Source organism: Labeo rohita, chromosome 18 (assembly GCF_022985175.1).
Source record: "Labeo rohita strain BAU-BD-2019 chromosome 18, IGBB_LRoh.1.0, whole genome shotgun sequence".
In the NCBI taxonomy this organism is placed as follows: Eukaryota; Metazoa; Chordata; class Actinopteri; order Cypriniformes; family Cyprinidae; genus Labeo; species Labeo rohita.
Genome location: NC_066886.1, coordinates 2,180,524 through 3,315,523, shown reverse-complemented (window position 1 = coordinate 3,315,523; position 1,135,000 = coordinate 2,180,524). Strand labels below are relative to the sequence as shown.

Below are 1,135,000 nucleotides of genomic sequence, written 5' to 3'. Positions count from 1 at the left end.
TTCAAAAATGGGCTCAAAATGACAGTAAAAATAGCTTGCCATTCGGCTAGTAACTTCATTAGAAACTTAAATGCAAAATCTACACTGCCATTCAAAAGTTTGGGATCAGTAAGACTTGTAACATTTAAAGAAAAAAAAAAAAAAAAAAACTCTTAAGCTCATGAAGGCTGCACTCAAATAATTTGCAATTATTTGATTAAAAAAAAAAAAAGAAAAAAAAAACATGAATATTGAAGTATTATTATTACAATATAAAAAATATGTTTTTTATTTTAATATACTTTAAAATGTATTTTATTCCTGTGATGCAAAGCTGAATTTTTATCACCCATTAACTCCAGTCTTGGGTGTCACATGATCCTTTAGAAATCATTCCAACATGCTGATTTATTATTAGAATTATCTATGCTGGCAACAGTTGTGCTGCCAGATATTTTTTTGGAACCTGTGTTACTTTTTTCAGGATCCTTTGATGAAAAAAATAAAAAAATAAAAAATAAAAATAATAAAAAAATTAAAAAGAACAGCATTTATTCAAAATATAAATCTTTCACTTCTTATCAAATTAACACATCCTTGCTGAATAAAAATATTAATTTCTTTCCAAAAAGAATAAAAGAAATAAAAGAAAGAAAGAATAAAAGAAAAACAGACAGAAAAATAGAAAGACAGACAAGAGACCGATAGACAGACAGACAGACAGAAAGACAGACAGAAAAAACAGACAGAGACAGACAGAAAGACAGACAGAAAACAGAAAGACAGACAGACAGAAAGACGGAAAGACGGACAGAAAAAAAAACAGAAAGAGACAGACAGAAAGACAGACAGACAGGAAAAAACAAAGACAGAAAGACAGAAAAACAGAAAGACAGACAGACAGAAAGACAGACAGAAAAACAGAAAAAGAAAGGAAAAAAAAAAAGACGTAAAAAAAAAACGTACTTACACCATACTTTTGAACAGTAGTGTACACTGTTAGAAAAGATTTCCATTCTTTTTTATTTTTTATTCAAAGAATCCTGAAAAAAGTATCATAGGTTACAAAAAAATATTAAGCAGCACAACTGTTTCTAACATTGATAATAAATCAGCATATTAGAATGATTTCTGAAGGATCATGTGACACTGAAACTGGAGTGGAATTCAGCTTTGATCACAGAAATAAATTAGATTTTAATGTATATTAAAATAAAAAAAAGGTTATTTTACGTAATAAAATTTCACATTATATTACTAACAATGTCATTATAAAATGAAGTATTTTATATTCATTTTGTACACAATAACCGATCCAAAACCTCATAAACTACAACATTTTTAGGTATCAGTCTGACATACCTTTTGCATATAAAATGAATGTAGACTATAAGCCACAGTTTAATTCAACACTAAACATAATCCATTATTTGTCATTACTTTAGCTTATTAGACACAATATACATTAGCTTAGCAACATGTCGATGTAAAAATCTATTAGAATCAGCTGTGATGCTTCAAATTCAAGAATGAATGTACCGAGCGCACATAAAAAAAAAAAAAAAATAAATAAATAAAAAATTACAATTGCATAAAAAGTTAAAAACCAAAAATTTTATTTGAGCCAGGACTTTAAAAATTATAATTAAAAAAACCCTGGCAGAATCAAATTGGCAGCCAAATGGTCATAATCAGTTTACACTGAATGAATACAATACAACAACATTCCCATAATTTTCTTTGGCAATGTGGGAATGATAAAACACAGATAAAACATCACTTACACACCTAAAATGCATCCTTTTTCCTCTTTGTTCTGCCACACTAGTGCTAAAAAGCTTCCTGTTTTTGTCAGGAAGTGTGAAAGTGAAATACGGTATGCAATTGCCCAAAGCGTTCATTTTACTCAAACTAAAATCACTTGAACGCACATCACATCATAATTATAACTTCCGAACTCATAATTAGGAACTTCCCAGGAGAAGTCGAAGGCAGCGTGAGTGTTGAATCTCTCGCACACTTCTCGTGAGGAGTGTTAATTGTCTGGTGCGTGAGTGACTGTTACCGGAGCTGCGTTTCATGGAGAGCGTTTCAAATCGGTCACATATGAGGATCCGTTTCAGTCAGGATGTAGCCTTAGAAGACGGCTGCCTATGTAGATAGCAGACAGCAAGGCGGCTCACTAGGGTTTGGAAGACAGCCTGAACAAGTTCCAAATCAGATCTAGACAACACATTGCAAAATGATTGGTAAAAATTTAGTGTAGTAAAACAATTTTCGTTAATAATCTGCAAGTGAATTTCACAAATGAATACAAAGAAACAAGAAGTGCAAGAAAATGCACCATACAAGATGCAGTTGAGTTTCTTTCTTCATCAGGTTTGGAAAAATGTAGCACTGCATCACTTGTGCACCAATGGTCCCTCTGCAGTGAATGGGTGCCGTCAGAATGAGAGTCCAAACAGCTGATAAAAACATTGCAATAATCCACAACTAATCCACACTACTCAAGTCCATCAATTAACATCTGGTGAAGCAAAAAGCTGTATGTCTGTAAGAAACAAATCCATCATTAAGGCATTTTTAACTTCAAACCATTGCTTCTGGCTAAAATATAAATCCATAATCCAAAATAAATCCATTCCCTGTTAGAATCAGAAACCATCCAAGAGATTTATAACCATTTTGTTTTCTTTTTTTACTGATAAACAGTGCTTAATCTGTGCATATTTCTCTCCTGATTCAGCTCAGACTACTTTTTCACTGGATAAAGCACTATTATTTTAGTATTTTAGCAAGAGGCAAAGTTCTGAAGTTCAAAACATGTTAATTATGGATTTGTTTCTTACAAACACACATATTTTTGCTTCTCAAGATGTTAACTGATGGACTGGAGTAGTGTGGAGTAGTGTGGATTACTGTGATGTTTGTAATCAGCTGTTTGGACACTCATTCTGACGGCACCCATTCACTGCAAAGGATCCATTGCTGAGCAAGCAATGGTAATATGTATTTCTCAAAAATGTTCAATGTCACAGTGCAGTTCTGCTTATATCACCTCAGCTCTACATTATCTTCACAAACGTGTACCAACTCTGAATTTTCAAATTCATATCATAACTTAATCTCCAAAGCGTGACCGTTTTATCAACAGTTTTTTAAAAATGCCAATATTTTCATAATTGAGGGCACCTGCTATTATAACAGTGCTTTGCTTTTTTGTCTTGATTTAGGGAGCTCTTTTTTGGCCTTTAATAACAGAACACAGTGCCACCTTTAACCAAATGCTTTGGAAAAGGTCAGTCGAGTAGCGTCCCTAAATGATTAGCGCATAAAATGGACAACTATGGCATTTCAGACCTCAAACTCCATCTGCTCGACTATTAAACCCTCAGCGTTACACGCCAAATGCTTGTGGCCCCTTCATATTATCAGCAGGAAGGGCGAGTTCAAGGACACACAGCAAAAATACAAACTAGCATCTGCTCAAACGCCACAACAAAATAAGACGTGATCAGATTAGGTAATGTTTCATAAGTACACACATTTCTTTTAGTGCTGTGATCCTTGAATAATCAGACAGTGAGAAGTGACACTTGATGTGAGCGCTGATGTCACAATAGCTCTGCAGACACATCAAAATACAATCTGTGACTAGAAGAGAAGGTTTCTGTGCAAACTTTAAGCTGGCTCGGCAGAAACGTCGGCTTGGTGATCAAGGGGGATCAAAAAGGAAAAAGAGGAAGAGGCTTTTAAGAGCAGGGACAATAGCTGGTGCTCCATTGAAGGTTGGGTGATTCTAGATGGTTGGGAGTCTTAACTGTAACTAGGCCACTGTAGGGAAGAAAAAAAAAAATAAAAAAAATAATTGACAAGATGTGGCTTATGGAGTTGGAATTGGCTGCTGTCTATAATGCGTGTTGGGCAGGGTTGCCAGGTTTTTACAACAAAACCCACCCAATTGCTACTCAAAACTAGCCCAAAAACTAGCCCAAAAACTAGCCCAATCATGTTTCGAGGGGGGGTCCCCCATTAAAATTAGCTTTTGGGGAGATAAAATACACATTTTTTTTTTGTCAGGGTTCCCCCGGTAAATTCACATTTCAAGGGATAAATATCAAGTTTTTACGGTCCATTCAACCCAGTGCAAGTGTTAAAGTAGCCTAATTCCGAGGAAAAACCGTGGACTTGGCAACACTGATGTTGGGTATTTATCTTGTATCTAAATAAAAAAAAAAAATGATTTGATGCATCTCAATTGCAACAGTATGCTTGCTTGTTTGTTTATTTACTATATTTAAAAAAAAAAAAAAAAAAGCAGCTGTGGTTGCCAGAATTTTATCATTAAAAATACAGTAGCAACATTTTATGTTTACGGTTTTAACTTGAATGTACATTTAAATACCGTAATTGTATAAACCTACTGAAGTACTGAAATCTGTTTTGTACCTTTATAACACACTGATAACCAAAGCAGGTGGTGATGAGAAATTTACATGATGAACCAAAACTCATCACAAACAGCTTTTAAATGTTAACATATATAAAAGACGCACAGTGTTATTCACACAAACACTAAACACCATCATCGTAACACACATGAAATAATGCAATTATTTCAACAAAAAAAAATGAACTTTAAAAAAAAAAAATAATGCAGGAAATTCTGGAAATGTTAATTTCTGGTTATTCACTGTAAATTTTATATTCTTTTTCCACTTCCAAAAATGGTAGACTACCGTAAAATTACATGCAATGTCCAGTACAGTTTTTCACCATATATGGGAACTTACCATTAAAGGACAAGTCCACTTCCAGAACAAAAATTTACAGATAATGTACTCACCCCCTTGTCATCCAAGATGTTCATGTCTTTCTTTTTTTTTCAGTGAAAATGTTTTTTGAGGAAAACATTTCAGCATTTTTCTCCATATAATGGACTGCTATTGTCCCCCAAGCTTGAACTTTCAAAGTGGAGTTTAAATGCGACTTCAAACGATCCCAAATGTAGTTGTAAACGATCCCAGCTGAGGAAGAAGGGTCTTATCTAGCGAAACGATTGGTTATGTTCGTTAAAAAAATACAGTTTAAATACTTTCTAATCTCAAATGCTCGTCTTGTCTTGCTCTCCCTGAACTGTGTATTATGGTTCAAGACAGTTAGGGTATGTCGAAAAACTCCAATTGTATTTTCTCCCTCAACTTCAAAAATCATTTAAAAATCATCCTACATTGCTGCAGAAGTACAGACACAGTCTTTGCAAAGTGAACATGCAAAGAAGATCAAACATCCTTAACAAAAAAAGTAAAACAGCGATATAGGACGATTTGAATGATTTGAACCATTTTGACGATTGAAGTTGAGGGAGAACATGAGATAGGAGTTTTGACATACCCTAACTGTCATGAACCGGAACAAAAACAGTCCAGCCAGAGTAAGACAAGACGAGCACATGCATGAAACAATAGCTACAATCAGGGTTTCTTAAGTTCCTTATTTCATTATTCATTATTTTTTTATTATTAATTATTTTTAAATTAATTACATTTTTTTCCATATTTGTGTGTGTAGTAATTAGTACAAATAATAATAATAATAATAATAATAATTTGTATACACACACTTCTAACAATTGCATTTTTTTTTTTTTTTTTACATATGGTTATAAAATTTATAGCTTAGAAATTTATAGTTATAAAATACACTGCTATAAAAAAATATCTATTTTTTTTTTTTTATATATTACGGTAACAGGTTTGAGAAGCGAGAACAAGGACTCCATGCATCATATTTAATGAACACTGTCTTTTGATAATGGGTTTGTTTTCTTTCCAAAAAACTATAAAACTAAAAACATAACTAATACAGATATAAAATTTAGTTTCTATGACAACTGAATTATTTAGCTGTTTTTTATTTTCAAATGTGTGCTCCAGGTCATTGTGCTGCAGCATCATATACACAACAAGATGAGTCAGTCTCCAACCATCAATGAAAACACACCTGTCACAACAACCTGACGCCCCATTGTGATTTTGTTTCTCATATTTTTGTTCTGAAGGCCTAACGAGGTATATTTGCCCACATGGAGTTCTGGAAAATTACTTTAGGCATGCCAGATAAGCATCTGAATGTAAATTTACAGAAGGTAAAAGAATGAGTCACAACAGATGTTTCCCTTAGTAGTCGACAGCCTTGAATAGAGCACGCCATTTATATCTGCAAGAGTAACATTATCATTTAGTTGAACTGAAAATAAGCAATGCATTACATTGCAGTTTCTAATAAAGTGGGATTTTTTTCAACTGCAAAAGCCAATTACACACATTGATTGAGGAGTGTTAATTTTAGACTCTGGTTATAAGACAATATTTGCAATGTAAGAATAGGTAAAATAACAATAAAAAGTTTATTACAATTTGTCAAGCTAACAAATAGGAAAGGACAGATAGTAATAGTGCTTCACCACAAGTAAAGAAAGAAAGAAAGAAAGAAAGAAAGAAAGAAAGAAAAAGAAAGGCTCAATAAAATCCGCTACAGACAGAGTTATTACAGTGACTAATTGTGTAATATTAGCATCATGTTGCTGCAGCAAAAATATTCATCTTCATTTCCATTATAGAAGTACTTATTTAAAGCACCACAAATGTGCCGTGTAAACAGTGTGGTTTATTACTGTTTGAAGGAAGCTTTGTGTTAAAAATACTCCATTAATCCTGAATTTCATCATAAAAAGCTGCATTTCCACTTTCATTCATATTTCATTCTATATATTCGCTCAAATGCATTAATTAGAATGGAAAGTATTAAAATTTACTGTTTTGATAACAAAACAAGGAACAAGCCTCAAGCAAAACATGAAAAATATTCCACATTAAACATAATCAGTTTGCATGAACAGTACTGTTTAAAAGTGCAGCACTCGACAGTCACAAACATTACCAAACCAAATCAATCAAGCAAAAGTTAATTTTCTTGGCCATTAAGAGGTGAATTTCACAAAATCATGTTTGTGTGAAACATATATAATGTGTCCTTACAGTGTTGAGCTTGTTTTGTAATTTTCATTCTTCTAAATGATTCTCATTAGATACTCATTACCGTTATTGAATATTTTTTATGAACTTTTTAATTAAAAATTGCAAAGCATAATTGAAAGGAAACAGAACAAATACTATCATGATGGATAATTAATTAAAAAAAATTCACTTGGGATTGAAAAGTGCTTAATTGTCATTAAAACAATGTTGCAATGGATTAAAACATTCTTAATGGTCCTAAAATAAGCTTCGGGTTCTTTCTGTTTTTTTTTTTGTTTTTTAAAAGAGTACAAACTTACTCAAGTATCTCAATATGTACCCATTTTTGAGTTCCCAAAATAGCAATTCTCGCGGCAATGGCGTTAAAGTAGCCTAATTCCGAGGAAAAAAAATAAAAAATAATCAGCTGACTTGGCAACACTGATGTTGGGTTTGATTAAGGTATTTATATTATATATCTAAATAGAAATTTATTTAATGCATCTCAGTTGCAACAGATTGCTTGTTTGTTTATGTATGCATGCATGCAGCATCGCATACCAAATGCATAAAACAGTTACAATCAAGGTTACTTAAGAGTGAAAAAAAAGTTTTAATTCATTTAAATTAAATTTGTGTTAAAAATACTCCATTAATCCTGAATTTCATCATAAAAAGCAGAACTTCCATTTTCATTCACATTTCATTCTATATATTCACTCAAATGCATTATTTAGAATGGAAAATATTAAAAAATACTGTTTTGAATTGATAAAACAAGGAACAAGCCTCAAGCAAAACATGAAAAATATTCCACATTAAACAATCAGTTTGCATGAACAGTACTGTTTAAAAGTGCAGCACTCTACAGTCACAAACATTACCAAACCAAATCAATCAAACAAAAGTTAACTTTCTTGGCCATTAAGAGGTGAATCTCACAAAATCATGTCTGTGTGAAATATATATAATGTGTCCTTGCAATTTTCATTCTTCTAAATGATTTTCATTAGATATTCATTACTGTTTTTAAATATTTTTTATTAACTTTTATTAACTTTTTATTAACAAATGCTATCATAATGGATAATTACTTAAAAAAAAAAAAAAAAAAAAAAAAAACACACTTGGGATTGAAAGGTGCTTAAATGTCATTAAAACAATGTTGCAATGGATTAAAACATTGTTAATGGTCCTATAAAAAAACTAATAATCTTTCAGTTTTTTCTAAGAGTACAAACTTACCCAAGTACCTCAATATGGACCCTTTTTTGAGTTCCCAAAATAGCAATTCTCTGCCAGACAAGGCCTGGAGCAAGCAAAAAGGCACCAATTTGTGAAGATATGGAAACCCCAGAAGCTCTTTCCTTTGTCCATATGTATGGGCTCTGGCTTTCTGAAGCTTTCTGAAGTAGTAAAGTGCACTGCATGGGCTGTTTTTGGGGAAATGTGGTCAGACATTAAAGGTTTTCACACTGTTGCTTTTTGACAGAGGCATAGTCGTTAAATTGATTCTTCCAGTCCAGCATGTAAGAAAGCCAGCGGTGGAACTGAGACTTCCACTGGAACTCCACTTCATCAATACTCACTACAGCACAGCACAGAGAGAGAGAGAGAGAGAGAGAGAGAGAGAGAGAGAGAGAGAGCCATTAAGAGAGAGAGAGAGAGAGAGAGAGAGAGAGAGAGAGAGAGAGAGAGAGAGAGAGAGAGAGAGAGAGAGAGAGAGAGAGAGAGAGAGAGAGAGAGAGAGAGAGAGAGAGAGAGAGAGAGAGAGAGAGAGAGAGAGAGAGGCAGGTCAAATTTGAGACAGAAGGATATTGGATTTATCATAGTGCAAATGAGAAGAGAAGTCATTTAGACCTGAGAAACATTCAGGAGGCCGCATGACCGCCTGAGTTTGTGCAGCGGTGCATGCGTGAATTATCCTGGTAACAGCCCTAATGAAAAAGTGATAAATTGCTTTACATTTTTCTCATCATGAAGCCATATATTCAACTTTGATCGAGCAGAACCAAAACCTCAATCAAATATTCAAAGCTCTGCTCAGTGTTTTGACCTGTTTACAATATGCGCAACCCATCCAAAAATAATGTTGGAAATATTCCCCAATGTAAAAATAATTGTATGACACCACAAGACTGTACATTTTTGACAAATATGTCATTTTGCATTTGAAATGTTGAAAAATCATTTTAGGTGAACTATTTCTTTAAAAACCAGCTTCTCTGAGCAGCATGTTAACATAATTATGATTAAATTACCCAGCAGAATGACACTGTAAATTGCATGACCTTGCTAATAAAGAAAAAGTTAACAGCTGGTTACCTGCTGTAAGGTTATTTGTGGAAATTCTATGTTAGAAATCTTTGCATAATTTTCTAATCTTATTTTCACAGAGCATTCACTTCTGCTGAACATGCTACTAAAATGTTACTATTTTAGCTCCCTTACTTTCATATGTAAGTGCTATAGTTAAAAGAAAATAGTTGAGAATAGAGATTCACGGCTTGCATGGCAACAGAATGTCACTTGATCCATGTCACACAAAGAGAGCGAGAGAGCAGAACAAGGCAGAATAATAGTGTTCTTTATTTAGAATGAAATCAAGTGAGCGAACTTTATGACTTCTCACAATCATGAAAAGCTGCTTGTGAAAGAATCACTAGAAAATCAGGGACAAGCACATTTGTGATTAGTGTACGAGTCCAAAAAAAATTCCAACAATTTCCATTTGATATTTTTAAAAGGCAAATCAACATATGAGTCAATCCCATTATGCAGTAACTTTTCAACTATGTTACTTTAAACAATAAGGGTGGTGCTGCAATTTAAGAAAGCATTTCTATAAGAGGGCATTACTATGGAAGACCACTTCCACCACTGGGGAAAAAAAAAAAATAAATAAATAAAAAAAACTCACAAATCTGACTCTTGGAATTGCAAGATATAAACTCACGGTTCTGATTTATTTTTATTTTTTTATTATTATTATTATTTTTTTTTTTTTAAGAACTGCGCGATATAAACTTACAGTTGCGAGAAGAAAACTCAGGATTTTCAAAATATAAAGGAGAAGTTCACTTCCAGAACAAAAATTTACAGGTAATTTACTCACCTCCTTGTCATTCAAGATGTTCCTGTCTTTCTTTCTTCAGTCGTAAAGAAATTATGTTTCATGAGGAAAACATTCCAGAATTTCTCTCCATATTGTGGACTTCAATGGTGCCCCCAAGTTTGAACTTCCAAAATGCAGTTTAAATGCAGCTTCAAACGGCACTAAACAATCCCAGCTGAGGAAAAAGGGTCTTATCTAGCGAAACGATCTGTCATTTTTTAAACTTACTGACAATTTATAGACTTTTTAACCTCAAATGCTTGTCTCGTCTGTGATGTGCAGTCTGTGTAATCTGGGTCAATATAGTTAGGGTAGGTCAAAAAACTCCCGTTTTGTTTTCTTCTTCAATGTCAGAATTGTCCTACACTGCTTACCTTTTTTTTTTTTTTTTTTTTTTTTTTGGAAAGGGTGTTTAATATTCTTTGCAGGTTCACTTTGTAAACACTTGGTTGGTACTTCTGCAGCGATGTAGGATGACTTTGAAGTTGAGGAAGAAAATGAAATGGGAGTTTTTCAACACACCCTAACTGTATTGACCGTACTGACCTGGAGGAAAAAAAAAAAAAAAAAAAAAAAAAAACGTTCACGCAGACCTAGACGAGATGAGTGTTTGAGGTTAAAAAGTATATAAACTGTCAATTTGTTTTGAAAGCAACTGATCGTTTTGCTAGATAAGATCCTTCTTCCTTGGCTGGGATCATTTAGAGCCATTTGATGCTGCATTTAAACTACATTTTGGATATTCAAACTTGGGGGCACCAATGAACTCTACTATATGGAGATAATTCCTGTATTTTTTTCCTCAAACATTTCTTATCGACTGAAGAAAGAAAGACACAAACATCTTGGATGACAAGGGGGTGAGTAAATTATCTGTAATTTTTTGTTCTGGAAGTGAACTTCTCCTTTAAATGTGCAATTCTGAGTAATAAATTTGCAATTCTGAGAAATAGAGTCAGAACTGCAAAATATAAACTTGCAGTTGTGACTTTTTCCTCAAAATTGCAAGTTTATATCCCACTATTACTCGCAATTGCAAGTAATAGTTCTGAGAAAAAAAGTCAGAATTGTAAGAAAAAAATAATAATAATTGTGAGGTTTTATCTTGCAATCTGACTTTATATCAGATATATAATCTGATATAATATATAACAGCAAGTTTCTATCTCACAATTCTGATAAAAAGTCATTATTGTAAGAGAACTCAAAACAACTTTTAATTCAGTGGCGGAAACTGGCTTATGTCAAACTTTCAGAAACATGCACTTTGATCATTTATACCAGGGGTCACCACACTTGGTTCTGGAGGGCCGGTGTCCTACAGAGTTTAGCTCCAACCTGAATCAAACACACCTGAACCAGCTTATCAAGGTCTTGGTATGTATACTTGAAACTTCTGACAATGACAATGTTAACTGTTAACTATTCATTAAACCTACATCCACTTATTTCTAAAACTGTAAATTCAATATTCTATTAATATTCTATTTTTTATCTATTATATGAAGACATAATGGAGAATGATAACACGCTGCATTGTATGAACGACCCAAATAACAAATAACTGCTTTCAAATTCATGCATTTTTATATTGCTAATGTTTAGTTCTGGTTTTTGGTTCAATCCCTAGAAGTAGCGTGCCACGAGCGATCACCGTTGTGCTCTTGATCAAGACACTTAATCCCAGGATGCTCCGGGGGGGATTGTATCTGAAATAAGTTCATGTTGTCAACTTGGTTCAGACTCCATAAATCACCGTTTACCGTATAGACTAGTGTTTGGTATAAAAGCAGAGGCCAAATGGAGTTACATCTTGACATGAACCCACTACAGCAAATCAGCTACTAGGTTTGACTAAGTGCTGCATCACTAATTAATATTCATGAGTCAAGGGTTTGTCGTTCTTATGCCCCAAACTCGTTTGTGGGTAAGCGTAGCAGTCTCGAAAGAGTAGGCGCGTCTGCGAATCCTCTGGGAACGGCTTTGCCGTCACAAGCGCCAGAGAGACTGCACACTGCCCGCAGTGACGATAATTCAATTTGCGCATATGTGCATTTGTATGCGCAGTCACTGGCGCCTGACCTCCAGTACATAAACAAGACAAGGCTTTCTCCTGCAGCTCTCAGTGTATTTCTTCACCTAGACTCAAATCAGAATCGATTCATTCCATTTCAGTGTCAAATTCAATTCTGCTCCCTATGGTCGCACTACCTGGAACTCCAATTCTCTTCCGTTTTCTACCACCGATAATACTGACAGCCAGAACTTCGGGAGTTTCCACACGCTACACTATTGAGCGTCACCTTGCAAAGACCTCCAGAAAGCCGATTAAAAGCATCAGTCTATATTCACTGCTGAAATCGGTAATGACAGCTGTGAAGACAGCCCAAGGTTTACAAGATGATTTTAAGTGTGCCAAAAGCCGTTTAAATATACAAACGCACAAGCATCCGCTTCCAGTACATAACGCTGTGACTTGCTCTCCCACCTTATGTTTAGTAACGCACTTAAAAGCTCATATCCCTCACCGCAGGGCTCGAAACAGACCACAAGCTGCATGTTTAGTTGAAAAAGGTTTAAATGAGCGAGGAACTACAGCAAAATGCTCTTCAGTGTGGCAGACAAACATGTCTTTTCATGGAAGAAGCTCTTTTTCCCCTTTCTCATTTTGGGATATGATGTCACAAAAAGGCGCATGTTTAGTTGCAGGTGCCTTGATCACTTTTATTCTCAGTTTCTCTTCAGATAGCTTCCACTGGTGATCTTTTAGTCCTCAAAAACAAATAGAATATCAAACCTACTTCACCTGAAAACACCCTGATGGTGGAATACATGTATAATGGATAAAATGGATGCGCGGCCAAGACTGAAGCATTCAAACCCATTCACGCTGAATTTAAATTGATGGCGTTTTTAAATAGCAGCGTTTCTGCAACATATTTCTCCATTACACATTATCCATGTGTCCTTATGAATACATTCTGAACGTGTTTAACAAGTACTTGCTATTCATGGCAGGGACAAAACAGCTTCTGAGGAAACTGTACATTTCAAGCTCAAGATCCAGGATTCCAGGCCAAATTGTGCTACTCGTTTTATTTTGTCATTCCAAACTATGAATAACTAAAGATTGACATTTTTTTCCTTGTAAGGCATTTCTAATTCAAGTAACTCGGCTTGGTTCATACAAGCTGAAATGTTATTAGTGATGCTTGCTAACAAGTTTTTCCCCTCAAGAATGACATAACAGACATGGGAATTGGCTGTTTTGACTTGGATTAGGAAACAATCACGTTCTAACCACCTAGTAACACACAAAAAATTAGCTCAATCAGTGAATCATGACGCTAAGGTCATAATGCAAAGGTCATAGGTTTGACTGCCAGGGATTGCATGAACTGACAACATTCAATTTAAGGCAAAACTGACAAACATTTTTCTCAATACTTTCAAAGGCTTTGTTGATAACAATAAACAGACGATATTTTGCTGAGTGAATCTTTATGCTGGTACAATGACTGGTTTAGGTATGTTGTGGACTCAAGGTGACATTCATATTATTCATATTCTATGCAGTAATCAGTTCACAGCAGTAATATTGACTTTTTATTAAGGGACAATATCTGACACAATTATACTAAGTGATTTCCAAGGTTTATTATTATTAATATAAGACATTTTTTCTTTCTAAATTCTAACAATCAAATTCCATTTACTAAGAATAATTACACAGTATATGGCTTTTATCAATCCAATGAAATCAACAAATCCATCTTTGCTGTGCAGAGGTGACACAAAAGCAGCATCAGAAGTGGCATTAAAGGGGTCATCGGATGCCCATTTTCCACAAGTTGATATGATTCTTTAGGGTCTTAATGAAAAGTCTCTAATATACTTTGATTAAAAATTCTCAATGGTTTTGTAAAACAACACCCTTTTTACCTTGCCAAAATCAGCTCTGCAAAAATCATCTCATTCTAAGGGGTTGTTCCTTTAAATGCAAATAAGCTCTGCTCGCCCCGCCCCTCTCTTCTCTGTGTGGAAAGATGGTGTTGTTTACATTAACCGCCTTTAGCCGCCTTTAGCCGCCTTTAGCCGCTAAACGTCCTAACTACTACATTATATGGAATGGCGATCGCAAAGATTCATTAAAAAAACGCTTATACTCACTTCTGCTGTAAGTGAAGCTGGATCATGAATGATTCGCACGAACATAGACGGATATATGTAGATCGGGAGGTGCATTCCCTTCACAAACAAATGTAATCTACTGCATCTTCAGCGGCTCAGATGTCGGGAGTAAACGACGACCACTATGTTCATTATTACGTCCAGCAGCACAACACCTCAATCACTCAATCGGAGATATTCTTGTCTAACTTACATCCCTGCTCTGGCATCAAAACATGGAAAGTTACTGGACTGTGACAGCTGGTCTGAGGTGAGAGCTCATGTCAATCAACTATTGTGGGAGCGGCATCTGTCGGTGTGACGCCAGGCATCTGAGAACGGCTCGATTTGAAAAAGGGGATATTATTTTTACAGATTAATTAAAAACCACTGCATGGATTTTTATCATTATAGGGTAGATTTGTACATACACTGCCAACACACATTACTGTTCAACCAGCATGAAAAAGTGAACTTAGCATCCGATGACCCCTTTAACATATTTACATTGCATTTACAATTGCATAATTAATTGCATAAATAATCCTATATGAGATTGAGATATTTTCATTAAATATTTAAAAATTAAATGATTTAAAAGAAATTTAACTATTTATTTCAAAGGTACTTTAAAAATCAGTAGATGGTAGTAAGTCACTCTCTTAATGAGTGATTCGAGTCATTCATTCAATTGATTTGCTCAAATGGCAAAAGGAACAAAGCAAACGACTGTCTTCATGAAAGGGTCACTGAATCATTAATTAAACTGATTCATTCAAAATGCATTTTCATTCACTGAAGTAACAAATCACAGCTGTGTATTTCTCAGAGATGCAAATCTGCTTTGGTTTCAAGATTTTCATAGCAAAATAAAGGAAAAACAGTGAATCAGCAGGAATCAGTGACATCATTGTGTATAAAATGTATCTGACAATGTTAACTTTTCATTTATTTAACTTTTCTATGAAATGTATATCATTTTTGCAATTACGCTGATATTTGGGAAAACCGCAATCTGGTCATGTGATTTTGTGATATACCGGTATTTATATCATATGATGTAGTTATAAGACAAAAAATGGGCAAAATGCCCATGCATCTTAAATTTTGGGGGCATATAACAGCATACATTATGCAGTGACAGCATAAGTGACTGACTCAATGTCAACTTTCACACTGTTAAAACAATAATTACAATATCCTCATAGATATCACACACCCCACAAACTGTCACATAAACAAACAAATCCACAAAAAAGCATATAATGCTAATTAGATGGTACTGAGTCAATGCCTCATCTAAAATTTATAAGCAAAACTAAGATTTTTTTTTATGAGCTTAAATTTGAAAAATCCAAATGAATACTTCTTAAGGATCCATGAGAACCCTGTAAAAGCATCTGCCAGATGCATAAATCTACATGTAAATAACTGCAGTGCTTCTGAAACACTTAACCACCTCCAGTCCCGCATTAAGCTCCACTAGCTGGCCAGGTCTGCACTACAGGTGTCCTCAAGAGACTAGAAGACGACACATGTGCTGGCCAGGCAGAGCTGGAGAGACAAGCAGAAGCGAGCGTGTCATGATTTTCTTTGTTTATGAGGTGTGGGTGGACGGCTGTTCTCATTGTGTGACTCTCACCTGTGACATACTGCAGTTTTGGCAGGAAACTGTCCCAGAACTTGCACTGCTGGGCTCGAAGCATCCGGAGGGTTTGTGACAGGCCAGTGTTAAGCGTGACATACTGCTGATGTTCCAGCGTGAACGGCGGCCAATCCATTCCCTCCACGCTCGGATCCCTGAGACGTCAAGCAAGGAAATCAAGCAAAAGGTCAGTTTATGTATGCCGCCAAGTTACATCAATACATTTGTGCCCCAAAACAACTCAAGCTTTAAAAAAAATCAATGCAATGACTCAATAGCTACAACATTTACACGCTCTTGTAAAGAACACCTTGCAGTCCTTTACAACAAGAGGCTTTGAATCTTAATGCACAATCCCAGCAAAGTCTTCATAACAAGCTATTCACAGAATTGCACTCAATACTTTTCATAAGCGAGTCGGCCCATTTCGGGAAAAGATTAACTTCAGCGTGTTCTATTGTGATCTTGTTTACTGATCATGTTCATTGATGTATTAGCATCGTGTCGTTCCCCTGCAGCGTGAAGAGTGTATGAAGTGTTAATTGAAAGAAACTAAGCTTGCTCACAGCCACAATAAAGCCCGTCTCTGCTTCTCCATAATTTATGCCAAACAAATGAGGATGCTAATCAACACTAGCCTGCCAGCAACACCAAGACTTGCATTTTTTTTTTTTTTTTTTTTTTACACATTAACTGAAAAAGTGTGAGCAGATGAAAGCCTGTCTCATCAAGATATTATGGATTAAACAACTTCTCCAAATCTGCACTGGTTTATACTTTTCTCAGCTATAAATATAAACAATCCCCCTCAGTGTTTTTAGTAAATATATACAAATACATACAAAATAGTCTTGTAAACAAATGTGAGCACAATATTCTCTGTATTAAAGGAATAGTTCAGTCTACAATGAAAATTTCTCATTCCAACACCGACATTTTTCTTCTGTGAAAAACAAACAGGCAGAATGTTTACATACAGTGAAAGTGCAATATTCTGTCAGATGCTTCAAAAGGGACAAAAACAGCACCAGAAGGGTTATCTATGTTAAAGTCCTAATATGCATCTTTTACAAGTAGATAAGGTACAAAGTTGTCTGAAGCAATTAGTCAACACTATTGACCAGGGGTCACCAAACTTGTTCCTGGAGGGCTGGTATCCTGCAGAGTTTACCTCCACCTTTCCTCAACACACCTCCCTGGAAGTTTCAAGTATACCTAGTAAGACCTTGATGGTTCAGGTGTGTTTGATTAGGGTTGGAGCTAAACTCTGCAGGGACACCGGCCCTCCAGGACAAGGTCTGGTGAGCCCTGCTATTGACTAATGACAACTATTCGACTAATCAACAATTTAAAAAAATAAAAATAAAAATCGTTGACACCTTTGTCATCTCATCATGACGTAATGTAAGGGTCTGCAATAACACGGTTTGACCAGCGTGGCGCTGTGGCGCAAGACTGTAATTCAGTCCTATTAATGTATTTCACTACTTCAATACTTAATGTAATTTAATGTAATTCATTTAATTCAGAAATGTTCATGAGTGCAAAGTGCAAACAAAGCCAAACCAATTGTGTGTGTAAAAGTTTTACAAAATTACAAACAAAAAATAGATACACATGCTGCCATCATCAGCATGTGTATCATCAGCATTGTGTCAGATTTACACTCACCCACTTCTGGCGAAGTTGCTCCAGTGCCCCATGATCCTCCTGCTCAGAGCTTCCTCCTCCTTAGAGAATCCCATGGTCTGGTTCGGAGGAATCCCAAAAACAAACGGGATTTCTTCCCCGTGGACTGCACCCATCCACTGAGGCCAGGGGTTGAAGCTGGCGCGATGGTTAAAGAGGAACAATCGGGCATTGCCACCATTCTCTACATACCTACGGGCAAAATCTAGTAAGGGGCAAGAGATATAGTAGTCACCCATCATCCAGCCTAGGGCTTCTCTGTTCTTTGGCTCGCTCTGCTCATCTGTCCAATCAGTATACTGAAATACAGCCGCCTCTCTGGCTATGTCACTGAAACCAGTGAGGCCCAAGGACACACCTGCGAGGAACTGCTCTCGATTGATAAGACTCTGGTTATGGATGCCAAATCCAGGTGCGCCATAAACAAGAAATAATGTCCCTTCATCCCTGTTTAGTCCCAAAAGAAGTTCAGTTTTCAGAAAACGCCCCGACTGGATTAAGACATTCGGCATGTCCGCGAGAAATTCTCCATCCACTGTTGGTGGAAAAGGCACGCTTATTAGCGCTGGATCAGGAATGACTTTGAATTGATGACTGGTTATCTTTTCAGGTTCAACTGCCCTTAAGCAAGCTTCCGTATCATCCACAGATGGTCCAAGTGGGCAGTTCAGAAGCTGAGCCAGAGTCAACGAATGGTTCCAGGCCTGAGCTGGCTCCACTGCCGCCCACATAGCATTGGGACTGCCACTCTGGAGAATTGCACGGGAGAATAGTCCATGGCTGCCCTGCGAAAGCAAATGGTGTCCCACAGAGCCAGCACCAGCACTCTCTCCAAACAAGGTTACCGAAGATGGATCACCCCCAAATGCAGCAATGTTCCTTGACACCCAGCTGAGAGCTAGGCGCTGGTCAAATAGACCAGCATTACCTTTAATGCTCTTACTTTCAGGCAGAGATAGGAAGCCCAATGGTCCTACTCGGTAGTTCATGGATACCACCACCACCTGTTGCGAATGGCTGAGGAAACGCCCATTGTACATTTCCAGGGATGCGGTACCTGTGCAAAAGCCTCCACCGTAGATCCACACCATAACTGGGACTAAGGGTTTGGCTCGGTTCTGGAGGTCAGTTGAAGGAGTCCAAACATTGAGGTACAGGCAGTCTTCGCTAATTCTGGTGTTGGGATTCCACATCTCAGCTCCAAGGAATCCTGGGTACAACATATCTGGAATTTGGAAGCATGAATTGGAGTACTGGGTGGCATCTCGTATCCCTTTCCAAGCCTCAGCAGGCTCTGGTTGTTGGAAGCGAAGCAGGTTCAATGGAGGCTTGGCGTAGGGGATCCCAAGGAAGGCCCCGACATACTCTGAACCACCCGGCACAGGAAGCCTCAGTCCTCTGACTCTGCCTTTGTCAGTGGAGACGATCAGTTCATCTTGCCCTGCTACCAGATGCAAGAACAACAGAGCCAGAACTGGCAAAGTAGATCTGATGCGAATGCCCATCATGATGTCTTCAAGGCTGATAAACAAAATCACAAAGAGATCAATATAAGCTTCAATCAATCAAAAAACAAGTCATGTTCTGTTTGGGGTTCCAGAGAACCTAGACCAGGGGTAAGCAAGTTTAGTCCTAGAGAGTTCAGCTCCAACCCTGAAAAAAAACCCTCACCTGCCTATAGCCTAATGCCATGTTCTAGACAAGGTTGGAAGAGGAAACATCTGAAATGTCCCACTTCCAACTTAAGCAAGTTCCAGACAATCACACGTCACGTTAACATATTTCTGGCAATTACAGAAAAAACAGCGAAAAAAAAACAAACACAAAATGCTGCCTTTCGATCTGAAAACAGCTGACGAAAAGCTAAAATTAAGGTATCATTTTATAAACTTAATGTCTAATGTTTTTAAATTTGACAAATGGTAACTCCACACTGTGCTTGTTGGAAGCAGTGATGTCAATTGACGCATCCTACCGAGATCAGGGTAGATCGATCTGCCCCGAGTTCACAGATCGGATATCCGACTTCAAGCAGTGTTCCAGACGTTATTTCCAAGTAGGAGGTGGGAAAAGTCCTAATTCTGAGTTGTCTGGAATGCAGCATGAGTAATCCAGAGGACATTGATTAGCTTGTTCAGGTGTGTTTGATTAGGGTTGGAGCTGAGCTCTGCATGGCTGCGGCTCTTTATGACCAAACTTGCCTACCCCTGACCTAGGCCATATTAACAAGTATCAGTCTGCTGTGTTTTGATTAGGTCAGAGGAACTTATTTAAAGTATATGAGGCAAAAGACAGTTAACTTCTAAATTAATTGTCAGTGGAGTCTCTGGGGCCCCAAATATAAAGACAGCCGCAACAGAACATCAGGGTTAACAAAGAATGATATCATAACAGTATATTTTTACTAAAGGCTGGCTCTCCCCTGTGACAAAACAGCATATTGTGACATTACATGGCTACACAAGTAAGGCAGGAGCCAGCAGAGACAGTCAGACAGCTATTAATGACACCTCGGTTTCAGCTTACTCCAGATGGAGAGGAAAGCTCAGACAATCAAAATGCTCTCTATGACTCACTCAGTATGATGAGACACCCAACAACCCCTACAACCCTCCTCCTTTTCCAGATTACTCAGCTCCAAGTGCAAAAATAAGAAAATAAAATAAAAAAAATTGATTTCTAAAATTAGACACCCTGATTGCTTGTTGTGATACTGGGTAAATCCTGCTTGATTAATATGGCCTGCCTGCACCAGACAGATTGACCCAGAAGACTGAGCTTCTACGTTATTGAGAAGAACTACTTTCCTTAAGCAGAAAATGCACCAAACAAAGCAGCTTCATGAGTGACATGACAGCTTCAGGGTTGGCACACTGGGACTGTTGTTGACAATGCGGTAAATTAACTTGTAAGCGTTTGTTTCCTCAAAATCTCTTTACCGTGGTGAGAATTTTTACTTCTGCCTCTTCTTTCATGTCATGATGAAAGGAGACGCTCCTAATCTCAAAGACAAACACTAAAAATCACAACTTTCCTCAAATCTTGTAGAAGGCAAACAATAATGAGCGTCTGACAAATGGAGAGTCTATCTAGCATGTAAAACGTAATTGTAAAACTGGTATTTTTCTGAAGATTTCTGATGCTATGCTGTCTCTGGGGCAGTACTTTTTCAAATGTTACTGATCTGTAATATTTAGGTACTAATATGCACCTTTAAGATACTAATATGCACCCTTTAGGGGTAAATAAGATACAAATGTGCACCTTTTTAAAAAGTCGCCGCCCCAGAGACAGCTCTTGTAATTATTTTTCTCTAAGAGTGTAAAGTATTCTAGGTTGTTTACTGGCCAAACTCGAAGAATCCCACTTTTCTAAGTCTACAAAGTATTCTAGTCCATAGATGTGCCAATTTATGGATCTTTTTTTTCCTCCCTCCATCCGTTTATTGTCTGTCAGGTGAAAATTGAAAGTCTGATGGCTTACAAAAGTAATAGCACACCTCTCCTCAACAAGCTGCATGATTTGAGGTATCATTTATCAAACTGTGCAGTCCATATTACATGTTTATGCTTACATTAAAAAAGTTTAGAGTCGGTAAGCTTTTTTTTTTTTTTTTCCCCAAGACACTAATACATCATTCAGCAAGAGCTGAAAATTAAAAGAGAATTAATCAAATGTGACAAAGACTACACTATTACCGTTTTACTGTATTCCTGATCAAATACATGCATTCTTGGTGAGCTTAAAAGACTTCAAAATCTAACCCCAAACTTTTAAACGACTATAAGTATTCAAAGTTAAAGGTTCATCATCATTCAATCATAAATGTACACAATAATAACAGGCACCACTAATTATTAGATTTTACTTGTAGATTAAGCCAGCAATGCTTTGATTAATGTCTTAACGTTAATGGTTCATATTAGATTACCCTAATATATAAATCAAAATAAACGATAGGGCTTTGCCGTAGGAGGTCTGTCACTAATGAGGAGCCGAACTGAACAAAAGGACAAAGGACTACGTCTCAGTTTAGTCAGAATCCACATTAGTCTGGGAATTTAATGCCTGACTGATGAAACAAATCAAACAAAAATCATATGCAACAAAGAATTCTTTAGAGACCTTGGCAAGAAATGGCACCTTTTCAATCAACATTTAGAGGATAATATGCTAAAATGTCTTTGTAAGATGAAGAATTTACTGCTTGTAATTCAAATATATACACCTTATTAATGTCAGGACCAAAGAAAGACCGCAATAGAGAGAGAGGAGCAGGGGTCAACCCACACAAAGCATAAAATGGCTTGCGAGAGATATATTAGAGAGGGAACTAATGACGGATTTATCCATCCGACAGCAGCATCATAACACTGGCGCCAGGTTCATGTAAATGGCATGTTTAATGTCAGGAGATCCCTGAAGATCCACAGCACTTTATCCGACCGACAATGCAGAAAGACAACAGCAAATCTCCTGTGTGTGCAGGTTGAATTGAGAAGATAAGACTCTCTCTTTCCCCTTTTCGTTTTGTCCCTTTAGACCAAGCCTTCAGACAAGTTTGTTTCCCTCTTCACTCATATCTTTGTCTCATCTTAGACACACATTTTTTTTTTTTTTGAACCTTTGTCTAAGAGAAATCAGACATTTGGGTAGAGTTGTCAAAAACCTCTGAAGTGGATCTCAATGAGACCCGAGAGGACAGCGTTTTGGGACTTTCGTTGCAGTTCTTAGGACGAGCATCATACCTTTGTAAAGGCCAATTCGAACATTTGGCTTAAAGTCAACATTAAATGGCATTCAAACCCATTTTGCTTCCATAATGTGGTACATTTTCAAATAAAACAGGGTATTCAGTAAGAATAAAAAAAATGTAGGGCCAGATTTTACTCATTTCCCAACTGATTGGATAATGAGAAATGCATATTTTTTACTAGAATAGATCATTTTTGGGGTGATTAATAAGCAAGGGTAAATTCTAACTTTAAATTCTTGAAGTAAACTATTATTAAATACAATATAACACTCAATAAAACAGTCCTCAGGCCTAAGATTGTTTGGAAACCTAAAATAGCAGTTTGGCTTTTTTACTTTGTATGATAATGATGGTTTAAAAACATCATCATACCGGGCAGGAATCCATCAGTCTACATGTTTTCCTCCAAAATCGATATCGGTTCAGCAAGGGCTGCGGAAGACTCAAAATATCCACCCACATGCACACATCAACAGACAGAGGGTTTTACCGAACGCTTTTAATAAAGGAAGCTCCTATAATATTTCAAAAGCGGCCAAACGCCGCAGATGTGACGTCTGCCTTCGGTAATAATAGTTCATGGCGTCATACCTGCATCTGTTTGTGACTCTCCCACAGTCCCTCAACAAGAACGCCCCCCCACCAGCACTCTCCAAAGGCCTGCCAAACAAGCCCCCGGATCTGTGCTGGGCAGTTTGGAATAAGATCTAGCATTTCTACATTCTGACTCACTCCAAACTCCAGTTATTCTATATCAGAGTGAGGTGCACACAAACTGGCACTAACTTCATGGGTGAGTCAGAAGAGCATGATGGGAGTTATCGGAGGAATGCTGCTGCACTGCTTTCTCCTCATGATTCGTGACCTTCTTAGGAAAACATGCAGATATGTGAACAACTATGGTGGTCAACTACATGCTAAATGCTGATAAATCTAGGAACGACATGTACTATATCAATCATGTGCTTTCTAAAGCCAGTTCACATGTTACAAAAATTATTCAATGGCTTAACAGAACAAACTAAACTCTATGAGAGAAGAAAACGGACCTGGTGAGAGGAAAGAACAGTGTCTCATAACAACTCCTGCTCAATCACAAGAAGCCGATTCCGACAAAATATTTCCACTTGATTTTGGATTAAAGAAATACATTGATTTCAGGCTCAATGACATGAGGGACTGAATAATAAACAAAGAGTGCAAAGACCAAAGTGGTGTACATTTGCAACCAAACTGGTGTGAAAGAAAGAAAGAGAGCAAGAAAGAAAGAATGCTTCTATGCAGCAAGGATGCATTAAATGTCATTAAAAAAAGTTACACAATATTTTTATTTGAAATGTCATTATTTTGTAAACAGAACTGGTGAGAGGAAAGAAATATTTTTAATTTTTAATTTTTAAATTATGATTAAATTTATCATTTTGGTGAGCACTCAGTTTTCATTTGAACTAAAACTAAGCTAAAACTGCAATCTATATTTAATGTTCAAAGGTCTGACAGCATTTTTTTTAAAAATAAATTTATACTTATATGCAGCAAGGATGCATTAAATTCTGTGCATTAAGTTACAAAATATTTTTATTTGAAATAATAACCATTATTTTGAACTTTCTATGCATCAAAGAATCCTGATAAAAATGTATAAGTATTTAAAAAAAAAAAAGTAGTAGAAAGAAAAAACATTTTAATATATATTAAAATAGAAAACAGTTATTTTAAGTTCATTTAAATAAAAATTCACAATAATACCACTGTTTTTACTGTATCTTTGATCAATGAAAATGCAGCACTGGTGAGCATAAGTGACTTTTAAAACACTTTAAAAATGTTGTGCAACATTAAAGTTGCCAAAAGTGAGCGTGACAGGCATTACTCGAATGTCTAATTATTTTATCAATAGCAACTCAAATACTTGATGTTGTCCGCGCAAACTCTTGTTTGCAGAAAACTTCAGTGGCAGCTACATTCCCACAGATTTAACGGGATCGATACTCCACACTCCTCCAGACACACACTGCTCCCTGTGCCAGCGCTTACAATGGGCCCATTAGACAGTGTGCTGTCGGACACCGCTGCTCCTGCCAGCCAGCCCACAAACATGGCCATAAAACACCCAACATGCCACATTTATGACTCAAATGCTGTCAGACGTATATACACAGAATCTAAGAGTCTCTACCATAACAAAACTTACCAGATTTCATAGACGTGATTTAAAATCTTGATCTGTCTAGATCTCAGTCCAGTGATAGTGCAGCTGAGAGTCGACTGTAACTCATACTAGGGATGGGTCAGGATGATTAACTATATGCTGGTAATCCAACAAATGATTAACCTAAAATAAAACATAGAAAAGGCAAAAAGAGTTCAAGGTTTGTTAAATATCTGTTGAAATCGCTTAGGGCTGATGCAGTAACTATTTGATAATTGAGAAATGTCTAAAAACAACAGGAAACATCTGTTGCCTTTAAAAGGTTGTGTAAAAACACTTGCAACTGCAATGTAAGATGTTTAGTTTTTTTAGATAATGGCTTGCTCAGCATAAAATTAAAAGAAACATAAAGAGAGATAACATGAGCTGTGTGCTTTAAAATATAAAAGCTCTGAAAATGTATTCGTGTATGACTCTCTCCAGCCTTAATACAGAGTTTTCCTCTGTGAAAAAACTGAGAACGATTTTAATTGATCAATATAAAAAAAAAAAAAGTAGCACTACAGTTTTAATTATTTATTAGTTATTTTAAGAAGATGAATGTAAAGCCAGTTGCTCAGAGAAATTTTAGCACACTAACACGTTAAACTGTCAGCATGCTAAAACTTCTATGAAAAATTGATTGACTAAATGCATCCTCATTGCAGCACAGCCAAAACAGTTATCAGAACACCATTTCTGTAACAAATCCAACACCTGTGACAATATATTTTAATATTATAATATGTACACAAGCAAATGGATGTCTTTGGACACTGCATTACATCATGAGGCTAAAAACATAACTGTAAAATTTATCATGTATAATATCTGAATGCATACAAATGTACATGTAGACACGCTACAACGTGCAATATGAAATTTGGACAGCATTTAAAATGTATTTACATAAGCATAGCATTTTTGTTATTGTTAACTACAGCTAACCCTAAAATTGTTTTTTAGTAATTAATAAAATAAAATAAAATAAAATAAAATAAAATAAAATAAAATAAAATAAATAAAATAAAATAGTACATTTTTTATGCAATGCCAGGTCAACATCTTTTCATGGCTATTTTCATGGCAAAAAAAAAAAAAAAAAAAAAAAACACAAGTATAACAAAAACAATAAAAAGCAGCAAACAAAACTTATATTTAAAAAAAAAAAAAGTTATATTACACAAGATTTTTTTTACATTAACATATGATAAAAATTCCAAAATAAAATAAAATAAAATATTAGATGAAAACCTCACATTTTAAATTTTAGAAATCTTGGCAACTAAATAGGTTTAAAAAAATAGGCTTATGTTAAAAAAAAAAAAAAAAAAAAAAAAAAAAAAAAAAAAAAGTCTAAAAATATGAAATAAAAATAAAGCTAAACAGAAAAAAATAAAGTCAAAAAGCCATATTACTAAATTACAAAAATTAAAAAAAAAAATCTAAATACTAAATATATTAATAAATACTATAACAGTATATAAACAAACTAAAATAAAAACCTATGCACAGCTTCAGAAAATACAATCAAATCTATTAATTCAATGCATTCAATATTCAATGAAACTAAAAGGGTTGTGCATCTGTGATGATCCTCATGTGTCCAACACTTGTGTTTTAAATGACATCAGTCATGTATGTTTCTGTGTCAGTATAATCATGGCATTTACCGAAAAAAAAAAAAAAATAATATATATATATATATATATATATATATATAAACCAGCTTTAACCAGAACTAATCAGCTTGCCTGGGACCAGCATGAACCTGGTCTTTAAAAAAAAAAAAAAAAAAAAAAAAAAAAAAAACAGGAGTGGCATTTTCAGGTCTCATGCTTTCCCTCATCAGGGACCTCATGACTCACGGTGGCCTGACCCGGACTGACACACTGCCCTTACTACCGCATCTGAAAGTGCTACCGCGATGCCTCACGGGTCTGAAGGGGCAAAACCTGGGCACGACATACACTCTATTAGCATCCTATTATCTATTCAGAGCAGGAAGAGTGGGCAGGCCGGCAATTAAGCTACGATACGAGAGAACTTCAGCCACAGCGTGTGATCTGACCTAATCTCTGGTTTCGTTTGCAGGGTGTTCTCCAGACTCAATGATTTACAACGAGGAGCTGGTAATGAGGAGCTGGACCATGTAATCAGAGCTCTTGAGGGACATGAGAGAAATACAAATGTAATTCGCAAATCCACATGGGCGACGGTGGCAGATGCCACACAGCCAAGTCCTTTACCGAAGCCATGCTGTGCTGCAGTTGCACTTTACTGAACTCCTCTGATTAACAGAGATGAAAATCAATAGGAAATGACTAGGTTATGAAGAAAGTAAACTTTAGACTAGCTAAACTTTGAACTAGTTACCCAAAATGACTTTAAGGTGAGTCCTAGGAGGAAGAAACTTGGGGAATACTGTAATACAAAGTTTCAATATTGGTCTTTTTTCGTTCGTACTCCTCTGAACAAAGAAATTGCCAAGTATTGCCCAATTTAAATAAATTTCTACTAACCACCCAGAACAGCCAAGCAACTGCACAAGCTACCAGTCTTAAGTAGCACGGGTACATTTGTAGCAATAGCCAACAATACATTGTTTGGGTCAAAATTATCGATTTTTCCTTTGTGCCAAAAAACATTAGGATATTAATTGATTATAAAGATCATGTTCCATGAAGATATTTTGTAAATTTCCTACCATAAATATATAATATGCATTCATTTGGACAACTTTAAAGGTGATTTTCTCAGTATTTTGATTTTTTTTTTTTTTTTTTTTTTCACCCTCAGATTCCAGATTTTCAAATACTTTTATCTCAAATATTATCCTATCCTAACAAACCATACATCAACGAAAAGTTTATTTATTCAGCTTTCAGGTGTATAATTCTCAATTTAAATTAACCCTTATGACTGATTTTGTGGTCCATGGTCACATATGTATGAAAGTAATTAGAATAAATATTAAAACAGCAACTTCAAGTCAATAAAATATCTCAAAGCTGAGCATAACGAGAATAAATGATATTCATGTCTATGACTTTTGTTTTTTTATTAGTCACATTTTTAAAATGCCCTTACATTTCGTTTTTTAAGAGTGTGGGAACACTTTTAATAACAAGGCCAAAAGAATCAGATAGCAGTCTTAAAATAGTCTAATAATTACAGTGCTCCATATTTGGGAAATGATGACAGAGAATCAGATGACGCGCGTCAGTAAATCAAACGCTAATCTATGAGAGCAGCGTTGCGTAAAAACGCCATGTGCAACTTTGGATCAACTCTATACAACCCGAACCCGAACCAGAACCTAGAATCCAGCAACACTGAAACACAGTCCACAGAAATCACCAGAGCGGCATGTAAACAAAACAAACTCACAAATCCGCCATTTAAGATGCAGAAACAAATGACACCAGCACCAAAACGCGTCCACGAGCTTGGAAACGGAGACGCTTTCCAGACAAAAAAGACACAGTTCTTACCCTGTCAGATGGTAATTTCACAGTCTCTTCTTCCAAAAGCACAAACAAGTGATGTGTTTTGGGTTTTCGCGGTTTAAAACCGGCGTCTGATTCACCTCTTGCGCGCAGTGCGTTCGGCGCGTCCAACTTCTAACCTCGCGAGGTTTGGAGATAACTGGATGAGAGATTGAACAGACATTTGTTTACATGCATTTAAAGACTTTAAATGGTTGTATCAAAAGCAATTCACAAATGTTGAACAGAAGAACACGAATCACTGTATAAATCAAAACCAATCATTTCCATTTTCTCAAATTTCCATTTTAACCTCATAACTGAGAATACTGATGATGATAAGTCAATACAGTCAAACACAGAAAGCTCATTAGGAAAACACTAATAGGCTTTTGCTTGCATAGCTCCTGTTTTCATATTTGTTGGCATGTGTCCTCAGCTGCTGTGTTTTAGTTTAAAGCTATGATTTCAGCTGAATTTGTGAGTTTGCTTGGGACACAAATCTGAGTCACTGGCTAGTGAGTAACTTCGCTGTTGCTCAGTGTAGCCCAGAGCAAATGGCTCATTTTTTTTCTGAAAACAAAAATGTCTAGTTTATTACTTCAGGGTTAATATTCATCTAAATCATTTATATGATTTGACTATGTGTGATATGTATGCCTTTTGGTCTGGATGAATTTGCACTGACATTTTTAAATGTGATATTATTACATGACATAATATATAGTGACGTGGTGAGCTTCTCAAATGAGGCAAAGCCTCATCTACAAATGCATGTTTGGTATAAGATTTCTGAAACAATCAACAAGAAACAATATTAGAATATTTTTAATGTTTATACTCTATAATGCAAAAAATAAAAGGTCTCATTTTTTTTTTTTTTTTTTTAACTTTTTAAAAATGGTTTTATTCTACTAGTTGTCTAGCTTTTAAAAAAAAAAAAAAAAAAAAAAAAAATTCATTTTTATTAATAGAAAGTCTTTTTGAAGACCATTAGTTAACAAATCTGCTGTGAACACTGCAGGTGTAGAGTAGGTCATAGGTTCTGAAGTATAACTTTCATTTAACTGACCTGAGAGGTCGCTAAAAAGCGGCTCATTTACAGATCATCATTTCAAGTTCAATTTACTTGGGTCATGAGTTAACCTGATTGTGTCAGAGTGGGTGAGTTTGTAATTCTCAAATTAATCCATCCATTTCCACCAGTTTGACCTCTCATGTGACTTTGTCTCCCACTGAATCATTGTCTGCTTGTGTCCCTTTAGTGAAATGAGTGTTGCACACTAAAGAATATTTCTTATTTTACTATTGCATGGCAAAAGTTACTATTTTTTATTTTTTTTTTTAATTACTTTAAATTCCTCCCGATCCTTTTCTTTCTACGCTTCCTGTATGTTAGCTACTATGCAGATCAGATAACGCTCTTGTTTTCCAGAACATCCACACCAGAGGCAAATGTGAAACACTATGTGACGTTGTGGTGGGTTTATTTCTGCCTGGCAGTTCATTTTCATGCATAAATGACTGAGACACACACACTACAAAGAACAAACTGGAAGTAATTTTACTAGTCCTCTTTAATAGCAGCTTCTTCCCACCACATTACATTCATTTCCCGTTTATTCGATCTGTTCAGTCCCAGAGCGGGAATTTAGAAGTTCGTTCCTATATGATTTGTGAAATGAGTGGAACGTGCACTATACGCACCAATTTCACGCTGATGTATTTTTTAATATTCTTAATGACAATGATTGACTTAAGTTCTGTTATGATTTTCCCCAAAGCAGAAATAAAAACGCATGCAAAGCTCATCGCTCTTAATGTCTTAACAAATCTAATAAGATGAAGCCGTGTACAGACTTCCTGTAGTTTCTGTTGTTTTAGGCTGTTTGTTTTTCTCATCTGCGGAACTGTCATGATGAATAGAATAGGTTTGAATGACAAGTTTATTTGTGATCTCTTTATCTGACGATTGCTTTTTTTGTTCAAAGTCTTACTGATGACAATTAGAAGAACTATTGCTGTTGGCAGTTTTCTGCGTTTGAAAAATAGGAATCAATTTCATCAACACATCCTGCGTCTTTACGAGAACAGCAGCTGTTGACATGCACAGTCACCTGATTACTAAAGTATGTTTTTGCTGGAATAATAAAACAGATTTGGCTTAGTGCGGGGCATACTTTGCAAAGATAAAGGTATTGCAATACAGCTGCTAGGATGTTTTGAGTGGTTGGTTGCTTATCCAGAAATTTGTAATTATTCTGGTCACTAGATATGACAGATCCCTCAAGATCCTTTCTTCGGTGTCAGTCTCTGAGATTTTAAAAGCATGTTATTGCTCCAGGTGAAAACTATACACCTGATCGCTTCTTATCATTCATGTTCATAGCAGGTGCAGGACTAGTTATGCACCAAAGTTTAAAGGAATAGTTTACTCAAAAATGAACATTTGCTTAAACTCAGGTTTTCCAAGAAGTAGATGAGTTTGTTTCTTTAGATTTGGGGAAATGTAGCATTACATCACTCTCCAATGGATCCTCTGCAGTGAATGGGTGCCGTCAGAATTAGAGTCCAAACACCTAATAAAAACATCACAATAATCCACAAGTAATCCACACCACTCCAGTCCATCTTGTGAAGCCAAAAGCTGCATGTTTGTAAGAAACAAATCCATCATTGAAATGTTTTTTAATATGGGTTTTTAGAAGGTTTTCATTTTTGGGTGAATTATTCCTTTTAATAGTCATATAGGGTTATGGTGTGAACACTATAGCAATAGTGAATTTTGCCTTATTTTGTCCCACCACAACAGTTTTATACACTGAATTTGTACAATATAAACTGACAACTGATTATTTATTTTTACCATTTACTCCCATTTGCGAATGTAAAAGTGCAAATGTAGAATACAGGATTTTAAAAAGCCCAATTTTGTCAAATTTGCTTGTTTTCCTACATTTATAAAATTATATACATTAATAAATAAACAATTTATTTATATAAATAATTAATAAATAAAATTAATAAAAATAAATAATATAAATGATAAAAATGATGTTTTTTTTTTTTTTTTTTTTTTTTAACTTGACCCTTTTAGACTTGCACTCTATTAATTTACTAACTGCTTGTTTTTTTTTAAAAAAAAAAATATCACTAGCTTCTCTATTCTTTTTTTGGTTTCTGTTTTTCTATTCTTTTTGTATTTATCTATTTTATTTTTATTTATTATATAATTAACAAAAAAAAAAACACCTCTAACACTAGCTTACTATATGTGTTTTTTTTTTATATTTATTATATAATTAAAAAAAACTTGATATGTGTACTGCGTTAGGCTAACTAAGACTTGTCAGCACTTACATATCATTGCTCTTTTGTTGATTTTTATTGCTTCCATTATGCTCATTTGTAAGTCGCTTTGGATAAAAGCATCTGCTAATTGACGAAATGTAAATATATCATTATATAAAATCTACATTTTTATATATTTATTGCATTTAGTTATACTGTCTATACAATAGATATTTTTAAATGGATATGTATTATTTGTGAAAACTGGGAAGATTCTGTTGCTAAATCCAGCATTATTGGTTGGTTTGTGTTGCCAAATCTGTCAAAATGAAGCATTTTAAATGTGACAAAATTGGGTTGTTTTTTGGAACATGGTTTATTTTTCATTCACCGCCCCCGTAACCCCACACATTTGTGTGTGTATGCTTGTATGTTTATAACGTACTGATGAGGGTTTCTGAAGACTGCTGTTCTCAGTCATACTGGGATCAAGCTGTGTAAAAGAGAACTGAATGTTGTTTGATTAAAGCCTCCATTTAAGCGCACCCTCATCTTCTAATCGTGTCAAACCGGGGCTGGGACTCGAGGGAGTATTTCCGTCTGTCTAATTTTAGAGACTTTTTGTCCCAAGACATCTCGTGTTATCTGTTTCATCTTGTTTATAAGAGCTACAAATGATGTTCTTTAAACTTTTCGCTTCTCAGCTATCAGAGCACGTGTTCAGCCAATGTGTGCGAGAGAGATAAAAGAAAAACAGACAGCCTACATTGTGCATGTGCAGGTACAGAACTGGACCTCTATAGAAACTGTCAATCTGCAATCGGCCACATCCTCAAAAAACTAGGTTAAGACCCAGAGCGCAGTACCGTTGAGTCTCACAGGGGCTCCTAGCCCCCTCAAATACTAATAAAACGTCAATTCAGCATTGTGAGAATAATTTCCTCTCTACATAGGACCTGTGAAGGTCACCAGGGCACGTCTCAACGGATACGCCGCTGAAGAAAAGAGCAGCAAAATGGACACCTCCGAGGACAACAGAACTTGGAATACCTAGATGTATGGTTTAAGCCTGATGCACAGTATAAGATTTTTGTGATGTCAAAAGGTCATAGTGTTATTGTTCAAAGTGGTCTAGTTTTGGCTGATTAGCATGACCTGGTTAACCCCTTGCTGATAGATGTTGTAATTACACCATTAGGTTCCTAAAAGCATCTTTCTCCATTAACTATTTAATTTTAGAGGCTCTTAAAAGCATGAAATGGATGTTTGTGACAGTATCCGGAAAAAGGGAAAAAGCCTCCTGGTTGGGCTTGTAGAATATCAATTTTAAATTTTGTGTACAGTCAACTTTTCTCAACAGCCCTATCCCAAAATGAATGAATATTTCTTTGTACTTTTTTAGAATTTTTTTTTCTTGTAGTTTTCCTTATAAAAATTTAACGGCTTAAAAAAAATTATGATAAATTGTCCCTAATTATGCTATTTTATTACATAAAAAAAAAAAAAAACACAATTTGTTGAGTCAACTTAAAATAATTTGTTACCCTGTTGCCTTCAAATTTTAGGTTCAGTCAACTCAAATAAGTTTAGTCAACTTGAAATGTTAAGTTGTACTAAGTGAAAACTTTATTTTTTTTATATTTGAACAAAAAAATTGGTTTGTTGAACTTAAAAGCTGGACTTACCCAGCTGCCTTAAAATTTTAAGTTGTCACTTAGTACAACTTAACATTTCAAGTTGACTGAACTTAAAATTTTAGGGCAGCCAGGTAACAAATTATTTTATATTCACTCAACAAATAGGATTTTAAATTTTAATTTTATCAGAGTGTTTTCTTTTAAGTAGTGTAGGTTTTGTATTTTTTTTTTTTTTTTTTTTTGAACAGAATGGTCATAGGCCTCATTGATCTGAACTTATGCACCTCCAAAAAATGAGGTGCATAAGCTCAGATCTGTGACACCTACAATCATATACTTCCAAAAAGAAATGTGCAAATTGTAAAAAAACCAAAAAAAAAAAAAAAACAAACAAACAAACAAACAAAAAAAACTAGTTGACAAAAAGATTGAGCCCAAGATTTAATGATAATATAGCACATTATGAAAAGCAACACTCTTCTAGGGCAGAAAATCACAGTATACACCAAGTTTTAGTTCACTGGGAATGAACAACCTTCACACGGGCTTGGCCTGCAGAAACGAGGGCATTACTCATTGAAATATCTTTTAAAAATGTAAACTTTGATAGGAGCATATCTAGGGGCAAGATTCTTGTGGAAGACGGCCCGAGACGTCTGCTGTTTTTAGCTTTTTATAAATATTTAGCACATATGAGATCAGTAACCAGAGGTTAAATCTCTCTTTTAAGGTTATGAGCTTCTGTGATGGTGAAAAATCCTCTGTAACATGCTAAATCATCCTGAACACTGTCATTAAAGTGGTTAACAGGGAACTGCGGAGGAGTGCAGTCACACATTGCAGCCTGCAATCTTTGACAAGTTGCGAGCCGAAGGGCAAACGCTCAGGGCAGCAATTAGCCATATGTGCTACAAATGAAGGGGAAAAATTACATAAGATTATAATATAGTTGTCTAAGTAAGTAGACATTTTAAAAGTATATGAAATAATATATAATTGTTAGGAACTGTGATAACTTATAATGATACATTTCTCTATTTAACTGTTCTATTCAAGTTTTTTTTTTTTTTTCTTGTACAGGATGTTAAAATGTACAATGAACACGAATGCACAAAAATGCACAAAAACATGGTTTATATGATGAATAACTTGCAACAGGGTTATTATCGTAAGCTATTATAGATATATATATTTTTTTAAATGGCCAATTTTGTAGTTCTGGCATCTACCAGCAGGGACTAACTGCATCATGCTAACCAGTCAATAGACGATAATAAATGATGTTAAATATGCTTAACTCTACTGTACATTCTCTCAACAGTGTTACCTACTACTACAGTATGCTTAGAGGACATATACAGAATGCTTTTCATGTAATTTTAAAAAAATTAAAAGTTTTCTTCTCGCTTTCTATTTAAACAAGCAGAAGAATTGCTGAAGATGCAATTTCAAGAACAACTCGTGTGACGTGCTCCACCTTTCTTCAGCACACACACAATGAGATTCTCATGTGAATAGCACACCACAATGGTGAAAAGAACACGCTCATATTAATCCTAAAAGTGGGTCAGAGCCCTATTTTCCTTTAACACATTCCACAGAAAGTCTTGAGTTATAAAAAAAAATGAATTTAAGCATTGCTGTGTGGTTTTGTTGTGCCTTGACTAATACCTTTTCAGCCCATAAAGACATCCTCTTAAGCTGTTCTTACATTATGGTCCGGCTTAGAGCTTCTTTTTAGCTGGAAATACTGTTGAAATATCTTTCTTAAGAAGAATAAGCATTATATATTTGCCAATCTCAAGCATGACTTATGACCTTTTTGCACTTTTACTTCTCAGAAAGACAGCTGGAAAAATGGGCTAAAATGTGCAGAAAGTCTGTGAAATCCCATTTAAAAGTCAATAGAAATGAAATTGTAAGATCTAACGGTGTTTTTCTGTTACGCAGGCATGCACACACACACTCGCTGGACTGTATCACTGCTCTGGGTCTGAGCAGTATTGATTGAACAACCTTATGCAATGTGTTTTGGAAATGAGAGAGCTTTGACTGCACTGCATTGTTTCAGCAGAGTTTTCTGGTTTGTATGTAATGGGTGAATCAATGAAACATCACACGCTTTCTCATCCACCATCTCTGATGCAACACTTACTATGTTATAGTCGCTTTAAGGCAAGTTCACGCAGTTCACTCACCAGCCATCTTGGCAACACCCCCGGACAGCTATTTTCTATTTAGCGCATGAGTGCAGCTCGTGACTCTTTGAATCTGGAAAGACTGTCTGTTTGTTTTTTTTTTCTTGTGCATTTCAATAACATAAAACGTATGTTTACTACCATGCTGGAAAATCCAAATTTAGCTGATAGCTGTTGTGGCAGGTTTAAGCTGGTCTTTAGCTTGTACAGACTTGTCACTTATTGATCGTAGCCGGTTTGGACCATCACAAATTCAGCTAACTGCTGGTCATATCAGTTAGTGTAAGCTGGATTTTGTAGGGTGGCAGTGCACTACTGAGCACGTTTACTACAGAAATGCCATAAATATTGCAGATTTGACGCAAAAGTTCAAATGTATTAATTTACAAACCATGCACACTGTAATAGTACCTTGAGTTCATAATATTGTACAAGGAAACATGCGAAAATAACTTTTTATAGACCAATTTGGAGTAGTCACAGTGACGTCACTTGCAGCTGCGTGCATAATGGTTGCAAAAAAAAAAAAAAAAACCACTGGTAACAAAGAGAAAAAAATATTTTGGTGCCTTTTGATGTCAAAATTGGAATGCAAATAATTTTTATAGAATGCTGTCATCAAAGACACCATTTGAAGTTAAACACATATGGACATATTATGGATGGTTTAAATTTGATTTAAACAATAGGTCTACATAATATTCACATCTGCTGTTAATAGAGGACGTATTGTATTAGCCCTACAGTTACAACATGAAATAAAATATGAACCTATTACTATTAACATATTTCATAACATTTATTTTATCTCATAGTTCTGCTGTTTCTCGCAAATGCAAGTTTATATCTCCTAATTCAGACTTTACAACTCGATTTAACTCAAAAATAGTGAGTTTGTCAATTCTGAGGGGAAAAAGACAGAAGTGTGGGATATAATTTCCCATTCTGAGCTGCGGGGGAAAAGAGAGAATGATGAGTTGTGTTTCCTTATTAGAATTGTGAGATATAATTTCGCAATTGCGAGAATAAAGTCAGAATTTAAAATATGAAATCTAATTTACCTTTTTCAAATTCTTTTATTCCATGGCTCCATAGACTACTTGAAAACTGCCCACAAAGAACATCATCCCTGCTTCGGGTCTGTAAGATTATCCCACTATCTAATGTGAATTTTGTTCAATAACAGTGCTTATCGCTGGGTTGCAAGCTCTTGTAATATGCGGAGAACATTTTGAAAATTACATCTAATTAATATAATCTATAATCTTTTCAAATCAAACAATTTTGTAAATCTCTAGCTGTAAAGGCTATGTCTCCTGGGTTTTCTGCAACCATGATGCGCATGCATCCTGAATGTTTACAAACCAACAATTGGTCTCTTAATCACTAATCTGACCCACAATTAAAGTTTGTGTTAACAGAAATAAAATTTGGTTTACCATCTGTTTATTTCAACTGGAAACTGCAGTGAATTGTATATGAGACTCTTTTTGCAAAATTGTATTTAAAATGGTATGCATTTCTGATTATTAGCTAGTCAACCAGTGACCAGTGTCCTCTTTTTCCAGTCATGTCCTGGCCGGGATTTCTAAACTCCCTGAAATGTGCAGGTTTTGGCTTTGTTTTCTTGTTGACATACTCTCTACAACCCTCATACATTATGCAAGTGTATTTGCATGTATTTGCATTGCTTTGCCTATTCTCCATAGATTCCACCTTCACATGCTATGATTGGTTGATTATGTACAATGCCTGCACACTATTGGTCAAACTGCGTTTCAGTCATTATTTTCAGCAAGTATAAAAACAATAGAAAAGCCAAAATACATAAAATTCAGGGAATTTCGAAATCCGGGCCAGGGAAAAAGAATTTTAAACGAAGTGACTAGTTGACCAGCAAAATAACAAACTGGCTGACCAGCTAGCAACCAATTGTAAATAAATTTACATTTTTGCAAAGCTTCTACATATACATACAATTCACTGCCGTTTCTAGTTGAAGTGAACACTAGAAGTGGTAAAATACCAACTTTCATTCCTTCATACGCAAATTATGAGTCAAATTAGCAATTAATAAAGACTTGTTTTTGCATGTTTCCTTGCACAATATTATGTTATGACCTTAAAACACTTTTACCATAGCACATGGTATGGTAATTTGTAAACTAATACATTTTAACATTTGCATCACATGACCAGCTCCGTATGTATGGCTTTTCTAACCTAGTAAACTTGCTCTGCAGTGCACCCGGTACAGTATTGAAATTGCAATGTGGAGCACTCAGGTATAAATCCAGTGAAACACAAGTAACAAATCATTAAAAAAGAGCTCAAATGTGACCATGGACCACAAAACCAGTCATAAGGGTCAATTTTTCGAAATTGAGATTTATACATCATCTGAAAGCTGAATAAATAAGCTTTGCATCGATGTATGGTTTGTTATGACAGGATAATACAACTATTTGAATATCGAGATACAACTATTTGAATATCTGGAATCTGAGGGTGCAAAAAAATCAAAATTTTGAGAAAATCACTGTTAAAGTTGTTCAGATGAAGTTCTTAATAATGCATATTACTAATCAAAAAATAAGTTTTGATACATTTACAGTAGGAAATTTACAAAATATCTTCATGGAACATGATTTTTACTTAATTTCCTAATGATTTTTGGCATAAAATAAAAATCTGTAATTTTGACCCATACAATGTATTTTTGGCTGTTGCTACAAATATACCCCAGCGACTTAAGACTGGTTTTGTGGTCCAGGGTCACAAATAGTTGTAGAAGGAAGCTTTGTATCACATTTGCTTTCATTAACACTATTGGTTCAAACGTTATACAGCATTATCATTTTAGCACCAATCTGTCTCGATATGTACATCAACCAGTGTATTTAAATGTCAGTAGATCACGTTTATCTGTTTCAGGCAAAACTGAAGACACTTTTGCCAGCACTCACTAGACATTTCACTATGAAAGTGTCTTAAGATATGCAAGAGGCATAATGTTATTTTGCAGTCACTATGTATTGCCAGTTGGACTGATCTGTAGAATAGAAACCCACAAACGTTTCGAAACACAGCTACTTTTTCAGCTGTTTCTTGAACCTTGACATGTAAACAAAAAGCCACGGAAGCACTGCTGAGTTGTGGTTGCTGTCTGCTAGTCTGAATGTGTTGGGCCATCTTCCCTGTGGTTCAATGGCAAAAACGAATGCAAAATTGTTGACTTTCAGTACCCTCTCAGATCGCCGTGATTTAGTGAGCTATAGTGCTCTGAGCTATAGGCTCTGCATGAGCTGCCAATATGGAGGAACGACATACCATGCTGATCTCAGGTCAGTTTTTCCCACAGTGCATCAGTGTTTATGTCTCCAGAAGCTACGTAGTGCTGACCCAGGACCTGTGGGAGAGAAAACCCTTGTCTGGCTATCGCTTAATAACACACTTAACCAACTAACACACTGTTTAGTGGCCTGCCATGTATACACTTGTGCAGGTTTTATTGCCAATGTGCATTTGAAGTGTTGTGGGATTTTTATTGAGGCCATATTTCATTTTGGCCTACTTTCCCTAAATTGCCTGTGGGACTCAGTGAGGGGAGTGAAGCGTAGCTGCTTCTAAATGAGATGGGAGGAAGAAAGACAAAAGACAGGGAGGGAGAGCGAGAGCCCGACCCTTTCTTGTGGTTGTGACTCATCGAAAAAGATGTTGAGAGAGAGCTGAAGAACAGGAGAAGTGAAGGATGCTCGGATGAACAGGGTCAGGTCCTGACTAAATGAGGAAATTGTGCTGTCTCGGTCATTACTGATCAGTAATAGTGGTTATTTGGTGAGAGTTCAGGCGCGGTGATTAGGGGTAATGGTGGAGTTGTGTTAAAGGTTGCAGAACCCAAAAACACGTTCAGCAGTAGCACGTCTTGAAGGAGATTGTCTGACTCACCGCCGCCACTTTTATGGATTCTCATTTGCACACTGAAGATCTCATAGATGCATCTTAAGAACAGAAAGGGGCAGTTAGATGACTAAAGTGTCATCAGAGCCGTTCTCCATTCACATGCATGATCATCTCTGCATTAACTCTGAAAGAAATGAGAAAAGTGCAGTGAAATGTGAGTTCCACAATATGAAGGCAGCGAAAATAAGGCAAATTAGGGAGAGAGAAACTCAGTGAACCTCAAAGTTCTAAAAGCAACTAGAAAAAGAAATACCGTCAAGGCAACTTCAAGTAAAAAGAAGAAATATTGTACATTAGATTAGATTGTAGGGCTGTTGTTTTGCGTTGTCTGTTTCCACATTGAGAAAAGCAAATAAATGAAAAAGCCAAGATCACAGCACTAATAGAGCTTGTTAATAAAAACACCAAGCGTTGTGATATTTTACTAAAAAATAACATTAAGATGCAATTTAGACTTCTGACATTTTGCAGATCAAAAATGTTGTGTCCAAATTAATTAAAAGAGCATATCAGCCAAGAAATAAAAGAAGTGAACATGTTAATATTGAGAATATGAGGTTAAAATATACATACATAATTGTATTGGCCTCTATAATGTTTTTAAAAATAAAAATATGTATGATTAAAAAAAAATAAATAAAAAAAAATACATAAACTAAAACATGGTACAAGTACATGGTACTTCATACTTTCAATTTTAATTAATTTCTTCAATTAAGGCTTTATTTATTTCAATAACTAAATAAATAAATAAATAAATAAATAATATTGAGCATGGACACATTTAATTAATCAAAAATGACCATGAAGACATTTATAATGTTACAAATTATTTCTGTACATGTTTTAAGTACATGATGTTCATTTGAGAATCCTTAAAAAACACTTTGATAAATTTAATGATTAAAGTATTCTTTGCAAACAAAATAAAATAAAAAAAATAATAATTAAAAGATTTTCTGAAGATCAAATGACTTCACAATGAGAACGCTAATTTCATTTCCATCATGTAAGGAGTGAAGAAGATCAGTTTTGATGTCATGTTGATTCTATGATGAAATAGTCCTAAATTAAGGCAGAAATAACCTTTAAAGGCACTAATAATAATACACTTTAGGTACCATTATGCACTTTTAAAGATAAATAATGTACAGTGATGTACCTTTATTACTATACCACCCAGTGACAGGGGTTGTTGTTCCTTTGCTCTTGGAGAAAAGTGCCTAAAACCTCTCTGATTTGTTTGTGAATGATGCTTGAGTGAATGTGATTGTATCTAATTTCCTAATTGTAGAGGTGGGAACATAAACGGCTTCTCAATTGATGCTGGAACAATGGAAATCAACTGGTGTCGTAATGACAGGGCCGGATGTGGGCGTGGCTAACAATTGTCTTAATTGTACGTTTGAGACGAGGAACGTAAACGACTCCTCCAGTAATGATGGAATAATGACAGGGTTTCCTCAGCACATCATCCCGCGGTTTGACGGGAACGTCTCCAATCGTGATCCTACACTCAATCAACAGCCACCTTCGTATCTGACACTGCCTCGCTGCCGCAGACGGATTAAATCTGATATTTCCAAATTTACCTCAGTTTAATTTTAGTGCCATCCCATCTCATTTTCCATAACAGCGCTGAAAAAAGTAAAGATATTACATCCACACAGAGAAATGAAATTACTTACACAAGCTCTGGCATTTTTAATGCATTCTGTTTTATTTTCTTATTTATTACAGTGAAGCTTTCCAATATTTGCCCCAGCCCTTCCTCGCCCGAGCACAAAGCTTCCGTCAGAGCTGCAAATCATTTGCAAATAATGAAGCTGCTCAGACTCATAGCTGTTGATTGGTTTGTATTGTGTGTGAGTGTGTGTATTTGATTAAACCTGAACTGATTTATTCATGCTGTGCGTCAGCCATGTAGTCATTCAGAGTCATTTGAGGTGATGCAAGGCAAAATCAACTGATCTGTGTGCAATTAAACATGCAGTGTGCATAAGTGTTTTTGTGCTTTATTTTTGCTGGCCGATACCATATTTGTTTAGACTTTATAATGACAACTTCACTACCATTCAAAAGTGAGAGTGAGTATAACATTTATTTATTTATTTATTTATTTATTTATAGTAAAGGCTGATAAAAAAAAAAAAAAAAAAACAAGTTATAAAAAAGTTATATTTTAAACTTGTTTTGCTGTTCTTTTGAACTTTCTATACATCAAAGAATTCTAAAAAAAAGTATCATTGTTAAAATCAATAAATAAATAAATAAATAAATGGCCAGTATTTCATTTATTCATTCATTCATTCTAATCAACATTAAAGTCAGTACAACACATTTATTTAAGTTATTTTTAAATATACATTGGTTTTTAAATTATTGTTTTTAATTAATTAATTCATTCATTCATTCATTTTAATACAACTGACTTTGAAGTTAGTACAACAAATGTATGTATATATGTATGTATTCATTCATTCATTCATTCATTCAAAAACTAATAAAGATAGTAAAGGCTGATTAAAATACAAGTTATAAAAAAGCTATATTTAAAACTTGTTTTGCTGTTCTTTTGAACTTTATATACATCAAAGAATACTAAAAAAAGTATAATTGTTAAAATAAATAAATGGCCAATTTTTCATTCATTCATTCATTCATTCATTCATTCTAATCAACATTAAAGTCAGTACAACAAACCGCATTTATTTAATTTTATTTAGTTTTTTTTTTTTTTTTAAATATACATTGGTCAATATGGTTTTTACATTGAAATATTCTTATTTTAAATAATTATTAATACATTTATTAATTTATTTTAATGCAGTTGACATTGAAGTTAATACAACAAATTAATTTATGTATTTATTCATTCATATATCAAAACTTAATTTTTGATTAGTAATATGCATTGCTAAGAACTTCATTTGGGCAATTTTAAAGGCCATTTTCTCAATATTTGAATTTGACTGTGGTGACTAACATCTCTCTCATCTCATGTTCATATCTTCTTTCACTGCCTGATTCAGCGGGTTAATGGAAACACTAAGCACCCAAAAAAGATACCAACCCTCAACAAATCACAGCACGTCCCGAAGTCAGCTTTAATGGGTCTTCACAGGAAGAGCAGACGGAGAACAGCAGGAGAAACGACAGCAGACTGAATGAGGAGAGGTGTCGTCTACGGATGAGAGAGATTCAAATGTTAGTTCAGCCCAAAATAAAAAAATCTGTCATCTGTCAAATCATTTACTCACTCTCATGTCTTTCCAAACCTGTATGAGTTTCTTTCCTCTGTGGAACCGAACTAAAACAGCTATGATGTCCACAGACCAAGATAGTACACAACTCTATTAAAGAACTTCATTAAATGTCCTACCATTTTTTATTTGCATATTCAGTCTGACTGACAAATTCCCAAAATCGGACATCATTCAGCAACACAGACTAAACAGTCTTGCATGACTGCATCAGGAACATTTACTCAAACCATCATATTGATCCACAACAAATCAAGACGCCAGCGTATATAGATCTGGGGCTTTCAAAAGTAATAAACACCAAAACATCTCTGTAATGTCTTTCCCTAAGTGCTGGAAATGATTTTTACAGTCAGAAGTTTTAGATATTAGGCTTGCGCTGGTCACGACGGTTGACAAGTTGTTTGTTGGTGCTTCAGAGTGGATTAATTCAGAGACGCAATTTCTTAGATGAGGTTTTAGCATGCTGAAAAAAATAAATGAATTAATTAAATTAAAAATCTATATGCCAGCTAGAGACCTAAAATGGGATGCATTTGGTCTTAATAGCAGCATACATGTCAATGTATTAATGATAGCCTTAAAACAACAATCAATAGCATTGATTTATTTTTTATTTTGTTAATTAACAGTGCTGTTAGTATGCATCTGTGATGCATCTATGCAAACATGACCAGACCACATTTCACTCTAAAACCCTATTTTCTCATTACTGTAACGTGAGTCTTTTTCTAATTACTCTAAATGGTGATTCTCATTACTGCAATATAATAATGTGTAGTAAATGTTTCATATCATATTCAATTATTATTTTAATACAACCAACAACAGTTCATACAACAAACAATTTGTTTTTTTAATGTTTGTTTATTTTTTTAAATATACATGGATGAATAAGGTTTTTTATTTACATTTTTGACTAATTTATTTATTTATTTAAATACAATCAACTTTAATGTCCGTAGAATATCTGCATGTATTTACATATTTATTCATTTTTAAATAAACATTGATTAGTATATGGTTTTACAATATAGTTTTGTAATGACTGAGATTTGTATTTTTATTTATTTTAAATGAAATCGTTCAAAGACAGGTTGTAGCATAAGTCACATTGCACTGTAAATAAATAAATAAATAAATAAATAAATAAATAAGATTAAAAAAAAAATCAAACTACCATTCAAGAGCGAGTATAACATTTATTTCTTTATCCAAAAATAAAAAAAATATTAGTAAAAAACAAACGAACAAAAAACAAGTTATAAAAAAATTTCAAACTTGTTTTGCTGTTCATTTAAACTTTTTATACATCAAAGAAATAAAAAAATACCATTGTTAAAATGCATAAATAAATAAATAAAAGTTAAAAAGTAAAAAAAAAAAAAATTACAAATAATTTTTTGACACACATACACACACACTTCCTATAAATCTTTTTGTAAAAGAAACATTTATTTATGTATTTATTTTATTTTATTATTATTATTATTATTATTATTATTATTATTATTATTATTATTGGACAACTGATGACAAACAAACAAATAAAACCAGTGCAACAAATTTTATTTATTTATTTATTTATTAAATAGGTCAACATAAGGTTTTGTAATGACTGAGATTTGTATTTTTATTTAGATTAAATTAAAGACAGGTTCAAAGACAGGTTATGGCATGAGTCACAAGGCACTGTAAACAAATAAATATTTAAATATAATATTTTTTTTAAATCAAATTTTAATATTAATTAATTAATTAAATTTTTATTTGCAGGGCCTTGTGACCCACGTCATAATCCATCTTTAAAAGCAACTGCTCGTGCAAACAGTGCCAGCTCAGTTTTGAAAATATGTACTTTTTTTGCATGTTTTTAGTGTAACAGACTATTTTACTTCAAGTCTAAAGGTTGAAGGCAAAACATTTGTGATAGACTAATAATGGTCTGATCCTACGGTCTGTTTCCTTCATTTGTTCTATAAATGTTCCTCTATCATCTGCTGAGTTATCACTGATGGGAGCGTGAGGCGCGATGGAACACCCTCATATCATATGCTTCATTTTAATTATCTCTCTGTGTGCAAAAGCTCAGACGGCAAACAAAACTTAACCTTATAAACACTTAACAGTTTTTTCCTTCTCGAGAATCCGAATCTTCCATTTGTTTTTTGTTTGGTTTTTCCCTCAATGCAGAAACTCATTAACCTTTCCCGGGCTCAATTACAACAAAAAGTAATGCCGATAAAACATCCCAGCACTCTTCTCTCAAACAAATGCGTAAGCATCCAATTACACCGGCCCCTGTTCAACGCATCCCAGTTGAGTGTCAGATGATGAAGTTTCTGATTACACAATTAACCTCTCCCCGATGAACCGCCGAAGCTCCTACAACAATATATCTTCACCCAAACCCAGGCTTGATGCTAATTACTGCAGTTTTGGGGTGAATTTAAAGAAATGCAGAAGAAAAGTGTTGTGTGGTGAACCACCCGAACAGGACGGAGTCCCGGGTCCCGGGACGCATGGGCGCTACTGACCTCCAGACACAGCAGGCGTGCCAATTAAAAAGTTAATGAAGATCATATCAAGTTACATGTACAACAGGGAACTCTGTTCTACAGAGAAGAGGTTGTGACTGTGCTGTAGTACACAGCAGGAGCAAACAGCTGACACAGATATCATCAAAACACCACTCATGTCTGCAAAATTACAACAAATGAACTGGTAATTAGCATTAAGCCTCGCCTATAAGAGATAAAGTTATGGAAGTATACATATTTATGTATACAATAACTTGCTTTTGTGTAGAGTAAAATGTGTATGCAATTCATGTTGTTTTTTGAGGGGTTGTTTTTAATGAATCAGTCAAACACTTTCGCAAAATAGGCTTAATGATTACAGTGCAAATTGATTTGAACAGCCTGTAATCAATGTTCCTCTATTTTAGGTTAATCCCATCCCAAACTAAACCAAACCTCAATTGTTATTATTAACTGAAACTAAACTATTAAAAATGTTTCTGTTAATTGAAATTAAGCTGCAATAAAATATAAAAATTAGATGAAAAACATAAACATATACACACAAAGTGGAAGTTTAATTATTTAAAATTTAATACTTAATAAAATGACAGAAATGTTAAATTAAATTACATTAAATTAAATTAAATTAAATTAAACTAAATTAAACTAAATTAAATTTGGGTTTGAAAATAAAATATACATATTAGATGAAAACATTACAACAGCACATAACAAAATTTCTAAAAATTAATATTAAATCAAAATCAAATACAATATATACAAATCAAAATATATAAAATATAAACATTATAAAAACATAAAATCAACAAAAAAATAAATATTATATTAAATTTAATAAATACTAAGAATTGTTGCACTTTTTATTCTGGGTTTGAAATTAACCTAAAATAAAAGAAAAAATAAATATTAGATGAAAAATGCATTTAGATTAAAAAGTGGAACTTAGCAACTGAAGTGAAATTAGTACAATTAAGACCGAAAATAAATAAATAAATAAATAAATAAATAGCACATAACAAAATTACTAAAAACTTAAATCAAATCAAAATCAAATGAATATATTGTATACAAATCAAAATATATAAAATGTAAACATTATAAAAATATTTTAAAAATTAACATTATATTGAAATAAATGTAATACATATTTAGAATTGTTGTATTTTTTTCTGGGCTTGAAATAAAGCTGAAAAATAAAATAAAATATAAATATTAGATGAAAAATGTAAAAATGTAAAACTTTGCAGGAGTAACTGAAGTACTAAAATTTGTAAAATTAATTAAAAATATAAAATAAATGAATAAAATGACAACAGCACATAACAGAACTACTAAAAAATTAAATAAACTTCAAATTAAAAAAGCTCATTTAAAATACTGTAATATTAGCTATATAAAATACAATAATAGTAGCTAGTTTAGCTACTATAATAGTAGACACTGTAGTAAAATTACTTGCAATTATTTAATAAAATCTAAATACTATCTGGAAAAACTTTTAAAAATTAGTAATGTTACCTTATTGACTAACTGAAACAATATTAGTTTAAGATGATGTACTAAAATTACACTGTTTTGCAATCAAATACTCTCCATTTTCAGCTCATTCATCAAACTAAAAATTGAGGGTAAAAGTGTCCGGTCCACAGACAGTTGTTGTGCTCTTCCTGACCTCCTCTCTGCAGGTTTCTGCACCTATTTATCTAGCATTTTTCAATGCAGTGCAGAGAACAGGCCCGTGCTGGAACGAAGGGTCTCATGACACTTTGAGTGATGGTCAGTAAAACCCGAGGTGTGAATTATTCATGTGTACGTGTTATTGAACAATAACCTCCTGAAGAACCGCAAGAAACACTCTCATCTGTCTGTTTAAAGGGAAAGGCCACCCAAGTAAGGCTTTGTTTATTTGTTTGAGTGGTTGCTTAATAAATAATTGTTGAGTTTTGCACTGTTATGATCTTCTACGAGACCCAGAAGAGCGCTTCTGTAAACTTCATATTGCAGGGTAAAATCACAAATCCATCTCTGTTTGTCAGCCTCGAGCATGGGTTTGACTGGAAAAGCAGAATCCATATTGTTTGGGTGTAAATTCAGTGTTGGAAGGCATTACGTGCAAAGATCTCTGTGTTTATTATCCAGAAATGCATCGCTGGAGCCCGAGGCCAATTTTTAATGTGTGAATTTTAATTTCAGGTGAACAGGTGAGTGCAATTAATGCTTCAGCCACAAAACATTAAGACACAATTATGAGTCACGCAGCACTGCGAAACCCGTGCGCTCTCAATCAACAGACGCACACAAAAACGCTTTCTACATACGTCATCGCATTCGCCGTAGCATTTTCTGACACGTACTGAGGGCTAAGAGAAATATTAGGCTCTAGATTGCAGTTACAGCACTTTCTGCACACAATAAAACTACTGAAACTGTCAAAGCATTGAACTGAAGGCGGAGAGTTTGGGACATTAAGGAGGGAAATACTGTGCATATAATAGCTGTTTTGGGCAAATTAGCTTTCAAAACTTGGGGAGCAGTCTGCATTATTGCTGTTGAACGTTTTTGTCTTTCCAGCTTTTTGCTTCCGAATGCTTTCTTTTAATAATCACAATTGGAGCTAAAACCGCTCATTCAGGACTTTAGTATGACAGCTAAACAAACACATTTAACAACAACTATATAAAACAACTGACAGACTTCGGTGCATATAATTTTCAAAGGATTTCTTTCTTTCAGAAAATACTTTTGTTCAGCAGGAATGCATTAAATTGACCAAAAGTGACAACAAAGACATTTACTGTATTACAAAAGATGTCTGTTTAAATAAATGCTGTTCTTTTTAACTTTCTATTCATCAAATATCATTCTTGAGAAGCAAATCTGCATATTAGAATGATTTCTGAAACATCACACTGAAGTCTGATGATGCTGAAAACTCAGCTTTGATCACAGAAATAAATTACATTTAACATATATTCAAATAGAAAACAGTTATTTTAAATTGTAATAATATTTCACAATATTACAGTTTTTACTGTATTTTTAATCAAATAAATGCAGCCTTGGTGAGCAGAGAGAAGAGAAATATTAAAAAATGTTTTAAAACAATAGAGGCAGTCCACAATATCAGAGAGCTTCTTCAGAAAACATCCAATTCATTAAGTATTTTCACCATAACCTGCTGCTTGTATTGACACCATGAAAACAGAAACGTTGACAGCTCTAATATTAGTTTTAAAATGGTTTTATAAAATAAGTTCACATGTCATTTGAACTCAATTTGCGGCGTTATGCAAGCCATTTGTTGCGTTTCAAATTAAACCCACCAGGAGGAGAATAATGAAATTTCACATCAATACAGTTCTCAGTAATATTCCTCTATTTACAGCAAGACTGATGAGATAGTTTGAAGACAGCTGACCCAGATGACCTAATTCTGTTTCATTAGTGCTCTCTAGGTGCAACTTTGTGCGACGTGTCTCTCATGAAGTTCTAGCTAATCGGCTACGGATGCACTGACTTTGTTTCTGAAAAATGTCTGTATGTCATTGCATTAGATAAAAATGATCAAATCAAGGGTCGTTTATTTTAAAGGAAAAGCGTAAGCACAACTGTAAGGAAAATATATTTCACAAAAGAAGGATTTTTTCTTTTTACTGATGTTCACATTTCTTTGTCGTTCATTAACTGGTGTTTTTGTGTTTTTTAGTGGATTAATGAAGTCAGTTCTTCTTAAGTTCATCCAGGTGTTTTACAAGAATAACCACATGAAATATTTAGCACATTAACTAGCAAACACAGAGTCACACAATACTGACCATCTTTATTTTTAACATTAGATCTATTGCTTTAGCATTCAGTAATATGTTTTTGCTTTTAAAATAAACTTGCTATGATATTTTGTTGTATAATGCAATGACATTCAGTCAATTGTAGTGAAGTGTCCAATTGTTTTTTTTTTTTTTTTCGGGACCACTGATACATAATAAATATTCAGTTTGCCTTTTGAGCATTCATAGCCACTATATTGTTAGTGAATTTGAGGAAAATGTACACAGCCTCAGGCCTTTCAAGATGTAGATAAGTTTGTTTCTTCCTCATTTTTGGAGAAATGTAGCATTACATCACTTGCTCGCCAAATGATCCTCTGCAGTGAATGGGTGCCGTCAGAATGAGAGTCCAAACACCTGATAAAAAAAATCACAATAATCCACAAGTAATCAACACCACTCCAGTCCATCAATTAACATCTTGTGAAGCCAAAAACTGCATGTTTGTAAGAAACAAATCCATCATTTTATCCTCAAAACACTTCTGTCTCCTCCAGTGAAACCAGGAGAGAAATATGCACAAATCAAGTATAGTTTACAAGTGAAAACAGTTCATTTTGATGTGAGAGGACACCAGGAAATGAATAATTTTGGATTATGGACTCAAATCTTGGCCAAAAGTAATGATTTAAAGTTAAAATGCCTTAATGATGGATTTGTTTCTTACAAACATGCACAAATGGATCCTCTGCAGTGAATGGGTGCCATCAGAATAAGAGTCCAAACAGTTGATAAAAACATCACAATAATTCACAAGTAATCCACAGTCCATTAAATAACATCTTAATAAGAGAAAATCTGTATGTTTGTAAGAAACAAATCAATCATTAAGAAGTTTTTAACATCAAGCTTCTGGCCACAATTTGTGTCTGTAATCCATAATAATGCTTCCTTCAGTAAAAAAGTAAATTTCCTGCTGTCCACTCACATCAAAATCCACCAACATATTTGTTTCGGAATATTTTGAACTGTTTTCACTTGTAAGCAGTGCTTGAATTGTGCATATTTCTCTCCAGGCAAGACAACTTTTTCACTGGAAGACACAGAAGTGATGGTGTGAGGATAAAGACACCTAAATAATGGATTTGTTTCTTGCAAACATGCAGCTTTGCACTTCACAAGATGTTAACCGATGGATTGGAGTGGTGTGGATTACTTGTGGATTATTGTGATGTTTTAATCAGCTGTTTGAACTCTCATTCTGATGGCACTCATTCACTGCTGTTTGGAAAGCAGAAACATTGACAGTTCTAATATTAGTTTTAAAATGGTTTTATAGAATAAGTTTACATGTCATTTGAACTCAATTTGCGGTGGTATGAAAGCCATCTGTTGTGTTTCAAACTCTACCAACATATTTGTTTCGGACTATTTTAAACTGTTTTCATATTGTAAACCATGCTTGATTTGTGCATATTTCTCTCCAGGCAAGACAACGTTCTTCAAATCTGATAAAGGATTAAAAACCCCTAAACTTTTCACTTCATCTTTGTTAACCTGATAGAGTGAGTAAAGTTTCAGGAAATGTTTATTTTTGGACTCTCATACGGCACCCATTCAAGAGGATCCATTCGTGATTGCTTTAAAATGGCTTATATAGTGACAGTACAGGTGCAGAAACACACATACACACTGAGCATATGAATTCTGGGGGAAAGTGAGAAAGATGTGGGTGGATTCTAAAAATTCATATGTTTGATAATGAGTCAGCAGAACCAAAACTACAGAATTATGCAATAAGATGCTACTATGACAGTGAAAACAGATTTAGAGCTGAACTGTGTCATTTTTCAATGTTAAAATACTTTCTTCTATCCCAGTTTAATATGCAGAGGGGACTATAAATAAGCCATTCCTAGGCTGACTATCTGATGAATGTAAAAACTGTGGCACTTTCAAAAATTGCTCAATGAAACAGGAAACTTCAAGGAGCTGTCATTTGTGTCTATTTTTAGCATTAACACTGTTTCAGAAGATTTTTATTCATTTGAAATAGAAATATGTTGTATAGTTTTTTATACTTTTGATCAATTTAATGCATCCTCTACTTAAAATAATTGCATATGTATATATATATATATATATAGATAGATAGATAGATAGATAGATAGATAGATAGATATAGATATAGATATAGATATAGATAGATAGATATATGGGTCATTGACGTAGGATTTTCGACAGGCCAATTTTAAAATAAATGAATAAATAAAAAAATCTGTTGTAATTGTTCAAACATTAAGAATGTTGTGTACACATAAATTCATATGAAAATTTAAAAATAAATGATTTTAGTGTTTATTTATTGATAAATTGGCCATAGCCTTAAAAATGTCATGTGGTGCGACCATGATTAAAATGAATGATTCACATTTTTTTACGACGTTCTCAGTAAGTAAAGTGTTTAGAAACAAAGTATTTGAAATTTTTTTGAGATTTTGTAAATAATAATCTCATCTTTTTTTATCATTTCATAGTTAGTTAGTTATCAGCAGAATTATTTTTCTTGTAAATTGCATAAAACTGATTTATTTTTAAAAAAAAAATGTATTTGCATTTATTTTACTTGGAATCTGGTAAAATAGATTATAAATAGTTATTAATAAATAAATAATGAATGACTAATAAATGCATAATTACTCAACTAAATTTATATGCTCTCATTTTTTTTTTTTTTTTTTCCATATTATACAAAGATTAAACATAAACCGTCTGATTTGCACAAATTGAAATTACACAAATTGCATAAAAATCTGCTCCAAATGATTTGTAAATAAAGTATTTTATGTATATAAACCATCAATTGAATATAAAAGCACAAAAAACAATCTGGGACGTGTATCTATAATAGAAAACACTCTGCAGTGGTCGCACCACGATATTTGGTCGCACCACATGATATTTCAAATTCAGTCAAAATTTGCATGCACAGAATTGGCCGCCTAAACAAGCTAGCTTTCCACAAAAGGTCACTATGAAATTTATAATATATCCAAATGTGGTTACTACATACCAGCCGTTAAAAAGTTTTTTTTTGTTTTTTCAAATTTGAAAGAGAGTTACAAACCTGCTTGATGCTTCCATGTGTCATTGACAAATATATAGAAATATATAAAAAATATATATATAATCCAAATAATTATTGACATGCAGGATGGTACGTTGAGGTCCACTCCAAGAGAGGGTCTGCGTATTTGTTATCTGGATTACATTTAATACACACACACACCCCCATTACCAAACACAGTGGGCTCCAGTCGCTGATGTCAGAGAGACAGACAGGTCAATTATGAAGACGTGACAGCCGCCAGCAAACTCACAATGGGCCGAGGGCGACGTGTATTCAAGGGCGAATCTCCCTTCTACATCAGCACACTCCAGCTGTCTGTGTGATTACTCAGAGCCAACTAATACCTGTCACCTGTGATAACCTTTGATTCGCCCGCTTCCACCCTAATAGAGGTGTGTTCAATGAAGTAAACAGCGAGCGCTGTTGTTCAGCTCTCGGACCTTCGTTTAGCATTGCTTGTTTAATTTGAGAGCAGGAATCTGGTGTGAGGAGCTATTTTGCCACCTGGGGAACATAATACATTTCAGAGCTTCTCTTTTATAGAATGTTTTTGAAAGAACTCTCTTATGCTCACCGAAGCTGCATTTATTTGATTAAAAATACAGTAAAAAGTGGCATTTATTCCTGTGATGCAATGCTGAATTTTTTAGCATCAAAGTTTAAAATAACACAACTAATAAGACAAACTTACTAATATGCTGTGGAAAAAAAGTGTTTTCAACAACAAGCAAATTAACAAGAAAATTTATTTTCCACAAACACACACACACACACACAAACTTTTCTCTAACATCACATTTAAATTCAATACATTAATAAATGTTCAATTTCTTTTCAAATGAACTGTAAAATTTACAAGCAATTTCTAAATATAATCATTTTTGGAGTACTATTTCAGTCTTTCTACTTTTCTAAATTGAACTTTTTTCCCCCCGTAACCGATTTTCAAATTTACTAGCAGTTTCTGAGTGAAATTTGTTTATAACAACTAACAAAGAACAGTTACGTTATTATGAACTAACATTAATAAAGATAAATAAATATAAATGTATTGCTCTTACCTTACTTTATAGTACCTTTAGAGTTACTGAAAAATTTCAGCAGCATGAGACTTTTATTATTTTATTTTATTTTATTTTATTTTATTTTGCCGAGGGTGTATGATGTTTACCCGATTACCCCAGGTTACATCACTGATGATGTGTCTAGGGCGCACCTGAAAGGTGTGTGTCACAATTATTATTTATTTTATTTTAAAGAGCAGGCTTATAAATAAATAAAGGAAGGAAGGAAATCAATAAATGAATCAACAAACCAGAAAAAAACTATATTACTAGTAGAAGTATGTTCACACAGTTGGATGAAATTGGAATTAATTACAGATAAACAGAGACCGAAGCTGTTTGACTAATACGTCTTGGTGGTTAAGCGTGGCGTAAACGCCAACACGCCAAAAACACAACATATGCTACTGCCCTGCTAAGATGTTTTCAACAGGGAGCGCTGATGAAAGGCGACTGAAGAAAAACCCCAGCAACACCTCACATCAACATGTTGCCTGCACAAATCTCATGTCACCACAAATCGCCTACATATGGTACAAATACATCACAGAATTGTCCCTTCCATTAACCGCAGTGTCAATCTCCAGTACTAAGTGCTCTGTTGGGTTACTCAAAGGAGAAGGCCAACAGTTCGCAGCGACACGTCAGGGTTCCCTCAACAACATAAATGGCCCTTTTAACACATGCCGTCTTTAGCTGCGAATACTGAGACACTAATGACTCAACATTACCTGTCACTGAAACATGTATTTTGCTTAAAGGTGAAGTTAGCATGGCCCTGTTTGCCCCTCCTGGTTGCTGTTATATCGACACATACAGACTGACATTCAAAGAGCATTCAAAAGCTCTAAATACATCATAACCATTGACCTATGAACAACCTGAGCCAAAACACGAAGATTTAAACATAAAAGAGTACACAGGTCGCCCTGGTATTTTGCTTCTCAGATTTTTTGTCCTAAGACAGAGGCCTTAACTTCACATTTATCTTATCTAAAATGTCATAATCTTAGCTAGAGTCTTTTTTTGCAGATTAAAAATCAGTGACACTTTAAAACAAGGTTTCTTTGGTTAACATTAGTGAGCATTGTTAATCTAAATCTTGTTTTATCTGAGTCAACAATTTTAACATCAGTGAACCAACCTATATACATTCATTTATACCATCAAAACAAATTTTCATGGGTTAAATCAGGTAGATTTTGCTTTTTTAAGGTAACATATGCCAGTTACCAAATTTAATCTTGAGCTAACTAATGATTTGTTGATATAAATATTTTTAAATAATTTATTAATCATAGTTAACCACATTTGTATTTAATTTTGATGAAGTGCGCATCATTAGACAAATTTAGGTCTCTAGTTTTGACATTTGAGCAATTTTTTTTTTTCAAAAAAATATTAATTTATAAATTACACAAAATAATTTTATAACTAGATGAGTAAAGTTCACAAACAAACTTTGAAGTTAGCTTAAAAAAAGAGAAAGTTTTAATGCTTAAAGTTTTAAAGTTGATACAGTTAAAATTGATTAGATGTTGATAGCATGTTGTGCTAGCATGATTTAGCACATTGCTAACATAATTTAACATGTTAGCAAGTTACTAGCAGGTTTCTGGCCAGATTAGCATGTTGCTAACATGTTTCTTGTATGATTATTATGTTGTTAGTATGTTTCTAACATGATTAGCATGTTGCAAGCATGTTATTATAGCATGATTGATTATTAGGTTGTTAACATATTTCCAACATGAATAGAATGTTGCAAGCATGTTGTTGCCATGATTAGCTTCTTCCTAACATGTTTTAACATGATTAACATATTGACATAACTTATATATATATATATATATATATATATATATATATTGTTGTTAACACAATTACCATGTTTCTAGCATGATTAACATGTTATCATGTTGCTAGCATGTTGTTAGCATGTTTTCTAACATGATTGTTATGTTGTCAACAAGTTTCTAGCATGATTAGCATAATGCTAGCATGTTTTAGCAGGTTTAACATTTTGTTGCTATGATTCTAGCATTATGTGTTTGTTAGCATGTTAACATAATTAACATGTTGATAGCATGATTAGCATGTTACCAGCATGTTTAACATGATTAGCATGTTGTTAGCATGTTTTAACAGGATTAGCATTTTGATGTTTCTAGCAAGATTAGTATGTTACCAGTATGTTGTTAGGACAATTAGCATGTCGCTAGCATGTTTCTATCACTGCACGCATGTTATCAGCATGATTAGCATGTTGGTAACATGTTTTAGCAGGATTAGCATGTTACCAGTGTGTTTTTAATGTGATTATCATGTTGTTACATGTTTCTAGCGTAATTAGCATGTTGCTAGCATGTTTCTATCATGGTATGCATGTTAGCAGCATGTTTTTAGCATGTTTATAGCATGATTAGCATGTTGGTAACATGTTTTAGCAGGATTAGCATTTTGTTATGTTTCTAGCATGATTAGCATGTTACCAGCATGTTTTTAGCATGATTAGCATGTTGCTACATGTTTCTAGCATAATTAGCATGTTGCTAGCATGTTTCTATCACGGTACGCATGTTATCAGCATGTTTTTAGCATGTTTTTAGCATGATTAGCATGTTGGTAACATGTTTTAGCAGGATTAGCATGTTACCAGCATGTTTTTAATGTGATTATCATGTTGTTACATGTTTCTAGCGTAATTAGCATGTTGCTAGCATGTTTCTATCATGGTACGCATGTTAGCAGCATCTTTCTAGCATGATTAGCATGTTGTTACATGTTTCTAGCATAATTAGCATGTTGCTAGTATGTTTCTATCATGGTTAGCATTTTGTTATGTTTCTAACATGATTAACATGTTACCAGCATGTTTTTAGCATGATTAGCATGTTGTTACATGTTTCTAGCATAATTAACATGTTGCTAGCATGTTGGTAACATGTTTTAGCAGGATTAGCATTTTGTTATGTTTCTAGCATGACTAGCATGTTACCAGCATGTTTCTAGCATGATTAGTATGTTGTTAACTTTTTATAACTAATTGTGAAGTTTTTCAGCATTTTCTGAGTGTAAAATATATATATATATATTTTTTTTTTTTTCTCCAGTGTACATTAAAACTTCAAATAAAAAAAAAATAAAATAAAATAAAATGTATCTTACCCAAGCTAACATTAACTAACAACTGACTGTTGGAAAAAAAAAGAGAAGAAAAAAAATCTGAAAAAAAGATTATTATTATTATTAATGTATTTTTTTTTATTTTCAATGACAGCAATAACAACATTAATTTCCTGTTTATTTAACTTTTATATAAAATTATCACATTTGCAATCATGCAGATATTGGGGGAAAAGCAACACACTTGCTCGTGTGAGAGTGCTAAACTATATGACAAAAACACACATGGGCCAGTTTTCCTCTCATATCTTGAATTTGCATCTTGCATTTTCAGGCTACATCACACGTGTCATATTGCATCATGTTCGTCAGCAACGTATGCAAAGCAAAATGACACACGGATTTGAACCAGCGTGCATTAAATATGTTCATAATTTTAACATTACTTTTCCATATTTAATCACACCTAATTAACACATCAAATCGGCAGCCCAAATAAGTCCTGTAATAAATGCGTTGCTCATTGTTAGGTAATATTTTCTAAAGGAACGTTAACTGATGGGTCCTTGCTGTAAAGTGTTTCTGAAAATTTAAAACAGCAAGACATTTCACCAGGAGCCTCCATTTAAGACATTTAAGAGATATAATTTATGATTTTCCTTTTTCTTAAAGGTTAAGAGCGTGTTTTGAAATCCTGCTTTGTCATGTTGTGCCGTGCTGTTTTCTGGATGTCCTCTCCAGCAGTATGATGTAAGCTTACACTGTCCCTTACAGCATGGTGCTATTCCACATCCGCCCCTCCGCTGTCAGAAAGACAGGGCAATTACCTCTCTGGGGCGTGAGTCAGCGAGCTCTGGTGGCCAGAAGGGCAGCTGGGTGACAGGACGGCCCAATCCCCTGAGCACAGAGAGGGGGATTTGTCTGCCATCTCTGGCCTTGTTGATAAAACTGACCCTGCGGTACCACAGTGAGGCCTGAACCTCCCTAATCGCTTTAGGGCTGGCCCGGGGCCATGAGAAAAACACAGACACAGGAAAAAATACACACATTACATATGTATCAGCTCCGAGCTCACAGATGCATCTGCATCATTTACAAGAGGAAACAACCATACGAAGAAAACGGCATACAAACATATGCATCCATGAGCGAGTCTCATGTAAACATGTCCAAAAATAAAAATAAAATTCTAACTTCTAACTGACTTTGGATTTGAGTCATTAAATATATTGCACATGAAACCAGAATATTTTTATGTTTTTAAAAAGTTTATGTTATTTTAAAGCCATGTTTTATTTTTATTATTATTTCAATTTGTATTATATGTAAATTTCATTACAACAATGTGAAGTTTGTGGAAAATATGCTTAATTCTCATGAGAACTGCTAAATCTAAAACATACTAAAAGTAGTTTTTTTTTTTTTTTTTTTTTTTTTTAAAAAAAATATTGGTATTATTTTTACCCTATGATTTCTCTCTGTGTTTCTCTTTATTTTTAATTGACTGGCATTTTTATTACTAGAAAAGTTAGATTTTTAAAAGGTTTTACCTGAAGAAAACATTTTCAAAAAAAAAAACCTGCATATTTAATAGTACAATAAATAAATAAAATAAACAAACAATAATAATTATAAATAATTTAACTTTTGAGGGTTAATTTTTGAATATAATGCATACAAAACCAGCTTTAGAAAATGACTACTCACCTTTTTATATAGTCACTATTTTTATTTTGTTTTTGATTTTTATTATATATAAATCATATTACACCAATGTGAAGTTTATGGAAAATGTGTTTAATTTATCATCAGAACTGCTAAATCTTATACATACTTAAAGTAGGCTTTCTTTTCTCTTTGTCTTTCTCATTTTTAATGGACTGACACGGAAAATTTAGATTTTTAAAAGGTTTTACCTGAAGAAAACACATTCAAAATAATAAATAAAAATAAAATAATAATAAAATAAAATAAAATACATTTAAAACCTGCATATTTAACAGTAAAATAAATAAATAAAATAAAAAAAACAATAACAATAATTATAAATAAATTACTTTTGGGCACTAATTTTTGAGTCATTAAATATAATGCGTACAAAACCAACTTTAAAAAAAAAATCATGATTTTACGTTGATGATTTTATGGTAAATGTGCCTAATTTGCCTGAAAACCTCAAAAAATTCTTTGATGTTAGGGTGAATTATGTCCATTTTTGTGAGGCTGACCTTTATGCCGTTTACATGACCGAACACACTCATATAGCATGTGACACACATGCACAGAGCGATTACTGCAGCATGACAGCTGTAATTTCCATTTTCCATTCCCCCATCCCACTGCGTCACTCACTTCTCTGAGAAAGAGCATTCTGAGTAGATGAAGCAGGTCTTTTAAATGGGCTACACACTACTGTGCAAAAAGATTGAACAGTGTGTGTGACTGCGGTGAGTACTTACAGTATGGCAAGGTTAAATCACCCATATATCCATTTCCATTTGTCTTTTCGCTCTGTCAAGGTTAAAGCTATTTTCCAAAAGAGATTGCTCGTGGCCTTAGAGATATTCGCTTAGAATAATTTTTATATCAAATTCTCTTTTTCCCCCCACTGCCGCTTGCATTCGTCATCACTCTCAGCACGCTGAGCTCAACTTCCTTGACCACTGCTTTACTCACGGCTGAACTCTTTTCTGGAATAAGTTGCTGATGAGAATGTCCTTGGTTAAGATATTCTCTAGTGTGAAGTCAATTGTGATTGATTTCCATTCATTGTCAATGCAGTTCTGTTCCTCCGCTGTCTTTGTTGGGCCACATCTATTCTCAGTTGAAGCGTAAGTGACCAAACAAACAAGCTTTATCAGAAGTCGTGCATTAACAAGGGTGTTCAGATGAGCTGTTCATGCGGACAAACCTACCTACATAAACAAGAACAAAAGATGAGCGTTTGAAACTATATCTGTGGGGGAAGATCATATAAAATAACAAAGGACATTTTGTGTCTGGTTTATGCATCCAAAGTCATTTGGTCTCACATTGAACTCAAAGCATTCCCTAACCGCATGTAAGAGAGAAAAAGGCAGTCAGCTGTTGATAATCTATACATTTCTAATGTTGTCTATTGAAAAAACGTTCAGGACCTTGGATAGCTCCTTTGTAAATGCAAGCACCCTGTTTTCTTGGAGTGTCTACTAACGCTATTTTGAAAAGCCAGTAATAAAAGAAATACATGGTATAGAAGCTCTCAATTGAACAGAAAAGTAAATAAACTCAATATGGTGGCTTTTAAAGCGTGTTCAAAACTTTTGAATGTAGGGAAAAAAAACTGTTGAGAAGCATCTAACAATGTGGTTGTCATAAGTGAGTCTGAGTTCAGCTATCGGTCACATCGGTTATATGATGTGCAAGCATGCACAGACATTTAGCTTTAGCTCTCTTAATATTTGAGATTTGAGTTTGAAATTAGCAAGTGAAGATGCAAACTCATGGACTGGTACGTAGATCCTCTCAACCCATCATCCGATGAGTCCAATTAAACAGGGTTAATGTAAACATAAGTGAGAGTGACAACTTCTTTATCATCTGTCACAAACCATTTATGGCACTATTTAAAGAGGAAGCTTTAAAAAAATCATGTTTTAGTGAAATTATGAAATTAATAAAAAAAAAAAAAAAAAAGATTATAAATATCCTGTCTGCTTGATGTTCTCCACTTGATGATGCTTGAATCTTTACTCCAACACAAATAATGTAATGGCTACATACAGCAGATTACATAAGAGATATTATAATTTCACATTATAGTTACACATTATAGTCACATTATCTTCCTTCCTGCATTCAGATATATTTTAACTTTAATAAAGCTAATTTATTCTAAGATTGGTTTTTTAAAATGCAGTTCCTACATTGCAGTTCACTGAACATGTTTCAGTTTCTGAAAAAAAAAAAAAAAAAAAACGTCTCAAATGAAAAATTCAATAAGTAAGACGTAAGGAAAAAAAATAAATGTAAAATATTTAGAATTCTTTAATGGTAGTTTTGTTCAAAATAGTAAGGAAAAGTAGTATAAAATACATACATTAAAAACTTGAAAATAAAATCAATATGAAACATTCATTATATTTCATAGCAAATCAATTAGTAAACACTTTTTACCTTTACAGTGTTTGGAATATGTAAGCCTTTTCCATCACTTAATAAAAAATAAATAAGTAAATAAATAAAATAAAATAAATTCAGACTTCGTTCTTTGCAATTCTGAGTTCATATCGCTCAAAATTACTTTTTTTCCCCCTCACAATTCTGAGACATAATCAGATAAATGAGAAGATTGTGAGACCTTTCTTTCTGAGAAGAAAGGTCCAAATTATGAGATATAAACATAATTCTGTAATATAAAATTCTCATTGCAAACATTACACTTACCTTTATTTATTATTATTAATAAAAAAGTATAAATATTATTATTTTTAATTATTAATTTATTATTATTATTTTATTATTTATTTATTTGTGTATTTAATGTATTGATTTTTTTTTATTAAGTGGTAAAAAGACTTACATATAGTCCAAAATTCACTATTCTGTGAGAAAAAAAAAACTAAATTGAGAGTTTATATTTCTCAGAATTGCAAGAAAAACTAAAACAAAACAAAACAAAAAACAAAAAAAAAAAAACAATTTGTTAGACAAACAGCTGGAATTATCTTTTTATTTTATTTTATTTTATTGTATTTTAACACTTCAGTTGGATTCCTTTTAGAATCATTTAATCTAAACCTTATTTTTTGTTTTGTTTTGTTTTGACATGAACACAAAGATTATATTTCTAAAAGCTCGGCACATATGTTTTGAACTAGATTGCTCTTTTTTATAATCTCATTCTTATTTGTCACCGCTACACTAGACTGCTTTGTGTCTGCTAGGTATTATTGCAACAGATGCCATTCCATTTAAAGTCTGCAGTGCCCACGCACCTTCAGCTGAAATAAAGTGAACATCACAACAGACTTTTGGATGGGGGAACACAAAGAGACATTCTACAGAGCTGCTCAAGCCTTATTTTGGGCATGTCGATATTCAATCGTCCAATTCTTCTGAGGACGAGCGGCTCGTGGCGGCACATTTCACTTCCTCCGAATGGTCCGAAGCATATGCCTCTAAGATAACGAGTGGAATTGTTTCTAATTAGCACGATGCTAAGCCTTATGATTGGTTCTCATCACGAGATTGTGCAGAAGATTGAGTTCAGAACGGAACGTTATGGGGATACAGTAGCTCCCTCTTCAAGTCGGTTTTCCGAGCAATCATAGTCTAAATTTGCTTTGATGGAGTTTAGACTGTAATTAAATCGCTAATCATAATTGTTTCCTGGTTCTCCTGCCCTGTTTCATGGATCTTGGGATATTTATGGGATCGTTGTAATTGCCAAACACATGCTGCCACTCGAGGAACTGAAAATTAGCCAATTTCGGTTGTTTTTTCCTCCTTGTTTGCCTCTGATTAGCTGCCGGCTCAAACTGCCCCATAGATTCATGGGAATGGATGACAAATAGATGAAGAGAGGGGTGTTTTCTCCATGAACCAAGCCAGGTACCGGCTCCCTTCGTTCTGTCTCACCCAGCAGCTCATTTGCATCTTAATTAGCAATTATAACAAGGCACGCAATATAAGAAAAACGCACTGATGCCACGTGGCGATATTTTGCATGCACCTGGAGCTGTTTTATCCGAAGGGCTACTATCAGGAGTTGAACGAAAAAAACTCAAATGAATGAAAAACCCAGAAACAGAAGCATTCATCAACCACTAAAGGTCAAAGTCAAGCAAAGTCACTTCCATTAGCGCACACTGACCAGCAATTCCACACAAGTGCACCACGGGAAATAAGTATTAACCTCACCGAGAGCCTTGCTGCTTTGAGAAGCATGTGTAATCATGTAGGCAATTCAGGCTTGCAAACAAGCGAATTAATGTGGACTTGCAAATAAGTTCGGAGCGTGTAAATGAATAGGTTTGTGTTATCTGTCAGGTGTGCGCTTGGGTGTCTTTGCGAGATAGAGCACAGGCTTCCACCTGTTTTAATTTCAACTTAAGCAGATTACGCCTGTTTATACATGCCGAGGGGTGTTCATTAACAATGGCTGGCTTAGAGCTTGTAACTGAACCGCTGTCGCTATCAAACTATATGTAAAATAACTAAACTGAGCAGTTCAACTAATCAAGCTGATGAGCGTAAAGTACTATTATTGAAATATAACTAGTAGAGGACAGAAGGGCTGTGTTTGGGGAATGCTAATGTTGTTGATTTGCATATTACACAGGAGACTGTGTAAACTGTCTGCCTTACCAAATAGTATTGTAAAACAGTGCAAACTCTAGCTAGACTGTGGTCACATGACCTTATTATGTTGAACGTTTACCATGTATTGGATATGTACCTATATGACAAATATTGTAAATCACACACTTTAAAAGTTTGGGGTCAGTATGATGTGTTTTGAAGAAATTAATACTTTTGTTCAACAAAGATGCAATAAATTAAATAAAAGTGATTGTAAAGATGTTTATAATGTTAAATGTTTAATGCTTTTCAACACTGATAATAATGATGTTTCTTGAGCATCAAATCAGCATATTAGAATGATTTCTGAAGGATCATGTGACACTGAAGACTGGATTAATGATGTTGAAAATTCAGCTTTGCATCACAGGTATAAATTATTTTTTTTAAAAGAATTACAATAGAAAACAGTTGTTTTAAATTGTAATAACATTCCCTAATTTTACTGATTTTACTGGATTATTAATTAAATAAATGCTGCCTTGGTGAGCATAAGAGATGTCTTTCAAGAACAAAAAAAGCTTACTAACCAATGCTTCAGCAAGCCAGAATTTACTGGACTACTTTCACAACGCATTAAATTGATCGGAAGTGACAATAAAGACATACATAATGTTATGAAATGTCTTGTTGTTTCCACAAAAATATAAAGCAGCACAATTGTTTTTGACATTGATAATAATAAAATGCATCTACAATAATAAAAATGCAAATACAGCAAATCAGCATATTAGAATGATTTCTGAAGATCATGTGACACTGAAGACTGGAGTAATGATGCTTAAAATTCAGGTCTGCATCACAGAAATAAATTATATTTTAAAGTATATTATAATAGAAATCAGTTATTTTCGATTGTAATAATATTCCACAATTTTACTGATTTTAATCTGCCTTGGTGAGCTTTCAAAAGAGGTGTCTTTCAAAAACATTAAAAAAGCTTACTAACCAGAACACAAATTAAATGCTATTGTATTCCTAGTTGAAATCATATAGCTGAAATCATATGGCTGTTTCAATATGGAATATATTATATTTTAGCAGGCAGTGAAGAAACTTGAGTGAAGAAAGACATGATAACTGTTTGATTTTTTGGGTAATTATTTTATTATGGAGATTTTGAAGATTCAAGTTTATTTTTTTTTTGTTCAAGTTTAAAAAGGATAGTTCACCCAAAAATTAAAATTCTATCTAATTACTCACCCTCATGTCATTTCAAACCCGTAAGATCTTCGTTCACAAAATTAAGATATTTTTAGTAGTAAGGTAAAAGGACATTGATAAAAAGCCAATTAGTGAGAATACATTTTGTGTGCAAAGAAAATAAAAATAACGACTTTATTTAACAATTTCTTCTCTTACATCTTGCAAAAAAAATTACAAAATTACAAATCATCCTCTCTGTTGAAGTCTTCAGACATGTTTACAAAGACTGTACAGTGTATGTCGTCTTCTGCTTTTTCTTCTTGTAGCTTCATAAAATTACGGTTGAATCACTGATGAACTATTTTAACAATGTCCTTACTACCTTTTTGGGCCTTTAAAGTGTCAGTTGTGCTGCTGTCTATGCAGGGTCAGAAAGCTTTTGGATTTCATCAAAAATATCTTCATTTGTGTTTCCTAAGATGAACGAAGGTCTTACGGGTATGGAACAACATGAGGGCGAGTAATTAATGACAGAATTTCATTTTTGGGTGAACTATCCCTTTAAATAAATGACATGTTACTGAGAGACTGACATATTCGGCTTGTCAAAAATGTTACATACAGCTGTTGCAAATTTGTTGACTTTGAAAATCAAATCAAAGCAGTGGTTCTGATGCACAAGTTTTTATGGTCTCTTACAACAAAAATCTTGCATTTAAACTCATGAAAATGCAGATCCTGTTGTGAATAATAGTGAAAAAAAATTACTTTTTAAAACTGCTGATCCATTATTACCCCAGATTTTGACTCATACGTGGTTTTCCAAAATGTTCTATAACTTTTAAAACAGTATGAGAGGCACGCAGCACCTAGTGTGCATTTTAACCCGACTGTGACGTCCTGCTCCTTCTCAAATGCACATTGAGGCTGTGAAGACCAGACCTGTCGCTAACCGAGAGAGACAAACAGAACGTGGCAGGCAGAAGGTGCTAACGGAGACGGTGAAATGTACAGAGACTCATTAGGAGAAGGTGCCAGAGGGTCGGCAGAGACAGACCACAACTCTTTGTGTGCATTTAAGAGTACAAATCCTTTGCTTGTGCCAAATTAACCATGAGATGTATTATTGTGTCAGCCCTGGACCCGGCCGCTCGCTGATCCTAATTTACAGTCCAGGGAATTAAAGAAGGTGACCCGTTCACCCCTGCAGTGTCAGTCTCACTAATGGTGGCCGACATCCACCTCCAAACTGGACATCTGCTCCGGCACAAAGAGATGGAGAGGGAAGCAGAGAAACATGGTAATTTCCGCTGCCGCCAAGTTAAGTCAGCGAGAACATTTACACATCAGCTAACAAAGTCACACTCTCAAAACTTCATCCTAGATGGGAGAGAACAGTAGAACAAAAATACACTGGCATTCAAAAGTTTGGAGTTGGTACAATTTTTTGTGTGTTTGAATGAAGTTTCTTCTGCTCACCAAGGCTGCATTTATTTGGTAAAAATACAGCAAAAACTGTAATATTGTGAAAAAATAGTGTAATGAAAATAACTGTTTTCTATTTGAATGTACACTACCGTTCAAAAGTTTGGGGTCAGTACATTTTTATTGTTTCTTTTTTTTTTTTTTTTTTTTTTTTTTTTTTTTTAAGAAATTAATACTTTTATTCACCAAGGATGTATTAAGTTAATAATTAAAAGTTTATTAAAAGTTAATAATAAATAATTTACATTGTTATAAAATATTTATATTTTAAATAAACACTGTACTTTTTAAACTTGTTATTCATGAAAAAATCCTGAAAAAAAAAAAAAATTCACAGGTTCCAAAAAATATTTGGCAGCACAGCTGTTGATATTATCCAACATTGGTCATTCTAATAATAAATCCGCATATTAGAATGATTTCTGAACTGGAGTAACAGCTGATAAAAATTCAGCTTTTCATCACAGGAATAAATTCTATTTTAAAGTATGTTAAAATAAAAAACATTACTTTATATTGTAAAAACATTTTGCAATATTCCTGTTTTTTTTCTATATTTTTTATCAAATAAATGCAGCCTTGATGAGCATAAGAGACTTCTTTAAAGACTATTACAAGTCTTACTGACCCCGAACTTTTGAACGGTAGTGTATGTTAAAATGTTATTTATTCCTATGATCAAAGATGAATTTTCAGCATCATTACTGCAGTCTTCAGTGTCATGTGATCCTTCAGAAATCATTCTAATATGCTGATTTGCTGTTTAATTAATATTTTTGTGAAAACGGTGATGCATTTGATGATTCTTTACTTAATATAAATCTCAAAAGAACATGATTTATCTTAAAAAAGAATTTTATATATCACTTTTTGATTAATTTAATGCATGCATCCTTATTGAATTAAAATTGTAAAAGTATTTTTGAGATACTATTATAGGTCTTATTAATATTTTTAAGTTTTTATTTTTAATAAAAAATGGATATTTTAGTCATCCATTTTCATTTTACTTTTAGTTAAAATGTTTAGCTGTGTTTTTGCCATTTTTGGCATTTTTTTTAATAATATATGTCTAAAGTTATTTATTTATTTTTTGTAGATCAACTACAATAACAAGTGTCGTTTTTATTGATTTTTTTATGGTTTTAATTTTAGTTAACTATAATAACCCTGAATAAAAGTATTACGTTCTTTCATAAAATAAAATAAAATAAAATAAAATAAAATAAAATAAAATAAAATAAAATAAAATAAAATAAAACAAAAAAACAAAACAAAACAAAATAAAATAAAATAAAATAAAATGATAAAATAAAATAAAATAAAATGTATGGACCCCAAACATTTGAACAGTAGTGTATACTTGGCAATGACAAATTCATATTAAATAAAAATAGCTTGCTAAAAAATGCAGTCTGATCATAAATGCACTATTTTACCTTATATGTGTGTGTATATCCTATGTGTTTCAGTATGACATTATTAGCACCTGCTAACATCAGAATGCACCTGAAACACAAATTGGTTTCATTGTGCTGGAGGAGTCGAGTCTCTCGACAGTCCGTCTCGTGAGACACCAGTGTCTCCTTCTGCAATCCCCACAGGGTGCGCAGCAGAAGATCCTGCTGTTCCCGAGGATCTAAAGACCTCGGCTGGGTTTTTGGAATATCTCAAACTCCTCACAGAGAACTCAAAGAGAATCCGGACCCACCGGTGTGAGCTGTCACCTCCCACTGCCACTGTAATCCTCCCGCTCTGCTATCTCTGCTTTACTCAGAGAAAATTAACCAAACCCCCTTACTGCAATGTGCTAGCAAGCAACTGATGGTTGGCGTTACATGTAAAAGGCTCATATCTGGAGGAATCAAATTATCTTTGATCTCTGAGATTAAAGAGTTTGATGCACTATGAAAACACTACTGTAAGTCATACTGTAACTTCCAAGACCAAAACTAAATAAAATAAAATAAAATAAAAAAATATATAATAAAATAAAATAAAATAAAATAAAATAAAATAAAATAAAATAAAATAAAATAAAATAAAATAAAACAAAACTGTGGGGAAAAACTGAAATTAAGCTACTCATGAACTACATTTTAATCTCAAAAATTTAATTGTTTAATAAATTAAAATTTAAATGAAATTAAATTTAAAGAATGAAAGAATGAACATTTTTTAAACTGAAATATATTGAAATATATAAATTTTTAATTTAAGGCAAATTAATTTGGTATTTGAAACATGATATATCTAGTAATGGTACCAGTTAGTACAACTATAATAATAATAATAATAATAATAATAATAATAAACCGAAATCACACTAAAATTCTGAAATAAATAAATAATACTTTACTAACATTACTGTTACAAGGGAGTAAACAAACAAAAATTACTTGTTTTGCCTGCTGGCCAAAATAAAATAAAAAAAATAAAATAAAATTTTAAATTACATTAAATTTAAACAAAAATGGGGGAAACACAGAAAATAAACTATAAATTAAATTAATTTTCATTTAAAAAAATTTAAATCAATCAATCAATCAATCAATCCAATCAATCAGTCTTCCCTACTTTTAATGTTAATGCTATGGACATTCAACTGGGTCACATTCCCTATTTTTTCAGTTTTTTCCTTCTTTCCTTCCTTTCCTCATTTAGTTTCATAAGCTGGACACGCCGTGATCACTGTTCATTAGTTTGTTAGAGCAGCAAAGCTTATCTTTTCAGTGCCGTGAACTGCGTGACCTTGGCTGCCCCACTGAAAATCCACCATTGACATGAGTGGCATGTTAAACAAGTAAGAGGCTTAGCAAACGCCGCCCCGACGGCAATTCTGTATGTGTTATTGAATCTGTTCTGAATCAGAACATGAAATCACTGCATAGTGGCAACAATCTCACTGGCAGCCGTCTGTCAGACTTCATCGCCGTCTGAATATCTCACACTTACTGAGGTTACGTAACATTCAGATTTTCTATGCTATTTCTTCCTGTCAGAGTTGAGCAAACTAAATGTGGGTCTGAATTGTTAACTGATAACTCAATTTGAATGTATTGTATAGTGCTTCTCTAAAAGTGTTTTTCTGCAAAGCATAAGCTTGCAAAACTAATGCAGCAGAAAAATATTCTTAACCTTGCCAGTTTGTAGCATCATATTTGAAACAACACAAGCACAAATAATATTAGAAGCTGAACAGCCTCCACATTTACTGACATTCTTTTATCTGTTTTTGTGCTCTAAATGACAAAGAAAGTCACTTGCAACAGGTTTTAACTTTAAAGAAATCACTCAACCAAAAATGAAAACTTCCTGAACATTTATTCATACTCAGGACATCCAAGATTTAAATGAGTTTGTTTCTTCATCAGAACAGATTCGGAGAAATGTAGCATTACACTCGTTTACCAATGGATCCTCTGCAGTGAATGGGTGCTGTCAGAATGAAAGCCTAAACATCTGATAAAAACATCACAATAATACACAAGTAATCCACACCACTCCAGTCCATCAATCAACATCTTGTGAAGCCTGTATGTTTGTTAAAAAAAAAAAACAACAAATTAACCATTAAGACGTTTTAACTTCAAATCATTGCTTCTGGTTAAAATATGAGTTCACAAACCATTATATTGCGTACTCCAGTGAAAGTATTTGTGCCGTCTGAATCAGGAGAGAAATATGCAAGCACTGTTTACAAGCCAAGATAGTCCAAAACGAAATTGGATGTGAGAGGACAACATGAGATGAAATTTTTCACTGGAAGAATTGTTATTATGGATATTATGGATTCATATTTTGACCACAAATGATGGATTAAAGTTAAAACACCTTAATGATGGATTAGCTTTTTGCATCACAAGATGTTAATTGATAGACTGGAGTAGTGTGGATTACTTCTGGATTATTGTGATATTTTTATCAGCTGTTTGAACTCTCGTTCTGATGGCACCCATTTACTGCAGAGGATCCATTGGTGAGCAAGTGATGTAATGCTACATTTCTCCAAATCTGCAATGCAACACCACCAGCCTGCCAGAAAACAAAGTTGTGCTAAAGTTTTCAGGATGATACAACAAGCACTTCTAAGGAAGAACTAGTTACATGGTTTGCCAAAGTGTGAAGGGTTCTTGGCTTCAAATCTCTAAAACATACTCAAGGGTTTGGTCTGAGATACTAAGGAGCTAGTAAATGAGACAATCTTAAAAATACTTGCATTTTCTGCTTTGTTTTTGCTTCTCAAGATGTTAATAGATGGACTGGAGTGGTGTGGATTACTTGTGGATTATTGTGATGTTCTTATCAGCCGTTTGGACGCTTAATCTGACGGCACCCATTCACTCCATTGGTGAGCAAATGATGTAATGCTACATTTCTCCAAATCTGTTCTTATGAAGAATCAAACTCATCTACATCTTTGAGTAAACATTGAGCAAATTTTCATTTTTGGGCAAACTATTCCTTTAAGTAAAAATGTGTAAATAGCCATAGAATGAGATACAGTATGTATTCACTCCTAGTCTGCAGTCCACAGAGTTTGAGTGACCCCAGTAAGTTACTGCCTCATAAGATGCCTGCATATATTTAGTGTGAGGAGATCTTTGGCAAACAGTGCAGCCCCAGTCGACCCAATCTTATTTATGAGTTTGTTCCAGCTGGCCCACATGCAACCTTGACTTGCCAGCATATCACTGGTAGTAACCCTCGCTGAGAGTAACGCACAGCTTCGTGGTGTGAACGTCTTCTAGGAGCAACTGAGGACAGCCTGATGTATATCGCGGAATACAGTCGCATAAACTTTCTCAAAACGTCTGGCTGCTATACAATACCATCAGCCTGCCAGAAAAACAAAGTTGTGTTTAAGTTCCCTGGCTGATACAACGAGCACTTCCAAGAAAGGTCTAGTTACTTGGTTTGCTAAAGTGTGCAGGGTTCTTGGCTCCAGATCTCTGAAACATATTGAAGAATTTGGTCTGAGATACTAAGGAGCAAGTAAATGAGACAACCTTGAAAATACTTGCATTTTCTGCTTTGTTTTTGTTTCTCAATATGTTAACTGATGGACTGGTGTGGTGTGGATTACTTTTGGAATATTGTGATGTTTTTATCAGCTATTTGGACTCTTGTTTTGATGGCACCCATTCACTGCATACTTAGGAGACACCAAGGAGCAAGTAAATGAGATAACCTTGAACATACTTGCATTTTATGCTGTTTTGGGGTTATATCTGATTTATGTGCCTCTGATTTGCTCAAGAAACAATTTTTGTTATTATCAGCGTTAACAATTGTGCTGATTCATATTTTTCAGGGATTCTTTGATGAATAGGAAGAACAGCATTGATTTGAAATAGAAGTCGTACATTACAAATGTGGCCCTGGAGCACAAAAAAGTCATAAGGGTCAGTTTTTTGAAACTGAGATTTATACATCATGAATAAATGAGCTTTCCATTGATGCATGGTTTGTTAGGATAGGCAGAGAATATTTGGCAGAGATACAACTGGAATCTGAGGGTGCAAAAAAAAATAATAATAAAAAATTGAGAAAATCGCCTTTAAAACTGTCCAAATGAAGTTCTTCACAATGCATATTACTAATCAAAAATTAAGTTGTGATATATTTACGGTAGGAAATTTACAAAATATCTTCAAGGAACATGATCTTTACTTAATATCCTAATGATTTTTTTGGCATAAAAGAAAAACATTTTAACCCATACAATGTATTGTTGGCTATTGCTACAAATGGTCCAGAGTCATAGATGTCTTTGCTGCCTCTTTGGATTAATATTTAGTATTAATTACATGCTGTACATGCTCATCTCAGTCACAATATGTTTGCTGAAAGTCTCAAAAAGTAAGTAATGCATGATTAAGATCAATTCGACAATAAAAGAGTTTCTAACTTTGTGTTAGATGTGTTTACTGCTCAAGTTCTGAGAACATTAGCGTTTTTTTTTTACTTCTTTTGGAAACTGATGATGGTGATGTTAAAAATATATTAACGTGGCATCTGAATATGCTCCGAACACAAGTCATTATGCACTAAATGGCTTCTCCCGGACATGTTGTGGAGTCTGGAGAGAGTTTTAGCCATCAAGCTATCAGAGGGGCTGAACTCAGTAGTAAATCTATATTTTCGCTATCATTAATCTTTGTGAACATATTAATGTCGTCGAGATGTAATACAGAAGTGATGAAGCTCTGCGGCCTCCTACACGACTCACTTTTTTCCATTTCTGAGGCCTTTGCATTAGCAGTAAATTCAGGCTGTTTATGTTTAAACATTTCTCACATTACATCTGAGCTATGATTAATCACCGGTCCCTGAGACGTGTTTAAGGCATGTTTGAATTAATTATACCGGTTGTTGTGACAAGTACCTGCTTGAGAAGTTCAACATGTTGAAGAACATCTCCAATGCATTTCTCCATATTTATGAATGGAGAACATATTTGTCAATGCAATCGCATCTAAAGTCTGATGAAGTCCACATCTAGTGGAGAAAATAAAGTAATGCAAATCACAATGTTGATTGAAGCCAGAATTTACTGAACTACTTTCACAATGCATTAAATTGATCGAAAGTGATGATAAAGACATGTATACTGTTACGAAATGTCTTGTGGTTTGCACAAAAATATGAAGCAGCATAACTGTTTCGACATTTTTAATCAAATAAATGCAGCATTAAAATCACAATCCTACATTCCCAATCTTTTGAACTGTACTGAAAATCTATTAATATTGTATAAACAGACATTTAAACCATAATCTACTTCTATAAACCTAAATCTGGCCATTATATCTGTCCGTTCTCTACATTTCCATTCTGTTATCATATACTTCAGATTACCACCCATAAATGGTAAGTAAAAACATAACCAACTGTGGTTGGTCACTTTACATGTCAATCAAATGGTGTGTAAGTGGGCGTTTCTTATATAAGCTTCAATCTGATCCAAACGGGTTCTGCATGACTAATATAGATCTTTATGCCATTTTCAATGATAGTATAAGAGGATGACATGAATCTACACAAGCAAAGCACTGTTTTAGGTGCATCATCCCTCAGGCTTTCTCTGTAACTCCTCCACTCTTTCATACCTGATCTCCTGTACATTTTGCACGTCCATATTCTCCTCTGGTCTGTTTTTGTTGCTTTCCCAGAGCATCACTAGCTTTTCACAGAACCATTAGAGGTTGTCCTTGCAGAGAAAAAAAAAAAAAATAACACAGACATTTATGTGATTGCAAAGACCGTTTGTATGAAGTGGACACGTTTTTCGTCAACATGTCTACATGGGAACGCCATCAAAGTGCTCCCGTGCCTTTAAATAGATTTCTATTTACACAACAATTAAGTAGATGCCTCTGTCAGCTCTTGTTCGCATAGTTTGAAAGAAAAACAAGTGTTTTTTATGCTATTTTGCAGATGGGGACATGATTGAAAGCAGTGTTTCGTTTCATAGCCTGAGGCTGTTACACAGCTCCACAAATTTGATCAAGTAATAATAGTACCCAGTTGGAAAATGTGACTCAAAATGAGATTTTTATTCCCTCCTTATGGCAAAAGTTGTCTTACTTATAATTGATATTTTGTCATCATAATTGCTTTAAATGAGTTGTAGAAAAATCAATATTGCATTTAACTTTTTTTTTTTTTTTTTTTTTTTTTTTTTTTCATTTATTTAAATAATAATAAAAAAAAATGCTAAGATTGTTATTCTTTGAAGGAAAAGGTTTGGAAGTGCATAACAGCAACATAAATTACATTTGCTCATAAGAAACTGCATGTGGGGCCTGCCTATACAAAACACACAGAATAAATCAAATAAAGTGTGTTAGGGAGCATTTTAAACTAAAGATTGGTTGCATAAATATTGATTGCATACATAAAAAAAAAACTTTTTTTGGACTAATGTGCATTTAATTATAAAGAAATTGAACAATGCTTTTCAGTTGAGTGGCTTTGACATAATAATACATTTAAATGACTGTAGAATTGTTAAATCTTTTACAATAGTTAATTTTAATAAAGAATTATTAATTAAAATATATAATTTTACATTCATAAAATGAAATGGTCTCCAAACCAAATATTTCTCACTTTATTTCTCACAGTATATATATAATTAACATAAAATATAAAAAGTAAAAAAGAACAGCATTTATTCAAAACAGAAATCTTTTTTTTTACAGTGTAAGTCCTTGCTATCACTTTTTATCAATTTAACACCTCCTTGTTGACTAAAAGTATTAATTTCTTTTAAAAAAAAAAAAGAAATAATAAAAAATTACTGACCACAAACTTTTAAATGGTAGATTATATTGTTACAAAATATTTCTATTTTAAATAAATGCTGTTCTTTGAACTTATTTATTAAAGAATCCTGAAAAAAGTATCACGGCTTCCAACACACAACTTTTTTCAACACTGATAATAAATCAGCATATTAGAATGATTTCTGAAGGATCATGTGACACTAAAGACTGGAGTATTGATGCTGAAAATTTTAAAATATATTCACATAGAAAACTGTTATTTTACATTGAAATTATATTTCACAGTATTACTTTTTTTCATGGATTTTTGATTAAATAAATGTAGCATAAGAAAAAGAAAAAAATATATATAAAAAATCTTACTGATCCCAAACTTTTGAACAGCAGTATATTGTAATGTTTAAAAAATGTAAAGGTAAAAAGGCAGTTGGAGCCTACAATATGATATTTGTGTCACCGTAAGTATATATTATATTATATTATATTATATTATATTATATTATATTATATTATATTATATTATATTATGGAATACTCTGGCACTGGTTTATTGTTTTCTGCTTATATTGTTCTTGCACATTGCTCAAGTAAGTAAGTAAGTAAGTAAATAAACATGTAAATAGGGTTACAAAGGGGTGAAAAATGTCTTGTAAATTTAGGAAACATTCCAGAAATTTGGAAACTGTCTATGATTTTTTGGAAACTTTCGTACATTTTTGGAAACTCCTGGAAATTTTACATCTATTTGCAGCCCTTTACGTAAACAAACAAATAAATATTATTAAAAATATGTGACTCTGGACCACAAAACCGCTCTCAAGTAGTACAGATATATTTGTAGGAATAGCTAAAAATACATTGTATGGGTCAAAATGATCGATTTTTCTTTTATGCCAAAAATCATTAGGATATTAAGTAAAGATCATGTTCCTTTAAGATATTTTGTAAATTTCCTACCGTGAATATATCAAAACTTAAATTTGCATTGCTAAGAACTTCATTTGGAAGTTCAATTTTCTCAATAATTTTTTTTTTTTTTTTGCACCCTCAGAAATGTTCGGCCAAATACTGTCCTATCCTGACAAACCATGTGTCAATGGAAAGCTTATTTATTCAGCTTTCAGATGATGTATAAATCTCAATTTCAAAAAATGTACCCTTATAACTGGTTTTGTGGTCCAGGGTCACATATAAATATTAATATAAATTTAAAAAATTTTCAAAATAGAAATTTTCATTAGTAGTAGCTTTTCTTTTTTTTAATAAATTGGAAATGTATTTTAGGATGAACAAAAATGTTTAAGGGTAAAAAAATTTAAAGTTTGTTGAAATATGAACAACAAATATGAACAACTAATAATGAAGAATAATGACTCTTAACTTAGCCTTCAACACCACTAATTATCTGCTAGGAAGGGAACAAGATAATACCCAGTCTGGGTAAATGGAGTAAAAGCAGCATTTCCATCATCCTGAGCTATTCCGTCCACTCTTGCGATTCTGTTTCAGGACATTTTGAGCCACCGCTCCAGAAGTGCTCTGACAGCTCCAGATTCTCTCCTAAACGACAGGCCAGTCCTCAGCGGAGAGTCTCGACTAGATAAAACTTCAATAATAAATCACTGCTTATGCACTTTGTTACATTTCTACACCATCGGTTTTGGCAAAGGTCTTTAATTTTTCATTCCAGCCTCATTTCCTGGCGGTGCTAACATTTCCAGAGCGCCAAGTGTATTCAAGCGTACGCTATGCTTTCTTGCAACATGACGTGTCTGCCATTTTAATGGCTCCCATCCGACTCTAATCATTCTGTCGTATTCTCTGAGATTTGCAACCTGGAGCTTAAAAGCCGTGGACTGAATTTCTGCATCTGTGACATCTACCTGTCAATGCGCGAGTAGCCATGGCGCAGAGATTCAATTGATTGACTGCTATTAGTTCGGTTGTGCCAAACGTGACGCCAATTACGATAAGCGCTAATGCGCCGTGCGGTAATTGCAGACAGGCTATAATAGCTACTGTGGGAACCGCAGTCATGTTGCATGGAATGACAGCTACATGAAGGTGGAAATGAGATGCTTTGTTAACCGATGAAGGTAATAATCCGTCTACACGTGTTTTCCACCTGATTGGCTGGCACGACGGGGTGATGGTATAGAACAGAGATGCATGTTGTGATACAATCACTGTCCATCAATGTTTTTTTTTCTTTTTAGATGATTACCAAGATGTTTTATCTTACTTTTTATCACCATATTCTGCTGCTTAAACAGGTGTGTGGTAAAACTTCCAATGCATATTCTTGTTTAAAGTTTAACTAATCCTAAACAGTTTAGTCACACCTCTGCTCAGCAACAGATGTTTGGAATAGCTGGCGAACAGAAGTGCCATTAGTGCATTCTGAGCATTTATGCCATGCCGCGCATTGAACATATGTCTCCATGACGCTGGCCTCTCCAAATCTCAGAAATGATGCAAGAAAGCGTAACACTTTCCTGTTCATAAAAAATCTGCATTGCAGAAAATAATAAACTTCCCGATGCAAACAGCATTTTATGCACCAGAAGCATGCTTTGCAATCACAAATCGGTGATTTAGATTAGTGCATCTCAGCACTGCATGCGGTATGTAGGCAAAAGTGTTTCGCTTTCATCCACCAAAGGATGTTTTTTGATGCTACCTGCTCTCAGAATGAAGTGCATCCTCTCTTCTTGATTTCCCGTGGGTGCACTGCAGGTAAACAAATTTAATTAAGTCAATTTGTTATTTTATTTCAGTTTTGAACACTTAAAACACTCTTTGAGCGTGCGGGATCTGTGTATGCGATTCTGAGGTGCTGTAATTGAGAGCGATGAGGACAAATGTCATCGCTCATGTCTTGTGGCAGCCCTGTAATGGGATAAAGAATTGGTGACAGGATGCGTAAATGGCCGTGTAACAAATATATTCTCACGACGGACAGACAGACGTGTTGACATTTCAGTTTTAAAACGCCCAAGCTTCTAGGATTCTTCTTGCACTGCTGAGAAATGTGCGTTCGCTCTCATTTGTGAACCTAATAGTCCCAGAAAAGCAGAACAAGAAGCGGCAGAATACATTCATTTCATTTCATGGGCCGAGTGAAATAATGGACCCAGTTGCTGCCTGAAGATATTGACATATTGCTCATGGGCATAATTCAGATCACAACTGAAGAGTGTTTTAACCTACATTGCTATTATTCAGATATTATTCAAAAATATAAAAAATAGCAAATATCCAATGGAAATCTTTAATTATATGCAGTATCTTAAAGTTAACTTAAAATTTTTTTTGTAACACACTTCACTTGAGCAATCTGACATATTTATATGTTAAACAAGATGTTTAATAAAAGAACTTTAGGTGAAATTTAAATTTGATCCACTGTAATCTGATTGGATCGTGAAATTAGAGGCAAGCTATTAAATGTTTATTAAAAATAAATATAAAAAAGAAAATATAATGTGGAAATGTATTTTTAAAGAAGTATCTTATGCTCCTCAAGGCTGCATATATTTGATCAAAAATACAGAAAAAAAACAGTAATATTGTAAAATATTATTGCAATTTAAAATACCAGTTTTCTATTTTAATATACTTTACAATCTAATTTATTCCTGTGATGAAAAGCTGAATTTTCAGCATCATTACTCCAGTCTTCAGTGTCACATGATCCTTCAGAAATCATTTTGATATACCAATTTATTATCAGTGTTGGAAACAGTTGTGATGCTTTTTTGTTTTGTTTTGTTTTTTGGGGGGGGGGTCTGTGACACTTTTTTCAGGATTTTTTTTTTTTTTAAGAATAAAAAGTTACATTTTAAATAAATGTTGGGGTTTTGGTGTATTTAGATAGATAGATAGATAGATAGATAGATAGATAGATAGATAGATAGATAGATAGATAGATAGATAGATAGATAGATAGACAGATAAAGATGATTTTATGAAAAAAGTATCAAAGGTTCCAATAAATCTATAAAAAATTAATTACATAAATAAATAAATAATTATTTATTTATAATTACTTATTTATATATCAATTAATTAATTATTTTAAAGTAGATTAAAATAGACCATTATTTTAAATCCCAATAATATTTCACAACATTACTGTTTTTTTTGTTGTTGTTTTTTTCTGTATTTTGGATAAAATACATGCAGCTTGATGTGCAGAATCTTTTTTTTTTTTAACTAATATAATATCAACATGTATTGACAGGTTTTAGGATGGATATGCATATACATGATATGTCCATAAATCTATTATACATACATAAACACACATATTTGTATCAGCTAGATGTTAATATATGAAATTGTTTCAATTTCTTATAGGTTTCATATATGTTTATATTTCATAATATGATAATATATTTCATATATGGAAATTTAATGTACATTTATTACATTTGTGATGGCAAGACTAGTAACTGGTTGCATAAAATCATTGATTAGGCTCATTTCAATTCGAAAAGTTACGCTTGGCTAACTGCTATTTGCCCAAACTACTGGGGCTGTTTATGAAACTGCAGCCAGAATGTGCGTTAAAAATATGCTCAATTTTGATTTCACATCAATTTAAAAACCCTTGACTACTCTCTTTTTTACTGTAGGTGCAATCTACATTTGCATGAAAAAGAGCAGATTTACAATAAAGGCGTAAGTATGCACCAGTGTTTTTGTGTTATTTCTATAAGTAGGTTATGTTTGTTTATTGTTGTGATCTGCATGATTATCCGATCAGATTTTATCACCGGTTTATGCATAAATGCAGCTAAGAAACCTGAACATGCACATACAAACACAAGCTAACATATATCTTTATATTTATTCAAGGCCACTCTTATTTTGTAATAATTCCAGTTGCATGCATACCGTGAAAATAAAGGCGAATGAAGCATGCAATATCTTCAGATAAGCAGTAAATGTGACACTAGAACCGGTCTCTCTCCCATCTATCTTCAATCACTTGGTCCCTCGCTTCACCTGCATCTCTGATGAGGTTTTCTTCCATTTCATTGGAGGTTAAATTCAGATGTTCGTAGCTGCTCTGATTCGAGCTACCAGGAAGAGATTTTTTTTAAAAAAAGCAGGCTTGTAGGAGGCCACTGTGCTGTCCTCAATATTTAAACATTTGAACATTTAATCCTACTGAGCGCTTTAACGCTGGGGACACGGGCTCTTTGCCGCAGACTGCAAAAGCGATTTAATGGTAGAGCCACAGTTGTCAGCGTTCAGTAATCTGACATGATGGGCAGTATAAATAAAGCATCTGACATGATTACAGTTTTAATAGTGGATGAGCATCCCTCAGAAAAATGCTCTCAGCACTTTCAAATTTTTTGAAATAATCTCTGTGATCCGATGTCTCTTCTATTCATCCCTGCCGCACTGATGGACAGGACTAGGTGATTTCCTGTTCAATTTGTGAGCCACTCTCAAGCCTTTAACAGATGAAAAGGCTCCATATGGTGGGTTTTGTGTGTTATATTCACAGCGTTGGGAATCAAGCAGTGCCGTCTACTTTACGTTTGTGCAATTTGTGGTCTAATGTAAGTTCATAGCATATTTCAATTGATGTTTACACTGTTACTAGGTTAAAAGGAACAACATTTACCCAACACAAGTAACTACTACACTACATTACACTACAAAATACAATATTTTATACATGTTCAAATGAACATACTAATGCATACAATTAACATACAAAGCTTATGGGCATTTATGAGTGTTTCTGCAAATAACAAATACATTTCACACGTGTACATAGCATTTAAAATGACATAAAATAAAATAGAGATGTATGAAAACAACAAGGCAAATTTAATTTGATATTATGAACAGATATAATATGAATAAGAATCTGTGTAATTTCCGATAAAGCTCCAGTTTTGTCAAATTATTTAAAAAGTGTGAAAATATGATGTAATTGTTTGCTTTTGATTCATTACCCAAATCATATTTTTATTTTATTTTACATAGTTTAATAATAATTGTCTGGATCCGTAAAATAAAATAAAATAAAATAAAATAAAATAAAATAAAATAAAATAAAATAAAATAGTTTAATATTGAAATCTGGATTTTTGAAAACAAAACAAAACAAAAAAGAGGGGCGGGGGGCTGAAATTTAATTATATTTCATAGTTTAATATTGTCTGGATATGTAAAATAAAATAAAATAAAATAAAAGTTTAATACTGAAATCTGGATTTTTGAAAAAAAAAATAAAGAGAAAATTTACATCTAATTAAATTTTCATAGTTCGAAATTGTCTGGATACGTAAAATAAAATAAAATAAAATAAAATAAAATAAAATTACACAAATAAATAAATAAATACATTTAAAATGAAAACTTTCTGAAAACACACAAAAAAAACAACAAAAAAAAAATTAAAATAAAAAATGGGGGGAACTTGGGAAAAATAAAAACAAACAAACAAACAAACAGAACAAATTAAAATTACAAAAAAATCAAAAAGTAGTTTAAAAGGTTTGGGGGGAGAGATAATTTGTTTAATATATAAATAAAACATTATATTTAACACCCCTGATAAATAAAAGTGCTTGCAGTTGAAGAAACACCTGCGGTATTATTAAAATGTATACAAAGGCATAATCACAATGATACAGTTTGAAGCAAAGCAATTTATTCTTTTATTTGTTACTACTAATTGCTATTCAGATATTATTATTAATAACAACCTTATTTTCTGAGCATTAATCATTAAAGTATAATAACAACGTCAGACCCGGAGGCGAAGGTTTAATTTAGCATATTTACCAGTTAAAACCAACCTGTATAAAAGCGATTATTAAAACAGTGAAAATACAGCGGCCAAAATACCCTCTTGCTGCCAACATATTTCTTTGATTTCATTTGACAGATCAGCTCCACCAGAGACGTGGACCTGCAAATGCTTGTGGGCTTTTCGTTTCTCTTTAAATAGAAAGAAACAGCTCAAAACGATTCGCAGGCAATGCCAACAAGTAAAGCTTCGTGATTATCTGCCATTCCACTGTCTTGTCTCTGACATTAATCTCTGTGCCGCTGATTGATCCTAATGAATCAACGCCACATGGTATCCATGTAAATGACGTACTGAAATTGAGCATTTAATTGCTTCATTTGCGATTATTGTTGGATTGAGAGTAATGACTTTCCATTTGCATGAATAGGGAGAGGGGGTTATCAAACAAACAGAACAATCGTCACCGCTTTTTGAAAATCACACTGCACTTCGCTTGACAGACTGCTGATGAATTCTGGGTTGTCTGTCAGCGCATGAATTTGCATGGCTTTGATGGCTCTCTCCAGCATGCAAGACGCTGGATTTCTTTCAGTCATAGTTTTGACAGCTTTGCTGTTTTCAAAAGCCATATAAACCTCTGACTAACATACACACACACAGTGCACGATCTGAAGAGCTCACTTCAACAGGTTTCATTAAAGACAACTGACTCTAGTTACTTCAGATTCTTATTGTGCAAGATGCATTGATGCATGTCTACCAAATTTAGATTTCATCATCATTATCATCATCTCATCAAAATGTAATAACTTTTTCTGCCTCTGAATCATGTTTTCTGCTGATGCAACCAAGCCAGAGTAAAATTATATTAGCCAGCTACATTTGAACACATTTTTAAAATGTAAAAATAAAATAAAATAACTTCTTATGAAAGAATCTGTACTGATACTTAAGTTTAACTTAAGTAAAACCAATAAACCAAACCCTAATATATACTGAAGATGTAGTTTGAAGACATTCTTTGGCTTTCTTCACACCATAAACCTGTCTGGAGGAAGGAGACAGTGTGAAGGAGTAGATATTACTTCCCTCTGGTTGTACACCTCTATGTTTTCAGCCTTGGCCACAGGCAGTTTCAACGTGCTTGCAGCATCATAAATCCAGCTGCGAAAAGATCACAACGTTCAGTTTGTAAAGAAACAATGTAGAAACCGGATTTAACTATTTACATATTCTCTTAATGCTTTACACAGTTTTCCTCAACAAGTTAAAATATCTTCTATTAACTTGTTTTAATGTCTAGTTAGTTGCCACAGGTTGATTTTAAAACTTAGTTAAAGTGTTAATTGTCTGATCTTGGTTGTATCTCACACATACCGCTAATTGGCCATCAGTAATGGCCGATATATATATTTGAAGGTTTTTTGAAGACTTCACAGGTAAAAATACAATGTTAAACATCAGTTAAACACACACCTATACACTCACTCATGTCATACATGCTTCATTTATCTATGAAACAAATATTTGAAAAAATATTTTAAAAAATCTGATTAAACTGAAATCAGACAAAAATAAGAAAAACATAAAGCTGCAGCAAAAATACAGAAAAAACATTAAAAACAAAGACAAAAATTAGAAAAAAAAAAAAAAACATAAAACAAACAGAGTAAGAAAAAAACAGCTCCAACAAACACTCAGATTAAAAACTCAAAAACTAAGAAAAAAGTTCAATTGCTCAGACAAATACTCAGAAAAACACATAAAAACCCCCAAAACAAACAAACTAAATTGCTCTAACAAACACTTACAGAAAACATTACAAACTCAAAAAATGTTAAACTGCTTCAACAAACACTCAGAAAAACTTTAAAAACTCAGACAAAAATAAGGGGAAAAAATAAATAAATAAAACAGCTTTCATTCCAACAAACAAAAACTCAGACAAAAACTAAGAAGAAAAGTAAAACTGCTCAGACAAATACTCAGAAAAACATAAAACAAACAAACAAAATTGCTCTTACAAACACTTAAAGAAAACATTACAAACTCAAAAAATGCTAAACTGCTTAAACACTCAGAAAAACATTTATAATAATAAAGAAAGAAAGAAAGAAAGAAAGAAAGAAAGAAAGAAAGAAAGAAAGAAAGAAAGAATTGCTCTAACAAACACTTAAAGAAAAAAATGTTAAACTGCTTAAACAAACACCCAGAAAAACTTAAAAAACTCAGACAAAAATAAGGGGAAAAAATAAATCAATAAAACTGCTGCAACAAACACTTAGAAAAACATTAAAAACTCAGACAACAGACAGAGAAAAACAAAAGTGGAAACCGGCTCCAACCAAAGAGAGAGAGAGAAAAACAAGTAAAACTGATCCAACAAATACTCAGGAAAAAAATGAAAAACTCAAAACAAAAAACAAAAACAACAACAACAAAAATTGCTCTAACAAACACTCAAAGAAAACATTACAAACTCAGACAAAAATAAGTGGAATAAATAAATAAATAAAACTGCCACAACAAGAACTTAGAAAAACATTAAAAACCACACTATGTTACCGTTCCTAATAAACTTTTTTAAATTAGTTTTATTTACTTGGCAAAGTCAGCTTTCATTTGGTGTGAATGTTAATTTTAGACCCAAAGTCAACAGCTAAATCATTCCTTTATTAGTCCTTTTTATCACCTGTGTTTATTCTTGTTTAGCAACACTTTATCTCTTAAAGAGTTTAGCTAAAAGAGGCTCTAATTCCTCTGAGACTTTACATCATGAGGGAATTGAGCTTCGGTGGCTTTTGTCTCCTGATATGTATCAAAGTCTCAGAGGCTTATGCGTTTCAATAAGCTCTCGTGCCATTCGGGGTCAACGGCAGTGATTCAACACTGGATAACACTAATAAAGAAACAAATCTATACTTTAATCTGATCTGCCAAACAGAATCCCCTTTCACACACATGCTGGAGGTTGTTTTCTAGCTTTCCAGGGGGAAAAGAAGAGGAAATGAGAATTATTGATCAGAATATATATGTTTTCCACAGACTATGTCGTTTCTCTGTGAAGCGGGCCTTTTTTGTTAATTGTTTTGGCAACTTGCGCTGCCGCCTTTGCCAATAAAATCACCTTGGAATTGAAAACTGAATTGAAGTTGAATAGACTGCCGGAATTCCATCTGCACTGCAGCGGCAAAAAGGGATTACAGGGGTTTGGCAGGAGTCGAGCGTGTGCGAGTATGCGTACTTGCTCTAGAACGCAGCTGGGAGGAGTTCAATTAGTTCAGCCCAAATGCAAATCCAAGTTAAAGGTCTTGCCTGGATGAGACCTGAAAACAATGGAGCTTTTCCACACCTCCTTCCGTTTAATTCCCTCCAGGCCTGTAATCTCATCAAATCCCTTTTAAAAGAGTCAAATGTACGAATTCTCCTTTCAAGTCTCTTGGCATTCAAAGTCATTACGATGTTTGGCCCCACCTGCCGTTCGTTCCGACAAAAGGAGTCATAGGAAATACAACAGAGATCTGTTTTAATCTTTGTTGCTTTTCATAGACAACTGTTAGATTGAATGGAAAGCAAATGGAAACGTTTGGTTGCTTCTCCTGCTTCTCAAAGAGAGAGAAAGAAAAAAAAAAACCTAATCATGGTTGCATCTCTCGAGTTTCAGATTTGCCAAGATACCAAAGTCAACTCATCTCAAAGATTTCTCATCAATTACATCAAGTCCCTACAATATGCATATGTCAAAAACTGGTTAATTTTGGTCTGTTTTTTCATTTCTTTAAAGGAATTTTAAGTGAAACATCAGAAACAAATTGCAACAACTTTAGGGATAAAAAAATCTAAATGAATGAATGAAAAGATATATTTTTTTTTAACTCATAGAAGGCCATTTCCATGTTAAAATAAATAAAATAAATAAATAAATATATATTTTTTTTTTTACTTATAGTAGGCCATTACCATGTTAAAATAAATAAATAAATAAATCATATTTTTTTCACTCATAGCAGGCCATTACTATGGTAAAAATAAATAAACACATAGTCTGCAACACCTTAGTTTAGGGACCAATTCTCACTATTAACTAGTTGCTTATTAGCATACATATTACTAGAACATTGGCTGTTTATTATTACTTATAAAACACATATTAATGCTTTCTTTTGCATGACCACACTTTTGATTGCTTAATCCTACTTACCTAAACCCAAACTTAACACCTCCCTTACCTTACTATTAATAAGCATGAAATTAGGAGTTTATTGAGGCAAAAGTCATAGTTAATAGTTAGTTAACAGTGAGAATTGGTCCCCAAACTAAAATGTGAACAAAAAATCCATTCAAACCAGCCTAAGATAGAAAAGCTGGTCTGTTTTGCTGGTTTTAGAGAGGATTTGGGTGTTAAAATAAATGAAATAATGTTTTTAATTCAATTTATGCCATCTGGTCAAAACAATGCAACTCTTGTGAAGAGACTTAGCTGGTCTTAAATGGTCAGGCTGCTCTATTAGGCTCAAAAATCAACTATGATGGACTATTATTTAATTTAAGCTTATTTTACAGTCTTTGGACCAACACTGCTACATAAATTAAAACAATGCATTCATGTCTGCACATTAAAATTGTCTTATGTTTAGTGCAAATTAACCCAGTTGCTTGCAACCTGATGACAAAGTTAGTTAAATTCAACGCTTCATGTATTTTGACACCCCCCAACCATCTAAAACTAGCAAAACAGACCAGCTTTACTGGCTTAGGCTGGTTTAAACTGCTTTTTTTCCTAAAAAGATTGGGAATACACAGGACAGATTGTTTATCCTACAGCCAGCTGTTCTTCTGGTGACTTACTGTGCCACATGGGCCAGATTTTTTGATTTTCAACTATTGTAATTTACCGTCAACCCACGTCATAACACGTTAAGCACAATCATGGGAAAATGATTTGGAAACAGAGTTCAGACAGGGTTTTGTAATAACTTCGCCTCGCTTTGTTTTCCTGTCAGGACACACAGACGGAGGCAGAAGGCTTTAAACCATGATACCTGGGCGGGTAAACAACAGATGGCAGAATCGCATCCCTACGGTAAGAAACTTTGACCCAAGAGCACACTGCATCGCTTGACATCTTTATGCAGCGCTCAAAGTTTGGGAGGGAAGAACTTGTTCTTTCATTCTGTCACCAGATAAGTAATGGAGGCTCTGGTGAGCCAACTGCCTCCGGGCCACGGGAAACCAGTCACAGCGCCATAAGGAATAAGACAAAGAGAGAGAAACCTCCCGTTCTCTCAAGTGCATTTTGACGCATTCATTTAAAACACATTAATCTCCAGCGGTTCTCTACATTGCCGGAGGTGCAGGGGTCGCAGTTACCCAGTGGTTACAGATCTAGGTTTATGGAGATCTGGAGAGCAAGGTTAATTAGGTTAATCCCAGGTTACACACAGAACAAACCACACAAGTTATAATGTTCTGGCAAAAATCTGACCTGTCTTTAAGATTTGCTAACCTTTCAAAGGAACAGTTTGCCTAAAATTTTTAATTCTTATGTAGTTTTAAACACGTTCTTTCATTCGTGGGAAAAAAAAAAAAAAAAACTCAGAGTGATTAGTGGCTGTCTGACTCAATAGCTGATCTAAAAGCAAAACTAGTGCACACCTGTGCCTCACAAATTTCACTTGCACATGTGCACATTCAAAATTAATGAAAACAGTTAGTATTTGTGGGCAATAGCAACAAAAATAGTGAGATGCACCTTAGCACAACACGTTGAAAATTGTGCAAATGTTGGTTTAACAAAGTTTACAAAGCGATTCATGTTTGAAGAATTAAAGGCCTGATAGATAGATAGATAGATAGATAGATAGATAGATAGATAGATAGATGATAAATAGAACAATAGAACAATCGAAAGATAGATAGATAGATAGATAGATAGATAGATAGATAGATAGATAGATAGATAGATAGATAAAAAGAAGAGATAGATAAATAAAACAATAAATGGAATGATAGAATGATAGACAGAACGATAGATAGAACTATAGATAGACAGATAGATAAATAGATAGATAGATAGATAGATAGATAGATAGATAGATAGATAGATAGATAGATAGATAGATAGATAGATGGAACGATCGATAGATAGATAGAACGATAGAACGATAGATAGATAGATAGATAGATAGATAGATAGATAGATAGATAGATAGTATTTCCTCAAAGTCTAGGTTTTTGCCACACACAGAGAGTGAGTTATTTCATCATTCCAGTGAAACACAGGAGAAACTGTCAGAAAGTGAATCAAAATTGAGTGTAATGCTGCTCTTTTTATAGGTGCACCTGAATCCATTCCAGCACAGGATGACTCATCCTCTGATGAGGAAGAACATTGTCTCAGCTCACATCAAAGAACCACAAAATAATGCGGCCTTTATCCTCACATGAAAGTAGCAGAGCACCTGATCATATCATGAGAAAGAATGCACGCCTGTGGGAATTACAATCCACTTTTCACCTGTTTGTGACCCCATCTATTGAGAAAATCAACCTGGACATGACAAACCTGAGAGAAACACACAACTGTATGGATCTGTTCTCTTCCTGCAGTGTGCACGGCTATGAAAGCAAATCTAAGGAGAAATGCCAAAACATCATTTAAAAATATATTAAATCAGCATGTCACTGAATAAATGTGGTTTTATCCAGGGACTTGCATTTGAGAAATTGAGACAGTACTAAAACTACAAACTAGCTGCAAAAAAAATAAAATAATAATGCATAGCTATGAATATTAAAGGCACTATGGCAACTAACACATGCACAGAGTGTCAAATGATGGAAATCAAATAATAATGTGCATACGCTTCTAATTAGAGTCTTAAAGTGAAGAATTACAATGAAAATTTTGTATGTGAAATCCTTAGTGTATAATTGCAGTCTAATGCAAATTAATTATGAGGAACAAAGTCTACTGAACTTTTAAATAATTTATGATTTATATATTAGATATCAGAGCTATCTTTAAAAAATAATCCAGAACTTTACATAACTAGGTTCTGAGCATAAGACTGATGGTATTAAACTATCATGTTTAATAGGACAGTCATGATAAAAGTAAGTAAATAAATAAATGAAGTAAAATGAAATAAATAAAGTTAAACAAATAAACAAACAAATAAACAAGCAGTCCTGACATTTAGTAAATAAATAAAGTAAAATGAATGAATGGATGGATGAATGACTTGACCCATCCCCAAATCCCATTTTTGGAAAAAATATCAATAATAAATCAATTAAAAATGAAAAGTTTAAACAAACAAACAAGAAAGAAAGAAAGAAAGAAAGAAAGAAAGAAAGAAAGAAAGAAGGTCTTGATATCAATTCTCCATATGAATAAATTAAAGTTTAAAAAGAAAAGTTAAACAAAAAAACAAATAAATAAATAATCTTTTGGAAATAAAGTGCAATAAACAAACAAACAAATAAATGTCTTGACATCAAATCCCTATTGTGAAAAAATAACATTAAATAACTAAATGCTGCTACTACTACTACTACTAATAATAATAATAATAATAATAAATTTTAAAAATAAAAGTTAAACAAATAAACAAAAACCACTTAATGAACAAATAAATAAGTTTTGACATAAAATCCCTCTTATGAAAAAAAAATAAATAAATGAATGAATAACTGTCTTGACATTAACTCCTTTTTTTAAATTTCAAGTCTGACAAAGTCTTTTTTTCTATAACTTCACAGATTCTCAGTGAGATGAAGTGCAACTTCCCACCTCAAGTGCTAAAGTTACATACAGTATATTAGTACTTTGCAGTAAGTGGGGGGAAAAACGCACACCTAATTCGAGTATGACGCACTGGATCCTTTGGGGTATTAGTCAAACTATTTCCTGCCGGCTTGTCTTTCTCATCTCAGACGCAGACACGCACACAGAAGCAGGTAATTTGATGAACAGATGGTACCTTGGACTGTGATTGACAGATTCAAAACATGGGTCCATCATTGCTGTTTTCACATCTGGATTTGATTGGCACGCCGCTAGCTTCCCGCAATCTATTACCGGTACTGTCAAACGATACGCGGTGACCTCTAAATAGACCAAAGGCTGTTAGACATTGACAAGCCGCTTTGCAAAATGCACCTCTACAAAATCAATAAACTAGCGCATGTGTCGTCTGAAAGTGTCGGGTGAATCATCTGTAGCAGATGCGAAAGCTAAAACCATCCTGTCAGACTGACATTTTTCACATCATAAACTTTAAAGAGCTCATCATTGCCGTGCAGCAATTTCAACAAAACATTAGAGACACAACTCAATCTAAAGCCTTTTTCATTTGATTATATAACGATTTAACTAGACTGATGAAACCTGAGTGGTGCTTGCTCATGGTTGCTTACTACTACACTATTGAAAGTTTAAATATTTTTAAAAGGTTGCCGTATGAATGTTGAACAGGCCCATAAGATAGTTTGACTGTTGCTTAGAGTCGTTAGGGCCTTCTGACTGATTGGTACGTTTCTCTAGCTGGTTAGTAGGCATTGCAAGGACATAAACACAATATAGCAGTAAATATACCGCAGATGTGATTGAGCCATAAAATAAAATAAAATAAAATAAAATAAAATAAAATAAAATAAAACATTAAAAAAAATACTGATCTTTTAAACTTTCCACCAAAAAATAAATAAATAAATAAATACATAAAAAATTAAGCAGTACAACTGTTTTTAAGAATGATAATATTTTTGATCATTATATCAGGAAAAATAAATAAATAAATAAATATTTTCTGTGTGGATATATTTTAAAAAGTTATTTAATTTTAATGTGTTATATATATATATATATATATATACACACACACATTAAAATTAAATTACTTTTTAAAATATATCTACACAGAAAATATTTACATAGTAAAAATATTTCACAATTTTGCTGTACAATAATTGTATTATTATTTTACATTTTATTTGTAGTTTTTCATTTATTTAATTTGAGCATGTAAATGCAGCCTCTGTGAGCATAATGCACTTATTTAAAAAAAAAAATACATATTTACATGACCATAATTACATATTCATGCTTATACTGACAAATGTTATAGTTACATTCATAAATATAACACATATTAAACAACAATTGTATAAAACAATTATTTCAATTTAGAAATACATAAATAAATTTCAACTGTAATGGACTGAAATTAGCAGTTAGTATAGCAATTAGTATTTCATGAAGCCTAAATAACTTGCAAAACATTGTTTCAATTTTAAAAACCCTGTAGCATCTTTGAATTATTTTCTTGAATTCTTTACTTTTCTAAGTCACAATTTTAATATCTTCAAATATTGTAATTTTAAAATACACAAAGCAATGTCTTAGAAAAGCTCTCGAAAGAATATAATTTGAAGCAAAAACTATAGTATGAAATTCATTAAATAAAATTTTGTTTAAAAATATTACAACTAAAAATATTGTAACCTTAAAAACTGCAAATGGTTTGGAATTATTTTATTTTTTTATTTTTTTTTTTATTTATTAATTTAATTTAATTTATTTATTTGAGGGGGAGGTTTTCATAGAAAAATCATATGGAATTCATAAAATTCATAAAATCAAAATTTTGTTTAAAACAATCATTTAAATGTAATCATTTAATTAATTACATTTAAATAATAATAAATTATAATAATTAATGACATTTAAAGTCAAACTGTAGTATTTTATTGAAAACAATTATTCAGTTAAGAAATATTTTAACCTTTAAATCCACATAATGTCTTTGAATGACCTTGTTTTGTAAGCATTTCTTTGCAACTATTATAGTGATTTGATTAACTTAATAATTTGATAATTTTGTTTGACTGACAGAAAGAAAAGAAAAAAGAAAAGAAAAGAAAAGAAAAGAAAAAAAGAAAAAGAAAAAGAAAAAGAAAAGAAAAAAAGAAAAGAAAAGAAAAGAAAAGAAAAGAAAAGAAAACTACATGAAATCGTACTCGGTTACTATCGTAACCTCGGTTCCCTGAGATACGGGAACGAGTACTGCGTCGTTAGACGCTATGGGAAAAAGTCCTTTTTTCTCCTTGACTGAAGCCTTTTTCATAAACGCAGTGCAACTGCACGGCCATTGGATCGTGCAGAGAAACGAAACGAGCCAATGACTCGGCAGCGGTGCTGCACGAGCCTATGGCGAAGATGCCCGCCGAAGCCCGCCAGAAGGGGCGGGGTCAATGGCTATATAAGCGGCCGCTTCGCCATAGGGAATCAGGTTACTTCGACTGAAGCGACGATTATGTCGTGCAGCGACATGGTATGGCCCGTAACGCAGTACTCGTTCCCGTATCTCAGGGAACCGAGGTTACGATAGTAACCGAGTACGTTCCCTTTCGATACTACACTCGTACTGCGTCGTTAGACGCTATGGGAACCGGTCCATAAACGCCATGCCATGGAGAGAACGACCGAACCCGTACTTAGACCCAACGGCCCTAGTGACGAGTAGAACAAGGTCTGGTCGAGAATCGCTCTCCTGTGATTACTCATGCAGAAAGGATTCCCGCCTGTAGGGCGGGGATGTCTAGGCTGTAGAACCTAGTAAATGTGGACGGCGAGGCCCAGCCGGCCGCCGCACAGATTTCTGCCATGGATACACCACTAGACCACGCCCAGGAAGAGGCCACGCCTCTTGTTGAGTGGGCACGCACTCCGACGGGGCATTCTAGACCCAAGGAGGAATAGGCTAGGGAGATAGCATCAACTATCCATCTAGAAAGTCTCTGCTTTGTGACCGGTTGTCCCTTATTGCGGCCACCAAAGCATACAAAGAGCTGATCCGACTTCCTAAAGGGGGCGGATCGCTCGACATACATTCTCAATGCCCTAACAGGACAGAGCAGACTCAACTCTTGATCACCTTCCGAAGAGGGAAGAGCAGAGAGCGTTACCACTTGTGCCCTAAACGGGGTGGAGGGCACCTTAGGCACGTAACCATGCCTTGGTTTCAGGATGACCTTAGAGTCGCCTGGTCCAAACTCAAGGCAGGAGGGGCTTATAGAGAGCGCTTGCAGATCTCCTATACGTTTGACTGACACTAAGGCTAGCAGCAAGGCGGACTTAAGTGTCAGGGTCTTAAGGTCTGCATCCGACAACGGTTCGAAGGGGGAACTCTTTAGCGCCCTCAGAACCGTGGATAGGTCCCAAGTAGGGATAGTGTGGGGGCGGGAAGGATTCATCCTTCTAGACCCCTTCAGAAAACGAATAACCAAGTTGTTCCTGCCAATCGACTGGCCTGCTATTGGGGCATGAGAGGCCGCTATAGCAGCCACATAGACCTTGAGTGTGGAAGGGGAACGACCCTTATCCAACAGCTCTTGGAGAAAAGACAGTATCACAGATATGTCACAAGAAACCGGATTTTTCCACGGGTGGAACACCAGGTGGAAAAAACGGACCACTTAAAAGCGTAGAGGCGCCTAGTAGACGGAGCTCTAGCTTGAGAGATTGTGTTCAAAACTCCTTCCGAGAGGTTCTCAGGTTCCCGTTCAAACACCACAGGTGTAAGGCCCATAGATTGGGCTGGGGATGCCAAATGGCCCCGTTCGCCTGAGAGAAGGTCTCGTCTCAAGGGGATCGGCCAAGGGGCTGCGCAAAGCAGCTGACATAGCTCCGGGAACCATGGCTGAGTCCTCCAAAGCGGGGCCACCAGGAGGAGCTTGTGACGTTGTTCCCTGACTCGTTTGAGTATTTGAGGAATCAAAGACGTCGGGGGAAAAGCATACAGGAGGAGGTTGGGCCAATCGTGGGCCAACGCATCTCTCTCTTTCGAAAAATATATTGGGCAATGAGAGTTGTCTTCTGAGGCGAAGAGGTCGACCTCTGCCTTGCCAAAGACCTCCCAAATTTTCTGAACCGTCTGCGGGTGAAGCATCCACTCTCCCGAGGGGACATTGCTTCGTGATAGCATATCCGCGCCCTGGTTCAGTTTGCCCGGCACGTGAACCGCTCTCAATGAAGCCAGGTTGCACTGAGCCCATTCCAGAAGATCCTTCACCAGAGTGAAGAGGAGTCTGGAGGAGAGACCCCCCTGGCGATTTATGTAAGACACCACAGTCATGCTGTCCGAGCGGACCAGTACGTGGTGTCCCTTCAGATCTGGCAGGAAGGCGCAGAGGGCGTGACATACTGCCAGCATTTCCAAGCAGTTGATGTGAAATCCCTCCTCTGCCTTTGACCATAGGCCGAAGGCTGGGCTGCCATCGCACAACGCCCCCCAACCCCTGTTGGAGGCATCCGTTGTGACTACCTTCCTTCTGCAGACCAAACCCAAGGGCACGCCCCTTTTGTACCATTGCAGGTCCTTCCAGGGGGCCAGGGCTTTCACACAAGCTCGGTCCACATTGACATGCAGACGGCCGTGACGCCATGCATGAGGCGGAACTCGTGGTTTCAACCAACGCTGAAGGGGTCGCATACGTAGTAAGCCCAATTCCAGCACTGGGGATGCCGAGGCCATAAGACCTAGCATTCTCTGAAACCGCTTGAGGGGGAAGCGGGCTCCGGCCCTGAACGAACCCGCTAATTGTTGTATTAACAGAGCTCGCTCTGGCACAACCATAGCCCTCAGCTGAGTTGAATCGAAAATTGCTCCCAGAAACGATATTTTCCGGCTGGGGTGCAACATACTCTTGGGCAAATTGACCTTGAGTCCTAGGCACTCTAAGTGGCTGAGGAGAAGGGTCCTGTGAGACAACAGTTCTTCCTCCGACTGGGCCAGAACGAGCCAGTCGTCAAGGTAGTTGAGGATGCGGATTCCCCTCTGTCTCAGGGGGGCGAGAGCCGCGTCCATGCACTTTGTAAACGTGCGGGGAGCCAGGGACAAGCCGAAGGGCAGGACCGTGTATTGATAAGCCACTCCCTCGAAGGCGAATCTCAAGAATCGCCTGTGATGGGGGCTATCTGGATGTGAAAGTATGCGTCTTTCAGATCCAGCGAGAGAAACCAGTCCCCTGAGCGAACGTGCGAGAGGATCTGCTTCAGAGTTAACATCTTGAACGGCCGTCTCATGAGGGCCTGATTCAAGCGTCTTAAATCGAGAATGGGTCGAAGAGTCCCATCCTTCTTGGGGACGAGGAAGTAGCGGCTGTAAAACCCCGAGTCGCTCTGGGCTGGATGGAGCACTTCTATGGCGCCCTTTTCCAGCAATATCATCACCTCTGAGCGCAGGACGTGAGCGTCCCTGCTCATCACCACGGTGGGGACCACGCCGCTGAAACGCGGGGGCCTTCGAGCGAACTGGAGTGAGTAGCCTCTTTTTACTATCCCCAATACCCAGTCTGACACTCCGGGGATGGCCTGCCAGGCCTCTGCCCGAGTGGCCAAGGGTATAATTGGTTCGGGCGGTTGGCCATCGCAATGGCACGAGACACCCTTTATGATTGGAAGAGGAAATTTGCTCTCTTTTTGAGGATGTTTGTGTTTTATTTTGTTCGCTGTCACAGCGACTGTTTGTATGGGCGCAAGACACATGGACCCAGTATTCACAACAGCTTTTACACAAAACACACCGCCCTCGGCACCCGGCATTGAGCGAGGTGCTTGGAGGTTCAGCAGAGGCCTCTGGGGGTGGTCCGGCCAGCGCGAGACTTTGCCCCCTCCTCTTCCTTTCGCCTGGATTAGGACGACGACGGAGGCGCCGGATCCAACGCCAGCTTAGGACGCGGTCCCTGACGCTTGGGGAAGGGGTAACGTCTAGCAGAGCGAGAGCGCAGTCTTGGCTCGGCCTTGGCTGGCTGGGCTGCGGCAGCAGCGGCAGAAGGGGTCGTAGACGCGGGTTTCACCGGCTGCTGGGGCGGTGCAGACTTGGGGCGCCCGGAAGCAGCTGTGGAACTCGAGCGTTTTGGCAGAAAGTGTCGCATAGCCTGGGACGACTTTTGTGCCGCAGAGAAACGCTCAGCGAATCCCTCCACGGACGGCCCAAACAGACCTGTGGGGGAGATCGGGGCATCCAGAAAGGGGACCTTATCCGCATCCTTGATCTCCGTTAACGTGAGCCAAAGGTGGCGCTCGAGCACGACCAAGCTGGCCATGGATCTGCCAATCGCCTGGGCTGTGGCTTTTGTAGCGCGCAGAGCCAGGTCCGTGGCGCTTCGCAACTCGGTCAAAGTGGCAGGGTCCAAGGCAGACTTGTCTGATTGGGCGAGAAGCTTGGCCTGGAACACCTGGAGAATTGCCATCGAGTGCAGAGCTGAAGCAGCTTGTCCGGCCGACGTGTAGGCGCGTCCGGCGAGAGCCGAAGTCGTCCTACACGGCTTAGACGGGTGGGAAGCCTTGGTTTTCCATCCGATGGCAGTGGGCGGGCAAAGGTGGGCGGCCACTGACTCATCCAGGGGAGGCAGCTTCTCGTAACCCTTGTCTTCGGCGCCGTCGACAGACTTGAGGGCAGAGGAAGACGAGGCACGCAGGCGCGCTGAGTAGGGGGCGCGCCAGGATCTGGTGAGTTCCTCGTGGACCTCAGGGAGGAACGGAGAGGCCCGCTGGCGAGGGGCCTGACGGCGCCCCGGCAGGAACCACTCGTCGAGGAGGCTGCGTGGGGGCTCCTCCGGAGGAGACCACTCCAATCCCAGCTCGTCCACAGCTCTGGTCAGAACGCGGAAGAGCTCGGCGTCCATGCCAGTTTTGAACCTGGGATCGCTGGTGTCGGCGGATGGCAGGGGGGCGGGGTCATTGATCGAGCCCGACAGCTCCTCAGCATCCGAAGCAGCCAGTGACATGCTGTCCAGCATATCATCTTCACTCCCACCGAAGGAGACCATGTCGCGCGCAGCCGCAGAGGGACACAGATCCGGGCGGGTGAAGAGCACAGGGGAACCCTCTCTTTGTGGAGAAGGCGAGGCACGCGGGGGCTGAGCCGACGTGAGCTCACCTAACTCCGAGCGCTGAGATCCTCTACCCCGCTGTTTCTTCTTCACAGGCTCCTGTGAAGAAGGAAACGGGAGGGCGCGAGGGGCGGAGTCGCGTTCTGAAAAGAACGCTATCCGTGAGCGCAGAGAGGAGAGACTCATATCCCCGCAATGGGGACAATCCGTCTCTTTGAGTGCTGCCTCCGCATGGGGAAGCCCCAAGCAGGAGACGCACTCACCGTGATTGTCGGCAGCATGCAAGGGGGCCTTGCATGCACGACAAAAACGGCGCGGCATTTGAAACAACGCCTTATTTGCTCTTTTAGCGCGAGAAAATCGCCGGATGGCGGCAGGGGAGGATGCGTTGCAGCCGGCGTCAGCGGGCGGCGAGTCAGCTGCAGAATCACTCCGCTTGCAGGTGCTTGTCACGGCGAGTAGGCTTCTTTCTCGTAGGCGAAGAATCGTCGCTGAAGGAGAAGAAATCTGATTCCCTATGGCGAAGCGGCCGCTTATATAGCCATTGACCCCGCCCCTTCTGGCGGGCTTCGGCGGGCATCTTCGCCATAGGCTCGTGCAGCACCGCTGCCGAGTCATTGGCTCGTTTCGTTTCTCTGCACGATCCAATGGCCGTGCAGTTGCACTGCGTTTATGAAAAAGGCTTCAGTCAAGGAGAAAAAAGGACTTTTTCCCATAGCGTCTAACGACGCAGTACGAGTGTAGTATCGAAAGGGAACTTACTTTTCACACAAGTCTTTAAACTGCACTGGCAAGCAAAAAAGTGCTATTTCTAGTTTGTTAAATATCTGTCGTGTCTCTTAACCTCTCACATCTGGCTCTTTCGGCGCATGTGTGCGGTAACCCGCCCGAGGGCAAATAAATATAACAAGTCAACAACACTAAAGCGTCTGCGGCAGATCTCTGCACTGGGAGAGACAGACAGACAGTGGCGTCAGCCGTGACAGTCACACCTGCCCTGTGTTTCTTCTGTTTATCCTCACACACCTTTCCTCTCGAGTCGGACAAACACACTCGCACAGACTCACAACGCCACTTCAGATTCATCAGTCAGCATTCGTTCGACTCATTGAACGGAGGTAAGGTCATATCCATCTGTCAGTATTTCGGAAGACTCCATGGGAAAGCAAAGAGTGTTTGTTTCTGACTGATATGACGGGAGAGCGGGCCGGGTGTTGTTTTGGGGCAGGTGTGCCCTCAGGAGCGTTCGCTGACTGATGTGTCCTGATATGAGAGGTGAGACTCTTTGGCCGCGTTTGTTACCGACCCAATAGACCTGACAGGTTAAGCTGAAAACTTCTGAGCATGTTTAGTTTCAAATCAGTGTATTAAAGGAGACATATACATTTCTGAGATCGATGTGTTTACTGCACCCAAAAGAGTCACAATTTCGTATCAAATTATCATTTTTCACTATACATCTGCAATAAATATGGAAGGTTAAATTGGAAGTTTAATTTATTTTTGTGATGCAAAGCTGATTTTTCAGCAAATTACTCCAGTCTTCAGTGTCACATGATTCTTCAGAAATCATTCTTATATGCTGATTTGCTGCTCGCAAAACATTTATTATCAGTGTTAAAAACTACGGAAGCCCATTTCTTCCACATGAAAAAAAATAAATCAATTCTGACATACTTAAGCCATAATTATGACATGAAAAGAGATAAAAAGTTGAAATTATGACATACTAAGTCAAAACTATGACCAAATGCTGTAAAAATTTACAAATGGACTTGTTTACTGCACCCAAAATAGTCACAATTTAGTATCAAATGATAATTTTTCACTATATATCGGCCCTTAGATTTAAGAAACTCATACAGGATTTTGTAACATAAATATCGAACGTTATATAAAGGCTTCATAATACAATCAAAACTACAGTAAAATCATTAATATTGTGAAACATTATTAGAATTTAAAATATCTATTTTGTATTTAAATATATTGTAAAATTTAATTTATTTTTGTGATGCAAAGCTTATTTTTTTAGCAAATTACTACAGTCTTCAGTGTCACATGCACTGTAAAAAACAATTTGTTGAGTCAACTTAAAATAATTTGTAACCTGGCTGCCTTAAAATTTTAACTTCAGTCAACTCAAAAAATGTTTTTTCAACTTGAAATGTTACATTATACTAAGTGACAACTTAGATGTTTGAGTTGAATCAACTTAACATTTTTAAGCAAGCTGGGTTACTTACCCATCTGTTAAGTTTTGCAAACACAAATATCTAAGTTGTTACTTAGTACAACTTAACATTTCAAGTTGACTAAACTTATTTTAGTTGACTGAACTTAAAATTTTAAGGTAGCAGGGTAACAAATTATTTTAAGCTGATTCAACAAATTGTGTTTATTTTTTACAGTGTGATTCTTCAGAAATCATTCTTATATGCTGATTTGCTGCTCGCAAAACATTTATTATCAGTGTTGAAAACTACGGAAGCCCATTTCTTCCACATGAGAAAAAAACAAAACAAAATAAATTCTGAAATACTTAAGCCATAATTATGACATAAAAAAAGTCAAAGTCACTTATAAAGTCAAAATTATGACATACTAAATCAAAATTCTGATCAAATGCTGAAATAATTTACAAATTGACTTGTTTACTGCACTCAAAAGAGTCACAATTTAGTATCAAATGATCAGTTTTCACTATATATCTGCCCTTAAATTTAAGAAACTCATACAGGATTTTGTAACAAATATGGAGGGTTATATAAAAAGTTTGGGATTTTTTTTTTAAATCCCTACAAAGGCTTCATAATGCAATCAAAAATACAATAAAATCATTAATATTGTGAAATATTATTAAGTAAATTACGACTTATAAAGTCAAAATTATTACTTTTAAAGTCTAAATTATGACATACTAAGTCAAAATTATGACCAAATGGTGAAATAATTTGCAAATCAAAGTTTTAGTGGAGTCAGTATGTTAAGCTGTTCAGGTTGAATTAATTGTAAAAATGTAATACTGTAGGGTTATGGGTTGACAACATTTGATGAATATCAGTACTGCTGTAAAAGCACTGTAATCCTGTTTTCCATTATATATCAGACATGAATCTAATCACAGCTAATGTCACAGGAAATTTAGGGAACGCTTTTTGCCCGGTTGTTTATCACTGGAAATAATGATCAAGATTTGAAACGCGGTAATTTTGTGATGGATGTTCGAGTCGTCTGAGTAACCGTAGGTCGTGTTTCAGAGAGCGCTCGATTCCGACTGTGTGTATCGTGAATTTATGTGCTACTTCCCAACATGACACTCATTTTGAACCCTGACTGCGGTTGCTTACTGTGAAATCACAAGATCTTTTAACTCATCAGAGATGAATGCATTCCCTCTGTCTCTGTCGCACTCTCAGAGGAATGAAAGAGATCTTCAGATGAGCTCTCGCTCTCCCTCTTCCAAACGGCTTTACATTGCATACTGTCTAAAAGCTTTAGTATAACATCCTAACAGAGGGCAAAGCTGCAAAAATAAATAAATAAATATATATCAGGGGCATTTCCTCCGAGGAGGCAACGGAGGCAGCGTCTCAAAAAAATTCATACTACAAAAATAAATTGCAAATATTATTATAAATCAATAGTTTTTTTACAGAAACATTGTCCAACAGCGACACAGGCAGGTGAAGTTACAGCGGGAGTCCACATCTCTCTCGCCTCCCCTGAGCCCAGTGAGTTTTAACAGACAAACTAAAGCATGCGGTAACCTAGAATGAATGAGGGAAAGTCATGTGGAAGGAGGCAATGCTTCCATCACGATATGATTGGATATAACTGGTTAAGATCGGCTGTGATTGGTTCATGCAATAAATCCCGCCTCTTACATTTGTGCGCGTTCTGCATTCGTGAATCAGACTGAATGAACAATATAATGTCATAATAGGAAGACTAATAAAAAGGTAAGTAAACTCTCACACTTAGATATATCCACTCTGTTACATTAAAATAAGATTTAAAAAGGCCTAAAAACATAATCTTTTTAGTGAGAAATCAGCTTGTTGAAATTAAAGGTACATCACGTCTGTTGCCGCTCTGAGCTCTGATGACTGATGATACAAAAACAAGTTTATTATTAAAAAGAACCACTGAACATCAGTTCATAAATAAAATTACTTTTGAATTAGTAATAACTTTGGGTTATTACTTTGGAATAAATTTTAAATTCTTAAAAAAACTAAACTGATGAGATTTACACTTTGTGTTGTTAAATAGAATAGCCTATTAATTACATTGTTTATGTAAAAATACAATTTTTATTCTGGTAAGTAATGTTTAACCAAGAAAATGTGACTAGGACATGATTTTACATTTGATAAAAAACTGTGTGTGTTTATATAGTTGAGGTCAGAAGTTCATATACACTTTGCAGAATCTGCAAAAATGTTAAATATTTTACCAAAATAAGAGGGATCATACAAAATGCATGTTATTTTTTATTCCGTACTAAACTGTATAAGGCATATCACCAAAAAGATGTTTACATATAGTCCACAAGAGAAAATAATAGTTGAATTTATAAAAATGACCCTTTTCAAAAGTTTACATACACTTGATTCTTAATACTGTGTTGCTACCTGAATGATCCACAGCTGTGTTTTTTTTTTCTTTCTCAGATACACTGTAAAAAATAATTTGTTGAGTCCACTTGTTACCTAATTTGTTACCCGGCTGCCTTAAAATTTTAAGTTCAGTCAACTTAAAAATGTTTAGTCAACTTGAAATGTTCTTGTTCTAGTGACAACTTAGATATTTGAGTTCATTCAATGTTTAAGGCAGCTGGGTAACAAGCCCGGCTTTTAAGTTTAACAAACCAAAATGTTTGTTTAGTCAACTCAAATATCTAAGTTGTCACTTAGTACAACTTAACATTTCAAGTTGACTAAACTTATTTGAGCTGACTGAAATTTTAGGGTAGCAGGGTCACAAATTATTTTAAATTGACTCAAATTGTGCTTTTTTGTTTTTTACAGTGTAGTTGTTCATGAGTCCCTTGTTTGTCCTGAACAGTTAAACTGCCTGCTGTTCTTCAGAAAAATCCTTTAGGTCACAGCATTTTGTGTATTTGAACCCTTTCCAACAGTGACTTTGATTTTGAGATCCATCTTTTCACACTGAGGACAACTGAGGGACTCAAATGCAACTATTACAGAAGAAGGGAAAACGATGTGTACATTTTTCTTATTTTGCTTAAATATACTTTTTTTTCCATTTAGTGCCCTTCAGAGGCAACAGAAGATACTTACATGTTTCCAAGAAAACGAAATAACCTAAATTTACCCTTCTTCAAATTCAAAACATTTTCACCCCCTGGCTCAAACTCCATTATATCCCCCCGCCCCCCACCACCATATAATTATACATTATTTATATAAATACTACTAATATATTTTTTCTACTACAATACTACAGGTATTTTTTTCTTTCTTTAGCCTAAGAAATACGCTCAGACTCCATTCAGACTCCATTCTGTCCTTATTTACCCCTCCTCTCTTCTGGGCGGGAGACACATATATTTCATTTGCCCTGTCAATCTCCCAGTGATCCATTAGCACACATAAAAACACTCACACTGCGCTGCTACGGAAGATTCTGCTTGCAGCCGTCACACCGCTGGTGTGTTTGTCTGTCTGCTTTCACACAGGCCTGTTTCTGTCAGATATTAAAGGTGAAGAGTGTAAATTCTGTGCCTCTAGCATCACCAAACAGAACTGTGAAAATAATAATAAACAAGTTTAAACATTCTCCCCATCTGCCACTGCTCACACAAACTCACAATCTCACGCCATTGGTCGAACCACTATTATGTCCGGCCCAAACAAACAGTCCAATTCAGTACGGCTTTACAGCGAATCATAACCACAATGTTTGAAGAATATCAATACTGCTGCACAGGCACTGTAATCCTGTTTTCCATTACATATCAGACGTGAATGTAATCCCTGCTAATGTCACAGGAAATTCCCAGATGCATGTTGGAATGAATTTATCTGCTATTTCCACACATGACAAACATCTTTTGCTGTATCTTTGATGCTTTTGTTCAGAGGTCAAATTTTTCCAGCATAGTTTTATAGTAAATTGAGAAAACAAACATTGCCATATGATAACTGTGTTCCATAATGGAAACGCTGTAGTGAGTTCGCTCATTGGGAATTATAGCATCATCAATTATATTATTGCACTTATTTATTTATTTTCAAGTGTTTATAATAAATCATTGTTTTATGCATAAATACCCAATTATGATTTATGTGTTCAGAAAAGTGAACAACATTTTGCAGAAAGATGAAGAACAACAGTACATAACCAAATTGACAATATTACTAAATAAAAAAAGAAGAAATACTCTATTTATTTAGCAGAAACATTTCTTAAATTAGAGAATAAATGTATAAAATAATTACAATTAATTAAAATAATCTTTTTAAAGAAAAAAACAGGCATTTACTCTGTAGATTTTATTTTATTTATTTTATTTTAAAATAATATGCAGCCTTGGTGCAGCCTTGGTGAGCACAGTGTGTATAAATGACAACTTTTGTGTGTATATATAGTGTCAAACTTTTATAGAAAATAACTTTTTAAATGCCTTTCAGAGTCTTAAAAGAACGATAGAAAGAAACAAAAGGTTAAAGCATCAGAGAGAAATAAACAGCATAAAATGAAGGGCACAGGCGCTTCCCGTAATGAATGCTTGACCAATCTTTAATTTGAGTTACGAGTGAGCAGGTGCTTCATTAACAAAATGGAAACTCAAGGAGAGAGATCCAGATGACAGCACTATAACTCAACACATCTGAAGACCTCCATTGTGCCAGGGATGATAAATAAAATGAAGAGCAATTCCTAAGTACTGATTAATCTACTTGACAGCAATTATGATTATTGAGAAGCTGTTAATTAAAGCTCACTGCTTCGTCTCCCCTCCTACATTTGTGTTAAAACAAACAGGGCTCAGATCTTTCTATGAGATGAACTGCAGCATCAGTGGACAATGCTTTCTAAAAAACATACACAAAGCTTAAAGCAAAATACAATTTTTACAAAATACAAAATGATTGCATAAACTTCTTTAACATCTTGCATAAATAGTAACCACAATTATGCATGATTTTTTCAGTTTTTTTCTCTATTGTAAAAAAATATTTTTAATTTGATTATTTATCCTAATTTAAATTGTAGTCTTTTTAATCTTCATATTTTCCCTAAAACATGTCCTAGGAAAGGAAAGTGATGTTTTTTTCTGTAATGCAATAAATAATTAAATATATTAGTTAACATGAAATAACAATGAAAAATACTTTTAAAGCATTTATTGATCTTAATTGATATGAATGTCAGCATTTAGTAATACATTATCAATCAAAAGTTGCATCTGTTAACAAAGATTAATACATGCAATTACAAATTTATTGTGCATTCTTATTTAATGTTAATTAATGCATTAACTGATGTTAACTAATGGGGCCTTAATGTAAAGTGTCACTGTGAAAATAACTAAATAATAAGAGTTTGCTTCACTCAACTATTACTGAAAGTTAATAGCAAAGCTTAAGGCAACATACAATTGTCTGCATTAACAAATAAAATTATTGCATACATTTTATTGCAACATCTTGCATAAATAGTAACCACATTTATGCATAATTTTTCAGATTTGTTCTGTATTGTAAAATAATAATAATAATAATAATTGAAATATTTATACTAATTTAAACTGTAATCTTAATCTTCACATTTTTTCTAAAAATATATCCTAAAAAGGAAAGTGATGTTTTTTTTTTTTTTTTTTTCTGTAATGCAATAAATAAATAAATATTTGTATCTGTTAACAAATAACTGTATCTGTTAACAAAGATTAATACATGCAATAAGAAATTTATTGCACATTCTTAATGTTAGTTAATGCATTAATTAATGTTAACTAATGGGGCTTTAATGTGAACTGTAAATGTGAAAATAACTAAATAAAATGAGTTTGTTTCACTCATATATTACTGAAAGTTCATTGTACTTAATAGAAAAGTAACGTGAACTCAACTGATTGTATTGTTTAGTTTTAGCTTTTATTTTATTAATTTAATTTAATTTTATGTTATTATATTTTATTGAGATTCTGATGCAAGAATGATGGGAAAAAAACGAAAATATTATTCCTGTTGCCCTTCATGTGTTTTTTCTTTTTTTTTTTTTTTTTTTTTTTTTTTTTGGTTTTTTTGAACAACCTCTAGCCTCAAGCCTCCATCCAGCCAATATTGGATTAAATATTTATGTCAGCTCATTTTCTTTGAATTAGCACAGGTTTTGCATTTCTTTTTTGAACTGTTTTGAACTGTGTTAAAGTGAAAGAAAACAAGTTGAAAAAACATTTTTGAAAAATTTGAAACCAAGGTTTGGTGAAATTAATAAGAGATTTACAAGCTATTTTAAAAAGGCCAGTCATTTTTGAATTAGGTAAAAGATTTTCAGCACAAAACAAGGGTGTTTGTTCCCACAAGGTCATTAGTTTAATAAACATGCTAAAAACAGAAAATATCAATTGCTCAGTATAAAACTTGACTGAAAAACAAATGTGTGTGGTGTGTGTGTGTGTGTGTGAGAGAGAGAGAGAGAGAGAGAGCGAGAGAGAGAGAGAGAGAGAGAGAGAGAGAGAGAGAGAGAGAGAGAGAGAATGGCATAGTCGTCCAAGCTCACTGGCAAAGTGACATGACCGGTTTTGGTGGTTGGGACTGGTGTGTGAGTGTGAATGTAAATGGTCATCCATCTTTATATGGTGGCATATGGTACAGATGTCATAGCAATCGTAGCCAATAAATGGATGTGCCAAGGAAGTGCAGTGTCATGGCTGTGCCCGAAGTCTCCCTCTCTCTCTGGGTCTACGAATACCAGCTGTGTCCAATCAGAGTAAAAGGCAAAGGTCAGTTCAATCCCCCACAGCTTCACCTGCCGCTCACTTCCTGGCCGACATTCACCAAACCACATTCTAGATGACTGGCACAGACTCCGCTCCACAGATATTCACTCATATAAAGTGTTACGCGGGGATGGGAGTGTGCTGAAAAGCCCTGAAGACGTTGGGCAGAAAGTCAATGACAGAGACTCATCTGACTCTGATGAGGATCACATGCTTGCTAAATCATCTCACTATCTGAGAATCATTTCTGTTATGTGTCTCGCCATAAGCTAAACAGTCTTATGTGACAGTTATATATTTAATAAGTCTTCTAGGACATATTAAAACACTCCATTTGAGACGTACTGCACCATGACATTTGAAAGTTGTTGCCAAAAATAGTTTCCAAAACAGTTCTGCGGGTTTACATGCAGTTTTGACTTGCACACATTTAATAAATTGACAGAATGGTGATGAAGGTCTTTACATGCAAAGCAAATCAGTAGAAGGGCTGATTGGGTTTGCTTAAACAGTTTATGACCTTTCCTTGATAAAAGAACACATTTACAGGAGTTTACACAACCTTAGAGGAAGCCAGTTTTTATAATGCATAATCAGTGCAAGATGTGTGCATGTCTACAGTGAGAGAAGAGGAGGAAACAACAGGGAGAAAAGGCGAATGATATCGGGAAATGATGGACTTGACTGCCAACATGCAATTAGATTCATCGCTAGACCACAGCTTGGAAAAGTTGAGATATAAAATTGATAAAAATCTTAAAAATCTAATTAAAAAAAAAAAAAAAAAAAAAAAGAAAGAAAGAAAAGAAAGCAAAGACAATTGAAATAAATGTAAAATAAAATATAAATGAATTATCTAAAATTAAAATAAAAAAGCAATTAATTATAAAATTAAGTAAATTATATAAAAATGTAAAAAAAAATGCAACTAAATAAAATTACTACAATTACTAAAATTGTTAAAAAAAAATCTGAATAGAAATATAAAATTAATAAAAATGACTAAAACTTACATTAAAATAGCTAATTGCTTTAGTTTGGCCTCCATTTCTCACTATTACCTAACCATTAACTACAACTAAAAAATAAATAAATAAGTAAATAAATAAAATAAAATAAAATAAAATGTAAAAACTGTAATGTAAAAAGTACTAAAAACAGCCTAACCAGCTAATTCAAAATATTAATAAATACTATAATGGTGCCAAATAAATAAATAAATACTATAATAAATACTATAAATACTTAACAAATAAAATAACACTGTCTTTTTATCTAAAACATTTTAAATGGCAATAATAATGCTAATAAAGCTTTGTTTACTCTCGATTCATCATTCAAATCTGCTCTAACACACTGTAAACCCTAATGCTGTCTTTACTTATACAATCAAGTAATGTTGACTAAACATTACTTAAAATTTTGCATTTTGGACCTATTACTTAAAAATATGAGTTCATTTAACTTATTTACTATCAAAATGCATAAACTTAAGATTTCAAGTGTTGTGAGCTCAAAATCATGATTAATCATTTGAAAAAAAAAATCATTTTAAAAAGTCATCTTGAATGTTGAATTTTCAATACAACTGAAATATTTGAGAGAACATCACATAAGCTGACTTCATAAATTAATGTTGATTTTCCTGAAAAGGTTTTTTTTTTTTTTTTTAAATACTCACCATTATAGTGAATAGTGTTACTTTTGGTTGGGCACCTGGAACTTTGTTTATATTACTATAGTTTTCTTTCTGTTATTGCAACAATACGGCATGAAATCAGAGTTCTTTGATTTCAAAGAAAGAAAAGTAATAAATAGATTGCTTTTAGAAGGTGATCTATATTCTAATTAAATCATTAGGTTTTTTTGATAATTAGGTAATTAAATCATGAGTGTTTTTCATGCTGATTAATGATTTTACAATTTTACTGATTTTCTTTTTTTTATAAACACTATAAGAAGCTTTTAACTGCGTTTATATAATCTTTTAATATTTGGGGTAATGTGCGTGAGTCACACACAGACTTCAACATTCAGCATGTGAATCACAACAATGGTAACAACTCAATTTTATTTATTTTTATTAACTATCAATAACCATTTTATGAGCTTTTTTTGTTTGTTTTTTGTTGTGCTACTACTGACATGACTTGCAGTCAAATATAAGAACATTGTTTAACAGTTTTAAGTTACATTTTCATGTTGAGTTAACTTAAATATATAAGTACACTTAAAAAAATGAATACCAAGTGAGCACAATCGTTTAAGTACATTAAATAAGTGCTAAGTTTGTTGAACTGAATGATTTAAGTACAGTCTACAAAACCGCCAAGTTAAATAAACTTAAATATGCAAGTTTTGGAAGATTCCATTACTCAATTAAATTGAGGCAACGAGTTTACTCAATCAATTTAGTCCAATTAACTTATTAGGGTTTTCAGTGCATCTCTATACCATTAGATCTATATAGATCAATATAATCATAGCTGTCTGCATTCACTTTAGTGTTAAATCATAATTGATGATACTAAAACAGTAACAGTGACATAAATGGGGAAAAGAGTGGATTCTAGATCAGTTTTATTCTAACCTCTCTCCTTTATATCACATAAAAGCATATGACCGGGAAACAGCATGATTCTGAGAGTAATACTGCTATGGAATAATTCAATAAAAAGGAGTTAAAATTAGATTTTAGGCACAATTTTATCGGTATACATTGTCTATATAATCTCATCCAATGAAAATAGTTAAATCATAAATCAGTGAATTAAGCATTCTCAATTCATTTCTGAATGCACCGGTGGACTCCATAAACAGTGTGTTGAGCACACCTAAAGCCTAACATCCCTCATCTGACAAGGTTTATCAGCGGCAGGAAAACATGGAAGGGTGCAATCGGGCCAAGGCTAACCCTCTCTCTTCCCCCCTGCGTGGCGCGATGTTATCTCCAGCCCCATTCCACCGCCGCTGTCTGGGTAATGGCCTGACTTTGCAGCCCTCTTAGCCCAACACTAATCCAGTCTGGAGATCTCTCATTGTCGGCTGAATGCAGGCGTCTCTCTGCGTGTCAGGTATCATATTGTGTGAGTATCTCCGCTGTCTGTTTATCATCCGCTTTCCTGCCCCGGATAACCCACTGCAGGCTATTCCCATTGGCCTGTGAGAGGGGAATTACTCCACAGCGGAATAAGGTTAGAACGGGTATTACACAGGATGTCAACATTACATTTCATAACCTGATACTGGTACATCAATGCTGTTTCTGTTGCAAAACAGATATGTCTGAAACCAGTGTCGGGGTGATTGTAGTCAACCTATAAACAGAATGTTATATTGAAAAAAAAAAAAAGGCATCTTTCAGTGGACAAGAAAGATATGTCTGAGGGATAGAAGAAAAGGATCAAAGGCAACAAAACCTCTACATTTTTTAGGGGCATTCTCCTTGGCAAAACAAGTTGGACAGGGATCTGAAGTTGTCGCTCATTTTGATGTGGTTTCTGTTGACTGTTTTGGGTGATTTTTGTTTTGTTTTGTTCGTTTGTTTTTTTTTAAGACATCTTTCCAAGTCTTTTCTGACTAATTCTGAATGTAACAGGTTTAGCAAAATTGCAACGCATTAAGCATTTCTCTAAAATGTCCAAACTTATTATATATTCCTAGAGAAAACATCTATTGACCTGGTAATATGAATGATATCAATGTATAAACAAATCGTCCCTCCATGACAAAAAAAGTCATTTTGTTGTTCAAAACATGTTTTTATTGAGCTATTGTCTCATATTCAAAGAGACAAAAAATGTCATTAAAGAACACTATGACAGAAAATTGTGTCATTGACTGTTTTTGACTGACATTTTGCAGGCAGATGGATAGAACAACAGATACGATACATGATGATGGATGGATGGCATGATAGACAGAATGATAATAAGAATGATAGAACAATAGAAGGATAGATAGAACGATAGAACAACAGAACGATAGATAGATCTATAGATAGACAGACAGACAGAGATAGATAGATAGATAGATAGATAGATAGATAGATAGATAGATAGATAGATAGACCGATGGATGAATGATAGAATAATAATGGCATGACAGAATGATAGAATGAAAGAATGACAGATAAATAGAAAGACAACAATAGAGCGATTGATAGAATGGTAGAATGATAGATAGAACAATAAAACAATAGAACCACAGAACGACAAATGATAGAATGAACGATAGAACGAACAACAGAATGATCGATAGATAGACAGATAGATAGATAGATATGATAGGATAATGGCATGATCGATAGAATGATAGACAGAATGAAAGAATGACAGAGAAATAGAAAGATATAATGATAGAGTGACTGATAGAATGGTAGAATGATAGAACAATAAAACAATAAAACCACAGAACAATAGATAGAACAAATGATAGAACGAATGATAGAACGAACGATAGAACGAACAATAGAACCATCGATAGATAGAACGATAGAACGACAGATAGATAGAATGATAGAATAATAGATAGATAGATAGATAGATAGATAGATAGATAGATAGGATGGCACGATCAATAGAATGATAGAACGACAGAATGATATATAGATAGAACGAGGAAATTAGAAGTGACCAAAATTAAAACAGTTTAAAAAAGATTCATTGTTGGTTTATTCTTCAGGTCAGAGCTCGAAAGAGAATAAGAAACAGAAAGAAAATGAGATGGGCAAAGCACGAGGCAGACGGGTCATGAGGGGAGGAATAAATGTAAAAGCATCATTTGCACCTTGCTAACTTTTCCTCTCCCTACTTTCGCCTCCATAAGCACTTGATTAGATCACACACCCTGTGGCCTTCGTTTCTCCACAGGAGGGAAGAAAATTACAGGGTTTCCCTGGAGTGAGGTTCGGATTACTCCTGCCTATAAAAGCCCTCTACCTTCACAACACAATGGGAACAACTCGACTACGACGTGCAGAACCTAAAGACTCCAACTCCAGCTGCTTAAGGAAAGAGAGTCACTAAGAAATGATTTCACCAGCAAAGGCTGAAGCCACGAGAGGTCGAGAGAGAAGGATTGAGCCGGTCGTGGAATGAATATAGGACAGGACCATCGATTACGAGACGATCTGTTTGATGTGAAATGTGCGCTCTTCCTTTGATAGATCATGCACAACGGTTTTGGAGTAAACAAATAAATGAAAAATAACAACGTCTGAGTGTTTTCTACTTGAAGTCATTTATTTCCTAAAGTATAAGGCGTCTGGACAAGACTGTGGAGATCTATTGCTCAGCTCACATCAAAACCAAATTATGACTTTTTTTCTCAATGCATATAAAGTGCAAAGCCTCTTCCGACTCGCTCCCTCTGCCTTCTGGAGGAATCTTACTGCCATTTCTCTTTCTTTATGTTTAGAATAAAATGTTTACTGAATAAAATGCGTGCTGTGAGTAAGGATGGATCACAATTTGCAAGAATAAAATAAAATAAAATAAAATAAAACTCACATCCATGCTCAAATAATGTATGTAACTATGCAGCTTGCTTCTGAAATCACTACAGCTTGTACAGTCTGTATACGGACACAGAAAGCAGTTCAGTCAGGGTCATACTCCCTTAAAAACTCATTTATATGTACACTCATTTGCAAATATATAGCATACTGACAAACAAGAATGGGTCACAAAAAACATCCTGCCCTCTAGCCAATCAGCTCGAAAAGAAAACAGAGCGAAAAACATCCACTGTAATGCATGATGGGAAGGCCTCAGCTTTCATTTTTTAAAAAAAGAAAGTGCAGTTAAAGCACCTCCTCTCAGGGACGACGAGCCACAGCCGCAGTAGGAGACAAAGGGAACGAGTGAAAGGAAGTACAGTGACAATGTTTGATGAGCGACTGGGGTTTCAAATGAGCTCCATTTTCAAATGTCTACTCGTTTTCTCTTTTACTCCCTCTGTCCCTCCCACTGCTTGCATCTTTGAGAAGGAGCTCTAGGTAATTTGATAGTACGAAATGCTAATAGTATAAACTTCTAAAGGGCTTTGCAGTCTGTCTCTTACCCCTGCTGAAAACACCAGGGTGAATTTCCATTATAGTCCCGACTCGTCTTGCCACCATCATAGTCAGTGTCATGGCCACGCACATGCTTATCCACCTTGGTACATCAAGTGGCTTTTGAATGCAATTTTCTGAAGAGAAAACAATATATCACTTGACATACAGGTCCTACATTCTAACAAAGAATTTATAACATTTTAAAGTGTTTTTCTCCCTAGTCGTGTCTTATCCCGCCTACAGACAGTGAGTCAGAACTCTGTGTCTGTAAGAATTTTAGAAATGCTGTATAAGATTGTGGAAAGCAACATATGATTGCACTACAAATGTTGAAACAAGTGTTAAAAATAAGATCAAGCAAGAGAGTTAATAAAAAATACTAAAATAAAATAAAATAAAATAAAATAAAATAAAATAAAATAAAGGTGAATTTATTGATACCCCAATAATAGCAGGAAAAAACGCAGTCGTGTCCATCTGCAACCAACTGTACAGCACTTTAAAGTGAAATGTGTGGACACTTTGTAATCAGTAATAATACCATAATGTGCCAAATTGTATCAAACTGTGCCAGACAGCACTTTGGAGAGATGGACAGGGGCCTGTTCTCCAAAGCTGAATACATTTGCTCATTAAAAGATCACTTTTTGTATAAATGTAGTCAACACTTTCATGCAGTAATATGAATGATTCAACATATTTTTCAGCACTTGTATAAAATAAGCCAAAATTGTTATTTTTTAAATTTATTGACTGATTTATTTATGCATTGGAAGTGAAGAGTTTGAAAAATATGTTGTGTCCTAATGTGTGTACAAATATAATTCTGATAACCATTTTATATTACTTTCCAAATAATCTACTGAGGGAAGATACACTTCAAAAATATAAAATAACAGATGTCTGTTTCTGTGCATTCTCACCACTAGAAACCAAGGATTTTGTTTGAGTCATAATATTCTAAAAATATGCAGTAATGGTCATAATATTGGGCACAGAATGCTTTAAAAGTTTTATAAATGCATTCAGTATTATGCAGGCTCGACTCTTCACGAACAGATTAAACCCTTAATCTTTTATATGGTTTGGTAATAGAGGTTTGTTTCAAGCTGAACAAAATAGTGTTTATTTGCCCATTTACTGTTCAGCAGCATTCAAAATTTAGGGTAAGTAGGATGTTGCTGTCGTTATTATTATTATATTTTTATTTTATTTTTTAAAGAAATTAATAATTTTTATTCAGCAAGGACGCATTGAATTGATTAAAAATGTTAAAAAACATTTTTATTTCAAATAAATGCCTTATTTTTTGGTGTACGACTGGAGTTGTATGTTGTATGACTGCAAAAAAATAAATAAAATAAAATCCAACTTTGCATGACAGGAAAAAAAAATGCATTTTTAAATATATTAAACTAGAAATCAGTCATTTTAAATTGTAATAATATTTTAAAATATTTGTTTTTACCATATTTTTGATTCAATAAATGTAGCCTTTGTGAGCATAAACGTCTTCTCTTAATAATCATAAAATAACTTTCTCCAACCTTAAAATTTTGAAAGGCAGTGTATGTAAAACCATATGCCGCATGACATTACATAATGCAAAACAGATGCTGTTGCATATACAGTTGTTTTCATTCAGAAAGTCACTTCACTGTTTTTCTGAAAGTTGACAATGAGGGATTTGTGACTCATTAACAACTACAGCAAGTTTTAGAAAGCTCACTGCAAGTCTATTATTATTGAGTTCTGGATTCTGAGCCAATTTTCTTACAGCTTGTCATCACGCTTGTCAATTCAGTTCTGCCACACTTTGGAAAATGGTGTAAAAGGGGTGCATACAAATGTTTCACATCGCTTTTTTATCCTCAGACACTGTACGTACACAGAAACTCCCTTTGGTTCCCTTTAACAGCCTGCTTTCCCGCCGATAGGGTTATGACTTCATTAAAACTGAACAAAGATCGTAAAAAGCAGACATACAAATTATGCTCCATTTAGTAGAGTTAAATGACTTCACATAAAAGCAAATCAGTGTTGTACCTCGGCTGGATCTACTGAGACATAAAGGCAGTTTCACTTGAACTACTTTAGTCTTTAGACGGACATTAATTAACCAAGTACGAGAAAAAATGATTTCACCAAGCATAATAATTTTCACAGTATTGATTGGATGTGCTAATCAAAATCACCATTTTGAGGACTTTAGAAAGAATATAACCTTACATCTATGAGTCAGCAACTCTGAGATATTATATTAACGCACATTTATGATTTGAAACAAAATTGGGCACCAGCGCAAAGAAATGCTTTGACAACTTGAAACACTTAAGCGAAATGACAGCCTTGGTGTTGATGAAAAGCACATCATTTTGTCAGCCATCATGATGGTCACAATCAGCCACGGGGAACATGGCATCACATTAGCACTTCTTAAAAGCAAATCATTCTTAGGCGGTAATTTAGCAAGAGATAAGATGCCCATAATGTGAGTGACAGTTTTAAAGCAAAACTGTGTCAGCGTCCACACAACAACCTGCAGAAATCACTTGAGTCAAGTGTAAGTGTAAATACCTCCGTGGGGCGTTCACTTTGACAGTGATTAAATGGGTGGAGGTCGCATGTCATTGTGCTGTTGGTTAGGAGGCGTTTCTAAACATCTGTATTCACACTCCCATTGCCACATAACTCTGCATAAAGAAATAGTTCACCCACAATTGAAAATGACCCCATGATTTACTCACCCTCAAGCCATCCTAGGTGTATGTGGTTTTCTTCTTACAGATGAATAGAGACTCATATTAAAAAATGCCCTGGCTCTTCAGAGGTTTATAATGGCAGTGAATGGGGGTCGAGATTTAAAGTGCATCCATCCATCATAAAAGTACCCCACACAGCTCCGGAGAATTACTAAAGGCTAACTAATATTGACAGCTAGTGGATGAAATGGGTACTGCAGTCCATATTTAAAATATTGGAAAGAGTTGGAAAATTTCAAAGTAGAATAACTGACTGTAGCATTTTGTTTTTAATTCTAGAAACAAGTATGCAAACTTAATTACTTTGGTATTTTTATGCTTTAGTACAGTGAAAAAATTACATACAGCACCTTTAACTTCTTGTTGGATCACCATATCCAACAACAGATTTCATAATGGCTTAATGTTACAAATTTAGTCAGATAATGTTAATGTCCTCGCTGAAAGCAAAACGCTTTGTAAAGAGACAATAATGGCCACTAGTTACTGTAAAACATATCTGATGTTTAAAGGGATAGTTGACCCAAAAATATAAATTCTATCATCATTTACCTGCCTTTGTGTGGTTCCAAAACAGTCTGAATTTCTGTTAAACACACACACACACAAAAAAAGACATTTTAAAGAATGTTGTTAACCAAACAGTAGCCATAGTACATAGTAGTGACTTCCACAGTATTTTGTCCCATACTACAAAGTCAGTGCACTGTAAAAACAAACAAACAAAACACAATTTGTTGAGTCAGCTTTAAATAATTTGTTACCCTGCTGCCTTAATTTGTTTTAATCCAGTCAGCTTGAAATGTTAAGCTGTACTAAGTGACAACTTAGATATTTGAGTTACTTGACAAAAAAAATGGTTTGTTAAACTTAACTTACGTAAGTAACCCAGCTGCCTTAAAATTTTAAGTTGAATCAACTCAAATATCTAAGTTGTCACTTAGTACAACTTAACATTTCAAGTTGACTAAACTTTTTTTTTAGTTGACTGAACTTAAATGCAGCCGGGTAACAATTTATTTTAAGTTGAATCAACAAATTGTTTTTTTTACAGTGTGGCTACTCAAACTGAGCCACTGTTTCCCTAAAAATCCCATAATGCACCTTAAAACCAATGAGCATCAACTTTTCCTTATATAATCAGACATGTTGTGGACAGAAATGAACAGGGTTGCCAGGTTTTCACAACAAAACCTGCCCAATTGCTACAAAAAACTAGCCCAAAACTAGCCTAATCGCATTTTGAGGGGGCCCCCTGGTAAAAATTGTGTTCCGAGGGGTAAAATACATATACACATACACTAAATATGACATTGTTGGGGTCGCTTCAACCCATGGACATGAAAAACTACCCACGGCAACAGTGTTAAAGGGAACCCTGGGTATTACGACGTTTATGGCTTAATATAATGTAAATTATGCCTCATACTGAAATATGTAGTAGAAAATACATACAAGAGTTACACTATTTTTAAAAAACACATTGTTATATACATATTTGGGACTATGGATCTCACTCGATATCCGGGTGCGTTTAGACTCTTTGTGGGGAAAATCGATGGTATTTGGTTTAATTGATATTTGGCTTTTATCCATCGCCACCAGTAAGCTCTTTCAGTAGCTGTGGTCATCTTATCAGTATTTTTTATTTTCTGGTAGAAATAGCGCGTTGCTCGCAGTGCCAGCAGCTCACTGAGTATAACCATTCTGCATAATCAAAATAATGGCGCCTTACATAGTCCAAAATATGTATATAAAGATGTGAATTTTTTAAATAACGTAAGTCTATCATGGGTTTTCTTCTACATATTTCAGTAAGAGACATAATTTATGTTATATTAAGCCATACAAGTCTATACCCAGGGTTCCCTTTAAAATAGCCCAATTCCGTGGGAAAACAGTGGATCTGGCAACACTGGAAATGAAGGACATCATACTTCATGATAAAACTATCATTATAAACAGTAAATAGAAACACACAAGGACATCTTATGGCACATCTTGATGTGAGACCAAATTCGTGTTAACGATATACAGATTCATGCCTAGTGAATGGCTAGTTTAATAAACAGACTTCATCTCCACTAGAAAGACCCAGTGATACGATTTAATGAATCAGGCTGTGTTCATTTGTATTAAAAACCCTTTCTTCCCTGCTTTTGTAAAAGTGTAAATATCTGTTTACCTGTGGATGTAAATGGAGAGTGTGCAGTACACACTGAGACAATTTGTGAGAGCAAAGACCTGACAATGTCCCTAAAGAGGGGGTCCCAAGGTTAGTCTACTTACAAGCGAAGGTTTGGACATGCCAAGTATTTTCGAGTGCTAACACAGGAGCTTACAGATGAGAGGCAAACAGGCGAGCACTTCGGGGCCAGGCGGTGTGGTTCGGTCCCCGGCGCGGTATCGATCGGCTGAAATCTCATCACTCTACCTTTTGAAGTAGTTAAGAGCAGCCTCGTCTGCCACAATTGGATGTGGGGATTGGATTTCTCCCAGGTCACCCGTGGTTATTTTTAGGGCGGTGAGAAAATCCTGTCTCAGCCGCACTCGACAGCACACACACGCACACAAATACACATTTCTGAAGGGAAAAATGCTAATTGCACAAGATCCAGTCAGTCATGTATAGTAGGATGTTTGCTACTGTGCGCTTCTGCAGATGCAGAATATATTAAGCAGCTAAGTCACAAACACATGAATATATCTACATACAAAACACACACATCCAGTGCTAATTCATGTTCTAGTAGTTTAATGTTAGCTTCTGTTTGACTTAGCCCTCATAGCGGTGTGGGGAGCTAAACTGCTGTCACACGAGTTGGAGTTCCACATACTTCAACATCACAATCTTGACTTTTCATTTCTCCCTTAATGGAAACTGCACTGCAGTTTGATGTCGCCACCTCGAATTCACATTTCACACGGTTCCTGCTGTTCTGACCCAATGACCAGCTCCACTCACTGAGCTGTACGATACCTGTCTTCAATCTGCTAGCTTGTTTAGCTTTTTTCCCCCCAAAGAACAAAAACCCAATAAAAAAGCTAACAATTGTTCACCATTTTAAATGATTAAATGAAAAATGTAACTTGTCAAGTGCCAAAAGTGAGTAAAAATGAATTAATTGTATTTAATAATACGTTAAAAATTTATTATTTAATTAAAAATTAAACGAACCAATAAAGAAATGTCACTATAACACTATTGAACTGTAAGGTATTTCACAATAATAATTGTAATTTATGCTAACAATATTATTAATAATAATAATAATAATAATAATAATAATAATAATAACTTTAAATATTTGTAAAAAATTATCATTATGCAGTTCTTGCATAAAATGTCACTATAATACAATTGAACTGTAAGGTATTTCACAATAATAATTGTAATTTATGCTAACAATATTATTATTATTAATAATAATAATAATAATAATAATAACTTTAAATATTTGTAAAAAATTATCATTATGCAGTTCTTGCATAAAATGTCACTATAATACAATTGAACTGTAAGGTATTTCACAATAATAATTGTAATTTATGTTAACAATATTAATAATAATAATAATAATAATAATAATAACTTTAAATATTTGTAAAAAAAAAATATTATTATGTAGTTCTTGCATAAAATGTCACTATAATACAATTGAACTGATATAAGGTATTTCATAATAATAACTGTAATTTGTATTTCAACAATAACAACAACAACAACAATAATAAATTACTAAGTAACATTACAAATTCTAAATTAAAAAATATATTATTATTATTATTATTATTATTATTATTATTATTATTAACACTGCAGTTCTTACATTTAATAATAATAATAATAGTAATAATAATAATAACCACTGCAGTTCTTACATTAAGGGAAACCCTGGTTTAGTATAATATTTAATGCATTTTTATGATGTTGATATAAAAAATGGAATATATTTTCTTTCTATTTGTTTTTGTTTATCAATATGGTATGTTTAAATGTTTAAAAGATAGATAGAAAAAAATAAAAGTTAGATTGAAAAAAAGTAATCGAAAAGTAATCTAAAAAGTGGTCAGAATGCATTACCTAAAATGAGTAACCTTGATCATGTTAGTAACCACAGTTTTTATTGTGTAATCTGTAAACAATTATTGACTCCAGTTTGTAATTCACAGAGATAGATTAATTAAATCATAAATAAACAGAATCAACCGAATAACACTGTGAATTAAACCGTGATAGATTAAATGATTTGTAAAAATGTGTGCTTTAGTACAGCTGTCTGTACGTAAATTATGTTTTAATGTCTTTGCACACATATGTGTGGCAGAACCACACTTTACACAATATGCATATTAATAATTATGAGATTACATTGGCTTTGGGGCACATCCAGAGCAAATTTAGCATGGCTACAAAGCCAAGTTGGTCTGCAACTGTATCCAGCTTGACCTAGTAACCGACCAGCATTACCTATCTAAAACCATCAAGAAATTCAATTCAATCATCACTGTGTAGGCAACAGACAGCAGGGCAGCTTCTCTAGGTTTTAGAATAGAGCTAATGATTGTATTTATATGGACAAAACAATGATAAGAATCAAAAAAGACCTCATTACACAAGCCTGTTTAGATGCAAATCAATAAACGGGCAATGCAAGAAAAACATGTTTACATGCGATTTCAAAATTATCGCATTTTTCTCCAGTCTTGACCTCAGAACGGTTTCAGAGTCAGGCGTGAGCGCATTGAACAAGCTGACAGAATACTGATAAAGGCGTTTATATGCAAAGAGAAAACGAGGTAACGTGCTGAAATCCAGGTGTCAGTTTTGCTTAAATCATTTACCCTTTTCCCCAATTAAAGACAATGTTTAAGCCATTTATTTGACCTTAGTATGTTTGCATGCATTACCTTACTCCAATTACGCTTAATAACATGATAGCAATGAAAGATCATGAAAACTGCTTAAGATGGGTTCGTTCAACTGGCAAACGTCAAACAGTACATGGTTTAAACAAAACACATTACCACCACACTGGTGGTTTATTGTGTACATGTCTGTTTCAGAAGTCAACACCAGAGGTTGAAAATAAAATAAAATTAAAAAATAAAAAAAGATTAAAAAAATAAAACTGTCTGTTTCAGAAGTCAACACCAGACATTTAAATAAAATAGAATTAAATAAAAATAATAAATAATAAATAAATAGATTTAAAAAAATAAAAATAGATTATACAATTAAAAATAAAACTGTCTGATTCAGAAGTCAACACCAGAGATTTAAATAAACAGAATTAAATAAAAAAAAATAATAAAGATTAAAAAAATAAAAATAGATTACAAAAATAAAACTGTCTGTTTCAGAGGTCAACACCAGAGATAAAATAAATACAATAAAATAAAATAAAAATAATAAAGATAAAAAATAGATTATAAAAATAAAAATAAAACTGTCTGTTTCAGAAGTCAGCACCAGAGATAAAATAAAATAAATAAATAAAATATAAAAATAATAAAGATTAAAAAAAAAAAAAAAAAGATTATAAAAATAAAACAAATACACAAACAAAACACAATTTTCTGGTTCGGATCGCATTGATGAATGTGCAAACATATATTTGCCAGTTTTAGCATAATCAGTGCAAAACTGTGCATGCAAATGAAATAACCTGAAGCAATCCAAAAAAATTCTCTTATGAAGAATAATTAATCATTATATGAGTCAAATTCTCAAAAATTGTGTTTTGGACCAAAAATCTTTTGACATAACCTGCTCATATTAACTCGGTGAAAGCTAAGATAGTTGTCTAAATAAGGCTAGAGCATCCATAACAGTGCCCACTCAGGTAAGACCTTGACTGCAGTGTAATATGTGAATTCTGATGTTGCCTGGTTACTGTGGTCACAGCGCTAGGCAACCCCAGACTAGAGGTAAGTGGATACCACAGCTAATGCCAGATTCATGTGCAGTGATGGATTCCGGTATGAAGCAGCCAGGTAATTACAAAGACATCTGACCAAACTGTCCAAATCCACCCCTGCTAGAAAATCCAGTCTATGCTGGCAGCCAGAACATGGTTCTTTCTGGTCCATGCTGCTCATTAGATGGCTGATCAGTCAAGTCTGTACACCTTAAACTGGTTTGGGCATCTGGATGCTGGTTTTGCTAGTTTGGAGCTAATGACTATTGTAGACCAGCTAGAAGCCAGTTAGCAATAATATGCACCAAGAAAATTCCAAAATCTAGTTATTTATTAAAGGAGAAGTTCACTTGCAGAACAAAAACGTACAGATAATTCACCCCCTTGTCATCCAAGATGTTCATGGCTTTCTTTCTTCAGTCATAAAGAAATTATGTTTTTTGAGGGAAAAAAATCAGGAATGTTCTCCATATAGTGGACTTCTATGGTGCCCCCGAGCTTGAAATTCCAAAAAAAGCAGTTTAAATGCAACTCCAAAGGGTTCTAAACAATCCCAGTTGCGGAAGAAAGGTCTTATCTAGCACAACAATCGGTTAACTTCTAAACTTCTAAAAAAGTGTAAAATTTACATACTTTTTAACCTCAAATGTTCGTCTTGTCTAGCTCTGTGTGAACTCTGTGTATTCTGGTTCATGACAATTAGGGTAACTATATGGAGAAAAATCCTGAAATGTTCGCCTGAAAAAATCCTGAAAAAAAAAAAAAAACCTGAAAACCTTACCCTAAAAAATCTAAAAAGTGAAATAAAAATACTAAAATATAATACATACATAAAAATAATTGCCCACACACACACAATATTAAAATAAATATTAAAGTAAAAAGTTTATTATTAAATAAAAATATATAAATAAAAAAAAATCTGAGAAACATTTGAGCAAAAACAAGATCTAGTTATTTTTACCAGTATGTTATTAATATGCAAAATAAAATATAATGAAATAATAAATAACAACTTATAAAAGAAATCAAATGTAAATTAAAAAAATAAATCTATAAAATAATTGCCTGCACACACACACACACACACACACAATACTAAAATAAAACAAGTTTTCACTTAGTACAACTTACCATTTCAAGTTGACTAAACTTTTTTGAGTTGACGGAACTTAAAATTTTAAGGCAGCAGGGTAGGGTTTAAGTTGACTCAACCAATTGGTTTTTACAGTGTAGATCTAGTTATTAACATATTATATTATTAATATGCAGCTGGCAGAGACATAACACATGTGCCTTAATTTGTGGTAGAAGCATAACACATGATGAATAGTGTCTCTGTAATATTTAATGGTATCTACATATAGGCAAAAACATAGCCCTCACTGTTTGGACACAGTTTCTGAACTTAGTCAATTTAGTTTCCTCTTCTAATCTGGAAGAACACTCATTAGCTTTTTTTCCTCTGACTCACCATTACTACTACCACTACAAACTCTGATTGCATCTCTGCTGTACCTTTATACTGAGGAATGCACTGAGCTGAACCCACACTACAGTCACAACTAGGTCTAAATTAATCAGGCCACGGGCTCCAAAATCATGTGCAGAAGTGTGAAGTGCAGAAGTGTACTGAGACTGCAGTACGAGAGCTCATTCAGCCCAGTCTGTCAGCACTGGAGAGCTGAGCCTGAGATGAACTTCGGGTCTGGCCGCTGCACTGGTAAGTGACAGAGACGGGTTGAGGAGCTTATTGCGTGTTTCTGGTGCTAGTCTGAGTAAATGCTTGTTTATCTACTCCAGGCTGCACGCAGATGTGTTTGTTGCCGTCAGACGTCGGCAAAACCGTCTGATGGCTTTCGTCAGATCTCATCCACCCAACATGCACGCGCACGAATATCACACAGCTTGAACAATTGTGCATTCCACACAAACTCTGTTATCACACTACTCTCAGCACGACAGAGAGAAACACGGAACATCCTCCAATCAACAAGAAAGACTCTGGGGAAAAAATAACCCAACTCGTGTACCAGCTGTTCATGTTGAGTCACAGCAGACATGCCTGTTCTCATTTACCAGCTCTGGATTAATGCGGCAATTCAGATTTTAAGGTCAAATCAGAGGAAATTATGAACGAATATCCTTGTATGACAGTAAGTGAGTGTTGTGCATTTGAGTGCAGTTTATTATTAGTGTTTGAGAGTCATGCTTACTCACGTAAAACTCCCTCCAATGATGCTAAGCTATAAATAAATAAATAAATCCAGCAAGCAAGCACTGGATGCCACAACTTTACCATAAAAAGTGTGGTTAAAAAAAAACCAAACAAACATAAATGATAAAATTATACAAGTAAACAAAAATCTACATAGAAAATAACTTACAAATTACAAAAAAAAAAAAAACATCTTTTGCACAAACTGAGGAAAATACTAATATATAAAACACCATAGTAACACACAACAACACAACAATAAAATAATGCCATAAGCATTCATTTAACAATATAAGATGTAAAATAAAACCCTAAAAAAATAAGAATAAACATAGTTATTTCAGTGAAAAACCATCAAATGTGAAGTGTTATTGCAAAGGGAATTCTGGGAATGTCAATAAAGATTATTACATGAAAAAATTTAAGATTATTACATTAAATGTCATAAATCTATTAAAGTTTTCCATATAGAGTAAAGGAACTTACCGTAAACCAGTTAAAATAAAAAATAAAAAATCTTTGTTTGTTTGTTTGATGTTAACATTTACCTAACATTTTTAGTCTTTTGCCAGTAAGACTGCAAACATTTTTTTTACAGTTTAGGGTGTTGTGGGTGGTATATAAATAAATAGAAGCTGTGGATACCAGAACTTTACCATAAAATGTGTGGTAGGAATAGTTTAGGTAATAAATAAATAAATAAATAAATTTAAAAAATTACACAAATACAAATAAATAAATTAATTAATTAATAAAATTATATAAATTACAAAATTATACAGGAAAACAAAAAACTACTTTAAAAATGACAAACAAATAAATAAACAAACAAAGAATAAAAGGAACTTTAACACAAATGGAATAATCATTACAAACAAGTTTTTGCAAGAACTGAGGAAAATACTAATATATAAATCATCATAGTAACACATAATACTAAAATAATGCTATAACCATTAATTTTACAATATAAGATTAAACATAAAACCTTAATGTCTTAACTGATAAGAAAAAAATAAAAAAATAAATAAATAAATAAATAACAATAGACATAGTTATTTCAATGAAAAACATTAAATGTGAAGTGTTACACAGGGAATTCTGGAAATGCCAAGTGCTAATTTTTTCTTTTCCAAATCTGTAAAATGTAAAATAATTTTTACTGTAAAAAATTACATGAAATGTCCCATTGGATCTATTACAGTTTGTCATACAGAGTTTTCAGTATAGAGTAAAGGAACTTACTGTAAACAAATTTATTTTATTTATTTTTTTTAAATAAATAAAAAAGTAACATTTACTTAACATGTTTAGTCTTTTGCCAGTAAAATTACAAACAGTTTTTTACAGTTTAGGATGTTGTGGGTGGTTGCTAGGCGGTACCTTAGAGACAAAACTATTGCTGCGTCTGAAATCGAATACTTCCCCACTATACAGTATGCGAATAACGGTATGCCAAAAAAGTACTAGGTCCAAATGCAAAACATTCATAATATAGTAGGCAAAAATGACCCAGATGACCTATCACTTCTGCCTGGATACTAAAGTGTGCATTTGATGGACACTTTCCTATCCCATAAGGCTATAGGAGAGGATTTATGAATGTAAATTCAAATGTAGTACAAACTCAGACAGTACACAATTTCAGACGCACCGTGGAAGTCTGAACACACTGAATGTCTGTAGCACAAATAGTTATGCATAAAAATTTAATTCAGCAGATTAGTGGTTTGTAACCAAGTATGAGCTATATTAACAGTGATGCTTGTTTTAGCAAACACTAATTAGCTCACATTATGAGAGAGAGATGTGAAGGAAAAGTTCCCATGAGGAAAAGTACACAAAGCATCGGCTGACATCCGGATAAATGCAAACATCCCTTCCAAAAAAGTTTGCAGAATAACAGAGGATGTAATTCAGAACATCCCGGCACGTTTCTGTTCCCTGAGAAGTTCAGAAAACTTCTTAGAAGCAGGAAGTTGCAGCATTGCACGAGTCAGCTCCGTGTTTCAGAATAAGAAGAAAATGCCATGCGCTTTCCCACAAATTACTGCCGGCACTCCGGTCCGTCACCATGGCAACCCCCTATCCGGTGGCCGCCCTCCCCCATCATTTAATAACTTCTTTCTGATAAGTATTTGGAGGAGGAGGAAACACCTTTTATTGCCATTTATATAATCGATTAAATAAAAAAGCATATTAGATATTTGAGCATGGAGATTATTTGAGCACTTAGGGTTACTGCATGGAATAAAAATCTGCCATCAGCACATTGGCAGCCAAAAAAGAAAGATTTTCCACTGAACGTTTCCATGCAATGATGAAATGGGCCTCACAAAAATGGCAAGATGCACTAAAATAAACCATCAATCTCCTTTATATATACACGCGCACACACATGCTCGGTCGGGTGTAGATAAGAACAGATTGTAACTGTAATACACATATAAGCCTCATGTTTATCTTTCTCTCATGCACTCATATGCACACTCATACACAAACTTCTTAGGGCGAATCAGAGTCTCCCAGTTTCCATGGCAACTGTCAGAGAAACAGTTTTGGAAGCAGAGCGGCGTTCCAAAAGCGAAGAGTGCCACCCGACGACACGACCGTGCTGAGTCACACGCTTGGCCCCGCCCACTGAAACCTGACACCGTGTGACGATTCATCATCAATGTCACACTCAAACATCCACCAATAAACTCCTCCTTTGTGAATTTTCTAGTCTGTGTGATGTGTGAAGTAAAAATTTGTTCAAATTTTACTCACCTTCAGGCCTTCCAATATGAGTTTGTTTCTTCATCTGAACGGATTTGGAGAAATGTAGCATTTCATCACTTGCTCACAAATGGATGTGAATGGGTGCCGTCAGAATGAAAGTCCAAACAGCTGATAAAAACATCCACCAGTAATTCACACAAATCCAGTCCATCAAATAACATCTTGTGAAGTGAAAAGCTGTGTGTTGATTTGTAAGAAACAACTCCATTATTAAGACGTTTTAACTTCAAACCATCACTTCTTGCCAAAATTTAACTCCAAAATCCATAATAATGTTTCCTCTAGTGAAAATGTTCATCCCCTGTTGTCCTCTCACATCAAAATCCACCTACATATTTGTTTAGGACCGTTTTCGCTTGTAAACTGTGCTTGATCTGTGCATATTTCTCTCCTGATTCAGACGAGACAACTTTGAAGAAAGTATTATTACATAAAGAGGATCTGTATCTTAGCTGGAAGCTATGGTTAAAGCAATTAAGTTGAAAATGTTAAGTTAAAATGTCTTAACATTAGGGCTGGCAAACAATTAATCGCATACAAAATAAACGTTTTATAAAATAAAAGCAAAATAAAAGCATACAAAAATTGCCTAATATATGTGTGTGTACTGCGTGTAATTATTATGTATATATAAATACACACAAATTAATGTATATATTTAAGAGAAATATGTTATTTATTTAAAAACTATTTTTATTTATATACAATATAAATTCTATAAAAATTATAATAAATACATGTACTTGTAAATATTTCTTTAAATATATACATGAATGTGCTTATATTTATATATGCATAATAATTACACACAGTACACACGCATATATTAGGCAAAGTTTTATTTTGTATGCGATTAATCACGATTAATTGTTTGCCAGCCCTGCTTAATATACAAAAAATTATGGGTTAAAAATGACCATTCCTGGGTTGTTTTTTCTTTTGCTTTTTTGATAGGTTAAGGTTCTATTAGTTGTATTAACTAACATGAATTAACAATGAACAATACATTTTGTATAGTATTTATTAATCATTGCTTGTTCGTGTTAGTTCAGTGCTAATATTAACAAACAACTTTTGATTTTAATAATGCAATAGTAAATGTTGAAATTAACATGTATTAATATTAATAAATGCTGTAGAAGTATTGTTCATTCTTATTTCATGTTAACTAAAGTAGTTAACTAATGTTAATAATGAACCTTATTGTAAAGTGCTACCTAAAAAAATGCACTTTAAAATCTGTTTTACATATGTGACCCTGGATCACAAAACCAGTCATAAGGGTAAATTTTTCAAAATTGAGATTTATACATCATCTGAAAGCTGAATAAATAAGCTTTCCATTGACGTATGGTTTGTTAGGATAGAACAATATTTGTCCGAGATACAACTATTTGAAAATCCGGAATCTGAGGGTGCAAAAAAATCTAAATATTGAGAAAATCACCTTTAAAGTTGTCCAAATAAAGTTATTCACAATGTATATTACTAATCAAAAATTAAGTTTTCATATATTTACAGTAGGAATTTTCCAAAATATCTTCATGGAACATGATCTTTATTTAATTTCCTAATGATTTTTGCCATAAAAGGAAAATCAATAATTTTGACCCATGCAATGTATTTTTGGCTATTGCTACAAATAAACCCCAGCGACTTAAGACTGGTTTTGTGGTCCAGGGTCACATATATAGGACAATAAAGTAAGTTTACATAGAATATTTTTTATTCAATGGCAATTCAGTCTTTTACAATTATAAAATACTAAAAAAACATTTAGTAAACATTTTAGGACATGATAGGAGCAGCAAGAGCAGCCAATGGGAATCTGTGGGAAGAAAACTGCTATCAGTAAGCTATTCCAGTTCATTACATGACAATCTTAGGTCAGGTTTGAAAAGTTACATCAACTTCCATGATGGCTCAGTGTAAATCCGGTGAATGCTGTAGTTTGTAGAAGCTGACGCACATAAACAAAAAAATGAAAAATGTTAGTCTACAGACGTTTTCCTATTTGTACAGTAATTGGATAGAAATAGAACTTAATACAAACCTTAATTTCATTCAAGAAGTTTCTCCTCAGGAAGTTTTCTCTCAGCACAGAACACAAAATGACGTTGACAAACGTATCAGGTTTTAACCAGTTTAGCACAGACTACCCAACATTGGGTTCAGGCCTGGCTCCAGAATCAAATCACTGAGGGTGCTCTAACCTTACATATAAAGGTTTTAGTGCTGTCTATTGGTATGGCAAAAAGAACACTTTGTTTATAACAAAGTCCCTTTAAGGCAAGTCATTTCACTTGGTGACCATCTTTGAAACGCCTCTAGGGCAGGCAAGTGCAGCTCCTATCTATTTGAATGGGGAAACATAAAATTCTCCAAAACTGTTCACCAAGCTAAATTAAATTTCATATTTGAAATCACCAATGAAATATGACAACAAACTGCCTCATAAATATCATTCCTTATGCAATAGTGTTAAAAAAAAACAAAACATATTTTTCAGGTAAGATCTGCCAACGCACTTGTCAACAACTGGCTCTTTCACTAAGAAGGCGGGGCCTTGCAGCCATAATGAGCGTTGCATCTTTCCCCATTCTAAACTCTACGAGTGACAAGTCTTGGGTATTCTATAGTCTTTATTTAAAATCACTAAAAAGCTGTCACTCATCTTAGCTCATTGTGATCTCACAAAGTTACATTATAATCAATGAAGTTCTCTCGCTGCACAAAGAATCTCTAATTTACATTACGTCTACACTTTACACCTGAACAAAAACTCTGGCGATTTGAGCGGTGATTGGATTCTAACTTAAACGCCTCTGACTGGCTGTTGGGTTCAAGAAATCGACAGATATGGCTGTGATTGGCTACACTGCTCAACTCTGCAAAAACACATTGATATAGAAACCGATCTCTAGAGCGCAAACCATAATGCACTGGATAGTTTGTTAAATCTGAAATTAAATGCCAGTATTACACCTTTAACTGAGGTGTTAATTGATGGACTGGAGTAGTCTGGATTGCTTGTGGATTATTACGATGTTTTTATCAGCTGTTTGGATCCTTATTATGACAGCACCCATTTGCTGCAGAGGATCCAGTGGTGAGCAAGTGACGTAATGCTACATTTCTCCAAGTCTGTTTTAATGACCAAACTTATCTACAAACGGTATTGAATGGGCTGAACTATGTTGAACTATTCATTTAAGCAAATATACGTGCATGCATGTATGCATTAGATAGTTGCACCGTCGTATAGTTGCACAGTCAACGTCACATGCAAACACACCCAGGCTGTCATCCTTAATGGAGATAAATGACTGTGGTCGTGATCAAGCAATAAGAAGTGTGCCATAGTTATTTGAACACTACGGGGAAACTCATTCAATATGAGGTAACAATCACTAATCACTGTGCTGTTAGTGATAAAACACATTAACTCTATAAATCGGCTCTCTATGCCCAAATTCGTGGCATTAGCTATTAATGCTGGGGTACTCTAAAGTAATTATAAGCTTGCTTATAACTATTGTCTGGATTTGCAAATGAAAGTCTAAGTAACTCCACCACTGACGCAAGTGACAGAAACTTGCTGATATATTAATTTATTATTTGGCTGCATACGTGGGAAAAGTTAAACTAGATTAAACAACAGATTAAATGAACATGAAAGAACATTTGCAACATATTTTATCACAAAGGTATGTGTTAAGCAAGACAAAAACATCAAAAACACTTGAAACTACTACATTAACATTAACCAGCATTAAAATACTGTGTTAAAGGGATAGTTCATCCATAAATTGGAAACTGTGTCATCATTTACTCACCCTTATGTTGTTTCAGACCTGTATGACTTCCTTTCAATATTAGATAACAGTCAATGTCAATATTCATAAAACAAATATTAACTGATAAAAATTAAGAGTGTTCCAGCTGTTGGGTATGGACCAAAAACACTACATTTTTTAAAAATATGTGACCCTGGACCACAAAACCAGTCATAAGTAGCATGGGTATATTTGTTGCAATAGCCAGCATTATATGGGTCAAAATTATAGATTTTTCTTTTATGCCAAAAATCATTCGGATACTAAGTAAAGATCATGTTCCATTAAGATACTTTGTAAATATCCTACCGTAAATATATCAAAACTTAATTTTTGATTAGTAATATGTATTGCTAAAAACGTATTTGGACAAATTTTTAAAAGATTTTCTCAATATTTAGATTTTTTTATGACTGGTTTTGTGGTCCAGGGTCACATATATTCTATTGTGTACCACAGAAAGAAAGAAAAAAAATCGATCAGTCAGGTTATTTATGCATGTATGTATGTATGTATGTAATTATTTATTTATTTATTTGTATTATTATTATTATTATTATTATTTAGGAATTATCCATTTAACTATTGACATAAAAAAAAAAAAAAAAGTCACAAGGAAAGTCTGGATAACCTAAAACAGTAACCAAAATAAAATAAAATAAAATAAAATAAAAAAGCGCCTGGATTTGTCTCATTTTGCCTATTGGCTAGCATTAACTTATAGTTCATGTACATTATTTTACAAGTATTTTACATTTTGATGAAAGCATATGGAGATTTTTTTTTTTTGGAATAACTAAAAATGAAATGACAAACAGAATGACAAACAAAAAACAAAACAAAAGCCAATTTTGATTTCATGTATCACTAAGCTATTTAGCATTCTGCAGTGCTACCAGCATCATACCAGGATTGGCCGTCCAAAAATGTCAGCAGGCTTTCCCATAAAGCTCTCGAAAGTGCAAACACTCGGTGTTTATGAAACTCTGTCTGCACACGGCGTGAAAAGTATTTTGTGGCGAAAACAAATGAGGTGCCACCAACACAATAGCTAATGCATTTGACTGGCCAGTCAATGCCCATATATTTACAGATGTCAAGATAAGACTCCAATTAGGGCCAAACGCTGCTGGAGCAGCAAATCTATAACCATCCATCAAGAAGCGCCAATTCTAACGAACTGGCAGGGAACATCCAGTTCATCTAATGCGAATCTTTTTCCTTTTTCACGGCGGGGGGAAGGCAGCCGCAAACGTGTCTTCCTAAACGGCCGTGAACGGTAAATCGCATCGGACGCGGTAGCCGCGAGAGAAGGACGGGTAAGATGCACAGAATTGACTTCTAGCGGCGTGATACGCGACTACATCATCCGGTACATTAGCGAGAGAATGGTCGACGCCTGTTTGCCTGTGTTCAATGGTAATACTATTCATAGAGAGAGCTTTAAATAAAATATAGGAGGTGGTGTCTGAAGAAGCGTTGCGGCTGATGGGAGTGGATTTTCCATGTAATGAGGAGTCAGGATTGTGCAGCTGCAAATTGTTGAATGCCCAAGCGTGCCGCGTCTATCTCTCTCTCTCCCGCTCTTTCTTCTTCTCCGCGCTGGCTGGTGTAATGCGAGCGTTTATTAGCTAACGCGGTCACCCACATGCTTTTAAAAATAGCAGCCTCTTCCCTCTCGCTGTCAAGGCCGATGAGAAATAAAGCGCTCTATTGTGCGGCGAGAGGCAGCTCTGAAACAATAGATGATCTGAATGGGCTTGAGATGCAGGAACGGCTTTGTGCCGGCTCTCAATTAGACGTGAGAGGCGTTAACTCGAGCCCGGCTGGTTCACGTTCCAGAGCCACTTAGCATCCTGTTGCATTGTCCAGCGGGGACGTTACCATATGGCAATCCGATGGGCAATCACCATCCAAAATGGCAATCTGCATCCAAACGCAGTCATGGATGTCAAAAGTGTGAGCTGACAACGGAGGGAGTTAGAGAGAGAGAAAACCGCCTGCCAGAGAGAAGAGAGATGGAAGGGCTGAACTCGTTAAAACAGACTTATGACTACAATCTGGTCCACACTGCAGCTCATTCTGGCCAAGAACGGCCCGCTTAGATACACGCACAGCAACGGATTTGGGATTTTATGTGCCATTTAGAGGCGTGTTGATCTGAAATGATCGACTATGCTACAATAGTAGGTTGGAATTGAAGAAATATAATTCAAGTAATGATACGGTGGTATCTGTGAGCTGTAAAAATTGTGTAGAGTCTGTCCGTCCAAGAGTATTACGTTTTTATTATTTCTCAAATATAATTCAGAATATGAAGATGAATATGCAGTGGATAGTCTCATTTTGATGCATGTCATAAGCGCAGGTTCACACTGCAGCTTATTTTGCTATTTTAGACAGGAAAAGCAATTTGACTGATGTGTGCTAACCTAATATTCTGCTATAATCTAAAACATCAATAACAGTTCACATCCACAATTTAGAGACGGAGTTATTAAAGAAATATTATAAACTAACATACATAATGGTGCGCCAGTGTTAAACGAAACTCTGAATATATTTTAAAGATTTGTTGTACTCTTTCAAACTTTGGCAAATCGAAAAATATAAAACAGTAATGTTTGTACGACAATTTCCATCGACTGAATAGAACAGAATAGAATAGAATAGAATAAAATAGAATAGAATAGAAATTTTAAAAATAAATAAATAAATGAGTCCTTGAGTATGTTTTACAAGAAAACACTACTTCAGTTTTTACTATAAAATTTCATGTTTTATTCACTGTGTTACTTGTCATTTCTTAGTAATTATTTGTAAAACTTCACTAGTAATTTTTGAGTGGAAACTGTACACCAAGTCTTTTTCAGTGTAGAATAGAATAGAATAGATTTTTTTTTAATAAATTAGTACTTAAGTATGTTTTACAGGAATATACTATTTCAGCTTTTACTTTAAAATTTCATGTTTTATTTAATGTTCACTTCATTTTTTAGTAATAATTTGTAAAACTAGGGTAATTTTTAAGTGGAAACTGTACAGCAATATTTTTCAGTGTGGAACAGAATAGAATAGAATAGAATAGAATAGCCATGTGCTACATGACCTGGGTTGGTGGATTTTCTTTTCACCAAAATTGATGCCTTGCACTTATTATGAAAGTCAATAGTAAATTATACTTTAGGTAATTCATTAAAACATAATTTCTGGTCTTATTGTGAATGATTAATAAGAAATCGAAAAAATGTATTAAAAAAATTGTATAAAAAAATAATGTTTAAACAAAATGTAATAATTTTGTCTTATAACTTTCCTTTTTAGTTAACATTATTTAGGCTGCAAAAAACTAAATTAAATTAAATTAAATTAAATTAAATTAAATTAAATTAAATTAAATTAAATTAAATTAAATTAAATTAAATACTGTGGAAAAAAATAATTGACATAATGGTAAGGCAGTCTCTAACAAAATTCTAACTGTATTAAAAAGATTTGTTACCTTGTACACCTTGTAACCTTGTAAACCTTGACAAATCCAAAAACAATAGCTAAAACAATAATGTCTGAATTATATTTTTTTTTTATCAAAAGAACAGAATACAATAGAATAGAATAGAACCATTAGATGCCATGCACTTGTTATTATGAAAATCAACATTAACTAATGCTTTAGATCATTTACATCAAACAAAAAAATAAATAAAGATAAGGCAGATAAAACTCTATATATTTTTAAAAATCTGTCACTAACTTTGCTAATCTTGGCAAATCCAGTGATTACCTCATCCTTAAAAGTTCAGCGTAGCAAATTTGATATATTGTAAACACGACTTTCCAGACAGACTGTACAAAACCCCGTGTACTCCGACTCTAGCCAGACAGTGAACATGACGTGCCAAGACTACAAAAACAACAATAGATAAAACAGAAGATTTTTTAAAACAATTTCCATTTTTGTTCCCCAAACTACCCAGGCCACCCAAACCAACCGCATCTGCAAAACAGTATATTGCATTTCCATATCAGCATGCTGTAAACAGCATCTTGTATAAAATGAGGTTAACATAATCTTGCGCTGGCCTTACACACAGCCGAATGAGGTGTATTATTTTTAACTGGCAGAAACACAATTGTGAACTAGAGCTAAAGTGACCCAGTCCTCTGGGTGAGACCCTGACAATCTGATCCATGTTCTCCAATAAACCCCTGGAAGTCGCAGGAAAGCGAGAGGTTTGATTCACGCTCCTGCGCGCTGAGATAAACTGCACTTGCTCATAATGTCTCATTATTTTGGAGCTTTTTTTACTCCCGTGTGACGCCGCCGAGAGCACAAGCTGACATTTGTAACGCAGCTTTATTTATTCTTCATTTGTTTGTCTGCTCTCGTCTCACAAGGGACGTTTGATGTGAATTGGGGGTAGAGAGTACCAGTGCCGTAAATGGAGGATATGAATGTGCAGGTAGAGGAACTCCTGAATTCAATAGGTACCAGAGTTACAATATACTGAGAGACTCTGATTAGTAGGATTAATCTTGGATCTGCCTTTGGAATTACATTTCCCCTTGAGATTTTCTCAGACACTTGACTGCCTTGTGCGCTCGTAAATGTAGGTTTAAATTATGCTCCTCTATGTCAAAATATTTACTATTTTATTGCTCACTTGATTAAGATGTTTATTAAAGTGAGTCCATTTCATTTATTTTATGTGTCCAGCATTGTAAATGTGCAAAATGTACAATATAAATAATAAAATGTGTTTAAATTCAAACATGTATCTTTAATGAATAAAATATTAGTCACACAGACTAAGAATATTAATAATAGACAACATTAAGATAAATAGAATAAAATGCCTAGTTGCTACACAACCTGGGCAATCAACTTAAATTAAGTCAACACTGAAGTCAAGTTCTTATTGTGAGAAATTCATTAGTGTACATTATTCTAGTGAGAAAAAAAAAATGTTTGTAATGTTTGATTTGAATGTAGCAACTCTGTCTGTGAAATAAACTTCCTTTTATGCCGACATCATTAAGACTGCAAAATAAAATCAAATAAAATAAAATAAAAATATTAAATTTAAAAAAGAAAAAAAAATAAATAAATAAATTAAAAATTAAATAAAAAATTAAATACAATGAAAATTAAAAATTACAATAAAATGATTACATTAAAAATAAAAACGAAATATTAAATTGCATTAAAAGGAAATAATAAAATCCAAATTAAATTAAATTTTACAATAAAACACATTTTAAGTTATTTTTAAAAATACAATAAAATAATGACATTAAAAATGCATTTGAAATATTGAAATTGAAACTAAAATAAAAATGAAATATTACATTAAAAAACGAAAAATAAAAACAAAAATAAATAATAGATTAAAAATTTATTAAATTAGAAATTATTATTATTAAATTAAAATATTGAAATCAAAATAAATATGAAATATTCAAAAAATTTTAAAAAGAAATGAAAAATAAAAAAAATTAAATTAAATACAATTTAAAAATAAAATAAAATGATTACATTAAAATGAAACTGAAATATTGAAATTGAAATAAAAATTTAATTAAATTTAAAATAAATGAAAAATACAAAAATTTAAAATTAAATAATAAATTACAAATTAAATTACATTTTAAAATAAAATAAAATTTAATACAATTAAAAAATACAAAAATTAAAAAAATAATAATAATAAATTAGATTTTAAAATAAAATACAATTTAATACATAATATTGAATTTCAAAATTAAATTAAATACATTTTTTAAATAAAATAAAATAATTACATTAAAAATATTTGAAATTGAAATAAAAATTAAATATTGAATTAAAACAGAAACAAAAAAATAAAAACAAAAATAATAATATAATACATTTAAAATAAAAAATAAAATAGTTAAATTAGTATTACCACTGGCATACATGGAGAAGCTCTCGAGGGGTAACATGGTGTTCAACCTCCACATCCCAGTCACCAAGTGATATAAATAGACTCACATTTATATTAATATGATTCCTGGGACAACATTTTCATTCTTTCTTCAACTGACTGCAAACTCACATTCATGACCAGCTTTATTCTGCTATGAAATTCCCACTTCTTTTTGACCAAAAGAGGATCTAAATGTCACAGATTGACCTGCTGGCTCAATACAAAGACTAAAAACCTCAAAGGTTTGCAGTGTTGCAGGAGCTGATGGTATATTTTAACATTTCGAAATGTACTATTATTTGTCACTTGCCATTTATTATTTATATTCAAAAAGACCAAGACATCATCCAAAGGCATTTTATGCTCACCAATTAAAGTTACGGCAACACACTCAGCTGATGAGCAGTTTCGCAACATTTCAACAAAATCTTTTTCGCCTTACATGTAGACATGATGTTTCTCCAGAGCTCAGTTTGTGTCGTTGTAATTGCTGCCACTTGCACGCACACGCTCCGAGTTTTAGTGCAACATTAGCGTCGTCCTCGAGAGGAGCCACGGCAATAAAAGCTGCACCGCAAGCCCACGATGGAGTTATAACGCAGCCGAAAGAAGAAATCGATCACGGCGGCCCGTCAAACAACCATATTTAACTCTGGCTGAAATGTGTCTGTGACTCTGAGCATGATGGGATTACAACCGCACTCGGTGTCTCTAACCAAATTTCCGTCCGACTTGACATCGATTTCACCGGCGGGGCCGGCGAGAAGCCGTGCCCGGAATAGTCCGAGGAGATTATCAGAAAAGAGTGTCCGCGTTTCCCAAAGAGCACTGGGAGTATCAGTACGCAGCTGAGATATGTGTATGTTCGAGTGCATTTGTTTGCGTTGGTGTGTTTGTTTCTGTTCACTGATGCAATTGAAGCAGCTGTTTCTCAACTTGTCTCAAGCGCTTTATTCAGCCTAAACCAATAGGTTTCAGAGTAATCACATTTCTTCTTTAACTCTTTCGCCTCTTTCTCGACCCCTCACCTGCTTAGCGTCACAACGGCTTGCAAAACTAATGCGCTCCAGTCCTCTAAAGTCATTTCACAGTCCCTGTTGCAATAAAACTACACTAGTAAATTTCATCTGAATCAATCTAAACGGCATTATGCGCTCCCACTAAGGGGCAAAAAAAATATAAAAAATTCAGCATAAATGATGATAACAGAAGCGTCGGCTTGAGATTTTGCTGATAATTGTGCTTTTGTGATTGATAGGACAATTTAGGTTTATAGAGCATGAGAGGTTATAGACATAAAAACTCCGTCGACCGGGATTGGCCGGCTTGCCAGGAAGCTCCATCACGCCTCTGACAGAAACTCCCCTGCCTTTGCGCATATATATACTAAATATAAAATAACAGCCGCAAGCGACTTGTGTGATTTTCCGAGCAGTCTCGTTCTAAATAAGAATTGCAGTTGTACGTGTTCAGAGACTAAGAGAGCGATACGTTGGGTGTTCGTTTTCTAAGCGCAAGGCTTTTTGTTAAACGTCCCCTGAGGAACATCAAATCACTCCCTGAGGCCAATCGGCATGAAAATTTATAGCACACATTGGTTCACAGTCTATATTACGGCCTATACCACGGTTAAGCAAAGAAACAAGTGCGAATTGATGTTAGATATAGGACTCATTTAGCTACAAATAGGTGAACGTTTTAGTCTGAGGTACCCATAAATTCAGAGTCTGAATGCCACATTATGTTCTTTTACGTATAAAAGCTATAAAAATGTGAACAGTAAATAATTCCAGCTGTAATCAGTGGAATAAAGTTATGAAACAAATATTATGAGCCAAGATGGCAACGTTAAAACTCAAGAAATTGATCAAAAGTGACAGAAAAGAATTTTTTTTTTAATGGTGCAAATATATTTGTATTTCAAATGAAGTAAATAAATTATAAAGAAACATTAACACCAAATTAATTAAAACATTTATTTGATTAACAGAATATATATATATATATATATATATATATATATATATATAGTAATCGATAAAAAACATTTTAGCCATTTCTTTTTCACATGCATGGGAGTAAAATAATTAAAATCAATATTTATTATATTAATGCCCTTTTTTACATTTGAAATATTTCTATTTAAAATAAATGATATATAAATTATAAATAAATATATATTTTCACACCAAACATTGATTTGTTTTGGTTAATAGAAAATAAATATTAAAGATTTATATAAACTGACACATTCTTTCACATGGGAGTAAAAAAATATCCATAAATAAATAAACAAATAGATAAATACATACATAGAAAATAAATAAATAAATAAATAAATAAGCATTTTAATTATTTAAGTGAAATATCAATTATTAAAATACTAAATACTAACTAATAAATACTAAATAATTTTTATTTTATTTTATTTTTTTTTTACTTTTGAAATAAATTATGCATAAATGCCACCAAACATTGATTTGATTTGGTTAACAGAAAATAAATATTAATAACTGATATAATCTGATACATTTATTTTTCACATGAAATAATAAATAAATAAATAAGCATTTATTTAAGTGAAATATCACTTATTAAAATACTAATTTATAATAATTAATATAATTATTTTATATTAATGCAGCCGTTTCACTTTTTAAATATTTCTATTTAGAATAAATTATATATAAATGATAGATAAACATGTATTTTCACACCAAACGTTGATTTGATTTGGTTAATAGAAAATAAATATTAATAACTGATATAAACTGATACATTTATTTTTCACATGGGAGTAAAAAAATAATAAACAGAAAAATAAATAAGCATTTATTTATTTAAGTGAAATATTAATTACTAAAATACTCATTTTAAATAATCAATAGCATTATTTTCATATTAATGCCATTTTGTTTTACTTTTGAAATATTTTTATTTAAAATAAATTATATATAAATTATAAATAATCATGTATTTTCACACCAAACATTGGTTTTATTTAGTTAATAAAAAAATGTAATAGATAAATAAATCTAATAAACTGATACTTTTATTTATTTTTATAACTTAAGTGAAATAGTAATTATTAAAATACTTATTAAAAAAAGAATAATAATAAAATTGTATATAAAAAAATATATTTTTTTAAAATATTTCTATCACACCAAACATTCGTTCATTTATGTTTATATTTATTTTAATTAATTAATTAATTAATTAAAAAGAGAAAAAATTTAACCATTTAATGTGGCTACAGTTATGGTATCCTGTATGGAGTCCTATTTCCAATACAATAATATTTAATTAGATACTATGGAGCTAATCATACTAAATATACATTCATGAAACATGCAGGAAGTCAAAAAATAAAGCTTGACTGGCCGGATGTGGAAAAAAATAAAAATAAATTGATTCTAGTCCAAACTGCCCTCTTCTCTCAACTTGCGTTGTGATCGGCAGAGACCGAGACATTTGTAATCGATACCCCGTCTCATTTTGAAGTTGCTCCGATCACTATTCAGAAGCCCCTTATTGAGAAGCGTTATCAATAAAGGCTCCCGCTATCACAGACACGAGCACAAAGGTCAAGACCCGAGCCTCAGATAACTCAATCCACTGATTTTCTGTCCTCACTCGATGGAATTGGGTTCAGCTGTGGCAATCAATGTGCTCATGTTGACATTTGCCAGGCTTGCTATTTATTTTCAAAGCAAAACGGATCCATGAAAAACAAAACAAACACCTGATAAAAGGGGAAAAAGTGTTTCCATGGCTCCATAACCATGGAAGTGACCTTCTGCCGAATTGTCTTCCATACAAACGTTGGCGTGAAGCCGCTCATCAGTTCGGCGCTGGGAAACAAAGGCAGCTGTGACTCTGCTGTAATTACTGCACAAAGGATCTTCATGCAGAGCCATCGATCAGCTGTTTTCCAGCCCTCTCGATCCTCCTTTAATCTCATCTTCATTTATCTTTCTTTTTTTTAAGTGGTGGAATCACACTGACTTAAGATATGGAGAATCCCTCTCACGCTGAGTCCTGTCTGCTTCTGTTTGTTCATCATTTCGGGATGCTTCGTTTGTCCTGTATTCCGTGACCCACTTCTAAATCTGTTAATCAAACACTCCTAAGAATTAAGGTTTTTCAATGGTTCTTTCTCTTCTTATCATATACCACTTTTGGCTACATGTGTTTCTTGAGATCAGCCATTAATATTCTTCAGAGATCTAAAATATTCTTGACATTATATTACATAGTCTACAGATTTATTTATTTATTTATTTATTTACTGACTGATTGACTGATTGATTGTTCTCTTTGCAATAATATTTATTGGTGCAAGAAACTTGCAACAACAGTCAAAATGAAAATGACATATTATATTATATTGTATTATACTATAATATATGGTACATGTTGTTCCAAAGCAAAATTTATTAGATATTAATTTTATATATTGTGTAGAATATTTATTTATTTATTTATTTATTTATTCTAATGTTGTTGTTGTTGTTTGTTTGTTTGTTTACTGTTCTCTTTGCAATAGCATGCATTGATGCACAGAACTTTGCAACATAAGTAAAAATGAAAATGAAAATAAGTCAAAATTATAAAAATTATACATTTTTTCTTTATTAAAACTTGCATTTACAGGATATATTTTATTATAGTATATACATTACATTACAATATATTTTGTAATTTATTTTCTATTAATGTTATATTTTTCTATTAATATAGTATAGTTATATTTTAAATAAATAAATAAAAAAAATAAATAAGAAAATGGAAGGGAAAAAATTAAATAAAAAGTTATTTACTTATTTATTTATTAATGTCTTTATTTATTAATGTAATTTATTATTTATTTATTTACTTACTGATTGATTGATTGATTTGCAACATTGATTTGCAACAAAACACCAAATAAAAATTTTCTGTTAAAATTTATGTGCATTTACAGGATATTATATTATATTATATTATATTATATTATATTATATTATATTATATTATATTATATTATATTATATATTTGCTTGTTCCAAAGCAAAATGCATTATATATAACTTTTTTTATTATTTTTTAAAATGTATATATTTAATAATAATTAGTACATTTATTTATTTTTTTATTTATTTACTTACCTACTGTTCTCTTTGCAATAACATGCACTGATGCACAGAAACTTGTAACATGAGTTAAAATTACAAAAATGACAATTTTTTTCTATCTCAAAACTTACATTTACAGGATATTATATTCTATTATACTATACTATACATTTTTAAAAACTATTTTATATACATTTTATATTAATGTTATATTTTAAATATAGACATAAATAAATATATTTTACACATAAAATAGAAAGAAATTGTTATATTTTTATATTAATTTATTTTTATACATTGTCTATCTATCTATCTATCTATCTATCTATGCAATAACATGCACTGATGTACAGAAAAAGTACTATCAGGTCTCAAATACATCTTGAAGAGTGTATCCTCTGTATGTCAACGTATTTTTCCGTATATGACTGTGTGAAAGCAGCAGTTGTGCTTCCTTCGAGCGATTCGTCTGTTGTTGGCGGACACCTGTTTAGAACACACCTGCTGAAATAGCCACAAATGTGCAAGCGCACCTGTCCAGATCCACACGAGCCAAGATTCGTTCATCACATTAATAAGTGCACTGTGATTTGTGACTTCATTTTCAAAGTGTCCCACCATCATCAGCACCCGGCGGCCCCTCGGGGATCCTGCAGTGTGTCATTACAAACCGTTAGTTCAGACCTCTGACTTCTCAAGGCTGCGTTTCCTGGGATCATAAATCGCTCTGTCACAGACGCACACTACACATAAGTAATGACTGCATCATCTGGATTTATCCTTCACTCCTATCAGCTGCAAAACAAGGCTGGGCTCATACTAATAAGATTTCAGCGCTGCTTGTGACTCAATCATACTGTAGGCATTTTAATGTAATGGACAAAATTTAGGGGAAGAAGCTATTTGCTTATCTCATGGTGTGAAAGGCTGTTACTAACAGTTTTCTTGATAGTGAAACCATCACGGGAAAAACAGTAATATGGTGAAATATTATAATTTAAAAGAACTGTTCTCTGCTTGAACCTGTTGCAAAATGTCATTTATTCCTGTGATGCAAATTGTTTTTCATTAACTTTACCTGTATAAAACACTTAAAATAGAAGGATATGTAGTGAAAGTTTTAACAGGAAAGTGTCATGTTCTACTTTCACATACTTTACCCATAAAAGTATAATTTTAATTGAAATCACAGTTTTGGAAGTTGCCTATGAAAGCGTTTGCTTAACCTAAATGTAAATCTAATATGGGAAAGAAGAGTGCCAAAGTAATCAGTCCTTTTCTTCGCCCAAAAACCTGTTTGTAGAGAGAGGAAGGAAAAGGTTCTCAGAGCCAGGTGCACAGCAGATTCGCACAACCTGGCCAAAACCTACACAACATTGGCTGGTAGCACCAAACAGCTGCTTATTTCTGCACTCACTCATTTGTAGCATCAGACTCATAATCAAAAATCCACCATACAGTCTGTTAAGTTCAGAAACATAAACCATTTGCCATGCATAATCAGTGTGACCAAACTACACTATAAAAAGATTTTTCAATTTGTAATATTTCTGTTTTCCTGCAGTACATGTTGTGAAATTTACTTATGTCTCGGTGTAAAAATTGTTCCTACGCTATTTTTTCCCAGTATATACTACTAGTGAAAAGAACACAAATAAATAGGAGTTTGCAAAAGAACAAAGAAATGAAATATTAAATGCAAGCTACAGTACAAACAAAAATTAAGTGGAATTACATGAAAAAATGTTTTTCCTATCGTTTTTCTAAATCAATACAATATATTCTCCATGTATTTTGATTTGATTAATCACCCAATTTTCAACAGCTGATCGTGTAAATTTTGTAACAAATTAATACATTTATAAATCAATACAATATATTCTCCATGTATTGTGATTTTACTAATATCCCAATTTGCAACATCTGATTATGTAAATCTCATCATGAATGAAATTTAAAACAATTTTTAAATTTGATTTAGGTTTTAACAATGTAAGAATCTACAATATATATATATATATATATATATATATATTCCAGCAACTAAAATTAGCAGTGAAATAGTATGAAAATAACTAAAATATATAATACTTATAATACTATAAATATATATATATATATATATATATATATTTTTTTTTTTTTTTTTTTTTTTTTTTTTTTTTTTTTTTTTTTTGATAATACTATAAAAAAAACAGGGAGGGGGGGTTGTTTTTATAAATCACTGCAACATATTCTCTCTCTCTCTCTCTCTCAATATATTATTATTCTGATTTAATTAATCTCCCAAATTATTACGTCTTATTATGTCTTTTGTAATGAATAAATAATTTTTAAATGATTTTTAAATGTAATTATATATGTTTTAACCATGTAAGAATCTTCTTATTGTTGACAATCTTGACCCAGGACCACAAAACCAGTCACAAGGGTCAATTTTTCTAAACTGAGATTTATACAACATCTAAAAGCTGAATAAATAAGCTTTCCATTGATGTATGGTTTGTTAGGATAGGACAATATTTGACAGCGATACAATTGTTTGAAAATCTGGAATCTGAGGGTGCAAAAAAAGTACTGAGAAAATTGCCTTTAAATTTGTCCCAATGAAGTTCTTAGCAATGCATATTACTAATAAAAAAATTAAGTTTTGATATATTTACGGTAGGAAATCTACAAAATATCTTTATGGAACATGATCTCTACTTAATATCCTAATGATTTTTGGCATAAAAGCAAAATCGATAATTTTGACCCATATACAATGTATTTTTGGCTATTGCTACAAATATACCTGTGCTACTTTGGTCCAGGGTCACATTATTTTATGTAAATACCCTGAAAAGAATCTTCCACAGTTAAAATTAAAGTATATGCATCTGAATATTTAAATATAATCTGTTAACATTACTGTTTACAAATGCATGCTCAAAAACTTGCATGCAATAACAAAATAATTCATAACTTGTGATACCAACATCAGCCACTAGGGGTGTCCATCAGAACAACACCACCTCATCAACTCAGTTCAACTCAACCCCCTTCCCAATGCCAGAAAAATCCCTGCATAATTCAGGCGGTGGGTTTATGTGTCCAGATCGCGGCCCGTCTAAAAGCACGGCTGCGCTGCGGCCCTGAGGCTGAGCTACTCAACGCGAGGCTGCATCACGCTTTCTTAAACAATGAAAACACATTATTGGGTCAATGCCCTGTAAACCCAGGTATTTACCTTGGCAGCTTCATTCAGCGCCTGAGGACAAACAAAAGTAGGCCACTAAATAGCCTTATCCTTATTCTGCTGCTTTCCGTCTCATTCACTCCCACTTACTTTCTCCCTCTCCCGCTTTCTTCAAGAGTTTAAGTACGCTCCTCTCTCAAAGGACTCACTTAACCTCTCAGAAGACCTTTCATTAAAATTTAAAGGCCACTCAGAGAAGGTCACTGCTCTGTTGGCCAGATTAAGAGCTGTGAAGACAGTGAACATTAGTTTGAATATGTCTGTTCGTCATCACTGAAGCCGTCTCTCTCTCTCTCTCTGCTGTTACCACAGCAATTAGACGCCTGCTGGACTTTAAGGTAGGCGATGGTACAACCTGTAATAATTATATGTCTATCACTTCGTTTCTCATCCCTACTTGCTTACAAGCACACACCAACATGTTACTAGAATGTTTAATGAGCAAGAGTTTTATTCTTTGTGCTGAAACACCAGTTGCAATGAATCTGTAGCAGCAAGCAACACGCAAAAGTGCTGCTGTGTGTGTGTGTGTGTGTGTGTGTGTGTGTGTAAAGTTTTTTTGGTAAATCCATTGCAGCTGAAACATGAATGAAATAGTGAAACTGGCATCTTCTGGCCTGCTTTGATAACTAGTTGCAGTGGTAAACAGCTGCCACTGTGCCAGTTCAGACCAAAAAATAGAATGTGAAATGGGGGCGGGAGAGTTGGGTGTAATAAAATCTTGAATTCAGACCAAATAATAATATCAAAGCGTTATTAATTACATAAATAAATACAAACATAATAAATACAAATACAGATACAAATAAAAATATGCAAATAATAAAATATACATTTTAAACAATATTTAGTAATATTTTAATTGTTAAGTAATATCTAATAAAAACTCAAATTTAGATCAAATAAATAAACAAATATACTTTTATTTATTTATTAAAATATTATTCAATAATAATATAAATTCAGAAATGTAAAATAAAAAACATTTAAAAATAAATATTAAATTAAAATACTAATTAATTTAATTAATAAGTAATATTTAATAAAAATTAAAACGACAAAAAATATATACATGTAATTAACAAAATATGATTAATTATATAAATAAATGCAAAAATAATAAATAAAAAATACAAATAATAAAAGAAATATTAATATACATTTAATAATATTTTAATTGTTAATCAATATTAAAAAAAAAAAAAAATCTAACATAGGTTAACCAAAGAAACAATAAATAAATATTATTTTATCGTTGAAATATTAATTATTAATAATTTTCAAATATTAAATAATAAAAAATATTTTAAAATAAATATTAAAATGTATTTCATTATTAATAAATTAATTATAATATTTAAGGAATTCATTAATTAATTTGTTCACTCATTAATTGTCTGCTTGAAAATGTTGGTCTATTATATATTTAAATTATTAGTATTAAAGCAGTACAGTCTAATTTGTGAAAGTGAACTGCTTCTGAAGTAGTATAAATTGTCTTGTATAGTATAATTGATTTCACATTCTGCTTTTCACCACAGTAACAGCCTTTGCCAAGCAGCTCGTGTTATTTGCATCTCAGTGCATCCACAACATACAGACGCAAGTGTTGTTCACCGTGTGTTGTTTTGGTAAGAAAACTAACAAGATAAGAAAACTTTTAAGCTAGCATCTTTTTCTCCCAAGTCATTATCTTGTTACAGCGGTAAAGGCTGTAAACGTATCGCAGTTGGAAGTCAAATAATTAAAAGTAAAAAGAGCCCTCGGTAAGGAGGCCGATTCAAACTCAGGTTTGGACAAAGCAATCAAACCAAATGCGAAAACAGCCTTAGTCCATACAGTGCTGATATGCAAATTGTAAAGCCAAACTTTAACTAATCCTCCACTGAAAGCACAAACTGTCTCTCGTAAAGCCACCGGCTCTGTCCACAACTCATTTATCTTTACACAAATGAACCTCCCATATCTGATGAGAGCAGCGCATCAATAATTCACCTATACATCTGATCCTCTCACCAGATTAACGATCCCGCCGGGCCTGTGTCCCCAATCCTGTCGTTTTTTTTCTGTTCGTGTGATTCGTAAAATAATGCATCCCATCAAGCTAAGAGCAAAAGTCCTGAATACGCAACATGCTCACGTTCACCAATTAGTCAGAGCAGATTAGGCAACAAAAAATCCTTTTCAGATCGCTGACCTTCTAGGTTTAATTCTACACCGCTGGTTGACCTTTCAAGTACTGTTCGCTGCCCTATTAATACCCAGACTTTCATTCAACAGCCTGTTCACCGAAGCCTTTGTTTCTCTAGTGGTTCTGCCAGCCTCTTTACTCGGCACCATTGTGATCAATACTGGCCTTTATCTGCTCTGAAGACCTTGTACAGTAAGTGCTTGAAGTAAAGAAAAGATGAGATAGCAAAGAGCTCAGCAAATAGCGAAATTACACGTGAATCCTTAGGGCGAGGGAAAACGTTCCCGTGAAGAGTAAAAGAGGTTGGCACAAAGATGCTAAGTGTTAATTAGTTATTGATCCAATTTAGCCGATGATTTCCTATCTGGTGTGAGAAAGAGACGTTTGGGTCTCAGAGTAATACAGTGTTTTTCGATATTACTGACTTCGTTTCTATGCAGGCTCGTTTCCAAACGCAAAATGCAACAGCAGGAGTTCAGAGACACCCAAACAAAAGGGATTAGATGTCTCTGAACTTTTGGTACACTGAAAAATATTATGTTTTAAAGTTGTAAATAAAAGATTATTGCAGTATGTTTTACTATATGCTATTTCAGTGTTTTTACTTCAAAATTTCACATTTATGTAAATGTGTCAACTAAAATAAGTTCTAAAATGAATAACTAGAAAAAAAAGTAACTTTAATAAACTGTAATAATAACATAACGTAATTAAAAAGCACTTGAAATTGCTAATCTAAAAAAAAAAATAAAAGACAACTATATATTTACATAGATGTGTGTTAAATATTAGTTGGAAAATATTTAGTTTTTAATGTTACGTTACTATTATTATTATTATTTCTAATCACTATAGCACTTTATTCATTTATTTATTTATGTATTTATTTGTCTGTTTGTTTAATTGATGAAATCAAAATTGCATTCATTTTTTCTTTCCCTATTGTGACATCTGAGTAACACTGCTTCTCAATAGGATTTTTATCCTTTAGGAACTGAGAGGATTGTTGTCATAATAATGTCACAATAATAAATAGTGCAATATTCTATTAAAAAATAATAATTGTTATTTATTTATTTATTATGGCAACAATAAATAGTGCAATATTCTATAAAAAACAAAAACAAATAATAGTTATTTATTTATTTATTTATTTGATGAAATGGAACTTCCATTTGTCTTTTCTTTCCATCTGAGTGAAACTGCTTCTCAGTAGGATTTTTGTCCTTTAGGAACTGATAGGATTGTTGTCATAATCCATGACATTATAATATGTCATATTAATGTCATAATAATAAACGGTGCAATATTCTATTAAAAATATTAATTGACATTTATTTATTTATTTATTTATTTATGGTGACATAATAATAAATAGTGCAATATTCTATAAAAACAAAAACAAATAATTGTTATTTATTTATTTGTGTGTGTGTTTATTTATTTATTTATTTGATGAAATGGAAACTGATAGGACTGTTGTCATAATTCATGACATTACAATGTCATAATAATGTCATAATAATAAATAGTGTAATATTCCATTAAAAAAATAATAATTGTTATTTATGTATGTATTTATTTACGTGTTTACTTAATTTTTATTTATTTATAAATGTATTTATTTATACATTTTCACATTTTTTCTTCACATTTTTCACAGACCTCCTAGGACTCCCCTTGAGGTCCCCGTACCTCATTTTAAAAATCCTGTGCCATATGCCGTCTATATATTCTTTGATTAAACCTGGACCGTCCCGATGTTGAGTTTAAGAAATTCAAAATCTCATTGCCATCGAACCAAACTGAAATACAATACAGGCCCGAGAGCTTTCTAGACCTTGCTGGGAAGGTCTCTGATATTAATGGCCGTCTGTCGCACACCACCTAATAGTGTGTTTAGCAAACTGGAGCTCGGCACTTTTTATTGCACAAATTGCTGCATTATCTTCTCATCAGCTCACACCCAACCCACAAAACAAGGAATTCTGGGATGTGCTTAAATCAATGGGATATATTCTATTTACTGGCAACTCCTGTGAGGGCGGGGGCCGCCGTTAATTACTTGTGCTCGCTAAGGCGGTTTTCTCATAGTTACACTGTCAGAAAAAGTTCATCACACACAGCTTTTCCACAAGCTGAGGTGAATACTAATACAGTATAAAGCAGCTGCATAGTGTCATACTCACAAAAACAAAAAGCCATCATGGTCACACACGGGACACTAAAATGCAACAAACTTAAGATGCATTATATTCTTTTGTATGCCCCTAATAAGCCACCGCAAAATCCTAATGTTGTTGTACTATAGGGAATTAAAGGCACAGTGCAATCCCTTCTATAAATAGTAAGAAAAGCATGACTCATTGAGCAGGATTTTATTGCCCATAGGCATGTCAAATTGCATGCAAAAGGTCTTTCCCTCTATTTCTGAAATAAGAAAGGCAGACAGGCTGCGGTTTAATAACCGCTATTAAATTGTCCTTGTAAAACACTCATAGTTGCTCATTAGGCATACATGCAATGATAACACTGACATGGACCATTGACGGCATAAAAGAAACGCACGTGTGAAGCTCGAGCATGATGACACGACACACTTAAGGTCAATAAAGCTTATTCATCATTAAATTAACAACAGCATCATAGAGCATAGAGTTTTAAATCAGTGCATGCCACTTTAGTCCAAGTATATATATAGAAAGCACACCATATAGGCCTACTGTTGCTAATTGCCCGAAAAGAGTAAATCATTTGTGCAATATCATTTCCTGCTCTGAAAAATGTATGAAATCAGCACAAATGTGCTGGATAGTCACCATACAGTCTGCACGCAATAGATCACGCATTGCATTTCCTCCACAAACACACACTCAGGGATTTTTCATTATACGCGGATCCGAATTCAGCAGTTCTGCCCGGTCAGGCCTCATATATCAGGGCCATGACAAACGGCTGACCCCGGGGTGAACGAGCAGCTCCACGGCGGATGTGGATCATGGCGGGACACCTCAGGCCGACCCACTGACCAACCCACCGTTCAGCAACCCCCGTGACATGAATTACCCTACACGTCCGGCGGACTGCTGACAAGACAGAGTACTTATGAATTATGGACACACATGCAAGCACATGCCTGCCTGAGCTGCTATACTCCTGCAGAAACACACGGATACACCAGCAGGAAAAAGTTTGGATACGTCACTGAATTTATGAGTCTAATGATCTAAAGGCTTCTGCAAAAATGCTTGAAATTAGACAAACTGTACTTATGCGTGAACTGCATCACAGTATTTATATAAAACAATAATTAGGACCAGAAAATAAAGCAAAAGCAGCCAATAAGTGTACAGAATATGTGTGAATTCCCAGAATTCATTTCATGAAGCTGATTGATGAATATTTCATACAGAATGAATTTCTGGGTAAATCTTTTGTTTTCTCTGCATTTTGCAATGCAGCGATTTACATATGAATGATTTTATAAACGATTCTCGCCGAAGTGCATTCAGCTTGTTTTCCGCGAATGAGGCGCGTCAAACACAGTGTTGGTGCCCAGGGCTAAAAGCCAGCATGTACAGTTGCTCTACACCAATCTAACCAAACAAGCTACAAGATAAATGCCACCAATATAAATCACAATATTAAAAAACAAACTGTGTGATAGAGACAGCTATGAAAGCATTGTGTTTTTTTGACCAAGTAAGGCAGTCATTTTAAAGCTTTCATGGCCATTTCTAGATGCAAAACAAACAGTGCACAAACATCATGCACAAAAATCGGGAACATTCAATAGTTGCTTTAAAGGAATAGTTCACCCAAATGTGACCCTGGACTACAAAACCAGTACACATATTTGTACATCATCTGAAAGATGAATAAATCACTGATGTATGGTGTGTTAGGATAGGACAATATTTGATGATTTTAACTTCAAGCCATTGTTTCCAGATAAAAGCCATAGATTCCATAATCCATAAAAATGCTTTAATGAGTGCAAAAGTCATCTTGTCTGAATCAAGAGAGAAATATGCACAGATCAAGCATATAGACAGTCCAAAACAGAGAGGACAACAAGGCATAGACTTTTTCAACAGAGAAAGCATTATTATGGATTATGGATTATGGATATTTTGACCAATAGTTTAAAATTAAAATGTCGTAATTTGTTTCTTTCAAACATGCAGCTTGTATCCTGTTTTATCAGCTGTTAGGACTCATTCTGACGGCACCCATTCACTGCATAGGATCCACTGATGAGCAAGTAATGCTACATTTCTCCAAATCTGAAGCAACAAACTCAATCACATTCTGGACAGCCTGAGGCTGAGCACATTTTCAGCAAACATTCATTTTTGGGTGAACTCTTCCTTTAATCTAAAGTGATTTACAGTACACTTCTAACAGGTACAGTCCTCTTGTGACCTGTGGTTAAGTGTGTTGATCAAGGGTACAGTGGTGATGCCTTATGACTCGTTCCGTGTGGGAATTGAACCGGCAACCTTCCGGTTAGCCTTGAGTTGCTTCCATAACTTCATACCAACCACATAATCAATCACATCAAACTCAGATGCCCTCTATTTAACTAACAGCTGTCAGTCAAATGTGCTGGCCTGTAGCTGAACCTCATATTCAATCCTCCAGCGACAAAACCAAACCCTGAAAAGCCCAGGCAATCTCTCCAACCTCCGCAGGGACGGGCCGCAGCTTCCCTCCGGATTATCCTGTCAGAGAGCAGGCCACGGCTCATATTTTACATTTAAAGGTGGGGGAAATGACCAGCCACACTATTTGACCTGTTCCCAGCTTGCGTATGTTTTTCTTTTTAAGTGTGACAACGGCATTCTGCGGGTGACAGGGTCAGTGATTTACCGCATCCATAAATGAACTGTTTAAAGCAAGACCGAGAGCTCTGCGGCCTGAAGTATCTCTTGTAAACATAAGTCAGCGAGGGCTGTTATAGGCAATGGAATTGGGTTGTTTAGATGATGGACAGCTGCCAGGGTGACGCCGCTCTGAGACGCTCTCTTATTGTCCATTCTTTAATGCGCTGCTGTATATTTTGTGTTTCGGTGGAAGCGTGTGACGTATGCTAAAATGTCGAAACGTGAGGTGATTTACACCCTGATCATTTATATGCTTGCATATGCTAAAGGCTGTTAAATCTCCCGACAGGTGTGGGCAAGTGGCATCCATGATGACATGGAGCAACCGAGAACAAGATTACAGAATTCAGCTTCAATGACTAGAGCCAGCTCCCTTACAATTTATAAGTGTTATGTGTTTATATTAAACTGCAAAGTAGCAAAAATACAATAAAAACAGTAAAATTTATAACATATTTTTACCATTTAAAATAGCGGTTTTCTATTTGAATATATTGTAAAATATAATTTATTCCTGTGATGCAAATTTGAATTTTCAGGATAATTACTCCAGTCTTTAGTGTCAAAAGATCCTTCAGAAATCATTCTAATATGCTGATTTGCTGCTCAAGAAACATTCATCATCATTGAAAACAGTTGTTTTTAATATTTTTATGGAAATATATGTTATTTAAAGGATTCTTTGATGAGTAGAAAGTTCAGAAGAACAGCATTCATTTGAAATTTAAATTATTTGTAACATTAAACGACTTTTCTGTCACATTTAATTCATTTAATGCATCCTTGATAAATAAAGGTATTAATTGCATTCAAATGAATAAAATAAAATAAAATAAAATAAAATAAAATAAAATAAAATAAAATAAAATAAAATAAAATAAAATAAAATAAAATAAAATAAAAAAATAAAATAATGGATGGAAGGAAAATAAGAAAACATGATGAAAATGGCTTATTAAACAACAAATATATTGAAACACTGTTCTAAGGTTTTGGGTCAGCATGTTTTTTGTTTTTTGTTTTTTTTTTTTTTGTTGTTGTTGTTTTTTTTTACATTTTTTATCAAGGACATATGTTTTCCAAAGTTTTGGGTCAGCATATTTGTATTTATTTATTTATTTATCTTTTTTTTTTTTTACATTTTTTTCAGCAAGGACGCATTAAAAAAAAAAAAAAAAATAAAATAAAATAAAATAAAATAAAATAAAATAAAATAAAATAAAATAAAATAAAATAAAATAAAATAAAATAAAATAATGGATGGAAGGAAAATAAGAAAACATGATAAAAAATGGCTTATTAAACAACATATATATTGAAACACTGTTCTAAGGTTTTGGGTCAGCATGTTTTTTTGTTTTGTTTTGTTTTGTTTTGTTTTGTTTTGTTTTTTACATTTTTTTCAGCAAGCACACGTTAAAATAAATAAAATAAAATAAAATAAAATAAAATAAAATAAAATAAAATAAAATAAAATAAAATAAAATAAAATAAAATAAAATAAAACAAAATCTTACTGCCCCAAAACATTTGAAAGGTACTAATGCAGATAATATTACAATTTTATAGTTAGCATATTTCAGGTTTATGAGATTTTTGTAATACATTTTTAACGTTTAGTTAAGTGTTAATATCGACTTTGAACAGGGCCTGTGTTGCCGCACAATCCTGACATGAGCAAATTCATGTTCGCCTGAGCCAGAGCTTCTGTTCATGTAAAGGCATGAGGGAGATTGTAATGCTAGGCTAGCTGCCTTTGGATCGGCTAGTGTCCTTACATTCTCTGTCCCATCTATCTTTCCCCCATGATAGATGAGGAAAAGCAAGGCAAACCACAGACGTCTGTTGTCTTCTTGTCAACAGGAGACGGGAATATATAAGTCACACCAAGGAAACGGAGAGCAAACATTTATAATAGTACCACCTGTCCACTATATTAATCACTCGTGCTGTTTGCTAACAACACAAGCATCAGGGTTCGACTACGCACATGACAATGCAGCTAATTTACACATGCACTTCTTCAACACTCATTTACATCATATCTCAGTACTGAGATGAAAATAGACTATACACAATCGGAGAAATAAGAGGTGTTTGGTAGTTTTGTTTGGTAGTATCTAGCATTCTTTAATGAACAGAAAGTTCAGAAGAACAGCAATTATAAAAATAAAAAAAAAATAAAATTGAAATTATTTGTAACATTAAATGACTTTTTTTGTCACTTTTAATACATTTAATGCATCCTTGATGAATAAAGGTATTAATTTCATTCAAAAATAAAATAAAATAAAATATAAAAAAATAAATTAATTAAATTAAATTAAATTAAAAGTTACAATTAAAATTAAAAAAAATAAATAAAAATAAGAGATATAATAAGACAAGAGGTGTTTGGTAGTATCTGGCATTCTTTAATGAATAGAAAGTTCAGAAGAACAGCAATTATAAAAATTTTAATTGAAATTATTTGTAACATTAAGTGACTTTTCTATCACGTTTAATTCTTTTAATGCATCCTTGATAAATAAAGGTATTAACTGCATTCAAGTCGGTGTGGCCTTGTTAAGAAAGAGGATCTTGAAGATGAAGGGAAACTTCGTGCCTGATTTTATACGTTCTCAGGAAAAAAAAAATCACAGAAATTCCTTTTATTTAGCAAGGATGTAATAAATGTGACAAGAAAGATATTTTGAAATGTTACATAAGCTTTCCATTTAAAATATCTTTTGAACTTTCTATTCATCAAAGAATCCTGAAATTACATTTTAAAATATATTAATGTGCTATAAATTTCAATAATATTTCAAAATATTACAGTTATTTTTTATTTTTTTTTTTTTTTTTTTTTTTTTTTGATAAATAGTGCTTTTTTAAAGACATAACAAAAAATATTTTTGAACCATTATGTACATTTATCACTATAGTCTGATGACCCTGACCATTTATATGCGTTAAAAATTCAGACACGTGTGGGCAAATGCCCTTCATGATGACATGGAGCCACTGAGAACAAGTTATAAGTGATAATACTAAATTGGAAAGAAGCAAAAATACAATAAAAACAGTAAAATTCCAGCAATGATGAGGAATGATGTAAAAAATTTTATAAAATAAATAACAAAAAGTATCATTTTATGATAACATTCTAGAGATCATCTAACTAATTTCAAAGGGTGAAATGTTGCCATTTTTTGAGAAAACATTTTGTCCCACGTCTCAAAAATTACTAACATCATAAATCACTCTTTGGAAGCTCATAGTATCTACTTTTATACCTCAATTAAAACCTCATATTTTTCATAATTCTTTTGTTTACCCCCGGTTGTTGATCATCATTACGCTGTTGTTGTTTTGGGCATTCTAAGTAATTATTTGTTTTCTCATTGTTCTCACTGTTTCTTTATTGTTTATACATTGTGTCCCATTGTGACTGAGAACAACTGTATTTTTTTGCGGTTTGGTGAAGGTTTTAATTGAATGTGTGCAGTATTTAGATCACGTGACCAAGTTTTATTCTAAAAGACAATTATATGAGGTTCTAAAAAACACATTTGCTGACCTCAATACTGCTATTAGACTATGTGTTATAGACGTTCGTACAGAATGTGTATACCTCGTGTAAAAGCTTCTTGATGATGGACGCAAAGCTTCAGGTCTTTGTATTGCAAAGAGACCCTGAAATCAATAAGCAACCTCTGATATTTGACCCATTTAACAAGCTGTATAGTGCATCACACTGACCCGATTACCAAAGGTATGAAACATAGAGAACGTCACTGGGGGAAAAATAGATATATCACCAGCGTTCACATTAAAAACAGGGCGAATGGGTTTGAATTTAGTTTGTCTCATAAAGAGAAGAGAGATGGACTAGAGGGTTTTATTGCCTTTATTGTGCTGGAGAAAATTATAAACCTACATCATACGGAAGCATGTTTATGATTATATGACACACACAGCATTTGCACCTCCACCTGCATCCTGTGTGTGTGCTTGTACAGTATGTGATTTAGAAGTGTTAAGAGGACACAACACGAGGATGAGAGGAGAGGGGGAAAAAAGAAGACTGCATGTTTGTGTGACACACAATGACCTCCAAAAAGTAAAAAAATAAATAAATAATAATAATAATAATAATTTTAGATAATATATGCAAAATGTTACATTATATATTTAAAATAAATGCATAAAGTAATAATAAACATAATATATAAAAAATGTAAATAATAATAACAATAATAATAATAATTTATTGAGGTAATTTCCAGTTCCGGTAATATAGAATATATATTTAAAATGTTAAATAAACACATATAAATAAATAAATAAATAAATAAAATGATTGCTAATAATAATAATTATAATTATAACAATAATATTTTATTGAGGTCATTTCCAGTTCCGGTAATATAGATTATATATTTAAAATGTAAAATAAACATTTTTAAATAAATAAATAAATAAATAAAATTATTGCTAATAATAATAATAATAATAATAATAATAATAATAATAATTACAACAATAATATTTTATTGAGGTAATTTCCAGTTCCAGTAATATATTTTATACATAAATAAATAAATAAATAAATAAATACAATTATTGCTAATAATAATAATAATAATTATTATTATTATTATTATTATTATTATTATTATTATTATTATTATTATTATTATTGTTGTTGTTGTTGTTGTTGTTGTTGTTGTTGTTGTTGTTGTTGTTGTTGTTGTTGTTGTTGTTGTTGTTGTTATTTACGTATTTATTTATTCATTATTTTTTCTAGTTCCATAATATTTATTTATTTATGGTTATAAATGTTTAATAAACTCTTAAATTAAATAAAATAAATAAATACTCACATAAAGTGAATAAATTGCAATTATTGCCAATAGTAATTATTATTTTTATTATTATTATTATTAATAATAATATTAATAATTTCTGTTACAGTGATGTTTCATTTGTCTCTTTTTTCCCTCTTATTTGTCTCTAACACTTCTAACTTATATACACACAAATGTCTAACGAAATCAAACTAAAATTAAAAATTAAAAATAAACAAAATAAATGTCAACTGAAACAAAAGCTTGATGAAACAAAAGCTTGATGTACAAAAACAAGTAAAACTGAAATAAAATGTAACTAAAAAGTAATTTAAAAATGTATTAAATAATAGATTTTAGGAAAAAAAAACTAAACGCATAGCAAAATGACTAAAACGTGAACTAAAATTTTAAAAAATATAATATAAAATGCAAATACAAAAATATAAAATAACAAAACTATCAGAAAACAAGAGTGGATAGAGATCTGCTACTGTATACTACCAAAATCAATCTATCTATGTATCTATCTATGCATCTATCTATCTACCTATGACTATAACAAGTCGCACACAACATGACACATCTTGTAGAGAAGCGTCTAAGCAGTAAAGATGATTGAGTGAAACTTGTTCATGTTTTCTGTTGACATTAGCATTGGTTAATGATAACCAGATGCCAAAACGTTGGAGCTATTGCTTTAACCGCTCCCCCTCTCTCTGTGTTTCTCATGCTAGTCGCCTGAGGGAGGTGATTCATTATCTGAGAGTATTGTCGCAGCACACTTGCTCTCCAGAGGAATCTGGCACTGTTCTCTCTCATAGTCACACAAAATACAGCAGCACCAGCAATCAAATACCTGAATGTTTGAGCTCATAGTGAAATCTTTGACGTGTGATTACATGACAGATGTGACCACAATGAAAAGACCTCATCTGGTACCTCATCTCTTTTTCTTTCTTGTCTTTTTCCTCTGTCAATTTACAAAGATTTCCTACTCTGTAGAGAAAGTTGCTGAATTGTGTGAAACACCTGACCTATACGCAAGATTTCCACCCTACTGAGCTCCAGTGAGAAGGTCTGAGGCTGATCGATGAAAGGAAGGAGCACAGAGACTGACCTGTAGTGGCCAGTGAAGCATTGAATCGCCCCCCTACCAGTTTGCCTTTTTGGCTGTGTGAGAAGCCCAGGACACAGGAAGTGGTCAAACCCCCGGCAGCCAGACTTCCTATTCAAACAGTGTAATGTCACAATCAATTTCAAAGCTCTATACAAACCCACAGACAGAGGAAGTAAGGATGGGGAAAGACTGTATGTGGATGTGTGAGATGTGATCTGTGACACACAATTCGACAGATATGGATTAAAACTAATGATTGTTTCCAAACAGGCTTTACTAAACATTTTCCTGTATTCAAAGGCTCCAAAATAAAATAAAATAAAATAAAATAAAATAAAATAAAATAAAATAAAATAAAATAAAATAAAATAAAATAAAATAAAATAAAATAAAATAAAATAAAATAAAATAAAATAAAATAAAATAAAATAAAATAAAATAAAATAAAATAAAATAAAATAACATTTTTAAAACTTTTGTAAAGACATTTGTTTATGTTACAAAATATTGATATTTCAAATAAATGTTCCAAACAGGCTTTACTAAACATTTTCCCTTATAAAATAAAATAAAATAAAATAAAATAAAATAATGGATGGAAATTAAGAAACCATGATGAAAATGGGTCATTATGTTTTAGGGTTTTTTTTACTTTCTTTACCAGACATATTAAAAGTATCAAAAATTACAGTACAGACATTTGTTTATGCTACAAAATATTTTAAATAAATGCTGTACTTTTCTAATCTTTCTATTCATCCAAGAATCCTGAAAAATGTAATAATGTACACAGTATCAGTTTACATAAAATAAAATAAAATAAAATAAAATAAAATAAAATAAAATAAAATAAAATAAAATAAAATAAAAAAAATAAAATAAAATAAAATAAAATAAAATAAAATAAAATAAAATAAAATAAAATGAAAAAAATAAAATAAAATAAAATAAAAAATAAATAAATAAAATAAATAAAATAAAAATAAAATAAAAATATATTTTTTAAACTTTCTTTACCAAGGACACATTAATGGAATAAAGGAACATAAGAAAACACGATAAAAATGGCTTATTAAAACAAAAAGTATGATAAGTTTGGAACGGTATGTGTTTTTTTGTTTATTTCTTTAGCAAGGACACATTAAATGTATCAAAAGTGACAGTCTAGACATTTGTTTATGTTACAAAATATTTATATTTCAAATAAATCCTGTACATTTTAAGCTATAATTCAACAAAGAGTCTTAAAAATATATATACTGTATAGTAGTTTACACAATAAAAAAAATAAAATAAAATAAAATAAAATAAATAATAATGAATATTTATTGAGCCACAAACCAGCACATTAGAATGATTTCTGACGGATCATGTGGCTAGTACTGGAATGTGCAGTCCATAAAAAGTCTCAAGAAAATGTGAACAAAATTAATATCACTAAGTACTAAAGAGTAGTATGATTAATATCACTGGTACTGACATCATCCCACCTCCCATATAAAATTAATTCCATCTGAACAGGGCTAATGATACTCAATGATCTACAATAATGCGTACAGCAAAGAATGATGTTATGGTATCAGGACTATAGAAGAGTAAATCAAGTGAAAAGCACTATTGCTTACCAATGTCAAAAAGGGTTGCTACAGCTATACCCTCTCAAAGAACAGACTGTATGAAAGTGATTAATATTTCGGAATGTATGGTTACATGAGAGGTGTGATTTTCACATTGCAAACGGTTTCCTGTAGTAATCACACTTTCATCTGACCCGCCGTACGGGCTGTCAGTGGTACTCCATGAAAATTGAATTGTTTCCTGGAGTGAATAATTAAAACGCCTCTTTGGCTAATTATTCACGCTAATTACGCTCTGTGCTTGTGACACTGAAGAAATGCGAGCTGATTTTCCTCTGCGAAACCCAAAAATTGATTTACAGAGTCAATGCGTGTGCGCAGTGGGCTTCGGCTCATCATTAGAAAGCAAAAATATGAAGATAAGGGAAAATAAATCCTACATTTTTGTACACAACCACCAAGCATGGACGGTTTCACTGACAGCAGCTACAGCTATCGAGACTGATCTGCTCTGTTTTCAGCCAAAATGCCAAGAAAGTCTCATTAACATTCATTGAAAATGAAACTCAGACTCAGAGGGAAAAAGTTCACAAAACAAAGAGACAATGAAGTCATGTGTGCCAAAGCTATTCATTCATATTGATCAGAATTGTCCAAGAAAAATAACCAACAATCGTTACAAACCATATAATTTCTACAACACTAGTGGCACCCAACAGAATGGTAAACATAATTAGATTTTGCATTTTCTGTAAAAATTGTGAGTGGTGTTTACACATCCAAAACTCACTTCCACAGTGCTACAGTATGTTGTCAATGTGCCTCTGAAAGTTTTAGAACACTCTTGAAAATAAAGGTTCTTTATTGGCATTGATGGTTTCATGAAGAATCTTTTGCATTCTTGGAACCTTTCCATTCCACAAAAGGTTCTTTAGAATTTTTTAAAATGTTCTTAACAGTTAACTGAAACTAAAATAAATAAATAAAAATAAATAAATAAATAAAGCATTATATGAGATAAAATAACTGTTAACTGAAAATAAAATAAAGTAAAATAAAAAAAATAAATAAATAATGGAAGAAAAATAAGAAAACATGATGAAAACGGCTTATTAAACAACAAATATATTGAAACGCACTGTTCTAAAGTTTTGGGTCACAAAGTTTTTTAGTTTTTTACATTTCTTTAGCAAGGACACATCAAATGCATCAAAAGTGACAGTAAAATAAAATAAAATAAAATAAAATAAAATAAAATAAAATAAAATAAAATAAAATAAAATAAAATAAAATAAAATAAAATAGTTCACTGAAAATAAAATAAAATAAAAGCATTACATAAGATAAAATAATTGTTACCTGATAATAAAAAATGAAATAAAACAAAACAAACAAAATAAAATAAAATAAAATAAAATAAAATAAAATAAAATAAAATAAAAAAATAAAATAAAAGCATTATATGAGATAAAATAATTGTTAACTGATAAAATAATTGTTCACTGAAAATAAAAAAAAAAAATAAATTAAATAAAAGCATTATATGAGATAAAATAATTGTTAACTGATAATAAAAAATAAAATAAAATAAAATAAAATAATCAATAAAGGATTAAAGAAAATAAGAAAACATGATGAAAATGGTTTATTAAACAACAGATATATTAAAACACTGTTCTAAAGTTTTGGGTCACTGTTTTTTTTTTGTTTTGTTTTGTTTTTTGTTTTTTGTTTTTTTTCTTAATTTCTTTAGCAAGGGCGCATTAAATGTATCAAAAGTGAAAATAAAATCAAATAAAAATAATTGCTAACTGATAAATTAATTTACTACTGAAAATAAAATAAAATAAAATAAAAACACTTTTGGTACCTTTATTTTTAGGAGTTTGCATTAGGTGACATAGGTTGCTTTGTCTAAAGATCATAAAAATGTGCAATTCTTGAAAAAAATCTTAAAAATTTGTCCAATAATTGTCAAAACATTTTCTTAAATTAAATTATTTCTTTCTCCCTCTTCCTCTTGTTCCCCTTAAATACAAGTGCATCTTTATACCTTATTTACTCCTAAAGAGGCATGTTAGTATCTTAAATGTGCATATTTGTGTATAAAGTACACATATTAATACCTAAATGGTAAAATTGTAATTTTTGAAAAGGTACCACCCCAGTGACAGCCCCTGCAAAGTACATTAGTGTAGAAAACAGACCTTAAGAAGATTTTTCCTCTTAAGAATGTTTGGTTTTCAAAACACCTTCTACCACTGTACCACTGTACAAACAACCATGAAGTTTCGCCCACTGGTTGAACCATATGTTGACATGTCAGACCAATCAAACTAACAGAGAAATGCTTTGAAAGTGCCACAGAGTTGCAGCGTTCACACTCTCACGAATGTCTTCTAGTTGTCTCTGTGCATTAAACTGGGGCTGGAGAAAGTATTTTAACATGACAAACTTCACCTTTAAGCAAAGACTCCAAAATCTGCTGTAAAATTGAAGTGACATTGGGAGAAGTCCATTTTCGAGAAGCGTGTTTTCAACACTAGTTGCTTTTTAGAAGTCAGGATTGTTGAAATATTGAAGCAGTCAGCATTCACAGCACAGTCTGGTTGACTCGAGGACAGACACTAACATGGATGACACCACATTCATGCGTCCGACTTCAGGGATTCGGAGAGAGACGGAGAGAAAGAGGTCAAGTCTCTCCTTCCTTTCAAGACATCCCGTCTCTCATCGTTAGAGGGAAGATCAAAGAAAAATGAGTTCATTTCAATATCCCTTATTTTCATATCAAAGACTTCAATAGCTTTTGTTCATCCTGCTGGAGCAGTTACGCGCGTAAATTTCATTCAACAGGTGCTTCGCTTGGACAACTGAAGGACAATTTACAATTTTAGTGCTTTTTATTTTTTAAATTCTGCTTTCTTTTTTGCTTAATCCAAAGTCTGCTCGACTGGAACCGAAATATATATGAAGTTGGGTCAGGATTACGATTTTACATTTTACGGTAGATTCGGCACCATGAGACTAAACCACATAATCAGACTTTAATGGAAGAAAATGAAGAAGAAAGAAGTGCAAAACTCTCATTTCGAAGCAGCTTGGATCAATTTAGACTCTAATATTCATACAGTCAGATCATTAGCTCAACAATCAAACGAAAAACTCAAAACCCAAAGTCACGATCTCCACTGACTCATCTGAACAGAGATGAATGTGTTGTAATGAGTCACGCAGCAGATGTGACTTTTCTCGTTTAATAATGCTGATTCATTTCTGAGTGTCAGCAAAACTTTTATACACAAGTTAAAGCACTAAACAAAGTCAGTATATTCAGTCAAATGCACAACCGTCTAATTTGCTTTGTTTAAATCCTCTGCTTTATACATAAAGCCTGATAACAAACATAATAAAACATAATATTAAATATTCAAATACATAATATTAAAAATATAGTTTTAAAAATTGGGCAACTGAAATAAATTTAAATGTAAAACAGAAAAAATAAATAAATAAATAAATAAATAAATTATATATATATATATATGTATAATTAAATATCTATTAAAAACATTTGGGTAATTGAATAAGGCAAACATCACAAAAATATAAATGAAATGAAAATTAAATTGAATTAAAATTATTACAACTAAAACTGAAAAATAAGTAATTATATCTAAATGAAACTATAAAAAAATAAATAAATGAAATATATTAAAATAAATGTAATAATTCATAAAATATTAAAAATTGATAAATTTTTTTTGTTAATTAAAAATAAAATGAAAAAGACAACGGTGAATATAAAACAAATAATTAAAAAAAGTATATATAATTAATAAATGATGAATATCGGCAACTTGGCAACTAACTGAAATATATGTTGAAGTACTAAATTAACTAAAACTAATTAATTAAAAATAGTTATCTAAATGGAAATATATATTTAAAAAAAAAAGACAAAACCACATTACAGAATATCTAAAACTGAAAAATAAATAATTATATCTAAATGAAACTATAAAAAACTAATAAAATGACAAAAGCAAATGACAAAATTATATAAGAATAAACATTCATAAAATATTAAAAATGAATAAAAATATTTTTCTTAATTAAAAATAAAATGAAAACGAAAACTGGGAATATAAAAACAAAAGCTAATTCAAAATATTAAAAACAAAATTAAAGAAAAATGTTCTGTAAGGCAGAAATAAAATATAAATATCAGATGAAAACTGACAACTTGGCAACTTACTGAAATATTTTTAAGTTGAAGTAAGTTTAAAATTACAGTTAAAAGTAATTAATTAAAAATAATTATATTTCATAATTATATGATATTGTAACTGACAAAACCACATGACAGAATAACTAAAATTGAAACATAAATAATTATATCTAACTGACACTATAAAAAAAACCTAATAAAATGGCAAAAGCACATGACAACATTACTAAAACTAAAATTAAAACAGAAAATATAAAAATAAACATTCATAAAAACTTAAAAAGGATACATTTTTTGTTAATTAAAAATAAAATGAAAAAGACAACTGAGAATATAAAAATATTTTAAAAAATGCATTTTAAAAGTGTAAAATAATTTTCTGTAATAAGGCAAAAATACAATAGAAATATCAGATGAAAATTGGCAACTAACTGAAATATTTAAGTTGAAGCATTAAAATTACAAAAACTAATTAATTAAAAATAGTTATATCTAAATGAAAATATATATATTTTAAAAAAATGACAAAACCACATGACAGAATATCTAAAACTGAAAAATAAATAATTATATCTAAATTAAACTAAAACAAAAACCTAATAAAATGACAAAAGCACATGACAAAATTACTGAAACTAAAATTAAAATGAAAATATAAAAATAAAAATTCATAAAATCTTAAATAATTTTTAATTGTTAATTAATAATCAAATGAAAAAGAAAACTAAGAATATAAAAACATCAAAAAATGCATTTTAAAAATGTAAAATAATTTTATGTAATAAAGCAGAAATACAGTATAAATACCAGATGAAAACTGGCAACTTGGAAACTAACTGAAATATGTGTTGAAGTTGAAGTACAGTACTGTGCAAAAGCCTTAGGCCACTAGTATTTTCACCAGCTAAAAACTGGTTTAAAGTAAGTTATTTCTATCTGTTGCTGTAGTGCGTCAGTAAAAAAATATCGGTTTACATTTCCAAACATTCTGTTTGCCATTAATTGTAGTAATCTAGTGAGATTTTTGTTTGCACAAGGAGTCTGACAATAGCAAGTGCTCCACACTGAGATTTGATCTCACCATCATCCAGTCTGTCTCTGGAATGACATGAAGAAACAGAAAAACTGAGACAGACTAAATCCAGAAGAACTGTGGCAACATCTCCAAGATGTTTCAAGTAACCTACCTGCAAAGCTACCTGAAAAACTCTGCACAAGTGCACATAGGGCAAAAGCTGCTTTAAACGCAAAGGATGGTCACATCAAATGCTTGTTTATTTTAGTTAATAGAAGTTCATTGATAAAGAAAATCTATTTATGACATTGTTTTTGACAACATCCTCATTTTATGGGCCTAACTGCCTAAAAATTTGATCAGTACTGTAGCTTTGTAGGTATAGGTCTCTTAAAGCATCTTGGAGATGTTGCCACAGTTCTTCTGGATTTAGTCTGTCTCCGTTTTTTCTGTTTCTTAAGACAGACTGGATTGAATGATGGAGAGATCAGATCTCTGTTTGCACAAGGAGTCTGACAACAGCCTGTGCTCCACACAAAAATCTCACTGGATTATTACAATTAATGGCAAAATGAATGTTTAGAAATGTAAACTGATATTTCCTACTGCCACACTACAGCAAAAGACCGACTTTAACTGACTTTAAACCATTTTTTAGCTGATGAAAATACTAGTGGCCTAAGACTTTTGCACAGTACTGTATATTACTAAAACTAATTAATTAAAATTAATTATATCTAAATGGAAATATATATATATTAAAAGAAAAAAAAACTTACAAAATCACATAACAGAATTACTTTAAAAAAAAATGTAAACTCAAGATTTGAAAATAAAAGACCATTCAAAATATGAATAAATACTACATAATTCTAAAATAACACTGGTTAGATGGTCATTACCATTTTGCAAGATGATGTTTGCCAAGTAAGACTTGAGGTTTAATGATTTGCACAAACAATTCATCCTGCAGTGATTTCTCAAATCGTGTGACTTATTGAAGAGATGTGCACTGTTTCTTTCTAAATATCACAGATACTTGAAGATGGACTGTTTTGACTTGGAAATAACCAATTTATAACACTCCCAAACCACACAGCAACATGCTAAAATCACTTAGAGACTGCATAAACACATCGTTCTGGGTTTCGAAACAGCAGGTCATATTTTACGCGGTCTTCAAATTCAATGTACATCTGATATTGTGTCCACCGCCCAAACAACCAAAGTCTAAATTGATGTGATTTTTCCCCCTGTGGCAATACAATATGTATCTACTGTACGCTTCACTCCCTCCATCTTTCTTTCTCTCTCTCTCTCTCTCTCTTTCTGTCTAAGAGGTCTGTGCAAAGTACAAAGCAAGAAAACTGATTCGCCGCTGCCAGCTGGTTATTAAATTTGTTTGCAAATCTCCAACCTATTCTTATCCTTTCTGTTTGTCTCTCTGTCCATTCTCATACCTCCGTTCTTTCATTTTCTCCCCTCATTTCCTCATCAGCATGCTTTCTTAATACACTCTCCTGCTCTTACTGTGAATAACTCACCGGTGCATGCAATTCCAAAGAAATAAAAGTGTTTGTTTTTGCAATCAGTCATGAAAACGTAATAACTTTCTTCACCTTAGAAAAGACCTTCACTTTTGGCTGGAACTACTGTAGTTCACCCAGAAATGACAATTCTCTATCAGTTATTCACATTCATGCCCTTACAAATCTCTATGATGCTCTTTTTGCTGCAAAAGTTGAAATTTTGATTGACTGTTTCCCTTCCATGCAATTACAGTGGCAGCTTCAGAAAGAACACAAAAGAAGAAACGCTTTATTTTCCAGCGTTTTGAAGTCTGCGGAACAGACTAATATTTAAGTTGTTTTTCTATACCACAAAAAAGGATGGAGCAAAAATGCACAAAGCTACATAAACATGCTGTCATTTCTAAAAGGAAATAACATGGATATATATATATAGTTAGTTAGTTTGTTTGTTTTTTGTTTTTTTTTTTCAAATGCATGGGTTTTGTATTAACAACATTTGTTTTATGGATGGAGAAAGGTTTGAACAGGAGCAGTGAGGAGAGAAAAGCGTAATGAAGAGCAGTGGTCAAATTGCATGAATCTCCTACATCTAATATACTCCAGCACCCGATGAATATTAATGTCAGAGAGCGAGCCACATCCACAGGCTTTGATTCTGCCTACAGCTGAGAATAGAAACAGATGTGTCGTCCAGAAAAGAGGTCAAAAATAATAATTATCTATAGTTTAAAGCAAAATTAACTACAGCACAGCACTTGTGCCAGTTATGGCCCAAAAAAACTATTCAGCAGACTAGCTGTTTAAATAAGTTTGCAGGAATATACATAGTTATTTATTAGGAAAGATGCAAAATCTATTAAACTGATTCTTAACAGTATAATTTATGGCAAAATGCAATTGGAATTATTATAAATTATAATTCCTGTAGTAGATCTGTATGGCACAGCATGCATAAGGAGCTTCGGTCTTACCATCTTTCATCAATCACTTTGTTCTTGTGAAATCACAACATAAAAGATAACCAAATATGCTGACAATTACTAACATCTACTGATTAATAATGATTTACTGACAATAAAATGGCTCAACTAAAACCACATGAGAGTTCTATAAAAAAAAAAGCTAAAGCTAAAAATGTATATTAACATTTCTATATATAAAATTTAATTATATATTATATATATATATATATATATATATAAAGAAATCTATGTAATCAAACCTTTTGTATTTGTTAGTTGAAATATATTGGTGCTGAATACAACAAATAAAATAAAATAAAATAAAATAAAATAAAATAAAATAAAATAAAATAAAATGGACACCTTAAAAAACTATTAAATCTATGTAATGAAGCTTATGTATTGTTTAAAAAAAGAATGTGTTAGTTTTGGTAGAAATATATTGGTGCTGAATAAAAAATAAAATGAAATAAAAATAATAATAAAATAAAATAAAATAAAATAAAATAAAACAAAATGGACACTTTAAAAAACTATTAAATCTATGTAATGAAGCTTATGTATTGTTAAAATAAATAAATAAATAAGAATTTGTTAGTTTTGGTAGAAATGTATTTGTCCTGAATAAAATAAATAAACTAAACTAAACTAAACTAAAATGGATTTTATTGATCATAAAAACAATACTGAGGAGGTATGTGTGTAAATTTGATATTCTCTATGTATGTTCCAAACAGGATGTCTGATTGTGTTCAAAAGTAGAGTGGACAAAATATTAAACCTATCAGCTTTGCTCATGAATATTCATTTTGTTGACATAAAACAGGTAAGTGGACTTTAACCATGGAACTATAGCTTACTACTGACACATTCATTCAATCCACTGTGGATGTTACTGGTAAGCTTCTGCTTGATCATAAAAAAAAAAGTGTTACTCTTATGTGACGCTCCCTTCATAAATAACATACTCTGTGATTCTCTGAAGTCTTGCTCTATATATTCATGTTCTGCTTCCTCCGTTCTCACACACATGAACCCCGGATCATGTCAGACAGGGTCTTTGTTGAGCAGTCTAGCCTGTTTAATCCTCTTTTATCTTCTTCCACCTCATTTCTCACTGTGGATCAGGTTTTCCACCTGTCTTCCCCTTTACCTGTGGCTCTTCAGCACTGCACTGAGCTGGACACATTTTATTCAGAGTACGTCTATCCATGGTTTGCGAATATATAAATTCAGAGCAAAAGCATGATTTTGAGTGCAATATTATTTATTTTTTAGTGCTTTATTTTTATTGTGCCGAGTTGGGGGGGTTCAAGTTCAAATCAGTGTCATTTTAATATTTTAATTGTTTTAAAATATATATATATATATATATATATTTTAGTGTTAATTTATTTTTATTTCTTTTACTTCTAGTGATGTTACTTATTTTAGTTACATATACAGTTGAGGTCTAAAGTTTACATACACCTTGCAGAATCCGCAAAATGTTAATTATTTTACCAAAATAAGAGGGATCATACAAAAAGCATGTTACTTTTTATTTAGTACTGACCTGAATAAGATATTTCACATAAAAGACGTTTACAAGAGATAATAATAGTTGAATTTATAAAAAATTACCCCATTCAAAATTTTACATATGCTTGATTCTTAATACTGTGTTACCTGAATGATCCACAACTGTTTTTTTGTTTAGTGATAGTTGTTTATGAGTCCCTTCTTTGTCCTGAACAGTGAAACTCCCTGCTGTTCTTCAGAAAAGTCCTTCAGGTCCCACAAATTCTTTGGATTTTCAGCATTTTTGTGTATTTGAACCCTTTCCAACAATGACTGTATGATTTTGAGATCCATCTTTACACACTGAGGACAACTGAGGGACTCATATGCAACTATTACAGAAGATTCATATGCTCACTGATGCTTCAGAAGGAAAAAACATGCATTAAGAGCCGGGGGGGTGAAAACTTTTGAACAGAATGTGCAGATATGTACATTTGTCTCATTTTGCCTAAATATCATATTTGTTTCATTTAGTACTGCCCTTCAGAAGCTACAGAAGATACTTGCATGTTTCCTTCTGTAATAGTTGCATATGAGTGCCCCAGTTGTCCTCAATGTGAAAAGATGGATCTCAAAATCATACAGTCATTGTTGGAAAGGATTTAAATACACAAAAATGCTGAAAAAACAAAGAATTTGTGGGACATGAAAGATTTTTCTAAAGAACAGCAGGCAGTTTAACTGTTCAAAACAAACAAGCGAGTCATGAACAACTATCACTAAACAAAAAACACACAGCTGTGGATCATTAAGGTAACAACACAGTATTAAGAATCAAAGGGATGTAAACTTTTGAACATGCATTTTGTATGATCCCTTTTATTTTGGTAAAATAATTAACGTTTTGCAGATTCTGCAAGGTGTATGTAAACATTATGACCTCAACTGTAACAATTACAACTACAACCTTTAGAAAACAGTGTTAATTAACCATTAAAACTCATGATTACAATTATCTTATCAGACAGAACTTTAAAATCTCTCGGTTATTCTGAGAATAGCGTTGCCCTTTTCTGCAGCTATCTTTGTCTCGTTGTGGTTTCTGAAGACTAGAGCGGTTCTGACCTATGCACGCTTGACTTATTATTTTATTCCTTTGACTTCATTTATTATAATGGAATTATATAGTGATAGTTGTGCTTTATTATAACTCATTGTGTTTCCTGGCTCTAAACTCAATTAAATGCGTGAACAAATTAAAACTTATTTAGCGTGAATTATTTTATTGAATTTTAATTAAATGGGATTAAGCTGTTATTTGAGTCTTTCAGAGCTCCGTTTCCCAAAAGGCTGGCGTGTCTCTCCATCTGTCCCACGTCTATTGCTTTTGTCTTTCCAGCCAAAGATGTCAAACCACATTTGGGTTGGATATTAAATGAATGTTCTTGGAAAAAAGGCAAACTGGGAACGCTTCAGAGCGAAGCCTCATATCCGCACTGATCCCCTCTTTGTCTTGACCTTTCTGACTATTTCGAGAGGCAATAAAAGCAGTTTGCGGAACAGTTCGTTCATTTACTGTGGAAAGAGTTGAAATCATTACAAGACTCAAGGACTCAAGGTAGCCTTTGCTCTGGGATTCATCGTTTGTCAAAACTGTACGAAAGTAAAACTCAACGATAACACAAAGCTCAACTTACTGTATCCAATAACATCGCCTTTGAATCATCATATCAGTGAGTGAGATAGGAGAGAAACTCCAGCGTCTCGCTTGTTTCATAAATGATTCAATAAGCCGTGGGAGTGATCCGAACACTTTAAGTGTTGAACCGCACTGGATGTCCAGGGTTTTGCGCTTTCTATTATTAATAAAGAGAGTTTACTTCAATACCCTTTAAGGGCGGATAACTGGCCAAAGACGCCACTCACTTTCATTCTTTCTTTCTCTCTCGGTCTTTATGTTGTCAATTTAACTTACATACAAAGTGAAAAACCACGATGTCAGCCTGTTTATGAATCAACAATGAATAATTGTAATTCAAATAAAGAATCATGGATGCTAATTGCAATTGGTTGTTATTGAATTACATGAAAAGATATGCCAGAAAATATTCATTTACAAGGTTCACAAGGCAGTTTTCCATTGTTTTCTATAACAGACAAGACATAGCATCAGTTATGCATCTGAAGCACATGCTGTCTGGAAATGGGTTCTTGTCATCAGGAAGTAAAAACAACAAAAAGCAAACACGAAATAGCCTAAAATGTCCATTTTACCCCAAATGAAATCACTTGAACACCTCAAATCTGATTACTGCTGCATTCAAGTTCTGGAAAGCACATACTTACAAGCTTGGAAGTCAAAATTACAAAATTGAGACAAGTTCAAGTGATTTTGTTTGGGGGTAAAATGCATTTTGATTTTTTTTTAAATATCACTTAAATTCAAGTTTAGCTCTAGTATGACAAATAAAAAAAAGAGCTTTTTTGTAAGATAAACTGTCGTTCAAAAGTTGGAGTTACAGGAGAAGTCCACTTCCAGAACAACAATTTACAGTTGTACTCACCCCTTGTCATCCAAGATGTTCATGTCTTTCTTTCTTCGTCGTAAAGAAATTGTGTTTTTTGAGTTAAACATTTCAGCATTTTTCTCCATATAGTGGACTGATATGGTGCCCCGAGTTTGAACTTCCAAAATGCAGTTTAAATGCGGCTTCAAACGATCACAATTGCGGTTGTAAACGATCCCAGCCGAGGAAGAAGGGTCTTATCTAGCAAAACGATCTGTTATTTTCATTACAAAAATACAATTTAAATACTTTTTAATCTCAAACGCTCATCTTGTCTTACTCTCCCTGAACTCTGTGTATATTGGCTCAAGACAGTTAGGATATGTCGAAAAACATTTTCTCCCTCAACTTCAAAAATCATTTCAAAATCATCCTACATCGCTGCAGAAGTACCGACCCAGTCTATGCAAAGTGAACATGCAAAGATCAAACACCCTTAACAAAAAAAGGTAAAACAGCGATATAGGGCCATTTTGAAGTCATCCTGGATGACAAGGGGGTGAGTACATTATCTGTAAATTGTTGTTCTAGAAGTGGACTTCTCCTTTAAGTACAAAATTAATACTTTTGTTCAATAAGGATCCATTAAATGAATCGAAAGTGACAGCAAAGACATTTATAATGTGTCAAAAGATTTTAATTGACAATAAATGCTGTTATTTTAATTAAATAATCCTGAAAAATATGCATCACATTTTTCACATTAAAATAGGATGCAGCACAACTGTTTTACAACACTGATAATAATCATAATTGTTAAGCAGCAAATCAGCATATTAGAATGCTTTCTAAAAAATATAATGTGACAATGGAGATTTTGGAAAGTATTATGCTGAAAATTCAGCTTTGCATCACAGAAATAAATTACATTTTAAAATATATTTAAACAAACGTTTGTTATTTAAAATTCTAAAATTTGCACTGTGAGAAGCGCTGCACTGCCCGCTGGGTTCAGCGCAGCCCTTCAGAGAGCAGGGGCAACATTTCAACTATATAGAACTTTAAGCGTGGCGTGCGTGTGTGCGTGCGTGCGTGCGTGCGCGCTTTGGTCGAAGCAGAAACAAGTGTCTGTGCTAGACACGTGAGCATTGCTTTACAGTGCATACTTCAACCTGCCATGTTTTTTTTTTTTTTTAGATATGCTTTCATTAATGCTGTTTTGGAATGCACTATATTCGATGCACGAAACTTGCGCACTAACAGACTTTCACATGCACTTTGTGTTTGTTGTTCTAAAGATTGATTGCGGCTGTGGTTAAATGCACTTCCATTTTCGAATACTTTTTTACAAAACTGATACCAGATACAGAGCAGGACAAAACATCTGATATATCAAAATGGATCTGTGCATTAGTGTGAATGCAGTCTGTTAAAGCTGCCACTGTCTATGATCTCATCAGTAATAATCAAACAGTAATAATGCTGAGGAAAAAAAATACATAACTATTAGCTGAAAACTTTTGGATACTTAAATACCGCTTATTTTAAATAAGTGATTGTTTTAAAAAGTAGCCTAAAAATAAATTTGAGATAAAATTTATATGAAAATGTAGCCATGTGCAATAATAATATGATGCATAATGATATTGAGTTGATAATGAAAATTGTAATTGAATTGAATCATGAAACCAGTGAAGATTCACACCTCTACTTTTAAGATGGCAGTACTGACATACATACAGAGATTCCAACTATAAACAAAATGCAAAGAAACTGCAATTTTGGTTAAAATGAGGTTGTAAAGATGTATTTGCACAGCAGAAGATTTAACTGGGGGGAAAAAATGTAGATCAAGAATCGTTTTGGAATTGGATCGTGACTCCTAGAATCGGAAGATTCCCACCCCTAGCAGCTTTGGTGAGCAGAGTTCTTTTAAAAACTGTTGTCATGTAAACTTGCTGCCTGATAAACCAGCTAAATGAGCAGTATTTTCTAGCAAGTTTTATGCTATTTTTCCATTCAAAATGCATTCAAAATAAAGTCAACATTCACAATTAAAACTTAACTATAACCAAAAACAATTTTCTTTAGTCATGATGCTTTAATTCACAGGACTAGCAACATAAAGTCTTAAACCAACACATTAACCTGGCTAATTGCGAAAACAGCTCTCGTTCATCAAAAAAGTGTTTTCCTTCACTGTATAAGAGCTGTAATCACACTGTTTGGTGTTCTTGAGAGCGTAAGCTCCACTGTAATACCTCATTCCTCACATTTCCGCAGCACTTCTCTCTCCTCGGCAGCCGTTGTAAACGTTCCCCTGATTAAATCTGACCCAGGGAACACTGTCCCTAATTAGCTTTGCTAAACTTTGCATTACAGTCATAAATCAGCAGCTCTGTGTTAGTCTTCCAGGGGGGAAATGTAAATTTCGTTCTTTATCGTATTCATCATCCTGCTAAAACAACAGCGGAGCCTGACACGTTATTTAAATCCAGGTTGGTCACATAACAATGTGGCTCGATCTGCTGAGATGCAGAGGAGTGTACATGCTATTCTCATTAAAGGAAAGAAATATGAGCGCTCATGAATGACCTTATTATTCAAAATACGGCTGAAGGTTGGACGCTGGAAGAGATGCACAATGCAAACAAATGGACACACAAAGGCTGTTTCAATAGCATTATTACAGTATATTATTAGTAGTAGTAGTATGCAATGCTCCTGTCAAGCGTCAAGGCATTTTTTAAACAAAATCGGATTAAAAATGCAAAATAACTACTTTTATATATGAGACTTCACAGTTGAATTATACATGCAGTGTAATGAGGTCATGTGATAAATGTTGAATATTCAGGTTTATATGACTCGGGTCCCTAAAAATAGTAGGTAGTATACAGTACAGTGTGCAATGAGCACCGGTCTTGTATTACATTTCAAACACGGTCGCACATTAATGAAAAGGAAACCGCTTGCGGTTCATAATGTGTGTTCAGACAAATGCACAGCTGTCTCTATTCCCCGTCAGTTTATTGATCAGACTAATTGACTTGCAAGTAATGGGGCACAATGCAAATCGAGCTTCTGCGTGTAAACAAACACAGACAGGCTGTAATAATGGAGTGCCGAGCACAGGAAACAGACCAATTTATGTGACATTAAAGACAGATCTTCACGCCTATTGGTCGCCCCCATGCAAATGAGCTGTTATTAAGTCTGCAGTATTTGGATGTTTGTGAAGTTTGCGTGGCAGGTGGTACCGGGGTGAATTACAGCACACTGCAACTACGGGCCTGTGCTTTCAAATGCCGGGTCTTATTTATAAGTGTACTGAATTAATGCTTATCTATTGGCCTATCAACCTGAGATATATATATATTTTTATTTATTTTATATATTTTTTTTGTGCAAGACTTGTCATGGGTCCTTTATAGTCTGACAAAAATATGTCCAGGACACATTTAGAATATATTACAATTTACAGTTGAAATAAATAAATAAATAATAACAACAACAACAACATCAATAATAATAATAATTATAATTATAATAAAGAATATTTCAGAAATTCAGTAACAACAATATTCTCAAAAAACGTGCCAATATCAATACCATATTAAAATACCATTTTGCATATTTTAATTGTGTTAACTTAAGAAGAAACTTATAAAAATATAAATAACATAATAAATAAAGAACATTCATAAAATATTTCATAAAATAACATTTCCGCATTTTACCAAATATTTTCCAAATACTGTATATTAATTATTTTTAAATGTTTCAATTGTTTATGTTGTAATAATAATAATAATAATAATAATAATAATAGAATATAAAATTATTAAAATACAATTTTTTCAATGAAAATATTGATCTTAATTATTAAACATTTATTCATTTATAATTCTTAAACATTTATTTATTTGGGAAATGTGTGTAACTAATTAATTTACTAATTCATCATCATCATAAAAAGAGAATATTAGAAAGTATTAAACTATTTATAAAATATTAAAATAACATTACCATTTTACTATAAAAATACTGTACTCTTTTTTTTAATCAACATAAAGACTGCAAAATAAAAATTAACTAATTAATTTACTAATTCAACAACAGTAACAACAATAATAATAATGAGAATAAGAACATCAAAATTCAGAATTTTTTATTTTAAATAAATATTTAACAAGGTGTATTATCATTTTCCCATTACAGTAATGCAAAGGCCCCAGTAACAAGAATCAAGGATATCATAATGCTTAATAAAAATAATATAAAATAAAATAAAATAAAATAAAATAAAATAAAATAAAATAAAGGTTTACTTTCTTTAAATTAAAATATAGCTTGTTTCTTTTGATATTTGCTATATACAGCCTATATACGGGCAATCTGTGCATATACTTGTGTGCCAATCGCTCCACTGAAACTGCTGTTTTCTAATTACCTCATGTCATCATATGAACGTTAATGCAATTAATCAAAATTAGTGGACCAAACTATTGGGACATTATTATAACTGTCAGGTACAGAGCTGCTCTGTCTGGTGTGTCATACAGAATTATGAAACATCGGGCATTTTACATCAGCGCACACAACGACGACCCCTGCTAGTATTTTTCAGCGTCATGGAGAGTGACGTCCTGTCAGAATAAACCACATGGGTGGAGGACAGATACTTATGAAACTTGACTGGCAGTAACTGATCACGCAGCTTTTTGTGTCTGAGCTGAAGAGCCCCGCGAGGTGCTCGTGATACTGCTCATATTTCATTTTGAATGACAGACAGTGAATAGGCCGCTTAAGGGGTAAATTGAGCCACCCAGATTTTGAATACTAGAACAAAACCTCGAGATTTAACACATGAACCACAATGAGACTAAAAGATGAGCTCTGAATAATCACCACATGACAAAGAGCTGAGGCTGACAAACACAACAACAAAAGCACAAATGAAACAGGAAACAGCTAAATAAATAGTAACACAGTGATCCGTTTAATTTATTCATGCCGGCGCCGCATTGCTGGAAAGTCATGTACCGCGTCTATCTCAGTTTATCCACAGATTAAACTCCTTTCCCATAAATCCTCACATTCGATAGAAATGCAGAAAAAGCACACTTCATGTTTATTTGAGTCTCTGGAGTTCTTAGCGTTTAATGTTTAACGCTTTTTTTGTATGACAAGAAGAGCACCCGTCAGAGTCATGCCACAAAAATAAAATGTGGAAGGAGCTCAGACACCACTGACAACATTCATAGATGTCAATGTGAGTGAAAACATGAACAGTTCATCTGCAAACTAACCAAAGTAACCTGTCAGCAAGAGGAAGTCTATGTATGAACTAATTACTTACGCATTTGTACTTATATTTTATATATTTTGAGGTGTTATGTTTCTACTGCATGAATATTATTAATTATTATTACTTTTTTAGTTGTTTTTATAGTAACACTGTGGTCTTATTTAAAATTTAAAAAACTGCCTTTTTTTTTAATTTTACATTTTCAAATATTTTTAAAGTAACTTTTATAATGTCACAAAAAATCAGTTTTAAATAAATGCTGTTCTTTTGAACTTTCTATTCATTAAAGAGTCCTAAAAATTGTTATACTAAATATAATATAATATAACATAATATAATGTAATATAATACAATATAATATAATATAATATAATATAATATAATATAATATAATATAATATAATATAATATAATATAATATATCACAGGATCACACTTTTATTTGGATCAAATAAATGCAGGCTTGGTAAGCATATGAGACTATCAAAAATCAAATCAATTATGCCCAATTATTACTTATTTACACTGAATAAGTTGTACTAAGTATTTATGCAAGTTATGCAGGATGTTGACATCAAAGTGGCAGTGCTAAAATTCACGAAAACTATTTCAAATGAATTAGTTTAATTATTATCTGTTCCTTTTATGATTTTATATTAATTGAGTGAATAAATGGAATATTTGTACTTAAAATTATTTTGTCAAACAGCAGAACTAATTAAATAAACTGAAAATATGTGATAAAACAACACATATTTTAACTTTTAAAATTTGAATTGAAAATATGCAGTGACACATTTATTTGTTTGTTTAGTTAGTTAGCCCCCCAAGTGCTGATTTTTTGTTTTCTCACAGAAGAAATCAAAGGAATCACCTATGTTTTCAGTAGGTCTATAGACCTTTTTATACCATGATAATTCCCCACAAACGCTCTATCAAAAACCTCTACATAAAGCAATGCGATGCAGCTCATAAACACATCAGTGACCTTTGGCATGCTATATCATAAAAACTTCAACCTGACCCTATGAAAGCAGCACATTTTCACAGCAATGCACCTCAGCAGTGCATATTTTTTACCTTAATTAAAAGACTGTGGGAGGAAGCACAGATTTGTTATTAGGGTCGTCGAGGTCACACAGCAGTTTAAAACAAATCCAAGTCATTTCTTAATAGACTCTGCAGGGCTACTGCATGTTTGCATTCACAGTAAATGATGCTGGTCATTTGATGTGGTGCTACACAAACAAAAACAGTCTATAAGTCTTTTCTCTTGAGGTTTCGCAGAAGTCGGCTCATCAGTGCAGTGTTGTGCATCTAATAATTCACCGCAAATGAACTGCTATCATTCTTCTGACAAGCTATAAGCACTTGGATATGTGTTTACAGTTCCACTGGAACATATCAGAGGCACTTTGCAGTCTGCATCCAGCGGCCAACATATTAACAATGTTGACTGCGCTATTAACCAAATTTCTCTGTGGACCACTCTGTGATTTACAGTAAGAGAAGCCAATAAACATCCATTCCTATGAGGCCTCTGTCAAATACAGCATATTTTTCCCCTTTGCTTTCACATAGTGCTTAATATTCCACAGTCTCTTCTCTGCCTCTCATCTAAAGGGTTTTTTTCTTTCATGGCCGGTCATCCCTAACTGGGTCATTAAGGATCAGGTGGTCATTTGCTTAATAAAAACCTGCATTCATCTGAAGTGCTTCATGCCTGCAATGCGGTAGAACTAACGCTCCCTGGACATGGGATTGACTATTTTTTATAACTCAAGAACATAAAAGTAGAGCTTCATTGAAATGTATTACTTAAAAAAGAGAGTGTTTTAAATTATTCACTGCGGTGCTCAATAAAAAAAGGTGGAGAGAACAGGCGAATACTCAATAGGACAGAAGAAAAGAGAAAAGTCAATAGGGCAGAACTGCTAAAAGATGGTAAAATACAGTTTTCAAAATGATTATCAATATATTTAATCATTTTTGGTTCACATATGATTCTAAACTTCTTTATAACAAAGTAATGACATGAAAATGTGAATTCAATAAACTGGACTTATGTATTTTTAAAAAAATCCATAAATGTTTGACAAGCAGTTTTTATACTTGAAGTATATGGAGGAAAAATAAGTTTATAATAAAGAAGCAGCAAAATAAAAACAAACAAAATGAAAAGCAAAACAAAATGAAAACAAAACCAAGCAAAACAAAAACAGAACCAAATGAAAAACAACACACACAAAACAAAAATTAAACCAAACCAAACAAAAAACAAACAAAACAATTAAAACAAAGCAACACAAAAAGCATACAAAACAAAACAAAATGAAAATGTAAAACAAACACAAAAAAACTAAAATGAAAAAGCAAAACAAAATGACAACAAAACCAAACCAAGCAAAACAACAAAAACAAACAGAACCAAATAAAAACAAAAAAACAAAATGAAACCAAACCTAAAATTTTAACTAAACCAAACAAAAAGAAAAGCAAACACAACAATGGAAACAAAACAAAACAATACCAAACAGAAAGCAGACAAAAAGTAAACAAAACAAAATGAAAATGCAAAGCAAACACATAAAACCAAACAGAAACACACACACACACACAAAACAAAGCCAATCAAAATAAAAATAAAACTAAACCAAAGCAAAACTAAACTAAAACAAACAAAACAAAACAAAAAATAACAAAGCAACACAAAATGAAAACAAAAACAAAGCAGAACAAAAATAAACTAAACCAAATAGAACCAAATGAAAAACAACGCAAAACAAAATCAAATCAAATAAAACAATAATAAAACTGAACCCAAAAAAACAGAAAGCACAAACCAGCAAAACTAAAATTAAAAAAGCAAAACAAAATGAAAACCAAGCCAAACCAAGCTGAACAAAAACAAACAGAACCAAATGAAAAACACACAAAAAAACAAATATGCAAAACAACAATGAAAACAAAGCAAAAAAAAGGAGAAAAAACAAAGCAAACAAAACAAAATGAAAATGCAAAACGAACACATAAAACCAAACAAAACTCAAAAACACACACAAAACAAAACCAAACAAAACAAAAATAAAACTAAACCAAATCCAAACTAAAACAAACAAAACAAATGAAAACAAAACCAAAAGCAGGCAAAAAGCAAACAAAAAATGAAAAACTAAAATAAACTAAAACAAATAGAACTGAATGAAAATCACAAAAAAAAAAAAACTAAATCCAAACAAAACAAAATGCAGATAAAGCAAACAAAAATTAAAATGAAAAACAAAAATAAACCAAAAAGAACCAAATGAAAAACACACAAAACAACATAAAACTAAACCCAACAAAACAAAAATGAAAACAAAACAAAACAAAAAGCAAACAAAACAACCAAAACAAAATGAAAAAGCAAAACAAAAACAAACTAAACCAAACAGAACCAAATGAAAAACACACAAAACAAAATGCAACCAAACAAAACTTTTGAAATGAAATAAAATGAAATAACAAAAAAAAAAAAAAAAAAAAAAATCAAACAACACAAAAAGAGAAGAAAAATATACACATGAACTAAGACATGAACTAAAAGCAACAAAACAATTTTGACTTCAATAAGAATTTAATGGATGAATTTAAATGCTTTGATGAAAGCATTTAAGGTATTCTCAGCACGTAGCCACTAGAACAGATTGGCAGATTAATAGACCATGGACTGAGGAATCTGGAATGAAAATTGATGAAGAATGAATAATTATTGTGTAAAAGTATGGCATGTCAAGGAAAGTCAAGTGTGTCCATTTAAACAGCACTGTAAAACTGCAATTAGCACATTTTGAGGCAAATAAAAAAAATACAACAACAATAAGCTATCTGTCCCCACTCTTGAAACCAATGCTTCAAACATCAATAAAATGTCTACGTGTGTGGCTCTGCTCTTTCAGAGGGCTTAAGGACGCCGTAGGAGGTCTGGGTCACGACCAGCTTCTATAGGATGAAGACGTCAGTGTCCAGCCTGAGCGAGCACCGGCCCTGTTGCTTGGCTCGCTACATCCTGCCCAATCTCATTCTTGTAGAAATTGAGGTTTGTGAAGGTCGTTATTGAGAAGTGCTGTCTTATTACAGTGAGTGACCTTCACCTCAGCCTCTGGCTCTCTCCGCTGTGTTATTTAGTGAGGTCTGACACACGTGTTTGAGTGTGTGTGTGTGTGTGTGAGAGAGGCTGGCAGAGAGGAGGAATAAACCTCATAGCGTTTTTCCTTGCCTCTTTATCGCTAGATGGTAGTGTAACTGTCAGTCTTCCTTCCTCTCTGTCGCCCAGGGACACAGAATGACGAGATTGGCAAAATACTGCTTTTTCACCGGACAATGATAGCATACTGCCTATAAGACACTGACTTATAGGCAGGACTGATTCACCCAAAGGAAAACTCTAATGTAGTATGTCCTAATAAAACACTAATGCAGTATTAATGCAAATGAACTCTTTCAGGAGAATTAAACAAATTGTGAGACTTCAGCATACAATAGGTCAGAAAATATTTCAGAAATATTTAAACTTTTTACACCACTAAATGTTTAAAGTTTTAGAATGTTGGTTTTTGCAATGTTACAAAAAATTCTATTTAAAAAAATGTTCTATTCATCAAAGAATGCTAAAAAAAAAAAAGTCCACAAAAAAAATGAAGTAGTTTCTTGAGATGCAAATCAGCATATTAAAATGATTTTTGAAGAATCATGTGACACTGATGACTAATGACAGTAAGAGAAACATGTTATTTATGTACAAAGTATTTTTATTTATATATAATATAAATTATATAAAAAGTATAAAAAAAATACATATACTTGTAAACATTTCTTAAATACATACATGGATGTGTAATATTTACAATGTGTCTAATAATTACACACAGTACACACATATTAGGCAAACTCAAACTTTTATTTTGTATGCGATTAATCGCGATTAATCGTTTGACAGCCCTATTTTTAACATATATTCAAATAATCAACAGCTTTTTTAAATTGTAATAATATTTCACAGCATTACTGTTTTTACAGTATTTTTATCAAACAAATGCAGCCTTGGTAAGCATTAGATTTCTTTTCAAAATCAAAAGATAAATAAAAAACTATAAATCTAACCAACCACAAACTTTTGAACTGCAGTGCAAATAAAAAAAAAATAATTAATGTATTTTTTAAATGAGTATTTAATGAATTCTAAGCATATTTGCTAAATGGAAAATATAAAAGCATTATCTAAAAATGTGCTATTTTCTAGTTTAACTCCCATCCACATGTGATTCTATTTAAATACAGATACAGAAACTTAATGGTGTAATTAATTCAAAAACTTATTCCTGTTAAATTCTCCCTTACACTAATAGGTTCTTTGGTTATTTTAAGAGCTGTTCACTGAAATGTTCCTCGGGGGAGCCAAAAATGGTTCTTCCATCACATAACTGTGAAAACCTTTATTTTTAGGAGTGTAAGTGTGTAACAGTTCAGCTTCATCGTGGTGCTTTTGTCACTGATGCTTCTGCAAAGAAACCCTCAAAAACACCACTTCTCTCTCAGAACAGGGAGGAAGTAAAATTGCTTTGCTCCAAGTGTTTGTCACAGGTGTCAAAAGAGTGTGCCTAAGTCGGTTAAGTCTGATTTTCGGCGACCGGAGGCCCCTGAAGGAGGAAAGGACTCTACTTGCCTTCTCTTGCATTCCCTGTTTCTCTGTCGTGTTTTCTTCTATACACAGCTGTGGCCCTCCAAACGGTGAAAAGAACCCCTGTAGATTTATCCGGCATCTGAAAATGGGTTTCTGGGATGATGTATTATCCAGGTCTGCTCTTGAACGCCAATATTGGGCGTCTTTATCTTGCCGCCGTCTCTTTTGTAAGGAGAGCGTATGGATTGGTTAAATAACAAGAATGAGACGTCTGCTCCTAAAAGCCCAGTCGCTCTCGCTGAATCAAAAAGTTGACACAACTTTGGCTTTTTGTGGTGTGTGTTTACGTGTAGCGGCTTGTGTGTGCGTGGAGATCTGTTCGTTATCTCCAGCACTTAGCGAATAGCTAATATACGTGAGCGAGGGCTTTTCGTGCGGCTCGTGAGCAGGCCTGCGATTTATCTTCGGCGCTGATATGTGGACGGGCTTTATCAGGGGAAACAGCCTGTATTTCAGCCACTGTGCCGTGGCCTGTCTGCTTAACTCTATCTGCTCATCTCGCGTGGACCTTATTGACTAGTTTTGAGACGCAAAATGTGTTTTTGGGCTCTGCTGACAGCTGCCTCTAATGGGTAAAAAGGCAAAAAGTGTCACGCCGACGCAGGGGAGAGAAATGGCAGCGAGGTAAACCTCATGCAGCACCCGCGCTGACCCCATTGACCTTTGATTCGCACCACTGAATGGATTCAATCTTTCAATCTGTCTGTGGCTCTCCCTGAGGAAACCTTGACCAATTCTGCTATCACTGCAGTATTACTGACTGGATCAAACTCCAAAAGTTGCGCAGCCGACACAGACAAACAATTCTTCGAAGGCAACTCTTGAACAGTTCTAAACTCCTCTTTAATTTCCCTCACGGTGGCATCTGGCCTCATTCACAGCTGAACGAAAACCACCTAATTCTCTCATAAACCTCTGAGATGAACCATCAGCCTGTTAACATCTGTTCTGAGCTGAATCCGGCACTTCTTGATGCTTTTCTTCAGGCTAAACTCGACACCTGTCGGTTCGTGAAGTCAAAAGATGCCGCTAAGTCTCTCTGCTCTCCACCTGCCGTGCCGAAACTTCCTCACCAGGTGACCGAATCTGGTCAGAAGACATCTCATTTTGCTCCTTGGCGCCAGAAAACCTAGTCAAGCAGGCAGGCACAAGTCAGAGAAGTCTCTCAGGCAAACTATAGCAACAGATGCTACTGTAGGAGCAGGACCGTGCGTCTTTCAGAAATGAATTGAGAATGATTTAAACTGCACTTAAATTCCTGAATTTGAATTTAACTTGAAGTGAGGTGCCATTTATAGAATTGCAGTTTAAAAGTAGGGAAACAAAAGAAAAGGATGTAACATTCAAAGAAATATTTTTAACTTCAGAACAATTTTATGACAGATAAAATAAAAGACAGAGCAATTGAATGATACACAGATAAAATAGTATAACAAATAAACTGATAGATACTCAAAAATGGTTTTTGTTCAGTTAAAAACTGAAAACAAAATATTAGATGAAAAACTAGATTCAAAATTTTGCCTTGACAACTACATAGATAGATAGATAGATAGATAGATAGACAGAACGACAGATAGAACGACAGAACGATATATCAAATGCTAGATAGATAGAAAAAAAGATAAATATAGAAAATGACAGAACGAACAAACAAACGACCAATACATAGAAAAATAGAACAAACGATAGACAGATAGAACAAGCGATAGATAGAACGATAGAGCGATAGAACGATAGATAGACAGATAGATAGATAGATAGATAGATAAATAGATAGAACGACAGACAGATAGAATGAACGATAGAATGAACAAACAAACAAACAAACAAACAAACAAACAAACAAACAATCGATAGAACAATAGAATGATAGAATGAACAAACAAATGATACAAAGATAGATAGAACGAACGATAGACAGAACGGACAATAGACAGAACGGACAATAGACAGATCGAACGAACGAACGAACGAATGATAGAACAAACGAACGAAACAGATAAATAGAACAAACGATATACAGAAAGAACGATAGACAGGTAAATAGAACGAATGAATGATAGATAGATAGATAGATAGATAGATAGATAGATAGATAGATAGATAGACAGAATGATAAATAGAACAATAGATAGGCAGATAGAGACAGACAGAGAACGATATATCGAACAATAGATAGATAGAACGATAGACAGATAGAATGAATGATAGAATGAACAAATGATTGACAGAATGACAGAATGAATGATAAATAGATAGAACGACAGATAGAAGGAACAATACACAGAACGAATGAACAATAGTCACAACGATTGATAGAATGATTAACATATAGAACGATAGACAGATAGACAAAAACAAACGATCAATAGAACGATAGTTAGAATGATAGAACAAACAAACGAAACAGATAAATAGAACAAACGACAGACAGAAAGAACGACAGACAGGTAAATAGAATGAATGAATGATAGATAGATAGATAGATAGAACAATAGATAGAACGATAGATAGATAGTACGCTAGATAGACAGTACCATAAATATATAGAACGATACAGACAGAATGAATGACAGAATGAACAAACAAACGATCGATAGAACGATAGTTAGAATGATAGAATGAATGAATGATAGACAGATAGAACGAACGATGATAGATAGATAGATAGATAGATAGATAGATAGATATAGAATGATAGAACGAACAAACGATCAGTAGAATGATAGAACGAATGACAGATACATAGAATGAACGAATGAACGATAGACAGATAGAACGAACAATAGACAGAACGACAGACGAACAATAGATAGATATAGAATGATAGATAGAATGAATGACAGAACGAACAAACGATCGATAGAACGATAGTTAGAATGATAGAACAAACGAACGAAACAGATAAATAGAACAAACGATATACAGAAAGAACGATAGACAGGTAAATAGAACGAATGAATGATAGATAGATAGATAGATAGATAGATAGAATGATAGATGGAATGATAAATATAATGACAGCACAATAGATAGAACGCTAGATAGATAGTACCCTAGATAGACAGAACCATAAATATGTAGAACGATACAGACAGAATGAACGATAGAATGAACAAACAAACGATCGATAGAACGATAGTTAGAATGATAGAATGAACGAACGATAGACAGATAGAATGAACGATGATAGATAGATAGATAGATAGATAGATAGATAGATAGATAGATATAGAATGATAGAACGAACAAACAATCGGTAGAATGATAGAACGAACGACAGATACATAGACTGAACGAATGAACGAACGATAGACAGAACGAACGATAGACAGAACGACAGACGAACAATAGATAAAAAGAATGATAGAATGAATGACAGAACGAACAAACGATTGATAGAATGATAGAACGAACGACAGATACATAGAATGAACGAATGAACGATAGAACGATATATCGAACAACAGAACGATATATCGAACGATAGAACGATATATCGAACGATAGAACAATAGATGAAGAATGAACGATAGATGATAGATAGAACGATATACTGAACGATAGATAGAACGAACGAAAGACAGAACGATAGACAGATAGAATGAACGATAGAACGAACAAATGATCAATAGAATGATAGAACGAATGATAAATAGAACGATAGATAGAAAGAACAAACAATACACAGAACAATTACAGATAGAACAGATAGAACAATTAATATATAGAATGATAGACAGATAGAATGAACAAACAAACAAACAAACAAACAAACAAACAAACGATAGAACGATAGTCAGAATGAGAACGAACAAACAAAACAGACAGAAAGAACAAACGACAAATAAAGAACGAAATAGAACGAACAAAAAACGATAGATAGATAGATAGATAGATAGATAGATAGATAGATAGATAGATAGATAGATAGATAGATAGATAGATAGAATGATAGATATAATGATTGCACGACAGAACGCTAGATAGAACGATAAATTTATAGAACGACATTGATAGAATAAACGATAGAACGAACAAACAAACAATCGATAGAACGATAGTTAGAATGATAGAACGAACGAATGATAGACAGATATAACAAACGAACAAAAGATCAATATGAATGTTAGAACAAACGATAGATACACAGAATGAACAAATGGACGATAAATAGGATGACAGAACGATAGATAGAACGAACAATAGAACGAATGATAGAACGAACGATAGAACGAACGATAGATAGACAGATGATAGATAGAACGATATATCGAATGAACGAACGAACGAACGAACGATAGATAGATAGATAGATAGATAGATAGATAGATAGATAGATAGATAGATAGATAGATAGACAGATAGATATATTGATACTTTTAAAATATTAACATTCTAACTGTACAGAAACACTACTACAATAACACTGACTGAATAACAGACAGACAGCTATAGATAGATGCACAGCACTGGCTCAGAGAGGAACACAGGACATTGTGAATCATGTTGTGGATTGTGAAAAAGCGAGCCGCGCGTTTCATTTTTTAAGGGATGGCGGCGTGAGTGACGTGAATTCTTCAGCACATTCCTCTGTGACAGAGCCCATGAATCAGCCTCAACATGCAGGACCTGTGAGGAATATTTGTCAAGCTTCCAATACCTGCTGCACTCGGTGGCGATGTTAATGGGACACGCTGAGCAAGCTGAGGCCACGGGCATTTCATCTCCTCCAAACGTCCTCGTGAGGGAACAGAGGTGACATCCAAGGCAGCCCGATCAGGAAAAGTGCCAATGTGTCTGGACAGAAGCGAAAGCTTGCCAATTTTAATAAAACATGTGCATTGATCACCTAATGATCCATTATGCGGAGAAACAAGTTATTAATGATTATAATAGGCCATTAGTGAGGATTCGATGGAGGTCTGTAATGATAATGTCGATATTAGCGCAACGCTGCTAGTGCAGAGATAACGCTGCTTGTTTTGAATGTTCATTTTTTCCTCTGACCTGAAAAATAAATGACTAGCGGTTCAGTAAACACTGACACAGTGCAAAGGGAATCGATGGCTTCCGTGAGCAAATAGCACTGTCTCCAGTGTTTGTGTAGCATGATGACCTTATGAAAACATTACGCTAAATTGTGCTATGTCTCTATTAGGTTGTCCTCTGAGCACCGTGGGGACTCAGTTCATGAATTCCCTGACTGAATCGCCACATGTCAAGGGAACTAAAATATTGACACTGCTTGTGCTGACATATTTGCATAAAACTCATAGAAATCAGACATTGGTTCAGTCTTATTCAAATGGATAGATTACTTAGAAATAAACGCTGTTATCATTTACTCACTCTCATACTTTTCTAAACCCACATTAATTTCTGTCTTTCTTTTTTTGTCATTTTTGGGGTTTAAAAGCATATGAAGCACAATGAGCAGCTTCAAGATTCAACAAAATTGTTTCACAAAATATTTAAAATTTAATATTTTTAATTTATATTTAATTTTAAAATTAAATTAAATTTATACTTTTAATTAATTTACATTTCATTTTATATTACTTATTTTAATTTAATTTAGTAAAATTATTCTAACACCATTGCAAAAGTTCAGAGTGACCCAATCACACATGCAAAATAATTGAGCATTTCTGGGAAAGTCTACACTATTATTCAAAGGTATAAATTAGGAAGAAAAGGTTGAATGATTCTGACATTTAAACAAGGGACAGGAAACTCATAGTGTGAGCACAAGGGCATCTTAAAGCACTTACATTGATTTTTTCATTAAGCCTGTGACAATGTTAAACAGTCAAATAATGCTCAAAGCTGGGATCTATAGAGAGGAGAAGAGTGGAGTTGGCCTCCTAGATCCCTTGGAGGAACGTGCAATATAATTCAATCACATTTGGGAATTGAAGAGATATAGCCAAATCTACACAGGATGTGGTGCACAGAAATGAACTGCATTTTCATTCATTTTTGGGACTGAAATCACAAAGGTCATTCAATCAAAGTATTGACCAAAATGCTCTTGGAGAGAAAGAGAAAAACTCCAAATGAGACCCATTTAAAATCTCAGTTGTTTCTTCTAGACAGAAAAGAAATTCAATGAAGAGCAAATTAAGATTTTCTTTGAGTCTTCTGCTTCAGCAATCTAACTTTAGATCTCAAAATGTGCTCAGATTTGATTGCAAAGTCAGGGATTTCGCTATAAACTCAATTGTTTAGTATTTTTCCGAAACCACATTAAATTTACATCTCTTCAATTTCTGTCTGCTTTTTTTTTCTTAAGAAATTTTAGTAGAAACCTCTAAAACAAAGTTGATGCTTCAACATACTGCAGCTCAAAAAGCCAAAGCTATAAAGAGCGAACTCAGAGCAATATTTCTGTTCTCTAGGACAGAAACCGCTGTGGACCTGTATCTCCCCATCTGGTGAGGGTTTCTAATGAGATGCCTGTCTGTCGCTGAAACTCTTTAAACCACCACACATTTGTCGCAGAATTCACTGGCATTTGCTCTGTAGTGTCAAGAGTCCCAGAAGCCTGCGCTGTCCCTGGACGCCACTGCTAACACGTCGAGAGCAGCTCCGAGCGCCAGACGACAAGCTTATATATAGACACACATATAGGTGTCTTTGGCTGAAAATGCCTGCATGTGCATTTTATTTTATGGTTGCAATCAAGGCTGCCGGTGCTCACAGACGTGCCATTATTTCACCCAACGGGTTACAAAGATGATCACACATACCTACCTCACAAATCAGACTATTGATGTCGCATGGTTACATCATCTGTGATGGTGGTATATTGCAAGCACATAAATGCACACATATTTCGTATAGGTGATTTGAACACTCCTTGACCTTTTATTAAAGGCGCAATCAAAGACTCCTATGAAATCTGGAGAGAGCTACACGTTAGAATTTACATTTATCCTAATCAACCTTCAATGTGGACTTGTTGCCACATATGCAGCATCAAAATAAGTAAGTAAATATTTTCTGTTATCCATGGCATAGATGCTTGATTAACCTTGATTAATTTTTTAAGCCTATAAAGACTTCTGTATCATAGGGGATACGTAAATCAAAAAAGGCCTCTAAATTATCAGAATGATCAAAACTTTGCTGAAAAACCTGTTGAAAACAATAATAAACCTAAAAACGCCCACCTTCAGATTGCTGGTTCACGTATCTTTGTGTTGTGAAATCTTTACTGATTTTTGTGAACTAGCTTAAGAATAACTTTGATATTGTTAGTAATATTTCAAAATGAACATCTACTGGACTGAAGAAACTTAGGTTTACTTGATTATACATCAAGTGTTTGAAAAATCATGTTGAAATGTGAGTATCAAATATGAGCATCAGGCTTGTATTGCATTGAATTTTACAGTTGAGGTCAAAAGTTTACATCCCCCTTTCAGAATCTGCAAAATGTTTTTTACCAAATGCATATTAAACGCATGTTATTGTTTATTTAGTACTGACCTGAATAAAATATTTCACAGAAAAGACATTTGCATAAAGTCCACAAGAGAAAATAATAGTTACAAGTTCAAAGTTCAAAAAGTTCAAAAGTTTACATCCTCTTGATTTTTAATACTGTGTTGTTACCTGAATGATCAACAGCTGTGTTTTTGTTTAGTGATAGTTGTTCATGAGTCCCTTGTTTGTCCTGAACAACTGAACTACCTGCTGTTCTTCAGAAAAATACTTAAGGTCCCACAAATTCACAACTGAGGGACTCATATGCAACTATTACAGAAGGTTCAAACAGTCACTGATGCTCCGGCAGGAAAAACGATGCATTAAGAGCCTGGGGGTGAAAACTTTTGAACAGTATAGAGATGTGTACATTTTTCTTATTTTGCCTAATTATATATATATATATTTTTTTTTTTCATTTAGTACAGAACATAATTATATGTTTCCCAGAAGACAAAATAAGTTAAATTTCTTATGATTTAAGTATTAAGCATTTAAGTACCTTACTAAGTCATTTTATTGGGACACATAGAGTGATGATTGATATTTATATGCATTTTGGTCATATAAATATAAGCTTCTACATTAAACTGCATAGTTTTACTTAGTTTGGGTCTCTAAAATATTTTTTTTTCTTCCTCAAATATGAGCACCATATTCTCACTATATGAAAATATATGACCAATAAAAGTATAAAATATGATACTCAAACCATATATGCTAAGGTGTTCTTTGCATTAGTAAATAGCAAAAATATAAATAAATATCCCTCAGTAAAATGCTGTTATCAAATTATCCTGACTGGACTTCAGCTAATGAAGTTTTAGGGATAATGACATTGATGTGTCAGCAGGAAATCATAACCACTTAATGAGCAAAAAGGGCAGATGCCCCGTCTATGGGCCATGTCCCCAACCGCCCCTTGCCAGGGAGCTTAGACCTATTTAGCATCCTCTGTGAGCGCTGACACATACCGAACTCCATTCAGATGGCCTGCTGATTCCCACACGTCAGCCGATCGGCTTTGCCTCGTATAATTACTGAACTACAGCTAGTTATGTTCGTAATCAAAATGAATGTGTAAGAAATGGAAAATCATAAAAACAAGCGCTGTTTTTATTGGAATTGGACAGTACACATTATTGCTTTAAAACTGCCATCAGTGTAAAGCATGTATCTGTCAGCTAAAAGGGTTTAGAGTTATGGGGAAATGATTTATAAAAAGAAAAAACGTGAAGCTCATGTTTGAGCGTTCAAGTGTGAAAAGAAGGAGTGAAAATCACAGTTTAAGTAGGACTAGATGCATACCTCTGGGAGACATGTTCAATTTTTCATGGCTTCAGTCCATGTCATAACACATCCACATCAGGAACAGGTTACATGCGTCTTCACAAGTCTGTTTAACAGGGCTACAGCGGGCATGAAAATGCATTTTTCCAAGGATGAAATTTAAAAAAAGGAGCAACATCATATTTACTTTAATGCATGTTCCTTATACTATTATGCATGATTTATCACTGCGTGCTATTCCAGAAAAAAATCCCTAGAATTTACTAACTTCCTCTGACTCTGACAAAATTTACTTTCTAACTCATCAAGGCTGCTTAAGTTTCAACCAAGAGCTTCCGGCAGTGTTTCAAAAGGGACTACAAACTCTTATAAATAATGCATACTTTTCCTAATTCAATTCCCAAATCAATTCCCAATGAACACAAGCCCCACTTTTTCCTTCTTGACTATCCTGTTTCACCATGAAAAATGTTAAATTAAAGAAAGCCAAATGGTTGCAAATTGAATTCACGACAACTGTTTAAACCCGTTTAAATTTAAATTACTTTATAGAAACAATCAGACAATCAGATTATCATATATTTAGTTATTTAAATTGTCCACTAGCTCTGAAAAATAACAAAAGCATAACAAGATAATCATACTTTTTTCATTTGTAACTTTTTTCAATAAATAATAATACATTATTTGAATAAATTCAGATAAATACAAAATAAATAATAAATAAATAAATAAATAAATAAATAAATAAATAAATAATTGTTCCAAATAAAACAAAGAAAATAATAAAATAGTATATCATTTATAATAAACTATAACAATAACTTTTTTCCTCAAAAGATACAGTATGTCACCCATTAACTGCCATTCAAATCTAATAATCCTACTAGTGTATATTGTTGTAATGGACAGAGGGTCTGAATGGGTTGAAGTACCATATTTATATATTATCTTTCCGATTTATTGAGGGTATATTTTTACTTGTTTTCAACCACTCGTGTTTCAAGAATGTGGTTGTTTCAACTTTCTCTAAATATACGGGCACCAGGTGTTACTTCTAACCATTCTTTTGCGGTTCTGTTTAAAAGAGAAGCTTCCTGCACTCAAGGGAAGTCCAGCGAATCGATAGCTTAAGCAGCACTGAAGCAGCAGGATTGATGACAAGCAGATAAAAATGAATTTGGCACATCTACACTGCTCTGTAATAAAAGAAATCAGACTCAATCCTCCTCTTACGTCACCCTCCAGGGGCCAAAATCTCAGAGCAAACACAACAAAACTGAATACAAAAGCGGTTAGTTTGCTGGAAAGGCTGTTTTGCATACTAGTTGTGACTTTCCCACAAAAGGCCCGTCTCAGTCCTCATAACATCAGTTCAGTGCCGGTCTCTCCAAAGACTTTTGGAACAGGACTCCAAATCCTGCTTATCTTTCTTAAAAACTTCTTGTGTCTTCCACACAAAGAAGAAAGTACAGGTTTACAAAGACATGTTGAGGGCGAGTAAACGAAGACCAAATTCACATTTGTGGGGTGAACTGGGAGAATTTCCTTGAGCTAAAGCACCTAGCCTCCATATTTCCTTGGCAGATATAACAGATTACATTACATCCAACGTAATTAGCTAAGCCAGACCGCTGATATCAGCAAAATGAAGCCATCTCATCACCTCTGCTCACGACCCGCGGCTGATAAGACAGAATGAGGCCGTTTTACAGGAGAATGACAAAGCGATCTTGTGCAGATTCATGCTACGCTCCTAAAAATGAAGACTCCAATTAGAACCAAATGGGGGTTTACAGTATGATGTCATAGGAGAACCTTAAGAGTTCCACTAAGAACTTCCTGTTTAGAACTTTAAAGAGCACATAAACCAATATGCTAATCTTAAGAACCTAAAATGAAAAGCAAATTTTATTGATTTTTTTTTTTAAGGGTAAACAATTAATATTTTTGTAAAACCACTGCTATTATGCATTTCAAGGCCATCTGCTACACAGTAAACAATAAACAACTCAGAACTGTGAGATGAGTCACAATTATTATTATTATTATTTTTAATTTTATTAAAAAGAATTGCCAGATGAATTCAGAGAAACAGTCAATTTTGAGACATAGACTTTTATGTTTATTCATTTAGACTGAAAAAAGGAGGTTTTGAAAAAAAAACTGAAATTTCCATAAATAATTGAAAAAAAAAGTGGCAAGTAACTATAAAAGCTTATTTCTGCCACTTTTTAATTATATTTAATTTAATTTCTTTTTAATTGCTTCTATAGCAAATCTGAGTTTTCGAAGTTGTAAATAAAACATTTTATTTTAATGCTAACTCTCAATTTTACAATTTCAGACTTTTTTCTGAGTTTGCGTCTCATTTTCGAGTTACAATATAAACTTTAAAAAAAATTGTAAAAATCAGAATTGCGTGATAAGTCACAATTACTATTATTTTTATTAGAAAGAATTGCCAGATGAAAACTCAGAATTCAGAGAAACAAAGTCCATTTTAAGACATAGACTCAATAAAAGAATACATTTACATTTATTCATTTAGAAAAAAAGAAGGTTATGAAAAAAAAATAACTTGGAAATTTCCATAAATAATTGCTAAAAAGTGGCAAGTAACTACAAAAGCTTATTTCTGCCACCTTTTATTCCACAATTCTGACTTTTCTTCCTTGCAGTCCTGAGTTTATATCTTGTAATTCTAACTTTTTTCCAGAGATGTATATTTACAATTCTGAGAAAAAAGTCAGAAGAGATGTGAACTTGAAATTGCAAAGAAAAAAAAATAAATAAAGATAATAAAAATATAATAATACCTCTAAGTTAAAATCTCACAATTCTGTTATTTTGTCCCCTCAGAATTGCAAGTTTATCTCTTTCTGAGAAAAAAAAAAAAAAAAACAGAAATGTAAAATACAAACTCAGAATTGGGAGGAAAAAAGTCAGAATTGTGTGGGGAAAATAGTCACAATTACCTTTTTTATTTTATCCTGTGGCAGAAACAAGCTTCCGTAGTTACTTGCTGTGACTTTGTAGTTATTTGTGAAATTTACTAGCAATTTCCTAGTGAAAATTGTTTCAAAGCCAGTTTAAACGAATAAACAAAAGAAAACGTATTCACTTATTGTTCTAGGTCACCTTGAAAGCCCCGCTTTTACTAGCGCTGTTTAGAAACATCTCAACATCACCACAGAATCTGACCTGAGTCACAAACAGCAGCTATTTTCAAAGTGAAGGTGGCAGTAATAGCCACAGGCTGTCTGTCTTTAGCCCTAGTTCATGCTCTCCTCTCTTCCTGTTGCTCGCCCTATACACAAGACAACAGATCAGATGTGTCAGGAGCATGGCCCTGCTGCCCACGCGCCAATGAGAGAACACTGAATCAATGCTCAAGGGAAACAAATCCAACCCACTTTACCACTATTCCATGTGGAGACAACAATATATATCTGTAATGTGAAGATGAAGGCGATGAGTCACTTTCTGTATGTCTATGCCGTGTTCACAGTGCAGCGCAAACACCCAATTACCATTTCTGAGATTTTTGTGAGGGTGTTCACATAACCTTTTAAATATGGCTCATATCAGACACTGGGAAATTGAGTCAGTGCTCTAACTAGAAGGTGATGTACACCAGAGGCTGATGGGAAACTGTACAATCATTAATTATGAGGGCGAAGACATGAGGGAGGGGGCAAATAATTATATAAAGGAGAAAATTAGCACAAAAAACACAATTTCTTTCAGTGTCTACACAGTTTTTACATATGCAACAGTCGTTACAAAGAATCATAAGATAAATTTGAATTTTCAGAAAGAAATACAAAAATCACTGCAAGGCAGCAAAAGAGCATTAAAAGTTTAGATAATATTTTAGTTTTTTTCTAATTAAATGTCAAACTTTTTTTTACTTTCATGACATTCCACTGGCAACTTGTTTTCTGTAAGCTGTAAAAATGCATCAAAACTCTTATTCTCACAAATCATAATATTGTGAAATATTATTACAATTAAAATAACTGTTATGTAATTTATTCCTGTGATGCAAAGCTGAATTTTCAGCATCATTACTCTGGTATTCAGTATTACATTATCCTTCAGAAATCATTCTAATATATTGATTTGCTCCCCAAGAAATATTCCTTATATACACACATATATATATATATATATATATATACACACACATACATATATATATATATATATATATATACACATACATATATATATATATATATATATATGTATGTATGTATATATATATATGTATATATGTATATGTATGATTTTTCGAAGCTGTAAATAAAACTTTTGAAAAAAAAATCAGAAATTGTAAAATTGTGAACATCAAAAAAGCTCACAATTTTACAATTTCTGATTTTTTTTTTCTTAGTTTGTACCTCAATTTTGAGTTACAGTATAAACTCTTTAAAAAAGTCATAAAAATCAGAATTGTAAGATGCCACTATTTTTTTTTTTTTTACTTTTCTTTTTTTTTACTTTTTTTTTTTATTAAAAAGAATTGCCAGAAATAAAGTCAGAGAAACTAAGTCAATTTTAAACTCAATAAAAGAATACATTTACTTTTACATGTATTCATTTAGACTGAAAAAAAGAAGGTTTTGAAACATATTTAACTTGGAAATTTGCATAAATAATTGCAAAAAAGTGGCAAGTAACTATGAAAGCTTGCTTATGCCACTTTTTATTCCAAAATTATTCCGCGCAATTTTTTCAGGATTCTTTGATGATAAAAAGTTAAAAAAGAACAGCATTTATGAATTGCTTTTTAACATGATAAATGTCTTGACTGTCACTTTTGATGAATTTAATGCACTCTTTCTTAAGTATTAATAATCTAAGTATTAATTAAAAAAAAAAATTACTAACCCCAAACTTTTGAACAGTAAAGTCTATCAATGTAGCATTAATCTTAAATTGGTTAAAACCTAGCTGACATCACTAATTTTACAATAAACCATAACCGGAATGTTGGAGGAACATCAGTACATAATCAGATTATATTCAGAGAGAATTCTGTTTTAAACGTTTCTTTAAATTGATATAAAAAAAAAAAAAAAAAAAAAAAAAAAAATCACAAAGCTTCAGATCTATTTCCACATATAAAAGAAGTCAGATCAAAATTAAAAACCATCAGATGTAATTTTCCCATTAATGCTGCCATCTGAATGCAACCTACGAGAGCTGTTGTGAATGCATCGGACAAGCTTGTGAACAAATAAAACATGCATATCTGAAACTATCAGTGCACGTCTCTCTTCGTCTGAACTATGGAAAGAGATCAGCAAGAGGTGTAAATGAAGCCAGCAGATGTCTAAATAACAAGATTTAACAAACAAAAACCTGAGAGGTACAGCAGCTGCGGTAACAAGATTAGAATAACTGCCTGCCTCATCAGAAAGACAGCCGCTCTAATCCTCTAATTACTTGTAGAGGAACATTTGACATACACACACCTACACAAACCCAGGTAGATTTATGAGGAAACGTCAGGAAAGCGTGGGCATTTCCTTCGCCGTACAGTTGCCATTTCAAATATTGATTAAAAGACAAACACGACGTGATGATGTTAATTAGTATTTGTTTCATCTTCCTCAATGCAAGGACTCTCCCAGATGAAAGTGCACAAAGAGAAACGAGCTTCGGCAGGACTAATGCGCCTTATTTGTATTTGCTCTTTATATTCAGCTAATCAAGCAAATGTGTCCTCGTTTGAAATATTTCTTGTTTGCATTCTTGTTGACCTTTTCCACATCTTTATGAGACTCACTACGAGTTTCCTCCTTGGGAAAATTTCTCCCCGCTTTCTCCTCTCTCGCGTTGCTATTCAGAAGAAGAATAGCGCCCGTTTCTAATCACCGTCGCTGAGATTAACGCCTCTCAATCCATCCAGACAAAGGCTGGGAGATTTCCGAGGGGCCCGATTCCACCGCGCCGACCAAGTGGGACAGGAAAACAAAGGAGAAAGGGATTTTATTTTGTCTGCTTTTTGGGAAGCATGTAAAACTGCATCTATATGCTGGCAGACACACTTCAAGCCTCAAAATTTAATTGCAGAAAACACAAAGTGCTTGTTCACGTACTGAACTGGACAAAATGTGACTGGAGATAAACTTTTTGGTTTGTGGAGATGACTATCGGCAGTTTGGTTCTGGATCCAGATTGGGTCAGACTCAGATTTATCAATCAACACAAACACATTGCGCTGTAAATGACACCTTTATGTAAAATAAAACTAAATGTGCTTTTTCTAGAGGCGTACAAGCACAAGACAAAATGAGATCAGTGGAGGAAAAGATGAACATTCATCTTTGTGACAGGGTCATCTAGTGCGTTTGAAGGAAATGAAGCCGGCTGACAAAGACATATTGGAACATCGGGTTCACCACTTTGATTTCTCTAATGACTTTCTCCCCATATTGTGAACTGTACGTTGTTATCATGTCTCTGATGGTCACAGGAAACTTCCAACCAGGCTGAGCTACAAATCAGGTGTTCATGTTTACAGAGTCTCAAGTTTTTGTCTTCCAAGCCTGCTGGAAAATCAGTCCCAGATGTATATACTATTGAGGTATACTATTGAGGAACACTGGTTTCTAAACACTTAAAAAAAATGCTGGATTATTTTTTTTAACCCAATGCTGGGTTCAGGCCGTTGGGTCATTTTATTGGGTTATTTTTAATATTTTTACCCAGGTCCTAGGTTTTTCATTTATTTATTTATTTTTTTTTTTTTTAAACTCAAATGCTGAGTTCAACTTGGGTCATTTTATTGGGTTATTTTCAATACCTAGACACCAAGTAGTTTTTTTTCTGTAATTTTCTTTTAATGCTGGGTTATTTTTTTTCTACCCAACCGCTGAGTTAAGCCTTTCTCTGACTAAATAACCCACACTGTAAAAAACAATTTGTTGAGTCAACTTAAAATAATTCGTAACCTGGCTGCCTTAAAATTTTAAGTTCAGTCAACTCAAAAAAAGTTCATTCAACTTGAAATGTTAAATTATACTAAGTGACAACTTAGATATTTGAGTTGAATCAATGTAAAATTTTAAGGCAGCTGGGTTACTTACCCATCTTTTAAGTTTAGCAAACACAAATAACTAAGTTGTTACTTAGTACAACTTAACATTTCAAGTTGAATAAACTTATTTTAGTTGACTGAACTTAAAATTAAGGCAGCAGGGTAACAAATTATGCTAAGCTGACTCAGCAAATTGTGTTTTTTATTTTTTACAGTGCAGCTGCTGAGTTACAGTCAGAGCATGGGCTTTTTGTGTCTTCTACAGGAGAGAGCGGTTTTTAGTGCCACTGATTTGTTGCACTTCTTCTGCGAAATAAAGGTTTGTATACATTTTATTTCATTTATAATGTCTTTACTGTGTCATAAATTGTATTATTTTATGCAACGCAACATAAGGACGAGATGTCAATCAGCTGCGTCAGCAACAGTCAAAACACATTTTGCCTTACATAAAATAAATGGAATTTATTCGTTATAGTACTGAGTTTAATTTAATTTGATGTTAAAATATTTTTTCTAATGTCAGTACTGTTTGTTTATGGGCATCTTTCAGCTATAAGTGAAACGCGAGGCTGTGGTCTGAAGTTCAGTAATTCACCGGCTCAGATTTCGGTGACACACCGGCACAAGAATTTGTGCTATTTCAGTAAAAACTGATTACAGAGAACATTTGAATACACTAATTAAAATTATACTTTTAAATATTACATTTATTATGTCTAAAATGATTGTTAAACAAGTTTAAATGTATGTAATATTGTAAATTATGCTGCATTCACTTAAATAAAATAACCCAGTGTGTTTGATAAAAACATTTCACCCAATCAGCTGAGTCAAAATAACTCAGCATGTGTTCTGTCCAATATTTACCCAGTGCTGGGTTGCCAAATAACCCAAGTTGGGTTGTTTTTAACCCAGCATTTTTTAGAGCGTAACTAAGCTGGTTGTTAGCTGATATACTATCAACGAAGTGGTCACTAGCTGTTCATACTAGTAGGTAGGAAGTTGATTTTTATGTCATATCATAAGCTACGGTTATTCTCACACTGTAAAAAAATAGAAAACACAATTTGTTGAGTCACCTTAAAATAATTTGTTACCCTGCTGCCTTAAAATGTTAAGCTTAGTCAACTCAAATAAGTTTAGTTAACTTGAAATGTTAAGTTGTACTAAGTAAGAACTTAGATATTTGTGTTTGCTAAACCCAGCTGCCTTATTTTAAGTTGAATTAACTCAAACATCTAAGTTGTCACTTAGTATAATTTAACATTTCAAGCTGAATAAACTTTTTTTGACTGAGCTTAAAAATTTTAAGGCAGCCAGGTAACAAATTATTTTAAGTTGACTCAACAAATTGTTCTATAATAACATAAAAACAAATGCACTGTAAAATAAAATAAAACAAAATCAGTTGTGGTTGCCAGAATAATTTTGTATTTAAAAAAGTAAACATATTTACAGAACAACCTGTACATTTTTACAGTATAAAACTAATTTACAACCAAACAAAATTGCAATTTAAACCAGAAAAATCCAACAATGCACACTGCTACTAACATCTATTTTATACCCGTATTTGACAACCACCATACAGTAATAATGCAGGTGGTAAAAGAGGAAGCCACATGAAGAATCATGAAAAAGATCATCACAGGTAACTTTTCCACAAGCTGAATTATATTAGTACACAGTAGGTGCTGTCATTAACGCGAGCACAAAACAACATCATAGTGCAATAAATATTCATTAAACAACAGAAGATGTAACATAAAACCCAAATGTGCCGAACTGAATACAAAAACTATTAAGAAACATAATTACTTACTAAATATAAATGCTCAAACCTGTTCCCACAAGATCTAATTAAACAAGTCCTTAACTCTTTCCACCACTGATAGAATTTTCCGTCATTCATAAGACTGGCATTTGCCATCGACAGAATTTTGCAGCTCTTCGCACTTTCACTGTTACACTGTTGGAGGCGCTAATACACATCTTCTGAAAGAGTACAGAATCTCTGGATGAAAACATGGTGAAGAAGCAGTAGAAACAAGTGATTGTATATGTAAGCAGATGCATATGTAAAATAATGCATCAAACATTAAACTGCATATAAATCCATTCTGTCGGAGACTCCTAAATGAAATGCCGACTCAGGAAGTGGTTTAGGACGGTGATGCTTTGTTGGTGTTGATGGAAGCGATCTGCTCTATCTACGTTTTGATCATAGTTCTGAATCCAGATGTAGTCTTTGCATACATGCATTCAAGTGTTGAAGCTAGAACATTTGCCTTGTTTTGTTGAGAAGCAGAGGCTCTGGTCTTTCTTTTGATATATCGCATGTTCAAATATTCATGCAACAAAACATTCTGGGGGCCATGAAATTGTGTGAAAATGATCGAAAATGCTGGTGGTGGCTGCCAACTTTATTTTTTTAAAAGCTGATGGGAGAAAAAGTTAAAAAATAGTGTCCAGCAAGATATATTTAGGAGAAAGTGAGGTCTTGCAGAGCATACATACAGTTGGATCGTTGCCTTTCAGAAAAAATGCATGAGTCAGTCTTGAATGTCCTAAACTGGCGGTCCATCTTAGACCAGCTAGAAACCGGCTATAATCCAAAACCGCAGCTACAGTACCATGGTAAGCAAGGTGCAGCTTAAGCAAGATTGCCCAAGAAGGGAAAATATAAATTTACTCACTGTCATGTCATATTCATTTCAGTCCATTTTACTTTTACTCAAATGGCATATTTTATTTATTATCTCCTTATATAAAACTGAGTTTAAAAAAAAGCAGTACTGCTTACTGTACATACTATGACAATTATCTAAAACTCACTTTTAATCACCCACTGTGCTTTTTATATCAACAATAAAGAAAACTATATTAATGCATCATAGACCAATTTAGTTTTTCTCGTATTTTCACAGACAATCATCATTATTGACTTATGCATCTTTTTATCTATATTTACATGTATGCATTTGGCAGATTCTTTTATATAAAATGACTAGTGCATTTACTTAGTTCATGCATTCCATGAGAATCAAACCCATGATCCTGGTGTTGCTAGCGCCATGCACTTCTCTTCTGGCTTTCCCTAGTCATCTTAACATTGACAATGAAAAATAAACTTTTGAACCCTTTGAACAATTCTGTCAGTGATTTAGATTAACACTGTTGCTAAAATTCAAGGCATTTTATACAAAACACTGCTTACAAAATACCAGCACTAGAGCAGACAATGAGAGAATCAATAGCACATAGCAGCCAAAAGCTTGAGCACCTTTCTGAATCACAAAATGACAAAATGGGGCACCATATTGGGACAGGATCTATTGAAAGGAACAGGAATTAACCGATACATTTTCAGACTTTTTACCACCCAAATACCAGCTGAGTTAATTTATATAACTGTCTCGTGTTGAGCTTGCATGTGTGTGCTGGATTTGCGCCGGACCTTCAGGTTGGTCTGGAGATGCTGGTTGTGGTTGCATGGATGGATGAGGTAATTACACATCCTCCCCCATAATAAGATTGACAGTGACCTTAAACAGGCCGGCCGAGAGTGGAAGTGGGAATCGGGGAGGGAGAGAAAGAGGGAGACAAGGAAAAATGAAGGCTTAAAGGACGATGGACAGTTACAAAAGATGGATGGCATGAGAGAGGAAAGATGGATGGTTTGGTAGATGCTTAAGTGGAGGCAGTATTGCAGAGGGTGTATGAAACCCAGTGCTAGTACCACCGCAATGCATAAAATGTAAAAAGACTATAACGTCAAACACAAATGCATTTATGCAAAATTGTAACAGAAAGTGAAATATTGTAGGTGGCAAAAGCACACATTTAATATAATAATTTGGAGCAAGAGTTCAGAAGAGTGAGATTCTACCATGGACTGAACTTTCCAGTACACAATTTTAATGTATTTATTTATTTATTTGTATTATTTATTCTTTTATCTGAAGATTTTACATTTTAATATTTCATACATTTAGTATTTTGACTGTAATTTCGATCAAATAATTTAATTGTGACTATTTTTAATCAAATAATTATTTTATTTTATTTTATTTTATATTTTTTATTTTATTTTATTTTATTTTTTTTATACCCACCCCCATAAAATTACACTAAAATTATCTTGGGAACTTTTTATCTTTTTATCAATTAAACCATTAATCTTAAACTATTAAAATCCATAATTAAGGTACAAATTGTTACCCGTTTAAATAATCTATATGATAATCTATAATCTCTCATTTTTTTCTAAATTTCAATCTAAAAGAAATTTTTTTTCTAAAACTATTTTGATGTTTTCTCACTCAAAGCAGGATTTTGGAACATTAAACCATTACACCATACTGTGTGAGAAAAATCAAGCACACACAAAAAGAAAAGAAGCAGCTGATAAAACCTCTCATTGTGGGTCACTAGTGGTGGTTGTGGATGGAAAAACAATACTACAAAACATTTAACACTTATCACTTTGTTTTGTCACACGCAGTTAGGACACAGTGTAAAGCTACGCATTTTCCATCACAGTCCAGCAGTTACACTCCACAGAAGTCCTCAGATCCATCCTTTTTGATCAGAGAACGAGTCAGAAGCCAGGAGGACTCTCACGGGCTGGAGATGCCATATGTGTGTTCTGATATAAAGTACCACTTTACTCTAATACAAACCCAGACCACCGCAGGAGCTCTGATTGAAGCAGGGCACTTGAAATGGCCACAGGTGATGCCTCATCCATGATGTAACACCCGTATCCATAACCCCGAACCCTTGGCAGTCACTAGAGAACGTCTACAGTATATCCATTCCCTGCATCCTCATAAAACATATCATGGTATGGATGTATAAACATGGAATATTAATGCTATGCATAATATCCATGCTGATCATTACATAACTGTCTCATTACAAACTATTTTGCTCCCTCACAATGATTTCAATTAAATTACGTTTCTCATTAAAGCAGACCATACTCCCCTCAGATGGCATGGGTTTCTTTACGCTTGGCATCCTCTATTGCCCTGTTGTTTTATGGGTCATTTGTTTAATTGAAGCAGCAGGGAATGGAAGTGTAGTAGGATGGGTGGTTCTTGGGGGAAATCACTAACCATTAGTTCGGGTAATTTTGGATGCCACCCCAGTCAGGAGCAACGGCACATATAGCGTTTTCTCATGAATGGACACGATGCCTTCTAGATTATGAATATACATTTTGGCCAGGACACTCCTGTGAAAGAGATTTTTAATCTCAGAGAGTTTTTTCTGGTTAAATAAAGGTTAAATAAAAATAAATAAAAATATGAACAGAAACTCACTGCGCTCAATGTAATTCATCCATCCATTTATCTATTCATCTGCCGGGATTGTGCTGTGTCTTTCAGAAATTAAGTTAGAATTAAATGCATCCAATTTAAAACTGATTCAAATTTTAAAGGAATCTATAACTGCAATTATTCACTAGAAAAGTACAACTGGTCAAGACAAACTTTAAAAATGTTAAGGTCTAGATAGATAGATTGACAGATCGAAGGTAGAAAGAATGACAAAATGATAGACAGAATGATGGTTGAGAGATGGACAGACGGACGGATGGACAGAACAACAAAATGGTAGAAAGAATGAACAGAATGACAGAATGACAGAATGATTGACAGAATGATGGATGGACAGATGGACGGACAGACAGACGGACAAAACAACAAAATGGTAGAAAGAATAAATAGAACGATAGACAGAATGATGGACGGATGGACAGATGGACGGATGGATGGATGGATGGATGGATGGATGGATGGATGGATGGATGGATGGATGGATGGACGGAACAACAAAATGGTAGAAAGAATGAACAGAATGACAGACAGAAAGATGGAAGGATGGATAGATAGAACTGGATGGACAAACATGGGCAGACGGACGGAACAACAAAATGGTACAAAGAATGAACAGAATGATAGAACGATGGATGGATGGATAGATAGAACTGGATGGACACACGGATGGACGGAACAACAAAATGGTAGAAAGAATGAACAGAACGATGGAAGGATGGATGGAAAAATACACCTGGATGAACGGACGGATGGACAAACGGACGGATGGAACAACAAAATGGTACAAAGAATGAACAGAACGATAGACAGAACAATTGATGGACAGATGGATAGAAAGATAGATAGAACCATAGACAGATAGACAGATGGATGGATGGATGGATGGAATGATAGAACGACAGAATGATAAAACGATAAACAGAATGATAGACAGAACTATGCATGGATGGATGGATGGAACAACAAAATGGTAGAAAGAATGAACAAAGACAGAACGACTGATGGACGGACGGATAGAAAGATAGACAGAATGATAGATAGATAAACAGATTGATAGACAGATAGATAGATGGATGGATGGAACGATAGAACGATAGATAGAATGACAGAATGATAGAACGATAAATAGAATGATAAATGGATAGAAGAACGCATGGATGGATGGATGGATGGATAGATGGATGGAACAACAAAATGGTAGAAAGAATGAACAAAGATAGACAGAATGATCGATGGACGGCTGGATAGAAAGACAGACAGAACGATAGATAGATAAACAGATTGATAGACAGATAGATAGATGGATGGATGGAACGATAGATAGAATGACAGAATGATAGAACGATAAATAGAATGATAATAAAGATAGACTGATAGAACACTAGAATAATAGATATAGAACGATAAACAGACAGACAGACAGACAGATAGACAGATAGATAGATAGATAGATAGATAGATAGATAGATAGATAGATAAAAATGGTAGACAGAATGAACAAAGACAGACAGAATGATGAATGGAACGATAGAACAATAGACAGAATGAAAGAATGATAAATAGAATGATTGAACGATAGAAAGAACAACAGATAGAACGATAGATAGACAGACAAATTGGTAGAAAGAATAAACTGAAAGATAGATAAAAATGATGAATTAACACACATGGTAAGAAATGAAAGACGCAGAAGATGTAAGCAAAAGTCTTTTTTTGTTCTCCATTTAATCTTATAGCTTTGTAAGATAAACAAAAGATTTTTTTGAATATCATTAAAAAAAATAAAAAATAAATAAAAAAATCTTAGAGAAAGATTAGTCGAGTCCTTTGAAATCTGCTAATTATCATTAGACAATATTGTGGAAACTGTAATCTCGCTGAAAGTCACTGAGCTTAGTGTGTGCTATAAATGTAGAACTGAGCCTTGGGGAACATCACAAATAATATGTGCTCTCTTAGAGCACCAGTCACCCAGAGGAGTGAAGAAACTAATTAGCCCCCCACAAAAAAAAAGTCCATAAACAACCAATAATTATGCCAGGAAGGACAACTAGAACTAAATACTGTGAGATAACAGAAATACGCTAACCAGCTATGATGTTGTTTATTCTCCGGATGCTATATCTGTGTGACCAACAGCAGTCAGGATTATTATTATTATTAATTTATATTATTTAAAAGGGTAAATAAATGCATATTGATGACACGTAAGTACAATATTCCCAGCTATCTAGAGTCACAGCAGCACACAAACAATACAAGCAACAGGCATTCTTGCGTATTCCTCCTTCCCATTAACGTCTCATTAACTTCACTAGGCTGTTTGTTATCAGTGAATGTAATAGAGAGCAGAGCAACTGCACTACTGACTGACTCATAATTCAGGATCTTGCAAAGACATAGCTATATCGTCATGGCTGAAACAAATTATAAATTCATTGTGCTGCTTGATGACTTCATCTTGAGGGTCTATGCTCTTTCTACAAGTGCTAAATTACACCCAGACAACCACCAAACAAATAAATCAATATAAAAGAACAGAATGAATGTGGACCAAGATGCCACATTAACAACAACAACATGCATTTACTGATTAGTTTAGCATGCTTAACCTAATTTCAGAAAATGTATTTTTTCTTTATTAATTAATTTTATTTATTCTTTTTTTTTTAAATACAGACAAACATAAATAGTTATAAAAGCCAAAATATTAAATGTCGAGGGGTTCAAAATGACAATCTGTACTTGAGATTTGGAACCAAATTACAGGGGGGTAAAATGATTTTGGAAGTAGCATCAATATTTAATTTTTTAAACAGAGATCGGTAGGTCTATTAATAAAATGTGTTGACTTTAGCAATATTTGTTGCACATATGCCGATGGCGACTATTCAAAAATGGGGAAAAAAAATCATTTTTAATTTGTTTTGCCAAAGTTTGCATGCTTGTAACTTAAGAAGTATTAAAGACATCTTATTATGCTTTTTTTTTACTTCTAGCATCTTCAGTGTTAAGGTTCTACATGGTTTAATTCCAAAGATATTGAGATCTTAATGTGGCTCCATGAGCAAACTTCTAAACTGTATACATTTTCATTGGTCAAAAACCAAATGTGGGTCAGTTGATACTTTTGATATGACTTTTGCATGCCTGTAACCAAAGTAGTATTATTCTTAATGAGCTTTTCTGTGTGTATATCATGTTTCAATCCCATATATGTTCATAGGGATCTCAGTATTGAATTTTACCCATTTTCAACAGTCATAAATTAACAGTAATTTTATGTTTACATAATATGTGTATTTTTTTTAAACAAGAGTCATTATTGTAAAACCAACATTCCATTTAAAATGAATAAACATTCTATTTATGCATCCTATTAAATTAGAAAACTCAAACTATAACTATAACTGAAAAAGGCCAGTGTATCGACTACAAGCAGATGCGGTGAATTAGCTCCATGGGGGCTTGTGTTCTAATCAGATTTATCATTAGAGTTCTCAAAACTCCAGCATGCGATCAGTAACACCCTGAGACACCCAGTGAAACAGACCAACCAGAGGGCTTGAGAAATATCAACACTTATCTTAAAATAAGCAATCTCTCCATGCAGCTCGATTTTATAATTATGATAAATGAGTCCTGCAATAAGACACAGTTAGAGCTCATTCTTTCCATCTAATGCATACTGCTCATTCTTTCCCATATTTTATGTAATTTCAGTATGAAAAATTAAAAGTTTTGATGCCTGACAACATACTCGGGACAAAGTAGAGCACAGAATAAAAAATTTAAAAAAAGGTAACTGCGACTTTTTTTTTCTATTTCATTTTATTTTTCTATTTCCTATTTCATTTTTTTAATCTGACTTGCAATATGTAAAACCAGAAATCAAACTTGCATTTTATTTTATTTTATTTTTTATTTTTATTTAATCAATTTTATTTTATTTTATTTTTAAAGGTAATTTATTTACTTTATTTTATTTTATGCCACAAAAACAATGTAAAAAGTTAATTGCAACTTTTTATCTCACATTTCCGTTTTTTTGCTGTCGCAATTGTGTGAGATAACTGTTTATAGCTCACAATTCATCCTTTTCTTCTCAGAGCTGTGACTTTATATTCTACAGATTTATAAAATATAAACTACAAATTGTTAAAAAAAAAAAAAAAAAAAAAAAAAAAAAAAACTTAAAACTGTAGCATAAACTCAGGATTGTAAGGAAAAAGGCTGAACTGTGTTTTTGTTTGTTTGTTTGTTTTTTTCCTGTGGTAGAAACGATAAAATATATATATAGTTGAGAGTATGCAGAAGGGGAAGAATGGTTATAAAAAAGTTATTCTGACTGATCAATCATGGCATTCTGCCTTCAATATTTTCTTATATTAAATATATATCTTTTATGCTAGTTTCCGGTTGTTTTCACATAATAAAATAATTTGATGCCAATTTATTCACATATTTGATAAGTAGTCATATAATAGGCTAGACAACATACAGTCAGCGGGCAATTATGGTAAAATAAACTCCTTTAGGATGGCTCAAGACCCCTTCGTTTCAGGGTCCCGATCACCCTCTCAGGGTTTATTTTACGATAATGACCGGCTGACCGTATATTATCCAGTTTTTAATACAATTCAGCTGGCTAATTTGGATATGTGTCCCACAAAGAGAGCTGTCGTGGGGAATCTGGTCATGTTAAATAACAAGTAAACATCACAATTTATTCCTAACAATACTCATGGTATTCAAGGCGTCCAATTTGCTTTGCTAATTTGCCACCATAACCAGTTTGGAATCCCATAGTGGACAGTCGGACCGGCGGTTTCGCTCCCAAAGTAGCAGAGCTGTTTTACTGAATGCACGACGTCCTTCTCCATCTTTCTGCCTCTTTAATCGATATGACTTATTCATGAACACACTCACTCATTAGAGCATGGCAGATGCTCGCTGTATGTAAACTCTTTGTCTCTCTGGACGTGTGGCCACTGACAGCAGTGCATTAAAATCTTACATTTGCCGTAAAATGAAACACAGGCTTATTATTTAGTCGTTAAACATTATGCTCTTGAAGAAATAACTTTTTAGTAACTGTATCTTTTATGATAGACTAATTAGTGTAACTATTTATGTTCCTAACTGAAAGAAAAGTTTACAGACAACGAATACCCTGTTAATATGATATTTCTAACTGATCATTAGCTGGCTGACCAGCCACTGTGTTATTAATTTTATTAATTTTTTAATAAGCTTCTATGTGTATAATTTCAGTTATAATTTCATTAAAATTATAATTTATTTTTTTTTTTTTTTTTTTTTGCCTCTATTTCAGTTAACAAAGTTGATTTCATAGTTTTAGTTAACTATAACAGTTGGTTTGTTTCTCAATCAACATGGTCAATCAAGTAACAAGCTACTTTCTAATTCTGTCATTATTGTTCTTTATTGCAAAAGGTCTAATAGACTATTTTAGTACTGTTTGGAGGTTGACAGACATACAGAACTGTTCTGTTGTACAGAAAGAAACATAAAACTTCTTTCCAGTTCTGTGGAATAATATAAGTCATACAGATTTGGAACAACATGAAGGAAAGTAGAACACATTTTCATTTTTGGGTGAACTATTCCTACAGTCTATTCCAAGTTTGATGCAAATCATCAATTTATAGGCAGTGCATTCAAAAAATGGAGTCAGCAATGAATTTAAGATCACGCTACGCAGTTTGCAACTCCACACAGACTGAAGTCATTCATATACAGTACCTGCATCAGATACCTGAAGAGTTAAACCCCTGTAGATGTCATTAGTCAGAGAGGAGGCATTGTGCCAATACCCAGAAGCATTTACGATAGCGCTGCGAGTTATTCCCCTCATTAAAATGGGCATTATTCAGTTTGGAGTTCTCTGAATAGTAGAATTCCTCAGTCCTAGTTTAACATAATGAGCCAACAATTAGACACAAGGGCGATGAATCTCATGAATGCAAATGCTATTGTTTTTATTTTTTTAAACACTCGTAATCGTTTAATAGTTAAGCACTAAAGCGCACCAGTGGCTGCTGACTATTGTGAGTGAGAACAAGGGTAAATGGCCATGTAAAAATGCATTCCTTTAGTTGAAATAGTAAAAGCATGGCTCCAGCAAAACCAAGGTCATGGGTTTGATTCCCAGGAAATGCGTGATTTGATGAAATATGTACTGTACCATGAATGCATTAATGTAAAGTAGGTCGTCTTGGATAAAAGTGTCTGTTCAGCCATAAACTACCATGAACTCCTCTGACTATGTTAGAGTATTCACTGTTGAACCTGCAGAACAGGAAACAGTTTCTTCCCTTTAGCTGTCACTCTGCTGAACTCCGAACTTTTTACAGTTGATTTTACAGTCTTTACTTATTGTACCTCATAGCCCTTCAACAATAATACTTTTTATTAGTCTATAAACTACCTTTTTCAGAACGTATATGCTTACCAAGGCTGCATATATCTGATCAAAAATACAGTAAAATCAGTAATATTATGAAATATTATTTCAAATTGAAAATAACCATTTTCTATTTGAATATATTTTAAAATCTAATTTATTTTTGTGACACAAAGCTGAATTTTCAGCATCATTACTCCAGTCTTGTGTCACAGCATCCTTTAGACATTATTCTAACATGCTGATTTGCTGCTCAAGAAAACATTTCATCTTCTGTTTTCCGCATGCAATGATGTCACAACGCGGTCCATTAGAATATCATTAAATTAAATCCCGCCCACGGAAATTCGAATTGTTGGAGGGAGAGTAGGGACGAGGTGGGGGATTAGCCTAACTTTAGCGATGCAGCACGGAGAACCGCTTCAACGAGCTGCAGCACGGCGGGTATAAACACAAGCATTGACTAGAGTGGCCGCTTGAGAACTGTAATGCGCCGCAGACATGTGCAGTGTGTGGTAAGAGATGTATTCCTCATACAGTGTAGATAGCTTCACTTATAACGCAAGTGTTTTTTAAAATGCATAAACTTGCACTAGAATAGGCTAGGCTAATCAGTGATGATGTTCTTTGATGATGTTAGGTTGCTAATATGCCTTATGCTGGAGCTGGTTTCGGGCAATGAAACTAAGTATGTAAAATAATTAAATAAATTAGCATGATAATATCATGCATTAGCGATCTCGCAGGCTGACGATAGGACCCAACACTACTGTAGCGTATTATTTAGGATGCACCCTCCATGCATCCTAGGTGTTTATGACTTCCATCTTTCAGACAAATACAATCAGTTATATTAAAATTTATCCTGCCACACCCAAGCTTTAGAACGACATAGACGGGTGTTTCTCCTCATCAGTCCAAAACAAGCCCAATAATGTGCATCTATCCACAATAAAAAGTGCTTCACACAGCTCCAGCGGGTTAATAAAGGTCTCCCGTAGCGAATCAATACGTTTTTGAAAGAAAAATATCCATATTGAAAACGTAAGAATCACTTTAAATCAAGCTTGCGCTAATAGCTGTATACGAAACTTGCTTTGTATTACTTCTTTGACAAGGGGCGAGGCAGTACTGAAACACTGTCTAAGGTGTTCACCAATCGCAACGCAGTGGGACAGCTAACCAATCATGAACACATTTAGTTTTTTCGGAAGGCGGGCCTTCATTAAACCTGGAACTGATCAAGCTATATGTGCCAGGCTGGGAGAAATGTATTGTAATAATGTAAATTATGTTAAAAAATAATGCGTTTTTCAAACCACCAAGCATGAAAGCATGTTCAAATACACCCCCAAAACAAAATCAAGACTTTTTAAAAGCATAATAGGACCCCTTTAATAAAATGCTGAAAAGAAATGCACTTTTAATTAGATGCGAAGTTCACTGGCTCTGAACTTGTACACAGCTCATGGACAAGTTTAATCTATTTAATCAAAATGCAAAAATATGAATATGAAGAAAAGCACCGTTTATTTTTTTTTTATTTTTTTTTTTTAGAATGTCACATTGTCATGGTCTTACAGAAAACTTTCTATTTTCACCACATCTGTGACCCAACATGTCATCTAACGAGTGCTTCTGAATAATATTTCACAAAGCATTTCATTGTTAAACTTTCAGTCCAGCTTTACACAAAACCTCCAGAAGAAAGGTGCTAACTTCTCTTTGTGTCTTTCTCAATGCAGTACTGAAACAGATGGTAGTATTGTTCAAATTACATTCTAAGACTCTTTTCATTTCTTGTACACAGCGCTGAGAAAACTAGCAAAGACTTTAGCAGAAGCCTAAAAATTACAAAACAAGTCTGGATCTTTACATCCTATTGCATGTCTATGGAAGCCTATTTTTCTAAATACAAATAAAATGGGTAATTGCATGTCGCAATTCTAACTTTTTTCTTAGAGCTGTGTTATATAAACTCAATTCTTAGTTTCATTCTCAGAATTGCAAGATATACATAGAAACTTGCAACTGTGAATTATAAAGTCAGAATTGTGTGTTATAAATTTGCAATTCTGAGAAATAAACAATACAAAGTCACGATTCTGCCTTTTTTCAGAACTGCTTGTATCTTGCAATTCTGACTTTACAACATGCATTTGAGAGTTATAAAGTCAGAATTGTGAGATATAAACTCTATATCTGTAAGAAATGTCTTTTTCCACAGAATTGGACTTTATAACTCACATTTGTTAGTTTATATCTCACAATTCTGACTGTATTGCTCACAACTGCAAGTTTATATTCCTCAATTTTGACCTTATAACTCACAATTGTGAGTTTATTGCACAATTAGAAGAAAAAAGTCAGAAATGTGAGATAAATTCAGTGGCGGAAACAGTCATCCATAAATGTCTGTCTATATCTATTCTCGCTTGAAATTTGGACACATATCCTTCTAAAACATATCTGGTTTAAATTAATTATAATACGGTATATAATTTTATGATAATATCAGACCTATGGGTCCAGTTTATGCATTCAGAGCACACAACCTTTTGTAACCCCAAATCCAGACACTCCCACATTACTAAGATCTCAATCCTGTCCAAATCAGTACATTGAAACAAAAGTTGTATTTTTCATTGCTAATCTGAAAGACCCTTTACCTCGAGAGGCCTCTAGCCCTGTTGTACCCAAGTAGAAGGCTTATGGATTTCTGCTGTACAATCTTGTTTTCTATTTTACTTTGGGTCCAGAGATTCTGTGCTTCAGGGAGGACTGGGACGACAGAGACATCAAGACATCAAGACGAACTACACAATCCTGCATTAAAGATGATATAACATCAGTGAGCTTCACGTCCTGGGACGAGTCGACTAGATAATATATGCACCTCAGAGGCTTATAAAAGATATCACTTCATCAAAAAGTAAAAGAAAACTCTCTTACATGATCTTTAAGTTTTCTGTTTATGCGCTACGGCATTTGAAGGTGAAACAGCATTGCCTTCAAAATGAATGTGAATGAAGTCCAACTTTGTTTTTCAACTTTTACCTCTCCTTTCCCTCCAGGATCAAGAAACCTAGATCACATGCCGACAGGTTTCTGCTGGACCACGGCATGGGATGAGATGAAGATCCTTGAAGGAGGGGAGCTGCGAGAATTCAGATTTGTGGAGAGAGAAAGTATGATTATCCTGAGGGGATGAATTTAAAAATGAATTTACTGAATTATGGCAGTCCATGTGTGCATAAGATGTGCATCTCGCTGTGTTTTATCATTTCATTTAGAAATCACCTACTCCACTGGATACGTGAAGAGAAAGTCAAGAAGAGCAGGACGCTTTATCTGAAAAACCTGTCTTGCTTAACAGTTGGATTGGAAAGCGCTATAAATCTTTCTAAAAAAGGCTTGTATTGCAGACAGCTTATGTCATAAGTAACACAACTGTGCTATGATTTCGATTGCACTTCACAATTACGATACTTCCATGAATAATCCATGAACAATCCTCCTTACTTTTAAAGAAACAGTCAAAAAGTGCTTTCACAAGGTGTTAGGGTTCATTTTGACTATGACTATATTTCATAATACTGTAAGACTTCATCTGACTTTTTGAAAACATGCTTTTTAATATGAAAATATAATTAAAAGACATTACGAATAAGGTCTTGCAGGACTGTGCCTGACTGATAGTTTTATTATAGCCATCAGCACACAATTTCAGTTACAGCACTGATTCCAAGAAATCAAAGAATAAAAGTTAACTCAGCTCTGAAATTTAATATATTATAATTATAATTTAAAAAAAATTATAATTAATAATAAAAAAAAGAAATTTCAAAATTTACCCTAACACCACACTAATATATTTTGAATATTTAAATTGGTAAAAATAAATTTCAAAAAGCCATCCAATATATTCATATATTTTACAGACTCACATGACTTGTTCGCACTGTATTTGTGTTGTATATTGGACTATATTATAATTCTACACAATTAAAATAATTTTAAGAAAATATTTTTCCACAAAAAGTAAAACAAACAAACAAACAAACAAATAAATATTGTGTTTCACCACTGTAGTTCCATGTTATATCTCAAAATATTTTATAATAAAAAAAAATTGAAGACATTTCAAAATTTACCTTAACACCACACTGAGATATTTTGAATATTTAAATTGGTAAAAATAAATGTTAAAAAGCCAACCAATATATTAATATATTTTACAGACTATCTTGCATGAACTGTTTGCACTATATTTGTGTTATATATTGGACTATATTATAATTCTAAATGATTAAAATATTTTTAAGAAAATAGTTCCCACAAAAAGTAAAACAAACACATAAATAAATAAATTAATAAATAAATATTGTGTTTCACCACTGTAGTTCCATATATTATATATCTTTTTTTTTTTTTTAATAATGAAAAAAAAAGTTCAATAAATTTTAAAATTTACCCTAACGCTAAACTAAAACATTTTGAATACGTAAATAGGTAAAAATAAATTTTAAAAAGCCATTCAGTATATTAATATATTTTATCTTGTATGACTTGTCCGCACTGTATTTGTGTTAAATATTGGACTATTTTATAATTCTACACAACTAAAATATTTTAAAGAAGATAGTTTCCACAAAAAGTGAAATAAATAAAAAATTAACTAAAAATAAATAGTAATTTAAAATATAAACATATTTTACACACTATCTTGTATGACCTATTATATTTTAATATATATTCTAATTAAATATAAAAATATTTAATTACAGAAAATTCTAAATTGCTATATTGCACATTAACCCTAAGTAAAAAAAAAAAAAGTCATATTATACAATCAGTTTAAGGCAAGGCAGCTTTACTTTCCCAAGATGTTTCTTTTTTATTTTTTTTATTTATTTTTTTAATTCAATCTCATCTGAAATGAACGTGAGCTCATCATGCCTTCTTTTTGTACTTCTTCACAATGTTAACGGGTTGATTTGAGTCTTTTGCATAGGCTGCAGAGTTTTGTTGACGGACAGCGAGGCCCTGACCCGCGCAGTCAGCAAAACGCATGAATCAGCACATTGGCCGAGATAAGATTTTGAGTGAGCGCTTCAGTCCACAATAAGATCCAATTCGGAGAGAAAAATATCTCAACACCATTAGCCTTGCAGTCAAGCCTGAAAAGACTAGATATCATTGCGTTCGAAAGGAAAACGCGAGGCACCCAGATAGAGCGTGCCATCACGATCCTTTAAGCAAACGTCAAGGTATTTATAGCCGCCTGGAGCACTAATTCCTCCCGCATCAGTGTCTCTGCTTGTCTTTGTGAAACATGATGTATTGAAGTCTGAAGAGCGAGTGCTAGGTGTTCTTTCTGACTGTCTTTGTGCCTGTCACTGCGTTTTCAAGACTTTGCAGGAGGAAGGAAGTGAAAAGATTAGTTGTGGGGGAGGGCTCTCCCCTTCCTGCTTTTAAGACTAGATATAGCAGGCGGAAAACGTCTATTGACTCCCTGCAGTTTTCCCGAGCTCTTAGCATGATTACCTGAAGAAGTAGAAAGAGGAACGGCTCATTAGTCAGCTGGAAGATTTCAACCCAAAGACAAATCACTTCTCGACGCGCCCCCCAACCCAGCGCCGCTTTGAGCGCCGCAGATCTTGCCGCTCACGAGTCCGATGCCTCACGGTCATTCATTTAACACAAAAATGTAGAATATTAGCACTGAAGATTTCCTTTCAAACAGTATTCATTTTAACATCAACAGGCTTTCTTCATTTTATCTTCCATTCTATTAGTTTATGCCTGCGAAAAAACCCTTCCTGTGTCATTTCACACTGAAATGAAAAAGTCATGATTTCAATAAGTTACTACTCAACATAGCTCCCAGCAGGTGACCTGCTCCTTAAGTAAAACAGCAACACATTCTTTATTTGAAAGTCACTTTGGATAAAAGCAAGCTAAATGAATACTTACAAATGAATAAGATATAAATGAATAAGATATAATAATAAGATATATATGTGTGTGTGTGTGTGTGTGTGTATGTAAGGGCTGTCGAACGATTAATCGCATACAAAAAAGTTTGCCTAATATATGTGTGCGTACTGTGTGTAATTATTTTGCATATATAAATATAAGCACATTCATGTACATGTAAAGGGTCATCGGATGCCCATTTTCCATAAGTTGATATGATTCTTTAGGGTCTTAATAAAAAGTCTGCAGTATACTTTGGTTAAAAATTCTCAATGGTTGTATAAAACAACACCATTTTTACTATGCCAAAATCAGCTTTGCAAAATTCATCCTGTTCTGGTCCAGGCTGCTTTAAATGTTAATGAGCTCTACTCGCCCCGCCCCTCTCTTCTCTCTGTGGAGTGACGAGCCTGTTTACTTTAGCCGCATTTAGCCACGTTAGCAGCTAAATTTGCTAACTAGCACGTTATTAGGAAAGGCTATCGCAAAGATTCATAAAAAAAACCCTTATACTCACTTCTGCTGTAAGAGAAGCTGAATCACGAATGATTCGCGCAAACATAGACGGATATTTGTAAATCAGGAGGCGCATTCCCTTCACAAACAAACGTAATCCACTGCATCCTCAGCGGCTCAGATGTCGGGAGTAAATGACGACCACTAGGTTCATTATTACATCCAGAAACACCTCAATCACTCAATCTGAGATATTCTTGTCTAACTCACATCCCTACTCCGGCATCGAAACAATGGAGGTCGGACTGTTACAGCTGATCTGAGGTAAAACGCTCATGTCAATCAACAATCGTGGGAGCTCGATTTGAAAAAAGGGGATATTATTTTTACAGATTAATTAAAAACCACTGCATGGATTTTTATCATTATAGGGTAGATTTGTACATACACTGCCAACACACATTAATGTTCAAACAACATGTAAAAGTGAACTTAGCATCCGATGACCCCTTTAAATATATACATTAATTTGTGTGTATTTATATATACATAATCACACACAGTACACGCACATATATTAGGAAAACTCAAACTTTAATTTGTATGCGATTATTCACGATTAATCGTTTCACAGCCAGATTTACTACAAACTAATTTCAGCTCATGTTTAAGTATTTTAAAGCACTTGATGTCAAGATTAGATTATGGTATAAAGTCACAAAATGTAAAAAATAATGTAAATAAGCACGCACAATTGAATATCCAATATTGGCAATACAGATAAATAAATAAATAATATTAGCTGATCATGGATATAGCAAATATAGTTGCTGCAATGTTGAGAAAAACAGACAAGTCCATTGGTGAAAATTTATTATTACATTAAGAAATTATGCAAAATAAAATAAATTATTAATAAATTGTTAAACACTACAAATATGTATTTTAGTTCCCCTTACTTTTAGGGCTGTAATTGCGATTAATCGCATACAAAATAAAAGTTTGAGTTTGCCTAATATATGTGTGTGTAATGTGTGTGATTATTATGCATATATAAATACAAACACATTCATCTGTATATTTAAGAAATATTTACAAGTATATGAATTTATTATAATTTTTATATAGTCTATATTATATATAAATACAAATATTTTGTACATAACATTTCTCTTAAATATATACATTAATATGTGTGTATTTATATATACATAATTACACACAGTGCATTCACATATGTTACACATATAAGTTTGTGGCAAACTCAAACTCAAACTCATGTGATCAATCACGATTAATAGTTTGACAGCCCTAAATCCTTTAAATTCAACTGCATTCAAAACAGAACAGGAATTAAAACTAAGTATAAACAAAAATTATAGTGTTTATCATTTTAAACAAAGTATTATATGCATTATATGCCAAGCCAAAATTAATTAATTTAAACTGAAACAAACTATTAGCAGTGTTGAAAAGTCTGTGGCTGTACTGTGGAATTGGGCCACTTTTACCCTGTTGCCGCAGGTTGTTTTTTAGTCTGCAGGTTAAAGCGAACTCCCAGGAACGCTATTTCAATGGATGGGACCCTGATAGAGGGGAAAAAATTATTGAAATAGTTTTGATCGGCAATTGGGCTGGTTTTGTTTTTGCAGACTTGGCAACCCTGTCTACTAGGCTGTGGGAAATAAGCTATACAAATAAACTGACGTAATTCTTTCTGCATGAATAATCACTGTGGAATATAAGTTACAGCATGTTTAAGATAATAAAAAAAAAAGTACAGTATATTTATTATGCATCCCTAATTATTTTTTCTTCAGAAGTACTACAGATGTCTTTGTGTATAGCTTTTACCACTGAAAAAAAATAAAAATACATAAATAAATAATAAATTCTCTCAGTCCTTTGTCTCTGTCTAATGTCTCCCATCTGTCCTCTCCTTTCTGTTCCACCATCATCGGTTCTTCTCCACTGCCTTACACTGATGAAAGCTCATCATGGCTGGTTCTCTAACTCAATACGCGCCTGCTCATGTTAGTCTTTCATCAGCGAGGCTCTGAGGTTCTGAGAAAGAGAGGGAGGGTGGGTTTGGTTTAGGGCGGATTTGAGCAAACAGTCAAGGGAGGGTGGCTTTGGTCTTCAGTTAGGAGGAAGAGGAGGGAGCTATTTTTCTTTGAAGCAAACTTCATCCCCTTGATCAGTCTCAGCTCTATGATCACAAGTTTTTTTTTTTACCCCCCCAAAAGTCTTTAATTACACTGCATCTTCTCTCCATCTCTCAGGCAGTCCCCAATCTACAGCTATGACTCAGAGAAACTCATTTTAAACCAAGCGAAGTAACAAAAACACTGCAGGTACAAAGCAGTACACAATATGAACTTTTTCAAACATATTAGTGTTCTGAATAATCAAGTACAAAAATTTGAAACGCTTAACGCTACTTGATTGTGTTATTAATTGCAGAACTTTTGCACTTGTGCAATCATTGAAAGTTCAACATCACCTTCATGACTCCTGAGTCTAACAGGAACCTCCTCGATGCTCTATTCACCCACATCTCATGCTAAATTAACACTGATTAAAAATAAAGACGAATGATGCATTAATGGGAGGCCAATTCATGCCCTTCCATTCATGCTTCTATACTTTGATTATAATGCAAAGATAATTACACTAAAACCTCATCGGCATCAGTTGTTTTTGTGTCTTTGTCGGCTGAAAAATAGAGCGAAGAGTCCAGGCAGCTAATAAGACTGACCTTTAACTGAAGCAAAGAGAGATACGAGACCACGCTGACTGCCGTATTCGAGTTCTCAAAGCAATAGAGAGTTGCACCCACGGTTACGTTTATTATCAACTTCATATTCACTAAAGGAATTACGCAAATCAGGTAACAGAGCAAATTACTCCCAAAAAATCTGGAGTGAAAAATGGCTTTGAGAATAAGGAGCGTTCTGCAATGAACTTAATTTACACAGAAAGGAGGTCTGCGCTGAAACAAATGAAAATGGGTTTATTTCAGAGCATTTAGCATTTGAAGTGTGCCACATTCAAAGTTGGTCCAACTTTACTTTTTGTGAATTTGAATGTTTGACAGAATGTTTGTCTTTATCTTTGTTCCTCTATGCCACTCAAACTCTTCTACTTCAGCTGCAGACAAAAATAACAACAGATTTAATGCTGTGGCAGATTTTTGGTGTTGTTAAAGAAATGGTTCACCCAAAAAAAGGATTTGCTTAAAATGCACTCACCCTCAGGCTATTCAAGATGTAAATGGGTTTGTTTATTCATCAAATTTGGAAAAATGTAGCATTGCATCACTTGCTCATCTGTAGTGAATGGGTGCCGTCAGAATGAGAGTCCAAACAGCTGATAAAAACATCACAATAATCCACAAGTAATCCACACCACTCCAGTCCATCGGTTAACATCTTGTGAAGTGAAAAACTGCTGCATGCTTGTAAGAAACAAATCTTTCATTAAGGCATTTTTAAATTCAGGCCGTTGTTTCCGACTAAAATACAAGTCCATAATCCATGCTTTTTCCAGTAAACAAGTTGTCTGAAATATGCATATGAGAAATATGCACAGTTTGCAAACTAAAACAGTCAAAAAATGTTCTAAACAAATATGTGGGTCGATTTTGGTATAAGAGAACAACAGGGGATGGACATTTTCACTAAAAGAAGCGTTATTATGGATTATGGACTGGAGTGGTGTGGATTAATTGTGGATTTTTGTGATGTTTTTATCAGACGGCACCCATTCAACTGCAGAGGACCCTTTGGTGAGCAAGTGATGTAATGCTACATTTCTCTAAACATGAAGAAAAAACTCATCTAAATCTTGGATGGCCAAAGGTAGAGTACATTTTCAGCACATTTCCAAATCTATTCTTTAAAGGAGAAGTTCACTTCCAGAACAAAAATATACAGATAATGTACTCACCCCCAAGATGTTTATGTCAATTATGTTTCTTGAGGAAAACATCAAAAGTGGACTTCAATGGTGCCCCCATGTTTGAACTTCCAAAATGCAGTTTAAATGCAGCTTCAAATGGCTCTAAACGATCCCAGCCGAGGAAAAAGGGTCTTATTTAGCAAAACTATTGGTCATTTCCTTAAAAAAAAAAAATTACATACTTTTTATCCTCAAATGCTCATCTTGTCTCTGCGATGCGCATGCATAGTCTGTGTAATCTGGGTCAGTACAGTTAGGGTATGTCAAAAAACTCCCGTCTCGTTGTCTTCTTTAACTTCAAAAACGTCCTACATCGCTGTTTTTGTAAAGGCTGTTTGATGTTCTTTGCATGTTCACATTGTAAACACTCAGTCGGTACTTCTGCAGCGATGTAGAACGATTTTGAAGTTGGGGAAGAAAACGAGATGGGAGTTTTTAGACATACCCTAACTGTCTTGACCACATTGTCCCCGAATAAAACTGAGTTCATGCAGACCTAGACAAGACGAGCATTTGAGGTTAGAAAGTATATAAATTGTCAATTTGTTTAGAAAATGACAGATTGTTTTGTTAGATAAGACCCTTCTTCCTCGGATGGGATCGTTAAGAGCCATTTAAAGCTGCATTTAAACTGCATTTTGGAAGTTCAAACTTGGGGCACCACTGAAGTCCACTTTATGGAGAACATTCCTGAAATTGTTTCCTCAAGAAACATAATTTCTTATCGACTGAAGAAAGAAAGACATGAACATCTTGGATGACAAATGGGTGAGTAAATTATCTGTACATTTTTGTTCTGGAAGTGAACTTCTCCATTAAGTTAAGGCAGCCTCTTCATTATTGTGACCAGTTTTGCAAAGACAAGCATTGCTTACAACTTACTTTAAGAAATCTATAGGCAAATACATACAACTTAACTGATGCTGATCTGCAGTGGTCATTTTAGGCAGGTTAGTCTATCTAAAACTGAGGCATTGGTGTATCTGAATCCTGTAGGCATCTCATCCAGTTAATCAGCCATGAAAACTGAATACTGATGTCCATTCAAAACACAGTCAGGGGCAAATAAACATATTAGTTACCGCTCAGCACCAACATTCTATTTTTAATGCATTTTTCCAAATGTCACAAATGCCTGAGTATCCCAGCATGCAACTGAACGCGCTGAACAGTGACAGACATCAAGCTTTTAGAAAGAAGCTCACTGTAAATATGTCAAGCCTTTGCGTTCAAGTGTTCAAGCAATTTGTGGCAAACATCCTAAATGAACACTACACAGAGAATGGGAAAGGGAAAGACACATTTCATTACCCAATCAATACAGACACGGTTCCTAAATGAAGTCCAATCATATTCAGAACTTATACATCTGCTATAATGGCTCTCTCAATATGTTTTAATGCTTTTTGCAATTGCATCCTAAGTAATTTATTGGGTAATTAGCAATATGAAATATTAATGGAAGCTTTCTGAAGCCTCTGGGTGTTCCTTGTCACTGGTTCTTCGAAAATGACTTTACCGTTACTTCTGACTTATGTAAATACTTCAGTAACTGAGTTTGCAAAAAGAAATGGTACTGCCAGAGCTCAAAGTGGAAAAGAAAAAAAGCATCTGTACTCCCTTTGTTTGTGTGTCATATAATATGCCAATCATACATATGAAAATAAAGAATTAAACATTTAATGTTGTTGATGTTTTCATTTATTAAACAAACTGACATAAAAAAATGCAAATTATCACCTATAATAAAACATGAATCAGCAACCAAATGTTAAAGTGAAGAATAAAATAAAATAAAATAAAATGATAAATACTAAAATAAATATAATAAAATAAAAACAGAAAGGGGCTGGAAACAGATGAAGAAAATTCAGTGATAAGTAAGTAAAAATAAAATAAAATAAACAGAGCAAAAACAGACAAAGGGGTTGCAAACAAATTAAGAAAATTCTGTGATGACTAAATAAAACAAATTAAATTTAAATTTAAATAAATTAATTAAATTAATTAAATTAAAAATAAACAGCAAAAACAGAGAAAGTGGCTGCAAACAAATTAAGAAAATTCAGTGATAACTGTAAATAATAAAATAAAATAAATAAAATAAAATAAAATAAAATAAAAATAAATTTTGTTTGCAGAACCTTTCTCTGCAAAAAAGAGAGCAAGGGGCTGCAAACAAAAAAATGGTGATAAATAAAATAAAATAAAATAAAATAAAATAAAATACAGTTTGTTTGCAGAATCTTTCTCTGCAAAAAGAGAGCAATTTTTTATTATCAAAAAAATATATATGGTGATAAAATAAAATAATAAAATAATCAGACATAATCAGACAAGTTTTGCTTATGCGCTGCTTTCAGTTGGCAAGTAAAGTGGGCCTTTTGGTACGATTAAACACTCGAACAGTGGTTTTCAACTCCAGGCCTCGGGACCCACTGCTCTGCACAATTTGGCCCTTATTTAACACACCTGATTCAGATCATCATCTCATTAGGAGGGAGATCCATGAACTGAACTGAGTGTGTCAGATAAGAGACACATACAAAATGTGCAGAGCAGTGGGTCCCCAGGACTGGAGAACCACTACTCTAGAATGCATATGCATGCTATGCACTTTAATAATCCATCCGCTTTTTTGCCATGAACATAATCATAACAACACATATCTGTACACCAACAACTGCCGTAGAGCTTGGTCTTATTTTCTGACTCACCATTGGTCAAAAAAACAATTTTTCTGATAGTGCATCATTTCATAGGCCCCAACACCAAAAATCAACTTCAAGGTCTTGAAACTCCCTACATATCAATTATAATTGGACACTGCGGGTTCCAGAGGTCACTGATAACCTGGAGCACTGGCCAGCACAAACGTGCATGCTCAAAAGAACATACGTGCCAATTAACCCTCTGTGGAACACGGACATGTTACTGCACTGTCAGTCACATCCCTCTCTCATTATCTGTGTGATCCTGCTCCAGGGGGTCTAATTGCACGACATACTAGAGCACTGCCCTGGTAATTTGAAGGAAGCTCAAGAAATATGCCAGAAACACGTGCAACACGTGGTTTCCCTTCATGGCATCCACATTCACAGGGTGATCGTGAAAGAAACGCCTCTGGAGCGTATCTGACCGCTTCCACGCCGGCATGCATCTTCATTACAGCTCTGTGATTTTACCTTTACTCTGTGGGAAGACTTAAGTCAGACCTCAAAAATTATGGTTTTACGCAACACTTCACCCAATCTGTATAAAACTGCCATAATGCTTGCTGGGAAGTCATCTTTTAGGACACACTTTACAGAGTTCACAAGTGCAATGACAATATTTACATTCTGACAACAGAGAGAAGCACAGCAGGGTATTCAATTCTCAAGTGTAAGTTATGGAGAGACTGAATAAAAAACTATTTATATGTAAATCTAACTTTTGCCAAAACAATCCGCACCTTGTTTTAAAAAAAGTGGGATAGTTTTGGGGCTCTGGGTTCTATTCCAGTCTAACAGTAATTCTTTTCCATGCTAATTTTAATTTTAATAAACTAAAAGTGCTGTTGTGCTTTAACGGATGTATATCAAAAACTCATTAGAACAGTGATGAAAGCGAATCCTCCTGTTCTAGATTTAGAGATGCTTCCTCTGTATTAGATACAACCTTGCAGTGGTTTTGACTTTTACATTACATTTAATCACTTGGCAGATGCTTTTACCCAAAGTGATTTACAAATGAGGAACATCATGATCAATTTATCAAACAAACGCCAACAATACCCGCAGTATGGCGATGCCAAGTTCCACAAGCAAGCTAGAGTTCAAAAACAGCTAGAGCAAAAATAATAATGCAGAAAGGTGAATAAAAGGACATTTTTTTAAACAAGCACTTTTTGAATTTATAAGAAGTGCCTTTTATTATGGATCAATGTTCTCTGCAGATTTGTTGTACTTTATTGGGACGGAATCACCAGGAGACACTCTGTTCATTGACCACAGAGGACTGGAAAGTACTTTGTTAAAAAGAGCTTTGTTAAAAAGTTTGAGGAAAAACCTGACATGGTAAAAAAGTGTTGAACAGCGTCCCAGTCATGCACACCTTGTGTCCAAGGGTTTTCCAGCATTACACAATGCATTCACGTGTTCATGTGTTAGACAAGGTTCTTGCCCCCTGTGTATATGGTTGAACCATTATTTCAAGGCATATCATAATAACTATGTTTTTATAGAGCTGATTCTGGTGGAGTAGTTTGCTACAGGCCACCACAGAGAAGCAATCAGACCCAGACAGCATGTCTGAACTTCTGGCTGCTTCAAAAATGGCAATAAAATTGAGATTGGTAAAAACAGGCTGCAAACAAATTAAGAGAATTCAGTGATAAAATAAAAATAAAGAATAAAAAATAAAATAAAATAAAATAATAAAATAAATTGGCAATAAAGTTCATCAATAAAATCGATAAAATTGATCAATTTAAAAAATGGCAATAAAATTGAGATTCATAAACAGAGCAAAAACAGAAAAAGGGGCTGCAAACAAATGAAGAAAATTCAGTAAAAATAAAATTAAATAAAAATATGGAAATAGCAATTGTCAATAAAATTGATCAAATTCAAAAATGGCAATAAAATAGAGATTAATAAACAGCAAAAACAGAGAAAGGGGCTGCAAACAAATGAAGAAAATTCAGTGAAAATTAATTAAGAGAATTCAGTTATAATAAAATAAAATAAAATAAAATAAAATATGGCAATAAACTGGCAATAAAAATTGTTAATAAAATTGATCAAATTAATCAAATTCAAAAATGGCAATAAAATTGAGATTCATAAACAGAGCAAAAACAGAAAAAGGGGCTGCAAACAAATGAAGAAAATTCAGTGAAAATAAAATAAAATAAAAAATATGGCAATAAATCAGCAATAAAAATTGGCATTAGAATTGATCAAATTGATCAAATTTAAAAATGACATAAAAATTGAGATTCATAAAAGAGCATAAACAGAAAAAGGGGCTGCAAACAAATGAATAAAATTCAGTGAAAATAGAATAAAATAAATGTAAAAAATAAAATAAAATAATATGGCAATAAATTGACAAAAATTTGCAATAATATTAATAAAATGGATCAAATTAAAAATGCCAGTAAAATAAAAGAGATAATTCAGTGTAAAATAAAATAAAATAAAAAATAAATAAGACAAAAAAAATATGCCAGTAAATTTGCAATAAAAATGGCGATAAAGTTGATCAAATTCAAAAATAGCAATAAAATTGAAATTCATAAGCAGAGCAAAAACAGAAAGGGCTCCAAACAGATTCAGTGTTAAAATAAAATAATGAAATATTTTATTATAAAATAATGAAAAAGGTGAAAAAGCGGACAATATTTTTTGTACCTCTATTTTGGAATCACCAGGAGACACTGTTCATTGACCAGATTGGGTCATAAACAGAGCAAAAACAGAGAAAGGGGCTGCAAACAAATTAAGAAAGTGCAGTGTCACAATAAAAAAATTAAATAAAAAAACTAAATATAATAAATTGCACAGGCTTTATCATTATTTTGCTTTTATCCAACCCCTTCATTCACAATGAAGGGCACCAAGGTGAGTTTTATATTTTACATGAACAGGAAGTCCTCCTGTTGACTCCTGTACAACACATAAATTAAACATGAGGAGGAAATCTAATTCTCTCCATTAGGACACTGCCATCGATGCCTGTCTAGACAATGTCAATATGTACTCCAAGAATCCAGGTGTTCTCAATGTCTTTGCATGGCCCTTGTTTTCTGTGGCCTCATACTACAGTGCATAATAAAACGGTTTGCATCAAATCAAACAAAGGTGACACCCTCTATGAAGTCACTTAGCATTTTGCAGCAGTTCAAGAAATGCAAAGAGAAAAACAATTAATAACAAACAAATTCCTTCATTAGCACTTCTTTTTCATAATGATGCTAATTTAGCACGGACCATTAACTACCATTAACGAAACAGCCACTGTCATCTACATATTTATGGAAAGTTTCCAGTTCTTAAAAATGAGTACTTGGATATTTAGTGACCCGTCTATCATGAAGTTAGAAATCATCTGTCCAAAGCCCTGAACCCAACATGCAGATATACTTACGTGCATGCACGCATATATAAATCATCTTTAGGCAACTAAATTAAAACCTAATGCTGTTTATTGGACAAAATGGCTCTGCTTCAAAACCCATTCAGCTGCCTACCTAGAAAGCAAAGTAAAGCACTGCATTCAAAAGGTATTCAAGTGACTTGCTGTTTGCACCTCATGCTTGCCAAATTCAGCATGCATCTTTCACCAATAATGCAATCCTAAAATGCATTGCAACATACTGTTTTTAGCAACCTTGATATTAAGAATATACAGCGTTATTTTTTATATATTAGTTTTATTAATATTTTTTTAAATATCTTCAGTTTTAATTTCAATTAATTTTTTTTTGCATTTAATATTTTATTTTTAATATTTCTAGGTAGTTTTTTATTTCATTTAGTCATTTTTAGCACTTCAACTTATTTCCATTAGTTGCCAAGGCGTTTGTAATCTAATCTTTATATTTTATGTCAGCTTCATTTCAATTAACGTTTTGTCTAAATTTTAGTATTAGTTAACAATAATAACACCGAATTTACATTTACCTTTATGCACATGGCAGACATTTTATTCAAAAACTTGCAATGCTTTCAAGTTATACAGTTCAGCTGAGTGAGTTCAATACTGAAAGCATTCATTAAAATAGTTAATTTAATTAATTTTCCATATTTAAGCAAGTTAAATTCTATTATCCCATGTGTATAAAGTACTTTGATGAAACACTGAAAAACAATGAATGTGTCAGCGTCGTGGATGTGCGGGGAATGAGGAGTGATGACAAGGAGGTCCAGAACATGCACATTTATTAGACAATCCACACATCGAGCAGGAACGGACAGGAACAGCAGGGAATCCAACGTAAATCGACACGACAAGACTATGAACAAACGAAACAATAAACAATAACCGACAACCAAACTGCGAACACAACCAAACTTAAATACACAGACCAATCAGGGGGAGACAGGTGAAAATGATTAAGCAGTGACGTAATAATTAAAGACGGAACAGGAAAGACCAAATAAGGGCATACATGGGGAAAAAAAAAAAAAACAGTCCACAGGGTGTGGCAGAATGAGAGGCAGTTTAATCATTTCCTTCGCAGCGCAAATACTGTAAAATGATCAAAAGCAATAACCGTATGACCTCAATGAATCATTCGCAATCTGTTAGCGACCTGACACTGCTCTTAGAAACACTCATGGAAGATCACTTTGTCTTCTCGCATCAACCAGCATCACTAGACACTGCTGAAAGCAATTTTCACACCACAATTCTTCATCTAGCAGATGCAATCCGTCTAAAATTCATACGCTAGATGGCAGAGTACATAGTGTAGTAACACATCACCTGGGATTCAACTAATGACTATTTCAGCACATTTTGCCAGTGGTTAGTAAATAAGACGCAGGTGGCACATCTGTTTAGTAAACGGTTTCACCTCGCAGTGTTTACTGTAGTACATATGTGGCAGGCGCTATAATAAGTGTGTCGTTCATTCATCAAAACAGACGTCATGATGCAAGCCGTCTCTCAAACGCCTGTCTGCTGATCTGAAAGAGCAAGACACCACTGCCATCTTCTGTCTCGCTGTTTATTTGGCTCTATTGTCTCGCATCGGCTCGCTCTCGGCTGCTCTCCTCATCTCATGATAGATCATAGAGCCAGGAAGAGCAGCAGACTGAAACTTCAGCTCTGGAGACTCTGGGGAGAGAGAGAAGCTGCTTTATTGAGCAACATCTCTCTCTCTCTCAAACAATAGCCATAAACAGAAGCCGTATTCACTGCTGCAGGGTCAGCCTGGCCCATTAAAACAAACATCTGGGGAAAAGCTGATCGCACAGCCGTCCAATAAGTAGAGAGGAAACTGTGTTAGTTTTCCTGTGCATGAGAAAAGCATTTGTGCGCATCTCTGCTGGTAATCAGAATCTAGGCAATGGCCTACATACTGATGCATCTAAACAAATTTGCAGAAGTGTGGTTGTTTTGAATGCATATGTTATGTTTTCCAGCATGTGTGTGTGTTTGACAAACACATGGCAGTGAGTCTAGGTGGAACGGACTTGCTGATGTGAATTCTGGGTCAGATGAAGACGCCCAGAGAGGAAGATTCTGAATGTTCCTCAGATGTCCCGAGAGAATGTTGCACTCACAAATAAACGAGTCTGACTGCTGCGTCCTGCACTCCAGGCGTCCCCATCAACGCCACAACACTTGCAGATGACGAGAATAAAAATAAGGAAAAACAAGGGATTGACGAGATGAGAAAACAGATCAAATGAGGTGACAAGATGACAAGAAAAACAAGACTGGAAAAATGTGCTGAAATAAGAAGAAAACAAGTGGAAGAAAAGAAACTGGGAAAGACTGAAAACAAAAGTCCAAAAATACAAAATACAAAAAATGAAAGAAGACGACTAGAAAGACTAGAGGTAATGAAAACAGAGCAAGAAAAAGTACAAAAAAGAGAAAAAGAATGAAAAAGAAAATGACAGAAAAGTAAAAACAAAAAGATGGGAAAGACTAGACAACACAAAATGTTAGAAAAAGAACAGGAAGTTGCAGAAAAAAAAAGTTTAAAAAATAAAGAAAAAGATATTAGAAAGACTAGAGGAAATGAAAACAGAAATGAAAAAGAAAAACGATGGGGAAGACTAAATGAAATGAAAATGGAAAAAGTTGGAAAAAGAACAAAAAGCTGCAGAAAAAAAAAGTTAAAAAATAAAAGAAAAAAGATCAGACTAGATGAAATAAAAATAGAAAAGTTAGGGAAAAAACAAAAACGCAGAAAAAAATAGGAAAAGAGAGAAAGAAAATGAATAAAAAATATGGAAAAGACTGGATGACGAAAAAAGTCAGAGAAAAATCTAGATGAAATGAAAATAGGAAATGTTCGAAAGAACAAAAAGATGCAGAAAAATGAGAAAGAATTGGAAAAAAAGAAAAAGATGGGAAAGACTAGAGGAAATTTAAATAAAAGTTTAAAAAAAAAGAACAAAAAGGTGCAGAAGAAAAGAAAAGAAAAGAAAAGAAAAGAAAAGAAAAGAAAAGAAAAGAAAAGAAAAGAAAAGAAAAGAAAAGAAAAGAAAAGGACTTAAAAAGTTAGAAACAGAACAAAGAAGCAAGAAAAGAATAGAAAAAAGAAAAACGATGGGAAAGACTAGAGGAAATGAAAATATACGTTTAAAAAAAGGACAAAATTATGCATGAAAAAAATATTTACTTTTTTAAAAAAATAGAAAGACTGGAGGGGAATTCAAATAAAAGTTTGAAAAAGAACTAAAAGGTGCAGAAGAAAAGAAAAAAAAAGAAAAGAAAAGAAAAGAAAAGAACAGTTAGAAACAGAACAAAGACGCAGAAAAATTAGAAAGAATAGAAAATAAAAGAAAAATGCAAAATTATGCAGGAAAAAAAAATAGAAAAATTAAAAAAAAAAATAGAAAGACTAGAGGAAATTCAAATAAAAGTTCAAAAAAAGAACAAAAATTTTAAATTTTAAAAAAAAAAATTTCATTTTTTTTTTAAACAGAAAGACTACAAATGAAAACCGAAAGGAATAACAAAATGCAGAAAAGAAAACAAAAGAAAAGAAAAGAAAAGAAAAGAAAAGAAAAAAGAGATACAGACATGAAGGCCAGAGGTGGCAATTAGATGTGTAAAGAAGTGGAAGAGAGACACTGTGTCAATTAAGGAGCCCTGTGGGACCTCTGAGAAATATCTCTCAGTTTCCTCCCTGATAATAACTCTGTCTACAGCCCAAATTAAAAGATCCATCAGACAGATAACTCTATTAAAACTGTTATTAAATCATCAAAACTATTTCTCAACACCCTGCCCCATTCACTAGCAGAGCATGTTTAATTGAACAAACTAACAGAGAGAGAGAGAGGTGGTTTTACATGAGTGACAGCTAAATTACTCCCCTCTCCATGTTGTAGTGTGAATCGCTTTAGACACGCCAGTTATTATGCTGTAGCCCCGTTTACGGCAAAATTATGAAGCGTGGGTAATTTATTATGGAAGTCCCAGGAAACCTAACAAACTAATCAAACTGACTGTCCAGCAGTGCTTTCCAAAACAAACGTGGGTCCATTATCTGCTCTGGTAATGATGCATAGCATAGAAAGGCATCAGATAAGATTGTTTTCTCAAGAAACTAGAGTACAGCCTACTATGACCCATAATGAAGCATTGTACAACTTAACAATATGCTAAAACTTGGATGCACCATTATTTCCCATGCACTGTGTTAAACACTGAGCGCACACATCAGAAGAAAACACAAAAGTCAAATGCTTCTTAAATGTCAGACGCACTCTTAAGTATCTCAGTGTTTGTTCTTGGCCTACATTTTTCTATTATTTGTCCCCACAGAAAAAACAAAGTTGTTTTAGACGATGTTAAAATGCAAATAAGTGTCATCATGCTCGTCAAAGAAGCAGTTGCTAAAACTTAAAGTTGCATATCTAAATAAAAACAAGGCGCTTCTTTTAATAATATAAATATATATAATAAACCTAACTGTGAAAACAGAGCAAGCAAGAGGCATACGAGGAAGCAGAGAGAAAAATATGACATGGACAAGACATAACAGGAATATCCACAATAAATATTCTTAACTTAGTTTAAGAGAGATTTTAAATGCAAAAAAAAAAACTGCATCAACAGCTTTCACGTGTGTTGGCTTATAGCCATGCCAGTAAATATCTGAAGTTAAATAATGGGAGGTCAGAGGTCAGTGCATTAGCATTGTTATTGGCTTGAAGTGTTAATTAGAGTGCCGGTCACGTTGAGACTCCAAAAGAGCGCATGATTAAAGATTACGCTAATGCGTATGATACTCGTTATATTGCATGTTGTTCACATAGCAATTAAAATTAGCATCTGAACGACACGGTGCATATCAAGAATACAGTCATCAGTTGTCATTGTCACCTGCAGGAAAACAAAATAATTAAAATTGCCTTATTTCACCACTTCTATTGCAAGAGGAATGGAAATAACAGGGTACAACACGTGCTCAACATGATTGAGCTATGGCTCAGGCGAAAAGTGTTTGCAAGTTTTAAGCAATTGAATCACAATAGTTTCCTTTTAAAGACATTTAGGCACCTGTTAACATCGCAGCGAGAGTTTCTTTCCTGGAGGAAAAACAGCAAGAGACTGCTGGGATGAAGAGCGTCGATCTAAGTATCTGATAAACGTTGTAGCTCTCTGATCTATGTTGTAATGTTCTCGTCACACCCATCTTCTGTTCTGTACAAATCATAAAGCAGGTATTGATCTGTGTACATCGGTTTCTTGTAGACATCCGTCTAATATTCCACCTTCCTCTAGACATCCTCTCTCACATCAAACACTGTCTAGGAAAGCTGGTTTGTTTTCCTGTACATCAAATTTTTTTAATGTGTTTGATTCAAATTCACCTTCAGACTTGCACATTGGATTTGGTTATCATAAATGAGACACTGAGAATGAGATTCCGATGCTTTTTAGTGAATAATGACATATTTCAGTGTGTGACTTGGAATGTAGTGCATGAGTCATATGGACTGCTTCTATGGTGTTTTTTTGCATTTTTGAGAGGTTTGGAATGACATAAAGGTTTTACCGCCATGACATTGTATGAATAATAAAAATAAGGAGGCAGATATTCAACAAATTGCTCTAGAAAAGAGCAATGAGTGTTTGTATAAGCACGTTGCGATGAAACCTTTTTGTAATTGTTAGAATGGTCACGTATCAGCGATCTCCACTTAAACTAGAGTTGGGTATCGTTAGAATATTATCGATTCCGATTCTTTTCGATTCCCAGTTTCGATTGAATAAAAGATGATATCAAGCATATTTATTCTGTTTCTTTTTTGCTAAACATTTAGTTGCAGCTGAATACTATGAACAAAAATCAACAGGCCACATAAAAACAACATTCACTTAAGAGCTGTTTGCAAAATAGAGCTGCGTGATTCTGGATAAAATTAGTTGTTGTTGTTGTTGTTTTTGTTTTGTTTTTTTAAAATGGAAGTTGTGGTTCTCTTACGATTCTGAAGAAAAAAACATTAGACAACTAAATAAAAAAAACATGCAGGCCTAATTTATAAGTAAATGATTCAGTGATTCACTCACTATTTAATTGGTTCATTACTGGATGAATCAGTGTTTTTAAATGAATGATCAAAGACAAATACATTATTGATAGCCCCCTTTTGCCATCTACTGGCACAACAACATAATCAATAAATCTTTAACATTATTTGGAATGTCAAATTAACTTTCAAAAGAATGATTTACTGTATTTTGATCTCTACCGCACATAGAGTTTATATCCAGACTGTGAACTTTTATCCCAGTGCTTCTGTGATTATTTGAATGTTTGTAACACAGAAATAATGAACTGTGTGGTTGAAAAGACTGTGAAACTGTTTCATTTATAAACATGACAGTGTCTCTCTTTAGATCAGTGGCAGCACGAACGCAGATTTGAATGTTCAAATCACACTGGCCGTACGCTGCACAGAAGAAAGGTTGAGGAATCAAACAGATGAATCATTGTAATTTAGGAACAGAATCATGTTGGTATTTGAATCGTTTCTGATCTTCAAGGATCTGTTAAATTAAAATGCTTTGTCATATTGGTGGTGACACATCTATTGCAACATGTTTAGATTATCACAAATATTATAGCTTTTTTGACTTCTGATCACAAGTGTAGCCATACTTTGGAGCGCTATGCGCTTAGATTAGCGAGCAAGGTCCTGGCAGATCGCTAGGTCGGGTCCTCACAGATGGAAAAAAAAAGAAAGAACCGCATATAGGAATCAATAGGCGGAATCAAAATTAAAATTTTACAAGAAGTATCCAATTTCTGACCTTAAGCATCCGATTCTGGAATCGGAATCGATTTTGATACCCAACCCTACGTAAAACTGATCGTGCAGACCAAGTCGTAAGTCGCAGAGACTTGAAACTTACAGGGATGGTAGTACTCACACCGCCCACAACGTGACCCAGGCTCGCCCCAATCGGCCTGACGGGGGTGCTACAGCGAACAACAGTACGAAATTGCTCATAACATCTAAACCATCAGTCGCAGACGCAAGTGTCCTATGTTGTTGGAACGTCAGATTTGGCGAAATTCTGGGGTATTTCGCATTTTATTGAAACCCTACTTTTGCAAACTAGTCCTAGGTTTTTTGCCCGAACGGTACCAAACAATCTTCGCCAAACTCCCCATGGAACACTTATGTAAGAGCTCATTATGAGGTCACATGGAGAGAAAAAAAATTGTAGAGCTTGGCCACTTGGTATAGACACTTGTGGCACTTTGGACCAAGATCGTGCACACTGATTTTCATGTTGAAAGGACAAATGGTTGCACAGTTATAACCATTTGTATGTTTTTTTTCCTAATAACGCCTAATAATATCTAAAAAAAAAAAAACATGTCTGTCCATTGGCAGATGAAGTTTGAGCACTTGTTAGACAAGGTTAATGGAGGCCAATCAAAACAAAACTTGTGGGCCTGTTCAACTGATGGCCTCAAAGGTCTGAGAGAATTTTGAAAGAAATCGGCCACTGGGGGGCGATATAACACATTTTTCAAAGGCATAAACGATTGTAAGTTATACGTTTTTTCGCACATATGTGCGATATGTGCTAGTTTTACGAACTCGTCCTAGGTTTTTTTGCTCAATCTGGAAAAAAACACTGCAGTACAATTCTCTGGACTCTCTAGGTCAATAATTATCAAAAAAATGTTGAAATTTACCCTTTGGGTGGTTATAACAGGGTTGTTCAGAAAAGGGGCCTGTCCAAATTTACCCCAAATCCTATAAAGTCTAAAAGAAAAACAGGTGATTCTAAACAAGCATGCAAAGTTTTAAGGAGATAAGACGACAGCTGACGCTATATATTTGCCAAAAATGTTTTTTTTAAATCATTGATTTAGGTGGTTACAGGCTTGCTAAATAATGTCTTTTTTTAAAATGTGCTTAAATGCCTTAAAGCGCTTGAACCCTGGTAAATCGCTTATTTTTGAGTTTTTTAAGTTTTTTTTTTTAAATAATAGAAATACATACACCTTAAATATAAACCCTTACTGTAAAAACAGAGCAAGAAAGAGCCAAAAAAAGGAAGCAGAGAGACATTGGTTACTTGTAGATATCCGTCTAATTTTCCACCTTCCTCTAGACATCTTCTCTCACTTCTCACAACACTGTCTAGGAAAGCTGGTTTGTTATCCTGCACATCCAATTTTTCATGCATTTGATTCAAATTCACACTTATGAAAATTCAGACTTGCACGTTGGATTTGGTTATGAGATACATAACAACCAATGGTGTTTGGAATTATGTTTGAGCCGTTGTGAATGAGATTCAAAAGCTTTTCAGTGAATAATGACATATTTCAGTGTGCTCCTCGCACAAAGCTATTGTATGACTTCAGAAGACTTGGAATGTAGTGCATGAGTCATATGGACTTCTTTTATGGTGATGTTTTTAAGACACGTAAAGATTTTATACATGTTTTAAACAGATTGTACCGCCGTGACATTTTACAGGATCGAGTGGACCTCCATTTATGGAGATTTTTATTCTATTCTAGGATAATGTCCATATACAAATGCTTAATAAATAAAACTAAAACGGTTTCAACCACACCAGGATAAGATCAAAATCCTTCCATGACCTCTTCACAAGCCAGATCAAAACATTATCTCACCTTTACTGAAATGTTTGAGTCCCGAATAGATCTCCACCTACGTCATTCCTCAGAACTAGACGCCTTTCTTCTTGAAAACAAAAAGTTACAAAGAGTTCAGGAGTATGACAGCATTCCCTGAAGGACTGAAAGTGTTTTTGAAGGTGAAGCCTGACTTGTACTTATAAGTGTCTTTAAAGGAATAAATAGTTCAACCCAAAAATGAACATTCAGTCATTATTTACTCACCCTCATGTCATTCCAAACTCTTATAACTTTCTTTCTTCTGTGAAACACAAAAGGAACATTTTTTGACGAATTGTACTAGTTGCATGCAATTATAACGAATACAGACTGGTGCATTCAAGCTTCGAAAAAGGATGCTAAAGAACCATGAAGTAGTCCATTCAACTTTTGCACACTATGTGAGAAACAGATTGAAATAAGTAATGCAACCTGAAGCCCATATTACAAGCTCCAGCATCCATTAGGTAAAAGTTGTGAGCAAAACTTCTGAGGAACATGAAGACGATGGGGAAAGAGCATCTCTTTAGGTCTGAAATGTCACGCAGTCACGCATGCATTTTAATCAGGAAGACCTGCAGGAAACTCTGTGTCTCTTTTGATCACTAAGACTGCTGGGGCGAAACCACTGTTAACATTCAGAGATGAAGACAATTTTTGACATTTCACAGACCCTAAAATACTATGAACACACGAAAGCCTAAACATTAATCTACAATGCATAAAAGACACATAACCGATACAAAAATGGCACCTCTGTCCATAACCTCTATCCACTGATTCATGCTAGCAAGCCCACAAACTCTCCAATCTTGATTAACTTGATGTCAACATGAAGTCAAAATGACTTTCTTAAAGGATTAGTTCAGTTCCAGACTAAAAATTTCCTAATAATTTACTCACCCCCACGTCATCCAAGATGTTCATGTCTTTCTTCAGGCGAAAGTAAATTAATTTTTCTGAGGAAAACATTCCAGAATTTTGCTCCATATAGTGGACTTCAATGGAAGCCAGTGGGTTGAAGGTCCAAATTGCATTTTCAATGCGTCTTCAAAGGGCTTTACACCAGGGGTGCCCAACCCTGTTCCTGGAGATAGACTTTCCTGCAGAGTTTAGTTCCAACCCTAATCAAACACACCTGTCTGTAATTATCAAGTGCTCCTTGAGATCCTAATTAGCTGGTTCAGGTGTGTCTGGTCAGGGTGGAGGCTGAACTCTGCTGGAAAGTCGATCTCCAGGACCAGGGTTGAGTACCCCTGCTCTACACGATCCCAGCCAATGAATAAGGGTCTTATTTAGCAAAACAATCGCATTTTTTTTTTTTTATTTCATTTATATACTTTTTTAATCACAAATGCTTGTTTAGCACTAGCTTTCGCATTATGTAATCATGTTGGAAAAATCAGACACGATGTAGGTAGAAGTACCGACCCAGTGTTTACAAAGCGAACGTGCAAGGAATGTCACGCCACATGTGACCTTTCCAACGTGATTACGAAATGCGTGAAGTCACGCATGTGCATTGCAGAGCTAGTGCAAGATGAGCATTTGTGGTTAAAAAGTATAAAAATTGTCTTTTAAAAAAAAAACGACCAATAGTTTATTCCTCAGCTGGGATCGAGTCTGGGTCGATATGGCTAGGAACTATACTCTCATTTCAGCGTAATAATCAAGGAACTTTGTTGCCGTACCATGGGTGCAGCAGGCGCAATGATATTACGCAGCGTCTGAAAGTGACCGGCACTAAGTTTGTGTAGATGCAGAGTTGCAACAAGCAGAGTTGATGGTTGCGTAATATCACTGCGCCGGAATACGCCGGAATGAGAGCATAGTTCCTAGCCATATCAGCCTAGAAAATCACAACTTTTCATTTTCCGTCAGTCTTAGTACAGAAGAGTCAAGTTTTAAATAGGAAAAATATCATCATTATATATGGTCATTTTTGAGCGAGATGCTATCGGTCTAATCAGATTCAATGATCTATGCTAAGCTATGCAAAAAGTGCTACCTCCAGACCCGGAGATTGGCTGAATGGATTCGAAAACGGTAAAACTCAACTATTTAACTCTAGGGGAGTTGGACAATGAGCCTATTTAAAAAAAAAAAAAAAAAAGTGGAGTGTTCCTTTAATACATGTTTCTGATCTTGTTGTCCACAATTCGTCAAGGCAGTTTATTCCAAAGTAAGAACAAGGAATGCTGGTCCTGATAATCTTTAATCCGAATATAACAACTTGCCCCAAGTCTGAAACGACTTTCCATTTTAGCTAACTTTAACAACCGTTTCGGTACAGAACATCCACTTCAACAATCCAATCAATTCTCAACGCACAATCTAAAGTCCCACCCAAACTTTTACATTATGGAACAAAAACGGGTTTTATATCCCGTTGACTTTAACTAGAAGAAACGTACATTTTGTTTTAATTACAATGAGCTTCAAAGGGTGGCACAGGGTTGACCCTCAGGACAGGGCTTACCTGAGGGATGAGTCAGAAGCCTTTATATCCTCTTCGAGCTGAGAGAGACTTACTCCACCGAGGGAAGACAGACAGAGGAAGTACAACACAATACCCTGGAGGGGAAGAGCTCATCACAATGAAAGACAACTTTGGGAATCCTGTATTCCTTTGTTCCCTTACTTCCGTCTACTTTTGCTCGAACACAAGTAGTTGAACTGCCTAGGACTTATCATGAGGTCTACAGACTTAATGAGAGGTACAGAAGAAAAGGAAACTAAATTGTCCTTTGATCAGAAAATGGAAAGCACAAGGAGACTTGTCATAAAGAGTTAAAAGCCGGAAGGCTGGTTGCCAAAGGCGTGAGAAGGGTGAAAGGTAATGTGAGATTCAAAGGGCAAAGCCGTGTATCAAAGGACACCCGCTCATTCTCTAATGAGGGCCAGAAGCCCCAAAGTCCTTCGCAGAAGTGAACGGAGTTGGCAGTCTCAGAACCGCAGGGTGCCACACACTTGGACTGCAGACAGAGGCTCCTAGGCACAGCCCAAACCCCCCGCAGTGCGGCATGTTCTCAGCACGACGGCGAGTGCATGGCACAGCCTGTACAGCGCTTCAGCACCGGTGCTGCCTCATTACTGAGCCACAGTTAAAGAGATGAGCGGCGTACACCTCCAGTCCTGCTCTTTCCTCCCTCGTTCTGGCTCTGTCACATGCCTCCCGCTCAGCCTCTACGCAAAGGCCTGATCCCTGTAAAGAGGCAGTGCAGTCCTGTCCTTAACCACACACACCAACAGACCTACCAGTTTCTTTATTTCACAGTTTCTGGTTTTCTGCCATCTCTTTCTCTACCTTCTCAAGTTCGTTTTCTTGCTTTCTTTTTTGCACTTCATTAGGGGCTTTCACACAAGAGGAACCTTTCATAGTTCCTAGAAGTATTGGTGGACGTACCCGCTTTTTAGCGTGTTCACACTGCAGGAACTAGTTTATATCTTGGAACTCTGTTTGGAGGAACTAAATTAGCTCCTACTTCAGGGTAGGGTCTAAAACAGTAGCAACTACCAGTGATGTATGTGTTTGCCTACTGGCCAAATGCATACAAAACACCGGCTACCCAGCATTTTTAAAAAGCATGGATCATGGAAAACAGTGATAATGGCATTTGCCTGTTGTCTGCAGTGTTGTGTTCTTTTCTCATCCTTGATGACAACAATGCGAATTGACCATTCGCAAACAGCTTGACTGACAGGCACTCTGACCAATCACAACGCTAAATCTGCCATTCTGTCCAACAAACAAATCAGACAGGAGAGTAGATTGTTTCATACCTTGAAGTAATCTGCTCTGTCTTGTCTGTCGGCTTGTTGTCAGTTTCCTCTATAAATAAAGACGTTTCTTTGGGCCCTTCAGAGTTCCTGTTGCTAGTGCGAACACAATCTGGTTCTCTTCTGGATTCGTAGAACTTTGCGGTGCAAAAGCATCTATTTGCTTCCTTAGTGCGTTTCATTTCATTCCCAAACTGCCTTCAGTTTTCCTCCTCTCATCCTTCACTCTTTTCCCTTCCTTCATACTTTCTGCGCTGCTCTCAGTTCCCTTCCATCCAGCTCTTTTTCTTCATGCTTTCTCCTATGCACTTAATTTTTCTTCCTTTCTGAACTTTGTTTCCTTCCTTTCATCTTCCTGCTCTCCACTTTTCTTCCTTCATTAAAGTTTTCCTTCCAGCTATTTTTCTTCATTTTCTTTGTGTCCATCATTTCCTTTTCTTCGTTCCTGAACTACTTACTTCCTTCTTCTTGCCCTCCATTTTTTTCCTTCATTAATGTTTTGCTTCCTGATTCAAGAAACCAATGTTTGCCTTCCTACCTTCAGTCTTTTTCCTTTCGTCCTTCTTTCTCCTTCCTTCATGCTTTCTGCCCCGCCCTTCATTTCCTTCCATGTTTTCCTTCAAGTCCATAATTTCATTCTTAAGTTCGCTTATGCAAGTTTTCCATCCTGCCTTCAGGTTTCCTCCTCTCATCCATCACTCTTTTGCATTCCTTCACACTTTTTGTCCTGCCCTCAGTTTCCTTCTATCCTGCTCTTTTTCTTTATGCTATCCTCTGTGCACTTCATTTCTTTATTCTTCCTCCCTGAACTTTGTTTCCTACCTCTCTGGGTTCTTTTCCCTCCATATCCTTCCTTCATTAATGTTTGCCTTGCAGCTGTTTTTCTTCATTTTCTTTGTGCCCATCATTTCCCTTTCTTCCTCCCAGAACTCCTTCCTTTTTTCCTTCATGTTTTGCTTCCTGATTCAAGGAACCGAAGATTCCTCCTAGGGTCCTTTAATCATGTTTGTCTTCCTGTCTTCAATCTTTCTCCCTTTATCCTGCTCTCTTTTTCCTTTCTTCATGCTTTCATTTCCTTTCTTCCCTAATGTTTTCTTTCCTGCTCTTTTTATGCTTCCCTTTTCTACTTTCCTGAACATTCTTTCCTTCCCATCTACTTCCTGCCATTCTTTCTTGCTTTTCTGTCCTTTAATACCTCTCTTCTGTCCTGTCCACGTCTCCTTCTCTTGTTATCTTTCTCATGTTTTATTTCCTTCTCTCTTTTCTTACTTCCTTCTCTTTCTTTTTCCATTTATGCTTTGTCTCTTTCCTTCTGCCTCTTTCCTTCCTCACTCCATTCTTTCTCTTTCCCCCAACACCTCGGCTCTGCTTTGCAGAAGTTTATAGCCCATAAGAATCACTAATAATCCAATTAAGCCCAGCCAGTTCTGCAGTCAATGCAGAATTCTACCTCCTCATGTCCCTCTATAACTCTTCAAACACAGACCATCAGGGAGAAACAGGTGAGTAATATATGATTTTGTGCTGTATACACGTGTACCCTGTGGCAAGACACTGACGATGCAGATTTTGTGTCACAAAATGAGCTCTGCTGCCACATATCAAACCCTGACAAAATCCCCAACCTCAGTCTATGCCTTTTCAGCATATAACGTTAGATTTTCTGAGCACACTTCTGCTGAGCAAAACCTGCTCATGACATTACAAAATAGATCTTGAACTTTTAAGAAGATTACAGTAGATTTATCTTCTCCACAAATGGATGCATTTTAGTCTGTCATTTATTACTGGATACCTAAATTAAGTACTCCAAATGCTGTCTTGTACCTTTTTGAAGAACGGCTTGGCGATCCAAAAAAAAAAAAAAAATGCATTTTGTTAATGGATTTTGTTTGGAAATTCCTGCTCTGAACTTTTTGGTAGATCTTCATACAGTTAGAATGTCTTTTCAGAGCTGAAATTAGCATGAAAATCTCTCTCTCGTTCTTCTTTCACATGTAACATTTTCTTCAATGAAGTAAAGTTAATAAATTTTCTCTGCATTCAGACAAGAATTTAAATTTAGGCTCCATTTAGACCTGATATTAACATGAATTTTGCATCTGGTTAGTATCTGGTTTTAGCTGGACAGCTTTTGCACCTTAATTCCAATGCATCTTCAATGTGAAAGTGGTGAGAATCCATCCCTGACCGCTTAACATGGTCAAGTGCTGCCTGATTATGACCAGATTAAAAAATGCATGTTAGAACAGGAACCTTAGTCTTGCACTGTTCATATGACAATACCAACTGCCATGGAAAATCTGTTCTGTTCTTAAAAATGAGTCATTAATTACACAGATCATATACATACCCAATAATGTTAAATTTTCATTACACTAGTGGGCATCATTAAACTATGCCTTCTGTTCTCAAAACTGTTCAGTGAGCTATATGATGACTAGCACAGCTACAGATACAAAGTTTTTATTAAAAAATAAATAAATAAATAAATATTAAAAAAACACATTAGGAATGACTCTTTTACTGCTGCAACAGCACATTTTTGCATGCATCATGTCAGGCGAGTTTATCTGAAAAAGCAGACACCACAATGATAAACCAGAGTTTAATAATAGGAAAAATCTTGAGAGGAAAAATTCAATTAATTGCACATGCATGTCAGTATGTGACTGGAAAACAAGGCGCAATATACTGTTCTGCTTGTGGATATATGACTCCTCACAAAACAAAGAGGCCTATCTTTAATGTCACTAACCCAGCAAACCGGTTACAGACAAACTGATGCACCATTTACCGAGTCACTTACATTGTTTTACTAATACTCTAATAGTTAAATAACAGCCATTTCCCACTGTAGAAACTAGTAGAGGTGCTTAAGTATTCTGACAGTCTCAGATTTGCATGTCAGCGTTCTTACTGCCATGTTGATAATATAATAAAAACCAACTGAAAAAGCCAAAGTGCAATATAAGTGTAGATTCAATTCTGCCATTCTCCATTGCTGCTGTTGTTGTTTCTATTGCGCTGTGGGCAAAAGCAAACGTCAGAAGAAAAGCAGTGTGCACTTGATGACGCCATCATGGAGTTCCCGCTGTAGAGCGAAAAGTTTGTTCTGGTCTGTAATTCCTCTGGAGAATTTCTTCTTCTCAAGTACTGAAACTACATGTCACTGCCGCAGTAAACCTGTAAAACCTGCAAACACTGACCTCTGTGTAAACTGATGTGATTTTCATGATAACAGCGACTTCTCTGACGGTCAGTCTCTCTTCAGTGTGGTGTAGAGCTTCATTGGGAATTCCTAATAAATAAATAAATAAATAAATAAATAAATAAATTACAATTACACTTATCATCATTCACTAATCTTAGAGTTCATCAAAGATCTGTCTTGAATTTTTGGTTTAAGTGTAATCACAAAAATTAAATTTCACTTTGGAGATTTCAGAAACTGTTTAGACTTCCAGAACCCTACTGTTCTTCTGAAACCGAATAATGATTTATCATTTGTGTTTTGTTTTACTTCAACCACAAATTCAAAAAGAATTCTATTAAAGCTCAGCAGATGTTTAATGAAGGGTGTAAGGAACATTACTGAGCACCAAACATACAAACTTTCACATACACAGACTGCACAGCACGAGGAAGAGTCTGTAGAATGGGAATTAATGGAAGTCATTTAGAGGCCTTGCACTGTGTTTTTTCCTCCCTGTTGCCCAGGGATGTTATTCATTATTTTAATATATCTCCATGACATTCCAGTACATCCACTCCCTGCATCCTAAGTGCTAACACAGACACAACACTGAGGCATATATTACTCTCATTTACTCCAAACATAGACTGCAGAGGTGCTACACAGATAAACAGTATCCTAAACAATATAAATGCAGAGGAGCTTTAATTTAGCACTAGGATGTGCATTTTCAAATGTATTAATCTTAGTTATAGACTTATAGTTAATATTATTATAGTTGTGAGGATGAAAAAAAGGCAGCAAAAATAGATCACATACAATATCACCAATAATAATAATATTCAGTTATTATTATTATTATTTACATGTCTATTGTTAATATTATTATTATTATTATTATTATTATTATTGATTTACTCTGTAAATACATTTATGAAAGTGATTAATGCACTTATTATTTTTCATCATTTATTTACTTATATTATTATTTATTTACAAAGTGAATCTATTATTATTATTGGTGTTGCCATAATATAACAGCAACTAACATATTTGAGACATTTTAGTATTGGATAAATAATTAATGCATTCTTTTTGATTACTTTAAATGTTATTTATTTATTTATTTATTTATTTATTTATTTACATAGTGAATCTATTATTATTATTTTTATCATTATTAATATTATATTGATTCACTCTGTAAATACATTTACAGATAAATGATTAATGCACTCTTATTACTAATTATCATTTATTTATTTATTTATTTATTTACAGAGTGTATCTATTATTATTATTATTATCATTATTATTATTATTATTATTATTATCATCATCATTATTATATTGATTCACTCTGTAAATAAACACATTTACAGATACATGATTAATGCACTCTTTTATTATTACTTATTTATTTACTTATTTATTTACAGAGTGAATCTATTATTATTATTATTATTATGTTAATTCACTCTGTAAATAAATACATTTACAGATAAATGATTATTGCACTTTATTATTAATTATCATTTATTTATTTATTTACAGAGTTAATCAATAATAAGAACAACAATTACAACAGTTAACCATGGTAAAAACCGCTGTGCTGTAATGCTTTATTAAATTTACCTAGTCAATCAGACAATATTTATCTTTATTTCATCCTAATGTGTACAGGCTATGGATCAAAATGTTTGCAAACTGCCTTTCCAATAACAACCGACACACAAAGAGCACGTTACTTGAGTTATCAGCCAGATCTCGACTCGCATTTTCACACCTCTTTGCAAACATTGAAGGAAAGGCTGTAATTTAGTTTGAAAAAAGGTAAAATAAGAGAAATAGCGAGGGCGCAAAGAAGCGTAGGTAAATAACTCGTTTAGCGCGTCCAAGCCGGGAGAGTTGAGCGCGTCTGAGGTGCGAGATGATGAATGGCCAGTGTGAATGAGTTCTAACACGGTTCTAACGAAGCCATTCAGTCTCAGAGACAGGTGTGAAGTGAGGGGTGGGACCCGAGCCAAGCAAAGCGTTCGTCGACAGCGAAGCCCATTTTTGGCTGAGCCTCCCTAGTCCATCATGCCATTAAGATCAAAAGAGTGTCAGCTGAATGGACATGATTTGGTTGCTTTATAAGATGAGACGCTGATAGCTGAATGTAGAAATGCCATTAACACCCTCCCGGCCCCCTTTCTGGCACCGTGCGCCGGGTTTTCGAGCGTGTTCTAGCTGTCTATCAAGCTGATAGGATCAACAGAGTGCTGACGGCATCCTTGATTCGCCTCCTCAGGCTCGTCAAGTCTCTGAGGTGTGTGCGTATGACTCGAGACATGACCTGAGCAAGTCGAAGGCCATAAACAAACACTTGCAGTCTGGACATTCCCGGTAAATGCTGACAAACAGCGCAAAAAGAAAACCTTTAGGTTTCAGACACGAGTCATTTTTAGCAGGAGGATGTCTGCATTGGTTCAGGTAAAACCAGACGAGGCTTTATACCCTCTATTCCTGAGTGGCATGAGGATATAATGCGCACCTTAAAATAAGCTCTCATGATATCATCTGTCGTGACTAATGGGTTCGGGGACCATTAGAAATCCCGGGATGAGTCTACAACCTGGGTTTCATGAGGTGGACACAATGGAGGCAGATAATGAGGGCATGTATCTCCATGTTCTCTTGTAATCTCCCCAGACTATTTCTTCTGGACACCTGAAGAAACCGTAAAGTTCACAAACTTCGAGGTCACAGCAAAAAACACTCACTTTTGAAATACAACAACTTGTAATTGTTTTACAGTACGCGGGTCCTGTGAGTATAACGTTTCACCTCAGTGCTGCCGGACTTGTAATATCCTGTGACTCAAAGTAATGTTTTATTGAGAAATTATTATGCTTCCTGTTGTCCCTTTCACTGTTCTACAAATATTTCAGACAGACTTTCAAACTAAAGACATTAAACACTCCATTAACTCTGCTTGCCATAGCATTCACTTCAAATGGCTTGAGGAAGAAGGGGGGGAAAAACTGCATTACAACATTCGCACTATTCTGCAGCAACACTTCCTTCCATGGGAACTGCACTCAAGGCAAGTTTATTATAAACATGAAACATGCCTAGATCACATTTAACCTCAAAAGTAAATTTAAAGATTGTTAAGGTTTTGCAACATTTTCTTGCTCTAGATTTTGGTGAAATGTTGCCAGGACATATCTTGACAGATTTAACACATTTAATATGAAACACTTCAAAGTCCTTCACACAGCCATAATGGCATAAAAATCAAATTAAAAATATAGCTGCAAGCAGCAATCACAGGGTCAGACATACCAATGGCACGCTGAAACTGAGTAGAACAGTTAGTCATAGATGAATTCGGTAGTGAATTCATGAAAATCAACTACTTCAAAGGCTGAGAGCAGATTTACATTTGAAACCAGATTTGTGTGGTACTTAAGTCAGTGTGGCAATGAAAATGTGTAAAGTTTTGGTTCAATGTGCACATACTACTAATATAATAGCTCACTTTATGTTTGCTATCTCTGTCAGCAGCTTCATTAAAGTTAAAGAAAAGTGCCTGAATGTGACAAAACCTAATTAATAAACACTTTAAAAGACAGAACCAAAATAACAATATGAACATCAGTTCAAATTGACGGACATTTTTTAATAATGCGATAAAACATGATTTTAGGCCAAATTATTCCAAAGTAAAATTAATTTAGACTATGTTTTATGCACCTTGGACATAAGGTTTACCAAACTCATCTACTTCACTGAGGGCATAATGAGATTCATACACATTAAGTTTCCGGAGTGCCTATTTATTTATTTATTTATTTAAGTTATATTTATAGGGCTTTTTTTATTTTTTTGAAACGACAGTTGAGAGCAGACAGGGAAGCACTGGGTGAAGATGGGGGGGGTGGGATTGGCAAAGGACCTCGAGACGGATAACCGGCAGCACATTCGCATATATGTTGGCACACTAACCACTGGGCTATCGGTGCCGACTCCGGAGTGCCTATTTACACTAAGTGAAAATGGCCCGACTTGTTGGCAGAGGCTATTTACAATAACTCTGCCCACCAACATGTTATTGTGGTAGTCAACACTATAAAAGATGAGCATCACACAATATCTCCAGTGGTGTTGATGTTCAAGCGTGTGCCGTATTCGATTTGACACGATTGACCAGAGCCCGAATCTGTCCTTTGCCAAACCTTTTTCACCTATTCAAATCTCATATACTGTACAATGGAAAAACATTTATTTTAAATAAAAATTAAGGAAATAATCAGTAGAAAATAAATTATCAAATAGGGTTAGGGTAGGTGTATGTAGGGCTTTATTGTCCCCATAAGGTAGCATCCAGTTAATTTGAATTAAATATATAATTTACACTTAATACATTATTATTGCAAACTGTTTCATAATGTACTACAATACAATTGCCACTATTTGCAATAAGTAGTATAAATAGCAGGAAATTCTGCTATTTTAGCACAGTGTAAAATAGAATCTACAGCTATTTGCACTTAGTGTAAATAGCATATTGCTGAAAATGTAGTGTAAAGTGAAAATGTAGTGTAAACGGGATCCATTGCTATTTGCACTTAGTGTAATATCATCTATCACTAAGAAAATATGCTATTTTCACTTAGTGTAAATAGCATCTAATTGCTGTTTGCACTTAGTGTAAATAGCATCCATCGCTATTTACACTTTGTCCAAACAGCCACTGCTTTAAGTTTCACGTCAAAGCGTTGTGAGGATACAGCCTCACTTCCTGTGCGCAAATGATACAACTTTTGCCATGGTCTCAAGATCATCTGCACCAATTTTGGTGAGGATTTGCTGAAAACTGTAGGATGAGAAGTCAAAAAGTGACTTTTGATTAGAGAACTTATTTACTAACTAGTTGCTTATTAGCATGCATATTACTAACATATTGGCTGCTTATTAGTACTTTTAAAGCACATATTACACTTATAAAAGAGGTGTAGTGACACCGTAGAGGATTCATTTTCCTTTCATTAAACAGTTCTTAAATGAACCATTTTGAAGAACGTTTTTCCACTATAAATAACCATTTCTGCATTTGAAAGTTTCCAGGGATGTTCAAGGTTCTTCAGGGAACCATTAATGCCAATAAAGAGCCTTTATTTTTAAGAGTGTAATGCATGAGCATAATCTAGATCCCTTAACCCTAATGATACCTAAACATAACTACTACAACAACTACCTTACTTACTATTAATAAGCAGTAAATTAGGAGTCCATTGAAGGAAACCTCTTATTGAAAATGTGTTTCCTAATCTAAAGCTTTTCCTCCAAAACATGCCTTGACTTCTCCTCCTAGAGTTTTCATCAAATCTTCACCAAATTTGGTGCAGATGACTGTTTTTTACATTTAGTTTGGTCGTATACGATAGACGAACAGGCTAAGATAAGTAATAATCAAAATAGACTACAATGACTAGAACGCAAAGTTCAAAAAGTCAAAAACATGACCTAGATTTATATTTGCCAAACTTTCTGCTAGCTGAGAAGACAGATCTTTCATAGCCCCTAAACCACCTCGTCATTTGTTAAAAATTCCTAACCAGTATCCCATTTGCTCCCATGGCCCTGTGAGTACACATCACACACATTAGCATGTCAGAATCAGTTTTTTCCACTATGACGCAGTTTGGAAATGGTGCATCTGTATCTGTAAGTCTTTAGCATACCGTACTGCTAAAAGCTTCCATCTGCACTCGCCTCGAGGAAGAGCACATTACTCTGCGGTCTCATCTATAAAATATCGTCAGAAGGTCAGGACAGTCGATCGCTTTGGCCTGACCATTTTTTCTCCTCTGTGAAGAGGACTAGCTGCACGTATAGTTAAAAACTCAGGATATGCATTGTAAAGCAACAAAATCCCTGGCAGCCCTAAAGTGACTCCTGAAAAAAGACAACATGCAATGCTCCAGATTTGAGAGGTTCATCTCAAATTGTGTCGATCTCATGCCGCAGAGCTCTCGTGTTTTATTCAGGGTTGTATCTCAGCGTTTAGTGGGTGATTATGGGATGCCGCTGAGGGTTACAGACGGAGCAGTGCTAGAATAAGAAAATCAAAGAGCAAGTCATTGACCTTTCATCCCTGGTGGCGTCACACGGTTTGAGAACTACCGTGATGTGTTAGCTGTTAAAAAGAAGTCAGACTGTTCCAGTATAACCTAAACAATGCATACAGAAGCAGCATTCACATTCTCAATGCCATAACATCCCCTTCAGGAACAACTAATTACTAATTATAAGAGGGCTCTCAGGGCTCTGCATTTGCAACTGAAAACTACTGTGTGACTATGAAAAAATATTTAGGAGCACCATGTGGGAATGACCCGATCAGCATATGTGTGTTTGCACTGAGGGGAGCTTCAAAGGTTTCTACGTGTTTTTGCAACGTTAAGCAATGTATCATAGACATATCTCACGAATCCTTTCATAAAGTGTAGAGGGAGTGTAAATAAGAGATTCCTTGTGCAGTGTGGAGAGCTTCGTTGATTATAATGGAACTTTGTGAGATCATGACGAACTAAGATGAGTGACAGCTTTTAATGATTTTTAAGGGAGTTTGTAAACGAGATATTAATTTAATACAACAGTTAAAGAAACAAGAAGTTAATATTAAGTGTCTTGCATTGTCTGACTATAGCATTCTTGCCTGATTTTGCTCTATTTCGTAGTCAAAAATAGTCTGAAATGAGTCACAACCGAGCCGCTGTGCATCTCCATTCAAACACAGCAGTGTTTAGTTTATGAATGAATGTAAATCAATGATTAAATTTTCCATTCATAAAGAAAGCCACTTGCTTTATTTCCTGACTGAATCAGCTGTTCGAATGAATCAAATGAATGATTCAGTAATTAAAACAGTGACTTGCTGCCACCTACTGGCAGTTTTAGTTAAATTTTTAAAGTATCTTTTTCAGTTATTTAAATCATTTATATTTCTGTATTCAAAAGTGTACATTTAAAACATTAATCTCAACATGAGTTTATTGCACTCATGCCACCTCTGAGCCTCATTAAACATATGAAAATACACCTATAAGCCACTTTTGTGTTCCTCTGTGCCACCTCTGTAGCACAAATTAATTTTGTTAATACTGATTACATTTGATTGGTAACTTATTCTTATTCTACTTATTCTGTTGTTTTAATTAGAAATTTTAAATTTCATTTAAAAAAAAAAAAAAGTTAAAGTCAGAAAAGTGCCATTACAAAGGTAAAAATGAAATCCCCCCTGTAAATCATTTTCAGGAGTCAAATATCACCTCGTAATGGGAAGGCTAATTTTTTAATCAGATTTTTTGATTATTGATTAGAAGGTGCTCCTGAAATTTTTGACTGTGCTCCTAAATAAAGAGAAAAGCAAGCATAGAGCCTTGGCTCTAGTGGAAGTAAAACCGCAGATAAAATAAACAAACAAAACAATAAATAAATACAATTCCTCATACGTTTACAGTACATTAGTCTAGTCTGTCTTCACCTAAATGCTTTATGTTATGCTTGGGTCACATAATCTAAACAAAACTAAACCCTAATTTGAAAGGAATGAAAAGGGTGATTTCTAACTAGAGAAGTTTTGGAGCTAGTATTTAGGAAGCACACTCATTGATTTTGTTCTGGAACGGATGGATCGCTCTGATTCGTATCTCTGGTGTGTGTGATGATGAACCCTCATCATCACACTCACGACTTACCAGTGTGTCTTAATGATCTTTGACAGTGACAACAGAACTGTTCGTATCTGCTGTGACATTTCACAAAATGCAAATCTAATCGTGCAGCTCTAACAGCAGCATACAAAGCATTTACTGAACCAAAACTGAGATGCAAACCAAACTGTGAGAAATGTGAATCGCTACACCCCTACTAATTATTCACTCCCACTCCACACAACAGCTTCACCGAGGGGACTAATATCCTCATTCCCAACGCCATCTATCAAAGCACCACCTCGGATTCAGTGAAAGCTGTGGGAGTAGAGCTCGGGCGCAGGTGGGACAGACGGGTCAGATCCCCTCTGTCCAGCATTATATCTGATCCCATTCAACGGACGGTCACCTTGCTCTGGATGTCAGCGGAGAGGAATTGTTCTCCATCATTCCACGTGAGCAGCTGACGTTATTTGGGCATCCAGCCATGAGAAAAGCGAACATCCGGATGCCCATCACTTCCATGAAAACGATATGTCACTCATTCACTCAAACACCAGCCAGTTTTCTAGCAGAGAACATTCTGTGTCTCAGACCACTTAGTGTTTGAGGGACGCTCCGCTCATCAGTCACACAGGACTGACCTTCTTAATGACACACACTGACCTGTATGGGTGAGGAACAGGATGGCCGATACCACAAGTTTTAATCTGATATGAAACACTATTAAGGCCAAAATCACCAATATAAATACCAATACATGCAAATAAAACACTATTACATCCATGTAGCATTTAAAAATGTGCCATTTAAAAATAAATCATAGCACAAATCGCAGCGTGAAGAAAATTTAGTTTTTAAGCACATTATGCATACTGCAGAAACTGTAAGAGCAAACTGTAATACAGTTGAGGTCAAAAGTTTACACCCCCGTCAGAAATGTTGATTTTACCAAAATAAGAGGGATCATACGAAATGCATGTTATTGTTTATTTAGTATTGACCCGAATAAGATATTTCACATAAAATATGTTTACACATAGTCTACAAGAAAAAATAGATGAATTTATAAAAATGACCCCGTTCAAAAGACCCCTCGATTCTTAATACTGAGTTGTTACCTTAATGATCCACAGCTGTGTTTTTTGTTTAGTGATAGTTGTTCATGAGTCCCTTGTTTGTCCTGAACAGACAGAAAATAAAAAAACATGCAGGGGGTGAAAACTTTTGAACAGAATGGAAATGTGTACATCTTTCTTATTTTGCCTAAATATCATATATTTTTCTTCATTTAGTACTGCCCTTCAGAGGCTACAGAAGATATTTACATTTTTCCCCGAAGACAAAAGTAAAAATTACCCTGACCTTCAAATTCAAAAAGTTTTCACCCCCCAGCTCTCAATGCATTGTTTTTCCTTCTGGAGCATCAGTGAGTGTTTGAACCTTCTGAAATAGTTGCATATGAGTCCCTCAGTTGCCCTCAGTGTGAAAATATGGATCTCAAAATCATACAGTCATTGTTAGAAGGGGTTCGAAAGCACAAAAATGCTGGAAAACCAAATTTGTGGGACCTGAAGGATTTTTCTGAAGAACAGCAGGCAGTTTAACTGTTCAGGACAAACACGGGACTCATGGACAACTATCACTAAACAAAAATAAAAAAACACAGCTGTGGATCATTTAGGTAAGAACATAGTATTAAGAAGCAAGGGGATGTAAACTTTTGAACAGGGTCATTTTTAAAAATTCAACTATTGTTTTCTCTTGTGGACTATATGTAAACGTCTTTTATGTGAATTATCTTATTCAGGTCAGTACTAAATAAAAAATAACATGCATTTATGATTCCTCTTATTTTGATAAAAATAATTAACATTTTACAGATTCTGAAAGGGGGATGTAAACTTTTGACCTCAACTGTATGTTAGCATACTTTTAGGACCATAACCAGTTATTTAAAATTGTAATGAAGTACGTCTTGACTGCGTCTTGTGTGACAGATGTCTGAAGGAGTTTGGACAAGCTAGGGGCAAACAAATGAAGCAGATATTCACCTATCTTCATTGTCTTACCCTGGAGTTAACCCTCATTTACCACACCATCATGGCTTATGCCTGCCTGATTAGCTTCTCTAAGTGTATCTCTTTATCAAATAATCAATGTAGAGACCCTGAAGACTCCAGCTAGATTAATTCTTAATAGACTGCACACTTACGTTTGCTCTACAAAATGTCTTAAGGACATACCGCTTTCCAGTGACCTCTTTGCAGTGCAATTTATCCAGAAAGACCATTATACTGATAGCACTTTTCTTAAATAAATATTTGATAGAAATGCTTATTAAAATTAAAATAGTGGCCATCAATACAGAAAGTTTTCTATTTGGAGAAGCATCCAGGATGTTATGTACCAATTTCAAATTTGTACTGGGATAATTATGATGAAAATTCAGCATTGCTTCCTAGGAATAAATTACATTTTTAAAATATATGACAAAAGAAAACAGTTATTTTAAATTGTAAAAATATTTCACAATTTTACTGTATTTACTGTATTTTTTATCAAATAAATGTAACCTTGGCAAGCAGATGTATCTTTACAACATTTAGAAAAGTAAAACCACATCTATTTAAGATATCTTTCATTGCACAAACCTTCAGGACAATATACAAGCTAAAGTTTAAGAGTCATATTTAAAACAAAAAAAAAAAAACACTCAAATTCAGTTATACAACTGGTTGTCAACTCAGGACTTTGTGCAATGTTTTGTGCAAATCACATCCCACTGAGTCCAGAGTCTTTTATGCCTCTCTATAATACTCTTTTGGTTTAAACTAAAGCCTATTTTTCAGTCCATGAATCAGTTCCAGTATTGGTGCACGAAGAGAATGTGATGCTGTCATCAGAGGTCAGGGCTGTCAGAGTCAAGAGCGTACGAGCTTATTGACAATGTCAACCCAAATCATTGATTTGAATCATACTGATGCATCCTGCATTTTGTTGATGCATTGTTAAGACAAAGTGCGTCAGATGAGCGCAACTACAATCAATTGTCCTACCACCCAGGTGCAATGTTGTCAAGGCCAGTTTCAACACAATAAGATACAGAAAAGCAATTCTGAAGATGCACTTAATAACAACGGCCATAGTTATTGCATAACAAGACAAACAAGTATTCGTAGGCCATCATAAAGAGCGGCTTGCTACAGTAGGAACTAAATGCATTGCTATAGGATAACTTCTATTCCAGAACTTTGTAAAAGTTGGAATGAATGCTAATACGCTCACATGTGTGGGGATGGATGTGTGTAGGACGTGGCATCTGACCTGAGCGCAGTGACCTCTCTCTCCGCCCCAGGGTTGAGCGGTGAAAGTCGCTGTCTATTAAACAACTTGCACTTTTTGGCTCTTCAACACTGTTCTCCGTTTTGGGAAGTGAACTCGAGTTCAGACTTGCCTACCACTGTGCTTTTCCCATCCACAAGAGCAGCTCTGAGGTCTACAGTGCACTTTCTCTATCTCTAAATGACTGTAGGGGACACACAGCTAACCTGTGAAAATATCCCAGAGTGGAGAGCAAACCTGAGCAAATTATACAGCTCTTAAATATTACCATCGTATATCTCTGCACTCCTGCTTAGACTTAAATAAATGTCTTTTTACCTGTTCTAGCAGAGTTTTGCTGCAATAATCAATATTAAAAAAACTGACCAGAGAGGTAATGTACTTATATTCAGCCTTTAAAAGTACATAATTACTCACATACTTTAAAGGGCTGCAGTCATTTGTAATATTTAAAATGTTATATTAAACCATACTTCACTGAGAAAAGGTTGAAGAACCTGTTTTAACTTTTAACTTTTCCACATCTTTTTCTTTTTCTTCATATATCTGTTGAAAACCATTATGCTCTGGGCTGTCGTTCCAAACCTCTATGCATTTCTTTCTTCATGGAACACAAAAGATGACATTTTTAAGAGCGTTGGAGTTGGAACAACATTGATTTTCATTATATGGACACATTTTTCAGAATGTGTTTTTCTGTCTAACACAGAAAAATGTCAGTCATACAGTGCAAAACAGGTTTGTTAGAGAATTCACCCTATTCAAACAAGACATTAGTTAATTTGCCTGGGAAAGTGGTCAGTTATACAATTTAAAATAAAAAAATAAAAATAAAACAATTAATAATAAATGTGGATTAAGGCAGCACTATTTGAAGATGTTCAAATATCAAAAATTTACAGATAATGTACTCACCCTCTTGTCATCCAAGATGTTCATGTCTTTCTTTCTTCAGTTGTAAAGAAATAGATAAAATAGATTGATAGATAAAACCCTTTTTCCTCAGCTGGGATCATTTAAAGCCCTCTGAAGCTGCATTTAAACTGCATTTTGGAAATTCAAGTCCATTACATGGAGAAATGTTTTCTTCAAAAAACAATATATTTACGGCTGAAAAAGAAAGACATGAACATCTTGGATGACAAGGGGGTGAGCACATTATCTGTAAATTTTTGTTCTGGAAGTGAACTAATCCTTTAAAAATAAATAAATAAATACAGTTTTGACAAAATACTATATGAATGTTTCCAACTTTATAAGCTGCCTTTAATAAACATGAAAATGTCACTTGATAAGATTATAAGGACTTTGATGGAGAAATGTAACTCCAGTATTTACAATGAATTATATCAGTAAACACAAACTTTTGCACGCAAAAATTCAAACTTAACAACTAAATGAAAAATAACAAAACAAACATAAAACAAAAGCATTGTGTTCCTGTCTGTGAATATGTATTTTACAAAAGATAAGGGGAGCAAAATTTGGTTGAAAACACAAACAAACCGTTTTGTTCTCGCTGCTTTCTTTACATTGCATCTGCATGCATTGCTGGTTATTTGGGTCGTTTTCACGTATTGTGTGGATGCAGGCATTCTGCACTTCCAAGAAAAGATGACATTGCTGTGTTTAGTGGTGTACTTTGGCAACATAATGCAAAAGTAGGTTAGCAACAACAGGAATTCAGAGTTGCACCAAAGGGACTTCTCATTTAGAGAAAATGGAAGAAAAGAAAAAAAAGAACAAAACGAGAACAGAAAAACAAATGTAATGATGTGCTCCATCGATTCCAATACATTTCAAATCATAAAAACCTGCTAAATGTCATTGTAATGTCCATCAGGGAATTTGTAGAGACAAAGTACTGCATACAAACAAATCCTCCAAATCAAATAGACGTGTTTGCGATATCAGGAGATTTATTGACTAGAAGCAAGTACGTTGCCTGTGGAATTTGCTGTTGTTGAAAACAAGCTACATGTACATAAATGAATAAAAAATGGCACGTCTAAGCAACATTTGTGAGAAGGCTGCTAAATAAACCCATATCAATCTGTCGCCACGGGTTTCGTCACACTCAAAGCCAACCGACTCCACCAGAAACTCTGAAAAGATAGCTAATGGGGCGTCCTTGGTTTGCCAAGGTTTCGAGCTTCATTTTCTCTCTTTCCAAGGCTTTTGCTGGCACTATTCTTTACCTGAGCGTGTTCAAGCCTCAGGGTCTCCGGCGTGTTGTGTCAGCCTCCATTATTAACCGCCCTACCGGCTTCATGTTTTATCACTAACACAGTTACTACGCTTTTTCTGTGCATCATATTTATTGTTCCCTCTTGAATTTCATAACCCTAAAATATTTGCCCTCGCTCTCCGCACGAGTTCCAGCCCGGCGTACGTCGTCTTCTAACAAGCTGTAGGCGGTGGAGAGCGCGGCGCCGTGGGACTGCTGTCTCTGATAGCCTGGAGTGAGTGCGAGAGAGTTTGTGTGTGTTCCCTCGGCCGGCCGATGTTGCTGTCAGCTTGTATTGTGCACCGCGGTGACTAATTGACTCCCAGGCCACTGCCGGCTACCCCGTATTACCCCACCGTGTCCTCCTCCGCAAAGAGGTTACAAATCCCAACAGCTTGAAGAATTATCATCCCTCTGGACTTCACACCTCACAGACTGAGAGAGTCTGACCTGAGCTTCAAACGCTGTCTGAGAGAGATCAGATTAAAGGAATCGCTTTGAATGAATCGCAACGGAGGCGTGCCGTTACTCCTCCTGCACTCCTTACCTCCGTGAACCGCATCCGTGTTGAATTCATAACACAATTGCGGTCCGCTCGGTGTGATATTATGTTTGTGTCAAAACACCAAGTTACAAGGGTTGCAATTCACATCTATTGTATTTTCTCGGTAAGACAGAAGAATAAGAATTCGGTTATGCCTCACTCGCCCCTGCAGGTCGCTTTCACACTGTTTTTGGCTGTGAACCGCAGTACGATTGCACCATCAACACAAGCACTGTGGTGAGTACTAGCGGCAAAATAGCTGTGTAACAGTAAGAAATGCCAGTTCTTGCTGGCTGTAGGAAATTTTTGCACATACAAAAATCAACAAAAATGCATTTTTCTATAGTTGGCAAATTATACAAATTACTGCTTTTAAGCCAGTTTCAAACGGTACTGGAGTCTACATGAATTGCACATCTGACTATTTTAGAAATTTTATAGCCACCAACTAACCAACCAACCATCACACACACTTGAGTCCAAATCAGAGCCTAAATTTGATCAAGTAACAATCAATAAAATACAAGATTACTCTGTGGTTGACAATCAATAAATGGCCTATATAAATAACTATTTTGTCTAAATAAATTACAAATAAAAGACACAAAAAAAATTAAAATCAACTATTTACAATGCTAAGTGAATTTAAGCATCACAAAATTAATGTAAAGTTTCCAACATACAGCATTCAAAATTGTTAGGTCTATTAAATAATTATTTATTTATTTATTTTTCATGCATCTATCTTGTTATTGTTACTTGATCAAATTTAGGATGTTGACTCTGATTTAGAATCAAGTGTGTGTGATGGTTGGTTGGTTAGTTGGTGGGAATAAAAGGTGTAAAATAGTTGTCAGATGTGCAATTTAAACTCCAATACCATTTGAAACTGGCTTGAAAGTAGTCTTTTGTAATCTTTTTGAATAATGCATTTTTTGTTGCTTTTTGTCTGTGCAAAAATTCCCTACAATTTTCCCTACAGTATAGGCTAAAATTTTGTATTTTATTTTATTTTATTTTATTTTATTTTATTTTATTTAGTACTTTGTGTTGTCCTCACAAAGACTGCATTTAAAAAAAAAAAAAAAAAAATAAAATACTGGGAAATATTATTATGATTTAAAATATTAACTAATTTATATTACAACATATTTTAAAATGTAACTTATTCCTGTGATGCAAAGCTGAATTTTTAGCATCATTACCCCAAGTCTTCAGTGTCACATGATCCTACAAAAATCATTCTAATATGTAGATTTACATTAAATCATTTCTACTTATATAGATGTATGTAAGCTTTAGATGACAGCTAAAGAAATGAGCATAAGCAGTGGTTGATTTGATATTATGTTATATTGGATATTATCACTTTGACCAACATGCCAGAAAATAAAGACATTGTATATATAAAAAAAAAGGCCATAACACCGCCGTTCTAAATACTAACCAACTTCAAAACATCTCTTTGTGTTGATGACAAATGTTCATTTTAGGATCTCTTTAATGAACAACTGAGCATTTGTTCATTACTGATGAAGAAGAAACATCCATACTATGAATAGCAACAAGCCTTGAAAAATGTATTGCCCAATTAAAATTTTTTCCTTGGCTAAACTTGTGTTCATTTAGACGTGCGTTCATGTTATTCAAATTACTAAACAAAGAAACCTTTTTAAAAGTGTGTTTGCATGCACATTGTTTTAAATGTCTTGTTCTTACATAATAGTTCTGTACTGTTTCATGTTCTAGGCAGAGCATAGAATCCCTATACTTTTCATACACATTTCTGCATTTTAAAACCTGCATTGTTATACAAGCAGCAGTGGCTTCACATGCAAAACCACGTGTCATAATTCGTACATCAGCTATCAATTTTCATTTACGTATTTCCAGCCTGGTGTAATTTAGTGCACGCATTAAGTTAAGTACACACTCACATACACACACACTCGCGCTCACACACAAATCGGTTTTCAGTCACCCTAAAGAATCTCGATAGGCACATGATTAATGTCCTGTCGGGCTGAATTAGCCCCGCAGCCATCAGCGGGCGCTTGGAGCCGGGCCCAAAGAGACTCACCCCCGCACAGAACGCAGCACAAAAGGGCCAGAGGAAGAAAGGAGAGAACGAGGAAATGAGAGAGGTGAGAAGAGAACAACTGAGGCAGGAGGAATATGAAGGAAGCCAGCGAAATAACTTATGATGGCTGCCGCCAAGAGAACGTGGGAAAGGCTGAGAGATGAGCTCCGAAAACTAATTTACAATGGCTTTAAAAACTAAAATTAATGGCAGAGAAATGGGAGCTGTGACTGCTGACGACAGCCTACCTTTCCTGTAATCCAGACCCAAAAATGGCTCATTCCATCTGTTTGGCGAATGCTTTTCTTTCCTCCTGATAAAGACGAGCGGTTTTCATGAAGTGTGGCTGATCCGGCATGTTATTTGTGGTTAACTCCTTCTTGTGACAATCAGTACGCAATTCTGCCTGATGGACAACAAACCGGACAAAAATTCCCCACAGACACCAAGCCATACGGTAGCTAGAGATCAGAATATTTACACCTGAAATTAACATGTATTTAAGAAAGGTCCAAATGCATTGCTGTGGTTTGCATTCAGCTGTAAATAAAATGTACACTCCAAATATGCATCATTGTGTTGGAGAATATCAGTTTATTCCTTTTATTCTCCTCATGCACTGCACAATATTCTCAGCTGATTTAATCAACAAATTCCAGTTACTTTCCAATTCTTCCACCGGATTGCACTTCTTGGTTCTTGGCTGAGCTTTTCTTCATTGCTAATCACTATTAACATCTTTAAATTGATCCAGAAAATAATAGAAAATATTTAGAATTCTGTCAATGTTTGTAAATTTTGTGAATTATAGATATGCGACCTTTTATTCAACATGACATAGTGTAATGAATATGTAAGTGTAATCTGGGATTTTAAAAAAAAAACATTCCTAGCAAGTGCCCGGTACACTCTACAACAGCAACAGCATGAATTAAATGTTCTGGCAACCACACATGAGCACCTAGCAACGACCCATAACACCTGAACAACTACCCAGTACACCCTCGTAATCCCATAACAGCACAGTAACATCCTGGCAACCTACCAACTACCCATAACATCCTAACAACTACTCAGAACATCCCCATTACGGCATAGCAACATCCTGACAAAGACTATAACCACCTAGCAACTACCCGTAATGCCCTAACAACTACAGAACACCCTAGTAGCTCATAACAGCATAGTAACATCCTAGCAACCAACTATAACCACCTACCAACTACCCATGACGCCCTAACAACTACAGAACACTCTACCTATAAGATCATAGTAACATCCTGGCAACCAGCTATAATCACCTATCAACTAACCATAACGCCCTTACAACTACACAGAACGCCCTAGTAACCCATAACAGCATAGCAACATCCTGGCAACCAACTATAACCACCTAGAAACTACCCATAACGCTATAACAACTACCCAGAACACCCTAGTAAAACCCTGGCAACCACCTATAAGAACATAGCAACTTCCCATAATGTCCTAACAACTACTCAGAATACCCTAGTAATCCATAACAGTATAGCAACATCCAGGCAACCAATTATAACCACCTAGTAACCATAACAGCATAGCAACATCCTGGCAACCAACTATAACCACCTAGCAAGTACCTATAACACCCTAACAACTAAAGAACACCCTAGTTATCCATGACAGTATAGCAACATCCTGGCAACCAACTATAACCACCTAGTAACTACTCAGAACACCCTAGTAACCATAACAGCATAGCAACATCCTGGCAACCAACTACAACCACCTAGCAACTACCTATAACACCCTAACAACTACAGAACACCCTAGTAACCCATAACAGCATAGCAACATCCTGGCAACCAACTATAACCACCTAGCAACTACTCAGAACACCCTAGTAACTCATAACAGCATAGCAACATCCTGGCAACATCCTATAACCACTTATCAACTACCCATAACGACCTAACAACTATCTAGAACACCCCTAGTAACCCATAGCAGTATAGTAACACCTTGGCAACCAAATATAACCACCTAGCAACTATCTACAACACCCTAACAACTACAAAACACCCTAGTATCCCATAACAGCATCGTAACATCCTGGCAACCAACTATAACCACCTAGCAACAACCCATAACACCATAAAAACTACCCACAACACCCTAGTAACCCATAACAGCACAGTAACATCCTGGTAACCAATTATAACCACCTAGCAAGTACCCATAACGACCTAACAACTATCTAGAACACCCCTAGTAACCCATAGCAGTATAGTAACACCTTGGCAACCAAATATAACCACCTAGCAACAACCCATAACACCGTAACAACTACCTAGAACACCCTAATAACCCATAACAGCATAGTAACATCCTGGCAACAACCCATAATCATCTAGAAACCACCCAAAACATCCCAACAGCCACACAGGACATCCTAGCAACAGCAAGGCTATGAGCTGGCAACCACCACCTGAATTGTGGCAGCAAATAATATAAAAATGTAGTTTAAATAAAGGATTTTGTTTGAAGACAAGTCACGTTATCTTACTAAAAATGGAAGTTTCAGTAGTTCAGGAAATCAGTCAGTCCGCACTGAAATGTAACCAGTAAATCTGCGTCACCGGCTGTTTCGTCTAAATGCGAGTAAATATTTCACTTCCCGTTTCCTATCATTAATTTCCATATCTTATTTATTTATTTTGTACTTCATTCAGTTTGCACTTCCACTCAAGATGTGCATGTCTTTGCATCTCTGTGGTCTGTTTCTCTAGCAGTCTCTGCTCCATTAATCTATCTGTGGGACCATATGGGCATCATTAGTGTTTATTCTCTGCTGTCCTCGTCTCTACCCAATCCGAGCTGGCACTCTCCCGTCACAGGACGCCACTGCCAGGGAGGCCCACCGCACACGCGCTGTCAAAAGACAGGCAACAAAAGCGGGATGGAAAGGCGGAGTTTGCCGTCTGCTTGGCTCCTGCGCTGTTGTTTTTTAACCAACTGCTACCACCTGTGTTCAGATAAATGCTATTTTGGTGTTTGCCATTTCGCTGGCCCATCAGAGACACACTCATACACACACACATATGCAGACTCAGCCCACCCATCTTCAAAAACACCCTCGAAATCACAGCATGCTGCTGGTAATTGCCTTCACTTTTAAGTTTGTTTGTGGGAGTGGAGACGCTAATGACTCCAGCCACAACTTAATTGCTTGAGCGGAAGAGACTGAAAAGCGAAATCTCTTTTCTAAATGCTTTTATATTCCAAGGAGTATTTATAGAGACAGATTACAGAGATAAACTTCCCAGTATTTTACACCTGCTCTGGGAATGTCTTGCTCTCTCATCGTCCTTTCACGCACCTGCCCGGTTTGCCAAGCTGCATGTAGGTGTGTTGGCAGGATGGGAGGTAATTAAAATATATGCAGGTAGCGTCGGAATAATGAGGTTAGCTGAGTGTTGTTTATTGCAGTCTGTCTGTGCAGATCTGAAGGCCTGTGAACTGCACGAGCACTCAGTGTTCATATCAAGGTGATTTTTCACGTTATTAAAATTCCTTTAGGAATACAACAGATCACAATGGTTGTAAAGACATTAAAGGAGAAGTCCACTACCAGAACAAAAATTTAAAGATAATGTACTCACCCCCTTGTCATCCAAGATGTTCATGTCTTTCTTTATTCAGTTGTAAATAAATTATGTTTTTTTGAGGAAAACATTTCATTTTTTTTTCTCAATAACGGACTGCTATGGTGCCCCGAGTTTGAATTTCCAAAATGCAGTTTAAATGCAGCTTCAAACAATCCCAAAAGCGGTTGTAAATCCCAGCCGAGGAAGAAGGGTCTTATCTAGCAAAACAATCTGTTATTTTCATTTAAAAAAATACAATTTAAATACGTGTTAATCTCAAACGCTCATCTTGTCTTGCGCTGCCTGAGCTCTGTGTATTCTGACTCAAGACAGAAAAACTCAGATCATATTTTCTCCCTTAACTTCAAAAATGATTTCGAAATCATCCTACATTGCTGCAGAAGTATCGACCCAGTCTTTGCAAAGTAAACACGCAAAGAAGATCAAACACCCTTAACAAAAAAGGTAAAACAGCGATATAGGATGATTTTGAAGTTGAGGGAGAACATGAGATGGGAGTTTTCTGACATAGTCTAACTGTCATGAACTGGAAAAAAGTTCAGGGAGAGTAAGACAAGACGAGCGACATTAAAAAGTATATAAATTGTATTATTTTTATGAAAATAACCAATCGTTTCGCTAGATAAGACCCTTCTTCCTCAGCTGGGATCGTTTACAACCGCATTGGGATTGTTTGAAGCCGCATTTAAACTGCATTTTGGAAGTTCAAACTCGGGGCACCATAGAAGTCCATTACATGGAGAAAAATCCTGAAATGTTTTTCCCTCGAAAAACAATTTCTTCACGACTGAAGAGAGAAAGACATGAACATCTTGGATGACAAGGGTTGAGTACAACTGTAAATTGTTGTTCTGGAAGTGGACTTCTCCTTTAAAGGGGTCATCGGATGCAAACTTCACTTTTACATGTTGTTTAAACAATAATGTGTGTTGGCAGTGTATGTACAAATCTACCCTATAATGATAAAAATCCATGCAGTGCTTTTTAATTAATCTGTAAAAATAACATCCTCTTTTTCAAATCGAGCCATTCTCACATGCCGCTCCCACAATAGCTGATTGAATTGAGCGTTTTACCTCAGATCAGCTGTAACAGTCCGACCTCCATTGTTTCGATGCTGGAGCAGGGATGTAAGTTAGACAAGAATTGAGCGATTGAGGTGTTGTGTTGCTGGATGTAATAATGAACATAGTGGTCGTCATTTACTCCTGACATCTGAGCCGCTGAAGATGCAGTGGATTACATTTGTTTGTGAAGGGCATGCGCCTCCTGATCTACATAAATGCATCTATATTCATGCAGATCATTTGTGATCCAGCTTTGCCTACAGCAGAAGTGAGTATAAGGTTTTGGGGGTTTTTTTATGAATCTCTGCAATTACCTTTTTTGGTCACTTCCTAACACAAAGCTATTATTCAGTTTACTACTTCTGTAGGGCTGTGTCCTTTTTGGAAATTAACAATATAAATGATCATTTCAACAGCAGAAAGGAAGGGTCAGAATGACATGAGAACTTGACACAAGCCAGATCCTACCTATTGATGCTTTAATGACATGCCTGACCTGATTTTTCCTGTTTCACAGCCTAGAACTGTTGCCATCAAGCCACTAGTAGTCAAAGTCCGGATTCAACAGGGTGAAATGGTTTTCTAATGGCCACATCTCAACTGTTTTTCTGTGCTACAGGGTGACTCCAACCCCTCTCCTTTCTTTTAATATAATTGCAAATCTCTTTGTTGTTGCCTTTTTTCTACCTGTACTTGTCAGTCTGAACTTTCTAGAACCGTGCAGCTACGTGCCTGGGATGACGTCCATAGTGCTTTCATTATGCTGTAAATCACACATCTATCTATCTATCTATCTATCTATCTATCTATCTATCATCTATCTATCTATCCATCTCTGCTGTAATGAGCAATAATGAAGATTCAAAGTTGCCGTCTTCTTTCATTTCTCGCTCATTCTCTCCCTTTGCTTTTTTATGACAGCACGGGGCCGCATCGGGTGCAGTTTGACTCTAATAACCAATTACAGGACCTGAGCACAAACACTCATCTCATCTGTGGATGCCCGGGCTTCCAGCGGGTCAGACAACCATCTGCACCACTGGCTCATTGTCTCTGCTGTTTTTCTCTCTTTCTCTTCTCCATAATAAGTCTGACACTCATAAGGATGAGGCAGTACAGAACAAGTGTTCAAACCGAGCTAATCAGTTTAGATGCGGCCAAGTTATCAAGTGGCGCACTCAAGGAAAAGGAACAGCTGGTGCACTCTACCTAGGAGACAAATTTATCACACATCCCTGTTTCCCACCCTCTAATGTTTTCATTTTCTGGTAAAAAAGAAAGGGAAAAAAACTGCAGCTTCTTGTTGTTCATTCACCAAGTGTCAGAAGCAGCTGGAGCCTGATACGTCACCGTCCAGGGGCTCAAACATGCAAACCAGGGGTTGTTTCCTTTGTCACAGGAAGTATGAACAATCACTTGGCTCATTATTCTTTTGTAATATTTTATCTGACAACACCTGGAGCCAGTGCTAGACATACTAGCGTCTATATTTTGGGGTATAGAATCAAAAATAGGAAGTTTAATATTTTTTTCCTGAGTCTGTCCATACCGTAATCACAATAACTTTGATTGTAAACAATCACAGAGTTGAGTTTAACCCTGCAGTATAGTATGTAAGTACAATATTGTTTTCATACAACCATAATAAAGATGTTTATACTGAGTAATGTACATTTTAGATCCAATATTAGGCAATATTACTGATTACTCTGAATATTTTTGCTCCACCAACAAAAATAGTTCCAAACGAAGCCACGGCAGAATGATTTGCTGTTGCTGAATGAATCAGTTGAGAGTATTAGTAAAGAATCAGAAAATTACTTGATTAATTCCTGAATTAATCCATGTTTTTGAACGTACAGGTTGATTCAGTGATTCACTCGTAAGTAGAGTCAAATGTGTTCTTTTCTGTCAGTGTTTTTGAATAAAATCATCAATGATATACTTGTTACTAAATAAATGAGCATTTTGAACAAATCAGTTCAGAATGTTTCAGTGATTTAGTTTCAATTCAAGATGAAAGATTCAATGAATCACTCATAAAGAATTGCTTTGAACAAATCTGTTTAGAATGATTTAATGATTCACTCATTCATTCAAACATTTAGTTTCTGAATGAATCAGTAGCTGTGTCCAAAAATCACCCAGTCATGGACTATTTTCTATTTAGCAAAATTTTTTGACATAAATCTTCAGGCCTCTAAATAAGGGAATGAATATAAATAAACGAAATTGGATGCTGTCAGTGTTTTTGAAATAATTGGTTGATGATGATTCATCGACTCGCTTGTCAAAAGTTCAAAGTAAATTTGATTTTATGGACAATGACTCCTTTAAGTTTGTTAACCACTTAACAGACCATAAACAACCTTTACTTTCAGCCCAATTTAATTAAATTGTATTTCAGACTTGTTTTGGGGCTGTGAAAGAGAATATTTGGTATTGAATTTCTACACAGGAGGCCTTATTTTGAAAGCAGATATTATATATTCAATCAATTTTGTGCAGTCTGTTCTTCAGTTGCGCCCTAACAGGCAGACACATCATTAAACAGGCGACTCTGTGCTCCCTATAATGGGAAAAGATCAAATATAGACAACCAGGCAGGATCAAAGGAAACGATAACCCATGAAATTACCAGCCCTAGCAAGGTGCAATTGGCGCTGCCAGTGTAGATGCTTTCACAGCCACTGTCCACTTCTGAATTCGATTTTCAGTTCATCAGGAATCTATTAGAGTAGCAATTCAAACGACAGTCTAACAAAAAAGTACAGATAGTTGCAGCACTTTCTGCTCCCCATTCCGTCCCCGCTTGTAGAAGACAAGCAGCAAAGGAACAAATGCTCTGATTATGCAGTTCTGCATAGACAGCCACATTCTTACGGACCCTTATTCAATGTCTTCATTTGAATTATGCAATCAGAGAGGGATGTTGAGCGCTGGGATGTTCGTGCATTTTTTTTCCTGTGGCTATTCAGCAAGAGAATTTCACCAAGACAAAGCAAACTATTCTTTGTGGTAATGGAACTCTCTAAATGCAATGTTTTACACAAGGCAATTATCAGACAAAAGTCTAAACGCAAACTTGAGCTTGTCGTTCTTTTGTGTCCCAGTGCCTCTCTCCTCATTTGCCTTCAGCTCAGCTGACAGACTTTCTCTCTGCTGTCCAGAAATGATCCTTAAAGACACTCTGATGTAGCACAGAGACTGTATGACATGGCCATTTTTGGAATAGAAACAGGGATCACACAGACTAGTCAAGATGCTTTAGGACTGTTCTGACTGATGCAGCTCATTAACTAAATAAATAGGCTACTGTATATTTTCTTCATCACAATATGCATACTGTAGAGTCAAATAAAGCTTAAATTGCATTGTGTTTTGAGAAAACATGTTCTGTTCTGCTTGTCTAAGCAGCACATGATTCTTCAGAAATCATTCCAGTATGCTGATTTGCTGCTCAATAAACATTTATTATCATCAGTGTTGAAAACTGAGATTTTGTTCAGAATTCCAAGTAGCATTTGTTTGAAGTAAAAATCTTTTGTAACATTATAAATGTCTTTATCATCACTTTTGATCCATTTAATGCATCCTTGCTGAATAAGGATTAACTTACTGATCCCAAGCATATGTTTTCTTAGACAAATGTACAAAAACTAGTTCCTTCTTGTTATTTTTAATGTCTCTTCTTTTTGCATATTTTGCATCTGACTAAAATGTGTTTCGGAGACATAGCCATTGGCCAAGATCTTGGTGTTTTTCCCCCAATTATCACTGTACAACTTTTATCCAGAGTGTTCACACTTATCTCGGCTCTGTATATGAAAGGTCTGAATTACAAACCCGTGAAACTGTGGTCATCCTTACCCAAAAGGTCACAAATTTTCTACCTCATCACAGCCCAGTTTGTGATCACTTTGCATCCACCAATTATCACAGATGCATAAGACATGTTTTCTAAGCCTTTCCCTTCCAGTACCTCACATTAAAACAGAGAAAGCAAGTTAACTGCCCTACAGCCAAGCATGAGTTGTATCTCCATTAGAAGTCAACAATATGGAAAGGTGAGACAAGGTCAAGGAACGAATAAGCTACACAAGTGTTGAGTGACGAAAAACAAACAAACAAAAACAAAAATGTGATCATGGACTACGAAACCAGTTGTAAGTAGCACAGGTATATTTGTAATAGCTAACAATACATTGTATGGGTCAAAATTTGCGATTTTTCTTTTATGCCAAAAAATCGTCTGGATATTAGATAAAGATGATGTTCCATAAAGATATTTTGTAAATTTCTTACTGTAAATATATCAAAACTTAATTTTTGACTAGTAATATGCATTGCTAAGAACTTCATTTGGACCATTTTAAAGGTCATTTTCTCAATATTTAGATTTTTTTGCACCCTCAGGTTCCAGATTTTCAATTAGTTTTATCTCTGCCAAATATTGTCCTATCCTAACAAACCACACATTAATAGAAAGCTTATTTAAGTATATAAATTTCAATTTAAAAATAAAATGACCCTTATGACTGGTCTTGTGGTCCAGGCTCACAAAGTATATAAATAAACACACACAAGAAACACATGTTTACTTTTATAGTTTTAAAGTTAGTTTTCACTGCTGGTTTTGTTAAAATGCTGAAAATGCAACTAACCAAAGAACCAAAATTCTCACCAAAGTGGAATATTACTACTAGACTTAGAATCATAAAGTTGGTTAACCTTTCTTTGTCTCAGTTAAGTAGTTCTACTGAAGTTAAAATCAGTATTGTTAAACTAAAACTATTCAAATTAATTTCTAATTGAAAATCATTTCTAATTAACAATGTAACTACAAAAGAGTCAAGTTTTAAATAGGAAAAATATCGAAACTCTTTGGTCATTTTTGAGCAAGATGCTAATGGTCTAATCGGATTCAATGATCTATGCTAAAAGGATTAATAATGCTATATAATATGCAATGAAAAAAAGTATTAAAATAGAAGAAATCCATTTACCTAAAAATGGATGCACTGTATTAAGTTCGAGATTATTAGCATCATCTGATAATAGAAGTTTAAAATTCATGACGTAAATGTTGTATTTTTAAATTGCTTCAAGTGATTTTTAGTATATAGAAAACAAAAATCTTAATATTGTTCATTGTGATTTACTGTTTTATGTTTTTATATATGTAATATTTTTAAAGTGGCAGTGCATTAGTCATCTATTTACATTTAGATATAAAAAACCTGTATCATTATGATGAGAAAATTGTCATATTATGTCATATATAGCTATGCTAAAAGAGCTACCGCCAGACCCGGAGATCGGCTGAATGGATTCGAAAACAGTAAAACTCTGTTTAACTCTAGGGGAGTTGGAAAATGAGCCTATTTTCAAAAAAAAGTGGAGTGTTCCTTTAATTGAAAAAAACGTAAAATTTAAATGCAGCTTTGGCAACTAACTGAAATAAAATGTTTAAATACTAAAATTACTAAAACTAAAATAAAAAAATCTAAACAGAAATACTTACAAACAACAAAAACTAATAAAAATGACAAAAGCACATACAAAACTCAAATTACAATAAAAACAAAGTATAAAAATAGATTAATTCAAAGTGCTACATAAAAATACTGTAATAGCAATGGTTGAACTACTGCTTAGAACCACTACATTACTATACCACAGCATTCCTTTTTATATATTTTCAGACCATTGAATAATGATTTCTAAAATAATATTTTCGTCTTCTCTGTGGTCTCAATTCTGATGGGCTGAATGGCACATTCATAGGTGGAAAATGAATTCAGTCATTCAAATCTTCTCGTTCAATAATGCATTGTGCAACATTTTGATTAACTGGCAGAAACATCATTCACATCACCTCTGTCTGCAGCGATGCTTAATCACCTTCTCTGATTCCGACTAAATGTGCCTGTGGTGCTGCTTTAATGAACGTTATTCACATGCCTGCAAGTGAAGAGTCTTTGATGAGGAGCAGCTGTAAAGCAGCAGGAGAAACTCGTGCGAATTGCAGAAGTCTGGTTTGTGTCATTCCTCCAGTGGCCATCTGTGTCCCAGGTCTTCATCCATCCACCACAACATCCAGATGCGAGATGTGTGCGCTCATGTCAGAAAAGACAGCAGAGGTGAGAGCACCACAGAAGCTCGAAGCTCTTGAGTTGATTCAGTGAAGTGCAGCAGAAAGAGCTGCACCCAAACAAGATGTTGCTCTGTTTGTTGTTCTTCACATTTTCTCAGCTCTCTCAAGGCTGAAACGGGCATCATTCAGATTCAGCTTCTTCTTTCAGTCATGTGTCCTTTGGTAAATGCAGCCTCCGGGCAACTATTTCCTGACAGTTTATTTCATTACTGTGTGAGGTGAAGAAGCATATTAGGGGCTCATTTGAAGAAACATGGCAAGACGTTACCAGGAGTAAGTATGCATTTACTGGATCTTTGAGTCTTATTGGAGAAGAAAATAGCCTTGAAAATGTTTCCGTCTCAGATCTCTCCATTCATCAAAGCTACTCAACTTGTGTCTCAACTTTTCAACTTTGAAAAAGGGAGCAAACTTTTTAACATCTTTGGATGTAACCACTTCTCAGAATAGCCTTTTTTCATGCCAAAAAAAACAAAAAAAAAAAAAAAAAAAAACTAAACATCTAAATAAAAAAGCATTTTTGAACAAGATGATTAAATAAATATCAATAATAATAATAATAATAATAATAATAATAATAATAATAGGGGATTTTTTTTTTTATTAACTAGATTAAAACTGAAAAAAAAAAAAAAAAAAAAAAAAGAAAAACATTGTTAGACACAAATATAACTGAACCTTTTCAAATAAATAAGAAATCACTACTTTGGTCTTTCAAGGCTCCTCCATGATCCAGTGGGATAAATGCTATTATTTTTCAGATCTTTGCTGCCAATTCATACTGTAGAAAATGAAAATATGGCAATTTTCTCATCATAATGATATAGGTTTTTTATATCTAAATGTAAATAGATGACCAATGCACTGCCACTTTAAAAATATTACATATATAAAAACATAAAACAGTAAATCACAATGAACAATATTAAGATTTTTGTTTTCTATATACTAAAAATCACTTGAAGCAATTTAAAAATACAACATTTACATCATGAATTTTAAACTTCTATTATCAGATGATGCTAATAATCTCAAACTTAATACAGTATATCCATCATTAGGTAAATGGATCTCTTCTATTGTAATACTTTATCCATTGCATATTATATAGCATAATTAATCCTTAAGTGGCCTTAAAATAGCGCAAAAGTATCATCTTTTTCATTACAATCACAACATTTGTTTCAAAAATGTTCCAAATCTTCATTTCGAGATTCAAATATAAATACATTTAGCCTGAGATTTTTGAACCCTACGGTATATGCGGATTTTGGAAAGTCAAACCTTCTCAAAATAACGATATCCTCAGCGTCAGGATGAGCTGAGAACCAAGCGAAGACCGTTCGCAAGTACTATAACGTTCTGAACCGAGGGACTCGAGCCGGCGTTCCCAGCAGGAAGAGGCCGTCTGATGCCAATCACGGACTAAACTCAAAGCCTCTTTAAAGTGAGTGCAGAGAGTCTCTCCTCTTCTCTCTCATCTCTCCATCCTCAGCACTTCTCCTTCCTCATTAACACATTTATTTCATCTCGGTATCTTCTCGAGTCTAAGAGGCATTTTTCTAATCAGCAGCAGTTGTACACGGGCACGCCAGCTGGTCATGCATCACTCTGCATTAGGAAGCGCAGCTAAGAGAGGCCGGAGAAAGACGATCTGCTCCCTGCCTCATTAGCATGACCTCGGAGCGAGAGAAGGGCCAGGACTTCAGCCAATCAGGGGACTGATGAGGAGCCAGTCAATTAGCTGGAGGGATCCAGGACAGAAAGGAAACGTGAAGGGCAAGAATTCGTCTGAACCGTAAGGTGTGCATTACGAGTTTCAAAACAGAGGACATCAGGTACTTTTGAGTTATAAAGGATCCCATTATCTGGGACCAGTGTTTGGGAGAAATATTAAATACTAATGCCAAAAATAATGAGTACAATTAAAACAAATCAGAAAATAACATTTTACTCAGAGCTTAGCTCATGTATACTGATTAATAAATTGTGATATATTGATCAGGATGGAGATTATAGCAGAGAATTTTTTATTTCCAAGTTTCCAAGAAACGTAAACAATAAAATTATAATTAAAAACATGGAAAATTATTTTAAATAAGAATTTCAATAGCACATCAAGCACTCAATGTTCTTAAAAACAAGAAATGTTAATATCTACACTCTAAAAAATCCTGGATTAAACACAACTTAAAATTACTATATGGCTGGCTAAAAATTAACCCAAAATAGGTTGTAAATTAAACTTCAGACTCATAATTACTAAAGGAATCGACAATAATCAAAAGGTGAGCATTTATTAAGCAATCAAAAAAAAGTTTATTTTTTAATTATTATTTATTAAACTTATCAATAAATGTTCTTTTATGAAACATATTAATAAATGTTAATTTCCAATGTATTTTGGTTTAATTTTAAGAAAGAAATATAGTAATTCTAAAACAATAGTTGAGTTAGTTGGGTTTGTCCATATTTCACCCAGTACTGGGTTGTTTTTAACCCAGCACTTTTTAGAGTGTATAATTCAACACAGTAACATTGAAAAGTTTTTAATGTGATGAAAAAGCCAAGATGTTGATCTTAAATAAAATAAAATAAAATAAAATAAAATAAAATAAAATAAAATAAATAAAAATATATTTTAATGAATAAATAAATATGTTTTTAATAATTTTGAAGTGGTTATGCTCACCAAGGCTGCATTTATTTGAACAAAAATACAGCAAAATTAGTAATATTGTGAAAATGTATTACAATTTAAGATAACCATGTTCTGTTTGAATATATATTAAAATGTAATTTATTCCTGTGATGCAAAGCTGAATTTTCAGCATCATTACTCCAGTCTGTTTTACATCAAAAACTATTGTAATGCTAATTTATTGCTCAAGAAACATTTCTTATTAGCGATTATGAAAACAATTGTACCTCCTCATATTTTTGTGGAAACCAGGATACATTTTATTTTAAAGATTCTTTGCTGACGTTCAGAAGACCAGAATTTGAAATATTTTGATCAAAATAAATCCTTGCTGAATAAAATATTTTTATATAAATTATATAATTCTATAAATAAAATATGCATTTAAAATCTAATTAAAACCAGCTATTAAAGCTATTAATCTGACTCTAAACTGCCTGCACACTTCACCTCAGGGTTTCACATTCAACAATCCTGAGGAACAAGAACAGTGTAGTTATTAGTTTGCTGCTATAACATCCAAAGGTTGCCATGCGATCACCGTTTGAGTTTATAAACGTGTTCAGAGCCACTTTATAAGCGACAGGGGGTAAAGCGAAGGTCATCGCAGCGGTACCACCATTACCCTCATCTTTCACAAAACAGCAGGATGGCAAATGTCATAGCAAGTTTTAATTGCTCACGCTCAGCTGCTGGACCGGGGTTGGGCGAGCACACGGAGGCTTATCTTTAATGGAAAAATAATTTAGTTCCATTAATGGGCTGCATTGTTAGAGTGGCAAAGCCAAAACCACCGCAGGCAAAATCCTCCCCATAAGTCTGTGCTTTTGAGTCCCGCTGAAGTCAGAGTAGGTTACCATTCAATCCCCCTGCAATCTTTAAATACTTTAAACTGCTCATCACAGGGAAGTTCGAGGAATTGCAGGGAAACTGGTCAAATTTGCTGTTAAAATGTGGGAAAGAGATGAGGAGGGTGTTTTTAAAATGTCGAAAAACTTCAAGGTTATGCAGGTTTAAATGCTAATGTACTCATTTCATACTGCCAGCACAAATGAATGTGAAGTTACATAACTTAAATAAGATCTAACCCTGACATTCAGGAAGAAAGCTTTTTTGTGCTCAGAATGTAATTTTTTTTTTCCCCTCAGATTTGCAATATTTTTCCTTCTGCTTCCGAATGCACACTTACACTATTTATTTTATCTCTAACTTATTGGTTTAAAGTTAATACGAAAGAGAGACTTTAATACTATACCAAGATTTTACCATGGCTGTGAGGTCAGGAAAAACAGTGAGAATTATGAAAAAATAAATAAAAAATTAACTAACCAGCTGAAAGCTGTAATTAAAATTATTTAACTAAAATATAAAATAATTATAATAATAATAATAATTAAACATTTAGACTTACGCTTTAAATGCTAATTATTCTAAATAGCAAAAATTATTAGCATATTAAAGAGAAAAAAGTAATGAATGAAGTTCCAAAAAACATGTTATAATTGCCCCCAAGCTAACATTATGCCTCACTGGAAAATAAAAAATAAATAATTATTAAATTAAAATTTAAAAAAAATCAATGATACAGAAGCTATTCTCTCTCAAAAAACTGTAAGTAAATTTCACAAGTAATTACAAAGAAATGTCAAGTAACACAGCGAATTAAAAGCAACATCTTAAAATAGAAAAAATGAAAATGAAAAATCTTTGTTTTACTTACAACTTTTTTATAGTGCTCTACTAATTTTAAAATAAAGGAACACGCTTTAAAAATGTATTGCCATTGATTTATGTGTATCTAGAGTGATAAATCACACTCGAGCAGCTTCAGTAAACATATGGCCACATATCACACCATGTTGCTCATGTTAGTAAGCTGTGTTTCTTCTTAAACTCAACCTTGACCGTGACACAGTGACAAATCTTTCCACAGCGTTTTCCATTTCTGAAATAAACAAAGCCTTTGCCCTTCCACGGCAAACACTGAGTGATAAATAACTGCAAACATAAACCACAGGTAACAGACTTTAAAACTCTGTGTGTTTATATGTGTGCGTGTGTGTGTGTGTGTGTGTGTGTGTGTGTGTTTCCCTCGTACTATTATCTCTTGCACGCCATCCGTGAGAAAAATGAAATATTAACCCATATCTGAAATAGCCCATGTCAAATTGATCATTTTAAAATTGCAAGACTAGCATGCAGCATGTGTTTTGGCTCGGAGGTTAAATACAGTGTCATGAAGTTTTCATAAAGCATTTTCAATTCCCTTCTTGATAGAGGGGAGACCGGGGCTAGTTGTCACAGATTTAAACTAAACTAAAATATCAACATATTCTTTGTATTATCTGTTGGGTAACAAATTATCACAGTAAAATGACTCTTACATTCTTTAAGACAAGAGCCGACTCTATAATGGGGCAAGTGGTCACATGCAGTGTGAGATTTATGAATATAGTTAGTTTACTAAATTGCAGTGTTTGCTAGTTAAAAAAATGGTTTGATATTTTCATTTTTTCATTTACTGTTGAATTTGTTTTATATTTGAAATTTAGCCGATACACCTGTTGATAATTAGCTGTTTAACAGTGGATTTCATTTGTGACAACTTACCCCATGTGTGAACACAACGTTACGGTCAATTAAAATTACTACTAAGTATGTTCAGCCATTTAAATAAAGCTGAAAAAATAGTAGATGAAGAACTGAATTAATTCATAAAATATGTTTTGCAAAATGTTGCTTTAATGGAAAAACAATGGCAAATTTGAAAATAACTTATTTATGATGTTATGTGATGTGACTTTTCTGAACCAATAACTGAAATAAAAAAAATAGTAATAAATAAATAAATAAATAAAAGTGGCAAAAAATTAAGTACTAAAATGACCAAAAGCAAATAAAAAAAAAGTAAATCTTAAACTAAAATTAAAATAAAATATATTTTTAATAAACACCATAGAAATATCTATTAAAAATACATATAAATAATACTGAAATAATACTGGCCACATGTTCTTTCCATATTGCCTCATGCTGAAAAAAAGTGAATAAAATAAAATGAAATAAAATATAAAAATACAAATTAAAATAAAAATAAAATAATAAAAAGGATTAACTTTATCCGTTTTTTTCCTTAGACAATAATGTAAATGTTCATTAGGTTTTCAGCCAAGACATTAAAGTACGTGGAAACTGAAAAATATCCACCAGAGTAAAATGTGTGACAATTACACGTATCCCCTTCATCTTCACAACCGCATAAGCTGGATAATGCCTTGGTTGCACAAACTAAGCATTGCGCCATGGGAGCAGAAACTGATTATAGCAAAGCATTCTTCATACTCCGGTGGCAGCGTGATCCTATTCATAGCTGTGGCCCCTCCACAGTGGCAGTCGCCCTTGTCTCCAAACCTTACTTTATCTCCTCATGAATGAGTGTAGCTCAGTGACCTCTTAGCCAAGCTCGGCGTTCCTCATCCCAGAGACTGCTGGGCCAAAACAAGCCTCGGAAACCATTCCTGGAACAAGATCCTGACTATGAGCGATAGATGGACTGCACATTATTGGCTGAAAAACTGCAGTTAACATCTTCAAACTTCATGCCTCAGAGATCACACGCGGTTTTGACGTTCTCCTAATCTTGTGTCAAGCTCTCTGAGATGTTCCGAGCTGGCGATTCGTTTCGCAAATCAATACGCGGCGGTCAAGCAGAATACAAAATAATTAATAGCGCGCATGTTTTTGGCTGCTATCTTCTACAGTCACCTCTCCATTCATTTCTTAGCCGTGGTGCATTTTGACACTTTCCCACCATTCAGTTCATGTCTGCAGCAATGCGTAAACCATGTCTGAGGACTGAGATTTGTTTTTCAGAATAAGCCACTTGGGTGCCTCGGAAAAGAGAATCAAATCGGGTCAGGCTGAAAATAGAGTGAGATGACGCTCTTGCAAACTGCTGTCCGTGAGACACAAATGGTTGCATTCTTGACACTTTCAGTCACAGTGTGTTTCGAGTACCATATGACATCTAATTTATTGCATTTTGCGAGCAAAGTCAGCTAGCATTTTTTCATGATCCAGAGAGATTTGCAAATGTAGGCCTTACTCTGGATCCTGATGGCTGGTTTACAGGCCTCCAGACACATAATAAACCCTGTCCTACATTAAATTACACTATAATTGATGATTCTGACCTGAAAAATCATTTTTAGGCTTAGGCCTGGGCTTAAACTGGTGTTATCTATTATCCAAGCAGATTTGCAATGTGTGAATAACAATAAATTTGCTCACCGAGGATTTTCTGCTGAACAACTCAAAGTAGAACAACGAAGGACTGACTTATGGAAAAGCATATTTACATTTAAAGAGTAAAATATAAACCAATTAATCGTTTTCGTATATATATAAATAATCATGGGTAAATGACATGTGAATATGTCCAGGTCATAATTTCACTAAATAAATAAATAAATGAATTAATTAATTAATTAATTAACTAACTAACTAACTAACTAACTAACTAACAATAAATTAAATTAAAATTAAAAAGGTTTATCAATTATTAATTTAATTAATTAAAATAAAAAAAACAAAATCTCAATTTTTTATTGTCTTAGTAAAATTTAAAAATGTTTGTCATTTAAATAAGCAATAAACTAATAAATAATTCATACAAATAAGTACTTAAAATCATAATAATAATAATAATAAATTATTTTTATTATTATTATTAAAGTCTAAAATTATTATTATTATTACTACTATCTATTAGTCTAAATTTTTTATTATTGTTGTTGTTTGTTTACAGCAGTAATTGTTAAAAAGGTTTTTGTAAATAAATTAAGTTATTTATTTATTATTATTAAATAGACTAAAATTATTGTTATTATTATTATTATTATTATTATATCTATAAAATAGTCTAAAATTATTATTGTTGTTGTTGTCATTTGTTTGTTTATAGCAGTAATTGCTAAACATCTTGTAAATAAACAGTTTATTATTATTATTGTTGTTGTTGTTGTTGTTGTTGTTATTATTAAATAGTCTAACATAATCATCATTATTATTATTATCATTATTATTAGTAGTAGTAGTAGAATATCTATTAAATATTCTAAAATTATCAGTAGTATTATTTGTTTACAGCAGTAAATCTTAATGTGAATTATTTTAGTTTTCCTCTCAATTTTGGGATAATACATTATTAATGAATACATCAAAACGTTCACCAAAAGTTTTGCCCTTAAATAAAATATCTTTTTTTTTTTATAAATAATTGTCCTTTTTTTGATATTAATTTAAAAATCATTGTAAATGAGTCAACACACACGCACACACCACTTTTTCTTATAAATAAATAAATGAATAAATATGCCTGCCATTCAGAGTCATTATAAAAAAAACTTTAAAATCCTTTTTTATTTTCATATTGTAAATAAAAATAGTCTTAATATAGAATAATACAACAATATAGATATAGTAGCACTGCTTCCTTAATATGTTAAGGATAATAAGAAAAATCAGTCAATGCAAAAAGTGACCTCATGAGAAAACGTAACTATTTTACGAAGTAGCTATTCCGTATCACTTTGTACAATCTAATTCATATGCAAACGTAGAAAAAGTACAAACAAATCGTCAGTGGAGTGCAAGCGTATTGTATGAAAATGTACAAATTCACATGAATTTGCCACCAGTCTGCAAAAACGTAAAATAGTTACGAAATGCCATGAGCTTTAATTCCTTCATGATGCAAACAGCAGCTACAGCATCATTCATTCATTTCCATCTGTCTTTTAGCAGCATTGGACTGGTGCTCGCCTCACAAAAGCAGCATTTGGGATTCCTGCAGGACGACATGTAAACACGCCCCAAAGCATTTGTCACCTAACACCTGTCTGTTTCTATTTGCCGTGTATAGATGAGAACTTCTTTGAGCACTTGCACTGACATTCCCATGTGTGTTGTCACGTCCCAGTACTCGCAGTACACTATAATAGTCTATTAATAGTCTTTCACTGAGCCATTGTTGCTTCCGCGTCGCATTAACCGACAGCAATTACTGGATTCAGTAATCTGTGCATCCTCATTTGACATGCCCTCCGTGATGCTTTTAACCTGACGTCGGCTGTGTTCAGTGACATCGGTATGGTAATGTGAGCACATGCTGCGTTTAATGGCAAATGAGTGTTATCTGCCCTTTCTCACGTGTGCCTCTAAACAGCGTCAAACCGAGTACGGTCATTTATGAGCGTATCGCACGCAGCACGAGCACATTTAAGATTTTACAGAGAAAAAAACTAGTTTCAAAAGACACATACAGGACAAGCACATATTGGGTGTCTGAAAAGCACCATACACTTCCTCAAATGTGGTTTACACACTAAAAATATGTTCCTTTGAGAGACTATTGTTCTCAACAATCCTGTGAAATGATATGGCAGAATCTGATGGGAAAAGGTTGTCTATATTCTTGTTTATGAGAGGTTAGAGTGACATTCAATAACTCCTTGTTGAGGAGAAGTGTGCTATTACTTTCGAACTGATCGAGGTGTTTTTCACCTGGAAGACAATAAAAAAATCTCAAACATAACTAGAAAGTTTAGAAACCATAATAATAGAAACTTGGGCCAATAAGCAACCACCATAATAAATTAATAATTTGCTCACCAAGGATTTTCTGCTGAATAGAACATAACAATGAATGAAAAATGAAAAAGCACATGCAAGAACACAAGGGCCAGATAACAATATGAAGCAAGAGATGCAGGATTTTTTTTTAAACTCTTATCACAAGTATAAAAATTTCAGTCATTGTATTATTTGTAATAAAATATAAATCAAATTATTCATTTTTTTTTATTATTTAATTGTATTTTATTTTACATTTATTTCTTTCCACATTTTTATTTTATTTTTTATTTTATTTTAAATGTAGTTGAACTTTTTTTTGTTTTATTTTATTTTATTTTATTTGGAATTTAATTTAACTTAAAAATTAATGTAATTTAATTTAAAATTTAATTTAATTTAATTTAATTAAAAAATGTAATTTTATTTAATTTAATTTAATTTTAAATTGTTATTTTATTTTAATTGGATATTTTATTTTATTTTTAAAACTTTATTTTATGTGAAACATGTATCTATAGGTCGTAATTTTACCCCAAAAGCTCATGGGAAAACACAATAACAAATTGCTTATTTTTCCTAACATTTTCTCATTAATAATTCCCATTATTATAGCCCATTTCATAAAAAATAATAATAATAATAATAAATAAATAAAAAAAACCGTATAAATTAATAAATAATTTCTTATTTCTTCTTTCTTTCTTTCTTTCTTTCTTTCTTTATTTAGATTTTATTTAACAGCAGTAATGGTTCTAAAAAAATCTATTTCAGATTTTTCCTCTCAATTTTGGGGAAATACATTTTCAACAGAATATTTGCCTTTAAATAACAAATCTAATATAATTGTAATTTTTTGTTATTCATTTAAAAATCACCGTAAATGAGTCACACTACACACAACATGTTCTTGTAAATAAATAAATAAATAAATAAATAAATAAATGCACCTGCCATTCAGAGTCATGTTTTGTTTTTTTGTTGTTTTTGTTTATATATATATATATATATATATATATTTAAAAGAAATAAATGTCATCCTCCATAAACCATTCTGATTTACAGGAACTTTCTGGGTCGCATCTATGAACAAGGCCACTAAACGCAATCCTTAATAACGAACTGAGAACTGAATCAGCAGAGAAAAGGTTTAAACATTTTTTAAAGGCAGCTATAAAACAACAAATTATAAATTTTCATTTAGCCTTGATCGGGGTAAACTTAGCAAAACTAATTGTGCTCACAAGTAAATCAGACCCATTTAGCAGTTGACTATAACACAATAACTTGAATAGAAAGCCATTAAAAGTCTCAACGTGAAAAGTTGGAAATGGTTTCCGATGGCGGCGTACCAAACATCTGCTACAAATATCACACATGGGATGGTAGGAAAATAATACAAACGGCGCCAGCCATAATCATTTCATTTGCATAATTTAAACGCATTCAGAATGGAAGACTAATCGCTTGTTTGTGTGTTTTGTCTAATCACTCTCACAGTCTGTCTCACTGATATACAGCGAACGCGACGCCGAGTTCGAGGTGACAACCTTCGTGATGTGATGGATGCCGTCTCATTCTCACCCGACATGAACGTTAATTCATCCTCAGGAAGTCCGCAATGAATTCTGCCCTAAATTCAGCGATTATCCATATGTCAAGAGACAGTATCATGCATAAGCAAAAGGACTGTAAAATGCATTAAGCAGATACAGTGAAAGAGGATCTCTCCTTTGAGCCGGCATGAAATGGAGATAGATTTTGCTAGGAAGTGCCATCGAACAGTACCATCGACCCCGAGTGCTCTCCGTCACCATCAGGCCTCAAATGGGTCACTTCCAATTATTCAGGTGACATGTCCATTCTGGAGAAGAGAGCAGGCTGCTTTTCAGTGTGTAAGCTTATGTGGGCATTATGTTTCACTTCAGGCAGATAGAGCAAAAATTGATTTTCACAGAACCCAGGTGGCCTTGGAGGAACTACATTCTCAGTGTGTGCACACTGTGAGCCAAAATATCAGCTGTAAAGAGATATATATTATCCAAAGTACCAGTAAACATACAGCACCCTACAGATTCCAAATTCAACAAATACTAGTTTGATACACAGCATTTTACACCATAAAAAAAAAAAACAGAAATTGCCAAAAATAAATAAATAAATAAAAAAGGTAAAAATAAATATACAACTAAAATGTAAATCAGTAATACTACGAAATATTATGATTTAAAAAAAAAAACATTTTAATATATTTTAAAATGTAATTTATTCCTGTGATCAAAGCCAAATTTTTAGCATCATTATTTCAGTCTTCAGTGTCACATGATGCTTCAAAAATCATTCTAATATGCTGATTTGCATTCTAATATGCTAATATGCTGATTTGCATTCTAATTATTATCAATGTTTAAAAAAAACAGTTGCTCTGCTTCATATTTGTGTAAACTGATACAATTAAGGATTTGATTAATACAAAGTTCAAAATAATTTATTTGAAACAACTCTTTTGTAACACTATAAATGTCTTTACTGTCACTTTTGATCAATCTGATGCATCCTTGCTGAAAAAAAGTATTAATAAAAATAATTATAAATAATTTATGTTATTATATTAATTATAATTAATAATAAAAAAGGTATATATTTAAGAGAAATGTGTTATGTACAAAATTGTTTTTTTACATATAATAGAAATTATATAAAAATTATAATAAATACATTAACTTGTAAATATTTCTTTAATATATTTATGAATGTGTAATGAACATTTATTTTGTATGTGATTAATCACGATTAATCGTTTGACAGCCCTAACCCAAAATTTTCAACATATAAACATTTTTTAAATATAAAAAATAAGCCTGTACACTGCAATAAAAATAAATAAAATAAAATAAAATAAAATAAAATAAAATAAAATAAAAATATTAAAAACAAAGATTATTGGATTACATTTAACAAGAAAATTTCAGAAAACTGTTTCAGTTTTTCTACTTCAAAAATGTTTGCAATGTTTAATTTCATGTTAATGTGTTACTGGTTTCTTTGTTTCTTATGTAACTGAGATGTTTACTTTACAGTTGCTACAATTTGAGTGAATTTATTTTCTGTATCAAGTGTATATGAATTTTACTTTGAAGTTTTATATAAAGTAAATACTTTAGGAGTGTAAAACCTACTCAACTTTTTGAAAGTTCTGAAAACAAGGCAGGAATATAATTAGAATGCAGGCAAATCTGGGAAGAACACAAGACCATTTCAAAGGTCACATGAACAAACCTCGGAGCTCACTGCAGTCCATCATACAAAAGCGAAAGAAATACAGAACTACATCCACACTGCCGATGGCAGGCCGTCCCCATTAATTTAGTTGTCCAACAACAACGGCTCTGGTCAGACAGACGACTGTGATGCCAACTGTCACTCTAACTGAGCAACCCCAGTCAACGGCTGCCACTGAACATGACGTCCATGAGCCAAAAACCTTCAAGCTACTGCACAGAAGACAAAAAAAATGGCCTTTATGGAGTTTGGCCAACAAGAACTGATTTAAGGCTTTTTCAACTGCTGACATTTCAGTTTTTTCTCTTTTATGGTTTATAGTTTTATTTATTTTTGAGCTGTGCTCACAAGTAAAACTACACCATCCATCTATCTGCTTGATAAATGCCTGGTTATGACTAGAGAAAGAACAATAACCAATTCGACTAATGATTTTACCGATATTTGCACTTTTCTATTAATAAAATATCGCTGCTGGAACTATCAATAAATGGCACCATCTGGTGGTTCTCTAAAGAACATCTCTATTACAATTATTACACAGGAAACAAGGATGATCACAGATAAATTACTGACTTATTATATTATTTACATCATTTAGCTGTTTGGTTTATTTATTTAATAATATAACAATACATATAATGCATGTTATTATTGTGCGAAAAGAAAGACAACAATTTAAAAATAGATATCAGACACTTAAAACATAGACATGACAAACTTATAAACAATTAAATATAACAAAATATGTTTTTTCAAATCGAAATCTGTTTACTGTCAGCTTTCTGCAGATGATTTAGTGTAATGATACCAGTGTCAGGCAAACAACATTTCTGAATTCAGCATATTGAGCCTCCTTTACATAAAAGGAGGCGTGTCTGATACAGTGTTGTTTTTGTCAACGATGACGATGACGAAATCATTTCGTTGACGCCACTTTTTTTCATGACGATAACGAGACGGTGACGAGATAAACACTGCTCTTTGATGACTAAAACATGACGAGACTTGTGTGAGTTTTCGTTGACGAGACGAGAATGGACGAAAATGTTAGTGGGTGGTCTGTCAGACGTTTAAAATGCATGACATTTCTGCTTATTGTGCATGTCAATTAAAACCTAAAAAGTATCTGTTGCTGCATTCTATGCTTGTTTGGTCACGCCCATCACCTGGCATGCAGCGCACAACGTGCTCAACACGTCACACTGTTGTCACTCATCACAGACAATGGACCACAATGGCGGCAGTTTCAACACAGGGGCTTGGTGGTCGCAAACATAGAGACGACATATGGGTGTATTTTAAATATAACCCAGCAGATAATAAAACAGAGTGTATTGTGAAGGAAGACGGTGACAAATGTGGCCACAAAGTAGGCGGAAAAAATACGACCAACCTTAAGCGGCACCTGAAGGCTCACCACAAGGATATTTTTTCGAAGGTAAGTTACAAGTGCTGTTAACATATCGTATAGCCTACGTAACGTTACAATGTTACTCGACAGTCGGCTCGTGATAAATTTCATAGTAAGCTTATAAATTAGTAAGTTTTCCACATACTCCTGCCACGAATGGGCTGCTAACTTCAGGCTAAAGTTAGCTTTTGTTACGCTAACGTCAGTTCATTGTGTGTGTGTTACTTTAGCAGCATGTTTAGCCATGTTTACATTCAGTGACGGTGTGGTCATCTCTTTGTGTGTCCATGTTCTGTCAGCGTGTAACTTGATATGTTAAACAGGTCGAGTTATTGTTATACGTAGAGTCTGCTAGCTTCAGCCTAAAAGCCACAAGTGACGCTCTGCAGCCCTAACCACGACCTGTGCGCTCACAGTAAAGTTACACACACACACACACACACACACACACACACACACATTGTACTTTAGCAAATTCTGAGAAATAAAGCCACAATTGCTGAAGTAGAATGTTTTTGGCTTTTTTGGAGTAATGAACATTGATTCCACTGTTACCACTTTATCTGTGTGTAATGCACAATCATTAGATCAGAAAGTATTTGCAGTTGGGTGGAAACCTTATATGTCTAAAACCATTCCTTTATTATTGTAATTATTGGTGAAAATAGCTGATCTGCAAGCTCACAATGTGTTGAACTTATAGATCGGCTGCTATTTTCACAACTTATGTGTGACACTGCCCAGCAGCAATCTCCAATACTTATTGACCTAAATTAATTTGTTAAAAGACTATACTTCTTTTTTCTTTTTTTTGACTAAAACTAGACTAAAACCTTTTTGAGTTTTTGTCGACTAAATCTGGACTAAAACTATCACATATAGAAGTGACTAAAATTTGACTAAAACTAATAAGCATTTTAGTCCAAAAGACTAAGACTAAGACTAAATCTAAGATGGTTGTCAAAAACAACACTGGTCTGATAAGAAGTGCTATTTCAGTGCCTGGTTAAACTGGATTGTGGGCGGTGTCTAATTAAGATCCAGGAAAACGTTTTAGCACCTCAGGCTGATTAGTAAAAATCTCAGGATGTGGAAGTTATTCGTATGAAGAAAGGTTGCGTACTGAACACTTTAAAACACCGCACTGTGTAATAGAAGCACATATATGCATACACACAGACATATGCATACAATATTCAGTTTTAGTTTGTAAATATGAGGAGCTCACTGTGATGGCCTGAGTTAACCTGCTTCAGCTGCTCTATTCTGCAGTCTTCATAAATCAGCAGCTTCTTTTTAACGATGCCCTAAAACTGCAGGAGGCCTTCTGTCTTCACACCTTCACGGCTTTTCATAGTTTCAAGTTGAAACTCCGCACTACATATCCCACGCAGAAATAATGCTTAATTTTGTTCTTATAGCATGTAACTAAACAAAATAGCAAAAACACTGACCGTTTTCAAACAGGTTTCACTCCATCTTACTACCATTCATCAGACATGCCCCATGCTAACAGAAAAACTGACCTACGATCAACCTTCAAAAAGAAAAACAAAAATCAACCCACAAAAGCTAAAATTGAACCAAGACAGGAGCAAACACCAAAACTCTCACGAGTTACATACACACACAGTATCTCACAAAAGTGAGTACACCTCTCACATTTCAGCAATCATTTTCATCTTCTCAAGGGACAAAACTATAGAGAAACAAAAGCTCGGATATATTTTAGTCAATGTGCAGCTTGTATAGCAGTGTATATTTACTGTCCCCTGAAAATAACTCAACATACAGCCATTATTGTCAACACAGCTGGCAACAAAAAGTGAGTACACCCTAAGTGAACTTGTCAAAACTGTGAACTGTGTCCAAAGTGTCAATATTTTGTGTCAAACCATTGTTATCTAGCACTGCCTTAACCATTCTAGGCATGGAGTTCACCAGAGCTGCACAGGTTGTTGCTGGAATCCTCTTCAAATCCTCTTTAATGACATCATGGAGCTGCTGGATGTTAGACACATGGTGCTTCTCCACCTTCCGCTTGAGGATGCCCCATAGGTGCTCAATAGGGTTCAGGTCAGATCACCTTCACCTGCACCTTCCTCAGCAAGGTCAATTGTCATCTTGGTGGTGTGTTTGGGGTCATTATCATGTTGGAAAACTGCAGTTCGGCCCAGTTTCTGAAGGGAAGTCATCATCTTCTGCTTCAGAAATGTACAGTACATAATGGAATCCCCAGCACCAGCAGCACTCATGCAGCCCCAGACCATGATGCTACCACCACCATGCTTGACTGTAAGAGAGACACAATTTTCTTGGTACTCATCAACAGGGCATCACCACACATGCTGGACACCACCTGAGCCAAACAAGTTTATCTTAGTCTCATCAGACCATAGGACATGGTTCCTGTTCATGCTCTTGGACAAGTTGTCTTCAGCAAACTGTTTATGGGATTTCTTGTAAGCCAGCTTCAGAAGAGGCTTCCTTCTCAGATGACGCCAATGCAAACTGACTTGTTGCAGTGTGCACTGATGGTCTGAGCACTGACAAATGACATAGTGCTGTTAGCTCTTAGGGTGTACTCACTTTTGTTGCCAGCTATTTTGACAACAATGGCTGTATGTTGAGTTATTTTCAGGGGATAGTAAATTTACACTGCTATACAAGCTGTACATTGGCTACTCTGAAATATATACAAGTTTAATTTCTATAGTGTTGTTCCTTAAGAAGATACTAAAAACGTTGCTGAAATGTGAGGGGTGTACTCACTTTTGCGTGATACTGTGTGTATATATATATGTGTATATATATATATGTGTGTGTGACCCTGGACCACAAAACCAGTCTTAAGTCACTGGGGTATATTTGTAGCAATAGCCAAAAATACATTGTATGGGTCAAAATGATTGATTTTTCTTTAATGCCAAAAATTATTAGGAAATTAAGTAAAGATCATAAAGATCATGTTTCATGAAGATATTTTGTAAAATTCCTACTGTAAATATAGCAAAACTTAATTTTTGATTAGTAATATGCATTAGTAAGAGCTTCATTTGGACAACTTTAAAGGTGATTTTCTCTATATTTTGATTTTTTTGCACCCTCAGATTCCAGATATTCAAATAGTTGTATCTCGGCCAAATATTGTCCTATCCTAACAACCACACATCAATGGAAAGCTTGTTTATTTAGCTTTCAGATGATGTATAAAACTCAATATTGAAAAATTGATCCTTATGACTGGTTCTGTGGTCCAGGGTCACACATACATATATATATATATATATATATATATATATATATATATATATATATATATATATATATATATATATATATATATATATATACCTACATATACATATACATATATGTGTATGTACATATACATATATGTGTATGTATATATATATATATATATATATATATATATACACACACACACACACACATACACACATATACATATATACACAAACGAGGATAAACAGATCCTAGTCACTTCCTAGTCACTCTCAAAGGAAATCTCTACATTGACAGGCAGTGGCTTCTTTCCTGCTTTCATATGCAGCCGGTCTCCCTCCATTTTGCATTCAGATTTCAAACCACAAAGAGCTCTGCAATTTACTTGAGGAAAAAAAAAAAAAAAAAAAAAAAAAAACAACACACAAACAAAATATTCATATAAACAATCAAAAGTGATGCATACTTCAACTCCCTTGATTACCATAATGCCCGGAAAAACTTCTCCATCCATCCCCTCTGTATTTCCCACAGATCCGACACAGCATCCCTCGCATTCTATTTCCATGGCAACAACAGGTGAGCATGAGCCAGACTTGGTTACTTGTTATGTAAAAGAAGCTTTTATCCAAAGTGATGCGTTGTATTCTGATCACACGGGCAAGCCCCGCCGGATCAGCCGGAGGTTAAGGGCTTCGCTCATGGCGGCGACATTAGTAACGGCAACAGTTCACAGGTCGCCCCATAACGGGATCGAACCCGTGACCTCTGCATCACCCGCACTACCTCCTACCTCAATCATGCTTCTGAAGACGAAAATGTTCCCTTGTCACCATTAAAATATAATGCATATACACCAATGCATGGTTTTCTTAATGTGATGAACAGCTCATTTGTGTGTTAATAAAGAATAATGCATTAGCCACTCAACAGAACGAGTGTCCGAGTTTTAGTGCTAAGGTTGTGATTGCTCTACGATGCGCAACATCATCCATTCTAAGTGCTAAATGAAACGGAGTACTGATGCTTCTAAATAGTTAACATGCTTGATTATGAGAAAGCACAAATGGATTCATAAAGTATTGTAAAAACTGTCAGGTGGTTTGAGATGTTCTTTTCAACAGAGAAAGAGTATTAGTAGTAACAGATTCCATAGGGCTCCATCCATATTTTTTAAATCAGGCTCATTGGAAATACGTGACTCTGCCTACATTTCTGCAAAACATCACTTTGACTGCAGTCAATGAACAGTAGAGCACCAACAATTTTTGTTCCTTCTCACACACATTATGATTACAGGAGCAGAGTATCAATGAATAAAGGCTTATTTATGCACAATATATCCCTTGCACAATACTATGTTATGTCCTCAAAGCACTGATACAGTGCATGATACTGTACATTTAAACGTTTGCATCACATTATCTTCACCATATGTATGGCTTTTCTTAGGTAAACTTGCTCTGTGGCACACCTGGTATAGCACTGCATGATGCGTAACATTGCATGATGTGTAAACGCATACATTTTAACGTTTGCGTCGCATTATACACACCATATGCACGGCTTTTCTTAGGTAAACTTGCTCTTTAGCGCACCTGGTACAGCACCGCACATTGCATAACATTGCATGATGTGTAAATGCATACATTTTAACGTTTGCGTCACATTATACTCACCATATGCACAGCTTTTCAAATTGCTCTGTAGCACACATGGTACAGCATTGCACTTGCAATGCAGAGTGATCAGACATTAGTCCTGTGAAACACAAGTAACAGCACTCCACAAAAGAGTTCAAATCCTTGTATGAAGAAGCTAAAATGGCATGCTTGCATCAGCAATTTCATTTTTATCTTACATTTGTTTTTGTTAATAATATTGGTTAGGTTCAGGGTCAGATTTAAGGTAGATGGTGCAATAGAACAAATCTTTTAGTGACACTCATTTAATTTCTGAACATACAACAATCTTCAAACACTGCCACAGTCAGGTTTAACAATTTAAAAGTAAATTAAACATGCTATTTAACAGCAAAAACTGGACGTTTCAACTTGAAACTGCTGTGAAATGAGCTTCAAGTAACGCAATATCATTTTGCAATTCAATTTTGTATCCACAGATGCATTTTTCATGATGATGATAAAATGGATAAAAATGATTGCTAATAGAGCCTCTTTTGGATGTGTCATCTAAAAAGTGCAGCGAAATGTACCTTGGAGCAACATATTTCAGGTTTGCAGAAATTTATGGGGGGAGTCACATATTTACAGTGAGCCTGGATTGATATTTTTCCAATACAGCGGAAACCCTGGTTCTTCAAAGAACAGAAATGTGATTTTTAGTTGTTTTAATTATTTTAATGCTTATTTAGCCGCACACAAGTCATCTTGAGGCCTCCTTAGAAGTTTACTGAGGCCCCCTGATTGACCTTTAAAGTCTAAGGACATTCTAATCTCCACATTTTATAAGTCTATGAAATGTCTACTAGGTTAAGTACAGCATTGTGCTAGCAACAACAAGGTCATGGGTTCAATTCCATTTTGATTTAACAAACACTTTCTATGCCCTTCAAGTCACTTTGAATACATATGTCTGCCAAATAAATGTAAATTATTCTCCCCGTTTTAATCACCCACCACATGCAAATCATAAGTCCAACTATTTAGAAAGCACAAGCACACCTCTCCTCAACAGGCCACACAATAAGAGGAATTATTCACGTCTGTATTGCACAAATGGTGCAGAACAAGTTGCATGTCGAATTTAATGAGGGCCTTGTTCAAATCCCAAATCTCCAAAACCAAAGTATGAGCAATAGTAATAGAGACACTTACCTTAGCAAACAGTGCTAATAATGCAATGACATTAACTTAGACTTCCCCTCTCATCCAGAGTACAGATTGCCACTTAACTCACATAAACACACACACACACACACACAATTGTTGCTGCCAAAATAGCTGCCACACTCAAGTATACAGTGCATATATCATTTCACTGGCCATATGGTTAATGCATAAGAATGCTTGATGCAGTTTTGCATTCACAGGAAAAGACCTGCTTCAAGGCACATAATATGTGTGACTCAAGTCCAAAATTCTCATCCAAAAATTTTGCATGTTAAAAAATATCACATTTTTGCCCCCATCCCGTTGTTAAAATGTAACTAAGAGGACATTTTAAATAAGTTACTTTTTACTTTTACTTTAGTAGATTTTCAGACTGGTACTTTTACTTGTACTTAAGTAAAATTTCATTAATGTAATGGTACTTTTACTTGAGTAGAATATTTTTGTACTCTTTCCACCTCGGTTAAAAACTATAATAATATATAATAATACAAAAATAACACTATTACTGGCAGTCGATAGTAATTAAAGTTAGATTTTTACATTTATTGTAAGAGAGTGGTTTCTCAAGCATCTCTGACATTCCGGTATTTAGATATGACTCAGGACCCACTTTTTTGCCCATTTTATTGTCATCCAAGCAAGTCTGATAACTTAGAAAAGCAATAGCACACGGCTCCCCAACAAGCCACATGATTTGAGGTATCATTCACATCTGCAGCGCAAATGATGCAGGAATTACTCGCCATAAAATGGAAACTTAATGCTTAGAGTTACTGTAAGGGTTTGTTCAAATCAATACTGGTAGTGATGCTCACTTTAGCACACAGCAGTAAATAGATTTCACAGCAGCTTGTTTTAAGTTTCTTCTCAAGCATATCATCTACAGTATCGCCCAACGTTTAAGCTCCCATCACGCACTGCAACCAGTCACAACACACTAACTTATGACAAGTGCCTTAATACTTTCAAACCTCTCTCTCTCACACACACACACACACAAACACACACACACACAAACACACACACAGCAGAATCTGGCTTTTCCAGTGGCTGTATGTTGTTGGCAGCACACTTTAGACAGCTATTAATTATTCACATGACTGAATGTTTACCTTGGCTGCATAGAGGCACAATATAGAGAATGGGTTTTACACCCATGACCAGCTAGAAATATGTTTCAGTCACAAGCTGGTGTGTTTGGGGAGCTCCTATAGGTCTTGTGTGTGTGTGTGTTTGTTTATACAGTGTGATATACAGTTCAGTCCTCAAGTATTTCCAGCATCTTGTTTTTTTCTCCTTTCATGGCACATTCAAAAAGTTTGAGGCACAGTAAAACACCAGAGATGAGTTGTCTTCAAGCCTGTTAAAGGAAAAGTCCACTTCCAGAACAAAAATTTACAAATAATGTACTCACCCCTTGTCATTCAAGATGTTCATGTCTTTCTTTCTTCAGCTGTAAAGAAATTCTTTTTTGAGGAAACATTTCCAGATTATTCTCCATATAATGGACTGCTATGTTGCCCGATTTGGAACTTCAAACTTTTGAACTTGAGTTTGAGCTTCAAACGGTCCCAAATGCGGTTGTAAACTATCCCAGCCGAGGAGGAAGGGTCTTATCTAGTGAAACGATCAGTTATTTTCATTAAAAAAAACGCATTTGGGATCATCTGAAGCCGCATTTAAACTACATTTTGAAAGTTCAAACTCAGGGCACCACAGAAGTCCACTATATGAAAAAAAATACTGAAAAGTTTTCTTCAAAAAAACAAACAAAAAAAAAAACATTTCTTTATGACTGAAAAGAAATACATGAACATCTTGGATGACAAGGGGTGAGTACATTATATGTCAATTTCTGTTCTGGAAGTGGACTTCTCCTTTAAACTGTTTAAAGCATATTCTGTAGTAGTATTTTATTTCCTCATGTCCACCGATAACATAATGCTTTCACCAAAAACAATTGTTAGTAACAAATTCATTCTGATACTTGAACTTGTTTTCCACTAGTGTCGTACTTTAAACACTGTAGAAGGACTACAGCATACTTTTTTTTTTTTTTTTTTTTTGGTTATTGCATGGCTAAACACCATAAAATAAGGTAAGAATGACAATGAATGACAGTTTTAAAAAAAGCAAAAAAAAAAAAAACTTTTTTTAATAATACCAGAGTTGCATTGTTAACTAAAACTATAAATAAATGAATGAATGAATAAATCAATCAATAAATAAATACAAACATAAATAAAACTTCATCCACAAAGTTCAAAAAGAATGAAGAGAAACCATTTTAATGGTTGAATACATCTTTAAATAAATAAATAAAAACAGAAAAACTGCACAATTTCAAAAAATATATTCTGTCAGTCAAAGAAAAAAAAACACATTCTCATATTCTGATGCTTATATTAATGCAAGCCATTTTCTGCTGTGCTGTTCCACGCACAAACACGCTGGTTTTCTTCTATTTATGAGGGAACATCGCTCTATACTACTGACTCAGTGCTAGTGAATACCAAACCACCCTAGGGTTTTGAACTCCTGCTTAATATCACATGGGCTCGTGTTGGTATTTCTAGCTACATGCTTCTTTCAGCTTCCTGATTCTTATGAATTTTGATATTTGTGTATTATTGACAAATGAGGGGATTGAGAACAGAGGGAATGAGGGAGAGATACGTTGCAGTGCGGCGCCGTAACGTGCAAACTTGCTCCTTCTACAGAGTCAAAGCGAGAGCAGAAATCAAAAGCTGGTGGAGCAACATCACCCCCCTCAGGCGTCCAGTGCTATTGCAGGAGGGCTCGTCCTGCTTTCAGATGATGTAACCCACTGTGATGAATTATGAAATGTGTCACACTCAATCAAACTTTCTTCTCTGTCTTTCTCTCTCCTTCAACTCTCTTCTCTGTAACTATGCTGAAGCGAGCTGAAGAGGGAAGATGGCTCATCTAATGGACTTATGGACTGTAGGTGGGTCACAATCCTGTTACATTCTGAACTGAAATTTAACAGGACTAGGTTGCAATTTAAGGAAGAATGTCATTAAAAGGGTTTGGCAGACTTTTAGAAATATGCTGTGTAGTCAAGCTAAAAGAACATAAATTGTATTAATTATAACTTCATTTAGACCTATCAAAATGATTAACGGAATGCAGAATAAATTTAGCAGAATAAAAACAAAGAGCTAAAGTTAGCCATTACTTAGCGAGGGACTGACAGTTCAATCACATGAGAGCGCCAAACTGAGTTAATGAAACCATTTAGAAAGGGGGGGGAAAAAATAAAGAAACACCTGATTTATTTATTAATAAACTGCCAGTTTTTCACATTAGAAGCAGCACCGGGGGGACATGGTAAAAATAGCAACATCAGTTCAAATAAAGTTAGCTATCTTTAATAAACTGGAATATTTTGTCTAAATATATTTAGATGTATTTGATGGGGACATAAAATGTACTGCATGTACTGCATAATTGGAATGACATGTCTTGAGTGGAGAGCGAAAAAAAATAAGGTACATGGAGTCCATGGAGAACCAAATACTTATAAAATATAATATGATACATTTTGAATGGTGAACATCATTAAAGCAAGGCACTTTAAGGAATTTTTTAAAACAATTTAGAAGTAACAGCCTTTTAAATATACATATATGTTACATCATTGAAATGGTCCGTTTTGATTCAGGACTTGAAAGTAAACACCTACTGCTGTGATAACAGAGCTACTGTGATGTACTCTAAAAAAAATATGGGTCACTTTGGGCTAAACACACAAATACTCAGTACATTTTAAATGATCTGTAACAGAAAGCAATAGTGACACATGGTAAAAACACTGTTACTCATACTTGTATGTTGCACCATTACTGTCCGATCCAATATAGTCAGGAATGTATCATCTTGTATTCTCCAAACAGTGCCTTGTTTAAAAATAAATCTGCAGTAAACTGAAGCAACCACACAATCAGTGTCTTTTTGACATGATCTGGAACTTGTTAATGTTCGTACACTCTTTATTAATGTCAAAATGTTAATGTTTTGTTATCCTGTAACCCTTTGTTTGTGTATCTCTTGTATTAGCTCACCTTCTACATGTGTGAATTGGTGGGTGTGGGTAAAGATGTAGAAGTAGGCGTCACTTTTCTGCAGAGGCGGTCTTTTGTTGCACTATGACATCATACTGAAACTAAATATGAAACGAGTCATTTGGGTAAAATGGGATCAACAAAAGCTAAGGAAGAAGTTACAAGAAATACGTTTTTTTTTTCAGTTAATGACCCCTTTAATGTGTAAATGTCATTGCACTAGATAACAAAATTCCTTTTTTGTAAAGTAAAAAATTACTTTCCTTTTCAAATACCTTTAAGGGCACTGTCATATTCATCTTAAACTAAAATGTTATGTTTGAGGACGAATCTAGCAAGCTAAGCAAATTAGAGTCATGACTTTAGATGTTTGCTTTGGGTCATTTGCTGAAGGAACCCTGTTAATGACAGTTTTCTGTTCCGTAGGTTAAGATGTGAAACTATGCAAAAATGTTTCCTTTAAGAAGTATGCTTTACATCTTTAATGGTTATTTGAGCTTAACGCAGAAGCATTGGATAATCAACAGCAGCATGCACTATTCGGCTTAAGGAGTTTATTTAGGAAGGAACAGATGAAATCGCTCTTGGGAGGCAATTATGAAGATATCTCATTTAGCCTATAGTTTCTGATCTAGGTTGGGTAGATGACCTCAGCATTTAGATGTCTGCTTTGGTATTTTGCCAGCCAAATACTTTATAAACAACATCTTTCTTTTGCTTACACTGGAATTTGAAACCTTATGCTGAAAGTCAAGATTCAAAACACATCCCAATCTATTGTAATTCTGAAAAGAGTCTATAAGAAATTGGAAAGTGCACGAGGAACAGAGGAAGAGAGAGCAAGAGAAATCAAAATAAAGAACATCTAAATTAGAAAAAGACAAAAACCGAATTGGCCCAAGGACAAACTGGCAGTGCTCGGCTTGGAGCAAAGATTTCAGAATGTAATTTCATTAACTCCTGTGTGTTCCAATGAAAACACAAGCAGTAAAATAACCTTGAAAAGTCCTCGAGGGGATTTACTCCAGATGCTCGAGCGTGTTTTAAAGATGCAATAAGTGAGGAGATTCATTCCACATTATAAATGTTAATTAGCACATCGTTAAATAAGAACCATTCACTCATACGTGGAAAGCGCAAGCACACGACGGCGCTTCCTGATATATGACGCTACTTTGAGCAGCCTGGCTGAGGTTCACATTCAAATTAAACATTTAACAGCACTGGAGGAAGGTGACAAAGTGAATAGATCACTGCATAAACCAGGTTTGGTGATGGTAACATTACACATCTGCTTCAGAGGGTTGCTGCTATGAAACAGTTCTAGCTCTTAAATCTGACTGAATGAGCTATTCAGATCTGTTGTAGCTAATATACTTATGACAGAACATCAATTCAATTCTGTATTATTGCATATATATATTAAGCTGGTCTTAGGCTGCTTCACATCCACAAAAAGCTTATCAAGTTGACTGTTACAATGTTGCTACATTACGACAAAACTTGGCAGAAAAATAGTTCTACATCAATAAATTCTTTATTGTCATGAGAAATTATAATAATTGAAACAAGATGGTAAACTCATTGTAAAATAAAATAAAATAAAAAACACAAACCAACCAATAAAAATTATTTGTAATACAGGTGCATCTCAATAAAGATGCAGACTGCAGTAGTTTACGTTTTTGATTCTTTTAATTGTGATGATTTTGGCTTACATTTAACAAAAACACACCACTTCAACTGTTATATTCTGGAAAGTATGTTCATTTACTATATATGTACTCAAAACTTGATAGGGCTCCTTTTGCTTTAATTACTGCCTCAATTTGGCGTGGCATGGAGGTGATCAGTCTGTGGCACTGCTGAGGTGGTATGGAAGCCCAGGTTTCTTTGACAGTGGCCTTCAGCTCATCTGCATTTTTTGGTCTCTTGTTTCTCATTTTCCTCTTGACAACAGATTCTCAATGGGGTTCAGGTCTGGTGAGTTTGCTGGCCAGTCAAGCACACCAACTAACCAACTTTTGGTGCTTTTGGCAGTGTGGGCAGGTGCCAAATCCTGCTGGAAAATGAAATCAGAATCTTTAAAAAGCTGGTCAGCAGAAGGAAGCATGAAGTGCTCTAAAATTTCTTGGTAAACATGTGCAATGTTTTCAAAAAACACAGTGGACCGACACCAGCAGACGACATTGCACACCAAATCATCACAGACTGTGGAAACTTAACACTGGACTTCAAGCAACTTGGCCTATGAGCTTCTCCACCCTTCCTCCAGACTCTAGGACCTTGGTTTCCAAATGAAATACAAAATTCGCTCTCATCTGAAAAGAGGACTTTGGACCACTGGGCAACAGTCCATTTCTTCTTCTCCTTAGCCCAGGTAAGACACCTCTGACGTCGTCTGTGATTCAGGAGTGGCTTAACAAGAGGAATACGACAACTGTAACCAAATTCCTTGACACGTCGGTGTGTGGTGGCTCTTGATGCCTTGAGCCCAGCCTCAGTCCATTCCTTGTGAAGTTCACCCAAATTCTTGAATCGATTTTGCCTGACAAGCCTCTCATGGCTGCGGTTCTCTCGGTTGGTTGTCCATCTTTTTCTTCCACAGTTTTTCCTTCCACTGAACTTTCTGTTAACATGCTTGGATACAGCACTCTGTGAACAGCCAACTTCTTTGGCAATGAGTGTTTGTGGCTTACCCTCCTTGAGAAGGGTGTCAATGATTCTCTTCTGGACAACTGTCAGATCAGCAGTCTTCCCCATGATTGTGTAGCCTAGTGAACCCAAATGAGAGACCATTTTGAAGGCTCAGGAAACCTTTGAAGGTGTTTTGAGTTGATTAGCTGACTGGCATGTCACCATATTCCAGTTTGTTGAGATAGTGAATTGGTGGGTTTTTGTTAAATGTGAGCCAAAATCATTACGATTAAAAGAACCAAAGACTTAAACTAACTCAGTCCGTGTGCAGTGAATTTATTTAATATTCAAGTTTCACAATTTGAATTACTGAAATAAATAAACTTTTCCACGACATTCTAAGTTATTTAGATGCACCTGTAGGTAAAATTTTATTAGTTGTCCAGTATCAATATCTACTACCATTTGGTAAAGTAGCATCTGCCATGCATGGTTAGTTGCTTTACTACTGCTGCAAGGTTGAATGTTTTAATATGATGTTTCCAAGTAGGATGCGTCCCTGGATCAACATTCCGATCAAACAAAACACAGGCTCACCTCTTCACATAATGGAAACCCCATAACTCAAAAACATATAAGCAACTCAAAGAGCATGTTGATCCAGGTACACGTCTCACTTGTGCTTGGTAAAAATCAATCAGCTTGCATCTTTCCACCATCCATTCCACCGCCTTCCAGGGAACTACTGTCGAAATTTCTTGCGTCACCTACCAAACCTCCATCTGAATCAGGGATGAGCTGATTCCAATTACCCTTTTCGGGATGAATAATGTATATAGATCTTACCATCGCAGCAAACTCCACAGAGGAGAAGAAGGGGCAGCCCTCCATTATCCCCCTCATAAATCCGTCACTTCATGCCTTTCTGTCTCGCTCTACATCGCTGTCAGTCTCTCCACCATTTCCCTTTTTAGCTTGAGAAGAATAATGATTATTATTGCCTGTTTTGGAACTTTTCATGTCTCTCTGCCTGCCTCCCTCCAGCCCTTTATATCCTATGTGCTATGTCTGAAAGTATATTTTCAATCGCTTTGGTCCTTTTTTCTCTCGCCATCTCTATTCTCATGACAAAGGGATATTCTTTCATGTATTCTGCGAGTTTGTTTGACTTTTGCATTTCTGTGAAACTCACGCATGCATTAGACAGGTCACTGGCAAGGCGTCTGATGATAAATCCCGTGAAAAGTGTAATATTTACTGAATGGTTTCAAGATTTGAGATAAAAACATTCTCTTTCATACATAACCAAATGCATAATGGAAATCCACTGAAGTTGAGCTCCCATGAATGTTTTAGGAGAACCATTGGAGAGCTCTCTCGTGGAAACTTCACACTGCCACAAAGGAGAAGAACCGTGATCAATCATTCATTCACCTCTCACACATGCCAACCAAAGAAAAGCATTGGAATTCCACATCACCAAGAACTACAGCTTTCTGTACAAAGCACTTGCTGTTTTAGAGACAATTATACTACTTATTATAATTCAATATTTCCAGTTAAACATGGATATAATCTTATCAACTCAACTCAAAGTCTAAAAGTTATATCATCGTCTAGAATAATCAGACCAAACGTCTCTGTTTTAGGAGTCATGTCTGAGATGCCATTTATCCTGAATAACAGTCTTGACTATACGTTTATTAATTTATATAAACTTTTTAAACTGTCACTATGGTTATTTGTGCTTTTACATCATGTTAAACAATCAACAACACAGTGTATGACTTTCATAACCTATAACTCTTGAATTGGAAAAACTAAAACAGAAATACAAACACAGGTTAACAAACATAGACATAAGTTCTGTCTTGTTTTAGCTGCCATCTGACAAACCACTTGTTTAAATCTTAAAAGAACCACATTTAACAGTGTAGCAGAAAATACTGCAACAAGCTCAGTGATAAATTTCAACCAAGATGGAGGTGTAAAAATATAAAGTGATTAATTTAATTTTTATATTTAATTTTATATTTATTTTATTTTTAATTAATATTTAATATTTTAATTAATATTTATTTTATTCTAGCTTAATGATTTTTTTTTTTAAATCAACACTTGAATGTGGGTAAGTTTCACTAAAAAAAAAAAAACATTGAACAAAAAGCTGAGAAAAATTGCATTTTTGTTCAGAATTCAGAATTATCACCATAGATGGAGTATTTTGCTTCTATCAACACCCCCAAAGCTTGCACGGAAAAACATGGAAACCTAGAAAATTCCGTCAATGGTAGGGAAAGACTTAAACCTGTTCCATTTACCCATTTTGTGCACATTCTATACATTATAAAGCTTAGAAGATCACTTGGTTATCTTAGCAAATACTAATGCCATGCTAAAGTCGATTTTCTGTGCGCTACACCAAAAGAATTTTTTTTTAAATCCACCTGAGATATTGACATTGCCATGATCGCTCTACTTTTACACAAACACACACACCTATTCACAGATGCATTAACAGGAATAATTCTCCGGGTTTATCAGGTGGGTTGATCTGTGCCTGTCAAAAAGCGGTGGCCAGCGCTTGCTCAAAGTGGATTACTCAGGTGAGGAACTGATTGGCTGAGGGATTTAAGGATGTTTGTGCGCTTCGTTTCTGTTTATTTTCTCTGGTTTTATCTACTCAGGGTCAGAGTAATTCCTTTAGCAAGGTCTCCAAACTCCGTAATCTCCTCGAGATATACCGCCAACACAAGGTCAAAACTCGTATATACAAGACCCTGTGGACGGGATGCATAAAAATCTGAAAATCTACAGACTGACAGAATACATCATGCTTTTATTGGTAAAAACTTACTGGATGACAGATAAGACACCCGAAGTCCACTTATAACATCAATCTAGGTTTCTCGTACCAAAAACAGTCGTAATGTAGTTGTACATGGCGATATGTTTTCCACATTCTGACCCTAAAACAGTGTTTTTCTATTGCATCTTTAAGGTTTCTTATATACACCATTCAAGCAATTAATTATTTGCAATTTTATCATGATTATTTTAAATTTTCACTTCACAAAAGTATTTTTTCCATGCTCTTCCTTTATTTTTACTTCATGTTCATTCCTTATTTTGATCATAGTCTGTGATGGAGTGGTTCTTTAATTTGTAAGCACAAGAAAAGCTTTACGCACCATGTTCTTTGCAGATCTTTGAAGAGAAAATGAAGACAAAATTATAGGCTAGAAGACAGGTCAGTGTAAACTCGACACTGCACATTGTGTTCATAGTAACATAAACTAGAGTTAATCTACTGCCCATTTACCAACTTAAAAAAGCTCAATTACAGTATGAGATTCAGTGTTTTTGACAAAATCTCACCATTCATCATTGTGGATCTATAGTCTCATAGCAAGACTAAATAAATAAAATAAATTAATAAATAAAAATCTAGGTTTATTCTGACCGTGAACTAACCATAAAATATGAAGCAGCACAACTGTTTTTAATATTGATGATAATCAGAAATGTTTCTTGAGCAGCAAATCAGCATATCAGAATGATTTGAGTAATGATGGAGTAATGATGCTGAAAATTCAGCTTTTCATTATAGGAATAAATTACATTTTAAAATATATTCAAATAGAAAACAGTTATTTTAAATTTTACAGTTATTTCACAGTATTACTCTTCTTTTTTATCAAATATAAATGCAGGCTTGGTGAACATAAGAGTTTCTTTCAAAAACATAACTTCTGAATGATAGTTTACGTGTACACCACTAAATAAACATATCTAATCTTAATCTAAAAGGGAAATCTTTTATAGAAATAACTCAGAATATTGCTACTAAGAATTATTAAGTTTTGATCAAACTAATCTGGAAAACTTTGGCAGATCCAATGGTCCTCTTCAAGTACATTAAAAACACACACACACAAATTTAGCAAAACACTTTCTTAAAGAATTGTTTTATAGCTAAAGCAGCTCCTCAAAACTAATGAAAATATAACTACAACTTACAAAAAAGTTTGGGCTACTATATATTAAAGGCAACAATTCTGAAATGTGCTTTAAAACGTCCTCCATTCCTCATGATTATCAAAGAGCGGCCTTAAAGACAAGACATGATGACCTGCCATCTGTTACCATCACAGTAACATATAGTGAGTATATAACATAAGACATTGCTTACAGTGAGCATCTATTGATCCAACAACACAGTCTTTGAGGAACTGGGGATTACGAGTCGTGTTTGGTATAGGACAAGCAACGATTGATTTTCATTCCCCTTCCCATAACACCTCAAGAAAGAAAATATGATATGTCTTCGTGTTTTTTTTTTTTTTTTTTGTCTTCTGCAGTATCACAGCGGTCACTGCTAAATTTCACCTGTCACCGAGCAGCCAATTTTGCTTTCACAGTCCAAATGTCCACTGAAGCATGAGCTTCTCCTCACACTCAAAGGTGTGGAACTTGAAAGTGTACTGTACCTGTGACCGCATGTTAAAGTATATTATTAAAGCTATTTGTAAATCAGCTCATTAAATGAAATGATACAGTATTACTTGTCAGAACTGCTCACAATCAGTATTAATACATAATCATACTGATGTAAAGAGATGGCAATAGCACACAGTGTTTATTGTTAACTAAAACAAAGCAATTTTTGCATCAGTTTTAAATGAAATAGATGAAAAGCAATAGCATTTGGCATCACTGTGTAAACAATGCACAAAAAACCTTCAAATCAAGCTCCCAAATGTGATTGTGCTTGATTTGATACCAGCAGTAATGATGATTTAAAATAAATAAATCCATACTAAAAACCTACTTCCTAACATCAAAACAGATTTTGTGTTAAGGATATGAGTGTTCAGACTTTTCCCTGTATTTACACATCTGCTAACAGTCTAACAAAAATCTCTTTCATGGCTCTGTGTATCATAAGAATCACAGCATGAGATTGCATTTGCCTTACAACCTGTTGCATCACAAGCAGCTTTTAATAAACAGTATGTGTGAAATGGAGTTGTTTTCTTCTTTGTAGTTCACTGTGAAGGGCAGCATTTCAGTACATATGACAGAAGAATTTCATCCTCCAAATGGAAGATGCACAAAAAAACTAATATATTACCAAAATCAGATGTCTAATACTGTAATCTGGGTTTGATCTGGATGTGTTTGATTTTGCAAAGCAGGACAAATCTGTAGGAATGCCACTAAAAACATATTTTGGATAAGGCAATATTTTGTATTATGACTCTGTAGATGTCAAAAACAATAGTATTTTGGTGCCAAGTCAGTGTTAAGATGACAAAACAAGTAGTAATAGTCTTTTAGTCCTGAAGGGATAACTATTAGACAGTTTTCCTCCAAGATGCATTCGAGAGGGTGATCTGAGAAACATAAGATGCACGTCAGCCAAATAATGCTTGTAAATTAGTTTTCAATTTCCTAGTTCTTTATTGCTGACTAAAATAATTACTTGAGAAGTTAAAGCAGTTAATAATGAGACATACTTGAAGGCTACATTTATTTATATTTTAATTTGTATTCATACTCAATTTTACAAAGACCACATTCAGTACAAAGATCACAATGAGAACTGTGACAACCCTACACACTATCAAACACGACAAACAACCTTTTTGAAACAGATGAATCACAATTGCACATTTGATGGACTTTGCCAAAGCAGCATCATCTCTCATTTCATTATTTATTAATTAGATAAATGTAATTTGCTGTAAAGCTGCAAAACAACTGCCAGTTTTATTTCTTAATCATTAGAATTGCGTGTTGGGCTGACTTAAAAACAACCACGTTTTCATCATGAGAGAGAGAGATTAAGTATTCCAGAGAGGCTTTAATGAAGGTTACTTTCAAGTGTAGGAAAACAGGAGTCGTGTGCAAACTGTGTTCCCACAGAACTGCAGAAAAGCTAGTTAATGGACTCAGAGATTATATTACTGTTGCACACAGGTGTTTAAAGATGTTAAAACCATGAGGAATCAAATCCTCCTTGATGTTTTCAGATAAAAGAGCTTGACGGACTATGAAAATACACTGTCACTTTCAAAATTTCCTTCCACGAAAAAGTCTTTTTCCTTAGTTCAAAAAGACATTTGGGCTATCCACCTTATTTTTCCCATAAGAGTGGGTGCAGCCATTTGTAATTTTTTTGTGTCTGGCTTCCAGTCTCATCCACTTCCAGCTATTTTTAGCTGCACAAAAAGCTTGTTTTGCTGCTTGATATTGCAAACTGGTGTGTCTTACCATATTATTTTAAGTTATTATCTTAATTATGAACACACTGGTTTGTAGTGCAAACTGTTTTACCATTTACTGCACTTCAATATTCGTCTCGTTATTTCCCTACAGCAGAGAATGAACCGGACGTGTAACACTTTACCAGAAAACAGCTTACTTCCTCATTGAAAAATAAGGTGGATAAAACAACAGCTAAGCATGACCAAAGACATCTACCTGCATGTTTACCAGGACCAAAAATAATAATAATAAACTCTAAATATAATAAATTCTATATGAAAATTTGTTTCATAAAATAAATGTCTCTGAACTGTCATAGCTAGGAGGTTTTCAGAGCAAATATTTATACGCAATTAAACTATATATTCAGAATTTCACTTTGACCAAAATACAAATATATATACACACTTTCTTTTTTGTAAATTACTATTAAATGCTCAGCTATAAAAAATAAAAATAAAAATAACACAAGGAGAAAAAAAAAAGGATGAATGCCATATTCATACTATGCACATTGTTTAGTAATGGATGGGAAACTACATCTATTGAACTTTTTGGAAAGAAATAAATCTTTACAACAACTTTAATAATGTGAAGATGGCAACTATAGTAGAGTGAGCTTATACAGAGCATGTTCTGAAGTAAACAGTCAATTCTATTCATTTCTCTGATGCACATACAAACATTTGTATACAGAAATGGAATGGGAAAAGCCATATATCACTGCTGTCCCTCAGTTCTACATGAATGAGAGACATGCGCTTGACGTTGACCAGTCAATCACAGATGGTCAAGAAAGTTAGTGTTTGCAAAACAGCACTGTATGAATATTAAACTTCACACTTAAAGTTAGAGTAATAAAAAAAATAAATATCACTAGTGTTTAATTCTATGCAGGGCCCATAATGAACAAGACACATGCTTGGAGTCATGACACAAAACTTTGCTAAACACAGTTTTACTGCCACACCAGAAGTAGCCAAATATAATATAAATACAACATCAACAAATGCATCACCAAAAAAAAAAAAATAAAGATCCAAAAGCTACATTCACAAGATGAGCACTTGGGATTGACAACTCTTTACACAAGTCATGAGGCCTGCACAAACTTAACAAGGCTTAACAAAAAACCAAATCATGTACATATACATGATTACACATCCAGTGTAAAAAAAAAAAATAAAGCTAATAGTTCAAATAAAACATTAACTTACCCTCAGTTTTGCTGATCGATTTTTTTCTTCACAAATAGCTCTCATACTGAGCAAATGATCAGGGCAGGTGCAATGTTAAAGCAATCCTTCTTGTGATTCCATTGGCAAATAGAACATTTTAAGTGTTCTACTCAGTGCTTGATCAAACAACTATAAATATACTTATTTTAATATCACTTAAAGGTTTGGGTAGTCTTAACCATGAAAGTAATTTAATGTATTTTGTTAAATTTTTATATCACATAAACTGAAGAATCAAATTATCAAACAAACGTTTCTCATCAGTTGGCATCAGCAGGGTTTGGTTGGTTTGGCTAATTAGCATTGGAAGTTTGCCCCTAGTGGTTGATATTTTAACTACTCTATTTTGCTGTATGACAACCATTTCAAAGCAGTAATCTCCTTTGAGGCTTTTTAAATGAGTGTGACAAGAACTCTGTCTGTTGTCCTTGGCATCATAGTTCAGGTAAGACACTTCTTTTAGCACTGTTTTTGCTCTTGTTCTGCCATCATCTAATTAGTGTTGTCATAAGACCTTTTTTCTGTGTTTTCAGAGTGATCAGTCATATGACATTTACAGCTCAAGTGACTGGTTGAACAAATGTGTTCCTAGAACTGAATGCCCTGGGCAAAGATGGCAGCAAACAGGCAATGTGCTTCCAAGGAATCCTGTGCCAGTCAAGTAATTGCCAGAGATAAATGGAAATGCTAATGGATATCTTTCTCCAGGTATATTAAAGATTTTTGGCATACATCTAGCATGCAATCCAATTAGCTGACTGCACTTACATATCCTGGCAAGGAACATATCAAAATATTGACTACTTTGCTATATGATAAAATTGCTGTTGTTATTCATTTGAATGTTTACAGGTTAGATTTTATGAGGTACCAAAAAAGACATTCAATGTAAATCCTAAAATGTACAGTATATGAAATATACTACATTATCCTCACTGAAATACTGTTTAATTGTGACTGTACTGGGTCTTTCTTCAATTTCACTTTTGTCTAGTTTAATCAGATCTTCACTGGTCTGGGTTTACAGGTGTTACAGGGTTGCTGTCAGAGGCTTGAAAGTCCAACAAACGCTGGTTTAAGTTGTTTTTTTAGGATGTGGATGTTTGGAAAATAAAATCATGTGTGTCATGCTGTCAAATATCACAGATTATAATTTTAACTTGTGTGTGAAAACAGATGTGTTTTGCAGTCAGTATACTTATAGCGAGAAGCAAAAAGTAAAAGTATCACAGGGTTTTAAAAATATAGCCATGACTCTGTCTGTGCAAAGTTATTTCCACAATATACCACCTAAAATATTTGGTTGGTATCCATGCAACGATACTAGTAAGAGACAAGATGTAACTATCAATAAAACACTGTTTACACTGAGCCGAGTTGCACAAACTCAAAGGACGTGTTGAAATGATGCATAGATGTTAAGTCAGAAAATCAGAACCGGATTATTTCTTCAAGGTCAAATTTAAGGGGTCAATTTTTCAAGTCAGTTTTAAAGCCTAAAGCATCTCTCATAACGCCAAACACGCTGAATTGATAAAAAAAAATATATATATAAAAGCTGCCGTGTTAGTGGATGATTTTGTGATTCACAGCTCAGCTGACATGTGAAGTCACACCAGTTTCATCTCAAACTGAAATGCGGATGTTCGTCTCACTCTTCCGTTTGCATTTTTAACAAGGGGCTTATTAATACCATCCAACACGCTAGCTGCAAGGCACTTTCCATCAGTGGGGCCTGAAAAAAATGAAAGGTTTTATATTTTCCTTTTTTAACAAATGGTCAGTGAACAGAGATGCACTCGCATTGTGTTTAAATAGTTTACAATCTGGATCCTGACGTAGTTCGCTAATTTTGTGCAAAATGAAAGTGACACTAGAATTAGAATAAAAATTGGAAACACTACAATTCGTTGAACAATAATTCTTTTAAAGGGGTCATCGGATGCTCATTTTCCACAAGTTGATATGATTATTTAGGGTCTTAATGAAAAATCTATAATATACTTTGGTTACAAATTCTCAATGGTTGTGTAAAACAACACCATTGTCAAAATGAGCTCTGCAAAAATCATGCCATTCTGATGGATTGTTCCTTTAAATGCGAAAGAGCTCTGCTCGCCCCGCCCGTCTTCACTCTCTGTGGAGTGACGAGCCTGTTTACTTTAGCCGCATTTAGCATGTTTAGCCGCTAAACTTGCTAACTAGCACGTTATTAGGAAAGGTGATTGCAGAGATTCATAATAAACCCCTTATACTCACTTCTGCTGTAGGTGAAGCTGGATCACGAATGATTTGCGTGAACATAGACGTGTTTATGTAGATCGGGAGGTGCATTCCCTTCACAAACAAATCTAATCCACTGCATTTATAGCGGCTCAGATGTCGGAAGTAAATGACGACCACTATGTTCATTATTAATCCAGCAACACAACACCTCAATTGCTCAATCTGATATGTTCTTGTCTAACTTACATCCCTGCTCCGGTTCGAAACAATGGAGGTCGGACTGTTACAGCTGATTTAGGCGGGTCTGAGGTAAGACGCTCATGTCAAACAACATGTAAAAGTAAACTTTGTATCCAATGACCCCTTTAAACTCAATTTATAAATTTAAACCAACTACTTTTTATTTTAGATTATTCTCAAACTATTATATAACATATCTGCTAGTTTTCATAACAAAAAACATGGGATTTGTCTCTCTAGTGCTTCAAAAGTCGAGGGACACGAAACAGCCGCAAGCGAATCTGCACCACTGGGCCACACACTCTTACGCAAACACACACGCTCATGCACAGCTGCGAAGTTTAGAGCTGTAATGTCTTTCCACTGTCAAAACATCTGCTTTCGAACCATCTTCAGGCTTTCCCTCTGTTCTGTGTGCTGGTTGCCCAAAGGCATCGTACAGAGTACACAAAGGCAGGCTGCCGAAACCGTGGCGCATATCAAGATCTCGGAAGTTAAAGGGATAGTTCATCTCAAAATAAAAATTCTGTCATTGTTTGCTTGCCCTTAAGTTGTTCCAATCATGTATGAGTTTCTTTCGTCTGTTGAATAAAAGAAGATCTGGGTAACCGAACAGTTGATGGTCCCTACTGACTTCCATAGTTTGGAGGGGAAAAAAATACTATGGAAGACATAGCTACCAGCAAGTGTTACACACATACTTAAAAATATCATCTTTTGTGTTCAGCAAAAGAAGAAGAAAAAAAGAAATGCATACAGGTTTGGAAAAACTTCAGGGTGAGTACTGTAAATGACAGAATTTTCATTTTTGGGTGAACTATCCCTTTAAATTTGCTGTGTTTCATTTCAGCATCTTATTCTAACAGGAGCCTCCTATTTTAACATATTCAGTTCAAGTTAGGGTCACACCACTTTAGCATATTTATTAATAATATAATCAGCTTTCACTTTTCATTGGTGATACAGTGTGGCATCTTTAATATGGCTTGAAATTCAAGTTGACAGAAGTTCACTTCACTGACGCTGATGGCACTTAAAGTTAAAAAGTCTTTAGAGCTTCAATATAAAGTCTTTGTAGTCTTTCAGTTACTCTCAACTTTAAGTGCTGGTGTAAGCTATAGGATCTGTCCTGATTTTTATTCTCTAGGGCTTAGAGTCATGTAGGATGAAAACAACGTCAAGGTCAACTTGTGAGAATTGTCTTTGTAATTTTCTCCAAAAAGAGCATTATGCAAATTAAATTCTGCATTCTTTAAATGCAGCTTTGCCATCTGCCTCGTAATTTTCTCAAACATTTTATCTGATGCGAGACAGCTGGAGCAGCTTATTATAGGGACGTTCCAATTACATTTTACCATTTTCTTTGTATGGGCAATGCTGTTGATCCTTGCAGGTCTTTTAAAAATGTAAATGCACAATAATTGCTGATTTTAGAAAGCGTCTGGTAAACTAGCATATGCTTTCTCAATGCATTATCTCCCTTTAAATAGTTTCACACTCACGTTATGTCTGCTCTGATTACTTGTCCTACTTTGAGGAACATTGTAGATACTTTATTTGTACTGCACTGATAGTATTTAATGTTGTAATGGAGTCCCTCGTTCAGTTGCAGGGTTTCTGATATTTCCATGCAAATACAAAAAAGTTTGCAGTTACCTATTTTTTTTCTTTCTTTTTTTTCATGAAAAATAGTAAATATTTCTAAAACTTGCATTCTTTTGTAATTTGGTTTTGTTGGTGCCACTGTTACACTACAAAATGTTAGTGGGTTTACTAGTCACATCACATGAATGATTTATAGGCCATTCAAAATAAAGTAGCATAATTAGGTATTTAAAACTTGCTGAAATGTATGGAAGAGTAAATGCCAAACGTAGTATCAAAAGTCCATTTCCTCAGTCTAGACATTTTCTTAACTTCTAAGTTAGATGGAAAAAAATAATAATAAAAAAACATTAAATGTGCATTCTGAATGTGTATAATAAACATGTAGAAATTGTGTAGAATTCAGCCAAACAGACTGAAGCCTGTAAAGATTTCTGTTTGCAATATGCATTGCATTACCTTTTTTAAAAACTATTTATGATAATAGGTTGTCAAGTTGGCATGCATACACAAAATTTTCTTTGCATAGGCCAGTTGGAGTTATATAGTAGCATGCAATTCTGAGTATAGACAGTGATAGAGGAGAGATAACAGGAAATGATGGAGAGAGGGGGATTAGGACACGACAGCTCGCATTCAAACCCACATCTCCCACATGATCACCATGTTTCAGTGTCTGAATAGGTTTTCAACATGCATTTTGGTGGTCCATGTACAAAATGATAGCCAGTGGAAGATGTTCAGAAGTTAGAACATGAGCACAACATTTCTGACTATAAAAAAAAAGTATTTCTGAGCTCTCCTGTCGTGCTGATTTTAAAACATCAAAGTGATGTGCTGTTTTTGGTAAAAAAGAGTCACAAAGGTCAAAGAGAACATTATTTAGTATCTTTCATACCTCATTACTTCCACTTCAGAGGTGAGTCTGCTCCGCTGTGGCTCTGATAATGAGTGAGATTTTAATTGCCCACTGATCCTGTGTGTCTGCTGTGACATAGAGAATAATTAGAGATATGATTCTGAATTATTACAGTTGGATGAGAAATGTTTGTTTAGTTACTTGGGGAAACATTAATATTAGTGCATGGATATTTAGGATATTTTGTATAGAAAATTACAAATAATACAAATTACAAATACAAACCAGATGTGGTTCCTTAGTAAGCATTATGTTTTCTTGGTCAGACATGAATGTAAGATTAAATGAAATCAGACGTAATTAAATGTTCTGAAACTGTTGGGTCACATATTTTTCCCCGAATAATTTGCTTCACTCTATCCACTATGTCCAAAAATAATATTAATAAAGAAAGAAAAACAGTAAAAGAACTAGTATTTGAGGTAAAGTAATTCAATAGAAATATCTGCAAATATATTTTCATTTTAAAAAACGCCTGCATTCACTTATGCCTAACGCGCCGAAAACGTGTTTTCTGTCACATCACAATTACAACGGTCAAATTTGACAATAAAAGTCGAGTAGTTTGCTGAAGTAGCCTATCCTAAAAACGAATTTTACCTCACACTTTCAACCATTTAAACTGAAGCGTCGCGCTTGAACGGCTTATTTGAATTGTAAACCCCGCCTCCTTTGATTGGCCATCTCATTCATATTAACAGAGACGAGCGCGTTTAAACAGCTGAAGTAGCCTATCCTAAAAAAATTAACTTTTATAACTTTTTGTTATCAGTAGAGCGGTGCGTACAATGGAGTGCAGCAGAGCAGCATTAATATTATAAAATATTGGGGGCAACAATGTGACCATATCTGATTATTTGGCCCTGGGCAGTAAGCATTATGTTAGTGTTATATTCTAAGTGCAGAAAATAGCTGACTAGCTACTGAGTGTCAGAGAGTTATATTCACACGTTAGATATGATAAAGGCTACATACATGGAAGAAATTCGCTGGTGCAGCATCATTTTCCCAGGTGGTGAGTGTATGAAACTGCTGTTTTCTGAATTCTGTTGGTCTCGCTCTCTCTCCCACTGGCTCCATTCATCCTCACTCACAGCAGAGAAGTGCAGACTTAGCAGGACACACCATTTGAAAGTTCTTGCCTTAATAAACTTGGAGCTGAGTCTCACAGTTTCCCCACTGTAACAGAAATGGACAGTTCTCCACACTGAGAGGAGCACTAGAACATCAACTGAAAGCTCCTTCTCGTCAGTCTCAAAATTTATGAGACTAACACCTCTGTATTTTCCCTCAGTGTAATGACTTCTCTCAAGACTGCATAGAAACTCCATAAATTGGTTTGTCTTTTGCTTTTCTGAGAGTTTAATTTCATTCTGTACACACAGAGTTTAGTCATTTACGGGAGTGACATGGATCCGACAATCCAGTTCATTCCTTAAAAATTTTGGTAGTGTTTGTTCACTGAAAATCTTCCTGCTCTCCAATCAAATATGGAAATTAATATTGGAGTATAAACATTGTTAATGAAAGAATATAAATGCATGCTCAAAGCAAAGGCTGAAGTCAGTCAGTGTATTAAAAAACTACATTTAGAGATAGAAAGATGTATTGAGACAGAGAGGAAAGTTGGGGAAAGTAAAATTAATCTACAGGAAGTTCTCAGCATTATATAGCTGTGACTGCTGTCGCTGTCTGCTGTGAATACAAATGGAAACAGCTGGAAAGCTCAGGGGAAGACAACTCCACCGAGCTTTACTTCAAAGTCACATCAAACTAAGCTCAGACCCACTCATTTTGTGTGTGTGTGGAGGCAGGGCTGTGTGGGTGTCGTTGTATGTACACAAGTGTGTGTGTGTGTGTGTTGGTAAAGACAGAAAGGTCAACATGAAATGAAAATTGACTTTTTACCTCTATCTATCTATCTATCTGTAAGGTATAACCATCTTTAAAGGTTTTTTAAACTGTCAGACATATTTATTAAGCCATTATTCAAAGTTTGTCTTTGCTTTTCTAGTTAAAATTACATTTCTTTGCATTTGACAACATCTTCTACAATTTCAAATTCAAACTGCAGTTCAATCCTGAATGGTGCACAACCATTTCAAACACCCATAACCATAAAACACCAGGTATTTCAGTGCTATTTTTGACTGTTTTCAAAGAACTTTAGCTCTAAATTATTGTTTTCCTCTTTGATTTCCTCCATTCTTCTTTTCTCCGTGGCTCTTTGATGAGAGGTCAGTGGTGAGGTGTTCATAGAGATGTGCATAAGAGCTCTGCTGCTGAACATAATGGGCTGTTAATGGATAGACAGACGCACCTTCAGATGTCCAATCAGAAGAGCGGTCTGGCAAAGCGGCTTTACACAGGATCCCTCGTATCAATCAGTGGGTATTTGTGTTTTCTGTTTCATCTTTAATGAAGCCAAACTAGAAGCCCTCATCACTGCTGCCTTTTGTGAGACCTTCACGCACACAGAGGTCATCCCAGGCTTTATAATGAGAGAGGGTCTGCGATTACAGAAAGAGTAAAAGTATCTCTAGAGATCATTCACTTTACTTTAACTGATCTCTCCTGATTAGACAATACACTCTGACTGACTTCTGAAGGTTTTATAAAAGTGGTCAACAGGGGTCAGCGGCGGTACTGCAGGGGGTCTGCTGATTTTTGTCTGATCTGTTTTTGTGAAATAAGGACATATTTCAATCAAAACGGAAGTTAAGTTTAAAATATAGTGCTCAAGTATGTGAATCTGTACATTTTCTACACATAATGATTATTTTCATAACTTGTCTCTCAGTTCCCCCTTTACCTACATTTTTTTTATTAGATGTCTAATTTTCATTTGGAGCACTAAAGCGGAGCATGATCATTTTGACCACTTCCTCTGTTTCTTTCTTTTAGGTTTTGGATTTTTCAACACCATTATTGACAGGGAAAGTCAGAAAGTCATGGGATGACAGGGATGAATTCATGCCAGAGATATGCAAGTTGTTTTTGGCTTTTCCATCTGCTTCATCAGGTCAGCTATATTGAAAAGGTCAACTTTACAGGTTGGGCTCATCAAAAATAATCACTAGCTAATCTACTATCATTACTTAGACACAAACGCAGCCACGAACGATCAAGACGTTGACCCAAGACAAAATAGCATATATTTTAACCAATTGTTTAGGACTTTTTACAATACACCTGAAAAATTATGAAAAAAAAAAATATATATATATATATTCAATTGTAATACTTATTTTAATTTAGTACTTATTTTAATTCATTTAATTTAAATGTAATTATTTTATATCATTTCTCATTTTCATTTAAGTCAATTTTAAAGTTTTTATTTAGTTAACAATAACCAACTTCAATATATATTCAATGAATAGATAATTGTTTAGACTGAAAAAATGGTGTACTGTAGAAACGGTTTTCCCTCAGAAATTGCTAGCAAATTGCACAAACAAAAAAATACCATAACACATTAAATTAAATAGGAAAAATGTAAGTTGAAAGGCTAAAATATTTTCTTGTAAAATATACTCCAATAATCTTTATGTACAACTTTGAAAAATCATTTTTTTACTTGCTCATACACCATAGTGATGTCGGATTTGTGAGTGAATTGGTTCCTAAGTTGGTTCCTTCCAATCGATCATTAGCAAATCATTCTGTATTTGAATGTTTTTTTTAAATCATTCAAATTTATAAAAAGAATCAGTTCTAGTTGGTCAAAAGCCCTCATGACTGGTTTGTATCAATTCACTTGCATTTGTTTTTTGACCTTTCCAATATGGCTGCTATTGTGGCATCTCTGCATTGCAGCATGAATCCTTGAGCAGGTTTGCACAAATGCTAATCATCAGCAAAACTTAACTGGTGAAGCTGGTTGACCAACGATGTCTTGCTGGTTTAACATTCTCAAAAGCCTGTTGAGAACTCAACATACGCCAGTCACGTTCTTTCAGCAGGGTAACAGCAGGTCTCCTCGAGTTAAAACACCCAGTGCTATCAGTAATGAAGTAATAAAAAGACATTCACTTTTTCAGCTGTTTGAAATTCTTGCCTCCAGGCATTCGGATACTTTAAATGATGTAAAGCACTCAGATGGTAGATGTTTGCTTGTCCTTGGCAAAACAGTCATTGACCGTAGTTACCTCTCCACGGTGCAATTTTGAACCGCGAACGCGGCGCCAACAACAAACAGACGACTCTACTATTTTCTGACAAGAGTCTCTCTGAAATATGTTCTTGTCTTCTTGATGGCTGTCATGTGTTGTCCTTGTTCCTGCCAAACGTACGTCTCAAGACTGTCGCTCTCTCTCTGTCTGCCTCGCTCCCTGTCCCGTTTTAACTCGGCGGTGTTCGCCGGCTGCTGAATCAAGGCTCTCTGGGCTTGTCGTAGGACTTTTTAGAAGTCATACGAGATTGTAGCGTCTCGCGAGGCCTACCAACATCAACGCTCAGCCCTCAGGTTCTTCATTCAAAGTCACATCAGTATCTCTGTGGGACCTGGTGTAAAAAAAGAGACGAAATACAAAGGGAAAAGCGTGATTTTTTTTCTTACTCTATGTAGAATTACAAACAAAAAAAGATCAAACAGTCTGGAATATCTGAGGGTTTGGAACCAGACAGACGTGTATAGAAGCAACAATGAGCTGGACTACACATATCGGGACGCCTTCATGATGTTTGTGAGAACAGAAGTTGACCTGTGTGTAAAGTTTTACTCACTTTGTTCACTTCAAGTTACTTTGTTTTCATTACACACAAAAAAGTAGTGTGTATGAAAGTGTATGTGATGTGAGAAAAAGATGTAAGTGCTCTGAAATATAATGCTGCAGGAAATGCGTCCTAAACTTCAGAAATGATATTATTTTTGCATTTCTGGTTCTGTCATCCCAAAGTTATTGGGGTTTTGGTTAAATGCCTGAACTCAAAATATTTTCACATTTTGTTTTATGACATAGATGATTTATTTTAAACTTTTACCTGTCTTGAAAAAGGCAAAAATTGGTAAATGGGGCCACAGAGGTTGTCTGGGATATTAAATGTCTTGCAAACTATTCTAACACAAACTTTCCAACTTGTAGGTTTACAATAAAGATTGAAAGAGTTGTCAGAATCTTAGTTGTGGATTGTTTTTAGGCTTCAAAAGTTGTTTTTTACGAACATTATCTTGATGAACAAAACATGTTCACTGTTGGCCACAGAGCCTATTTTCTGCAATAATCTAAAAACCAATGGAAAAATCCTGCTGGCTTTTTGCTGAGGAAACCGGGGTGATGCTAACTTACAAAAATGCATCATCCCTGCAGCACTCTATTGCATTTCCCATAGTTTCCACAAGGTGGAAGCTCTAAATTCTCTCAAAGTCCACAATCGCATTTAAAACAGGCAGACAGAATATGCACTGCATTCTCTGGGGGGGAATCTGTGGAATGGATTTAAATATGAGATGTTTTGAGAACTACACTGCAAAAATTATTCCCTTCCTCTGTATTTTTGTCTCATTTTCCAGTATAAATGTCTAAATATTCAAATTTCGGGCTCTGTGACAAATTGCTCATGTTCCTCTATTTTAAATCACTTTACATAAAAATATCTGCAAAATGCATAGATGTAAATATTTTTTAATCAAGATACATCTACTTAATAAACAAAATGACTTGAGATATCTTGTTTATATCTTGAGATATAATGACTTGAGAAGTCTTGTTTTCTTAAAAAAAAAAAAAAAATTATAAGTTAATTTATTTATTTGAATTTATTTATTTATTTATTTGAATCTATAAATCTTTCAAGATACAAAATATCTGGGGTAAGAAAAATCTAATTAATTCAAAGGGATTTTTTTTTTACCCCACTGACAGATCTTTCTTGTTTTAAACATAATTTTGATATTATTTTCAGAAGTAATTTCCCATCTTAAGTAAATGTGTGTTAATTTAGAAATTGTTGGATATTTCTGATAGAAACAAACCAAAAAACCCCCCCAAAAAAATATTTATTTATTTATTTATTTATTTATTTATTTTATTCATTTTTGTATACCCCACTGACAGATTTTTCTTGTTTTAAAACTCATTTTGATATTATTTTCAGAAGTAATTTTCCCTTAAGTAAATGTGTGTTTATTTAGAAATTGTTGGATATTTCTGATAGAAACAAGCCAAAAAACCCTAAGAAATATTTATTTGTTTATTTATTATTTTATTTTATTCCTATTTTTCCCCATTGACAGATTTGTCTTGTTTTAAAACTTATTTTGATATTATTTTCAGAAGTAATTTCCCTTCTTAAGTAAATGTGTGTTTATTTAGAAATTGTTGGATATTTCTGATAGAAACAAGCCAAAAAACCCTAAGAAAATATATATGTATTTATTTATTTATTATTTTGTTTTATTTTATTTTTTATTTCTATTTTTCCCCCATTGACATATTTTTTCTTGTTTTAAAACTATTTTTGACATTATTTTCAGAAATAAGTAATTTCCCTTTATAAGTAAATGTGTGTTTGTTTAGAAATTACTGGACATTTCTGATAGAAACAAACCAAAAAACCCTAAGAATATTTATTTATTATGTTTTTTTTGTTTGTTTGTTTGTTTTTTTTTGTTTTTTTGTTTTGCTTTGTTTTTTGCGAATAGCATAACATGATCTGGCTTGAAACAAACTGATCAGACTTCATCACCTGCACAATGAGTGTGTAGACAGTGAGTTGTAAAGATTGTATCAAACATCTTAGCATAGAAGTTGGCATGAAAATGATACCCCTCAGTGTACGCTTCTTCGACGAGATCTTTTGATCTTGTCGTATCATGAATGACTTTTGTCACACGCAGCAGCGGTGCGCTTTGGCTCCTGAGATGAGGGTTGACGCGTCAACACTTCTGATTAGCATAACGCAGCGTCCTCTGCTCTCCGCACCTGTGTTGCGATCATTCACCTGTTAAACACGGCTCTGCGCAGTGTTGCTTGTGTTAGGATGATGACTGAGGGGTGTTTTGGCGCCTTGTCGTGTCTGCTTTTAGCACACCTTGTTACTCGTACTTCAAAAAACTTCTCTGCCACAGGAGTCACTTGGGTGAGCTGAACGTGTTTTTCTGTTCTGCCAGGGAGAGAAGAGGTTAATTAACCACTCAAACATAAGCAATTACATGTAATTAGTCCTTTTGTCAATTACCTTGCTGATCATATGTTTTGGACATTTGGTACCTTAGTATTTATGGAATTTTCTCGAAGAATCAGCACTCTTCTGCTTGTTTTTTTCCCCTTGTTTTAATTATTAGTGACACGTACACCATGTACCAAAAGGCTTCTCAAACAGCATTATTTGAGATTCATTTCCAGAATTAGGATCATATTTAATCACTTTAAAATTCCATTGACCTCATTAAAAACTCATTAAATGCTAAGTTGTATTACTTGTGGTACTTATTCAAAAACAAGTTAGACTTTTGAAATTGTTCCCAAGCTGAGGGCACGCAGTTCTTTGGGTGGAGCCCAACAGATGTTCTGGTCCAATGAGAATAGACCTCCATTTCCCTCTAGTGGTGATTCGGAGTCATAACAGGGTTTTTTTTTTTTGTTTGTTTTTTTTTTTGTTTTTTTTTTGTCAAAGGCTGAGATTTACAGAGAACAATCAAAGTTTACCTACGCTGACCAAAAATTAAATAAATGCTGTAGAATGTGGTTTGAAACCATTTGTGACCCTGTACCACAAGACCAGTCATAAGGGTCAATGTTTTGAAACAGATTAATTTATTATCAGAAAGCTGAAAAAAATAAGTTTTCTTTGATGTTTGGTTTGTTTGGCTGAGAGATAACTATTTGAATATCTGGAATCTGACGGTGCAAAAAAAAAAAAAAAATGTAATATTGAGAAAATCACCTTCAGAATTGTTTTAATTAAGTTCTTAGCCATGCATATTATTAATCAAAAATTAAGTTTTAATGTATTTAGGGTAGGAAATTTATAAAATATCTTCATGGAACATGATCTTTACTTAATATTAATATTAATTGCTAGTATTGGACTATTATAGTTTTTGTTATTATTTTGTATTAAATGTTATTTTTATATATATTAACTGTTCTTTATTTTAATAAGTAATAACTGTAATAGCACTGCGTAAAAGATAAACAATTTAGAGTACCGGGGAGAAAATTACCAGTAAACTATAGAATAAGCTTACTAAAATGTGATAACATACAATCATATTATCTCAGGGATCAAGATTGAGTTTATATATATAGATGATAAATAATGGATAAATTGCATTTAAGAAATAAAGCGAGAAAGCAAATAAATGCCAAAATATAAATATCATTTTGAAAGACACTTGTTTCAGCGACAACCCTCCTGAAGTACACAAAATCAAAGTGATAGTTAATGTCTTTCAGTTTCAATTTCTATAGAACTACCATGGTATTTTTGGACATGAAAAGGTACTTTCAGGAATAGCATGGAAACCATCTTGGTATTTTGGTAAATACTGAAATATATATTTGTAGCTTCAATCTTCAAGAGGGCGCTGTTGAGTTTCTCATCTCATATGGAGCTCTGGTGACCCTATTTGCACTGACATTGGTCTATAATTTGCACTAGCAGTTAAGAAATTGACACAAAAAATGTGACGCGTTAAATGAAAACTATAAAAAGCTATTAAAGGTATTTTACATGTACCATGGTGATATGTTGATACTGTAATGGAAATTCAATTGTGCTCTTTAAAGTGCAATATGACATTCTATATACATGTACTATTGTCCAGTATTTAAGTATCTTTTTTGCAAGGGAATTAAGTAATATATCTTGTAAGTTTCAAAGCATCAGTCAAGAACACAAAAGGAAAGCTGATACAAACGAAACGTGATCTAACATGTTGGAAACACTAGATGGCATTGTTGATCTTTCCCAACGGACCGAGCCGCTTTCTCTTCCTCCAGTTCACCGGGATATTGGCCATTCAGAACTGTACTGAGATTTATTCTTTGCCCCACTTGTTGAAATATGAGACTAGTTTACATATTTCCTGTTTCAATCGTATTCTTCTGTGTTTTTTTAAAAAAAAAAAAACTTTGTCAGTTTCTCTCCCTAATGTAGAGGTGCATTACAGACACCAGAGGGCACCAGAAGTCTCATCAGTTTCTTTGTGAAGGTTTTTGTATCAATGAGAAAACATACTGCAAGCAAACGCACATATATTTACGTAATTGCAATTTTGTGATATAATCTGGAATCAGTAACGGATTGCAATTTGTAAGTAATCAAGCTAGTAATGTGTTTATTTATTTATTTATTTATTTATTTTAGAAAAAAAAATATATATATTATAAACATTTATTTGTTCGTTTAATATTGTTTTAATAATTTCAAGTGTGGTTTTAAAAAATGCACTCCAATTACAAAAACTGGCGCATTTCTCTGACTTTCGCTTTGGCTGTTTTCACGCAGACTGGGACCAGTCCATGCACACGCGTGGATTTTCGTGCATTTATGAGTTATCGGGGAAGAAAGAAGTGTGGTTTATTTTCGCATTCTTATTTGGCCATATTGGATGATTTTTGCTCGTGCATATGGCGAATGGATGGTGCACTGAATGACTGGTGCGTTCAGTCGTGCGTCAGACACAGAGGTCCTCCCCTTGTGTTTCCATGTTACTGCCCCCCTCTCTCGCTCTCTGTCCCCCCTCCCTTCCTCTCTTCTCTTCTGGCATCCCCCATCCCCCATCGCTTTATGTGCTTCCATACAGGCTGAAAAATCAACCGGAGGAGGAAACCTTCACACTCACGGAGAATAGACTGACCCTCAGCAACCCAGAAGATCGCTTTAAACCGGGATCACAGACTGGATCAGAGTGACCTATCTAAACCATCTCACACTGGTAAGTCACATTTGATGTAGTTTTCCTTTCTAAAGTCCAGAAACACCATCCAACCACCATTAGAGCTTCACCACCATCAAACAGCAGCAGTGCTTTTCTCCTGCCAGTGTGTGTGTGTGTGTGTGTGTGAGTGAGTGAGTGTGTGTTAGTGATGGTGAAGCTCATTCTAATTTGTCTGATGGTGATTTAAGAGAAAACAAATGCGTTCGCTATTCCCGTTCGAGTTCGGAATGTCGATTGACGGCGTTTTCGGGACGCATCCATGAATGAGATGGATTTTTCAAGCTGACTTTGTTCATTCCCTTGTCATGCATTTGGACATTCCATAGAGCTGAGACACAGAGACGCTCAAAATGGTGTCTGGAGAAGTTTGAGGCCTTTAAACACACGAGAGAGCCGATCATAAGCGCTGTTATGAGGAATTATGAGGCGCGATCAAAGAATCAGACGCATCCATGTGCAACAATGTAACAGCGATTATGACGCAATAAAGATCTTTTGTTGATCAGCGTTACAATGTAACGCGCGTTCGAGCGCCAGTTCTACTTTCTCTTTTTTTGTTGCATTCATACACGATGCTTTCGGTTGCAGTGCCATCGATTTTTATGGCGCTGTCGATTGTAATTTGGCTTAATTTTGTTATTGCATTCCTGGTTGATTGATACAAAGGAAAACCGCACATGGGTCCAAATAAAATAGAAGTCAGTGTGTTTTGGACATAGTCCATGAGCATTTATGTGCATGTTTATGAAATTAATTTCTTATCTACAACCGTTCATGGGCCAGTATGTGGGTACATTGTGTTTTAGTAAGGGAATGCAAAACAATATTACCCATTACCTCCCTCAATTACATAAATAACAATGGATGACAATTTACGTTGTCCATGTGTTTAATAAATATAATTTATTATATATAGAGAGAGAGAAATAAATGTTATTTAAAATATATAAATTATTAAGCAGCTCCTCATACATATAAATACTTATATTTTGATTATATTTAATAAATGATTATTTTTATTATTATTATTCATAAAACAATGTCATGTTCTTTATTGAGGTAGTCTAATTATGTCAAGATGCAGAAATAAAACATTTTGGATACTGAAATAAAGCTCCTAAAACACTTAAATTTTATATTATGTTGTTATTTTTTATAATGGATCTTATGGATTTATTGGGGTAATCTAATAATCTGTTATTAGCTCCTCTCCTCAAAATGCTTTTTTAAAAATTAATTTAATATTATTATTATTATTTATAATGGATTTTATGGTTTTGTTGAGGTAATCTAATAATCTTTTTATAATTGTGTTAAAATGCAGAAATAAAACATTTTGGATGCTTAAACAAAGCTCCTCAAAATACTTTTTTAAAATTAATTTAATATTATCATTATTATTATTATTTATAATAGATTTTATGGTTTTGTTAAGGTACTCTAATAATCTTTTTATAACTGTGTTAAAATGCTGAAATAAAACATTTATTTATTTATTATTATTATCAGTTATAATGAATTTTATGTTTTCATAGAGGATATCTACTTACCTATTTATAATTGTATTAAAATGCAGAAATACAATGTTATTGGACACTTAAATGTAAAGCTTCTCCTAGTTCTAATTTTAAAATTAATGAATTATTTAAATAAATACTACTACTATTACTACTAATAATAATGGTTTTATTTCTATTTCGAACCATGTAATGTAAAGTTATTGTAAAGTGTTCATAATCCAAAAATCAGAAAGCTGACATTTATTAATATCTGAGATGTTTCTGCTCTGCTTTCTCATCACGTGCTGTCCCATCCACCATTCCTGCAATAAAAGCGTCAATAGCTTTTCTGATTGATGGTCCTAATGTTACAGCGACTGAACAGACACAGAAAACGCTTCGTTTGTTTTCATTGATAGTTTCATTATCAGCTCGAAATTCAATTTGTTCAGAAAAGCTCCTCATCACAGTGTGACTGCGACTTATTAAGGGTTTATGGATTGTGCGGCAAGTATGCTGGAGCATTTGGGCTTTTGTCATAATTAAAGGATTTCTTGTAGTCGTTTGGAGGAGTAGCAGGTGCTCTGATGAAACGGGAGAACAGAAATGTGCTTTTTAAGCACTGAGATCACAGACTGCATGTAAAAGGCCTAATCACAAAATGTCTTAATTAGTGTGCATACTACTACAGCTTAGCCCTTAGTATGAAACCTTGGTGCATACTTTTTTACTTTGGAAAAAGTATCCAATTTATGATTTTTAAAAAATCATTGAGACTTGAGAGTGGACTTTTCTTGAAGTATATAATCTACGTTGCTAAGTGGTTATTTTTCAAGTAATTACCCACCTAGAACACTTTAGTGAAAAAAGAAACTGTAATTTCACAAATAATTACAAAGAAACATCTGGATTGGATTAAATTTCAAATTTTGACTTTTAAACGTACACCAGTAATCTTGTGAAAATGCCATTAGATGTTTAATGGATGAAACCATATTATTTAATATTAAGAGTGGATATAAAATGATAATGTGTAGCGGGTGCAGCACATTCTTGGTGTTCATTAGTGTCGTAATGTGTGTCTTCTGTAATGATGGCCTAGAGAACTGTAGCGTAGAGAGGGCACTCAAGTTGTACAATTTCGACTAAATTCACAGCTACATTTTCCTCCCACGACTTCCAGACTTTCTGAGAAGCTCTTCTTCACTCGTACTCTCGGTAATTGGGCCGCTGATATTTCTCACGAGGGTTGAAAGTCTGCAGTTTGCCACAAACATGTTAGAATGTGAGTCTGTGGCAGCGTGTTAATTGCGTCACAGTACGTGTCTGCGCACTTTTGCCTTAATGCGTCTTTTGTGAGCCTCCTTTTTCATCGGAGGTGGTTTTATTTTTGAGTGGAAAAACGGATGGATGTTTTTTTGATGAACTGTCTGTGTGTGAGCCAGATCCACAGCGAAATGAGAGGATTATGATCGACGGCACCTCTCAGATGAGTGTTAGCGTATGCCGTCACTGTAATAGCGCTTATAGACCTCAGATTAACCACACACACACTCACACGCGCACACCCTGAGGGGATGTTGGTTTCCCCTGATAAACAAGAGCAGAAAATGCTCAGAGATCCTGCCTTGTGGCTACAGGGGAATCCCATTAGATTTGCGATGCTGTTTCAGGGTATCACTGTCTTCTCATGAGATCAGTTACAATAACATGTGAAATGTAACATCATATAGAATATAGACTATTGAACATGAGTGTCTTGTGAACTGTAAACAAACCTGCAGTGGCCATCTTGAAGAGCTTTGTGTGGAGTTTGTGTATAGCAATATAGATATTTAAATTTAGCTAATGTTGAGAATTTCTTTCTTTCTTTTATTATTATTATTATTATTATTATTAATAATAATAATATTTATTTATTTTTTATTTTTTATTTTTTTAGTAAATCAGCATTCTACAATTTTTTTTGTATTACCCTGATTTATTTTTATTATTATTTTTATTATTATTATTATTATTATGTTAGATCCTATTGTTGTTGTTGTTGTTGTTTTTGTAAATCCTATGGACTTCTGGATATATATACCATTGTACTTTGTGATTATACTATACTGAATGATTATTATATTAATTTGCCACAGTATTTACGTGATCGATAGTGATGAAGTGTGTTGTCAAGGGAAAAAATAGTACTTATTTGCACACTCTTATTATTGCTCTAATTATTTAGTTTATTTATTTATTTATTAAATGTATCTGTAAGAATTAAAATTTAGAGCAATAATAAGGTATTTATTTATTTATTCATTAATTTATTTATTTATTTATTGTGTGCTACAGTCAACTTATTGCACTAAACTATTTAAATTAGTTTATTTATTTGTTTTTATTTAATTATTTTTTAAATGTATCTAAGAATAAATTCGGAGCAGTAATAATAGGTATTTATTTATTTATTTATTTATTGTGTGCTGCAGTTAACTTATTGCACTAAGTTATTTAAATTTATTTATTTATTTTTAAATGTATCTGTAAGAATAAAATTTAGAGCAATAATAACAGGCATTTATTTATTTATTGTGTGCTACAGTTAACTTATTGCACTATTTTTTTTAAATTAGTTTATTTATTTTATTTATTTATTTATTTTTTAAATGTATCTGTAAAAATAACATTTGGAGCAGTAATAACAGGTATTTATTTATTTATTTATTGTGTGCTACTGTTAACTTACATTTAATGTGCACTATTGTTTTGTTTTTTTTTTCATAAAAATTTATGGGGTTTACCATGGCACTTGGTAATTTTTAAATAGTTAAAATCTATTTAGAAAGTTTTTAGCTTCATAATTCATCTTTGGTCTGTATTCAAACACATTTAATGCACCTCTCTTCATTCATTTACATATTTTGTTTCTTACAAGAAAGATTTTTATACAATACTTATACTTTCCGTATAGCTTCAACCCAATCAAAATCAGAGCAAAAGATGTATAAGAGGATAATAACCAGTTAGTAAAAGCAGGATTGTACTAGAGTTAGTGAGATTAGACTGTCCTTAGGCTCACTTTGATGGTAATATTTCATAATGAAACTTAAATGCTCTTTGTTTAAAGACTTAGAGGAAACTATATATTTGACTTGAGCTTTTAAAACCTAATTAGAGTTCGTTTTAGGAATTACCAAAAAATTAGACCTAAAATTTTCTAATAAAGTGGCATTAAGAAGGATCATGCTGCTGTTAGCGAGCGTGTTTGCCGCGACGCTGACGCTAATTATTAGTAATATGAAGAATTTACGCACACTGTAGTGTGACACACATATTGTGTGAGGAGAAGTGGTGAACAAACGTCTACTAAACATCATCCGAGCGGCGTGTAGGCTGAGACGCTTCTGGATGGGCGTATTTTTGGACTTTCTGTGGGCAGACACTGAAATCACAGCCTTGTTGAATTTCTCTGTGGGAAAAATGAAACTCCTACCGGTTTTGTCGCACCAAACATATTAAAATGAAAAAAGATTAGTCTCCTTTTCATGGGAGTAAACAAAGGAGTCTCCGGCTCCGGCTCCTTTGAAAAGCTGCTGTAATTGAGCTACAGTAAATACAGATCATAAACGCATACATACGCATATATTCACAGCCACCCAAATACTCATTCAAGTCTATTTCAAGACATCGCACAGCTGTGACATGAGTAACACGTGGTTTAGGAGCGTTTTAGGCGTACTGGAGGTTCTTTGCAGCACCGCAGGTTGAGTAAGGAACCTTCTACTTATCTTTTCTCTATTGAGGGTTCTTCAGTCACATATATATATATATATATATATATATATATATATATATATATATATATATAAAACATTTTTTGGTATATTTTCAATAAATAAATTAATTTTTAAAATTTCAAATAATTTTACTTTTTCAGTTTAGTTTCATTTTACTTTGTTCATTTTACAAATTTTTCCATTTGAAAATTAGAATAAAATTTTAAATTAAAATTAGAAATGTTGCATTGGCAACTACCTGAAATAAAATAAAAGTTTTTCTTCAAATGTTTTTTAATAGTTTTTGTTTCAGCTTTATTTCATTTACCAAAAACATTTTTTTTCTTTTGAACAGTAGCACTTTTGGGACCTAGATGTTTAAAAGCATGCAATCAGACCATTCTAGTGCCACATTTTTATAAATTTCTTAAAAATTAATTCAATATTTTTGGTATTTGCCTATTTAATTTGGGAATGTTGGTTACAAAAATTATGCAAATTAAGTATTAATCCCCTAGATTTTTTGCTTGGGCATAATGGAAGTCAGTTTATATATTAAAATGTTTTCAACATTTGATTAAAAAACTAAAATTAATTAGGTGCAGATTTATTTTCCCTGCAGTAGTTATTGTGTAGGTGCATCTTTATGTGCTGCATTATAAATCTGTGGAAAAAACACTTTTTTTTAAATTATGTAAATTGCATAAACTAAACAGAAAACAAAATATTAAATATTAAAATAATTATATTACTAAAAATATTTTTTTTTTATTAAAAATGGTTTTATTATTAAAATCTAAAATCAAAGTATTTTTTATGAAATAAAAGTATTTTTAATATTTTAAATTCATAGAAAGTCATATAACATACAACCTGTAAGTGCATGTTGGAGAAATGATGTCCCAAGAAGCCTTTCAGTTGTAGTTGACGCTATATTTTCAAAAGTGACTTTACAAGTAGACTCTTTCTGTTTTTAGATGAGATTATTGTATTCAATAGAGTGATATGTATTATTTCTTTCATTTGCCCCCTCCATCACTCATATCAGCTTAACTTTGCTCTCCCAGCAGTACTGTAAACCCTCGGGCAGCGCACACACATTGACACTTACACACACTCTTGCCTTCAGGTCTGACCTGCTGGCAGAGTTTTAATGTCCACCAGCTGCCCGTCAGATCGTCTAAATGTGTGATTGTTTCTGATATCCGTTGATAGGATGAAGGACATTACAGCAGTGTTTATCCTGTGTGTGTGTGTGTGTGTCTGTGTGTGTGTTTAGTACAGTCTCCGCCAGGCACTGGCTCCTCTCCATTGTCATAATTTGCACAGAAAACCTGCTGAACCAACACATTTAGGTAAACGTGGACTTTCGGTAGAGAGTGACTCACTCTGTGTGCGCACGTGTGTTTGGGTGCCGTACGGGTTGCCAAACATAATTTAGCATCACACAACAAGTACTGAGCATGTTCAGCGTGAGCTCCCTCGCACAAAACCATCTGAAGAATGCAGCAGCTTGACGAAACACTGGACGACATGGGGACACGAGGACAGAGAACTTCAATGAATGCATGTGTTTGCAGTGGAATACTAGTGTACTACGCAGTGTATACTAGTTGCATGCATTAGGCAGTGGTAAATGTTTCAAATAATAATGTGCTACATTGTTGTCACAAGACTGTTGAATTCAGCTGTTTTGCATTTAATCAGTGTATTTTGGTGAGATTTCACAATTATTTATAAAGACAGCAAAAGTAGCACATTGATTCAATTAAACAATTAAAAGAAGTTTTGAAATCGAAGGACTGAAGTAATGTTTTCTTGTAAAATGTACTCCAGTTTTATCTAGAACTTTGAAAATTATTTTTACAGTGTAATTGTGGCTGTGTTTGGAATGAAATACTAACATTTGCTACTAAATACTGCATACTATTTTGTAGAAATAGCAGTGATAGTCAGCAGTGGTATGGTGCATTTATTGCATGCATTTTAATATAAGAAGCATTTAAATTTTCTTCCAAATAAGTTGTTGTTTAGAGTATTAAATGCAATATGTGTAAAAATGTCTTAACTTTTAGCAGTATGATTTGAATAGCTGAGAAATTGTTTATTTTGTAAATAATGTGTAGTACGAGTAGTGTGTTAGTATGAATATGAATAGTAGAGTGTTTTTTTAAAGATTTTTATTGTTATTCTTATGTTTATTCAGGAAGGATGCATTAAATTAATCAAACCTGATATATAAAATGTTACAAAATGTTAATTTTACAAATAAATGCTGTTATTTATTTCTTTTTTTATCAAAGAATCCTACAAAAGTAAAGCGTATCACATTTTCCACAAAATTATGAGGCAGCACAACTGATTTCAGCATTGAAAATAATCAAAAATATGAAGCAAATCAGCATATTAGAATGATTTTTGAAGGATCATGTGACAATAAGACTAAAGTAATGATGCTGAAAATTCATCTTTGAATAACAGAAATAAATTACATTTTAGTATGTATTCACATAGTAAGCATATGTTTTAAATTGTAATAATATTTAACAATATTTCTCATTTTTGATCACATAAATGCACCGTTAATGACCGCAAGAAATTTCAGGAAATTAATATGCTGTTTGTAGTGGCTCCAGCCCTTTGATAAGAAAACCATTCCCTCTTTTTTTCCAGAGAGGAAGGTGTCAAGATGAAGAAAGGGAAAAAAAGCTAAAAATGCAGCTCTTGTGGTGCCTTCGTTAGCGGCGCTGTGTGTGTATGTCGGGGGGGCAAATGGTGGGAGAAAGAGGCAACAGAAGACCCCGCGTTCTGAATCCTGACAGGGGCATCTCAGCACACCATGTTGGTTTTGAGGCAATTGTTTGCAGGATAATGTCCTATACAAAATGGAGGTAGTGCCTCAGTGAAAGGCAGGATTTGAGACAGAATGGACCTTTTTAAAATCAGAGAGGACAAGCTCTTGCAGGGCAGTTAAAACAATGGCATTTTTTGGGAGAGGGCCACTCCCCTCCATGACCTGTTCTCATTCAGGTCCCGTTAGGGAACTGCTGGGAAGGGAAGGGCCTATTGTGTGGCTATTGTTTTTGAATAGCTAATTAAGCTTCTTATGCGTGTTTTATGAAGTCCGTGTGTGTGTGTGTGTGTGTGTGTGTGTGTGTGTGTGTGTTAAGGCTTGAAGGGTTTCCCTTGGGTTTCCAGACGGATCAGGTGAGATCTTTCCTCCTGCACCTGTATGCCTGTAACAAATTACCAGCATTAACTGCAGCTGTGTCAGAAGTTTTCTCTTGTGCAAATCAAAAGTTACTGCTTGACCCAGTTAGGGGAACATTCCTGGTTCAGTGCAACTTAAAGGGATATTTCACACTATATATTTACACCCCTTATGGTGTTTCAAATATTTATGACTTACTTTCTTCTGTGGAAATCACAAGTTGATTACACTACCATTCAAAACTTTGGGGTTAATGTGATATTTGTATAAAGAAATTAATGATTTTATTCATCACAGACAAGATAAATTGATCAAAAGTAACAGTAAAGACATTTACAATGTTACAAAAAAATTGTATTTAATAATAATAAATGCTGTTCTTTTGAATTCTGTTTTAAATCAAAGAATTCTAAAAAAAAAATGTATCACAGTTTCACAAAAATATGAAGCAGCACAACTGTCTTCATCATTGATAATAATCAGAAATGTTTCTTGAGCAGCAAATCAGCATATTAGAATGATTTCTGAAGGATCATGTGACACTGAAGACTGGAGTAATGATGCTCAAAATTCTTTGGATCTCAAGAATAAATTACATTTCAAAATAGTATTGTCACATTATTATTATTTTTTTTATTTACTTAGAACAAAAAAGGTTTGATGAGCATAAGATACTAATTTTGAAAAAGCTAAAACATCGTACTGTTTATTTCTTTGGAAAACACAAGTTGACTACGCTACCATTCAAAAGTTTGGGGTCAGTATGATTTTTTATAAGGAAATTAATAAGTATATTTATCAAAGGCACATTAAATTGATCAAAAGTAATCGTAAAGACATTTAGAATGTTACAAAACATTCTATTTTTTTTAATTTTCTGTTCGTCAAAGAATTATAAAAAAATAAAAAATAAAATGTATCACATTTTCACAAAAATATGATAATAATAAATGTTATAATAATAAACAGCAAATCAGCATATTAGAATGATTTCTAAAGGATCGTGTGACACTGAAGAAAAGAGTAAAGATGCTGAAAATTCAGCTTTGCATCACAGGAATAAATTACATTTTCAAATACATTCAAACAAAAAATTAGATATTTTAAATTGTAATAATATTTCACAATATTACTGATTTTACTATATATTTTGATCAAATAAATGCACTGATGTGAGACTGAAGACTGCAGTAATGATACTGAAAATTCAGCTTTGCATCTCCAGACTATATTCAGTTGTGCATAAAATGCATTCAAATAGAGAACAGTTAAATTCTAATATTTCATAATATTGCCATTTTATTTTATTTTGTTTGAACAAAAAGCTTTGGTGGGCATAAGAGACTCATTCTGAAACAGCTGAAAAAAAAAATCTTACAGTATTTTTTAAGAATTAAATTTTTTAAGAACTACATTTGGACAACTTTAAAAGCAGTTTTCGTAGTATTTTGATTTTTTTGCTCCCTCAGATTTCTGATTTTCAAATAGTTGTATCTTGGCCAAATATTGCTCTGTCATAACAAACCATACATCAATGGAAAGCTTATTTATTAATTCAGTTAGTTTTTAAATAGTGTATGAATCTAAGTTTTAAAAACAATTTACCCTTAACGCTTGCATAAATTATTCAGTATTAATGTTCAGTATAAATTAGTTGAACTATACTGTATTTAATGACAGTGTTATTTTATTTTATTTTATTTTATTTATTGTTTTTCTAAACTGAGGAAAATGTCAGGATTGTTTTGTTTATTAAAAATAAAACAGAATAATAAAACAGAAATTATAAGAGTTTGAAAACACTGAAACTGATTGTAGCACATAGCATGTTCTTACACTGTGTTAGTGCTCTGCAATATGAGAAACAGACATAAAAAAAATCCTACATCTAGTGTGTATTGAAACTGACATTTAGATGAATCATAGTAGATCATCTGGAAGCAGAAAGCAGGTGTAGGAATGCAGTATTTATAGACTACGTGTGTGTCGTTCGTTTTTTTTTGTTTTGTATGTGAGCGAAGCCTAATTACGTTCAGCTCAGCTGTTGAAGTGCTTCTTTCACCAAATTATATGACAGAAATGCATGCGTGGTTTGGCACCGGCGGATGAATAGCTTTCTCTTTGTCTGACTGTTTCTCTTGCTATTACTGTAGGGAATTGAGAACCTGTTCTTGTTCAAAACTTGGAATTGGAATTGGAATTCACCACGACTGTCCTGCAGCTTGAATCTGTAAATGCTACAGTAAATCACTGCTGTTTTTCCTCTCACACTGATCTTATGGACCTTGGCAAGTGCAAAAAAAGGATGCAAGAGCGAGTGAGCTGATGTGAGGGGGATGGGAGGGACAGGGAGACGCTCTGTACCACAGCGCTTCAGCCTTCGGCTCGACCCCATCAGCACCGCAAATTGAGACAGGCTTTGTTAAACACGAGAAGATTTTCATTCGCTCAGGTCGTCGCTGAATGTCAGGTAGTTCGTTCCTTCATTCGCTGCTTCACAGAGTCCTTAAAATGGTTCATTTGTACTGCAAATGAATGGGTTTTATTGATTAACGTTTAGGCGGTAGGCTGTAATTGCAGTATAGCTATTTAGAGGGAATTACTTTATCCCAGATTTGTTCAAAAACATTTTGGTGAAGCAGTAAATTAGTTATAGATTAGTACTAATACATGAGATTATCTGATATACCCGGTCAATTTATGCATGGTTATCGTTCATTATACATCATGACGCAATGTTAAAATTCAGTACATCACAGTATATAATTCAGGGTTTTTTGTGTTTTGTTTTTATTTTTTAAATTTGGCAAACCACTGAGAGAAACCCAGTGGGAATATGTGAACCACAAAACCATAAGGGTCTGTTTTTTGAAATCGCTGAAAAAATAAGCTTTCAAATGATGTATGGTTTAGGACAGGACAATATTTGGCTGTGATACAACTATACTGGAATCTGAAGGTGTAATAAAATCAAAATATTGAGAAAATCACCTTTAAAGTTTTCCAAATGAAGTTCTTAGCAATGCATATTACTAATCAAAAATTAGGTTTTGATATATTTGCAGTAGGAAATTTACAAAATATCTTAATGGAACATGATCTTTACTTAATATCCTAATGATTTTTGGCATAAAAGAAAATTTGATCATTTTAACTCGCAATGTATTTTTAGCTATTGTTACAAATACATGTGCTACTTAAGACACATATAGTTTATTTGATAAATATTAATAATAGTTTTTTAATGATATAATAATTTAAATAATAGACATTGTAAAATTTTATAATATATACACTTATTGATAATGTAGAAATGAAAAATAAAAATAAAAATAATATTAAATACAATTATATATTTATTTAGATATTAAAATTGCATAATAGTATACAACTATATATTTCATATATAATAATGTAATAAACATAATATTATATAATATATACAAAATTTATAATATGTAATTATATAAATAAAATATTAAATACAATTATATATTTATAATTATATAATATACATAATTATATATACATGTATTATATATTTGTCTTTGTAAAAATATTCAATAATAAAATTCTATAATGTATAAAACGTATTGCTTATATATAAATATCTAAATAAATTATAATATTAAATACAATTATATATTTATTAATTTATTATATATTATTTGTTTATATTTAAATATAAAAATATTATATTAAAATTGTGTAATAGATAACAAAAGGGGGTTAACAATATTTAATTAATTTTAAATTTGGATATATTATATAATAGTATATGTTTATTATATTATTATATATAATATAATAAACATATACTATTATATAATATATCCAAATTTAAAATTAATTAAATATAATAAAATATTAAGTACAACTATACATTTATAATTATATGATATAATATAGATAATTACATATACATGTATTATATAAAATTTGTCTTTTTTTATATGTAAAAAATATTCTATAATAAAATTATATAATATATAAAACGTATTGCTAATATATAATGTTAAATACAATTATATATTTATTAATTTATTATATAATATTTTATTAGTGCTGGGGAACGATTAATCACATCCAAAATAGATGTTTTTGTTTATATAATATGTGTGTCCATAGATGATGACACACACAAAAAGTATATATTTTGAAAATATTTACATGTATATATTTGTATTCATAGAATTTATATTATATATAAATATATTTAATATGTAAACAACATTTTTCTTAAATATATACATACAGTGTGTGTGTATATATATACACACATTTAGATAGATATTAAATATTTTATTTAATAATATGTAAAATAGCCAATAATTATTAGTAGTAATTTATACAAGAATCTAAAGAAGAAAAATATTTATGTAGGATAGTATAGGCACAGACCCAATGCATGTCAGTTCCCAAATCTATTGATTTGTCAGTGGATTTTAAACAATTTCTGTTATTGTGACCGTTCCACAACAGCTACGCACGTTCATAACCCCAAAATCTCATCATGATCTGATCTGTTGTCAGCTGTATGATACAGCTCTGGTGTGAAAGTGTCAGTCTTTGACAGTAGCCCGTGACACCAGGGTATGTGTGTGTTCACCGCGGTGCAGGTTAGCTTGTCTTTCTCCCACTGTTTGCACAGCTCACACAGCTGGACCTCACAGCAGAGACTGTTTTGTCCCCACAGCATGATCACTGGCACACACACATACACACACACACAGATACACAGGTGGTGGTGTCTGTTCTGTTCACAGCAGCTCTTTAAGCGCTTATTATCTAAATAATTCAGACACCCCTGTGCTTCACCCCCTCTCGCATCCTTGTGTGTGTGTCCTTGCGCTGTGCCTCTCAGATCAGAGTGATGGAGACAGAAAACTCTCTTTTCCTATCGCCCCCTAAAGAGAGAAAGAAGAACGCTTTGGAACGGGACGAAAAAACTGTGATGCGCTCTTTATCTCATTTTCTTTGTGTTCTGCTAGTCTGTTTGCGCTCATGCCAGCCGTAAGATCATTCACATGCTATCTAAACTGAAAATTATGAGAGAAGGATTTCTGAAGGAAATCTGTAGGGTGTTTACCCATGCAAGCAATGTGGGTGGTTGCTAAGGATATTTGACTTAACACGCACCACTAATAAAAGTAGAGGGAAATAGATAAGCAGGCGTTACATACGGCCCACATATTAATATTCCAGGCTCCCCAAGTGTGTTTTTCCACTGTTGGGCATCTTGCTGCTTCTCACACTCCACACCGCTTCATAAAAGTGGCGCCGGTCACAAAATCATCGAGGTTTGTTCAGGAATCAATCAGCGATATCCCATCCCTATGGTGAGACCCTCAGGCTGTTCTGTGTCGTTTGCAGCACCATCATTTATTCAGTGTGTTTGTGCTGTTGAGCTGAGAAGAAGAGAGATGTGTTCGCCTCGGGGCCGGTCTACATAACCGGGAGAAACTGTCTTACCTCGACATAACTCACAAGTTCAGACGCTCCAGATAGTTATAAAGTCTGTTAGATTGACTAGTTCTGCACACAGAGATCGGTTCGCGTTGGAATGAAGCAGGAATGTGGAAAATTTTTTTTGAATGTTTTTATAATGGCTAGTGTGTTCTATGATTTTTTTATGAGGGATATTATGCTAAATATATACTGCTTTCTGTCTAGTTTAGTGCATACTTAAGCTCCACTCTAGAGTTTTATCCGCTTTTAGTGAAATCAGGCATCAAAACATTATGATATACCAGTGTTTCAACTAGGTTTATGGCTTTGGGCATTTAACCAGTCAATTACAATAATAACACATTTGGGATGTTACCAAGCAAATGAAGTCAGTATCAACAAAATTCATCTTTTAAATGCAGAGGGAACAGAAGCTGCACCTGAAGAGGCGTTTAGATGTATTTACACACTTATACACTGAAATTAAACCGGCCAGTGGGTGCAGCAAGTCACTGTTAAGCGAGTCATTGCGATTGAACCAACTCATTTAAACGATTGATTCATTAATGAACGAAACACCGCCATGTTACGCAGAGACGCAAAACAATACTGTGGCTGTTTTTTAAATAATTATCTACTGGCGAATTTGAGCGAAAACAAGAATTATGCCTTCTGAAATGTAAGTATCTTAATATTAACGTCTTGTTTATTGAATGGTCCGTGCAGAGATAGAAACGACATGCCGTCGTGTAAATAAGATAAATAACATAAGGCTATTTAGTTTGTTTTTAGAGGAGAACTCCACTTTCAGAGCAACAATTCACAAACAATGTACTCACCCCCTTGTCATCCAAGATGTTCATGTCTTTCTTTCTTCAGTCGTAAAGAAATTATGTTTTTTGAGGAAAACATTTCAGCATTTTTCTCCATATAATGGACTGGTATTCCAAAATGCAGTTTAAATGCGGTTGTAAACGAACCCAGCCGAGGAAGAAGGGTCTTGTCTAGCGAAACAATCGGTTATTTTCATAAAAATAATACAATTTATATACTTTCTAATGCCAAACGCTCGTCTTGTCTTACTCTGCTTAGACTGTTTTTGTTCCGTTACGTGACAGTTAGTGTATGTCGAAAAACTCCCATCTCATGTTCTCCCTCAACTTCGAAATCGTCCTATGTCGTCCTGTAATATTTTTTTAAGGGTGTTTGATCTTCTTTGCATGTTCATGTTGCAAAAACTGGGTCGGAACTTCTGCAGCGATGTAGGATGATTTTGAAATGATTTTTGAAGTTGAGGGAGAAAATACGATTGGAGTTTTTGGACATACCCTAACTGTCTTGAGTCAGAAAACACAGAGTTCATGGAGAGCAAGGCAAGACGAGCGTTTGAGATTAAAAAGTGTTTAAATTGTATTTTTTTTAATGAAAATAACGATCGTTTCGCTAGATAAGAACCTTCTTCATCGGCTGGGATCTTTTACAACCGCATTTGGGATCGTTTGAAGCCGTATTTAAACTGCATTTTGGAAGTTCAAAATCAGGGCACCATATCAGTCCATTACATGAAGAAAAATGAAGAAATGTTTTCCTCAAAAAACATAATTTCTTTACAACTGAAGAAAGAAAGACATGAACGTCTTGGATGACAAGGGGGTGAGTACATTATATGTGAATCTTTGTTTTGAAAGTGGACTTCTCCTTTAATAAAAGAACAAGGTATGGACCTGTTCTGTAGGAAAGGTAACCTTAAATGACTTGTGTTCTGGCGCTATATAGAATGCTATATACTGTATAGAGGCGTTCCCCTAATATATCACTGCTAAAAATAAACTATAGAATTATTACAGTAAATTCTAATGGTTTCCACTACAAATACCATCACAAACGTTACAAACCATCAACGTTTAACCATTAAAACCATTAAAAAATGTTTTTCTGTAGTGTTTTTTAGGGACATATTCCATTAGGATTTATTGGTTTTAACAAGCCACCAAAAGAAGGTGACCAATTACCAGTAGAGCCCAACAGGGTCTATTACAGTTTCCATTAAAACCAATACAAGTCCCATTATAACCAGTAAAACCATTACGAAGTTTGTAATGGTGTCTATTGTTTTTTCAGCAGGGGTGGTAGGGGAAACACCGTATACAGTAGAAAAGATGCTTTTGAAAACTTGCTATCTGTTTCATATATTAACCTCTTGTCTTGTCTAGCTCTGCGTATGTCAAAAAACTCCCATCTCATTTTCTTCTAGACAAGCTAGACAAGACAAGCATTTGAGGGTAAAAAGTATATCAATGCATTTCCAACTCCATTTTGGAAGTTCAAACTCGGGGGCACCATAGAAGTCCATGACATGGAGAGAAATCCTGAAATGTTTTCCTCAAAAAACATAATTTCTTTACGACTGAAGAAAGAAAGACATGAACATCTTGGATGTCAAGGGGGTGATTAAATTATCTGTAAATTTTTGTTCTGGAAGTGGACTTCTCCTTTAAGACAGTACAACCTATTGAATGGACACGTAAATAACTGCTCTGAATGAATGAAAGTCATGACTAAGCAGCAGAAGACAGTGGAATTGCTTTTGTTTGTGCTTTCATCAACAAAATCTTTGCTTCTTTGTTGTTGCAGTCGTACCGTTCAGTACAAAGAATTTTAATCTGGTTTGTGAATGAAGCAGCATTACAGAGACGCAGAGTTGCAGGAAAACGCGTCCTGTGCTGCAAGAAGCTGATGTGTGCGGTCGATGTGCTGGTTAGTGGTGTGTCCCAATGTCACTATGACATCATCATCATCATCACAGGGTCACCACGGGGTCAGAATGCTGAGTGTGTGTCCTTAGATTTACCCTGACTGCCCAGTCAGCAGGGAAAACCTCCAACCGACTCAACTGCTGTCTAATGTTTTTTCAAAGACACAAGTGTCCGAGAGAACCTCACAGATGTTTGGGACATATTCCATCCCAGTTTCAAAAGGGGGAAGAAATTTGAAATCATATTTTGGGTAAAAAAAATGAAGCCTGTTTTTCAGACTAATCGTTTTATTTTATTTTAATTGTATTTCTTTTTTGTAGTTTTATTTCTTTTTTTTTTTTACTTTTTTTTGCATTACTAACCTTTAAAATTGTATTTTATTTTATTTCATTTTTATTATTACTTGTTTAAATTTTTTTATAACTAACCTTTAAATATTTTATTTTATTCCAAATGAAAATTGTATTGTTCATATTATTTTTATTTTATTATTTTATTTTATTTTATTCATTTTACATTTAAGCACAATTTTATCCCAAGTTCTCGTTATTCACCTTTATGTTTTACTTTTAAGATAAATTGTTTTAGTTTCATTACTAAAACTGAAGTCTGTATTACTAACCTTTAATTTTTTTAATTATTTGATAGAATATTTTATTGTTTTGCTATTGTTAATTTATATTATCATTATTTTATTTTATTTTTTACGATTTAGCACAATTTTATCCCAAGTTCTCATTATTATTATTTATTTTTTTTTTTTTTTTTTTTTTGTTTTACTAAGCTTTAAACTTTTTATTTTATTTTGTTTTATTTTATTTGTAGTATTATTTGTTTACTTTTTTTGTATTACTAACCTTTAAATATTTTATTTTATTTAATTTTATTTATTTCATTCCCAATGAAATTGTATTGTATTGATTGTATTGTTTTACTATTATTTTATTTTATTTTTTACAGTTAGGCACAATTTTATCCCAAGTTCTGATTATGCACCTTTTTATGCACCTTTATGTTTTACTTAAAAGATAAATTGTTTTAGTTTTATTGCTAAAACTAAAGTCTGTATTACTAACCTTTAAAATTTGTATTTTATTTTATGAAAAATTTTATTGTTTTGCTATTATAATTAGTTTATATTACAATAATAATTATTATAATTTTATTTTTTACAATTAAGCAAAATTTTATCCCAAGTTCTCATTATTATTTATTGTTTAACTTTTTTGTGTTACTAACCTTTACATTTTTTATTATTTTATTTGATTTTATTTAGTTTTATTTTATTCCCAATGGAAATTTTATTGTTTTGCTATTATTTAGCTATTTTGGACCGTGCAGTATACCAATACATCGAGAGATAGAATGCATTTTACTTTGAGTAAGCTGTGCTCACACGGTTTGTTCATGCTGAATCATAAAATCAAATCCAGATTCACATCATCTCAAATATTGTATCAATAGCCAGATGAGATAAATATGATGGCACTCAGGTTGATTTTGCTTGTGGATTTCCCCTCATCTAGTTTCCCGTCTCCTGATGCTGCAGGCCAGATATAATGAGCGGTATGCAATGCACCTTTCAACAACGTGTTATAAAGAGCAGCGCGTTACATAACGACAGCATAACTGCCAAACTCTGTGTTCTGCCTGAGAGAGAAGGAGAGGAGTGAGAGCTCAAGGGCACTGCAGTGTGTTCAGATTCACCCTGATAAAAAAGGAGGGAGAAAAAAAGAGAGTTATTCATAGAGATTGAGGAAAGTGGGGGGAGGGACGGAAAGGAGGAGGAAAGACGCTGGAATGGAGGAGGTATTGATTTGCTTAGAGGGAGGACTGGAGAGATGGTGAAAGTCAGTCGAATGGAGAAAGCAACCGAGGAGAGATGACAGTCAGAAGGATACAGATTTAGATTACAATCTTTCCGCTTTCTTAAAGGAACAGTTAATGCAAAATTTATATATATTTATTATTTAAATGTTTAAATAATTGAATATATATATATATATATATATATATATATAATTATTTGAGACTTTATTTTTTACATGTGGAGTGTTTGTTGTCTGTTTTGTGTTGTGTAGTGATTTGTATTTTTATTTATTATTCCTGTCTTCTTGTGAGGTGTTCTGAAAGGTGCCATTAAATAAAATTAAAATGCATTATTATTATTATTATTATTTTTTATTATAATTTAATTGTAAATAGTGATGTAAAAATACTAATAAAATAATACATTTTAAAATATTTAATAATATAATATATTATAATTTAATTAAAAAATAATAATTTTATAATTAATTATTTTTTTATATACATTTATTTTATTATTTAATTATATAGTAATTGTAAGGAAGTATATTTGTACATAATTGCATTATTTAAAAAAAGTTAATAAAAATTAATAATTTATACAATCTAGCATGCTTGTTCTATATGACAGTTTCCAGCCCATTTCTGTCAAACTCCAAAAAAAAGTGCACAATTTTTTAATTAAAAATTAAATTAAGTTTAATTAGTAATTTTGAGGAAGTATATTTGTAAATACATTTCATATATTATTCCAGTTGCATAAAAAAATGCTTTATATAAATACTTTATTTATATTTATTCATTTTAAGAAGGTATGTTTGTAAATGCACATTCCAGAATCGTAAACGTAAATAATTTAATTAAATATTCAGAATCATTTATTGATTCCCTACCCTAGAAGTAAAGGAGGAGAGGAAAGGAAACCCTTAATGAGGACAAGGAGGAAATCTTGAGCACCTGTGTCTCTATAATATTCTCTCTCTCGCTCTCTGATATAGCATACATTAATATCAGTTAATGCTGTGTTTTTATTGCCATCTCTGAGCTGTGCTATGCGTTAAACCAGCCTTGTATTAGCAGTCAGCCATTTTCCTCCACGTCTCTTTTCCCATGAACGACTCTACGGGGACGTAGGAAGGGCAGTCTGGTGTCGTTTAATGCTGGTTAGTTACCCGAGTGTGCTCTCACAGCCCCATTCTCCACCCTTCATGAGTCGCCGTGCGTGTTTGGCTTGTAGAAGAGCACATAAAGCTGTGAATAATACCTGCTCGCGATAATGAGTGCACTTCAGTCTGTTCTGCCGCCAGTTTTGTGCTGCATTTTGCTCATTGAGCCATAAGAATGTTCTTTCTTGTCTGTGTGTGTTCCAGTTAATTATTCCAAATAACATTGCTGCTATTGCAGGACTGTGTTTTGTAAATGCGTGGTGTGTGATGATGACATTTTGTTACAGAAGAGATGGGCAAAATATACATTTTGTAAAATAACCATCCGTGAATATTGAAAGAATCGTTTTATTTGAATAATTAAGTGTGAATCTGTGTGTGCAGACATGCAGATGTTTGCATTACTACATTTATCGAAAAGCTGGAAACATCGGGCCATCTCAAAGTCATTTTAGTATCATTAAAATATTGTTATAGTATTTATAAATATTTTCAATAAGTGTTTATTTTATATTTTATGTTTAGTTTCTGTTGCAGTTATAGTTTTAAAATTTAGGGGTTTTTTTTTACTTTTTATTTTTTGTTATTGTATTTTTACTTTTTTTTTTACTTGCTGACTGAGAAGATTTACTAGCCATTGTAGTTTAACTTTTTAGTATGTTTTTTTTTTTTTTTTTGTCCTTTATGCATTTTTTTATTTGTTTTGGTTTTTAGATTTATTTATTTGTTTGTTTTTGGTTTTTTTACTTGCTAATTGAGAAGATTTAACTTTAGACTTGCTAATTGTTTAGTTTTTGTTTATATTTATCTCCATTTTATATTTAGTAATTGTAGTACTTCAACTTAACCTAAAGAAAATTAGCAATAATTTATAATATTAATATAAAATACAATAATATATTATTTATTAATATATTTTTAAATTGTATTTTATTTGTATTTGTAAGTCACTTTGGATAAAAGCGTCTGCAAAATGATTAAATGTAATGTAAATGTAATTATAGTTTTAAAATGTAGGGTTTTTTTTGTGCTTTTTGTATCTTTTGAATTTTTTTTTTTTTTTTGTTTTGTTTGGTTGTTTGTTTTGTTTGGTTGTTTACTTTATTTTACTTTTTCTTTTTTCTTTTTTCTTTAACTTGCTAACTGAGAAGATTTATTAGCCATAATGTTTTAATGACCATTAAACTGTGTTTTTCAAAACTATATTTTGATCCTAATAAAAATTTTTGTATTTTTTGTCCTTTTTGTATCAATTTATTTGTTTTGGTTTTTAGTTTTATTTTTTATTTTATGTTGTTTTAATTTTATGTATTTATTTTTGTTTTTAATTTATTTTATTATTTTTTAAATTTTTAATTTAGTCATTTTTATTTGTTTTTTTGTATGTTTTTTGCTTTTGTTTGTTTTGTTGTTGTTGTTTTTTTGCTGTTTTTACATTTTTATTTTTATTTTTTATTTTGTTTACTTTTTTTACTTGCTAATTGAGAAGATTTAGCTTTAGACTTGCTGATTGTTTAGTTTTTGTTTAGATTTATCTTCATTTTAGTTTTAGTAATTGTAGTAATTGTAACTTAAATTGTAAAAAAAATTGTATTTTATTTGTATTTGTAATTCGCTTTGGATTAAAGCATCTGCTAAATGAGTAAATGTAAATTTCTGTTAATTTTTATTTTATTTAAATTATCGCAAATGCATTGAACATGTATTTCCTTAATTATCATCCTTTTTAAAATTTTGTTGACTAGATATTATTTTTTGTAAGTGGAAACTTAGCCAGCTTGATCTCACTGAAATGCATTTAAATCTCAGGATATCTTTCTTTTATGATTTATGATTCATACCTGGCATACAAATGGAAATCTGCCGCAGACTTTTCCATGAAATTATTTGTAAAAATCATCATGTAATCACAAGTTAAAGGTCACTCAAATTCATTAGTGAAAAATGGCAGCTGCTTCTTGTCTCCATTACTCAAGAATCATGTTATCTGGTCTTTAATTTTCCAGCAGTATATATGATATGAATAAGAATCAGTGAATCCCGAGGAAGTCGATTACATCACATCCGAACGTGTTCTGCGTTTTCAGTAGATTTCCCGGTTTCGTCTGCGAGGCAGTTGGACATCCTTCACGATGCCATCAATCATACTGGCCTACTGAGGAAGACATTAGTGCAGAGAGGGAGAGGTGATTGTGTACTGGTGCGAGAGGCACCTTCATCCAGCAGCAGCTCAAGGTGATCCTGTCACGGCCTGATTAATGACTCACGGTCTGCAGAACACCAGCAGCTCAGAGCCGCTCATGCACATGAAACACAACATGCACATGCACAAAGTGCAGTCAAACCTGCTTTATGTCATTTTCAGTTGTCCATTAAACAGCAGTGATAATTTCCGGAGATGATGGCAAGCACAGGTGCATAATACCTTCACTAGAGGGCGATGTTGGATTGCTTAGCATTTTACAAAAAAAGTGTGCATGCATGATTGTTACCTGGATGTACTTTATACTTGCATTGCATTTGAGTAAAGACATTACAGGTGTCTACAATCCAGCATGTGTGAATGTGCATCCATTGTGCCACAAGGATCCTAAAAGCTGTTTATGGTTTTTTGGTAGCACTTTACAACACAAGTTATAGGTTATGCATGTTTGCTTGCATGTTTGCAAGCTTGGAGTTAATTAGAAATGCATTTAATATGCAAATGGCATTGATGTGATGAGATTGAAGTGTTTTTTCAGGCACTTCCAAGATAGTAGAAGTAGAACACTATGCAGATACTTATGGGGTTTATTGGGTTTTTGTTATTCATGCCTCCCAGTGCATATACTTTTATTTAGGTAAGAAAGTGCTAAGTCCTACTTTTTGGCCCATATGTACCATTTTAATAGTAGTCTTACATTTTTTGTATTTTTTTTTTGTCCTTTTTGTTTTAATTTTAATTTTATTTATTTATTTTGGTTTTTATTTTTATTTAATTATTTTTACAGAAAATTTGCAATCATTTATAATGTTAATATAATATAATATACAGTTACATATTATTTATTATAAAGAATTTAAATTGTATTTTATTTTCTATTTGTAGGTTGCTTTGGATTAAAGCGTCTGATAAATGAGTAAATGTACATTTCTGTTCATTTTTATTTTATTTCAGTTAACGTGCATGCATTTCCTAATTGCATTACATTTGAAGAAAGACATTACAAGTATCTACAATCCAGCATATGTGAATGTGCATTCATGGCGTATACTTTTATTTAGGTAAGAAAGTGCTAAGTGCTACTAGAAGGTTTGAAATGATAAAAATGTCCAAGGTTATGCACAGAGTTTGTGCATTAACTTAACTGCGGGATTTTTTTTTCTATAGAAATCTCTACATGTTGTTCAGTTAACTTTTCAGTTAGCTAAAACCAGTACTGGTGATGTAACATTAAAAAACACATTTCACATGTTTGCATACCTATTGTTGTCACAGCTTTTTTTTCTTTCTGTAGTCACATGTGAAAAAGTCATGCAAATGCATTGGTGACTATAACACTGGTGAAAACTATAGCCTCCTCTGCCCTATATTGCACATGAATGAAGGGTAATATGTTGTCTAGTGTTTCATTTTCCATAAGTATGGTGATATATGATACTTAAGAAGAACACAATTATTTTTTACTGGACTGTCTCTTTAAATAAATGTATACAAATGACAATTTGCTGAAAAATGTCTGTACCCTCAGGCCCTCCAAGAGTTTGTTTCTTCATCAGAGCAGATTTAGGGAAATGTATGCATCTCCTGTTGTCTTCTTACATTAAAATCCACCCACATATTTGTTTGGAACTGTTTTGGCTTGTAAACGGTGCTTGATCTGTGCATATTTCTCTCCTGATTCAGACCAGATGACATTTACACTAGAAAAAAACTGTGTTATGGATAGAGGAGTTATATTTTAGTCAGAAGCAATGGTTTGAAGGTTACAAATGGCTTAATGTGGATTACTTGTGGATTATTGTTATGGTTTTATCAGGTGTTTGGATTCTCATTCTGACGGCACCCATTCACTGCCATTGGTTAGCACGCGACGTGATTCTACGTTACTCCAAATCTGATGAAGAAACAAACTCATCTACATCTTGGATGACCACATTGAGTACATTTTGATCAAATTTTAATTTCTGGTTGAACTGTTCCTTTGAGCAGTGAAACTGATCAAAATGCTCATCCTTAATTTGTAGTAATGCAAATTGGAGCTGACGTTCCTTGTTCGTCGTGCACAGTGACCCCTTTAAAGTGTGTGGGACTGAAATAAGTGTCTCATTAAAGGAAGTGATATTAAATGGGTTTGACTGCAGTTTAACTCACATCCACATGCCCATGAAAATGTTCACAGAACACTGTTGAAATCCAGCGCTGCTTGTCCCCGTCGCACCGTTATTCACCCCCGTACTGATCAGTCCATCGGTGTGTGAAAGTGTGTGAGCTTTGATTTCTGCTGCTTGTCACTTTATGTGTCTCTCTCTCTCTTTGCCACTGCTTTGCTCGCTTTATGTTGCTTTGCTGTGTTTTGCTTTGCTCTGCTGTGCTTGTGCTTGATGGTTTGCCTTTTAATCACGACCTGCTCTCGTTTTTGTTTGTTTCCTTCTTTTTTGTCATTTCCAGATTTGCATATCCATTCTTCCTACCTCCTTCATTTGCCTTTCCTTCACTGAGAATGGCAAGCGGGCATTCCACTGACAAATTCAGTTTTCTGTACCCAACAGACACCAGTCAGAACGTTAAGAGGTCAGTCTAGTGCTCAGCACCTTCCACCATGTGTGTGCATGTGTTTATGTGTACGTGTGTTTTTTGGGGTTGGGATGTTATTGACGTTGTGTTCATTCTGATTCCAGCTGTTATGAGCTACATATCAGCTGTATGTCATGTTTCTGTCCTCTAGGGTTTGGATGACCTTGATGTGCTTTGTCTCAAAGCAGCACACAGGTTTCACCTGCTCATTGCTGGATTTGTACCTCTGATCAAGCTTATTAAAGTCAATATGAAATATCATTCATGAGCCATTTTGCTTTTATAATGATGATGGTTTTCAAGTCATATCCGAGTGGACTGTAAAAAAAATGGTCATTATAGAATCTGGTAATTATCTGTAAGCGGGCGAAAAAATTAGATGTTTCAGTGACATCATTGGAAAAATATTTCAGATGTAGAGCCAAGGTATTAATTCTGAAAACAAATTCTTTATCTTTGGAATAATATGCCCCAATAGATATTTCAAAACTTTTCCAGTAATGTGTGTTTAAAAAGTAAATAAACTTCTCTGATTTCATGTTGACTTTAGTAAAATGTGTTTTTACCTTAGGTTTACCACAAATTAAAAGGTGTCTAATAATGTGAATAATATGTCTTAAATTAAATATATAATTTATTAAATAATCAATGATTAAATATGGCTTCTATACTGTTAAAAGATTTTGCGTCTGTAAGATTTTTTAATATATTTGTGAAGTTCTTTCACAAAGCTGCTTTTATTTGATAATATCAGTAAATATTCTGAAATATTATTACAGTTTAATTGACATGTTTTTTATTGTAATATATTGTAAAATGTAATTTATTTCTAAGATCAAAGCTGAATTTTCAGCATCATTACTCCAGTCTTTTGAGTCTTTCAGAAATCATTCTAATATGCTGAATTGCTGCTCAAGAAACATTTTGTTGCATATTTAGATTTTTTTTCAGGATTTTTTGATGAATCATAAGTTCCAAAAAACAGAATTTACTTAAAATCTAATAATCTGTCATGTTTGGTCAATTTAATGTATCTTTACTGAATAATCACAATAAACACTGTTATGGTTGCCATGTTAATACATTGACTTTTATTAATATATTGACTTTTACAATGCCTTTTCAAACAATATCTCTAATTAAGCATATACTTGTTTATTAAAGTAATAAGCAATGAGAGGACATGCGTTACAATAATTATACAATGGTAAAGGGATCCTGTTAAGCAACTGATTCCTATTAAACATAGTAAAATCACAGTAACGCATAACCTTTCATAAATTGATGCTTTCATTGCATTTAGATTGTTTTGTGCAACTTGCCAAATAATTTTTGCATGCATTTTACATGCTTAAAATTCAAAAATCAAATCTTTAAGGGAATGAGAAGCTGTGGTTTATTTTCTTTTTGAATCTTTGATATGCATTTCATGCAGCATCAAGCCGTTTTGATTAGCTGGATGTCGTGACCTTGTTCTTCCGTACTTTTGGAATCGTGTGATCATAGATCATAAATGCGCTCGCTCTGACGCCACATTCCCCTCTGACATTTCACCTCTCCCACACACACACTCGTGACACATTCACGGCACATCTGAACACATGCTAACAGCTCTGTGCTCTCAGCCTTTGCTCCCGTTTCCGCTGTGTGTGGCCGAGGTGTGAGGGGAAGGTTCTGACGCATGATCCTCCCCTATTCGTGCGCTTTTCTTCCTCTATTTCTGTCTTTCCTCCTGACTGATAATGCCATCAGAGTGTTCAGGGGAGATGAGACTCACACACACACAGTCACTCTACTGCTGTTTTCATGTTCAGCACTGGCTTTCTTATTTTTAATCTCATTTCAGATGGGTCTTTTTGAAGTCTTGGTAAATATCCATCACATGCAAGATTTTTTTCAGACCCTGCAAGGAATATGAGCAACAGGATATGATGTCACACTCCAGGGCTTCTGTTTTCAATAAATAATTTATTGCATAATAAATAATAAATTATAACTGTTTTTACTTACTGAAATTACTAAATGATGTCTTTTGAACTTGTTTTGATGCAGAAATGATGGTGGTTTTGTGGCTTTACATTTGCTAATTTGCTAATGGGTTCACCAAAGTTGAACTTTAGTGCACAGCAAAAGAGACAGGGTTTTTTGCATATACTTGTGTACTCAGTATCATGTACTTCTATATTTATATGCATATGAGTAGTAGTTGATAAGGTGAGACACCTAAGGTAAATAGGGTAAAAAAATCACTAATAGTTATCACCTTACTTACCCAGTTGTTTGATTACAATGATAATTAAAAAAATAAAAAAGTAAGAACCTTCAGGATATAGACAGGAATAAAAATGCAAAGTTTGGTGTGTGTAAGTTCCACTGAAATGGAGATTTGTGGCTCAGTGTAGGAAAAAAACAAATTTTGAGAAAACGGCCTTATATTTAAAAAAATATATATTGTAATTGAGATCTATTGACACAAACAGATAAAATGCTATAAAAGAAAAAAGCCTCAAAATCTCAAACTTGACAGGTGCATGAAAAAACTAAATTTTTTAGTCTCTCCTTAAATAAAAGTCAGTTAAGTAGTTAAAGTGTAGTGTTATAGCCACTTTACATTTAAATGTTATCAGGTATTTTAAAGGATGTAGAGTATGAAAGTAAGTAGAGCAAGAAAATTATCACATGTAATTACTGATTAAACTGTGACAGTTGTGTTCAAACATTAGTGCAATCTTGTTCCTTTCTATTCATCAAAGAATCTTGAAGAAATGTTTTCAACATTAATAATAATTATGTTTCTTGAGCGGCAAATCATCACATTAGAATGATTTCTGAAGGATCTTGTGACACTGAAGACTGGAGTAATGATGCTGAAAATTCAGCTTTGATCAAAGGAATAAATTACATTTTAAAACATATTCAAATAGAATTCAGTTATTTTAAATCGTAATAATATTTCACAATATTACTAATTTTACTGAATTTTTAATTAAATAAATACAGCCTTGGTGAGCAGAGGAGTCTTCTTTCCTAAACAGTAAAAAATCTCACCTACCTTAAACATTTAAATGACAGTGTAAATTCTTATTAATGGTGCTCTAATACTTGCATTTCAATGCAAGGTTTTATCATGCAAATAGGACCAAATCATATGAAAAGCTGCAGTCAAACACATGTGAAGATTGTGTCTTAACTGAGGCTTTACAGAATCCTCCAAAAGAGGTTAAACCGGGCTTTACATAATTCTTCAAAACCAGGTAAAAATGGCCACTGAGGGACGTTTTTGTGTTACACAGGAAAAATGATGCGTCTGCGAGTATGTATGACATATAGATTTTGAGTCGTGTATATGAGTGTGTGTATTTTGTCATCATTTTGGTTTGTTTAGGCAGATGATTGTGTTCAGTTCATGTCTGTTAAATCAACACTGGTCTAACTCATTTGCTCTCTCTCTCTCTCTTTCTCTCTCTTTGTCTCTTTCAGTAAGAACAGGCTGTCTTCCACCATGAACCCGGTGTACAGTCCAGTGCAGCCGGGAACCCCGTACGGAAACCCTAAGAATATGGCATACACAGGTATGTAATGACAAACACGTGTATTTGAAGACAACACAAAATGCTTTATTAATAAACGTATGTGGTATTACTCTATATAATTCGTCAGTGCATTCTAAGGGAGAGGTTTGTTGTTGTGATCTGTCATTAAAATATCACGAACCACCGAAGGGACTGATGCATCCAAGAGCATAAATTAGCCATTACTATCATCTGCTAATGAGGTTTTCCGTTTCACTCTGAAATATATAGAAAGTTAAATGTGCAAATGTGGTTTCATGTCATCTGTAAATAGATAGATCGCCAAAAAATGTTGTTTTTTTTGCTAAAAATTCAGCTTTTGATCACAGGAATAAATTGCATTTTAAAAAATGTTCAAATAGAAAGCAGTTCTTTGAAATTGTAATAATATGCCACAATATTACTGATTTTACTGTGTGATCAAATGAATGCAGCCTTGATGAGAATAAGAGACTGACGGCAGGGTTCGTCTGTAATGCGCAGGAATGCTGCAGTGTTTTTATATGAGCGTGCATCAATGCAAACTAAACCTCTCACCTCTGTTCAGTGTGTGTGTGTGTGTGTGTGTTTATGCATCTAGAGCCGTGTGTGTGTTGTGTGTGTCTGTGTCACTCATGGCAGGTGTTTGTCTGCTGCCATGGTAACCGTGGGCTCATATTTGATGTGCTCTTATTGAAGGGATTCTCTGGGTCAATAGAGACTGTTTACATGCCAACATCTACTCTCTCTGTCGCTTTCAGTCTTTTTCATTATGTCTTTCTTTATGCCGTTACCAAGAGGTAAAGGTTATTGCTCAGAGGTTTTCTCACTTACAATTCAAGTATCAGTTTTATTTTAGAAAATTCCATAGGAGAAATAAAAGTAAACACGAATGAAACAATGACAGCTGATGAGAAATGAGTATATATATTGAGCTCTCTGACAGATTTGAGCATAGTTTGAGACATCGCTGAAATATCTTGTAAAACTCCATCTACAGCTGGTAGTTTTTGTTTTAGATCACGGCCGTTAACTAATCAGGGTAGTCTTGAATTTATTCATTTGAATCGAACAGGATGTAGACTTGTAATTCTAATTAAATTTGAATTAAGGAAAGTAGAATTACAGAGGAAGATTACTTAAATTTTTATAGTTGAAATAACTGCTGTTAGTGTAGTTTTTACTGCAGTACATGTCTTTTCACTATGATTTATCCGTATTCAGACTAAATGTATAAATATATCTATTTTACATTTTTATTATATATTTTATATGTGACCCTGGACCACAAAATCATTCTTAAGTAGCACGGGTATATTTGTAGCAATAGCCAAAAATACATTGTATGGGTCAAAATGATCGATTTTTCTTTTATGCCAAAATCATTAGGATATTAAGTAAAGATCATGTTCCATGAAGATGTTTTGTAAATCTCCTACTGTAAATATATCAAAACTTAATTTTTGATTAGTAATATGCATTTCTAAGAGCTTCATTTGGACAACTTTAAAGGCGATTTTCTTAATATTTTTTGCACCCTCAGATCTTAGATTTTAAAACAGTTGTATCTCGGCCAAATATCCTAACAAACCATACATCAATGGAAAGCTTATTTATTCAGCTTTCAGGTGTTGTAGAATCTCAATTTAAAAAAAAAAAATGACCCTTATGACTGATTTTGTGGTCCAGGGTCTCACACACACACGCACACGCACACACATATGTATATTCTATTGTTTAAATTATATATCTATTATTATTATTATTATACAGACCTAATATTTATGTAATATTTGTTTAAAAATGTTATTTCTCAACATATTCACCTACCCAGAAAGACCTGAATAAAAACTTCTAGTGAGAGAGATTCTCTATAGAAAACAAGCCAGACAGCACACAGTTCATTGGACACATTCTTATAATAACTGCGTGACATTAATAAAGTACACGTGGTTCTGCATGTCTGTCATAAATGCAGCTCAATGCAGGAATGAACTGAAGTGAAAGAATTATGAAATGAAATGGTAATGTCCCGTTTCAAAGAGAGAGCTGCGGGTCAGTGCACATGCAGGTGGAGACAGTGTTTGTATCTGGTAACACTTGTAATCAAATCGTGTCTTTGTGAGCGCTGCTTAACGCATGGATGAATTTTCAGGCCATTTCAGACTAGAGAATGTGTAGGATGCACTGTTCTTAAAGCAAACAGTCTGATCTTCTGGTATCTACATAGATTAGGAGACCATTCGGTGTAGCTTGGAATGCTTTTAAGGTGTTTTATCTCTTTAAAAGTGAAGTATGTTATGAATGAAACCACTATATTTACTTTGTAAGCAGATCTTCCTGAAAAGTGTATGACTTTCAAAGTGTTAGTTGGGAAACTAGCTTAAAAGTCATTATGGTGCAACTAATGATGAAGAAATGACACATTTCAGCTTTAAAATCAATATTTCAGCATGTTTCCTAAAACATGTTTCTGCTCTTATTATTAAAGATTCATCAGTGCACATTATTCCAAAGAACAAAAAAATCTTTTATCAAAATGTAATTAGTTTCAATACCAAATAGCTATTTCAGTCATTGTTTTACAATTCCTTAAAGTCTTCTAAAAATCTAACACTCAAGTCACATTTATTAATACAGCACTTATAACATTACAGATTGTTTCAAAGTATAATAAAGTTTTAATGTTGCAAAATTCATCAATTATTAAATGATTTCCGTTTCAGCTGTAAATCAGTTTTACAGTTAGTATTATTCAGCTTAATTTAGTTTAGCGTTGATTCAGTTCAGTTCAATAGTATGTCTATGTTGCAAAGTTGAATATTTGCTCATATTTGAGACAGTAATTTAGCTACAGCAATAGGGCCCTATGATTTCCGCGATGCGGAAGACGCAGACGGAATCACGGAATCCAGTCATAAAAACAGAATTTACTGAATAACGTCACGAAATTGTCAAAGTTTGAATTAATTAATCAAAAGTAGGTTATTAGACTTAAATCAAATCACAATATGGACTAGTATCTGTAAATATTACGCCACAAAAATACCATTTAAATGTGAATCCTGCATGTTCTGCGTGTCTCTGTTAATGAATGGAGCAGACGAGCGGTTTTATTTACTACACGCGTGATGCTCGCTGTGATTTCAGCGTCTGTCGTTTCACTAAATGAGGACATAAATACATGAACAATATCTGCTGAGAGTCACTTATTAGACCGTTAGCATTAGACCGTTCCATTTTAGGAAAACTAGCGTTATATCATATACACACAGCAATGTAAAGGTAGACACGGCAACCCGTCAAAATAAAAGTCCGGTTTAACTTGAAGACATTGTGCCAGATATATATATTATTACTACTACTACTAAAATGAAACAAAAATTATATTTTAGGGTATAATCACACATTTTTTCCCCTTTGTTTGCCAAAAAAAAAAGATGAATGAAATTAATGTTTTTTGCTTTCATTTGATAACCAGAACATTTTAAATACACAACACAGACTTTCTTAAGGCTATTTTAAGAATAAGTTTGAATAAATTATGTTTTAGACATGCTAAAACACAGAATTTGATAACAATAAAACATATGGTGAGAAAATATAAAACATTTCATAGGGCCCTAAACGTGTCATTTTTGTTCAACTTTTATTAAATTGATGTGAAATTGTATAAGTTCCATGATTTTAATTAATTAGACATGCTCTTTGATTAATCAGATTTAATTTAACCATTAAAAAGGAGTTGAGAAAAATTAAAACGGGAAAAAATGGAATCAAGAAAAATTAAAACGGAAAAACGGAATTTGGAAAAAAATAAAACGGATTTCAAAGAACCCTACAGCAATAATAGCATATGTTAAAAAAGATATGGGATAAAATGTGAATTTGAGCTCTTTGCTTATGCACATGCCAGGTTTGAGCATTCTTCTAAATATCTTATAGATAAATACATAAGTGGCACGAGAGTGGCTGTTCCTTTAAGAAGCACATGATCAAACAGGTCCTCAGACTCACTCTTGACGAACTGAACGCCTGTATTTGTCCTGCATCCTCCAGTGTTGATCAAATGCATCCCTTGCAGTGAGCTGTTCAGACATGAATACTCTTTCCCATGATGCCCTGTATGTCTCACAGCTCGTGCTGTTCAGTATGAGGCCGATGCGCTGGCTTTCACACTCATCCGACTGTGTCTTATTGAGACAGACGAGTCGTAATGGAGACCATCTGTGCCCATCCTGTTCAATCAAGAGCTCACCTCGCTCCCCCTGACTCTCTTTGTCCTTTTCTTATGATGGCACAGGTTACAAAGAATGATTTGGATCAGTATGTCTGGAAAAATTAACAGCCTCTTCGTTTACAGAAATGAATCTGTACTTGCTGTTATTAATTTCTGTTCTGATGACTTTAAGAGAAAAGGAAAAACTATGCTCAAAAACGTCAGGCATGCTGAGATAATGGGTTTTGATATATTAACAGTAGAAAATTTACAAAACATCTTCATGGAACATTATCTTTACTTAATATCCCAATGATTTTTGGCATAAAAGAAAAAATGATCATTTTGACCTATACAATGTATATTTGGCTATTGCTACTTAAGACTGGTTTTGTGGTCCAGGGTCACATATGAGATCTAGTGAAAAGGTGGCTGATTATTTTTATTTCATTTATTCCGATTTTTTTAAAAGAAATGAATACTTTTATTGAGCAAGGATGTATTAAATTGTTTATTGAGCAAGGATGTATTAAATTGTATTAAAGTGACAGTAAAGACATTCATAATTTTGCAAAAGATTTTTATTTCAAATAAATGCTGTCCTGCTTTCTATGCATCAGAAGAAAGTGGCCTGGTTTCCACAAAAATATAATTCAGCAGCACAGCTGTTTTTAACATTGATAATAATCAGAAATTTTTCTTAAGCAGCAAATGAGTATATTAGAATGATTTCTGAAGGATCATGTGACACTGAAGACTGCAGTAATGATGCTGAAAATTCAGCTTTGCATCACAGGAATAAATTATATTTAAAAATATTTTCAAATAGAAATTGGGTCTTTTAAATTATAATAATATTTCACAATATTACAGTTTTTACTGGATTTTTAATCAAATAAATGCAGCCTTGATGAGCATAAGAAAAATTTTGAACTGTAGTATATATAACAATTTAATATCAGAAAATGACATGCATATTAAAAAGTTCTTTCTGCATATATAATATTTACTCACTGTGAGGAAAATTGTTTATTTTGCATGACTGAAACACTGCTTTATTAGCCAGTGCAGTTTATTTGCACATTTTAGCAAGTAATGAAAGTAATCTTTCATCTTAATGCAATTAGTTTTAGTAGCAATTAATCCCTTAAAATCTTCTAAAAAGCTAAAACTCAAGTCACATTTATTAAAATGGCACTTTAAACATTACAGATTGTATCAAAGCATAATAAAGTGTTAATGTTGCAAAATTCAACAATTATGAAATGACTTAAGTTGCAGCTGTAGAGCAGTTTCACAATTAGTATTATCCAGCTTAATTTAGTTCAGTGTTGATTCAGTTCAGTTCAATAATATGTGTTTTAGTGTCATTTCTAAACTTTTTGTCTCTTTGCATGTGCCCAGGTTATCCCGGAGGTTACCCTACGACTGCCCCGACCTACACAGCCAACCTTTATCAGACAGGTAGCCCAGGATACCCACCAGGTGTGTACACATGCTTTCTGTATATACAATATTACACCCTTACATTAGCAAAAAATACATGCTGAACATTCACACACCAATGAAACACATGCAGTATTCACAAACGCATACAGTTCCTAATGCATCACAGTGTCCAGCTTTGTTTTGATGATGCTGATTTGTTACTGAACAGTGCTCTGACTAAATATATACAATAAATCTGCATTAAGGGTTAGAAAATTGGCTTTATTTGTATTCATGTAACAATGCAACTCGAAAGCTACTGATGTATTTGGCCACTAATTGTGTTTTGTTTTTGTATAAACTGCTCCCTGAAATGATTTCAGTCAATAACTCTGTGTTGTGTCTCGATCTGGAGAGAAATATGCATATAATGCATTCGCAAATTATATTTAGAAGTTTTTCAGGTGTAAATCTGCATGATTTGCAGTCTCGAGGAACCAGGCACAGTGAGGATGAGTCATGTGAAGAGGGTTGACTTTAAGTGCAGATAATTTCCCGTTAGTATTGTGTTAACAGGCTTGTTTGAGCCTGTGGTGACTCAACATTTAACATGGTTGAACACTGTTTTGTTAAAAAAAAAAAACTGGATTTGTGCTGTAAGCAGACGTTTTTGGGTCAGGATGTAAAGGGCGCAGTAGTGGATTGGTTTGTGAGGTCTGTCGTGTGATCAGTGCCGTCCTGAACAGATGCTTGTGTAATTTCGTCTGTAATGTTATGACATGCCACCTGCCATTTTCAGATGCTTATACAGACTGTTTCTTAGATCAGAGATCAAGCTGACATTTTGCTGTTGGAATCAGGTTTTTTTGGATATACAGTTATTCATATTTTAATGTTTGGACTAGTTTTTGGCTTGCTTTGATATGATTTTGGATATCGGTAAATGGTACTTTAGGTTTAACTTGACCATCATTTCTTTTACACAGTCTGGTACAAGTTCCTTTGGTTTCCACCCAGTATTTCCATTAAATCATGTACAGCTCAAAGAACTCTGCAAGATGTTTCAGCATTAAAAATACCATTAAAATATATTTAAAATATATTAGTCTGTATGATAAATCCAGTGGTCATCAAATGCTAAATGCAAAGAATGAAATGCAACTAAATAGCAAATTCTCAGCTTTTAAAAAGGAATTCTCATAAATTTTGTTGTTGACAAAAAACTGTGTGCAAGAAAATATTGTAATAATATATTGGTGCAAATTCATCATTGATGAAGGCAGCCAAAGTGGACAGATGCTAAATGGGCATGTCAAGAACGAGGATGTGGTTTGTGCACTGAATAATTGGCTACCATTAAAATTTGCTTATTCAGTAACAGTTTTGGCCCTGTGTTGGGTCACCATTTGACATCCAATGTAAAATCTGGATCCTGAAGCAGTTGAGAACCACTGACTTAGACAACTACAGCTGAGTTTTTTAGCTCAAAATGCAGCAAAGAGTAAAAAAAAAAACCTCTTGATGGAATAAATGCTGTCTTTAGTAGACATCTTCCTCTTTACATACAATATACTATTGGAAATTACATTTAAAAAAAAAGTCCTTTTTTTTCCACTATCCATCTTTTGTACATTTATATACTTCATCTAACAGTAAAATAAGAATAACAAGTGTTAGCAGTGATTTATTTTAATCATTACAAAGATATTTTCATGGTATAGTCATTGGTAATCTAAGTTAGCACAATTTCACATTAGGTAAAAAGTTTTAATTTCTAAGTTTTATTTGTGACCCTGGACCACAAAACCAGTATAATAAGTAGAATTCATTAGCAGATCAGTAGCAAATTAAATTTATATTTAAAGAAGTAGAATTAAAATGAAAATTGCTGTTAGTGTATGTCTTTTCACTATGAATTATCCATACATGTTATCATATTTAAACTAAATGTATAAATGTATCTCTTTTACATTTTTATTATATATTTTATATGTGACCCTGGACCACAAAACCAGTCTTAAATGGCATGGATATATTTGTAGCAATAGCCAAAAATGCATTGTATGGGTCAAAATGATTGATTTTTCTTTTATACCAAAAATCATCAGGATATTAAGTAAAGGTCATGTTCCATGAAGATATTTTGTAAATTTCCTGTCGTAAATATATCAAAACTTAATTTTTGACTTGTAATATGCATTGCTAAGAATTTCATTTGGACAGCTTTAAAGGTGATTTTCTCAATATTTAGACTTTTTTGCTCCCTCAGATTTCAGATTTTGAAATAGTTGTATCTCAGCCAAATACTGTCCCATCCTAACACACCGCACATCAATGGAAAGCTTATTTAGTCAGTTTTCAGATGATGTATAAATCTCAATTTCAAAAATTGACCATTATGACTGGTTTTGTGGTCCAGAGTCACATTTTTGAAACTTTTTAGCAATTAATTGGTTTTCGGCCACATTTTCTGATATTAGTTATCAGTATCTGCAAAACCCACTCAGTCAAACTCTATAAAATGACATTTGAAGTTACATTTAAAAACATTAAGTTGATTTTATTTCTGTCCCTTTGTCTCTCTCCATTTCATGTACATTGTTATAGATTTCATATGACAAAATAAAAATAATAAAAATGTCAGCTGTGATGAAGCTTAGCTATTTTTATGTATCGATTCTAAAGGCTGTCGGTATTGGTTTGTACTGATTATTATTTCGAATTTTAGTTATCAGTGGACCTCTACACAATTCCATTTGAAATTACATTTAAAAACATTAATTTCCGTCCCTGTTCATTTTTTTGTCTCTCTGTACCAGTTGTATGTAACCCCGCTTTTTAACATTTTAAAAAATTTGAAAAAAAATTTAAAAAATGTTTTTTTTTTATGTTATCATGTTTTTATTGTGTTTGATTTTGTAAGTTAGCTGTATTTTTTTAGTTATTTTTACTTGATATTAAAATAACTGCAGTTTGATTGAGATTAGTTGGAATGCACAATTAAAATTTAAATTTGATTAAAAAAAATGATGATTTAAAAAAAAATGTTAAAAACTGAGTTATATGTTTTGTAAATTAACTCTCTCTCTCTCTCTCTCTCTCTCTCTCTCTATATATATATATATATATATATATATATATATATATATATATATATTAGGGATAAAGTTTAGGGGTTTCATTACATATTTTACTCTTAATAATTAAATAAATGCAATAATTTAAAAGTATCATATCTGTGTCTATATCGATATCAATAATACTGGCCTTAAAAGTTATAGTAGTGTCAAAGGTGATGAAGCCTAGCTTTTTTAAATTTATTTCAGTAAATACAAAAGGTTCTCATTGTTAACTTTTGTACTATTTTACATTTAGTGGAACATTTTTGCATATATTACTGATTTTGAAAAATACTATTTTAGTATTCAGTATGGGCAAAATCTGCTAGTGGTTGACCTCTGCGTAAATGTATGTATCTTTTAGACTATTCTTCCTACAGTATCATAATTTAATTGTTATCATACATACAAATCTTGACTATTATAATAGATATCTGAATTAAATATAAAGCCCTGATGCATGCATGCTGAAATGGCGTGGTGATGTCATGTGTGAGGCGTCTATGCGGCAGAGTCTCATGCCATTGTGATTCCAGCAGTCTCTCTCTCTCTTTTTCTCTTTGTCCCCTGTGCTCTCTTGTGTTTGGGAACATCCATGAGTTCACACCATCGCCCCCTTGTGGCTCTGACAGGATTGCTGTGCTGTATTGGAAAGGAAGACTTACTATTAAATACCATTTAATCATTTTGCCAGTGCGTTTATCTAACGTAACTTCCCGTAATCTTATTACAGAGACGATCCTCCTGGAGTAATCTGGGTTATATGGTTTTCTTAAGGCCAGTAGTTCATGATCTCCCTTTGAGGGATTTCAACTTTCAATGTGCCTGCTTAGATCTTTAACCTCTATGCCAACTCAGAAAGTGATATGGATTAGCATTATAGCATATTTCTAATACTATTTCTGCAGTATGTATAGCATGGACATCTTTGCATTAAAACCACAGATAACCTGTTAAATTTGCCAAAATGTGCAATATACGCTTGTAGCACACTAATATCTCACACGTATATCTTCCATTTCCACTGTGACGAATACACCATTATGAACCATGGTTTGTTTTAACATGTTGATTGAACTCCCAAAAGTAAGACATTTTACACAAAATTGGATTAAAGTGCAAAAGAGATTATATAAATAGACTCCACATGCTGAAGTAAAGATGCAACATACAGTATATACGTAGTTTTCCTATCCATTTCAATGTAATTCATAATTCTGATTATGGAATTTTAAGATTTTGAAATCTTTTTGCACTGTCAAATTTTAAAACACTTAGCATCTATGCCTATTTTTTTATTTATGTATATCAATCAAATGATTAATTACATTTTAATCGTATTTAAAATAAAAGTTTGAGTTTGCCTAATATATGTGTGTGTGCTGTGTGTAATTATTATGTATATATAAATACAAGCACATTCATGTATATATTTAAGGAATATTTACAAGTAGATATATTTATTATAATTTATATTAAATATAACTAAAAATATTTTGTACATAAATAACATTTCTCTCAAATGTCTACATTCATTTGTGTGTATTTATATATACATAATAATTACACACAGTACACAAACATATATTAGACATATATATTTATCTTTTTTGAATTTTTGTTTGTTTTTATAATGTTTATTTTTGAATACAACATAAATTTGAGATTTTACTTACTTTTTTATATAACAAAAAAATCTTTTTTGAACTTAAAAAAAAAAAAAAGTTTTCCTTTTTTGTGTCTTTCTTCATTGCCATTAGAGAAGAATATCATTGCCAAATAAAGCACATTTAGTATATTACTGTCTTACAACACCACATCCTAAATTGGGTAACCAGCTAGCTAGTTTGGTAGTTTTAGCTTCGTTAATCTGGGTACATTTCCATGCTAAATTCAGCAATTTCTTGCTTTAGGATCGTGGGTAGTGTAGGCATTTGGACTCAATATCTGTCTTTTTGTTGAATTGTACTTTTACTTCTGGAGCCCTGCTTTTGGGATTTTTGTAATACAGAGACACTTACGGACTGTGAGTGGAGGAGAGGACAGTCAGGGCGATTTTGGAGATAAAGATTTGGCCACACAGTCGTGACGCATGTGTGTAACCCTTCTTGTGTTGTTGTGTTTGTTTGGGACAGTGCTGCTGGTGAAGCAGGCCTGGCCCCAGACGGCATCTGCTCCGGGGCCCGCAGAAGGCTCCTATGACCTGGCCATGGACGCTGGCTCAGAGAGCAGGCAGTACCAGGCCTCATCTACAGCATTCAGTAAATATCATTACTATACTCTACTGTAACTGCTGTGTGTTCCCCTGTGACTCTATAACGCACAAACACACACCCTTTCCCCGCACTGCATATAAAGAACACTTGCTCTCATTGTTCTGTTTCCCCCCCGAGTGCACAAACACACACACTTTTTGGCCCTGCAGGATCTGATCACATAATGACTTTCGCGCATGCTGTGTAAACACACTTTACAAGAAGTTCTGTTCCAAAACCTAGTGAGCTGACCTGCTGCCTACTGCTTACATAGGCAACTAGCTTCCAAGGCAACATCCTAAGTCAAATTAAACTTTTTTAAATCACTTTTTATTTTTTTATATTTTTATTTTACCAAGGATGTGATTTTTCTGTATTCATATGAATTTACATATTTTCAGACCTGAAGTATGACCCATGTGAATTGTGTAAGTGCAAGAAAAAATAGCTGTTTATTCGTTTTTAAATAATAATAATAATTCAATAATGTGAAATAATAACTTATTTTATTGTACAATAGATTCATTGCAACATATTTCTTTTTTAATAATTGATTTGTGTACAAATTTAATGTATGCCTATGAATTAACATGCTTATTTTATATTTATTTTGGTTTTGACTTTGCTTTATAACAGCAAATGAAGCGCTCTGCAGACTCAATTCATAATTGTTTGCAATAAAATTTGGCCTTAGCATATAAAATAGATAGAATTTGAATAAGATTTCAATAGTTTTCATATAAATATAAATATATTTATAATTGCAATTTTTCTTGCTTTGTACGCCAGCTTGCATGATTTTTCACATTGCATTCTGGGATTGTCCTCATAAATGCTATACTAATTTGGTTGAAAGTGTGAATTACTGAGATACTAACTATGTTTTTATTAATATATATTTATTTATTTTTATATTTTCCATTTTAAGTTAACTTTTTAACAATTTTGTTCTGTGGTTTTGTTTGTTTTTGTTTTTTTCAGTTTCAGTTTTAGTTATTTTAAAAGATTAACTAAATGAGCATGAACTAGCTGAAATGAAAAAACCTTAAGTATATTATTGTTAAATGTTATAGTTAACGTTTCAGTAGCAAAAATGTTTTTTATGCTTTTAGTTTAATCTGAAATCCAACATATTTCTTTTGTGTCAGACTGTGTTTGTGATGTCTTAAAATGCTGTCTAGGTAGGCGGCTCACTAGGGCTTGTGACAGGTAATATTCACATTGCATAATGAAGACATTCTGTGTAAGATCTAAGGTTTCATTCTCACCACAGACAGCCAGCAGGACTTTTGGAGTTGAGATTGCAGCGTTAAATGAGCGTTGTGGGATTGAATTGGTTTAATGGCTAAGCTAGTCTAAAGAGAGTTGAATCCGGTTTGTTGCGTCAACGTTTGGTCAAACGTGTAGTAATGACTGACAGCGTGTCTTTGGTATGTAGGGAATTCGTTGGTGTGTTGTGTAACTAATAACGCCTCAAGCAATGTATTCTGCCCATTTGTGCAGCTGAAGTCACATTCATGTGCATATTTTACTACCTTGTTGTCAACAGTCCTCCAATAAAAGCTTAACAGATGGTGTGTGTAGAAAAAGAGAAAGTGTGTTCGATGTGTGATGTCTCTGTGTGTCTGCACTTCATATGTGGCACACTTTTGTAGATTTACAGCGCACTCCCTGCTCACAATTCTCTAGTGCGCTTTACTGTTGCTCACCAGAAGGGGGCGACATAGAAACACGTTATGTGTTATATTCGATTGTTGTGTGGCAGATGCATGCTTGCTCTTATGTTTCCTCTCTGTCTCGTTCTCTGTTTCAGGATATACTGCAGGAACGCCTTATAAAGTGCCCCCTACTCAGACCAATGGAGCCCCTCCGCCCTATTCCCCATCTCCTAACCCCTACCCGACGGCCATGTATCCCATTAGAAGTGCCTATCCCCAGCAGAACCTCTATGCTCAGGTAAGATCATGATCTAACGCGTAACAACATGGAATTACGCCACAATCCACGATTGGCATATTCTGCATTATTCATCAGGAGCTGATGACACCTTGGTCAAACCACAGCTATGCAAGCATTGCAAAGTCTTGCTAATAGTTAATCCATTTGTTAATGTTGCTGCAATAAAGATTACTGCAGTAACAGAAGATAATGATAGATCCAAATAAACATGATTTCAGTTCACAGTTAATAAAAAAGTTAGTTTTTTCCTCATAGAATATTGTTTTACCCCAATAAGATGGACTGCAAATGCTGTTGAAATACTTTTGATTGCAATAAATGTTTTATTTATTTATTACAGAGTTGTTTTAGGATTAATTATATTATGCATTGATATTTTGATTTGGCTTTTATTTTTGTATTTTCAAGTTTAATTTTAGTTTTATTTTGTAATTTTTTGCTTTTGTATTTTTTTTTAGATTTTTGTAGTTATATATATATATATATTTATTTTTTTTTTCTATATTCTATATATATTTTAATACTACAGCATGGACTTATTTATTTTTTAATTCTTAATATTCATTTAGTTTAAGATTTCATTTAAAATGTATATTTTATTTTATTTTATTTCAGCTTTATTTGAATTACCGAAAACGTTTTGTAACAATTTACTATGGTACTGCATCAAGACTGATGTAGTAATCTGGTTATAGTAAATGCTAAAGTAATGTGGTTTAGCATCTAAAACCATCACTGGAGTCATTTTGGTTGGCTATATTGTTATATTATTATATTATTTTTATTAATGTTCTTTAAGTAAAAAAATATTGGAATTTTGCGATGGGGAAAAAAAATTATATATATATCATTTTTTTGTAGTAGTACTAGTAATTTTTATTTTTTTTATTTCTATTTACCTTAAATTTTAGTTTTAGTACTACAACCTAAACTTATTTATTTCAGTTTATTTCTAATATTCATTTAGTTTAAGATTTCATCTTTTATTTACATTTTATTTTATTTCAGCTTTATTTGAATTATCGAAATCATTTTATAATGATTTACCATGGTCCTGCATCAACACTGATATAATGTAATCTGACTACAGTAAATACTAAAATAATGTGGTTTAGCATCTAAACCATCACTGGAATCATTTTGATTGGTTGATTATTTGTAATCAGCTTAGACCCTTTAATTGCCACACAGCCAGGACTATTGGGATTTGTTTCCATAACACCCACCATCACAACACAATGATTCACCCTTACAGATTTTGAATCTGCAGCTTTTCAGCTCCTGTCGTCATTGTTATAATTTGAGTTGATCTGCTTCTCAGGGTGCTTATTACACGCAGCCAGTGTACGCCGCCCAGCCTCATGTAATCCACCACACCACCGTGGTTCAGCCCAACAGCATCCCCTCCGCCATCTACCCCGCTCCTGTACCCGCGCCCCGCTCCAACGGCGTGGCCATGGGCATGGTGGCCGGAACAACGATGGCCATGTCTGCCGGTGAGACCCTCAGACATCAGAATATTGTTGAAGCCAAGAAGTCATATCAACAAAATAAAAACTAAATAAAAAAGTTTGTCAAGACCAACATTGAAGTTGGCTTGAGAAAGCCTGACCAGGAAGTTTTAAGTTTTAAAAGTTTGAAAAACTTTGAAAAGATTTTAAGTTTTAAAGGTTTGATGATTTTCAGTCTGAAATAGATTGAAGTTTAAAGTAGTTTTAAATCTTAAAGCTTAAATATTTCAAAGGCAATACATGTTTCTGTCATGATTAGCATGTTACTAGCAAGTTTATATAATGATTAGCATGTTACTAGCATGTTGTTAACTTGATTAGAATGTTGCTAGCATGTTTATATCATGATTAGCATGTTGATAGCATGTTGTTAGCATGATTGGCCAGTTACTAACATGTTGTTAGCATGATTCTAGCATGATTAACATGTTACTAACATGTTGTTAGCATGATTAGAAAGTTAATAGTATGTTGTTAGCATGTTTCTAGCATGATTAGCATGTTACTAGCATGTTTCTAACATGTTTAGCATTTTACCAGCATATTAGCATTATTAGCAAGTTACTAGCATGCTGTTAGCATGATTCTAGCATGATAAGCATGTTGTTAGCATGATTAGCAAGTTAGTTTGAATGAGTTTAAATGGATTACAAATAGTATAGAAGGTTGACTGAGTCTCAAGAGATTCTGGGAGTTTTGACAGAAATAATATTAACAAAATAAAAATGATATATACATTAATTTCAAAAATACAACTACTGTTATGTGCAGACTTTTGTACTTCAGCAGTATGTATATTAGGTATATATATATAATTTTTAAAATAAAAAAATGTTTTAGTTTATTAACTAGATTTATTTCTATGCATACTGTCGTCAAAACTCTTTTAGTTTTTTTTTTTTAAGTTTTTTATTAAATAGAAACATGTCTATGTTTAAATGTTATATCATATATTTTAATGTTCTTTAAATAAAAATGTATTAAATTATTTAGAAATATATATTAAATAATATAAATTTATATAATACATGTTTATTATTAATCAAATCACAAATAATAAAAAAACACTATAACTTTTTATTATGTATTTATTTAATAATTATTTTAGAAAAAAAATATTTTAATTTATTTTAGGATCTATCAATTTATATTTTTATACAATTAATATTATATATATCAAATTAAATTTTATAATTTAAAAAAAAGACTCTTAGTTCAGCAGTAAGGCAGCACAGTATTTGTCTTGTATTGGTTCCAGGACTCAGTGTGTTTTGTATGATGATGATACTTTATAGTGGACATTTTAATGACCTTTGAATCTCTCTGTACAGGAACCTTGCTGACCACCCCTCAGCACACTCCGATCGGAGCACACCCCGTCACCGTGCCAACGTACCGACCCCAAGGAACACCTGGGTACAGCTACGTGCCACCTCACTGGTAGAGCCCACCTGCCAATCATGTGAGTTCCCGCCCACACGACACATTCACCTTGGCTCCACCCACCCACCCGGTGCAGAGCAATCGCTGACTTCTTCTCGTTTTCTCTCTCTCTGCTTCGCAGATCTGGAGTCAAACATTGTATGCAACTACTCAAGTCTTACATCGGCGCTCTGTGCTCAACAGTGAGGCGCCACGTCTGTTTGCAAGAACAAAAAGAGAAAAAAGTGCAAGGGTCACTTTATGCATTCTTACGTGTTTTTGTAAAAGCTGCTTTTTTATCTTTTTATTTAATTTTGATTTTTTTTCTTCTCATTTTTTTGGGATGATGTTCTTGCATTAGGTTATTTTAATTCTTCATTGTTCCATAGTTATTCTTCAAGAACTCCAGAATGATTTCGACCAATCACGACCTGTCTTTGTGTTCAGTATAAACGCTGGTGTGTAGGAATGTACCGACGCAATATCAGCACCACTCGGATCATAATCATCCACTTATGCTGCCAAATTTTATAACCTTTAGATATTAGCACAGGGTTCGTTCGTTCCTTTTGTTTTATTTTATTTATTTACAGCAGACTTTCATTTCAGCCTTCCCGAAACGCTTGGGAATCGTTCTAGGAAATTTCATTTCATCCAACTCGATTCTCCCTCATTTCGTTCTGTCATCGATAACAAGGGTGTCTTCCAGCTTGTAGCTGTTCATGTAGATTTGTAAGGAATATATCATTAGTAGGGCAGTGCAAACGTGGTTTAACCTTCATTAGGATATACAGTAATCTTAGTTATTCACTAAATAGAGAACGTTTGAGTGAGCTGGTTACTTTATTAGCTTATGTGTCAGGATAGCGTAAGCTTCGAAACTATAACGTGTATATTCGATTTATATAAATGTGCGCGCATGGGTGCTCTCGCAGGGAACGCGGCGGCATGCGCTCACGGCGAATATCGAGGAGAAAATCTAGCGGCGGCACTTAGCTGGAGCCTCCGGGTGCGATGTCATCCCGCCGGCGTCGAAACACGTGCCAACTTTGAGGCCAGACGGGACGGACGCTACTCTGACGGAACGATTAGGACCGCATCCGACTCAAAGGGAATTCACCGCATCGTAGATAGCACTAAAAGCAAAAAAAATTAAACAAGTCAAATAACAAAAAAAATGGGACCGCGTTCCGGCATTCATTTCCGGTCAGCTCCGGGTCTAGAGTGGCTCTGACCCCTGGTCCTCTGTGAATCCTTGGGCCTTTAGGCCCGTAGTTGCACAGAATTTTAGGCGTAGAAACGGAGTTGTTCAATGCAATAATACGAACGGCCTGCTCGAATGGCTTTTAATTGTAATTTACAGCATTTTTAGAGAGAGATAAAGAGAGAATTTTGATTTCCTATCCCGAGGCCTCGCCTGTATCCATGAATAGTGTACTCAGAAGTGACATATCAAGTATTCTATAAAATGTTATCATACCGAAGCATTGCACATTGACAAATAGACGTAACTTAATAACCAATTATACGGTACACTCTCATATTTAATGATGTAATTAAGAAACTCAAGCATTTACTCTGCAAACCATTAGTCTTGGTAATGTCTCTGGAAGTAATATTATTGTCAGTACAGAACAGTATCACTCTTTTTGTTGTTTCGTTGGCTAAGCGACCACTATTTCGATATATAGGACACTCAAAGTGGGAAGAAGCGATTCTCTGATCTTATGTGGAAGTCATAACGTCTAGTAATGCATGTGTCATGCGGGTGAATGCAGTATAGTGTAATCGGATGGAAACTATGCCCTTGCAAAGCATGGTTGCATCATGTTGAATTGCAGCTTATGGATTGCTTTTAATAATACATTTACATTACAACACATTCCCTTTGGTATTTTTCGTTAAAGTAAAGGGAGAGAGTGAGGGCGTAGGGTGGCTATATATATATATATTTTTTTTTTTTTCGTTGCATAAATGAAGTGAAGCCTATTTTGCTGATGATTTATCAAAATTTCAAAGGAAAAGGAAAACAAGAATTAAAATACCTAAAGTAGGCTTCATTTTTTCTTTATGCAAAATATTTATTAAATATCTACTCTTTATTTTCAGGTGAAACACCTATGTTTTAGACAGGTTTTGTGAGATTCATCTGAAAATTAAATGTTATTTCATTGCAGTTTAATCATTTTCCTTTTGTAAGAGCAAACCTGTTCGGCAAAAGCAAGTAATAGACCTTTAGTATGTGTAATATGTGACCCTGGACCACAAAACCAGTCATAGGTAGCACAGGTATGTTTGTACAAATAGCCAACATCTTTTTCTATGTCATATATCATTAGGATATTAAGTAAAGATTTTGTGTAAATTTCCTACCATTAATGTATCAAAACTTAAATTTTGATTAGTAATATGCGTTCCTAAGTACTTCATTTGGACAACTTTAAAAGCGACTTTCCTCAATATTTAAATTTTTTTGCACCTTTAAATTTCAGATTTTCAAATAATGCCCTGTCCTAACAAACCATGCATCAATGGAAAGCTTATTTATTCGGCTTTGATCTCAATTTATAAAAATGTACCCTTATGACTGGTTTTGTGGTCCCAGGTTACTTATGTAACGATGGAATTTTATTCAGATGATGTCATCAATAAGTAATGCGAATTAGTCGAACCAGCTCACTGGCTGATTATTGGATGAAATCGCACAATTGCACGTTCACATATTCTGTCTTGCGCTCTCTGCCCTACTCTTTCCTTTTCTGCTCGTATACAGTATTATATCAAGCAGTGAACTATATTTTCTGTGTCTTTGCATAAGTTTGCATCACGAGACTTGATGGATGCAATTGATCACTGTAGTCGACATATAAGCAGACCGTCGTCAGACCTCTGAACTCTAGGACTAGAGTGACCTTTAACACTGCGAAACGAATAAAGGGTTTCGATTCCGAATGAGAGGACGTTACCATCCACTCTGACATGTAATTTAGGCGCTTTTTACGTAAGTGTTATTTAAAGTTTTAATTAATGATTGATGTTCATTTTTCTTAAATAGGAGATCTTTATAGTTGATCTGGAGTGGAGTGATACAGTCCATGTGGTTTGAGAGGCATTTCAGAGCACAAGTCTTCAAAGGGTTTCCTCTACATGCATTTCCCCAAGTCTTTCTCTTCTTCTTTTCGTCGACTAGACAAGGAGGACAGAGTTCAGTGATTCTGCAGCTGCCGTTAAAATAGTGGCTGAGCCTGTTGTGAAAACTAGATAAGAGCGAATGTGTTGAAGTTACGTGAATTTAAAGGGACAGATCATCCGAAAATGAAACGTCGTGCGAAGAAACATCTCGTTTTTTGTTCCGGATGATAACAGAAGTTTAGTTTTTGGATGAGTCGGTCCTTTAATCCTGAACAGACGTATCAGAAAGGCCAATATCAATATTTTTGGTGTATTTCTCCCATTTGAAAATAAACTGATCAGTTTTCCGTGTGAAATCAGGTGGTCTTTTCCGGGCGGTTTTTCCGCTCGGTCGTGGTGTGGCTTCGGAAGAGGCTTCGGTTTCCTGTTTTTTCTGTTTGGATCGTTTCGATGTTGATATTGCAAACCCATGCACTGTTCTGTTCTTTGGTTTCAGGGCATCGATCAAAGGATTGTTTACTAGTGCCCGTGATGCATGCAACGGGTTATTAGCTCTAGTGAAGTCAGTGTCACGTCACCAGTATGTAAAGGTATTTCTAACGTAATTGTGGCACTGGTTTCACGCTCTTGCTGAAAACCTGTGATATGTACCATAGGCTTTGACGCAAACAAACGAGGGGTTGCTATTTCGCGCTACTGTTTAGGAAAACGGCTATTTATGTTTGACCCGTATGGAGAATAAGACTTTGTTGTTTGCATTCTAAATGTAAAGCAAAAAGGGGAAAGTCTTCCAGAATTTATCTCCCTTCAGTGAGTGTTAAAGAGCCCTTGCCCCATAGGATGTATGACGCACTACTGCGCGGTTCTGGCATCGTCGAGATCTCATTCCTGCAGGGTTCTGGCAGGTCTGAGCGCGTTTTCGCCAGCGGTCCAGACCGTGCTGTTTTGACCATTTGAGCAAGGAGACCCACATCAGGCTTGTGAAATGAAGTGTAAAACTGTTTTTATTATTTTGGGGTTTTTTTTATTGTTTTGTTTTGTTTTTGAAGATCAGTTAGTGATCTCTGTGACATAATTAAGCCAAGTTTGTAATTGTATAATATTTACTGTAAGATGTAGAACATTCAATAACTATTAAAATCTTTCCAAAAAAAATCTGTTGTTGTTGTTTTTTTCTTGCCACAGAGGAATATTGTAATGCAGTTATATTTTCATTTTTTATTTTTTATTTTTCATTTACATCAACAAAAGCAGTACAACAAATATTACCATGAATTATGGATGATTTATTTATTTAGGGGTGAAATACCTACACATGTTCTGGACAAGTTTCATGGGATTCATTTGAAATTTACTGAAATTTCACTGCAGTATAATCATTTTCTTTTAGTAAGAGCTCATTTTTTTGGCAAAAGTGAGTTAAAAGACATTTAGTTTGTATAATATTTGTATAACAATGGAATTTTATTTACAAGATGACATCTTGTAATGCAAATTAGTCAAACCAAACCAGTTTTAAATTATGATTTAAAAAATAATAATTAAAAGGATTTTAAAAAAATAATAATAATTACCCCTAAATAACTGTTAAACCCTTCATATTGGGAGGAGGCTTTACTTTATTTACTTTAATAAATAAATACATAAATTGTACACAAGTGTTTTCAACCAGCTAACCAGTTTTAAATGACTTGTAAAATTATTTGGATGAAACCATTTGTATAAACAGCTGAGAATCTGCTGCCAACAAGGGTAATTTTAATCATTTTGCTTTACTTTACTGATATTTACAAAAAGGTGACACCAGACACTGTTTTAACAAATTTAGTTTAGCAAGTCTGGTTCAACAAACCCTGGAATGTGAATGAATCTCTTCAAGCTGTTCAAGTGTACGCAGGTCATTTTGTATTTGGAAACGAGTGGATATACTCGTTCCGGCACGCATGGAGTCGTGTTTCCTACATTCCCAGAGACTTTCAGTGGCAGCGGAAACCAGGAGCAGATGTAACATCTCCAGTTTTTTCATAGCTCAAATATACAAATTTCTTTTTTTGATAAGAAACATTTACATATGCCGAAAAGTAATAGTGTCATTAATTCTTTACATTGAGAAAGAAAAGATCATTGATAATAGTTTAGGAAAATGTTTTCCCAATGTATCTTAATTAAGATCAAACCTCAAATTAATAATATTGCTTTAAGACTTAGTGCTTAATCTTTATTGTTTTATTGTTTTGGGGGGAGTTTTATTACCTTTATTCAGTCGTAATTCTTATCTAATATAATGTGTTAAAATCTATATTATAGTTGATATGAAATAAGCTAGACCGCTAGTACATATTGAAGAGTCTTCAAACTACTTTAATGTTTCAGTGCAAATAAAAAAAAAACACAAATTTTTATGTAACTATAGTGTCACAGTTGATTGACTTAACAGCCAATAACAAATACAGTGTATTTGTTTAGTATCTACCAGCGACAGGGTTCACATCTGCCATTCTTGTTAACTTTTAACCGGCAGTTTATAGATGACAAGAGATGTAAGTTTAAATTTAAATGCAGTGGAATTTAAGACTATATTAGGAAATTATATGGTCCTGAAAATTTCTTGTGAAGAAGCATCAAAACAAAAAATTATTTTTGTTTACACAAACATGTTATAATGGCCCTCTTTCGACAGCTCTGTTTATTTTTCTTGGTAATTCTTTTCCAGTCAAGTGTGAGTGGACTACTATTATTGAATCTTTCCCAAAAACGCCATTAGAGGTCATTTCTGGGTAAATGTAGAAAGGAGGTAATGGTCACTTATGCAGCATTTCCTGTCATAATCATCCCAGTGCTCCCAGCTGTGTGCTCTCCGCAATCCAATTTACCTAATTAATTAGCATTAGTACATGTGTGCATAATCATGCAGCCATTCTGATGAGGTCTCTGTTGTCAGAGTCATCAGAATCAGACCCAACACCGGAAATCAGATAGAAATGGTTTCAACCATTTTCATACGCGTGCTTCCTTTTAAGTTCTCAGGTCACACAGATTGAGATTTTGGAGCCTGTTCAAGGGGTCCATATACCAGCTCTGCCATGGACGGAAATGTCTGTGAGATCTTAACAGGCGCTTAATTAGGTCTGATGTCATGAACCTGAACTTCTGCATCCCACTCAACATGGCTGCTGGAACATGAGCCGTTAATGCACATGCTCCGACAAGTTCCACATGGGCGACGTGATGCGTTTCCCAATCCCATTCATTTCCTTTCCTTAGTCAATGCTAAGACAAATGTGAAAAAAGGAAAAAGAAATTAAAAAGAGCCTCGATTTGGATTCACCAGTACAAAATAGAAGAATAAAACAGAGTCCTCAAATGTCACCATACATGCTTGAAAATTTAAGTTCTCGACTGGAATCTATAGTTTCATGAAGAACCATGGAAACAAAAGATTCTTCACACACTTAAGTTCCAAAATTTGGTTTTCACAGCAATGCCATATCACTGTAAAAAAAACAATTTGTTGAATCAACTTCAAACAATTTGTTACCTGGCTGCCTTAAAATTTCAAGTTCAGTCAACTCCAAAAAAGTCTATTCAACTTGAAATGTTAAGTTATACTAAGTGACAACTTAGATATTTGAGTTAATTCAACTTAAAATTTTAAGGCAGCTGGGTTACTTACCCAGGTTTTAAGTTTAACAAACACAAATATCTAAGTTGTTGCTTAGTGCAACTTAACATTTCAAGTTGACTAAACATTTGAGTTGACTGAACTTAAAATTTTAAGGCAGCAGGATAACAAATTATTTTAAGGTGACTCAACAAATTGTGCTTTTAGATTTTTTACAGTGTAGAAGAACCATTTTTGGGTTCCACAAAGAACTTTCAGTGATCAGTTTCTAAAAGAACTATTTTTTTATAGTGTAAAGAACATTCTATTAATCTAAAGAACTTTTTTCACTACAAAGTAACATTTGTGGAATAAAAGATTCCATCAATTTTAAAAGTTGTTCAACCTAAGTAAGTGTTTGTGCTGCCTTAAAATTTTAAGTTTAGTCAACATGAAATGTTAAGTTGTACTACATGAAACGTGAATATTTGAGCTGAGTAAATTTAAAATTTTAAGGCAGGATGAAAACTTTTTTTTTTATTGTTTTTTTTTTTTTTTTACAGTGTAGATGCCAATACAGATGTATTGTGTAGTTGAAAGGGGTTCTTTAGATCGTTAAAATGTTTTTAAAACTATAAAGAGTTATTAAGGTCACTGAAAAGTTCTTAAGGGAACCAAAAATGGTTCTTCTATGACTTTGCTGTGAAAACACCCTACTGGAACATTTATTTTAAGAGTGTAGCATGGGCAGGTAAATGTACTACAATATCAGCTATTATATTTCTGAATCATGCATATAAGAATCATATCACAGATCGAAACGGAAGACCCTCGGGCTGATGTTGTACCTGACGCAGGGATGTTTTTCTCTCTCAACTTGTTTAAAACAGTAGATGGAGTAAATTATTCATGTCTGATGCTGAAAACCAAGTACATATTAATTGCATATAAGAAAAATAAAAGCCCAAATCTGCATCTTTTTTTATTTACTTCAATATAAATGTAAAAATAAAATGTAAAAACAGCACCATTACATTTTGTTGAAGTGGTTCACTTAAATCTGCACGTATACAAAACCACTTCCAATTAAACGGATCATTATTGGATCCAATAATATAGTGCCTAAAAAAAAATGACACTAAATGACCTAGCTTCTGTTGAATATCTGCTCCAGTACACTAGAAATGAACTTCAAGATTTTTATAAACTCTTGAACCTTTTCCGGTCTATCTCATGCCAAGTTTTGGGAGTGTTGTCTGCAGTTGCCAAGTTTTTTTTTTTTTTTTTATGTTTTTTGAGCAACACAGTGTGTGTGAAAAGAAATGATCAGTTTGTTTTGATTTAAAAATCATGCAAATATCAAGGTGGACTATTTAACCTATACTTGTTATGTCTGCACACATGCCTGCTTTAACTTGTTCTCCGCCATTGCAAATGAACAAAAACATGAGTTTGCATGGATCGCATAAAATCAGTTTGCACCGGTAATGCCTTTTAAAATTAGTCAGCAGCAGAACAGCTGGGAAACTTTGGTGTAAACTGCCTGCAGGCCAAAATCATGTACAAAAGAAAAACGTGTTCATTGGCAGTTGTTTGTTAATATCAATGGTAGATTGTGCTCAGAATATTCAAACACAATAGTATTGGAGCCGTTTTAACTTGGGGGCCATTTCAACTATTACTTTCTGTGAGATAATAAATACACAACGACTTTACTGTGCTTAACTACAGACTATTTATAGTAAAAATACATTTTTCTACAGAAATCTACACGTAAAATTTCCAAAGCAAAGACAGAAAAAAAAAAACACTTCTCAAAATCTTTTAGCCAATCAGACGTAGCGCTACGTGATATTAATATTCATGAGACGGGGGCGGGTTACTTTAATCAGGTTCTCGATGACGCGACAGTGCAGAAAGAAGAAGAGTGCAAAGCAGAGTAATTCACTACTTCACTGTTTTCTTCGTCTCTCTGAGGAGATTCACTTTTACTTCGCAGACAGACTTGTTTACCGGTGTCCATCGGGGGAAATAACGAAAGACTGACTGCAAAGGTAAGTTTAGGAAGCAATTACAATGACTTTGTTTATAAGTAGCATGAAAATAAGCATTTGATTATTTGCGTCAGTTGTTTATTATGAGCATGTGATGTTTAGCTACTTATGCATGTAAATACTAATGAATGATAATAATTCCTAATCCAGGTTGTTTTTATAGATGTATTATGTTCTGTTGCCAGTCCTGGTGTTATAAAATGAATAATACAAAAATGTATATGTATAACAGCAAAACATGAAAGAAACTGATTTTTATAACAATAACAAATCATTGCAATGACCCTAAACTTTTTTTTTAGATCGTGTATTCATAACTAAAATTAAAATTTAAAAAACTAATATAAAAAAAAAAATTCAAAATCATGGTCTTTATCCTTTCTTTAAAAATACAGATTTTATTACACAAAACAATTTTTACCTGTGCTGTGAAATTATTAATTTATTTATTGAGCTATTGAGAATAATTGATTTATTAACTGATTTATCAGCCCCACACCACCTGTCATGATCATTTATTTTGTCTAGTATTGTTAGTAAAGTAATGCAATGTTGTAAATCACATCTCTGTGTCTATAAAGTATCATTCGGTCCTGATTGGTCACCTGTATAAACAGCTCTGTGAAAATATGATTCCACAGAATTGCTGGAATCCACTGTAAGTCATTGTTTGCGTTGCAGATTCCAGTAGGTCAGTGATGCTCTAGTGAATGGCTTCTGTGCTGTATGTTTCTGTAATGTGCATGAGATGTCTCCTTAGGGGAAATAGCATCATAGTGTGGGAAGGAAGGTGTGTAGAAAAGAAAACATTCCTAAGGTTGTTAATCCAGGCAAGAATCTACAATAGCTGCCTTTTTTAATTGTTTGACCTTTTTAAATTTATAGTGGTGACAGCCAGTGGCGCCAAGGGGTAGTTTGTACACTCAACAGAGAGAAAACACAAGCCAAATGCTAGGAAAAGATAAAACAGATCTATGTCCCGCTCAGAAACATGACTTTCCTTGCCAAAATAGCAAGTTTCCTACTGTTATTAATAGTTTGTTGTAATATGTATAATTGTGCTGAAATGTCACCACTGGATGTTGCTTGGAAGCAAACTCATGCGCTACTGTGCTATTTTTGCACCTGACTATGATAAATGCTTGCAAGGTGAACGACCCTCTTACCAGTATCTGCTTGCATTTTAATGCCCACTGACACTACGTCAGTCGTTTGTGCTGTATAACCAGAGTTCAGTTGCCTCGGGTGTTGTTACAATGCAAGAACTTAAAATTGATTAAAAGGAACATGTCAAATGTGGCTTTAAGACCTGGCAGGGTTTTTTCCATTTTCAGTTACAACAGAGTTTTGTTTGCATAGCATATAAAGAATGCCTTATGACAAAAATTTCTCAGAAAAAAGGTGTGGAAAAGGGTGTTTGGAAAAGAGCAAATGCCATAGACATGAAGCCGTAATGCTCTCTTTAATTTTATCACTTAGAAATCTTTCTGAAATTTGCGTAAGAGCTTGTTATGTGCAGTAACTGCTAAATTAAGACTCTTGCGGTTTCAGGTTGCTGCTCTGTCACCACCCCTGCAGCTATTTGCTTAAGTGTCACAAGAAATATATGTAGTCGCACAAAAAGTAACCTTTCATATACAACACTCAACTCAAACAAGTCTTGATTGGGGTCTTTTGAGTTCTGGACAGCAGACAGCTGACAGATATCTCTGTTTGCTTAAATCAACAGCCATAACCACCACTCCCTTTCCGTTCCGTTTCATGAAGCGCCACCGTCTCAATATTGTCAATATTGTTACATTAATGCTGTTAAGTTCACATTCTACCATAAATATGACAAATATGACAAACTCCAGCTGCGTTCTTGGACTTACTGTCTATTTTTGACTGATTATGACTTCATGCAAAAACTCAAATAACCCTGGGACAGAGTAGAACAATGCTTTTCCAGACACCGTAAATACTCTTATTTTTGACTTACCAGTGTCTAATGAAAATGCAACCAACACTGTTATTTTGTGTTAGAGATTTGTGTTAATCTACAAGCTTTAAATCTACAATTTTGCCTGGCAGACAAATAAATTACACCAACTGTAAGCTAAGCAACTACATCCCAGCGTCCTATAAACAACCGACAACACCTTAGTAATTGCATAGCAATTCTTTGACAACATCTGTGACACTCTGGCAACCACATAGCAATGCCTTGGCAACCACACACATCACTCTACATCACAGCACTCTGACAACACCTGTAACAATCTGGCAGCTGCATAGCAATGCCCTGGCAACCACCTACAAAACTGTAGAAATTGCATAGCAACACTATGGCAACACTCGCAATGCCATAGTAACACCATAAGAAGCACAACTGCAGAGCAATGCCCTGGCAACTACACACAATAATCTAGAAACTGCATAGTAACACTCTAGCAACACCCACAATGCCAGAGTAACACCATAACAACCACAAGCATAGCAATGCCCAAGCAACCACCCAAAACACTCTAGAAACTGCATAGCAACACTCTGGAAACACCTGAAATGCCATAGTAACACTATAACAACCACAAATGAGTAGCAGATGCCCTGATAGCCACCCACAACACTCTATTAACTGCATAGCAACATTATTGCAACACCTACAATGCCGAACACCGTAACAACCACAACTGAATATCAATGCCTTGGCAACCACTCACAACTCTCTAGAAACTGCATAGCAACACCCAGAATGTCATAGTAATACCACGACTGCATAACAAATCCCTGGCAACCAACCACAACACTCTAGAAACTGCATAGCAGCACTCTGGCAACGCCCACAATGCCACAGTAACGCCATAATAACCACAACTGCATAGCAACACCCTGGCAACCACCCACAACATTCTAGAAATTGCATAGCAACACTCTGGCAATGCCCACAATACCACAGTAACACCATGACAACCACAACTGCGTAGCAATACCATGGCAACCACCCAAACACTCTAGAAACTGCATAGCAACACCCAAAATGCCATAGTAATAGACAATCACAATTGCATAGTAACACTCTGGCAACACCCACAATGCCACAGTAACACCATAAACAACCACAACTGCATAGCAACACCCTGGCAACCACCCACAATATTCTAGAAACTGCATAGCAACACTCTGGCAACACATACAACACCAAAGTACCACCGTAACATCCACAACTGTATAGCAATGTCATGGCAACCACCCAAACACTATAGAAACTGCGTAGTAACACCCAGAATACCATAGTAATACCACAACAACCACAACTGCATAGCAATGCCCTGGCAACCAACCACAACACTCTAGAAACTGCATAGCAACACTTTGGCAACACCCACAATTCCAGAGTTGTTACAACCACAATTGCATAGAAACACTCTGGCAACACCCAGAACATCCTGGCAACTGCATAGCGACACCCTAGCAACCACCTACAACTCCCTAGAACCACATTTTCCAAATAAGGGGGTCGGAAATCAGTTCCATCAAATGGAATTAATTAAGAAATAATGAAAAAATTAAATATACTACAATATAAATTGTATTCAAATTTTATATATAATATAAATAAAAATAAGAAAACCAAAACAGCATTCCTCCTTTCCAGGACTCAGTGTTTTATCTCAGTTCCACCTGAGGCCAAGATGTGTTCCTAAACCTGTCTAGACAAATCCAGCCTTCTGCTTTCACTCCAGCTCCTTCTGAGATAAATGAAGAAGAGCTAATGAGCTGGGCTGGGCTAGACTAATGATTAGGAATCCGGAGAATCAGGCAGGCTGTCTGCAATCAGGCTACTGCAAAAACCTCAGGATTAACAGCATCTGCAGGTGTTAGTATTGGGCAGAAACACACACACATAGGCTCAGACAAAGAGACATTCTTGTGCAACAGAGTGTCTCATGTCTGTTGCACAACACGTCTTGATAATGACGTTAGCCGCTGTGATAAAAGACAAGAACTTACACTTTAGGGAAAGTCTTTAATTCATCTTTTGCAGCAAAGCCTTCAGTAATCATAGTGTAGATAAGCTCATAAAGATGAGGTATTATGCAATAAACACACATTTACTGATTGCATTAACTACAGTCGTGTGTTGGTGGCATAACCGGAAATAGGCTTTTACATGAAACTGCATGAACTGGGAGTAGATCCAAACTGCAGGATTTTGCAAAAGCTTCTGTTTTGCATGTGTACACTACAGTGCATATAATGTGTGAACAGTTGCAGAATTTATCTACCATGGATTTAGATTAATATTGTTATTTTTTACTGTGTCATATATGTATGTATATGGAAATTTTCTCTTTTTTTAGAGAAATAAAATTAAGATTTGAACATAAAAGCATTGTGAAAACATTATGAAAAGAGACTTTAAAGACGTCTTTGTGGCTGTTCATCACCGTTCTCGTGAATGTTTTGCCTTTGATAGTAAGAGTGGGGCACTTCATTTAAATATGAATCAGCTCATTCAAACTGGGAACTGAAAGGAGTAAAAGAGGAATGTGAACTTTTTCTTTTCCTGTGTCTTTAGCAAGCATGTGTCACATGATTTGTGCGGCTCTGCTGTCTATTAAATGTGCAATAAAATCTTTTGCAACTTTAGTGTAACTTAGAACTCCTTTTTCCGTTAGTGTAGCAGTGTGACTAGGAAATTGTTTTATGAATGGTTCAAGGGTGCTACATTTAGCTTTAGTTGTAGCGTATAGTATCTTTTTTATTTAAAGTTATTAAAAAGTAAAAAAGGAACATTTTTATCACAAAAACAAAGATCAGAAATGTCATCAGCATGCTGTTGCAATTTTGTTTGCTGCCACTGGTGGCACATATTATCTGTTGGTGGAAACAATAGCTCATTTAAACCATTTCTGTTTAAATATGTTAAGTAGGCTTTATTTTTCATTTTAAGGCCGTTTAAGTACATGACAATCTCACATTTATGAGCAACTGCAGAAGCAAATATCTATTTCCGCCTCACATGTATTTGTTTACTTAGGATTCAGCATTTTAAACCCAAAGTCTATATGATGTCCTCAACATCCCATAATCTGTTCTCACATGTATCTTTACAGTTAACACTGCTGGTCAAGTGCCGCTTTCCTGCCTTAAATTTTCAAAACTGCGCCTTGTGTTTTTATTAGAGACACCAGTATAGTATTCTCATGTGAAATTGCAGCTAGGCAGGTCACATGGGAAAAAGTTGTAATTCCAGTCATGTTTATACAGTATGCATTAACCATCTGACTTGTGTTTTAACATTAAGTGTTATCCAGCACCAGAGAATACAGAGTAAAATACAGCAGTGAGTGCTTTCACTCGGCAGTATGATTAATAAAGTTGCCGAGTGGCTCCTGAGAGTCTGGCAAATGCGGTTAGTTTGCTCACTCTCTGCATGAATCCTGCAGTATTATTGAATGTTTTTCGTCTAATTGGGTTTCAACGAGATGTATTTTCTCTCTAATTTGGTTTTTACTTACTATATTTAGACTGTATAAATGTACTTTGCATGCACACACTGAATGGATGTGTGGTTTGCAATATTAAGGGAGCCATTTGTTTGGTTATACAGAAAAGGAAAATCACTAATGAGATCTTTTTAATAATCAGGTAGGGCTGCACGATTATGACGAAAATAATAATTGTCGATTATCCCCTTGAAATTGTAATTGCGATTATTAATTACGATTATCACAATTTACATTAAATGATGTTTGATCTTAAGAAAGCAGTATAATAAATGGATTTTTTTTGTAATTGTGCCTTTGAACGATTACATAATTGTGGCATCTGTAACTGTAATCATGATTACAAATTCGATTAATTGTGCAGCCCTATAGTCAGTGTTCAATGAAATTAAGCAGATGAAAGGTTACTTAAATCACCCAATTTACCCCAGAAAAAGCTGATTTCAGAAGAGATCTTAATAATATTGCCTCAGATTCAGATAAAACTCAGATTCAAATGTCAGAGATTTCAAAGTGAACTTAAAAGTTTGATTGTCTCTGTGTTCACTTCAAAACTCAAAACTGAAATTTTAGGAGAAACATACTGAAACAAAGATGATAATCAATGAGAACTTAGTTTAGTCTCCAGAGCTGTGAAAAAAGCATTAATTTAGCATCATATTTTCTTCTGGATTATGCCAAATAAAATATGTTTTAGCCCTTTTTGAAATGATAATGATGAGGAGGGATCACAATATAAATTTATTGATTTGCATGTAATACATGACCCTGGTCCACAAAACCAGTCATTAGGGTTAATTTTGAGATTTATACATCACACGAAAGCTAAATAAGCTTTCTACTGATGTATGGTTTGTTAGAATATGACTAAGATACAACTATTTGAAAATCTGGAATCTCAGGGTGGATAAAAATCCAAATATTGAGAAAATTGCCTTTAAAGTTGTCCAAATTAAGTTCTTAGCAATGCATATTACTAATCAAAAATTAAGTTTTGATATATTTACGGTAGGAAATTTACTAAATATCTCTATTATTATTTAATATCCTAATGATTAGAAGAAAAATCATTCATTTTAATTACAGTGTATTGTTGGCTATTGCTACAAGTGTGCTACATACGACTGGTTTTGTGGTCCAGGGTCACATATAATACAGGATAATGTACACTTACATTTTATTTTGTGATTGTGACTGGCTGACTGTACATTGTCTCACTTGTCACACATTCTCACCAAATAAATATGTGAAGATGAAATATTGATTCAAGTAAATTATAAATTATAAATTATTTGTATTTCCACCCTGTTATTTTCAAAGAAAATAGTGGATTACAATGAACAAAACAATCAACCTAGCAAAGAGAAACACTGCAACAATATTACAGCAGTGTTATTTTCACTTTATTTTAGGGCTGGCAAATGATTAATCGCGATTAATCACATACAAAATAAAAGTTTGAATTTGCCTAATATATGTGTGTGTACTGTGTGTAATTATTGTGTATATATAAATACAAGCACATTTATGTATATATTTAAGAGAAATATGTTATGTACAAAATATTTTAATTTATACATAATATAAATTCTATAAAAATGATAATAAATACGTATACTTTAAAATATTCCTTAATTATATACATGAATGTGCTTGTATTTATATATACATAATAATTACACACAGTACACACACATATATTAGGCAAATTCAAACTTTTATTTTGTATGCGATTAATTGTGATTAATCGTTTGCCAGCCCTACTTTCTTTATAAAGTTTTGTAGTGTTTATTAATATTATGAATTAGCTTTTATTTTAGTGTTTTTACTTGTCATTTGAAGTTTTAGTAATTTTATTGCTTCAAATTAAGCTGCGTTTTTTTCATCTAATATTTATATTTTATGAAAATGATTTTCAATTTAGTTTTAGTTTTATAACAATATACAGTTATATTAATACCATGCACTAAAAACAACAACAACAACAAAAAACTATAGCATTGTTGCACTCGGCAGTGTTATTTTAATATCATTTAGATACTTCTAGCTTTTATTAATATTTAGATTTTTTTACATTTTTTAAATTTCCTGTTTTAATTTTAGTTGAATTTTTTTTTATAAATTATGTAATTTTTTTTATAATTTATTTTTTATTAATTTTTATTTCAGTTTTGGGTTATTTTAGTACATCAAGCTAAACTAAATCAAAATGAGAAATTGAAATTAATTTATATTTTATTTTACATTTATTTCCATTAACAATGGAATACAATATTATCAGTGCATCTGTTTATGTATGACTACACTGATGCATAAACGTTTCTGTTTTTCAGAATGTGAGGCAATATCTGTCAAGATGGCATCTCTTAACCATTCCACCCTCAAATTGCCATCCTGCACGTACAAGGAGGACTTCAAGCGCATCCTCCTCCCGTCCGTCTACACCCTGGTCTTTATCTTTGGACTGCCACTCAACTTCATCATCATCCTGCGGATCTGGGGTTCCCGGCGTGCTCTGACACGGACCAAAATCTACATGTTGAATCTAGCGGTGGCGGACTTCCTGTACGTCTGTTCCCTTCCGCTTCTCATATACAACTACGCCAGCAAAGACTACTGGCCGTTTGGCGACTTCACCTGCCGTCTGGTTCGCTTCCAGTTCTACAGCAACCTGCACGGAAGCATCTTCTTCCTCACCTGCATCAGCTTCCAGCGCTACATGGGCATCTGCCATCCGCTGACATTGTGGCCCAGACATGGCGGACGCAGACTGGCGTGGCTGGTCTGCGCTGGTGTTTGGGTGGCCGTCGCGGTTCTCTGCGCACCAACGTTTGAGTTTGCCGCCACCGGCATCCAGCGCAACCGAACGGTGTGCTACGACCTCAGCACTCCAGACCGCTCAAGAGCATACTTCCCGTACGGCATCACTTTGACCTGTCTGGGCTTCGTTGTGCCCTTTCTAGTGATCGTGGTGCTGTACTGCAATATGGCACGGGTTCTCTGGCAGACCACCGAAGCTCGAGAAGTCTCTGCCATAGAGAAGAAAAATAAAGCCGTGAGGATGATCATCATTGTAATGCTTGTGTTCGCCATCAGCTTTTTGCCGTTCCACGTGACAAAGACGCTCTACCTGCTGGTGAGGACCTTTCCCTCGGCCCCCTGCGAGCTAAGGAACCTGCTGTCTGTGATCTACAAAAGCACCAGACCCTTTGCCAGTATGAACAGCGTTCTGGACCCCATTCTGTTCTACTTCACCCAACCGCAATACAGACGCAGCACCAGGAGTCTGCTGCTCAAGATCACCTCTCTCAAAGACAAGTCTGACAAAATCTGACTGGAGCACACCTGCTGTGGTCGAAAGTTACTGTATGTTAAAGCAAGACACTACAGTCAAAACCATTGTTTTGGACATATTTGGAGTTTTTTAAGGGTACCGCCATCCAAAATACACATTTAAAGGTGCAGTAAGCAACACTGATGATATTTGAAACCACCAAAACAAACACACCCCCAACCAATAGGATCACATGATATCTTTACAGCTCCGCCCACAAGTTCACAAACAGGCAGCTATGCAACACAGGCACCTCCCCCATCATTAGTGGACACGCCCCTTAATGCTGATTGGCTACAAGTGTGTTTTAGCGCTCTGTCCTTTCTCAGAAATCGCTTACTTCAACTTTAAGTGTTTATTTTAACACTTTATGTATTTGTTTCTACAGATTTAAATTACAGTACATATCTTTATAGGCTGTTTTATTAAAAAAAAAAAAAAAAAAACTCTCATACACTGAGCCAGAAATCTTAACTTACATACATCAGACAAGTTTTTTACAGAAGGGTTTGTTCCATGGTTAATATAGTTAACTATAACCGAAATCATTAAAAGTAACAAATATATATATATATATATATATATGTTTTTTTTTTTTTTTTTTTTTTTTTTATTATTTGAAGGCAACATTTCTCATTTTTATTTAATTTAGCTTGAAGTACTAAAATAACTAAACTAAAACTAAATAAATAAAACTGTATTAAAAAAGGTAGACAAGTCTTTAACTAAAATGAAAGTGAAAACAAAAAATTAAATTCTAAATATTAACACTATAATAGTGTCAGTTATACTAAAATAATCACATTATTTATATAACTTTATGTTCCTAAAAACTAAAATCCCCTTTGTTAAAATTCTCATGTCATAAAATGAAACAAGTATGTTCTGTAAATGTATGCAAACGATTTAAACATTACATTGCACAAAAGTTGTAATGCAGAATGTACTGTCGTAATGTACTGTGATTAATTAACCGGGAAAGTACAGTGATACCTATTAGTTAAACATTTACCCTGTTAACCTGTAGTGTCTTACGTTAAGATACACTTAGTAGGGTGTGTAGATGTTGAAACCAGAAAAAGTCAATATTTAAATACAAGACGTCCAAAGCATTAAGTACCTGTACTGTGAAGATTGTACATAGTGGTTGTAGGAATTGACTCTTATTGATTAGTTCAGTGTTACTAAAAATCATTTGGATGGACATTTACATTTGCTTTGCCCTCGTATCTGAGGGTTTGAACCCTGTGTTTGGCAGCTGAATGAGTGCAGTAGTTTGGCTGAGTGTCTAGATCAGCATGATTTCGCCTTGCCTGGAAAAAAGGTGGTGCACTTACGATCATTTTATGAGGGCAATAGGATGTAGATATTGATATAAGTATTACAGAGCTGAGAAAGCGTGCAGGAATGTCTTGCCGGTTTCAGATCTTTAATCCAAGTGGACTTTGAGTGCAAATAAAAGAAAAAAAGAATTGTTAACTTTTGATTAAGTTGCACAGGTTCACAGGTTTTACAAGTATGTTTGTTTAAAAACACAAGGAAAATAAATCACCCATTAAATATAACTTTTTAGGAAGTTATATTTATTTTCAAAGAACAATAATAATAAAAAGTAATAATTGTTATTTTAAAACAAAAACTATATCACTAGACTAAGATATATTTTTGAGTGTGTGTTTTTGTGTGTTGTGTGCGTGTGTAAAAAAACATTCAAAAGTTTGTGGTCAGTAAGATATTTTTTTAAGAAATCAAAACTTTTCCTCAGCATGGATGCATTAAATTCATTAAAAGTGACGGTAAAGGCATTTGATATATTCTTGAGTGTGTGTTTTTGTGTGTTGTGTGCATGTGTGTCTAAAAAACATTCAAACGTTTGTGGTCAGTAAGATATTTTTTAAGAAATGAAAACTTGTCTTCAGCATGGATGCATCAAATTTATTAAAAGTGACGGTAAAGGCATTTGTAATTTTACAAAAGATATTTATTTCAAATACATGTTGTTTTGAACTTTCTGATGAATCCTGAAAAAGTATGGCAGTTTCCACGAAAACTGTGGAAAAATCAACACTGATAATAATCAGAAATGTTTTTTGAGAAATATTTCAAAGTTCAGCTTTGCATCACAGTAATAAATTACATTTGAAAATATATTAAAATAGGAAACAGTTATTTGAAATGATAATACTTTTTCACAATTGTACTGTATTTTGTGCAAGTAAATGCATCCTTGGTGAGCAGAAGAGACTTCTTTTACTAACATCTTAACAACTCCAAATGTTTGAACGGTACTGTATATGCGTGATATTTCGAATAAATAGGTGCACTGACACAGTGATGATGTGTGGAATTATACATGAGAGATAGAGATGAATGACAGCATTTGGAATGGAAAGAATAACACCATCTGTTTAACATACTACATCTGCTGCACATTAACTGAAGGTCATTATCTGATGTTTGATAGTTTAATAATACTTTGTGCAGCTCAACATCCTTACGATGGAACGTCTTGTCCTACAAGAAAGGGATCCAGTGTTAACAACAACACATGTACAATGCCTGATCCAGGAACAGCTCACACTGAAAGACAGATTTGTACTGCCTGTACTGTCTTTATGTTTTCATGAAGCAGTTTAGTCGCAGCTGTAGACATCATATGGGTTGCAAGCTTTAATTTGAAGCTACAACATGGTTGGAAACCACAAATATATGTGACTGTGAGGCTGGGTTTATAGTATGGTAAAACAAATTCTAATGCATTATTGTAAGAGTGAGTGTTAATGTGTTTTCGACATTTGGCCAGTATTATGTTTGTGATTTTTAAAATATGAATTATCTGAATGGTGAAGAAGAACCTTTTTCTTCAATGTGCATGAACACACACTGTGTTCAGAGTGAAATACTAATATACTGTACTGTAAATACTGTATACTGCATCCTGTTTTATTTAAATTGTTTGTGAAACTGTCTGCATTATGCAATGAAAAACATTTCAAACTATTGTCACGCAACCTTACCATGTTGCATGATTAATTCAGCAAGTGGCATTCAGTTATCATTAAATAAAACAATTTAAAAAATGCTATTTTGCATTTTGAAATCCAGTTTTGTGCCTGTCTAATTGAATAATGATTGGGTGTACACTGTATTTTGGCAAATGCAATAGTCATAGTACTGTGCTATTTTAAATACACTGTGCACTGAAGTGCAAACTTACAATTTTAACTTGTGAGCAACTTCAGTCTTGAAGTAACAAGCATTTCTGTCTTGGCCAGTCGGTGGCGTACTTTACCAAAGTTTTGTTTTTTGCACATTAAACTGACCATGTGTTTCCTGCTTGATCATTTTGCCCATACAAAGATGAAAACAACTCTGTCAGTGTTATCTAATATACTAGCAACGTCATTCCATCTGTGTCTGTATGTAGTATGTGCATATAAAATGTTTTTCAATTAAGCATACTAGTTATTGAATGCTTGTCAGACACTGTGCAAAGAAAAAGTCACAGAATGTTTGCTAATACATATCAAACTCTTATAATTATTTTCTAAATAATCTATAGAATCTCTAAATAAGTATATTATTAAATTAAGCTATTCCAAATGAGGTCTTTGTGAATGTTTTATAGCCTTTAAATGTATAATGAAATAAAATTAAATTGTGTCTGCTGTGTTCTTAACCTGATTTGTTATTTGTCCAATAAAGACAAGTCAATAAACTTATTTTCCTGCAGTGTTCCTTGTATTATTGTAACATTCAGGTACAAGACAGACCTACAGTGAACCCAAAACGTACAATTGAACTTTGCATTGCATAAAGAAACCAAACCAGACCAGACAAACCAGATTTTATCAGAACTAACCTCAAATGTCTTTGTAAAATTGAAAAGTGTTCTTGTGTGCCCTTTAAAATAATATTGAAACTTGGTTTGATATTTAAGACGTTACATTCATTACATTCAACTTTAGATAAGAACATGGCCACTAGAGTGCACTCTAGCCATGCAACTAAAAGGCAAGATAGACGAAAAAAGGAAGGAATAGAGGAAAAAAAGAAGCCTTCGAAACAAAGGACTGCAATTTTTTTTTACTGTAAGGACAGTTCACGGAGACCGTGCAGACAAACAGAGCTTTTGGTTAAAGAGGCAATAACTTGATATATCTGTCTGAGCTCCCCCAAAGCTAAGCAAAGAAAATGAAGATGATAATTTGTTCAACAGTTTCCCACTGTGCGTTTACAAACTGATTCATACCGTCAACATTATCTGCGCTCTCACATCAGAAAGAGGAAAAGCTGGATCCCCCCTCGTATTCCCCAGGGGTCTCTCTCTCTAACCCCGACCCCATGTTTTAGTCCCGCCCTCAATCCAAGCAACAATCTGCATGTAAAAAGCCACAAGTCACGGAAACCCTTAATTGTGCCAAAATAAGGCTGAGCGCACTTATTCAAGCTGGAAATAAAGGATGCAGTTGAAGAAAGACAGTCGGCCATGGAAATGGGATTTACTTTGGAAAATGTACATTATTCAAACGTTGCTCTAGTGTGTGTTGGGCTGAAACACTTGGGAGTTTTCTGGTCAAACTTTGAGCTCTTTCTAAATGCATGGATGGACACTAAGGGAAGCAAACATGCGCAAAGTTCTGGGGATATAACTCTGTTTTCGTAAACAATCTCATCTGTTGTTCCTGATTTTTTTTTTTTTTTTGTCCTCCTCTTCGGAAAACACTGCCAGGCAACTTTTGTGGTTAAATGGGGGCATTGTAAGTTGTTTTCAGGGGGGGTAAAGGCAACCACGGAAAACGAAGGAGAAGAAAAGTGCGGACTATTTATCAATGAACTGAGAGAATAGCAAAAAAGACAAGTGGGAGGACAGGCATCGCAATGGCTGAAAGGGAGACTGAGAGAAAGGCGCCTGCTCATAGAAGCGTCTCTTTCAAAAAGTTGGAGAGCTGGAGCGCAAAGCGCAGATCACTTGGAGAGGATTTGGATAGGTGCGGTGCCCTTCCCCCAGACGCCTTAGAGCACAGCGCGCAGCCATCACAAGCGACGCACGCTGTTACTGTATCCAGAAAAGTTTCCAAAATCTCAGCGGCCAGCCTTTCGACCGCAGACCTCAAGAAAGCCTCTCATGGAATATCGGTTCGTGAGCTCTCTGAGAAGTTTACTTTGAGCACAGCTGGGGCACAGAGCTCTTTAGTCAACACTGGAAGCGTTAAAAACACAAAAAGCGTCGAAGATTCGTCTTTGAGCGAGAGTGGCTGCTTATCCAAGGAGTTTTCGGAGTCTGCGACGGAGAAACGTAAGGACAGTAACAGATCGAGCAGATCTTGCTCGGCTCAAGAATCTGTGTCAGGGTCGGATTCGGACAGAGGCGATAAACACAGGCTCCGGAAAAGTGTAGGTGGCACAAACACAGGTAAGATACGTTGTTTTGAAATCACTAGTTCTCATTTAGCACCCAACAAATCGTCAGGCGTAAACAAAGGCGCTGTCTATAACACTTATGCTCAAACTTAGTTTGTATTAGTTAGTATTGTGTACTGTATTTAGTTTGGTGCTATGACAGATTGCTTGTGATGGTCTGCATTTGAACACACATAAACTACCATACTGAGTTAACATCACAATGCTTTTGTTTTAGGGAGCCCAACATGCAAATCTCGTCGCTATCACCCGTCCTATGGAGAGACGTCTATTCATATTGATGCAAACTGGCCAAGCGTTTCTAAAATTAGAGAACTGTTTGGGGATGGACGCAGAAAGCAACATCGATCAACTTCAGATGCTGATGACTTGAAATCTGCCTGTCAACACCTCCAAGAGGGCATCTCAGCACTAGACAAAGGTGACAAACAGTTCCCCCACCAGCCAAGGGGAGCCTGGCAAGACACAAACAGCTCTCATCATGACAACAGTACATTGCATGCGGACTATTCAATCCCTAACTTCCACACTTTAACTGCTGAAAGCCATTCCTTTGAGTTTTTGAATTGTGATTCTCCTCCTGCTCCCCCACCGCGCAGTAGAACGACTGCTTTGCCTCTCAGGTCTCACCGTTGGCAGCTGCAAGAGCAGAGGGCAGAGCAGCCACAGCCACCGGATAGCTCGCATTCCTCACATAACTCCTCCCAACCACAGACAGGGCCCTCCGTGGAACTAGCCAGTGCTGGTGGAAGACTGAGCTCCGGAGAAGAGGACAAGAAGTTGAGAGGACGGACAGGTGATAACTTCCCCCAAAACAAGCATGGCATCAGGACAAAGTTGAGAGGAAGGTCTTCAGGCAGTGAGGAGGACAGCCCTGCAGCGCTAGCTCACCACAACAGGGACGTGAGACGTCGCTCACTAAGGAAAAAGAAGAAAAGCAGTTGCAGCAGAGGAGATGAAGAGTCAGATGACAGTGACAACCAACCTTTAATGATGGAGCCGTGCGATTCTCAAACGGTGGGCCGCAGGATTGAGGGTTTCCGTTCTAGAGGTTGTTACACGGGCCTGCAATGGGCACGAGACAGCCCATCTCAACGGTCCCATGTGGCTAAGGACAGTTTTAGACACCTATACAGAAATTTCGAGGGGTCTAGCCCTGTTCCTCAGGTGTCGCGGGTTTCAAAAGTCACCATACCCTCATTTACATCCAGTCCGTTGGGGTCAAGAAGTAGCAGCAGGTATTCTAGCACAGAGACATTGAAAGAAGAGGATCAGCCAGCCAACAGCTTCACCAGGGCCTCATCAGCTGTTCTGAGTAAAACATACCATGGCAATGCCACCATGTACCGGTCACCTAGTTTTGGTCATGGAGATAACTTTTCTCGTTCCCCAATTCGAGTTCAACCAAAGCTTGTGCCCAGCTTGAGCCCAGCGGACTATAAAACTCGCAGTTCGGAAAACAGGGTGTTCTGCCACTCCCTAAATAATGAGAAAGACAGGAACAGGATCTCTATGTCCAACCCTGACATTGCCTCCGAAACTCTATCACTTCTTAGCTACCTTAAGACTGATCTCTCCGAGTTAAGAATGAAGAAAAAGGGACAAGATGATGAGGACAATCTAAACTCTGATCAAGGCACAACTGTGTACAGAATGGGCTCCAGAACAAATCGGCCACACCATGGACGCCCTTCCCTGAAGGATCTCACCGCTACTTTGAGGAGAGCAAAGTCTTTCTCTTATTCTGAGAAGCCAGCGGGCCAGCAATATTATGGTAGTGGACCAGGTTTAAGGAGTTCCTCCGAGCAACGGCTAGACTCTGAAGAAAGTGGCGAGCAGGTGATTGCTGACAGGGAGGTGGAGAGCGATGACTGCAGATGTACCTACGGTTACGACGAGCCAATGCCGACCCCTCTTCAAGACCGCTACGTGCAGGAAGCCAGACAGGTGATAAGAGACATTTGTCAGATGGGTGAAAGTAAGGATGATGATGATTATGAAGAAGACTGTTTCAAGACAAAAAGCAGTGACACTAAAATAGACACTGAAAAAGAAGATAAGGCAAAGCAGGAGGTGAGGAGACTTGAGCACTCTGGGTGTAAGGAAGGGGAGGCTGATGGAAAAAGTGGAAAATGTTTACAGAAAGGAAATTCGGAGGAGAACATGTTCTGTGATAAGTCACTGGATGAACTCTCCGGTCATGAATCTAGCCTGACAGATGAAGGAATTGTCACAGAGCCAGAGACTGGCTCATATGGGGGGCTCTCCTGCAGTAAAGACTTGATGGGTCAGGCTCTCACCGTTTGGAATCAGTCAGGGTTGTACGAAGAGCAGTTGCCTGATACAACACCAGAGGAATCTCTTTCATCTCAAGTTCCGTCTGTTAAGACAGAATATGAGGGAGTAGCCATAGGAGGAGACATTAGCAGCAGTAAAAATGTAAACCAGGGGGCCTTAGAGGCTCCGTCTACTCCTAGTGCTATTCGCAGGCGAAGGAAATTCTCCTCAGCTGGAAACAACGGCTCAGACTCTAGCAATGGCAGTAACGGAGAGTCCAACGGTGAGTCTGCGTACCGCTCCTTAAGTGATCCTATGCCTCACAGACGTCGTTCAGTTACAGAGGATGGCGGGAAGAGCTTCTCCATGGACAGCAACCTGCTCGGTTCACTCTCGCTAAGTTCCAAGGTGGGTGGTGTGGAGTCTTCCGCAGCAGACCTTTCTGAATATACAGGCAGCGCCGCCAGTGATCTTTCCGTGTGTAGCGACAGCCTGAGAGATTACAGTACTGTGATTCAGAGCATAGTTTGTGAACCTGGCGCAATGGACAATCTGATTGATGAGAAGGCGAACGGCAAGGCTGTAAAGAAAAAGAGCTTTAGCGATCCCAGTAGACGTGGAGAACTGGCGGATACAGTCTTAGAATTTCAAAAGCATCCCAGCGAGCCTATTAGTGAACTAGAACAATCCATACCACCTTCCAGCAGTGAGCCTATCTTATCCGAACAAAGAGACGAGCTTTGGGCACTAAATAGTGAACAGCGACAACTTTATTGTCCAACCAGAAGGTCTCGTTCTCAATCTGAGCATGTTTTGCCCTCCCACCTTGGTCATAATGGAGAAACAAAATCCCCAGGTGAGCCCTCATATCCGTTTGACCCTAAATTAGCTCAGGTTTTGTCTCCTCGCACCAGTCGACGAAGCCCCAAGAAACGCACAAACCGCTTCACTCATCAGTTGTCTTGCGATGATGGGGATCACTTGGATGAACAAGGCGAAGAGCAGTCCTCTGCATCCATCCTCCCCCAGCTTCCAGCCTCAAAGGTCAGACCCAAACATGTGCGTCATGCCAGTGAACCTGCCACGTTTGTGCCTATCATTCCTTCACATGCCCACATCTCCCAGGACCTCCAGAGGTCTAGCCATGTCGCGGAGTCTTCGCCACCCAGCAAAACAGTCCCCGGGGAGGACACTCCATCATTAGAAGATGTCACTGAGCAATACATCTTGGCCTTGAACCCTCCGGAGTCCCCCGCGGAGACCCCTGCAGCCACTGGTGGGGTTATTCTGGAGGGCACCACTTCGACACCTTCAGTTCCTACCACCACTGCTGACCCAAAACTAGAGAGAAAGTCCAGCGAGGAACTTTCCACTGTCCCCCTGAAGGCCAAACCAAGAGTGGTGAGTGATGTGCTTTGTTCTCTATTTTAGCTATTTGTGTCTTTGAATCTTTTGTTTATGGCGAGTTATGACGTAAATGCTTGAAAATATAGGTTTTCTATAAACAATTGTTTGTGCACAGCAAAGATTGTTGATTGAATGTAGCTTTTTGCTTTATAATCATGGGTGATGACTTGTGAGCAAAGCAAGATAAAGTGTTTTGTGCATAGACTTTTGTTTTATGAGATCTCTATGCTGGTGTTCTGGACTGAATTATATTGAGGATAAAACTGATGTATCGCTCTTAAAAGAACTTGGATGAGAGTTTCAAGGCCTTCAGCTTGAGTGGGTTTGTGTGTGCAAAATTATGAATTTATTTGTCCAGCATTTGACATTTTGTTACCTCAGGTTGTAGTGTGGCTGAATTTACAGCTCTGACTTTGTTTTTTGTCTCTGATGGAAAGAGCAGAACGATGTTTCTTAGAAATATGAAGGACATTTATTTTGCCCACAGCAGGTTCTTCTGCAGTCATGTTGTTCTTCTTTTCCTTAGCCCACCTTCCTTTTGGTCCAGTGCCTGTAGCTTGTGTGTGTCTCTCCCTCTGTCTGCCGCAAATTCTTTTATTTACTTCTATGAAAAGTTGTAATATTCTGACATTCCTAACTGGCATATTTTGAAAAGAATGCTTTATCTCTTTGTGTATTTATATAATGGTTTGTCCGTCGTATGGAAGGTTAAAGTAACCTTCAAAAAAGGCTTGTGTTACCAAACTGACCTTAGTGAGAAATACCTTTCAAATACTTCATATTTAAGAGTGTTGTGCTTGGTAATGTATGTCCAAGGGCCATGATGTTTTCCAAAGTCTTGCATACTCTCAATGATGGATTAGTTCTCTGTATGGCTTTGGTAAGCCCTCTGTAGCACGGTTGGTCTGTCTCAGACACTGGCTTTGGTCATAGTTTCCCTCAGTCCACCATTTATGGTGCTGTATTTTCCTGAGATTTTTGTCTGTGCCAGCTTGTCCTTTCAGTATTGTGGTCCACTTAGAACTCTGTTTGGAGCCGCCTGATATTGGCTGATTATATAAAGGGTGCAGATGAGTTTGAGTAACATTCTGTTGGCCTCTTTAGCTCCCAAATTCCTGTTTTTTCTTTTTTTCCTGCGAAGGGTCATTATCAAGTGCACATTGGGGAAATGTTTGCATGGCCTTGTCATTCAGCTTGGATTATGCAGTCTAATTTGAGCCCATCATTGACAGAGTCTTGGAGGCTCGCGCACGCTTTTGACTCTTTTCTCAGGCACTCTTACACGCATTTGTATTCTGGCTAATGAAAACACAAAGTGTAAATAGAGCTAAACGTTCCTCCTCTTAAGCTGTTAGCTCCAGGCACATTTCCAGAGACTAATGCCTGCTTTATGACATGTGTAGGGCTGTTTGATGTTTCTTTCATGTTTTTTTTTTTTCCTCCTTTCAGTAGAGTGTCCAAAGATTTTGTCTATGGAACATTTGTATAGCAATATATTGGCCTCTTTCCTTTTAAGAAATGCCACTAAGCTGTTATGTAGTTATCTGATGTAATGATACTGCATGTGTCCAAATACGTTTAGGGCCAGTGAATTGTGTTTTCTTTCTTCTAATAAGTAGTTCTTTCCTTATGTATGCTGCCATTCTCTATGATTTGGATAATCGTGTAATCACTAACCACGGTAATGGCATTTATTACATAAAAGTTGAGGCCAGGGTAATTATCTTGACTGTATCACTGTACTCCTTCCGACACTACTCCGTCTGACACTAGTGGGTTAATGAATATTGAGGCTTGGAGAGCTTTAGACCATAAACACAGGGTGTTTATTACAAGGGCTGCGACGAGTGTGTGCAGACGGGTTAGCTAAGTATTCCCTGAGGTTGTGACGAACAGTAACAGTATGCACACCCCCCCCAAAAAGCAGGAAAAACACATGTGGAGGGGAAAACGCCCTCGGAGTGAGCTCTTTGTGAGTAACCTGTGAAGATGTCTCAATGCTGCGGTAATGTGAAACGGTTATTGGATAGAGAAGGGGGAACACATTGTGCTCAGCTGTACAAAGATGAGCAAAAGAGCTGAGATAAAAGAACATAACAAAAGCACAGCCTGCTAAATTACCTCCACAAGTGTGTAACAGAATGCAATATCAACTTTTCCTCATCGACGTTCTACAGTGATGCACCAATGAGAATATACAGGGTCAGTCTTTTTAGAGGGTTCACAAGCACTTGAACTGACTTATTGAGTAAACAGTGTAATATTTAATCTGTAAAATCATCCAGATTTTCCATTTTGGAGTTGGGACTACTTTTCCAGGTGGATGCGTATCTGGTTTTACTGTTGTAATTCCAGTGGCTGGAGTTTGCTCCATGTAAATAGTAATTTGTATGACGTTAAAGTTGAAAGATTGAACATAACATTGCACAGACAAAGCAAGATTCTGTCACATTAGACTCATGTTAGCACATATAATGTTTCTCATGTCTTGTATAAATCAGTGCATTTTGTAATGTTGATCCTGGAGCCATGCCTTAGCCCATAGACTTCCATTGTAAGTGCATGTAAACACAATGATGGATAAGTTGACGATATTTTTTGTGCTAATCAGACTTTTTAATATCTTTTTTCCCTTCTGGAGAACAAATGGAGACTTTGAGTTTCATAAGAGATCTGTGCTTAGTGCTTTAGTTTGCCAAGAAAGTCAGTCAAAAACAAGTGATCTCAGTATTATCTCAAATATCTGCATCAACATTTGTTTTATAGCTGTATGACTTGGTGTGCAGGTCTTAACTGGTTTAGGATGTGTGTTTTAGTTGGAAAGGGAGGGACACAGTTTGTGTGTGTGTTATGAGTCTCTGCTCCTTTATCAGCACCAGTGCCGAGTGATCCTGCGCAGACAGGAAGCTGGGAAACAGAAACAGGAAGTTGTTGTGGTTACTAATATGTTTGATGAGCTGCAGAGGCTGGAATGTGCTGCTCTGCTCGGGAGACTGTTTGGAAACAAAGTGCCAGGCGTGAGACAGCACATACACACACACACACACACATACACACTCCAGACGACTGTGTGCTGTGTTTGCATGACTTGTCAAAGCTTTGATGCTGTTCTGGCTGTAACTGCTGCTCAGTGTCTTTAGCAGGATTAAAGGCTCAGTTGGAATGAGGGCATGTGTTTGCTGTCTGCCTGCGATCGGACCGTCGTCTCAGAGGGGACACAGTCACGTCTGTGTCGTCCCCTGTAACCGAGTAATTCCCTCTGTATATTCACTCAGACACTTGTGAGTCAGTGTGTTTTAATGCAGTGTCTGGATGTGTGGGAGATGTTTGTAGATATTCTCACCCTTAAGCTGCTGTGTTGAGAGTGATTCACCAGTTCATGCTTTTTGCCTGCTGAGGAGATAAAAAAAACGGCTTTACCAGGCTAAGCTGGTTTACTGGTTTAAGAGGACTGTTGACTAATTTCAGAGGGGTTTTGACACTTTCCAGCAGATCAGGCTGGAAGATCAGCTTGCTAACTATTTTAACCATTTTCCCAGCAGAGCCTAAAAATGGGTTTGTGTTGTAATTTGTTTGAATTCAAAATATAATTATTTCACATTTCTTTAATTTTTGCTCATCTAGTCTGTGTGAAAGGAAAAGAATATTATTGAAGCATAATATTAAAGCAATTAAAGTGTCATCAGAATATTTTCTTGTTAATGTCTGTTTGGCAGACAGAGATGTTTTGAGAAACATGTTTGAAACTGCCATTGTTTTAGCAATTTTGTTGCAAATCTTAAGTATGAACTTTAACAAATTTAATATGATGCTGTAAAATCATGGACTTTCTGATTAGCATGTTAGTGTTGTTTTTATAGTATGTAGTATTTTATAGTAGTGCTGCGAAGTGGTTAGTCGCGATTTATCTATTCAAAATAAAAGTTTGTTTACATACTATGTGTGTGTACTGTGTATATTTATTATGTATATATAAAAATACACACGTTTATATTTAAAAAAAATATTTGTATGTATTGTATGTATTTGTATTTAATCACTTTTATATAATTTATTATATCTAAATATTTTACATGTAAGTCTGTAATGTGTGTGTGTGTATATGCATAATAAATATACACAGTACACACACATATAGTATGTAAACAAACTTTCGTTTGAATCGATTAATCGCAAGTAATCGTTTTGCAGCTCTATTTTATATTAATTAGTAATATTTTCGCTTTTATTATTTCGCATTTTTATAATTTTATTTTACTTTTAGTCATTTTATGTGCATTTTTATCAGGTTGCATTTTTTAAAAAATTTCTGTAGCTTTATTTTTGATTTCAGTTTTATTTCTAGTAATTTTAGTACTTCAGCTACAACTTATTTTATTACAGTAGTTACTACAGTCAAACTTTAAGCTTTTCTTTGAATATTTATACTTTTATATTTTATTTTATTAAGGTTAATTTCAGTTAGCAAAACCAGTTTCTAATGGTTTTGGTTTTAGTTAACTAAAATTTGCACTAAAAAAGAGGAGTTTTCTTTTACCTCTCTCTCTCACTCTGTCTCTCTCCTTCCTCTATGCCGGCTGTTGTGTTCATGGCTGTTTTGCAGTAGTGAAGGAAAAGAAGGCCACATTCCTGGTGCCTGTTTAAATGAAAACAACAGGGAACAACTAGAGCCCCTTTTCTCTTCTCCTCCATGTTCCTGTGCTCTTTTTTTTCACTCGCTCGCTTCATTTACATTCAATCAGTCCTTTATTTTCTCCCTCCTTTCATTTCCAAGTATCACTTTTCTATTTTTTTTTTTACAGCCTTCTGTCATCCATTACTCCCTCCTTCCCTCCCTGTCAGTGTACCTGATATCAGGGCTGAATCTCATTTCTGGAAGAACGACAAAAATGACTTCATCCCTCCACAATGTTCCTTAGCTCCTGAGCTGTCTGCAAATGGCTTTCAGAGGAGAGTGAGAGAGAGAAATTAACAGGATGAGCAGCTTTAATGGACAGATAATCCACTTCCCTTCAGAATAGGATAAATGATTATGGAGGTTTAAAGAATGCTCTACTACTGTTTATAGTGAAGTACAATTTATTAAATTTAATGCGTTTAATAATAATGACCCCTGGCCCTTGGCTTGAAGTACCACCTATACATATATACGTGTATATGTATGTGTGTGTGTGTGTGTGTATACGTGTGTGTGTATATATATATATATATATATATATATATATATATATATATATATATATATATATATATATATGGAAAATAGAACAAAGATTATTGGAGTATGTTTTACAAGAAAATGCCATTTAGGTTTTTCGACTTCAAAATTTTATCTTTAATTTAGTGTGTTACTACACCAAATTGTTTTTAGTGCAGAACATTCTGAATGAGCCTACATACAAATTTTCATTAACTGTACTTTGTAAACCGCTAACCATAATTCCATCCCAGCAGAAGCATTCACACAGGGGTCATGACCCTAGGTTGTGTCAGGTGATCATGGTGACCTGGGCTCAACTTCCTCTGCTATGTGTTATCAGAAATATTGACTCCGTTCCCTTTTAACTTCCAAAGTTTGACATATTTAGGACCCAAGCTCGAAGGGGCGAAGGGCCCTATTGTTCTTTTAAGGATTTTTTTTTTACACACTTGATTTTAAAGTGTAACCCTTTAATTACTGTAACCCTGTCAGAGGGTTACTGTGAATGCATGGGCACTGTTTTCCTAATGCCACCAGGGTGCTTGCAGCTATATTTATGAGAGAATCTGGAAATTCTATGAAATAATGTTTAGTTTGATCTGTTAGAATTGGATTTGGATTGCTCAGATGTCCACTATGTATTTTTCTTTCCTTAATGCATTGAGTTCCACATTGAGTTCATTTTTATTAACTGATTATTCATGATTGCTCATTCTTAACCGTTGAGGTTTGATGCAAACACATTTCCTTCATCAGATGAGGCTTCTTTGGGTGTTTTCTTCTGTTGGTGGTCTCTGTAAGCATGAGGGCACATGTTTTTAGAGTGTTCTGTCATGCAGATGAGGGTAAAATACTGCAGGGATCGAATCTCACAGCAGATTAGAGGAAGGAAAACAGAGTCATCAGAGATGTTATGTGGAGTGTCTTTCAGTCTAATACGGAAGCCTAATTCCGCCATTGCATGAAGAATTGTCACAATTCTGCATATTTTTCTTGATGATATCTGCATTTTTTTTTCTTGAAATGACGAAAAGTCAGCTGCAATATATCAACTCACAATTAAGAGAAGAAAAGTCAGAATTGTGAGTTAAAAATTTTACCTTTTATTTTTTTCATTCAGTGGTGTGAAAAAAAAAAAAAAAAAAAAAAAAAAAAAAAAAAGAATTGTGAGATGTAAACCCAGAATTTAAAAAAATTGAGACGAGTCAGAATTGAGATGCAATTGTGAGTTTGTGAGAATTCTGAGGGAAAAAAGTCAAAATTGCAAGATGTAAATTCATAATAACGACCTTATGACTTTCAGTTGTGAGATGTAAGTTGCAATTTTGTGAAAAAAAAAAAAAAAAAATTGTGAGATGTAAACCCAGAATTTAAAAAAAAGTCAGAATTGAGATGCAATTGTGAGTTTGTGAGAATTCTGAGGGGAAAAAGATGTGAATTTATAATTACGACTGACTTCAATTGTGAGATGTAAGTTGCATTTCTGTGGGGGGAAAAAAAGTCAGAGTTGTGCGGTTGTAAACCCAGAATTCAAAGAAGAAAATTAGAATTGAGATGCAATTGTGAGTTTGTTAGAATTCTAAGGAAAGAAGTAAAAATTGCAAGATGTAAATTCATCATAACGACCTTATGACTTTCAATTGTGAGATGTAAGTTGCAATTTTGAAAAAAAACAAAACAGAGTTGTGAGATGTAAACCCAGAATTCAAAGAAAATAAGTCAGAATTGAGATGCAGTTGTGAGTTTGTTAGAATTCTGAGGAACAAATTCAAAATTGCAAGATGTAAATTTATAATTACGATCTTATGACTTTCAATTGTGAGATGTAAGTTGCAATTCTGATGGGGAAAAAGTAAGAATTGTAAGATATAAAGTCACAAATACCTATTTTAATATTTTGTTCTATGGTGGAACAATGCAGTGGCTTTTTTATATAATCTGGCTACCCATATTTCCCCTCTCTTTGTTGTTTTTTTTTTCTACTGATCAGTTTTCGTGTTTTGCACCAAACAGTTTGGATCTCAATTCAGCATCATTGTGATGGATGCTCAAGAATGCATGTCGTGTTTGTTTCGCAGGTGTTTTTGAATTCCTCATGTCGCCTCCTCTGCGTATTCACATGTAAAAAAAAACGTGTTTTGGAGGTCACTTGTCATTCAATGGACATGTATTCTCTGTAACTTCCAGTAAAAAGAAGCGCAGGAGTTCTCCCTCAGGAGTAGACTGAGTGAAATGTTGCTTAGGGCCTCGTGGTGATCAAACAGGTGCTTCATCTCTGTATCTCGTGTGTAACCGCAGACTAAATTCAGACGTGTTATTTGAGAATTAGTGGTTTTACACGTTGTGAACATGGTTTTGCATGCTGTTAACATGATTTAGGTGTTGTGTTGTCGCTTATTAAAAGAGTGCATTGAAAGAGCTTTTGCATAACCTTATAATCAGCTAAATATAATAAAGATTTGTGCAGAAATGTGCAATTTCTGGAAGAAATGTGATTGGTTCTTTCACATTTTTGCATAATCCAATGAACTCCCACGTACATAATTTCCCACTGAATATTTCGTTTCAGCAGGAAATGCGTCACACTGCGGAAAATAAATGTGTTGCGAATGCTGTTTATTCTGTTATAGTAACAGTACGTGCCCCTCTCCAAACACGCACACAAATATGTTTTCCCATACTTTTCTATTTATGAAAACAGACCATTCAAAATGCCAGATTCATGTCCTTCTCTCTCCCCGTCTGTTTATGTGTTTCTCTTTTTTGTGTGGTCTGCTAAGTGCTCTTGGCTCAAGTGTCTTCATGTTTTTCCACATGCAGCTTTTCAGATTGACGGATTCTGAATATCCATGGCGTTTTTCACTTGTTCTGGTGTGCATTTTGCTGACAGGACCGCCAGCAGCTTTCATTTTTTCTGTCGTTCCATTCTTATGAATAAAATGACACACTTTGACGTGTTTCCTAGACCGATCGCTCATTTCTTCAACTTAAATGTGTTATTCAAGAGCTCTGCCAAATCAAGCAAACATCTCGCCAGTGGAACGCAAAGGTGCGAGTGGGTGAATTGAAAATTGTGGCTTAAAAAGCAACGAATCGGCCTGTCGTGTGTGTTTGTGTTTGGTTTTAAGTGGTAGGCTGTGGAAGACAGCTTCAGTATGAGAACAGGGTCACAGAATGATGCAGTTCACCCTTTCCCATGGTACATCTGGCACAGCTCCAGTGTTTGTGTGTGTTGATTTGTTTATCTTCCATGTAACCCTTCGGCATTGCACTGATTTATGGAGATGAACTCAAGGCATGGAATAGAGGAGAAATGGAGCGAGTTAGAGAAACGGGAAAAGAAAAGGGCCGTTTTCAGTGCCTTTGGTTTGTCCTGTCATTAGTGGTGCTTGTTTGCTAAGCGGAGCATCACTATTACTTTTAACGTATGGTTACGTTTACGGGTTGCTCAGCAAATCAAGTCCCTTCATTAGAAATCGATTTGGAGTTTGGTTCGAAAGTGACTTTGCTATGTGTTACACATAATGCTACATACACTACCACTACTACAAGTTTTTGAACAGTAAGATTTTTTTTTTTATGTTTTAGGAAGTCTCTTCTTTGATCCAAAGTACAGCAAAAGCAGTCAAATTTTTAAATATTTTTACTTTTTAAAATAACTCTTTTCTATTTGAATATATTTTAAAATATAATTTATTTCTGTAATTTCACAGCTGAATTTTTAGCATCATTACTCCAGTCACATGATCCTTCAGAAATCATTCTAATATTCCGATTTGCTCCTCAGAAACATTTATTGTTATTATGTTGAACACAGCTAAGTAGAATTTTTCAGGTTTCTTTTTTGAATAGAAAGTTCAGAAGAATGTTGATCTGATCTTTTGTAACATTATAAAAGTGTTCATCGCCACTTTTGATCAATTTAAAGCATCCTTGCTGAATAAAAGTATTCATTTCTGTTATAAATTATACTGACTCAAGGTTTTTGAATGGCATAGTTTATAATGTCACAAAAGCTTTTATTTCATGAAAAACGCTGATCTTTCTATTCATCAAAGAATCTTGAAAAAAATGTTCTCAACTGTTTTAAATAAGAAAAAATGTTTCTTGAACAGAAAATCAGCATATTAAAATGATTTCTGAAAGTAACTAGTAAAAAATATTTCAGAATATTTCAGAATATTACTGCTTTTGCTGTATTTTTGATCAAATAAATGCAATGTTCTTTAAAAAACATTAAATTTCTTAGTGTTCAAAAACTTTTGACTGATAGTGTATCGCTACACTATTGACAAAAGACAATGGCAAAAATTGTCAGCAAATTTATTGCACAAATTTTAAAAATAATAATAATTTTAATTTACTGGTTTTACATGTTATATGATAAAATAATACAAAATTTTAATAAAAAAAAATATATATAGAGAGAGAGAGAGAACGAGAGATAATATTTTAATAATATATTAATTATATAATTTCTGTTATATTTTTACCTAAATTTTATTTACTGTTTTTACTTTTTATATTATAAAATGATAGATAAATAATTATTTTAGGATTAAAAAAATCTATATATTTAGAGTTCAGCACTCTGTAGTCTCTGTGATGATCTCTAAATTTGGCTCAATTCCCTCTTTCAGTTTGTGGGTTTTATAGTCTGTTTTTATTGTCTGGCAGGTGAAAATCATCCGGTGACTAAGTAAAGTAACAGCTTTCCTCAACAAGCCTCATGGTTTAAGGTATCATTTCTGTCCGTAGCACAAACGAAGACCATGCCACAATTTCATACTTAGGTTAACCCCCAATCTGAAGCACAGGCACTAATAATAGTGATGTTTGCTTTAACAAGCCCCACTAATTATTATCGTTATGTCATTATATCAGCTTTCTTCTTTCTTTGTCCCTGGTGTTTTTATGCGCTGTCAGTTATAACTTTCCCTGTCTCTCATTATGATGGTACCACCCTCTGTAATTACAGTCTTCTGTTTGCTTATGCGGGAGAGAATGGTTTATCCACTTTCTGGGGTTCCCTGAAGAATCACTGCTGGTCGTCTAACATTTATTTCCCTTTATTTCATGTCACTGGACTCCTGCGTGTGCGGTTATTAAAAAGCATATTTGTCTGTCATCTTGGCCAGCGGAGACAAAAGACGTGATTTATGACTGGAGCATTGGATTTTTATGTATTTCAATCCGCTATCTCCTCTATGTTGTGGTTGACTTCTCTTTTTATAAACCCAGAATGCTGCAGCTGTCTGTGTGATGTGGGTAAGGCATCCATATTTCATTTTATTTCACTCCGCATCAGTGTTTTCCACAAGTTTGGGCAACATGGAAAAGAACCGCCTCTTTTGCATAAATTCTATTTAGAAAAGCACAACTGTCTTTGTGGAATCTTCAGGAATGGAACTGTGTTTTTGTTTGGGTAACTAAGTTACAGTTTGCGTAGATACGTTTTGGTTTTAATGTGATGTAACTTAGGAATTAAGTTGTTGTTTTATGCTTTTATTCAGCAGGGATGCATTAAATTGATCAAAAGTGACAGTAAAACATTCATAATGTCACAAAAGATTTCCATTTTAAATAAATGCATGCTTTTTATTCGTCAAAGAATGCAAAAAAAATTCCACAGAAATTGAAGCAGCACAGATGTTTTCAACATTAAGATTAATGATCAGAAAAATCAGAATATCAAAATGATTTCTGAAGGATCATGTGACACTAAAGACTGGAGTAATGACGCTGAAAATTCAGCTGTGCATAAAAGTATTAAATTACATTTTAACGTGTATTCAAATAAAGAGCTGTTGTTTTTAATTGTAATATATTTCTTAATTTTACTGTTATTTTAGATCAAATAAATGCAGCCTTTCTAAGCATAAAAGTCTTCTTTAAAAAACCATTAGAAAATCTTACCGACCACAAGCTGTTATACATTATCTGTCTGTAAATGAACATACGTTCAGCATGCGAATGACTCGATGGTACAATGAAGTGTTTCCTCACTGGCGTCCGAACCCACTTGCTGTCCCTCACGGACAATGCGTATACTGTAACGGGCCGGGGCATAGCTGAGCGTGTGGGCTCCGGGGCCTTCGTAATGTGGGTGGACCGGAGCGGCGGTCACTCTCTGACTGACGCGTTCACATGCGTACTGACTGGAACTTGGCAGGACAACATGGGCACAGCTCAAGATCAAACTCATAGAGAGTGTGCCAGTTGCCAGAAGAACGATCGAGATCGCTCGCTCTCGCTCTTTGTTCGGGTTTAATGGCGTCGGTGAGGCGGTTTGGAGGGGCTTCACGTTTCCGCGGTGATGGCAGGAAGGACTACAAGACCCCGAGTCCCGCCTCCAGGAAGAAGGTTCTGGAACAGGGCAAAGACTTCAAAAATCAGGCAGGCTTTTCTCTTGATTTGCATTAGAACGTTGGTTGTTGTGGGAATTATTATTATTATTTGTTTTACATTTTATTTATTATTATTAGTTGGGATTAATTAGTGCTTGTCAGATTTAATTTGACTGATTGTCCTCTGCATTCAGCCAGTGGCGTGACTTTGGGGCGGGCCTACTTGTTTGAATGGCCAATGGAGGAAATGTTTAGGGGACAGAAATTATTTTTGCAATTTTTTTGATATTGCTGTCTTTTAATGTTGGTTAAGTTTTAAGTTTAGCCAAAAATGAAAATTAGCTGAAAATGTACTCATCCTCAGGCCATCCAAGATGTAGATGAATTTGTTTCTTAATCAGATTTGGAGAAATGTAGCATTACATCACTTGCTCACTAATGGAAGTCAATGGGTGCCGTCAGAATGAGAGTCCAAACAGCTGATAAAAACATCACAATAATACACAAGTAATCCACACCACTCAAGTGCATCAGTTAACATCTTGAGAAGCCAAAAACTGCTGTTTGTAATGAAGAAGTACATTATTTAAATGTTTTTAACTTCTAACTAAAAAAAGAATAATTCTGTCCATAAAATTGCTTTCTCCAGGATAAAAGTCATCTGGTCTGAAACAGGAGAGACATTTACAAGCCAAAACTTGTTTGAATGACAAATGGAGGAAGTGTGTAAGGAACAGAAATTATTTTTGCAATTTTGGTTGATATCGCTACTCTTTTAATGTTAAAGTAATAGTTCAGTCAAAAAAAAAAAAAAAAAGCATTTGCTGAAAATGTATTCAGCTTCAGGCTATCCAAGATGTAGATGAGTTTGTTTGTTCATCAAAATGGATTTGGAGAAATTTAGCATTACATCATGTGCTTACCAGTGTAAGTAAATGGGTGCCGTCAGAATGAGAGTCCAAACAGCTGATTAAAAACATCACAATAATTCACAAGTAATCCACACCACTCAAGTGCATCAGTTAACATTGTGTGAAGTGAAAAGCTGAATGTTTGTCAAAAACAAATACATCATTAAAATGTTTTTAACTTCAAACCAATAATAAAATCCCTATATAATAAAATTTTATCCCTAAAATTGCTTTCTGCAGTATAAAAGTCTTCTTGTCTGAATCAGGAGAGAAATATACACAGACCAAGCATAGTTTACAAGCCAAAACAGTCTAAAACAGCTCCATACAAATATGTGGGTGGATTTTGATGTGAGAGGATACCAGAATAAAAAACTATCACTGGAGAAAGCGTTATTATGTATTATGGACATACTTTGGCCAGATTGACATCTTAATGATGGATTTGTTTCTTAGAAACATGCAGTTTTTGGCTTCACAAGATGTTAACTGATGGACTGAAGTGGTATGGATTACTTGTGTATTATTGTAATGTTTTTATCAGCTGTTTGGACTTTCATTCTGACGGCACCCATTCACTTCCATTGGCATGCAAATAATGTAATGCTACAAATCTGATGAACTCCTCTACATCTCAGATAGACTGAGGGTGAGTACATTTTAAACACATTTTCAGTTTTTCGGTGTAATGTTTCTTTAAGTAGAATGTATTCTCAACTTGGGTTCCTGTAATTTTTTAGTAGTTTTGTTATAACCCCCAAGTAGTTACCTGACCACTTCTCACATGAGTAGGTTACGCAGCCTACTTTCAGCAGGCCATAATAGCAGGAGTTACTGTAAGGATAACGTCACATGCTAGGAACTTTAACATGATTGGAGGCTAACGTAACACTTCAGGAACTGTTAGCGTTGCTGCGGTATAATTATCTGTGTTTGGGTTTCACGCCGCGTTAAGGGTGGTCCGGAACTGAATTTGTGCAGCTTTTCAAAGTAATGTTTGACAGTCCTGAAATAGCCATTGGGTTTGTTTTGCCTTTTTCAGGCTCTGCTCTTTCTCTAATATAAGAACCTTAATATAGACAAAGTATGCCAGCGAAAAAAATGTTTCTAAATCAGACATCCACACGATTAAAGAGCTGGATTTGGTGCTTTGCAAAGCAGGCAGAGACTGGGTCGGTGCCAGGGCCCCTCGCCGGTCGTCCCCTCCTCTGAGGTTCAGTCCGTCAGATGAATGCCAGGAAATTGGGTAATTTGAAGGTTGTGCGCCCCCTTCATCAAGCAATGCTTATTCGATTAGTTTCGGTAGAATAAATTCCAATATTTTTACCTCCTTATAAAAATGTTTAACTAGGCCAGTTTAATATGAAACCAATTGACTTGGTTTTCTTTTGATGACAGAAAAATCAGTTTTGTGACACACTGTTGACACAAAAACATCACTTCAAAATCAAATTGTTTTTTTCTTTTTTAATTTAGAATTTTTTTAAATTATTAAAAAATAAATTATCATAAATTTAAAAATATTAATTAATTTTATTTATTCATTTAAACATTTAAGAACTAATTTCATATTTCATTTATTCATTCATTCATTTATGCATTGTAACATTTATTTTAATGACAATTAAGCGACTTTTACCCATTATTCTCAATTATGAATCCCATTAAATTCTTATTACCGTAATGCAATATTTTTTATTTGCATTTATTTATTTATTTATTTGTTTTAATTTAGGATTTATTTAAATTATTAAAGAAATATATTATAAGTTGTTATTTTAAATGATTAATTAATTTTATTTATTCATTTAAACATTGACTTAATTTCACATTTATTTAAGTTATTTCATTTATTCATGCATTTTTGCATTTTTTATGCATTTATGCATTGTGACCATTATTTTCATAACAATTAAGCAAATTTTACCCTTTATTCTCAATTCTGAATCCCATTAGATCCTTATTACTGTAATGCAATATTTTTTATTTGCATTTATTTATTTATTTATTTTAATTTAGGGTTTATTTTAAATATTTTAAAAAATATATATTATGAATTATTGTAAAATATTTATTAATTTTATTTATTCATTTAAACATTAAGACTTAATTTTACATGTATTTATTTATTTAGTTATTTTATTTATTCCTGCATTTATGCATTTACTTATGCATTTATGACAATTAAGCAAATTTTCATGATAATTAAGCAAATATTATACATTATTCTCTATTTTGAATCCCATTAGATTCTTATTACTGTAATGCAGTATTTTTTTTATTTGCATTTATTATTTATTTTTTAATAGTAATGTTGAGATTTGTTTGCATTTTGAATGACAGTTGACTGCAGAATATTATTAATTATCATAAAAAATAGGAATTAGGACAGGTTTATAGTCTCAACTGATAGTGTAAAGAATGCTTTACAGTTTTCATGTGGACTTTATATGTGTTGGCAGAATTATAGATTGCGTTTCAACATTTATGAGCATGCATGTCGAGAGAGGTGAGCCGTATGTCCTCTGGCTGGACTCTCGGGGTCCCACGTCTTCAGCACGACCCACGGATCAGCATTCATCAATCATAATAGCCCTAATTACCCTCCTAATGATGATTGTGATAATGGTAATGACCGCTGATTCCAGAACCTTCGGAACGCGGGAGAGGAAACAGAGGAAGACAGGCGGTCGGAAGCCACTTGCGAATGTTTCGTACAAAGAGAAAAAAGTGCAGCAGAGATGACTGCTGGAGGACACCGGCTAAATCATGCCATTATGTTGAGATTGACCTCCTATGAATGAGGAGTCTGTACCCGTAGAGCAGGTAACAGAAGCCCGAGTTTGGGATTACAGGCTGTGTGTGTGCGTCAAATAACTTCAGAGTTACTCAGGGTTCATCCCGCAGGAGGATTTTATAGCGCCTACACATCTCAAGACTTTTGTTGAAGCTCTTAAAGAAATATTTGAATTTATTTTGAAATCTCTGAGCACAAATTGAGAAGAAACAAGACTATGATGAGAAAAATCTCAATTATATGTGGTAGTTCTTTTTTCTTACATAAGCTCTTTATTCTCTTTTTAGTGTCTTATTTTCTTCCACAGAATTGGTTAATAAATAAATTAATTAATTGATTTATTATTTATTTGTTTTCATATGTATTATATTTTGTTTTATTTATTTTATCATTAATTATTTAACATTAATCCTATTTTAAATTTTTTGTATTGTTTTTGTAGTTTTATTTACTTATTGCTATTGTTATTGTATTTCAGTAAAATACTGAAAATATTTTGTGTAATTATTTAACATTAAGCCATTTTTTATTATTATTATTGTTTGATTTACTTCCACTAGATTCTTATTATTGCAATGCTATTTTTGTTGTATTTCAGGAAAAAATACTGCATTTTCTTCTCGATTTTTACACAAATGTTTTTCCTTACACCAGCTCTTTATTTTCTTTTTATGTCTTATTTTCTTCTACAGAAATGGTTAATAAATTAAATAAATAAATGTATTTATTTGTTTTTATATGTATTTTATTTTAGAATTGTATTTATTTTATCTAATTATTTAACATTAGTCCTATTTTAAAATGTTTGTATTCTTTTTGTAGTTTTATTTACTTCTTGCTATTTTTATTGTATTTCAGTAAAATACTGTAACAAAGTTACTTTATTTATTATAATAATGCTTTTAAACATTGTAATTTAAGTAGTATTTAATTTATTTTTTTCATTTTTTTATTACAAAAATAAAGCCTTCATTTGCTTGCAAATTGGAAGAATGTAATTAATTTACATAATTATGTCGTATTAATGTCATAATAAATGTTAATTTAGTATAATTGATTATACTATTATAGTTTTTATTAATATTTTGAATCAATTTTTATTTTTCTGTAATAAAAATGTTGTAAAGTTAAAGTTGTAAAGTTTTAGTATTTTTAACACCCGAAAATTGTAATGCTCCTGTTTTTTATTTTTGATTTTGGGCTGGAAAGTGACCTTGACCTGTTCTCTCGAGCGTTTTAGAGATTCTTTTCTTCTTCAGAAACAGTAGAACGGACACAGCTGCAAAAACACAGAGTTTTCTCTATTTTTTTGCAGCTGCTTTTTTCATTTTCTCTCCCCTTACGTGTCTTAAAGGGATCACTCTTGACTTATTTAAAGCTTGTGAGTTTTTAAGTCTCCTTTTGGGTTGGGTAAGAAATCTCAATGTCAAGTCCAGTCTCTTGTACATGTCACAGAGGAGCCCAAATTTAGCCTCATATCTGAGGGAATGAAAATTAATGACGGCCTTGTTACAGTTTAACCTTTTGCTCCGATGCTTGTTCAACTGTTTTTCTGGAAACGGACTGATGGAGTATTAGATGACATCAGCACGAAGCTCTTCAAGTTGTAACGGGAGAGGAGATTATTACCCATTAAATTTAAGGGACGCTTGAACACGACTTAAACAAGGCATTTTTATTGTCATTTTTCTGCAGCTGAGTCCTTGTTTTATAGCATTTGACTGGCAGGAAGCCGCGTACTATACTCACCGTGATGATTTTTTGTATCTCTGTTAAGTCTTTAGTAGATGACAGCCGTATTTTGATGAAACCTGTGTTGTACATTCTCGGAAATCTCTTTCTGTGGAACTGGTGTATGAATAGGAAGTTGTTGAGTTTGGCGCAGGCCTCCAGATGGGAACGGCCAAGTTGCTGCCACCAGCAGCCGCAGCCTCGTCCTCCCCCTCATCGTAGGAACTATCCCGTCCGTTTATCTCGACCTATTTTTATCCTTCGGGCCTGTTGTGTCGTCAGGCCTACATCTGGTTCTCATTCGTAGTTCTCATTCCATAAAAGACAAAGTTGCATTCAGCGAAAAGAAAGAGCAATACTGCAACAATATCTTCCTCCCACTCTCTCCACGCTGTCTTTTTCTCACACGTTCATAGTTACTTTTGTTTTCAGTGATTTGAAAGTCCATCTACGGGACTGATATACTAGTTACAGAAATGCAAACTTGTCACCTTTTGGTGAAAATCATCGTTTTGAATCCAAAATATGTTAATTTGTGGCACTGTGTGCTTTTGTGACGTGTGCAGCTGATGTCTGGGGTTTTCAGTGGTTTGCAGTTACTGCAGCTCTGGATCGGCTCTGAGTTTTGGTCGCTGATTACGTGTGTTTGAAAAGGCAACATGCGTTAACCATCTTCCCAAATTTGTAATGAGAGTCATTTATAAATCTGTTGTTGACAAGCGAGACGTTTTAAGGTCTCCCTGCAGTTTTTCCACCTAAATAAAAGCTCTGTTTTCACATTTGAAAGTCAAGACCTTAAGACAGCCAAGAATGTTAGTATTATATTAGTATTGTAAAATAAAATAAGTGAAAAAGAAATGTATTACTATTTGTAGTAGTAGTTATAATAATAGTAATAATAATAATAATAATAATAATAATAATAATAATAATAATAATAATAATAATAACAATAAAGGATTGTTGTTGTTGTTGTTGTTGTTGTTGTTGTTGTTGTTGTTGTTGTTGTTGTTGTTGTTGTTGTTGTTGTTGTTATTGCTATTATTATTACTATTGTTGTTATTATTGTTGTTGTTGTTGTTGTTGTTGTTGTTGTTATTGTTATTATTATTATTATTATTATTATTATTATTATTATTATTTAATTAATTAATTACTACTACTACTACTACTACTACTACTACTACTAATAATAATAATAATTAATAATAATAATAACAATAACAATAATAATTTCTTATCAACCAAGCTCCATGGTTTAACATTTGAAAGCAAAGATTATTAGTATTGTAATTTTACAGTTGTTCTATAAAATAAAATGAAATAAAAATAAAAATTAAATTAAATTAAATTAAATTACATTACATTACATTACATTACATTAAATTAAAAAGTGAAATAAAATCTACAGTAAAATATAAAATGAAGTATTAGGGCTGTCAACTGATTAATCACGCTTAATCGCTTACAAGATAAAACTTTGAGTTTGTCTAATATATGTGTGTGTACTGTGTGTGATTAAGTATATAAAAATACAGACACATTCATGTAAATATTTTAGAAGTATTTACAAGTATATATATATTTATTAAATTTTTGATAAAATTTATATTATGTATATAAATAGAAATATTTTGTACATAACAGTTCTATATATATATATATATATATATATATATATATATATATATATGTATGTATGTATGTATGTATATGTATATATGTGTAAAATCTAATAAAATAAACAATTAAACAAAGTAAAATGCAACGTATAAGAAAAATAAATAAACAAATAAACACACACACATATATATATATATGTGTGTTTATTTGTTTATTTTACTTTGTTTAATTAATTAATTTTGTAGTCATGTTTTTGAAAAGAGTGTTTTAAAAGAAAAAAAAAAAAACTTCCCGTGGGCCAAGACATATATTGTCTTTCACAGAAGAAAGCAGGTTATATGAGGATGAGTACATTTCATTTCGGGTGAACTATATCTGAGCTCTGTTTATTGGTCAAACCAAACACAAGTACCACAGAAGTGGCTCTAGAATAAAACGTTTTCACTTGAACACAGTAACGGCGTAATTTGACTCTTTGAAATTGTGACTCCTTTTGATCTCACTTCTCCTCGCCACAGTGACACAAGTCCCCTAAAATCCTATAATGCTATAGATTGTTGTGTCGGAGCATGCTACAATCACCTGACCCGGTAATCCCAGCATGCTGCGCTTATATGTGTGTGCAGGCCGGCCGTTTGCATTCCTGCTCGCAGTCAGTCAGCAGGCCCTGACCCTCTTTGACCTTTGACCTCTCACCCCTCATGATTATCACAGGTAGAGGTATTTACCACCTCCGAGTGTGAGAGGTGAGGAGATACAAGCGACAAACAGAATCAGCTCACCAGGGGGCCAACAGTGAACTGATGACCTTTGACCTCTGGGTACATCAATGAAAATAGAGCAGGATTATGTGGGAATATTGACATATTTGTGTATATACATTGAGTTCATTTTGTGGTTTTATGTTGAGGTGTTTTGCAAAGCTCTGCTGGTCTGAAATGTGTTAACTAGTAACAAGTCATTCTGGATATGTTTCAGGAGAAGACACACAAGGATTAGTGTTTAACTGTGTGTGCAAGTAATGGCCTTACAGTTTTTTCTCTTGTGTAAAAAGAGGATCGACCATATATCTCACACACGCACACACACACAGGTTGGACTTTCCATATAAACCGGGTCAATAATTGGATCCATTCAGCAGGTTGAATGGAGGTCACTGGGCTAAAACTGTCAGCCTTGCGCTTTTTCCTTAAATGTTGACTGAGAAGTTAAGAAACTGTCTTTAGCTAAGAAAATAAGGAAAATGATTAGTAATATTGTTAACTACACTACTGTTTATTTTAAAATGATCACCAAAGAAGACTTTTATGCTCACCAAGGCTGCATTTATTTGTTTAAAAATACAGTAAAATCAGTAATAATGTGAAACATTATTACCATTTAAAATAACTATTCTCTAATTTAATATATTGTAAAATGGAATTTATTCCTGTGATGCAAAGCTGAATTTTCAGCATTATTACTCCAGGTTTCAGTGTCACATGATGCTGATTTGAAGCTCAGGAACCATTTTTTTTTTAAATCAAAGTTCAAATGATTTTTTGTTACAAACTTTTGTGACATTATACATGTCTTTACTGTCATTTTTCATCAATTTAAAGCATCCTTGATGAATAAAACTATAATTTAAAAATAAATAAAACCTTGATCTTATCACCCATAGGAGGCTTTTATTTTATATTATAATATTATAATTTATTTTTTATTTAATTGTTAGTTCATTATTTCAGATTTCGAATTTCTTTAATAATTATTATTTTACGTTTTTAAATTTATTTTTATTTATTTGTGACCCTAGACCACAAAGCCTGTCATAAGAGTACATTTTTTGACATTGAGATTTATAAGCTTTCCATTGATGTATGGTTTATTACGATGGGACAATATTTGGTTAAAAAAATTTACAAAATAACCTAATATCCTAATGATTTTTGGCATAAAAGAAAAATCTATCATTTTGACCCATACAGTGTATTTTTGGCTATTGCTACAAATATATCCGTGCTATTTAAGGTTCTGTGGTCCAGGGTCACATTTGACAATTTATTTTAGACGTAAAGACATTTATAGCTGATTTTCAAATTGTCATGTCAAAAGCTGCCACATTTATCTTGTGCCTTTTCTGTCTCTTTCTGTTTCCATCTCCTCCCCAGCATCTAAATTTACAACTTGTAGACATTGTTTTTCTTTTTTGTGCCTGGTTGCAGCTCTTTTATACGTTGTAACATTCTGCTCCTTGTGAAAGGGACCGTATTAGCATTTTGCGTTGCGTTTTTGGATTCCGGAAATCTCTGTCCCTCATCAGCGGTGTGGGATTGAGAGAGAGAGAGAGAGCTGATGTACAGATACGGGGCTCCTGCGGTCTCCTCCTCCTCCTCGTGTTTATTCCCTGTTGTCATAGCGATCACAGGCCATGGTGGAAGACTCGGGAGGAAACGGAGCATTTTTCATAGGGACTTATGTCTGTCTATATATAGTGGTATGACCATGGGAATAATGTTTACTTACAACATGAAAACAAACAGTCCTCTCTCTCTCTCAGACTGTGAGAACGAAAGAGCAGAAGACTTTGTTAATGAAAAAAAAATGAGGCACAGGAAGGGAGAGACAGATAGATGAAGCAGAAGAGGGTGTGGGGATGACAGGAGATAAAAATGAATGACGCTGATGATTGACTTGATAATTTGCTTCTTTCTTAAAAATGTGCATGCGCTTCAAGTATATTTTGAACAAAAGAAAAAAATACAGTGTGTGTATATTTTCTATATGTAAAGCTCTTATTTATTTATTTATTTATTTATTCATTCATTCATTTATGTAAATTATTTAATTTATTATTAATTAATTAATTAATTAATTAATTAATTTTTATTTATTTAATTATTGTTGTACTTATAATTATGAATTCTTTAAAATTAGGTTGTTCATATTACTTTGTATCTTTTTTATAGTATTATATTAAATTGCATTAATTATATTATATATTATATTATATTATATTATATTATATTATATTATATTATATTATATTATATTATATTATATTATATTATTCATTTTTGGGGGGAGCAGTATAACAGTTTTATTTACTTAACAGTATTTATTGTTTAATTTATAATTAATTAATTTATTTATTTATTATTTATTTTATTATTGTTTAATTTATAATTATGAATTACTTAAAATTATGTTGTATATATTACTTTGTATATTTTTATATATTATATTATAATATTTTTATAGATTATATATATTATATTATATTATATTAATTTTGGGGGAGTAGTATAACATTACAGTATAACAGTTTTTATGTATTTATGTTTTTATTTATTTGGTTAATTTATAATTATGAATTATTTACAATTATGTTGTATATATTACTTTATATATTTTTATTATTATAATATTTTTATATATTATATTATATTATATTATACATTTTGGGAGGGGGGCAGTATAACAGTAAAACAGTTTTTATGGTAATTGTTTTACTTTTTTTATGTATTGACAGTATGGCAGTCATAGTTCACACAAAAAATACTACAGTTAATCATGAGTTCAAATCCATGTTAAATACTCATATATTTTTCTTGCACCTTTACCTTTTTGTAACTGTATTTGTATATTACTTTATGTACAGTAGTTTGGTCAACCAAGGTTGTTTTATATATAAATCAGAAACCAAATACATACATTTAGCATAATATTTAACTGGTAAAACTTTATCCTTACTAAAAATTTACCATGGTAACCATAGTTTCCACCATAAACAAAAAGCAGTTCCTCTCCGCTTCTCTGCATTTGCACACAGAGCCACGTGTATGTGTGTGTGTGTGTGTGTGTGTGTATGTGTGTAAGTGTGATTTTGACCGCACGCGATCCCTGCATTCATTTTGTACCTGGATTCCTGCATTTCATTCCAGCTCCTTGGGACGGAGCCAAAACCTTCTGGGAAAGGGGTGGGGGTGATACAATCATACACCCCCCTCTTTCTCTCTGCTTTAAATGGAGAATATTCTGGACTCTTATGTTACAGGCCGGCGGTTCGGCCGAGGGGGGATCGGCACAAGCCGAGGCTGGTTAAACCCGTGCCAGTTTGGGTCTGTAGGAGAGAGAGAGGCTCTTTTTGAGCCGTCCGAGACGGGAGATGGAGGGGGAGGGACCTTGATCTAATCACACTCCGGGAGGGTGCAGCCGTCTCTGGGCCGGAGCCCGCATGGATCACAGTCAGAGAGAAGCCTGCCATATTAGGAGAGAGCGAGAGCGCATGGCTCCTCTCTCGTGCTTGATCGCTGTCCCTTTTCTGCTGCTCTTCCTCTCCAGTTTTAATGTGCTTTATTGGCATGACAGATATTTGGAGATTGCAGATTAGCTGCACACCTATAAAACCTATGCAAACAACATAGTTTGGACATGTTTTTGATCTTTAAAAAAAACAAAAACTAATTTTGAATGCACAATCCCACAACGCAATGCGCTTGATCTTCCATTTCCAGTGTGACTAATGAATTCACATCAGTCGTGATTTTCAACATCTGCTTCTTTATTCGTTTGATTAAAGTGCCAAAACTAGACTCTCTTCACTCATGTGACAGCAGCAATTCTGTTGGAGATGTGCATATTTGCATGTTTAATACTGCAGCAGTGCACATGTGGGTTTGTGTTTCTGTGGTCTTACAATGAGAGACTTTTCATTACAGTAGCATTTTCCTCTAATCTTGTAGATTAGCATTAATCCAGCTCGTTAAGAGAACAAAATGTGTTTATAAACACTGTTAGTATGCAGGAGAGCAGATTAGGCTCTTGTTTATTTATATCGCGTTTACATATACATAAAACCCGCATTATCATTCAAAAATTTGGGGTCACTAAGTTTTATTTGAAAGAAAAAATTACTACTTTCATTATAATGTTCAGGTTCTACTTCAAATAAACTCAGCTTTGCATCACTGGAATAAATTACGTTTTACAATATATTTAAACCCAAAGCTGTTATTTTAAATGGTAATAATATTTCACTTTATTACTGATTTTACTGTATTTTTAAACAAATGAATGCAGCCTTGGTGAGCAGAAGACACTGGAATAATGATGCTGAAAATTCTGCTTGGCATCACTGGAATAAATTTCATTTTACAATATATTTAAACTCAACACAGTTATTTTGAATGGTAATAATATTTCACTTTATTACTGATTTTACTGTATTTTTAAACAAATAAATGCAGCCTTGGTGAGCAGAAGGCACTGGAATAATGATGCTGAAAATTCCGCTTGGCATCACTGGAATAAATTACATTTTAACATATATTCACGTAGAAAGCAGTGATTTTAAACCATAATAATATTTGACAATTTTCCTGCATTTCTGATCAAATAAATGCAAATCGTGTAAACCCCACATTTTTGAACAGTAGTGTCTCTGCCTGTAAAAGGCATGAATTTAGAATTTTTCTAAAATGTTGGTTTCACTTTGTAGCCTATTTTGGCCAGGAACCACACGCACTGCTACAGAAAGAGATTGTTTTAATAATCTGTCATCCAAAACTAATGTCTAATGATTATTACAGATTTGATGCTTACAAATCTGACAAACTTGGCAAATCCAGTGCTGAGTTCTTCCTCAAAAGTGCCTAACTCATACAGAAACATTTGTTTCCAGGCAAACTGATAAAAACCTGCACATGTCGGCTCATTGAGATGAATAAAGCCGGCCAATCAGATTAGACCGTGTCAGATTGAGATTCATTTTAGTGTGTCAGTCTGTCTGGTGCACTTTTCCCTTTGCAGCCTTCTGCTTGTTCTCACTCAGGTCCTCTGATAACATTTGACATTTCATCTGAAGGCCACATTATAAAGGCCACACAGTGTTATAGACAGCAGTTGTTATTTGTGTTATGTATTGTTATGAATCTAGACATGATGTCATGACGTTTGTTGCTGTTCTGTCAAAGTTACTCAGTGATGTCATACAGCAGTGATGTCATCAGACACCTTTATGAGCGCTAGAGAGCAGAGCTCAGCAGCTCTCAGCTCAATGAGGCCATATATTTACTTAAAGACATTATATTCCAGCTTTTTAGGGGTCGTGTGCGTTATTAAGTTTATGTTGAACTCAAAGGCCTCGCTTTTACAGCCCTGCAGCAAAAACACTCGCTGACCTGTGCGAACCGAGACGCATTTCTCTGTAACTGAGTGTGATGCTTTAACATATGCAGGGTTTTATTACAGTAATTATATCTGTGTCTTGTTTGTCTTGTGTGTGTTTGTGTTTAGTTTATGATTTTAGATTGATTGATAGATACAATGATGGAGCCTGGAAAAAACTAATAATTTTATGTACTAATAGAAAGGACATTTTCAGTCAGTATCTGTGAGTTATTTTTTTGTGCATTTATTTATTTTTGGACTAAAAATATAAGTGAGTGAGCAGAAATAAGTCAGTCTTCTGTTGTAGATTATGTTGTCTTGCGGTCGGTCTGGAGTTTAATAAGGCAGGTTCAGGTTAATGTTCACTGATTTTGTGTAGTTTGGGTCAGTAGGGGGTTTGTTCATTAGTTTTAAGCTCTCTTGGTTCGGTTTGGGCCGAGTGGGGTCTTGAAAACAGCGCTGATGGAATTTAATGAATTCTAAAACTGAGACGGGACAAAGTTTGATCTCAAGAATTCCACACTGGTCATGGCGAGGGAATGTACATCACATAAAAACGTTTGATTATAGATGACAGAACAGTAAATAATGATACATTTGTCATCCTGAGGTGTTTATAGCATTATTTCTTTGATGTCGTCTCCACCTCTTCTCGTTTTCTCGCTCTCGCTCGATCATTGTCGTCCCTTTAATCAGTAAAGAATAGGTAAACTCAATCCTCCTCTCTCATGCATGAAAAAGCTATTCAGTAACAGACCCCAGATGGATTCTGGGAAAGCAACAGCCTGTTTTGGCCCAATATCAGTGATACAGTAAATGATGTCATTAATCACAGCACTGCAATAAAAATACTTTCATTATTACGTTTTGAATTCTATTCATAAACAGGATGTTGGGATTGTGGCTCCGGCTCTGTTCCAAAACCTTGCGGTGTGCTTGCTGCCTTCTTAGGCAGCATCCTGTGTGACACTCAACCTCATAAGTGACTGATTTGGAACGCTCTACAGAGGCGACATCATAGAGCTAACACTGCTGATCAGAAACGCAATTGATTGCAGTAGAGTTTGGTGTTGCATGGATGTGATATTTTTTTCATATCTATATAGATTTCCATATTTTAAGACCTACTTTCTGAAGTTTATAACTTTGTTTGTTTATAACTCTATGAGCAAACAAAATTAATAATAATAATAATAATAATAATAATAAATACACTTTTTCATTAGTATTAGTAGTATTGCACTAGTAATATCTATTGATTTATTTGCATAATTTAAATCATATTTTTTAATAATATTAATCATTTTATTTTACAGTGCAATAGTTATATATGTAATTATTACAATAGTAATATATCTTTATTTATTTATTTGTATCTTTAAATATTTTTAATAATAATAATAATAATAATAGTTTTATTTTACAGTGCAATAGTTAAATTAATTATTGCAATAGTAATATTTCTTTATATGCCTATTATTAGTAATAATGCTAATATAATTAATGTATATTAAGATTAATGTAAGAATTTTATAATAATAATAATAATAATAATAATAAATGCACTTGCAATACAATAGAAATATTTCTGTATTGATTTAAATTGTTCTAATTTTTACATACAATTTTTTTATGATATGTATTTTTCAGATTTTTTTTTTAAATTTTATTTTACAGTACAGTGTTATTATTGCAATAATTTCTTTATTGATTATTATCATTTTAACAAATTATTTTGGATGATCATGATTATTATTGTTATTATTACAATATTTATTATTAATATATGTATTTAGTAATATTGAATGAAGAAAAAACACATTTTCCTTTTTCTTTTTTTTCTTTTTTTGTTGGCATGTACACAAGTACACCTGTCTAATAAAATGCATAACATATTAAAGTGTCTTTGGGGTTTCATTGGCAGGCGACTCAATGACACGGTTTGTTGAACTAGTTAAATTGTTTGTTTCTCTGGATTTAAACATTGGGATGATGTAAGTACACAAGTCAGCAAAATATCAAAAAATCTTACATATTGTACCTTTAAAATGTTCCCTCTGTAGGCAGCTCACAAGAGCCACTGTGTGTGTTTACAAGAAAAATAACTACTGCTGTAAATCAGATGTATTATTAGCCGTTACTGATGACAGTTGTGAGGAAGTTACTTTCTTTAGGTCAGCCAGAGCACATTTTGAGCTTCCTAGCGTCTCTGTTTTGGCACTTCTCACCGTTGACCTTCTCTCAGCGGTTCAGCTCTGTCATCAGAAGCTGTTGTTTGGACACTCTCAGCGTGAATGACGGTGCTTTGCTCTGGCTCCAGAGGATATTGTGGTTTTTAGGGGCTTCTGTGTGTTTGACTTTCTTCTCATAGGTGCTAGGGCCACTTTTGATGCGTTTTTTTCCACAAAGCTCTCAATCTCTGGCTTATCTGTTCCTCCTCACTCTATTCCTTTTGTTTTTGAAGTGTCTTTTGCCGTATCTCTTTGAACAGGTTTGAGATATTAAAGGAGATAGAGTTCTGGAATGGAACGCTAGATTCATCCAAACCGACCAGGGGGTGTTTTACATGCTTCCCTTCTCCTTTCTCTCAGGTGTGGTTCATTCCTGCTGCTACATCGAGCAGGATCATTCTCACAAGTTACTTATTTGCAGGACTGAAGGAGAGTGTGAGGGGAGGGGACAATAAAACAGCCAGTTCATCTGATTGGATGAACCACTTTTAGTTTTAAAATTGAAATAAAGTAGTGGTTAAAAGTTTGGAATAATTAACATTTATTAATGTTTTGAAAGAGACTCTTCTGCTCACCAAGACTGCATTTATTTGATTAAAAATACAATAAAAAGAGTAATATTGTGAAAAATTATTGTGATTTAAAATAACTGATTTTTATTTGAATATATTTTAAAAGAAAATGTATTCCTGTGATGCAAAGCTGAATTTTTAGCAGCTGATATCTGGTATTCTGGTATTCACTGGTAGTCCCACTCTAAAAATAACAATTTGTTGAGTCAACTTAAAATAATTTGTTACCTGGCTGCCTTTAAAATTTTAAGTTCAGTCAACTCAAAAAAAGTTTAGTCAATTTGAAATGTTAAGTTGTACAAGTGACAATTTATATATCAATTTATATATTTGAGTTGATTCAACTTAAAATTTTAAGACAGCATGATAACAACCCCAGCTTTTAAGTTTAACAAACCAAATTTTTAGTTTAGTCAACTCAAATATTTAAGTTGTGACTTAGTACAGCTTAACATTTTAAGTTGACTGAACTTAAAATTTTAATGCAGGAGGGTAACAAATTATTTTAAGTTGACTCAACAATTGTTTTTTTTTTTTTTTTTTTTTTTTTTTTTTAACATTGCACCATGATCTTTCAGAAATTGGTCTTATTTATTGTTGTTATTAAAACAAATTGTTTATGTGACCGTTCCTTTTTTATTCTATTTCTATTCTAGCTTTGCATTAGTCCTGGGTTCACATAAAATGTGTACCTTTAATAAAAAACATCTTTTGCAATGCGTTATACCTAACAACACCCCATAACTGTGGTAAAGTCTCTGTAACATACAGAAATGGAAAGTTTATTGCTTTATTTTGTAGTTCTGGCCTGCATTAGCTCAGATGTCAGCTCATAAAATCAGCTAAAAGGCATGTAATGTCATTAGAAATGTCTCTCCATTATGCCACACTAGTTTTTGTTGTTTGTGTCTTCAAGGGATTTTGGCTAAAGGCTCACTGCAGATTAGATGGACCGTCAGTTTTCCATAAAAGCGAGTCAAGGATACAATAAAAGCTGTAAAATTGTGAAATATTATTACGATGTAAAATAACTGTTTTCTATTTCAAATAATTTTAAATTGGAATTTATTTCTGTGACGTAAAGCTGAATTTTCACCATTATTACTTTAGTCTTCAGTGTCACCTGATCGTTCCGAAATCATTCTAATATGCTGATTCGCTGCTGATTTGAAACATTTCTGATTATTATCAATGTTGAAAAAAGTTGTGCTGATTCATATTATTAGATCGTTCCAAAGAACAGCATTTATTTGACATTTTTTTTCTAACATTATCATTTTCTGTACTGTCAGCAGTAGTGTATATGTGCTAGGTGTGGTTGCACATGTGGTATGCATGGATACCTCACAGTAATCTCAACAGGTATTTGAGTAAATTCTAAGCAGCTGGAGTTTTGTGATGGAAAAACCTGTGCAAGCACTCGGAGATCTGCGCGCAAAGGTCCAATAAGTGCTGACATGAGCATTTTCAGATGCTTTTTTGTTTTTTCACATGGATATCTTGCTGTATAGATATATTGCTGCACCAACACAGCAAAGCCAGCAGCAGAATGACTAAATTCCATTAAGATGTTTCTGTGGCAACAGGCGCTGCAGTGGTTGTTCATGGACTGTGACCAGAAGCCAATGAACCTTAATCTCTGTCTCTCACTTCCTGTCATTCCTTTGTTCATATTTGGCGTTTCACTGGATGTCCAATTTTGGCTGTTCATGATATAGAAATGACAGGGATATTCGACCTAAAAATTAATTCACCTGGATGCCATTTCAAATGCATATTACTTATTTACTTATTTGGTAGACAAAAGATGAATTCTCCTGATGCTCTCTTTCGTGCATCGAAAGCATATAATGATCTGCTGCTCAGAAACGTTCTGCTCCTCATGCATGGCTTTAAAAAACATACTTTCTCTTTTAATTATATATGATTTGTTTTGCAATATTTTTAATTATTTAATTTTTAACAAATATTTATATTGCATTCAGAAAATATTTCATTTAAATTTGGATTAAATTAATATTTTCATGCACGATCTCTGATCTATTTGTATTTCATTTAAAGCAGTGTTAAATTAAAATTTATAATATATTTTTATAATTTTTTTTATTGTTTTATTTACACTTTTAATATAGGATTTATTTGTATTTCATTTCAGTTTGTATTTTTATGCAGTGATGCATATAGCAACCAGAGCTATTTGGAAATCCTCTTCTCCTTATATTAGCTCTCAGATGAATATATGGCTTCAGAAGATACTTCCACTTATTTTATGGTGCTTTTTTATGTTGTTTTGGAGCTTGACAACCACTGTATGATTTTGTTTCTATTGAAAAAGACTATGGTTCTGCATTTCTCCATTTGCCTTCTACACAAGAAGGAAACTCATACAGGTTTGGAACGACATTGAGTAAATGATGACCGAACTTTCATTTTCAGGTGAATTATTCCTTGAAGGTGATTTTCTTGTGTTCAGAGCCTCTGGCTGTCTATTTTTAGACGTTTCATCCAGAATGTTCTTTCACTTATGAGTTAATCATGTTCTGAAAGGCTCTCATTTATTCTCTGCTCATCATATTTAATGCATTACTTTACATTATATTTCATTTCCTTTTTTAACTCGCTTCTTTTGCTATCCCTGTAAGGCTCAAGCCCGCTGTATTTGTTCCAGAAGTCAACATGAAGTCAAAATTGCCTCCCTTTTTATTTACTTAATTCATGTGTTGTTGTGCACAATTCATGTCATTTATAAAATGCTTGTTGTGTTAAGCTTTCATCAAAATCCAATTAAGGCTGTTCACACCATCATATATTACAACTATATTAGCGTCCACACCCACAAAAAATATTTTTTTGTTTATCCAGAGTGCACAATGCAGTTTTGTTGTCTTCCCCTTTAAATGCTTGAGCTTTATAAAGGTGGATTCTGATTGGCTGTTTTTTTTCCATTTAACATTCAACCAGAATCCACCAATCAGAAAGCATTCTGCAAGTGTTTCCAATGATATTGATCTTCTTCGTTACCATTATATATATATCTTTATCATTATAGTTATCATCTTTTCAGTGTAAGTAGGCCTTTAGTAATTGTTTCAGATGTTTTTTCTAAGTTTCTAAGTTTATAGTTCGTAATGTGATCCTTTTAAAATCTTAAAAAAGGTAATTTAGAAAGTAATTTTTTGCAGGTTATTGTTTGGAAAGCAGATTGTTGTGAAGAGAACTTGATGATTGGGATGTGTGGAGATGTTCTGGAGGATGAACATGAACTTCAGCCTTCAAAAAACCTCCTTAAAAGTATCAGGATGCGAGCAGATCCCCACAATCCATTCAGCTGGTATGAAACACCCACTTCTAAGTGAAATGGCTTGTGAATGTGTTTCATGTTGAGTTTGAAAGCATGCTTGTGGTGTGTGTAGTTGTCAGTGTTTCATGGTGCACCTTGTTTATAAGCATTTGCTTTGATCTTTTCCTTTCTTTCTGGTTTCTCATTCCAGTCAATCACAAATGCATTCTTTAAAAGAAGTCTTTATAAGGCCTTTTTTTGTCTTGTGCTGTGGTCACAGACAGATTTATTATTGTTTCCGAGCAAAAACCACTGCAGTTTAGTAAGAGTATAAATGTAACATTTTTTTGCATGCAATACTGAGTCTTTCTCACTGTCACATTTGTAACAGTGACATTGTTGCTTTGAAACTTTACCTGAAGCGCAGGATAGTCCTTTCACTTTATCTGTCATCAGAATGCTTTTGTCAGGGAATAAAGCCCAACAGCTTTGTGGTTTGAATATTCAAAGCGTCAGTCTGACCGCAGCCATCTTAATGTAAACAAGAGCCGGTCGTGTTAGGTGTGGACGGGATGTGCCGTTATTGGATGACAGTGAGATGGATGAGAGTATGTTCCTTATACCTCAGGCTAACTAAACAAGAGAGAGAAAAAGATTTGGTTTGATGGTTTTCTGTTTCTTTTGCAACAAATCTCCTTTTCATTCGCTTTTAGTCTTTGAGGTTGCGTGGCGTTGCATTGACGTTACCCCCAAAACTGAGCCAAACTGCACTTTTCAAAAACTCATTAGCTTTTTTACAAACTACTGACTAAACTGAAGCTATTTAATGCTGCAGTACATTATTATTTTTATGATTATTTTATTGTTGTTTTCTATTTTTTTTATTATTTTCTAATACTTTTAATTATATTTATTTATTTATTTTTCATTTAAATTTGTATTTTACAATATATTCTTATTTTTAAGGTCATAACAATAAATTGTATATCATGTAGATTTATTTAGATTTTATTTAAATTGGTATAACATTTGTTTCACTAATATATATATATATATATATATATATATATTTTTTTTTTTTAAATATATTTATTTGTGTTTTTCTATATTTAATTGTTTTACAATGTATGATTATTTTATTTTGAAAATTTTATATGTACTGATAATTATATGACCATGGACCACAGTCCAGTCATAAGGATCATTTTTTTAAAATTAAGATTTATACATTATAATATAAATCATAAATAAGCTTTCCATTGATGTATGGTTTGTTAGGGTAGGACAATATTTGGCCGAGATACAACTATTTGAAAATCTCGAATCTGCAGATGCAAAAGAAAAATAAATAAAAAATATTGAGTAAAATCACCTTTAAAGTTGTTCAAATTAAATTCTTAGCAATGCATATTACTAATCAAAAATTAAGTTTTGATATATTTACGGTAGGCAAATTTACACAATATCTTAATGGAACATGATCTTTACTTTAATATCCTAATGATTTTTGACATAAAAGAACAATCGATAATTTTGACCCATACAGTGTATTTTTGGCTATTGCTACAAATATTCCTGTGCTACTTAAGACTGGTTTTGTGGTCCAGGGTCGCATATCTTGTTTTGGTCAAAGTGCAATCCCAGTATGCATTGCAACAAGCTCATGGGTTTCCTAGATGGAGGACAGTGGGAAATGTTACTTAAGTATAAGTGATTCACAGTATAATGAAAAGTATTGATAAAGAGGATTCAGTTAAAAATCTAAATCATTTATCTTCTATTTATGCATGCTATGTATTTTTCTGCATATTAGAGTGTTTTTATTAGCTTAGCAACATGTGCTAAAGTCATGTGGTTCACTTCAGCACTGTTTGTCTGGGTTGCATGAAATACTTCAAGTGTTTGAGTCATATGTGAGGATTTGTTTTGATTTTGGAGCTTTGAATTTCTCTGACATGCTTTTTTAATGGTTAATGGTAACCTTACTTGAACTATTCAATGATTTGAGCCATGTTAAATCGAGAGGTTTTTGGCAGGGTGTTTTTCAGACGGCAGGATTTATGGGTCTTGTAGTAGCAGTAAGCAAGAACTGAAGCTTTGCTGTGTTTGTAATGTGCCTGATAATCCTTTAAACTCTCACAAGAAGATTTCAGTGGGTTTGAATGACTTTCAGTGAGTCGAAAGACTGTTTCTTGGGCTGTTCCCTTCTTGTTTTTGTTCTCTTTCACACCCTCATATCATTCTTCTCACTCTTACTCTTCTCACCCTAATCATTAGTCATCTTTTTCCCTCTTAACTAAGACTCATGCTGGTAGTGAGATGTGAAAATGAGTTCTGCTGATGGCTTTTGTAAACCCAAGGAGTCTGCACTGGGTTTGTTATGTGTAAAATACACCTGTAAAGTGCCATTCAAAGCCGTTTCCAAAGCAGAGTTTCTGCTTTTTCATGCCATTAAGCCAAATTTGGAAGTTTGGATGGATAAATAAAAAGTTGGGCCAGATACCTGCTCAAATGGTGATATGGACTAGTGTTTATGAATATTAAACTGCAGAAAGTCTGCTACCGAAATATAAAGTCTACATGTTTCTGTGTGAATGCATGTTTTGTCTACAACACTCATAAACTCAAATGTCTTCATGACAACCCATCAAAATAAAAGTTTGGTTTAACTTGAATAAATTGTAACAAATGTATTGCTTTTACACAGAATGTAAATATAATAGTAAAATTGATAATATTATTAATAATGATAATAACATTTTAGTTTAAATGTGAAATGTAAATTTTAACAGTAAATCTCTGTCGTGCAACACTTTAGTACTCTTATAATTTCCAAAAAATAAAAGGAATTAAGTACATTTTCATTTAATTACATTTTAAAAGATGAATTAAATTGTCAATGTTTTATGCCTCCAATTGATTACAGCCGTTTTTGAAAATAAATCTGCATTGAGTCATCAATCCAGAATATTTAAAACAGAAAACACAGAATTTGGTGGAGAAAGAAAAAGATGTATGTAAAAAAAAAAAAAAAATGTATTTCATAGGGCACTAAAATTGTATACATTTTTTTTATTTTAATTTTTTTTATTGATTAAATAATTTAAGTCCAGAAAAATTACAATGGAAAAAAAGAATCCAGGAAAAAAAAACTAAACAAAAAAACACAGAAATTTAGGAAAAAATAAAACCTATTTCAAAGAGCTCTAAAAATGTAATTGTTCATACATTTTAATTTAACCATTAAAACAGAGCCTAAATTCAATTAGAAAAAAAAAACAATCCATTCCAGAGCAATTTAAACTGAAAAATCTGAATTTTGGAAAAAAAATAGAAACAGAATTTAAGAAAAAATAAAACTGATTTTGTAGGGCCTTACATACTTGTGTTGTTTTGAAATGTGGCCTGATAGATTTTGAAACCCAGTGATCAAGTATATTTACATGTGGTTGTTATGTTTGTTGTGTTAATTAGTTAATGTGGTTGATTTGACATGAGAAACCTCAGTTGATTTACAGAAAGTGACAGGGTTAAACAGCCTGTGTAACTCAACACCACGAGCTGCCGTTTTGCCAACTAACCTCAACACCCGTGTGTTTCTGAACCCGCATGTATATGTTATAGAAAGACTGGAAGAGGGCACGTATGTACATTAGAGAGTGTTTTTAAAAACAGTGTGTTTGGTTTCCAGTGTCCTTAGTGATGATGAAAGGAATGCAGAAGAAAAACGACAAGACCACATTCCCTCCATATTCCCCGATATTTATCCAGATCCCAAAAATAGAGCCGTGTTTCTCATAAGGAGGTGGAGGAGGGAGAGAGAGAGAGAGAGACACAGGAGGAATTTCCGGCTCAGAGTTTAACTTAATAGAGCAGCGAGTTCTTTGCCCCGACTATTATGCAGATGAATATCTCTCTGGCTTTGCCTTGAATCAGGCATTTTGGATATAAAAGAGGGTGGTTCGAGTGTTTAGTGTAGTTTGTCTTTATAGTCTGGCTCTGATTTTAACGCAGCGCAGCGTTTTGTTAGCGCCATTGAAGTTGGTGGCCAAGTTTAGTATTTTCCGAGTTTGTTTGGAATATGCGTGAATATTTCACCCCAAAATAAACATCCTGTCGTCATTTACCCGCCCTTATGTAATTCCAAACCTGTATGCATTTCATTCTTTGCGTAGAGCAAAGTGAATTGCTAAAGCTTACTTTAATAGGAATTGCTGTTGTATTTGTCCCTATTTGGTCGCGTCTGTCATTATATTCCCCATTAAGTTCAACAGTCATGCTTTAAAAATCAACATTTTGATCCACGCTGTGGTTTCAGCTCACTCCAACACAGATGGGTCGAGTTAATACAGAAAAAAAAGATGAAATTACATAAAGTGAAGCTTGACATGACAGCATGTTGTTTTAATGTCATGACTTCCCCCGTTTGTTTCTTGTGTGATATGAATGATGTGAATCTTAACAAAATATGCAATCCAAGTGTTTGTGAATTTTTCCGGTCACTTTTGCATTTAAAATCTGATTTGGATCTTGTATTGCTATCTGATACTTTTTTTCTAAGAGGATGGTACACTGTCAAAAATGGTCATGAATTTAACGGTAAAAGACTGTAAAAACACTACAGTAAAAACCTGTTAAATTCTGGCAATGTATTATATAGTCTTAGCTTGGTACTTTGTTCACCTAGGCTGCATTTGTTTTAGGGCTGTAGCTATCGATTATTATAGTAATCGAGTATTCTACCGATTATTCTATCAATTAATCGAATAAGAAGTCATTTTTCTTTATTAAAGAGCAATAATAAATATACAAGAAAAAATAAGGTAGGCTTCTTAAAATAAACTACTATTTTTTTTTCTTTTTTGAAAAAGTAATATTTTTATTGCTGAAATTGCATACATTTATAACCATGAAAACTAAACCCTTTTAATGCATTTTTTTTTGACAAATTACCTTCAAAATACAATATATATATTACAGATAATAAATATAATATATAAGAAACTGAGGCATTTAGATGTGGCCTATTTACCCATAATTTAATTTAGCTCAGAGGGACATGAATGCATTTAACGTGCAGATGCAAATGCATAAATAATATTTTAAATTGTTATTTTAAACAAAACACTGAATACTGATATTTACGTGTATTTTTAAAATGAAGATACTTTAAATGTGAATTCAAAGCCGCCAGTAGGTGGCAGCAAGTCACTGTTAAGTAAGTGAGTCATTGCGATTTGAACTGAATCATTTAACAGGTGATTCATTCAAGAATGCAACACCAACGTGTTGCTCAAAGACACAAAAGAGTGCTGTGGCTGTGGAATGGTTATTTGTTAGGGAAATAGAGCAAAAACAGGCAATATGCTGTCTAAAATGTAAGTCTCTTAATATTAACTGCTTGTTTATTGATGAACTGTTGCGTAAACTCAGTATCACATTTGTAATTATGCTGAAGCACTCTTAGTTTGATATTGACTAACTTTCTGTGTGTCACAGAGAGAGAATGAGACAATCAACATAAATGGTACTTAGTCTTTCTCAAATCACAGTTAACTCAGGGACATCATAACTAACCACCATTCATTACGGTCTTAAATATGTCCAGCGTTTATTGGTTTGTGCGTCAGTAGTAGTGGTCTGTGGGGAAACACAGTGTAGTTACAGTAAATGGACTAAATGAATGATTTTTTTGTATTCGAGTTACTCTGGGAATCGTTTCAGCCCTAATTTATTCGATCAAAAATACAGTAAAATAGTGAAATATTATTACAATTCAAAATAACTACTTTCTATGTGACTATATTGTAAAATGTAATTTATATCTGTGACGCAAAGCTGAATTTTCAGCATCATTACTCCGGTCTTCAGTGTGACATGATCCTTCAGAATCCATTCTAATATGCTAATTTGCTGCTTAAGAAACATTTCTGATTATTATTGATGTCAAAAACAGATATTTTTGTGGAAACTGTGATACATTTTGTTGTTCAGGATACTTTGATGAATAGAAAGTTCAAAAGAAGTACTTGTGGTGTTCCATTGGTTAACATGGTGATACAGTGTTACAGAATGGTTAACAAATTCATAAACCATGGTATTAAGTACTTGATAATACCGTGGTACTTGTCTGAAAATACTGTTGTAGTTTGGTTTTTGTTTAAGAGGTTCTGTGATGCTATGAAAGCATGAACACGTCACCCGTCCATGACCCAAAAATATCAAGTAGCATGTAGTTGTTTCCCATGCTATCATATGGCTCATCTCTGTGATTCCTTAACGCACACACTTTTCCCAGCAGCGCCCTGACCTGCCACACACACACACACACACACACACACACACACACACACAAACAATAGCCCCTTTCAGCTGTGTGATATAGTAACGCTCACGGTTTCTCTCCCTGCGTCCAGGTTGATGTTTAGAAACGCAATAACAGAGCTGGTCACTTCTCACTGCAAACAGTTGCCGTCCAGATGTTGTGAGAATGGAAGTTTGCTGGTGTGATCTTTTATTATGTTGATTTCAATGAGCATCAAAGCGCAACTTTTTGGGCTTGGGCTCACTGGCACCCCCTGCTGGCGGGATGGTCTGACGCTTCGTAGCATTTTATTGGCTGAATTACACTCTTTCTTTATCGATCGTAGTGATGTTGTCGCAAAGATGCAGTGATTTAAAACAGATGCTTTTTTGTGCATCGGATTGCTTTCAGATTTAAGATCACATAATCTTCCCATGATTCCTGTGAACACATTTTCAGAATTTCCTTTTTTTCTCATTCCTGTTATCAAGCTAAGCGCTCATCCTGTGCTTGTTTTTTGATTGCTCTAATCTTGTCTTGTTGCAGAGAGGTGTGCTCACATTTGCTTCAAAACATGTGGAAGTCTAGTCTATTGCTGCTACCACTTATTTGCTACAGATCTGCTACAGATTGTGCGCAACCTCTTTAAGTGCTACCATTTTCCTTAAATGTGTGTGCGTGCGTGTTGATGGACGTTTTTGCAAACAGCAGGTGGGCAGATGAAGTGCAGTTAATAGCTGTTATGCTTGAGTGTGTCTTCATTATGAGCGTGTTGTGTGTCGTTGTGCATTCGCCCACTTTATTTACCCATATCTCTCACTTTCTATCCCTTTTACACACACACACACTCACTCACTCACTCACTCACTCACTCAAGGTGTCCTTTGGTCTGCCCTTATCTGTCATCTGGTCATATATTATACACAGATTTTCTTTTCCCTTTAGTAGACTGCATATTTTTCTAACATCCAGTTAGAACTTTTTAGGAGTGATTAATCAGAATTTTATTTTATTTTATTTTATTTTATTTTATTTTATTTTTTTAAACGTTCAATGTTGGGATCTGTAAGTTTCACATTAAAGGTGATGTATTATTTTATTTGTTTATTTTTATGTTTTGACAAACATCAACTGAACAGAAAAATTGCCTTACATTTTTTTTACATTCTTTTACTTTTTTTATTTATTTTTTTTTATTTTATTGATTGATTTTTATTTTATTGTTTTTTTTGTTTTTTTTTTTTCTGTTTTCCCCCCAAAACATTCAATGATAGTGATATATTTGGGGTCTGTAATTTTAACATTAAAGGTGATGTATTATTTTATTTATTTATTTTTATGTTTTGCCAAACATAAACTGAGCAGGAAAATTGCCTTATGTTTTGTTTTATTTTATTTTATTTTATTTTATTTTATTTTATTTGTGTTTTGTTTTGTTTTGTTTTGTTTTGTTTTGTTTTGTTTTGTTTTGTTTTGTTTTGTTTTGTTTTGTTTTAGAGGGCGGGTTTTGGTCATGTGGTTAAAGTTTCAGCAGAATGATGGAAGTTCGAGTCTAAAATAGCTCGCAGCACATTTTAAGTGCATCTTTGTTCTCATGTACTTCTACTTTTGGCCTGAATGAGTTTGTCTTTTGACAGTCTTGCTGCTGTTAAGATCCACACAGCATGGTAAAAACCATCTGAGGACGGAGTTATAGTGATTTATTTGAGTTTTTGTTTAGTTTAATAGGTGAGAATGAGACTTAAATGCAGGCAGGGAATTTTATTGCTGTATTATTTTTGTATTGAGAGCACAAAATGTAGGTCACAGCTGGCTGAGCTGATTGCTAACAGCATTTCTCTATTGTGTTTGAATTTATTGCTTGCTATTTAGTAAAGCTAATCTGTCCTTGCTGTCTTCTTTCATTAATACGTTATGTATTTTAATTTCTTGTCAGGGTGCAACACTGTGCATGTGGATAAGGCTTCCGAAAGGGTTTTGTAAAGGAAGGCCATTGTGAGATGACTGCAGAAAATGAGTAATTCGTTTAAATCAATGGGTCATATTGATGAACATGAGCGGTTAATAAATGAAGTGTGCGTCAGATGGATATCTGGGTCAGGTTTTGTCTGCAGATTCAAGACGCCTTACTGATTTAGATTGAGGACTCCAGGTAACTCCGTCAAGAAGAAGCTGAAAGGGATGATTTTTTTTACAGGAAGTGCATCACGTTTAAGAATAGCGGCACCTTGGTTTCTATGGAGATGAGTGTTTTATATAAAGCATTAATTTGAGTGATGTCAAATTTTTATATGCTACCAGTCAAAATTTTGGGATTTAAGATATTATTATTATTATTATTATTATTATTATTATTATTATTATTATTATTATTATTTTATTTATTTTTTAAGAAATTAATACTTCTACTCAGCAAGGATGCATCAAATAAATAAAGGTTACATTAGAAACATTTACAGTGTTACAAAAGATTCTATTTTCAATTCATCAAAGAATCCTGAAAAAATGTATCAATTTCCATAAACAAACAAACTAAATCAGCATATTAGAATGATTCAGACAGATCATGTGACACTGAAGACTGAAAATTCAGCATTGCATCACGGGAATAAATTACATTTCAGTATCTATTTAAATAGAAAACAGTTATTTAAAATTGTAATAATATTTCAAAAATAATGCTGATTCTACTGATTTTTATGTATATATATAATTTTTTTTTTTAAAAATCTACTAAATTTATAAATTTAAATTTCAAAAACAGTTAAATATTACTCATCACATTTTCATTCAATGAGTATGATGTGTTGGAGGTCTGTAATTTTCACATTAAAGGTGATGTATTATTTTATTTATTTTTATGTTTTACCAAACATCATCTGAACAGGAAAATTGCCTTACGTTTTATTTATTTATTTATTTATTTTAATTTTCTTGTATTTTATTTATTTATTTATTTTTATTTTTATTTTTTTTAAACATTCAATGAGAATATGTGTTGGGGACTGTAATTTTCACATTAAAGGTAATGTATTATTTTATTTTATTTATTTATTTTTATGTTTTACTAAATATCAACTGAACAGAAAAACTGGCTTTTATTTTGTTTTAGTTTAGTTTGAGGGCGGGTTTTGGTCGTGGTTAAAGTTCCATCAGAATGATGGAAGGGATGGAAAAATGATGGATCAATTTCCATAAACAAACTAAATCAGCATATTAGAATGATTCAGAAGGATCATGTGACACTGAATGCTCAGAAAATTCAGCATTGCATCACAGGAATAAATTACATTCCAAAATATATTAAAATAGGAAACAGTTATTTAAAATTGTAATAATATTTCACAAATAATACTAATTTTACAGATTTTTTTTTTTTTTTTAATCAAATAAAGGGAGCCCAAAAGTCACTTTTTTCAAAAACATTAAAATCTTACTCATCCCCAACTTTTGTTGCTAGCTGTTTTCATATCCGTAGTACAAGCTGTGCAAGATAATTTACGTGCCAGACTTTAATGCTTTAGGGTGTATGAACATGATGCTTAGACTTAACAAACACGGCTAATAAATCTAAACAGCTCGATTACACACACACATTCATCATTGTACTTCTCTTGGCCTTATGAGGTTTGATGGCATGCATCCCAGCATTTATGTTTTAAGTTCTATTTTTATTCTAGCACTGAATGTTTTCCAACAGAATTATGGCCTTGTCCGTTTGCGGAGAGTTCCTTAGCTGTGTAACTAAAGAACATGTTTTACATCTGCCTCAAGGCTGTCAGAAATGCAGTTTTCGTGCTGCTTTTTCCAGAGCGACAGCTTTAGATTTGCATTTTTCTGGTTTCGATGTTATGGGTTTATGGTCAAAATTACTTTTCCCTTTTCATTTCATTTTGTTTTATTTTCTTTTCTTTCTGACTCATGTTCACTCTCTCTTAAATGTCAGAAGTCCGCCTGCTTTGCATTCTCAGAAGAAGCTTTTCCATGTTGTGATCTGTGTGATTTAGCGGCCTCAGCTGACTCTGACCGCAGCCCATTGTTTCACTTTGCTGAGAGAGCTAGAAAGGGAAAGTGAGAGAGATATTAAAGGAAGGATGCACATCTGTCATGCTGCTACAGGTACCATGAAAATCAATGCAGTCACGTATTACGCTCGTATGTCAGAGAGGTCAGAGGGTTCATTACTAACCGGGAACCGCAGTAAATGTGAAGCATCCCATTGCAGTGCTTTTAAAAGTTCTTTTAAGTCTTTTATTAAAATTCCTCCTTTCAGCAATGTTATTTTACTATACTGTTTATCAATATTTGTAGAAAGTTGTAGTTGTAATATCTGTACAAACATTGTAGAAAGTTCAGTTGTTCATTCATTCATTTGTTTATTAGTTCCCTCATTTGTTTACTGAAAATGCCTTTACCATAATAATACCACGTTTTTTGGGTGTTTACCTTAGTAATACAATGTTTCTCTGGACATTTATCATGGTAATGCAATGTTTTTTGGAAATTTACCTTAATACCATGATTTTGGAGATTAAGCAAAGTAATGCCTGTATTGGACATTTACCATAGTAATACCTTGTTTTAAACATTTACTAGGCTAAATGTAGTAATACCGTGTATAATACCGTTGTAATAACATATTTTTTTTGGACATTTACAATGGTAATGCAATGTTTTTGGAGGTTTACCTTGATAATAACATGATTTTGGACATTTACTAGAGTAAAACTTTTTTGGACCTTTACCATGGTAATACCATGTTTGTGGACATTTACTAGGGTAATGCATTTATTGGTCATAGTAATACTGTGTTTTTTAAATTTTTACTATGGTAATATCATGTTTTTTGGACATTTACCTTAGTAATACCATGTTTTTTTTGTTTTGAATGTTTACCTTTTTTGACATTTATCTTAGTAATACCATGTTTTTGAATATATAACGTAGTTATACAATATTTTTGGACATTGATCTTAGTAATACTATGTTTTTTTGGACATTTACCATGGTAATGCAATGTTTTTGGAGGTTTACCTTGATAATACCATTACTTTTTTTGGAATTTTACCATAGTAATACTATGTTTCTTGGTCATATATCATATTAATACCATGTTTTTTTTAAACTTCTACCATTGCATCACCGTGGTAAATGTTGAAAAACATGGTTTGTGGACATTTACTAGGGTAATGCTTTATATTTTTATATTATTATTATTATTATTATTTTTATATTGTTAGAGCTTTTACTATTATTGTCAGTTTGTTTATATACATTTTTTGTTTTGGAAATTGACTTTTATTTCAGTTAGCTGCCAATGCAAATTTCTCAAGTTCTCAAGTTTTTCATCTTAGATTTTTATTTTATTTCAACTTTTTTCAATGAACAAAAGCACTTTTTAATAGTTTGTTTTAATTTAATTAAAAAAAAAAGAACAGAAAATAACTTTTTTTTTTCTTTTTTTTTTCAGTTTTATTATTTATTTTCTGTTAGTTGCCAATGCAACATTACATTTTTAAGTTTAAGTTTAAGTTTTTAATTATTTTAACTTATTTCAGCTTTAATTCAATGAGCCAAATCCATTTTTAAACGATTTCATTTGAGTTAACAATAATAGTGCTGCATTTCAGATGAAAATAAATAACAGAACAGAAAAGAATAACTTGTTTCTCAGCAGATATGCACTGTTGCAACACCAGCATTTAGCAGAGCATCAAACATCTGCACCAGACACACATATCTACAAGGAAAGTAACAGATACGGACATGCAGATTGACTTTGGAATCAAATGAAAACAAGCATTCCAGTAAGACTTGTTGAATGTAAATTAGCAGGCACTTCAGGCATTAGAAAAATGTGTTAGCACCTTTTAGCATTTGGGTGGAGGACATATAACAGATCTTGCTTTTCAACACATCTCCATTTCTTTACATCTCCCTCACTTTTTAGTGCCACAGTCTCTCAGATCAAGGGATCTTTCATACACGAGGATTCAAAAACTAGTGAGCTGCATGCCTGAACGTTTTTTGGGGGCATAATAGACATAATTATATAATAAACGTTGTCTAGGTAGGCGGCTCAATAGTTTTTGAAAGGCAGCCTGTGAGATAGCCCTTAAAAATACTGTGGTGTCACAGTGGTACAGTGATAATGAATGATTACCATGGTATTTACATGGTGCTTGAAGCATATGCCATGGTGTATATAGTTTTGTTATATGAAAATTCCTCATAAAAGATGCAATTGCATAATGTAGGTCTCTGACTGTTGGCGGAGCATCAGTCAGCGGCTGGTTTGTAACATTTCTGTTAACGTCTGATGACAGAGACTGCTTGCCGAGAACTTGCGTAATTCTGTAGGTAATTGGTCGAGCATGAGTGTATGCGCGTCACAAAAGCCTCTGCTCTTTTACTGAAGATGTGGAGCAGTTGTCTTTCTTTTCAGGTGTCCGCTGTCGTTGTTCTGTCGAGGGTGATGAAAGCGTCTCTCTCCACGTCAATAATGCATCAGCACAAATCCACTTGCTGCTAATGGCTTCCACACGCCCCAAAAAAAAAGTGCTGGAAAACCTCTCAGCTAAAAATAACCCTGCAGGGATAAAGCACAGATTCACATGTGAAGAAAGATGGAAGAAAAAAGAAAGGAATGGAAAAACAGACAGAAAGTGAGAATATGGTACTGATTACAAAGTGAATTGTTGGGAAATGTTGATGTCTGGGAAATAGAGTTTTTTTTTTTAAACATTGTAGAAAGCATACAGCTTATTAAGTTCTTCTTTCATTCATTCGTTCCCTCATTGGTTTACTGAAAATGCATTTACCATAGTAATACCATGTTTTTGGATGTTTATCTTAGTAATACAATGTTTTTGGAAATTTATCTTAGTAATAACATGTTATTGTGTACATATACCATAGTAGTACCATGTTTTTTGGACATTTATCTTAGTAATACCATGTTTTTTTTTTGGACATTTACTATGGTAGTGCTTTTGTTGGACATTTACCATAGTAATACCATCTTTCCTAGTCATTTATCTCAGTAACACCATGTTTTTTGGACATTTGTCATAGTAATACTATGTTTTTTTGTACATCTATCACATTAGTACCATGTTTTGTGAACATGTTTCTTAGTAATACCATGTTTTTTGGATATTTACCATGGGTAATGTCATGTTTTTTGGACATTTACCTTAGTAATACCATGTTTTTGGACATTTACTAGGATAATTCTTTTTGTTAGACATTTACTGTAGTACATCTTTCTTGGTCATTTATCTTAGTAATACCATGTTTTTTGTTTCACATTTACCGTGATAATACCATTTTTTGGACATTTTTCTTAGTAATTCCATGTTTTTTGGATATTTACCATGGGTAATGTCATGTTTTTTGGACATTTACCTTAGTAATACCATGTTTTTGGACATTTATTAGGGTAATGCTTTTTGTTAGACATTTACTGTAGTATATCTTTCTTGGTCATTTATCTTAGTAATACCATGTTTTTTGTACATTTACCATAGTGTTACCATGTTTTGTGGACATTTGTCTTAGTAATACCATGTTTTTGGATATTTACCATTGGTGATGTTATTTTTTTAATGCCATGTTTTTTTTGTACATTTACCATAGTATTACCATGTTTTTTGGACATTTACTAGGGTAATGCTTTTTGTTGGACATTTACAATAGTATATTTTTCTTGGTCATTTATCTTAGTAATACCATGTTTTGTTTTTTTCAACTTTTACCCTGGTAATACCATGTGTTTTGGACATTTGCCTTAGCAATATTATATTTATTGCCATCGTAGTGCATGTTTATTGGACATTTATCTTACTAATACTACATTCACTATGACAATACCATTATTTGGATATTTACCTTAGTGATACCATGTTTTGGAAACATTTACTGTCGTAAAATGATTGACTTGCGTGGTATTATCATTAAAATGTATATTAGTATAAATTATAATTAGCTTTCTGTTTTCTTTCTTCTTGTCTGTAAAATGTATGGAGAATCTATCTGTCAATCATTAAAGTCTCCACCCCCTTGTTGCCATGGAGACATGGCCACACCTCTGGGTTTCCATCCCCAACAGGCTGAGCCAATCCAATTAGCCAGTGTGGGATCGGTCATGGATTGGTCAGGTCTGTGAGCGGTGCTCTGAGCTCAGCTGCTCAGTGCTGTTGGTGAGCTGCTTTCAGCTGGTGCCCGTCTGCTGCCTCTCATTACACACTGATCTCTCCCTGCAGTCTTTCTGTTTACTGTCTCTCTCTCTCTCTGTCATCGGATCTACCTGCCTCAGAAGGCACGCGAACAGCACTGCGCAAGGTTTTAAATAGGGGTGAAACACATTCCCTGTCCAACTTTGGATTTTTACAGTCTTGGATTTAAACCCGAGATGTTTTTTTGCAAATTATTCCTCATGGAAGGGATCTGACTCTCTCCAGCCTGTTGCTGTGTATCTCCTAGTGGAGGTGTTTGAGCTGGGTGGGGGCGCTTGGGGTGGGGGTGCCGATCGCTGTCGGAAACGCCGTCACCCCGGGGGCGAGGGACACGTGTCGCATGCTGCAGATGGTACGGACCCTCGCCCAGTTCACCATCGCCCTGGAGGAGATGCAGGAGAGCGGAGAGAGCACCAGTGATGATGGAGGCGGAGGAGGAGGAGGAGGGGCAGGTGAAGAGGTGGACAGGTCCGTTCATGTTGAGCCCAATGGAAACGGGGTTGGGGGAGGCGTGAGCGCCCCTCAGACCAGTGCTGAGGTATGAGCTTTACACCAGAGACCACTGATGGTTGTTGTAGTCTGAACCTGTTGCAGTGTTTGTTTTCTATGTTGTTTTCATTGTGAGAAAGCATCTACATTTGTGATGTTATTGTCAAGGTCTTTTATGTAAGAGTTCACCGGTTACTTCTCTGATCTCTTCTTTGCTTTTAATGTCTTTTATGTTTCTTAAGACTGTCAGTATTACGATGATTGATTGATTGATTGATTGATTGATAGATAGGTTGGTTGGTAAATAGACAGTATGGTAGATATGTCTACCATAGGTATGGTAGGAAGGTTGTTAGACAGGTTGCTAGATAGCATGGTAGATGGATAGTTATGTTAATAGATGGATAGATAGGTTGGTACATGGACAGTATAGTAGATATGTGTACCATAGGTATGGTAGATAGGTTGTTAAACACGTTGGTAGATAGATGGTAATGTCAATAGATGATAGGTTGGTAGATGGATAGATATGTTGACAGATAGATAGGTTGGCAGATAGGTAGATACGGGTAGAAAGGTAGGTAGATTCACAGGTTGGTAGATGGATAGAAATGTTGATAGATAGGTTGGTAGATGGATAGATATGTTGGCAGATAGGTTGACAGGTAGATACAGGTAGAAAGGCAGGTAGATTCACAGGTTGGTAGATAGGATGGTATATGGATAGATATGTTGATGGATAGATAGGTTGGTAGATGGACTGCTTGGTAGATAGCATTGTAGATGGATAGTTACGTCAATAAATGGATAGATAGGTTGGTAGATACACAGGTTGATGGATAGATATGTTGGCTGATAGATAAGTTGGCAGATAGGTAAATACAGGTAGAAAGGTAGGTAGATTCACAGGTTGGTAGATAGGATGGTAGATGGATAGATATGTTGGCAGATAGATATGGGTAGAAAGGCAGGTAGATTCACAGGTTGGTAGATAGGATGGTGGATGGATATGTTGATAGATGGAAAGATTGGTTGGTAGATGGACAGGTTCGTAAAAAGCATGGTAGATGGATAGTAATGTCAATAAATAGATAGGTTTGTAGATGGATAGATATGTTGGCAGATAGTTAGATACAGGTAAAAAGGTAGGTAGATTCCATGTTGGTAAATAGGATGGTAGATTGATAGATATTTTGATAGATAGATGAATGGATAGGATGGTACATAGACAGGTTTGTAGGTAGATAAGTTGGTAGAGGGATAGATAGATAGATTGGCAGATAGACAGTTCGGTAGATAGGTTGGTAGATAGAAAGCTTGTTTGGGTAGATACAGGTAGATAGGTTGGTAGATACAGGTCAGAGATCAGTTGGTAGAATAACATGTTGGTAGATAGGATGGTAGATGGATAGATATGTCAACAGATTGATAGATAGTTTGGTATATAGAGAGGGCTATAGGTGGATAAGTTGGTGGAGGAATAAATACTGTAGATAGGTTAGGAGATAGGTCTGTAGATAGGTTGTTTGATAGGTAAATAAAATAGGTTGACAGACAGTTTGGTATAGGCTGGTAGATAGACAGTATGATAGATATATAGGTTGCTAGATGTATAGGTCATAGATAGATACATAGATACGTAGATACATGGATAGGTAGATAGATGGGTAGGTTGGTACATAGACAGGTTTGTAGGTAGATAAGTTGGTAGAAGGATATAGATAGGTTAGTAGATAGACAGGTATGTAGATAGCTTGGTAGATGGGTAGTCAGACAGAACAAACAAATGAACGTCTTTTGTTTTTCTTAAGACTGTTTTTCTTAAGACTGTTTTTCTTAAGTATTGCGATAGATAGATAGATAGATAGATAGATAGATAGATAGATAGATTTATGTTCATGTCTCTCTCTCGCTGTCTGTCTCTCCTGCAGCAGGTTATTCTGTTCTCACCCTTAATAGAATTAGAACGACTAAATCAGTGGCTGGTTGAATCATGAGATTAGGCAGTGCCATTGCCTTCAGAGAGAGACCACCATCTTCTGCTCCGTACCTGCTTGTGTGTGTTAAACCCCCTCCTCTCTCTCTGAGAGGAGCATTTTTGGATTATGTCCAGACACTGAGGGGATTTACCTGTCTGCGCTGACCCTGTGGGCGTCTGTCTTAAGATTGTCTTACACCTCACATATGGCACATGTAATCAGGTCCATCGCTGACCGGTGTGCTCCTGCGAGACGATTGGTTCACGTTTAAACTCCACTGCAGCCAATAGCGTGTGTTTGTCCAGACTTGTTGCATTCTGCAATCTATAAACTACCTCATGTTCTTATATATTTTCCTGCAGTTTTTACATTCCGGCTCCGCTTCTTTTCTTTTTGCTCATTTTTGGCTTTGTTTTAGTCTGCAGTGCTCTTTTTCAGTGTGTTTATTGCTCGTGAATGTTCTACTTCAGCCAGAAATAGCCCACTGGCTGTGATCCCATGACCTGTTTTTGTAAAGGCCGGGCAGAGCTGGCATTGAACGTGTGGTACTCACTGCATTAGAAATGCTGCACGAGATTTTCATTCAAACAACTTAACAATACTGAATACTGATTTACTTTTACACTACATCGATGTTGATTTTAATAAGATATGTTAATATGTGTGTAGCATTTCTTGATAGGTTGATCTAGTATGCTAATATGTTGCCAAGTGGTTTCAAAACCGAATACTATGGTGTTCTCAGTGGTCAAACGTCTCTATGATGTTGTCTCTACGGCTGAAATCCTTACTGAAATGTAAGCCATGTAATGTGAGTGATCATTGATGTCCATTAGCATAGTCAGTGTGTGAATCATTGGTCTTTTGTTTTGTTGTTGGGTGTCTTTGTTGCTTGTATTGCTTGAGGTTTGCCCCACTTGTTGAGATAAACAAAGACAGTTATTGAACGCAGTAAATCTGTCTCACGTACAGTTACAATATTGTGGGATTTTCTTTGTCACGGTCTCCTGAAAATAGCGATGGCCTGAGGAGATGCAGACAATATCTATCTAAATGAGCAACAAGAGTCTCGACTTTATTTATTTATTATTTAGAAAAATATTTAAAGTGTTTATTGATTTATTTGTAAAAAATAAAATTATAAAATTTTATATATATATATTATATATATGTATATATATATATATTTTTTTTTTTTATATAAAAAATTATTTATTTATTTATTTATTTTTTTTGTAATTATTTGTTTTTTCCTACTAGGATCAGATTTTTTTTCTTTTTTCATTAGTTTATGTACAGTAATACTCTCATTGCTGTTGTGAGCCGCTGGTTTGGACAAATTGGCCAGTTGTGTTTTGATCAATATTTCAAATGGAAGGTGATCAGACCATGTCAGCCTGTCAGACACATGCACAGCTCCATGTGCTTTCGCCAGAGTCATTGTCATAGTTGCATAACCTTGTTGAAGAATCTCTGCAGGACAGTAGGTTTCTTTTTGAAAGGCAGTCGATGAACCGGGGGAAGAAGGATTGAAAGGAGAGCGGGATGAGCTGGCTTTATAAAGGTGTTGAAAGGCTGTGTGATTTCAGCTCTTGTGATGTAGTTAAGGACACTCAGCAGCGGGAATGACGACAGTAGAGATCATCTATGGTGTGGAGGGAGACTGAGGACTGATGTCTGGTGCTAGGCAACTAGCTGGTCACATTTTCAAAGCGCTCGGTTTGCTCTCTCCTGCTAGGTATATGCATTTTTAAAAATTGTCTGATTATTTAATTAAATAGAAATCTAATAAAATAATGAAATGTATACTACCAGTTAAAAGTTTGTAACAGTAAGATTTTTAATGGTTTTTTTTTTTGGTTTTTTTTAACATTCTTTTCTACTTATTTGATCCAAAATATATTGTGCAGTAATATTCTAAAATATTTTTGCTATTTAAAATAATTGCTTTCTATTTGAATATATTTTAATAGGTAATTTATTTCTGTGATCAAAGCTAAATTTTCAGAATCATTACTCCAGTCTTCAGTGTCACATGATCCTTCAGAAATCATTCTAATATGCTGATTTGCTGTTCAAGAAACATTTTTTGTTATTTTTATTATTATTATCTAAATTTAAAACAGTTGAGTATTTTTTTCAGGATACTTTAATGAATTAAAAGATCCAAAGATCAGCATTTATTTAAAATGAAAAGCTTTTGTTACATTATACACTATTGCTTGAAGTCAGTATAAAAGTGTTGTTGAAGACATTTATAATGTTACCAAATTTTCATCTGAACTTTCTATTAATCAGAGAAACCTGAAAAAATTCTACTCAACCTTTTTAAATTTTGATAATAATAAATTATTTCTGAGCAAATCAGAATATTAAAATGATTTCTGAAGACTCAAATAATGATACAAAAAAGTCAGCTTTAAAATCACAGAAATAAATTATATTTTAAAATACATTCCAATAGAAAGCAGTTATTTTAAATAGTAAAAATACTTCAGAATTTTACTTTTTTTGCTGTACTTTGGATCAAATAAATGCAGGCATTAAAAAAGCATAAAAAATCTTTTGACTGGTTGTGTGTGTGTGTGTGTGTGTGTGTGTAAAAGTAAATAAAAACTCTAAAATAATAATATATAATATACTGTATTATATGAATTCATGAATTCATTCCTTACTTTAAAGAATCAGCTCATAAGTATCACTTTTTCATAAAATGAACACCTGTCATACTATTTGTTTGTTTTATTTTATTTTTTGTATTTTTTAAAATTATATTTTTAATTATTTTCAGTATTTTCAACTTTTAATTATTCAATTCAGTTTACGGGGTTATGTATTTATTTATTTGTTCAGTTATTTGGGGGTGTTTAATGTTTTTTTTTGTTTGTTTTTTTTAATCTATTTAATTTATTTTTTTTTGTATTTATAAAAATATTTTTTACAATTATTTTCGGTATTTCCAACATTTAATTATTCATTCAGTTTAGTCTAGTTTAGTATTTTATTTTTTTATTATTATTATTTTGATTAGTTATTTTTGGGGTGATTTAATGTTTTTTAAATCCTTTATTTATTTATTTGGTGTCATTTTTTTTTTTTTTTTACCACTGTGATTTCTTGTGTTTCTCTGTTTTTCTTGCAAACCCAGAAACAATCTCACCAGCTTTTTACTTTGATTTTAATACATCTTGCAAATTAGTCACTAAGTAGATGCGACCTTTGATTAGTAGCCATATTCTTTAACCAGTTCACCACACTACCTGTATCTATAGTGATCCGAACACATACAGCACCTGTTTGAACCCCATCCAGCGGACAAATTCCCATGTAACGCTTGAACGTTCTCCGCCCCTGTTTCGTGATTGACCGTGCAGAATGTTCTCGTTGTGATTAGCGACCGGTGACCGTTTCTGATCTGATCAAAGGGAGGTTGATGCGATTGGCGACGATGGATCAAATTGCAGATTCCACCTGTTTTATTCAGAGTGTGTGAATGTGTGTTTTATGAAGCCATAGTGGTTGGCACAAATACGCCATTTGGCTAAAATGCATGGTGTACCTCAGACTTTAGAAGGAAATGAAATCTTCTCATAACTTAAACACACTCTTGCTTCACTCTGCTAATAAAAACCAATCAAACGCTGCAGCCAGAACCTTAAACAGCAGATTACCTTTGCACTGTGACCTCATTACCTGATGAGTGTAAATCAAGGTCAGACAGCGGTATTTACACCAAATATGGATGGTTTTTTACATCTATAAAAATGTTTTACCTAATTTTCACTCATGTCAAATTAAATACTTTGTCTAATCAGACTGTTTTCTCTGAATAAATGTCGACAAAAATGCCTCGAGTTAATTCTGGTGTAGTAGATTAGTCACCATTCTACTTGAGACTCAAGTTTAAGCTTCCGTCTTTTGCATGGTTGATGTTACTACCATTGATATATTTGGTGTAGCGAGCTGTCACACGTTAGTAAACAGGAAATTCTTATTATGTGTGTGTGTGTGCATATCTGTTGATGTGAGTGCAAGTGTTTTGTTTAGGTTGAGAATTAATAAATAATATTTTTATTTATTTTATAATGTATTATAATAATTATTATTTTATTTTATTTTATTTTATTTTTCTCTGTTAGTGTCATTTTCATAACATCTCATATTATGTTTTATGATGGCATTCTGTAATGAAAGTGACAATGATGAACTGATTTCTGATCATTTCCCACTTAGTTTGGAGTATCATAGTTTTTAAAAAGAAAAGATGAATATTTTTAGGATGGAATTAAGGTCTGTCGATGCATAAAAATAGTAAAATAAATTAAGGTTTCAGTAAATTTCAATAAAGTGAATGTGACCTTCATATAATAAAGTGATCTTGAAATGAACTTGTTTTGATCCAAATCAACTCCTGGGACCTAAAAGTAGAAACAAGAAACACCTCTTTGTTTCTCGGCTCTAAAAAAGTGCCATTGTTTTTGTGTTTGCTCAGTCCGTCTCTCAATTTGTGTCTTGTTTATGGAGCCCAACATGTCCGACACATGAGCTGCTATGAATATTAACTTATTAGAGAGAAATATTTCTCCCCAGAGCTTTGTGTTCTCTTGCTCCTCCACCGGGTCGCTCAGCATGACCTCATCTTTCCAAGAAACGCATTTGGAGGTTCCTGCATTCATAATATGATTTCATTATAATGATGCAGCCCCATAATGCATCAGGAGAACAGCTATGAGGCGGGTGCACAAGGCACCTTTTGACATTATGTAAGCCAAAGAGCAGGAATGTTCATGGCTTTTGTTGATGTTTAAATGAATTAGATTCACGTAGTTATGAAGCGGTGCTTTGACTTTCGGATTTGAACTGTGTGTGATTGTTCTGACCTAATAACATTATGATTATTAGAGGCATTAAAATGTTTAAAGCACACATAATATTGTGTTTGTGTGTTTATTAATTCAGCCTACTCTTAAAATGCAAGTAGTTGTACTGAAAGAAAATGTTATTTTATATTAAATTATATATTTTTTATATTTAATTTTCTTTTTTTTATTTTAAATGTGGTGAAGCAGAAAACGCACCTTAAATGTTTTCATGTTTGTTTATATATTTTTTAAATTTTATTCCTTTTTTTATTTATTTCTGTTTCACACTGTCATTTTCATAACATTTTAAGTTTAGTTTGTATGGTTTGTCAACAATAAAGCGTTGTGCTTGCAACACCAAGATCGTGGGTTCGATTCCCAGGAAATGCATGAAATGATAATGTAGTGTGAGTGCAGTTTAAGTTGTTTTGAATAAAATTTCAATGAAATGCAGGAATTTAAATGTTTTTATTATTATTTTTATTCTTGTCTCCATACATTTTTTTTTAATAGACTAACCTTTCCAAATCCACTGAGCGTACCTGTGGCTGAATGTCAGGCCGTGTCTGTGTCATCAGGGTATTTCAGAAATACCCCCAGCTCTTTTGGGACGTGTTTTGCGGTTGCCACGCATGCTGTTGGAGCTGTTGGGTACATTTCTGGCCCCCTGATGAGACTCCAGAGAGTGTTTCGCTCTACATGCAGTTTAAATGTGTTTTTATTACCAGTTTATATTTAGGACCAAGTTCAGGCAAAGGCTCTGTAATCTCTTAAAATTCCTCGCAGCATATACAGATCTGCTCGTCCTGTGTTTGATTTGTCTCAGGTGAAAAGTAACAAGATCGTGCAGCGGCCTGCTGGGAAAAAACACTTTAAACTGGTTCAGAATGAGTCTAGGTTTAGAGCGACTCACAGCAGGTCAGCAGGTTTGTTGCAGGTTTATTCAGTGCAGTTGGGAGCCAAACATGTCAGCCAAGACAGCATGCTGGTTAGTACAGTCTGTCAAAACGCCTGCTTTTTATAGGATAAATGGACTGGATGACACGAGCATCAGTCTGAAAGATATGAGCACACATGACTCTTTCTTTCTTGCTTGCTTTCTATCTTTTTTTCAATTTTTGTACATTACCAGTTTCTTATTTTATACTGCCATAATAGTACACTGCTGAAAGCCTATATTAGATACAGTCAAAGTCAAAAGTTTGCATACACCTTGCAGAATCTGCGAAATGTTATTTTACCATAATAAGACGAATTAAACAAAATGCATTTTTATTTGACCTGAGTAAGATATTTCACATAAAGATGTTTACATATAGTCCACAAGAGAAAATAATAGATGAATAGTGATAGTGAACTGCTTGCTGTTCTTCAGAAAAATCCTTCAGGTCCCACAAATTTTTTGAATGACTGTATGATTTTGAGATCCATCTTTTCACATTAAGGACAACTGAGGGACTCATATGCAACTATTACAGAAGGTTCAAACGCTCACTGATGCTCCAGAAGGAAAAATGATGCATTAAGATTTGAAGATCAGGGTAAACTTAACAACTTAAAACATTTTGTCATCTGGAAAACATGTAAGTATCTTCTGTAGTGTCTAGTAGGGCAGTACTAAATGAAAAAATATGATATTTAGGCAAACTAAGAAAAATGTACACATCTCCATTCTGTTCAAAAGTTTTCAACTCCCGGCTCTTAATGAATGTTTTTTCCTTCTGAAGCATCAGTGAGCTTTTGAAGTTTCTGTAATAGTTGCATATGAGTCCCTCAGTTGTCCTCAGTGTGAAAAAATGGATCTCAAAATCATACAGTCATTGTTGCAAAGGGCTAAAATACACAAAAATGCTGAAAAACAAAGAATTTGTGGGACCTGAAGGATTTTTCTGAAGTGAACTGTTCAGGACAAACAAGGGACTCATGAACAACTATCACTAAACCAAAAAAAAAAACTTTTGAACGGGGTCATTTTTATAAATTCAGCGATTATTTTCTCTTGTGTAAACATCTTATATGTGAAATATCTCATTCAGGTCAGTACTAAATAAAAAAATAATGCATTTTGTATGATCTCTCTCATTTTGGTAAAATAATTAACATTTTGCAGATTCTGCATGGTGTATGTAAACTTTTGACTTCAACTATAGATACATAGATAGATGGATAGAGAGAGAGAGAGAAATACATAAATTAATAAAAACATAGTACTTTTTGATTTTTTTTAAAGTATCAGTATATTACTATAGTACAACTTGCATACATACTGTATCAGTTTGATCAAAAGCAGTAAAACTGTGCAATATTATTGCAAATTAAAAGAACTTTTTTATTTGAATATATTGTTAAAAAGTAATCCTGTACTCCAATCTTCAGTGTCACATGATCCTTCAAAAATCATTCTAAAATGATGATCTGCTGCTCAAGAAACATTTCTGATCAATGTTGAGCGAAGTTGTGTTGTCTAATATTTTTGTGGAAACCATCGTACATATTGTTGAAAAGAATAGCATTTATTCAAAATAGCAGTCTTTTGTAACATTGTAGATGTCTTTATCTTTTACTTTTGATCAATGTAATGAAATTATTAAATTATAAAAAATTATTATTGTTATTAAAATTATTAATTTCTTGAGATAAAAAAAGTCAAACTTGACTTCTATCAGCTGTTGTTAAACCATATTTGGGAGTGATTTTGTAAAGGTAATCTTTGTGTGGGATGCTGCTGACGTTCTTTCAGAAATAAACTCTTCTGACGCCGTACGAGTGTTTCTGTAAACACATGGAGTTTCTGCTTAAAAGTAGCAACAAATCCTTGTGCGTTCCCTCTCCTCCAGCCGGTTTCATGGTATACGTGACTTTGGGTGGAATACGCTGGACGTGACTTCCTGTTCAGATTACATCCTTGTCACACTGCGTGTTTGAGCCGAGCATTTAAGAGCAGATGCTGCGTAACATACTCCACCGTGAAAGAGCAGCACGTCCCGCCCATGATCAGCTCTTCTCTTAGCCGTCTTTCTGTCTGTCTGTCTTAGTCAGATGTGTTTGTTGTGTGTTGTCGGTCAGGGCTGAATCACAGCGGTTATTGAAGGTTATCTTCTCTTAGACGGAAACATACACATATTTGGCTCAGTCTCTGACACAAACCAGTAAACAGGAAACGCTTATTTTGATTAGAGCTTCATTATAAAGTGCGTGTTTGTGTGGGTTTCCGTTACAAAAAAATGATTATAGCAACCAGAATACCATAATACCATTCTTGACTGCTTTGGAGTCATTATATGGAGTAGATTTTTATATTCCTTTAAGTGAAAACTGATTGTGATGTTACACCATGGGTTTTTTAGGAGGTTGCTGAAGTGTTCGGACTATTTTTTACAACACTGCTATGTAGTTGCTAGTGAGTGTTCTGGGTGGATGCTAGGTGATTTCTCTCTGTGCCAAGTGAAAAGAGTGTCTGTGATCTTAGATGTGTCTCTTTTATTGTGCATCTTTGGGATTTTTTTTTTTCACCTGTTTATTGGTGCATATGGTGAAAATGGTGCAAGTGATGAGTTGGTAAAGTAATAGCACAGCTTTCCTCAATGACATACATGATTTGTGGAATCTTTAATGTTGGAAGATTTTAAGACTTTAAAGGTTAAAGGTTTAAAAGGTGGCAAGCACTTTTAATAACTGTGCTTGCTATAGTATATTGGTCGAAACTTTGGCTACCATTGTTAATGTTTGCAGAATATTGAAGTATTATGCATACTGAGTCTCCAGGAATTACTTCATTACTTACTTATTTATTTATTTTTTATTTTATTTCTTTATTTTATGTTTGTTCATTTGTCTTAATGTATGTTTTTATTTATTTTCAACATATCCATTTATCTTAATTAAATTGTATTATTTTTATTTATTTGTTTATTTTATTAATTTATTTTGTTATTAATGTATCCTAATTTTATTTCTTTATTTTGTGCTTATTCATTTAATGTAGAATTTTATTTATTTTAAATGTATACATTTATTTTATTTTAATTTAATTGTATTATTTTTATTCATTTGTTAATTTTATGAATTTATTAATATTTATCTTAATGTTTATTTTAATTTATTTTAATGTTTAATTATCCATTTTAAGTGTATTAGTTTATTTGAATTTTATTTTATTTAATTAAATTATATTAACTTTGTTTGTTTGTTTGTCTTAACGCTCATTTTGTATTTTATTTCTTTATTTTGTGCTTGTTCATTTAATGTAGAATTTTATTTATTTTAAATGTATCCATTTATTTTATTTTAATTTTTTTATTATTTTTATTCATTTGTTAATTTTATGAATTTATTAATATTTATTTATTTATTTATTTTAATTTAATGTTTAATCATTAATTATTTTTTTTAATTTAATTATATTATTGTAATTTCATTTGTTAATTTATTATACTTATTTAATTATCTTAATTTTTGTTTATTTATCTTAATGTTAATTTTAATTGTATATTTTAAATCAATTTATTTTCATTTCATTTTATTTATTTTTATGTACTTAATTTTAAATGTGTCTTTTTATGTATTTATGTTATTGACATTTTTCTCTACAGGATATGAGAAGACATGTCATCATGACTCTGCTGGACACTGAACAATCTTACGTTGAGTCTCTGCGCACACTCATTCAGGTATGAAACACACAAATACATTCATATACATGTCTAAATGAGTATTATGAACTGCTCACTGTATATAAAGCTACCAAAAGGACGTCTCCAAAGAAAGGTTTTATCATTTTAATTCGCTTATTGGGACAGTAAATAAAGTAAAGCAACAATCGTCTCATTAAACATAATGGCCAAACAGAGTATGTTACATAACATTTTTTATTAAAATAAAGAAAAAATCAGTGTTAATCATTAAACATATGTAATTTGTGTTTATGAATCAACCATTGAATGTTATTCTTAATAATTCTCAAATAATTACTGTAATTTACCATCAGTAGAGAACAGAACAACAGAAGCATGATGTTACTGTGAGAGCAAGCGTGGAAGCCGCATACTGAGTTTAATAAGCAAAAGAGAGCAACAAATCATCATCTTTTCCAATCGCTCCTGACTCATAACAACCGATTCCAGCTGGTGCAGCGGTTGCCGTGGCAACAAGGTGAGCGAGTGGCGGAGCGCAGCAGCGTTTGAGCTCGATCGCCCAGCGCACCTCCGAAATGCCCCATTACTGAGCAATTCTCTGCGTCGTTTACGCTCTCGTTCTGTGTTAAAGAAAGCCGTTATCTTTGGGGGAAATGATTGTGTTCCCGTCAACGTCATTAGTTGTAAATGGCATGCAGCGGGTGAACCTGAGCCGACAATGAGAGAGACGCACTAGCGCAGGTTAATCAGCTTCAGGGTGTGGATGTGGACTGACGGATGACAGACGAGAACGCTTGATCACGGCCGTGGCGTGTCTCTGGGCACGTTTTAGGGCGTTTAAAGCGCTAGAAGAACGCTGGCCAGATGTTTGCTAGTCAAAACACAGAAACTGAGCCAGACACACTTCTGTGTGCCAACAAGGGAGTGTGTTTGTGTGATATAGGTGTGTTTCTGTGACTTGGACTGGTATTAACACAGTTTTCGGACATAAGTTGGCAATAGCAAAGTATAATGTGAATACCGTAGTATATGAATGTGATTATCATTCAGTACCACAAAAATACATGAAAATGACATGCTTTTACTGTTTTATACATTGATGTATCGTGGTAATACTTGTGTTTCAGCTGTTGGTAAGTGTATTTGACGTCAACATGAGATCAAAAAAGACTGTATTTACTTTATCAATACATATTCTGGTTTTATTGATTCCTTTTAGGTAATCATTTTTGTAATGCATTCTTTCTTTTTTTTAATTTATCATTTAAATTATGAAAATAAAATAATATAAAATCAACTATAAAAAAAGTAAAATAAAATAACATTAAAAATATACATAAAATAATATAAAATAAAAAATGAAATAAATTTAAATAAGTAAGAAAAATATAAAATACAAAATAAAATAAATTAAAATAGAATAATAAAAAAAAATATATATATATATATATATATATATATATATATATATATATATATATATATATATATATATATATATATAATAAAATGTGAATACCTACCTAGGTAATAATTTTTGTAATGCATCCTTTCTTTTTTTAATTTTTCACTTATCATTAAAATGTTTATAAAAAATAAAATAATATAAAATATAAAATACATTAAAATAAAATAAATAAAATATAAAACATAAAATAAAAAATAAAATAAATGTAAATAATAAATAATAAAATAAAACAAATATATGAAATAAAATAATATTAAATTAAATAATAAAAAATGAAGTAAAATAAAATAATAAAACAAAAAATATAAAATGAAATAAATTAAATAATATTAAATAAACTGAATTATAAAATTATAAAATATTAAATAAATTGAACTAAAATAATAAAATATTAAATAAAACAATACAAAAATGTAAAATTAAATAAAATAAAAATGTATTTTATTTTTTCCCTTTAATGTCCTTTTACCCATTAATATGTCATTTCATGGAAGAAAAATGGGTTGCTCATGATATTTATTGTTTACTTTAGTTTTAAATTAGCTTAAATAAGTCATTGAGACAGTTTTGGTTTTAAAAACACTGTTTTGTGACAGTGAAGGAGCAGATGTTTATCTGCATTTGATGTGACACAGTTTATGTCTCAAGAGAGACAGTCAGGCATTTCCTTTCAGCGTCTGTCCCAGGCCACCATATGCAAACACAGAAACACACACACATTCGGTCATTTACCAATGCATATTTTTTAATATTTGCATGCATATTCATTTACATATTGATTTATTGGTCAAACACACACAAATGTCAAAGATTTCTGACAATCCCACAGTCTTGCTAAACAGCAAGATAACATTTTAAACATTTTAGCAATTAATGCCATAATGCATTGTGTTGAAAATTCTGATTGCAGTAACTTTAGTTTTAAAAAGTAACAATTGCTCTGTGTAAATAAAAGGTCAGAGTTTCAGCTCTTCTCATATTACTTCCATCTCTCTCTCTGTGTGTGTTGTTGTTCTGGTCTCAGGGATACATGAAGCCCCTCAAGCACCCGGAAAACTCGCCTCTCTGTGACCCGTCTTTGGTAGACGAGATGTTCTACCAGATCCCTGAGATTCTGGAACATCATGAGCAGTTCCTGGAGCAGGTGCTGGACTGTGTCAACCAGTGGCACGACAAACAGACTATCGGACATGTGCTCATCCAGTCGGTGAGATACTAAGTTCTATTTAAATACTGTTGGTAATAGCATCCCAATACTATTCCAAAAGTTCTGAGATGGTGAAAAAATGCTCTTCAGTGAGACATTATGCTCAAACCGTCATTTCATGTTTTATTGACAAACCAAAATCTAATTCATATGAGCAGTGTTTTCTGGTAAATCCAAGCTCTAGACAGTTGGTTTCACGCTGTGTTAGTGCTTTCCAACTACCTGTGAGCACAAACTATATAAAAGAAGCCTGGGCTAAGGAATTTAATGAAGAAGTGCCCGATGAAGCCTGGAATGGAAGTCTCAAAAGGATTCAGGACTGCTCAATAAATGCGAGGCACAGGTTGATTCAGTTTAAAGTAATTCATAGATTGTATTGTTCCAAAACGAAATTAAGTAAAATATTCAATACTATTTCCTCAGTTTGCGATAGATGTAAAAGAAACGAGGGTTTTGGTTTTGTCCTAAATTGTTTCATTTTTGGACTGCAATATTTGATTTTTTTTTTTTTTTCAAAGGTTTTTAAAAAAGAGATTAGGCCAGATTGGATTTTCTTAAACTTTAAACACTCTTCCAAATTACCAGCAACGACTTGATGAGCATGACTTTTGCGAAAAAAGCAATACTTTTAAACTGGAAATCGTCAGACTCTCCATGCTTCAAAGCTTGGTTGAGTGATTGTTTCATGTTATACAACTGGAGAGGATATGTTCCTTGGAGCCCAAATCTCATCGCCAATTTCAAACTGTATGGCAGCCCTTTGTGGATTTCCTCAAAATCGAATAGTGTATTACCATTGTTCTTACTGTAACGAATGAATCTACTTTAAAAACTGAATTGTATCTCATGATTATACTCTGACTGTTAAATATCCCCCAGTTGTTGTTGTTCACTTTTTTTTTTTTTTTTTTGTATTGTTTTGTTTTGTTGGGATTATGGTTGTACCGTTTGGTTTACTTTGTACTCTTTTAGGTTAGTACACTATGTAAAAAATGTGAAATAAAATATATAAACAAAAAAACTACGGGTGACGTCACGGACACTACATCCATATTTTTTACAGTCTGTGGTTTAATTACGCACAGGCGAGTACACAGAAACTACAACGTTCTATCATGCCACATTAAAGAGTGCCAAAACGATATTTATTGCTTGAATTTCCTAAGGAAATGGACAGAATTTGAAATCTGGGACTTTGTTTCATATCAAAAGTAACACAAAGCCTAGCCTATTGCTATTTATTGGAAGGAAGATGCACTGTATTTTCTGAAAACAGCATAGACCAAGAGATCGATTGTGATTTAAGAATCGATATTGGTTCATTAAAATAAGAATCTATTTCGATTTTTTTTCGAAATCAATTTTTTTTTATCCAGCCCTAGCGTATTTTGTTGTTTTTAAACACTGCACTGTCGTCCTGTAGGTTCATGATTCAAAGCGAAAATGTTACAATGTTATAATTATCATTAAAATATGAAAATTAAAATGACGGGTAATAATAGATTAAGACGGAATTTTGGCAAATTATGGCATCATATGCACATCATATGTCCCAAAACTGGTTTACGATTTTACTACATACACAAAACTCTACTTTCCTATGGCCAGTGAAGTGCATATGAGATTTTTTTTTTTTTTTAGTTTTAGTTTTTTTGTTTTGTTTTGTTTTGTTTTTACTTTACTTAAATGTCAGAAGTAATTGTGAACGTTTTGTTCAGTTTTGCTGTTAACAAGATATTTTAATGGTCTTTTTTCACATTAACAGCACTTCCTATAATGATGATATCATTGATCCTTAGTGATTGGCCACCCACATTAGGTGGTACATTCATGCACTATCGGAGCAGATCTCTGGCTAAATCATTTACACTCGGCTGGAGCGGCTCAGCTACGGTCGTATGCTTTCAGACGGTACTGACAGACATGTAACAGGTGTTAGTTTTCCGTCGTGAAGGGATGACGTGTGGCTTATTAGCCGACATAGACGCCACACTGTCTCACCTCACTGGACTTGCATTGTTAGGGTCTGTGCTGTCGTGATGCTGGTGCCGTTCTGTCTTTCACAGGCACACACACACACACACACCACTTCTCCTGCTGCCAGGTTCTCATCTTACCTTAAGTGTCATCTCTGCCGTTCAGAGTTGAATGAAATTAATATTTTTCCTTACCAAGGATGCATTAAATTGATCAAAAGTGACAGTAAAGACATTTATGTTAGGAAATATTTCTATGTCAAATAAATGCTGTTCTTTTGAACTTTTTATTCATTATAGAGTCCTGGAAAATAAACCGTATCACAGTTTCCACAAAAATATAAAACATCATAACTGTTTTCGACATTGAGAATAATCAGAAATGTTTCTTGAGCAGCAAATCTGCATATTAGAATGATTTCTGAAGGATCATGTGACACTGAAGACTGGAGTAATGATGCTGAAAATTCAGCTTTGCATCACACAAATAAATTGCACTTTAAAATATATCCACATGAAAAAAGGTTTTTTAAAATTGTAATAATATTTCACATATTTACTGTTTTTATGATATTTTTAATTAAATAAATGCAGCTTTGGTGAGCATAACAATCGTTTAAAAAATATTTAAAAAGCGTACAATCTCAAACTTTGGAACTCTTGTTAATATACTTTCCCTTTACTTTTAGTGCATTGTGTGAGTATGCTAATTGGGATGCGGCGTAACAGTTTGTTGCGTGTAAGCTGAAGGAATGCTGAGTGTCTCTGTGTGGGGTTTTAATCTGTCTGACCCTCTGCCCCAGTATGGAGTAAAACCTTCTCACCACTGCTAGTTCAGTGTTGTTTGGACGTTCCTGCCAGGTTGACGTTCTCACATCAAACGCAGGATTTTTATGGGCTCTGACTAAATGAGTCGACAAACTCAGGTGGTTAGCAGCGAAATCCGCAGCTCGTTTAGACACCGTAATTCTGTTTTATGAGTTTCTCTAAGGATCTGCATCGTTTTAGGGCTTTAGCGAACCCTGTGACATTAAAAGGAAGTCTCGGTGGAACCGGTGGATGCTTATGCCTACAGTCATGTTGTAATTTGAGTGTAATTTAGTCTTTATGATTCTGTAACACATTTTGCTCATTCATTTTTTCCATATGAATCTGAGATGCATCAACTTTAATTTTTTTCCCCCACACCAACCTAGCATTGTGGTAGTAAACTATTGTAACTTTTTGTACTGTTAAAAAGGGTCATTGTCTTGTTTTATTACTTTTATTAAATAACATACAACCCAAGTCACATGCTGAAGTCAAGGTAATCAAAAACAAGGGTCATTCACCTTGTTTGATCAACTAAAATATCAAATGATTTAATTAGGCTTGTTGTATTACATTCACATGCACTTTAATGTACAACTGCAAACAAGACATGAGGAAATCTGAGCATCGAGTGGCAGTACATACATAAACTGTTAAAAAGTTTTTATTATTTATTTTTATTTTATTTTATTATTTTTATTTTTTTATTGTACTTTTAATTTTCAAATGCAAACTAGACACAAGGAAACCTGAGGCAGCTGTACATAAAGTATACAATTTTATTTTATTTTATATTTTACTTTTCATTGCATTAACGTCCATAAAGTATAGAATATTAATTCTTTTATTTTATTATTTTTATGTGTACTTTCAATGTTCAAATGTAAACTAGACACAAGGAAACCTGAACATCAGAGGGGTGTGCATCAATTTTAAAAAACGGAATTATTTAAATTTTACTTAATTTTTAATTTTATTGTTTTTATTTATTTTAATTTTTTTTTGTTTTGCATTTTATTTTACATTCATGTGCACTTTAATTCTCAGTACAATAGCAAACTAAATATTCATTATTTTATTTTCGTTTATTGTTTTATTTTATTTTATTTTCATGTGTACTTTTAATGTTCAAATGCAAACTAGACACAAGAAAACCTGAGCATCAGGGAGGTGTGCGTACATTTTAAAAAGATATTACTTTTTAATTTAATTTAATTTAATTTTTTTGTTTTTATCTCATTTTATATTTTATTTTACATTCATGTGCACTTTAATTTTCAGTACAATAGCAAAGTAAATATTCATTATTTTATTTTAATTTATTTTTTTTGTTTTATTTTATTTTATTTTCATGTACAATTTAATATTAAGTATAGCTGCAAACTACACACAGGGAAACCTGAGCATCAGGTGTCATAAAGTATGACATTTTATTTTATTTTATTTTATTATTATTATTATTTTTTTTTTTTTTACTAAATTTAATTGTCAGAATGTTATTTTATTTATTTATTTATTTATTTTACTTTTTAACTTTATTTTTTTTTAATTGTCAGAATAAAAGCATCCATGAAATAGACATTGTGCAGATGTGTCAGCCTGTTCTTCAGGGCTCGTAAAACAGCGCCTCTGTTTCTGGTGGGTGTAAATTGTCCCCGTGCGTGCTTTACAGTCAAACATTACAAAGCAGACTGAGTCACACGCTCTTAGCGCTGACGTTGAGCTGTCTCTCCTCACGACCCCCTAAACAGATTTATTTGAGGACTGTCTGTCCACACAAACCATCCATCCAAGATAATACTCAATGTTATGCTAACGATCACACAGGAAGCCATTTGACTAACAAAAAACATCTTGGTATTGTTTATTTGGACGTGGTAACATTTCTGGAAGGACAATATTGCTCCTTAAAAATTTCATTCAAAGAATTGCAAGCTAGGGTTTCAAAAATTGCGTAAAGGTGCACAGCTGTCGTTCAGTGCTGAAAATGTCTCCGCTTTCTCCTCACAGTTTTCCAAAGAGATCCTCGCCAATATTTATTCAGCGTACATCGACAACTTCATGAACGCCAAAGACGCAGTGAGAATCGCCAAGGAAGCCAAACCCGCTTTCCTGAAGTTTCTAGAGGTACATTATGACTTTGTTTCTGTGCATATGTGTAGGTAAAAATACTTTTACACTACAATTATCCCCTTGAGAGGCTGTTTGGCAGCTCAAGGACATTATATGGCCATCTGGCAGTGTAAATATATGGATTTTCTTTTGCTGTTTAAGTTGGACTATTAATGTCTTTAGCCAGAGATGGTGACACATAGATTAAACCGGTGTTATTTTAGTATTATTTATACTATTATAGTATTTATTAATGTTTTGAAATAGCTTGTATTTTCTTTTTTAATTTTAGATTTGGAAGCTATTTTAGTTAGTTGCCAAAGCAGCATTTCTAATATATACACACAGCGTTCTCTCCTCCTTTCATAAGCATATTTTTGCTTTTATATATTCTCAGCTGAATCATAAAATGTTTGTTTGGCATTTCGAGGGTTACTGCCCTCTAGTGGTAGCTCCTCGAATTAACCCTAAACCAAGTTATCTAATAAATCATGGTTGGATCAACTGCACACATGCTGTTAAAATCAAGATAAAGTATAGTTGCACTTCTAAACTTTGTTTTGTTTTGTTTGTGTCTGTCTTTCGGTGTTTTTCTTTCTCTTTCCTCTTCAGCAAAGTATGCGTGAGAATAAAGAGAAACAAGCTCTGGGTGATTTGATGATAAAGCCGGTGCAGCGGATCCCACGATACGAGCTGCTAGTTAAGGTGACACTAACCTTTCCATTTTGCTTTTTAGGTACTAGTTGTAGTATGAGTCGTTTAGTTTTTAAATGACACGTTCTGTTTGTATGCATCAGGATCTTCTGAAACACACTTCCGAGGATCACCCCGACTACCTGTTTCTGCTCGACGCTCAGAAGAACATCAAGCGATTGGCTGAGAGGATCAACAAGGGCCGACGCACGGCGGAGGAGCTGGAGAAAGAGACGCGCGTCATGCAGGAGATCGAGGCGCACATCGAAGGCGTGGAGCATGTGAGACACGTACAAATCATTCAAAATCACTCATCTGGTTTAATAACTAAAGTGATTAAAACTTGATTTCAGGCCCATTTTTATTTCTTATTCATCTTTTATGATTATTTAAGATTATTTGTTTAAATCCCTTATATAGGTTCTATTATATAAAGCACTTTAAATTACTGTTGTGTATGAAATGTACTTTATAAATAAACTAGTTGATTGTTGGATGACTAGTCTAACATTGAAAATACTTCTGAACTGCAAAAAAAAAAAAAAAAAATCATAGTATTTTTGTCCTGTTTTCCAGTACAAATAACATTCTTAAATCAAGATATATTACTTAAGATGGTGACTTAAAATATTAAGGCTTGTTTTATGAAAAAAAATGTTTTATTATCAAAATTAAGAAGTTAAAATAAGAAAAAATAGGTAGAATCTTTAAGTTAAGTTAATTAAATTAAATAATTAATTAATTTTAATGACTCATTTGCAGATTTTTTTTTATTGTTTTAGGCATAAACTCACTTCATTGTGTTTTTCAGAAAACAAGACATAATATATTTTGTCACCTTATGTTATAAGGTAGTATTTTTGTCCTGTTTTCCAGTACACATCTTAAATCAAGATATATTTACTTGAGAAGATGACATAAGATGTTAAGGCTCAATTTTTTGAAAAAAAGTATTAAAATGAAGTCCATAAAATAAAAAATAGGTAGGGTCAGAAAAATAATCTTTTTTCTCTTTAAATGAAGTCAATTCAATTAAATTGAATTAATTAATTTTTATGACCCATTTGCCGTTTTTTTCTAAAATTGTTTTATACATTAACTCACTTCATTTTGATACATTTTTCAAAAAAACAAAACGTAATATTTTATGTGATCCGTGTATCATTCACCCATTCGTTTTTTGATTTAATATTGAAAGAAGAAACATGAGAAAACAGCTCCTTTTTCATTTTTTCACTTTTTCCAGAAAAACAAAAAACAAGAATTCGTATTTCGTTTTTCGTTCAGGGGTGGAAAAATGAGTAAACAGCTTGAATATTCGATTTCTACACGTGGGCGGAACGTAAGTCACTTTTTTTAATCATGAAACATACTGTTATTTATTCCAAAGTAACTTATAAAATGCATTTAACGTCAAATAATCTTAATGTAGACTGTTAAAAGTAGACGTGTCAGTTGCGTTATCGCTGTGGTTTTCAAACCGGGCCTGCGAGCACCCCAACAATGCACATTTTGTAGGTCTCTCATATCTGCTTAGAGTTTATTTAACCCATTGCAACTTATTGGAAGTGTATGACCTGTAGGTTAGGCCTGTTCACCTCTATATTATCTGATTGATTTATTTATTTATTTATTTAGCAATTTATTTATTTGTTTATTTATTGTAAATAAATAAATAAATGTCCTGCTTGCACTTTTAATGGCAGAGAATCATGACTTTCCAATCGTGACCAATCAGCAGAAAGGGGCGTTTCGTTCTGCCCACGTGTAGAAATCGAATATTCAAGCTATTTGTTCATTTTTCCACCCCTAAACGAAAAACGAAAAATCAAGCTGAATTCTTCTTTTTTCATTTTTCTGGAAAAAACAAAAAAGGAGCCGTTTTCTAATTTTTTTTTTTCCCCCGATATTAAATCAAAAAAACGAATGGATGAATGATACATGGATTTTATGTCATCTTATGTTTAGATATTTATACAGGTGAAAAATACTGAGTAAGAAGATCATTTTTGCAGTGTATTTACAGTTTTGGTTGTGAACTCTCAACTGCACAATCGAACTAAATTGATTAAAATAAATTTTAACATTTTTTTGGTTTTAATATATATATATATATATATATTTTTTTTTCCAAGATATATCACATCTACCAACCCTTACCCACAAATCCCCAAAGTAGCGTTCATGCTGTCCATTAATTTAGAAAGGAATTACAGGCTTAAAGAAAAAGAAAATAATAATAATAATAATAATAATAAAATACATACATACATACATACAGAAATATATACATACACATCTACATTAGCCCAAAAACCAACACATACACTCAGATAAGAGAAAAAAGAAAAAAAAAAAAAACACTACAATACAATAAAGTAAATAAATAAATAAATTTAAATCAATAATAGGGCATTATTTAAAAGTGTCGATTTTAACATTTTTTTAACAAGTTTTTTTTTTCTAACCTCATTGGCAGATATTTTTATTATTGTTGATTTAATATGTTTAGATATTTGTACTGATGAAAAATACAAAATTAGATAATAATACAAAGTTCAAAATGTTAGAATTTTTTTTTTGGTGTATTTACGGTTTGGATCGCACATTGATTAAATATGTTTTATGATTCCACACTAATATGTTACAATAGGATAAAGACTAGTTCACCCTCAGCTGTATCTAATAATGTTTTTTTTGTCCTGTCAGATCCTAAATCCTCAGAGGAAGTTCCTGAGACAAGAGATGGTAGTGGAAGCGGTGAGCACAAATAAACATAATAAATCATATTCGTGTAAGCAAACCTATGAGCTACTTAAACCTCCGTATGTCTCTTTGCTGTAGAAAACGGTGGGCGGTAAGAAGGACCGATCTCTGTTTCTGTTCACCGATCTGCTCATCTGCACCACGCTCAAGAGGAAGTCCGGATCTCTGCGCAGGAGCTCCATGAGTCTGTGAGTGTGGCTGTGCATTTGCAGTTTTCTTTTAATAGTCCAGAGGGCCTGGGAAAACTGATGTTTGGTTTAGAAATCCCAGAGTCCCCTGAGCTCTTCTGCTCTGATGGCCAAAATAAATCCACTTCATTTCTGAATAACACTGCCCTCTAGTGGACAGTCTTGGAAACACCACATAAATGGTCTCGTTTAGCATATGCTTTTGTCTAAAGTGACCTGCAGGGCACTTATTTCTGGACATCAGTCAAAATATGGCAGTGCATTACGTTACAGAAGGACAATGCACTGTAGATGCTCCTTCATGACAGTGATCTTTCATCATTAACGTTTTCCGCAAACTTAAAGATACCAGACTAGATCATTAATTACTAGTTCACTCCGAAACATATTGGAAATATCTTTGATTGATGATTAAATATTCTCTCTCTGCTACTCTTTCAGATACTCCGCTGCTAGTGTCATTGACACCTCGAGTAAATATAAGTTCCTGTGGAAACTGCCTTTAGAAGACATTGAGGTGGTTAAAGGTAATGTTATAGCCTCACACAATCAGTATGACATGATTTACACGTTTTACGTGCCCTTATAAATTTAGATGAGAAAAAAGTGAGAAAGAAACAGTGAGAAAGAAACCTGAGCACTTCTTTAAAAGTTGGAGCCCTTTTCTGAATTACCTTAGGGAGACAAAATCTCCTAAAGTTCTTTCCTTTTCTTTATTTATTTATTTGTTTGTAGTAGTATTTTGTCATTTTATTTATTTTAATTAATAAATTTAATCATAATTAGTTATTTAATTAATTATTTGATTTAACTATTTAATTATTGTTTTATGTGTTTTTTATGTGCCCCTTTTATGTTCTTTTCTGGTATTCATTTATTTTAATTAGTGAATTATTTATTTTAATCATAATTAGTTATTTAATTAATTATTTGATTTAACTATGTAATTATTATTTATTTTTATATATTATTTATTTATCTTTATGTGTTTTTTTATTATTATTATTTGCCCATTTTATGTTTTTTTTTTCTAGCAAGTTTAGATGAGAAAAAAAACTGAGAAAGAAACCTGAGCTCTTCTTTAAAAGTTGGAGCCCTTTTCTGAATTACCTTAGGGAGACAAAATGTCCTAAAGTTATCTTTCCTTTTCTCTATTATTTATTTGTTTATTTGTAGTAGTATTTTGTCACTTAATTTATTTTAATTAATGCATTATTTATATTAATCATAATTAATTATTTGATTTAACTATTTAATTATTGTTTATTTTTATGTATTATTTATTTATTTTTATGTTTTTTTTTTTTTTTTTGTATAATTTTTTGCCCATTTTATGTTGTTTTTTTTTTTTTTCTGGTATTTATTTATTTATTTTTTACATGCTCTTATAAGTTTAGATGAGAAAAAAGTGAGAAAGAAACAGTGAGAAGGAAACCTGAGCTTTTCTTTAAAAGTTGGAGCCCTTTTCTGAATTACCTATTTGTTTGTTTCTTTGTAGTAGTATTTTGTCATTTTATTTATTTATTTTTTATGTATTATGTATTTAATTTTTTTTTTAATTATTATTGTTTGCCCCTTCTGTGTTCTTTTCTGGTATTTATTTAATTTGTATTATTTTTAGTTTTTTTTTTTTTTTTTTTTTTTTTTTTTTACTAACCCAATGTCATTTCTTCATCCCAGGTTCTAATCAAGCCACTAACAGAGAAAACATCCAGAAAACTATCAGCCGTCTGGATGAAGATCTCAGCACGCTTGGCCAAATAAGCAAACTGTCAGAAACGCTCAGTTTCCCCCATCAGGTCTGTTTGTTTTTATGTCTAAGTGTGAAATACTTACATCAGTTTCACTTTCACTGCTTTGGATTGCATATCTGTTCTCACTGGTTGTAGATGCAGAGGAACAGAGGAAAAAACAATGCTGAATGCAAATAAATAAAATGCTGCTTAACTATATTTGTGCAAAATATAGGATGCAAAAATAAATAGACTTACCAACGTTTGAAAGAATGGATAACACGTTGTTTTGCTGTTGATAATAACAGGTTGTGCCAGTTAAACTGTAAATATTCTGAAGTGTTTCTTTGTGTGTGTAGAGTTTGGACGACGTGATTAAGGATCTGATGGCGTCAGTGCATCGAGAGCTGGCGGATAAACAGTCTCTGGCCTTCAGCATGACGTTACTGCCCACTAAACTAGAGCTGACCACCGCTTCAGCCGAGACCACCTTCATCTTTGAGTTCAGCAGCCCTGATGCTCGCAGTAACTTCGAGCAGGCCTTTGAGGAGGCCAAGAAGAAGCTTGGTAAATCATCAAAGCTGACCCTCTGTTTCTGGTTTAAATAATGTACAGCTATCCGAGAGCAATTCACATCAAATTATTACTTCCTACAAAGGAAAAAAGGGGAAAATATTACTTTCTGTTATCAACTTTGTGTTGACATTTAGCACAAGACAAGCTAGTTAATAAAATGTGACCCTGGACCACAAAACCAGTCACAAGAGTTTTTTTGAAATTGAGGTTTACACATCACCTGAAAGCGATAGGACAATATTTGCCCAAGATACAACTATTTGAAAATCTGGAAACTGAGGGTGCAAAAAAAATCTAAATATTGAGAAAATCACCTTTAAAGTTGTCCAATTGAAGTTCTTTGCAATGCATATTGCTAATCAAAAAATAAGTTTTGATATATTTACAGCAGGAAATTTACAAAATATCTTCATGGAACATGATCTTTACTTAATATCCTAATGATTTATGGCATTTTGACCCATACAGTGTATTGTTGGCTATTGCTGCAAATATACTCATCCAGAGTCATATATATAATTCATATACTTCATATTGGTCCAACAGATATGCTATATATTGAAGGCAATCCCTACATTTTCCATCTTTTATCCAGCTATGAACAAAGACCAGTGGGACCCTGAGTTCCTGAAGGCCATTCCCATCATGAAGACCCGCAGCGGGATGCAGTTTTCCTGCGCCTCCCCTAGCCACAGCTGTCCAGAGAACACGTATGAGGTGTGGGTGTGTAACAGCGACGGCTACGTGGGTCAGGTGTGTCTGCTGAACATCCGGGACGAGCCCACGGTGGAGGCCTGCATCGCCGTCTGCTCGGCTCGCATCATCTGCATCGCAGCCGTGCCGGGCCTCAAGAACAGGTGAGAGAGACTCGGCCCTAAACGCACCTGCTTAACAGGATAAATTCTCCTGTTAAAGACTAATAATAGATAAACTGTTCTAATGAGCGCCGTGAGACTAGATGTGAGAGTCTCTGTATAGCACAACGTGCTCACGCTGTTAATGATACAGTATGTTTAAAAGATCATTATAGGTTATTTTCAACCTAATGTCTGTGTTTTGCATATGTGGCATGCTGGGAAGTTAATTTCAACATAAACAGGATGGACACTCATCCTCTAGTCCCACCTACTAATTATGATTTAGACAATTTTGAAGCTTAAATAACAAGCATTTTTTTTTTTTTTTTTTTTTTTATGTATATTTTGTTTTAGTATTTTCCATACATATGTGTATTTCAGTTTAATTTTTTAAGTTTAATTTTTTTTTTCTTAATCAAATATGTATATTTATTTTAGGTTTATTTCAATTACCAAAACAATTTAATAGTTTTAGTTAACATTAGAAACACTGATATTGTAATTTTTTTTTTTTTTCTAATAATGTTAAGTTAAAACTACTCTGGAATATGCCTTTTAAAACAGGCTTTGTTGTTGTATGTGCTTTTGTGATTTTTTTTATTTTTTATTTTTTTTTATTGTGTATTTATATTTAGTTTTAATTTTGTTTTTATTTCCGTTTGAGAAATTTTAGTGCTTTAACATCAACTTAATACATGAATTTTAATAAATGAAATGAAATGAAATAAAATAAAATAAAATAAAATAAAATAAAATAAAATAAAATAAAATAAAATAAAATAAAATAAAATAAAATAATTTCAATTAGTGCCCGGAGCCACATTTATAATTTTATTTATAAAGTTAGTTTTTCATCTAATATTATACTATTTTTATTTATTTATTTATTTTTAATTGCAGCTTTATTTACGTTATTACAACAACAAAAATATTTGTATTAGTGTAACAATAACAACTCTAATAAATATTCATGGTTAATTCTGAATGAATATATATATATTTTAAAATGTCCATTCTGTCTTCTACAGAGAACGTGTGGGTCATTCCACCCCCTCCGTCCCGTCTGAGTCAAACCCTACCGCGTCCACACAACCCCAGCTCCACATCTGCATCTCCGGCTCGTCTCTGGAGCTCAGCGAACCGCCTGCGGTCCCCGCCGCAGAGCTCGTGCCCTTCGATAGCGACGACACGGACGATGAAGACTCTCCCAGCCCTTCATCCACACTGCAGAGCCAAGCCTCCCATTCCACCATCTCATCCAGCTTCGGCAGTGAGTCACATTTACACTCTCTAAAATCATATAAAGTATGTTATGCTCACTTATGTTTGTGATTTGTGTCTTATTGATGTTTTTATGTATTTGTTTCTCTCAGATGATGAAGCAGCCGTTTCAAAGGACATGGCCACCGAGACCACCAGCTCTGAGGAGGAGCAGGAGTTTCCTGTTCCCAGCTCATTCGGAGCCCCTCGACTCAGTGCGGACAGTCCCATGGACGGCCGAGCCATGCGGCGGTCCAGTCGAGGCTCCTTCACTCGTGCCAGTCTGGAGGACCTGCTGAGCATCGACCCAGAGGCCTACCAGAGCTCCGTCTGGCTCGGGACCGAGGACGGCTGGTGGGTCAATGCATGACAGCATAAATAACTTCTGTAATGTGATGCAGGCCAGTGCTAGATTTGGGTATTTCAGTATTATTTATGTACTATTATAGCATTTATTCATTTCAAATAAGCATTTATTTATTTATTTATATATATATATATATATATATATATATATAAAAACTTCTTTTTTTTTTTTTTTTTTTTTTTTTTTTTTTAGTATTATTATTATTATTTATTTATTTTTTCTAGTATTTATTTTACCAATTGGGCATGATTATATTAGCATAAACAAAAAAATGTATATATATTATTGGAAACAAAGACTTTTTCTTTTTTAAAAATAACATACTGCTGAAACAGCCATAACTCCTGAAACTATGCATTTTTTTTATTTCATGTTAACTTTTATGATGTTAAATTAATAGTGACTTTAAGGTGAAAAATAATTAATAAAAATAAGATAAAAAAATAAATATGTGTGTGACATTTATCAAAATATTATTAAAGAAAAAAAAATATTTTAAAAATATATTCATATCAATATATATTCATATCAAAAATGAAACTTATTTTCATGACAGTTCTAACTAGCTGAATGCAAAATTAATGATCTGTCATATAATGTGATAATGTTCATTGATGTAATTATTGCTAGTTATTATTAGTGTTCAAACTTGTGTTTAGGCAGCATTTAAAGCCCATGGGCCTAATTAAAAGTTGAACGACAGTAACACGCAGTGATGCAAGCATTTAACTACACAAAACACCCCCTGCTGTTCCTTCTGTTTGGGGTTTAATTCTCACCTAAGGTGACCCTTTTCTGACTACAGTACACCCGTTTACCTCGCTCCCAGAGAGGCATTCATTATGTCAAGCTCAGACCTGCCCCTGTCCTCAGTGCATCCTGTCACTTTCCATACAAACATTTACTCTCTCTCTCCCTCTCTCATCACAAAAGCAGGTGGGAAGCATTTGTTCTTGCCTCACTGCCGGTCGACAGTCAAAACAAACAAAACACAGGTGTCTTAGGGAGCATTTGACATGATGCCTGAATATGCAATGCACATTCATTCTTATTAATGCACACTGGATTGTTGCATTGTACTATTGCATAAATAGGTCTAATTGCAGTTGAAATGCATTGTAATGCTTACCTATTCATGGTTACACCTTTAAAATGCATTGAAATCAAGACGTTGCACAGGTGCTGATCATGATTATGCAGTTACTCTCTAAAGGTGGATGTATGAATAAGTAAGCACTGCAATACATAACATCTATAGCTTAAATTTTCTTAGAGAAAATGCTTCTAATTTGTTTATTTAACGACATGTTGCAAATAATTACACTGATTAAAGTATGATAAGCCTTAAGAACATAACACAGAGTTTTTGTGTGTAAGATGAAAGTATGAATGTCTCAATTCATTTCAGTTCAAGTCACTGTTAACTCAGTATAATTTGTTGTTGTTTGAGCTTATTATTTCATGCCCAGTCTCTAATATCATCAGTCATTTGTTTTCGTTATTTTTTAATGAAGCTGATTCTGAAATCCTAACCCAAATTAACAACACATTTATAATTCATTATGTATACAAAGATCAAGTAAGGTGTTACCAAATACACTACCATTCAGGTGTGTTCATAAAGAATTCAGAAAATTGATCAAGAGTAATGGTAAAATCAGAAATATTTAGTCATTTTATTACTTCTTTACTTATACAAAATTTAACTTGGCTATTTTCCAAGGTAACAATTTCATTTATTTATTTTTATATTTATATTTATTTATATTTAGGTTTTAAGAGAATAAGTAACATATTTAAATTCTGTAATGTTGGAATTATTTGATTTGTTCCAGCAGGTTTTGATTGCATCTTTAAAAGCAGACTGTGATATTATAATTTTCAATATTATAATTTTTTTTTTTTTTTTTTTGGTCATTTTATTACTTCTTATATAAACTTTGACTTGGTTATTTTCCAAGGTAACATTTCTAACTTTTTTTTTTTGTTAACTTAGGTTTAGGTTTTAAGAGAATAAATAACATTTAAATTAATGTTGGAACTATTTGACTTGTTCCAACAAGATTTGATTGCATCTTTAATAGCAGACTGTGATATTATAATTTTCAACATCCAATTGGCCATGATAAACCAAAAAAAATGTATATATATTATTTGAAACAAATCAGCATATTAGTATGATTTCTGAAGGATCTTGTGACACTGAAGACCGGAGTAATGATGCTGAAAATTCAGCTTTGATTACAGGAATAAATTACATTTTAAAATATATTCAAACAGAAAACAGCTCAATGAAATTGTAAAAATATTTCACAATATTACAGTATTTTTAATCAAATAAGCCTCAGTGAGCAGAAGATACTTTCAAAAACATTAAAAGCTGACCCCAAACTTTTGAACATCAGTGTAACTGAAGTTTGTGATTACTAGTAAATTTCATAAGCATAATCATAATCATGAATTGTCTCTTTCAGTATTCATGTATACCAGTCATCAGACAACATCAGAAACAGGAAGAACAGTATGAAGATGCAGCACTCTGCTTCTATCCTCTGTATCCTGTAAGCAGATTCCACCTCATTGATCGGTTGCTATGGTACCTTATGCAGCGTCGGCATGGAGACTGAACATCTTTTTTTAATTCCCAGGTATCTTGACAACAAAGTGTTTGTGTCCCTGGCAAATGGAGAGGTGATTGTTTATCAGAGAGAAGCAGGTGAGCTCAGATCCAATCAAAATGATTCATTTACAAACAATATGAGTGATTTGCACCAACTCTCCGTGCTTTTTTTTGCATAACAGGAAGTTTTTGGGATCCTCAGAGCTCTCAAACGCTGTGTCTGGGCTCTCCAAGCGGGCCCGTGACCAAAATGGTTCCAGTGGCGGGAAAACTGTGGTGTGGCTGTCAGAACAGAGTCCTTATTATCAACACCAGCACTTTAACACAAGAGGTCAGACTCAAACTACATGTTTGGAACATGTTTTCTTTCAATTAGCACAGGTTTTGTGTTTCTTTTGGAACAATATGGGAAGGCGAAAAAAATCACAAAAAAATCTACTTTTTTGGGGGGGAAGTTGTTATATGTGAGAGCAAAGTCAGTAAGCAATACTAACTATAATTTTCAGGAAAAAAAAATCCTCTTTGGGACAAAATGACCAAAACCACAACATAAAATGCATAAAAGGGTTAAAAGGCAGTCAAGACTCAGTAATATTATAGTTTAGTCTTTATAGATCTGCTTTACAGCTGAAATTAAATTTGGTTTATAATTAAATGACTTTGCAACATTAACACAGTACTGAACTAAAATGAAACAAGACTGAGCAAAATTGAGAGAAATAATGACACTTGTCTTCTGTAAAGCTGCTTTACAGCTTAAATTGAATTAGTTTCACAACTGATGAATTTTGCAGCATGCATGCATGTTATATTGTTGTTTATTACTGTGCAGCTGCTTTGAATAAATCTGTATTGTACAAAATACTATATAAATAGCTGTGACTTCACTATTAGCATCAGCTGATTAAAAGTTTATAATATAGTAATTATAAACAAACAATATCCACTTGGCATCACATTCATGAACAGCAATAGACATTCATGCATTTGAATCATTTTAGCATTTTGCAGTTTTGACATTGTGTTTTAATGTGTTTTTCAGCACTCATTCCAGGTGGGTCAGGACAGCGGGCGCTGCGTGACCAGTATGGTGAGCTATGGTAAAGGCGTGTGGATCGCTCTACAGGGCAGCGCTCAGGTGCGGCTCTATCACGCCTCCACCTACGAGAGCCTGACAGAGGTTGATGTGGCGCCAGCCGTGCACAAGATGCTTGCAGGTACTGTTTAGTGTGCATTATTAATGCAGCATCATCAAATTAGGTAAAACTATGGCTTTTCTGCAAATGCATTTTTTTCAAGATGCAGGGCTGAGTTAAAACAATATTGATTGAATATTTCCATTACGTAGTTATTGACAAAATCATCAGCTTTAATGCACTTAAAATGCCAAAAGTTGAGTTTTCATGACATAAAGAAGCAATAAAGATGTATAATTTAACTTAAAAACTGGGAAAATGTGTTCAAATACTACCTTTAATGTAATTTGTTTCACAAAATCTGTCATTTTCTGTGGCGGTTAGGATGTGGTAAAAATAAAGTAAACATTAAATATAAAAAAAAAAAACATTAACTTTAAGAAAGTATGTTTAAAAACTTGTCATAGTGTTTGTTTTTTATTTGTTTAAATTGAAGTACTAAAATAACTAAATGTAAATAAATTAAAAAATAAGCACAAACTATATAGCCATATTTAAAAATATATATAAACAGAATAAACATTACTAAAACTAAAATAAGGTCTAATTAAAAATATTATTATATACTGTAATAGTATACAAATAATATTAACACTGAAATATATACATTACCAGTCAAAAGTTTTTGAACAGTGAGATTTGTGATGTTTTTAACGAAGTCTCTTCTGCTCACCAAGCCTGCATTTATTTGATCCAAAGTACAGCAAAAACAGTACGATTTTAATGTAATTTTTTAAAATGTAATTTATTCCTGTGATCATTGCTAAATTTTCAGCATCATTACTCCAGTTTAGTGTCACATGATCCATCAGAAATCATTCTAATATGCTGATTTGATGCTTTTATTATTATTATCAATGTTTAAAACAGTTTTAAATTTTTTCAGGATTCTTTGATGAATAGAAAGATCCAAATATTGGCATTTATCTGAAATAAAAAGATTTTGTAACATTATACACTACACACTACATTAAAAAAAGCTTGGAGTCAGTATTATTATTATTTTTTTTTATTTTTGGAAAGAAATGATAGAAATGAATACCTTTATTTAGCAAGGATGCTTTAAATTGATCAAAAGTGATGATAAAGACATTTATAATGTTGCAAAAAAATTCTATTTCAGATAAATGCTGTTCTTCTGAACTTTGTTCATCAAAGAAACCTTAAAAATTCTACTCAGCTGTTTTCAACATAATAATAATAAATGTTTTCTGAGCAGCAAATGAGAATGATTTCTGAAAGATCAAGTAACTGGAGTAATAATGCTAAATGAAATCACAAAATCATAAATTACATTTTAAATATATATTTAAATAGAAAACAGTTATTTTAAATAGTACAAATATTTTTACATTTTACTGTTTTTGCTGTACTTTGGATAAGATAAATGCAGGCTTGGTGAGCAGAAGAGACTTCTTTAAAAAACTGTTCAAAAGCTGTGGTACTGTGGTAGTGTACAAGTTTGTACTTATAAATTTAATTAGAAATGCTTGTTATTGAGCTAGAATAGTATAAAAGTGATACTAAAATAACACTGCTTTATTAAAAAAAAACAAACTGTTTTTCTTTTAGGCTCCGATGCCATTATCCGGCAACACAAGGCAGCGTGTTTGCGGATCACGGCTCTTCTAGCATGTAAGGACCTGCTGTGGATTGGCACGAGTGCAGGGGTGGTCCTGACTCTGGCCATCCCGCCCGTTTCCTCCAGCACTGGGCCGGGCTCTCTGCGCGCTCCCCTCCTCCCCATGGGCTCCGCCCACGGACACACCGGACACGTCCGCTTCCTCACGTGCATTGAGCTACCAGAAGGCTTTGATGTCAGCTTCCCACCGCCGTCCGACTCAGGTTTGTTTCTCATTGCCTATTGCAGTGTGGGTAAAATTAACAGAGGATCTGGCAACAAAATTGTGCATTAATGGTTCATATGCAGCAAAGTGCATTAGGGAAATGCAAAAACCTGCAGGCATTGATCTGTTCTGTGTGTTTTTAGCTGTTATTAAGGTACAATAATAGTATAGAGTAGAGGTTTAATGCAACTTAAACTGTTTTCTTCAGTGTCAATAATGTGTTGTAATTTTATCATTTGTCCACTGCACTATATTGTGTATATAATAATAATAATAACATTTTATGAATGCTATGGTAATGCTAATGTTTTTTTGTTTTTTGGAAAAGAAATGATAGAAATTCAAAAAGTAAGCAAAGATGCTTTAAATGTTGCAAAAGATTTCTATTTCAGATAAATGCTGTTCTACTGAACTTTCTATTCATCAAAGAAACCTGAAAATGTTTTTGAGCAGCAAATAAAAACATTAAAATGATTTCTGAAGAAAAATTCAGCTTTCAAATCAATAAATTACATTTTAAAATATATTTAAATAGAAAACAGTTATTTTAAATGGTAAAAATATTTAAATCTTACTGTTTTTGCTGGTGAGCAGAAGAGACTTATTAAAACAAACATAAAAAAAAAACTAAATCTAAAAAAACAACGTTTGACTGGTAGTGTACACGTTTCTAGTTGTACATTTCATAAAATTAACAGAGGATCTGGCAACAAATTTGTGCATTAATGGTTCATATATATACATGTACATTTTAGCTCACATTAAAAAAGCAGTAAAAAAAAAAAATGTATTGTAATTAAAATTTATAAATATACAAATATATATATATGTGTGTGTGTGTATATATATATATATATATATATATATATATATATGTATGTATGTATGTATGTATAAATGTAAATTTTATATATATATATATATATATATATATATATATATATATATATTTTTTTTTTTTTTTTTTTTAATGTGAGCTGAAATGTACGTTCTGTTATTTAACTGATGTTGTCATGTTGTTATAGTAATTGTTTAATAATAATATGTGTATAAAAATTAATACACATATTATTTATTCTTAAAATTATTTTTAATTGTATGTGTGTTGTGGTATTCATGAAACACCCAGTTGTGGCCCTGAAAAAGAATATCAAATATTTAATTTCATTTAATATAATTTTATTTAATTTATTTTAGCCATCCCAAATGGTCAGTGCCTAAAACAGGTGTAAACTGGTTCGAAACATTTTGCAATGGTGTCACACAAACCGTTTACAAAGGTCAGGGGTGTATGCGATTATTTAATTTGCAGTGTAAACATTATAATGCATCATGATGCATCCCAAACAACAGAAAAGAACTGCCTACTCACTGAGTGTTTTAAAAACAAGTGTTTTAAAGTTGCCTGGTTAGGCCTGACTAATACTTGCCACTGGATGCATCCAAAACAGTTGTCTAGAAATAGAGGCTGTCAATTACATGTGGCGCAGTGGCATCAAATGACTAATATGTGTGCGTATTCTGAATTTCTATTATAGTGAACTCAGCACAGAACAGCTCTGAGAGCAGCAGCGGAGGTCTGCAGAGACGAGACTCCGCCCGACGGCGCGCCTCCACCCTCCTGCCCGTCAAATCCAACCTGCTGGTCATCAGCGGCGGCGACGGCTACGAAGACTTCAGACTGACCAATAGCAGCGAGACGGTGGGGCGGGACGACAGCACCAACCACTTACTGCTGTGGCGTGTGTAACGGAAGCCCCGCCCCCCAACACACAAGCCGCTGGACCAGCCCACGCACTTCCCTCGAAACCCCGCCCCTACCTGTTCTCTGATGCGTTGTGCACGAGCGTTTAAGACGTCAAGCAATGGGGTGTTTGTTTTGTTACGTTGTGTTATAGGTCATTTTGTTTGTTTCTTGGTGTAAAATATCTTGCTTGCCATGTGGTGTTTCCTGTGGCCGCTTTTGAATATTGTGTTGAAGCAGCTGTATAAAAAGCGGACAAAATTATCATGAATAACGAAAAAAAAGATAGACGTCAGAGAGAGCGAGAAAGCAGGAAAAGGTGAAGTGAAAAAAAAGGAAGCAAGAATTGTAGGGTAGAGAGAGAGTTTAAATGCATCACACGAGGCAGGGAGGATTGTGGGTAATGTGGATCGATATATTAAGTGGAAAGACGAGTTTTCATCCTTCATTTTATGAGAGGACAGTCCGCACACTTTAACGGTCAACTACTGGTCTTGACAGACTGTGATTTCATTGGAGAATGAAGATGTTTTTGTTAAAGCTCTCGTTTGTGTTATTCGGGGCGAGATGTGAGTTAATCTTGCGTAACCAATGTGCAATATAAGGCTAGAGTACCTACAATATGACACAAACACACACACTTTACTACTTCAGTAACCGACAAACTCACAGTCAGAGTTATTACACATTATCACTTTATTCTTTTGGTTATCGAATCTTTTTTATGTATAAAAAAAAAAAAAGTAAGACTTCACTATGTTATGTAAAAGAACAGCAATGACATTCCATATATAGGTATTGTGACAAAAATCCTTTTGTACAGTATTTATGTTTTTTCATTTTTAGTTAAGTCTTTTTTTATAGCACTTAATTTATAAATAAGGTAGTCTGGCGTTTTTTTCTTCTCTACTGAAAGATTTCGACGCTCAACTCAAGTTGGGTCAGTGAGGTCGCGTTTGTAAGATTTTTGAAACATTATTCAGGTGAATCTCGCGAAGAAGCATCCAGGTCATATTTCGCCCCAAAATCAAAAGAAATGATATTTTGCATAAAGAAAATAAAGCCTATTTTTTGTACTTTCTTAATTTCCCCTTAATTCTTTTTTTAAATTGTAATGCAAAATCTCATTCACATTACTGTAATAAATTTTAATTCTTCCATTTTTTTTTTTTTTTTTTTTTTTTTTTTTTAACGTTTAATCCGACAAATACTATGGTATGGAATCTTGTTTACATAAGGAACGTACACAAAAAAGAAAAACAATAAAAAACAAAATTGCGAGTTGACTTTATAACTCATAATTGTACATTTAAATCAAACAATTTGGAGGAAAAAGTTTTTATTTTTTATCTTGTGGTGGAAATGGGCTTCCATACCATGGTATGGTAATTTTTTCACAGTACTGTATTGGAATTTAGGGGAAATGTGATTAATTAAATGAACTAATTTCAAAAAATAAAATAATCAAATAAACATTTTTATGCAAATTTATTTTAATGTTGGGGTGAAATATAATTTGACAGGATTGGTGAAATTCATCGATAAACAGCTGTATCATTTCAGTGGTCGTTTTCATTACCATGATAATTCAGGAAAGGGAATTGTGTTTTCTTAAACGATGTTGCTGAAGACTGCACCTACGATTTGACATACAGAGTTTGGAGTGTAGATATAAACTCTGTGCTTGTTTGTGAGTGTGTCTTTGTGTAGATTACGACAGGTAGAATGAAGTCAGACGGGTTGCAGCCTTTCGGCTGCATGTGGCCGCTTACGAGAGACAATTAACTGCTCGAGCGCTCTGCCTGCCACTTCCTGATAAATGAGCAATTTCAGCTGCCTTGGTTTGTCTGGAAAGAACCGCGTCAGTCACAAACACACCCAAATTCTCGCTCACCTGAAGGATGTGAAGTCAGACCTTTCCCAGAGCGCATCACGCGTGGAAAATCACGGGAAGTTTTGGCAAGTTTGTTTTATTGATCTGTTGAGTAGTTGTGAACGCTAGTGCCAAGAACTCGCAGGTAGAAACGTCAAAGCATTTCCGGAGATAACTTCTTACTACGAACGGGATCCTCAGAGAATCATATTTTCATAAACTGAGTCTGCATTTTTTGCTTTTTAATCAAATATCTAAATCAATCAGTGATGATAGTCCTAAGTCGAGTCTTACTGTTGTAAGTGACCCTCTCAGCCCTTTCTAGTGAAAGACGTCATCAATGTTTATTGTAAATATTGGTATATATTGCCTTTCTCTGTACATAGTGCTCTCACAGTCCACGATTGTTCATATGAATCTAATGGCATATTTTTATAAGTATTTTTGTCTATTTTTTCCTCATTTGGCATGTGCCGTCTCATTTAAATTAAAACTATTACAGTATTTTAAAAGAAGAGAAAAGAAGCCGCTCCACGTCTGCGGGCCTTGTAACAGTCGTCATGCTTATTTCACACCGTTGTCCTATTTTGTCACTGTGGGTTTCTTTGTAATTAAACATTCACTGATGCCAGAATCCAGAGGCTTCGTTAATTCATTTACAAACACGCTCACACATGATCTAACCCGTCAGACTCTCATCGCAGTCATATGAGTCACTGTCAATGCGCAGGAAGTTTATGAATGTGTTTTCAAATATTGTGAGCTGGCACAAAATAAGAATTCAGACAAAAGGTACATTTTTAAAGAAAATTGTGGTTGCCAGAAGTTCTGAATATAATTGTTTAAAAAAAAAAAAATCTTTTATGCCAAAATTTATTAGGATATTAAGTAAAGATCATGTTCCATGAAGATATTTAGTAAATTTCCTACCGTAAATATATCAAACTTTAATTTCTGATTAGTAATATGCATTGCTAAGAACTTCATTTGGACAACTTTAAAGATGATTTTCTCTGAATTTTGTTTTTTTTACTCCATCAGATTTTAGATTTTCAAATAATTGTAACTAGACCAAATATTGTCCTATCCCAAGCTTATTTGTTCAGCTTTCAGGTGATGTATACATCTCGTTTTAAAAAAAAACTGACCCTTATGAATAGTTTTGTGGTCCAGGGTCACAAAATTTATTTTTAAAATCATGCAGCAACGTGTGGAAATTAAAGTAAGAGAATTTTACGCCACACTCTTTTGTTTTCTGTTTTGACTTATATCGTTGTGAAAATCCGTTTGCAATTCATCAAAAACTAGGTGATGATTCACACCTAATAATTTTACTCCTTGCTTTTATTAATCATTTCCTCCAGTGTGCGATTACTAGGTATAAAACGTGATTTAAGGTGAATCATCATGTAGTTTCAGATTAAAATAGCTTCTTAAAAAACTTGTCAATTTAGCATGCAAGATTTGGTCACAACAAGCCTAAGGAATTTTAAGGAGTGTAAGGATATTTATGTTTAAAAACGTGTGTGTGTGTTGCATTTATTTGAAAAATAAATAATAAAGTAAATAAAATGTGAAATCTTATTGAAATTTAAAATAACTGTTTTATGTTTTAATATATTTTAAAATATTATTTATTGCCTTGATCAAAGCTGAATTTTTAGCATCGTTACTCCAGTCTACAGTGTCAAAGGATCCTTCAGAAATCATTCTAATATGCTGATTTGCTGCTTAAGAATATCTGATTATTGTTTAAAACAAATGTATAATTATAAATCACTTTGCTGTCACTTTTGATCAATTTAACGCACTCTTGTTGAATGAAAATATTAATTTATTTATAAAAGAAAGAAAACACGCAGTGCTTATGTGGCTGGTGTGTCAGCAGCACATTGGTTCTGAATGACTGTCCAAAGTTGATTCAAACTGAATGAAATACACAAGACCAATTCACGTCATCTCACAGCGAACTAGCTGTTCGAGGGCACAAAGAAAGCTTTATAATGTCATGCAATGAATGTTCATCGCCTGATCCTGCAGTTTATGGTTTGTGTGAGAGATCTGCTTTTATTCTGACGCATGATTCAGTGCAGTTGGCGTAGAAGAAACCAAAGAATGATACTGCCTACATGAGCTCTCACTGTCTGAGTAACCATAAACACTCATTTAATAAAAGACTTAATGCCAATTAAGCCAAAAACACAAAAACGGTTGAATAATCATGTGCATCCTGTATCAGTGAGGAGTAGGAACACAGTTAGGGCCTTACGGGCTGGGTAAATGGGCTGTGTAAGACTAAAACGTGCAAAAAAAATAATTTAATGTTATTATGCTGAAAAACATAGTTACAACTTATTTTGGATCACCCAAAAGCCTTCGTGCTTTTTAAAAATCGAAAGTGTTTAGAAAGTTATGACACACTTTGATCTGCAGCTGTTCAGTTGGTGATTTGAACCTGAAAGCTGTTACAAATGCTGTGTTAATTTAATGTGCAATAACATTTTAAGGGCAGGTGGGTTTACTTGTACTTTATAGGCTTGTTCCAGACGTTAATGTTTAGGTCTTTAATTTAATGCACACTTCATTGGCTGCTCTCATCTGTAAGTACAGTTTGGGTATGCACGCCTTCAACCACCTGGATTCCTCAGATTCATTCAGAGTGAAATGGTTAATTCAGAATTCTATTAAGAATTTGCTTGTTTTCTTGCTGTAGGGCTCACTGTTAATACACACCTGGAATGACAATAGTGTGAGATTGTGTTAAACTGCCCTGCGGCAAGTGTTTATGCTGCATGAGTGCATTCTGTGCATACAGTGCTGGAGAGACAGAAATATGCAAAACTGAAAGAACAGAGCAACTATTTAGATCAAGCAGAAGGTGAGATGTTTGCTTTTATATATGTCCCACATGACAGAGAAAGAAAGAGGGAGAGATTCTCCCCCTGTTTCTACTTCATTTTACTTGGGGGGAACATTCTAGATGAATGTCAATTCATTATCAAATCAAGTGTCGCATATAGTTAAGCCAAAATTGTAAATGAGTGTATTTATGCATCAGAACAGATTTGGAGAAATTTAGCATTGCATTACTTGCTCATCAGTGGATCTACGACAGTGAATAGGGTCCAAACAGCTGATTAAAATGATGTTAATTGATGGACTGGAGTGGTGTGGATTACTTTTTTATCAGCTGTTTGGACTCTCATTCTGACGGCACCCATTCACTTCCATTGGTGAGCAAGTGATGTAATGCTAAATTTCTCCAAACCTGTTCTGATGAAGAAAAAAAACTCATCTGCGTCTTGGATGGCCTGAAGGTGAATACATTTTCAGCAAATTTTCATTTTTGGCTGAACTATTTCTTTAACCAACATTGATAAAAAATTAATGATATAAAACAAGATTGCAAAAATAATTTCTGTTCCTTAAACACTTCCTCCATTGGTCATTCAAACAAGTTTTGGCTTGTAAATGCCTCTGCTGTTTCAGACCAGACAACTTATATAATGGAGAAAGCTTTTTTGTAATGGATAGAAGGACTCTTATTTTAGCCGGAAGCATTGGGTTAAAGTTAAAAACATTTTAATGATGTATTTGTTTCTTACAAACATTCAGCCTTTCACTTCACACAATGTTAATTGATGAACTGGAGTGGTGTGGATTACTTGTGGATTATTGTGATGTTTTTATCAGCTGTTTGGACTCTCATTCTGACGGCACCCATTCACTTCCATTGGTGAGCAAGTGATGGAATGCTATATTTCTCCAGATCTGATGAAGAAACAAACTCATGTATATCTTGGATATACTATTTTGACAGTGCGGTAAGTCTTCATTGGAACCAACAGAGAGAGAGACCGAGAGAGCGCGCGCGCGCGCGTGCGCGTGCGCGTGCACTGGTAGGTGGGAGGTGAAGCTCATGTTACACGCGGTGTGACGTGTTCCTCTCTGTTCTCAGTGACTCGGTTCAAATGTTGGATCGCTCTGCTCATCTCTGCGGTTCTGTTTCTCTCTCCCTCTGTTTTTGTAATTATAGATCACACATCCGGCATATGATGATTATAGGACACTTATGATTTCACAGTAAAACAGGTAAGAAAAGATACAAACTTTATTCACTTTGTGAAAGAGTTTTTTTAACAGATGGTGACAGTTGCGGTGCGGATGCGGCATTTTTGCCGGTATTTTTTCAGTAACTTGTGAATGCGACTGTGTGTCCTGTAGTGTATACTGCGTACTCACATGAGTGTGGATATACTGTACTGAGCCGTACTACAATATATTGGTCTCCTTAAAGTTTTAAAAAAGAGTCTTGTAGATATTTCTACTAAAACGTTCCTCATTGGAGACAATAGAAATGTGTTGAGTTGGCTAGTGTTTCGTGATACTCCTACTGCACTCGTCTGAAGCTTTCATTCAAGGGCTGTAAAACTGTCACTTTTTTTAAAAAAACACTTTAACATGATTATTATAGTTTCTCAACGTTCATTTTGATACAGTTTTGATAAAGGTAAGTTCAAACAATGATTATTTAATCATTACTTTTAAGTTACTGCTTTTGATTATGATTAGAATTCCTCCTTTAAAGACGCATAAAAAAGGTCTTGATAACAGTCGATAACGTTAAATATTATAGCATTACACTGTATAGTGATAAAGTGATGATTCAGTGTTGATTCATATGTTTTAATAATTACATATGGAGAGTTCAGACGCAAAAGCCTCTAAATCCATCTGACGCATTTCTATAAAATTCACATTTTTTCTGGCTACTTTGTATAGGTTTCTATGTAAGTACTGGTACTTCTGATTGGGCTGAGGCTGAAATTTAAAGAGTTTGAAGTAAAAGTATTTGATGAACGTATAATATGTGTCAGGAGCATTCACTCAGTATCATTATTTTTGACCAAGAAGGCTTTTAGCTGGTTTTGCATCTGAACTCTTCATATATGCATATTTGTGTATATGTATATGTATATGTATATATACTATGCATTATATTTTCTGACAAAAGTCTATTTCTTTTTTTCATTCAAGTAACTTTTTAACCATCAGTGTCAACAATAATAAATATTCTGAAAGCAGTTTAGGTTTATTCTAATGTTATTACATTTCCCAAAAATGAGTTTATTACAGCAATAACAATATCTGTACTGTTGTCACTTTGGTATTTTGGTAAAAACTGTGTTTACAAAGGTACATTGTTGTAAAGAGAATCACTGATCTGTTATGTATTATGCATATATTCATTATAAAATTTGACTCAACAATTTAGCATTTTATTATTGCATTATGCACCAAAATGACATTGGCATTACAAGTACATTGTGTTTTACTGCATGTTGTGAACTTACCAACAGCATTTATGGAGGGTCTATAAACATCTCGTACCTGCTACAGTTTCCACAAATTTGATATATGAGAGTAGAATGAGGAACAGCACTTATTGATTTTACAAAACGAAGCTTAACACAATTATATATTACTGTCAATTACCTCCTGTCATGGTGTCATCCACTTCAGCTCTAAATCATTCAGGGATCACAAATTGTTCTGCTCTTTTCCACTGAACCCAGTTAACTAGGAAAAGGCAGCGAGCGTGTTTAAATACAGCTCATCATGATGTGTCGCCCACTGGGCAGCTTCACACACACACACACACATTCTGGCTCCAGACTTTGGCACGCACTGCACCAGCTGCGGTTTATACCAGCTGGAAACACATGTTTGTGCTGCATGCATAATTTATAGTCTGCACTATAAACAAAAATGCTGTGTTATACAACATATAACCTATGTGTCAGCCTATAGGCACCAGAGCATGTTGGATATATCCCAAGATTCCTATTTAAAAGTCTTTAAGTACAAGGCGCCACCCTTGTCGTTATAATTAACATCTTTTGTAAACCCTCCATGAATATTATAAAGATACGCAGCATTGGTGCACAGCCTAGACTGTTATAAAGCAGGATGTAATTATTGCCACGTCTTTGTAGTTTGACTTTTTTTGTTTGCTGAGGCACTAACAAAATGCCTAAACATGTTTTATGCTCACGTTTTAAATAAATATGCACTATTATTAGCGTGTTCAGCATTTTGAGCTATACAAATGCTTTATAAAGCAGCATGATTAAATGCATGACTCTAATACTGGCAATGTTTGACATGGGACGGGCCGGCAGACTCACGCGTTGTAATATATTTCGCATCTGATTTTAGATTTTTGACTCATCAGTGTGAAGTCTGCACCATTTTACACTCAACTTTTAATCCACTTTTAATTCTGGTCCACCCTACTGTACACAGAAAGGCATTAGAGGCAGATATAGTAGCATTTTTGTGTGCAATGTGCATTAGGCAGTTAAAATCTATATGGGAAAGTGCTTCTGAAGCAATATGTAGTTCAAACTGCTTAATGCAGATTTACTTTGATTCTCATTGGAGTATTCAGCAGTCTGTTCAGAGAAATTCATCTGCACAAGTGCCAGACTGTGGCAGAATGTTTGCATATTGAACAAGACTTATGTTCATGTGTTTGCATAGCTGTCCATGCATTTTTCATATGCTTGCATAGTTTTGTTTTGATAGAGTTCATCTGACCATCCTGATTCTGTTAGTGTGACTCTGCTGTCCAAACTCTGTCCGGAAGCCCGAGAGGTCTTGCTTGGTCTGTTATCTGTAATTACCCATGCTCTCTGCTTGACCCGTACTGAAGCGACAGCACCAATTCAGAGTTTTGAAGTGGGAGTTTGGTTGGCAGGAGCCATTGCGCTCTGACATTGGGCACGCTCCTCTGAAATTATGAAGCAAACGTCTGGGCAGAGTCCAAACCCTCCACGGCTGGATGCAGGAATCAATGGTTTAATTAAAGCTTCATTATTTGTCTTGGTGGACCGTTTCACCAGAAACGAACCAAATTTACTGTAGACTTTTCCCTCCCTCGCGTGCAGACATCTACCTGCGTTGGCCGCCGCGTCCGTGTTGACCTCTGCGCGGTTTGGGCGCTGCTGGCACGCCGACCGCTCTGACCTCAGATCAGTAGGGATTTACTCTGTGTGCCTGTAGCTTCTGCTGACTCCACTACTGTGATACATAGAGTTGTCTGACTGAACATTAAAGATACATTATGATATTTCTGTGAATTAAGACATGGTGAAATTGCTGTTTCGTGACACTGTTTGCAAGTGTGTTGATATGAAGTATCAGTATTCAGTTTGGTTTGTAAAAGAATCATTCTTGGTCCAGTGACTCAGTGGGTTTTTGATTCGAGAATTGCTCTGACTGATTCAGTTTGGTTGTGAATGAATCATTCTTGGTTCAGTGAGTCAGTGGGTTTTTAATAGAAATCTGCTCTGAGAGATTCAGTCTGATTTGTGAAAAAATCATGGTCATTGGGTGAGTGCACTGAGTGATTCTTCTATGAGTCACTGGGTTATTAATTGAAGAACCAGTGATTGAGTTTGGTTTGTGAACAAATCATTCTTGGTACAATAAGTCAGTGGGTTGTTGATTCAAGAACTACTCTGAGAGATTCAGTTTGGTTTGTGAATGGATCATTCGTGGTCCGACGAGTCAATGGGATGTTGATTCAAGAACTGCTCTGAGTGATTCAGTTTGGTTTGTGAAAGAATCAATCTTGGTTCGGTGAGTCTGTGGAATGTTAATTTAAGAACTGCTCTGAATGATTCAGTTTGGTTTGTGAACAAATCATTCTTGGTTCAGTTAGTCAGTGGAATGTTGATTTGAAAAACTGCTATGAACAATTCAGTCTGATTTGTGAACAAATTATGGTCTGTGAGTTGTTGAATGAGAACTGCTCAGAACAAGAACTGATTCAGTTGATTCAAGAACTGTTCTGAGCAACTCAGTTTGGTCTGTGAAGGAATCACTCTTGGTCAATGGATTGTTGACTACAAAACTGTGTGAACTCTGAGTGATTCCGTCTGATTTGTGAATGATTCATTATTGAATTAAGGACTCCATAGTTTGTTGATTTTTAGATCTTCTCTGAGTGATTCAGTCTGTTTTGTGAATGAATTATTTATGGTTTAGTTGACTTGAGAACTGTGAACAAATCATTCTATTGTTTTTTTTGAACCAGTTCAGCCAATTCACCACAAAGATTTGACTCAAAAGAACAGTTCTTTTCTGAGTCAGAATCACTAGCATACTGAAACCCACTGAGTCATTTTTGAAATGTGTACTTTACTATGTCCGTTTGCTTGAAAGTAAACCCAGCATCTTGGCGTCACTAGCACCATGTTGTGCTACAGGAATGTTCGTTTTTACACTAGCTGTGACCACAAAGACCAACACAAAGGGAAACTGTTACTATTCAGGATGTGATGATCCAGCACTTGGTGCCGGAGCCACGTTCGGGCCTGTTGAGGGTGTTATTACAGGGCATAGACGGACATGTGACAGGGAGTCCCCTCTCCATCAGATGCACGGCCACATGACCTGAGCACTCCGCAAAAGCTGGCATCCATTCATTAGCACGGGGCAGCTTGGGTAATATGGCATTCTTGTAGTGAAGGATAATTACGGGTTTGGAAAACAAGACACGGCCAGTGGATTTGGGTGACCAATTCATCTAAAGGCAAAGGTTGTGACCTCCCTTATTCAAGATGTTTGGCTTCCTTTGAAGAGTTTTGAAGAGCTTCTTTGGTTAACGAATATGAATTATAATATGTAAATATATTCTATCAGAAGTGTACAAAACTTCACTTTGATGCTGGCATATGGGTGCATTTAACATTCCTGCTAATATAAAAGTAAAGGTGGAAATACCCCCTCAGGAACTGGAATTGTTCCACATCAAGGAAGCATTTTCCTGGTATTTAATTTCCAACCTTTTAAAATGAGCTCATCTCCCTCCAGGTCCAACAGGCGTTCCATTGTGAAAAAGAAGTAACAAAGAGCACTTATTACGAAAAAGCTTTCTTTAAAAGAACATACTTATAAATACAATAAAACTTAAAATTAATGTAATGTTTTCATACATTTAGTTGCATGTTATTGCATTCAAATAAAAATGTATAATAGTTTAAATTTATATTAAATTTCATTAGTTGAACTTAGGAGTGATTTTACATGTAGTTTCATAGTTACTTCTATTGCCTTTGAAATGCACTAAAAAATGTCAATTTTTACTCAGAAATTGCTAATAAATGTAGTCAATAATTACAATGAAATCAAAAGTAAAACATTTACAACTTTATTATTACTTTTACATTTAAGCGCACTTCTTTTTCACTTAGGTTTAGCTGTTTGCATTTTACAGTTAGACCATTCCTTTCTTATTTGCAAATCATGCTGTGAGAATCTCAGTTGTTGGCAATGTGCAATCACTTAACATATGGATTGCATTTATATTTATTTGCCAGAATGATCTCAGCAATGTTATAGGGTGGTGAGATTCACCACCCTATATAGAGGTTGGCCAAGTCATGCATCTTATAATGTCCTCCTTCCTTGTTTCATTTTTTACATTTCCTTCTTATACATTCTTTCTCTTTTTCTATTATAGATAGTGATGTGTCTTCTGAATGCTGTGATAGTCTGTAAGCAAACAGTCTGTTCCCTTATAGGTGGTGATGTCAGTCTTTCAATCAAACGGGTGCAATCCTACACCAGTGACGTTCTTTCTCACTGTGTCGGTTTACATTCTCAGCATCGACGTGGTTACCGCCAGCTTGTGTTTACTACAGTAAATAAACACTTGATGGAAAAATACAAACGACAGAAGTACAAGCATTGTACTCAGTAGAAGCATTGATGCTGCTGAAGTCCCTTTGATGCTTTGATTGCATAATATTGCCAACATACAGTTGTATAAAACTATTTAAGTATAAATCAGTATTGTCCTCTTAAAAAGCTTCAGTGTGTTTTTTACCTTCACTGGTTTGAAGTCAACAATCAAAATTGTTCGTCTTGTGTCAAAATAGCACTTCCAACACTGAGTAAACAACAAACAAACCTAAATATAGACGCAGTCTAATACTTATGAGACAATCATGTGTTTAATGGTGAAACAGCAATCGTTATGGTATCTATAGTGGTTATGAATAGTCAAATCTCTTGTGCATAGGAGCAGATAATAGCCATTTTGTAGGTATTTGTCCGGAACGGTGGTTGGCAACTGTTATTTAGGCATGACATCAAGGGCCTTATTTTGAACAGGCAGATGTTTCATCTCAGAGAATAATTGGTTTTCCTCTGTTTTTCTGAGCAGAAACCGCAGTAGAATGATGCACATGGCCCATAATCATGTTTGTGTATCGGTGACCTCGTCTTTTAACTGCAAACGCTCCAAAACAGGAACATGAGATGCTTCAAAACAAGCAACAAAACACTTAATTTACCACTGCAATGTCTTTAACTCTGATTTAAAAGCTATTAGCAAATGCAAAGTCATTTTGGGTTTTGAAAAACAGTTCCACCCAATGAAGTGCAAAAATTGTACAAAACCAAAGTAAAATGTAAGCAGGTGTAGTCAGTAGCACTGCCAAATGAATTTGCAAAAATAGTGACTGTTTTCACACAGGTTTCCAAAACACATTTTTGGTTTGCCATTGATCTGCTCAGTGCATCATAGTTGTAGATTCTTGTTTTGTTCATAAGCATCATAAAATGAAACCCAATGCAGCTTTATGAGCAGAAACTCCCTTTTCAACCCATTGTGTGATGAGGTTTGTATTCGGCTTCCCTCTTTGTACACTGTAAATGTTGCATAACGTTCCTCACCCCTGGTGACAGAGGGAGTGTGGTGGTCACCGGCCGCGGCGTGTGGTTTGCATGTATCTTGAAACATGCAAAACATACTACACAATATGCTGTTAGCAGCTGAAAGCAAACAGTGGTCAGTTCATTTGAAGGAAAAGAAAGAGACGAGGGTAGGAAAATGGAAAGTGTCTGGCTATTAAAATCTCAGGCTATATTTGTCAGCATCATCAGGCTGGTGGGGATTTGAAGAAAGACGGCGGTGTTGAAGTTTCAGAGTGAGAACAGGAAGTGACACGTGGTAGTAGGCACATGTCAGCGGCAAGACATGCTGACAGAAGTTACAAGACAAGCTCACATGGCTTAAATTCTTTAATAAGGTCAATAGGGTTGTTTTTGTAATTCTTTAATACTTTTTAATACTTTTATTCAGCAAGAATGCTTTAAATTGATCAAAAGTAAGGTAAAGTACATGTAAGGTAAACTAATATTCACATAGTTGTATCTTGACCAAATACTTTCCTATCCTAACAATCAATGAAAAGCTTATTTATTAGGCTTTCAGATGATGCATAAATCTCAAATTCAAAAAACTGACCCTTATGACTGGTTTTGTGGTCCAGGGTCACATATATTTACAATTTAAACTGAACAACACATTACAGTTAAAATTAAAATCATGTATTTTACATGTGCTTTATTATGTTAGTCAACACCTCAAAATAAGTTTTTTTTTTTTTATTATATTAGATTATATTATTAAATTGGACTATTTTAAATCATTAGTTGACTTTCTACTATGTTAAGAAACTTAACAAAAGTGGTCTTTTTCATTAATATTATATTATCTGCCAGTACAGTTTTTTTAACATACTTTAAAGATTTGAAGTGCACTATAATTGCACATTTAATACTTCTTAATACTTTAAAAGTATACTTTTATTCAGCAAGGATTCATTAAATTGATCAAAAGTAACAGTAAAGAATGTGTGACATATTTTGTAACAATGAAAAAAAAAATGCTGTTCTTTTGAACTTTCCATTTATCAAAAAGTCTTAAGAAAATGTATGAGAAATATGAAGTAGCACAACTGTTTTCAACACTGACAATGATCAGAAATGTTTCTTGAGCAGCAAAACAGCATATTAGAATGAATTTTGAAGGATTGTAGTGAAAATTCAGCTTTGATCACACAAATAAATTACATTTTCAGATATATTCAAATAGAAAACATTTAAAATTATTTTATTTTCTGTTCTACGAATGTTTCACAATTTTACTGTATTTTTGCACAAGAAACTTAGAGCATTCAATGTTATCATTTTCCAAATATTTTGGGAACGTTACTTTTGAATGTTCTTTGAACGTTCTAAAACAAGTAGTAACATTTACAAATGTTGGATGAACATCTAAAACATTTTAGGAAAAATGTTCCATGAATAATGTATAAACAACGTTTTTGTGCTTATGTTTTAAAAACATTTTTAAAGACCAGATTACTTAACGTTACAAACATTCCATTATAAAATGGATAGTTCTGATCCTTGATTCTGATTGGTTAAGCAAACATACGTATTTGTTTACATCTGTGTGTTGCTCGGCAACCACTTTGTTGCAACGACAGCCGTTTTTGAGGAACTACATTGTTTGGTGGAAGAATACTGTTTTTATTTGTATCATTACACTTTATTTGCTCTGTTTTATTTTGTAAAACCTTACTACATATATGGAATAACCATTTTATAAAAGCAATAATCCCTGTGAAGCTGTGGTTTACAGTGAATTTATAACAGCTTCGCATCGTGTCTAACAACACCCCTTAGCTGTTATAAATTCACTGTAAACCACAGCCTCTTGGGGCTTATTGCTGTATTAATGTTCCTGAAAGAATGTTTTTCAGAACTTTGAGTGAACCTTGCTGGAATGTTACGTTCTGAGATTCTGAGAATGTTTCCTGTTTGAAACATAGTTGTAAAGTGAAGTATTACAGTCTAGTTTTATTGTATATCTGCAAGCTCAGCTGAAACAAATCAAACAAACTTTCCATTTTCCTCTGAAGACCGTCTGTGGTGTGATTAACCAGCAGCATGATTACTGATTTGAGTGATATGAGATGTTGTGTGTTCCTGTTGTGGGTTTAGATGTATTTTGAATTGCATTTGATGCCTGTGTCTATTTATTTTGTGGTAGCTGATCAATACTTCCCAACGCTTAAAAAATGTATCAGTCTAGCGATGGCTAGACTGTGGTTTCTAGTCTGAAGGTTTGGCTGTAGAATAGAGCTATACTGTTGGACCGGTCCGGGACTCTCGCTTTGTCTTGTATCATGGCTCGATTCCGGTCTAGAACTCGAGTGTGGATCCTGGAGCGACATGCTGGCAAAACGAAAACTGGGCCCAGCCCAGGGCAACCCCTTCATCGCTTCCAATTTGTAACATGACAGATCCCAAAATGGATAATTCTAGGTGATTGTTTTATGTTTGTTGTTGTTTTATTTACTTTATGCCATTTTTTCATGCGCTCCCAAAGCCACGGAATGGGAAATTGGACAGTACGGAGATAGAGCTGCAAGAACTGTAATTACTGTTCGTTGCGACTTTATTGCTTTTTAATGAAAGAGCTAAATTTAAGCAGGCATGAGGCACGTCTGACTGGCAGTTGATCTTGAAATGTGAAGGACGAGCCATTTCTGTGTGGTGGTTTGTGGGTGGGCGGCCGGGTTCGGAGGAGGAGGAGGTGGGTGTTCGTTCATTCTTTGAACTTTTCTCCCTGTCATTTGTCGAGAAGGGCGACTGAATGGTCGCTGGCAAAATTATAAACTCATTTGTTTGTTGCATTCATGCATTTATTTGCGTGCTGAAACGCTCAGAAGTATAAGTTTAACTAGTCTTGATTTAAACTATTCCCCACCGGATGTGGGTGAGACTAGTTATTTTTAGCAGGAATTTAGCAGGTTACTCTCCAAAGCAGTATAAGGTTATTCCAGCTTCCAAATGACTTTTTCATCTATAAAAAAGCTGCTTTGATCCAACACTACACTAGTCAACATTTGAAGTGGATCAAAGTTGTCCTAAGACAAGGACAGGTATTGTATTGGTTTTAGGACAACTTTGATAAAAGGTTTTGATCCACTTCAAATGCTGACTACTGTAAATACACTTAATTCATGGAAAACATTTGGTTTACAGACTGTATCATTTTCTGAAAATTCTCTAAAAACTCGATTGGCTAAAATTTCTGTGGGTTTTTTATTATCTAAACAAGCCAAACCTAAAATGTTTTGTGGGTGAATCTCATGTAAAAAATTTTCAGGCAGCATTTTACATTAATAATAGAAATTAATTAAATTTGTAGGCCCAATGAGACATTATTAACGTTTTATTGTGTTATTTTAATGACAATCAAGCCTTTTTTTTTTTTTTTGACAAATTATCCATAAATTATTATCATTTTTTTTTAAATTATATGTAGTCTAAATACAGTTTATTTAAATCTGTATATATTTTAAAATAATTAAAATATTTTTTTTTAATAAATGCGTTATAAAATAAATACAAATAAAGTCTTACTTAATGGGAAAGAAATCCCTTTTCATCCGTTCCTAAAATATGATTTGTTGCTAGGAATGTCACGTCAGGCCAAACAAGGACGATCCGGGAACATGTCCTTCTTGGCATAATCACTTCACCGTTAGGGTAGATATGTGTAGTGTAGGCATAATGAACTTTTGGCGTAGTCATGTGCTAAAATCACAGGCAGCAGAGACCGGCGTGGGCCAAAATGTCTTGCAGACGTACACGTGCTCTCTCAGCTCAGCTATTGTGTTTTTATTCATTCATGTTTTATATTCTTCACTTGGGTTTACTTGAAATATAAAAAAAAACCTCTCCACCACAATGTGTAAATCAGCAGTAAACTCATGTGATTGGAGGATTGTGGTGAAGGAGGAGGGGCTTCTCTCGGGTGGTGGGAGGAGCTGTGGTTTTGAGTGGCAGTATAAGGAATGACAGCGTTATGCAGACAGGTACAGTGGGACAGTGAGCTGGCGTTATCATAGTGAGCAGAGCATCTTCGGCTGTTACCAGGGCAACAGAGCACAGCACCACCCTGGGGTAAGTGTGGCGCTCAGTCGGCACCTGTGTGCGTTCTGTTGTCATGGCGACGAGATCAAAGCAGCACAGGTGTCTGGTTGTCTTAGTGATTATGATGTTGTTTATGTCTTTTCAATATCTGCGGTGGAACTGGGTGGTGAAGTGTTATATTTAGGATTGTTTTATTTTTTTCATAGTTTAAATAACTTAATATTATATGGAGATTTAGTATATAGTTTTTGTAATGTTTTTTTTTTTTTGTTAGAGAGAAACAAAACAAATGTCTAACAAATATAACAAACTTCCAAAAAATGTTTTATCTTACAGAAATCTGTCTTGTTTTTAATGTCTTTACACTGAAAGAAAGGTCTGTAAAAATAATAATATGAAGTAATTTTTCTGTATTGATTTTTCACATGATTTTTTACTTGTATTTTGAATTAAGCATTGCATTGTGTTTTAGGGTAAAACATAATGTCTATAAATTAATTAAATTAAAAATGACCAATACCTTTTCCCTTTTTTTCCCTGAAGATTTTTTTCTTACAGTTTAGATTTATTTTATTAAGTACAGTTTTATTTTATTTTATTTTATTTAAAAATTACTAGTACCTTTTCCTCTTTTTTTTCCCCACATATTTTTTGTTACAGTTTAGATTTTATTTATTTATTTATTTTTTTTTTTTTATGTAACTTTCAATTTTTTTACATAATGTTCAATAAGTAGTTCTTATTATGTCTTCAAAACTAACTATGAGTAAACTAATAAAATAAGTAAAAATAGCTCATTCAGAGCTCGGAAGTCTTTAAAAAAAAAATTGTCATATCTAAGATTACACTGAAAAAAATGGTGTCGAGACAATTTTTCTGAGAAATTACTAGTACATTTAATGAATAATTACAAAAAATCGGTAAGTAACATTGAACTCAACTTACTGTTTATTGATTTATTTGTAAATCTTTTTTTTTTTTTAACAAATTTAAACAAAACATATATAATTTTTATTTTTTTTAACAGTGTAAAATGAATATGAAGAGAACTCATTTGTTCTTTTAGTCATATTAATCATTTGGTCATATTTAGTCTGTTTGCACACTGAGGCACATTGTGAGACCTCAGATCTCTTTTTAAACTCTTATTAAACTAGATGGGATGTGAGATTACCAATCATTTTCCTTGACACAAAATCTGAGAAGTAAGAAACTCCAGTGAATTTTATTTATTTGAGAAGAAGAGGGTCTGAGATCCACAGCTTTTTGATCAATAGTTGTAATGATTTTAACACTGATGATAAACTCAGCTATGTCTTCATGACCTTCTCATCAGAGAACCATTTCTCTCTCTCTCGCTCCTGTACATCCAGTAAGTGGTTTCTGGCCTGACTGGGCATATTTGGTCTAAAAATAGTCCAAGAAAAGCAGTGCTGCCCCAAACCACAGGCCTGCTATAGTTCAGCTGACTATTTATGTCACGCTGTAGCTTATAGATCACATACAAACCCACTGTGTCTATCACAAGAGAGTCTAAGTGCTATTTACCTGTCTCTGGCATCGTGAGGTTATGGTGGTTTCTGCTGACGCTGATGATGCTATATTTGCTGCATGTGTCACTGAGTTCTTGTCGTGTCTTTTTCAGATTACATGAGTATAGAAGAATATTTTGAAGAAGATGAAGAACCACCTTTACTGCTCAGCTCCTGTCTGTCTGATCGTAAGTATTAGACTCTTCATTAAACAGTGTGTGTGTGTGTGTGTGTGTACCTGTGATTACTTTGGTGTGCTGAAGTCATCAGTGATTAATGAGGGATATTACAGTGAGGTTTCTCTCAGAACACTGTGTCTCTTCTCACACTTCTCTGAATGTTCCTTCCAACGCTGCACAGAGAATCTGCAATGGAGCCAATAAATTATCATCTTATTCTACACTACAGCATACTATAAATGGCTACGCCTTACTGTACTACATTTAGGCAAGACATGCACTGGACTATTTTAATTCCATAACTTGTCTGCTTTCAGACTAGTGGCAAGAAACATTCAAAATATACATTTAAGTGTTTATTACACTTTATTTATTTGTGCCTGTAGATTTCAATTCAAATACAAATTATAAGGTCTCAAAATGATTTTTTTCTCATGCACTTTAGTAGGCCTTACATGCATCAAATATGACAGTTTTATTACTATACTGGAGAAACATTAAGTAACACATTGAATTGAACGTGACATTTTGAAGTAGAAAAACTGAAATAGTATTTTCTTGCAAAACATACTCTAATAGTCTTTGTTTTATTAACAACTTTTTAATTTAAAGTAATTTATATATCGTTTAATTCAAGTTTGAATATTTGAATGACATTTGAATATTTAAATGTTACATTTCAAAAAACTAATTAAAAATATAGCAAGCAGTGATTACCGAGGTTTAAGCGCTTTAGGTATTTAAGCACATAAGGAAAAAACATTACATATTATTCAGCAAGCCTGTAACCACCTAAATCAATTATTAAAAAGGCATTTTTGTCAAATCCAGGCGATTTACCATAGAAATATGATGTTTTTATGACATTTATGACTGTTATAGCGCCAGCTGGTTTGATCTCCCTGAAACTTTGCATACTTTTTTAGGAATCACCTGTCGCATGTGCTCAGCGGGTTTTGTGAAGTTTTGAGTTTTCGTTTAGGCTTTATAGGCTTTTGGGTATATATGGACAGGCCCCTTTTCTGAAGTACCACATTATAGCTTTGCAAAGGGTATATTTCAACATGTTTTCCCAATCTGGTGAAAAACCTAGAACTAGTTCACAAGTAGGTTTTGCAAAAAAATGCAAAAATTTCCCTAAAACAAGACACATGAGCCTGCAACTGACAGCTTAGGAGTTATGAGTGATTTCGTACTTTTGATCACTATAGCGCCCCTGTTAGGCTGATAGGGGCGAGCCTTGATCACACTGTAGGCGGTGTGAGTACTACCATCCCTCCAAGTTTCAAATCTTTACAACTTACGGTTTGGTCTGCACAATCAGTTTTATGTGGCAATCACACATCCGTGACCATTCTAACAGTTACAATAGGGTTTCAGTGCTATATGCTTGAACTCCTAAAAATGTCTTGTTGTACAATTGTTAGTGTGTTTTTAACACTGTTTGGTGTCATTCATGTGTCTCTGTAGCTGCTGGAGTTATGGGGGACATTAGCGGCGCAGTGTCGGTGGGAGGACGGGTGTGTGTGTCCGCTCTGTCCAGCTGGACAAGAACCCACCACGGTGAGAGATAACACCACCAAAACACACTCCAAAAAACATGTCCCTATTCCAGTACGCCCCACATTATGATCTCTGTCCAGAGAATTCACTCCTGTATATATCAGAAAAACATAACAGATACTGTAAAAAGTGCATTATACTATTGCCTTTATGTACATTATTTCCATTGCAATCAAGTACATTTTCCCCATTCATTTTCATTACTTTAATATATATATGAGCATTTCACGTCTCATTTTTTATTTTTATATTTATTTTTAAACCATTGTTCTTAAGAGTAAAGCTTATTAGATTGATACTGTTATTTTTTGGTAATTTATATTCTTATTTTTAGTAATATATTTATATAGTCTCATTTACTGATCTTATCTAAACCACATTTCAGTGCAGAATTTGACAGCATGCTATGAAAGACGTAACAGTTTGTTCTTTCACACAATTTGTGGTTTGTGGTTATGTCATCTTAGTGATGTCTGTTTATTTCTTTAAGGCTTGTGGGGAAGTTGAAGGTCCTGGTGAGATCGGAATGTGCCGGACTTGCCCAGCAGGCACCTTCTCTGATACCAATGACACTGAGCCGTGCCGCCCACATCTCTCCTGCAGGACACTGAACCGCTGGATCTTGACCGCACCGACCTCACTCTCTGACGCTGTGTGTGGAGGATGCCTTCCCGGGTAAAGAACAAAAAATAGTTAGACATGGTCTTCACCATTGCATCACTTTGGTATCACAGAAGATGGGTTTTTTTAGTCGCACAAAGTTCCCAAAACGGATGGAATGGAAAGGGGTGTATTTATGAACTGATATATTTTTCAGGTTTCACCCTGCTGCTACACGGAAGTCCTCCACCCTCCACGCCTGTGTCAGGAGTAAGTGTTTAACATTTTATTACATCGCAAACCTGGTAATTGAAGGCCGCACCTATCTATTCAGTTTACTCTTCACAAACAAAAGTATTAACATAAGAATAAACAATTCTTCTACAAGATAATATGATAGAATTGTATTCTAAAACTTCAGATGGTAAATATTCACCATTATTCTCAATAGTACATCTTATTAGTTTCTCATTACTGCAGTGCAGTTATTCTTATATGTATTTTTTATTTGTATAAAAATTACATTTAAGCACTATCTATCTATCTATCCGTCTATCTGTCTATCTATCTATTGTTCTATCTGTCTATCTATCTATCTATTGTTCTATCTATCTGTCTATCTATCTATTGTTCTATCTATCTATCTATCTATCTGTCTGTCTATCTCTGTCTATCTATCTATCTATCTATCTATCTATCTATCTATCTGTCTATCTGTCTATCCATCTATCTGTCTATCTATTGTTCTATCTATCTATCTATCTATCTATCTATCTATCTATCTATCTATCTATCTATCTGTCTATCTATCTGTCTATCCGTCTATCCATCTATCTGTCTATCTATTGTTCTATTTATCTATCTATTTATCTATCTGTCTATCTGTCTATCTGTCTATCTATCTGTCTATCTGTCTATCCGTCTATCCATCTATCTGTCTATCTATTGTTCTATCTATCTATCTATCTATCTATCTGTCTATCTATCTGTCTATCCGTCTATCCATCTATCCATCTATCTGTCTATCTATTGTTCTATTTATCTATCTATTTATCTATCTATCTATCTGTCTATCTGTCTATCTATCTGTCTATCTGTCTATCCGTCTATCCATCTATCTGTCTGTCTATCCGTCTATCCATCTATCTATCTATCTATCTATCTATCTATCTATCTATCTATCTATCTATCTATCTATCTATCTATCTATCTATCTGTCTGTCTGTCTATCTATCTATCTATCTATCTATCTATCTATCTATCTATCTGTCTATCCGTCTATCCATCTATCTATTGTTCTATCTATCTATCTATCTATCTATCTATCTATCTATCTATCTATCTATCTATCTATCTATCTATCTATCTATCTATGTATCTGTCTATCTATCTGTTGTTCTGTCGTTCAGTCTAACGTTATATCCATCATTCTATCTATCTATCTATCATCTGTCTATCTATCTATCTATTGTTCTATCATTCAATCTAACGTTTTATCCATCATTTTATCTGTCTATCTATCTATCTATCTATCTATCTATCTATCTATCTATCTATCTATCTATCTATCTGTCTATCTATCTATCTATCTATCTATCTATCTATCTATCTATCTATCTATCTATCTATCTATCTATCTATCTATCTATCTATCTATCTATCTATCTATCTATCTATCTATCTATCTATCTATCTGTCTATCTATCTATCTATCTGTTCTATCTATCTATCTATCTATCTATCTATCTATCTATCTATCTATCTATCTATCTATCTATCTATCTATCTATCTATCTATCTGTTGTTCTGTCGTTCAATCTAACGTTATATCCATCATTCTATCTATCTATCATCTGTCTATCTATCTATTGTTCTATCGTTCAATCTAACGTTCTATCTATCGTTCTATCTATTGTTCTATCGTTCTATCTATTGTTCTGTCTATTGTTCTATCTATTGTTCTATCATTTAATCTATTGTTCTATCGTTCAGTCTAACGTTTTATCCGTCACACTATCTATCTATCTTCTATCTATCTATCTAGTCTTTTGTTTATGCCACGAAATAAACTTTTCTTAAACATTCTGTAAAATTATAATGATTGACCCAAAAGCATTTCAGATGTCTCCAGCACGTTTTATAATTACCCAAAAATCTAACATCAATCGCTATGCATGTTATCGTGTTATCGGCTGGTGGTCGGTTGAAATGTTAGAATTGAACATATAACATGCACAATACACTCTCTCATATGCTGATACCTAGATTTGGGAATATAGTTTGATTTATGTCTTCTCAGTTGTTTTTAAAAGATTAAGGCAATTATCAAAGTTTAATTATCCAATAAAAGATTCTACATTTTAAATGATGCATGTTATTAATTTTATGAGTAATTGCATATTATGTGTGTTCAATTTATAGAGCCATACAGCCGGCGGAAACGTAATGTTGGTAAGAGCACCACCAGCAGGTCTGGACCTGGAGGTGCAAACGCCACCAGTGTTCAGAGTCCAGAGGAGAAGAGCACGGAGTACGCTGTGTTTGCACTGGTACCTATCTTCTGTGTGATGGGCCTGCTGGGAATTTTCATCTGCAACCTGCTCAAGAAGAAGGGCTACCGCTGCAACGCGGAGAAGGATGGGGTGGATGCAGAAGCCGCCACTCCACAGAAAGAAGGTATGGCACACAATCAAATAAACTAATATTTGTATTCAGCAAAGATGCATTAAAATGATTGAACGTAGACATTTATGATGTTGCAAAAGATTTCTAGTTTAAATAATGTTCCTTTGATCTATTTATCAAAGAATCCTAAAAAATAAGTGTTGTACAGTTTCCACAAAAATATAAAACAGCACAACAGTTTTCAACACTGATAATAATCAGAAATGTTTCTTGAACAAATCAGCATGTTAGAATGATTACTGAAGGATCATGTGACACTGAAGACTGAAGTAACGATGCTGAAAATTCAGCTTTGATCACAGAAATAAATTACATTTTAAAATATATTCACATAGTAAACAGCTGTTTTAAATCACAATAATATTTCAGATTTTTGCCATATTTTTGATCAAATAAATGCAGCCTTGCTGTACATTAAAATGTCTTACAGCAAGGTTTTTTTTTTTTTTTTCAGTTTTCGTTTCAGTAAACACTCTTTATTGACTGTTGAGGACATTTTAAAGCTTCTATCTCACATTTGATACATACAAACCCTATAATCAAAATTCCCTGAAAATCAAGTAAACAAAACAGTAAAGCATACGCCCGTATTAATGATGAAAACGTCTCCACACGGCTCATCTGCTGTTTGTTAAAACTCACTCCACCTGATTTTGATTTCTAATATGAACCGAGTGGCCCAACTGTTAGATTAAAACCCCCGCCTCCTTAGAGTGAAACTAAATAAATTCACTGTACACAACAGGAACAGAGTGTTGATTTCTTCTTTGTGTGCATGTGAATTAATGGGTGGAGACGCAGCTGTTGCGATGAGCTCAGTGTTTCATCTACAGTAGCGCTGTTATATGATGATTCAGGTTCTGCCTGTAAAGCGGGTACGTCTCCAAGAGTAAATGACACTTTAATCACAGCATGTTTTGCGGATGAATAAGCACAGCAGCAGAGCAGGATTTGGGGTTTTGTTCAGGATGTCAGGCAGCATGATTGTTTGTGTTCAGTAGAAAAAAGCAGTTAATCATGTAAGCTGCAAGAAACTATGCATGATGTGTAAAGGAATAGTTGTTCTAAAATGTTTAATTAGCTGACCCTACTCACCCTCGGTCCATCCAAGATGTAAATGAGTTTGTTTCTTCATCAAATTTGGGAAAATGTAGCATTACATCACTTGCTCACCAATGGGTGTGAATGGGTGCCGTCAGAAGGAGAGTCCAAACAGCTGATATAAACATCACAGTGATTCACAAGTAATCCACATCACTCCAGTCCATCAATTAACATCTTGTGAATAAAAAGCTGCAAGAAACAAATCAATTATTAAGACACATTTAAGTCCTCTATCAATAATATTGTTTTTTCAGTGAAAAAGTCATCTGGTCTAAATCAGGAGAGAAATATGCACAGATCAAACACAATTTAAAAGCTAAAACAGTTCTAAACAAAAATCTGAGTCGATTTTGATGTAAGGGGACAACAGAAGATGGATTTTTTTTTACTCAAAGAAGCATTATTATGAATTATGGATTCTGTATTTTGGCTATAATGATGTTTAAAAACGACTTGATGGATTTTTTTCTTTCAAAAACACAACTTTTGGCTTCACAAGATGTTAACTGATGGACTGGAATGATGTGGATTACTTGTTACTTTATTGTAATGTTTTTATCAGCTGTTTGGACTCTCATTCTGACGGCACCCATTCACATCCATTGGTGAGCAAGTGATGTAATGCTACATTTCCCCAAATCTGATGATGAAACAAACACATCTACATAATTGATGGCCTGAGGGTGAATAAATCTTCAGCAAATTTTCATTCTTGGGTGAACTATTCCTTTAAAGTTACATTATATGTGAATTTAAGAGAACTATTGCCTATTGCGTCATCAATATGATAAAAGAAAAAACTAGAGTTTTTTCAGTGCTAGAATGTTGTCAGGGCATTGCTATGTGGTTGCTAAAGTGTTCTCTCCTTTCCTCATCTATCTTTGAGCAGCGCAACACTCCTGCTGTATCTCCTTTCCTTAGATTAATAATTCAGTCAGTTCTCTGCTTGTAGATGTTCTTTAACTGCTATCACCGTACTGTTGACTAGTTCTAACATGGTCAGTGTGTTACTATATCAGATTCACATCGACGTAGACACACTTAAACTACTAAAATCTGCAAGACGAAGTCTCTATTTTAAGTGTTCTTACTTTAGAAGAAGAAAATAGCCTATTGGATGACACCGTGCACCATTTATGTAAGAAGTCTCAGGAACAAAGCGTATTGAAAATATCACAAGATAGCTATGAGGTGTTTAATAATGAAAGTCTTGGCTCGAGTGGAGTCTGAAAGCTTCTGTTGTGTAAGTCTGGGTCAGATCCAGGATGCCGTAGAGCAGGTGATGCGTCCAGATGAAAGAGGATGATGAGTCTCTGGGGTGTAATAGGGTCGAAATCATTTAATGAAGTAACGACGTTTGCAGTCAGATTGCGCCGTTCAGTTCGCTGTTATTACGTCAGTGTACAACAGCGAACTGCCTGTCCGTTTCTGATGGTGCAGTACTAAATTTAATGTCTTTTCTTGGCACTTTTTTTGGAGCTGGAACGATTACATAAGCACGTTGCTTTCAAGCTCTCAAGAGCACGTCTACCTTGAGCAGCATTTCAATACTTTAGAGTCTAAAGCTAATCTGATATATAGCGATAGCACATTTCAGCTGTGAGATGAATCCGCATTGATGTCCGAGCATTCGATTATCAGCTTCATTTTTTAAGAAAGGTCTGGTGCAATATGCAGTATTAGATAATTCATGTAACATTGCATCAGTATGATGTTTGTATCGTGTTTTTGCAGTTGGCCACACCTGCTATTCTAAGATAAAAACATAAAGATGCTTCTCTGTCCCTGCAGAGAAAGTTCAAACACAATAGGTGTACCAGTATAATAATGACAGAGCTAAAAAGATCCTTTATGTGGCTTGCAGCAAGTCTGAAATTAGATTGACCCTATTACATTAGATTGTTCTGCAATACATTGCATTGAGTTTAGCAGGTAATTTTGTTGTACATAGATAAACAGACATAGAATAACCTCACTGTAAGCTTTCTCTGAAGCTAGAAAGTACAAAAACATTTAGCTTTGGTTATTTTAGAAGAGCAAAATAATATTTTAGAAGCAAAAACATAATGTAAATTTGTAGGCTAAACACTAGAGACTTCACAAGATAATGTAACAGTTAGAATTTGTACAAAATTTATGATAAAAATGTACACGTACACTACAGTTTTTGTGAAATTAATTGAAATTAATCATTTTATTGACTAAGGATGAATTAAATAGATCAAAAGTGACAGTAAAGACATTTATGATGTTATCAAAAAAATTGTGTTAAAAAAATGTGGTTCTTTTTAACTTCATATTAATCAAAGTGTGCTAAAAAAATAAAATACATGACAGTTTTAACAAAATATGATGAGTCTCTGGGGATTATTGGGGTCGAAATCGTTTAATGAAGTAATGACGTTTGCAGTCAGATTGCGCCGTTCAATTCGCTGTTTAGCTTTGGTTATTTTAGAAGAGCAAAATACTATTTTAGAAGCAAAAACATTATTTAAATTTGTAGGCTAAACAGTAGAGACTTCACAAGATAATGTAACAGTTAGAATTTGTACAATTAATATTATAAAAATGTACATGTACACTACAGTTTTTAAATGAAATTAATCATTTTATTGACTAAGGGTGAATTAGATTAAAAGTGACAGTAAATACATTTATGATTTTACCAAAGATTTGGTTCTTTTTAACTAATTAAATGCATGCAGTTTTAACAAAAATATGATGCAACACAACCGTTTTCAACATTAATAATAATGTTTCTTAAGACATTGAAGACTGGAGTAATGATGCTAAAAAATTCAGCTTTACATCACACAAATAAATTACACTTTAAAGTTTATTCAAATAGAAAACAGCTATTTTAAATTGTAATAATATTTCACAAATTTACTGTTTTTATTGTATTTTTTTAATCAAATAAATGCAGCCCTAGTGAGCAAAAGATCTTTCAAAAAACTTTACGCAACAAAGCTGATTTGATTTAAGACAGATTACAAAAAGTTAAATTTGTAGCCTGTTTACAATCACATTTAAGCAGCAGGTGTTTTTAGTGAATGTCTGAAGTCAGTTCTTAAGGTTACACAGGTGTCCTAGTAAAGAAACCACACATTAACATTATCCTCTAACCACAAACAAACACAAAGCCACTCAATACTGACTTCATTTTCAACACTAGATCTGTTGTTTTCTCATTTCAAGCTCATTTTTAAGTACTAAACTTAAGCTTAAAACACAATAGAAAGCACTTGCATTGATATTTTGACATTTCAAGCATCCAAACACTTTAGTTGATGCATGACTATGATTCTAACAGAGTGTCTTTGGTTGATCGGAATAATAAAGCCGCGCCGCAGTGCTGACGTTCATATAGCAGAGTGCTGAGTGAGCTGTTCTCTACATCCCCAGCTGCCTCACTCTGGAACTCTGGGATATAGTAACCATAGAGACACTGTTAACTGAACACAGAGCCTTCTGTATGCTATAGATTCACAAATGCGTCACAATAGAGACGTCTAGAGTTTAGCAGTGGCTTGCTGACATTTTTAGTGTGTCATGAGTCCTCTTGACAGTGGTGATTAATGATGAATTGGCGTGTTTTTAACTCACGTGATGAGGTTAATGAGGACAGAGCGCAGCGGCTTCCCTGTGCTGTTAAACTCTTAAAAATAGCACTTAATGATGGGGATGACCTCATGACAATACAAATACACACCCAAAGAGGAGTTTGAATTACTGCTGGAGCTTCAAAGTAATAATTGTTCACTGTGAAGCTCTCAAAACCGGTCAAAAACATGTCTGTGTCACCCAAAAAATATATAAATATATCATTTGCACAAAGAAAGTGAAGCTTATTTTTAGGTACTTAAAGATTTTTAAGCCCATTTTTGCCCAAATATTCAATACTGTGAAACTAGTTTTAGTGTTATGTATATATACATATATATATATATTTATTAATATTTTTAATTTTTATTTATTTTTTTATTTGCAATTGCCATTTTATTAGTTTTTAAATATTTCTATTTAGCTTATTTTAATTATTGTTATGTATTCATTTTATTTTATTTCAGCTTTATTTCAATTACAGAAAATTATTTAGTAGTTTTAGTTAATCATCAAACTGCTGTGAAGTGGTAGAAAAAAAGACATTTAAATTTTAAAATATTTATATTTTATCTATTATGTACTATTGTAATTTAACTATTAAATTTATACTAAATTTTAATTTATGGTACTTTTAATAAAAACAAAAAAATCATTGTATGTACTGGATGATTTTTATTTAATAATATTACAGTTATAAGGAAGAAATGCAAAAAAAATGTGTTAATTATAAAAATATAGTTTTCTTTTGGAAACTGAGGTTAAATTGGACTGTTACATTTAATCATACAGTTCACACAGTTAAGTCCTGCTTTTTTAGATTTATTTAGCTTCTATCTAAAAGACCCAGAGATAAAATATATGAAAAAGTGAATGTACTTCAACTGTTTTTGCTCTTTTTCCTCAGGAAACCCTTGTCCCTACATCGTTGATGACCCCAATGAAGACACCATCAGCATTCTGGTGCGGCTCATCACAGAGAAGAAAGGTGTGTTATATTTCCCAATATATATAACTCACCCTCACATCACACACTGACATCAGAGTCTTATTGCATCTCATTGTGCTTGTGTGTTACAGAAAATGCAGCTGCTCTGGAAGAACTTCTGCAGGAATATGAGAATAAACAAATGGCCCTCAACAAGAGCTCATCCATCAAGTAAGATCATAATCAAAAAGCACTTTTGAAAACTCACACCAAGTCCAAAATTAATTTTGAAATGAGAAAATGCGTTGTCCATAAATATTTCTTAATGGCCGTGCAACTATATTTTGTCATTTTATTTTAATTACACAATATGTTTTTGTCCCTAAAACACTGGGATTTTAAAATGGGATTTTTTCCTTGAACATTCGTGACACACAATGCATGTCATTGTATCAACACAGCATCATATATGACTCAGTCTCCATCTATCTGTGAAGCTGAACAAAAAGCAAAATATTCCATACACAGTATGTGTCACCACAGGGAGGTGTGGAGAAAAATCAGCTTTAGGTGTCCTAGATAAACTACTGATGGTAAAACGTGAGTCATAACTGATGTTTTATCTTGAGTAAATGAGTAAATGATTTGTCTGTCTTCGAAGGATCTGATGTTTGTTCTTAGAATTCCGTTTAAACCATATATTACAGTATATCGCAACTACTATGAAAGTTACAAAGCCAATTTATATTCACATTTCCCCAACTAGGTAGAGACTGACATATTTGCTCGAATGCCAGTTTAAATATTTAATATGCCTTTGATCAAAAGTGACAGTGAAGGCATTTATTTATAACGTTAAAATTGAATACTCTTTTTTTTTTTTAACTTTCTATTCATCACAGAATCCTGGAAAAATCAAATGTATCAACAAAATATGAAGCAGCACAACCGTTTTTAATGTTGACAATAATCAGAAATGTTTTATGAGCAACAGATCAGCATATTAGCATGATTTCTGATAGATCATGTGACACTGAAGACTGGAGTAATGATGCTGAAAATTCAGCTTTGCATCACAAAAATAAATTACATTTTATAATATATTCACATAGAAAACAGCTATTTTAAATTATGATAATATTTAATGTTTTTTTAAGTTTTCACTGTGTTTTTAATCAAATAAATGCAGCCTTAGTGAGCAGAAGAGATTTCTTTCAAAATCATTAAAAATCTAACAAACTCCAGTGTTTTGAATGTTAGTGTGATTGTTGATGATCACAGTTCATGCTTGAATCATTGCATGACTCATCTCCAGTCATAATGAATCAAACTGAGCTCTGAGAGGAATTCCCTATTTGTAAAACAGGAAGCAGTTTTTCATTAGCTGAGATAAAGATGTACCTCATTCTTGTAAACTCCTCGATGAAAAATCAATGTAGTGCTAGAAGAGCTGAGGTAGAGATCGCGCCTGTGTTAATGAGTTTGCACCTGGTTTGCAGTGCTGACGAGTCTATAAATCATCAGGAATGAAGTGCTTGTTCATTTTCCATCTGCAGCATCACCACAGTGAGGTCAATGTCCTTTAAAAAACACAGAGGGATACTTCTCTGTTTTGGTCACTGTTGTAGATTTATGTGTATATTTACTGACCATTTTACACATCCAATCAGATTTCAGAGTCGCAATCAGAGTCATAATTAAGCATTTTATAATGTCAAACACATCATAACAGTCAGAGACAAAGCCTGCTTCATCTCTTTGACATCACAGTCGTACAGTGACCTCTCGGAAATTTACTGGCACAGAGATCCGGTGTTCTGCCATCAGCAGTGCCTGCTGAAATAACAGCATGTGCCATCTGCTCAGTTCAAGAGATCCTTTAATTCCAGGCCCTTTTCTGCAGGCGTTATACAGTACAGCTGCTGCGAGCTCAGGGACTCTGACATCATCACAATGGAACTATGGGAGTGGGCGGGTGGATTTCAGGGTTCCATGAATGGATTGTGGTTTATGCTCTTTCAGTCTGGCCAGAGAAGATCTGAATATACCAGGGTTCATACAAGGTCCTGAAAGTGCCTGAAGTGCTTGAATTCGACTTTTTAAATTTTAAGGCCTAGAAAAACCTTTGAAAATAGCAATATTCCTGAAGAGGTACTTGAAAAGTGCTTGAATTATTGAAAGACAATGTATCTATGAAATAAGTGTTTAATTTTGTTAATAAGCACATATATTTTCGCACAAAATTCACGTAATTCAAAAAACATACCTTTTTCGCTTATTTCAGTTAATGTCAGAAAACATTCGAGTTAAACAAGTAGTAGTACTGACAGTGTGCTAAATAAAAGTATTAATTTCTTAGAAGAAAAAAGAGGAAGAGATGATCAAATCAATTGAGTTATTTATGCTGGAACTGCTCTGACTGATTCAAATTTGTGCCTTTGATTCATTTCAAGCGATTTACTAGCAAAAACCAGATCAAATTAAAAGAGCCATTCATTTTCGACATCACTTGTAATGATTTCAAAAATGTAGTGATGGGTGAAATGGAGCTTTTCGAAACTCTGAAGCAGTTAAACTATTGTGTTGCAAAATGATTCACAGTTTTGAAGTGCTCCAATCATCTATCACAATCATTTATCGCAAATCATTTGATTCAGATCAAAACTTTGCGTATTGCGAATCATTAGATTCAGATCGGGACTTCAGAGCGCGTTGCGAATCATTTGATTTAGATAGGAACGCGTTCGTGAATCATTTTGCGAATTGAATGATTCAAATGATTTGTGAAATGCAAAGTTCTGATCTAAGTACAATGATTCGTGATCCACGTTCCAAATCCTGATCTGAAATGATGGTTCGTGAATCATTATTCAGATCGGTACTTCAGAGTGTGGATCACAAATCATTTGATTTAGATTGGAACTTCGGAGCTGGTTCATGAATTATTTGACTTAGATCGGAACTTCAGAGTGTGGATTGCGAATTATTTGGTTTAGATCGTTACTTCGGAGCAGGTTCGCAAATCTTTTGCTTTAGATTGAAACTTCGGAGTGGGTCCATGAATGATTTGATTCCGATCGGAACTTCAGACTGTGCAGTGCGAATCATTTGATTTAGATCGGTACTTCAGAGTGTGGATTGCGAATCATTTGGTTTAGATTGGTACTTCGGAGCAGGTTCGCAAATCTTTTGCTTTAGATCAGGATATCGGAGCAATTTCATTTTTCTTAAACAGAAAACATCAAACCATTAAGGCAGTACAGTTATAAAAACAAAACAAAGAAAAAAGAAATAAAGTATACACAAATACACATCCATTAAAAAATTAACTCTGGTTTTACTATAGTAAAAGTGTAGTATACTTTTTAATACTTTAGTAGTAGTATTTTGCATGTGCTTCACTTTATTTTTGCCATTTTTATTAGTATATTATTATTTTATACTAATATAATAGTATATTTTTATTTATCTGTTTCTCTTTTGTTTAGAATTTGAAATAAGTGATAAGTGAGATCTCTGAAGTCCTTGAAAATCAAAAAAGTAGTGTTTGAAAAGTCCTTGAAAGTCCTGGAATTTCATTTCACAGTACCCGTATGAATCCTGATATACTTCAAGACTTATTTTAAGAACTGTCTGCGCTGCTAGATTAACATGCCTATTTGGTATGCCAAGAATCAAGCCTCATGCCAAAGCATTAATAAACACTGGAGTAGATTTTAGGACGTTGCTATGTGGTTGCTAGGGTGCTATGCCACTGTCCCAGGCTTGAATTTGGCTTGCAACATTTTCAGTCTGCTGTACCTTTGTCAAAATATTTTTTGTAAATTGTACATACAGTACGTTTGTGAGTGTGTAAGTGTCTCTCTGTCTGTGTCTCTCTCAGGTTTCCTGCTCTTCCTCATTTCTCTCCGTTCCGTTCGCTGCCGCGGCTGTGTTCCCATCAGCATCATTTGCACACTATAAACGGGCTGGCCTCGCGCTCCGGCCTCTGCTGCTCCCGCTGCAGTCAGAAGAAATGGCCCGAGCTGCTGCTGCCCATCGATACGCACAAAAGCCCCACCGACCTGGTCAAGGCACCGGAGGTTACCATCCTGTCTGTAGGAAGGTGAGGAAAAAATAGAAAATAAAATATACAATTATGTGAATTCTGAGAAGGCCCTCAATTACGCCCAAATGTGTTGTTACAGTCAAGACGTGAGATATCTGTTTTTAGCTTCTGTTTATAAAGCTCTGTTCCAACACCTAGTGAACATTATTAGAATCACTTCCTATAGGAAACCGTCGAAATAATTTCCCAGAAAATTAAATAGCCTTATTTTGATCAATATTCTTAGGCAGTTTTGCATGTGTGTTTAGTATTTTTATATACTATTATAGCACTTACTAATATTTTCAACTACTTTTTTCATTTTAGTATTCTTTTAGTAATTTTGTTGTGTGCTTTTGTCATGTTATTATTTTTGTGCTTACATTTACATTTATTTAATTACTTTAAATTATTTTTATATTTATATTTGATTTAATTTCAATCACTGACCATGATTTTTTTTAAATAAAATTATTTTATATTTTATATATATATACACATTTTTTAGAAAAAACTGTTTTAGTAATTTTATATATTTATTTATTTATTAATATTTACATTTATTTTTTCCTAATATTTCTATTTTATTCAATTTCAGGTTTATTTCACTTACCAATCTTGATTTTTGTGCTTATTTTGATGTATTAATTTTAGTATGTCAGTACACTAGTGTCAGAGTTCAGTCTATTAGTATCTGTCACGTCTTACTAGGTATTGGAGCAAACCTGTAAATCCCAATGACTGAATGAATCAGGTGTTTTGGTTTGGGACGGTAATTCACGTCTCATTCTCACATACACACCTAGTTCTGCTCAAAGTGACACATCAGGCCTTTAGTTTCACTCACTGACCTCTGTGTCACCCACATGTGAACGGCAGGTTCCAAGTCGCTCAGATCCCAGAAGTGAAGTCAGCTTCCAAGGAAGTGACCCCGCCTGAATCGAGCGACACGGACTCCATGGACAGCAGCCAGACGGAGCCGGCGGAAGAGCGTTCCCTGCTGGGCGTGTCCTCTTCTTGTAACTCCGCCTCCTCAAAGTCCAGACAGGAGGTGAGTGAGTAAACAAGCGGAACAGGATTATTCCTCCAAGCATGTTTGTTTTTCTGTAATACCATACATCCTTTTGCATTGGTTTGTAGTTTCCTCTTCCTTTTCTCTCCCTTTACTGCCTTGACCTGAAGCTCATTGTCTAAAGCCACGCATAAAAATCCCCACAGGAAGTCTGGTGCATTTGTAATCGGTAAATGAATAGGAAACACAGAATTATTTCATTAGTCAGAGCTGATTAATCCAGGTTAGTAAACATCCGGTGAAGAACAATGTATAAAAATCCTATTTATTTAACAGTCTGCTCATTTCCAAAAAATGCTTAATATGCTTAATGTTATTTAACTTCAAATTAGTAAGAAATGACTATTGGATTTTATTCAGCAAATGTGATGCAGGACATGCAATAATTATAGTAGAGTTGCATTGAGGAAAGGTCAGTTTTTGTTACCTAACATAACAGTTTACCCTCTTACATGAGAGTTTGTGGGTGGTGGGCTAATGGCTTTAAAATGACTATCAATAGCTCTTGAGATTTACAGAAATACCTCAAGGCTTCTCTTCACAATTCATCCTTACAGCTGCTCTGGGCATTTAACCCTCTGTGGCCTCATGGCATTTATAAATGACACAGAACAACACTAGACAATTGTTTTCATTTTTATGAAGTCACATGGGTTCGGGTTGTATTTCTGTTGCATTTATTTGATCAGAAATACAGTAAAAGCAGTATTAAAATGAAATATTGCAATTTGAAATAACTGTTTTAATATATTTTTTTATTTTATAACTTTATAAATGTCTTTACTGTCACTTTTGACCATTTTAATGCATCCTTGCTGAATAAATGTAATTAATTTCTTTAAAGAAAAATACTGACCAGTTCTGAACTTTTGAATAGTGATGTAAGTGATTATTTATATCAATATAGATATACTTAGTTATGTATAAATGGACGAAAGCATAAACACTAGTAAGTATACAGCAATTTTTAAAGCACTTTAAGTGCAAATATGTTTTTTATTCCTTATTAACAATGAATAAATAAAACATGACAAAATATATACTCTACCAGTCAAAAGTAAGATTTTTAAAGTCCTTTCTGCTCAACAGGCCTGCATTTATTTGATCCAAAGTACAGCAAAAACTCAAATTTTGAAATAGTTTTATTATTTTAAATAACTGTTTTCTATTTGAAAATATTTTAAAATGTAATTTATTCCTGTGATTTCAAGCTGAATTTTTAGTATCAATACTCACATGATCCTTTAAAAATCGTTCTAATTTTATGATTTGCTGCTCAAAATTTGTATTATTATTATTATTATTATTATGTTGAAAACAGCTGAGTCGAATTTTTTCAGGTTTCTTTGATGAATAGAAATTTAAGATGAACAACATTTATCTGAAATAGAACTCTTTTGTAACATAATAATTGTCTTTATCATCACTTTTGATCAATTCAAAGCATCCTTGCTAAATAAAAGTATTAAATTCTATCATTTCTTTTCTCAAAAAAAAAAAAAAAAAAAAAAAAATATATATATATATATATATATATATATATATATATATATATATAATGACTTTTGAATGGTATAGTGTGTAATGTTACAAAAAGCCTTTTTTATTTCAGATAAATGCTGATCTTTGGATTCTTCTACTAATCAAAGAATCCTGAAAAATACTCAAATCTGTTTTAAATAATACTAATAATAATAATAAATGTTTTTTGAAAAGCAAATCAAAATTTAGCTTTGATCACAGGAATAAATTACATTTCAAAATATATTTAAATAGAAAGTAGTTATTTTAAATAGTACAAATATTTCACAATATTACTGCTTTTGCTGTATTCTGGATCAAATAAATGCAGGCTTGGTGATCAGAAGAGAATTCTTTAAAAAACAATAAAACTTTTGACAGGTAATATATATATATATATATATATATATATATATATATTACAGTTACATATTAGTTTTGGATATATAATTTTCTTTAAAACTCATACATTATGTGGTCCATAGAGGGTTAATTGTGTTTGTTTGGCACTTCATAGATAAATACAGTGACAATTCTAAGAATCTGTTTGGGTTTTTTCACTGACCTCTACTCTTTCCTTTTCCCGTCAAAGCTGGAGTCAGTTTTTCCACTGGTTCAGGTCCTGTGGAATCAAATGATATTGTCTGGCACCCTCTGGTGGCTGGAAAAGTTTCTGCATTTGTTAACCAACAAAAGACTTTGTGTAGACAAATGTAAACTCAGGATATCCTTTAATTTTTGTGACGAATCTCTCACCGCTTCTTCCATTCTCTCCCTCCTTTCCAGATGAACATATGAAAGGTTGGAGGAGGACGTCCACTGACGGGACAGATGACATCATCAGTAGGCGAGCGATCAGGGCAGACGTGTGGCGGTGATGTCAGTATTCACCACCTTGAGGAGCCTTGAATTCAAGACCTTAGGAAACATTCGTATTTATTGCATAAGTCATAGAACTATTTTATTAAGAAACAGTAAGCTCTGTCTCTGCTAGCAGATAATAGGAGAGCAAAGGGCATTTACTCAGAAAGCATGTGTGCTTCCGCGAGACACTAAAGAGGTCTTAAGTGCTGAAGAAAAAGCACTCAGAACAACAAGACACCAGTGAGACATTCTTTCCAGTTAGAAAACATTACCAAGTATTATGAGAAACTAGTTTGGTTTACATCTCTGGTTTTTAAGTTCTTTTCTCTCTCTCTTTTTTTTTTTTTTTTTACTGTAGTTCTGTTTTTTAGTATTTAAGGTTTTAAATGAGTTTCATATGTACAGTCATGGTCGAAAGTTTGCATACACCTTGTTTTGTTAATAATAAAAAAGAAAACATACAAAAACATTGTCAGTTTCATATGCATATATTCTATTGTTTATATAAACATTAGCATTCTGTAGTTTTTACTAAAATAACTTATATTCAAATAACTTATAACGTATATTCAAACAAAGGTACAGGATGTACAAAAATATTTAAATCTTTCCTAATAAGGCGAATGTGCTTTTTTGTTACATAGTCGCCATTTTGGACTTTTATTTTGAAGTTTTGGAATATGACACTCATGTGACTAAATCATGAACAAAGAAGAACACAAGGAAACAAGAACCAAAAACAGGAAATGGTAACATTGAAATAATAAAATGAGCCAATAATCAGGAAACTACAAATACTACATGATGAAAACAGGAAACTAAACCAAAATTTCAACATAAAAGTCCAAACTTGGAATAAACACCCTTAAATCATAAATGTGTGCATTTCATAATATTTGATTGTAGAGTCCAAAATTGTTATTTCATCAAAGTTCTTTTTTGTCAAATGACTGGCTTGAAATGTGTGCTTAAGTCTTTTTATTAAAATAAATACTTTTTATTAATCTAAAGCAATGACATTAAGACATTTTGAAGTGTGATTAAAGGACTAGTTCACTTCCAGAACAAGAATTTACAGATAATGCACTCACCCCTTTGTCATCCAAGATGTTCATGTTTTTCTTTCTTCAGTCGTAAAGAAATTATGTTTTGAGGAAAACATTTCAGGATTTCTCTCCATGTAATGGACTACAGTGCCCTCAAATTTGAACTTCCAAAATGCAGTTTAAATACAGCTTTAAAGGGCTCTAAACAATCCCAACCGGGGAAAAGGGGTCTTAATTAGCGAAACGATCTGTTATTTTCTAACAATTTATATACTTACAACCTCAAACGCTCCATCTTGTCTAGTCTAGCACGTGACAGTTAGGGTACGTCTAAAAACTCCCATCTCATTTTCTCCTCCAACTTCAAAGAGACGGGAGTTTTTAGACGTACCCTAACTGTCATGACCAGAAAAAACAGTTCACACAGAGACAAGCGTTTGAGGTTAAAAAGTATATACATGTTATTTATTTATTTATTTTTACAAAAATAATTGATAGTTTCGCTAGATAGGACCCTTATTGGCCTGTTGGCATCGTTTAGAGCCCTTTGAAGCTGCATTTAAACTGCGTTTTGGAAGTTCAAATTTGGCTCATCATGGACGTCCGCTATATGGAGAAAAATTATGAAATGTTTTCCTAAAAAAACACATAATTTCTGTACGACTGAAGAAAGAAAGACATGAATATCTTGGATGACAAAGGGGTGAGTACAATTTTCTGAACATGTTTGTTATGAAAGTGAACTAATCCTTTAAAGACTTTTTGGGACCACTTTGTTTCACATTTTTGGTTTACATTTTTCTTTTTAAGATAAAAAACAGGAGGCTAGTTGTTCACCATTTAAAAAATGCTCATGTAAATAGTACAAAAACAATAGCAATATTGCTTAGAAATGAGCATTTTCAGGTGTTCACAACTTTTTGACCATGACCGTAGAATGTGATATTTCATATATTAACAAACCCAGACTCAAACGAGCTTTTTCGCACCACAGCCTTCAGCTCATCAGCTTGACTTAAAGCTTTTCTCTAAAAAACAAAGCAAACTGAAGCAATACAATATATTCATTTATATCCTGAGCAGACGCTTTCTTATCAAGGCGTCCTACAATACAGCACTCAAAGTATCATCTCAAAGAATCTTTGTAGTGCCTCAGACTAGCTGTCTTGTTTCTTTGCTATGTAGCACTAATGAAATACATTTAGTATTAGCACTGAATCTTATGCATTTTAGATTGCTCGCTTTATCAAACCGGAAGGATGTATCTTATCATGCTGTTGTATTTCAGTCCAAATCAGTGAAGAGGACATTATTAGTGATAAAAGACTGCTTTCATCAGTCTGGCTGACGTTCACACTGCACCTAATTTGAAAAACGATAGTGAATCTGACATTTTTAGTTCTGATATAAATGGAAATATATTGCATATCAGATTTTCTTATGTGTGATTTCAGTATGAACAGCAGTGATCAGAATTTTTTAGATTTTTAAATCAAACTTTACGTTCGTCATAACTAAACTCTTACTTCCTTTTGCATGAATTTTAAAATAATTTATAAAATGCACTTTGTTAAATATTATACACAAAGGTGCAAAAATATATTTTTAAATATATTGACATTTCAAATGTTGTCAACAGTGACATTACAAATAATAATGCATTGATTGTCCAGACAGAAAGTTGTAGTTGTTCACTTTGGCTCGCAGTGTGAATTTATATCCACCTTTGTACATTTTAGTGTCACACAGCCTCCTCTTACAGGATATTGTTCATCAGTCCACAGATGTAGAAAAACATGCATCTACATGAGCTGTTTCTTTTATAGCTGAATGAGTCGATGCAAGTGGTGCGGTACAGATTGTGCAAAGCTTATGAAAATAAATGATACTGAACAGCTACGGTACTCAGCTCATCTCAGAGTTTCACCTTGATTGTGAAATTCATGTCCTCATGAAAGTTTCATCAGAACGTACATATTATGAAATATTACTCTGTTTCAGCATTTTCTTTTCCATTGTATTTATTTGTAGTTCAGAGGAAGTAGTGACAGGCAAGGCTACTCAAGGGTAGCATCACAGTTTTGTTACATGCATTTACATGCACATTTTATATAAAGTGAATTTTGATACAATACACGTGTTTGTTTGCAATCATTTCTTGAATACCATTATAGTTATAGCTAGAGACATAAATTGCTGTTACACCTTACTTTGCAAAGATCAACTAATGACAAGGTGAGGGGGAACTCAGCTCTGTATTGTTGCTTTTGTTGTTGCTTTTATTTATTATCATTCTAAATAATGTTTTTTTTTTTTTTTCTTGATATTTATACTCTTGAAATAAAGAACTTTACTGCAGCATTTGAGATGTGGAACTTCATTTTTACATCTCTTCATCTTTATAGACTGATGTTAAATGCATTAGCACTGGTGATGTATGGAATATTTATCAAGTTGTATATTTGTGGTGATTTTTCTGGTAACATACCATTTCAAAGCTTGGGGTTGGTAAGTTGTTATATATAAATATAAATATATACACACACACACATATATATATATATATATATATTGATAAAGTCTCCTAATCAACAAGTTTGCATTAATTTAATTAAAAATACAGTAAAAAAACAAAACAAAAAAACAACAGTAATATTGTAAAATATCATTTACATTTAAAAGAACTGTTTCAATAAAATACAGTGGTGTAGCCTAAAATATGCTTGTGCTTTTCTTAAGCATTAGCAATGGCTAAATGTATTTCCCCTTAAAAAAAAAAAGGTGACAATTCACACTTTAAAAATCCACAGAAAACAGTGAAGACATAACATTTTCAGTATACTAACACACTATTATGATTTCACATGTTATTGGACGGATTATATGAAATAACCTGATGATTACCAGGAAATTGTTACAGTAACATCAACAAAAGGGCTTTTCACACTTTAAATAGTTAATCACACCGTGGTAACACTAGACTTTAAACATGCTAAATTTAGACGGATAAACGTATAATTACGAGTTTGACGACTTGGAAGCAGGATTGCCAGGTCTGTGAAACAAAACTAGCCCAATTTCGTCCCCACTGTCAGGGTTGCCAGGTTTTCACAACAAAACCCGTCCAATTGCTACTCAAAACCTGCACAAAAATAGCCCAATCACGTTTTGAGCGGGGTCCCTCTGGAAAAATCACGTTTCGGGGAGAAAAATACACGTTTTTGGGGTCGCTTCAACCCGCGGCAACAGTGTTAAAGTAGCCCAATTTCACAGTAAAACCACAGACTTGGCAACCCTGCTTGGAAGAACGTCACGTATTGTCATCTCGGAATTACGGTAATTACGACGTAGCACGAAGGCAGCTATATTTATGTCGTTTATATCAGCTATATATTATATAGGTGATGATTAACCAGTCTGTTCACTTCAATTGACATGTTTTTTGTCACCATTTCACAGGTGAGACGAGCAATCAGGCGTCTGTTGCTAAACAGCTAGCCGGGTAAAAGCAGTGTTAACCTCATTTCTAAATTAGCTGCATGTGCAAAACATTCCTGTAACAACGATAACCCTGGGTTAAGTGCCGTGTGAAAAGCCCTATTTTCCATAAATATGTAAACAGAATTTCTAAACCGCCTAAATGTCTGGGTTTTGGCATTGTTTTCTTATTTATGTGCTCTGTGCAGTCCTCATACATTATATGTACATATTTTCAGAATCTGCAAAATGTTAATTATTTTATCAAAGTAAGAGGGATCATACAAAATGCATGTTATTGTTTATTTAGTACTGACCTGAATAAGATATTTCACATTAAATATGTTTACATATAGTCTACAAGAGAAAATAATAGTTGACCCGGTTCAAAAGTCTACATCCCCTTGATTATTAATACTGTGTTGTTACCTGAATAAACCACCACTGTTTTTTTTTTTTTTTTTTGTTTAGCGGTAGTTCATGAATCCCTTGTTTGTCCTGTAGTTAAACTGCCTGCTGTTCTTCAGAAAAATCCTTTTGGTTTTCCAGCATTTTTGTGTATTTGAACCCTTTCCAAAAATGACTATGATTTTGAGATCCATCTTTTCACACTGAGAACCACTGAGGGACTCATATGCATCTATTACAGAAGGTTCAAAGAAAAAACGATACATTAAGAGCCGGGGGGTGAAAACTTTTGGAATTTGAAGATCAGGGTAACTGTAACTTATTTTATCTTCAGGGAAACATGTAGATATCTTCTGTAGCCTCTAAAGGGCGGTAGTAAATGAAAAAATATTATATTTAGGCAAAATAAGAAAAATGTTCACATCTCCATTCTGTTCAAATATTTTCATCCCCCGGCTCTTAATCCATGTTTTATTTCTTTTGGAGCATCAGTGAGCATTTGAACCGTCTGTAATAGTTGCATATGAGTCCGTCAGTGTGAAAAGATGGATCTCAAAATCATACATTGTTGTAAAGGGTTAAAATACACAAATATGCTGAAAAACCAAAGAATTTGTGGGACCTGAAGAAATGCTACGATTGATCGATTATGTGCAATTTTTGCACGCTATTTGTCAAACTCCTTTTTAGTCATTGCATTCAGCAAGTACGAAAACACAGTCAAAACCAGACATCTGAGGCAATTTAGACATGTCTAGGAGGAAATAAGGTCATATGTTCATTCTATGAAGTAATAAAGACAAAAAAAAATGTCTTTACTGCAATGTTGAGAGGGATTTGTCAGTTTTTATGCTTAATTTCTTTTTGAAGCTGTTTCTGAAGCTCTGTCCTGCCATGAAGTAGAGGATGGGGTCGATGCAGCTGTTGAGACTGACCAGAGGTCGTGTGACCTTGTAGATGTTGTTGGAGATTCGAATTATGTCGCAGTCGTGTTTGTCCACGTAACGGAGGGTATAGTATATAGTGCGGTTCACATGGAAAGGCAAGAAGCACAGCATGAAAGTCAGAAGCACAATAATGATCATCTTCACCGACTTCTGTTTGGAGCGCTGTGACATTGGTTCTCTGACAACGCCGGGATCAAGAAGTTTCTTCACCATCAGGCCGTTGCAGACCAGCACCAGCCCAAACGGTAGGACAAAAAGCAAAAACATCATCACCGAGGTGTAGACCAGAAAGTCATCGAAGAGCTCCTTGATGGTGGTGTCATGACAGACCAAATCTTTACCATTATGTCTCATCCTGGCAAAATAAAGAATCGGAGCCTGCAAGGTGAGAACGATCACCCATATTCCCACAGAAATCAAACAAGCGCGGCGGCCGTTCATCCAGTACAAAGAGCGCATCGGGTGGCAGATGCCTAAAAACCGATGCAGACTGATGCAGCTGAGGAAGAGGATGCTTCCGTAGAGGTTTGTGTAGAAGAGAAAACGAATCAGCTTGCACATCAGCTCACCGAACGGCCAGTCGTTCTTATCGGCGTAGTAGTAGATGAGGAACGGCAGGGTGAGGATGTAAAGCGTGTCACAGACATTGAGGTTGATCATGTAGATGGTGCTGGGCTTCCAGTGTTTGGTTTGAAACAGGATGAAATACATGGCCGTGATGTTCAACGCCAGACCGAACACAAGCACTAGACTGTAACTAACCGGGAGGAGAATGTACTTGAATTCTTCTTTTAAAGTACAACGGTAGACTTGACTGTCATTAGTTATTTCGGTATTGTTCAGAGTTGCCATTCTGATCCAGATCTGTCAGAGAAAAAGACAATCAAATGATTTTAAATTTACAAAGTGATATTGATGCACTTTCCATTTTTATGGAAGCCCGTTTCTGCCACTGAATAAAAAATGGTAATTGCGACTTTTTATCTCACAGTTGCAAGTTTACATCTCGCAGTTCTGACTTTTTCTCTCAGAATTGCGTGATATAAACTCACAATTTTTACTTTTTTCTCACAACTGAGATATGAACTCACAGTTGCAAGTTTAAGTAAGAGATATAAACTCACAATTTTAAGAAATAGTCGCAATTCTTCCCAAAATTCTGACTTCAACTTACAATAAACTCAAAATTCTGTAATTTTTTTCTCAGAATTGGGTTTGTCTTGCAATTTTGACTTTTTTTCTCAGAATTGTGAGTTTATATCTTGCAATTCTGACTTTATAAAACAATTGCAAGTTATTAAGTCAGAATTGCAAGATATAAATTTTCATTTGCAAGGAGAAAAAATTGAGAATTGTGACTATATCTTGCAATTCTGACTTTATAACTCGAAATTGCGAGTTTATATCATGCAATTCTGAGAAAAAAGTCACAACTGCGAGTTTATATCTTGCAACTATCACTTCATTTCTTAGGATTGTAAGTTTATATCTCGCAGTTCTGACTTTAGAACTTGCAATCACAAGTTTATATCTCAATTCTGAGAAAAAAAGTCAGAATTGCAAGTTTGTATCATGCAATTATGAGAAAAAAGTCCGAATTGTGAGAAGTCGCAATAACATTTTTAGTTTTTTACAACATTTGCAACATAAGCTTTTGTTCAGTAGTGAATTGGTTAGGAGAATATATCAGGATTAATGTCATAATAATATCATGTGACATTGTTCATGTCATATTTCACCCTGAAAACAAAAATTAAAAAATAATTAAATCTGTTCTTAGGATCATTCAAGGGATAATTCATCAAAATGAAAATTCTGTCAGCCCAATTACTATTCAGAACTAGCCCAGTTTAGTCAGGGTTGCCATGTTTTCACAACAAAACATGTCCAGAAGTCGCCCGATCACGTCCCTCTGAAAAAATCGCTTTCCGGAGAGTAAAATACATGTTTTTTGGCGGGATTCCCCTGGTAAAACTAGTATTCCAAGGGCTAAATATTACGTTATTGAGGTCGCTTCTACCCGTGGGCATGAAAAACAAACCACGGCAACAGTGTTAAAGTAGCCTAATTTCACAGGGAAACAGCGGACTTGGCAATAAAAATTAAATGAAGTTCTAAACGTAGGTTCGGGAGGAGCCTAATCATTCAGTCCTGTCAATCATCATTACAAGCCTATATAAGCAGCTCTCATTGCACCGTCCCAGCCTCCGTTCTTCCGGCATCCCTCCACCTCCCCTTCTCCTCCATTGTTTCTGTTATTCTCCCTCTAGGTAATATCGCATTGGGGGGGTCCGAACTCTGCGCTCAAGCCGAGCCTCGGGTTCGAGCCTCCGTTAAGGACAACAAGCCAAGTTTGTTTACCATTGCCCATTGTGACTGGATGGGCAGGCGAACTCGTGAATGAGATATAAACTCACAATTCTGTCAGTTTTTTCTCAGCATTGAGAGTTTATACCTTGCAATTGTGACACTTTTTCTCAGAATTGTAAGTTTATATTTCACAATTCTGACTTTAAAACACGCAATTGCGAGTTACTAAGTCAGAATTGAGAGATATAAACTTCCCCCCTCAAAATTGGACCTTATAACTCACAATTGTGAGTTTACATCTCACAATTCTGAGAAAAAAGTCACAAGTGCAAGTTTATATCTTGCAACTGACTTAATTTCTCAGGATTGTAAGTTTATATCAAGCAGTTCTGACTTTATAACTTGCAATTGCAAGTTTATATCTCAGTTCTGAGACAAAAGTCAGAATTGCAGGTTTGTATCATTGTCAGAATTGTGAGAAGTCGCAACAACATTTTTTAGTTTTTTAATCAGTTGCTGAAACGGGCTTCCATACATTTTACATGCACAATGCAACTTATCTTTGGAACATATGCTCTGTGTTAACAAATCAGTATTAGAAATAAAATATAAAATGGTAAAAGTATGCTTTTTTATGTTAGAAAGTGAAAATAATGGCTAAGATGCCATGCAACATAAGCTTTTGTTCAGTAGTGAATTGGTTAGGAAAATATATCAGGATTAATGTCATATAATCATGTGACATTGTTTGTGTCATATTTCACCCTAAAAACAAAAGAAAACTAAATTGAAGAAATAATTAAATCTGTTCTTAGGATTATTCAAGGGATTGTTCACTCAAAAATGAAAATTCTGTCATCATCTATATCTTGGATGGTCTGAGGGGAATACATTTTCAAAAAAATGTTCATGTTTGTTTGAATTCCAAGCAAGCAAGCAAATAAAAACATAAACATATATTCATAATCTGTTTACATAACACTATTCCAAGCATTTCATTGCTTCCCAAGCCTGGTATTGACTTACATACAGTATATGATAGATCTATGATAGAATCTATCTTAAATGGAGCAAGTGCTTATTGTGGTGTGTGTCTGGGCTTCTACAGTATACATACACCATACATGTATTTCTCTAAGAGGTGGTAAATATCCACAAACTGCACACACCCATATTGATACGGTCATGCTTACGACAGCCTACAAATATTCCTGGAACATTGTTCTTAACAGAGCGTTGAAGTAATTTCAAATGGTTTCTTCTAAACTCAGGGGACAAACAAATGAGCTTATAAAGAAGCATTTTTTGTGCTAATCACACAGCTTAACAGCACTCTCGTTTATGCCAGAAAAAACACATCACATCGATCAATGAAGCAAATCAACCACAAAGTGTCTTAAAAACCTCCTGAGAATTTCCCAAGAACTTCCTCAGATTATGTTTCAATAATGGCTAATTTCACAAAAAGCCTCCAGGCACTTTCCACACACTAGCCTTAATAAAATAATAATAATAATAATAATAATAGTGGTTTATTCTTTGTATTTTGCATAATTCAATACAACATTTTTCTTTATAAATGATATTATCAAATACTGACATAACCAAAACCTGATTATGTTCCCCAGCTAATTTGAGAAATTTTTTAGGAACCCTAAAGCAAGGAAATTTGTCTATAAAATGAGTCACATGATCAATATCATCATATTAATAAATAAACTAACACTGTTAGTTTATAATTCCCTATATACCTTTTAAAATAAAAAAAAAATAGAAGTAAACATAAAGTACCCTTTTAAAGTAAAGTACAAATTGATAGTTTTAGTTTTATGTACAAATTTGAAAAATAATCACAGTGAAGTCCAATAAACATGGCACATTTTTGTAAGTTACACATTCAGTAGATAAACATGATGGTGGACATGCCAAAAAATTGTAATTCACATACTTACATGTGTCTTCGATAGATTTTTTTCAGGAATGTCCCCTCACGTTCTTCATACCTGCAGAGTCCTGCTCTTCCTCTGCCTGTTCATGCTGCATTTCTTCATTGTGGGCAGGACGTCTTATGTCAACACGTCTCAAGCCTGCTCTCATTGGTCAGGACATCAGTAAGAGGCATGTCACTCACTCAGAATGCTGAGAGAACTTTTTTCCACTAGAGGTAAACAGGTTTCCAAAAAAAACATTCTTATGCCTGTCTTCCATTGTTTGTGTAAAATTACACCATTTGTTGAGCTATTGGTTTGACTGCAAGACTAATGAAATTAAAACATCACAGAATATACTGCCAGCTATTTTAATGAACAACATGTAAACAAAATGCATTATGAATGGTCTGATTGGCAACCCATATCTATCGAAGTTTGATGATAGACTCTTCCCTTTTCACAGACTCTGATGACGTGTTTCGCATCACAAATCTTTTTAAGCAAAATTTTTTATATATTCATTTTTTTTTTTTAAATTGTCATGAAAACATTCTTTTTGAAGTAAGTAGTTTACCATTGGGTCTACGACAGAGTCACTGTGTAAGTTAACGTTAAACATTTTGCTTAATTACATTTAATCATATATAATGGACTCATATGATGCCCCGATTTTGAACTTCCAAAATGCAGTTTAAATTCAGCTGTAAACAATCCAAAGAAGAAGGGTCTTATCTAGCAAAACGATTAGTTATTTTCATTAAAAAAAAATACAATTTAAATACCTTTTAATCTCAAACACTCATCTTCCCTTTCTCTCCCTGAACTCCGTGTTTTCTGACTCAAGACAGTTAGGGTATGTCGAAAAACTCCAATCGTATTTTCAACTTCAAAAATCATCTCAAAATCATCCTAGATCGCTGCAGAAGTACCGACCCAGTCTTTGCAAAGTGAACATGCAAAAAAGATCAAACACCTTTAACAAAAAAGGTAAAACAGCGATATAAGACGATTTTGAAGTTAAGGGAGAACATGAGATAGGAGTTTTTCCACATACACTAACTGTCATGAACCAGAACAAAAACCAGTTCAGGCAGAGCAAGACAAGACACATTTGACATTAAAATGTATATTAATCGTATTATTTTGATGAAAATAACCAAATATTTCGCTAGATAAGATCCTTCTTCCTCGGCTGAGATTGTTTACAACTGCATTTGGGATCGTTTGAAGCTGCATTTAAACTACGTTTTGGAAGTTCAAAATCAGGGCACCATATCAGTCCATTATATGGAGAAAAATGCTGAAATGTTTCCCTCAAAAAACATAATTTCTTTGCAGCTGAAGAAAGAAAGATATAAACATCTTGGATGACAAGGGGTGAGTACATTATCTGTCAATTTTTGTTCTGGAAGTGGACTTCTCCTTTAAAGAAAAAAAAAATTATGACTAACTTAAGACTGTCTGACTTAAGAATGTGCTAGTAATACAAGCAATGCAGTCACATATGTTACAGAAATGTTCTGTCCCTTTATTTCTGAGAGTGGAGGATAGAAAATGACATTGTGATTACAAGTGATTGCACCTTAAAACATAAGTCTGTTTCCAAGAAAACATGTTTTGTTTGAAACATTTTGGTTAAAGACAGAAAAATAATTCAAGAAACACCTAAAATTTCATAATAAATTGCCCTTTTTTGACAAGTTAGTGCAAACCAGGAACACAACAAAAATGTTAACATCTGCTTAATCTAAAGCAGCAAATTTATTTAATCTTCACCCTTTTACAACTATCTAATATGATTTCCGCCTTTAAAAAGTGCTAGTTTAACAAACAATACTGCTATTGAATGTTCAGAAAGACAGTAATTGACCTCACCATAGAAGACACTTCACATTTTGGTACATGTGATTTAAATTAAAATTGTATTGTGTGATGTAGCAATGTCATCGTGGGTTCAGTGGTTCATATACAGTCAAACCAAGATTTATTCAGACACCTTCAGCATTTTTTACATTATGACAGTGTATTTGCTATAGTTTAGAAAATGCTAATAAAATAAGACATGAACACAGAGATAAACTGTGTCAGAACAAATTCTTGAGAATGTCAGATAACTTTGATAGAAAGGTATGTAATGGATTACAGTCAACCAAAAAATTCAGACAGCTGTTAGTATCACAATATTTACACAACTATCAATACTTTGTTGACCAATTACCAAGCAATGTATAATATTGTTTAGTCTGTGGTGTAAAAGGGTCGCATTAGCAAAGAAAAAAAACAGGTCAAAGTGTCTGAATAATTTTTGGTCCCAAATTTTTTATCAATTTTACTGGTAAACCACAGTTTACTTTATTTTGCTATCCCCACTTACATAAATGAATGGTAGTGTCCTGCACCCACTAGTAAAAAAAAAAAATAAAAAATGATATCTGGTGTCTGAATAATTTTGGGTTTGACTGTTTACATAAAATAGTTACTTATATAATATGATATTTTACATTTATTCATTTATTCATTTTAAGCACAAACATAATTTGTTCCATTTATGTTTAAAACAAGAAAAATTTCAAGACACATTCTCTAAAACACGTCTTATTATTTGAGTGCTTAATACGGTTACGTTCACACACAGTTAGGTTATTTACAGGAGTGGCCGCATTCTATAACCAGATTTGGAAATCGTCTTTAAAGCTGAAGTGGCCTATAGAACTTAAAAATACTTTCCTATCACAGCTTAATAAACAGAGACAACTACAAGTAAGCCCACTCATATGTTAATTTTCTCGAAAACTAAAAACCGCATGTACAACATGAATTCTACAAAGCATGATTGACTTTATGTGCAGCCTAAATCTCATTGCATCCTAAATCCCAATTCGTTTATGACATTTTTGACAAAGTATACATTTTGATTGTAACAAATACATGGATATCACTGAAATGAATGTAAAATCACATACCCCATAAATAGTTTAAACACTTTAGCCATCTTAAATGAATTATGTTCAACCTCTCTTTTACCATCAGTAAAATTGTAGATTATTCTACTGACATATATTAGTTTTCGCTGAAGTGTTATTTATATAGTATTAATTAATATTTTGAATTATCTTTTATTTAAAATTGTCAGTTTTTCTTTTAGTTTAAGTCATTTTATAATGTGTTTAAATATCTCTATTTAGCTTTTTTTTTACGTTTTTATTTCAGGTCTAGTTTTAGAAATGTTAGTATTTCAAATGTAACATTTAGTTGCCAAGGCAACATTTTTAATAATCCATTTAAATTTAAAGTTTTGCATCTCATATTTTTCCAGCTTTATTTCAGTTAATGATTTTTGTAGTTTTAGTTTCAACTTTAGTTTTGATTAGCAAAAATCTGCTTAAACTAAAGCAGCATATTTATTTAATCTTCACCCTTTTACAACTATCTAATATGATTTCCGCCTTTAAAAAGTGCTAGTTTAACATACAATACTGCTATTGAATGTTAAGAAAGACTGAAGCTTTTTTTATTTCAGTTCTAGTTTTAGAATTGTTAGTATTTCAAACGTAACATTTAGTTGCCAAGCCAACATTTTTAAGTTCCATTTTTCAGTCCCTGATCTCATCAAAGGCATGTAAAGACATCTCAATCTGATTTCATGCCCTGGAACAACATCCTGGAACTAAACCAAGTTCTAGTTAACGAAATGCCGTTGTGTTGATCCTAACCGTCCTGACACACCTTTTCAAAAACACTTAATTAGCCTATATTCCCACGAATCTTAAGGAACAGTGTCACTTTGCAAGGTTCCTAAACAGAAGCAAGAAACGAGAGTTTAGTACCTTCACCACCATTATACAGCATGAATAGAACGTAGCACGTTCTCTGGTCACAGAGCAGATATATATATCGATATTGTCCTTCACATTCTATAAAACATCCTTTGGAAGGGTCACAAGGTCCTACTATTAATACAACACCAAACGGCTCCTTATTAGGAGCTCTTTTGAGAGTTTTTGAGCTTAGACTCTCCAAATGGACTGTTAATTTCATCAACATTGATCACATTCATCACGGATCGTTTCCCTGAGTGAGGCCCTCCTTTGCTTGTAACTTTGTAAGAGATTTTTGTTTCCACTCAAGCACATTATAAAGAGGCTGACGGTGATTTCCTATTTTCAGATTTCGTTTTATTTTTCTTGTTCCTCATGCTTCTTCTGAAGCTCTGTCCTGCCATGAAGTAGAGGATGGGGTCTATGCAGCTGTTAGCGCTGGCCAGAGGTCGTGTAACCTTGTAGGCCATGCTGGCAGTCTCCAGCATCGAGCAGCTCACATGTTTGTCCAGGTAACGGAAGGTGTAGTATATACTACGGTTCACGTGGAAGGGCAGAAAGCACAACATGAAAGTCAGAAGCACGATAATGATCATCTTCACCGACTTCTGCTTAAAGCGTTGTGACATTGGACCTCCACCAACAACACTGGGTTCCTGAAGTTTCTTCACCATCAGGCCGTTGCAGACCAGCACCACCCCAAAAGGCAGGACAAAAAGCAAAAGCATCACCACCGAGCTGTAAACAGTGAAGTCATTGAAGAGTTCCTTGCTTGTGGTGTCATAGCAAACCGCTGATTGCGGTGTCACGCCACCATTATTGTTCATCCTGGAGAAATAAAGAATCGGTGCCTGTAAGATGAGAATGATCATCCATATTCCCACAGAAATCAAACGAGCGCGGCGGCCGTTCATCCAGGACAAAGAGCGCACCGGGTGACAGACGCCTAAAAACCGGTGCAGGCTGATGCAGCTGAGGAAGAGGATGCTTCCGTAGAGGTTTGTGTAGAAGAGAAAACGAATCAGCTTGCACATCAGCTCACCGAACGGCCAGTCGTTCTTATCGGCGTAGTAGTAGATGAGGAACGGCAGGGTGAGGATGTAAAGCGTGTCACAGACATTGAGGTTGATCATGTAGATGGTGCTGGGCTTCCAGTGTTTGGTTCGGAACAAGATGACGTACATGGCTGTGATGTTCAGCGCCAGACCGAACACAAACACCAGAGTGTAACTCACCGGGAGGAGAATGTACTTGAAGTTCTCGTCTATCTTACAGTGATAAGGATCGCTGACGTTGGTTGTGGTTGTGTTGTTAAAAATTGCCATTCTGATCCAGATCTGTCAGAGGAAAAGACAATTAAATCAATTATATTCAGAAATGACATTCAGGACTGACAGGACAAAATATATAATTTATATATTAATGGTGTCAAAATTAGTGCGTTAAAGGGGTCATCGGATGCCCATTTTCCACAAGTTGATATGATTCTTTAGGGTCTTAATGAAAAGTCTATAATATACATCTCATTCTGGTCGAGGCTGCTTTAAATGCAAATGAGCTCTGCTTGCCCCGCCCCTTTCTTCTCTCTGTGGATAGACGCGCCTGTTTACATTAGCCGCATTTAGCCGCGTTTAACTGCTACTTGCTAATTAGCACTTTATTAGGAAAGGCCATTGCAAAGATTTATAAAAAACCCTTATACTCACTTCTGCTGTAGGTGAAGCTGGATCATGAATGATTTGCGCAAACATAGACGAATATATGTAGATCGGGAGGCGCATTTCCTTCACAAACAAACGTAATCTACTGCATCTTCAGCGGCTCATATGTCGGGAGTAAATGATGAGGACTATGTTCATTATTACATCCAGCAACACAACACCTCAATCGCTCAATCGGAGATATTCTTGTCTAACTTACATCCCTGCTCCGACATTGAAACTATGGAGGTCGGACTGTTACAGCTGATCTGAGGTAAAACGCTCATGTCAATCAACTATCGTGGGAGCGGCCTCTGTGGGTGTGACAGCACAACAACAGGCATTTGAGAATGGCTCGATTTGAAAAAGGGGATATTATTTTTACAGATTAATTAAAAACCACTGCATGGATTTTTATCATTATAGGGTAGTTTTGTACATGCAACACACATTAATGTTCAAACAACATGTAAAAGTGAACTTAGCAACCGATGACCCCTTTAGCGACTAAAGCTGCCTTAAAACTGTGCATGTAAGTGCTTATTATTTAAGAGTCACATTTAAAGCAGTGTCAGATCCGCTTCATGTTCAGCAGCAGCAGCCTTTAAAGTAACAGCAGCCAAAATATTCTAATAACCAGCTGCTGTGATGTCTGTTAATCCAAGAACAAAATTAAAAAATAGGAAATCAATAACTTCTGTAGTTTTAAGCTTTATCTTTTATTTAATTTAGATTTTAGTGTTTGATAACTTTATTAAATTTGGCTATATTTTCTTGCTGAAGGGCACAGGTAGCTATATGACAGTTATTATAATGGGTTTATGTGAAGATTGTTTTAATGTTACATTTATTAGACTTGTAATTTAGCTCTCAGTTATAATGTTGAATGGCTATAGTCAATGGTTCAATATTAAAAAAATTTCATAGAGACATCAGCTGGTATCAGTGATACTTGCCTTCAGTCATAAAAAAAGATGTCATTAAACAAATAAACAAAATATCCTTCCTTTAATGTTGTTTCTACATTAATTTGAAGATTCAATGTGAAATTATTGCAATACAAATGTATAATTAAAAATTGTAATGTTAGGTGGGATTAATTTCAGAAAAATGTGCGATTAATCCGTTTGTTTGTTTTTTTTAAATCAGTTGACACCACTATTATATAATATATATATAAAACTTGACTAGCTGTCAAACAAACAATATTTATTTGGTTAAAATGCATGCATTAGCTAGCATATCCGCATGCAAGTGTTTCTTGAACTTGAATTGTTTCCAGCCGTTTTTCAAACCTCAATACAGAAAATGAGCTTTTAAAGTAGTATTAAATGGTTGTTGTTGTCATCACACACCCTTTATAGTGCTTTTATTAATGACACAAACCAGCACATATTGATCAGTGCACTGGATAAAGCCACAGAGTAGCTGGAAACTCACTATAAATTTCCTCAGAACTTCGTCCAATGTTTGTTATAGATCATATCTGCATCTCATGACATTTGATGACTTAAATTTTGAACAAAGCTGTTGTGCAAGATTAAAAGTAACTCACGCAGATCCTTTCGATGTTTTCTTCAGCAGTTTAACCAATAGTTGTGCCTCCTCTCAGTTTGCATACCTACACAGACCTGCTTTACCTCTGCCTGTTTATTCTACATATATTCACTGTGGGTGTGCTTACATGCCTCAGCCTGCTCTCACAGGCCACGGTATCAGCCAATAATATTGTCAGTCATTCTGGAAGCCTCACACAGCATGACTGCATTGAGGGAGGTTTATAACAGTTCAAAGGAATACTTCACCCAAAAATTAAGACATAGAGGAGTTTGTTTGTTCATCAGAATAAATTTGGAGAAATGTAGCATTGCACTTGCACACCAATGGATCCTCTGCTGTGAATGGGTGCCATCAGAATGAGAGTCCAAACAACTGATAAAAACATCACAACAATCCAAAATTAATCTACACCACTCCAGCCCATCAATTAACGTCTTGTGAAGTGAAAAGCTCCATGTTTGTAAGAAACAAATACATTATTAAGGTGTTTTTAACTTCAAAACTTTGCTTCCATAAACCAGTGAAAAGTCCATTTTATGTTGTCTCTCACATCAAAATCCACCCACATATTTGTTAGAGCTGTTTTGGACTGTTTTATCTTGTAAACAATGCTTGATCTGTGCATATTTCTCTCCTGATTCAGACAAGATGACTTGACAAGATGACTGGTGAAAGCAGTATTACAAATTATGGACTTTGAAGGTAAAATGTCTTAGTGATGGATTTGTTTCTTTTAAACATGCAGCTTTTGGGTTCACAAGATGTTAACTGATGGACTGGAGTGGTGCAGATTACTTTTTACTTTTGGATTACTTTTGGATTATTGTGATGTTTTTATCAGCTGTTTGGACTCTCATTCTGACGGCACCCATTCACTGCAGAGGATCCATTGGTGAGCAAGTGATGTAATGCTACATTTCTCCAAATATGTTCTAAAGACATAAACTCATCTACATCTTGGATCTTTAATTCATAAAGTTGTTGTTAAAGTTGTTATTGCCATATTTCCTGTAACCGAGTTCCTAAGGGTTGTGCCTACCTAGTCATTCAACCACAGACCTTTTTATTAGTTTAAGCCAATGTTGATTTATATAAGTCAATATTGATTTAGATGATGACACAAACTCATATACATCTTGCCCCAAGAGTGAGTACAATTTTAGCAGATATTAATTTTTGGGTGATCTGTTTCTTATAGGTTACAGCTGAAATCTGTTTATCAAGATTATGTTTCAGTAATCGTTTTCAAATCAATAATACTGAAAAACACCATGCTTTGCATTATAACGTGTTTCAGAATAGCGCCCTTGGCGAGAACCCTGCAGAATCTGGCAAAGGAGAAAGGCGTATGCTAATTATCAATAATTAACGTCCTGGCCAACAGCACAGTGAAAAGAATTCACACAGCCCAAAGGAAACTGGAAATAAATTAGTTCAGGGAATATACAGTATGTTCTAATATATATATATATATATATATATGTCCATTTTCTTTGAAAAAACATTCTTAGAATTGTGCTCTTGATCGTTCTATTTTAAATTATACTTTTTATATGTTTTATGTTATGTTTATGTTCTTCAAATGCATGTTATTTAAAGTAGTTGGGCTGACTTCATATATAACTTATGTTAACACATTAAGTCTATTGCTTGGTTTCCTGACAAACCATTATACAGTCCAAATACAACTGAAAAAACTTAATAAATATCAAAAAACTAGAAAAAAAAAAAAAAAAAAAAAAAAGTAAAGCTTTGCACTGACCTGTTCCTCTGTTCCTCTCCTTTTTAATTTATCTGAGACTTCACAGTTTCAATACAAAGACTAAACAAGCTTCATCAGATTTGCTTGAGGTCCGTCATGTTTCCTCTGCGACTCTGTTAATGTGAAGGAAACAAAGGACGTCAAGGTGTACGATTGCTGTCTTACTTGCCTCACAATACTGTATTAATTATTTACCCTTAGTAAGAAGAGTTATGAACTTGAGCTAAACTTTATGTGGTCAGTCGAATGTTTGTGCACACTTGACTGAATATATGTTCCTCCTAATCTTCAAAACCTCTTTTATAAATATTTTTTAAAATAACATTTTAATAGAAACATTGGAACAGACTGTGAGGAAGATCAGTTGACAAGTGTCTTCTATAAATGCTTCAAAGGCATCCCAGGACACACCTCGTGAAGTTGGTTGATCTCCAAAGTAAGCAGAGCTTAAATCTAGACAAAGAAGAAGCTTAAATATAAGAGAGATTTCATTTGTGTCACATGTTTTGATCATTATATAAGGTGTTATTTTAGAGTTTTCATCACGTAGACATTTGGGAAACAGCATAATAATAACTGAGTAGTAGTTTTGACTGCCCTTTGAAAGCATATTTTCTCCTTCACTACTGTCTTCCCTTGTGACAACTAGCCCCGGCGTATTAAGAGAGATTTACATAGTGGAAAAGTAAAAAATAAATAAATAAAATAAAATAAAATCACTGCCTGTTAGAAATTAATAGGAGGCTCATCATGGAATCTATTTTATGAGATTCTTAGTACTGATTATTGCTATGCATAATTGTGTAACATCCAGTGAATTTTATAGGATTCACATGATCTATAGTGCAAATGCCGTTCCTCCTTGTTAGACACAAGTTTTACGACCTTTATGACACCAAGTCAAGAATTCCAAGAAAAAATCAAATTCTTGGAAGGTGTTGCCTCACGTTCAGCCCTGCAGATAGTGGTTTTATATGTTGGCACTACAGATGTGTTAGACATTCCAGACATTGCCTAATTATTTTATGCATTTAATATCTATTTTTACCGAATTCTACGGTCGATAATTAATTTTAGAACTCTGTCAGAACTAAATCAAAATGTGTTTTGTTTTCATTCTCTAAATAAAGAATCACTCGGATTGCGAAATACACTAACTTTACTATAGCCAAGGAATACATTGTGAATATTAACGAGCTCCTTTCGCCTTTGGCGCAATCTCGAACTGTCCAATCACATGATCTCATTATTATTCAAATAACCAGCTGACCGTTGCCTACGCACCCACGTAAGCCAATCAGATTCGCGTAGTGAGCGAACGTCCCGTTACGTAATTAATATTCATGAGTTAAGCCTTCCCCGTAGTAGGGTTCGTGCAGAGGGGTTCGGTGTGTCCGGTCCGGGGCGCTGTTGGGCTGGATTTCACGGTTGGAGACTCATCTTTGGAGGCATAGTCTCTCTTTCATTACTTTCTCCCCTGATCCGCAGTGTTTGTTGAGCGTCTGCCCGACTGGACCTGCTTCATCATGGCCGTCTGAATTCAGATCCGAATCCGAGTCTGATCCCCTTTTTTCAATCATCTACCCCGATCGCTCTGGGAATCATTTCTTTGGGATTTTACTTCATTTGTGCCAATGTTCAAACATGCAGCCTCCGCCAAGAAAGGTAAGAAACCAGCGTTGGAACAACGTGTGTTTTTTAAAAAAAATACGTGATTTGTTACATTGTCCCGAAGTTGCAACTTTGTATCCAGCCGCGGTTTGTTTTGAAACAATGTATCAGTTTATATTTATAACGGAAACAATGTATCAAGAGTTTTCTCGAGCGGTTCTGTTTTATTGTTGTTTTTAAAGCAGCAGCGGTTGTAAATAACCCCGAAAACCAGCAGCTGTTTTTCTAGTGTTTTAGGCTGATTTGTTCTCAGATAACGGTTAAAGCGTGCAGCCATGAGACTCGTCTTGTTTTGTGTGTTTTTACTCAGATTGGACCGAGTCTCCACGCTTTTGTCAAAAAGACGGATCACTGATCATTATTCTCACCCTAAAGTCTGACATTGTGTTACACATCTCGCTTAAATGTGTCTAAATGTCATGCACATGTGGGGAAGATGAGTTTAAATTCATATATCTTGCAGAAAGATGTTTAACTGTCTCTCTCAAGAGGTGACAGCAGAGGTGTTGGGTTTCAAACTCATGTCCCACAGGCTGTATGGAGGAATGTGAAATTACAACGCAAAACCATTGTGTTCCTATCATTCCGCACACATTTCTGCATTTTAATCATCAAAGCATTGTATCAGAGTGTAAAATCCTTAAAGGTGACGTCTGACTTTTTGCAATTGCTTTGTCTTGTGAAGAGCAGGAAGGCAGATAGCATGTAGCACACGTTTTCCCCTCACAATAACGCTGTTATTTTCGCTAAACGATGGTTTAAAATGCAAATATTAAACAAAGATGCGTTTGCTTTGGTCGTTGTCATGCTGATAATGTTTCTTCTCTTTTGAATGCACAATAAATGACGTCTAGCTCTTTCTGTAGACATGCAGGACACAGGATAGCCTACAGTATATGGTTTGTGTAAATCATAGGGTAAATGTGAGACTGAAAGGTGCATGTGTTGGTCAGACAGTAAACGTGTCATCTAATGACTTTCAAACCAAATATCAGATCAGATCTAATCTGTGTCTGGCATCACTGTGGACATTTCCATAAAGACTTGAGTTAATGCCTGGAAAATGTGCTGTTTTGTTGATGCACTGTTGTTTCCCTCTGACGCAAATGCTGCTGTGAGTGTTTCCTCCATCTCGGAGTAATAATGGTTCACCTGTACAGCATAAAGTGTTGATGAGAGCCGTGTAGCTGGCTGTCAAAGTGCATGTTATGGTGCAGCCTGTAACATTGTGTCCTGCTGATGCTGGTAGGGTTTGGATGCTGGGGCGTTCTGTATTATTTTCCATCCTCCTTGGCTTTAACCTTTAGGGAGTTGTTACAGAACCAATTATCTCCTCACCTGCCAAGTGGAGAACTTCTGTTGTAATTAACAGTTTCTCCCAAGATATTAGTCAACCTGCCCGGGCTCATTGGTCTGGTCCCGTTGGGTTTTTGTTGGCCGTGTAGGGCAGCTGAGTATCTCACCTTTTTTTGTAGCCACGTTTGGTTCAGGTACCTGTATGTGATTTGAGCTCAGACATTGAGGAGAATGTGCTCCTGGAGAATAGTAAACTGAAAATTTACTAACCCTCAGGCCATCAATAATGTAGATGAGTTTGTTTCTTCATCAGAACAGATTTAGAGAAATGTAGCATTACATAACTTGCTCACCAATGGATTCTCTGCAGTAAATGGGTGCCGTCAGAATGAGAGTCCAAACAGATGATAAAACATCACAATAATCCACAAGTAATCCACACCATTTTGGTTTCATACATTGAAAATAGTCATCACGTCTGAATAAGGAGAGAAATATGCCCAGATCAAGCACCGTTTACAAGCTAAAACAGTTCTACACAAATATGTCATTGGATTTTAATGTGAGAGGACAACAGGAGATGGGCTTTTTCACTAGAGTAACCATTATTATAGATTATGGACTCATATTTTGACCAAAAGAGTCTGTACTCTTAACTTAAATGATCAGTTTGTTTCTTACAAACATGCAGCTTTACGCTTCAAAAGATGTTAACTGATGGACTGGAGTGGTGTGGATTACTTGTGGGTTATTGTGATGTTTTTATCAGCTGTTTGGACTCTCATTCTGACGGCACCCATTCACTGCAGAGGATCCATTGGTGTACAAGTGTTGTAAAGCTACATTTCTCCAAATTTATGTTTGATGTAGAAACAAACTTGTCTATGTCTTGGCTGGCCTGAGTGTGAGTACATTTACAGCACATTTTCATTTTGAACTGTTCCTTTAACTCATAAATTTGTTGTTAAATGCCGTGTTTCCTGTAATCAAGTTTATTTTATAGAGTTCCAGACGGTTGCACCACCACGGTCATAGTCACCATAGTCAGAGCTGTTTATGAGCTTAATCAATGTTGATTCATAATTAAAGTGTTCTTTATCATTCCACGACTTTCACCTCAAAATACTTCAGGATGTGAGCGTTAAAGGTCTTAAACGAAACTGTCACCTGCGTCTTTACTGTTGACCTCAAAGCATTTAAATTTGCAACTTCCTGTGGATGAAAACTGTAAGATGAATTTTTTTCTTTCAAATTACTATAACATTACACTCTGCCAGGAAAGAACCTTTATTTTTAATTGATGCTTCCTCTAACATCCATAGACATTAAGAAAATATGGTTATTTTGAGAGCTGTTTACTGAAAGGTTCTTTAGGGAACTGAAAATGGTTCAGAGAAAACCCCCCTTTGGTACATTTATTTTTAAAATTCTAACTAATGCAAAATGCACCAAAATACAGGTATTTTTGGACAGAAAACTATGGTACGTGAACATGCTACTCTTTCAGTACCATGGTATGGCAGATTTTATAACATTTTTTGTATAATATAATAGTTTCAGAAATCTTTCGATATTATATATGGAATCTAAGTATGCGTCATGCCAGGAAACAATTTCCCTTTCATGCTAAATGACACCTTTTTTCCATAATAAAAGTAGATAATTCTTTTTTACTGTTTTACTCTTGATCTTATCCAGTTAACACAACTTGGAAAGATTTCAGACATTTCAAAGCTTTGGAAGCATTTGAGACATTTTACTCACTTAAACATTAACTTCATAGTGATACATTTCATCAGATATGTCCATGTCTGCAGAAAAAAAAGGCAAATTTTATTTTTTGAGATGTTTCAGGTAATGTAATAATGAGTGTTTTTAATAAATATTGTTTGCTAAAAAATGTAACAAAGCATCATTGTTAGTTTAGGTCAGTTAGATTAGATTTGTGATTGCTCATCTTATAGTTTAGACTAAAACCAATGTATCTATGTTAGTCTAAGCTGTAAGATTGACCCGCCCCCACCTCACGCCATTGGTTGAGCCAATGTTTTGAGTGACAGCTATCAAACTGGGACAGGAAAAATTTTAACGTCCAAAAAATGACACACTTCAGCTTTAATTACTCTTGTGACAGAGGAGTGACATTCTGTATTTTTTTTTTTTTTTTTTATAGAAGGAATCGACCATAAAACTCTGTCCGTCTGAGTTTGATTAGTGGGAATTTTGCTCTGGTTGTATGGAAGGATAGAGATTTTGTCGTTGTGTCTCATACAGCTGACTGGAGCTGGAAACACAATAATGAGCTCATGTGGGACATTGTATGTGTTTGTGCAGCTGGCATGTACCATCCTCTTCCTTGCCTCTAATGATGTCGTCTGCTCTTCAGGTAAAAGTGACACAGGAATTGAAGAACACGCATACGGAGCAGCTCGGCCGCCTGCATCTCAAACACCAGACAGAATGTGATTTATTGGAAGATATGAGGTAAGGCATTAAATAAAAACAGTGGCTAAAACACACTCGCATCCATGAAAATGAAACAGGCCGCAGAAAAAGAGAGCGAATTCTCTCCGTTTTTGAAGAATGAACACAGGAGCGGGATGTGACGAAGGCATTTCCTTTGGACTTCCTGCTCGCGGGCCAGTCGTTCCCACAGCTGGAAGTCATAACTGTGCAGCTTTTCTCTTTTTTTCCTGTTTTTTTTTCTCTCCTTGTCTTCTCTTAAAAGGGATTGCGGGCTGTTTCAGAAAAAAAGGGGAGGGAGTCGTGTTAAAACTGCTGCGTTTGGACACGGAATTTATGCACGTTCTGTGCTTGTATGTGTTTGTACATGCTTACGGGTGTTTAAGAAGATATTTGACAGTGGCACACCCTCACAAGGTAGCTGAAGATGAAAATTGCAGTGCAGTTGTAATCTGCTGCAGAAGCTATTTTGGTGTGTGTTTGTGTTACAGAGTGAATAGAAGTTTGTGTCCAAAAGAGAGCGAGAGAGACGGTCAAGACGGACTAAACAGCAGTCTGAAAGACTAGTCTAATTTAAGTGTTAATGTGTAATTTCTAGTGTCACCAGCGTTGATTTTGGCTAATAAAATTGCAAAAATTATTTCAAATAATAATTGTTTTTAAACAGGTTTTTTAAATACCTCTGCTATTTGCATTTGCAAATTATATAAAAAAAAGTTTGCATGCTATATTTTCCAGAATATCCAGAAAGTCATGTTTTTATTCATTTGAAACAAGTTGTGACTTAATATTGCAAGTTCTTCACTATGTGTCATACTGTAGAGCTTTGCCCTTATTAACAGTATTGAAGGGCCTCCTGTACATTCTTGCTTAATTATACATCTAATTCTTAAGTTTAGTAGTCTCTGTCATACCTTCTGTTCGGAGAAAGGACAAACTTTATTGCATGTAAATTCTGCCAGCATCTAGCTTTGCATCTTTGTACAGAACAGCTCGCAGCACACTTTAATAGCTTTATGCCTCATAGCCAAAGACCTTCAGCTGGTGTTTCTGCTGTCCCCGACTACAGGCAGAAAGAAGACAAAAAATAGTGAGACATGAAAGTCAGTCACGCCGTGAGTCAGCTAACCATCTGGAATCCTGCCGAAAGTGCAGATCCCTAACTGCTGCTGGCAATGATGCCGCATACCCCGTCAATATCCTTAGTCAGGCTATACGCCATATATAGAGGTGATGCTTGTAGTTGTTTATTATGTGAAAATGCTCGGTTTAATGTGCAGGAACAACCGCCAATAAAACATTGATCTGATTGTTTGAGGCCTGTCAACTTTGCACCGATTTTGAATCACTGTTTACCTGAATAGTGGAAGTCAAAGACAAAAGGCAAAGTTGAAATGCATGAAAAACCCCATTTGAAAACACTTTTAAAATCATAATTTTTGCAATATCTTTTGATGTCAATAATGACGTAGGAACTACATACTTTACCTTCAATTTGATGTGTAAATGAGGCTGCGAGAGATAGAAATACAGTCCAATTCTGACAAAGAACTGCAAGATATAAATTCAGAATTGCAAGTTTATAAAGCATATTGCAAGAAGAAAAGTCAGATTAGTGAGAGATACATTTGCAATTGCAATAAAAATTTTGAGATGTAGACTTGGAATTGTAAAATTAAAACTCAGGATTGTGTGATTTCAAAAAAAAATTAAGATGTAGACTCAGAAATGGGAGATGTATACCTGGATTGTGCGATTCTTAAACTCGGGATTGTGTGATGTCAAACTTGGGTTTGTGTGACGTAAACTCAGGTTTATGTGATTTTTTTTTTTTTTTAAACTTGGGATTGTGTGGTGTTAATATCTGGATTGTGAACTCAGAGTTATGAGATGAAAAGTTGGGATTGTGTGGTTTAAAACTCAGGATTGTATGATTTTAAACTAAGGATTGTGAGATGTAAACTTGGGATTGTGTGACAGTAAACTCAGAAATGTGAGATGTAAACTCAGACTTCTGATATGTAAACTTGGAATTGTGTGACAGTAAACTTGGAAATATGAGATGTATACTAGGACTTGTGAATGTAAACTGGGGTTTGCGTGATGTTAAACTCTGGATTGCGTGTTGTTAAACTCAGACTTGTGAGATGTAAACTTGGATTTGCGTGATGTTAAACTCGGGATTGTGAGATGTAAACTTGGATTTGCGTGATGTAAACTCCGAATTGCGTGATTGTAAACTCAGAATTGTGTGGTTTTTACATTCACCGTTGTGTGATTTTTAAACTCGTAAATGTGAGATGTACACTCAGAATTCTGAGATGTAAACTTGGAATTCTGAGATAAAAAGTCACAATTACCTTTATTTAATTTTTAATTCTGTGGCGGAATCAGACTTAATTTTCAATGTTGACTTTACAGTCAGTGCAAAGGAGTGGACTAAAGCTCATCAAACATACAGTTAGCCAGATTAGTCTACATTTACAGTCACATTTACTTGTGTTTGGGAAATGGTCAAATTTAGTAATTTCAATAGGAATATGCACAGTCAGGGATTTTGCATCAGATTCAAGTTGGTTATGCAAATTTGCATTGACAGCTGATTTCGATCTGAGCTGTTTGTATGTTGTGTAAGGTGGACTAGCATGAGATGGTTACTACAGTTGCGAAAGCTAATCTATTGCAACAAGAGATCATATATTACACAGTTTGTGTGTTTTTTTTTTTTAAAGTGACTATGGACTGAGCTTCTCCTTTTTGCTTTCTCAATATGAAATACATTCATAGATCTAGTCTCTGTCCTCTGTTTCTCCGTCTGACTCTTGCTGACAAACACATACGCGAACATTCTCAAGGTGGTCTAGAGGGATAAATCGATGTCTCAGCCTGGAGTCAAAGAGCCCCATTGATTGAGCTGCTCTTGTAAGTTTGATCTTCCTGTTTACCTACTGGCCCACTAATGCTCTGACTGTAATCTCTCAGACGGGACGAGGAGACGGCCATGTGAGCAGATATGTTATTACCATAGAACTTCAGCACAGTCACACTCACACTGTGTCAGATATATTTGGCGGTGAGTTCATAGTGTATTTTGGGAAATGCTGCTGACTCTTACAAACCAGAATGTTGGAGTCAGTAGTAACTTCAAACATGAATGGCTCTGCTGTAGTCTGGTTGTATTTATTTCTCTTGTTGCTCGCCCATTTGCAAATGCGCAGATGCTGATGTGAGCACTTGTGTTACTTAACTTGTGTTAACTGTGATGAGGGAACTTCCTACTGCCAGGAATTGTTCTGGGTGGTTGCAAGGTAGTTATTGTCTGTTGGCTTAAGTAAAAAAAAAAAGTCCACTTTCAAGATATTTCAGTCACTAGATATGGTACCTCTTTCAGTAAAAGTAATTGCACTGGAGCTGCACTTTTTTTTTTTTTTTTGTAAGAATTGAGTTTTTAAAACAAAAAACCCCCAAAAGATCCAGGTTTGCTGTGCTTATTTGTAAAGCTCCCCAATTTGACCAAAAAATGTTTTTTATTTAATGATTGTAATAATAATATTAGTAATAAATGAAATTATTATAAATAATTAATAATAATAATAATAATAATAATAATAACAATTAATATTACTACTATATTCACTCAAAAATATTAAACAAAAATATAACTATTTTAATATCACTAATTAATAGCTGTTGTTATATTGCTATTATTAACTCTTGTAATTTTACCCATTAAAATAAAATAATTATATTAATATGTTAATAATAAATATTATTATTATTATTACTACTATATTTACTCAAAAAAAATGTAAACAAAATATAACTGTTTTAATATCACTAATTAATAGCTGTTGTTATTGCTATTATTAACCTGTAATTTTACCCTTTAAAATAAAAAATAAATAATATATTTTAATATGTTAATGTAATTTTAATATAATAATAAATATGAAAATATAATAATAAGAAGAAGAAGACTGAAAATAAATAGATCAATAACTGATATTTTAAACCGATATGTCTTATTATAATAGTAGTAATTATTATTAAACCACATGTGTTTTTTTGGGTCAACCCCGATTATTACAAATCAAGTAGACTGATAACCGATATTTTGAACCGATATATATTGTCTGGTGTAAAAATGAAAATTAATGCCAAAATTAAGAATAACAAGGGCTCTGACTAAAACTCTTTAAATGCTTTTAAATTATTTCATCTGCAAATCGGTTTTGAAAAATGACCAATAACCATAAAAATGCTTAGTATCGATGCCGATGATCGTCCGACCCTTAATGTGGAGCAGAATCTGTGTGAACTGATCTGAAAAACTTAAAATACTGGATCACACCATTTGTAATCTGATATTGTGCTGAACCATATCACAATATTAGGTTTATTTTGCTTTATTGTGCAATAGTACACCTCTTCTGTTCACATGACTTGAGGAATCATTCATATCGGTAGTACAAATGGTGTGGGACGAGTTATTTGCACAGGGCAGTGGTTCAGCGACTCTATCTGTATCAGAGATGCCCTGATACTGCTGGCAGGAAGACATGGGAGGGAGCTGAGGGATTGTAGGAAATAGTTGAGGAATCCTGTGTGATATTAAAGAGTTGAAAGAGAGTTGTTGTTTCAGAAACTGGAGGATGGAGCAGATGAAAAACAAAGGAATAAGCAAAGCAGGCTAGGAGAAATAGTTGCTTTGAGGGAGCCACTTTGTGTACGAGACACATAATGAGTTCCATCAAGACTCTTCTGGCTCGATCTGTTTCTCTCGCGCTTTCCGACTCTTTGTTTTAGTGCAAACCCGCGAGGCAGTATGACGAGTGTGTTTTGCTAGAAAACAGTATTAGGACTGCTTTATGTTTATGCTTTAAAACCTTGTTATTAAGTGCATTTGCTGTGAACAAGATGCATTTAAATTTTTTCAGTTGCTGGTTGTTGTAGGCTGATGTTTCCTCTTGTTATGTTGGTTTCTCACAGGGTATTCTGACTCAGATCTGACCTGAGCTTTAACTCTATCATCCAAATGCACTGAAATCACGCTCTCCATCATTCTGTAATGAATGAGCTTTTCTTACAACCATCGTCACACACACAAACCCACAACTCTCAAAGGCTTTAATGAAATTGAGTCGGCCTGCCTCCCGAATCTCAAAGCTAATTTGATCAGAGAGGTATTTCATGAAAAGCCTTTTCATTCTTTCAACAGCATTCTCAAACAACGAAACACATCTGCTCGCTGATTTCAGACCAGCTCGAGCCTCGATCTGCATCACACGTGGACAATAAATGATACTGTTGATTTGGGCACCGTTTCAATCTATGTGCGAAAAGCGTTTTTAGGTGAACTGTCCCTTTAAAGGAACACTCCACTTTTTTTGAAAATAGGCTCATTTTCCAACTCCCCTAGAGTTAAATAGTTGAGTTTTACCGTTTTCGAATCCATTCAGCCGATCTCCGGGTCTGGCAGTAGCACTTTTAGCATAGCTTCGCATAGATCATTGAATCCGATTAGACTATTGGCATCTCGCTCAAAAATGACCAAAGAGTTTTGATATTTTTCCTATTTAAAACTTGACTCTTCTGTAGTTACATTGTGTACAAAGATGGATGAAAATTGAAAAAGTTGCAATTTCCTAGGTCGATATGACTAGGAACTATACCCTCATTTCGGCGTAATAATCAAGGAACTTTGCTGGCGTACCATGGGTGCAGCAGGCGCATTGATATTACGCAGCCGTCAACTCTGCTGGCTGCAACTTTGCATCTACACTGCACCCATGGTACAGCAGCAAAGTTCCTTGATTATTACACCGGAATGAGAGTATAGTTCCTAGTCATATCAGCCTAGAAAATCACAACTTTTCATTTTCCGTCAGTCTTAGTAGACAATGTAACTACAGAAGAGTCAAGTTTTAAATAGGAAGAAGATCGTCATTATATATGGTCATTTTATTCAATGATCTATGCTAAGCTTAAGGCTGTGTATTGCCACGAATTTGGCGATGCGATACGTATCATGATACGGGGTTGCGATATGATATGTTGCGATACTGAAAACAAGGCGATATATAGGGATATTTCTTATTTTACGAATAGGATATACTTTAAGAAAAGCTGTACACACCACCATATGCAAACCTTAGCAAAAAGTTTATTTCAGTTTATTACTTTTTGTGCAGTACGAGTTAAGGGGGAAAATAAAATGCCTGCAGGATTCTTTAGTTATTAAATGTATAAAATGTAAGCTTTTATTTACAGAGCGTATATATTTTAGACCCTGCTTTCACAGTTTAAGTTTACATTGTAACATACAAAGGCACTGGCATGTTTTAAGATCAATCAGTGCAAGTTTCACTGTTGAAACTGCTCAGACTCGCATTTTAGTCTGGGACTAGGCTTAAGCATTTGAACATTTTGATCTGAACTTACTGAAGAATTACGTCTGCTTAACATCAGTGAGAAATAAAGTGCTTGCAGGAATCCTAAAGAAAAAAATAATAGTAAAACAATAAAATAAATACATGTATTGAATATTCTTAGAAACTTTTTGTTCTGAGAAATTCACAAGTTTTGGATGTCACAAGATCTCAGTTTGTATTTGTGTTCTGTTTTTGAGAATCTATACAGTATCGCCAAACAAAATGTCGCGATACTCACGTGTATCGATATTTTCTTACACCCCTAGCTAAGCTATGCTAAAAGTGCTTCCGCCAGACCCAGAGATCGGCTGAATGGATTCGAAAACGGTAAAACTCAACTGTTTAACTCTAGAGGAGTTGGACAATGAGCCTATTTTCCAAAAAAGTGGAGTGTTTCTTTAAGTATTAGTCTGAGAAAAATGTCTGTTGTTTTGCGCTTCCTCACATAAAGTGATTTAAATTAATTCAGAAGACTTGTATACCAAGCAGGGTGTATATATTATTTTTATTATGCTTTTATGATGTTTTAGGATGCAGTAAAAGAAACAAAAGTGACAGATTTTTTTTTGCAAATGTTTTACACAAGCAGCACAATTGTTTTCAACATTGAAATGTTTCCTGAGCAGTAAATCAGCATATTAGAATGATTTCTGAAGGATCATGTGACACTGAAGACTGGAGTAATGATGCTAAAAAATATATATATTCAAATAGAAACCTATACTTTTAAATTGCAGTGATATTTCTTAACATTACTGTTTTTGCCACAAGTAAATGTGTTTTATGTTGTGTTTCCTCACACAAAGCTACCATATTAATTCAGAAGACTTGTGTAGCACACAAGTTGTAGATATTACTTTTATAGTGCTTTAATAATGTTTATTTGAGTCATTATGAGAGTTCAAATCCCTAAATGTTGTTATGAGAAGTAGTTATAGTGATTCTTGCCTTAGCTAGCACCATGAATCTGTATTATAGCACTTTCCCTGATGTCTTTAGAGCAGTAGAACAATAGGAGCGAGAGGCCCAGACATGCCTTCTATCCTGGAGATGATCTGGAGGCCTGTGTGTGTGCTTGCTTGTGAGCATTCAGTGTAGAAAAAAGCAGATGACGGTGATCTGGGAAGGAAAACAGCGCAAATTCCTGGAGATTTCTAACTGTGCCGTGAGAATGGAGGCTTTACAACACACGAGGCGAGCAAAATAGATTTGGATGTGAAAAATGAGCCGGTGTGTGGTGTTATACAGAGCATGATGGGTGTTTTTTCTGAAGGGGATGAAGGAATTTGAGGAGGCATGTGAGAGCAGGAGGTGCTGATAAAGAAAGGAGGAGAACTGTAATGCTCGACGTGAACGGCGTCTCCCTTGAGTTCACATTCTCTCATGCTCACTTTAACACAGAGTCATGTTCTCCCACACAAACAGCGTTCATAAGCAAATTCAACCATACACGTTTATGAATTCTTAAAGAGAGCAAGTGAGCCAAGTGCTTTGAAAGTGGAATGCTTTATTCACTCTCCAGAAAGTCACGAAAACATGTGCAGGTCGCATTGTACACTGAAATAAAGTTTTGCATTAAGAAAGTTGTTTGTTTGCATTAACATAAATTAAATAAATTAATAATTTCCCCACAAATTCTTTTTACTGTTACGAATCAGACATCTTAACCTCTTTTATTTTATCTCAAGTGATGTTTGTCAGATTATCTTTACTGTAATGCAGTCATTTGCATATAAATATTTAACAATGTGAGTAATGTTTATTGCGTTTTAGTTCCTTTGGACTGTATTTTAATCAATAAATCCAGAAAAACAAAAATATGGTTTCCACAAAGATATTAACTTGTTTTCAACATTGATAATAAAAAGAAATGTTTCTTGATCATCAAATCAGCATGTTAGAATGATCTCTGAAGGATCATGTGACACTGACTGGAGTAATGACGCTAAAAATTCAGCTTTGCATTAAAGAAATAAATTATATTTTAAAAAGTATTAAAATCGAAAACAAAATATTTCATAGTATTACCGTTTTTGCTGTATTTTTTTATCAAATAAATGCAAACTTGGAGAGCAGAAGAGACGTCTTTCAAAAACATTAAAATCTTTACCCCAAAAATAGGCTTCATTTTATTCATTTTCAAGAGGTTTTGTGAGATTTATCTACAGAGGATATCATATCAGACACACACGTACACGCACACTTGGCCGTCTGCGTTGTGTTGTGTGATTACATCGGTCTCACACCCAAACAACCACTAATTGGAAAAGCTGGAAGAGAAACACAAGGCCTTGACCTCCATGACCTCTTCCTCTCCTCTCGCCAATAGCTCAGACGCCTCTGACATTCTTAATTAGATCGAAAACGCTCCTCCTAATGCCCATCGATTCTTTTATCTTACGCTCGATCTCATCTCTGAGTCTCTCCATCCCTTTGTCTTAGCCTGTTGTTGTACTTTGTTTTTATTCTCTGGGTTTAACTCTCCTGCGCTCTTGTTCTTGTTAATGGTGTTCAAGTCAAGCATCACTGTTACAGGTTCTCATGCTTAGAGTTAGTGAGTTTGACCCTTTGACCTTGAGTGTTAAAGTACTATGTGTCATCCTGGAACATTTGAATGAATGATTCCTCCAATCATGCTTCTTACTAAGTGAACAGATGCACCATTTTCACCTGTAGAGATGATTAAACGGGTAAAATAAATGCGTTGAAGGAGAGACCCAATCCGTAAATAAAGACCAGACGTTCTCTTTTAGCTCGAGGCAGTAAAAAAGTAATTTGCATTCAACAAATGGAAAATGGAAGTATTATATTAGGCTGTATGTAAAAAGTCCAGGAGTCAAGTCCATTATCTTTCTTGGTAACAAAAACCACGTCATTCAAGGTCTACTGACCTCTGAATTAGTTTTATCTGTTCATGACTAACCACACACATCAGTCTCGCCTCTGTATGTTTTTACCATGTTTATGACTGTTGTATTATTTCTTTTTAGGAATTAATTGGTCATTTAGCATTTTGTATGAGCAAATTTGTATAAACAGCTCCCATCATGCAACCTGTGCTTGTATGTACAGCAGCTCACAAAATTTTTTGGACACTTAAGTCATGCTTTAAAAAGCAAAAGTTCATCCAAAAATGAAAATCTTCTGAAAATCTACTAATCCAAGATATAGATGAGATTGTTTCTTCATCAGATTTGGAGAAATGTAGCATTCCATCACTTGCTCGCAAATGGATCCTCTGCAGTGAATGGGTGCCGTCAGAATCCAAACAGCTGATTAAAAACATCACAATGATCCACAAGTAATCCACACCACTGCAGTCCATCAATGAATGTCTTGTGAAGCCAAAAACTAGGTATTTTAACATTAACAGTGCTTGATGTGTGCAGATTTCTCTCCTGATTCAGACAAGGTTACTTTTTCACTGAGGAAAGCAATATTATGGATAAAGATCTCAAATTAAAGTTAAAATGTCTTAATGATGGATTTGCTTCTTACAAAAATGCAGCTTTTCACTTCACAAGATGTTAATTGATGAACTGTAGTGGTGTGGATTACTTGTGGGGATTATTGTGATGTTTCTATCAGCTGTTTGGTCTCTCATTCTGACGGCACCCATTCACTGCAGAGGATCCATTGGTGAGCAAGTAATGCTACATTTTTTCAAATACTCACTCAAAAACTCATAAACATGAGGGTGAGTAAATTTTCAGAAATTTAGAATGTCAGAGAAGAGAAAAGATCCTCTTTACACATGCAGTTATATTTTTAAGTGCTTTCTGGGTGTTCAGATACTTTTGCAGACACTGCACAATATTTAATCATTGAAAATATTCCATGATATTTATTATAATGTTGTGTGTAGTGTTTATGGTGTTTTGCAGTGGAATATTTTTTTTTATCGTTTGACTTTCTCTTGGTATGTCTAGCTAAAAGATAAACAACACTGGCTGCATCTGTGTGCGTTTGTAGTTTTGTAGGAGATTCCTGGGTTTACAGCTTGACTCTAGGCATTTAAATTCCTCAGGTCTGCCTTGTGTGCTTCCGCACTAAACATCCTTTGTAGAATGTGCCGTTCTGCCCACCAGAGTTCTGCTTGCAGTAACCACAATGTGTCTAAATGCTTCTGTTTCAAAGTCAACTTAAAGTCATCAGCATTACAATCAGCTAGAATTTTTCTTTTGTGATTGTGTTGTTCTGGGACTAGTTAGGCTTGCATGTTTAAATTTAATACTTAATGTGTTCCGGGTTTGTTGAAAAGAGTAGCAGTAATGCCAATGCTTGCAAGAGGAATCGTTAAGATTGCTTCCAAGATATAATGATTGAGTTAGCACATAACATTCAAGTTCTAATTGCAATCATTGCTGTATCGATTTAATAATTTAAGTCCCATTCAATCCGGACTGACTGGGTTTCCGAGGACACTGCTGGGTTTTTCCCAGCTGCAGACAGACACTCAGACCTGTTGGTCCCAGAGCAAGAACCGTCATTAGACATCCACGGCTCCTCAGGCTGAGATGCTACTCTGTAATTAGTCACTCTGAGGTTTGCTGTAATTATTGACTTAGACTCCTATCTTACCCCATTTCCTCTTCCTCTAGATGTCTCCTCTCCCGTTCCGGTCCTTTTTGTTTCGTTGTATGTGTATGTATGTTTGAAAAAGTGTTATACGGTAATTTTGCAAAAATGCAAATTAACTATGTTTGCATGTTAACTGAAAACCACTTAACCAATTTAGCATTCTATGTTAGGTCTAGTATAGCATATTGGTTTGAGAGCAGTGTTGTAAAATAATATTGCAATTTGAAATAACTGTTTTCTGTTCAAATATATTTTAAAATATAATTTATTCCTGTGATGCAAAGCTGAATTTTCAGCATCATTACTCCAGTCTTCAGTGTCACATGATCCTTCAGCAATCATTCTAATATGCTGATTTGCTGCTCAAGAAACATCTTTCTTTTTAGTATTTTTAGTATTCTGTGATGAAGTTCAAGAACAGCATTTATTTGAAATAATATGTAACATTTTAAATGCCTTACTGTCACCTTTGATCAATTTAATGCATCCTTGCTGAACAAAAGCATTCATTTATTTAAAAAAAAAAAGCATATTACTGACCCCAAAATGGTAAGTTTTCTTGAACAGTAGTGTACACCACGTTTGAGCGGTAGCTTACAGAGGAGACATATTAGTAGACGTGACCTCAGGCCAAGTGACCTCTGACCCTTACTATGGTGTTTCCTATGTAGGTCAGTCATGGCAAAGAGTTTAACATCTGGAATTCACATGCTCCACTGTCTGAATGCAGCCTCTTCTTGTGGATTGTACTTCCTGCCTAGTAGCAACCAGCTCTCACCACACACACTTAGTCTCTTAACCCTTTGACACCATATGCCGCCTTCTGTTACCAGTCTGCACTTGTGCTCTTCACCTTAATGTCCTGTGCAAAGTGTAGTAAAAGACAGTTATTTAGCTCGAAGTAAACAGTAACGCTTCATGTGCATGCATTTGCCACAAGTGTTTATTTATATTTAAATATTGCATAAAAAAATGCATGCATATATATGCATGTATAATGCACATATTTGCATCATATAAACCACATATGTTTGCATTCTGTTTTGTTTAAACCCTTATCTTTACAATTTATTGTTAAAAAGGAACTTGAAGAGGACCCGTCTGCTTGCAGTGCATTGTGAAATTAACGTAATGTTAACACTAAATTGCACTATTTACGCCAAACATGATGCAATTGTTTTGTTGACCTCCAGTTCATTTAATAAAAAAACATTGCTACAAATGAATTTACTTAATATGAAAGACTTCTTGCCGAGCTGAAATTTGTGGCAAAAATTCATGCTCTGTGAACATGCATTTAGTCAGACAGTGTGTGTGTGATGAGGATTATTATACAACGGTAAAAAGATACATTTGTTGTCTTCTTTTCTGCTACAAAGAGTGTTGTTGCAGCGGTTGGTGGATGTGTGGCAACACCTGCTCTTGTGCAAAAGCATCTCTGTCTGTCACTGAGTGTTTACAGTATGTGTGATCTGATGCGTATTCCCATTTTTAGATGCCACTTGTGTAGATATCGACAGGCTATATGTGTCCCTTTTTCCTCTAATAAACATTTACAGTTAGCAGGAAGACAGCTCTCAGATGCTCCTACTAGAGATAAATATTACAAGATGAACAAATGTCTTGATAGTTTGGCTTGTATCCTTGAAGTTCAAGAAGAAGGTTGTTGGAGTGGTGGGGATCTGGCAGACATCAGGCCCGTCTGCGTGTCGCTGTACTGGACCTCGAGGTCACCCTGTTCCGTGCTTTTGAGAAACCGGTGACAGTGCAATTAGCACCAGGTGCTCTTCATCCTATAGAGCCAGATGATTTTCATTTTCACATTCACAGCCCTCTTCTTGACCACGCACTCCTGCACTGTGGGTCATTCTGCTCCCTAGTAAAGATTATTTTAGTCTTTTGGAGTATATTTTATAAGAAAATGCTCTTTCAGCCTTGCTGCTTGAAAATGTCATGGTTAATGCAATGTTTGCTAATTTCATCTTGTGAAATATGTATTGGAGATAAAATAAATAAGAAAGATAGATAGATTGTTTAATATGATGTTTAATACTGTTTAATATAATAAAATGTGCACTTGTCCTTCCTCTTTAAATTTAGCTAAACAGATGATGTACATGCATAATGGCAATCAAATGTTTAGTAAATATACTGAAGCATGTTAGAGCATGCATAAATTGATATAAATAAAAAAGTCTTTTTAATCTTCTGACAGCTCTAATTACTTAAGTTTCCATGCACATTAGGGATAAAAAATAATTACAAACAGAATCTATTTTTAAAGACAGAAAATAAGGCTTTGTAAAGCTTGTGGAGCTTAAGAAGACATTTCCGGTGGTTTTTCACATGCATTCTGGGAATTTCTAGGGAGTGAGCGTGTCAGTGCAATGGATTGATTTTGACACTGGGACGGCCCTAGAAATGGTCGACTCCCTAGGCAGTGCACTTAATGCTGAACTAGGGAGCTGATTGAGATGCACCCTGGCTACATGCTTATTATATATTAGTAAAGTATGAGAGTTCGAATGCAGCCAAAGTTACTTAGCACATTTGTTCATGGAAATAAGTTATATGAATTAAATCCTAGCATAAGGTATCAGTTAATGCATGAACTAACATGATCTAACATCAATGTTAGTGTTAGTTTATGATGTTAATGCTAGTTAATGATGTTCATATTCAGGTTCGTGTTAGTTTGCAGTGCATTAACTAATGTTAACATAAATAAAATCTTATTGTAAAGTGTTATCATTTGTTTTTTAGCCATTTCAATTCTAGGTATTCTTTCCCTGGTATTTATATTGACTTGATATTTTAAGTAGTATCTGAATTGAGATACAGTGCATCTGGGCGTCTTCAAAGAAGCCTTTACAGCAACCGTGAACTGGGATGAAATGCCTTAGGTGTGTTCGCTGACCCACAGACCCTCTGAAAGTGAAAAGCGATGAGCAAGCATGTGCGACATACCACACGAAACCTCTTCCCCCATAAACTGTGGCGCTATGTAAGCATCTCGGGCCTGTTTTGATAGGACTCTGGGTCCGGGCCACAGAGGGGTCCTGTAGTTCGGTTTCCTGCGTATTTGGAAGTATTTCTGCGGGGAGGGGGAGGTGCGGAAATTCCTGTCTTGCATAAAAGCAATGTCACAGAGTCCACATACGTACAGGCACTAATCCCGTAAACGTGAACCGGCACCCATAGAATAGGAAGGTCCCAGCTACAATGTTTGCTCGACAAGTTTTAAAACCTGTGTCACAAACTGATTTGTAATTAAAATCAAAGGGTGCAGCTAAGAGATGGGATTATGGGAAAAGGAATTGGAGTCAGCAGAGGGAGGAAAAGCAAAACAAAACAGTATCTTGATGTTTTTTTTGTCATCTTGACTCAGACTGTACTCATTTGTAATGCAGCGAAGGGAGATGGATGCATTGCTCTCAAACCATCAGCTGTCTGGATGCCTTCTGCCCTCTGGCTCGAAAAGCAAACCAGTCATACCAGGAAGAATGTTAAAAACAGCGACTCCATAGCCAACTCATGGTCTGATGTGTGAGGGAGATGAATAACTCAGAATAACTTGCAGCTCAGAGAGCTTGAACTTCAAAAATCACAACTGTGACCCTTGTAATCTTACATTATGATTTAAACTCGACATGAAACCCAAAATGACCCCGTTTGCATATTTATGGTCTTATAAAACTGCACAAAACACACAAAAATTGCACAGTTTTGCACATAATTTAAATGGCAAGTAACATTGAATTAAACATGGATTTTTAAAGTAGAACAACGGAAATATTATTTTCTTGTAAAAAAATTGTAATAATTAAGTTACTGATCCTATATAAGCTGCTGCTGCTGCTTCTTCTGAGCCAAAACTTAGTCAGTATCTCCTAGAGCTTTAAAGATACAACCACCAAACTTGGGTCAGACCTTCAGACTGGTCTGAAGTTAGTTCCTTAACTAACCCGGCTTACGGTTTTCGAAAACCTGTCTATCAAAACCACCTAAAGTCCCACAGACTTTCGTTCACTTTCATATACAAAGAGACATATGGTGCATCTAAGCTGTTTATTGCTATATCAAAGCCTAACTACTCCCTACTTAAAAAACAGCTAAAACCAGCCTAAGCTGAATGGCTGCTTTGGCTGGTGTCCCAGGCTGGTTTTAAAGTGGTTTAAAGTGGTCACTTTCTAGCTGGTCTTAGCTGGCCAAGCTGGGAGACCTGCTAAAAGACCAGCCGAGGTTAAACCAGCTATTTTCAGCTTAAACCAGCTAAGACTAGACAACTAGCCTAGGCTGGTTTTAGGTGGTTTTTACTGAATCAACTGGTTTTAGCTGGTTTAAACATGTTAATCATGCTAGCAACATATTAATCATGCTAGCAACATGTTAATAACATGCTAATTATGTTAGAAACATGCTAGTAACATGCTAGTAACTTGCTAATCATGCTAGTAACATGCTACTAACTTCCTAAACATGTTGGAAACATGCTAGCAGCATGCTAATCATTCTAACAACACGTTAGTAATATGCTAATCATGCTAGAAACATGTGAGCAACAAGCTAGTAACTTGCTAATCATGCTAACAACATGATAGTGACTTGCTAATCATATTAGCAACATTCTAGTAATTTGTTAATCATAACATGCTAGTAACATGTTAATCATGTTAACAACATGCTAGTAACATAATAATCATGTTAAACACATGCTAGCAACATGCTAATCAGGCTATAAACATGTTAGTAACTTGTTAATCATGCTAACAACATGCTGATAACGTTAATTATGTTAGAAACACGTTAGTAACATGCTAGTAACTTGCTAATCTTGCTAGTAGCATGCTACTAACTTGCTAACCATGTTAGAAACATGATAGCAACATGCTAATCATTCTAACAACACGTTAGTAATATGTTAATCATACTAGAAACATGTGAGCAACAAGCTGGTAACTTGCTAATCATGCTAACAACATAATAGTGACTTGCTAATCATATTAGCAACATTCTAGTAATTTGTTAATCATAACATGCTAGTAACATGTTAATCATGTTAACAACATGTTAGTAACATGCTAATCATGTTAAAAACATGCTGGCATCATGTTAACAACATGTTAGCAACAAGGTAGTAATGTTAGCAACATGCTAGTAACATAATAATCATGTTAAACACATGCGAGCAACATGCTAATCAGGCTATAAACATGTTAGTAACTTGTTAATCATGCTAACAACATGCTGATAACATGCTAATTATGTTAGAAACATGTTAGTAACATGCTAGTAACTTGCTAATCTTGTTAGTAGCATGCTACTAACTTGCTAACCATGTTAGAAACATGATAGCAACATGCTAATCATGCTAACAACACGCTAGTACTATGCTAATCATGCTAGAAACACGTGAGCAACAAGCTAGTAACTTGCTAATCATACTAACAACAAAGTGACTTGCTAATCATATTAGCAACATTCTAGTAATTTGTTAATCATGATAACATGCTAGTAACATGTTAATCATGCTAACAACAAGCTAGTAACATGCTAATCATGTTAAAAACATGCTGGCATCATGTTAGCAACAAGGTAATAATGTTAGAAACATGCTAGCAACATGCTAATCATGCTGGCAACATGCTAGTAACATGTTAATCATATTAAAAGCATGTTAGCAACATGCAAATAAGGCTATATACATGTTAGTAACTTGTTAATCACGCTAATAACATGCTAGTAACTTGCTAATCATGCTAGAATCATGCTATTAACTTGCTAATCATGTTAAGAACATGCTAGTAACATGCTAACATTGCAGTCAGCCTATAAAAATGCAAACAACAAGCTAATCTTGTTAAAACATGCTAACAGCATGGTAAATCATGTAAGCAATGTGCTAAATCATGATAGCATCATCAACTTCATACTTTTACAACTGCTTCAAACTTTCAGGCTAGGCTTTCTCAAGCTTTGTTCTCAAACTTTACTCATCTAGTTGTCCTTGTTAGACTTAAAACACTTACCCTAAGGCAAAAAAAAATCTATTTACAAGAATGCTCTAAAACAACTTTCCTTTTTAAGGTGATGTCATCTAGGCCAGACATGCTATTGCTTGGGTATTTAGTTATGGTTTTGCAGTAACTTAATGTTATTTGAAAATTATTGTTTTTTTTTTTTTTTTTTTTTTTTTTTTAACCTTTGTTAAAATATTCTCACTGAGCTGCAGTGATGATATATTTTTCTAGGCCAAGCTGGAAGTAAGCATCCCTCGACAAAATAAACCCAATATGACTTTTTTTAAATTGGCTTTTGGATTACTGCAAAAAATAAGCTCTGCGACCAACAAAGGTTTATGATTCTTACACATTTTGTTCAGCGTGAACATGAACTCAACTTTTATGAACGTTGAAGCCTAAATATGATCGCCAGACATAAAAAGCTACATGCAGGCTATAAACTTAAAGCATTAAGCTGTCGGTCTTTATTTAAAAACATTTTATTAAAAGTCTGAGTTAGATTAGTTTGCAGAAGTGCAGTTGTATGGCTGTGAAAGCGACTGGTGCGTAGATGAGTTTACCTGTTCGGAATGATGATGTTTATTGTCTCTAACAACCTCTGTAGTCCCATTTAGACACATGTTTGCCTTTTTCATGACAAGTAAAAGGTTTTAAAAATCACATGGGGGTTTTACTGATCTATTTTATTTTGTAGATTTAATTATGAAGAGCTTGCGCTTGTGTTCAGCTTTATTACGTTAACATTAAGCGTTTCACCAAAAGCCAATTGACTTCAGAACTGGAAGTGCCAAAATACTCAGATGTAAGCTGATTGTTATTCTTTTGTGGTGTTTGAAAGTTGTGTTTTTCTTTCTAATTGCAGAACCTACAGCCAGAAAAAGGCCACTCTGGAGAGAGATTACGCGCAGGTGAGATTACAGTTTTTGTTTTTCTTGATGATGATGATTGTGTTGATGATGATGTCTGAGGGTTTGTGTGCGTGTTAAGTCTTTTCACCAAAGTCTAGAGTGTTGATTACAGCCCCGTTGCATTGATTTAGATCAGGCTGCAGCCGTTCAAACATTCAGTGCTCTTTTGGGAACCATCAAAACAACAGAAAATCCATCGCCCACCCTGGTTTATCGCTATAATAGGACCACTGGAAGTCTGGTTCTTCCAACATATTATTAAGGAACCTCTAGTGTTTGATAAAACGCTCAATAATCGGGTGGCACTAATGAGCCAGTGTCTTTTGTTTTTTCAGTAAGAATCTGTCAACAGATGATTGATTTCAGCTAATTACTGTAAACCTGTTTGAATTAAGCAGACGTCATGCCAGGAGACTTGTGTCCAAGTGTTTCGAACTTCTGTCGCCTTTGAATGTCGGAAAGTATGCAAAGGTCTTGTGCCAAGTTAAGATTAGCAAAAAAATAAATCAAATTTTAATACATGCACCCTCAAGTGTTTGGTTGAATAGGCAAATCTGATGAGCTTCTGTCTTGTAGTTTGCATTAGGTTTGCTGGTGAATTGTTGGATGCTGAATTATGACTAAGCAGATTGTCTTGCTGATTAATTCAGTTTGTTCGATTGCAAGATATAGCTGATTGCAAATGTGCATGACATTGAGGCATGGTAAAGGTCATAGATTTGATCACAGATAATCAGTCCTTGAAATTATTATAGAGCTCAACTGTTATTACCAGGTTTAAGGTCACTTCATATTTCACAAACACACTTTTTCCATTTATCATGCATTTTGACATTAGGCGTTATGCAGACAGATTTTATTGCCAAGATAATGATTTTTTTTATTGCACCGGTAATATCTTTAGTGCTTGTCAAGAAGATATGCATTCTGCTTTTTCCAGGCATCATTTGAAGTGTATTACACTTGAAGCTGAAGCATTTGCAGACTGTTTTATAGGCTAACAGAATGTTCCAGAAAAGTAAACTGAAATAGCAACTTGAGAAAATGTGTCTGCTTTTGCCGACCTTTGGATGTCCTGCTGTTTGAAGTTTACTTTATGTGGTGAAAATCATGTTTTTAACATTGTCCACGTGTCTGTTTGGTGTTTTTAAAGTGATTAAAACAAACCATGTGTAAATTCGTCAGTCAACACCACTTGAGTGAAATTGGAGCAGGTCTGAGCTGCTGTGAGTGATTGGAGGCGGGCCTAATTAGCATATTCATGAATCCACGTATACTAAATGAGTTAAGGCTGTAGAGTTGTATTCAAACCATTTTAAGGCATGAAAAAATATTTATAGAGGTAGTTCACCCAAAAATGAAAATTGGCATAATTTCCTCATCCACAAGTTGAACACTAAAGAAGATATTTTGAACTATTTAAAAAAAAAAAAGTTGACTTCCTTAGTATTTCATAATACTCAATAATTAGTAGTAAATAATGGCAGAATTTTTATTTTTGGTCGAACTATTCCTTTAAGTGATTAAATAAGTGACTGCAGGGCAAAATATTAATGGAATTATTATATTTAGAGCATTCACAGCATAGGGATGACATTTGCAAATGAAGTCATGCAAATGTTACATCAAAAGAGGTGAATGGATGCATGCTGATCCTGAGATTATATGCCACAGATTATTAATCGCTGGATTAGGAGTTTATATTCTGTGTGGTGTATGGTGGTCCCAAGTAATGATCCAGGCTCTGTGTCAGAGTATTTAGTGCACGACAACACTTAATGAGACAGTATTATAGTGCACAAGCTGTATCAGCCTATAAAGATTTCGCTGTAATGTTTACTGCGGTAGATGTGTTTGCATGGGCATTAAGTTCCATATAAAAAAGGACAAGTAATCAAATGCAATGACGTGCATTTCAGTTAAGTATCTAATTCACTGACTGCATCATCTTATGCACATTATAATGCTATAAACGCAAACGCCCACGTGGTTTTAATGAAGGCGTGCACGCTCGCACGCACCAGATGTATGACACATGGACGAGTATTTGGGCTTTGTGACGAACAGTTTGGTGGATTTGGGTTATAATTAAATTGGAAGATTTTCTTTTTTCCAAAACTGCCTTGTTTTGCTGTATCTTCTAGAAGCTGACGGAAGCGATTTGCGATAAGGTTTATAGGGACTTAACCTTTGACCCCAAACATTCTGAAAGTTTTGTTTGACCTTCCACTGGTTACTTAACCCTTTCATAATTGACTTTCATAAACAAGCTTCTTCATATGACATCAGCCCTTTGTGTAGTTAATGATTTTACAGGCAGGATTTTGTTATGTTGTTAATATTTAACTTGTATTGTATGCCTTAATAATGTTTAATCAGTTTTAGTTTTACTGTATGACACATTTCCATGATCTATTGGACATTATGATGAATCCTGACAGTATTTTGTTTGTTTGTTTGTTTGCTTTGAGTGCATCTCAGTTTGCATACTTTCCAAGCTCTATTATATGCAAAATTGGGATTAGTATATCCTAAATCATAGTGTATTAAAATAGCATGACTATTTTGACTATGACATGGTTTTATATGGATTTTTTTTAATATGCATGGCAAATATTGTGAACAGATTACATGCAATGCAATGCAAAAGAGAGTAAAAACGCATTAATTTTCTCTGTAGGGAAACATTAAGTTTTAAAGTGAAGTCACCTTTATTTTTATTTTATTTTATTTTATTTTATTTATTTTTTTATTTACTCTCTATAACTATTATATAATATATTGTTGTTGCTGTTGCTGTTGTTATTATATTTTTTCTTAATTATTCATTTTTCAGTTAACACTGAAATTTATAATAATAATAATATTTACTATGTTGTTGTTGATGTTAAATAAAAACATTATATATTTTTCTTAAACACTTATTTTTACTATACACTCAAATATTACAATATTTATTTTTAACCTTCATATATTTTTTTAACAACAACAATATAACAGTAATAATAATAATGACAATCATATAAATAATATCAAATATAAATAATATCAAATAATAATATTTACTATGTTGTTGTTAAATAAAAATATATTATATTTTTTATATACAATTTTTTTTTTATATATAATACTTGTTTTTACTCTTCAGATTACATACAATGCAATGCAACAGGGAGAACAGGGAGTAAAAACTCATTTTCTCTGTAGGGAAACAATAATAACTTTTAAAATGTTAAAGTTCAGAGGTTGTAAATTAATCGTATATGCTTTTGTTGAAGCTGTCTGTTTGCAATATTTTATCTTATTTTTAAAATAATTCTGAAAAACTACATTACCCATAATGCTGTATAGAAAATTCCACCAGTCAGAGTTGCAGAGAGCAAATTGCCCCAAAAGAGCTTGCAGGGAACGCCCACTCACATTTAGTACAGTAAAAGATGGAATCACTTTTATAATGCATATTTTGCATACTTTACCTCATAGCTGGTTTGTCTGGTTAAAGCTTAAAACACCATAACAGACTTTTTTGAAAATCTCTAAAGAAAATGATTGGAAAAAATTCTTCTGGATCCAGTGCTGCTGAAAAAGTGGGTGGGCACTCATGCACTATGTTGTTGTTGATTAGCAGAGTACAGCTGAAGGGGGGCGGGGCTTAGAGAGCTCTGCTAAATGGTTCTGATGTTGCCATGGTGACGCTGTCAGTCATTTTCTACCAAAACAAGCCACAATCTAATGGTTCTCTTCAGCTATTTAGGTTGCATAGGTTAATTCCCATTTCTTTGAATGGAGCAGTTTTCGTTTGATTAATAAAATGACTGAAAGTGAGCTTGAGAGCCATCTATTCAGGTCCATGAGGCATTTCTCGAAGTCTTTTATCCTTTATCGCACTTGGCATGCTGGCCTACTCACGGCTCGCACATGAAGTCGGCGCGCTGTGCAGCTGTCCACACAAATAAACATTGTTTTATTGCCCAGGCCTGACGAACAGAGGAACACTTGTTTTTTAAAGAAGAGGGGGTAAGAAAGGGGGCGTGGCTTTGGAGCTGGAGTCAGTTTATCCTGTGAGCTGAGCCAGCGCTCGGATTGATTCGACCGCCATCACAGCTGTGATAAGACATTCAGCATCACCGCTGGGACAGACAGAGAGAGACTGAGACATCCACACTGTAGACTAGAGAGACGCTGAGGAAGATCAGTGTGCGTTGTACCCAACACGTTGCGTGTGCTTTCTTCTACCTAAAATAAACATAAAAAACCCTGGTAAAAATTACAAATTACACATTAAATGAAAAATAAAAAAGGTTTTTCTTTAGGATAATGTGCCATAATGTCAGTAATGTGATTTGACGTTGACTTTAAGAACATTCAGGCCCAAGAAAATGTTAAGTAAGCCTGTTTAATTTTTGAAAAAATATTTTTCAAATTTTCATTTTATTTTATTTTATTTTATTTTATTTTTGCTTTTTATTTTTATTGTATTTAGTTATTTTACTTTATATTTTATTTTTAGTTTTTTTAATTTTATTGTTTTTATTTAATTTTATTATTTTATTTATTTTGTTAATTTTTATTTTATTGTATTGTTTTATTTTATTTTTGCTTTTTAATTTTATTGTGTTTATTTTATTCAATATTTTATTTTATTATTTTATTTTATTTTTGCTTTTTAATTTTATTGTTTATTTTATTTTTTATTTTATTTTATTTAGTTATTTTATTTTATTTTATTTTATTTTAGCACCGTGACATTAATGACATTAACATCTTGTCGTATCCAGACAAAATTTAAAAAATCAAATTAATTTGGATTAAATACTACCTTGTGTACAATGGTAAATACATATTTATTATTATTATTATTATTATTATTATTTTACATTATTATTATTATTATTATTATTATATGTAATAATATTTCTGTATAATATGTTATATTATTATAATTTATAATTATATTTTTCTTAAATACTTGTTTTTTATTTACACTGAAATTACAATTATAATTTGTTTTTGTTACTAATAACAATAGCTATAACAACAGCAATTATTATTATTATTATTTACATTACATATACATAATAACATTTCTTTTCTATTTTTATTTTGTAGTAGTAGTAGTAGTAGTAGTAGTAGTAATACTAATAACATTAATCATTATTATATACACAAAAATAACAATACTGTGTGTATGTATATTTACACACACCCTATATAGCTCGCTGTGTGTGTGTGTGTATAATATTTTGTTTGAAATGTTAATAATATATTTTTTATAGAATATTTAAAAAATCTGTATTTTTTTTAAATATATTTTGTATAAAATATTCATTTTTTTAATGAAATTATACATATTGACAGCAGCAAATCCTAATGCTTTTAAATAGACTAAGGCAAAAAATCATTTATTCATAATATTGTATCAAATATGTAATTAGGACAGTTTTTGTGAGATGATTGTATAGCAGCCTTACTGTTTTTCTAAAGCAGGAACCAAAAAAAAAAATCTTTAAGTGCTAAATGTACTTTTCAAGTAAGTATATTCTTCAAGTACAGTATAGTTCAGATCAGAGCGTTGCATTGACCTCGTGTGACTCTCTGGGCGGGCTGGAAGGATAAATGGATATTGCTAGATCTCTTTCTACTGGAGCGTATCTGGATAGCGCTGTAACAGATGGAGAAACTCACTCTCTCTCTTTACTATTCTCTGTCCTTCTCTTTCTGTTCTTCGGCTCTAATGAGTTGCCCGTGCGCTGCTGGCTCCTGATGCGGAGAAAAGGCAGGATGACAGGATGAAGGGCGAGAGATTGGGAGAGGAGTGATGAGTGCAGGGGGTTTGAGAGACTTCATTCTGCCTGACACATCGCATGAACTCACATCACGCAGTGCAAGTGTACATTAGACATGCCTGACACATATGCACATGTCTCCAAACACCTGCACAGGAGCTCCGTACCTGACCTAAAGCTGGAAAATACGATCCTATAATCTATATCATACTGATTACTGCTGTTAATGAAGTATCACTAACTATTGCTTCTCATATTTAGCTTTAGGGGTGTAATACTCATTTTTTACTTTACATTGAAATAATAATATTTATTCTTCTGATATTTATTAATTGTAATTATAAATACTAATTATAAATATTTATACATTTTTAAAAATAATAACTATTATAAATATTATTTACTATGTTGTTTCTTGTGGTTGTTGTTGTTTTTATGAAATGTTATTATAGATTTTTTTAAATACTTATTTTTATTATACATTTAAATATATTATTTTTCTAATTTACCTTTGTATTTGTATTTATTAGTATTAATAATAATAATAATAATAATTATTATTATTATTATTATTATATTAAGATTATATTTTCTTAAATACAATTTTTTTACTTAACACTGAAATATTACAATAATTTAATATTTTGTTTTAATATTGATAGTGGTCTGGTTTAATATTGGTAGTATTTGGCAGTACTAGCAGTAATATAATACTAAATAATAATAATAATAATAATATTTGCCATGTTCATTAAAAATATAATATATAATATAATATAATATAATATATTACAGATTTTTCTAAAGTACTTTTTTTTACTGTGCATTTAAACATTACAATATTTCTTATTTGCCTATATACATTTTATTTATTAACAACAACAATATTGTTTATTATTATTATTATTTTATTTTTTTTACTTTACCCTGAAATATCATAATAGTAATAATTTATATTTTGTTTAACATCGGTAGAATTTGGTAGTTGTGGTAACAATATATTATTATTATTAGTAGTAGTAGTAGTAGTATTAGTATTAGTATTATTACAGTCACATTCATATATAATTTCAACATTTTGGGTAAAATTTTGCCCTACACAGAAGCAGCAGATCTTAAACTTTAAAAAAAAAAAAAAATTAAATCACAATTGGAGTTTTGATCAGAAAAACTGCTGTTAGATTTTTCCACGAACTGTGCAGCCATGCCTTGTCTTATTATTAGCTATTTAACCCTGATATTTAATAAAAAATAATTATTTGCACGTCAGTTGGGCTATACCGGCTGTTGTGTAAAATGAACTAAAAGGCAAAGTGGGTTAGCATTATCCAGTAGCCTAGATAATGGATAAAGCAAATGGATATTGCTTAAAAAATAGCCAAATAGTTATATTTCCACTTTTCCACTTTCAGCTCTCATTAGTCTCCCACAGTCTCACAGTTGCATCAGTTCTGGGCCTCACTCATCCATCTAGAGCTGTTTCCAATAGATTTGCTTGCATTTGCACAACCTGTTCTGCCAGTGTAATTAAATGGCATTTGTGAGGACGTCCATTGGGAATGGGTGAAATCTGGCACGTCCAGCAGGAGCAGACCGGGCTTTTGAACCTTTGGCCTTCATAATATGTAGATCACAAGCCCCCCGTGTAGGCAGAACTCAAAGCTAATTGCTGGTCACGTGTGGGAGGAAGGTCATGAAGTACTAAACTTTGACGCATAACTTTTCCCACACCATTTGTAAGCACCCTAGCAACATGCTAACATGGTGGCATTGAGTGTCAGATCCACTGTAGACTTGCTCAGGCACCAACCACAAATCACTGAGAGTTGAAAAAGCTTCTTGAGCGGTTTACGAAGATTATGTGCTTGTGCATGTGTAAATATTGAGGGTAAATACAGGATTATATTTGTGTCTGCATGCATCAGATCTCACACAGCTGATTTGTCTGACTGTGTGAGAGAAAAGAGAGATTGTGCAGTGTGAGATCTCCAACATCTCAGTAGGAAAACATGCCTCTGTTTACTCCAAAACCTACCTATACATACAATTCACTGCAGTTTTAGCAAAAATGAACATTAGTGGCAGTAAAACATCAGCGACTTGTATTCGTTTCACACAAATTATGATTTCAGGGGCAGATTATTATTTAATAAAGAATATTTGCATGCACAATAATATGTTCTGACCTCAGAATGATTTTACCATAGTTTGTGTTTTGTAAGATAATGCATTTTGATGTTTACATCAAATAGCTAGTTCCATATGCATGCTTTTTCTGATGTAGTAAACTTGCTTGGTAACGCACCCGGTATTGCATTTGCGATGCAGAGCACTTAAGAGCGCTCAAGTCTTAAAAGTCTCAAAAAGTTATATGCCTTATATGCAAAGTATACATGCATTGCTTCCTAAGAATTTGGCCAAAATATGCTATTGTAAACTTTTACATCAGGAACAAATGTATATAATATAACAAAGCATTACCTGGAACTTAAGAAAAGTCACATTTTAAATCACTATTAAAATTTTAAAAGACAAATTGCAGTTATTTTAGTCTTTATTTTAGTAATTTTGTGTCATTTTTGTAATTTTTATTACAGGTTGGTTTACAAATGGATTAAATTAAATCAAATAATTTACTTCTTATAGTTTTTTATTTCACTTTGTTTTTTATTTTGAGTTATTTTAGTACTTCAAGTTGATATATTTTTTATAGTTTTTATTCATATTTTTTAATAAAAATATTAATATTTAGTTTTTCTTTTTATATTTTTGTTTTAATTTTCAGTTAATTTTATTATGGTTTGGCATTTTTATTAGTTTTTTTAATATGTGTGTAGTTATTACGTTAGTTTTAGTTTTAGTTATTTTAGTATTTAAAGCTAAACTAAATTAAAATGAGCAAAAATGGAACAGAAATGAATTAGTTTTTATTTTTATGTTTTTGCACTTTAATTAAGTAATTCTGTGTTTTTGTCATTTTTATGATTTTTTTTTTTTTAATATGGCTGTTTAATGTTATTAATTATATCAGTCTTAGTTTTAGTTATTTTAGTATTTTCAAGCTAAACTAAACAAAAATGAGCAAAAATGAAACCGAAAATCAATTATAGATTTTATAAATGACTTTTTATTTTTATATTTTTGCATTTTAATTTTTTAAGCAATTTTTGTTTTGTAATTTTTTTTAAATTTTTGTTTTTATAACTGTGAAGTTTTTATGATGTCAGTTTTAGTACTTAAAGTTAAGCTAAACAAAAAAAAGCAAAAATTAAATAAGAATAGTTTTTATTTATACTTTGAATTAGTTTTTACTTTTATATTTTTGCATTTAAATTGTAAGTAATTATGTATTTTATGTCTTTTTACCTGTTTTTAATTGTCAGTCTAAGTTTTAGTTATATTAGTACTAAACAAAAATGAGCAAAAATGAAACAAAAAATAAAAAGAGGGCTGCACTCTCTTTCTCTCTCTCTTCCCACCATCTTTCTTTTCCCCACGGACACATTGGTCTGTAATTAAAGGTTTTAATATTTCCCTCTTTTCACTTGAATCTAGTTATTCTCAGCAGGATTGTGACACTCATCTGTCAGCTGTAATTATCACGCCAATAATCTCTCCCTATTACAGTTGGGCATGTCAACATTACTCATCAGGCCCTTCAGATGTGGCTTTATCTCCACGTTCACTAACCGCGGTGAGATCGCAATAAACCAGCCGCAGCAGTTCAGAAATGCATCTTTCGCGAGCAGCGCTGGAATGCACAGCCTTTTCCATCCTTCTCGCCAGCTGAGACACAATCGGCCTGACGTCCGCAGTGCAGCTCTCCCCCCTTCACGCGCGCTCCTCCAATCCCCCTCGCTCTCGCGCTCCCCTTCCTGGGAAAGTCTCCGGGAAAGGTCTTGCATTTGCATAATCGTCTTTAGTGCCATTGTGGGCGGGCTCTCGGGGAGAGCGGCAGCCGCTACTGGTCGGCTCGGCCACCTGTCCAGAACAAATCAAGCGGCTCTTTGTGCGGCGTCCGGCCCCCTCCCTGCTCGCGCTCACATCCACATGCTAATGAATAAATTGATTAAATATGACTTAGATGGACAAAAGAGAACCATTAGTCTGTTAATGAGAGCCCATAGGGTTTATTTGCTGGAGTATCACGATAAATTGCGATGTATTAATCGGTTTCATTTGTTTAACTAAATATGTGTCTCATTGATCGCATTCTTCTAAAAATTTATCCTGCGTATTTGTAGCCACAACTCAATGCAATTATCCCTACATTTATTGACTTTTCTATAAAAATGACGTCATAATAAGTCACTTCTGCTCATCAAGTCTGGATTTATTTGATTAAAAATACAGTGAAAATAGTGAAATATGTGACCCTGGACCACACAACCAGTCTTAAGTCGCTGGGGTATATTTGTAGCAATAGCCAAAAATACATTGTATGGGTCAAAATTATTGATTTTTCTTTTATGGCAAAAATCATTAGGAAATTAAGTAAAGATCATGTTCCATGAAGATATTTTGTAAAATCCCTACTGTAAATATATTAAAACTTAATTTTGAAAAATTGACCCTTATGACTGGTTTTGTGATCTACGTTCACATATTGTTACACTGTAAAATAGCTGTTGTCTATTGTAATATATTGTATATTTGCAATTTATTTTTGTGATTCAAAGCTGAGTTTTCAGCATCATTATTCCAGTCTTCAGTCACACGATCCTTCAGAAATCATTCTAATATTCCGATTTGCTGCTCAAGAAACATTTCTTATTATTATTAATGTTGAAAACAGTTGAGATGCTTCATATTTTTGTAGAAGCTGTGATGCATGTTATTTTTTAGGGTTCTTTGAATAAAAATAGAAGAGTATTTATTTAAAATATTTGAAATAGAAAATGTCTTATAATGTGATAATAATGGTTACGTATTAAAATGTTCTATATAACATAATTATGTAATTATATAAATATATATATAATATATATATATATATATATATATATATATATATATATATATATATATATATGTATATATGTATATATATATATATATATATATATATATATATATATATATATATATATATATATATATATATATATATATATATATATATATATATATATATATATATATATAAATAATTACATTTTAAAATACATTTTAAGCAATTTTAATTAAAATAATATTACTGACCCAAACATTTTGTGTTCCAAACAATGGTTGATGCTTTTTGTGATTATTTGAGAAACTTACAATAACTTCAAAATCTTTTTGTAGTTTTTAAATTATTTTAAACTGAATTTTAAAAATTCAAAATTAGTGGTACAGTTCAAAATTTGCACCAATGCTGCTAGGGTGTTTTTGGTTTCCAAAGCTGATTTGTGAAATATTCAGTCTTTAGATATGGTTTATGTTTTTTTTTTTTTTTTTTTTTTTTTGGACATTTTTATCATCTATCATGCAAAAAAAAAATGCAAGTCTGATTCCATGGAAAACTAATAGCATCTTTCCTCACCAAGCTGCAGCTTTGATTTGTCGTTCATGTTTGCTGTATGTCTGTGTAAGCGGACGTGTCTGTTTGTATGTACTGTTCGTATACAGCAGTCCTTCATGAATATGAAGCATGGTGAGAGTGAGTTACAGTCTGGCTCAGGGACAAACATATGTCAGGAATCTGCAAACAGCCTGACAGCACATCCTTACAGGCCAGCGTTCGCTGGAGACGGCAAACATGCTCACACGGAGGTTTAAAGACCTGACGTGCTGACAGGTACAGACAAACCTGCAGACAGTACATGGACTAGAGCAGGCTGTTTGAGTCACTAGAGGGGCGTTCACATTGACGCAAATTAAACCGCTGGAGGTCACCGAGTTGCTGTGCTGCTGGGTTAGGTAGGCGTTCACACTGCTGTATCCAAATATATATTATTTATATCTATTTCATTTTTTTTAAAGTACTGAATACTTATATTCAGCAAGGATGCATTAAATTGATCCAAATTGACAGTAAAGGCATTTTTTAACAATTTATTTCTCATCTGAGAGCAAAAACAAAACATTTTTGAGAAGATTTTGCGGTTATTTAGAGTTTAGTATTTTTTATTTTTTTTGGGTTGTTTATTATTTTTTGAAAAAATAGAATAATTTTGTTCAGCAAGGATGCGTTAAATTAATCAAAAGTGACAGTAAAGACATTAGTTAACAAATTATTTCTCATCTGAGTGCAAACAAAAGAAGATTTGGCAATTATTTTTGATTGTTTATAATTTTTTGAAAGAAATTAACAACTTATTCAGTAAGGAAGTTATTTTTTTATCTGAGAGTAAAAAAAACATTTTTAAATACTTTTATTTAGAAAGGATGTGTTAAATTGATCAAACGTGACAGTAAAGACATTAACAAATTATTTCTCACCTGAGAGCAAAAACAAAAAGTTCTTGAGAAGATTGTGTGATTATTTTCAGATGTTTATAATTTTTTTTTTGAAAGAAATGAATACTTTTATTCAGCAAGGATGCATTAAATTGATTAAGAGTGACAGTAAATACATTTTTTTAAAAATTATCTCATATGAGATTAAAAACGAAAAGTTTTTAAGAAGATTTTAAGGTGTTTATTTATTTTTTTTTTTTTTTTTAAAAATGAATAATTTTATTCAGCAAAAATACATAAAATTGATCAAAAGTGACAGTAAAGACCAACTTATTTCTTATATCTGAGAGCAAACAAGAAAAAAAATGTTTTTTGAGATAATGTTTTGCAGTTAATGTGACCATATAAAAAAAGATTGGTGTCAGAAATATATTTTTTGAAGATATTACTGCTTTTACTCAGTAACGATGTGTTAAATTGATCAAAAGTGACAGTCAAAACCGTAATAATGTTACAAATGATTTCTATTCCAAATAAATTCTGTTCTTTTGATCTTTCTGTTCATCACAGAACCCTGAAAAATAAAATATATCATGGTTTCCACAAAAATATGAAGCAGCACAACTGTTTTCAACATTGATAATAATCAAAAAAGTTTTAGAAGCGGCAAATCATTATATAAGAATGATCTCTGAAATATCATATGACACCGAAGACTGGAATAATGATGCTGAAAATTCATAAATTGCATTTTCTAATAGGAAACACATTCAAAACTGTAATAATATTGCACAATATTACTGTTTGCAAATTGTATTTTTGTTGGTGAACAGAGGAGATTCAGCCCTAATTACTTCTCAGGGGAAGCAATTTTGTGAAAGTTCTCTCCTTTAGAGATGAAGAATGTTTTATTTATTTTATTAATGCTCAGCTGTAGCAATGAGGATTACGTAAATATATTATTAAAGGCGCATTAGAATTGTTGACTTCATGGGAAAATAAGCTAAATGTGATGTTGATGTGAAGTTGCTAAGATTATGAAATGCATTAATCCGGTTTGCGTCAGTGGGGTTCTATGTCTCAGGTACACACCTCTCTCTCTCTCTCTCTCTCTCTCTCTCTCTCGCACTCTCAGTCGTGACTCGGCTTACATCAGCATCAGTGGATTTTGTAATCCTGCAGCTGAACGCCAGCGAGGAGATGATGTCATGGTTTGGGGTGAAGCCCGTCTCCTCCGGATGGCATCATCAATCACGCTTCAGGGTGGTTCTGACACAACTAGAGGGAAAGTTGAGGAAGAAAGTGACTAGAGGGTGATAAAGGGAGGTGGATAGACAGACGGACCTCCTGTAGAGTGTGAGAACAAATACGAGGGATTGTGCGTTGCCGTTTGTTGTGATGCCCGGCTGTCTGTGTGTGTGTGTGTGTATGTCTGAGCAGCAAAGCTGATAATAGCCCTTTTAAAAAGGCCGTAAAACACATTAAGCTCCAGCACAGTGGAGCCAGATGCTCTTCCAGGTACAGAGACGGAGCCAAGTGTGCATCAGTACGTCAGGGAGACGGTAGGACGGACCCTCTGGAGGTCACAGAGGATATTTTTGTACTTCTGCATGAGAATCACTTTTTATTAAGTCGGCCTTTATAATTTGCACATGTCTCTAAACGTAATGTGGAAAATGAATTGTTTGGTTGTTTTACTCGTTGGTCAGACAGTCTCTTTCTGGCTGTGTTTTCTGCCTAGAATAAACAACGCTGCAAACAAGATTTTATGCCAGTATTTAAAACTCTAAGTTAGACTGCTCTGTCCCTAATCAAATCAACTTTTGCACATGATGAACACTTGGCTTGACCCTCTTTTACATCCTTAAATTTATTACGGTCTATACAGGCTCCATACTGTTTTCTGCCAAAATAAAATCTCAGCCATAAATATTAGTTTTGTAATTTTACAATTGTACTGTCAATAAAATTATTATTATTTACTATATTTTTACATATTATTCTTAAATATTATATTTTCATTTTACTGTGAAATATTACAATTATAACTTTTTTGTTGTAATAATAATTAAGCAAAAATACTAATGCTAATTAAATTACTATATATATATTTTTTATATTCTTAAATACTTATTTTTTAAATATTTGTAATTATTTTTAATAAATAAGCTAAATGAAAAATAATAAAAATAATAAATTATTAAACTATTATTTTTTTAAGATATGTAAAAATTTAGTTTATTATTATTATTATTATTTAAGAATATGTATAAATGTAGTAATTTATTATTGTTGTTGTTTTTGCTTGATTATTATTAAAATAAAAATAAAAACATGAAAATAAAGATATTACAATTGTAATATTTCACTGTAAAATGAAAATATTTAAGAATAATATGTAAAAAAATATATTTATTATAAAAATAATAATTATTATTATTATTATTTAACAATATGTAAAATGGTCATTTATTATTATTGTTGTTGTTATTAATTTTGCTTGATTATTAATATAACAAAATGATAATAAATAAAGAATAATATGTAAAAATATATATTTAATAATAATAATAATAATAATAATAATAATTATTATTATTATTATTATTATTATTATTATTATTATATTGATAAAAAAATTTCAAAAAATTTTCGGCCAAGCCCTAAAAACAAGCACAGCAAATCTGAAGGTTTTTTTTCCCAAATTACATTTGTTTTTTCCCAAATTGTGAAGTCTGAATTACTATATGTACTATATCTGGTGTTTCAAAGTCGGTGTGCATATTTTTGGGCTAATGTTTTATGATAAAATTACCCACATCCCCTTGCAGAAATTTAAGACTTTGATTTCCTTCAGAATAAGAGCCATATATATTAAAGTAGCAATTTTGACCACATTCGAAGGGGCCATTCACACAGAATGTGCTTTTGCGGTTTAACCGCAGGGCAGTGGAACCAAAAAAATTGTTTTTTAAAAACTTTTAATGCGAGTGCTGTGTTTTTTAGAATGCTGTGTCATGTGAGACACTGCAAAAGACTCAAGATTGCAACAGCTCAGATTTACATAAAAAACAGAGGAAAAGCAGTGCAGTGAAATGCAAAAATCATGGCCTTTAGCATTTTAGATGCTTACAGTATGTGACAGAAGTCTATGCAATTGAGACACATTTAAAATGCGGTACTTTCTGATTTTTTTTTTTATGTATGCTTAAACTTTGAGTATTTAGTTGAAGTGTGTGAGTTAGAGTTGAATCTATGCAGGTTGACTCTTGGTAAAAGATGGGCGGGAAAGGGGCTGTCGCCATAGAAACGTGAGGGGTCAGAGTCGGGGTGCGTGTTGTTTTGTTTTTGTTTTCTGGAGCAGGTCATTCCAAGGCCAGATGTCTCAATCAGGTCCGTTCCCGCCCTTGCCGTTTAAAGACTCTCTCCTTGCATAGGAATTTTCATCACGTAAAGCAACACAACACATGCTTCCCCCCCCACCCGCTGCGTCTTACTGTATTAATCAGAATGACAAAGCGTAAAATGGCCACGATCGATTCTCACACTCCTTTGTGAGAGGCGCTGGCACACTTTAATAGCGTTTTAATGTGCCGTGTCTCCATTAAAACTCTGATAATGTGGCAGCGCCGGCCCCAAGGACAGATCGCTTCCAACAGGCCGGGTGTGATGTGTAGACGTATGAGCTCGCTGGAGGCGTCCGATAATGTGTGTGGTCTTTGAGACGGTTGCGTTTGGTGTTAATTTCGAGTTTGCGCAGAGGGATTCGACACGTGGGCCAAATCCAAGCGCAGTTTCTGTTCCTGCCAGAAAACCAGTGCTGTTTTAGTGTCTGTTTGGACTCGAACCAGAGCGGCTCTTTTTGCAGAGCGATGCGTTTGGGGTTCGTATCTCTCAGAGGGGTCATTAAATCGTGGGCCAAGAGGTCAGAGGTCACGGGGTGAAAGGCGGACCAGAGGTTTGGTCAGTGTCGCACTAGGTCTCCAGACTCTTTCTGAGCCCTTTTGCATCTTCTGCACTTGTTGATTTATAGTTGTTTGCCTTGTGCTGCGTTTTAGTATTGCTATTAATTAAAGCACTAAAAGTGCTTTGTTTTTTTTTTTTTTTTTTTTTTTTTACTTAAAAGCCTAAATATTATGTTTTAGGGACCTGAGACATTTCTAGAGTCCATGATGGACTCTCTTGACTCTCTTGGCCAGTAACTGAATAATATGCTGACAACCAATCAGAACACATTTGGAACTGCATAGCAACACCCTGGCAACAACCGAAAATCAGAAATGGCTCGTTTTCATTCTAAAGCAGCAGTGAGTGTTTGAACCTTCTGTAATAGTTTCATATGAGTCCCTCAGTTGTCCTCAGTGTGGAAGGTGGATCTTAAAATCATACAGTCATTGTTGGAAAGGGTTCAAATACACAAAAACGAATTTGTGAGACCTGAAGGATTTTTATGAAGAACTGTGGGCAGTTTAACTGTTCAGGACGAACTAGGGACTCATGAACAACTATCACTAAACAGAAAAAGTAGAAGAAATACAGCTGTGGATTATTCAGGTAACAACACAGTATTAAGAATTAAGTGTATGTAAACTTTTGAACAGGGTCATTTTTATAAATTCTGCTATTATTTTCTGTTGTGAAACATCTTTTATGTGAAATATCTTATTCAACTCAGTACTAAGTAAAAAAATAACATGCATTTTTAATGATCGCTCTTATTTTGGTAAAATAATTAACATTTTGCAGATTCTGCAAGTGTATTTGTAGTGTTTTATACAGTATAGACTGTTTTAAAGCAGCTTTGCATTAATAAAACAGGAAAATAATGTTAATGTAAAATTTAGTTTAATTTAGTTTAATGTTGATTTTATAAAAAAAAAAAAGTTTTTTGTTCTTAATATTGGGGATGTAAAAACGCATTCATTTATAGCAATAGAATCCGTACAATGAAAAATTACCGTTTTATTCAAGCTTTTTGTTGCTGTTCAAAAGTTTTGAGTCTCTTAATTTTTTTTTCCAAACAAATTAATACTTTTATTAAGCAAGGATGCATTAAATTGATCAAATGTGACAGTAAAGACTTTTATAATGTTATAAAAGATTTCTATTTCAAATAAATGCTGTTCTTTTGGACTGTCTATATATCAAAAATTCCTGAAAAATAAAATGTATCTTGGTTCCCACAAAAATATGTGATGCGATCTAGGAAAACCCAACACATGGTGATAATTTACCTTTTTTAGGTTTTGATACCATATGAAAGCTGGGTTCAAGCCCTTTCCAAAACTGTTATTTTGTTGAACGTAACCAAAGTTATGGCTATTTTAAGTTGGCTGATAGCAATGATTTTCCAGAATGGAATTTCGGAGAATGTGAATTGATACACCTTTATTAAATATGTTATGTGTTTTTTTTTTTTGTTTGTTTTTTTTTTAGGTTAAATGTTTTTGTGGTGTTAAGGGAAAGCACCTCAGAAGCACGTTCTTAACATAAGAGAAAGACACAGTCATTTCTGCTTGCTGCAATAAATAATTTTTTTCTGCACTAAACAAGTGAATTTTGCAGAGATATTTACAGAGATAATAGACAAGATGTTATAGAATAATAAATTAATGAAACCTAATTTTTACCAAAAAAAAAATTACATTTTGACCTATTTTTCGAATTTCCTGGAAACGACCAAGCGCGACATGCGACAGGTTTTCCCAGATCACATCACATATAAAGCAGCACCACTGTTTTCAACATTTATATTAATAAAAAATGATAAATTAGAATGATTTCTGAAGGATCATGTGACACTGAAGACTGAAGTAATGATGCTGAAAATTCAGCTTTACATCACAGGAATAAATTGCATTTTACAATATATTCACATAGAACAGTTATTTTGAATTGCAATAATGTTTCAGAATTTTTCTGTATTTTTTTTTTTTTTTTTTTATCAAAGATACTTCTTTCTTTCAAAAACTATACTGTAAATAGCAATTTTGAAGTTTGCATATGTTTTAGTTAACAGTTTTTCAATAGTTTTAATAATTTTTTCACTCTTTAGTCACATTTAAGTTACTTTTGCATTTTCAGCACATTTATGAAGATTATGAGTAACATAATGTCATACTGTCGAATTATATTGTCTGCACATCTATCCAAGCCCCTATTCCTAATTCAAGATGATACCGTCTCGTCTAGGCTGTTACTATTCACCTTTATCCCTGTTCTCGCTGACGAGACCCTTGACCACACGCATGATCCCTCCGTATCTCTCCGTATCTGTGTTGTCATCAACACAAGAGAGCAACAGAGAAAGCAGGAGAAATCAGCTTTCATGAGGAACATGAGAGGAACATGCAGCATATGGCAGGCACAGAGCCCCGGGGTACAAATTACCATCTTACCCTAAGCATTTCCCTTTCAGCAGCAACATAAAGCATATGTAGTGCATGAGAGGAGAATTTGGTTGTCAGGACATCGTCCCATTAGAAGAGCTTTGAAGTGAATCAGCACACAGGGGAATTCATTCAAAGCCGTGACATCCTCAGACCTCTTATGTTTAATGTCTCTCGCTCGCTTGTTCTTTCTTCTCTACAACCCTGTGGTGGGTGGTTTGACCAAACCATGTATTTAGTCTGGGTCATATTTTCAGCAATATATTGCCTGTATTGCCTGAAAACAGCATTGAGACACTATTGAAGTTATTTTATTATTGAATATTATTTATTATTTTTTTTAATATTTTGAATTAGTTTTTATTTCTATTTTTTGTTAGTTTTAGTGATTTTGTTGTGCATTTTGGACTTTTTTCCTGTTTTTAATTCATTTTTATTTTTTTGTTATTTTACTACATCAAGTTGACATCAGCTAAATGGAAAAAAGGGCAACTAGCTGAAATAAAAATGACATTTTATTCTATTTAAAGTTTATTTATTTTAAGTAACTCTCTTTTTTTATTGTTTTTCATTTTAGTTTTTGTTAACCAAAATAATTCTGACTTGAGTCAAAAATGAAAAACTGAAATTAAAATGGCCTTTACACTAGTCATTCGAGGTCTCACCTGGATGCTGTTTCCAGTTTTATTTTCAAGGAAATTAAATGTTTTCATTTTCAAGAAAATGCACATTTTCTAGAAAATGAAACCTGCGTGAGGTGTTGATGATCTGTGGATGTTTTAATGTGCAGCTGCTGTGCTTCAAGGACTTTTCTATAAATGTCAGACAGTTATAGTTGAGTCAGATTGTGAAACAAGGATATTCCTGCTTCACTCATTTGTTTTCAGTCACTCAGTGATGTGTTGTGCAATAGAGACAACTGATGTAAACACTTTTCTCTGTTGTGGTTTTCGGCGGTTTAAAACCTCGGTATATAATGTGCTTGTTTTCTAAACCAAAAGTGTTGGGACGGCTCTTTTTCTTTTTTTCGGATGTAGATGTTTTCTGTTATACGACATCTGTCAAGAAATGTCTTGGTTACATTTCATATTTACATTTCGTATGTAGTTTATGCATAATATTAGTATTTAAGTGTTGTATTACAGTAATGAAAAATCTAAAAATGTATATTATATAAATATTAAAATAAAAAAAAAATTTACTTAAAATATAATGTTAGTGTTTCTTTTACTTGTTTTTTGGATGTTTTCTGTTGTACGATATCTGTTAAGAGATGTCTTGGTTACATTTCATATTTTATTACATTTTGGGAACATTTTGCATTCTATATATTATTAGTCTATATATTACAGTATTTAACAATTGTGTTATTACTATGTAATTTATGCATATTAGTATTTAATTGTTGCAAATATAAATAAAACTTAATTTTATTGCTTAATAGTTATATTCCAGTAATGAAAAATAAAAAAAATGTATATTATATAAATATTTAAATAAAAAAAATACTTTTTATATTTATTTTAAAAATATGTTATTGTTATTGTTTTTTGTTGTTGTTGTTGTTGTTGTTGTTGTTTATGTAGATGTTTTCTTTTATATGATATCTGTCAAGAGATGTCTTGGTTACATTTCATATATTCATATATATATTACATTTTGGGAACATTCTACATTCTATATATTATTGGGCTATATATTACAGTATTTAACAATTGTGTTATTACTATGTAATTTATGCATATTAGTATTGAATTGTTGCAAATATAAATAAAACTTAATTTTATTGCTTAATAGTTGTATTCCAGTAATGAAAAATCAAAAAATGTATATTATATAAATATTTAAATAAATAAAAAATTACTTTTTATTTTTATTTTAAAAAATATGTTATTGTTATTGTTTTTTTTTTTGTTTTTTTTTATGTAGATGTTTTCTTTTATATGATATCTGTCAAAAGATGTCTTGGTTACATTTCATATATTCATATATATATTTTGGGAACATTTTGGGAACATTTTACATTCTATATATATTATTAGGCTATATATTACATTATCTAACAATTGTGTTTATACAGGAGTATTTATGCTTAATATTAATATTTAATTGTCACAGATATTAAAAAAAACAAACAAAAAAAAAGAAACAAATATAATTTTATGGTTTAATGTTGTATTCCAGTGATGGAAAATAAAAAATGTAGATTATATAAATATTTAAATTCAAAAGTGCCAATTTAAATAAAGTACTGTTTTAAAAAATATTATTTATTTTTTGTTTTTATTTATAAAAAAAAAATATAATCTTTGTAATTTTTTTTACTTCCGTTTAATTATGCTGATGTAAATAAAAATTAATTTTAATGCCTAATAGCATTGTATTCCTGTAACGGAAATCAATAAATGTATTTATTATACAAATATTTACATACAAAAGTTCCAATTTAAATAAAGTACTATTTATAAAAATATATATATATATATTATTTTTTTTAATTTTAAGTTAAATAAATATCTTTATGTAGTTATACGTTTGAATTTAAATATTTAAAGTGATAGTTCACCCTAAAATGAAAATTTTGTATTCTCGTGAACACGCGTCAAAGACTGACAGGGAAGAGAAGAAATTGTTAAATAATTGTCATTATTTTTGTTTTTTTTTGTGCACAAAATGTATTCCTGTAGCTTCATAAATTTATGGTTAAACCAATGATGTCACATGGACTATTTTAACAATGTCTTACTACCTTAGATTTCATCAAAAATATCTTAATTTGTGTTTTGAAGATGAACGAAAGTCTCACGTTTTTGGAACGACATAAGAGTGAGTAATTAATGACAGAATTTTTGGGTGAACTGTCCCTTTAAATTTTATCATTATTTATTTTCATGAATGGAATAAAGCAGTTTTTACAGTAATGACAATCTAATGAGTATCATCATTTAATGACAATTACCAAAAAAAAAACTGAAAGTGCACATCTGGATGCATTACAGTAATGAGTATATAGTGGTTAAATTGTGCTTAACTGTCATTAAAACAATTATGTGCGAAAACTTCTTTCTAGTTTTTTATGCAAAACTTATTTTCTTTTGATTTGAGGGTGAAATGATTGAGTGTTTTGCTCTAGTCGGTTATAAATATCGGTTTGCTCTAGAGAGCTGTTGTTACTGCCTTTGTCAGCAGACTCTTGTTAAGGTTTGAGGGCCGTGGAGTGTTTGGACGGCATGCTAGTTGCATAAAAAGCGTTATATTGTCCAAACTTGCTTCACTATTCAAAATAAACGCTGCTGTACTTTATACAGTCCCTGAGGTCCATCCAGTCGTTTAGAGTCAGTCACACTTTACACAGCACATAAATCATTTGCTTTCACAGCTTTCAGCCGGGCGCCAAGCTGCGCTCCGTCCCGCCCACCGGGCGATGCCACGCCAGAACCAGCCAAAAGCCCGTTCACCCCTCATGGAGAACGAGGGCACGAATGAACTCCCACTACACTAAGAGATCGACCTGGACGATGCCGGAAAGGCTCAGAGGATGAAGCGGCCGTTTTGGGTGCTTTATCGAAGCTCAAAGGCAGTTCAGTGCCCACTCAATGCCCCTATTGTGCCCCTGTGAGAGGACAGGCCAGGTCGGGCCGGTTCTGGAAACTGACCTTACAATAGAGGGACGCACAAAGAACAGCTTGTGCAGACTGAAGCCTGAAAACCCCGGGCCAATGTGTGCTTCACAAACACAAACACACACCAGCACAGATCCTCCGGGAGAACGTGCCGTCCCTTAGTCGTTCGATTATTGAATCCGTTTTGTGATTTTTAAGTTTCTCTTTCCTCTCTTTGTGATGTCATGCTAGCATTATGATTTCTTTTCTCTACGTGGGTGTTTTTTTCTCTTTGTGTCTCTATTTCCATCATTCTAACGGTCACACTTCTTTTGGTTTCTCATGTTTCTAGATTTTAGTATTATTTACACCATACCGTTCAAAAGTTTTGGATCAGTACGATTTGTAATGTTTTGGCTGCATTTATTTGATTAAAAATACTGAAAAAACTGTAATATTGTGAAATATTATTTCAATTTAAAATAACAGGTTTCTATATTAATGTACTTTAAAATATAATTTATTCATGTGATGCAAAGCTGAATTTTTGAGCATCATTACTCCAGGCTTCAGTGTTACATGATCCTTCAGAAATCATTCTAATATGCTGATTTATTTAAAAAAAAAAAATAAATAAATAATAATAATAAAACATTTCTGACCCCAAAGTTTTAAACAATAGTGTATATTGTTACAAAAGATTTCTATTTGAAATAAATGCTGTTCTTTTGAACTTTTTATTCATCAAAGGAAACCTAAAAAAAAAATTAAAGTATTAGAATGATTTCTGAAGGATCATGTGACAATGAATGCTGGAGTAATGATGCTGAAAATTAATTTTTGCATCACAGAAATAAATCAGATTTTAAAGTGTATTAACACAAAAAAACATTATTTTAAATTCCAATAATATTTCACAATATTACTATTTTTTTCTGTATTTTTGATCAAATAAATGTAGCCGTGATGAGCATAAGTGTCTTCTTTAAAAAACATTACAAATCTTGAACAGCAGTGTATATTATAGTTTTTAGTAATATCTTGAATTCACTTTTATTTTTTTTATTATTATTTTTTCATTTCTATTTTAGTTTACTTTTTTTTTAGTGATCTTATTGATCTGATTGATCGTATTTATTTATTTATTAAATATTGCCATGCACATTTAATTTATTTTTGTTTCAGTTTTAGTTTTTATTTTTATTTATTTCCAGTTAGAAATTTTTGTCCTTCATATTGAAATTACTCCAGTTTTATTAATTTTAATTTTAATTTTAATTAATTTTATCTTTGTTTTGCCAGGAAGTCCTATTGAGATCAATGATCTCTTTTTCAAAGTATTTATTTCCAGTTAGAAATTTTAGTTCTTCATATTGAACTTGCGTCATTTTAATTTTCATTTTAATTTTATTTTTGTTTACTTTTATTTTGCCAGGAAGCCCTTTGAGATCAATGATCGCTTTTACAAAGTTAGTTGCCAAGACAAAATTTATAATTTTTCCATTTAGTGATTTTATTTTATTTTATTTTATTTTTTATTGGCTTTTTCAGCTTTATTTTAATGAGCAAAAATGTTTTTAATAGTTTAATAGTATAATAGTTTAATAGTTTTAGTTAACATTAACAATCTTGTGAATGTTATTCACTTCATTTGTACCAGATAACTATAATTTCTAATAAGAAAAGTAATAAAGATGGAATCAAAAAATTGAATGAGCGAATCTTTGGTGTGAGAGAAGCTGATTTGCAGAATATTTAAACCAGATTCTGTTGATTTGTGCAAAATTTACAGCCATAATTTCTGCTTGTGAGGATTGCTGTGCAGTTGCTAGGGTGTTACTGTTGCTAGGGCATTCCTGTGCAGTTGCTAGGGCAATCTGGGTGGTTGCTGTGTTGTTCTGGGTGATGCTTTGCAAACTCCTATTTTAATGCATTCCTCCGTTTCAGAGAAATTAATGTGTTGGTTTGGCCTTGTGTGCGTTATTAAAAATGGATCAGTGTCCTGCTAATATATTGAAAATGTCTTTAAGCTCCTGTTTTTGCACTTTCTCATATTCACATTGCGGTGTTTTGTTTGTTGGCAGTTGCGCTGGGTAATTTAGCACTTGATAACAAGAACACCGGAGCAGGAAGGAGACATTTATCTCTCGTTCTTTCTCACTTTTTCATTCTCTCACTCTGTCTCGTCTGCGGCGGATATCCTGCCGTTGGGCCGGCCGCTCCAACCTCTGCCAGCAAACAGGAAGTGGCTGTGTGTGCCATGGTGGGAGCTTCCTGTTACGACTGGCCTGCTTGCTACCACACCTATGACCAATAATGGGCTTTCTGACACAGCACCCTTGTTAATATTGAAAAACATTTCTGTTGCTCATACTTAGATATGAGGCATGTGAAAAAACCACGGGCATTGGGTGCGGTCTGTTGAGGAGAGGTGTGATGTTACTTTACTTAGTGATCAGACTTTCAGTTTTTAGCTGATGATTGTGAAAGCTGGGTTTAAGGATGTCTAGTGTATTGATGAATTTACTTACAAGTCACATTTATTTATATAGTGCTTTATACAGTACAGACTGTTTTAAAGCTGCTTTAATAAAGCATTAAAATAACAGGTGATGTTGTAAAATTTGTCAGTTCCGAAATGAATTGCATTTATATTTTAAAAAGCAGCTAAATATTTAATTTAGTTTACTACTGAAATATTATTATTATTATTTATTATTATTAATATCTTGAATTTACTTTTTTTTTTTTTTTTTTTTTTTTTTTTTTTTTTTTTTTCATCTTTTATGTATGTATTTTTTAAATATTGCCATTCAGGTTTAATTTATTTTTGTTTCAGTTTTAGTTTGTTTTATTTACAGTAATTTTAGGGCTTCAAATTAAACTTAGTTCGATTATTTTATTTTATTTTATTTTATTTTATTTTATTTTACCAGGAAGTGCTATTGAGATCAGTGATCTCTTTTGTAAAGCAAGTTGCCAAGACAACATTTCTAATTTTTGTTCCTTAAGTTTTTCATCTAATATTTTATTATTTTATTTTATTTTATATTTTATTTTATTTTATTCTATTTTATTTTAATTAATTTAATTTTTCTGTTATATTTTTATTTTATTTTCTATAATTGTAATTCTCATCTTTATTCTAGTTAATATTAAAAAATGTTTTTAATAGTTTTAGTTTTAGTTAACACTAATAATCATGTGGTTGATACAGTGTTATGCCTATCATTTATACCAGATTACATAAAATCTCTCATTAAAAAGGTAATAAAGATGGAATTTATTTAATTTTTTTATTTTATTATTTTTCTATTATTTTTTATTTCATTTTCTATAATTGTAATTCTCATCTTTATTTCAGTTAACACAAAATGTTTTTAATAATTTTAGTTTGTTATCCATATCATTTATACCAGATTAAATCCTTTATAGAAGATAGTGTCAGTATTCCACTTAATTCAATTCAGCTTAACTAAAGTAAAATATTAAAAGTTTTTTACAAGCTACCATCTGAATGTCTGAGGCTCAGTTTTCTTAAAGAAATTCTTACTTTTATTCATCAAAGATGCATTAAATTGATCAAAAGTCTCAGTTAAGAATGTTACAAATGGTTTCTATATTCAAATAAATGCTGTTCTTTCGAACTTTCTATTCATCAAAGATTCCTACAAAATTAAAATAAATCACAGTTTCTGCAAAATATTGCTCAGCACAACTGTTTTCAACATTGATGACAATCAGAAATGTTTTTTTGTGTGACACTGAAGACTGTAGTAACGATGCTGAAAATTCAGCTTTGATCACAGAAATAAATTACATTTTAAAACATATACAAATAGAAAACACATCTTTTAAACTGTAATAATATTTCAGATTTTTTGCAGTTTTTACTGTATTTTTGATCAAATAACTGCGGCCTTTCTAGAGACGACTTCTAGAGAACACAGCAAAAGCTTCCTGTGGTTGTCATCTCTATAAATAACAGATCTTAGAGGGTCGAAGTCTACTGTAATGACACACATTTGCATTTCCTATCCTCTCTATGTGTCATTACTAAAATACACACTGCAGTACGTCATGCACACACCCATATACCACAAACCTGACTTTAGTGTCTCTACGCATTGCATTTTACTGCGCTGTATTGCCTCTTTGTCTTGCATTTGGGACAGTTCCCATTTCACTATCCCTTTGTCTTACATTTAGACTGTAATGGGACGAGTTGCTGTTAACTTATCTTGACACATTGCAGCTTCAGATGCTCTAGACGACCTTTAATTAGTGCCCTGAAATGTGATTTAGTTGGTTGCTCTCAGCAGGTCAGATGAGGACGTCTCAGAGAGAGGAGAGAGGACTGAAGAAGGCATTGCTAATGTCACAGCAGAATGAGCCTAAAACTGCTGATGTTTTGCTAAAATCACATCTTTAAATGCATCCACTGCTTCTACGGCTGACTTTGACCATTGTATTTTAAATAGTTACTAGTTTTTGTTTGTTTTTCATTATGGAGTAGTTCTAGACTTTGTCTAGCTGTGCTTTTTATTGCAGGAGACTTGTGTAAATGGCCTTAGGAAAATTGTCAGATTATGGCCAGCTAGTAATAAAGCCTAATTCAGGCATTTTTAAGAGCTACTGTAGTAATTTACACAACCTACACACTATTGCATTTTGAAAGTTTTAATGAATGTTATGTTTGTTACAGTTAAAATATGTTTTTTAATTGATGCTTCTTCTCATATCCCATTTAATGTGTGGAGGCAGCTAAAAGTAGAGAAATAAAACCACTTTAGTGCGATTTATTAATCTCAAATGTTTGCTTTGTTTTTTGTTTTTGTTTTTTTTACCAAAATAAAACTTTGTTGGCTTGAAAATAGTGAAAACAATTATTAGTAATGTCATAATAGTAATAGTAATTTCAGTTGTATTGTAAAATAAAAATTTTTTTTTTTCTAAAATACTAGAATTTTTATTACAGTGAAATGTTGCAATTGTAATGTTTCTTAATTTGGTCATATTTTTCTTTAGTACTAATAGTAATAAAAATGATGATAAAATGAGGCTGCAAAATTTGGCAAAAAAACCCAAAAATATATAAAATAAAAAATATCTATAAAAAATTTAATAAATAAAAATGAATGTACAATGTGACTATACAAAAACAACAACAATAATAATAATACTAATAAAAATTGGGCAGAAAATTGTAATTATATATAGATATGACCATACAACAATAACAATAGTAATAATAATAATAATAATAATAATAATAATAATAATAATAGAGCAGAAAAAATAATCATATATAAATGTGACTACAATAATTATAATAATAATGGGCAGAATTTTTTAGTTATGTATAAATATGACCATACAATAATAATATTAATGATAATAATAACTGGGCAAAAAAGAATAATTTTATAGAAATGTGACTATACAAAAATATGAATAATAATATTAATAATAATAATAATAATAATAATACATAAATTGGGCAGAAAATTTTAATTATATAAAAATGACTGTACAATAATAATAATAATAATAATAATAATAATAATAATAATGTAATTATGTATAAATACTATATTATTAAATATATTATTAAAAAAAAAATAAAAAAAAAATATATATATATATATATATATATATATATAATTTTGCCACAGTAAACCTGGAAAAAGGGCATTTTCAGTCACAATTGCAATTTTTAACTTGCAATTAATATTTGTGCATTTCTGTTTGGTGACACTATAGTCCCAGAAATTACACACTTCATCATTAAAGCTTATATCTTTCTATGATATTACATTTTCATGTGAAATCAGAAAAAAAAAACAGTCTGGGTTATTAATACAATGATCTCAGTGAATTTTCCCATGGTCCCTCGTGACCGACTACAGCTCAGCTTTGTGTAGCCAAACCACGCCGATTCAAAGCAGCGGTCCGCCTTATCTAGACCGCACAGGATGACTGTTCTGGTTGCCATGACAACCGCTCCACCAGGTGTTTATGGAGATGAAGTGCTGTGTTTGCCTGTAATTACCTGAGCTCGACTGCGGAAGTCTCGAATTGACTTCTACGCTTCAGCAGACGCGGCACACGCCTGTAGACCGGTAGACTGTAGATCTGGAAGCAACAATCAACCGAGTCTAAACACCTCCCTGGACTAAAATGCATTAGTTCACTAAGAATGTATCCATGATGCACGCTGGGATAGAGAGATTCGTGCTTGCATGCTTTTCATGCACCACGCTTGACCCTTAACTGTGCTGTTAGCTGGCATTTCTGACTGTCAGGTTTCAGACATTCAGGCCTTATTTGACAGGACGGTTGTGAATCTTTTATTGGTTTTGTCAGATTTGCCTGATTGCATGCTTAGACAAGCTCATTTTTCTTCATGTTTACATTAGTGGCTCCTGTTTCTCCTGTTTTTCATTATTCTTTCTTCGACTGTGGCTCTCTTCTTAAGACACAGCAGTTGTGTCCTTCTGGTGCCGTTCTTACCAGTTGTTGTGACAGCATGTCCAGTACCTTTTTTTTTTTTTTTTTTTTTTTTTTAACCCTTAGTTTCTTTTTGTTGTGGTTGTGTGTGTGTGTTTCTTCAGTAAAAATACATATTATGAAAGTTTGTGGGATTATATAAGAAAAAGGATTTTTATATTCCACTGTTCTTGAAGTAATTTGAAACAGAAAATCAAAGAAGATACTGTAAGCCATTTAGTGCAATACATTTATGTATACTGAATATAATCAACAGTCCAAATCATAACTGTATATTTATATATTTTCTAAAAGGAAATCTTTTTTGTTTTTAATGATTCATACATTTATTTATTTATAGTTTATTTATAATTATATATATATTTTTTTTTTTCAAAACTTTTTAAAATATTTAAAATACATAATTTGTATTTGGTTTAATTTAGTTAATTATGTATTTTATTTTATTTTTTCCTTTTGAAAATTTTATATATATATATATATATATATGTATATGTATGTTATTAGTATTATTAGTATTATTATTTTATAAATATAAATAAATGTACAAAAAAATAATAATTGGGCAAAAATGGTATTAATTTATGTATTTTATGTTATCTTTTACTTTTGAAGATGTTAAGCATGTATTACCATATGTGTCTTTTTTATATATATATATATATATATTTTTATATATATATATATATATATATATATATATATATATATATATATATATATATATATATATATATATACATATATATATTTGTTTTTTGTTTGTTTGTTTGTTTGTTTTATTTACTGAACAACAACACTGAGCGATTGGAAAAAAGTTCAAAAATGTTTTACAAATTTCATTTTATAAATGCATTTGGTAACACTTTACAATAAGGTGTTATTTGTTAACATTAGTTAATGTATTAACTAACATGAACAAACAATGAGTAATACATTATTTATTAATCTTTGTTAATGTTAGGTAATAAAAATACAGCCATTCATTGTTTGTTCATGTTAGTTACAGTCATGTTACAGTGCATTAACTAATGTTAACAAACACACCTTTTGATTTTGCATTAGTAGATGTTGAACATTAACTAAGATTAATAAATGCAGAAGTATTGTTCATTCTTAGTTCATGTGAACTAATGTAGTTAACTAATGAACCTTACTGTAAAGTGTTACCATGCATTTTTATTTATATTCACCAGTGTAAACCACAGAAATTTACAGTATAAATAATATTGAAAGACACAGTTTAGTGTTTAACTACATGGTATTTTACTAAAATATATGAAAATGTCATAAAGAGTTATTTTGAACAAATCATCAATTGAAAAAGACATCATAAGTAGTTTTTGTGTTTTGAAGGATTGCGAAAACTAGTCCAAAGACATAGAAAAATAAAGCCAATATATTTGCCAAATCATGCTGAGTATATTGCTAATATTTAACATTTCGCCCAGCCCTAGTGCGCACTGAGACGTTTTTGTTTTAAGTTTCCTTTTCTCTTTGACCTTTTTATTCTGTCTTATTCGCTTTATAAGTACGAGTGTGTGTCCAGCGGTGATGTGAGTGTTAGAAAAACACGTCCAGTGATTATTCTAATACGCAGAGGGAGTCATGCAGAGGAAGGAAAATAAAAGACGTCAGCCCAGCTGATCTGTAGCGTCCTGTTGAGGGACTGAAAGAGGCCAGTCTCTGCCACACCGCCGCCCTCGGCTGAGGAGAACGGCTCCTTTCTTCTGCTTCATTCCCTGCTGCTTACACAAACACATGCCATTCTCTCATCCGCACACACTGTAGATACTGTGTTCGCGGCGAGCCGCTGTGTTTGGTATCTGGGAATCGGGCAGGTGGGGATGGGACGCAACCAAAGTCAGCGGCTAATCGGCCGCTCCTCCATCTACAATATGGCGGAAGAAGAACATGTTAGGAAGTGAGGCCGCCTTGTTCGTTTCGCCATATGTCAGGTGGCGTTTGTGCAGTTATGGAAGTGTAATTTCAAGCGGAGGCCTTTTATGTTCCCAGAGGAGAGCGCAAACTCTCCGCTCTTCATGCCAACAGCAAACATATGTCACAGTCGTTGGAATTTGGGTTGCTTTGTAACGTGTCGTGTGTTAATCCATGATAAATGACGTTTGATGACAGGGTCATGAGAACATGCATATGGCTTGTTAATTGCTTTGTTTACAAGACATTGAAGCTGCGTCCCAATTCACATGCACACTACCAGCAAAACAGTACAGCAGACGTCTGTGTTGTGAAACGTCTTGCTTGTGTTTGATTGTATAAATTAGGTTAACTGTTGAGTTAAAGAAGTTCACTTCCAGAACACATTTACAGATAATTTAATCACCCCCAGTCGTAAAGAAATAGTTTTTTGAGGAAAACATTTAGGAATTTCGCTCCATATAGTGGACTTCTATGGTGCCCTCGAGTTTGAACTTCAAAAATGCAGATTCATTGCAGCTTCAAAAGTCTCTAAATGATCCCAGCCGAGGAATAAGGGTCTTATCTAGTGAAACAATCGATTATTTTCTTAAAAGAAATTACAATTTATATACTTTTTAACCTCAAATGCTCGTCTTGTCTAGCTCTGCGTAAACTCTGTGTATTCCAGTTCATAACAGTTGGGGTATGTCTCAAAACTCCCATCTCATTTTCTTCTCCAACTTCAAAATCACCCTATATCGCTATTTTACCTTTTTTGGTAAAGGCTGTTTGATCATCTTTCCATGTTCACTTTGTAAACACTGGGTCGGTACTTCTGCAGTGATGTAGGAAGATTTTGAAATTATTTTTGAAATTGAGGAAGAAAATGAGATAAGAGGTTTTTTTGATGTACCCTAACTGTCTTAAATTGGGGGAAAAAAACAGTTTGGGTAGAGCAAGACAAGACAAGCGTTTTAGGTTAAAAAGTATATTATTTTCTTAAAAGAAATTACAATTTATATACTTTTTAACCTCAAACGCTCGCCTTGTCTAGCTCTTCTTGAGCTCTGTGTATTCCGGTTCAGAACAGTTAAGGTATGTCTCAAAACTCCCATCTCATTTTCTTCTCCAACTTCACAATCATTCTACATCGCTGTTTTACCATTTTTTCTGTAAAGGCAGTTTGATCTTTGCATGTTCACTTTGTAAACACTGGGTTGGTACTTTTGCAGCAAAGTAGGACGATTTTGAAGTTGGAGGAGGAAATGAGATGGGAGTTTTGAGACATACCCTAACTGTCTTGAACCGGAGTACACAGAGTTCAAGCAGAGCTAGACAAGATGAGCATTTGAGGTTAAAAAAGTATATAAATTGTCAATTTTTTTTAGAAAATAACCGATCGTTTCGCTAGATAAGACCATTAGTCGTCAGCCTGGATTGTTTAGAGCCCTTTGAAGCTGCATTTAAACTGCATTTTGGAAGTTCAAACTCGGGGGCACCATAGAAGTTCATTATATGGAGAGAAATCCTGAAATGTTTTCCTCAAAAAACATAATTTCTTTATGACTGAAGAACGAAAGACATGAACATTTTGGATGACAAGGGAGTGAGTAAATTATCTGTACATTTTTGTTCTGGAAGTGAACTACTCCTTTAACTTTTATATCCAGCCTTTTATTCAGCTGAAAATCTGTTGGGATTGGGTAATATTACCCAAAAACATTACCATGGGAGATTTTGTACATACTAGTTTGTATTTTGCATACTATTTGGGATAGCATCTTATGCTGTTATTTTTATATTTTTCAGGCTCTGCAGAAGTTGGCGAGTCAGTATTTGAAGAGGGACTGGCCTGGGATCAAACCGGACGACCAGAGGACAGACTACAGGTGAATAAAAAAAAATTATATTTAACAAATTTAAGGTGAAATCATAAGTATTTTGATGTTTAATGACTGTTGTTTCTATATGGGTGCTTTACAGTTGATAGTTTGTTTCTTGAATCTTCCAACACAGCCATAACGAAGTTTCAAAGTTGTCTATTGATTAATTTCATTGCAGTTTTATCTTATATGTATAGTCCATCCAAAAATAAAATTTTGTTTTCGTTTACCTACCCTCATGATGTTCCAAACCTTTATGAATTTCCTGTGCCTGTACGAAAAAACCTGTAGCCACTGATTTCCATAGTATAGAAGAAAGAAAAAAAGAAATATTCATAATAAAGGAAATTCATACAGGTTTGGAACAACATGCAAGGCAAGTAAACGAAAACAAAATTTCGTTTTTGGGTGAACTGTCCCTTTAAGAGAAATTGGGCTAAAAGTTGTCAAATCTTTTTTGACTACTGTAGGACTGCTATTTTGAAATTTTGAAAATTTGAATAGCTGTTTGAAATGACCTACATGAATTAAAGGAACAGTTCACTCAAAAATGAAAATTACCCCATGATTTACTCACACTCAAGCCATCTTCGGTGTATATGACTTTCTTCTTTCAGACGAATACAGTTGGAGTTATATTAAGAAATGTCCTGCATCTTCCAAGCTTTATAATGGCAGTGAATGGGTGTTGAGATTTTTAAGTCCAATAAAGTGCATCCATCCATCATAAAAAGTACTCCACGTGGCTCCAGGAGGTTAATAAAGGCCTTCTAAAGCAAGAAAAATATCCATATTTAAAACTTTATAAACCATAATCTCTAGCTTTTACTAACTGTCGTGCGTGCATTCACGAGAGAGTGTTGTTCCAGTGGATGATGTAGGACGTAGGCGAGAATATGCTAGTCTTGTGAGAACCAAGTTTTGTTTACAGCAAAGGAAAACCGGTCTCCTCTTGGCTTATATCAAAATTCTCAGACATTTTTCTTTACAAATCCTCATTTTGTACTTTTAATTCATGACCTGTGTTTTTTTTTCCTCTCTCCTCTACGCCATTCTCTCGTAAACGCGTGTACGACAGTTAGCGGAGGCTAGATATTATGGTTTATAAAGATTCATATGGATATTTTTCTTACACAAACGCACTGATTCACTTCAGAAGGTCTTTATTAACCCAACAGAGCTGTGTGGAGGACTTTTTATGATGGGTGGATGCACTTTATTGGACTTCAAAATCTCAACAGCCATTCACTGCCATTATAAAGCTTGGAAGAGCCAGGATGTTTTTTAATATAACTCTGATTGTATATGTCTGAAAGAAGAAAGTCATATACACCTAGGATGGCTTGAGGGCGATTAAATCATGGGTTAGTTTTCATTTATGCGTGAACTATTTAAATCAAATGGCCACCTAACTACAGTGACTAAGAGTCAGTATATCCAGTTTTTTTTTTAAATTTACACTTTTCCTTAGGTTTTTTTTATTGTAGATATACTATTATACCATAATAGAATGCAACAAGTAGGAAATGTTTTACCTTGAGTAAGTTAAGTAAATTGCGGAAGCAAACTTCCAGTTTAGAAGGACAATCAGTAAATGAATTGCCATCTGAATGCAGTCCAACTTTTGTTGCAAACTTTTGTACTAATGTTCTTTTACTGTACATGCGTGCAATCAGAAACTGTCCAAATAGGTCTTTCCTTTTTGTTTGCATGGGAATACCAGTCCATAAATAGCATTTGCAATCAGTAACCACGTTTTTCCTGCTGCAGGAATGTGTATGGAGTGTGGCGGGCTTATCTTGAAGGCACCGTCCAGGTGACCCAGTCTCGACTCAACGTCTGCGACAACTACAAGAATGAGATTACGGACCCCGCCAAAACCTTACGCCTCTATAAAGAACAGCAGCTGAAAAAGGTACCAACCTCATTCCTCGGCCTTGTGCCCCGATGATCATGTAATTCTCTAACGTCCCCTCTCTCTCCCTTTCTCTGCTGTCCCACGACGGCCGCCCGCAGTGCATTGAGCAGCTGGGTCGGATCCAGGCAGAGCTCCAGGATTCAGTGAAGGATCTGGCCAAGTCCAAAAAGAAATACTTTGAGCTGGAGCAGATGGCCCAGGCTGTGCGGGAAAAGGCCGACATTGAATCCAAGTAAGTGCGTCTGGTATTGCAGGTGCAAACGGTCCCAGAGGTGCCCGGATCAGAAACACACTTCACAAGTGCTTGTCCCATTAATTGAGTCCCATTAATTAAAGAATAACCACTACACTCTCAGAAAAAAATGTATTAAGCTGTCACTGGGATGGTACTCTAAGTTACAAAAGCTAAGCGGTACTTCTTTGTACCATATTTACCCCTAAGTGATACATATTAGTACCTTAAAGTGCATGTTAATACTTTTATTGTGGATATCAGTACCTAAAATTGACATACTAGTAACTTTTGAAAAGGTAAGTTACACTTTGTCAGTTCATGCATTCCCTGAAAATCAAACCCATGACCTAGGTGTTGGTAGTGCTATGCTCTGCTGCAATGCCTTTTCGATAAACATGCATATGTGAGAATTTAAGTTTTATTATTTTTCAGTACAGCTTAAATCCTTTTACATTTATTTACATTACATTGGGAATTGAACCCATGACCACGGCATTGTAAGCACCGCGCTTTCCTGTTTGAACTTTTAAGTCTTTTCCATAAGAATGTGCATATCTTAGCAATGCAATTTATTTATTTATTATATATGTGTATTTGCCAAACACTTTAATACAAAGTATCATGCATTGCATTAAAAGTATGCTTTATCAGTTCATGCATTCACTGAGAATCAAACCCATGACCTTGGTGTTGCTAGCGCTATGATCTGCTAGAATGCCTTTTCCATAAAAATGTGCATATTTGAAAATTGCAATTTTATTATTTTTAAGTAGAGCTTAAATCCTTTTACATTTATTTACATTACACTGGGAATCGAACCCATGACCATTGCAATTTAATTATTTTTCAGTAGAGCATAAATCCTTTTTTTTACATTTGTGTATTTGCCAAGCACTTTAATACAAAGTAACATTGCATTAAAAGTATTCTTTATCAGTTCATGCATTTCCTGGGAATCAAACCCATGACCTTGGCATTGTTAGCGCAATGCTCTACTCTGAGCTTTTTGAGCTTTTTCCAAGAATATGTGCGTATTTTGGTGTTGTAATTTAAAATGCCATTCCACAGAGCAGTTTTCCACCTTATCAAAGATATTAGGCTCAGAATCACAAACTCAAAGCATTAAAAGCGCCAAAGAATATAAAAGATGTGGCAATGTGTTGAGATGCCTTCATTAAATATGCATTTCCGTGGCTGATACTTAAGCCCCCAGTAGGGAATACCCTACTCTGTTCAAAGCAATTTATTAACCCGATGCAGAATTTGTTAAACACACTCAACCATCTCTCTTCATCTTCAAGGGCCATTTGTACCCACACTACAATTGCCATTTCAAAGCTTCTGCCAAGACCGGATTAGACAGAGAGGCGAAAGTCGAGTCCAGTGGTATGGTGTTGTGAGCTCCTCGCTCAGTTCTTCTATTGATTTTGGCTATCGATGCTGTCCTGCTTAGCATGGCTGGCAGTAAAGCTGAATTAGAATCAGTTATTGTTCTCAGCGGTAGGAGGAAGATGGGAAAGAATCTCCTTAATGTGTCTTTAATTTCATGCAAACCCCAAAACAACTCTGATCTCTAATGAATATGACTCGAGATTACATAATATGGACGTAATCTCTGAATCCAGATGGAAATCTGACATAAACACAGAAAATTTAATTTTCATAAATGGTTTGTGCAAATATCTCCTGTCATACAGGTTTAAAATGAGATGAGAGTGAATAAATGATTCATTTTGGGGTGAACTGTTCCTTTAAGATAAGGAGTCATCTCAGCAATGGCAAAACCTGATTTTTGCCAGCTTTAGAAAACTCCTTCCTTCCTTTCACAGGTTGCAGGAGTGATCCACTCTAGTTTGATTTATAATGTCTGCTTCCTTCTCGACACAAATCTGAGATGGTTTTGATCTGGGCTTTCATTTATTCTGCCTATTCCTTCCGCCGGGTCTGATATAGCTGTGATTTATAATACCTGCTCTGTGTTCTCTCAGGTCGAAGCTGGGCCTATTCCAGTCCAGGATAAGTTTACAGAAGGCCAGTGTGAAGGTAAACACCACCGTCTGTCTGTTTCTTTGACAAACATTTTGCTTCCGCTCTCAAACCTGATTTACTTTTTGTGCCATGTTAGTGTGGCGTGGCTGCTATGTTTTTGGGTCTTCTGTCAGACACATGTTGGACTATGATGGAGGGAAATTAAAAGAATAAAGGAACCAAATTCAACATTCCGTCATATTTTACACAGCTGGACTTATATAGGACTGGATATATATATATAAAACACACAAAGTAAGGTGTTTGAGGCTTTCGATGCAAGAAAAAGTAGATGATTTATACTTTCAAGTTACAAAAAAGTACCATAAAATTAGTCCATGCAACTCATGCACTATATTTCAAATCTTCTAACAGCATTAAAGGAGAAGTCCACTTCCAAAACAAAGATTCACATATAATGTACTTGCCCCCTTGTCAACATGTTCATGTCTTTCTTTCTTCAGTTGTAAAGAAATTATGTTTTTTGAGGAAAACATTTTAGCATTTTTCTCCATATAATGGACTGATATGGTGCCCCGATTTTGTAAAAAAAAAACATTGTAAAATGCAGTTTAAATGCGGCATCAAATGATCCCAAATGTGGTTGTAAACGATCCCATCCAAGAAAGAAGGGTCTTATCTAGCGAAACGATCGGTTATTTTCATTAAATGAATACAATTTAAATACTTTTTATTCTCAAACACTCATCCTGCCTTTCTCTCCTTGAACTCTGTGTATTCTGACTCAAGACAGTTAGGGTATGTCGAAAAACTCCCATCTCATGTTCTCCCTCAACTCGCCTTATATCGCTGTTTATCTTTTTTTGTTAAGGGTTATTGATCTTCTTTGCATGTTCACTTTGCAAAGACTGGGTTGGAACTTCTGCAGCGATGTAGGATGATTTTGAAATGATTTTTGAAGTTGAGGGAGAAAATACAATCAGAGTTTTTCAACATACCCTAACTGTCTTGAACCAGAATACACAGAGTTCAAGGAGAGAAAGGCAAGACGAGCGTTTGAGATGAAAAAGTATTTAAATTGTATTTTTTTTAATGAAAATAACCGATCGTTTCGCTAGATAAGACCCTTCTTCCTCGGCTGGGATCGTTTACAACCACATTTGGGATTGTTTGAAGCCACATTGAAGTTCAAAATCGGGGCACCATATCAGTCCATTATATGGAGAAAAATCCTGAACGTTTTCCTCAAAAAACATAATTTCTTTACAACTGAAGAAAGAAAGACACGAACATCTTGGATGACAAGGGGGTGAGTACATGATATATGAATCTTTGTTTTGGAAGTGGACTTCTCATTTAAGTGAGGAAAGGCCAAAATTTGAATGTAAGTGATGGCAGTTCAGATTGAACTAAATGTTACATTTTTCGAACTATTGACAGTCTAAATGATGATAAAATTGTAATTTCTGAATTAAATGTCCATTTAAATGGATTTTCCAGAGCCTTGTGCTTTGCACTTCTTGAAGTTTTGGACCTTATGTGTATGTTTCAGTTGAAAGCAAAGAGGAGCGATTGTAACTCTAAAGCAACCCACGCGAGGAACGAATATCTTCTCACACTGGCGGCCGCCAACGCACATCACGACCGCTACTACCAGACCGACCTGGTCAATTGCATCAAGGTAAGCAGCATGATATCCTGACAGAAATGCAGTGCTTATTAGTATTTTAATCTAGATTTTTTTATTTTTTTTTTTTATTTGTCTACTTTTTTTTTTTGTTATGTGCTTTTGACATTTTTAATATTTCTGTTTTGGTTTAATTTTTTTATTTCAATTTAATTAAATTTAATTTTTAGTAATTTTAGTAATTCAGCTACTGTATTTATTTTAGTTATTTACATTTAAGCTTTAAGATTTCATGTAATATTTATGTTTTATTAGTTTAGTTTTATTTCAAACACCAAAATTTATTTTAAATAGTTTTAGTTAATCATAACAACTCTGCAGCGATGTTCTGAACCTAGCGTCATAAATGCATGAAAATAATAGTTTATTACATTGTCTAAATCGCCATTTTGAGTACTTTTCTTGGTGGATGAACTTTGGATGGTGCATTATCAGTGCTTAACTTAATTTTACTTAATGCATTGATGTCTGTGTTGTTGGTTATGCATTGCATTTGATCTGAAAGTTTTACATGAGTCATGCGTGTTGGCATGAATCTAGTACAGTGGGTCAGACAATGATGTAATCTATGGGCAGATCAAACTATGTACTTCCTGTGTAGATTTCCTCAGAGGAAAAAGCTCCCTTGCAAAGCTTTTTCTGACCAGTGTTGCTCATTTACAACTTGATAAGAGCGGTCAAGTCTTATGTCACGGAGTGTGTTTACATGCATTAAGTTGTTAAAATTACTTTACTGTCATTCTTGTGTGTGCATTGTCTGTCTGTTTATATTCTCAGGTATTTATAATAAGCTGATTTGTGGAAGTTATCAGCTCTGTGTTGTGCATGTAAACACACTCGCTGTCTGGAGACAGTGTTATGGGTTCCTTCTTGTACAGATGTTAAAGGCTTGTAATGGCTGATTACGTAACTGTATGTTTGGTGTTTGTGGTCCAGCATATCTGGCTGTGTGTGTAATAGTCAAAAGTTGGCTAGAACATTGAAGCACGTCTGGTATGTGTTCACAGCGCCTCCACACTCATGGGACTTTAGCGGAGCTCGGAGAACAAGGGTGGGATTAAATTCACCAAACTTTAAAGCTAATCAGAGATTTGTTGATCTAGGGTTATAATAGAAATACTTTTATAATTGTGAACAATATTTCATTTTTGATATATTTTGTTTTCATTTTAATTTTAGTTAAGATTATAGTAATTTTATTTTTTGTGTGTGTGTTTTTAGACATTTTGTGTGTTTTTAAGTTAATTTTTACAATTTATTTCATTTTAAGTAGCAAAACTTGTTTTATTTTATTTTATTTATTTATTAATTTTTAAAGTTTTGGTTATCTATAATAACCCTGGTTTGCTGTACATTTATTTTTATCTATAGCAACTTAACCAGTTACAGGTTTGCATATTTTTTATTTTTTTTTTGTATCAAATTGGTTCATCTGTTGTGCAGATTAAACAGCAACAGTGTTAATATTCCATTTCCTTTTAACCTGTAAATTTAAAGTTAAACCACAACTGGGATTAAATCAGAGTTTAAGTAATGGAGAAACAGGATTAAAGGTAATCTGTTTTACATTTAAATTCAAACTAGGATGGTTTAAATGCAAGTTTATTTTAAAACAGTTTAGAGTTTGGAACAACAGAATTATTCGATAAACCTTGATTTGATCTAGATTAAATCTTAATCTTTATTTGGTGCAACCCACAAGACTCCTACCTTTCCTCAATTTTTTTACATTCTGTAACTTAAATTAGTCAAGTCGTAAGAAAGACCTTTAACATGTATATTTAAAAATATAATTTGTATGGATTTTATAGATTTTCAGTGTGAAGATTATTGTCTGTTTGGTTTGGTTTTCTTTGAGCTGTTTTGCTATTTTTTATTTTTTGTTTTGTTATTGTTTTTTATATTATTTTTATTTATTTTTATTTTTTAAGTTGTTATATAAAAATATTTAATTTGTTGTCTACATTTTTTATTTTTTTTATTCCTACTAATTTTATTTTGTTTTTATTTTTTATCTTATGTTATTACATCAGTATTATTGAAATACTATACTAAGTTATCAATATTTCATTTTCAATATATTATTTTTGTTTTCATTTTAATTTTAGTTAAGATTATAGAAATTTTATTTGTTTTTGTTATTGTTTTTTATATTATTTTTACCTTTTTTGTATACATTTTTTTATTTCTGCTGATTTATTTTGTTTTTATTTTTATTCTTATTTTATGTTATTACATCAGTATCATTGAAATACTATTAATGTTTTACTCAATATTTCATTTTTTAATATATTATTTTTGTTTTCATTTTAATTTTAGTTAAGATTAAAGTAATTTTATATGTTTGTTCCTTGTTTTTAGTCATTTTGTGTTTGTCATTTTAAATGAGAGTTTATGGAGAAACGTAATTAAAGGTAATCTGTTTTACATTTAAATTAAAACCAAGATGTTTTTTAAACAAAGTTTAGAGTTTGGTACAACAGAATTATTAGATAAACCTTTTTAATATAGATTTAAACTTAATCTTTATTCGGTGCAACTCACAAGACTCCTACCTTTACTTAAGGACTTAAAAATCAACATGAAATAGCGTTCAGAGACCATTTTATTTCCAAATGAAAACATAGTCCAGGAACAAACACTTTACTAGTGACTGTCAGGGTTGTTATAGTTAACTAAACTAACACTAAAATCATTTAAAAAAAATCGTTATTACCTGAATGTTACCACAATGTTAAAAAAATATTGAATATATAATATAATATAATATAATATAATAAAAAAAAATTATATAATATATATATATATATATATATATATATATATATATATATATATATATATATATGACAAAAACACAACAAAATTTTCACATTTTTATATTTTTATTTTATTAAAATAATTAATATAAAAAATAAAACTAATAATGTATTTAATATTTTATTTATTTATTTTTTTATATTAATAAAAACTATAATAGTATCTTGATGATACTAAAACAACACATCCTGAGCTGCAAAAATAACAAGTCCATTTTGCACTGGATAAATGAATAAAACATTTACTTTTTATATAATGAAATATTTATGATTTATATTTTTCTCATACTGCGCATCTCCATCAATAGAGCCAGATGGTGTGGTTAAGTGTTTACAAGCAGGTGTTAACAGGGTTGTGCTTAACCAACCAAACCTTGACCTTTTGGTGACGTCAGCCGAAAAGGAAATTCATTTCGAAGTGGAGCAGGTTATTACACTTTGTTGAAAGAGATGAAGACAGTTGTTGCTAGAACAATGTGGACTGATGAATCATTCACAGTAAAACCAGAAGCATCTATTAGGACTGTAAATAGGGTCATTTTGATATAACGTAGGCTTTAACAAACCTCATGTACTGTACAGACTGAGCACTGAGCTTGTTTGCAAAGACATTTTTATTCAGTTATTCAGGCCTTGAAATATGACAAGTGTCCGCCGATGTGCGGTCAGATCACTGGATGTATGTGCCAGTATAAATCTATGCTTCATCTCCACGGACTGACAGCCGCTCCACTCATGGCCTTATTTAGTGATGCAAACCCTCTTGAATTCTTTAACATCGTTCTTAATCTTAGACCTTTGGGAACAGATATCTGAGAGAATGTGCGGGCAAAATGACCGGCCACATCCCTAAAGATTCACATCACCCTTCAGGCAAACTTCTCTAAATCTGACATCAGCATTTATGCTTGTCAAATTAAAAATAACGAGCTTTATGTTAAAATTTTTATGTTAAGAAGTTTTATTTGTAACTGCATTAGTGCATTTCAAGGGACTTTAAAAAAAAAAAAAAAAAAACACATGCCATCATGGGTGATGGAGAATTGAAACAGATTAATAAAACTAAAGCAACACACTTTGAAAGATGACAAAGTGAAATATCTTACACCCCTTTAGCCGTGATAAAAGTCACTCTTATAAAGGTCACACACATTTTGCAGCAACACAAATAGAAGACACCATTATTCAATGCATGATTAAATATGTTGTTAATAAGAAGAAATAATTATTTCATCCATTAGTATGGTTTATTAGCTTAACTCTTGTTTATTTACAGTTCTCAAGCAACTTGCATTTACATTTATTCATTTAACAAATGCTTTTATCCAAAGAACCATTAGGCAGCAGCTTTATTTGGGGTTATGTTTTGGAAAATTTATTTTTACTAAGATTACAAAGGCCTTTAAAATGCATATTTGAAAATCTAAATTTGTATAGATTTTCCGCATGAGGATTACTTGTTTGGTTGGTTTGTTATATTTATATGATTAATTATTAATAAATAAATAAATAAATATATATATATATACTAATTTCTACTAATTTTATTTTATTTTATGTTATTCCCATCAGTCTTGCTATCATTAAATTACTATTATAGTTTTAATTCATATTTAATTTTTCATATATTTTGTTTCCTTTTAATTTTAGTCAATATTATATTCATTTTATTTGTTTTTGTTTGCTTTTCGACAGTTTGTTTTTGTCATCTTTATTACTATTCGTTTGTTCAGTGTCTATATTGTTTTTAACTTCATTTTTTAGTTAAAATTTATTTTAAGTAACAAAAGGGTTTTCTATAATAACCCTGGTTTGCTTTAAATTTAATTGTATTTTTATTAGTGTTTAGTATTTTTATTAGTATTTTTATCATTCTAAATAAACTTTTTCTTTACGTAATATATGTGTGTACTATGTATATTATGTATATATAAATACACATGCAAATATATTTAAGTTTATATATTAAAAAATATTTTATTATAATATTAATTATATGAATATAAATATACATGTAAATATGTACATATATAAAAATATATACTGTATGTGTGTGTATTTATATATACATAATAAATATGCACAGTATACAGATATATTATGTTAAAAAAACTTTTATTTTGAATGTGATTAATCGTGATTAATCGCTTGACAGCGCTAATTTTTATCTAAAGCAACTTCACATTACAGGTTTGCATATATTTTGTTAATTTTTTAGAAGTTTGTATCTGATTGGTTCATCTGTTGTTCAAATCTTTCTCTCTCATTTCTGTTCTTTTACTCACGATCAGACCGGACCTGCATTTTCCCCTTCCTATTAGCTTTGTAGCTTCTCTAAATAATAGTCTCCTCCTGTTCTTACTGGAGGACATCATCTGTGTTCCACCCGCTTTATGCTTGTCCGTGAGCGATATGAATGCAGCGAGAGGGAGAATCTGGCTTAAATTATTGATAGATGGAGAGTCTGCGCTTCAGGCTCCACCAGCTGCCGAACGACCGGCCCACTACAGCCCCTCTCCTCATCTCCTATTGGCTGAGCCGTAACCTTGGTTACAGTCAATATTCTATAGCTGTACATCTATGACTTGATTATTAATGAGAGCAGTGTGATCAGCCATATTTCAATGTTCCATTGTTCCATTTATATTCTTGGATATATATATTCCATTGCTGTCAGGGTGGATTTAAGGACTTATTTTTTCCTGTCTTCTCCAATTTTTCTTTTCCTTGCACATTTTTTTTTCTCCTCATAAGTGTTTCCAGTGTTTCCAGGTTCATTTTGCTGTCTGTGGCAGTTGCTCCATAGCACCCCCTGCTTTATAAACCTCAATTTGGATTTTTGGTGGTCCACAATAAAGGAATATTTCAGATTCAGTACAAATAAAGTTTATGGTAATGTCAGTTACCATATAAAAGCATTTTGGTTTGTCCCAAAGTGTTTTCATGTATTTCACAAGCTGAAATCACAATTAAAGTAATGCACTTCCAATGGAAGTCAATGGGTCATGCATTCAAGAGAGTCTTCTATTTTTGTCAAAAATGTTTCCACACACGTCATTTCAGTATGCTCTTAAATACAGTGTTTTAAAAGTTCATTGCTTTGCCGTTTCTGCTTTATTATATATTTTAAACTAATTCACATGAAAGTAAAACAGATTAACAAAACCAAAACAAAACACTTTTAAAGGTGACCAAGTGAAATATCAACACAAATAGAAGACACCATTATTCAATGCATGATTAAATATATTATTATTAATAAGAAATAATTATTTCATCCATTAGTATATTTTATTAGCTGAACTCTTGTTTATAGTTCCCAAGCAACTTGCATTTGCAAATATTAATTTAACAAATGCTTTTATACAAATCACCATTTTTTTTTTACTAAGATGTCATTACAAAGACCTTTAAAATGTACATTTGAAAATGTACATTTTGTACAAATGTACAATTTATATAGATTTTATTTTATTATATATATTTCAGTTTGTTTTATTTATTTGAGCTGTTTTGCTATTTTTATTTTATTTTTTGTTTTGTTGTTTTTATTTTGTGTGTTTGTGTGTGACCTTTTTTTTTTTTTTTTTTTTTTTTTTTTAACTGATTCAGAAATATTTTTATGAAACCTGGAGCACTCTTTTGTTTTAAGCACGATGCACATTTCCATTAAAAAAAAAAAGCTTGAATTGTTTCTTTAAATTCAACCCAGTTTCAAACTTGAATCGCAAGATCTGTTGCAACACCGTTTTTGCGTAGAAACCTCTGATTTCACGTTGCATCATGATCCTATTTCAGGTCGGTCTCTCTTTTAATCCTTATTTTGCCTTAAATGTATAACGGCATCTCAGAAGAACAAAAGAGGGGATTTTCTGCTTTCAAGATCGGCTGTGGGTTTTCCCCGCAGTTTGTCATTGTTGTATTGTTTTGTACAAGTAAATGTGAGGAAAGAGGTGAGAGCAGATTCATGTCAGATGTGTGTGTTCTGCATGTATTCTTGGCTCTTATTCCTGTTTTCGTGTGTGAACCAGGCGTCATCTACCAACACCATCAGCATCACACTTCTGCTTTTGTTTTTTTTTTATAGAAAGTTGACATTTACTGAACTCTTTACTGAGATAATGAGGCCACCCTAGAAACACCCAAATGCACATATATATACAACTAACATGTCTGCTGAAAGCTTAAAAGAGAAATGCATCCAAAAATGGCAATTCTGTCATCATTTACACACCCTCATGTTGTTTCAAACCTGTATGACTTTCTTTCAAAATATCTTGTGACCAGTTGCTGTAAATGGTATGAAAGTGAGCTAACCATTTAAATCATTACTATTTATACTACCATTCAAACTACCAATTGGGATCATTTCCTATTTATTATAAGTATCCAGAAAAAAAGCTATATATATCACACAAAAATATGAAGCAGCACATTTTTTTAAATTAGTAATAAGAAATGTTTCTTAAGCAGCAAATCAACATATTAGAATGATTTCTGAAGGATCATGTGACACTTAAGACTGGAGTAATGATGCTTTGTGTCACAGAAATAAATTATATTTTAAAACATATGCAAATATAAAACCATTATTTGAAATTGTAATAATATTTTACAATTTTAATGTTTTTACTGTATTTTTAATCAAATAAATGCAGCCCTGGTGAGTAGAAACATCTTACATATTACAGTCTTTTGAATGGTATTGGTTGAATATTAACTTATAAATAACTATAATGATTTAATTTAGTGTACATTGATTTTCGTTTCCTTTTTAAACCTCACATTACTGTGGAAGCCGTTTTTGCCACTGAATAAAAACTAAAAAAGGTAATTGCGACTGTTTATCTCGCAATTCAGACTTTTTTTTTATAGAACTGTGAGATATAAACACAATTGCGAGTTGTAAAGTCAGAATTGCTAGATATAAACTTTTTTTCTTGGAATTGCAACTTTGTATCTCGCAATTGTGAGTTATGCAGTGACGTTCTGAGGGAAAAAAAAGACTGCCGTTTACAGAATTGTGAGTTTATATCTCACAATTCTGACTTTATATTACGCAATTGCACCTTTATTTTTCAGAATTGCGAGTTTATATTACAATTATGACTTTATTTTTTAGAACTGCAAGTTTATATCTCACAAATCTGAGGAAAAAAAAGTCAGAATTGCGAGTTTATATCATGCAATTCTAAGAAACAAACTCAGAATTGTGAGAGGCGCAATAACCTTTTTTTATTTTTGTTCAGTGGCAGAAACGGGCTTCCATACATTATAGACTTATTATAAAAATGTATAAAAATAACTTGCACGTTCATTTTGGTAGCCTCTATTTAAAGCCACCAGACGGCCGTTGCTAAATGTGCACCAGAGGTTCATTTTGAGTCTTAAAGAAATCTTCCGAAGTGTGTGTGTGTGTTGAGGGGTTCATTAATTCCCTGCAGGAGGCATTGGGGTGTAAAGTGAAGCATTTATTATGCAGCAGAAGTGTTTGTTCAGCTGATGCGTGTTTGCTTTGTCTTTTCCTGTGTTGTGTGTGTGTGTATGCGCGTGTTCCCCTCCGTCTGGGTGTGCTCGTAACCACAGGCCACGTGAATTATAGTTTTTCACACATGGAGACACATTTGGATATGTTTTCAGTGAGGTTGTGAATGCACAGCCTTGACAAAACAAGCAAGCTTAAAGGAATAGTTCACCCTAAAAAATGGAGAATGTAGTATTCCATCACTTGCTCACCAATGGATGTGAATGGGTGCCGTCAGAATGAGAGTCCAAACAGCTGATAAAAAAAAAATCACAATAATCCACAAGTAATCCACACCAATCCATTCCATTAGTTAACATCTTGTGAAAATGTTTGTTATAAATTAGTTCATATTGCTTTCTCCAGTGAAAAAGTTGTCTCATCTGAATCAGGAGAGAAATCTGCACAGATCAAGCACTGTTTATAAGACAAAACATTGTGCATTTTTGTGGATTTGTCTCATTTTTATGTGAGAAGGCATCAGACGATGGACTTTTTTCACCAGCAGAAGTGATAGTATGGATAGAGGACTTGCATTTTAGCTGGAAGCAATGGTTTTAAGTTAAAAACACCTTAATGTTGGATTTGTTTCTTACAATCACACAGCTTTTGGCTTCTCAAGACATTAACTGATGGACTGAATTTGTGTGGACTACTTGTGATGTTTTTATCAGCTGTTTGGATTCTCATTCTGATGGCACCCATTCACTGCAAAGGATCCATTGGTGAGCAAATGATGTAATGCTACATTTCTCCAAATCTCTTTTGATTAAGAAACAAACCCATCTACATCTTGGATGACATAAGAGTGAGTAAGCTGGTCCTGTTCCTCTCTGTCCTTGGCTCTCACACATGGCTGTTACGGAGTTTAGTGTGGTGGGTGGAGGTAGACGTGATCCTATCAGAAGGAAGCACACCCTCTCTTTCTCCGTCTCTCTCACGCATACGACACTCCATTGCTTCCTGAAAGCAGCGGCACCTGCTGTAACCCGACGGAGCCCGTATATCCAAACCGGCTCTTGGTCGGGTCCGTGTCATTTCCAGCTCAGTCGTACAAATCAAAGCCTGTTTCCAAAATACATTCCTTCCCAGTGCTGCTGAACATGGAGGGAGCAGGAGAAAGAGAGGGAGAGAGGGAGACGGAGGGGGAAAGCAGAGGTTTCGAGTTTTGTTTTTGCACGTTGAGGCCTTGGAATCTGAACTGGCTAACCTTTCCCAGCAGCTGCTGCTGTTTGAACAATCTGCCCTAATCCAAGCGGCACCCAGTCCAGAGAAAACAGTCTGTCTGTACGACGCTCGTTTGGCCACAAGGGGGCCGATGGGATGTAACCCATTTCCTGTCCTTTCGGTCTCATACGAAAATTTTTCAGTTACCTTTGATCTTTTTTCTATCATTTATTCATTCTGTTGTGTCTATTGTTCTTCATACCTTTTTATTTCTTTCTATTCTTCCAAATTCCCTTTGTCATTCTTTTTGTCAGTCAATATTTGAAGAGTTCAGATGCAAAACCAGCTAAATCCATCTGATGTATTTCTTTAAAATGAGCATTTCTTTCTGGCTATTTTGTATAGATTTCTATGTACGTACCGGTACTTCTGATTAGGCTGAGGCTGGAATTTAGTGAGTTTAAGTAAAAGTATTTGATGGACGTGTTCTATGTGTCAGTAGCATTCACTCAGTATCATTATCTCATTTTTGACCGAGATGGTTTTTAGCTGGTTTTGCATCTGAACTCTTCATTTCTATCATGTCATTCTGTCTGTTATTATCTATGTTCATGTTGTTTCATTCTTTCTGTTGCTTTCTGTTGTTTTAAATTCTTTTCTGTCTTCCTGTGTCATTCTATCATTCTGTTTTTTTTTTTTTAATATATTTGTCATTCTCAGTGTTGGGGGTAATGCATTACAAGTAACGCAAGTTATGTAATCAGATTACTTTTTTCAAGTAACTAAACTATAAAAAATGTTCAAAAGTTTCAACTTAAGTTTAGCACACATCTATTTTTTATTGTATTTACTCAAGATTATTTTGGAAGGATGTGGAATTCTATATTAATAGAAAGATGAAATGTATGATAGAAATTTTTATATTTGATGTGTTTTATACAGAAAATGACAATTTGAATTGTAAGGAACAACACATTATACAATTGCTTATTCTGTTAGGAAAATACCATATACATAAAAAGATTGGGCTCAATGTAGACCAAAATTTTATTATTGACTTTACATTGTATGTAAATCTTTTGGAACAATCAAAAAACAAAAAAGCACTGAAAACATGTAATGCTCTGAAAACATTTAATTTTATGTTTTTTTTTTTTTTCTTTTCTTCATTTTCTCTGGCAGCTATTGTAATTTGACATGAATATGTAATATCTCATGTTCTCATGGCATTGGAATAATAAAGCATTATAAAAAAAATGTTCAGCAGCTACCTTAAAATTTTAAGGTAAATCAACTTAAAAGTACAAGTCATGTTAACTCATTTTATTGTAGTATGTTGAAATGACTTGTAGTTTTAAGTTTATTTTACTTAAAAACGTAAGTTCAGCAGCTGCCATAATGTTAAGGTAAATCAACGTAAAAGTAAAAGTAATGTCAACTCATACGTTAAATCAACTTAAAAGTACAAGTCATTTTAACTCATGTTATTGTAGTGAGTTGAAATGACTTGTAGTTTTAAGTTTATTTAATTTAACTTGAGTTCAGCAGCTGCCTTAAATTTTAAGTTAAATCAACATAAAAGTACAAGCTATTTAACTAATTTTATTGTAGTGAGTTGAAATGACTTGTAGTTTTAAGTTTATTTTACTTTAAGCTTAAGTTCAGCAGCTGCCTTAATTTTAAGTTAAATCAACTTAAAAGTACAAGTAATGTCAACTTAGACGTTAATTCAACTTAAAAGTAGAAGTCATTTTAACTCATTTTATTGCAGTGAGTTGAAATGACTTGTTTTAAGTTCATTTAACTTAAAATTTGAAGGTAGCTGCTGAACTTAAGTTTTTAAGTTGAAACTGGTGAAAACGCATTACTTTTTAATTTACAGGAATAATTATATCTGAAAAATATCTGAGTTATTTTTTGAAATTAATAACGGCAGTTACTTTTTTTCCCATTTATTGACTTAATAAATGGGAAATTGTGAATGGGGTAATATGTTACTTTAGTTCTAGAATAAATGTGAACATGCATTAGTTCATCTCTCTCTCACAAAAAAAAAAAAAAAAACAGAAACAGATTCAGATGCATTACTTTAAAAAAAAAAAAAAAAAAAAAACTTTTCCCAACACTGGTCATTCTATTTATTCTTTCTTTCTTCCTTTCTGTCATTCTATTGTTTAGTCAACCATTTTTGTGCATAATTTTGTCCGTCGTTCTTTTTTTGTTTTGTCTATTTCTGTCTGTCTATTTTCTGTCATTCTCGTTTTCCTTCTTGTTGCCTCTTACCCTGAACACACACGAGGTCATTTGTTATTTATTCTGTTCAAACACAGAGTATGTAATGGGTCTTTCTCTGTATCTGTCTGTGTCTCTCTCTAGGGTCTGGAGGGGAACGTATACGACCATGTGAAAGATTATCTGATATCCTTTTGTCGGACCGAGCTGGAAGCGTTTCAAGCTGTCCACAGCACCTTCCAGTTCCTGCTGGAGAAGTCCAGTCGAGTGAGTCTCTCTCTCTTTCTCTTCCTCTTTAGTTTCATCACTCCCTCAATTTCCCTCTTCATTCCCAGAAATAGATTCCCTCTGCCAGCGCCTCATTATCAGCTCCCCTATGAAGAAATCCCCTCACACACACACATCATTCCTCCGCTGCGCTGACAAACACATCTGTCTGAGCACTATTTCACTGCCCAAGGGGGCCTAATTTTACATACCACTATTGTGACGCGTGTGTGAGGGAGAGAGAGAGTTACGCAAGGATCTTAAAGGGAAAAGCACAAGCTGTTAAAGGGATAGTTCACACAAAAATGATCATCAGTTGCTCACCCTGTCATTCCAAACATGCATGAATTTTTTTTCTTCTGCAGAACACAAATACATTTATTGTATGCACAAAAAGCACTGAGATGTCATTTGAAATATTTTCTATTATGTTCCAAGAGGAAAGAAAGAAAGTCAGTTTTTTTTTGGTGTACTCTGCCTTTAAAGGAACATTTTTACGTGTCATATAAACTTGCTTCACCTTGATGTTTGTTAATCAGTGTGTTTTTATGTCCAGGTGATGCAGGACTTCAACCAGCAGCTGTTCCTGCAGGAAAACCCAGTGTTTCACAAAGCACAAGACTTCCAGTTCCAGCCCAGCGATAGTGATACGGTGAGTTGCATGCATGCATGTTTATAAACTGCACCAATTTACCTTTATCTAGGTCTCATATAGTACTGTACAAAAGTTTGGGATCAGCAAGATTTATTTTTTTGTAAGAAATCAGTACTTTTTTCAGCAAGGATGCATTAAATTGATTAAAAGTGACATTAAAGACATGTATCATGTAACAGGTTTTCTATTTTTTTAAATACATGGTGTTGTTTTTGAATTTCTGTTCATCAAAAAATACTTAAAAATAAAATGTGTCACAGCTTCCACAAATATGTGAACCAGCACAATGGTTTTCAACACAAATAATAATCAGAAATGTTTCATAAGCAGCAAATCAGCATATTAGAATGATTTCTGAAGGATCATGTGACACTGAAGATAGAAGTAATGATGCTGAAAATTCAGCTTTGCATCACAGAAATAAATTACATTTTAAAATGCATTCACATAGAAAACAGATATTTTTAATTTAATAATATTTCACAATTTTACTGTTTTTATTGCATTTTTAATCAAATAAATGCAGCCTTGGTGAGCAGAACAGACCTCTTTCAGAATAAAATTGAAATAAAATACCAACCCTGAACTTTTGAACAACAGTGTATGTTTGCTGAAAAATGTGTTTTATTAATATAATCACTTTTGATTGTGACTATCTCAGTTGTTTGTCATCGCAAATTACATTTTATTTAGTTTGAACTGTGTTATGGAAGGAAATCCATCTCTAGTTTTCACATAATCATCTTATTTCTGGTGGTTTCATTATTTAGCGTATCAACACTCGCCCTCTGTCTCTTCTCGTCTTTCTCATCTCTCTATTTAAAGGTTTAAATTGCGTTCAAACGTTTCAGATTTTATTCAGCGTGAACAACGTCATCGACACATAACTCACAACTGCGCTGAAAAAACTTGCAAATTTCATCATCACCTTCTATATTTAGCTTGACGCTTCTGAGAGTCTCTGGGAACAGAATTTCTTGTTCCTGTGGTGATGAAGAAACGTCCCGCTGTTTAAACTCTCGTCTGTCTCTGCTCGGGCTTTAATCACCCATCGTTTTGTGAAAGTTCTCTCCTTATGCTTCAGTTCGGCTCGAGTGTGATTGATATTTAGTTCATGCTCTTTCAGCCATAGCGTTCCACTTTATATCTGTCTGCATTCTTCTATCCTATTTTAAAATTTGATTTCAATTTAGTGTGCTTTAATGGCGTAACAACTCGCTAGATGACATTTTAACATGCTAATTTAATACAGTGGCCACTGATCTATACATAATCTTTGTAATAAAAAAATGATCCTTCTGTCAGAGCAATTCGAGCTTGAAAGTACCGCCTAAATGAGAATGTGCAAGTCTGTGATCAATCCAGCCTGGTCAATTAAATCTACACTAGGCGGTCTCGAACCAGTGACAGTTTAATATGAAATTGAAATATATTAACTTTTAAAGCCACTTTTTTAATGTAAAAAGTTCATTTTTCAATGTAAAGTGTAATGCATGTTCAGGATTTGCATGCCTGTCATTGTATTAAGGCTATTTTAAGGGCTTCTCTCTGCATTATTTCTGAGTTTGGGGTTTTTATTTGATTTGAGTTAGAAAAAACTGTTAACTGTAAGGTTAGCATTTGCTTGCTCTCTTTATTTTTCTCTCTTCCTTCCTTCCATCTCTCTCTTGTTCAGTGTTGAATCCTGTAGTGTAGTTGTCCTCTCTTACAGCTTTAGTAGTTAGTAGACATTGTATTTTCTAATGTTAACATCTCTGAACATCTTTCTGACTGCTTTGCTGTTTCTAACCCTGTTTTCCTGTCCTCTAACAGTCTGTTTCTAACCTTCTCTTAACCCCGGCTCATGTGTGTGTGATGCGTGTGTGTGTATGTTTGTGTGCTTGCGTGTGCGCCCATCTTTCCTCCTCTCCGGCTCAGACTTTGAGCTCCGTGCAGCAGTTGGTGGACATTGAGCCATCGGCGGTCAGTGTGATGAGAATGACTCTGGCACAGGTACCGCACTGTCTGTTAGACTTGATTTCCCATCATGCATCAGTCTCGTGCAGCCATCATCAACTCGCATTGTTGTTTGCATGCTGACATTCGCCTGTGCACAAATTTAAAGGGGACATTTCATAATTAAGTCTTTCATTGTTTCTTTTAAAGGTAAAGTGTGTGATTTTTTTTTTTTTTTTTTTTCTTCAAATTTTCAAATTTTCAAATGAAATTACAGTTAATTTGAGTGTCCTGACTGGGTGTGAAAAATGACATTGGCTCAACCAATGGTTTGACTGTAGGGCGGGACTTGTTTGTCTGACCAATAGCAGATGGGAGTTTGAAACTTTTTTTTTTTTTTTTTTTTAAACTGTGTCTATTTTTGCAGTATACAGAACTGCAAAAATACATATAGTCAGGTCAGTTTTATTTGTGTAACACTTTTTAACTATACACCATTTAAAAGTAGCTTTTAATGTGTATTAATTAATATCATGTTAATAACCGTTATTGTCAATTATATGTATGTAAATGTATATATGTGACCCTGGACCACAAAACCAGTCATAAGGGTCTTTTTTTTTTTTTATTGAGATTTATACATAATCTGATGTATGGTTGATGTATGGTTTGTTAGGATATGACAATATTTGGCCTAGATACAACTATTTGAAAATCTGGAATCTGAGGGTAAAAAAATACAAATATTGAGAAAATCGTCTTTAAAGTTGTCCAAATGTTCAAAAGTTCTTAGCAATGTATATTACTAATCAAAAATTAAGTTTGGATATATTTCCAGTAGGAAAGGTATACCTTCATGGAACATGCAGAAAAATACAATGTATTTTTGCGTATTGCTATAAATATTCCTGTGCTACTTAAGACTGGTTTTGTGGTCCATGGTCACATGTGTTTTTCAAGGCCTATACTGATTATTACAGATCAAGTAGACCGATAACCGATATTTTGAGCTGATATATGTCGATATATGGTGTAAAAATGAACATTTATGTCAAAGTTAAGAATAAAACGGGCTCTGACAGAAGGTTTCTTTAAATGCTAATAAATAATATTATGAGCAAAATGCTTTTGAAAATGACTGATACTGATAACCATAAACAGTATCATAAACAGTAACCCTTCATTAATATCATGTATTTGTTAATATTGATGAACATTAATTTATATTTATATGTATACATTGTTTGTAAATGTTGGTATGCCTATAAATCTGCTTTATGTTAAAGGAGAAGTCCACTTCCAGAACAACAATTTACGAATAATTTACTCATCCCCTTGTCATCCAAGATGTTCATGTCTTTCTCTCTTCAGTCGTAAAGAAATTATGGTTTCAGGATTTTTCTCCATATAATGGACTTTATTGGTGCCCCGATTTTGAACTTCCAAAATGTAGTTTAAATGCAGCATCAAAAAGGCTCTAAACGATCCCGGCTGAGAAAGAGGGGTCTTATCTAATGAAACGATCGGTCATTTGTTTTGATAAATAAAAAATTTTATCTTTTTAAGCACAAAAGCTTGAGTAGCACAGACTCTGGGATGCGCGTCCATGACGCTACGTACTGTTGAATCATGTCGAAAGGTTACACTGAACGTAGGCGGAACCACAGACCCAGTGTTTACAAAGTGAACACGCAAAGACTAAGAAAGTGCAAGTAAGTCAAACACTGTTTACAAACAAAAAGGTACAACGATGTCGGACGATTCTGAAGTTTGTAGGAGAAAATAAGATGGAGTTTTTCACCATACTCAGCACACAGACGATGAACTTGCACGTGATTCGTAGTAGTGATGGGAAGTTCGGATCATTTTACCGACTCTGACCTTTGAGTCTCGTTCAGCAAAATGAACGAATCTTTTTTCGAGTTATTTCGTTCATTTTAACAAAATATAATTAAAATGTTACGTGTTACTTCTCTAACACATCTACTGCTTACACAAACGTTGATCACACTACAAACAAGACAAAACTATAATGCTGTAAGAAACAGAAAAGATGAATTTATTGTTTACCTGGGTCTTTAGTCTATGATTAGCTAACCTCACCTCTTATCTGAGTCGTTCGTTCATCACGTGACAGCCTCATAAGATGAATGAACGACTCTGAAAAACCCGAAGACTCAAAACAGGTGAACTAATTGCAGTACAGAACCTAATAGGATGTTGCGCGTGCACGACTGAGCGAATCACTCCCCGAGACGACTTGTTCTTACCGAGTCACATTAAAGATTTGTTCAAAATGAATGAATCGTTCAAGAACGACCCATCACTAATTCGTAGCATCGTGGACGCGCATCCCAGAACCTGTGCTACATGAGCTTTTGTGCCTAAAAAGTATAAAAATTTTTATTTTTATGAAAAGATGACAGATCGTTTCACTAGATAAGACCCTTCTTTCTCGGCTGGGATCGTTTAGAGCCCTTTGAAGCTGCATTTAAACTACATTTTGAAAATATGTTACATCACCTTTGATACACTACGCATCGCTGAAATATTCTATTCTGATTGATCAGTCACTGTTTACTGTGGCCAAATATTGACACTAAACTGTAAATAATTGGCATCTTAGATTTAATATTGTTTTATTTGTTGATTAACAGGATAATGTAGTTTCAGTCAGTCTTATTGACACTATAAAGACTGGGACAATTCAGATTTAAAGACTTTAAAAGAATAGTTTTTATAAAAATACAGATACACATACAGTCTTTTCTGCTCACTGAGGCTGCATTTATTTGATTAAAAATACATTAAAATCAGGAAAAATGTGAAATATTATTACATTTTAAAATAACTGTTTTCTTTTTGAATATATTTTAACATTTAATTTATTTCTTTGATGCAAAGCTGAATTTTCAGCACCATTACTCCAGTCTTCAGTGTCACATGATCCTTCAGAAATCATTCTAAGATTTGCCTAAAAAGTATACAATTTTTTATTTTTATGAAAAAATGACAGATCGTTTTGCTAGATAAGACCCTTCTTTCTCGGCTGGGATCGTTTAGAGCCCTTTGAAGCTGCATTTAAACTGCATTTTGAAAATATATGTTACATCACCTTTGATACACTACGCATCGCTGAAATATTCTATTCTGATTGATCAGTCACTGTTTACTGTGGCCAAATATTGACACTAAACTGGGTAAATAATTGGCATCTTAGATTTAATATTGTTTTATTTGTTGATTAACAGGATAATGTAGTTTCAGTCAGTCCTTTCCACCCTGAAGGGTTTATTTGCAGTTTATATCTTACATGCTAGTAACTTTGACTAAAATATGGCAAGACCTCAGGGGGAAAAAACTCTACAAAAGAAATTGTTTTTACACTGTTACACTGTTTGCTTTTCAAATCCTTATGATTTCAGCTGTTGAAAGACTCTGACACAACTAACACTCGCAGAGGATTGATCAACAATCCAAACAGACAGTATTTTGCATTATACAGGCATGCAGAAAGCGTCAAAGTCGCATGCATTCCATCACGCTCTCCCAGAAAGCCTGTCTCAGAGTTTGAAGCAGAGACACATGGGATTGATTAGGCCTTCGTGAGCGTTTCTGATCCAGATGGAAACCCTGCAGACTGTCATGTGTTTCCCAGCAGACTCGGGCAACCCAGCGTGCCTCAAACACAAACGCCACATCTGCTTAAGGTCACGCTGAGAGGAAAAACAAGAACTCGCAAAAAATGTTTGGATGCGTTCTTAGCCTTTCGAAAAACGCTTGTCAGCCGTGACTAGTGTTGACATCAGGTTGATGTGGCAATATCGAGTGAAGACGCTTGTGTTAAAGCACTCTGATTGAGTTTGTATTGATCAGTGCTGTCACGCTCAAATATTCACACATGCAAGGACGCAGCGTCAGCAATACTGTCAGATCACCATACGCCAGTCATATCTCAGGATGCGGTCATTTGCATGTCTTGTTCTTATAGAATTGGACGGAATATAGATGGATGTTTCCTATTGGAAGATGAGACTGGGACAATTCAGATTTAAAGACTTTAAAAGAATAGTTTTTATAAAAATACAGATACACATACAGTCTTTTCTGCTCACTGAGGCTGCATTTATTTGATTAAAAATACATTAAAATCAGGAAAAATGTGAAATATTATTACATTTTAAAATAACTGTTTTCTTTTTGAATATATTTTAATATTTAATTTATTTCTTTGATGCAAAGCTGAATTTTCAGCACCATTACTCCAGTCTTCAGTGTCACATGATCCTTCAGAAATCATTCTAAGATTTTTTCAGGATTCTTTAAGTTCAGTGTTTATTTGAAATATAAATATTTTAACATTTATGAATGTCTTTGTCACTTTTGATCATTTTTATGCATCCTAGGTGAATAAAAGTATCAATTTCTTCTAAAAAATAATAATGAAATTTTTGTCTAAATGCATATTGTGTTCATATTGTTTAGTGAGATTTAGACCCAAATTATGGATATTTTACATTTGAAGTTTAATACTGTTAAGATGCAAATTAATAATTTATTCACCAGTGATTGGAACAACTATTTCACAGGAGGTTTAATCTCACAATCATGTCCACAAAATTAAAAAGGAAAAAATGAAAATATTTTTTTAATTAAAACTCCTTACTATTTTATTTTATTTTATTTTATTTTAGAGTATGTTTGTCACTTTTGATCATTTTAATGCATCCCAGATGAGTAAAAATTTTCATTTCTTCTAAAAAAAAAAACAACCAATTTTGTCTAAATGCAATATTTTTTCAAGTGTTTAAGAGATAAATAGATGCACAAAAGAGACTGATAATTAGTGGATGATAGCTGGAAGGATGCTGTGAAAGAGACAGACTTGAGATTTGAAATGACTTTTTAACAACCTAAATAAAATATGAGTATATGAGATTTTACTGTACATGCATATGTTTCACAGTGAGCCCAATCTCACCTCCTAAAATATGATTTATGTTGCATCACTTATCATAAAATAAAAGAATCAAGCAGGTTTCTACTAAACCTCTTCTAATCCAAGCAGGTTTTTTCATTTGAGTTGAATAGTGAATCGCCCTGTGCTTCAGGTCTGATATTAGAGAATTTGAAATGTTCTCAACACTGTTCTTATGCGCTTTTGTGTTTTTAATTGTAAGTGTAATGAGGCTGATCTCAGACCTGTGATTCAGACAGCTGTGTGTTGCTGTGGTAACCAGTTGTGTGTATGTGTGTGTTTCAGAGTCGACAGCTGGAATCGGAGACGGGAACCACCGAAGAACACAGTCTCAACAAAGAGGCGAGGAAATGGGCCACACGTGTGGCTCGCGAACACAAAAACATCATCCATTACAAACGGGTGAGAGGCACTGGATGTCATACACAAGCATTTACGCTCCAAAACAACATTTATTACAAACGCCAGCAACACACACACACATTTAAACACTTAATCTTGTGTAAGTGGGTGAAAAACTAGAGATGCAAGGTAATAATTTAATTACAAAATGACTGAGACGTAACTTATTGTTTCACAAGAGGTTGAATCTCACAGTCATTTCACATGAATCCACAAAACTAATAGAAAACCCTGAAAAATCTTGACGTTTTACATTTGAGGATATATTTTCCAAATTTATTAAGTTGTTTTTGTAATTTGCTCTATTTTCAGTGGTAATTTAGTTAGATTTTATTTTATTTTATTTTATTTTAGTTAGATTTGAATTATTTAAATACCAGTGATTGGTATCATGTTCACAAAATTAAAAAGGAAAAACTAAATTAACCCTTCTTACTATTTTATTTTATTTTATTTTATTTTAATAATTTCATTACCAGTGAATTACCAAAATTAAATAGGAAAACAGTAAATTAACCATTCTTACTAATTTTATTTTATTTTGTTATATTATTTTTATAATTTAATTACCAGTAAATTACCAAAATTAAAAAGGAAAAAATGAAATTAACCCGTCTTACTATTTTATTTTATTTTATTTATTTTATTTTATTTAGATTTGAATAATTTAATTACCAATGATTTGGACATAGTTTAGTATTTCACAACAGGTATAATATCACTATTATGTCTTCAAAATTAAAAAGGAAAAAAAATAATTAACCATTTTATTTTATTTTATTTTATTTTATAAATTTAGTTTAGATTTTATTATTTTATTAATTTAATTACCAGTGAGTGGGATATAGTTTACTATTTCACCGGAGGTGTAATCTCACAATCATGTCCACAAAATTAAAAAGGACACAGTTATTTATTTTATTTTATTTTATTTTATTTTATTTTATTTTATTTTATTTTATTTTATTTTATTTTATTTTATTTTATTTTTCGTAGCAAATTAGTTCCATCCCCACAATCTGGACATTATGCAGTTGAGTTTTTTTTTTTTTAATTCACATTATTCTCAGTGATGATTTGTATGTTTTTAATTACTGTATATACAGTTTCTGCAGTAAAACAATATTATTTATTAATATTTATTTTAAGTATTATTTCATGAATTAACCATAACATTGATCACTAATAATAATTTTCATTTAATTTTCTGACAATTCATTTCAAACCCAAATTATTATTTTGTGATTCACATTATTCTCATTTTTATTACATTATTACATTTGTATATACATTATTTTTATCTACAGTATAGTAGCAGTTCAATTATTAAGATTATATAATATTTTTTGGTTTGCTATAGCACTGTACTTAATCATTAAAGTAATGTCGCAATGTTACAATGTTTTTGTTTTTGATTCTGAGGTCAAATATGACCTCACTGTTTCTGAAAAGGTTTTGTGATATTCAGGGGGAAGCCTGGTCATAATTCACGAATGTGATTCACTCCGTTAAAGGTTGCGTGTGTGTCCTGTGCGATTGTTAGGTTAGCAGCAGGAAATGTGGTCAGTTTTTTTTTTTTTAGGTTTGTTGCTTGATGAGCTAATTGAAATGAGCTGATTAACGGTAATTTGTTTTTATGGCAGGCTCTAGAGGAATGCGAGACTCTCGGGACTCCGCCCACGGAACAGAGCCGGAATGAGCTGGAATTCCGAATAGAGGAGGCCAAGGAGAACATCCGCAAAGCAGAGGTGACGTAATAATGCTCATGACGTTATTCTGAAGAGGAAAAAAGGAAAATTTTAGCAGGATATTCATGCTGATGTTTGCTCTACAGTAAAAGAGCAGATTGGGGACAAATTTTAGCTTTTATTTTGGCCTTTTCCTTGGAAAAAACTTCAGAGGAGTTGGAATATAATGCTTAAGTCAAATGCACTGAAAAATATATTTGTTTTTGTAATTCTCAATGGTAATTGTGTTAAATTTTATTTACTGTATATACAGTATTTTTAGTCTACAGTGAACACAGGAGGTTTAATCTCATAATCATGTCCACAAAATTAAAAAATTTACTCTTCTTACAATTTTATTTTAATTTTAATTTATTATTTTATTTTATTTATTTGTATTTGATTAATTTAATTACCAATGATTGTAAACTAGTAAACTATGTCCTATTTTATTTTATTTTATTTTATTTTATTTTATTAATTACCAGTGACTGGGACATAACTTACTATTTCACAGGAGGTTTAACCTCACAATCATGTTAAATTAAAAAGGAAAAAAAAAATTTTTTAAACTATTTTTCCAATTTTTTTTTTTTTTTTGTTTTTTATTTTATTTATTTGTATTTGAATAATTTAACTACCAGTGATTGGGACATACTTTACTATGTCCTTTTTTATTTTATTTTATTTTGTTTTTGTTTTTGTTTTGTTTTTTGTTTTGTTTTATTTTATTTTATTTTATTTTATTTTATTTTATTTTAATTACCAGTGATTGGGACATAGTTTAGTATGTCCCTTTTATTTTATTTTATTTTAATTTATTTTAATTTATTTTAATTTATTTTATTTTATTTTATTTTATTTTATTAATTACCAGTGACTTGGCCATACTATTTCACAGTAGGTTTAATCTCACAATCATGTCCATAAAAATAAAAAGGAAAAAATGTAATTAACCCATTTTGTTTTATTTTTATTTTATTTTATTTTACTTTATTTTATTTGTTTATTTTGTTTATTTGCATTTGAATAATTTAATTACCAGTGATTGGGACATACTTTACTATGTCCTATTTGATTTGATTTGATTTGATTTGATTTATTTTTATTTATTTATTTATGTTTTTTATTAGTTACCAGTGACTGGGACATAGCTTACTATTTCACAGGAGTTTTAATCTCACGATCATGTCCACAAAATTAAAAAAAAAGGAAAAACATTAAATTAACCCATTTTATTTTATTTTAATTATTTAATTACCAGTGACTGGGACATAGTTTACAGTTTCACAGGAGGATTAATCTCACAATTGTGTCCACAAAAAATAAAAAGAAAAAAAATAACCCATTGTATTTTATTTGAATAATTTAATTGCCAGTTTAATTAGCTTAAATTTTAAAGTGGTATTTTTTTACTCTGCAGATCATCATTTTTGGTGCTTGACAGCATCAGTCTCTGTTTACTTGTGCTGTAAACCCTGTACATTTGCACAGAATAGTTTTGTGTAGTGTGTTTATTTGAGCAGCATTTCATTTGTTTTAATGAGAGACCAAACAAGGCAAAGTACCCAGTAATAATGTCCCAAATGTGTCTCTGTCTTTCTGTAATGAATGCATTTCCCTTTTCCAAACAGAGATGCATTTTCTCTCTCGCTATCGATCTGTTCAGAGACAGGCTGTCAGTCTCTTTGTCTGATCAATGTGTCTTCTCCTCTAAGATGTCCTGCCGTGTCTTTACACATGAATTTGGCAGTCGAGGCGCCCTCTGCTGGCCCTGTCTCTGACCTCTGCTATATATTAAAGGAAGAGTTCATCCAAAAATGACAATTGTGTCATCGTTTAATCACCCTCACATGGCTCCGAATGCACATGACTTCATTATTCCTTGAAGGATAAATTCTGTGGATGTTTTAAAAGGCTTTTCCGTGTGCTGTCAGCATATAAAGACTGAGAGATACATGAACTGAAATGTGCAATATTCTTTGGATAGCATACAACAGCTTATATTATATTTCTTATATCTTTTTATTTCTAAAATATAATATTTTATTTCTTTTTTCTATTGTTGAAAACTATTTTTAAAGTTTTAGTTACCAAAAACTACACTGAAAAACAGCTTGTTCATAGCTAACTGCTTGAATACTACAGTAAATGTAAACTCTTTTATAAACAGGACAATCTGTAGATCTGTTAATTTGCTTTTTTTTTTTGAAAACTTTTTAATTTTATGTGTTGTTTCTATTTTTATTAGTTTATTTATGCATTTATTTATTTGCTTTAATTTATTTTAATTTTAGTTCTCCAATTTTAACAACTTAAACTAAAATTTTGTACTTTTATTTTTGATTGTTTTTGTCATTTTTATGATTTTTATTTTTATTTCAGTTTTAGTAATTTTAGTACTTTAACTTAAATGTATTTCTATGTATTTTTATTTTAAATTAGTCTGTATGTTTTCACTTTTCATTTTATTTATGGTCTAAGTTGTACTAAGTTTGTACTTTTAATTTTGATTGATTTTGTCATTTTTTTTATTTTTGTTTTTATTTCAGTTTTAGTAATTTTAGTACTTCGTCTTAAACTTTATGTATTTTTATTTAAAATTAAATAATTTTTTTAAGTTTTCATTTTAATTTTGGTTTAAGTTGTAATTTTGTATTTTTTTCTTCTTAGCTTTATTTTTTTTTATTTCAGTTTTAGTAATTTAATAATTTAATAATAATTTTAATAATTTAATTTTTTCAGTTTTAGTATTTTCTAATTTCTTTAAAAAAAAAAAAAAATCATCAAGTTTTCCATCTTTCAGTTAATGAAAAATATTTGAAATCTATTTTTTCTTTGAATTAATTTAATTTTTTTAGTTTTCATTTTAATCTTGATTTAATTGCAATTTTGTACTTTTTCATTTTAAGTGTTTTTTTTTGTCATTTTTATTGTTTTATTTTTTTTTTTTTATTTAGATTTATTTATTTATTTTTAGTTTTAGTAATTTTTGTACTTCAACCTCATTTCTCTGTTTTTATTTTCAAATTGTTTCGTTTTCGTTTGGGTCTAAGTTGCAATTTTGCGTGTTTTATTTTTAGTTTCTTTTTAGCTTTAATGTATTTATTTCAGTTATTTGCCAAAGAAGCATTTCTAATTTTTCATGTAAAAAAAATAATCAAGTTTTTCTATCTGATACTTATATTTTTCAGTTAATGAAAGTGATTTTAATAGCTTAAGTTACCAATAATACAATGGCCAAGAGCAATAACAAACAATAAATGAACCATAAAACTGTGCTGTATTTCAAGTCTTTGTAAATCATGCAATAACTTGAAATTTAATGTTTTAATCTCTAAAAATGATGCTCTCCAGCATTGCTCTCAAGTTTTATCCATGCATACAAAGCCTGCCATTTTATCAGGTTTGTCATCATTGACACCAAACAAATTGGTTCTTGCATGTCTTGTAACTGATAAAATCCCACCAAATTTGAATATGCATAAGTGCAAACTCCTCATTAGAAAGTCATATGTGTTTGGAACAAATGATGACAGAATGGGCCTTTTATGATGAGACCAATTCATGACAATAATGTTTAACAGAGAATTTAATAGACTAAACGGAGTGGATAAAACACCATCTTTGATTTTCCTTTTGAACTCAGAATGCTTACAGCCAAATTGTAGTTCTCCATTAGTTCTTACAGATCATTAAATATTTAATAACCCCATTAGGAAACTAATGGACAACCAGAAACAAGACAACAAACAGACTGAGGAATGAAACACAAAGTTGCGTTTGGAAATGTGAAGCTGTTATTTGGCAGCAGGCAGTGTGCCAGAGGAATCTGTTTACACTCATCAACAAATATTAAAAGTATAATTGCGCTTTAATTGTTTCCTTTGAAATTTGTCGTCCCGTCAGAATTACACAGAAACGAATGACAGAGGGAGTCGTGCGTGATGTTTCCGTACCCATACCGTTTTGGAAAGCTGTTTGTTGTCTAAATTGAAACTGATGAGTCTTCAGAAAGTTAATTTGCGTCGTTGCCTGATAATGACAAATGCAGAAGCGTGTGGACGGCTGTAGGATCCTCTGAGATCAGACGCCTCACCTGTCTAATGAGCACAACTACACCAGACAGAGATATCGAGCGTCAGTGACGGGACGGGACGCTCGCGCTCCCAGCTGTTTAATCTCGTTTGTTTTTGCTGGCTTGTCTTTTAAAATGCTGATTTTTTTTGCTTTCAAGGCTATTTTGATACAGCAGTAGAATATACAGCTGTCAGTCCTGTTTTAAAGTTACATTCATACACAGTTTGTTTTATAACCAATCTGACACCCTTCAGTTTTCAGGACTCAATTACATTGCAAAAAGTGATTGCAAAAATGCATTTTGAAAGTTTGGTAAACCTGAAGCGTTATTTTAGTAATATTTATCTATTAGTATAGTATTATTGAGTTTTAAATGTTGATTTCAGTTACTGAAATCAGTACTTAATATTTTAATTTTCATTCTTCTGTTTTGCATATAATATTTTTAATTTGTTTTACTTCGGTTCTTTTTCAATTAAAAAAATAATTGTAATTTTAATTTTAGTTGCTTGAGAGTATATGAACAGAACAGATCTTTATTCAAAGCTTTTATTTAGTTTTTATTTTTTTATTTTAATTTTAATATTATTTTTACCATTTTATTACGTACTTTTGTCATTTTTATTAGTTTTTATATTTTTATTTATCTTTAATTTATTTTTATTTTTAGTCGTTTTAGCACCTCAACTTATTTTTTTGTTTAACTGTAAGTTTATTTTAAATGTTTAATTTTTCAGTTGTTTTAGTAATGTTTTAAAATATTTTTATTTAGTAATTTTGTATTTAAATATGAGTAGTCATTTATTTTTATTTCAGTTTTATTTTTAGTCGTTTTAGTACTTAAACTTATTTCTATCTGTATTTTAAATAAGTTTGTTTCATTTATTTTCATTTTACATTTTTTGTAGTTTTTAAAATATTTTTGTTTAGTAATTTTCTATTTAAATATGAGTAGTCATTTATTTTTATTTCTGTTTTATTTTTAGTCGTTTTAGTACTTAAACTTATTTCTATCTTTATTTTGAATGCGTTTGTTTTGTTTTATTTTTGTTTTATTTTAAGTTTTTTAATAGTTTTTATTTAGTAATTTTCTATTTAAATATTTATAAGTAGTAATTTATTTTTAGTAGTTTTTTTTTAGTACTTAAACTTATTTTTATCTTTATTTTAGATGAGTTTTTTTTTTATTTTATTTTCAGTTTATTTTTTCAGTTTTTAAATATTTTTATGTAGTAATTTTCTATTTAAATATTTGTGTAGTAATTTATTTTTATTTCAGTTTTAGTAATTTACTACTTCAACATAAACATATTATAACACATTCAGTATATTTATTTCAACTATTTCAGTTTGTATTTCTATGTAGCTTTAATTTTTTTTTTCAGTTTTAGTAAATATAGTACTTGTTTATTTCAATCAGTTTTCAAGGCAGCATTTGTAATTTTCTACTTTTATAATACTTTAATTTTATTTCAGCTCTTTTTCAGTTAACGCAAATGATTTTTTGTAGTTTTAGTTTTATTAACAGTAACAACATTAGACTGAACTAAACCACACTGGACAACTAGTTTAGTCTTTCATCAGCATTTGCTTGAATACCACAGTAAGTGTATGACAGGACTATCTTCTTTTTTGTGTTTTTCAGACGATAAAGCTGAAAGCAGAAGCGCGTCTGGATCTCCTGCGGCAGGTGGGTGTTTCTGTGGACACGTGGTTGAAGAGCGCCATGAACCAGGTGATGGAAGAGCTGGAGAACGAGCGCTGGGCGTCGCTGCCCACCCTCACCACCCACGATCTCTCTCTGTCGGTGAGCAGAGCACCTCTTTACCGAACATCAAAGTCCCTGTCAAAGAGTATCATGCAAATTTTCTCACTTTCATTGATCAGTTTCCAACTGAAACTTATCCAGCTCTGGTGGGCTTTCGTTCTCATGCATTAGATAAAAGAGTCGTGCCAACCTCCCCGACCTGCTGCTTACTGATTCTGTCATTGCCATTGTATTCAGAGCAGCTTAGACAAAGAGTTCAGCAGCACATGCCATTTATGCCAAGTACACGCCATAAGAGTAAAGCTCATTTGACCATTTATGGTTTCATGGTTTTGGTGCACAGTTTACACACTTTCATAGTTATTCTCAAACTTTTTTTCTCAAGCACAGTGCACCTGAAGAATTGATTATTGTCATCAAATGAAATGGAGGATTTTATTTGTTTATTTATTTATTATAAAACACTTATACTACATTTAGATTATTTAAAATGTATAATATTTTTAATTAAATAAAAATTACATTGTAATATTTATGATGATATTTATAATATTTATTTGTTATAAATATTTAAAATATATTTGTAAATTCCAAATATAAATTTCTAAAATAAATAAAAAAAATTACATATTTGTATTTTAAATATTTTAGATTTTAAATATATTTTATCATGTATTGTTTAACATTATCGATATTTTGTCATTCGATAAACATTTATATTATGTATTTATTATGTTTATTTGTTATATTTAAAAATGCTTTTATAATAATAATATTATTATTATTATATTTAGATTACTTAAAATGTTTTATTGTTTTATTATATAAAAATAATATTTATATATTTATAATTATATTTAAAATACTTATTATATTATAAATATATAATTCCAAATATAAAATAAATTGTTAAAGAAAAATTAAAAATTAGATATTTATATTATATTTTAATTATATTTATCTTAGAAAATTATGGATATTTTATTATTATATTTATAATATTTTATTTAGTAATGCTAAATATTTGTACTTATTTATATACATGTTTATTTGATTGTATAATAATAATAATATTACATTTAGATTATTTGAAATTTATAAATGTTTCATTTTTATTTTATTTTTAAAAAATCACATTGTAATATTTGTTTATTATCATATTTATATTTATTTGTTATATTATAAATATTTGAATTATAGTTGTAAATTCCAAATATAAATGTATAATATAAATTGTTAAATTTATTAAAAAATTATATTCATCATGTATTGTTTAAAAATGATACATATTTTATTATTATATTTAATAATGATAAATATTTGTACTTATTTATAATAAATAAATAAACATATATATTATGTATTTATTCTGTTCATTTGTTTATAATAATAATACTATTTAAATTATTTGAAATGTATAAATGTTTTTTTTATTTACATTTTATTAAATCCATAATTATAATATAATATAATATATTTATATTTAAAAAATGTATTTATAATAATAATAATAATCTTCTGCATACACTTAACTAATCCACAAATATAAATAAAGGCACGTACTATAATAGCTTTTATTTTACAAAATAATTCTAATAATATTCTCACTTTTTCTGGCTAATATGCATCTGCTAAATTAATAAGTAAGTAGTGTCTCATACTTTTTTACAGCCTTTTTGCTCTCTTGATATTTCACTAACTGTTACATGCTAATGTTTTGTAGCTAAAGACTGGTTGAAATGTAAAAATCCATGTATGTGTGCTGCAGGTTGACTAATCGGGGGTAAAATTTGCGTATGAATTTATATAGTCTATAAAAGTATAAGAATAGTGCAGTAATGTGGTTAAGCACGAGTGCGAAGTGCCGCGAGGCTAAAACATGAACAAAGCGTAAAGCACAAGTGTGGCATGGTGTGTCAAGGTCATTGTAAAGATTGAGTGATTTTAGGTAAGACAGCAGAAATATAAATAATGTAGTGGAGTTTAGCCCACAGCGCCGACAGATTGACCTCCGTCTGTGGTTTAATATTCAGCTCACAGCGCCCTGCAGCACACAGACAGACAGAGATTTAAAGGAGAACATAAGAGTAAGGTAGAAGACAAGGAGACACGGCAGCAATTGATGCGAGTTTGTAAACCTGAACCACGCGTCTGCTGATCTCTGTCCCTTTTAGGATGAGAGTAAGAGCAAAGACGATATATGAAATGAACAGAGAAAAAAGTTATTATAGATACTTGATACTTTCTGTGTGGAAATGAGGCTTTAACTTCTAAAGAGGCTTTAGTTGTACTAAAAGGCCTTTTACTTGTTAAAAAAAAGTAGTTAATCAGGCGACCTTGTGCACTGCAGGTTTTCCAGCAGTTAATCTGTATGACCTCATCTCAAGCTGTTTTATGCTAGGAGTGGGCGTGGCTTGTGGAATTGTCTCCGCCCACCACTTCAAAGGTTACAGATTACATTGACCTCACCAGGTCTCATAATTCAGTTCTTTTGACCTTCACTGACTGACTCTGGATCAGTTTTCATCCACTGTAAGCAGTTAAATCCGGTTATGTGAGAGAGACATTAAACACCTGTGAAGGTATGAGTGTCCAATGCCTGTGTCCTTTGATCTTAATCTTCCGTTTGCCACGTTTTGTCTTTTGGGAAAAATGGTCACCTGATCCTCTCTAGTCCAATGACATTATCCTATCAGGGAGGGCGGAAACTAAGTAGAGTCCACACCTATGGAGCGCTGGTCTGTTGAGCTGTTTGTTTCATGCCTGTGTATGTTAGCTAACAAAGAAAACCTCTGACAGACTTTTTAAAGGTTATTGACCGATATTGAACCAATAAGTGAGCTGTGGTGTTGTCGTGTTTCTGTAGACCACGGTGGATTTGGACAGAGAGGAGGGAGAAGAATTGGAAGAGAACATGGAGACGTACGACGACAGCAGCTCGAGTCCTTCAGGTACCCTGAGGAACTACCCGCTCACCTGTAAGGTGCTCTACTCGTACAAGGTAAAAGATGCCAACTCATACATGTCATTTGGGTTTAGGATTGATCTAAAAAGCTTGGGGACCAGTGATGTTGAAACATGAGCTAATAAAAATCTGTTTTGTTTATTAAAATAAAGGTGGATTAAAATAAAATATAAATATTAGATAAAAAACATCAACTTTAAAAACTTATACTAGTATAAAAAAACTTATAATAAATATGTATTATGTATTGATATAATTTCATGTATTACAAATAAAAATAAAAACAAAAAAGTTTTAAAAATGTATTTCTAATAAATTATGCATAAAATTATATTTTAAAGTAATACATATGCATATTGTGTTTCTAATGTATTCATTTTATTTTATTACAAATAAAACATGGGTTTTAAAAGGTATTTTTAATTATATAATATTTTTTATAACAATTAAATGACAAAATATTCTATTAAGAAACTATAAATATTTAAACTATTAAAAATGAGTTTTGTTTATTGAAACATTAATTAAACATTATATAAACATTAATTAAAATAAAATATAAATATTTAAAAAAAATGTATGCTAGTATAAAAACAAAGTTATAATAAATATGTATGTATTAATATAATTTCTTGTATTACAAATAAAAATATTTTATAATAAATTATGCATAAAATGATATTTTAAAATAATGCATGTGTATTTGTTTATAGAAATGTTTATATGTATTAATTTTATTTTATTTAACATTTATTACAAATAAAACATGGGTGTTAAAAGCTATTTTTACATTTATAATAAATTACACAATATTATATTGAGAAACTATAAATATTTAAACTTAATAATCTGTTTTGTTTATTGAAATAAAGGTAAATAACATAAATATTAAACTAAAAGCTTCAACTTTAAGAACTTTAAAAATACTAGTATGAAAAAATAATTTAATAAATATTTATCATGTATTAATATAATTTCATGTATTACAAATACAAATAAAAATAAAAACAAAAAATATAATCTATTATAATATTATAATAAATTATGCGTAAAGTAATACATATGTATTTTGTTATAGAAATGTGTTTTGTGTATGAAATAAAGGTGAATTAAAATAAAATATAAATATTAGACAAAAACTTCAATTTTAAAAGCTTATACTAGTAGTATTTGTAATATTTATTATGTATTAATATTATTTCATGTATTACAAATAAAAAAACTTTAAAAAGTTTTTATTTATAATAAATTATGCATATTAGATGAGAAAATTACAAAACTTAAACTAAAATTAGAAATGTTGCCTTGGCAACTAACTTTTTAAAACAAGTTGAAGTACAGGTAAGTTGTAAGTTGAAGTACTAGGTTGAAATTAAAATAATTTGAAGTAAAATTACAAAAAAAACTTGAAAATTAAACTAAATATAAATATTTAAGTAAATGTATGAACATGACAAAAACCCCAAAAATGACTAAAATGAAAACTGAAAATTGAAAATAAAAATTAAATTCAAATATTAATAAATACTGTACTAAATAAATAATACTAAAATATCATGTAATAAAGCTCAACAGTGTCTCTTCAGTGCTTTACACATGACACCATCTGAAAAAAAAAAAGTTTTGAGAAATGTCAAGTCACTCTGGCATTGCTTGATTTATAATATTGATTTTTTTGTTATCACAAACATGACCTTGTTAAGATAAAACCCACCCGACACCCCCCATAACATGATGTCCTGACTGATCTGCTGAAATGCAGATGTTGGTCAGTAATTGGTTGTGATAGTGGGCTGCAATTTATCACATGCACATTTATTGTTTTAATGCAGGCAGTTGTTACAGGCTACAGTCTTCAGGTTATCATTTTACATTGGTGCTTTATATTTTTATCTGTCATTCTGCTGCCAAACACAATAAGTATTTTAAAATTGTTATTATTAAAAATTGTGATTATTACACACCTTTGCATTTTATTGCAACATTCTTTTGTTTATGAATATTGTGTCTAAAATATCAGCTGATTTCTGGAGAAATATTAACCTGCACAGTTGACCATGCATTGCTCAATAGTTTTTTTCCCCTCTCTATTTCTCTCAGGCGTCTCAGCCCGATGAACTAACAATCGATGAGCATGAGATGTTGGAGGTTATAGAAGATGGAGACATGGAGGACTGGGTGAAGGTAAACCAATCAAACCTGGCTTATTTCAGCAGTTAAACACAACCTGCTCGAGTTTATTTCGGTTAGACTGCAATTTGTCTCTTTGGGATGAATCACTTGATGACCATGGACCACAAAACCAGTCAAAAGGGTCAATTTCATGAATTTGAGATTTATACATCATCTGAAAGCTGAATAAATAAATTTTCCATTGCTGTACGGTTTGTTAGGAAAGGGACAATATTTGGCTGAGATGCAACTATTTAAAAATCTGGAATCTGAGGGTGCAAAAAAAACCAAAATACTGAAAAAATCCACCATTAAAGTTGTCCAAATGAAGTTTGTTGCAATGCATATTACTACTCAAAAATTAAGTTTTGATATATTTACAGTAACTTACACAATATCTTCATAGAACATGATCTTTTCTTAATATCCTAATGATTTTTGGCATAAAAGAAAAATCAATAATTTTGACCCATCATGTATTTTTGGCTATTGCTACAAATATACAAGTGCTACTTAAGACTAGTTTTGTGGTCCAGGGTCATAAATGTAGATGAAAAGGATTTTGCTGTGATTTGTATCAAAAAAGTAAGATTTACACAGAATTCCAATTATTCCTAAAGTTCTACACACAAACTTTTTGAATTCTTTGGAAATCTTTAGATCTTTCTGCTGAGTTCTAAATGAATGCAAGTTCCATTTGGGCCTGTTTATAGGTTTATTACTAATTGTTTTGGTTTAGTTGATTATTATTATTATTATTATTATTATTATTATTATTATTATAAATAAAATTTGTATGAGAATTCTTTATCTCAGTTTAAAGGAGAAGTCCACTTCCAGAACAACAATTTACAAATAATGTACTCACCCTCTTGTCATCCAGGATGTTCATGTCTTTCTGTCTTCAGTCGTAAAGAAATTGTTTTTTGAAGAAAAACATTTCAGCATTTTTCTCCATATAATGGACTGATATGTTGCCCCAATTTTGAACTTCCAAAATGCAGTTTAAATGCGGCTTCAAAAACGATCCCAAATGCGGTTTTAAACGATCCCAGCCGAGGCAGAAAGGGTCTTATCTAGCGAAACGATCGGTTATTTTCATTAAAAAATACAATTTATATACTTTTTATTCTCAAACGCTCGTCTTGCCTTGCAGTCCTTGAACTCTGTGTATTCTGGCTCAAGACAGTTAGGGTATGTCGAAAAACTCCAATTGTATTTTCTCCCTCAACTTCAGAAATCATTTCAAAATCATCCTACATCACTGCAGAAGTTCCGACCCAGTGTTTGCAAAGTGAACATGCAAAGAAGATCAAACATCCTTAACAAAAAAAGTAAAACAACGATATAGGATGATGTCGAGGTTGAGGGAGAACATGAGATGGGAGTTTTTCGACATACACTAACTGTCATGAACCGGAAAAAACAGCCCAGTTATAGCAAGACAAGACGAGCGTTTGGCATTAAAAAGTATATAAATTGTATTATTTTTATTAAAATAACCGATTGTTACGCTAGATAAGACCCTTCTTCCTTGGCTGGGATCGTTTACAACAGCATTTGGGATCTTTTGAAGCCGCATTTAAACTGCATTTTGAAAAGTTCACAATTGGGGCACCACATCAGTCCATTATATGGAGAAAAATGCTGAAATGTTTCCCTCAAAAAACATAATTTCTTTACGACTGAAGAAAGAAAGACATGAACATCATGGATGACAAGGGGGTGAGTACATTGTTTGTAAATGGTTGTTCTGGAAGTGGACTTCTCCTTTAAAGTTACAATGAAACAGAAGTAGCAACACCTTTTTACAATAACAGTCATTCACAATAAGATCAGTATCATTTATTTAAAAATATTAGAACTTTTTTTTTCCATGCAGGCGTTAACACATTTTACTATGTTTAGGTTAATTTGAGATGTTTAACTCCAAAATTACTGCAGAGAAGTCTGGAAATTCCGTTTGAATTCCAGTGTTACTCCGAATGTTCCGTTTGCAAACTTTTTGAATTTTTGCTGAGTTCTGAGTCAGTGCAGACTGCATGTGGGCCTTTGTCCTTGCATGTTTGGTTCTTGATTATTATCAGTTGAGTATTATTGTTATGAAAAATATGATGATTCCATCAGCTCTGTTTAAGACATTTACCATGTTTAGATGAATTCCAGAGTTTTTCTGAAGAAAATTGGATAAAAGTGCAGATTAGTACAGATAAGTGACTGCTGCTGAATGTTGTCATGGTTAATTCCAGGCGCGGAATAAGACTGGTCAGGTGGGCTACGTTCCAGAGAAGTACCTGCAGTTCCCCACGTCCAACAGCGTACTGAGCATGCTCCAGTCCCTCGCTGCTCTGGACGCACGGTCACACTCCTCCAGCAACTCCACTGAGCCTGAGCTGGCATCAGGCAGCTTTAATGGAGACAGCAGCAGTGAGTCACTCTCACACACACACAAGCACAGAGAGAGATGGGTGAATGTTGATGGTTCGTGTGAGTGATGATGACTCACATTGCATCTAAATGTTCATTCTGACCTTTATTAATGAAAATGTGTCAAAGTACTATTGTGTTGTTGTTTTTTTAGACATAGTACATAGTACAAACATGGAGAACTTGGAAATATACTACCAGTCAAAAGTTTTTGCACAGTAAGATATTTAGTGTTTTTTGAAGAAGCCTTTCTGCTCACAAAGCCTACATTTATTTGATCCAAAATACAGGAAAAATCAGTAATATTGTAAAAATAGTTTTACTATTTAAAATAAGTGCTTTCTATTTGAATATATTTTAAAATGGAATTTATTCCTGTGATCAAAACTAAATTTTCAGCATCATTACTCCAGTCTTCAGTGTCACATGATCCTTCAGAAATCATTTTAATATGCTGATCAAAAGTACATTTATAATGTTACAAAAGAGTTCTATTTTAAATAAATGCTTACTATTCATTAAAGAAACCTGAAAAAGCTGTTTTAACATAATAATAATAATAATAATAATAAATGTTTTTTGAGCAGCAAATCAACATATTAGAATGATTTCTGAAGGATCATGTGACACTTAAGACCGGAGTAATGATGCTGAAAATTCAGCTTTGAAATTAAAGGAATAAATTACATTTTGAAATATATTCAAATAGAAGACAGTTATTTTAAATAGTAAAATTATTTCATAATATTACTGCTTTTGCTGTGTTTTTAATCAAATAAATGCAGGCTTGGTGAGCCAAAGAGACTTCTTAAAAAAAAAAAAACATTAAAAATCTTCATGTACAAAAACTTCAGGGAATCGGCCTGAAAATAAATAAGGTCTTAAAAATGATAAATGATTGGACATTTCTGAAAGAAGCTATTTTATTTTGCATTAAATTCATCAAAAGTGACAGTAAGGGCATTTATAATGTTACGAAAGATTTAAATCTCGAACAAAGTTTCTATTCATCAAAGAATTCCGAAAAAAGAAATGTTTCTTGAGCAGCAAATCAGCATATTAGAATGATTTCTGAAGGATCATGTGACACTGAAGACTGAAAATTCAGCTTTGATCACAGAAATAAATTACATTTCAAAATATATTCAAACTCTAAACAGTTATTTTAAATTCTAATAATATTTATCTGTTTTTACTCATTTTTGGTCAAATACATGTAGCCTGGGTGAGCATTAGAGACTTATTTTAATTAAATCTTACCATAAAACTTTTTTAAAGTTGCAAGTTGTGAAAATGACTCGATCTATGACCTTTAAAAAGTGTATGCCACTGTAAAAAGTGTAAGTCTATCCCTCACGGCCTCATTTTTACCCGCATTAAATTCACTGTGCCATCTAAGCTGACTGAGGTGTATTAATAACCTCTTTCTTTTCTTCTTCATCTCTCCCAGTGAGTTTTGTCAAGGCCATGTACGACTACGAGGGTCAGACGGATGACGAGCTATCTTTCCCTGAGGGAGCCATCATCCGCATCCTCAACAAGGACAACCAAGAGGACGACGGCTTCTGGGAAGGCGAGTTTAACGGTCGAGTGGGCGTCTTTCCGTCCGTGCTGGTGGAAGACCTGACAGCCTCAGAAAACGGAGACACTCACTGGGGAACGGACACACAGGTATTGAGACTCTATGTCCACACTTATTGTGTGCTTCTGAGTGGGTTTGATGTCTGAGGCCTGGCGTTGTTGATTACAGACATGGCTGCTTCCTTCCTGTAATTAACATCATCCGGCCACATCAAAGCCTTTCTTGTTATCCTGTTGGAGCTAATCATGTAAATACAGACATAATAAAACTGTACTTTAATCATATGATTTAATTACTTGACCAAAATAATAATAAATGTGTTCTTTGACAGTTGAATACCTAATATGATTCAGAGTTTTATATAATTTAATAAAATACAATATTTTATTCTCACCAAGGCTGCGTTTATTTGATATTTGATAAAATTGTGAAATATTATTACAATTTAAAATAGCTGTTTTCTATTTGAATATGTGTTAAAATTAAATTTATTTCTGCAATCAAATCTGAATTTTCAGCATCATTACTTCAGTCTTCAGTGTCACATGATCCTTTAGAAATCATTCTAATATGCTGATTATCTGCTTATCGATTTTTGTGGAAATCATTTTATATCTCATAATTCTTTGATGAATATGAAGCTCAAAAAAACATGAAATTAAATTAATTATCAATAAAAAAGAGATTTCTTTTACTGACCCCAAACTTTTGAACTCTAGTGCATATTAACATTGTCTGACATCAAACAGTTTACACAAGGCTTGGCAAGGATACGCTGACTTAGCAATCTAACGTGCGTTGTCGTTCCCAGGTGTCCCCGTGCCAAAGGCTTCATTCATCACTTCCTCCTCTGCCGCTGTACGACCAGCCGCCCTGCAGTCCGTACACGAGCCCGGAGACCAGCAGCGCTCCCTCGCTGCCCCGCTCACCGTCTGTCAACGGAGAACACAAACTGCCCATCCCGCAAAAAGCCGCCGTTCATAGTAAGACACTCGTCACTGCAGATACTTCCGGCATGAATTCTCCTGTGTTACTCTGTTTATTTGAGTGTGTTAATGTTTTCATTTTTCATTTGTTTTAGATCATAATTCCAGCTTAAGTCCAGAGAGCCCAGGATTCTCTCAGCCGCTGAGACTCACTCCGGACGGATCCGGCCCTGGAAAACTCAGACCTGTATGTCAACAACAATACAGTACAACAGATTTGCATCATTTGACTCAAATGTGTTTTTATACTGTTTTGTGAACATCCTGCATTTTAAAATTATGTGTAAGATTTTGCAATTTCTAGTGTCATTTCAGTATACTGAGATACTATTATATTTTGCATACATTTTTATTAATTTATAAATAAATTAAATTTATTTAATTTTATTATATTTTTAATTAATTTAATTAAGTTTTTCTTTTATTTTCATTTAATTTTTTTTTTCATTTTTGTATTTTTGTCAGTTTTATTCTTTTTTATTTTAATTTTATTTTATTTATTCATTCATTGTAAATATGCCTATATTGTTATGAATCATTTTTATTTCAGTTTTAGTTATTTTAGCGATTCAAGTGAAAAAACTAAATATATAGTTTTTTAAATTTTATTTCAGTTAACATTTATTTTATTACAAGAATAATATAACATAAAATAATATAACACATTATTTTATTAAGTATTTTCTGTTAATTTTAATTTAATTAATTTTATTTTTAATTAATTTAATTAATAATTCTTTTTTGTGTGTTTTTGCCATTTTATCCTTTTTTATTTTCATTTTATTTATTTATTTATTTATTGTAACTAAATAAAAAAATTCTACTAGCTGAAATATATATATATATATATACACACATATATGAAATGTTTTTTAATTTTATTTCAGTATTCATTTATTTTATTTCAAGTATTTCTATTAATTTTATTATATTTTTAATTCTTAATTCTTTTTTCATTTTTTTTATTGTAAATATGCCTATATAGTTGCAAAAGTTTCTCACTAGTCCAGAGAATATATATTTTTATAACTTATGTTTTTATATTTTATATATTTTTAGAATTTTATAGAGAAACTTTTATCTGTGTGAATCCCAGGAAATTAGTCAGTAACACATACAAACCATATTTTATCATCAAAAAATATTTTTCATGAAGAATATTAAGTCTATTTCAGAGTTATTAAGATTATTTAGGTTTATTAAAACACAGTTGAGGAATTTTTCTCACTTAATTCTCTTTTAAATAATGAAAATAATCATTTAAATGAACATATTGATTTAAATAGTTCATAATATTTTAAAATATTAATTTATATAATGATATTTTATTGTTATAGAATTTTGTACAAATACAATATTATAAATATAATCATTTTAAGATTCTTTATATATATATATATATATATATATATATATTATTTTTTGGAGGACCTACACATTTCACTTATTTTATAAGCTATCTGTTCTCTAATAATATCTTTTCTCTATTTATAAGATAGCTCTTCTCTAATAAACTCTATTTTGTGTGTGTGTGTGTAGGTTCGGGCGGCACCTCCTCCTCCGAAGCAGCATGCGCGCAGACAGGTGGAGAAAACCGAAGAGGTGGAGATCACGCTGGTGTAGAGCGCCGCTCTAGTGGACTGAGAACAAACCCCATCTGACCTCTAACCCCTCCCACTCCTCACGAAAGGGGCGGGGCGTGCGTTAACCCGCCCAATGAGCATCCTTAGATCCCGAGGGGGGCGGAGAAGAGCATCTCAAAGGCATCCCTTTTCATAAAATACAAACACCTCTTTTGGCGTCACAGACTGTTTGGTGCCTTAAACCGCTTTCATGCCAAACTCTAATCCTTGTATTCGTAATTACGTTATCGTGCGACGGGAAACTTTGTTAATCCACTCAATGCCAGTTAATTTGTGCAAAATTAAGGTTGATGTGAACGTTTGCGGTGAAAGGAATCTCTGAGAAGAGCCAAACACGCAATACTAGAAATTAAAGGATGTTGCGGGAGTGAAAAAGGGGTCAGCCACGAATAGTCCATTTACCATTTACGTATTTCATATGTAATAGCACAGTACATTACTGTCGTCATAGGAATGTTATATTCATCGCAGATCATGACGGAGAAAGGGAACTGTACATAAAAGGCTACAAAAGAGCGGTAGAGGAGAACGAGGGTGAAAAAGAGAGGAAGGCTGGTTACTTCGCTCTTTTTTTCTCATCCGTTTAGCTTCTTTCTGTCTTGTGTTGATCTGAAAAAAAAAGTACTAACTACATAGCTATATCCTTTTCCTCAACTTTTCATTATGAAGACCAGTGTTTGTATGTATTACTAATATTTAGTCCTCAGAAACGATGCGTAAAGATGCGTCTCCGAGCGCGAGGCGGCGAATATTCTGCGTCCGTAATCATGGAAATATACCGATCAATATACAAGTATCAGTTAAAGTGCTTTTCCAGCCTAACGCATTTCTCATTGTCATGTAGAGGACTGAACGGACGTGCTGCGTTTCTTTTATGGCAGTATTTAGGATGAATGTGACGGGAGAGATTCCCTCCGACAAGCACAGAAAAGGTGGAGATTTTTCAGTTGAATTATCGCCGACGAACGCAAACCTATTATCGTGTCCTAAGTGCATTTCCTCCCTACGAGGGGCAGCTACGTTGTCTTTTTTTTGCAGTTCAAGAGACATCTTAGATTTATCATTTTAATTCATTTCCACAGTGTTTTTATGCATATCTCAATTTATTTCTGAAGTTTCAGTGCTTTGACACCCTTCATTTTATCTTTTATTTTAATATCCGTGTATCCCAGCTGCCTCTTTCGGATGATGAAGCTGCCCAGCGTCGTGTTATTCATCTCGTGAGAGTGACTGATTGTAGTTTTCCCATATCATTTGAAAGAGAAGAGAGTTATTATGTTCATTACATAATGTAGACGGTGGAAGGATTTAAAGGAAAATCCATTTTGTGAAATGGTACCATAGTTCTGTTAAGCAAGAACAGGGTCATTACGAAAAGAACGTGTGTGCGAGACGTTGGAGGAGAAACAAAAAAAGTTTGTTTGGTAGCCTTTTTTTAAATCGGAGCGGAAGATGTTTGAGTATCTTCCCCTTGTTTCTATTTTCCTCTGTCACAACCTATTTTCTTGTTGATCTCGTTGAGATCTTTTGAATGTTATCAAACTTGTTTTGAAGTTTATGGTTAGAGGTTAAAGCCCATTGTGTCAAAAACTGTTCTCGCCTACGAAACGAACGCAAAATTTTGATATTTTCATTTGCATTTTTTTAAATGGCGCTCCCGGTTTTCTCGGCCAGTTTCAACTCTTTGGAGCTTCTTCAATAGCGTTAGCTGCATATTCTAGTTGTTTTTATTTCTAAAGTGATTTTATTTGCATTTATTACAATTTGAAGGTGATTCCGAGCTGCTAGAAAAAAAATAACAGATGGAATAACAACAATTGACTGTTGCTGCAGTGACAATATCAGAGAACAGGTGAAAAATATTCTTTCTGCATATTATTAGCTGTAAAATTATTTGTATTTATTGTGTACAAATGTTAAATAAAAAATTGGGGAAAGTGCTTCTGTTTGTTTGCTTCTGTTTCTTTTATGAATGCAGCCAGATGTGAATGCATAAATTGCGTCTTTCTGTATTTTATAATTTATATTTAATGTTTAGTGTTTATTTGCATTTAATTTTTTTAACTATATTCAGACATGCCCCAAAATGTTAATTATTTTACCAAAATAAGAGGGATCATACAAAATGCATGTTATTTTTTTCCATTAGCACTGACCTGAATAAGATATTTTACATAAAAGACATTTACATGTAGTCCACAAGAGAAAATAATAATTGAATTTTATAAAAATGACCATGTTTAAAAGTTTCTTAATATTGTGTTGTTTCCAAAATGATCCACAATTGTGTTTTTTTGTTTAGTGATAGTTGTTCATGACTCCCTTGTTTGTCCTGAAGTGAAACTGCCTGTTGTTCTTCAGAAAAATCCTTTAGGTCCCACAAATTCTTTGGTTTTTCAGCATTTTTGTGTATTTGAACCCTTTTGAACAACGACTGTATGATTTTAAGATCCATCTTTTCACACTGAGGACAACTGAGGGACTCATATGCAACTATTACAAAAGGTTCAAGCGCTCAATGATGCTTTAGAAGAAAAAAACATGCATTAAGAGCCGGGGGTGAAAACTTTTGGAATTTAAAGATCAGGGTAAATGTAACTTATTTTGTCTTCTGGGAAACAAGTATGCATCTTGTGTAGATTCTGAAGGGCAGTACCAAATTGAAAAAAAAATTATATTTAGGTAAAATAAGAAAAATAAGCACATCATCTTTCTTTTCAAAAGTTTTCACCCCCCGGCTCTTAATGCATTGTTTCTCGTTCTGAAGCGTCGGTGAGGGTTTGAACCTTCTGTAATAGTTGCATATGAGTCCCTCAGTTGTCCACAGTGTGAAAAGATGGATCTCAAAGTCATGCAGTCATTGTTGGAAAGGGTTTAAATACACAAAAATGCTGAAAAACCAAAGAATTTGAAGGACCTGAAGGATTTCTTCGGGTAATTTAACTGCAGGACAAACAAGGGACTCACTAAACAAAAAAACAGCTGTGGATCATTCAGAAAACACAGTATTAGGAATCAAACATATATAAAATTTTGAACAGGGTCATTTTTATAAATTAAACTATTATTTTCTCTTGTGGACTACATGTTAACGTCTTTAATGTGAAATATCTTATTCAGGTCAGTACTTTAATAAAAATTAACATTTGCTTATTTTGGTAAAATAATTAACATTTTGTAGATTCTGCAAGGTGTATGTAAACTTTTTACCTCAACTGTAACTGCAAAAAATGCAAACCTATTACATATGTCCGAAGTGGACAAACATTTGAAAACAAACACATTTCGAGTGTTTGAAAGTTTAAATTTAAATATTTTTAAAATTAATTAAAATTGTCAGATGCTTTGTGTTTATATGTGTGAATGTTTTAAAATTGATTTAAAAGCTAGAGTGTTTTGTTGGATGATATCTGTTTTATCAAATCATGCTGCTTGTCAGTTTTCAAAAGAGTGGGCGGTTCTCCCAGAGTTCCATGTAAATAACAGAGACATGTTTCCTGCTGGGAAATGAGATACGAGGCTAAACGTGCAGTCGCCCTCCTCGTCTCCATTCTTTCTCCATCCACAGAGTAATGAGTGTGGATTTTTCTCATATTTCTACAAGAACAAAATGTTTCAGCATGGTAATTTTATGCAGCCACATGGAATGAATGAGAAACTTCCACTCTAAAGGAAATTAGATGGCTTGTGTTAAAGTTTATTTGTGCTCCAACCCAGAAGGTACGTATTACAGTTTGTTTTAGCCAATTCTTAAATGTTTCTGTACCTACAGATAAATATGAACTTGAATTAATGTGTTTTAAAGGTTGCAGGAATTCATCTACACCTTTTTTATGCAACGCTTCTAAGCATCACATGCGCTCTAATGTGCAAATGAGATTTTGTAGTCATACAGGCTTGAAATTATATGATTAAATTACTTTTTTTTTAGTTTAGCTTTTTTTTAAATCAGCCCGAAGCCTAACTTTAATTCATCAAAGACTGTTTTCTGATTGCAAAATAATGTGGTAATATTTTAATAAAAGTTTAGAACTTTTTCTCCTTTGGAATAATATGCACTGATAAAAATGTTCACCGCAAGACCAGAAAAGTGCATTAAGTAAAGATGGTTAAATTTGATTCCATAATAACCTTAAAGATCTGGGCTAGTAAAATCACAACTGAAATGTTGACTGTGTTGCAGAATCTGTGGTTGAGAGGAGGTTACTAAGGCAGAGAGTTTTCCCCAGACTGAGAGAATACTGCAGATGCACATATGGAGTTGAGTTCAGAGTAAGCAAACATTGACATCTTCTGTCAGTATGTAAAGTGTTTGATCAGCTTGTAAGTTTAAATTTAATTCTGAAGAACATCATAGTTTGTTGCATCCAGCTGACAGTAACTAATGATTTTTCCCACTAGCAATTGTGTTTTAATCTATAAACATGAATAAATAATGGTTATTTCTTTCATTGGAACATTGAGCATTAAACAGGCCCTCCTACTGTCTCATTATCTAAACATCATGCATATTTAATTGTGCAAATGACAAAAGACTGACTGGGTTAGTATTGAATGTTTCTTGTTAACTCTATTTCTGTACTGCTCTCGAAAAGCACGTCAATACACATTTTACAGCATATAAAACACTGGTTGTTTTGGCTAATAGTATGGGATCTGGGCCACCAACACAAAGCCGTCTTTGAATCTTCTGCATCATCCCACTACAACAACAAACAATAAAAGTAAACAAAAAGTGTATATGGATTCAATCTGTCTGCAGGTTATTGACCCATATGAAGCAGCAGATCCCAAAAACTGGCCTGCGCAGAAGGAACGACTGCAGATACTGGAGGATTGCAGGAGAAATTCTCTGGGACCTTTCTTTGTGGTAACTTTTAGCTCAGTACAGCATGATTTAAACTTGGGATGTGTACAGTGGTCAAACGTTTACATACACATTGCAGATTATGCAAAATGGTAATTATTTAACCAAAATAAGAGGAATCATACAGAATGCATCCATCATTTCACACTGAGGACATGCGAGGTAATCATATGCAACTATTACAGAGGGTTCAAACGCCCACTGATGCTCCAGAAGGAAGTGCACTGCATTAAAAGCCAGGGGGTGAAAACTTTTGAATTTACACATCAGGGTAAATTTCAATTATTATGTCTTTTGGGAAACATGTAAGTATATTCTGTAGCTTCTGAAGAGCAGAACTAAATGAAAAAAATATGATATTTAGGCCAACCCCCCCCAGTTTGTAATGCATTGTTTTTTCCTTCTGAAGCATCAGTAAGCATTTGAACCTTCTATAATAGTTATAAATGATAGTCCCTCAGTGTGAAAAGATGGATCTCAAAATCATGCATTGCATTGCATTCAGAGCTCGTTAATGAACGCATGAAAAAAAATATTCTGATTTTAATTGAGTAATATTTGGGTTGAGAAACTTACAAAATTAACTTAGTTTTTGTCTCTTGATTCAGGGGCTGGTTGGTGAACAGTATGGAGACGCATGTTTACCTGAGCAGATTGAAGCTTCTGAGTTCCAGTCTGTTCTCCAGGTATGTCAGCAAATGGGCCTTAGGACTGACATTCTAGAGAGATGCTACCAGAGAGATGAAAACACCATTCCTCCCTCGTTTTGTATACTTGATGCATCAGGACATTTTAAACACCCTGGTGAGCAGGTAAGTAACATGTACTGCATTGTTGGTGCATGGAAGCAGATCATTTAGTTAAACTCTTTTATCATCAGAGAGAGAATCCAAATAAAGAGAACAACTGGTGTGAGCTACTTCCAGAGTTGAGGAGAATCCTACATGATGTTGTGAACCAGTGTGTTCAAGAGGGGATTATGACACATGAAAAAGCTCGGAAATATTTCCAATCAGGTGAGTCAGTCTTTTTCTAATTGCATAAATTTGCAACATATTCCAAATCAAAACTGTCTAATTTATGTTTATCAAACCAGCTCTTGAAAATGACATCCGCTATGCATACGAGGACCATTCCAGTGACGATATTGCAAGATGTGTTTGCTACGTTCACAAAATAAATATCCCATTGAAATCAATTGGATTGCCTCCAGAGAAACAAGCCCAGTTCCACCAACTGACCCAGCTCCGAGACCACTTCCTGCCAAGCATGGTTGCATTCCACCAAGCCTTGGTGTATAGCACCACCACGAAGTGCAACTGTCTGCAAGGTTACACACCTGAGATGAGGCTCAACTTTGCTGTTGGCCTGAGTGAACAGATACATTCAGATCTCAAGAAACTCATTGACAGCAATGTCTCAAATGAAAGGACTGTTATAGTCGACGAATTTGGCCAGAAAGATCTGTGCCACATCTTTTCTTCTCTTTACAGAATTGAACGAGCAGAAGCCGAACATATCAAATCATACCTAGAGGGGGAAAATACAAAATTTCCCTTCATACTCAATGGTAGACCATGCTCAGGCAAAACTGTGCTTCTGGCTCACTGTGCAAGTCAGGTATCTGAAAATGTTTTGCAATGTTTGTGGTTGAATACTTTTAGTAGTATATTCTGTGACATTAATATGGGCTTTTGCATTTGCAGGCATCTGTATGGTTGAAGAATCTGGATCCTGAGATCATTGTGTACTTCATAGATGTCAACAACTCCTTGAGACAGCTTCTCAAAGACATTTGTAAAAGGGCTGATTCAAGTAGTACCTGTGTCAACAACATCTATCAGCTTAAGGAAAACTTTAAAAGGCTCCTGACCGCAAGATCACCATCCAAGAATCCTTTGGTGCTCATCATAGATGGTCTTGACCAACTGCCAAAGACTGATGGACAACTTGACTTGACATTACTTCCCGAATCATTAGCTCCAAATGTAAAGCTTATCATTTCTATCAACGTAAACAGGCCTGCCCTTCTCGCTACTCTAAAGATGTATTACCCAGATTCAACTGTGTTCTGTGAGTTGCAAGAAGTAGAGAGTAAAAGTTGCAGCCAGCTACTGACAACACTTCTTCAGGAGTCCAACAGAAAGATCACATCAGGCCAACAGATGTATGTGAATCAGGCGTTTAAGAAATGCTCTGTCCCGCTATATGTGGAACTCCTTCATAGACAGGCATTCCACTGGAACTCGGAGTCTGAGATTACGGAGAACTCTTTGGTCCAAGAGGTCCATAATAACATTGTCCTGATATTTGATCATCTAGAGAGGAAGCATGGGAAAGATGTAGTCTCCAAAGCTTTAAGCTATCTTACCTTGGCCAGGTACGGCATCACCGCAGCTGAGCTGACTGATGTTCTTTCTTGTGATGATGAAGTTCTTGCATCTTTCCTTCCACCAGGCAATACCATACCGCTTACAGTGAGGGTTCCTGAAGTTTTCGTGGAAAGCCTTCTTTCAGACTTAAAGGGGTTTCTAGTGCTAAGGAACATTTTAGGTACCCAAACTCTTTTCTGGGTCAGCAGACACTTCCCTTTGGTTGTATGTAAGAGGTACCTGTGCTCAGAAGAAACAAGTCAGAAGATACATCATGTGCTGTCAGAATATTTCAGTGGCTCTTGGGCAAATGGCACAGCAAAGCCTTTGATCATCAGTGAAGGCTCTTCAGATGTCCCACAGAGTATTGACATTGACAGAGAAGTACCAAGTCAACCTTGGATCTTTTCTCCTCCTTTCTCTATCTCTACTGCCAAGACTCCACCAGCAAGACCACATCCCAATTTGAGGAAACTCCACATACTCCCTTTCCATTTGTTGAAAAGTGGGAGAATAGAGGAACTTGGCAACCAAATGATTTCTCAAGAATACCTCCAAGCAATGCTGCAAGCAGAACTGGCTGACGAACTATTTTTGTGGCTTGAGAGGACTTCTCAGTTGGTGTTTCCCAAGAAACTTCAGCTACTCCATATCGTGTTGAGATCTTCAGTTTGTCTACTGAGGAACAACCCTGCTGATCTTCCAATAGTACTGCAAGCCAAACTCCTTCCTTTCCTGGGTGTTTTTCCTACACTGGATATATGTGTCAGTCCGCCAAGGTCTGAAGGTATGATCCCAAAAAATGGAGTGCATACTGTGTTGCCTCCGGTTCCTGCAGTGCCTTATACCCAGTGTACACTGCAAGAGTCGACAGCTTCCCGGATCATGCAGTCAGCTGGATCCTCCTGTGGCACTGTGGTGGTTGTATTTGAGAATGGTTCTGCTTGGGTTTGCAGTGGAGGTGCATTTGAGGGCTTCGAACTAACCCAGTCCTCTAATCTGCAGTTCACAAGTGTCATTAGCTCTGGAAACATATTCCTTCTAAGCACCCATTGTGGTAAACTTTTCTTGTGGGATGCAGATGTTAAGAGACAGCCTCAAGAAATTCAAACCCAAAAGAGGGAGAACGCCATTCTTGAGGGTGTCTTGGTATCTGATGACAAACTATTTGTATGGTGGAGAGGACAAAATATCGTTAATGTATTTGTTGATAGGGAGGAACAGACTGAACTGCACTGCACTTATGAGATAACCTGTGTGATATGTTCTGAGGACGGTGATGTAATTTACTGTGGACAGAACGAAAGTTCTGTGACCATATTTGACTGGTCCAATGGCCAGCTTCTAGCCACCTTTACTTGTCCAAAAGACATGCCATTAATTGACATGATTCTTTCAGAGGGTGATGGGATGCTTACATGTGTAGATCAAGCAGGAAACTTGTTTGCTTGGAATCTTGAGATTATAACAGAACCAGTTCTGATTTGTGAGATCCACTGCGCAACCCTGGGGAAGGTGTTAAACATAGACTACAATGGGGACAACATTCTCCTAATATGTAAAAGGCAACAAATGCAACTCATTGACATTTATCAAACTGATGTACTTGACCAATTCACTCCCCCAAGAGGCAAAACATTTAAGCAAGCCAAAATAATTCAAAACTCGCCCTTCATTCTTGCTTTACTAAGCAATTGCCCATTTCTGCTAGTTTGGAATTGTGCCTCTGGACAGTGTGTGTTATGTCTGGACACTGCAAACTGTCAAGTTATTCAACTTCTGAAATGTGGGGCCACTTACCTGGCAGCAGTAACCGACATAAGTGTTCTTATTTGGGACATGGATCTAATTACATTTTCAGCACTGGCGCCAAAATCTGGAAAGAGGGTGGAGATGGTGGCTGTGGGATCTTCTGGAGAAAGCTGTTACTCTTCGGATGGCTCCAAACTTGTTTGGAAGTGGGGGGTGTTGAGTTGCAAAGTAGAAGGCTGCTTCCTTCACCAAGGTACTGTGGAGTCTATGTCCATCTCTGGAGATGGCAACTACCTTGTGAGTATTGCAAGTGGAGACATATATGTCTGGGAAACCAGTGGGGAAAATATTTACAGAATCTCTGGTAGTCAAGCTTACAAGGTTCTAATAACACCCAAGGGCAACTCCGGAGTTGCACTATCAGAGACAGGCCTATCAAGGGTGTGGAAGTTGGAGAGTGGACATGCGATTTGCAGCATTCACCATCATCTCCAAAATGCTACCATTTCCCTAGAGAGCACCTTCCTTTTAGGACTTCGCAATGGGGATCTCTTGGCTGTTAGCCTCTGGTCTGGTAATGTGAGCAAATGCTTCTCATGCTTGGACCAGTCAGATGTTGTTGCGTTCCATTCTCTGCTTGACCATCCAGATTATGTGATTGTTTCTTCAGCTTCCGGCGCTGTGTACTCCTGGAGGTTAACGGAGGATACTGTTTGTCATCAGTTCCAGCTGCCAGACTCTTCCTTGTGCCAACCGGAGATCTTTACACTATCATCAGATGGAGGGTATGCCATCCTTTCAATATCTGAATCCACAATAAACATCTTGGACTTCGCCAACAGCAAACTGTGCTCTTTGAGAACTGAAGGACCTGTTCCACAACCATATGCAACTATAGATGTTTCTGGTCAATATATGGTCTATATATGTTTCTCCTCTCTGGTGTGCCAAAATATATCCTGTGACCTTCATGAGAAGCCAATGCTGGTAGCCATACGTTTGACGGATGGGGAGACTGTAGGCAGGTTCTATTTGTGCAAGAACCCATCTACTCTAAATGTTTCTGAGGATTTGTTTGTGTATGTGGGGTTTCAGGATGGCTCTGTTGGGGTTTATGCTGTTAATGACACCAAGATGGGTAAAACCAGCCAGAAGAAGGACATTCAAAGCCCAACACTTTTGTGTCCATTGGATGACCAATTGATCTGGTCGCCTCTGGAAAAACCTAACCTTACTTGGTTTGAACTGCCCTTGCAAGTGTATTAAATAGTTCTAGTGTGTATTTTTACAAGGTTCCAAAGTGTTAAGACTGCATTTGTGATGTGATAAACATGTGTTTTATAATATTTTTAAAAAATGAAATGTTCATTTGTCTTATATACCTCAGGATTCAAGAAGATGAGAAAGCAGGTGTGAAAATGTAAGCTGTACATAGCTAGTTTCTAAAAATAACTAAGTGATTGGTGATGATTTAAATGATTCTAATGATTTAAGAGTATCACAGTGTAATATTTACTGTATTATACATTTTAAGGCTGATCTAAATGAAACTCATTGGGCCCATTTGACTTGCGGTTCCAAAGGTTTGTGAGAAATTTTAAAGAAATCGGCCAATGGGGGGGTGATAAAGCATTTTTCAAGGTTGTAAACAGTTGTAGGTTGTGTGGTTTTTCGCACATACACTCAATATTTGTATCATATGATAGAACTCCTCATTCTGGACAACTTTGCGTCTAGAACCACTGCTGTCAATCAAATCATTTGTTAAATGATTGAGAAAATTTAAAAATAAAATAAAATACTTTTGCAAACTAGTCCTAGGTTTTGCACTCTGTCTGGAAAAAACCCACTGCAGTACAATTCTCTGGAATCTGTAGGTCAGTAATTATCAAAAAAACACTGAAATTTATCCTTTGGGAAGCTATAACTGGGTCATTTAGAAAGGGGCCCTGTCCAAATTTACCCAAAATCCTATAAAGCCTAAAGAAAAACTCAAAATGTCACAAAACCTGGTGAGCATATGAGACAAGTGATTCTAAACAACTATGCAAAGTTTTGAGGAGATCGGACCACCGCTGGCGCTATAACAGTCATAAACATTCAAAAAATTCTATTTTTATGGTACATTACCTGGATTTGCCAGATATGCATTGATTAAGGTCGTTACAGGCTTGCAAAATAATATTTAATGTCTTTTAATCACTGCTTGCAGCTATATTTCTATTTATTGTCCATTTGCTATTTATTTTTGTATTGTTGACTTGCATAGTCACACAGCATGATTTTGTGTGTACATATCTGTGTACATATTATGTATTTATTATATTGAATACAACACGTGGATAATAACTACGCTCTAACCCTGAACCTACCCCTAAATCTAAGCTTTAACCCATGTAGTTACTTTATACTACCCAGTATTTTTTGTTTGTTTGTTTGTTTTGGATAAGTACACTGTAAGTACCCATAAAGTACCCATACTGTAAATTAAAGTGAAACTGGAGTTTCTGTATTAAACCTAGAAATTAACTTTATATAAACAGCAGTTTCATTTTTTTAATGTTTAGATAAAAATGTTTAGGGACATTGTAATGGTCCAACTTTTAAAAGAAAAAATAAATAAATAAAAATCCTAAAGACAAAAAAATGTGTTTACGTTTGATTGTTTACTTTTTTGTTAATTTGATGTGCTTTTAATGTAGTTTAGACCTAAACTAGATGAGTAAAGTTTGAGAACGAACTTTAAGTTGGCTTGAGAAAGCCTAGCCTGAAAGTTTGAAGCAGTTGTAAAATATGGAAGCAGCTAGCATGACTTAACACATTGCTTACATGATTTAACATGTTTTAACATGATTAGCTTATTGCTTGTATTTTTATAGGCTGATTACAATGTTGTTAGCATAATTTGCAAGTTTCTAGAATGTTGTTAGCATAATTAGCAAGTTATTAGCATGTTTCTAGCCTGATTAGCATTTTTTAAACATGGTTAACATGTTACTAGCTTGTTGTTAACATGTTTCTAGCATGATTAACATATTACTAACATGTTGCTAGCATTTTTCTATCATGATTAGCATGTTACTAGCATGATTAACAAGTTACTAGCATGTTGTTAGCACGATTAGCATGTTGCTTTATGTTTCTAACATGATTAGCATGTTACTAACATGATTAGCATGCTGTTACCATGATTAGCAAGTTACTAGCATGTTGCTAGCATGATTACCAAGGTAATAGCATGTTGTTAGCATGATTAGCATGTTGCTAGCATGATTAACATGTTACTAGCATGTCGTTAACATGGTTAGCAAGTTACTAGCTTGCTAACATGTTTCTAACATGATTAGCATGTTAGTAGCATGTTTCTAGCATGATTAGCAAAGCTGCTAGCATGTTTCTGGCATGATTAGCAAGTTGGCTAGCATGTTTCTAACACGATTACCAAAGTTGCTAGCATGTTTCTAACATGATTAGCATATCACTAGTATGTTTCTGGCATGATTAGCAAGTTGCTAGCATGTTTTTAGCATGATTAGCAAAGTTGCTAGCATGTTTAGCATGTCGCTAACATGTTTCTGGCATGATTAGAAAGTTATTAGTGTGATGTTAGCATGATTAGCATGTTACTAGCATGTTGCTAGCATTCTTCTATCATGATTAGCAAGTTATTAGCATGATGTTAGCATGATTAGCATGTTACTTGCACGTTGCTAGCATGTTTCTATGATGATTAGCAAGTTATTAGCATGATGTTAGCATGATTAGCATGTCACTAGCATGTTGCTAGCATGATTAGCATGTTACTTGCACGTTGCTAGCATGTTTCTATCAGAATTAGCAAGTTATTAGCATGATTAGCATGTTACTAGAATTTTGTTAACATGTTTCTAACATGATTAGCATGTTACTAGCATGTTGCTAGCATGATTTAGATAGATTAGAAATATTATAAATATTCGAGTGGAAGCTTAAATTAGTGTAAATGGATTAGAAATAGTACATAGAAGGGAAGCTTGATTGAGCCTCAAGGGATTCTGGGAGTTTGAAGAGTGTTGGCTCATTTGAACATTCCATCTGTGTAAGTCTATGAGATTTTTGGTGGTTTTGATAGTCTGGTTTATGAAAACCATAAGCCCGGATCAGTCTGAAAAGATCCAGCACACCGAGTCAGACCAGTCTGAAGGTCTGGACCGAGTTTGGTGGTTCTAGCTTGAAATCTCTAGGAGGAGATAGACACCGAAATTTGGCTCAGAAGAAGAAGAATCTTAAATAGTAGATCAGTAAATTGGCTTTCTCAAGCCAACTTAATGATGAAAAGAAGTAATTATATTGATCTTACCTTATTAACTTGTTTCAAACACACAGATTTACCCATTAATTGTTATTTGTTATGAAACATTTAAAACAAATTGTCTATGTTCTACACTTTAAACGCTAGCTAAAAATAGATTACCGCGTGTGATGTGAAAACTACAATTCCCATCGCCACACACAGTCATACGGAAGTGATTCGTTACCATAAACGCACTTCCGCTACATTGCCAGTTCCTTTCCTGTCTGCGGCCTCCGGCAAGATGGCGGTGCAAATCTCTAAGAAGAGAAAGGTTGGTTAGAATTTCGTCTAAAAATTGTGTAATTAAAGTGCAGGGGTACAAAATAAGAGCGGGACCTGTTTACTATGGTACTTAACTATAATTTAAGATGATGAGATGAGGATATAACAAGGATGTTGATGCGGATTGAGCTGGATGCTGTCGGCACTGAATCTGACGTGAAACATGGCAGATGAACGCAGCGCTGAGTTCACTTGGCTTTCCTGTTTGAGCGGTTCAAATATGTTTAAAACGATGGAAAAGTTACTTTTAAGCGGGTTATATGTTTCCGGAAGTGTGCCTGGTAGATATTGACATTATTTCCAGGTATGGAGTTGGAGTTATAAGCTTTTGTAGTATATATAAGCAGTTTTACGTGCATCACAAATATTTCTAGTGTTAATCAGCATGTTATATCAGTTTTTATTGTTATTGTCATTTCTGATTGACATTGGCATTCAACACATGTTGCAAGATATTTGTCTGTCATTTTATTTTCTGCATTAGGAGCTCTTAATCATTTTAATGTTTCTCTATCAGTTTGTGTCAGATGGCATCTTCAAAGCTGAGCTGAATGAGTTTCTGACCCGAGAGCTGGCCGAGGATGGGTACTCTGGCGTGGAAGTCCGTGTCACACCAACAAGAACAGAAATCATCATCCTAGCCACCAGGTGTGCACTGTTTAATTTCCATTAACATTGCATGCTAAAAATGTGCATTTAAAAGCAATGACATGGGATATGTCAAGCATGAAGTGTTATAACCTCATCCGTTTGTGTTTTAAGAACCCAGAACGTCCTGGGAGAGAAAGGCCGCCGCATTCGTGAACTGACTGCCGTCGTTCAGAAACGTTTTGGCTTCCCTGAAGGCAGTGTTGAGGTAAGATTACTGCTGAATACTGATGTAAAAAGGGTCCAAAATTAGTGATTTTTGTGTTTTGAAGTATTGCGTTGTTTCGTCATAGCTGTACGCTGAGAAGGTCGCTACCCGGGGTCTCTGCGCCATCGCTCAGGCAGAGTCTCTGCGCTACAAGCTGCTCGGAGGACTGGCTGTCCGTAGGTGAGCATTCGTTTCCCAGCATGAAGTTACAGACTGAAGTTCCCTTCGGTGATGATACGATGACGAGTCGGAACGGGGCCGGTTCTGTCTTTGAGGATTCTGGGTCAGACTCATGTTCTGTGTGTCTGGCTTCAGGTCCTCGAAGCAGTGAGTCCTATTCGTTTGAAGATCTTGAGGCATTTGTCTGAGAAGGATTGGAAAGCAGGCAGCGTGTTTTATTTGGAATATAGATCATTTTTATGATTGTAAGTCATGTTTGTTTTCCTCAGGGCCTGCTATGGTGTTCTGCGCTTCATCATGGAGAGCGGGGCCAAGGGTTGCGAGGTGGTCGTCTCTGGTAAACTGAGAGGTCAGAGAGCCAAATCCATGAAGTTCGTGGATGGCCTGATGATCCACAGCGGAGACCCTGTTAACTATTACGTCGACACTGCTGTCCGCCACGTACTGCTCCGACAGGGTGAGTGAGAGTCACGGAGGGAGATAAAATGGACTGTGGTTCTCTCTTGAGGTTTCATTTGTGACTGATCTTTAGCAAATTTGTTTTAGTGTTTTATTAGGGGATCTGTGGAAATGTTTAGTGGAGAAAGTGTGAAAAATAATAAAAATTAAATAAATACAATGCTCTAAGTAGGGATGTAGTAACTCAAACTAAGTACTTTCTAAATATTTATGATTTATGCGTTCATAAGCATTATGAATTTGTCATTTTAGCAAATTGTTGTAGTTTAATAGGAGGAAATATTTAGAAAAACTAAAAAAAAAAAATTAAATGAGAAGTGTATAACAATACTATGAGTAGAATAAAATTTAATTTAAGCTATATTTTAATTTCAGATATAATCAGAAATGTATTTGTCATTGTGTAAATTTTGAAAATATTTCAAGGGTGAAAAATAATTGAATTAAAATGAGTCAGTTCAGTACTATAAGTGGGGAAAATGTAGTAACTCAAACTAAGTATTCTAAATATTTATAATTTTAGACATAAGCACTCAATTTGGCAAATAGTTGCATTTTAATTGGGGGAAATATTTAGAAAACTATAAAAAGATTATAAAAAGTAAATTAATAGAACAGTGTAAAACAATACTATGAGTAGAATAACAAAGTTAATCTGCAAAAAAAATGTATATAACAATAGTGTATAACCTTACAATACTATGTGTAGAATAATTTAATATAAGTTAAACTTTTTTTTTTTTTTTTTTTTTTAATTATTTCAAATATAATAGTTTATTTGTAAGCTATTACACTTCTCAAATCTTATTTAAAAAAAAAAAGTAAAGATAAATATAAATATATATATATATATATATATATATATATATATATATATGTATATATGTATGTATGTATGTATGTGTATATATAATTAGAAAAAAAAAATAGTTTAGTTTAAAATAATTTAGAAAAATATATGCAATTTACTTACTAAAAGAAATAAATTACAAATGTTTTAGACATTTTAAGAACAAGTTGGGACTTAAGTTGGGAAACTCGATGTTTTAATTTTAAATATTTGTAGTCTTTGGCATCTAAAAGACTGAAAGCCCCTTATTTTGCTCACTGATAAGAACATAGTTGAGACAGACCGATTTTAATGATTTTATATTGCAATGAGAGCTTATGACTCAAATTAAAATCAAATCAAAGTCTGAGAACAGAAATGGTTGTCATTTCCAACACTTGGACTTAGAGTAACTTGTTTTTGGAAATGTAATGTATAAATCATTCCTTCAGTGATGATATAATAAACCAGAATTGGATTGTTTCAGAAAAGTCAGTTTCTGGTTCTTCAGAGCAATGTGACTACTTAGAGGCGTTAGTCTGAGAAGGTTTTGAATGCCTGCCTTCAAATGACATGGCATTATACTGATTTCTGGTCAGTGTTTTGTAAAATATCCTTGTGATTCTGTCAGTTGACCACCACAATCCCTTCAGTGATGATACGATGACGAGTCGGATTGAGGCACATCTCTGAGGATTCTGGGTCAGGCTCATGTTTTTTGGGTCTGATTTCAGTTCCTCAGAGAACATGTGTTCTCTTAGCTTGAAGATGTAGAGGCATTTGTCTGAGAAGGGTTTTTGTTTTTTGTTTTTTTTGCTGACTAGTTTTTGACGTGTCTAGTTTTGTAACACATCCTTGTGATTCTGTCTTCATATAGGTGTGCTTGGAATCAAGGTGAAAATCATGCTTCCCTGGGATCCCAGCGGCAAGATCGGCCCCAAGAAGCCCCTGCCTGACCACGTTAGCATTGTGGAGCCCAAAGAAGAGGTCCTGCCCACCACCCCAGTGTCCGAACAGAAGGGTGCCAAGCCCGAGGTCCCAGTCATGCCACAGGGAGCCCCAGTGCCGACCGCATAAAGGGGTAAGACCCAAAAACCCCAAACTGACTTCCATGTTTGCCTTCAGTGATGATACGATGACGAGTCGGATGGAGGCCCGTCTCTGAGGATTCTGGGTCAGGCTCACGTTCTGTGCGTCTGACTTTAGCTCCTCAGAGGTCACGTGTTCTCTTAGATTGAAGATGTAGAGGCATTTGTCTGAGAAGGGTTTTTCCTTGCTAAACTAGTTCTTGTCTTTGGTGTTTTTTTTAAATTCTAACAAGATGTTTTTGTCTCTTCCAGGTTGACCGATCATTGATGGAAGGCCTACTCTTTTCTGTATAAAAATAAAAGAATAAATGGGGAAATGTTGTCTGTTTTCATTCACTTCATATGAGCCATTTTTTATTGCTCATTGATTTCAATACATGGTAATTTTAGTAGCTTTTAGTGCATCTGAGTGTTATCTACCTGAAAATGTTACTTAAAACGGTGACCAGCAGAATGCAGCTAGTAAATCATGTTAACAGTATAAGCTTTGTCAATGTCAGCTGTGATATTAACTGCTTAAAAACAAGTCATTTTATTGATTTTACTTCAAGTTTATAAAGCAGAGCGATTAATCGTAATGAAATTGCAACGTAATAGATGGGAAAACTAATATTACATGTTATGTTGAGTGACTATATATTTGACTCCCTGTTTCACAATATTCAAAGGTAACATGACTTTTGGGCTGATTTTCTGGATAAGAATTAAGATTATACCCTACCTGTCAAAAGTTTTTGAACAGTAAGAATTTTAAGGTTTTTTTTTTTTTTTAAGTCTCTTCTGCTCTGTACTGCAAAACAATACAATTTTGAAATAATTTTGCTATTTAAAATAACTTTTCTATTTGAATATGTTTTGCAATTATTTTATTTAAAATGTATTTCTGTGATGCAAAGCTAATTTTTTTTTTTTTTTTTTTTTTTTTTTTTTAAAGAGCATCATTACTCCAGTCACATAATCACAGAAATCATTAATAATCTGATTTGGTGCTTAAAAATGTGTTGAAAACAGACAGATAGAATTGTTTTCAGGTTTCTTTAATGAATAGAAAGTTCAGAAGAACCGCATTTATCTGCAATAGGAATATTTTTTTACACCATAAATGTATTTATCATCACTTTTGGTAAAAGCATCCTTGCTAAATAAAAGTTTAAAAAAAACGAAAAACAAAACTGGAGTAATAAAGCTGAAAATGTAGCTTTGATCACAGGAATAACTTACATTTTAAAATGCATTAAAATAGAACTGTTATTTTAAATAGTAAAAATATTTTACAATTTTACTGTTTTTGCTATTCTTCGGATCAAATAAATGCAGGCTTGGTGAACAGATCTTGATCATCTTCTGTTCAATAAAAACGTATTTAATATTTTAGAGCTTGCCATGTGTAGGAAAATTTAATTCATAAAATGTATTTTTTTTTAGGGTTTTTTATGCTTATTTTGTCTTTTTATTTTAGTCATCTTTGAACTCAGTGCCCTTGTTGAAAACTACTGCTTTAGAGGTCATCAGCTGCGTTTAATTAAACGTTACATTTGTTTTAGTTTACTGGCTATTAGTTCTTATACTGAAACAAACTTCCCTGTGAGTATCATGGTGCTGAGTGATCACCATACTTGTATATGTCCAAAACAAAACACGTTTAAACCACTTTTTGTCAGTGGATTGAGCTAAACTATTTAAGAATCTTTTTCAGTGTTTTAACCAATAGCTACTTCTTACTCTTGAAGCTAGAAGAGAACGCAACAGTGCCGCGCTGCCTCACTGACACACACAGTGTGTGTGTCATGGGTGGATCTTATAAGGTTTCACACACACCTGATTCACAGCCTGAGCTGCTGCTGCTACCTGTATGAAGAACAGAAGTTTCACCTGAAGATCATGAGTTTACCGGACTATAAATCTCCTGGGAAACAGTCCTCAGCACCTGTACAGTCGGTAAGACGTTAAACACAACAGAGAGAAACATTCGAAAATGGAATGTTGCTTTGTAACATTTTCATCGTTATTGTTCTATTTCATGTAACAGCTGTTCTATGTTTAAGCTATTCTATCTAATCGCCTAAGGTGTAATTTTGTAACATTAAATTTTAATTTTAGCACTTTATAACTATTTCTTTGTTATCGCATGCTGTTTTTCTCACACCGCCTGTAAAGCAAATAACACGCGAGTTATTTTAAACATCCTGTGCAAGTACTTAGTACACGATACTTAGTCCAGTGACAAGAAACTAGTTACTTCCCAATAGTATTGTATGCTTAAGGCGGAAGCTTGTAAAAGATCAAACAATGACATTATTTTCAACAAGAACTTTTCCTGTATTCATTAACTCAAAAGTTTCTAAAGCTTTTCAGAAAGAGCTCAAAAATGCATGGTGTTATTGTCTTATACACACTAACACTATTGTTATATTGACACGTACTATCATCACACTACCATACCATGTTTCTATACCGTATAGGATTGCAATATAGACTTTAATATTGTAGTATCTTACTACTTTATGTATGTTTGTGGAAAGCAGTATACAATACAAAAGAAAAGCTGAATTTAAAGTATGTTAGGGGGTCTATGAAATACATAGTATCAGAAATAGAAGTAAATTATATTAATATATAATATACTAATTTTGACTAATTAGAAAAAAGGAGATATATATATATATATGCTGTCAAACTAATAATCGCGATTAATCACATACAAAATAAAAGTGTGTAATGTGTGCAATTGTATTATTTAATAATACATTTATTAATTTATTAATTAATGTATTATGTATATATAAATACACACAAATTAATGTATATATTTTTAAGAGAAATATGTTTTAATGTACAAAATATTTAAATTTTTATATAATATAAATTATATAAAAAGTATAATAAATACATATACTTCTAAATATTTCTTGAATATATACAAGAATGTGTTTGGATTTATATATGCATAATAATTACACAGTACACACATATATTAGACAAACTCAAACTTTTATTCTGTATGCGATTAAATGTGATTAATCTTTTGACAGCCCTTACATATATATATATATATATATATATATAAAAATAATAATAGTTGAAAGACTACAGCTAACTAACACAATAAAAACATGATTTATGAAAATGAATAAAACCTGCGTTATCTGTTTTTGCAAATAAACTTTTCGTATATATAAGAACCTGGACCACAAAACCAGTCAAAATTCAAAAATCATCAGGATTTTAAGTAAAGATCATGTTCCATGAATATATTTTGTACATTTCCTACTGTAAATATATCAAAACTTAATTTCTGATTAGTAATATGCATTGCTAAAGATGATTTACTTAATATTTTGAGTTTTTTGCACCCTCAGATTCCAGATTTTCAAATAGTTGTGTCTCGACCACATATTGTAAATCAATGGAAAGCTTATTTATTCAGCTTTTAGATGATGTATAAATCTCAAATAAAAAAAAAATGACCCTTATGACTGGTTTTGTGGTCCAGGGTCACATGTGTATGAAAGAGATATTTTTTTGTCCTATTTTCTAAATTTTGAGAGATTTGTTGAATTATGTCTCATTTTGTTGATTTGCTTGATTTAACACAACTTGCTTCAATTCATGTTGGACATAAAATTGTTCATTATGTCACCTTAGAGAGGTTAGACATTATGTCAACATTTCTTATTCTTTCAAAATTAACTATTCATATTAATTGATTATAACATGACTGTATCAACGCAATATGTCCTCTTAAGTCCCGGTTTTCCTTCTCCACAGAAATCTCAAATTGTGCAGCTGAACATTGGAGGTCATGTTTTCAGCACCACCCTGGGAACCATCCGTAAATTCCCAAACTCCACATTGGCAGACCTGCTTAATGGATCAGTCAAACGGATGGACTCTGAGGGCCGTCACTTCATAGACCGCAATGGGACTTATTTCGGGTACGTCCTCGAGTACCTCCGAACGGAGAAGATTCCCACCGAACACCTGCAGGAGGTGCATAAGGAGGCGCTTTACTACGACATCAAACCTCTGGTCAAAGCCATCGAGGACACGCCGCAGTTCTTCGGAGAGACAGTCGGGAGACAGCAGTTTTTAGCCCGTGTGCCGAATTACCGTGAAAACCTGGAGGTGATTGTGCGGGTGGCCAGAGCCGAGGCCATCGCCTCACGCTACTCCAACATAATCGTGTGCGTTGTGAAGACAGAAGATGATTTAGCCAGATACAACGATTCTATTGACAGCCTCGGCACCCAGAGACACTCCGTGGTGAGCTTTGGTCCGTGGAAAGCTCCCGCATCGGTGGAAGATCTGCTAGATTGCATCAAAATGGACATAGAGGCCAAAGGATATAAAGTACAAATCAAACCACACAGCATAGACAAAGGGTTTCTCTTCAAAAGCTACGACTTCTTCTATAAATTGATTTTCACTTGGTGGTGAAGAACCCACCCTCATGACCTGGAAATGAGGATTTAAAAAGTGAAAAAAGTTTTTATATATTATATAATCAGCTTATCAATGAGATAAGACATTAACAGCTTCTGTTCCTATAGCAGATGCACCCATATGACAGATGTCAATCATGTATACTAGTGTTCTTATCTGTCAGTATATGTTAAACCCTTGTTTAATATTGACTTGAGTTTTACAGTCCTGGCTTTTGGATTAACATAGCTTTTGCACAAAAGTGCCTGAAAGTTTTAAAAGAATATTCTGGTTCATTGCATGCTTTGGATTGCAACAGAATATTATTTTGTCTAGATTCTGTGTACAGAAATGCACTTAAAATAATGTGTGTAAATGCATATTTTATTTGCATCATGGATGCTGCAGCCATTCATTTGCTTTTGCACCATTCTATGCATTTTTGTGCATGCAGCTTTTAACATTAATGCATTTGGCTAATGCATTTATCTGAAATGTCTTGCATTGTATTTAAGGTATGCATTCCCAAAGCATTCTATAAGAATGTGGAAACAGGTCGACTTCATATACCAACATTGTTATCCTCAATTTGTGCCATGCAAATGTCTGTTTTAACCTTGTACAGCATGTGTTTATTATATGCTTTTTTTTTTTTTTTTTTTTAAATGAATCCTTACCCTGTGCTGATCATTAAAGATGCAAAATAACATTAAGAGCAATGTGCCACTTCCAGCAAAATAGCTGTTGTAGTTTATTACATCATAAATGTTAATGGAAAGCAGGATAAAATGCAAAAAGAAAAGAAGAATGATGTATTTTAGTTGGTCCTTGAGATTGTACCTCGAAGAGAAATTTAAAATTTGTACACTAAAGCTGCTGTTCTAGTTCAAAAATAAATTTATTTACTTATGTTACATTGTCTAATGCAGTATTTGATGCATTATTTTCTGTTGCATTGTTATTGTAGCCTCTTATATTTTATTTTAAATGTTACACTTCTTAAAAAATATATACTGAAATCTTCAGTCGTCTCTTCTTGTGCATAGGTTAAGAAAAAGGTCAAAATATCAAGAATAGTTTTATCTGAATATTTGTTATCTCATTAAAATCAGAATGGATGGTTTCTAATATTACGACATTAAAAATGAATTATGTATAGGGAATTAAAAGCATAAATCATTTTAAAATTAAAAGAAGAGCCCTCGTGTGATTTCTGAAGACTTCCGTCCATGTGGTGTCGCTGTTCCGTCGGACGCCGCTGAATAGCGCATGCGCGAAAAGTGCAGGAGCGCAGCCGTGTTGAAAGAATAAACACAGCTATGGCAGCTCATCTAAAGAAACGAGTTTATGAGGAATTCTCGAAAGTTTCTCAGGTGAACACACAAAACATCACATATGCCGATTATAAAATGTGATGTTACTGTGCTGGTCACAGAATTTAATTATACGATTATAATGATTATTTTAGAAAAAGTTAAACAGATGTAACGTTAGCCTTTAGCATTAGTGTGATTATACAGTAACCGTTATTATGTGTATAAACTATTTTGCTAATGACAAAAGGTCATTTATGTATGTTAATTGGTCGTGGTATGTTTTATCTAAAGCTTTTTAGTCAGAGGACAGTTGTTGTTATTTTAATTTCTCACTGACACTTAAAATTAAAAATGACTTTTAAGCCTGCAAACAATAATAATCTCATTTCCAGCAGTTGCTGTTTGTGTGTTAATGTGCAACTGACAAGTAAAGCCATAGACTGTGTAATAATGAAAAACTAAAATGAATGAAGTGTAGTTCTGTACTGTAGTGTCTGGTTGATATCAGTCTTTCTCAATGTTTATATCATGGCATGTTAAGATTATTATGAGCTGGTTGTGTTATTATAGTTTTTTGATCATGTGATCACCTTTTTGCAGCAGGTGACCCTTGAAGAGGTTCCTGCGAAAAAGCTTCGACTGACCAAACCCAGTAAATCAGCCGCTCTTCACATTGACCTGTGTAAAGCCACCAGCCCCACAGACGCTCTGCAGTACCTGCTGAATTTTGCACGGAAACCGGTGGAGGCCGAGAGCGTTGAGGGAGTCGTGCGCATATTGCTCGAGCATTATTACAAGGTGTTACAACACAACTGTCATGAAATATGCAAATCAGTGCTCCTTCATACTGATTTTTATTATTTAGCACTCAGACATTTTGAAATGAGACACTTACGTATTCCAGTTTATATGCGTGTGATGAAAGTAAGATTGTGTGTTATGTGGTCCACAGGAGTCAGATAACTCTGTCAGGCTGAAGATCGCCTCATTGTTGGGTTTGTTGTCAAAAACCCAGGGCTTTGCTCCGGACTGCATAGTAGATGATGCTATAAACACTCTCAGCAATGAAAGTAAGTCTTTGATTCAAAATTATGTTTTTTTTTTGTTGTTAGAGAGTAATCTGACAAATAATATTAAAGTCTTTATCAGTTAAACTAAAGTTTTAGATAATATCATGCCTCAACAATAATGATGGCACAGGACAGCTCACAAAAATGTCTTTTTTTATAAAGTTAAAATGTAATTAAAAATGTATGAACAACCGAATTAAAAAAAATCTGTCACATATACATTACCAGTCAAAAGTTTTTGAACAGTAAGACTTTTAATGTTTTTTAAAGAAGTCTCTTCTGCTCACCGAGCCTGCATTTATTTGATCTGAAGTACATCAAAAACAGTACAATTTTGAAATCTTTTAACTATTTAAAATAACTGTTTTCTGTTTGAATATAATGTAAAATGTAATTTATTCCTGTGATACAATGCTGATTTCCAGCATCATTAATCCGGTCTTTTAGCATCATTACTCCAGTTACATGATCCTTCAGAAATTATTCTAATATTCTGATTTGCTGCTCAAAAAACTATTATTATTATTATTATGTTGAAAATAGCTGAGTAGATTTTCTTTCCAGGTTTCTTTGAATAGAAAGTTCAGAAGAACAGCATTTATCTGAAATAGAAATCTTTTGTAACATTATAAATGTCTTTATCATCACTTTTGATCCATTTAAAACATCCTTGCTAAATAAAAGTATTAACTTCTATAATTTTTCACAAAAAAAAACTTGACTCCAAGCTTTTGAATGGTATAGTGTATAATGTTACAAAAGCTTTTTATTTCAGATAAATATTGATTTTTGAATCTTTCTATTCAGTAGTGTAAAATGCATTACTAAAATAGTTTTTTGTTATGGTAGAACTAGTGAGAATTTGAACTACTGGCCAAAAATTCCTTACTTATGTACTTTCCTAGTCAATGCAAAGTAGTTTGGGTTAATTGTGTGTGGAAGTTGGATTTTTCTAAGAATTTTATCTGTTTCAGAGTCTCATCAGGTTCTGGCGCAGCTTTTGGACACTCTATTGATCATCGGCACTCAACTCCCCGACAAGATCGCTGTTATTCAGAGACTTATAGACGTGGCGTGCAAGGTGACTGTGATAGCTAGGAAGATGTCTTCTATTCCTGTAACACTGAAATCATACTTTTTGGCATTAACAATTATTGATATATTATTCTGAGTCAGAGTTGTTATTTAATATTTTACTGACATTTCATATTTTTCCTCAGCATCTCTCAAGCACTTATTTTGGAGTGAGGAATAAATGTCTCCAGCTCTTGGGCTGTCTGGGGACGGTTGATAAACCTCTCAGTAAAGAGACTGATGTTGTACCCGGAGCACAAACGTCACCCGTACGGGACGTACAGAGCGTGATCAGCGATTACTTCCAGGACCAAGATCCTCGCGTCCGCACCGCCGCCATTAAAGCCATGGTATGTGAGCTCTGTAGAATAACTTGATGGTAAAATTGCATTGAATTCTGCTTTGATTTACTCATATTTCTTTCTCCCATCAGCTGCAGCTGCATGAAAGGGGGATGAAAATTCTACAGACTATTTATAATCAGGTCAATATCAGCTATAATAACCTCATGTTACCATTCAAAAGTTTAGGGTTGGTAAGACTTTTTTGTTTTTGAAAGCTGCAAGTCTGCTTTTTTTATGAAAAGTACAGTAAAAATAGTAAATATTATTATTAATTGTAATATATTGTAAAATGCAATTTATTCCTGTGATGCAAAGCTGAATTTTCAGCATCTTTACTCCACTCTTCTGAGGATTCTTTGATAAACAGAAATTCAAAAAACAGCATCTATTTGAAATAGAAGTCTTCTGTAAATGTTTTTACTGTCACTTTTAAACTATTTTTAATACATTCTTGCTGAATAAGTATTTGTTTCATTATGAAGGAGAAAAAAAAACGTACAAAACTTTTGAATGGTAATACAGTTATAACCGATTTGTATATAACTGTAACTTTATATTTAACTGTATATGTTTTTAATTTTTAATTCCACTGCACATGAGATTACAAGCGAAATAACTAACATATGATTATCTGATCTTTTGGACAGGCCTGTAAGCTCTTGAGTGACGATTATGAGCAAGTTCGTTCAGCAGCGGTACAGATGGTTTGGGTTCTGAGCCAGCTTTATCCTGAGAGGTATAGAGTCAATCCTTGCTTCCTCTTGCTTTTGAAGCTTGCACTGTTCGAAATGGTAATTTCAATTCAAGAAACTCAATAATGAAGCTCAATAATTTTGTTTTTGTGCATTAACAGTATTGTTCCAATCCCCTCCTCCAATGAGGAGATCAGACTGATAGACGACTCCTTCGGGAAGATCTGTCACATGGTCAGTGACGGCTCATGGGTAGTCAGAGTGCAGGCTGCTAAACTGCTGGTGAGTGTTGGGTGTGTTTGTAATTAACCACATAATTAATTTCTTAGTAATTGAGCACTCACTTCTCCATCCTACTGTTTCACTCTCTCAGGGCTCAATGCACCAAGTCAGCCCTCATTTTCTGGAGCAGACTTTAGACAAGAAGCTGATGTCAGATTTGAGGGTATGTACATACAACAAACCACAAAATGCATGCAAGAAACGCATTCAAGAATGTATATATATATTTTTTAAATCTTTTTATCTCAGAGGAAACGTACGGCTCATGAGCGAGCAAAAGAACTGTACACATCTGGAGAATTCTCATCTGGACGGCGATGGGCCGACGACGCCCCTAAAGAGAAAGTCGACACTTCGGGCGTAAATCTCATCGACTCTGGAGCCTGTGGGGCTTTTGTTCACGGTCTGGAAGATGAGATGTACGGTATGTGTTGCAAACCACTGCTGTTATTTATCTTTGAAGACATTTTAGAACTTTGTTTTGGAGCTGGGTTGTTCATTTGGTATCGTTTTTCACAGAGGTGCGTATCGCTGCGGTAGAGGCGCTGTGTTCCCTCGCCCAGTCGTCACCCAGCTTTGCTGAGAAGTGTCTTGACTTTCTGGTGGACATGTTTAATGATGAAATCGAGGAGGTGCGGCTGCAGTCCATCCACGTGTTGCGGCAGATTTCGACTCACATCACGCTCAGAGAAGACCAGCTGGACACTGTCCTCGCAGTTTTGGAGGTAGGCCATTCGTATGTGTGACAAAGTCAAAAACACAGAGCATCATGTAAACATGACTGCTCTAAATATCATTTTAGGTCATTAGCGATAGACTGATATATGAGATACGGCTGTACGGTTAATCGAAATATCAATATTATTGAAATAATCGATTTTCAAATCACAAAAGGTGCAATTTGATAATTTTATTAAATAAACAAATAGTCAACTCAAAATTTATTCAGACACCTTCAACATTTCTCACATTATCACGGTTTAGTCGCTATAGTTTAGAAAATGGTAATAAAATATGGCAAAAACTCAGAGTTAGGCTTTGTCAGAACAAATTCATCTTGATAATGTCAGATAACTTTGATAGAAAGGTATGTAATGGATTACAATTAACCAGAAATTGGCAATATTTACACAGCTATCAATACTTTAAGCAATTACCAGTCTGTGGTGTAAAAAGGTTGCATTAGCAATAGAAGAAAAAACACTTAAAGCAAAACGTGGTCAGGTCAAAGCGTCTGAATAATTTTTGGTCCCAAATTTGTATCAGTTTTACTGGTAGTGCACTGTGTGAAGAAGTTTTTGGTATAATATGTTACTTTATTTTGCTATCCTCACTTACATAAATGAACAATAGTGTCCTGCACTCACTAGTAAAAAAAAAAAAAAAATCACAAATTATATCTGGTATCTGAATAATGTTTGGTTTGACTGTATATACGCTGTGTGTTTCAAGGGTGACGCGTAGCACTGAAACGTTCTGCTTTCTGCAATTTTCTGCATTTGAAAATGTTCAAATTAAGTTTTATAAATAAAATATAATTAAGTATTATAAACATATAAATATTAGTTTTGTCATTTTACAGTTGTATTGTACAATAAAATAATATAATAACATTTTTATTTTATAGTGAAATATCACAATAGTAGTAATAGTAATAAAAATAGTAATTTCTAATTTTGTTTATTTTTTATTGTAATAACAATCCTAACAACAACAATAATAATATTGGTAATAATAAAATTATTATTTTTATTATTATTATTGTCTTATTTAAATATAATCACAATTGTGCAGCCATACAAACAAGCGCAGCAAACCTTGCAATTTTTATCAAATAAAAATGCAATTTGATAATAATAATAATAATAATAATAATAATTTAATTAATAATATATTAATTTATTTGTTAGAATTATTTAAACAGTGAAATATAACAATAGTAATATTTTTTTTTTGTTAAAAGTTTTATATAGTAATAGTATCTATAATCATAATTGCACCAATAACAGTCATATTAGTAAAATAATAACAATAATAATAATAATTATTATTATTATTATTAATATTATTTCATATTTAAATATAATCACAAATGATTTGGCCAAATTGTGCAGCCCTACAAACAAACAGCCATACAAACATTTATGTTTTAGAAATTGCAATTAGACATTTCCCCACATCGTGCTGCCCTATTTTCAGCCCAATTAATTGCTGGTCCATTGCAGGACTCATCGCGGGACATTCGCGAGGCCCTGCATGAGCTGCTGTGCTACACTAATGTGTCCACTAAGGAGTGCATCCAGTTGGCCCTCCTAGAGCTCCTGAAGAACCTCACCAAGTACCCGACCGACCGCAACTCAGTCTGGAAGTGAGTTCCAGTGGCTGTTCCTGTTCGTTCCTCTCTGCCATCCAGTCCCATTCTTAGTCTTATTTCTTTTTTCTCCTGCATTCCAGATGTCTGAAGTTCCTCGGTGCTAGACACCCAACCCTGGTGCTGCCGATCGTCCCTGAGCTGCTGAGCACACATCCGTATTTCGATACTCCAGAACCAGATATGGACGACCCTGCATGTATCCTACACATCTGACATGATAAACACATCAGTGCATTTGACTTAACATATGCATTTACATTTTTTACTTCTGTCAACATTAACTTAAAAGTGATGAATAAATCAAAATAAGCAATTTGCTTTGAATCCTAAATGGCAGGAACAAATCTGATCTCAGTATTCATGCTGAAATGCATTTTTAAACATCTGATTTCATGTGTTTGTTTGCTGTTTAGACTGATAATATTTGAACTTGTCAGATAATTTCTGCTTCCTGTATGTTCATAGCTGTAGATATTAATGTGTCTGTTCAAATGTGTGTTTTCCTGACCTTTGTTCAGACATAGCTGTTTTAGTTCTGGTCTTCAACGCAGCCAAATCTTGTCCCACCATGCCAGCGCTGTTCTCAGATCACACGTTTCGGCACTACGCCTACCTGCGTGACAGCTTGTCCCACCTGGTACCGCACCTCAGAGTGAGAAACCTGCCTTCATACCTCTTATGTAGCCTTTCATTTTTATTTAAAGATAATATACACTACCGTTCACAAGTTAAGTATAATTTTGGAAGAATTATTACTTTATTCAGCAGAGATGCATTAAATTGATCAAAAGTGACAGTAAAGACAGCAGCACAGCTATTTTTTTAACATTAATAATAATGTTTCTTTAGCAGCAAATCAGCATATTAGAATGATTTCTGAAGGATCATGTGACACTGGAGTAATGATGCTGAAAATTCAACTTTGCATCGCATGAATAAATTACATTTTACAATATATTCAAATGGAAAACAGTTGTTTTAAATTGTAATAATATTACTATTTTTATTGTATTTTTGATTAAATTATTGCAGCCTTGGTGAGCTGAAGAGACTTCTTTCAAAAAAAAATAAAAAAATAAAAAATCATACTGACCCCAAATGTCTGAGTGATGGTGTATGCAATCATTTCTTTAAATTTAATTATCTTCAGTTTAATTATCTTCCACGTTTTTGCTGTTTGTCTCAGTTGCCGGGCAGAAAGCAGACTGCTAGTTCAGGTTTGGAGGCGTCTGGCATGAGTTCAGGCAGTCTGGAGTCGGCACAGAACTTCCTTCAGGACAGCCTCATTCGGGTCAGCGCCCTTCAGAACCTGGAAACACTTGGTGCTCAGGAACTGCTGGAGTTTACTATCAGGTTCAAACCTTTAATATACTACAACTATATTATTTTAAGGTCTCTTAATAAGCTGTTTGTTAAGATGATTTGTGTCACATACAGAGATCTGCAACGGTTGGGGGAGCTGCAGACGGAGTTGGCCGGATCTGCAGATTTCTGTGCCACATACCTGCACTGCCAACTGCTGCTTACCAAGGTGAATACAAATATAATACACTACTAGTACTTCATTAGAGCGACTGCTGTTCTCTAAAGAAAATTTAAAAACCTGCTTTTATAATTTCTACTGAATTTAATTACACTACCATTCAAAAGTTGTGAGGTAGTAGAACTTTTTAAATAAATGAACGCTTTTATTCAACAAGGATGCATGAAATTGATTAGAAGTTACAGTAAAGAGATTTAGAATGTTACAAAAGACTTCTAATTTAAGTAAATGCTGTTCTTTTGAACATTCTATATTTAGAATCCTGAAACAATGTAACTTTCCTAATAATTAAAAATGTTTCTTGAGCAGGAAATCAGCATATTAGAATGATTTTTTGAAGTATCACGTGACACTGAAGACTGAAGTAACGATGCTAAAATTTCTGCTTTGCATTGCGGGAATAAATTACATTTTACAATACATTCAAATTGAAAACAGTTATTTTAAATTATAATATCACCTCAAAATATTACCTTTTTCTGTGTCAAATAAATGCAGCCTAGATGAAAATATAAGACTTAAAACATCTTAAAAATCCACCCTAAACTTTTAAATGCTTTTATAAATCTTTATAATTGTATAGATAAAATCAGGCTTATGCATATTTTTTTTCATTCAATCCCAGGCACTTCAGGAGAAGTTATGGACCATGGCTGTGCCGCTTTGTCTTAAACAGAATGCCAAAGTTTCAACAGCCGTTCGACAGGTACGTCCTACCAAAATGAATTTAAACCCAACCCGTCCCACTTTGCCAACAATCATTTGTACTGTGTGACAGATTCTGGATGAGACGTATAAGCTGGAGTTCTTGTACAGCGGTCTGCAGACGCAGCAGATCGCCACTATTCACAACGTCCGACTACAAGCGAAAGCATTACAGCTCATTCTGACAGCTCGGTCCAAACGAGGGTAAAAACTAAAAAAACGTTATAATGCAATAAAATCTCAAGTTTTTGAAACTGATCATCCTCCTTCTTCCAAATAACAGGGTTGATCGTGTTCTTGGTATTTGTGAGAAGTTCCTGCAGGATGTGGAGTCATTTCAGAGGTAGAAACACTCAAAGATGATGTGTAATACATGCACCTAAAAGCTGTTATGTGTGAAGAATCACTGAATGTACTTTTCTTTCCATTCTCAGGCTGTTCATGACAGAGTTGCCCCATTTCCAGGACAGTTTTGTGGAGAAACTCCTAGAGCTGATGCCCAGGTTGACAGCCTGCAAACCTCTAGATCTGGTTAAAATACTTCAGACCACGCTGCGGCAAAGCAGATTCATCCATCTCAAGCTACCCGAGCAGGTTTGTGGATTCTTAACACACAAACAGCCTTGGGAAGTTTTAGCTTGTTTGTTTCCAGATGTCTTTTATTTGTTTATTTTGGTTTGTCAGATCCACAGGGCGTCAGCGACAATTATTGAGCCGACGGGAGAATCAGACAACCCTTTGAGATTCACCTCTGGTCTGGTAGTGGCGTTAGACATCGACGCTACTCTTGAACACGTACAAGATCCACAGACGACAGTCAAAGTGCAGGTCTTTAACATTTTTCACTATCAAATCAATTCCTGATTTATGCATTCAGATGCAATGCTAAGGTCATGGGTTTGATTCCCATTGAATGCATGAACTGATAAAAAATTTTAACTGAATGCAATTAGATAAAAGCATCTGCTAGATGCATAAATGTCAGTAATCTTTTATTGAAAATCCTCTTTTGTGCATAAAATGAGCCGTTTTATATTGCCTTAAAACCTAATATTTATGTACAATTGATGCACATTAATCATTTTTTCTTCATCCTCCCAAAGGTGCTGTATCCAGATGGACAGTCGCACATAATCCACCCCAAACCTGGAGATTTCAGGACACCGGGACCTGGACGTGTGCGACTGATCACGCAGGTTTATCTCTCTCATTCCGCCTGGACAGGTACGTGTCCTTTCAGAATTGTGTCATTCACATCATGACATCAGCTATGTATTTTGGTTGAGGATTATTATGCAGTAGCTATTCTTTGTACTTTGTCCTTGTATAAAATAATGTTGCAAACACCAAGACAAATCCTTCTCTGCTGGCAGCAAACAGCATGAACCCTTCACAGTTCCACGGATATAAATAGAAATAGCATCTAGTCCAACAAGGCATGAGTTATTTTATATCTGTGTGTGTCTGTTGGACCAGCAGAATAGTGAGGCTGAATGCATTTATGCTTTGGAGAAAATCAAAATTGCTGTCATAGTTGGGTAAACTTCTATAGTGGTTAGTCATTTTCATTTCCCAGTAGCGTAAGAAAAAAATCCACAATAGCATTTTTAGGACTTTCCAAAATGTCCCTCCCTCAGATGTTGTGTAAAAAACACTTGGTAATTTATTGACAAGGTAAGAAAACATAAAGTGTGGTGTTATAAATGTACATTCGCTTTGGAAATGCTTTATCACAGTCTTTGAAAAGAGTTCATTTTATTTCAAAGGAAAAAATATTATTTATAATCTTTCATTTTCACTAAATATTCTGTTTTTACACAAAAAGTCTTAAGACTACTGAAGTAAAATACAAATGCAAATGACGTTTTATGGTGTTTGCAACAAATTGCAGTAAAACATTGCCACTAAATATAGTGTATACTTCACTAACAAAAGTACCTTGGAGTACTGTGTAAATACCATAGTACTTTAATATGTGCCTTTATATCATAGCAATACAGTTTCAAATGATCATACCTTAAAATCATACCTTAAAATAGGATGTAATCTGAACTGCATTGTGCATTTTTGTGTCCTTCATGGTTATTTTAGTTACCTAAAACCAGGGTTGCCAGGTTTTCACAACAAAACCTGTCTAATCGCATTTTGAGGAGGGTCTCCTGGTAAAAATAGCATTTCAGGCCACTAAATATTACATTATTGGGGTCGCTTCAACCCGCAGACATGAAAAACAACCCACGGCAACAGTGTTAAAGTAGCCCAATTACGCAGGAAAACCGCAGACTTGGCAACACCGACTAAAACCAATAAAAAAACACTGTTGTTGCTGATCCAAATCTATTTTCTGGGTAACTTGGCTTAACATGCATCACCTTAGGATATTAATGTACCATTGTTTTGACCTTTATGTGTTTATGTATATGTAAATGACCAAAACTAATTTAGATTTTATTACAATAATAGTATCTCGATGCTAAAATAACTCTGGTGTTTTCACTTTCAGAGGCCTGTCAGATTGAGGTGAGGTTGCTTCTGGCCTACAGCTCCAGCAGCAGTAAACAATCTGCTTCTAAACCTGCGTGGAACGAGAGTATGGATGGCCTGCCCACCAGCGAGAGCTGCATCGAGGGCACAATCCACCTCAGCAAACCCGTCAAAGTCTTCATCATGCCCAAACCAGCTCGCCGCTGACCCGGGGAGTCCAGGCAATATATATGTGAAATTAACAGCCCACACAAAATCGAGTGTCTTCACAATTATGTTTTATCTGAAATAAATGTTTTTTTGTTCATTTGTATCACTGGTGTTTGTGGTAATGGGGTATTTTCACAGCATACATCCAAAGAATAGTCATTTAATGATTATAAAGAAAATAACATTTTCAACACAGGGGAAAAAAAAAGTGCAAATTAAGACGCATCTGTTAAGAAAACAATGCTCATTTAAAGTGTAAGGCACTTTAAACAACCAATTAAATTAATTAGATAGTTGTGTTAATGTGATCAGCAGGTGGAGTGGAAGACCCCGCCGACTTTAGCTCCTTTTCCTGCCAGAGCATTATATTCTTTAACAGCCTGCTCGGTCTGAAACACCCTAACGTCAACACCTTGCTTCTTCACGTAATCTAGGGTGGATGGAGGCACCTGAAACATAAGCAAACAAAAAGCAGATTAGCTTATTTAAAGTCATATTTGCTGAAAATGTACTCATCCTCAGATCATCCAAGATGTAATGAGTTTGTTTCTTCATCAGATTTGGAGAAATGTAGCATTATGGATCCTTTGCGGTGAATGGGTGCCGTCAGAATTAGAGTCCAAATAGCTGATAAACAAGCAGCTTTTGGTTTCACAAGATGTTAATTGATAACTGGAGTGTTGTGGAGTACTTGTGGATTATTGTGATGTTTTTAATCAAAAGTACCTTGGAGTACTATGTAAATACCATAGTACTTACATAGTAAGCACCTTTATATCATAGTATTGCCGTTTGATACGAACCCAGTACAATCATACCTTAAAATAGGATGTAATCTGAACTGCATTGTGTATGTTTGTGTCCTTCATGGTTATTATAGTTAAATGTAGCATTGCATCAACGGATCCTCTGCAGTGAATGGGTGCCGTCAGAATGAGAGTCGAAACAGCTGACAAACAAGCAGCTTTTGTTGTTATGGATTACTTGTGGATTATTGTGATGTTTTCATCAGCTGTTTGGACTCTCATTCTGACGGCACCCATTCACTGTAGAGGATCCATTGGTGAGCAAGTGATGCTACATTTCTCAAATCTGATGAAGAAACAAATTTTAATTTCTTAATGAACTGTTCCTTTAAGGATTGCAGTATTTAGATAATGCACAGTATTGATTTAAAATTCACATTGCTACCTGGAGAGCTTCACTCATTCCTCTTCCTATGACCAGCGTCTGCACTCCTTTCCTAAGGATCTCTTCCAGGTCGGCTGGCTGGACGCCTGGATAATGCTGGCAGGAGCACAGATGCACTTTAGACAGATCTCTAATCATTAACATTTAAAGCAAGCTTGCTCAAATAGAAGATATGTAAAACACTGCAGTTCCATTGTGCCATTTCATAATTTTAAATGCTTCACTCTTACTATACTATAGTAAAATATTATAGTAATACGTGGGTTTGATTCCCAGGGAAAGCATGAACTGATGTATACTTTGAATGCAATTTAAGTGTGTTTGGTTACCGTATTATAAAAGCTGCAATTGCATGCATTGTAGTTTTTATGAAATTTTTAAATTACAGCTGAGGAGGATTTTGCAGTGTGATCTGGTGTTCGTCTTACATCTGTGCCAGTTTCACGCCAGTCCCAGGCTCGGCTTCCGCCTGGCCACACTTTACAGTCTTTATAGGATGAGGAGCAACCTTTGACCTTCATGTGGCCCCAGGATAAAGAAGCAATTTCTGGAGAAGACATTATTGGCTTCCCTGTAACAGAGTAAATCACATGCATTTACAAAGTAAGTCAGTTTTCTTTCATTTTACTCTTTATTATGCCATAATACTATTGCACTACCATGTTTTTGGACAAGTATCATGCTATTTTTAAAGTTGCGCAGTAAAATGGAACATGAATATATTAATCTTTCAGTAACGTTTAATACCATCTGATAATACCATCTCATTGTACTTTTTATCCTAAGGGATGTCACACTAATCTAATCAATTTAATTTAATCAGCTGCTTTTTAACAATTAATCTAAAATATTCAGAAACGATAAACAGAAGCACTTGTACATGCATACAACCAACAAAACCTGCTTCCTCTACTTCAAACGACATTTTTATTCGTTCAACAAACTACTTTTATGTTAAAAACAACTTAAAGCTCATGCAATATAAAAGTATCTTATTTATATAATCTTGCCTCGGCCTGCAACTCAATCTTGCTTGTGTTGTGTTTCTCTTCGAGTGACGCCGGGACACACCCACCGCCTACGTCACCGGCCGGCGTCAAATCGGCGTACGCTTCAGCAGCTGACGCTGATTGGCTGTTGTCCAGTGACGTACAAAAAGCTGGAGTCAGTCAACGGCAAGGTACCCATCCTCTCAACTGACCTGCAAAGACTAGTTAAATATAAAATATTATTATATATTAAAATTGCATATGTAAACGTCATGTTAGAATAAAAATTTTCGTGCGTAAAAAAAAAATAAAAATACATAAAAATATTGTTACGTGGTTATAACTAATAAATATAATCTTGTTTATTATTATTAAAAATATTATCTATATTAGCATTTATGTATTTAGCAGTTTAATCATCTCGGTAATGAATAAACACACCACGACAAGACTAAAAACAAGTGTTAAAACAACGCTTATTATATTGTTATTAAAGTAAATATTTTTTTCCTCTGTTTTGTGTATTTACATTTAAAAATACTGTATTTATTTATTTATTTAACTTCATCCCGATCACGAATAAACACAAAGACGACGCTGTTTCTGTTACAAAAGAGTCCGTGAAAAAATGTAAGAGCTGTATAATCTTAATCCTCTTCCTCAACTCTTATTGTTGTGATGATGAGGATGATGACGATGATGATGATGGTGGTGGCATTGTGGCGCTCCACACGCGCTAGATGCCCCTCTGGATGATGCTCTGGGTGGGTGTCGCGGTGTATTGTGGGCAGTTTTGGGTCTAAGCAGAGCAGAGCTCGTCATCTCCAGGAAAGATGGCTGCTCCGGGCACCACAGCGGCTCTTCCTCCAGATGTCAGTCCCGGTTTCGCGGTGGTCTGCTCGTTTTTGGAGCGCTACGGCCCTGTTCTGGATCTGCCCGAGCTGACGTTCCCCCAGCTGGAGCGGTACTTACAGGAGACATCCGCGGGTGAGCTGTGGGAGAGGCTGGGTTTGTGTTTATTTGGGCAGGCTTCACATCTTTACCCATCAAGGGTTTGATCACTTAAAGTTTGGCTCGTTGGGGTGCGCGTAGTCTTTGTTTGGCTGGGAATCGTGTCTCTGGTGTTTTTCAAACAGACCGTGAAGTGGCGAAGTGTTTTCGAAAGCAGTCATGTGTGATTTTTCCACCCTTAACCAGAGGAAAAAATCACATTTAAAGATTAATCTCAGGATATGATTGACTGTGCGCACTGCTAAGGGTGCTAGCATAATGTTGTTCACGGATAAATGGAGAGACACTTCAAGTGTCGTACGATAAATTGGCCTGATAGATTTACATTCAGATTATAAACACCGATGGGACTGTAGCCGCACGGTGCGCATGCGCAGGCCGCTGTCAAACTTCCTATGTTACAATGTAACAATTGTAATAATAGAACCACTGCACTGATTTGTTTACGCGCGATTGTTTACGCCCCGCCCCCTGTGAATACTGTATTAATCGTGTACACGTAGGTGTACAATACCCGAGCTCCAACACACTAATGTTGTCATTTCGGAGAATTGCGTATGTAAACGTCACTGCAGAATTATTGGTCTTCATGCTCTGACATTGCTGAGAGCGGATTGGATAATTTTGATAATGCTGTGTAGTAATAAGAGGGGTGTGTTTTAAAATGCATGCATTTAAATAAAAGGTGTAAACAATAATTAGCAAAATTAAAACATGTGACAGATAAGAATTATGAATTATATGCATATACTACCAGTTAAGAGTTTTGAAGTCTCACCAAGCCTGCATTTATTTGATTCAAAATGCAGCAAAAGAGTCAAATTTTGAAATGTTTTTACTATTTAAAATAACTGCTTTCTATTTAAATGTATTTTGAAATTCATTTATTCCTTTGATTTCAAAGCTGAATTTTTAGCATCATTAATCTAGTGACATGATCCAAATCATTCTAATATTTTCTAATTGAAAACAGCTGAGTAGACTTTTTCAGGTTTCTTTGGTGAGTAGAAAGTTCAGAAGAACAACATTTAGAAATAGAAATCATCTGTGACATTATAAATCTCTTTATTATCACTTTTGATCAATTTAAAGCATCCTTGCTAAATAAAAGTATTAATTTCTATCATTTCTTTCCCTAAAAAAGTATACTGAATCAAAGCTTTTGAATGGTGTAGTGTACAGTGTTACAAAAGCTTTTTTTTTAAATGTGTTTAAATAGAAAGCAGTTATTTTAAATAATAAAAATATTTCACAGTATCACTGCTTTTGCTGTATTTTGGATCAAATAAATGCAGGCTTGGTGAATTCTTTAAAAAAACATTTAAAATCTTACTGTTCAAAAACTTTTGACTGGTGTAAACAATAAAATAAATAACTACAGTGGTGGTTCCCGTAAAAGCGTTTGGTTGTATAAAATGTCTGAATGTGATTGTATCAGTTAAGAAAATATCAAAGATATCACAAGCATGTTTTGTTTTCACCTACTCTCCAAAAACAGACATTTCACGGTAATTAACAATAAAATAATAGAAATTCTGCTTTTTGCACAATTTAGTTCCTCGGCCGTTGATTGAGCTTCATGTCAAACTGCTGCGCAAAATCGGCAAGACGGTCACGCCAGAACGATGGGAGAAGTATCTTGTAAAAGTAAGTGTTTTGGTTTTAAATAATGTGCTATACAATATGGAAATGTACATGCAAATGCATCTGTTTGTTGAAATTGTGTTGATGCAGGTGTGCCAAGAATTTAACAGCACCTGGGCATGGGAAATGGAGAGAAAAAGCTACCTGGAAATGACGGTAGAGTGCAAGACTGGCATTTTAAAGGTCAGTATATTTTGTACAGCTTGTTGGGTTTTGACTTTAGAAAGTTGCGTTGCTTCTAAAGAAACCTGTCAGTAACATGTCTGGATCATATTTCACCTCCAAAACTGAATAATTCTTTGTTTTCTTAACAGTACTTGTGCGAGTGCCAGTTTGATGACAATCTCAAGTTTAAGACATTAATCAACGAGGAAGATCCGGACAAGATGCGTCTACAGCCCATCGGTAGAGACAAGGAAGGTCTTCTCTACTGGTTCCAGCTGGATCAAGATCAGAATATACGTGTTTATTCTGAAGAACAGGACGATTTGGATGGATCCTCATGGAAATGCATTGCAAGGTGAGAAAATTTTGGGCTCAAGACCATTACAGCACTAGTATACTCAGTTAAACCTAATTTAATGAAGTTTATTAAAGAATAAGAAATGCATTTTTATGTAAACAGGACTAGGAATGATCTTGCAGACACACTAGAACAGCTTAAAGCCAAGATCGAGCCAACCGAGGCCGACCAAGAGAAGCAAGACTGTCCCACCAGCCCAAGTATGGAGGCAGAAGCTGTTAAAGGTAAACCTTTTTGGAAAATCATTTCCGTTTAGGGCTGTAATCACCATAGACACTGAGAGAAATGAGCCTCCCATGGTATCCAGACCAGTGATCAACCACTGTGGTTTTCCAATGTGTGCACTCTAAAAAATGCTGGGTTATTTTTTTTTAACCCAAATGCTGGGTTCAACGTTTAACTTGTTGGGTCAGTTTTTCTGTAACTAAGTTGCTGGGTCATTTATAACGCTGGGTTATTTTTTCTACCCAACCGCTGGGTTAAGTCTGTCTCTGACGAAACAACCAGTCAGAGTTACAGGTAGAGCATGGGCTTTTTGAGTCCTTTACAGGAAAGAGCAGTTCTCATCACCGCTGATTTGGTACACTTCTTTAGCGAAATAAAGGTTTGTATACATTTTATTTAATTTATAACATCTTTACTGTGCTGTAAATTGTATTATTTTATGCAACGCAACATAAGGACGAGATATCAGCATAATGGAAACGCCTTTTGCCTTGCATAAAATAAATGGATTTTATTCGTTATAGTGCTGAGTTTAATTTAATTTGATGTTAAAATATGCTCTCTAATGTCAGTACTGCTTGTTTATGGGCAGGTTTTCGAGTCAGTCACGGCATCTTTCAGCTACGAGTGAAACGCGATGCCTACGAAGTTCGAACAGCAGCCCTTCGCTGGCTAAAAAAATAGTGCTATTTCACTAAAAAGTGATTGCAAAGAACGGTTGAATACACTAAAATTAAATTGCTACTTTTAAATGTTAATTTTTTGTCTAAAATGCTTGTTAAATGAGCTTAAATGTATGTAATATTGTAAACTGTGCAGTAGCAGTGTTGGGGGTAACGCATTACAAGTAACGTGAGTTACGTAATAATATTACTTTTTTTCAAGTAACTAGTAAAGTAACGCATTACTTTTGAATTTCTAAGAAAATATCTGAGTTACTTTTTTCCCCATTTATTGATTGACAAGTCTCCTGTCAGGAAATTGGGAGTAAATATGATGTTACTGTATTCTAGACTAAATGTGAGCATGCGTTAATCCATCTCACTCACAAAAAACTGATTCAGTATTCCTCAAAATGAATAAAAACAGTGAAATGCAAACTCAGAATATGACGCAACGCTGCAATAACTAAATATGTTTAAATAAAACAAATATCCTTTATGCATTTAATCCCATTTTATTAACCAGTGTCTTTGCTGCTGACCTTTGATGATGCAATTCAACCATACTAATAAGCAAAAATTACTTTAGATAAACATTTGTGCTTCATTTTTTTATAGCTGAAGAGTGATCTCCTGCATAAATGTACTTTTCTTTCAGCCTGAGGTGAATTCATTTCACTTTTGGTGTAAAAGGGCTTTTAGATGAGAATTGTTTTATATTAAAAAACAAAGAAGCAAGCCCTGCCCAGATTTAAAAAGTAACGCAAAAGTAACGTAACACATTACTTTCCATAAAAAGTAATTAAGTAGCATAATTAGTTAATTTTCAGGGAGTAACGCAAAATTGTAATGCATTACTTTTAAAAGTAACTTTCCCCAACACTGTGCTGTAGTGACCCAAGTAAATTCAGTTTGTCTTGTATTTTGTCCATTTGTCATTTTTGATTATTGCTGTTGCCTCTAGTAATTCTGTGTTTTTTTTTTTTCAGTTCCAGTTCATTTTAAGCCAGCAATATAATAAAATAAGCAATAGTTGACTTAACTAAAATAACCCAGCATGTTTGGTAAAAACATTTAACCCAACCAGCTGGGTCAAAATAACCCAGCATGTGTTCTGTCCAATATTTACCCATCGCTGGGTTGCCAAATAACCCAAAGTTGGGTTGTTTTTAATCCACCATTTTTTTTAATCACCATACTCCCACTTAGAATTTTGCAAGAGGTTGGAACTAAACCTTTTCTGTGTTTTAAATTTTTAGGTGAGGTTGAAGACTTGAAGAACCATGTGTCTGGACAAGGAGACTTTACCGACAGCACCTTGAATTCTAATGAAAGTGAGTTAAAACCTAAAGATGTTAAAAAAGAACCACCAGTTCCCATTAAACCAGAGAAAGAAGAGAAAGTAGCTGAACTTCCTAATCCAAGAGTGGTCATCGACAACAGGGTTAGTACGATCAAAACTCTCATCAAAGAAGAACCAAAAGATTGTCCCAAACCATGGAACGCCATTTCCGTCGTCATGCCCCCTGCTTCCATCAAACACGACCCGGCGGTGAAATCAGAAACGTGTGAAAGCAAGAAAGAGCTGGTGTTTGAGAACGTGGCTAGGGCTATAAAGAGCGACCAACAGGCTAAAATACCTCTGAAGAAGAGGGAGTTGAAAAGAAGCGGAGGTTATGACGTCAGCAATCACTTCAGCAACGTCAATCACAACAACAACAACCTTAACAGCAATGGTAGCATCAGCACAGGAGGCATAATCGTTCGCAACCCTGCCGTCTTGCCATTGAAGGAACAGCAAATTAATGATGGAGAGAAGGTACCAACAGCCATCATTGCTGTCTCACAAGAGCCGAAGGTTGACCAAACGGTGGTACGAGAACAATACATAGGTGTTGGAGTTATCAAAGGTCCCATTGAGCGAAAGAGGCCATGGAGTGAAAACGATAATTCTTCAAATGGTCATCATGGGAATGTCTTGAAGACTGAAGATAGTGTAAGACAGTCTGTCCTTGTTGGGAAATCCATGATTCAGGCAGACAACGGTCCTCTTCCTTGTAGCATTCCTGAGGATTTGTCAAAAGACGTTTGCAATAAAAGCCCAGATGTGTCTGCGAAAACATCAAACCTTGTTGAGAAGTCGCCAATGATTGAAGAAACCACCACAGTTGAGGAAAAGGTTGAAAAAGCTCACAATGAAGATGAGAAAACGGTTGGTTTTTCAGCTGAAGAAAAAACTGATGTTGTGTTTGAAGACGCCAGCAAAGACAAAAGTCTGAAAAGCCCAAGAAAGAGACGTTCACAAAAGTCCAAATCCAAGATGCACGCAAAAGACGACATGCCAAAAGCATCCAGCGTTGGGGAGGTTTTGGAGAAGGATGCTGAAAAAATCGGACGCAATGATGACGAAGAGGTATCGTCAGAGCTTCAGAAGGAAGGGATTCGCCTTAAGATTAAGATTCCACTTCATAGACGGACGCCGGAACTCCAGCACAAGGACGTTGAGGAAACGGAAACCAGCAATCGGAGATCCCTGCGGAGATCCGCCAGAATCTGTAAGCCCAGCCCTAAAGTGGCAGATAGTCGGGATAGAAAACAAGACGGAAAACTAACCTCCTCGGCAGCTCAGGACGAAGAGGAACATGTTGAAGACGAAGAGGCGAAAGTTCATCCCAAAAGGGAGATGCACAAAAAAGCAGATCTGGAAGTACAGCCCAAGATTTTTAAGGTAGCATGAACGCTTTTTATATCCAGTCCTAACAGTTTTACAAAAATGTTTTTGTTAAATGCTTCTTTTGACTCTTTTAGGCCAAACGGAGACATAGGCGGAAACGTTGGTCAAAAATTCGTACAAAGAATTGCAAATCCAAAGCAGCTCAAGAGCAGGAAGAGGAAGTGGTTGACGACAAAGACGCAAATAATGAAGACAACAGATCAGAGAAAGGAGACCACAAGAGTGAGACTGAATCGGACCAATCTAACGAGATTCCACCTGAAGATGCTTGTAAACACTGTGGACTCGCCAACCACCCAGAACTAGTGAGTTATTGTTCATCATTTCTGACTACTACTTTAGATTATAAATAGACTATACTTTAAGTGGTATGTACCAATGATACTTGCCCATGTGAAACTTGGTACTAAAGTGGTTTTTAGTATGTTTTAATTGCTAGGAAGTTGCTAGCTGATTATTACTAGTATAAATTAAGAGAGATTGGCTGCTTTCCTTCAGTTGGTATTGTCAGTAGTAGTAGTAGTTGTTGTTGTTGTTGTTGTTGTTAACTATAACTAAAAATATTAAAAATTATTTTTAGTTAGCTGAAATAATGCTGAAGTGATATAAAATATAAATGTTAAAGAAAAAACTTAAACTTAAAAAACTTAAGAAAAATTTGAATTGTTGCTTTGGCAACTAATTAAAATAAATTTGAAGTACTGAAAATACTAAAACTAAAATAAATTAAAGCTCAATAAAAATAAAAAAGGCCTCTGTATGCTTTGCTATTTGTAAATTAAAGATCATTATATTATATTATATTATGTCCCATACTGTACTTTCTTGTAAATTAATGTGCTGTGCTTTACTGTACCATACTGTTTTGTACTATATGCTGTACTGTTTTATATTAAATTATGACATGCTATATGCTATTTTTAAATGAAAGATATATTATATTATATTATATTATATTATTATTTTTTTTTTATAAAATATTTTAGATAATATTTATATATAATATTTATATATTATTCTGTTATATAATGTACCATACTATTTTATACTATAGTAAATTGTCATAATATGGAGCTATATTTAAAGTACGTAAAATCATATTATATTATATTATATCCTAATAAAATATTTGATATATTATTTTATATAATATTTATATATTATTTTATATATTATGATGTTATACAGTGTATCATTCTGTGTTGAACCATATGATATACTATTTTGTACTATAGTAAACTGTCATAGTATGTAGCTATATCTAAAGTTATTATATTATATTATATTATATCCTAATGAAATAGTTTGTATATTATTTTATGTAATATTTATACATTATTTTATATATTATTTAGTTATATAATGTACCATACTGTCTTGAACCATGTAGTATATTATTTTATACTATAGTAAATTATATCATAGTATGTAGCTATATCTATAGTTATATATATATAACTATATATAGTTATTATATTATATTATATTATATTATATTATATTATATTATATTATATTATATTATATTATACCATGTGCTATATTATTTTAGACCATAGTGAATTATCTTTTTTTAATCTAAATTAATTGAATATAAATTATATTATATTATAATGTCCATACTTTCCGATAACAAATGAAAATTTAAAATTAAAATAAAATAATTCAAAATATTCATAAATACTATAATAGTATATAAATAGTACTAAAATAACCAATTTTCACCCATTTTATTCGCCTGGGAGGCAAAAAACTTGTTTAAGAAATGGAATGAATGAATAAGACACACATAATAGAACGTGCTTATGTCTAAAGGTTTGTTCAGATCCAGCTCCTACAGTAGGTATAAGGGTTTATTCAGCTAACAATATTCATTAAAAACAGTATAAAAAATATGAAATGTAATTGAGGCAGAAATGCTTCTGACATGATTCAAGCTGTAAGATTAGACTCAGTGTTGTCTATCAAATGGCATAGATAATACTTTCAGAAGAGATTAAACTAATAATTTAATCTGTTTTCTCTCTTGTATTTTTGTCCCAGATTCTTCTTTGTGACATGTGTGACAATGGATATCACACGGCCTGTCTGAGGCCTCCTCTAATGATCATTCCTGATGGAGAATGGTTCTGCCCTCCCTGCCAGCATGTAAGGGCTTCAGTGTCAGTGTCAATGGCTTGTGTAAGTGTGTGAGCAGTGTTAATGAAGTATATGCTCTTGTCATTAACAGAAGCTTCTCTGTGAGAGGCTGGAAGAGCAGCTTCAGAATCTGGACACTGCTTTGAAGAAGAAAGAGAGGGCTGAACGAAGGTGTAGATCCGCACACACACTTCATAAACACTCTCACCAGCTCATCTCCGTTCCCATAAATCATCATGAAATATGTCTAGCCTCATGTGATTCTGAGTTTTGATTCTTGTTTTCTCTTTCAGACGTGAGCGGTTAGTGTATGTGGGCATCAGTGTGGAAAACATTATACCCACCCCGGTGAGTATGCAGCCATTATATTATATTATATTATATTAGTGTCCCATTATATTACATTTTATGTCCTGTACTCAACGTTCCTTTGCTATACTGTACCTTATTGTACTGTTATGCTATACTGTTCCATAAAGAATTGTACAATATATTTTTATACTATAGTAAATTATGCCAGTATGCTATATGCACTATAAAGCTATGCTATGTAGATCTAAATTAAAAACTAATATATTATTATGTTATATTATATATTATGTCCCATACTGTATTTAATATTAATTTAAATAAATATAAATATTTATATATTATATTTATATTATATTATAATATGCTGTATAATGCTGTATTACACTATACTATACGCTGTACTACTTAATACTATAGTAAATCCTATTATATTATATTATATTATTATACCGTGTGCTATACTATTTTATACTATAGTAAATGATGTCATAGTATGCTATGCTATATCTTAATTAATTAAAAATAAATCTATTATATTATAGTATAGTATAGTATAGTATATTATATTATATGTCCCATACTGTACTTTCCTGTAAAGAAATGTGCTCTGCTATACTGTACTATACTCTATTGTATGCTGTACAGTTTTATACTATAGTAAATTATACCATAGTATGATATAGTATTTTTTAATTAATGATTGTTATATTATATATTATATTTTATTATATTATAATTCAATAAAATATATTGTATAACATTGTTGTGTACCACACTGTATTGTATGATATAGTACTATAGTAAATTGTCATAGTATGCTATGCTATATCTAAATTAATTTTAATTAAATAAATGTTAATTTAAATAAAAATAAATATTTATATTATATTATATTATGCTGTATTATACCATGTGCTATGCTATTTTATACTGTAGTAAATTGTCATAGTATGCTATGCTATATCTAAATTAATTAAATAAATTATATTATATTATATTACATTACGTCACATTGTATTATGCTGTATTATATTGTGATATACTATTTCATACTATAGTAAATTATGCCATAGTATGCTATGCTATATTTAAGTTAATTAAACATTAATCAATTATATCGTACCATATTATTATATAATGTTGCATACTGTACTTTTCTATAACATAATGTGCTATGCTATACTGTATCATATGATATAGTACCTTTTTCTATATCATATACTATAGTAAAATATGCCATAGTATAATACAGTATTTTTAAATTAAAGATTATTATATTATATTATATTATATTGTAATTCAATAAAATATATTATATGTTATTATTAAATGATATATTATATAATGTACCACACAGTATTGTACCATATAGTACTATAGTAAATTATCATAGTATGCTATGCTATATCTAAATTAATTTTAATTAAATAAATATTGATTTAAATAAATATAAATATTTATATTATATTATGCTGTATTATACCATGTGCTGTGCTATTTTATACTGTAGTAAATTGTCATAGTATGCTATGCTATACCTAAATTAATTAAATATAAATCTATTATATTACATTACATTACATTATGCTGTATTATACTGTGACATACTATTTTATACTGTAGTAAACTGTCATAGTATGCTATGCTATATCTTAATTACAAATAAATCAATTATATTATATTATATTATATTATAATGTCCCATACTTTACTATAACAAAATGTGCTGTGCTATATTGTACCATACTACATTGTACAATATACTGTTTTATACTATAGTAAATGATGCCGTAGTATGCTATGCTATAATTAAGTTAATTAAACATAAATCAATTATATTGTATCATATTATTATATAATGTTACATATTGTATTTTTTTATAACATAGTGTGCTATGCTGTACTATATCATACGATATAGAACCTTTTTCTATATCATATACTATAGTAATTATTCCATAGTATGCTATATCTAAATTAATTAAACAGAAATGAATTATATACTATAAGCTAATAAGATGATATTTAAAATGTCTGAATCAGCTTTATTTGTTTTTAAATTTACTCCTCTTCATCATTTCAGGACGGTGATGGAGAGGACAGCTTGACCCAGAAGAAAAAAGATGCCAAGAAAACTAAAAATCTGGGGCGGCGATCGACTAGGACGAGGAAATCCATCAGTTATAGGTAATCAATATTTTTTTGTGGAAATAAACTTTGACTCTTTGCTTCTAAGTGTGACTAATTCTTGATTTTGTTATCATCTGGCAGATTTGATGATTTTGACGAAGCCATTGATGAAGCAATAGAGGAAGACCTTCAAGATTCAGAAGGAGGAGGTTGGTCATGGGAAACATTGTTTAGTACAATATAATATGAGTGTTGTTGCATATTGAATTCACCGGTGGTGTGTCCTGCAGGCGCTGGTGGAGGTAAACCTGCGGCGCCCGTCACGAGTCAGCCGAGGAGCGCGGTGAGCCGAGAGAGTCGACGGCCTGTGAAAGCGCCCGCCCCGCGCAAGAGGAAACGCCGGCGACTCAATGACCTGGACAGTGACAGTACGATGGACGAGGAGGAGAGTGAGGACGAGTTTCAGCTCAGTGACAGGTGTGTGCTGTTTTGCCATGTCTGCAGTTTTCCCACGGAATTGGGAAAATACTTTAACACTGTTGCTGCATGTTGTTTTTGACTCCAATATGGTAATATTTAGCTCCTGGAATGCTAATTTGACCAGGGGAATCCCGCCAAAAAATGTTTATTTTACCCCCGAAGCGCAATTTTTAAAGAGGAACCCCCTCGAAACACGATTTGGGCTAGTTTTGAATAGCAATTGGGCGAGTTTTGTTGTGAAAACCTGGCAACCCTGGGTGTGTGTAACACACAGAAGAATATTTACAATACTGGGGTTCAAATTTGGGCCAGTTCTTCAAAATATAACCAGTCTATATCTTAAATAAACAATATGCTTTCCATACGCTCTATGGGTAATAGTCCATTTAGATGATAATTAAACACATTTCCCCCCCAAAAAAATTCCTCTGTTACTGTAATGCAAAATTAAGTTTAAATTATGTTAATGCATAATAAAGTTATTTATCCATGGTAGTATTTGTTGTACTACTTAACTTACATTGATCTAAATACATCATTATCACTATTATGATTGTCAGTCATTACACTTTTGTGCTGTAATGTGGTAAAATAGTATAAACTAAAATGACTGTAATACATCTCTTTGTCTGTTGAAAGTTGGGGGGAAAATATGTTTAATATTGATGAAATAAAATAATAATAATAAAAAAACTTATTTGTCCTAATAGTTAATGGTCAGTAAAAATTGTTTTATTTTATTTTATGCTGTTTTATTTTATTATTGTAAGCTAAAATGACTGTTACATCTATTTATCTATTGAGAATTAAGGGGAACATATGTTTAATATTCATAAAATAAAATAATTTACCAAAAATGTATTTGTCCTAAAAGTTAATGATCAGTAAAAAATTATTTTATTTTATTTGATTTTATTATTAAAAACTAAAATGATTGTATTACATCTATTTGTTTACTGAGAGTAGGGGGGAAAATATGTTTAATATTTATAAAATACAATAAATCACCAAAAATGTATTTGTCCTAAAAGTGAATGGTCAGTAAAAATTATTTTATTTGAATTTATGCTATTTTATTTGATTTTATGCTATTTGATTTTATTATTATAAACTAAAATGACTGTATTACATCTATTTGTCTATTGAGAGTTGGGGGGGGTATGTTTAATATTTATAAAATAAAATAATTCACCAAAAATATATTTGTCCTAAAAGTGAATGGTCAGTAAAAATGATTTAATTTGAATTTATGCTATTTTATTTGATTTTATGCTATTTGATTTTATTATTAAAAACTAAAATGATTGTATTACATCTATTTGTTTACTGAGAGTAGGGGGGAAAATATGTTTAATATTTATAAAATAAAATAAATCACCAAAAATGTATTTGTCCTAAAAGTGAATGGTCAGTAAAAATTATTTTATTTGAATTTATGCTATTTTATTTGATTTTATGCTATTTGATTTTATTATTATAAACTAAAATGACTGTATTACATCTATTTGTCTATTGAGAGTTGGGGGGGGTATGTTTAATATTTATAAAATAAAATAATTCACCAAAAATATATTTGTCCTAAAAGTGAATGGTCAGTAAAAATGATTTAATTTGAATTTATGCTATTTTATTTGATTTTATGCTATTTGATTTTATTATTAAAAACTAAAATGATTGTATTACATCTATTTGTTTACTGAGAGTAGGGGGGAAAATATGTTTAATATTTATAAAGTAAAATAATTCACCAAAAATGTATTTGTCCTAAAAGTTAACAGTCAGTAAAAATGATTTATTTTATTTTATTTTATTTAGTTTTGTTTTGTGCTATTTTATTTTTTCCTTTTTTTATTTTTATTTATTTATTTATTTTTTAAGTCTTCATGGTCACCCAGTCTGCATTGTTTTGATCAAAAATACAGTAAGAAAGGGGGAAAAACAGTGATGTTGTGAAATATTATTGCAACTTAAAATAACTGTTTATGCACTAGAACTCAGTGGTAACTATCTATATTACAATATTCTAAAATGTAATATATTGCTGTGATCAAAGCTGAATTTTCAGCATCATTACTCCAGTCTTCAGTGTCACATGATCCTTCAGAAATCATTCTAATATGCTGATTTGCTGCTCAAAAAACATTTCTAACTATTTTCAATGTTGAAAACAGTCGTGCTACTTTATATTTTGTGAAAACATTTTTGTTCAGGATGAGTAGGATTTGAAATAGAAATCATTTGTAACATTCTAAATGTATTTATTGTCACTTTTGATTAATTGAATGCATCCTTTTTGAATAACAGTATTATTTTGGTTAAATTCTGCATTGCTAGCATGGAGGAGGAGGATTTCGTGGTTTCGGGAGATGGTGCGTCTGACGGTGACGCCGGCTCTTATGACGGGAGTGAATGGGGCAGCGGTGAAAGTGACGCAGAGAATCCACCGGCCTCCAGGAGGACAGGAAGAAGCGCACACACCCTGAGAACCAGGAGGAGCAGACGCAGACCTCCCGCCCGACGAAGAGGCTCCTCAGAAGAAGAGGACATGTTAGACACGGAGGAAGAGGAGGAGGAAGAGGAAGAGGAAATGGGTCTGTTTGAGTTTTCATATCCATTCTACCTAAAAAATAAATGAATAAATAAATAACATTTAGACTTAAAGCCAGTGAGCTGTGATGTTTACTTTATAAGGAAGTTTTTAGAGGTAGGCTGTCTAGGTAGGTGACTGGGTTTTGGAACAGAGCCTAATTAGTGTTGCATTGAATTCTTACAATTTTTACTTCTGTGTTGATCTGGCAGAAACAGAAGGCTCTAACGAGTTCAGCGACAGCGACGTGGACGTGAATAGAAGGCGTCCGCGACGGAGTCAGAACTCTCAGGTCAACTATTATGAGACGTCAGAGTCTGAAGGGTCACGGAAGGCGTCCCATCAGAAACACTCCTCTCTTCCTCACCGCCGACGGCTGTCCAGCTCCAACAGTGAAGGTGAGCTAACGTCTGAGCCATAGCCAATATGGTGCAGTCGTACTTGTCATTTCCCAGTCCAACTCCCCTCCTATAATTTCCTGTCTGTCCTCCTACTGTCTTATCTAAATAAAGGCATAAAAGACCAAAAAATAAAACACACACACAGACCAAATGCAATAAGTATATCATTTTTTAAATTACAATAAATTGCAATATTTTGTTTGAATAAATATTTATTCTTGTGAATTTTGTATGAGGGCATTTCATGCTACACAACAATTTTCACCTTAAAATTATGCATGATTTATGCATAAAATAATAGAAAATATAGCATCTCACACAGCTAAATCATTAGCAGATGCGACAGATAATAGTCTAATATGAACTCCAAAAAATGTATAAATCCTGCACACAACTCAGACTTGCATTGTTATGAAATTTCATCAGCAACACCTCACTTTTGTGCATTTTATTTAATGTGCAGGCTTCATGCATTTATTTGAGTACATAAAATAACACAAATATTTAAAATAAATATTGCATATAATTTTTAAATGATACTGTGTTTAACTTTAAAATGTATTTTTTTATGTTTTATATTAAGATATATAAAATCTATTTTAATTTTAAATATGAGGTATTTAAAATTCAGTGCATGGAAGGCAGACCTTTTTAATTGCTAATAAATGTATTTTCTGAAATATTACTTATTTTTACTAGGTTTTCCATCTGAATTTATACATAAAATAACACAAATATTAGAAATAAATATTGCATATTATTTTAAAATGACATAGTATTTAATATTAAAAAACTGATTTTTTTAAAAAAATATATGTTATATTAAAATATATATAATCAATTTATTTTTTTATTTTTATATATATATATTTTTTTTTATTGTAGGTTTTGATATAAACTGGGTTTTTACAAAACCAAAACATCATAATCTGTACATTTAACAAGAAAAATAAACATATAATATGAATATAAACATAAAAATTATAATAATAAAATAAAATAAAATAAATTGAAAGAGTAAATATATCAATACAAAACCAGAAATCAGTATAGCCATAAAAAAAAAAAAAACAATACAATAAGGTCGCCTTTCAACCTTTCCACGCTAAATTCTGGATTCCCAAAGTTAAAAATCGCGTTTCTTTTACCCCCAGATAAATGAGAAAAGGGTCCCATACCTTATAGAAATTGAAAGGTTTGTCCTTTAATGCGGTACAAAGGGCTTCATAGGGAATTACATTTTTAGCTGGGTTTATCAAATGAATAATTGACGGTGTTTGATCTGTTATCCAACATACATTTGCGAGCACAGTACAAGAGAATTTGGAGAAGGTGAATCCCTTGGAATTTGAAGGGAAATTCCTGGCGTATGACTAGTAAACATGCTTTTGGTCCGAGTTGTAATGGACAGCGGAATATATTCTCAAGTTCCTTTAGGACACCCCTTCCAGAATTGTTGGATCTTCATACAATTCCAAAAACAATGAATAAGGGTTCCCTCTGATCCTTTACATTTATTACAAAGATTAGAAAGTTTAGGGTTTTTTTTTTTTTTTTTTTTTTTTTTTTTTTTTTATTAAGCACAATAAAACATAAATAGACAGCAACATGATGACACAGACTGAGACCAGTCACAGATATATACACATATATACGCAAATGAGACACTAAATAAAACAAGGCAAAACAAAGCAAAAAAAAAAAAAAAAAAAAAAAAAAAATTACAAGAAGATGGGAACAAAGATGAGGAAAAGACAAAAAAACAAGCTGTAAATGTATGGATGTGGTAGTTTACATGGGTACAGAAATAAGTCAAATCATTCGATTTCTGTGTTGTTTAGTAAAAAGATTTAACTATAGACATAACTGTACTAAATATTGAAAAAAAAAAAAAAAAAAAAAAAAAGAAAGTTTAGGGTTTATCTTATGCCTTTGGGCTGGAGTCACATGTAGCCGGTGAGTAATTTTAAACTGCATTTCCCAGGCAGAATTGTTGGCAAGATAAGAGGGCATCTCACATACAGCTTTCCAATCAGCTACCTGAATTTCCTCCCCAAAATCCTTCTCCCATAACTCCCTGGTTTTATCTGAGCTATCTTTATTTGCATTTATCAATATTCCATAGAAGAGTTTAGATGCTGACTGAGATGAAGTGAGTTTATTCCAGTGGGGATACACCGAAACCACTTGAGTGCAACAAAACTATGTATTTGACAGTATGTGATGTAATGTTTTTTGCTGAGGTTGTATTTCACAACAATTTGCTCAAAGTATCAGTCCATCATTCATTCCTGGAGGAAAATCTGGATTGTTATGTAGTGGTGTTAGTAAAGAAAGATGGGAGTGATAGCCTTCTATTTTACGAGCGAGTCTCCATATTTTTTATCATATTACTAAGAATTAAATTACCTTTAATTAAGGCTGGCAGTTTTTTTGATGAAACGTACAATAAGTTCCGTAGAGGAACAGAACTGAGATTTGCAGCTGCAGCACTGATCCAAGTCGAGTCTGGGTCATTTATATGCCATTCCAATATAAAGCGGAGCTGGGCAGAAAGTTGGTACAACTTAAAAGAAGGAGCAGCCACTCCGCCCAGTTTGCTAGGCAGTGACAGGTAGCTGTACCTTAATCTGGGCCTTTTTTTCCTCCAAATAAAAGAAATAATAAAACCACGCAGCTGTTTTAGGGCTCTGTTAGGAATGAGAGCAGGTAGCATTTGAAGTGGGTATAAAAGACGAGGTAATACATTCATCTTAACAAGATGAATTCGGCCTAATAAAGATTGAGGTAGGTTACACCATCTATCTAGATCTGATTTAATGTTATAATCAATTATAATTAATTACTTAAAATTCAATGCATGGAAGGCAGACCTTTTTAATTGCTAAAAATGATATTTTCAGAAATAGTACTTTTACTAAGATTTCCATCTGAATATATAGATAAAATAACCCAAATATTACAAATAAATACTGCATATAATTTAAAAAATATACAGTGTTTAACTTTAAAATATTTATTTTTTTTAGATTTTATATTAAAATATTTAAAATTGATGGTTGATTTGTAGATAGTACCCTAAAAATGGGCTTTTTTGTATTTCCTTTTATTAAATTCTTAAATATATTTTGTAAGATATTTTTGGTCTTGTTTTTTCTTTTTAAGGAGCGGCGTGTCTCTTAATTTTTGTTCTTTGCTCGAACACATAGTGCTCAGCATAATGATTTATTTATGCACAATTTTTTGCACAACTAGACAAGACTAAAATGAAACAATGCATCCCTAAAGACCCTCCCTTCGTCATTTTCATTTGTGATTCACACCATTTCGTCACGTCACACTAAATATAAATATTAGCTCAATGTAAATCTTCCTCTCATCCTGTATTTCCAGAGTCCATACTTTCTAAAGACTTTCAGCCAAAGGAATCGCTGCGGAGATCAGAAAAAAGACGCAAGTGCGATTCGTCAAGGGAAGACTCCAAACACACGCACAAACGAGCAAAACAGAGACATCCGAGAAGCTCCAGTGAAGACGAGGAGGAGGAGGAAGAGGAGGAAGAGGATGGAGGAGAAACAGAGGACTCTGAGGAAGACGACCGGCCCCTCCGCAAGAGGTCGAACCGCATTGAAACAGACGAAGAGGACGAGGAAGAGGAGAACACGCGAGGAAACGTCCGGTGGAAGCACACGGCGGGGTCCCGAGGTCCCGTCAGGCACAACGGCTTGGTCCCTCTGAGGGCCGCAGCTCAGGATGACGACGACGACGATGAGGATGAGGAAGAGTTCACTGGAGTCACGGACCTTGTTAACTTTGTTTTCGACAGTGAACAGTTGTCATGATCGGCTCCGAAGGGCAAATACGTTTATTTTCTCATCGCCTTCTCACGGGAATGTCCCTCATCAGCCACCGTAGTCTCCTGGGTGTAGTGGACCAAAAATGAAGCTTCCAGACGAATAGTGCCCGTTCAGATGTGTGAATGCACTCTAGTTCATCCAGACGCATGCATCATCGCCCTACCGGTTTAGAACAGGGTCTTCTTAATACTACAGTCACCATTCCTCAGAGTAAAGCACTTTGTCGTTGACGGCCAGTATGAGTTTGTTTGTATAAAGCGGCTTCGCTCGTCCTCTAGAGACACTGGACGGCGCGCATTTGAAGCTTACGTGTTACGTGCATTTCAGACTGGTGTTTTAGAGTTTTACATTCTCTGTATTAATGTTTTCTTCTTCATTGTACATGAAGGAAATGTTGGGATTGACGCGTGATGCCGAAACTTGCCTAAATGCATTCATTCAGTTTGAGGAATAGTTGACTTAAAAATTACAATTTGCATAAATGCATAAGAACAGATGTGGAGAAATGTAGCATTGCTCACCAATGGATCATTTGCAGCGAATGGGTGCCGTCAGAATGAGAGTTCAAACTGATAAAAGCATCACAGTAACCCACATTTTTAACTTCAAACCATTGCTTCTGGCTAAGATACGAGTGCATAATGCAAATAACACTTCCTTTAGTTAAAAAGACGTTTGGTCTGAATCAGAAGAGAAATATGCACAGGTCAAAACAGATTAATAATAGATTTGTTTGTTACAAACATGCATTTTTTGGCTTCACAAGATGGACTGGAGTGCATTATTGTAATGTTTTTATCAGCTGATTGGATTCTGATGGCACCCATTAACTGCAAAATGCTGCGATGCTGTATTTCTCCAAATTTAACGAAGAAAGAAACTCATCTTGGATGGCCTGAAGGTGAGTAAATATTCAGAAAATGCTCATTTTGGAGTAAACTGTTTCTTTAAACTAGTTAGTAGACCAGCAAACACAAGAAGAAACACATTGAAAGTGATCTTAATATTAAAGATCTGCCATTTAGCTGCAAATCATTTTAATTTAAAAGACTAATATACTCTCTTTATCCTGAAATAACATTGTATGTTATATTACGAAAGAATATTATTTACTTATTTTTCCGATTAGGACGTTTTCTGCACTTTGAAAGCTGTTGCTGACATTTTAGCACACTTTAATGAGACATTCAGTCTGTTTTAATGTGTCAACCGAATGCACTTGTCCTCCAAGCACCTTTGACGGTGCCGTTCGGTACCGTATCGTTGAAATGTTCTGTTCGACACAGCAGCTTGGATCGCTCTTTCCACAGAGTTGTTTTTTAGTATTTACTCCAGGCTGGTGGTGTTTATGCTGGAAGGTCGTTTGAATTAGAACACTACGAAATCATTCCGACACGAATCCAACCCATTACAAACCAAATCCAATATTCAAAACAAACCCCACAGGCACTAGAATAATTATGGTCTTTGCTTTCAGTTTAAAGAATGTGTTTTTGAGCTGTGTACTACTGGAATTCGTGTTTTCCTTCTCATTTTATTTCACTCTTACTTTCCAGATGTACGTCTCCATATTTCAAGGAAATTATTCACCGAACAGAAATAAACTTAATGTCGCTGTTTAATGTTTTTGCCTCCTAATTTGTCTTTTGTAAGTAGCTGTAATGGATTCAAGATACAGGAAGCATTTAAATGTAATTTATTTAATATTTTTAGATTTAAATGCATATAAACAAATAAGAGAAAGTGTATATTTTAGACATTTTAAAAATGCAAACGTAGTGCCGTGGATGATATTAAAAGTGCAAATTAAAACTGCATGTACAATGCCAGTCAAAAGTTTTTGAACAGTAAGATTTTTTTTTTTATAAGAAGCCTGCATTTATTTCATATAAGTACAGCAAAAACAGTAAAATTTTGAAATATTTTTACTATTTAAAAAACCTCTTTTCTATTTGAATATATTTTAAAATGTAATTTATTCCTGTGATTTCAAAGATGAATTTTAGCATCATTACTCCAGTCACATGATCCTTCAGAAATCATTCTAATATTCTGTTTTGTTGCTCAAAAAACATATTATTATTATTATTATTATTATTATTATTATGTTGAAAACAGAACTTATCTGAAATGGAAATCTTTGGTAACATTATAAATGTCTTTATAGTCACTTTTGGTAAACTTAAAGCATCCTTGCTAAAGAAAAGTATTAATTTCTATATGTTATGTATAGTGTATGTTACAAAAGCTTTTTATTTCAGATAAATTATGATCTTTGGGTCTTTCTATTCATCAAATAACCCTGAAAAAAATGTACTCAACTGTTTTAAATATTGATAATAATAATACAATTATAAAAACTGTTTCTTGAACAGCAAATCAGCATATTAAAATGATTTCTAAAGGATCATGTGACACTAAAGACTGGAGTAATGATGCATCACTTGCTCACCAATGGATCATTTGCAGCGAATGGGTGCCGTCAGAATGAGAGTTCAAACTGATAAAATCACAGCATCATTGCAAGATAATCAAATAACACTTCCTTTAGGACATTTGGTCTGAATCAGTGCATCAAAACACATTAATAATGATTTGATGCATTTTTTGGCTTCACAAGATGGACTGAAGTGCATTATTGATGTTTTTATCTGAAAGTTCATCACAATAATTACTGCTTTTGCACTCTGAAAATTCACAATATTACTGTTTTATCAATATCAAAAATGCAGGCTTGGTGGTAATGTTTTAAAAACATTAAAAATCTTACTGTTAAAAACAATTGAAGGACTACCCATATGTAAACAGAAAAAAAAGAATCTATTTACATATTAATAAAACATTTTGTAATGCACAGTGGTTGTTTAAAACAATTGAATTAGTAAAATTACGCTTGCTGTGCAAAAGAAAATTGCGTTGCATCTCCTCCAATCCTGAATAGGCGCTGCGCTTTTGTTTATGATATGAAACGTACGCGCTCTTTTCTGACGTCATAAAGTGGCGCCTCTGGCGCTGATAGAAATAAACGACGGGAGGTAGAGTGGATTGATTAAACGTGGATCTTACCGTAGGCGGTGCTTAGCGGCCGTATATCATCTGTAATTAGTCAGTTAAAATGATTAGTAGCTTTTAAACACTATCAACGTCTCTTAGTACCTTTTTCCAAGTGCTATTTTTGATCCACATCGCAGCTTAAACAGCAACGCGCAGCGATGTCAGGTGGTACGTGTTACTTTTCTCCGCGTTGTTGAGCGGTGCGCCAATCACATTCGTTTTTGGTTTTTTAGTAATGTATTTTGTTTAATCTTTTTACAGATGTTGCCCTGCTGAATGTTATTTTGTTTAATATATAGTAATCTTTGTAATTAGTATGTTTAATAAAATACATTTATTACTTCACACCTGTCTCCAATAAGTCAAAAAAGATTTGAATGCGTTTCAATGGAGAATCCGCCTTTCTAGGCCACTCAGCGCCCCCTGCAGTAACAAACTGGTTTTTCCCCACAGGAAACAGTTATTAGAACCGGTAGTCGCCCAATGAGTGAGTACTACAAACGTGACGCATGACAGCGAATCTTTGAACTATAAAAACCATTTGAAAGTTTGTCGCTACGTAAACCGGACGCGTTTTTCTTGTACGTGAATGCAGTTAAAGGAGAACGTTGTGTGACGCTTGAATGAGAGTTACTGCTGTTGTTGTTGTGGCTGCAGCGCTTTATTCGCGTATTGTCTCAATAGAGCATCAGTGTTAGCGCCTTCAGCAGCTTCACAGTGATTTGATTCATCAGAATGGTCGTGTTGAAGAGTTTACATCCACCCAGCGAGGGCGTGAGGCTCCAGCAGGCCGAGACCACTGCAGTTCTGGACGGGAAGAGACTGGGAGCAGGAACTCTGTTTGTGGCTGAAGCGTGAGTGTTTAACCACAGCATCAGTGTTGTGCTCATGTGCCATGTGTGTCTTACACCAGAACACACTTGTGGACACGTTCAGTCGTTTATTAATGCATGAACTCAGAGAATAAACATATAAAAGTAGCCTACAGTGGTAGCATGAGATGGTAATATGGTGTCATTCAATATAATGATACATAAATACATTTCTAAATTTATGTAAACATTTCTTATATGCATTATATCATTTGCATAGTTGTTTTCGTTATTATGTTCATTTTTGTTTATTTTATAAATGTATAAAAAAATGTATCTATATATTAATTCTATATCAAATTTAATATTTATGTATTTAATTATTTAGTATTTTTTAAATTTTATATACTTATATTTATGTATATATTTCATCATTTCCTATATGTATTATATTTCATTTCATTTTATTTTGAACAAAACATAATTTAAAACAAACTGATACACATATATACACTACCGTTCAAAAGTTTGGGGTCAGTAATACTTGTAATAGTCTTTAAAGAAGTCTCTTATGCTCATCAAGGCTGCATTTATTTGATTAAAAATATAGAAAAAAAACAGTAATATTGCAAAATGTTTTTACAATATAAAATAATGTTTTTTATTTTAACTTACTTTAAAATAGAATTTATTCCTGTGATGAAAAGCTGAATTTTTATCAGTTGTTACTCCAGTCTTAAGTGTCACACGATCCTTCAGAAATCATTCTAATATGCTGATTTATTATTAGAATGATCAATGTTGGATAATATCAACAGTTGTGCTGCCAAATATTTTTTTGGAGCCTGTGATTTTTATTTATTTATTTTTTTATGATTATTTTTTAATTCAGGATTCTTTCATGAATAACAAGTTTAAAAAGTACAGCGTTTATTCAAAATCTAAATATTTTATAACAATGTAAATTATTTATTATTAACTTTTAATAAACTTTTAATTATTAACTTAATACATCCTTGGTGAATAAAAGTATTAATTGCTTAAAAAAAAAAAGAAACAATAAAAATGTACTGACCCCAAACTTTTGAACGGTAGTGTACGTGTTGCCGCGCCAACAAAAACATCCCAAAAAAACTTCATACAGTACAAAAAAAAAATGTTCGAAAAATGGGATGAAGCTAAAGCTTATTTATTCCCACCCCCTATACAATTCCAAAGTTCCCTTATATCTTTTAATTATACCAATATCTTTGTAAGAGAACAATTCCACAAAAACTAAACGCCAACCAAATAATTTCTCCCCAAAACAACCAAATCACCCATTCTCATACAATCCACCTTTTAACCCCAACAACTCTCACAGTCACCTGTGTATATCCACATAGCCTTTAAGTAAACTGGTTTTATACAATGTTTTAAACTGTTTAATGGTTATACAATGCTTCAACACATGCTCCAAACCATTCCACAGCTGCACCCCACAGACAGAGATACACATACTTTTTAAAGTTGTTCTTATTTTAGTATTTTTAAAGTTTGACTCTTCCCTCAAATTATACCCACCATGCCTTTCCAAAAACATTTTTTGTAAGTTACCCGGAAGTAACACGTTTCTTGCTTTGAACATAACTTGTGCAGTTTTAAATTTAACCAAATCAATAAACTTCAGTATATTTGACTTCAAAAATAATATATTTGTCTGTTCCAGATATCCCACATTATTAATAATTCTGATTGCTCTCTTTTGTAATAAACATATTGGTTGTAAATTGCTCTTGTAGGTATTTCCCCAAATCTCTACACAATAACTGAAATACGGTAATATAAATATATTATACAAAATATGCATTGATTTGTTATCCAAAATATATCTTGCTTTATTCAAAATAGCTATAGTCTTAGCCAATTTTGCTTTAACATACTTTATTTGAGGTTTCCAATATAACTTATAATCTAAAATTACACCAAGAAACTTATTTTCATATACTCTTTCTATATCTTTATTATCAATTTTCAATATCATTTGAATATTTATTTTCTTTATTTATTATGTTAATTATTTTTATGCATTATATTAATTATATATCATAAATATTTGTTTATATATTTATATATTTCATTATTTAGTAGTTGTTTATTTTATATTATTTTATAAATATAAATAAATGAGCATATAATGTATGAATTTTATATAATTATTATTTAATATATTTATTATTTTATATGATTTATATTATTTACATGTATTTTAGATGTATTATATTAATTAGTATATCATACATAAAAAAAAATGTATATATTTGTTATATTTAATTACTTGTTGATTTATTTTATATATTATACATATATTTGTATTTATTTTGTATATATTATATTTTGTTTATATTTTTAATACAAGTAATTTGTTGATTTATAATAATAATAATAATACAATTAATTATTATATACCATGCTTAATATATTTATTTATATTTTTATGTATGTAATAACTTTTTGTGAAATACAAAAATTATAATTAAATCATTGAAAAATAAACTATGTAACGAAATAGACAACTTTTTTAAATAACTAAAATAACATAATAAAATTGTCATTTTTTAAATAAACTACTTATAAGTACTTTAAATTAAAATCACAAAATTCTGTAATTTCTAGCATAATGAAATAAACTACTTAATTATTAAAATTATAAAATCATTAAATTGCATAATTTATTCTTCATTAGAATAATGAAGTAAACTACTTTTTATATGATTGAAATGTAAAAAAAAATACATTCTGCCGTTCCTAAAATAATGAAATAAACTACTTAATAGTTATTATCACTTAAGTTAAAATCACTTATTTCTGTAATTGTTGAATAATTAATTAAATAATATTTAATAATTAAATAAATTGTCAATGAAGTGTCATTTTTAGCCTTTCTTGATTCAAAGATAAGGTTTTTTTAAATATATTTTTTGCTCTCAAATGGGAATTTTCTTAGCAAGTTGCTACCCAAGATATTTTAGACCATAAAATAACTAGAAAAATATATATTCATCACATACATTTTCATTTAGTGTGACATTACTATGTTTTTTGAACATTTACCATAGTACATTCATGGTATTTATGGGCACATATGTCTACTAATGCAGCTGTTCTCTGTCCTTGCAGGCATCTGTCCTGGTTTGATGGTTCAGGCATGGGTTTCTGTCTTGAATATCCTTCCATCAGTCTTCACGCCATCTCGCGAGATCTCAGCTCCTTTCCAGAAGAGCACCTGTATGTGATGGTCAATGCAAAACTGGACGGTAAGGCATCGTCTTCCAGATAGAGATGCTCTGGTGTGTAGAGGTTTGACCTGACTGATCTTTCATCTTCTATGTGTTTCCAGATGAAGCTGAAGCAGAGCAGCAGGATAAAGCTTCGGATGATGCAGGAGAGGATGATGAGGAGAGCGACAGCGACAGCGACAGTGAAGACTCGGGAACCATCACAGAGATCCGCTTTGTGCCCAGTGATAAAGCCGCACGTGAGTGTGTGGAACGAGCGCGGATGAGTTGAGCGTGATCATCTCTCCTGTGTGAGTAACGGTGTGTGTTTGTGTGTGCAGTGGAGCCCATGTTCTCCGCCATGTGTGACTGTCAGGCCCTGCACCCCGACCCCGAGGACGCCGACACAGATGATGACGACTATGAGGGAGAGGAGTATGATGTCGAGGAGGCTGGTGAGTGTTATTTAGATCTATAATGCATCTAGTGCAGTGGTTCTTAAGCTTTTGGACTTCAAGGTTTCCCAGAGTCCAAATCAATATTCAGAGGCTCTTCATACAGGCCAAGACATTTCTGGTACAAAAGCTGAAAAAAGGTTTTTAAAAAAACAAAAACAAATATTTTTATGTACACAAACCGGGAATGGAAATATATTAAAATAAAGAAATAAACTACTTGTAAATAATTATAGTTAGAATATATATATATCTTAATTCTAGAGTAATTCAGTAAATTACTTAAGTTATTTAAAATGAAAATAATTAAATTCTGTAATTCTTAAAATTATAAAATAAACTATAAGTAATTAAAAATTAAAATAATAGTTTTTCTATTAAAATAATTAAATTCTGTAATTCTATAATAATTCAATGAATTACTTATAAATAAGTAACATTAAAATAATTAAATTCTGTAATTGTAGAATAATGAAATTACTTTTAAATTATTTTTAAATGACTAAAATTAATTAAATTCTGTAATTGTAGAATAATAAAACAATCTGTAAACAATTTAAATACAAATGATTACACTTTGTAATTCTTTTAATATAAATAAACTACGTACAAATAATTAAAATAATTCTTAATTCTTAAAAAAATAAACTATTTTTATAAGTAATTAAAATAATTATTTTTTATTAAAATAATTAAATTCTGTCATTTTAGAAAAATGAAATAAATTACTTAAAAGTAAAATTAAAATAATTAAATTGTGTAATTCTAGAATAATGGAACTTGTAAGCAATGTAAATAAAAAATAATTACACTAATAATTATTATAATTCTTATAATAAAGAAAAACTACTTACAAATAATTAAAATTAAATTCTTGAATTCTTAAAAAAATGAAATAAACTACTTTATAAGTAATTAAAATTAAAATAATTATTTTTTCTTATAGTAATTACATTCTGTAATTTTAGAATAAATAAATTACTTGCAATTCAAATAATTTGTAATTTTTAAAATAATTAAATATTTATGAATAATTAAAATTTAAATAATTAAATTATGTAATTGTAGAATAATGAAATAAATAAAATATTTTGATAAAATGATATTTTACAAAATATTTATAGTTTAAAATAACTAGAAAAACTATATATAAACCATTTTATAAATTCTCATGACTATACATATTTGCATACATTATATCAGGTTTTCCAAGACCGTGAGAACCTTTATTTTTAAACAAATTAATTTAAAAAAGATTTTAAATTACGAATTAAAATAAGAAATAAGAAGTCACCTTACAGCTTGGTTTTGCACATTTTAAAGCTTGTTTTGTCTTACTTTAAATCATTTTAAGCCATCCCAGCCCCCTGGTTGAGAACCACTGATCTAGTGTCTCCACTTTTTGAATGGACAGCATGTCTCTTTTATAGCTTTCATGTAGTTTAGTACTTTTGTATTGTTGCTCTTTTCTCTCAGAGCAAGAGCAGTGTCAGGGCGACATCCCCACGTTTTACACGTATGAGGAGGGTTTGTCTCACCTGACGACCGAGGGTCAGGCCACACTGGACAGGCTGGAGGGGATGCTGGCTCAGTCTGTCGCACAACAGTACCACATGGCAGGAGTCAGAACCGACGTGCCATCGGCCGAATTTGAAGGTCTGTGTGTGATAAAACTGTGATTCATCCGTTTTAGAGAGTCCTATTACACCACAACAGTGTACCTTAGTAACTACAGTTTCCAATATTATTATAATATTAATATACATATTATGAAAAGGTCTCATTAGTTAACATTTGTTAGAATAAAATCCACATTAGCAGCCACTAGATGGCAGTGAGAGTCATGCTACTTTAAACCACACATGATGCTAAAACAGGCATGTTTTTAACAGAATGCATGAATGTTTTGTTCAGTGTGTCTGTGTGGATGTGATGTGATTTCAGTCAGTGGAGGTTGAGTGTTGTGAGAGACTCTGTCAGATGGGTGTGTGTCTGTAATGAGCAGGATTTCCTGAGCGCTAATGGATGTGTAATGGGTAAAGCCCAGCGGGGCAGCACAGGGCAGGACAGTCGGAATTTAATACGGTGATTAAACTTTTTTTTTTTTTTTTTTTTTGTGTTCAGATGGAATGGAAGTCGACTCGAGCACAGTCGTTGGACAGTTTGACGACGCCGATGTGGATCACTGGTAAATATACACGACTATCTTCAAAATCATGATTGTCAAATCTCATTTTCTGTCCTGGCCAGTGTTATTTATATAGTATTAAAATATGTATTATTATTTTATATTGGCTCTCTTTTCATTTTTTTTTTTTTTTTTTTAATAATTTTGTTACGGGCTTTTGTAATTTTTATTAGTTTATAAGCACATATATAGGATTATTATTAATATTATTATTGTATATACATATATTATTAGTAGTTTATATATATGTTTAATTTATTAGTTTGTAATAAATATTTCTATTGTTTTATTAAAAACATTTTTATTTAGCCTTATTTTAATTTCATTTCAGTTGTAGTTTTAGTATTTTTGTTTTGTTTTGTTTATATATATATATATATGTATGTATGTGTGTATGTGTGTGTGAAATAAATATTTCCTTTTTTATATTTCTGTTAATATTTATTTTTATTTTGGTTGCAGCTTTAGTAATTTTGTGCTTTTTGTACTTTCTTTTTTTAGTTTAACAAGACTTTGTCTAGTTATTAGTTCTTTAACTTTAATAGTTTTTAATAAATATTGCTATTGTTTTATAAAACATTTTTATTTAACTTTAATTTTAGGTGTAGTTTTAGTAATTTTGTGCTTTTTTTATATTTCTATTTATTTTTATTTTGGTTGCAGTTTTAGTAACTTTGTGGTTCTGTTTTTTAATTAGTTTTTATTTTTTTTAAATAAATATTTCCTTTTTTATATTTATGTTTAGATTTGTTTTTATTTTGGTTGCAGTTTTAGTATTTTTGTGCTTTTTGTACTTTTTATTATTAGTTTTAGTATAAATATTTCTATTGTTTTTTAAAAACATTTTTATTTACCTTTATTTTCATTTCAGGTGCTTTTTTAGTAATTGTTTTTTAATACACATTTAAAAAATGATATTTCTATTTAATTTATTTTTATTTTGGTTGCAGTTTTAGTAATTTAGTCATTTTATTTATTTAATTAATTTTTATTTATGTATTTATAAATTAACATTATTTTCTTAAACGTTTTATTCTATATAGCTTTATTTTTATTTCAGATGTAGGTTTTCTGTCATTTTAGTACATCAGCTTAAACTTGATTTATTTAATTTAGTTGCCAAGGCAATGTTTAAATATTTTTAAAGTTTAAGATTTTCAAATTTGAATTTTTTGAATCTAACAATTATATTTTATTTCATCTTTATATCAGTTACAGAATACTATTATTAATATTTTGTTTTAGTTGACAAAAACAACACTGGTTCTGGACAAAAAGTGATGAACTAGCCAGCATCTTTCACTTGCACACTTTATCTGAACAGTGTAAATTCTGTAATTATTTACACCTTTGTGTCGTTGCAAACCGGTATGATTCTCATCCGAATGATGACAGTATTACTGCTATTGTGTGGATCTTGAAGCTCCTGCGTGACTCTGAATTCCTCAATCTGTTGACAGATGAACTGCGTTTCTTTATGGCTGATTGAAGCACTTCTGTGGGGCATGCTGGGATACCGGCTAACTCTCAACGCTCTTATAGTATTTCTATCTCTCCCTGTTTGAGTTTAATGGGCTGTTTTACACCACGGCTGTAAATTTCTTCAAGCCACAGCCTTGTGTAGCTCCCACTAATCTATTTTGTAGTTTTCCCTGAAGACCAAGTTCCAGGCTGATCCTCCTCACTGGAGTGATGTTGATGACTTTGTTAGAGATTTCAATAAATACAGCTGTTTTTGTACCAAAGCCTCTTTTTTTCCCATATTTGATGTTTTGTTTGTTTCTGAAATATCAGGCAGTTGTTTTGATAACCTGTTTGGTAATGTGTTGAAGTGTGCTAAAAATACTCATTCTCAGTCAGTACAAGTCAGATGTTTATGAGACATCCGTATCTAATCATTTCCTGTGTATTTCCTCACAGAAGATGAAATATTTTAGAGGTGAATTCATCCAGCAGTCCTATGGGTGAATCTCACGAAACCTGTAAAGAAATGTGACCTAAAATCAAAGAAAGATATGAGAAATAATATTCGGTTTGAGGATAATCAAACTTTTGAGGCTATTAAGATCCTTTTTTTTTGTATTATGATTAAAAGGAAACCATGAACTTAAATGCATTACTTGATATGAAATAAACATTATCTAAAATAATATATATATAAACATTTGCAGTTGGAGTTTTAATAATTTTGTGCTTTTTGTACTTTTTATTTGTTTTTCTTTAACTTATTAGTTTTCACTAAATATTTATATTGGTTTTTTTTAAACATTTTTATTTAGCTTTATTTTCTTTTCAGGTAGTTTTAGTAATTTTGTCTTTTTTTTTATTAGATTTTTGTTCAAATATCTACATTTTTAAATATATATTTCCTTTTTTATATTTCTATTTACATTTATTTTGGTTGCAGTTGTAGTAATTTTGTGCTTTTGTATTTTTTTTTTTTCATCAATTAATTATTTAATTAACTGATTAATTTTCTTTATTTATAAATATTAACATTATTTTCTTAAACGTTAAATTCTAAATAACTTTATTTTTATTTCAGATGTAATTGCCAAGGCAATGTTTAAATGTTTTTTAAAGTTTAAAATTTTCATGTTTGAAATAAACATCTAAAATAATGCTAATAATAATTACATTTATATATATGTATATATATATGTGTGTGTGTGTGTGTATATATATATATATATATATATATATATATATATATAGTAATGGTAATAATAATAATAAATAAATAATAAATGGTAATAACATTTTTGCATAATGCATATATCCAGATGCATTAGAGTCATGTCATGAATAGCTGTCATGAAAATAATGTTAATTTTCTTTATTTAAAATATAATTCATGTTATGTTTTGACCATTACAGATTGTGTTTTTGTGGCATAAGGTTTTATGTTTGTGCTCAGGTAATGATTTCTCTCTCCATTGCTTGTGCTGATTTCTGTTCACATGGTCTTTCATCTTTTATTATTCACTGGCAGATATTTTGTGCATTTATCATGAATGAGTGTAAGTGTTCAGGCAGTGCTGAAGTTTGTGTTATTTCTGTCTCTGTTGATTAGGATTTAGTCCTAATGATAGATTACAGCAGTGAGTACTGACACAGAGCAGGCCGGGTCTGAGCAGTTCACACAAGTGCAAAATTACACAGAAATGTACTATTTATATATCTCAAACAACACATCTGTTGACCTCAAAATGAACTCCATACTCATTCTGATGATTCAGTCATGATCCTTTACACACAACAGCTGAAACGTTCTGAAGGGAATCAGTCATTTTGTAATTAAAGCACCTTGAATAATCCCATCATCAGTGTATTTCACACATTAGGAAATCATAAAATGATTCATAGAGTAGGGAAATAGTTCACCAAAAAAATTGAAGATTTTACTCACCCTTACACCATCTGAAATGTAGATGCGTTTGTTTCTTCATCAGATTTGGAGAAATGTAGCATTGCGTCACTTGCTCACCAATGGATGTAAATGGGTGCTGTCAGAATGAGAGTCCAAACAGCTGATAGAAACATCACAACAATCCACAAGTAATCCACACCACTCCAGTCCATCAGTTACAGTTTTTCTCAGTCGCTTTGGTGCATTTCTCACAACACTATTTACATTTGCACAACAGTTAATGCATTTCTCAAAACAATTAGTACAAACTGCAAAACCTAGTTGATAACCTGCAAAAGCGTGTCACTTGCTCAAAATGGATAGCTCATTCCTCAAAAGCAAGTATTCATGTCAATGAAAGTGTCAGTGTCATCAAGATGAAAAGTCCTGACACCATTGTTTATGAACAAGATAGTCAAATGGCTTTGTCATGTTTTCATTATGACAGTTTACTCTGTAAATTTTTTCCTATGCAAAAAAAGTCAGATTTTGGTGACACTTCCTGAAAATGCTCAAGACAGCACTATATACTATTTGCACAGCCATTTGAAAACTACAGTAAAGCTAGACATTACTGTATTTAGTGAGGTATCTGAGTACAAGACACTGAATATGTATGTTTCACATTTTACTTCATATGCTCTTTGCAGTTCTAATTTATTCAAAGCATTGTGCAAACGAATAAATACACCCTTATTTACAACAAACATAAACTCCCTTTGGGTAGAGCTGTGCACAATTGTAAACAATATTGCAGTACATATTGGAACTGAACCTACAACATATAGGTATGTAAATCATTCATGCACATTTGCAGAAATTGTTCAATTTAGAAGACATTTTCAGGAAAAAAAAGATTTAAAATTTTTTATAAAATTTGCTTGACAGATTTTGACAACTAGTTCAACATTTTTGTATGTAATGACTCAAGCAATGAAATGAGGACTATTAGTTTTATATGGAATGACTATTCAGCATTCACAAGTTTAGTTAATTTTGACTGACATGACATAAGCAAATGATAATGTTATAAAACAGCAGAGAGTTGTATGAAAGCAATTGATGCATGTCCAAAAGCATTTGCAATTTGTTGGAAGGAATGAGAAACTGCTACTATGATGTGCACAAATGACTAAATGTTGTGGAGGTTGAAGTAAATGTTGTGCAAATGTAAATAGTGTTGTGAGAAATGCACCAAAGCGACTGAGAAAAACTGTAACATCTTGAGAAACCAAATGCTACGTATTTGTAAGAAACAAATCCATCATTAAGACGTTTTATACACAGTGTTGGGGAGTAACTAATTACATGCAACGGAATTACGTAATTTAATTACAAAATAAATGTAATTGTAATTAGTTACAGTTACTGAGAAAAAATGTGTAATTAAATTACAGTTACTTTTGAAAAATGCCAGTGATTACGAAGGGGATTACATCGGAATTTTTTCACACACCCACCCCCACTTACAGATTTAATTGACTTCTTAAATAAATTGCATTGACTGCTCTAAAATGAGACACCAATGTTTCAGGAGTTTAGGACACAGAATAGGACACATGCTTATTCGATAACTTTTTATTTCCTATTTGAGTTTATGCATAAAGTTTATTTTGTAAGATTGTTTTTTTCAAGGCATTGTTAGATGCTAGTGTTTCCTGTCATAACTATGCAAACATTTGATTTCAAACCCAGTATCATAGCTATTAAACTATTTCTTGTTATGATGTTATTTATGTTATGATCTTGTTATGACATATAGCACAACTGCGCTCACGGTGACCCGAGTTCGATTCCCGTCTTGAGGTCCTTTGCCGATCCCGCTCCCCTCTCTCCTCACAGCTCTTTCCTGTCATCTCTCTACTGTCCTATCACAATAAAAGGCCCAAAAAAATAAGTAAAAAAAAAATCTGAATTTGTGGTGGCTGTGCTTTAAATTAATTTATTACACAGCTCAGACTCATTCGGGGCAACTTAAGTCAGTGCTATATGCTTGATAATTTTTCTTGGCGGAAGCTTTGCGTTTGGTTAGCTAATAAAATATTAAAGCTTAATTCAATAGTATGTGGACAATTTCTTAATTCTGTCATCCTGGTATCATGGACTCGCTCTGTTGTTTCATACAAACGCAGCTGCTGCCATTTTTTTTGTACACTGTAATGGATTATAAAATAACTAACAAACTAGTACTACTACTTCATTAATTATGTGGTGAAATGTTATGTAAGAGAACTGGTATGACTGCACTGTATCCCTAAAATGTCTAGTTTGAACTTGCCGTTTGCTAGCAACTGATTTCTTTGTGGAAGCTTTGCGTTCAAATATTTCAACTCAGATCAGTGTTTCGTGTCTAATAATTTTGCCACAAAACATCTAAATAATCTATCAAGCAGCTGTGTAATAAGTGAGAATGTACATTCAGCCAGTTGTTATCGCAAAATAAAGATGTATGTTATCCCTTACTTATTATAATCTTAATTCAAGTCATAAAGGATTTTGAAAGTCTGACATTAATCAGTGTTTGGTGCTACTGTAAGGTTAACTCTGCCTGGTTTAAATGTTTCAAAATGATTAACAGTTGAAAATATCAGAAATTTAGAAAAGTAATCAAAAAGTAATTAAAAGTAATAAGTAACATTACTTTAATAAAGTAATTGAAAAGTTACACTACTTATTACATTTTAAATCAAGTAACTTGTAATCTGTAACCTGTTACATTTCCAAAGTAACCTTCCCAACACTGTTTATACTACGGGCCGCTGAATGCTTGAATCTGATTGGCTGTCGAACGTTCTGAAGGTGTGCGTTATTTTCACGGAAACGCACAGCGAATGTAGTTCCAGGCAGCTCTTGACCGCATTACGTCAATATCACTTCGCCACATGACTTAAGTTATTTCAAAATAACTTACAGCCTAAAACAGCAAAATAACCAAGACCCACAACAACACTGGCCAAAACAAATAAATACAGTAAACAATATGATAAAAACGACAGTTTATGTCCATGTTTTTGCCACAAAATTACGGAGGCACACACATAATGTACACACGTTAACATACACACTAATGCTAATAGCGCTGCTCTGACGATTAACAACTTAAAACTACATGACATTTCTCACAAGCGAGTTAACAACGGCGCTGTTCCTGAGGAAAATGAACTTTCACCATTACTAGAGACTCTACTGGCGATCACTTTTGAGAGACGCACAGACTCGGAGAGGTAATGTTAGGTTTGTTTGTTTTTGTCCAAAACAAAGATTCACATATAATGTACTCACCCCCTTGTCATCCAAGATGTTCATGTCTTTCTTTCTTCGGTCGTAGAGAAATTATGTTTTTTGAGGAAAACATTTCAGGATTTTTCTCCATATAATGGACTGATATGGTGCCCCGATTTTGAACTTCCAAAATGTAGTTTAAATGCAACTTCAAACGATCCCAAATGTGGTTGTAAATGATCCCAGCCGAGGAAGAAGGGTCTTATCTAGTGAAACGGCCTTATTTTGATTATTTTCATTTTTAAAAAAGTACAATTTAAGGTTTTTTAATCTCAAACGCTCGTCTTGTCTTTCTCTCCCTGAACTCTGTGTATTCTGACTCAAGACAGTTAGGGTATGTCAAAAAACTCCAATTGTTTTTTCTCCCTCAACTTCAAAAATCATTTCAAAATCATCCTACATCACTGCAGAAGTACGTGAACATGTGAAGAAGATCAAACACCCTTAACAAAAAAGGTAAAACAGCAATATAAGATGACTTTGAAGTTGAGGGAGAACATGAGATGGGAGTTTTTCGACATACCCTAACTGTCATGAACCGGAACAAAAACAGTCCAGGTAGAGTAAGACAAGACAAGCTTTTGGTATTAAAAAGTATACAAATTGTTTTATTTTTATTTATCAAAATAACAGATCGTGTACATTATGTGTAAATATTTTTTTTTTCAAGTGGACTTCTCCTTTCACCTCATTCTCTCTCTCTCTCTCTCCATCTGTCTAATAAGTTAATTATTAATTGCATTATATCAACGGTTCAGTCCTCAGTTACTAGGGCTGATGTTTTAGAATTAGCAGTGAAGGTGTTGGATGAGATGTGTAAGAAATTAATCCTACTCACAACAGCATTTTAAGGACAAAAACCAGATGAATGCCTTGAAATATATCATCTGATCATTGCATGTAAAATGCATGTTTTTTTGGTGGTGTTCCTAAGGATTCTAGGCACTAAATATTACGTTATTGCGTCGCTTCAAACAAGAATTCAACATCGTCAATTATTCCTTACTTAACTTTTTTATAAAAAGGATAGTTCCGGTATTTGATTCTGACTGGTTGCGCTGTGCTCTGATGTGTTGTAAATAACTCTACAAACATACACCTTTGTTTACTTTTGTTTACAAAAGTAAACAAAGGTGTATGTTTGTAGAGTTACTCAACAACCACTTTGTTTCAACCACAACTGTTTGTTTTATTCATATCACTACACTTTATTTGGTCTATTTTGTGAAACCTTACTACGTATGTGGAATAACCGTGTTATAAAGGCAATAAGTCCCGTGAAACCGTGGTTTACAGTGAATTTATAACAGCTAAGGGAGTTTTAGGCACAGCTTCTTGGGGCTTATTGTTTTAACACATCACTTCTAGCCAAATTGAGTCCATAATAAGGCTTCCTCCAGTGAAAAATAGTGATGGTCGTTCTTGAACGATTCATTCATTTTGAACGAATCTTTAATGTGACTCGGGACGGATAATGTGGATAGTATGCACATTGAGACACAGGCCTGGAATTAGTTCACCTGTTTCGAGTCTTCGGGTTTTTGGAGTCGTTTGTTCATCGTATGGGGTTGTCGCGTGATGAACGAACGACTCAAACCCGAAAACTTGTCAGATAAGAGGTGAGGTGAGCTAATCATAGACTAAAGACCCAGGTAAACAATGAATTCATCTTTTCTGTTTCTTATAGCATTATAGTTTTGTCTTGTTTGTAGTGTGATCAACGTTTGTGTAAGCAGTAGATGTGTTAAGTAAGTAACACGTAACATTTTAATTATATTTTGCTAAAATGAATGAAATGACTCGAAAAAAGATTCGTTCATTTTGCTGAACGAGACTCAAAGGTCCGAGTCGGTAAAATGATCCGTTGTCCTCTCACATCAAAATCCATCCACATTTTTGTTTAGCTCTGTTTTAGATTGTTTTGGCTTGTATAACGTGCTTGATCTGTGCAGATTTCTCTCCTAATTCAGACCAGACCACCTTTTCACTGGTGAAAGGAATGTAATGTTAAAAATATCTTAATGATGTATTTGTTTTATACAAACATGCAGCATTTCTCTTCATGAGATGTTAATTGATGAACTGGAGTGGTGTGGATTACTTGTGGATTATTTTGATGTTTTTATCAACTGTTTGGACTCTCATTCTGACGGCACCCATTCACATCCATTGTTGAGCAAGTGATGCAATGCTACATTTTTCCAAATCTGATGAAAAAGCAAACTCATCTACATCTTGGATGCCTAGAGAGGGAGGGTGCATTTTTAACATTTTTAAAATTATTTTTAGGTGCACTATTCTTTTAAACCTGGAATTTGACAGCACTTCAAAGTCTATCAAGTCAACATTTCGCATTCATGTGTGAACGCCTTGTTATGCAAGCAACTATGCTTGTCTTCTGTTGCTTTAGCTGCTCTTTGAAGACAAACAAAATGCCATATCAGTTTTGTTCACCACATCTGTGAGCTCACAAAGGGTCAAAGGTCCATCAGGAACTTTCACAGCAGCCTATTTGACCTCTCAGGTTAAATAACCACTGAGGCATGTGTTTTTATGTAAAGTTTAATTACAAACAGATTTTAACACTGCTTCATTTAACTCCTCGTAAGATATTAGTGTATTATTATCCTATATTACACATTCTGCATTTGCTTATAGATGCAACACTCAATCTGGTCTGGTCTACCCAGGTTATTTTACCCAGGATAATCCAAAGGCACTGCAAAACTGTGCTTAAGACTACTAGTACTACAATAACATTTACCTATTACTAGGTAAGAATCATCGCTAGTAGAATGTAATGCAAAACAGTACAGTAAACAGTACACTTCAGGTCTCTTATTGCAGGAATGTTCATGTGTTAAAATATGATTTAACAAAAGTTAAACAGTAACAGTAACAGTTGGCTGTGTGCTTTTTATGAATGTTGCTGTAAACCTGCAGCTGTATGCTATTACAGAATCATTGTGCTTCATGAATATGCATAAAAACAGATATTTTTTCACCAAAACCCTTCTAAAAAAAGAAAACAAATTAAGGTCCTTTCAGCTTTGTTATTCAGGGTTTCTGCAGGTTTTATGAACACAAATATTTCTTAAAGACTTTTAAAAAATCACAGTACTTCAGTTCAATCTCTAAATGTTAATGCGCTGTATTAGTGTAAATGTCTAAAGATTTTTAAATCAAGATGCATTTACTTAAGAAGCAAAATGAGAAACTGATCAAAATTAAGTGAATTTATGATTAAAATAAGAACAATATCTCAACTTGATTCAAAAGGAAAATGTTTCATTCCCCATAGACAGGTGTTTGTTTATGTTTGCATCTTGATTTAAGGATGTTTAGATATTTGTAATAGAAATACAACACAAAATACTGAGGAAGATATTCATTTTTCCAGTGTATGCAAGTAATACCATGACTATGAATTTAAGAACGTTCTAGACCTTAAAAGGGTGAATTAAAACATTTTAAAACCTGCAGAAACCTGTATTACTTTGAGATGAGCTTGATAATTACAGTGTATATTCACAGTATATAATCACATATGCATGAGTAATCAGTCTCTCATATCAGTCATAAGGCCTTAATTCACTTCATCTTTTTCTTCTGAAGTCTGTTAGAGTTCAAGTTCTTCGAAATTGTGCGTTTTCCTGAAATAGCAGGGACTGCTTTGTCAAAAAGCAGCAGAGAGCCTGTCATACCTGTGAGGTAAGTGGGAAAAAACAGAATAAGTACATAGACACTGTATTTTTCCTTAGGCACTGAAGACATTTTATTGATCTGGCTTATTATATGTTAGTACTTGCACTTGATTTCCTAACCAAAATATTAGATTACACAACAGCCTCTAATGGATTTTTTTTAACTCTGACATTTAAAGGTTGAAGTGAAGGTTGTTATACTAATGCTCACCCAGTATTGGTCCAATCCAGTACACAAAAGTGTACTCTGCAAAAGTGTTTCCAGGACAGGGGAACTGTATTGAGAACGCCAGTGCTGGGTTGAACACGGCGCCGGTGAGATGACCACCTTCACAAAATACAGTACAGACGCTTCATGAATACAGATTCACTGCAGTTATGATAGTGAAATATATTACAAGACTAGATATGCATGCAGATAGATAGATAGATAGATAGATAGATAGACAGATAGATAGATAGATAGATAGATAGATAGATAGATAGATAGATAGATAGACAGATAGATAGATAGACAGATAGATAGATAGACAGATAGATAGATAGATAGATAGATAGATAGATAGATAGATAGATAGAAAATAGATAGATGATAGATAAAATGACAGATAGATAGATAGATAGATAGATAGATAGACAGATAGATAGACAGATAGATAGATAGAATGACGGAATAAAGAGATGATAGATAAAATGTAGGATAGATAGATGATAGATAGACAGACAGATAGAATGATGAAAAAATGATAGATAGATAGACAGACAGATAGATAGATAGAATGACGGAAAAATGATAGATAGATAGATAGATAGACAGACAGATAGATAGAACGACGGAAAAAAGAGATGATAGATAAAATGATGGATAGATAGATAGATAGATAGACAGATAGACAGACAGATAGATAGATAGATAGATAGATAGAACGATGGAAAAAAGAGATGATAGATAAAATGACGGATAGATAGATAGATAGATAGATAGATAGATAGATAGATAGATAGAACGATGGAAAAAAGAGATGATAGATAAAATGACGGATAGATAGATAGATAGATAGATAGATAGATAGATAGATAGAATGACGGAAAAAATATAGATAGATAGATAGACAGACAGATATATAGATAGATAGATATATAGATAGATAGAACGAAGGAAAAAAGAGATGATAGATAAAATGACGGATAGATAGATAGACAAATAGATAGATAGATAGATAGATAGATGATAGATAGACAGATAGAATGATGAAAAAATGATAGATAGATAGAGAGACAGATAGACAGATAGATAGAATGACGGAAAATGATAGATAGATAGATAGATAGACAGACAGATAGATAGAACGACGGAAAAAAGAGATGATAGATAAAATGATGGATAGATAGATGATAGATAGACAGATATATATATAGATAGATAGATAGATAGATAGATAGATAGAACGACGGAAAAAAGATAGATAAAATGACAATAGATAGATAGATAGATAGATAGACAGAATGACGAAAAAATAGTAGACAGATAGATAGAATGACAGAAAAAATATAGATAGGTAGATAGATAGATAGATAGATAGGTAGGTAGGTAGATATTTTGACTTTGGAGATATTAAAGCCAATAAGACACTTGCACAGCTCATAAAGTACTGTGGTGGTACCATGGTACTGAATAATAAACATATTCGTACTATGGTACCTGTGGCCAGTGCACACACCTGCATAGACTAGTGCAGTGATGACAGCAGCTATCGCAGGAACCTGATATTTCTCCTCCACTTTCTCCAAGTTAGAAACCGCGGCGTGCAGCACAAACGCGCAGCTCAGCTCCACCGCGGCGGCCCACAGCAGAGGCGCGTTAACGGGGCTGTTTGTGCATTTAAAGCCCGTCAGTGAGTGCTGTGTGTGCAGGTCAGAGAGCGCCAGTGCCCACACATGAGGCATCACGCTCCGCGCCACCACTGCCGCGATCAGCTGGCACGAGATCCGCGTCAGTGCGCTTTCTCGGGTCAGAGTCCCGCGGCAGACCTGCTCCAGAGCGCCGGTCGGAGTACAGATCGCGCCGTGGAATGTAAATCCGTGGACCACCGAGATGAGGAACGTGAGGGTCAGTCCGATCTGCGGCTCCAGTCCGCCCACCTCCGCGAGCAGCTTTAACTCGTGCGTGCAGGCGCACAGCTGAAAAGTGGAGATCAACTCCAGCACGTAAATTATCCAGTTTCGCTTTGGGAATAGATACAGCGCTGTTCTCCTCGCCACCTCGCTAAAAACTACAATCCCCACCAGTACGGATAGGGAGACGGTGAGATCGGCCATCCCTGCCATCTCATCCCCCGGTCTCGCTGCAAATAATCGTGCTGAACTCTGATTCAGTCAGGCAACTTTACAACAACCCCGCCTCCGCGCCGATAACCCCGCCCATTTCGATTCAATCTGTGCAACCCACAATGGCAAAAAGCTTGACTTATGAATATTAAACATATACTGGTGAAGGCTTCTTGGAGTGTCGTGACACGTAAGCTTATTCATATTCATGAGCCTACCTTTGTTGTAACAGTGATTCGTCGATTCGTCAGATGACTAACGCCGACGTCTGCCTTCCAGCCAATCAGGAGGCTCAGTCTTGTCACGTACGTAATATTCATGAGCCAATCCTTTCTCTTAGCAGGATTTGTAAAGAACTTCATGCAGGGTTGCCAGAGATTATTAGAATAAACATTAACTGAATACCCTTTAATCTAACCGAGATTTAAGCTTCTTTAATATAATGTGACCCTGCACCACAAAACCAGTCATAAGGGTCTTTTTTTTTTTTTTTAAATTGAGATTCATACACCATCCGAAAGCTGAATAAATACGCTTTCCATTGATGTATGGTTTGTTAATACCAAACTAATGTGTGATTAATAATAAAACATTAACCATACCTAGTTTATCAGAGTGGATATAAAATCATGAATATTGCAAGTCACTGTGAATCACTATTCTTATGAGTCATGGTGATCTATGCAAAATCAAAAAGGTCAATATAGTATCAAAGATCAAAAAGGAAGCGTATTTAATATGATATGTAAACAGACATGCGTGTACATAATGTCTAATAAATCAAAATAAATATAATGTGCGCAATAGCTACTAAATCAAAAAGCAAAATAGGTCATTTAGCTATTTTAATGAAATATTGTGTATCATCCCTAACAAAAACAAACAAACAAACAAAGCATTTATTAAACATTTAAAGATGCTTCATCAACTTTAACCACGGTAATCTTCAACATTGACTAGTCTGTTAATTGTTAATTACCTGCAGAGGGCGCTGAGATACTTAGTAATAGACTTTATATGACATCATTGGAGTTGAACCTAGTAATATGAATTACTAAAAGTTATTCATATATATGTAAATTATATGCATTAATGATATATTATATATATAAATTACAGCAAATAGTTTATATATTTTTTGTGTGTAAAAAAATATTAAATGATAGAACATTAAATAAATATACATAAAATATGTAAATTATATAAATAAATGATATATTATATATAAATTACACCAAATTGTATATATATATATATATATATATATATATTTTATAAAAATATAAAATTATAGAGAATTATATAAATATGAATAAAATATGTAAATTATATATATAAATGATATATTATATATAAATTACACAAATTGTATATATATATATATTTTATAAAAACTTAAAATTATAGAGAATTATATAAATACAAATAAAATATGTAAATTATATCTAAATTATATATTACATATATTTATTATACATATACATTATATTATATATATATAAATTACAGCAAATTGTGTGTATATATATACATATATATTATATAAATTATAAAATGATAGAAAATTATTTAATTATAAATAAAATATGTAAATATATAAATAAAATATGTTAATTATATATAAATAGTATATTTTATATAAATTACAGCAAAGTGTGTGTGTGTGTATAAATTATATACACAATTAATATATAATTATATAAATATAAATAAATACAGCAAATTATGTATTATGTAAAAATGATAAAATGATAGAAAATTATATAAATATAAATATGTGAATTATATATAAATAATATATAATATATAAATAAATACTGCAAATTGAATATATATTTTGTATAAAAAATATAAAATGACTGAAAATTATATAAATATAAATAAAATATTTAAATTATACATATATTTTATGAAAACTTAAAATTATAGAGAATTATATAAATACAAATAAAATATGTAAATTATATATAAATTATATATTACATATATAAATTACAGCAAATTGTGTTTATATATATATATATATATATATATATATATATATATATATAAATTATAAAATGATAGAAAATTATTTAATTCTAAATAAAATATGTAAATATATAAATAAAATATGTTAATTATATATAAATGGTATATTTTATATAAATTACAGCAAAGTGTGTGTGTGTATAAATTATATACACAACTAATATATAATTATATAAATATAAATAAATACAGCAAATTATGTATTATGTAAAAATGATAAAATGATAGAAAATTATATAAATATAAATATGTGAATTATATATAAATAATATATAATATATAAATTACTGCAAATTGAATATATATTTTATATAAAAAATATAAAATGACTGAAAATTATATAAATATAAGTAAAATATGTAAATTATATATAAATGAAATATATATATATATATATATATATATATATATTACAGCAAATTGTATGTATGTGTGTGTGTGTGTGTTTGTGTAATCTGTTGTAAGTTTTATCTAATAAAATTAATATTTATTTACATTGGTGGTCAAATGTTCGAAAAAATGTTGATTTTATTTTAACTTTATTTTTTAAAACTACAGTAAAAAAGTATTATTTTGAAATATTACAATTAAAAAAGAACTGTTGTCTCCTCTTTCTCTCTCTCTCTATATACATACACAAAATCTTTATAAATTATATATTTTATCATATAATGTATATAACATATAATATTAATATTATACAATACACTATCTATCTATCTGTTTGTTTGTCTGTCTGTCTGTCTGTCTGTCTTTAGGCCGCATCCCTGTTATTTCTAAGGCAGATATCTAGAGCTGTATGATGGGATATCAGGCATGTGGTGTCTTTAATATTGCATGTTCCTCCTCCACTGGCGCAGGTGACGCGTCTCGTGAGCGCGGCGCTGCGTGGGGAACTAATGACCACTGGGATCGCGCGTGGGCGGCGCTTTCCGCAGCAGGTTTGTGTGTGTCTCTACAGCAGCAGCAGCAGCAGCAACGCTGAGACAGACAGACCGACCGGAGAACACCGGAGCAAATGAGCGCGGACAGACGCTGAATGCGTGACAGAGAGAGGGAGAGTCTGCTCGGGGAAAAATCACATTCGCGTCTTTGGACAGAGGTGAGTGCCGCCTGCTCTTTCCACCGGGATCTTGCGTGACGCGGAGACGCACTGGCTGGCGTGGGGCGCGTGTCTGTGGAGAGCAGCAGACAGAGGAAGAGCTGCTTATTCATGAAAGACAGCACTCGGATGTGGATGTGGCTTTGGCTTTATCAGCAGGAATTGCTCTGATTATAGTGATTCTTCTCCGCGTTTATGTGCTTTGAGATCAAATAACAGCGTCTGATCTGTGCTTGAGTTACATGTGCCTCCAACACAAGGTATGCTCGCCTTTATTCAATCTAAAAACATCCAAATAGATGCGTGTTTGATCATAATAATGATGACATCAGTCTTTGTGTAATATTTCTGTTATTTAACATGTCTTGTTATGTTAAAACAATTACAATAATGTCAATATTTGGTAAAACAATAATAAATATTCATATAAAAATGTCAGATGTATTTTATTATTTAAATATAAATAAATATATGTAAAATATATATTTTTAAATATATATTTAAATGAAATATTTAAATTATATATGTGTAAATTACAGCAAATTGCATATATATTTTATACCAAAATTATAGAATTATCACCAAAAATATATTATAATATAAATTTAAATTTATATATTTAAATATAAATATATATTTTATTATAAATTACAGCAAATTATATATATATATATATATATATTTTTTTTTTTAAATATGAAAATGATAAAATTATAGAAAATTATATAAATAAAGTATGTAAATTATATATAAATGTTTATATATATATATATATATATATATACATATATATGTATGTATTCATAAATTACAGCAAATTGTAATATTTCTGTTATTCACCATGTGTTATGTTATATTAAAACAATTAGTGTAATATAAATATTTTGTAAATGTGACATGTATTTTATTATATACTTATAAATGTAAATAAAATATGTAAGTTTTATATATATATATATATATATAGTTTATTTATTATCATTAGTGCATTATTATGAATTCAGTAATAACGTTAATAATGTCTGTGTAATAATTAGATTTGAATGTTTTTTTTTAATTTGTCAGATAGTAAAATCTGTAATATTAGTACCATAATATTATTGTCATTTATTATTTTTATTTTATTTTGTTAAATATTAATGTTTAATCTTTAATATACAATTTTATGTTTTTTTTTAATGTTTTATTTGACAAATAATACAGTACGTAATAAGATTAGCTATTTAATTTAGCTATTCCATTTAATTAAATATAAAAATATATTTTATATAACTTAATAATGTATATTAAATATAAAAATGCACAGTTAATTTTTTATTATTATTTTTTGTTATTATTATTATCACAAGGCTTGCATCTATTATTGTGTGTTTGCATTTTTGGAGTACTTTATGAATATCGTTGGCCTTATGCTTATGTTTCTTTTAAACAACAGCATCTGCAAAATGCATAAATGTAAAAATAAGGGCCTAGTTACCCAGCAGTCTCAAAATGGTCATTCACTATTTACACTGTTGGGCGTGTAAAGCAGCTCATGTCGCCGTGTTCAGACTGGACGAATGGAAAATCCATATTTAAAAATACTACAGAATTGCTAATAGATGCTGTTTTATATTTTGGAAAAGATCAGCCAAGAATCTAATAATATTCTATTCCACTGGATGAACTGACATTGGTAAATTCAGGTTTTCCAGCATGCTTATTGGATCCTTTGGATTGTGTCCAAATTATGATCTAAATGCCATTAGCATTCCTTCAGGAGTTTTAAACCTTTTCAGTCCGGCTTCAGAGTAAGTTTGGCTTCGTTTGCATGAAATATAATGAGAATAAAACATGTAGTATGCTGAAGCTTTTACAAGTGTGTTTATTAAGAAGCATAAATTCAGAATGAAGTCTTCGGGGTTGTTTGCGTGGTTTTATTGCAGTGCTGTTGTTAATATGTTTTCATTTGAGATTTGACATGCTGTAGATGATAGTGTAAGTGTAAGATAAGGGCGGCGGGCAATGTTTCGGCTCGCTTTGGACTGAATTGGGTCACATGTATCGGCAAAATCCTTAAACCAGTTAAGTCAAGCGCGTGTTTCTTCCGGGAAATTACGCCAGGCTCTGATATCTGTAAATGGCCTGCCGAACATACCTCACACATGCGCTTAAAAGGTAAAGAGGAAACGACAAACGACTCTAATGCATCACTTCTGAAATCTTTCTGTACCAGCCAAGTGACTTTCGATCAGTCTCAGATCTTGTTTGAGGAGGGTTTTCACTCTCGTCATCGTTTAAGGCTATTTTTAGCAGTGTTGTCTTGCATGTTTTTTGAAGCGCTTATCAGTCTAATTTGGTCTAGGTGTGATGTAAGCATCTTTGCATGTGGGTCTCGGGCGCATTCAGGTTTATGGATAGCAATCAGATTCATTTATTGGGGGTTTGTGTTGTCAGAGTGAAGTGGGGGTGGGTGATTGTGAAGTAAGCACACCCTTGGGCCACACGTCACCATATGGTTTCAGTAACACCCTGTTTATCATCCCAAAACATGGGACAAAAACCCATCCACCCCCTCACACACCCTCCAGATGTGCGTTTGGCCCAGAAGCACGGCTGTGACTTCATGCTCATTGTTATGTGAGCGTGTCTGACTGTACTTTGACTGATTCTTCCAGATTTGCAGAAGCATTTTACAGTTACAAATGATAAGCAAGAGATTTTTCTTATCAATTTATGTGCATTGTCTGTCTTTGGGTTTTAGGGCACTTCATGCTTCTCTCAGGGATTCTTGCATTTTATGATGCAAGGCTGGTGTGGAAATTTTTCATTTAAAGGTCAAATTACACACCTGGGGTCTTGTAGATAAAATCTGGATATAACTAGGACAATTCTGTAACACATTTGTAAGACTGCACACATGCACAGATATTTTTATTTTCGTGCAGTATGTCATTTCTGTACCAATTACAACAACAGACTAGATTGCATTGTATATTGTATGGTATAAATTAGACTTCTGAGGAAAATGTAAATAATTTTGGCTATGCAAAACTCATAATCATGATGCTAGAGATTTGTGGACCAAAGGTTAGTGCCTTCCAGTTGCTATAAATGCTTTTTGTACCCCTTCTTGATTTTTTTTTTTTTAGGATATACACTGTTGTTCAAAAGTTTGGGGTTGGTAAAGTTGCATTTATTTAAGATTACAAGGCTGCATTTATTTGATCAAAAATACAGTAAAATCAGCAAAATTCTGAAATATTATTGCAGTTTCAAATAGCTGTTTTCTATTTGAATATATTGTAAAATGTAACTTATTCATGTGATCAAAGTTGAATTTTCAGCATCATTACTCCAGGCTTTAATGTCAACAGTGTTTAGGATTGGTAAAATTGCATTTATGTAAGATTACAAGGCTGCATTTATTTGATTAAATACAGTAAAATCAGTAAAATAGTGAAATATTATTGCAGTTTCAAACATCTGTTTTCTATTTGAATATATTAAAAACTGTAATTTATTCTTGTGTTAAAATTTGAATTTTCAGCATCATTACTCTAGTCTTTAGTGTCACATTGTAAAATACAGTAAAATCAGTAAAATTATGAAATATTATTACGATTTCAAATATCTGTTTTCTATATGAATATATTGTAAAATGTAATTTATTTCTGTGATCAAAGTTGAATTTTCAGCATCGTTACTCTAGTCTTAAGTGTCAATAGTGATTGAGATTTGTAAGATTACAAGGCTGCGTTTATTTGAATAAATACAGTAAAATCAGTAAAATTATGAAATATTATTGCAATTTCAGATAGCTCTTTTCTATTTGAATATATTGTAAAATGTAATTTATTCCTGTGCTCAAAGTTGAATTTTAAGCATCATTACTCCAGTCTTCAATGTCACATTGTAAAATACAGTAAAATCAGCAAAATTATGAAATATTATTGCAATTTCAAATAGCTGTTTTCTATTTGAATATATTGTAAAATGCAATTTATTTCTGTGATCAAAGTTGAATTTTCAGCATCATTACTCCAGTCCCCAGTGTCACGCAATCCTTTAGAAATCATTCTAATATGCTGATTTGCTGCTCAAGAAACATTTCTGATTAGTATCAATGTTGAAAACAGTTGAGACTGTGATGCATTTTATTTTTTGGGATTCTCTGTCACGTTTGATTAATTTAATGCATCTTTGCTCATCAAAAATATTAATTTATTTAACAAAAAGCCCTTTGAACAGTATTGTGCATGTGATGCTCTGTTCATAATTTGTTTACAGAAATAATAAAAGAACAACAGCAGAGTAGAAAAAGGAGGTTACTGATGCGAGTAGAAGCATGTGGGAATATTCTTTCTCCTGGTCTCTCTGCGAGTGTTACTAACAAAAGCAAGAATGTAGAGAGTATTAGCTAGTTACAGCAGCAGACAATGCAGCTACTCTGTACCGTTGTGGAGATGGGAATAAAAAGGGGTTTAATCTTAAGGTCACGTCCTTAAAGAAAAACCAGCAGCACACAGGAAGAGTGTGGGAGTCGGCAGTGGGCTCCTATACGTCTGATCTCGCTACTTTGGTGTCGGTGGTCAGATGCCGGTTTTCATGTGACTGCTTAAAGGTGTCATATAATAAGTAGTCAGACTTTCCTTGATCTTTTGAAATGGTTCGTTGTACTATGATTATGAAACTAAGCTGAAATAGCGTCTCTCGCTCCACCCACATTTAAAGATAAACGATGCCTAGTTGGTGCTCACAAAGAATCGTAAGCATCTCATAATTGCTGCTGCATATGTATGTTCATAGCAAAATTGGATTTTTATTACAAAAAGTGGATGTGATGTTCAGAAACAGGATTGTATAAGCTAATTCACTTCTGCAAATCCAGCCTGTGTATCTTCTGAAGATTCAGTGAGTTTGTAGCATGCATGCGGGTTTTAAATTTGCGTTCCTGTGGCCCAGTTTTCCCTGGCTTTTCTATCGTTATGCAATACCTGTCATTGTACGTTATCGTCTCAGCGCGAGGCCCCGAATGAGATCAGAAGAAATTAGCTGCGGCATTTCTGTCCGTTTTTCCTGTTCCAGCCCCCGTCATTCAACCCAGCTCCTCCTCTTCCTCGTCCTTCCTCCCCCTCAGCCCGTATGTCACATGGATTAGTCACAATCCACCCAGAACACCCCAATAGTGCTTAAAACACATAATCAGCATGCTATAAATACCTGAACAACAGTGTCATGGCAGTGAGTTTAGCATGTGCAACGATTAATATTTATTTTGTACGTTGTTGTTATAGTCACTGTATAACATTGCTTCATCCATGTCATGAGCTGTATCTGGTTAAATGCAGTTTTGCATACATTATTCCACTTTCATCATCTATTGTAACTGCATTAGTTAATGCACTTCATGTTTCTTTGAAGAAAATGAAAATTTTCAGTTTCATCCAAGATGTAGGTGACTTTTTTCGTAAGTAGAACAGAAAAGATTTTTAGCTGAAGCTGTGGTTGTTGGTGATTCATAAAATGCAAGTCAATGGGTACCGTCACTTTGAGAGTCAAAAAAGCATTTCAGGCAACACAGAATTGATACCTTTGGCTCCTGATGATATACTGAGGTCTTATGAAGCGAAATGATCGCTTTTGATAGTTTTTAAAACATTTTTTATTATTATCAATGTTCAAAACAGTTGTGATGCACAATATTATAGTGGGAACTGATACATTTTAATAGCCAATCTAATTAGACTGTTTTCTTCAGTAGAACAGTATTAATATTATAATATCAGTGTATATGATTTTTAGCTGAAACCGTGGTTCTTGGTGATTCATAAAATGCAAGTCAATGGGTACCATCACTTTGAGAGTCAAAACAGCATATCAAGTAACAAAATTGATACCCATGTGGCTTCTGATGATATATTGAGGTCTTATGAAGCGAAATAGATCACTTTTGATAGTTTTTAAAGTTTTTAAACATTTGTTATTATTATCAGTGTTCAAAACAGCAAAATATGGTGGAAACTGATACATTTTAATAGCCAATCTAATAGACTCTTTTCTTCAGTAGAACATTAAGGACGATTTTTAGTTGAAACCGTGTTTCTTGGTGATTCATAAAATGCAAGTCAATGGGTACCGTCACTTTGAGAGTCAAAAAAGCATTTTAGGCAACACAGAATGAATACCTTTGGCTCCTGTTGATGTATTGAGGTCTTATAACGTGAAACATTGGTTTTTAGTGTTTTTGAAACATTTTTGATTATTATCATTGTTTAAAACAGTTGTGCTGCACAATATTATAGTGCAAGTCAATGTGTACCATCACTTTAAAAAAAAGTAAAAAAAAAAAAAGCATATCAAGTAGCAGAAAATTGATACCAGTGGCTCCTTAAGATATATTGTAGTCTTAAGTCTGTGCAAGAAACTGAACTTTATTTACAATAATATTACCTGTTCACATAATCGTGCAATGATGTAACGTATATGCAAATATATTATTAAAGCACCTAGTAATGATGTGTAAAGTGGGTGTTTTACATGTCTAAAGCATATAAAGTGAATAAACTAGTCTTCATCAGCTCACCTTGTTACATAAACCACGATAAACCATAAAAACTCAGATAAAGCCTCTTCCTCTGCAACCAGTTAGTTGTTTTGGAAAGGAAACAAAGTTTTTTATTTTATCATTTCTTTATTTTATTGTTTCATTTTATTTTGGATTTTATTATTTTATTTTATTATTTTATTTTATTTATTTATTTTTGTTTTTAAATGATTTTATTTTAGCTTATTTTTGACTATTTTATTTTATTGGATTATTTTATTTTATTGTTTTATTTCATTTTATATTATTTATTTTTTTAAAGATTGGGGGAAGGGGGGTGTATTTTAAATTGTTATCATTTTATTATCTATTATTCTGCTTATCCCGTGTCTTCTGATGATATATTGAGATCTTATGAAGCGAAACGATCGGTTTGTGCTAGAAACTGAACTTTATTTACAATATTATTAACTTCTAATCCAGAGCCTCAGGCAAATGGGGAAAGACGATTCTTTTCTGCGAACTGGTTCTTTTGGACAGTTTGTTTCAGTGAACTGATTCAGTTCATTAGTTTGTTTAAATAATCATGCAATGATGTAACAATATGTGCATATATATTACTAATGCACCCAACAATTATGTGAAAAGTGGGTGTTTTACATGTCTAAGTGAATAAACTCGTCGGGTTTTGGTCCGAGGCCGATCTGTTTCCTTCAGTGACTTTTGGAGGAACTGGAGCACTGAATCAGTTCATTCATCACAGGATAAGATACATCACTATTTTGGCTCATTTGTGACTGTCAGGTGTCCGAAAGTGAATTTTGGTTGTGCTGCTCAAGTCGTGAAGTGGTTCAGATGATTCAGTCTGATTTGGTGAACTGTTTAATCCAGTTCACTAAAAAGAATTTGAATTTGGGTGAACTGTTCCTTTAAGAACTCTGTTCCAGATCTAGTGACCTGCAAACTGGATGGTATTTTAAGGCATTGTAATTGACATTAAACATCAGCCAAACTCTTATATAAAGATTTCAGCTGATCAAAGGATGCTGCCTTAGAAATGTGGGCAGTAGACAACAGTAGTGAACTAGTGACTCCAGCTATGGTGCTGTCTGTCCACCTGTTTCACATCACCGAATGTCATCACAGATGCTTTGTGTATCCGTCATTGTTTGGAACGGAAAATACCTGGATGAGTCGCATGAGTCTGATTCACTCTTGACCTCTCAGCCAGCGGATGGCAGAGACAGGAAGTTCATCAACATCTTGAGTTCCCCTGAGCTCTGTCTCTATGCTAATGACTAATTTAATAAGCTTCCTTTTTCTTATTTTAGAGATGACTGGATTCTGTCATCGCTCATTCCAGCTGAATCCTTTATGAACTTCATTTTCACTCCCCCACAGCATGAACCGTAAAGCATCCAGCGCCTACTCTGATATGACTAAGAGCTATAAAAGAATCCACATGCAAAATTCATCCAATAGCATCCGATGGTCAGAAAGGGCCTGCAGGTCTCAAAGTTTATTGGTTGATTTTCATAAGTTAACTTCCTGTTCAGATTAGATGTGCATATATGTGCAAGCAAACATTACTCAGTGTTAATTGGTGAACGTTTAGACTTGCAAAATTATCAGGTGTACTTTGACCTAATGGTGATTAGAAGACATCATGAAGATGTTGCTGAATTGAAATGGTTTGGTGTATTGAAACGGCAAGTTGTATTTAAATACTTAAAATATTTAAATTATTACACAAATGTTTGGGTTAGTAAGATGCTGTAATGTTTTTGCAAAAAGTCTCTTCTGCTCACCAAGGCTGCATTTATTTGATCAAAAATACAGCAAAATCAGAACTATTGTGAAAAATTATTACAAATTAAAATAAGAGATTTCTTTTTAAATTTTTGAAGAGAAATTTATTCCTGTGATGCAAAGCTGAATTTTCAGCAAGATTACTCCAGTCTCCATTATTTTATCTTATTTACTTTAATTTATTTTAATATTTTATTTTATTTATATTATTTTAAATTTATTTGTAATTTACTTTAATTTATTTTAATATTTTGTTTTATTTTATTATTTTATTATATTTTATTTACTTTATTTTATTTTTAATTTAATTTATTTTAATATTTTATTTTATTATTATTTTATTTTTTATTTTATTTATATTATTTGTAATTTATTTGTAATTGAATTTGTTTAATTATTTTATTTTATTATTTTTTATTTTATTGTTTAATTTAATGTAATTATATTTTATTTACTTTATTTTATTATTTTATTTTTAATTTGATTTATTTTAATGTTTTATTTTATTTTATTATTTTATTATATTTTTATTATTTAATTTATTTTGTTTTATTAGTTTATTTTATTAAATTTTTTTATTTAATTTGCTTTATTTTATTATTTTATATTTTATTTGTAATTTACTTGTAATTTAATTTAATTTATTTCACTGTATTGTTTTATTATTTTATTTTTTTCTTTCGTTTATTTTTTAGTTTACGTTTTTTTAAAATCCAATGAGAATATATATTTTTTTATTTATGTTTTAATATTTATTTATTTGTTTATTTATTTTTACTTTTTTTGTTGTTATTTAAACTTTAATTTTTTTATATTTTATTGTCTATTAATCTGCATATCTGCAAAAAAGCATATTTTGTCTGGAGCATACTACAGCAAAATTATGAAACCTAAGCTAAAGTTTATGAAATATTTAATTGGAGGGCTATTTAAACAAAGATGCCTTGGAGGAATGTAGTGTTTCGTATGACGGTCTGAATGACAGACCTCGGTTCGAGGAAGCTGTGTTGCATGTAAACAGAACGAGGATTTGTCAGATCTCATGATTAGACTTCAGATGCTGCTTAATGCTGTAATTATAAGGATGGTGGCTGAATAGCTTAAATTTATTATCAGGAAGACTTCCTTGTTTATTTAAACCCGTTCACCTCAAATGACTCGCAAAACAGAGACTGGAGCAGATCAGATGAGTGAGCAGGAAGCAAGAGGATCTTACAGTAATACATGCGCATCTTTGATGTCTGATATATGTGTGGAATGTGCAGATTAGCCAATCACAGCAGGGCACATTTGCATACAAATAAGTTGTTTTCAAATAAGAAGCTATTTTCTGAAATAGAAAACTGGCATTGTGCCTTAAATGCAAGTGTATTTTGCTTTATTGCGTTGGCACATATTCAAGATAAAAATCTTATAAGAATATTCAGGTATTTTTTCCTGGAAAGCAAGACAAATATAGCTGTGGACTGGAGAAGAGGTGGTAATTTGGTGAAAGAAACTTGAACGTAAGTGGACTTCAGGGAAAGACTAAAGTGCTGCGAATGTGTAAAATAGAGGCTCTTTGAAGAGTGAAGACAGAGCAGTATGTGTGTGCTCCGCTGGAGCGCTTCACTCCCAGCATGCCGTGCAGGCGTGCATTATTCAGCAGGTTGTCATGGCGATGGGCACCTCTGAGTATTGGGCTTCATGAGGGAGGAGCTGGACAGCTGGTGGACGGAGACAGCTGCGTCACGGATTCCCCTCATTTACACAAGAACTCTGTGTGTGTGTGTGTGTGTGTGTGTGTGTGCACGCATACATGTGTGTGAGAGCAAGTTTTGCTGAATTTAGTGGATTTCATACATCTATGGAAATTTTTTTTTATGCTGTTAATATTTATTTATTTATAAATAGCAAATGAAGTATATGGCATATAAATTGTTGTCTCTCTGTCTGTCTATTCATAATATATCTTGATTATATTATTCAATAGCTATATATAAATATGTATGTGTGTGTGTGTAAAGTAAATATGGTATATATTGGTTTATATTAAGTTTTTTATTTATGCATTTATTTATAAATAATAGCAGTAGAAATATGCATCAGTACATCAGTATTTTTATTTAAAAAGCAAAAATAAGTGGTATATCAGCATTAATAATTATCTAAAAGTGTTTTTATTTATTCATTTATAAAAGCAATATATAGTACACATCGTTGTATAATTTATTAATTAATGTATTTATTTATACAAGTGATAAAATATGGAATATCAGTAGTGATTTTATTTATTTATAAAAATCAATATAACCATATGGTATTTAAGTATTTATTCATTTATAAATAAAAGCAATATAAGCATAGGGTACATCAGTATTTTCTTAATAAAAGCAAGAAATTAAGTATATGGTATATCAGTATTCATTTATTTATTTAAAAGCTATGTGTATATATATATATATATATATATATATATATATATATATATATATATATATATATATATATATATATAATGCAGTGTAAGTATATGGTATATTAGTGGTGATTTTGCATGTTTATTTATCAATTTTTTTAATGTTTATTTTATTAATTTATAAATGCATTTGTAAAGGGAAAGTACAGTACAAATTCATTTATTTGTAAATGCAATATAATGTCATATCAGTAGTGATTTAATTTAATTTAATTAAATTTGATTTTATTTATTTTTATAAAAACAAAATACGCATATGGTATGTTAGTAATTTTTTGCCTATAAGCATTTATTTATTTATTTATTTATTTATTTTTTTTAAATCAATATAAGTAAAGGGTACATCAGTATTTATTTTTATTTATAAAATAAATTTGTATGGTATATCAGTGTTAATTTGTTTTATCTAGAAGTGGCTTTTTTCATTTATATGTGAAAACAATCTAAGTGCACGATATAGTGGTAGTGATTTATTTATCTATTTATATTTATTTTGTTCATTTTTGAAAGCAAAATGGAGTACTTTATTTATTTATTTATTTATAAATGCAATATAAGTGCATATCAGTAGTGATTTATTTATTTAAGTGTAATATAAGCATATGGTACAAAAGTTTATTAAAAAAAATTGCATATGGTATATTAGTTTTTTTTTTCTTTTTGCCTAAAAAAATGCTAAAAAAAATATTGATTGATTTAAGCAAATTAGTATTACTATATGATACATCAGTAGTGATCTATCTATCTGTTACAACAAAATAAATGTATAGTGCTTCAGTATTTTATTTATTCATTCATTCATTCATTCATTCAGTTTTAACAGTATTTGTAAAAGCAGTAGTATATAGTATATAATCTGGTGCTGGTGTACATTGAGGTATCTGAATGTGTGTGTGTAAACTCTTTGTTTGTGCTGTAGATCCAGTGTACATCACATCTCAGCCTGTCGGACACACACCAGTAACTCCCAGAGGTGTCACACAGATCCGTCTCTTTCCATTGTCTCGTATTTCTTTCTCTTTCTTTCAGAGTGTAAGATCACACCCGGGTTTCTCCCTCGCCGTTCTGCTCTTAATGCTTATCATATGATAAAACAGGCTTGCTGGCTGAAGTCATCGGCAACCCTGCCATCTCTCCTCTGTTTTCATTGGCCGTGTGAGAATTACATAAACCGCACCTTGTTCACCTGCTATTCTCAGCCATAAAAATCCAGCTGAAATCATTCCTTTCTTCCAGCCGTCTTGGCTCGGAGGTTTATGCACATTATTGATAGTCTGTAAGCAGGTAAATGCTTGAGTATTGTTCTGCAGAGCCAGTTCTGTCATTTTACTAGGTCGTATAGAGTGCATGTTTGGTTGAGCCGCCAAACAGGTGTGCATGTGCGCTTGGAGATGTTTCGGGGCTGACGTGCCGTTCTCCGACTATGATTGGTGGGAAATCTGTTCGTCCGTGCCAGATCATTCTTCAGTCAGTCGTCCATCAATCATTCACACACCCAGCATTCCCTGCAGTCCACACCGTACTCAAACACTCATGCTTATCCACTTAATAGTGATGGAGCCTGCCCGGTGCATTGTGGGATAGCCTGTCTGGAGCACTTTATCTGCTTTTCCCCTTGATCTCTGCTCAGGAGCGCTGTAAAATCCTCCGTCAGGCCGTTTTTACACTCGCTTCAACTGAATGCTCCAAATTTGAGTTTAAGTTGTACTTCATCCTGTGTGGTTGTGCTCTGAGGCTTGTTTTGAAAATGTTTTCAGTGTTGTCGTGGTTTTGATGAAAGATAGTAGTGTGATGTGAAGTAACCAGTTTATCAGCAATTGTCCTAAAATGTCTCAACTTGCATCTACACTCCCTGAATATTTCACACCAATCAAGCGACCCGTTAAAAAACATTCTGCGGGAAACTCAACACATACTCAAACCTGTTTTCTTCTTGATTTCACCTCTATTTCTGTTTAAACGTGAGATATATATATGTGTGTGTGTGTGTGTGTGTGTGTGTGTGTGTGTGTGTGTATATATATATATATATATATATATAACATACACATATATATATATATATATATATATATATATATATATATATATATATATATATATATATATATATATATATAATGTGTATGTATATATATAATGTGTATGTATATATATATATATATATATATACACACACACACACACACACACACATCAATGTCTGGTTTATTATCCTTGTGGGGACTCTCCATAGGCGCAATGGTTTGTATACTGTCCACACTGTATTTTCTAACCCTTACAGAAAACTTTCTGCATTTTTACTTTCTCAAAAAAACTCATTCTGTATGATTTATAAGCTTTTGTACCCATGGGGACCTCAAGCCAGTCCCCACAATGTCAAAAATTTCAGGTTTTACTATCCATGTAGGGACATTTGGTCCCCACAATGTAGCAAAAACAAGTACACACACACACACACATATATATATATATATATCACGTATATATATATATTTATTCATATATATATTCAAAATTGTCATTTAAAAATGTATAATTATGTCCTAAAATTTTTTATTATTACCTATATTTGCAATAACAGATAACTTTTTTTTTTTAATGTTCAAAAATCTTCATTGGTGCACTGATTTTGAACTTCCTTCCAAAGTATAGTTTAAATGCAGCTTCAAAAGGCTCTAAAGGAAGGAAGAAAGGTCTTATCTAGTGAAACGATCAGTCATTTTTTTCAAAAAATATAAAATTGTTTACTTTTTAAGCACAAAAGCTCATGTAGCACAGGCTCTGGGATGCACGTTCTTGATTGATTCGTTCATTTTGAATGAATCATTAATGTGACTCGGTAAGAACGAGTCGTCTCGGGGAGTGATTCGTTCAGTCGTGCATGCTCAACATCCTATTAGGTTCTGTACTGGAATTAGTTCGAGTGGTTTGTTCATCTTAAGGGGCTGTCACGTGATGAACGAACGACTCAAACCCGAAAACTTGTCAGATAAGAGGTGAGGTGAGATAATCATAGACTAAAGACCCAGGTAAACAATGAATGAATCTTTTCTGTTTCTTACAGCATTACGGTTTTGTCTTGTGTGTAGTGTCATCAACGTTTGTGTAAGCAGTAGATGTGTTAGGGATGTGTTGTGAGAAAGTCGCAATTACAATTATGCAATTAAAAAAATTACATTTCTGATGTAACATTAATTAACATTCATTAAAAAACTTACCGGCCAAATGGTGTGTACCAATGTTTCATACACACACCAACACTGATTTTACTCACATTTAATATATATTTGTATGCAAACTTCCAAAAGCATTGTGAATCGAAACCTTCTCTTACTAGTCCGCACAAAACGTTTTGTGTTTCTTTGTGTTTCTTTGCTCTGTTTCTCTGCTTTCAGTGCTATACCTGATACCTGTGTGCCTCAAGTAAAGCAGCAGAGGTGGAGTCGAGTCGGTGGGGGTTTGATGAATAATAGAAAGGCCTATTCCTCCACAGGCTATGCATTGTTCTCATTTCACTCCTAAATCTCTCTCAAGCTCCCAAACACACACCCCAAAGTTCCTAGACAGCAGGGAGACTTTGTTCTGCATATTTGTTTTACACATTTAAATGTTATTTATTTGTTTTGATTTATATATTATTTTCTGATTTACTTTTTTCTGATTTATTTTTATATATGTATTTTTATTTATTTAATTTATTTGTAAATATTTATTTTTATTTTTTTTATTTAATTTTATTTATTTTTATATATTTTTTATTTTATATATTTTTTCATTTATTTAATTTGTCGATATATATATATATTTTTTTTATTTGTTTAATTTTTATCTATATATTTTTGTATAATTTATTTTTATAATTTATTTAATTTTTAAAAAATTTATACATTTAATTGAGTAAAAATGGCATTATTAGCAGTGTTTTCAAAGGCAAGTATGAGGAGAAGCGTGCATTAAATTTATGAAGTGATCAGACATTCATATTTTCACCTGCTGGATGATTAAAACAGGTGACACAAATAATTTACCAATCATACGGTGATGTTTCTATGTGCGTTCACCACTTGCATTTTCATGTACAAATCTAGTTTTGTGCATCCAAAGGAATCCAAGGGTGGGACAGGGCATGTTTTGCACATGATGTCATGAGATTACATCTCTTTGACGGACCCTTAGAGAGAAAACAGAGTGTTTTCGTTGGCTTTGAGCGAAAAGTTGAGCGCAAGGCAGTCTGGGATACATGCGGCGTAACTACAGCGATGGGACTTGCGTTTAGCTGACGTGTCTCCCATAAGCGCTAGTAACGTGATCATCATTTTGCTGTCTTTGGAATAAGAGCCGTTATGTGTTTTTCGTATGTGTGCATGAGGCGTTTCGTTTTTGTGATCAAGTTTTGCCTATATTAAAGGGACTAAATGTTCCCACAAGAACAGTAAAACGTAAAATCACCTGTGTAGCTAACGATTCCTATGAGAAAATGCATTAATGAATGCACTAAATAATGTCTTGCTGATCATCTAAAATGCAAAAAGGTTTGTGCATGAGTTAGATTTAGGGTTAGGGGATGGAAAATATCATTATCATTATTCTGTGTTTATATATTTATGTATAAAAGCAAAACAAGCATATGGTATATTAGTAGTGATTATTTATTTGTTTTGATCATTATTTATTTATTTATTTATGCAATATGGTACATATTATAGTATAGTGTTTATGTAGTTTAAATAGTATAGTATTTAATAGTATTTATAAAAGCTAAATAAGTATATGGTATATCAGTACCATCTGATTGATTGTTTATTTATTTATTTATGCACTGTAGTACATCAGTTTATTTATTTATTTATAAAAGCAAATTAAGTATATGGCATATCAGTATTGATTATTTATTTATTTTAAATGTTTTATTCAGTAGTGATTATTTATTTATTTATTTATTTATTTATGCACTGTGGTACATCAGTTTATTTATTTATAAAAGCAAAATTAGTATTTGGCATATCAGTACTGATGTATTTATTTATTTTAAATGTTTTATTCAGTAGTGATTATTTATTTATTTATGCACTATGGTACATCAGTTTATTTATTTATTTCTAAAAGCAAAATAAGTATATGGCATATCATTACTGATTATTTATTTATTTATTTATTTATTTATTAATTTTAAATGTATTATAAGTATCATTAGTGATAGTTTGTTTTTTAATTTGATTTGTTCATTTATAAAAGCAGTATGACACATCAGTATTTATTATTTACTTAATATATTATATTAAGCAAAAAGTATGTGGTATATTAGTAGTAGTATTTATTTATTTATTTATTTTAATTCATTTATTTATTTATGCATTAGTACATCAGTTTATTTATTTATTTATAAAAGCAAAATAAGTATATGGTATATCAATTCTGATTTATTTATTTATTTAGTTATAAAAGCAAAACAAGTATATGGTAGATCAGTACTGATTATTTATTTAGTTAGTTATAAAAGAAAAATAAGTATTTGTTATATCAGTACTGATTATTTATTTATTTATTTATTTATAAAAGCAAAATAAGTATATGGTATATCAATTCTGATTTATTTATTTATTTAGTTAGTTATAAAAGCAAAACAAGTATATTGTAGATCAGTACTGATTATTTATTTAGTTAGTTATAAAAGAAAAATAAGTATTTGTTATATCAGTACTGATTATTTATTTATTTATAAACGCAAAATAAGTATATGGTATATCAGTACTGATTATTTATTTATTTATTTATTTATTTATTTATTTATTTATTTATTTATTTATTTATTTATTTATTTATGCACTATGGTATATCAGTATGTTTATTTATTTATGAAAGCAAACTAAGTATATGGCATATCAGTACTGATTATTTATTTATTTATTTTAAATATATTATTCAATAGTGATTATTTGTTATTAATTTGATTAGTTCATTTATAAAAGCAATATGATACATCTGTATTTATTTACTTAAAGCAAAAAGTATGTGGTTTATTAATATTTATTTATTTATTTATTTATTTATTTATTTATTTATAGGTGTTTCAGTAGTTATTTATTTATTTTTACAAAATCAAAATTTTATTTTTTATTTTATTATTCATTTATGAGTACATTTATGAGTGGTCTTTTTATTAATGAGTAGAAACGAGTGTATCTCTGTATTTTAGAGATTTTTCCTGACATCAGCATTGGCTGTGATTTATCTTACCACTGCTCTGCTCTCTTTAGTTTATGTTGGGTACGAACATTAAGTGATATTACACTCGATCTGCTTCGTCGGCACTGGAGCCAAGAGTCCGGCTCTGCTGACATTACTGTCTGACAGACACATGGAGAGAGATTTATTTAAAAGGAAATCAAATGCCCGTAGAGCACGTGACCACGGCAGAGTGATTTCTGCCTTTGTGTTTATTAACGTTATTGCTCATCGATATTATAAATAATACAAGACAATGACACTAAAGAGATAGAGAGGTTACTGGAAGAGCAGATATTAGATGCAAACAACTTGAAGGTTTGCACTTGTATATGATATAGTATAGGGTTACTGGTTGATATACACTACCAGTCAAAAGTTTTTGAACAGTAAGATTTTTAATGTTTTTAAAGAAGTCTCTTCTGCTCACAAGCCTGCATTTATTTAATACAGCAAAAACAATAAAATTTTGAAATATTTTTACTATTTAAAATAGCTGATTTCTGTTTGAATATAATTTAAAATGTAATTTATTCCTGTGACACAATGCTAAATTTTCAGCATCACTATTGCAGTCTTCAGTACCACATGATCCTTCAGAAATCATTCTAATATGCTGATTTGCAGCACAGAGAAGAAACATTATCAATATTAAAAATAGTTGTTCTGCTTCATATTTTTGTGGAAAACACGATATATTTAGTTTTTCACGATTCTTTAATGAATAAAAAGTAAAAAAAAACAGCATTTATTTGAAATAGAAATTATGTGTAAGATTGTAGATGTCTTTACTGTCACTTTTGATCAATTTAATGCATCCTTTAATTTTTTTTTAAAAAAGCACAAAAACTTTTTGGGTTATTGCAGAGGCACTTATTTTTATTTTATTTTAGTTTATTGTATTTATTTTATTTTGTCTTGTCTTTGTTTTATTTTATTTTATTTTTATATCATTTATATATTATTTATATATTTATATATTTATTGTTTACCAGATACCCACAAGATGATAATTATTTTTCTAGCTCTGTACACCATTGACATATAGAGATGGAGATTTTGGATGTGATAAAGCTGGATACAGTGATGTAGCTTTAATGTTAGGGGTTTATATCTTACAGATATACAGTCTTTACTGTCACTTATGATCAATTTAATGCATCCTTTACATTTTTAAAAAAAAGCACTCAACTTTTGGGTTATTGCAGAGGCATTTTTTATTTTATTTTATTTTATTTTATTTTATTTTATTTTATTTTATTTTATTTTATTTTATTTTATTTTATTTTATTTGCCAGATACCCATAAGCTGATTATTTTATTTTATTTTTTTATTTGCCAGACACCCATAAGCTAATTATTTTATTTTATTTTATTTTTTATTTTATTTGCCAGATACCCATAAGCTAATTATTTTATTTTATTTTATTTTATTTTATTTTATTTTATTTTATTTTATTTTATTTTATTTTATTTGCCAGATACCCATAAGCTGATTATTTCATTTTATTTTATTTTATTTTATTTGCCAGATACCCATAAGCTAATTATTTTATTTTATTTTATTTTATTTTATTTTATTTTTTATTTGCCAGATACCCATAAGCTAATTATTTTATTTTATTTTATTTTATTTTATTTTATTTTATTTTATTTTATTTTATTTGCCAGATACCCATAAGCTAATTATTTCATTTTATTTTATTTTATTTGCCAGATACCCATAAGCTAATTATTTTATTTTATTTTATTTTATTTTATTTTATTTTATTTTATTTTATTTTTTATTTGCCAGATACCCATAAGCTAATTATTTTATTTTATTTTATTTTATTTTATTTTATTTTATTTTATTTTATTTTATTTTATTTTATTTTATTTTATTTTATTTTATTTTATTTGCCAGATACCCATAAGCTAATTATTTTGTTTTATTTTATTTTATTTTATTTTATTTTATTTTTTATTTGCCAGATACCCATAAGCTAATTATTTTGTTTTATTTTATTTTATTTTATTTTTTATTTGCCAGATACCCATAAGCTAATCATTTTATTTTATTTTATTTTATTTTATTTTATTTTTTATTTGCCATATACCCATAAGCTAATTATTTTATTTTATTTTATTTTATTTTATTTTATTTGCCAGATACCCATTAGTCTCGCGTAGCCAGACCTTCAGACTGACGGCTGAAGGTCTGGAATTCATAGCAGCTTTCTTTGGCCAAGGCCCGCCCATAAGGCCGTTTGACCGACATGTCAAACAACCAATCACAGTTCGTTTCGTTTAGCGTCACGTTTCGGGGCGTGGAAATGTCCCCACAACAACAGACCGGCGTGCAACAAGTCAGTCAGCATAGAAAATCAAAGGAGGAGAAGAAAACGAGCAGTAAGTCATTGATCTGTTCGTGCACGTATAACAACAATGGCGTCTGCATTATATCTCTTTTTGTCTCCACTAAGTGCCTCAAACAAAACTCCTGGACATCTCTTAAAGAGTCTATGCCGTGAACCTCGCATACTTTTGAGAATCCTACGTTTAGCTGATCTTGATAAATGCTCATTGTCACTCATGTAAACACGACAGTTTTTCTTCTGCAATCACACGTCTGCGCTTTGTTTCCCGGCGGACCGAAAATAAGCGCGACACTCGCGTCCCCCGGAAATCCGATAAAATTCAACCAATCAGATGACGACTTCGACATTCCTGAAGTGTTTCCAGTTAAGTGTACCATATGCATCAGACGTTTAGCCAACGTTCCGTGGGCGTGACATCTGAGGCTGAGACTAGATACCCATAAGCTAATTATTTCATTTTATTTTATTTTATTTGCCAGATACCCATAAGCTAATTATTTTATTTTATTTTATTTTATTTTATTTGCTAGATACCTATAAGCTGATAATTACTGACTTTTTCTCTCTGTTTTACGTGTAGTGCCCTAAAACTTGAGAAGAAAGTCTTAGTGTATGCCATAGCTGAAGATTTTTTTGGCAACTTTGAGATTTTGCTGATTCTCACATTCTTAAAAGTGCGTGTAACTTCCAGGCAAATCCTTCAAGCGCTTTATACAATGTTCCATCAGAGGCTTTTAGCAGCTCTTAAAGCAAATCTCAAGTTTCTACTCTATGCATTCAAACAGACTCAGTTTTCACACGCTTAGAGAGATCATATAGTCGAACACGGACACGCGCTGCGCTCGGATTCCTCTATCCAAACTCTCGCTGCGGTCCGACAAGCGAGAATTACCCATGAGTCACGGTATCGATCGGAGATCCAGAGCCCATCTTAGCACACTCAGCAGCAGCGAGCTGAAGGAGAACCGTGAGCCAGAAGCAGATCAATGAAATCGACCTGTCAGACACTGTCTTTAGAGTTTCTTACGGGCCGTCCTGTTAGTCAACTTCCAGAATGTGCATCCCGTGCAGCGAACCTGCATGTAATCCCTTCCCCCTTGTCTTTAGAGACCCTCCCATCCCCAAAAAAGAGAGGTATTGTCTCTCTGTTGTCTCATTTCCCAGAGGACCCTGCAAGCAAGGCGTCCGTATGTTTCTTAAACTAACATTTCAGCGGGGGTCTCATCAGTAGCGGGCGACGCGTCTCATAGATTATGCGGGTGCGTTTGAGGTCTGTCGCCCCTCCCAGCGTCAGAGATGCGGCCCGTCTGGATGCTGGAGGCATGATGGGATGTAAATTGAAGTTTTATGGCTCCCCTGAAGTGTGTACTTCCTGTTTCCTGTGTTGTTGTTTTTTTGTAATGGCTTGTTTGTTTGATTCGGGTCAGTCAATGCTAATGCCGTTTGGAGGCGTGTGGTTGTCGGTGGATTGTGAGCCAAAAATGTTTAGAAACCAAACCGATTAATCGAATTAGAACTGAAATTGTGATGTGGCTTGGTGTGATTATCAAATAATGCTTTTGGGAATGTAACATGTGCCAACCATCTTGCCAAACTTGTAATGTGAAGAGCTTCAACAAAAGAGAAGCTTTAAAGGCTCCATGTGGTTTTCTGCCAAAATTAAAGGTTGATGGTTTAATGCTTGAAAATGAAGAAATTAATACAACCATAAATAATAATGCTGTAATTTTAATGTTGTACTATAATAATAATAATAATAATAATAATAATAATAATAATAATAACAATAACAATAATAATAATTATTATTATTATTATTTATTATTATTATTTATTATTATTATTTGTATTGTTATTATATTTTCTTACTTTATTTTATAGTGAATAATTTGTTAATAGTAATATTTTTTTATTTTAAAATGATAAAATAAATGAATACATATAGAATAACTTATTATTAATAAGAATAATATACACAGTAATAGTTTCTTATTTTATTAATTTTATTTAATAATAATATATATATTTTTTATTTTATAGTAAAATATTATTATAATTTATATATATACAATATATTTAATTATTAAATATTTAATTATTATTATTATTGTTGTTATTATTATTATTATTATTATATATATATTCCTATATATATATATATATATATATATATATATATAGTGAAATAATAATATAATTTAAGTGATGTTATTTCATATTTCTGTAATTAAACTTAAATAGTTAAAAAATAATAATAATGATAATAATAACTGATGATAATAATTATAATAATAATAATTATTATTATTTTATAGTGAAATATAAAATATTATTTGTTAATAGTAATATTTTCTTTTAAAATTATAAAATAAATGTGTAAATAAATTATAAAATAACATTATTATTATTATTATTATTAATAAGAATATTATACACCGTAATATTAGTTTCTTATTTTATTGAACTTTTATTTAATAATAATATATATATTTTTTATTTTATAGTAAAATATTATTATAATTTAAGTGATGTGAATAGTCATATTTCCTATATTGTAATTAAACTTTTATTTATCAGCAATAAAAGGAGGAAGAAGGAGATAAAGATTTTTATTTTGATTAAAATTTTATTTAATTATTATTATTATTAGTAGTAGTAGTAAGAATAATATACATATTAATAGTAAGTTATTTAGTTTATCTTTTATTTAATAATAGTAATAATAATAATAATAATAATATTTCTTAAACTTTTTTTATTTAAATGGAAATATTTATCTAATTTAAATGATATTTATAGCAATATTTCCTATTTTGGTAAAAAAAAAAACTATTAAAAAAATATATATATAAAAATAATAATAACTATTATTATTATTATTATTATTATTATTATTATTATTCATAATAAACGTTTAGTAATTTCTTATTTTGTTTAGCTTTTATGTAATAATATTATTAATAATAATATTTTGATTTTGATTTGAACTTTTTAGTTATTATTATTGCTGTTATTATTTTGATACATAAATACAAATGTTTGGCCATGTAGTGCAGCCTTATGGAAACAAGAAAAGCAAAACCCAAAATTGTGCAGTCATATATTTAAATGTTGATCTTAAGGGCATTTTTACAATAAAAAAATGTTGGTATTGCATTTAGCCTCCACTTAATGTCCAATCTGGACCTGAAGCAAAACCAGCTGAGAACCACCGATCCAGACTACATTTCTTCTAGGTGTGTTTGTATATACTCACTTAGCCATATTATGTGTTCAGACTTTATGTGTTCAGACTTTTTGCAAAAGCAGCATAAAAATAAATTGTATTCTTTAAAAAAAATTCTAAAAATGCAGAAAGTTTTCAGTTAGGGTTAAGTTGTAGTGTTTATAATTAGCTTTATATAGAAATAGAAGTCTGGGTAAGTAAACAACGACAGTCTGTGATGCAGTCAGGCATGATGGATGAAGTCTCCCGTCTCCCACATCCTCCTTGAGATGTTTCCATGGTCACCACCAGAAGAAAACTAGACGATGGTCTGTTTATGTGTGTGATTGCATGTTATGCTCAAGTTTATCCAACACTAATCCACCAGTCCAAGACTAATCCAAGAGTTAAGCCAATTTGAACCAGTCTGGTAATGGTGAGTTTGAGTGTCGTTGCGGTCACTGATGGTCACTGATGGAGTCTCGTGTTGAGATCTGAGTGTTGAGGTTCGTTGTTTAATTCTCTCTCTCTCTCAGCTGATTTCTATGTAAATTGGCCGTGTTTCTTCAGGACCATCTGTTGTATTTGTGCTCTGGCCGCGGCAGCGTCACGACTCCAGGGATTGGATGATCTCTGCGTTTCCGCAACACACACACTTAACTAGCTTTGCTCTGTTAACCTGAACTCTAAAATTAGATTTTTTTAGAATGACAAAAAACATGATTTACTCCATTCAGAAGTTGTTTTCCAATTGTGCATATTCTCAGATGTCCCCAAAGACACACTTAGCTCACTTAGGCCAAGTTTGTCCACTAGATATAAATCATCAAACCACACAATGTTAATATATTTTAACTGCAGGCATAATTCACTCTTTTTGACAAAATTCCTCCATGTTCTTCCCAGCATGCTCTGCACATTCGAGCTCTGGTGTTAAGATCCAGCTTTATTTCTCAGCACTTTATTTCTTGGGGAGTAAATGCACAATATTAGCAACCGCAATGTAAACTTATGAATGAAATAATGTGCGTAAATCCAGTTATTTTTTTTATTATGGATTCAAAAAGAAAATCTGTTATGCGGATTCATTTTGGCAGCAGTAATTAATTTAAAAGACATAAAACAATTAATGTTGCAATTTTTTAAATAATTTTAAATATTTTATTTTCTCCCTTTTGTATATTATTTTGTAAACTTGTGAGCAGTCTATTATGCAAAATATATTCTGTGCATCATGGCAAGATTTCATACCATTTTCAGTAAAGTACAAATATTTAACTCTTCCAGTATCACATAGTTTACACTTTAAGTTGCATGGTATATGCATTGATTAAAAACAATATTTAAAATATTTAAAAATATGTTTGAAAATATTTTAAAAATAAGTATTTATTTATTTATAATAAATGAAAACATTTTGAAATATTTTGTCATTTTATTTTTTATATTATATATTTTGTCGTTTTATATTTTATAAATTATTATTATTATTATTATTTTCTCCCTCTGTTTTATTGCATATAAACATTACAATATTACAGATTGTGCAAATTTGTGAGCAGTCTATTATGCAAAGTATATTCTGCAAGATTTCATACCATTTTCAGAAAGCTAATAATATTTTACTGTTCCAATATTACATAGTTTACACATTAAGTTGCATTGTATATGCATTGATTAAATGAGTAATTTTAAATTATTAAATATTTTAAATATTTAAAAATATATTTGAAAAATATTTAGAAAATAAACAAATGTATACCATTTTCAGAAAGCTATAAATACTTATCAGTATCACATAGTTTATGCTTTAAGTTGTATGGTATATGCATTGATTAAAAAAATATATATATTTAAAATATTTAAAGATAAAAATATTTTAAATAAATGAAAACATTTTAAATATATTTAACAGTTTTAAAAATATTTTTACAATACTTTTTCCTCCCTCTGTTTTATTTCATATAAACATTACAGTATTACAGATTGTCTAAACTTGTGAGCAGTCTGTTATGCAAAATATATTCTGTGCATCATGGCAAGATTTTATACCATTTTCAGAAAGTTTACTGTTCCAATATTGCATAGTTTACACATTAAGTTGCACTGTATATGCACTGATTAAATATTTAATATATTTACAAAAATATTTGAGAAATATTTAGAAAATAAATAAATATTATTTTCAGGAAGCTGTAAATACTTATCGGTATCACATAGTGCACATGCATGGCATATGCATTGATTAAAAAATATATATTTAAAATATTTAAAAATATATTTAAATATATTATTTAAAATATGTAAAGATAAAAATATTTTAAATAAATTAAAACATTTAAAAAATATTTAGCAGTTTTACAAATATTTTTTTAAATACTTTTCCCTCCCTTTGTTTTATTTCATATAAATATTACAGTATCACAGATTGTGCAAACTTGTGAGCAGTCTATTATGCAACATATATTCCGTGCATCATGGCAAGATTTCATACCATTTTCAGAAAGTATGAAATTTTACTGTTCCAATACTACATAGTTTACACATTAAGTTGCATTGTATATGCATTGATTAAATATTTAATATATTTAAAAATATATTTGAGAAATATTTAGAAAATAAATAAATAAATATATACCATTTTCAGAAAGCTATAAATACTTACCAGTATCACATATTTTATGCTTTAAGTTGCATGATATATGCATTGATTAAAAACAATATTTAAAAAATGGAAAAATATTTTGAAAATATTTAAAAAATATTTATTTATTTATAATATTTAAAAATATTATTTAAAATATTTTAGAGATAAAAATATTTTAAATGAATGAAAACATTTAAAAAATATTTAGCAATTTTTGAAAATATTTTTAAAATACTTTTTCCTCCCTCTGTTTTATTTCATATGAATATTACAATATTACAGATCGTGCAAACCTGTGAGCAGTCTATTCTGCAAAATATATTCCGTGCATCATTTGCGTTCCGTGCAAAAATTTTAAATGTTTATATGTGCTTATCCTCCAAGATGATTTTATTTTTATAGGAAATGCCAGCAAATTCCACCTCACATCTGTGAGTTCAGTATTCCTGCGTGTCTTGGGAATAATTCAGCATTTTTAGGAGCTGCAGCGCTGTGCTTTTTTTTAATATATGATAAAATATACACTTAAAGTGTCTGGCTGCACCCCACCCTGTGTAGATCATTAGCATGAACATAAAACTGCAACGCTGTTCTCCGTCTGTAACACGACCCCCTCCAACGACCGCCGGCGCTGTTATGATCGTCTCTCTTGGTTTTAATAGATGCCTGACTGTGCACACACACACACACACACACACACGCATGCATTGCTCATTCTCACATCATCCGTCTTTGAACATCAGAATGTGTAATTATTTTGTCTGGAGGGTGTGTGCATGCATGTGCGTGTGCACATGTTGAAGATGACGGGACGGCCCGCTACCCAGTTTAACCCTGGGAGAGCACGTGTCCTCCTGGGGAGATGTGAAGCGTCGTGTCCTGCCGGGCCGAGCGTGTTTTTAAAGCCGCGTCTCCAGGGAACGACAGACTGCTGGAGGTTTGAAACCACTGAAATCAGAGTTTGATCAGCCATGTGAAATATTCTACGCGTGATGGCGAGATTTCATGCAGTTTTCAGAAAGCTATTAATATTTAACATAGTTTAAGCTTGGAGTTGCATGTCATACGCATGGAATGAATCCTCAGCCGAACTCAAATAGTCTTAAAAAGGCCACCGTCTAGAGCTGAGGAACGGTTCGTTGAGAGACTCCTGATGTGCTGTCGGGTCTCGGCGGTCTTGTTATGAAAGAGATCTGTCATGTCCGAGAGCCCATCGCCGTGTCAGAGCCGAGTGTTTGGACATCAGACAGACCTTTAGATGTGCTTCTCTGAGGTGCAGCAGAAGGACGTGTGTGAATGCATGTGCCAGACGAGAGAGAGACAGGTTTATTTCATGTATATGGAATGTGTTCACTGGAAGAGGACTTGCATGGAAGCAGGATGCGTCTCAGACTGAACGCCCATGCATGCACCTTGCATATTGCTTAAAATAATACATGCAAATTGGACACAAATAGTAGTATGCCTTATGCACATGATGTAGATAGTAGCTTTGTTTTCTGAATTATGAAATTTCAGGAGTTCTGGTTGCAAACTGTGAATATTTTACTATTTTCAGCAGTTTTATTTCTTTTAGCCCGTCTTTTTTTTAACCATGTCAGTCTATTTTTGTGGCATCAGCTGTTTCAGATGAACCCGCCCCTGAATTAAACATTAAAGACATGTGAAATGTGATTGGTCGCTTGGCATGTCAATCAAACTCAGTATCATTCTTTTGAAGTTTGGTTGTGTGAAATAATTATTATTATTATTATTATTATTTTTAAATAATACACGATTGTATATTTGTTTTGGTAATTGAAAATAAAGCAGAAAAAATAAAACAAAATAAAATAAAATAACTTGAAATTTTGCTTTTAAAACATTATTGAATATCATTACACACTTTCTACTTCAAAATTTCTCATTTAATTTAATGCATTACTTGCCATTTTTGTAATTATTAGTGAAATTCACTAGCAATTTTTGAGTGAAAATTGTTTCTATTTTGTTTTTCCATTTGTAATAAAAATGATAAAAGCACATCAAAATAAAAAATGATAATATAAAAGCTAATTCAAAACATTAATAAATACTATATAATAATACTAAAATAAGGCTAAAATAAAATAAAAATTTGATTTAAAAAGTTTAACGTGAAATACTAAAATTACTAAAATGGGAATAAAAATAAATTAAAGTATGTTTTACAAGAAAATGTAATTTCATGCTTTCTACTTTAAAGTTTCCATTACTTGCCATTTTTTTTTAATTCTTAGTGAAATTTACTAGCAATTTCTAAGTAAAAATTGTTTCTAGACAAGATTTTTGTATGTAATAAAAATGATAAAAGCATACATCAAAATAGCTAAAACTTGCAGTAAAATAAAAATGAAAAAAAAAAAGATCATATAAAAGCTAATTCAAAACATTAATAAATGCTACATAAATAATACAAAAATAAAGCTAAAATAAAATTGTATGTTTTTTTTAAAGTTTAATTTGAAAACTGAAATTTAAATACTAAAATCAAAATATAAATAAAAATAGATTAAATCTAAATAGAAATTTAGGTATTTAAAAAAAGCAAAGATTATTGTTACTTGCCATTTTTTGTACTATTAGTGAAATTTACTAGCATTTACTAGCAAAAAATGATAATATAAAAGCTAATTAAAAACATTAATAAATACTGTATAAATAATACTAAAATTAAAATAAAATAAAAATTTGATGACAAAAATGTAAATAATATAATTACGTAAATGGAAATAAAAATGAAAATAAATTAAAGCTAAATAGAAATTTAGGTATTTAATTAAAAAAAAAAACAAAAAAAAAAAACATTTTATGCTTTCTACTTCAAAATGTCCTGTTTAATTCAATGTTACTTGCCATTTTCTGTAATTATTAGTAAAAATTTACTAGCAATTTCTGAGTAAAAACTGTTTCTAGACCAGATTTTTTTCGGTGTTTAGCTTTAACTGATCTTTATTTCCATGTTAGTAATTTTAGTTTTAAGTTAAGGTTTTTTAAAACTTTTTAAAATATTTTTATCACATTTTTTCAGCCTTATTTCAGTATTATTTATATAGTATTTATTATTGTTTTGAATTACCTATTTTGATATGTTTGGATTTTTGACATCAAAGTAGTTAAAACTTACAGTAAAATTAAAATGCAAAAATGATATAAAATAATAATAATAATGCTAAAACATCATTGCTATTTTTAAAAAAAAAGGATTAACAGCAGAAGCAATGACATTTATAGCTTTAGACATGTTGAAAAATAAATATAGTTGCTCTTTTTTTCTAAATTAAATGTGCTCATTGTGAGGCTTTGCGTCTCTGTGATGCATTTTTGACGTGTGAATGTTTTAAGATGCTTTCGGTGTAATTTTAGACATCTTGTGTCTATGCACACCCTCTCGCGCGTCTCTGTTTGGTATCATTTTCTTACCACCAGCTTGAACACGAGATTAAATCGCATGTGTGCCAATTCTGTCTCTGCGTGGCTTCACGGAGGTAATGAAAAGCTGCTTCTGGCCTTGCGTCGCAGGTCTCGTAAAGACCGTTTCACGCAGCTGGAGGCAAATTAACCCGCATGTCGAGAAAACGACGTCAGGAAACATTTCCCAAAACCTGTCAGGTGATTGGAACGAATGTCACAACACCGGCGTTAAATTAGCGTGAGCCAGGAGTAATCAGAAATGCTGCCTTATCTTCAAGAAGAGCCTAGAATTTAATGACGACAAACTGTTCTTGCACGCTCAAACCGGACCTGCTCGACGAGGCAAATCCATAAATTCACAATTCCTACATTTATAGCAGCGGCTGTATTAATAGCTGAAGCTGTGCCTCCGTCACTCCTCGCTCTATTACACCTCCAGAGAGACGAGAGCTATTCTTATCCTGATGAACAATGCTTTGTTCTGTGTGATCTCACATGAGCTAAGAAAACCCTACCTCATGTCTGTCAGCGTGTTGTTTTACCATTATTTATGTCGTACTGTAGAACTGATTCATATTTTCAAAGCTTTTATTTGTATATTTTCAGTTTTCATTTTAATTTCACTTCAAATCTTAGTGATTTTGTGTCATCATTTTATTTTTAATAGTTTTTTCAGATTTATTTCAATGAATGAAATCTATTTTAAATCATTTTAATTAACATTAACAACACTGATGCACAATATTCTGATAAAATACCAGTTTATTTGTTTAGAGATGTTAATTAATTACTGGCATTTTGTTTGTTTTTTTCCTTTTATTATATATATTTCTCGCAATTTAGACTTTTTTTCTTGCAATTTTAAGGAGTTGAGATTTTTTTTTTTTTTTTTTGCATAATTAAAAATCAACTTTTTATCTCACAGTTCTGCCTTTTTTCTAGCAATTGCAAGTTTATATTTCACAGATTTCTCAGAATTACAAGCTTATATCTCACAATTTTGCCTTTATGTCTCAGAACTGTAAGGAAATAAGTACAAATTGCGAGAGATAAACTCAAAAAAGTCAGAATTCTGAGTTTACATATCGCATTTGACTTTTTTCAGTTTCACAATTCTGGCTTTTTTTTTCTTGCAGTTTGCAAGGTTATATTTCACAAATGTGCCTTTTTTTTCAGAACTGCAAGTTTAAATCTTATAATTGTGTGATTGTAATTGTGCCTTTTTATCTCACAGTTCTGCCAATCTCATATTGGCAATATCTCATAATTCTGGCTTTATATTTCAAAACTGTGAGAAAAAAGTCTGAATTGGGAGATAAAAATTTTCATTTGCAGGCAAAAAAAGTCTAATTCAGAAATAAAAAAAATTTAATTGCATTATTGTAATTGCGACTATTTCACAATTTTTTCCTTGCAATTGCAAGTTTATATCTTGCAAGTTTGCTTTTTTTCTCAGAATTGCACGTTTATATCTCATAATTCTACCTTTTAGAACTGTGAGGAAGAAAATCAGAAGGTAAAAACTCAGATTTGCAAGAAAAAATGTCAGAATTCTGAGTTTACATATCGAAATTCAACATTTTAAATTGTGTGATTGTAATTGTGAATTTTTTTTTTTTTTTTTTTTTTTTTTTTTTTTGGTGTCAGAATTGCAAGGTAAAAGCTCAACTTTGCAAGAAAAACTCTGAATTCTAATTCAGAAATTCTTTTCATTGTAAGCAAGCAAAGACTTCTTTCTCGCAATTGCAAGTTTATATCTCACAAATTTGCTTTTTTTCTCAGAATTGCAAATTTATATCTCATACTTCTGAACTGCCAGATTAAAAACTCAGATTTGCAAGAAAAAAGTCAGATTTCTGAGTTTACATATCGAAATTAAACGTTTTAAAGGGTGTGATTGTAATGGTGACTTTTTTTTTATCTCACATTACTGCCTTTTTTCTCGCAATTGAGTTTATATGTCCCAAATTTGCTTTTTTTTCAGAATTACAAGTTTATATCTCATAATTTTAGCTTTGTATCTCAAAATTAGAATTTCAAGATGATAACTCAGATTTGCAAAAAAAAATCAGATGTCTGAGTTTATATATCACAATTCAATGTTTTAAATAATGTGATTGTAATTGTGAGTTTTTGTCTCATAATTCTGCCTTATTTCCTCGGAATTGCAAGTTTATATCTCATAATTGTAGCTTTATATCTCTGAACTGCAAGAAAAATGTCAGAATTGCAAGATAGATAACTCAGATTTGCAAGGAAAAGCGTTTTAAATTGTCTGATTGTAATTGTGACTTTTTGTCTTACAAACCTGACTTTTTTCTTGCAATTTTCAAGTTTATGTCTCACAAATGTGCTTTTTTCTCAGAATTGCAAGTTTATATCTCATAATTCTGCCAGAATTGCAAATTTCTACCTATCTCATAACTGGCTTTGTATCTCAGAATGAAGAAAAGATACAATGTCAAGATATAAGTACAGAACTGCGAAAAAGTCAGAAGTCTGAGTTGCATTGCAACTTTTCATATTGCATAATTGTTAATTCAACATTTTAACAATTCTGACTTTTTTTTATGCAATTGCCAGTTTATGTCTTACGATTTAGCTTTTTTCCTCAGAATTGCAAGTGTATATCTAACAATTCTGTGTGCTTCAAAATAGCAAGAAAAAAGTCAGAAGTCAGAATTACCTTTATATTTTTGTATACATTGGCAGAACCAAGTTTCCATTAGTTTCAGAGTTGAAAAGATGTCATTAGTGCAATTGAAATAAATGGGAGTTTGAGTTAAGTATATCTTTTTTTTGGAATCGGAATCGCTCGCTGTAGCTCCAGTTGATCTGTAGACATGAAAATCCAGACTAATTGTGTCGCAAGTAGAGCAGGTGAAGATAAAACAGTGAAACACTGTCATGATCAGTGATGATACCAGACTATCACATGACTAAACTCAGGCCGCACCACAGCGATGATGTGTGATGTCTCGCCGGTACGTCACAGCCGTGCTGAAGCAGCACACGCAGGACAGCCGTCAGGTGTTCATCATGTCATTTAAGTGTAGACGAGCTGATAAACAGACCGCTGACTCACACAGGTACACGCTACAGCTACAGTACTTCCTCTTATGGGTTGTGTTTGGTGGTTTTCAGGTCTCAGAACTTTGTTCTGGTTTTTGCATATGCTCTTTGAGACAATGAAGGGGAACACGCAGGTTTGAGTGTGAATGAAGTTCTTTGTTTACTTGAATGAAAAGCACGCAAGGTTTGTTAAACACTTGTGTGTGTGTGTGTGTGTGTATATGAAACAGTGCTGAGGTCAGTTTAATTACCGGAGACCAGAGCAAAGTCCCAGAGACTTACTCATTTCCTCATTCCTGCTGTTTCGCTGCTCTTTGTCTCTAAACATTTGTGTTCTTGTGTTTTGGTGATTTTAATGAAGCAATTTTGTATCTTTATATCTCACAGTGTGGCTTACAATGGCAGCTTTGTTTCTCATTTTTGTGTTAAATCACTGTGTTTCTTTTTTTAAACTATTGCAGAACTATTTTGTACTTTTTTTTTTTTCCTTCCTTTAGTTGAGTATAAGGTGTTTGTTCAAATCACTAGTATATTTATTCTTTCTTTTTCTTTCATTCTTTCTTTCTTTCTTTCTTTCTTTTTTTATTACCCATTTATCCAATATGTCTAATTTATGCAATTCGTTTAATATTTTATTTGAGTATTTATTTATCTCATTATTTTTTATTTCTTTGTCCAAATCTAATTTAATTTAATTTAATTTAATTTAATTTAATTTAATTTATTTATTTTATTTTTTTTTTTTTTATCAATTTATGTAATATGTCTAATTTATCTAATTTGTCTAATATTTTATTTGGGTGTTTATCTATTTATTTGTATTTATTATTATTATTTTTTTTTTTTAAAATTTGATTGAATGAATATCAGAGAGAAAGAGATTTTTATTTCTTTTAGGACAAAGAAATAGAAATAAAAATGTCTAGATAAATAGGAAAATAAAAAGAATAAATAGAAAAATTAAAAAAAAAAAAAAAAAAAAAAAAAAAAAAAAAAAAATATATATATATATATATATATATATATATATATATATATATATATATATATATATATATATATATGAATTATTAATTCTGTTTCTTAAAAATCTCTTTCTCTCCTATATTCATTCGTTTTTTAATTTTTTTATTTATTCTTTTTATTTACCTATTCAATTACCTAATTTATTTGATTTGCCTAATATTTTATTTAGTTATTTATCTAGTTATTAATATATTTTATTTCTTGGTCCAAAAAATAAATAAATAATATCTTTCTCGCCTTTATTTATTTATTTATTTATTTAATTATTTGTTCATTCATTCATTCATTTTTTTTATTTTTCTATTTATTCTTTTTATTTACCTATATGTCTAATGTGTCTAAAATTTTATTAGATATTTATTTATCAAAATATTTTTTAAATATTTCCAAGTCCAAAAAAAATTTAAATGTCTTTATCTATTTTTGTTTTAACTTTTATTTATTTATCCATTTATTCGTTTAGACTATCTATTCTTATTTATTTATCTATTTATCTTTTTTGTATCTTTTTTTTTACCCATTTATCTATGTAATATTTATTTATTTCATTGTTCAATCACTTTTTCTCTCCTTTATTTATTTTAGTTAGTTAGTTAGCTGGTTATTCAACTTTATTTTTCAATTAATAATTGTATTATGTATCTGTTTTTTATTTTTTTAAGTAAATGTGTGCATGTTTTGTTACATCTTTTTGTAGACACGTATATCAGCAAATGAACTTTAACACCTCAACTCTGTATTTAGTTTAACTAAGGGGTGTGTGTGTGTGTGTCTGATAAAAGAGACCACAGTGATGACAGACCTCTGCTAAATGTGACAGCACTGTCTGAAATGTGAGTCCACATTGGTGTTGTGTGTGTTTGTGTGTGTGTGTATGTGTGTGGGTGGGTCAGGTTTTGCCTATTGTGAGAACTAAATGTCTCCACAAGGATAGTTAAACCTGAAATCAGTTACACTGAGGAAGAAGAAAGAAAAACTAGTTGAGAAATGTATGGATAATGATTTCAGGAGAATATAAAACTGTTGATACTGTATACAATATCATTAGCTTAGTATAAAACAGTGTAAGTCAATGGAAAGTCCCAACTATGATAGGAAAGTGTTTCACACAGCAGACCGTGTCAGTCTCAAACAGTCGTTGACCAGCTGTGTGTGCATGTGTTTAGTGTTACTGTGACTTTAACACGCTTGTGTCGTGTGTTTGTTTGCCCTGTTGCCTTTGTGATGTGCGTTTGCTCATAGCTGAAGTGTGTTTACAGGTAATACGGTTTCCTATTTGTATTATCTGCGTGTGTGTGTTTTTCAGACTCTGGTATCATGTTACACCATTCATGGCCAGTCAGTCACAGATCAAACTCATAGTCTTTCCTGTTCACCTGTGACATCACATCAGGGAGGCCACAACCTCTTAAAACCAGCACACACACACAGTTTCTCACACTCTCGCTCAGAGTCTGACGGGATCTGGAGGAGCTGTTCTTACGGGAATACTGCTAGGATTGAGTGTCAGTATGCCGGGCGGCGTTTGGTGAGGTGAAGTTTAATTACAGACTATCAGCTGACTTGTATGTTTGTGTGAATCATCTAAAACACAGCTAGTGTTGAGATTTGGCCATTTTGAGTAAATGTTGTGTAAAACAGATTTTGTAGGCTTGTGTGCATCTCAGTTGCATTTTGCTGCTTTCTGTTGCCACTGATTGACTGATATTGTACAACTATTTCTGCTAAAGCTGACAGTCTTGTATGTAAAGATAAGGATTGTGTTTGTTTTGTTTGAGGCAGTGCTTGTATTTGTCGTCACGCTTTTATCTCTTTGGCTTGTTTGGATTGTATGCATAGATTAACATATTTAGAAGTAATTTGTTCACAAATCTTTTTTGTGAACGACGCAAAGATTTTAGGGTGGAACATTTGTTTATTCATTTAGCAGAGGCTTTTATCCATTGCAGTTTGTCATAGAGTCAAACTTTGTCGTAGGATACAATGCCAGGTTTAGAAAAAAATATTAAAAAATAAATAAATAAAAATAAAATGAATAGACAAATTAAAATTAGTGGTGAAATGAAATGCAGAAAAAAAAATAATAATTGTATTTATTATTTTAGGGTGGAACATTTCTGTTTATTTATTTACAATGCCAGGTTTAGAAATAAAATAAAATAAATACATAGAAATTAAAATTAGAGGTAAAATTAAATGTAGTAATGTAGTAAAAATATTAATAATTGTAATTATTATTTTAGGGTGGAACATTTCTGTTTATTTGTTTAGCAGAGGCTTTTATCCAGAGCGATTTGTCAAAGTCAAAAATTGCCATAGTATACAATGCCATAATTAGCAAAAAAAATAAAATAAAAAAATGGAAATAAATAAAAATAAGAATAAAAATAAATAGATACATAGAAATTAAAATTAGTGGTGAAATGAAATGCAGTAAAAATATTAATAATTGTAATTATTATTTTAGGGTGGAACATTTGTTTATTCATTTAACATAAGAGGCTTTTATCGAGAGCGATTTGTCATGAAGTCAAAAATTGTCATGGTGTACAATGCCAGGTAAAGTAAAAATAAAATAAAATAAAATAAAATAAAATAAAATAAAATAAAATAAAATAAAATAAAATAAAATAAAATAAAAATTAGTGGTAAAATGAAATGCAGTAAAAATATGAATAATTGTAATTATTATTTTAGGGTGGAACGTTTGTTTATTTATTTAGCAGAGGCATTTATCCAGAGCTATTTAAAGTCATAAAGTCAAAAATTGTCAGTATACAATGCCAGAATTAGCAAAAATTATTAAAAAAATAAAAATAAATAAACACATAGAAATTAAAATTAGTAGTGAAATGTAGAAAAAATATTATTATTTTATATAACAATAATAACAATAATAACAATAATAACAATAATAATAATAATAATAATAATAATAATAATAATAATAATAATATTTTTATTATTATTATTATTATTATTATTATTATTATTATTATTATATGAATGTTAAAGGAAAAGTGCATCTTGCATTTCTGTATTGTCCCCATTTAAATGAGCTTCCTAGTTCACTTCAACTAGATTTTTTGGTCAGTTTAAAATGATCCATGTGGTAAATGACAAATATTTCATGTCGCCTCTGTGTAGCCATTAACGTCAGCTCATAAAACCTCCATGTTTAATAATAATAAAACGATTTGAGGAAAACTTTTAAATAGTTTTAAATGGAGAATAACATGTCACACCGCAGCACATGTCAGCTTACCAAAAGCAGTTCATATTAACAGGATACAAACCAAAAATAATACAGTCTGTCCAGTATTACATAATCCTGGTTTATTGAGTCGAGGTGTCAGGACTGATGTCAGAGCCTCTGCACAGAATCATACGCTTTTTACAAGGCTGTTTTTGGCTTGTTGGCACCTTTCGGAAATGAAAACTCAAGAACATTCAGTTATGTTTCCGTTTGTGCTGTTTAATAAGGGAATAATCACTATTATTGCTCGTAAAAGGGTGGTGATTTGATCTTTTGCTCACCACGGCTGCATTTGAATTTTATTAAAAATACACTAAAAACTATAAAAATTGTGATATATTATTGCAATTTAAAATAACGGCTTTCTATGTGAATACATGTTAAATTGTAATTTATTCCTGTGATCAAATCTGAATTTTCAGCATCATTACTTCAGTCTTAAGCGTCACATGATCCTTCAGAAGTCATTCTAATATGCTGATTTGCTGCTCAAGAAAGATGTTTTTCTATTATCAAAGTTGACAACAGATATGCTGCTTCATATTTTTGCAGAAACCATGCTACAGTTTATATAAATAATACATGTAGTAGTCTGAATCAGATGGTGTTTTCTTCCTGCCTTAGCTGTTTTTTCCTGCTGTGTCCTAGTTTCATCTAAATACTATTAAGAGAAGATTGGTGGTAATTTGGCAAATCTAATTATGCTTTCAGTTTCATTCCAGCAACCCCTGCGGTTGATGTGCGTTAGCCCCTCCCCTTCTCACCAGCTCACTAGCTCTGATTGGTTGTGTGTTTCAGATTTAGCCACGCCCACAGCTGAAGATGTCAGACAATGGGGAAGTAGAAGACAAGCCACCAGCTCCACCCATGAGAAACACAAGCACCATGATTGGCTCGTCCGGTAAAGACTCAGGCCCGCTGAATCACGGCTCCAAACCTCTGCCGCCCAACCCGGAGGACAAGAGGAGAAAAGAAGGCTTCATCCGATCCATACTTACCGGAGGAGGAGACAAGAGTGAGTGACAGGCTTTGCTACTAACTAGTATTGATATCTATAGGGGAATCTTCAATAGGGGAAAACCATCAGAAAGCTTCAGGGTCAAAGGTCACGATAAGCACAAACCATCTGTTTAGCAAAGAGCGACTTAATGACTCTTTGAGGTTTTTGATTCAAAACAGTGAACACACTTCTGTCATTTCTCCTTAGTTTGTGGCACCAGATTCTCACACGTTCTCAGTGTATAACACGCGTCTCCAAACACCTGTGCGTCCACACGTGTCTCCGTGTCAAGCGTTCGCCTCACTCATGTGTTATGAGCAGCTTGTCTTTGAGGAGGCCTGTTTTGTGTTAATTACCAGCCCGTTAGCACATCATTAATATTAAAGACCCTGCCTGGCTTCAGCACAGAGCAAATGAGGACGTTTATAATGAGCATTAGCAGCATCCGCACACATGAGTGACACAGAGGAACTGGAGCAGATATATTATGATGATGACTTTATGAAAATCAACACTGATGCAAAAAACTTATGAGCTAACTAGTGTTAGATACTTGCACTTAAAAAAAGATTCTCAAAAACTAGGATTTGGTTTGTTGTTTTATAGGAATATTTCAGATAGATACCCTGGTGAAAAAACCAGCATATACTGGTAGGTATGTTTTGATGCTGGAATGCTGGTTAGGTAGGTTTTGATGCTGATTTAAGCTGGTCCTTTGCTGGTTCATGCTGGTCCTTGACCAGCAACATGACCAGCAAAAACCAGCAAAGGACCAGCTAAAACCAGCATCAAAACATACCTACCAGTATATGCTGGTTTTTTCACCAGGGTAGAAAAAAATACAATTATGAATATATAAAATGAATATATTTCTCTTTATCTGTCTGTCTGCAATGGTAATTAGCCTATAAAATGCTACGAAGATACTAGCAGCATGCTAAACATGCCAGTACATTTTAACAATGTGCTACAACATGCAATCAACATTTTTAAAACATGCTAGCGGGATGTAAAAAAATGCTACAAACTAGAAACATGCTAGCTGCATTTTAAAACATGTTAGTAATGTTAAATCATGCTTACAATGTATTAAAATAGGCTACTAGCATATTAGCAATGTTGTAGAACATGCTAGCAACATGTTAAACATTAGTAATATTAAATCATTCTTACAATGTGTTAAAACAGGCTGCTAGCATTTAAGCAACGTTTTAAAACATGCTACCAACATGTTAAAACATGTTAGAAATGTGGTAAAAAGGCTACTTAGCATGTAAGCAACATTCTAAAATGTTAGCAACATGTTAAAACATGCTATCAAGTTAAATCATGTTAATGTAGTAAATCAGGCTACTAGCATGTTAGCAACATTCTAAATCATAACAACATGTTAAAACATGTTAGTAATGTGTTAAATCATGCTAATGATGTTGAAACAGCTGCTACCATGGGAGCAACATTCAAAACATGCTAGCAACATGCTGGCAACATATTGATGTGGTAAATCATACCAACAATGTGTTAAAACGTGCTACTAGCATGTTAGCAACATGTTAAAACATGCTAGCAATTGGTTAAATCATGCTAGCAACATGTTAAACATTAGTAATATTAAATCATTCTTACAATGTGTTAAAACAGGCTGCTAGCATTTAAGCAACGTTTTAAAACATGCTACCAACATGTTAAAACATGTTAGAAATGTGGTAAAAAGGCTACTTAGCATGTAAGCAACATTCTAAAATGTTAGCAACATGTTAAAACATGCTATCAAGTTAAATCATGTTAATGTAGTAAATCAGGCTACTAGCATGTTAGCAACATTCTAAATCATAACAACATGTTAAAACATGTTAGTAATGTGTTAAATCATGCTAATGATGTTGAAACAGCTGCTACCATGGGAGCAACATTCAAAACATGCTAGCAAAATGCTGGCAACATATTGATGTGGTAAATCATACCAACAATGTGTTAAAACGTGCTACTAGCATGTTAGCAACATGTTAAAACATGCTAGCAATTGGTTAAATCATGCTAACAACATGTTAAAACAGGCTACTAGAATGATAGCAACATTCTAAAACATGTTAACAACATATTAAAACATATCAGTAATGTGTTAAATCATGTTAACAATATGTTAAATCAGGCCACTAGCATGTTAGCTGCATTCTAAAACATGCTAGCAACATGTTAAAACCTCCTAGTAATATATTAAATCATGCTAACGACGTGTTAAAACAGCTACTGCCATGGAAGCAACATTCAAAACATGCTAGCAACATGTTGATGTGGTAAATCATACTAACAACATTAAAATGGGCTACTAGCATGTTAGCAACATGCTAGCAACATATTAAAACATATCAGTAATGTTAAATCAGGCCACTAATATGTTAGCTGCGGTCTAAAACATGTTAGCAACATGTTAAACATTAGTAATATTAAATCATTCTTACAATGTGTTAAAACATGCTAGCAATTGGTTAAATCATGCTAACAACATGTTAAAACAGGCTACTAGAATGATAGCAACATTCTAAAACATGTTAACAACATATTAAAACATATCAGTAATGTGTTAAATCATGTTAACAATATGTTAAATCAGGCCACTAACATGTTAGCTGCATTCTAAAACATGCTAGCAACATGTTAAAACCTCCTAGCAATGTGTTAAATCATGTTAACAGTGTGTTAAAGCAGGCTAATAGCATGTTAGCATTGTTCTAAAACATGCTAGCAACATGTTAAAACATGTTAATGTGTTAAATCATATTAACAATGTGTTAAAACGGGCTATTAGCATGTAAGCAACATTCTAAAATGTGCTAGCAACATGTTAAAACGTATTAGCTGTGTTCTGAAATATGTAGCAACATGTTAACATGTTAGTAATGTGTTAAATCATGTTAACAGTGCATTAAAACAGGTTACTAGCATGTAAACAGCGTTCTAAAATGTGCTAGCATGTTAGCTAACATGTTAGCTGCATTCTTTAACTTAGCATTGCGCTAAGACATGTTAGCAATGTGTTAAAACAGGCTACTAGCATGTAAGCAACTTTCTAAAATGTGCTAACAACATGTTAAAACAATAGCTGGATTTTAAAAGTAGCAACATATTAAAACATGTTAGCAAAATGTTAACGTTAGTAATGTGTTAAATGATGTTAGCAATGTGATAAAACAGGCTACTAACATGTAAGCAACATTCTATCAACATGCTAGCAACATGTTGAAACATTAGCTGTGTTCCAAAAGATGTTAGCAACATGTTAAAGCATGTAAATAATGTTTGAAAACATGCTAAGAATGTGTTAAAACAGGCTAGTAGCATGTAAACAACATTCTAAAACATGCTGACATGTTAAAACATGTAAAGTGTTAAATCATGTTAACAATGTGTTAAAACGGGTTACTAACATGTAAGCAACATCCTAAAACATTAGCTGTGCTCCAAAATGTGTAGCAAAATGTTTAAACATGCTAGCACCATGTTAAAACATGTAAGCAACATATTAAAATGTTAGTAATGATGTTAAATCATGTTAACAATGTGTATATAAAGGGTACTAGCATGTAAACAAGGTTCTAAAACAAGGTAAAATGTATCCATATGTTAAAACATGCTAGCAATGTGTTAAATCATGTTAACAATCTGTTAAGACATGCTGTTAACATGCTAGCAGCATGTTAAAACATTATCAAAATGTTAGTAATGTGTTAAGTCATGCTAACCATGTTAAAATTGGCTACTAGCATGTTAGCAACATTCTAAAACATGTTGGCAACATGTTAAAACATGCTAGTAATTTGTTAAATCATGTTAATAATGTACTAAGAAATGCTGCTAACATGCTAGCAATGTGTTAAAACGTTAGCAACATGTTAAAATGTAAGAAACGTTAGCAACATGTTAAAACATGTAAATAATGTTTGAAAACATGCTAAGAATGTGTTAAAACAGGCTAGTAGCATGTAAACAACATTCTAAAACATGCTGACATGTTAAAACATGTGAAGTGTTAAATCATGTTAACAGTGTGTTAAAATGGGTTACTAACATGTAAGCAACATCCTAAAACATTAGCTGTGTTCCAAAATGTGTAGCAAAATGTTTAAACATGCTAGCACCATGTTAAAACATGTTAGCAACATATTAAAATGTTAGTAATGATGTTAAATCATGTTAACAATGTGTATATAAAGGGTACTAGCATGTAAACAAGGTTCTAAAACAAGGTAAAATGTATCCATATGTTAAAACATGCTAGCAATGTGTTAAATCATGTTAACAATCTGTTAAGACATGCTGTTAACATGCTAGCAGCATGTTAAAACGTTATCAAAATGTTAGTAATGTTAAGTCATGCTAACCATGTTAAAATTGGCTACTAGCATGTTAGCAACATTCTAAAACATGTTGGCAACATGTTAAAACATGCTAGTAATTTGTTAAATCATGTTAATAATGTACTAAGAAATGCTGCTAACATGCTAGCAATGTGTTAAAACGTTAACAACATGTTAAAATGTAAGAAACGTTAGCAACATGTTAAAACATGTAAATAATGTTTGAAAACATGCTAAGAATGTGTTAAAACAGGCTAGTAGCATGTAAACAACATTCTAAAACATGCTGACATGTTAAAACATGTGAAGTGTTAAATCATGTTAACAGTGTGTTAAAATGGGTTACTAACATGTAAGCAACATCCTAAAACATTAGCTGTGTTCCAAAATGTGTAGCAAAATGTTTAAACATGCTAGCACCATGTTAAAACATGTTAGCAACATATTAAAATGTTAGTAATAATGTTAAATCATGTTATCAATGTGTATATAAAGGGTACTAGCATGTAAACAAGGTTCTAAAACATGTAGCAACAAGGTAAAATGTATCCATATGTTAAAACATGCTAGCAATGTGTTAAATCATGTTAACAATCTGTTAAGCCATGTTGTTAACATGCTAGCAGCATGTTAAGACGTTATCAAAATGTTATGTGTTAAGTCATGCTAATCATGTTAAAACTGGCTACTAGCATGTTAGCAATATTATAAAACATGTTGGCAACATGTTAAAACATGCTAGTAATGTGTTAAATCATGTTAACAATGTAAGAAATGCTGCTAACATGCTAGCAATGTGTTAAAACATGTTAGCAACACGTTAAAGCGTAAGAAACGTTAGCAACATGTTAAAACATGCATGCTGCGATAACCTGTCTGTCTGTATATTTTTCTGATGTTTTACTTCAAGCTTTAAAACTACTACTTCAAAGTGAAAGCCAGGCTTTCTAAAGCCAACATCAACATTTTAAAATCCCTATTTAAAGGGGTCATCGGATGCAAACTTCACTTTTACATGTTGTTTGAACATTAATGTGTGTTGGCAGTGTATGTACAAATCTACCCTATAATGATAAATATCCATGCAGTGGTTTTTAATTAATCTGTAAAAATAATATCCCCTTTTTCAAATCGAGCCATTCTCAGATGCCTGTCATTGTGGCATCACACCAACAGAGGCCACTCCCACCATAGTTGATTGACATGAGCTCTTACCTTAGACCAGCTGTCACAGTCCAGTAACTTTCCTTGTTTCGATGCTGGAGCAGGGGTATAAGTTACACAAGAATATCTCCGACTGAGCGATTGAGGTGTTGTGTTGCTGGATGTAATAATGAACATAGTGGTCGTCATCTGAGCCCTGAAGATGCAGTGGATTACTTTTGTTTGTGAATGGAATGCGCCTCCCGATCTACATATATCCGTCTATGTTTGCCAGTGTTGGGCACGTACCTTTAAAAAAGTAATTAGTTATAGTTACTAGTTACTTCTCACAAATAGTAACTGAGTTAGTAACAGAGTTACATCATTATAAAAGTAACTAATTACCAGGGAAAGTAACTATTGTGTTGCTTTTTTAAAAATAAATAAATAAATAAATATATTAAATAACTTGGATGACCCCAATATTAAATATGAAATTTTAATGAAATTAATTACATTTTTAGTTTACTCACCAGACTAATATTAAATATCTGATATAATATTATAATTACAATTAGCATTCAACTTTAGCCATTAGAACTTTAGTAATTAGAATAACCATGTATGAATGCATGTTTGTCATGTTGACTGAACTTAGGACTGGTGGTGATATTGTTTGTAATTTAGTGTTTCCATAAACGTCTTGTTACTACCACGAATTCTACTATTAATAACAATATTAAACACACTAAGGTTTAATGAGCTGCTGGGTTCATGAATATTAATCACGTTGTCTGCGTTCGCTCTAACTGATTTGCTGTAATCAAAACAGGGACGATAATAGGTGAGCGCCAGCCAATGAGATTGCTGTTTGCATATTAGTTCCGCCTACTACCGGAGAAACCAGCAGTTCTTAAAAGCTGAATTATTCGAAAGGAGCTCCGTTATTTTGAGAGGAAAATACACCAAAGAATATCGTTTACACGTAGCGCGTCAGTTCTGCATGGTATAAGACTCTGTCGCTCTGTATCTTTCTTTGGGTGTGTGAGACAAAGTGACGGCTAGTCATGTGCCTTCACACTAGAGTTTACAGCTCATCAAATACAGGTACACTGCGCATCCATTCAGATGAACTGAAAAATAAAATGATAATAATATTATAATAAATGATAGTAACGGCATATTTTATTGGCAGTAATGGTAACGGCGTTGTAACGTAGGAAACAGTAATTCGTTTGACTACTCGTTACTAAAAAAATAATGCCGTTAGTAACGCCGTTTATTTATAACGCCGTTATTCCCATCACTGATGTTCGTACGAATCATTCGTGATCCAGCTTCACTTACAGCAGAAGTGAGTATAAGCGTTTTTTTTATGAATCTTTGCGATCGCCTTTCCTTATAACGTGGTAGTTAGGAAGTTTAGCAGCTAAACGCGGCTAAATGCGGCTTAAAGTAAACAAGATCGTCACTCCACAGAGAGAAGAGAGGGGCGGGGTGAGCAAAGCTCATTTGCATTTAAAGGAACAATCCCTTAGAATGAGATGATTTTTGCAGAGCTCATTTTGACAAAAAGGGTGTTGTTTTACAAAACCATTGAGAATTTTTAATCAAAGTATATTAGAGACTTTTCATTAAGACCCTAAAGAATCATATCAACTTGTGGAAAATGGGCATCCGATGACCCCTTTAAAATATAATTTCAAAAACATTTTTAATACAATAGTTTCTCATTATTCTGTACTATATCTGTCAAAGAGACTAAATGAAAAACATGTTGTATGTTTACAATAAATATTTGAATCATGTTTAACCCTCCCTTAACTGTTATTCTCTTCTTTCACTCAACTGTGACTCCGCCCCATCTTCATCTTCAGCCAATAAGAAGAAGGAGCGTCCGGAGATCTCTCTGCCGTCGGATTTCGAGCACACCATCCATGTTGGCTTTGACGCCGTCACTGGAGAGTTCACTGTAAGTCTGAGCAAAGATGTTTTCCTGCAGGATGACCACTGTCTGTGTTAAAAAACAATTCTATTTATACCTTCAAACATTGACATATGCATATATTTCTATGTTATTGGACTCACTTTTTGTGACTCCATATTTGATTGTGTATATGGATAGTTTAAGACAGTTAAGTGAGGTTTTTTATCCAACCACTGGAAACAAAATATTGACTTTTTGACAACTTTTAGGACAAATTATGGCCAAATCTAAATGTGAAATTCAAAAAGAACCTGTAAAATGAGTAAACTCCACTTAATTATAAATAGAAAGCAAGCAAAGAAGGACAAACAGAAAGAAAAGATGTTCATTTCTAGACTAGCAGCAGTTTGACATGAGCAACCCAAGCAGAAAGAATAAACCAGACTCGCAGAATTAACCTCGGGGTTCAGATCTGTCTTCCTCTTTACATCTGGTTTATTATATTTGATAAGATATTAAATGAGCTGTGCTCTTTTCCTGATCCCTAAATCAGCTGTATGTTTCCTCCGTGTGACTCTGAGTTGAGTTCAGTGTGTGTAATGAGTGTTAATGAGAGCCGCTGGGTCAGAACCACGTCGCCTCGCCAGTAGAGACGCTCAAATTACTTCAGTCCATTAGACCTTAAACTGACGTCTGTGGTCCTGCAGTGTGTCTTTACCACTAACACACTCAGTCTGATCACTATGACACCGTATTTATTTGTCTGTCAGGTTTATCATTGCTTTTGGCACAGGCGTGCTTTAGAAAGCCTGATTGCCATAGACTGATTACTGTGGTTTACACTCTGCTTGTTTTTGTGGCTTTCTATGTAGGGCATGCCGGAGCAGTGGGCACGGTTACTCCAGACGTCCAACATCACCAAACTTGAGCAGAAGAAGAATCCTCAGGCCGTTCTGGACGTGCTTAAATTCTACGATTCGAAAGAAACGACCAACAGCCAGAAATACATGAGCTTTACAGGTGTGATACACACTTCCATATTACAGCTATAGCAGTGTAGATGTGTATGTATGTAATTCTAAAAGAAAATGGAAAAATTAACTTAACTGAGCTTGTGTATATATATATTGTATGCTTATATTGTATAAATATACATATGTAAACATATTCTTTAAAAAATGTATAAAATAAAAATATATAGAGAGAATAAAATAAATACATTTAAAATAAATGCAAATAAATAAAATATATATGTATATATGTATATATATATGTATGTATATGTATGTATGTGTGTGTGTATATATATATATATATATATATATATATATATATATATACACATACACACACACACACACACACACACACACACACACACACACACACACACACACATATATATATATACACACATACATATACTTACATATATACATACACATACTTATATACATACACATAAAATTATATACACACTGGAATGCACATACAATGAACATATATTAATTGTAATTATGTAGCATGATATCAATATAAGGTATGTATGTAATGTATATAATTTTTACATTTTTAATTTATTATATATTATTTACATTTTATATATAAAATTAATATGTATAAATAGTATAAAATAAATAAAAAATTATAGACTAATTGTATACTTATATCACACACATATATATATATATATATATATATATATATATATATATATATATATATATTTTTTTTTTTTTATTACAGTACTAATATGAAGTTATATAAAATTGATATACACACACACACACACACACACAAACAGTAATTGTATATATAAATTTAAATTTTATAGCATAATATAAATATATTAATTTAAAATGTGCATATCTTGATTTGATTTGATTTGATTTTTTTTCCATTCGTGACAGATGAGCAAAACAAAACAAATAACTCTTTCATAAAACCAAGCTTCATTTGATTTCGTCTAACAATTTATATAAATTTATATAAAATTAATATATAAACACAAACAGTAATTGTATATATTAATTTTAATTTTACAGCATAATATAAATATATATATATATATATATATATATATATATATATATATATATATATATATATATATTATTTTTTTATTTATTTTTTTTATTATATATTACTTACATTTTACATATTATATTTTATTTCAGTTATTTTTTCATTTTTATATTTATTCATTATTAATAATTATTTATATTTATGCTTATATAGTTAGAAAATACTCAGTGGATGATCACATTTAATATTTTTACTCTTGATTTGATTTAATTTAATTAGATTTTTTTTTATACTGTGCTCCATTCATGACAGATGAGCAATACAAAATGAATAACTCTGTAAAACCTTCATAAAACCAAGCTTAATTTGATTGAGTTTAACAATTTCCGTAAGAATAATTTCGACAAACATTTTACACAGAACAACAGTTTTTCTGTGTTGAATAAATATTTAATTTCAAGGCCTTTGCGTACATCTCGTTTGCAAATATTATGTAACTCAACAGCTTTATATCAAACACCAAATCCTTTATAAACCAGCAATAGAAAAAGCAAAGTCAATGATATGTTGTCTTTATATTAGTTCTGCGTCTCTTTCTCATTTCTCATCCGTCTGTTTTAATTTCAGACAAAGGTGCGGATAACTACAACACTTCCAACGCAGTGGTGAGTCATTGTGACGTCCGACTGTTTTCCAGGTTTATCTGTGACACGCAGAGAGCCGTTTGAGGTCAGAAGGGGAATGTGGACAAATGTCCTCTCGGCTCACGCGACAGATTGACCGAGCACGGGACGGAAGGAAGTTTGCTGGGAGGGAAACGTGAAAGAGAGGAGGGAACCGAGAGCTGAAATGGGGGGGGGGATGCAATGAACAACAAGGTGACAGAGTCCCATAAGAGCTGCCCACTCAACAGAAGGACAGATCTGATGCCAGCCACTCCAGGCGGTGCCAACGGGTTCATCTCTCTCTCTCTTTCTTTCGCTCTCTCTCTCACTCTCGTTCTCTCTCTCTCTGCACTGTGAATCAGCATCTTTTTTGTCCAAATCTCCTGCTGAGTGGTGCCGTATCCGTAGCTCAGACCGAGTCAGGTTAGATGCGAAGCGAGATGGGGAGTGAAGTTTTTTTAGTTAGGGTATACCGGGTCAGCTGGTGAGGCCCGCGGGGGGTTGAATGCGGTTGGCATGTTGGCGTTGGGTTTGTTTTGCACTCATGTTGTGATGTCAGTCGGTCAGCCTCACTTCCTGCTCGACTTGTTTCACGCTCCGCAGAACTCCAAGACCGTTTCTGAGACCCCTGCCGTGGCCACCGTCTCCGAAGATGAGGATGAGGATGAAGCCACGCCTCCACCCATCATCGCACCCCGTCCCGAACACACCAAATCTGTGAGTGTTTACTTATATGGGACAGTGTGCAGTTGCTGAGATGTTTTACATGTTTAATATTTATTTATAATTATTATTTATGGTAAATATTTTATTTTATATTTTATGTTTTTGTATTTTATTTTTAAAACTTTATTATTTTTTAATTAATTATTACAAATATTTATAAATTGCTGTATTTATTTTTTTATCTTTTAATTAGCTTTTATTTTTATATTTTCACTTTTGGTGTAATTTTTAGTTTACTTTTTGTTTGTTTGTTTCTTTTTAAATATTTTTATTTTTTTTTTATTTCATTCTTGGATTTGGTTTTAATTTAGTTTTAGTTTTATTATTTTTTTCAATGTGCGATTTTAGTGTTTTGGATATTTAGATATTTAGACTAAATTTATGGCATGATCAAATTAAATTAAATTTTATGTTTTTCTATTTTATTTTTTTAAATTTTAGTATTTTTGAATTATTTATTATAAATATTTATAATTAGCATTTTTTATTTTTGAATTAGCTTTTATTTTTATATTTTCAGTTTTAGTGTAATTTTTATTTGATTTGTTTGTTTGTTTGTTTGTTTTTAAATATTATTATATAGATTACATTTTTTTACATTTCATTCTTAGATTTTTTAAACATTTTTTTTTTAATTAATTTTAGTATTTTAGTGTTTTAGGTATTTAGTTAATACCTCTTTCACTCTGTCGGATTAAATTTAATATGCTTTATAGGCATGACAAAATTAATTAAATTAAATGAATTACATTTTATTTTGTTTTAAATTAATTTAATTTAAATTAATTAAATTAAGTTTTAATTATTTCTAAGAAATATTTATAATTAGCTTTAGATTTCTTTATTTTATTTTTTAGTTCGCTTTTATTTCTATATTTTCAGTTTTAGTGTAATTTTTAATATTTTGTTTGTTTGTTTTTAAATATTACTATATAGGTTGCATTTTTTTAATGTAATTTTTAGATTACATTTACAGATAAAGTTTAATATGCTTTATAGGCACGACAAAATTCATTAAATTTAATTTTTAAAACATACTTCTTAGAAATATTTATAATAAATATTTATAATTAGTTATATTTTTGAATTAGCTTTAAATTTTTAATTGTGGTGTATTTTTTTTTTTATTCTTTTTTTTATATTTCCTTTACTATATAGGTTTTTTTTTTTTTTTTCATTTTTTACTTCCGTTTTATTCAGTTTTATATATATATATAAATATATATATATATATATATATATATATATATATATATATATATATATATATATATATATATATATATATATATAAAGCACATATCAGTAAAAAATACTATTTAGGTTTCATTTATCATTTTATTTGTTTTAGTACAGTTTTACATTTTTTATTTCCAGTTAGTAATTTTTAGTCTTCAAGTGAAAGTTGTTCTTTCTTTTTTTTTTTTTTAATTTCAGCTTTATTTCAATTAACGAAATATTTTACATTTAGTTTTAATTAATGATAATAACCCTGGTTGATAGATTATTATGGCTGGTAGATAAACAGACAAACGGATGCAGTTGCTAAGTTGTTTTAAGTGTTTTCTAGGGTGGTGCTAATGTATTCAGAGTGGTTGCTTTCTAGTTAGTAGTTAATTGTGATTGGTTGCTAGACGGACGGACAGATAGTGATTAAGGTTATTGATTTCTAGGCGGTTGCTAGGGTGTTTTAAGTGTTTCTGAGGGCATTGCTAAGGTGTTCAGAGTAGTTAGTAGGTTATTGTGGTGAGACAGTCAAACAGACAGACAGTTGTAAGGTGTTTCGGGTGTTGTGGGTGTTGGCTGGCAGATGCAGATGCGTGACAGTCCGGTCTGCAGTCTGGAATAATGAGTTTTCTGACTCTAGACGCCTCCAAGCTAACCTGTAATTACCGAATAAATATGCATGTGTTCAGAGCGGCGGGTAGGTGACTGGAGCTTTATTACAGGAGTGTCTGTGTGTTTGTGTGTGTGTGTGTCGTTACCTTCCCTTCATCTGTCTGGAGATCACGGGATCAGGCCTGGTGGGTTTTTAGGCGCCCGGATGATTAAAGATGCTCCGTCAGCACTCATTCATGTGTGTTTTTGATGTGAAGGGGTTTCACCCTCATTAGGTCAGAGGAGATGAATGATGTCCTGTAATGTGTTCATACACACACACACACACACACACACGACAACGTTGTAGAGGCCACAAGAGACTTGTAGTGCATGTCTGTGAGCTTTGAGCTCATGCAACAGTGTATACTAAAAAATGACAAAAATTAGCATAAAATAATACAGGGAGAACCGTGGATAAATATTGAAAATTTCACTCAGAGTGCAAGTCATTGAAAAAATATTGTTTCTGAGAAAAGTAGAAAAGAAATCTGTTTGTTTGAGTGTGGCTTAGTTTGCAAATATATTCTTTGAAAATGTATTGGGACTTTTGTATTTAATCAGAAATGATCCCTGAAGGATGTTCTTTTAATTTGTTTTGATTATTCGTTCCAAGCCGCACAAATTATAATGTGAGCACTTCAGTTTAGTTTAGATGGTGGAAACAGTGGTATTTTAGTATTATTTATTTACTGTTATAGTATTTATTTATTTTCTGTTCATTTAAATTTTTTAATTTAATTTTATGTGCTTTTGTCATTTTCATTATTTTTATGTGTATATTTTGTGTTATTAAACTTTTGTTAATTTTAATTTTTTTTTTTTTTTTTTTTTTTTTGAAGGCAAAATTTCTAATCACTTTATATTTATTTTATTTGTTAGTTTGCAAGGTAGCATTTCTAAGTTATTTACATTTTTACTTTTATACTTCATATTATATTTTATTTATTCTGTTTTTTCTTTAATTAATTTTAGTAATTTTTTGTTACTGTTAGTTGTCAAGGCAAAAGTTTGAATCACTTTCTTATTTTATTTTATTTTATTTTATTTTATTTTATTTTATTTTATTTTATTTTATTTTATTTTATTTTATTTTATTTTATTTTATTTATTTCAAGGCAGCATTTCTAGGCATTCAGTTTCACTTATTAATTTTAGTACTTTATTACAGTTAGTTGCCGAGGCAGCATTTCTAATTTCTAATTCTTATTTAAGTTATTTTAGTTTTTACTTTTACACCTTGTATTATATATATGTATATATTATATTTAGTGCTTTTTTTTATTATAATTAGTTGTCAAGGCAAAATTTCAAATTTATTGTTTTATTTTATTTTATTTTATTTTTCAGTTAGTTGCCAAGGCCGCATTTCTCATTTTCATTTATTTTAATTTTTACTTTTACACTTCATATTATATTTAATTTATTTCAGTTTTAATTTGATTAATTTAGTACTTTTTAATACAATTAGTTGTCAAGGTAAAATTTCTAATTTATTATTTTATTTTATTTTATTTTACTGTTTACAGTTAGTTGCCAAGGCAGCATTTCTAAATTTCATTTATTTTAATTTTTACTTTTACACTTCATATTATATTTTATTTATTTCAGTTGTACTTTTAATTTTAGTGCTTTTTATTACAATTAGTTGTCAAGGCAAAATTTCTAATTTATTTTATTTTATTTTTTCTGTAAATTGCCAAGGCAGCATTTCTAATTTTCATTTATTTTTACTTTTACACTTCATATTATATTTTATTTATTTTAGTTGTACTTTTTTAGTTACAGTTAGTTTTAGCAAAAATTCTAATACATTTTTTTTATTTTATTTTATATTAATTATTTTTTATTTTATTTTTTTATTTTATTTTATTTTATTTAGTTGCGAATGCAGGATTTTTCATTTTCATTCATCTCATATCTCTCTTTTCAGACAAACTTAATTTTATACAGTGTGTGTTTTAAAGTTATTTAAGAGATATTCGGAAAGCTGATACTCTGATCTCAGTTTGTTCATGTCCTACTGGTGTTTTATAAACCCTTCACAAACAAAGCTGGTGTTTGTTCTGCATTTAAGAGTAAAGAACTGCACTTTCTGGGTTTTTCTGTGTATGATGCTGTTGGTGTGAGTGAGTATCATCAGTTTGGCCGCTGCTGTTCACAATCTCCATGGTGTCACTGTTGTGAATCAACATCTGACTGCACACTTCAGCTCTTTGGCTGCTCGTTTGTGCTCTGTGTTTTGTCTTCAGAATCAATTAAAGAACACAAGCCCAACCCCAGCGTTGTAAAGTAATCTTTTAAGAAAAGAGAAGGAAACTTAATACGCGTCACAGCGATCTGGTTCTGTTTGAACAGATTAAGCACCGAGGCTCCAGAGAGCAGAAATGTCGAGGGTTTTGTTCTACTTGTGAAGGTCTGAGAAGAGAATTATATTCACTTGAGTCACTTCAGACCGAGCTGTGCTGAAATGCGTGTTTTATTGTGTCTGTGGGTACCAGCAGACCAGTCCTTTCCCAGAATGTCTTGTGAATCATCCATTGCTCCGTTTGGGTCCCATGTGGTCTCATACTGTGTGTCTTAGAAACTGGACTGGAAACTATAGTTTATTTTATATAATCATAATTTATTTATTCGTTTTATATGTATAAATTATATATATATATATATAATTTTATATATATATATACTTATTCATTTATTTTATTTCAATAATGTATTTTAGTCAATTTTTAGATATATTTTTATTTTACCTAATTACTTTTTTTTACTTAATATTTTTTATTTTATTAATATATTTTTTATTAATTTGTCACTCTTTTCATTTTACTTATTTAATATTTTTATTTACCTTATTAATTCAATAAAGTACATTCAAATTTATTGATTAAATAAAAATAAATATTTACATTTAAATTTAGATTTTATTTAAATTTGAATTTTATTTTACTTTATTTTAATTTACTTCATCCACTGCTAATGACAGATGTGTCAAAATGATATATAAATTATTTATTTTACTTATTTTATTTTGTATATCTTTACTTACTGTTTTTATTATATACGTTTTATTACATTTTTATTTTATTAATATATTGTTATATCTTAAATTTGTAAATTTATTTCTTAATATCTTCTTTATATCTTCATTTAAATTTTATTTCATTCATTCTTTTTATATTCTATTTCTTTTTATTTAATTGTTTTATTTATTTTATATTATTAAATATATTTTCAATTTATTTATGATTTTATGTCTTTAATTTTATTTTACTAATTTTAATTGATTTAATATGTGTATTTATTTATTATTTATTTTACTTTTATATAATTTCATGTTATTATTATTTTTTTTACTTAATATTTTTATATATTTTTTTTATATATTTTTATATCTTACATTTACCTTTATTTCACTCTTTTTTTAATTTATTTTATCTGTATTTATTTATTTTACTTTTTATTTTAGCTAATTTAGTTTAGTTATATATATATATATATATATATATATATATATATATATATATATATATATATATATATATATATATATATATATATATATATATATATATATATATATATATATATATATATATACTAATTAGTATATATATACTAAATTATATATATTTATTTATATATATATATATATATATATATATATATATATATATATATATATATATATATATATATATGTATATGTGTGTGTATTTTTACCTAATATTTTTGTTAGTAATATATTTTTATATTTAGATATTTTATTTTTATTTTATTTAATCCGCTGCTAATTTGACACGTGTCTCCACCCCACAGATCTACACGCGCTCCGTTATTGACCCTATTCCTCCTCCACTCTCCACCAAAGACGCCGCTACATCGCCCATCACTAACGCGGCCGCTGACGGCGGCAGTCCCACCCCGACACCCTCCACAACCACTGCCACAGCCACCGCGACCTCCACCAACACCAGCACCCCGACACCCTCTACTCCACAAAACACCGACAAAACACGCAAGAAGAAGATGACCGACGAGGAGATACTCGAGAAACTGAGTAAGTTTCTACACCTGAAACATTCAGAGGTCAAAGGTCATGTTTATATTTGTGAGTGACCCCAAAGTCATAAGAAATCAATACTTTTATTCATCAAGGATGCATGAAATTGATCAAAAGTGATAGTGAAGACGTTTATAATTTTTTCTATTTCACATAAATGCTGCTCTTTTGAATTTTCTATTCATCAAAGAAACCTAAAAAATAAAATGTATCACATTTTGCACCAAAATATGAAGTAATATAACTGATAATAATCAGAAATGTTTCTTGAGTATCAAATCAGCATATTAGAATGATTTCTGAAGGATCATGTGACACTGAAGAGTGGAAAAATGATGCTGAAAAATCAGATTTGATCACAGAAATAAATTACAATTTAACAAATATTCACATAGAAAACACTTATTTCAATTTATAATAATATATCACATTTTTTACTATTTTTAATGCATTTTTAATCAAACAAATGCAGCCTTGATGAGCAGAATATATATAATGTATGCAACGTCATGTCTCTCTACAGGTCTCTTTTCCCCCATGTGATAAAATAATTTACATACAAATCAATATTTCATGTCTAATTATTTATTTATTTAGTAAGTAGCCCTGTAATAAGCAGGATGATGTGCAGTCAGCAAGACATTATTGCTAAATAAACCCCAGATAATGGCATCCAGGTTTATTTTACATTAATGACGGGCTGACTTAATAAAAGTAAAATGGCATTTTTAAAAATATTTTATTTAATTTTCATTTTAAATTTTGTATGAAGTTTTATTTTATTTTACCTTATTTCATTTTACTTCATCCACTACTAATATGACACATGTAAATTATGTATAAATCGTTTATTTTATTTATTTTATAATTTTTTTTTTATTTTACGTAATGTTTTTACTTTAATATTTGATTAAAAAAAATTATATATATATAGACGTTATTGCTAAATAAACCGCAGGTATTTATTTATATTTATTTATTTTTATGAATATATTGTTATATTAAATATATATTTTAATATTTACATTTTTTTATTAATTAAAAATTTAAATATTAAAATATATATTTAATATAACAATATATATTCATAAAAATAAATACATTTTTTATTTGAATGAAATATATTTTATTAAATATCTACTTTTTTTACTCTATTCATTTTACTTAATTTATTTTATATATTTTTAATTTACCTAATTAAGTTGAATTAATGTAATAACATTTTTAAATGTTATTTAATTTTAATTAGCCATTTTATTTTCAATGAATTTTTTTTTTTTTTTATTTTATTTCACTTTATCCGCTGCTAATATGACATATGATATATGTGTAAATTATAGACATCATTGCTAAATAAACCCCAGATCACGCTGTCAAGGTTTATTTTACGTTAATGACCGGCTGACTGCACATTATTCCTGTCATATCAAATATGTATGATGTATTTATTTTATGTTAAAAATTCAAACCTGCTTTTATCTCTTGACTGAGTCATTCATGCAATGCTTATTTTTGTGTTTCATTATTTTAAATGCATTATTATTATTTAGCATGAAATTATTTGCAGTCATTTAGTTTGAGTTGCTCTAGAGATGCATGACTTTCTAAGAACCTGTATCTTATTAAAAACCCATGCGCTCCAGACGTGCTCAGGTCGCCCTCTGCTGGTAAGAACGGGATGCTGCTGCAGTCCTCCAGTGTGTCTCTCCCGCCCCGCTCTGTCACTTTTAGGCCCCTCTTGGCCAAAGATTTGTCGTCCTTCATTTAAACCGTCCGTTCATTAATAGTTGCCGGGTTACACATCACAAACTGAAGACGTTCCTGTCTTTCCCTGAATTTAAGACGTCGTAAAATTCTGATCAGCCCTCGGCCTTCTTCCTTTCTGTGTTTACCTCACTGCCTGTAAATCTGTCTTTTCCTAAAGGTTTAGAGGCCTTTTCTTCCCCCCTCTCTCTTTCTCTCTCATTGCTGAACTTGTTTTGACTGGAAACGATCGTTTGCTTTCATCCACAGCATGTGTTTGAGTAACTGAGACGATTGTGTGTTATAGCTGAGCATCGCTCTTCTTATATGTGACCCATTTGAGGGGAACGATTCTCACGAACAGCTGCTCCATATGGCAAAAAATGAAATGCCATTTATTTGGACCAATATTTGCCTCCAATTCAAACCGCAACATGATGTATACAAAAAAAACATGATGTTAACAAAAAGCACGATGAAAGACTAAGCTGTTGGTGATTTCCAGCAAAACACAAGCAATGGAGACCTTTGGCAATATGATGAAGCTGAGCAGAACAGAGCTAATGTTGATATTTCATATACCTTGTTTGTTTGAAACCCAGCTACTAAACTAAACTAAAATACCATAAAAATACCATAAAAATGTGGAATAAAAATACAATAAAATATGGAATAAAAAAACAATAAAATGTTAAATAAAACAATCAATAAAATATTAAATAAAAAATACAATACAATATTAAATAAATTAAATTAAATAAATATTAAGTTAAATATAATATGAAATTAAATGTAAAATGAAATAAAACAAATATAAACAAATATAAAAATAAATTAAATATTAAATAAAATATAAATATATATAAAATAAATAAAATACATGTAAAATTAAATAATAAAATAAATATAAAATATAATATAATAAACTAAATAAATAAATATAATGCAAAGTAAAATAAATAAAATAATAAAATAAATACAAAATAAATAAGACAAATATCAAATAAATAAATATTAAATAAATATGAAATAATATAAATGTGAATATAAATATAACATAAATAATATTAAATAAAATAATAAAATTAAATACTTAAAATATTAAATAAAATAATAAAATATATAAATAAACAAAATAAATAAGTATAATAAATATATATTTTAATATACATATTAAATGATACAAATATGAATATAAATATAATATAAATAATATTTAATATATAATATAATATAAATATAAAATTCCATAAAATATGAAATTAAGTAAATATAAAATTAAATGATAAAAAATAAATGTAAATAATTCTTAAATTATAATATAAAAAAATATAAATATTAAATTAAAAGCCACATATAGTTTAATTGCACTAAATACGGTTGGTTTGTTTGTTTGTTTGTTTTTCATCTGCAAAATACACATTTTTATTCATGTAATTAATGGATTTAATTTTAAACCTAATCCTTAAAGGAAATTATATATTTACTTAAGAAATTGTTGTTGTTATAAACTTAAAATCAACTTTTTAATTAAGTTATAAAATAAAAACAGCATTAAATTATTTAATATTACTATACGAAAAAATGTGTAGAAACATTTAAAGTTTTTTATTCAAGCAGAAAAAATGTTACACTTCAAAAATCTTTTTTTTTTTTTAACTGTTTATATCTAATGTCCATTGAATCTTCAGTTTAATAACTGCAAGGTCATATCACTATTTTGATTATAAATTGGATTATTTGTGCAGCTCTGTCATAAACCCTAAAACACTACATTTTCATTCTTTTGTTTTGTGTTTTAAACAGCTGCCTTTTTTCCTCACCTGTGTTTAAGTTTTAATTTTTTTGTGTGTTTTTTCCTTAAAATAACGTGTGACCTCCACTCCACAGGAAGTATAGTCAGCGTGGGCGACCCGAAGAAGAAGTACACGCGATTTGAGAAGATTGGCCAGGGGTGAGTTTAATTATGGCTGTCCTGTTTTTTTATGCCAAACCCTTCAGTTGTCAAACAGTCACCATAATCTTTATTTTCTTCCCTCATCAGGGCGTCTGGAACCGTCTACACAGCCATAGACATCGCCACGGGACAAGAGGTGAGACGGGAACATGTTTCTCAATGCTTCTCACACGTACGTCTTCTTGTGGAAGAGTGTTTGCTCATCTGCAATATGACACTGTAACACTTTTCTGATGGGTGTTAAAGCAACATTAGTCCAGCATATATAATGCTTAAAATGAAATGTGATTAAGGCAATACATATTAAGCATTGCTAATAAGGCAGCCATCACTATTTTATTATTATTATTAATCAGTGATGATCAATTCATGATTTAAACAACTTATTGTGTAAAATAATAAAACGTTATCTTCAGAGAATATTTTTTAAGTTTACTTCAGGTTTAGTTGCAACTGCAATAAAATAAAAACAGCATAAAATTATTTACTACTGCTACTAAAAATGTTTTATATATTTAAAATAACATTTAAAATAAAATTCAAAAAGTAATATATATTTGTTTATTTGTTTATATGTATGTATTTATTAAAACTAAATATAAAATACAAAAAGTAATTATTTACCATTTTGTTTACATGTAAAATATCATATTTTATTACTAATAATGTTACTAATAACAACATTGAAATAATAAGACAGGATTTTCAGAGCATCGCTAATCACTAAAGACATTCAGTGATGATTTATTAATTATTTAAACAACTTATTGTGTAAACAGTTAAAGTTACAGTATAATCAGACTATATTCAGAGAATATGTTTTTATTTATTTATTTATTTATTTATTAAAAATTAATATAAAATACAAAAAGTAATTTACCATTTTGTTTACATGTAAAATATCAAATTTTATTAATAAGACAGGATTTTCAGAGCATTTTTTTTTTTTTATATATATTTTTTAAGTTTACTTCAGGTTTGGTTTTAACTGTAATAAAAGAAAATATTTATTTAAAATAAAATACAAAAAGTAAAATTCAGTGATGATCTATAAATTATTTAAACAACTTATTTTGTAAAATAATGACAGTATAATCAAAGTATATTTAGAAAATATATATATATATATTTTTTTTTTTTTTTTAAGTTTACCTCAATAAGTTTAAACTGCAATAAAATAAAAGCAGCATAAAATTATTTACTACTGCTACTAAAATGTTTTACATATTTAAAATAAAATATGAAATAAAATACAAAACATTCAGAAAGTAATTATTTACCATTTCGTTTACCTGTAAAATATCCAGGTTTGTTTATGTGTAAAATGTCCAATTTTATTACTACATTTATTTATTTAAAATTATTATTATATCATTATTGTTATTTATATTTTAAAATTAAAATATAAAATGCATTTGGAAAATTTTACATTTAAAATTAAATTAAAAAAATATAAAATAAAATACAAAAAATACAAGAATTTAAATTTAAAATTAAATTAAAAATTTATTTAATTTAAAATAAAAAATAAATTAAAAATAGAAAAATATAAATAAAAATAGAATTTAAAATAAAATACCAAAAATATAAATACAAAAAAATATATATATTGCGTATAGGTGTCAAAGACACATCAGCACATGCATGACACTTTGCACCCATTAAATGATGTTTGTCCAACATATAATGCTTAAAATGGAATATCATGAGGTCAATACTAACATCACTAATAAGGCAAGCATCACTATTATTATTGATAAGTGTGTTATTGAATTATTACTACTAAAAACATTATATATATAATTATTGATTAGTAAGAAACCACCTAGCAACTGTCTTGAACACCCTAGCAATCACATAGCAATGTCCTTTTACCACCCAAGCACCTTCTTTATTAACTTTAGCTATTATATTTAGCATATTTTTTTAAATTGCATGGCAAATATGCCATTTGGCAGCGTTTGGAGGATGCTTATCACAGGTTTGCAGATATCGACAGTCTTTTCCGCGTCCATAAGCTCTTCCGGTTAATAGAGGTCACCTCTCGTCATCATCAACGTGCCTCCGACCGAGACATTTTCACTGATCGATGACAGTGAATCAGGGAAACGACATGTGATATTGATCTGATGACATTCCTCAGAGCTCAATACACACACACACACACACACACACACACACACACACAGAGCTAATGTCAAAGCCAATCGTCACTCATGTTAATGGAGCCAAAGACTCTCAGATTCATCGTCAAGTGTGTCTAAAGGCTTTTCTTCTGATGTTTGGTCTCTCAGGTGGCCATCAAACAGATGAACCTACAGCAGCAGCCCAAGAAAGAGCTGATCATCAATGAGATCTTAGTCATGAGGGAAAACAAGAACCCCAACATCGTCAATTACCTGGACAGGTCAGTTCATTAGATTAAGCTTTGTCCTCATCGCTATTTTGCCTTGTTTTCTTGTAAACATATTTGATTTTAATAGTTTTTATACATATCATCCTCATAGAAAAAATACATTTAATTTGTAAAATAAAAAGAGATGTTTTTGAAATTTAAATTTACTTTTTTTTTATCCTTTGTATTTTTCAGTTATATTTTCTAATATTTCTTGTTTATTTTTTAAAGTTATATTTTTGTTAATTTTGTATACGTATGTATTGCATTTGTTTTAGTATTTGATATATATTTGATATATATTATTTTAATTTAATTTTTTCTTCTTTTTTAAAAATATTTTCTTGCCTCTTTTTTTTGCTATTGTCTTTTATTTACTTTATATTTACTTTTTTTGTTATATATATATATATATATGTGTATATATATATATATATATATATATATATAATTTGTGGGGTTTTTTTTGTTTATTTCTGTTTAGTATTTGTTTTTTTGTTTTTTTTTTTTGTTTTTTTGTTATTTTCTTTTATTTTTCCCATTTTATTTTTCAAGTTATATTTTCTGTTAGTTATGTTTTCTTAATTTTGCATTTGTTTTTGTTATCTTTCCATTTAATATTTGATATATTTTATTATATTATTATAATTTTATTTTATTTTTTTTTTTTTTTATTTTTTTTTGTTATTGTCTTTTATTTTTTAACTTTATATTTACTTTTTGTTGTATTTTATTTTACACACGCACACACACATATTTCAAATTCATATTTTCTCATATTTTTCATTTATTTTTAGTTATATTTTCTTATATTTGTTTATGTATGTATTGCATATTTTCTTTTATTATTCTTTTAATTTTTTTGTCATATTTTCCTCTTTTTTTGCAGTTTTCATTTTTCTTTTACATTATATTTTCTATCTTATTTTCTTTTTCTGTTTTTGTTATATTTCCATTTTTTTGTTATTTTCTTTTATTTTTCTTTCATAGTTTCTTTTATATTTTGTTGTATTTTATTATATTTTTATTTTTTATTTTTATAATATTTTATTTTATTTTTGTAACATTATATTTTGTTTTAAACTAATATTTTCATTTAATTTTTTGTGTATTTTTTACTGTTTTTTTTTTTTCTTGTTTTAAGCACAAACTTTGCAAACTGTCCAAAGCATGCTTAACTATGCGTAAGTCAAGAAAAATAATACATTTTAAAATTATAATGAATTAAAAAAATTGAATAGCAATAAATAATTTAAAATGTATTTTCTTTAAAAACAAGTCTTATGATAAGGAGATCATTCCACAAAGTGCTGTCGTGGTGATATCATTTCAGACGTGTTTGGTTTTTATCAGTGTTTTCATATTTGGCAGTGATGTGTTTCTCTGTGTCCATGGTGGATTTCTCCACTTCTGCACTAATAAAAGCAGGAGCGTCCAGTGATTGTGTTGTCACGGCGATGCTGCGTGTGTTGACGATGCGCTCTTGTTGCCATAGTTACCTGGTGGGGGATGAGCTGTGGGTGGTGATGGAGTATCTGGCCGGAGGCTCGCTGACGGATGTGGTGACGGAAACCTGTATGGATGAAGCGCAGATCGCCGCCGTCTGTCGGGAAGTGAGTGTGCAGTTATTATGATGCTAGCTAACCAAACGACAAGATACTTCAATATGCATAAAAATCCACAGCACCCGCAAATATTGAGTGAAATATTCAAATCAGTTTTATTTCAATCGAATTTTTAATTTGATCAAATTCCTATTTTCCACAGTATAGTTGTATTTGAATTTAACTATTTTTACACTCATATATTTATATATATATATATATATATATATATATATATATATATATATATATATATATATATATATATATATATATATATATATATATATATATATATATATATATATGTATATATATATATATATATATATATATATATGTATTTGGGCATTTAAAGTTGAAATTAAATAAAATATACCTATTAAATGAGACACTGAAACCTAAAACACTTTTATATCATTTTAAAATGAAAATTAGAAATGTTGTCTTGGCAAGTTACTGTAAGTAACATAAATAGATTTTTTTTTTAAATAATAGAATAGAATATTTTTTTAAATGACAAAAATGACAAACATGTAACAAAATTACTAAAACTAAAATGAAAATATAAATATAAAAGCTAAAATGAAAATAATAAAAAACTAAAAGCTAAAATAAAAGCTAAATATAAATAAATAATATAGGATATAAATAATACAATATATAGTAAGATTAAATACTAAAACAAATAAATTAATATATTCAAAAAACAAATAAAAATGACAAAAGCACAAAGTAAAATACTAAAACTACTAAAACTAAAATTATAAAAATAAAATGCAAAATATTAACAACAAATGCTACAGTAGTATATAAATTACAGTATATAGTAAGTTTGAGTGCTAAAACTAGTAACTATAACTGACTAATACTGACATTAAAAAATACAGTTGAATAGAAATATTGAAATGAATAAAAATGACAAAAATGAATAATATAAAATATAATGAAAACTATAATATAAATATAAAAATAAAAGCTAAATTATTAATATTAATATTAATAAAATATTTATATAATATTTTATGTAATAATTATATAAAATATGAATACATTCTATAATAGTACATAAATAATGCTATATAGTAGGTTTAAGTGGTAAAATAAGTTACTAAAATTAATTTACTTAAACTAAAATAAAAATAAGATTGCAGCTAAATAGAAAAATCAAAATAAAATTAATAAAAATGACAAAAGCACATAAAATACAAAAACTTGATCCAAAATTACAATTAAAAGTAAGAATATGAAAAATAAATGCTAATTCAAAATATTAATAAATATTATAATAATGTATAAAAAATACTATGTAGTAAATATATGCTGAAGCACTAAAATTAATTACTAAAACTGAAATAAAAATAAATTGTTAAATAGAAATATCTAAATAAATCTAATAAAAAGACAAAAGCACATAATAGAGTACTAAAACTGAGCTTGTTTTGTAATGCATTCTGCTGTGTCGACCGCAATGCTGTCTAGCTAGGCAGCTCACTATTTTCTGAAGCTTCTTTTGAGTCACTTTGAAACACCGTCACATGAGTCTCTTGCCTCTGAAATATGCATGTTTGAGTTTGCTTTATTGTTGACGCCGTTGTTGTTGTCCATGCAGTGTCTCCAAGCGCTGGAGTTTCTGCACTCGAATCAGGTCATTCACAGAGACATCAAGAGCGACAACATTCTGCTGGGCATGGACGGCTCCGTCAAACTCAGTGAGTTTGATTTGAAACTATTTCTCTTCTCATTTTGGTTTCAATTTGCAAAAACTTGGATATTTTTTGATTTGTGCTAAGGCTTCTCAGTGATTTTGTTTTTTTTTCACCAGCAGAGGGAGCAAGAGTCCAGATGATGTCTATTGCATCTACTGATGTTCTTTCAGTTTATTTAACACCAGCCGGTCTAAACATCTTTCTCTGTCTGTTTCTCAGCTGATTTCGGCTTCTGCGCTCAGATCACTCCTGAACAGAGCAAGCGGAGCACTATGGTTGGGACGCCCTACTGGATGGCCCCGGAGGTGGTGACCCGCAAGGCCTACGGGCCCAAAGTGGACATCTGGTCCCTGGGCATCATGGCTATTGAGATGATCGAGGGCGAACCGCCGTATCTCAACGAAAACCCTCTGAGGGTGAGAATAAAGACATCAAAGCCAAACTCAGTTCTTATGAATTTAAATAATTTATTTGTTTCTGATTTTAATTGTTTAATAAAATAATGCTTTTTACATACCAAATTATATAACATAAATAAATAAAGAAAAAAATAAAATAAAAGTAAATATAAATGAATAATTGTCCAATATATAGATAAGTAAATTAATATATAAATATAGATAGATATTTAAAATTTACATAATTTATGTTTCTGATTTTAATTAGTTGTTTAATAAAATAATGCTTTTTACATACAAAATTATATAACATAAATTAATTAAAATAAATTAAAAAATAATAAACGTAAATATAAATGAATAATTGTCTAATGTAGATAAGTAAATTAATATATAAATATATATAGATATATAAAATTTACATAATTTATAAGTTATATGTTTCTGATTTTAATTAATTGTTTATTAAAATAATGCTTTTTACATACACAGTTATATAACATAAACAAAATAAATGTAAAAATCATAAAAGTAAATATAAATACATCTCTAATAACTAAATAAAAAAAATATATATATAGAGAGAGAGAGAGAGAGAGAGATAAAGATATAAAATTTAAATGTATTTGTTTCTGATTTTAATTCATTGTTTAATAAAATAATGCTTTTTACATACAAAATTATATAACAAATTAATTAAAATAAATTATTAAATAATAAAAGTAATTATAAATGAATAATTGTCTAATATACAGATAAGTAAATTAATATATAGATATAAATAGATATATAAAATGTACATAATTTGTTTCTGATTTTAATTTATTGTTTAATACAATAATGTTGTTTACATACAAAATTATATAACATAAATAAATTAAAAATAATAAAAGTAAATATAAATGAATAATTGTCTAATATATAGAGAAGTAAATTAATATATAGATATATAATATTTACATAATTTGTGTTTCTGATTTTAATTAATTGTTTAATAAAATAATGCTTTTTACATACAAAATTATATAACAAATAAATAAATTTAAAAAAGTAAATAAAGAAGTAAAAAAAGTAAATATAAATAAATAAATTTAAAAAAGTAAATAGAAATGGAATAAATGGCTAATATATAAATAAATAAGTAAATGAATGAATAAATAAATAGATAGATAAATAAAGATGCTCTCCTGATGTCACCATATGGCAACAGCATTGATTTCATCGATTGACACTTTGTGGGAGGACAGAATCCAACATCGATTTCAACCTCCATCAGCTCTTAAGGGTTTTATCTTATTATGTTTTAACTGTTTGTGGGCTGACCTGGTTAATTTGTGGTAAACAAAAGTGAAGCAGTAGTGAGATATAATGGCAGCAGTGGGCGGTTTGCCTGTTCATATTTTTTTGTAAGGCTTTGGAAGATTTTGTATAGTTTTATGTAAGATCTTGTTCTACAAGAACATTTCAAATAGCAGTTTTTAAATGAAAGGGACTGATGCTGATGTTGATGGTTTGTGTGTGACCTCTAACCCCTGCTGCTGTCCAGGCTCTGTATCTCATCGCCACTAATGGAACGCCGGAGCTGCAGAACCCAGAGAAACTCTCCTCGGTCTTTCGGGATTTCTTAAACCGCTGTCTGGAGATGGACGTGGAGAAGAGAGGCTCTGCCAAGGAGCTCTTACAGGTGTGTGTCTGTGTGTATATAGATGTTCAGTATTTTCCTCCTAAACCTATTGAAGTTATTTATGGATTGTCAGTGTTAAAAAATAAATAAATAAATAAATAAAAACTGGCAGTATTAATGCATCATACTTGACCTTTGTAGATCAAATTACTTTTTTGTCTTTTTTTTTTTCTTTAAATATATCTACATAATTTTTTATTTCAGTTCTAGCTATTTGAGTACTTAAAATGAAAAAAGGAGAAATATTGAAATGAAAGCTGAAATAAAATATTTATTATTTTAGAAAATTCTAGAGACTAAGAACGCTGCTTGTAAACTTTCTATTCATCAAAGAATCCAGAAATATCTTTAAAAAAAAAAAGACAAAAGCACATAAAATACTGATACGCACAGTAAAACAAAATTACTAAAACTGAAGATATAAAAATAAAAGCTAATTCAAAATATCAATAAATACTATAATAGTATAAAAAATTATACGTTATAGTACTAAGTACTAAAATGATTTAAAAATAAATGAATAAAAATAAGCTACATCTAAATAGAAATATGTAATGCAATAAACATAAAATACTGAAATTAAAATAAAAACTGATAATATAACAATAAAAGCTATTTCAAAATATGAATAAGTACTATATAATATAGTATATATAGTAAATAATACTGTATAGTAATTTTAAGATGAAGCACTAAAATTTAACGAAATAAAAATGAAGAAATTAAATTAATTAAAAAAATTATTTTTAAACTTATTTAATGAGTACCAACAACTTCCATAACATTTTGATTAAAACAAACTGTTTGATATGTAGTTTATATTCTCTCTAATAATATTAGATTTAATTCAGACAAAATCATTCATCCTCTGCACCACAATTGTGTGTCTCCCACACGCACATCTGATTTAGAAAACTCTCGTCTGTTGGGTTGCAATAAAGGCTGCCAGAACTTTCCAAAAAAGCTCAGAAGCTGAAAGTATCTGAGCTCCAGTAGTGAGGTTGTGTAACACGTTATATGACTCAGTTGTGCATTAAAAGAGGCGGCTGGAGAAACTTGTGTAAATAATGTGAAAAGCTGCTGGAAATCTCAGACAGAGTGAGTGGGAGCAGAAAGTAGAAAGGATTTAGTACAATAAGACATTCAGTTCACAGTTCACTCTCCAGCTAAATACGTTTAGAAATCAGAAAATAATACTTTTATTTAACAAGGACACGTTAAATTGATCAAAAGTGACAGTAAAGACATTTATAATGATACAAAACTTTTCTATTTCAAATAAATGCTGTCATGTAACATTCAAAAAATCCAGAAATATCTAAAAAAAAAAAAAAAAAAAAAAAAAAAAGAAAGAAAGAAAAATGACAAAAGCACATAAAATACTAAAACGTAACCCAAAATTACTAAAATAACGGCTAATTCAGAATATGAATAAATACTAGAATAGTATAGAAATTATACTATATAATAAGGTTAAGTACTAAAATGAGTTAGTAAAACTGAAATAAAAATAAGTTACAGCTAAATAGAAATATGTAATAAGATTAATAAAAATGCATAAAATACTAAATAAATACTAAAATTAAAATAAAATAAAAATACAATTATAATATAAAAATAAAAGCTATTTCAAATATAAATATTACTATATAGTCATTTTAAGATGTAGTACTAAAAACTAAAAAGGAAGAAAAAAATTTCAGACTAACAAAAAAAAATAGACTTGAGTGGCAAATGGTTTAAGAAATGCAAATGAATTGTTTTTCTTAAGATTTAAAAGTGGGTTTCAGTTATGTACAAATTGCATTTCATTACATTTTAAAAATTAATTAAATAAATATTTTTTTTGGAAAGTGTTTTATTTTATTTTATTTTATTTTATTTTATTTTATTTTATTTTATTTTATTTTATTTTATTTTATTTTATTTTATTTTATTTTATCCTTTATTTAGCCCAGAGAAATCCCATTGATTTTATTTATTTTATTATTAATTTTATTTAGATATAAAAAAAACATTAAATTCATTCAAAATTTCTTCTTTTCCTCACTCTTTGTCCTTCATACACCAAACATTTTTCAAAATCCTGTTGAGCTGCATATATATATATATATATATATATATATATATATATATATGCGCTAAAAATAGAAATATATGTAAGTAATACTGTATAGTACGTTCTAAGTATTAAAATAGCTATTAAAACTAAAATATCAAATAAATTAGTTATAAATTAATTATAATAGAAATATCTAAAAGAAAAAGGAAAAATGGCAAAAGCACATAAAATACTGAAATGTAAACCAAAATTAAAAGCTAATTCAAAATATGAATAAATACTATACTAATATATAAATACTGCTATGTAGTCATTTTAAGATGAAGTACTAAAATTGACTAAATAATGCAAAAATAAAAAACATTTTTTAGGCTAACTAACAAATAAATAGATTTGAGTGGCAAATGAATTAAGAAATGCAAATTAATTGTTTTTTAAGATTTAAAGGTGCATTTCAGGTAATTCATTTTTTGTTACATTTCATTACGTTTAAAAAATTAAAAACAAAATATATCAGTTTTCACAAAAATGTTGGGCAGCACAACTGTTGCAGCAAATCAGCATATTAGAATGATTTCTGAAGGATCATGTGACACTAAGACTGAAGTAACGATGCTGAAAATTCAGCATTGCATCACAGAAATAAATTCAAATGTACAATATATTTAAATAAATATCAGCTTTTTGAAATGATAATATGTTTTCATAATTTCCCTGATTTTACTGTATTTTTGATGCATTAAATCCAGCCTCGGTGAGCGGAAGTGACGCGTCTCTCTTTTTCTCCCTGCAGCACCAGTTCCTGAAAGTGGCCAAGCCTCTGTCCAGCCTCACGCCGCTGATCATCGCAGCTAAAGAGGCGGCCAAAAACAACCGCTAGCCCCCTTCCGAGACGACGGGACGACCCCCGGCCCCACCCGTCCTCCGCCCCGACCCCCAGAGCGCCCCGTCAGCCGTCTCTTTCTCTCTCTATCTCTCTCGTCCCGAGGGTTCATCCGCCCCTCGCCCTCTAGTGCTGCTGTTTTAGGGTCCGAGGGGCGTCTGTGGTCACGGAAAAGGCTCCGAACGATGACATCACTGGAAACAAAGGGCCCCGGCGCGTCAGGCCCATAGCATTATGGGGGATTTTCCCCTGGCTGACTCTCTCTGGGTCTCACTGTCAGTTTTTCTGTTGCTTTTGTTGTCGTTTGCTTTTGTGTTCCGATCATGGGAACACGATTGATGTTTTCATGTATGTATTCGTTGGGGTTTTTGTTCATTTTACGATGTTTTTTAACGTGTGAGAGAGCGTGCGTGCGTTCCCCGGGTCATAGATTAGCTGAGATTGCGACACGATGACACGTTTGTACTGCGATCGACAAAAAGATCTTGTCCGATGTACGTTTTTTTTGATATTGAAACTTGATGATTTGCAACAGACTATTAATTAAGGTACTATGAAGGATGCCTGTGCATGAAGAGACTGCATTTCTGATAATGAAACGACCACCTGAGGTCCGTTCTGTCCCATAATTCCTCCACACGTCGGAATTGAACACCTTAATGGAATTGAAACGTTCTGATATGACGTTCACGTACCTTCTGGCCTTAAACTGGGACGTGAATGGTAGGACGTAAAGAAGACGGCACAACACACGAAGATGCAATCTGTCACCATTTTGATTCTTTCAGGGGACTGATGGGATTTGTTTAGAAGAGAATCTTTCCTGTAAGCGATCAGTGTGTTTCTGCGAGCCATAAACTCTTTATAAGGCCTTTTGATGAATCGAAATTCTTAACTGAAATGGGACGAATAAACTTCAGAATTAATTGCAGTGTCCAGGTGATCTTTTGTAAATGCTGTGTTGCCGATTGTGTTTCAAAATGCAATGCTTTTTGTATTTTTATTTTATTTTATTTTATTATTTATTTATTTTTTTGGTTCATCTGTTTCTAAATGCTACTCTGGACAAATTTATTTATTATTGTTTCTTTATTTTTTATTATAGTTAAAAGTTAAAGCATTTTTACCCAAAATTAGACTTAAAAATGAAAAACAAATTAAATAACCATGTTTATTTCAGAGATGATAATTGCACTGTACTCTTGACATAATGAGGATATTTTTATTTGATATTATAGATCCAAGTTAAAATATTTTTACACAAATTTAGGTTTAAAGATAAATAATATTTATACTGTAAATAATAATTTATAATAATATTAATAATAATTCTAAAATATTCTGAAATATATTATAATAAAAATTGTAATAATAAATTTATATTTTAATTTATAGGTAAAAGTTAAAACAATTTGATTTAAAAATATAATTAATTTAATTAATTAATTTGGACCTTATGAGGATTTTATTTATTTTATTTTATTTTTATATTATAGATCAAAGTTAAAGTATTTTCACACAGAATTTAAGGATAATTAATTTAATGGATAACTGTTTTTATTTCTGAGATTATAATTGGTGTTAATCATAATAAGGATTTAATGAGGTTTTTTTTCCATTTAAACACAAAAAATGACACTACTACAATATAAATATTTGTCTTATTTCATTTAATTATTAATATAGCTGAAATATAAATATTCTAAGACGATAATTGTACTGTACTCTTGACATAATGAGGATTTTTTTATATATATTATAGGTGCCAGTTAAAATATTTTTACACAAATTTAGATATAAAGATAAATAATATAGTAAATATCCATGTAAATTTTTTTTATAATTGGACTGTACTATGGAAATACTACTACTACTACTAATAATAATAATTGTAAAAAAAAAAAAAAATAGTATATGTTATTAAATATTATAAAATTCTAAAATATTAATAATAATAGTATTTTTTATTTTATATGTAAATGTTAAAACGCAATTTAATTTAAAAACATATTTTTAATAAATAAATGCTGGACCTTAGTCACTAATGAATTAATTAATTTAAGGATAATTAATTTAATGAATAACCGTATTTTTATTTTTGAGATAATTGGTGTTAGTCATAATGAGGATTTAATGAGGATTTTCTTTTTTTAAAAAAAGGTGAAAGAAAAACATTTCAACACAAAAAATGACACAATTACAATATAAATATTTCTCTTATATCATTTAATTATTAATATAGCTGAAATATAAATATTCTAAGATGATAATTGTACTGTACTCTGGATGCAATGAGGAAATTTGACCTTTTTAATAACATTCAGCACTGCAATGTAAGCAATGTGCTCGTTTTTCATTCTGAACAGTCATTGCTTACCTGAAACTCAACGTCTGTGCTTGTTTTGAGTATATTTCTGTGATTATTATTCACAAGGATGTGTTTAACCCACAACACACAGGGTCAAATAGGTCTCAACTTTTGTTTGCATTCATTTTCTCATTTCAGTTCAATTTCAGGATTACTGCACTTCCGTTGCACGCTTCTGAGATGATTAGCTGGAAAGAACACCAGAGACCCGCTCACAGTTATAAAACACCGCAAACAGCCATTATGAAATGCTTACAGTGTTTGAACAAAATGTTCTTTCCACTGCTGGTTTTTTGTGAGAGTAGCTGGACTGTGAAAGGGATAGTACACCCAAAAACTCACCCTTATGTTGTTCCGAACCCATATTTTCTTCTGAGAAAAACACAAAAGGCAATGTTACATGATGTTTCTTTTCAAAAAGACAGGAATCATACTTTAACGGTACGTACAGTACCATAGGAGAGATGTTTTTGCCTCATTTGAAGCCTGGTCGAAAGTTTGGAACAATATGAAGATGATGTAAATGATGACCGTTTTATTTTTGGTTAAACAATCCCTTCGATTGTTGTTTAAGTTTGTTTGATGTTTAAGCATGATTACCAGAGAGAATTTTCTTTTTATAGTTTCTCTGAGAGAAATGTGTACGAATTATTATGCAATGAAATGGCATTCGATAATCCTGATCTGAAAAAACAACGTTGCAAGTTACAAAATACACAGCGATGAAGCCACACGCTAATCTCCAACCCAACAATCAGTGAGAAGATTTTTTTTTTTAAAAAACAATCTGATTATTAATGTTCTTAGATGTTTAAGCTGCTTTCTTGGTGCTGGATTTTGGATTTTGGATTTTGGGAAGTGGACTGGATGTGAATGGCTAATTCTTGCTTATGCAACGCAGCAGATTTGTTGCTTGTTTGGCATTGGGTTATTTTGCAGATGACTTTTATCTAAAGCCATTTACAGTGTTTTTACGGCATGCTCAGAGCTCCAGGGACGCTTAATTGTGTTCCTCTGCGGCTCTGCAGATGGGCTAGAGGGAATGAGGCTTTGCGTGGTTTTTTATCACCTGTCAAGCAGAAACCCAGCAGAGCCCTCCTCATGAGCGTTTATGTAAAGGGGTGATTGGAACGCCCCCCTGTCGTTTCTCTCTCCTTATTCTCGATGCAGTAATTTCCGAGGCTCTGCTGAGATGGCGTTTAATGGCTTGGAAAGCTGCCAGTGCCACACACAACACTGGGAAGACAAAGGATGCAGGGAAGAACCTTGAGCTCTGATTGTTTTGGAGTGTTTTTACATTTTAAAAAATGGAACTTTGATGCAATGATACATGTAACAGAAAACATGGAACTTTGACACAATGTAACAAAAGCCTGATCCACTGGCTTTTGTTACATTGTGTCAAAGTTCCGTGTTTTCTGTTACAGTTACGTTGTATCAAAGTTCCATTTTTTAAAAGCTAAAGTATTTGCTCTGATGTTTCTTCTAAGTGACAGGTAGTAATAATAACTAAAGAGGGTTCTGTGCGTCTATATACAGATGAGGTCAAAAGTTTACACCCCCCTTTCAGAAGCTCCAAAATAAGAGGGATCATGACCTAAATAAGATATTTCACATACAAGATGTTTACACATAGCCACAAGAGAAAATAATAGTTGAATTTATAAAAAATGACCCCATTCAAAAGTTTACATCCCCTTGATTCTTAATACTGTGTTGTTACCTGAATGATCCACAGCTGTGTTCTTTTGTTTAGTGATAGTTTTTATAGTTTTTTTTCAGTGTGAAAAGATGGATTTCAAAATCATACAGTCATTGTTAGAAAGGGTTCAAATACACAAATATGCTGAAAAAACAAAGAAACTGTGGGACGTGAAGGATTTTTCTGAAGAGCAGCAGGCAGTTTAACTGTTCAGGACAAACAAGGGACTCCTGAACAACTATCACTAAACAAAAAACACTGCTCATTCAGGTAAGTATTAAGAATCAAGTGTATGTAAACTTTTGAACAGGGTCATTTTTATAATTTAAAACTATAATTTTCTCTTGTGCACTATATGTAAATCTTTAATGTGAAATATCTTGTTTAGGTCAGTGCTAAATGAACAGTAACATGCATTTTGAATAATCCCTTTTATTTTGGTAAAATAATTTTAAAGGTCCAAAAGTTTAATCAAAATTGGGCCAACAAATTAAATCCAATTCAACAAAATATCTGTTATCTGAGACTCTTTAGCTCAAATGAGGCTAGAAACACTGTATTTTTCTAAATCAGCATGACAGAATGATGCGTTTATTTACAAAACATGCAAATTCGTCTTAAACCCACACAGATTCCAGTGCAGAGGTGAACATTCAGGTTGACAAGCGTTTACTGGAAAGTACTGGATGTGGAAACCACATATGCTGCTGCATATATTCCTCGAAATGAATCATAAGTAATGAAGAAAAATCCAAACACATCATCTGACTTTAATGGATTCAGTGAAGCAAGTTAATTCATGCTTGCTTGTTTTCTGCATTAAAAGCATCCAGGAAGCCATTCAAAACCTGAGACATCTGGGATTTTGGGAGTTCAGGAGAAAGCTCTTTTTATGAGAAGATAAGCTTCCAGACCTCAGATTATACCAGTAACAATTATTTCCGGAAATCTAGGATTTTGCTGAAAATGTACTCACCACAGGCCATCCAAGATGTAGATGAGTTTGTTTCTTCATAGGAACAGATTTGGAGAAATGTAGCATTGCATCACTTGCTCACCAATGTAAATGGGTGCCGTCAGATTGAGAGTCCAAACAGCTGATACAAACATCACAATCCACAAGTAATCCACACCACTCCAGTCCATCAGTTAACATCTTGTGAAGCCAAAAACTATTTGTAAGAAACAAATCCATCATTAAGATGTTTTTTTTAACTTCAAACCATTGCTTCTGGCCAAAATATGAGTCCATAATCCATAATAAGGCAACCCACATATTTGTTTAGAACTGTTTTGGCTTGTAAACAGTGCATGATCTGTGCAGATTTCTCTCCTGATTCAGACCAGACAACTTTTTCACCAGGGAATGCAATATTATGCATAGAGGACTATTTTAGTTTTTAGTTTTTGGCTTCTCAAGATGTTAACTGATGGACTGGAGTGGTGTGAATTACTTGTAGATTATTGTGATGTTTTTATCAGCTGTTTGGACTCTCATTCTGATGGCACCCATTCATTGCAAAGGATCCATTGGTGAGCATGTGATGCTACATTTCCCCAAATCTGATGAAGAAACAAACTCATCTACATATTGGATAGCTTCAGGGTGAGTATATTTTCAATGTTTACTTATTTATTAGTTTGTTTATTTATTTATTTATTGGGTGAACCATGAATAGGTAAACATAATGCATTATAAGTTATTGAAATATAATGCATTGAAATATATATTATAAGGCATCACAGTGACTTATGCGTGCATCAGAAACATAGGTACATGAATACCAGGGGGGTAATTAACACCAAAATCTTGTTTCTCGTTCTGCGCTATGAGAGCTGAATTACATAACACTGATCGATACCCTTGAGCTCACCGGAGTCCCTGCATCAGCAGCACTGCAGTCAGGCAGTCGCGACACTGCGGTAATGTGAAACCTTCAGCATGGACTCACAGCTTCACACGTCAGTACGGATGCATGTGTCTTCATCCGTCACAGGCGGCTTGTTGTGGTGCTGTTGCTGAGCACACTGTGTGCATGTACAGATGCGCTCACTGCAGCACAGACTGCCTTCACGCTGACACACCGCAGCATCACAGACACACGGATACACACAGGTGAGCCTTGCATGCTGTTTCATTTCAGAACTGCTGGATTACACTGTGTGTGAATGATGCATATGCAATGTTTGTTTGCACTTTGCTTTATACACGAGTGTTTATGTTGCATACGCAGTGTTATATTTAATTGCAATGTAAACAACTGTTTAATCATGAATAGTGGTTGCCTGTTTTAATTATATGGTATATTTTAACATGTTTTATGTTAATTGTGTGTTAATTAGTTTGCGCTTAATTAGGATTGTTTATCAGTGCAGATGTGCAATGTTGGCCTCACTTTATTTTGCAGTCTGTGTAATGTGTTTTTATCTGTTTTTATCTTGGTCATTTTATTCTTACTGTTTTTGTCTTAGATATCATAAGGATCTATGCATCAGGATTATATATATATATATATAATATATATTTAAAAGGATCTATGCATCATAAGGATGCATAGATCCTTTTAAATATATTATATATATACACATATATATATATAATCCTGATGCATCATAAGGATCTATGCATCAGGATTATATATATATATAATATATTTAAAATTAACATCAGCAAATTTACCTCAAACAAAGAGATTTTTATCAAAAATTGCCGAAATCTACAAAAAAAAAAAAAAAAAAAAAAAAAAAAAAAAAAAAATTAGTTTTCTTTTCTTTCATTTAATTTATTTTAATTGTAAAATAAACATCAGCAAATTAGCCCCAAACACTGAGAATTTGGGATCATCAGGACCATTTATTTATTTATTTTTTGTTTTGGTTTTGTTTTGTTTTATTTTTTAAATAATTATCAGCAAATTAGCCACAAACACTGAGAATTTGGGACCATTTATTTTATTTTATTTTATTTTATTTTATGTATTTTATTTATTTTATTTATTTTGTTATTTTATTTTATTTTATTTTTTAAATAAGCATCAGCAAATTAGTCGCAAACACTGAAAATTAGGGACCATCAGGACCATTTATTTTATTTTATTATTTTATTATTTTTATTATTTTTATTTAAATAAACATCAGCAAATTAGCTGCAAACCTGAGAATTTGGGTCCACTAGGACCTTTTATTTTATTTTATTTTATTTTATTTTATTTTATTTTATTTTGTGTATTTAATGTGTTTAAGTAGAGCTACTGCATATTATTATTGCTATAGTATATATGTCTCAAAATTTTTCTCATATTTTTTATTATGTAATGTCTTAAAAATGTTTTATTTATTTTTAAAATAAACATCAGCGAATTAGCTTCAAACACTGGGAATTTGGGACCATCGGGACCATTTATTTAATTTAATTTTATTTTATTATTTTAAGTAGAGCTTCTGCATATTGTTATTGCTATAGTGTGTGTGTGTGTGTGTGTGTGTGTGTGTATATATATATATCTTCTTGCCCCTGAAATACATTTTGAAATATATATTGATATATGAAGATTGAAACTAATTAATTTTAGTTTGTATTTAAAATATATTTTGGCCTCATTTTTTGCCATATGTGGTATGTTAATGAAAGAATGTGAAATGAATGTGCCCAAAAGCTAGGTTTTTATGAGGGTACAGTATGCGTCAGGATAACGGAATCTTTCTTTCCTCCAACTTTGTTTTGTGTGCTAAACTCCATCCGTCATGTCAGCAGCTGATGAGCGTAGGAGGGTTTTCATAAAGGAGGAATACACCAGTGCACTGCCTGTTCCCTCTGATTATTACTTCTCAAGGTTTCTCCATTCTTAGGGGAGAAACTATTGAGCTCAGAGTGACGCGCACAGCCATTCATCTTTCACCTGCACACTCACATATACAGCATTGTTGTGTGCTCTTTGATCGAATTATGATTCCCTGAGAGTCTGTGCATCATATTTGCATTGTATTCTATTTATCTATCTATAGCTTTACGTAGCATTGAGATTGAATATACAGTCCCCACGGTTTTAAACGCATACATGCATGCATGCTTAGGTAAAATGCACTCAGATGCACAAAATAATCTGCGTGTCTCTGATTCACTTGGCTGCAGTGAGGTGTTTTCCCTCCTCTTCAGTACATACATTGACCTGCAGGGGAACTCCTGAATGATGTAATGTGTGCAGTTACTTGTCATTGCACAGATGGTTTCTGTCGCGAGGGGCTTGCCGTGCATTAATTGCAGGGCGGCCCCAGTGGGGGCGTTTTAGCCACGCGGGGTTAAGTGGTACATTCAAGGGCATGGGATTGTGATCTATGCAGCTCTCGTGTTTCAGAGCTATGTGGGACTGCAGAGCTCTTCTAGTCTGATGCTTTTGCCACTGCGTTAACATGCAATTAAGTGAGCTCACACCCTACAATCTAGATCAATTTATGATCATTCATCGCTGTAACTGTCATATGAGCGCTACTGAATGCAACCATACACGTTGAGCTGTGCATCTATTTAGAAAGCGGAAAGTGGACGTTTCATTCTGAAATATACTGTAGCATACAGTCAGAATTTGTTGTTGCCTGACTGATTTAAAGAAATAGTTCACGTAAAAATCAACATTTGCTGAAAATAGACTCACCCTCAGGTCACCCGAGATGTAGGTGAGTTTGTTCCTTCATGTAAACTGATTTAGAGAAATGTATCTACTGCAGTGAATGGGTGCCGTCAGAATGAGAGTCCAAACAGCTGATAAAAACGTCACAATTATTTTATTTTAGTTTAGTTTAGTTTAGTTTAGTTTATTTGTTTTTAAAATAAGCATCAGCAAATTAGCCTCAAACACTGAGAATCTGGGACCATCAAGACCATTTACTTTATTTTATTATTTTTTTTTAATTTTGTGTATTTAATGTGCTTAAGTAGAGCTACTGCATATTGTTATTGTTATAGTATATATCTCAAAATATACCCCAAAAAAAAAAAAAAAAAAAAAAAATATATATATATATATATATATATATATAGTTTTATTTTATTTTATTTATTTTTATTTTATTATTATTATTTTTTTTTTATTTTTTTTTTTTATGTATTTATCATTAGCATCAGCAAATTAGCCTCAAAGACTGGAATTTGGGACCATCAAGACCATTTATAATTTAATTTAATTTAATTTAATTATTTTGTGTATTTAATGTAAGTAGAGCTACTGCATATTGTTATTGCATATTGTATACAAAAATATATAGTTTTATTTATTTTATTTTATTTATTTATTTATAATTTTTAATAAGCATCAGCAAATTAGCCTTGAAGACTGGGAATTTGGGACCATCAAGACCTTTTATTATCATTTTATTTTATTTATTTATTTATTTATTTATTTATTTATTTATTTTATATTTAATGTGTTTAAGTAGAGCTACTGCGTATTGTTATTGCTATAGTGTACGTATATATATATATATATATATATATATATATATACATACACACACACACACACACATATATACATATATATGCAGTCTGTTGTCTGTAATACATTTTTTGCTATGGACAAAAAATGTATTTGTTGAACATATTACACATTCAAATAAAAAATAAATAATGCATAAAGCCTAAATATTTGTTTTTAATTGTTTTGGACTGTTTTGGCTTGTAAACAGTACTTGATTTGTGCATATTTCTCTCCTTTTCACTTTTCACTGAAGAAAGCAATGTACTCATATTTTATCCAGAAACAACATTTTGAAGTTAAAAACGTCTTATGATGGATTTGTTTCATACAAACACAAACCTTTTGGCTTCACAAAATGTTAATTGATGGACTGGAGTGGCGTGGATTACTTGTGATGTTTTTATCACTTATTTGGACTCGCATTCTGACGGCACCCATTCACTGCAGAGGATCTATTGGTGAGCAAATGATGCAATGCTACATTTCTCCAAATCTGTTCCTATAAAGAAACAAACTCATCTACATCTTGGATGGACTTAAGTTGAGTACGTTTTCAGAAAATGTTTATTTTTGAGTGAACTATTCCTTTAAGAAGCATCATTTTATTCCATTGCACTAAATCTAATTTTCACCATTTATTTCCCATCATATATTCCACAATAAATCACAGATTTCTAAATCACTATGGATGCAAATTTATCAAATGGGAATTGAGGTCTGCGTTCAAAGCCATCAAATCCATGTCAAAACAGAAGATGTAAACAGGCAGATGAGGAGGCTCGCGACGAGCGCACTGCAGTCTTACATGCAGATTACAGAGCAAATAGAGAGAAATGAAAGTTTCTGCGTCACAGCTGAGCTACGTCATAAACAAATTATGAATTCAAGCCGCTGGATGTGAGGGAGAGGTAGAGCTCGGGAGTTTTTCACAAGGAAAGGTGCACACAGGGTTTATAGAAATGACTCACTGGGTCTGTAATTATTCAGCCTCTCACGACTGAGCCTGCTTTTCTCGAAAATAACATCAGTTTCCTTCAGGATTGACCCACTAGAGAATGAAATGCAAATGTCCTGCTTAAAAGTACCAATGTGACCCATATGCAGCTTTATCTTTATTTAAAGGGTCCAAGCGGTAAAGCTGGAAGTTTGTTTTCGTCTTAGTCATTTTAGTCTTAGCCCTAAAAGTGTCATAGATTGAGATTTCTGTTTTCAGATACCATTTTAAATTTAATTTAATTTAATTTAATTTAATTTAATTTAATTGTTTTTTTTTATATTTGTATTTTTACTTTTATTTTTAGTTTATTTTATTTTAGTTATTTTTTTTTATTTTAGTTTTATTTCAATTTAGTTTTCAACAATCAAATTATCACTTTTTTTAAAATTCAGTATTGAAATTTTTATTTTATTTTATTTTATTTTATTTTATTTTACGAAAGTTGAAAAAATTGATCTTTGGACTGTTGAATACTAAATTCTAGTTGTTTTCTGAGTAAAAAAAAATTAAATTAAATTAAATTAAATTAAATTACTGAATTTTAAAAAAGTGATGATTTGATTGTTGAAAACTACATTATTGTTTTCTGAGCAAAAATAAAAATATAAATACTGAATTTTAAAAAAGTGATGATTTGATTTTTACTTTTATTTCTTTATTCTTTATTTTTTTATTTTATTTTATTTTATTTTAGGTTAGTTTAGTCTTGCTCTGAATTTGGATTCAACAATCAAATCATTACTTTTTTTAAAATTCAGTATTTAAGATTTAATTTTTTAATTTAATTTCAATTTTATTCATTTTATATTTTATCTTATTTTATTATAGATTTTTATTTTTACTTTTAATTAATTAATTAATTAATTTTTATTTTATTTTGGTTTGGTTTAATTAAATTAAATTAAATTTTTTTTTTGCTCAGAAAACAACTAGAATTTAGTATTCAACAATCGAATGGTCACGTTTTTTACTCTGGAATATTTTTGAACTTAAAATAAAATAATATAAAATAAAATAAATAAGAAACTTCGCTTGTTTAAAGAATTCTGATTGCTGAAATCATTTTGCAGATACAAACCAATTACATTTAACAAACAGTTCCCATATGGACAAGCTGTCTGCTCTGAATTCCAAGAAAAACAAGTGATACACAAAAGCAATGATATGTTTTACCTAAAAGCTGTCATCTTGAATGTGTACTAAAATATTTATGTGAGAGCAGCAGTGATCAGTATCATGAGCATCTTACTAATGTAACTTACACACTCACCATCTGTTGCTCTGAACGCAGATGAAACGCCTCAGTCATTCTGCACAATTCATGATTCTGATACAATATGACTCAATGGGTCAATGGGTGCTAAATATATATTCTTATTTATATTTAATGCATACCATGAGATTTTAAGTCAGAAGTCCAGTTGTTTTAGTTGATTTCAAACATAGGTCTAAATTCTGTCCTACAAAATAAAATTTGCACAAATAAATAATACTGAGAAATATTCCATGGAACCTGAAGTAAAAAACGGTATTAAAGTAAACAGTATATAACAGTATATAAGTTTTGCTGAAATTTATTACTTTTATTTGTGGATTCAGTTTGCATTCAAATTAAAAATATATACATTTCAGTGCATACAGTATGTGGAAAAATTGTTAAATGTAAATCTTTAATCTAACTTTTAAATGCAAATATTAAATCCAAATATTTTTAAACCTTAAAATTACAGGTCAGAGAGAGAGAGAGAGAGAGAGAGAGAGAGAGAGAGAGAGAGAGAGAGAGAGAGAGAGAGAGAGAGAGAGAGAGAGAGAGAGAGAGAGAGAGAGAGAGATGGGGTGGGTGGAGTTATTGTGTGTTGGGAGTAACAGGTGTTCAGTAGCAGCTGCTGTTCACAAACACAGAAACACTGATCGATACGGAGCTGCTCTGATCTTCCGATACAGCAGATGATCAATAATATCCGGAAATATTAACCACTGAACGATAGGTGAGTGAAACATTATTGCGCCATTCTCTGTTATTTTTACATTGGCGACGCGGCGTGACCGATGAACCTGGTACTTGAACTCATGATGTTTTGTGTCAGTCATCAGGTGTTTATTGTCGAAGTAAATACACGACAGTGTCATTGAATAGACCAGTTACAATGTTTAGACGCTTCTGGAAATAGAGAAAACAAAAGTGATTGTCTGTTTAGTTTAGTCTGTTGGAAGCTTCGCTCCTGCAGAGGAAACTAAAATGAAATTTCAGTCTAGTGGATGTTAGATTAGACACTAACAAGAAGTACTATATATATAAAATGTAACATGGCAATACCCTCCTTTTTGAGCCTTAATAATACTGAGCCTTAATAAATATTGTGCTATAAATATGGCAGTTATCCTATTCAGTGCTATAAGTACCACACTTTTAACATCTGTTACTATAACTGGTTTTTATATTCCATTTTCACAGAACATTTTCTTGTCTAAGCAGACAGAATGAGAGATCTCTGTCATATGTTTGTGTTGTTTTAATTTGGTTCACCACAAGAGGTTTGATGTGCGGCTGGTAAGAGGATTGTCTGTTTTTGTTCGTGGTCAAGCAGGTCATTTCCTTCTTTATACAGATATAGTTAAGTGCTGGTGTGTGTGTGTGTGTGTGTGTGTGTGACAGAGAGAGATCAGGTTAATAGAATTAATAGGATTTATTTCCTTCTATTCTTTTTTTGCCAAGTTAACTAAGGCGAGCATGACTATTACTGGTGCTCATACTCGGGGTTAGTGATTTGAATACACCTGTAATTGGACCTGCACTAAATGATACCTCAAACCATGTACCACTGTCACCACCTAGCAACAACCCAAAACACCCTAGTAGCCACCTACTGTAGCAACATCTCAAAACACCATAGCAACCACCTAGCAACAAACCAAACCACCCTAGCAACTACCAACTGTGGCACCAACAATCCAAAACACCCTAGTAACCACCTACTGTAGCAACATTCTAAAATACCATAGCAACCACCTAGCAACAACCCAAAACACCCTAGTAACCACCAACTGTAGCAACAACACCCTAGTGGCCACCTACTGTAGCAACAACACCCTAGTAGCCACCTACTGTAGCAACATCTCAAAACACCATAGCAACCACCTAGCAACAAACCAAACCACCCTAGCAACTACCAACTGTAGCACCAACAATCCAAAACACCCTAGTAACCACCTACTGTAGCAACATTCTAAAATACCATAGCCACCACCTAGCAACAACCCAAAACACCCTAGTAACCACCTACTGTAGCAACATTCTAAAATACCATAGCAACCACCTAGCAACAACCCAAAACACCCTAGTAACCACCAACTGTAGCAACAACACCCTAGTAGCCACCTACTGTAGCAACATCTCAAAACACCATAGCAACCACCTAGCAACAAACCAAACCACCCTAGCAACTACCAACTGTAGCACCAACAATCCAAAACACCCTAGTAACCACCTACTGTAGCAACATCCCAAAACACCATAGCAACCACCTAGCAACAACCCAAAGCACCCTAGCAACTACCAACTGTAGCAACAACACAAAACACCCTAGTAACCACCCAACAACAATCCCTAGTATCCACTTAGGCTAGCCTGCACCTAGCAACAGCCCTAAACATCCTACCAACCACCTACTGTAGCAACAATTCAAAGTACCCTAGCAACCACCCAATAACAATTCCTAGCAACCACCTAGCAGCAACTCAAAACACCATAGCAACCTCACAGCAACAACCCAAAGCACCCTAGCAACCACCAACTGTAGCAACAACCCAAATCAAGCTAGTAACCACCTAGGCTAGCATCCACCTAGCAAAAACCAAAAACACCCTAGCAACCATCTACTATAATAACAACCCAAAACACCATAGCAACCACCTAGCAACAGCTCAAAGTACTCTAGCGACATCTATTCTAGCAAGAACCCAAAACATTCTAGTAACCACCTAGCAACAACCCTAGCTACCACCTACTGTAGTAACAACTCAAAACACCCTAGCAACCACCTAGCAACAGCCCAGTACACCCTAGTAACTACTTAGCAACAATTCCTTGTAACCACCTACACTAGCATTCACCTAGCAACAGCCCAAAGTACCCTAGCAACCACCTACTGTAGCAACAACATGAGACACCCAAACAACCACCTACCAACAGCCCAAAGTACCCTAGCAACCACCTACTGTAGAAACAACTCAAAAACCGTAGTAGCCACCCAGCAACAATCCCTAGTAACCACCTAGGCCAGCATCCACCTAGTCACAACCCCGAACATTCTAGTAATCACCTAGCAACAACCCAAAGCACCCTAGCAACCACCTACTGTAGCAACAACCTGAAACACTCTCATAACAACCTAGCAACAACCCAAAACATCATAGTAATCATGTAACAACCAAAAACACTGTAGTAGCTGCTTGGTAACAACCCATAATATCCTTGTAATCACCCAACAGCAACCCAACACACCCTAGCAACTACCTTGCAACAGCCTAAACACCCCAGCAACCACCTAGCAATGTACATAAATCTTAATATTAGCAAACTTTATAGCATTTGGCAATGCTTTCCTTCAGCATCTGGCCAGTAAAGCATTTTATTGAACTGAATGTGGAGCAAGAGACAGAGTGCATGGAGTGATTGAGGGCAAGAATGAACAATAGTCCTGCTGCCGCTAACGACGGCCATTATTAGTGTGCATTGTTTATTTATGTCTAAACAAAGCGTTGTGCCTCGGCGAGCGTGAAGCACAGCCTCTCTCTGCTTCTGTGGCGCGTGAGAAAGCTTTTACTCTCTTTAATTAGACGCCACAACTCAATCTCCCGCAGTCATTCGATATTAAACACTTGCGGCCTCATGCACAAAAACCAATAGCATTTCCATTACAACAGAGGCTCTGGTTAATGTGTGTGTTGTATTACTTCAGTAGTGGATATGGGAGCGAGATCTGTTGGACTGTTGGCCTGAAGTTGTGAAATCAGCAGCGTTGTTTTATTGCATTATAGCACTTTTACTGTGTCAGATAGGCAAAGAAAATGTTTTACTGTGCTATCATGGCATATTTCTAAGTCAAAGGGCTTGACAAAGGTGATATTGTTAAGTGAACACTTTCAAAAGAATTTTTCAGGGAGCTGTATAGTTTATCTGTGAAACTCATTGTAATAAGGAAATTGGTCTTATGTGAGGGTCACAGTTAAGTTGATGTGATCTTCCATTAGCTAATGAGAAGACAGGAGTGGCTAATCTAAACACTGTTTAACCGCATGATAATCTGTAAGTCTTTGTGTTCAATTCCAGAAAATTGCAATAGGCTACGCCCATGAAAAAGTGCAGATAACAAGCTTAACAGTGTGTTCTGTGTCAAAGGTTTTAGTATATAGTGCATAAAGAATATTACATTTAAAATTATATTATATTTATATATATATATATATATTTTTAAATAGAATGTCTTTGTAAATTTGTTCGGTAGACTAAAACAATCTTACAGATATTTTTTGTAGTAAATACACACAAATATATACAATAATTTATATATATACATATTTTTTGTTAGTGATATATATATATATATATATATAATTAAAAAAAAAAAAAATATAAAAAAAAAAAAAATATATATATATATATATATATATATATATATTCATTTTTAAATGCAGTAATTCTACATTTATTACATATATATATATATTACATATTACATTTAAAATGATATAATATTAATATTTTAAAATTTTAAAATTACGTTATATTTTGAAAAATTTTTCAGTACACTAAAATCTCATTAAATACACACACAAATATATACAATAATTTATATATATATATATATATATATATATATACATACACACACATATTTTAGTGTGTGTGTATATATATATATATATATATATATATATATACATACATACTTGTTTTAATATAGAAAAAAAGTATATAAATATTTAAAAACATTAAAAACATTAGGAATAAATTACAAATTTTGTATTAAATACATATAATATAATATAATATAATATAATATAATATATAATTACTTTTATATACATGATTTTAGTTTTTATTTCATATAAAATATTAGATTTATAGTTGGTTTACAGTAAAACAAAAGTATGTATAGATATACTTTTGTTTTACTGTAGAAAAAAATAATAAATAAAGTATATTAAATATTTAAAAACATTAAAAACATTAGGAATAAAATTTTATATTAAATACACACATAATATAATATTTAATTACTATTGTATACATACATAATTTTAGTGTTTTTATTTCTTATATATATATTAGCTTTTACTTTTTTACTAATTTTATTTTTAATTTAATTTAATTTTTGCCGTAGCCTGTAATTGTGCTTTCAGATATGTATCCATTCACAGACTGCTGTTTAATTTAATCAATGGGTGTTGGTTGGCAAGATCTATCAGTCAAACAGCAGTGTTTTAATAATGTTACGTCATATTTTTCCATCTAAGGGCAGATTTGATTTCATTCAGCGTGTTACATCTTTGGCTTTTATTCAGTGTGTTTTGTTGTGCAACCACCACACAAAACCCAATTTCCTCTGTTATCTCATCTATATTGTGGATACCTTACAACATCATATTTTTACCATTCAGGAAATGATGCCTGACGTGCATAAAAGTGAATGACTAGGAATCTTTTATTCCTTAATAAGATGTGATGCAACAAGTAATTTGTCCTTGTAAGAAATACGTATTTTCTTGATGATCTATAAACACGTTTTGTTATGCAATATGCATGTTGTGCATATTGAAATAAGCATGTGGAATATATTGTGCTCATGCAATATTGCATCTCAGCTAAATTGCATCAACAAATTTCACTTTCCAACTTTTTTTCAGACTTTTGCAGTAAAACTGATAACAAATGTCTCTTTTTAGTTTAATAGAGCAACTCTGCCAGATTTCAGACAGGCAAAAGATATATAGTTGCATTAAGGATGTCGAGTGAAGCAATAAACGAGCTAATGCAACGCTTCCCGCCTCAGCTACACATCCTGATGGGATGCTTTCACTCAAGGACGGCCGTTGCCATGACAACAGCCGGACAGGGCGGGGCTTAAGTGCAGGTATTCTCATTAGAGCCGTCCTCGACATCAAACTACGACGCAAACCCGAGACCTCAAGGATGTCTCTTGCTCCGCTGATCATTAAACCTGAAGGCCACAGACAGATGTTCAGACGATTTTTGTACAATGAAGCCACCACGATATCCCAGTGGCGCGAAACACGCTGTTCTCATTACTGATCGCCTCTCCTAAAGTGAACACATGACACTGTCACTGTGTGCTCGTGAATGAGGCCGGTCAAACCGCACACTGCTTTCTAAAAGGTTAAGATGTCAAATGAAAACAAGGTCAAGATGCTGTTCAGACTCAGGTTTGGTAACTGGAGTTTGTCAGCGTCTATCTGACTTGTCACAAGCGAACTTGAGCAGTGAGCGTTCTGGATAACATCGCTCCTGTTTTTACTGTAATCCACTGCTTTAATATCTGCTAACCGGTTTAGCTGCTCTACGAGGGGAAGCTCTGATGTGTCCGTCTGGAGATCAGTGACGGATGAGACAGTATTCTGAGCAGAATTCCCCTCACAGATCCTCTATCAGACCACGCAAGTCTGTCTGGGACAAAGATGATAAACAGTCTGGTCTGTATTTGTGAGTCAAATGTGCCGCTTCTGAATAAGAAATGCAAATGGACGAGCAACAGTAAATGGATGAATAGCTTTATTATTTATTATAGCTATATTATAGCTATATTATTAAAGGTTAGAGATTGGTGGGATTTTTCAGTGTTTAAAAATTTTGAAAATACACTAAAAACATTTCTGATTTTTATTATTTATTGTTTACAGTATGTTTTTTTTTTTTTAATTGTTCGTTCAGTTGTTTAGGATTTCGCATTGTACACTACTGCTCAAAGGTTTGAGATCGATGAGATTTTTCAGTGTTTTTGAAAATGTCTCTTATGCCTGTCTAAGGCTGCATTTATTTGATTAAAAATCCAGTAAAATCAGTAAAAATGTGAAATATTTTTACAGTTTGAAAGAGAGGTTTTCTATGTGAATATATTTTAAAATGTAATTTATTTCTGTGATCAAAGCTGAATTTTCAGCATTATTGCTCCCAGTCTTCAGTGTCACATGATCCTTCAGAAATCAATCTAATATGCTGATTTTCTGCTCAAGAAACATTTCTGATTTTTATTATTTACTGTTTACATTGTTTTTTACTTGAAATTGTTATTTCTGGGTTATATTGTTCAAAATTTCACATTGTGCATTACCGCCCAAAGGTCATTGGTGAGGATTTTTTTTTTTAAAGTGTCTTATGCTTGTTCAAGCTAATTAAAAATACAGTAAAATATAGTAATATTGTGAAATATTTTTTACAGTTTAAAAGAACTGATTTCTATGTGAATATACTGTAAAATGTAATTTATAATTTTCAGCATCATTACTACACATTGCAATATGCTGATCATGAAACATTTCTGATTATAATCAATGTTGAAAACAGTTGTTTTGCTTCATTATTTTGTGGAAACTGTGATGCAGTGGTATTTTTAATGATTTTTTGATAAATAAAGAGTTAAGAAGAACAGCATTTATTTAAAATAGAAATCTGTTGTAACATTGTAAATGTCTGCCACTTTAAATCAAATTAATGCATCCTTGCTGAATAAAATATTTAATTACAAAAAACTTAAACAGTACCGTATGTAAACCCCATATTGCTATGCTTTTTCCATATTTACAATATATATAACACTGATGAGACAAGTAGCTTACATAAAGCGCACATTTTAATAACTGCTTGTCTATTTGTTTCTGTAACTATACAAACCTAATTAATGTTTAATGAGGGAAGCATTGTTTAGTTTCTAATTGGTTAACATCATGCATAATGTTAACAACATTATAGCACCAGCAATAACCCAGCTTCATCGTGTGTAAACGGCCTCCATCTGTGATTTGAGGGGCCCATGGGAGGCCCCTATAGGATTGCAGTTTATTTATGTCAAGCATGTTGTTTGTTAAGATTTCTGAAGGCTCTTTTGTAAACAGGCCTCTTTCTGTCAAGAAACACGATGCGGTCGATGTGACCTGTGGCTGGAGGAATTCCCAAAATAATTGTTTAGACTGATCATTTTTCTCTCGCTGTAGCTTGATACGTCACTCCATAGAGTTCAGTATAATAGGAGAAGGACTCTTCCCCAGCAGGCATTAACACAACCTCTTTCTCTTTGTCTTGGCAGATCTCCTCCTTCAGCTCCGGTCCTGATCCGCCTTCCTCCGGTTCCTGTCCATCCGTCTGCTCCGGGCTGCTCCATGCAGGGGAGCGGCTGATCCATGGGCCGCTCTCCGGTGAGCCTGTCCAGACTGAAGCTGGGGAAGCTAAAGGTGGTGCGGCGGCAGCTGCTGCAGCGCTATGAGCACCAGCCGTTTGTCTCCTGTCTGGCCGGCCTGTACGGCTGCCAGTGGAGACGCTACCAGCGCGCAAAAGCCCAGCCGGGGGAATGCTGCTGTAGTCGGGTGAGAAAACATGATTATTATGGTGCTTGCAATCATTCTGAACTGAATGCAGCTGCAGTGGTTTTCATGCAAGTTTTGTTCTAAAACATAGCATGTTTAGGCATCATAACACAGCATGCTTCTGGCTCAGGATGCTCAAAAATATGGACGCCAACATGCTTTATAAAATTCCTTATTTTGATTACAGTTCTAGAAATCCCAGTGTGCATTGCAACGAATTTAGTAAAACTATAATATTTTCATACAATAATAAATAGTATGTAAATAACAAAATAAAGTCAAATTAGGAAAAAAGAATATCTTCCATAAAATTTTTGGGCTTATTATACATTTTAAAAAATATATAAAATATATTAAAATATGTGTATTACACTGTGATTAAAAACGTTTTTAATGTAATTAAAACTAGAGTAAAATTTCATGCATTCACTGTAGTGAAATGTTTTTTAAAAATGTTGTGAGCTCCTGTGACTAATTAATTGTATAATTGCGTTACTTGATTGTTTTGATGTATAAGGCATAGATAAACATTCAAAAACAATGTACTTTTAAAAAAATATTTTTTTATTTTTTTTGTCAGAATTAATTTCCATTTTATTTGAATATAAAATTAAAACAAGAAGTCCATGCATTCACTGTATTTATTTTTCTTACGTCTAATAAAATGAATGAAAAATACACAAAGAACTTTTAGACTGTGTTTCTGATTATATAAAGCAGTAATTAATGTCATGAGTATAAACTTGAAAAATCATGAGTGTTTTGATTTAAAGGTCAGAAGCTAGTGCTTATATGAATAAAAAAAATCACAAACATGACACTTGTAAATTAAATAATGTTGTATATACTGATTTATTCGTTAATGTGTAATATGGTTTGTTTGGGGTTTTTTTTAAACAAATTCTGAGCTCTAAAAGATTTTCAGAATTTTTTACAAATCTTTTGGTTTAGACCATCTACAAATGTTAAATCTTAAAATAAAATGTTAAGGTTACCACTGCATTTTTCTGAAAAAAAAAAAAATAAATAAATAAAATAAAATAATAATAATAATAATTTTTTTTAAAGCTCATTATAAAAGAAATTCATTATTGTTTATTTAATTCTAACATATAAGTTCTTGTTAAAAATGAACCAAAATGAAAAATTATTTGCTAATAATTTCTGCATTTTATTAAAAAATTAGATTATCACTATTAATTTCCATTTCCAAAATATTTTAATTAACAAAAATTACAGTTAACGCATGACAACAATATTTTATTTATTTATTTATTTATTTATTTATTTATTTATTTATTTATTTATATATATGTATTTATTTATAATATTGTTGTCATGCATTCACTGTAATTTGTTTAAAAATATTTTAAAACATATTCTGAAAGTTTTAATTGTGTTTTTGAGGCTTATATATTTCAGTTGGTTTAAGGGTTTATATTGTAAACTAAAACTACTAAAATCCTGTAAGAAGCTGAAACAAAAAATAAATATTACATAACTTAAACACTTATTTATTTATTAAATTATTTATTTATTTATTTATTTATACTATATATATTTTTCTTCAGAATATCAGGATTTTTTTTCTGTCCACATTCAATTTGATTATATTTGAATGTATTGTATAAAATAAAAAATGCTGTATTTTCCTTTTATTGAAAGTAAAATGACATGCGTTCAGCTAGTTTTTGTCAAAAACTTTTTTTTTTTTTTTTTTTTTTTTTTTGTCTTTGTCATTTTTCCTTGCACTTTTGACCTGTTATATTTTATTAATCTAGCAAAAAATCACCACATAGTTCTAAATAGACATTTTCTATTTATGCATGTTAGCAAATGCTTTTATCGGAAGCAACTTTAATTCCATTCAGAGCATGCATTTAATTTCATGCATTCCCTGAGAAACAAGCCCATGACCTTGGCTATCTGTTCTCATGCTGCCTTGAATACACTAAAATTTAAGTAAATGCAAATGTAATGATAATTCAGTGTTGATTTAACACCATTGCAGCAAGATGAATAAACCCAGTACACCACATGTATAAAGTACCAACATATTGTTGTCTCTCAAAGGGCTTGTTTTGTCTAAATCTGTGAATATTTTCCCCTGAGCCAGAATATCTGCAGAAGCCACTCACGCTGCTCAATAGAAAGCACTTATCAGAGCACTTTTCCTGTATGGGCTGATGAGTTTTCTTTAACGCGGCGAGCGCAGCTCTTCATCTGCTGATGGGCTGCTTTCTAAATCGAGCTGTTTTCAGTCCTGATAAACAAGCTCCCCTCGAAGTCGCGCACAGAAGCGACTCATCTAAGTGTTAGGCGTGAGTTTTTAGGTGGTGTGACTCAGAAAGCATCATTCATTGAGTCATTTGAAAGCGGTCTGATGACTCACTGTGTGATCGCTGCATGCTGAGCCAGGCCGTCCTGGACGGCTCCAAATCAACGATTTGAATTGCAAAGTTAGTATTAGCCTCATGTGTCGCATGTGTTTCATCCTCCTCTTGATTTTCTCACTCCGGCCGCTGTGTTGAGTAATTGCGGTGCGGTGTGGGTGTTCTCACAGCTCTTGATGGCTCTGTTTTGCAGTTGGAGTGCAGCAGTTTTGCTCTTCTCATCGTAACGTTTGTCCTGACCCTGATATTCCTGTACTTCTGGAGTGAGGCGCAGAATGACTACAACGACTTTGACTGGTGAGTGTCTGCATGGACGGACACATGGATTGACACATGATTAGACTGATGTGTTATTCATGGAAAGCTCTGCCATTTGTGTGTCCCTATGGCTTATTAATTATACAGTTACATTACTTGATTTTGATACGCAAGGAATAGAACAACATAAAAACATACTGTCCATTTTATTTTTTACATATTTTTAATTGGGAAAATTTTGTAAAGTGCACGTCCCTATTTATTTCCATTATATTTGAATGGGTTATATATATGTATATATATAAAAAAAGCAAATAAAATATTTACATAAGTATTTACAAAAATATTTACGTAAAATATATTTTTTTAGTTTTGTGTGTCCTGATGACTTTTTAATTCTATAATTACATTACTCTGTGCATTTGATTATATAAACTTGAAAAAAAAACTTTTAATTTTATATAACATTTTTTCATCAGAACATTTGTATTTCCCTATTCATCTCCATTATAAAAATAAAAACTTATAAACTTTTATTGAAAGTAAAATGTCATGCATTTGCTATATATATATATATATATATATATATTTTATTTTATTTTTTTTTTTTTTTTTTTTCAGAATTTTTTTTATTATTATTATTTTTTTTTTTTTTTTCCAGAATTTTTGAAATGTGTATCTGTGGCGTATTAATTATATTTTTACATTAATTGATGGATTTGATTATATAAGGCATAGAAAAACTTCATTTTTAAAAAATATTTTTCATTAGAATATCAGGAATTTGAATTTACCTATTTATCTCCATTATATTTGAATAGGTTATATTTATTATTATTATTATTGTTGTTATTATTATTATTAATAATAATAATGTATTTACATTACTTGATTTTGATTATATAAGGAATAGAAAAACTTATTAATTTTTAAAAAATATTTTTCATCAGAATATCAGGAATTTGCATTTCCTTATTAATTTCCATTACATTTGAATGGGTTATATTTAAAATATATATATTATATGAAAAAAATAAACATTTATTGAAAGTGAAATGTCATGCATTTGCTGTTTTTTTTTTTTTTTTTTTTGTTCTAAAAATATTTTTTTATTATTTTCAGAATTTTTAAAATGTGTATCTGTTGCTTATTAATTATATAATTACAGTACTTGATTGATTTGATTGTATAAGGCATAGAAAACCAACAACAAAAACACTTTTCATTTTATTTATTTTTTTAAAATATTTTCCATCCAAATATTAGGAAGTTGCATATCCTTTTTCATCTTCATTATATTTGAACAGGTTATATAAAATCATTTTATTATATAAATGTCATGCATTCACTGCAGATTATGTCCAAAAATTTGATATATATGCATGTCCTTATTAATCTCCATTATATTTGAATGAGTTATATAAAATTTACAAAAAGGAATTTTGCTTTATTAAAAGTAAAATGTCATGCACTCGCTGTAGTTTTTGTCTGAAATAATTAAAAAATATTTTCTAAATTTTCTTAAGTCATTTGCCCTTGCACTTCTAACCAGTTACATATATTAATTTCGTAAATGCTTTTAAAAATAAAAAATGCTGTCACATTTTGATATCACATTGACCTTTAGAAATAGTTTGATCTTTCAGACATCATATTTAATGTTGTTAAAATCAACACACAGTTCAAAAAAATGTACATTTTAAGTAACATTTAGGCAAATGGTTTTAATCCATTTTTCAAATTAAATATTCAGAAATATTTAGATACAAATAGCACCAGTTACAGAAAATGATTGGGGTTGGATGCATTAATTAATTGTTTGTAATTGTCTCCAGGTTTAACTTTGGGAACCTGGGCTTCTGGTTCCCGTGGTCGGTGGTGTTGTTAGTGGTCGCTGCGGCTCTCTTCACCTACATCGCCCTCCTGCTGGTGAGAACAGTGAACAGCAGCAATGCGTTTCAGTTTCAGCTTCTCCTGATGGTAATGTTGTGGTGTTGATGTTGTGCAGGTCCTGGCGGTGTGTCTTCTCTCTGAAGGACAGAGGCTTTACCTCCACTGGAGCCACAAGGTGATCAAAGAAACAGTGTTTTGATAATTCATCATTCATCATTGCTGTCGGCGCCTCGTCTCACACATTTGTATTCATCACATATCTGCGTTACCAGAGAAACAGCTTCATATGATTCATAGATTGTGTTGAACCTACGATTAAATAATTTATGACACATTTTAAATCCTGAATAGAGCTTGGGTAAAAATATGGTATTTTAAGTGTAATTTTGTGGGCTGCTGTTATTATTAGACATTTTATTTTATTCTCTCCCAGCACAAATGTTGTTGCAGTGGTTTTAGGCTCCAACATTAACCAAAATTAGCCAAACATTTTGAAAATCATTTTTTGAAGAAAAAAATAAATCTTTATTGTTATTTTAGCATTATGTGTCATCAATATTTTTATTTTTTATATTTTTTTATTTGAATGTTTGTTTTAGTCATTTTGTTATTTGTTATTTGCTTTTGTTGTTTTTATTAGTTTTTTTTGTTTGATTTTTAAGTATTTCTATTTAGTATTTTTGTTTTTAGTTTTGTTTAGTAATTTTAGTACTTAGTACTAATTATATTTTAGTTTGTTGCATTTTTAAAAAAAATATTTTTAATAATTTTAGTTTTAGTTAACCATACCAACACAACATTAACTAAGATAATAAAAAATAAAATAAAATAAACAACTTTAATTTTTAAGTAATTTTTTTTTTAGTTAACAAGTTGTTTTTAATCATTTTAGTTTTAGTTAACAATACCAACACTGCAGGATTATGGTTAACTAAAACAACAACAAAAAAATAATCATAAACATTAACTGAAATAAAATAAAATAAAATAAAATAAACAACTTATTATATTTCAGCTAGTTGCATTGGCAATATTTCTTATTTTTATTTTATAAACATCTTGATATAATAAACTAAAACCGAAAATGAAAATGAATATAAACTAAACAGACATATTTAAAAAAATAAAAAATAATAAAAATAACAAAAAAATGCACAATAAAATTAATAGAGAAACCTAAAAAGAACATGTAGTGTATATATAAAAATGAAAAATGGGGAAGAAAAACCAGTGTTTTTTTTTTTTTTTAAGTTAATTTTTTAAAATGTAATTTAACAGGTTGTTAAATGAAATTAATATTGTCCTGGTGCAATATTAAATAAACAAAATGAAACAAAATAAAATAAAATAAAATAAAATAAAATAAAATAAAATAAAATTTAATTCAGCTAGTTGCATTGGTAACATTTCTCAATTTTGTTTTATAAATGTCTTGATATAATAAAAAACTAAAAATGAAAATGAATATAAACTATGTAGACATATTTTTAAAAATAAAAAATAAAATAAAAAATAAAATAATAAAAATAACAACAAATGCACAATAAAATTACTAAAGAATAATAAAATAAAATTACAATAAAATTACTAAAGAAACCTAAAAGAACTTGTAGTATATATAAGTATTATAATATAATAAAAAACTAAAGCTAAAAATGAAAATGAATATAAACTATATAGACATATTTTAAAAAAATAATAAAAATAACAAAAATGCAATCAAATTATTATTTTAGTTTGTACCTTTGGCTAATTACTTTTAACTAGAATTAATTTAAAAACAGATAATGCAAACATGAAACTAATTTAAAATAATAAAAAAATACAGTAGCATCTCAATCATGCTAAAATGCAATTCTTCTGTATTCTATATTTTGCACAGATTGGCATCCTGGTGACTCTCACCTTCTCGATCAGTGCCACAGCTGTGCTCTCCGACTTATGGAGCAAAGAATGGACGACGCTGCTCCTTTCTTTTCAGGTGGGTCAAGTGACCCGACACTGACAGTCACCGCGGCTTTACATTAGTACGGTTCCTGTAATGCATTTATGTGTTTCCATTTTTGTCGTGCAGGTCACAGCGCCCTTTCTTCACGTGGGCGGAGTTTCACTAATGACACTTCTGTCCTGGCCAATAGCCTTACACTTCTTTCGCATGAACAAGAGAGGTACGTGATCCTGTTCACTGCTGGCAACAAATGAAAACGCATTGTGATTCAGGTCATATCCTGTTTCAGCCAGCACACATCTAGCTGTTTTCATGAAGAAAAGTGGTTCTGGGCTGAAAAATGGGATGTGCACCTGCTAGTCTCAAACCAGGTCCCACTGACATCAGGAGCCAGTGGCTGTGATTATATTGTGATTATGTAGTTTAAAAAAAGCTTGTTCTTTCTAAATTGATGTAGCAAAATTAGATTGCTCCATTTTAAAACCATCCAGTATTGCATGGCATGATGCAGTGACGCATGCATTTAGTGCATCTGTATATTTAAAGGTGCTGAAAGCCATTTCAGGCATTTCGCTTTAAAGAATTAATTTATTTGATTAAAAAAATGCTTATTTTGACGATACCTGTCAGGTAGAACGTTTTAGTGTTATGTACTATTATATACTATTATATAATAGTAAATGCGTAAGTAACACTATGTTATTAGGTTATTTATATAGTATTATAGGTCTATTATTTATTAATATTTTGGATTTAGTCATTTTAATCGTCTTTTTATATTTTTCAGTTTTCATTTTAATTGTCGGAATTATAATTTATATATATATATATATATATAATATATATTTTAATCTATTTAGCTTTACATTAAAAAATCTAGAAAAAAAACTACAAAAAAGGTTTTAGTAATTTTCTGTTTATAGACACTTCCTTTATTTCTTAAATAGTTTTATTTTTTAGTACTTTTAATTGATATACTATACTAGTTTTTGCTGATGTTTTAATTAGATTTTAATTGTATTATTTTATTTTATTTTTAAAGCTATTTAGCTTTAGCTTTACTTTAAAAAATTATTAAAAAACAAAAAAGGTTCTGGTAATTTTCTGGCAGGTTATTATCATTTATGTTTATGGACATTACCTTTATTTCTAAAATAATTTTATTTACTTGTTATGCATTTTGTAATTGCTATTAATTGCTATAATATTGCTATAAAATGCTATTATATTTTTTGCTAATATTTTTAATTAGAGATACATTTTATAATTTTTATTGGTTTATGTCTTTATACTATTTATTTAATTTTATTTCTTTTAGTACTTCAGGTTAAATAAATCAGAAATGTTGCAACTTGATTAAAAAAAAAAAAAAAAAAAAAAAAAGTAAAATAAAATAGTTTTTTATATTTTTTTATTTTATTTAACATTTATTTTGTTTCCAGTAATAATTAGAACTGTTAATAACTGTTAATTAATAATAATTCTGCCCTGCAAAACAACATAATGCAATTTAATTCAAAATACAGTCAAAACACCTGTGGAAAATCAATACGGAAAATTTATTTGTGATAACACAGCACATTGGGTCCTATTTTTGGAATGTTTTTAGTGTTGTAATTTTAGTAATTAGTTGCCAAGGCCATTTCTTCAAATTTTTGTGTAAATTTAATTTAATTTAATTTTAATATTTCTATAATAATTTTTAATTAATAATTTTTAATTCAGATTTATATATATATATATATATATATATATATATATATATATATATATTTTTTTAATTTAAATTTTTTTTTTTTTTTTTCAGCTTTATTTTAATTACTGGTAAACAATTCCCAATAGTTTTTGTTTAGCTAAAAACACTGGGTGATAAGGACCTTTTTTTGCATGATATTCTGATAAAACACACCAGAGATCTTTATAATAACGTCAAAGCTAAACATATGTCAAATGTGGACTTATGGCTTGAATTATGGCTTGTAAACAAAAGCCATGATGTCTGTATAATTAAATGGGCAGATTATATAGTACCATAGTCAGTATTATCATTATTGTGTAAATGGCGTCATTTTGTAATTATCAGTGACTCAAATGCATCTTAACACAGCTGTTTCATCTGTCCTTGTCACAGTATTGTTAGACTCTCATAAAACCCAATCGCTCTGTGATGCACAGCTTGTCCTTGAAAAGCATTGCTCCTGTTGGTTTTTTCTCCTGTCTCTGGCCGATGTTCAGCTGAGTCATGTCTGCGTCTCTTAATGAAGGCATGACGAACGAGGCAGAAAGACAAACGCTGGACAGAGGCTGGTCTCTCACAGCTGTGTGACTCTCGCCTCCATCCAGAGACTGGCCCTTTGTCCCGGCATCGTCTCTCTCTCTCGCGCTGAGATGAGTCGTGCCAGTGTAGAGATGACATAAATATGCGTCATGCTCTCGCTCTCATTACGGCCGAGCAGCGGGTGCTGCGGTTATTAATTGGGCCTGTCAGCGTGCGATTATCTGCCTGTAATTCCCATGTTTGCTCAGGCTGCTAAATGATTGTAGTGGCATTGGCAGGGATGATTTTTTTCTAATTGGTAGTGGAGAGGGTGGCTTAGAGGATTTGGTTATGATGGGGAATATGTTGACACAATTTTGGCCAGATTTGAAACCCTGATAGTTTATAAGCTCTGCTTCAGTTCTATATACACCCCAAAAATCTGTGTAAATGTGGCACAATATATTGACATGAACTGTATTAACATGAAGGAATTTTCTATATTGATTTTTTTTTTGTTATTGTACCTGTATTTTGAATTTTGCTCTGTATTATGTGTTCTGGCAGAAAACTAAAAAATAAAAATTAAATAAAAAAATAAATAAAATTAAATAAAATTAAATTAAATAAACTGCTGGCTAATTGATTGATTGATTTGTGTTTTTAAATTTTTTTATTTAAAATTTGATTATTTATTTATTTAAAAATAGATTATATTTACTGCTATCTGCATTTACATTTTTATTAATTTAGCAATTTTATGTAATTTTATAACAATTTGATCAAGCTCAGTACATCAAAGTAATTGACAAATGTAGTATAAATTTCAACTAAAATAACTAAAACTAGGTAAAGTAAAAGTAATAAATAAAAAATAATTATATAAAAAAATATATAATACATTTTACATAGAAAAAGCTTTACATATCTGCTTTAAAACAATTCTGGAATATTCCAATAATAATAAAAAAAAAAATTAAATTAAATTAAAATAAATTAAATTAAATTAAACTGCTGATTCAAATTAATTGACAAATGTAGTATAAACTGAAGTACTAAAATAACTAAAACTAGATAAATTAAAAGTAATAAATAAAAAATAATTATAAATTACTTTTTACAAAGAAAAAGCTTTACATTTCTGCTTTTAAACAGTTCTGGAATATTTCTAAAATAAAATAAAATAAAATTTAACTGCTGGTTTAAAGTAATTGACAAATGTAGTATAAATTTAAACTAAAACAACTAAAACTAGATAAATTAAAAGTAATAAATAAAAAATAATTATAAAAAAATATTACATTTCACATAGAAAAAACAATTCTGGAATATTAAAATAAAATAAAATAAAATAAAATAAAATAAATATAACTGCTGGTTCAAAGTAATTGACAAATGTAGTATAAACTGAAGTACTAAAATAACTAAAACCAGATAAATTAAAAGTAATAAATAAAAAATAATTTAAAAAACTATTACATTTTACATAGAAAAAGCTTTACATTTCTGCTTTAAAACAAATACATAAATAAAAAAAATTAACTGCTGGCTAATTGATTGACTGTTTATTTATTTATTAAAATGTTTATTTATTTACGTATTTATTTAAAAATAGATTAGATGTACTATTATCTGCATTTACATTTTATTCATTTAATAATCGTATATTATTTTATAACTCTTTGACCAAGCTCAGTACATCAAAGCTTTTTACAAATGTACTGTAGTATAAATAAAAAAAAATAGGTGCAATGTGTTTTCATAACAGTATAACAGATTTGTTTTACACTTTGCTTGATTTTTGCACACATTCATTGACGAGTATCGTGTGTGTGTTTTTTAGTGAGGCAGGTGGCTCTCCTCGGCTTGTTCCTGGCGGTTCTCTTCGCTCTGTATCTGGTGCCGTTGGGCATGTATTCGCCCTGCATCAAAGAGGAGGGCACACTGGGGCCGGCGCCCACCCTCATCGGGCACAGAGGAGCGCCCATGGTCAGCTATTTTTACCTCATGATATTTGTAAACACACATGGGTTTTATGTGGGCTTATGTCAGCGTGCCCTTTAAAATCAATATCTGTTGGACTCCACTTTCAAAACTAGACATTTTGTTCTGATTCTGTGTTTTGCGTCTCATTTTTGACCTTTAATGGAAATATGAAACATTTAAATACAAGCACAAAGGTTAAGGCTCAAAATGGTTGTCCAATGAAGCGTTTCTCTTTAAACAGCTTGCGCCAGAAAATACCCAGATGTCCTTTGAGAAGGCTGTTGAAGCGGGAGGAGAAGGACTGGAGACGGACGTCACAATCAGGTGAGCCGCTTCACCCTTTTCTACTTATTGTATTCTCATAAAAGCTTTGTAAAGTACTGAAACATGCTTTTTATGGCTTCTAATAGTTGCAGTAAAGGTAGTTCAAGCGGTAAAGCATGGCGCTTCCAATGGGTTCAATTTCCAGTAAATGCATGAACTCATAAAACATATACCTTTAGTGCAATGTATATTGCTTTTGAAAAAAGCATTTGCCAAATGCATAAGCATTTTTGTGGTGTATGCTACACTAATGCAAGAAAATTGTGTTTTGAGACACGATCATGATATTTAAACTAATCTTTAAATTATGTAGCCTTATAACGGACCTCGTTTTGCCTGTTTCTAAGGCAGCATCCTTCACAGAAACGCCAATTGTAAATATATTTAAAAATATATAATTATATATAAAACACATGCTCAAACTGATTTTATTTTAGCTAGTTGCTAGTTTACTAAAATAACTAAAACTAGGTAAAGTAAAATTAATAAATAAATAATTAAAACTATCACATTTTTGCATAGAAAAGCTTTACATTTCTGGTTTTAAACCTTTCTGGAATATTCCTTCAAATAAAGTAAAGTAAATATACAATGAAATAAAATAGAATAAAGTCATTGAATAAAATACAATGAATTAAAATAAAAACAACATAAAATAACAAAATAAAAAATAAAATAGAATATAAAATAAAATAAAGTAATATAATAAAATACAATTAATTAAAATAAAAACAAATTAAATAAAATAATGCATTAAAATAAAATAAGAAAATAAAATTAAATGAAATGATAAAATAAAATAAAAAATATACAATTAAATAAAAAAGACTAATATAATAACACAAAATAAAATAAATATACAATAAAATAAAATAAAATAGTCAAAATAAAATAAATATACAATAAAATAAAATAGAATACAGTAAAAGTCAAATAAAATAATTTAAAAAATTAACAAAATAACAACATAAAAATAAAATGTAATATAAAATATAAAATAAAATAAAACAAATTAAAATGAAAAACAACAAAATAAACTAAACTAAACTAAAATAAAATAAAATAAAATAATGCAATAAAATAAAATAAGAAAATGAAATTAAATTAAATAATAAAATAAAAAATATACAATTAAATAAAACAGAATAAAGCAATAAAATAAAATAACAAAGTAAAATATAATAAAAAATAAAATAATATAATATGAAATAAAACACAATAAAGTAATAAAATAAAACAAATTAAAATAAAAAAATAACATAAAATAACAAAATACAAAAATAAAATAAAATAAAAAAGTAAAATAAAATAAAGCAATTTTATTTCTGCTGCTTACCAAGGCAACATTTGTAATTTTTGTTTAGCTTAATTAGTAGTAGTAGTTTTTTTTTTTGTTAAATGTGAAAAAAAATAGTCTAAATTAATAATAAGGCTAAATTAAAGTGAAAACAATAGAATATTTTATTCAAAAAGCTAACAAAAACTATAACAGTATATCAATAATAGTAGAGTAACACTGACCGGAATCTCTTGTGCGCTTCACATATATTTAATGTTGAATTTCTGCCTGTCTTACAGATCAGTCAATTATGACTTATGTCATTTATAACTTCCTTAGAAACAAAGCTGCCTCTGTAGACAGCAGAGCTAATGTTGACGGCACACAAAGTCCTCATCCGGAATTCACGGAACATTCTCTGCTATCAGTTTGCGTGCGTGACATTAGCAGATTTCTGTGATCTACCGCTTCAAATGCATCATCAAACCGTCAATGGGCCGCTCATTGAGCGGGTCATTTCCTCTGGACAAAGGTCTGCTGTAGCCCGGAGGAGTATAAATAGAGATGTGATGCTAATGGCTCCTGGATGAGTCACTGCTCTCAGGTTAAGATGATTAGCTGAACACTAATCCTGTTAGCGCTCTCGTCTTGACTGCACGAGCTGTGGGAAGCTCCCTAGGAAGCCTGGATGCAGACGAGGGAGCGTGGCGTCTATTTGCAGCCTGCATTAAACAGCTGTGATGACTCCACACTGTCAGTCATGTGTTTATCAGCGTTAATGGATCTGGAGGATCATCTTTAGTGTGTTTTGTTACACAAAACTAATGAATTTCCAGCGGCCAGTTTCAAGACCCAGTGGTTTGCAATAATTTGCGTTTGTGTTTTAATGAGACCTACTGACCCTATCATGGATTATTTGTGATGTAACAACCTTTGACCCCATTCACAATTATAGATGCATGTCAGCTATGCATTGAAATTGGGTTAATCTATCTAACACAGTTAACAAACACCTCACTTTATGTGTTTGACCAATTTATCACTTGGAAAGTGACAGATGTAGGTTATTGGTTCAACCAGGTGAATATTTTCCAGCACATGCGGTGGCCTAGATTTACATCGTGAAGTAAAAACAAGTTTTCTGCGTAAGGGTGAAATAGGAAAGCAGCACAGTTTTTGCATTAGATGAAACCTGGGATTAAATTCTTGTCGTTTGTGTGGATGTTAGTGTCTTTTAGCGGAACAAATACAAAAAATTACATTTTTCAGGCCCACAAAATACTTTCCCATGATTATACAAATAATTGTTGTTATTGTTAACTAAAACTAAACTTAAATGATTAAAAATAATTTAAAAAAGGCTGAAATAAAATATTAGATACTAAAAAAGCGAAAATTAGAAATGTTAAAACTGAAAATAAGTGGACAGAAATAAAGATAAATATAAATACTAAAATAGTGTAAATATAAAAAATATAATATAAATAAATAAAAACTAATTCATTTTTTTAAAAAGTAAAAGTAAAAATCAAACAGATTTTTTTTTTTTTTGCCTGAAATATAATGAGCTAATTTTACTTGGGGTTTTATTCGTTTACCTGCTTTTTTTAAACAAAATAATGCAATAAAACCATTCTGGAACCTTTCTTTTTTTATTAATTAAATATGATAAAATCTTTTTTCTTTTGTTTCGTTTTTCAGAAGATTTTCATTTTTCAAACCTTGTCAACTAACTGAAAATGAGGTGAACTTAAAGTACTAAAATTACTAAAACTGAAATGCAAAAAAATAAATTTAGTATTAAAGTATTAATCTAATAAAATCACACAAGCACATAAAAACTAAAAACTGAAAATAAAAGATCCAAAATATGAATAAATACTGTAACTGTATATAAATACAAAAATAACACCAAGAAAAAAAATACTTTGAGATGTATTTGTTTGCTTGTTTTTTTTCTAATTAAATACTTTAAAATCTTATTTTTTAATTTTTTTCCGTATTTTCCTTATATTTTTGATTATATAAATCAGTGTTATTGTTAACTAAAACCAAAATTAAATGGTTAAAAATAGTTTGAAAAAAGCTGAAATAAAATGTAAATATTAGATAAAAACGTAAAAAACGAAACTTAAAAATGTTGAAAAATAAATATAAATACTAAAACAAAAACTAACCTAAAAAAAACGACATAAGTACATAAATAAATATAAAAACACTAAATAAAAACATTTTTTCATTTTTTTGGAAACTAACCTTGAAAACTAACTAAAAATAAGTTGAACTTAAAGTACTAAAATTACTACTAACTGAAATGGAAAAAATAAAAGTAGATACGTAATATGACAGTACAAATAAAAAACAAATAAAATAATCAAAATATTAATAAATACTGTAATTATATATAATACAAAAATAACACCAAGAAAAAAAAACTTTGCAATATATTTGTGTATAATTTTTCAAACCTTGGCAACTAACTGAAATGAAATAAGTTGAACTTAAAGTAAAATTACAAAAATTGAAACAAAAAATAAAAATAAAACTATGTGACATAAAATTAAAACTTAAGCTATTCAAAATATTATTGCACTGTATTAATAAAAACACTGTAATTCCATATAAATACTACTAATACTGATGTACTTGTATTTGTTTTGTTATAATGTTCATATTTTAGAAGTAGAAATTTAACTGAATTGGATTTTATGCTATCCCATTTGAGAATGCTTAAATATTGACACGATATTCCTCCGTGCAGTTATGACGGCATCCCGTTCCTGATGCATGACAGCACTTTGAGGAGGACGACCAACGTTCACGAGGTGTTTCCCAACCGGACGGACACACTGGCAGCCATGTTTACCTGGGCAGAGCTGGAGATGCTCAGCGCTGGATCCTGGTTTCTTCAGGTAATGATCCAGAACCTCAGGTTGCATGAAAAAAGTAATGGCTGTGTGCATAATGCAATACTGTCATCCAGATACCTTCTTGGCTGTTTTGCATGTTTAATGCATATATACGTTTTTTAATATAAACAATATAAAATAATAATATAATGAATGTAAAAAATGATATAACATTTTAACCTTTGGTAATATATTCAGTCAAAAATAATAATAAAAAAAACAGATTATTATAATATGCTATGAAGTTATTTTTTCAGCATTTTTCAGTCACATATTGTTCTCTCAGTGTGATTATACATAATAGAATCCATTTGTCAGAGAACAAACAAAATGGATTTGTATTTTTAGAGAAATTTGTTGTGGTCAAAGCAGATTAGAAACAAACGGAACATCACGTTTTCTAAAAACCCATTGTTCTGTAATTAAAAATGATATTGCAGTGCACATCCGTATATTCGTTTGTTTCTTGGCCTCTTAATTAACCCCAGAATCCCCCTGAAATCCCAGTGTGGAATCAATTGGGATTAAAGGATTGTGCTGGCATTAGGCTCAGCCGGAGGAAGCATGCGTCACTGTACACACACACTGTACGACTGCCGCCGCCGCTCAACCTCTCCCAGTTGAAAGTTCAACAAACGAAGCTATTCAGAGCTTTGATGAAGTTAAAGGCTTGTGGATTGGAGTTGAAAGGTGCGCTGTGTACCATCTTTGAGCTCTGAAAATAGATGGCATGCCTTATTATAGGGGTACTTTTTTGGCAGCTGAAAACCTTTGACGTAAAATATTAACTTGAAGTGTCCCTTGACATTTATTTGTTTCGTTCACTTGTTTGTAACTATAATTATTAAAACTGACATAATACTACTATAAATTACAACAGTACTGTAATGTAGTACCTAACATTTTGTATTATTATTATTATTATTATTTACTATAATTAGAAAAATAAATAAATAAATATATTCTAGTTGTAAACTATACTTTTAAATATTTATTATTATTATTATTATTAGAAATATAATTAAAAAATAAAGACATATATTTCTGCTGGAAATTACAGTTGTACTCTTTATTTTTGTTATTATTATATAATATAATTAAAATGAATGAAGACATATTACTGTTGTAAACTATAATTGTACTGAAATATGTATTATTTTATATTATTATTTGTTATTTTATGTATAAAGGTTTGTTATTTTACATTTATTATTAGTTATTAGGGCTAAAATTAGAAAAATAAAGAAATGTAAACTATAATTGCATTTTAAAACATTTACTATTATTATTTATTGCTTTAGCTATAATAAGAAAAAATAATATATTTCATTTGTAATCTATACTACTTTTATTACTATTATTATTATTATTATTATTATTAAATATAATTACAAAAATTAAGACACATATTACTGCTGAAAAATTACAGTTGTACTGTTTATTATTTCATTTTATTATTTTAAATATAATTAAAATGAAGACATTTATACTGTTGCAAACTATAATTGCAGTTGTGTAATATTTATTATTATTATGTATTATTATTTTATATAAATAGTTGATTATATTTTAATTTTATATTTATTGTTATTATTATTATTATTATTAATATTATGGCTGTAATAAAAGAATTTTTTTAAACTGCGTACTTTATTATTATTATTTTTATTATTTGTTTTATATAAATTGCTGTTTATATTTTTTATATTTTAATAATTTTAATAATTTATGGCTATAATTAAAAAAATAAAGAAATGTTGTGAACTATAAGTGTACTTTAAAATATTTATTATTATATTATTATTATTATTAATATTATAACTATAATTATAAAATTAACCAATCAAATCCTTGTTTTTCTTGCTCATAGAGGGATCCTTTCGGCACGGCCTCTTCTCTTGATGAAGACGAGAAGGTTCAGATCCAGAACCAGACAATTCCCACCCTCAAGGAGTTCCTGAATCTGGCCGCCCAGCACGAGAAGATGGTGATCTTTGACCTCAGACGTCCACCGCGAGAACATCCGTACAGAGACACGTGGATATCACGCACCCTGGAGGTCATACACAACGAGTCCTCCATCAACTCCAGCCAGGTAGTTCAGCAACACCAGCTGGATGCTGGCGGATTCCTCTAGCCATAAGAACAATAATAAAGTCATGTAACTTCATGGCATTTTGCATTTCCAAATTTAAACTGTTCTAAGAAAAGGATCTGAAACAGTGATTGTTGATGTTTTATACGCCGTTTTGGCCTGTTTTGTCGCAGGTGTTGTGGCTGCCGGCCGATCAGAGGAGTCTGGTGCAGGAGATGGACCCGAAGCTACAGCAGACGTCTGGAGATCACGCCTCCATAGAGGAGCTGCAGGACAAACACATCGTCCGACTCAACCTCCATTACAGCTACATGTCACAGGAGCAGATCAGGTACATCAGAGAGAGCTGCTGGACCACACTGTGATCGAACTACTGTACACTGTGCTTGATGAGGATAATAATAGTAATAATATGAATAATAATAATAATAATAAATTAATTAATTAATTAATGTAAATAATTATATAATAATTCTATTAATAATAAATATAATAATAATAATAATAATATTTTATTATACTATTTTATTTATCAAATAAGCATAATGAATGAATTAATTAATGGATAGATTTATTATTTATGATATATTAATCCATTCTAAATATAAATAGTTGTATTTATTAATAATAAATAAGCATAATATTTATAATACTTTTATATGATATAGTAATTTCTTATAAAATAAATATAATTTTTATATAATATGTATTTTTATATAATGTTTAATAAATATATGATTTTATTTACTATAATTAATAATAACAACAATAATAGTAATACATAAATGCATTTATTATTAATGATATAGTAATCCAGTATAATAAATAAAGCATCTTATAATAATATTTATATTAACCTATATAAATCTAAATATTTATATTAGTAATAAGCATTCTGTAATAATGATATTACCTACAGTAGTAATAATTTATATTATATAATAATAAATTAATCTATTATAAATATAATGACTGTTTATATTTATAAATGAAACAAAAGCATAAAAATTATATTTGTTTTTATATAATTATTGACTTGTTTTATTATTCATATTATCTATGAATATAATATAAATGTTGTATATAACGTCTCACTTGAATGTGTGTCTGATTTCAGAAAGTACGCCTCCGTGAACATCAGCACTAACCTGTATGTGATCAGTCAGCCGTGGTTATATTCTCTGGCGTGGTGCGCAGGAGTTCATTCGGTCACTACGAACGCCCTACACGTCCTCAAGAAACTACAGCGCCCCCTGTTCCTCATGGTGAGTCCACATCACAACTATCACACTCTGTCACTGACTCGTGTCACGTCTGCAGAAACTCAATAAAGTCTCTGGTTTCCTCACACAGACTCCAGATGAATACAGTCTGATGTGGATCCTTACAGACATCATCTCTGCTTTCATCATCACAGCTATTTTCATCTTCCACTGGTGAGTTCTGCTAACTAACCAGATACTAACCTGCACCTACAGCACCACCTTCCCACACTAGTTTAGTTTTTAAACCTGAATAAAACGCATGCATTACATGTTTAAGCATTTGTTGCATTTTGCGTAAAATCTATTTAAATAGCATGCAAGATTAGAATTGCATGATGTCCCAAATCATAGTTAATTAAAAGCATGTAATAATATGATAAATGGAGCGTGCGATGTTTGTCCCGTAGGTGGCGTGAGCGAGGTTTGCCGTTCTGGTCGGGCAGTAGACAGGTGAACGAGAACGGACCGTACAGCAAGTTCAGGACTGGTAAGTTGTTGATGTTTGGCTGTGAATCTCTCATTGCTCATGTCTTTGCATGTGCCGTTCATATCGCTGGCTATTTTCAGGACGGCAGACGGTCACACTACTGCTGCCAAATCTGCAGTTTACAACAGATTACAGTGTGTGAGATACTGTACTCATGATGTAATGCGCTCATCCTCATCCAAACATGAGTTTTACCATCTAATCCAATTATTTGAGCAACAAAAATGAGATGTTTAAACAAAAATGGAATTGAAATATAAAAGAACTATATTTTTTGAGTTTATAATTAGATGCATGCATAAGACAACAAAACATGGTCATATTATTGGCATGCTAAAGTTTAAAATATTATTGCAAATTGCACACTTATATGTGCTGTTTTGTAAAATATAGTACACAATATATATTACGTAACAAACTTTTGCATTCTGAACACAGCCAGTGCGATTTTTGTGTGTGTGTGTGTGTGCGTTACGGTTGATGTACATAGCTATTTTTTAAGAAAAAGTATATTTCTAAAAATTTATTTAATATATACGTGTGCATGTTTTTTTTAGCTAATTGTATCTATGTAGGCATTGTAAAAAATATATTTTAATTATTATACATTGTCTATATACCTACTGTGTGTATATATATATATATATATATATATATATATATATATATGAGAAAAAAATATATATTTAAAATAAATATAAAAAAAATATAAATATATAAAAAATAAATATTTATATATATATAATATTTAAAAAAAGATTTTTATATGTATATATATGTGTATTGTTTTGTTATATAATATATATATATATATATATATATATGTATATGTATGTATATATATGTGTGTATATATATATATATATATATTTTATATTTCCTTGGTTCATGAGTTGATGAAAAACTTAATTACACAATAATTATGAAATCATAAAAAATCACAAATATGTAAAATGACAAATAAATACTTTTAAAATCAAAATAATCAAAATAAACACTTTTTTTTTTTAAGAAAGGATATTTCATGTTTTTTCATTTCATGACATTACCTGCATGTCATGACCAATTTATTTATTTATTTGTATTTATACAGCGCTTTTTAACAAAACAAGTTTTGTCAAAGCAACTTCACAGTGTTAAATATGACAATAGTTTGTCAATAATGCAAAATATTTCAATAACCGTTAAATCATAAACATGTAAATTTGTTAATAAATTATTGAAACAGTTTTAAATTCTCTGGAGTATTTTAAACATATGTAAATATATAAAATATATGGTCAATGGGGTTTGGCTGACTAAAAGATTTGAAAATCCTTCATCTAAATGCCCTGTGCAAAGATCAAGTGTGAAAAATCATATATAAAAAGTGTACAAATTTTAGTAGTAGTCAAATTTTTCATCAACAAATGTTTGTGTCCTGTGATCCCTTGACTTGCTTGTGTCTGTGTGCTGTAGAAGCGTCTGAGGTGCACGGCATCCGCTGGAACCCTCTGTTTTTTGACGGGCTGTCACTGCCCCGGGACCCCGAGTTCCCTCTGCATGTTCCCCCTGTGCATGGCTACCCCGTCCCCATCTGACCCTCCGTCACTCTCATTGCGAGCCGCTCTCACCTCTCTTCCTCTCCTTCACGCTCCGTCCGGCAGAGCTGAGCGACGTCTGGTCCATCTCCAGCATCAGCGTCCGTGGAGAGGCTCAGAGCTCGCCCATCACACCCAACCTGCCCACCATCACAGAGGAGCCGCCCGTCTGAAATGCGCAAAATGGAGATCTGTGAGAGAAGAGTAAAGACTGCGGAGCTGCAGCATCACACGTCCATTCGCATTCAAGCTTCAAACCAATGCAGACATGAAGCTTTAAAGCAACTGTGAAAGATTTAAAGACGGTTTTCATAGGCTAGTCTTGACTAGGGCCAAGCTTGGAGACAAAAGTACGGGACATTGATATTAAATTACCATCCATTATTTGCCAAACAAGTAATATGAAGACATAGGAAATGAATAAATTAGTAAAAGATATATATATAATATTTTTATATATTTAAAATATATATAGAAAAAATTATTTTGGATCTGAGGAAGAGCATATGTCTGTTGAATGGTGAAAAATATCTAAAAATCTATATTTATTTTATTTATAAATATATTATTAAAAATGACAGTAGAAGTAATAAAAAGTAAACAAAGTCAACGAAATAATATTTTATGATTTATATTTAGTGGTTTTTTTTTTTGCAAAATTTTCATTTTTTTTTATATATATATATATATATATATATATATATATCCATATATATATATAATATTAGAATATATAGAAAAATTAATTTTGGATCTGAGGAAGAACATATGTCTGTTGAATGGTCTGTTGAAATCCCTAAAATTAAAAATTACAATTGAAGTAATAAAATGTAAATAAAATTGAAGAAATAAAATATTTTATATTTCATTATTAGCACATCCCCCCGCCACCTACCCCCATATATTATATATATATAATGAAAAATTACAATAGGAGTAATAAAAAGTAAATACAATCTAACAAATTAAAGTATTTAATAATTTGTTATTAGCACATCTTCCCCCAAATTTTCAGTTAATCATCCATATATATATTTTATAATTTATAGATCCAAAATAATTCATATATATATTAATAATTTTGGATCTGAGGAAGAGCGTATGTCTGTTGAATGGTGAAAAATATGTAAACAATTATACATCTAAATTCCTAAAATAAAATTTACAATAGAAATTCACAACAGAATTAATAAAAAGTTAAATCAAAGAAATACAAATATTTTATAATTTAAAATTGGCACATTTTCCCCCAATTTTTCATTAATGTATACATTAAAATATATATGAATTATGTTTAATATAATTATATATATATATATATATTAAATACAGTTTTTACATTTAATGAAATTTTGTAATAAAAAATGTACTCAAAGCATTAAACTGATATCAAATAAAATATTAGGTAACACTTTACTATAAGTTTCCATTTTAATGCATTAAGTAACATTAACAATGAGCAATTGTTATTAATCATCAAAGCTGTTCATTATAAGTTTATGTCAGCACATTAAATGACAGTAATACAGACAACTTTTGATTTGAAAACATTTGGAATCAACATTAAAAATAATAAAATCTTTAGAAGTATTTTTCATTGTTAGTTTAATTAATGTTAATGTAAAGTGTTACCAAATATCATAATAATATGAATATATATTAATAATAATAAATATATCACTTCCTATTCTAGGGTGAAATACTTTTTATACTATGCCAGTACCATGAAATTCATGTACCGTGGTATTTACATGGTACTCAGAGGTAATTCATAGAGAACATGTTATGTTAGTGATATTTTGTTAAAAATATCAAATATATATTTGACCACTTATTTTCTGAATTGGTGGCATAAGATGACTCCATCATCCAGTTTCTGTTGCTTCTGTGAAGTTCGTTGTTATAATTATTAAAGACTGAACTGACCCTGATTACCGCAGTATGACGCATGGGAAATGAACTATGTCATTGCATTTACTCCAGAGTGTTTTGGAAGTATTTAAGATGTCAGCTCCATTGCATGATGTGATCAAATCGACAAACATTTACAATCAGGAAGACGATAACAAGCCAAACTGACAATCTGGATTTTAAAGATTTACATTTGCTAACGTGAACATTTTGGAAATGCAAAAGTGCTCGATTTAATCAAGGTTTCTAATGTGATGAGCTTAAAGGTCTTCATTTGCAAGCGAGCAAACGCTCTTCCTCGTCATTAGCAGCGTTTGCATGTTCAACACTGGTCACGCTCTGGCTTGCATACGTGTTTTTTGTTCCAGTTGGCTGCTGAAACATTCCTGCCTGTATAAAATGCAATGCCTAGCGTGATTTCTATGGCTTAATCTGTCTCGATGTAACTTATGTCTGTAAATATGATTGTAAACTGATCTTAAATGAAGTTTTTTCGTCTTTTTTGTTACTCTATCATCAGCTCTAATAGCCTAAATAAAAATATTTTTAGCAGACTCAATACATGCCTCAATATGAATCGTCACAAAGAATTTAGTGACAGTATCACGTTAGAAAAATTGAAGTGTTAGACATGTTTACTTTTCATTCATGCAATAAAGCTTGCGCTTTTACAGGACAGTTTAATATAAAATTTTATTGTAACTAATACAGTGCTTTCATAAAACAATGACAAAATAACTAGTCAGAAGTTTCTTTGCTTGTAAATGAATTAGCACACAAAACAAGAAACGGATGCGTTCTGTAGTTCAGGTTAGCGTATGATGTTACAGTAAGTCATTCAGATATTTGTGTTGAAGGACATGGTGCAAAAAGGCCATAAATTAAATGAATAAAAAGACACAACTAATAGATCAAACCTACAGCTCCTTCAAGGACCTCTTGAGTTTCTATTTATTATCATCTGGATAAATCACATGGAAACATGCCAAGGTCACATTTTACCCCAAAATTATTTTAAAATGCAATTAAATTTACATGAATGTGAACGCTGTTTTTAAGAGCATTGCATTTTTTGTTTACAAAGTTCTAGTGCATTTGGATGGTTTGATTTTTTTTTAAAGCAGGTTTAAAATGTTGGTTTTCTTTATATCCTCAACACTACAATATGCTTTTATGACTTTTAATGCATACATAAAAGGCAGTGCAACAAAAACTACCATGCATGAACATCACAAAAAGTAGATTATTGACTGGTTTTTATGGTTCAGGTTTTATGCAAATGTTTATGTAGATGCATTTTTAAAAAACATAAGACCATGTATTTTTCTCTTCTTCCGTTCCCCAAAAAATCAGCTGTAGTTAATAGACTCAAGATTCATAGACTTATGGTTATAGTCAAGCAGATCAAGAGATTAACTGATCATGTAACCATTTTAAACGACTAGTTCACCCAAAAAAATGACATATTCTGATGTTTGTATCAGCTGTTTGGAATCTCATTTTGACGGCACCCATTCACTTCCATTGGTGGGCAAGTGATGTAATGCTAAAGTTCTTCAAATCTGTTCTGATAAAGAGTGAACTCATCTACATCTTTTAGCAAAATAATTTCTTGGGTGAACTATCCGTTTAAGATTAGTGTAGTGCATTTACACATTTTATTTTTTTGTAATTTTAAAATGTTGGTTTTCATTTAAATCCTCAACGCTATATTATGTTTTTATGACTTCAGTGTAACTCATACTGTACAGTAAAGGCAGTGCAACAAAAAACACCATTGTGCATGAACACAAAATTAGACTTCTAAAACAAGGTTTCATTTCCTTCTATGCAAAAATAATTATTTTTCTTCAGGGTGAAATATGACCTATACATGTTATTGTTTATACAGATGCATTATTTTTTTTTTTAAGTAAGGCCATGTATTTTTCTCTTCTCCTTCCATTCCCAAAATCAGCTGTATTTAATAGACTCAAGATCCATGGAAATGAGGTTAAATTCTGACGGCACCCATTCACTTCCACTGGTGGGGAATGCTAAAGTTATCCAAATCTGTTCTGATGAAGATCTACATCTTTAGCAAACAAACATCTGAACTTTTTTTTTTTTTTGCAGTTTTAAAATGTTGGTTTGTGTTTAAATCCTCAATACTTCAGAGGGAGTGCTATAAAAACTACCATTATGCAGGAACATGCCAAAAATGAGACTTTTAAAACAAGGTTTTATTTTCTTCTATGGAAAAAAAAATGTCTTTAGGGTGAAATATGACCTGAACATGTTGTTTATATAGGTGCATTATTTTTTTAAATAAGGCCATGTATTTGTCTCTTCCCCTTCCATTCCCAGAAAATTGTGGCTGATCAAGAGATGACTTGATCATGTAACAATTTTAAGACTAGTTCACCCAAAAAAGACATACTGTGATGTTTGGATTCTCATTCTGACGGCACCCATTCACTTCCATTAATGGGCAAGTGATGTAATCCTAAAGTTCTCCAAATCTGTTCTGATGAATAACAAACTCATCTACACCTTCAGCAAATGTAAAATTTTGGGAGAACTATCTCTTTAAGATGCACGTGAAAACAATTACTCCTCTTCCAAAAAAATATTAAGGCCTGCAGTGAAACATTGTAACATTCAAATCACAGAATTCTCAAATGGAACACAAAGTAACATTTGAACGATTACAAAAGTTCTTTTTTGCTGCCATTAAAAACGATCAGTCAAAACCTTCAGAAACTCATGCATTTCGAGTTTACCATATAAATAATCCAAATACTGTTTGTTCAGCGCGGTTATTGTGAGGAATTCAGGATGAGTAGCGAAGCTATTCCAGTTCATATTTGACTCGAAAAACTGGTACCTTAATTGTGCATTAAGACATATAATACATTTTCCGGAGAAAATCATCCAATAAAGACACAAAAATCGGGTTCTTCACATGCGCAGAGGCAGGAGCTTTGCTCAGAGGTAGTCATCCTCACTGGAGGCGGATGAAGAGTCTTCATCGGGATACACGGAGCCCTGGGAGCTGGCAGAGGGGGTGCGGCTCATTCGCCACAGCTGGGAAGCCGCGAAGGCCCGCCCCCAGCTGCACGGCCGACCAATGGGCCGCAGCAGACGCACCAGCTCCGCCGCCTCACGCCAATCAAACGTTCACTTGCTGTGGCCGCGTGAATTGCGCTGCTTGCTCATGGTGGTCAGCATCTGACTGATGTAGGACGTCAACAGGTCATCCATTTTATAGCCCTGTTATAAGGAAATAAGGAAAGTCATTTTTTATTATTAAATCATTTGTGTACAGTAAAGCTGGTGAAAGTGAGTTTCTCTCACCAGTGACGTCTCGCACAGAAGTTTGCTGCCCTGAACCAGGTTTCCGATAGTGATGTGGAAGTACGTGTTCCCGCTGCTCCAGTTGGAAATCTTGGTGAAGGGATACGTGGTTAAAATATCCTGCGGATCGAGAACAGAGGAAACACAAACATGTAAACTGGGAACAATACAGAACGAATTTTCCAGAAATAAAGTAGCACATGGTCAAAATTTTATTGTTGAGAGAAAAACACAAGGAAACACTGAATTAATACATTTAGAACAGGGTTATTATAGCTAACTGAAACTATAACTAAAGCCATAAAAAATGCTTTTAATAAAATAAATGTAACCTGAAATAAAATATTTAAAATAAATAAATAATTAAATAAAATAAACAATAACAACAACAACCAAAAAACTGACAAAAACATGTAACAAAATTACTAAACATTAACGTAAAATGAAAATATATATTTTGTCGTCTTTTTTACTTTCTTCTTCTTTATAGTTTGTGTTTCTTTTTATTTTTAAATGTCTATTCAGTTTTTATTTTTGTTTATTTATTTTTAGTTGTTTTAGTTCATGTTAAACTAAATGAAAACAAGAAAAACAGTTGACGTTTTTTTTTTTTTAAAGGAATATTGCAAGAGGGTTCAAAAGCAGAAATGTAAAGGAATTCAGTGTTATTGATATACTATTATAGTTTCTGTTAATATTTAGAATTTTTATATTTTCTGTTTTCACTTTATTTTTCAAGTTTTAGTAATTTAGTTGTTTTTGTCATTTTTTATCAGTTTTTTATTTTTGAATATGTCTATATAGTTTTTTTTTAATTAAATTTTATTCTTAATTTATTTACTTTCAGTTATTTTAGTACTTTGTTAAAGTAAATGGAATATAGTTTCTATATAATAATATAAAAAATATAAAATAATAATTACTTCGTAGTTACAAAAGCATGTAACAACATGACTAAAAATTAACATAAAATTAATATACATAATATATATATATATAGTATATAAAAATATAATGATAAAGCTAAATATTGAGATATTAATAAATACTATAATATTATATAAATATAACAATGTACTAAAATAACTAAAACTAAAATAAAAAATAAAAAAACAGTACACACATATTTTATATATATCAAAAAATATGAAAATGACAAAAGCAGACAACAAAATTACTAAAACTAAATTTAATATGAAAATGGCAAAAATAAAAACTAATTCAAAATACTTAAAAAATACATTAAATATAATAGTATTTTAGTGTTACTGAAGTAGCACTGATTCAGAAAGAATGAAAAAGATGAAACAAAAATAAAAAGAAATGTATTAGAAACACTGTAAACACGTATTTTTGTTCTCCTCAATGCACAACAAATCATTAAATTTAACAGCATTCAAAACATATCAGCAATTAATAAATAGAAATAGCTTTAAACGAATTATAGTGGTATTCAATATAAACTATTTTTATTATAAACATCAGCCCTAAATAAATGTATTTAAAGTAAATGTGCTATAAAAGTAAATGCGTGTGTTTTGCGTGCTTAACAAAGTCAGTTTCTAAAAAGTTTCAGTACATTTCAGATGATAAAAAATGGAAAATACAGTGGTTGCTTAATGAAACTGGTGTAAAAAGAGCAAGAAAAAGAAATAAAACTCGCCTTGTTTTTGGGGTCGATCAGACTGACTCCATATTTATTAATGGCTATCAACAGGATCTCAGGGAAGTGTGGCTCAGTGGTTTGCTGCAATGAGAAGAACTATTTAAAGAGACTGATCTGTCCATGAAGAGAAAATAATGAAAATAAAAACCCAAATTGCATTTGTGAACAGCAAGTAGAAAAGTGCCAGTTTGCCAAATACAGTTGCACAGCTACAGTACCTTCACTTCAAAAAAGGCCGAACCAAACGTGGGCCATTTGAAAATGACCTTCAGAAACATCAGCTTGGCTTCTTCCCTTGATTTCCCAGCATGTCTGTTGAAGTACGCCACAATCGACTGCAGATCATAAAAATGATGAATACTGTGTCAATACAAGCACAAGGATCAGTATGTGTAGGACACTGAGAACATTGTGAGTGTGACACAAACCCTTTTCCAGTCGTCGGGCGAGAGCTGGCGAATCAGATCCTGAGGAATCATCTCCTTCAGCATCTTGGGAATGCTGGGAAAGTGGGATTTGTCATCCTCGAATTTGACCCGGTAGATCAGAGCGCCGAGCTGGAAAACCTCTTCTCTGGAGCATTTATGATAGCCACGCAGATACTTGGGAAGCTCCTACACACAGATTAGCTGATATGATATGCTATTTTGATAAAGTGCAGGTTTTATCCACGGATCATGCATGGTTTTTTGATTTAGTTTATCGATGTTTACACCGCCTCACCTGATAATAATGGAAGATGGAGTCTGCAAAGGAGTCTTTGCCTGGAACAGTGGTCGTCCACAACTTCTTCATGAAAAACACCTGGTAGGTCAATGAAGGCACTATTCCTGAACATCAGAGGAAGAGCTATTACTTTTTGAAAAATAAAATAAATAAAATAAAATAAAATAAAATAAAATAAAATAAAATAAAATAAAATAAAATAAAATAAAATAAAATACTTTGGAAGTGGATAACGTGATTTACTCTGGGACAGTTTTTATTTTTTTAATTTATTGAAGAAATTAATATAAACTATAGGTGAACATTAGAGATACAGCCTTTACATTTTACCCTTTGTAAAATAAAATAAAATAAAATAAAATATTTTGGAAATGGGTAAAGTGATTTACCCTGGGTCAGTTTTTATTTATTTATTAATTTACTAAAGAAATTAATATTACCTATACCTGAACATCAGAGTTAGAGCTATTACTTTTTACCCTTTGCAAAATAAAATAAAATAAAATAAAATAAATACTTTGGAAGTGGATAAAGTGATTTACTCTGGGTCAGTTTTTATTTATTTATTAATTTATAGATTAAATTACTTTTATTAAGCATGGATGCATGAAATTTGACTAAACGATGTAAAGACATTTATAATGTTACTTAACATTTCTATTTTAAACAAATGCTGTTTTTGTAAAAATAAACTTTCTATTTATAAATATATATATATATATAGCAGCACAACTATTTTCAACACTGATAATAATCAAAAATGTTTAGAACGTTAGAATGTATTCTGAAGGATCATGTGACACTGAAGACTGGAGTAATGATGCTGAAAATTCAGCTTTGATCACAGAAATATATTATATTTTAACAGATATTCACATAGCAAACAGCTATTTTAATTTAAAATAATATATAACATTTTTGCTATTTTTACTGTATTTTTGATCAAATAAATGCAGCCTTGATGAGCAGATAGGACATTTTTCAAAAACATTTAAAAATCCCACCAACCTCTTACCAAATCCTACTGTATCATGGTACTGACATCAAAACACTGAAAAAAATTCCATGGTAATGTTTTGTTAGTGTACAGTATATGTGGGGTAAAATTCACAGTCGTACCGTCTTTAGCGGGTCTCGCTTTCTTGATCCAGTCTGTCAGATGGCGGACAAAGTCGAAGAAGAAATCACCCTCAGGTACACTTATCACCTACAACACAGACAAAAATAATTATATATATATATATATGTGTGTGTCTTGATAGGAATTCAGTACTAATTAAAGCTCCAGGAACATGTGCTAGATTGTCAAAATCCCACTGTTCAAAGATGATGTTCTGCCTTGCTGTGTGATTTTACCTTATCAGAGATCTTGACGAACAGACTGAAGCCGTCGGGCGATTTGAGCAGCAGTCTGCCGGAGATGTTCAGACAGAAGTCTTTGGCTTTCGTGCTGGACTCCACCTCAAATGCCTGAAACACACAACAGGACCCGCAAACATACAAAAGATCACACAGTGTTGTCAAAACACTTCCACATGCATTTAAAGAAATATCCTGGGAGGGTTAAAAATTTAATTAGTGTTATTTTAGCATCACTGACATACTACTATAGTTTCTGTTAATATTTTACATGAGAATTCATTTTTATATATTTATATATTATATATTTATATATTTTTATATATTTTCTTATGTATTTTTTGTTTTCATTGTAATGTCTTTACAGTTTTTCATTTTTATTTATTTTTAGTTTTAAATATTATTATAAATATTATATTTAGTATTTTAGTTCTTCATGTTAAACTCAATGGAAATGAGAAACCAGCTGAAATAAATTTGTTTTTTATTTTATTATTTTACTTTTTATTTTATTTTATTTATTTAAAAGAATATTGTAAATGTAAAGCTTTTATTCAGTGTTATTATTGACATATTACAGTTTCTGCTAATATTTAGAGTTAATTCATGTTAAACTAAATGAAAATGAGAAACCAGCTAAAAATTTTTTTTTTATTTTCTTATTTTATTTTATTTATTTCAAGGAATATTGTAAATGTAAAGCTTTTATTGAGTGTTATTATTGATATATTATAGTACGTTTTTTTTTATTATTTAATTATGTTTATATAATTTTTTAAAATTCATTTTAATTCTTAGTTTGAGTTTATTTACTTTTAGTTATTTCAGCACTTCATGTTAAACTAAACGGAAATGAGAAATGTTGCTGTGGTAGCTAAAAAATAAATAAAATAGCTTTGTTAATTTTCATTTTATTTCATTTTATTTTACTTTATTTTATTTTATTTTCAAAGCATTTTAAAGAATATTTCAGGAGGGTTTAAAAGAAATGTAAAGCTTTCTCACTGTTATTTTAGTATCACTGATATACTATTATAGTTTTTGTTAGTATTTTGAATTAGATTTTATTTTAAGAATTTTCATATATTTATATTTATATTTATTTAATTTAAAGTAATGGAATTTTTTATGGATTCATTTAAACGCTTCTTTTATTTAATTTTACTTTAAGTTCAAGTCAAAATTAAAAATAAAATATTATAAAATAAAATAAAATAAAATAAAATAAAATAAAATAAAATAAAATAAAGGAATGTTGAATCATCACCAGCTAACTGGATAACTCTCACAAAATGTCATGTCGGATATAAATAAAAAAAAATAAAAATAAAAAAATAAAAGGCTCAGGAAAGTTGAATTGCTGATTGGATAACTGTCAAAAGAATGTAATGTTGAAAATAAAATAAAATAATACAATAAAATGAAAATATTTTTTACTTCTTTAGTACTTCATGTTTAATCAGAAATGAGAAATAAAATAAAATTTCAAGTTTTATTGTTATAGCAATAACAGATACTCATAAATGATTTGTTAAAGCTCAGTATATCAGTGTCACCTGTGAAACATATTGGGATCTTTCCAATAAACAAGATCCCCATATGTTTGATGAGTCATAAGCATAAGAGGGTCTGTCTCACCTCATCTGTGTCATCAGGGAAGTAGACTTTGTGAAAGATCTGAGTGGTCTTGTGCTGAATGGCCTCCACCTCCACAAGGTGCGGCGGGTACTTGCGAGAGCCGTTCCTGCACACAAACAAGCACACGGCGTCTGTGATGAGTCATTCATACTGCAACACACTCACAGAGCACTCATATTCACAACATCACCACTGAAGAGTCCTACTGACTGAGAGCTCAGAATAGAGTGACAGATAAAGAACAGAAAAACAGTGTGAAACAGATCAAAAGGACACGACATCAAAACCAAACTGCGTAATTATGAGCATCCAGCAGTTTAGAAAGAGATGAGTCACTTCAGGAGTCCTGGTGCATTCAAGCCCAAAGTTTCTAAGTCAAAATTACAGTATCAGAAGTGTTACTTTGTTGGTGGAACAAAAAATAATGTGCATTTTGCTTTTTTTCATTTACACTGATGCATTTGCTTTTGCAAATGCTTTTAATCAACGCAGCTGGCATTGTATTCAAAATCTACATTTTATCAGTTTCATAAAATCATAAAATAAAATAAAATAAAATAGCTCAGGAAAGTTGAAATGCTGATTGGATAACTGTCAAAGAAATGTCATGTCAAAAATAAAATAAAATAAATAATAAAATATAAAAAAATAAAGCTCAGGAAAAATCGCCAGCTGACTGAATAACTGCCAGAGAAATGTCATGACAGAAATAAAATAAAATAAATAAAATGAAATAAAATAAAATAAAGCTTAGGAATGTTGAACCATCACCAGCTGATTGAATAACAGCCAGAGAAATGTCATGTCAAAATAAAAATAAAATAAATTTAAATAAAACAAAAACGACACTAAACTAAAATAAAACAATAAAATAAAACATAATAAAATGTCAGAAATAAAATAAAATAAAATAAAATAAATTAAAACAAAATAAAACTAAACTAAAATAATAAAATAAAATAAAATAAAATAAAACAAAATAAAATGGATCAGGAAAGTTGAAATGCTGATTGCATAACTGTCAAAGAAATGTTGTGTCAAAAATAAATAAATAAATAAAATAAAAACTAAAACTAAAATAAAATCAAATAAATAAATAAAAAATTCTTGGAAGTGTAGTTTGAATTCCTCATTAGCAACATCTTCTAATCCAGTTCAACTACTGACATGGACTAAAAGCTCCAAATTGCACATAAAATATTTTTGCAAAGACGCTTTTTTGTGGTATATACACTACTTCACATGTAACTTTCTTGGCAATATAAACAGACACAATAATCATATGTGTCTATATTTGCATGTATATGCAGTTGTACGTGTGTTTTCACCGTAAAGCTTTCTGCAGTCTCTGCATGCAGTCAGAAGCCAGCGGATGATGTTTCTTTGACTGTAGAAACCTCTGGACGTGCGGTAAGAGGACGTTACTGGGAGGAAAGAGACCGGCACACAACCACAGCAACTCCCAGCCCTTCTCCTCACTGTACCTGCACAAACACACACACCATTTATTTCACTTTCATTTCAAATCAGCATATTAGAATGATTTCTGATCATGTGACACTGAAGACTGGAGTGATGATGCTGAAAATTCAGCTTTGCATCACAGGAATAAATTACATTTTACAATATATTCAAATAGAAAACAGCTATTTTAAACTGCAATAATATTTCACAATTTGCAAAATCTTGAATGGTAGTGTATATTGTATATTGTATATATATAAAGGAGTGACATACTTGACATGGTTTTCAGTCATTTGTTTGATGATCTGGCAGTAGATCTCGTCTTTGAGAGGCTCTGCCTTCAGCGCGCCCTCGAAGATCTGATCCGTGAGCTCGTTCACAGAACGCGTCCGTTTGGACGGATAATCGCCCATATATTTCATTACAGGTGCAGGAGAGAAGGTCAAGGAACGTCAGAAAGACGATAACACCTATGAGCTTCTGGAGTTTAGGCTAAAACCAAATTAAATCACATTACTCATTAACAAAAGGACATTATTTTAAATGTTTAATGTTTAAAATAAAGCCTATTTTAGGACCAAGGTCATATTTTAGCCTGACAAAAATTAAAAAAAATTACATTTTGCTTAAAAAATGCAGTCTATTTTAGGACACGGGTCATATTTAAGCATAAAATCAAAAATAATAATAATATGAAATTATTTTTGCATAAAAATAAATGTCTATTTCAGACTTGAATCTAAATAAAAAATTAATAAATAATATTTTGCATTAAAAAATAAAGCCTATCTTAGGGCGCAGGTCATATTTAAGCCCAAAATCAAAAGAAACAAAACCTCTGAATTGCTCACTTTGCACTTTCTCACAATCAGTCAAACAGACGCATCCGTCTATGCATCTCCAGACTAAAGGATATCAATGAAAGCCATGCAGGCCTCCTGGGAAAGCTCCTCATGACCCACACACTTTTTTCAGCAGGGCCTGTTTGATGGGTTCTCGTGTGCAGCACCACAGCTTGTCCTTCCCACGATTCTTGGTGATCATCACTCTACTGAGAGTGTGTTTGGGTGGAGGCCTGGATGAGTGGGGTCAGAGGTCAATGAGAGACAAAATGCATATGCATCTGAATGAGTTCATCATGTATATTAAGTGACTGCTTACAACATTTGTTCTTTGTTTTCTTTGTTAATTTGATTCTCTTTTTAATTTTTATTTTTATTTCATTTTTGCAATTTACAAGACTTTTTTCTATAAACCTGAATTTATTTCTTTTTCTTTTTATTTCATTTTTGCAATTTACAAGCTTTTTTTATATAAACCTGAATTTAATTCTTTTTTTATTTTTTATTTATGCAATTTACATACTTTTCTTCCTATAAACCTGAATTTAATTCTTTTTTTCTTTTTCTTTTATTTATTTTATTTATGCAATTTACATGCTTTTTTCCTATAAACCTGAATTTAATTCTCTTTTTACTTTTTATTTTACTTATGCAATTTATATACTTCTTTCTATATAAACCTGAATTTAATTCTTTTTTTTACTTTTTATTTTATTTATTTCATTTTTTGCAATTTACAAGCTTTTTTAATATAAACCTGAATTTAATTATTTTTTTCTTTTTCTTTTATTTATTTTATTTATGCATTTGACATACTTTTTTCCTATAAACCTGAATTTAAGTCTCTTTTTACTTTTTATTTTATTTATTTCACTTTTGCAATTTACAAGTTTTTTTTCTATAAACCTAAATTGATTTCTCTTTTTACTTTTTATTTTATTTACATACTTTTTTTTTCTATAAACCTGAATTTTTTTTTATCTCTTTTTACTTTTTTTAATTTCATTTTTGCAATATACACACTTTTTTTCTCTAAACATGAATTTATTTCTCTTTTTACTTTTTATTTTATTTTACTTAAATACTTTTTTTCTATAAACCTGAATTTAATTCTGTTTTTACTTTTTATTTTACTTATTTTATTTTTGCATTTTACAAGCTTTTTTTCTATAAACCTGAATTGATCTCTTTTTACTTTTTATTTCATTTTATTTATGCAATTTACAAGCTTTTTTCTATAAACCTGAATTGATCTCTTTTCACTTTTTATTTTATTTTATTTATGCAATTTACATACTTTTTTCCTATAAACCTGAATTTAATTATCTTTTCACTTTTTATTTTATTTATTTCACTTTTGCAATTTACAAGCTTTTTTCTATAAACCTGAATTTATTTCTCTTTTTACTTTTTATTTTATTATGCAATTTACATACTTTTTTCTATAAACCTAAATTTAATTCTCTTTTTACTTTTTATTTGATTTATTTGATTTATGCATTTTACATATTTAAATATATATTTAAAACAGCAAAAGATTGTGTAGGGACATGAATGGTGTCCCTATATAACCCTGTCTGGATAAATATGCTTTTTTATTTTATTTTCATTTAATTCACATAATTTACATGCATTTTGTCATTTGAAACAGAGTAGGGACAATGTGGGGCCAGAAGTGATGACTGCTCACCTGAAGTAGTCATAAGAGAATTCCTCCAGCGTGTACGGCTTTATCCTCTCCTCCGTCTCCATTACAGGAACATGGGAAATCCGGATCGACTCCTGCCGTTGGTCTGGTGTCATGGTAACCAGAGCCTGAGCCGCAAAGTCATCGAGAGGGCAAGACAGAGAGAGAAAATGCCAGACAGAGAATGTGAGAGGATTTCATAAAAGACTGCAATAATAAATATGAAACGCCCCCTGCAGCCAAACATAATATTATAATATCAGTACCACGATATCAGACGGAGGTCTAATGACTGTGGGCAGCACATAAACACAGTCGGCAGGGAAATCTCCTCTCTGTTTGGTTCTGTCGTTCATGCCGTGAGCCCAGCCGGACGTCATGACCTGCTCGCCCGTGTCCTGGTCCAGCACAATGAGGTCACCCTTTAGGAAGCTCAGGAATGTTGAATCATCGCCAGCTAATCAGGATAAAGTTACATGAAAGAACAGCTGTAAGTGACGATAATTATCAAAGAAATGTCAGAATCACCCCAAAGTAAAATTAGATATTATAAAACAGAATTAAATTCTGTGTCCAGACAGGGTAATTCATTATTTTATTATAATAGTTATTATTATATTAAAACATTTTATTAATTAAAATAATATTTCGCATATTTTCTTTTTTCTCATTCAAATGTACTTAATTTTCATGAAAAATTATGACACAAATATAAAAATGTTAATGGTCCTTTATTTTCTTTATACAAAATTTTATTTCATATTTTTTCTTTTTTATTTTGGGCTAAAATATGACCTGAACCTTAAATAGGCTTTATTTTATTTATCTTTTGTTTTGTTTTGTTTTGTTTTGAGACTGACATGGGCCTTTAAATAGTCTTTTCTTTATGCAAAATGTAATTTCATATTATTTCCTTTTAATGTTAGGCTGAAATTTGGGCTGACCTGGGCCTTAAAATAGCCTTTATTTTCTTTATTTGCTAAATCTTTATATTTTATTTTATTTTATTTTATTTTATTTTATTTTATTTTATTTTATTTTATTTTATTTTATTTTACTTTACTTTACTTTACTTTACTTTACTTTACTTTACTTTACTTTACTTTACTTTACTTTACCTGGGCCCTAAAATGTTCTAATCTTTATGCACAATATAATTTCAACATTTTTAAAATTATAAAAAATACAATCTAAATAATTTAAACATTTAAAATATAAATTTCTTAAGTTACATTATGCAAAAAATAATGTTATATTATTTTCTTTAGATTTCAGGCTGAAATACAACATGGGCCCTAAAATAGGTTTTATTTTCTTTATGGAAAATATTATTCTTTTTTTTTTTCTTTGATTTTGTGCTGACCGGGGCCTTAAAATAGGCTTTATTGTTTAGGCAAAATTGAATTTAATTTAATTGTTTATTTTTTTATATGACCTTGACTCTAAAATATGCTTAATGATATTTATGCAATATATAATTTCTTAATTTTTTAGATTAAAATATGACATGGGGCCTAACAGAGGTTTCATTTGCTTCATGCAAAACATAATTCCATATTTTCAACTATTGATTTTAGACTGAAAATAGCCCAGGCCTTAAAATAGGCTTTTTTAATGCAAAACATAATTTTTTTTTATTTGATTTTAGGCTGAAATATAATCCGCCCATGCATTTGTTAGATTTACCCATTTAAGTGAAAGCAAAAGTGCGAAGGTCCATCGATATAATGTGTTTGTGCCCTTTTCTCTAACCTGGACTGGGGTTGTCCTGTAAGGCCACAACAAACTTGGATCTCTTCCTGAGCCCCTCCAGGAAGGTGACCACCAGGTCCCGTATGTCCTCTGCGTTATTGGAGGTGAACGTGTACTCGTCTCCTTTGATGGTGGCCAAAGTGAAGCTCTGGGCCTGAAGCTTCCCTCCTCTGACAAACACAGAGGCTTTTAGCTTCAAATCATATCAAACCTCCAAATGAATCTCAGTGAAAAGCCGCACCTGCTGCTGGAGACAGCAGTGATCTCTGGGAAAGAAAGCTCCAGAAGAACCTGCTCTTGCTCATCCACGAAGTAAACGCCTGTCCAGTTTACAGCCACGATCACATCATTCTTAGGCAGACTAGGACCTTCGGAAACACAATATATCATCATAATTGCCCATCTATAAACATACAGCACACAAACCTTGTGCAAAATGAATGTGACATGAACTGACAAGAAATACCTGAAAATTTAAAGGCTTCGTAGAATCTTGAGAATAACAAAGGCCACTTATAACGAGCAAAATCCACAACTTCCTCCTTCACTTTCTGAGGGTCGACCCTCTTCTGGGTGTAGATGCCCTACAAACACAACACAGTGGGTTACTAAGAGCTTATTACAGTTCAAATCTATAATTATGATAGAGTTCAGAATGGCATACTACCTAGTATTTTTGACAAAAAGTAGTCTGTACTGTGATTCAGTATTACAGTACACTGAGATACTATATCCCACAACGCAAATGTGCTGGAATTGACTTTATTTTTCTAGTGTGACGAGGGAACCAACAGTAATATCAGCTGTGTTTTCTAACATTTATTTCTTCACTTTTTATTTGACTAAAGTGGCAAAAATTAAGACATTTTTATATGTAACTGGATTTAAAACACTAAATTTATGAACTGATAACTGGTTGAATTTCCCAAAAACATGGTTAGGACATATTTTATCCCCAAAATCAAAACAAGAAATAAGAAGAAGCATATTTTAGGATTTTTTGTTCTCATTTAAAATGTTTAAATTTTTAATTGCCTTAAAAAATAATGACAAAAATATAAAACAATCTTAACGGTTCTAAAATAGACTTAATCTTTAATGCAAAATATAATTCAAGATTTTTTGCTTTTCTTAATTTGTTTTTTATATCTTTCTTTCTTTTGCAAAATGAAATCACTTCATTCTCATTTTCTTTATTAAAAAAAAATTAAAATAAAAAAAATAATAAAAATTGTAAAATTGTTAAAACGTATTTATTGCACTGAAATATCACCTGGGCCCTAAAATAGGTTCTATTTTCTTTATGCAAGATGTAAGTTCATATTGTTCTTTTTTTTTTTTTAATTTTAGCATTTATTTCATTCATTTTTTTCCATGTGACATTTTCAGGACAGTTTATTTCATTCTCATTTAAGTAAAAAACAATAAAAAAAAATTTCTTTTAATTTTGGGATGAAATTTGATCCTGACATGTTTTCTTGACAAATTTTATGAGATTTTCTTGACTGGACACCACTTTCTAAATGCAATTAGTGAGGTCACGTGACAGCAATAAATAGGTTGTATTTATGAATAATAAAACATTTTTTTTCTTTGATTTTGAGCTGACTTGGGCATTAAAATAGCCCTTATTTTGCAAAATCTAATTTTGTTATTTATTTATTTATTTATTTATTTATTTATTTATTTATTTATTTATTTATTTATTTATTTATTTATTTATTTATTTATTTATTTATTTATTTATTCAGTTATTTATTTTTTTTATTATGCTTAATGTTCTTTATGTAAAATACAATTTCTAAATTTTTTAGGTTGAAATCTGACCTGTGCACTAAAATAGGTTTTATTTACTTTATGTAAAAAAAAATTATATATTATTTTCTTTAGATTTTAGGCTGAAGTACAAAATGGGCCCTAAAATAGGTTTTATTTATTTATTTTTTCTTTGATTTTGGGATAACGTGTGCCTTAAAATATGCTTTAGGTTTTATGCAAAATCTTAATTTAATTTATTCATTTTTTTTTTATATATATTTTTTTATTTGGGCTAAAATATGACCTTGGCTCTGACATATGCTTAATTATCTTGCAAAATGAAATCACTTCATTCTCATTTTCTTTATTATTTTCTTTACGCAAGTAATTTCAATTTTAGGATTTTTGTTATAAAACCTATTAAATTATTTTCCATGTGACATTTTCAAGACAGTTTATTTCCTTCTCATTTTGCTCATTTAAATAAATAACAATAACATTTCTTTTTTTCTTTTAATTTTGGGATGAAATTTGATCCTGACATGTTTTCTTGACAAGTTTTATGAGATTTTCTTGACTGGAAGCCACTTTCTGAATGCAGTTAATGAGGTTAGATGACAACAATATAGCACACTACTCTTTAAAACCATTATCATTTCATACTGCATACTATTTTTAAAAAAAGCAAGCAGTATGCATATGCAGTACACTACACTGTAAAAAATAAAAAACACAATTTGTTGAGTCAGCTTAAAATAATTTGTTACCCTGCTGCCTTAAAATTTGAAGTTCAGTCAACTAAAATAAGTTTATTCAACTTGAAATGTTAAGTTGTACTAAGTAACAACTTAGATATTTGTGTTTGCTAAACTTAACAGATGGGTAAGTAACCCAGCTGCCTTCAAATTTTAATTTGATTCAACTCAAATATCTAAGTTGTCACTTAGTATAATTTAACATTTCAAGTAAACTTTTTTTGAGTTGACTGAACTTAAGATTTTAAGGCAGCCAGGTTACAAATTATTTTAAGTTGACTCAACAAATTGTTTTTTACAGTGTAGTCTTCAAAAACCATTATATGAGTGTTGCAGTTAACTCAAGTTTTGCACCTTTTTATGCGCAGCCATGATGAACTGAGCCCATCTCTCCACGGTTTTGGCCGAGCTGATCTCTCTGTCGGGGATGTAGGATGGAATAAGACTCAACAGGCGCTCCACAAGGATCTCAGAGCCGTAGTCCACATAATACTGCTGCGACGCCAGCTCCGCCAGATCCTCCTTCTCCCGAAAAAGACCAAACAGATTGGAAATAGTGCAAGAAAAGCATGCAAGACAATCAAAAGAGAAAGAAAGACAGACAAATAGCAAAAGAGAATATTCCCTTGTTTGAAATACAGTGGGCGAATGCAAACTCAGTTTCGTTTTCTGTGTCTGAGGTTCGTACCCGATCACAGCGGTACTCGCCGAACTTGACGCCGCGCACGATCTGCTGGTAGATGAGGTTGGTGGCGACGGCGTCCTCCGCCGGGTCGTGCCACGGAGTGAATATCTCCTTCCTGAAGAACAGCCTCCAGGGGGCGTTACGTTCCTGCGCGCCCTGCTCTTTAGCGTACTGCTCGCACTGAGACACGGCGTCCATAACGTGATCGTTACCGCTGCCCAGAGACGAAACCTGACAAACAGTGTCATTGTAAAACAATAGTCAGAAAAACAGTTTTTAGTGTGCATATTTATTATGTATAAACAACAAGAAAAATATGTTTATATATGAAATATATTTAGATTTAAATTATATGAATACAAATATATACATGTAAATATTTTCAAAATATATACTGTATGTGTGTGTCTTTATATATACACAATAAATATATACACACACATATATATATTATATAAACAAAAACTTTATTTTGGATGCGATTAATCAAGATTAATCATTACCCAGCGCTAGTGGAGCTCAAAATAATTGTCTTCAAAAATAATGACAAAAATATAGAAAATTTTAAAAATACTTTTTACAAAGAATTTTTTTTTGGTCCTAAAATAATTTTCAATGCAACATATAATTTCATATTTTTCTTTTGATTTGGGCTGATGTATGGTTTATTTTCTTTATGCAAAATGAAATGATATACATACAGTATTTTTTCTGTTGAATTTTTAAACCTATCTTTTCCTCGTGATATTTTCATGGCAATTAATTTCATTCTCACTTTCTTTATTTACTTAAAAAAAAGACTAAAATGTATTTTTTTAATAAAAAAAAATAAAATAAAAATAATGAAAATTTTTTTGAAAATTTCAATGGTCCTAAAATAGGATTAATTTTTAATGCAGAATGTAATTTTATATTTTTCTTTTGATATTGGACTGTAATATGACTTTATTTTCTTCATACAAAATGTAATTTTATTTTTTTTTCTGTTGAATTTTAAATCTATTTAAATTTTAATTTAAATTTAAATTTAAATTTTAAATCTATTTTTTCATTTTAATTTTGCACCGAAATATTATATTTTATTTTTTTTCTGCTGAACTTTAAATTTTAAATTATTTAGAATGTCTGTTTTAAAACCTATTTTAGAATTTTCCATGTGATATTTTCATGGCAATTAATTTCATTCTCATTTTCTTTATTTACTTAAAAAAACACTAAAATGTATATTTTTTATTTTAATTTCATCAGGCTTTTACATCAGGCTTTTACAGCTCATATATAGTATGACATAGTGAGAATATGGAGCTCAAATTAATTTTCTTGGAAAATAATGACAACAATTTAGGAAATCTTAATGGTCCTAAAAAAGGCTTGATTTTTAATGCAAAATATAATTTCATATTTTTTTCTTTTGATTTTGGGCTGTAATATGGCCCAAAATGAACTTTTCTCCATGCAAAATGTAATGAATGTTAAATTTTAAATCTATTTTAGGATTCTTTTATGGGACATTTTCATGACAGTAAAATTCATTCTCATTTTCTTTATTAAAAAAAAAAAAAAAAAAAAAATTAATTTAATTTTGCACTGAAATATGACATTTACTTAATGCAAAATGTAATCTCACATTTTTTTCTGTTGAATTTTTGAATTTCCTATTTTAGAATTTTTCTGTGACATTTTCATGACAATTCATTTTACTCTCATTTTCTTAATGTAAATGAAAAAAAAACATCAGTCAACTGACAGAAGGCAGGTAGCAGATTGTGTACAACAGGTTTTTCAGTCAATTTAAATCATGTTGATCATTTAGAGGCCTTTGAAATTTGTGTATCAATTATGATTAGTCAAATATACACAATAATTAAGCCAAAAAGACCTCTTGGTTGTGAGTTTGTGTACCTTATCAAACAAAGCGATGTACAAGGAGAAGCCGAATCGATCCTGAAGGCTGATTTTGTCTGACAGCGCATTGCAGAGCTCCATGGCTGTGGTCGCTGAGTCCGTCAACAGGGTTTTTGTGGTTCCGTCCATAAACGTCACCGGCAGCATAATCGGCTTTTTTGATTTCGTGGCCTTAGATGAAATTGTACAAAAGATCCTAGAGTCACTGTCTAGTTTTGTTGCATGAAAAAGAATTATACTGGTTGTTAATAGGGCTTTTACAATCAGTAAAATCAGTCATTGATACCTGAAGCTCTAGCCAGGATGGCGGTTGTGTTCTTGTTCCGTTCACAAATGTTCTCCTCAGTCTTTCCTCACAGTAGGGAGCGTAACCCGGAGGACCTTCACTGATGAAGTTCCTCAAATACTACAGGAAGAAGATGGACATATTAAGCTTGCAATAATGGCAACATAACCAAAAATGGTCAAAATTAACTCACAGAGACCCACTGGCGCAAAAGCAATTAAATAATTTAAAGCAATTTATAATACTTATTTTAAATAAATATAATTGAATAAATAGTAAATTAAATTAAATTATAAATTACGTGTTGAACTGAATATTACATTTAAAAATATTTTTATTTAAAAAATGTAAAATTAAATTTAGAAAATCATTTAAAACTTAAAAAATATTTTATTTTATTTTTTTTACTTTTAGTTTTAAATGAAAAAATTAAATTAAATTAAATTAAATACATGATCTCTGGCTGTCTGTAATTATATATAAATGTAAATTTAAATAAAATTTAAAACATTTAAATTTTAAAAATGCATTTCAATAATTTATTAAATAATTATTTATATAAAATATAAGTTATATATAATGCAAAAAAAAAACATACTTTTTTTTATTTAAAAAATGCATTTGAATATTTTAATTATTTATCTAATTAAAATTATAGAAAACAGATAACATTCCAAAACAACAACAACAAAAAAAAAACATAAACATCACATAAACATACAAAAATGCCACAGTGGACCTATTCTCCTAGCATCCTGGGAAGGTTCCTAAGAAAGTCAAAGCACATATAACTCATGTATAATTCATTTTAGAAGCAGTAAAATTTTATAACCTTGAAAACGCATCAAGCAATTTGCTCAGGGGAAGAACGAAAAGAAAATACATCTTCAATATCAATATTTCAGTCTCTGAAGGTTCAATAAATATGTCTGGATTTTAGGAAGTACTTGAATACCAAGCAGACATGATTAAATTATTTGTGTGTGGTTAAAATATTACAGATGCACCAATCACAGGAGAGAAGAAGATTTAGAGAAACTTACAGATCCAAAACATTAAAAGAACAAATGAAAAGAGATTTTATATATATATAGAATTTCTCACCTTCACAAACTTCTCAGAAGGAGCGAAGCAGCCGACACACAGGGACATGAGGATCCAGCCGCGGGCGTGACTGCTTTTAGAGGGATTCTGGGTCAGCTGCTTACAGATCTGACAGTAGATCTCATCTCTGTGACAAACAGCAGGAAGAGGAATGCTCAGGGCTGTTTGGGAGTGATTCATCTGTTTTTTTGTCTCAAATATAATAATATTATATTATTATATCCACAATCTGACCTCAGGCCTGGGCGAAGGATGCCGTTGCCGATGATGAAGTGCAGCTTCTCCAGGTTGGACGTGGGTCGGTCCTCCAGCATGCTGTTTCCATGGACTGTATATTCACCATCATTCAGACGCTTCGTCACCTACACAACAACAAACAGAGGAAAATACTCTAAAATACTCTTCTATTTATTTGAAGATTTTAGGTTAATATTTCAATAAGTTAACAACACATTCACATGATGACTGTTCTCTGATGTTAAAAGAAAAGAAAAGAAAAGAAAAGAAAAGAAAAAAAAAAAAAAGAAAAGAAAAGAAAAGAAAAGAAAAGAAAAGAAAAGAAAAGAAAAGAAAAGAAGACAAAATGTTTAGTCATGGAAACTGGTAAACTATTTACTTCAGAGATTTTTAGGTTAATATTTTTTTATGTGACAAAATATTGTGACACATTTACATGTTACAGTTCTAAAAATATAATTTTTTAAAATACATTTAAAATTTAATGAAATTTAATTAAATTAAGGCAGAAAAATATTCTAAATAAAAAAAAGCCAAAATGTTTAGTCATGGAAAATGGTAAATTATTTACATTAATTACCCCAGAGAGTTTTAGGTTAATATTTTAATCATTTAATGAGACATTTACATGTTCACAGGTATCTGATATTAAAAATAATCATTTTTAAAATACATTTTAAAATTAAATTAAATTAAATTAAATTCGGGCAGAAAAATATTCCAAAAAAAAAAAAAAAAAAAAAAAGCCAAAATGATTAGTCATGGAAAATTTTAAAATATTTAGATTAATTACCCCAGAGATTTTTAGGTTAATATTTTAATACTTTAATGACACATTTACATGTTCACAGTTCTCTGGTATTAAAAATAATTATTTTTAAAATACATTTTAATATTAAATTAAATTAAATAAAATTAAATTACGGCAGAAAAATATTACAAAAAAAAAATGATTAGTCATGGAAAATAGTAAAATATTTACATTAATTATCCCAGAGATTTTTAGGTTAATATTTTAATAATTTAATGACACATAAAAAACATTTTAAAATTAAATTAAATAAATTTAAATAATTAACTTATCTTAACTTAACTTAATTTAAATTAAATTAAGGCAGAAAAATATTCCAAAAAAAAAAAAAAAGCCAAAATGTTTAGTCATGGAAAGTGGTAAAACCCCAGAGATTTTAAGGTTAATATAATATAATATAACATAATATAATATAATTTAATGACACATTTACATGGTCACAGTTCTCTGATATTAAAAATAATTATTTTTAAATACATTTTAAAATTAATTAAATTAAATCAAATTAAATTAAATTAATTAAATGATTAGTCATGGAAAATAGTAAAATATTTACTTTAAGTACCACAGAGATTTTTAGGTTAATATCTTACTAATTTAATGACACATTTACATGTTCAAAGTTTTCTGATATTAAAAATAATAATTTTAAAATACATTTTTAAATGAAATTATTCATTTTTTTAATAAAATTTTTTAATGAAATTAAATGAATTCATCTTGGCAGGAAATATTCACAAAATGCCAAAAAGTTTTGTCAATAATTGTAAAATATTTACATAAGGAACGGCAGAGTTAATTAAATCAATATATTTTGTTTCTGAAGAAGCTGAGCAGTTTCTTCATTTCCGATTGGTTCAGAGAGAGTTCATGATTCTTAATAACCTTCTTTCAATCTTAAAAAAGGTGATTTTGTGCAGGAATGCCATTGCAGAATAAGAAATGCCCTGACAGTGGCTCATACCTGTGACACCGAGTTCAACGACCAAAAGCGAGTTCCCAGAAACAAGGGATTAAGGAGGTTGTACCATGATAAAATCACCATGGTAACTGCATCACTCACCTCCTCTGTAATCTTGGACTTCTTCTTCAGGGTGAGCGACACCAGCTTGTGACGCACACTGCTCTTCTTGTGACTTTCAGTGTGAGAGTTCTGAAAGAGAGTCATGAAAACATGCATTAATGCTGCTACATTTGCCCAAATGTATGTGCAAACGTGCTTTTCACACTGTTGTTGTCAAACATACCTCTCCTTCTCCCTGCAGAGCCTGCAGCTCTCTCTTGTATGTTTTTTTGCCGAGCGTCTCGTAGATCTTGGTCATGACAGGGATCTTCTCGCTGCCGTCGCTGATGGCCGTGTGGTATTTGGGTTCTGGAAGATCACCCATGAAGCGGAGAATCGTGATCCACACGGCCAGAGCCGCCTGCACGACCACAAACTCATTAGACAAACATTTAGATACTAACAATGAACTGCGATTCATATCATATCATATTCACATTTTCATATTCATGCAAATCATTTTCAAAATAGTTCAGATCTTGAATATTTAGATTCATTTATTATTTTTTATTATTAGATATTTCTAAGATAATATATCTTTAAAAATTTTTATTTCTATAAAAGTTATTATTCTTTATTTATAAATAATATAATTATATATATATATATATACTGTACAATTTTTTTATAATATATAATAATATTTATAATATGAGAAATATGAGAAATGATGCCTTGAAAAACTAGCTGAAATAAAACGGTTTTATTTTAATGGTTTTATTTAAAAACATTTACTAGTTACAAGTAACAAAAAATGTTTTTTTTTTTTTTTTTTTAAATTTAGTAACTTTAGTAACTTATATATATATTTATATTTATATATATATATATAAATATAAATAAATAAAATAAATAAATAAATTTTTATATATGTAACTATATATATTTATATATATATATATATATATAGTTATTTTAGTACTTAAAATTAAATTATTAAATTTAGTAATTTTGTGGTGATTTTGTCATTTATATATATATATATTTTTTATGTCTATATAGTTTTTATTTATGTCATTATTAATTATACTTATTTTAGTACTTAAAGTTAAACTAACCTAATTTTAATAACCCTGATATTTATATAATGTTTTATATTTAATAAAAAATATCTTTTTTATGTCTATATAGATTCATTGTACTTATTCAGTACTAAAATGACAAATGATGCCTTAAAAAACTAGCTGAAATAAAACTGTTTTATTTCAATTAATGTTTAATTAATTTCAAGTAACAAAAATGTTTTTTTTTAATTTTAGTCTAATTTTAGTAACTTTAGTTTTAGTATCTATATAGTTTCCATTCATTTTATTTAATTTAAAACTAGCTGAAATAAAATGTTTACTTAACTACAAGTAACAAAAATGTGTTTTTGTTCTCATCTTAGTAACTTTAGTTTTAATTTTACCTATAATAACCCTGATATTTATATACTTTTTATCCTTTTACATATCAATTATATTTATATATGTATATATTATAATAAATATAAAAATATAGAAAATTGTATATAGAATATATACAGAACTTATAGAACTGATATAGAAAACTAAAAACTTTGCACACAAATATTGGGTGAAAAGTCAATTTTTAATTAGACTTAAATCCACATATTTTTGTGCTGAATATACTAAATGAATATGTATTCATACTAAAAAAATTAAATTTATTATGAGCATTCCTCTTAATTCATACACCATCATCACAATGTTTTTATTGAGCTTGTCATAATGCATTGTGGGATTGTCTCCTATTAAAAAAAGAATGCATGCGATGTTGCCTTTAAAAAGCTGAAATCTTAGAAAACAGCATTTTTACAAAGCTAAATAAACACTTCCTAACATCGAAAGCATGTTTGAGTGTCAAAGGTCACATACCAGCTGATCTCCTTCATCTTCGTGAAACAGTAAGGGCTGTTTGAGCGGGCGGCGCATGTAAGTGTGTGTGGTCGTGCCCTGGAAATACGTGGCAGAGAACTTGGCAAATTTATACTCTGACAAATCTTCCAGATCATCCTCTGGAAGTGGAAGAGATTCATCCAGGTCTTCCACCTCGAGCTCCCTGTGTGTTCGCTCCAGGTCCTGAGGAAAACACAAATCACACACTGAAGCTCAGTTTATCAACTCAATAATGAGAGGTTAAAACGACAGATCCACATCCTCACCTCAAACCCGGCCGGCGCTTGACCCTCCTGCCCAGGAAACGAGTTTGTGGTTCCCAAGAAACCAAACATCTTGTCCACCATATCAGAGTCGTTAACCGGCTCATGCCGTGCTTTCTCCATCTGGTCCAACATTTCCTTTTTCCTTCTCGCCTCCTCTCGCTCTTTCTTCTCGCGCTCGGCGTCCTCTCGCGCCAGCTGCGCCAATCGTTCCTGGTGCTTCTTTTCAGCTTCTTCTTTAGCTTTTCTGGCGCTCATCTGGTTCCTGAGCTTCTGCTCCTCAGCCAATCGCATCTTCTCTGCCTCCAAACGCCGCCGGTACTGAGATGGATGGAAAAAGACGATGTCTGTGATGTCTTTATTGCAGAATCAGAAAATTAAACAAGGGACAATATTTATCCTCTAAATTGATTTCCAGGGGCACTAGTTACTTTAATCTATCACAATATTATATTTATCAAGCCATTTTTACACTGCAAAGGTGGAACAGAAACTGCATCTGAGTTGGCATGTGTATTTTTACAGACTGTTTAATGCTGCTAAAGTACATGCGTTTACACAGAAATTGCGTGTCAATTACTTAGAGGAGAAGTCCACTTCCAAAGCAAAGATTCACATATAATGTACTCAGCGCCTTGTCATCCAAGATGTTCATGTCTTTCTTTCTTCAGTCATAAAGAAATTGTTTTTGAGGAAAACATTTCTGCATTTTTCTCCATATAATGCACTGATGTGGTGCCCCGATTTTGAACTTCCAAAATGCAGTTTAAATGCGGCTTCAAACGATCACAAATGCAGTTGTAAACGATCCCAGCCGAGGAAGAAGGGCCTTATCTAGCAAAACAATACAAATTAAATACTTTTTAATCTCAAATGCTCATCTTGCCTTGCTCTCAGTGAACTCTGTGTATTCTCAGACAGTTAGGGTATGTCGAAAAACTCCAATCGTATTTTCTTCAAACTTCAAAAATCATTTCAAAATCATCCTACATCGCTGCAGAAGTACCGACCCAGTCTTTGCAAAGTGAACACGCAAAGAAGATCAAACACCCTTAACAAAAAATGTAAAACAGCGATATAGGACGATTTTGAAGTTGAGGGAGAACATGAGATGGGAGTTTTTTGACATACCCTGTCAAAAAACTGTCATGAACCGGTACAAAACAGAGTAAGACAAGACGAGCGTTTGACATTAAAAAGTATATAAATTGTATTCTTTTTATTAAAATAACCAATTGTTACGCTAGATAAGACCCTTCTTCCTCAACTGGGATCATTTAGAGCCATTTGAAGCTGCATTTAAACTACATTTTAGAAGTTTAAAATCTGGGCACCACATCAGTCCATTATATGGAGAAAAATGCAGAAATGTTTTCCTCAAAAAACATAATTTGTTTACGACTGAAGAAAGAAAGACATGAACATCTTGGATGACAAGGGGGTGAGTACATTATATGTGAATCTATGTTTTGGAAGTGGACTTCTCCTTTAAAGCGTAATAACGCTTGATTTTGAAAGGGCTTTTTTGCCTGATTATCTTGATTTTGGGGGGTATTTTTATTCATATTGGTGGAATATGGTTTGGTGTAAACTATATCTACAAATAATTCCATTGTTCTCACTTCTCCTTTGAGTCTTTTGTATAGCCGGCGGGCGATCATGCCCCTCGTATACGCCTGGATGGTGATGACGGCCCAGAGACGGTGTCGAAACGCTCGGCGCACTAGGTATCCTCTGCAGCGGCCCTGGAAAAGAGTGATTCTCTGACGTGCGACGTGGTACGTCTGGTAGAGTTTACGAGAGCGATACAACGCCTGCAGACGTGAGAAACCGCCACGCATCTACGGGATGAGAAATGAGTGTTAGGTCTTGCTGTTGAGTGGCAACAACTGCATGTAGTTTTATATAAAAATATCCAAGACCAACCGCTCCGTAGTTCTTCCGACAGTAGTAACCCCTCCATGTTTTCTGGATCAGCAAAGCTGATTTCTTCATTTTTAGGAAGTTGGATCTGTGGGAAACAATTATGTTTGATGCACATTTCACAAGACCTTAAAACTGGTTCAAAAATAGTGTACTTCCAAATAATTAAAAAAAGCATTATCACCTCCAACAAATTATTTTGTTATTACTACTGTCATGTTTAAGTTGAGTTTGTGTGTAATGCATAAATATATATTTTAGGTACAGAAGTGGCATACTTAGAATTTTGGTATTTTTTGGCTGGTTTAATTGGGCATTAGACTAGTTTTGCGCTAGTTTTGTAATGCAGATCTGGCAACTCTGTTGTCAGCATCTATTTTGTGCACATAAACATAGTGGATGCACTTTACCCTGGCCAAAAATGATGCAGTGGTTGCAGAAAAACACTGGTAACAAGTGGAGGTAAATGGGTAAAATAAGAGGAAAAAAACAATTTTTATGCCTTTTGATGTCAAAATCATAATGCAAATCATTTTTATAGAACACTATCGTCAAAGACGCCATTTGAAGCTAAACGCAGATATTTAAACGGACACACTATGGATGAAACGGCTATGATTACTCTACTTTAAAAGCATAAATTGAATTTAAAGAATAGGTCTACAATATTTACATGTGCCGTTTATAGGGGACGTACTGTATTACAGCATGAAATATTATTTAACCCTATTTCTATTAACATTTTTACATAACATTTAGTTATTTTATCTCACAATTCTGCCTTTTTTTTCTCGCAAATGCCAGTTTATATCTCCTAATTCAGACTTTATAACTCGATTTAACTCAAAAATAGTGAGTTTGACAATTCTGAGGGGAAAAAAAGCCAGAAGTGTGGGATATAAGCTCCGAGCCGAGGGGAAAAGAGAGAACGACGAGTTGTTTTTCCTTATTGGAATTACGAGATATAATCTCGGAATTGTGAGAATAAAGTCAGAATGTCTACAAACCTAGAATTGGTCTATAGGATTTTGCCAAACACTCCCCTTTTTATGCAAATAATACGCATTATAGTCTGCTCAGTGTTTCAGTGTTTTAATAGTCAGCTCTATTTTCCTGGCACAAATTTCTGTTTCTTAATTTTTTTAAATTTATAGTTATCATGTCAACATGTTCATCAAATAGCGATCAAATGATATCAGTGGTGTTTATGCTAAGTGAATCAAACAACACAGAGCGTGTATGCAAATAAACAGGCTAATTAATATTTATTATACTCCCTCAGAGTTCCTGGAGCACAAACTGAACATGAGCAGTCATTCTTACCTGTCCTTGAATCCTCTGACAACTTTCTGAATGAGAATGACCTTATCAGTTATGGCTTTGTCTCTCTCGATTTCCAGCAGCATGTCATGATGATCCTGCCAAAGGTGGAGAGGCATTTAAAACACGTCTAAATGAACTCAAACGCACACATGTGATGCTCCATTAATCATCAGGTCATTTAAAAATCCTCATATTGATCTGTATCTCTCCTGAATCTTCTGGTGTCTTTACTTCCTGTCACTGCCCTCTCTTCCTTCCTGCTGAGTGGGATTTCCTGTTTCAGAGAACTGGAAGGTGTGATAAAACTCACTGCCTGGAAAACAGGCCCTGACAGTTTAGTAATGGACAAGCTAGTTCCTGATCTTTGACCTGTGGCTGAGGGCAGCGTTTCCGGCAGCACAAAAACAGCAGAATATTGAGGTCAATATTGTTTGAGTTTAACTCTTCTGCATAAAATCCCCAGACATGCTTTAACAGCAATAACAATGAGCTTATTTTTTCCATGACCTAAGCATAGGATCAGATTTTCTTGTTTATTATTTTGAAATTGCCTTCTGTTATTGATAGTCAATATTATTTCATAAATGAACTCATCCTGTTTTCAGTTAGCAGTTTTATGAAAACATATTAGTCTTGTTTTTAATACCTTCAGGAATATCTTGGTCTTTCCCATCTGCCAGTCATCATCACGGCCCAATACGGCTTCAGCGATACGCTGACAGGTTCCTCTCAGGTCCTCCTAAAGAAAAAAAAGCCATAAATTGTCAAAAGAGAATAAGGATATATAGGTACATGACACACAAAACCACAAAACCAGTCTTAAGTGGCACGGGTATATTTGTAGCAATAGCCAACAATATATTGTATGGGTCAAAATGATCGATTTTTCATTAATGGCAAAAATCATTAGGATATTAATTAATCATGCTTCATGAAGATATTTTGCAAATTTCCTCCCATATCAAAACTTAATTTTTAATTAGTAATATGCATTGCTAAGAACTTAATTTGGACAACTTTAAAGGTGATTTTCTCAATATTTTGATTTTTTTGCACCCTCAGATTCCAGATTTTTAAATACTTGTACCTCGGCCAAATATTGTCCTATCATAACAAACCATAACATAACATAAAACAATAGAAAGCTTATTTATTCAGCTTTCAGATGAAAATAAATAGTGGTAAAAATCTTAATTTCATAAAATTGACCCTTATGTCACAAATTGTTTGGTGAATGTCAAGATAAATGTATTTATTTCATGTTTTAGTACATAAAGTACAGTTCAAAAGTTTGGGGTCAGTATTTTTTAAGGTTTTATCTAATGAAAAATAGTATAAAAACAGTAATATAGTGAAATATTATTACAATATTTAATAACTTAATAAGTTTTCTATCAGAATATATGTTAAAATGTAATTTATTCTTGATTTATTATTAATTATTGATGAAAAAACATTAATAAAAAAAATTACTGACCCCAAACTTTTGCATATATATATATATATATATATATATATATATATATATATATATATATATATAGAAATATATAGAAATATATATATATATATATAATATTTAGACTAACATTTTTTATATATTTATATTACTATATTTATTTCATATTATTACATATCATAATATATAATTATAATTATAAAACATAATAATAATATAATAATTAAAAAATATATACTATAAGACTTTATCAGAGAACAGCAATAGATATTAATAACACTACAATGACATTTACTTGTGAAAAACATGTAGTACATAAAGACTAGTTGAAGCACACTGCCTTTTTTCCCCTGTATAAGTATTAGAATTTTGAGAGACAGTAAATTCTTTCTTTTTTCTTTCTTTATTATTTATTTACCGTTTTACATCAGCCTCAAAATCTCTAGTGAATTCATGAACCCACCTGTTTGTATGCAGGTTTCACTCCAGGCATCAAAACACGGTATCTGTCCACAAACTCAACGAAAGTGTAGCGGATGGGGTATCCGGCCCGGCGAATCCGGATGGTTTCCATCATCCCAGAATAGCGGAGCTGCCGCACACACAGCTCACGATCAAAGAGCTGGACAACGATGGCAAGACGATCACATAACATAATTAACATACATTCTAGAAGTTAGAAATACCATGCAACTTCACATTCATATCTAAATGCACATGCAGTTCTCATTAGTTAAACTTTATTTAATCTTTGCAGTAAAAGACTGATAAAAGTTATTGTAATGTGCTACCAAACAGCTGAAGAGTGTAAAATAAGAGGAAAAATTAAATGCAACATTTAAAAGCAAAAAACCTGACAACATTATTTCTATACTGACTGTTGGCATCAGAAAATCTTGTTCTCTATTATAGTTTATTATTCAAGTAATGCTGTTTAACTCACCATGGGTTTCTTGTACTCATTGGGTTTGATGCAGCGGACGAAGAAGGGCTGACAGACGCTCAGCGTTCGCATTAGCAGCTCCAGTGAGCGCTTGAACTGACTGCTCAGGGTGGGCGAACGCTTTCTGGTCTCCGCCCCCTGTGCATCAGGAAACACACACACACACACACACACACACACAGAGGAACATGCACTTTAAAAAGAAGTCCAGGAATAGTGGTGAGCAGAGGTCAGGATTTGTTTTTAGGATGAACCTGTCAAGAAACGGCTCTGTCATTTTGATGTGAAACTTTTGCTTGTTGTTCTCTGACATTATCTTGGTTTCTTTAATGCTCAAACAGGAAATACTTTCACATCAGGAACCGCGTTTGACAGATATATTTTCTAGGGAGATGCAGGTCATATTATTTCTGTCCACTTAGGAGAACAAAAAAGGTGGAAAGGGTTAAAGCCATTAAAAAAGTAGTGACACTGAAGACTGGAGTAATGATGCTGAAAATTCAGCATTGCATCACAGGAATAAATTAAATTTTAAAACAGATTCAAATAGAAAAGAGTCATTTTAAATTGCAATAATATTTCACATTTTTCATGCATTTTTTTGTATTTTTGATCCAATAAATGCATTCTTGGTGTGCATAAATTTGCCCATTACATCATCTACTAGGCAAACATCTGACTGGTTAGAATAGAAATAGCACTCTAGTATAAGGTTAGTAATTTTTATTTCACCTTAATTTATTAGTAAACAAAAAATAATAAAAAATAACAAAATAAAATAAAATAAAATAGTGATGCATTATGACAGTCATAAACACTAATACTCAAATTTCATATTAGCTAAAACACAGGAGGTATGTGTTAGCTATATGTTAGTTACTGTAAACTAGTAGTCTTCAACCATGGTTTTACCTTATGGAGTGAACCTGGTTTGCCAAGACTGTCACCAGACACATAACCACACAAAAACTGGCACCACATTTCACAAACACAGAAAGAAAGAGGATGTACAGTAACCAGTCCATCCTTACTATTAAAATTTTCAATAAGCACTACAGTGGTAATACCACAGTTTTAGTATAATACTGCAATATTTATATGTGAAGTGCAATGGTATATGAATATAGTAATTGTGCAGTACAATTGTCTATATTAAAGTACCATGGTATTATTATCTGATACCATATCATGGTATGCTCACTTGTGAGGGAGTGTTGAGGTAATAATCTAGGGAGCAAAATAAAGACTATAAAACTGTAGTAAAGACCAAAATGTGATACCATAGCAACATCAGCCTGAAAGATCTGCTTGATGAACTTATTTTTGGAGGAGTGGACGAGCTGAATGATGTCACCGTGCAGCGTGTCTCGATTCTTCTCCAGAAAACCTGCACAGACACATAAAATCATTTACAAATGTGAACAGACACATTATCAACCACATTAGCTAATAACTAGTCCAGTGCTAGGATGCTCTGGGTGGTTTCTAGGGTGTTGTTAGGTGTTTTTTTTAATGGCTCAAACCTAAGTTTCTATGATATTCTGCTCTCTAAATATGGCACAAGTGTAAAATTGTGCGATTTTTCACCTTTTTTACATTTATACATTTGGCATATTTTTGTTTTATTTTCTGCAAGGTGAAAAATTTAGTCCAATTATTTAAACATTATATTTTATTAGATTAGATTAGATTTACAAATAATATAATATGTAAATTAAATATTTATATATAATATAATATACTAAATAAAATATTTATTTATTATTGTTTTATTTTCCAGTCCAATCATTTAAATATTATATTATATTATATTATAAAAATAATAAAATACTTAAACATGAATTAAATATTTGTTTATTTTTGTTTTATTTTCTGCAAGGTGAAAATCTTAAGTCCTATTATTAAAATATGATATGATATGATATAATATCATATTATATTATAAAATCTAAGCCTAAATTTAACATTTATTTTTGTTTTATTTTAAGTCCAATCATTTAAATATTATATTATATTATATTATGAAAAATAATAAAATATTTAAGCTTTATTTATTTTTGTTTTATTTCCTGCATGGTGAAAATCTTAAGTCCAATCATTTTCATATTATATTATAATAAAATATTTAAATCTAATTTAAATATTTATTTATTTCGTTTTTATTTTTCGCAAGGTGAAAACCTTAGCCCAATCAATTAAATATTATATTATATTATATTATATTATATTATATTATATTCAGGCCTAAATTTAAAATTTCTTTATTTGAATTGCATATATAACTTCCATCCATTTAACATAAATTAATAACATAATGTAATGCATATTTGTCACTCACTCAGAAAATCATGATATACTTAATTATTAACTATTTGCATCTATTTGATTTTAAATGATCATATTTTGAAAATGCATTCATTCAAAACAATTGAATTTATTCATTTAAAAAGTATGAAGTATGGTTGAAATAGGGTTAGCTGTGGAACAACAAGCAATATTCAGTTAGTTAAAATACATGAGACTGAAACAAATTGGAATAAACTGATGATAAACCAGGTTATTGTGTATTTAAAACATTTAGCTTTTTAGTACTATTAGAGAAATCTTACCTGTTTTGTTTATGTATGACTGACAAATATGCTTTATTAGTTTATTTATAATAAAACTGTAATTCAAATGGATTTGTATGTACTTACGCACTGCATGAATCCTAAATTCAGGCCTAACATTTTTTTGTAGACTGAATGCATCTGAGTATCATGTATTATATGAAGGATACAAACCTCTGGTTTCATAGTAGACGATACCAGCAAAGTGCTGGATGCCAAACTGTGTTTCATACGTGTTTTTAGGTGGAATATAGTTGGTGTTGAGTTTGTGTTGAGAGTTGAGTTTGTTCAGCATGGTTGTGTCCGTACCCTGAAACATGGAAAACATACTGTCAGCATGAACACAGGATACAGTGTGTGAACGTACAATACGAATCAGCGTCTCTCTCACCTTGGGAAACTTGCTTTCCTCGTCGATGAGGGAAATGATGTTCATGGGCTTTATGGCGATCATGTCTAAAGCATCCTGGTTGTCTGTGAACTCAATGTGCTGCCAGTTTATGTTCTCAAGGTTATATTCTTCCTGCTCCAGCTTGAAAACATGACGGACGAAGAACTGCTGCAGGTTTTCATTGGCAAAGTTGATGCACAGCTGCTCAAAGCTGAAGGAGAGATATAACTGCATGAGATATATATTTACAATAATAATGCAAAGTGTTTTCAGTATTGTGTGTTTTCTACCTGTTAACAGTGAAGTTCTCAAAGCCGAATATGTCGAGCAGACCGATGGATCTCCGCACCGCTTTGAGCTCCATGGATGGAGGCTTATAAATGGCTGCATTGATTTTCTCAACAATCCACACAAACAAGCGCCCATATATGCCCTGCGAGACACACAGCTAGTTAGACGAGTTTCCACACTGAATGAACTAGATTAGGTGTGTAGATGAAAGCAGGAGATGGTTTTACCTTAACAAATGCATCTCGAACATCCAGCGCCTGCTCGATACTGAGAGGAGTGGAAACCGTCTCTCCACGGGTTATTATGGTTCGGCTGGTCAAGCAGTTCATCAGGTCCTTCAAGTCCACCTGTGGAAACAGGAACAATCCAATGTTATTAAACAGACATCTACTGTAAAGATTAACACACAATTTCACACAATATTGCACAATGGCTCAATAGTAATTATAACAATCATATAACAAACAACAGAGAAATGCATCATCTTATGCATAAGACAGAAGTAAAAAGATTTTTTTTATGGAAAAATTTCTCTGACCCAAGTATTAATACATTTGTTTTGTGTGAAAAAAGTCAAATAACATTTCTCTATTTCAAATATTCATACTTTTTTAAATAAAAAGTTAAATAACTTCTCTTTAAATCAAATATTCATACATTTTTGTGGAAAAGAAATAAATACTAATTTCTCTGTTTTAAATATTCATACATTTGTGGAAAAACTCAAATAAAATTTCTCTATTTAAAATGTTCATACTTTTTTGTGGGAAAAATTTAAAATACAATTTCTCTGTTTCAAATATTAATATTTTTTCCTGGAAAAAGTTAAATCACTCTTCTCTAATTCAAATATTCACACTTTTTTTTCTTCATTTGTTTTCATAAAATAAAAAAACATTTTTCAGTTTCAAATATTCATACATTTTTTGTGGGAAAAAGTCAAATTACATTTCTCTATTTGAAATATTTATACTTTTTAGTGGGAAAAAAATTTAAATACAATTTTTTCTGTTTCAAATATTCATACATTTTTGTGGAAAAAAAAATAAATACAAATTTCTTTATTTCAAATATTCATACGAATTTTTTTTTTAAATATGTTTCAAATATTCATTTTTTTGAGCAAAAGTTAAATACATTTTCTCTGTTTCATAATATAGTTTCAAATATTCATACTTTGTGCAAAAAAAAACACTTCTCTATTTTAAGTAATGTTAATTTTTTTGCTGAAAAACATTTCACACATTTACAGATTTTTGTTTTGGTAGAAAAATTTAAATAAAAATGATCTACTTCAAATATTCATACTTTTTTGTGTAAACAGTTAAATAACTTTTTTTTTAAATATTCGTACATTTTGTAAAAAACGTAAATATAATTTCTGTTTCAAATATTCATTTTTTGTGGAAAGGTTAAATACATTTTCTCTGTTTCAAATATTCATAATTCTTGTGCAAATATAAAATTAAATAACACTTCTCTTTATTTTAAATAATCTTACATATTCTTGTGGAAAAACATTTCAAACATTCACATATTTATTTGTAGAAAATTTTAAATAAAAATTATTATTCAAATATTCATACTTTTTTGAGGGGGAAAAAATTAAATACAATTTCTCTGTTTCAAATATTCATACATTTTGGCCATCTAGACATCTTAAATCCATCACAGTAATTGCATGTTTCCATGTAAGTCAGAAGAGGGTGCTCAAACAACTTCCTAATCTTTACTTGTATTAGCATGTATATGTATAGGTACTCACAAGAACATTCAATAAGTAACAGACTTGTAGACTTATGCTAAAATGCATCTAAATCTCTATAACATCAGTCTTGTCGCATACAACGTCACGATTCAGCATCATACCTCTAATAAAACAGCAGCAGTAGTGAGATCTGAGCATCGCACAACCTCACAGGCATCCAAATTATCATATGTACGAGCTGAGGAGGAAGCATACAACACCATATGTTACTAAATACACAATTTCAGCACTACTACAGACAAAACACATGACAAAAGTCATGTTTTTGAATTTTAAAAAAATAAATGAGACCCTGTCCCAGCAAACTCACCTTCATAGTTCAGGTTGCCCATGTGCAGAATAGCAGCTAGCAGCTTGGAAATCTCCCAGTTCTCCTTGTCTGTGAACATGAGGACCTTCATGGCCGAACGAATGTTTGAATATTCCTTCTGATCATCTCGACCGTCACAAACAGTGCAGTCTCCCTGAGTTTAGACAGTGAAGACACACTAATGAATGTAAGTACTAATATGTTAGTATATTTTTGAGTTATTTTGGAGTTTCTGCAATTAAATCTTGTCTCTGTATATCTAATGTACATTGTTTACATGTATATTGCACTGCATAAACATTAAAGCATTAAAGACCAACATTAAAGACCATCTTCACTCACAATAGTAAGGTAGGTGTAGTCTGTGGCTTTTCCCAAACCGAGTTTCTTCTTCTGGTCGGGCGTCATTCCCTTCAACATACAGTAGAAAATATGGTAGTTTCTCTCATCACGGGCCTGAAAGAGGAGAGGAAAAGATGCTATTTAAAAATCTTTCAAAAACAAAAATAATACATTTCACAAATGTTGCATTGGATTTAGTTCTCAGTGTAGAAACAACAAAATAAATTAACATTTTTATTAGGGCTGTCAAACGATTAATTGTGATTATTGCATACAGAATAAAAGTTTGAGTTTGCATAATATATGTGTACTGTGTGTAATTATTATGTATATATAAATACAAACACATTCATGTATATAGTTAAGAAACATTTACAAGTATGTGTATTTATTATAACTTTTATATAATTTATATTATATATAAATATTTTGTACATAATAACATATTTCTCTTAAATTGAAACATTAATTAGTGTTTATTTATATATACATAATTACACACACTACACACAAATTTATTAGGCAAACTCAAACTTTTATTTTGTACGCAATTGATCGCATTTTTATTCATAAAGGACACGTTAAATTGATCAAAAGTGGCGGCAAATATTTTGAATTTTGAATTAATTAAACTATTTCAAATTAATTCTGTTCTTCTGAACATTCTATTCAAAGAATCCTGAACAAAAATGTATCAGTTTCCACAAAAACGAAGCAGCACAACTTTCAGCATTGATCTTTTTAACTAAAAATGTTTTGTGAGCAGCAAATCAGCATATTAGAATGATTTCTGAAGGATCATGTGACACTTAAGACTGGAGTAATGATGCTGAAAATTCAACTTTGATCACAGAAATAAATTACACTTTACAACATATTCACATAGAAAACGGTTATTTTAAATTTCAATAATTTTTCACAATTTTAACATTACAGAAGAGACTTTCCAAAACATTACATAATCTTACCTGTCCCTAAAATTCTGATTCAGACTCAATTTAAGAATTACCTGTCGACACACTCTGGATTTCTCCAGAAGGTACTGCTCGATCTTCGCTCCCTCTATGGCTCCTCTTTTGTTGAAGTGGATGTCGATGTATTTCCCGAAGCGGCTGGAGTTGTCGTTACGGATGGTTTTAGCATTCCCAAAGGCTGTTGGGTGAAGTCATCAAACAAATGAGAATGTAACAAGCTTATTTTCTACAGAGATGTGTTTCCAGAGCTCAATCCCTTTCCCAGTTCTTTTACCTTCCAAGATGGGATTGGCCTCCAGCACCTGCTGCTCGATCCAGGAGTGCTGTCCGCTGATAGCGGCCAAAAACTGCAGAATCAGCTTGGTACTTTCTGTTTTTCCTGCGCCAGACTCACCACTGATGGGAAAATAAACACATAAACATACATAGCCAAATCTTCTTTATTTAAAAACAGTTTTTTTTTTTTTCCACACAACATTGTAGAACAGGGACAATCCTTCTGGGACAACTTGGGAATCTTTTCTGTTTATTTAGAATTCCAGAGCAACCCATATCCCATAACTCTTCTCTTGACCCTAACCCTAAAGCCAATACTGGTCCTGACCATCACCTAACCTTATAACATCAGCTTTGACCTCACTTCTACTTGTTGAAAGTACAAGAATATTTCTGATGGTGCCAGTGCTATTTTAGAAGGATTTAAATATTATTATAGTCATTCATTTTTTTAATTAGCATATATTTTTAATGTTCAGTTTTCATTTTTAGTCATTTTTAGTCATTTTAGTTTAAGTTTTAGTATTTTTTCTGGGCACAATATGCGCTTTTATTTATTTAGTTAGTTATTTATTTAATTCTAATTAGCTTTACTTTATTTTTCTTCCAGGTTGAGTCATTTTAGTACTTCAGCTTAAACTAATTTTATTTTCTTTATTATTTTTTTAAAGTTACTAATGCAATTCTATTTTTCATTTCATTAAGCAATTTAATTTTTTCCACCAGATATTTTATTTCAGCATTATTTAATAAACAAAAACAAATTGTAACAGTTTAAATTTTACAATTTTTTGTCTTTGTGATGACCATAATGATTAACACAAATATCCCATTATTTATCCCAATAAGAATTATTTATTTATTCATTCATTTTTATGACACAGTAGTTCTATATTAATTTGAAATGGTACTGAATAAAATTATTATTTTATTAATTATGTATTAAATAAAAGAAAAATTATTAATCATTTTTTTTTATGAAATTAAATCTATACATTATATAAAATAGAACACTAGCTCTCTCTATTCTCTTTCTATTCTATTTACTTATATTAATTTTATTTTAAAAAAAACAAACAAAAAAAAAAACAAAAAAAAAACTTGGTCCTCTAACACTAGCGTTCTCTATTCTCTTTCTATTCTATTTACTTATTTTATCTTTATTTATAAAAAAAATGAAACAAAAAAAACCTTGTTCCTCTAACACTAGCGTTCTCTATTCTCTTTCTATTCTATTTACTTATTTTATCTTTATTAATTAAAAAAAAAAAGTAAACAAAAAAAACCTTGGTCCTCTAACACTAGCGTTCTCTATTCTCTTTCTATTCTATTTACTTATTTTATTTTTATTTATTAAAAAAAAAAAACCTTGATCCTCTAACACTAGCGTTCTCTCTCTCTTTTTTTTTAAATATTCTATTTACTTGTTTTATTTTTATTTATTTAAAAAACGAAACAAAAAAAAACCTTGGTCCTAACACTAGCGTTCTCTATTCTCTTTATATTCTATCTACTTATTTTATTACTACATATATCTATATATTTTATTACCCTGTAACACTAGCTCTTTTTATTAAAAAAAAAAAAAAAATATATATATATATATATTTATAAACATGTCTGCTAAATGATTAAATAAGCATATATAAAGGTAAACTTAATTGTAAATAATAATAAAACATTTATTATATTAATTATTATATTCATTTAAAGTTAGTTGCTAAGGCATTTCTAATTTTTTTCTAAAAGTTCTCATCTAATAATTATACCTTGTTTTATTTTAGCTTTATTTCAAATAACAAAAAGGAATTTTAACAGTTTTAGTTTTACTTTTAGTTAACAATAACCACACTAGCTCACTATGTGCACTATGGTGACAGCTTCGGTAGTTTGAACCTGTAACCTTTAGATATCCAGTCCAGACCCTAAATAATAGATAGACAGACATATGTCGTCCCGTCCAGCGCTCACACTAAACGCTGCTAACAGAGTCTGACAGGTTTGCGCACCTGATGATACAGCACTGGTCTTTGTTGTTGCGTTGCATGTTGAAGTAGCAGTTGTCTGCGATGGCGAAGATGTGTGGAGGCATTTCTCCGATCTTTTTATTGGTGTAGAGGCGAATCTGGTCTGCCGTATAGATGGGCAGCAGCTGATACGGGTTCACAGCCACTAAGATGGACCCAGTGTACGTCTATGAAGAACACAGAAACAGAGCTGAAGCAGACTGGGGGAACTTTTATCGTGTTGACTTTTATGCAACACTGATGATTCGGAGCATGTATGGGACATGCAGATATCAACATTCACATTACAACACAAGACAGACATCCATAGTGGTTACGAGAGACATAGAGATGATATGAGAGGAGATGCACAGGCGTCTTGCTTTTCGAGGGTGCTGTTACAGTGCGATGTATCAGTGTCCCGTTACCACAAACCTCACGGCCATGTTGAAACGGAGCACCGTAATGAAAACACACTCGTTCAGAGTGAGGCAATGAACAGCGAGCAGCCATGCGCATGAGTACTTACCCGACCACCACAGTTAGTCTTCATACAGAGAAAAACAGAGACCAGAAAAGATAACCAGAGCAGACAAACGAGGAGAGTTATTAAAGATGAAAACAGGACAGATAAAGCTTTTGAAGAAGCAAATCGTTGAATAGCAACACATTGTTTTTGTCTTTGAAATGAACAACGAATATATATCCATTATTTATCCATTAATAATATTTATTTATTTAGACACAGTACTAATTAAATTCTTATTTGTATATAATATTTATTTATATATAAATAACTGTTATAAAAATATAAAAATAACTGTTATTTATCCCAAATAATAATATTTATTTATTTATTTAGACATATGTATTTATTTAAATATTTTGAAATGTATTTTACATTTTTAAATAATTTTAAATAATTAGTTTATTTATTATTTTTAATGTTGATGATGATTGATAGTGTTATTAATTAATTATTATTAATGTTTTATCCCAAATAATAATAACATTTATTTATTTTCTTTATTTAGATGTATTTATTTAAATATTTTGAAATGGAATTTTACATTTTAAATAATTATTTTATTTATTATTTTCAATGATGATGATGATGATTATTATTATTAATGTTTTTGAATTATTTGTTACTTTTTATATATTTGAATTGTATTGTTATTTTCTGTATTTTTATATTTTTTAATTTTTAATTTTAATTTATTTATTAAATAAAAAATATTAATCATTATTACTTTTTAAAATTATATATATTACATATAAAAATAAAAAACTTTTTTATAATAGAACACTAGCTCTCTCTATTCTGTCTACTTGTTTTTTTATTATAAAAAATAAAGACTTGATCCTCTAACACTAGTGTTCTCTATTCTATTTCTATTCTATTTGTTTTTTATTATTTAAAAAAACTTGATCTTCTAACAGTAGTGTTGTGTATTCTTTTTCTATTCTATCTACTTATATGCACATTTTGAATTTTTTTTTAATATGTTATAATATTTTTGTCAAGGTGTTTACTACTATTATTTTATCAAAATAACCATTTAAAAATATTTATTTTATACAGGTCTACTAATTATGTCAGTTACTATATACTGATATACTATATATCACTTATTATATATATTTTTAAAATAAAATAAAATTATGATTATTATGAGTATTATTATTATTATTATTATCACTATTAATATTAATTTACTGTATATATTATAGTATTTTTTTCCAATAAATAATTCAATAAAATAGTTCAGGTCTACAAAATGAGTTACTCAAAGTTAGCATGAATGCTACATTGTGTATTATGAACTATTGTATTAACTAAAGATATACTAACACAACAAAACGTGGATGTTCAGTGCTACGGTGAACACCAGAAAGAATGAGCGCCACAGCTTACATAGATGAGATGTTCTCTGTAGCGGATGAGGAGGTTTCGGAGGATTCCCGCCTCGTTCAGATCCCCCAGTCGAATCATGTCCTCCACCCCGTGGATGGAGGTGGGGTGCATTGGCTTGATGTTGGTGGCATTTTGAGGAGAGATCCAGTGTTCCTGAACATGCATAATGCAGCTATTAATGAAATTAACATATGCAATGCAACACACCATGACTGATCAGACTGAAGATGAACAGCCTTTAGTTCAACAGCCTACGAATGATATTTATGATTTATGATAACGTACGTTTCCTTCATCATCCAGGACTTGGATCTGCCCAGAATCACAGAGCTTCACCACGGCTCCGACCGGGACCTCAAATTCCCGACCTGTCTTCAGGTCCAGCCAGACGTAGTCGCCCTGAAACACATTTTAGACCGTTAAACGTCACAACTATTCGTTCATTATTTGTAAATGTCATTCGTCTGACATCATCACTTCATTCAAACACAGTGAGACGATGACATCATCAGTGCTTGACCTTTAACCCTGATCACTCAGTGAAGTACCAGCACAAGTCCCCTCAATAAGATTTACAATTCTGCATTTAGTAGACACTTTCATCTATTTTTTACAATAGTTATATATATTTAATTATTTACAATGGTATTAACTTATTCAATTAGTGAACCTGAAAAAAAAAATAATTATTGCTATTGAATCAAATAATCATTCTTACTTGTAATTAAAAATTAAGATAAATGAATCTAATAATTTTTACATTATTTTTTTGATTATAAAAAAACATTTTTAAATTATAAAAATGGATCTGTTAAAAATATATCAAATTATAGAATTTCTATAAATTATTTTCTCTCTCTCTCTCTCTCTCTCTCTCTCTCTCTCTCTCTCTATATATATATATATACACACACACACACACAATTACTCAATAATAGCCGTTTTTGTTTTGTAAATAAGCATTTTGCACATTATCACATTAAATGCAATTTGAAAAATATATATATATATATGGTAAAAATTTACAACAAATTATATTTATTTATTTAAAATGGTATTGAGTAACGTATCAAATAATAAATAAATATTTATAAATAATATAATAAAAAATCTGGAAAAAATCCAATTAATTCAAACAAATTAAAAGAAATTAATCAAATAAAATGTTAGAAAAAATAAATAAATAATACAAAAATAATAATAATGATTTGTGCATTTTTTTTAAATGTATGTCTTAAAATATATTTATATAATTAAATTAAATGATAAATTATAGTTATATAAATTATAATCTCACTCTCTCCACTCAATTATTCAGTAATAGCTTGCATTTATCAAATTACAATATTAACAACTTTTTAAAAAAGTTAAAAATTACAACAAATGTAAAAAATTGCATTTATTAGATACAAATGTATATATATATACATATAATATAAAAAATGTGTGTGGGTATATATATTACATATTCATGTATATATTATAACAACATTTTTCCAGTTTTATTCCAGTCCATTAACGTCATCAGTTTAATTAACATTAGCTTAAATGTTATGATACGTTATTTATATTATATACTTTTAATAACTACCTAAAGCTTGTAATAGAAACCAATTCAATTTTTTAGAGGCTTTTATCAAAGTGAATTACAATAGAGTAACACAAGCAATTCAACAACACACATTTTAAAAAAATCATGAGAATGATTCAGACATTGAACTTCACCTCTTTGTGTTAAATTCAAAATCAAAATGAACTCAGTGTGAATGTTTGGCACCAAAATACTTCAAATAAATTCAACAAAAGCTGCAAACCACAGTTTCTCCAAATCAACCAAGTCAATCACATGAAGCATTTACATGTAACTGGCAATTCACACACACATGCACATCGTACCGGTAACAGAGTGGTGTGTTTGACCACAGTGTTGACATTTCGTAGTAAGGCCCACTTTGCCTGATCCTTCTCGTAGAGTTCGACATAATCCCGACGCTTGTACATCCTCACCAGATCAAACCCTAATCCACGCAAAGCGCAAAACTCCAGCGTCTGATACACACACACATCCACAAGCTCGCTTCCTCAGCATCAAAACCCTCCGTCCAGCCCTCCAGAGACCCAGGATATCACAAAAACCGCTTCCTTCCAGTCCGCCAGTGGGATAAAAATAATAGCAGGGACAAAAACAGTCTGCACGACGTCCTGAAACACTCAAACCTTCTTAGGAAACCAAATCTGAGGCCCAAAGCTAGATCATTCCTCTCTGTATTTATTGCACAGCTCCTTTGCATTCACTTTCTCACTCTTTAGGTGAGTTTTCTTCAGCCCTGAGTGGGCGCAAGTCCATCTATTTCCCCTCTACGTCGGTGTGTATGTGTGCATGGTGTCCGTCCCGTGAGGAAAAGTTGGTCAGGGCGTTGGGTGTGGAGGTGGATCCCCTGATAATATGGGGCTTTTTAATTAACTAAATATCCCCAAAGGCAAATCAATCCAGGTAGAGGGAGAACCCAACACCGTTTGGCCGCAGCTGTCACGTCTGAGAAGGCCGCATTGCCGGCCAGCGCCGCTGATACAATCCTAGCAACGACACACGGATGAATAATTCATGCCAAGACAACAACTGCATTGTTCGCTCACTCCTCCTCGCTGTCTTTCATTATCAAAACTCCTAACAAACTATCAGGGGATAAAACAAGAGCACTCTGGGAAAGAAATGCGCTTAAGCATTCATTAAAAAGCATGACTGATAAGTGTGAGGGCAGAAACTAAGATAGAAAAGGCTTTAGGTCAAAGGTCACCTAACACCAGACACCACTATATTGTCATAGTATAATAATAATAATAATAGTATTAATAATAATTACATTATTTTGCATTCAAAAGTGGTACAAAACTTTCTATTCATCAAAGCATCCTGAAAGTTCAATTTATACACAATTACTACTAATATTAGATTGCATTTTGCAAATGATCAAATTACAATATTTACTATTTAATTTTTTGTTTTTTAAATGACAAAAAAATTATGTATTTTACATGAAAATTATATTGAGTACCTTAATTAGTTAATTAAGTCAAATTAGTGGACCTAAATAAAATCATTTTATTAATTATTTCTGTTGAATAAAACAATCATTCACACTTATTTTAATGAAACATTTAGACAAAATAATCAAATAATATTTTTTATTTATTAAAAATTATCTGTTAAAACATAATGCGTTCTAAACACATCAAATATCAAATTATGATTTTTTATTTTTTTTTTAAGTTCTATGTCAGATATAAATGAGGTATTAATGAACCTGAATAAAACAATTATTTTATTATTTTTTCTTTATTATATATATCTATATATATATATATATATATATATATATATATATAGTATTAATAATAGTACATTTATTTTGCATTATTCAGCAAGGATGCATTCAAACTAATAAAAAGTGACAGTTAAGACATTTAGAATGTTACAAAATTTAAATTTGAATTAAGTGCTATTCTTTTGAACTTTCTATTCATCAAAGAATCCTGAAAATTCTAATGTATCACAGTTTCCACCAAATATGAAGCATATTAGAATGATTTCTGAAGGATCATGTGGCACTGAAAACTGGAGTAATAATGCTAAAAAAGCACCTTTTCTTCAGAAAAATAAATTACATCTTAAAAGATATTGAAAATGAAAGCAGTTACTTGAAATTGTAATAATATTTCAAAATTGTAGGCTTGGTGAGCATAAAAGACTTCTTTCAAAAACATAAAAAAAAAAAAAAAAACTTACCTACCCCAAACTTTTGAACAGTACTCTATGATTTTTATTTGTCAAACTGGACAAGTTGACATAATGCATCTAGATTTTCTGCGTTTTTACTCAAAAGGTCTTTTATAAATCATTTTTGATTCAGTAGCAGACAAAGCAACAGTAGCCTAGGCTATTATGACTTTTACAACGTATAAGGCTGCCAACCTAAAAAAAAAAAACACTGAATGTATCTGAAATTTCATAGAAACAAAGCTATGATTGTTCAGAAGAAACTGGATATCTAATTAAATACCCCTGATTTTACTGGGCCACTGGTGATTCAGTTCAAAATGAGATGAAAACAGATAACATTGGACATTTCTATCTGTACAGGTGTGTGAGACTGAAACTCAGCGCAGGTAAATTATTCAGCAAGTGCAAACGATCAGCACGACGTGCAGTAACAACACGAGTGACGTTTCAGTTAGTTATATCCATGCATTATCACCACAGACAATACTGTTGTACTACAGTTACTGCTATAGGTGTAACAGAGAGGGAGAAAATCCATGGATGTGTGTCACAAAACACTCTGCAACCTAATCTGAGAGACATCAGCGAGCGGCAGCACTGTTAAAAAAAACACAGCTCTTTAAATGAAACACAAATAATTAAAAACAATTAAACCTAGTAGCATAAATTCCCTAACTTAACATACTGATGATAATGTTGATCAAACTCCATTGAGTTCATGTGAGCTCAAGTCTACATATAAGACCGCCCCCTTTTGGCAGCAACTGGTCATATGTTCTTATTTTACATGCATGTGCTTAAGTATTTTGTGATTTGAGGCAAGTTAAAAACATTTAGATACGAGCTTATCCAAAGCGTTATAAAGTTAAACTAGATTTTAATATTTTTTAAAGGTTTCTGGCAATGCATAACTAATTAGCATGTCCCACTGCTTGGTGCCTGGTTAATTTTTTAGTATAAAAAATTAAAAATAAAATAGAATTAAAAAAGACAAATGACAAAAGCACCAAACAAAATTAATAAAACTTTTACTAAAACAGTTTACTATTTATTACTTAAATTTTAAATGTAGTTGTAAATATAAAAATGAATAAATAATTAAAAAATAAATAAATCATTTACATATAAATAAAATAATACTATTTTAATAACTTTTGGGATAATTTACAAAAATTATAAATAAACGAATAAAAATGAAAATAAGTAAAAATAAAACACAAATAAATATATAAGTAAACAAAAATACATTTTAAAAATTAAATAAATAATACATAAAACCATAAGTACTAACAGTAAATCATCTTGGTCTTGGCATGAAGTTTAAAACTTGGTCTGGATTGGCATTAATTAGCATTTAAATGACAAAATTAGGCAAAGGTCAAACAAGGACAGATATTTTATGAATACTAGAGGACAGCTGGTATTTCACCGCAACCATCATTAAAATGCTGCCAAATTTTCCACCTCAGAGCACAGTGTCATTGCCAAACTGAGACATTACAACACAGTATTCATCAGATGTGGCAAAGCAATTAAACCACATTTGCATGTAAACTATAAAACACCCTCCTTACAAGCAGTTATTCTAAAGGAGTGGAGATGTAAAGCGCGTATTGATGTAAAGCATCTTTATATGCTTGGCTGTGCTGTATCTGAGATGAACACAGTGTTGCTGGTCTCCTCTCTGCATGACTGCGCTCACAGTGTCCTGTTGGCTCCGCCCACTTTTAATTATCTTCAGGTGGGTGGAGTTTGAGAATGAAACAGATGATGTCATTGAACGGCACTTCAAGGACTGAAATATGCACCTCAGACTGGAATGCGCTCATTAATGCAAATTAATTAATAGCCAAAATCAATGCTGTTATTGTTAGGAAACTGTTTTCATTAATTGAAATAAAGCTGAAATAAAATATAAATATTAACTTGAAAAAACATATTGAAATTCAAATTATTTTAAATTAGTAATATTTATTAAATTATTTTAAGTAATAAAAAGTTATTTTGGCACTGACAGAAATAAAACAGAGTTAAACTGAAGTACTAAAATTACTAAAAATAAAACTGAAATAAAAATAAAACTAATAGATTTTTATAAAAATTGACAAAAGCACAAAACAAAACTACCAAAACTTACCCTAAAATGAAAACGAAACCTAAAATATAAAAAACACTGTAAAAAAAATCTAATTATTAATACTATTATTAGTAGTATTTTGCATAATAATAAGCCTAATAATAAACCATTAATAGTTTGTGCATTGTGACATAGCAATTAAGCACATTTTCAATGTAAATTTTCTCATCATTTTTCATAAGAAGTATTATTATTATTATTATTTAATTGTTACATTTAAATTACATTTAAAATACCTGATTTTTAAAAAAAATCAAGAAATAAAGCCAGTGCAAGAAATCCTAGTTTGATGTATTCAATATTTTAAAATGTAAATGTATTTTGTACATTACACTAATAAGAGTTACAGGTAAATAAGTTTTATTACATTATGGTACAAAAAACAGGCTTCACTTTCTTCATGCAAAATGTAATTTTTTTTTTTTTTTTTTCAGTGAAATATCACCTGGAAATGCTTTCACCTTTTATAGTTTCTCACTCACAGGCAATCCCACTATTATAAAATAATACATACATGGCATCTCTTTGTGTGCCACAAACACCAGCAACAAATTAAACGTCCTACTTGCAACGAAGTCATTGAGATCTTTAAAGCCCGGCCTTACCTGTACTAATGTGGGATATCTGTAACTCAGTCTGCGTGCTTTCACATCCCATCCCTGTGCTTTGGCTCCCTTCATCTCAGTGAAAACCCATTCAAACCCACTGTCCGGTTACTGCTAACCTCTCGCTTCAGTCTGCGCTCTTTAACGGGACAGAAATCACACCAGCGCTCGTTCCTCTGTGACAGACAGAAGCAGGATGGATCCTCGTACCTCTGTGAATCTATGAACCCATGAATGACCACATCGCGCTCCTGAAAATGAGGGCCTGTCAGCAGCGATTAGAGACACAGAAAGCCAGATGAGAGCAGTTCTGTGTTCAGTGTTCATCAGACTCTACAGACAGAGAGCCAACGGACCAGCAAACTTACAAAATAACCTCCAATAACCCAGACAAAATAACCCTCATTAACAACACTGAGTTTGAGCAGATGTATTGTAACTATCCTATAACTAATGGAGAACAGTGCTAGTTATCACACAGAGAAGTTGTTGAAAATAGGATATTAATAATATATATATATATCCTCCTATTTTTTGTAATAGCTAATACACAACAAAAATACACTGACATATTAAAAGAGTGTTATTTTCTTCTTTTCTTTTTCTTTTTTATTTTTAATAAATGCCAGATGGGGCCAAGTTGTCACGTGTTTTATATTATGTAATTGTATACAATTTATTAATTACATTTTTATTTTAGGCAAAACAATGGACAATTGTTTAAAACATTTATTTATTTATTTACTTATTTATTTATTTATACAATAGTTTTATATAAAATAATTATACATTTATTTATTTGAAATGGACCTGACTAAAATAACAATTATTACTGTTATTATTATTATTATTATTTATAATTTTATTTTATGTATTTAATTTTTATATTTTTATATTTAATTTTTAATTATTTTAGGCAAAGCAATAAACAATTGTTTAAAACATTTATTTATTTATACAATAGTTTTTTATAGAATAATTATACATATTTATTTATTTGAAATGGACCTGACTAAAATAACAATTATTACTGTTTAAAATAACAATTATTATAATTATTATTATTTGTATTTTTTTTAATGAAAATCTTTCTTTTGATTATTTGTTCATATAGTCAGTTGTTACCTTTTAGAATTTTTCTTTAGTTTTTTTTTAAATGTATTTAATTTTTAATTATTTCAGGCAAAACAATGAACTATGAACAATTGTTTAAAACATTTATTTATTTATTTATACAATAGTTTTATATAAAATAATTATACATATTTATTTATTTAAAATAGTCCTGACTAAAATAATAATTATTATTGTATTGTATTATTGTTATTATTTTTGATCATTTTATTTTATTTATTTTTTATGAAAATCTTTCGTTTGTTTATTTGTTCATACAGTCAGTTGTTACCTTTTAGAATTTTTCTTTAGTTTTTTTTTATTTATTTAATGTTTTTTTTTTCATTTAGTTTGTGAATTAAATTTTTGGTTTCATGAATTGTTTTTACTGTTTAAAATTAGCTTAAAAGGGATTCATTTGTCAATAATACATTTAAAAAATATGTTGGACAGGTTTTATAAGTAAACAGCAAGTTTCTAATGTGACAACTTACCCCATGTAGTCTGACAACATGCCCTGCTATAGGGGTGAATTTATCTTTTGTCTCTCCAATTCTTTATTAGTGGAAATTGTTTTATTTAAAAAAAAGGTTGCTCAAAACTTCACAAATAAACTGATTCTGAGATATATACACAGCAGTGAAAAGTGTGACAACTAGCCCCGGACTTTGTTGCATGGTGTTTAGCAGCAGTAACATAATCTCTCATTCACAACAACATTAGAGGGTCTTCGGCAACAGTGAGCAGTGTAGAAAACAACACAGACTCAACCCGAAGCGATCCAGAATCACAAACAACTTTATCAGAGGAGCATTAATAAGCACATACAAGAAAATAAGGCTCAGTAAAAGCTCAGTTCACAACAGTGCAGAGCAGACTGACATGTAAACAAAGCTAGAGGTTAGAGGTTGGCGTATAGCGTATGTGGCACTGAGACCCAGATCAGATTAGACATAATTAGTTAACAGCATTTATATTCCGCGCTCCGCCGAAGCAGCTTTACTTCTGGAGTAAGTGTTTACATGAGAGCCAACGTCAAACCAGTAAGGCTTCCATCTGACCTCTACAGGCACCACAGAACAACACTAGTTATGAAATAAAAATGAATACATATTTTAGATTTCGCATTTTAACCAATCACACGCGATTCCGTTGAGTTTATGAATGCAATGGCCAATCAGAAGCATTCTGATGAGTCATCGTTGATTTTTTTGATAATAATGTTCTTTGAGCCTGCGTGGACGGTGATATTCTGAGTGTTTATGAAGATATAAGCATGTTTTCTGGAGTGAATGATGAGTACGGTACCTGCTGTAGAATGACCATGACTGTGCTGTTTGTGTTTCCTCCTGGACATCAGACGTCTCCACACCAGACCCTGACAAACACACACATGGAGATTATTATTGCATCAAAATACACTCATACAGTTTGTTTATTATAACACATATACAAATCTGCCAACTTTTGTCATTTGACCTGAGAAACACATGGACTTGATGAGCACCATAAATTGGACAGCTACTTATTACACTCTTGGTGAGAACTTTATAATAAATCATTTTCTATTTATGATGCTCTGATGTGCCAACTTTTTCCTTTTTGTAAAATTAGAAATGAACAATTTCAATTATATGAAGAATTTATTTGCAAAAACAAATAACTCAGTTTTTCTGTAATTTTCAAAAATCATGTTTTCATTGTTTTTATTGTTTTATTGTGTTAGTTAGCTGTATTTTTTAGTTATTTTTTACCTAATCAAAATAACCCAACTGCACTTTGATTGAGACATGGTTTTTAAAAATTGTTAAAAACTTTAATCTGTTTTTGCAAATAAATTCTTCATATAATTGAAATTGTTCATTTCTAATTTTACATATGTTTCAAATGTTTCTCAAGTTTTTGTGATTGTTTTTTATGGTTGAGCGTTCTTATTGAGCTTTTTCCCTGTTGCACACTTTTTGTTTAATATGTAATTTCTAATTTCACTCTTGTAATTTAAACATAAAATGTAATTTTATTTTACACCATAGCTTTATTTTAATTGTCAAGAATATTTGTTTACTCCATTTGCACTATAATTTTTAATTGATAAATGTTATATTTTGTATTTATAATTAAATGTATATACAATAAAGTGTGTGTGTGTATAATCAACTGTAGCTGTTTTATTAGTAAAAATGATACATTTTACTTTATTTATTTTACTGTTTACATTATCAACAGATATGTGTACAGCTGATATAATCAACTTTTTATTATACAAATATTACCAAAACATAAATAAATAAATACATTTTTTAATTACATATATAATATTTATTTGTAACCCAAAACATTTATTTTATATATTACCATTTATTTATTTATTTATTTTTTACAAATATTAAGAAATATTATAAATATGTAAGGATTAATATGTTTTTGCTTTGCACATTAAATTGGGTTTGAATTTTATCAGACACTATCAAAGTCTCACACAAACAGACACAAACACAGTCATTCGGTACTAGACTGTCAGGTGTGGTTTGTGTTTGGTCATGCTGATGTAATGACACACAACACTGAACACACAACTGCTCCACAGACACAAACTATAACAACACCAAAAACACCAGCTGCAGATTAATGTGCATAAAAAAGAAAACAAGACAATAGCAGTGGTAAACATTCCCATACTAAATTATTCAACCATGAATGACCTGCTTCACATTTCCTCTATTTAACTTCCCTTTGACAGCGGCTGACCTATGACCTCCTAAGAAACATGATATATCATGCTCCTTCAGATACATTTGCCAAAATGGTACAAGAATTTTACAATATTTCTTTTCAAATACCATAAGCACCATATGTTCACCATAAGCAGATATGAGCTGAAGCAGGTGTGTATGTTTTTACTTTAGTGTCATTGAGATTTTATTATGGCTTTTATTAATATTTAAAAAATACATTTTCTAATTTAATTTAAATTTTTTTTTTGATAATTGTATTTGCCATTTTTATTAGTTTTTATTTTTTATTATTTATTTTTATTTTATTATTATTTTTTTTTCAGTTAACATTATTTTATTTAGTTTAATTTAGTTTAGTGTAGTTTAAGCTAACTCTAATAGCCCTTTTCAGACCTCTGGTGTAGTTCTAGCTGATTAATCTGGTCTGGACACGCCGGGTGAGCAGGATAAATGTGCTGAATGGAGCTGCATGCACATGGACATTAATATTTTACTGTCTAATTAAACCAGCTGACGTCTGGGAATAAAGACTGCGCAGTCTGGATGCATGGGACAGAAGGGAGAGTTGGGATCCGGGTTAAACAGACTAATAAATATGGGACGGGTCTGTGTGTTGAAGAGCCGCCACACATTTCTTCTCATTTTTCCTCACAAAAGTACTGAACAGTACTGAATGATGACCATATTCATAAACCACACACACTATTTAAAAGTAAAAAAAATAAATAAATAACAACGTCCAAAAAACATCAAAATAATACTGTTGTCATAATACTGCTGGACAATTAAAAAAATTTAATACATAAATAAAAATAAAAATAAATAAAAAATAAAAATAAATAAATAAACAAAAAAATTAAGATTTAAATAACTAAAAATGAAAATAATTACATGCATAAATAGCGTGGCATTTTACATGTCCAAAAAAACGAATTAAAAAATAATTAAAATACATAAATAAAAATTGTAAAAAATAAACAATTAAAATGTAAATAACATAAAAGTATGTTTTAAAAATAAATATAGTAATAAAATAAAATTTAAATAAATTAAAAATAGCAAATTGACAGTTTTCACATTAAAATGTCTAAATAAAATTATTTTATACTTAAACTGGAAAAAAATTGGGAGGGTTTCTATTATTAAGTGTGTGAATGTACAGGTTCATTTTTAATTACATCAGCATTGTTATACATCCATTTAAACCACTACGTTGATGCCACCTAAACCAATTTATCAAAACAAATTAACACAAATCCACTTGACAAATCAATTAATCATTTTAATCTCTGACCTTCAGATATAAAAGGTCATATAAAAAGCTCACAGAGGTTCCTATAAAATAAATCTCTTGTTTCAACTGCAGAAACGTGCTCGATTAACATGTACAGCAAGGAGGTTTAGACCAAATTAAGAAGTTCCTAATCCGAAATCTGATGATCTGATCTGATTCCTGTCCTGACCAATGACAGCACAGATTCAAGCGGCCAAACAAAAATCTTAAAGCCCAAAATACCTATAAAGGACTATATATAATCCACAACTGATCTGTAGATTTATCTTTCACTGTTAATGTATTTAATGGGTTAATTAATGAGGTTTCTCAGACTGGTACATTAACATCAAAGAACTCTCTATTTCACTGCAAAAAAGGGGATTTCATATGGCAGGTACTATAATTATACTGGCTTCAAATATCAGTGCATTATTAATTAGATTGCCACTTTTTGGCAGAAAATTCAATTGGAAAGCAAAATCTGACCAAGCCAGAGGACAAACTAAATGCTGAAACGCAAGAAAAACGTGCAAAGCTCACCATCTGCATCTCGTCCTTGAGAAGATACTGTAGTGTTTACCAGATGAAACACTCCAATTACACTGAAAACAGCTCATCTCTGCCAAAGTCATACATCTAATATACATCTAATAGAAAACTGCTTGTAAAGGCAGATTACTAGTAAAATATAATCACTTGCTATTTACAGATGTATTTGCATTATATCCACTAACCAGGCATATTACTGTAAACCAACATTTAAACTAAAACAATAAAAAAGTTATTTGAAATAATAAAAAAAAAAAAGTTAAAATTTATAAAGTTTAAGTTTTGGTTTACAATATATATATATATATATTGTAAACCAAAACTTAAATTAAAACCATAAAAAAGTTATCTGAAATAAAAAAAACAAAATAAATTTAAACTGAAATAAAACAAAATAATAAAAACTATACAGATATATTTTTTAAAAAATCAGAAAAAAACTAAATTAAATAAAAAAAAATTAAATTACCAAAATAAACTGTGAATGAAATAAAATATTTATAAAATTTAGATTAAACAGAGATAGCAAAAACAAAAAATAAATAAAACTGAACTATAAAATAATAATAAAACCAATGTAGACAAAAAACCCCAACAAAATTAAATTAAAAAAATAATTAAACTAATTAATGAAATAAAATATTTATAAAATTTAGTTTAAATAGACATCGCAAAAACAAAATAAAATAAATCCGGACTAAAAATAACAAAAACTATATACAGTAGGCATATTAAAAAAATTAAAACAAAAAAAAAGACAACTAAACAACTAAATTAAACAATAAATAAACAAATACATAAATAAAAATTACCAAAATGAAACTGAAAATAAAAATATAAAAATAAAAAACTAATTCACAATATTTAAAAAAATTATATTACTATAAAAAACATTGACACTAACAAAAAGTAATTTTTTTGAGGACATTTACAAGGGAATTACCATGGTTTTCTAAGTTTAATACCTTGACTTGGAGTACTATTTAAATACCATGATACATAAATATAATAATTATCCAGTACAGCATTATCTAATACTGTCACTGTCACCAACATTACACATAAATTATAAAATGAATAATTTAGACAGAAACACTCACCTCGGTTCAGGAAATTCTGTAGGTTTCAGGTGAGCTGATGTCCACACAGGTGCGTCAGATAAAGAATGAGCTTGGATGAGGAAGACAAGCCCGTGTGAGACACCCGACGACTGTGAGACTCATTCACAGCCACTGATCCTCACAGGGGGAGGGAGGGGTCAGGACAGACACGGGACGTCCTGAGCGGCAGGAGGGAGGAGGAGGAGACTCTGTGGGGGGGCAGAGAGCATGACAGGTTACACACAACACAACACACATACAAATACACAGTATCTTACATAGAAAACCTTCCCTAGACAGTCAAGAGATGCACTAAAAGAGAAAAGCTGCCCAGCAATCAAACTCTCAGTGCAATTGAACGGCCACTATTTCACAAGTGACTGTATGTATTACTGATGAAAAGGTCACTGCTTTCCAGGCCAGTTGATTTGAGATTAATTTTACTGCAAGGCAACCTGGAGATGACAAGCTGATTTCTCCTGAATGTCCAGTGTGGTACACTCACAAAGACGTGCAAATCTCCCATATTCATTACAACCTAAACAAAGATTTATAAAAATAGGGAAAACAATCATTATAAACAAGACACTACACTGTAAAAAATAAAAAACACAATTTGTTGAGTTTATTCAACTTGAAATGTTAAGTTGTACTAAGTAACAACTGAGATATTTGTGTTTGCTAAACTTAACAGATGCCTTAAAATTTAACAGCTGCCTTAAAATTTTAAGTTGGTTCAACTCAAATATCTAAGTTGTCACTTAGTATAATTTAACATTTCAAGTTGAATAAACTTTTTTTGAGTTGACTGAACTTAAAATTTTAAGGCAGCCAGGTTACAAATTATTTTAAGTTGACTCAACAAATTGTTTTTTACAGTGTACTGGTCAAAAGTTTGTAACATATTTTAATGTTTTTGTAATAGGTCTCCTATAGTTACATAACTTATTTAGGGTTGGGTTTGACACAAACTTCACGATTCGATTCTGATTCAAGTTTGCGTTTCGATTCGATTTCCGATTCGATTCAATATTGATCATTTTGCATGTATATCAGGTGCAGTACATGGCAAATTATAAAGAATGTTAAATTGTGCATATTTAGCACTAGATAGTTTTTCTAGCTGACTGTTTTTTCTGAGGTAACGTTAAATGTGACGGCGTTACGTGATATATTATGTACATTTACAAGCCTTGCGTGGTTAAAACACTGATTGAGCGATTGCATAAGACAAAATACATTTTGTACAAGTTGTACTTTCTTTTAACATACCTTTGGAAGTCCATTCACATTTATTTTGCGCTGTAATCGGTTTCTGAAGTGGAGGAGATGAGTTCCAGCTTCTGGAGGCGCTGCAGCCATTCGTCACTCCACATTAAAAACAGTATTTATTGTTTGAATATGTAATAAAATAGACAGAATTTGAAATCTGAGACTTCGTGATATATCAAAATGAACAAAGCACAAAGCGATTAATTAGATGGGAGACTACCTTATTTTTCTCCTACGAGCGGGCGCGGCCATTTGCAAATTAAATGTGTCTGGCTTCCGGTGTCAACGTTAGCTTCTAACAATTTTTAGCTGTACAAAACAGCTCGTTTGCTGCTTGATATTGCAAACTGGTGTGTCTTGGCATATTATTTTAATGTATTAAATTATGAACACTCTGGTTTGTAGTGCAAACTGTTTTACCGTTTACTGCACTTTTTTTTTATTGAAGATATTGAATATAATATACATATACAGTGGCATTAACAAATGTAAGTAAACATACCTAGCAAGGCACGTCTAACAAAACAGATACAAAGTACCAGTAAAAATTACATATATTCTGTGAAAGGATCAAAAAGAAAGGAAAAGGATAGATAAATAAATAAATAAATAAATAAATATTTTTTAAATATAATATATATAAATTTTTAAAAAAGTGTAAAAAGGGGTCTTTTCATCCCTCTTCATGTAAATCAAGTTCTCTTATTAGTTCAACAAGTTTCTGGGCCTTTTTACCTTTCATATATTCTAAAGACGGAAAGTAATTATAAAGAAAGTCTTTTTTAAAAAACAGAAAAATAAAGTTTTGTCTTCATACATTTGCATTTGTGAAGAAAAAATTTGCCCAGAATCAACATTATATTAATTGCTTTAGAAGCCACTGGAAAGCTAATATATTGTGTCTGTAGTTTTTTAATAGTTGGTTTATCATAACCTTGCAAAATATTGTTGCCGTTTACTGCACTTTGTTATTCTTCTGGTTATTTCCCTACAGCGGTTAATGAACCGGAAGTTTCACCGTACTTGGCCGAAAACGGCTTTCTTCCGCGTTGACTAGTCGACTCTTGAAATTTAGAGATTAAAATTGTTTTATTATTTGACCATAAATAGTCATATTTTGAAAAAAAATTTACAATTTAAAATAATGTATGTAATAGATTTTAAAACACAATTAATTTCTGTGATTAAAAAGCTGAACTTTCAGCATCATTATTCCGGTCTTCATTGTCACGATCCTTCAGAAATCATTCAAAAACACAATTCTAATTATTCCAACAAATACTCAAAACAGCACAAATTATTAAGTTGAAGAAGCTAAAATGAAATGTAAAGCGCAATAAAATATTACATTTTCCAGCCTTTTAAACAATGAAATTCCATGACATTTCCATTTATTCAGGGATTCTTATTATTGAATAATTATTTTTTTAAATAGTCTCATTTAGTTGGCTTTTCCAAAACAGTTTCTAGTTGATAAAATATTTTTATGAGCCAAGTATAACTACAAAAAAAAATTACAATTATTAAAAAAAAATTTCCATGATTTTACCAGTAAGTTTTAAAATTCCAGTATAAACCTGGTTCAAAACAATGACATTATTTTAATGTGTGCATGTACAAACGTGAGGAAATAACTGAACATTCTATTAAACTTTATTTCATCATGCGAAACAGTGAGGAAAAACACAATCGCAATATACAAAAAAATACATCACAGAATATGATAGAAGATTTCTTTGGCTATTTTACCCGTTCTAATAAGGCACATCTATTCATATGTAAACAACAGGCATTACACGCAAAGAAACAGAGAAATAATGAACAAATAAAAACAATTCATAGTGATTGTAAAATGGCACAGATGTAGTTCACATCCAATAAGTGTTTTGGCATTTTGTATTTGGCTTTATGATGACATTTTCATTTTTCAAGTTTGTGACTATTACCATTGTATGAAGAGGCAGAAAACTGATATTTATGTAATGTACATTATATAAATGTATTTTTAGGCATATTATCACTTGGAAAAAGAAAAAAAAGCCAAAAACCTGCTTCTTACTCTGTTGAGATACTGACACCTAGTGGTCATAACTGCTCTTTACACTGTGTGGACAATAAAAGTAAACAATATTTATGAGATCATTTATATAGTCAATGTTTAAAATGTACACGTCTGTATGGTTTATATTTACTTCAAACACCATGTTAAACATAAATGAAAACAATGGATAAAATACCTCATCATATGTAGAAATGTTTCCTTTAACAAAAGCTTGATAAAACATAAAAATCAACATGTGGTCAAGATTATGGCAAATATTTGAAAGAGAAAAATACAATAGGAATGCCTTCCATATTTAAACGAGTAGTGTAAACAGAGATTAAACACTAGAAGCCCTTAACCCTCCATTTTAGGTTAAATTATGATAACATACAGAATATAAAACTGAAATTCATAACGACATATAGTGGTATTAGATATATGCATATACTGCATGTTATTTCGTATATACTGATATAAATGCACGTCCTACAATATCTTGATATATATGAATTTCCAATTGAAAGCACATAATACCAGAAAATGACACATTTAAAGAGACAGTTCACCCAAAAATGATACTTCTATTATCGTTTACTCACTATCAAGATGTTCCAAGCCTGTTTGGGTTTTTATTCTTTTGTTGAACACAAAAGAAGATATTGTAAATAATGTTGGTAGCCAAACAGGTGACGGTACCCATTGACTTCCATTGTATTTTTTTCCCCTACTATGGAAGTCAGTGGCTACCGCCAACTGTTTAGTCACCAAAGCATCTTTTAAAAAGCTCAACAGAAGAAGGAAACAACTTGATGACAGAATTTCATTTTTGGCTTTCAATGTTGTAAAAAGTGCTTGTAAACATTTAAATTTGCTTCCAAGAAACATTCCCATAGGATTCCAAAAAGATAAAGATCATGTAAATATAAGTGTAATACACCACAGTAAGTGTTTAAAGTACTCTCCGATTAACCACTGACACCGAACGTGCTGAAAACCCGCTATGGTCACCGTAAAACGCTCAGATGTTGGTCAGGACCTCGCTGGTAGTGAGGCTCACCGAGACCAGACCCGAGAGGTCGCTGTTCTGCCGGTTTCCTTTGTCGCGCAGGTGAACGGTGTGAAGCTGCTGCAGGTCGGACAGGTCGCCGTTCAACACCGCTTGACCCATGAACGAATCCTTCAGAAGGTTGTGGTTGTAGATCTGATTGACAAAGATGGGAGAGAAAGAGGCAGATTACAGGAATGAACACAACAGAACCCATTCCTAATGATTTCGAAAAGACCGGCACCTGAATGCGGATCGGCTCTTTCGGCTTCTTCCTGTAGAACACGGCCTTCACGTCAAAGTCTGGGCTCTGGGTGTTTTTGTGCACCGCAGAACGAACTTTCTCTCCCTCACAGCTGATGATGACGTACGGGTCAGATGCTGAAATGACAGGAAGATTCGGTCATTCAAAAACAGCTATTTCTGGGTCAATTTATTCAAATATACAAGATCTGAATGCCTTGTTGGTAACTACAATGAGATAAAAAAGGCCTCATTAAGAAGCTGAATTTCTTAAAATACAGTACAAAATACAATTATAGTATTTTGACATTTTATTTTAAAAAAGCAGTTTTGTTTTAGTATATTAGTAGACTTGCCCATTTTTGTTGTCATTTTTCAAGCAAATCATTAAACTTACGACTTATGACTGTCTGTCTAAGTGAGCGAGTTTCTAAAATATCAGAAATTTAGATTTCTGCCAAGAAATTTTGACAAGATTAGTTCAGGCTGAAAATGGTCAATTGATTAAAACAAGTCATATTTGTTCAAAAAACAAAAAAAAAAAACAAAAAAAGCAAAATGGAAAAATCCAATAAAATATAATAATTCCATTTATAACGACGTAAATTAGATAGATTAAAAATGTATAATTCAAATATGTTTCTTAAAGAAATTAATATTTTTGTTTAGCAAGGATGCATTAAATTGATCAAAAGTGACAGAAAAGATGTTTAATGTCACGAAAGATTTGTATTTCAAATAAATGCTGTTCTTTTAACTTTATATTCATCAAGGATTTCTGAAAAACAAAATAAAAAAAATACATATGGTTGTAAATATTTTAAAATAATGTTTTAAAAATGCTTCATTACAAAAATGCCTGAAAAATGTTTAAAAGATAAAGAAGCACATTTTTAATTTAATGATTTTTTTAAAGACTTGGCACATGTATTTCACCTACATTTATATTTTTTTAATAAACTCAGATACACTTGATTATTATTGTGCCTGACTGACACTACCAGTGAAAAGTTTTTGAACAGTAAGATTTTTTATGTTTTTGCTCACCAAGCCCTGCAATTATTTGATCCAAAGTACAGCAAAAATGGAGTAATGATGTTAAAAATTCAGCATTGAAATCACAGGAATAAATATTTTAAAATTTATTTAAATAGGAAACATTTTTTAAATGGTAAAAATATTTCAAAATTTTTAAATAAATTTTAAAATGTAATTTATTCCTGTGATTTCAATGCTGAATTTTTAACATCATTACTCCAGTCATGATGGAATGATGGAAACATTTATTATGTTGAAAACAGCTGAGTAGAATTTTTAATGAATAGAAAGTTCAGAAGAACAGCATTTATCTGAAATAGAACTCTTTTTAACATTATAAATGTCTTTATCATCACTTTTGATCAATTTAAAGCATCCTTGCTAAATAAAAGTATTCATTTCTATAATTTCTATTATTTCAGATAAATGCTGATATTTGGATCTTTCTATTCATCAAAGAATCCTGGACAAAATGTACTCAGCTGTTTTAAATATTGATCATGTGACACTGAAGACTGGGGTAAAGATGCTGAAAATTTAGCTTTGATCACAGGAAAAAATTACATTTTATAATATATTCACATAGAAAGCAGGTATTTCAAATAGTAAAAATATTTCAAAATATTACTGCTTTTGCTGTATTTTGGACCAAATGAATGGTAAGCAGAAGAGTATTCTTTAAAAAAAAAAATATATATATATATATATATATATATATATATATTTACTAGTAGAGTATATGGGTAGAAGCCAAGACTGGTAGCAAAATCTGTCTGAAATTAAAATCTTTTTAGAATGATCATATCTAAACTTCTTTATACTACGCTATATATATATGATCTGCTTTACAGCAGAATTAGCAAAAGTTTGCATCACTAATTCAGTTATTTTCTTGTTTATTACCATGAAGCTGCTTTATAACAATCTTTATTGTATAAAGCGCTATAGAAATAGATTCAACATGCCATTACTCACATCCATCTGAATCCTGAGCCTTGAGTCCGTCTGCTCTGTGGACGTGCACCTGTGTGACCAGCTTTGGATACCCACAACACCCCGTCCAACAGGTGTGGATCGGCTCGTCTAATGTCAGCTCCCTAAACACCATGCCATCTTCATTAATACATCATAATCCATATTTCAAATACAAAAGACTACTGTAAACTATACAGTATATTTCTAATGTATTACTTGAAGGCGGCAGGTACATCTGTGAAGATACGCAGCAGGAAGTCTCCCTGCAGGCTGGGGTCAAAGGTCGTGGGAATGATGACGTAGCGGCCCTCTTTCAGGTCCTTGCGCAAAAACACGCTGCGGGAGTTAATGTAGATGGAGCTGCCCACCGTTTTCTGGATGGCGTGCATGCGGTATGTCCGGTTGAGCTCGACCTAGATAAAAAAAACACATCTCGTTTACAGGTGACCAAACAATTAATATTTGCTGAATGGAATCCAATATGTTTCTTATGCATTTTATGGTGTTTTGCTCAAACATGTAACACTTTCTTACAAAATATGTGCATTTTGTAGCATTTTTGCTTTCGACAGTGAGTTTTACAGTGTATTCTCCCTTAATCCTGTCTGAATCTTACACATTTGTTCAATTCTCATCCCATTTTCATACGTACAAATGATTCTGAACACATATTTTATGCTTAATCCTGATTTCAAGGGTAGATTTATGGCATAAGAAAATGCAAACAAGAGCAAGATGTTTTCTACACCTGTGGTTGTTTTACTGCATCCAAACAGCAACAGAAAATTACAGAATTTATGTTAAAAACAAGGTATTTTGTAAAATTCATTGACATTAAATGTTAAAATTTAACAGAAGAATAATTTAACTAAGTTACATTATGCATTCTGAATACTTCTTTTTGTCATTAAATCTATGTGTATACATACACTACCAGTCCAAAAAGTCTCTTCTGCTTACCAAGCCTCCATTTATTTGATCCAAAGTACAGCAAAAACAGTAAAATTCTGAAATATTTTTACTAATTAAAATATAAATTTATTCCTGTGAACAAAACTACATTTTTAGCATCATTACTGCAGTCTTCATTGTCACATTGATCCTTCAGAAATCATTTTAATATTTTGATTTGCTGTTCAAGATACATTATTATTATTATTATTATTATTTTTATTATTATTATTATATTATTAACATTTAAAACATCTAAATACATTTTTTCAGGATTCTTAGATGAATAGCAAGATCCAAAAATCAGCATTTCTCTGAAATAAAAAGCTTTTGTAACATTATACACTATAACATTCAAAAGCTTGGAGTCAGTATAAATGATTTATTTTTTGGGGCAAAGAAATGATCGAATTTAATACTTCGATTAACAAGGATGCTTTAAATTGATCAAAAAATAATGATAAAGACATTTATAATGTTACAAAAGATTTCAATTTCAGACAAATGCTGTTCCTCTGAACTTTCTGTACATCAAAGAAACCTAAAAAAAAAAAAAAAAAAAAAAAAAAAAATTTTACTCAGCTGTTTTCAACATAATAATAATACGTTTTCTGAGCAGCAAATCAACATATTAGACTAGACTTCTTTAGATTTCTGAAGGATCATGTGACTGGAGTAATGATGTTAAAAATTCAGCTTTGGGGAAAAAAAAAAAAAAAAAAAAAAAAAAAAAAAAAAAAAAAAAATCACAGGAATAAATTATATTTTAAAATATATTCAAACAGAAAACAGTTATTTTAAATAGTAAAAATATTTTAAATTTGTACTGTTTTTGCTGTACTTTGGATCAAATAAATGGAGGCTTGGTAAGCAGAAAAGACTTAATAAAAAAATAAAAAAAAAATAAAAAAACTACCTATCTTAAATATACAGTGCACACACGTATATTATGTAAACACAAACTTTTATTTTAGAGCGAATAATCATGAATAATCAATTTCACAGCCCTAACATACATACTTTTTGGATGTCAAAGCCGATGGCTATGTTGTCTCCTTTCCCATTTTTGGATAGAGCTCGCTTGTCCTGCTGCTGTAAGCAGATCAGAACCTCGTCCTCTGGCTTCGTCACATCAAACACATACTGAAAAACACAGTGACACACTCTTCAGTACACAAATACACAATAAACAACCTCACACTTGTGAATGGGTGCCGCACCTGTGGGTTCTGGAGGAAAGTGGCTTTGTGGTTGATGCAGCCTCCCGATCGGTTCTTTAATGGGTCGTCGTGGCGAGACCAGGAGCCCCGCATCACTTCCTCCTCCCAGGTCTTGTGGATGCTCAGGTACGACGTGTTAATCAAACGGCACAGAATGAGGTCTGTGAAATACTTACAGAAATTCTCAAAATCCATCCTGGGAGAGGAAACATAATGGAAACAGCCAGATGGAAAAAAACGATCATCAGTAAGACAAAAGTAAATAGTTTCATGAGGAGTTTAAGTTGATTCTGAAGTAAAAATTCAAGTTAAAGGGTAGGTTCAAGCAAAAAATGAAAATTCTGTCATTAAATATTCATCCTCATTTTTTTTTCCAAACCCTTAAGACCTTCATTCATCTTCAAAAACAAATTAAGATATTTTTGATGTAATCTGATAGTTTTCTGACCCGGCATAGACAGCAACACAACTGACACATTTAAGGCTCAGAAAGGTAGTAAGAACATCGTCCATGTTACATGGACTATTTTAACAATGTCCTTAATGACAGAATTAGAATTTTTGGGCGAACTATCCCTTTAAATCATTATGTTCAGCATCTGAGATATGCTGTTGAGTATCACCGAAAAATGTATGATCTTTTCACACTGAGAAGCTCAGAAGCTTCAAACGCTCACTGATGCTCCAGAAGGAAAAACCATGCATTAAGGAAATGAAACTTTTTGAATTTGAAGATGAGGGAAAATTTAACTTATTTTGTCTTCTGAGAAACATGCAAGTATCTTCTGTAGCTTCTGAAGGGCAGTACTAAATGGAAAACATATGATATTTAGGCCCAAAAAAAGTACAAGTTTGTTCTGTTCAAAAGTTTTCACCCCCCAGCTTGTAATGCATGGTTTTTCCTTTTGAAGCATTAATGAGTGTTTGAACCTTCTGTAATAGTTGCATATGAGTCCCTCAGTTGTCCTCAGTGTGAAAAGAAGGATCTCAAAATCATACAGTCATTGTTGGAAAGGGTTCAAATACACAAAAATGCTGAAAAAGCAAAGATTTTGTTTGTTAGTTTATCACTAACAAAAAAACAGCTGTGAATCATTCAAGTAACAACACAGTATTAAGAATCAATTGTATGTAAACTTTTTAACAGGCTCATTTTTATAAATTCCAATTTGTGATAATCAACAGCATGTCACAAATAGAAACCCTAAAACACATTATTTGAGATATTTACAGATATTAACTTGTTGCACATTGATGAAAACAATGGCAATACTCATTCTGGTTATTTTTAAGAGAGAACTAATCATTTTGCATTTTTCTGAGACAGAAATATAATTGCCCTTCACAATTTCAATGCACAAAGTCCTGAAACAGAACAATGATGAATGAGATATGAATCTCACCAGAACTCGCCATCATCCTGCACAGTCACACCCAACTTCTCTCGCTCACTCTTACTGACTCTCTGCCATTCCTCTGAGCTACAGACAGACAAACAGTAAAATGAGTGCTTTAATATAGATTTCCACTGTTAAAAAAAGAAAATAAAATTCTATACATTTATATAAATATTTTTATATATTTACATTATTTTTTTATTTTTTTCTGTATTGTATATTCAATTAAAAAAATATATATGAAATTATATATATATATATATATATATATATATATATATATATATATATATATATATATATATATATATATATATATATATATATATAAAAAAAGATTTAAAAAAAAAATTTACAATAAAGGAAAACAAATACACACACATTATATACATGTTATATTAAACAAAAGAGAAATAATAACATATAAATATATATATATAAAATTTGTATTAGCATTATATTACATATTTATCTTAAATTAATATATATATATATATATATATATATATATATATATATATATATATATATATATATATATATATATATATACACATATATATATATAAATTTAATTAATCTCAGATAAATTTAATAAAAATTGTACAGACACAATAAAAAAAAAAAAATACAATTTTAACGATTCATTACAATTTGTTGTCCCACCCCCAAATTAAAATGCATTTAGTAAAATGAAAATGTTATATGGCCTTGTACATCAACACTTATTATTTTAATGAGTAATGAGTGTATAAATATTTTTAAATGTGGTTTTCACTCCCAAAATCCTGCAATGTGAACACGATCAAACTCAAAGGTTACTTGAACAAATGCATGAAGCATGAACAAATGCACTTTTACACTGCTGAAATATGACATGATGTTGAGTTTGTCCTCCAGTAGATGGCAGTATGAGCACAAAAATACATTTGAACATTCACAATCCAAGTCACACAATCTGTGGTTTGAAACAAAGTGTGTGTGTGTGTGTGTGTCAGCACAGTCTTAACATTTCCTGTTTTACACAGCATCCGTTTTTTTTTTTACATGGGTGAGTCATGCATTATGCACATAAACTTCAATACTTTAATTGTTCTTATTTACACATCATGTTTTGCTCTAAATCATTCACTTGTTAATTGTTTAGCACATTCATTGGTAATGTTAGCATTAGACTACTGCTTTCTAGCGACTGAGGAATTTGTTTACAAGATCACTTGAACTGCTTCTGTGCCCTAATTCAAACTGTTTACATCAGGGAAAGGCTGAGAGCAACTCCCGCTTATAACAAGGCCAAGTTTCCTTTCATTACACAAATTTAGTCTGCAAATTTATGTCGGAGCATCATCCAAAAGTGTTTAAATGTGTACAGTCCCCTTTATAAACCACAAACTCCACAGTAAAGCCAAACAGCTTCCAGATGTTCACAAACCTGTCGCTCCAAGCTCCGTTCCACTCTCTCTGACCCCACGGGTTCCTCATGCGGATCATGGAGAGCTTCTCAGATTTGAAGAACGCCATAAGGCCGGTGCCTAGTCGCACTTTACGCACGTCGGTCACCGCATACGCGTGACCTTTGACCAGGCCGCAGTCTAAACGGGCTTCCATGTCTGCCTGAGTTGTCGCCTATGGAAAAGAGCATCCGAATATGAAACCACGAGACTGGGATGAGACACGTTACTGCGTTAAACACAAATGCGTGTGAATCTTACTCTAATGGAGCAGCTGATCAGGCCTCCTCTGTTGTGGACCTTCAAAACGCGCTCGAATAGTTGATTTCGGGTCTCTTCTTCCTGGTTGAACTTCCCTTCCAGCAGATCCATGGGTTCGGATACTCCACCAGTGAAATCCACAAGCGCGTCGGCCGTGTTTCCGCCATCCAACGCCTCATAACATCCACATAACCTGATAAATGAGAGACCAGATAAATAATAAAAATAAGCATATATATATAATCAGCATATTAGAATGATTTCTGAAGGATCATGTGACACTGAAGACTGGAGTAATGATGCTGAAAATTCAGCTTTGAATCAGATGAATAAATTATATTTTAAAGTATATTAACATATAAAACTCTTATTTTAAATTGCAAAAATATTTCACGATTTTACTGTTTTTTCTGTATTTTTAATCAAATAAATGCAGCCTGGATGAGAATAAGAGATTTATTTCAAAACCTTAAAAATCTTACCGATACCAAACTTTTGAATGGCAGTGTGTATATAAAGGATATGTTTTTAATCATATTATATTAAATATATAATAATTCTGTTCAATATAAGATGTTTTTTTCAATGTGATATTGGTTGTGGTAATTACTTGGCATAGGCTTTTTCCACCAGCGCGCTCCAGAATTCATTACTGTCGTTGGAGTGGCAGTAAATGAGCTGCCCGTTTGCGGTTGGCAGTCGGTCATCGATAACAACATCCACCCATTCTCCAAAACGCCAGAATCGGAAGTGAAAAATCCCAGCATAGCTCTCTGGTTTCTGCTTGTCCCATTCCTGGTCCTTCCAATCTGGGATAACCTAAAAACAGACAAAATGCTGCTTTTTTATAACTGAAGTCAACTACCCTCAATTCAAAGTACAATAATGCTAAAAACTCTATAACATAAAATTAAACTATTAATAATACAAACTATTACTAATACAAATAATAAGATAAGACAAAAATAATAATAAGACAAAAAAGGTAAAATGTCCATAAGCATTTGGAAGGAAATGTAAATAAATAAAATAAAATAAAATAAAAAAGATTAAAAAAAATAATAATATTGTTAATAATAAAAATAAGATAAGACAAAAAAAAAGTAAAAATGTCAATAGTTATTTGGTAAAATAAAATAAAAATAAAATAAAAATAGTCATTTGGTAATGGAAAAAAAAATACCAATAATGCAAAAAAAAACTATTAATAATACAAACTATAAATAATACAAATAATAAGATAAGACAAAAATAATATTTTTCTATAGGCATTTGATAATGGGTAATAAAATTTGATCACTGGGAAATAACATAAATTAACTATTAATAATACAAATTATTAATAATACAAATATTAAGATAAGACAAAAATAATTATAAAGACAAAAAAGGTCAAATGTCCATAGGCATTTGGTAAAGGGAATATAAAATAAAATAAAATAAAATAAAATAATAAGACCAAAAAAAAAAAAAAACCCCAAACAAACAAGACCAATATATATATATATATATAATTATTATTTAATATTAAATATTATTATATTATATCCATAGTTATTTGGTAAAATAAAATAAATAAAATAATAACTAAATAAAATAAAAATGTCCAAAGGCATTTGGTAATGGGAATATAAAATAGAATTAAATTAAATTAAATTAAATTAAATTAAAATTCAATTCAAATGTTAATATTAAAAAATGTTAACAAAAATATGTAAATGCATACATTTTTATTAAAATGCATTTGGCAATGGGTCATAAAAATTGGTAATTTGGAAAAAATAAAAATAAAACAAAGAAATTTTAATTGTTCATAGGCATTTGGTAATGGGAAAATAAAATAAAATGAATTAAAACAAATAATAAAATAAGCAGTATTATCAATCAAATGCATATTTAAATAATCCAAAAAACAAAAAAAACAAAAAAAAACAAAAAAAAAACTGAGTTTTTTTTTTTAAACAGCAGTAAGGATCTGTTGCCTAGTGCTGCAACACGTCAAACTCTAGCAGTGAGTCTCCGGTTGATTCGCTCCTCCTCCTGCTCCCAAAACTCATCCGGAGGCTCAGAGCATGTGTGGCAGAATCAATACAGTCCCCAACTAAACCAGGCTTTTTGCCCCGTGGGGCCAGAGAGGCGGGTGGAGTGGAGGGGTGGGATGGAAAGTGAAGGTTGAGAGAGGAGAGAGTTTATTCAGTCACACACAGACGCAAACCACACGCACACCGATCCTCCCTCGACTCGAACACGATCCGGTCATGGGTTCGGAAATGGAGCTGAACTTCACCGAGGACCTGCAGCTGACGGAGGTGATGCGTCTGAGGGTTCAGTCGCTGCAGCAGAAGGGCCAGAAGCGGCAGGACGGGGAGAGGCTGCTGCTGCCGCACGAGTCCGTCTACCGGCTGGACTTCAGCGATCAGGACCTGAGCTTCTGCCGCTGGAACGTCAGCCTGCAGGGAACGGGACGCTTCACCGTCACCGGCATCTGCCAGCTCTGGACGCCCGACCTGACCAACCTGATGACCAGGCAGCTGCTGGAGCCCATCGGCCAGTTCTGGAGGAACGCCGGAGATCCCGACGAGTCGCCCATTAAATGTCTGGAGGCGGATATTCAAGAGTTCGGAGAGAGGATCGCAGAGTTGGCAAAGGTGCGGAAAGTTATGTACTTTCTGTTCGCTTACAAGGAGGGAGCGACGAAAGAGAAAATCTCATGCTCTTTGACCTTCAACAAAAACAGTTAAACAGGTTGAAGCATCGCATCCTAAAACCCCAGACAGGTTAGATGCTCTCTGTGATGCTCAAAAATCTTTATTTTTCCCAATAAGTCATAAAAACTTAGATATTTGTTATTTGTTTACCTTCAGTTATTATCCTGCTGTGCAGAAAATGTTATGCATTTTGTCTGGTGAATGTGTAACCTAGTGCTGCTTATAGACGGTTAAATAAAATATTTTTGTCAGTCATTTGGTTTCTCTATGTGAATGTTTGTTTTTGAGTATCATAAAATAAAATAAAATAAAATAAAATAAAGACAAAAAAGGTAAAATGTCCACTGGGATTTGGTAATAGAAAAATTAAATAAAATAAATGCCATAATAAAAATAATAAGACAAGACAATAAATAAATAAATACATAAATAAAAAGGTAAAAAAAATAAATAAATAAAAAAAGGTAAAATGTCCATAGGCATTTGGTAATGGGAAATAAAATAAAATAAAATAAAAAAGACAAAAAAGGTAAAAAGTCCATAGGCATTTGGTAATGGGAAAATAAAATAAAATAAGCAGTATTATCAATCAGATACATATTTAAATAAAAAAAAAAAAAAAATCCTAAGGGTTCAAAAAGCCAATTCATCAGTTTGTGTCATAAAATAATAAAATTAAAGCTATAATAAAAATAATATGAATATTAATAATAATATTAATAAAAAAAACAATAAGACAAAAAAAGAGGTAAAATGTCCATAGGTATTTGGTAATGGGAACATTAAAAAATAAAATAAAATAGTATTATCAATCAGATGCATATTTAAATAGCCAAAAAAACAAACAAAAAAAATTCTAAGGGTTCAAAAATCTTATTAAGATAAGACAAAAAAAAATAAAAAAAAATAAAAATAAAAAAAATAAAAAAATAAAACAATAAATAAATAAGTAGACAAAACAACAAGGTAAAATGTCCATAGGCATTTGGTAATGAAAAAATAAAATCAAACAAACAAACAAACAAACAAACAAACAAACAAACAAAAAAAAAAAAAAAAAAAAAAAAAAAAAAGGTAAAATGCCCATTGGCATTTGTTAATGGGAAAATAAAATGAAACAACGCCGGAGATCCAGAGGATTCACCCATCAAGTGTCTGGAGGTGGATATTTTGTAGTTCGGAGAGAGGATCACGGAGTTGGCAAAGGTGCAGAAAGTTATGTACTTTCTGTTCCCTTAAAAGGAGGGAGCGACAAAATAGAAAATCTTGTGCTCTTTGACCTTCAACAAAAACAATTAACAGGTTGAATCTCTCAAAGCATCGTAATCCTCGTATCCTAAAACCCTAGCCAGGTTAGATGCTCTCTGTGGTGCTCAAAATTATTTTGCTTAATTATTTATTTAGCTTCATTTATTATCCTGCTGTCCAGAAAATGTTATGTACATGCATTTTGTCTGTTGAATATGTAATCCAGCGCTGCTTATAGACGGTTAAATAAAATATTTTCTGTATGTGAATGTTTTGTTTTTGAGTACTGGAAGGTCAACGGTCTCGACCAGTGTCCGGGTCTAATCAACACACGACCGAATCGATATCGGGAATCAATCAAAGTGCCCTGCTTTCAGGCAAATGCCATGCATTAGTTCTGGGAAATCTGACTCACTGATTCTTTTGAACAGTTTGTTTCAATTAACTGGTTCAAAAAGCCAATTCATCAGTTCGTTTATGTCATCAGGTGTTTCCATTACACATCCAGTGACATTACATGTGAAAGAAGGATTTGTTAAAGAATCACTCTAACTAGTTCAGTTCAAAAGGTCAAAGAATCAACTCAAAAGAATCATTCTGGTGCATCAGAATGTGCTATGAAATGTCAACTGAACAGTCAATAAATGGAAATTACTTCTCTGACAGGCACATTTAAATGAATTTAATATATGTACATGCAAATTTTTCACATTGTCTATGTAAAACCAGGCATTAACGTTTATAACTCAGTTTCAAATAATGGTTAAAATAGATCTTTTTTACTTTGATTTAACCTTTTAAATAATTATTTTTGCATTACAGAAAAAAAATATACTTTTTTAGTAAACATTTCAAGTCAACATGTTTGTACTGTTGACTAAAACTATAATAATATTTTAGTTAAATAAAAACATATATAAATATTACATGAAAATTAGAAAAATATGCCTTTGAAGCACTTTTAATTCAGTAACAGGAAATAAAAAAAAAAGAAAAGAAAAGTACTACAAATGATAAAAAACAACAACCAAAACTACAATAAATAAAACAGAGTAATATTAAAAATTATTAAATCATTATTTTTGCATTATATCATAAAATAAATTTTTTTACAGTAAATATTTAATGTCAACATGTTTTTATCGTTGACTAAAACTATAAAAACATCTTTGTTAAATAAAAAAGAAAATATTACATAAAAAAATAGAAACGTGCTCTTAAAATTAAGCACTTTTAATTCAGTATAAAGAAATAAAAATAATAAATAAAATAAAAATAAATGAAACCTAAATAGTAATATTAAAAAGCACATACAATTATTTTTGCATTATAGAATAAACCTAAATACTTTTATAGTAAACATTTCATGTAGGGCTGTATGATTAATCGCACAGCCCTAATTTCATGTCAACATGTTTGTACTATTGACTAAAACTATAAAAATATATGTGTTAAATAAAAATATTTATATAAATATTACATGAAAATTATAAAAAATATGCCTTTAAATTGAAGCACTACAAATGATAAAAAAACAACCAAAACTACAATAAATAAAACAGAGTAATATTTAAAAGCACACTTTTTACAGTAAACATTTAATGTCAACATGTTTTTATTGTTGACTAAAACTATAAAAATATTTTTGCTAAATAAAAAAAAAAAAAAATTAAATAAAAATAGAAAAATGTTCTGTTAAAATTAAGCACTTTTAATTCAGTATAAAGAAATAAAAAACTCAAATAAAAATAAATGAAACCTAAATAGTAATACACATAAAATTATTTCATAATTTTTTTTGCATTATAGAATAAAATGAAATACTTTTATAGTAAACATTTCATGTCAACATGTTTGTACCGTTGACTAAAACTATAAAAATATTTTTGTTAAATAAAAATATATATAAATATTACATGAAAATTAGAAAAATATGCCTTTAAATTTGAGCACTTTTAATTCAGTAACAGAAAATAAAGCAGCACTAAAAATTATACCAAAAAAAAACTAAAACTAAAATAACTGAAACCAAAATAATACTATTATAAAGCGCTTTAAAAAAAAATGACTAAACCCTTTACATAAAATTGGTAACTTTTTTTTAAAGGTGTCATTTAAGGTATATTTCTAGGGGTTAATAAGGATGAATTCAGGTTTAATTATACAAATAAGAACGGAGTAATATTAATTAATTAAATGAATTTAAGGTTAGGTTTAGGATTAGGGTTTGGTTTAAAGTTAGTTGCAAAGTGTTCCAAACTTAATATGAAAATAAGTATATAAATTATATAAAAATAAATTATAAATTGCTTTTTTTCACAGCTTTTTGCAATGCATTTTGGACTTGTCCTCTCTATTAAGCACAGATGTGATACTGCCTTAATAAATGGCCAAAAACCTCTGCCTACCTTTAAGACTAGCTTTAGCATCTTTAAATACTGCCTAGGTAGTGAGCTCACTATACAAGAGTGTGTGTCCAGACGAGAGATGAGTGTGTCTGATGTGTCTGGCTGTCTTCAGGGGGACGGCAGGAAGACAGGGATGCATTACAGGACAGTAATTAGACCTCAGGAGGAAACCACACGTCTAGTAGAGACAGAACGCACAACACGGACGTATGTGTCCTGCGCGCCGGTGTATATCCGTGTGAGACGCGTTACGGCGAGCGCCGCGCTGTGACAGCGACGGGCAGGACGTCCCGCGAGGCTCTTTAATGAGAGTTACGTGGAGCGACACGGACGGATGACGTAAGACTGTAAGCTCACGAGTGAACGGAAGTGTTTTATTTCCATGTGTTCAGATCTGGAAATGTATAACACATGGAAACAAACAAAAGTCGTCTCGTGGGACGCGATGTTTGTCCACGATCATGCGTCGTGTTTGGACACAAATTAAAATAGAGCAAGGTGATAACCCCAAGTCTCCAATTAGTCACAAAGCATCAAGGCAATCGCATTTTCTCAAAACGAGACTCGTCCTAATAACGCATCATTCGCTCGGTAAGCACATCCCATGGCTCTGATTGTAAGGATTACAGTGTACCTGCAAACACAGCGTAATGAGGAAACGTCACCTCCTGTGTGAAATTACGAGCTTACACTAGTGGATTCAATGGACCACTGTATAAAACAATAACAATCAAACACTGAGTAGAATTTGAGATTTTATTGCATGAAAAATAAGACTTACAAAACAACCGGCAAATGTTCATAAAACTACTTCTGTCCCACTAATACTGCACTCACGTCAAAACTGATGATTCGTCAATATTGCAAAAACGGCTTTTTTGTTAAAATTATAAAGAAACTTTGCAGTTAAAAAAAAAAAAAAAGCTTTAACAGAAAAACAATGTGATGAAAAATGCAACAATGTTGTTATTGTTAGCTAAAACTGACACGAAAAACTCATAAAAATAGTTTTGGCTAATTGAAAAAGCAGAAATAAAAGATTTAAAGAAACATGTTTTAATTTAAAAAAGGCTTTAATTAAAGAAAAAAAAAAAAACTCACTTTTTTCAGTTAGTTGCCAGGGTAATATTTTTTTTTTTTTTTAAGTACTAAAATATAAAAATAAAAATGAAAATAAAAATAAAAATAAAAATATATATATCTTGTGGTTTGTCTGGTTTTATTTTAATTTGTTTCAAATTACAATTTTTTTACATTTAAATTTACAATTTTATTTAACATTTTTATTTTAAATTTCACATTTGTAAAAATGTAAATTTTAAAATGTAAAATTTACAATTTAAAATTTACACTACTGGTCAAAAATTTAGAATAATGGAATAATAGGCTCTTTGCTCATCAAGGCAGCATTTATTTGATTAAAAATGCAGTAAAACAGCAAAATAGTGAAATTTTATTACAATTTATAATAACTATTTTCCATTTTACTATATTTTGAAATATAATATTCCTGCTAGTCAATAAATGTGAATTTTTAGCAGTCTTCTAAAACTAAAAAAAAAATTCATTAAATTAAAGTTAAATCAAAATTTAAAAATAATAATACTAAAACTAAAGCTGAAATTAAAATGTATTAATAATGTATTAAAGTTTTAAAAAATAATAATATAAATAAAAATCTTAAAATGAAAACTAAAAAAAAAAAATGCATTTTGTCTGTGCTTTTAATTTAGATTTAAATGTATTTGTTTTAAATTTGACATTTTGAATTTAAATTTACACTACTGGTCAAAAGTTTAGAACAATTACGATTTTTATGTGTTTGAAAAAAGGCTCATGTGCTCATCAAGGCAGCATTTATTTAATTAAAAATGCAGTAAAAACAGAAAAATAGTGAAATATTATTACAATTCATTATAACACTTTTCTATTTGAATATATTTTGTAATGTAATTTATTTCTGTGAGTCAACGCTGAATTCTCAGAATCCAGTCTTCTAAAACTAAAAAACAAATAAATTAAAGTTAAATCAAAATATTAATAAATAAATAAATAAATAAATAATAATAATAATACTAAACCTAAAGCTGAAAATAAATTAAATATAAATATTAAAATAATAATAATAATAATAATAATAATAATAATAATAATATTAAACCTAAAGCTGAAATTAAATTAAATATAAATATTTAAAAAAATAATAATAATAAAAATATTAAAATTAAAACTGAAAAAAGTCAGATATGCATTTTGTCTGTGCTTGCATTTTAGTTTAAAATGTATTTTTTTTTATTCTTTTTTTAAAATTTACACTACTGGTCAAATTCTGAATAATTAAGATTTTTGTGTGTTTGAAAAAAAAAAACTCTTAGCTCACCAAGGCAGGATTTATTTGATTAAAAATGCAGTAAAAACAGCAAAATAGTGAAATATTATTACAATATTTCACTTGCAACTATAAAAAAAAAACAAAAAAAAAAAAATAAATAAATAAATAAAAATATTGAAACTAGTCAAATAGAAATATTAAAAAAAAAAAAATACAAATAAAATGGAACTACAAACCAATCAGTAACGTACTCCCTTGTTTATGAATTTGAGTTACAGCTGTAAAGAAATTTTGTATTTTTGTAAGTAAAATTTTTTTCTAACAAAAAATAAATATTTTTGCAAAGAAAAAAAATTATAAAGAAATTATAAAGGTTCCAGTGCAAAAAAAAAAAATCCTCATTATTCATCCCCGATTTTTATAGACATGAAGAAAATAGATCAGGTTTGGCATTTTGACGGATTCCGTGCAGCCCCAGGATATAAATAACACAGAGTTGAAAATTACGAAAACCTGAAATTAACCAGACACAGTGTGAATGCATTCAGACTGAACATAACTGAGCTGAGCTTTCACTGGAAGGGAAGAGAAGGCAGGCCGAGTGTTTCAGACTGTTTAAATGACACACAAACACACTGCTGCTCATTAAGATACATATATCGGTCTGACCCTGGTGCCACACCAAGGACAAATAAAAAACAACAACTCAAGTCTGCTTTTCTCATGCTCAGAAATAAAGATAGGTGGTTAAAGTTCAAAACTGGTAACCTTGTTTCTCCAGGGAGATTTTCACTAGTTTATGGCATAATTTTAGAAACAGATTCCACTGACTTCCTTCATTCTAAACCATTACAAATACTTCACTTCCAATTAGGTGATGATGTGAGACTGGTCCTCCTCCCTGACAGGATGTAATATTTTCCAGGCAATAATTAACTCTGCTGGGCTCAGTAATGACAACGCTTCAGTATCAGCGAGTACGAGGTGGAATAAGAATGCAGAATGATTTCCCACAGTATAAACTTTATATAACTCACATCTTCTGACTGGTATATCCCGGGTTATGGGTGTAATCACTCTCACTAGAGGGAATATTAACTTTCATTGACATTTAAACTATTCATTAACCAAATGATAAGGAGGTTTTCTGACTGATATCGCTCAGCAAGGTTGTTGATGAGAAAACCCTTTAAAACTGATCACAGTAATTACCATTTCAGATTAAATATCATAGAGTTATTTTAGTTCAAATGAAAGATTCAGCAAGGGTTCTTGTGTTTCCTGTTAATTTAATTTGACAGTATTTGTTATAAATGTTTGTGGTTTAAAATTAAATTTACACTACTGGCCAAACCTAATTAGAAATACTAAAAAAAAAAAAAAAACCTATAAAAATACTAAAACTTAAACTAGAAGAAAGAAGAAAAAAAAAGAGTTACAACTGCATTTTTGTAAAGAACACATAGTATTTTTACTATAAGTAAAATCTTCAAAAAAAAAAAAAAAAAAAAAAAAAAAAATCATATAAAAGATTCAGCAAGAGTTCTTGCATTCTATTTGAGCCTTTTTTTTTTATTTAAATGTATCTGTTTTAAATTGAAATTTTACATTTCAATTTACACTACTGGTCAAAAAAGTGAAATAATTAAGATTTTTATGTGTTTAAAATAAGTCTTTTCTGCTCACCAAGGCTGCATTTAATTGATTAAAAATGCAGTAAAAACAGCAAAATATGTGAAATATTATTACAATTTATAATAACTATTTTCTATTTGAATATATTTTTTTCCCAGTTAATTTTTTTTACATTTTTTTCCAAGTTTTAGCAGAAAAAAAATGAATAAACAAACAAAACAAAAAAAAGTTATTTAAAAAAAAAAAACATTATTTTATAGGCATGTTGATATCAAATAATGTATAATACAAAATTTTTTGGGGGCCAAACTATGCATCCCTACATAGCAAACACAGAGTTTTAGTGGGATTTTTTTTATAAACAAACAAAATAAAAAAGCAAAGAAAATTTAAAATGCAAATTAAAATACAAATAAAAACTAACTTATTATTGTACAGCCATACTGATAATAAATAATGTATAATAAAATTATAATTTTTTTGGCCAAACTATGCATCCCTACATACCAAACACAGAGTTTTAGTGGGGAAAAAAAAGAATTAATAAACAAACAAACAAACAAAATAAAAAAGCAAAGAAAACTTAAAATTCAAATTAAAATACAAATTAAAAACAACATATTATTTTAATAAAATGCTAATTAAAATACAAATAAAAACGAACTTATTATTTTACAGCCATACTGATATTAAATAATGTATAAGAAAATTAATTTTTTTGGCCAAACTATGCATCCCTACATAGCAAACATGGAGTTTTAGTGGGGGAAAAAAATGAATAAAAAACAAACAAACAAACAAACAAAAAAAGCAAAGAAAATTTAAAATGCAAATTAAAATACAAACAAAAAATAACATATTATTTTACAGCCATATTTATATTAAATAATGTATAATAAATTCACTTTTTTGGCCAAACTTTGCACCCCTACATAGCAAACATGGAATTTTAGTGGGGAAAAAAATGAATAAAAAAAACAACAAAAAAAACAAAAAACAAACAAACAAACAAAAAAAAGCAATAAAAATAAAAAATAAAATGCAAATTAAAATACACAAAGAAAATAACATTATTTTATACCCATGCTGATATTAAATAATGTATAGCAATAAAAATAAAAAATAAAATGCAAATTAAAATAGAAATAAAAAAATAACATTGTTTTATAGCCATACTGATATTAAATAATGTATAATAAAATTAATTTTTGGCCAAAATATGCATGACAAGAATAAATTACTTTTTAAATATATTAGAAAATAGTTAGATTAGAAATTGTTAGAATATTTCACAATTATACTGTTTTAACAGCATTTTTATTTAAATAAATGCATCCTTGGTGAGCAGAAAATATAAATAATAAAACACATTAAAATCTTAATTATTTGAAACTTTTGACCAGTAGCACAAATTTAAATTTTAAATTTAAATTTAAATTTAATGCAAAGCTGATCAGAGTCTTCAGTGTCACATGATCCTTCAGAAATCATTCTAATATGCTAATTTGCTGCTCAAGAAACATTTCTTTCTTAATATTTTTGTGGAAACACCACACTTTTGACTTCAAGATATATTCATATATACTATTAATCAGTTCATGCATTCCCTGGGAGTTGAACCCATGACCTTTTGCATCGCTGGCGTCATAATTTTTTTTTTTTTTTTTTTTACTATTTTTTCAGTGTCTCATTCCATATTTTAAGAAGCCATGTCAAGTTACAAAAGTGGTAACTAGGTATAAGTTGTGTTTAGCACTATCGGCATGAACTCACCTTCTGCCACAGAGCTTCTCTGGAGGCCAGACTGGAACAGGCCGCCACAAACCAGCAATTTCCCAGCTGCCCCTGGTGCAGGTCATGAGCGCTGATCCCATTCACAAACAAGTGTGGGTCTTCACACAGATCCTGTTTTACAGACAGACAAAGAGATTCCTATAATTCACACATGTATTCATCAGAGTCTTGTTACAGCAGGACCGCAGGGCAGTGTGTTTGTGTCACCTGTAATTAATCTGGACATGTTTTCCTGTTCTCGGTTAACCTGTTTAGTGTGTCATTGAGGCTTTTAATGTTTATTAATGGTCTAAGTGCTCATTTAGAAGATTAGTTTAAGGATTAGTTTTCTCCGTAAATGCAACGAACATGGATAAGCTGGTAATTCTGGTTAAAAGTCAACATGAAATTCAAGATATTTAAACAAGAAAACAGACTTGAATTGATGAGCATCTTGACATTTCGTAATATTAACTAGGCTGCACTGCTAAAATGCATGTATGAGTCCTAGATGACAGCAGAAAACCAAAGCTATTTCAGAGAGCGAGCTGACATTTTGATGGCAGACTACAAGTGCAATCTTATTTGCTTTTCAATAACATGCACTGATGAATCACTGACAATCAGGAATGTGAATCAAGCAAAGGAAGTAAATAAGTTCCATTTGGTTCATTTTATGCTGACTTGACAACATTGGAACTGATGAGACTGGTGTTAAATGGCTAATTTAAAAAAAAATCTAAATCACAGATTAATTAAATATAATGCATTTAGGCAACGAATGCAACGTGCGCCATTCATTTCATCTGATTTGTAATGAGAAGGGTTTATAAACCTGTTGCCACCAAAGAAGAAACTTTAAGAGATTCCTGTGGTTTTCTGGTAAAATAAAAGATTGATTGTTTAATGTCTGAGAATTAAAAATTTAAGACATAGTATTATTATTATTATTATTATTATTATTATTATTATTAATAATAATAATAATAATAATAATAATAATAATAATGATATAATTATAATAATAAACAATCAACATTAATTCCATTTTATATTTTAATTTATTTTAATTTTATATTTTTAAAATTGGGAAAAATATTATAATTATATTTTATTATGCCTACCATTTATTAAATTATATTGCAATAGATTATTATCATTAAGAATAATAATAATAATAATAATAATAAACAACCAAAATGTATTATATTTTATACTTTACATTTCAGTTATATTTTAATATTATTATAACAATTTATTACTTATATTACAATTATTATTATTATTATTATTATTATTATTGCTGTTGTTGTTGTTGTTAATAATCATAATAAATAAACAAACCAGTATTAATTATATTTTAATACAATTTATATTATAATATTAGAAAACACACTGTATTATTATTATTGCTAATAACAACAACAACAAACAACCAACAATAATTATATTTTCTATTTTAATTTATACTTTAATTTTATAATTCAATTGTATTTTAATATTAGAAAATTATTCATATTTATTATTATTATTATTCTTATATTTTATTATTATTACTATTTGTCATTTATATTATAATATATTATTCTTATTAATAATAATAATAAGAAGAAGAAGAATGTATTGTTGTTAATAATAATAATTAATAATAATAATAATAAATAAACCAATATTAATTATATAATATTTGAATACATGTTATACAAACATACTGTATTGTTATTATTATTATAATTATTATCATCAATTTAATTTACAATTAAATAGTTTTATTACAATTATTATATTTTAACATTTCCTTAATATTTATTATTATTATAATATTATTATTAATAATGATGATAATTATGATAATAATAATAATAATAATATTATTATTATTATTATTATTATTATTATTATTATTATTATTAATTATTATTATTAACACAAGAATAACTAAATAAGACACAAGACAACACATTCTTTCTCCTTCCCCATCTTTACTAAACACAACATCTAGTATTATGTCAGATGCTAAAGAAAACAACAGCTGCAGTGAGGAAGAGCTGCTTCATGTGACAATCATGAGTAAAGGTCTGATTTGCCAACGGCCCGAATTAACAAAGCAGACATATGCTTCAGCAAACAGCATAAACGCTGTCGGTTTCCTGTGGGTGGAAGATTGCATTACACTTGTTCAACTGCATTGCGTTCACATGCCTGAACAGAACAGACGGCGAAACAGGGAGTGTCCTGAATATATGAAGCAATGCTCCCTAAACGCAAACACAATGCTCTTTGTGAGCATTCTAGTGATGTTTACTACTGAGCATACTTAGTATTAAGCTTAGGGGTGTAACGTTTGTGTTTCTGACATTTCTCAAACTGTGAGTCTGTTGAAGAGAGGTGTCCTGGTACTTTACCAAGTGCATCAAATGCACCATTTTTACCTGAAAAAAAAAAAAAAACACTACTAACAATCTACATGAAAATCACTGCGCAAATACTAGATAAAGCAAGCTTTAAGCTTATCTAACAATGCCAGTCCACTCAAGGATTACTTAAAACCTCATGCATATTTAACTAGTTAATAGACCGCCAAAAAGATTTTTCCCAGAGCCTTTAATGCACTGGATTCAAGAGGTTTTGGGTTTGCTTTGTGTAATGAGCTTTAGCTAAATGCTGCTGAAAAGACTCTGAATACAACAGGGAGGGGAAAAAGAAGAGAAACAATACATTGCATACAATACAAATTAGACTAAATTGATGTCTGTCATCATTTTAAAGACATTCTGCTCTAAATGCTTGTATTTGTGCTCATTAATACATTTTTGAAGATGCGTCACAAGATGGTTGTGTAGTCAGCGTAATTTGATAATATACACTACCGTTCAATAAATTGGGGTCTGTGAGATATTTTATTTAGCAAGGATGCTTTAAATTGATCAAAAGTGACAATAAAAGACATTTATAATGTTACAATAATGTCAATTAAATGCAGTTCTTTTGAACTTTGTTTTTTCAAAAATCCTAAAAAAATAACACATCACAGTTCAGCAAAAATATGAAGCAGCATAACTGTTTTTAATATTTATAATAACCTGAAATGCTTTTTAAAAATCAGCAATATTAGAGTGATTTCTGAAAGATCATGTGACACTGAAGACGGGAGTGATGATGCTGAAAATTCAGCTTTGATCACAGAAATAAATTACATTTTAAAGTATATTAAAATAGAAAAACAATATTTTAAATTGCAATAATATTTCACAATATTACATTTTTTTCTGTCAAAAAATATAATCAGTTCAGCTTTGCATCAGAGAAATCAATTTTGTTTTAAAATATATTCACATAGAAAACAGCCATTTTACTGATGTTTTTAATCAAATAAATAATTAATAATAATAATAATTATTATTATTATTAATTTAATAAGAATACATTTTATTTTAGTATATATTCACATAGAAATCAGTTATAATATAATATTTATAATATTATAACATTATAATATTTCACATTTTTACTGATTTTACTGTATTTTTAATCAAATAAATGCAGCCTAAGTGAGCATAAGAGATTTGTTTTTAAAAATATTTTAAAAAATTCTTACCAACCCCAAACTTTTAAATGGTAGTGTACTGAATATTGCATATGAAAATAGATTTATTTATTATTTTTGCCATGGTCTACATACACTGCTGTTCAAAAGTATAGGATCAGTAATATTTTTAATGTTTTTAAAGAAGTCTTTTTAGCTCATCAAGGCTGCATTTATTTGATTAAAAATACAGAAAAAAAAAAAAATTGTAAAAATTGTCAAATATTATTATTATTTAAAAAAAATAAATAAAAATAAAATTTATTTCTCTGATGCAAAGCTGAATTGATTATATTTTTTGAAAGAAAAAAAAAACTGTAATATTGTGAAATATTATTGCAATTTAAAATATTGTTTTTCTATTTTAATATACTTTAAAATAGAATTTATTCCTGTAATGCAAAGCTGAATTTTCAGCATCATTACTCCAGTCTTCAGTGTCACATGATCCTTCAGAAATCATATTTATGATTATGATTTCATATTTATTTATGGAAACCTGGAATATTTTTTCAGTATTATTTGATAAGCAAAACGTTAAAAAGAACAGCATTTATTTAAAATAGAAATCTTTTGTACGGCTCAGGTTTATTTATATGCTTCGAAAACATATTTATTTATCACACACCACGACTCCAGTTATGACAGCTACAGGAAACCATTCCTGTACACAAACCTTTACTCATGCACATTTCTAAACAATAACTATTATAATCTTTGGCCAAATATAATATCATCAAGCGTTTACAACCGAGTCAAGGATGTGGCTGTATGAAGTGGTTATTGTTTTAACGATAAACACATTTATCTGGCGTGAGTTTAAACACACAAGTAACACGTGGGGTCCAGTTACACAAGAACAGTTACGGCCAAAAGAGCCACACCTTCCATACACACACAGATCAGATATGATTAATGAAATTTTCAGGCTGTTTAGGTGATGGGTTTTATCTTAGCAGCCATAAAATCAAATGCTTAAAGTGAATTATTGGTTATGAAAGGGCATTAATTATCAGTGCTGTCTGCTTACTTTTGCTTTTGTTTATACTTCAAATTCGTATTTTAATCCTGAATCTTAAGCGTTAAATATAATCACATTTATGAAGTAGATTAGATTATAAAATAATCAGACTTATTTAATATTAAAAAGGAAAACATATCTTATCCTAAACTTATTTATTAAATAAACCTGATTATAAAACAATTTTACAATAAAATAAAACAAAATATACAAATATCAAGTTTCATACGTCAATCTTGAATTTTAAGTGTTAAATTATCAGATTTATTAAATATTATTATGAAATAAAAAGATTTATTTAATAGTAAAACAGGGAAACTGTTTTAGACCAATATCAAGTTTCATAATAAAATAGAGAAAATAAACCAATATCAAGTTTTATACTATAACGCTGCTCTTAATGTGTTAAATTATCAGATTTATGAAATAAACCTGATCATAAAATAATTTGTTTAATAAAATAGGGAAAATATACAAATATCAAGATTCGTACTTCAATCCTGGATTTTAAGTGTTACAAAAATTATAATAAATCAGATTTATGAATGAATTCATATAAAATAATTAGACTTTTTTAATAATAAAACAGGGAAAACAGACCATTATCAATTTCATACTTTAATCCTGAACTTTAAGTGTTACATTTATAAATTTATCAGATTTATTTAACAATAAAACAGGAAAACAGACTAAAATCAAGTTTCATACTTTAATTCTGAATTTTAAGTTTTCAATTATTAGATTTAGGAAATAAATTGCATTAACAAATGGTTAGATTTATTTAATATTAAAATAGGGAAAATAAACCAATATCAAGTTTCATACGTTAATGCTGCGTTTGAAGTGTTAAATGATCAGATTTACGAAATAAACCTGATTCTAAAACTATTTGTTTAATAATAAAATATATAAATATCAAGTATCTTGAATTTTAAGAGTTAAATTAACAGATTTATGAAATAAATCTGCTTATAAAATAATTAGATTTAATAATAAAATAGGGAAAATAGATCAATATACAATATACAAATTTATAAAATAAATCAAATTATAAAATAGTTCTATTTACCTAAAAATAAAATATGAAAAAAAAGAGCATTAAGTTTCATACTTTAATCTTAAACTTTACTGTTAAATTATAAAATCTTTGAAACAAATCTGATTCTAAAATATTTAGATTTATTTAATACAATATACAGTTTCATACTTTAATTGTGAACTTTAAGTGTTACGTTAGCAAGTTTGTGAAATAAACTGTTTTATCCACCTTATTTTTCAACACAGAAATAAGCATTTTCTTTGTGCAGTAAACAGTAAAACTGTTTGCACTACAAACAGTGTGCTCACAATTAAAACAACACATTAAAATACTATGGTAAGATGCACCAGTTTGCAATATTAAGCAGCAAAACAAGCTGTTGTCTACAGCTAAAAACAGCTGGAAGCAAATGACAACGGAAGCAACACACAAATGGCCACGCCTGCTCATCCAGGAAAAATAAGGTGGATAACATAATTAGGTGTATTTAATAATCCAATGTGAAAAACAGATGTAATTACAACACAAATGCAACAACGTATTCACATTATGCAACAAATGACTCATTGCATGACACTTGCATCCACAAATCTGTGATTTTCCCTTACCTTTGGTCTCTTCCAGGTGACTCTTCCGATGCGGTTTCCTTGAGAGAAGAGCGACTGGTCCACAGCGGGGAAGACGGGGTCTTCAAACAGAGTCCTGTTCTGCTGGCACTGTTTCCTTAGGGCTGCAAACTGCTGCCCTTCAAACGGCTTCACTGACGAGAACATCCTGCAGTCTGAAACAACACACACACAGAAGATGGTAATGCAAAAACCTTCTGCGGGTTATTGACCTCGCCGGTGGGATCGGTTTACTGCAACGTCCCTTGCATTCACCTGATCTGTTTCAGTATAAGTGTGAAATATGACTGCGATTCAGAACAAGAACTGAATTATGGCTGTCATTTATATATCAGAGCAAAACGGCTAATATGTATGGGTGTGTTTCCTTGGTCTGGATCACACTCAACACAGTTTGACATTAACAAAATAGTTTAAACATAGCATTACATCACTTGCTCAGCAATGGATCCTCTGCAGTGAATGGGTGCCGTCGGAATGAGAGTCCAAACAGCTGATAAAAACATCACAATATTCCACAATTAATCCACACCACTCCAGTCCATCAGTTAACAGCTTAAGAAGACAAAAGCTGCGTGTTTGTGAGAAACAAATCTATCAAGACATTTTTAACGCCAATCTGTTTTTCCCAGCTAAAGTCTATAATTCATAATATTACTTCCTCCAGTGAAAATGTCCACGCCCTGTTTTCATCTCACAACAAAAACCACCCATATATTTTTAGCTTGTAGAGGGGTCTTGATCTGCGCATATTTCTCTCCTGATTCAGAAAACATTGAATTATGAATTTATTCTTACTAACATAGAGCGGTTTGCTTCACAAGATGTTAGTTGATGGACTGGAGTGGTGTGGATTACTTTTGAATTATTGTGGTTTTTAAATCAGCTGTTTGGACTCACATTCTGACGGCACCCATTCACTGCAGAGGATTTACTGGTGAGCAAGGGGCCCAGTGGGATCGGTTTACTGCAACATCCCTTGCATTCGCCTGATCTGTTCCAGAGTAAGTGTGTGTTTTCGGAAGAAACGTGGTTGTAATTCAGAACAAGAACTGAGTGATGCCTGTCATTTATATAGCAGAGCAAAAAGGCTAATGCAGAAACACTGTTTTTGATATGTTTCTCTAGTCTGGATACTCACAGTTTGACATTAAAGAAACAGTTCACCTAAAAATGAAAATGGGCTAAAAATGTACTCATCCTCAGGCTATCCGAAATGAAGATGAGTTTGTTTCTTCATCAGATTTGGAAAAATGTAGCAATGCATCACTTGCTCACCAATGGATCCTTTGCAGTGAATGGGTGCCATCGGAATGAGAGCCAAACAGCTGATGAAAACATCACAATAATCCTCAAGTAATCCACACCACTCCAGTCCATCAATTAACATCTTGAGAAGTCAAAAGCTGTGTGTTTGCGAGAAACAAATCTATTAAGATGTTTTTTCCCAGCTAAAATACAAGTCTATAATCCATAATATTACTTCCTCCAGTGAAAATGTCCACGTCCTGTTTTCATCTCACAACAAAAACCACCCATATATTTTTAGCTTGTAGAGGGGTCTTGATCTGCGCATATTTCTCTCCTGATTCAGAAAACATTGAATTATGAATTTATTCTTACAAACATGCAGCTTTTTGCTTCACAAGATGTTAACTGATGGACTGGAGTGGACTTGTGGATTATTGTGATGTTTTTATCAGCTGTTTGGACTCACATTCTGACGGCACCCATTCACTGCAGAGGATCCATTGCTGAGCAAGGGGTCCAGTGGGATCGGTTTACTGCAACATCCCTTGCATTCGCCTGATCTGTTCCAAAGTAAGTGTGTGTTTTTGGGAAGAAATGTGGTTGTAATTCAAAACAAGAACTGAGTTATGCCTGTCATTTATATAGCAGAGCAAAAAGGCTAATGTAGAAACACTGTTTTGGATGTGTTTCTCTGGTCTGGATATTCAACACAGTTTGACATTAAAGAAACAGTTCACCCAAAAATGAAAATGGGCTAAAAATGTACTCATCCTAAGGCTATCCGAAATGAAGAGAAGTTTGTTTCTTCATCAGATTTGGAAAAATGTAGCATTGCATCACTTGCTCACCAATGGATCCTTTGCAGTGAATGGGTGCCGTCGGAATGAGAGCCAAACAGCTGATAAAAACATCACAATAATCCACAAGTAATCCACTCTAGTCCATTAATTAACATCTTGAGAAGACAAAGGCTTCATATGATGTTAACTGATGGACTGGAGTGGTGTGGATTACTGTGATGTTTTTATTGGCTGTTTGGACTCTCATTCTGACGGCACCCATTGGTGAGCAAGTGATGCAATGCTACACTACTCCAAATCTGATGGAAAAACAAACTCATCTACATCTTGCATGGCCTGAGGGTGAGCATATTTTAAGCAAATTTAGATTTTTGGGATTTTTTTTTTTATGTTTTCTTTACACAACTCTAAAAAGAAAACATGTTTTGGAAGCAAAATAGCTCAAAACCAACCATTGCCTTCTAATACAGGTTTGAACGACATGATGGGAACTAATCCTTATGTAAAACTCTTTAACTTTCATGCAAAACACATCTGAAAGCCACATGAGCAGTGTGACATGAGTCAGTATCACGCTGTTAAACCAGAAAACCAGAAAAAAGGAAAAAAAAAAAATTCAGAAATCGTCTCTAAGCATTTGCTAAACACGACCGGCCTCTTTCAGTTTACTGTGCTCTTCTGCTTTTTGCTCTGGTGTTTATCACTCTTGACGGAGTACTGTGGGTCGTCCTGCAGGATTTACAAATGGAAGACAGACCTCATTCATCTGCATGCAGCCATAAAAGCATTACACACGACTGTGAGGAAGAAAAGATCGATACGGAGATTAGATGAATCTGCTTATGAGACCATACACCCATCCAGACCGGAATTACTGAAACACACCATCATACTGACAGCACAAAAGATTCTGCAGTCTTGTTTCTGAAGGCAAACACTACACAAACCCTTTCACAACACATGGACCTTTATTCTGGACAATGAGGATCATGAGACTGAGTCAGTGATGGCATAGTGTTTTTACAGAGGGTGCGTCTTTAATTGGTGACATTTTAGAAAGTCTCTGGACATTTAAAATGTGTAATTATCATTGCAACAATGCATCATCTGTGCAAATATCACTTAATATGATGCAACTAGGTTTACTTTTTTCACGTTAAAATGTGAATATCAAATGTGATGTATGATCAGGCTCTCATTAATCACTGTATTGAATTGCATTATGCGTTTTGTGACAACTAATATTTGTCATTTTATGTAAGGAAATGCTACATTGTTATAAGATCTCATTTGTTTACATAAAAGCTATTTTATCTTACTTTTTGTCCAGATTGTATATTTTTGCTCAGTTTAAGCCACTAAATAAAATCGAGCCATTTTTCCATCAAGTTTGAGCTTCATCATCTAACTTTATCATACTATATGTGCCTTAAATATTAAAATCAAATACAATTTTTCCTTAAAACATAATAACAGTTTCATTTAAACCTGACTTGATTTAAGTTTAAGTATATTTCAAGGAAAACAAAGATTATACATTAGAAAAACAATACAGTAGTAGACAATTTAAAACAAAGACTTTTATAAAAACAAACAAAACAAAGACACTTATAAAACAAAGTGTACATAAAATTGTATAAAAGATTCTTTAAATTTACTTTTGAAAAAAATTAATCTTATAAAACAAATCCTTAAGAGTTTGTCCTGATTAGGAACCTTTTCCATTTAATTTAAGAACAGGACTTTTATTATTTAATATGTGAGGTTTTACAGGGTTAAAACACCAGGTGACTAAACGACAAAAATTAAGAAACCTGAGATGATTTTAGTGGATGTCAGTTAAGCATCCAAACACTTTTCGGGCCCATTAAAACTTAAACTTTTTGTGAACGACTAAACAAAACACTTACGCAACCACAAACAACTTCATTTTGGTTGCCTACAGATAAGCATGTTTTATTGTTAGAAGGACAATATGTTTTTGTAAAAAAAAAAAAAAATAATAATAAAATGTTTAGAATGTAAAATGTTACAGTACAGACAATCGAAAACAATTTCTGATACATTGTATCAAATGGACTGGTTCACACAGTTTTTGCAAATGTTTGTAACAACTGATAATAATTATAACAACTATTTCATAGAGATTGCACTCACAAAATTTCATTCATGTGGTTTCCAGGCTTGGAAACCACAACTTAATTCTTCATATTCAAATTTGTCAAGAACACAGAATTCAAATGTATCAAGTTCATCACAGAATGTTACAGTGTAACTCCGCCCTTTTCAACATTCCACACGCAAACAAACTTGAAACATATCACAACAAAAACACTAAACACGTTCAAAAAAGTTGAAAACACCGTGTACATGTAGGTTTTGCGGTCTGGAATAAAGCCACAAGAAGACCCCATACACTTGCACACACTTAAAAAACACCAAATCTGTTGCAAGAACCTTAAATGCCGTCGTTTACCTGCAAAACTCTTCCTGCTTGTGGATATTCAAATGAGGTGTGAACAGATGCTTCTTATGATTTACAGCTCCATATGCACACACGCATGTCCACAGGTTTCTCCTCAATCCTCCAGAGACTGTAATCCAGCGAACTGTGTTTGTATCTATTTCCTCGTGTGTTTCATGTTCACTGCGCTCTCTGAGGGAGGGGCCTTCACTGCTCACACTCGTGTGTGTCTCTGCAACTCATCCCAATTTATCAGAAGGGAAACACTGGGTGAAAAAGAGTTATCGAGATACAGAATCAGACTTTTCTGAGAAACAGGACTTTTGCTCGCTGTTTACTGTTTCGCTGTAATTTTAGATCAAGTTTTCTAAAGCCAGCTAAGAAAAACAAAACGACAAATGTAAGAAAAAACACAAAACGTAGTTTGACAAACCATACTTATGTTTAAGTTTCCTGCTGCCACCGTGTGGAAAAACACTACATTTTAATGAGGATCGCTGTAGACAGGTAGAATCGCGATCATTATAAAATGTACTTAAACATAGGTATATCAGTCTAAAATTGTCTTTGTTCGCTTATATAGTAGTTTTTTAATTACTAAGAAAAATAAAAAATAATAAATTATCGCCTACACAGCGGTTTAAGTAGGGCGGGGTTGTGATGTGATGTTTGTTACTTTTCGCAGCGCTGTTCGTGATGGGCCAATCAACTTTCATTTCGGTTAATCAAATGCTGCGCGAATTTACATTTGCGTTTTTGTGTAAATCTTTTGAAAATTGCTGGCAGCGTGATCTGCCACATCCACACAAGAGCAGCAACTAATTAACTTATAATTTACTTAATTAAACCTGAAAATAATTTAGTTACATTTTTGTTTAAACAACGCATTTGATCAATGGACTAAAACAGCATTTTCTCTTTCCTTTTTCCATATAAAGAAAGAATCGCAACTGTTTTTACATCAGCACCCAACTCTTACTTCTTGCAAAACAAGTCATAAGGGTCATTTTTTCTTAAAGTCGTCTGAAAGCTAAATCCATTGATGTATGGTTTGTTAGGATAGGAACAGGATTAGGACAATATTTGGCTAAAATACAACTATTTAAAAGTCTGAGGGTCAGGAATCTGGAATCTGAGGGTGCAAAAATATCAAAATATTGAGAAAATAGCCTTTAAAGTTGTGCAAATGAAGTTTTTAGCAATGCATATTACTAATCAAAAATTAAATTTTGATATATTTACAGTCTGAAATTTACAAAATATGTTCATGGAACATTATCTTTATTTAATATCCTAATTTTTTTGGCATAAAAGAAAAATCTATCATTTTGACCCATACAATGATTTGTTGGCTATTGCTACAAATATACCAGTGCTACCCTGTTGAAAAAAACAGCATATGCTGGTTAGGTAGGTTTTGATGCTGGGATGCTGGTTTTAGCTGGTCCTTAGCTGGTTTAAGCTGGTCCTGGACCAGCACATGACCAGCTAAAACCAGCATCCCAGCATCAAAACCTACCCAACCAGCATATGCTGTTTTTCTCAACAGGGTACATATGACTGGTTTTGTTGTCCAGGGTCACAAATGAAAGAATACTGGATTAACTGTCAATTTCTCATGTGTTTCTTTGCATAAATTCAGCATAGTGGCAAAGAATGTTACTAATTACCTAAAAAGTCATATTGTGCAGCCATAAACTGACTTTAACTGTTATGGTATAAAGAAAACATCCACTGGCATTTTCATCCACATGACATCCTGTCTGTTATTGAAGAGAAAAATGTTAATCTTTAAACATGGAGCACCAGATGAAAAGAGTTGTCATGTGAGGATTGTACTTTACTCCTCTCATAGAGAAAACGACAGACTTCAACACTCATTCTGTGAGTATCTGACTGTCATATATGTCATAAATCTGTATGGTTTTAAATGTATTTCATTTTTCAAATGATAGCAGTGAGAAATTTGACATATATGAACTTCTTGTACAACAGTGGTGCTCATTTGTTGCTGCTGTACATAAATTTAGTATTATTATTTTGGTCAAAGAGAAGTTTTATATTTATGTGATTATTGAAAATGCAATAATACTAATACTAACTAATAGCAGTCAAGTTTACTAAAAGCACACTGAAGTTAATGAACATTTTTCTTCTAGACACCATGGAGTTGAAAATCAGTTCTCTGTTGACTTTGATTCTCCTCTGGGATTCTCTGTGTGTCGGTGGTTTCATATCTAAAACTGCAGCTCACAGTGATATTTACCAGAGAAACTCTGAACAATCGCTGGAGACTCCGATGGGTCAAACAAACCGTCTGCAGGTCAGACCTGAAAATTCACTTCATATTCATCCAGGACAAACACTGACGCTTCAGTGCGGAGATGAAGGAGATGAAGGTGACACATGAATTTATGTTGGAAATACAAATATACAACTATTCAATTTTCTTAATTATTAAACATCTAATTATTTCATTTTAAAATATGTGCATACATTATAGTGCATTTATTGCATTCATCAAGCTTAATCATTCAACTCCAAAGTAGAATGAAAACATTTGAATTTATGGAAAATGTAAAGTTGAAAAAATTGTAGCGCTCCAAAAAAGAAAAAGGAAATCCTTGTGCTGCAGGTGCATAGAGCCAAAAGAAAACAGAAAAATGGCTAACTGCACACTGAATTCAATGCACACTGAAAAAGTGTAGCAAAACATTTTTTATTTTATAAATTGCATCATGCAAGAAGTGCAGGGTGCATGTGAGTTAAAAACAGATGAACATGAGCAAGCAGACGTTTCAGCACATTGCTATCTTTAGTACTCAAAATATTTGTGGAAAATGTAAATTTATAAATAACTTAAAAAAATCTTTTGGTCCCAAACTCGCCACATTGAGTGACAAAAATCTACACTAAAATTTACACTAAAACTCTATTTATTTGATATTTTTTTATTTTTTTAATGTTGTATTTTTTAATTTCATTTAATTATTTATTTTTGCTTTGTTTATACCTATTTATAAATAAATATTAAATCAGACTTGAGGAGAATTGTGAAAATAAGGTATATAAAATAAACAGAAAATAAAAAAGCTAATTTAGTTTGACCCAATGCTACTTCGTAATAATTGACTATTATATTTTTTGTTTTTATTTTGAATTAGTGCATATTTTAATTTTAGTTGAAGTTATAGTCATTCTATTGTGTGTTTTTGTCATTTTTAATAGTTTTAATGTATTTATCTATATAGTTTTTATTTATTTTTATTCCAGTTTTAGTTAAAAATGTTCCAGTTGAAAATGAGAAATGCTGCCTTGGCATCTAGCTTTTTTATGTTATTTTATGTCAAGTAATATTTTTTTTATTATTGTTTTAGTTGTGGATGAATATTATCTGAAGGTTAAGTGCCTCCTTTCTCTGACCATTTGTTGAAAAAGAACCACATTTTAGCGCTATTTTTAAATGCACAAGCTATGAAAAGTGTCGGTTTAGTCGTAATTGTTATATTCTTCTCCGCAGTTCTGGCGCAGTGGTGGCAGACGCCTTTCGGCCTGTTTGATGGCTGCAACCACCCAAACATCAAAACAGACCCAGTTGAAACATGCAATGGCACTTTGAGGATTTCAAGGGCCACGTCCAGCCATGATGGACTCTATTTCTGTGTCCGTCTGGACGAGATGAGCAAAACAATTGTGCCTTATAGAGTTAACATAGCAGCTGTCAAGAAACCTAGGAAGACTAGAGAGGCAAAGGTTAACAGCGACACGGTGTCAGAAAGCCATTTCGCAGCGGCTGTGGCGGCATCAGTAATCGTGAGCTTTGTAGTGGCCTTCACACTTGGTGCATTCAGTAGATCCTACGTCATGAAGTGCCTACGAACGATAAGGGCCCGTGCGCCTCATAGAAAAGGTAAACACTATCACATCAATGGACAGAGGAACTTACAAACCACCAGAGCGCAAATTGAGACGGTGTTCTTTCATAAAAACCAAGACACTGAAGAAGATAACGTGGACATTGGTTTGGATGATCAGGAACGTGTGAATGTTGATAACGCAGATGCTGTCGGAAATGGGAATGATGAGTCAAACGAGCCCCAGAGTTGTGAAGGAGAAGAACAAACCCAAGAGTTGAGATCGGTGGTTAGTCCACATCCAAAGAAGAAGATCCGCATCATTAAAGTCTACAACTATGATGAAGAAGGGAATCAATACAGCCACATCAAAGACTCAGGGATGGAGGTTAAAGACGAGGTCAGGCCCAAACTGAGGACCTTGTCGCTGACGCGACTTGATGCCATTATGAAACAGGCTGAGTCTCTTGACTTCGACCCAGCCAGAGAGTCGACCAAAGGCCAGACGGTTCAACCAAATGCTCCTTCCAATGAAAACAGTGTTTCAGCTACAGAAGGAGAAACTGGAGCCTCACAATCAGGCTGAGAAACACATTTATGAGGTGGAGGAAGTGATCACTGAAAAGACCTTTGACCAATTTGTGACCTGGGCTTATTGGACAATTAACTGAAGTGTTATTCTGGCTTTTTTGGTCAAAAGTCTACCAACAGCCTGAAAGCGTGCATTTCAATTCAACTATTTTTACAGTAATTAAACTGTATGTTGAATGTGTTTAATGTATAGACAATATACAGTTCAGGTCAAAAGTTTACATACACCTTGCAAAATCTGCAAAATGTTAATTATTTTAGCAAAATAAGAAGGATCATACAAAATGCATGTTATTTTTTATTTAGTACTGACCTGAATAAGATATTTCACATAAAAGACGTTTACATGTAGTCCACCAGAGAAAATAGTTGAATTTATAAAAATTACCCTGTTCAAAAGTTTACACACACCTGAATGATCCACAGCTGTGTTTTTTTTTGTTTAGTGATAGTTGTTCATGCGTCTCGTTTGTTCTGAACAGTTAAACTGCCCTCTGTTATTCAGACAAATCCTTCAGGTCCCACAAATTATTTGGTTTTTTTAGCATTTTTGTGTATTTGAACCCTTTCCAGCAATGACTGTATGATTTTGAGATCCATCTTTTCACACTGAGGACAACGGAAGGACTCATATGCAACTATTACAGAAGGTTCAAACGCTCACTGATGCTCCAGAAGAAAAAAAGATTCATTAGGAGTTGGGGGTGAAAACTTTTGAACAGAATGAAGATGTCTGCATTTTTTTTTATTTTTTATTTTGCCTAAATATCATTTTTTTTTTTTTTTTTCCCCCCATTTAGTACTGCCCTTTAGAAGCTACAGAAGATACTTACATGTTTCCCAGCAGACAAAATAAATTAAATTTACACTATCTTCAAATTGGCTGTGGATCATTCAGGTAACAACACAGTATTAAAAATCAAGTGTGTGTAAACTTTTGAACAGGGCTGTTTTTATAAATTCAGCTATTATATTCTCTTGTGGACTACATGTAAACATCTTTTATGAAAAATATTTTATTCAGGTCAGTACTAAATAAAAAATAACATGCATTTTGTATGATTCCTCTTATTTTGTAAAATAACTAACATTTTGCACATTCCGCAAGGTGTATGTAAACCTTTGGCCTCAACTGTTTTCACCTGCTCTTTGAAAACTAGTAATTCTGATGCATATATTAGACAAAAATGTGAAGGAGCACAAATTAGAAATGTTTCTTGACCAGCATATCAGCATATTAGAATGATTTCTGAAGGATAATTTGACATTGAAGACTGAAGTAATGATACTTAAAATTAAGCTTTGATCACAAAAACAAATTCACATTTAGAATATATTGAATTAGAAAACTGCTATTTTAAATTCTAATAATATTTCACAATTTTATTGTATTTTTGATCAAATATTTAACTCTTGGTAAGACTTTTTTTTCAAAAAGCATTAATCTTACTGACTCCAAACTTTTCTGTTTGTGTGTGTAAAGTAAATCTTTTTATTCACACTTGATTTAGATTTAGTTGAAAAATGCTTTATTGCTCCAACAGTGCTGTATGCCAAGCCACTAAAGTCCAGAAGAAAGATTAATTTACAACTGCTTTATTTATTTCCTTTTCAAAACACTATAAACAAAGTAAAACTTTGAGGAAAAAAAAAAAAAAAAAAAAAAATGAAAGGAAATTACAAACAGACCGTTTCCCTCAGAAAATTCATATAACACTGGCAAAAGAACTGTTGCAACAAATACATATGAAAAATATTTCCCCTTCTGTCATGTGATTCCTCGGGTGCCGTTTCCTTTTAAAGTAACACTGTAAGAGTCTCTGGGTAGTGATGTACTAGGACATGTTGAAGCGGTCCTCGAAAGGTATGCCAACGTCGGGGGCACACCGAAAAACAACAAAAACTCTGATGTGCTTTCATTCAGCGTCTACTTGTGCTATAATGCAATTCTGGCTTTATGCCACTCCACAAACTCATCCAGCATCACTGGCCCTGAAACCAGAGACAGAGATTAGTGGCTGTTCGACTGAAAGAAATCCTATGAGAAGAAAAATGTCACACTTACAGGCTCCATCTTCATCGTAGTTGCTCAGGTCTGTGTTAACTGTACGGCTGAACTCTAAGACGTTGTACCACTGGTCCTTATTCATGACTTTATACTTCGATTGCTGGAGGAGAGATGATTCTATTAGTCACAGTACTTTATGTTTATTCAAGAACAAACAATTCAGTGTTTTAAAATGCATAGTCCACCAAAAAATAATTTTTTGTTTCAAAAAATGTTTCAAATTTGTGACCTTTGACCACCAAATCAGGGTCACAAAAACCTAGAATAAAAACCTAGTGTTTGTTTTATATTCAAATAAATACAAAAAGTGCATGAAAAGGTCTCTTTGTATCCCTTTATTAAGGAAAAACAAATGTGACCCTGGCCCACGAAACCAGTCTTGAGATCGATTTTTCTTTTATGCCAAAATCATTAGGATTTTAAATAAATATCATGTTCTATGAAGATATTTTTTAAATTTCCACAAATACACCAAAACTTAATTTTTGATTAGTAATATGCATTGCTAAGAACTTAATTTGCACAACTTTAAAGGTGATTTTCTCAATATTTTGATTTTTTTGCACCCTCAGATTCCAGATTTTCAAATAATTGTATCTCGGCCAAATACTGTCCTATCCTAACAAACCATAAATCAATCCAAAGTTATTTATTCAGCTTATTCAGATGTATAAATCTCAATTTCAAAAAAATACCCTTATTGGTTTTGGTTCAGGGTCAAATTTGGTTTTGTGGTTCAGGTCAAATTTGGAAAAGCAAATATGGAATTGATCATTTTCAGAGGTTTTAAATTTGGGGCTGTAAAAACAGGAACCAATACACAGCTTTATGCAATTATTAAACTGCAAAAAATGATGATTTAATGATACAAATGAGATCTGCATGTTTCAAAGAGAAAAAATTGCAATGTTGCACATTGTACAGGCTTGTAGTTTCAAAGCAGTTCACAATCAATGAATACTGCTGGTGTTTTTGTTTTAGACAGTTGTAAGAGTGTATATTTTACCTCCCTTTCAGGCTTGTTAAATTAAAAGTCCCATATTATGCAAAACACTTTACTGGTGTTTTGGTTACACAAATGTATCTAGCATTTAATTCAACATTCAAAACTTAAATAATTCCAAATTTATTAAATAAATGCATTTTTGACCCTGGACCACAAAACCAGTCTTAAGAAGCACAGGTATATTAGCAATCATATGGATCAAAATGATCGATTTTTCTTTTATGCCAAAAATCATTAGGATATTAGATAAAGATCATATCTTATGAAGATCTTTTGTACATTTCCTACCATAAATATATTAAAACTTAATTTTTGATTAGTAATACGCATTGCTAAGAACTTCATTTGGACATCTTTAAAGGCGATTTTCTCAATATTTTGATTTTTTTGCACCCTCATTTAAGATTTTCAAATAGTTGCATCTCAGCCAAATATTGTCCTATCCTAACAAACCATACATCAATGGAAAGCTTATTTTTTCAGAAAATTGACCGGTTATAACTGGTTTTGTGGTCCAGGGTCACAAATTATTTGATACATTTTCATTATAACCCTAAAGTTCTTTATGTGCTCTTACATTTTTCAAATCTGGGAAAAAAGCATACATCAACCCCTGGTTTTATAGTGCTTTTTTTGCCAATTTTGGAGCTTGGCAGCCAATTTGACAGAGTGGTTTGAAGAAAGAGATGACAAACCTCAAGAAACTGATGAAACACTGGGAACAGAGGCCACGTCCTTCCAAGGAGAAGTGCCAACATGGATTTTGCGGTGTCCATATCAAGACTGCGCTGATCTTTATCCTAAATATAAAACCAAATGAATATAATGGAAAAAAACATCCACAAGCATACACAAATTAACTGCAATTTATATATAGTTAAAAAAAACCAAGGAATTTTATATCCTAAAATGCTTAATTGTGACCCTGAACCACAAAACCAGTCTTAAGTAGCACGGGAATATTTCGTAGCAATAGCCAAAAAATAAATTATATGGGTCAAAATTACAGATTTTCTTTTATGCCAAAAATCATTCGGATATTAAGTGAAGATGAAGATATTGCATGAAGATATTTTGTAAATTTCCTACCGTAAACATATCAAAACTTCATTTTTGATTAGCAATATGCATTGCTAAGAACTTCATTCGGGACAACTTCAAAGGCAATTCTCTCAATATTTTGATTTTTTGCACCCTCAGATTTTCAAATAGTTGTATCTCAGCCAAATATTGTCCTATCCTAACAGATCACACATCAATGGAAATCTTAATAAAATCTCTGACACTTATGACTGGTTTCGTGGTCCAGGATCACAATTTATCTTAAAAACCGAGAAAACGAGTGCATTTTTTGCCCTACTAAAGAAATCCTCTCACCCTGGCAAAGTCGAAGGCATATCTGTAAATGTTCTTGAATACAACCGGGTCATTCAGCTGAGAGCGCATATAGTCCAGTTTGCCTTGTAATCTCTCTGTGCAGTCGCAACTGTAGACAGATCAGAGACGTTAAACGCCAATATAATAAAAGACATCTGATGGAATGTGACATCAAAGGTCAATCTTACTGTAGTGACGTCATTCCTTTCAGCCACTCTTCTTTTGTGAAAAATCCCATATTTGTTGCTTCAAGTTTCCAGGCTAAAACTAACATTACAATCTGAAGAATCACAAAAACACAGTGCATGTTATTTTAAGTGATATATTTAGTATAAAACAATGTTCTTAAAACCTAATTGTAGGTGTATAGATGAATTTGCTAACATTTTCAGGCTCTACTCCGATGTCCTCACAGAACTTCTCCATGCTCTCTGGTCCGACAATGTCATCTGAACCTACACACATATAAAACCACAACAATAATCATATCAGCTCAGGTCTCAAGAAGGAAAAATTCACTCAAACTGCTGAAAATGTAGCACTGTATCCCTTGCACACAAATGGATCCTTTGCAGTGAATGGGTGCCGTCAGAGCTGATAAAAACATCACAATCCACACCACTCCAGTTCATCAGTTAACATCTTGTAAAGTGAAAAGCTGCATGATTTGTAAGAAACAAATCCATCAAGATGTTTTTAACTTCAAAACGTTTGCTTTCAGCTAAAATATAAGTCCCTTCATCCAGTGAAAAAGTCCATCATCTGTTGTCCTCTCAAATCCAAATCGGTTTTCGTGGACTGTTTTCACATGTAAACAATGCTTGATTTGTGCATATTTCTCTCCTGAATCAGACAGATTTTTTTTCACTGGAGGAAGCGTTATTATCGAATATGGCCAGAAGTGAAAGTTTGAAGTTAAAAACATCTTAATGCATTTGTTTCTTACAAACATGCCACTTTTAGCTTCTCAAGATGAACTGGAGTGGACTTGTGGATTATTGTGATGTTTTTATCAGCTGTTTGGACTCTCATTCTGACGGCACCCATTCACTGCAGAGGATCCTTTGGTAAGCAAGCGATGCAATGCTGCATTTCTCCAAATCTGATGAAGAAACAAACTCATCTATATTTTGGAAAGCTGAGGGTGAGCTCATTTTCAGCAAACTTTAATTTTTGGGCAAACTGTTCCTTTTAATACTATTTCACTTTAAAATACATCACATTACCAAAGTAAAACAGCTGAATGCAAATACCTGCATATTCGTAAAACCAGGCGACACATTTCTTGCTAGAGAAATGATCATCTGGGTTTACCAGCCGTCCTGGTGTTTGTGTCCTGCAGTAACTGAAATTAAAAGAGAGCATGATACAGTGTCTGATGCATAAGAGTAACTCAAAAACAAATATTTTTACCTGGTGATTTTGCACTTTCTGATACTCGGATCTTCTGAGCCGGACGACTTTCTTTTCTTCTTCACAGGCATAATGGAGGTTCGGGTGAGTCGGTTTGCTCTTACTAAACAAATCACAAACGAACAAAACAAATTAAAGCCGACAGCCGCTCTCCTCCCCGTCCGATTCAATATTTCAGGGTCAATGAAGAGCAAAAAGCAGCTCTACCTGTGTACCTTTGGGCACCGTGTCCATTCAAGTGACGCGGATTCTAAAAACAGCAGGAAAACAAAATGACACATTGAACTTGTACTAAACGCATGACCTACAGTATACAAACAGATTTAAATCTTAATTCATGCTCAAATTCAAATGTGTGCGTTCAAGACTTACAAGTTACAAGACAAATATTTGCCAGGTATATCTCTTTTCTTCGAAATGCCTCTGTGTTCTGACCTTTACAAAAGGGGGAAACAAATACATTTATATAACATTTAAAATTTAAAAGCATTATGTTTTTTAATGTCATTACTAAGTGTCTTAGCCTGCATGTAAACTCCAAAAACAATTATAAATATATATGGTGTCACAATATTTTTAATTTCCAAGGCAAATCAAGATGTTGATGTGTTTAAATAAATAAATAAATAAATAAATAAATAAATAATGACAGTAACACTTAAGATTTAACATCGTGCCGCACAAATAAAGAATTGTGTTTTTATTTATTATTTTGAATAAAAATGAGTACGTTTGCTTATTAAAATAGGAATTAACGCAATTAGGTTCAATATTTTTTGTAGGACTAACACTAAATTCCCCTTTGATCCATACAGATAATGTTTAAAGTTAACGTTTAATTTTAAAACAATTAAATAACAAAACTGACGAGCTGTTTAGCACAAATGCATCGTCTTTGTGGCTCCTGAAATGGCTGTACTGCTTAATACCAAAAGGCTGAAAGTCATCTAAACGTGTAAAATGACTATAAATACATTTATATGGAAAAAAGAAATAAAAGAACGCCAAAACAACTAGTGGTTTGAGTAAAAATGAACACAAACAGACGCATGTGATATACGAACATATACGAACATCACCTCACCGGCTCATCAAAATATCACAAATAAACACTCGGTAAAACACTCTACAGATACGAAACTCAATATAACGAAGTGCGCTCTTATCAAACCTGAAATAGCAGCTAGTTTTGGTTCGTCCCGTTGAGTTTATTTGTTCACAATTTCAGCTGCGTTTGTGTTGAAATCTGCGACTGCCTTAGTTTCACACTGGAGGAATGAACACTTCCGGCTCACCAACAGACAAAATAAAAGTCACGCAGTTTGAATTTCAACATTTTTATTTCGCATTTCGTGGATGTTCTCGTGTGCTGCACGTCACATTGCATAGCAATATTGCTTTTGATAATTTAGTCCTTATTGTATTAGCCATGTTCGAAGAAGCAAAACAGGCTTTGTTTACTGATCGTGAAAAATCAATACATATTCATGACGGTATGACAAAGCAACGTTTGAAAACTGATGACTAATGTGAAAAACTGGTAAAGTGAGTTTACAATCCTAATTCGAGGTCTTCAAGCTCTTTCAACAGCTGGGCTTCCTTCTGCATCTTCTCAAGCTGTAGAAAATTGGGAAAATATTATTTATTATATATATATATATATACAATATTTACTAAAAATAATAACTGTCATATCAATATATGATTCTAAAAAATAAAATTTAGCTTTAAAAAAATCTTTATGAAATCAGGCGATTTAACTTAATGAACTTGAATCATCCAGTGAACTGATGTAATCAATTCATAAACAATGGTACAAATGAAAATAAGTTATTTTAATTCATTAAGAGGTGCTGGTGAGATGATAAATATAGCTTTGCTATATTACCTGATTTTTTTGCATGACTTTGCCGGACGCCTGCTGCTCCTTCAGTTCATCAATGGCTTTGAGTTTCTGCCAGAAAAGCATAAAATCACATTGACTAATGAAATAAGTCATTGCATGTTCTGAGCATGTAAAGCAATTATGGATTTTTATGCATGCTTTATTTACCGTCTATCCAGACACATCAGATTTGGTGTATATATACACAAGAAAAAATGTTTGAATTTTTTTAACTGGCATAAATGAGAACTTTTTTTGTGTTATTTAGTTAAAAACATTTAATTCTCACATAATTTACTCAAAATAAAAGTATATTTCCATGTATAAAATAAAATTAAAAAAAAAAAATAAATGAAATAAAATAATAAAATAAAATAAAAATAGGTCTGTTTTACTATTTGACTATATTTTTTTATTTACTGGTATAAATAAGAAAATAAAGGTTGTTTTCATGCCAGCAGCTGAGGCTGTTCTCATGACAAGAATAAAATATGAAAATAAAATATGAAATAAAATAAAAGTAGGTCTATTTTACTATGTGGTTTATTACAAGTCAAGAGTAAATAAAATGCATTTGACATGGAAAGAAAAAAATTATTTACGGGTACAAATAAGAACTTTACTGTGTTATTCAATTAAAAAAATTAAATTCTCACATAATTTACTCAAAATAAATCTTCCATGACAGCAGCTGAGGCTATTCTTGTGACAAGAGCATAAAATAAAATAAAAAGAATAAAAAGTAGGTCAATTTTAATCTGTGCTCTATTATAAGTCAAGGGTAAATAAATTTGATATGGAAAGAAAAAAAAAACATTTTAATTTTTTTAACTGGTATAAATGAGAACTTTACAGTATTATTCAATTCAAACAATTTAATTCTCACATAATTTACTCAAAATTTCCATGCCAGCATCTGAGGCTACTCTTATGACAACAGTGACATAAAATAAAATAAAATAAAATAATAAAGTAAAATAAAATAAAATAAAATAAAAAAGTAGGTCAATATTTCTCTGTGGTCTATTCCAAGTGTGAGTAAATGACATTGTTTATTTTGAACAGTTTCTCACTGCACGTATATATGCTGCTGTTATTTGATTGTAAACACATTCCAACCATTTCACCTTTTTTAAATTCTTGATCTTTTTGTCAATTTCAGGATCTCCACAACTAGAGGTCACATGACTGGCAGGGGCGGGGTCTGCTGCTGGAGGCGGAGCTTCATCAGTCTTGTTTTCCTGAATCAACAGAATGCATCACTTACTCTTCCTTATGGTTTAATGAACAAAATGCAAATACTAAAAACACCTCTACCTGTTTAGCTGCTTTCTTCGCTTCTCGCTTTTTCTGGTTTTTCAAAGCAGCCTTAGACATTTGCTTCTCTCCTGCAGCACCAGGCTTCATGTTCTGCGGCGGCTCCTCTTCATGCTTGGATAGACAAATTATCGTCACGGGACATTCATAACGTGTACGCAAACAGAATCAGCTTTGCACAAACTCACTAGTTTGGAGCTGGCGGTCTGGGGTTTGTTGCGGAGAGCGGGCGGACGGTACGCCTGCGCCGGTTTGGCTTCGGTGCTGCCGAGCTCACTTGGCGTCGCCTGGTATTTCACCGCCTTCTCCGGGAAGGTTCCGGTCGGGAAGGGCTGCCACAAAACTTCCCATAGCTCTTTATTTGACGGCGTTTCATGCTTGTACAACACAGTCCCAGTGTAATGCCAGATCTTGTATCCATTGCTGACCCTGAGTCTGGGGGAGCAGGTGGCCGTCACTATGTGTTCTCCATCAGGACACCAGGAGAAATGTGTGGTATCTTCAGCCTGGGGTTTAGACACCTGCTTGTATTTCTTCACGTCCCAGACTTCCATCTGCCCTCTTAGGTTTCCGAACCCGGCGAGGACGAGGATGTGGCCCTGGGGGCTGTAGAAAGCTGCGTTTCGGGGGCCCGTGCCGAAGTCGAACACAGATTCACACTTGTGGTTAAAGATAGTCGCCTTGGCCGGCATAAAACCATAAACCACACAAAACTCGGAAGAGTTGGGGTTCCAGGAAACATCATATATGGGGCCGTTCTTTGCTGTGCAGGACAAGAAAGTATATATGAAGATTTTGTGTGCAAAAACAGACAACTCTTAACGTGCAAATAACAGAGAACTCCTTTTTTAACAATTTTCAAAAATCATGTTTTTTATTATGTTATGTTTTTATTGTGTTAGTTAGCTGTATTTTTTAGTTATCTTTACTTCATCAAAATAATCTAACTTGTTGATTAATATGATTGCACAATGATAAACATGATTTTTGAAAATTGTTCAAAAAGGAGTTATCTGTTTTTGCAAATAAACTCCATATATATAGTCATTAATTAAATGATTTTATTATTAAAACCTGCATAATAAATACAATCATTATGTATAAACACATTTACATTTAAATAACATTCATACTATTTTATTTCAATTACATTAACAAGAAATGACCTATAAAAAGGACTTTTATATTTTTTTGAAAGAAGTCTCTTTTGCTCACCGCGGCTGTGTCTATTTGTTAAAAAATACAGTAAAATCAGTAATATTGTGAAATGTTATTGCAATTTAAAATAACCATTTTTTATGTGAATATATAATAAAATGTAATTTATTTCTGTGATCAAAGCTGAATTTTCAGCATCATTACTTCAGTCTTCAGTGTCACATGATCCTTCAGAAATCATTCTAATATGCTGATTTGCTGCATTTATTTGATCAAAATTACAGTAAAAATGTGAAATATTATTATAATTTCAAATAGATGTTTTCTATGCGAATATCTGTTAAAATGTAATTTATATCTGTGACGCAAAGCTGAATTTTCAGCATCATTACTCCAGTCTTTAGTGTGACATGATCCTTCAGAAATCATTCTAATATGCTGATTTGCTGCTCAAGAAACATTATTATCAATGTTAAAAACATGTTCTGCTTCATATTTGTGTGGAAACAGTGATACATTTTTGAGTCTTTGATAAATGTATTTGAATAAAAATCTTTTGTAACATTATGAAAGTCTTAATTTTAATGCGGGGCAATTAAATTACATCCAAAATAAAAGTTTGTGTACTGTGTATATTCATTATGTATATATAAATACACACACACGCATGTATATATTTAAGAAAAATATGTTATGTTTATATATTAAATATATTTATATATGACATAAATTATATGAATGTAAATATACACGTAAATATTTTCAAAATATATACTGTATGTGCATTTTTATATATACATAATAAATATACACAGTACACACACACGTATTATATAAACAAAAACCTTTATTTTGAATGTGATTAATCGCGATTAATCTTTTAAACAGCACTACTTATTTAAAAAAAAAAAAGCTGAACAAAAACTCAAAAAAATAATTAATAAAAAACTAAAAAATTAAACTTCAGTGCAAATATGATAAAAATGAGTTTACACAGAAATGGATTTCATTAGCCTGCCACATTAATGTTTTATTGTTAATTGTTTAGACACTGATGAATCACTATTCAAAACAAAGTCGTACTTACGTAGCTGAACTACTGCGCTTTCTCCATTGGTGGCGACATAATGTAACGTCTGTTCTCCATAGTAAGAGGCTCCTGTTTTATCCACCTCTGTGCTGGCGGTCACTAGAACCGCAGTGGCTTTTGGAAAGACCAGAAAACATTAATTAACATTAACATTAGTTAGTCATAATGGTAAAACAATAATTATACAACGGATAGTTCGTCCTTGATTCTGATTGGCTGAGCCACGTTCTAAGCTGTTGTAAATGACACTACAAACAAAGACCTTTGTTTACGTTTGTGTGTTGCTCGGCAACCACGTTGTTGCAAATGCAACTGTTTCTGTGGAACTACATCGTTTGGTAGAAAAATATTGTTTTATTAATATCATTACACTTACACTACTTTCATTACATTACACTATCATTACACTCCGCTTCGTGTCTAACAACGCTCCTTAACTCTTATAAATTCACTGTAAACCACGGCTTCTTGAGGTTTATTGTTTAATTACCTACCTTTTTTGTTCCACAGCATCATCACTTTATCAGCTTTGAAAAAGCTTTTGTTTGCCAGAGCAGATGTCGGACCTCCGAAATTGGGATACTGATACAGCCGTACAAAAGACGGAGCTCCTTTGCTTCCAGGAACATAAACGGCAACCTAAAGCAACACGTGAGGGATTAATATAAATTTCTATGAATAAGACAGCAAATGCAGGAATACGTCAAGCATTCTGATACCTTGCTCGGGTGTGATCCAGGAGACAAAGCAAACTCAGACACCTTCTGAAGGTGAAGCTTGTTGGCAATTGTTTCTACACAATAAACACATTATAGATTGCAAATTTAATTGGGGGAAGTATCTGTAAAATTAAAAAAATTTAGAATTTCTAATTCTAAAATTCATTTATCATATCATGCAGGATTCATTTAAAAGAATAATTCACCAAAAAATGACAATTTACTACCCCTCATGTGGAGAAATGTAGCATTCCATCACTTACTCACCAATGGATTCACTGCAGTGAATGGGTGCCGTCAGAATGAGAGTCTAAACAGCTGATAAAAACATCAAAATAATCCACAAGTAATCCACACCACTCCAGTCCATCAGTTTGTAAAGTGTTTTAAAAAAACAAATTCATCATTAAGATGCTTTTAAAGTCAATTTTTTTTTCTGCTAAAATATGCCGGTGGTCTGAATCAGGAGAGAAATCTGCACAAAACCAAAACCATTCTAAACAAATATGTGGCTGGATTTTGATGTGAGAGACAGCAGGAGATTGACTTTTTCACCGGAGGAAGCGTTATTATGGATTGTGGACTTGTATTTTGGCCAGAAGTAATGATATAAAATGCCTTAATTATGGATTTGTTTCTTACAAACACAGCTTTTGGCTTCTCAAGCTGTTAACTGATGGACTAGAGAGGTGTGGACTACTTGTGGATTACTGTGATGTTTTTATCAGGTGTTTGGACTCTCATTCTGACGGCACCCATTCACATTCATTGGTGAGGAAGTGATGCAATGCTGCATTTCTCCAAATCTGATGAAGAGACAAACTCATCTACATCTTAAATGGCCTGAGGACGAGTAAACTATCAGGAAATTTCTATTTTTGAGCTTCTCCTTTAAGACAACCCACCAAAACTACTAAAATAGTGAGAAATGTTAAAGAAATAGATTATGTTAAAAATTGTTATTGATCAACTTTCCACTCAGTTTAAATATAACATGCGAAATGGATCAGGTAAACAGAAGAACACTGTGTTACCAAAGTTATTGTTCTCGAAGAAGTGAAGTTCATTATTGACATTTCTAACGATAATACTTTCATCATCCGCCCAGCTCGGACACCTGTGAAAACAGACAACAAGCGTGTTTTACACTTACAGACAGATCATGAACAAACAGAGTAATAAAACTAATTCTGCATTTCATCAACAATGTTATGAACTATAATAGTCACTCACCATCCTGTAACCTTCTTCTGATAGAACGCTTTAATGCAGGCACCAGTTTGCAAGTCCCAGAGCTGCAGGTTTGCCTCTCCCTGAGGGTTATCCTGCGTTTCTGAAAAATAAAGCAGTATAGTGCATTTGCATTGCGCTCTGAGTGTTTTAGCACATTAGTATGCATTTACTAAGGTGTTGAGCCTGGTTCAGGCTTGCTTTTAAATGACACCTTTAGAAGACATGTTGTCTGTTCTAATATACATTATAAAGCTAGAATGTCATAGAAAATCATTTTATCATATATTAAAAGCTCTTACTGGTATATTGCTGCCAGGTGGCCAGAACTCTATTCAGAGGTGAGAATTCCAGTGCGGAGGTTTTGGGCAGATCAAAAGACTTCACCAACTCTCCAGTGGAAGCTTTGATCACACTGACCCTATCAAACACACACAGGACATATATAGGCTTAAACAATTGTCTATCCTTACTGTTACTAACTATACAGTGTTGAATACGTACTGTGAGCCATTGCACCAACCAAACAGGGACCCGTCGCTGCTGAACGTCATGTATCTGCCTTGCCTTTCATCTCTGAAACAAACAGTTGTTATTAAAAAGCTGACAAAGTTTTGGGGTAAAATCTCTTTGTGCAGCAAATGCAGTAACTCACTTCTGAAAAGAAGGGTTTTCCTGACAGTTCGGAGGTCCATGCAACATAGACGTGCCATCTGATCCTCTGACTGTTTCAGATAAAACAGGAAAGACAAAGATTGAATGCAGGCTTGACAAAACCTCAAAGTTCAGCCTTTAAGATTGATGGTTTTAAATCTTGTGTAGGTTTAATATGAAGTTTGTACTGTAAGGACAGAGGGATGGATACATTTTGTCAATATATGTAAGGCTAAGAAACTTCTGAGGGATTTCTTATAGCCAAAAAGGGGGAATAATAAGTCTGCAAAGTCAGAATAAGCTGAGGGATTTGCTGTGTTTGATGGATAAAGCTTGAAAACTACATTACAGTTTTTAACTAGATAAAAACGTTCGTCAAGACAAACTTTAAGTTGGCTTGAGAAAGCCGGACCAGAAAGTTTGAAAAAGTTTGAAAAGTTTAAAAATGTAAGAAGTTTTAAGTTTGGATGGTTTTCAGTCTGAAGTATTTTGAAGTTTTAAAGTTTGAAGGCAATCTGTCAAATAGACAGATATAGATACATAGATAGATAGATAGTAATGGTCAGAATGTAGATAGACAGACAGACAGACAGACAGATAGATAGATAGATAGATAGATAGATAATTAACATGCTGTTAGTATGATTGTAACATTATTACCAAGTTACTAGCATGTTGCTAGCATGTTTTTAACATGATTAGCAAGGTACTAGCATGTTGCTAGTCTGTTTCTAGCATGATAAGCAAGATGTTAGCATGTCGCTAGCATGTTTCTAGAATGATTAGCAAGTTGCTAGCACGTTTCTAACATGATTATCGTGTTGCCAGCATGTTTCTAGCAAGATTAGCAGGTTGCTAGCATGTTTAGCAAGTTGCTAGCATGTTTCTAGCATGATTATCAAGTTGCTAGCATGTTTCTAACATGATTAACCTGTTGCTAACATGTTTTTAGCAAGATTACCAGGCTGCTAACATGTTTAACAAGTTGCTAGCATCTTTCTAACATGGTTAACATGTTGATAACATGTTTCTAGCATGATTAGCAAGTTGCTAGCATGTTTCTAGCATGGTCAGCAAGTTAGTAGCATGTTGCTAGCATGATTAGCAAGTTACTAGCATGTTTCTGGTATGATTGTAACATAATTAACATTTTGTTAACATGTCATTAACGTGATTAACAAGTTGCTAGCATGTTTCTAGCATGATTAGCATGTCACTAGCATGTTTCTGGTATGATTAGCAAGTTGCTAGCATGTTTCTACCATGATTACCAAGTTGACAACATGTTGCTAGCATGTTTCTAGCATGATTAGCAAGTTGCTAACATGTTGCTAGCACGTTTCTAACATGATTAACAAATTGCTAGCATGTTTCTAACATGATTAACATGTTGTTAACATGCTTTTAGCAAGATTAGCAGGTTGCTAACATGTTTAACAAGTTGTTAACATGTTTCTAACATGGTTAGCATGTTGCTAACATGTTTCTAGCATGATTAGCAAGTTGCTAGCATGTTTCTAACATGATTAGCATGTTGTTAGCATGTTTTTAGCAAGATTAACAGGTTGCTAACATGTTTAACAAGTTGCTAGCATGTTTCTAACATGGTTAACATGTTGCTAACATGTTTCTAGCATAATTAGCAAGTTGCTAGCACGTTTCTAACATGATTAGCAAATTGCTGGCATGTTGCTAGCATGTTTCTAACATGGTTAGCATGTTGTTAGCATGTTTTTAGCAAGATTAGCAGGTTGCTAACATGTTTAACAAGTTGCTAGCATGTTTCTAACATGGTTAACATGTTGCTAACATGTTTCTAGCATGATTAGCAAGTTGCTAGCATGTTTCTAGCATGGTCAGCAAGTTAGTAGCATGTTGCTGGCATGATTAACGTGTTGCTAGCACGTTTCTACCATGATTACCAAGTTGATAACATGTTTCTAACATGATTAGCAAATTGCTAACATGTTTCTAGCATGATTAGCAAGTTGCTAGCATGTTTCTAACATGATTAACCTGTTGCTAACATGTTTTTAGCAAGATTAGCAGGCTGCTAACATGTTTAACAAGTTGCTAGCATGTTTTAGCATGATTAGCAAGTTGCTAACATGTTGCTAGCACGTTTCTAACATGATTAACAAATTGCTAGCATGTTTCTACCATGATTAACATGTTGTTAACATGCTTTTAGCAAGATTAGCAGGTTGCAAACATGTTTAACAAGTTGTTAACATGTTTCTAACATGGTTAGCATGTTGCTAACATGTTTCTAGCATGATTAGCAAGTTGCTAGCATGTTTCTAACATGATTAGCATGTTGTTAGCATGTTTTTAGCAAGATTAACAGGTTGCTAACATGTTTAACAAATTGCTAGCATGTTTCTAACATGGTTAACATGTTGCTAACATGTTTCTAGCATGATTAGCAAGTTGCTAGCATGTTGCTAGCACGTTTCTAACATGATTAGCAAATTGCTGGCATGTTGCTAGCATGTTTCTAACATGGTTAGCATGTTGTTAGCATGTTTTTAGCAAGATTAGCAGGTTGCTAACATGTTTAACAAGTTGCTAGCATGTTTCTAATATGGTTAACATGTTGCTAACATGTTTCTAGCATGATTAGCAAGTTGCTAGCATGTTTCTAGCATGGTCAGCAAGTTAGTAGCATGTTGCTGGCATGATTAGCGTGTTGCTAGCACGTTTCTACCATGATTACCAAGTTGATAACATGTTGCTTGCATGTTTCTAACATGATTAGCAAATTGCTAGCATGTTTCTAGTATGATTAGCAAAGTTGCTAGCATGATTCTGGTTGCTAGCCATAGATAGATAGATAGATAGATGAGTTTGAATGGATTAGAAATACAGTACATAGAAGGGAAGCTTGACTGAGTCTCAAAGGATTCTGGGAGTTTTGACAGTTGGAATTTGAAAAATGTTGCTCATTTGAACATTCCGTCAATGTAAGTCTATGGGATTTTCCCCAAATTTAAGCGCCATTTTTAGGAAAACCGTAAGTCCGATCAGTTAGAAAAGATACAGCAACTAACTTCAGATCAGTCTGAAGATCTGGGCTGAGTTTGGAGTTTGTAGAGTTAAAGCTCTAGGAGGAGTTAGTGTCGACAGATTTAGTCTCAGAAGAAAATAGCATATCAGTAAGTTGGCTTTCTCAAGACAACTTAATAATTAGTGTCAAGTCAGGGAATTTGAAAAATAAACAACAAGTTCCAATACGTTGGATTTATTCTGAACTTATGCATCCTTTTGAATAATTTATTAGCTGATCATCTAAATATTATAGAGATTTTTAATACGTCATATTTACGTACATGAGCAAATGTTGGCACGCTTTAGATCAGTACCGCGATTTCTTTGAAATTACGGTATTAAATAATTTTTTGCGCACATGACAGGCTTATGACTGAGTTTGTGCGTGAATATGTCAGCAGAACTTGAGTATAAATGACACGTGAATTATTTCATAGCATGCTCTCCATCTCACGTTGATTATTTATGTTTACGCCACTGAAACGAGCATGAAATATGCATTTTAGAGCAACAACTCACCTGCTAAATGAGGCGTGGGGGGCGCCATTTTGAAACGGAAGTACGACAACGTGCCACGTCACAGGATTCCGCGCAGACGTCACTATAGAGCGTTTCGGGTTGCGCCAGAGTCTGACGTGTAAAAACTAAAGTTTTAAATGTGATATCGCTTCCTTAGATTTTCAAAGGAGGTATTCACGAATTTTTTTATGTTTGTGTTTCAATAACAAATCGTTTTACAGATTTATAAACTAGATTTGAATTGCTGTGTGATATTCATTGTCTTTTTTTGCATTTAGTTCAGTCGATATTGATTGTCTTTTAACAATTCCTTTGAAAAAACAAACAAACAATAATTTCGTTTCGATAAACTAAAATGATGCACGGTGAATTTTGATGACATTTTTTACTCAGGAATCAGAGATGTTTCCACGATTGACTAATGCACTGATTAATTGCGGCGAAAAAAGAATGACGTTTATCCTGAATGGACATTTTTAAAAAAAGAATGTGCGAATTTTAAGATGGACGTGAAGTCATGTTAATAAATGTTTTTTTATTTTAACACAATCTTCCTTCAGGTGGCGATCGACGGCCCTACGGCCAACGCTCCATTTGGTCGTATTCAAATCTAAAATCTGTTTTAAAGACATTTATATGCTAAAAACTAAATATTATTTTAAAATCTTGCTACCTAACATAAACAAACGAACATTTACCCCAGCAACCTTTACAAAATTATTAAAAATGTATAGTAATCGAATATCCAGTAATCGAAATCCACTAATCGAAAACAGCGGTGATTAGTCCAGCTTCGCCAGCGCTGATTAAAGTAACGCGTACCACGTGACAAGTACTTTGCGTTTAAAGCGTTCTGGACAAGAGTTTATTTTTAAATAATGACGGCGATTAACTTTAATAGACATTGAAACGACAAATTACATTGAAAATAAACAAAATAGAAAAAAATAAAATATTAGATTCTTCCGCTGGTTAGTCTCCGCCCATCATATATCCCATTCATTTAAAGGGCCATTCTACTCCTTTATTAGGTTTCGAAGCGTCCACGTTTCGTGGGTGGAGTGAGTTTCTCTTATGCACACGTAGACTAAACCAGTACATCAGTCCGAAATCACACGTCAACTGATCACAAGCCTCTAGGATCTCTTTCGGTCCGACTCTTTTTCTTTTTCTTTATTAATAATAACAACAAAATAACAGCAAAAATGGTGGCCAAACAGAGGATTCGCATGGCAAACGAGAAACACAGCAAGAACATCACCCAGAGAGGCAATGTGGCCAAATCTACGGTAAGCCACCTCTTTTACTGCTCTGACTATTACTATAGTCTTTATTCTGATATATGTGTCTGCTTTGTCTGCATTACAGTAAGTGCTTACTTGGTTTATTCATGTAAGATTGCACTGGACAGCTGTTTTATTCACTACATCATTGACTAGGTCAAGCTATAAGGCAGCTTTAATATGTTCATTTGATCCTTCTTTCTTTAGAAGCAATTCAGGTCTATTAATATACTACTAATAATATTTTCTCATCAGAGAGTGACTCAAGAAGACAAGGCAGTGGTTGGACCGTGGCTTCTTGCCTTGTTCATCTTTGTAGTATGTGGATCAGGTGAGTTTACAACCCTAAAAACAGCCATTAAATGTGTTGTATAATGCCTCAAAGTGATCATTCTTTAAATTTACTGATGACTTTTTCAATCAAATACATGCAAAGTGAAGAATCAGCATTGCAGAATGTGAACTTTATTTCGTGACCCCTTGTTTAAAGGGACAAAGTGCATTTATACTGTAGGCTGATGTCAAACCAGATCCATACAAAATTGAAATGACTTATGCATTTATAAATTGTGCTTTAGCTTGTGTTCTAATATTTAATAAATAATAAAATGTGTGCACACTGATTTGTTTGAATTTGGGTTTAAAAAGAGTTTTTCCACATGCATGAGCACTGGTAATGTTCTACAACCATCATGCATTTTATTGTAAGATGCCATAAAATCTCTTTACCCTCATAATGCAATGTTATTTTATGTTTTCTTCTGATGAACATGATAAGACACTGAACAACCTCTCAAAGCAAACATAATATGAGCAGATAAGAGGAATTCTGAGAATTCTTAGATACTTTACATTAAATGAAGATCAGATATTTTATTCTGATTTTATTATCTCTTCTCTCACTCCAGCAATATTCCAGATCATTCAGAGCATCAGGATGGGAATGTAAAATGAACGGTCATCAGTGTTGTACATCAGTTCGTTCTTTTTTTTGTCCCGGCTTGCCTGAAGATCGCTTGATCATTCTTCTTTTCTTATTTAATCTCTATATGTCTTTTTCACCACCACACCACCGTCTCTTGTGCCTTACTCAAAAGCCGGAGGAGCATTATCTTCTGAAACATTCCGATATGGGACTTCCGTCAACATTGCTGCTGAATTCCGAGGTCCGAGGCAATAAACTTAAGACTACAAATGACTGTTTGAACTTTTTCTGTGGAAAAAACACACGTGTTTGTTTAAAAGAAATGCTGCATTGAATTTTCTATGTTGTAGGTTTTGGACCAGTTCATGTTAATTGTTAGCATTATTTGGTACTATGCACCTTTATTGGATTTTCCTCTACATTTACAGCTAAATGTGTGTTCTTTGACAGTTCGCTCAAAGAAATGAAGGTCCACATGTTTAGCTGTATATGTAGAGAACATGAAAAATAATTAAAAAAATACTTTTACATCTAAAATGTCTCTTTTTTTTGTCTTTAAAATACTTGGGAGTCCGTGGACTGATATAAAACTCTTCATTAAACGTGTAAATCTCTGTTGGCTGTTAGCATAATGTAGTAATGATTGTTTATGACTTTTTAAAAATTAAAAATAAAATACAAAAATAATAATACAAAAGAAAACAATTACAATATAGTTTGTTTTTATTAAAAATATTCAAATAAATAGAGGACACAAATCTCAATTTTATACAATGACCAGTAGGGGGCAGTTGCATATCTATATATTACATTTATAGGTCAACACATTTTTCATTACTTTTTTTAAGTCATACACTCCCTTCCACAAGAGTTTACTAATTATAAGACTGTGAATCCATAAATATTTTTTCTTTGATTCATATAATTTGAATGATATAAACAAAGTTTTGAATCATACATTCAGCATTTGAATCATATAAATAAACTTCTGAATCATATAAACAAATTTGGATGCACTTGTGCCTTGAATTCGTTTTATGGCTTTTATTTACCATGCATTTTTCCTACATAAAAAAAGGTTACAGATGAACACCTGTAATGCTTAATTAAATAATGTATTTTTTAATACTTAGATATTAAAAATGTATAAAAATGTATTAAAATTAATTTAATTATGTATTTTATTATACAACTTAATCTTTTTTTTTTTTTAATGTCCATGATATTAAATAAACTTTAAATTAAGATTGGGATTTTAAGTGCACTTATGCCTTGAATTAATTTTTAATGGCATTTAATTGCCATGCCATTTTCTTTCATTAAAAAAGATGAATGCCTGTTATACTTAGATATTAAAATGCATAAAATGTATTAAATAATGTATTTTTTATACAACCTAAAACCTTTAAAAAAAATGTCCATGATATTAAGCAAACTTTAAATCAAGATTTGGATGCACTTATAGCTTGAAATAGTTTATGACATTTGTTTACCATGCAATTTTCTTACATTAAAAAAGGAAAAGAAAAAAGACTACCTATACACCTAAACACCTATAATACTTAGATATTAAAATGTATAAAAATGTATTAAAATTAATTTAATTATGCATTTTATTAAACAACTTAAAAAAAAAAAAAAAAAAATATATATATATATATATATATATATATATAAAATGTCATGATATTAAATAAACTTTAAATCAAGATTTGGATGCATTTATGCCTGGACTTAGTTTTATGGCATTTAATTACCATGCAATTTTTCTTCATTAAAAACAGAAAAGAAAAAAAAAGATGAACACCTATAATACTTAGATATTAAAATTTATAAAAATGTATTAAAATTAATTTAATTATGTATTTTTTTTTTTTTTTAATTAAAAATGTCCATGATACTAAATAAACTTTAAATCAAGATTTAGATGCACTTATAGCTCGAATTACTTTATGGCATTTCTTTACCATGCAATTTTACATGACAAAAAATAAAATAAAATAATTAAATAATGTATTTTTATTCAACCACCTACCCTTCCATTAATGCATTTACGTATTAAACAGTGCTAAAGTTAGAATACGATAAAATAAATGTGTACAGACCAGACTGTTTGGACTTTTTATTTTATATTTCTTCTTATTTTTTATTTTTTAATTTAATTTAAAATACCATTATAGCTATGCTTAAAAACGGAAACAATCACAAATTGTTTCAAGAATCCGTCACATTTTTATTACTAGTTAAACAGAAAGATTTGAGGCATGAGTCTACCTCCGGTTGGTCGTTTCAATCCACGCACGCATTAGTGTCCTCACTCGTGTTCCGTTGGATCGGTCTGTTTTAGACCCCTCTCTGCCCTCTGCGAATCCGCGCATGCGCACTGCCACTGTCCGCGCTCGTGTGGGGCCCGTGAGGATCCAGCGGGAGTGTTAGCTGTGTAATGGCGGCTTCGGTGTTGCTCTCCGCGGAAAGCGCCGTGCCCTCTTTTACCGTCGGCCATCCCGCCGGAGCAGCGGCGGCAGGAACTACTCATCACGGATTATCCAATGCTCCCGGACCCGCGTCCTGGAACCGCTCGCTGGATCGGGCGCTGGACGAGGCGGCGGCCACTGGAGTGCTCAACCTGAGCGGCAGGAAGCTGAAGGAGTTCCCGAGGAGCGCCGCCGGACACGACCTGACCGACACCACCAGGGCCGGTAACGAGCTAAATCGTTATATTACGTTCTCCACAAACCGTTAACCCACCAAAAACACGTTTAAAGCCGCAGTGGTCGAGTTTTACACTAGTTTACACTGTGTTTGGCTGGTGTAAACACACGGGTGTGAGCTGGGCTGGAAGCCCATCTGAACTCATGATCAGTCATTTGTGTCCAATAAATCTAAACGTTTCGTCTTCAAAAATTACCTTTGTCTAAAGTTCAGATTAACTCTTAAACTTGAAATGCTTGTGTTAATGAGACACTTGAAGAACATCTGACAAATTGAGCTCTATGCAGGTCTTGTGAGACCCAAACATAGGGTTTGTTTGACAGGTTAAGAGGTTTGATTATGTGTTTGATCACTGATCTGATGTGAATTGGATTTTCTTTGTCATGTAGGTTAAAAGGTTTGATCATCTTGTTGACTTTATAGATCCCGTCAAGAGGTTCGGTCATTATTTTAAAGGATGCAGTCATTAAAAGGTTTAACATTTATGTAGACAGTCGTTCAGTCGTGTGAGATCCAGTCGAAGCATTTGATAATAATACTGACAGGTTGTTGTTGATCTTTTAGATGCCGTGGCCCCCCCCAGATATAATCATCCTCGTCCAATGTAGCTTATATGTGACCCTGGACCACGAAACCAGTCTTAAGTCGCTGGGATTTATTTGTAGCAATAGCCAAAAATACATGGTATGGGTCGAAATGATTGATTTTTCTTTTATGGCAGAAATCATTAGGAAATTAAGATCATGTTCCATGAAGATATTTTGTAAACTTCCTACTGTAAATGTGTAAAAATGTAATTTTTGGTTAGTGATATACATTAAGAACATTATTTGAAGAACTTTAAAGGTGATTTTCTTTAAAGGTGATTTGAGTTTTTTTTTTTTTTGAAAAAAACGACCGTGGTTTTGTGATCCAGGGTCACATATGTGCTGTGTTTTATTATTATAGCAAATGAACAGATTGCAAACTCTCCAAGACACAAATTATCCTGGTTAATCTATTGCTTTTTAAAGCACATTTATGTGTGTAGTGACTGAGAAGGATAATGTTGTCAGTATTACTCAATGTTCAAAAAATAGTTAAAAGCGCTCTTCCGTACAACAAAACCGGACCTACGGTAATCAAACGAAACTAGTAGCTTGCTTATCTGACACATACAGGTGCAGGCGTCACGGTTTAGGAGTTTCTAGACGTGTTCTGGCATGCGATTTTTATTTAACAAGAATGACATTTAGAAAAGCAGTGTGTTCTGTGAGAGCTGTGTGAAACCCTATGTATGTATACATTAATTTATCTTGCACAAAACCTCTTTAAATGAGTCTTGTGTACTGTAAAACCAGTCCAGGTTATATAAACAAATGTCTGAGGGTTTTTGTGGACTGATGTGTCTTTTAAGTGTTTGCATGACTAGAAAATCCCTAAATGACTACCTAATTGATCGGCATGCAGATAGACAAGTTCATTACTCTTCTTAACGGTTATGTATGTACAGCTGCATTGTGGTTGTCTGTTCAGTTGTGAAAATGTAAATGTAAATTTAATTTAGTTTTATTTTATTCTAGTGCATAAAGTATATATTGCACAATACCTCAAATTATTGCAATTTGAAGATCGATGCAGGAAACTGTCTTTACTGTTGGTATCAGCTATATAACACGAGCTAATTGCATTGTGTACATATTTGGGTGTGTAACTCACAATAAAGCACTGTTTCTTAAAGCAAGTTTCAGTGTCACTGCTCATATTCAACAAAGCCTATGTCTAATAAGTGTTACCCCGGTTAGCGGCCTCGTATTGTGTTGCACGGGCTGAAAATAGGAAATGGTCATCGTAGCTCTGGACTACGGCTCTGATCTTGAGCACACTTGGTGTCTCGTGTCTGTGTCAATATTGATCGTCTGTGCAGTGCATGCTGGGATCCACGCAGAAATCTCAGATTTTGTCTCATCCAAAGGCGGTTCACAAAAATCCAGACTGTAGGAATGAAGGGGAAAAAATAAAGGAAAGCTTTTCAATGCTATAACCCCAAAAATAGTTCTATTGCTTTGCTGTGAGTTTGTTATGGTTTGCTAATGACAGATTGTGAGTGCCATAGCTTTGTTTCTGCCAGATAGTTTATGGGTCTTTTTTTAGCGAGGTCATTTTCGGGTGATAATAGCAGTTTAACGTTGCCTCTTGATTCTGACGGAGAGGTTTATCAATAATGACATTTTGCATTTTTTTGTTTTCTGTAAAGGGTTCTTGTTAAATTCATGAGAAAAAGTGACAGCTACGATTGCCAGAGATTGAGCAAACAATGTTTCTGACATTACAGGATGCATTAAATGATATTTAGTATATATAAACCTATTCTGACGTCTTAAATCTGCATTGTATAATACTGTTAACCAGTATAATAATGCAATGATGATTCTTATTCCAATTATAATGATAAATTATAATGTGTTTCATTCTTTTTTTTTTTTCTTCTGGACAACTAAATGTTCGCAATACATTACAGTAAAACTAAATAAGTTGCTCAGAATTGTTCATTTTAAATAATAAGTTAACTGGGTATTTTTTTCTAGTAAAGTCATCTTTCCACAGGTAAGTTAAGGCTGCTCTGTTCCTGCTACAAATTTAGTGTAGATACAAAGCCGCTTAAAAGGCTGACTAAATTATGCCAGCTCTGACCCACCTCTGTCCCTTACTGTTGAAGTATATAGTTGTGGTTGCTGTGTAAATGCATTTATGCCACCTTTGAGCAGCTTTAAACAGTCTGTGTAAAGATATCTAAATTCCACCTCAGAAGCAGTTCTGTGCCGCCTTTGCAGTGTAAATTTGGTGTGAGATTACAAGTGGTGCATCTTTAAAACAGCAACAAAACACGCAACCTAAAGTGTCTTTACAGAGGCAAACTGATCCTGCTCAAAATCTAGTGTAAAGATGCAATGCTGTATTAATGCCAGACTAAATAATGCCAGCGCTGACCCACCTCAACCCTTAGTATTAAGGTAAACAAGTGTGTTTGCTGTGTAAATGCATTAATGCCACCTCTGAGCAGCTTTAAACAGTCTATGTAAAGACACCTAAATGCCACTTCAGAAGTGCTTCTGTGCCGCCGCAGTGTTAATTTGGAAAAAGATCAGTTGTAGTGTAACTCTCAAACAACAACAAAACACTCAACATAAAGTGTCTTTACAGAGGCAAACTGTTCCTGCTCAAAAATCCAGTTTGAAAACATAATGCTGCATTAATGCCAGACAAAATATGACAGCTTTAAACCCACCTCAGCCTTTGTATTAAAATATACAGTTGTGATTGTGGTGTAAATGCATTTATGCCACCTCTAAGCAGCGTTAAACAGTCCATGTAAAGAGACTAAAATGCCACTTCAGAAGCGCTTCTGTGCCACCTTTGCAGTGTAAATTTTTTAATTAAAAATGCCAGCTCTGACCCACCTCAATCCCTTGTATCAAAGTTTATGGTTATCATTGCGGTATAAATGCATTTATGCCACCTCTGAGCAGCTTTAGTCTGTGTAAAGACACCTGAATGCCATTTCAGAAGTGCTTCTGTGCCACCTTTGCAATGTACATTTGGCATAAGGTTAGTTCTAGTGCATCTCTAAAACAGCAACAACAAAACATGTAACTTAAGATGTCTTTACATAGGTTACAAGTTAAGCCTGCTCTGTTCCTGCTTAAAATTCAGTGTAGATGTAATGCTTCATTAAAAGTTAGACCTCAACCCTTACCTCAGCCTTTATTATTAAAGTATACTGTTGTGATTGCTGTGTAAATGCATTTGTGCCACCTCTGAGCAGCATTAAACTGTATAAAGACACGTGCATGCCACTTTAGAAGCTCTTTCGTGCCACCTTTGCAGTGTATTCTTCAGTGTAGACGTAATGCATTAAAAGTCAGTCTAAATAATGCTAGCTCTGACCCACCTCAGCCCGCAATTTCAAAGTATATGGTTATCATTACTGTATAAATGCATTCATGCCACCTCTGAGCAGCTATAAACAGTCTGTAAAGTTACCTGAATGCCACTTCAGAAGCGCTTCTGTGCCGTCTTTGCAATGTACATTTGGTATACGGTTAGTTTTAGTGTATCTCTAAAACAACAACAAAACGTGACTTAAGGCGTCTTTACACAAGCAAACAGTTCCTGCTCAAAATCCAGTGTACAAATGTAATGCTGCATTAATGCCAGACTAAATTATGCCAGCTCTGACCCACCTCAGCCCTCAGTATTAATAATATACAGTTGTGATTGTGGTGTAAATGCATTTGTCACCTCTGAGCAGCATTAAACGGTCTGTGTAAAGACACCTAAATGCCACTTCAAAAGTGCTTCAGTGCCACCTTTGAAGTGTAAATACGTCATTAATAATGCCAGCTCCGACCCAACTCAGCCCCTCATATTAGAGTATGTTTATCATTGCTGTGTAAAAACATTTATGCCACCTCTGAGCAGCTTTAAACAGTCTGTGTAAAGACATCCAAATGCCACTTCCGAAACGCATCTGTGCCACCTTTACAATGTTAATTTGGCATAAGATTACTTGTAGTGTATCTCTAAAACAACAACAAAATGTAACTTAGGGTATCTTTACAAAGGTGAGTTAAGGCTGCTCTGCTTAAAATACAGTTTAGATGTAATGCTGCATTAAAAGTTGGGGTAAATTATGCCAGCTCTGACTAGTGTTGCACGATATACCAGTACTTAAAAAGTCAAAATAAAAGTTTGGCTTAAGTTGACAGTCAGAAATATATTAATATATTACTTAATGTAAAGACAGTACTACTACGACTAATAAAAAATATTATTAAAACAATGTTTAAAGGGTTTTTACCAGAAAAAAATATTTACCAGCATTTATTTACCAGAAAATTGTAAATGCACAGCACAGTACTTCTGGAAAAAAAAAAAAAAATAACCTATAAATTAATTCTTTATCACATCTAATTATCCTTTATAAATTCATTAGACATGCTTTTGATTATTGAAATGTAATGAAACAATTAAAATAAAGCCAGAAAATTAATAGAAAACGGAAATTTGCAAACAAAATTGAATTTGACAAAAATAGTAAAACGTATTTCATAGGGCCTTAAAAACATGTAATTTTTTTTTAAACTTGTAATAAATTGCTTTCATGATTTCAAATAGATTCAATAAGTTTCATGATTTCAATTAATTAGACATGCTTTTTGATAAATATTTTTTTAATGGAACCATTAAAATAGAGTCTAGAAAAATTAAAATGGAATTCAGGAAAAAATAAAACATTTTTTAGGGCCCTTTTTATTTCATTTGTGTCTTTGTTTTTTTTGTTTTTTTTGTAGTTGTCCTTTAGTTTGTTACTTGCATCTAGGTTCTTATTAATAACAAAGGCTCCTGTAGGCTTGATAGTTGTTCACCGTAATCCTGTGTAGTGGCACTGGCATGTGATTATTATTTAATTTTTTTTTTTTTTTTAAAGGGGGGATGAAATGCTTTGTTTTAATAGATAAAATAACTATGATCTCCATTTGGATCTATTATTCAGTTACTTTTCCTGTTGTTCTATGTATTTTTCGTAGTATTGGTTCTGTAGTAGTATCATGATATTTTAGTCAGGTATCGTATCAAAGTCAAAATTTTGGTATTGTGACAACACTAGCTCTTACCCACCTCAGCCCCTCCTATCAAAGTTTATGGTTATCATTGCTGAGTAAATGCTTTTATGCCACCACTGAGCAGCATTATACGGGCTGTGTAAAGACACCTAAATGCCACTTCAGAAGCACTTCTGTGCCACCTTTGAAGTGTACATTTGGCATAAGATTACTTCTAGTGTATCTCTAAAACAAGAGTTAAAGCTGCTCTGTTCCTGCTTAAAATTCAGTGTCCAGCTCTAACTCACCTCAGCCACTAGTATCAAAGTATACCATTTTAAATGCATTTATGCCACTTCTGAGCAGCTTTACACAGTCTGTAAAGACACCTAAATGCCACTTCTGTGCCACCTTTGCAGTGCAAATGAGGCATAACAGAGTTACACGGTAAATAACTTACAGCTAAGCTACAACTGGTTTTTCAGGAAGTATTCTAACCTACTTTTTTTATCAAATGTACTAACATTTCTTACAGTGTGTAAATGCTAAGTCATTTTAATGAGTCGCAGATCTGAATGCTCCACCTGTGGTGTAATGTAAAATATGCGTCATTGAAATGATCTGTTGGCCTTTCGTATTGAATAATTCATAGTGAAGCAGCTATTGTTGAGAGTGTTTGTAAGTCTCTGCTGACTTGACATGATATTTGACCTCAGATATTTCCTCGTCTGATTGCTTTGGCTGTGTTGTCCTGTGAACTGTGCCAAACGTACTGGTCTCCTGCTAAGAAACGCTGTCTTCCCTCAGCTCAGAAGACTCCGAACAGGTGTCCTCCCTCGGAAAGCGATTACAAGGCCTTTTGGACCGCTGACAATTCAACGACATCAGCAGTGCAGACAGTTTCATTGTCCCCGCTGACTGTTTAATTAACTTCAGGCTCTCATTTAGAAATGTGTGCTGTATTTAGTGCTAGCTGCTTTTGTTGTCTTGTCAGTCAGTTGATTAAGTTCTTCTCAAGATGATGTAATTGAATATTTTGGTCTGGCAGTTTTGGCCGATACACAGAGGTTTTGTTGTGAATTTTAGGCTCAGTTCATGGAGTTACATTAGCGCTCTCCAAATATTTTGTTGATTATTTTATTGTGATGGTTTCAAATCCTACAGGAGTCTTGTGGCACTTTTGTAAAATATATATGTTTATTTAGTTATTTATTTGGTGGTTGGTTATTTATTACTTGGTAATAATGTATTGGATATTTTTTGTATATGTTATTGTTTGGATATTTAATTATTCCCTATTTATTTTCTTTTGTTGGGTATTTATATATTGGTTATTTATTTTAAAAAAATTTATAAACTCATAAAAAGTTATTAAATTAATTGAAATTTAGTTTAGTTTTAAATTGACTTAGTTTTAGATTACTTAGATTTAGATTAACTTTAGTTGTTGTTTTTATTTGGGTTTCTTTTGTTTAATTAGGTTTAATTAAATTTTTAAGAGTGAATCTCAAGAAACCTTTCAAGAACATGTTTGGGTCCTATTGCATTTTAATTTTTTTTTATTTTTTTTTTAACAAATTATATTTTGCAATGCCTATATTTTATTTTATTTTTTTATTTTATTTTATTTTATTTAGCATTGTGAATTTTCTTTTAATAACGTTTCCGAATAGTCTTGTGGAACTTTTGTAGAATATGTTTATTTAGTTATTTATTTGCTGATTGGTTATTTATTTGTTGGTTATTAATGTATTGGATTTTTATTTATTATATATTTGTTAGATATTTAATTATTGCCTTTTTATTTGTTTTCTATTGTTGGGTATTTATTTATTGTTTTTTTTTTTTTTTTTTTTTTTTATTTTGTCTTTGATAAACTCATATGAAAAAATATTTAATGAATTGAAATTTAGTTTAGTTTTAGATTTACTTAGTTTTAGATGACTTAGATTTAGATTAACTTTAACTTTAAAACCGCTTTGTAAATGTTGCTTTTTTTGTTTAATTAGATTTAATAAACTTTTTAGGAGTGAATCTCAAGAAACTTTTAAAGAACATGTTTGGGTCCTGTTGCCGATAACAAATTATATTTTGCATTTTCTTATTTCAAATTATTTTATTTTATTTTATTTTATTTTATTTTATTTTAATGCCCTTAAAAAAACATAAAAAACATACTAAATTTATTAAAGTTAAGTCACTTACCGGTGCTAAATAAACCTTAAATACTGTTTTTGTATGTTACTGTAATGACAGTGTGGGAACAAAATGTGCTATATTGCCATGCCAATAATGTCGTAAGTTTAGTTTTTCTTTGATTTTGGTGTGAAATGTATGTAGCCTGATACTTTCTAAAACTTCAGCTGCGCACAAGTGGTTTGAGGAACGCTACAAAGTGCTCTGGACTGTGGTCATGTCAGTTTACTTGCATTGGAAATGTTGGAGACATTGCAATTAGCCAGTTTCCCACGCCATGCTTTGTTTTGAACAGAAGTTCTTGGCCTTATATGCAGGCATGTGAAGTTCACCGCAGAAGAGCTCTTGGTTGCAACATGATGAGCGTTTAAACACACGCTGGCGTGTCTCCTGTGTTCTGCTCTAAACACATCACAGACACGGACAAAGAAAGGAGCGCTTGTCTTCGGTTTGCAGTTGTCTGTTGTGTCGCATGATGAGTCCATGACAGAAAAGTGCAACTGCAAAAGCAGGAAATGGTATTAGACATAGTAACAGGATTGTTCCTTGAATATCTTTAGGCTACTTATTGTTAAACATACAGGTTTTCTTTAATGCATTTATTCATGAAATTTGTGGAAATTATGTTGTAAAACATTGTGGCCTTGTTAATGTATTTTAGTGTAGATTCATTGTTTAATCAACTGATTCAAAACTGGTTTCAACAATTCACTACATTTCTAAAAAAAAAAAAAAAAAAATATATATATATATATATATATTATATATATAAAATACAGGAAAAAATATAGAAAAATAAATGTTTATTAAAAAGTGATAATATATAAATATTACTGTATTGCAGTATGCAAACATATATGAATTATTTTATCATTTTCATTGTATTTTAATTCTTGCATTTAACATTTTGAATTAACTTGGCATTAGTAGCTGTTTAGTCAAAAAAGGTGAAAAATAAAATATTTCATATAAAATACAGAAAAATAAATATTTATTAAAATGTGATATGTAAATATTACTGTATCGCAGTATGCAAACATACTTTAACAATTTTTTCACTGTATTTTAATTCTTGCATTTAACATTTTAAATCAACTTGGCATCAGTAGCTGTTTAGTCAAAGATGAAAAAATAAAATATCTAATTTATAAATAATATACAGAAAACATAGGAAAAAATCTGTATTAAAATGTAATAATAAATATTACTGTATTGCAGTATGCAATTTTTCTTTTACTGTGTTTTAATTTTTGCATTTAACATTTTGAATCAACTTCATCAGTAGCTGTTTAGTCAAAAAGACTAAAAAAAAATAAAATCTATATTTATAAAATACAGAAAAATTAAAAAATAAATACATTTATTAAAATGTGATAATATATAAATATTACTGTATTTCAGCGTGCAGACATACTAAAATTATTATAACAATTTTTAAAATGTCTTTTGTTAATTTTTGCATTTAACATTTTGAATCAACTTGGCAACAGTGGCTGTTTAGTCAAAAAGTTGAAAATATAAAATATATTTTTTATATATAAAATACAGAAAAAAATAAATATTTAATAAATAAATATTCATAAAAATGTGATATAAATCTTATTGTATTGAATTTAACATTTGGAATCTACTTGGCATCAGTAGCTGTTTGGTCACAAAAATAAAAAAAATAAAATATATTTTATATAAAAAACATAATTAAAATGTGATAATATATAAATATTACTGTTTTGCAGTTTGTGAACATTATTTTAACAAGTTTTTCACTGTATTTTAATTCACGCATTTAATACTTTGAATCATCTTGGCATCAGTAGCTGTTTGGTTAAAAAGATTGGTTGTTCTGACTAGAAAAAAATATAGATAAATATCAGACTATATTGAAAGTAGTCAAAAAAGCTAAGAAAATACTGAGATGTTTTTTATTTAGATCATAAATATGAATAGGGTTCTTTTATTTTAGACTAGAACTATATTGCTTGGATTTGGTGTGTTAGCTTGCTGTGTTTTATTGGAAAAACTTATGAAAGAGAGATTTGATCTAGAAGGAATCCTTTGAGGGAGATGCAGGATTGAAGATTATTGCAGCGAGTCTGTCTGCCGTTGTCTCGCCTCGAGGCCAGAACTGATGACTGTTGTGTACAAGCACGGAGGAAGTGAAGTCAACTGGATATTACTGTCTGTATTTGACAGAGGCCATGAGTCAGACTGAAATGCCGTCCGGTGTTTGACACTCAGAAAGGAAACATAAATGAAAAACGAGAAGCGTAGATGCACATTACTCAGTCTTTGCTTGAAGTTGGTTGTTTTGAGAATTACAGTATGGCTTGTAAACAGATCGTCACAGGGATCGGGGACGGTTAAGGACGAGTGTTTTGGATCCTGTCTGCCTGATATAATCTGATCCCATTTTGCTTGTTTAGTGGGTGTTTCCAGTAACAGTGTGTGTTTGTAAGCTTTGCATGAGCGTCTAAAAACCGCGGGTGAATCCCAAAACTCCTTGCTCCTAAAAATAAGCTTCATTGTCTTCATTCAAATTAGAATTTGTGAAATATGATCTGGAATCTCCCTCAGATTTTACTCGTGCTCGTCTGAAACATCTGCTCACTTTATTATTAAAGAGTGTGTGTTTTGAGTTCTCCGTAGTGGATCTGAACCGTGTTTGTGTGCTGGTTTTAGGTAGCAGTCCGTGTAGGAAGCAGACGTTACAGTCAGCAGCACTTCCTGTCTTCCCCATCCCGGATCTCTGCACAGCTGCACGTTACAAATATAGATCCAGTGTGGATTGGAAAGTCATCAGTACATCCACACACCTCCACAAAACAACTGCAGATTCACATACTGACCATGAAGCTGTGATTACACTGATTTCGTGTAGCAAAATGCAGATCTAGGGGTTTTAAAAGACTTTTGTGTGTGATTTGGAAACCTGTCTCTTTGGGCTGGGTGATGTAGTTTAAACAAACAACAACAAAAACTCATTATTTTTTAGCTTTTTGACCAAAATTGAGCATATCAATATTTATTAATTTTCCAGTTTAGTATATTCAGTAAATAGTCTATATCAGAAAATACAAACAGAATCTAATAAAAAATAAAATGCATGTATTCTGTGTTTTTTGTTATTAGTATATATTTAGAAAATGTAAATGTATTCAGAAAATACATACAAAATATTAATTATCATCTTTTATCATATTTTTAAATGTATTTATTAATGTATTCATAAAATACCAAAAAAAGAACCTTATAAATGTATGATCTAATAAAGGAATTCAGAAAAAACAGACAAAATATGTTAAATGTACTCAGGAAAAGCAGACAAAATCCTTTTAAAATCCAAAAAAAGACATGTTTTTATTTTTATTATATTATTGTTTTTGCTGTTAGTACAATCAAAATATGTTAATATATTCATAAAATGCCAAAAAAAGAACTTTTTAAAAATTTGAATTCTTTTTGGAATGTAAATTATTTAAAAAAATATAGAATTTTTTTTTTAATGTGTTCAAGAAAAGCAGACAAAATATTTTTAAGTAAAAAGATATATTCAGAATATGTTAATGTAGTCATAGAATACAAAAAACATAACTTTTTAAAAATTCTAAATCTTTTTGAATGTAAATTCATTTAGAAAATAGAGACAAAATATTTTTTAAAGTAAAAAATCCCAGTGTTTTTGTTGTTATATTATTGTTTTTGCTATTAGTACAGAAGATGTTAATGTATTCATAAAATACCAAAAAAAAAAAAAAACTATTTAAAAATTGTATCTTTTTAAATTGTAAATCTTTTTAAACGTAAATTAATTCAGAACATGCTGACAAAATAGTTTTAAATGTGTTCAGGAAAAGCAGACAAAATGTTTTTTAAAGTAAATGTAAATGTTTTTGTTTTCATTATATTATTGCTTTTGCTATTAGTATATACAGAATGTTAATATATTCCTAAATGCCAAAAAAAAAACCCTTTTAAAAATTCAAAAAAAGTAATTTAGAAAATACAGACAAAATATTTTTAAATGTATTCAGGAAGAGCAGGCAAAATATTTTTTGTTTTTATTTTGTCATTTTTGCTATTAGTATATTCAGAAAATGTAAATGTACCAGCAAAATATTTTTAAATGTAATCAAAAAAAAAGTACAGTTTTTAAAGTTTTTAAAATACATGTTTTTTTAATTTTTATATTGATGTTTTTGCTATTAGTATATTCAGAAAATGTAAATATATTCAGAAAATACCAACAAAATCTTTTTAGAAGTTAAGAATCTTTTAAGATGTAAATGTATTCAGAAAATCCCAGCAAAATCTTAAATGTAAATATATTCAGAAAAAGCTAAAGCAGACAAAATCTTTTCAAAAGTTTTTAAAATACTCGTTCTTGTTTTTTATATTGTCGTTTTGGCTATTTAAGCTTTCATCTTTTTTATTGTCATTTTTTTACATTTAGTCATTCAGCACACGCTGTTCTCCAAAACGACTTACAAATGAGGATAACGAAAGCAATCAAAAAATCTAAATAATTCAAAAAGACGTTTTAATTTTTATTATACTGGTGTTTTTGCTCTTAGTATATTCAGAAAATATTAATGTATTCATAAAAAATACCCCACAAAAATATAAAGTCTTTTCACAAGTAAAAATACACATTTTCATCGTTTTTATGTTGCAGTTTTTGCTATTAGTATAATCAGGAAAGTATAAATATGTAGTGATATACATGATATTTAATCTTGTTTTATCTTAATGATATGCATTAGAATATTGTGAAAATGTACCTTCTATCGCCCAACCCTAATTCCTAATGTGAATAAAAGCAGAATTTGCGAGTATTAAATGCATTCTGTTTTTCCACAAAAAGACTAAACCAGCCCTATATTAGAGTAACGTCTAAACCGGTGTTGAACTTTAAGACTTTAAGGTCAGTCATGAAACGAACTTTGTCTCTTCATCAGGTAAGAACAGGCCTGTCCTGTAACTTTGTGAGGTGTAATGCAAACCACGCATTTTGTTTGAAACGTCTGTAAGATCATCATCTCCTGCGTGACGATTGTCTGACGTCTCTCCACGCTTGGCTATTATTAGCCCCAGAATCTGGTCTGATGTGGAAATGAGTGTTTGAGCAGCTCTGAGGATATACTGGCCTCTTTCATGTAAGCCAGAACAGAAAAATGGACACTTATCTCGCTCCTAGTCCGCCAGCTATTTTTGGTGGTCATGGGGTCCTGCTCCAAAGTGTGTGTGAGTGTTTGTCCTCTGGGTTTGAAGTCTGAAAGTGTGTGTGTGCATGCAAATATGTGAAAGACACTTGAATTTCTGATGCAATCAAAGCAAGATTTTTGGATTAGTTCTGAAAAAGATCCTAAATCTTGATACAGGAGGCATTTTGCTTACCCTTAAACATGTACTAATTGGTTAAACAAGCTCATTTGAGATTATGAATTTAACTTGGTGCATTGTGGGATTGAAAATGGTCTGGAGTAAGTGAGAAATGAGTACCACAAAAGCAGCAGCCAAACGCTGTGTATAAGCGCCAATAGTGCTTAGGGCTCTATGATTTCCACGATGCGGAAAACGCGGACGAAATTGCGGAATCCGGTCATAAAAACGGAATTTACAGTTTAATGCGGAATGTCACGGAATGTGGATGAATTAATCAAAAGTAGGTCATTACGCTTAAATCAAATTGTGATATGGACTAATATTTGTAAAAGATGAAGTTAAAAAAGATGAAATGAATGCTTTATGCCTTCATTTGATAACCAGAAAAATGCAAATACATAAAACATAGTTTCTGAGAAAAACTAATATTTCACAAGACTATTGTAAGAATAAATGAAACTTTTTATGCATTCAAATAATGCTAGAACACAGAATTTGGTAACAATGAAACATTTCATAGGGCTCTAAACATGTCATTTTTGTTCAACTTTTAATAAACTGGTGTTAAATTGTTTAGGTTTCATGATTTTATTAATTAGACATACTGTTTGAGTAATAAAATTTATTTTAAACATTTAAAAGGAGTCCAAAAAAATTAAAACGGAAAATAATAAAATTTGGGAAAAAATAAAACACATTTCAAAAAAAAAAAAAAAAAAAAAAAAAAAAAAAAATATATATATATATATATATATATACACACACACACACACACACACACACACAATATAAATAACTATTTAAATTTTTTAATCAAAAAGCATGTCTTATTATTTAAAATCATGAAAATACAATTTAATGTCATTTTAAAAGTTTAACAAAAATTACATTTTTGGGGCCCTATGTCATGTACTTTTCTTTCTTTTTTTTTTTTTTTTTTTTTTTTTTCTCTGCCTACAATAATAGGGCCCCCATTTTGTTGTAATTATTTAAGTATTTATTTATTTATTTAGTTTTTTAATTTTTTATTTGTTTTTCAAAAATTCTGTGATGTGTATTTACATTTTTCTGGTTATGAAATGAAGGCATAAAACAAATGTAATTAATTGAATTAATCGTTTAATCAAATGAAGATTAACCAACCCCCTTTTTTTTGGCAAACAGAGTGGTTTATACAGAGGTTTATAATTAAAATTAAAACATGGTATACAAAATTGTGAGATTATTCCTTAAAAATGTAAAAAAGAAGTAATCTTATTATTAGTAGTAGTACTGAAAACACTGCAGACGCATTTGCACCATTAATTCACACTTTGTTATTTTGGTTTATTCATCCAAAATTTGTCAAATTCCATGAAAATCTGCATTATGCAGTAAACCTTTTTTTTTTTTTTTTTTTTTTTTAACTGGATTCCATGTTTCTTTTGCATCATAAATTATATAATTTATAAACCTTATAAATTAACACTTTTGTATAATTTGGGCATGCGTTTTATATTTAAAGTTAAAATTTAAAGCGTGTGTGTGTGTGCAATTTTCTGCATTATCATTTGAACATGCATTTTGTATTTCAAGTTAAAATTTGACAACTATAATCATGCATGTGTGATATTTCATTCACTATATTGAAAGCAATCATACCATACATGAGACAAGCACACTTGAATTCTGCACGCACAGTGCTGTGTGAACCCTCAAAATGGGTCAATCACTTGTTCCTACTTGCTGCCAGCTGACGATTGGACAGACCTGGATAATAAGCGTGCAGTAGAAATTTCTTTCTTTTTTCCCATGCAGTCTTGAATCAGTCTTCCTTTTAACCATCTGTAGCAGATGATGAGGTCATGATGATCAGCAGCTCTGAAAGTTCACATATTTTAGATCACTGTTCTTCATTATTTTTGTTTTATTTATGCATTGTATGACGTATAACGCTAAACTTGGAAATATGCTTATTATATAAACTGATGTACTTTAGGCCACAGATGTTGTGATTTGCCATTTTAGCTTCCAGCAATGATCCTTAAATATTTCCTGCTTACAGTATCAGCCAGTTCAGATCAATAGCAAGTGATAAAAATATATCTGTATGTAATAAACATTTTGGCTGATGCTGTTGTCTTTGTAGCGTTTCCTTGACCTGCAAGTAGAATAAAGTTTTCAGAGACTGTGTTTCCAGCACATTGGTCCAGGAATGGACGGCCAAGAGCTCATCAAACACACTTTTACATGAGCGAAACCAAAGACAGGTGTGCTGCAGTCCTGGATGCCAGACATGCGTTTCTCATTGTCTCTTTCTCTCTCTGTTATCTGTCCTCTCAGATCTATCACGAAACAGGTTGACGGAGCTGCCGGTGGAGGTGTGCATGTTTGTGTCGCTGGAGAATTTGAACCTGTACCAGAACTGCCTACGTTCACTACCAGAGAGTCTGATCCACCTACAGTCCCTCACCTACCTAAACATCAGGTCAAATCCACAGACACGGCATTCATAATGTAACACACAAATATATTTTTATGCAAAATGTTGGATTAAAAAATACAATTAAGAGTCTGTTTGTTCCCAATGACTCACCAAAACCATTCTTTACTCACAGTTGTTGCATGGCAAGTGTTAATTAGTGATGTTTACCAAAGCTAGCATCACTAGTACTGTTGCTTATGTTTAAGGTTAGGTATTTAAATCTCCAACCCAATTCAGGAGGTCATGCGTTGTTTGTGTTTCAGACATAATGACACCTCATATTGTTTGGCTTTTTAGACATGTGTGAGGCGTGTTATTACTGTCAGTGATCTGACTCACGAAATTCGCTTGGAAGATCATAAAATGAGAAACACACAGGCTTACATTGAAGGCCATGTCTAGAAACCAGAAGCTAATAATATAAAAAATAAAAAGTAAAATAAAAAATATTAAATATAAAATAAAACCAAAAATATTAAACATAAAACAACAAAAGTAAACATAAAATAAAAAATATTAAATAAAATGAAAAATAATAAACATAAAATAAAATAGAAAATTTTAAATATAAAATAAAACAAAAATAGTAAACAAAATAAAATAAATAAAAAAATATTAAATATAAAATCAAAAAATATTAAACAAAATAAAAGTAAAAATAGTACATATAAATTGAAAAAATAGTAAATATGAAAAAATAGTAAATATAAAATAAAATAAAAAATAGGAAACATAAAATAAAAAATATTAAATAAAAATAAAAAATAGTAAACATAAAATAAAATAGAAAATATTAAATATAAAATAAAACAAAAATAGTAAACAGATATAGTAAATATAAAAAAATAAAAATGTAAACAATATAAAATAAATTAAAAGTATTAAATATAAAATAAAACATTAAACAAAATAAAATAAAAATAGTGAAAATAAAATAAAAATATTAAATATAAAATAAACAATTAAAGTGAAATTAAATAAAAATATTAAATATTACAATAAAATAGTAGTAAACATAAAATAAAATAAAAAATATTAAATATAAAAAATAGTAAACAAAATAAAATAAAATATAAAATAAAGAAATTTTAAAAAATAAATAAAAAATAAAATAAAAATATTCAATATAAAATAAGAAAAAATAGAAATGAGTAAATATAAAACAATAAAATAATTAAATAAAATGAAAATATTAAATATAAAATGAAAATATTAATACAATATAAAATTTAAAGTTTTAATAGTTATAGTTAACAATAACAACACTGTTAGCAATGTAAAACCATTTAGAACTCTTTAGTAACTTCTTAATCTCCTTTGCAACCACCTTAATTATCAATTATTCAAGCAAAAGTACCGCTCACATATTCTTAAATCTAGTCTTTGGACCCTGCAGTTTCTAATTCCCTTGGTTTTCATTTTCTCTCCACAGTCGGAACCAGTTGTCCACTCTGCCCTCTTATCTGTGCCGACTGCCGCTCAAAGTTCTGATCGCCTGCAATAACAAGCTGGTATCGCTGCCGGAGGACCTGGGCAAACTCAGACAGCTCACCGAACTGGTGTGTGGAGCAGTTCATTTTCACATTTCCTCTCACTCATGCACATTATTCATCAATTCTCTCTCTCTCTTTCTCTCCAAGGACGTCAGCTGTAATGAGATCCAGACGCTTCCTCCACAGATCGGTCAGCTGGAGGCTCTGCGTGACCTCAACATCCGCAGAAACCACCTCGTTCGCCTGCCTCCCGGTGAGAAACGCGCACACACACATGCACCTGAAAGAAATGCGTGAAGTTTTCTTGTAGATCTGTTGTGTCATTTCTGTGTTTGTGGGTTTGCAGAGTTGGCCGAGCTGCCCTTAGTCCGGCTCGATTTTTCCTGTAACAAGGTAACGACAATCCCGGTATGCTATCGCAATCTCAGACACCTCCAGAGCATCATTCTCGACAACAATCCTCTCCAGAGCCCACCTGCACAGGTAACATTAAAGAAATAGGTTACTTTATGAAAGTAAAAAGATTTTGGAATGCCATTTCAATGCCTGATTAAAAGTTCGGAGGTTGCACATCCTCAGGACAATGTTTGTTTATGTGTTTTTCCATCTTTCTTCAGATCTGTATAAAGGGAAAGATCCATATATTTAAATATCTGAACATGGAGGCGTGCAAAGCAGCATCAGACCTTCCAGACTACGACAGAAGACCACTGCCCTTCGGCTCCTGGTAAGAACTCGCTTCGTTTCAGTGAGCATAATGTATTTTGCTCGCACCCACATTCATTTGAGCCGGTGTTTATCAGCCGTGTCTCTCGGAGGACGCGCAGAGCAGGGCGATTCTGCAGATAAGAAGGGAGGGATAGGAAAAAACATAGACAGAATGAAAGCTTGGATTGATTGGAATGAAGGTATGAAGACAGGAAAGATTGCAGCAAAACCGGATGATGGTAGATGAGATGATGTAGAGATCAAACGTCGTAAGAAAATTGACACAAGCTGATATATAGAACTTGTGTACAAGCAGTGTGTACATATTGCAATACAACATCTGTTTGAGGAGAGGTTGCTTTTACTTATTTTTTGTGGTGGTTAATAAAATTAAATATAAAAACATAAAAAATTAAATTAAATTGAAGAATAGACCCAAGCCATATGTGTAGACTTCCGATAAAGTTGAATAAAATATAAAATATAGAATGTAAAATACAATTAAATGTTAATTAAATTCAGAATAATAAAAAAATTAAGTGAAATAATAATAAAATAAATGAAATAAAATAATAAAATAAAAGGTGAAAAAGTAACAGACTTGCATTAAAGGAGGGACCCAAGTCATATCTAGAGACTAAAAAATCAAAATGACTTGAGGTTCAGTAAAATAAAATATAAAATATAGAATCTTAAAAAAATACAATAGCAATTAGCAGACTGCAAAATGTAGTTTAATTTAATTTAATTTATTTAAAAAAGACTTGATGTACAGTAAAATAAAATATAGAATATAAAATACAACAACATTTTAAGACAAATAAATGAAATAAAAATTAAATTAAATTAATTTAAAATACTTTTGTATTTTTTACCTCAATACTTGAGGTAAAGTAAAACAAAATATAAAATATAGAATCTAAAAATAAAATACGATAACATTTAAATTAATTTATTAAATTAAATTATTAAATTAATTTAAGGACCCAAGCCACATCTAGAGACCAAAAAATCAAAAAGGCTTGATGTACATAAAAATAAAGTATCGAATATATAATACATCATTTTAATCAAATGAAATAAATAAATAAAATTTAATAAAATAAAATAAAATTAAATTAAATTAAATTGGTAAAAAAAAAAAAAAAAATACTGGAGACTTGCATTGAAGAGGAACCCAAGCCACATCTACAGACCAGAAAATCCAAAAGTCTACAGATAAACTAAAATAAAATATAGAATATAAAATACGTTTTAAAAGAAAAATGCCCTGGCATTGTGGGGGTTTTGCATAGGCAAACCACTCTACAAAAACTGCAAAAAATCTTAAAATTTATATGGGTGTTAGAAATTAATTTTTTGTAGACTGTTTCTATGTGTTTGGTCGTCATGAAACTTCATATGAACCCCATTTGTTCTCTCTGGTCTGTTTGTCTTTCAGTGCGGAGGATTTGTATTCCGGCCGGCCGTACGGAGCTCTGGACTCTGGCTTTAACAGTGTAGACAGCGGAGACAAGAGATGGTCAGGAAATGAGGCAAGTTCTTTCCAGATCACTCAGTCAAGAGTCTTATTCTCCTTTATGTATTGCTCGTTTTATTGTTCTGTTCCTCCTTTTTCCCCAGCCTTCAGACGAGTTGTCAGACTTGCCTTTGAGAGTGGCGGAAATCACCAAAGAGCAAAGACAGAGACGAGATCGAGACAGAGAACGTGAGGATCATCGGACGGGGTCCCACGTGACCAACGGCACAAGTGAGAGCCTTATGAAGCACTATAGCTCAGACTCTAATAATAAGCCACGAAAAGTTTTAATTTTTAAGCATTTTATTGTCTCTTTCTGTAGTGGATGCAGAGCTTGAACAGATAGACTTCATTGACAGCTGTACGGGGGATGATGATGATGAGGATGGGCGGAGCCGTAGAGGGGCGGAGCGTGTCAGCCTCAGCTCACAGTTTATGGCCTACATTGAAAGACGGATCACCAGAGAGGTGCGTTTTACCACTTTAACGGCTGATAACATCCGTTCTAGTAAGCACTTGTTGTTAACACAGAGCTAATAATAGATTTGCTATGTTTCTAGGGCTCACCTGTGAAGACCAGCCCATCCAGAGACTTTAGAACTGATGATCAGAGACGCCAAAATTCCCTACATAACCGGTATATATATATTTATTTTTATTTATTTATTTAATAATATATTTATTTTAATATATTTACAGTTATATATAAATACATAAATACAGTATACAAATAAATAAATAAATAAATAATGTTATATTATCTGTTTATCATTTATTTTTTATGTAAATATTTATTTAGTTAAATAAATATATAATTACATAAAAATACAAATAAATAAATAAATAAACAATCTGTAAGACTTGTAATGTTTTTAAAGAAGTCTCTTATGCTCATCAAGACTGCATTTATTTGATCAAAAATACTGAAAAAAACAGTAATATTGCAAAATGTTATTACAATATAAAATAATGTTTTTTATTTTAATATACATTAAAATATAATGTAATTTTCATCAGCTGTTACTCCAGTCTTAAGGGTCACATGATCCTTCAGAAATCAAATATGCTGATTTATTATTAGAATGATCAATGTTAGAAACAGTTGTGCTGCCAAATATTTTTTGGAACCCGTGATTCTTTTTTTCATAATTCTTTGAATAACATTAAAAAAAATAAATGTTTCAAATTTTCAAAGAATTCTGAAAAAAAGTATCACAGGTTCCAAAAAAATATTAAGCAGCACAACGGTTTGCTACATTGATAATAAATCAGCATATTAGAATGATTTCTGAAGGATAATGTGACATTGAAGACTGGAGTAATGATGCTGAAAATGTAGCTTTGTATCACAGAAATAAATTACATTTTAAAATATATTCACATAAAAAAAACAGTTCTTTTAAATTTAAATAATATTTCACAATATTACAGTTTTTTTCTGTATTTTTGATCAAATAAATACTTGATGAGTGTAAGAAACGTCTTTAAAAACCATTCAAAATCTTACTGATGCCAAACTTTTGAGCAGCAGTGTATATACATAATCAAAAAGAAGACTTAGACTTAAGGAAGTCTAACAGAGAAGTAAAATGTCATCTGTGTTGTTGTCTGTCTAGTGGTGGGTCAGATACGGCGGTCACATCTTCATACGCTCATAATCAGGTGAGAGTCCCTGTACATTCACATCTCATTATGCAGTCAATGAAAACAAAAGCTAAACTCTGGTTGTGTGTGTCAGCGGTCCGCTGGAGTGGCGTCAGGTTCCGGTGGCGGTGTGGAGAGAATGAGACGAGAAGCTCAGCTGGCGGCACAGCGGTACGAGGAAGAGAGACACAAAACAAGATCAGTGCAAAGAGACGCTGTTATGAATTTCGTCAAGGTACTCACACGCAATTTATTGTAAATGCATTTGCCAAACAGTGCTGCAGTGATGACGTATTTTTGTAGGTCAGCCTGGAAATTAACATCAACCTAGTTCCATCGACTACAATCCAATAGGATTTTTCCAGTGGCTTTTGAGCTGTTGCCTAAAATATGCTCTGTGAGCAAGAAAAGTTTATAAATATACATTTTGTTCATCATGATAGTCTTCACAAATGAACACAACCTTTGAGTTTTGAAGTCTAAATACAATCTTTAGAGGTCAGAAGCTAAATTTAGGTTTTAAACAAACTTTACCACAGTCACGTGACTTCACCATGCTTAAGCATCCGAGAACCCTTTTTAGAAACTCTATTGTTAGAATAGTTTGCAAGAGCATGATTAGAAACTCAACAAGTCTGTAAAAGCAGACTAGTGAGTAGATGAGTTTACCTGTTCAGTGTGATATTTAATGTTTCCAGCAACCTTTGTAGTCCCGTTTAGACACTTGTTAGCAACTGCTTTTTCAGGACAAATAAAAACCTTAAAAAACAACAGGAAGTGCATCATCCCTACAGCACTGTAAACAGGGTTTGTACAAGGTGCTTAAAGTGTTTGAAGCACTTGAATTTGACCTTTTGACATTTAAGGCATGGAAAGCCCTTGAAAATGGCAACATTCCTGAAGAGGTACTGAAGTAGTGTTTGAGTTAATAAAGACATATATAAAATATATATTATATATATATATATATATATCAAAAAATGTAAAAAAAAAAAAAAAAATATATATATATATATATATATATATATATATATATATATAATAATAATAATAATAATAATAATAATAATAATTATTATTATTATTATTATTATTATTATTATTATATATTATTATATCTTTTTTTTTTTATTTATATATATACATATATATATATATATATATATATATATATATGAAATCATTTGATTTAGATCAGGGCATTTGATTTAGATCAGGGCTTCGGAGCATGTTTGTAAATCGTTTGATTTAGATTAGAACTTTCAAGTGGGTTCTTGAATCGTTTTGCGAATTGAATGATTCGCCCTCAGTGCTCCGAGTCTTGATTTAAAATGATGGTTCGCGAATCATTATTCAGATCGGGGCTTTGGAACATGGATTGCGAATTATTTGATTTAGATCGGGACTTCGGAGTGTGTATCGCGAATCATTTGATTTAGATTGGATCTTCCAAGTGGGTTCTTGAATCATTCAATGATTTGAAGGATTCACAATTCATGCTCCGAGTCCTGATCTGAAATGATGGTTCACGAACTGTGTGTTTGTAAATCATTTGATTTAGGTTGGAACTTCCAAGTGGGTTTTTGAATTGTTTCGCGAATTGAATGATTCACCCTCCGTGCTCCGAGTCCTGATCTGAAATGATGGTTCGTGAATCATTATTCAGATCGGGACTTTGGAACATGGATTGCGATTCATTCGATTTAGATCGGAACTTCGGAGCGGGTTCGCAAATCTTTTGCTTTAGATCAGAACCTAGGAGCGCAGATTGGAAACCTTTTGATTCAGATTGGGACTTCGGAGTGTGTATCGCTGATCATTTGATTTAGATTGGATCTTCCAAGTGGGTTCTTGAATCGTTTTGCGAATTGAATGATTTGCCCTCAGTGCTCCGAGTCTTGATCTAAAATGATGGTTCGTGAATCATTATTCAGATCAGGGCTTTGGAACATGGATTGCGAATCATTTGATTTAGATCGGGACTTCGGAGTGTGTATCGCGAATCATTTGATTTAGATTGGATCTTCCAAGTGGGTTCTTGAATCATTCAACGATTTGAAGGATTCACAATTCATGCTCCAAGTCCTGATCTGAAATGATGGTTCACGAATCATTATTCAGATCAGGACTTTGGAACATGGATCGATTAGATTGGAACTTTAGAGCGGCTTCGCGAATCATTTGATTCAGATCGGAACTTCCGAGCGGGATCCTGAATAATTCTGTGAATTGAATGATTTGCTATCTGTGTTTTGAGTCCTGATCTGAAATGATGGTTCGTGAATCATTATTCAGATCGGGACTTCAGAACATGGATTGCGAATCTTTTGATTTAGATTGGAACTTTGTAGCGGGTTCGCAAATCTTTTGCTTTAGATCGAAAAGTCCTTGAAAGTCCTGGAATTTTATTTGACAGTATCTGTACCCTGTGTTAAGGTAATATAGGGATAGTTCACCCAAAAATTAAATCTGTTACCGTTTACTCAGTCTCAAGTTGTTTCAAGCCTATATGAGTTTCTTTGTTTTGTTGAGCACGAAAGAAGTTATTTTATAGAATATTGGTAACCAAACAGATGACGGTACCCATTGACTTCTATAGTATAGAAAAAATTACTATGGAAGTCAATGGCTACCGTCAACTATTTGGTTACCAACATTATTCAGAATATCTTCTTTTCTGTTCAAAAGAGTAATGAAACTCATATAAGGATGAAACAACTTGAGGGTGAGTAAATAATGACAGAATCATTTCTGGGTGCACTATCCCTTTAAATCTTGTTTTAGGCTACTAAATTTAATCCTGTTTGGTGTAATTTAAATTACAGCAGAAAAAGCTGAGGGTGAAATTTGTTTATCATCCAAATCCTGATTAAAAACTCTTCAAATGTGCCCGGTGATGTTTCTAGAGATTGGAAATTGATTTTCTGTCTTTGTATTTTCAGCATAAGTCGTCTCAGAGCCCTACGAAGCTCAGTCCGACAGACAGTGAGGTGAGTCTCTCCTTTAGATTTGCACAATCACTTCCTCCCTATCCATCATTTCATCTTGCTGAGTGTGAATGTGAGTGTGTGGCGCTGTAGTCATGTGCGTACTGTCCCATCCCAGAGTCTGTACCCCTCCAGACGGTCCACTCACACCGATGACTCCGCCCTCTTCATGGTAAGAGCCAATCAGCTCAGATCATGTGTCATCCTCTGCTCCATCTCATTTCTCTTGTGTGTTCACTTGCCTTAACAGATTACACTGTTAATTCTAATGACTTTGCATAATGTATTAACATGATTTAAGGTTATTTCTATTCGAAACTGCTTTTCTGATCTGTTTGAACTGCTAACATGCTTTAAAGTTGCACTCAGTAATTAAAATGTTTGCTTATAAATTATTTAAATGTTCTTTTGACTCCACTCACAAGACTCTAGTGGCTTGTGCAAGTAGAAAAGGCTGTTTTATTATATGACCAGCCTTATCTTGTAATTGATGGTTATTACCGTCTACTTCTGATTAAAGACTTACTGAGTGCACCTTTAATATTAGATCTGCGTTTCCCAGCAAACATCTTTAACACGCCTGCCCTGCTTCTTTTTGCTTCCCTCTCTGTCCTCTCTCTCTTCCTGTCTTTCTCTTTCTTCCTGTCATGTTGGTTGTTTGTCAGAGTGAGTTTGAGCCCCTACTGATATTTGAGATAGACACAGATACCAACACTATAAAGAAGAGGCCAGATCCTCACAAACAGGTGAAAGACGCACAGACATGTTTAGCCAGCTGTCTAAATGGAGACTTATTGATTTAATGGTGTTTCACAATTAGTATTGCTAGTAATTAGCATTAGGGATATGAATAAACCCCAAAACTTCTACATTAAACTTTTGCGTGGTGCAACACTGCTCACAGATTATCATTATTTTTTTTAAGTGATTTTACCCTCAAAAATTGTTTTAAATTTTGTAAATTGAAAATATTTTATTTTATTTTTGTTTTCTGCCCCCAGTTATTTTCTGTAGATGGAAATAGACTTATTACTTTTTTATCATTATATTTTAAGTTATTTTACCTTCAAAAATAATTTTAAAACTTGTACATTTAAAAAGTAATATTTTATTTTATTTTATTTTGAGCCTGGAGATGATCTGCCTCCAATTGTTTATGTAGATGGAAATAGGCTTATTAGGTTTTTTTTTTTTTTTTTTTTTTTTAATCATTATTTTCTTTAAAATTATTTTACCTTTAAAAATTATTTTAAAACTTGTACATTTAAAATAATATTTTTTATTATTTACATTTTTTATTTTATTTTATTTTATTTTATTTTATTTTATTTTATTTTATTTTATTTTATTTTATTTTATTTTTTTTAAATTTAATTTAATTTAATTTTGAGCTTGAAGATGATCTGCCTCGATTTATCTGTAGGTGGGCATGGGCTGCTTATGGATTTAATCATTATTTTATTTTTATTTTTTTAAGCTATTTTGCCCTCAAAAAGTATTTAAAACATTTAAAATAATATTTTTTATTACTTTTTTTATTAATGTATTTTATTTTTTAGGCTTATTATAGATTTTTCTTTATGATTTTACTCTCAAAAATTGTTAAACTTCTCAATAATAATAATAATAATAATAAGAAGAATTATTATTATTTTTTATTTATTGAAGCAAGGAGATACTCTGCCTTTCAAATGCAAATAATCTTATTATTGATGTTTTTTGATTTATATAAAAATTGTAGTAGTAGTAGTAATAGAATTAATAATAATAATAATAATAATAATAATAATATTTTAATTTATTTAGTTTTTATTTTTAAAGCTGATTATGTTCCCTAAAATAAAGCATTTAGAAATTTTAGAATAAATTAAACATTATTTAATGCATTACTGCTGTAATATTATCTCTTCATGATGTGTTTCCTGCAGTATTTTCAGTAATAAACTAAGATTTTTTTTTTTTTTATTCTTTGACTATTCCAAAACAGTGCCTTACACTTTCTCATACCCTCTATTTATTTCCCAATTTCGTTCCTGTATTACCCCTCGTTTTTGTTACCCTCTCTGCATTGCTCTGGCTGGCTAGTCTCTCTCTGCTGTGCCGCTGGATGGGTGTGTGTCTCCCACTTTATCCGTCGCCTCCTGTACGCTGCAGGTACTGAACCGCAAGAGCCTGGAGATGATCTGCCTCCGTCACTTTATTTCTATAGATGCAAATAAGCTTAATGTGGAGGCTTTTACTTTCAAAAATTCACTGCACAAAGGTTTTCATTAACACACTTGGTTTGTGCTTTTACCATTTTTACAAATTGTTGTAATACATTGTTTCACTGTAATAAACATAAAATTGTGTTGTGATTGATTGCCGTTTTTGTGACTTTGTGGGCGCATTTCCATTTCTTTGAGGAAATTATGCTGGAAAACTCACATATCATGTCTGTTTTGGACGTGGTGTAAGATTTCAGCTGATGCATGTGCATGTTTGTTTAGGGTTTGTAAGTTCTCACATCAAAAATGTGTAAAAGTGAGGGCGAATCTGCCAAGAAATATCTGTGAGGGACATTTATTGTTAGATTCATGCCTAGAGTTCACTTTAAATGCATTCCACAGATATACTGCTCATTATTTATGTTGTTTCCACTGATTTGACCTTTTCATTTTTTTTTTTCCTTCCTTCGGTAGCAAGGTGAAGATTATGCCTCGCTGTCACCCACCGGTATGTTGTTTAAATCAGACTTTTTCATGCTGCTTTTCCATTACATTCTTTGCCTCACATCCCACTGTGATTTTTACTTGTCCTGCAGCCCTTCAATCCCCCACGTACCCCAGCCCCGCTGCCTCGTCCCCATCCCGTGGCCCCAGTCAGCGACCTGAGAGTTACCTGTTTCGCCTTAGTCAACGAGAGGACAAGAAAAAAGGTTTGCACTATGCACTAGTACAGTGTTTGTGGATTGTAATACATATAAAATTACAGTAGAAATCAAAAGTTTTATTATTAGACTGCCTACTCCAAAAATACAGCATGCACAGATCAATGTCAGTCTGTATATTTAAATATTTTGTGATCATGTAGTCAATAGTTTTGAGTTTTAATGTTTAATCATTTTGTAAAATTGTTTCTTAACCCTCAAGAATGAATTGAAGTACACAGTGTTGTACTGTTGCCTCCTTTATTTGCATTTATTTTCATACACTTTGCTTTGAATCTCATGCTTTGATGTGATTCATGTTGGAGCTTGTTGAAGTGTTGTAATTTCTTGAATTTGAAGAATTTAAAAAACAAAAAACAAAAAACTACAGTTGGCAGTGTTGTTATTGGTAACTATAATTATTATTATTATTATTATTCTATTATTATAACTATTATTATTCATTGAAATAAAACAGAAATATAAATATTAGATGGGAAAAACTTAGACTTGGATGACTTAAAATTAAAAGTACTAAAATTACTAAAACAAACTGAAATAAATATAAATTAAAACTAAACAAGTATTTAAAAAATAAAAAAATAAAAAATAAAAAAGCACAAATTAAAATTGAAAAACAAAATATAAAAATCCTTATGGAGAAAATGTGAAAAATACTACAGGTGGCAGTGTTATTGTTTACTAAAACTTTATTCATTGAAATAAAACAGAAATATAAATATAAAAAAAATGTAATATTTAAATTAAATTTTTAATAAAGTTAAAAAAGTACTGAAATTACTAAAACAAACTGAAATGTATATGAATTAAAGCTAAAGTAATTAAACAAATTAAAATTGAAAAGCAAAATATAAAAATAAAAGCTGATTCAAAATATTAATAAATACTAAAATAACACTTAAAAGTGGGCAGTCACTGTTGTGCTTTATTACAAACATGTCAATCATTGCTCCTGCTATCTGTTCATGTAATTACATGGTGACATGCTCCTAATGGCATGTGTGACTGTTTTGCAGGGGAATCAAGCCCACAGAAGGCGGAGCCAGCAGAAGCCACTCCCACACAGAGCCCCGCCCCAACGGGGGAGGAGGCCGTCCTGATAGAGCAGCTGAGACGGGTGTGTCAATCAAACTCCTTTAGAACCCTCCACTATGTTTTTATTATTTATTTTTTAAATATTAGCTTTTAATTTATATTTATTTCAGTTTGACTTTTTATACAAATAATAATGTCCTGCAATTTTTGTTTAAATCTTATTTAAGTCTTATTTTGCATTCCTCTAGAATATCGAGTGTCGACTCAAGGTGTCTTTACCCAGTGATCTTGGGGCAGCTTTGACTGACGGGGTCGTGTTGTGCCATCTGGCCAACCACGTGCGTCCCCGATCCATACCGAGCATCCATGTACCCTCACCGGCAGTGGTGGGTGACCTTTTTGGGTTTTACTACATTTCTAAGTTTATGTGTGTGTGCAAAGGATTGCATCATTGTCATGTTTTCTTTCTTTCCAGCCCAAACTGACAATGGCCAAGTGTCGACGAAATGTGGAGAACTTCCTAGAGGCGTGCCGCAGAATTGGAGTCCCTCAGGTATATTTGGTCTCCTGCAATTGTCAATTTCCTCTGTCTTAAACACAAGTTAAGAAATATCTTCTCTGTTTTAATGTTTGCTTCAAATCTAACATCTCTTGCTGTTTCCTCTAGTGCCTTCAAGCTTAATACTACTAACTCTTTCTCTCTCTCCCTCCATTTCCTTTCCATTTAAACCATCTCACTTCCCATCTACCCCTCGTTGTGTTTTATTTGAACACTCATGTTCATCTTGGCCCCTGCTGGCAGGATAGTTTGTGTTCGGCGGGTGACGTGCTGAAAGGGGAGGTGGTTTGTGTGTTCAGGCTGGTTGAGGCCTTGCTCTCCCTGGCACCGCCTCCCCTTCACTCCGCCCCTTCTACCCAGCTGGCTGGATTTGCCCTTTTCTACCTGTCAATCATGTCGCTGCTATGTGCTCTCTACTGCCACCTGGTGCCAAGCCTTTAAATCGCACTTCCATATTGATCACTGCACTAAAATAGCCAATTGTTTGTGTTTGAGCAGAATTACACAATAGGCGGTGTTTATGCGCACAGATGTTACATTTATAGTGTTTTTTAGTGATACTTTGCTAAGCTCCGCCCCCTTTGCGTAATGTAGCTTGCTTAGACGAGCTTTATAAAATGCATTCATGCAATTTTGAGTAAAGTGTGCTTTTAAAATGGTACAAATTGATTGAATAGACATGGACATGAGAGAATGTGCTGTTTCTTTAAAGACAATTAAATTACACTACTGTTTATTTTAAGACAGATTAAACTTTGTTAGATTTCCTGTAATATTTTAGTCTTTCCTACTCACCAAGGCTGCATTTATTTGATCAAAAATACAATAAAAACAGTAAAATTGTGAAATAATATTACGATTTAAAATAGCTGATTTCTATTTGAATATTTTGTAAAATGTAATTTATTTTTGAGATCAAATCTGAGTTTTTAGCATCATTGCTCCAGTGTCACATGGTACTTCAGAAATCATTCTAATGTGCTGATTTGCTGCTCAAGAAACATTTCCGATTATTATCAATGTTGAAAACAGATGTGCTGCCCAAAATTTTTAAGGAAACCACGATACATTTTATTTTTTTAGGTTTCTTTGATGAGTAGTCAGTTTAAAAAAGCATTTATTTAAAATAGACTTTTACTGTCATTTGTGATCAATTGAATGTGTCCTTGCTGAATAAAACCAGTAATTTCTTTAAAAAATATCTCTACTATACATAATTACATTCGGAAAATACAAGTGTCATTTGATGGTTGATAAACAGCAATAAAGTTGCTAATTTAGGATTGGTCAGTGGCATTCTAAGGCGGAGCTTAGCGAATAGTCATTCAAGAGTGTTTATACGTGTGTTGATGTGTGTGTAGAGAGCACATTTCCATAGCAAAAATCAAAGCTCCATCATAAAGCACAAAGATGGGTGGGTTCGCCCATTTAGCCTTAAACAAGACGACAGAACAAGCTGCCTGCTCCGCGAACGAGCCCTTTATTGTGCATTAGTACTGCTGCACATTTTCCCAAAGTCTGCTGAAGTGTATGAGTACTTTGTGAGGCTTTGAGTTTGTGAACTCTCCCTGACGTTCTTGAAAGAAGGAAATGAGACAGAGCGGAGGATGCCAAACCATAAACTCCCCCTGTTTTATCCCTTTGTGCCTTACTGTGTGTATGTCAGTGTCTTCCACCTCACAGTTTAACACAGTAGTTCATCCAAAAATAACATTTACGACCCTCATGTTATTTCAAAACTGTATTGGAGTTGCTTTCATCCATGAAACGCAAAAGGAGAAATTTTGGTGTATTGTTCAAGCTGCTCTTTTCCATATAATTAAAGTGAACAGGCACGGATGTGCCGTATGACATGCGCATCTTTGCATAGAATTATCAAATGGCTTCAAAATGCTGGTAATATAGTGCACAAGTCATAGAAACTACTGTTAGGAGCCTGTACTCATTTACTCTCATGAAAATAGGAGTACATTTGAAGTAATTTGTCTGAAAAATAGACCAAATATTTAATAAACCTCAGATTTACATATGCATGTTAATGAATTCCAATCATTTGTATGTGGGTTACATGTGCAGTCATTCATAATTAGCATAATCCCGCCCACAAATTACAATTATGTGAATTATGTGTACAGGAATGCTGACTATCTTGTCTGGTTTGGCTCTAGCATATTGCATAAATTCAAAAGAAATTAATAAAAAAAATCTTAAATTAAAGCATTAAGAAGATTTATTACAAGACTGTTTTCAATCTTTTTTTTTTTTTAAATCAAAGAAATTTTTTACATTTAAATGATTGATTAGTTAAAACCTAATTAAATTTCTTTTTTAATTCTTTATTGATTTTTTTTTTTTTTTTAAATAATTGTTATACAAATACTGTACAACATTAATGTTTTTATTATTTCTAATTGTAATATTAAATGTTATTATGGTAAGTGGTGTTATCAAAATGCAGTATTATTAGTTTGCTTAAAAAATAAAAATATTTAAAAAAAAAGTTTTTTAATGCAAATACAAGCTTTTATTAATCCGATAACATCATAATGGCTTTACGCATAATTTACACACAAAATACATAAAAGATTTCATTAATTAAGGACCATTATGTGGAAAAAGCAGCAACGACTTTAAGCTTAATGTCTTCTTTTGTGCAAAATTAAAGCGTGCTTGTTTTAAATGACTTGGGGTGTATAAATAACATCAGAATTGTAATTTTTGGCTGAACTAACCCTTTAAATAGTTAGCAAACCACTCTCAATCCTGCAGTTATAAAGCATGTTGTCAGTTGTGTGCCAGAACACATTTACTCGCTGAAATAACAGCCCTTGTCAACCAGTACATGCCTGTTGTTAATCAATATCCAGTGTAATATATTCCAAACACACGTAGGAAACACAACACCGGTCGCGGAGAGCGCGTGAGCGTTTGTGTCTGTCAGATTTGTGTGCCATATTGCCTGATTTTCCTACAGTCTGACTGTTGTCCTCCTCTGCTTTTCTACAATAAAATCCAAACTCATGTATCGGCTGTAGACGTGTGTTTTATCACTAGTTTAGCTGTATTGGATTGATAGATGGCATCTCAACAGTACAGGATGATTTACATGCCCTGTTTTGATCTGTAGGTTTAGGGTTTGTTCAGATCGCTAACCCAAAGCATGTGCAATAACAGCCACTACTAATACTTCAGCTCATTTACAGTGCTAGACTAGTTGACGTTGAGTTTCTAGTTTGTGACAGACAGGTTTTGAATGATTTTTCCATCTCTCCTTTTCTCTTCCATCTTTCTTTACAGTTTCCAAATGTCACGATTTTAGTTTCATCTTTATTGAAGTCCTTCCTTAGTTGCACATTATCTGCTTTAAGTTCTTCCATTTTATAGTTCACCTAAAAATAAACATTTGCTGAAAATATACTCACGCTCAGGTCAACTAATATGTAGATGAGTTTGTTTCTTCAACAGATTTGGAGAAATGCAGCATTGCATCACTTGCTTACCAATGGAAGTGAATGGGTGCCGTCAAAATGAGAGTCCAAACAGCTGATAAAGACATCACAATTATCCACAAGTAATAAACACCACTCCAGTCCATCAGTTAACATCTTGAGAAGCCAAAAGCTGCTTTTATATGAAACGCATACTGATTTTGCTCCATTTCATCATCAAAAATAATCTGAAACAAGTCACTGAGCCACTGCACATCTCCATTCAAACACAGCGTTGTTTCCTTTATGAATGAGTGTGTTTTTTAAACCAATCTAGTGAGTCAATAATTCAATTTCCCATTCATAAAGCCTTGCTTTATTCCTGAATGAATCAGCCGTTTGAACAAATTAAATGAATGAATGATTCAGTAATTACATCAGTGACTTGCTGCAACCCAATGGCAGTTTTAGTTTCATTTTTAAAGTGTCTTTTCAGTTATGTAAATCGTTTAATATTTCTGTATTCAAAATTTTATATTTAAAACATTAATCTCAACATTAATTTATGAATTTAATTGCACGCATGCCACCTCTGAGCCTCATTAAACATAATAAAATATACCTACAAGCCACTTTTGTGTTCTTCTGTGCCACCACTGTAGTAATTGTTAATACTGATTTCATTTGATTAGTGACTTATTCTTATTGTTTTTTTTAACTTTTTTTAATAAAAAGCTTATTAAAAAAAAAAAAAAAAAAAAAAAAATATATCTATATATATATATATATCTATATGTATCTATCTATCTATCTATCTATGTATCTATATATATATATATATATATATATATATGTGTGTATGCATATATATATATATATATATATATATATATATATATATATATATATATATATATATATATATATATATATATATATATATATATATATATGTATATGTATATATATATGTATATGTATATATGTATATATATATGTATATATGTATATGTGTGTGTATATGTATATAATATATTTATTTGACATAAAAAAATATATATATTTAATAAAGTAAAAGTAAAAAAAAAAAAATGCCATTACAAAGGTAAAAACAAAATTCCACTTGTACTTTACTTTAAGGAGTCAAATATTATCTTGTAATGGGAAAGGCTAATTTTTGATTAGATTTTTTTGACTATTGAGTATCGTACTCCTAAATTTTTTAAAAGAAAACTAAGATTAGAGAACAGGATTATAGCGCTATTATGGATTATAAACTCATATTTTAGCCAGAAGTGATGTTTTTAAGTTAAAAACATCTTAATGATGGATTTGTTTCTTACAAACACACAGCTTTTGGCTTCACAAGATGTTAATTGATGGACTGGAGTGGTGTGGATTACTTGTGGATTGTTGTGATGTTTTTATCAGCTGTTTGGAGTCTCATTCTGACGGCATCCATTCACATCCATTAGTGAGCAAGTGATGCAATGCTACATTTCTCCAAATCTGAAACAAATTCACCTACATATGGCCTGAAATGATCATTTTTGGGTGAACTGTTTCTTTTAATCATTTCATTTAAGTTATGTTGTTTTTATAATTTTGTTTCTCCATTGACACACCCTTTTCGTCCTTATTTTGTTCGCCCCTGCTCTGTGTGTGTGTTTACGGCCACAGAGCCAGCTGTGTCTCCCTCTGCACATCCTGGAAGAGAGAGGTTTGCCTCAGGTGGCCGGGACGGTTCGTGCCCTCCTGGATCTGGCTCCTCCGAAACACACTCCTTCCCCCAGCACGACCCCGACCAGTCCCGGCACTGCCTCCGCCCTCGCCCTGTAGGCCCGAGAGCTGAAGGAATCTCCTCCTATCAGGCCCAAAGATCTTTAAGACTCCTTTCTGTTCTTGAGCAACTCACGAACGGTTCTGTAACGGTAACACGCTCACACACTACCTGCTCTGTGAAAACACACAAACGCTCTTCAAACCCCTACCAGCCCTCAGACAACAGAGGGGAGAAGAGAAGAGACGACTGACGGGACCGACAAACTTGTCCAGAGACTTCTTTGAAGCTATATTTCTATTTCATTTTAACAGTTAGTTTTACACTTTAATATCTCTAACTATTATGGGTGGTGTTTATTTTTATTTTGTATGATTATTATTATAATTATTATTTTCATTATTATTATTATTATTATTATTATTATTATTATTGACTCTCAAATGATGTGGGAATGAGAGTTCTACCCAAGCTCACGTATCTGAGAGTTGCATTGGCTGGTGGTTTAATCTCACAAAACCTGTGCAGGTCACATTTCAACCTGAAATTAAATAAGAAATTATACTTGTAGAAATTGAAACACATTTTTTAGGACCTTTAAGGTTTTTGTGACAATATTTTGATAAAACACAAAACAAGTTTACAGTATCCCAATGCAAAGTAAGTTGTATTATTTAAATTAAACATTTTGAACTTTTTTTTTTTTCATTTAAATCATGAAATATTTCATTTTTTACCACATTATAATGCTATGAAAATTATTAAAAATGTTCAGATTTTCTATTCAAATACATTATTTTCTTTGCATTACAATACAGAGAAAAAAATGTAAAACAAATCATTACATTACATTCTTTTTTTTTCATTTAAACATTTTTAAAAAAAATTTTTTTTTACTGCGTTATAATGCTAAGAAAAATATTTAAAATATTTAGATTTTTTAATTTAAATACTACATAATTTTCTCTTAGCGTTACAATACAGAGAAAAACGTTTTAAAACATGATTTTTTTTTGTGAATGCTGATTTTCATTTAAATAATATAGTACAATTATAATGCAGTGGGGAAAAAAACAAAATTAATAATTTTTTTTATAATGCTGTGAAAATTGAAAAATTTTTTAGGGCCTTTATGATTTTTATGACATTATTTTCATGACGTACAAAACAAGTTCACATTATCACAATGCAAAGAAAGTTGTATTATTTAAATAAAACGTTTAAAACCTTTATTTTTCATTAAAATTATATATATATTTTACTGCATTTCAATACAGGGGAAAAACATTTTAAAACATGATTTTTTTTTCGCTGCACAATAATGCAAAGAAAATTATGTATTTACATGTTTTTTAAAAATATATTTAAATAAAGAAGAAAAAAAATAAATAAATGCTGGTTTCCATTGAAATAAATTATAATGCTGTGAAAAAACAAAAACAAAACAAGATCAACCTTTTTTTTTTATAATGCTGTGAAAATTATTGAAACTTTTTTTTAGGGCCTTTAAGATTTTTATAACATTATTTTCATTACATACATTACAAATTCTCATTTACACAATGGCAAAATATAGTCATGTTATTTTAGTTTAAAAAGTATTTTAATTTATTAAATTAAATGCATTTAATTTATTAAATTAGCTTTTGTACATTTAATTTATTAAATTAAATCTATACATTTAATTAGTGAGGATTTAAATAATTATTGCATTGCCATCTTTACTGTATTAAAATAATAATATTTACAAAAAAAAAAAAAAAAAATCCTCATGCATCATGGTAATAAGAATTTGATTTTCATGAAAATAATGTCCTAATGCAAAATAAATAAAATCGTTAAGAAAAAGAAAGAAAGTTAGTTCTTTTTCTTATTTATTTTAGATGAAGTGTGGCATGTTTCCGTGAGATTGAACCATGAGCGTTTAAATAGCAGAAAAGCAATCCAGACCAGCATGTAAATGACTGAATGACACTAATTGGCAGCGGTCCTAGATTAACACACGAGGTGTGATCTGCTGAGCGTTTCTGTCAGGAGTTTTAGTGTGTAGCCACAGGGTTTTGTTCTAATGACACTTTTAGTGCTACTTTTAGTACTACAATCGCACGAGAAGAAAACTATTAAAACTTTTAAGAGCTCACAGACTTTGAGCTTGTAAAATTGAGAGGTATATTAAAGTGCTATAGCAAGGTTTAGCATGACGGGCACAATTTTTTAAAAAACAAATATATGTAAAGATGTTTGAAACACAGTAAATGAATGAAACACTTATTCTATTTTTATAGCCTCGGTCGCATCGAGCGACATCGACGAGGCTGATTTCTATTGCTGTTGTGTGTTTATATGTAACTGGTCTTGCATGCGTGGGATTCTGGGTGTTGGGAGTTGGACTGAAATGGGACGGCAGTATAAAAGCTGTTTTTATTTTTATTTCCTTTTTATTCAGATTGTTACATTGCCACCGTTGCATGGCTTCGCTTATGATTTGTCTGCCAACGCAACACACGTCTCATCCGTGGCCCAGAGCTGCATGTGTGTGTGTGTGTGTGTTTGAGCCTGAAAAGCACAGATGTTGTTCACTCGTTTAGGCTGTTGTCTTTCCAGAGGCAGTGCCACACGCTGTTACTTCCCACTCGGATCTGCTGCATCGTGCCAGAGTTACCGGAGTGAGTCCTTAACTCCCAGCAATGCTGGTTTCCACGCTTAAACCGGGGCCGAGCGTACGAGGGTGAAGCTCATGAACACCAGGTCAGGCCGGGTCATTTCACCCCAAAATCAAAAGAAATAAATTATATTTATTTAATTTTTTCATGACAATTAAGCACATTTTTGCTGCATAATTATGTATTATTTAAATTTTGAAGAATATAAAACGTTTATTTAACTAATGCATAATTGCATTATAATGCAGTGAGAAAATATTTTAAAACAAGATTTTTTTCATGACAACTAATCACATTTTTGCTGCAGAATTATGTATTATTTAAATAAAAAAATATAACATTTATTTAATGCATAATTGCATTATAATGCAGTGGCAAAATATTTTAAAACTTTTTTTCATGACAATTAAGCACATTTTTGCTGCATGATTATGTATTATTTAAATGTTAAAAAATATAAAACTTTTATTTAATGTATAATTGCGTTATAATGTAGTGAGAAAATATTTTTTTCATGACAGTTAAGCACATTTTTTTACTGTAAAATTATGTATTATTTAAACAGCAAATGATATAAAGTTTATTTAAATAATGCATAATTGCATTATAATGCAGTAAGAAAATAGTTTAAAACAAGTTTTTTTTCATGAAAAATAAGCACATTTTTGCTGTAAAATTATGTATTTAAATAACAAAATATATAGCATTTATTTAAATAATTTCTTAACAATTAAGCACGTTTGCTGCAAAATTATGTATTATTTAAATAAAAAAAGATGTAACATTTATTTAAATATTGCATAATTGCATTATAATGCAGTGAGAAATGTTTTTTTTTTTTTTGCATTAAAAAGGTTTTTTCAAATAAAAATTATTTAGGTTAATTAGATTAAAAATAAAAAAATAAAAAATTACACATTTTTTTTTTTTCCATGCAGATAATACATTATAAAAAAAAAACTGCATTATAATGTTAAGAAAAATATTATTTAAATTAAAAATGTATTTTATTTATTTTCTTAGCATTTTAAATCAGTAAAAAACTTGTTTTAAAACATTTCTTCCACTATGATGCTGTGATTCATTATAATGCAGTGAAACACTACTTAAAACATTGTAATGAAAAGAAAATAAACTTGTTTTAAAATGTTTTCCCACTGTATAATAATGCGAAGAAAATTCTAAAATATCTATTATTATCACATTAAATTCTAAAATATATATTATTATTATATCTATTATTTAAGTGAAAGATATTATTATTAAATATTAAATCTCAAAATATTATTTTCTATATAAATTCAAAAATGAAATGGAATCAGAATCAATGAATATGAATAACAAAAAAGTAAAACATTTTGGTGATTTGAATTATTACTCATTTACTTAGCATTAAAGTAATAAACATTTGGTGCAAAAATGTGCTTATTTTTAATGCAAAAAAACCTGATGATTCTTAAAATAGGCTTTTCTTTATGCAAAATATTCTTTCAAATTTTTTCTTTTGATTTTACGGTGAAATGTGACCTGGACATGTTTTCATGAGATTCACTCATAGGGTCATGAACATACTGTGTTATTTACGTTTTTTTTCATAGATGATAATGCAGCATTCACAAAACTTCCTCATCGTCTTTATTTGCGACTGATAAAAGAAAATACTGAGAGAGGAAGAGTGTAAAAACTGATTCAAGTTACTATTTTAACTTGCTTTTTTAGAGACGTTGAGTTTTTAAAAGGGAAGTTAAAAGCGCAAATATATTATTCCGAAAGGTTTTTTTTTGTATAGATATTTTTTAGTGTTTGTTTTCTCTATAAAATAAATCGTTTGACTAGGGTTATTTCCCCAGCACAGATCATGTAGTTTCTTCTGCAGGGTTTGTCCCTGCGTGTCTGTACAGTAAATAAATACATTCCATACGTTTACAAGTATGAACCACTGTCCACCTGAAACACGAGGACCTACTGTGCGCTTTCAGACAACCCCAACACTTGCCCCAACATTAGCTTTTTATTTGCTCAGCGGTTTTGTTTGTTGAACACTTTGCCCTGCAAAACATTTGCTGTAAAGTTTTTATGTTGGAAAAAGATGGTCTGAACATTTGGATTTGTGAAAAACATGAATAAAAAGTTTCCCATTTCTGCAGTGGTTTCATTTATTTGGACTTTTGTGATATGCGTTGGATTTGAATGCAACAGTGTCTCGTTTTACAGGTTTTTATCTGTTTTGATAATCAACAAATATATTTGTATAACGCATTTTGACCTCTGAAATGATTTCCTACAAAGTTGTGCTAGTTTTCCATGTCTGACGTTTGTCTCTTTCTTCTCATGCAATAATTTAAAAATTACTTGAGTAACTTTTTATATTTACACTTGACTATATTCTGTACTTCTGTCCAGTTGTTAGACAGTTTATTCTGAGGAGCAAATGTTTTTGCTGCTTTTTGTCCTTGTGATTCTCCTTATGCACATTTCAAAGCCTTAAAGACCTTTTTTGGTAAAATGGCAGGGACTGATCTGTGTTTTGATGGATTTGTCAATGAACAGGTGTTTTGTTTATTGTCTCTGTGGACTGAAGTACCGCTCTTTCTCCAGCAGAGGGCGACGTTTGTGAAAATTAACTTATTTTGTTCAGGTTTGGAAATCTGGAGGTGTTTGAAAAGTTGGGACATTCATCTGAGGAGGGATTTTCTGGTAGTGTGTAGGCTATCTCCTTTAAACAGTGAATAGTCTTTCTCGTTTCATCAATCTGCACTGAGCTTTGGTAAATGGTGATTGTGCTTTTTAAATCAGGTTTGTGATGCACTAAGTTTTAATTTCCAGCATCTGAAGGGCTGAATATGTTCAGGAGGTAATGGTGAGTATTTATTTACACAGTCGTTTTTAAGGACAAACGTGAACTGGTATTCAATACTTAAATGCATTTCTTACAGATAAGTTTCACTCTTTTATATTTCTGACAGTCTTTGTTTGTTTGTGGATGTGAGTTTCATGCAGTCAGGTTTTTTAAAGGAGTAAAAACTGCATTATAATGTTAAGGAAAAAGTAATTCTTCAATTAGAAAAGCAATTAAGGAAACTTTTATTTTTGTCCAATATGATGGTCATGAAGTAATAAATTCAATGAATGAATAAATGAAATAGAAACTAATTATTCTAAGTATAGATTAGTTTCTAGATGATTTAGAAGAGTGCTGGGGTTAAATTAGCCTTTTTTTTTTAAATATTGAAAATTCATTTGTAATTCATTCTTTTAAATTATGTTTTCATTATCACTTCTAAGTAATTTTATATATATTTTTTTTCTTTCTTTCTATTTATTTATTTATTTTTAGTTTTAAATATTTAGTTCTTAATATATATAATATATATATTTTTTTGTCCTCTGTAAAATAAATTTGTTCACTATGGTTATAGGTTGATTTATTTTTATTTTGTTTTTTTAAACAATTAATTATTTTTTTGTTATTACCCAAACTTTTCTTTTTCTTTTTTAGTTTTTACAATAAACACGAATATATATATATATATATATATATATATATTATTACCCAATTTTTTTCTTTCTATCTTTTTATTCATTTATAAGTTCAGTGGTAGCTCAACTGATAGCTTATCAAATTTTGCATTAAAAATGATAAAACAAACACAATATCAAAGATTCACGTCAGCACATTATACTTGTTTTATGGTGATCAAATATTTATGCCCTGACATTTAATTGATTCTCTTTTCAACATTTCAAGTGTCTTTCAGGTATTTTAAATCTCAAGTTCTTCATTTAAGTTCCTAATTGAAGAAATATCCATATGCAACTCATTATTTCTGCGTATGTCTGTGTACATAAATGTATAGGTTTGTTTACCTTTATTTCACACAGGCCTGTTCTGGTTATATTTGAACAAAGACGACATATTTCAAAGACATAAAATGCATTAGCTGGATATAAACTTGCCAGTTTAGTTCCGTAGTTTCACTCTTTAATAAGTCCATCCTGAAATGCATAGTGTGTGAGGACTAAAATCAGTCTGATTTGGGTTTTGACTCTGTTGTAATCCAGTCCCAGAAAGCAGCCTGATATCAGTCAGTTCTGAAGACCTGCACAGTCCCAGAACTTCAGTGCGTTTCAGTGTGAAATCAGTCTCCTGAGATGCTCAGTCTGCTTCAAAGACGCTTTAAACACACAAAAACTCTCTGTCCTCCTTGTTTTCCACTGTGAGCTGTGGAAGGTTTTTATAGAGCAAAAGTGATATGTGTGTATATAAAGTTAATTTTCTCATGGTTTTCATTTCAGTCGGTCAGTAAATGCTGCTCTGTTTTGTGAGCAAAAGCTCAAAGGCGATTTGGTGGGTTTATTTACAAAGTCATTTTCTTGACTGCATAAATGCTATTGAACATTTCCACAGTTGTTGACCTGAAAACTACTGCTCAAGAAAACAAGAAACTGTGTAACTTAACTTTTGACTCCCTGTGTGACAACTAGCCCCGGTGTCCTTTACCCTTTCACAGTCATGTTTTTCTGCACCTAGTTGTATTTTTTTCAGGTTTTGCTCACAGAGTCTGTCTCCTGAGAAGCACTTTGACAAAGTGAAAGTCTCTCTCTCTCCTGTCTGTCTGAGAGTGTGTTGATGCATCATTAAATGGTCTCAGCGCTCTGCTGTTTCTGGCTGAGTTTCTCAGCAGCTGCTGAGCAGAAACATGTACAGCACTGCAGTAACTAGTTACCGTTACACGACAACAGCTGTAACCGCCCAGAACAAGAGCAATCACTGCCAAACTAGTCACAGTCCCTGTTTAGTAACTCAATCCATATACATAAGTATAAGTAACCAGCACTTTTATAAAGCTGTATTTCACCCAAAAATAAAAATATGTAGTCTAAATGACCTGGTTCTATTTAATTTATGTATTGATGTGTATTATTACTATTACTTTAGGCTTCATGGCTTCAGAATACTCCCATTCACTTTTGTTAAATGATCAAAAATATAAGCCAGGATATTCTTTAAATAGACATCTATCTATCACTAGCCAAGCCTAGCAACTAGAATCATGCTAGTACCTTGCTAATCATGTTAGAAACATGCTACTAACTTGTTAATCATGCTAGATACATGCTACCAACATGCTAATCGCACTAAAACATAACAACATGCTAGTGACATGTTATGTTAGAAACATGCTAGTAACTTGCTCATCATGCTAACAACATGCTAAAACACTAAAACATTAACAACATACTAACAACATGTTAGAAACATGTTAGTAATTTGTTAATCATGCTAGAAACATGTTAACAACATGGCAATCACACTAAAACATGTTAACAACATGCTAGTGACATGTTAATTATGTTAGAAACATGCTAACAACATGCTAATCACAGTAAAACATGCTAACAGCATGGTAATCATGTTAGAATCATGTTAGTAACAACAACAACATGCTAATCAATGTTAACTAACAACATGCTAAAAACACTGAAACATGTTAACATACTAGCGATGTAATGTTAGAAACATGCTAGTAACTTGTTAATCATGCTGGAAACAACAACAACATGCTAATCACACTAAAACATGTTAACATATTAATAACTGGCTAATAATGTTAGGAACAGGATGGTAACTTGTTAATCATGCTAGTGACATGTTAATCATGTTACAAACATGTTAATAACTTGCTAATCATGCTTGAAACATGTTAACAACATGCCAATCATACTAAAACATGTTAACAACATGCTAGTGACATGTTAATTATATTAGAAACATGCTAACAACATGCTAATCACAGTAAAACATGCTAACAGCATGGTAATCATGTTAGAATCATGTTAGTAACTTGCTAATCAAGCTAACAACATGCTAAAAACACTAAAACATGTTAACATACTAGCGATGTAATGTTAGAAACATGCTAGTAACTTGTTAATCATGCTGGAAACAACAACAACATGCTAATCACACTAAAACATGTTAACATATTAATAACTGGCTAATAATGTTAGGAACAGGATGGTAACTTGTTAATCATGCTAGTGACATGTTAATCATGTTAGAAACATGCTAATAACTTGCTAATCATGCTTGAAACATGTTAACAACATGCCAATCATACTAAAACATGTTAACAACATGCTAGCGACATGTTAAGTAAGAAACATGCTAACAACATGTTAATCATGTTAGAAACATGCTAGTAACTTGCTAATCATGCTTGAAACATGGTAACAACATGCTAATCACACTAAAACATGTTAACATACTAGCGATGTAATGTTAGAAACATGCTAGTAACTTGTTAATCATGCTGGAAACAACAACGACATGCTAATCACACTAAAACATGTTAACATAACTGGCTAATAATGTTAGAAACATGTTAGGAACAGGATGGTAACTTGTTAATCATGCTAGAAACATGTTAACAACATGCTAGTAACTTGCTAATCATGTTAAACACATGCTAACATGTTAATCATGTTAGAAACATGGTAGCAACATTCTAACTGTTAATCATGTTAACATGTTAGCAACATGCTAACCATGGTAAACACATGCTAACAACATGCCAATCATGCTAAAATATGCTAACAACTTGTTAATCATGTTATAAACATGCTAGCAACATTTTAGCAACTTGCTAATCATGTTAAAACATGCTAACAATTTGCTAATCATGCTAGCAAAATGTTAGTAACATTTTAACAACATATCTATCTATCTGTCTTTAAAACTATTTTGAACTTCACACTACTTCAAACTGAAAACCTTCAAACATCTAGTTTTTAAAACTTTTTCTAACTTCCTGTTTTAGCTTTCTCAAGCCAACTTCAAAGTTTGTATTGACAAACTTTTTATGTCATTATCATTTTTTTTAAAATATAATATTCTTGTTATCTTTGCCAGTATTAACCATAGTAGTTTTAGTAAAGCTGTAGTTAACAAATGATAATCAATAGGCTACGCCAAAAAACATGGAACATGGTTACTATACTTTTATTGTACATTGGAGTTACTGAATGCAAATTATATTAAATACGCTGTCTGTTTAATAATGTTTTCGCTCCTTTACCAATAATTCGCTTTCAATTCCCTATATGATATTCTAAAGCAAATGTAATAAAAATGTAGCTTTATTAATGTTTCTTTTTCAAAACGTATAATGAACGTGTTCACTTTATTATTATGGTAAGAGCGGGCGTGACCATTTGTAATTTGAATGTGACTTCCGGTGTCATTCACTTGTGGTTATTTAACCTGTACTTGTTTATTCTTATACTTATTTACCCATAGCTGCTAATGAGCAGAAAGTCGCACATTCGGAGAAAATGTATTTGTATATATGTTTAATTCTCCTCACAAATCCAACCCACTGATCTGTATAATGACGACTGATCAGAAAGATGACGTCGTTGTGTTGTAATATCACGAGTGTCCGCTAGAGGTCGCGACTGCGCTTCACATCAGCCCTTCAGATGGGCGTGATCTCCATCTGCACCTGAAGGGTTTTATCAGTCATGATTGAGAAGGTATCACATTATATCATTTCACAAGATGAATATGCACATTAGGAGTGGGTTTGGGGTACTGTACTTCATTCGTCTTTGTTTGTGCTTATCAAATCAACCTTTTCCCCATACGACCAAATGCAGGATGCCAGCAGCATCTTATTTTCCCAAATGGGATGCAGAGCTTTATCACTAATTATGAAATATGCAAATGAAGGCAGGCTCAATGACAAATGTTTTGGAAATTAGACTCCCTGAGGCTTTAATAGATTATATGACACCGGAGAGTGTTTCCATAGAGAAAGAGAGCGAAAACTCCTAGTTAAATATTAGTTCTGATGTAAATGAGTTTTGAATTAAATTCAACTGAACTGAAGTTTCAGATGGTTGACTCATTGCATCTGTGACTCGTCAAAAGTTGCATTTGTTTGCAGGTTCAGCTTCACAGACTCTGGCTAAACAGACTGTCTGGAATTAGTTTCTTGAGCTATGCTGATAATATGCCAAATTATAAAGGGTGAAGATGTAAAATGTGTCAGATGTGTGTGTTTATGAGCTCTGCTAGTTTCCCTACAGCTTTATTTGACAGAACAGCTGTGTGAAACACAGAGAGACGGTGAAAGTCTCACAGGAACAGATGTCCCACGAGATCCAGAAACCAAACAGACCTCATAAAACGGCTTGACAAGTGCAGTTTTACTTTACTGCGATGACATTTTTTCCCTGTTGACATAGGAAGATGGTACAGGACATACGGAAGAGCTCAATTTTGGATCCATGAAAAACAAGAACTGATAAAAAGCTGTACTTTGAATGCATATTCATTGTATATATATGGTAAAATATGAGCCCATATTCCATAATAACGCCTTCTCCAGCTAATCTGAACCAGGAGAGAAATATGCACAGATTAAGCAAGTTAAAACGTCTTAATGATCAATTTGTTTCTTACAAACAAACAAACAAACAGCTTTTCTCTTCTCAAGGTGTTAATGGATGAACTGGAGTGGTGTGAATTACATTATTATGTTTTTATCAGCTGTTTGGATTCTCATTCTGACGGCACCCATTCACATCCATTGGTGAGCAAGTGATGCAATGCTACATTTCTCCAAATCTGATGAAGAAACTAACTGATCTACATCTTGGATGGCCTGAGGGTGAGTACGTTTTTAGCACATCTTCTTTTTTGTGTGAACTGCTCCTTTAAATAATTAATCCTGGCTTCACATTTGCATTCAAAAGCATTTATTGTGCTTTTCACTAAAGCTTTTGGTTTGTAAATAGTTAAAAGCAGAACAGCATGTTGCTTCACATGGCAAGTGTGTGAATTTGAGCTGAAGATCCTGTGGGTTCAAGCACAGCAGGCGTGTGAGCCTCGTCATGCATGCACCGACAGCTAATGGTCAATTAGGGGCGAGGATGCATGTGCAGTGGGCAGCGGTTAGTATGCATGAGAGGAAAGACTCGCATCTAACCAGGTGAAACATGAAAGTGCTGTGTGACATCTAAAACCAGTGAGAACATGCATATTATGTGCATTTATGCAAAGCAGGTTTTTGGCTCAGTGTTGTTTGAACAATATAGCAGGAATATAATTCAAACTGCTTACCAAGGCTGCATTTGTTTGATTAAAAATACAGTAAAATCAGTAATATTGTGAAATATTATTGCAATTTAAAATAAGTGCTTTCTATGTGGAAATGTTATAAAATGTAATTTATTCCTGTGGTGCAAATTACTTCAGTCTTTAGTGTCACATGATCCTTCAGACACTTCCAGTAAAACTGATGTTAGCACAATACCATTAATTATTATAATCATCTATAGCTTTTTAAAATTCATTGCATGCCGAGATTGCTTTCTCTGCGAGCATGCATGAACCTTAAACGGAGTGATCTCAGAAGGCAGCATGTTTTTGAGTATTTCCTCTTATGATGCCTTTAATGCTGTCTATGTAGGCAACTCACAAGGGTTTGTAACAGAGCCATGATGTGTCTCTCAGTGACAAAGTGAAGCTGGAGATGTTCTTGTGTGTTTGTCATAGTCCTGTCACTGGCTGAATAAGAAATCACAGTATTTTTTTAAAAAATGTCTGCACATATCAAACTGAATTGACTCTCTTTGTTTCTCTCTCTTTCATCAGACTTGGTGAAGAAAAAAAATTGGTTAAGAAAAAAACGTATTTTTTTCTAAAGCAATCACATGTGCTTCAGACAATAGAGACGGAAGCTGAAATCAGAACTGCTCAACTTTGGTGTGACAAATATTCATTTTATATTACTATGGTGAGTAAGCCATGTATCATTTGCATTATGACCAGCATTTCATATTGCAGTATGATGAATTTTTAATAATTACAGTTTATGCAAAATAAATAAATAATAATAATAATAATAATTCGTTTTTTTTTTTTTAAATTATGTTATCATGTTTGTATTGTGTTTTACTGTGCAGCAGTTGGGATTAATTGAAATGCACAATAATAAAAAAAAAATTCAAATTTGAAAATTATTATAGAAACAGAGTTATCTGTTTCTGCGAATTAACTCTTCATATATATACATACACAGTTTTTATTAACATTATTTTTATTTTTTCTTGCATGTACTGTGATTTTAAAATTCATCATATTGCAATATATTGCATAATCACAGTGAACACATTTATGCTGATTCTAAGCTATTTCAATAAATGCATTTTAAAAATATGATTATGTAAATAAAATCAAATAGATGCAAATAGTTAGTAAATATGGCCTGATTTTTTTTTTTTACGCTGAAATTACATTGCATCGCATTAGGTTGTTTTTTTTAGTTTGCATTAGTTTGTTGTTTAAACAGTGCAATCCAAATAGACTTTTTGTATGCCATTCAAATACATAAATCTTAAATGTAGACCTAAATGTTTAGGCATAATATAGTTATTTTTTACCAAATATTTGATCCCAAAATGTTTAATATTTTAAATAAGTATGTAATGCATATTATTTGATAGTCCAGTGAATTAAATATTGATTTAAGCAATTTAATATTTGTGACCCTGGACCACAAAACCAGTCATAAATAGCACGGGTATATTTGTAGCAATAGCCAAAAATACATTGTATGGGTCAAAATGATAGATTTTGCAAAAAATCATTAGAATATTAAGTAAAAATCATGTTCCATGGAGATATTTTGTAAGTTTCCAACTGTAAATATATAATAACCCTAACCCTAATATAATTTTTGATTAGTAATATGCAATGCTAAGAACTTCATTTGGATAACTTTAAAGGTGATTTTCTCAGTATTTTGATTTTTTTTGCACCCTCTGATTGCAGATTTTCAAATGGTTGTATCTCAGCCAAATATTTTCCTAACAAACCATACATCAATGGAAAGCTTATTTATTCAGCTTTCAGATGATGCATAAATCTCAATTTCCAAAAATTTACCCTTATGACTGATTTTTGTGTGAGGATCACATTTTTCATTTTAGTTAAATAAAAACACCTAGGGACACATATCAATTAGAATGAATAAAGCAATGAACTTGCTCAGTTTCTGGATACGTGTTAGACATGTTTCAACCAAAGCAAGTGCAATACTCTTCTGCATTGACTTATAGATTATTGACTGAACTCAGCAACCCTTCATCAGGGTTTAAACCTCAGACCATTAAGTTTCCAGCTCGCACATCAGCATCATCGCACAGATCCATACGCTGTGTCTGCATGAGAAAGCCACTAGTGTCAGCGCTTTCACTCTATGGCTATTGCTGATGTTCTGGTAACTTAGCAACAGCAGGTGGAATAACATTGGACGTATGGGGCGTCTCAGCATCAAAGTGGCGACGACAACGTGGCAAAGTTTGTGAATATCATTAGAGTAACGAAGATTTATGCGCTGACATTTGTGAAGAGCATTAACGAGGCCGAATGCCCTCTGCGACCGCACTGCAATAATAAATCGTCCGTCTGGGTGAAACTGCAGTGCACAGTGGCACATCTGAAGTCTTTTTGCACTTTAATTCACAGAGCCATGCAGAATGTGCAACAATTCACTCTGCACTATTAGAAATAACCAGAACGTTTAACAGCTTGATGTTGTAGGAAAACCTTTCAGTTCTACAAAGAACTTTTTATTCTTAGTGACTTTTGTTCCAGTGTTATCTTAGTGTCATTGTGGCACTCTTATAGTTTTTATTAATATAATTAAAATTGTAATTTTGTTTCATTTTAATTTTAGTTTTAGGTTAGATTCTTTGATCAATACAAGGTTAAAAAGAACAGCATTTATTTTAAATAGAAAGGTTTTCTAACAAAAGTTTGGTGTCAGTAAATTTGTATTCTTTCTTTTTTTGAAAGAAATTAATACTTTTATTTGTCAAGGATGTTAAATTAATAAAAAGTGATTTACATTGTTAGAAAAGATTTATAGTTTGAATAAATGCTGTTCTTTTTAACTTGTTATTCATCAAATAATCTTGAAAAAAGAATCACAGGTTCCAAAAAATATTAGGAAGCACAACTAATTGATAATTAATAATAAATCACCATATTAGAATGATTTCTGACTGGAGTGACAGCTGATGAAAATTGAGCTTTTCATCACAGGAATAAATTATATTTAAACGTATATTAAAATAAAAACCATTATTTTATATTGTAATAACATTTTGCAACATTACTGTTTTTTTTTCTGTATTTTTGATCAAATAAATGCAGTCTTGACGAGCATAAGAGACTTCTTTAAAAAAACATTACAATTCTTACAATCCTTAAATTTTGAGCAGTAGTGTAGATTTTACATTTGTCCCAGTTTGTGGTTTAATATATTTTCTTTAAACGTGCGTTGTTTTGTTAATGAAAACACAATACAAAAGAAGTCAATGTTTTTTATTAAACTATTATTTAATTTAAAATTAGGTTAATTATAATGTAAGTTGAATAAATTACATTTTTAATTTAATTATAAAATAACCAAGTGACATTAATTTTTGCTAAAATTGTAATGCTATAATAATATACAAGATTCATATCTGATTAATTTCTGTGAATCAGTTTTTTTTTTTTTTAACAAATTGTTTCCTTCATTTAACAATGTTCACAAATGCTCCTTTTTTATTAAATTAAAAATGTTTTATCATTTTTTATTTATTTATTTTTTTTACATTTATTTAAATTAATTAATTTATTTTTAATATACTGTTAATATACTGTTTGGGGCCTGTTTTTTTTCTTTCTTTCTTTGATAAAAAGAAAGTTCAAAAGAACGGCATTTATTTTAAATAGAAATGTTTTAACATTAATGTTTGTACTGTCACTTTTGATTAATTTAATGCATCCTTTGAAAATATCTTACTCTCCTCAAACTTTTTATATTTTTTACTTACATTTTTCATGCGTTTTACTTATTGTATTAGACATTTTCAGAAATGTTTCCTTGCTGACATCTAATTTGACAAGCTTCACCCAAGTGACATGAATTTGCCCCAAAATACAGCTGATTTTGATTGGACATCAACAGCACTTTAGAAAAGCTAAGTCTATTTACCTTCTTTAACTATGCATGATTATATCGTTATTTGCATTAGCATTGTCAGAACAGACTTGCGGCTCATTTTTGGGTCGTCACCCACCAGTTAAGACGAGCTGCTTAAATACAGGTAGGCTACAGACTCTGAATGCATCAGCAGGTACAACACTAATCCTTTTTCCCGTGACCTCCCCTGGTTCTCCTCCTCTGTTTGCGTGCTGATCTCTGCTCCTCCCCCTCTTTCCCTTCAGCAGCGACCGGAGGGATGAAAGCCAGTGAAGAGCAGATCAAAGCCTCCCTCAGGGCGGCAAATCCCGAACCTCGTGCCGCAGAAGACAGACACACGGCTATATATATATATGTATTTATCTCTCGGACGCCGCCACGGCTGTATCTGTTGAATCTAGTCACCGCCGCTCATTCAGCTAAACAAACACTCACTGTTTACATGATTCACTTTTTTTTTACTCTGCTTTCTGGAATACTTGATTCTGATTGGCCAGTCGCTGGATGGAGTCAAATATGTTTGTGTAATGATACTAAACTGTTTGGTTTTTTTTATTTGTAGTTCTTTTCATACACAAAATAGAGAAGCGGTTATACTGACTGAAGTTAAAAGGCCTTGAAGGATTACAGTAATAAATAAATAAATAAATACATACATACATACATACATGTAATAGATTTTTTTTTCCATTTTTAATTTAAATCTCACAATTTAGAATTTTTTTTTCTTACAATTGTAAATTTATGTCAGAAAAAGTCAGAATTGTGAGGAAAAAAAATGTCAGAATTGTGTGATTAAAAATTATTTTTAATTTAATTTAAAAAAAAAAAGTTTTTTGACCCTGTGGCAGAAACAAGCTTCCATAGTTTTCAATGATCATCCTTGTTTTTAAATCAGTTTATTTGTCCCCTGACGTAGTATCTAATTCCCCAATACGTTTTCTTTTTAGTAGCTTGTCTGTAATTGAAGGGGAAAGTGTGTCATTTGTGTGACACTAATGTCAAAAAACTAATTGCAAATTGAATTGTTTGTTTAAACAACAGTGTGAGGTGAATTGGTTTACTTATTGTCTCTGCGTATCAAACAGGGATAGGAGGAAGTAGTTGAACATCAAAAACCATTAGACTGCTTTAGCTGCTTTACATTATGCGCAGCCAGTAGTTTGACAAGGTTCAAAGTGTTTTCCCAAATCTGTGAATATATTAAAACATAGCCTTAAGCCCAACTCCGGTTGAAATGTTAAACTCATATTAGGGCTTTAGGTGTTTCACCTCTAGACTGCTTTAAACTGACCTTAATTTGATGCAGGGATGTATCAATGTATGCAAATGAATGCTAATGTTCATGAATATGCATTCTTTTATTCATGCCGCACCTGCTGTGCTTTAAAGCATTTGGCTCATCTCATCGGCTCCTTCAAGGTAGTCACAGCACAATTACATCGTCTTGGTATGTTCTGAATCCCATGATGTCATAATGATGGTGGGTGGAGCTGTTAAGATACGACAGATGTTCATATGTTGAGAATAGCACACTATTTATAGTAGTTATGTGTGCATTTAGTATGCATATATGAGACAAAATGCATTTATAATGTCACATGGGTTTATATTTGAAATAAATGCTGTGCATTTGAACTTTCAAAATTAATAATAATCAGAAATGTTTCTTGAACAGCAAATCAGAATGATTTCTGAAGGATCATGTGATATTGAAGACTGGCGTAATGATGCTAAAAATTCAGCTTTGATCACAGAAATAAATTGCATTTTAACCTATATTCAAATATAAAGCAGTTATTTGAGATTCTAATAATATCTCACAATATTACTGTTTTTATTGCATTTTTTTTGTAAATATATCACTCAGTTTTGCTGTGCCGTATGCACTTACAAGTGGACTACTATTTCATTCAATGCTAGACTTCGCCATAATTCAGCAGGGACTCAATTCTGTGCAATTTTACTGTCATCTGTCATGTGTGTATGATATATATCACCTTTAATAACAACATTGATCAAGTTGCGCTGGCATGACGGGGTCAGGTGACCTATGAAAAAATGGGAGTTGGTTGACATTTGCACTGGAAAATCACAACTGATTGCATGAGTGAACGACACTTCCAGAGCGTTGACCGTATTTCAAAGCATCCGAATAAAAAATAAAATTCACGTTCTTTGAGTACGAATGTCTTGTTTAGTTTCAAGTCACCCGATTGACATATTACGAGGCGTACATCTGTCTTCCGCAGCGTTAGTAAAGCCATCTGCTTGAGGCATTAGCCTTTGTGCCTTCGTACAGATGTTGGAGAGAGATTTCATCCAGCCTCCAGGACTCATTTCTAAAGACTCCGGGGAGAGAAGTGTTTAGATAAGCATGTTAAATTGGAGCACGTCAGATGCGGCATTCATCTGCGCTGTTCAATTGACGTGACCAGCGTCACATTACAACTTCAAATGCATTGCAAAAATATAAAACAATGCTTTTCTTATGCCTTCATTGTTTTTATAAATTCTCAGATGTGTGTGCATAAAATAACCAGTTAATAATTTCTGGTATTTTTTTAAATGCAGTGCTCAGAGCCATTTGTGTCTTCATAATGGAGCCGAACATCAACGCCGCGGGTCTTCAACCTTATTGTGAGGGACCAGCATAATCTGGTGGGCTACATGTTTAATATACTTCAATAACATGCAGTAGCTGCTTTTTGACTAGTGCTTCAGGCAATAACACTGATACTGTTTGCACTTTTAATCACTCTCACTGTTCTTTTGAACTTTATATTCATCAAAGAATTCTGGAAAAATACAGCATAACTGTTTTCAGTATTATTAATGATTAGAAATGTTTCTTGCTGAAAATTCAGCTTTGCATCACATAAATAAAATATATTTTGAAACATATTCACATAGGAGACATTTATTTTAAATAGTAATAATATTTCAAAATTTTTACTGTTTTTACCATGTTTTTATTAAATAAATGCAGCCTTGGTGAGCAGAAGAGACGTTTTGTTAAACATTGAAAAATCTTAAAGAACCCCAACATAACGTTTGTATGATAGTGTAAATATAACAAATACATATTATTTATTTTAATGCATATTCATTACTTTAATAAAAAATGCCTTTATTATTAATATTTAACACACTTTATTTAATGTACTGCTTGCATTAGATATTTTTAATATACTTTGCAACAACAAGCATTTTGTTGAAAAGAAAAAACATCACTGCAGAGCGAATACACAAATAAAAGCTGAAGAATATATATATATATATTTAAGTTGTAAGTTATCACTCGGTTTTACTGAGCTTTATACTAGTACTTCATTCAATGCAATAATTTGTTATAGTGCTGTGTAATTGTATTGTCATCTCTCATGTGTGTTTATGATATATATCCACTTTTAATGACAACATTGCTCAAGTTTAAGGAATTCTTACAAGCATTATTAATTTTTTATACCATTCTGATTGGTTGAGTGTTTCAAAGTGTCATTTTGTTATTTATTTCTTAAGAGCAGATTTATTTCTTTTAAAGCAGACATTGGATGCCCATTTTCCACAAGTTGGTAGGATTCTTTAGGGTTTTCATGAAATACACTACCAGTCAAAAGTTTCTGAACAGTAAGATTTTTAATGTTTTTTAAAGAATTCCATTCTGCTCACCAAGCCTGCGTTTATTTGATCCAAAGTACAGCCAAAACAGTCAAATTGTGAAATATTTTTACTATTTAAAATAACTGTTTTCTATTTGAATATATTTTAAAATGGAATTTATTCAAAATCAAAGCTGAATTTTCAGCATCATTACTCCAGTCTTCAGTATCACATGATCCTTCAGAAATCATTCTAATATGCTGATTTGCTGCTCAAGAAACAGAATGAATTCTGAAGGGTCATGTGACTGGAGTAATTATGTTAAAACTTCAAATTGAAATTACATTTTAAAATATATTCAAATAGAAAACAATTATTTTAAATAGTAAAATATTAAAAAAATTTACTGGACTTTTACTTCTACTTTTACTTTTACTTTTACTATTATAAATGCAGGCTTGGTGAGCAGAAGAGACGTCTTTAAAAAACATTCAAAATCTCACTGTTAAAAAACTACTTACTTGTCAAAAACCACTCTGTTCACAGCGACTCGTTTCGGTGCGATGATAATGAGTTACTGCTCACTCCACCCCTTTCTTCTTCTTTTTTTGTCTATTCAATGACACGTTACCATCAAAAACAAAACTAATCCATTACATCCTCAGCTCTGATGTCGGGAGAAAATGATAACTCTTATGTTCACTTTTACATCCAAATACAACACACCTGTATGAGACATTGTCGCTACAGCAAATGGCAGACAGCATACAAATGGCTGAGGGCGGAGATATGCTAAAATGGGACAGTCTGTCAGCAGTTGTGGGCGGGGCCTGAGCAGTATGACATCATACTACTCTAAAAAAAAAAAAAAATCGGCTTGATAATTGAGACTGTCTAGGTTTATAGGGATGAAAAAGGAGTGAAAGGATGTTTATCATGGTAGGGTGGTTGTGTAAATTAACATGACTTTTTCCATACAGCCAACCATTGCAAACCAACCAGAAAAAAAAACACAAAAAAAAATCAGATTTAAAGGGCATTTTCTGGATTGCTAACGGACGATTCAATACGTGTGGGTGTCATTTTGAGACCTTTGATCTGCATTATTGTATGATCTGCTTTATTTTGAACTTGTGTTTTGTTTCTCCATGTCCTTCTGTAATTCCCTCTCTTCAAAGTTTGCCCTCCTCTGCTGTGTCTAATCAGAAGTGACACTTTTAGAAACAGTTAGAGGCTCTATGGATCTCACACACACATATATGTTAGTAAGTTTGTGGTTGCTTGCGTGATGCAAGGTGGTTTGGTTCTTGTGGGTCCAAGTCAGTTGATCCCACTCCTAAATCTCACTGTTTTCGTTGGCGGAGCAAAAATACCCAAACTGACCGTATTGTGTCTACAATGTCAATGTGAACTTTTTCTTTGCTTCTTGCTGGACTGCTGAATCACTGACAGGATTCACACCTGTCTGAGGTGCTGTAAGTCAGCGTTTTCATGACGTGGTGGTCAGATCGTGTGTAGCGTGAGGGGAAAGCCTGTCTCCTGGCGTTGCAACTCCAAGTGAATGATTGGAGGAGATATGCTGGTTCGCCACCAGCAGCCGCAAGCATCAACACGGCAAGTGTGACCTCACCCTTAGAAGACAGCGCTGTGAATGCTGCATAACACCAGTCATGATGCTGGAGTCCATGCAGCAACACACCTGACTCTTTAGTGTGTGTGTATGTGCACATTTTGTATGCAAAAGTGAGCTAAATATCACTTTGGGCATAGCCAGGAGCGTTTTCAATTGAATGTGAATGTGTGTGTGTGTGTGCGTGCATAAATTTATTTTAAATATAAGTTAAATTCATTAAGTTGGCTTGAGAAAACCAATGGTTTTCGTAAAATTTTTTGAATAAAACTGGGAAAAATTCCTTAGACTTGACAGAATGTTCACATGAGTCAAGACTATTCAAACTCAACTGTCAAAACTCTCAGAATCCCTTGAGACTCAGTCAAACTCATCTAGGCAAGGCAAGGCAAGGCAAGTCTATTTATATAGCACATTTCAAACACAAAGATAATTCAAAGTGCTTTACATAAAAGGAAGTAGAATAATCATAAAAAACAATATTATATTAAAACAATAATCACAAAAAAGTAAGTAGAACAATCATAAAAACAATGATCTCAACAATAAAACAAAAAATGTAAAATGTAAAAACTGATTGATTTAATGATTTAAAAATAATTTAAAAATTGATTTAAAATAAATTTAAGACAGTTAAAAACAGAAAATGATTATACATAGTGCAATCAGTTCGGACGAAGCACAGTGCTCATTCAGTAAATGCACAGCTAAACAGATGAGTTTTGAGTCTAGATTTAAATGTAGCTAATGTTTTAGCACATTTGATCTCTTCTGGAAGCTGGTTCCAACTGCAGGCAGCATAATAGCTAAAAGCGGATTCCCCTTGTTTTGTGTGAACCCTTGGTATTTCTAACTGATTCGATCCTAATGATCTGAGTGGTCTGTTAGGTTTATATTCAGTGAGCATATCTGCAATGTATTTAGGTCCTAGGCCATTTATAAATGACTAAAAGTACTTTAAAATCAATTCTAAATATAACTGGAAGCCAGTGTAGGGACCTGAGGACCGGTGTGATATGCTCAGATTTTCTGGTTCTAGTCAGAATCCTGGCAGCAGCGTTCTGGACGAGCTGCAGCTGTCTAATGGTTTTCTTGGGAAGGCCGGTGAGGAGACCATTACAATAATCCACCCTGCTTGTGATAAAGGCATGAACAAGTTTCTCTAAGTCTTGACTGGAAACAAAACATCTAATTCTTGCAATGTTTTTGAGATGATAGTATGCTGATTTAGTTACTGCTTTGACATGACTACTGAAACTAAGGTCTGACTCCAGAATCACACCAAGATTCCTGACTTGGTTTTTAGTTGTTTGACCCCTAGCATCAAGGTATGCATTCACCTTAAGAACTTCCTCTTTGCTTCCGAATGCAATGACTTCAGTTTTCTCCTTGTTTAACTAAAGGAAGTTCTGGCACATCCAACCGTTAATTTCATCAATGCATTGGCAGAGGGAATCAATGGGGCTGTAGTCATTTGGCGATAAAGCTAGGTAAATCTGGGTATCATCAGCACAGCTGTGATAGGCAATTTGGCAAATAGGCAAATCTAATATTTCTTATCTATCTATCTATCTATGCCTGTCTGCCTGTCTCACTAGCCAAGCAACTAGAATCATGCCAGTAACTTGCTAATCATGTTAGAAACATGGTAGTGACAGGCTAATCATGTTAAAAACATGCTAGCAACTTGCTAGGAGCTTGGTAATCATGCTATAAACGTGCTTACAACATGCTAACTTGTTAGTAATTAGCTAATCACATGAGAAACATGTTAACAACATACTAGTGATATGTTAATTATGTTAAAACATGCTAATCATGGTAGAAACATGCTAACAAAATGTGAATCATGCTAAAAACATGCTAGCAACATGCTGGTAACTTGCTAATCATGCTAGAAACAGGTTAACAACATGCTAACTTGCTAGTAACTAGCTAATCACAGTAGAAACGTGCTAAACATGCTAACAACATGCTAGAGATATGCAAATTATTTTAAAAACATGCTAGGAACTTGTTAGTAACTAGCTAATCACACTAGCAACATGCTAATCATGGTAGAAACATGCTAACAAAATGCTAATCATGCTGAAACATGCTAACAACATGTTAGAAACCTGATAATCATGTTAGCAACACGTTAGTAACATGCTAATCATGTTAAAAACATGCTAGTAACATGTCAATCAAATTAGTAACATACTAAAAACATTCTATCTATCTATCTATCTATCTATCTATCTATCTATCTATCTATCTATCTATCTATCTCTCAATCATGCCAGTAACTTGCTAATCATGTTAGAAACATGTTAGTGACAGGTTAATCATGTTAAAACATGCTGCCAACTTGCAAGGAGCTTGGTTATCATGCTATAAACGTGTTAACAACATGCTAGAGATATGCTAATCATGTTAAAACATGCTAGCAACATGTTAATCATGTTAACAACATGCTAACAACTTGCTAGTAACTAGCTAATCACACTAGAAACATGCTAACAACATGCTAGTGATATGCTAATCATGTTAAAACATGCTAATCATGGTAGAAACATGCTAACAAAATGCTAATCATGCTGAAACATGCTAACAACATGTTAGAACCCTAATAATCATGTTAGCAACACGCTAGTAACATGCTAATCATGTTAAAAACATGCTAGTAACATGTCAATCAAATTAGTAACATACTAAAAACATTCTATCTATCTATCTATCTATCTATCTATCTATCTATCTATCTATCTATCTATCTATCTCACTACCCAATCAACTAGAATCATGCCAGTAACTTGCTAATCATGTTAGAAACATGGTGAGAGGTTAATCATGTTAACAACATGCTAACAACTTGCTAGTAACTAGCTAATCACACTAGAAACATGCTAACAACATGCTAGTGATATGCTAATCATGTTAAAACATGCTAATCATGGTAGAAACATGCTAACAAAATGTTAATCATGCTGAAACATGCTAACAACATGTTAGAAACCTGATAATCATGTTAGCAACACGTTAGTAACATGCTAATCATGTTGAGAACATGCTAGCAACATGCTAGTGACATGTCAATCAAATTAGTAACATACTAAAAACATGCTGGCTGTCTATCTATCTATCTATCTATCTATCTATCTATCTATCTATCTATCTATCTATCTCACTACCCAAGCAGCTAGAATCATGCCAGTAACTTGCTAATCATGTTAGAAACATGGTGACAGGTTAATCATGTTAACAACATGTTAACAACTTGCTAGTAACTAGCTAATCACACTAGAAACATGCTAACAACATGCTAGTGATATGTTAATCATGTTGAAACATACTAATCATGGTAGAAACATGCTAACAAAATGTTAATCATGCTAAAACATGCTAGCAACCTGCTAGTAACTTGGTAATCATGCTAGAAACATGCTAACATGCTAGTAACATGCTAAACATGTTAAAAACATGCTAGCAACATGTATCTATCTGACAGACTTTACTGCCTTCAAAACATTCACGATTTGAGCTTTACAACTACTTTAAACTTAAAACTATTTCAGACTGAAAGCCGTCAATCTTTTAAAACTTTTTCAAACTTTCTCATCAGGCTTTCTCAAGCCAACTTAAAGTTTGTCTTAAAGAACTTTATATTTAATTTTAAAATTATTTATATTTAAACAAAAATAAAATTCTGTAAAATTTAATGTTTAACTAAATGTTTGAATAAACTGTGAAATAGTTATAGTTATAGTTATATATATAGTGTAATTTATTTAAATTTATTCATTTACATTTAAATAAATGTTTTTTTTTATTTAATTTAAATATATTCAAAATTTACAAAATTTATTTAAATACAAAGTTTATTTAAATTTATATATATATATATATATATATATATATATATATATAAAACAGTAGTAGTCTATGGTATTCATTAAATATTAAAAATAAATCTGTGTTTGCTGTTCAGGTTTCGGCTTATTTTACATCGTATGTGACCAAATATTCCCTTAAGGACAGTAAAACCTGAAATGAGCTACACTGTGTTGAGCAGCCAACAGTTCCCATGAGAAAACATCTTAATAAACATAAATAATGTCTTCATGAAAATGTGGAAAGGTTTATGTGAGTGTTAGAGCTGGATGATACTGCGTATAAAAATATCATTAAATTACTATCATTAAAATATCATAAATTTAAAAACCATATTAGTCTCCATAATAACTGAAAGTGTGTGTGTAAATAGGAGAAGGAAAGTGCACACTGCTGTATGAACAGCAAAATCTCCAGTTTTAATGATTATCTTTGAGATTTGCTAGAAAAATTATATTCCTTCCTGCCAATATTTACTTCTTTCAAATGACTGACTGTTTAAACAGCCTCTTTTCATGAGCCAAATGAATATTTGTCCAGCTCTGGCCAACAGAAAGCCTCTCTTTTGAAATATTCTGCATGCTATTTGCATAATTCATGTTGGTTTTTAGCATCGCTAATGCTGCTATTGTATGAGGCATATTGAAATGGACGGTAATAATGGGTACTGATCTGAATCATTCTCGTTCTCTTATTTTTCCACGCTCAGAACTGATTAAATAATTAGTGTCCAGACCCAGTTCTGTCTCCGCCGCTCTCACTACTTTCATAAACTGGGTCATGTAAAAAAAGATTAGTGTTTTCTCTTTGGGTTCCCTCAACTGGTGGTTCCCTATTTTTAAAGGCAGATGCTCAGGTTTGTAGTATGCCGTATGCATGCTGTGGAAATATTTACTCATTTTTAGTAATGGAATAACACAGTTTAGGCATTCAAATAAATGTTTCAGACATTTATACTCATTTTATCATCTCAGAAATAAACATTTTTCTATTTTTAATCAAATTTTGTGTAAAATGCATGTGTACAGTAAAACATGCGATATATAATAATAGGACTTTTGTATTAGAATGCTATTCCATGAAATACCTATGATCTACTATTAATTGATCTTGCATTAAACATTTGATCTGACAAAAAAAAGCAAGCAAATGTTTAAAATTCTTATCAGTGCATAATGCATTTCACATTATATTAAAAAGAGCAGGCTGTATTCAGTATATACTGCACCGTAGTACGCTAGAATTGCCCATGAGTTCATCTCAGAAATGCTGTTTTTATGAGCGTGTGAGGTTTTAATGCAGTCAGCTGCACATCGGGCTGTGTGTTTGTGGAAATTAGCCTGCCTCTGTTTGGTTGGTCGTTTCGCAGTGGGTGTTAAACGGTGTTGCGTGGGCCAGGTTTGTGTGGTTTTACTCTTTACAGCTGTCTGATTGATCTAATGACTCACTGTGTTAATGAGGGCTGTGGATGATTGACAGCTGTTGTTTGATGCATTCTCTACACCAGATTTTATTGCTATCATCTATCTATCTACCTATTAAATTCATTTTATTATTCTAGTTGGATAGTTCTAGCTGGGCGATATGGCCAAAGAAATGATCACGATAATTTTTTTCATATCAGTCGATATTGATAATTATCACAATAAATGTCAAATTTTTATTTCTTTCAAGTTTAAAGGCAGATTTTTGCTACAATGTGAAAGTTGTAAAAAAACAGATGGTTAATTGTAAAACTATTCTTTATGGGCAGAACATGACAAACACTTCCTGTTTTTTGAATTGTGTACACTTTTTCCAATCATTTTTCCTTAAAAAAATATCTTAATAGAAAAAAATTATTTCTTAGTTATGCATGTTTTAATGAGTATTAAAATTTCAAAACAAGAAACAGGTTTGTGTTGTCTCATAATATTAATAATTTTATAACTTTTGTAGTCTTTTAGAAATACACATTTAATAGTATCTTAAATTAGGATGCAGATGTAGATTTATGTTTAAATCATAAATATCATAGTAATATCTGTATAAATTGTAGCAACCTCATTTTTATATGGTGAAATTTAATCATTCTGACTCCAGACTTATTTTATTTTATTTTTTTTTAAATGCCCTTGTATAGTAGCACACATTTAGATCATGACAACAGTTAACACGACAAATATAGCACCTTAATACCATGGTAAAAATGTAATATGGTTTCTAGGTATTTGTATGAAAAACAATAGACTAAAGACATTTAGTACAAATGCATAAATGCTGTAGCTTAATTGAAAAAAAAATACTGTATATTCCATTAGTCCTCCTTCAATGCATTTAATAGATGTCTGTGTTAATAATACACTGTAAAAAAAACTGTAAAATTTATAATTTTACAGCTAATATACCAACGTGTTGAAATACTAAAATCTGTTTTGTACCTTTGTAATACACTGATAACCACCAAAAGCAGGTGGTGATGAGAAAGTCACATGATGAGCCAAAGCCCATTACAAGCAGTTTTTAAATACTAACGTATATAGAAGGTGCACAGTGTCATTCACACAAACACTAAACACCATCATGGTAACACACATGAAACATTCATTTAACAACATTAGGTGTAACATACAACTCTAATGTGCAAAACTGACAAGAAAAAACTAAGAAGAAACAGTTATTTCAACAACAACAACAACAACAACAACAACAAAAAAACATCAAATTTGCAATGTAACGCAGGGAATTCTGGGAATGTCAACTTATGGTTATTCACAGTAATTTATACGTTCTTTTTCACTTCCAAAAACGGCATACTACTGTAAAATTACTTGCAATGTCTGAAACGGTTTTTCACCATATATAGTAGGGGAACGTACCGTTGACCATTTAACAGTTTTTAACTGTAGCATTTTTACGGTCTTTTACATTATATAATAAAATTCGACACAAATATACCCACATTTTTGACACAATACCACTGTGCAGTTAGTGCTACTACAGTAACTCTATGGTAAATAATGGCAATTTGTGTTTCTCCTGTTTGTCAGCACTGTTTCATCCGTCTTTTGTGTTCTTCACTGAATTCAAGCGCTTCACACTGGATCTCACAGCACTGTTTAGTGACTGAGACTCATCAGCGAGTGAACACATCTGCTCTAGTAATAAGTAATAATACTTAGTAATAATAACTTTGATCCCAGCTTGAAAAACGGTCCGGGTGGTGCGCTTTAAATAACTAGCGCTCTTTCTTTTTCTACCTTTGCTGCATAAACATTATATCGAACATTTATTGAACTCTTGTTATCATTTATTGAGGAAATTTATATAGAGTGATAATTATCGTTATCTATTTATCACCCAGCTCTAATTCTAGTTTAATCCGATCTGCACCCTGTATCTATTTAACTTGTCTTTGGATGTATTTATCACTTGGAAGCCATCTGAAATCTATTTTTGTGCTTGTGTATGCAGACATGGCCACTGAGTGACACAATTTACTGACGTAAGCACATTTTTATGCTAACATTTTTTATATTTTATTTTTAAGTGAAAAACATTATTTAATTGGTTGGTTGAACATTGCTCTACAGAATCATGATGAGTCCAAAGATAAGGGTTTGCAGAGCAAATATGTTTTAAAGTGATATTCATACATTACCCATCTGTCATTGTCAGTCCACACTAGAGAATGATGGTAAACACTTGAGTGCTGCACTCATTACAATTTTTATTTTTCGTAATATGAAGGACCATAGCGGCACATCTGACTTACTTGGTGTCCTATGCAAAATACAATATAACCAACAACAAAAAAGCATTCTCCATTTAGAGTGACATTTGTTATATGTAAATCTGCAATATATGATATCTGCTTTATGATAATGGTAATGCACATGGGGAACCACCCAAGCGACTTTATGATGGTGGTTTCGAGGGTGGTTCCCTATCCTTTTATGTGGACACATTTAGTATACGGAAGCTTGTTTCCACCACAGAATTAAAAAAATAATAATTGCAACTTATTTCACAGTTATGACTTTTTTTTCCTCAGAATTCACATTTAAAGTCACAAGTGCACAGTCAGAATTGTGAGATACAAGCTGACAATTGCAAGTTATAACATCAGAATTGTGAGAGATAAAACTCTTTGTGTGGTAGGGGGAGTTGTCACCAAAACTTGCCTCAGCTGAAGGCAGTCAATCCGATAGATGCATGTGAACAAACATACAGTGCAGCCTGGGTCTCCTTTTATTGTTTTGGCACTTTACACAATATATAATTCCTTCATTTTTACCCCAAATGCAGGGAGTCCTGCCACCAGCGGGAGCCACAACGGTACACACAATACACTCGAGTCGTGAAAAATAAAGGTGCTTCACAATGCAATTTTTTGTCTAAATGGTTCCATAAAGGACCTTTAACATCTGAAGAACCATTCTGTCTCACAAAAGGTTCTTTGTAGCAAAAATTTATGAAACTTAACCACGTTCAAGTGTTTATAAAAAAGAAATGCATGAAGCTAGATTAAAATGTTTTTATTTACAAGCAAATGACCTCTTCTTTCTTTGGATGTTTTGTATGTTCAGATACTCATATAACAAAATATTCACAAAATTAATATCTAAATAGGGACATAGTAGTTTAAGTCAGCTTAAAATAATTTGTTACCCTGCTGCCTTAAAATTTTAAGTTCAGTCAACTAAAATAAGTTTAGTCAACTTGAAATGGTAAGTTGTACTAAGTAACAACTTAGATATTTGTTTCTGCTAAACTTAACAGATGGGTAAGTAACCCAGCTGCCTTAATTTTAAGTTGATTCAACTCAGATATCTACGTTGTGTGTGTGTATATATATATATATAGAGAGAGAGAGAGTATAATTTAACATTTCAAGTTGAATAAACTTTATTGAGTTGACTGAATTTAAAATTTTACGGCAGCCAGGTTACAATTTATTTTAAGTTGACTCAACAAATTGATTTTTACAGTGTAGTAGTATACTTAAAGTATGATGTGAAGTTCAATTAAAGAAAACTGACGAGTGTACTTGCAGTATAAAACTATTGCAAGTAGTTTACTCAAAGTGTACTAAAAATGCGTAAAGTATTTAATTAGTAAACTATCCGTATACCTATAGGATCACTTTTAGTATACTTGCAGTACAAACTAAAAACACAGATGTAAACTAGTTGTGTTTTACTACTGTTATATTTTTATATACTAGAAAATGGGCCAATTTAGTCCCAAGTAGTATTGAAATTGTACACTTAAAACATACTACTATCACACTGATATTTTGTATACTTACTACATAAAGTAAACTTAAAAATATACTTGAACTTTACTTAAGTATACTTAATAAAATAAACTATACGGATACAATACGGATTGTTTCAAAGCAGCTGTACAGTTATAAACAGGAAAACAATGATGCAAAACAGCTATAAAAAATAATAATATCGTTGTCATTTAATTTACCTAATATGTAGGTCATAATCTACCATAAATCTTAAGAAAATTATTTGTGATATTTTGGAAAACCCAGCTATAGTTAAGTATTACCTATGTATAATTGTAGTACTCTATACAGTAAAATACAGTTGTTCCCGTAAGGAGCTATATTGTTAGCTAACCTAATGTATAGTCAGTTTGATTCGAACATGATCATTATATTTTATATTTTTGACTAGACACCAGTTAATTTACCAAAGTAAACACATTTTAATGTTAACACTTTTAGTTTATTTTTAAGTGAAAAGCACCAAATCAACGTGATTTTACACCAACAAGCAGACTTTTGGTGAGGAGAGTCAAAAGGAAAGATATTTTCACTCAGCGTGTGCTGATGGATTAAATCAGGAGTGTTTGATATAAGGAAAATATTGTAAATGTGTACTGTTGTGGTTCAGGAATAGAGTTGGTTAAGCATTGCTCTACAGAATCATGATGAGTCCAAAGATAAGGGTTTACAGAGCAAATATTTGTTTTAAAGACAAATTCCTACATTACCCATCTGTCACTGTCAGTCATAACTAGACAATGACGGTAAACACTTGAATGCTGCACACTTATAACAATTTTTTATTTTTTTGTAATATGAAATTTGTAATATGTAAATCTGCAATACGTTATCTGCTTGTTAATGTCTAATTGCTTTATGATAATGGTAATGTGGATACAAAACCCAAAACGTTTGTGTTTTTGTCCCATTGGTAATCTTTGTATAATAAAACGAAGAAAAAAGGCTTTAATATGTGGCGCGGATCATGGTTTTGTATATCAGGTGATTTAATGGATTAATGCACCAATGAAAGAGCACATAGGGAAATGCACATAGGGAACCACCCTCGAAACCACCATAATAAAGCCACGTGGCTTTATTATGGTGGTTTCGAGGGTGGTTCCCCATGATTTTGTTTTCTTTAATGTGGACACATTGATATGGAAGCTTGTTTCCACCACAGAATAAAAAAAAGTAATTTTTATCTCACAATTCTGACTTTTTTTTTTAGAATTGAGATAACAACTGCACGTCAGAATTGTGAGATACAAGCAAGCAATTGCACGTTATAAAGTACAGTTCTGAGGGGAAAATGTCAGTTCACAAGCCTGATATTTTCTTGCAAATATGAGTTTATGTCTCACAATTTCTTTTTTCTGAGAGGTTGAATAGCTAGCTAAACCTTTAAAAAATCATTTGGCTCTTAATATTAACAGTCAAAAAAAGCTAAGTATTAGAGACATGTCTTTGAATAAACAAATAGATGCAATTTAATTTTGAGGTGTTTTCAAATAACTGCCAAATAATAATATGCAAAATAGCATTAAATTACATAAAACAAATGTTTGTATAATGGCCTAAGATAAATATTTGATTTCACTGCCCTGTAAAGTTTTATGTTTTGACATGTGATTGGCCACTGCTGGATTTAGTCATGTGATAAAGCATTTAAAAGAACGCACTCAGGACAATAAACACCACAAATCACATTTGCATCCCTGAACACTATGAAGACAGTTGCTGTCCTTCTGCTACTGACTGGACTGTTGGCCTGTGGACGAGGTGAGTGACTTTAGTAGCATAATATTTTTGTGTTATTTGATATTTGAATATATTCAGAACTGAATTTGGTTTGATATCCTTCTCTACACAGGCTGGAAGAACGACTATGATGGGAATCTAAATTTTAACTGTCCTGCAGGCCAGTCGATATACTCCATAACGAGGTGAGTACTGCTTATTAATGTGTTCAGAGCGTTTATAAACATGATTAACTATGAAGTTGCATGCAGATCCCACCTTTAAAAACTGAGTTTTGGGAGAAGGCACCCACCAATATCAGTTTAAGTTATTTAAATACATTATATACATTTTCTTTCCCATTCCCATGCCACGTTATCCAGTTTGGTTCATTCCGTATTGGTGTAAACACTGAGTACACATGCATACCAAGTCTACAAGTCACTGTTGACAACTGGTTGAATTGCAGAAAATGCACTTTAATACCCTAAAATCAGGGCTTTCCTCCCACCTTGCTCAAATTCTAGTTTTGAGCCACTATTAATATGTGGGAGACTCTCCCAGAAGGATTTGGGATGTCTGTGTATGTTAAGGTTGGCTTTGCCATAAATCAACATCATAAATTGTTAGAAAGCAGCATAGCCTTTAAAGGAGAAGTCCACTTCTGGAAACACAAATGTACAGGTAATGTACTCACCCCCTTGTCATCCAAGATGTTCATGTCTGTCTTTCTTCAGCCGTAAAGAAATTGTTATATATAATATTCTGTATATATAATGGACTGCTATGGTGCCCGATTTTGAACTTCCAAAATGCAGTTTAAATGAGGTTGTAAATGATCCCAGCCAAGGAAGAAGGGTCTTATCTAGCGATTTTCAATAAAAAATACAATTGATATACTTTTTAAGCTCTTGCTCTCCCTGAACTCTGTGTATTCTGGCTCAAGACAGTTAGGGTATGTCGAAAAACTCCAATAGTTCAAAACTTCAAAAATTATTTCAAGATCATCCTACATCGCTGCAGAAGTACCGACCCAGTCTTTGCAAAGTCAACATGCAAAGAAGATCAAACACCCTTGTTTTTCGACATACCCTAACTGTCATGAACCGGAAAAAAGGCAGAGCAAGACAAGATGAGCGTTTGACATTAAAGCGTATATAAATTGTGTTTTTTTTTATATATATATATATAAATAAATATCGTTTTGCTAGATAAGACCCTTCTTCCTCGGTTGGGATCATTTACAACCGCATTTAAACTGCATTTTGCAAGTTCAAAATCGGGCACCATATCAGTCCATTATATGGAGAAAAAACCTGAAATGTTTCCCTTAAAAAACATAATTTCTTTACGGCTGAAGAAAGAAAGACATGAAGATCTTGGACGACAAGAGGTGAGTACATTTGTCTGTCAATTTTTGTTCTGGAAGATTTTTACTTTAACATTTAAATGCAAATTGTAATATTAAATTTTGCATTTTCTTTCTCCATTCCAACTTACGTTAAAAAAGTGAACACAACAATAAGCGTGAGGACCGGCGTTGGGATCTCACCTGTCAAGCCACCTACGGCCAGAGTGGACAATGTCACTGGACAGGTTACATCAATGACTTCGACCAAGTGATCCTCTTCGAGTGTCCAGCACAACACGTGGTTGCAGGAATGAGCAGCTTCCACAGCAACCCCCATGAGGACAGACGGTGAGCTCTGATCGACTGATTCTCATCTGTAAACTTTGACTCTCTTGAGCTCATTTTGAACTGATCCCAATCCTATGTTTTCACACAGCTGGAAATTTTACTGCTGTAAAAGTTCATGTGTTTCTACAAGCTGTCATTGGACCACGTACGTGAACAACTTTGATGAGTACTTTCACTGGACTGTGCCTTCCCGTAACGTTCTGGTGGGCATTCACAGCTACCATCAAAATCGTCAAGAGTGGGTAGAATCTATTTACTCTATTAAATTATTTCTAATGATTAATATGCAAAGCTAGTCAGATGTGTCTGATTGTGTTCTCTGTTGTTCACTAATGTGTTGTACTTCTTTCAGAGATCGGCGATGGGCGTACAAGGTCTGTGTCAAGTACAATGTTTGATTTCAAGAGTCAAAACTCTCTTACAGTTCATGATGAATATTCTCTCATGATCCTCTGAAATAAATGCATGTTGAAAACGAACACTTGCAGCTCATCTATGTGTGTTTGTATGAGTCGATAGGCTGAAATCATTGGATTAAAACATACATTTTACATTTTCAGGAACATTATCATTGATTTGACCAACTCTGTTAACGGCAGGCTAACTAAGTAACCTCTAAAGGTCCTATAAATAAGTCTCTAAATGTGCCAAATTCAGACAATGGCCAAAAAAAGTTTTTTTTTTTTTTTACAATGTTACAATTCATTCCAGCACCAGGGTTGCCAGGTTTTCACAGCATAACCCACCCAATTGCTACTCAAAGCTAGTTCAAAACTAGCCCAATTGCATTTCGAGGGGGGTCCCCTAGTAATTTCAGATTTCAGGGGATACATATCACATTATTGTGGTTGCTTCAACCGCGGCAACAGTGTTAAAGTAGCTTAATTCCGTGGGAAAACCACGGACTTGGCAACCCTGTCCAGCACGTTGGGGTTGTAAAAATGATTCTGTGGTGAAGCAAATACTACAGAAAAAAATAATGTAGCCTAATTTCTACATTTTTTTTTAAAGAATTTTACTTAACTTAATCAGGTAAAAACTTACAAAATATAAATGAATTGCATTTTTTTAATGAAAAAAACTTTTTCAGTGTGTGTAGCAGCTCATAATGTAAAAAGTGCACATAATGTGAAAAATATTATATTTTTAATGTAATAAAATGTTCATAATGTAATAACTTTTGTTAATTTTTTTCAAAAATCTTGAGCTCGTAATATAATAAAAAAATGTTAAAAAACAGTATTCTCTAAGTCTCAGGTGTCTCCAAGAATGTGTCTGTGAAGTTTCAGCTCAAAATACCCAACATATCATTTATTACAGTATATCATTTTGAAAATGTCCATTTTGAGTGGAAGCAGAAACATGCTGTTTTCGTGCATGTCTCTTTAAATGCAAATGAGCTGCTGCTCCCCGCCCCTTTTCCAGAACAGGGCTGTGCTTTTACAGCTCATAGCTGTGTTGCCAGGTTACTTTAACACTGTTGCTTCGAGTTGTTTTTCCATGTCCGCAACCCATATAACGTAATATTTGATTATCATGTCTATCACGCTGAAATCATGCATTTTAAAACCAGTTAAACTTCTGATATAGAGTTTTCTGAGTGCACACATTTGAAGCGTGTGCATGGAAAGTATCACATCATGTGAGTACTGTGAGTACAAGTTCTCTTTCATGTCTTATTCCACTTAAACTGCCAAATACACAAGTTTACGTTAAAAACACATGGGAGTTACATAAACAGTTGTGAACATGTCTGTGAAGGTAAACAGCTGGGAATAAAACTGCATGTTTATATTAGATCTGTGTGGCAGCAGCATAATATACAGTAAATAAATCAATAAATCCGCTGATCACTGATGTCTCAGTTGAGGCTGGGACTAAATAGTGTTCTTTGCTCATCTGTGCAGCCAACGGCAGAACAGTAGGCATGCTTTGCTCGAACTTTTGGCATGCCGTTAGAACTCTTACACCATCGCAAAAACACAACGGTGGTGCCATGGGTGAAAATATTATAATAAGATCCCCTCACCACATCACGAGTGGAGTGAAATCTAACATGCTCATTTTTTCATACGCTTGCAGAAAAGGGCTTACCAAAAACACAATTACTGGGTTGTTGTTTTTCACGCTTTGAGTTTGTAAATACACTGATGTCATTTATACATTACATCATTTACACACAGTTTGTTGTTTTTCATTATCTACAAATATGAAAAGCATCTCTATAGGGAATCATGTTGCTAAAATTATAAATAAATTTGACATTCTTGTGGACATCAACAACCATTTAAATCTTTTAAACAACTCTGTCTCAAAAATTGAATAAAAAACTTTTTTTTTAATTTAGTTCATAAAACGTATGAGCGACTCAAAATAATAGACAATGTCATAATCATAAAATTGGTAACCTTTTAAAGAAAATGTTGTTCACTTTGTAGCCTAAAAGACTACTTTACATTTACATTTTGTGCTGAAGTTTACTATTTTGTAAGATTGTGGCGACCAATTGGCCGGACAATTAATCAGGCTGTTTTGCCTTTTAAATTAGGTGCATCTGTGATCTATTTATCCATCTGTTTATCCATCCTTCCAAAATCAGGAATCATACTGAAATTTTAAAGGCACTGTTTAGGCAATATCAAGCAAGTGTGCAGCTGTTGTTAATCACATTGGGTGTGTAATATTGCTTTTATATTTTTGACTTACATTTTAGACAGTGTTGGCAGTTACATCATGTTTTTTCCTACTCTGTTAACAAAAGTAGTTCTAAAAGAAGCCAAATCAGAATCAATACAGTGAACAGTGAAGCATCCCAAGCATACTAAATGCTCAAACCAGGCTTTGAATGTGGCTAATTCAATCTTAACTACATTTTATTATTCTAGTTTAATCCGATCTGCACCCATTATGTTTGATTAACTCATTGTTGGGTGTATTTATTGCTCGGAAGCCATCTGAAACCCATTTTTGTACTTGTGTATAAAGACGTTGCCACAGAGCGGTAATTTGCCCTAATAAGACGTCACCTGCAGTGTGAAGAGTTGAGAGTGTTATTTCCAGGAGAGAATCTCAAACACACACTGAAGGTCGAATGATTGATCTGGATCTAAGTATAAACATTGATTAAAAGCGCTTAAAAACTCCCGATCTCTTTCCCCAAAGGTTATCGGAAACCCAGCCTCATTTGTCCTGCTATTGATGCTCCTTCCTCACCCAGGAGTCTGTCTGTCTGTCTGTCCATCTGTAGAGCTGAAACCTGAATTACTTTTACACAAACAGTAAGTTTAAAACTATTTCTGCAGTGTCCATATGTATACAATGCATAGTATGCTAATTTTCTGTATGCATGAATCCGCTAAATACAGCTCAAGTACACTGAAATCCGTATAGAACCCATGTTTGAGTGGCATACTATCATGCAACTTCTACTATATTGCAGTATGCAATGTGTAAACTGTGAATACAATGTGATTACCTACTACATTTGCTGAAATCTAATGTATACATCTGAGGAAACTGCATGGGATACTGTTTGAAACAATGCAATGTACTTCATGTGACATCCCATAATTAGTGAACTGGAGGTGGGGAATAGTAATTAAAAATGTAACATTGTAATTTAATCTTTGCAGCACGTTTCCAGTCAAGTCAAATCAAGTCATCTTTATCTATATAGTGTTTTATACAATACAGATTGTTTCAAAGCAGCTGTACAGTGATAAACCTATGTATAACTGAAGTATTCTCTGCAGTAAAATATAGTTGTCCCCATAAGGGTGATCTGATATCTGAACCCTTAACGTTAGCTAATCTAATACAATATATATGTTAACATATTTTTAAAAACATAATTTTAAAAACATGATTTCATTTTACTGAATCAGCTTGATTTTACACCGACAAATATAATTTTCATGGGTTAGATTAAGACTGTTGGTGAGGAGAGTCAACAGGAAAGACATTTTCATATTTTTTTCACTGCATGCTTCATTAGGAAAATATTGTAAATATGTTGTTCCTCCAGGAACAGGGTTGGGAAATAGAATTATGATGAGTCCAAAGATAAGGGTTCACAGACTAAATATGTGTTTAAAGTAATTTTCATTCATTTACCCAACATTTACACAGGGGATGATGGTAAACACTTGAGTGCTGCACTTATATATCAGTTTAATATTGTTCATATAAAATATGAACAAACAACAAAAACACTCTCCATTTAGTGTGCAATTTGTAATATGTAAATCTACAATACATAATCTGCTTGTTAATGCTTTTTGATAATAGGCTTCAGTGGTTTCTAGAGTGGTGTTTTTTTTTTGTGGACACATTTATATGGAAGTTTGCACAACAGAATTTAAAATAATGTAATATCTAAAACAACATTAAATTATACAAAACAAAAAGATAAATATCTTGATTACAGTGGCCTGTACATTTTTCCTGTTTAGTCTCAGACTGGCTGATGCTGGATTTAGTTATGTGATAAAGCATTTAAAAGGACGCACTCAGGACAAGCACTGTCAAAAGCGTAGATAAACACCACGAATCGCGTTTGCATCCCTGAACACTATGAAGACGGTTGCTCTGCTTCTACTTCTGACTGGACTGTTGGGTTGTTCACAAGGTAAATGACTTTAGTAGCATAATTTTTTTGTGTGTGTTATTTGGTATTTGAATATATTCCAAGCTAAATTTGGTTTGATATCCATCTCTACACAGGCTGGCAGAACAACTATGATGAGCCTCTAAATTTTATCTGTCCTGTAGGCTATTCGATAGCCTCCATAACGAGGTGAGTTGCTCTTTTTAATGTGTATTGAGCATTTATTAACATAATAAACTGTGAAGGCTTTTTTGAATTCACAAGTTGTTTGCAGATCCCATCTGCAAAAGCAGATTTTTGGGAGATGGCACCCACCAATATCAGTTTAAATTAATTTAAATTAAATTATCATTTAAAAAAAAATCCCTTTTTTCCCCCATTCATTCATGCCACGTTACCTGGTTTAATTCATTTGTGAAAGCTCCTTAGCCTTTAAAATTGATATGCAAATATAGATGCAATTTTACTGCAATTTTTTTCCTCTATTTCAACTTATTTTAACAAAGCAAACACGACAATAAGCGTGAGGACCGGGTTTGGGACCTTACCTGTCAAGCCACCTACGGCCAGACCGGACAATGTCACTGGACAAGTTACGTCAATGACTTTGACCAAGTGATCCTCTTTGAGTGTCCAGCACAACATGTGATCGCAGGAATAAGCAGCTACCACAGCAACCCCCATGAGGACAGACGGTGAGCTTTGACTGATCTTTAAACTTTAACTTAATAGAGCTCAGTTGAGCTAATGCCAAAACAATGTTTTCACACAGCTGGCGGTTTTACTGCTGTCAAAGTGTGTGCACTTCTGCAAGCTGTCATTGGACCTCGTACGTGAACAACTTTGATGAGTACTTCCACTATGCTGTGCCTTCCCGGAATGTTCTAGTGGGTGCTCACAGCTACCATCAAAATGCTCAAGAGTGAGTAGAATTTATTTACTCATGTTATTTCCAATGATTAATATGCAAAGCTAGTTGAACATGTCGGATTTTGTTCTCTGTTGTTCACTAATGTGTTATCCTTCTTTCAGAGATCGACGATGGGCGTACAGGGTCTGTGCCCAATACAATTGTTGATTCCAGGATTTAATACTCTCTTACAGTTCATGATGAATATTCTCTCATGATCCTATGAAATAAATGCATGTTGAAAACAACACTGGTGTGTGTGTGTATGTGTCGATCATTGATTTGACCAACTATTGACAGCATAAAATCCAAAATGTGCCAAATTCAGACATTGGCCAAAAACATTTTTTCACAAATTTAAAATTCATTCCAGCACGGTGGGATTGTAAAAATGACTTTGTGAAGTAAATACTACAGAAAAACAAATATAGCCTGTCATGAGTGCTGTCACGAGCTTAAGGGCACCCCATCCTGTACCCTTTACCATTCACCCCAGACTTCATTTTCCATAACTCTTGGTAAAGGATACAAGATGGGATGCCCTCAAGCTCGTGGCAGCACTCATGACAATCAAAACAAGGTAAATTGTTTTGAGATGTGAGTGTGTGTATGTGCCATTCCTATAGTGATAGACTGATGAGAGACAGGTGATTGCAATTGATAAAGAGTACGGGCAAAGAATTATGGAAAATGGAGTCCATGTTTGGATCCTTGGGCTCTTACCTTGTTTTGATTGTTTGCTGCCTGCCCTGACCAATGCCTCTTTGTGGATTGCTCTTTTTTTTCGTCATCTGCTCCACCGTGGGGATCTTCTGGCCTGTCTGCTCAGCTGTGGTGGTTAGTTCCAGTCTGGTGCTCTTCAACTCCACCTACTCTGCCCCGGTGGTCTTCAGTTCTAGTCTGGTGTTCTTCAGCTACGCCCTTGTGGACCTCTGATCCACCTGCTCTGCCCTGGTGCTCTTCAAGTCAAGTCAAGTCACCTTTATTTATATACCGCCTTTAACAATACAGAATTATGGCAAGGCGGCTGTACAGTATTAAATAGGAAATAGTACATCAACAATGCAAAAGGGCAACAATAAGCACTCAATTTTCAGGTAAAGGTAGTTAATCAAATACAATAAAATAAAATATCATGTGAAGAGAAAGTGTCCCCAGCTAAGCAAGCCAGAGGCGACAGCGGCAAGGAACCAAAACTCCATCGGTGACAAATAGAGAAAAAAACCTTGGGAGAAACCAGGCTCAGTCGGGGGGCCAGTTCTCCTCTGGCCAGACGCAGAGGACTCACCAGGTTCCCGTGGTCTTGTGGCGACAGCCGTCTAGGTTCACTGGGGATCCGTCTCTGGGGCTCATCTAGTCGATGTGATCTCCGCTGACATTCAGGGCTGTAGAGGTCGTCTCTAGATGCTGATCCACCGTCTGGGCTGGGTACGGATTGGATCCGGGGGACTGCAGTGACCATCTGATCTGGATACGGACTGGATCTGGTAGTTAAGGTGACCTCGGAATAAGAAAGAAACAGACTAATATTAGCGTAGATGCCATTCTTCTGACGATGCACTGAGTACATCGGGTGTTATGGGAAGTGTTCCCGGTTCCGGTTGACCTAATTAGTGCAGCCTAACAATCCTTTAACGGATTTGAATTGTAAGAATATGTTGACGTGTTATGTGTAAGCAAGGTTAAGTAGAGATGGGTCTTTAATCTAGATTTAAACTGACAGAGTGTGTCTGAGTCCCGAACAGTGTTGGGTAGATTGTTCCAGAGTTTGGGCGCTAGATAAGAAAATGATCTGCCGCCCGCGGTTGATTTTGATATTCTAGGTATTATCAAATTGCCAGAGTTTTGAGAACGCAGCGGACGTGAAGGACTATAATGCGATAAGAGCTCGCTCAGGTACTGGGGAGCTAAACCATTCAGGGCTTTATAAGTAATTAGCAAGATTTTAAAATCTATACGATGTTTAATAGGGAGCCAGTGCAGTGTCAACAGAACCGGCTAATATGATCATACTTTCTGGTTCTAGTAAGAACTCTAGCTGCTGCATTTTGGACCAGCTGGAGTTTGTTTATTAAGCGAGCAGAACAACCACCCAATAAAGCATTACAATAATCTAACCTTGAGGTCATAAACGCATGAATTAATGTTTCAGCATTTGACATTGAGAGCATGGGTCGTAATTTAGATATATTTTTGAGATGGAAAAATGCAGTTTTGCAAATACTAGAGATGTGGTTTTCAAAGGAAAGATTGCCATCAAATAGCACACCTAGGTTCCTAACTGATGACGAAGAATTGACAGAACAGCCATCAAGTATTAGACAGTGTTTTAGGTTATTACACGCTGAGGTTTTAGGTCCAATAATTAACACCTCTTTTTTTTCAGAATTTAGCAGTAAGAAATTACTTGTCATCCAATTTTTTAACTCAACTACACAATCCGTTAGTTTTTCAAATTGGTATGTTTCGCCGGGCCGCGAAGAAATACAGAGCTGAGTATCATCAGCATAACAGTGAAAGCTAACGCCATATTTCCTGATGGTATCACCCAAGGGTAACATGTAAAGCATAAAAAGTAATGGCCCTAGTACTGAGCCTTGCGGTACTCCATACTGCGCTGACCGATATGATACCTCTTCATTCACTGCCAGGAATTGATGGTGGTCAGATAAGTATGATTTGAACCATGCCAATGCACTACCAAAAATGCCAACATAATTTTCAAGTCTGTTCAAGAGAATGTTGTGGTCAACAGTATCGAACGCAGCACTAAGATCCAGTAGCACTAACAGAGAGATACAACCACGATCGGATGACAAGAGCAGATAATTTGTAACTCTAATAAGAGCAGTCTTCAGTTCCGCCCTTTCACATTTTATTGGTTGGTAGATGCACTGGAGACCCGATTACAGCACTCCCTGGTGGAAAAAAACAGCATATGCTGGTTAGGTATGTTTTGGCGCTGGTTTAAGCTGGTCCTTTGCTGGTTTATGCTGGTACTTAGCTGGTTTATGCTGGTCCTTTGCTAGTTTATGCTTGACCAGAAACATGACCAGCATAAACCAGCACCAAAACATACCTACCAGCATATGCTGCTTTTTTCACCAGGGCTTAAACACAAAAAAGGTAGATTTTTGTGATATGTCACCTTTAAACAGCCATACAACTGTTATTGTTATTAAACATAATGCAGTTTATATAATTTATACATAACATAATTTATACACATAAGAGTTTGTTGTTTTTCATTATGTACAAAAATAAAAAGCACCTCTGTAGAGGATCATGTCGCTAAAATTTTAAATTAATGTGACATTTTTTTTTAGACAACAACAGCCATTTATACATATCTCAAAAAATGATAAAAAAAAAAAACCTTTTTAAAACTTTTTTTGTTTTTATATATATATATATATATGTACTTCTGGTTCAGAATGACTCAAAATAATGGAGAATGTCATAATCATAAAATTAACCTATTTAGCCTAATGGCCTACTTTGCATTTATATTTTGTGCTAAAGTTGATTATATTGTAAGATAATTATTATAGGTGTGTTCAGGTGTGTTTGATTAGGAAAATATTATAAAATTGTACTGTTGTTCTTCCTCCAGGAACAGGGTTGGGAAACATTGCTCTACAAAAACCACATGAGTCTAAAGATAAAATTTTACAGAGCAAATATATGTTTAAAGTGATGGGGGTGTCTATTTATCCATCTGAAATTACCTGATATTATCAGTCATAACTAGAAGATGATGGTCAACATAAGTGCTGTGCTCTTATAACAATTTATTACATTTTTTATATATTTTTTTCTTTATTTTTTTGTAATATGAGGAACCATAGTGGCACGTCTCAGTATGCAAAATAAAATACGAACAAAACACCAAAAACACAAATTTGTAAATTGGATAATGTCTTGGGTAATTGCTTTTTAAGTTAAGCTTCTATTTATTGTCTGTGAACATATATATATATTTATCTTATATATCTATATTTTTCTTCTCAGAATTGCATGATTTAAAGTCACAGTTGCAAGAAAATAGTCAGAATTGTAAGTAATCAGTATGTATAAACATTTATCTCAGGTTTATATCTTGCAATTTAGACTTTTTTACTCACTGTTTTTTCCTCAGAAATAGATAAAAACTTTTTTAATTGTGAGTTATCAAGCTCACTAGTTTGATATTTTCTTGCAAATGTGAGTTATATCTCAGAAGACTGATTTTATAAATAAAAGTATAGAAATAAAAAGCAACTATTAATTCTCATTACATGTAATCATTTTCTCAAAATGTAATGAAATCTTGAGCTCATAGTGTACAAATGATTTTTCAATGTAATAACAATTTTTCACATAATATATTAAGGCAGCATATGAGAAATGTATTATATTATAAACGCACTGCAGCAATTGATAATGTAATCGCAGTTCGTAATGTAATAACAGCACATAATGTATAAAGTATGTCAACACACAGATGCAAATTCACGAGGTGAGAAGATTACGCATCAGTAGGATTTCATTGCGGAAGAATTAACTTTAAATACACACTTCACACTAGATAATATAATAGTCTAAGGTAAATATTTTGATCTCCGTCTCCTGTAAAATTTTCCTGTTGTGACTCAGACTCGTGATTGGCCGCTGCTGGATTTAGTCGTGTAATAAAGCATTTAAAAGAACTCTGTCAGGACAAGCACTGTCAAAAGCGTAGATAAACACCACGAATTGCATTCGCATCCCTGAACACTATGAAGACGGTTGCTCTGCTTCTGCTATTGACTGGACTGTTGGGCTGTTCACGAGGTGAGTGACTTTAGTAGCATAATCTTTTTGTGTTGTTTGATATTTAAATATTTTCCAAGCTGAAATATCCATCTCTACACAGGCTGGCAGAACAGTTATGATGGGCCTTTAAATTTCCAATGTCCTACAGGCCAGTCGATATCCTCCATAACGAGGTGAGTACCGCTTATAAATGTTGTAAAAAGATGAATGCCATGGAAGAATGTCATATACTGTTAGAAAACTCCTTAACCTAATTTAAATGTAAAACTCTATGCAGTTGTAATATGCAATTTTGCATTTTCTAAACAACTTTTTTCTTTATTCTAACTTAAAAGTGAAAACAACGATCACTATGAGGACCGGGTTTGGGACCTTACCTGTCAAGCCACCTACGGCCAGACCAGACAATGTTACTGGACAAGTTACGTCAATGACTTTGACCAAGTGATCCTCTTTGAGTGTCCAGCACAACATGTGATCGCAGGAATGAGCAGCTACCACAGCAACCCCCATGAGGACAGACGGTGAGCTTTGACTGATCTTTAAACTTAAACTTGCTAGAGCTCATTTGAGCTAATGCCAAAACAATGTTTTCTCACAGCTGGAAGTTTTACTGCTGTAAAAGTCCGTGCACCTCTGGAAGCTGTCATTGGACCTCGTACGTGAACAACTTTGATGAGTACTTCCACTATACTGTGCCTTCCCAGAACGTTCTGGTGGGCGTTCACAGCTACCATCAAAATGCTCAAGAGTGAGTAGAATTTATTTACTCATGTTATTTCCAATGATTAATATGCAAAGCTAGTTGAACATGTCAGATTTTGTTCTCTGTTGTTCACTAATGTGTTATCCTTCTTTCAGAGATCGACGATGGGCGTACAAGGCCTGTGTCCAATACAAATGTTAATTCCAGGATTTAATACTCTCTTACAGTTCATGATGAATATTCTCTCATGATCCTATGAAATAAATGCATGTTGAAAACAAACACTGTGGCTGGTGTGTGTGTGTGTGTGTGTGTATGTGTCGATAGGCTGAAATAATTCAGTAAATCAAACGTTTTTCATTTTCATTGATCAGTGATCATTGATTTGACCAACTACTGACAGCAGGTGAACTAATTAACCTCTAAAAGTCCAAAATGTGCCAAATTCAGACATTGGCCAAAAAAAGTTTTTCACAAATTTAAAATTGCAAGATAAAAACCTGTGTTAAATTAAAAAGTGTGTGTGCATGCATAGATAATACTTAGTTCCATGTGTAAAATGTACTGCAAAAACTTACAAAGGAAAAATGTAAGTTGTAAAAGAAAATGGCTCATAACGCAGTTATGATATATATATATATATATATAAAATTAATGCAATAAAATGTTTATAATTTAATAATTTTTCTTAATTTTCTTAAAAAAAAAAAAAAAATTTTACACAATAAAAAAAAAATTGTTGGCATTCCCTTACAGTACATTTTAAAAAAATCTAAATCCAGTTTTAAACTAAACTACTAACTATTTAAATAGCCATGCAGTTACTCTTATTATTATTAAACACAATGCATTTTATATCCCTTTTTTTTTTTTTCTTTGAAATGTTTCCATGAAATCTATGAAATCTTTCTATGAACTTTTGTTTTCAGTGGCATAGCATAGCCCAATAATGTCTTTAGTTTGTTATTTTTTATTTAGGTAATTATCCACACAGTTGAAAGCACCTCTATAGATGATCATATTGCTCAAATTAAAAATAAATTTTACATTTAGAGACAACAACAACCATTTAAACCCTTTAAACCCTTTAACATCTCGAAAGCTTATTAAAAACCTTTTTTTAATTATAGTGCATACAATTTAAAATGTATTTCTGGGTCGGAGTGACTCATAATAATGGAGAATGCCATAATAATAAATTTTTTTTAACATTTTAAGAAAATGTTGAGTTCACATTCTAGCCTAAAAGCCTAGAGTACATTTTTAAATGGTACTTTACATTTACATTTTGTGCTGAACTTTATTATATTGAAAGATAATTATATTGTAAACTTTGCTTCACTTACAACTCATCAAAGCCAGTTAAGCAATTTCTGCTTTTTTATAAGTCACAAGAGCTTCAACATTTTAAAGCCAGTTTCTTATAATTTAGGTTGAAATAACTTCTACCGACAATTTAATTTTACTTTAATTGTACAATTTAAGGCAGCAACTGAACCCAAGTTTTTAAGTTGAAATAAAAGGAGTTGCTTTTCATTGCATGCTGGTGAATTGAATCAGGGGTGTTTGATTATGAAAATATTGTAAATGTGTACAGTTGTGGTTCCTCCAGGATCAGGTTTGGGAAATATTCTAAGCATGTTGACTTTCAAGATAAGAGTTTACAGAGCAAATACATGTTTTAAAGTAACATTCATTCATTTACTCATCTAATACTGTCAGTCATAACTGGAGGATGACTGTAAACACTTGAGTGCTAAGCTCTTATAACAATTCAATGGTTCCGACGCCCATGTGAATGCAACAACACGATGAAAAGTGTGACTCCTGCTCCATGTCAAATTATTATATTATTATATTTTGTTATTTATTAGGTGTGATTTTGGCACATTTCTATAGGTCACTAAATACAAATAAGCAAATTGTGACAACGACCATGCAAATTTCTTTGTGCAGATGTCAGATGCTCTTGAAGCCTGATGCTCTTTGAAACTTCTCAAACCGTGCTGAAGACATTCTGAAATTCATATACATTTTTTTCCATTCAAAATTCAACGTCTTGTGCTGATTATTATGCTGATAATATAATTTATACTGAAAAGTACATTAAAAAGTGATCTCAGAGTTTTTGTTTCTACATACACTAATTATTTAATCAGTTTTGTAATCATAATTATTATTTGTTCAGAACACCTGGAACCAAATTTTATTGATAAGTGCAAAATGTCTGATTTTACAGACACTCTCATACGCTTTTAAAATATTTTTCCATTCAGATTTGAATTTCAGTGTATTTTCTTTGAACGACTTTGTGACAGTCTAAACATTCCGCTTCGGCACAGTATTTGTACTTCCAGCGCCGGTCTCTGAAAAACATGTAAAAAGACACCATGTTAGTATTACAACAGGTTTTAATTGCTAGTTCCCAAAACACTCCCTTCAGGCTCATGTGAAGCACGTCTTATTTTGAGGAGCTGTACTTACTCATGCTTATTTTCATGGTAGCTTTCAGCGCCCACCAAGTAGTTGTGGTTTGGTACAGTCCAGTGGAAATACTCACTAAACCAGTTCACAAAAGGAGTCCACACACAGTCAGTAGTACAGTGGGAGTTACTTCTACAGCAGTGAAACTGCCACCTGTGTGAAAACACAGTAATGATATCAGTTTGGCCAAACTCAGGCTAAATCGATGCAAAATCAGGGCTTACCGTCTGTCCTCGTGCTTGTTGTTGTGGTAGCTGCTCATTCCCGTAATGATGTGTTGTGGTGGACACTCAAAGGTGAACTTTTGGTTAAAATCGTTGACGTTAGGTGACAAGAAACACTCTGAAGCAGAGTCAAAGGTGTCTTTACAGCCGAACTCCCACATTCGGTCCTCGTGATAATTGTGATGTTGGCTTGGTTTCGTTATGCACTCATAAAAATGATTCTTCAACACTGTTCAGATTATTTTAAAAAATCCTTTTCATTTAACACCATTGTGTTAGGTTTCCCATTTATACAATTGCATTGTGTTAAACTGCTTGAAACAGTTGCGTTTTGGTACAACTCAATATTTTCATTTTGAAAGAACATGTTTCAGTTAAATAGGCCCCTTCCCATCATGCTTTGCATGCTTTGTACAAAGAGAGTAAATGATGAAATAAAATGTTATTTTATGCATTTTTAAATTAAGATTATACAATTGGGAGACTTGTTAATGTTTAATGTTCTTTAATGTTTGTATTTAAAACAGTTTATGGAGAGTTAATGTTTTGGGGGGGTTACCACTGTGGTAAAGTGTAGAGCATGAGCTTGGGTTGAGGACCTGCTAACATGAGTTAAAGTTGTTTTAATAATAAAATAAACAACTACATTGGGTATACCATGGAAAGCCATCTTATGGCTAATGCCTAAGAAGTTGGTAAATGCCTGAAGTTAAGTACATCGAATGTATAATTTTTTGAGTGTGGAAGGATTTCTGCATAGTTATTTGTTTTCCAGTTTAATGTTTTAGTTTGAGCATAGAATAATGACTTCATAAATGTATGAGTTTCATTTAAACTATATTTGATCAAATTGAGTTAGCCCAACTCAATTACATTTGATTGCATGAATTTAATTGTTATGAGTTTGGGTTACACATATTTATTGGACGGAAATCCTGCCCTTAATTAAATTGAGTTCATCCAATGAATTATTTTTTTGAGTGTGGAAAGAAGTGTAATAATAGAATTTAATTACCATAATACAACATTCTGGTTATATATAAGTACTTTTGTGTTGTATTTCATTAATAATACAAAAGCATAATTTTTGAGAATTTATAGACCAGGTTTGCAAACATTCGGGATGCGTGCGCATTATGGTTGCAAAAAAACCCAGGAGAGATAGCCTTTACGGCTAGAGAATTACACGGATGTGGTACAAAATAGTTAGATTTAAAAAGATTACAGATTATATTGATTAGATGTCATTTTCTAAATGTTCTCTGCATATTACAAGAGCTTGTCACCCAGCGATAAGCACTGTTATTCAACAAAATTGACGCTAGATAGTGTTCCAAAATAGGGATGACGTTTTTGTGGGCGGTTCAAGTAGCAGTCTTCGGAGCCATGGAATAATAAAAGCATAAAAAAAAGGTAAATTTGATTTTGTAATTTAAAAATTCTGACTTTATTCTTGCAATTCCCGAGAATATATCTCACAATTCTAATAAGGAAAAACAACTCATCATTCTCTCTTTTTTTCTCTCTCGTCTTTTTTTTTCCCTCAGAATGAACAAACTCACTAGTTTTGAGTTAAATCGAGTTATAAAGTCTGAATTAGGAGATATAAACTTGCATTTGCAAGAAAAAAGCCAGAATTGTAAAATGTTAATAGTAATAGGTTTAAATAATATTTCATGCTGTAACTGTAGGGATAATACAATACGTCTCCTATGAACAGCATATGTGATTATTATGTAGACCTATTGTTTAAATCAAATTTATGCTTTAAAAGTAGAGTAATCATAGCCATTTTCATCCATAGTATGTCCATTTAAACATTTGCATTTAGTTTCAAATGGCGTCTTTGACGACAGTATTCTATAAAAAATTACATGCATTCTGATTTTGACAAAAAGGCACAAAAATATTTTTTCCCCTTATTTACCTCCACATGTTACCAGTGTTATTCTGCAACCACTGTGACGTCAACTCCTAACTGGTCTATATAAATGGATTTTTGGCTCTTGCTCATTTCCAATTAGTTTAATTTTTTGCTCCCTAATTTTTTAAGTTTTGCAAGTTAGATAAATTATATTTTATGGCCAATAATGAGCATTTCATTGTAAACTTGATGTGTTTTTTGGCCCTTTACATGACTTTTAATTCACCAAATACAGTCTGCTTTACTCACCTCTTCATGTAGGATATTGATTAAGTCTAGAGGCTCATCATAGGCGTTCTCCCAGCCTGACTCTGTGAGATTTGATTCAGATTGAGTACTTAACAAACATACTGATTAATAGAAGAAAATATATTTTCATAAAGTTCCCTACCTTGTCCGTTGGCCAACAGACCTATCAGCAGATCAGCAGTAGAAATGAAGCCAGTTTCCTCATTGTGTGGTGGTGTGACGTTACAAGACAACTTGAGACAAAACTTATGCTTTTATTAGGACTTCATGACTTAAGATCACCTATACGTAATGTAAGGTCAGTCTGTTAATTAACTAGCGGGTTCTAGTCATGTATGAACAGGTGGGACTGATTTCAAGGCAATTTGCTTTTTAGCAGAAATGATGGAGTTGCCAGCAACTGACTTCCTTGGGAGGTATAGAAAGTATAGGAGAAGTATAGAAACGTCTTAAAAATACAGTTTTATAGAGTTTTACAGACGTAAAAACTTCCCTGGCATGTCTGCATGAAATATCTTGTGCTCCAGGTCAAATTAAACTTTTATTAATATTGATGCTTTTGGAGAATCTTTCACACAGTTCAGCCAATCTGACCTGCTTAACTGTGTAGCTTTGTTCCTTTTTATCAGGGAATCATGGGTTTTTGTCTGTGAGAAAATATCATGACTGTAAACAGAGATAAGCATTGCTATAAAATAAACATTACTGTTAGTTTTGTGTTGGGTGGATGTTGAAAGTTAAAGTTAAATTTTATGAAATGGGAGTTGTATAAATTTACTCACAAAAGACTAAGGCTCTTTGTATGAAGATAAATATATTTGCTTAGCCAAATTTGCAAATAATTACACTCGAAAATTGAGATGGGTTTATTTCTTAATAAAAAAGAACTGGGTGATACAAACTCGAAATTGTGACAAATAAACTTGGAATTGCTGGTTATAATGTCAACCTTTGAGATGATGCATGATTTGATTGGTCCAGTTATCCAATTACATCCAGGTCCCACAAATTTTTCAGCATTTCAGTACTTCAGCCCTTTCCAACAATGGCTGTTTGATTTTGAGATCCATCTTTTCACACTGAGGACAACTAAGGGAATAATATGCAACTATTACAGAAAGTTCAAACGCTCACTGATGCTCCAGAAGACAAAACAATGCATTAAGAACCGGGGGGTGAAAACTTTTGAACACAATGAAGATGTGTACATTTTTCTTATTTTGCCTAAATATCAGATTTTTCCATTTAGTACTGCCCTTCAGAGGCTACAGAAGATACTTACATGTTTCACAGAAGACAAAATAAGTTAAATTTACTCTGATCTTCGAATTCAAAAAGGTTTCACCCCCCCAGCTCTCAATGCATGTTTTTTTCCTTCTGGAGCATCAGTGAGCATTTGAACCTTTTGTAATAGTTGTATATGAGTCCCTCAGTGTCCTCAAAATCATACAGCCATTGCTGGATAGTGTTTAAATACACAAAAATGCTGGAAAAAACAAAATATTTGTGGGATCTGAGGGATTTTTTCTGAAGGGAACAAGGGATTCATGACCACAACTATCACTAAACAAAAAAAACAAAACAAAAAAAACAACAAAACAAACAAACAAACAAACAACAACAAAAAAAAACAGCTGTGGATCATCAGGTAACAACACAGTATTAAGAATCAAGGGGGTGTAAACTTTTGAACGGGGTCATATTTATTATTACAACTATTATTTATGTAAACATCTTTTATGTGAAATATCTTATTCAGGTCAGTACTAAATAATCAATAACATGCATTTTGTATGATCCCTCTAATTTTGGTAAAATAATTAACGTTTTGCAGATTCTGAAAGGGGGATGTAAACTTTTGACCTCAACTGTACAGTAAATATGTTTCCATCTTGGGTTTGATGCATGCATTCCTAACAGATAAAAACCTCAGATCCACCTCAGTTGAGTGCATATGTTTTATGCACGTTTTTATTTTTATTTTTATTTATACGCATCTTTGCATTTATATCCAATGCTATTTTATGTGCAATATCCCAATATTTGCATAGCTAAAACAGCTAATATAGAAAAGGAAATGATTAGGTTACCCTCTATGCTCGCTTTGAAGAAATTTGTGTTTAAGTCTTTCTTTGGCACCTCTGATATAGTTTCTGGCCTGTATAGATGGATGCACATGTTTCAGTTGTGAATGTTTCCATTAAATAAGATCATTTGAAATCAACAGAACACATGAAAGCAGAAATTAGGTACGGTCATTTACACTAAAAGTGTCCTTCCAAAACACATCTTCAAAATGATGCGAGCCAGATTTCAACTGAAACAGAAAAAGAATGATTGATCTCATTATTTAATAAATGTTTGTTAATCTGTTATCAAACACTGTCAATGGTAGAAATCTTATTAATATGGCAGTGTTTGGAAAATTATCCAATACAAACATCAAAATCAGCCAAAAATGGGTCGCTGAGCACAAAACAAAGGTTTTATGGTATGAAAACCATTATGTATATTACGCCTTCCCGTGAACCACATATACACATATACAAAAACTTGGTTGTGTTAGTTTATTTGGAAACTTCACATGTAGGAGCTATTATTCTCCAAGTACTGAAAGATTCATTAATGGAAGCTGAATCATTAAATGCAATCAGATCCTGAATCATTAGAATCCTGACAATTCCCATCCCTAGTTAGTACGCTGCCTTAGTAGACCCCTGCATGTCGACAGCATGGGTTTTGGAACAGAGTTACACAAACTATGATATAAGAGTATGTGAACACACATGCATGCACACACTGCAGGGCAGATGGTCTTTCTCTACTGTCCTCTCTGTGTGTGTGTGATCCAGTGTTGATTAATTACACAGGCAGGTGTGGCGCCTCAGTAGGAAGCTCACCGCAACACAAACCACCAGAAACTGCAGTAACACACATAACTGCCCAGTTGCTGCTTACACACACACGTTCATTATATAGAACAGCGTTTCTTCTCTGCTTTGCTCTCGAGGAGCAATACAAGAGAGGAGATGTGGAACAGTGTGCAGTTATTACCTGGGGGCTTCGCATTAGTGCTGCTGGAGCCTGACGCCTCATTATAGAGTGAACAGAGTCTCAAGAGCTCTGGCTATATGACCGTATGTATGTGCGTGTGTGTGAGGATTCACAGGATTCGACTGCTGTTTTAGGCCTCAAATGTCCTCTGTGCTAATATATGAATGCAGATGCTTTATAGCTTTGCAAGCAACACCTTTTGAAATGTGTCAGGCCTGGTTTAATATGTATGTATAGGCTGCATATATTTATCTTGGCACCATGTTAACAGTTTACAGCAATCTATTGTTCTCTTTTTTCTTTTCTTTTGTGTATATGAATATCACATCTGGTTGAAAGGAATAGTTCATCCAAAAATGAACATTTGCTGAAAATGTGCTCAGCCCCAGGCCATCCAAGATGTAGATGAGTTTGGAGAAATGTAGCATTGCATCACTTGGTCACCAATGTGAATGGGTGCCATCAGAAGAGTCCAAACAGCTGATAAAAACATCACAATAATCCACAAGTCATCCACACCACTCCAGAACATCTTGAAAAGCCAAAAACTATGTGTTTGTAAGAAACCAATCCATTGTTAAGACATTTTAACTTCCTCCAATGAAAAAGTGTTCTCTTCTGAATCAGGAGAGAAATCTGCACCAATCAAGTATTGTTTACAAGCCAAAACATCTCTAAACAGATATGTGGGTTGTTTTTGATGTGAAAGACAAAATGAGATGGACTTTTTTTTACTGGATAAAGTGTTATTATGGATTTTGGATATTTAGATTATGGTATTTGTGACCCTAGACCACAAAACCAGTCATAAGTCATAAATGTATAAATATATTCGTGGCAATAGCCAACAATACATTGTGTGAGTCAAAATTATTGATTTTTCTTTTATGCCAAAAATGGTTAGGGTATTAAGTAAAGATCATGTTCCATGAAGATATTTTTTTTAAATTTCCTACCATAAATATATCAAAACTTAATTATTGATTAGTAATATGCATTGCTAAAAACCTAATTTGGACAACGTATTTTGATTTTTTTGCACCTTAGTTGTATCCTAACAATGCTAACAAACCATACATCAGTGGAAAACTTACTTATTAGCTTTCAGATTATGTATAAATCTCAATTTCAAAAAATGGACCCTTATGTTTTGTGGTCCAGCGTCACATTTTATCTTAATGATGGATTTGTTTCTTCAAAACATGCAGCCTTTGTCTTCTCAAGATGTTAATTCATGGACTGGAGTGGTGTGGATTACTTACGGATTATTGATGTTTTTATCAGCTGTTTGGACTCTTTCTGACGGCACCCATTCACTCCATTGGTGAGCAAGTTATGGAATCAATGTAATTATTCTAGACTTCTGACCGCTAATGTAGCTTTATAAGTAAACAATATAAATCTGAAGATCACCTATTAATGTTTATGTGTATATGTGCACAAACCAAGGCTCCTTTGGGACATTTTGGATTTGCACATTGTGTTTCTAGACAATAAAGTCTTTTAGCCATTTAAAGCGGATGATAAACTCCATTCTCGGGCCTCGAGCTGTAGAAGTCAGTCCAGCATATCCCATAGAATGTCCCAGAATCCAAAGCAATCAATGTTGTGATGTTATGTTGGCTCGTACGGAAATCACATTCACATTTCCAATAAAACCACAGCATAAAATCCCCGGTGGAACGGCGCTCTGGTCTGAAGGCTCCATTAAAGGTTTCGGTTCCAGCGTGTTCGTTCGGCGTGTGCCGTCTGAAGCTTTTATCTTCAGGACTAACTCAAGCTGAGGATGTGGCGTGCTTTTCGTTTAGCCGTGTTCTGGGGCTTTGAGTTTCTAACCATCTGCCTTTGGCTGGAAAATTGATTCTCCCAACCTGATCGTTTTGACGAATGGATAGAATGGGTTTGGCATTGTGGATGTGGTTTACAGCTGCTAAACCAAAGGTTCACATCCCTGGGTTTTGCATTATTAGCTGTTTTAAAAACTTTAGTGGGTTGTGAGCATTGGTAAACTGCCTGCTATAAGACAAAATGATTAAAAGTTAAATTGAATGTCTGTTTTAGGGGTTTATTCACCAACAAGTGAACATTTTCATAATTTAAACTCTCTCATGTCATTTCATTTTCTACTACAAAACTATAAGAGATATTTTGCAAAATTGTCATGCTTGCATGCAAAGACAAGATGCATTTAATCAACAAAAGTGCAAAAAGCATCATAAAAAGACAATAAAAGTAGCCCACTTGAGTTGAGTCTTCAACAACCAAGAGCTGATATTCACGTCACTGTAAAAAAAACAAAACATATATATACAGGGGTTGGACAATGAAACTGAAACACTGGCCAATATAGTGTTGGAGGTTTCATGGCTATATTTATGCAGCCTGGTGGCCAGTCTTCACTGATCACACATTCCACCAATAAGAGCAGAGTGTGAAGGTTGACTTTGTGCACCCAATAGCTCAAACATTGTACCCTGAAGGTGGTGCCGTGTATTAGGATGATAATGCACCAATACACACAGCAAGACTGGTGACAAGAGTGATTTGATGAACATGAAAGTAAAGTTAAACATCTCCCATGGCCTGCACAGTCACCAGATCTGAATATTATTGAGCCACTTTGGGGTGTTTTGGAGGAGCGAGTCAGGAAATGTTTTCATACACCAACATCACAATGTGACCTGGCCTCTGTTCTGCGAAAGGAATGGGTCAAAATCCTTCTGGCTACTGTGCAGGACTTGTATTTGTCATTCCCAAGATGAAATAATGCTGTATTGGCTGCAAAAGGAGGCCAAACGACATACTAATTGTGGTCTAAACCCAGGTGTTTCAGTTTCACTGTCCAACCCCTGTGTATATATATATATATATATATAAAATAAAACATTAAAACATTTAAAATGAATAAAAAATATTTTTTTTGCAATATGTTTTACAAGAAAATACTTTTTCACTCTTTCTATTTTTTATCTTTTCACATTTTTATTTAAAATTTAATTTGTTTTACCATTTCTTTGTCAATTTCTAACTGAAAATTGTTACTACACATTTTGTCCCATTGCATAATACTAAATGTATTCATGACTGCTGTTGGTTCTTATTAAGGGTTGACTGATTATCGACCTGGCCAATTATCGGCACCGATATTAAGCATTTTTATGGTTATCGGGATCATCATTTTCAAAACCATTTTGCCGATGAAATAATTATAATAAAATAAAAAATAAAAAACATTTAAAGAAAGTTTTTGTCAGAGACTTTATTTTTATTTTTGACATTCATTTTTACACCATATATATTGGTTTAAAATAACGGTTATCGGCCTTCTTGATCTGTACTAATCGTATCGGCATCGGCCCTGAAAAACACATGTCGGTCGACCACTAGTTCTTATTCTGTCACATGACCAACTAAAACATTATATCAGAGAATAACGGCTTAAATTTGTGTGTTTTTCACACAAAGTAATCATATAACTTGAAAGATTTGGAAAATAAGTTTTACAGGCTACTAGTAATGCAATGATTTTATTTTTTCCCACTTCTATAATGCCTCACAGATAGTGAAAGATTATTACAATCGAAGTAATTACAGATGTTTGTGTCTATAAGGCACAGATGTTTCTCACTGTGGTGTCTGTATTCGAGCAACACTCTTTCTCATCTTTTCTCATTGTTTTCTCATCCTGAATCCCTCCAGTAGCCCATTATAGTTCTCTTTTTCCATCATCATCGTCCTCCTCTATCTTTCTCCTCCTCTCTGTCTGCAGTGTAATGACTGTGGTTTGATGATGAGCGATCAGTGTGTTTGTGTCACATGTTTGATTGCAGAGAGAGATGATTTTTCAGATAAATATATAACACAAGATCGTCAGCTCCCCAGTTTCTCATCAAAATCCTAACGTTCAGATTCACAGCAGGCCTCAGTGATTGACATCTGCATGCAGTGATATTAATTATGGATATTTGGATAATGTTTTGAAGTCTTCTAATGAACCCAGGAGAGAGGCAAATTGTTTATTAATTTGATTGTTGATGCTGTGGTTAATAGGAGTTTACCTTTTTTTATTTTTTTTAATCTACTGCAGTGATTCCCAAGAAAATATCTGTAAATGTTTTATCTTATTATGAATTAAAAAAGTGTTTTATTAGTCTTTTATGTAGATGTCATCTAGATGGTACCAGAGTTATTATAGTATACTTAAACTAAAATTAAAATATATTTTTTAATAAAAATATATTACTTGAAATAAAAACTACCACATTAACAAAAATAGCACAACTAAATCACTAAAACCTTAACTGAAATTAAAATAAAAACTCATTCAAAATATCAAAAATAAAAGCTCATTTGATAAACAAACTTTTTACTTGCTCTACTAAATTTTTTTATTTCATTGAATGTTAAGTTGTCTATTCATGGTTTTCTTTTCATTTAGTTTCTGATTAGTTTTTTTTTCTACAGTCTGAAAGGTTTGAAGCATTGATCTTCCATTAAATTAACTTTTTTATTTTGTTTTTAAGAAAGTTCTTCCTCACATTTAACTCCTTTGCAGATAAAGCAGGTGCGAGACCTTCACTGAAGAACATTGTGAATCTCTAGTGCTTTGATATCGTGAGACTCTGTAAACTTCAGCTCTGTGATTGGAATAATAATGATTGTGTGTGTTTCTCTCTCTGATTTCACTTCAGAGCTTCAACTGCAACTTCAACAGAGAGTTAACTTTCTGTATTGTTTGGCATCAGCAGCACAGGCCTCGTCCCAAAGATGTGAGGGTGAGTAAATTATGACTGAATTATTTTAGGGTGAACTAGTGTTGCCAAGTCTGCAGTTTTCATGCGGAATCGGGCTACTTTAACACTGTTGTCGCGGGTTGTTTTTCATGTCCACGGGTTAAAATGACACAAATAACATGATATTTAGCTCCTGGTCCCCCTCTGAAACTTGATTTGGCTATTTTGGACTATTTTTGGGCTAGTTTTGAGTAGCAATTGGGCGGGTTTTGTTGAGAAATCTGGCAACCCTGAATAGTGGGTCAAACTGCTCTTTAAATATTTCTACTTTACTTCACAATAAGGCCTTAGTTATTATATTATATTATATTATAATGTATTTTTAATAAATTTACTACATTATATACGGACTAATATGCTACATTTATCAGTCTTTATTAACATTAGTTAATAAAAAAGCAGTTGTTCATTGCTTTTCAGTTCACAGTGCATTAACTAATTGAACTTCTGATTTTAAAAATGTTTTAGAAACTTAACTTTAATTAGAAATTAGCACTAATTAGGATTAATAAATGCTTTCGAATTGTTATTTTGTTGGTTCATGTTAAATCATTTAGTGAACAAGTGTTAGCAAACAAAACCTGTTGTTATTTAATTTATTTTATTAAATATGTATTTTTAATATATTTATTGCAACATTAATATTTTCAGATTAATATTCAACATTTGTAAGTCTAATTTTAGTTGATAAAATGTAATTTTTCATTGTTTTTCATGATTTTGTTTAGTTCAAAGTGCATCAACACATTTGAACAGATACAGCTTCAACCTTTGACTTTAAAAGTGTATTAATAGCTGTTGAATTTAACACTGAAGATTAATAAGGGCTGTAGAAGTGTTGTTAACTAATGTAGTTAACTAATCTTAACAAACAAAAATTTTACGATAAAGCATTACCGTTGTTTCTGACTCAATATAAAGACATTGAGATTATTACTTATTTATATATATATATATATATACATATTTATATAATGATTTTCCATTTGTGGTAATTATATAAATTAGATTTCATGATGGTAGTTCACAATTGCCTGCTTCTGATAGTCATTTTATGTCAGTCTTACATGTAAAAACTCAATGTAGCAACAGAAATCTTTATAACATTATAGTTTGGTTATAAAGCAAAAACGCAGTTACGGTGTTTCGACATTCAAGTTGTTGAAACAGGCTTAAACCTTAAGCTAGATTTAAACCAATTGGCATGAGACGTTCAGGGCTGCTTTTCTTCCCAAAAAGAGATTTCCGAGGGAACGCACGGTTAATTTCAGGAGTGTCAGAAGTCTTTGACAGGTAAAAGGATTTTTTCTGCACATTGAGACATTGTCGTCTCTCCCTGTGGGGAAGCCCGTGCACGTTTAGATTTCGGTCATTCGGAGCATCTCCTCTCGGGGTTTCGGGAGAGCAGGAGGAGCCCAGGTGGCCGTATCGCTAGCAGCGGGAGAGGAGGCGAGCAGAGTCTTGTTAGGCACACTCCTCTTTGACACGTTTGCTCTACCTCCAGGGAGGCCCGTATCAATCCCATCATGCTGTGGCTCTGCGCTCTGAGGCGTGACCAGGTGCTGCTGACATTCGGCAGGATGAAGCTTCGCTACGGAATACTAATCACATACGCACACACATCTCATGCACTTTTGCCATCTTTCTTTCTTTCCATAAGTCATTTAAGTAAGAAAGTATTTTCAAGTAAGATAAAGTACAAATGCCATTACAAAAGCACAGTTTTTTCAGTGGGATATGTTTGTGGGGGTTCAGAAGGGCTTCTGAGTAATGTGTGTTGTCGATGGAAAGGAGTTGCATTGTTTTATTTAAGAAATAACCATGACAGTATGTTTCTGTGTAGGCCTACAATTATTTATTTTTCCTGACCCCACTGGCAGATTTTTTTTTCTTGTTTTAGGAAAAAACTCATTTCATTTTGATAGTTTGTCAGAAAGCAAGGCTGATATCTTGTCATTTTGCTTCTTAAGTGAATGTATTGATTTAAGAATGTTTACATATGTTTATTTTTATGTACATTTATTTACATCAAAAAAAAAACATCAACAAAAAGTACCATGATAGTACTTTAGTAAGGTAATACACTACCAGTCAAAAGTTTTTGGACAGTAAGATTTTAAATGTTTTTAAAGAAGTCTCTTCTGCTCACCAAGCCTGCGTTTATTTGATCCAACGTACAGCAAAAACAGTAAAATTTGTAAAATATTTTTACTATTTAAAATAACTGTTTTCTATGTGAATATATTTTAAAATGTAATTTATTCCTGTGATTTCAAAGCTGAATTTTTAGCATCATTACTCCAGTCACATGATCCTTCAGAAATCATTCTAATATTCTGATTTGCTGCTAAAAAACAAACAAACAAAAAACATTTATTGTTATTATATGTTGAAAACAGCTGAGTAGAATTTTTTCAGGTTTCTTTGATGAATAGAAAGTTCAGAAGAACAGCATTTATCTGAAATAGAAATCGTTTGGTATGTTATTAAAGGCTTTATCATCACTTTTGATCAATTTAAAACATCCTTGCTAAATAAACTCCAAGCTTTTGAATGTTATATTGTATAATGTTTTTTTTTCAGATAAATGCTGCTCTTTGGATCTTTTTAATCATCAAAGAATCCTGAAAAAATGTACTCAGCTGTTTTAAATATTGATAATGATATAGTAAATGTTTTTTAAACAGCAAATCAGCATATTAGAATGATTTCTGTATAATCATGTGACTCTGAAGACTGGAGTAATGATGCTAAAAATGCTTTGAACACAGAAATAAATTATATTTTAAAATATATTCAAATGCAAAGCAGTTATTTTAAATAGTACAAATATTTCACAATATTACTGCTTTTGCTGTATTTTGAATCAAATAAATGCAGGCTTGGTGAGCAGAAGAGACTTCTTTTACAAACAAACAAACAAACAAACAAACAAACAAAAAAAGCCTGCTGATTGTCAAAAAGGCCTATTATTATCTACTGATTTCAGAAATGTAAATAAAGCTTTCCATCATGTACAGTTGAAGGTTTTTCAAATTTTTATTCTTATCAAAATAACAAAAGCAGTCAAATGTCAGAAGTTTAAATTTTGACATGTATCATTTAATCTGTAAAGGAAAAAAGTGGAAATCAACATAATATAACATAATGTGCCCAGAATATACATGGTCTGATAAAATAAGAATTTGGGCTAAAAATGGAACAAATAGTTGTAATCCATTTAAACTGTATATGAATATGTTAATCAAACCATCTCCTAAAACAGAGTACTGTGGTATGGTTAGGATTTCAGGTCATAATATCATGGTACTGTGCATAAACAATACTGTATCATGGTATTTACATGATACTTCCAAGAATACCATGTTATTACCATGCTTGATGTGTAAAAACAAGCTAAAAGTAGTACTTGTTGCTTCAAGGGAACATTCTCTTTTTTCCCCAAATGTTTTGAATAGAACAGTAATAGAATGTTCAAAGTTATCTAATGTTCTCAAAACATTATTTATAGATCATTCATGAAACTTTTTTTCTAAAACGTTTTAAACATTTTTGAAGTGTTACTGCTTGTTTCAGAATGTTCAGAAAACATTCAAAAATTCAAAAAATGGAATGTTCCAATTTGCATAACAAAGAAAAACATTTTGAAGACATTAAAAAAACGTCATTTTTTCAACATTTTATTGCTTAATGGGAACATTAGCAAAATATATCTTTGTTAGCATCTGATTGATAACCACCACAGTGCTTCTTTCTTTCTGCACGCTGTGCTTTTATCATTTCATTTGTTATTTTTCTTCTTGACAGATGCTTTCTTATCAGAATGACTTATAAGTGCATTCACAGACCGTGGCAGTGGTAATTACCAGAGTGTGGAGCTCAAGTCAGGTATAGTGTTACACCTCAAGAACACTAGAGGAAAATATAATGCTGTAAAAATCGGTGTTACAAACAGTTAAAGGACATATAGAGTGAGTTAATCTACTGTTTGAGACAAACTCTTGATATTAATGAACATGATATTGGTCACGCTGCAGGTGAAGTGTTATTGAATGTTGAAAATGTGATGCTTAAAGACCTTTAAGAAGCATAGGAACTTCAAAAAAGATTGCAACTTTTGTTTGCGGCACTTGGTAGTAAATTAATCTTTGATAGTCCTTTGATTGATGAAACATAAGAAAATCTCTTTTTTTTTTTTTTTGCAGTGTAGTAATTATGTTTTGTTTACTGGTACAAATATCTAAAGGTTCTTGAATAAAGAAAAAAACTAATCTGCAAATGAGGTCAGAAAAATAAACAAAATTCAAAGAGGAAACATGATTGTTTTTTGACCCCACTGGCAGATATTTGTGCTTGTTTTAAACCCAAACTCACTTCATTTTGATACTTTTTTTTCTTCATCATTTTGCCTCAGTTAAATGCATCTTGATTTAAGAATGTTTAGATATTTACACTATATATTTTGGCAGTGTATTTCTGTATGATTTCATGCTGTTTTTTTTTTATATTGTTTGTAGAGAGGCACATTTGTATCTTCATTTTGTCTGAATATAAAGGTGAATTGGATGTTCTGAGAGTTTGTTCCACCTTTGCAAAGACAGAAAGTTCTAGACCTAGATGAGGTGTGAAACCCTTGTTGGAAAGAGACACAGACAAACCAGACGAGTGGGAAAAAGCCAGACTGGGCTGGAGGTTTGATTATTGTTGAGTGATGGTGGAATTACACCGACCATCCTGAAGTGAGAAACAAGTTTAGAAGAAGATATGAGAGCATTTCGTGGAGGAGAGCAGGGTGACACGAGACCAATAACAAGTGAGATGAACTATTTTCTTTTTCATTCCCTCTTGTCTGATGTGTCCTAGCTTTAAAGGAATAGCTCATCCAGAAATTTTCCTCAGGCCATCCAAGATGTAGACGAGTTTGTTTCCTCATCAGAACAGATCTGGAGAGATTTATTGGGTGCCGTCAGAATAAGAGTTAACCAGGTTTGAACTAAGATTTAATATCTAGGTTTTTAATTGAGTTTTAGTGGTGTTGCATCATTTTATTTTAAACACGTCTTAATAAATCAGTGATTAAAATCCTCACTGAGATGAATTCTAATCGTTGCTCTGTCATAATGGATTTAGTGTCATTAAACAGTGATGTTTCTGTTTCTCTTCCACTTTGAGTAAGAACCAGAAATAGTCTTTGTCATTGCTTGTACAGAAAATTAAGTTTAATTTAATATCTTACTTATTATTAACTGCTGCCTTTCATAAGCGTTTGACATGTCTGTACTCAAACAAAATGAAATACACTACTGTTGATAAAGAAGGCCTTTATGCTCATCAAAGCTGCATTTATTTGATCAAAAATTAGTAAAAATAGAGGAAATAGTGATATATTATTATAAATTAAAATGAGTGTTTTCTATGCAAATATGTTGTAAAATGTATTTTATTTCTGTGATCAAAGCTGAATTTTCAGCATCATTACTTCAGTCTTAAGTGTCACATGATCCTTCAGAAATCGTTCTAATATGCTGATTTGCTGCTCAAGAAACATTTCTGATCATTATATATGTTTGTGGTAGGGCTGTCAAATGATTAATCGCATACAAAATAAAAGTTTGAGTTTGCCTAGTACATGTGTATACAGTGTGTAATTATTATGTATATGTAAATACACACAGTTTAATGTATATATTTAAGAGAAATATGTTATGTACAAAATATTTTTATTTACATATAATATAAATTATATAAAAATTATAATAAATACATATACATATACATGAGTGTGTTTGTAATTATTCATCTTTATTTGACCCTTTGACTCTAGCACTCTCTATTTTAATTTTATTCTTTATAAAAAATAGAAAATTCCCTTTTAGACTTATACTCTAATCATTTAGTGCTTGTTTTCTTAAAAAAAAAAAGCTAGCTTCTCTGTTCTTCTTATATTCTACGTATTTTTTCGATTTATTTATTATACAATTAACAAAAAACAAAAAAAAGCCTCTAACACTAGCTTGCTTTTTCTTTTATATTCGAACTTTCTTTTTCTAATTATTATAGTTATAAAAAACCTTGCTATGTGTACTGCGTTAGGCTAACCAAGACTTGTAATATCACTTGCATGTTATTGCTCTTTTGTTGATTTTGATTGCTTCCATTGTCCTCTTTTGTAAGTCGCTTTGGATAAAAGCATCTGCTAAATGTCTAAATGTAAATGTATTTATATATACATAATAATTACACACAGTACACACACACATATATTAGGCAAACTCAAACTTTTATTTTGTATGCGATTAATTACGATTAAGCGTTTGACAGCCCTGGTTTGTGGACAAAGGTGATACATTTTATTTTTACCATTCTTTAATGAATAGAATGTTCAAAATAACAGCGTTTATTTGAAATAAAAATCTTTTGTAACATTGTAACATTAATTTAAACAGTATTAAACTCAAAAGGGGTCGTTTTATTGTATTCAGAAGCAACATGAGTAGGTTTTCTGAAGCAAAATGATGGTTTATATGTGGCCTGATTGTCAGAGTTGGACTGAGTTAATAGATAAGCATTGATTTAATGTAAGTTTATTGGTGCAACCAACTCTTTCATTTAAAGTTTAGTTCAAGTAGAGATTCTGTGAGATGTGTTTAATTAATCTAATTTGTTTCTGCCTGAGATCTAACGTTTGTAATTATTCTCTTTGTAATTAACTCATTGCTTTCAATGAGAGCAATGAGTTCATTTCTCTACTGTGTCTGTTTTTGATGCTCGCATGCTCTCTTTCTCGTCCTCCTCCTTTAGTGAGCTCAGGAGCTTCATATCTTCATCCTAAAGCTGGTACTGCTGAATTTGCACCTGTACTCAAACCTTCCTGCCAGTTTTCTCGTGTGTTGAGACGCTGACGACTGGGAGAGTCTTCAATCCTCCAGGTTTTGTGCGGAGCACAGCGCTGATCCCTCCTGTCAGCTCTGTGCTTCTCTTAGTCCAGTTTCCTCTTCCTCTCTTTGTGCTTTTCATCTGATCTCTTTGGATTCCCAGGATGAAGCGTGCAGCTATCAGGTGTCTCGCATTTATCTCTCAAACACATGGGGATGTCTGTCTGTTTCTGTCTTGCTCTCAAACAGCTGTATTCAAACAGCTCCATTGACCGGCTAAATAAACCGTTACTCTGCAAAGCATTCGTTTGCATGTGATGCAAGTGATGCAAACTCTGAAATAACACAAATGCAAGCATATCTCATATCTGGGATTATCAGCTTTACTTTGGACATTCATCCTGGGATGCTTTTCAACATGAGGGAGAACATATGCTTTTCCTTTGGTATCTGGTTGGACTTGTTTATTGCAAAAACTTCCTCGTGCTGTCTCAGCTCAGAGAGTTTTTCTTTAGTGTGATTGATAGCAAGATGAACACACTCCTCTACAGTCCCTGACCTCTACAGGATGAATCCCTAGAGACGACCTGGGCTGAGGAAGGACACACACACGCATTTATTAACACACAAACACTGTTACACACACATATGCTCCAGAAAGCACCTGCCAGAGGCGGTAAATGAATTTTGGATACTTGCGTTGGTTTTTTTCACATGATATTACCTCAGGCCTGTTGTATAATACGCACGTAAGCATTATGCATGTGTTTTAGCTCCCGTATTGACATTATAGCCTTGCAGTATTCAGACCCAAGTGTACTGTGTCAGGATTATGTTCTGTTTGTCTTGCCTTCCTTGTGTTTTTCCCTTGTGTTTCTTGTGTTTTTGGTTTAGTCCAGGTTCCCCCCTTAGGTTTTAGTGCACTTGGTATTGTCTTGCCCATATTTGTACTTCCCCTCATTATCTCGTTTGTGACCACTCCCTTGTCTTTATGTATTTAAGGTCTGTTTGTTCCACATGGTAGTGTCGGTGATTATATTGTCATTCTGCTTATTGTTTATGCTGTTTCTGGTTCCCTGTCGTTTCCCTGCGTTTATTTCATGTTCACTTTTGGATTACTTAATAAAACTACACTGGTTGGGATCTCCGCTCTCCTCCATCTTATTTCCACGCACACCACGGCTACGTAAATCGTGACAGAATCACCGACCAAAGACAACAACATGGATGCCGAGAGGAGGATCATGAGCATTCGTCGAGGGATGAGGCCGGTGGAACGATATGTGGAGGAATTCTTGGAGGTTTGTCATCTGGTGAGTTGGAGCGATGCTATGATTAATACGTGTTTTCTAATGGGGCTAAATGATTCCCAGTTGCTCAGTTCCATACCTTATGAGGATCGCTATAAACCGGTTGCTGAATTTATCAACCAGGTCCTCACCCTCAGTCATTCCGATTTTTACGTTGATGTGAAAGATTCTGATCTTTCCCCCATTAGAGAACACGTTGCCGCTCCAGCCCACCATCAGCCAGCTTCCTCCACATGCCGTCCCGACCGGCCCGCTCCCTCTGGTCTTCCTGCGCTTCCTCCTGTTCGTTATTCCTCCTCTCTCATCGTCAGTCCGGAGATCGCAGCCAGCCCTCCGAGGTCATGGCCAACCTTGATGGCCAGTGTGCTGGACCCACCACTAATGTCTGCACGCAAGATGGCTGCCGCCACGCCAGAGTCTGCACGCAAGATGGCTGCCGCCACGCCAGAGTCTGCATGCAAGATGGCTGCCGCCACGCCAGAGTCTGCACGCAAGATGGCCGCCACGTCAGAGTCTGCACACAAGGTGGCCTCCGTTCCTGAGCCCCCGGCCAAGATGGCCTCCGTTCCTGAGCCCCCGGCCAAGATGGCCTCCGTTCCTGAGCCCCCGGCCAAGATGGCCGCCAAGACTGAGCCCCCGGCCAAGATGGCCGCCGCACCCGAGCTCACTGACCCGCCAGAGCGCCCTCAAGCGACCGCGCCGCCAGAACGCCCTCGAGACACCGCTTCACTTTCTAAGCCAAGTCAAGACACTGCTTCACTACCCGACTCAAGCCTAAACACAGCCCCATTTCCTGAGACTCAGTCAAGTCACGTCACAGCCACTGTTCCAGAAGAGTCTAGTCACGTCACTGAGGTTGTTCCGGCTGAGTCAAGTCAAGCGGCTGAGTCAGCTGAGTCAAGTCAAGCGGCTGAGTCAAGTGTAGCTGCTGCTGTGTTCCCCGAGTCCAGCCAAGCTGCGGCTGTGTTTCCCGAATCAAGTCAAGCTGCGGCTGTGTTTCCCGAATCAAGTCAAGTTTCTGAGTCAGGTCAAGTTACAGCTGTGATTCCTGGGCTATGTACCATTATAGCTGCGTCGGCTAAGTCAAGTCAAGTTCTTGGTGCAGCTCATGAGCCCGAACTGCCTCCAGCGCGCACCCCAGAGCCTGAGCTGCCTCCAACGCATCCTCCAGAGGCAGAGCCCACGTCGGCTGTCAAGGCCACTCCAGAAACCTCGCCTGCCGGAGAAGCCGCGCCAATGCCTCCTGAGGTGTCAGCCCAGGCTGTAGAGCCTCAAAAGGAGGCGGCGTTAACAGTTGAACTTTCTGCTTCTCCCATTTCTCTGTCCACCTCCTCTATCCCTGCTCTCTCCAGGTCCCCGTCCTTGACGCGGTTGCCCGCACAACCCTGGAGGGCTCCAGCGCACCTTCCAGAGCCAGAGGTGGAGCACTGCCCAGCTCGCCCTCCAGAACCAGAGGTGGAGCACTGTCAAGCTCGCCCTCCAGAGCCAGAGCCGGATCTCTGTCCAGCGCGCCCTCCTGCGCGCCCTCCAGAGTCTGCGCGCGCTCCTCCTCCAGCGCGCCCTCCAGAGTCTGCGCGCGCTCCTCCTCCAGCACGCCCTCCAGAGTCTGCGCGCCCTCCAGAGTCTGCGCGCCCTCCAGAGTCTGCGCGCTCTCCAGTGTCTGCGCGCGCTCCTCCTCCAGCGCGCCCTCCAGAGTCTGCGCGCGCTCCTCCTCCAGCACGCCCTCCTGAGTCTGCGCGCCCTCCTGAGTCTGCGCGCCCTCCTGAGTCTGCGCGCCCTCCAGAGTCTGCGCGCCCTCCAGAGTCTGCGCGCCCTCCTGAGTCTGCGCGCCCTCCTGAGTCTGCGCGCCCTCCAGAGTCTGCGCGCTCTCCAGTGTCTGCGCGCGCTCCTCCTCCAGCGCGCCCTCCAGAGTCTGCGCGCGCTCCTCCTCCAGCGCGCCCTCCAGAGTCTGCGCGCCCTCCAGAGCGCTCTCCAGTGTCTGCGCGCGCTCCTCCTCCAGCGCGCCCTCCAGTGTCTGCGCGCGCTCCTCCTCCAGCGCGCCCTCCAGAGTCTGCGCGCGCTCCTCCTCCAGCGCGCCCTCCAGAGTCTGCGCGCACTCCTCCTCCAGCGCGCCCTCCAGAGTCTGCGCGCGCACCTCCGTCAGCGCGCCCTCCTGCGCGCCCTCCTGAGTCGGCTCCTCCGTCAGCGCGCCCTCCTGCGCGCCCTCCTGAGTCGGCCTTTGTCTTGCCTTCCTTGTGTTTTTCCCTTGTGTTTCTTGTGTTTTTGGTTTAGTCCAGGTTCCCCCCTTAGGTTTTAGTGCACTTGGTATTGTCTTGCCCATATTTGTACTTCCCCTCATTATCTCGTTTGTGACCACTCCCTTGTCTTTATGTTTTTAAGGTCTGTTTGTTCCACATGGTAGTGTCGGTGATTATATTGTCATTCTGCTTATTGTTTATGCTGTTACTGGTTCCCTGTCGTTTCCCTGCGTTTATTTCATGTTCACTTTTGGATTACTTAATAAAACTACACTGGTTGGGATCTCCGCTCTCCTCCATCTTATTTCCACGCACACCACGGCTACGTAAATCGTGACATACTGCAGCAATCAGCAAATAAAAAAACACACTGAAAATTAATATTTTAAAGTATGTTGGCTTCTATGAAGCAACATAAAATAATAACAGAGTGAACTACTCATACATTGTTTCCTGGAGTCTTTTATGACTTGATGCAAGAGGTCCATAAATGCTTTAAGTAAATAAGTTATGCAAATTAATTCTGATGCGGTTTGGTGTATGGATTGCATTCTGTGCAGCTTAATTATCATTAGGATGTAAATGTAAGAACCTGGCATAATTTATTTGATTTCAAAATTATCAAATTTAGTTTATACACTGTAAAACAATGATATGATCAGAAAGCCATGGCAACTTATGTTTTTACATTATGTTATTTGAAATTCAACTTGATTTTTTTAAGTTGGTTTAAGTTGGACTTGTATAACCAAGTTGATTATACTTAAATATTTAAGTCAGCAACTGAACTTCGGTTTTTAAGATGAAATAGGTGGAAGTTTTTTACAGGGTAGTTTTTAAGTCTCATGCAATTCTTACAAAAGAATTTAAGTATTGCACAAGTTTTGCAAATGAAAATGAAAGTATTGAAATTTAAAAAAATAAATAAATAAATAAAGAACTGTAAAAAAAAAAAATGAAGTATTGCGAGAAAAATACGTTTTGCAAACAAAAATAAAAAATTGCAAAATTTTGCAAAACATATTTTCGATGGCCATGACTACTAATTTATTTGCAATGCTGCTTTTATTTTGCGTTTCAGTCAAGTGTGAGCATGCAATACAGTTTTTCCCTTTGCGCTTCATGTTTTTGCACTTTTCTTGATATCTTCAATAAAGTAAATATTTCATTTTCGTTCAGTGAAGATCACTGAAAACTCCTTTTTTTTCTCACAATGCTTCATTTTCTTTTGCAGTTCTTTATTTTTGTTTGCAAAAAGCACATATATTTTTTTTCAATACTTTAATTTTATTTTGCAATAGTTCAACTCTTTTGCACATATATATGCCATTGATTTGACTCCATAATGTTATGTTAAGATTTATTTTATTTTATATTTCGGGTCAGAGATGCATTGTGTAAAAATATCCATTATAAATAAATGATATAATTATTAATGATATTTGTTAATACATTTTAAATTATAAAACAATTGTATATACATTTGCAATAAAATAAAAAATATGTAATTATTATATTTTCAAATGTACTTCTAATTACTTCTCTCTTTGATCATTTATTTGTTTATTTATTTAAATAATTTGAATGCATTTAAATTATTATTTTTTTTATTTATTTTAAATGATTTATTTTAATAATTATTTAAATTTATTAGAATTTTTGCCTCATTTGTTAATAACCCACAGCTAAAACAATATATTTTTAAAGGAAATACTCATTTTAAAACTATTTTTCTTTTGTTGTTGTTGTTTACACCACTGTTGTAGTTTGCATCTCTCATGCATTGCTTTTGTGAGTGATGTGCAACAACCCCTAAATTGTGTAATCTTTTCCATACCAGTCTTTTCCCCCTGAAGCCATTTATGGACGTACATTTTCTACAGTGAGTCCCGTAGGACCAGATGCACAATCCCAGGCTAAAGTTACTGCCTGAATTACATCCTAATTCAGTCTATTCCAATCATTTACGTCTACGCCGCTCCTTGTTCTCATTCCCCGTGCATTGATTTGCTGCCAAAATGGGTCGTTGTAATATTCGGTGGGGAATTGGGAACGTCAGACTCAGTGGTTTAGTCTCTCGCCCCCCGTCCATCCCTAATCTGTCAACATGTCAGACCCCCGACAGAAGAGATTTCAGACAACCGAAATTAAATTGATCACTTAGTAAAGTACCAGCACACCTGTTCTCAAGACACGTGATTTGAGCAATCATTACGCCTGGAAGAGCTTAGGCCTATATATCAGGTCATATTTAACATCAAATACTACATACATCAGCTTTAATGCATGCTTTCATCCCAGTACATGTCTTTTAAACTGTTGGATTATATAGTCATGCTCAAACGTGTGGCGCGGACGTGCATTAACTGCTTCTCTCCCGGAGGGGAGCAGATTAACGTTATCATCCATCGGGCAGCTGTGCTCCTCGCTTGCACGGATCTCACATGTGCAAATCAACCCGCATTATACACTTTATTCTGATGCTGACTGGAGAAAAACCATGCATTTCCCTGCATTTAGTGTAATGGGTGCGGTCTCTGGCAGGTGACTGGGGCCGGCGGGTGATGAAGTTTGTGAATGCTAACAAGTGTGTGTGAGAGCCATCGAGCATATGCATGAATGGCTTTGCATGCCTATTCATGTCTCTATGTGATACTGTGTGTGTGTGCTAGTGTTTGTATGCAGCTCCATCTGCTCTCGGCTTGCCTTGGCTGTTTTGGTTTCCTGTTTTTGTATTCCTCTCTCGCTCTTTCTCTCTCTCCTCTAGTGCTGTGAGATTCCCATCAAGCAGAGGTACTTTCAAACTGCAGCTTCCCTATGGACAAACTACTAATAGCTTTAAGTAGTTAAAGTAGTTCAGTTACAGTAAAGCTACGCTTCTAAAGAATAAGTTCACTTCAGTACAAGCTACTAACAAATTACGGTTTTATGTAGCCGATATATATATTAATCAGAGGTGACAGTAAAGACATTCTTTTAAACTTTCTATTCATTAAAAAATCCTGAAAACTAAAATGTATCACGGTTTCCTCCAAAATATGAAGCAGCAACTGTTTTCAATATTGATAATAAGCAGTAAATCAGCATATAAGAATGATTTCTGAAGAATCATGTGACACTGAAGACTGAAGTAATGATGCTGAAAATTCAGCTTTGCGTCACAGATATAAATTACAATTTAAAACATACTCAAATAGAAAACAGTTATTTGAAATTGTAATAATATTTCGCTATTTTTTGCTGTATTATTGATCAAATAAATGCAGCCTTGGTGAGCAGAAGAGGCTTTCAAAAACATTTTAAAAAATTTACCAGTGCCAAAAATAAAAAAATAAAATAAAATAAAATAAAATAAAATAATAATAATTTTTTAAAAATCTTAAAAATGTAAAGGATTTAAACATTTACATTTTTAAATAAAAAAACCTTTACATTTATCAAAGAATCCTAAAAACTAAAATGTATCACTGTTTCCTCAAAAATATAACTGTTTTCATCATTAATAATAATCAGAAATGTTTCTCGAGCAGTAAATCAGCATATTAGAATTAAATTACATTTTAAAACATACTGAAATACAAAACAGGTATTTGAAATTGTAATGATATTTCACTATTTTTACTGTGTTTTTGATCAAACAAATGCAGCCTTGGTGAGCAGAAGAGACGTCCAAAAACATTTAAAAAAATTTACCAGTACAAAAAAATAAAAATAAAAATAAAATAAAATTAATTAAAATTAATAAAATAATAATAATACATTTTTAAAAATGTAAACAGTTTAAAATCTTAAAAATTTCAACATTTAGATTTTTAAATTAAAAAAATCTTTTAATTTTTTTTTGTTCTTTTAAACTTTCATTTATCAAAGAATCCTGAAAACTAAAATGTATCACAGTTTCCTTGAAAATATGACTGTTTTAATCATTAATAATAATCGGAAATGTTTCTCGAGCAGCAAATCAGCATATTAGAATGATTTCTGATGAATCATGTGACACTTACGACTGGAGTAATGATGCTGAAAATTCAGCTTTGCGTCACAAATATAAATTACATTTCAAAACATAATCAAATAGAAAACAGTTATTTGAAATTCTAATAATATTTCATTATTTCTACTATATTTTTGATCAAATAATGCAACCTTGGTGAGCAGAAGTGACTTAAAGACTTAAAAAAACCCCATACCAAACCCAAACTTTTCAATTTTGGAGTGTAAATACAATATACAAGAGCAGTATTTATTAAAGTCATTTATTTCACTATAAAAAGATGTAGTGCAGTGTGACAGTGTGTTGCTCACTTGTGATTGCAACACAGTATAAGACAGGAACAACAGTAATATAGTATATTGTCACGCTACACTGCTAGTTATTGGAAAATAACTTGTTATTGTTTTGAAAACAGCTGTGCTACTGTCACCCTACTGAAAAATACTGCGTCTTTTAGCTAGTTGCCATAAAAGTATTTTTATAGAAGTAAAGGTGTTGCATTTTACTGGCATCACTCATATGTGACTTGTTCTCATTTGTGTGTCCTTCAGCCCCATCGATCAGGAACCTGTAGATGATCATATATGAAACGCTGTGAGCTGCCTGCTCACATCTCGAACGGCACGGTGGGAGTTTCATGCATTGTTTACTGCCAGAGCCCTGCGGCGCAGAGACGTTATTGTTTCCTGGCGCTATCATATGTTCAGATAAAAGTCAACGCACCAGTTATTCCCTCATCCATGAAACTGAATTTATATGTCAGGATCTCTGCTCAAGGTCAGTAGCGTGGGATTCGTCTTCATATGCGAACGTGTGCATCTCTTAACGTTAGCTGTCTGGAGATCCTGGGAATGATGTTTGCACTGTAAATCAGTGGAGTTCTCAAATGAGTCCAGAGTCTTGTGTGATGTATTTTATATGTATGTGTAGATATGTGAAGCCTCAGGCAGTGTCTTGTGTGTCCAGAACATGGTTTTATGAAGTCTCGGGTTATTAAGTATAGTCTTTTACATATCATTAAACACCAAGGCCTGAACACTTGCTCACTTTTCACAAATAACTGATTTCGAAGACACTGCAAGCAAAGAAAGATTCAAATTACCAGTGTTTCCATTTGCTAATAAGCAGTGTTGGGGGTAACGCATTACAAGCAACACAAGTTACATAATAATATTACTTTTTTTAAGTAACTAGTAAAGTAACGCCAGTTACTTTATTCCCCATTTATTGATTCACAAGTTTCCTGTCAGGAAATTGGGAGTTAACTTGATGTTACTGTATTCTAGATGCGTTAATCCATCTCACTCACATAAAACTGATTCAGTATTCCTCAAAATGAATAAAAACAATGAAATGCAAACTATGCAACCCTGATGCAACCCTGCAATAATTAAATATGTTAAATAAAACACATATCCTTTATGCATTTAATCCCATTTTATTAACCAGTGTTTTTGCTGCTGATCGTCAATGATGCAATTCAACCATACTAATAAGCAAACATTACTTTAGATAAACTAACATTTGTGCTTCATTTTTTTTTTATAGCTGAAGAGTGATCTACTGCATAAATGTATTTTTCTTTCAGCCTGAGGTGAATTCATTTCATTTTTGCCTTTACATTAGAATTGTTTTATATTAAAAACAAAGAAGCAAGCCCTGCACAGATTTAAAAAGTAACACAAAAGTAACGTAACGCATTACTGTCCATAAAAAGTAACTAAGTAATGTAATTAGTTACTTTTTCAGGGAGTAACGCAAAAATGTAATGCATTACTTTTAAAAGTAACTTTCCCCAACACTGGCTAATAAGTGTTTGTGTATTGTTTTCCAGTGAAACTGGATATTCAATGAGAAGTTATGTAGAGACTTGGGTGGAGGAATGTTTTATACAGACATCTGGAAGTAAAAAGATTAATGCATTATGAAGAATTGACTTTTTAGTTTGTGTTTTAGTAAGAACGTGTATTGAAAACATAAATAGGGTCCATTTAGAATTTATAATGGCTTTAAAACAAGATTATTTTACAGTTTTTGGGTCAGTAAAATGTTTTTTCTTGTTTTTTAAAGAAGAAATTAATATTTATTTTACATGCAACAAAAGATTTTTTATTTCAAATCAGTGCAGTTGAACTTTCTATTCATTAAAGAATCCTGAAAAATAAAATGTATCCGTGTTTTCTCAAAAATATGAAGCAGCACAGCTGTTTTAAGCATTAATAATAATTATAAATATTTCTTAAGCAGCAAATCAGCATATTAGAATGATTTCTGAAGGATCATGTGACACTGAAGACTGGAGTAATGATGCTGAAAATTCAGATTTGCATCACAGAAATAAATTACATTTTAAAATATATTCAAATCTAAAACATTTTTTTGAGTTGTAATAATATTTCACTATTTTAACTATATTTTTAATCAGATAAATGCAGCCCTGGTGAGCAGAAAAACAGTGACACACACACACACAAAATTAATTTTAAAAAAGTCCAGAAATGTATTAAAAACAATGCTACATGCATAGATTAAATGTTCATAAGACCAGTAATATGCATTAAAAATAAATAAATTTCATGTCTAATTTCATCATTAAATATCAGCATGCAAACAATTTCTTCACTTGTTTTAAGTGTAAACCTCATTTTATTCCTTATTTTATTCACTGCAGACATACAACATCTGCTCTTACTGGAGAGAATTAAGACACTGTAATTAGTTTGATTGTTTTTGGAGCATTGTTTGAGCCGCACATGAGGATCGTCTGTTGAGCAATGCTCTCGTCAAAAACTTTGATTCAGCGGCTCGTGCCCAGAACACTCAGCCACGGTAAAGACGATCATTAATCAGTGTAAAGGCTTTAATCAACATCAATACATCGACCAGTCGTGCAGAATTCAATTAGAAAAGGGCTTTTTATTTATTAGACGCACGTCTGTGCTGCTCCACCGTTAATCCTGAGAGCCTGCTGAGTGTTGCCACAAATCCCATTATTATTCTTATTTTATGAATAAAAACATTTGATTTGTTCTGTAAAGAGGATGTTTGAAAGAAAGGGCACAATGCATTAGATTTGAAGGCAGTGGGGCCAGCTTTCTACTACCCAAATATGAGACCGTGTGGATATATGAATGCAAATAATGCATATTTTACATAAAGCGGATGCACTGTCTATACTACACCTTTGCATTTTTATAACTTAAAAAGTCACTTTTTTTTAGTAAACTTTTATCCTGCATGAGTAAAACTTTCTCTATTCATTCTGCAGCAGAGAGAGAGCAGAGAAAAAGAACATTAAAGCCAACCGAAGGGTTGAAGAAAATGATGGATGATGGAAAGCCGTATATCTCAGGTGAAGATCTTCAAACATGCTGACACAGAGTTCACCATTGCAAACAAATACAGACACGCTCAAACAAATATCCATTGTGTTCCTTTCCAGACCAATTCCTTCCATCAGCATTTGGTTTGTGTCTGTTTCCATCAATGAATCAGTCTGAGAGCGATCAATGACGCCGTCTGACGGATATGTTTGCCTATACTGCAGTCATCTGGCTCACAATTGACAGCATCATGTGTTTTTACTGCAGTCCAGATGCTTTAGTGTGAAAAATGCCTGACAAACACAAACCAGAACCAGACCAAGGCCAGGCTGATGGTCTCAAGAGCACAAACACCAGATTGAATAGTTTTGGGATGTTATATCCTGACAAAAGCGTCCTGTCAGATTTAGCACTCAAAACTTACATGCAACCTGAACTGTTTGATTGATCTTGCATGCATCATATATGCTAAATCAAATCAAATACTTGTTTCTTACTAACTCTGGGTGCTGATTTTAAAAATAGTGTCTGTTTTGCTCAAGCAAGTCACACTTACAAAACATGTGTATAGGAATGTAATGTAATATGTAATAGTATTATGATTCCTGTCTGAGTCTGAGCCAGATTACTTATTTGTTTAATTCTCAACCCATTTTCACATATATGAATGATTCTGAACACTTTATTTTATGCATAATCCTGACCAGTAACAGAAAAAAAAAAAAAAACAAGCCAGATGTTTTCTACTATACATCTGTGGATAATTGACTACATGCAAACAGCTACAGAAAATGACAGATTTCGTGGAGAAAAAAAAAAAAAAAAAAAAAAAAAAAAAAAAAAAGATGGCAAAATCTTCCAAAGTAGTACAATATGTTGATGTAATATATACACATACATGCATACATATAAAGCTGTTTGACAATTCATTGATTACACTGAAAATATTTTAGGACTTTTAGGACAGATTGTTAAATTATAAGTTAAATGATACAAATTCTGTCATTAAATGAAATATTTGAACATATTTATCACTCTTGTGCAAACTGCAAGTTAAATGATACATTTCAAATCTTTCTTAAAGCCAGAACTTCTATATATAAAAAAATATTTATATAATATACTTTGACATTAAATTAAATATTTGAACATATTTTACCACTACTTTGCAAATTGCATGTTAAATAATACATTTTGAAAACTTGAAGTCAGAACCTTTATATATAAATAGAATGTTTTATATTTCTCTGTTTGTAAGTTGAGTATTTAAACATATTTTCCACTCATTTTGCAGCCTCATTTCTAAGTTAAATGATACATTTAGAAAATGTTTTGTCATTACAACCAAAATTTGTTATTTTAATACGTTATATCTCTAATATTAGAAATATTTTTGGCAACACTTTTTGGTATAAATGTATAACCACATTTTAAGGACCTATTTTCACTATTAATTAGTTGCTTATTAGCATGCATATTACTTGCATATTGTTTGTTTATTAGCACTTATAAAGCACATACATTATTAATGTCTAATTCTGCTTAACCATATTTCAGATTCCTTAAACCTACCCCAACAACTACCTTACTACTTATTAATACGCAGCAAATTTTATATTGACTATGTGTTCTAAGTGTTACCATATTTCTTTTTTTTTTTATAAGATGCATGTTATCAAACTAAATTAGCGATGAAAGCTTATGAGACGGATGGATGCATGTCTCCAAAAGATTGTCCCTGATGATCGTGGGAGCACATCAGGCCATGTGAAAGTGAGAGGAAAAAAACAGAGGTAAAGAATATGCGAGCTCAACCATTTACAGTGGATTATAAATGTTGTCATTGTGTTTGTTTGTACAGTGACGGCCAGATCCTGATCTCTATGATGGAAGGGGTTTTCAGTGAAACGTCTTCTCGCACTGGCAGATACGGCTCAGAATACAGTGCATTTGTGGCACAAGGTCAGAAGTCTGATATATAAAAGCTTTTAACAGGGTTTATGCTCTTCTGGAGGTTTTTCTGGATGTCAGAAAGAGGATTGTGTTACTGTACGCTGCAAAAAATGAATTAAAAAGTATTTTTGTCTTGTTTTCCACATTTGTAATGCAAGATATATTTACTGAAGAAGCAAAATAATATTTTGTTTTCTAAAAATAATATGAAAATTAAGTGAGTTTTTGCTTTAAACAAGAAATCTGTTAATGGGGTCAGAAAAATAAACTCGTTTCTTTTAAATTAAGTTTATTTTTCTGACTCCATTGACATTTTTTGCTTGATTTTGATTTTAAAGACTGGATATATTTTAAGTCATCTTGTTTCTAAGTATTTATTTAGATTTAAGAATGCTTAGATATTTGCACTTGATAACAAGACAAAAATTTTGAGTATGAAAATCATTTTTTTTGCAATGCATGTCTATACACTATTAAACAATTAGCTGTATTCTTGCATCAGTATTACTGTTGGTTTTATTACTGATAAAAAAACATCGGCGTGTAACTTGTCATGCAACTCAAATCATGTGCCTTTTTGGGAAAAAGATATCAAACACATTTTTTCTCTGAAAGAATGATGCAACTGGTGAAAAAAAAAATCTAGAGACCGGTAAGTAACCGCCTAGCAACCACCCAGAACACCCTAGCAACCGTAATGTTAATAATCAGCCAGAACACATTTGAACTGATTTAGAAAATGTAGTTTTTATCTTTAGAAAATGTAGTTATACAAATGACAACTGTCATAACATATTGGCTAATGTATGAGATTATATGGTGATAATCGCAGTGATAATGGACGGTGATATTTCTCATTATTAGCACTCATCATCATCTGACAGCTCTGACAAACTGCAAAACATCCCGCACGTCTGCACTGGGGTCACAGAGGGAAAAAGAATTGATTTGTTTGATTCTGAAAGCCATTATTTGACATGAGGCTCATTTCCTTCCTGTAACCCTAGACGTCCGTCTGAGATGAGAGAGAAAGAGAGACACAAACAGGAAATGTGAGCCGTCTTCCTCTTCCTCCTCAAGAACACTTGAAATGTTGGTAAGTCTTAATTGTTTAATTGAATTGGTTTAACTGTAATTTAATTATTTATTATTTTATTATTGTTTATTATGTCATTTTTAGTATATTTATACATATACGCCTTTATTATTAAAACATATAAATTATTAGGTTTCTAGATTGCAATTTATGCTTTGGTGAACCCTTTTAGTAACAGCAAACAGCCTACAAATAGATTAAGGGACTATATTGCTTGGCAGATTTTTATTTTATTTTATTTTATTTTATTTTATTTTATTTTGTTCTCTTAATATTATTGTGTGACATTGTGGCTTAATGCATTATTTATTTATTTATTTATTTATTTATTTAAAGTTTGGAGAGATTTTTTTTTTTTTAAACTCTTCTGCCCACCAAGGCTGCATTTGTTCAATCAAAAATACAAGAAAAACAGCAATATTGTGAAATATTAGAATAGCATTTATTAGAAACAGAAATATTTTTAACATTATAAATGTCTTTACTGTCCCTTTTGATCAATTTAATCCATCCTTGGTCAATTAAAATATTAATTTATTAAGCAATATTTTTTCTTTATTATTTTATTTTATTTTTTATTTTATTTATTTTTTTTAAATTATTTTATTTTATTTTATTTTTGTTCTCTTAATACTATTGTGTGACATTGTGGCTTTATTTATTTATTTATTTATTTATTTTAAGTTTTTTTATTCTTCTGCCCACCAAGGCTGCAATTGTTTAGTCAAAAATACAAGAAAAAAAGCAATATTGTGAAATATTATTACAATTTCAAAGAAGTGCTCTCTATGTGAATATATTGTAAAATGTAATTTATTTCTGTGATCAAAACTGAATTTTCAGCATCATTACTCCAGTTTTCAGTGTCACATGATCCTTCAGAAATCATTCTAATATGCTGATTTGCAGCTCAAGAAACATTTCTGATTATTCTCTGATTATTCTGATCATTTCTGACATTGCTTCATATTTTTGTGGAAACCAATTTATTTTTTTTTAGAATTTGATGTTCAAAAGAATAGCATTTATTAAAAATAGAAATATTTTTAAGATTATAAATGTCTTTACTGTCCCTTTTGATCAATTTAATCCATCCTTGGTCATCCTTAAACAAAAATATTTATTGACAAAAAAAGTTTTTTTTTATGCAGATGTCTGTTTCACAATCCACCTCAAAATTATATAAAATATGACCACTATTAGTACTATTTTCATATATAATTGTTTTTTCAGATGATGTGTTCTGATAAATGAGTTTCAGTGTGCTCATGTTCACTTCTCATCATGTGCATCCTGTGTGGGTGTTTGTTTATGTGACTATATGTACTGTAAACATGACATGTTCATTTATGTCATGTGTGTTTATATAACTGTCCTGTGACTCTGTGAGGATGCAGGGCACAGAACATCTCTCCACCATAGCAATTCCTGCAACAGCACGCCACCACACATTCTCAGTTTCTCAAATGCTATATATTACATTTTATTTTAATGCATTAATTATGCATTGCATGCTCTCATCAATAATTGCACTGCAGTTATAGTACTTATCTATTCATTTATAGACCTTTAGAAAGTATAATGCATTAAAACACATGACAAACATCCAATTTCAGATGTAAATATTGAAAATATCATAATGCATTTAACTGTGGTTTCAGTTTAGGAAACAATATAATGCATTACAAAGTGCATATGAATACCTTCATAATGCATTTACCATAAAGGCTTCAAGTTAATTTCCTACATACATTCTTTTTGCATATGATGACAGCATTTGAAATGAAATCTATCATGCTTAAGTCACATCATGTGTGTGTGTCATGCAGTGATGGCATGCATAATCAGCATTCCTGATGTCATACGGTGTCAGAGAGGGTTTGAACCGCAGGCGTCTCTCTCTAATGAAGATGCAATGGGATGTTCTTCCCCCGCTGAGACTCAGATCCTCCTCGGGCTTTGTTTGGGAGTCTCTGCAGGTGCATTCAGATGAAAACGTGTAGTAACACACTCAGCTTTGAATGTAGGCTTGAGGCTTTTCATTCACTGACACAATTCCTTCTGAATCATTTGACCTGTCTGATTCAGGAGCACTTTGACACTGCATACATATATGCAACCCTGTCAGGTCACTGTGCTGGCATCCGCATTGTAAATGCGAGCCTTAAGCAGAAGTGTGTTTGTGTTTTTCCGTTTAATGTGCAGAGAAAACTATATACTGTATAAGTCATTTGTAGGCAGATTTCCCAAACATTGTAAGGACAGAAGCATGCTCTAAGCTAGTATGCAAATGCATGAATGCTTGGCAAAAACATGATCCCGTTGTACATACTTAATGTGCATTCTTGTGTTACAGCGACGATATAGAAAAACATTAGTGCTGAATGTGCTGTTTTTGAGGTACACTGTGTGACTTTGGCTGACAGCTTTGGCTGCCAGAACTTATGGTAAAGAATACAATTGCAACATTTTAGTTCATTAACTGAAATTATGTTAAAATACCAAATTATAATGTACTGACAACCACCTTAAATACACTTGTGGTAAAAATAAAGTCACAATATAAATCAAAAATCATTACAAGCAATTTCACAAGCTGAGATAAATATTAAGAAAATCTCTAATGTACATAAATGATGACAAAAAAAAAAAAAATTAGAAGAAACATTAAGTAAATATTTAGATTTTTTTGTTTAAGTTTTAGTAATTTTGTCATTTTTAATAGTTTAACTTTTTTAAATTTTACTTTTAATAATTATAGTATTTCAACTTAAATTCCATCTCAATATTTCTAATTCTACATTTAAAAAAAAATTAAACTTAAATTTTTTAAAATTATTTATCTGATATTTATGTATTTATTTTTATACATTTCAGCTTTATTTCAATTAACAAAAACAAACAGCAGCAACAAAAAACTATTTTTTTATTTCAATATTTTTTAGTTAATAATAATAACACTCATGAACAGTTAAATTTTATACAATGCTATATAATACTTATACAATTTAATTAATTTAAATATATTTTCTTTTAATAACTAGATGCTACGTTTTTAAAATTACATATTTGTCTCATTAAAATGAAATTTTTATGAATTTTATGAATGTTTAAAATACATTTATTTCATGCTAAGTATACTACAAATACATTTATATATTATGTACTTAATAAAAATACCTGGCATTTGTACTTTTAGTATACTAAATTGATATAATAAAGTCTACTAAATTGAAACAACTACTTTTGCACTTAATGCACTTTAATTGTGTTAAAGTCCAGCTAAAGATATACTGAAGTATATTTGATTTTACTAAAGTGGAACTATTGCAAGTGTATTTTAGGTACACTTTAAATATTTTACATTTAAAGACCAATATTATTTAAAGATCATACAATCCTCATTAATAGTGACATTAAAACATATTTTAGACTTAATATTAAGAAATATGCATTGTGCACATGTAGTACTCCAAATAAAGTTTAATTCCAAATTTTATATCAGCATGTCTTGAGCAATTTGTCAGTAAATATGTTAATAGACTTTAACTATGCTTAGTATAAATTAAATGCATTTTAAATCTATTACTTTTGGGGCTTGCTATGTTTTGTAATAAGATGATGTGCCATTAAAACAATACATTTTCTTATAATAATGACATGTCATAAAACAATATGTTTTTTCCGTTATAGTGAGATGTTATATAATTAAAACAACATGTTTTCTACATATTATTGTCATTGGATGGTCACCAATTTTGATTAGAAAATGTAAGTAACTTGAGGTTGAACTTGACAATAAACATCAGTATTTAATCTTATTATATGTTGTTTAAACAACATAACATCTCGTTATTATGACATAACTGAGTGGAAAAGTAATATGTATGTGTGCAGCAATGCACCACCTTGAAAGCCTCTCAGAAACAGTAATGCGATGCAGATCTGGAGATTCCTCAAGTCCTCTGAGAGACTCCTTCATCCTCCTGGTCATTTGCATATTAAATATAGTTCTATTATAATGCTAAACAACCTTGAATGTGCAAGACTTTTGAGAACACAAAGACGAGAGGCTCTTTGACTTTCATGATCACCAGAGGATAAACAAGAGTCTTTTTGTAGGTTTAATGCATTTCTCAAATTATGCGTCTTGTTGAGGAGAGATGTGCTTCTACTTTACTAACTGATCAGATGCACGTTTTTCGTGAAAGCAGGTGAAATAATTAGAAGGAAGGATCTGAGCCAGATGTAACTGTGTTTTGTGCTGAGGGAAGACAGAATGTGAGGTCAGAGGTCACAGGCAGTGACCCCTCTCTGACCTCTTTTTTCCTGCCAGCTGTGGCCGGTCAGGCGAGGGTGTTTAATATCCACCGGCACAGGAGGTAGAGACACACGCGGGTCATCAGATGGAAGCTTGATTAAAGCCAAGAGTGAGCGTGTGCGTGTGTGTTTTATTGCATTGCATTTGTAAAATAACACCAGACATTGGCTGTCGTGAGGAACTATCGCAAACCACGGCTCTTAAACCTCCTTCAATGTGATGCATTCAATCAAGCTGTTGGTTTACGGATGGATTATGTGGTTCTCCAGAGGCCTGGCATGATAAAAGCATAGATGCTGATTGTATATGAGGTTTATAAAGACCTGTTTAAAAATAAATAATTTTTTTTAATTTTGATGCAGATGAATTTAATAATATATTATTCAAAATGAACTGATTCAAAAAATCAAAACTATGTCTTGCAAGCAGGTTTTATTTTCTGTAAGAGCAATAAAAAAATTAAATATTTCTCATCAGAGCATAACTAGAAAAATGCATTTTCACTTTATTCCTTTCTGTAAATTTCTCTGGTCTGGAAGATTTTATTTTATTTAAATTTATTTAAATTTATTTAAATTTATTTAAATTTATTTTATTTTATTTTATTTTATTTTATTTTATTTTATTTTATTTTATTGACATTAGTAAACTGAAAGACTTTATTTAGATATGACTATTTGGAGATGTTCCCTATTTGGAAAATGGTTTTAATTTTTTCATACTGTGCATTATAATGCTGTGATTCACTATTTTTATTTTATTAATTTAGACAAAATAGAAAAATAAAATTAATTTAAAAATTTGATTTTTTTTTTAAATTATTCTGTTTTCTGTTTATTATTACATATTATTATTAAATATTAAAAATACTAAAATAATTATATTCTTATTGTTATTGGCCAAAATTTGAACATAGCTTACATTTAACATATGTTATTTTATTTTATTTAGTTTTTTAGATTTAATTTAGACATGACTATTTGGAGAAGATGTTCCTAATTTGGAAAATTGTTTCTTTTTTTTTTTCATACTGTGCATAATAATGCTGTGATTTACTATTTTTATTTTATTTTATTTTATTTTATTTTATTTTATTTTATTTTATTTTATTTTATTTTATTTTATTATTCAATTATTTTTATTAGTTATTAACATTTTTTTATTTAATAAATATTAATAATATTAAAATAATTATATTCTTATTGTTTTTGGCAAAAATTTGAACATAGATTTACTTACATTTAACACATTTTATTTTATTTTATTTTATTTTATTTTATGTTATGTTATTGGCATTAGTAAACTGAAAGACTTTATTTAGACATGACTATTTGGAGATGTTCCCTATTTGGAAAATGGTTTTAATTTTTTCATACTGTGCATTATAATGCTGTGATTCACTATTTTTATTTTATTAATATCGACAAAATAGGAAAATAAAATTAATTTAAAATTTTGATTTTTTTTTAAAAATTATTCTGTTTTCTGTTTATTATTACATATTATTATTAAATATTAAAAATACTAAAATAATTATGTTCTTATTGTTATTGGCCAAAATTTGAACATAGCTTACATTCAACATATGTTATTTTATTTAATTTTTTAGATTTAATTTAGACATGACTATTTGGAGAAGATGTTCCTAATTTGGAAAATTGTTTCTTTTTTTTTTTCATACTGTGCATAATAATGCTGTGATTTACTATTTTTATTTTATTTTATTTTATTTTATTTTATTTTATTTTATTTTATTTTATTTTATTTTATTATTCAATTATTTTTATTAGTTATTAACATTTTTTTATTTAATAAATATTAATAATATTAAAATAATTATATTCTTATTGTTTTTGGCAAAAATTTGAACATAGATTTACTTACATTTAACACATTTTATTTTATTTTATTTTATTTTATTTTATTTTATGTTATTGGCATTAGTAAACTGAAAGACTTTATTTAGACATGACTATTTGGAGATGTTCCCTATTTGGAAAATGGTTTTAATTTTTTCATACTGTGCATTATAATGCTGTGATTCACTATTTTTATTTTATTAATATCGACAAAATAGGAAAATAAAATTAATTTAAAATTTTGATTTTTTTTTAAAAATTATTCTGTTTTCTGTTTATTATTACATATTATTATTAAATATTAAAAATACTAAAATAATTATGTTCTTATTGTTATTGGCCAAAATTTGAACATAGCTTACATTCAACATATGTTATTTTATTTAATTTTTTAGATTTAATTTAGACATGACTATTTGGAGAAGATGTTCCTAATTTGGAAAATTGTTTCTTTTTTTTTTTCATACTGTGCATAATAATGCTGTGATTTACTATTTTTATTTTTTATTTATTTAGACAAAATAGAAGCAAAAAATTATTTTATTTTTTATTTGAAATGTAGATATTTTTTTTTTAGCCATAACATGAAATATTTTTTTATTTTATTTTATTTATTTTTATTTTATTTTTTAAGTTATGGATTATGGTTGGATGATGCGCTTCTCCCGAGGTTGACATGATAAAACTCATTTAGTGTACTATGGAAATCTCACAGGCCATTCAGAGCTCTCACTTCAATATTATAAGAACATTATAAAGAGCTTTACTGTGGCCACGACACGATCAGCGGATAAAGTACAAGAATAAATCTGATTTCTGCTACAGACAGCAATATACCCTCAATCTATAGGTCCGTACAGGTCTTCATAACCCTCACGGACAAACAGCAGGAGATTAATGTTCTCCCTGCGTCATTTGTCCTCTGCTTTCACTAGATTTAATGCAGTCTATGGCCATTCTGTAAAGTACATTGTTGTTTTCATTTACAGTATACATCTGAGCTTAAGCAGTATTTGTAAAGGGAAAATCCTCATTTTTAGAAATGGAAAAGAGTAATTAATATTTCTCCAATCGTTTTTATGGAAATCAAAGCTGTACATTTGAAAGACGAGACAGTGAATTATATTTATTATGTTGGGCAGCTTTACTGTCATTTGATTGAGGTATTTACATTACTTTGAGCTCAGTTGTTTGCAATTTTAAAAAAATGGGTTTTGAAATTTATATTAAATTATTCTAAACCAGTCTGATTCATTGAAATGAACCGATTAAATAAATAATTAATTTATATGTCTTGCAATCAAGTTTTACACTCCACGAGAGCAATATCTGACCAATAAAATATTTCAGAACATAACTAGAAAAATGCATTTTCACTTTATTTCTGTCCATACATTTTCTATCCTGGGAGACATGTTATTATTATTGATTAATTGAATAGAAATTATTTCAATTAATTAATTAGTTTTTAATGTTATTAAATGATATTAATGTTATTGTTATGTTATATATTTAGACAAAATAAACTTTTTTTTTTATTATTTATTTAAAATGTACTGTATAGTTTTAATTAATTAATTAATTAAAAATTACAATGCTGCGATAATTCAAAAATTGAAAACAAATTTTATTAAAAAATTAACATCTTATAGTTTATTTATTTATTTATTATTATTATTATTATTAATATTTTTTTAGCCAAAACATTGAAATAATTCCATTCATATCATTGTTGGCCAAAAAGTTAATATAACAATTTAATTTAATTTAATTTAATTTAATTTAATTTAATTTAATTTAATTTAATTTAATTTAATTTAATTTAATTTAATTTAATTTTATTTTATTTTTAGACTGAGCTTTCAGAAACACTGTGCATAATTAAACATGATTATTTTATTTTTTTAATTTTTTAATTTTATTTTATTTTATTTTTAGACTGAGCTTTCAGGAAGACTGTACATAATTAAACCTGATCATTTTATTTTATTTTATTTTATTTTATTTTATTTCTTTCAGGAAGACTGTGCATAATTAAACACGATCATGTTTTAAAGTTTTTCCATGTCCTACATAAAGAAACGTGAAGTCCTCGGCCATCTTTTCTGTTTGATTCATCACAAATGCTCCTTCAGGCTCCGTGGAGCATAAAAGTTCATTTGTCTTGTGCTTGTAATGGCTATGACAGTTTAAAAAAAAATAGACTTGGTGCTTGGCCAAGATAAATTTGTGGAGAGGTGTTGCCTCCTCCTTAGGTCCTTCCAAAAAAAGCCTTTTCCATGTCTCAAGAGAAAGAAAGACATATATAAGAATGGTGGAGGATGGATACGGAGGGAGAGAATGAGAAAGCATTCGTATTGACCCTGTTTCATGCTTTTGTCTGGCCCCAGACAGCCTGATCCATCTTATGGACCTGTTCCCCAGCGGGCCCCTGGCACCCGACCCGATACCTGGACCATCTGTGTGCCATCGTCCGCCAGTGATACCATCTGCCACTGATAATGCCCACGTACACAGCTCTCCTCACCGCCCGCGTGCCGGGATCGTCCTGTGCGCATTTGTCTCCTTCAGAACTGTCATCAATTTAGAGGCTTTTACACTTGAAATAGCTCATCCACACTCATTTTTAACTCTGGATTCATTATATCGCCCTGTTTCACACTGATACCAGGTCAGGTTTCAAGATTTAACAATTATGGTTCATTTTTAACCATAATAGAACCATAAAAAATGTTTCTCGAAATAAAGTAACAATGAGTTGAAATAAAAGGAAAACATAAAAGACTGAAGTTAAACCTATTTGATTTCATTTTTGTTTAGTTTAACTAAAAAAAAAGAAACTTTACATATATAAAACTCTAAGAAAAATGACAAATGAAAAATATATAAAAGCTAAGAAAATTACAAAATTACCCAAAATTACATAAAATAAACCTTTAACTAAAACTGAAATATAAACAGTATAAAAATGTAAAAATAAAAATACTTAAAAAAGTAAAAATGCTTCTACAGATAATATTTTGAAATTTAATTTTTATTTTTAAGTTTTAGTTTCAGTTATTGTAGTACATTTAGTAAACAAAAAGAAAAATCTTGTTTAAAAAAATTTTGAAAAGAAAAAGAAAATTTTATTTTATTTCAGTTAACATTTATTATATTTCAAGTAACAATTTTTTAAATAATTGTTTTAGTTTAATTAAACCTATTTGTTTTCATTTTCATTTTCAAAAAACTACATATATAAAAGTCTTATTTATGTAAAAGCTAAGAAAATGACAAAATTACCAAAAATTACATCAAAATGACTAAACCTTTAACTACAATTAACTTTAACTAAAAAATAACTAAAAAAGGTATAAAAATATCAATATATATATATATATATATATATATATAAAAGTAAAAATATTTTATGGATAATATTTTGTGAAATTTTTACAAATATTTTATATTATTATAAAATTTTAAAATGTTAGTAATTTTGTGTGTGTACCTGTATATACATGTCTATATTTATTATTGTTATTATTATTTTATTTTATTTATTTTTTTGAAGTTTTAGTTTCAGTTATTGTAGTACATTTAGTAAACAAAATGAAAAATTTTGTTTTAAAACAATTTGGAAAAAAAATTTGAAATTTTATTTTATTTCTGTTAACATTTATTATATTTCAAGTAACATTTTTTTTTTAAATAATTATCTTAGTTTAAATAATTATTATAAGCCTGCTTACAGAGTAAACACATTTCTAAACATTTCTCATTTTCATTTAGTGTTGATGTACTAAAATAACTAAAAGGAAAATTAATAAAAACAAATGTTTAAAAAATAATAAAAATGCAAAACAACAAACTCATTTTTAACAAACAAATGATTTTAAAAAACGTTCACATTTAATTTATTACTTGCAGATTCCTGTAATTGTGAAATTTACTAGCAATGTCTGAGTGAAAATTGTTTCTACACCACTTTTTTTCAGTGTTTACGATCATCAGTGAAAAATGCAGATATTGTAAGATTTTAAGCAGGACGGATTCGTTTAATATTAAAACACTGCTGTGGGTGATGAAGGTTGTGTTTGGACATATCAGAGTCACTCATGACTTATGGATGTTTCGCTGTGGGTGGAAAGAGAGAAAGAGACGGAGAGGTGTGAGAAGAAACAGCATGCTGGCAATAATGAGAGCAGATGAAAGAGGAGACAGACATGAGAAATAGTCAAGTGTGTATGTGTGTGTGTGTAAAGGTGTCATTGATCATAGGACACAAAGAGAAATATTTGTTGAGCAGATCAAACAGGAAGGTCATCATATTCTCATCGTCAGCACAAAAACCTCTTTTCCCCTAAAACAACACAGAATTAAAGTTCACGTGCCCTACAAGAGCCTTTATATGAGCACAGAGAGTGACTTTGCATGTGTGTGTGGATTTACAACTATAAACTATAAGGACAAAATTCACCTGAAATGAGTGAAATATGACAGAAACTCCCTGGGGAGAAGTCTGGCGTCACATTTTTATTAATATTTTGAATTAGTTTTTATATTTATATTTTACATTTTTATTTTAGTTTAAATATGTTAGTAGTTTTGTTATGTTTTTGTCATTTTTATTAGTTTTCAAACATTAATTTTATTAATTTCCCTTATAGTTATTTTAGTACATCTAAATTAAAATGAGAAATGTGGCAACTAGCTGAAATAAATTAGGTTCATTCATTCATTTATTATATTTCAATCATGTTTATTTTATTTCAGATATCATTTTTATGGTTTTAGTTTTAGTTCATTTTAATTACCCTGCTAGAAATAATTTACAATAAGAAAAATAATGTCTTTATAAATTATAAAAATGCAGATTTTTGTTTAAGTTGTGGGTTTGGGTATTGAGTTGTCTTTAGCAGTGTTATTTTAGTATTATTTCTACAGTATTATAAAATTTAGTTATATTTTAATAAGCATTACATGTTATATTTTTAATTTTCATTTGAATTTTAAAGTGGAAATCTAAATAAATATAAAAATGTGAAATATAAATATATTTTATGACATTGCTATTTAAAAGTAATAATTACTAGTAAAAAATATTTTAGCATATTTTTTGTATACTGTATTTTTATATTTTATATATTACATAGTCATATATTTCATCATTAGTATATATAATAAAAAATACAAAACATAAATATATTTAATTCTTGTACATTTTATTTCTATTTAAATATTTTTTTTAAATCTTAATCTTAGTAATGAAACCTAGAAATAGTGTTAAACTAGAGTTAAATTATTACACTTATATATTATTTTTATGTGTATTTTATATTTTATATTTTTCATTTTTTTATTTTTATTTGTATATTTATTTTATTTGTATATTGTATTTTTATATTTTATATATTATATAGTCATTTCATCGTCAGTGTTTCTAATATAAAATTATATATTTTATTTTATTATTTAAATTTTTTAATGACATTTCTATTTAAATGTAATCATTTTTATTTAAATTTTAATCTTAGTATTGAAACCTAGTAAAATTAGTGTTAAATTATTACACTTAAATAAGAAATTATATTTTTATGTGTATTTTATATTTTATATTTTTTATTTTTATATTTCTATATTTATTTTATTTATTATTGTATTTTCTATATTACAGTATATAGTCATATATTTCATCATCAGTATAGATAATATAAAATATAAAACATAAATATATTTTATGACATTCCTATTTAAATGTAATCATTTTTATTTAATATTCATTTTTGTATATTAATTTCACACATGATATATATTTACTATATTATATATTATGTATAATAATTACATGATACATTATATATAATTAAGTGTATTTAAATTTTTATTTAAATTATTTTAGTACTTCAACTTAAACCTATTTCACTTGCTAACTTTTCTCATTTGTAAAATATTATTTTTTTTTCTTTTAAGTTTTTCATCTAACAAAGCATTTTGTAATGGCTTGTAATAGTTTTAATTAACAATGACAACAGCTTTATATAAAAACAGTGAAAGTGTAGGATATATCCTCATTCAAATAAGTGTGTGTGTGTGTGCAAGATGAACTTTTCTGAAAATGTCAGAAGAAGAACAGCAAAACCTCCTAAAGCTACCCGGCTGAGATTTTCCCACAAGAAACAGTTTTCACAGAGGGATTAATTGGACTTTAGCCAGAATAGATGGAATATTGTATTTGACGTGAATGAAAACAAGGCTGTGAGGGACAGAAGTACAGGCCTTTCAATATATTTAAAAATTGTGAATGTTATGGTCAGTTGAAAATGTCTTATTCTGTTACATTACACATACTGCACAAGTAGTCAGTACGCTAGTACTATGCTGTTCAATGTTCCTTGGGTGGAGAATGGGATGAAATGAAGGGCTGATATTAGGGAGCAGTTAATTTCCGGTATGGTGTGTGTCAGAGGCGAGATGGAGGTGAAATGAAGGATCGCCGTCTCTGATAGAGTGTGTGTCAGACTCGGTTTGATCCGTCACTGCCGCAATACAACAGCTGAAACAAACCAGCACTGTGTGTGTGTGTGTGTCTGCATTTGTGTTCACGAGATAAAAGCGCTCTGGATTGATCACTCAATTATGTTTGCATTTCATTTGCTCTGATTATACCGTTACAATTGAGTCGTTTTCTTGTGTTTGTTTGTTTGAGTCGTTTTAAAGGAGCCGCCAGGATAATGCCAGATAATGCCAGGAGCCAATTTACTAGTGAGTGTTTCTTAAATAAATTACTCATATTGCTGGTAGAAAAATGGTTTTGTGTGAAAAATATGACAACAGCAATTTATTTTGGTTAGTGATAATTATTACAGTTAATTCTTCTGTTTCATAGTGTATGCATGCTTCGCTGCATTTAATCAAAACAACAAAATTTGCTTCCGTCGTTAACCATGTTTAATTAGAAGTGTTACTTGTTTTGATTGTTTGATGAATGAATGTTAGTTCCTACAGGTGGAAAAGTTGGCATACACACACACACACACACACACACACACACATATATATTATTATATATATATATATATTAAAGTATGTAATTCCATTTGTTACAGAATACAATTTTAGTTTATTTTTAAATTTAGATTAATTTTAATTTAATTAGCATAATTCAGTATTTTGCATATTACAATTGTATTTATTTTATTATGTTACAGTAAAAAATTCTAATGGCATGATTTTATTTTTTTAATTTAATAAATTCACTTTTTTCATTTTAATTTAAATGAGCATAAATTAGTGCATTATTTATGTATTTATTTATTTATTTATTTATTTTGCAGGTTAGAAAAATGATGTATTACAGTAAAACCATAATACTGTTTCTGATTATAAAATTTTAGTAATTTTCATTTATATTCTTCATATAAGATATTGAATATATATATATATATATATATATATATATATATTCAAATTTCAATTTTTTTTTTTTTGAAAGATCCAAACCTTTTTCAACAAGAATGCATTCATTTGCTGTAAAGACATTTTATTACAAATTACGATTATTATTATTATTAGTTTTAGTTTTAGTTTATTTGTTTTTATTTTAATGCCTAGGCATCATTTTTAATTATTTCTGAAATTAAAGTCTGTCATTCCATTTGTTACAGAATACAATTTTAGTTTACATTTTCAAATTAATTAATTGAATAAATAAATCAATAAATAAATAAATATTTTTTATTTAATTTGCATATTACAATTATATTTATTTTATTGTGTTACAGTAAAAAATTCTAATGCCATGATTTTTATTTTTAAATTTAATAAATGCACATTTTTTATTTTAATTTAAATGAGCATAAATTAGTGCATGACAAATAAAAGTAGTTTTTTATGTATTTATTTATTTTTGCATGTTACAAAATTGATTGATTACAGTAAAACCATAATACTGTTTCTGTTTATAAAATTTCAGTAATTTTCATTAATGTTCTTCATATAATATGTATATTTTATTTAAGCTCTATTACCAAATGGAATTTTTAATAGTTTTACTTTAGATTTTACACTGTTTTTTCTTTATAAATGAATGAATAAATGAATGAATATTAAGAGTAACATTTAAATGCTTTATTTTTTCAATTTAAATTCTGTTTTTAAATGCTCTAATTTTGGAGCATTTAAAAACTGAAATGTGAAACATATAATTTTGTAAATACAGTTACCTTGTTTTGAGCTTTAAGGCTGTTTTAATTATAATTTTTTACTGTAGTTTTAAAATATTAGATTTTATGTGTTCATGCATGGGAACAGATTATGGATGTAACTAATAACCTTTTTTCCTCACAGTAAAACCTAGTTAATATGTATATTCTACAATATAATGGAATATTTTAATGAGCGTCACATTATCAGACTGACATAAGAATAGTTAGGATCATTTATGTGTAGTATTTCACTCAAAAGTACTAAACGATTCATTCAAAGGAGTTTTAATACTGTCTTTGTTTGCTGTTAGGACAAACCTCCCCAATCGCCTGCGGTGTCAGCATCAGCTTCTGTCATTAGCGTCCTGCGTACCGTGGTAATTACGACTTTAAGGTGTATTATATTGTATATCTGGACTCCAGGGCTTCATGAGGGATGTTGGCTTTGTTGGCTCTATAGGCAAATAATGATAGGTCACATTTATCACTGTCAAACTGCAAAGTCATAATTAAGTTGTTGCACTTTCACAAAGGAACACAAACAATTTCAAGTTAATTGGAAGTTAAAACTTACAAACTACACAGCAGGTTCTGAGGTTTTAAGCTTGTGCATTTTATCTCTGCACATGCAATAGTGTTTGATACCTGAAAGAAAAAATAAAATCAATATGTTTACTTTAGCCTTTAAACTAGGATTCTTTGATGAACAGAATATTAATAATTAATATAATAAATAATCAAGTTATATTTAGTAAATGCATTGATCAGTTATGAGATTCAAATATGATTAAATTAGCTTTTTTATTTTTATTGTTATTTTATTACTTTATATATACACATATATATGTAATAATATTCAGTTATCAGATTTAAATATGCTTAAACCTGATTTTTTATTATTAAGTTGGTTTGAGAAAGCCAGCTTACTGATCTACTATTTAAGATTATTATTGTTCTTCTTCTGAGCCAAATTTCAGTATCTGTCTCCTCCTAGAGCTTTCAAGCTAGAACCACCAAACTCGGTCCAGACCTTCAGACTGGTCTGACTTGGTGTGCTGTATCTTTTCTAACTGATCCGGCTTACAGTTTTCGTAAACCAGACTATCAAAACCACCAAAAATCCCATAGATTTACATTGACGGAATGTTCAAATGAGCCAACACTCTTCAAACTCCCAGAATCCATTGAGGCTCAATCAAGCTTCCCTTCTATGTGCTATTTCTAATCCATTTACACTCATTTAAGCTTCCACTCTAATATTTCTAATATTTCTAATCTATCTAAATCATGCTAGCAACATACTAGTAACATGCTAATCATGTTAGAAACATGCTAGTAACATGCTAATCATGTTAGCAACATGCTAGTAACTTGTTAATCATGCTAGCAACATGCTAGTAACATGCTAATCATGCTAACAACATGCTAGTAACATGCTAATCATGCTAGCAACATGCTAGTAACTTCTTAATCATGCTAACAGAATGCTAATCATGTTAGAAACATGCTAACAACATGCTAGTATAATGTTAGTCGTGCTAGGAACATGCTAGTAACATGATAATCATGTTAGAAACATGTTAGCAACATGCTAGCAACATGCTAGGAACTTGCTAATCATGCTAACAACATGCTAGTAACATGTTAAGCATGTTAGAAACATGCTAGTAACATACTAATCATGTAAGCAACATGCTAGTAACTTGTTAATCATGCTAGCAACATGCTAGTAACATGCTAATCATGCTAACAACATGCTAGTAACTTGGTAATAATGCTAGCAACATGCTAGTTACATGCTTATCATACTGGAAACATGCTAACAACATGCTAGTAACTTCTTAATCATGCTAACAGAATGCTAATCATGTTAGAAACATGCTAACAACATGCTAGCATAATGTTAGTCGCTAGGAACATGCTAGTAACATGATAATCATGTTAGAAACATGTTAGCAACATGCTAGTAACTTGCTAATCATGCTAACAACATGCTAGTAACATGCTAATCATGCTAACAACATGCCAATCATGTTAACAACATGCTAGTAATATGCTAATCATGCTAGAAACATGTTAACAACAAACTAGTAACATGTTAGCCATGTTAGAAACATGCTAGTAACATGCTAATCATGCACGAAACATGCTAGCAACATGCTAATCAGGCTAGAAACATGCTAGTAACTTGTTAATCATGCTAACAGAATGCTAATCATGTTAGAAGCATGCTAACAACATGCTAGCATAATGTTAATCACGCTAGGAACATGCTAATCATGTTAGAAACATATTAGCAACATGCTAGTAACTTGCTAATCATGGTAACAACATGCTAGTAAAATGCTAATCATGTTAGCAAAATGTCAATCATGTTAACATGCTAGTAATATGCTAATCAAGCTAGAAACATGTTAACAACAAGCTAGTAACATGTTAGCCATGTTAGAAACATACTAGTAACATGCTAATCATACATGAAACATACTAGCAACATGATGATCAGGCTAGAAACATGCTAGTAACTTGCTAATCATGCTAACAGCATGCTAATCATGTTAGAAACATGCTAACAACATGCTAGTATAATGTTAATCGTGTTAGCAACATGCTAGTAACATGCTAATCATGTTAGAAACATGTTAGCAAAACGCTAGTAACTTGCTAATCAAGCTAACAACATGCTAGTAACATGCTAATCATGCTAACAACATGCCAATCATGTTAACAACATGCTAGTATTATGCTAATCATGCTAGAAACATGTTAACAACAAGCTAGTAACATGTTAGCCATGTTAGAAACATGCTAGTAACATGCTAATCATGCACGAAACATGCTAGCAACATGCTAATCAGGCTAGAAACATGCTAGTAACTTGCTAATCATGCTTACAGCATTCTAGTAATTTGCTAATTATGCTACCAACATGCTAATCATGCTAACAACATTGTAATCAGCCTATAAAAATACAAGCAACAAGCTAATCATGCTAAAACATGTTAACAACATGTTAAATCATGTAAGCAATGTGCTAAATCATACTTTTCATACAACTGCTTCAAACGTTCAGGCTAGGCTTTCTCAAGCCAACTTAAAGTTTGTTCTCAAACTTTACTCATCTAGTTTTTTTTTTATATTTAATTATTTTACATTTTTATATATAAAGATGTTATATATATATGCAATAGTGCAATAATTTTACACTACTTTAACACTATAAAGCTATATGTTCCAGTGTCTGTGTCATTGATATTGTGAGCAGGTCAGTAGCGATTCTGGTCCGGAAACAATATAGCTCTTTCCCTTGACATTTTTCTCGCTGTCCATGCTAACAGGCGGAACAAAGTCTTTTTGTCCTCGCCTGCCTCCAGTGTTTTGTTTCAGATGCGGGTCGTTTTTTAATCTGCCCAAAGATTAGAAAGCACACGTTGAGAATGGAGAAACGGCTCAGCTCATTTCGGTTGGGCCGCGGGAGTGCGATTAGCGTGGCGGTTCAATGCCCAGGGGTGTAGCCTAGTTTGACAGGACCATCCAGAGGCAGGAATTCACAGCGCAATCGCATCACAGTGCTGTGGGAAATGTTCATGATCTGAGCAGCAGCTAGTCTTCAATTTACTTACAGGCTTCCCCATGAATGAACAAGCACGGCCGGTCCTCAAGGCTCTGCGGTACTGAACCTTAAGAAATAATTCAAAAATAAGAAATACTTCATCACTTGCTCAGCCTCAAGTCTGCAGGAATAATGCCAAAACTGTGCTTTTCCAGAAAACAAAATGGGGTTTTGACTTGAAACTGTAAAGCTCCAAAAAGCTCAATAATGACCATAAGTGAATTTTTCCTTTCAAACGTTTTTTTTTTAAAGATTAATACTTCACAAAGAATGCATTAAATTGGTCAAAACTGAATGTAAAAATTATTGATTTATTTGTATTTATTTTATTTTATTTTTCTAAGTATTTTACTTTTACACCATTTCTTTGTAGATGTGTATATGTGTGTAAGATCCTGTTTTTGTTTTTAGGGTGATTTTTTTAATATTCTGTCAAGGGTCTAGAGATCAAAAATAGCTTTTTTTGGCTAATTCTAGAGCATTTACAGTCATGTTTATTAATGTGCATTGCCCCTGTAAATAAATAAACTAAACTCATTTTTAAAAAATATTTTATTCATTTTATTTTATTTAAAAAAAAATATTTTTTTTAATGAATCAGACGGAAGCAGTTAAAAATTAAACAAATTTCAAATTACATACGTAATGTCATATTTATGTTGAATTATTAATTACTTATTTTAACACTTACTTAACTTAAATATTGTGTTTTTATTTATATATTTTTATTATTTTGCATATATTATCATATAGAAATGTATTTATATAGAGAGAGAGAGTAAATATTTATTTAAATAATTATATATTTTAATATGATGTATTATATTATATTATATATATATATTATATTATATATCATATATATATATATATATACACACACACACACACACACATTCATGTACTATACAAATTTATATATACATAATAAATATACATATTATGTGCCCATATATTATGTAAACAAAAAGTTTTATTTTGGTTGTGATTAATCGTTGAACAGCACTAATATATATATATCTAAAATACTAATATACTAATCTATACTAATATATATATAATATATGTAAAAATCTGTTTCATAATCAGAAATGTTTCTTGAGCAAATCAGCATATTAGCATGATTTTTGAAGGATCATATGACACTGAAGACTGAAGTAAATGATGCTGAAAATTCAACTTTGATCACAGAAATAAATTATATTTTAACAGATATTCAAATAAAACACAGTTATTTTCAATTGCAATAATATTTCACAATTTTGCTGTTTTTACTGCATTTTTGATTAAATAAATGCAGCCTTGGTGAGCAGAGGAGACTTTATTCAAAAACATTAATAGATTTTACTGATATAAAGTGACCAAGCACACTTTGTTCAGGTGTATAGGTGCTGTTTTAGTCTGTTTTCAGGTGGACCGGTGTATCCAGATTGGAACAGATGATTTGAGCAGCTCTTGGCAGTTTGTGCACAGTATGCATCAAACCATCAATGAAAGTACTCTGGGTTTGAAGTCTGAAGGCTTGAGGCTTTAAAACAGTCAAAAGTTAATTACTGCTGGGTTTGTCTAACTCCCAAACCCCTGTGTGTGTGTGAGAGTGTGAATGTGTGTTTTCAAAGGAAAGGAAAGAGCAGATCTCCATATATAATAGCAGTATAAATACCAAATGCAGTGTGTGTGTTTGTGTGTTTGCTCTAACATGCATTTGATCTCAATTTATATGAAGAGATTAGTGTTTGAGTGCTCTCTCTGTCTCTCATTCTCTGTCATGAAGCAGATTAGATTTAGCTGACATACAAAAACATCCCATGTCAACCAGTCGTGGATCACATGACTTCAGTTGTTCTATACATGGTGACAGCGAGAGGAAAATTCCTCTGTCCACAATTTAAGTGTGAGTTTAACAACAAAACCGCCTGAGGTTAAACAGATCTTAAGAATAACTAGACTCTGGAGTATTCCTGTGATGATCTGTGGTATTTGCACTCATTCCTAGTACCGGTCAGATAGGGCTGTATTTCCCTGGAGGTCTGTGGAAATGTTATGCTGGTATTGTCACTGCAGTTTATGCGATGATATGTTTATTGTTATTGTGCGCAGTTAAGCTCTGGTGCATTGTGGGTGTCTACGGTGTCTAAACTGGATGCATTCAGTGCAGAGCTGCATGTCAGAATATACCTCACAATATGTAATCAGTATTAAGTAGCACGGGTATATTTGTAGCAATAGCCAAAAATGCATTGTATGGGTCAAAATTATTGTTTTTTTTAATGTTTTTTTAATGCCAAAAATTATGTTACATGATGATATTTTGTAAATTTCCTGCCATAAATATGTCAAAATGAAATTTTTGATTAGTAAATGCATTGCTAAGAACGTCATTTGGACAACTTCAAAGGTGATTTTCTCAATATTTGGATTTTTTTTGCACCCTCAGATTCCAGATTTTCAAATAGTTGAATCTCAGTCAAATATTGTCCCTTCTAGCAAACACACATCTATAGAAAGCTTATTTATTCAGCTTTTAGATGATGTATAAATCTCAATTTTAAAAAATTGGCCCTTATGACTGGTTTTATGGTCCATTGTCACATATTCAGTAACAGCAGACACATAGCTGAGTGAGTTTCATAAAAATGGGTGAATATCTTTTTTTTTTTAATGAAAATTTAATTTTAGCATGAACCTCATAGCTTTAAAATCTAATGTTAAATTATATACAATTTAAAAACAAAAATCAATGTCATATTTAAATGCAATATTTAATATAATATATATCAAAATTTATTTAATATTCAGTATCTTTTTACATATACAATAATTAAAAAAGCATTTAAATGTAATAATGCATACACACATATGTGACCCTGGACCACAGTCATAAGGGTAATGTTTTAAAATTGAGATTTATTCATCATCTGCTGAATAAATAAGCTTTCCATTGATGTATGGTTTGATGGGATGTTACAATATTTGGCCGAGATTCAACTACTTGAATATCTGGAATTCGATCAAAATCCAAAAATCGCCATTAAAGTTGTCCAAATGAAGTTCTTAGCAATGCACATTACATGACATAATTATAATAGGAAATGTACAAAATATCTTCATGGAACATGATCTTTACTTAATATCCTAATGATTTTTGGCATAAAAGAACAATCAACAATTCTGACCCATACAATGTATTTTTAGCTATTGCTACAAATATACCCGTGATACTTCAGACTGGTTTTGTGGTCCAAAGTCACATAAATTGTCTTCTATGAATGTCTCTTTAAGAAAAGCCTTTGTGTTTGTGTTTTCAGTTTAAGGAGATCTGACTGATGAGGTGGAGATGATGCTGTGAGGGAAAGCACACTGTGTTTGTGTGTGTATATGTGTGTGTGTAACTGCATATAGCGGCCAGCTAAAACACAGGGGGTTTCTCAGCTCTGCTGTCCAGCGTTTCTGCCTGCGGTTATGCACTGTTGCATGCAGGAAAGACGCAGTGTGTGTTGACTGGAAGGAATGAGACTTTGCACATTTGCATGAGATTAGAATGAATAGTTCAAATCTCTTCATACAAAAATTAAAATAGAATCATTTAATCACCTGCATGTTGTTCAAAACAGGTTTGACTGTGCAGTGTTTATAGTGCTCTTTTCCGTGCAGTGAATGTGAATGAAGACTGATGCTGCTGAGCTCCAAAAAGCAGTAGTCCATATGACTTAGAAATAGTTTAGTATCAGAGAAATCACATCAGCTTTTGACAACATTTAACGCTATAAACAACAGAAAAAGAATCTAGGGTGTGACCAGCACTTTTTTAGCTAATGAGAAAGCTGATCAGTGCTTTAAAAGCATTGTGTTTTTGGTTACTTTTCGAGTTGAGAGCCTGGAAAAATTCGTATTTATTTGCATTATATTTTGAAAAAGCAGGATAAATGTAATCCTAAATTTCTCTTCTTGAGTTCCACAGAAGAAAGAATCTACAATCTAAACTGTAGATTTTTAATTATATCATAATTCTGAATTCTTACTTTTTTTTGATTTGCAAGATTAAATGCTCAAAATTCAGAATTTTTTTCAGAGTTTATATCTTGTAAATCTGAAAAAAAAAGTCAGACTTGTGAGATATAAGCAAGAAAAAAATTTGAATTGTGAGATAAAAAGTACAAACAATTAAGCACTTTGGGATAAAAACAATACAAATATATAATAGCAACTTTTTATCTCATAATTCTAAATTCTGACTTTTTTGAATTTGCAAGATCTAAACTCAGAATTCTGATTTTTTGTGGTCTCGTAATTCCGAGTTTATATCTTGCAAATCTGAAAAAAAAAAAAAAAAAAAAAAAATTGCAAGAAAATAATTGCAAGAAAAATTTCTGAATTAAAAAATAAATACAAAAGTACAAACAATTACGCACTTTGGGATAAAAACAATAAAAATATATAATAGCAACTTTTTACCTCATGATTCTGACTTTATTTTTTCTCAAAATTCAGAATCACAAGATTCTCAGAATTCTCATTTATTTATCTTGATTTCTAATCTTGAAGTTCTGAGTTTTTTTTCTCAGAATTCTGACCAGAATTGCAAGATTAAAAATGTATAATTCTGTAATTTTTTGTGGTCTTGCAATTCTGAGTTTATATCTTGCAATTCAGATTTTGTTCCCCTCAGAATTCTAATCTGCTACAGTAGATAGTATATAGCAGATATAACTGGACATACTTATATCCAACCTTATATAAAGAGCTGGGTGATAATATAGTTACATTTTGCAACAATATAAACAATCAAGCAGTTGAGATTTGCTATGTAGTAAAGGTAGAAATGAATCAGTAACTGAATCCATCTCCCCACTCTTAGACAATTATTCCCACAATACTGCTTTTTCTCTCCACTTTAGAGAGTTTTGTAGTCTGTGCGGCTGTGTGAGATTGAGAAAACAGCCATGTTCAGCTCTGAGAATGAGCGCTGTGTGTGTTTGAGGGAGTTTGTGAGCACTGGTGCATCTTGGGGGCTGTTCATCTGCCACATTGAGTCTGATGCAAATGTAAATACAGGCTGTAGGCTGGATCCACCTACTCTATGTCTCAGCCCACACACAATAACAACACGCCGGCGGATCTCTGGAGGAGGATGAAACCAGAACACACGAGATGAGCCGTGCAAATGCAGGGGCATGTTTCATTAGTGGAAGTGATTCGCACAAACCCCTAACCCTAATTTAACCCTGAGTGAAGCATAAAGCAGTTTACATTTTTACATATCTTTAGATTGCATGCCAAACGCAAGCTGTGGCTCCAAAAGCTGACAGAAACATTGATCCTGATCACTAATCAGTGTACCAGCTGTTCTTAGTCCATTATCCCGGAATACTGTTCCGGTCAGATCAATAGCGGCTCAAAGCAGCGGTCATTGCGTCTGCTGTCGGGTAACAGACGGATGACGGCAGCCCCGGGAATGAAGCGCTTGTATCTGTCCCGTTTGATGGATTACTGACAAGCAGCGTCTTGTTAGAGGGAAAATGGCCACTTAAATGTGAAAAATCACCTTTAATTCCAGAGTGACAACAAATCAAAGGTATTCGTGGCGTAAATGGCGATTTGAGGTAATTGAAAGAATTTAGCTTTTCATTGGCAATTACTCAAACACTGTCTCATGACCATGACGCATCTGTGAGACAGATGCTCACACATCATGTTTGTCAAAATAAAGGGACAGGGTTAAATAATTTCACTGCTGTCAAACAGAAACATTGTTTTATGGCATATTTTATGGTTTAGGAAATCAGAAACTAAAGCTGCATGTTCTCTGTCTTTCTGGCTATATTTGAGACTGATAACCATATTTTTCTGTCGAATTGTGCTAAAAATACACACTGTGAAAAACAAATTACACATAAATACTGTAAAAATGGTACAGTAAAAACCTGCTAAACCTGCTAAATGTTACCATATACCTGCTAAACCTTAACATACAGGATGAAAAATTGTAAATTTTAGCATTGCATTAAATCAAAATTTACATTTAAATACTTAAATACTGTTTTTGCAAGTAAAAACAATGAGTTATAAACATTTTTTATGTTATATTTTCAGGTTTTATTTACATTTTAGTTTAAGTTAGTTTAAATACATTTTAGTTTTTGTTATTTTTAGTAATATATCTATATATATCTATAGCTATATCTATCTATCTTTATTGTTTTTTATGTCAGTGTTAGATATTTTATTATATCAAGTTGAACTAAATTAAAATGCCTTTGCAACTTCGCAACTGAAATAAAAAGGTTTTTTTTTACTACAGCTGTCAAATGATTATTCATGATTAATCGCATGCAAAATAAAAGTTTGTTTACCTAATATATGTGTGTGTACTGTGTATAATTAAGTATGTATAGAAATACACAGATGCATGTAAATATTTAAGAAAAATTGTACATTTATATACTAAATATTTATGTACATATAAATTCTATGCAAATATGTATATATATATATATATATATATTTAAATTACACACATGTATGTGTGTGTTTATGTGTACATAATTAATATACACAGTACACATATTTTATATAAACACAAACTTTTATTTTGCATGCAATTAATCGTGATTAATCATTTGACAGCCCTGTTTTTTACATTTTACTTTAACTTTTTTATTTCAAGTAACAAAGATGCTTTGATGGTTTCGGTTTTTCATACTATATTACTAAACTATAATATTTTAGAATTAGTTAACTATAATAACTCTGTACCATACAACAAGTGCGAAATGAAATTTAGTTTTAGTCTTAGCCTAAATTTTAGTCTAGTCTAATCTAAAAACACACAAGACAGTTATACATTGCAATTTTTTTTTTTTTTTTTTTTTTTTTTTTTTTTTTTTGTGAGAGATATTGAGCTACTTCTGCTATTTTAATCTTAGAGAGGTTACATGAGTGATTAACGGCAAAAAATAACAAGGCAGATTAGTTGTGTGCTGTAGTTTACACAAAAAGACAAGTTTTCTCAGCCCCAATCTGCTGTGATAATATTTCATCTGGTAAATTGTGTCTTTGTAAGCCTAAAATAGAGATAAACTACCAGCGGCACGTCCAGCCCGTTTCTGTTCTGGGTTTGACTGATTTCCTTTCTTCTCAGGTTTTTGCTGTGAGCGTGTGAAGAGCTGAAAGCTAGAGTAATTATGTTCAAATGCAGCTCTGCTGGCTTTCTGAATTTCACAGGCTTTCAGGAACAAACCACTCAAACACAAATCCACAGCAGTTCTCCCTGAACTCGCCAGACAGTTGCACTGCTGAAGGTCTCAGCGGCCCTGAAAGGAGCCCGCTGTCTACAGAGAGTTTAGAAGAGAGTTTAAGTTCCTTTCACTGAGGATATCATCTGTGCTGAGCCACAAGAGCTGCTTTTGAGTTTGTCATAAGGATCTTTAAGAGAGTCTTCTGGTGTTGTTACAGATGAGAGCTGCCATATGTGTAAAAAACAGTAAAAAATCTGTGCTTGTTCACCGTAACTCTCTAGGGGCCCTAATAAGGGAACTAGAGCACAATGACTGAGGTACGTGTTTGTGTGTGCATGAGACTGCATGCTAATAGGTGTCCTAAATGTCATGATGGTTAATGAATGGCTCATTCACGGACTGTCACATATTGCACACTGATGCATACTGCACTATAAAATGGCACGCTGAATTCACCTGCTCCAATCAAATTGGCTTTATGCACTTTTGGGAGTCAGGCAACACAGGTTTCAGTCAGTCTATAGATAAATAGATAGTTATTTCATACCCGAACCAGATTTTACACAAGGTAGATTACTTGAAGTAAGAAACAGAAAGTGAATGCAGAAGCTTTAGTTCACTCACATACTGAAAGATGCATTCAGAGGGAGACAGATGCTTACAGAGTTCAAGTTCAGCTGGAGTTTCCTCAGAACGGGATGAGAAGATATTTGTGACAGATACTGAAGACCAAAGCTTCAATAAAGTCAGTCAGTGCAGACATCACACAGCTTCTGTCCAAATAGGAGATCTGGCCATCTGTGCTCAGAAGTTTGTGTTTTTTTTCAGGCAGCCACTCTTACAACTATCATATCTTTGGCCATGGTGCTGTAGATTCAGTTACACGTTGATAGTTGAATGCCTGTGCTTTCCATTTCGTTACAGAAATAAGGATGCAAGTACAGGAGCTTTGTGTTTACTGATGTAAAAATCATCTTTGTTTCGCAAACTTAAATCAATCGGAATATTTTAAACTGTTACCAATAACAACAAACTTATAGCTTATAATTCTCTATAAATTACACAAAAAACACAGACTCCTTACAGGGTATGGGCTGCAATATTATGATAAAAATCAATATTGATTATTTCTCTTAATGTTGATGATTAATAATAATGACTATTAATGTCGAAACATGTTTGTGTTTGGGGAAACCTCACGTCATATTCTGGCTATACAGACAAATTTGTTCATGACATTAGTCACTGAAACTGTGTAAAACATCTCTTCATTTACATCGAATATACACTTTGTTTATAATGAGAGAATTAACGAACGTGAGCATGCAAAACGTTTTTCAGTGCTGACTAATCTAAATGCCTCTCACTGGCTGCTGCGTTCATAAGCTCAACCGAAATGTGTGTGATTGGTTATAATTCTCACTGCTGCAATAAACAATGCATAAAAAACAAATAATTTGTGATCCAGCTTCACCTACAGCAGAAGTGAGTATAAGGGTTTTTTTTATGAATCTTTGCGATCGCGTTTCCTAATAATGTGCTAGTTAGAAAGTGGCTAAATGTGGCTAAAGTAAACAAGCTCATCTCTCCACAGAGAGAAGAGAGGGGCGGGGCAAGCAGAGCTCGTTTGCATTTAAAGCAACCTCGACCAGAATGGGATGATTTTTTGCAGAGCTGATTTTGGCAAGGTAAAAAGGGTGTTGTTTTACACAACCATTGAGAATTTTTAACCAAAGTATATTATAGACATTTCATTAAGACCCTAAAGAATCATATCAACTTGTGGAAAATGGGCATCCGATGACCCCTTTAAAGTTGTCCAAATGAAATTCTTAGCAATGCATATTACTAATCAAAAATTAAGTTTTGATATATTTACGGTAGGAAATTTACAAAATATCTCCATGGAACATGATCTTTACTTAATATCCTAATGATTTTTGGCATAAAAGAAAAATTGATAATTTTGACTCATACAGTATTGTTGGCTATTGCTATAAATATTTCAGTGCTACTTATGAATGGTTTTGTGGTCCAGGGTCAAGTTAACGTAATTGTCCAGGGGCCGTTTTTGCCCTTTATCTTAAATTTGTGGGGCATTTTTGTTCATTTTGGAGGTGTTTTTGTCACAAGCCCCTGTTAATTCCCGACCCTGGTGGTGGCGATGTGGTTTGAGTGTCTTTCTCTTCCTCTGTTTTATAGATTCAGGGTTCGGTGGGCTGTAGTACATCATCTCTCAACTGCAATGCAGCACATCCAGACCTGCCTGTGACGTACCGACCGCTGTGACTGACACAAGACATCCCCAAAATCCCATTACCCTCATCCGTCTCGTTTCTGCAACGTCCTGCTGTTGATCTGCTCACAAACTGCACCATCACGCCGATCTCCAAAGATATATCCAAGTACTTAACATGGTGTTGAAACAAAACAGCAGCTTATTTAAATGTGAAAGGATTTAATGTTTTAAAGGAATAGCTAGGTCAAAAATGACATTTAGTCATCCATTACTAGCCCTTGTGTCACCCCAAACCCGTATGAATTTCTTTCTTTCATGAAAACAAGTGCAGATAAGATGATGAATAAACCTTTGTTGTTCATTGATAATCATTCCCCTTCATCGAAGCTTTGAAATGGACTACAAAAATGACACGACAACTATTTGATGTTCGTTTGACTGAAGCAAATGTCATTTCAAACCTGATGCAATGCATTGAAAAACACTTAATATTTGATTCAGCTACAGATATTCAGTTCACAATGTCTCATATATAGTCATATATAGGCCTAAACACACACACACATATTGTTTAAAGTTTGGGGTTGGTAAGACTTTTTATAGAAGACTTAGAAGACTTTATGCTCATAAAGGCTGGATTGATTTAAACAAAAAATACAGTAAAATCAGTAATATTGTGAAATATTATTCTATATCAAAATAAGAATTTTCTAGTTGAATTTATTTTCAAATAAAATTTATTTCTGTGATTCAATGCTGAATTTTCAGCATCATTACTCCAGTCTTCAGTGTCACATGATCCTTCAGAAATCATTCTAATATGCTGATTTGCTGCTCAAGAAATATCTCTGATTAAAATTAATGTTAAATTAGTTGTGCAACTTCATATTCGTTCTGGATACTTTCAGGATTCTCTGACAAATATAAAGTTCAAAAGAACAGCATTTATACAAAATTGAAATCTTATAAATGTCTTGCTGAATAAAAGTAATACAGTCTTTCAAACTAACAAATAAAAATCTTACAGATACGCACAACAATTTCAGTACATATGCTTTCAAAATTCACCTTTTGTATTTCACAGACAAGAAAGTCATATGAGTTTTTAACAACACGAGGGAGAATGAATAATAAGAGAATTTTCATTTCTAGTTGAAATATTCCTAGACACTGACACCTGTGTCTCATTCAAACACTTCATTTGTCTGAATGCACATTTCCTGCATTATTATATTGTTTCTCCTTCTGCGGTAATGTGCGGTAACCATATTGGATGAAGTCTCAGGTGTTTCATCTCATTCTGCTCTTCTGTGACCTTTAAAACAACAATCTTCTCAAATGCCAAAGATATGCATTTCTCCGTTTCACATGCAGGCATGTTTGAAGAGCATGTCAATGCGTTCATGAAACACCATTATGCAAAACATTACTTACTTAATTAATATGCAATCTAAATATTTATTTCAAGTTGCAGTTTAGAGTATTTGCACTAAACTGTAGTTTGGTTCTCATGCAGTACATTTGGCAAGTAAACGGTTAACTGTGTTTACTGAAAAATTACAGAATGAAATGAGACATCACAGCCTTTAATGAAACCTGCATTCGCTGGAGGAGGGAAGACAAGAAATGATCCTAAATGATTGTCATTTGCTGTAAAACAATGCACTCGAATGAGCATTCCCATGGTGGCGAGCTTCTATTATGTTGTTAAGAATATTATAATATTTCTGAGCATCGCAGCACTCGTGATGAATCACCTCCGGTTACTTTAAATTTCCCACAGCTGTGAAGATACTACAGGCCTTTATCATATGTACTGCATGATCTATGAGAGCTACATGTGTGTGTGTGTGTGTGTGTGTGTGTGTGTGTGTGTGTGTGTGTGTGCGTGTGCGTGTGAAAGCCCTGCGGTCATGCAGCATGCAGTGGGATTTTCCTGTGTGTTGTGTATGTAGGTCATGAAGGGACTCGCTGTGAACCAGGATTGATGCCTAAATGTCTCTGACTCTTCTAGAGCAAAGATGCATGACCGGACGAGAGGCATAGGATGATTGATGGCAGCAGAGAGAGAGAGAGAGACTTTATAGGTAAGTTCCACTTCACATTTAAACAGCTGTGAGAGCAAATGCCCCATTTTCCTAAACAAATGTTTATTTTAATTGGTTCAGTACATTTTGATAGGGTTTTTGTTGTGGAAGAGTTGTTGAATTTTCTCCTGCCTTAAGGCCAGTTCAGAAGAATAAAATAAACTGCAGACGAAAGGTCTATTCACACACAGAGCAAAAGCATTACAGCCCTTCAGCTGCTGGAAAGGAGCAATTCACCCCAAAAACACCAACTCTGTCCTTCCAAGGTAATTTTATTTTTCTGTGGAAACACAAAAGCACAACTCAGGGTTGCCAGGTGCCAGAAAAAAAATTAGTTCAAAATCAACTCCAAACGCACCCAAAAGGAATGAAAACTAGCCCAGTTTATTTTTGTCCAATCACAGTTGACAACAGGTGGCCTTAAAACAATTTTTATTGATTTATTTATTTTTATTTATTTATTTATTTATTTTGCAGCCATTATAAAAGTCCCAGAAAAAGATTAAACCAAATGAAACAAAACAAAAAAACAAAACAAAACAAAACTGTAATTTTTAAATTACATATTTTTGTTAACAAATAATCCTTTTCAGTAAATTAAAGAAAAAATTAAATTAAATTAAATTAAATTAAATTAAATTAAATTAAATTAAATTAAATTAAATTAAATTAAATTAAATTAAAGCATTTAAGAATGACATTGAAGGACTTAGAAATTAAATTAAAGGATTTAAGATTTATTTTAGTAAATAATTAAAATAATTCACAAATAAGTTCTTGGTTCTCAAGTCATCCACCGTGGTAAACAGCTTGTTATCAATGAAAAATGGCTTAAATTTTAATCTGTTCTTCACACTAAGCCATCACAACACTTATGGTGTGCATATGAACTACTTTTATGCTGCTTTTTTATCCTTTTTTGAAGCTTGAAAGCTTAAAGCTCTCTGTGATTATGAGCAAATTATTTTCTTTTTTGGCTGAACTATTTCTTTATTGCAATATACTGCAAATTCGCTTGTGCAATAGAAATTTCATTTGCATTAAAATAACCTGAGAAAAATGCAATATACAAATTTCACTTGCTTTAATACAGTGATATAAGAGCATAATGCATTATAATGATAATCGTACAGCTGATGAATGAATGAAATTATGTTAGGTAGGTTTGTGCTTTATAGGCTATTAAACACATTCTCTTTTTGTCCGCAATTGATTTTAATATCACTTCTTTTTGCTCTGCTTGTTTTTCTTACTGCTGTAGCTTTTATGATCCTTGTATTAGAGGCCAACAATGTGAAAAGATGTCAGATCCACACCACACAAGGAGACATGATCCACAAGCTTGTATCTTGCTGCCTGGTGAGTTTCATTAATCAAACACAAGAAAAAAAAACTGACCTATACAGGTTCTCCTGTGTTTAAAGAATTTTATCCCTGGTGTGAATAGGTTTGTATGGATTCTTTTGATTTTTAAGTCTTGTTGGCACTGAATATTTGCTCTTGGTGCGAACAGACCTTTAATCTGTAGTCTCAAAGTCAACATCAAATCAAACATTATTTACTTTTCTAATACGCATGGAAAAGATAAATGTGTGCATGTTATTCTAAAGGGAAAAAGGCTTGTCATCAGTTCTTTTTTTTTTTGGTCAACCACCTGTTATTTAGAAAGATGGTAACTCTTTACAGTAAGGTTCCATTAGTTAACATTAACTAGCAATGTGCAATACATTTGTTATAAGATTTGTTAATATTTGTTGATGTTGATAAAAACTAACAAACTATTGTTTGTTAGTTCATTTTAATTCAAGTCAATTAAATATGGGATTCTTAAAGGTCTTCATGACAACCTGTCAAAATAAAAGTTTGGATAATATAATGGTTACTAAAAATAGGAAACATACATTTTTCCATGTGTTTTAATTGTAACTGCAAACCTCTGTTGTGCAGCACTTTTAAAATTGTTACATTTTCATTTGATTAGATTAAATTGTTAATGTTTTGTGCTTTAATTTCACCACCCTTTTAATAATCGAAAATAAAAACATAAACCCAGAAAAAATTAACCAGACAGCACAGAATTTCTAATCAATCAATCAATCAATCATAGGGCTCTTTTATTGTAATTTTTAAAAATAAAATATTAAGTTATGTAATTTTTTGTAATACATTTTAACAATTAAATCATAAATTAATCATAAATTAAACAGACAGAATTTCTAATCAATCAATCATAGGGCTCTATTATTGTAAAATAAATACATAAATAAATAAAGTATTAATATAAAAAAAGTATTAAAATTTAATATAATTTAATTTAACTATTTAAAAAAATTTAAATTATATTATATATAAAAAAATAAATGATTAGACTAAAATTTAATTAAAATTTAAAATGAAAATAAAAAAAACACTAGTTTTGGGGAACAATAAAACGAGAAAAAAAAGAGAAAATAAAGAAAATAAAATGGGCCATAAAATTACATTTTTGTTTAACTTTTAATAAGGTTAACAACCTCTCAAAATAAAAGGTTGGATAATAATAATAATAATAATAATAATAATAATAATAAAACTGTATTTGTTTAAGGAATAACCATATTTTTTCCACGTTTTAATTTTAACAGTAAACCTCCTTTGTTCAGCACTTTTGTTTGCTAAAAATAATATTGTTAAATTCCAACTGATAACATTTTAAAACATTAAATTGTTAATGTTGTCTGCATTAATAAATTTTAAAATTATTTTTTTATTTAAAAACGAAATCATAATCCAGAAAAAAATCAAATGGACAGCACAGAATTTCTAATCAATTAATCATAGGACTCTAATATTAATAAAAAATATATATTTTATAAAATAAATAAATTATTACGTTATTTTATAAAAAAAAAAAAAAAAAAAAAAAAATCATGAATTAAATTCATTAGACATGCTTTTTGATTGTTCAAATTGAATTAAACAATTAAATGTAAATTAAGATGAAAAACAGTAATTTTGGAAACAATAAAACATAATTTGAGAAAAATGTGAAATGTGAGTTTTATGAGTTTTTTTGTGCATATGCCACAGAGATTATAACTGAGGCACACGTCATCTTTATAGTGAAGCAGAGCATTAGCCTGAATATTTCGTTATATTTCTTACCTCTCATAAGAAAGCAGCTGTGGATTAGTTTGAAGGAGGCTGTCGATTATCCGTGTCTAGACTAGGGGGCGAACAAGAGCCGTCTTCTGCATGCACATCCCGAATTCATGCTTCCCTCCGGCTCTGGTTGATTTTCTCTCTTTTCGCTCGCACGCCCCTTTTCTGTTGTAACACAGGCAAAAAGAGTCTGGAAAGGCAGTTTAGCCAGGAGGCGAGACAAATTAGCGGCTGTTTGCGGGATTACACGACACATCCCCTGTTTCCTGAGTGATACAGAAATCATAATAAAAGCTTTGGAAATAGCACAGCGGCTAAATTAAGCGAGCAGAGCTCTCAGCTACCAGCTCTAAACCAATCACACATGATAATCAGATTCTACAAGGACACAGAGACTGCAAAAGATGGTGCTAACCATAGGCATCTAAGACTTCCGTACAGATGGTGAGCTTTATATTGTGTTGAAGATCAGTGTTTGATCACATTCATTTTTCTCATGCAAACTGCAGAGAGAAAAATATAGTAAGGAGGGCAATCATATTCTGTAACGCAGTATAATGAGATATTTTGTTTTCTGAAGAAAATGGGAGTGGCTTTTTTGCCTGTGCAAAACTCAGGTCCATTATGCTTATTTAATCTAGGGGGTTGCTAGGGTGTTGCTATGCGATTGCTAAGGTGTTTGGGGTTGTTATGGTATCAGTGTTAGTTTAGTATCATTTCTATCCACCCTTTTTTTTTCCCATACGAGTGGTTGTAGCAATTTGTAAATTTTATGGGTCTGGCCTCCGGTCTCATCTGCGTCCAGCTATTTTTAGCTGTACATAAGAAGTTTGTTTTGCTGCTTGATATTGCAGGTTGGTATGTCATAACATTTTATTTTAATGTATTGTCCTAATTATGAGCACACTGGTTTGTAGTACAAACAGTTTTACTGTTTACTGCACGTTGTTATTCTTCTCGTTATTTCCCTATAGTGGAAGAACTGAAAAGTCTCACCCATAGGCTTACTTCTGTGTTAAAGAAAAAGGTGGATACTTTGACAGTTTATTATTAATGTTTTAAATTTCCTTTTTTAAATGGTAAGTTTTCTTTTTAAGTTTAAAGATTTTGTTATGTGCTGTTATTTATTTTATTTTATTTTATTATATTATATTTTATTTTATTTTTCCCAAATATTACTAATCAAATTTGTAATTTACTTAATTTTCAATTTCCATTTTTTAGTGCTTCATCTTATTTCAGTTAGTTGCCAAGACAACATTTATTTTAATTAATAGTTTTAATTTTTAATTTTCTAGCAATTTTATGTGCTTTTGTCTATTTATTTATTTATTTGACCAAAAATACTATTTAGTTTGAATTTATTTATTTATTTTTCTATTTATTTCAGTTGTAATTTCTGGTTAGTAATTCTAGTGCTTCAACGTAAACTTATTTTCAGTATTTTTTGTAATTAAAATATTTTTTCAGTATTTTATTACTATTTACATTTAATCTCTATTTTTTGTGCAATATATTTACATTAAATAATAATAATAATAATATATATATATATGAAATATTTAAATTATTTTTCTAGTAATTTTGTTGTGTTTGTTTATTTATCCCCCCCCACCCAAATACTTTTTAGTTTTATTTTCAATTTTAATTTCTGGTTAGTAATTCTAGTGCTTCAATGTCAAGGCAACATTTGTAATTTTTCTTTTTAATTTCAATGAATTTTCTAGCAATTTCGTTATGTGCTTTATTGATTTTTGTTATTATTACTCATTCATTTATTTATTTATTTTTTGTTTGTTTGTTTCTTTCTTTCTTTATTGTTTCTCCCAAAATTTATGCTTTAATTTATTTTTTAGTTTAGTTTTAATTTCTGTTAAGTAATCATAGTGCTTCAGCATAAATCTATTTCAGCTTTTTCCAAGGCAAATTTTTTGTTAAGGTCAAGTTTTTATTGTATACAAATACAGTTTTTTGTTCAGTTCATGTCAATTAACAAAATTATTAATTGTTTTAGTTAATGATTTTGACTCTATGACATCGTAGATGATTTCTTGGATGATTTCTAGGTAGTTGCTAGGGTGATGTAATTACTAATGCATTCTGAATGTTTTTAATTAGTTAATAATGTTTTGGGGTTTGCTAGAACATTTTTTAGGGTGTTGCTATGGAGTTGTTACAGCGTTATCTGGTTGCTAGGGCATTGCTAGGTAGTGTGTTCTGGGTGATTGCTCCTCTTTCAGTGTGCATCTGTGGGATTTTTTCACCTGTTTCATTGTCCGGCAGGTGAGAATGGTGCATTTGATCATCTAATGACTCCTCAGCAAAACATGATTTGAGAAATCATTCATGTCTGAATCACAAACGTTGAAGGACGACGCACACTCTCAACTTCAATACTCAGTGCTAGAGGTTTATTCTCTGGAGCACTAGAGATGTTAGCCTTAGAAAACACTACAAATTAGAGCATGAATGAAACGGACAGAATGAGAGAGAGGTTAAAATGAGAGAAAGAGCCCAGGATATTGATGCAAGGGTTTAATAGCTGCAAGTCAGTCTTCGATTCTCTTACACACACACATTCATCCCGCCTTCCTGCTGTGCGTCTCATCCTTTCCCATCCTCCCTTCTCTCTCTCTTTCTCCTCTCTCTCTCTCTTGTGTCACGTGTGCAGGTCTGTGAATCGCAGCAGCGGCTTTGTGCGTCTCTTTCTGTGTGAGCGAGAGAGAGGCTCAGGGCTGCACTCCTCCAAGGGCTTCTCGTACTCTCTCTCAGCACACGTTCACACACGCACACACGCATCCCGTGCATCCAGACGGGGGGCTTTCACCATCCCAGACACACCGTCTGCTGCCCGGCGGAGCGCTGCGACTTCTGTCTGGGAGAGCCGGACGGAGAGGAGGGATTTTACCCAGGATCCGTCCGTGATTTGCAACAGCATGCGCCCGCCGAGCCAGACTTTATCCCAAGGTTGAGCCGAGCGCTGCAGCAGGCGACGAGGGAGGAATGGATCGTAGAGAGAGCAGGACGTGGAACTGAGTGCGTTTGCGTCGTCGGAGGATGCTTTGGGCATCGCGGCAGGACGTTTAAGAGTTGGATGGATTTTGCATGCTGTCGGAGAGGGTTGCCATTCAGGTACGTGTGTGCACTAACTTAAGCTGTTGCATCTTGTACCTTAAATTGCACTTGAGCGTGCATGAATCCGTGCATCACTTTTTATGCCGTTAGACTGATGCTTTCGGCGGGTTTCTCGCCGATCAGCATCTGGTGGCATGTCCTCGCAGGCAGAGAGGGATGATTGAAGCGCTCGCTGGATTATAAAGAGCTCTCTAATTCCAGCAGCTCTGATTTGTTGCATTTCTCGCACTGACAGCGTGCACCGCACTCGCAAATTAGCTTTTGTTTAATGCATGCACGGATACATGCATGCCGGGACAACCCCCCTGATGATGTGAACTGATATCCGGCATGTTCTCATTCAAGGGGCCTCAAAGTCAGCCGTGCACATCTATCAAATGCATGCATTTTAAGCTTTGGAAAGCCTACGCGGACACGGATCTGTGCATGCCGAGGTTTCACGGGGTAATGAGTGAATGTGAGATGAGCAACGGATTGTAATTGTGTTAGTGGGTGGGGCTCTCTCTCTCGCCGTCTCTCGACGCTCTCTCTCTCTCTATCTTAAATATGCATCAGGAGGGGCTGAGGTTGTCAGAGGAGTGTCTGTATGTGAGGTATGGGGTCAGAGCCCTGCGTCTGCATCGGATCGATAATCCATGTCTTTTGCATCTCAAGCTCACGGACGGCCACACACGAGAATCAGCTTTCCTCGGGGCGACAGAGGGAGAAAGAGAGAGCGGCTAATGAGCTGCCCGTCTTTATGAGGCATTGCACAACGCGCTGTCAAGCGCAATAATTTGGAGCAGCTACATAATAAATGAAGTAAACTAATGACTGGCTGAAAAAATTAGTTGCAAATAAATGCACATATCTCACATGCTTTCAAAATATGGTTTTTGGTGAGGAACCAAGTTGAGTTTCACTTTATAGTTTGGTTAGTGGAACAGTTTAAATATGGTTTAACAGAACAGGTTGCAAATTATAAGAAAGGATTGCATTCTATCTTAAAATAGATAAAAAATAGAACATACAAGATGTGGATGAGTTTGTCTCTTCATGGGAACAGATTTGGAGAAATGTAGCATTACATCATTTGCTCACCAATGGATCCTCTGCAGTGAATGGGTGCCGTCAGATGACAGTCCAAACAGCTGATAAAAACATCACAATAATCCACAATTAATCCACACCACTCCAGTCCATCAGTTATCATCTTGAGAAGCTAAAGGCTGCATTTTTGTAAGACAGAAATGCATCATGACGTTTTGGCCAAAAATGAGTCGTATCTAACAGCTTGCACTTGTCTTTTCACTAGATCTCAGGACGTGCATGCAGGGAATTGCTCTCTTTCAGACACAGGAGCATTAGTGCATCAATCAAGTTCTTTCATGCCAGAGTCAGTAAACCATTTCTCTATGGACTTCGCTTGGTGTGCAGATCATTATCGTGCTGGAATAAAATAATTGCATTTCTATATGCTTGTGTTAGGAGTTGGTGTAGCTGAAATAGCCAGACCTCTTGGTTTGTAGGTGTAGCGACATTGATTTTTTATTTGCTATCCAATAAAATGACTCTAAAACATTTGGAATCAGTGGCGATTAAAAGATGATGATCTTTAGCATTGCATTTACATCATATCCAATGAAGTTTGATTAGCGCTATAAATTAGTAGTTGATTACCTGTTGGGTTTGTGTTGGAAATATGACAGTTACTCTAATCAGATTTAATCGTCTCGTCTGTATTTTTCAGTAGATTGATTGATTGAGCTCTGGAATGCTGTAATGGCTTAATAAAGAGACGGTGATTTCAGCCATTAATCACAGAAGAGCTAATATATTAATTGGTAAAGGAAGTTAGAAACCTCTGGTCTCAGCATTTGTTTCCGCTGCCTGGACTGAACTTTTCTGACTGGACATCAAATGTCATTAGGTCCAAAGTCTTAATCACGGCCTGAGAAACCACATGCTGGAGTTTTACCAGCCGTATACTTAGTTTAATTAAAAGTATCAGAGTAAAATTGTAGGAAATGATGTGGTCTGGTGATTGCAACATTTGATGTTTGTTATTGAGTGGTTTGGTTGTGTTGAATAGGCAGTATGTGTGGCAGATATATACAGTCAAACCAAAATTTATTCAGGCAACTTCAGCATTTCTTACATTATCACAGTTTATTCGCTATAGTTTAGAAACTGGTATTAAAATATGACAATAATTTAGAGTTAAACTGTGTCAGAACAAATTCATCTTGATAATGTCAGATCGATAGAAAGGTATGTAATGGATTACAATCAACCAAAAATTCAGACAACTGTTAGTATGACAATATTTACACAACTATCAATACTTTGTTGTCCAATTACCAAGAAATGCTTAATTTTGTTAAATCTGTGGTGTAAAAAGGTCGCATTAGCAATTAAAGAAAAACACTTAAGCAAAACAAGGTCAGGTTAAAGTGTCTCAATAATTTTTGGTCCCAAATTTTAATCAATTTTACAGGTAGTCCACTGTATGAAATTTTTTTTGGTATAATATGTCAAAGTTTATTTTATTTTGCTATCCTCACTTACATAAATGAAATGTAGTGTTCTGCACCCACTAGTAAAAAAATGTCAAAAATGATATCTGGTGTCTGAATAATTTTTGGTTTGACTGTGTATATATACATATATAATTTTTATAATTTTATCTAGCCATTTATATGACATTATTTAAAATATGATTAAGCATCCTCAAAAAAAAGTTTATATTTAAATTTATTGTTTTGAAAATAATGTAATGATGCAAAAATATATATTATTAATCTATCTATTATATTTTATGTAAATGATTTTTTGACAACAGGGGAGAGCACTGTATACAGACATTTTCTTAATCAATTTGTCTTGTTTTCAGAAACAGATATTAGGACTTGTTTCCAGGGAATTTATCAAATTAAAAGGTCTTACTGCTTTTTTTCCTGAGCTATGCATAAAACAAAGAAAATGTATTGTGATTTATGCTCAAAACAGTGGAGTGTTTTCGCCAGTGGGGGACAAAATAAACCTAATTCAAGATTCAAAATTTTCTGAAAATAAGCCATTTTATCTCATTTACATAATTTAAGAATCTTTTTTGTTTTAAGGATATTTTAATATTTTTGTGGAAAACAAGACAAAATACTGACATACTGAAGCATGACAAAGTTCTTGACAGGATGCTAAGTGAGTTTAGCACTGATCATCAAATTACATCTGATTGGATTAATAACATTTGAGCGTACAAGCTTTGTTTGGTTATAATTACATTAGTGGAGTGAAAGCTGCTTTAGAGGGTCTGAGAGATTTGTAAACATCAAGGTGTGTGACTCACAGCAACACATCTGTCAACAAGGCTTTCAACAAACACACATTACACAGGCTGTCACCTGTCCTGTTCTGTATTATAGGGGAATTACTACTAAACTGAGGATTGCAATAAACTGTATTGCAAATGAATTTAAGCAATGAGTTTTACTGACACATACTGAGTCTATTTATATACATCTATACTGTATGTTTATAAATGCACATATTTTGCACTTTCTGAAGAAAATGTGACTCAGCACACACTGTAAAAAAACAATTTGTTGAGTCGACTTCAAATAATTTGTTACATGGCTGCCTTAAAATTTTAAGTTCAGTCAACTCAAAAAAGTTTAGTCAACTTGAAATTTTAAGTTGGACTAAGTGGCAACTTAGATGTTTGAGCTCATTCAACTTAAAATTTTAAGACAGCTGGGTAACAAGCCCAGCTTTTAAGTTTAACAAACCAAATTGTTTGTTTAGTTAACTCAAATAAGTTTTCACTTAGTACGACTTTGACTAAACTTATTTGAGTTGACTGAACTTAACCTTTTTTTAGGCTGCAGGGTAACAAATTATTTGAAGTTGACTCAACAAATTGTTTTTTGTTTTTTTTGTTTGTTTTTTACAGTGGAGTGCTAAGGTGGTGGGGTGTTTGCAAGGGCATCGCTATGGTGTTTTAATTGGTTTTCAGCATGTTGCTAGGGTGTTGCTAGAGTCATATGGTTGATTTCTAGTTGGTTGATTACTTGGTCAGGTCAAACAAATCCACCCCCGTCCCTATTTGCAGTGCATTTTTTCCTTCACCCGCAGAATTTCACAGCACATCTCTCTCTTTCTTAGGCCGTGTGTGAACCGTACTTAATTAGACACTGCAAGGTCCTTTAGTGCAGTAATGCAACAAGACTGTATTCCTCACCTTTTGCCTCCATTTATGAATAAAGTATGAGCTTCTGGACAAAACCATTCATGCCTGAATTATTGATATTCAAACATATTCCACACATACAGGGTCTTGCCCATTACAGTTGAGTATATTGTTCAGGTAAATGGTCATATTGTGTTTTCTAGTGCACTTGAACTGCACCATTCAGCTGTGATCATTAGGTTGTATGCCTGTATCACGGGATTCTACATATGCCAGTCCAAAGGTGGTGTAACTTGATTATTAGACATTAATTTTGAAACTAGAAATGCATTGATTTGTAAACGAAAGTGAACACAGCTATTCATGTCAAGCTGTGTAAGGGTTTATTGGATCTCTAAAACAATTCTGTTGTGGCCCAGAATCTTTTCTGCTGCAATTTCTGTGTAAATAAGAAGCTTTCCGCAATTCTCCCAAAATGTGACACATCTAGCTCAGCTGAATTGGATTTGACAGCCTCATAAGAAACGGACTATGAAATTGGGGCTCTAGTACAAAGAATTATTCAATGATTTATTATACAGTACGTGCAGTGTAACATTCAGAGTTATGCATTTTACATGCTGACCTTCAGTGCAAGCTAACTGAAAAGATCTTTCTTTTTCTTTTTTTAGAGACATGAGGCCTCTTCTGAAGAACACCCTTTAATATTTCCCTCACTGAGGATGTGCAACGATTTCTGCTCGGCACAACCACGTCTGAGGTCACTTCTTCTCTAGACCCTCTTTTATACCTCAGGGTTGACTTTCAAAACTCATAAGTGTCTGTGTGCTTCCTGTTGAGCACCGCTGGATTTGCGACCAGTTTTGCTTCGCTGCATCCGGAGTGCAAAACTGCTGAAAAATCGCCCTCCATGGTTTCTGCCCATTTCAAGAAGCTATCGTCTTACATCGTAAAGATTTGCAAAGGAATGTTTACAAAGAAACTGGCAAATACCACAAAGAAGAAAGAGAGTAGCGAAAACAAAAAAGAACCCAAAACGTCCCCCGAACTGCATGCACGGAACCCGACGTTCTCAACCACACTAAAAAGCACAGTTAAAAAAATCTCCAAATGCTCATCGGCACGCAATATATCTCTTGAGGAGGATGACGGAAAAAACGACTGTTCTTCTCTCTCGCCAACATTCAGTTACCGTGTAGCAATTGCCAATGGACTTCCAAAACATGCCCTCTTTCTGAACAATAATGAATTTCATGAGGTCTTGTCAATTGATAGCGATTACTCTGACTCTCTAAACGAGGCAAAACTTGTCCATAGATTCGATGAACATAAAGCTTATACAATGCCAGTAAGAAGGAACAGGAAGAGTTTGATTAGTTTAGCGCCCTCTGATGGCAGCTCGGAGGGGGAGCGGGGAGAGCGCAGCAGCCTCCACACCCTTCGATTGGGCGCTCTGAAAAAACTGAGGAAATGGAAGAAGAGCCAAGAATGTGTGTCCTCGGACTCAGAGGCCAGCAACTGGAGAAAGACTCTTGGCATCAGAAGCAAATCTCTGGACAGGGCTGGCCGACACCAGAAAACCACTACCCTGGAGCCAGGATCCAGCTCGACGGGATGTATCAGTCAGACTCAGGATGTGATGGAGATGATCTTCAAAGAACTTCAGGGAATCAGTCAGATCGAGTCTGAGCTCTCAGAACTGAGAGGGCACGTTAACGCTCTCAAAAGCTCCATCGACGAGATCTCCAGCAGCGTGGAGGTGGTGCAGAGTGAAATCGAGCAGCTCCGTTCAGGTTTCGTGCAGTCCAGACGTGAGACTCGAGACATCCATGACTACATCAGACAGATTAGCCAACAGACCAACAAAGCTACTCTGAGATTTCTAAATGTGCCTGAGGAGAAGTACGAAAAAACAGAAGATCTTATTTATCAGATCCTAAAAGAGAAAATGGGTTTTGCTGACGCATGCAAGACATTTAAAATTGAACTGGCCCATCGACTAGGGCAACAAAGAGAATGTTACAATGCTAAACCTCGACCAATCGTAGTTATATTTTCAAGCCCACAAGACAGGGATTTAGTTTTGAAAAAGTGTTATAAGCTAAAAGGGACTGGAATATCCATCTCAACCGATAGTCTAGCACACGAATCGAAAGAAAAGCGAGACAAGCCGATGGCTTCCTCCCAGACTTATGAAAGCATGGACATCAAGGTCTCAGCCAAAGACAAGGCTGAAAGCGATGACTGGGACTCCATGGAAAGCGACAAAGAGCTTGATGAATTAAACAAGAATAAATATGCAATTGTGTCCAAACCACCTCCGAAAAGTAAATCGGACAAGAAAAAGTCTCACGATCACCGAAGGATGGCCGATGACTCTGCGTACTCTGTACACTATGCGGATGGTACAGCTTATGATGATCACGACAAGCAAAGCAAGTCCTACTATTCCGACATAACACCTGGATGGCTTTCTCAGAGCGACTACTCCACTCCCAAACTCAGCCGGTCTGAATCGGACTGCTCCAAACTTTGCCAGTCTTACTCCGAGGACTTCTCCGAGAGTCAGTATTTCAGCAGAGTCAATGGCTGCTCCTTGCTTTCCTCCTCAGATCAGGAACTTTGGCAACGGAAGCAAGAAGACATGGCGTCCTCCTGGTACGCCAGTCCTCCTAGTCAAACTCTGAGCCAAGAACGACCTTATGCAGAACATAATGAAGTTGAAACCACTGAGACTATTGACAGTGGTGTAAGTAATGGTCTTGTTTGTATATCAGGGGACAGGAGCCATTACAGCGGCTCTCAGCTGTCGCTGCAGGGTGACCTTTCACCATGGAAAGACTGGCATCACCTTGAACAAGGTGCTGATTCAGGTTTGGATGCCTCCACTGAACAGAACATAATCTCTGAAATCAGTAGCCCCTTTGACCCTGCAGCCAACCCTGGTTTCCCTGAGAAAATTACTAAATGCCTTGAGGTTGATTTGCAATTTGAAGGTGAGACCTTTTTGACCCTTGATAGCACTCCTGAGACAGGCCAAGATCAAGATATAGATATAGAACCTGAATATTTAGAACCTGAGCTTGAGCCAGTGCCAGAACCTGAGCCAGAACCAGAACAAATGCCACAGCCAGAACCTGAACCTGAACCAGAGCCAGAACCAGAGCCAGAGGCTATAATTGAACCCATGCCAAAACCAGTACCTAAACCTGCAGCAGAACCGCCACCCGAAAAGAAGCCCAAGACCAAGAAGATCCACGCCAAGCCTGAATCAGCTCCACAAACTTTGCAGAGACAGGATGTGAACCACCTCCAGCAAAGCCAGAAATCTTCCTCCATGTACCGGAGCCAGAGCGAGATCAGGAATGAGAAAGTGGAGGAAGTCCCCAAATCCTGGAGTAGCAGGCTCAGCATAGACCTCAGCGAAAAAACCTTTAGCTTTGGAGGATTTGGATCCACCCTGCAAAGAGCAAAGTCAGCTTTGGATTTTGTGTGGAATAAGGGTTCCCAAAGCACTAGTGCTCCGGTTGAAGAACCGAGCAACACCTCGTTCATGGGTAGGTTCAGAACCATGTCCCAGTCCACAGCGAACAGCTCCAGCACAACCATTGACTCTGACGTCTACACAGAACCTTTCTACTACAAGGCAGAAGATGAAGAACAACCTGCCGAACAACCTGTGGACAATGAGACACATTACGTTGAGGTGATGGAACAAGTGCTCGCCAATCTGGAAAACAGAACAAATGCAAACGAGGCTGAGGAGCAGTACCAAGAAGAGGAATACGATGTCTCACAAGAGTATGACATCTCGCAAGAGGGTAACCTCGTGCTGGAATATGACTGCAGCCTTGATGAGCAGTACGATGAGGAATACAGTGAGGAGTATGATGACAATCCAATGACTGAAGACACGGCAGAGTATGAGGTGAGTTTGGTGGATTATGTGGAGGAAACCGAGGAGCCGGAAGCAGAGACCGAGGAACAGGAGGAGAGCAAAGAGGAGGTGCAGGAGGCTCAAGAAACATCAGAAACGAAGGGAGCGGATAAGGTAAAAGAGACTGTAGAGCAAGAGGATGAGAACAAAAATGTTACAGAGGTTCCTGTGCAAGAAGCACCACCACCCAAAAAAAGGATACGTCCCACCTTCAAAGAGGCGGCACTGAGAGCTTACAGGAAGCAGATGGCTGAGCTGGAACAGCAGATCCTGGCAGGAGGTATGAACCAACTGGTTGTATGTTGTCTTGAAGGGTTTTAGTCAAGGCTTTGGTCGGTGAGCCATTGATTGAGTCATCTGAGATCTGCCATTGTCCATACATGATGTATTTCTCAGGTCTTGGTGCATGAAATCTCAGACACGATTGTTCTGAAGGGGAAGAAGATGATTACTAGTATTTGATGTTGAGTGGTTAGAACTGGCGATAGATTTTGTGTGTGCGTGTATGTGGTTGTCCAGCACGTCAGAGTTCAGATGAAAGTGTACTTTACCTTTGTGGCCTTCATTAACCTTAGAGACTCCAATCAGCAGTTTCATCAACACGGCTATTTATATTTAAGCATTTATTTTGAAAGAAATAGTTCACTCATATAATAATGTTCTTCTTGTTCTATGGAACATAAAACGAAAATTTGACATTGCCTTCATGTAGCACTTTCCCATTCACTACATGCATGCATTTATCATTGGTTGGCCAAAAAGGCATCATAAAGTAGTCCATTTGCCTTGTGTGCTATATTTCCTCTGATGTCATACAATAGCTTTGTTTCAAGTCGTTACTCACTGGAAATCGTGCCGCCATTATAGCTCTCAAATTTCATTTGTGCACATGCATTTTCAGATCAGGCCAGGGTTGATGTAAGTGACAGCAAACAGCATTGGATTTTTCTTGTAATGTGCACCACATTTAAATATGTGCATATGTGTATTTGTTTCATTAGCAGTTTTAGCATTTTATATTAGCTGAACAAAAGTCTCAAAGTGTTTTAAAAGTCAGTTTACCGTATAAATGCTAATACGAAAATGCTAATAGTTTGTTAACAGAATGATTATTAGGAGTTGCTGTCGTTAACAGCTGAAACGTGGCATCTGTATGTCTACGCTATGCTAGCAATTCTAAAATTTACCCCACAAAAGCAGAGTTTCCTTTACAGCCAGTCAGGAATCAGGGGAATTTCCACCCAGTCTTACTCACACTGAAAGCGCTCTTGACCTAGATGTGAGAATCACAGTCACAGCACACGGCAAGCCCAGCGCCACACTCCACAATGCTGAGTACTGTTGGGATACTGTATTTAGGCTGCTCATTCATGCTGCACACTAACAGCCAGATGCTCTGTGTACTACAGTGGATTCTGATTCCCTAAAACACAAGCCACAAATCACAGACCAAAACATTTCATTCCAGGCAGTACAATGAGGTTTGGCACTGGCGCACAATTCAACAATTGGATTCCAGAAATGACTGCACATTCTCTGAGATGTTTTACCTGTATATGCAGTGCTGCAATGTTATTTTAGTGCCAGATTCAGCAAATGCACAATTGTTTCATTTAAATTCTTTCATTGCATCACTACTTTTATGCATTTAGCACTTGATTGTAATGGTACACTACAACACTACAGAACTGACAATATGAAAGAGTGCTTTATACATACTGACTGAGGTGTACAGTCAACAGAAGCTTCAGTCTGTGAAAAGACAGCATCTATATAATAGGAGAAGGAACAGACTGTTCTGCTAATGCCAGGTTGGTCCGCTTGACAGGTTGAGCATTTAAATTTAAATTCAGCTAGAAAAAGACAGTCACCCTATAAAGAGAGTGCTCTTCTTGTAAGGTTTTGCCTTTTATGACACTATAGGTACTTGTTGAACTGTGATGTCTATTTTAGAAGAATTACCAATTAGTTACATTAGTATGTGAGTAATTTCATATATGAATTTAAAAAAAGTTTTTTAGAGATATTTATATACCTCTATATTGCTATATATGCTATATTTTTTATATATATACATATTGTGACCATGGACCACAAAACCAGTCATAAAGTTCAGTTTTTGGAAATTGAGATTTAAATTTTAGTTTTTTTAGGATAGGACAGTGTTTGTTCGAGATACAACTATTTGAAAATCTGGAATCTGAGGGTGCAAAAATATTGAGAAAATCACCTTTAAAGTTGTCTAAATGAAGTTTTTAGCAATGCATATTACTAATCAGGAAATATGTTTAGATATATTTACGGTAGGAAATTTACAAAATATATTCATGGAACATGATCTTTACTTAATATCCTAGTGATTTTTGCCATAAAAGAAAAATCAATAATTTTGACTCATACAATGTATTTTTGACTATTGCAACAAATATACCCATGCTACCTAAGACTGGTTTTGTGGTCCATGGTCACACATGTGTGTGTATATATACATGTGACCCTGGACCACAAAACCAGTCATAAGGGTCAATTTTCTGAAATAAATAAGCTTTCCATTGATGTATGGTTTGTTAGGATAGGACAATATTTGGCCGAAATACACCTATTTGAACATCTGGAATCTGAGGGTGCAAAAAGAAATCAAAATATTGAGAAAATCAGCTTTAAAGTTGTCCAAATGGAGTTCTTAGCAGTGCATATTACTAATCAAAAATTAAGTTTTGATATATTTACGGTAGGAAATGTACAAAATATCTTCATGGAGCATGATCTTTACTTAATCTTTTTATGATTTTTGGCATAAATGAAAAATTGATCATTTTGACATTTTTACAGTATATTGTTGGCTATTGCTACAAATATACCCATGCTACTTAAGAGGGTTTTTTTAAAAGGTTTTGTGGTCCAGGGTCACATATATACACACATACGAAAAAAAAAAGGTGTAAAGTAGACAAATGTTTATTAATATATTATATAATAATATATTAAAATATATTTACAGTATACAATATAAAATATTTATTATTAATTTTTTTCAGATTTTTTCAGCTTTGTTAATGGAAAAAAAAAAACATTATATAGAGTCATTACTTTTTTAAAAAAATATCCATTCCGAAAGCTGGAAATGGAAGTGCTAATGATTGGCTTTCTCCAGGTTTACCCCCCGTTGATGAAAACACTGAAATATTCTTCAGTTCAGTGGTGCTAGTATTTAGCTCCTTGTTTTCACACAGCCAATTTAATTTCTCAGCTCCCATTTTCTCCTTGACTAATTAAAGAATGCAGATCAGAAATCATTTGCATAAAATGAGGAACCGTCACGGAGTGGCTCTGAGTGCCGTGGCTGTTTTGGTTCAGTCTTTTCCAGGCTGTTTTAAAAGCAGGGCTGCACATTTTAGGAGTCTTTTACAGTGAGGTCTCCTAGGATTAGCTCTTCCTGCCAAACCCATCTTCATTTAGTTCTAGCCTGAACTGCATTCACATGCTAATTCCTCCTCCCAAGGGCGCTTGCTAACCAGGTCAGTGTTGTTGGGACTCTTATATCAGTCTTGTTCTGAGAGTAGCGGTGCGAGCCGGCGCTGCTCGCTTCACGTGTTTATTATATCAATTTTATATTTCCGCTCTGAACGATCGAGGTCAGCTGACTTTGTTTATAAGCCAGCTCTGTATGAAAGTAGTCTATTCATTTTTCTGAATATTTTATTTAGATCACAGTGCTCTCAGGTTTTAAAAATGTGTGCGGTGCTGATAGTAAAAACTTTTTGCCATTTGCAGATGTTTGTTTTTGTCGATCAGCAGCAGAAAAGGTTTCCTTTCCTTGCTATGTTTAGGAATTAATATTTTAAGATATAAATTTCTTTATTGAGGGTTCAAACCCACAAAAATACATCAGTTCTGCCCCAGATTTCCATTGCTCTATATTTGCATTGCATTTAAATAATCAAGGATTGTGACTGTATTAGGAATATTCTTCATGGAGATGTACATGAGAATCAAGAAAAATCTCATTTGACCCTGTTTACTTTATTTACTGGTGGTAAATGATGCATAAGTGCATGCTATTCTAATGTAAAAATGAATAAAAATCTGCTCATTAAAATTTAATAATATGCTCCAATACTACACCCAAGCTCAATTTCACAAAGAAAAATATCGAATTACGGAATAAATAATTAAAGTGCATTGCAAATGTCAATTCGTATTTAGTTTAATGATTGTATTAAATCAAAATTGGTCATATTTACTTTAATAAATGTTCTTGGTCTTGTTGTGTGTGATCCATCAGTGCATGTTATTCCACAGGAAAAATGTTTTTCATTAACTTTCATCAAAATGGTCATGTTACAGTAAATGAGCCTTATGTTTTATTGGGAAATATATCATGATTTTTTAGCATTTAAATAACAAGGAGATTTTTTACCTACAGTTTGTTTTGAAAATAACATTATGAACAAAAGTGATGCATTTAGCCAGAGCCCAGTGGAAACCATTGATCCAAATGAGTGAAGGCGGTTTCCCGTCACCTCTCTCACAGACCGATATGTTTTAGCCTTGAGAACCGCAGCCAAAATATTCATCTCATTTCATCTCTGTCACTGACCAAACCTAAAAGGAAATTTAATTCGTCTGAGAAATCCCAATGCGCATATATATTCTGCAGCATTTCACCTGTCTGCAAAATGGATGAAATTCAGAGAATATGGACAATGTGATCTAGTATTAAGGCTAAATTTTGTAAGACCTGTCAAAAATATTACATATGTAACTTTTTATTCTCTGTATGCCTGAATTTTCATTTATAACCCACTTACTTAAGTAATGATACTTATTTTTTGAGTGAAACAGGATATTTTGCAAGACAAAATATGATCAGGAATTGATCATGTATCATAAAAAGTGTTCATTCCAGACCTAAAAGTGAGTTTGGTTGTTGTTGACTTGAAAGAAAATTACAAATGTTGCTGTAATCTGAATCATCATTTAAAATGATTTAAATTATTATTTTTAATAATAATTGTCATTCCTGGAATTCTTCATGGAGATTCTGATCATTGCAGTTTAGTATTTTTCTACATTTCTGTTGAAATGCATGCTAACTGCAGAAATATGTTAATAATAAACTTTTAATTTTATATGTGTTATATATGTTAAAATTGTTATTATTATTTAATGATAAATCTCATGAAAACATGTCCAGGCCAAAAAAAAGGAAATATACATTTTGTTATATACACATTATATTGATATAAATATTGTTAATTTTTTATATATAAATATTTATATTCTTTTGATTTTTAAGTGCACATTGTAAGCTAGACATATTGTGATTTATTGTTAATTTTTAAAAAAATAACTGTTTTTAAGTCCTGTAAACCTAATTAGTAGCAAAACAGTGTTGGTAGCTATAAAATCTAATTGGAACAAAAACAGGTCAGTAAAAAAGCCAAAAATATACTGGTTAGTCCTCAGTTTAGTGCTTCTCTGACACTGAAGGATGGTCTGAGCATTACAGAAGGGACAGGTAACCCTTCATAGGCCCAACAGGAAGGATTTGATCAATACTCCGTTTGACCATCCTCGTCTCCACTCTATTAACCAGCTAGATTTGAGCTCCACGGCTGTGCTTCTAGACGTCTGCGTGCGTTTATTGACCTCTGACGTCTCTGAAAACTCACTTTTATCGTTCATGGTCCAGCGAGCTGTAAAGCTATCGCACTAAAGCTGAACTAATCATCGCCATTACATTTAAACACTTGAGCGACATTAAAGCGTCTGAGGTGATGTTTGAGAGCGACTGAAGGAGAATGATCTACTGTAATATGAGAAATCAGGGTCAGTGATGGTCATCAGTGTAACCTCATCTTTGAGGTTTGAATCTGGCCATAATTTGGCAGAAATCGTGTTTGGATATTGATCGTCTGAAGTGTATTTAAAAAAACATGAGCCGTCTCTCTGTGCTGGACACCGCGGGCTTTTACGGCGTTATATGGCTGGTGTAGCATGAGAGAAAGATGATATATCGGCTCAAGGTTTGCGTGTGTGTGTGTCAGGGATTATACTCCGACTGAGATATCGTAAATGAGCTGTGCTGGCACTATTTGTTTGGCTCCATTAAGCACAAGTCATTATAAGTGTGTGCAGTTATTTATAGATAAAGGAGTCAATATGTGCTGTTATTTCTAACGTTCCTCTCTGTCTTTCTGCTTCTCTTCTGCAGACAGCACTGCTCTGGACACCGAGGTCTTCTTGTGTTTTCTATGCTCATATAATTTTTCACAGTGTTTGTCTGTGTCTGTTCATCTTTCAATGTATATGAAATATGCTGCATGTTTTTCAGTTTTCTCATGTAATTGCTTGGTGGAGATGTTAATGAGCATATACAGAGAGACAGACAGACAAATAGGCATAGAAAGATAGATGTGTAGAGGACTAGTAGATGGATAGATAGACAAACATATGGGTAGTCATACACTCAGATAGATAGATAGATAGAGGGATGGATGGATGGATGGATGGATGGACATATGGACGGATAGATAAACACAGATGGACAGACTGATGGATGGACGGATAGACAGACGGACATGGATGGATGGATTAATGGACAGACGGAGGAATAGATAGATAGACACACACAGGTAGACAGACAGATAGATAAAGTGGTGGATGGACGGACAGATGGATAGACGCACGTATAGGTAGGTAGATACATTAGATAGATAGATAGATAGATAGATAGATAGAGGGATGGATTGATGGATGGACAAATGGACGGAGGGACAGATAGATGATAGATAGACAGACAGACAGATGAATGGATGGACGGACGGACAGATGGATAGAACAATAGAACGATAGAACAATAGATGGATAGATGGATGGATGAACGGATGGACAGATGGACGGATAGAACGATAGAACAATGGATGGATGGACGGATGATGATAGACAAAGAGACGGATTGGTTGGATGGATGGATGGATGGATGGATGGATAGATGGATAGATAGACACTCAGATAGACAGACAGATAGATAGAGGCATGGATGGACAGACAGATGGATGGACAGACAGACAGAGACAGACATAGATGGATGGATGGAGGGTTGTATGGACGGACAGACAGACAGACAGACAAACAGATAGATAGATAGATAGATAGATAGATAGAGGATGGATGGATGGACAGATTGATGGACAGATAGACAGACAGACATATAAATGGATGGATGGAGGGTTGGACGGACGGGCAGACAAATGATAGATAGATGATAGATAGGTAGATAGATAGATAGATAGACAGATAGATAGATAGACACACACACAGGTAGACAGACAGATAAAGGGATGGATGGATGGATGGATGGATGGATGGATGAACGAATAGAGGCAGACATATAGATGGATGGATGGATGGATGGAGGGACGGATGGATGGATAGATAGATAGATAGATAGATAGATAGATAGATAGACAGGTAGATAGATAAATGGATGGACAGAATAGATACAGTAGACAAACAGTAGACAGACAGATGGATAGGTAGATTTGTATTGTACTGATCTTAATTTTCAGAATGTATTTTGTCTGTATTTGCACTTGTTTGTCACTGTGTTTGTCACTGTGTTTTTTTATTGTGACTCTGTATGTGTGTTGTATATTTGCTGTACAGGTAAATGATATACAGTAAGTGTACAGTGTCTTATTGATCTGCGTAAGTCATCAGCAGGCTGTTTTCTTGTTTGACAGGGTCGCGCCAACATCTTGGACGCAGCCAAACTGGGGCTGAGCGGTGGAGGGTGAGTACAGTCACACGCAACACCAAACACACATGGGAAATAAAGAAAGAGAACTGAATGCTACACTATTATACACAGGAGAATGTGTGTAGAGTTACACTCTTACAGGTGCTGTATATATACATAGATTTATATATGTGTGTGTGTGTGTTGGTGCCCTCATATTCTCGAGCCGTAGGGTCTTTTCATCTTCCATTTATCACTGACATACACACACACACATACTTGCTGATATTATTTTACTGATAGACCGCAGGCAGAAGAGCAGAAATGGGTATGGAATGTTATTTGTGGATTTTCCTGGGACCTGATCTAGTGTTAATAGTTTGCAATGGTATGACTCCAGGTTAATGAATGTAGTGTGGATGAATTTAATTTTTGGTAATGAGCTGTCAAAAATAAATAAATAAGCCCGGCACTGTTGGCATTTGTACTTATTAAAGGACCTGTTCTCATTAGGCGCTGATGATGTCACAGTCTCTGATGTCACTGTCTGACTAACAAACCCAAACACAATGTTTCTTTGGGCTCTGCGTGAATGAAAAACACCCATGTTTATAGACACGTATAGAATGAGAACATCGTGACCAGATCTAAACTTGTGTACATGTGCATGTATTTTAATAATATATATACTATATGTACAAGACAAGCATACTGTATAATGTGCAGTATGTACTCTATAGTGCCTACTATTTAAAAAAAACTATGTGAAACAGTATGCATTGTGCAACAATAAACTTTTCAAACAGTAGTATGCTAAATTGTAATATGACATTGCATTGCATTATCCCAATTTTGTTAAATATGAATAACTGTCATTTTTAATGAAATTTTGTGTTAAATTCTCTTTTGTTGGTCCAATTAAATAATAAATCAATTAAGAGATATTAAAAATCTAAAATATTTATATCAGCATAGAAATATTTATTTGATATTTTTCATATACTTTTGTGTAAAATTCTTTAACATTTGGTAGTCCAATTAAAACAAGGAGATATTAAAAATCATTTCATTAATTACATGAATATATAGGTTTCATATTGGAAGTTAAATATTTATTTCATATTTTTAATGCAGTTTTGTGTAAAATTATGTTAACATTTGGTGGTCCAATTAAAAACAAAACAAAACAAAGCAAAACAAATTAAAGGAGATATTAAAAATCAAAGCATTATTTATGTGAGCATACTGGAAATGGAATATTTAAATATAAAAAATTAATATAAAAAATTTGTAAATTTAAATTTAAAATATTTATATAAATTAATATTTAAAAAATCTCAATTAGCAGACATTAAACATCAAAGCATTATTCATTTGTGCATATATGCATCATATTGAATTTTTTTGGCATTTTTAAATAAATTAAATTCATTAAATGCATTGCATTAAATGCAGCCTTTTTAAATATGATCAAACTGAGCACATTGCATTGTGGGATAGAGTAGTGTGCTGTAGTTTTATACAGCCCAATTTGACAAAGTGTTCTTCTATGCATGCATGCATTGGCCTATGTGAGACAAGAGCAGTTATGATAGACTTCCTGTTCCTGCCCATCCCATGTTATTTGCCGGTGCTGTAAATCACCCGACTGCTTTTTAGCCGGGTAATGTTTCATAGCGTACAGCATGATTATGGTATTAATAGACTCTAAATCTGCCTCCATCCCCAGGGTTGGCAGTATACTTTACGGCATTGACAGCATGCCAGATTTACGTCGCAAGAGGACCATGCCTATTGTCCGAGACCTGGTGAGTAATCACACCCGGCACGGTTATGTTTGACTGATGCAGCTTTAGAAGACTGTATTAGCCAATCAGACCCACCGTGCACACGGTCACTACTCCCAATTTACAATCCAACACCGTCAGCACAGCACATGCAAGATGGAGGCACACACGTGTTTATGTTTTGATGCTATTTTGAGGCTTTTACGTTCCACCAGAGTAAAAGTAGGTCACCCGCCTGGTGTTCTCCACAATATCTGCAGAGTTCAAATCATCTGTCTTGTCTTTAAATGTGTAGTGCTCATATATTGATAATGAAGTGCTGTTTAATTTATGAGATTCTAGACGCAGAATAACAGATCCATAGCATCTCTCTGTAGTATGTGTTTCTATTTATATTTTTGCATTTGTTAAAGGAGCAGTTCACCCAGTTAATCTACTCACCCTCAGGCCGTCCAAGATGTAGGTGACTGTTTTTCTTGAGTGGAACAGTAAAGATTTTTAGCTGACACCGTGGTCCTTGGGTGATTCATAAAATGCAAGCAGCTACTGTCACTTTAAGAGTCAAAAATGCACATAACATAAAATTAATACCCATGGCTTCTGATGATATATTGAGGTCTTATGAAGCAAAACAAACAGTTTGTGCAGGAAACTGAACTTTATATACAACATTATTACACCTGTAATCCAGAGCCCCAGGCAAACGGGGAAATCTGATTTGTTTCCGTGAATTTCATTTCAATGAACTGATTCAGTTGACTAGTTTATGTAATCACGCAATGATGTAACGCATATGCAATTACATTATTACAGCACTTAATAATGTGAAATGTGAATGTTTTACATGTCTAAAGCATGTAAAGTGAATAAACTAGTCTTCACCAGCAATGAGAAACCATAAAAATGAAAAAAACTTGCTTGGTTCACACATGTGCATATGAGAGGCTCATCGGTTTTCGGGTCTGAGTTGAACTGTTCAATGACTGTTGGATGAACTGGAGCACTGAATGAGTTCTTTCATCATAGGATCAGATATGCTGCAATTTTGGCTCATTTTGAGTTGGAGTGACTGTCAGGCAGTGGAAAATGAGTTTTGATTGAGTAACTTGGAGATCTGTGCTGCTCCAGCCGCAAACTGTTAAAGACAGTTCAGTAAAATTTGTTGAATTGATTCATCCAGTTGACTAAAAAGAACCAGTTCGAAAAAAATCACACCGGATCGTTTGCCTGAGGTTCTGGATTACCGGTAATAATGTTGTAAAAATGTTATATTTCTTGCACAGACTGACTGTTTCGCTTCATAAGACCTCAGTATATCATCAGGAGCCACTGGTGTTAATTAGTAACTTAGTAACTTAAATTAGTAATGAGTAACTTAGATCTGTGCTGCTCAAGTCCCAAACTGTTTCAGACGATTCAGTATGATTCAAAGAACTGATTCATCCAGTTCACTAAAAAGAACCAGTTCGAAAGAATGATTCATTCATAATCACTCCGGACCGTTTGCTTGAGGTTCTGGATTACAGGTAATAATGTTGTAAAAAATGTTACGATTTTTGCACAGACCGACAGTTTTGCTTTATAAGACCTTAGTATATCGTCAGGAGCCACTGGTATTAATTGTATTACCTGATATGCATTTTTCCGACTCTTAAAGTGATTTTGGTTCATTTTGAGTCAGAGTGACTGTCAGGCGTCCAAATGATTGAGTAACTTGTAGATCTGTAGATCAGCTGCAAACTGTTTTAGACGATTCAGTATGATTTGGTGAACCGATTCATCCAGTTCACTAAAAAGAACCGATTCTAAAGAATGATTCGTTCACTCTGGACCGTTTGCCTAAGGCTCTGGATTACAGGTAATAATGTTGTAAATAATGTTCAGTTTCTTGCACAGACTGATTGATTCGCTTCATAAGACCTCAGTATATCATTACCTGATATGTTATCTGATATGGGTTTTTTTGATTCTGAAAGTGATGGTAGCCCATTGAAATGCATTTTATGAATCACCAAGGACCACAGCTTCAGCACAAAATCTGAAGGGTGAGCAAATTAACAGCAGATTGAAATTTTTGAGTGAACTGTCCCTTTAACATTTCGTAGAATTTTTTTTTTTCTCTTGCGGTCCGTGTCTCTGTGTCCATTGTTTCTCCTTGATTTTGTTAAAGCGAAAGTTTCTTAACCGATTCTTGCATTGAGTTTTGTTAAACTGTTCAGCTTCTGAAGGACAAATGTTGATGCTTTATCTGTCCATATTTTGCATGAAATTAAAAACCAACCCTGTTTTGGTAAGTACGGGTCATCGTTCAGTTTTCTTTTGGTTTTCTGGCGTGTCCTGTGGTCCATTCCCACTTGGGCCCATATTGACGTATGGGCGATATTTTTCCGTGAGTTGTCAGATTTCCCTCCAAAAACGCTTGTGTTTTTTACTCAATCGACGCATTCGAAAACCGAAATGTTGACAACTCTACCCAAAAATATATCCGAGGACTTCATTGACTTCTGATTTAACTGTGTGCCTTTTTAAATCCATGTAAAAGCGACCTGCGCCAATGAGCCTTTTACAGCGTGGATGAAGTCAGTGCTGTACCGGGTCCGATCTGGTCTATCCCATCATGCCTCTGTCCTCTGTTTCTGTCCCCTTGTTGGCTGTGTGATTGCTTCAGGGCAACGACAGTCGGTCACGGGAGGGTGGGGATCGAGGGACCCGCCCAAAACTGCAGCGGGGGTCAAAATTCAGACGAATCCATTGCCTGCAGCAACCCTCAGCAATTCAAGTGCATGTCGAGACTTACATCAACACTTGACGTTCATGTAGAGGTCAAATCTACCCTATTTTCCTATGCACCCCTGCTTTAAGGGGCCGTTAGCAGCCCGCTTGGTCTTTACCACCATCAGGTTCAGGGTCAGATGGTAAAGACGAGTCCAGTACGGTCCGCTGTCCATGCCTGCCGATCTCAATATGGCTAATCGTGGCTTTTTGACTTCTGACCGGCTCCCATTTCCCCCTCATTGACTCTTCTTGCTCTCTTTCTCTGTCCTGAACTCTTTGGATCGTGTTTTTTGAGCTGGCTTTGACACATGCCGTCTGGTCTTGTCTGTTTGTAGCAGTAATGGCAACAGTGTTGCAGGCAGTAGGAGTTTGTCAGGGTGCCTTTCAGTATCTTAACTAATCAATTGCACAGCAAATGCATGAGTGAACTGTAAATTTCTACTGCATGTCAGAGGTGAGTTATGTAAGGATTGAGCCTCACCTCTGCAGCTTTCACTCTGCTCTTTAGACCAAAAACTCGATCTGATTTTATGCATGACGGCAGGTATGACGAAAGAGATGTGCTTACTGCGTGTAAACGACAACTCGCCTTTGCTAAATGTCTAATTTTGTGGTGTTGTTTTTTTTTTTTCCTGCTTTTTCCCACACCTGGACACTCTAGGCTTTGGTAAGTCTCTTGCATTTTTAATGAATTCATCCAGGGTTGTCTGCTTGGATACCTTTATCTAGTCAAATGAAGGCAGCACAGATGTGTCCTTGTCTGCCTATGGTATCCCGCAATCCTGTCTGTTGGAGAGAATAAAAATGACGTTATTGTAGCTACTAAATATGCTTAAAGTTCACTTTAATTTGTTCTAGCTCATTAGACTTGATGTTATGGTGCCGTGGAAGCTTGTTTGAAGCTGTTTTCATTAGTTGGTTCCTTTTAAAACCTTTTTTTGGACACAGCCTTTGCGTCTATAATAGTGACAACAGAACATTACTGTACATGTAAGTTAGGTTGAATGTGTAGTGTTAAATCTGTTTATGGACAATCAGTGCTATTTGTCCATCAAAGTAGTGAAAATAGTGAATTGAATTTATTTATTTATGCAAACTTGATGCAAAGATGCAAATCTTTAAAGCATTTTAAAATTGGTTTGTTTGTTTAATTTTTTAATATTTTTTTTACATTTTTTTTATATTAATTTTTTATATTTATATTTTTTTGAATTCATCAATTTATTTTATATTTAATTTTTATGTCTATTTTTATATTTATTTATTTGTTTTTGATTTTTCAAGGAACATTTTTTAACAGGCAAAAATAGTAGCAAAAATGCTTAGTTTTATTTTATTTCATTTTATTTAATATTTAATTTTTATATTATATTTATTAATTAATTTATATTTTATTTTGTATGTATTTCTTCAATCATGCATTCATTCATATTTGTTTTTGATTTTGCAAGGAGCGTTTGTCATGCAAAAATAATGACAGGAAGTGTCAAATCCTAGTGAGCCGTCCAGCATTATGCTTTTCTTAAATGCATGCTGTCTTTGATCAAATTTTAAGGTAGCATTAAATGTGTCCTTCATAGAAATGCATGGCGGCAAGCTCAGAAAAACACATTCTGTCCTGTTAAAATGGGCTTTTTACTCAACTTTTTGTAAACAGAAGCAGTAGGTTTAGGACAGAGCTATCATTTTTCTTTTCACTCATGAAATATGAGCAATGTGCCCTCTGTTAGTCGGTCTGTCTGCCTTGTTATTGAGAAAGCAAGTCAGTCTCCCGAAATCTTTAAAATCACAGCACACCTAATGAACTGAAAGCATATTACACTGCACAGAATACAAGCAACATTTTCTTCTATCGAAGCTAAAATGAAAAGCTTTCTGAGAGTTGCGTTCTGTAGGCTAACAGGTGAATATCTGCTTGAAGGTGAAAGTGGTTTTCCGGGCCTGAGTAATCAAGTTTTATCTTCCTGTCGCACGATAACATTCAGCCTAACACAAGCGATTTCCACCCTGTAGCGTTTGACTGTGTTCCTGAGTTTTGTCTTTCTCTCTGGCTCTTTCTTACCGTTTTCTTTTTTCCTTTCAGACATTGGCTGCTCGAAAGGCAGGCATTGCGTTTGGGCTCGTGAACAGATCGACTCTGAATAACGAGGAGCTGGTGAGTTTCAAACGCACACGCGCACTGCGGTTTCACCATATAGACTCGTGCATAAATCACTCTGCAAGCAGCCAGTCAGAGTCTAATGGGAAGCTATCATGTGGCACTAATGAAACACTCATGCATAAAGTCACAACTGATACAGAAACACACATCAGAGCCAGAGGCAAATACAAATGAAGAAGATTTGAAAAAAGACTATTTATAATCTCTAATCTCAGGCATTGTCACCAAATAAACCCTGATGGGGTGATCGGGAGCCTAACGCAAAGCAGCTACTTACTAAATATATATATTTATTTTGTAAGCAGTGACTTAATCCACTGCTATTTACAAAGTGAATAAATAAATGGACATGAAATATTGATATGAGTGAAATTATTTTCTGTGATGCTGTAAGTGAGTCCTGTTTTAAACTACTGGTCAAAAGTTTAGGCTCTGCATGATTTTAAAATGATTTTGAAAATTTCTACTGCTCAGCATGACTGCGTTTATTTGATCAAAAATACAGTAAAAATGTAAAAAAAAATATTACATATTGAAATAATATCTTGCTATGTGAATGTATTGTAAAATGTAATTTATTCCTGTGATGCGATGCTGAATTTTCAGCATCATTACTCCAGTCTTCACTGTCAGTTAGAGTAGCAAATATGCCGATCTGCTGCTCATGAAACGTTAATGATTTTATAAATTTATTTCAGACTTCTTTGATGAATAGAAAGTTTAAAAAAGAACAGCATTTGTCAGCTTTGAAGCGAGTGATCCTGCTGTATCCGCATTAAGATGCTTTCTGATTATTTGGGCGTGGATCGATAATTCTCGTTTGAATTGTATTCTTGTACTTTGATTCGACGGAGGGGCCAAAACCCTGAGAGAGGAAACAACGTCTTAATCAATAGAAAAAGAATTACTCTTCTTTTTTTCCAGGGCTTCTTCCCTCCCATTAATTGATCCGCCGAATAAACGGCCCAGAATGACACGGTGTGATGTGATGTTTAGTTCTCTGTTGTGACAGCGAGATGCAAGAGTTTACCTGAGCTGAAGAATAACCCCGTCTTCAAATTCAGCCTGGGAATGTGTTTGGAGAGTTTTAATTATAACGTGATGTGCGTTCAGGCAAAAAATGGACGTGCTGGGTAATTTTCCAAAAATGAAAGAAAGCTTTTTTTTTTTTTTGACAACAAAATTACCTAGATGTGCATTAGGTGTGTAATTGATTATGTATCTGTTTATGTTATAATAGAGCGCAACAGTCAGGCTCCAGAAGTAAAGATCCCATTCATTTTTTCCACAGAGAAATGATTTTTAACAATAACTTATAAACTGTGAGCTGACTGTGAGCTATGAGGCTGTAAATCATTGGTAAATGCTTGTGTTAAAGATGTCAGCCTGCCTTATTTCAACTTATTTTTAAAATAATCAGATTTAACAGTAGGAATCTTGGTGAAAAACTACATTACCCATGATTCTGCAAAGAAATCTGAATCAATTAGAGAGTCAAAACAACCAAGCACGTATATATAAATACATATACATATTTTGTAATACACATAAAATATGTATATCTTTAAAACAACAGTTTTATATTTCTCAGTCATATTTAATTTCATTATATCATTTGCAAGGCTTATTGGGATTGTAGTTCTTTCCCTCATTAAAGCCGTTAAGTACAATATCTTGTACTTTTGTCTTTTTTTAAATATATATTTTGTACTTTTGTAATTTTGTGATTCACACTTTGTAGCTTTTTGATGTCATAAGCATTAAACAAAGACTTTTTAAAATCCCTATGGGAAAAATACATGGGAAAAACACACAGATCTAAGGCTGCTGATAAATGCACTTTATAATTATTGTCCTGCTGCAGAGAATGATGGGAAATGTAGTTTAGTCACACAAACCTGTTGCCTCATAACAAAAGCTGAATAAGTCATATTTTCTAAAAAGCCTAAATGAATAGTCTACCAAAAATGACTCGTTTTCTCACCTCATGTCTTTTAAAACCTTTTTGACTTTCCATACTTACAATGAAAGTTAATGGGGTCCTTTGCTGTTTTGGACCCCTTAACATTAACTCTATGGACAAAAATAGGGTTTTCAGATTTTAAGCAACTTGAGGGTGAGCAAATCACAGAATTGTTGTTTTGGGGTGAACTGTTTCTTTAAGAGATGCACACAGTACATACATAGATGTTGTAGAGTTTTCAGGAAAATAGTTGAAACCACAATGATCAGTTGCAGTGATTTTATTGCATTAACCATGCACATTTTACCAGATCCAGCCAAAACTGTGGCTTTGACTAGATTCAGCCTTGATTTTTCAACCTTGAATTTCACTCCATCAAGTTTGGAGGAAATCTAGTGATTCCCACTGGACTTACAGCATTGCAGTAATGTTAAGTTTTGCTCATCCTGTTATACAGTGCAATCATTGCGGCATGAGTTGAAGGCAGCGTTAGCAAGTGATAAATAGACAGGTCAGAGTCGGGCTCCAGTAGGCCGGTCCAGTCGACCTTAATCCAACACTAGCAGTTCTCTGGAGAATAGCAGCAGCGCCATCACTCTTTTAGACGCACCTGTTTCTAAACAGCCTTTGACGGGTCTTAGACTTAAAAAGGAGGAAGGTCAGATATAGAGAGCCGGTCGGCAGATTTCTAAGTAGGCCGAACAGATGTCTAAGGGTTTTTAAATGCATTAAACATGCCAGCGAGAGAGTGAAAGAAAGTAAAATACGAGGGAGAGAAAGAAACAAAGTGAGGGGGCTGAGGGAGAAATTACAGAAGAGACGCAATCCCTCGGAGAAAAGCGTGCCGAAAACAGCCCGTGCGCCCATATGCTTAAAAAGACACCGGAAAACAAGGACAGAAACTGTTGTATCAGTATATCTGTCCTCAACACTCACAGCAAGTGGGAGAAAAATCAACAGAGGGTGTTTGGATTCGCTCCGTGACATTATTCAGCGAAACACCTCCCGAGATAATGTTAGTCAAGGTTTTCTGTGCCAGAAACATTCATAATTTAGTATTACATGACCAGCATTCTTTATTCTCTTTGACTCTTATTAAAAGACGGGACGGTTTTTGCTGCTGTATCTTTTATGTACACGGCCTCTTTGCATTGCTCTTTGCAACAGGATATATCAAACTGTAGGGCTTGGGTTTTTCATAAATAATTAATTGTAAACAATAAGTCATAACAAGCTGAAATATTAAACTATACTATGTGCTAGCAATATATTGCAAACCATGCAGCTTTGCAAGTCAAGAGGTCAGTCGGTAACGTTTAGATTTGCTATTATCGTAATTTCTTAAATCTACACATGCACTTGTATGCTTATAAATAGAAGTTCTTCTGCTGCTTTGCAATAATAATATCTATCTTAACAAGCAGTTTTTTGAATGTTTGGAGTCGGGCAGTTTTTAATGTTTTTGAAAGTTTATGCTCACCCGAGCTGCATTTATATGATCAAAAATACTGTAAAAATATGAAATATTATTATCTTTTAAAATACAGTTTTCTGTTTAAAAATATTGTAAGTTGTAATATATTTCTGTGATCAAAGCTGAATTTTCAGCGTTATTACTCGTCTTTAGTGTCACATGATCCTTCAGAATTCATTCTAATATGCTGATTTGCTTCTCAAGAAACATTTCTGATTATTATCAATATTCAAAACAGTTATGCTGCTTTATGTCTTTGTGGAAACCAATAAAGTTGAGAATTTAATGAATAGAAAGTTCAAACCTCACTGTTGACCTCACTGTCAGTTTTGATCAATTTAATGCATCCTTGCTGAACAAAAGTATTACTTTCTTTTAAAGAAACCCTCAGACTTTTGAACAGTAGTGCTCATGATCCATATAGATGCAGTCAGCAGGTTTTCAGACACATAATCGTCTGGCATCACAGCATTTACTGCACCTGCCGTGGCCTCCAGCACAGAAACACATCCCAACCAAAGATATCTCCGCGGTGGGTCTGGAAGCTGAGAGCTCCAGGCATGGAGGACGCTTCCAAACATTTAATTGGCTGGTGTTTTTCAAAGGACGAGCAGAGAAATAAAGAGAGAGATGATTTTTTAACAGTTAAAGTCTTAGTTCATCCAAAACTGAAAATCTTATTGTTATGTATTCACCTTCAGGTCGTTCCAAACTCGTATGCTGTAGTTTTTCTTTCTATTGAACGCAAAAGAAAGGGTTTAGAAAGGCATGAGGATGAGTATTGTCGTTTTGGGGCTGAACGATCTGCTGTGAAGTGTGTGGGTCAGCGGCTGTGTGTTTGACAGATGGTTTAATTCCTCCGTCTCTCATTTGTGCTGGAGTTTGTGACACTGCTGACCGCTTTTGTTCAGCGCGAGCGATTGCTCCATGAATATTCCCTCTCTCTCTGGCTGATAGCCCAGTGTTTAATTCTGAGGATAACTCATCCGGTTGCTCCGGAGTCGCTAGATTAAATTGGAAAGTCCTTTTCCGTTTTTGCCAGCTGTTAATCCCTCCTCGTTTGCGTAACGTTACTGCCGTCTGTCAGGCAGAAGTCGAGCATATGACGGCCAACAATGATCAGGGCGTTACGATGTAGATATGACAAATGTAATCAAATCTTTTTGGACATATCTGAGATAAAGGACTAGTTTAGCCAAAAATGAAAATTTGTAGATGAGTTTGTTTCTTCATCAGATTTGGAGAAATGTAGCTTTTCATCACTTGCTCACCAATGGATGTGAATGGGTGCCGTCAGAATGACAGTCCAAACAGCTGATAAAAACATCACAATAATACACAAGTAATCTCCAATCTATCAGTAAACATCTGGAAAAGCCAAAAGCTGCATGTTTGTAAGAAACAAATCCATCATTAGGATGTTTTTAACTTGCTTCTGGCTAAAATATGAGTGCATAATCTATTAAAATGCTTCCTCCAGTGAAAAAAGTCCATCTCCTGTTGTCGTCTCACATTAAAATCTACCCACATATTTGTTTAGAGCTGTTTTGGACTGTTTTGGCTTGTAAAAGGTGATTGATCTGTGTAGATTTCTCCCCTGATTCTGGCCATGTGAAGCACTATTATGGATAAAGGACTCGTATTTTAGCCAGAAAACTTTTCAAAATTCTTCCAAATGGAGATTTTGGCTTCACAAGACCTTAAATGATGGACTGGAGTGGTGTTGATTACTTGTGAATTTCTGTGATGTTTTTATCAGCTGTTTGGACTCTTGTTTTGACGGCACCCATTCACTTCATTGGTGAGCAAGTGATGTAATGCATCTAATTATATCATATAATTTCTCCAAATCTGATGAAGAAACAAACTCATCTAACAAAAAATCAGAAAAACCAACCTGTTTGATTGTAAGTGTTTCACATAACTAAGACAACCACCATTAATCATTCAGCGCTGTTTCATTTGTGCATTGTCAGTTTTTTTTCCACCTTGTATTGATGCTGTTGCTGTTTTATAATTTCCCCTCAGAGATCAGTGAAAGAATTTTCTCCCTACACTATTTTTAGGACTACTTTGCCTAATTAGCCTGAATTTTCACTCAGCAGTACTTTTAGTTTGCTTTATTTCATTATTAGCCATTTGGACGCTGAAATCTCGGCAGCTCTTAACGTAATGACTCTGTGGGCGGAGAGCAGAACGCGTCTCAGCAAAAGTGCATCATGGGAAAGGAGAAAAAACATAGTTTTAGAGCACTGTACATCACCGGCCCACCTCTCTTTCACTCTCCCTCGCTCTTTGTCTTATCCAACTGTAAAAGGACAGATTTATGTGCACATTAATTCTGCTCTTTCATAAGGATACAGAAGATGCCGTCAGATTCTCTCCACCGCTTTTGCCTGTGAAAGCAAACCATTCACAACAAATAAAGTGAATCCCACAAAACCTGTCAACAGCATGACTTCAAAATCAAAAGAAAGAAATAAAGAAGGAATAATATCTTGTTCACAGAAAATGAAGCTTATTTTATGGACCATTACTTTTTTTGCAATTGTAATATTTTCATGACAATTAAGCGGCACATTTTTCTCCACCACTTTCATTACTGTAGTGTTAAAAACACCCAAAATATAATATTTAATTTGAACTACTGCAAAGAATTAATATGCTTTAAATCTTTTCTTTTCATTTTGAGGTGAAATGAGGCACACCGTACATGTTCTTTGCAGTTTTGGTTTTGTGAGATTCACCCTGTTAGTCTTAATATGGACAGATTGAAAACACTGTGTGGGATTCACATGTGTGCTATAATTAGTGAAATTAATGTCAGCATGATATCTTTAAAAAAAAAAAAAAAAAGACACAATATTATGACTCTTCTGAACACCAGCTGACCGAGGCATCTGTGCTTTTAGAAGTATTTAGTAATGAGTGGAGATCTTGGACTACAGAGCATGTAGATAAATCTGATTTGGAAATGTATCTCAGAAGATTAAATGTCTTTTTTTAGCTCCATGACTAATGCATGCAAAATATTCAATATTAAATATTGATAACATTTTAAATATTAATGCTTAAAACATTCCTTTTTGTCTTACAAACAGTGTGGAAATTATGCTTTGATTACATGTAATATTGCTTATAATAATAATAATATTTTCAACAAAACAAATATTTTTGTTGATTAAAATAAAATAAACATTAACTCAAATAAATTTAAATGTAAAAAACACACTTTAAATTTTCATTCAATTTCATTCAACTTGATTTACTAAAATAACAAAATAAAAACTGTATAGACATATAAAAAAATAATAATAAAATTTAAAAAAAAAATGCAACAAAACTACTAACTAAACCAAAATGAAAATACTAATAAAGAACAGTAGGACAATAGTATGTATACAAATATAATAGTATCTCAGTAATAATTAATAAAGCTGTCACTTCAAACTGTTTCATAGCAAATACATAGATATTTATAGAAATATCTAATGAGTCTCCAAAATATCAAGATGTCATATTTTTGATGCTTTTCTTTAACGAAGTTGCAGTATTTTTCTTGGTAGTTTCTCTGATGAGCACAGGTTATCCTGAAACTGCAATAATATCGATTTCTGTTTTTTAAACCACATTTATTCACAGCAGTAGCATGCATATCGAGTGCTGTGATCACTGCAAACGCTCATTTTTCTTCTAAGACCTTCATCGATTTGAGGAAATCATTGATTGTGCATCTTCGTGCCTACTTGCTGTAAATTCTCTCTCTTTTTCACAGAAACTGCATGTGCTCAGAAAGACCCTGCAAGCGCTGATCTATCCCATCTCCTCCACAACGCCCCATAATTTCGAGGTGTGGACGGCCACGGCACCCACCTACTGTCACGAGTGTGAGGGTCTGCTGTGGGGCATTGCCCGGCAGGGAATGCGCTGCACCGAATGCGGGGTCAAATGCCACGAGAAATGCCAGGACCTCCTGAACGCAGACTGTCTGCAACGTGAGTCTACATTTAGCCCTCTTTACCTGAGCTCAGTGCTGTTTATATTAGCAAGATGGAGAAGGTCAAATCTGTCTTTAGGGATTGCATTTGGTCTTTTAGTCACTGTTAAAAACACAGTCAAGGATCGCCATTACTTTTGCATTAAAGTGGATTTTTGCAGCCAGATTTTGTGGCTGTAATATCCATAAATTTGTGAAAAATATATGATGTTATTTTTATAATTAAGATACCACAATTACCATTTTATGTACAGTGTGACACTAGATGTACAATAGTCATACATGACAGAGAACTTTTTAGCTCACAATTCAGACTTTTTTTCTTGCAGTTCTGTTTATATCTCACAATTCAGATTTTTTTTTCCACAGAATTGCACAAAAAAGTGTGATATAAAAATGTTCAATTACCTTTTTTACTCAGATAATCTCTGAGACATAAACACAGAATTGCAAGATATAAATGCAGAATTGCAAGTTAAAAACTCCCAATTCTGAGAAAAAATAAAAAATGGCGAGCAAATAAGTTCTAATTGGGAGATAAAAAGTTGCATTTACCTTTTTTTATTGTTTTATTCAATAGAAAATGGCAAGTTGTGAACGCAGAATTCAGAAAAAAAGTCGGAAATGTGAGAAAGTCAAAATTCTGAGTTTACATCTTGCATTTGTAAGACATAAATTGTGGGAATGGTGAGCCAGAAAGTTCAAATTGTGAGATAAAAAGTTGCATTAACCTTTTTTATTGCTTTATTCCATGGAAAATTGCAAGTTGTAAACTCAGAATTCAGAAAAAAAAAGTCAGAACTGTGAGAAAGTCTCGAGAAAATTTTGCATAAATTGTGAGCATGGCGAGCAAAAATGTTGAAATTGTGAAATAAAAAGTTGCTTTTACCTATTTTATTTCTTATTCTGTGGCGGAAACAGGCTACCATACAAAATACTTGCAGAAATAAAATAATTAAATACAAAATAAAACACTTAATTGTATTAATTAAATATACTGATCCTTATTAAAGCTACTGAAGTTATTCAGTTATTCAGAGGGATTTTTCTCTTTGTCTTTTGTTGTTGGGTTAACATAAAGGACAGATTAGACATCAGACTACCATGACAATATCTATTTTTTTAATAATTTAGCAGTTATAGGGAATTTTGCATGAATTATGCAAAAAAAAAGTGACATTTCGTTGATTTTGTGTCGTGTTCCACAATCGCTGAATTGTGAAAAGCTGCAGAGACTGAAAAACACTCCACAGCTGCACTTTATCATTATAACAGAGAGTTTGCATGGGCGAACACTCATTTTTCTTCAGAAAATGTAAGTCTGGTTTATCACGCTGAAAGCCCATAAGCAGTGTTCATCATTTTGAAATGCCTTTGTCTGTCTGTCACATCGCATGGCAGCTCTCAGCTCTGACGGTTTGCTTTCGGCAGCTGTTTGTTTTATTGTTTCTCTGTTCTGCCATTTAAACACTTCGGCACTAACGGAATAACGGTAAGACTCAAGTGTGCGGCGCAGCGCTCTCAGACGAGCGCTAAAGTCAGTCTGCGGCTGAGATATATGTGATGGAGTTCCCTAGTAAACCTCACAGACGTGGCCGTCTGCCAAAGACACAAATGGGCCTGTACAGAGAGAGATTTATTAAACGAGCCATCAAACCCATCATATTTAGTGTGTGTGTGTGCGAGTGTGTTTAAATGTACGTTTGGTTTGGCTTGTATGGTTTGTGAAAGGAAAGACCTCCGTCGTTTTCAGGTCACATTTGGGGCGAGACACCAGTAAACGGTCTCTCTTAGTCATGCTGTTTTATTCTTCGCATCATGCACCTCTTGAACACTCTTATAAAGCTTTCGTAAGGTATTTATGATGCTCCTCTAAATGAATGATTCATTTTAATAGGGTGCAGAGATACATTTTTCAAGCGGCAGTGAGTCATCTGTGCTCCACTTAATCATCTTGAGATGTGCAATACTGCATATACTTCAAAATCAACTAGTTTAAATGGCTATTAGGTCTTAAAGGCACTATGTAGAGCGACACCGGTGGCCGTTAAGTGAACTGCAGTCAATATGGTTAAGTTCTTTTTTGCTTTTCACTTAGAAATAATACTTGAGACTATAGACTATATGTGACCCTGGACCACAAAACCAGTCATAAGTAGCACGGGTATATTTATAGCAAGAGCCAAAAATACATTATATGGGTCAAAATTATCGATTTTTCTTTGATGCCAAAAATCATTAGGATATTAAGTAAATATTATGTTCAGTGAAGATATTTTGTAAATGTCCTAGCGTAAATATATCAGAACTTAATTTTTGATTAGTAATATGCATTGCTAAGAACTTCATTTGAACAACTTTAAAGGAGATTTTCTCAATATTTTCTTTTTTTTGCACCCTCAGATTCCAGATAGATTTCCAATAGTTGTATCTCGACCAAATATTGTCCTATCCTAACAAACCAGAAAGCAATGGAATTTAGCGTATTTATTAGGCTTTCAGATGATGTATAAATCTTAATTTTAAAAAAATGACCTTTATGACTGGTTTTGTGGTCCAAGTTCACATATGTGAGACAATAATTTAAATAAATCCTTTTTTTTTTGCATGACACATTGACTTACAAATAGCCGTCAATAGTACAAATAGTACAAAATAGCTACTTCGGCATTAACCTGAACACAGTAAGCATTCATTTCATGTAAGAGGCTCTTGGGAATGCACATAAACATAATATTTATGTGCATTCCCAAGAGCCTCTTACATAAAATGAATGTTTACTGTGTTACCTTTTTGATTTTAAGCTTCATTACTAGCTGTTAAGACAAATAAAAACAATAAACACAAGAAAATTCTCACATATATCTCTCAAAACTTACAAAATATGCAATTTAATGCAAGTTAAAAAGATGAATGTGAATCTGAAATCTCATTTTGTTATGTTAGTTGTTGTACGTATCCCATTGTACTTAAGGTAAACCTAAAAAAAGTAGAGTTAACAAAAGCAAATGTGAGATAAAAATGCATTGTTGAAGCAAACATGCCATTTTAGCTTGCTTCTATAAGCATTTGAGCTCTTTTATTGTGTTTTATGAGATTCGAGCGCTCCACATTGCCAGTGCAATTCTATACCGGGTGCGCTACTGAGCAAGTTTACCACATCAGAAAAGCCATACATATGGAGCTAGTTATGTGATGCAAACATCAAAATGTGATAGTTTACAAATCATGCTCTATGTTGAAAAATGTGTTGAGGTCATAACATAGTATTATACAAGGAAACACACAAAAATTAATTAATAATCTGATCCTATAATCATAATTTGTGTGAAAACGAATAAAAGGTGTCAGTGATTTCCTGCAGCTTATTTCAACTCAAAATTGCATATGCATACAGTATGTATAGGCACTGTCTTGGAGTTCAGAATTTTTTTTATGTACTATGACTTATGCATTTTTCTATATCTTTTGTACTGCTTAGGGTGAACATTTTGCAGATTGGAATTGCAGCTCATACCAGCAGTGATAATGTAAGAACACATGTGAATCACTCTACAGGTGCTGTAGAGAAGAGCTCGAAACATGGAGCCGAAGACAAAACCCAAAACATCATCATGGCCATGAAAGAACGGATGAAAATCAGGGAGAAGAACCGGCCCGAGGTGTTCGAGGTGATCCAGGAAATGTTTCAGCTCTCGAAGGAAGATTTCAACACTCACCTAAAGACGGCCAAACAGGCTGTGCTGGAGGGGACTTCAAAGTGGTCTGCCAAAATCACCATCACAGGTGAGTAATGAGTGAATCTCACATCACCTATCAAGAACATGGTCATATTTCACACTAAAAAACAAAATGAGAATTTGCTTAATGATAATGTCACAATGCATGTAAATGTTAATGTTATGTAAAAGTAGGCTAGATTTCTGTAATATTTTACACAAAGGTATTATTATTATAAATGTAAAAAATTGTATACACACTCAGAATAAAAGGTACAGTTCGGTCGCTGGGGCGGTACCCTAAGGTACAAAGTGAAAAGGTACAAATATGTACTTTTAAAGTACTAATATGTACTTTTAAGGTACCAATATGTACTTTCAAAGTACTAAAATGTACCTTTTCACTTTTGTACCTTAGGGTACCGCCCCAGCAACAGAACTGATTTCCTGAGAGTGCATAATTATCAAGTATAAATGATAAAATCATTATTATGGTAAAATTAACAGAAACAGTAAACAGTTTTGTATTTTATATTAAATTTGGATTTATTTATTCATTCATTATATTAAATGTTTTATTTGTGTTTTGTGTTTGCATTATTTGAAAAATTCTAAAATCATTAATAATTTATAGATTAATATGAATATTTAATTATTGTTAGATTGTTGTTTAATATAATTATATTTGCTGTACTTTTTTTTAAATAAAAATTATATAATTAAATACATTTATTTTGTATTATTTTTGGAATTAAATATGGTCTAAGCATGTTCTTGAAAAATTTAATTTCAAGTATTATTATTATAATAATTTATTATTATTATTATAAAGTTATTGTGTCTATTATTAATTTTTTGTTTTCATTTTTATTTGAATAATTTATTATAATTATTATTATACAATTAGCATTCTATTACTTTAATGTAATATTTGACAAATATTTGACAATATTTGAAACTTGACAAGTTTCATGAGATTGAGTCTTAATGTCTGTCTGTGACTGGAACAGACCCTACAGCGAGGAAATGCTGTTCGGTTTAGTTTGGGAAATGTGCCGAGAGTTTTGCTTGTTTTCTGACAGCTCAAACCGCCAGACGACAGCAACCATCTGCTGTGGACAGAAACGTAGGCCGTCGCAGCCGTTTCTCTGAGTCATAAAGATTCGTTTCTGTCCATCTGCAGACGCACGTCCGCACATTTGCTTTGTTTCAGTCATATTTTCTCTCGCAGAAGCCATTGTATTAGTTCAGCTGTCTGCCAGGTAAAAAGTTTACTTCTGTGTGTGTGTCCATATCAGTGATGCTCCTTCACCTGACTTTGAGGGTCAACAGAGGCTGTGAATTATTGCCAAGCTTGCAACGCTGCCAGAGTGTCAATAGAACACAGAGAGAAAAACAGCTCTCTGCTTTAATTTATCCTGGCGTGCGATCGAATCTCCTGTTTTGGAAAGTATTCATACACTGATTTATTTATCAAGGTCTTCATGAACACCAGCCTATGTGAATTCTGATTTAGTCTGACTGGAATATGCACAATGCAAAAAAGTTTTCTTAGTATCTATTTGTGTCGTGTTTATTATTTCTGCCATAAGTAATTGCAATTACATGTTTATCATGTTTTTGGCTGTACAGAGATACATTGTTGTTGTTGTGAGACACATTGACGTGACACAAATGTGTGAACGTGCTTCTGGAAACACACACAAACACTCGGAGACGCCATTCTTTTCATTCCAGCGAAACTATTCGGACTATATTACCCTCTTCAACCGGCCCGGTGACATTGCACCAATCTCTGTCTGTCTCCAAGCCCAAGGATATATGTTCCCTGAATAATTTAGCACCCTGCTCATTCATAATTAATGAGGCGAGAGCTTCCTGTGAACTACTATTGGCTCTGTGACGGATGGCATCCCCATTGACTGAGTTCAGTGCCACACTCAGGCTACACACTGCTTTTATGTTGTATTATTGCACATTCGTCTGTTCTGAATTGACGTTTTGGTTATTAAGGGTCCTGTACGTACACACACATACACACTGGACATGACTGATGTTCAAGGATGGATTGTGGTCCTACTCTGAAGAAAAATGGTGTTGGAACAGTTTTCACTCTGAAATTGCTAGTGAATTTCACATATAAATAAAAAGAAACAGCAAGTGACATTATTTTCTTGAAAAAAGTATTTCTTGTACTACTATAAAATTAGTTTATCTACAACTTCTCTGAGGCAGTGTTATTGTAGTATTATTGAGATACTATTATAGTTTTTTATTGATATTTTGAGCTATTTTTATTTTTATATTTTTGATTTATTTATTTATTTTTTTAATATGTCTATAAATTTTTGTTACTTCAGTTTTAGTTATTTTGGAACATAAAGTTAAATTAAATAAAAATGAGAAATATTTCCTAGGCAACTGACTGAAATAAAATAAGTAGAATTTTTACATTTTATTTCAGTTAATGGTTATTTATTTACTTATTTGTTTAATCTCTTCAGTTATTTTTTTTATGTGTCTTTTAAAGGTTTTAATTTTAGTTAACTGTTATAACCCTGCTCTAGGCACCAGGGTTTTTTGTTTTGTTTTGTTTTGTTTTTATTGTGCTTTGCAACTTAAAATTTCACCTGAAAACTGCAGATTTACAAAACTTAAATATCGAAACACCCTCAAAACATGATAAATGTATTTTTGAGGCAAAATGCATGAGATATTAGGACACGTTTTCAGGCAATCTACTTGAATTAAATGTACTATATTTAATTTACTCAATTTTCTATACAATTTCTTAAATTAAATGTAGTTTATTTATTTATTAATCAAATTAAATGTAACCAAATCTACTGTGCTTTGTGCTTAATACAAGAAAACACTACAAAACTAGGGTGAGATTGATTCAAAATGTATTGAATTATTCATAAATAAACAAATAAAAAAATAGTTTTCTTGACAAAAGTATTTCTTGTACTACAATAAAATTGGTTTATCTACAACTTTCCTGAGGCAGTGTTATTTTAGTATTATTGAGATACTATTTTTTTTTAGTGATAGTGATTTAGTGATTTTTTTTTTTATTATTATTATTTTTTTAATATGTCTATGTATGTGTGTATATGTATATATATATATATATATATATGTATATGTTTAAATATTTGTTGTTTTAGTTTTTGTTATTGTAGTACATCAAGTTAAATGAAATGAAAATGAGAAATGTTTCCTAGGCAAGGAATTTTGTTTATTCTCTCCAGTTATTTGTAATGTATCTTTTAAAGGTTTTAATTTTAGACAACTATTGTAACCCTGCTCTAGGCACCAGAGTTTTTTGTTTTGTTTTGTTTTGCTTTTATTGTGCTTAAAATTTCACCTGAAAACTGCAGATGTATAAAACTAAAATATCTAAACATTCAGTTTTGAAGTCATGTCTTATTTGTGTAATAACGTCCAAATAAAGAGAAATTACATTGCAAACTTGAAAAAATGTTTAGTACATTGCCTGCATTACCAACAGCAGTATAATGCGTTTAGAAGCCTCATTTATTGCAGTTAGTTTCTCTTTTCTTTAGTTATTTCTCATTGTTCTAATAGTTAGTAGCACCAACGGACAGCAGTTTTACATTGTTCACTGCTCTTTATATTGCATTGCATACTAAAACAAGTTTCTAAATGTGCAATTCTTCAGACGAAAGCATTTTATCTCCCATGCAGATGTTTTTTGCTTGCTTAATGAATGCACAATTCACAAAACATTGTTTTTCTGTTTCTTCTCTAGTTGTGTGTGCACAAGGTTTGCAAGCCAAAGACAAGACGGGCTCCAGCGACCCCTACGTCACAGTGCAAGTCGGAAAGACCAAACGCAGGACCAAAACCGTTTTCGGCAATCTCAACCCGGTCTGGGAAGAGAAGTTCTTCTTGTGAGTCTTGCAGAAATCACATGTCTAATCACATATGTCTAACATCTAATATCCAAGTTTCTGTAGATCAGTGGTTTTCAATGTTTTGTGCTTCAGGACCCAGATTTTACAATGGGAATCTAGTGCAGTGCAATCAACACAGTACTGGTTTTATTATACAAAAGTAAACAATGCTATTCATAAAACCAGCCATTATTATAAAAGAAGAATAAATAAATAAATTCCACTGAATAATTTAATTATTCTAATCGCTGCTGCCAACAATTTAATTCATTTTGTGTTCAGCACAAACTGTTTATCATGACCATTTTTATGTTAGCTAATTTGACTCTCATTTAGCAAGTTACAGATAATTTTGCACAGAATTTAGATGCAAAGCCTTTGACGTCAGCAACAAAAGATTTGGGATTTTCCCCCTCCCTTTCGAAACTTGAAGCCTATTAATTTAGCTATTTTAATTATGCATGATTATATGGTCTGCTGCATTTTTATATTGGCATTCAGCATTGTTTTTCCCTTGCTTCCCACGATCCATCAGAACAGACCCGAGGCTCATTTTTAGGGCGTGACCCACCAGATCCACTGCTCTACAATATCAGCTCTCTGCATGAGCTCCGATTGAGGATGAAAACCTTTTTATGGGATTATTGGACATTCTTATGCAGTGAAGCTTTTTAAAATTAGGTTGAACTCAAAGGGCAGAGACGCAGTTTCCATTTCACAACATTTCTGCCACTCAATCACAAACAAATTTTCAAATGGCATATGAATTATTCAAAGTAGCCTTTCATTAATTTGACATTTTCTGTAGAGGCCCTCCATTACGAGTATGAATATTTTTTTTGGGTTGATACTCAAAAGAGCTTTTTGGTCTATTTGAAAAGGCTCTTCAGCTCGTAAATGAGGAGTAATGGAAATCATTTGTATTCCCGTTGGCTTTGTCATGCTCTCGTGGGACCATTTCTTTTCATATTCCTGATAGTATATCCTTGAGGCTTCTGCTGTCATGGATGTTGCATTATAGTGAGGCTGGACTCACTGTACTGCTCTATTCATAAAGCTTTTTTAGGATTTGATGTTTCTCATGATGCAGAAAGCCAGTAAATCAGAAGCCTGAGATCTCCAGCGTTCGACTGTGGGAATGTTGTACAGTCCAGACAGAACTTTATTTCTTGTGCGTTTATGGTGACAGAAGGTTGTTTCAGATTTTTAGTTGCACTTTTCATTAAGGTTTTGTTGAGGTCGTCATTGAGATTGATGCACTCATTCAACACACTGCTGTCGTTGGTGACCTGTTGTGTGTTCAGAGGGAGAGCGGCGTGATCAAAACTCTTTTATATTCCATCTCGTTTTCTGAGCTTGAATTTATCCATATGTCCACCCATGAATGGATGGAGGGATGGATATATGGATAAATGGATAGACAGTTGGATAGATGAATGGAAGTATGCATAGAGGGTTGGATGGATATATGGATGGATGGAAAGATGGACAGATATGTGGGTGGCTGGATGGATGGATAAATGAATAAATGGATGGATGGGTAGATAGGTGGCTAGATGGATTGATAGTTATAAGGATGGATGGATGGATGAAAGGAAGGAAGGATGGATGGATGGATGGATGGATGAAAGGAAGGAAGGATGGGTGGATGGATGGATGGATGGATGGGGAGACAGATAAATGGATGGATGGGTGGATTCATGGATGGATAGATAGGTGGCTAGTTTGATGGATAGTTGTAAGGATGGATGATGGATGGATGGATGAAAGGAAGGAAGGATGGGTGGATGGATGGATGGATGGATGGGGAGACAGATAAATGGATGGATGGGTGGATACATGGATGGGTAGATAGGTGGCTGGATGGATGGATGATAAATGGGTGAACGGATAGATGGATGGATGAAGAGATGGATACATGGATAGATAGATGGGTGTTTGTATGGTTGGCTGGATGGATATATGGATGGATGGATGGAAGGATGGCTAGATGGGTGGGTGGGTATAAGGATATATGGATAGATGGATAGATATTTGGATGGATGGATAGATGGATAGATATTAGGATGGATGGGTAGATAGATGGATAGATATTTGGGATGGATGGATGGATGGATAGATAGTTGGATGGATGGAAATATAGATAGATAAATGGGTACTATGTATGCATGGCTAGATAGATGGATGAATATACGGATAGTTAGATGGATGAAGGGAAATGGATGGTTGGATGGATGGATAGATAGATGGATAGATATTAGGATGGTTGGATGGATAGATGGATAGATATTGGATGGATGGATGGATGGATGGATGGATGGATAGATATTGGATGGATAGATGGATGGATGAATAGATGGATAGATATTTGGATGGATGGATGGATGTTGGATAGATGGATGGATGGAAATATGGATAGATAAATGGGTGGATATATGGATGAATGGCTAGATAGATGGATGGATAGTTGGATGGATGGATGGATGGATGGAGGGAAAATGGATAGATGAAGGGATGGATGGATAGATGGATAGATATTGGATGGATGGATGGATGTTGGATAGATGGATGGATCGAAATATGGATAGATAAATAGGTGGATATATGGATGAATGGCTAGATAGATGAATGATATATGGATAGTTGGATGGATGGAGGGAAAATGGATAGATGAAGGGATGGATGGATAGATGGATAGATGTATGAATGTATGGATGGATAGATAAATGGATAGAGGGATGGATAGATGAATGAATGGATGGATGGATGGGTAAATATATGAATGGAAGGATGGATGGATGAACAGATGGATGGATAGTTATTTCCAGTTCTTCAGTTAATTGTTTTTTCTATTTTTTACACAAAATGTAGTTTTACATCACTGCAATTGTATATATATCAAATTTAATTTCTATTTTGGATCAAATACTGTACGTAACTATTCTGCTTTGCTTTACACCATTTAATACCAGGTTCTTTCTTATTTTGACTTGTTTGGGATGCATCCTGCTCTGTATTTTTGCTTTACTTTATGGGTACATAGCATAACACTGTTATATATCAGCACTACAGTCATCCCGCCCAGCCCTCGTTCACACCATCTGGTGAGCAAACAGAACAAATGCAGTGAACCGAGCGAAACAAAGTAACTCCAATCTTTCAGCCTGTATTACATATGAGAGAACACCGCCGGTGCCTTGAATATTAAAGCGCTGAATCTCGTCGGCAGATATCGGCGCCGGAGCGATCTTTAGATGTGTTGTCGCTGTGAGGAGGATTGCTGGATTATTAGAAACAGTGATTAGAGCTACAGCACGTCTTATACGACCCCTAATCCTCGTCGCCCACTTTAATTTCCCATTTCAATCCGAGTTTGCGATCTTAATCCTGAGAGAAATGCCAGCCTCTGCATTTGGAGGAGGGTTTCTCATCTTTAATGGATTGTTCTATATGCTTAAGACCACACAGATCTCTCTCTTTCTACACAGTGGCAATATTGGTGGCTCCAATTTAAAAAAAAAAAAAAAAAAAAAAAAAGGGGAAAAAGTTAAAGGGGTTTGACGCTATTATTTTCGTCTTGCTCTTTTTCTCTTTCCATTTCTCTCACTTTCTCTTTCTAAATAGCCTCAGTGCTCATTTTTCATCTTATCTTCTCGTCTTCTACTGGGTTGGTGGCTCCCGTGGGATTTTTAATGTTTGGTTCAGAAAGCAGTAGGGGGAGGAAAGGGTGAACGCGAGGTTGGCAGACCAGACCCTTTAGAAGGGTTTCCTGTAGAAGCATCATCATAAACTTTCCCATAATGCTTAGAGGCCATGTCCTCAAGCTCCCCAGGACTGTCAGATTTCGACATGTCACGCCACGATTCACTACGCGCGCCTATAGCCTGTAGAATCAGTGCACAGCTTCCTCTTTAAGCGCATGAGATCAGTGGAGGAAGTAAGGCGTGCATTACTCAGAGCACATCACTCTCACAGCAGCCATCAACACCCATTAACACTGTCATACACTGCATAAGAGTGGTTTGGGTGAAATAACCATCAAACAGCTCTAATGGATCCCACCCAACAACACTCAGAATCAGCAGCGTACTTACTGATGCTAACTAGAACAAGATTCACTGTTACTGGAGCTCATAATCAGCCTTAGAGATATGAACAAATGCTTCACTAGATCGAAAGCACCACTACTTGGTAAGTTGCTAAATATAAAATAAGATCATATTTTATTCAGAAAGAAAGAGGACACACTGAGGTTTGCTTATGCTAATTCTTATACAGTCTTTATACAGTCCAAGATCAAATTATACTGTAAAAATAGGCAATATTGGGCATTTTTGCTGGATAATTTAGCTTTAATAAATTAGATTCAATATATATATATATATATATATATATATATATATAGTTATTTATTAATTTAATAAATGCCATAATTGGTGTAAAATTTGATATATATATATTTATTGATTTTATAGAAATAATTATATTTCATTAATACTTAATTTACAAATTTACTGATTTTTTAAAATAATTGTAAATTAATAAATTAAATAAATTAATGAAATAGAATTAATAGACAATATAAATTGTCATGAAATATGAATAATTATATATTAAAAAATGTTTTCTAATATTTATTAATTAATAAATAACTATATATATGTATATATAGTGCTTTAATAAATGGCTAATAATAAATAATTATTAGCCATTAAATAATTATTTTTTTAATATAATATATTTTGCAACATTAAATACAATATTGTATATATATATATATATATATATATTATAAATTATATATCATTTATATATGTATATTATATTTGTTAATATATATTTTAATCATTTTTTAAATCATCATGTGGGTTGAAATGAGCTCCTCTGAAAGCTGTGATTGGCCCCTGGGATGTGTTTTTTACACCTCTGGAAAATAAACTGGGACTGAAGGATATTGAGCTGAAACTGAGCAATAGCGGTTCAGAGAAAGACACACACACACACATCTACAGTGAATACTAAAGAAGAGATCCCTCTCTTTTCCTGTTGTACAGTGTGTGAGCGGCCGACCTTGCGCTGGTATGAGAAATGAAAAATGTGACAGGTAATTACATCCAGTCTGTGACTTACTTGAGCAGTAATGTATGAGGCCGGGCTGTATTGTGAATACTGCTGCACCTAAAGGCTGCTGTTAGACACAAGAAGCAGCAACAGGCCTGCAACCCCTTCAGCTGTGACTGGATCCACATTAGAACAGCCTCAAGTGTCTTATTACAGTTACAACATGCCCTCCTTCTACTATTGGTCGAGCGAATTCATAGTCCCGCCCCAAACCGTGCCATTGGTTGATTCAGTGATGCAGCTTCCGCCTGGTGAGGATGCTCAATCTAAAAGAGCAATCTTTGAAAAGAGTAACAGTGTTTACACTTCTCTGGCCAAAATAGCCAGTTACTTTAAGTCTTGCCAAAGCCTATTTGGACACACATTTGGCGCCTGGCACTTGTTAATTTTGGACCTAGTTTTTACACAGTTCACCCTTCCAAAGACAGTAAGATGTGAATTTTTGTTTACTTGTTTGTTTATTTAAGGAGGGTTTCCTTTTGCTCTCCTTTCCTTTGGACCTAATACCATCCAAAATTAAATGATGTATTATTGGGCAATACTAGATTACTAGATTTTATTTTTATTTTTTTTTACCTGAAAAAGCAAGACTTTTGGCTAGTTAACTTTTTTAATATGCTTTAAAATGTCATAAATAAATGCCATAAATTCCATAATATTTTTGCATTATATATATATATATATATATATATATATATTTTTTTTTTTTTTTTTTTTTTTTTTTAATTTGGCCAATGCAATATTGCACTTACAACTGTATATGAATGTGAGAGTGTGTGGGAAATCACTCTATGCCTTTTCTTCATCTAAAGCTCATGATAAATATCTGAGTGTATAGGGTGATGAGAGACTCCAGGGCTTCAGGAGAGACTGGATCGCTGGATTTAGAAGGATTTATGCAGGATTATGGGGAAATGCTTATTATAAGAAGAGTTCTTAGTTCCTTTCACCTGTTTAAACTTTTTCAAAGCGAGAAAAGCATTTGAGAGATAGCGGAAGCCCTTTTAATTTGTTTTCTCAAGTTGATAGTCTGTCTTTCTTTGTCATAATAGCAGATTATACCCATCAAACGATCTTCACAGTAGGTCTTTTTATAACATCTGATGAAGAGCTGCGATAAATCTCTCCGATCTTCAGTGTAACCCTCTGTTGTGGCGTATTTTCTCTTCTCACCCTACTTTTTTAGTGTAAGGCGTGTTGTGAAACATGAAGGCAGATGGGAGTCGATCTGTGACGTTGATTCAGTTCTCATTAGTGTCTCGTCCACCCAAAAGTGTGGCTAGTCTCATTAGTACATTAGCACACTTCCTGGATTAGCTTTAAACTAAAACTTTCTAGTGCTTTCAAGCAAACTTCAAAGAAACGCAGAAACTGGGCTCATTTCTCTCATTTAAAAAATAATATGGTTCAGATTTAAACTGTTTTTGCATTTCGCAGACTGTTAATGAGGACAAACTGCGCTGGAGTAAGTGCTGCATTGCTATATTTGAGGATTTGTACATTTCCAAGGCTTTTTTTACTACTTAAAATGTCACTTCGCTGAATATATTACTCAACTTTTACCTGCACAGACTGAGTCCATTTTAGTGTAATTGTGGTCAGTCGTTTTTGTGAAGAGACTTTTATTTCACAGCATTTCAGTCTTTGACCTAAAGCAAAATGGTTTAAATGTGACAGCTGCTGAAGATGGAAAACCTGGACTCAAGTCGAGTACATAAACAATTTTTTAAACAACTATAAATCACCGAGTTCCATCAGTCAGTTTCAAAAACCAAAAGCAAAAAAAAGAGGGGAAAAAAAAGAAAAGAAAGAATGAATGAATTAAATGTTTTTACATTCACTTATTCCCTTCAACCATTTATCTTATACATTCACTACATGTTTAAAAATGTGGATTTTTTAACCTTTTTAGAAAGAAGATTCTTCTGCTCATCAAGGCTGCATTTATTTAATTAAAAATACAGTAAAAACAGTAAAAATGTGAAACATTATTACAATTCAAAATAACTGTTTTCTATGTGAATGTATTGTAAAATGTAATTTATTCCTGTGACGTAAATCTGAATTTTCAGCATCATTACTCCAGTCTTCAGTGTCACATGATCCTTCAGAAATCATTCTAATATGCTGATTTGCTGCTGAAGAAACATTTCTGATTATTATCCTTGTTGAAAATGCTTCAGATTTTTGTGGAAACTTTGATGCTTTTATTTTTCTGGGTTCTTTGATAAAACGTTCAGTGTAGAAATCCTTAGTAACATTATTAATGTCTTTACTCTCACTTTTGATCAATTTAATGTATCCTTGTTAATTAAAAGTATTAATTCCTTTTAAAAAAAAAACATAGTGCCTCAAAACTTATTTAAAGTTAGTGTCAGACCTGGTCCACATTAAGCATTGTTGTCCAGGTTTGTCTGGCCCTCACAGCGATCATTTTTCACAAACTAACCATTCCTGTAATATGATGATATTTATATTTCCTCCTTAGGATGGTGTCAGTCAGTATGAATTGATCTGATGTGTGTCAGGGCTGCGCTGTGAGGCTGTGGTGTGTTTCTGCATCTGTGAGTGACCGTCTGCAGGCGTAACTTCTGTCTGTGAGCCCGTCTCTCTCAATTCACTCCTTCACCGGAGAGACAGACATGGAGAAGGACCACAGGAGGCTAAGTGCCCTGTTTGGAGATTCAGTGGAGCATATGACCTTTAAAAGCAGTTCGGCAAGCAGCTCGCCACTCTTTTGGCAGCTCTTGTGTATGTGTGTGTGTGTGTGCGCATTCGTGTGTGCATGTGTGTGTGGATTTTCTTGGCTGTACTTAAGGGACAAAACTGTCCCTTGACGTCAGCTAAATAACAAAAGACTTTCCTTTGGGGGCGTCCTCAAAGGTAAACAGACTTTTAAATACAGTCAGCAGAAAGAAAAAACACAAATGAGATCTATTTAATATGTGTCCTAGAAAACACTGAAATCAAATGAAGATTTTTAAGCCTCCTTGTTCTCAGATTCTGAAAAATGGATGCTCACATTTCCTAAAATACCAAATGTACAGTGTGCAATCAAAATTCAGAGATTAAACTTTTCTTATTCAAACGATGTAAAAAAAACAATCCTCAGTATTTATGAGATAGTATGAGATATTCATGCTGTTCTGTTTGAGTTATATTTCATCCGAAAATGAAAAGACAAAATGAGTAATAACAATGCTATAGAAAACTGAGCCCTGGACCACAAAACCAGTCATAAGGGTCAATTTTTTGAAATTGAGATTTATACATCATCTGAAAGCTGAATAAATAAGCTTTCCATTGTTTTGTTAGGATAGGACAATATTTGGCCGACTATTTGAAAATCTGGAATCTAAGGGTGCAAAAAAATCTAAATATTGAGAAAATCACCTTTAAATTGTCCAAATGAAGTTCTTAGCAATGCATATTACTAATCAGAAATAAAGTTTTGATGTATTTACAGTAGAACATTAACAAAATATCTTCATGGAACATGATTTTTTACTTAATATCCGAATGATTTTTGGCCTAAAGGAAAAATCAACTATTTTGACCCATAAAATATATTGTTGGTTATTGCTACAAATATACCTTTGCTACTTAAGACTGGTTTTGTGGTCCAGGGTCACATATTAGGACCTTATTAGGACCAATATAATTATTTTAAATTGTGAATTTTTATTATGATTATTCACACTACTGTTATCTGTTGTCTGTAATGTGGAGAAAACTTTTTAATTAAAAAAACCAAGGAGGAACGAATCATCATAAATTATCATCAGATGATAATTTACATATCATGTACATGCTCCTCTGTTCAAAATATAAAATTAACAATAAATGGCTTTTCTGAAAAATGTATCAAAATTCTTATTATAGAACAGATAGTTCCGGTCCTTGATTCTGATTGGTTGAGCCACGTTCAAAGCTATTGTAAATGACTCTACAAACATACATCTTTGTTTACATCTGTGTGTTGCTTGGCAACCACTTTGTTACAACGACAACAGTTTCTGAGGAACTGCATTGTTTGGCGGAAAAATAATGTTTGTATTTAAAATCATTACACTTTATTTGCTCTGTTTTATTTTGTGAAACCTTACTGTTTTATAAAAGCAATAAGCCCGGTGAAGCTGTGGTTTATAGTGAATTTAAAACAGCTAAGGAGGTTTTAGGCGCTCTGCTTCGTGGCTTCTTGGGGCGTATTGCTTTAATTTAATGCTAAATAAATAAAATCTTAACTTAAAGCTAAAACAAGATTATTTTTCTGACCTCACTGGCAAATTTGTTTCTTGTTTTAAGCAAATTATAATAATAATAATAATAATAATTTTGATTTTGCAAGAATTTATTTTGGTCATTTTGGATGTCCAGTAAATGTATGTTGATTTAAGAGTTTTTACATATTTGTACTGGAAAACAAGACAAAAATACCATGTAGTGTAGCTCTATACTCTTACTGTATGTCAGCAGTTTTCTCATTAGTGTCTGTTTTTGTTTTTCATACACTGTTTAAAAAAAGTTTAACTGTTTTAACAGTTTTTTAATATAATTTAACTGGCTGTACAAGTCATTCCAACTTACATTATATTAAACTGACTTGAAAAATTGAGTTGCATACAGCTTAAATAAATGAAATTCAAATTGCTCAAATTATTTTGATGATTTAAAGTAATGGAAAAACATGTTATGATGTATGGGGAAGTGTAGAAGAAACATCTTTGTGTAACACTCCTCTTTCCTCCTCTCTCTCTCTGTCTCTCTGTCTCTATGTCTCTCTCCCTCAGTGAGTGTCATAACGCCACAGACCGTATAAAGGTCCGTGTGTGGGATGAAGATGATGATATAAAGTCCAGAGTGAAGCAACACTTTAAGAAGGAATCTGATGATTTCCTGGGTCAGACCATCATCGAGGTGCGGATGCTGAGCGGGGAGATGGACGTCTGGTATAATCTCGGTATGCTATGGGCCTTATCTTTCTAACATCTCACCAAAATTGAAAGGAATTTAAAGGAAAAAAGAAGTACTCATTATCATGTCATTTCAAACCCTTCCAAACAAAATGAGATATCCATGCTGTTCTGTCCAGGTCATATTTAAAAAAAATATATAAACAAACTATAAATAAAAAATGCATATAGTATTTTAAAATCTGTAAATTATATTTTATAAAAGTTCAGTTATTGACATTGCACACTTTTTCACACTCTTTCAGCATTACTGCAGTGTGGAGAAAACATAATAATATGCAAAGAACATGCATATATACGTCACAATATATACATAATTATTGTTATTTGTGTTAAATATTTTAATTAAAAAAATGTAGACAGGTTGATATTCAGTACTTGTTTAATCAACAGTATTGGTGGTACATTGCTGGAAAATATTTTAGCTTGTTTGCCTAAAAAATGAGAGAAATTCTTTTCAAATTAATTTTTTAGAATCTTTCTTTGTATTTTATTTTATTTATTTTTTATTTTATGTGAAGAACTATGAATTGCCATTATATACAAAATGTGCTGCATAAATAATCTTGCCTTGTCATTATATTTTGTATTATCATTTGTATTTTATAATATATGATATTATGTTTATATTTTACATTAATGAGAATTCAAGCAAGAAAGATATTGTGTTGATTGAATTATTTTTTTCCGCAAATATAAACAATGAGACCGTTTTTCACATTAAATGAATAGGAATTTAAACAGGAATGTGCAAAGCAAAGATGCAAAGATGTCTTATAATAGGTTTCAGTGTAATATAGTCTTTTGATTTTGGGGTGAAATTGTGACTCTCTTTGCACAAAGAAGCACCATAAAAGAAGTTCATCCTGTGCTGTATTTCAAGTCTTCTAGCTTTACGTCAGGTGAATTATCTCTTTAATACTGTTTAAAGAAAGTAAGAAGTTCCTCCTTGGTTTTGTTCTGGTGCAGATGGCCTCACTGTTCCACAGAGAATCATTTCAGCTTTTGTTCATGCTTTACGCATTGGATTGTGGGATTGTTTTGCTTGGCTTGGAGAAGAAGCGTGCGGTTTTAGAGCCGTGACTCAGGCCAAACCGAAGCTGATATCTGCTCTCTCCTTCTCCATCTGTCCACGTCACAGAGATGTGAAAAAGATCTGCTGTGGCCACAGACCAGACATCAATTACAGCAATTAAGACGTGTTATCTGCAAAGAGCCATTTTTATCATGTTTTAGTTTAATAGCAGCTGCCGAATGCCTCATGAGATTGAGAGTCAACATGAAATTGGATTGTTTACTTTCTTAAATCACATTTCTGAACCGTGATTCATCATCATGCATGTTATTCCAAAGGAAAAAAATCTCACATTATAGACCTATAACAGCTAAACTTAAACTAATGGTGTAAATTTAGCTTCCAGCTTTCTAGGATTTTAAAGCACACGGCTGAAATTAGACATTTTGACATTGCCCGGCTTAAATTTGCTGTCTGATCCTGGGTCAGATTTGTAATGGAACATGGCTGTAAGATGATGAGATTCGCTGCAGGTCACTGTTCTGGGATCAGCTGCATTACACGTGTTATTGATGGGGTCAGAGAGAAGAAATGTCCTGATGCTCTGGAGCTCCTCAGTATCTTTCCATTTCTTGTGTTTTCTATCTTCTGTTCACATGCTTATGCTCATTCTCCCTGCAGAGAAGCGGACGGATAAGTCGATGGTTTCAGGGGCCATCAGGCTGAAGATCAGCGTGGAGATGAAGGGAGAAGAGAAGGTGGCTCCTCCTCACGGGCAGTACACATGTTTACACGAGGTGCGGCCTAAATGCACATAAGTTTGTCTTGTTTTAAATATATAAATGGCATGAAGCCTTACTAAATACAGTATTGTTAGATTTTTGCTTATAACAGCAATTGCCATTAGGTAAAAAAAAAAAAGCAAAATAAATATTTATATAATATATACATTTATTTTATTTTAAGAATGTTTCTAATTTTTTTTACTGTTAAATTATACCAAATTTAATCAAATTTAAAAATGGAATATCAAAAGCAAAAATAATTCAGAGTTCAGATATTTTGTAGTTAAAGAAATTTAATAAATGCGTCATTTTTATATATAATACATATTATAATATAAATGTTATTAATTTAAAAAAAAGTGATCTTTAGAATTGGTCATATAATTACATACATCATAGTATTGCATTATTGTTATGTAGTGCTATTATATTATATTATATTATATTATATGAATGCCTCAAAATGCCTCAGTTTTATATTTAATAAAAGTGTTTTTTAGATTAAGTCATGCCATCATATATATTATATTATTGCATGAATTATATTATATTATATTCATTTTATTAATTTAATAAAAGTGATCTTTAGAATTGGTCATGTCATTACATATACATCATATTATTTCATTATTGTTATGTAGTGCTGTTATATTATATTATATTATATTATATTATATTATATTATATTATATTATATTATATTATATTATATTAATGTCTCAAAATGCCTCAGTTTTATATTTAATAAAAGTGATTTTTAGATTTAGTCATGCCATCATATATATTATAACACTGCACGAAGTGTTATGAATTATATTATCTTATATTATATTAATGCCTCCGTTTTATATTTAATAAAAGTGATTTTTAGACTGAGTCATGCCATAATATATATTAAATTATTGCATTAATTGTTATGAATTATTATATCATATATCATATCATGTAATATCATATCATATTATATTATATTATGTAGGTCTCACTGAAAGAAGAGATAGTAACATCTCAATGTGACCTCCTGGTTAAATAAAGGAATATTATATTATATATTTAATATTTATTTAAGAACCTGTCACTGCATATATATTAATATTACCAGATCTTGGTGCCACATTAGCATCAGTAGTTCATTTCTGTGAAAGTCAATATGGCCACCATATCAGAAAGTTAAGGAACTGCCAAAACTCAACACATATTTGCGTTGCTTTATGAATTGCGTTTCAGAATCCATTGACGTGTGAAATCGATCATGTGTAGCTGCAAGGGTTTGCGTTGATGTGTTTGTGTTAGTCCGGCTCACGTCTCGCTGGTTCTGAACCACTGTCGGCTGCACGGTGTTGTGGCATTTTTGTCGGTGTGATGACAGTAGGTTGGCACCCCAAAATGTTGACCTTTCCAAGCTGGCTGTGCCACTGATGTTCCTCGACATTTATTCCATATCAATGCTGTTGCAGTTCATGCACTGAAATGCCCTGCACGCTTCCTGGCCACTAAACAGCTTCTGTTGATTTCTGTGCAGAATCTCTTCCACTACCTGACGGAGGTCAAGAACAACGGAGTCGTGAAGATCCCGGAGGTCAAAGGCGACGACGCCTGGAAGGTTTACTTCGATGACGTGTCACAGGAGATCGTGGATGAGTTCGCCATGCGTTTCGGTGTGGAGTCCATCTACCAGGCCATGACGTGAGTGAAGATCTCTTTCAGTTTCATGTTTCATGTGCTTTTTAATGGAGATTATAAGTCAGTCGTTGAAAAGAAAGCAGTTGATGGCTCCTGCCGTTGTTAAAAGATGACGCCTGGCGTTTTTCACGACTGATGCTGATTGTGCTTCAACGGGAATTTATGAACGCTTGTTTTTGTGTACGAGTCTGTCGATGACTTATGGTCATACATGCACATGATGGCTTTATAAATCATACTGCTTACCAGAAATGCTCAGACGTCCAATGAAAACCTCTCAGCCTCAGCACACACTCTGTCTTTCTTTCTCTCCGTTGGCCGTTTGGAGCTGTACTGTAATTAATTTGGGCCCCTGATGGGGAGCCGCTCTGCTCTGAGGGCCCTTACCCTCGTAATTGCATCTGGAGTTTATGTCCCCTCTCTCTGTCTCACGCTCACTTTCTCTTGCTCTCATTCTCATTTCTGTCTGGGTTTAGTGTGCTATTGCATTACAGTATAAGAGACGAGAAAATCACTTATGAATCGCTGCAGCGTTTGTCATAATTGTGTGCAGATACACTGGTTGCACTGAGGCATTTATTAGATTATACAGTAAAAAATGCTATAAAAAAGTGAAATATTACAATTTAAATTAGATGTTTTCTATATAAATATATTGTAAAATGTAATTTATTGGTGTGATCAAAGCTGAATTTTCAGCATCGTTACTCCAGTCTTCGGTGTCACATGATACTTCAGAAATCATTCTAATATTTATTTGCTGCTAAAGAAACATTTCTGATTATTATCAATGTTGAAAACAGTTTTGCTGCTTCATATCTTTGTGGAATAAAATAAATAAAATTAAATTAAAATTTTAAAAATTTAATTTAATTTAATAATTTAATGTATTTTATTTTTTAATTTTAAATTTAATTTAATTTTGGTTATTTGAAATATATTGAAAACAGTTTATTTTTTTTACAGGTCATGTGACAACCTCACAAAAAGGTCAGATTTGAGCAGAAAATAAAAACTGGTCTCTCTGGCTGTTGAAAGTAGCCTTAAGTATATCATCTTTGGCTAAACTGTTGTAGTTATTCACCTCATGTTTCAGCAGAGCCTCTAAACGCTGACTGCTCAGGTTTAGATGATTGTAAGGCATAAAGAAGCTCTAACTTGACATTGTAATTTCATATTGCATACAAACAATATCACTTTACCCTGCTTTGCACATTTTAAACAGAAGCCAGAATTTACTTTCTCACCCCTCCTGCCATTGATGGGTGAACTGAAATAAATTACTGGCCATAAAAATGCTTTATTTTTTCATTAAACATTATATTTTTAGTGGCCATAACCATGAGGTCAGTTAGATGGCATTATTTAGCTGTTGTTCACTTCTTAAGGTCATTGCATCATATGCAAGATGAGTCTGTCTTTGCCCTTTCTGTGAAAATGCACATGATTTTCTTCCTTATGCATCCTTATGCATCTGAGTCTTTCTAGTTATTCCAAAGAGATGTTAGAGTTGATCTCCAACTCTTAAAACATCTGCTGATTTGTTTTTCTGTTATAAGATAATGGATATTGATTATTTCAGTAAATGATAGTCTTCCAGCAAAGAGTGTTCAGTACTGACCCGCTGAATTAGGGGAACTGACCTTGATGATTAGATGTAGACTTATTTATACACTCTATACGGAAATCATGCAGTACTGGATCTATACAGGTCCAGTGTTCTGGTGTGATTATGTAAACTAGGTGTTTAATGAACCTGCTAAAGTTAATGCATGTGTATCTGTTGCATATGCATGTGGTCACATCTTTAAATCTGATGGACGATGTGTGAAAATCCTCACTATGTGTGAAGCTCCTTACATAATTTCCATTGGATGCTCACGTTTGTACCGATGACCTTTCCTCGGCCCTGTAATCATAAACAAAGTCATGTGACCCGTCCCTGATGTTATTAGAGATGCAGCCCATATTTTCTACCATTCAGCATTTTTTATTGCTGAAGCAGGGATAATGATTTCAGGGTGAAATCTTCGGTCATCAGCAGCATGTTGGTTCGTAGGTTTACAGAAAATGAAACACAAATGAGCTCTAGCCTGTTGAGGGCTTCCAGGAAGAAGATGAAGATTGGTAACACTTTAGTATAGAACAATTCTCACTATTAACTAGTTATTTATTAGCATGCCTATTATTAACATATTGGCTGTTTATTAGTACTTATAAAGCACATATACTGCAAGACCATATTCTACATCCTTTGTTTTATTTTATTTTATTTTATTTTATTTTATTTTATTTTATTTTATTTTATTTTATTTTTTTCCACAAATATATGAAGCAGCACATCTTTTTTGATAATAATCAATAAAAAAAAAATAAATAAATAAATAAACATTTTATTTTTTATTTTAAGAATATAAAGTTTTATTTGTAACACAGGTATTATTTATTACAACAAAATTTCATTAATGTATTTATTTTATTTTAAAATAAATATATAAAGTTATATTTATTATATACAGTTATCATTTGTTACAATAAAATTATGTTCTGAATTTGTACCTTGAACTACACACCGTCATTGGGAATGTGAATCATAAGGATCTGAATGATTCTGGTTCAGATTCTGATTTACACTTTGCGATTTGAGTTTTTTTAGTACTTTTGAGATGAATAATTAGTCAAAAATGTAAGGTTCAATGAAAAGTGAAGAATTAATTCACTAAGTCAATAGACTGATTCAAACAAATAACTGTGCTTCAAACGAGAGATTTGTGAGTCTTTTCATTTGATTCTTTAAAAAGAACCTGCATATGAGAGTCCTTTATTTGCTAACCGGACTAAAAGATATTTGTTGTTGATGCAACCAGTTTTTTTTTTTTTTTTTTTTTTTTTAAGTTTTGCATCATTTTGTCTTTTTCATTCATTCATTTCATTCAATTAAGTCTGTAAACTCAAGTTTTATAAAAACAATCCACCATTTTCCATCATAATGAAAACCCAAATCCTGAGAATTTCTCTGTGATCTCGGGAGTAACTCTTTACCAGATGATATCACAGATATTGACGTTACGTGGGAATTTAAGACCTGTTTTAGATGGAAGTGCGCAGAGGTTAAAGAGGACAGCAGATAGAGAGAGAAGACGAGTCAATACTTGCTGGCAAGTTTTATTTCTCTGATTTACAGCGGAGCTCTGCGGATCACTGGAGCAGAAACACAAGGATTTTAAAAATGAGGAAAGAGCGAATGGTTATAGGCTGAAAGGAAAGCAAGCTGTTACCAGGCAACAGCAAGTCAACACCCTCCATCAGATATCATTTATTCTGATTTAGCCGTCAGCATCTTTCAATCATCTCTGAAACGGGAGGAGGGAATATGGAGAGAAGCATGGATAACTCTTCACCTTTTCTTGGAGGCACAATAATTCTTCATTCCCCTGTGTGTCATGATGGGCCGTTCGGGCTCAGAGGTCACGCTATCAGAACTAATGAGGTCCAAATCAATGTCTGCAGGTACTAATGTACGGTCACATGTCATTATGGCCTACAGCTTCTGCTCACAGATTTACTAGGAGGTTAAATCAGATTAAAAATTCAAGGAAAGTGAGTGAGGAGGCTGCCAGACTCCAGAAATGACAAAGTCAGTGGGTGTGGTTTCAATCTGTGGGTTGGTTTAAGTGGGTGTGGCTTTAAAATGTGGGTTAGTTTTAAGTGCGCCAACTGGCAGTTGCTTTAAGTGGGCGTGGCTTAAATACAGGCGGAATTAGTTTATGTGGGTGTGGCTTCAATGTGTGGGTTGGCTTACATGGGTGTGGTTTAAATCAGTAAGTTGGTTTAAGTAGGTGTGGCTTCAGACTGTGATTTGGTTTAAGTGGGTGTGTTTTCAAACTGGGTTGATTTTTATGTGGCTGTGACTTCAGTTGGTTTAAGTAGGTGTGGCTTCAGCCATAGGTTTAAGTGGGTGTGGCTTCAGTCAGTGGGTGTGACATTAAGGTGTGAGTTGTTTTAAGTGGTTGTGGCTTGAATCAGTGGGTTGTTTTTAAGTGGGTGTGACTTCAGTCAGTGGGCTAAGTGGGTGTGGCTTTAATGATTTTTAAGTGGGTTTGGTTTCAGCCAGAGGGTTGGCCTAAGTGGGTGTGGCTTTAATGTGTGGGTTGATTTTTAAGTGGGTGTGGCTTCAATCATTGGGTTCATTTGAGTTGGTGTGACTTCAGTCAGTGGGTTAAGTGGGAGTGGCTTTAATGATTTTTAAGTGGGTGTGGTTTCAGACAGTGTGTTGGTTTAAGTGGGTGTGGCTTTAATGTGTGGGTTGGTTTTAAGTGAATGTGGCTTCAAACAGTGAGTTGATTTAAGTGGGTGTGTTTTTAAACTGTGCTGATTTTTAAGTGGCTGTGATTTCAATTGGTTGAAGTAGGTGTGGCTTCAACCATAGGTTTAAGTGGGTGTGGCTTCAAGGTGTGGGTTGTTTTAATTGGGAGTGACTTCAATCAGTGTGTTCATTTAAGTGGGTGTGACTTCAGTCAGTGGGTTAAGTGGGTGTGGTTTCATCAAGTGGGTTTGGCTTCAGTCAGTGGGTTGGTTTAAATAAGTGAGGATTCATTTTAATTTTAGTTTAAAGTCTTTTTATATAGTAGGGTTTCTGTAGTATTTCTGTACAGCATTATTTTATTTTTATTTCAGTTTTATTCATTTTAGTATTTAAATTGATATATTTCAGCTAGTTGCCAAGACAACATTTAAAGTTAAGTTCATCTTCTGTTATTTATATTTTATTTCAGCTTTATTTCAATTACCAGAACTATTTATATACTGGTGTCTGCTCAAAATCTGTTTATGCAGGTATGTAAATATGAACTTACACATGCAGATTTCTGCATTCTGTTTCTTTTAGTATATATCTTGAACAAATGGCTGTTTTGTGGTATGTGTGCTGCTTAACATCTAGTTGAATCATTTGTCATTCAAGTTGTTTGACAGTAATTCATTCCAGAATTTGTGTTTGTTTGCTGCTTTATTTAGCCGACGTAAATTATTTACGTTCATAACTGATTATATACCAAGAGGAGAAAGAGAAAAATGTGTTTATATAGACCATTTGTTTATGTGTAATGTTCAACAAAGCAAATAGTGTTATAATATATGTAAGTGGGTGTGTGTGTGCAGTACACTAGTGAGATGATGTATTTCACTGTGTGTGAGTGTGTGTGTGTGTGTGTGTGTGTGTGTGTGTAAGCCCTGCAGGCCTGCTGCTATTTTTAGTGAATGTGTCTCTTCTTTCTTCTCCTATCTCTTTTTCTCTGTTATATCTTTCTTTAATGAATCTCCTCTAACAGTAGCTGACATTACTGGGCAATTTCCTGCACTGCCCCGCGGCGCGACACACGACAGATCTCTTAATTTTGATAATATACATTAAGATGGATCATGCATGGATGTGCATATCCCAAATAAGTTTTTCTGTGTGTGACACGTTCATAGTTTTTCCATGTGATAAAGATATTACAGTGCCTTAATAAAATGTTCAAAGATGTTAATTTTCAATTTGTGCTTTGTAGAAAGTCATGTTCCTTATCAGTATTTCCAGTAATAGTATTTCTTGGCAGTGCAGAAGTCAACTGTGAGGCATTTAGGAAATGTATTCAGTTTCTATTCGCTTTTTATTGTTTTA

At 33.1% G+C, this 1,135,000-nt stretch overlaps 30 protein-coding genes, 3 non-coding genes and 1 pseudogene across 54 annotated transcripts in view; 24 read left to right on the top strand and 10 right to left on the bottom strand.

Moving 5' to 3' along the window:
* Window positions 1-13,706: 13,706 nt before the first annotated feature.
* On the bottom strand, window positions 13,707-28,210 carry LOC127180339 (cholinesterase). Of its 2 annotated transcripts, XM_051134314.1 has the most exons (5): window positions 28,059-28,194; window positions 24,568-24,708; window positions 17,600-19,138; window positions 15,926-16,083; window positions 13,707-15,837 (listed from the first exon to the last, which is right to left on the bottom strand). In XM_051134314.1, exons 3-5 carry the CDS (start codon window positions 19,123-19,125, stop codon window positions 15,797-15,799), a joined length of 1,725 nt encoding a protein of 574 aa, XP_050990271.1. In that variant the 5' UTR covers window positions 19,126-19,138; window positions 24,568-24,708; window positions 28,059-28,194; the 3' UTR covers window positions 13,707-15,796. The 2 variants fall into 2 exon arrangements, with proteins under 2 accessions (XP_050990271.1, XP_050990272.1); XM_051134315.1 differs by lacking the exon at window positions 24,568-24,708 and having other exon boundaries at window positions 28,059-28,210.
* Window positions 28,211-314,770: 286,560 nt separating this feature from the next.
* On the top strand, window positions 314,771-363,018 carry fam168a (family with sequence similarity 168 member A). 4 transcript variants are annotated; one of them, XM_051135087.1, is made up of 9 exons: window positions 314,771-315,064; window positions 339,372-339,494; window positions 342,978-343,069; window positions 348,672-348,752; window positions 353,950-354,075; window positions 355,883-356,025; window positions 357,350-357,524; window positions 358,871-359,001; window positions 359,104-363,018. In XM_051135087.1, the coding sequence occupies exons 2-8, from the start codon at window positions 339,424-339,426 to the stop codon at window positions 358,981-358,983; spliced, it is 801 nt and encodes a 266-aa protein (XP_050991044.1). In that variant the 5' UTR covers window positions 314,771-315,064; window positions 339,372-339,423; the 3' UTR covers window positions 358,984-359,001; window positions 359,104-363,018. The 4 variants fall into 4 exon arrangements, with proteins under 4 accessions (XP_050991044.1, XP_050991047.1, XP_050991046.1 ...); XM_051135088.1 differs by lacking the exon at window positions 314,771-315,064 and adding an exon at window positions 336,824-336,955; XM_051135090.1 differs by lacking the exon at window positions 353,950-354,075 and having other exon boundaries at window positions 314,785-315,064.
* A 4,603-nt stretch (window positions 363,019-367,621) lies between these two features.
* LOC127181182 (P2Y purinoceptor 3) lies at window positions 367,622-377,177 on the top strand. The gene is made up of 2 exons (XM_051135742.1): window positions 367,622-367,748; window positions 375,574-377,177. The coding sequence occupies exon 2, from the start codon at window positions 375,597-375,599 to the stop codon at window positions 376,572-376,574; it is 978 nt and encodes a 325-aa protein (XP_050991699.1). The 5' UTR covers window positions 367,622-367,748; window positions 375,574-375,596; the 3' UTR covers window positions 376,575-377,177.
* Window positions 377,178-380,951: 3,774 nt separating this feature from the next.
* LOC127180677 (rho guanine nucleotide exchange factor 17) lies at window positions 380,952-468,959 on the top strand. Of its 2 annotated transcripts, XM_051134882.1 has the most exons (22): window positions 380,952-381,990; window positions 382,216-385,676; window positions 442,991-443,068; window positions 445,525-445,707; window positions 450,504-450,620; window positions 451,218-451,310; window positions 451,403-451,579; window positions 452,545-452,640; window positions 454,008-454,058; window positions 454,143-454,252; window positions 454,694-454,779; window positions 455,933-456,051; window positions 456,345-456,552; window positions 457,157-457,418; window positions 458,447-458,688; window positions 458,792-459,032; window positions 461,520-461,606; window positions 461,694-461,761; window positions 461,848-461,996; window positions 462,708-462,882; window positions 464,434-464,706; window positions 466,247-468,959. In XM_051134882.1, exons 1-22 carry the CDS (start codon window positions 381,456-381,458, stop codon window positions 466,456-466,458), a joined length of 7,023 nt encoding a protein of 2,340 aa, XP_050990839.1. In that variant the 5' UTR covers window positions 380,952-381,455; the 3' UTR covers window positions 466,459-468,959. The 2 variants fall into 2 exon arrangements, with proteins under 2 accessions (XP_050990839.1, XP_050990840.1); XM_051134883.1 differs by lacking the exon at window positions 452,545-452,640.
* Window positions 468,960-472,270: 3,311 nt separating this feature from the next.
* Window positions 472,271-506,046, top strand: relt (RELT TNF receptor). 2 transcript variants are annotated; one of them, XM_051135345.1, is made up of 11 exons: window positions 472,271-472,417; window positions 484,776-484,850; window positions 486,312-486,404; window positions 486,895-487,079; window positions 487,222-487,274; window positions 489,426-489,680; window positions 495,304-495,384; window positions 495,477-495,555; window positions 499,208-499,429; window positions 500,291-500,462; window positions 502,791-506,046. In XM_051135345.1, exons 2-11 carry the CDS (start codon window positions 484,809-484,811, stop codon window positions 502,800-502,802), a joined length of 1,194 nt encoding a protein of 397 aa, XP_050991302.1. In that variant the 5' UTR covers window positions 472,271-472,417; window positions 484,776-484,808; the 3' UTR covers window positions 502,803-506,046. The 2 variants fall into 2 exon arrangements, with proteins under 2 accessions (XP_050991302.1, XP_050991303.1); XM_051135346.1 differs by lacking the exon at window positions 472,271-472,417 and adding an exon at window positions 483,085-483,160.
* A 164-nt stretch (window positions 506,047-506,210) lies between these two features.
* LOC127180944 (P2Y purinoceptor 2-like) lies at window positions 506,211-513,091 on the bottom strand. Of its 2 annotated transcripts, none has more exons than XM_051135349.1 (2): window positions 513,009-513,091; window positions 506,211-509,610 (listed from the first exon to the last, which is right to left on the bottom strand). In XM_051135349.1, exon 2 carries the CDS (start codon window positions 509,596-509,598, stop codon window positions 508,615-508,617), a length of 984 nt encoding a protein of 327 aa, XP_050991306.1. In that variant the 5' UTR covers window positions 509,599-509,610; window positions 513,009-513,091; the 3' UTR covers window positions 506,211-508,614. The 2 variants fall into 2 exon arrangements, with proteins under 2 accessions (XP_050991306.1, XP_050991308.1); XM_051135351.1 differs by having other exon boundaries at window positions 513,005-513,072.
* Window positions 513,092-514,514: 1,423 nt separating this feature from the next.
* On the bottom strand, window positions 514,515-521,947 carry LOC127180943 (P2Y purinoceptor 2-like). 2 transcript variants are annotated; one of them, XM_051135347.1, is made up of 2 exons: window positions 521,828-521,947; window positions 514,515-518,142 (listed from the first exon to the last, which is right to left on the bottom strand). In XM_051135347.1, the coding sequence occupies exon 2, from the start codon at window positions 518,128-518,130 to the stop codon at window positions 517,120-517,122; it is 1,011 nt and encodes a 336-aa protein (XP_050991304.1). In that variant the 5' UTR covers window positions 518,131-518,142; window positions 521,828-521,947; the 3' UTR covers window positions 514,515-517,119. The 2 variants fall into 2 exon arrangements, with proteins under 2 accessions (XP_050991304.1, XP_050991305.1); XM_051135348.1 differs by lacking the exon at window positions 521,828-521,947 and adding an exon at window positions 520,061-520,121.
* Window positions 521,948-523,242: 1,295 nt separating this feature from the next.
* On the top strand, window positions 523,243-624,769 carry LOC127180621 (F-BAR and double SH3 domains protein 2). 2 transcript variants are annotated; one of them, XM_051134789.1, is made up of 21 exons: window positions 523,243-523,492; window positions 527,181-527,278; window positions 545,155-545,200; window positions 577,598-577,677; window positions 579,442-579,586; window positions 579,688-579,821; window positions 581,813-581,867; window positions 583,366-583,494; window positions 595,387-595,509; window positions 596,066-596,161; window positions 598,082-598,156; window positions 603,363-603,479; window positions 605,123-605,227; window positions 610,932-611,093; window positions 613,921-614,055; window positions 616,120-616,203; window positions 618,441-618,618; window positions 620,069-620,289; window positions 621,012-621,183; window positions 621,282-621,373; window positions 622,726-624,769. In XM_051134789.1, exons 1-21 carry the CDS (start codon window positions 523,472-523,474, stop codon window positions 622,807-622,809), a joined length of 2,352 nt encoding a protein of 783 aa, XP_050990746.1. In that variant the 5' UTR covers window positions 523,243-523,471; the 3' UTR covers window positions 622,810-624,769. The 2 variants fall into 2 exon arrangements, with proteins under 2 accessions (XP_050990746.1, XP_050990747.1); XM_051134790.1 differs by lacking the exon at window positions 598,082-598,156 and having other exon boundaries at window positions 523,244-523,492.
* Window positions 624,770-626,368: 1,599 nt separating this feature from the next.
* LOC127180417 (NACHT and WD repeat domain-containing protein 2) lies at window positions 626,369-634,407 on the top strand. The gene is made up of 7 exons (XM_051134434.1): window positions 626,369-626,549; window positions 627,013-627,101; window positions 627,592-627,699; window positions 628,305-628,508; window positions 628,577-628,712; window positions 628,793-629,316; window positions 629,403-634,407. Exons 1-7 carry the CDS (start codon window positions 626,510-626,512, stop codon window positions 633,084-633,086), a joined length of 4,785 nt encoding a protein of 1,594 aa, XP_050990391.1. The 5' UTR covers window positions 626,369-626,509; the 3' UTR covers window positions 633,087-634,407.
* A 1,869-nt stretch (window positions 634,408-636,276) lies between these two features.
* rps3 (ribosomal protein S3) lies at window positions 636,277-640,164 on the top strand. The gene is made up of 7 exons (XM_051135496.1): window positions 636,277-636,424; window positions 636,953-637,083; window positions 637,198-637,291; window positions 637,377-637,471; window positions 637,741-637,928; window positions 639,637-639,840; window positions 640,100-640,164. Exons 1-6 carry the CDS (start codon window positions 636,395-636,397, stop codon window positions 639,834-639,836), a joined length of 738 nt encoding a protein of 245 aa, XP_050991453.1. The 5' UTR covers window positions 636,277-636,394; the 3' UTR covers window positions 639,837-639,840; window positions 640,100-640,164.
* Window positions 637,515-637,664, top strand: LOC127181257 (small nucleolar RNA SNORD15). The gene has a single exon (XR_007829745.1). It is a non-coding gene; the product is annotated as a small nucleolar RNA SNORD15 (small nucleolar RNA).
* On the top strand, window positions 639,407-639,552 carry LOC127181259 (small nucleolar RNA SNORD15). The gene has a single exon (XR_007829747.1). It is a non-coding gene; the product is annotated as a small nucleolar RNA SNORD15 (small nucleolar RNA).
* LOC127181258 (small nucleolar RNA SNORD15) lies at window positions 639,879-640,024 on the top strand. The gene has a single exon (XR_007829746.1). It is a non-coding gene; the product is annotated as a small nucleolar RNA SNORD15 (small nucleolar RNA).
* Window positions 640,165-641,599: 1,435 nt separating the features above from the next.
* Window positions 641,600-645,159, top strand: kctd14 (potassium channel tetramerization domain containing 14). Its single transcript, XM_051135473.1, has 2 exons — window positions 641,600-641,785; window positions 643,616-645,159. Exons 1-2 carry the CDS (start codon window positions 641,729-641,731, stop codon window positions 644,282-644,284), a joined length of 726 nt encoding a protein of 241 aa, XP_050991430.1. The 5' UTR covers window positions 641,600-641,728; the 3' UTR covers window positions 644,285-645,159.
* Window positions 645,160-645,532: 373 nt separating this feature from the next.
* Window positions 645,533-656,460, top strand: ints4 (integrator complex subunit 4). Of its 2 annotated transcripts, none has more exons than XM_051134890.1 (23): window positions 645,533-645,642; window positions 646,186-646,383; window positions 646,538-646,655; window positions 647,630-647,736; window positions 647,876-648,079; window positions 648,163-648,213; window positions 648,721-648,809; window positions 648,927-649,047; window positions 649,139-649,210; window positions 649,297-649,471; window positions 649,567-649,772; window positions 651,273-651,415; window positions 651,502-651,617; window positions 651,940-652,073; window positions 652,608-652,774; window positions 652,859-652,952; window positions 653,590-653,670; window positions 653,743-653,873; window positions 653,953-654,012; window positions 654,104-654,263; window positions 654,354-654,497; window positions 654,773-654,893; window positions 656,173-656,460. In XM_051134890.1, the coding sequence occupies exons 1-23, from the start codon at window positions 645,589-645,591 to the stop codon at window positions 656,358-656,360; spliced, it is 2,934 nt and encodes a 977-aa protein (XP_050990847.1). In that variant the 5' UTR covers window positions 645,533-645,588; the 3' UTR covers window positions 656,361-656,460. The 2 variants fall into 2 exon arrangements, with proteins under 2 accessions (XP_050990847.1, XP_050990848.1); XM_051134891.1 differs by having other exon boundaries at window positions 645,534-645,642; window positions 646,189-646,383.
* On the bottom strand, window positions 656,415-659,322 carry aamdc (adipogenesis associated, Mth938 domain containing). Its single transcript, XM_051134893.1, has 5 exons — window positions 659,209-659,322; window positions 658,565-658,764; window positions 657,983-658,125; window positions 657,555-657,650; window positions 656,415-656,812 (listed from the first exon to the last, which is right to left on the bottom strand). The coding sequence occupies exons 3-5, from the start codon at window positions 658,112-658,114 to the stop codon at window positions 656,672-656,674; spliced, it is 369 nt and encodes a 122-aa protein (XP_050990850.1). The 5' UTR covers window positions 658,115-658,125; window positions 658,565-658,764; window positions 659,209-659,322; the 3' UTR covers window positions 656,415-656,671.
* Window positions 659,323-659,376: 54 nt separating this feature from the next.
* rsf1a (remodeling and spacing factor 1a) lies at window positions 659,377-678,870 on the top strand. Its single transcript, XM_051134889.1, has 16 exons — window positions 659,377-659,530; window positions 661,110-661,201; window positions 661,289-661,381; window positions 661,513-661,718; window positions 661,824-661,945; window positions 663,868-665,336; window positions 665,417-665,647; window positions 667,386-667,490; window positions 667,573-667,652; window positions 667,775-667,829; window positions 669,877-669,980; window positions 670,065-670,132; window positions 670,214-670,400; window positions 672,738-672,994; window positions 673,203-673,388; window positions 676,785-678,870. The coding sequence occupies exons 1-16, from the start codon at window positions 659,377-659,379 to the stop codon at window positions 677,231-677,233; spliced, it is 3,858 nt and encodes a 1,285-aa protein (XP_050990846.1). The 3' UTR covers window positions 677,234-678,870.
* Window positions 678,871-680,606: 1,736 nt separating this feature from the next.
* On the top strand, window positions 680,607-689,087 carry clns1a (chloride channel, nucleotide-sensitive, 1A). 2 transcript variants are annotated; one of them, XM_051135926.1, is made up of 7 exons: window positions 680,615-681,156; window positions 684,274-684,410; window positions 684,494-684,631; window positions 684,713-684,826; window positions 686,303-686,482; window positions 686,951-687,014; window positions 688,475-689,087. In XM_051135926.1, coding segments are annotated over exons 1-7 (753 nt in total). In that variant the 5' UTR covers window positions 680,615-681,037; the 3' UTR covers window positions 688,476-689,087. The 2 variants fall into 2 exon arrangements, with proteins under 2 accessions (XP_050991882.1, XP_050991883.1); XM_051135925.1 differs by lacking the exon at window positions 688,475-689,087 and having other exon boundaries at window positions 680,607-681,156; window positions 686,951-687,018.
* A 7,172-nt stretch (window positions 689,088-696,259) lies between these two features.
* Window positions 696,260-699,773, bottom strand: aqp11 (aquaporin 11). The gene is made up of 3 exons (XM_051134329.1): window positions 699,131-699,773; window positions 697,621-697,737; window positions 696,260-697,409 (listed from the first exon to the last, which is right to left on the bottom strand). Exons 1-3 carry the CDS (start codon window positions 699,735-699,737, stop codon window positions 697,297-697,299), a joined length of 837 nt encoding a protein of 278 aa, XP_050990286.1. The 5' UTR covers window positions 699,738-699,773; the 3' UTR covers window positions 696,260-697,296.
* A 2,869-nt stretch (window positions 699,774-702,642) lies between these two features.
* Window positions 702,643-772,035, top strand: pak1 (p21 protein (Cdc42/Rac)-activated kinase 1). Of its 4 annotated transcripts, none has more exons than XM_051135255.1 (15): window positions 702,643-702,870; window positions 739,688-739,904; window positions 747,268-747,362; window positions 748,190-748,337; window positions 749,970-750,007; window positions 750,611-750,724; window positions 756,431-756,671; window positions 760,308-760,371; window positions 760,462-760,510; window positions 762,669-762,781; window positions 764,265-764,382; window positions 765,986-766,085; window positions 766,302-766,498; window positions 768,027-768,164; window positions 771,020-772,035. In XM_051135255.1, the coding sequence occupies exons 2-15, from the start codon at window positions 739,712-739,714 to the stop codon at window positions 771,104-771,106; spliced, it is 1,695 nt and encodes a 564-aa protein (XP_050991212.1). In that variant the 5' UTR covers window positions 702,643-702,870; window positions 739,688-739,711; the 3' UTR covers window positions 771,107-772,035. The 4 variants fall into 4 exon arrangements, with proteins under 4 accessions (XP_050991212.1, XP_050991213.1, XP_050991214.1 ...); XM_051135256.1 differs by lacking the exon at window positions 702,643-702,870 and adding an exon at window positions 702,894-703,130; XM_051135257.1 differs by lacking the exon at window positions 702,643-702,870 and adding an exon at window positions 737,033-737,166.
* Window positions 772,036-777,054: 5,019 nt separating this feature from the next.
* Window positions 777,055-814,394, top strand: gdpd4a (glycerophosphodiester phosphodiesterase domain containing 4a). 3 transcript variants are annotated; one of them, XM_051134974.1, is made up of 16 exons: window positions 777,055-777,295; window positions 790,974-791,250; window positions 793,837-793,940; window positions 795,737-795,830; window positions 795,910-795,969; window positions 797,677-797,775; window positions 797,869-797,962; window positions 801,843-801,988; window positions 802,227-802,309; window positions 806,350-806,500; window positions 808,368-808,592; window positions 808,766-808,923; window positions 809,710-809,857; window positions 809,946-810,028; window positions 810,265-810,344; window positions 811,803-814,394. In XM_051134974.1, the coding sequence occupies exons 2-16, from the start codon at window positions 791,068-791,070 to the stop codon at window positions 811,922-811,924; spliced, it is 1,830 nt and encodes a 609-aa protein (XP_050990931.1). In that variant the 5' UTR covers window positions 777,055-777,295; window positions 790,974-791,067; the 3' UTR covers window positions 811,925-814,394. The 3 variants fall into 3 exon arrangements, with proteins under 3 accessions (XP_050990931.1, XP_050990932.1, XP_050990930.1); XM_051134975.1 differs by lacking the exon at window positions 777,055-777,295 and adding an exon at window positions 783,512-783,638 and having other exon boundaries at window positions 811,991-814,394; XM_051134973.1 differs by lacking the exon at window positions 777,055-777,295 and adding an exon at window positions 783,512-783,638.
* Window positions 814,395-815,089: 695 nt separating this feature from the next.
* Window positions 815,090-862,260, bottom strand: myo7aa (myosin VIIAa). Its single transcript, XM_051134972.1, is given in 49 exon segments — window positions 815,090-817,087; window positions 817,172-817,291; window positions 818,835-818,918; window positions 819,056-819,172; window positions 819,266-819,451; window positions 819,561-819,667; window positions 820,683-820,770; window positions 820,920-821,033; window positions 822,561-822,666; window positions 823,889-824,044; window positions 824,298-824,451; window positions 824,941-824,986; window positions 824,988-825,099; window positions 826,557-826,681; window positions 826,820-827,010; window positions 828,306-828,475; window positions 828,547-828,673; window positions 828,772-828,889; window positions 831,173-831,340; window positions 831,507-831,734; window positions 833,406-833,579; window positions 833,695-833,814; window positions 834,799-834,925; window positions 835,033-835,160; window positions 836,910-836,999; window positions 837,094-837,270; window positions 838,787-838,990; window positions 839,074-839,391; window positions 840,693-840,911; window positions 840,997-841,081; window positions 842,317-842,411; window positions 842,963-843,055; window positions 844,239-844,397; window positions 844,719-844,856; window positions 845,631-845,687; window positions 845,999-846,105; window positions 847,502-847,637; window positions 847,719-847,929; window positions 848,009-848,151; window positions 848,237-848,356; window positions 849,879-849,955; window positions 850,088-850,241; window positions 850,430-850,543; window positions 851,439-851,581; window positions 851,678-851,799; window positions 853,689-853,873; window positions 855,604-855,756; window positions 855,889-856,002; window positions 862,127-862,260. Coding segments are annotated over 49 exon segments (6,648 nt in total). The 5' UTR covers window positions 862,202-862,260; the 3' UTR covers window positions 815,090-816,994.
* A 9,546-nt stretch (window positions 862,261-871,806) lies between these two features.
* capn5a (calpain 5a) lies at window positions 871,807-903,920 on the bottom strand. Its single transcript, XM_051135537.1, has 13 exons — window positions 903,700-903,920; window positions 899,155-899,327; window positions 892,901-893,032; window positions 881,407-881,615; window positions 880,797-880,989; window positions 880,517-880,710; window positions 879,091-879,168; window positions 877,688-877,883; window positions 877,488-877,610; window positions 875,733-875,929; window positions 875,517-875,638; window positions 873,505-873,641; window positions 871,807-873,416 (listed from the first exon to the last, which is right to left on the bottom strand). The coding sequence occupies exons 2-13, from the start codon at window positions 899,317-899,319 to the stop codon at window positions 873,234-873,236; spliced, it is 1,929 nt and encodes a 642-aa protein (XP_050991494.1). The 5' UTR covers window positions 899,320-899,327; window positions 903,700-903,920; the 3' UTR covers window positions 871,807-873,233.
* On the top strand, window positions 883,005-883,772 carry ompa (olfactory marker protein a). Its single transcript, XM_051135538.1, has one exon. The coding sequence runs from the start codon at window positions 883,055-883,057 to the stop codon at window positions 883,535-883,537; it is 483 nt and encodes a 160-aa protein (XP_050991495.1). The 5' UTR covers window positions 883,005-883,054; the 3' UTR covers window positions 883,538-883,772.
* Window positions 903,921-905,469: 1,549 nt separating the features above from the next.
* LOC127181007 (uncharacterized) lies at window positions 905,470-908,380 on the top strand. The gene is made up of 3 exons (XM_051135475.1): window positions 905,470-905,571; window positions 905,847-906,086; window positions 907,208-908,380. The coding sequence occupies exons 2-3, from the start codon at window positions 905,852-905,854 to the stop codon at window positions 908,125-908,127; spliced, it is 1,155 nt and encodes a 384-aa protein (XP_050991432.1). The 5' UTR covers window positions 905,470-905,571; window positions 905,847-905,851; the 3' UTR covers window positions 908,128-908,380.
* Window positions 908,381-909,712: 1,332 nt separating this feature from the next.
* dcun1d5 (DCN1, defective in cullin neddylation 1, domain containing 5 (S. cerevisiae)) lies at window positions 909,713-915,216 on the bottom strand. 2 transcript variants are annotated; one of them, XM_051135503.1, is made up of 11 exons: window positions 915,168-915,216; window positions 914,369-914,431; window positions 914,212-914,246; window positions 913,997-914,099; window positions 913,837-913,928; window positions 912,968-913,038; window positions 912,772-912,863; window positions 912,584-912,692; window positions 911,902-912,006; window positions 910,198-910,300; window positions 909,713-910,124 (listed from the first exon to the last, which is right to left on the bottom strand). In XM_051135503.1, the coding sequence occupies exons 3-11, from the start codon at window positions 914,228-914,230 to the stop codon at window positions 910,069-910,071; spliced, it is 750 nt and encodes a 249-aa protein (XP_050991460.1). In that variant the 5' UTR covers window positions 914,231-914,246; window positions 914,369-914,431; window positions 915,168-915,216; the 3' UTR covers window positions 909,713-910,068. The 2 variants fall into 2 exon arrangements, with proteins under 2 accessions (XP_050991460.1, XP_050991461.1); XM_051135504.1 differs by lacking the exons at window positions 914,369-914,431; window positions 915,168-915,216 and having other exon boundaries at window positions 914,204-914,240.
* A 248-nt stretch (window positions 915,217-915,464) lies between these two features.
* eif2a (eukaryotic translation initiation factor 2A) lies at window positions 915,465-926,025 on the bottom strand. Its single transcript, XM_051135502.1, has 14 exons — window positions 925,617-926,025; window positions 922,051-922,120; window positions 921,900-921,971; window positions 921,698-921,816; window positions 921,399-921,498; window positions 921,200-921,282; window positions 920,166-920,239; window positions 919,941-920,085; window positions 919,444-919,560; window positions 917,387-917,961; window positions 917,199-917,312; window positions 917,009-917,122; window positions 915,885-915,950; window positions 915,465-915,613 (listed from the first exon to the last, which is right to left on the bottom strand). Exons 1-14 carry the CDS (start codon window positions 925,642-925,644, stop codon window positions 915,548-915,550), a joined length of 1,743 nt encoding a protein of 580 aa, XP_050991459.1. The 5' UTR covers window positions 925,645-926,025; the 3' UTR covers window positions 915,465-915,547.
* A 655-nt stretch (window positions 926,026-926,680) lies between these two features.
* Window positions 926,681-928,361, top strand: serp1 (stress-associated endoplasmic reticulum protein 1). The gene is made up of 3 exons (XM_051134324.1): window positions 926,681-926,905; window positions 927,155-927,230; window positions 927,808-928,361. Exons 1-3 carry the CDS (start codon window positions 926,822-926,824, stop codon window positions 927,846-927,848), a joined length of 201 nt encoding a protein of 66 aa, XP_050990281.1. The 5' UTR covers window positions 926,681-926,821; the 3' UTR covers window positions 927,849-928,361.
* A 1,764-nt stretch (window positions 928,362-930,125) lies between these two features.
* lrch3 (leucine-rich repeats and calponin homology (CH) domain containing 3) lies at window positions 930,126-965,224 on the top strand. 3 transcript variants are annotated; one of them, XM_051135157.1, is made up of 21 exons: window positions 930,126-930,523; window positions 946,022-946,166; window positions 947,596-947,722; window positions 947,804-947,909; window positions 948,003-948,139; window positions 948,274-948,383; window positions 949,806-949,899; window positions 949,988-950,114; window positions 950,206-950,351; window positions 950,444-950,520; window positions 951,500-951,545; window positions 951,622-951,762; window positions 954,470-954,517; window positions 955,180-955,260; window positions 956,600-956,668; window positions 957,196-957,229; window positions 957,318-957,431; window positions 958,460-958,560; window positions 958,727-958,864; window positions 958,954-959,031; window positions 959,281-962,504. In XM_051135157.1, exons 1-21 carry the CDS (start codon window positions 930,268-930,270, stop codon window positions 959,476-959,478), a joined length of 2,373 nt encoding a protein of 790 aa, XP_050991114.1. In that variant the 5' UTR covers window positions 930,126-930,267; the 3' UTR covers window positions 959,479-962,504. The 3 variants fall into 3 exon arrangements, with proteins under 3 accessions (XP_050991114.1, XP_050991116.1, XP_050991115.1); XM_051135159.1 differs by lacking the exon at window positions 959,281-962,504 and adding an exon at window positions 964,146-965,224 and having other exon boundaries at window positions 930,128-930,523; XM_051135158.1 differs by lacking the exons at window positions 955,180-955,260; window positions 956,600-956,668 and adding an exon at window positions 954,633-954,686 and having other exon boundaries at window positions 930,128-930,523; window positions 959,281-962,503.
* Window positions 965,225-996,005: 30,781 nt separating this feature from the next.
* Window positions 996,006-998,238, top strand: LOC127180420 (hemagglutinin/amebocyte aggregation factor-like). Its single transcript, XM_051134436.1, has 5 exons — window positions 996,006-996,102; window positions 996,194-996,266; window positions 997,571-997,759; window positions 997,848-997,997; window positions 998,112-998,238. Exons 1-5 carry the CDS (start codon window positions 996,048-996,050, stop codon window positions 998,155-998,157), a joined length of 513 nt encoding a protein of 170 aa, XP_050990393.1. The 5' UTR covers window positions 996,006-996,047; the 3' UTR covers window positions 998,158-998,238.
* Window positions 998,239-1,002,241: 4,003 nt separating this feature from the next.
* On the top strand, window positions 1,002,242-1,003,523 carry LOC127180419 (hemagglutinin/amebocyte aggregation factor-like). Its single transcript, XM_051134435.1, has 5 exons — window positions 1,002,242-1,002,386; window positions 1,002,482-1,002,554; window positions 1,002,872-1,003,060; window positions 1,003,138-1,003,287; window positions 1,003,398-1,003,523. The coding sequence occupies exons 1-5, from the start codon at window positions 1,002,332-1,002,334 to the stop codon at window positions 1,003,441-1,003,443; spliced, it is 513 nt and encodes a 170-aa protein (XP_050990392.1). The 5' UTR covers window positions 1,002,242-1,002,331; the 3' UTR covers window positions 1,003,444-1,003,523.
* A 4,424-nt stretch (window positions 1,003,524-1,007,947) lies between these two features.
* On the top strand, window positions 1,007,948-1,009,057 carry LOC127180421 (hemagglutinin/amebocyte aggregation factor-like). Its single transcript, XM_051134437.1, has 5 exons — window positions 1,007,948-1,008,087; window positions 1,008,170-1,008,242; window positions 1,008,405-1,008,593; window positions 1,008,671-1,008,820; window positions 1,008,931-1,009,057. The coding sequence occupies exons 1-5, from the start codon at window positions 1,008,033-1,008,035 to the stop codon at window positions 1,008,974-1,008,976; spliced, it is 513 nt and encodes a 170-aa protein (XP_050990394.1). The 5' UTR covers window positions 1,007,948-1,008,032; the 3' UTR covers window positions 1,008,977-1,009,057.
* A 1,990-nt stretch (window positions 1,009,058-1,011,047) lies between these two features.
* LOC127181105 (hemagglutinin/amebocyte aggregation factor-like) lies at window positions 1,011,048-1,015,834 on the bottom strand (annotated as a pseudogene).
* A 61,845-nt stretch (window positions 1,015,835-1,077,679) lies between these two features.
* The window catches only part of LOC127180653 (protein unc-13 homolog C), a 167,491-nt gene continuing 110,170 nt past the window's right edge, over window positions 1,077,680-1,135,000 (top strand). For 2 of the 3 annotated variants that reach the window (XM_051134832.1, XM_051134830.1), the window contains exons 1-12: window positions 1,077,680-1,078,110; window positions 1,082,953-1,086,498; window positions 1,092,436-1,092,458; window positions 1,093,967-1,094,016; window positions 1,095,692-1,095,770; window positions 1,100,608-1,100,679; window positions 1,107,898-1,108,117; window positions 1,111,678-1,111,905; window positions 1,115,614-1,115,755; window positions 1,125,670-1,125,839; window positions 1,127,549-1,127,664; window positions 1,129,175-1,129,338. In XM_051134832.1, the coding sequence (XP_050990789.1) occupies window positions 1,083,192-1,086,498; window positions 1,092,436-1,092,458; window positions 1,093,967-1,094,016; window positions 1,095,692-1,095,770; window positions 1,100,608-1,100,679; window positions 1,107,898-1,108,117; window positions 1,111,678-1,111,905; window positions 1,115,614-1,115,755; window positions 1,125,670-1,125,839; window positions 1,127,549-1,127,664; window positions 1,129,175-1,129,338 (4,571 nt within the window). In that variant the 5' untranslated portion in view covers window positions 1,077,680-1,078,110; window positions 1,082,953-1,083,191. The remainder of the gene's footprint in view (window positions 1,078,111-1,082,952; window positions 1,086,499-1,092,435; window positions 1,092,459-1,093,966; window positions 1,094,017-1,095,691; window positions 1,095,771-1,100,607; window positions 1,100,680-1,107,897; window positions 1,108,118-1,111,677; window positions 1,111,906-1,115,613; window positions 1,115,756-1,125,669; window positions 1,125,840-1,127,548; window positions 1,127,665-1,129,174; window positions 1,129,339-1,135,000) is intronic. The other variant, XM_051134831.1, reaches the window with a different exon arrangement.

Bases quoted from the DNA above. Each gene is read 5' to 3' on its own strand.
- LOC127180339 (XM_051134315.1), bottom strand. From the start codon at position 19,125: ATGATGGGCATTCGCATCAGATCTACTTTGCCAGTTCTGGCTCTGTTG. The intron at 16,084-17,599 runs GTGAGTGTAAAT...TTGACGTCTCAG, and splicing joins AGCAACTTCGCCAGAAGTGG to GGATCCGAGCGTGGAGGGAA. The intron at 15,838-15,925 runs GTGAGAGTCACA...TTGTCTCTCCAG, and splicing joins AAAACTGCAGTATGTCACAG to CTCTGCCTGGCCAGCACATG.
- fam168a (XM_051135087.1), top strand. From the start codon at position 339,424: ATGGCAAGCGGGCATTCCACTGACAAATTCAGTTTTCTGTACCCAACA. The intron at 354,076-355,882 runs GTAAATATCATT...TCTCTGTTTCAG, and splicing joins GGCCTCATCTACAGCATTCA to GATATACTGCAGGAACGCCT. The intron at 357,525-358,870 runs GTGAGACCCTCA...CTCTCTGTACAG, and splicing joins AACGATGGCCATGTCTGCCG to GAACCTTGCTGACCACCCCT.
- LOC127181182 (XM_051135742.1), top strand. From the start codon at position 375,597: ATGGCATCTCTTAACCATTCCACCCTCAAATTGCCATCCTGCACGTAC.
- LOC127180677 (XM_051134882.1), top strand. From the start codon at position 381,456: ATGGCTGAAAGGGAGACTGAGAGAAAGGCGCCTGCTCATAGAAGCGTC. The intron at 451,580-452,544 runs GTGAGACACGTA...CACTTTTTCCAG, and splicing joins ACATCGAAGGCGTGGAGCAT to AAAAACAAAAAACAAGAATT. The intron at 462,883-464,433 runs GTACTGTTTAGT...TTTTTCTTTTAG, and splicing joins CGTGCACAAGATGCTTGCAG to GCTCCGATGCCATTATCCGG.
- relt (XM_051135345.1), top strand. From the start codon at position 484,809: ATGAAGAACCACCTTTACTGCTCAGCTCCTGTCTGTCTGATC. The intron at 489,681-495,303 runs GTATGGCACACA...CTTTTTCCTCAG, and splicing joins CGCCACTCCACAGAAAGAAG to GAAACCCTTGTCCCTACATC. The intron at 495,385-495,476 runs GTGTGTTATATT...TGTGTGTTACAG, and splicing joins GCTCATCACAGAGAAGAAAG to AAAATGCAGCTGCTCTGGAA.
- LOC127180944 (XM_051135349.1), bottom strand. From the start codon at position 509,598: ATGGCAACTCTGAACAATACCGAAATAACTAATGACAGTCAAGTCTAC.
- LOC127180943 (XM_051135347.1), bottom strand. From the start codon at position 518,130: ATGGCAATTTTTAACAACACAACCACAACCAACGTCAGCGATCCTTAT.
- LOC127180621 (XM_051134789.1), top strand. From the start codon at position 523,472: ATGCAGCCTCCGCCAAGAAAG. The intron at 611,094-613,920 runs GTGAGCAGAGCA...GTGTTTCTGTAG, and splicing joins CCCACGATCTCTCTCTGTCG to ACCACGGTGGATTTGGACAG. The intron at 621,184-621,281 runs GTAAGACACTCG...CATTTGTTTTAG, and splicing joins GCAAAAAGCCGCCGTTCATA to ATCATAATTCCAGCTTAAGT.
- LOC127180417 (XM_051134434.1), top strand. From the start codon at position 626,510: ATGGCTTGTGTTAAAGTTTATTTGTGCTCCAACCCAGAAG. The intron at 627,102-627,591 runs GTAAGCAAACAT...ATCTGTCTGCAG, and splicing joins CATATGGAGTTGAGTTCAGA to GTTATTGACCCATATGAAGC. The intron at 628,713-628,792 runs GTGAGTCAGTCT...TTATCAAACCAG, and splicing joins TCGGAAATATTTCCAATCAG to CTCTTGAAAATGACATCCGC.
- rps3 (XM_051135496.1), top strand. From the start codon at position 636,395: ATGGCGGTGCAAATCTCTAAGAAGAGAAAG. The intron at 636,425-636,952 runs GTTGGTTAGAAT...TTTCTCTATCAG, and splicing joins AAATCTCTAAGAAGAGAAAG to TTTGTGTCAGATGGCATCTT. The intron at 637,472-637,740 runs GTGAGCATTCGT...TGTTTTCCTCAG, and splicing joins GGAGGACTGGCTGTCCGTAG to GGCCTGCTATGGTGTTCTGC.
- kctd14 (XM_051135473.1), top strand. From the start codon at position 641,729: ATGAGTTTACCGGACTATAAATCTCCTGGGAAACAGTCCTCAGCACCT. The intron at 641,786-643,615 runs GTAAGACGTTAA...CCTTCTCCACAG, and splicing joins CCTCAGCACCTGTACAGTCG to AAATCTCAAATTGTGCAGCT.
- ints4 (XM_051134890.1), top strand. From the start codon at position 645,589: ATGGCAGCTCATCTAAAGAAACGAGTTTATGAGGAATTCTCGAAAGTT. The intron at 649,211-649,296 runs GTATGTACATAC...TTTTTATCTCAG, and splicing joins AGCTGATGTCAGATTTGAGG to AGGAAACGTACGGCTCATGA. The intron at 654,498-654,772 runs GTCTTTAACATT...ATCCTCCCAAAG, and splicing joins AGACGACAGTCAAAGTGCAG to GTGCTGTATCCAGATGGACA.
- aamdc (XM_051134893.1), bottom strand. From the start codon at position 658,114: ATGTCTTCTCCAGAAATTGCTTCTTTATCCTGGGGCCACATGAAGGTC. The intron at 657,651-657,982 runs GTAAGACGAACA...TGCTCCTGCCAG, and splicing joins GGCGTGAAACTGGCACAGAT to CATTATCCAGGCGTCCAGCC. The intron at 656,813-657,554 runs GTAGCAATGTGA...CTTATGTTTCAG, and splicing joins GAATGAGTGAAGCTCTCCAG to GTGCCTCCATCCACCCTAGA.
- rsf1a (XM_051134889.1), top strand. From the start codon at position 659,377: ATGGCTGCTCCGGGCACCACAGCGGCTCTTCCTCCAGATGTCAGTCCC. The intron at 665,648-667,385 runs GTGAGTTATTGT...TTTTTGTCCCAG, and splicing joins TCGCCAACCACCCAGAACTA to ATTCTTCTTTGTGACATGTG. The intron at 670,401-672,737 runs GTGTGTGCTGTT...CTGCATTGCTAG, and splicing joins GAGTTTCAGCTCAGTGACAG to CATGGAGGAGGAGGATTTCG.
- clns1a (XM_051135925.1), top strand. From the start codon at position 681,038: ATGGTCGTGTTGAAGAGTTTACATCCACCCAGCGAGGGCGTGAGGCTC. The intron at 684,411-684,493 runs GTAAGGCATCGT...ATGTGTTTCCAG, and splicing joins GGTCAATGCAAAACTGGACG to ATGAAGCTGAAGCAGAGCAG. The intron at 686,483-686,950 runs GTCTGTGTGTGA...TTTTGTGTTCAG, and splicing joins GCCATCGGCCGAATTTGAAG to ATGGAATGGAAGTCGACTCG.
- aqp11 (XM_051134329.1), bottom strand. From the start codon at position 699,737: ATGGCAGGGATGGCCGATCTCACCGTCTCCCTATCCGTACTGGTGGGG. The intron at 697,738-699,130 runs GTGTGTGCACTG...TATTTTGTGAAG, and splicing joins CACTGCACTAGTCTATGCAG to GTGGTCATCTCACCGGCGCC. The intron at 697,410-697,620 runs GTGAGCATTAGT...CTTACCTCACAG, and splicing joins CTGGATTGGACCAATACTGG to GTATGACAGGCTCTCTGCTG.
- pak1 (XM_051135255.1), top strand. From the start codon at position 739,712: ATGTCAGACAATGGGGAAGTAGAAGACAAGCCACCAGCTCCACCCATG. The intron at 760,372-760,461 runs GTGAGTTTAATT...TTCCCTCATCAG, and splicing joins TTTGAGAAGATTGGCCAGGG to GGCGTCTGGAACCGTCTACA. The intron at 762,782-764,264 runs GTCAGTTCATTA...TTGTTGCCATAG, and splicing joins ATCGTCAATTACCTGGACAG to TTACCTGGTGGGGGATGAGC.
- gdpd4a (XM_051134974.1), top strand. From the start codon at position 791,068: ATGGGCCGCTCTCCGGTGAGCCTGTCCAGACTGAAGCTGGGGAAGCTA. The intron at 795,831-795,909 runs GTGAGAACAGTG...GATGTTGTGCAG, and splicing joins CCTACATCGCCCTCCTGCTG to GTCCTGGCGGTGTGTCTTCT. The intron at 797,776-797,868 runs GTGGGTCAAGTG...TTTGTCGTGCAG, and splicing joins CGCTGCTCCTTTCTTTTCAG to GTCACAGCGCCCTTTCTTCA.
- ompa (XM_051135538.1), top strand. From the start codon at position 883,055: ATGGGTTCGGAAATGGAGCTGAACTTCACCGAGGACCTGCAGCTGACG.
- capn5a (XM_051135537.1), bottom strand. From the start codon at position 899,319: ATGTTCTCGTCAGTGAAGCCGTTTGAAGGGCAGCAGTTTGCAGCCCTA. The intron at 893,033-899,154 runs GTAAGGGAAAAT...TCTGTAAAACAG, and splicing joins TCACCTGGAAGAGACCAAAG to GATCTGTGTGAAGACCCACA. The intron at 880,990-881,406 runs GTAATTACCACA...CTCATTTATCAG, and splicing joins GTGGAAAAAGCCTATGCCAA to GTTATGTGGATGTTATGAGG.
- LOC127181007 (XM_051135475.1), top strand. From the start codon at position 905,852: ATGGAGTTGAAAATCAGTTCTCTGTTGACTTTGATTCTCCTCTGGGAT. The intron at 906,087-907,207 runs GTGACACATGAA...TCTTCTCCGCAG, and splicing joins CGGAGATGAAGGAGATGAAG to TTCTGGCGCAGTGGTGGCAG.
- dcun1d5 (XM_051135503.1), bottom strand. The intron at 912,864-912,967 runs GTTAGCAAATTC...GTGATTCTTCAG, and splicing joins TCGGAGTAGAGCCTGAAAAT to ATTGTAATGTTAGTTTTAGC. The intron at 912,693-912,771 runs GTAAGATTGACC...ATCTGTCTACAG, and splicing joins AAAGGAATGACGTCACTACA to TTGCGACTGCACAGAGAGAT.
- eif2a (XM_051135502.1), bottom strand. From the start codon at position 925,644: ATGGCGCCCCCCACGCCTCATTTAGCAG. The intron at 921,972-922,050 runs GTGAGTTACTGC...TGTTTGTTTCAG, and splicing joins GAAAACCCTTCTTTTCAGAA to AGATGAAAGGCAAGGCAGAT. The intron at 917,962-919,443 runs GTAAGTACGACT...TGTCCTGCACAG, and splicing joins AAGCGCAGTAGTTCAGCTAC to CAAAGAACGGCCCCATATAT.
- serp1 (XM_051134324.1), top strand. From the start codon at position 926,822: ATGGTGGCCAAACAGAGGATTCGCATGGCAAACGAGAAACACAGCAAG. The intron at 926,906-927,154 runs GTAAGCCACCTC...TTTTCTCATCAG, and splicing joins GCAATGTGGCCAAATCTACG to AGAGTGACTCAAGAAGACAA. The intron at 927,231-927,807 runs GTGAGTTTACAA...CTCTCACTCCAG, and splicing joins CTTTGTAGTATGTGGATCAG to CAATATTCCAGATCATTCAG.
- lrch3 (XM_051135157.1), top strand. From the start codon at position 930,268: ATGGCGGCTTCGGTGTTGCTCTCCGCGGAAAGCGCCGTGCCCTCTTTT. The intron at 951,546-951,621 runs GTGAGAGTCCCT...TGTGTGTGTCAG, and splicing joins CTTCATACGCTCATAATCAG to CGGTCCGCTGGAGTGGCGTC. The intron at 958,561-958,726 runs GTGTGTCAATCA...GCATTCCTCTAG, and splicing joins TGATAGAGCAGCTGAGACGG to AATATCGAGTGTCGACTCAA.
- LOC127180420 (XM_051134436.1), top strand. From the start codon at position 996,048: ATGAAGACAGTTGCTGTCCTTCTGCTACTGACTGGACTGTTGGCCTGT. The intron at 996,103-996,193 runs GTGAGTGACTTT...TTCTCTACACAG, and splicing joins ACTGTTGGCCTGTGGACGAG to GCTGGAAGAACGACTATGAT. The intron at 997,760-997,847 runs GTGAGCTCTGAT...GTTTTCACACAG, and splicing joins AACCCCCATGAGGACAGACG to CTGGAAATTTTACTGCTGTA.
- LOC127180419 (XM_051134435.1), top strand. From the start codon at position 1,002,332: ATGAAGACGGTTGCTCTGCTTCTACTTCTGACTGGACTGTTGGGTTGT. The intron at 1,002,555-1,002,871 runs GTGAGTTGCTCT...ATTTTAACAAAG, and splicing joins TCGATAGCCTCCATAACGAG to CAAACACGACAATAAGCGTG. The intron at 1,003,061-1,003,137 runs GTGAGCTTTGAC...GTTTTCACACAG, and splicing joins AACCCCCATGAGGACAGACG to CTGGCGGTTTTACTGCTGTC.
- LOC127180421 (XM_051134437.1), top strand. From the start codon at position 1,008,033: ATGAAGACGGTTGCTCTGCTTCTGCTATTGACTGGACTGTTGGGCTGT. The intron at 1,008,243-1,008,404 runs GTGAGTACCGCT...CTAACTTAAAAG, and splicing joins TCGATATCCTCCATAACGAG to TGAAAACAACGATCACTATG. The intron at 1,008,594-1,008,670 runs GTGAGCTTTGAC...GTTTTCTCACAG, and splicing joins AACCCCCATGAGGACAGACG to CTGGAAGTTTTACTGCTGTA.